This window comes from Thunnus albacares, chromosome 22 (genome assembly GCF_914725855.1).
Source record: "Thunnus albacares chromosome 22, fThuAlb1.1, whole genome shotgun sequence".
Lineage (NCBI taxonomy): Eukaryota > Metazoa > Chordata > Actinopteri > Scombriformes > Scombridae > Thunnus > Thunnus albacares.
In genome coordinates this window covers 20,021,652-20,924,956 of record NC_058127.1, presented here as the reverse complement: position 1 = coordinate 20,924,956, position 903,305 = coordinate 20,021,652, and the positions used below count along the sequence as shown (strand labels likewise).

At 40.8% G+C, this 903,305-nt stretch overlaps 28 protein-coding genes, 6 long non-coding RNA genes and 1 pseudogene across 111 annotated transcripts in view; 17 read left to right on the top strand and 18 right to left on the bottom strand.

Annotated features, from left to right (window-relative positions):
- The window catches only part of fgf11a (fibroblast growth factor 11a), a 91,627-nt gene extending 87,971 nt beyond the window's left edge, over positions 1–3,656 (bottom strand). The window contains exons 1-2 of the mRNA XM_044340605.1: positions 3,491–3,656; positions 1,965–3,117 (exon numbers count right to left, since the gene is read on the bottom strand). Coding sequence (XP_044196540.1) covers positions 1,965–2,157 — 193 coding nt within the window. The 5' untranslated portion in view covers positions 2,158–3,117; positions 3,491–3,656. The remainder of the gene's footprint in view (positions 1–1,964; positions 3,118–3,490) is intronic.
- Positions 3,657–30,831: 27,175 nt separating this feature from the next.
- LOC122973925 lies at positions 30,832–46,745 on the bottom strand. 10 transcript variants are annotated; one of them, XR_006400173.1, is made up of 6 exons: positions 42,637–46,745; positions 42,357–42,413; positions 41,592–42,123; positions 40,618–41,360; positions 36,245–40,451; positions 30,832–31,442 (listed from the first exon to the last, which is right to left on the bottom strand). It is a non-coding gene; the product is annotated as an uncharacterized LOC122973925 (long non-coding RNA). The 10 variants fall into 10 exon arrangements; XR_006400169.1 differs by having other exon boundaries at positions 36,245–36,327; positions 36,647–40,451; positions 41,592–46,745; XR_006400174.1 differs by having other exon boundaries at positions 36,245–39,522; positions 40,232–40,451; positions 41,592–46,745.
- A 412-nt stretch (positions 46,746–47,157) lies between these two features.
- On the top strand, positions 47,158–52,270 carry LOC122973714. 2 transcript variants are annotated; one of them, XR_006400118.1, is made up of 4 exons: positions 47,158–47,700; positions 48,126–48,187; positions 51,261–51,365; positions 52,026–52,270. It is a non-coding gene; the product is annotated as an uncharacterized LOC122973714 (long non-coding RNA). The 2 variants fall into 2 exon arrangements; XR_006400117.1 differs by having other exon boundaries at positions 51,249–51,365.
- A 14,304-nt stretch (positions 52,271–66,574) lies between these two features.
- On the bottom strand, positions 66,575–92,887 carry tmem102 (transmembrane protein 102). Of its 3 annotated transcripts, none has more exons than XM_044341468.1 (6): positions 92,524–92,887; positions 90,056–90,267; positions 74,311–74,649; positions 72,325–72,518; positions 71,836–72,048; positions 66,575–71,613 (listed from the first exon to the last, which is right to left on the bottom strand). In XM_044341468.1, exons 2-6 carry the CDS (start codon positions 90,255–90,257, stop codon positions 71,014–71,016), a joined length of 1,548 nt encoding a protein of 515 aa, XP_044197403.1. In that variant the 5' UTR covers positions 90,258–90,267; positions 92,524–92,887; the 3' UTR covers positions 66,575–71,013. The 3 variants fall into 3 exon arrangements, with proteins under 3 accessions (XP_044197403.1, XP_044197400.1, XP_044197402.1); XM_044341465.1 differs by having other exon boundaries at positions 92,484–92,886; XM_044341467.1 differs by lacking the exon at positions 92,524–92,887 and adding an exon at positions 92,121–92,438.
- A 9,723-nt stretch (positions 92,888–102,610) lies between these two features.
- On the bottom strand, positions 102,611–106,264 carry tmem256 (transmembrane protein 256). The gene is made up of 4 exons (XM_044342342.1): positions 106,117–106,264; positions 105,395–105,432; positions 104,814–104,894; positions 102,611–103,299 (listed from the first exon to the last, which is right to left on the bottom strand). Exons 1-4 carry the CDS (start codon positions 106,196–106,198, stop codon positions 103,156–103,158), a joined length of 345 nt encoding a protein of 114 aa, XP_044198277.1. The 5' UTR covers positions 106,199–106,264; the 3' UTR covers positions 102,611–103,155.
- Positions 106,265–113,439: 7,175 nt separating this feature from the next.
- Positions 113,440–305,424, top strand: nlgn2a (neuroligin 2a). Of its 6 annotated transcripts, none has more exons than XM_044340569.1 (13): positions 113,440–113,611; positions 113,697–113,767; positions 114,370–114,504; positions 116,065–126,773; positions 126,913–127,021; positions 191,318–192,251; positions 219,450–219,503; positions 241,692–241,841; positions 292,824–293,009; positions 296,377–296,642; positions 298,165–298,318; positions 299,339–299,705; positions 300,079–305,424. In XM_044340569.1, exons 6-13 carry the CDS (start codon positions 191,744–191,746, stop codon positions 300,914–300,916), a joined length of 2,523 nt encoding a protein of 840 aa, XP_044196504.1. In that variant the 5' UTR covers positions 113,440–113,611; positions 113,697–113,767; positions 114,370–114,504; positions 116,065–126,773; positions 126,913–127,021; positions 191,318–191,743; the 3' UTR covers positions 300,917–305,424. The 6 variants fall into 6 exon arrangements, with proteins under 6 accessions (XP_044196504.1, XP_044196502.1, XP_044196501.1 ...); XM_044340567.1 differs by having other exon boundaries at positions 126,909–127,021; XM_044340566.1 differs by having other exon boundaries at positions 116,065–127,021.
- Positions 305,425–305,480: 56 nt separating this feature from the next.
- LOC122973219 (interferon-induced very large GTPase 1-like) lies at positions 305,481–319,918 on the bottom strand. Its single transcript, XM_044340565.1, has 6 exons — positions 319,772–319,918; positions 318,347–318,407; positions 318,149–318,221; positions 317,725–317,976; positions 313,834–314,097; positions 305,481–310,923 (listed from the first exon to the last, which is right to left on the bottom strand). The coding sequence occupies exons 1-6, from the start codon at positions 319,792–319,794 to the stop codon at positions 306,236–306,238; spliced, it is 5,361 nt and encodes a 1,786-aa protein (XP_044196500.1). The 5' UTR covers positions 319,795–319,918; the 3' UTR covers positions 305,481–306,235.
- Positions 319,919–323,022: 3,104 nt separating this feature from the next.
- Positions 323,023–329,019, bottom strand: LOC122973394 (annotated as a pseudogene).
- A 3,579-nt stretch (positions 329,020–332,598) lies between these two features.
- Positions 332,599–334,177, top strand: LOC122973401 (ribonuclease P protein subunit p20-like). 2 transcript variants are annotated; one of them, XM_044340871.1, is made up of 2 exons: positions 332,599–332,696; positions 333,441–334,177. In XM_044340871.1, exon 2 carries the CDS (start codon positions 333,571–333,573, stop codon positions 333,940–333,942), a length of 372 nt encoding a protein of 123 aa, XP_044196806.1. In that variant the 5' UTR covers positions 332,599–332,696; positions 333,441–333,570; the 3' UTR covers positions 333,943–334,177. The 2 variants fall into 2 exon arrangements, with proteins under 2 accessions (XP_044196806.1, XP_044196805.1); XM_044340870.1 differs by having other exon boundaries at positions 332,602–332,696; positions 333,425–334,177.
- Positions 334,178–337,164: 2,987 nt separating this feature from the next.
- Positions 337,165–374,713, bottom strand: LOC122973392 (interferon-induced very large GTPase 1-like). The gene is given in 6 exon segments (XM_044340859.1): positions 337,165–341,890; positions 341,893–341,948; positions 344,661–344,924; positions 373,594–373,854; positions 374,027–374,099; positions 374,185–374,713. Coding segments are annotated over 6 exon segments (5,337 nt in total). The 5' UTR covers positions 374,230–374,713; the 3' UTR covers positions 337,165–337,252.
- On the bottom strand, positions 354,028–357,050 carry LOC122973404 (up-regulator of cell proliferation-like). Its single transcript, XM_044340875.1, has one exon. It carries the CDS (start codon positions 357,048–357,050, stop codon positions 354,105–354,107), a length of 2,946 nt encoding a protein of 981 aa, XP_044196810.1. The 3' UTR covers positions 354,028–354,104.
- On the bottom strand, positions 357,422–360,280 carry LOC122973406. The gene is made up of 3 exons (XR_006400013.1): positions 360,245–360,280; positions 357,653–357,714; positions 357,422–357,500 (listed from the first exon to the last, which is right to left on the bottom strand). It is a non-coding gene; the product is annotated as an uncharacterized LOC122973406 (long non-coding RNA).
- Positions 361,550–363,137, top strand: LOC122973399 (ribonuclease P protein subunit p20-like). 2 transcript variants are annotated; one of them, XM_044340869.1, is made up of 2 exons: positions 361,550–361,666; positions 362,401–363,137. In XM_044340869.1, exon 2 carries the CDS (start codon positions 362,531–362,533, stop codon positions 362,900–362,902), a length of 372 nt encoding a protein of 123 aa, XP_044196804.1. In that variant the 5' UTR covers positions 361,550–361,666; positions 362,401–362,530; the 3' UTR covers positions 362,903–363,137. The 2 variants fall into 2 exon arrangements, with proteins under 2 accessions (XP_044196804.1, XP_044196803.1); XM_044340868.1 differs by having other exon boundaries at positions 361,552–361,666; positions 362,385–363,137.
- A 1,800-nt stretch (positions 374,714–376,513) lies between the features above and the next one.
- On the bottom strand, positions 376,514–389,526 carry LOC122973389 (interferon-induced very large GTPase 1-like). Its single transcript, XM_044340856.1, has 6 exons — positions 389,389–389,526; positions 388,640–388,700; positions 388,442–388,514; positions 388,020–388,271; positions 384,835–385,098; positions 376,514–382,122 (listed from the first exon to the last, which is right to left on the bottom strand). Exons 1-6 carry the CDS (start codon positions 389,409–389,411, stop codon positions 377,420–377,422), a joined length of 5,376 nt encoding a protein of 1,791 aa, XP_044196791.1. The 5' UTR covers positions 389,412–389,526; the 3' UTR covers positions 376,514–377,419.
- A 2,288-nt stretch (positions 389,527–391,814) lies between these two features.
- On the bottom strand, positions 391,815–400,749 carry LOC122973393 (up-regulator of cell proliferation-like). Its single transcript, XM_044340860.1, has 4 exons — positions 400,561–400,749; positions 397,961–398,022; positions 397,730–397,808; positions 391,815–397,366 (listed from the first exon to the last, which is right to left on the bottom strand). The coding sequence occupies exons 2-4, from the start codon at positions 397,964–397,966 to the stop codon at positions 392,682–392,684; spliced, it is 4,770 nt and encodes a 1,589-aa protein (XP_044196795.1). The 5' UTR covers positions 397,967–398,022; positions 400,561–400,749; the 3' UTR covers positions 391,815–392,681.
- A 1,107-nt stretch (positions 400,750–401,856) lies between these two features.
- Positions 401,857–403,437, top strand: LOC122973402 (ribonuclease P protein subunit p20-like). 2 transcript variants are annotated; one of them, XM_044340874.1, is made up of 2 exons: positions 401,857–401,953; positions 402,701–403,437. In XM_044340874.1, exon 2 carries the CDS (start codon positions 402,831–402,833, stop codon positions 403,200–403,202), a length of 372 nt encoding a protein of 123 aa, XP_044196809.1. In that variant the 5' UTR covers positions 401,857–401,953; positions 402,701–402,830; the 3' UTR covers positions 403,203–403,437. The 2 variants fall into 2 exon arrangements, with proteins under 2 accessions (XP_044196809.1, XP_044196808.1); XM_044340873.1 differs by having other exon boundaries at positions 401,861–401,953; positions 402,685–403,437.
- A 2,958-nt stretch (positions 403,438–406,395) lies between these two features.
- LOC122973390 (interferon-induced very large GTPase 1-like) lies at positions 406,396–418,151 on the bottom strand. Of its 2 annotated transcripts, none has more exons than XM_044340858.1 (6): positions 417,966–418,151; positions 414,540–414,600; positions 414,335–414,413; positions 413,902–414,162; positions 413,306–413,566; positions 406,396–411,157 (listed from the first exon to the last, which is right to left on the bottom strand). In XM_044340858.1, exons 2-6 carry the CDS (start codon positions 414,582–414,584, stop codon positions 406,506–406,508), a joined length of 5,298 nt encoding a protein of 1,765 aa, XP_044196793.1. In that variant the 5' UTR covers positions 414,585–414,600; positions 417,966–418,151; the 3' UTR covers positions 406,396–406,505. The 2 variants fall into 2 exon arrangements, with proteins under 2 accessions (XP_044196793.1, XP_044196792.1); XM_044340857.1 differs by lacking the exon at positions 417,966–418,151 and adding an exon at positions 416,472–416,793.
- A 3,352-nt stretch (positions 418,152–421,503) lies between these two features.
- Positions 421,504–424,887, top strand: LOC122973398 (ribonuclease P protein subunit p20-like). 2 transcript variants are annotated; one of them, XM_044340867.1, is made up of 2 exons: positions 421,504–421,636; positions 423,621–424,887. In XM_044340867.1, exon 2 carries the CDS (start codon positions 423,672–423,674, stop codon positions 424,125–424,127), a length of 456 nt encoding a protein of 151 aa, XP_044196802.1. In that variant the 5' UTR covers positions 421,504–421,636; positions 423,621–423,671; the 3' UTR covers positions 424,128–424,887. The 2 variants fall into 2 exon arrangements, with proteins under 2 accessions (XP_044196802.1, XP_044196801.1); XM_044340866.1 differs by having other exon boundaries at positions 421,509–421,661; positions 423,623–424,887.
- Positions 424,888–425,568: 681 nt separating this feature from the next.
- epoa (erythropoietin a) lies at positions 425,569–435,159 on the bottom strand. Of its 2 annotated transcripts, none has more exons than XM_044340864.1 (5): positions 435,081–435,159; positions 430,138–430,268; positions 429,894–429,980; positions 429,400–429,564; positions 425,569–426,613 (listed from the first exon to the last, which is right to left on the bottom strand). In XM_044340864.1, the coding sequence occupies exons 1-5, from the start codon at positions 435,157–435,159 to the stop codon at positions 426,461–426,463; spliced, it is 615 nt and encodes a 204-aa protein (XP_044196799.1). In that variant the 3' UTR covers positions 425,569–426,460. The 2 variants fall into 2 exon arrangements, with proteins under 2 accessions (XP_044196799.1, XP_044196800.1); XM_044340865.1 differs by lacking the exon at positions 435,081–435,159 and adding an exon at positions 434,631–434,858.
- Positions 434,881–442,796, top strand: LOC122973405. Of its 5 annotated transcripts, none has more exons than XR_006400011.1 (4): positions 434,885–434,963; positions 438,441–438,731; positions 439,509–439,670; positions 440,679–442,796. It is a non-coding gene; the product is annotated as an uncharacterized LOC122973405 (long non-coding RNA). The 5 variants fall into 5 exon arrangements; XR_006400009.1 differs by lacking the exon at positions 434,885–434,963 and adding an exon at positions 435,121–435,203; XR_006400012.1 differs by lacking the exon at positions 438,441–438,731 and having other exon boundaries at positions 434,881–434,963.
- On the bottom strand, positions 439,330–449,299 carry LOC122973395 (zona pellucida sperm-binding protein 3-like). The gene is made up of 9 exons (XM_044340862.1): positions 448,931–449,299; positions 448,252–448,379; positions 447,971–448,074; positions 447,676–447,853; positions 447,333–447,450; positions 447,019–447,110; positions 446,736–446,866; positions 446,462–446,571; positions 439,330–439,550 (listed from the first exon to the last, which is right to left on the bottom strand). The coding sequence occupies exons 1-8, from the start codon at positions 449,243–449,245 to the stop codon at positions 446,462–446,464; spliced, it is 1,176 nt and encodes a 391-aa protein (XP_044196797.1). The 5' UTR covers positions 449,246–449,299; the 3' UTR covers positions 439,330–439,550.
- Positions 449,300–449,723: 424 nt separating this feature from the next.
- On the top strand, positions 449,724–450,960 carry ufsp1 (UFM1-specific peptidase 1 (non-functional)). Its single transcript, XM_044340863.1, has one exon. The coding sequence runs from the start codon at positions 449,887–449,889 to the stop codon at positions 450,631–450,633; it is 747 nt and encodes a 248-aa protein (XP_044196798.1). The 5' UTR covers positions 449,724–449,886; the 3' UTR covers positions 450,634–450,960.
- A 568-nt stretch (positions 450,961–451,528) lies between these two features.
- Positions 451,529–453,013, bottom strand: si:dkey-85k7.10 (endonuclease domain-containing 1 protein). The gene is made up of 2 exons (XM_044342537.1): positions 452,690–453,013; positions 451,529–452,215 (listed from the first exon to the last, which is right to left on the bottom strand). The coding sequence occupies exons 1-2, from the start codon at positions 453,011–453,013 to the stop codon at positions 451,634–451,636; spliced, it is 906 nt and encodes a 301-aa protein (XP_044198472.1). The 3' UTR covers positions 451,529–451,633.
- Positions 453,014–453,958: 945 nt separating this feature from the next.
- Positions 453,959–457,880, bottom strand: LOC122973762 (endonuclease domain-containing 1 protein-like). Its single transcript, XM_044341492.1, has 2 exons — positions 455,038–457,880; positions 453,959–454,810 (listed from the first exon to the last, which is right to left on the bottom strand). Exons 1-2 carry the CDS (start codon positions 455,329–455,331, stop codon positions 454,223–454,225), a joined length of 882 nt encoding a protein of 293 aa, XP_044197427.1. The 5' UTR covers positions 455,332–457,880; the 3' UTR covers positions 453,959–454,222.
- Positions 457,881–461,292: 3,412 nt separating this feature from the next.
- si:dkey-85k7.11 (endonuclease domain-containing 1 protein) lies at positions 461,293–462,595 on the bottom strand. Its single transcript, XM_044340532.1, has 2 exons — positions 462,409–462,595; positions 461,293–461,959 (listed from the first exon to the last, which is right to left on the bottom strand). Exons 1-2 carry the CDS (start codon positions 462,592–462,594, stop codon positions 461,300–461,302), a joined length of 846 nt encoding a protein of 281 aa, XP_044196467.1. The 5' UTR covers position 462,595; the 3' UTR covers positions 461,293–461,299.
- A 1,157-nt stretch (positions 462,596–463,752) lies between these two features.
- Positions 463,753–466,858, top strand: LOC122974498 (perforin-1-like). Its single transcript, XM_044342536.1, has 3 exons — positions 463,753–463,759; positions 464,839–465,031; positions 465,616–466,858. The coding sequence occupies exons 1-3, from the start codon at positions 463,753–463,755 to the stop codon at positions 466,856–466,858; spliced, it is 1,443 nt and encodes a 480-aa protein (XP_044198471.1).
- A 3,101-nt stretch (positions 466,859–469,959) lies between these two features.
- Positions 469,960–491,993, top strand: gigyf1a (GRB10 interacting GYF protein 1a). 5 transcript variants are annotated; one of them, XM_044341574.1, is made up of 25 exons: positions 469,962–470,463; positions 475,451–476,095; positions 476,216–476,279; positions 478,919–479,048; positions 479,324–479,419; positions 479,613–479,730; positions 480,511–480,619; positions 481,043–481,242; positions 482,973–483,202; positions 483,379–483,499; positions 483,641–483,826; positions 484,794–484,948; positions 485,409–485,577; positions 485,706–486,001; positions 486,699–486,799; positions 486,918–487,018; positions 487,119–487,192; positions 487,491–487,628; positions 487,914–488,132; positions 488,269–488,489; positions 488,780–488,937; positions 489,098–489,261; positions 490,209–490,253; positions 490,663–490,807; positions 491,738–491,993. In XM_044341574.1, the coding sequence occupies exons 3-25, from the start codon at positions 476,245–476,247 to the stop codon at positions 491,803–491,805; spliced, it is 3,279 nt and encodes a 1,092-aa protein (XP_044197509.1). In that variant the 5' UTR covers positions 469,962–470,463; positions 475,451–476,095; positions 476,216–476,244; the 3' UTR covers positions 491,806–491,993. The 5 variants fall into 5 exon arrangements, with proteins under 5 accessions (XP_044197510.1, XP_044197509.1, XP_044197508.1 ...); XM_044341573.1 differs by having other exon boundaries at positions 469,963–470,463; positions 485,706–486,007; XM_044341576.1 differs by having other exon boundaries at positions 469,964–470,463; positions 485,706–485,929.
- Positions 491,994–497,747: 5,754 nt separating this feature from the next.
- On the top strand, positions 497,748–513,927 carry wrap53 (WD repeat containing, antisense to TP53). Of its 2 annotated transcripts, none has more exons than XM_044341579.1 (11): positions 497,748–497,908; positions 498,324–498,744; positions 498,916–499,102; positions 501,877–501,972; positions 502,472–502,580; positions 505,741–505,829; positions 508,084–508,307; positions 509,607–509,818; positions 511,087–511,190; positions 511,414–511,557; positions 512,306–513,927. In XM_044341579.1, the coding sequence occupies exons 2-11, from the start codon at positions 498,501–498,503 to the stop codon at positions 512,529–512,531; spliced, it is 1,635 nt and encodes a 544-aa protein (XP_044197514.1). In that variant the 5' UTR covers positions 497,748–497,908; positions 498,324–498,500; the 3' UTR covers positions 512,532–513,927. The 2 variants fall into 2 exon arrangements, with proteins under 2 accessions (XP_044197514.1, XP_044197513.1); XM_044341578.1 differs by having other exon boundaries at positions 497,749–497,955.
- Positions 513,928–524,804: 10,877 nt separating this feature from the next.
- Positions 524,805–604,831, top strand: efnb3b (ephrin-B3b). The gene is made up of 5 exons (XM_044341581.1): positions 524,805–526,552; positions 564,318–564,607; positions 594,280–594,372; positions 597,133–597,192; positions 600,444–604,831. The coding sequence occupies exons 1-5, from the start codon at positions 526,404–526,406 to the stop codon at positions 600,878–600,880; spliced, it is 1,029 nt and encodes a 342-aa protein (XP_044197516.1). The 5' UTR covers positions 524,805–526,403; the 3' UTR covers positions 600,881–604,831.
- A 23,978-nt stretch (positions 604,832–628,809) lies between these two features.
- LOC122974509 lies at positions 628,810–695,212 on the top strand. Of its 2 annotated transcripts, none has more exons than XR_006400393.1 (5): positions 628,810–629,161; positions 673,532–673,650; positions 677,914–678,031; positions 679,062–679,169; positions 695,069–695,212. It is a non-coding gene; the product is annotated as an uncharacterized LOC122974509 (long non-coding RNA). The 2 variants fall into 2 exon arrangements; XR_006400392.1 differs by lacking the exon at positions 628,810–629,161 and adding an exon at positions 668,183–668,264.
- On the top strand, positions 645,676–647,702 carry LOC122974510. Its single transcript, XR_006400394.1, has 3 exons — positions 645,676–646,070; positions 646,797–646,897; positions 646,990–647,702. It is a non-coding gene; the product is annotated as an uncharacterized LOC122974510 (long non-coding RNA).
- Positions 667,851–669,022, bottom strand: LOC122974508 (snaclec stejaggregin-B subunit beta-1-like). Its single transcript, XM_044342546.1, has 2 exons — positions 668,567–669,022; positions 667,851–668,236 (listed from the first exon to the last, which is right to left on the bottom strand). The coding sequence occupies exons 1-2, from the start codon at positions 668,604–668,606 to the stop codon at positions 667,851–667,853; spliced, it is 426 nt and encodes a 141-aa protein (XP_044198481.1). The 5' UTR covers positions 668,607–669,022.
- Positions 695,213–732,710: 37,498 nt separating the features above from the next.
- serpinh2 (serine (or cysteine) peptidase inhibitor, clade H, member 2) lies at positions 732,711–750,783 on the top strand. The gene is made up of 6 exons (XM_044341712.1): positions 732,711–733,092; positions 733,317–733,491; positions 734,090–734,730; positions 739,014–739,106; positions 739,709–739,941; positions 749,021–750,783. Exons 3-6 carry the CDS (start codon positions 734,097–734,099, stop codon positions 749,324–749,326), a joined length of 1,266 nt encoding a protein of 421 aa, XP_044197647.1. The 5' UTR covers positions 732,711–733,092; positions 733,317–733,491; positions 734,090–734,096; the 3' UTR covers positions 749,327–750,783.
- A 2,551-nt stretch (positions 750,784–753,334) lies between these two features.
- LOC122973242 lies at positions 753,335–808,386 on the top strand. Of its 45 annotated transcripts, none has more exons than XR_006399935.1 (14): positions 765,989–766,091; positions 769,636–769,793; positions 773,697–773,831; positions 774,792–774,926; positions 780,719–780,805; positions 781,048–782,148; positions 785,493–785,610; positions 790,609–790,761; positions 794,242–794,313; positions 795,910–796,004; positions 800,355–800,482; positions 802,753–802,869; positions 808,143–808,247; positions 808,335–808,386. XR_006399935.1 is itself a non-coding variant. In XM_044340632.1 (8 exons), exons 2-8 carry the CDS (start codon positions 755,328–755,330, stop codon positions 763,744–763,746), a joined length of 627 nt encoding a protein of 208 aa, XP_044196567.1. In that variant the 5' UTR covers positions 753,335–755,084; positions 755,270–755,327; the 3' UTR covers positions 763,747–763,822. The 45 variants fall into 45 exon arrangements, 12 of the variants coding, with proteins under 12 accessions (XP_044196567.1, XP_044196565.1, XP_044196564.1 ...); XR_006399940.1 differs by having other exon boundaries at positions 802,753–804,347; XR_006399934.1 differs by having other exon boundaries at positions 802,753–804,377.
- Positions 808,387–812,270: 3,884 nt separating this feature from the next.
- LOC122973245 lies at positions 812,271–894,512 on the top strand. Its single transcript, XM_044340642.1, has 13 exons — positions 812,271–812,352; positions 837,386–837,539; positions 840,066–840,193; positions 862,202–862,376; positions 865,422–865,498; positions 867,968–868,108; positions 873,595–873,693; positions 876,864–876,871; positions 882,857–883,044; positions 890,611–890,743; positions 892,132–892,302; positions 893,546–893,716; positions 894,362–894,512. The coding sequence occupies exons 5-11, from the start codon at positions 865,486–865,488 to the stop codon at positions 892,219–892,221; spliced, it is 672 nt and encodes a 223-aa protein (XP_044196577.1). The 5' UTR covers positions 812,271–812,352; positions 837,386–837,539; positions 840,066–840,193; positions 862,202–862,376; positions 865,422–865,485; the 3' UTR covers positions 892,222–892,302; positions 893,546–893,716; positions 894,362–894,512.
- Positions 894,513–903,305: the final 8,793 nt, after the last annotated feature.

The window sequence follows — 903,305 nt, the reverse complement described above, 5'->3', positions numbered from 1 at the left end:
TCCTCCATATGCTGAACATACACACATGAGACTCCTTGAGAGAATGATGAAGACGCGCACTGCCACACACGTTACTTAACACAGACCCCTGTAAATCACAGCCTGTTATGGTTAAACTGGTAATGCGTCTCTAACCACAGCCTCTATACCTCATCCCCATGATTACCATAATAAATCCATAAGAGTGTGAAAAGCACTGGAGCCATTAGGATGGAAATGGCTTCAAACAATGGGTACGGTGCACGCATGGCCTTTTCCCAAAGAGCTGGCACTGCCACGGCCTGTCCAACATATTTTACAACTGTAATTACAATTGAGAGCTGCCGCCTCTACGGCAGATGCTGCTTCCCATGTTAGAGGTTTCCCATGTAATTATCATGATGAACTTGGCATACAGCTGTAATAAATATCACAGAACACACACACACACATAAATGCACTTGCACAGGCGGGAAAGACAGATACCAACCAGACATTGAAGTGCAGGAGGGTACACTGGTGAGGTGGACTTAGACACACACACAGACAATCTGAAGTGGGCTAAGAGTTAAGGTTTCATTTGAACTGTTGTCAGATAAAATACAATACAGTGTTTGGCTTTTAAATATGAAATTAGAAAGAGGAATAAACCAAAATATTTCTCAATCAAAGAACTGATGATGACAAAAAAGCAAAACCAGCAGTATGTCTTTAAAAAGGTTTTAACATAGTTTAATGACTTTCAATTTTTTTAAAGCCTATATGATTTCCAAACAAGGAAAAAAAAAGCTAAAATGACTTTATCCCCAAAAAACAAAAAAGGCAATATGGAAAAATCACTTAAAAAACAAAAATCCAAACTGACTTCCAGAAAAAGAAAAAAAAACTTCAACATGAATTCCTAGAAAGAGAAATAAAGTAAATGTAACACCTGAAAAAGGCAATAAGCTGGCCAATATTATTATTTACCATAATAGAACTTTTAATAATGAACAAATAATGAAACTGGACATTTAAAAACAAACACCTGCAAAAGAACATTGTGTTCATAGATAAATGGCCAACCCCACACACATTTGTGTGTGTGTGTGTTTACTGCTCAGTCACCTCATCTAAATTTAGAAGTATATTTTGAAATAGATCCAAAGGACTTCATCAAGTCCACAGAACCTCTGAAGAACCTTAAGTCATCAACACTAAAAACATAGCATCAACACTATAGAAGCCACACTTCCAAAATCCAATTTCTCTTTGGCTCATAATGTCAAAAAACATCACCATATGCACCACAGACACACTCATCGCACAAATCAAGTGTCATTGTCTCATTTAGCTTCAATGAATAATTTTGCAATTACATTTAACATGCAAACACACAAGACAAATTAGGCCGCACTGTGTTTCACTTGCCTTGGGGGAAGCACGAGGAGAGTAATGGCCCCCAGAATCGCAAATGAGGCGCCTCTTGACATTTTTATATCACGGTAAATCACTGTATGTATGAGCCAAGTTTGTCGTATGCTTGCAGATTACCATTATGTGTGTGTGTGTGAGTGTGTGTGTGTGCATGTCGACATGTGCTTCAACAAAGTCATCACCACAATCACAACACAAGCAATGTCATGCCTCTGGTCAGTGGTACAGATCTGTGTGTATTAAGCTGGAATTTACTCCATCTATTCCCTATACAAGCTCCTCTACCATAAATACAGGACACGCTGTGTGCAGCTACCAGGAAGATTGGCTGGGATGTTTCCCAGATTCAGATTAAGCCCTGAACTAGAAATTACAGGCAGTGGATGTTCTCTATTGAGGCTTTTGAGTTGAGGATTAATCTGTAGTCTGGCAAGTCAACCATCAAAATCCAGTTATCCACTACAGGCAGAAAATGGAGCAAAGAAGAAGAGAAGATGAACAGAGTACAGGAGGGAAAGAGGAAAAGTAGAAAACGGGAGATTTTAATTGGAAGGCCTTTAGGAACTCACCTGGTCTTTTTTCCATTTTTCTCCCTCGACTGCCACATAGTCGAACCTTCGATATTAATATGAGGATTTGCTTTTGGCAGAGTGACTTGTTGCTCTTCGGGCATGGCTTCCGCTTGCTGGCGATCTGTCGGTTTGCCTGGGGGTCCTTGACCTCCCTGCGCTGGCGAATTAGGGAGCTGGCGAGAGCAGCCATCTTCCCAGCGCTGACCCTGCCGCCGCCTCACCAGCCTCTGGCGGCTCGGTGGCGCCCAGGTGTCGGGGGGTACCGTGGGCCACCCCCCTGCCCGCTCACCCAGGGCGACGGAGCACCGCTGAGGGAGGGGTGTAGAGCGGAGGAGGGGGCTTCTGAGGATGGACCGAGGCGGTGGAGGGAAAGGCAGAAAAAGAGGGAGAGGGAGGGAATAAGAGGAGTAGGTGGAGGAAACGAGGGTGGATCCCTCAAAGGCCCACCCAAAACTGGAGACAAGTGAAGCTTGTCAGGGTTCGGATTGATGCACGTTTGCCTTTAAATGTCCTTCTGTTTGTTTGCTTTCTGGTTGCTAGTCAGATTCCGGTGAAGCCTTGATACGTCACTGCTCCTCTGTTGGGACAAGTCATATTGTTATCCACCCAAAAACTAGTGCGCTGTAGCTGCTGTCCCCTGATGCCTCTGTCCCAGTCCAAGTGTACCCTTACCCCCCTCCTGGAGCTCCTCCTGGAAGTTTGACTCAACCCTGTCCGAAAGGGTTCAACGACTGAACCATTCGCCGCATCATGAAACCAGACCCAAACAAAAAATCACATATAGTCCTGTCAACTTGCTCAGTCTTGCTGATCCGAAACCTGACCTTCTTCAGAGGGGGGGGGGGGGGGGGGGGGGGGGGGCGAAAAACGTCCGGATATCAACTCTCCAAAAATAACAGGAGTGACACTGTCGGGACACACTGCAGCTCCTTTTCTTTCGTCCCTCACCTGAAAAATTTCTACATCCGAAAAACACTGACAGAGCAAGAGAAGTAGAAGAAGAAGTAGAGACAATCCGACCTGAGGTATCAGCTCCGCAAGCTGGGACGAGGATGAGGGGATGCGGACGGACACCGCTGGACGGAGTGCTGCTTGTTTTCTCGCTGTCTTTCAAGCTCTCCTGGCATCACCCTTTGCGTTCACTCACACCCTGAGATAAGAAGGGAAAAAAGACAGAGGTTTGAGAAATCCAGCATTTCCCAGAAAACAGAGGTGACATTCATGAACGAGAGAGCGCGGGGATAGAGAGACAGACAGGGACACAGAAACAAAGAGGGAGGGAGGGAGGGAGCGCAGGGAGTCTATCTATCCCCCCTATCGGATCAGGCTCTCCAACTCTCTCGGCAGCGCGCTTCACCACAGCAGAGCGCAGCGCTGTGTCCTTCAGCCACGCATGCCGCCTCGCAGTTGGGAGAACGAGGGATGAATGAATGGAGGGAGACAGAGAGGGAGGGAGGGAGGAAGAGAAGAGGAGATAGGGTGAAAGGGGGAGGGGGGTGTGCTGGCAGGTAGTCGTGCCTTACGGTAGATGCTGTAATACCGCCCCTCATGCGAGAGTCTCCACTGGTGGGTGACAGTAGTCCGGTCGGGTTCTGTTGAGTCCAGCTGCACAGTGTGTGTGTCCGTGAGAGGGAGACAGGGGAAAAGTGTGTGTCTCCCGTGAGAGGCACCTCTTAGGCTTAGCGCACACGTGTGAGTGAGTATGTGCGTGTGTGTGTGTGTGTGTGTGTGTGTGAAGAAGCAGCACAGTTTGAAGGTGTACTGGTGTGAGGGTGTGTGACAGAGGCAGTATGTGTGTGAATGTGTGTGTGTGTGCGCAACTCTTGCTTGTCCCTGTTCACAGTGCATTACCGAGCGAGCGCTGGCAGCGTGCTTCACACGCTCTCTGTCTCTCCTTCTCTCTCTCTCTTTCACACACACACACACACACACAGACACACACACTCCCTCTCTCTCTCTCTCTCTCTCTCTCAAATCTATTTCCCTAAACCCTCCCCCTTGCTTTTTTCTCTCCCTCCCTCTTCTACTCCCCCTCTGTCACTCAGATCCCTCCTTCGAAGTCTGCGATTCAAAGTCTCCTCCTCCCCTGTTCTCTTCATCACTTCTCACTGTACCGGGACAGGCTGAGCCGGGCCGGGTCGGAGCTGGGGGTGCCCCCGCTCCCACCCCCCCCCCCCCCCACCCCCCCTATCCACTCCACCCCTCTACTCCTCCATCCCAGCCCACCATCTCTAATGTGATGTTGGCTTAAAGAGACAAACTAAGCGAGGTTGTCAGTGCTGCGCTCTCAGCTATGACAAGGACGTATAGATGCCGTGACACAGTCTGAGTCAGTCGGGACTTTGCGTCACTGCCGTCGCATCATCCATACATGCACTGTAAATGCGTCAGTCAGACGCACAAACACATTCTATCATATATACTGTGCGTACACAACAAAATAACACGGGGCAGGAAACAAGCACTCAGGTGATCAGATGGGTTTTAAAGAAGCATATAGTTTATGGCTAGGGATCACTATGCCCATCTGTCAGTTAGTCCACCACTTGCTGCTATATCTCAGCAACTATTGTATGGATCACAATGACATTTTGCACAGACATTCATGTTCACCATAGGATGAATCCTACTGACCTTGGTGATCCTTTGACTTGTCCTCTTGCGCCACCATGAGGACATTTGAATTTTAGTAAAATATCTCTAAGTTTTGGATACATTGCCATTAAATTTGATACAGATATTAATGATGCCCAGTGGATGAATTCTAATGATTTTAGTGACTTTTCAATTAGTGCCACCAGTCAATCAAAGTTTTCACTGGCCTGGCACAAAAGTTCATGGCCCCTAGACAACGCATTCTACTGATTGTACATCTCCTCATCAGTTTAAATATTTTTATTTGTCCAATACTTTGGCAGTTTATGACCAAATACCTACAAAAGTTGAAAGTCTCAATGGTTCAACTTCATTCACGCTGGTCTATACTGCAAATCAAGTCATCTTATTCTTAAAATGTAATACTGTTCATTGCAATTAGTGAACTATTAATACTACATACGCTGCTTTTAATGGATGTTAGCACGGTGTTAGTTCATGTAACATACTGTAATTGTGCTGCCATTTTGGCTGGGACTTTCTCGCACTATCGCAAAAAAAAAAAATACGATTTCAGTCTCAGGAGACCATCCTGGTTAAATTAAGGCAAGAATGAATGAAAAATAAATAAATAAAACACTACAGGAGCTTGAGCCAGCAATTGCAAGAGGCAATACCAGCATCAAATCTAGCCTGAAATTTAATCTTCTGAGAGTGCTGGTATTGCCCCTGACTTCAGTTGACATCTATTGGCCCCTGTTCAAATTCAGGTCAGTGAGGGTGAATTTATTTGTGCCCAGACTGAATAACAGTGGCAGCATGGGATGATTTTCATCACCCTTCGGCCAGAGATGTAGTGATATGGTGAAGCTAGTAGTGTATGTTTACAGTGTCAGTACAAGAAAGAGATGAACTCATTTTTATCATTTGCCATTTTTAGCTTTTTTAAGCTAAAAAAAATATAGGGAAATGAGCAAATATGTGTGTCTCATCATGCACATATTGCAACTTATTTTTGGTATCATGCATGCACTGGGTTTATTTATTGTATTCACAGATGCGTGTTGTTTGTACCTGATGTTCAATGAATGGCTCTGAATCGCTGCCTGATTTTCTCAGAGTTTTTCAGCGATTCGAATAGGTCTGGTGTTGTGCTTATTAACAGCAGTTTCACCTCTCGGAAAAACAGCTGAGCCAATCAGAGCTTTGTAGTCATGATGAAAGATAGGAACTTGATCCTTAGTGTGCCAGAGCCAGACAAAATGCAGCATAATATGGCAACAAAAATGAAGACAAAATGACAAAAATGGCTACCGTGAACACACTGTCGGACTGAATAATGAGGTTAGGTTAGGTTAAAACATCTCAAGCCAATCCTCCTGTTTGTTTTCTCCACAATTTGTCACCATCCTCTGTTTAGGCTAGCTTAAAGTAATAAGTGATTCTTAAATGATATTTGCAACACTGTACCTGACTGGTGAAGAATTACCAAGGGCAGTTTCAGTGATAAACTGCCTACACTGCTTAAAAAGGAAGGAATAATTGTTTGCGATACAAGGTTCACATTAAACCGTGATGACAGCAAAGCAATAGCACCTCAGCCCCTGGAGCAGTCAGCATTCCCCTGAGAAGGCAAATGTAAAATGATAGTGGGATTCTGTGATTGTAGGCAGACCTGCTACTGGTCTCTCCCTCTCCGTTTCTGCTGGCCTAGCAGGGAAAGAGAAGAGAAAACCCTGCAGGATTTCCCCTACACACACACACACACACACACAAACTGAGCACACTAAGTCACCTATCACTACCGTACTGCAGTTTCGTGAGCTGTTAAATAATGTAATTATCTCTCTCTCCCTGTCCTGTCCTGCATCCACTTACTGTACCAAGAAAACCCTCCCCAATCCACCCAAGGGCACCTCTCACCCCCAGCATCAAACCAAACACAGTTCAGAAGTTACCCCTCCATCTCCCTCTCTAACCCACCTCTTAAATTTACCAACTGGGCCAGCGGCGAGACAGACAGTCCAAAACAGTGAAGGGAAATCCTGGAGACTCAAAGGACACAGTTATAACAATCTAGGGGAGGATAGAAACTGGTACAAGGCAGGTTTATTGGGAAGCTAGGGAGGGAGAAGGGGGCTGTAGAGAAAACTGGTAGATTGCAATGAAGACATCACTTGGCGAAGACGAGCCAAAACATGGTACAGAGAGTGCCAAAGGGGAGAAAAGAGCCGCCAAGGAGACAGACAAGAACACCGGCCAAGACAGAAAGAGGTACAGTGATACAAAAAGTGACAGAGATGGTAAGGGATGGAAAAATATGCACTCAGTCAGTTTGTGTGTTTGTGTGTTCAAAAGTGTGTGTCCGTGCACTTGTGTGCCAGCTCACTGTCATCCATGGATAGCTGGACATGAATCTGTTTTCAGAGTGAGTCAGTTTCCATCGGCAAATGCCTCTGAGGGTGACACCATGATCAGGCCGTGCCAGCCACAGGGCAGCTACAGCATTGTTTTCCACCCTCCCCTAACTCCTCTCCATCCATCCCTCCACCCTCCCCTCCTCACCCAGACAGCCTGGCCCAGTTCTGTCTGCATGTATCTCTGAGTTCAGTCTAATTCAAAAGGTTCTTTATTGGTATTGTAGGGCGGAGTGTGAATACTATACTAACTATAGAAACACATGCAGCATTGACACAAAGATTCTGATCACATCACAAATATCACAAAGAACTTATATTTACCTTGAGTTAATGATATACCGATGAAGACAGCAGCTACATGAGTCTTGGTTTACACGGTTTCTTTTAAGTGGCAGCAGAGTTTTTGTTGATATTGTTGCACATTTTGGATTTCACCAGTCAATCAATGATGATATGGATGCTATTCTTATGGTGTGTTCAGACAGAAAGTGAAGCAATTGCATACAAAGTCAATGCAAAGACGTGAGTAGACAGGAATTCGCCCCATGCGACGTGAATGGACGTAAATACACTTCCGCGTGAGTTGAAAATGTTTAACTTGAGCAAAAAAATTCGCACATGTCACAGAGATTTATGAATGTACTTCATGAACCTACAGAGAGGAGAGGGGAAAAGGAGAGACTGGAGGGATATAACAGAAAGAACCTGGTGAGTTCTGAGTGCAGTCAGAGGCTGAACTGAACACAAACACATAAGACACACTCCCTCAGACACGGTCGGTGCCTTCCGTAATGTATCTTGGTTATTTGGGGGTGAATAAACACAAATGATCCAGCAGTCCAACTCGAACGAGTTAAGCAAGGCAAAAATTTGCTTCGTATTGTGTCTGAACACAGCTTTAGATCCTCACCATTACTGGGTCAGAAATGCAAAATTCCTCTGTTACCAAGCTAAAAAAACATGACAGTTAGCAAGTCAACTTGCTCAGAGAGCTTTTCCATCTCTTCAGTAAGTCTTTATTAAATAAAATGATGAACGAGACTGAGAACAAAGTATCACCAATTACTGTAGTTCACCAGCTAGCCCTTTGAGTAGCGTTAATCCTTATGTCACCAAGCTTCTAGCACAACAAATTTTGCGAGGACAAACATGAGCCTTACTGTGCCACTTTGTGATGTGACTGGACCTAAACAGTAAAGCCAGAGGAGAGGACATGCTGGTATCCTCTGTACAGACATACTGTCAGACATAGCATCAGTCTTAAGCTGTAAGCTAGCTACTTCTATTAGCCTCCGGTGTCCTTTGTCAGCCTCAGCTTAAGGGCAACTTACATTAGCATGATAGTATGTTCACATTGATGTTAACAAGAATGCTGATATTCAACAATTAACATTTAACAGTTGTGAATTTAGATGTTGGAAGTGGACATTTCTACCTGCTGAGATGAAAAGTGAGAGTCAAAGTCTCCATGAATGTCGACATCAAACTATATTGGACCATGTTGTTGGCCTGTCAGAAAGACGAGCAGATCAAACAACCAACCAGCACTGCCATCGCTAGTCAAAGTGGACTGAAAAATCAATCTCAGTTTCTTGCTCTTTATCCACCTTCCTTCCTCCTCACTGTCCGTCTATCTCTGTCATTTTCTCCGCTAAACGACGTGGCATGACCTTTGGCATAGAGAATACTGCCAAAGTATGTGAAACCATGTGGAGATGATTACAATTTGCTTTGAAATGTGTACTTATACAACATTGTGACTAACTAAAAAGTGTGCATCAAATATCATCTTTCTCTTTATGCCCCTTTGTGTCATCATCTTCCTCCCCTCCACATGTATCACTTCTTAATCTCTCCCCATCTCCTCCTCTTCATGTTACCCATCTAATTGTCTTTTCTCCTCCCACCGTCTCTCCTCATGTAACCCTCTTTATTTCTGTCTCTGACACTCTAGAGGTGACTGGTCTGGTTTGGCTCTCAGTCTAATCTCAGGCTCATTATGTAAAGGCATGTTGGCTCATTTGTTATTTCTGGCTCCAATAACCCTGATGTTTTTTTTTTTTCTCTTTCTCTCCTCCTACCACCATTCTGTTATCAGAGGACATAAATGATAGCAACATTGTCCCTCTTTGAGAAGGTTTCATATCTTCACTACTGGAGTAACATCAACATGTTTATTCTAAAATGAAATAAGTGACTCATACTTTTACCTGCAAGCCTACATATTTATTATAGATGTTTGCTAGCTGTTTTCCATGGCAAAATGGTGGCATTTAAAGTTTTTCCTCTCCCACTTTGTGTTTGCATGACTGATCATACAGTGAGTGTGTCGCTGTGGGCAGCTCACTGATTTTGTAAGATGGTAGTGCAGTGAAGACTGCAAAATGCCACAGTAGCAGCAAGAAAGAGAAGGGGTAAAATGCTTAATTTAATTTAAAATTTAATAAAAATAAAACTAGTTACTGTAAGCACTGTGGCAGCGGAGGTCAGTGCTGGGTGATGTTACAGCGACTGACAATATTTCCTAGAAGTATTTAAAAAAAGCTCTGCCATCTGAGAGTTGAAGGTTATGAGTTACTGTTGTATGTTGTCAGAAAATCCAACACAGAGGACAAACTTGCAAACAATGATGTAGTGTAAAGAGTAATGTGAATTTAGTTGTTTCTTGCATAAAAAGTTGCTCTTTGGCAATCAATGCTGACATTTCAAGCACAAAAGCCCTTGTTTTATGGTTGTCAGTACGTGTAAATATGTTTGTTATGAGCTCCGAGAGATTATCTTCAAAAAAAAAACAAAAAACTGAAAAGCACATTTGAGCCATTTTGGATAGGTTTGGCACACAAAAGGATGCCTAGGTACCCTTTTACATGTCAACCTGAAATTTGGTACACTCACAATAAGTATGGAAAACAAATAATGTTGGATATATAAGGAATTTTATAATTTATGTTTTTGTAGGTTCACTGTAAAACAAAAAAAAATCAAGTGCATTTTTAATGTTTTTATACATATTTAATATCCTATATTTCCATCAAGATAAATCAATTCAGTAATGTATGCTTATATATTTGAAGGTACAAGTTTCTTCTTCTACTTAAGCCATTAACCTTGGTTCTGTGATGTTTACATGAGAAGTTACAAACCATTAACTAGAGGTATGTAAAACTGGGCAGAAATAGGCCCAAAACTGTTACTGCAGAAGGGGGTTAATGACCATCGTGAGAGTGAAGGACGCTCAGTGTCACTAGATCTGACCTTGTAAGATGATTTATTCATGCATGAGACCAACATGTAAAATTATCATCACATTGAGATTCATGCCTTAAAGGTGCAGTGTGTAGAATTTAGTGGCATCTTGCGGAATGGACTTGGCAGAAATGGAATATAATATTCATAAGTTTGTTTTAATTAGTGTATAATCACCTGGAATGGAAAGAATCATTGTGTTTTTGTTACCTTTATATCTCCAGAGGAAGTGGGTCCTCTTCCATGGAGCCCACCATGTTGAACCGCCATGTTTCTACAGTAGCCCAGAACAGACAAACATACATTCATAGAAAACAAAGCTCATCATTTTTAGAATCTATCTTTTTCATCTTCCATATCAAACAGCTTTTGATTATATAATTACAGCACTTAGAAAAATAACAATAATAATAATGTTGATGTCACCAGTCCACATTCCATACATCCATGTATGGGTTGTCTGTTATCTCTCCTGTTTCATATCTGTTCCTACTGCAGAGCAATGCAGGCTGGAGGAGGGGTAGATGTGTGTGGATAGAAGAAATCATGAAGACAGAGGGAAGTGTGGCAGGCTGCAGCCTCGCGTGATATAGATTAGCAAGGGACAGACAATCTGCACTGATCTGAGGGAATGAGTACAGATACAGAAAGAGGCAAACTGAGCCAGAAACAGGGATATATATTTATATATGCATACAGAGAGAAGAAAGAAGCCCAACACTGATTCATTGATGTTGAGGGAGAAAGTAAAAGAGGGAATTTGGGGAGTTTTCTCAAAGAGAAAAACATGCTTGTATAGTATAGACAGAGCTATATAACATAGCTCAGGATTTGTCATCTCGACATCAGCAATTGCATGGAGGGAGCTGAGGGCGCTAATACATTATGACTTCATATTTCAGCCAACGTCCTGCCGAGACTTGGTGTCACAGATAAATATACTCAATAAAGATAGAAAACCAACACAGTGCATCTATAAAACCGCAAATGGAGCCACGCCAAAGCTGATACAAGAGGCTGAAAAGTGAATGTTTATCATTTGCGTCTTTTTACGAACTGTGTATGAGTTTGTGCCTGTCATTTTCTGCGAGTCTATTTGTGTGTGTGCGTAGGTGTTGCTCCATCTGTGTGTTACCCCCTGCTCACCTCTAAATCCCTCGATACAAATGTGGATTAGACGCTGGTAAATTGTGCCTCAGCGGCGCTGTGCTGCCTCAAATAATGCAATAATGCACCATCCCTCTGTGTCAGTCAGTGCCTGTTAACCGGCATCAGCCTGAGACAAATGACCCCAAATTGGGATTGATATGGAGGGTTTTTCTGTTAATGAACACATAATGCAGGTATCTGCTGCTCTGGCCTCCCTAGATGCTGCAAATAAAACTCTTGGTGGCAGCAAGTGACTCTGGACCAGAGTGCTAATGTGTGGTTAGCATGTTTTACTGGATTTTCTCAGTCTGGAGGTTGTGAGATGATTTGGGGAAAAGTTTATCTTATTTTGAATCCTTTCCCAAATCGTATTTTCTTGTAAAACAATGAATATTTGCAGTCAGTTGTCCCTGGGATTGCCGTAGTTTCATTCTGCTACAAACCAAAAATAATGCCATTTTAAAGATGCAAGAAGAAAGAGAGGAGGAATCCCTTAAACCATCCTATCAAGGTGTAGGAAAAATTGTCATTGTTACTTGTTTAGGTACCATTTTTTATTTCTGGTATATTAATATTATCAGCCTCTTTGCTGAGACTGTTTTTATGCCCAACAAAAATAAATGTGCTGTGAGGAGTACCTAAAGGAGATAAGATGCAAGGCCACAGGTTGTAAACCACAGACACTGACACATTTATGTCTTAACCGAAAACACATGAACAAGTTTCAGCTGCAAGTGAGGTGATATTTAACTGACCAACGGCAAGAGGCAACAGCCCTGAGAAGGATTTGTCTTGTAAGACAAGAGAAAAGACCCCTCAGAGCTAGGATGCACAACTTAGGTGTAATGCACATCTACTACTTCCTTTAACACTTATCCTACTTTCTGAGGGCTCTCATCAAACAGCTGTGTCTCATCCCATCTTAACCCCTAACTTGGTGTTATTTCTCATGGCTCATCAACCTCTTGTTTTAAGAGGAAATTCCACAAATGATTTAGTGACTCAGTGTCTGAAGTCTCTGTGATCCAAGGAGAATTCTTCATCGAGGACCACTGCGAGGTGGGAGACATCGGACACAACATCCTACTCAATTAAGATTGAGGGCAAGTTACTGTTTATGTAAACAGAGGACTTTTGCCTGTGTGCTAACACTGAAATATCAGTATTAGCACACTGATCAAGTGTGAAAAAGAAAGTCTATGAAGAATTGATTGTTACAAATTAGGAAACCTTTGATTCATTGTGTCATGAATAAAATAATATTTAGTCTTTGAGCCGACAACTTATGAGATATGTGAGGAATTTTTACCCTAATATCCCAAAATCATATAAAACACAATAACTGCACTGTAAAAAAAAAATATAATATATAATTATATATAATAATATAATTATAATGAGGAAAGTAAAATTCTGAGTGATAGCAGTGTCTTGTTTGCTAAACACTACCTTTCTGACATCACGTCACAAGGAAGTATGAATTCATGTGGCTTTATAAAAATCTGTTCAGAGTCAGTGTGTTTGTGAGTGTGAATCAATACGTGTGAATGGAAACCATCTTTAAAATTGTTATATAATACAATACTCCCAAATCCAAAATGACAATAAGAAAGTGTGCCAATTGCTGAGAAAAGCTGGATTTCCACACGTAACTAGTTCTGTGAAAATATCACGTTAAGTTGATGGCTAAATAATTTGGTGTTCTATCTTTCTGCTGACCCTGTCACATATTTCTGATTTCACATTTCCTGTCTTGATGACTGAGCAGTTTCAAAATGGCAACCAGGGATTCCAGACTGGTGCAATCTCTGGATCCACTGACAGGACCAGCAAAGGTGATGGCAGAGAAATGGGGTAATAGAGTTGTATATCAGACTACACTATTGCACACCGTCACAGAGGGAGCTTTCCTTATCACACTTAGCACAGAAAAGCTCACTGTAATCGGCAGATGTTCACATAAGCAGATGAGAAATATGTGAACACAAAGGATTGAAGCATGTGAAGCATCAGACAAACTGGGACTCATTTAGGAAATGGGAAAGAGAAGCAGGAAATAGAAAGGAAGCAGGAGTAGCGGGTTTGATCCCAAAACAGCAGGCACACTATGAGGGAGAAAAGGAAGAGGGTGAAAAGCCCATGGTTGTCTATTCTAATCCTGTCATACAACCTCATGCTGATCATGCTGCAGCACACGCTGCACGCAAACCCATTTTTTATGTCTTGAACTGAAAGACATTGTTCAAGATGTGCCCAACCCATCCAAGGAGGGAGGTGAGAAGTGCTGTTGGGCTTTTGATGATGTTGAGTGTGTACAAACCCACCTTGCCATGCAGGAGATTGAAGCTGTCTGCAGACATTGCTTAAAGCTGGACTGAATTGCCATTAAGCCTGATAACTGGACCAGCAGTGTTAACAGAGACGCTCAAGGCTTTACAACAAGGCTGAATTCTCTCAACTACCAGATGAAACAATCTTTCCCCAAATATATTGACTGGCCAAAGATTCTGACCTCAATACAAGATAAAGAGGAGTCCTGTCGTGATTTTCGTGCCAGACTGGAAAATATTTGTCACAATTTTCTGGCCTTGGACCGGACAATGAGGCTTACAACAGCCTTCCGAAGACTGTCTGGCTCAGCTGAAACATTACCAACAACAAGGCTCCATAGCTAAGCCAAACTTTGAACGTCATGCTTGTTGTGGTGAATATCAATGAGGGGGGGGCATGGATACTCTTGACAACCACAACTGCCTCAACAACAATGCAAGTGCTACAACTGCAGGCCGCCTGGGCATATGGCTCGCCACTGCCCAAATTAGCAACATGGAAAAGGATCCTTACTGTGTGTACCAGCCTGGACTTTCACCACAATAATATAATGAGGAGTAGATAGCAAGATAACAGTGAGCTAGTTGGAAGTGAATCTGATGATTTAAAAAATATAGTCGGCTAACACATATAGTCAATATGTACAGGGTACTGGTCTGTCATTTAGAAACACCCTATTAGATCTGTGGCACCTAAAACTGACACTCAAATGGTAGAAAAACACATCCACATCTAAAATGCATGAAGATGATAGATTTGAGTGACCATTATTCCCACCTCTATGCTCACACATCATATATAATCATGATTGCAACAGTTAATGTTACTTGCTTAGAAAAAAGTTTAAATTAACACCATGTAGCTCTGCAAAAGTGTGTTTATACTGTTTATAGTATTTAGAACATGATGAGTGTGTATTCATTATTTCCACTGATTATGCACTCATTAAGTATTATCTTGTGTATTGATATTGCTGAAGGTCACAATAGTTGAAGTGAAGGTTTCAAGTCCCATGACCCAACAATAAGAGGTTGCTAGCATTTGAAGGTTTTCTTCATTTGAATGTATTCTTGTGTGATTTCCCATTTTCTCATTGACACTAAACATATTTAGGTAACCTTATTATAAATCATTATTTTTACATGAGAGGCCTATTTGCTGTTTTTATGCCTAGAGAATTGTGTGTGTGTGTGTGTGTATGTAATTGGCTTATATGCACTGTGAGAAGTACAAGGGAGAGATTAGACTCAAGGCTACATGAAGGGGTAAACCACTATCTTAGCCGGCAGTACATTAAAATGTTTCAATTGCATGTGAGGTGATGTTTAAATGACGAATGGCAAGAGCTCTTTTGCTATAGTGTATAATGGGAGAAAGAAAAATAACTACTACTAAACTAACTGTTCCTGGCTACAGTGCAGAACTGTGACGTAATATACTTATTGTCTAATTTAATGTCTCATTACACCTTAATCTTTGACTTTCTTGAGGCTTGGCGGCCGATCAATGCTATGTTTTGAATAAAAAAAGCACTGAAAACATAGCATTGATTGAATAAAGTAGTTAGGATCTGAGATCTTTGGTTAAACAGTGGCAGCTCATTAGCATCATGTGCAAACACTTTCTTCAACTCAGCTCTTTTCCAGTTTAGCGCCTGATTCATCGAAATCACTCCAAGTCAAGTCACATAAGTAGTGAATATCCATCTGTTTTATATGAGCAACCCCCACTGCAGCAGAGCCAAAGGCCAAGAGATGAAGTGTCACAATCAGTTTGTCAGCACAAGTACAAAAGTATCAAGAGAGGTGATTCTCTGTCATGGAACTGCACTTACACCACTGAAAACATTGTTTAAAAAGCCTTACTGGACACTCCTGGCACCTGGTTTTCTGAGAAGTGGGGTCAAAGAGTTGTGACAAGAACTCAACCTCTCTGTGATTAACTCTTGACAACAGCCAATCATACAACCATTCAAGCAGTCAGCCAGTGGTCCAAACACCAGCCAACCATCCAACATCCAGCCAAACAGACAGTGAAGCTGCCCGCCATCCAAAAAGCCCACCAGCTCGCCAGGCAGAGCCAGATGCAGCAGGGCCTGTGGAGTCGTCCTGTAATCTTACCCAGAACAACACTTGTCAGCCACACAATGCCACCAGCACAATAATGCACCATTACTCCAATGTGCAGAGTAGAATTCAGACGAGAGGTGCAAAGGCCTTTAGGTTGGAGTTTTTTGCTTATTGTAAAAGCAAATAAAGCAAGTTAATAATGTACTTTGTCACTGTTTGTGTACAATTTATCCAGCCCATCTAACCTTTTCTCTCTAATTTGCGGCTCTGCAAAGAAGAGAACCCCTGTTTTCTCCACGTAAAGTGATAATGTCAGTGCAGTAAAGCATTCCTCTCCTCATTTCTCTGTCTGTAGAACAAGATAAAGAAGCCCATAGAAATACATTAATGATTCAATGATTCAACAAACTCTGCTGTACACAACTCAGGACCACAAACTGGAACCAAAATGGCAATTAAAGTGAGTGCAGGTGCTGTTAGCTTCAGTTAGGTGTGCAGCATGAGATGCAATACATCTAGCATTTGTTTTACTATTATATTGCCATCAGTCTTCCTAACTAAATAACACTGACATTTGAACTTGCAGCTTATTTTTCTTCTTTGCTGTAAAAATACAAGCTCTTATGAATAATGTAATTATTTAAAATGCAGTTTACAGCATTAGAGAAAATGTGAAATCATCCATTTAATCAAAACATGGATCTTTGCCCCTGTTAAAAAATGCAAACCCATTTAATAGCCTGATAGTAACTCAAGATATTTCAAATATTTATTGCCATCTACAGCAGCTTCAGCAATTACACACACATTTAAATAAAATGTCTGTGTTATACTTCTCTTGCCTCCAGTCAACATTGTGTACTGTTAAGAGCTTTATTAGGTTTGAAGTTTGGCAGGACTTGTTAGTTATTTTCTCGTCATAAATATTGCACTAGCCTCTGTCAACATTCATTTGAGCAAAGCCAGACCTTGGGACTGTTTCTGTGACACTGTTTATTTACTGAGAGATGAAGGTGTAACGACGCCTAGTCAAGGTTGTTTTTCCTGCCTGTGGCAAGTAGTAGCCTAGCAAGCTAAACAGCTATGAGGATTGTGAAAGATTATATGGGCCGGTTTCACAGACAGGGTTTAGATTAAGCCAGCAGTAGGCCTTAATGTATACTAGCTCAACGAGGACATTTAAGTAGCTTTCATGAACGTGGCTTAAATTTGGCTTAGTTAGTCAGATACTATGGAGTCTAGTAAGCCTAAATGAGAACACCTGGATTAAACCTCATTGGGTTAAGTATGAGCATATGCTGTTGGTCTAATGGCACTTACAAAAACCTGGAATGGAATAGAAAACACCATTACAAAAAACACTACAAAAACAAATTGTGTCAAACCATCCAGTTATTGAAAGTAAAAACCATACTTCTGCTACTGAGTAAAAGAAAAAGAGTTGTTGGGCTGCAGTTTCCAGTGAATTCAATGCAAATGAAAATGTAACCATAAGAACAATATAACAACTTCAGGTGAGATTATTATCAGTAGTTCATATTTCTCATATTCATATTTTTGTGACATCACTGGATATTAAATGATATGTGCCTTTATAGACTCTCTGGAATAACCTTAAACTGGCTTTAAAGAGAGGGAATGGAGAGATCAGGAAAGAGTGATTTAATACTGGTGGTTGACCACCCAAAAAAGACAAAACTGATTTAATGAGTGACTTGCTGTCTGAAACCATGGACCACCAGCAACCTCTGGATAGTATAACAGACAATGACCATTTGGACAGTTAAGATAAAGAATTGAGCACAAATAGTAAATATACCAAAGAAAGTAAATTGGTTACTTCCTATGATAAATGTATTTCACTGTCTTTCAGTCTTTATTCTTCTTTCAATCTAAGGACCATCTGAGTTTATTTGTGCTTCAAACGGTGTTCTTTTTCCATAGAAAAGGAATCTGAACAGGTTGGAAGAGCCAGTGCACAGTGAGTGTGTACGCTCCGCATCTGCTATAGCCTCCATGAGAGAAGATGCTGCCACCACCAGCAGAGAACAAAAAGACCATCATGCATGAAAAGTTAACCAAAGAATTTCATGAGCATAAAATGAAATATCTGAAGGAAGAACATGAAATGAAAATATGTTTTGTCATTTGGATATTCATGAGTGTGAGTATTTCAATCACACATTTTGAACAGAACAAACATTATCAAAGCAAAAATCAGCCATAATGACTACATTCCACATTTAAATGCGTCTCATCTAGTTGAAGTGCTGCAATGTGAAAGCAACCCTGTTGGTCATTGCCTGCCTCAGCCATGGGTACATCTGCTTCATTCTGATCTTCCATTGGAGGATCAAGACAGCAATGCTGCTTCAGTTAGTTGTGCAGAACAGCTGTAGCAATGATCACCTTGCAGCATCTCCTGGGCTTGAAGGGAAGTGTACTGTGTAAACACTGGAATCGATTTTTCCATTCTCCAAACATATGCTCCACCATCCCTCTAGCGTGGATATGAGCTTTGTTGTATCTTTGCTACTCAGCTGTTGTGGGATTTACACCAAGTAGTAGTTGTCCTCTCTGAAACTGAGCACACAATGATGAGTTGAGAAAAATCCTTGAATCGTGAGTTGTACCTTTTCAATGGGCAACAATGTTTGAAAACTCTAAATTAGGAGTGCATACATCCTGAACATTGATGGAAAACCAGTTCTTGCGGTTCCTGTACTGCTCAGCATCAGGAGTTGACGGACACTTGATGGGAACATGACAACCATCTATATAGCCAATCAGTCCTGGGAAGTGCCCATATACATAGAATTGCACTTTATAGTTGGCTTGGCCAGAAGCATCAGGAAACGTGATGTAAAGACTCAGGTCACAAATGGCCTTGCAGACTTAGTCAACTATTCTACACACAGTTGCTTCACTGGCACCAAAAAATTCACCACATTCACGATGAAAAATTCCAGATGCAAAAAACCTCAAAGTGATCAGAACTTAGTTAAGTCTACACTCAAGCAAAAATATTATCACCAATGCATTTTCTTTGTACAAAAAGTTCAAAAAGTTCTTTGGTAAATGGATTGCACATATAAAGCACCTTTCTAGTCTTCTGACCACTCAAAGTGCTTTTTACACTACAAGTTGCATCCACCCATTCACACACACATTCATATGCTGATGGCAGGGGCTGCCATGCAAGGTGCCAACCTTCTCATCGGGAGGAGTTCTAATCATTCATACACACATTCACACACCGATGGCGCAGCCCTCTGAAGCAATTTGGGGTTCAGTATCTTGCCCAAGGACACTTCGACATGTGGACTGGAGGAGCCGGGAAAATGAACTGCCGATCTTCTGATTAGTGGACGACCCGCTCTACCTCCTGAGCCACAGCCGCCCATCAAAGTAATTGAATGGAGGCCCACAAATACTCATCTGGCTGGCCTCTGTAGTGCATGTTGGTCTTCATTTAGAAATTCCAAGTAATCTATGCTCCCTCACAAACAGTACTAAACATAAGATAAACCTGCCTCTTTGAAGAATTAATTTAAGCTTCAATTTAGTCCTAGAGTAGCTCTAATCCTCCCTTTTGCAATCAGTTTAATTTAATGCAGCACAGGCTAAATCTGTGACTATTTTTCGATAAGTCACTTTGAGTTAAGACAGCTCAAACAGGCATTTTAGTCTGGGACTAGTCTAAAGCCTCGTCTGTGAAACCGGCCCTATATGTTGATGGGATGAGGGATGGAAAATTTTAAGTATCAAATGCTGGCATTGAATGTTTACCAATGTGATGTGGCCATTCAGAAAGCAAACAGAAATGAATTGAAAAGGCCTAAAAGGACACAGAACAGGACGGAACACAGGAGCCATTTAGTGATAGAAGACATTCATTACAAAAGAACAAGACACTAAATTAAACTGGAAATGACACATGATTTGACCCTCTCACTGAAAAGCTTCCTCCTTCTGTCTCTTTACTCATGTGTGAGAAAAATCTTCATGTCCAGTCAAGAAACCATAAAAACCAAGACACTCTTCGACTCTGTGAGATAAAACCAAATCAATACAGTATACAGTTGCTGTGACTGAAAATCTGTTGTGTATCAAACTGGCTCCAGTGTTGGAAGGCACGTCAGGTTCTTCAGCCGTAAGTCATCCTTGATATGTTTAAGAAATAAAAAATATTCATAAATTTAAAATGTTCTTCTACTGTCCGTAGTGTTGTTAGAGTTTCACAAATTACACAAAGAAATAGTAGTTATAATTACATTTACCCACTTGAGTTGACAGCTTGTTGGCCCTCTCTTAAGATATTGGCCTATAACAGCGTTAAAATCCTTGTTGTGGATGAGAGTGTGTCCTTATTCATCCTGCCTCATTAAAGAAAAGTTGAGAAATCCATTAAAATCTTAAAGAGTTCCTAGCCAACATTTTATTACAGCACTAAAATACAGCACTGAGACCCATTAATGCCCTACAAGCCAAAATTCAGTAACTACAGTATCCAGAATCTGTCTTTTTGATATTTCAACCATATAAAAGAATTATACTGTATATGTATAATGTACATTATAATATATATACACAAAAATAACACAATTTGAATGAGAAAAATGTGCAAAATTGTAAAACTATGAAAGCAAGCTACAGCCAAACAGTGAGTCAACTCTAGCTGTGAAATTACTGTTTCATCCCACTTACTGCACTGTCTACCAGAGTCAGTCAAGCTAGGCAGCTACACCAAGAGAGACATATCAAGTTTAAACTAGCTGTTAAGATATTCTATGTTCACGTAATGTGGGATTAGAACGATGGGAAAACTGCAATTGGACACTTAAGATGTTTGAAGTGAATGTAGCAATAGTTAAGGCTAGCCTTAGCTAAAGCTAAATGTACCTAGATTTGAAAATACCGTTCATGGTCGACATAGCACTAAAGCCATTAAATCTGTATTTAATTACCTTGAACACAGAATTTGGATGATGTGGGGCATCCATGTTTTGTTTGGTTATTCAGGCACTTGAAAATTATTTAGCGTAAAGACAGATATGCTGGAATGTTCTGAAATATTGCATGTTTTTCGGGGATATTGTCATATGACTTTGATTTTGATATGAACAGTATTTACAAATGCAACATCAGTTATTATGGCAAGTCCGACATAGCATGCAGAAATAGCTACGGCTAACCTTAGCAAATACCAAGTGTACCTACTTTACCTGTTTCCTGTCCTTGAAAACTCCATTGTAATCATTCAATGTCCTAATAAATCAGTTTTAAGATTATCCATAATGCCATTTTCTCAACATAGCTGGTCCCAGCTTTGTAGAAATACTCCAAACCGATTTCAAAGTGCAGCACTTTTTATCTTCACCTCCTCTATGGCTCTGCTCTCTTGTAAAAACACACACTTACAGTAAGAAGAAAGGGGGTTGAGATACCTAAAGAATCAAGCCAATTAAGGTGGTATCCTACCAGCTGCTGCTCCTTCAAACCTTTACAAAAAAATGAAAATGACTCAGTTCAGAAGGCTCTCTGGCAATCTCTGAAACAATACATGGATCAAGAAACAGCCCTTTCCTCTCATCTACAGTGCTGTCTGTGCACGTGTGTGTGCACTCCTGCTGCTGAGTATACTGTATGTCCAATAGTGTTGAGCTGAACAGCAGTTGTGTACACACACACACACAGTCATATATACAATCTCTCACCGTCTTTATATGTCTCTTTTGCAGACATAACCATGAATATTGATGTGTGTGCATCAACATACAGGCTAGAAGTCTACGCTTGTCAGCAGAGATTAAAAACAGGAAGGGTTCATTTGAGTTTTAGTGATGAGACATGACAAGACAGGACATGACAGGACAACAAGAAAACAACATAGATTTGAAATAAATTTTAAAAAAGGGGGACAGAAAAGCAAGAAGACAAGAGCAGACACTGACATTATGTCCAGAAATAGAAATATGCTGATGAAGAGAAGAAGACATGAGAGAAAAAGAAAGGAGGAGACAAAAAAAACCAGAAAGACGAGGAGGGGAAGCTGAAGAGGGACACAGCATTAGACCCACCAAACCGGTAGAGCAGAGGAGACGAAAAAAAGGCGAGCAGCTCTAAATACTTAAAGAGCCACAGCGGAGGAGAGAACTCGCCCATTGTCTTGTGAAGATACAACACTCAGCCAAGCAAAGCGAACAATCTCTCTGCAGCACAGGACTCAGCTCTGTGGCCTCCACAAGCTCCACATCCTGTTCATTAGAAGTTTCTTTACTCCCTCTGAGAGTTGTGGAGGAAGCAGGACACACACTACACTACATACAGCTACTTTACAACTTTGTTTTTTTTTTCTCCACACCATTTTTAAGTGCACCGTTGCACGCCTCCGTCCTTGTAAATGAGCTTTATTTCTTCTTTTTTAATTAAAGCGTTTGATGACTTGTTACATAATGGCATTACCAGCAGTGTGTATCAATGCGTGGTTGGGTGAGGCTTTTTCTCCTGGGTGATTAGGAGGGTGATGCACAGTGCAGCGACGCCATCTATATCCAGAGTGTGTGGGGTGTTTTTAGAAACAGACAGCTGGGGAGATGGAAGCAGTACAGATTAAACACAGGGGGCAATGAGGACAACTTTTTGGGTCAAAGGCGAACTAAGTGTGTTAACTGGAGTTATTGGTAAAACTTCGATGAAAGGATCGTTCCGGTTATTCTGGTCTTATTCTAAAAATTTTGGCCAACGCTTGTAACATTTGTAACAAACTAGCAAGAAATACACCTGAGAAGCTAGCTTACCGAGGTATGTCAAGTGCTAACCAAAGATGAAAACAGCACTTCTGGTGTCTCATAGCCTCTTTACAGAAACTTGTTCACTGTCATATGTTAATTTCTTAGTGTTTTGACTTAGTTCTTACTGTTTCTTAATTTTTCTGAAGCTCAACGCTGTTACATAGAGCAACTACCTTTAGCTCAATGTGGTCACTTGGAACAACTCTTTCCTGTATCTCCTACACTTTTCTTGCTCAGTAACTGCACTGCAAAACATCCTGTCAATGTTGGTGAGGTGTAGGACACCAGAGTTTGACTGGTTTATCACAATCCTAGTATTTAATAAGAAAAATAAATGCATTGACTTAAAGCTAAGTCAGTATTTTATTTATTTATGACTTTATTTCTATTTTAACCTTGTCTTTTCAGCTAGGTTACAATTATTAGGATAAGAAAGCAGAAAAAGACATTTTCCGCAACACAAAATTATGTGTACTTTCACTGGCATTTAAATCTTTACTTTTTCCTTGTGAATTGATTATTTTACATCCTCAGGCCCCTGAAAAGTATTGAGTATGTTGATTGAACTGACCACCACTCATAGACATGTGCAACCTGTGACGAGGGGTAGCGAGTAGAAAAAGCTTTCTTTTAAGAAGTTTTAGTTTATATACACCAAGAGTTTTAAGTAGAGAATACAGAGTAATATTGAGACTTAAATTCAAAGTTTTATAAATATTGAGCTTTAATCTCTTCCTTTCCAATGGTTCAGTGTAATTAACAGCCTGCTATGGTCAACAGTATTAAAAAGGTGCAATAAAGTAGAAAGAAATTAAGGTACACTCACCTGGGAAATCCATTGCCACAGTTTTACAGACTGTGCTCTCACTTCCAGAGCAACCACACACATACAGTAACATCTAATTAAAAAGGTTTAAGCAATTGTTCACAGAGGAGTTCCCATCAAGACCTGGTTCAGTGGTGATACATTAACTGGAGCGACTCAGAGTGAAAGTGCCGCTACAAACGGATGTGATTTTGAAAACGTAGTGATTTTAAATGCAACCTATCAAACCAAATCAAATTCTAACTGCGTCTTCATTAAAAACGCTTGATCACGTTCAGCGTTTGAACATTTACATCCGTGCTAGAGACCTGTTTGAAAGCCTAAATGTCTGCTTGTTCGCTTAATTGCTCTCAATGTCATTAGGAAGTGGAGCGTGACACCGCAGTGTAAGATGCACTTGAAAGAAGACAAAATGTGTAGAAAATGACAAAAGACTCTGGAGGAGGACAGGGACATAACAAGCAGCACAATGGCTGGGACACACTGCAGAGCGTTTGGATGCGGCCGATGGAAAACCCCACTAAACCGTGGAGCGCGTTAGGAGCCAGAGCTGCGAGCCGATGCCGGTTGGCAGACAGCAAGAACTGGCGCTGGGGCAGGCGAGCCCAAGTCTGGCACCATTGCAGCTATAGAGCTGTTGTGTGATATCACAGTGAAACAGATTGAGATTAGCCTGCCATGATCCACTGAGGAGAAAGGACGGATGGAAGAGGAAGCGAGGGATGGAGAGGGAAAGTGAGATAGAGCTGTAGAGGTAGCTGTCATAAAATGAGAGGAGGATCCTCTAAAGTAGGCAGAGAAAGATATTTTCCTTTATTTCTTTTATTTACATTCTCTACTCACACAATTATACTTTGGTTGCACCCCAGTATTGCCATCATTACACTGATTGGACAATATCCACTATATCAGTGCAACACACACATATTCATAATTCTATCTTTTTCCAACATATCCCGTTCTCTTTATCTCCCGCCCTTTGTCTTCTTCTCTGGTTTTGCCTCCAGGTCCACATCTATGTAATCTCACCCCTGCACAACCTTGGCAAGGCAGATGCACGTCCCAGTTGACCCTTTGGATAAATTAGCCTCTTATTAGAAAAATGGAAGTATCTTTCTGCTGTTTAGTCTGTCTTCATTTTATAATCCCAACAAATATGACATCTCCTGGTGTGAAACATCCTCTTCTTCTCCCTTTCCCTTCGCTTCCTGCTCCCAGTTCCTATAGGAGGTGGTTCAGTATGTTCCAGCCTGCCTGGCACATGAAGAGAGACAGCCAAGTGGCTTTTGATGGTATTAGTGCGTGCATGTCAGTTGGTTTTCATGGGTGATGAAACACCACGCGGCATGATATCCTATGTGTATTCTATATTTATGCTCTATACTGTATAATGCACTGTATAGTTGAGTTTCTGACAGCAGGGATTTTCTAAATTGGATTAGCCATTATCACCGAGGATTACAAATCTGATGGCAGTAGCCAGGGGACAATCCTCTATATAGCATGATTGACAGCTGATCAGCTCTGTCATAGGCGGCCCACGCACTGGGTGTGCGATGCCCTGAAGCAAACAGTGGCTCTGAAAAGTAGGAAGTATAGTTGCTGATTGGCTGGCTGGTGAGAGCAAAAGTGCGGCAATCAGATCAGTTAGTGAGCATGTTGTGAACCTAGATTCAAAGCTTTATTTTCCCCTGCATGTTGGATTTATTTGTTTACTTCTTTGATGTTAGAATGGATTTTAATAAGAAGTTTATTTAAATCAGAAAAGTTCAAGAATATTTTTAAGATTAATTACCCAGGAGTAGATGCACTGAACGATGATGATGATGAACACCGGGGGTATATTAGACAAGTAGGTTATAATTGGTTGGGGAGTTCCGCAGGGAAAAGGAAACAGATTTGGCTAAACAATTTGGGAAAAGAGATGTAAATGTGTTGATGGGTTAGGAAGTAAACCAACTGAATAAAAGGCTAAGGAGCAATATTAGTCATGTGTGAGTGGTGCTGGGGTGATGTGGGTTTCTTACAGATTCCTAAAATGTGTCAAAAGTCCCTGTCATCACTGGTTATGGAAGTCCACGGCTGCCGATATTAAAATTAAACCATTTAACCAAATTGATACTGCATTTTCCATTTGTGTGCACATTACATATGACAAAACAAAAAATTAAATTTTCATGTTGGAAATGTCATAATTGCTGCCAAAGTGAAAATTAAAATAATACATTTTTTTATGTACTCCAAAGACACCACCACAATAATAACTTGAATGTGAAAGGGGGTTTTCATTTAATTTTGAGACAATATGCAACTAAAACCCAAAAGTAAAACTGCTAACTGGACTTGGATTTAATTTTAATTATATGCTACAGCTTATATAATAAACATCATACAGAAGGGATTCTCCTTTTTTCAAGAAATCTGTCAAAGCTCAAAACTACTGAGAAGGAATAACACCCACCAATCAGAGAACACTAGTCTGGTTATAATTTTTCATTTTGGCAGTAATGCCATTTTTTAAAACATGAAAATAAACTTTTTTTTCTTAATCTTAATTTTGTCATCCATTATGTGCACACAAATTGAAAACTGAAATTTGTATGCCCTGGACTTCATAACTGCTGACCCCTTTGTAAGCCTGTGCAGGGTGGACTTTCTGCCCCAAAGTAACAAACTGCTTCATGGAGTAGTTTCCTGAAGAGACCATAATATTGCAAAGGTTCATGCTATGGTTATCAGATCCCCCACCAGACCAGAATGACTCCTCATATGATGAGAAAACAAGTGTGTTTTCATCAAGGAAAAAAACAAATGAACTTATGTCCCAGGATGAAGTCAGCCCTTCAGGTCTAATGTAATATAATGAAAATAAAAGGAATAAGCAGGTGTTGTTAAATAAAGCTGTTACATCATGCAGCTGTGGTGAATCACAGCGTGTCACCCGGGCTGGTGGGACGGTAAAGAGAGTGGGGGGAGGGGCTGGGAGCTGCACGGTGGTTAGAGGGGTAATAAAGAGTAGTAGATGCAGTGCGGCTGTGACCCCTGTCAATCTGCTGCTTGTTAGAGACAGACGATGACTGGCAGGGTCACGCCGTCGCCCTCAGTTGACTTTAGAGAGCCCTGAGTTATTTATTCTTGTGCGAGTGTGTGTGATTGGATCTATAAAAAATTCATGTGTTTTTATCATGCTGTAAGGGTCTGTATATAATTCTATGTGTGTGTGAGCGCATGAGCAATTGTGGGGATGTAAGAGAAGAGATGACCAGAGTCTTAAATCATACAGCCCTCGGTTGTCATGGTACAGTGTGTGTGTGTGTGTGTGTATTTGTGTGTGAGTATGCGCTTGCTCTCTTGGCCAGTAGAATAAATAGCACTGATCTAAAAACACATGTACACAAAGTCTAACCTTTATTGAGAACTTTAACAGCAGGTAGATGAAAAGACTGAGTCAGTCTAATAAATCATACTCATCAAAGTCTGTTAAAAGTCAACGGAGATAAAAAAAAAAAAATGTAAAAATCACAACAAACTCTGCAGAAATACACAACTCTGCTGTCTCTGCTGGTTAATGAAAATAGAAATACTCATTTTTGTGACAATGTGCACGTCAAGGTAAAGAGTAAAAACGTTACATTTCTGTTGAATGTGAAGTGCTGGACAAAGTTTCTTAGTGGATATTTAAAATTACAGAAATTAAAATGCATCTTCAGCTTCAGGCATTTAAATAATCCTCTCAGCCCCTTGCACAGGTTATAATGGGAACACAAGAGTAAAATACAGTGACTGAGTTTGATATAGTGGAAAAAAAGTGATGCTTATTAGTAGAAGCTTTTTTAACGGCAAAAACCAGATCAAAAAGCTCAAGTGCTCTTAAAAAAACCTCTGAACTGGTTCTACCAGGCTCTGGCTCTCGAGACAGCTTTTCTTCTGTTCCCATTACTTACTTTGATTAAAAAGTACATAGATATAATTCAAAGATGTCTAAAAACACAATGATCATTACCAACCTTAAACTGGCTTAAGTGGTTATAGACATGACAGAGTACAGCTTTTGGACAGAAAAGGCTGTGAAAAGTTATTGAAGGTAAGAAACAAAGGTGGGATTAGTGAGCACCAGAGCTGTGTGTGATAGCTGCTGACATCTCTCAATAGAGTTGCAAAGTGGGAGGAGATATTTTCAGGTACCCCAAGTTCCAGATGTAAAAATCCCATTAGGCAACATAATGTGACTCACAGTTTGAGCTCTTCTATGGCTCAGATCCGTATGAAACTCTCCCAGTTAAATCATTACTGTGTTAGAAAATATCTGGTTCTTTGATTAAAGTTCGAAGGTACAAGACTGTGTACATAAAAATATCAGGGTAGAAGATTAAAGATTACCATGTTGAGAAAACTGATTTTATAATCTGCAGCGTGAATCAGTTCAGTTTTAATTTCTGGGTCACTTTTGAGTGAATTCAGCAACTATGGCAATGCAATTTGTTTACAACCTCAATGACAAAGCGTTATGAATTCACTACTGCTCTGATTCGTGCCTCTGACTGGCTTTTTGTTCACTGCAATGACAACTACATACATCCACAATACTTATAAGTAGGATCAATTCATTGTTGGTTTGACTGTGCACATGACATTTGTTGACAATAGGAAAAATATAGAAAATAGACAGCCTTACTCTTTAACAAAGATGGGGGTTTTTAAATCCCAAACCGCAAACTGTGATCTTTCCCTATATAAATATAAGTTTGGAGACACCTTCCCATTCACCTGAATGAGAAAGTGTGTAAAAAACTTGACTGGTGCTGAATATATAACTCTAACCATGTTTCCGTCCCTAAACCCAAACACACCTTAATCATAGCGGTGTCAGATCAAAAAACAGTTTCATTTTTGTAACAGTGATTTGCAACAGTTATGGGAAAGGCAGCGACAAATGCTTTCCCTCTAATAGGGGCATCATATCAGAAAATGTATCTTTCCGGAGAGCAAATTTGGAGGACTTGGTGGTAGGAGATGCAAAATGTAGTCTCTGTTTTGTGACAGTGTAAAACTATCTCACTATTTCCACAGTTCCTTCAGAAAGAGGAACTTGTTTGGGTACCTCTCAAGCATGTCTGAATGAAATTAGATACAAAAATTACCTTTAAAACACAGTGATATGATTACAGCATGAAGGCTTTTGAGGAGGCTCTGATGACATAATACTATGTCAATAGACACTCTCATCTATCAACCAGACATACTTATGGCTTCAAACATACTATATTTCACTCCTTGAACATCCTTCAGCTCTCCAAAAATAATCAATTTATAAACAGTGTTCAGGGAAAGAAAAGGTCAAATGTGTGTTCCTTGAGGTTTTAGCCCTCATAAATTATTGATTGGCTTTTTTCATCTGGTATTTCCCCGTACTCACCCCCAGCTGTCTTCAGAGAGAGGAGGAAAGAAACCTCACCTAAGACGCAGAGAGATGTGTGGTACAGTGCCACCCCAAAACACGCACACATCACACACACACTCTGACCAGCTGTTATATCTTCTGTACTCTTGACGAAAATAAAATAGATGCAAAAACGTGTGGCTGATGAGCACACAGAATCCAACGGTGAATACACACACAATTCAATGAAATATTATGGATATTATGCTCACAGGCATGCACACACACCAAAATAAACAGGCTGTATAGGCAGATGCCCCACAGCGAGAGACCAGCGACATAAATATTCATACATTCCCATGACTGCAGAAATGTAAATAAGTCAACAGTCGTGAAATTGCCAGCATCTGGTCACTCTGGGGGGAGAGGATGAGAGAGAAGTGAAGAAGAGAGGAGAGACGGGTGAAGAAGGCAGGCAAAAGGTGGAGGATGGAGTGGAGGACGATGAAAGAGGAAGGTGAAAAAGGGATTGGTGATGAGAGAGAAGAAAGACGAAGGCTGAAGAGGGGGGAGTCAAATCACCCAGATTATTTTCCACTTTCAGCATAATGACTCTCGCTTGGATTCACGTGCAATTACTTAATGATAAATATCCTGGAGAGCCTATCCATTTTGTATACCTCGGATGGAGAGCAGCAGCTGTAGTGAGCGCTGAGGAATGAGGAACATCTGTTTTACATGGAGAGAGCTAATGTCTCTCTGAGCGTCCACGTATCACAGGTTAGGACTTGGTATCAAACAGCAGTTTGAAGTCAGTGACAGTGTGCAGTTTTACCTCACATGGAATACAGTATTCTCCCGAAAACTCAAATCTAGGTCTTCATTATGAAATAAGCTAACATTTAAAGCTGCACTTACCCATATTTTTATATCAACAATGGACCAGATGACTATGTGAAAGGGGTAGCTAGTAGTGACAAACCATAGAATTAACAATTCTGTGTTTTTTGTCGTTCAGCTTTTTGTTTTGGTTTTCAGGCTGGCAAACTACTCTCATGAACCTCTTTTCTAGCAACAGTAGATAACAATTTTAAGTGAAAAACTTCTGATGAACTCTGTGTTAACTACTTGGCTAACACCAACAGGCAGACAAAGTTAGAAACTAGCTAAAAACCAAAGTAAAGCTAAAACGAGCGTGAATATTAGACTTACACTCACATAGTACCAAGAAACATGACTCAAAATAAATGCAAATGTTACTCCATGTCTGTTGGATGTGTAAATACTGTTTGCTAACACATTAGCCACAACAAATGGTGATAATATGTAAGACGTTGTGTTTTCAGCAGTGGTTCAAAAAGTGCTCAGATCATTTACTGAAGTCAAAGCATAGACTGTAAAAAAAAATATGGACATAGTCACCGTAACGTCACCCATTGGTTTGTGGACTGCAGTTTTGAAGCCTCGAGTTTAGCAATTTGACCATCCCCATCTTGGATTTGACAGTCGCCATGTTTGATTTTTGGAGCCAGTAGTGACCACATTTAGACGAGAGGGCGGAGCTGACCATAGTGCTAGCTGCTAGCTTGGTTGACACAGTGCATTTACGATCTACGGTTCACAGTGATAATGCTAATGCTAATTTCCGCTGGTGAAAAACAGCCATTAAAACAAAATGTACTCACCGGAGAAACTGAACATCCAACTCCTCCTTAGAGAGTCTTTTATCACAACATCGGTGCAACTTTCCAAATAGCCTACATGTTATTTGGATAAACTGACCACATATATTGTGAGTCTACATAGTTACTTTCTCACCTGAAAAAATATTAAAACTTGATGTGACATATTAACAGTCTTGCAGTGTAAATTTCAACAGCATTCAGCCTGGCTCCGCCATTGCTGCTGGTGCTACTGCGACTGGACACTACAGTGATTCACTATCGCCCCTGCATACTGGCTGCAGCTAGCTGGTAAGCATGCTAACTTCAGTTGATATCTCTGCAACACAATACATAGGTCTTTCACATAATGTAAGTACTGTTATTTCGACTCTAGCAGAAAGAAATCCCTGGTTCAGGACTTATATGTTGGGAAGAAGAAGTGTTTTGTTTCTTCTGTGGTGTTTGGAGGACAATGTCATACTGCCTTTGTGGTTCCACTGAAGACTGAATAATAGAAATGTCTCAATAAAAACATTCCTAAAAGCATTAAATAAGTGAAATTCCTTTTAAAATCATTAAAGGTCACCTACTAAGCAAAATTGACTTTTTTATTACTATGACATATAAATATGTGTCCCCAGTGGGTGTACAAACCCACAAAGTATGAGACCCAACTCTCCCTTTTTCTCTTTTCTGTGCCAGGAAGTAGGTTTTTCAAAGAGCTATTCAGATTTGCAGCTCCATGTGACAGTCCACGGGACTCTGATTAGACCTTACCTAGTGAAGTTACCTCGCTGGCAGCCATCACTACTGCCGTCTCCGGTAACACACAAGGTGTCGAAGATTAGAGCAGAGCACACTTGAAAGAGGTTCTTCAGAAAACTGGTCCTGCAGCTTGGTCTTCCACTGCTGGATATCCTGGAGGTTTATTTAGTAGATGAACAGTTGTTCTGTTGTTGGCTGCAAGGACCAACATAAAAATCCTCACATGCTCCCAGCATCTGAATATAGAAGGTAGAGGGATTAAAATGCAATTTTTTGCACAACACTTCCCACAACACTTTGGCAAAAACTTTTTCTTTATGTTGGACAGCTTCACCCAGAAGGGTGAAGTAAAAGGCAGGATTCCCTTAAAAAGTCAAGCTCAAGGAAAGATGGATTTCTACTGAGCAAAGTCTAGACTTTAGACCAGTAAATTTTTCCATTTACTATGCAATCTGCTGTTAATTTTGCAGGTTCTTGTGTTAAAGTTAGCATGTTGCTCTGCTAACTTGGCTAGCTTAACGTTAGTTAGCATGATCACACACCAGAACAGTTTGCATTATTGTGGGACAGTCAGTAACTTAGACAAGAGAAACTGTGTAATCACAAAGCCTCATGTGAAGACGACAAACTGCCGGGATTAGCTAGGTGAATGTGAATAACTATTTTATGCTTACCTTTGTGCTAGGGAATTTTAGCTAACGTTATTTTCACAATGCAACAGAAATTTGGTGGCTGGATGTCCTTCTAGACTCGCTTCCCCTAAAATGTATATTATCTCCACATTTAGCTACGCTGATAGTCACTGCAGTTGTGTGTGTGCCACAGTGACATGTTAAGTTACTTAGATATAGATATGATAGATAGATATGCTTTGACAGTGAATGTGTAAAAGATGAATTGATTGCTGAAGCACTGTGCATGTTAACAACAGCTCCAGGATCACAGTTGCTACTTCGGGTTGCGGTTACACACGTATAATGCGCGTGACACGTAAGCCAGTACATGCGCTGTGTCAACAGCATTGATTAGCATAGAAGCATACTGTTCAGACGCACGTGACACATACGACTGAAAAACATTACTGAGATGCTTTCAGTGTAGAGACAGTGTTAGTCTGTCTGTGTGAGTTGGGAAAGTGGCTAACTTACTGCTGTTTCACTGAAATAAGCTGGTGTGTTCTGGTGTGCTGCTGCTGATATGTTTTGTTAAAATACTTCCAACTGTTATTTTACTTGTTCACCTTAACTGCATGTACTGACTCTCACTGCCATAACATTATATATCTGAAACAAGATTGGTGTGAGCCAGTTTTTCTCGGTGCACCTGAATACTTATATTAACTAGATATTAAACAATTAAACTTGAGCTTTGATAAAAATCACGTGCAAGTGAAAAGCTGTATTTGACTCACTCATGCTCACAGTGCAGCCCGCTGCTCTGGTGCACTGTGATTGACTGCATATGTGTTTGTGTACTTAGAAAAATGCTTTTTGTAACATTTAGACACTTTTGTTGTGGTCATAAGTTGTTTTGTTTCCCTCTTACAATACATCACAGACAGGACCCCAGTGTCAGCAGTACAGCATGTTACCAGCATGTACAATATGGTGTCAGACAGACCCTTCATCAACAGCATCTGTGGGTACACTGCTGACCACAGAAACACGGAAAGAACATGACAGAGGTTTGTCAATAATACAGCTATTGTCTGTCAGTGGTTTTAATGTCACTTTACTGGTTAATTTATGGAATTACATTTTTAGTCACTCTGGTGTCTTTTTGTCAATGTGACATTAGTGAAATATTATAGTATTGTGATCCCTGTTATCTGCAGTTCTACTTGGTTAGCCCTAATAAAACATGAGACTTTTTAAAATGCACAAGTTACACCAAATGTGCCATATTTTCCAATTCTCTGAGTGACCCAATGAAGCTCGTATTTGACGGACTTCGGACTTTTATTTCACTAGCACAATTACGGTAAGTATCAACACGACTGCTGTACGTTAGCTCCAGTATCACGTTACAACAAACGCTGTCCTCTTCAGAGACCTCTAGCACATCCTCCACAAATTTACCTTAATTTTTTTTTCTTTTTTTGGCATTCCTCGCGATACATTTTGCATTCTCTCGCAATACTTTTCTTCTTCCATTCCTTCTGAGCCGTATGTCTATTTCAGCTCAGCTGCTCCCAGCGCAATGCCTCAGTATGGATCAGCTCATTGAATTTTACTTTGAACTGTAAGTTCAAAGTAAGTTAAGTGTGCTGATATAGTATTACTGCTCAATAGGCATGGTTATGCAATTAGTGAAAGTAAGCTTGAACTCTTATATCAAGAGGTCTCTTCAGAAGAAAACGTACCAGGAGGCACTGGAAATGTTTTTCAAGAAACCCAGGAAAATCCATTGTAGCAACAAAAGTTTTACACTCTGTATGGGTAAATGAGAACTTGCAGTGGTGTACTATTTTGTAGTATTCATGGTTGGAAAGGTACTGGGAAAAGAACTCAAAACAGTCTGTCCTAAGCCAAAGAGGTGAAATTTTGAATGTACATGACATGACTTTGTAAGAAAAAAAAATTAAAGTAAAATATGGGAAGACTTGTAAAATGTTACTCCTTTAATTGTTTGTTTATTCAGGTCCAAATGCAAATTTTATTCAAATAGGCAACATCGTCTTAAAATGTATAATATACAACAATAACTCCTAAAGCCTCAATATACACAATGCATAAGTTGGGTTAGGCATGAGGAGAAAGCTTGAGGTAGCATTGTAATGAAATACAAAAAATACACAACTTTCAAAAAAAATATTCTACTTCTCAGTGAACATTTAAGTTCCTTGCTTATACTGTATAAGCAACTGAATTTCAGCTGACTGTACTGGACAGTAGATGTATTCATGTTTAATATTTTCATCATTTCAATACATTTTGGCTCAGTATTTTAGTCAGCACTTCTTTAGTTCAAACAGCCTGCATTGCCATGAGGTTTGGAATCATAAGACTGTACACTGTGTGTGTGTGTGTGTGTGTGTGTGTGTGTGTGTGTGTGTGTGTGTTAGAGTGGGGGATTTTAATATTTGGAGAAAAAAATTAAAATATAAATTACTGTAAGAGTGTTTGCTGTTATCACTCGAAGATGGCTTTTGCTTCTGCTAAGATGAGCCAAACTCATCTGTGCAGCCCTGACCAGGCTATGCATGCATAAGTAACCATATTGCTGATACTGTGCTGCAAGGCACAAAGAGAACTCATACAATCTAGGCCAGAGCACTTACCATCTGTTTGGTTTGCTCTTCTAGTTACTATGTGAAGTTTTGAACCAGTGCCTACAGAAAGGTTTTGCCCCATACAGTACTGCACATCATTTCTTTACCTTATGATTTATTCCGTTCAAAGTTTTGTTTAAATTTTTGTGAAAGTCATTTGGTCATGTTGGTTATACTGAATAAAAACACATTCATTTTACAGTGGACTGCAAGTTGTGTTCAGTGCCTATAGTAAACCTTTTTACAAATCAGAACAATTATCGATGCAAAATATGAGTTAAAATGTGAGATTGAAAGAAGTGTGATGAGAGTGGCATCAATCTTCTCATCTATCTCTTGGAAAGACAGCAAATAAGCACAATCTGGAGCTGTTCCTATAAAAACAGCTGATATGATTTGTGCAGCCTCCTTAATAACAGTCCTCAATGGCTACGATATTTTCCAGTAAATGTGTCCACTAAATGATCTCAATTGTAGATACAGCACACTCTACACTTAAAGGAAAATGATCCCTCTTGTGCTTGTTACTATGTTCCACAGAGTGCAAAGGGGTTGAAGAGGTTGGTGTGACTGATGAGGACATCAAAAACAACCTTGATCTCTGTAGAAGATATATTCTTTCTACCAACAACAAGCCAAAACTAACACATGAATTACCTGTCTTACCTTGCATAGTTATAACACCTTCAGTGATATTGAATACCTATTGTGCATGCCCATTTGAAAAAGTAGGAGTTTATGGATATTCCGCATGATAAAAGAACAGTGTTTACCCATGAAAGGGGTGGTCACATCATAGACCTATAGTATTAAAGTGCAGATGTGTGTTGGTGTGTCCAAGGTCTGTAGTGATTGATGTTCCTTCAGAGGCCTCAGGGCTTTGGGGACCACAAATATGACCTCTGCAGAGGTGAGTGGATCAGCAACTCCGCTATGACTGACTGCCTACCTGGAGGAACACTCTAGATGCCTCCTGTGACCTTCTCCTGCATGGAAAACACATGGGACACTTTGTACGTGGAGGTGAACTGTGTGTGTGATTGTGCGCACAATCACACACGTGTCCCAATGTACTGGCAGTTACACACCGGTACACACACACATCCCTAAACATCCAGTGGATGTTCCTTATCTTCCTAGAAGGGTAATGGACTGATAACCAAAATGCGCTGCACCCCCTCCTCTGAATATAAGCCTCTGAAACTGACCAATCACAGCAGAGTGGTTCCCTTGTGATGTAATTCTAACCCAATCATTCTGATACATCTCGGGCTCTACCCTTGAGACACACAGAGAGACACTCACAAATGAATAAAGCATTTGGAGATTGTCAATATTACACACAGACATGCGCAAAGGAGTAGTCAAACACACGAACACACACACACACACACACACACTCACACACATACATGCAAGCAAATAAACCATTTAATCACTAATTTAAACAGTCTCCCGGTTTCATTCATATGCATGTTGACACACACACACACACCACAATCATGTGTGTGTAGTGTAAGAGGTTGAGAGGTAGCCTGCACACATGACAGCATCCCCAAGGTCAGTCAGTGTGTAAGACAGTGTGTGTGTGTGTGTGTGTGTGATGTTAGATAACTATAAGTAGTAAGTGTGACATCTGCCTTTCCCCCTGTGAGCATCTATTACACTGGTGATAGGGAGATAGAAGAAGACAGACTCAGTAAAGTAAGTGTTAAAAACTAGCAAAAGGACACACACGGTGAAAAAGAAACACACAATCACACACACCTGGGGGTTGTGGTCCTAAATCTTCATCAGCAGTGCCAGCTCGCCTGAGGCCTCAGAGCAGAAAAACCCACTGATGAATGGCTCTATATTAGAGTGTGGAGAAGAGGCAGAGGAGTGTGTGTGCATGTGTATCCATCTGTATAAGGATGTATGTTAGTGCTAAAGTTCCCGCAGGGATTAGCCTCAAACCAATCAGGACAGCACAGTGTGATTAACCCCAGTGTGATTAAACAAACCAGGGACATGCACATATACAAAGTATGCATCCTCCTCAGATGATGCTCACACACCTTGGGTCAGTCAGTTACACAATACATTATTCCTCAAGGTATTGTATGGCTGCTCACAGTTTAAAGTATTTACCTTTGAAGCACCATAGCCAATTCTCAAAATACACCATACCTGCAAGATTTGTCCAACCTGAAACAGCAATGACTGAATTTCAGCTGAATCTTTTAAAAATTGAACACCTCCAACTTTAAAGCTGCACCAATCAATATTCTCACATTGACAATGGGTCAATTGACTATGTGTAATGTCAAAGTGGTCACTGGTCATGCATAGTGATGAACCCGTAGATAATTATCACCAGACTCTGCAGCTCTCCTCAGCTCTACAGAGCTTCTGTCTTTCAGCTCACTGTTTTCGTTTAACCGCCCGCAACTTTGTGTTGTTTGGTAGGCAGAACAGGTGGCAGAAAACAAGTGATCAAAGAGATCAGAACAGAGATAAAAGGAGACTGAATGTGAGATTTTACCAGGTGACCATAAACAAGACTCCAACTGAATATTAATGTTGTTCAGAGTCTGTTGGATGTGTGAAAAGGCTCACACTTTTCACAGTTCATAATATCACGTTTTTGTGTTCACTGATTTAAAACTAAATTCAAGTTGTGGTAACTTAATGAAATGGGCTTGACAACTTAATTTCTCTCCACCTTGAGTGCAGGATTTCAAGTCCCCTCCCCTTCCCCACCCACTTAACATGCTTGGAGAAATTCAGACAGTTTAGATTGAGATATAGAGTATAATAGTTGTGATATAACCAATGATGGACTCGTGTACAGAGGTTAGGCTACACCTGCTAACACACAACATCAAAAAAGCATTATTTTTTTCCTATTGGCTAGAACTCGTTGCCTGGCAGACATCTTGCGATTGGATGCTATGTGTGCAGGGCAAATGCACAATCCTGAGGTTAACTGCTACGCTCGCCTGCCGTGCGTTAACACACGTTACATGAGAGCTGCACAGTAGATAACCTCATCAGTGATAAGACTAGCCTACAAAAATAATTTTTTATTAATGTCTTCATTAAAATGGCTTTAAACCACACACACAGGTCGCTGATGGTGTCTTCCTAACATACTTGCTTACTGTAAGTTAGGGCACGAAAAATTGACCAGATATACCATGAGCCACGTTGCAGAGCTGAGTCTGAGTGTGTGAGATGTTTATAAAAACGTGAAAACGCAACTTGTTAGTACCCAGTCATCATAAATACTTATAGCAGAACTGCAGGTCAGGACAGATAGAGCGGTCTGCTGAGGTGCAGGTGTAGTCAAGGTCAATGTTGGGGTGAAGCAAGGCTGTGTCCTGGCACTGGTTTGCCTGGAACCCTGGGAGACAGAGATGGAGTTCACCTGGTACCAGGTGAACTCCATCTTTGGAGATGCTGGAGATTGATGGAAGTTTATTCAACATCTGATGACTCCATGCCCATACAAAGACCTGCCATATTTGTAAGCTGCAATACGCAGATGACTGCACTGTTTTGGCACACAGCCCAAAGTCCATGCAGCATGTCCTAAACCTAATTTCTGTCCTGTCCTCCTGGGAACCAAGGGAAAAAAGTGTCTTCCCATTTCTATTCTTTTGTGATTTCCTAACTATTTAGGGTTTAAAAAAAAAATCTTACAATTTAGACTTTAATATTTATTTTTATTTTTAATTTTATTGCATGTCCACTGTAGTGGACCACAGGACCATTTTAGTGTGAAAAGACAAACTTAAAAGATAAAAAATTGAACAGATTATGGCTGTGGAGTGATATTAAACCAAGAATACATTCAACTTTATTAAAAAACAAAATTATTTATCATTCTTTAGTCCTTTAAGTGTGTTTAATTGAACAGTGAACAATAGAACTAAAGTAGAACAGATATATTTATTTTTATTGTGATTTAGTTATTTGTCAAACCTATTCAATCTTGTGTTGTTCTTCATTCTTCATTTCTTCTTTTGCATGTTTTATTTTTAGCAGTGATAATCCTGGAAGCATTTTCTCTTTTTGGTAATGCAGAGAAACATCTTGCATTTGGTAAACCTCATGTATGTCTTACTTTTGCAGCCCTTATTTCTACATCTTTCTGCATGCTTGATATCCACCATCTCTGGCATATGTATGGCTCCTAGTCTGCGCACAGATGACTCTGGTTGTGGGATCCACATTTTGGTTGGTGGCTCATACTCTTCTTCACTGTCTTCACTGCTGTCATCATGTTCTGGACTATCCGACAGCTCTTCAGCCAGGTGCAATTTGAAGTCCAGGTACTGTTCGGTGTTCTTTGCTGGTCTGTTAAGTGCTTTGCTGTCAGACTTGTATTGGATCCAGGAGTTTGTGATGGCAACATCAAAGAAGTGAGTAATCACACGCGATTTCCATTTCTTGGTCCTGTTTGACAAGCGATAAAAGCTCAGCATGCGGTCACATAGGTCCACGCCACCCATATTGTCATTGTACTGTCTGATCACTGTTGGTCTCCTTACTTGGACATGGCTTTTTCTTTGTTGGACCATCTGATGCAGATATCTTCAGGATCTTTCCCATGCACAGTGGAAGCCATCAGCACTGGTTTGTTGTTAGACCATTTTGTGATTGCCAGCTCAGGACTCTTTCTGACTGCCAACACTGATGCTCCTCTCCCCTCTTTTTGCAACTGCTTGTGTCCTGGCAGCTGACACTGCTTTGGGACTCGGTTCTTCATTATGGTTCCAGTTGCTGGAAGGCCCTTTGCGAGCAAAGTATCCATGAGATCGATTGTTGTGAAGAATCAGTCAAAGAATAGGTGACTTCCTGTGGGAACAGATTCAACCATGCGTAGGACTGCTGCTGCTCCAACGCCCAATCTTTGGCCCCTGAATGTATTCTTCTTCTGTATTCTTCTACTTGGTACACTTCGAAATCCACCATCAGACCATTTGGAGATGCAAGGACAAAGGCCTTTAGGCCAGTAGGGTTTGGCTTGCCTGGAGCATATTGCCTGGCTGGACAGCGGCCTGTGAAAGGGATGATTTGCTCATCAGTGCAGACCTTCTTAGACTTTGGAAGGCTGAGACAACCTTGTCTGATGCGGTCAAGTAATGGCCTGAGTCTCCAAAGAATGTCTGCCTTCTTTGTTTTCTCTGTTACATCCAGATCATCAGCAATCTTGAGGGAGCTTCTCAGCTTGAAGAACCTATCCCTTGACATTTTTCTCTCTTTGATATGTGAATGCTGCCAAATTTTCAAATACTTTGTTGTCAATGTACTGGGAAAAGTACTGAATTGGACTCTAGTCTGCACGGGTTGTAGAGTTATCTTGACACTCAGGAAGCCCAGATAGCACAAGTGTAAGTAGGAATAATAATTAAATCTTACACAACTCTTTTTGGATTAAATACAGTCATGTAATAGTGCATCACTGGGATAATTCCAGTGTTATGGATGTGATATGGTCCCCTATTGACCATACTCATAAGCACAAACATTGCATTCTTGAGGAAATACGTATAAATTTCATGACACCACTTTGGAAATCTTCAAACATCAAGGATCACTGATAAATATAACCGACACATAGCAATATGTCTGCATCATGGGGATTACATTACATTTAATCAACCATTTACTGTAAAACTGTAATTTATAGTATTTTGTTACCATGAATATCGATAGTGGCTAATTACTGGAACTGAATATATTACCCTGGAACTAAATAAAACCTACATGCTACTCCTGCTCCACAGTTGACGACGTCTTTCCTGCTCGTCCCTGTCTGTCTCTGTGTCTGTATCTGTCTGCTCACCTGAGCCTCCTGAATCTTCTTCCTCTTCTTCTTCACCATCTTCTTCAAACTCATCCTCATCTATCTCATCATCTGACAGCACCAAATCTGAATTTACCTCAGCTATCCAGTAAAGAATCCTCTCTGCTTCAGTTCTGTCTCCTACAACAATGTTAAGTCATTAAGTACATTACGATGGTCTTAGTGTTAAGTACAAATAATTTAACCGCTTTCAGAACTAAATATATCATTCCTGACATGTTAACAAACAAGAACATATATGATTAACATAGTAAAAAAAACAATAGATAAACAATATTTGACTTACCACTCCTATTTCCATAAAATGCGCTTGATGCTATGCTGTCCATTTTGAATGAAAAGAAAGTGGAATTTCCCAGCATACCACTCACACATGACACATCACTAGAAAGCCCAGGATGTCCTCTTTGCAGTACAGCAGGGATTGACAGAGTAGCTCAAAAGAGTAAAAGCAGATGCATGTTAATGAAATGTCCACTACAGAGGACACAAGTCAATGGGCTGGGTCTCAGGAGGTTCTTTGGTCTCCCAGTCAACAACTACATTCTACTTGAATGTAGTTGTTGACTGGGGACCAGTTCTTGTGGACCAGTTTACCTACCTTGGTTCCACACTTTTCCCAGACTGTTCCCTTGACATTGAAATAAACAGCTGCATCAGCAAAGCCTCATCAGCCTTTGGGCGCCTCTGCAGAAGGGTTTTCAAAAACAAAAGCCTGAAGGTCAGCACCAAGGTTTCTGTGGTACAATGCAGTATGTGCCTCCACTCTGCTCTATGGGGCAGAAACATGGACCCTATACAGACGGCATATCACAAACTTGGAGGTCTTCCACTTCCGATGCCTTCAAAAGATCCTTGGTCTGTCTTGGGAAGATTGAATTCCCCATACTAAGATTCTTTCCATGACCAACTCCATCTGTGTGGAAGCAGCAGTGCCAAAAAACATCTTCGTTGGATGGGGCATACTATCATGCCTGACAACCACCACGTGAACCCAAATGATCGTCATCCACGGCTTCATCCATTAGTCTGAAAACAAACAAATTGTGCAATAGCTTATTATATTTTGTTGGAAATATAAAATAAAAGAGTCAAATATGATCTCTGGGTCTGGAGTCATGAGTAGCCATCATACTTCTGGAAACTATGGATACAGAGTTATAAAGAGTCATAAATAACCTTTCATCTGAACATATTGAAAGTCGCTGGAAATTAAGTCAATACCCAGGAATGATGCCAACTATATAAAAGACAACCTACTTTGAAGATGATCTTCTGTCCTTTAGTGGGCCTGGTGTAGGCCACTCTCCATGTAACTGCCATGGACTTCAGCCACACCGGGTCGGTTGAAGGGACATCCACACTATGGCCTCAAAACTGATATGGTCACTGCAGGATTGGCTCACAGCTTTGTACCTACATACATGGTACTGATAATCCTTTGGTAAGAAGTACTTCAACACAAAGGCAACAAGATGTTAATTTAAAAGACCAAATGAAATATGTCCTCTTGGTTGAATACTAACATTGAAGAGTTTGTATAGGCATATCACAGTACCCACTATGGATAATGGGACAATATGTTGTTGTGTTGTCAGATGAGCCTCAGTTTAAAGCTAGGAAAAAAGCTTGGAAGCTTAAAAGAATTTGAAGGAAGACATTGATGTATATGGGGTTTATCAGAAGACAACCCATAGCTCTTACCATCAATTCATGGTTGGTCCTATTTATGGATGGGGCAGTGCAGGGAAACCACTCAGCATTGCTGAGGCACGTTTTCAGATTTCTTGATCTGTTTGAAATTAAGGTTAACGTTAGCTAGTTCGCTTGTATTCAGCTCTACATTTAGGCATTAGGTCAGGCTAAACGTTTAATTTGAAGCCACTTTAATGAAAAGACTAATAAAAAGATGTAAGGTTAGCAATTACCTTTCTGTCTCCTTATCAGCAATAACATTAAGTTATCTATTAGGCTAATCACTAATGTTAAGGTCATTAGGGCGGGCTAAACGTGGAATTTGCCTACAGTTTTTCCTGGTCAGAACTGTAAACTTTCCGATTCCTTTTTTTACACACTTCCTTCCTGTGAGAAAATTAGAATACACAATGCATTATTTCAGACAACCTTCTTCCAGTGTTTTGCCATAATTGTTATATTTGTAATTTCCTAATTAATAATAGAATTGCTGCAATTTAAAAACAATTAAAACCTTTCGTTTTGCAGCTGTGTCTCAGCAACATGTTTGACATTCACAACTTAACAGTCCAATTGGAAAATACCACATGTGAACCACAAATCTTCTTACAACTCAAGAAAAGCTCCTTGCAGTCAGCTTCCAGCAGTGGATCTTCTTACCAAATCAAGAGATTGGTGTTGTGGATCATCTGTCACCAGAGCGGCTGCATCTACAGAAGTGAAGGCTGTGATGAGCAGGAAAAGCCTGCAGACACAACAGAACCAGCAGCACACTACTGTCCATGGCTGATGAACTGAAGAGTATGATACAGCTGTGAAACACACAGGTTGTTATATACTCACTGCCAACCAACCACTTCCATGTGGGCAGCTTCCTCTTTGTCCATATGTGCTCACATCAGAAAGACGCCAGAAACATTCACAAAGATTTCACATTATTTGAGGTTTGTCTCTATTACAAATTCAGTGTATACAACATATATATATACTCAATGTAAATATGGGGAAGATTAGAGCTGAAAGCTGTGAAGGCGAAGAACAGCCACAGTACATTTATCAAGAAAATTAAATTACAAACTACTATCCAGGCTTTAATGTCAAGCTCTGAAACTAAGAACACCTTCAATCATAAACATTGAGAGCAGATTAGAATATTATGCACATTTTGATTCTGAAAACTATTTATATATTCAAATGCAAGTAAAAATAGTAACAATATATATTCATGTAGAACAAATGAGGGTGCAAATCACAAATTACAGTAGAACACATGAATGATAATAAATAAAACAAAATGAAACATTATAAATTTAAATATTAAAAACTGTACAGCAATGAGGAAAAATGGCCGAAAAGACATCCGAAATGGGCTGTTTACTTAGGCACTATGGAACTGAATTAATAAATGTCAAAATGATTATGCTGTTTTCGAAAATAACTTTAGTGCATTTAGTAAAGTTATGCAGTTGTTGGATGGCTGTTGAAGGGATAATAGCTGTTGTAACAGTGGACTTGCATGATGATGATTCGGGTAACTGATTCGTCTGCACTTGTTCAGTGATCTGACCACATTTTAGGGTGATGGAATCAAAGTAATTGCATCTCAAAGAATTTCCAAAGAATAATAATGAGGAAGCCTCACAAAACAGACAAAAATCACGAAGTAGTAAATAAGACACACCAAAACATTCTTCTCCTTTGTCTGTTATCTACAGTCCCTCTCACCATCCATAATGTAACATTTCACACAGAAAACTTCTTCTTTTGTTTAAACATACATTTAACATTTTTTGTAACATGTAGTGCTAAAAAATTTCCTGGTATTTTTTCTGTCAGGTTACTTTTTAACCATAAAATGTCTTGCTCAGTACTTATCTTGTTTACTACTCTTTAATAGCCAACGTAAGGGATTCTTCATCTGGGAAAATGAGCAGTTTAACAAGGTTTGTTAAACTTTGTTGTCATTGAACAAACATAAATTAATTAATTTCATCAGTGTCAGAAAAACAGGAGCTTCCTCTCAGTGAATCTTCCCATATTAAATAAAGGTTAAAAAACAAAGACAACATCTTTTAGAACAAACAATGCAATTAGTGTGTGGTGTGGCAATCACAGGAAGAAGAGTGTGCTTTTATAAATATAGCTATAAAGATATATAGCCATAAAGAAGAATATAAAGAAAACTCTAGAAGAAAAGGACCTAGTTCTGCATAAAGTTTGGCTCTTTTTTATAACGTATTAAAGGACAAAGGCTATACTTGTGTGGCCCCTGTCGGAACCCTATAATTATTTCATATGTAAAAACAGTGTATAGGTCTCTCCTAAACACAATGTGTTATCTCTCTATTCCATTTAAGTCATCCTTTCACCTACTGGTAGGTAGTAAGTATTTCATGGTATACTTGGAATACAACTAGTTTCATGATATGATGTTGGAATCAGATGTGGTGCTACTGTTACGAGGCCCACTATTGTGCTGTTAGCCTTGCATACTGGTACGATATAACCAGACTCAATAAGGAAAATGTTTTGTCAATGAAAATAAGCCTGGAAACGAATTCCCCTCCTGCGTTCCATAAACAAACCAACAGTAGCTTTGGATGGGACCACACACAATGCATTCTGGTTGTTGTAGGATGCCCCCCTTTAAAGCGATAGAGGAATCTATTGCCTTTTTCTCAGTTTTCTAAAGTCATATGGCACCAATTTTGAAGATAATTGCACATTTCTACTACATAGATGACCTAAGTTTAAGAAATCATATTAACAGAAGTTAAATTCCTCCCTAAGTTCTTAGGGATAGCTCAGATCCAGAACATACATTATGCTCATCAGCAAAGCATAGCACCGTAGGATATCCCTTCCCCCAGTATTATTATTCCCTCGACCAAAATGGTTTCTGTCTTGTGGCTTCCTGTTTCAACTTTGACCAACCATATTTATTGTTGTTATACAGTCAAATATCGAAGACATTTTGAGTTCAGTCACTTTTAGAGTATCTTAAAATAAAGGGCTAATCTGACTAAACTCTTGGTTTGTTTACAAGCTTCCTGAGCGTCTGATGTGTTTTTTGCCAGTGGCCACATGACCTGAAGGGTCCAGAAGGGTACATTAGGTCAGGGGGCCCATATTAAGTCAGAGCCTCACACAAAAACAGAAGAATAGTTAACAGAAAACACTGAGTGAACAGATTGTGAAGAAACCGCAATCTCCACCTCTGCAGCCCTGTGTGCCAACTTCAAAGGAGTCAGATCCATAGATCTCAGTCCAAATTGTTGACCCAACCACTGGCTCAGCAATAGATTTCAATTCCATTTATTGATCTTTTCTACATTGCCCTATAAGACTGCATGTCTTTTTGTCTTTGTCCACCTCAAAAGGTGCTACCATTGGCATTTTTATATTGACAACTTTGCTTTGATTTATTTGTATGCACAATAGCACCAGCATATTCTTCTGACTTTCCTTTGCTCTTTTACCCTAACTTATGTTGTTGTTTGGCAGCGTCCCTCTTGGCACTGGATGAAGGTGGTGAGCTGTAACAAATGACTTTACAAATGATTGGTTAAAATTATTGATTGATGGGTTGATTGATCCAATCATTGAGCTCTAATTAAAACTGGTGAACACCCAGAGGCTAAAAGCCTTGAGATCAGCCTTGAGATCATTTCATTGGAATCCATTGAAGACCTGAACACACTAGTCACTGCAACCTCATGCATACTGCAGGAGTGTCTTATGCAACTCCTGTATGTCTTTAAAAAGCCTTTCTTCCTCACACCTCTTTCTTATCTGCTTGATTTGTTCTTTGAATTCCCTGCTAAAACTCAATGCAAAGTCATCGAAATAGCAGAAACAATGGAACTAAGGGACTGAAGGAGGTAATGTAAGGCCATTTTGTGCACAACACATGAGGGAATCTGTTTCTGTATTAGTGTTACACACAAATGCCTGGGGATTGGGTTGGGATAACAATTAACTGTGGAAGGTGACACCAAAGGTAAAACTTAAGTATAAGTAAATGTGGAGTTTAGGTAGAATTTCATTTACCTTCATTATATAGGCTACATAGTCTTTGAGCTTGATAGGCTGTTTTTTTCCCCCTCAGCCACAAATTGTGGTCTTTTCCTCATGGATTTTGGGTCCAGCATTCATAGTTTACCCTTTGGATATCCACCATCAGTTAGCCAATGAGGGCTAGAAGCAAATTTACTTTTGGGATGTTTTAGGAAAAACAGATGTGTCTGGTTTTATCACAAGTAGTTTGATATGGTTTTTCTGTAGTTAAATGATCACCACTTTCGCTACTTGTGAGAACAAACCTTTTCATCTGTGCTGCAGACTTGTGGGTCAAGAATTTTCTCTCAGAAAACCTCTTGGACCAGCAGCAATATTTCAGTACATTTAACATGATGAAACACATGGCTGAGCCTGACATTAAAGACAACATCATAGGTTTGTTATTGGACTAAACAGTAGTTTCAGTAACAGTAGAAACAGGCTCTAAACACAGCATTTACATATCATCACCTGATTAAGTTGATATGGTGAGCATTTTAGCTAGTAGTAGCTTACTTAGCATTCAGCAGATACAGTGCAACATTACAATTCATTTAGAGTCGTGTTTCTAGCCACCTGGTGAATAAAAGTCTAAATTCACTCTTCTTTTAGCTTTGTTTTAGTCTCTACCAACTCCTGAGAAAAATATGTTCAGCAGCTAAATGCTCCACTAGCTTTACCAGCTAACTGTGTCTGTGTGTTCAGTGCTAGGTAGGTAGTGTACAGTGGGTTGATCAGAGCTTTTTTCCTGAATACAGCTTCCCGAAAACGATGAGCTAAAAGACGATAAAGCGCTATATAGAAATGAGGGCAACTGCAGAGTTGGAGATAATTCTTAGTGGGTTTTCCACTTCAAGTGACACCTTTCACATTATACATTTTCATTTTATCCATTATTAATTCATTTTAAAATAATTATTAAAACAGCTTTAAGTGTTAATGAAATGTGTTAAGTAAAGTCTGTTTACATTGTTGGAGGTATTTTCATTTTTGCTTATTTTTACCGTTTTTCACAAATATTTCAGCATAACTATGATATTTTGTAATCGCCACCCACCCTCACCCACCCCAACATCAATTCTGCTACTGTGCATTACTGCATCATCACATAAATCACTCCAATAACCAATCCATGCAGTTTCTTATCATACACTCTGTTCCCTCCTTCCCGTCTGTGACTGGCACTCTTCCCCCCCTCCCACTTTCATTGACAGAATCTGAGGTAGACATCATGTGGTTCGTTTATTGTGTGTGTGTGTGTGTGTGTGTGTGTGTGTGTGTGTGTTTTCCTCTCAGTGAGTGTGTAATGCTTTCTCGCACTCTCTTACACACTCTACAGCCCCTCTCTGCAGGTGTCCCTCCCCGTTCTGTTTCATTCACAGCGCAGTGCCGAGCAAGATGACTCATCCTACGGTGTGAAAGACGCGAATTGCTCTCTGTGTTCATCCCAGCCCTTGGTTCTCTTCCAGTCTCCCTCGCTCTCACTGTCCTTCCCCGGCTATCCTTCACTCCTTCACACCCTCCCTCCTTTCTCCACTCCTCCCTCTCTCTACATCTATGAGGCACCGATCCATAGCTCTGCTCCGTCACATGCAGACATTGATGGACAGGAGGAGTAAGTAGCTGCGACAAAGGAGCACATGTTATATATGCAGATAAAGCTGTCTGACAGTCACCTCATGTCACCTCACAGCAACTGACTACTACTGTACACATCACTAGATGCCTCAGTAGCAGAGCCTGGACACAGAGTCACAGTCCTGTTACTTTCACAGTTCACTTGGGTTCATTGCTGGTATGATAGAAAACTTAGAAAAATGTAATGTTAAGGAGGACAGAATTATGATCTAACATTTCATTTCAACTTTGTGTCAAGTTGAACCATTAATACATGTTACTATTTTGTGAAATTGTTTCTAAACATAATTAATAGATGTATGTGACTCAGTGTTTTCAGTTTTTATTGATTTTTACTAACAAATATCCACATTTTTATTCCCCTAACCCCAAATCAAATTTCAATGCTGCTAATCACTGTAGATTATAGCAAACAAGGTCCTCTTGTGACAAGGACAAGTGAGAAGAAACGAGGAGAATCACAAGTGAGTCCCATATTAGTAACAGAAACTACAGCAATGCTAGCAGCTGTAAAGTCCACACTGCATTTTTTTTGTCTACTACAGCATACATATCTACTCTGTAAATCACTTGTCGTGTGTTCTTTGAGAAAAAATCTTGCTGAGGCTGATGTCATTAATTTTGCAAATATTGGACAGTAATTTTGACCTGATTATGGCACTATAGAGGAAGTCAGGGAATCACCAAATTCTGTTGGCATCATCCTCTGGGAAACCATAAATTCCTTTTCAAAATTTCATGAGTTCAGTCTGGACCATCATCACCATACCTAGAAACATAAAAACTATGTGATTCAAGTGATCTTTTAAGAATATAATTTTCTCCCAGATTTTAGATGTTTTGAAATGCTATTCTCACCATTTTTCATATTCTAAAACCAAGCTCAATATTGAAACATGCAATAATGTTGATACGTCCACATTTGGTTAACTGAGCTGCATAATGCATCATGCTTCACTACGTGAGCACTGGCTCCTGTAGAAAGACCTATTCCTGAATTTAAAGTCACACAATAGATTGATTAAAGGAGGAAGACTGCCTTCATTTTAAAAATCTAAACTGCAAAAATAAAAACGTCATCAATTCCTCATGCGTTTCAAAAGTGGTGAATTATTATTGGGGAAAGGGTAAAAACTGAATATTGGGAGCAACAAGGAGGAAACAATCTGCAGTGTTTTCATCTGTACACTTACATACTGTTCATGTAGCCGCAAACGTGTCTGTCACATTATTGTCAGTGTCTAATCCCAAGAACATACAATACAAAGCAGAGAATGTGAACAGCAGTTATGGAATCAAATAACGGTCATTAATATATTGGGCTTGTGAAATGATTTGTGAATGTGTAATTATTTTGTAGCTGTAGAAATATTTGTGTATGTGTAATTAAAATTTGTGCAAGAATATTTTCAACAGTGAGGTCTCACAAAGTTTCTGAGAAAATTTCCTACTTTTGTGTGCGACAGTGAAGTTACAAACTACAAGCTACAAGCTAACCCAAACTACAAGATACGAGTATGAATTTTGACCCTGGTTTTACAGCAAAATCTGATTGGTCAATTTGTCCAATCACGGTGCAGGTGTAGGGACCAGATCGGTTCGGGGTCCTAGCTGTGTGTTTTGCAGAGTAATGATGACACGTTGACTGTATATAAATATGGACGTCATGACAGCTCCCCAAAAGTGAAGCCAAAATGTCTCGATCGTCCCCTGGTGGCTGGCTGCAGTATAGGTCATTAATCCTGCCCCCTCCATGTTAGCAGATGAGACATGAGCCAAAATAAAAAATCAAAGAACACATCAAACATATTTTTCCCAAAGATGGTTTCTGTCATTTTACGTAGTTTTTGTCATGCTGATGTTTGTCCAAGTGCTCATTTTTCTTATAAGTTTGTTTTTTGTTTGTTATTTGATGATATAAAAAGCTATGTTAGCTAACGTTAACTGGCTAACTAATCTCACTTAAGAATATTGGCCTTTACAAAATGCTATGAGTTAGGTTTGTTTTTTTGGAGTTAGTGTCTTGCTGTGGAGCAAGATTATATTATTATATTATTATATTTCTACAGCTGCAAAACTTTATTACACATTCACAAACCATTTTACAAGCTCAAAATATTAATAACTCTTATTTGAAACCATAAGCATTCTGCACTTAAGATTCCTGAGCTCCACTGTACTTTAATTGTGTGTGTGTGTGTGTGTGTGTGTGTGAGACAAAGAGAATTTTTAATATTGTGTCGTGGATCTTAGTGGACTGTAATTCCTGTGTACGTTTGTTCTGTGGAAATGCATTGTATTGTAAGAACTAAAATGATGGATTGCCCACAAACAAAAACACACATGGAGATATGTACGCACACACACGCACATGCACTATCTCTCCTCCGCCTCCTGTTTTAATAACATAAGTTCACACCAGTGCCCTTACATAAAAAGTAATATTAGATTCAGAGTATTAAACCATTCCATACCACCATATTCTTTTCTTCTTCTCCGCTCCCTTCATCTGTTTCCATTATCTCTTCCTGGATTATTCTACTACTCCTCCAATCAGACTGTTTTCACCTCCTTTCCTCCTTCACTCCGCCCTCCGCACCCATCCTCTCCCCCCAACACAGCCCAAAAAAAACCTGCATGCAAAAATGAATTACCTAGCTTTTTAAATTATTTCTGAAACATATTTCTTTGAGCCCAAATAGAAGCTCTGCAGGAGAAGCTTATATTCGAAAAGTGTGTGTGTGTGTGTGTGTGTGTGCGTGTGTGAGCGAGTGCGTGTTTAGTGTCTGCAAATATATGTACATGGACGCTCACATGTACATTTTTTTGAACACGCGCAAAAACAAACACTAATGAATGCACACACATGCACACACACACACACACACACACACACACACACGTGAGCTTCCTGCTCCATTCACTCCTCTCTCCTTTTGTCCCTCTCTTAGCTCAATGTCAATAAAAGATGGGACAGCACACACACGCACGCACACACACATTGCCTTAAAGTGGAAGGACTGGGCATCCCATTAGAAATCAATTTTACCTCACCACGTGTCTTATTTCATTCACATTCTGCAGTGTGTGTGTGTGGATCTTTAACACAGTGGGTGCAAAGTGTGTGTGTTTACTTGAGGTACACGTGTTTGAGTGCAAATATATAATTGATTTGTGTGTGTGTGTGTGTGTGTGTGTGTATCTAACTCTATCTACATCCATTTTACATGTGCAAGTATGCCTTCTTTGTTTCGTAGTGTGTGTGATGGTTATAAAGGTTGTGTGGTACATTTCTATTCATGTCAGTGAGCTCCTGTGTATGTAGAGAGGTGGATTGATAAATGAGAGAGGGATGGATGGAGGAGATTTCACAATCTTCTCCTAAATGTACAACACACGCATGCGCACAGACACACACGCACACACACACAGGTATTATTCAGCGGGTCCTATTAAACTAAGTGCAATAATAAATACAGTTCTGTTGTAGAATTATTCATGTCTTCTGTCTTCTCCTGGCCTGAGTGGTCCATGTAGGAGGAGAAAAGGGCAAAGAGAGGAAGGGAGGCTAATCACTGAATGAAGAAAGGATGATGGCAGCAGGTTAGCCTGCGGGCAAAGAGGATGACTGACAGCTGAAAGGTTATTAGTTCAGTCTGGTGATGTGGCACCGCTATGAGGGGGAGAATGGCGTGTGTCCATGAAACTGGGGACCTTGTGACAGACGTACAGTATTTTAAAAAGAACAGTTAAAATTGAAGCGTCAGAAGCTGAGATATCCTGACTTTAGCTCCCTGGTATGGGTCAAGCTCACAAAATCATGGGTGTCTACATTTCCCATAATGCAACCAATAGCATCTTTTCATCATACACTATGCCTGGTAAACACCCATGTCTTTCAAACTACAGTTTATCAGCTTACAGTGCAGGCTTTAAATTTGTAGTCGCCAAGGCTAAATTGAGATATCCATGATGACATCTTTAGGTCTTATCTTCTTTGACTTGACAAAGCCCCTTCAGAGCCACAGAAGACATTATATAGTACAACTGTTCTCAAAAGATGTGAGAGAAAAATACACAATGCTATTGATTACATGCATGTGTTTTCTATAACTTTGTTTAATCAATTTCACATGTTTAAGCAAGCAACGTACATGAGACTTGTACATGATTTATATGTAGTCATTTTAGTTAGTTCATGTAGAAGATGTGATAATATCTGTGGAAGGTCAAATATGAAATATGTGTGTCTGTGAGGCCCCACATGTGGGCAGCTGTAATAACAAACCTGCTCATGTTTAGGACAATGAATCTTTTGAGATTCAACGGCTGGAACATCTTATCTCTGCGGAACAAGTAGGAAGGAGCCGGTGACATCCAGGCACCTCTAGATAAAGGACAGACATTGATGCAACTCCCAGCCAAAAGCTGGGGGAACTGAGAGCATATCCTGTTGTGTAGAGTTGTGCTTTTCAGTTTCAATAAACGACTTCTTTTTCTGTGGCACAGAAATCCTGGTTGAAGTGTCTTTATTCTTCCACGACAGAGAGACCTAATATTTATATTGGAGACAAGGAAAATTAAATTGACTTAATGGGATTTTTAAGCTTTAAATAGATGACACAGGAGCCTCTAACCATCTGATGTATTGTTTTTCTATTATTTCAATTCTAATAGGAAACCTTGCTAAAAACTTTTACTCAAACATTTTAAACAAGTGATGCGGTTTGTAACACATTACAATTTATATATATTTTTTTTTTTTCAGTAATAGTAATGTAAGGGATTACAATTTGAAATTTTGTAATTATGTTACACATCACATTATCACATGTGTGTTCTTAGCTGGCTTGCTAATGTTAGCCACAGCTATCCCTACCTGATGCTAGTTGAGTTCAGAATTGGAGGATGTGTGAATCTGTGTGCTGTGTGCAGTCACTGTACTGACCAAACATTTTAAATCCTTCCAAACTATATCCTGCCTGCTTGTTAAACCACAAATGTCTCCTTTACTATTCCTACATGTGTTGAATACGAAAGATGCAACGTGTGGCTGTGGAGGACTTTGAGATGTTTAAAGGCAACTTCGACGGAGCTCACGGCAGAGTAATGAAAGTAAAGTAATGAGTTATGTAACGCATTACTTTTGATGCTGAGTAATGAATAATGTAATGTTATTACTTTCACAATGAGTAATGTGTAATCAGTAATTAATTGCAATTTTCAAGTAACTTGCCCAACACTGTATGGGAGTACCTGCTAAAATAAATTAGCGTATTTTAACAATAGGGTTGTGATAATCTTAAGAAAGCCAGACCAGCTGCAACATAGAGCACAACAAGTGAGTTCATTTTAAAAATATATATATTTCTTTACATACTTTACACAAGTAAGTAATTTTGAGTTAATAAATTACCAAGAAGCCTATATTTAAATCCCTATTTAAATTTGCACTAATTTACTTTCTTGGCCAATTGAGGGCAGCACAACAAGCTGTAAACACAATACTGACATTTTAATGACCCTATGGAGTAGGGTAAGTTAAGGTGAAGGTTTTCACAAACAGTTGCTTATTTACATATCCAGCAGACACAATATTAGCATTAATTTGGAGTCATCAGAAGCAAGTCTAATCACTCTTGTTTTCACTCTGTTTTGGTCTCTACCAACTCCTGAGGGAAATATCTGGCTCGTTAGCAGCTAACCATGAAATTCCTTACATGGTCTGCAGTCATTGTCCAAACAAAAACAACCAAAGCAATGAGCTGAAAGAAGCTAAAACGCTCCATAGAGAGTGGGTATGTTACTATGAGCGACCCCTTTCACATTACACAGTAATTTCATCTATTGTTGAGATAAAAACATGTGACTATTCCCAAATGTCCCATAGTTTAACTCACCATAAACCACTGACAGTCAAACTCAGTCGTGGCTTCACATAAATGCCTTCCAGTCCCTGTAGCAGCTGATGAATAATTACAAGCTGTTTTCATAAATAAACTATAAAAGCTTCTAAGGGGAAACATTTGCTGTAAGGTCATGAAATGAGGACAAGCAGCCTTGATAATGCTGCTACAAAACCAGATCATCACACAGTCTTTATTGATCCCTGTGGGGGAAGAAATCGGCTCTTCTTTCGCCCCTCCCAGCCTCAGTTTTATCCCCTCGAGTGTCTTCACAGTGAGGTCAGGTTCAACAGGTGTTAGCCCAGGTAGCTCAGCTGAAAATCTGGCATTTTTTGACTTTAAGATTTTAAGCCCCCACCTTCACAGCACGCTGTTAAAGTGCAGCGGCTTTTTATTCCCGTAGTAAACTTTGCTCAAGTAATTTCACTTCAAAGATACTGAGGCCATGACCAATTTTCCTTGCTCGCCTCAGATTCACTTCTCGACGATAGTAATTACACACAGATTTAATTAATGTGGGAACAAGAAGGGAGGAGCAGGGGGGTCTTTGAACTGTATGTTTGGAGTAGACACAGAAAAAGATGGAGGAAAAAAAAAAGAGAGTCAGAGATTAGTGAGCGAAGGCAGAATGAGTTATTTTAGATCGCAAATGTGTGCCAGAGCTGAGGCCAATAATCTCTGGTGGATCCGTAATGTGTCAGTCTTTCTTCTGTCGGCTTCTTTATCCATCTGTCCCTTCTGTCTAATCTTTTTTTTCTTGTTGGAAGTTTAATGTATCCCTCTTTGCTGCTCTGTCTGTCCCCACTCGCTTCTCCATCACGTTGCCTTTGTTAGTCCCTCTGGGATGACTGTTTCCCTCCTTCTCCTCCTGCTCCTTCCTCCCTCGTTTCCTTTTCTCCTGGGCTGCGGAAGCTATGGGGAGGGGAGAAGGAGGGGAAGAAAAAAAAAGCAGACGGCACAAGTCGACTCCTCAGCACTGCGTCAGCACCGACCACCCCTGGAGAATAATAAAACGGCGGGATAATTCAGCACTGACGAAGGGCTAATGAGGGATGGAGGGGAATGAGAGAGAGAGAGGGAGGTTGGAAGGAGAGGTGGGTGGGGGGGGGTTGCAGGGTGGTCTGTTGTTCAGGTAAGACCACACCATAGACTGTTGAAGCAGCCTTGAGTCCATAATTTGCATTAGTTCTTCAAGGGAAAGTTTCTTATTTCTGTCTTTACTTCGTATTCTTGTTTATTGAGACTCAATAGTCATCATTTTTTAAAAGTTTACTTTGCCACATTGTCTTGTTCGCTCTGTATTTGTTGCAAAATGTGTTTGATTCCAGCCTACAGTATTGATAAGTTGTTTATTTTAACCTGCATGATTACACCTTTAATTTTAATTAAAATCCTCTACCACTGCAATAATGGAAACACAGTCTAATTAATATGTATGAACACTGGAGGTGCTTTCACTATAGCCTACAACTCTGTGATTATTATTGCTGTAAATCTATAGTGTGTTTAAGTTATTATTCCAACAGGATGTGTATTATTGTACAGTGGTATGATAGCATGGATATGATGCACGCTGTTGTCCTGTTGTTTACAGTACTCAACTATATACAGCTTAACAACATGACTGATATTGTAACAGTGACTATACAAATATTTTGATCTTCACATTTGCAACAAATATAAAAACACATTTCTGCCACTTTTGGAACATTTGTTTCCTTGACTGACAATATTTGCAAATTCATGCAAATGATAAAAATGTAATTAAACTGACTGAACTTACTGAGAACTTGTGTACCTAACAAATGCTGACAAAGCATTGCAAAGCATTTATCCATTCACACACACACATACCCTCACATTCTGATGACATTGACAGCAATTCTGCAGTCAACATGAAGTATTGTGAGGTGAGTATATTGTGTTTTTGTTGAAAGGGAAAGCCCTCAGCAAATCTTCCATCTTGGCTGTGTCAAAGGTACAAAAGTCACTCTAATGTTACACAATTATGTTTGGCTGAAGTGTAAAATAAGCGATGAGCTCTATCCAGTTCTCCACTAAACAAATCCCCTCTTATGGGACATGGATAAAACTTCCAATGCTTTTGTTTGTGGCAAATTAGTACGTGCCATCTGTTAGCAGCATATTTGTTAGTAATGCGAGTGCAAGTACAAGAGGAGAGCAATCATATCTCTAATGCGTAAGCCCTTTCAAACACACAGTAGGTTACATCAAAGCTGGCGTGTGGCTAAAGATGCTGGTGCCAATTTGTTCATGTGTTACCAGGCATGAATTACCAGCTGTTTATTAAATAAATTAAAGTATCATACTCATATAATAAAATGAAATGTAAATAAAATAAAACATTTCCTGTAGCCTCATGCAACATTTTTAAACAGGTGATGTCAAATTTAAGGATTTTCTTTTCATTGAAAGATGTTTTCTCTCAGCAGGAAAACTATATGTACACAGTGTTGACATTTTGTCAAGTTTTGTATCCAAAAGATGATGACATTAAGTGAAATGTATTTGAATTACTTTTTAATACTGTTTTTTTCCAAAATGTCCTCTTGAAAGTGCAGTGTGTAGAATTAGGCATCTAGCAGAAGAGACCTGACAGAAATGGAATATAATATTCATAAATGTGTTTTAATTAGTGTATAATCACCTGAAAATAAGAATCATAGTGTTTTTGTTACCTTACAATGAGCCCTTTATATCTACAGAGGGAGAGGGTCCTGTTCCATGGAGGCCACCATGTTGCACTGCCATATTTCTACAGTAGCCCCGAATGGATAAACCAAACACTGGCTCTAGAGATGGAATTTCATATTTTTGGTGAGTTTTGCAGCCACCATTGGTTCTCCTACATGCTTGGAAGTGGAGGGGAGGGGCATTCAGTTTGTTTCAATCTGCAGCCTCACCACTAGATGCCACTAAATCCTACACACTGGTCCTTTAAAGGCATCTCAAACTATCTCAACTTTTACATTAAAAGGTATATCTGTAGGGATATATTCAGGAACACAACAAAAGCAGGAAAAAGTAGATTTTGAATTAGAAATCAATACCAGTATTGGCAGTGTAACAATGCGTTATGCTCTGTTAGACAACCATGATTTCATGTTGTATTCATATCCTCTCTCTCTCTCTCTATCTCTCTGCTCTCCTTACATACAAACAACTTGCAGATATTTACAGGGAGCATGCTCGGGACGTGCCACATGGTGAAGGCTTTACTCAAAGAGGGCGGCGTCGGTTTCATCACCAAATGCTGCAACATTGACACTGACGGAACAGTGGCCATTTAAGTGCATAAAAACCAGCCTGAAATTGTGCACCAGGCAAGAGAGAGAAAGTGCCATGGATCCAGACACATGCAACATCATCAGGTGGAATGGCCTTAAAACCGTATTTGCCTAAATTTTTTGAACCTCTGGAGAAGCCTCTAGGCTCACATGGAAGACAGACATCACCAGGGTCTTTCCATCAGAGAGCTGAGTCCAGTTGTGCATCATTTGGCCATATCCCCGTCTCACCTGAGATTGATGGGAATTGTGCATGTGGACGGTAAATCAGACAATGTAATGGCTGTAGACCACCAATTGCCAGCCTTGCCCGTCATGTGTCTGCTGCTGAGTCTGGTGTCTGTGCACCAGAGATAATGCTGCACATTCCTTTCAAGTCTCTGGATGATCTTGAGCAGATCATGGCTATGAACAAGGGACACCAGCATCTGTTCATAGACCTGGTCAAGAGGATACTGCAGTTGGATGCAGACCTGCATATTAAACCCCTGGAGGTTCTGTTATCTTCATGCTTGTTCATTTTGTGACTGCCCCACTGCTTGCTGGTCTTGTTTCTGCTCTGTGTTTTCCTGTCTGCAGGTGCTGCACCTGACAGCAGCACAGTCAGTGGCATGGGTCACAACTGGACCCAGTGTGCACAGCCAGTCCAGATGAAACCTCCTCTCCCATAGACAACCGTGCTGTGGCTTCTGCTCTCCCTGCAAACTACTGATATTACAGACTCCGTATTTGTTTTGTTTTTTTGCTCATTTGTTGTAAATTGCTTAATTCTACTAATTTGCTATGAGTACAGTCATTTTTTACCAATTTGTTTTAATACATTTACTTTAGTATTCAATATCCTTGCGTGTCTCCTATTTTTGTTACAGTCTAAGAGCTAGAACATGACAATTGGGAGGGATCCAATGTAGTTTCAAAAAATATTTAATGACATATCATTTTTACAGATTTATATTTAATAAAAAATATTATAAAAATATACGTTTTCTTGTAAAAACCAGAGTTGATTGCCTGAACTAATTCGCAGGCTTTGACCCATAAATGGAACTGGTCAGTCAATCAATTTCTGATATTACTTACTGTACTTTAACTGAAGTACAGTGAGGGTTTGAGAGTGTACTGTTATATTGTTGCTTAAGTACAGGATCTGAATACTTCCTCCACTATACTTCCTCCACTACTTCCTCCACTACTATATACACTATAGTGTACTATACACACACCGCAGTTGACTGAATAATAATTTGCTGTGTTAACAGAATTTTCTGTTAAACCTATTCATGTTGAAATTCAATAAGAACTTTGTCTGTTAATAATTGTACAAACAAGTCGGAAAACAATAGAGAGTCACTCTCCACAAAATGTCACAACCACTAGAAGCATAATCAAATCAATCCACATATTCCAGTTTTAGTCATATAATTGGAAGTTATTATTTGCAGCCTTGTAAAATGTGCACAAATTACATTTTATGGCAGAAACATGACAGAAAGATGGGGTTTGAGATTGATCTCTGATGTTTATCCAACTCCAATATTTTTGTACAAACAATGGAAAAAAGTTAGTGTAAAGTGAAAAGTGTTGCTTGTAGTGACAAACCCACAGAGAATCATCACTTGAATGCAGTTTCCCTCTACGGAGCGTCTTTCATCTCATTCTTTCGGTTCAGCCCGTCCTCTCAAGAAAAACAACAGTGAAGGTCGAAAATTCAGGCCAGCAAGAGCACCCTGGTTATGTTTACACCAGCTAGCGGATGTAGTAATTATGACCTGGAGAAATGACGCAGTTCATATGACGTCAATATGAGATGATTTGATAAGATGATTTTGCCTTATTAGGAGGAGACGGGTTGGGTGGATGGCTGGATAGTTAGATGGTAAAATGTGGACTTTGCTGCAGGAGACCACTGTTCACTTCCTGTTTCCAACTGCAAGTCAGGACATTGTGGTGTTTACTGTTGCCATGACAGCGTTGCCATAACCCTAACCCTTTCCCTAACCAAGTGGTTTTTGTGCCTAACCCTAACCAGACCTTAACCACAGCGTTGTCACACCATAAAACATTATTATCTTATAACAGTCATTTGTAATGGTTTTGGAAAATGGCATATCTCAGTCCTGTGGGTCGTTCTAGAGTGCATTACTACAGCTACTAGATGGCATAAGATTTAACTATAGGTTGTTTTTTGACGGCTGAATTTTAGACCGATACACTGTTGTTTAATTATGAGGATGTATTGTTTGGTTTTCTAGCCTACAACGTTACTGCTTTTGGTTCAGTCACTCTGATAGCAACGTTTTCAGGCACAGCAAGCGTCTGTTTTCAGCAAAAAGCTATCATAAACCTACTGTGTACCCACACATTTGCTATATCAACTTTAAAGGTGATAATATGTCAGTATTGTGTTTTTAGCTTGTTGCGCTGCCCCCACATGGCTAAAAATCAATTTATCCATCTTTAAAGACAAACTCAATGCAAGTCTCCTAAAAAGAATGTAGGCTGTAAACAAATTAATGGGTGAACACACTAAATGCACTCAAAGACTGTTTTAACTGGACAGTAGGTGATTTTGTATACACACACACGAACGCTGCATCTGACGCCAACGGCGACATCTGCAAAGTTGAAAGGAGAGCAAAGGAGAAGAGAGGGATAGGGATGTTGATCAATAAAAGTAATTGTGTCCAATGACAGACATGACTGCCAGCATTACAATCGACAGTGACGTCATCAAGCAGCCATCTGCAAACACATATATGCAAGCATACAGAAAGAGAGGCAGAGACAAAGAGAGGAAGACACTTGTACAATATAATGAAGGAACAGAGACAAAGATTAATTATACAAACACTCATTCCCACCAAAAAGACTCTCTCTCACACACACACACACACACACACACACACACAGATGCAGCAGATCCTCCGATCGCAGCAAACTTGATGACAGGCTCAAACTAATGACAACCCCAACAGAAAAAGTGCTTATGTCTCAAGTACAGCAAGGGAAACACTCAGCGTGAGGAGGACATACTTAGCCAAAGACTGTTTTTTTCTTTTCTCCTGAGTCTGGAGATGAAAAAACTTGAGGCTGGAGGGTTTACACTTTCTGGCCAAGCCACAAAGTCAACGGTATTGACTACAGTGTCAACAATCAATGACAAAAAAAAATCATTTTGGCATCTCTGCTTCAGGTTAGAGCCAAACATATGGGTCCTCATTTGTATAAGGTATTCATACCATACACAACGAAGGAGATTAGTTTTAGCTTAACACACATGATTGGTGAAAATATGACTTGCTGATATTTCACACCACTAAATCAGAGCTGCGGCTCAGATGTGTCACAACATTGGCTGAGGCCCCAGGTGTCCGAAGAATTTAAAGCAGAGCTGACCTTTGCTATAGCCCGGGGCTGTGTAGCTTTCTGGCCATGATTACAGTCCAAATGTTGTTGATCATCTGTATCAGCTGCTGCCTACATCCAGAGCGCTGTATGAAGGTGACAGGAAGTCTTTTTTTTTCACAATAGCCTACCTGTACATTCACATGATGAATCAGGTCTCAAAATCACACTTTAAGCACATGGATAAATCCAAGGACGCCATTTTTCCCACACTCATTCAGATATTGAACCGTTACAGTGTGGCTCCATCTATTTCTTGAAAATACCAACTTAAGCTATAGAGTCTAAGCTAAGCCAAGCTAACCAACTGCTGGCTTCAGCTTCATATTAATATTCCACTCTCAGTATCGACCTTCTCATCTAACTCTGCAAGAAAGCAAATAAGAGTATTTCCTGTAATGTTACTGTTCCTTTAGGAGCAGCCTAGTTACACAATTTAACCTAATGTCTGCTAAATGTCTGCTAAAGAAAGCATAGGTTAGTACTTGTTAGAGTAAGTAGTGGTGTGAGTGGTGATTTTGATTTGCTGATTAATATTTAAACTGTACAGGTAGGTGTTCTTCCTGCTAGGCTCACCTCCACCGCTGCCCACTTTGTTAGCTACAGGGTCATCAGCTGGGGACCACGCCTCCTAGATGTTTCTCCCCTTATCCTGGAACATCTCCTGGTGGCGGGGCAGTAAACAGGGATGTCTCCCTGACACCCCCAGCTAACCTTCTTCTTCACTTGTCCCATCTTCTCAGCCAGAGCCAAAAGCTTGCCTTCTCTGCCTCCTCCGATAACCCCCTGGTCGCCTTCTGTAGTCTGGCTCCCTCCTAGCCCCAGGTCATCGTTAGACTTTGGCCACTTGATCATGTTCCTTTATCCTGGGCTCCTCAGGCCTCTGGCCCTTTGACTTGACTCCACTCTTGGGTCACTGGGGGGTGCTACTGGGTTCACACCTTGGGGGTCATCGGCACCCCTTTCTACCCCCTCCCTCCTTTCTTCCCGCCCTGCCTCCGCAACATTGGATCAACCCAGCCTTGGATCCCATCTGTCTGACCTGCCCTTTCCTGAGCAGTGCAAGGTTGCTTACAGCTACCACCACTGCACTTCATCTTCCCATATAGATGCAAAGTCCCCTGAGTGTCGCTGTTTTTTTCCTTCCACACCCGTACTTCTGAAGAATCCTCATCTCGTTTGTTGTCCTTGCGTTTGTTACCTTTTGATCCATCCTCGTAGGCCCTTCTTCCATCTCGCCTCTCGGAGGGCCTTTGGGCTGTTTCCTTTGTCTCATTTTCGTAGTGTGGTTTGGGTGTCTACCCAGCAAGCCTCCCTCTCCTAGTGCAGTCTATCCTGCTGCCTCCAGTCTTTCCTGGTTGTCCCCTAGACTCCCTGGACTCCCTAGACTTCACATTAGTCACTGTCTCCAGAGATGCACTTAAACTGCACAGGTAGGTGTTCTTCCTGCTAGGCCCTAGGCCTGCCTGGTTAGCGGTCAAATGATTGTCTTAATCAGAAATTTTACAACAGCTCAATGTTGCTCATCCAATCAGAACTGAGAGCTATCGCCTTCATGATGTGAGATTTACAATTAGCTGTGATGGGTGTGTTTTTGCAGCTCAGCCAGAATGGACCAGCTGAAAGTGTACAAGGGTAAAGGTGGGGAGACACCCTCCATGTGTGATCTGCATGAAAACAATGCAGCAATAGATGCAGGGCTCTCTTCTGGTTGTCCTCCTGTTCTCTCTCCCCGCAAACTCTTAATACACGTGATCCGGTAATGGAGATTAATGCACACTGGCACGGGAACAAGTTCAACACACACACACACACACACACACACACACACGCAGACAGGATGTGATGGAGAGGAAAGCAGAGTGTGAATATAAAGCAATAGAGTGTGTGTTGAGGAGTGTCCTGGGCAGAAAGAAACGAGGGCAGAGATGAAAGATAGATTGGATTCAGAAACAGGAAAGTGCCGCCGCACAAACCCAATGAGCAACAAATAGGGGTTACACAACTGTGAGAGTCTCTCACACACACATGCGCACACACCTAAAGATTGTGTGAACTCCATCAGGTAAGTGAGGCAGTAAAAAGGTTGCAACATCCAGTTTGACTACCTAAACGCTTCTAGGTCAAGGTTATGGATTTATGATAGCTCCACTGAGCGTTGTCGGATTTTTTTTCCTGACTCTGGGACACTGACACACACATACGCACAACAGCAGATGGACACCAACAAACACAAAACCTCTTCATTTATGCAGGATGTAACTAGGATAACAGGATGAGTTTACAATGACCCACAAGCACTGACTACGGTTACTTGTGTGTGTGTGTGTGTGTGTGTGTGTGTGTGTGTGTCAGGTGAACACATGTCACCGTTCAGCCCCAGTTTCTCAGTGAAAGACAGCCGAGTGCTATGGAGTTACAGCCTGGCCTTGTTCACACCAACACACACAATTTCATACCCATAAACACACACACACAAACAACCTGCCTGAGGGGTGAGGTTACAGTGGCCTATTTACAAAGCAGATTAGGTCACAATTGGGTGGTTAGGACACACTAAACATGCAGGACAGGGACACATGAATACAATGAGTACTATATTGATTTATATATAATACATTTGTTTGGGTATTTTAGGTCAGGTTTTCGACCACACCACAGCACTGAGACTGCTCTTGTTAAGGTCTTCAACGACATCCACTTAAACACAGACAGTGGCAAAATTTCAGCCTTAGTATTACTGGATCTCAGTGCTGCATTTGATACAGGTGACCACGACATATTACTAGACTGACTGGAAACTGGGTGGGACTTTCTGGCACAGTAAACTGTGTTTACAAACTGGTTTGAATCATACTTAAAGGACAGGGACTACTTTGTGTTTATAGGTAATGACACATCTGAGTGGAGAAAAATGACATGCGGAGTACCCCAAGGCTCCGTTCTGGAGCCTCATCTGTTCAACATCTACATGCTCCCACCAGCTCAGATTATGGAAAACAACAAAATATGTTACCATAATTATGCAAACGATACATTTACATAACCATATCACCAGGGAACTATGATCCAATACAAGCACTGGGTAAGTGCATTGAACAAATCGATGATTGGATGTGCCAGAATTTTCTTCAATTAGACAAAGATAAAAGTAAAGTAATTGTTTTTGGAGCCAAGGAAGAACGATTAAAAGTCAGCGCTAAGCTTCGATCGTTAATGTAAAAAAACACAAATTGAGCCAGAAATCTTGGTGTAGTCATGGACTCAGACCAGAATTTCACATTAAAACAATTATATATCAAGTATTGGAGGACTTATGTCTAAGCAGGATTTGGATAAACTTGTCCATACATTTACGTATATTACTTTAAAAAATCAATCTGCAGCTGATTCAGAACGCTGCTGCTTGAGCCCTCACTAAGACTGAAAAAGTGGATCACATCACTTCAGTTCTGAGGTCTTTACACTGGCTTTCTGTCTGTCAAAGAATCGATTTTAAAATACCGCTGTTGGTTTATAAAGAAATTGAATGGTTTAGGGCCAAAATACATTTCTGATCTGCTGCTACGTTATGAACCGTCCAGACCTCTCAGATCATCTGGGACAGGTCTGCTTTCTGTCCCCAGAGTAAAAACTAAACATGGAAAAGCAGCGTTCAGTTTTTATGCTCCACATATCTGGAACAAACTCCCAGAAAACTGCAGGTCTGCTGCAACTCTCAGTTCTTTTAAATCAAGGCTGAAGACTTTTCTGTTTGCCGCTGCCTTTGATTAAGTCAAATTTGAGGCTTTTGATCAATATTTTACACCGCACGTTTACTCCTCTGTTTTATCTCTTATTCTATTTTAGCTTATCTTTATTTTCTATTTTTATATTGTCTTATGTTGCTTTTACATTTTGTCTTGATGCCTTTTATGTTTTATGTAAAGCACTTTGAATTGCCTTGTTGTTGAAATGTTCTATACAAATAAACTTGTCCTGCCTCACTACATATATGTGAAAAAGTTTTATAAAGCCTTTTGTGGCTCCAGAGGGGGAAAAATCTGATGAATTGCCTCAAGTAATGTCACTTGACTCTGCGACAAATTTGAAAATGTAAAAATTAGCCGCTACGGTATAACCCAGCTGGCTGTACTGTTGGAGGTCGAATAGCATTCTGGGTGATGTAGGCACCAGGTTTTGACAAGGAAGAAGAATGTGTGGAATAAAAAAAACAATATCTCCGGTTCTGCTGCAACAATTTTGACATTTTGGTTACTACGCTCATTTGCTCTCTCACTGAAACCGTTGGAAACAGCTAGACTGGCTCTGTCTGAAGGTCACAAAATACACTTACTAGTGCCTCTAAAACTCACCATATGTTATGTCTGGTTTGTTTAATCTGTACAAAGCTGAAGTGTAAACTAGTTGTGGTTTAATGGGAGTTATGTGCCACTTTATTCTTGGTCAGGTGCTTCAAGTTTTTATGCTAAGCTAAGCTAACCGGGTTCCTCCTGTAAACTCATTTCTTGGAGAGATTTTGGGGTGGCATTGTATTTCCCAGAATGGTACTTAGTCATTCATGAGGTCAGAGCGTCACATCTGTAAATCACACAATCCAGCAAATTCCTCGCTTCATAATCTGCTTAATAGGTCAACAGATTGCTGCTGTCAGTGTGGGCATGTGGTTCTGGGTATTAATGGAAAAATGATAGGATGTGTGTTTGTACCAAAAACATCTGTGCCATCATCACATAACTAATGAAAGATAATAGCCAAATATTTCTAAAGTCAGAGATCGCCTGGGGACACAAACACATTATTCATAGTTACTCCTTCTTACCAGTCTCATTTAGAGTACGTATCCTCTGCACAGGGAGCACTTAATTACTAACTCCATGACAGCTTGTTCAAGGGCTTCTCAATGGTAGCAATGTGCAGATTCCTTCAAGGTGCTTCAAAGTACTTTTAGAATGTTAAATTATGGGTTTTATATATGACTCCATTTATTTGTCTCTCATTCTAAACTTTCTGAAATTGTGCATGAAGTTGTGTCAACGAATGTGTCCACTGTCGTCTTTTGAGTTTAGAGTAATTAATTTATGGATCATCAGAGATGAAACTCTTCAAATAATGAGCACAGTGTTTCATCTCTCATCATTATGCAAAAAGCATAACTATTCTAAAAAAACATTAAAAAAGCAGCGTAAATCAGCGGAAAAGTTCAACTGTCTATGTAGTTCCCAAATCCATAAATACCAAACAACGCTCCAAAATATCACCATGTGACAGGTCATGAAAGGTCAGGTAAGAAAAATAATTGTAGTTTACTTTAGGAATGTTAACATTGTTATTTAAAGAGACATTCCAGAAAAAATACAGCAGCATATTGTGGACAATTTATAGCAGAAAGTCTCAACAATCCCCAATGCCACAATGTCCAAATAAAGCATTTTCAATTGATAAAGTAAACCTCTGCATCTTTAAAGTGAAAGTGTTAGCTACCAAAAATAACACTATAATAATGTATAGTGTCCTGCAAGGTGCTGTTTTTGTATTTGGGAGTGACTGTTGCAGCAGCATTGATGTTTAGAGACACCCGAGAGGAGAGACAGACAACATGCGCAATATATCAGTGAAGTGTTCATCTGGCCTGTCAGCAAGAATCTGTACTGCCTGTTTCAATTCTGACTTTGATGTCTGACCTTTTAGAAAAGAGAAGTCCCTGACAAAGTAGACCAATAAAGAATCACATTATGACTCTATATAACTGGTGTTTTCATCATGCTGTAGAGTGACCCTGTGACATGGAGAAATAACGTCTAAGTGTAGAGACATGCTACATGCATGAATAAACCATTTCTTGCATAATCTTAAATTCTAGTTGCCTTTCTTTTAGTCTTACTTTAGCAAAAGCAGGTCCTGCCCTGACACTCACAAAGTCAGTATGTCCGTATTGACTGCATGTGTGCAACCTGGAGAGCCCTCTTACTCTCCAGTGTGACAGTGCAGATCACAGGTGAAGCATTCTCAGCACAGTCTTGGGGCGCCCTCTGTTGGACAAAACATGTGTTACAGCTCATTTTAAATCCTACCCATCTTCTGCTGAGTCTGTAAACTAGATTTACAGAGAAAGGAAAGGGAGCTTTCCTTCGTTTCAATCATCCTTACATTTCCTAACATCCTACCACAAGAATGATCTAATGACGATGAAAAAAGACAGCATGCATAATGAAAGGATTTCCACACAATGTGATTTGAAATGTAGTGATTTATTTCATGCTAAAGCTTAAAGACTGATCAATATATAAACCCCGCAAAAAAAGAGTAATAAATACAGCAAATCAGTTATGATACAGAGAAAATAATTTGCACTTTAAAAAAAGGAAGAAGTCAAGTAATAAAAGAGATATGAAAATCAATTTTTCAAACTGTGGAGTTCTTCAGTACAGATTTTTACCTCAGCACTTTTTACGGCGGGAAGTTAGATTAGACTTTTTTTTTTTTTTTAGATAAGGATACATTCATTGTATTTAGTTAGTTATTTATCCGCAGCAGTTGAACCAATCTTACATAAAAATCATCAGAAGTTCAAGCACAAAAAAAAAGTAGTGATTATAGATTAAGTAGCGCAGAGCGACGACTGATGTTTGGGAGTGTCATCTGTGTTTCATGCAATCCCTGGACAGCAGATAAATTATTCCCCCGTTAACCACTAAATCTACACTGAAGTACAATTAGAGTCGGCGTTGTAAACGACAGGCCTTTCCATAGGGGGCTCGATTGCATATCTAGAAACTGACAATATCGTAAAATACAGGATTTGATATTCTCCACAAAGATTTCATGTGTACAATTCAGGGAAAACATTGATTGTTTCCAGTGTTTAGTAATCTCTAACTAGGCCCATTAAGGTACAAAGTGAGACACACGCCTGACACATTTTACACTTCAAACACTCTGTCAGACACGAAGGGGGCAATGAGAAAGTACCTTCACATGAACTATATTTTCCAATAAATAAATGCTGTGATTTTTCTTTATGACTTCTCAAAAAACTTGGGTAACAACCATCTTGAAAAAAAGTGCTGAAAACACACAAGATCCTCTGACACCTGGCAGCTGAATCCACACCCTGCTTCCTCTGTGCGGGAGGAGGAGTCCACATTCTGTACCACCTCCTAAAAACAAAACACTTTGGTTTTTCCTCAGGTTCAGTTCATACGCACAGTCACTCACACACACACACACACCTGCAGTACAGGCAGACACTATAAAAAACTCATTCAGTAGTGTGCACATGAAATCTGCAGATTTTGAGAGTCGATATAACACGAGACTTTGAAGTGTTCAGAGGAAAAATACCCTATAAAGACATTCCACCAGCAGCTTTAAAATCACCAGTATTAACAACCTCCACTTTAGTTTTTTGTTCGTAAGCTTGTAAACTTTAATCAATCATGTGCTTGTAGCATTCTGTACCCTGCCTACACACAACCAGTGGAAGCAGCATTATAGTGCCTGGTAAACCCCATCCAACTCCAATTCATTAAGGTAAAACAAGTGGGTCATTAAACTAGTGGAAGTGAAAAGGAGAAAATGAAAGCTTCTCTGGTTAGACTTGTTGTTGCCACTACACCATTTACTGGCGGAACAGCTCCTAATCAAATCAGCTGGGTGGCTTTGCAGCAGTGTGGTTGCTAACAGTGTAAACATAGGATTGGAGGAATACCAAGATTCAGGAGACTTGTTTGGCTCTGGACAGAAGACAGAGAGATGCACACCCTCTGAGGAGAAAGCCCCCTCCCTGCCTAGTTGGTAAGAAGGAGGAAAAAGAAATCAAGTGAATGTTAGAACCATGAGAGTAAAAAAAAAAAAAGAGAGAGAGAGAGAGTGAGAGAAAGCAGCAGAGACAAAAAGAAATAGTCAGAGAGAGAGAGACAGAACAAGCCCCGGAGAGAGGAAGCTGTCCAGGCCCCGCGAGGCCCATCTTCCTACTTCAAATCTCTTCAAAGGAGCAGAGGAGGGCCTGTCTACCCTCCACCCATCCATCCTCCATCCATCCCTCCATCCCCCTGTGGATAACTCACATCTGGTGAGAAACGATAGGGCCCAGCGACTAACACACACCCACTGAGGGGATAATTCAATGGGCAGCATCTGGGTGTCTGTCTGCATCCTGCTGCGTGGTTCATCTCTCTCTCACATACACACACACACATACACATACACACACAAAGCTCATTAAAAAAGACCAACCAAGCAGAGGAGACAGGGGACAATTATCAGAATCAGTCAAGTCAGAACCACTCTCCAAAAAAAAAAAAAAAAAAAAAAAAAAAAATCGAATGAGAGACACACTGAACTGTAAGTTTCTCCAACTGAAAGTTAACGGACACACTCACACAATGTGCAACAAGATGTTTGACATACTGGGCCCTTTGAGGACATTTTGACAGTGAAGTACCTTGGCATAGTCCTGACTACTGTAGATAAATAACCCAAATTCTGACTCTACAGCTATTCTGTGCCTATCTTTCTGTTTAAATCGTATACTTGACAATACAACGCTGATAATTCTCTAAATCCCTTATAAAGGGCCTACGATAATACTCCAAAATGCTTGCTCAAGTTGGACAACAAAACTCAAAACACATGGGAAAAACTTTCCAAGGATTTCATAAATCTTACGTCATTGTGCAGTACCAGTAAACCATTGTATTATTGTATAATTTACCAGTTTAATTTATGTAACATTCTCATCCTTTTTTTAATCTTAACCTTTTCCCAGCTGTAAGGCCTGGTCACAGCGCTACGTGGCTCAGAGAAACTTATCTTCATGTCTACGTGAAATACGTGGTTCTAGAAGCTTAGTTGATTAATCTGCCAATTATCATTTTATTAATCATCTTCTCTGTAAAATGTCAGAAAATGATGACAAATGCCCATTATTATAATGTCCTAGAGCCCAAGGTGACATCTTCAAATTGCTTGTTTTATCCACTTGACAACCTAAACCCAAAAGATATTCAATTTACTATCCTGTACGACAAAGAAAACCATCAACTTGTCACAATTTGAGAAGGTGGAATCAGAATATTTTAGATATTTTTCCTTAAAAAAAAGGTTTGAAACGATGAACTGATTATCAACATAGATGCTGGTTCATTTTTTATTGATCAAATAATCAATTTGTTGCCTCATTGTTGCCTAACTGTTGCAGTTGTGGTAGTGATAACTGGCAGGGCTCGTCGGTTAGCTAACCCGCAACATGCGAGCCAGCCAGGATATGCTAGTGCTAATCAGTCACATTAACTCACAGAGCTTCTTTCTGTGTTCTCTGCATTGTGCTGTTTACTCCCTCTGGCATTTTGTTCTTAGGACTGTACATCATTTCATTCAATAAAAAGTTATGTTGAAGAGGGGAGGAAAAACAAGCTTGCTAACAATAAATTAGCAAACTCATTAAATCGGCACTAAGAGGACAATATGTTCACAGTTTTTTCAAGAACCACAAACTTCTTTGGGTCAGGCTCACCAAACTTTACCTCGACATGAAAAATTTACACAGATTTCTTCACCAACACAAGCAGCAAACTTATTTTGTAGATTCCATTGGAATTAAATTGATTTCACCGCACAATTTTGCCATTTTACATGCTGTGTGACCTTCAGAGGATAAAAGGCAAAGTATCATACTGAACATGACTTCAGGTAAATCTCATCAAGTCGGATCAAGATTAGATGTTTCGGGATATGTAAGATATATGTTTCTCTTTTCAACACCGCTCAAACAGCTCTTTGGTACATTCCATTACCCAATGAAATGTAAGCGGCTTTGAAATGTGGTAAAAGACCTTCAAAGGGAATTGTTCACATAAAAAAAAAAAAAAGGATAAGTATCGTGAATACCTGAGAAAGATTAAAAAAAGTGAAAAAGATGCCATCATGTGAGGCGTGGGGGTCAAAAAAAAAAAAAAAAGGAAAAAAAGAGCTAAAATGCAGTTGAAAGAGAAAAGAGACTCATCGTTCAAGGACTCTACAGTTCTCACAACATTACATTCAGTTACATCAGCCACACCTTGTTTTTCCTTTTTACAGTAGTTCAGCCATCGCCCACTCTGATCAGGGCCAAAAAGTAAAAAGGGGAGAAATGCAGCAATCAAGGAGCTTTTCTCCCTCTTTCTTTACAAGTGTAAGTAATATGTGAAAAGCCTTAGGCGTACATATACACACATACACACACGCTCTTTGTGTTTATCTTCACGCGACTTGTTTTACATGACTAAAGCCGGCCCTCGTCTTTGTAGCGCCAGTTGATAAGTCTCGTTAAGGCCAGCTCGTTAGGAATGGGCCATCTCCGTGGCAAACAGCTTGATGACATCTTTGTCTGTTGTGCTGTCAACTTGGACGTCATGTCGTGTGTCAGTAGTAGGACATGAGTGTTTTTGGTTTAGAGAGTCGGTTAAGCAGCAAGGCTTTGTTGCATTTATCGTTCAGCTTCAGGATGGTGAGCGGGAGTGTGTTTGGTTTCAGGCCTGCAGTGTTTTGAAGAAAAAACACCTGCCTGGTTTTCAGTCTCCGTCCCCTCTGATGTGACGTCTTCGGTCACATCAGACGGCGTTTTCAGAGTGTGTGTTTGTATGCTAAAAACACACCGTTCCCACACTTCTTCTCCGCAGCGTGTCTGCATCAGTAGAACTTGTCGTCGATGCGGAAGTGTGGCCTGGTGACATCATCGGGGTTGAGGAAGACGGATATGGATTTCCCAGGGTTCTCGGTGACCAGCTGCTGTAGTCGCTGCGCCAGCTTGTCCTCTGAAGGCGAGATGATGCCGTTGGCTGGGTGATGCCCGGGGGAGCCGTGGCCATTGGTGCTTGTTGCTAGCTCCTTCTTCAGCTGGCCCGCCTGCTGGGCTTGGTCCAGAGCCGCCCGCAGGTGCTCGCTGGGATCCGAGCGCACGTGGGCGAGTTTCCTGGCGACGAGTAGCGCCTGGCTGTCGGTTAGGTGCTCCAACATGTTGCACTGGGGCAGGAAGTAGTTTGGGCAGTTTTTACCCAAGATGCAGTGGGCCAGGTCATCCAGGAGACCCAGAAGGAGGCGGCCGGGGGTGTCGGCGTCGGTGCAGGACAAGTAGGCGGCAGGGAGTCGGTCACAAGCCCAGAAGAGCAGAGTACGCAGGTGGTAGAGGCTGAGCCCCGCACGAGGACGGGCCAGGATACGAGCCAGCACGGCCTTGGCTGCTTGGAAAGCCTGGGCCATGGGGAAGGGGATGCACTTTTTCAACTGAACCTGGTAATAAGAGAGGACCAATTAATTAAATAGGAACAGGACTTAAGACATAGTAGTAAACTTGAAGGAATAATAGAGAGAAAGAAAGGGAATGGGGGAAAAAAAAGGGACAAAAATGACAAAGAAACAAAAAAAGAAAACCAGATGGTAACATAATGATGCTTGGTAGTGGCACCAAACATGACATTAAGAAAGAATGAGTAACATTAAGAATCTCCTCACCTCGCTGCGTGAGAAGGCCAGCCTCCACTCCCTGTCGGGCCGACCACCCAGCGGGGAGCAGCAGGGCAGCAGATAGAAGCCAGATATTGCCTCCTCCTCTGTGATTTTACCATCCCAGAAGTGGTTGGCAGTCAGCCAGCCTTGGGCCACAGCAGGCCAGCCCCGAAACGACACCACAGGTAGCAGGTCGTACAGCACCCGGCTAGAGCCTGCCTGCAGGGAGGAGGGTGGTGGAATATTACAAGATCGCTAAGTCCTGAATTTTTATTCCTCTATAAAACATTGTTGGAAGGTGATTTCTTGAAAATCGTTTTAACATTTGACTACAATCTGCTCCGATATCGATTTCACTCCACAAAAATGTCTGTTTAAACCAGCAAGTTAAGTAGCCTGACCTTACTAATCAAATCAGACATAATGAGTCAAACTATCTTGGTTTTATCATCATTTCAGCATAGGAGCAACTTGTGGCTACTGCATAATCTGTACCTGGAGGATGATGGTAGTAAGGGGCCCGTTCCTCTCTAGGCGGTCAGGGGTAGGAATGCCTCTCTGGGGGCTTCGCCTCAGCTCCTCCACGGCTTCGCTCACCACCCCCCAGAACCAGTCTGTCACCAGGCTGGGAGAGAAGTAGCATCCATCCAGAGACTGAGGAGAGCCCAACGAGGGGATGGAGCCTTTACCTGAGCGGGGAGAGGAGAGAGGAGGAGGGCTGAGCGCTGGGTCTCTCCACACAGACTCATTTGTTGTCCCAGAAATCCTACATTCAGGCCAACATCCAGCCGGTGTTTAGGGAGCAAAGTTCTTCCATTCTGTACTTTTTACACATACATTTGCTAGAGCTGTGTGACTCTGTTGCCTGGTACAGTCGTAAGTATTAGTAGTAAATCTATCACACCAAAGTTTCAGCACCCCCAAATGAAACAAAGTCACCACAAAGTACCACAGGTCTTTAAAGTCCTGTGATAAAAAATATTACTTTGATTATTTACTCTGTTTTTAGGGTACATCTCTCTGTTCAGGTTGTTCAGTGGATACAGCAGATAATGAGCAATTACAATTAAACTGTGGTGTTGCTGTTTTAAAACTTTCTATAATAGTGAAATAGTAGGGAGCTGATTATTCATCATATGATAACTGCAGGTATGTTAGTAATGCATTATTCAGCTGCTCTTTGCGTGTATGTGTTAAGCAAATGCATTTATTTTGCCAATCCTACTGTTAGAACTCTGAGTCACGGGCACCGGGTGCATCCAAATACTTTTTCACACCGGCACGCTAATTTTCACACATACTGCACAAGAGTGTAGACGGTAAAGAAAGAATCAACATTTGACTGGGTTTATTTTGCCAAAAAAACTTTGCCCACATTGGCTCAGGACATATCTGTTAATTTCAAAGTTGAATGCCTGAAAATTAAAAACTATTTCATTAATGATCACTTAAATCATTTATCAAGCAAAAATGGGGTGACTGGTCCAGCTTCTCTCTTTCTCATTGTAAAATTAATATCTTTGAATTTTGGAATGTTAAGTTTGGACAAAACAAGCAATCTGATGATGATTTTTCGCTGTTTTCTGATATTTTATAGACCAAACAATTAATCAGTTAATTGAAAAATAATCCACAGATTAATCAGTAATGAAAATAATGGTTGTTGCAGCCCTAGAGTTGACCTTAGAGTAACTGTAGTATGGAGTCAAAGGCAAAAAGAGGTGACGATGCAACACATTAAAAAGAAAGAATAAAAACCTGATTTGAACTTATGACACTTACGCCCTTTTTTTAACCTTTCAGCAGCATTTCGGTGTGATGCGTGCGAAAGCTGTCGACTAGGCCCGACTGAATCACCCCTTCCTGCCACCGCAAACACATTAACGTAAGATCCTTGTGGGAAAATGTTATGATATGACAACAAAATATGTGGAATGTATTTTCCAAATTGCAAAAAATTAAAGAGATTCATATGAATGAATGTCATTACTTTTTCTCATCTAGGAAGTTTCACAGCCGCGAGAGTGTGGCAGAATGATGTCGCGGTGTAATCTGGAAAGCCGCCGTGTAATCTTGAACTTTCAATTGTTAAGTTATACTCATAAATGTTTCAGTGCTTATTTACTTGGGGAAGCGTTTCTCGCTTCACCTATCTGAGGAGGTTATAGGAAACGGGCCTCTGCTGCAGCTCGCTGGGCAAAATTGCATCATAACATCATGCATCAAATTATCTCAGTGAAACATGGACAAAATTTTATCAGCTTCCATTACTTCCACTCTGCACTGCAGCTGAACCTTCATCCTTGTCTATTCCACTCTCTCTTCATCTTTCTATTTCACATTCTCCCCTACCCTTCGCCTTTCTTACTCTTTCACCTGTTTTCTTACTTTCTATAGTTCCTCCGCTGTCCTTGCAATGATCATCCTACTTTCTCCTTGTCACTCGCTCTCTCCTCATCCTCCCCCATCTCTGCTACTTACCCATTTCTCCCGCCTCCTCCTCGTCCTCCTCAGGGGGAAGTCCGTTCTCCTCCTGGCAGCAGATGTTCCAGCGGGACAGGATGTTGGAGTCGCAGAGGCGGAGGCTGAGCCATGAGTGGCAAGGCGGGGAGTGCCTCATGTCTAGGGTGACAGGCTGGTTGCGGTCATGGAGCTTCAGGGCGGGCACCAGCAGGGTGAAATCCAGGTCAAAGTCGGCCCCTTTGGCGTAGTCGCCCAGGTCTTCTGGGTTGAGGTCCAAGACGCCTTCACGGGCGCCGCCTGACAGCAGCAGGTACTCGTTGGCCACCGGGAGGCGCTGGTCTACCTTCTGGACTAAGCCTGGAAGAGTTGGGGGGTGGAGGAAATCGATCACACTCAGCAATATCATATTCAGAGTCATTTGTATGTACAGAGATGCGTTTCCAGCAGCAGAACTGATGCAAGGGGCATTGACCGGAAAGGTTCAACAACAACAACAGCTCCCTCTTTCTCTCACACACACACACACACTAAAATGTATTTCATATTCAGATGCACGGGCACACCGGCTCTCTGAGACATAAAACAGCAGGGCTGCAAGTGAGTGAGCCGGGGAAATTTCAGGAAGCATAGCTTAGTTTGTTTTGAAAGCTGTTGCATATATTTATGAGACTGAGCTGCAGTAATATTGACACATGAACTTGTGTGAAATTAACAACCCCCTCAGTGACCGCTGGGCTAGACAAATCATTTCAGTGGCTCTCCTATACGTGTGATCCGTGAAGCCCTCGATTCAGCCTCCATACACTCTGTGCTCTCTACAAACACAATGCAACTATACTGTGACTGGCAGAGGGATTGTTCCATTAACGGTATATATCAACAGGGCACGAGAGAGAGAGAGAGAAGTGGTGGGCGAGAGAGCTAGAGAGTGAATGAAGAGAACGAGAACAAAGGAGTGAATCTGAGAAGTAAAACATTATTTTCTCTTTGTTTCATGGTGGTTATGTTCTAAAGCACAAATAAACAAGCCCACACCTCTGCACAACCCTGCAGGAAGGTGCACTGCCAGATTTGGTGTGAATGCAGCCTCACATGTCTGAACACTACTAAAACAAAGTCTACTTCGTTTCACTATTGTCATATTACAATTATTAATCTTACATAGCCACAAATAGATATATTACTTCATTGCTGCGTCCTGCAAACAGCTGTGTTTAAAAAGGAAAAACAGAATTAACAATAAGTAGCATCTTTCTTTCACTCGCCTCCAAAACAAATGCATACGCTAGTCGAGATTTTACGACACAAGACGGTGGTGCTCATGGGAAATGCAGTCTTCATTCCAGGAAAACGCTACTGCTTTTTTCCCACAGAGGCTGCTAAAATCAATACAAAATGAAAGTTCCTTGTAGTAATTTTCTGATCTGGGAATACAGTGATATTGTTAAAGTAGGTCTAATAGGACAAGAAATACGAGCTGTTAGTCAATCATATTATTATATTCTTATTATATTTCAGACCAGGCTGCACCGTAATTTTCCAGAGTGCTAAAAAGCATTCCTCACTCTCGTCTCAACAGTTCATATGAGAGAACCCTGAGACTCCAAATCCCTTTATGGATACTTAGCTGTGTTGTAAACTACCCAGGCTCTGGACCCGTGGGATCCACAGTACTGGAGTCAAGTAAATTATGTTTTGCCAGCTTAAAAGAGCAACTGAGAAAAGGCTTGATCCTTCAGCCAAACCTGTGCTGGTCTGGAGGTAACTGCTAGCTACCGCAGGTCAAAGGTAAAGCATGGAGCACTTTAAAACCTTCGACGCTCTCGCAGGTGGAAGATTGTATGAGCTTGAGCTTGAGTGTTTATCCCTCCAGGGCAGTTAAGTGGCTGCGGAAAGCTGAAACGGGGGCATCAGACCAAGCTGGCAGGCCAAGGCTGGGGGCACAAAGCTCCTAACATGATTCCTCTCATCCAATTACATGGGCACACAACCTTGGTGGCAAGATGCCATGTGACAGTTTCATGTAGAGGTTTGTGTGTGTACTTCAGTGTGTGTTTGGATGTGAAAAATGAGTCAAAAGAAAAACGCTGTCAGTGCTTCAACTTTTGGAGGTTTAAATTAATAATTATAGAATTTAAGGTGGTTGACTCTGATCCTTATGATAACTCACCAGTGCTTTAAGTACAGTATTTATGTCAAGTAAATAATAGGAGAAACCCAACACACATCTGTGAGAAAACCACACAATCTTTACACAAGCTACTTTACATCAGAATGATAGTAATGATTAGTTTGATGGAATATAGAAAAAAAAAGCTGGGAAATAGGAGGGAAAACATCCTGAGACCCAAAACGGGCAAGCGAGACTGACTAAAGTGGAAGTCAAAGTCAAATGTGCTGAAGCGGATTTCTCTGGTGCTTTGCTTTGAAGGGGAGCAAAATGAAAAGTGCCTCATTTGATGCCTCCGCTGGGGGAGCAGTCGAGAAAGAAGAAGAGAAAGAGGAAGTATGTGACAGTGAGTCTTTGTATCTTTTTTTATTCCTGGGCAGAATCAGCTCATCTCTCCTTTACAAGCTCCATTCAGCCGCTGACTAGACTCCTGGAGCTCAGTCTTCAGCTAGGAGCTCCCGTTGCACTTTATCCAGAGCTCCGCGGTTTCTCGAGATCCTCAGCTTCTCCGAACCCTCCCATGGTTCAGGTAGTTCAAGATAGGATCGACATCAAGTCTGCAAGAGATGTTTAACTTTCTGAAACTTTCTTTAATTTATTTTATTTATAGATTTATTGGAAAAAATGCTTTGAAATGTCTTGACTGACCTCTGTAAAAGTCAAATAAGTAACAAGACATTGTGGTACAAAAATATCAAAGATATCATTTAGAAACAAGTAGAGACACTGTTGAGTTGGGTGATAGGACAAATATGTCATGCCATCAGAAAAATACAGAATCCATGGCTTTTTTGGTCAATTTAAATCTCTATATTTCTGCTTCACCAGCATTCATTCACTCATGTCTCCTCTATCTGAGGTGAGTGTTTGTGCATGCAACTTGCGAAACAAATTGTGACCAATCGATTATCAGAACTTGAAATTTCAACCCGGGGGAGAAGGAGAAATAGGGGAGAAATGGCAGATGGGCAGATCGAAGAGAAGAAGAGAGCGGAAAAGACAGGAGGAACGGATCAGACGTCAGCCAAAGGGCAGCGAATACGAAGCTGTGACTCCTCTGATTCATTTGGTTTTATCTGCCACTGATAAATTGGGTCAAATAGGCGAGGAGGAGGAAAACAGTGATGAAAAAAATGAATAAAAGAGCATCTTATCTCTCCAGCAGGGGCTTCAGTTGGAGAGAGGAGAGCGGAGGCAAAACTGTATCAATTAGCGAGGCTTCTCCGATCTCCACGCTGGCTGCAGGAAGTTTGAGGTTGTTCCAAGGAACACAATCTACTTTTTAATCCAAACTCTCAAATCGACAGTCACACGCTGTTTTACTGGGCATCTGCCAGCGAGTACGCACACACGCACGCACACATGAACACACCCTAACACATATGCCTGTAGACACACACAGTCTGAGAATAGAGCTGGAATGGAGACAGTCTAGGCTGGTTTCACAGCCACAGATTAAACCTAATCCTATCAGAAATGTCTTTGAATGCAGATTTCCATTAGAGGGAAGTTTTTCCGTTGAGAACTATTTTCAGACTGGACCCAATTCCATGTCTGTGAGAGGACTATTTGATGGTTATTGGTTACTCCATCAGTCACAGTGTGTGGTAACAGAAAAAGCCAACCCACCTACCTGCATGATACACGGAGGCAGATCCAGTGTTTTAAAAAAAAAAAACAGATACATGTTGCAGATGTGGGGTTGTTTTCTTTCTTCATTCACCATTTGGTACGGCTGTCACTTTTTATTCAAAATTCAAATATTCATTCGAATGTGGGAAAAAATGTAATATTTGAACTGTTATAACCTGTTTGAATTCAAATTTACCTTCTATAAGCGCGACAGACTGTTTGAAGTAGTTTGCCTTGTGATCCAGCAGAGGGTGCTGTATAAATTCACTGTCAGCTTGACCTACTGACCTAACATTAATTAAGCTAGCAACGTCATGGCGTTTGCTATGATGACAAGGTAAAATGGAGGATACTAGCGAGCAAAGCCGTCCTGAGTGGGCAATCACGAACCCAAAACATCTGAGAACCAGTGTGTGGAAGCGTTTTGGGTTCTACACCCTAATTTGTCGACTTCGTGAAAAGCAGATGTCTTACTCTACAATGACAACAAATCTGCGGATTCACCTGCTAGCTTGCCGCTCAAGTGAGGCAGTGGAGGCACCACAAACGAGTGGAGCAATGTCAAGTGTACAACCTCGCCTGACTGCCTACTATTCGGCGCACTCAGCTTCAGGAGGCCCGTTGCCAGAAGCTCGTAGAAATGCCATCACTGATAGGATAGCAAGATTTACATGCAAGGATATCCAGCCCATTGGTATTGTTTTGGGAGAGGGGTTTCAGGATCTCACAATGGAACCGGAGTCACGATATAAAATCTGAAGTCACACCGCAATCTCGACACACATAGTACAACTGTGTGACACCACATGGGAAAACATAAAGACTATGTTACAGGGTAAGACTCTCTCTTACTATAGACGGATGGACATCGTTGGCCTTGCATGCTAATGTGACGGTCATAGCTCACTGTATTTCAGACTCATGGGAACTTGACAGTTATGTTCTCTGTACTGAGGAGCTGAGATGAAGCCACACAGCAGTCGCAGAAAGCATCAGCAGCTGGAACGCTGGATGAATTTGACATCTCCTGTGAAGCTGTCGCCAACAGACAACGCTCTGAACTATGTGAACGCCATATGCAATTTAGAGGCTTATTAATGTACTCTGTTTGGCCCACATGCTAAACCTAGTAGTGTGTGAGGGGCTTGAGGTTAACGCCGCTGATATGGCCCTTTCCAGACTAAAGCAAACTGCAGCTCATGTTGGAGGGTCTCCTTTAGACAGCTGCCTGCCTAAAAAAAAAAAAAACAAAGACTCATAAATGACTACTTCACCAGATGCAGTAGCACCTATGACATATGTTGTGCATCTAAGCAACAAGCAGCAGTGGCAGCTGTCATTTTTGAAAAGATGTCCCATTTGGAACTCAGCACTTCTGAGTGGTCTATGGTTGAACAACTAAAAGACACATTGAAACCTTTCAAAGTGGCAACTCAGGCCCTCTCCACTGATGTCTACCCCACAGCAGCAGCTGTCCTACCTCTGCAGCATGTCATCATATCTCAGCCCAGCACTCCTGGTGCACTGTATAAATCAGCCATCAAAGAAGTGAGAGGAATTTGACTCTTCTTTTATTTTTTCTTTTTTTATTAAATATTAACAAGATTGGAAAGATCAATATTAGCAATTTTAAAAAGCCAAATGCTAAGCCAAACAGCATGTGATGATACACTTCAGTAAAGAGAGCAGCAAATGTACGCTTCTCAATAAAGTGGCCTTCCTGGACCCCTGGTTATCTTGCTTAGTCCATGACTGTACATAAGCTCTAGAGGAAGAAAAGACAGCTGCCCTGGGCGCGATGGGAAGCCTGTTTGGGGACTTGTACAAATCAAGTGACTTTTGCAAATGCAACAGGGACGCCATTCAGGAGATGCTTACATGAAGGAGACTCTTCTCTCTGCAGACAGTAACCCACTGCTTTAGTAGAGAGATACAGGGTGCAATAGATACCCACAACTCTGAAACCTGGCTCGTAAATACCTGTGTGTACCGGGAACCTCTGTACGCTCTGTACATGTGTTCATGTTGGCAGGTAATGGTGTAAGTAAAAAGAGAGCCACACTGACATATGACATGGCATAATTTGTATTGTAGTTTACACTATAATATTTTCTGGCAGGTGGGTTTAGCACAAATACCCCACATTTATGCATCATGATAATTAAGAAAAGGTTTTATACCTGCACATCTACTTATACTGAAATCATGAACCAAGCCTTAGAGTTTTAAAATCATATGTGCTCAAGGAGCAATCATGATGCTGCTAGAGTCTTTGAACTGAGATGCTCCAAGAGATGAGGCTGAGGGGAAAAAAAAAAAAAAAAAAATCAATATTTGATTTTAACATCAATAAATCATCACAACATTAATCAAAACATACACAGCCATCACCAGGAAGATCTGCAGCCACTGCTGACCTCTACACTGCACTTGACTTGAAGAAATTATCAAGGTTACTTTAAAAAAAAAAAAAAAAAGGAGGTATTTCTTTTGCTACATAAATAATATAGAATTTTATTTCAGCCTTAATATTTTAGCTTCTCAGTTTGAACTCATGCTCTCCTCATCCACATACAAAATGTGTATATTCACAGAAATGCTACTGTACAAGTTCTTTTTGAGATTTTAAGCAAAAAGGGAGCATCAACGCTCTTTTTTTAACAAAGATGAATGAGGTTTGTGGGAAATGTGGTCCAAGATTTGAGAAACAATAAATTTACTGTATATATAGCAGTGCTTCCCCTTCAATATATTTATATTATATAATGAAAATGTCATTATTTAAAAACGAATTTACTATGATTCTAAAATCAATAGAAAATAAATTTGCGAGAGAGCCTCATTTTGTCATCTGTCTTGGGAGTTTGTTAACAGTTCAATGCATCAGTGATATTACACACTGATGAATTGAACTGCCTCAATGCAGCATGGTCTCACATATTAAACAAAGCTTCTGACTACAAGGTCCCTGGGGCCCTTTTTTAAAGGACATTCTGGAGTCCAGTGATAAACTCTGCATTGTCCGTTCAATTTTATCATTACCCTAAATCACAGGTTTTAAAACTGTGAGGTACAGAGTTAAAAGGGGGCACGGAGGGAGAGACGTGAGGTATGAGCTGCAATTAGTGCCAAAACCCTTCTTTAAGTCTGTAAAATGTGAACACACAGGCACGATACACGTATTTTCAGATTCGGTGTGACTTACGCTTCAGGAGGATATCATCATTTTCCAAAAATGTAAACAAATATAGGCTAAAAAAAACAAGGCTCAAGTTGTAACCCACTGCTAACTCACTGAATTAGCTAATGGAAACATTACACTTCCTGTTTACGTCCCCCAAGCCATTATGGGAACTGTAGTTCTAAAACCAAGCATGCTTATCACCCAAATTGAAGTAAGACAAGGAACAAAAGAATAATAGTGACATTTTTATGACATTACTAACACTCAGAATCTTGTATTCGTGGAACAATGACAATCTCCTCCACCCCTGCCCTACATTAAGGTTTTACATGGTTTACAATATGTATAGTTACACTTTTCTGAAAATGAAGCAATTCCACTTACATTAATACACACACCTACACTGAATACACATAATCTATACTATATATTCATGGGTGCTTTCAGACACGCATGCTTAAAAATGAGGCTACAAAGTGACACTGCTGTGAAATCCCCTAAAGCAGAGCAGCAGCATCATGGGAAAGACGTCCTTTCTCATCACAGCCAGAGCAAAGTGAGAATATTCTGCCACACACCTCTAGACTGATAGACTCTAAAAATAGCTCTGTAAATCCCTCTGGAAAATGGGATTCCTCTAAATAAGCTGATGACTTCTATGTGTTGTTGCTGGAAAGGCCTGCTGAGAGAGAAAGTCTGAATCTGAGACTGTGCCAAAAACTAGGCTGCCCTAACAACGGAGATGTAGGAAAAAGCTGGTCATCACACACGTCTTACATGTGTTTTTAACATGAGTACAGTCTACACTTGACTTAATGTGCATGAGCCCACACATGAGCTGACCACCCTCTGTGCATTATTGCATCTTGTGGCTTTATCCACTTCCACAAGTCTTAAAACACCAGCCCTGTTGAAAAATTCAGCCATCTACAACAGAGGAAAGGTAAAAGTCCTTGATAACGGCTGACATTTAATCTTTTCCCACCCACTGATCCACCAACACATTTCCACCAGCACTTTCACAAGTTACATGAATATGAACATTCCAAAAACTTATAATCCATTGATTCACTTCTCATGTGAAATAGTAAAATTTGTTCAAAAATGTTTGTGCTTTGGTGGATTGTCCTTACCATCATGTCCATTATTTGACAACTTCTTGTTTACTGCAGGGGACAAGATGGTAACAACAGCTGGGGCAGGTGGTAAAGAATGAGAACATGGTGCCCTTTCATGAGTTCAAAAGGTACAATATGGGCTGAAAGATTCAGTGGCAACTACCACAGCTTGAGGTTGAATCCAATGCGGAAGTATCTTAAAGCGCAATGCCACCAACTGCCGTTAGATCTGGCTCCAACTGACTCCTATTCAAGCATCAACTTCTCTCTAAAAATACTAAGTAAAGTCATTATGGTCTCAATCGCTAAATTCAGGCCTTCTAATAAGTGTGCCGGTGGTCATTTTGGAATGTATTGCTCCATTAATAAGATCTTAAAACTTATAGTAACTTTGAGGTCTGCTGTGTGGGCGTTGATTGACAGCTGTGATTGACAGTTGGCTCACCTGCTGCTCTCCCCAGCTCCAGGACTCGCACTGAGTAGGACCACTGTCACAATACTTCAGTAAGTTTAATGTTACTTGATTATGATACCTGCCCTGTTAGCACCATTTAGCTAACGTTAACCCAGGTTTGCACCACTCAGTGTTCAAAGTAAGCTAGTGTTAGCTTAGGTCTGAGGTAAGTGAGGCGTGAGGGGCAAACACCCCGCAACCCATATTTGGAAGGTCCTGGCTTCAAATGGGAAATATTGCGCCAACTATAAGCGGCAACTCTGGGCTTCACACCACCTCCAATGCAAACTAATGACTGATGTCACACTTCGCTACGTCCACCTTTATTACTGATTTTGTCCACTGCTTAGGGATCACTGTATTGGTCACCATATCCTTACTGTATTCTGAATCAGGGCACCTTGGTGCAGTAATTATTGAGGAAAGGGCTGTTGTCTGTGTCACAAAATCTAATTCCCAGCAAATTGTTGCTGCAATATCCCATATCTCTGTGTACCCTTTTTGTTATTCTAGACAAGAAAACTCAAATACAGCAGCAAAGCGTGCCGTAACAATAATATTAAAAACAGCCTCATTCCAAAAAGGAGCAATTCAATCTGTTACAAATGACTCTTGACTAATATAGACTCAACCGGATGTTATCAGTACTATTCAACCAGCTCTTCTGGCAGCCTCACCTCGCTCTCTAATAGCAGGATTAATCCCAGACAACCCCGCTGCCGAAAGGTGAGCCATTCCGCCTCCTCGCCGTTTATGAATTCATATCGAGGCGGGAGATTAGCTCAGAAATAGAATAAACAAGAGGAATGGAGAAGTTCCAATTTAATCTGATTGGCGGAGAGAGGATGCAGGAAGCCGTGAGTGTCTTCGAGCTCCTCACTGCTGCTTTGATGCCAGCCGCACTGTGATACCATGTCCCGCTAAATGACGGGCAATTATCATTGAAAGAGAAAAATGACATGGCAGTTTAACATTTTTGGGCAACAGGGTGGCCTAGTCTTTCAAGAAACCATGTACCACTGATCCTGACCTTTGATATACCTATTAAGCAGAGGAAAGATAAGTGAAAAATCCTCTAAAGAGATCAATTAGGTGTCATATTAACTAATTATGAAGTAATTAACTTATGACCTTATATTTCCCCTGGTTGCCAATATGGAGTGTTATAGGCGAGCAGGAAGAAGAGCAGCTAGAAAGCTTGAAGATCACAATGTGAGCATAAAAGACTGGGTCAAACCCTAGTATATGGCTGGATCGTTTATGGTCAATATGCAAAATTATGGCCAATATGTTACAGGGATAGTCAGTGATAGTGTCTTTAATGTGAATTCCTGGATATTAAATGTTCATCTGCAATCTTTTGTAGCAGTCCTTGTAATATTTGTTGTTAAAGTAGCATCACATGGCATGGTTATATGATATGTCGCAATAGGTATAGTAAGTTCATTTAAAAGGCAGATGGTGATTATGAAAAATAATTAAAAGGACTACTAAAATGTGTTAATCTGTGAGTGACAAGGTGTCTGGCAAATAAACAAAAAAAAACAAAACAAAGATTTTTTTTTTTCCCCAGCAGCTCAGACAGCCACAGCCCTCACATGTGATACTGTTATCAGTTGACAGCTTCTACCCAAATGATTCTTCCATCTTCGCCTCAGGAATGTTTAAAGTGTGATTATGAAGGAGCAAAAATCAAAACGTCAGCCTGGGTTATTAAAATGAGCAGGATGACAGATAACATGTCATGCAATGTCAAAACACTTCTTACTGAACACCCCAAATTCTGAAAGTCATGTTAAATTAGATACTATGAAAGACAGTAAATGAATGATGTGATGTGAAGTCTGTCTGTGGCCGTGTGTGTGTGTGTGTGTGTGAAGCCGTTCAGTCACAGGACACTGTACTGTCACACCCACATCTGTTGGTTAATTTGTTGTACAGCCTCCTCTAACAGAGGTTCTAAACTCAGGTAAATTAACATCAAGCAAATTATGTTTCACAGTCATTTTGGCTGATGTGCCGGCTTTCAAACAATTAAGATTTAATGCTGCTAAGTGCCAAAAAAAGTTGACAGCGAACAACAATGACCATCAATTTATGGCAAGCAAGACGCTGCTCATCTGTGCTGCTTGGCACTGCTGTGTCTATGCTGATGAAAACTGAACACAAACAAAGCCTGAATGATCAAATACAAAAATTTCACTCATGTTGCAATGCCATGGACCTCCCCTGGCTGCCAGATGAAGACAGGCTCTCAAATCCAAAATGGCATTAACAGAATTACTCAGCCAGAGCAGCCATGTGAGCCCCCAAAAGCTAGGCCTGCGTCGGAAACTGCAACTCAACTGTAGAAAACAGCATCCAGCTGCGAGTCATTCACACATCAGACCACCAGCGTTAATGAGCTGCAGAAAGAGAGAGAGAGAGAGAGAGACTGGCCAGCCGCTGAATCAATCCAGCAGGCCAGCCGCTAGCCTGGCGAGTGAGCTGCTTTCCCAGAGGGGATAAAGTTGCCATTCTGATGGTTAAAATTTAACCGAGAGGGATTTTTTTTTTTCCCTGCCCAAATAAAATATGCATCGCATCACATTAAAGTTTGTGCAGAAACATTATAAAGTCTGGGAGGAGAAATTTAGTAGCAGATAAATGCACACAATATTCAAGTCTGATGTAGTGCAGAGAGAAAACTCTGGATGTTCAACTCTGTCTGACTCGTGGATCCTTTGATGCAGTCGCATGACTGTAAAAAAAAAAAAAAAAAAGGACAATGCAACACAAAAAAGAAATCAGTCTCTGCAGCAATGTTGTCTAATCCTGGGGATATTACAGTGAAAAATGGTTAAATCATAAGAATGTTTAATTTTGGGAATCACTGCATGAGCTTTACCTACTATGGTTGGACAATACGACCACATACTGTATAAACAAGACAAAAGAAATTTGTCAACCATCTGACATTTTTTTTTCATATTTTTTATACCAATGTGGCTTTAACGTAACCCTCCTGCTGTCTTCCCATCGACCGTGCAACTTTTGTCCTCCCGGGTCAATTTTGACTGGGGAGGACAAAAGTCCACAGATGCTATTAATTTTAATAAAACACCCAATGAAGTAGTGATCATTACTTTTACATGCAAAGTGTGGGGTATGGAACCATCCATGTGATTTTCAGGCAATTAGATGAAAGAAATCCATATTTCTGATGTAAAAACATTTGAAAACGGGTCAAATTTGACCCGAGGACAACAGGAGGGTTAATATCTCTGGTTTAGCCTTACTAGAACTATAATGATGAATTATTCCAATGTTTCCCCACTGACTTGTCATTTCAAATATGACTGTAACATGTTGTGAAATAACAAACAAAAAAGTTTGCAGACTGTATCTCCTTTTTTTTTGTGTTGCAGAAAAACAACTGAATTCAGAGCTGCGATGATCACAGAAGCTTTGAGACTCAGGAGGGACTAGTAAATATTCAGGCCTACATGCAACAACACTCATACACAAACACAAACACAGACAGGATTTCCTTGTGAACTTTTGACTCATGCCTCCTCTGACTTGGAAGATCTCGGGTGCTGATCCATCTCTGTCTAACCCCTTCCACTTGTCGCTGTTCACGACCAAATGTGAGTACAGTAAAGTGGCTTTAGTGTGAAGAATAGCAGGAAAACAAAAGGAGCTGATGTAATAATCTCCGTAGAAAGGAAATAAGTGGAGGTCACTGTGGGACAAAGTGAACGCCTGGTGTACTGCATGAGGTAAACATGCTAAGCAGTGGAACATGAATGAGTATTTCTCCATTTTAATTGATGCATGAGTGAAATACTTAACTCTGCAGAATTTGAACATGCAACAGGTTGTTTTTCTTGTTTTACTGATAAAAATCTGAGCAAGACAGACCAGCACTCATGACTTTTTCTTTTTATTGGATCAAAAGTATCCATTTCTACTAACATCAGGGAGACAATGAACTCTGAACTAGACTCTCAAGCTGGCAAACAAACTTTAAGATGTGAAAAATTGGGTTGGGGCTATATCTTAGACTGCCACCTGATCTTTTGCTTCACCGGCATCTATTTCTGCCTTCATCAGACTTTTGTTTTTCAAATATATATATATATATATATATATATATATATATATATATATATATATATATATATATATATATATATATATATATATATATATATATATATATACAGTAGCCCCCACCAGGCTTGCCTTAAGGCAAACCAGTGTTTACTCAAACGCAGGGTAAATAAGAGCCTCTTCTTGGATCTGTCGGGCTGTGAAGAAATTCACCGTGTGCACTTGTGTGTTTGTGTGCGTGAGTTTAATCTCTTTTCTCTTTCCTTTTCTCTGACAGTGTGCAAAGCCCAGTGGGGATCCCAGTGCAGCTCAAACTTTATAAAAGCCACAACCACCCAGCATCCAGTGTTCAGCATCCACGCACACATGCACACACAGACACACACACACACACACACACACACCTATGTAGTGATGATGCGCCTCCTCCAGCAGGCCCGGCATGCTATAACAAGGCCCCTCCATCAAGGGGATGATATTTGCTTTTCAGAGCTGCCTTTCATCCTCAGCAAGGCCTAGAGAGGCGTAGAGTTGTTAATGCAGCTACCACAATGTACTTTACTTTATATTCTTAGAATCCAACACAAACTGTCTTTCTCAGTTAAAAGTGCCAAACTTTTTTTTTTTTTTTTTTTTTTTTTTCCTGTTCCTTCTTTTCACACAGTCAGAGCCGTCACAGCAGGCGGTGAGGCACAGGGTATGAAAATACCAGCAAAACCATTGGTGATTATGCCGAGGAAAGCAGCCTCAAAAACTGAAAAAGTTACCGGGAGATTCTCAACCAAGCAGACTAAGAGGGAAGCAGGAGGCTTTGCACGGGAATCATAAAAAAATGAAACCGAAACAAAAGAAAGAATGAACTTAAAAGTATATAAAGGAGGTGTCTGAATGTGGCAATACAATAAAAATGAGAAAATCAGGTCGGGATACCATTTAGATTTTTGTGTAATTCCTCCCTGGGTGAGGCAGCCTGAAAAAAAAAAGCATTGAAATCTGCAGGAGCTGTCTGTCAGCTAATCCAATAGAAGGAATTTGACAGGAATAGTAAAAACAGTGTCTTATGATATTCTGAGGCACACGAGGTGCTGAGCCAAAAAAAAAAACAAAAAAAAAAAACGCAAGCCTCTCTCTGTGACTGTTCTTACTGGCGTGACACGGGAAGACAGAGGAGAGAGGACTCGCACAAATATAGAACTGGGAAATAAAGACACAGCGGGGGGGTTGAAACAAAAGCTGAAAAAGAAATGGACAGAGCTTTCCGGACGCTGGCCAAACACGCTTTGTTTTCCAGTGCAGACAGTGACAAGAGAGAACCAGGATGACAGCAGGGAGGGGGGAGAGTGCCACCTATTGGACAAACAAACACACTTCACTTTTCTACTCACAACTGTCAAGAAAAAAAAGTACATTTGAGACAGCTGTATGTATCACTCCCCGTCCCTCACTAGCTGAGGGTTATGCAAGACAGTGACAGACAGAAAGAATACTGAATGTGCTTGAATTCCGATGCGTCTTTAGACTCTAATTTCCATTTAAAAGACTCCAAATGTGCAAGTTTCCAATCGTTACATTCACATCGCCACAAATTATAAACCTCTAATTTTGCATATAAGACTTGAAAAAAATAACGAGCGTGTGATAATGTGTCTATCAGAGGATTAAATTGGAGATATTGTAACTGATCCAACATTTCAGCGCAGACTGAGTCTATAGTGTTAATCGTGTTTGTCACACATGCCGTGTCATGACCTGAGTCATAAAATGCGTCTGCGAAAGAAAACCGTGTCCCATCCCGTTTAAATGATATCTTGCAGCTTTTTTTTTGCGTGAATGAAATTCAGTCCAGGAGTGAGTAAGAGAGTGAGAGAGAGGGGGGAGAGAGAGAAATCAAAAACATCCTCTCAGATGCTGCAGAAGGAAGTCTAAGAGTGGAATAAAGCCTCAGAAATGAACAAACGCATCTTCTGTAGTTGATTTTGATTTTAAATGTTTATAGCTGAAAGAAACTCTAACATCACTTCAAGAGTGAAATACAAAGCAGCATGTGAGGGCGCTTTTCATAAAAAGCAAAACTCATCAACGTTTGACCTTCCTCCGCCTCTATTTTCTTCTCTTTGGCACCAATTTGCATAAAGCATCATTATTGAATTATTCTTAGTATACCGTATTGTACAAGATTCACTAAACCTACTACTACTACTACTCTTAGTTCCCCTGCAACAACATCTGAGCATATTGTACAAAGAGTAGTATACCCAGTATAAATGGCACATCAGTAGAGATATGCATGTTAACAATGGATAACAATTGTCACGAAAAATGCACTGTGAGTGCCAGAACAGCATGTTAGGGAAGGCTCAGTAGCCGACAGATCAGACTGTACTGGGAAGCTTCCAGGTGAGACTGGTTGTGAGTGTGCAGGGCGTTCCTTGAAAAGACTGCTTATTGTTCTCAGTGACTCTACCCTGGGTAAATAAAGGTGAGCTTACGCGTTCCCCCCCAATACAAAAAAATACTGGTGAGAAACACAACTTTATCAATAGTCAGAACATGGTTTATTTCATCTATGTTAAGACACAATGGGGAAGTAAAAATAAAAGAAAACTTCTAAGTTATACAGCAGCTGTACTAAGAAAGAGGATCACTCACACACACACACACACGCAGTTACACAGAGGGCATCAAAGGTGCACTGTGATAGGCTTGTAACTTCAACCATGAAACTCTGCCTTCACAACCACTGTAAAGTATATTAATAGTTAATTGACAGTAACTTTAACTCGAGGCAATAAATAATTCCTAGGATGAGCCTTGTAGTGCATTAAAATCACATTCCATTAAAATTATGATGATGACTGAACAACTGGTTCAGTGTGAGAGTAAAGAGGACAATTCTTTTTATTTTCCACTGTCTTTCCAGCGTTAACACCCAATTTTCATTATCATAGGCACTTCTCGTTTAAAGCTTTTAACGACAGCTGTAACAGCTGGGGTTCTGAATAACAAACTCTCCAATCCAAATAGAAGTTCATGGTCTCATTTATACCAGTGTAGGGGACTGAAGACATGAAAATGTTCAGTAAAAACAATGTTTTTGTTTGCAGACATACCCAGCATGTTGAAGATAAAGTCCTTGGCGGTGTGGACCTCTAAGGCGGTCTGGTCTCCAAACTCCCCCTGCTCCAGTAGTACCAGCTCTGACACCTGGGCTGACAGCTGCTCCAGGGTGGCTCCGGACCGGAAGTCCACCTCGGACAGCTTCTTGGCAGGGGCCGGGGAGCGCGGCGCCACCGCACTCATCAGCGAGTCCATCTCTACAACCCTGTGGGGTGAGGACGAGGAATGAGAAATCGTTTTAGCTTTGTTCGCCAACACGTTCAGGGTTTTAACATCACAACAGCCCTGTTTCCAAGACTAACACAATCGAAATGGGCCCCCTGAGGGATGAATTATGCTGTCGCAGTGCCAATAATCTCTCTACTGGTTTTGAGGGTTTTATTGTTGCGCCCTGGAACAAAACACAGGGCTATATTTGAACCTGTTTTCAGGATGCATCTTACAGCCTGTGTTTAGTGTGATTTAGTGTTGTTGAGGTTTGTGAGTTGTCTTTGTTGTATAATGCTTGCCTTGTTTTCAAAATCCTCGTGTGAATCATGAGACTTTGAGGGGCACTTCTAGAGGAACATTTGACATCAGGGAGCAACTAACATTACATTTCAGTGGCAGGAAATGTGACATGATAACCTGATCCCAAGTATTTCAGATAAGACTAACACAAGCACAAAAAATGCAACATGATTAACTACTAACAGCACGTACTATAACTCTATACTTTGTTACTAAGTTTAATTTCATGTTAAACATAGAACAATATGAAGAAAAGGGTAAACTGAAATATTAATAACCTAATCTAATATAAATTACCAAAAGTGTGCTGTACATCGCTTAAAGGAAGACAGTCCCAGGTTGTGTCTCTCATTTAATCTGTGTTTTTACATGAGACTTTTGCATTGATGCTTATATTTGAACTCCTGCTGTCATTCTCCAAAATATATCTGACACCATGCAGATTGTTTAAACCTCATCCTACCAACACATTTAACATACAAGGACTACCAACTGGGGTCCCTGGGTACCCTAAGAATAAACTACTGTAAGAAACAACCATCAGAGCAAAATGTTAACTTATTTCTTCTCAAGACATTATTAATGCTATTAATGTCATCTGATAAAGATGATTATTATTGTTTTTTTCAGAAAGTTGCAGTTAATTTGCATAATGTGTAAAACAAAAATATATACTTTTCTTTAAAACAAATAGCAGCTTTTATCCCAAGTACAATCTTTCCACAAAGCATCCAAAATGACTGACAGAGTGCCCCTACCCCCCTGATAGTGTGTGACACTTTAAATTAGGACCCACTGCAAACATGAACTCAATAATTAGTTCCACCTATTAAAACTGCACAGGTGGAATTGGGTGCTTTTGACTGGGTACTGACCCAGTACATTGGTATTTTTAAATTAAACGAATTAAAATAGAAACAGAAAACAATGACACGAAGTCATTAGGAACAAATTGATTGACAAAGTCGTGAAAAACTGGAATGATAGAATAGACCACCTGTACGTTATGACAAAACTGGGGTCTGCAGGTACCCCAGTCAGTAGGATTAAGATGAACAAAACTTAGATTACTGCTGTTATAAGAGTATTTCTGAAACTCTTATACATATTATATTCTGTCCTTTCCGTTGGTTGGTTGAGTTGAGCCTTATGAAACGGGTTAAAACAGACTTTACTCGCCCAGAGAGGAATATTTTGCATAACATACATAACGTTACCAGCAAGAGTTTAGAGGATTTACAGGGAAGAGCAGTGACAGGGTTACTAACACAGCGTAAATGGAGTAGCCATCTGTTTACACGTTTAAATAATTGTATAAAATGTTGTAACATGCAAAAAAAGTTGCAATGTAAACAAAGCTCAGTCGAGTGTTATGACAACACGGCCTCTGCCCCACCAATCTAGGTCAATTAGCTGCTAAGCTAATAGCCGACCAAATTAGCCAGCCTGCTGTCTGACAGTTACCATGGGCTAATAAGATAATTAGTTAAAAAAGACAACAAATGAGCCTGGGCTGTGTTACATTGGTTTGTTTGACCGCTCTACTACCGTATTTGCAGACCACTTGACTTGTAGTGATAAGCTCGGTGTGCGGTGCCTCGCCCACAGCCAGCTAATTTCTTTTATTAGCCAATATTAGCCAGCTAGCTTCATCAAATTAGCATTCTCGCTAACGTGACAGGTTGGGGGACAGTGCAGACAAGTGCAGCGGCACACGCAAGCACACTAAAAGCGACAAATACACGCACACGCACACACACATACACATACACATACATATACATTCATATATACACACACACACACACCTCATGCACTCAGCTCGGGTCTATTTAGCTTTGCGAGTCAAATCTTTAGCTATAAGGCTAAACCGGTCAAATACCGCAAACAAACACACAGACACACACACACCCTTTACACGGTGAGTTTCTTCGCTATCTTCTATGTTTACTGTTATTTTGATTCCTGTGCTTCAATCCGCCTTCTTCAGCTGTCATTTCCAACAGGTCCCCGGCGCCACCTTCCCCCTGGCAACACCGTCCCAGAAATCACGGTCCTACTCACTGAGGATGCAGGGATTAGTAGTCACGCCTCCACATGACAAAACTACAAACGGATTTGTGAGGTCAGGTTTATGATTGAAATTATGCCTGCGTGTCGTGCTAAGGTTTAGCAGTGGCGGGGCAGGGCGGCTTCACGGCTGCACGGCCAATGTTTTGATGCATGGAAGCAGCCCTCCTGTAAGTGCAGCACTGTAGCGGTGTCCCTGCAGCAGAGGGGCAGGCTGCTGCATGTGGGAGTGGGTAGTAGCTCTCCCCTGGTCCTCCTTATGTTAATAATGTCTGCTGAAAGAGGTGGGTACTTATGATGCAATTTACCATATGAAAAAAGAATGATAATTAGACACATTAGACCACAGTTAGAAACTCATGAGATTAAATGATGATTTGTAAGAAATACATGTGTAGGCTATTTGTTATAGTATGTGTTTTTGTTGAGAATATACATTTTTAGGTAGATGCAGACCAGTGTGAGCTTCAATACAATTCTTTACTTAATAATGAACTATGTTTTCCTCTCTAACTGTCTTGCTTTCCTTCATTAGGGTGGTATACAATCCATCAATTAGCCTGTAGTCATGTCATGTGACAAATAAGTAAGGGATAATGCCCCAGGAGGTGTCTATCATCAGGAATTAATGGACCACCTGCAGCCAATCAGAATCAAGTATTCACCCAGACCATGATATAAATTACAATACAAAAGCTGCAAGACACCATCTCTTTCTCATCAAGACACCACCACCTTTTTTCAGAAAACATTTTTAAACAAAATACAGTATTTAATCTTAACCCATTGCTGTGTATTTTATAGTATATTTTTCAGTACAAAAGCAAATTCCATATTCTTTCAAACTAATTTTCCAAAATGTAAATCTCCTACTTAAATCTCTTTCATCTCTTAACACTTACAGAAAGCCCTAACTTATTTCTATGTAAATCTGAAGCAGATCTTTATCTGAAAGTCACACACTCAAAAAAATCATTAGAAATGTAATCCACTAAACTCACACTGTTTTAATCCAGTTCCTCATTTAACCCTCTCACACTAGTTCCCAATTTAGAAACACAAAATGTCTCACTTTTAAAGGAGAAGTGCAGCATTGTAGAGTTATACCCCCAGAAAGCAATCCTGGCTTCAATTCCCTAGTATGACTCAAACAATACTGGATCCTACACTTCTCATGATGCAACCCAATAGGATCTTTCAACCGACCCTCCTTGACTGGTAAATGCCTGCATCTTTAAAACTCTCTCTCTCTAGTTTGTAATGCTTTTTGTTGAAAAAATCTGATGTCTCAAGCTCAATATGAGATGACCCAGATGACATGAAGTAGGAACTTTTTTTTTGCAACTGTTTTTACAGGCTGAGAAATAGCCATCATGACAAGTAATCTGATTTTAATGTGTAAACTTGTCTTAAATTGGTCTCCCCCCTTTTCGATAGATATACTTTCTCTATTCCTATATATTTAAAGGAAGAGACTGACTTTTTATTTTCACTGAGGTGTGACATGACTTAGTCTTTTTTTATCAAATAGTATTTGATGGGGAAAAAAAGTCCAAAAAGTAACACTGTAGGTGGAGTTTAACCTTTAAAAAATATTGTTCTTGTACATTTTCTCATCATGCTAACACTGAATGGAGTATAGGTGAAATATTCTCTGATATAGTGAATCCGTTTGTTATTCTCCTGGTATCCCTTGCAGTGATATGGGAACCACTTCCAGTTTAATATACATGTGTAAACTTCATTGATTACACTTCAAGTTATTAATTTTCTGCATCACTGCTAAACTCCTCCGCATTGATAGTGTCTGGAATAACCTGTCAAAACTCTCTCTTAGCCTGTCGATGGATCATTGCCACCTAACAGACTGCAATCACACTGGCTGTGAGAAGAACTGTCTGTATAGTGCCATACAGTGTCTGATTCATCAGCCTATTCTGTGGCATAAGTGGTACATTTATCAGGATAATGGTGCACCAAACAGCACTTAATGAGCAAGTTGAGGGAGTGAGAGACAATCTTGGTCTTCAGCAGACAAAGTGAGACACTTGAGTATAATGTCTCTGAAACTCTCTGCTTTTAGCTCTTCTTCACTTTCTTTGCCCTCTTTTTACCCATGAATTGATGAAATGGAAATCATTACCATGTCTCTTGACAATCCTCCATATATCAGCCCTGTCTACAATGGTGCAACCATAAAAATGTTCCCTTTTGCAAGTCAGATCAGGCTGAAATTGCAGGCATGTGGTGGCAATGTTTCAGGTAAAGTGATGGTGTGATATCCAAGATTCAATCTTTGGTACCAAGTCACTGGTTGCTCAGCAAAATTAGTGAAGAAAAAGCGATAAAATAATGAAAGAGATAGAACGATGGTGACTTAATGCGGGTAAAATGAAAAAAAGAAAGGGAGGATGGAAGAGCTGAAGGACAGAAATACATTTAAAATATATATATTTTTTGCAATATGCATACAACTGAAGCAAGATATGAATCTCATGATGTAAATCTTGTTAATCAAAATTAAATATGTTTTTAGAAAATACAATATTCCCTCATTATTAGATTTACAAGAAAATACAAGATGCAACATCACAATCCAACCTTTCATATTTTTTACAAAATACAATATTACATATCAACCCAACAGGTTGGACCTTCATATTTCTTTAAACACATACAAAATAGCAAATACTCCTTGTACCTAATTTCAAAACACCATATACTCAAATCTCTTCCATATTTTAACACATCCAACAAATCCTCTTTTGAAAAAATGAAATTCATATTACTCTCAAAAAGAAAAAATAAATCAATCCTGTTTTTGTGAACAACTTTAATCTTAACTCTACAGAATCAAATTTAAACCCTCATTTAAAGTCCCAACTTCTTTCAAAAACACCCTCAGATACCACTCTGACTTCAGCCAGTTGGACAACATCAAAAGCTGTAACAATTAGTCAGTGAACTGAATAGTTAATCAATAGGAAATCTGGCAACTATTTTGACAATCGATTCATCAAATGTAATAAGATCTTTTATTTATTTATTTATTTATTTATTTTTACCAAAAATGCTAAACATTACCAACAGAAACTCTATCTTCTCAGCTGTGATAAGCATTTGCTGCTTTTGTGATAGTAATTTGAATATCTTTGGTTTATAGACAAAGAAGTAATATGAGTTCTGGTAGCCTGTATCACTTCCATCTCAAAGAAATAGTTTGACATTTTGAGAAATGTGCTCATTCTCTTTCTTGCCAGGACTTAGATGAGAAGGCTGATACCACTCTCATGCCTGTTCACCTAATATGAAGCTAAAATCAAGAGCTGGCTTAGCATAAAGCTTAGCATAAAGACTGGAAACAGGAGGAAACAGCTAGCCAGACTTCATCCAAAAGTTCCAGATAATAGCACCTCCAAAGCTCTCTGATTAACAAGTTACATCTTGTTTGTTTAATCAGTGGAAAAGCTGAAGTTTGAAAATGGCAGTAAGTGGTTTTACAGGTATGCTGGACTGTTTCTTGACCAGGTGCAGTGACATCCTGGAGTCTTGTCAGTTTTTGTACAGATTAAACAGACGAGACGTAACATTCTTAGTTTTAGAAGTGCTGGTGGATTTTTTTTAAACTTTTGACAGAACCAGGCTTGCTGTTTTCCCCTGCTTTCAGTCCTTATGCTAGGCTAAACTAACAATCCCATGGCTCCAGCTTTTAAGGGGCGGGCCTACGAGCATGATATGTGACATCACAACTAGTTTAGAAGCTGATCTTGGTCCAATATTCAACTAACACAGGTGTGATGTGGAAACTTTGTGCACATGGAAAGCCTCCAGTGCCTCCAGAGTATTTTCATATGTCTTAATACATGTCTGGAGCAGTTATGAATTACTTTTCACTTTTGTCCTTAGTTGTAAACCTTCACAGTTCCGTTAAAGACAGTTTGTGTAATATTATTTAGATCATGCAGCATAACCCCAGCCATTACCACCAACTACCATCTCCCAGCTGGCTAATAACAACTCCCAGACATTAAATTTCTCCCTTAGAAAGATGCTGCTGATAGTGGTTATGGTGATATGGCAACAATGGCAGCTCCCCCTGGTGTCATCCCCTCAGCTCCTCTGATGCATGGCCGTCATCACTGTGCTGCAGATTGAAGTGAAATGATTGGGTATAAAGCCCTGAAAAGGGGGCTGCATTGATGGGTCCTCAGTGTCCATTGAAGTGAAGGAATAATCTATCTCACGACGTGATAGTGCTGACCATTATTTAAGTGGCTTGAAAAGGTCAGCGGGGCGACCGGGATGTGGGTGATCTGGGCGGCCATTACAATCATTCCGCTTCAATGTGCGAGTCGCCGCAGCCTGATTGATGCTTCTGAGAGAGGATTTGGCACTGCTGTGGTGTGTATTATACAGCATGCACTTTAATATATTGCCTGTGTGTATCTGTGGGTTGGTATTTGTGTGTCCCCTGGTCCATGGGAATGAAAGGGAGGAAGCTCTGGGTAATCATGTACGATGGCCTGGGCAAAGAGTTTCATCCCAGGTCTTCAGGAGAGGATCTGGAGAAGATACAGTCAACCCATCAGCTCCTATAAGCTTTCCATCACCTTACTCACTCATGACTGATGACTCTCAAACAGTCACTCTCTTCATCTTTGACCAAAACAGACTCAGACCAAAGAAATCAATGGAACACGGAGCCATTCCCTAAGAAGCTGATGTAATTAAATCTGTCTGCAGGGTAAGAAAAGAAAAGGGCAGGAGAGGGAAAAGGGGGGGAAACTTTTGACTAAATAATATGTTCTCGAGTGGAGAAAGAAAGAAGAGGAAAGCTTGTGAAGTGCAGGGGAAGTCCCGGGAGGTATAATTAACAATATCCAACATTAGTATCTGTGCTTCTTCTTTCTCTGACGCTCACAACAGTACAGACTGAGGCAAAACCCAGACAGACGTGATGCCAAGGGGTTTGTTTCTGTGTAGACCCTCCTGCTTTATAGTCTGTGGATTAAACAGCAGCATTCAGTGCATTCAAAGTATTCAGTTTGTCTTAAAAAATGGAATGAAATAGGATTAATGTAGTTTAAAGTATTTGCCTATACACCTAAATCATCGCTGGTGCTTTTTTCACCGAAGATATTTTGCATGTCACAGTAGGAAAAACACAGGTGTGAATAATAAAATGAATGATTGCTTGAGTTTCATTTAGCTGCTTCAGTTTCAGGGTCCTGGGCCCTTATTTATAGGTCTAACTGTTGTGTACACACAAAACAGGGCTTGAAAGATACTTACGTCACTTCCCACAAAAAAGTTAGGATCTATAAAAACTAACTTGACGGGTGAATGCGCACACCTGTACAGAAACTCTGATCCATGTGTATGAACATTTTGGAGACAGGGGAAATCGGTGGCACAGATGGTGAGGTAGTGATTTGAAGCCAGATTGTATAATGAGTCCTCTCACACATTTAATTTCACTTCATATCAAATGTTAATTATAGATCCACTTTATCATAAACATTCAAGCCAGCAGTGTTACTTCTGCTTGTGCTTGTAGTGAGTCATAACTTTTCAATAAGCACCTTTCAATTTTATAAGATACTGTATAAGCCAATTCAAATCTTAACCAATTACATCTGTAATTTATTATTGAACTATTATTGAAATATTGAGCTCAATGCGCTGTCTCACCATCACATTACCGACCCCCAGAGCACAGAGGAGAGGGCCGGGCCGTATGGTACTCACACTTGTGGTCAGTTGTGAAGCAGCTCAGTGCTGCTGAAATGCCAGGATGATGCCAGGATGTGGCAGGTGGCAGGACTCTGTAAAGTTTGGCTTGCCTTCCCTCAATATTAAGCATGAATATACTGATTCCTTTTCACCTCAATCACGTTAACTAACTTATGAAACTATCATCATCGCTAGTAGAAATCCAAGATTAAATCAAATAACTTTAAAGAATTGCAGAAGAGTGCTGACATATTTTTAACAATATTTTCTAAGACTGTGCATAAATCAGCAAGTACAATTTTAGCTTTCACATAGTTTTTGTGTGTAAAGTTGTTCTGATTATTTTTTAGCGCATTTTTGGTTTTTGTTCGCACATACACTTTTGGTATGGATCCCTATGCACTATTTTATATATGAGGACCCTGGTATTGTGCATGCTGTCACACTGTCACATTATCATGGCTTACTGGGACACCTGAATCAAACGCAGCCATTGTCAATGTTATTAGGAACACCTGTGATTTTCCTACTGTGACAAGTTCAAATATCTGCTGTGAAAAAGACATTCTGGTTTTACAAGTCACATCATTTGTTAAATGGAGATCACCTGTGTGTAATCAAGGGGTTTGATTGTAGTAGACCTGTATCTGTAAGGTCCAATCTTTGGCCAGTATCGTAGTAAAACCTTCACCATGAAGACAAAGGAACACTGCAAGAAACTCTGTGAAAAGGTTACTGAAAAGCACAAGTTGGAATGGATAAAAGAAAATGTCCGAACATCACTTCGAGAACAGTTAAATCAATCATACCTGGTCAAGAAATAGTGTGGCACATAATCCACTTTAAAACAGCAAATTGTTGTTTTGACTGCTGTTTTTGTGTGAATTAAACAACCCAGATATAACATGTTGATTACTGAGCTTTAGAGGTGTTGGTAGGCAAATGTTGTTACCTTCAGACAAAATCAGGCTAGCTGCCTCAGCACTAGCTAACAGGCTGCAAGCTGTAGCCTTATATTTAAGTGATAAATATGACAGTGTTATTGATCTTCTCATTTAATTCTCCGCCAGAAAGCGATTAAGTATATTCCCCAAAATGTCAAACTATTACTTTAGGAAATGAGAAAAAGTAAAAAGCTCCAGGCTAGTTTTTTCCAGAGGTTTCAACCATATCACACCGTCTTCATCAGCAGACGAAGTCTGTTCCGTTGACATGAATTGAAATTCTATTGAAATGCAAACACAGTAGTTATTATGATTTCTCAACATGTTATTTCATAGATTTTGCTGATTTAAAAAAAAGATATGGCTGAAAGCACAGGAAAGGCTAGTAAGAGGACTATGAGTTGGGATTGTTTTGTGAAACTATATCTCCAAGGTCAAGAATGACCTTTCATGCAAATCTAAAATATTTTAGTTTATATTGTATATTATATATTGTAACATACATAACATATTTGCTACATATTGCTAAATTAGTTTGGGGTGTTGGGTAGTGGCACCCCATAATAGGCTAATGTGGCTGTGTTTGGGAGGGTAGAGGGTAAAATGAATGCAGCAAAATACAGAGAAATCCTGGAGGAAAACCTGATGCAGTCTGCAAAAAACCTGCAACTTGGGAGATTAGTTTTCCAGGAAGACACTGATCCTGAGCATGAAGCCAAAGCAACACATGAATGGCTTAAAACCAACACTGTTAATGTCCTGGAGTGCTCGAGTCAGAATCCAGATCAAAATCCAACTGAGAATTTGTGTCTGGACTTTAAAAAGGCTTTTCACTCACAATCCCCATGAAATGTCCAGATGTGCAAAGCTGAAAAAGAGCTATCCACACAGATTGATGGCTGTAATTGCTTCCAAAGGTGCATCTACTAAATACTGACTTAGGGGGCTTGAATATGCAAATGCAAATATGTATTTTGTATTTAGATAAATTCAGATCACTTTGCAGAGATACGTTTTCATCTTCTGTTGATCAGTGTTAAAAAAGCCACATTAAATCTACTTTGCTGAGTGCTTCAAGGCACCTGCTTTGCTGTAGAAAACTGATGTAAAGTAAAGACAAACACAGTGAATAGCTTTGTTTGAATTACCTGGGAGGTTATGGTAAAAGATATTAGGGCCCAGACACAATTGTCGCTTTCCATTTCTCCCTCTCTCATGTGCTCACACATTAAATGTATCCTGCCAGAGCAGAACACATTGATCCAGTTAATGGATTTTAACACAGAGGTGCTGTGCTGGCAGCAACAGGATCCACACATCTGAATGTCAGCTACAGAGGAGAGAAATAAATGGCCCTAAAATAAGACTGCTGTGTGAAACTGGACGAAATTTATAGCTTGCATCTTGTCAGAGAATCAGATGATTCAAGTATTTAACACATAGCTGAAAATTTGACGATGGCACTTCAGATATGTACCCAACGGTGCGGAACACCCTGTAACTTTCAGTCAGGTGTCTCCCATCAACTATAAAGTTATAAGTCAGAGATGTGTGACAGGTTGTCGGAGCCTTCTGTGCTGTGTGATTGCTTGGTCCTGGAATAGCAGAATGCTTCCCCTTAGCTACTTAATTCTAATGAGGGTTTTATGAGTCGTGATCAAGAGCTCATTGGCAACGTGTTCAGTCAATAGCGCCTTCTCTTCTGAGCAGAGCCTCGGCTTATGTGCCGACCCCAGCAAATTGACCCAAAGATTTATACAGCTATTTTCTAAAGGTCCCCATTCGTGGGCCTACAGTCAGGAAGGCGAATTAGTGTGTCAATGGATTTCACTTTCAATTTGAATGCCGAGCAGTTGGAACACCGCCCCGGCTAAGGGGAGGCCATGGGTAATGAACTCCTTTGTGTTCTGCCATTTAAAGGATCAAATGTTGGAGGCTGCGAAGACATCCTGCGCTGCAAGAGAGGCGATTTGTTACGGTTGCCATAGGTGGTGAATCGTATGGGTTTATCCACCTGTTACTGAAAACACACACATGCAGCACCCCTGTTCACCCGGCACTGTCATTGATCTGTGGTAAAGGTTTTGCATTTTGGGATTGACAGCTGTAAATTCACCCAGGATGCATTGATCCAGATACCACACAAACCAACGCTGGATGATCTGCAAAGTACTACGTGGGTAAGACAAACAGTCTTCTGTTCAAATATAGTCACTACATAAATAAAAAACAGTAATATAGTGGTGGAGGAGATACTTTTCATTTAAGAAAAGGTGGTAATACCACAATGTAGACGTACTTTTACAAGTTCAAGTCTTACATTCAGAATTTTACTACACCAGCAAAGTGTACTTTAAGTATCACAAGTACTCATTATGCAGAATGGCCCCTTTCACAGTGATATTATTATATGTATTATATCAGTGGATTACTATTATTGACTTATTAAAATGTAATTAGATTTTTAATGTAGTAGCTGGTCAAGGTGGAGCTAATTTTAGCAGTTTTATACAGTGTTGGGCAGTTTAATCTACAAGAATGAATCATATTTTATGAGCTGATCATGTTTGATTTGAAAACATCCAAATCTAAATTAACTAGTAACTGTCATACATTTAGTGAAGTAAAAGGTATAACATTTTTCTTTGAAAGTAGTGGAGTAAAGTACAAGTACAGTATTTTTATAAATGTTTTTTTCACCACAGCCAATATCTATACATAGAATAATCAGTATGCAGATAACTAAATATGAATGAAAACAGATTATTAACACGTGATACCAAATTTTAAACGATCAACTGTCACTATAAGACTGAATGGATTATTGGTTTAGCGTGTGCTTTTCCTTTGACGATATTCATTGACGAGATCTGCTCCTGCTGACAAACAGACTGATGTACTGAAGGAGTTGATCACACCCTTGGCGACCACTTCACTTGCAATAATTAGGCAACGCATCAAAGTGTAAGAAAAAAAGTATTTATTTCCCTGAAAGCCTTCATATTCCTTTCTTTATTTTTACCCTATTAGCCACAGAGCTGCAACGATTAGTCATTTCTTAAGCAAAAACACAAACATTTGCTCGTTCTAGTTCTTCCAGTGTGAGGATCCTCTTCTGTTTTCTGTTTTACATGATTATAAACAGACTGTCTTTGGGTTTTGTACTGTTGGTCTGACAAAACGAGGCACCTGAAGGCATCATCTTCGGCTCCGGGAAATTTCAGCCAGCTTTCATTATTTTAGGACTTTGTATAGACCAAACAATAGATCAATTAATCACAAAAATAATCGGCAAATTCATCAATAATGAATATAATTGTTTGTTGCAGCCTAATTAGCTGTGCCCATGATGTATAATATACAGAGATGTATTACTGCACTACGGGAAGATATAGTAAAAATAAAGAAGTACAACATATAGTACTGTATTGTTTACTATCAAAAACTGCATTGGGAAGTTCTGTTAGCCATTTCCATTCCCAGCACAAAATTGACATGCCATTGAATATGTTAGCTCACCAAATCTACAATATATATATATTTTTTAAATGTGACAAAATGCATGACATAATCACATGCATCTCCAACCAAACTCAAACAAAATACTCAAAGGGTACCAGTCAGAAAACACACAGCAATGGCAAAAGAGTGATAACTCTGTCGCGACCTTATCTCCTGCTGACACCCACAACCCAGGGCAGGGAGCGGTTAGATGGGTGACATAACTCAGCACTTTTAACCTCTCAAATCTTACAAGCTCTCCAGTTCGTCCATTAGCAGTTTGACAGTTTAGTGTCACACAGCGGCCCTGTGGAGGAGACCTGAGTTGTTACAGTTCAGAGAATCATGGCGAGCCAGCCAACGATCATAGCTAAGCCTCCCATGGGAGCCACCTTGCGAAGACCAGGGTCCCCCGTCATGGCCTGGTGGTACAGAGAGCCACAGAACATCCCCATGCCCGCTACCAGGAGGGTACCGGCCTATATACAAGGGGAGAGAGGAGAAACATGAGCATCATTTCAAACTCAGTATTTTTATCTGTCAGGTTACCAACAAATTGCAGATGTAAGGTTTTCATTATAGTCAAATCTAAATCAAGTTTAGTGTGTTAAAGAGTGGTGTCAAATACCAACAGTTTAAAGCAGTATAAGGTGTGTTTGTTTGACGGCACCAACACTGCATGGAAATTCTTTTCAGATACAAGTTAAAGTGTGAGAACACAACTTGCAACTTCCTCAAAACAAGATGTAAACATAATTCTATGGATGTAAACTGAAAACATGCAGTCTGCAACCAGTCACTTAACATTGTTGATGAGTTGCATATGACAACGGCCAAATATACTGTTTATTTTTAGTTCCTAACCCCCATTTTACCTCTGAAAACACACATTTGATTGTCTTTTCCTGGTTTTAAAGGCTACATTACAGTAAAGTGATGTAATTTTCTGAACTTACCAGACTGTCCTACTTGATCTATTATTTGTCTTTACTCACTAATTCATTATAGCCACATTACTGATGGTTATTTATCAAAAATCTCATTGTGTAAATATTTTGTGAAAGCACCAATAGTCATCCCTACAATACTGTTGCAATATCAATATCCAGGTATTTGCTCAAAAATATTGTGATATTTGATTATGTCCATATCACTCAGCCCTAGTTCCAAATGGGTTTTAATTGAATTTGTTTCAAACTGTATGTTATTTAACAATGTTAATTATATAAAATTGATATTATTACAATAATTGGTCACTTGCTTTCTTTTTTCAGTGGGTTTGATCAATTTTGCATTCATACAGCTACCACTCTGATGGCTGAAACTGGACTTAATCATTTATCAGCATTTTTGCCTTCCCCATTTCTGTCTTTTTAACCATCAATTTCAACTTCTCTGCTCACTTGCCACCTAGTTTTCACTCCGTCCCAAAAATCAATATATAGCCTAATATAATAAATGTGTAATCCTACCTGTGCGTCACTTTTCTTCCTAAACAAACAAATGTGAATTTACTTTATATTTAATTGATTTACCAAATCAATTTTTATTTCATCAAAGTAGTTATCAGGTCTCCCCTAGCAACTGCAATTTGTTGACTTATAAGATTGTTTTAGTTAATGCATCTTTGCATAACCTTTACACTCCAAATACTTTGCACTGCAAGGTTTAGATATAATCCATCTGAAAATCAACATCGAGGCAAGTAATTGAATAAATCTACTGACTTTTGAAGTTTTATTATACATAACTGGATAAAACCAACATGGAGGTTTTGCATGCACTCACAAAATATTAAACTATAATTCCCCTGCAGTGCTAAGTGCTAAGGCACAGATTTGTTCAAAACCGCATCTTATGTAATAACGGTCTAAAGGAATACTGATGTTCTCAGTGAGGGCGGACAGGAAATGGCAGAATGAGAGTCAGTTCGATTTTAAGTACGCTGAAGTGCATCCAGCCCTGAGAACTGATATTAGGCTCCCATACTCACCACAGCAGGTTTGCCAGAGTGGGCAGCACCCAGCAGGGCCAGGCTGTGGTAGAAATGGTACTTGTTGGCAGTTTCAAATAACTGGAGAGGCAGAGACACAGAAGAAGAGCTTTCAGAAAAATTTCTGGCCTCTCCAATCAAGTCTTCATTATAGTGAATCAAAGATTTCCTGGATAAAAAGGGCTATTACTGTAGAGTGTAAATGGATCACAAGAGGATATTTAATGAGTCACTCGTTGGTTACTTTGCTGCATCTATTACATACATCATTTTCATCAATCAGAATCAGGCTAAGCTCTCCAATCACACAGACTGAAAAATGTATCCACTCTTAATGGAGCATCTCAGAGCTTTTACATGCCTGTGTTTTAACATTTCAGTGCAGGTCAACATGTTTGAAAAAAAAAAAAAAAACAGGCAACAGGTAATTGTTTTTTTTTTTTTACCATACTGTGTGTAATAAATTTGTGCAAGGTAATTCAAAATTGAGCACTTGACTAAAACCAACCTCAAAACTACACCTTTTCAAATATCTTTACAACAAAATCATGTATTTCCTATTAACAGTACTATTTACATACCACTCTCTGGTAATCATCAGGGTCGCTGTTTTTGAAACCTAAAGAGACATGAAATAGAAAAAATACATAATGCAGCATATGACATGACATGTTACACTCTTTTATAATCTGGGTTTGACACTCATGTCATGACGTTGTGTCTTGGTTTACACTTGTGTCAATGCTAATGAACGCTGGCACAGTTTTTGCATTCTCTCTTATTGTCTGACATGATGCTGTATAAATATTAATATCTCAGGATATAAAGCATGTTCAGTGCAGCCCTTATATGAGCCAGCCTACTGTCTCATATACCCATATTTAAATGTTATACCGCCAAACAGCAATGGTGCCATAACAGTCCGTGCAAGCAGCTTTAATATTTAACTAACTTACATCCACTAAACACCAACATTAACGACCCTCTATGTCTTCTACCATGACACACTGTAGAGGCGGGTCACCTTGATTATGAAACTGTCTATTTAAACAGCCCGGGCTGCTTGCCCGTTATGACTGTTTTGGAAGCCAAATGAACATTAGTCTATTACACATTAGCAGAAGCTGTTATTTCTTCTTTTATAGTTATGCAGTTGTTACCATACACAAGCAAACCCTACATTAGCATGTTTTTGGACGGAGGCTGGCGTAGACATGCCAGTCCTTCCTGACATTGTTTACTATCCAGCCCAATGGAAACTCTCGTGCATGAGTATGGAGTATCAGCTGATGTAAATCCGTACCGTGAGCCCCGTATGCCCCAGCGGCCACCGCTGAAGCCCCGGACAGAGCTGCTAACCTCCGGACTACGGCAGAAGCGGTCATTTTAGCTGCGTGTGGTTGTGGTTTAGTTCAGTCAAGAGCCGGAAGAGTACCGGGGATGCTGCCTTCACTGTCTTTTTATAAGCTCCGCTTTCTGAAACGCGCGCTTGAGGACTATTAAAACTACAAAATGCTGTAGCATACATTGTAATGCACTGTAACAAAAAATATAACAATGTAATGTAAAAAATAAAAAAAATAGACAGGGGAAGAACGAAAAAGCACCTCAGATGTGGGAAAATATTATCATCCCATAAACGTGTACATGTATAGTCAATGTGTTTATTAAAATAACTGTGTTAAAATAACTATAACTTCAATTTAACAAATAGGAGAAACGTGGGGTAGAATAATTTGGTTACTGAGTACATATAGGTCAAAAGGGACATGAAATAATTAGCCTACTATGATTTACACCCGCGGTCAGCAATTAGGTTTTGCCCTGGGCTAATTTGTTTTTTAAGGATGTTCATTGGACCGGTAACTGATGCAGTGTTTATTTCTTTTAATTCATTTAAGAATATAATTGATTTATTAACACTGTGAAGAACTGTATCTGAACTGGAAAAATGTTATCAACACACTATTTCTGTTCGAATGCCAACCGTGTTTGTGAAGAACAAATCTGTTATGGTCACATAGGCTAAAGTCATGGAATTAAAAAGTGTTAGAATTAAAACATTTAAGTTTAATTTCTGGTATGTTTATGCATGTGTGTAGGCTTAACTAGTAAAAAAATAGTATGGCGCAACCATGTTTTTAGTGCCTCTCCTTGTGTGAGGGTAGCATTAGATAAAACAAGGTTATATTACAGGTTATTGTGAGTTATAGGAGCCTTGTGCTTTTTTTTTTTTTTTTTTTATCTAACACAGATTTGTAAAAAAAAATCCGCTATTTGCCTTGAACTGATAGACACACTGATATCATGCTTTCCACTTCGGTTTTCGCATGTCAACTGTCCTAATTATTTACGACATTCCGCTGAGTCCTTGAAAGCAGCAACACCAAAGGGCCCCGGGCCGTGTAGGCTTGAACCAAAATGGCGACTGCCGTGCTACTATTTCAACCCACAGGGCAGATTTCAAACTCTACCCAAAGAGATCTGACACTGACGTGACACTTCAGCAGTCACTGTAATATCTTTAGGCTACGTGTTTAAGCTACGTATATATGGGTATAAGCATTATCCTGTGGCTGGTCAGTTCTAGTTGTGCTTCAAAGCTCCCATGCAGTGCATAGACACAGTGCACCCAGAGTAAAAGTAAGACAGCACTTGAATTCACTCTATTATTTTCATCTATTTTTGTGAGAAACCTGGAGCCAGCACTACTAAGCTGGGCAGACAGAAAAAGGCCCCAATTCACTGTTACTAACTGACCTCCATTTCACAAATGGAAAAGAAAATCAAACACATTTTTATTTTTTACCTCTGCTTTGTTTAAGACCTCACATGTGAAATGCATTATTCATGACAGCGCTGAATTATAGACCCACTATTGTGCTGCTTTTGTATGAATAATTAATTTTCTCCACAGAGGGGTTGCTTTAGAAAGGGGTTTATGCTGCCCTTTTTTCCCAGCATCACTGTAAGCTATGCACCAAATTGCCGCAAAACACTGAATGATGGGCTCAGTGGTGCAGAGGGTGCATTAGTGCGTAGCAATTTGCAATTTGTCCATCACTGCAATTTGGGAAGAACTGGTGAATTTCTCTGCTTTAGTGAATTACTCTTAATATTTGATGTGTTTTCCTGCCAGGAGAGGTGTTGAGGACTAGTGTTGGTGTTACCCTCTGATAAAAATACACTAATCCCTGCTGAGAGCCCACCAAAAGGGGGTGCTGTATTGCTTTCTCATCTGCCAAAGTTTGTCCAGAGAGGGAGTGTGTTTGTGTGTGTGTGTGTGTGTGTCTGTCTGTGTGGAGGGGGCAGGGGGACTTCTTCCAATTATCATATTGAAATTACACAGGGTCACGCTGCATTACTGGAGAGTCGCTAAACCACAGTTTCCGCCGAGCCTCGTCCTTAGCTGACTTTGACACAGCATTAACACAATGCATACAATTAACACATTTTAATGACCATGTAACTAATTAAAAATAAGCCTTATGAGTCACAAGCCTTCACCGTCAACTGTGAGCTGAACCTGTAGCAAGTGCGGGTCTGTTTGTGTCGGGGTTTGTGTGAGACTGTCTTCGTTGGGCGTGTGTGTACTTGCAGATGTGCGGACATGTCTTTGGCATGATTTGCAGGGTGAATGTGTTGTATGCAGAGGGATGCTTGCTTACTCTCTACAGAATCCACTCACAAACAGACACACACACACACACACACACACACACACAGGTCATTTTCATTCTGGCCCGTGGCAGATGGGACAGCAAGGACAACAATAAAGTATGGCTTTACATCTTGTTTTCACAGACAAGCAGCAAATTATCTCTAAGTCCCAGCAGCCGTGTGCTATGAGGTTCCTCCAAGAGCCAACATCCATCTCACTTCAGCCAGCTCGTCTGCCTGTCCTCTCCTCAAACCTCAACATGTTTGTGCGGACGTGAGGGCATGTATGCGTCTGATCGCCTCAGATTGTTTGCCAGCTGCTCGCTGTCTTGTTGCAATCGAGCTCCCGTCCGAAGAATCATTTGGCTCTCGCGAAAACAGTCAAGCAAAACGCCAGTAGCTTTAAACGAAGAAACCGTGTGAGCACTTCCTACAAATGGAAACTGGTAGCTTGTCTTGCAACTTATACATTTACATGACACTTGCTGTTGCCTAACACTTCCCTTCAGCTTGGTGCAACCTCTTTGCTAGGAGGATGACAGTGACAAAGGTAGATGCTTTCATCCAGAAAAAAACAAGGGTTGCTGCTGCTTTGGTATCCATTTTCACATTAAAAACAAGTGTACGCACCTCTGGAATATCTCCCTTTTCTTTCAGCTTAATGTACTGCTGTGGGTTGTTTTGAAAATCCAATTTCCCATCCTTCTTAGCTTTATTATAAGGTATATCTGGTGGCGTTGCATCTTTGTTTTCCAAAGAATTTTAATTCAAGGCACATAAAGTGGAAACAGCTTGTCTTGTCAACATAAAAATAAAGATTCTGCTTTGTTTTTCTTTTGCAGGTAACAAGACAGAAACACCAGCAAGACCTCAAAGTCATCTGGAAGTGTCATCCATCTCTTCCGCTGTCACACTCTGAGTTTCTCGCGTCTGAGAGTGAAAATACAGCGGGAAAACAGCAAAATCGAAGACAGGACGGCTTCACCCTGCATGCAATGAAATATCTTTTGTGTGCCGAAAGCTTCGCCTGCTGTGCTCCCTCCCCGATAACAAAATTTAAAAAGAACCCCACATTTCTGAAATTCTCCATTAACCTTGATGTGTTTTGACGGTTGCAGCCCTTCAATGTCTTTGGCTCGCTTTGAGATGCCGCAACCACAGCCAATTATCTATCTGTTAAGGCGCTTTCATGTCTCTGAGATGTTTAGTCACAAATGTACGTATTGTGCCCCGGTGTCACAGCTCTTCATGCTCCAGCTCTGTCACTCGTCCATGTCATTACATCCCTTTCAGCAAAGAGGAAAGAACTGGGGGAAGAAAGGAAAGGAGGCTGAGAGAGATAGAAGAGACAGGCCTGTCGAGTGACATTTTGTCTGGGTGTCCAGGCTATTTTGTGCTAGGGGAGACAACACCAGTCATCGCCATTACACTGGCTGGCAGAGCGGCGAACACACACATACACTGGACCAAAACAGCCTCAGGTATACACACACAAACACACAATAGCATTTGTCTCCATACTCATGTCAACACCGAAAAAATATTGTTCTGTGGTTGTTTTCAGCAAAATAGTTCAATTTTCTTTCTATTGTTGATTGCATGGCAGGGTTGTTTGTGATACTCATAACTGAACTGATTATATATCCTGCTCCAAACAACCAAACAATGCAATCAAGAGACATTCACACTTATTATTAATCCACTGAATGACATTAAAATAGAGTCACACTCTTGTTAATGTCAGGTTGTTTGTACCCGACATTGATGCACATAAAAAAAAATAAAAAAAACACTCTCAGGCATGCACAAGCATAAAATCCCAAATATGCATACACGCACACACTCAAACACACAAAGTTGCGGTTACAGCAGGCTCCCCACGCCGAACGAGCATAATTAGCACACTCGTTAAGCTCATCTGCATCTCTCTTCAAAGGAGATCGATGCAAATGGATAGGATTTAGCCACTGGCAGCAATTAGGCCAAAAAAATATCCTAGCAGGAGAAACTTGGTTACAGCGAGGCAAAGTCGGTTTCATCGCGGGGAAGGAATGTATTTTCTGCCCCTGCACTGAACGCATAATACAATCCTAAACGAATGCTTTCATTTACTCTCATGTCAAATCAAGTTATGTTTAATCACATTCTATACCGACCCTCGTGGTTATCACATAATCCTGAGCTTTAAGGGAGAATGAAGTTTCATTAAGAAAATATGACACCATTACCAATTTATCCTAAGTACTGCCTGCATACCCAAAGCCTGATAGCGCTTCTTCGACTGTGCCATAGAACGCTGTTGTTGTCCAAAAACTGTTAAAAACACATCACTGAGCCAAAACGCTTCACTGGGTGACATGTTACTTCATTTACATGAACATGGGCAGTGTAGTTTATTTTGAGATAATCCCACATACACTGTCCTGCTGCTGTAAATACTCACTATCACAAACATGTATCAATCCACAGCTGAAAATAGTCCCCAATTGATGCACCATTTACTCCTGTTTGAGTACCATTTGTTAAAAACTACAGTGCTCAGGTGTTTAAGGAAATGACTGAGCCTTTGAAAGAATGAATAGTCTTCACATAGATGTCATCAAAGTGGTTGTGAAGAACTGAAGAACATAGTTATTGATTATCACAAGAACAGCCAGGTGTGCAGGTAGGAACTTAACCAAACAAATGATCCAACAAGACTCAACTGAAAACTGGACCTTAAATACAAACAAATCTAATCAGACAACGAAGAACAAGTGACAAGACACAGGAGCAGGCTGGGAGCTGATAGACTGGGAAGACACCGGGAGCAGGGCAGGGATGATGAGACTGATAAAGGGCAGGTGTAAAGGTGACAGCAGACTGGGGAAGAACACTGAGACAAGGGCAGGGCTAACGAGGAAGAATGCAGGGCAGGTGTAAGGAGGAGTACATGAACACAGGGGGAAAAACACAGGGCAAACAGAAAACCAAAAACACAGTGAGCACAGTCCAACCAATAAAGGCATCCCAAATGACATAAAGCCAGAAGTCTTAAAGTCCCTCAAAAAGTCCAACTCAAAACAAGCCCTCTCCCACGCAGTCCAATCTTCACAAACAGAAAAGTCAGAGGGCATCCAGTGGACAACCAATGAATACAGAGTCATACTGACAGAAAACTTAACAGGCTCAATAACCATAAAGAAGAACTGGAATTAAAACACACAGAGTGAACACAGGAACCCAAAAGAACAAAAACACAAGGAGTCCAAACACAACAGAAAGTCTTGGCAGGATGTGACACATCCAGCGAGACCTCAGGAGAAGCCTCCCTCTCCTCCAGAAGTCCCTCAGTAAGTTATTACAGAGACATTGATGTGATTCAGTGTTCAGAGGAATAACGAAAGCAGCATGACATTGTCTTCCAGATGCCACGGAAGAAGGCACACACTCTCTTCTTCTTCTTCCTTTTAACATTAAAATCCTCAGCCTCCACATCCTCCTGCAGTACTTCCAGCTCCGGCTCCATGTACACGACCACATTGATCTCCAGTTTTAACATGGATGTTGTCACAGTGGTTGTCCCCTCATCCAGCGAGACCTCTGGAGAAGCCTCCCTCTCCTCTAGAAGTCTCTCTTGTAGTCCCTCTGAGGTGATGAGCTGTAGGTGGGCCTGACTGGATGTGGCAGTCTGCACTTCATGGTCCATGTCCTGGATTGCGGAGATGACGCCCTCTCTGGCAGAGAAAGAGCTTTCATCATAATCCATCAGGTTAAAGGTCTTGGAGCGATGGTCAAACTTCTTGAAGATGGCTCTGACCATGTCGACCAACTACAGTGCAGACCCCAAGCAGAAGAGGTGTAGAGACAGGTCCATACTGAGAGAGACAGGGAGCTGCTGAGTCAGTCAGCAGTCTTCCAACCTCAGTGCTGGCAGCTTCAGTTTGTCTTCAGTCTCTGGTTCCTCCAGGAGGAACTTCAGAGTCGTGTTCACCGCCTCTGGGACCACTGGCACAGTGCTCTGCTCAAGCTCCAAGAGCTCTGCTGGCTTTGCATCCCCTGCAGAGACTGGACGAAGCCGAGCGCCACCAAAATTCCACAGCAGTTTGCTGTGCAGTGATGGAATAAATGTTTGTACAGACTCCTCTGCTTTTATGTGGATGTTTGACACAAACATCTGAAGGCGCTCCAGTGTGACCTTCCTGCACAGCAGCTGTGAGAGCCGCTTTTCATTGTCCAGCTCTTCTCAGACCTCTTACTCCATTTGGACGAGACAGAGTCTCCTCGCTCTGGTCCAGGCCCATCAACAACTCTCAGTAAGTCTCAACAGTAAGATGATAAAGGTGATAGTAGACTAGTGTTACATGCAGTTTTACATATCTCACTAGAGTCTGAAGATTCACTTTACTTTACTCACCAGTTCAGCCATGAGGAGATGCCTCTAGTCTCCCAATCATTTCCTGAAACTTGTAAAAAATAAAAAAAGATTGTGTTATCTTCTACAACTTTTAAATGTTTGTAAAAAAAAAAAGCTGTAATATAATATGTCACTTTTCAGTGAGTCAAATAAATGATCAATTTGACTCACTCCTCCATAAAGTTTCTTCCTGTCAGCAGCCAGGTCTCCATGTGTCTGACAGATAAATAAGCAGAGACTTGATCCTGCTGCTTCATGAGCATAAACTGCCTCAGCATCATTTTCTGCAAGACAGATTCAGTGCACAATCAGCTCACAGAAACATCATATTATAGTCAAATGTAACATTAAATTGAACAGTTCACCTTTGCATTTACAGTGACTTACGTCTGCTTGGTAGCAGTGTTGCTCTTTTTCATACAAAGAGGATGGTCTCATTTGTTGGACTCGTTTAAAGACAAAGTCAGAGTCCATTTTTAAGAGACATCAGTTTTCCACAGAGAGAAAAACAATAATCAATCAATAACAGTAACAATCAGTAAACAGGTTTATTGAACGCAGTGAATGAATACGTTGGTTCAGAAAGTGTGGATTGTTGATATAACCCGGGTCACAAAGAGTTAACAGCACAGAAGTGCCTCAGCCAATCAGAGTGCAGGCCCGCAGCACCGTAGGTAAGCTACACAGCGTACGCTAGTCAGACGCTGGGTGACACTATTGAGAGAGGACCTGCCGCTGAACGGTAAAAACATAACTCAGATAAAACAGTAAAAACACCATATAATGTTGTCAAAACAGAACGGTAACCGCCTGTACTTTGTTTTAAGCTCGTAGAGGTGTGTTTGTGAGAGGCTGCTCACTGAAACCTGCCGAGTGACACAGAGGAACTCCCGAATTGGTGAGTAGTAGTAAAAGTAAACAATTAAGCTAAATGCTGCACCACAGGATGCTAGGCTAAGCTGGCTAGCTCAAGTGAATGAGCCTAGAGCTAACAAAAATTAGCATTTCGTGCTGAACAGTGCAATTAGCTGACTGTTGTAGAGCTCAAATAAACTAAAACTAAAACAACTCAACTGGAAAAAATATAAAGATGTGACATGTGGAGTATTTAATTGCTCAATGTTTTATTTGGTAAAGCTACTGAACTGTTAAATACAGAAGCAACATACTAAGTTATGTTTTGTCGGGTATTATATTTCATTGGTACAGTGAATCTGATTTAAAAAGAACAGAGAACATAAGAATATAGAGTGTTAAGTTCACACTGTTGGTCTGTAATTCATGTAATATTGTTTTAATTTAAAAATACCAGGTTAAGATAAACAATAGTAATTTAGTTCATTTTACTCAGAAATTCATTTACTGTAAAGGTTATTTAAAATGTGTTGATTGTTTACATTATATGTATATGTTTTGTTGAGATTTAAGGAATTAATCATTCCTGACAAATCAGAATGGCAATTGATTAATGATCATTTCTGGCTATGTCAATGACTGCAGGTCAGGTTTTTTGAGTTGATTTGAAGTTGATGGCGAGCCAAACCAGACGAGACCATTAGATCCCTAGATTGAAGATTCCTGAACCAAGAGCCCAGAGCCGAGAACTGTCAACCGTACCTCTCTCCTGCCACAGCGGTAGGGTAAACATCTTAACTGCACAAGGCCAGCACTGCCTCCTGTCCAAATCTGGTATCCTCTGATTCTGGTCCAAAATGATTAAACTCCTTACTAAATAGTAGTGTTAGGAGCCGAGTGCTACGCTGAGCAATCAGATACCAAATGAATGAGGATCTGCTAGTGTACCTCAAGTTAAGAGCATATGGAATGTAGAAATGTTTGACATCATAATGGTGAAGGTTCTGTCAGAGAACAAAACACATCAATGCATGGAACTGATATTCAAATGAGGGAACCAAACCCTCAAATTAATGCATGTATTACTAACACGTAGGTAAGTACTAGGTAAGGTAAGTACTAACTAGGTAAGTACCAAACAAGTAGGCTATTGTGTGTGTATCCAATGCCTGTATATCCTCTATGCCACATACCTTCACTGTTGTCCAAAAACTATTAAAATCACATTAATAAGGCACTAAATTGTAGTTTATTTTGAGTCAGTCTCCCATACACCATCCTGCTGCTGTAAATACTCACTAGCACAATATAGTTTAATCTTGCAGCTGAAAATAGCAGCTGATATGCATGTGGACGTCTTTGTGGTTGAATAACATTGTTGAAAACTTAAGCTTTATCTTTTAAATGTTTGCCTGGGAAAACGCTATAATTCATATCTAGCCCCATATTTTTATGGTCTACAGAACCACAGCAGTGGTTTTGCATATTTTAGTCCTTTTACTGCAAATCAAGTTTACTTTGAATGTAGCTTTTCTATTGTTCCATTTGGTTTTCATTCATTTTCTGCATCGTATGAAAATCAATTAGCAGACTTGAAACTTGCTTATTGTTTAATCCCTCATAGTGAACATCAAGTCTTCATTATTTTTTCTGAAAGTCACATTATTGTTAAGAGATAATGTAGAGTTTCAAAACTGCATTACCACACAAGGACAAAAATTAACACTGACCTGATGTTTTTTTTCATTATTGTCCATCACTTTGATCCAGACTAGAATATCACTTCAGATTTTGTACAAAACTCATGACTTTGTGTTCAGTTCTTATTAGCGAATGTCATTATGCTAACACACTAATGTCAGCATGTTAGTGTTGTTGCTGTGAGCATGATAGCATGCCGACATTAGCATGTAGCACAAAGCACGGCTACACTAGTGTGCCTGTCAATACATTCTAAAATTTATTTTTTTTTTACCTTTTGCATTATAGAATTAGATGGGTATTGCATGTGAGCTGTGGAGCTGCTGGAATTTTGTTGGTGGCTGCCTGTCTGTGAGCAGGCTCATGAACAAACATCATATTCTGTTGTTGAATGTTTCTTCTCCCTCTGTCCTCTGTGTTTTCCACCATCTCTCCATCTACCTGGTTTATATTTGTATGTCAGAGTCAGAAAGTGAAAGACAGAGAGACAGAGAGGCAGTAGATTAGCCTGCGAGCATCTTAATCAAAGCTGTCATGCAACATGTATACCAGTCACATCGTGGCATCATCCTCGGGGCTTCTGCAGCTCAGGTCATCCATCTCATTCACTTTACCTTGCTTATTCCTTCTGTCTTCCAGCTCCATCGGCCTGTTTTCACACCCCTAATGAGTCCCCTTCTGAATGCTTGTTTTTCAACAACAGCACTTGAATATCCACAGCACTGCACTGATGGATGTGTGGACGTCGGAAGCTAAATTCAAAGCTGGGACTAAGGGAGAAAGGGATGGATGTTTATGTCCATAAGTTCAACATAATGAGACTTTTAATATTCTAACCAGGCAATTGTTGGTTAAAGGAGTGATCAGAAGATCCCTCTCAGCCCTGAGTCCATCAGGAGGAGTGTCGCCTGGCTAGGATATTTGGAGATATCTGATATGGAAGGAGGAGTGCAATTTATTGGAGATCAAGCCTTGCTGTCTAGCATCCTTGTGGACAAGCAGAAATTGCGAAGAGGAATGTAGATGGCAGTGTCAAGGCTTCTACAATCAGCTATTCTTTGGAGGAAAAAAGAGCAAAGAGGAACAGAAAAAAACCATTGCAACAACTGTACAGCTTTTATGATACATACATACATACATACATACATACATACATACATACACATATATATATTTCTGGGCTCATTACTCATGTTTCTGGTGAGAAGTTGAAGATGGCAGGAAGCAGGAAGTCAAACCGAAGAGGAGATATTTGATATTTTATTTTTACTTTCTTAAAAGGTAATACTGGGACTTTTATGAGAAATGTCTTCACACATCAGTGAATTAGCTCCATCGGTGACTGGCAGGTCCCTCATTTAATGCTGCTCTGCTCAACCACTGTAATAGAGACTAAGATTAAGCACTTTTTTTTTTTTTTTTACATTTCTACACCTCCATCCATCTAGTTCATTTTAATGTATGATCATATTTCTCTCTGGCACAATATTTTGTATTTTTGTCTTTGTTTTCATTTTCTAAACACTCACCATAAAATGAGTACACCCACAGTCTGCCTTAACTATAAACTTAATCTCTATGCAGCTTTCATAGTAAGGATATTCTTTATTGCTATTATCTAGAACTGCAAAAAAAGACTTAATTGCCTTTTGCTAAGTTTGGCACAAGAAACAAAGATTTTGCAAGTAATATTTTCAGAGATGTACTTATTTTTGAGGAAACTGAATTTTGAGAATAATTTATTAAAACAGAAGAAAAGTAATTATATGTTACTACAAATACCTGGGGAGGCATGCATTAACAATTTCAAGTTGTTGAGCAATCAAAGAAATTCTTAGATTTGTATCCAGTTTCACTGATATGCACTTTATGAAGTAGCTTGATGTTGAACCACTATGTTTGGTAAAACAATTGAAAACTGCCTACATGCATTTAGATCTGGACCAATAGTTCTCAAACGTCTTCTGTCACATCCCTTTCAGAAGTAGAAGACATGCAACCCCATTCTCCATGTAAACCATTTGAAAGGGTTAGTTAAACCAATTTACAAAAGGCATATTTTGCTACTTAGCTCCAGTGGTATCTAACCATGCAGATAGTTTTGGTTTCTTTTCTCCAAAACTTGAGGTTACCATATGTAGAAATTATCCCTGAATGTCCAAAGCCCAGGCTTTAAACTGCTCAGCAATTTGTTTGTGATGTTTTTTCTACCTTGACGTTACGTATGCCAATAAATGGCCATCCGTTCCATGGCCTTGGTTGGTAAGGTTGCTTGCTAAGGTTTTTCCATTTGCTGTTTGCATCGTCGACACTCATATTTCGGATGACATTTTGGCTCGAACATGCACGGTTGTATCTGAGAAGGCGACATTTCAAGTAAAGAACAAGAAAAAGTAGTTAAACCCGACTGCTACTGTTTGTTTCATGGCTTGTCAACGTAGTTTCTGGAGCCAGTGGAAGACTCCTGAGGGGCAGCTTCCAAGAGTGAAGTAAAGTGAAGTTTTTTCACTAAAATCAGCTTCCTGCTGCTGCTGGTAATGGGGTTAATGAGATCAGAGTTCTGGGCTTTAAAACCAAAACAATGAGCTAAAAAATGATAAATCCCTGTATAGCTAATGCGGAACTGCAGAGTTGGGTAATAACTCTCGGTGGATCTGTAACTCTGAGCGAAACCTTTAACATTACACAGTCATTTAGCTATTGTTCAGATAAAAATAGTGATAAGTGCAGCTTTAAACTTCACTTCCACTCTGCATCTTTTATTTTCATACCTGCTCCCCTTGCAATACCTCTAGCACCCACAGGGGGAGCCTGCCTCACAGTTTGAGAACCACAGGTCTAGATAAGTTCTGTACATATTTCCTTACACCTACACACCTTTTAATGTGAAGAAGCTACTGCTTGATCCATGCTTGTCCCTTGAATCCACTAAGTAATCTGTCAGCAAAGATACTTCATCTCTAATCTGCTTTAGTATCCGCATTTTGCTCTCTTGTACAAACCACATTTAGTATTATGTTTAGTAGTCTCCATTTGTTTAATCCTTATCTAGATCCCATTTTCTGCTGCTGCAAGAAGCCCAGTTTCCCCATGGGGACCATTAAGGTTTCATCTAATCATCTAGTCTAATAATGCTGAAAAATTAAAGTGTTCTGCACATCGCGAGCAAACTATTGCTTTAAAGTGAATGTCATCCATCTGGAACAATGATGTTGCTTGTGATAGAGTTGTTGAGATGTCTGTCATTTGGATACTCTTCCCAGAGGAGCTGCTTTCATTATGTTGATTTAGCTCTACTCCTTATGCTGTCTCTCCTTTTACAAACGCTTTGCTCACAAGGCAGCAAGCTGCAATGACAGCAAAAGAAATGTGAACAGTGGATGAATTAAATATATCAGAAACAATTACTGTCAGCAAAATGTCAGACTAGGATAAGCCTGCCTAATAAACTGTAAAATTATGTCTCATCCTGTTTATTGTTCCTGATGGAGTGTGCACGTGGACATAGAAACACACACAGACCCTTAAGCATGTTGGACAGCCGAACTCACACACACTCCAGTGTTTGTGCTGATGCTTGTGTGTGTGTGAGACAATGATAGAGCATAATGCAATTTGTTGGCTTTACAAATGGTTCAGGTTTATTACAACTTGGGTTTAATTGTTACAGTCATTGTATCAGCAGTGGCTTAATCCATCATTACCTATTACTCATTGAGAATTACTTATTCATTATTCAACAGCAAAAGTATTTTTTTGTATTTAGTAATTTTACTCATTACATTACTTGAGTTAGTCAGCCCAGCTCCATCAAAGGTACGTTTTAAATAACATGGAAGAGAAAACAAAGGTCAAAATTAAAATTATAACACAAACTTTCCATTGTGAATATCCATTACAGGATACAGACAGACTTCCTGGTTCAGCTTTGACCTGTACTTGCCGTGGATGTCCATACATAGTTTTCCTGCGAAACTCTGGCTCAACCATCGGCTTGTTTACAACCTGTGTGGATGTCCTTCAACTTGTATTTCTTGTCCCATTGCACTTCAGCGTAGCAATGTTACTGTTTTGTCAGATTTTATTACCGAGTACAATGTTATCATAGCCAATAAAAAGTTGTTACAACCCTAAGTTGTAATAAACTGGAACGATCAACTGTAATTTTGGAAGCTTATCCTTTTAATAGTCAGTGCGTGATATTTTTGCAAAAATCAAATGTCTTCATTAGAATAGAAGCTAACAAGGAAGCAAATGAGTTTGATTTCCTCAAGAGGAAAATTGCTGTTGTTAAATTTAAAGCTTTAGAGTGAGAGTCAGGTCAGAGTCCGGTTAAGGCAATAAAATGGAAAGATCAGCTTTATCTATACATGAATTGCTAGATGGGATGTGTGTGCGTGCGTGTGTGTGTATGTGTGAGCCTGATATTTGACATCACCCATCACCACTAAAACAAGTAGAGGGCTCCATACTTATATCAAATAGGTAAATTTTCCCTTTATGTGAGTTTACTATCTCCTTACCATAAATAATACATCAGTCTTTCGCTCCTCTCTCAGCAGGCTTCCATATACACACACACAAAAACTCGCACGCACACGCCACACAGGCAAAGGCGCAAGTACAGACACGGCATACGAACCTATTAATGTTAATCACGACTACATGTGCATATATGATCACAAGGCCATAAACTCAAAGTTTCCAGGGCATAGGAAGTCATAAAAAATGCAAAGTCACACTGTGCAGGTCTCTTTCTCTCTTTCATACCTCAGTGTGGCAGCCTGCATCAATGGGACATGTGGTGCCGCAATTAGCACTGGCTGATTCTTGGATGTGGAGACTACGCCAGTGCTCAGATGGGTACAATTAAAAGCAGATGCCACTCCAGCTAATGGGGTGTGTATGTGTATGTGTGTGTGTGGCGGCGTGATCCTGAGTTATATAGACAGAGAGGGGGGGTGGCATATGATGGGAACCAATGCGAGTGGAGCTACTTTAGCACTAATCTAGAAGGCACCCTGCTGCTACAGATCAGAGAAAAGGGATACAATCCCCGACCCCAAGGGACCAGAGGCTTGCTGAGGAGCAGAGGTATAGGAAAACGGGGGGGGGGGGGGGGCAGAGGAGTGTAGACTAACATAGTTAACCATGCGAAGCAGAGAAGCTGTGAGCCTGGGAAATGGAAGGCAGGTGAGGGCAGGTAAAGAAACCTCCACCAGGTCATCGACTTGCTGAGGTGAGAGTGAAGAAGAAGGGGGAGAGGAATGGGGTGAAAGAACAGGCTTATTGCAACAAGGGAGCAGATGTAAAATAGGAAGCGAACATGGAGAAGTCGATGGGAACTACTGTGAGTCCACTGGGAGAGATTTGTTGAGAGATGAGCTGGGGGGGGGGGAGGGGGGAATGGGGGTGAGCAGTTGTGGTCTATAAGCCCTGATGTCTATAAGGAGATGTTATTGGTCTGAACAATCAATCACTGCTTCTTTTTTGGCCGTGTAATTTTGCACATTGGTTTGATGCATACTGCAGATTAGTTTTCCTTTAGCTCTCACTTAACCTTGAATTGATAAATTAGCATCGTCAGTCCACAAAACATTAAGGCTTACATCCCTCCCACTGTGTCCACACCACAGCAAAAATGAGAAAAAGCACCTTTTTAATTAATCACTTTTAAATCACCTAAAACATTGCATTGTATTTTTAACCATTAAGTATCCTCTGTGCCTGTCGTCCCTTGTAATGTGGATGAGGAAAACACACATACATTTTTTGCAACTTGTAGGCAGTGTGATATAATATGGCAATAATAATATATAATAATATGGCAAATGTGCTTTCAGACAAGTGACAGTGTGACATCCAGCAGATACAGAGCAGCATTAGCATTCGTTTCGAGTCGTGTTGTGTCCACCTGATGAATGTTGAGTCCAATATTCACTCCCTGTTTAGCTCTGATTTGCTGTCCAATAACTCCCAAAGGGACAAATTGGTCTCTTTAGCTGCCAAATATGCTCCACTATGTTACCAGGTCATTGCTAACTTTATCTATGTGATGCTGGGCAAGAAGTGTACTTTGGGTTCATCTAACTTTTTTGCCAAAGTGGGGTTGATTATAGCTGTGACACTGAACCAAAACAGAACAGTTGTGACCAAAACATGAGCAGAAAGACTCTTAAAGACCACGTAGAGCTGAGGGGAACTACAGAGTAGCATGATATTTCTATGTGGGATCATTCCTACTAGCGACACCTTTCACATTACACATAGTCATTTGACCTATTGTTTATATAAAAATATTGATTAGTGCAGTTTTGAAGTGGATGAATTTGAAAATGCCAGTCTTGCCCCTTAGAGTGAATAGAGTGAAGGGATCCTCCAACTTCCTTTTTGGTGTACTATAACAACTGAGGAAATAATGCTAGCCTTGGTTAGCAAGTAGCATTAAAGACCCTTAATCTCAGTCGTCAGACACAGAAGGATATCAATGACACTGTATGTATATTATATATTGTATATAGTGCATGATCAGTTAAATGGTACAAAGTGGCAACTACCATAGCTAAAAGCAGAAGCCAACAGTGAAGTACCTTAAAGTGCAATGCCACCAACAGCTGCTAGATTGCCTTTAATCGACTCCCATTCAAAAAGCATCAACTTCTCTCTAGAAATACTAAGTCAATTCATTTTTTTTCAACAAGTCATCATAGTCGCAATGGCTAAATTCAGGCCCTCTATTGAGTGTGTTGGTCGTCATTCTGGAAATTATTGCTCCGCTAATAATATTTGAAGACTTATAGTAGCTTTGATGTCTATCAGGTGGGTGCTGACTGACCCTGAGTGATGTCACACCTTGCTACATCCATCTTTATGTACAATCTATGAACTGAGCACATAACAAGAAACTGCAGATTGAGCCAGAAGTATGCTTTCCCCTGCTGATAGCAAGAGGACCATTCTGTTGTTTGCCATTCAATCAAAAGATTTGATTCTGACTGTTGTTTTATCTTTTCTCTTCATCAGTGTGAAACAAATTCCAAGGTCACAGTATGGCTAGGGTCACACCTTGCAGTGTCAAACTGAAAAACATGTTTACCACTGCGTGCCATTAGCGCTCCATTGAACAACATAATGTGTAAGCTATCATTCTGTCTGTCTGACTCATACAGCACGCTGTTTGTAGCTGCTTGTGAATTCACCCCACAAAAACAAACAATGTTCCAATAAATAACACTGTGCCTGAACATAAATCCAACCTTACAGTGATAAGTGTGTGTGTGTGAGAAACGATGCCAGGAGGTAAAGAGTCAGATGGGAGGAGGGCATAAGGTTGGAGAAGCACTAGCTACTGACCTGGAGGGCAGATCCCTTGTGGCGGGCAGAGAGGTAGAAAGAGAGATGAGAAAAAGAGAAGGGAGAACAAATCTGAAGCTACATGGAAGTCAAGAAAGATTACTAGTGATAGAGTTAGAAGTGAAGCAGGGGAAATCAGTGTAAGGAAATCAGACAGGGTGTGATGTGTAAGAGGTTTAAAGGTGCAAGGATGAGAACTTAGAGGACAAGGTAAGGGCACGGAGGAGGGTAAGACAGACTGAGAGAGGTGAGATTTTCAGGTTCCAGTGTCATACGAGAGGGAGCAGCTCAAGGATAATCATTGCTGCAGGAACAGGAGGCCAATGAGCACATTTCACTGAAAGTGTGTTTGTGCTATGTGGTTCTTCTTCCTCTCCTGGCACGCTAACGTCCAACTGTGCTAAAGCCCAGTCTCTTTTCCCCTGAAACAGCTTTGTGAATTAAAAGCTCCTGGCATTCGCTAGCTGGAGTTTGTTTTCGGCTATTTGGAATGACATTTGTGCAGGCCTTTTCTCCCACTTAGGAATAATAGTCTGTAATTATGCGTATTATGCGTGCACAGGTGAGTGTGTGTAAGATCAATGCAAGCCGTTTTTTTCCCCTTAAACTGCACCAAAGACCCGCATTCCAATACTACAGTCTTTTGAATGAGTCATAAATGAACAAATAATTGTCTCTCTTTGATAGGCTATTTTAATCTCCGTGACAGTCCAGGCTCTCACATTCTGCAAACACAGAGGGGATTTGTGGGCATGCTCAATAGGTCAGGTTGCAGGAAGGTAAATTAGGCAGAGAGAAAATGGGCTTTCTGCATGCTCTGGGTGCCTCAGACAGAAAGGTTAATGGCTTTATGAGATTGCAATGACATATAATTGCAAACACCTCAGAGCAAACAAATTATTTGATTGTAATATGGCTGAATGTAGCAGTTGTTGCAGCCGGTTGTTAATGGAATATTAAATCCACACGCATGTATATGTGATAGTGGCTTACAGCTGTGTGGACATGAGTTTTGTAAGTGCTTGTATGTTTGCATTTATGTGACAGTGTACTCATTTGTGTCTGTACATATGTCTCAACACATTACTTTCCCTTGCGGCTGTTCTGTTGCAACTCTTTTACAGCTGTTTTTCTTAGGAAGAGAGAGACAGAAAAAGAGCCTGAGGCAGGTATCTGTAGGGGCCTTGGACCCCGGGGCCACATCAAAGGGCCTGTTGAGTGGTCACTTGTGCGTATATGACTGCGCTAATCTAGCACAACCCCCTATGGGCTGGAGGAATAAGAGCATATACATTGCGGAGGAATTCTCCACAGACCAGCGGCTCTCCCTGAGGCTCCATAGTGGCAAACTGACCTCTAACATAACATACATCACGGCTGGGAGCGTGTGTGTGTGTGTGTGTGTGTGTAGGGAGGGATAGTGTGTTTTTGTCTGTGTTAAAGGAGAGCAAAGGGGACTGTGTGTGTCTTGTCTTGATACATGTGTTTGCTACCGTGTATTGATGTAGTCCATCAGTGGCACACCACAAGGAGTTGTGTGAAACAACAGCATTGTGGTGTGTGTGTGTGTGTGTGCACGTGTGAATGTGTGTATCTCAGAGTGGGCTCAGCTGTCAAGTCTCCCTGTTGGGCCATTACCTCTGATGCTTGGCTGGGGTCTATCAAGTGTAGGACATCTACGTCACCCCTGCACGTACAGACACACACACATACACACACATATATACACACACACAGGCCGTCTACTTCCTCACCTTGGTCTGATGGGATATCACTGAGGGAATGTACATCCACCACCAAAGACAATTTGTCTTGATAGCCAAGATCGTAGCCCCATAGCAGTCTCTCCCTTGCTCTTTCTCTGCCTCCTCTTTGTCCCTGGGGTAGCTGGAGTTATCTGACGGTAAAAAGCAGGACGGGCTGACATGATGTTTGGGCTGATCGACGACAGCCTGGCTCTCCACATGAGTGGAGAAGCGGCCTGTTTCCCTGCCTGGGGTTTATATGAGGAAGTGAATGAACACTGGCACATAGATGTTAAAGCAGTAAATCTTCTCTAAAATGAGATCTGGATGCTGCCTGGGAGCACATGGACATCATTTGGATATTGCTGGGGGTGGCACTCATTATACTTCAGCTTAAGTGACTGCAGATAGTGGCACAAAAGCAAGAAAAGATGGAGCAAAATTCTAAGTCTTTTTTTTTTTTTTTTTCTTTTTCCGAGGGGCTTTTATCCTGTGATCTGGGTATTCCTGGCAGGTGTCAGCCCACCAACTGTGGATACATGGCTCTGCAGTCAGGACAGTGACTGAGGCAGATGTTTCGCTGTGTTATGACCCCGGTAATAAAACAGACATGCGGCTGTGCTGCATCCAGAGGAGCAGGTGCTGCCACCACACAGCCATTACCATCTGCATTGATGAGATCAGGGACTGAGCCATGCTGGATGTTAGATGGTTATTATCCCTTAAAGTAAAACATAAAATAAATAAATGTGCAAGCTGGTAATGTCAGCAACTCACCCCCCAAAAAGCAGTATTATATTCCAAAAGGGACTTGTAGTGCTGATTAGTTAGCTCATATCCTAAACTTATTGTATATTATATCATTTTTATCATCTGTGGTATCACTATGAAATTCCTTTAATGCCCCATTTGGCACTCAAAATACTGCTGTTATATTTACCCCTCAATGATTAACATGGTTAGCCTACTATGGGGATTAATTGGGCAGAGATAGTACATATACCCTGTGCTGCACTTGGATAAACCATGATGGAGGGAAGCGAGTGAGGTTAGGATGGATGGAGGGATTCTTAAGTTGGTTGGGTGAACGGGAGGTGGAGGGAAAGCTGCAAGGTGGAGGGATGGATGAGGGGAGTTTGGACTTATGATCTTACTGCACTTTATACTAGATCACTGAACTCCATGCACTTTATCAATGCTTGCACTTTATCACTGTTTGCACTTTATTGCTTATTTCTGTTTATACCAAATATATTTCCTGATGTTGTAAATTTTTGATTGTGAAATCCAATAAAAAGAAAAAAAAGAAAAGAAAAAAATGGGCTAGTATCCCTTTAACGTCCTCTGACGTCATGCTGATGCAGATCTGCCCGGCTGGATGCGAGCGGAGGAGAGGAGAGGGATGCCGAAAAAAAAAATGAAACTCCTCAGCACTAATTTTTCACATCCCTCTGAGAGCATAGAGGGCAACTTTATAATAATTAACGCATATTTTCACCGCTGAATGAACGTGAGAATGCTGTCAACGCGACATATTTTGTAAAAGAAAAACGAGCATATTGAGGTCAGAGGAAAGCGTTGCCGGGGCGACCAGCTTGCTGGGGAGGACACTGCGGCGCGCGTCACACGACGAGGACGAGCGTGCGTGCGTGCCTGCGCGGACGCGCACGCTGAGGCGGTCACGGCATCCACACAGCAGCAGCAGCAGCGGCAGCAGCATCCTCTCACAAGGCTACCGGAGGACCGCGCAGTGCATGTCCGTCGTTACCGAGACGAGCCGAGGCTTGCACCGTGACTTGAACCGGTGCTCGGCGGTGTCGGAGCTCTCCTTCCGGGGATTTATTGAGGATTTATCGACGACCACACAGAAAAACGCTTAAAAACTGAGTAGCCGCGACCATTGGTCAACACAGGTGACACTTGTCGGCTGTCAAATCCGCCGAGTCCCCGCAGACACGTCCGGGTTATTTGGGGGTTATTTAGTCGTTTCGGGGCCTCGATAAAAACAGACACGCTTCCCGAGGCAAAGCGAACTGTCAGCCGAGAAATTAATTAATTTATTGCCGTGCTGGAGAAGACTGAGCTGAGCCGAGTCGAGCCGAGCCTGGCTGCTCGGATGGGGAATCATACTATATCCTGCTGTATGCGGTGTGTAATGCAGTAGAGCAGCTTTATTTGTGGTGTTCAGCCTCCACTGTGATTGTCTCCAGTCATGAAGTCCTACCTGCCGGCCCGGTTGGATTGAACGAGGTAGTGCTGTCAGGGGGGGATTTTTGAAGGTGTAATTTTTTTTAAATTATTGTTTTTTTTTTATTCAGCTCATGTTTTCTTTTTAGAAAAAAAAACAAACACTTTTTGCTTGCTTGACATTTACCACTGCTCCAGGAAGGTTTTGGGAAGAGGACGAGGAGGAGGAGGAGGAGGACAAAACCTCGGGAAAAAAAAACATCAGTGGGAATCTGGCAGCCCACCAGCACCCGTGGATCACAAATTAACAGGTAGGCTGAGGTTTACATGGTCAGTGCTAATTTCTACTGAGATGATTCTCACTAACAAAATCCTAGTTAGACATGCCAAATTAGAGTATAATTATATATATTTATATATATAATTTCATCTTAATTTGCATTAAATTTCCATTTTCAATTGTATGTGTGGGTTCAAGGGGTTTTGATACCTACATTAGAAAAAAAGAGGATCAAAATCAGCAAATTGGGACTAAATGTGTTTTTTCTGTATAAATATTTCATAATTTCAATTATCTGTTGCCTACATGTAGTCTCTAAAATACACATTTAAAAAATCATACAGATGAATGTTGTCAACAGCACAGTGATGAAAGCATTCCCAGTTTTCCAAAACATGTCTTGAATGAATATTCATCTTGCACAATTTCTGTCCGTTCAGTAGTGATTTTGCAGCATATTTCTGTATGTTGTACGTGTGTGTATTTGCTGTGTGGTTGTGTCAAACCTGTTGTGGATGATTCGTGCCTCATGCAGGTGAAGTGCTCTTTCTTAACAGTGGGGATGCATCCTCCTCTGTACCATTAATGAGGACCTGGACTCAGAGCTCCTCTGCTGGAATGAGAGAAACAGAGGCAGCTATTCAGGCAGGCTGAGCTCATTTCTCTGTCTTGTCCTCGTACATGCAGGATTTGTATCTTGTTAATCAAAGTGCTTTGCTGAGATCGAATCAATGCTAGTTCAGTCGCTGCACATATGGCCGTCGTCGTGCATATGTCTTGTCTTGTCTTGTGTATTGTGTAGGAACACGAGAGAAATGAGAGGAAGGGGAAATTTTGCTCGTAAACTAGTTTGTCTTGCAGACCGATGATTGAAATGATGCACACACACATATACACAAATGTCCTCCTTCAAGAGTGAAACCATCCCTCAACTTAATATGAGCTTCTTGTCAGTGGGTCTTTATACTCAAAAGACCCAGGAAACGCCATGGCCATGAGAACATATTCCCCTAAATGCTCTTCTCCACACACACACACACACACAAATAGATGCACATACACAGCACGAAGAATGGGGCGCATTTATATGCTGTGGCTGGTGTTGTGGGGCATTCGGATCAGCAGGGCCCTGCTAGATGATAGAATTCAGCAGGGACAAGAAGACCTCTGTTCTTATCTGCGACGACGAGAAGGGGAAGGCAGCTCCGCTCAGCTCAGCTCTCTCCTTGGTTTAGGCAGCTAGCCTGCCCTATATAGCAGAGAGGGACTTCTACTCTGTGGGGAGAAAGCATTTTAATGGAGGCGAGGGGAAAAATGTGCGACTATCCTCGCGCTAAATAGATGTTGTCACAGAGGAGTTGTTATTTATCCGGATGGCGGCTGGCTGGAAACTTTGAAGACCTGTGGAGATGTTAAAGGGGGATAAAGTGCCACCTTTATCCCCCTGCTAATGCAGTGTGAAGAGTGATTGCAGGCATTTGTGTGTGTGAGAGAGAAATATGTGCACAGTGAAAGGGAGAAAAAAAAAATGAAAGAGAGAGAGGGGGAGAGAGACTGTATAGTATTTCTGCAGCAGTGCTACACAGCGCTGCTATTCTGTCTGTTCATCCGCTGTCAGTTACTGATTACAAAAACGCTAAAGACAGGCGGCCTTGACGAAGATGCCCGCGCACGTCTCCTCATGTGTGCGAGCATCTTGAATGTGTCCTAACCGAATGCACGCAGGGGCCCCAGAAAACATCGCTCAATGCCATCCATCCCGGGCAAGGTGCAGCAAAGCTGGAGGCAGATGGGGCTGAAACGTTCAAAGCGTGCCGCCTGATAGATTGATGGTTCCTAGCGCGGGTCGCTAAGCAGTCAACAGATGCAGGCTTGTGTTTTGACAGGGTAGGTTGGAATGGTCATCACACACACAAATTATTCTCCTTTGCAAAATCCTTTAGAAGGCTGTTAACTGCTGCTAATTTTATACCTCCCTATCTTTTACTGTTGATAAGTCAGTGACAGTGGGCCCCCTGAGTGGGTTAGGATGTTTTCTTAGTGTGGAAATGACAGCAGTTGCTACTAATTTTAGGTGAGAGATGTCATCTGTCTAGTTTAAAAAAAAAAAAAAAACTTCAGGATTATGGCAACTGACAGGTTGACTGGAGAACAGGAGAATCTCCTGATGAACGCTGGTGAAATGAAATGTTTGTTAAGCAAAGACGAAATGAATTAGTAAAGCCAAGGCTGGCTGAACACACAAGTCCTCAGGGAGGCGCTGTTGTTTATGTCTCCCTTCTGTTAAAGAAAGGAACTATTTGTTTCAGCCAACTTTGAAGATGCACAAATGTTTTTTTTTTTTTTTTCTTCTCACGGCTGCTGGCAGATTTTGATGTCCCCAACGGCAGGAATTTGTCACTTACATTTCAGCTAACTTCCTGCTAGGGTTTCCAATGTGACAGATTCTACAGTTCTACACCTGACTTCATAACTGACAAATTGTGGAAACGATTTGTTAAGGTGCGAGCGTGGTAGACGGATACATAATTCAGTGAAAGTAACAGAGACATGTGTCTCACTGGAAATACTGGACAATCTGAGTTGAAGTGTGTCTTGTTGTTGTGACTTTATCTTGGTCCACTGGTACACTACTGGACTGGAGAGACTTTTGAAGGTTGTTGACACCACTACTGATGAAAAAATAAATCTGATTCAATGGAAAAGCTCTACAATTAATGCTTTTTTTCCCTTAAGCTCCAGTCTCTCCATGTAAGTGTCTCCTACATGTGTTTGGTGTCATGTGTAGGCTATCACCCTCTACCCAAATGAAACTAAATCAACTTTTAGACTACTTCCCTCCTCTACTAAGACAGTATGCTTTTGTAAGACTGTATACACTCAGCATGGCTTCTTTATCGCCTTTATTCCTCATTCATGTATTCATTTGTTTCTCCTCTCCATCCGTTCGTGGCCGACCCATTCATTTGATTCAAAGGGAGCCTGGCTGTTTTTTTTTTTGCGAGGAGTGTGTGTCGTTGCTATGGCAGCATCTTTTTGGAAGGATAAGCCCTGCGAAGATCAGCGTTTTAAACCTGGGGCTTGTGTTTTGTTTTGGGCCTGTTCGTATGTGTGCTCCAGCATTTTCTCTGTGTATATTAAGGATGCAAAATTAATCAAAAAAAACCACTGGCATCACCATATTGACTGCTGCGATGTCCAAAATGCTGGGGGGTGCATTTTTTTTCTTTGTGATAAAGCCCAATAAACAATGTTCTCTGGTGCTTTGCAGAATCCAGACATGAAATCGTTATGACCAAATATTTTATTATATTTAAAATGAGCAAAGCTAAGCATTAGCATGTCTTAATTACTTCAGTTTTTGCAGCTGGGAATGACGATGCCTTGCATATGTTGCAGGTTTATTGTTTCATTTAGTGATATGGACTCCAAGAGTGTGCAGATGCATGCTATTGATCAGACAGTTATCTTTCAGTTATTGAAAAAATAAAGATCTAAGATTATAGTATATTCTTGATATTCTTCCAAGACAAGTTGCTCCGTCTTCTTCCCCACTCAGCATGTCAGTGTGTCTGTTATGTTGCAGTGCTCTTGTGCTGGTCTCCCACAGACCCCCCCCCCTCTCACAGTGGCCCATCTCTCTCCTTTCTCCGAGCCTGTTGAATCAGATCTCTAGGGTGCAGGATGGAGTCGAGGGGTTAGAGCCATCGCTTGTCTCAGCTCCATCCTTCCCCTCTCTTTTCTCTCTGCTTCCGCTTTTTCTGTATCTTGCGATATTTTTTTTTTTTGCTATTTTGTTTGTCCCTTCTCATTATTTCTTGCTCCCTGTCTTTCCCCTCACACATTCTCTCCAAACATCTCTCCTTCCTTCCCCACCCTTAGTCTTCAAACCCTGATGTCGTCCGTCTACCTGCGGCGAACAGCTCCCGTCGTGTCCCCGGTGGGCTCATTAAGGTTAGATCAAGGTTGAACACTCTCTGACACATTTTGATCGACAAAACCTGATGTTGGCTTCCCGAGCGTCCAGCCAACAGCAGCAGCAGCAACCTTCACATCACCACCCCTCCCACCCTCCGCCAGAACCAGGCTGACCACCAGCCAAGATCAATGAACATTTACTCCTCTTTTCTTAAAAGAGATAAAAGCCAAAGGAAGACAAAGAGATAGAGAGAAACCACCCAGAACATCCATCAGCCAGCTCTGAACTGCTAGCTCCCCTCTAAAGTTTGACAGAGCAGGAGGTTGGATATAGGCACACATCCCCTCTTACAATAGAAAACCTGCAAAGAGTAAAACGACTATTGAGTGTTTTTTCAACAAGTAATTTCTTTCATAATAGAGGTGCAAGGCTACAATGGGATTTCATGCCTCTGTGTTGCAGAGTCGAGCCCTGAATAGAAAGCGTGATACAGATTTGATGGAATCAACAGAACTGGAGTCAGCAACAGCTGGGATTAAATACATCCTGCTTTCCGGCCAATCAGATTGACTGACAGTTGGAATCCATGTCGCTCTAAGCAGTGCAGCTCATCCCTCTGGTGAACTGGGTGACTCCCTGTATTTCTCTGGTGCATCCATGGGAATTCTACCTGTGTGCTTCTTTTTTTTTTTTTTTGCCCTTAATACCCCTTTGCAATCCTTTTCATAGTCCAGGGATTTCATACACAAATCTCACAACAACAGAACTTTGGAGATTAATGTGTTTATGAAAAAAATTTTTTTTTTTTGGTCCCCCCCTGTATTATTCATTTCAGTCTCGTACGTCTCTCACACACACACCGTACACCCCATCGATGAGGACATGGAGATATCGAGTGAGTTATGGTATCGACAGCGTCTCAAGGTCAAGAGTAGCCACATCCTTGCAGACATCCCGTAGCAAACCCTCAGCATCGCAAACAAGCTCTGGGTCAACGAGACTGGAAACAGGCAGGTATGCGCGCCGATATAGCTGCCCTCTTACCCCCAGACACATACAGAGAGAGAGAGAGGAGAGAATGCTCTCTGCAAGTCAAGTGACCACGGATGTCACAAGGAATCGGAAAAAGAGAGGAGGAAGCGAGCCGAAGAGCAAACTGGAGGGTGTTTTTTTGGAAAAGGAGTATACAGTACAACAGGGAGAGAGAGAGAGAGAGAGAGAAGGAGAGGAATGCCACATTACAACACCACCGTCTCTATTTTGCACTCCTAACATCTGCTATATGCTACCTCTTCCCTGCTGTTAGTATGGGCTGACACACCACCACACATATTAGTATGAGCTGTCAGCTGAAGCCCTAACAACTAGCTAGAGAAAGACCAGTTGAATGGTAATGCTGGAAAAAAAAAAAAAAGAAAGCAGCAGCAGTAGCGGCTGTGTTGGCCAACATGCTGAAGTGTTATCACTGTGGCAGCACTGTATAATGATGAGGGTTGTTATGAAACACACATTTTTTCTCTCTCTCTTGCTTTGGCACACACACACACACACTGAGCACCAGTCTCTAGTCAGTCGACCGTAATGAGTCTCCGTGGCGGCATAGCCAGCGACTGTCCCGTGGAAAAAGGCTAGGCCATTATCCGTTTGATGTTCATCTGTTGACTTAAGCGACGACGGGTCGCGGTGGTTGGGTTTTAGGCACGGCCAGAGCTGCCGGCTAATGGCAACACTCGAGGATGCAGAGATACCGCCGGCTACTGTCGATCTCCCAGAGGTTGCTGCCGCTGTTCAGAGTTCTGCCTCGAGGAGCACTGGATGAGCTGTTTTCAGCAATATACTCACTCGCCTTCTCTACTGTCAAGACATCTTATATATAAGGTGTGGATGCATGCCGCGCGCAGTTTCACGTCACCTCCTCAACCTTACCTTTAAAAGCGGGCCTCAACCTCCTTTCCCCCCCCGAACAAACCAAGCATTTCAAGTACTTCCGTATGCCGTCTAGCTCCGGTTGATGCATTGTTAGGCTGCTGGGCTGTAGCTGTCGTGATGGCGGCCGCTAATGAAAAGAATAAGCCTGTTCTTACATAGTAAATTAGGATGTCTCTTTCTTGCGTGTGTGTGTGTGTGTGTGAGTGTGTGTGTGTGTGTGCGTATGCTGGTTAGGGACGAAAGCAGAGGCCCGACAGTGATGAATGAGCACCAGAATGGTAGTGTTACACTTTCACGCTCGATGATGCCAAGCAGGCAATGATCGTCGTTGTTATTGTCACAATCAGCAAAGAAAACACTAATCCTCAGGATGAACAGGAACACACACACACACACACACACACACACACATATGAACAGACACACAACGGTGGAAAGGTTCTGCCTCTGTGCACACGCTAAAGAGCAAACGCCTCTAAACCTTCGGCACGCCTTTCTCCTTTGATTTGTTTTAACTAAAGGCGCTCTCTTGTTGTTTTCTTTCAATATTTAAGGATGTGGCCCGTGTATCCTCTATTCCTCATAGAAAACAATTTGTGTTGGTTGAATCATTCATCTGCGGCTCTTCACACTGTCTCTCAAGGCTGAAGCAATTCCTCCGCTGACAAATGGCAGCAGAGGAAGAGGCGCTAAATTCCAATCTGTGTGGATCACTCCTGGGCCAAACACCGCAGCATGAGCAGATTTCCGTGGACTATAGCCGCACAGGTAGCAGCTCACAGCACCAGGAACATAAATGTCAGTGTTCTGACTCGTACTGAACTTTATTGAGTGTGCACTTATCTGCTACCCTTAGGCTACAGTATCTTGGTGAAAATGACTCATCTTCCCTGTGCAGTGCCCTTCATAAGTCCCCTCTGACTCGCTCGAATGTACCTGGTGTTAGAAAAGGTGTAAGAAAGACGGGGAAAAAAAGTGTTAAGAACAGGGGTGCAGATTTTATGGTTTCGGATTCAAGGATTTAAGGAGCAAGAAGGTTCAAATTATGGATGTAAAAGATTAGAAATGCAAGTATAGGGAGCATGGACTATAAGGGTAAAAGGGACAGGAATGTAGGTGGTATGCAAAGAGGGGAACAGTTCACCATTAGCGGAAGAAAGATAGGGTCTTGTCAACTTAATTAGCCAGGGTAAGGGAGTGTAACCTTGATCACACGCTAGTGGCTAACGGCTAATGAGTGGTGAGATTGCTTCGCTGGGATATCTGTCGGCGTGTATCGTTTTTAGACGGCGGGAATGAGGTGGGATCAGGTACGGGGGTGTTGCTGCAAAGACGAAGACACGGGAAGAAAGCAAGCGGAGCTCCCCTGGTGCCCACATGAAACGAGCTCTTTCCATTTGGGTTTAAACTCCAGGGGCTTGGAAATAAGAAGGGGGAATAGGAGAAGGGGGCGGCGATAGAGAAGGCTGCAAGTCAGCAGGATTTCACTGGCCCTGTTTCTTTCTGCCTGTTTCTCTCTCTCCTTTTGTGTGGAATAAACACATTTCAAAGGATGAGCTCTATCCCTCTCACTGGAGAACGTGCTTCACATTCTGGAATACAGAACAGCCGCAAGGGTTGTGTGTGTGTGTGTGTGTGTGTTGTGTAAGTACAGTTGACGGGTATGTGTGTGCATGACGCTCGTATTCCTCCTATCGAGATTTTGTTGACAAGTAAATATCTGAAGTGATTTTCCAAAGGTCTCTGAAAGGCTGCTCCATAGATTGCGCTCTTGACATCTTATTTTGCTCGACTTTGACAAATCTGAAGAGGTGGAGTTGTATTGATTCTGTAGGTGAGCCAATAGTTCAAAATCATCAGCGGCGTGAAGAAATTCCCATCAGAGAAGTATTGGATGGATCCAGTCAATTAAGTAAAGCAAACAAGAGGATTTAACTCCCAGAGTAGACTCCATGTCCTCCAGATCTTAAGTAGTCAAAATCTGTCTACTTCTTCTGTTGTCACCCTCCTAACCTCCATCCATCTGCCCTTCCATCCCGCCCCCCCTATCTCCATTGCCACTGGCGACTCATTCCAGCCCCTGCCCTCTCCATTTTCTCCTCTCTCCACTTAATTAACCCATTGATCAGGACGCACATAAATTAGCCCTCTGGAGAGGCCCTCATAGAGCACTCTCCCCCCTTGTCTCACACCCCTCACCCAAAGCCGTTCTTTCATTCGCCACAATGTTACAAACAAGGTCCCCGGGCCACCTTAAGCTGCAGTTGTGTCATCGTCTGAAGCCAAATGGATTTTTCAAAATTTCGGTCGATTCAGCTGCTCGTAGATTTACAACAGGGTCGCGAAAGCTGGAGAGAGTTGAAAGTGGAATTAAGGAGAAGGGAGTTGGTCGAGGGGGGGGGGGGCACTCGACCAATGAGCACTTGCACAACCCCTCAATTCATTAGACTCACATAGCTCAACCTTTTCATGGTACCCCTCTTGTGTCTGCAAATGTTTCCCCCTTCCTTCCTCTCTCTCTCTCTCTCTCTCTGTTGCTCTCCGCCTGACCTGAGCAGGGTGCCGGGTGCCTGCTCAGAGATTTGCCCAATTAGGAGGATCTCAGAGATCATTATTGAGGAAGGCCTCTGTAACACCCCCTCCCTCAACATCCTCTCGCCTATTTATTCCATTTCCGTCCTGCCTCTTCACTCTTTCTCCTGTTTACATCGCTTGTACCCTCTTAACAAGTTCCGCCCTCTCATCATTCTCCGCCACAACATCTTTCATTGTTTGTCTTTTCCATTTAGCCCACTCACTTCTATCATTATAACATACCTTCCTTCTTACACGTTTCTCCCTTTACAGTATGTACTCCTACTTTATCTTGACTGTCATCCTCACGCTAACCCTTGCTACTCTCCCTCCGCATCCTCACCCTTCCTTAGGTTGGTAATGTTTCATCTGTGCCTCGCCCCATGGTGCGTCACACCCTTTGCCCTCTTGTCTAGTTTTCACTCCGGCCTAACAGAGTGTTTAGTGCTAAATGGATCTGAACCAGGAACATGTGTTAGTTATAGTCCTGCTCAGGGTGGGTGGATGGTTTGATTTAAAGACCTTTTCTCACCGGTACATGATTCATTAATATATCTAGAGGTCTCCTGCCAGGGCCACAGCCAGGGATGGAAATTTTCACTGAGCCAGAAGCTATGTGTGCAGAATGCTTTGGCAAACTGCAGAGGGGGATATATACAGCATATATAGTGCTATGAAGCTCACACAGGGTAGAGCCTGTGTGGCATAGAGGAAATATACGGCTCTGCTGGGTGCTTCATCAACACTCAGCAGTGATGCCGCTTGCTGGGGGGGGGGAAGCCAGTGAGGGATCATGTCTTTGTTGCAGCACTGGTGGGTCCTACACATCGGTCACAGTGCCCGTGTGGAATGGAACGGGACCTTATAGTGTAAACCTTTGGCTAACATCAAACCCTACCAGTGGATCGTGTCACTTGCTTGTAAAAAAAAAAAAAGACTAAAAGATGTATGGGAAGAGGTCGTACCTGCTCACGACCTACAGAGCTCAACAGCGACAAGGCCTACAGTATGTCGACCATTACAATGTGTAGAAAAAGTCCAAAACAAAAAAAAAAAAAGAAACTCTCATGACATTTTTTGATTCACTCTTACTGCACAACCATTTTGGATGTTTGTTATGTCGATATTCCTTGTAACAAGTGCTACCACTGCTCTTATTAAAAAAAATAGCTCTTACAATAGTGCCTACAGGGTTGAGAAGAGCTGAGCATGCCCAAGAGTGGTGGATGGATACTTTCCTGCTCATGTGATGGCCTACTGTTGCCAAGGCTTGAGGGAAAAGATACTGCCATGTGTGACTTCAGAAATCCAACTCATGGGGTCTTCAGTGGGATTTTATATATATATATATATATATATATATTTCTGTGTAATGGGAAAACGGGAGCAAAATGTCAAAATGTGTGTGCACATGTGTTTTTTTGAGCATATTATGAAAATTAAGCACAGCAGTGGCTTCTATTACCTGCTGTTAATATCTGGGGGAGTGTGAGACTTAAGTTCTGTTGAAGAAAGTTGTCCTCTTTGTTGTCTGACCACATCTTGTTATACATTGCAGAACTGCTTACTCCTGCATGCCTAAGTGGCTCTCATAGCTCAGCCTGTCACGCACATGCACACACACAAGGACACACACATGAAGGTTTACTCGCCTCTAGCATATTTCACTATAGCTGTCACTACAGCATAAGAGTAAATATGTTTTAGGGAATAATCTGATCTGCCAAGTGCCCTCAGTACCTCACGAGTCTTTTCTGTACAACAGTTATAATGCTATTACATTTACTCTTGTCAAAGCCAGACTTCAAGGTCAGTCACGACAGACAGGGATTTAGAGCCACTGAGCAGAGAACAAGTTAAACATTGTGGTTTTACGCATTAGAGTAAAATGGTTCCCAAGGGTTCTACGAGTCAAGGTCAGTGATAACGCTATCATACAGAGACGTGGGGGTCGGTGTAATATTAAACATCACTACAACTTTATCCCTGGAGTAACAGAGTCTATAGAGATTAGCTTACCTGTCACCCCTTCAGTCAGCATGTTTATGCATAATGTTATACTGTATAAAGAATCTTATTTACAATTGTTATTTACTGGGATATTGTCAATAAGCTTAAGCCTGTTTACATCCGGTGTTTTCATCACTTGTGTAATGTCAGTTGCCATGGAAATGCAGTATTCTACATATTCACCAATGCACAGCTGTGTAGACGCCAGGGCTGTGATGATACATGTACTGTACTCCTCCTAAACCGTTCAGTACAGTACCTTTAGTTTGATATGTGACTTATTTCAGGTTGATCGCCCATATGAAGCGAATAAGTATAGTGTTATTGGCCTAATGCAGCTTAATCGCATTTTATATTGTGGCACAAACATAAATAGCAGTAATAGTGTGAGACCCATCCGGAAAGCATAACTGTGTGTTTTCTTTTAATTGACCACTTTTAGTCAGCATGTACAGCTCACAGTAGAGTGATCACTAATGAATTTGAAGATGCTCACACGTCATTTACATCCCATGTTTTGGAGTATTATGGTTTCGGGAGTAAATTACAACAAAACTGGATAAATAGTAGTGGATCAGATGGAAATTGTGTTGAATAGGGATGCCACTGGTTAATCACCAAAAATCAATATGAGTGAGAAGAAATGTAATGTGTAATGAAAACATACTGAACCATGAGCTGTAAACCACCGTACGTATTCAAGCTCGAAGCTATTGAATAGTTACACTATAAGGAGATACATCTTTTTAGAGCTTATCTCTAAAAAGACCTTATTTCAGATGTTAGCCATGAATTACCCCGTGTGAACAGGCTTCATGACACATGATTCTTTAGAAACCCTCCCCTTCCACCTACTGTACCTTAATCCCCACCATTATCCTCAACCTGGAAGCAGTGAAGTGGTGGTAAATTATGACTTGTAGTCAGTCATCATCATAAAGCTCTGTTCAGCTGACACCAGCCTTCCAACCCCAGCTGCAAGTACTCAGCACAAGACCAGGGGGAAGGGCTCTTTTCATTCCGGTTTCATCCCTCTGGAGTTCCCTGAGAATATCCATCCTCAAAATGTTTTAATCCACCTGGTTACGGTAGAATTTGGTACTTATTTTGCCCTTTTTCTTTAGTTCTAAATCACTTCATACAAGTGTAGAGTTAAATTTACTGTATGTCAGCCTAAATGGTAGTTAAGGAGTTAGGGTTATTCTGCCTCTACCACATCCCTACTGCCAGTGCTCCTTGTTGAACAGTGACACACCAAATCGGAACCAACATCCAGTCTACCATGTTATCTCGAACTGATGCATGATGGGTACAGACTCTGGCGTAAAGCAGGGATCATCATTCACTTGGCCGTCTGTGTGTCTGTGATGGAATAGCTGCCATGGCGTGGGATTATTGTCAGCTCTTTGTGCCATTATGGACGACAAACGAAGCCCTCATCCGCATATAAAAAGGTGTTCTGCATTGACTGAGAAATAACTGAAAGCAAGAAAAAAAAAAGATACTTATATAGAGAGAAAGTCAGGGTGGTAAAGTTTGAGCTCTGAGCGTTGAAATTGCACAGGTAGAAACATTTGTGTGCATGTTTGCGTTCTCACCCTCTCTAAATTCCGTACCACACGCACACAGAGCAAACACTCTAACTACAAATGTCATGGGCTAAAACTGCAACAGACACTGCTTGGTGCATAAATGCGCACACACATTTGAATACCAATAGCCTACTTCCATTGCTTGTGCTCGAATGCCCGGCGTTCCTCACTAAGCCTCGTTTTATTTTGAATACACACACATGTGCACGTAACATATACACACAAAATTACACTCACTGTAATACATACACTCGCAGTAACGAAGCCAACCACATTCTGTACACACACACACACACACCTGCACAGAAACAATGTGCATACCACACAGATATCACATACCACATAACCTCCTCTCAAGGGTGAAGGAATGATACAGTTATGTGTTGCATCTGTTCGTCGCATTTGTGGCATAAATGTCACATCAATGGCTGGCTTTGCCGAAAATTCACCAGCCGGCCTAATGCAGGTCTTCATCAAACATCTCACTGTGGCTGTTTCTGCTTGTGCTGTTCCCCTCTGCAGCATCTCTAACCGATCCACTGAACAAAGAGCTCCAAATATCTCCAGATCTTGTTGTGTCGACTTGTTTTATAGAAGAATAGCACCACTAATAAAGCTCCACTAACTCAGCGATTAACACATCTAAATTCCTATAAGTTCTTTACAATAAAAGCCTTCCGTTAGTTTGTCAGCAGAAAGCTTTTAATATGAAGCACCAACAGAAGGAAATGTTCTCATCAGCGGTAACTTAACACTGCTCCGATATGGCTGAAAGCTTATAAGGAATCTTATCAGTGTTTATTTGAATTCACAACACAACCCACTCTCAGGTTACCAAAATTTGGCACTGATTGATCTAATGAATAGGTACTCGTTAATACCAACGTAATTTCGAGTTCGGTACCCAACCCTACATGTAAGCTTTTGACATCACTGGATGCAGTCCTAGCCTCCCTTTCCACCCAGTTCTTGCACACAGACTCATACACACACACACAGGCACAGGCTCCTCATGACTTTCCCATCCATTTCTCCTCTTCTTCCTCCATGCTAGCTGCTCATTTCTGTGTGGTCTTCACTTACGTAAGGCCCAAAGCAGGTGTTGCCAAAAGATTGTGTTTTTCAAGCAATTTCTGGGCACAGGTGGACATAGACAGTCAAAGCAACACATCAACGCTCCCCAGACGATCCTGCCGTTTGGGGGCCCAGATGTTTCTGCTCTGGCAGGAACGGACCTGAGTGTGTGTGTGTGTGTGTGTGTGTGTGTGTATATGCACATACTAGGGTGTATTTGTGTTATAAGCACTTCACACTGACATTGCAGGAAAATCACAGATGCAAGGCAGCAAAATAATACGATTGTATCTGCACACAAGCTGTCATAAATACATTTATCATGCACTTAAAGACTATTGTGACACTACTTTAATAGCCTCAGGCAGGATATCTGCCTCTTGCAGTATACATTTTTCTCCATCATGCCACACAACATACATGCCGCATTTCATAAATGCTGTGCGGATGAAGATAAACATCTTATAGGCTACATGTTTATCTGCAGGTCAATGCAGTGCTGGAACATTGTCTGTGATAGCGGCACTCAGCCGATAAGAAACAAAATGGGATCTGGAGCGTGGCTGGGCCTTGGCGATGAGACATTTGGTCAGTATACACATACGTGCGTGTGCGTTTTGGCGCATGAATGGTGTATGATGCGGAGATTAGAACCCTATTTCAATGATAACGATGGCTTTTAGAGAGTGACGTGTAGCCTGATGGATGCTGCCGCTCTGATGTAAAGGATTATCCCATTACTGAGACCTGGGCATTAGCACTCAGCCACTCACCTCAGGGAATGACAGACGGAGAGAAAAGGGAGGGAAGGGGAGAAAATGGAGGGACATAGTGCGATAGGGAAGGGGGTTGGAAGAATGAGGAAGAAAGTGAAAGTGATGGAAAAGGGAATGAGAGGGAGATAGAGGCAGGGAGATGATGAAGGAGCATAAAGGGAAGGGTTGAAAGAGCAGGGATGAAGTGAGAGACTGAGCTTTGCTGCATGGATAGAAATAGAAAGGGGCAAGAAGCAGCAGCAGAAAGAGAAACCAAGACAAGACATTAAAAGGGGGGAGAAGGGGAAAGCTGGAACACTAGATAAAAGCCGATGATGAAGATTTGATAGTGTGGCTGTGAAAGAGATAGAGAGTGCATTAGGGAACAAAACCATGAATGATGCATCAAAGAAAGGACTGTTTGAGTTATTGGGGCTGGAGCGGGGGGGGGGGGTGGGTGGGTCGCTTGAAAAGAGAATTTTATAAAAAGGGGGAAAAGAAAAGGCGATTGGCAACAAAAGAGAAATGGAGGATTACTGAGGACGGCAGCAAGATGAAGAAAAGATGGAATGAAGGGGAAATATGTGAGATTAGAGGCAACAGAGAGGAGTTATTCCTGGACCAGTGTGACAGGAAGAGAGGACAAGATGAATAAGGCAGAGATGAGCGAAGAAGGTGATGTGTGCACGAGCAGAAAAAAGGAGAGCTAGAGGGAGAAACGCAAGAAAGCAGAGCATATGGCCGCAGCGAGAGAAAGAGAGAAAGGCTGATGAAAACAGACGACAGGTCATTATTCTGTCAACCTCTTTCTCTTGTGGATTGATCCAATGATCCGGCTCGCCTACACACTCATGCACACACACACACACACACACACTCACACCGGGGCAATAGACTTTGAACCTGCATTGATTTGATTGGGGTCCTGTCTGGTCCTATGTTTACTTGTTGTTTACGAGTTCTGTGTACAGCACGTCAGCACACACACACACCCACACATGTACATACAACACTGTGGTTTACAGCCTGACTCCAGCATTGCCCTTGAATGTGTCCACATTGCAAACACAAGCTTCTATCATCCATACCGGATCCATAAATTCAGGGCTCTTAGTTTGTTAAAACTGACAAATAGGGGACTATAAACCGACTGTCAACAACAAACCAACAAACATAAGATTATCAATATGTTTCATGGGGGTCACTTGTAGTAGGGTCATTCCTATAAAAGACTATGTTTACTGTACGCAGGAGCTGTTTCATTAAAATCAGGCATAAAATTATTTTTACAGGTGGTGCAGGTGGTGCTCAATGGTTATGTGCTGTCACTACAATAATAATCAGCCAGAACAACCATTAAGAATATCCAGTAGCCCAGTGATATTAAATATGACACAATGGTTGGCTTCGTTTTTGGCTTTCTTTGCAGATTTGTAGGGTATCTGTCCTTGTACACGCTGTTTGGCAGTTGGCTTTAAATGTTAGAAATGCACACTGTAGCTCAGTTTGTTGTTTTTGACTTTGGATTCGAGTGGGTTGTATCTCTGTTAGATATAGCCAGCAGGTAAGCCGTACAGCATGCTGTTGCTTTTTTAGCATAGCTGAGTGCAGTAGCTCAAGCTGAGAAGGGATGAAATAATATCTGTTTCTTTGATGATATCTTTAGAAGTTACGCTAGTGGAAGTTGCCGCCCAAACCTGAGTGGGAGTTAGGTGAGTCGGGGAGCACACTGACAGTTCGAGTCAAATACGAAATGGCTGCGAGTGATTATATTGTATGTAAGGAGAAGGCAATAAACATCAAAGATGCAGTGATTAAATGTAATTGCAGTCAGATTGATTTTATAACTTTTATCACTGTGACTTTGATCATTATGTGTTCTCTGAAGTGTTTAATGTCTAAAGAGGAGCTAAAGCTATGCACTTTAAAATATAGCTTTGCAGCACCTTAAGCCTTAAAGTAGAATATTGCATTCAGGTTTGGCTAAGAGTGACTTTGTCAAGGACATCTTAGTCAAAACTTAGCAAAAACAAGGTCAAACAACCAGATGTGTCAACAGATACATTAGGATAACTGGACAAGAATTAGAATGTGAATAAATACAAGGTAATATTATATAAGTCTGTACAGAACATCACAGTACTCCCAGTTTTTCATTTAGTAATCTAATGTTCAATGTACAGAACAGTCAGCTGTAGCATGCAGATGTGCTGTGCCAGTACATGATATATGCCGTCTGGTCAAAGGGCGCTCATGACAGAGAGACAAAGAGAACATGTGCCAGATGTCAGGCTTGTGATAATACTGCATGTTGAACCCTGCTGCACACACATGTACATGTGTAAGAGTGATATCATCTCCAACATGGAAACATTCACCTGTCATCTGTGGGATGCTGTTTTCTGCCTCCATCCACCTCTCTTGATTTTTCTGGAAGAGTGACAGGGCTTAATTTGTCTCTAAATGATCGCAGCCAGAGCCCGTCAGCCAGCTGAGAATTTGTCATTTTTTTGTCCACAAAGACAGCGAGAGGGAAGGACTGAGCCAGCCGATAGGGAGCGGACGATGCTGGGAAGCCATCGGCCAATGGAGACCATGCAATTAGTCTCATTACTTGTGCCAATCAGAGGATCAATTAGGCCGTTGTTTCTCAACTGGGGGTCCGTTGACCCCTAGTGGTCTGTGGTGTAATTGCAAGGGGTCTAAGAAAGAATGAAATATGAATTTCAAAAAGATCCTATGGCCTTTACAGACATACCGTATTACCTCAAATAGTGAGCAGGGCCTTTATTTACCTTAACTGCAGAAGGTAACAGGCTTTTATTTGAAGCAGGCTTGTTTTAGAGGCAGGCCTTTACTCCTAATTCTCTCTGTTTAATAGTATAATTGGTTATATTTCAGTAGGAACCCTCATTTGGGGAGGTGGGGGGGTGATCACTCAAAATATGCACGGGGTCCAGTACCCAAAAAAAGTTGAGAACCACTGAATTAGGCCATATGTGGTAAAGGCCCACATAGTAGTCTGTCTCCAGGGGCCTGCTGGGTATAAAACAATCAGATTGTGAGAGATTGACTGGAGAGTGATAAGAGGGAGGAAGTGAAAGGGAGGTGTGTGAAGGAGAGATGAGTGTCACACACAGTCTTAACACGAAGCACCGTCCCTGCTGGCAGCGATTGTTTATGAAACGGCAATTTCAGCACCCTGTACTCAACACAAATCTGCCCAGTTTTGTAACAGAGTAGTTTTGTGTCACTTCTACTATCTCACCTGTGACAAAATATTATTTTTTTTTTTAGCCTACTAATTTCCCAGAAGACAATTTAACCTCCAAACATTTAAAGAGAGGAGAAAGGAGGAAAATGGAAGAGAAATTGCTATATAGGGTATTGAAATTGCTTTTGGAATAGCTTCTGTTTTAACATAAAGTGCATCATTATATTTAATGGAGAGACAAACTATAGTGAGATTGTGGTGCAACAGCAAATGTTACAAAGTGAGTAGGTAATGTAAATCTTATCAAAAACTAAATAGAGACATCAAGTGAAGTGCATGTACAGAATGTGAATGGACACATTGAATGCATTAGAGGAGAGCTTCCCTTTATGCTTAAGTGGAAAACCTTGAACGCGGAACACATTTCTAACATGGAGCGTGTCAATGTAGTGAAACATACTGTAGCTTTTGAACATCAGAAACACTAAAATCAAGAGTATAGCTGTTATTTCAACGGTCTGATACATCTTTGCATCACAGGTTGATTGTCATGCACTGCAAGCTTGAAAATTACACGCCGCAGTATGGTGCTGTCATGTAAATAAGAAAAAGGAATAAGCAATCATGACTTTGTGCATTCCTCATCTTAAAAACTGCCTGAACTATACTCAGAATTGGCACACACACATACACAAAAGAAATAGGTACATTATGTTCCATCTCATCAGGTGGGCCTGCTTCTTCATTACACTTTTATTATCACCGATATTAATTGTCCAGTCTTTACGAGTTGCAAAGCTCTTTGTGGCTCGGCTCTATTAAAGTAATTGGACAGCATTCTTTGTTTATGAGTTGTGGACGAGCCGACTCGGTCGGGTCATTGCCACTGTGGCGCCTGTGAGACCGAAAGCTGGTCGCTCCAGGAATAACCTCACGATCGATCACAGAGCTCGGAGATAGAGACAACTCTGAAGAATGTAAGGAGTCACGCACTCCCAATATGAACCGAGGATACAAAGAAGAACAATATTTTCTTGGCGTCTTCTGGCGAGCGTGTATTTGTCCATGTTTGACTTTGAAACATTTTTGGTGTCTGATTAAAAATGGGCTGATAAAACAGATGTCTCCAAATTGCAGTGTGGTTACTAGAGTACTCCCATGTTGGAACTAGTGCTGCCAGTCTCTTCATTAACTGAAGCAGAGCTCAGCCCTGGCAACAGACACACACACACACTTAGGAAGACACTGGGGGGGCCCTGGAGGGTGAGGGATCACACACACACACACACACACACACATACACAGCAGCACACACATATGCAGGCATGTGTACAACCGGACACACGAGAGCGTACAAATCCTAATGTGCACGGTGGAAGGGACACTCATATTAACACAGAGATCACTCATTGTAAGCCTCGCCTGCACAAATACAACACCTCCCAAACACACACACACACACACTCTTACCTCTTACCCTGCTCTTCACACCAAACCTGTCAAGTGGTTGAGAAAAGAGTTAGAGAGGCTTGGAGTCAAGATGGCCCCGGTTGATTAGGAAGTAGCAGTCGTTTACCTCCTTGTGTAAAGACGATAATGACAACTCTAACAGCCCCTCGGCCACAGTGGACCGGTGCTGAGGACCTGTGGAGAGGAGCTGGAGTGGCTAGTGGGTGGAGGTTTGGCTCTTCAGGTTGAAGGGCGCTCAGCGATACCAGTGGTGAACTTATTGTTAAACAAGCTCTGGGTCGTCCAGTGCCGTCCTGGGAATAGTGAAGGATTCAGAGGGAGTGGAGGAGACGACAATGGAAGGATGATGAAAATCTGATGAGGACGATTAAAATGTAGTGGTGTTTTTTTTTTACAACGAGTGCATGGTGGCCTACTGTACTCTACATGTTATATCATGTCAGTGAAAGCTTGTACACAACCATAACAAGTAGTTTAAAGACGGCGCTCCTGGGGAAAAGCTGTGTTACATGTTGAAAGATGAGCACATATAATAGGCAGGATGTAATGAAAGAGTTGCATTATGGACATTTAAGGGTATTTAGTTTGGCGGGAGCGTTATTTTTTTTAACCAATCAGTAGTGATTGTCCTGTTGTGTCATTTTCAGTTGACACAAGTTGTGGTAGCAGTTGCTCGGAGAAGATAACTTAACATTTGTCATTTTGATCAAGTTGTTTTTTGCCATCCCACTCCTCCATGTGTCTCCCTCTCTCATGATAGGCAGCATTTTCCTCCTCCTTTCTGGGACGACTCTCTTTATATTGCCAGCCCTCTTTCTCCTGCATGGCTCCCATTTCTCCTGACTAGGCATCTCCTGGCCAGATATTACCAATAGTCCCCCGTGTCAGAGTGCAGTGTGGGAGGGAGATAAGCAGATATTAGCCAGCCTTGCCATCAGCAGAACGGACCCAGGGGGGATGGGCCGGTGCGAGGCTTGGCTGAGCATCAGTAGGCACTGAAGGGCAGACACTGGCGAGGACAGTCGAGACCTGCTTCTGCCAACAAAGGTTGGGGAGGAAATTGATTACATGTCATAGTGGGGCTACAGTAATCTGATTTCAGGAAAACCAATATCTGTAATCACACGTATGCAACAGTAATTAGACTAGAAATATGAATCTTAACTCAAGCAAGTGCAGCTTTTGTGCCGCACAGCCTTTTCTTTAGACTCATAGTTGATTTACCATTATAATTGGGTTACAGTAAGTTTCCAAACACAGTGTACAATTGCAAAATATGCCATACTCAAGTCAAAGTACAGCCACATGGTACACATTAACCACAACATTAAAATCAATGTTATACAAAATTTCAGTCTCGGTTATGACACAATTCTGAAAACTGTCAAGCTGAAACGATTTGTTGCTTAACTGATTAGTCAATCAATCATCATCATTGTCAGAATAATTGAATAGCTGTAAGTTTGGCTTGTTTTAGCTGGACAAAACTAGCTCAGACTCTAGGAAACTGATTTGACACAATTTTTAGACTTTTGTAGACTAAATGATTAATCAATTCATCAAAAAAGTAATTATTACATGAATCAATTGTCAAAATAGTCATTAGTTGCAGCCCTAACACTGTTTAAAATGTTTGTTCTGCAATTTCTCATTATTTAATGTCTGACATATACACTGACAATATGTGATAAGCTAATATTAGATGGTAATGTTGGCTTTGCCTTTTCAATGTATTAGACAGGCTCTAACAGACCCTTTTCACTGAATACATTTTGACATGTTATAGAAGAAAAAGCACATGTAAACAGTAAAATTAATGATGGTTAAATTCCATTTAGCTGCTCCAGTCTGATGGTCTTGTACTGGTATTGTACATGCTGGCTTACTGGGACACAACAGAACGCAGAATGAAGCCATCATTAATGTTATTAGTAACACCTGGGCCTTTCCTGCCATGATAGGTGAAAATGACCACTTTAAACAAGACCCATCCAAAATCCTGTTTATTTACTGTCATGGAATATTGATTGATGGGACGTTTGATAGTTAGATTTGCTGCCCAAACAAACAGTTTATCCAAAATACAAACTTAATCAGAATAAGAACTGCTTGCCGGACTACGGTGTCCATGTAAACACACTCATTACTCTTTTTGAAGTCGCTGCTGGTGGATGAAATAGACTGAGAGCTGTGGTCAGCTGGCAGAGAGCCACTCTGAGTGGCACCGTGTTGCTCTGCGGTTCCTTTATCACTCTATCCCTCCATCTCTGCCTGTCCTCAGTCACCTCTCTCCCTCACCCACAGCGCACACTCCCTCCCTCCTCCTCCTCCTCCTCCTCCCCACTCCGCGTTTTGAAAATTTGTACGTTCAAACCAAAAATTCTCAAACGGAGAAGCTGATTATTCCAATAAGAGTATTGACTCATCAGCGGACACACACACACTCACAAACACACAGCAAAGATAAATAGACAGACTGACTCACTGATGTGCACACATCAAATAGACATGAACACACACACACACACACACACGCTGAATTACAAACAGACAGAAATACACCGTCGTAACAGACACACACTACGGTGACACAAACACATAGAGAACGATGCATAGAGACGGCTGTCACACACATACAAACAGAGCCAGACACACACACGTTTAATTTAAATCACCACTGCACCCGTGTACGTCCCAACACTCCACTTTTAATAGACCTCTGCCTCTTTATGGCTTTCCGCCTCCTAAACCCATCAATCCTCTCCTCTCTCTCTCTCTCTCTGTCTCTCTGTCTCTCTGTCATATCTGATTGGAGCTGTGACGCAACCTCCCTCTCCCATTGAGCCTCCGTCTTAGCTTGTTTTATCTCACTCTTTTTTCTGACCAACTGCAATCATTTTGTCTTTTTTTTCCCCTTCCTTTTACCCCCAGTTCTGCTTTTTTTTTTTTTTTTTTTCGCTTTCCACTCTCCCCACCACTTACTATCCACTTGCTCTCCCTCTGTTTTCCCTTTAGCTGCTAAGAAGGCTGGAGCCAATGCAGCAGTGCATGTGGAGAGGGATTAGATAAAAAAAAAAAAAGAGAGAGAAGAGGAGAGAGATGAGTGGAAAGTGAGTCAGAGAAAGGACAAGGACAGTAAACAGAAGGAGACAGATTGACTCAGAGGCTGTAAATGAGTGCTGGGGACGGACGGATGGATGGATGGATGGACAGATGTTGCACAGTCTCATGGTGCAATCATGTATCACTTTATTTGACTGTGATCTCAGCTGACGTGGGTAAAATTACTACCAAGATATGAAAATTTGTTTAAAACGAGATAATTAACTTTTCCATATTAATTACGTAATAAGAAAATAATGAGCATATTTACAAATGTTCAAATGACCTGATTTAACTAGAACCCTTCGCTACTGGGCTGAAATGTCTCACCTCGGTGGAAAGAGACGTACGGAGCCCTCGCTGGGATCAGCTGAGGAAAAAAAAAAAGGTCCATGTGTAAATCTGTACTCTGGGTTTAGAAATTTCTGGACCCATTTCTAAACCGAGAGTACAGAATTACACGTTTTTTTGTTTTTTTTTTCCCAGCTGACCCCAGAGGGGCTCCGTAGAGACAAAATTAGCTGTGAGCAAATAAAACCGGGTAAAATGGAGAGAGAGAGAGAGGGAAATGGGATGATGTGGTTATGCTGCAGAGAGTCAGTGTCGGCTGGCTCAGGTGGCATGGATGGCAGGGGTCCGGGGTTAGGAATCAGCAGGGCCTGACCAATACATCAGCACCCTGCCTCCCACGTCCCACATCCTCACTACTCCGAACAGCTCCCAAACCAGTAATCACACTCCCTTGCCCGGCTCCTCCATAACAATTACTCTTCACTTCAGCCCTCCCTTTCCTTGTAAAGACTTTTTATGTTATTCTGTGCTGCTCTGAGACGTTTGCCCTAACACGTATTGAACTTGCTCTCTTCATAGGTTACATTTTGGATCATTCCAAGCGAGCAAATAAATCAGTTTCATGAATATTTAACTTGAATTAATCCACCACTCCCACCGGTGATGTCATACACTTGTGTCCCCAGCAGGGCTGAGTGAAGTTTAATATGTTTGATGATTAAATCATTAATCGACCATGTGTCACAGACATTTTTGATGTATGAGGCGAGGTTGAATATGAGAGCAGATTTTTCTTTCTTTTTTTTTTTTTAACCAAATTAATCATAACCGCCATCCTGCTCTGCCCCCGGTATAATCCTACTCACTGAATACTGTCCTGTTTAGAGCGTAGTATACTGAGCTGGAAAAGAAAGTGGGTCTCGCGGGATTCCACTCGTACTATAAACACTGTGTTAGGCAGCTTGGTACGAGACATTGGGCTCAGTTTCAGAAAAACAAGCTTTGGGAGTGGACGGGAGTCAGGAGGAATCATGTGACCGTCATTTCATATGCCACAGATGTTCGCTTGTTTTCAAAAGCAGAGTCACATCAGTAGAAGCATCCCTTCTTGTGTTTAAACCTCCTCAAATTTGAATTCTAATTGTTGTGAGAAATCATTTCTTGAGATGACACACAAGTCACAGGACCAAGTCAAATGTTGAGGAAATAAAATGGGCCAAGGAGAAGATGGGAAGTTTGTTTTTAGCCATGCTGATCACGTAGTTCAAGGGATGGCCAACTCTGTCTGTCTGTTGGTTGGTTGGTCCACCACTTTGATCCAGACTGAAATATCTCAACAACTGTTGGATGGATTGCCATGAAATTTGGTACAAACACCCATGGTCCCCAGGAGATGAATCCTACTGACTTTGGTGATCAACGTTATTTAGTGCCATCATCAGGTTAAGGTTTCAGTTTGTGCAAAACTTTGATTCATGACCAAATACTTAATGGCATAAAACTAATGACATTCCCATCAGCCTCTGCTGTACTTTGTGTTTAGTATCCTACTATGTAGCAAGTGTTAGTTTGCCACCAGAATACTAAAGAAGATGGTGAGCATGGTAAACATTATACCTGCTAAACATCAACATGTTCCGATTGTCATTGCGAGCATGTTAGCAAAAAGCTGAAAGCACTGCTATAAGCACACTGTCACTGAGCTGTTAACGTGGCTGCAGACTGTTTGCTAATGCTTTAATGCTATGCAGCAATATTTCTCAAAGGCATTTCTAAAGGATACGTTTTCGCTGGTGGACTTGTTGACCGTTTTAGTGAATGAACTCGTGCACTCAGCTATTGCCTCCATTAGACCAAGAGCAGCAGTGAATAAGTGGCTCGGGCATGTTAGTGTGAAGGGAATATAATTTGAAGTACTGTATTACAAAACCTGTCTGTCAAACTAAATCACTCCATCTCTCTCTTGCTCTCTGTCGCAGAGACACACACAGACCCACATTCACACACAAGAGGGGTTGAGGTGAACTGTGGCACCTCAGTAATACCTGTGTGCACAGGGGTGTTTCAGCGGTGAGAGGAGCCCTCCTCGGAATAATAAAGGGATGGACAGAGGTGAAGACGAGAGGAAGAGGAGGCCAGGAGATGGAGGAGGAGGAGGAGGAGGAGGAGGGAGTAGGGGGAGGTAGAATATAAAAATAGCTCAGAATTGCCAGCTTTTCTCAAAACAGGCTTTTGCAAAGTCACATTTGCCCCAAGCAAAAGATTTGAAGTCTCCTGGAATAATAGATTCACCATGCGCTCCTTTCTTTCTCAACATGGCTTTCTCCCTCACTACAAAGAACTGCAGTAAAGGGAAGGGAAAAGAAAAACACATTGCTTTGTCCATGTTGACATAAATGTTTCTCCTCCGAGTTTAACTGAAACCTTGAGATCTTAGAATATTTTTTGTCACATTGACAACACAATTTTGACAGTAATGAATATAAAAGCCCTGTGAGCATTTCAGGAAGATTTGGAGTATCTGTTTCTCAGTTGTCATGAATTATCTAAAAACCTTAAATTACAATATACAGCCACAGACTATTTTTAGCTGACTATTATTCTGCTCAATATGGTTCCACTATTGGATTTAACCAGGCTAGCGCAGCAAAGCTCAAGGAACCAGGAGTTGCATGACCTACACAACACACCTAACTTTGTAACATTTGAGCCATTGTATAATGTAAAGATATTTAATGCTCAGATATTTATTGCCCAAACATAAAAAACAACTAATTGAGTTCATAGAGGTGAGCTTTGAAAGGTGACACTCCCTCTGGAGGGCAATTGAAACTTTTAAAGGGTAAAAATGACTTCCTGACATGTTCAGATATGAGGTCATTCTTATAGCGAAATGAAATATCCACCATTTAATAAATAGAAAAAATAACATGTTGGTTCTGTATTGATCCCTGTAGGGAAATTGTCTTGGGGCCTCACTCTGTCCACAGTGAGGACAGAGGTCAGGGATCAACTGCAGAAAAGCACCCTGGAGCTAGAAGGGATATAGTGTATTGCTCAAGGACAATCCAGCAGATGCTTACTGATATGGGTCTTGAAAGGTTAAGGAACATCCTGCTGGCTAAATAATTGATAGCAGAAATTTAAAATGAGGATTTGAAAGCAAAGGAGGTTATTTTAGCCCTTGGACGACAACAGTCGGTATTTCACCATTAGCCTACTGAATGAAAAATATCGTGTTGTGTTTTTCCGAAGAGGGGAACAGCAAAGAAACAATTATAATGGGATATTTTGTCTTGAGAGTGTCTGTGCCTATCATGGGTTAATACTGCGGCTTATATAACAGATATAGATACACAAAATGAGTCTGGATACATATCTAACTGGATAAATTTGCCACCAGTCTTGTAAAGCCTGCTAACACGTCACCATTAGGGTTAAGATCTCATACTAACTTGCTGTTCAGTAGCTGCATGAAGAGTAGTTATATTAATGTACTTATGTGGTCTTAATTTGTCATTCCTGTGAAATGTGGTTGCCATGTGAAACGGTCTCACTGGATCTGGATCCTGTCCTTGGATCTCTACTGGGAGAATCCAGGAATGCCTGTTAGCAATGCAAAGTTATCTGCTTTTTACCATTTTACAATTTGTTGACAGCAGAGACAGAATAATTTATTAGAGTAAGTGTTGCCACCCTCATAGCAGACCAGTAGGAGTGGGCAATATTAATAAAATCAGTCATTTTATATTGCAGGATTGATATCATGATATAGTACATTTTCTGGGAAATCAATTTAAAAAAACATAATACATACTTCATCACACTGAAGTAAAAACCATATACAAATCCAATATGACCATAAAACAATCCTATTCGCTGATTTGCAACACTGCCCATAATGATCTAAAAGAAGCAGAGATGTTAAAGGGGTAGATACAGCAATATACACAGTATGACAAAAGCTCTGATGGCTGTCAAATTAATATCATCTCATATTATATATATCATAATGTTGCCCAACCCTACAAACCAATAAAAATACCAAATAAATATCAATCAAAAGGTACACATCAAGTGGCACACAAAGACATACATGTGTATTAAGTGTCCATCCATTCATGTAGGATATATTGTTACATCAACATTTTTTTTATCTAGGCCATTAGTATTAAAATCTCTCCTCACAGGGAGACCTTTTGGAACCACAGAGGCACAGATATAGAATGAAATGCTCTGGCTGGTCCAAAGGTCACCACTGCTGATACCAAATAGACAAAACCAACGTGGCAGATGTGGGCGAGTGTGCAGTCCAGACGTTCACAGGCAAAAAATACGAGGGCATTTTGTGTATTCATTAATTTCCTATGTGTACTGCAAAGTTGGGCAATAGCGTTACTCATATTATAACTTTCCCTAATAACAAGTAGTTTAAATGATTACAATTTCCAAAGTATTAATTATATTACAGTTACTAATCCAAGTAACACTGTGTTACTGCGCTGCCAGAACAGGAAACTGGATTTCACAACAGGACACGGTGGTGAAGAGAGGTTAAGTGGACAAGATCTGAATAAGCTCATCGCTGGGTATATCATAGAGGAGATGTAACCTATTTCCACAGTTGACTCACCCTCATTTCGACGCATTATAGCGAAAATACCCACAAAGAGCAATGGCAAGCTGCCACAGAGAAAGACGTTTGCTGGCTACCTCGAGAGAGACGATGTGGTGATTGAATCTAATTTGAAGACCACACTCGGAGAGGTAGACTTTGTTTCCACCACAGCTGGCATTTGGACAGCTAACAACAAAAGCTTTCTGGATGTAACAGTCCACTTGATCAGCAGTTCAACTTTGGAGTACAACAAGGGCCGCCATAGCATGTTAAAGAATCAGAGGCAGGCAAACATTTGATGCTATTGGCGCAGAGATAGAACAAATTCATTCATCATGTGGACTGCTTGGCAAGGTTGTGGCCACTGTGACAGACAATGCATCAAATTTTGCCAAGGCGTTTAAAATCTATCAGTCTGTGAATTCAAAGTCCGATTTTGAGACAGTGATGAGGATGTCACTTTTACAGATCTCACAAAAGCCTTCTCCACTGAGACAAATGGTCAGTTTACTCTTCCCCCACATTACAGGTGTGCATCATGTACAATTAACCTAATTTCCACTGGTGATGGTGAGAAATACTTAACTTCCAGAGCAGACACCAAGGCTGTGTATAGGAGTAGTATTGTGAAATGCACAGCTCTTTGGATCAAGGCGAGTTGATATACAGTTGTGTCAGAACATGTGGAGGAAGTAAGCCGCAGAAATTTACTGGTGCTGTCATCCACAATGTGGAATTCCTTCTACGAGGCCGTTTTCAGAATCACCAAAATTCCTATGAACGAGCTGAATAGCCTGTGCTTCAAACTGGGAATTAACGTTCAGTGCCTCAACAACAGGGAGTACCAATTCCTGTGAGAGTACTGCACCCTCATGAAGCCGCTTACAGCAACATTGGGCATCTTACAAGGGGATAACTGTTGTTATGGGACTTTATTACCAACCCTCAAAGTCTTGATGTCAAGGACACCTGCCTTGAAAGACACTCTCTCAAGAATGACAACTGACTTTCCAGATGTCATGATAAAGGTATGCCTGTATTCCCAAACATCTTATCTTTTTGAAAATTTATTTGGGCAGAATTGTTGCATTGCAATGGAGGAAACAGATCTTACTGCAATATTTGTTTTTAAAGCAGTCAGTACAATTATCAGAACAATAGTAGTCAAAATAATGATATTCATCATCACAGCAACAGAGGATTAAAACATATAAAGGGGTCAATAAATAGTCTAATACAAAATGAAATCTATGATATTGATCCCACACAGGAGGACACAACTATACAACTATAATAGATAGATCAAATTGTGTTTTTCAGGCCATCCAGACTCATTTTTCTGGTGTACTGGACAACAAAGATGCACTTTTTGCAGCTGCCAGTCATCGAAGTTCAAAGCCCGATGGCTGAGAGATGAGGGTAGGAGAGAGTTTGTGATGGAGCTCCTGCAGAGGACCCTGCCTCTGTGTCTACGACGTCAGCCAGCCATGATGAAATCAATCTTTTTGCATTTGAGACAGAGCCCGAGGACAGCTACATGTCAGAAAAAGAAGTAACGGACTGTTTGAGGTCAGGGGGGTATGAGGTTGAGACTCTGAACCAGTTCTCTCACGTCAAAAACATTTACATCAAGTACAACGCTCCGACCCCATCTAGCGCACCTGTGGAGCGGCTTTTTAGTTTAGGGAGGTTTGGTGCTTACCCCCTGGAAGGAACAGACTGTCTGATAAGAGGTTTGAGAAGCTTTAGCTAATGAGATACAATCATTGTTTCACTTCCGAAGATAAAGACCTTGCTTAATATGTCAGGGCAGAGATAACAAAATAATAAGCTGGACATCAGCCTAAATGTGGTGTTATACAACGTTTTATGTTTTTTAAAACCATTAAATACTCCTTGCTGCTCTTAGGACGTAATATGCAGAAAGACAGTTAAAAAGTCGGGAGAGGCTGTTGCTTTATTTTATTTATTTGTTATATATGTTATACTGTATCCCATCAGGTTTAAGAGGCTGCAATGTAAAGTGGATTCAGTTCTGAAAGGAGCTGGTTGAACAGGTTGTACATCACTTTTTCGGAGGGGGGAGGGGTAGCGAAAGTCACTTTTGATACCAAGTAATAAGTGAAGTAACATTATCACTTTTTAAAGGAGTAATAAGTAAAAAGTAACTTATTACACTTCCTGAGTAACTTGCTCAACACTGTCGTTACTGTAACCTTAATTAAACCCTAATAGAGAAGCATTTGAACTATTTACTTGTTTACTGAATGCACCTCAAGTCACATTGGGGTCACTATGTCTAAAATGAGCCCAAAGTTTCCCACAGAACGGGACCTACGAGAAACACCTAAACATGCACATACACACACCTGCACACCTGCATACATCAGCATAATTACCTGCTTAACTCGTGTCCACTAAACAAACACACACACACACACACAAGCACAAACTCTTTCTGTCCCTTGACTCCAATCCCCCTCTATTCCCAAGGCAGCCAGCGAGTTCGTGCTTGGGTAACAAAAGCAAAATCAAAGTGCTGTGTGAAATATGGCTGGGATTCGTTATTAGGTGAAAGCTTTGTTTTCTCTGGCACGCAGGCAGACTGGGGGATTTAGGCCTCCCTATTGGAAAGCATACAGATTAGCCAGGAGGGAAGCAACCGCAGCCGCACGCTGCTTTTCAAGTTTGTAGCACGGTTGACTCTGAGCTGGCCATGTGTGAGAGGAATGGATAAATATTTGATAGTGCTCTCCTGGTGAGTGGAGAAACAGTGAAAGAGGAAAAAAAAAACGTAGAAAAGCAGAAGGCAGTGTTTGACCACTGCCTGTGCTCTGCTGCGAAAAACTTTCTTTTTGGGAGTCCAGGTGAATCAGAATAAGGACAATTTCAGGAAGAAACATTGTGATTCTATTCAATTCGCTGTCATGTCTGTGGCTTTTAATTTAAACAAGCAGAGAGGAAAATAATAAACTCCCCCATTATCCGTCATTATCCTCACCCAGTTGGCTGCATTTGATTGGTCAGCTAGAGATGAAAGGGAATTACTCAGGTGTGCAAATGTGGATGAAAGATGCTTTTTGAGACTCACGCCTCTATTTTTATACACTGTATATCTGTGCATATATGGGAGAGCAAAGAGGAACTCCTAGCTCAAGGGCATACAACCAGGGACATGTTGGAACATGCACTTACACATGCTAAGTGCTAGCATGCTAACACATGTGCATAAACACACACACATATATACACAAATGCACTCAGAATGGCTTTTGTCCTGTCATATTTTATTCAGGCCAGCTCTATATGTCTATTTTCAGCTCTGCATCATTCAATAAAGATGAGCTGCTCTCGAGCAACGAGTTTTGGGAGAATGGGATCATTTCAGCTAAATGTTCCCCTTCACTGCCCCTTTTGCTCTCGCAAAAACACACACACACACACACACACACATAGACACATTTTGTTTAAATTACACATCATAGTAGCTGCTCTGCATATTCATAGAGGTGATTTGTGCCAAAGCTGTGGCAGCATTCCACATCTAACAACAGGATGACAGTCAATTTAAATACTGCTCTCCCCATACTGCACTATACTCTGCTTTCTGCTTACACCAATTTACTATATATAGACATGCAATGTGCATTTAATGTCATTTGGAGGCAGACAGACTTAACGAGTCAGAGAAGGAAGCGCAAAGGGAAATCGGAGGAGGTTTCCTGCCAGAACGAGAGAGAGCACAAGGTCACAAGTGGCAACTACCCAACGCAGCAGATACAAAGGGAAGAGGGATGGAGGAAGGAGGAGCAGGAGTTAAACAAAGGTGAGGAGGTTTCGTGGAAGGAGCCGCAGCCCCCTCGGTGGCCTCGATGACTCAGCGGTGGAAGCCTGTATAATTAGAGCCATGCTCTGGGTCTCCGCCATCATTAGATTGGTGCACATATTAAATATTCAATGAGACATTTTGGGCAGACGTGTTCGGGAGCAGGCGAAAGGGCAACTCTGCTGGGGTACGTGCCATGTGCCGTCAAAGATATGTAAACGTGCACGAGCGGACGTGTGTGTGTGTGTGTATGCGTGCTTGGAAGGCTGTTTTCTAGTATGAATGTGTTTGCATCTGTTTTTGTATATTAGCATGCACATATATGTGTTTTTTTTTCCTTTTTTCTTTTGAGAGGCTTATGCTAACATAGCTGCAGGGATGAGTTTTACTCTGAGAGTCAAGGGCATAAGGGTACTTACAGGGATTGTGAAGCCTGTATAGTTGCCAATAAAACTTTCAGTTACATCTATGGTAACTAAATTTATTAAGGCAAACTAACAAGATTACTTGGTCAAAATGTATGAAATCAACAGAAGCGTACAGTGTAACAGCTTCATGAAGGTGGAAGAGGTTGTTTTCATGCGTACTGTATGTATGGAGGACTTATTCAGCAGTGTGTACCAAGGTGATAGTGTGTAGGTGTGTCTGCGTGAGGCCATCATTTGTACTAGCATCAGTTCTTTTGGCTCACCATGCTAAAAAAGAACAGAACTACACAGATGCAGGCGCAGAGGGGCACCTGTCCAGTTGTCCTGTTTAGGAGATCCCGCCCATTAGCCTACATAAACAACAATATGGCCGTGTTCCTAGGTCATGCCATCTTTTTTCGCAAACAGAGCCATACAGCCTGTTTCAAGCCAGATGCTGAATGGATCCAGATCACCGGTTGAGCGGAGCCACTTAAGTTCTGAGACTATAGTAAATTATAGATTGCAGACAGGCCAGCAGATGTGAGGCTTTCCTTTCTGCTTTGCTTTTTTTTTTTTTTTTACCAGCAGATCATATGAATTCATTGGCAAATTGAGTGAACTACAGTGTCAAAGGTTTGGACACACTTTCTCATTCAAGGGAATAGGAAAGTGTGTCCAAACTTTTGACAGGTACTGTATATATATACATATATATATATATATATATTGCATCATATTATCTCAGCAGCTCTTAATTAGCTCACTAACTGCATTAGCACAGTCAGTATGTTTAAAAGCACTTAAAGATTGGTTAGTGTGAAACCAAATAAAGGAAACATGTGAAATTCAGTTCAACATATTTACAGATTAACAAGTCCTTTAGTTGTGTACAAATTCAATTTTTTTTTTATCAACAAAATGTTTTCATCTAGCTTCAGTAGTCCTGCAGCTGTTGTGAAATATTGTTGTAATAAGCGTGTGCTGACAACTAACTGTAACTGTAGGCAAATAATATGATTTATCCTCTTTTTAAATCTCTTTCAGGAACTAATGAAAACAAGTCTCAAACGGTGAGACTCAGTACAAGTCTAAATGCCTTAAGATGATTATTGTTTTAAGATATAAATAGTCTTTTTAGGTAATAATAGCTATTACCTGATTTCCCTGTCAAGTCTGCTTTTATAAGGCGCCTTGATTTCTGTTTTAGATTTACAATTGTAGTGTCAGGATGTGAGAAATCTACCGGTATATTAGTGATGGTTTGTCAGTTTTGTTTATGTTACCTTCTGTTAGACAGTAGCAGTGACTTAAAAAAAGCTGATAAATAGAAAAAGGCCGTCGGAAGCAGACGCCGCGGTTTTACTTTACATCACCTGCTGCCTATTTAAAAACCTGTGTGCACGCATCGCAATTTTAGTAAAGGTTAGACCCTCCTCTTTCTTCTTCTATTTACTTCACTGACAAGGTGTTTGTGATTCCACTCCTCTCTTTAAGTCTTCCATAGTGAACCACCAGCCACAGTAGCTGGTGTAAGTCCAGCCTGTTTCGGAAGCCTCACTCAATCTGACTCAGACATGTTGGCGCACCGCTGCGTAGAATAAGCATAGTAATGAAGGGAGGACAAATTCCACGCTATTTTCTCCATCAATCCTCTTCGGAACAACATGCCTGCTGCTTGTGGCTGATGTATTGTTACTGTACATTGTGCGGCGGAGCTCCATTTGTCTCAATCACCAGATTCTTCTATTATCATTCCAGCTCAGTTACTTTTGGGAATGTTATCAAGCATAACAAATGAATAATACACCACATATTCATTACACAAATAAAATGTGAGACGTGCGCGTGCCAAAAGCCTCTTTTTATAAATGGCCCTTTGGCTGTGTTTAAAGAGACCAATGGTGCATTTAGCTGAGGGATAATCACAAGCATCAATACTGGCATTGAGACTAATGGCCAATGGACATCCGTAAACAAATGTAGCACTGCACTAATTGGGTAGCTATACTATTGAAAACTGTCTGCTGCTTCAAAGCAGAATACTTAAGCTGAGCGGTTAAGTTAAAGGAGGTGTATAACAGACGATACAGTATACTAACAATAAGATGTCTTACTTTTCCCAGACTGGATTCAAATCTTCTTATAACAGCAGCATTGCACTGCAACCTACCTGAAGAGCCCGAGATACTTAAAGGCCCTCAATTTCTCCCCCATCAGCCGCTCTCCACTATCTCTCCTTCCCCGCACTCAATAGTCCCAAACTGGATTGACGGCTCTTTATTGCATGCTTCTTTATGGCCCAAGGCGTGAGTGAGTGAGTTTGCCGCTCCGCGGGGAGAGAGAAAACAGTACAAGATTACACGCCAGTGTTCCACTCCTGGGCCAGACTCTGTCACAGCTAGCCTCAATCTAATAAACACATGTCTTTATTGATCTAGTCCGCACTCCTGCATGTTTTTTTTTCTCTTTTTTTTTTTTCCTGCACTTCCCCCCCTCTCCTGTTGTCTGTAAACGCAGCGTTCCCTCGGTACCGTATTTGATCTCCACGCTATCAAGAAAAAGAAAACGTTGGTTTGTTGTTTGATATGTGTATGTGTGTGTGTGTGTGTGATATGAATGTCGAGGAGCGTGATTGAATGTCTGCGTGTGCATGTAATGTAATTAGAGCTTATGATGAAGGCATGGCTCAAGTGGCTTTCCATACATATCTAGATGATGTGCTGGAGGTTTGAGGTTGGTAATTGATAAGAGCCATTTGTATGGATGAGTTAGTCTTTGTTTTAATGGGATATACAGTATGTTGAGTTTCATTAAACTGACTGCAGTGTCAACCAAAAAGGTCTGTAAGGAAGCAAAAACAGTGAGTGGTATTATTGATCGGTAACGTGGCATGAATATATAATGAAGATAATACTGAAGAACAGAGGTGGATCTATGGGTGGGCCTGGATGTGCAGCTTGCCCCACCCTATCAGATTCATGAAAACTCAGTCACTCAGTGATGTAAGAGGAACAAAAACTTCCTCTCTTACATGACTGACTACATGGCGCACACGCTGTCAGAAGGTGGTTTCATGTAGGTAGCAGCTAGAAAGTCCTAAACTATGTCTAAACAGCTATCTTTGCGCTGTTTAAAATGTCTAGAGGATGAAGCATGTTTGAACCAGGCCCTGACTAAAGCGAAGTCGCAGCAGGATGGTTGTGAGAGACTTTTCTGCTCAACAAACCGGATCCAGACACACCTGAGATCATCCGAGTTAACCGGACGCCAGAACAACTTGACGCTTTTGTCTTTCGATAAAGAACTAATTGATACTTCAGATTACGACGACATAATCAACCTTTTCAACACAAAGCCCAGAAGAGTCCGCTTTGTGTCAGCACAGTAGCCGCAGGTAACCATTCATCTGACTCGCTCATTGATATGCTCGTGGTATTCTGACATCAGTACCAGGCATACTAAAATTCACTACCGGCCCACCAGTTTTTTTTCCCACCAAATCATTTTTATACTTATCTAAGCTTAAAAAAAAAACTCAGGCACATCCTGCTTTTTCCAGGCCCAGTCATTAGCCACGGTCTGTATCCATCCTCCTGTGTATTTATCAAGATGGTTGCCATGGCTGCAACAGCGCAAGACCGTCAAGTTCGGTCCCCGCGAGGTAGAGAATCAGGGTTGAAGTATGTGTGTCTTGAGCGCGCGGCGTCACCCCGACCGGGTCCGGTCGAAACGATTGCGGTCAGTGGTTTGGCGTGTCAGGCTTCATGTGTCCGCTGAACCACAGTGACGGGGAAATAGAAGAGGACGAGAGGGGATGGAGGCAGAAGGGGGGAGGGGCGGGGGGGACGACAGAGGAGTAGAGGATGATGAAAGCGGTCACAGAGAGATTTAAGGCGGCAGCTGACTCCAAGGTGGACTACAGGGAGGGTAGAAGGACACAAAGTGGCAAGGAATTAGAGGGGATGAGACACAGAGAGGAGACAGATACAGTAAGAGCTACATCAGAGGAACTTGTAGCTGCAGTCTTGAGAGATTGCAGTCGTATCGCAAACACACCGGAGCGAGTGGAATTATGCCATTTAAATTGTGGATGAACTCAGATTTCCACAAACATCACATCCCTCTCACATGACTACACACACACTCTTAATAATACATCTTTCCACCCTTGTGTCACAACATTCACTACAAGATTGTTGTAAGACAGTTAGCCCCCCCCCCTATAATTTAACATTTTCTCTCTCTTTATCTGTTTGTGTGTAACTGCTGACTCAGCAGGCCCTGTTATCCAGTCAGACATTGTGGGGGTGGGATTGTTGGATCGCGGCATCTGTCTACACCACACTCACTACTGTCACACACGAGCATCGCAGACATGTGTTTTTATTTGTCACACACATTCAAGTGCACATGATAACACGGATATTTTGCAGTGGAAGCAGGCAAAAAAAAGACACGTTAGCACATCTTGAAACATACATGTACCATTAGTTCTCAGAGGACTCGGTCACAGCCGCTCACTTTAAATTCAGGTTTAGCTCTTTTTAGCTCATAAATGGTCCAGCAGTGACATTTGCTCCAATTAGCTTCCGCCTATCAGGTGGCTTTAAGATCAGTGCTCAGAGATAAGAGGCGCGGCGCCGTTGCCAAACGCCCGCGTCTCCCGCAGATGAGCCATATTCTCCTGAGCCGTGACCGCAGCAGTCATTTTAAACAGCCCCAGTCACTGCAGCCATTACACACCTCGTTGGATTAAAAGTAAGCAGGAAATCATGCGGCGGCCAATGGTGTGATAAAAGACCGGGCGGGGGGGGGGGGGGGGGGGGGGGGATCTATGTGTGAGCATGTATGTGTATGTCAGCCCATGTCTGTAAGGAGCTGAGTGCATCAAAGTGTTTTATAGATGTGCACAGTTAAACCGCACAAACTGTGTGTTGGCTCACTAAGACCATGAAATGAAAGTCACTGAATACTGAAGTCTTTTTCAAAATGTTTTCTCTTCAAAAGAAATGAAATGATCTAGGGCTAGAGAGAGATGATTGCATTTTTTTTTTTTCTGTTGCAAACAGAATCAAGTGATGTCTTATCACTGGTGGATCATTCAAAGATATGAAAATTAGGGCCCGAAAATTGGGGCCGATGCTGATGCAGATATTAGGGAGCACAAAAAAATTCAATATCTAGGCTTTATATGGGCTGATAATCTTATATATACAGAATATATACTTGAATGCACATTTTTTGCTGTGATCCTTCAAATGTGGTTATCAAACACTCGTGACAAAGATATATAATGGAGGCGTGATATTTTACAGTTTAACAATAAACTTTATTGTCTAAAATGACATCACTTCACTCACTTCAACTATAAATTAAAAAAACACTGAACACAAAAAACACATGCATGTGTATATATTAAACCTGAATTAAGAAAAAGGATCAAATATACACAAAATTCTGTCTATATAACTTAAAAAAAATATATTGGCGCATATCGGACAACATATACACTGATATTGATATATATCTGTGACAGGCTAATATCGGCCATTGATATCAGCTGACTGATACATCGGTCGAGCTCTAATGAAAATACGTCCACATTCTTTATGATGATGTGAGGATTATATCGACAGAATTAATGACTCACAGCATTATTACAACATTAACACAAACTAACAATATCTTCTAAACTCTCATCACTGTCCTGTGAGAACCACGTATCTCTAAATCTGGCTGGAATGTAAGCGATAATCTTTACGGGCTGAGAAAATTCTACTTCTTAAGCGAAACGATTACTTTAAAAAACGAAAAAGTATCGTCAATGGTTTTCAAAATCACAGTTGAGTTTTTCATCATTCCCACTGGAAATAGAAATGTTTGAAGGTATTTCAGTGCTCATGCTAGATTTTGGTGAAACAACTCATCATTAATTTAGAACGTGACAACTCTAACAGCTTCATGTTGCAATAGATTGAACAAAGAGACGATAAACCATAACAACGAACGATTATTAACTGCTAACTAAATATGTTTCCGAAGACAGAAATATCGCAGTAAAGCGTTTCACGCTCTTCTCTGCCTCTTTTCCTGCGTACTTTCTAGTAAAGGCAGAAATGCCACATGAATAATGAAGAGGAGCATGTAATCTGTGTGTTGGTGCATGTGAGGGAGCGAGAGAGAGCCTTGCAGCGTTAGAACAGGTAGCAGCCTAGTTGTTGATGCTGATGTGGTCTCAGTATGCATTTCGAAGAGGTTATATAACACATCACGCTGCGTAGCTGGCGAGCGGTGTTGCTGCTATTTATAGAAACGCTTTGATGGAACAAACTCTGTGACACACAGACACAAAAACATCAACCTGGATGTCTATAAACTGTATATATATATATATGTGTGTGTGTGTGTGTGTGTGTGTGCACAAACAAGCACTTAAAATAGCTTTTCCTTTACATTTCTTCCTCTGTTTCATAGACACACATGCACACAAACAATAAAAGATTGATATCCAGTAAACATTATAATTGCTAACTATCAGAGGGATGACGAGCTTGATAATTATTGATGTCCATAGAGTCCCACCCCCCCACACCCCCGTCAGTCTTTCAGCTTAGGTGCAGCTCTCTCCATCTCTCTTCACCACACATGTACATGAATGTGTCTGCACACACCTACACACACACATACATAGACAGAATACACACAGCCTCAGTCTGGCGCAGCATCCCTTTTGTTCATTTAAATACCAAGGAGTCAGTCCAGACAAAAAACCATTACAGGGCGCAATGTGGCGTGACGGTTTTTTGATCAGCTAGAGAGAGAGAAATAAGGAGAGAAATGTTAGGGGCATTACCGCTCATTTTCTCGAGGTGCTCTGATAACGTTAACCAGCTGATTGCTTTGTTTAGAGCCCTGCACGCCACCACCGCAGCCCGGAAACATAAAGCCCAGCGAGACTCCGCTTAAAGTTTAAAGGACTCCTGCTGAATTTAAATTTCATGTTAGATATGCAGCAGTTAAACTTAACATACATGGACACGGCTATGCTCCGTATAACTGTCATATGCATAAATTACTTTCACTATTCATTTATGTGCAACTGGGAGCTGCAGTACTGAGATTTTTAGATAATGCAGTCTTTCAGATTCAGCGTTGCACTGCTAGCAGCCATGCCGGGTAAAGACATGCATGATCCCCAGAGGATGAATCCTAATGAGTTTAGTGATTGACAGACTTTTTTCTCTCGCACCACCAGCAGATCAAGTCGTCTTATTCAGTGAAATGATGAATTGGCATAAAATTTTGTACAGACATTCGTTTATGGGATCATATTTTTTGGCTCAAAGAGAAATATCTCAACAGCAACTTGATGGATTGTCATGAATTATAATATTTGTGATATTTCAAAATTCTAATGTCACCAATTACCTGCAAAATTAATGACAATCCCTTCAGCCTCAGCTCTACTTTGTGTTTGGTGCTTATTAGCAAATGTTAGTATGCCAACACACTAACCTAAGATGATGAACGTGTTTAATATTATGCTGCTAGTGCGGCTGTATTTATTTATTACCTTAATGACCAAAATATATCTGTAGGGTAGTATTTTCCTAAAGCTGTCAATCCAAACCACACACACACAAAGGCTTCCTTTTTATTCCAACGGCACTCACAGTTATTCACCAAATGACTGCAGCAGAGAGCCACTAATCCAAGCTTCTGTGAGCTTCTGTTACTCTTTCATGTTATGTGAGCCACATCTCATGTTCATTTCCCTCCATGTCCACCATATGCTACATTAGCTCCCTGCTGTTTGAGATCTACGTGGTAACATTAGCATGCTATGAACTTAACGGCGCCCCCAGAAGCCGGAGCACCGGCGACAACCCCGCAGCATCCATCCTCTGTATGCCACAAAATTAAGCGACCCATATAGAAAACGATGAAAAAGCTAATATAGAAATTGCCTTTTATGAGAGACTATAACTGTTCAACCTCCCTGCCAGCCAGTTAACTGTCAAAAATCTCCTGATACTGCATAAACAAAAGCCTCAGATATACCAATCTTGATAAGGTCGTATCGCAACAGCTGGTCATGTTATGGAGGACTAGATAACGTGAGGCAGCTTTGGGGGAAGAACATCAGAAATGTAAAAAGATTTGCTTTGCTAGATTTATGTGTCCACTTTCACTTGATTCAAACACTAATTTTATAGTTTGAAAATTAATTACCAGATGCATCACTTTTAGACGCTGTTGTATTTTCCAAACACGCTTTAAACTGAATTGTTAACGCTGTAAAATTACAATTATTTTCAGTATCAGATTCCCGCCACCCTTGTTTTGATTTGAACGATTAAAAGGGTGAGAGAGAGATAGAGATAGATGGCAGGAGAGAGAGAGGAAGGAGCCGACATTGACAGTTGCCTTTCAAGATATCAGAGCAACTGCAGCACCAACCAAAAAAAGATAAGACTCCAGCCAAGATATCAAACAGCATTAGCAATAAGCAACCGCTGCAAACAAACAATTTTACAGTACCAACCAATGCCAAACAGCCCTGGGCCACCTTAGGAGGTTTGGCAGTAATGGGGTGGGGGGGGGGGGGGGGGGGGGGGGGGGGTTGGGGTGTGGGGGGTGTGTGTAGAGGAGTTGTTAAAGAATTGGAAATGCCAACATTAAAGCACAGAGTTTGATTTTAAAATGTTTGATGTGCGGAGGAGGTGGTACAGCGTTCAGGTGTGTCAGGGGGACGCCGAGGGGGGAAATCGTCATTGCAACATTATTTTACTGCCTTCAAAATAAAACACCGGAGGGCTGTTAGACATTACAACTTGTCAGTCAACGTATGCCATCAGATAGCTGAAGTACAAAACTGTCATAGAAAAATTCTCAAGATAGGTAACCCTAATATACATGTTCATTTCAAGAATTCTGCCAGAAAATTAAAATTAAAACATATTTACACTTAAGTCATCAATTAAATTGTTAAGTTAAATGTGAGGGAACACTTCTACAAATCAACCAGCTATTAAATAATGACACAATAAAGGCTTTATTGTTTTCAATCAAGGCTAATTCTTGCTTCTTTCATTCTAGAAATCTATCATCTTTATTACCATCGTCCCCTTTGAATATCATTCCAGTCCAAATGGGACTAAATTCGCTAACTTTTGTTATTTATTTCAGTTTAAGACAGACTGTAATAGCTTTGAAATTGGCCTGTTTTTTGGGTTTTTTTTTTTTACATCAGAAGTACGGTTTCAACAGTGTGCTATCATTTGTGTGATGCACTGTACAGCTTGTTTTGGATGTTGGGAATACTCTTGAGCTGAGGACAATACATAGCTGACGGCAGTAGATTCATCATTCTCTTCATAATGCCGGATATGACTCATGCTCTCTGTGTTGTCCCCCCACCGAAGGAATTAGTTAAGAGTGGTGAGGCTGTCCTCTTCCTCATCTGTTTCCTCTGTCTCATTTATCTCTGTCTTCCTCAGGTTGTTTTTTGTTAACGCTGAAATTTATCGTCATCAGCGGCGAGGTGCAACGAACGTCTTACTTTACAAACAAAACTAAGATACATGAAGAGAAAGAATCTCCTTAGCCCGTGATGAGAGGACAATAAGATAATCATTAAAACCGCAGACATACATTCATGATCCCGAAACGAGATATCTGCAACCAGTTCACATTGTAGGCGAATACTCCAAGAAATATTGTATCCCACCTTAAATGAAGCTGCATGCCACATCTCTGTGTAACACACAAATGGAGTCTCACCTTGAGGGATTGATTTATTTTCCAGGACTTTTTTTTTATTTCGGCAGAGATTACCGTCGCGTGGCAACCGAAAGCTCATAGCGCCGAGTGTATAACACATGTTCCCCCGTGCCTGATGAACGATCTCGGTCACCGGCAAAATCTGCACCCTGCATTTGAGCAAAGTCCCATTAATAGAGGGATGAATCTTTTAGGAATTTCTTGATTCAATTCAATTTTGACTGCAATGCACGCTGTCAAAATGAGTTTCAGAATTGGTTCTCAACTCAGACTATTCATTAGTGTTTTTTAGTCGAATTGAATTACGATATGAAACATAATTGGCAGTTAAGCTAATTGGTCAAACAAAAAGCAGAGAGAAGTCCTCTGCTTGTATGAGAATAATGAAATGAAAGTGTAATTTACTGCCTACTGCTGCTGGATAAATGTCTTTGGTAGAAACAGAAGTTTGTGTAGATGCTCAGGTGCATCCCCACCAGATAAGAACATTCTATACTGCAGGTAAACCTGTTGTTATCAACTGTAATGTGCTGCTGCAGGTCTTCTGAAATTAAACAGACTATGGGTTTAGTTATTTATTCCCCCCCCCGATCGAAGATGGCTGGAAGTTTTGTCAAGCAGCGTGAGGTGAGGTTTGTTAGAGTTCGGTGCTCCGTATGCTGCCGGCATGCTTTAAACAATGCATGCGATTTATTACCTTATGTTATGTTGTTATGCTGTTCAGATAAAGATTGTTGACTAAAACTAGCCTGAGGAATTACGTTCATGCCGGATGATTCTGCAACTCAAGATTGACATGCGGTCCCAATGCAGAGGAAGAATGTGTATAGCGAAGCGGGAAAGAGCGGGTGAGGAGGTCGGGGTGGTAGAGGTAGAGGGGGGCGTGTAATGCATACAGCTTTAACACAGGAGACTGGAGTTTGCATTTATTTGCCATAACCATGATCTCACCCTATAATAACACCATAGTTACCAGGCACAGATACTGTAGAAAGAATTTGGAAGGAAATAAAATGGAAATCTTTCAAAAAAACTCCCCTTTGGTACAGTATTTACCTTGCTTCTCTGCCCAAAGGACATTTTGTTCTCATGAAAAGTCGAGGGTTTCCTGTACCTCACTCTGTGAACTCCTATCATGAGTTTTATATCAGCTCAATAAAGGTGAGCAAACTCTCTTTCATGACTAAACAGCACAGTAAACAGAGTTGAGATGGAGTCACTCTCCCTGCTGCTCTCACCCCTCAAATCTCTCCTCTTCTTTATCAATCTACCTCCCTCTCCGGCGCTTCCTCTCGTCACTCTCTCTACTTCCTTTCATCAAACTGTATCTGTCTCTCTGACATCTTTCCTCCTCCTCCTCCTCCTCTTTCCCTGTCCTTCATTTGCCCCTGCCCTCCATCCTTCTCTCTCCCACCATCAGCCCTCCCCTTCCCCTCCTCCTCCTCCTCCTCCTCCTCCTCCTCTTCCTCTCTGCTCACTCCCTGCCTCCAGCTCCTCCATCTTAGCTCGTCATTGCGGAAGCAGGGTTTGTTTTTTTTTTTTTGCATGCCAGTGATGTCACAGGTGTAGTGTGTGTGTGTGTGTGTGTGTGTCGCAGAATGATATCGCTCTCCTTCGGACCGTGTGAATGAGATGATCCACCTTCTTGCAGCCTCCCTGCCTCTATCTTCTCACCCCTACCCCCCCCACCCCCCTCCCTCCCCCGCCCACCCCGCCGCACACTTCCACTCGCATAAAGGAGTCAATTTGTCAGAGATGTCAGGGGTGCTACCGAACAGCCAGCTTCTTGCCATATGCCTGTGTGTGTGTGTGTGTGTGTGTGTGTGTGTGCGTGTGAGCACGTCCCTACTGTTGTTGCAGCACGGTGTGAAGAGTGTGTGCAGAGTGTACTAAGCAGACAAGTACACGTGTATATATATAGCCGCTGTGGTGGAGTGCTATGGAGACTGTATTACAGGTGTGACATGATGTGTGTGTGTGTTTATTCAGCATATAGAGGAGGTAAACGTGTTAATTAATACATGACAGCTCCGTGTAACTGTATGTGTCTTGGCCTGCCTGTCTCTATATGTGTGTGTGTGTGTGTGTGTGTGTGTGTGTGTGTGTGTGTGTGTGTGTGTATGAAAGCTCTTCTTCATCCGGTGCCGCCTGAGGAGTGTGATGACCAGTCTATTTGACAGGCGGTCCAGTCACAGCGGTCGCCCCATCACTACAGTGACTGGGTCACCGGAGTTAATTATTCTCAGCGCTGGTCCATCATGCTCCATGCCGTGCGTACACACACACACACACACACACACACACATATATATATATATATATATATACATACACAGTCACAGCCAGACATGTGAAGTAGAAACACACGTTCTTCCAGCTTTGACCTGTTAAACATGACGCTTTTAAACGACTTGTGTTCTGGTGACCCAGCGGTTTAAGGCGGGATCCTGTGAGGTATCTTCTTCGGTTTATGTCACACTGAAACACCCACGCACGCAGACCCTACACTTAATGTATAGATTTCTACAGTTGAGTATGAATGACAGTGACTAATGTGAGGCAGTCTTCTCGCTAATTAAAGTCTCGTCATACATTAATTACCATGAGCTGCAGTATTTAAAGTCTTAACTGAGCGAAGGATGATTTTCCGTTTAACCTTTGCTTAACCGGGATTTCCTTTTGGATTATTTTATCTTCAGAATGAAATCATTTCCTGTTTTGATTCCTGTGGTCTGTTTTTTAATACAGAGCCAATGTAGTAAACTTCACAGAGGGCTTCGGTTATTCTTAATTTTAATGGAAACACTTTCTATCCTGCAGTTATCATTTGCGTCCAGCCTCGCTCCAAAGCTTCTTTAATCATTTCACTGAATATCACGCTAATCCATGTTATCTCGGGTAATGTTCTACCAGACGGGCCATTCACCTGTGTGAAAGACGTATTGTTTCCCAGGAGAATAGGGAAGAACGTGGCGGTATCCCGTTTCAGCATTAGACATCACCTATGACGTTGCCTAGAAATTACAAAACCTAGAAGGTCTGTGAGCAGATGAAATGAACGAGCAGTTTGTCCTGCAATCAGCAAACCAAACCACAAGTTTCCTTTTGAGGAAATGTTATCACAGCATCACTCTTTGATGCAGACCAACATATCAATAATTCAAGATGTCTTAAAACGCACTTTTCTCCCAAAATCACACTTCCACCCTTTGAAACAAAGTAACAGTAGTAGTTAACTCCATTTGTACAGGACACAAAAGTACATAAATGAAAGCAATAGGACATCTGGAGAGGAATATGTTAAGAAAATAACCCTTTAAATGCGTGATGAATGGAACTACACGCTTTACGATATAAGATGGATTAATGGCTGCATCCTGGCTGAACTATTTGGAGCAGAAGGTAGCCATATGTGAGTGGGCGGGGTGATTGCAAAATGCTCATTCAGATATACATACACACACAGCGTTTGTTAGGAAGGCCATGCTGTTCAGGCACTATCTGAATTACATTATTGCGCAATGCTGTTCACAAAGCGAACCAAATGTTCCAAATGTCTCCGGGTCTGCCTCTCTCTCTCTCTCTCTCTCTCTCTCTCTCTCTCTCTCTCAGCAGGATCACAGCTAAAAGGAAGGGGGGGGAAAAAAAAAATCCCACAGCTAAAAACCAAATCCAAATAGCTAAAAAAGAGCTCCTAATTTGGCAAAACAAATGAGCACCCTCGCGATTGCGAAAAACACATCAGGCGAGTGATATGCAAATGAGCAGCTCCGCGAGCCTTCGAGCAAGCTTGCCAGATGCCGGTGAGCCCAGCCCGACGGGTGGGTCGTGAGGGAGATCTCACAGAGAGAGGCAGGAAAAAGAGGGGGAGGAGTGGAGGAGGCGGTTTAAATGCGGCGTGATTAGCGCTGAATATTTTGGCGATCGCTTCAGTTTGGCATGAAGTGTGAAAGGTACATTTATAGAAGAAGCGCTAAGCCAGCTAGTCATTCCTAATGTAACACAAGCAATGCTAAAAAGTTTCTTTGGACCCCGTAGATGTAAGCACCTACAAATCACATGTGGGATTTCCCTGTGAGGGAGCTGGCACGGCGGCTGACACGTCTCACTGACGTAGATTCAATGAAACACAACCTTTAACTCAGCTGACTACCTCCTTAGATACAAAGCAGAGGCTGCTAAGACAGAGCAAATAAAGGATAGATGTCAATTTTTCAAGTCTATCATAAAACAGTACTGGCATGCCATATGCCTTTTGAAATATGATCTGTGCAATATTGATCGCTGTAGTCATTCCTCCTCATGTGAGAATTGCATCAAGACATACTTGAAAGAACTCTTAACCTGATCGAACAGTAGAGAGAAAGATATACTGTATATAAGAACACAAAAAATATAGATTGATGACTAGTTTATCTTTGTTTCACATGCCTAATTTAAAAAAAAAATCCATCAGAAGTTGCTGTGTACTTTTCCATGTGGCATTATTAATGCAATATCTGCCTAAAAAGTGCCATGCATTATTTTAATCAGTATTCTGATTGATGATTGCCTGGCTCCAGAGTTTTAAAAAAATACCAATTATAATCAGCCTCTGACGAAATGATTGGGACAGCACTACCAACAACCGGGCATACTGAAATGAATGCAGCAAATAAAAGAATGCATTAAAAACTACAGCCTGGGTGTGACAGCTTTACAGGTTACAAGCAAATACCGGCTCTTCACTTAATTAGCCGTGCAGATGGAACGATAAGAACGAATAGAAGTGTGTGCAGATGTGCGAATTGCAAAGTAAGCTAGCACTTCATCAGATGGAGATGATAAATGCGGAAATAAATACATTTTAGTGTCTTATGAGCCTATGTATGCAGAAATATATGCAGTAGATTTGGATATAGACATATAGACAATGGAATGTGTGCAGTCCATGTGCATAAAAACAGCTAAAAATGTTGTTGTTTTTAGTAATGTGCATATGTAGCATCATACTGTTGTTTATGTTGGTAATTGTTCCCTCTATGAACAGAGTGCAGGATTAAAGATGCGTCAGCTGGCTGTGTTCTAGGAACACTTTCACAGTGTTTCTATGGCCTCATACTCTGCCCCTACAGTACATACACATCTCTGTAAGTACCTAATGTGCCTGCATGAGCAGCTTGAATGCTCATATTAAATGCATTGTTTGTGCTCATTGTGTATGTGTGTGTAGTTCTCCAGTCACACACTTCCCCGGGTCTACATCTGAACGTGTAAATTGAGATCACTTTGTACCAGACTGCATCAACAATCAACTGTTGGTATCTGAACATACTGTTTGCTATTGTGCACTTGTTTGCTATTTTATGGCCCTTGTGTATGCAGTGTTTATTCACACACCTGTTCACTCGACACGTGTGTACGAGGGCGTGCCTGTGTTTCAGTCACAAAGCCATCCAGCTACAGTGAAATAAAGCAGATGAATCACAGCTCCTCAGCTCAGTAAACCCAAGAGGCTAGTGGCTGACGCTAGCGTATTGTTGTGAATCAACCACCCTGTCAGAGCACACTGTGCCCCTCTTCCCTCCCTTTCCTAACAGCCCGTGTCACCCGGCTCCCTTGCCAACACCCACACACACACACACACACACACACACACACTGAAAGCTGTTAGCTGCCGCAGTTCGAGAGCAGGTGCTAGCGTGGCATGGCAGCGCCCACAGGGCTCAGAGGCCGTAGACAGACACCAGATCAACCGCCAGTTTTCCTCATTCTGCCGGCGACCACTTGCTGGTACCCAGCCCTAATTATTATTGGCCACTGTAATTAATTACAGAGCCTCAGAGCGGCTGGCAGCCATAATCCAGGCTCACTTCCTGACTTGAGTGGTGTTATTTGGTGTTTTGGTCTGTGCCGGTGTGGCCGCTGTTCCTGTTGGACTGCGAAGCCGGAGCAGCAGCGGCGGAGACTGGATCATCCTGCTTTGCCAGCTTGTCCACAAAGCACTTGTTGTAGTTTTATACCAAGAAAACATTTTGTGATTAAGCGCCTGGTAGGGATGATGATCAAGGCACTTTTTTAACTGATCGGTATTGGCGATATTAAGCAAGAATCAAAGCCCGATCCTTTGTTTTAGGTCAGCTGTCACACAAGTGTGGTAAACAGACATACTCTGGCATACCTGCGGCTAAAACGTCTTGCAGTGTGGAAATATTTTAAAAATGGAAAATGAAAGCAGTCCAACATCCACTTGTGACTGCAACGCAAGCATTTTGCGAGGCGGTAGTAACAGAGCTGAAATCACTACTACAAATTTGATACAGCACCTAAAAAATAAACACTTAACAGAATACATTAAGTTCACTCACGTAACTCAGGCAAAGTCTGCACCGGAGCAACAAACAGTGGAGGGTACTTTTAACAGGAGAGGAAAAAGCGACAAGGCCAAAAAGATTACAGAGAGGGTAATTGAATTCATCGCTTTGGATGACCAGCCCATCGCTGTGGTAGAGAACGCAGGTTTTCCGACTTCTGGAGCTTTTTGGTACGCCCCGCCCTCTCAACACTACAGTTCAGACACTGCCCTACTTGAGCTTCACCACAAAAAACAAAAAAAAACATTAAGGAACAGCTTGGATGCAGGCAATTTTTTTCTTGATACATTGCAAAGCTATTCAATTGTCAAGCATATACATTGGATTTATTTTAATAACTTGAATAAACTTGAAGTGTGCACTGTGCAGCTGTATTATTTAGGGAAATACAAGTATACAAGGAAGTACGGGACTCGGTATCAGCAGATACTTGATATTAAATGAGTTGGATTGGGATCATGGGCAAAAAAACTTGATCGTCCCTAACACTTGGTGCTGTTAAATCTTGATTTGGCATTTGTCTGCAGACTGGCATATGGTCCTGGGTTAGATTCATCAGGTTGTCAATTTAAACTCTGCATTCAACTATGGGAATCACACTTTATAGTCAGCGAGAGCGCCTACTGTAGGCCTGAAAGGGCAATTATTCTTGTTCAGAGCTATAAAGATTATGGGTTTATGAGCAGGGGATTTGTCCTCTTGTGGTCAGAGGGCTGTTGCTGCCTGCCCACACACTAAAAGGGACTCACACTACACACACGAGAGCCAAGATTTAGCAGAACAGTAGATGAGTATTGAGCGACGAATATATCTCGCTGAAAATTGCACTCAGGGGAGAGGAGAAAAGAAGGAGCGAGGGCTAAAGAGAAGACAAAACAAAAAAAGGGAGCGGGACGGTTATGGGAGGAAAGCGGAGGGAGACAGAGAGTTATGTTGAGACTTGACGGCTGCAGTCTCAGCATCCGGATTTGCATCATCTTTTAAAAAAAAAAAACGGGGCTTACGGTCGTACTCGTCCCACCCCCGTTGCTTGCCCATCTCGAATTACGGCACGGGCTGCGTGAGAGGATCAAACAAGCTGCACTGTCTTATTCATTTTTCATGCTGCTGTACTGAGGAAGCGAAAGGGAAAGGAGGGAGTGAGAGGAAACAAAACTGAGAGGCTGGGGGAATGAAAGAAAAAAAAAAATATACCAGAGTAACCTACTTTTTTCACACTGCGTCTCTGGGTGCATATGTAGAAGCTTAACAAGCTACATTCACACACACACACACACACACAAAAACACTTTGCTTGTAAATTGCTCCAGTTGGTGCACAGGAACACTGCAACGTGGATCCCAGAGGTGGGAGCGACACGTTGCCTGAGAATCAAAGAAAAAGAAATGGGGACGTGTGTGTCATTTCGCCAACATTTACACACACACACACACACACACACACACCCTCACCCCTGGCGTCTTAACAGCAACATGCCTCCAAGGATCGAGTTCGACCCGTCACCCCCCCCACAACACCAAGTGGAACAAGTTTCCCAGGCCTCTTCCTCCATCTCAAGCCTCACTCTTCAGCCGGTCTTCAGTCGCCGTTCAGTGTTGGAGGCGCCGCTCTCCTCCGGCACCTCATTATTTCCTCTAGAGCCGAGGGGCAAAAGGCATTCCGATTCCTTAGATGCAGAGATAGAGAGAGAAAAGAGTGACGAATAGAGAGAGAGGCAGCGGCGTTCAATATCCCACTGTGCTGCACCACACTGCTGTGACAACTCAAACATGCCTCAGACTCACGTATGCGCACACACACACATATGCGTTCACACACAGATTGAAGTACAGTAGCGGCAGAGGGGGAAAGGGAGGGAACAGATTATAGCTGCTGTACCGTGGCAGAAAGGCAGAGATGGCGAGGAGGGAAAAGACAAACTGTCTGAGATGGAATTGGAGAGGGAGAAAGCGTCGACTGGAAAGAGAGCAAGAGACAGGAAAAGTGTGGAAAGAAAGACTGAGAGGTGGGAACAGAGTGAAACTTTTTTTTTTTGCAGGCGCACAATTTGCCAGCAAAGCCTGCAGTAGCTGAAGAGATGCAGGAGTCCGTCTGTCTGCTACTGCCAATCCAAACCAGCAGACCTCATTCAGTCACTCAGACCTACAGACATTCAGTTCCAGACTTCCATCACCGGTTACAAATATACACAAGTGCAGAGATTCACAAATTACTACTAGAGCTGAAAATATTAGCTAATTAATCAATCGACTGTTTGCTCAACCTGTCCTCCAAGCATGGATTGTCCAATCATAGCTTAGACACGGTAACTAGGCACAATAGGCCTGTCAAGATTTCTCCACATGTCGAAGCGGTGTGCATGAGACTGTAGCAAGACCAATAAGAGAGTTTGGTGATTGGAAACCAAAAACACAAGAGCAAATATGTGTTTATGTACTTTAACATAAGCTGCAAATGTTAGTATGTCCACCTGAGTAACTCACAGCTTCCCAGTGTTACTTCCAAGGCCAAGAGTTAGCATATCATTAGCTAATTACATTATTTACAGGTTACATTAAAAAAAATCCATGTTCTCAACTAGCACATTCAGTGTGTGGGAGCCGTGTCAGTGCTTTTTCCTTATTTTCATGTGACTTTTTTGCCTGGGACATGTAGTTTTTAGCCAGTATTTTAGCTTGATATAATAAATGTAACCATGAAATGCATATTTTAACTTCTTTTACAGGGTTTTCTAAAATGATTCAGCGGCAATTTCAAAAATGTCATGGAGCTAATGCTAGCTTAATTAGCTAGCTAGCTACAGCTGATAAAATATGCAAGTGACTGCCGACTAGGTATCTGCAAAACAAATGAGCACCCTCGCGAGATCTGCAACCGCTATCACTGTAAACTGCATATATGCAAGAATGAGAAGCTTGACAGACTTTGCAACAGTAACTAAGAGGGATGGTAATTTAGCAAAATGTCAATTGGTCATTATAGTCCAGCTTCTCAAACGTGAGGAGTTGCTGCTTTTCTCTATTCTGTAGCATTGTAGATTGAATATCTTTGGGATTTGGAGTGTTAATCAGACAAAACAGGCAATTTTAAGACATCTCATTTGTAATTTTTGGTCTCATTTTTCACATGGGCATTCAACAAACAATAAGTTAACCAAAGAATAATTATATTTGCAGCTCTCAGTACACAACGGCACCATATAGAACATAATTACGGTACATGCAGCGTGCCAACATCATCATGCATGTCAGATCCAGCGGAAAAAAACACTCAGTATATTATCGTGCTGATCATGTACAGTATATTTATGAGCACATCTTCCTCCTCCAGCTCTCCCCCAGTTGTAAAACAAACACAGTTTTTCTAGATGAGCTCAGCTATAGATTAAAGCACTGGATGAATATTCATCGCTCATGTTAATAGCCATTGGAGAGGAGAGGGAAGGGAGAAAAAAAAAGACAGATAAAGAGGTAGAAAGATCTGGGGGAGAGAGGAAGAGTTGCTACTGAAACTTGTTATTAATAATGTCTGAGGATTATTCTTACCGTGCCCTTTCTTTTGATATTTTATCCCTCAGCCTTTCCTTGGATTTAGAGGGATACAGCACAAACTCCTGCTCCATGTTGAATTAAATCAATTGAAAGATTGGAATAGACTGGGTGTAGAGAGGAGAACAACAACAGGTAGAGATAGAAACAGCAAATGTTGACGTGCCCTCTTGTGTGGGAAGCAGACAATCATACACATCAGCTGCTCATGTGTCTCGCTGGCCATCTGTTAGGGAAAACTAGATCAGGATGGCAGCTCTCCAAACCCTCGCTCTTCCCTCTCTCTCGCTCATTCTCTATGGCATTCATCTTTATGTATATCTGTCTCGCTCAAGGTTCATAGCTGATCATTACTAGTCAAATGACAGCGACATTATTTCTCAGTGTCACGTCCTCAGCTGGCTCCTGATACCGTATATTCTATAACAATCTCTGTTGCTTAATGGGAACTTTACTAGACTCCACCACAATGTAGCCACAACTACCTACCCTATACTTTACTATACAATACTATCTTTTTATTATAACTGTATCACAGAAACTAATCCAAGTATAACTAACTTCACACTGTAACTGTGAGAATTGGTAACTCTATCTTAAGTATAATAGCAGTAAAACAACAAACTATATCTGCCGCTTAGGCTATACCCATAAACATATCAGTAGCTACACCTACCTATCTTGGATGCTTACTGTATATTGAAACCTCAAATATTAAGTTAACCCCTTAAATTGCCCCCTTTATGTCCACCGAAGTAGCCTTAGGTTTGTTAAAGTCATCTTATTCCACTCAGTTGCACAGGAGGCTATGTTTTGTATCAACTTGTTCCAGCTCTTTATTGAATCTGTGATCTGTTACCACATAGGCCTAGTGAATTTTCATGGCTGCACCATTCATTCAAATGGAAATATTGTAGATGTCTTGTGTATATTTCCTCAAAATTCAGCTTGACTTATATTAATATCTTTGGAAACTTTTAGCAATGTTTAGCTGCATAGCATGAGTATGTAACGACTGGTCCAAAGGGTTAGGTAAGAGCTGACAGATAAATGGAAAACAGTTATATTAATATTCAACAAGTCTCGGCTTGCTGATTCCAATCTTCCCAAAACATCACTGACAACATATATATCATATATATATGTTTGTAGCGAAGAAGGGCTCCCACTCCAGGTCTTGAACCCCGGTCTCCCAGACCACAGATGACTGCGCTAACCACTCAGCCAAAGGGTCAACCCACTAGCCAAGGGCCAGTGCATCTAGTCATCCGTGGTCATTACTCCCTAGATGGCACAGAACTGCACCGTGACATTACCCCCTCCTTTAGGAAGTGCGCCCCCATTCTTCAGCCTTCGAGCTCCCTCAGGCCTCTGGGTGCATGCGCTTCCGATGGCCTCGCAGTCGTACCATCCCACTTCTGACACCAAATGTAGCAAAGGGGGGCTCACACTCTGGGTCTCAAACCCCAGTCTCCCAGACCACCGACAACTGTGCTAATTACTCAGCCAAAGGGTCAACCCGCTAGCCAAGGGCCAGTACGTCTAGTCATCCGTGGTCATTACTCTCTAGATGGCACGGGCCCGCACCGTGACAGTGTTGTATAACAATTTAAAAAATATTGCAATAGCAGTAGATTACCAACCAACGATAAACTCTGATAAAGTACACCAGTGGCAGCTCGCCATTTCAGTGTCTTTTCAGCATTTAGCCGTGGAAACTGGATGTTTCCATTCAGTCCCGCAGGAGGACAGAGTGTGTCACCTGCATGATTTGGATGAGATTGAGAATTGAATGCATTTTATATCCTACAGTCCAGCTTTTCTTGAAATTGTCTGTGAAATGAACAGTACATGTTTACATACAACCCATGTGGGCTGGGCACAATTGGATGTATGAAACGTTGATAAACATATACAAGTTCAATTTAATAACCAAGTTTCAGTAACAACTTGTTGCCATTTGTTGTATCTTTCAATGACTAATGGAGCAACAAAAATTACCTGCGAAGGGGAACAGCAGTATAAGCAAGTGTGACCGCAATTGCATTCTCCATATATATTGTATCGTCCAAATTTGAATTAAACATTCAGTTAAACTGTTGATGTCTTAATATCTCTTTTCTCTAGAGTCTTGAGGACATCTCAGTTGGAAAATTACAGATTTCTGTTACTTTACACAAGTTTTTCTACCACCCTAATCCTCTACGTCAATATTTTACCGGAAAGCTTTTATTCGTCCCTGGTTGCAGGTCCCTGTTTGGCTGTTAACATAGTCCAAGTGCCTTTCTGCCTGTCAAGTGAGCAGCTATGAGCTATGGCTGACATTCATCAGCTTTACTTTGCCCTGGTGTGGGGAGCACCATTTTGCCTTCCCCCCCATTTGTCCTTTTGTGCACTGTTGCTCTCCATGTGTCAGTTTCCCTTCGGCATCGTTCATTTGCTAAATTAGACCCCATTTACCCCGTCTCACAAACACAGTTGAGCCATTTTCGGAATCTGTGCCCCATGTTGCTTCAGGCTAAATCCTTTCCATTGGTTCATCGGAGTGTCCCACTCACCCAGTTTAAAAAATGACTCTCCATTTATCCCCATTTGAGGTATTGCACTACATTTACATTATAGGCGTTCAGCAGATGCCTTAATCAGAGTTAATGCCCGGTAAAACTGAAAAGTGGGACAGGAAAAATTAATTTGCACATCTTCATGAAATGGTTGTCGTCTGACTACTCGTTGGGCTAGCTAGTGAACTACTGGACCAACACTAGTCAGTCACTATAGCTCTCCCAAGCTTCTTTATATTTTGTCTGAACTGGGCCATTTACTCCCCCTGGCATTTTGCTCTCTGGATTGTACAATACATGTATTTATTCAATAAACAGTTACTCAAAGAGGAGAGAAACAGCTCTTATCGCTGGCTTTGCTACTGTAACTGTCAGTTAGCAGGATTTTTAGTTGCCTGTCTCCCAACTATTATTCATTTGTTAAGCATTGTAAACTTGCACAGTAAAACTGGTGCAGCACAGCCAATAAGCTACGATAGCTCCCTCCATTTTAAAATGTGCAGCTCTCTGTTCCCAAATTTGCGTGTCAAGGTTCACCAAAATTGAGCTCAATGCAAAAACTGATTAATTCTGCCGAGAGCTGATCCACTGATGAGTCCATTAGAATTCATTGATTATGCTGTGAAATTTGTCTTTTCAAATGCTGGTGTGAGTGGACCTTTACTGTAGCCTTTACTTCTAAAAAAGTAGCCATAAGGTTATAGAGGAGAGGGCCTCTAATCCATTAAATCTTTATTGTGACTGTCACTGCAGCCAGTTTAAAGGTCCTGGAAGTTAAAGGCAGCTTTCTTAACAAAACAATGTAAACATTATTGTATTTATTAAAACCTGCTCAGTATACATTAGACATTTCATGAAAGGTGTACTGTGAAACCAAGTGTTTGATGGTGAGTAGTGGGGTGTAGTGTCCCTCCCTATTAAAAACTAAAGATAAAGTAGGTTTTTGATCATGTAAACAAGACCTTGAAAAGACCCATTTCAGCCCAATTTAATTACCACTGTAAGAAACTCTTAGAAGTTTTAAAACTGTTCGTGCCTCTCCTGTACTGTGGTATAACCTACAGTACTGATCCAAGGTCAAAACCACTTAGAAGACGGTAAAATATTTATGATATATAGAACATGTTTAATGGCGGTGCTGTCAGCCAACTACTATAACCGCCCCCCCTCCCCTTCTTAATTTTCACTGAACTGTGGCGGCGTCCTCCAGCCTACAGAGGAGCTCTTCCCCCCCGGGGCAGAACCGCGCCGTCCTCTGCCTCTCCTGGACGCTCCCACCGGAGGGGGGGGGGTTAGCAGCTCAGAAGCTGTTCTAAGTGAGGAGAGATAGGGGGTGGATTTAGAACGGGTGATTTATAGAGGTGAAGAGAGGGAGAGGGAGCAGCAGGTAATCAGAACACGACGGCAGGGAAGTGTATCCGTGTGTGCTTGAGCAAAATACCAGAAAAATAAGAGAGAATAAGGCACGCTCATCAAAGCTGGATACGCACATCCTCTTTGGGTGAAAAGAAAACGTCTAGAGTATTTTGCCAGATGAGCCAGTGACTAAGTGATGGGGCTGCGTATAGCTTGTGAATGTGTTTGTGTGTGGCTGCGAGGCTGTGCTGTCAGCCTGTGATTAATCTACCACTGTCTGTCTAATTACCGCCCGTGCCCCTCCATGTTCCTCAGCTCCGCCGTAGACGCACTGACCCACACCGGAAACTCAGTGCTCCCGATGCAAATTAAAGCCCTGTAAATATTTGCTTTTAACTCTTGCCGACACATTGTTTCCAATTTTGCGCTCCGGTGGTCTGCAGCCCCAACACCCCCCTCCTCCACACACACACACACACACACATAAACACGAACACATGCGCACACACTTTATGCTCATACCACCACTACCTACCACTGAATTGTTCGTGTGTGTGTGTGTGTATACAGCACTGTGTTGTCAACAAGTTTACTGACAGCCTCTACACTGCCTCCTCCTCCGTCTAGCCCTCCCTCCCTCTGTCTCCACATCCTCCCATTGTGTCTGTATTGTAGCTGGCAGTCTGTCAGCCCATTCTCCTCCACTGTCAACCCAGTCTAGTCTCCATAAGGAGTGAATCGGGTCTGGGGAGGGAGGGAAGACAATGTACAATGTATAAAGATGGAAAGGCTGAATAGAATGAAATTTCAATATGGTTTCTTCAATATTGAAGAAAAGTTTCATGCTTGCGTGAGGCAAAGTTTGTCCTTCACAAAGGAACTACGTTAAATATATGATGTCGCATTTATACTAATGCAGGTTGTATGATGGCTAGATGAGCTGCCATTACTGTAAACTCACCCTTATTACTTTGAACATCTTTTTGCCAAGAAATATGTCCAGGAGATCCTGTGGAAGCTGCTTCAAGTTGAAGTACAGTATATGTACTTAAATGAAATTGGTATATTGCATACCAATTCAGATCCCTCAGCTCAGGGTATCTGCTGATACAAGTACAGAACTCATTGGAACAGATGGATTGCTGCGGCTTGCTGTATGACTGAACGAATGTAACTGGTAGTGGAAACTTGAATTGAATATGGATCAGTTCTGAATGGCAACACTAGAGCAAAATCTATAAGCACCTGCTCCATTAAGTCATTTTCATTTCAGTCTGTCTCCATGCAGTCAACATCCTCTTTTATAATACTGGCGAGGTTGTGTTTCCTGTCTGCAAAGAGGAGATTTTCACTTTTTCATAGGTTTATATTCAATTATTATTTGATTTAATTACAATATAACACAGAAGAGCACAACACATAAATCAGTAGCGTAGTAATAATTAGTTTTTTTTGGTAAAGCCTAAGGACAGGACTTGAGGGTGTACAAGCTTGAATCTCTATGCTTAAAAATGATAAATGTTGCTTTAAATGTAGCTTTCAGTTGAATATACTGTATGCACATGTGTCTAATGAGACATTTATTGTAAATCAGATGATACAGTAGCACACATGCTGACTGATAAACTAATACCTGGGGAACATGTAAACTAGATGATGAATCATGCATTATATCATGAAGTGATGGTGGGCAGCCTGAATCTAAGACTGCGTGATATTCTTGCCCTAGTGGCAAGAAAACAGAAAGTATGGTGTTTAACTGCAGTCAGGAAGTGAAGCTCTTTATCTAAAGTTAAATCATCTCCATGACCTAAAAGTATTTATCTCTTTTCTTCTGGTTTGCTGTTTATAATTTTCTTACAGAGCTAAAAAGTGGTCCTGCTCTTTTTACATTTCTCTGCCTCTCGTTATCTCTCCATCATCTTAACATACCTCCCCCTTCAGCTATCTGTTGAACCCTGGCCTGACTTTGATTCCTTCTTTCCCACATGGAGGGAGAGAGAGAGATGGAGGGATGAAAAAATAATGAAAATAGAGGATTGACAGGAGCCTGAGCGCACACTGACCTGCCCGTCGGCTCTTTTTTATTCAGAGCCCACACAGAGGCTGTCAGCAGGATGGCAAATATACAAACACACACACACACACACACGCTTACAATCGTACACTGAAGTCCACCCCATCTACTGGCATCAATGTGGCATCTGCAGAGATGAAACGGCCCCTTTCTGTTCAACCACTCAGCACCCACTCTACCATGCCCTCAAAATCACTTTGCGATCAACACATCAAAATCCTGTCACACCGATAAAAACACACCGCAGATACACTGAGAAACTCCACACATACACATATACATATATATATACATACACATATTGCATAGTTGCAGATAAATACGTGTGCAGGGACTCACACACACAAACACACAGTCACAGGGACTCAATGACCTTTAATGTCCAATTTTCTTGTCTGAGCCTTGATGTATTAATTAGGAAATGTGAAAACAAATGTGCTGTGCTGATTCAAAGACTGTCAGACTTTGAAAGCTTTGAGGTGATAATGAGCACAATATATTAGTGTGAGTGGGAGCATGTGTGTGTACATGTTTGGCTGTGCGCTGAAATGGTGAATGCACCGTACTGTGCATTTACCTCCGTAGATTCAAGCAGGCACTTTATTCGTACGACTGCTTTGATTCGTCTCCGTCTGTCTGGTCCTCTGTCTTTTCTCCCTCCTGACCTCAACATAATTTTAAGGCTGCAACTGTTGTTGACCTCTTCCATCCAGCACCTTCGCACACTGAATTCCAGCTATTAGCCTGTACCTCTGTCCTGGCAAAAGCAGGTTATTATCTATCATTAAGTTGAACCCACTGTACTGGCAGGCAACACAACACAGAGAGAGAGGTGTCAAGCAATTACATGAGAGGTCGTGGTGGGTGATTCCACGGCTGTATTGGAGTAGAATTGGGTGGAATTGGTTTTAGTGGGATTTAGATTGTACTTGGTAAGCTATTTGGCGGAATAGTGATGGATTCGATTCTGAGACTGAGATCTTTAGATTGATTTGATCACCGTAGGAAAACTGGAAAACTTTCCTCTTGTAGGCATTCTGCGTTAGGTTAAGGGTATGCTTGAAACTAGCTCGTATGACTTGTCGTCCGACCACATCAGAAGGAAAAAAGTGTTTATAGCTGTTCCAAATGGCCACACTCGAACACACATTGGCAAAAAAGGAAAAAAGCCTGCTATTTTTAGAGGGTTGCGAGACGTGATAATTGCTCTAATATGGGGATAACAGGGCATGTTTTCGGACTGTCTCTCCTAGAAAGCATGTTGAACTCGATTGCACTTGTGAAAAGTGACAGAAGTAGTTGTGTTGAGAATGAAAAAAAAATAGTTCAAACCCTACTTACTTTTTCACCTTGTCTATTTAGGAAAGTTAGAGAAACTGACTGATGCAACTCCCCCAAATCTGAGGTTGATCAGGTGGAGTTTCAGATGCTGTTCGACTTTCTGACAAGCCAAGGTTAAGCAGACTGACGGCCTTAGGATTACGGTCGGGAAGAGTACAGCATGATATATTTTTACTTTACTGACCAAAATGTGTCCATAGCATTGAGTGATGAAAACTGTTTAGCAGCAAAAGCTGGCATTGAGCTTCTGGCACTAGTCTTCTTGGTGCCAAATAACAGAAACCCAACCTGGGATCCAAGTCAAACAAGATTTTAAAAAAGGGTCAGGTAGGGCCTTGTTGCATTGTATGAACATCACATATCAAATTGGGTTTGACGAAGTTGTAAGATAACAAACAAACTGTGATTGTCTTTCATGTAATTTAAGTGACTGCAAATGGAAGTAAATGGACGTGGTAATGATGGAGAGTGTGTGAAACCATAGACCTTCAGTTGTGTGGTTGTTGGTACGGCCATCACATATTTTTTGTACTTTTTGAATTGGTGGTGTGTCATGTTTCTGCTAGTCTCTCTATCTGGTTCTGGTCAACCATATTTTAGATTGGGTCTCGTTGTCCTCAGGTCTTCTTTAGACTTGCTCTAACTTTCCTCAAGTCCCTTTCAGATCTGGTATCATTTTTTGGAAAATGTATTTTGCCCCCTGGGTTCACGTCTGTTTTGGATCTTGTCCAAAATGTATAAATCGTGAAGAACTTATATTTGGTCAGCCTAATATACCCCTTATTAACTGATGAGATAGTTCCAGGTTTAACTGTAAATTTTTCCATTTTTTGACTGTTTTATTGAAGCAAGGTTATTGTACAGGTGCTTGTGTTTCAGGCAACATTTAACATTTTGCTGTTTGTTAAATGAAAAAGTGGTTTTGTAGAAAACCATGTAATTATTACTCAAAGTAAGCCATTTTAAAAAATGTCTTTTTGGTATCAGTACCAAAACTCAGGCTGTGTCAGCACTATTACTCAATACCTAGCCCTAGATTTAAAATTTATCTTCCAGTCCAAAAGCATGACAGCTGTCATATAATCACCAACTCTGTTAATCAGTCAAGAGAAAGATTTAAATGAGATATATAGGAGCACAGTGGAAGATGAAAAGGCTCAAGCATCAAACTGTGTTACTCAAATCTCCATTTCCCCCTACATGCATTGATCAAACAGCCTCATCTAATTCAGCTCAACATCCAGCCATGAAACACAAAGAATAATGCTTTTCCCCCCCCAAATGAGGGGCAAGAACGATCAAACTTACTGATCAGACTTCAGTCACCATGAGCATGACCTTCATGTGCTAGATTAACAGCAGGTTAATTGGAGGAAGCCTCTGTCACAGCAATTAAAGATAACAAAGTAGGCTTGCTGTTGAAAACATGAAATCATAAGCACTGTATGTAATTCTCATCTTAATGTGAGCAGGGAAACTGCTTCCCCACATATGGCAACAACATCAAAAGTCTGGTGTCAGTTTTGAAGTAGAGAGCCGCAGAATAAAGGACGAGTAATAATATGTGGAATCTGGTGAGACTTGCTGTAATTAATGAGGGAGAAAATTGTTCACATAAATACAAGAGAAGGACTCAATAATAACACCTGTACAGTGTCGTGCAATGTTAATTATCCCCACAGTCAACTAAAAAGCTGACAATAGTAACGTTTTTTGCAGAGACTGTCAACTCAATGATAAATTCTCAGGTCATAGCTTGTGGTCTTTTTTTTATTATACTGCAAAATCTTGAAGTTATTTAAACTTCAATCATAGGAGTCCAGTTAAGGATGTCATCAGCTACCTACTAAATTCAATTTCAGCCAGTGTTTGTAAGATTGATATAAGTATTTCAAACATGTCTGCAGTGTTTCCCGATCAATGATGCTGTGAAGAAAAATTGCCTTCTTCTCATTCAGGTTTTGTTTGTTTGACTTTGTCTTGTAATCTCACCAGTGGGTTACATTCCTCTATAAGGTGACCCAGCTGTTGTGAAACTTCAGTCCACAGTGAATTCACTTTCTACAAGCTGGCAGACACTGTGTCAAATACATCTAACCCTGCATAATTGCCTCATGGCAATGTCTGTTATTACAAAGGGATAGTTAATTGACTATTAACTTGAACCGTGTCTTTCATGTATCTATACTTACAGAAATAGTTTGACATTTTTCAAAAAATACACTTTCTTGCTGAAATTTCGATGAGAAGATTGATACCACCCTCACATCTATCTGTTAAATATGAAGTTACATTAAGCAGCCAGTTAGCTTAGCTTAGCGTAAAGACAGGAAATGGATGGAAACAGCAAGCCTGGCTCGCTACAAAAACCACAATGTGAAAAAACAACAAAGCAAAGTGCTTAAGTATTTCTTGGCAGGAAGCAGTGACTTTCTAGAGTCTCTTCTGGTTGCTTGGCAACCTCACAGATACAACAAAACTCCAAGGAAACTATAAAAGAAGGAAGGGTCACTCCATCATAATACCAATAATGCTCTGCTTGGTGCCAGTTCTATTGAAACCCACACTAAAACCCAACATATCTACGTCATATGACCTTTGATGAAGAAATGCCTCTACCAAATGAAAGAACACACCTCAGAGAATACTGACTTGATTTTTCCAAATGTGCGCATTCGTTTATTTTCTGTTGGTCTCTAAATAGTATCCAAAGACAATTATAGGCATACTTGACAGGGCTCATGATGAGTCAAATTAAAATGCTCACCATGGCATATTTAAAAAGAAGTTGCAAGTGAAGCATCCCTTGAAAATGTTGATGTTTAGGATAAATAGCTGGTTGGACATTATGCTGCTTTGTTTTACCTTTAAGACAGTTCTTCTAGTGTAGTTCCTGGAAAAATAGTGACTGATGTTGCACTCTTTAAGAGACTGCTGACAGATCAGTCATTCTGCTTTCTTCTTCACCTTGTAGAGACGTATTCCGCTGTCCGTTTTGTGCTACATGCTCAGCATTCACTGTCGACTTTCCTCTTTTTCACTGCACTAATTTTTTGTTGTGGCAGACGGAGATATTGACTGTACTGAGCAACGGTGACATTGTTATAGCCTACCTAGGGGCCTTCTAAGAACATTTCTGCACCATCTATTCGAATTTGTTAACAGTCAGGAGACATCTTAGGTCAACAAATTGAGCAACAAAATTTTATCACTTACAGATTTGTGGGTCAGATTAAAGCGTTTGACAGGCTACGTCTGGCCGGCAGCCTGTGGTCGTAGTTTGACCATGCTCTAAATAAACAGGCAACCCTTTGTGGATTAGACAGAAAGTGAGAGATGGCAGGTTTGAGTCCTCAGTGTCAGGATTCAGATACATGACTCTGAACACCTCTCTGCTTGCAGATTGTAGATTGCTGTGGATAAAAATGTCCCCTAAAGGGTACGGTTTGTACCCAATTTGAATAACGTTAACGTCAGGGAAAACATTTTTACCATTGTTGTGCATCTTTTTGTGCTTATCCTCAATGATACAGAGTCACACAGTCCCGCAGCAATACAGCCCATAGTAACCGGGGTGGTCAAGAATTGAAAATAGAATTTCTTTGTGCTACATTTTCCTCCGGAGGGTTTTTTCGGCGGCTCATATCTTGATGAGAAATACCACGTGAGAGAGAGACGGAGATGAGGGAAGGGCACAGAGAGAGATGAGGTTTATACTGATGATCTGCCATTGAGCACCCTGTGTGGTCCCCCCTCCCTCTCTGCCTCCTGAGGGTTGATGGAAAACAGTCTCCTGATGACATGAATCATGGATGAGTGTGTATGCGTGTGATAGCGCTGTGTGCATGAACTTGTGTAGTAGTCACAGAGTATTTCTGGAAAACCTGTTCCTTCAAATCTGTGTCTGTGAGCGTAACAGTGTGTGCTACCTGTATGCCAAATGGAAACTACACACACATACACGTGGATATCTCCTATATGGCTCCATGCTCAACTCTCCTCCCACCAGCCCCCCCGTCGTCTCTCCCTCTCTGCTTCATCAATCACTTAAGCTCTCCCACTGCTCACAGCAAAGCTGGACCAATTAAGCCCTCTAATTGAGCCAATTAGCAATTAAACACTCAGATGCACCCCAAAATTCCGGAGGTCCCTCCGGACACGCTCACGCTTGCCAGGGCCTTGGATTTTTAGCTGGCATGTGTGGGCCTCTCTTGCCCCCTGCGTCTGCCCAGGCTTGAGGTGCAGATCTGGGGGCAATAGGGGTCTAGTTGAGCCTCTTCCTGTGCTTGTGGATGTGGATCTATTAGCTGTCCACCACTCCGAGAGATTCAAGGACTCTGAAGGGTCTCCTCTGACCAGAGATATGCATTTTATTAACACCAGGACCCGTTTCCTCTCCATATACATTCTCACTTATCTCTCGTTTGTCTCTCACTTTCCCAGCTCCTTTATCCCCCGCTCTCTCTCTCTCTCTGTATCTGCCTCTTTATCTCCCATGCTCTTTTATGTGTTTTGCAAGATGAAAGTTTAATGGTAAATGTCAGTGTGTGTGTGTGTGTGTGTGCGTGTGTGTTCATACGTGCGTGGGCGAAGGGCTCGTCCCTGCGCTCAGTGCAAAGCAGGCCGGCCTCTAGACTCTCCACGGTTTAATTAGAGCACACATTGTGCTGCCTGCTTCTCCACGAGAGGATACACACCCAGACGCACACATGGGGCGCGTGGGCAGAACAACAAAGTCCACACTGAGTCTAACAAAGGCGGGAGCGGAGATATTTAGGCTGAACGCACTGTACCAAAAAAGAAGACAATGAATGATTGCAGTCGCCGCGCGGTAAAGTGAATTTAAGGCTCACTCGCAATCACCGCTGTCTAAAAGAACACACTTTTTTCCTACAAGCTGGCGTACATCCTCCCCTCAAATAGCTTGTTGTACATAAGAAACTTTATTATTACATGAACGAGCCTCCTTATTTGTATGTCTTACATCAGTGTGAGTGAGACCGCTCGTCTGCTCATCAGCCTATAGACTCTAATTATCTGCCGTCTTGCCTCGGGACACTTCACTCCCATACTTTCAAATTCAAACGGCTTTATTTGCAGCGAGCGAGCGAGCGAGCAAGAGAGAGAGAGAGAGAGAGAGAGGGGAATACAGACAACAAAAACATAGAGTTGCTTCAGTGGGTCCCGGCGATGCAATAATACGGTTAATGATGACTTTAAATGGGACAATAATGGCGTGGTGATGAAGCAAGAGAGAGCATGAAAGGGAGAGAGCGGTAATGGTGAATTTAAAAAATCAGATAAGAATGAAGATGTGTGTGTGTGTGTGTGTATGAATATTAAAAGACATTTCTGTCTTGTTCCTGTACTCATTACTGCTAGGGTGTGTGTGTGTCCCGTACCATTACATAACACCACCCACCAATGTTATGACAGTATAATCTCATGCATTTCTGACTCAGGGTCTGTTACATGAGGATTTGCACATTTGCGCAGTAGATTACATGAATGAGCGTACAGTGTGTGGGCATTCATTCATGTGTGGGTCAGTTAAGGCTTACTGTGTGTGTGTGTGTGTGTGTGTGTGTGTGTGTGTGTGTCTTTGAGCTCGTGTCACTCTGCATGTAGCCCGAAAGTGTCCCGGGCTGTTATAAGCTGCTTAAAGGCGCACATTATTGACCTTTAACCTTACTGGGCAGTGAAAGGCTCACCCTAATCTCTAGCCTCTACTCTTCATCCACGCTGTCTACTGTACTGTGATCTTCAGAACCGGTACTGAAGCCTGTAGGAAATTAATAAGCCTAAATATTGAGGCATCAGTAGCGGCGTTTGTTAGATGAAGACTTATGCAGGAGCGTGACTGCATCAGCTGTGCTACATTAGCTCATGCATGCTCAGGAGTGAGCTTGGCAGGTTAAATACAGTTCACCGGGAGGGATTTGGTGTCTGTCCTCATGCGGGTCAGACCAGGACAGCGAACAGGTTTGTCATGCATAATAGAGAGGGAGAGTTTTGTCGAAATGTGTACACAACATGGAGTATACATGAGATTTCCCCGGGTCAGATTGTGTCGCTAAAACCAGAGGAACTGAAGTGTGATCATGAGCGTTTGTTTTGATGCTGTCGCTGTTTTCAACTCACCTGCTCCAGAACGAGTGTTTTTCAGCATTTAATGTAACGACATGAAACGATATGCGTTGCTCATCTCATAAAATGTCCCCAAAATGAAGCTTGTTGACTTGATCTCAACAATACCGTCTCTAGATTTAGTGTGTCTTCTCATTTTCACTGCTTTCATTCCAGGAAATATTTTTTTGCTTGGCAACAGTTGAAGGAAAAAATGTTGCTTTTGCAACATTTAATGGAATGTATTTCTGTTTTAGATAAGCTATAATCTCTCTTATCTTTCTCCTTCCCACACCCCCCTTTTCCTCCTTCACTCTCTTTCTGTTTTTCTCTCTATATATCACTATCATTTAAATCTCTTCCCTCTGCTTCCTCCCCCTCTGTCTCTCTTCCTGCAGAGTTAAAGACATCAATCAAATGATCTGGATAAGACGAGACCAATAGGGATGGAACGCAACAGAACCATGGCTGGGGATGCGTTTCGGTCCGCCTTCGCACAGAATCAGCACTGACCTGGCACCCACACCGAGGTCCAACCTCCCTCTCCGGTATCCCAGGGACCCTGCTTTACCCCAGCACGCCGTTTTACCCTCCATCTCACCTTCACTCAGCGCTCCCTGTCTTGATCAAACCTCCAGAAAAGCTCCTTTTTGTCTTTTAGAGGCTGCTTGCTTTTGTTGTGTCAATCCCTCTCTTATACTTTACCTTCCAGACTGTTGGTTACAATCCACATTCCCTCTTAAAAAAGACAGAGCTACGTCCGGTTGTACTTCCTTTTTATTTCATAGGGTCCAAAACAGACTAAGAGCAGGTGGCTTAACAGTATGAAACCAGTCATGTACCCCCTTTCACTTGCTACGAGTAAACAAAGTCGGCGGGGTCTGTCGACCAGAAGGAGCCCCCATAGTCTCATGACAGACTGGTGCCTGATGGGTGCGCTGGGCCTTGCTCTTCTCTTCAGCCTGGCCTCAAGCCAGAAGATGGACCCTTCCAAGCACCCCATAGTCACCACCAACTACGGCAAGCTCAGAGGCATCAAGAAGGACTTAAACAACGAGATCCTGGGCCCGGTGGAGCAGTACCTTGGCGTGCCATACGCCACCGCACCAATCGGCGACCGCCGCTTTCAGCCGCCAGAAGCTCCGGGATCCTGGCAGGAGATCCGCAACGCCACCCAGTTTGCCCCCGTGTGCCCTCAGAACGTCCACGGTGTGCTGCCGGAGATTATGCTGCCCGTGTGGTTCACTGACAACCTGGACGTGGCGGCCGGTTACATCCAGAACCAGAGCGAGGACTGCCTCTACCTCAACGTCTACGTGCCCACTGAGGATGGTGAGTGGACAGTGTTAAATGAAGGGCTTGGTGAGGGAATAGATAAATGACTGTTTGCTAAGCTTCGCCCCCTCAGTTACTGTTGTCAAGTTTTCAGCTCTTGCTCAGTAACTGTCACTGTCACAGCAAATTCTCAGTAATTTTCAAAACAAAGACAAGACAAAATAATGTATTAATGCAGACATGGGGAGATACTACATAGTGATTGTGCTAGTCATGAAGGTTTTTTTTTATGTAACCTCACAAAATAATGTATGAAATGGGTTTACAACTGTAGGTAGTAAGCTAGTTAGGCAGACAAGCTAACATTTGCAGCTTCTATTAGAGCAGATCAACACAGTGTTTAAGTGATTCTTTACCTTTTGGTTCTTGTATTTTTGTTTTTTTGCCCATCACAATTGCTAATCTATGATTGGACAATTGCTCTTCAGGGGATGGGTTTAGCAAACGGTCTCATAAAAGAGAGAAGCCTATGTTGACATGTTCACCTAATGTGGAAAAATGTCTGGAAAAGTCCTGTTTTTCTTTTCCTGGTTTCTGTAAACACCATAAATATTGCATATGCATCTTATACATAGTGACTATGAGTTTTAAAGACAGGGTGTGAAGGGGGGCTTATATAAAAAAGAGACATTAAGCACAATATCCTGCGGAGGGTCAAAGGATTTTTCAATTACCCTTCTCTGGTTTTACACTACATCCCATTCAAGGTGTCATAAAGCAAGAGAAAAAAGGCCAGAACTGAAGCAGAATCCAGGTGTTTTATGAAAAAAAGGATTAGGTGACATTTGACTTTTCTTACTTTTTTACCATCAAGAACCCTCTTCTCTCAACTAAGATCTTACCGCGGACGTTTTTGTCTGCCTGGGCACTATTAGGTGTGTGAGCAATAAAAGAGAAATATTTCCATTTTGTCGGGAGGTTTGATATGAGGAGTAGAGACTTCCATCGGCCCTCTCTCTCTCTCCTTGCCTATGATATTATTAGAAGTTTTTCAATTTAAAATTTTTATATCTCTTAATACAAGCTGCACAAAGCCGGCACCTAAGAATCATGTCGGCGGGTTTCACGTGCAGGAACAGTTTTTTTTATTTTACTAACACAAATGATCTCTTATAGAATTTTTTAACGTACCTGAGAATGAAAATAAAAGCGTAAAAAATTCAACCAGGAAGGAAAACCACATCATCTGCTTTGACTATATCAATATCAGCTCATGTACCTAATATGTTCGTATTCATCCATGTTTTTCTTACTGTTTCAATGTGCACATTTGTATGCATGTAGTACAGTGACGAGGCGCTGAACATTTCTTCAATCTAACACATTGCAGTCTCACAGTCTCACTTTCAGCACTTGACTGGACTTTTTTTTTTTTTTTTTTTTTTTTTTTTTTTTTTTTTTAGCCCCTCACAGCTCAACACCTTTCCTGCTGCCTCTCCAGTCCAACACTGCAGCCTCAGCCCTCAGCACCCTGTCATTGCTACTTATAGCTCCTCGGGTACATATAGAACACTATACATCAGGTTATGAGTCATTTCACACTGTCACACTGCTTGTTTTTTTTTTTTTTTTTTTCCCTGTTTCCTGAGATATATGACTTGGTGGAAATGCAAGTGCCATAAGAGAGATATACAGACCTACTCGCTAACATACTCTCTGGAAATGTCACACAGGTGTAAAATATTCTCTGTTAGTGAGTGTGCGGAGCTGACATCGGTGTCTATAGGACCCTGAGACTTTGACCTTCATTCATCAACATGAAACATTAGCAGTACACCCTACATCTTCACCGTAGTACACAATCACACTGTTAGTGAGGTGTGTGCAGGTGTATAATGAATTAAAACCATACTGCCAACATTGCAAATACATATAATTAGTCAAGGGCGTAGGCTTGATTTTAACTTTAACGGCTAAAATAATTGTGTACTTGCTCTCCCTTTCACATGTGCACACACATGCATACACACATAAAGAGCCTGACTCTGCAAAATGTTTACTGAATATACATTTGCTGACTCACCTGAAACCGGACTTGTATCATGATTTTTTCTCCGATTTTTACACTTTATTTTATTGATAGACAACTTCACTTTAAAGCTGAGATCAAAAATTACATTACAATAAAATAAATGTATAGAAAATGATGCTCAAACCTACCTTTAAATCATCACAAAAACTTCTATTTGGATTATTTTTCATTGGCGAGATCTTTCACTATGACATCAGATCTCATCTGAGAGGCTGAGGCTCACGTGTCTGTGTGTCTCCGTGCCGCTCAGGCTGCCGCTGATGGCGTTTTCATAATGAAATGATGCCTGACAGTCACAAACACATCAGTTTGACAAGCTGTGGCTGATTTAGCTTATAAATAATGTTCATGTCTTACTGACACATATGCAATAATCACTCTGCTCTTGATCCATTCTAGGAAAAGCAGACAGATGGCATTAAATAGTAAATATTTTCCTCACTAATTTCAAAGATTAATGTTCTGATTGATTGCAGAACGTTATTATTGACTAAGCTCAACTGTTACTGATACTTTTGTTCTTCTTTAAAAAGAACCAGGTGTCTTAATTTGGTTTTGGGAGGAATTTTCACCGACAGTAATAAAGTTATTTAATTAGACGGCATGTCTGAGCAACAATCACAAATGAGCTAACAACACCCAACACCTGAAATTACTGTAAATATATCACATGATCTTAGTTTTATCCAACTATAAATACTCACTACTTCATATTCTCCACCTCACCGACTCCACTACTGCTGCTGCTGCTGCTGCTGAGGGTCAGATCATCAGGTCAAGTATCCTACATATCGTGCTCTTTCAGTCTTTATTATAATAGTGCACTTTTTTTGCAGAAAAAACACAAACCCTGCTACTCTGCAGAGGTCTTACTGTTATCATTACGTGGAGTTAAAGCGACTAGATTGTTTGAGATCAGTAAAAATATTGGTAGGAAGAATCCAGCAACACCTTGACATTGGTAGGAACATGTCCCTACTGTCCATACCTAAATCTATATCCGTGTAATTAGCATATACAGGATGTCTTTTTTTTATTCTTATAAACAAGCTGTGGAAATGTTGTTTCATCATTCGCTCATCATCAATTCTGGTATATTTATGGTGGTCAAGTCAGGCATGACATTGCTAGCCTCAGCACTCTCTCACAGCCACAGGGTTGTCTTTTTTTTTTTTTTTTTCCCTCCCTCCTCCTCCTTTCCTCTGCCTCTCCTCCCTCATTGATTTTAAGTCATTTTGTACTTGTGCAGCTGGGGAGGAGAGGAGAGAGGAAACTAGGAGAGGACAAATGAAGAGAGGAGAGGAGTTGAAACAAGAATGGGGAAGAGGAGAGGAAACGAGGAGAGGACATTTTGGGCAGGAGATCAAAAAAAATAAGTCCATGGGAACTATCGGCTCAGCTCATTGTCACACAAACACGACACACACACACCCTCTCTCGCTTTTTCTCTTGCCGTACCGTTGAGTCCACTTCTATTCTTTGTACTTTTAAAACCTGAACGCTACATCTCTCTGAGGCCTGTTACTTGTATCTGGTTTTTTTAAGGGCACCCTTAAGACAGAATTCTTAAAAGCCTCCTCTAATTTTAAGTTGATTAAGCCAGCAGAATTACTCCTTAATGCTGCCATCAGTGCAAATGGAAGAAAGTAGGACGCTGACATGAACTTGTGTGTTTGTTCATCGATAAACAAACATGCTAACATTTGCTGGTTACTTATGGCTCCTTAATTAATATTTAAGTGCTTAGTCTAGCCATGTGTTGTCACTTTTTCATTAATTCCACCGCACCCATGAATTAATATGTTTCATTTGTAATACGCGAGGAAGAAATCATGAAGTGAAACACAACTAATCATCTTGCAGTGATAATACAAAATTACACTTGTTACTATCTGATTAACAGCAGTTTAATATAAAATGCAAACGAGGACTTTAGTGCTTTTACATTTTATTCCATTACATCAATATTTTACATCAAGGGATCATGTTTATTGGTTCTTTTTCCTTCAGTCTTAATCTTTAACACTGTTCTCAACAGGTTTCAGATGCTGTCAGACAATCTGACAAGCTTCATTTGAAGTACATTGAGACTGTTTGCTCTGTGCCCATCAAGATATGATAATGTTAAGTCCTCTCTATAAACCCAACTTGTATCGTTATCCCTGTGGTAGTACTGAATACCAGGCCCTAGGACCCAGGGGAACCGGTTATGCCCTCGGGCAGGTCGCTCTCCCTCACCAAATGCAGGGAGGGAGGGGCTCCGCCGGTTCCCCTGTAGATGACATCCCATAAATCATAGCGAGAGGTTTTCATCTGGCTCCTGCAGAGTCACGGTGGATCGATGGACGAAGGGGAAGGGAGGGAAGGACCGGTGGCCGCCGCCGCTGCTGCTGCTGCTGCTGCTGCTGCTGCTGCCTCAGGCCCACAGACAAACCGCATGCTTCTCTCAGCAGTCAGCAGCCATTAACACAGAGCAAGACGTCACGGTGAATAAGTCAGAGTAGCTGGACTCAGCAGCGCCCAAATTGGAACTCGCTGTAAATGTTAACCAACACGTTCACATAGCTGTGCTTTGTGCAGTTAGGCAGAGGGCGTCTAGGTGATGGAGAAACTGTAGCTTTGATGTTAACAGGAGCAGCTTTACCCACAACACCCGCTGAAGCCTGAACAGACAGAATCAACTAGAGCTCAGTCATCCAGCTGATGTCCAGATAAAGTACTTCTCTATTTCAGGTGTCTACACAGAACCGCTCGTTATTTCACTTTACCCTCAGCTCTTCACATTTATAACTCTTGATTTTTCTCCACTTTCACATGTAAACATTCAATGTAAAACCTCTTCAACCATTTTACTTCTATAACACAAGTGTTTCACCCCAAAATTTTCATTTTCCATCATCATCCCAGAAAATGTTTTCCATATTTCCCCATTGTTAAGGGTAGAAAACTGGATATGGATCCTGGAGGAAAGTGTTTTGTATTCTACTGTAGAAACTTTTCTCCTTAAAACCACTCTCCCTCAATCCCTGTGACAGTTGCTGATTGGCTGAGAGGCCTCTAGACAGTCCATCTGAAAGCTAAACTTGTCAAAAACAGGCATTGCTGACATCAGGCGTACACTGGGTCACATGTGTTGCTCATGTAATCTTGCCTGTCTATTGTTTAGACACCATTATAAGATAAGTAACCCCCTAAAAGAACAAAAAAAAAAGCAAGCAATCAAACAAGGATGGATCTTGTACAAACTAAGACAAACTACACCAGCCTTTAACCCTCATAAGATGTTCAAAAATGCCTTTTATAGCTGCTAGTTCTAATCAGTTAGTCCTGTTGGAGGAGGGTATACATCGCTTTTGCCAGATAATCCTCTGGGATTTGAACCGCTAACCTCAGCGCATTCAGCTCTGCGCTTCTTAGGTTGAGCTGCAGGGTGCGAGCTGGGGGCCTGATAAATTATTCCATCAGATACTTCATCTATCTCCATGCATCAAACTCAAACTCCCACATCTCCCCTTTCTGCAATATTTCAATTTTCTTAGAAGATTCATCAAGAAGGGTTCAATACTAACACAATAATGCGCACGGAGGCCGAGAGCCCGCGCTGCAACATCAGCATAGCAGAAGGGCTAGGGATGAATAAACAAATAAAAGAGATGAAAACAAACAGATAAATAATGGAAAAAGAGAGAGAGAGAGAGGTGCCAGCATGCTGGAGTGGAAATATGATATATATTGCTTGTGATCCCGGAAAAAACCTTGATTATTCTGCTCCATCTCTTTCTTTATGTCACCTCTTTGTGTTGCCGACTCCAGTTGATACCCTCTAAAAAACAAAAATGGGAGAAAAAGGGGAAAATACATCATCATCTCTCTGCAGGCAGAATATACTTCCCCTAGAATGAACAATCGCTGTTACATACAGTGTAGGTGCCTGTAGCTCGCAGGGGACTCATGAAATATCCACTGTCTTTCTCTCTCCCTCGCACATACTCAAATTCACATGCCTGGAAGTTTTCTTTGATGTTAGCGGACTAAGCAAAGCTGACGGAGACAAAACAGAGCTTTTAATAAAAAAGACAAGGCCACAGTGAGAAGCAGAGAGTCAGATTTAATGTCAGTAATCTCTAGGTACAGTATAGTTGTCATTTTATGGAAGATGGAGGTCAGAACAGAAGGGCCCGTGGTCCAACCCATACAAACCAAATCTGACAGAGTCCATCTTTTCTTTTTGCTCTCGTGTCTCACCTCCTCCCTCTCCCTCTCCTCTGTTCAATCTGGTCCTCTTTTGCTCTCCGCTCTATCCTGAGGCACACTGGAGCAGACAGCAAGTGGCCCGCTCGGTCAAAGGCTTTGTCTTACTCCGGGAGGTGGTGCGGGTGAAGAAAAAATCAAATCAGCCAGGGTCGGTCACTCGCTTTGAACTTTTCCATTCATCCATATAGGATGTTCTTATACAGTACATACCCTGAAAGGCCACCAGCAGCCAGAGCACACAGGGTGTCTGCTGGTTGTTGAAAAGTTTGACAAGGACTAAAATGAAAGTTTCAGGCTTTGAAAGATTATTTGTTCTGGTTTTTTTTAGCACTGGGTCTGGATTTTTAATCAAAGGACAAATTATTTTCTTCCTTTTTAACAAAGATGTGGACCAGAAGTGTTTTTTAAACACTACTCCATATGATTTCCTTCTCATAACAGAAATACAGTGTAGGATACAAGTTAAAAATTGAAATATGGGGCACAAAAGTTAGCTTATTCGCTTTTTTCAAACAGTTAGATGAGAAGAGCAATACCACTGTCTATCTATACGTTTAATAGTCTAGCTATTTCATTGATTGGTGCAGTAACGTCCTGGAGTCTCTTCTGGTTTCCTGGCAACCACGAAATAGTCAGTAAAACCACAAGGTGTTATTTTTACACTTTGGTTTTAGTACGGATTAAACAAAAAAGACATAAAGTGTTAATTAGTGAGCTTTACGGGTTCTGCTGGCATACTTTGTTGCCTTTTTGGACAGAGCCAGGCTAGCTGTTTTCCTTTACTGCCAGTCTTTGTGCTAAGGTAAGGCAACGGCTTGCTGACTGTAGCTTCATATTTATCATGCAGACATGAGAGTGGTGTCAATCTTCTCCTCTTGCTCAAGGTTGTCAAGAGAGTGAATGCAATTCAAGGAAGCATTAAAAGGTCTTTATATAGCATTACATTGAGCTCTCAGAAATGTGTAGATTGTTCATTATGGAGCCACATTGTGTGGCTTTATTGTGTTTCTCCAGATGTGGTCTGCATGATGATATAAATCTATGTGTCTGTAACTGATTGTTATCCATGTGAAGAGCAGACAGGTTTATGTTTAGAGCATTAAATCATGTTTTGTTTCAATGAGGAATCATGTCCAGAAATGAAGAAAATGCATATTTGTAATGGAATGGGTGAGTTAAAGCAGAGAAGGGGAGCTTTTTTGGTGGGTTGAGCAGTAATGTATGACATGTAACTGACTTGATGTTAAGCCAGGATAATCAGATTATATGCCCCCCCCAGGAACTGATGAAGCAACTTGGATGAGTAGCAAAATATCTTCAAGACTAAAACAGCAAATCCAGTTGCCTTTGATGTAGTACCTCTAGGTTTGTTTGATTTCTGAGAGACACGCGAAAAAGCAAAACGATTGTTGAGTTTTCTTTAAAATGGACATTTACATGACAGAAAGCATTCAACATGTCAGTAAGGGTGAGGTTCCTCAGGGATAACAAAACCATCTCTGTTTGATATTTGTAAGAATCTTGAAGAGTAACATCGCTCTTTTCATCACAGACCTACAATATCCAAGATGAGACATGAGCTGAGAGGAGGAGGAGGAGGAGGAGGAGGAGGAGCAGCAGATTTTTTAAAAAATGTTGACTGCTAAGGTGGTGTAGCCTGTGGGTTTGATGGACTGTTGAAATGGAGGAAATGTTATTAGAAATGAGTCCAGCACTACTGAAGCTAACATGTCTTACAAATCATAGCTGCACTGACAAAGAGAGGAGTTGGGAAGGAGCCAGATCAGGTGTGTGTGAAAGAGAATCAGTGTGTGTCTGTGGATGTGAAAGAGGAAGACAATCCTACACATTTAACTGCGGTGAACTGACCTGCGTAATTCTTGAGGGTATAGTTCTCAAATAACAGATTCAAGCTCGGTGCTGGGAGAGAATACGTTTTATAGGGGGTCTCGGCCTTGATTCTTACTTGACCCAAATTTTGGACTAATGTTTCAACGTGATTGTACCTTTTGTTAAACTCCCTCTTACGTTAGGAACATTTGAATGGTTAAAATAATCTCTGCACATATCGGTAACGATTGGAGAAATCATTTGCATATCTCACTCACTGTCTTTACTCATTGTAGATGCGAGCAAATGCAGCGGTTTCATAATGTGACTGCATGACTGAGACCGAGTACGCTGCCAGATTATCATATCGATCACATGTTGAGACGTTCGGTTAGCCTCTGATGTAGGCTGAGAAGCAACAGTGTAGTTAGTGAGAGACACTGAAATGAAGAGAAGATGAGAACTAGCGAAGAAGGGGGGGGTGTGGGAGGTTGAAGGAGTGCAGATTTTAGATTGAAGACACAAGAAAGGGGGAAGTGGGGCGGAGGGGTTGTCCTGGCAACCATACACCGCTTCCTGTATCTTCCTGTCAGGGCGCGCATCAAAGACCGCATGCATTTTGCCTTTCCACTAGACTCTGAATGAAGGAATTAGCAAGGGCTCAGTTCCAGCTATTTATAGCCTGTAAGCCAGATAGATGGAGAGAGAGAGAGAGAGAGAGAGAGAGAGAGAGAGAGAGAGAGAGGGAATTTGAGGAGGGAGTATGTGTGTGGATGCATGCGTGGGTGGGTTTTAGTATTCAGTGGGTGTGTGTGTGTGTGTGTATGCATGTGCATGCACGTCACATGATCCTAATAATCTCCGCGGTGTGTTTTTAACGCATCTTGTCGCATTCATGTAGGTCATCTGTTTGATCGACTCTCCTCTCCTCACCCCATCTCTCTCTTTTTCACTCATTCAGCTCATATTATCTTTCTTCTTCATGCATCACCACCGTTTTCATCCAGCCTCTCTTCCCCTTTACAATTCCCACCATTTTGCCTCTCTGCCCTCCTCCCTCCTCCCTGCCTTCCTTCTTTTCTCTTTAAGCGCATCCCCCACCTCCCGGCTGAAATTCTCACAGCTTCCCAGTCATCACCATATGCTTTGGATGAGCAATGAAGGCAGAAATAGGATTTAGCTGTAGACAGTCCATTTAAATGATCTTTTTAGCCTCAGGAGAGTGAATTGACTTTACAACAGTACTTAAATAATAAGCTCTCAGCTTTGACTATCCATGTTCTTTTGGCTTTGCTTCTGATGCGCGTTCCAGCACAATCTGGGATATCATCTGTTTTAACTCGAGGGGATTGATGAAGTACATCTAATGGGATTTGATGAGGTCTGATGTACCCTCTCCTATCAATTAAATATTCCATTAAAAATAAGCACCCGCCCACAGGTGGGGCTTCAGAGAACCATTCAGCTCTATGGAGCGTTTTAGCGTCTTTCAGCTTCTTGTTTTGGTTTTCCAGCCCACAACTTCACTGTTTTGGTTCAGTCTCACCGCTCTCATGATTTCCAGCAGCAGTAGGCAGCTGTTTTCAGCAAGAAACCTCTAAAAGGCCCACGGTATGTTACCTTCCCAGCACCAAATGGCAGACAGATAAAGTTAGCGACTTGCTGGTGAACATGGTGGAGCTTTTATCACTTCATACCAGCAACAATGAGCTAAAGTTATTCCCACAAAAGTGACATTCGGTGCCCCATAATATTTGTTGCGTGCACAAAGTAATGGAATGCAGCTTTAGATATGAAACAAAATGCTATTTACTTGCTATAATGTTTTCTTCGTAACATAACTGTATTATCTTCTTTTTGATAGCTGTATGTTTACCTGTATTTTGGTTGGATAGTGTGATGGTTTATTGGAACACAGCCTTGTTGCTTGTAGTATTTTTACACGTATATCAGTTTTGACAGTATGTTTGTGGTTTAGTGGTGCTTGTCTATCACAACCTCAACCAACTGTGACACTGCCTTGCCCTTTGACAAATAACAGACAGGATTCAGGCTTGTCATGTAATGTATTGCAGCAGTGGACAGTCATAAATTGTCCTCAGCTCTCAGTGTAGTTGCCTTTTTTAATTAATCCTCTAGTTTATTGATACAGTTGACATTCTCAGCCGCTGAGTCAGCCATCTGAAGTCAGAGTGGTCAGCTATCCTGTTACCAAGATGTTGACGGGACCAGCAACATTTGAATATTACTGGGCAATGCTGTGAATGAGAGATAAGCCTGAGCATAGAAACAAGGTAGTGCAGTGTTGGAAGATTTTTATTGTTGATTTAGGAGTGCATTGTAATATTGAATTGAGTGGAATTGAGAGTAGTTATTCATTATTTCATTTTCAAATAGGAGTAATATTGTCTCTGTTACACTAATGTTAAATCATTGGAGTGGAAGAACTACTTGCAAATGGGGGAAAAAAAACATGTAAGACTGCTTGTTTTTAATGGCTTACAGCACAGCCTCTGTTCCCTTTGTCCATGGAAATTGGAAACAGATCGTGTTCTCAGACTGCAAGTGTTATTAAAGTGATATTAAAGTAACCTTGAGAAAAGAAGATACAAGAAGATCAAAGAGGCTGCAACCTGTGAGGTGCACAGCAAAAAAAAGCAGAATTCAGCTGTCTGGAGATTAATAATGGCTCTGGTTTGCCTCAAGGATAAATTACTGAAGATGTACATGTATGCAAACACACACACACACACACACATAGGCACACACAGTTGTTGGTACATATACACACTAAGTCACACACAAAGACAGACATAAACACACTTGTTGGTACAGGGACACGAGCACATATACATTCACCGCGTTATAAGGTTTGTTGCTTTTCTCACTCTTTACCTCCCATCTGCCTCTCTCTTCTCTCTCTCTCTCTCTTTTGGCCACACACAAACATACACATGCACACACACACACACACACACACACACAAACACATACACTCCATCTCTTTCAATGCAGCTCAAAGAACCATCTCTTCAGGGCTTCTGAAGCTGAGGTGGCCAGTGGCAGTGAATGCAAATTAGCTTTTCCCCTTCTGGACACACACACATACACACGCACACGCACACACACACAGCTCCCTCTGCCAGATCCTGCTGCTCACAGTGCCTCCCACAACACTGAATTGTAAGGGCAGAGAGAACGAGAGAGAAAAGGAGAGATTAAAAGGAAGGAGGGATGGAGGAATAGATAGAAAGAGCAGGAGGTTATCCAGAGGTAAGGGCCCCCCTCCTCTGGTGGAACAAGTCAGCTGATACATTCATGTAGGAGAAAAGTCAATGCATCAGTGCAACACAATTCATCACCAGTAGGCAAGAGTAGCTGCTGGGTTCAAGTTTAGTATTAATGACTGGAAGTTCAGTTTCATCCATGGAGTTGTGATTTCATCATCTGTGCAGCTCCAACACCTGTGTAAACACACTTAATTTAGCACACAGATGCAGATATGCTGATATACACACACTCCATATGCATAACAGCCTAAACACAATAAACTACTACAAAAATGACATGCTATTAAACATAGACAGTAATCACTGCCTACAGGGCTATTATACAGAAGCAAATCCCTGTTTTGTTATCAGTGAAAGCTTCTTGTACAACATAGCCAAGTACATAACAAATGCAATGCAAACAGTGTACTGTATATAAATTGCACAGGAATTGTTATCAGTATTTTTTGATTGATTGCTCAATTGGTCTGCAAGTTAAAATAAATAATGATGAAAACTGAAAACAAATATGTACCCATCTGTTTACACAGCCACAAAATAATGAATCAATGTCAAAAACGCAAAAAACTAGAAAATTGATCAACAAGAGACACAGTATATACTGCACACATACAGAATTATACACATACTGTATGCACACCGGTGATACAGAATAACAGAACAACAAACTACACTGATTCTGTTACATTAAACACTCTTTTCATGCATCCCTTTTACTGGAATGCACCTGTTGTTTGAATTAGCCCTCATATTATTCTGCAGTGTATGAAAAAAGTAGCGTACAATCAACGGTCACTAACCAAGAACTTACTCATGCATTATGCAATCAGGCAAGTAATGGAGGAGTCATTTGGCCTGTGCTGCATTTTTACATGAGGTAAAAAAAAAAAAAGCCACCAACAACAGCAGCATGCACTGCACACTCATGTCAGCTCAAATTTCAGCACCATGGACAGCGTCATAGAGCACAGCCCTGACACATGCATAGTCAGCCAAATTTGAAGGCATATTCTCCTCTTTCACTGTTCACTACTCACTATTTAATAAATTCTGTGGATTAAAAAAACAGTTCTGGAAACTTCTCTGATTATTCTTTCATTCGGCAGTTGCTTATATTTAACTTGCATGATAGTTAGCTGTCATTGAGTGACCGTACGGAACCCATGAACAAAACATTAAAGTAAAAATATAATCAAAGTTGTTTCCACGCATTCAAACATAGATATGTTGTGTATGACAATCTGCTCATCCATAATGCAGCTTTGGTTAGTTAATAAACACTAAAAAACAAACACCTAAACACTAAAAAAGTGTCCACCAAAGTTTGTAAATCTAGAATTGAAGAAGAAGAAGAATTGTGGTGCTAGGTCTATGAAACTTTTTATGATTAATGAACATGTTTTTAATGAAAAATTCTAATCAAAAACTGTCCACACTATGTACGTCTGTCTCTACTTGATCTTAACTTGATTTGCAGCTCCTGGTTTAGTCTCTAGGTGACACAACAGATTACACAGTTAGCGTTTTGGTATGATGTAGCTTGGGGGATATGAGGTTGCTTGAGAGAGAGATGGCAATTGAACTGTCCAAAAGCATTAAAATAACATGTATTCTGTTATATCACTGTTGTCAGCGCTGCCTTATTTCCCAGTAGTCTCCTTTATTTTTGCGTTCAAATTTAACAGGATTTCGATGCCCTTTTAAATGACGTTCGTGGGACAAATTACTTTAAATGGAAAAATCTCCCATGGTGTCATAACTCAACGTTAGCAGGCATATTTAAGAGCGGCCTTTTCCTTAAATGGAATATGCACAGCTGGCATCTATATAGTTTAAGATAAGGATAGATGAAGAGCCAAAGGAAGACACAAAGAAAGTTAGAAACACTGCAGACACATGGTTAGTCACATGGGCATGCGTCTACATCTTGGTGTCCCTCCTGGGCCTTTGACCTAAATTACTCCCCATGCTCCATCTTGGCACTCCCTCAGTGTTCCACTCTGTCAGCATTAGGAGCTCTGCCTCATCCGCTCACTGGTTAGTAATGTCCCAGTGCCGCAGCCTGCGGTGGAATAAGCTCTTACGAGGCTGGGCTGAGAAGAGGAGATGGATTTAGATGGAGGCAAGGAGGGAAGGATGGTAAAGGGTCAGGCCTAAACAAGCTTTGTGCTTCACTTCTTTGTGTTCACACTCCTAGTCTGTTTTTTAAAGACATACTGATACTGCTGTTTCCACTGATAATGCCCAATTTGAGTGTTAAAGTATTTTTGGAAGATAAGATATCATGTAGCATGTCTCATCATTTTACATTCTACGTTTTAGACATTTAACTAGTGAGTAGTGAGTTCCTGGAACCCACAGGTGGTCATTTGAGTGGGTCCCTAATAACATTTATGTTCTTTGACAAATTGTAGTGTTAAATTCGTGTTTGATGTCATATGGTTATAATTATGGCTATATTCATGTAAAAACAAACAAAAAAACAAATCATTAAATACACTGCAGACACACAGCGGCTGACAGAAGGAGGAGGTCATATTATACAGAGAAATATGAGCTTTTTCTGGGTGAATATATGTTAATGTGACTTATAAAAAGCGAAGCGAAAGGGCAATGAGAATGCTGAGCTTTCAAGTTTCATCAGGAGTCATTAATAACACCATCAAGCACATCATGTTAAATTAGGAAAGTAGTTTAAAAAACACGCTCACAAAGGGCGACCATTTACTGCATACTGTCGTTGGGAACTGAGTACAATTAACTGTTGATTAGCCTGATCGGCCACTGTCAGTAATCAATACAAACACACATTATTAGACTGTAAACCATTAATCAAACCAATAACAGCAGTCAATGTCAGACAACCATATCATACTCCAGCAGTTACCTTGTGTTTCTGTAGTGGTGACAAAACTTTAAAAAATATACGTATTAGCAGTGTGAATTAAACTGAAGCTCCCTGTGCTCTCCAGAGAAAATATTACGCCAAAGTCCCTTTAAGAAACATGTCCATTAAAACACATAACTCTAGGAAAAAGGCATATATCATTTATCATATGTTGACAGTCTTCTTGTCAATTCGGCTTCAAAAAAATCCATAAAGATAAACTGCATTTCTGTACAAACCTTACCTTTTTGATTTTGTTGCCTCAACTTTGCTACCTTAGCCTCCGTTGGTTAGCTGCACTATTTAAGTGGAAATGAAGGCGAACCATTTAAAAAATTAAGATTTCTCACTAAAATATGAATGAAAATTAAAATATAACACTGTTAATTCACCATCTATCATGTGTGTATATAAAGGTATTTGAGGAGTTTTTTCAGGCATTACCTTAGTAGCTACCTGGTTTGCTGCTTCCTGTTTGGTGCTGGTGAGATATATGCTCAGATGGTAAGACAAGGTTTTTTTGACAGCAAGGTCTCTTGTCTATTTTTATGATTTCAACACAGACTTACTCACAATGTAGCATTATCAGGGAAAAAATAGGTTGCACCCCCTTAATGCTTCGATAGTGAGTTTACTGAATCCTTTTGGATTTTGAGGTATCAGAGACGCATAACACATACCTAGCAACATCACTGGCGGCTAATGATTGTTAATGTTTGCTAACTTAAGATTGATAATGCTAATAGTGACTGACATTATGGAGACAATTTTAGGAGTAAGACTGTTCTTGTGCTGCTGTTATTCCTCGTTTCAACATATCACAGATTAACAATGTTATAGTTTTACCATCATTTATCACCAACTAAAAAGAATCTAACTCTAGCGTACCTCACTAAGAGACATTTGTAACGTTTCCTACTTGTGGTCCCATTTCACTTGCTCTCAGCCTAATGATGATGTCTTAAAAGTAACTGACTAAGAATATTAAAAAGTTACTTTAAAAAAAAGTGTCTTGCCTTAATATAATGAGATGACTTAAAACACAGACACTCTTGGCCTGGTTTAGTATTTGATACCATTACCGTTAGTGTAAATTTGAAATGAGAAAAGCAGAGAATAAGAGAGGAGAGGATGCCGCTGTGTGTGTTAAAGCAGCGAGAAGAGTTGAAAGCCCACATGGATAAATAAACATCGACAGTGATCTTGGATCATTCTACAAGGTTACCGCACAGATCACCAACAAGCCTTTGGTTAGGGCAGCAATAGCCCACGGGTCGAATGACTGTTCAAACACACAAAAACAGATTGGTTCCTTTGTTTTTAATGGACAAAGGCAAGGAAAGACAATACACCGCAGAGATTAACTCACAGATGAAATACTACATGAAATGGCAACAGTGCAGCTGAGCCTGTAGGCATTTTGATAGCTCAACATAACAACCTCTCTCCATATTTTTCTTGTTTCCCTTTACCTTTTTCACCTTCCCCATATGTCAGATAACATAAAGAGTCTTCGCTCTTCAAAGGTTAGCACAATAAAGAGAACACACAGCTCTGCTGACAAAACTGGAAATGTCAAAATGGTTAAAAAGTGGGCTTTTCTAAAATTACGTCTTATCTTTTACATGGGGAGACAAACAGTGGTTGTTCGACAGACCCAGGGTATCATGGGAGATGGAGTGAGAGTCTCTCCAGTAATCTGTCACCTCTGGAGCAGGGAGAATCACGCTATTGAGACTGGGAATTGACTGGCTCAGCACACACACAGGCACAAACACACATCTTCTCACTAGGGCCGAAACAGTTGAGGGAAATATCTCAGTGCAATTTTTGTGAACAATATTGCTATTTTAAATTGCAGTTATTCTCTATAAAGTAACCTCCAGGCCTGCATTTGTGGTCTACACTGTATTAAAATAGATACTTACTAAGGATAATCACAAATAAATCTTTCTGCATAGTGAATTCTATGAATAGAATTTCATAAAACAATGCAGTAGCTTGTTGTTGACCCAGAGAAAACTTTTACCTACTTTTCAAAGTTGAACAATTTACCTATATTGTATTTACCTCTTATGGTACTGATGACAAACACCAGATAAGCCAAGTCTAATAGTGTTTCTGACTCACAGCCCCTAATGATTAAGCTAACGTTAGTGTCAGCTTCACAGCTGCTTCACATCCCCAAATCCTGGAGGTCCCAATTCTGAACTTTTTACCCAGTTTGGGTCAATATAGCGCCAACAACAACTAAGTTAGTGTTGCCCAGAAAGCCACTCAAGACGAGGGGTTGTTTTGACCCAATTTTAGTGTAATTTTTTATTTTACTGCAAGGTTATTTACCTAAACTACAGTAAATCTTGTTATAATCTGCTCTACTCTTTTTAACCTGTTAACTGACACAGTCCCACCTGTGGGACACTTTAGGCTTGGTGGCATAATTTTCAGGCTCACTTACACTCATTCTGACTTTTTGGTTGTAAAATTTAAAAATTCACCTTTTAAATGAGACCAGGGCTATGACTGTAATCAAAATGAATAAAAGTAACCTTCCCCACTCAATTTTGAAACCATCATTGGATAAATATAAATAGTACAGACATCAACTCACAGAATGAGCACTAATTCAATAAGTGGTTGCCAACTTAAACATGTTACAGCTGGTTAAAACACTGATCATTATGTAAGTTATAATTAAGACGGCAGCTTTTGCAATTTTTAAAATTGCACTCTGTCAAATCACAATTATGATATAAAAACACTTAATTGTTTAGCCCTCCATCTCATAGTCAAAAACATTCTCTCACACTTTAAACCATGTGTAAAGTGTGAGATATAATAAACAGGCATTTCCCTGATGCTCTTACGGCTCATGACTCTTGGAGACCAGACACACACATCACTGCTAAACCATAGATTTATACCAGACCAGCGTAAATCTAAGTCCAGAATATGGGGTGTTTTTTCATTAAAAGTTGTCATTGCAGTATTTACACTGGGGATTCAACAAGACATATGAAGCTGTGTAACTATTGGATTCCTTCCTCTTTATTTGGTCACCTTATGAAAAGTTAATGTAGCAGCTCACATACTGCAATTATGTTCAATATCCTTGGTTGAGAGGTGCAGAATTTATAGTTGACAGCGTGAAAGGTTGCTGCTAGGCCTGTAATAATTCTTCAATGACTGTGTGGTAATAAAATCCTCTAATAATTCTATAGTAAGTGTATTGTTATCCAGATTCAGTCTCAAATTTAAACTCTAAAGCACACATTTGTCTATGTAATGGATGCATGAGTGCATGAACAGATAAGCCTACAAGTATGTGTGTGTTAGGGTGTTTGTGGGTGTGTGTGTCTGGCTACATGGGTAGAAAATGGCTTTAACCTTCATGCCTACTCGATCATCACCACTCCGTAAATGTCACTCCATCTGCCTCCCCGCCACTCACCACATCTCTGTTTACCTCTCCTTCTGTCTGCTTTACTTAATCTCTCTATCTCTTTTCTTGCTGTCATCTCTTCATCTTTACGTTTTTTTCTCCTCTCCACTGCAACACCTTAATCCTCCTAATGCCCCTCTCTGCTTTGTAACTTCCTCCTCTTTCTCCCCCGTCTCTTTCCTTTCCTCCCCTCTTTTTTTACGTTTCCCCTCATTCACTTCCACTTTTTCCTTTCATTTTCCTCCCTTACACCTGAACAAAAAGCAAATAACTTCATCTTATTTTTCCTTTCGAAAGCACACACTCGACTTCTCTCTTTCTCTCCCTCCCTCATACACACATTATTTTGAAAACCCCATGTCAGCACCCCATTCTCTCTTGTCCTCTCCATCCTTCTCTCTCTCTCCCCTTTTCCCTTTTTTTTTTTTCTGTCTACTTGATTCTCCCCCTTCAGCCAGGTTGGATCGATATTTCTCAGGCTCTCAGTCGGGAGGCTTGAGAATGAGGCACCAGGAGACTGAAAAGCGAGAGAGGGAGTGACAGGGAGAGAGAAAAATGGTGTACTAAAAATGGGAGAGGTGGAACAGTGGTGGAGAAATAGAGGTGACCATTGTGGCAGTAACATGCGAGCACGTCATGTGTTACTTTGTACCACAGTTATTTCTGACTTCGTAATTGGCTGTCAGACATTCCAGTCGTTTCTAATATCTCTATTATAGCACACCTACTGCATATTAGCATTACTCTGCTTTATTCATCCTACCTAGCAACAAGCTATCAATGGCCACAGATGTAGCAGCAGCATCATTAGGTCTCTGTAGGCAAAAATGATGATTCTGTCAGATCTATAGGCGCATCTGAACGAGCCTTAAATCAGCTGATGTTGGTGTTTTATGAAAGACACAGTTTACATCATTAATATGAGGCAGCACCAGTCAGAGTTAACCAGCTGTCAAATACTGTATGTTGCATTCAGGGGGGAAAAAAAGCCAGCACGTCCAATGTGTACATTACCCACAGCTGCTACTGTAGAGTCTTTCTGATGCTGCAGTAAAGAAATCATGACTCTAGGTGAAAACAGATGAGAAATGTAACTTACTTTTTACAAGATTGTACCAATAACACATGGAGTAAAATCTAATGTGGCATTTAATGAATTTCTCTAGAACCATTTAGAATAATTTTATTTTTATGAGATCTGAATAAACTTTCTCATTAAGCCGTTTTTTTTTTTCTATTGGCCAATTATTTTTATTATCTGATTTTCAGTATTGGCCTCCAAAATCCTGTATGGTTTGAGGTATAAACAAAACTGTGGTTTAATTAAAAAAAAATGGACACTTAGGACACTAATACATTCATTTCCTTTTTCATTTCTGATTGTATTGGATGACCAAAATATGAAAATCCAATGGTAAATGGGTAAAAACCTTAAATATATGCCACAACACAACTCCTTTAAGCCTCACCATCTTCATCTATAGATAGAAATGTCGATGCCTCCTCATTGTTTTTTTTTATTTTTGTCACTCTGAAACACTTCCAAAGTACAGTTATCGCAGCTGGCAACAGTCACAAGATGTTTTTCTCTGTTATTTATTCCAGTATCTGATGCCTCAAAAAAGAAGCCTAGTGGAGCACAGATATAAATATCTCTAATATATTGCAGAATCTTCCGCACATATATAATTCATCTTTTTTTATTTGCATATACTCGCCAGAGAAGCATGCAGAATGAGATTAAAGCATGCCAAAACCTGCTCAAGCACACCAGCCCAAAACAAGGATGGAAAGGAAGCTATAAATAATCTTGGCACTTAAAATTAGGAGATAGGCAGCATAATCCTAAAGTAATCAAACACTTATACAATATGCAGATACAGTCAACTTTTTAATATGTGCTGCTGAACTTCTATTGCGGTCCTTCCCTACTCATGAGAGGAGTCATTTTTCTTTTTAAACCTCCAGAAGACGCAGAAACAGTGTGGCAACCAGTCAGATAGAGCCGAAACTCTTAATTTCAGCCAGGCAGCTTTAGACAAGAGCCTACAGTAAGTGATAAATCAAAACTATTAGCCACAGCTCCTCTCATGCCTTTGTTGTCCTTCGGTAAGCCTGCCAGGCTGGTAAAACTTGAGTGTGCTGTGGTCACTTTCCAGCTGATGGCGTAGAACTGGCTGGGACAGCATTGTGACAGTCTGTCACAGTCTGACAATCTGTCTTTGTCCTTGACTTTAATATCCCCAAAAAGCCTATTATTCACCTAATGCTGCTTCAGGCAAGGTTAATGTTGAGTGAGATGGACAGGAGAAGAAAGCCTTGTGACTCAACAGGAACAGAAATGAAGCCAGAGCATGAGCCTGTTTGACTGAAAAGCACACGTACTGTACTATATGTGTATTCAAGCTTTAAATATATGTGTTTTTTTTCAGTTCTGCAACATGAATAAAGATAAAGTTGATCATGCCAGTTTATATTTCACTCCGGCTGGAATGTAAAAGCTCTTCTTTTCCACTTTTAGGGCTTCACATTTTGTATTCCCACCTCGACAGCGTTGTCTGACAAACAGTCATGCAAATCACGTAATTTAATCGAGAGAAATGAATTGAGACTTAATGATATGAGAGCAGCAGAAAACTAATTGTGACAGGGTGACTAATGACGACTATATAAATCCATCTAGAATATTTCTGAAGGGTGAATGTTGAACGTCACCTGAAAGGACAGAACCTCCGCCGGCTCACTAAGGATCCTATTTTAACTGCCATTCATCTGAAAATGGACTTCGCAGTTGTTTGTACTGTAGTCGCAGCTCATCTTAGCTACTCGTCTGTGACTGGCCCACACACACACACACACACACACACACACTCACATGCACATTGTAGTGACTGAGAGAGCAGTGGTGTGTGATAATGAAGCAGAGGATTGGCAGTAGAAGTCGGTCTGCTTGCCTGCCTGCCTGCCTGATTGTCTGCACATCTAACAACTGTATCTCTCTCTTATACACACATACACACACACACTCACCAGAACGTCTACTTACAATGTGTGAAATAGAGAATGTGTGTGTGGGTGACCGACTCTGAGAGGGGCGGTCACGTCTCACTCATCCCAGTTACTCATCTACAACCTGCTCTCCCATAAACACGCACACTCGTGCACAAATCTTATTGAGTTATTCGCTACATTTCTGCTGCAATATTTTAGCTCTAGGACAATGACAACGTCGCCATCTCTTCTGCTCTCTGTCTCTCTCTCTTACACACACACACACACACACACACACACACACACACACACACACATACACTGTCCTTTGCGCGGCTTCCGAACAAGCGTCCATCATTCATGGTCGACGCTCACTCACAAGCTGTCAGGCACAGTTCCATTTACTCGTAGATCATGCCGGACTGGCACACATTGCCTAAATGAGCTACTCAACACCTACTTACTCTTGTGCCTGCACAGAAACATTTGTTACACACAAACATACACTCACTCATATCATAAAAACAAAGAAATGAGCATCTTTTCAATATAGACTACTGTCTGTATCGATCCAGAAGAAGGTATCAAACGGTACAGATAGAAATTTAATGTTGATATCAATATGAAAGATATAAGATATACATACAATATACAGCATGGTGCATTGCTATGTAATCTCACCCTATATACATACTGTAGGTCTGGGGTATATGGCTAATATACATATATGTATATATCACAAAATGTTAAATATATGAAAAATCACACGTAAAACAATAAGTATGTTCATTTCTGCTCAAAGCAATGAAGTGTGTTTTAACGTTAGTCTGTTACACAATATATGAAAAAGAAAACCTCTAAAAATGAATATTATTAGTTTTTAATTACAGCTTGCTAAGCAGATAATTACGTTTTTGGAACTAATTGTTTATTGGTTTAAAGACAATTAGCGTAGTACAATTGAGACCAATGTACAAATAGTCAAACAATTACAGTATACACTGTCTACAAATGACAAAGATGAGAGAAAAGAACAAAAAGGAGGAGTGGGGGGGTGGGGGGAAGGAGCTTGAATCAAAGGGGAAGGGGGGGGGGGGGGGGGGGGGGGTGCTAATAACATGACTGACATAGCAGGGCTCAATCTTCTCAAGAATTTCTTCCTCTGAAGCCTCAAGTTATGTTACAGAGTAGCCACAAGCACTCTACCTATGACTGGAATGTTGGGACAGTGGGTTTTAACCAGTTTACAGTGATTCCTTTAATGGTTGCCACTAGGAGAATCCAAAGAAGATATGAATGGCTTCAGTAGATAACAATTCTGACAACTGTTTTTGTACACCATAAAGTGTAGTTGACAGGCGTGTAGGTTCAAAAACTCCTGACTGTGAATAAACCAAAGAATTCTGCACTCTTAGTCACTTTATTAATGAAGTTTCAATCATCAGACCTTATCAGGAAAAATTCATATGATCAAACACTGGCACCATATACTGTATATATACTCACCAAGTGCTTTATTAGGAACACTCCAATACAACGGCTCTGCCATAAATTCTACTAAGCTTATACATATTTTATTCACTCTATTAACACACATGAGGGGGGCAAAATATTTGGAAGTCTTTTCAGTATAATACACTCCAGTACACCACCACCCACTACAACCTCAATAATAAACTATAAACTGATAATTATCACCTTTCTGACAATGTCAACTAAAACCGAAAAAGTATAAGCTTCTTGAAAGTAGAATGAATGACAGAGCTGTTGTATTGGATTGCATTAGATTGCACAGGTGTTCCTAATAAAGTGCCCTGTGAATGTAAATCTGACCCAGGAAAAATTAATCAGAGGCTGCCACCAGCACCTCCCATCATTTATATAAATTATAAGGTGTCAATAAGCTGATCCAGTTATGAAAGTGTAAAATGAGTACATATAATCCATTATAAAAATCATATATCCAAGAATAAACCAATAAGTATATATCATAGACAGAAAAAACTCTATAGCCTATGCAAAACAATTAGTACAAAATTGATAATATTATGCAAAAAGGTTAGTTATTAGGTTATTAAACAAGAGACGATCACACAAAAAAGGCAATGTTAATAATCAAAGCTCATAATAATCACAACAATCAGATCACAAGGTCACAATATCAAAATGTTGATCAAAAAGAAAGATTCCATCGTGTGTTGCACAATATAATGTTTTGTGCAGGTCAGATTTTGATATATGTATTGCCAGTGCTTTCTGACAATATGATTTTTACCTTATGAAGGTCTGAGGATCAACACTACATGTGATTATTTGGTTTCTTCACACTCACAGCTTGCTCAGAATCATCATTTTGGAGATAAGAGTTTGCACAGTGATAATATAATAAGATAATTTCATCATTCTGCTTAACGTTCATAAAATTTCATTCTTTTCCCTGCACCCTGTGTATAAATGTATGTGCGTCTCCAAAAACCGCTTGCCTGCCGGTGTATCGTGTCTGTCCGTTTTGCATGCATGTGCACTGTGCGAGGATGTGTAAGTGCGATGTGTGTGCGCACGTGAGTATGTGGCCATCGGGAGAAGTGGAGCTGAAGTGAAGACTTACATAACCAGCTTCAAAGGAAGCTGCAGTCGGCCGGCCCGCCTCCCCCTCCTGCCTCCCCGCCCCCCCCCTCCCGCAATACAGACACAGCAAAACGCAAGGAGAGAGACGAGAAAACAGTTTCACACAGAGGAGGATAAAAGAAAGAGATGATATAGAGGAGAGAGGCTGTCAACAACTTTAGGTCTAAAATATTCTTTAGCAAGTACCGTATAATTCATGACATCAAAATAAAACATACAGACATCATGTAGCTGCTCAACAACTGATTGTTTTAATTAAAACATGTAATACTGTGTACTCTGAGTGTTTCGCAATTGTAAATCATGGTATTTTTGTCATCTACAGACTGGTATGTGTGGTTGATGGGTTTATGGTGCTCCATCAAACTGCACATGCTACCGTCACCTGGGCTCCTTTGATTGGGAAAAGAGTCTTACAATGTCAGGAAAACCAGGTTTTTTTTCCCCCTCTGGGCTTGATTCACACTGCCAGGCTCCTCACCCACTCATTGCAAAAAGATGTCAATCAAGCTCCTTTGTTACACTTTTTCTCAGCTTGTTGCTGGGCCAGTAATGGTTGCTTGATTGTTGCTTTGCTTTTCCCCATTTTGTCAAAGTTACCTGGGTTTCTTTGATGGGCAGGTTACTATTAAAAGTTTTTCATCACTTGGCTAAACTTTTTAGTACATAGTTTTGACATGCATCAATCAGCAACATTCCTCTTTAGTTGTTTTCAGCTTTGTGTTGCACAATCAATTAGCTAATGAGGTGCTGCAGATGTTTTTACTCCCATGTGTTTCAGCCTGAAACTAATTACGCTCATATTCATAGTCAAAAAGACAGTAGCTGAATGTTTCTTAGTGGAAAACACCATTTAACTGTTTTTTCAAGTAGTAAATATTACTGAAAAACACCATAAACCTCAGTCATCAGGTTGTAAATACCATAGAAAGTATTAAAAACATCAGCTCTCAGGTTGTAATGACTAAAACTATCGTAAATTTCAGCTTTTAGGCCATAAATATTACTTGTCAAAGTGAAAGTTTTCATTCCGTTAGCCATTATAAGTCATTTTCTTATGATGAATTTTTGCTTGGAGCCTGCTGTCAAGTCATTTCTAATAATTATTTCAATATCTGAAAACAGTGTTTATCTCTAGATATAAATATCTGGAAGGAGAGTCTATTGGAAGCAAGTCCGTGTCCAAGTTCAACAAAGAGACAATGTTTCTACTACTTCACCAGTCAACTAGGAGCTCAACGACCAAATGTGGGGAAATAACTTGGCAACACCAACTAACACGTCATCAGGGTGCTCGACTTTGCAATTTTTAAGATACCTATTTGTCTTGAATTCTGTTTTAATGTATTTTTTTTTTAACTGTGTGGTCATTTTTAGCCACTAGTGTGTTGGTCGGTCCACTACTTTGGTCCACACTGAAATATCTCAACAAATATTTGATGATGACATATGTACACACATGTGTTTGATGAATTGGAACAAAAGTTGGTACAAACATTAATGGTTTCCAGATGATGAATCCGCAGGGTGACGCCCTGCTAGCAGGTTTTCGATTATGAGTTAAATGTCTCCACCACTGTTGGGTGGATTGCCATGAAATGTGTTCCAGTCATTCATATTCAACACAGGATGAACTGTAATAACCTTTTCTCTAGCACCATCTTCAAGTCAAAAATTCAGCTTTGGTTTACCACCAAATACCTGCAAAACTATTGCAATTCCCATTAGCCTCAGCTGTACTATGCATTTAGCGCTAATTAGCAACTGTTAACATGCTAACATGTCATGCTAAGATGGTGAACATGATGAACATTATCAACTACAAACATGGCTGTAAACTTCTAGTCTTATTACTGTTGATGTAACATTTTCTTATGTACTTTTCATATATCCTTGTCGGAGATGTACTATCCTGTAGAGACTGGCCATGTATGCATGTGTCTACTTCTCTTTGGATAACTGACAAACATTTAGCCATCTTGTAGTGTGTACTCTATGTAGGCTGTAGCTTTCACCTATTCTGTACAGCACTCAGATGAAGAGCAGACTCCTCCAGTAAGTCAGTTAGTGTTGCAGTTATCTTTTCACAAATTCACCTGAAAGAAATCCAGTGTTTTTCTTTGCCAAACCTCATGTTCCCAAAGTGGATTTATCAGATGAAAGCTAAGGTGAAGAGTATTTTCAAGTAGTACTTACCTTCTGAAAGCTGAGGTGAACAGTATACGGATGAAATACTTTGGTCAGGGTGCAAAATTATTTTTTGGTCCACCAGCCAAATGGTTAGTTGAATGCTCAAATTTTACCAGCCACACAACAGATTACCATTGTTTTTTTTGGCTGATGAGTGAAACAAATCTACCAGCTACCTGCATATTTTACCAGCATTTGGCTGGTGGCTGCTGTTAATTTAATGCCCTGAATTTGGTCGTGTTTCTGTTACCTAAAAGATGATTTGAAGGGTGTTTTTCTGCTCATAGCTGATTTTGTAACATTTTCCTTAATCGCCTCACTTCACCATTGTGACTCTATTAGTGACAGACTACAGATTGAAGGGTTGACGGCACAGAAATCATTTGGTCACAGTCAGGTTCCTTAAATGAGACATTAGCACTTCATCAACAAATGAACAAAAACCTTCAGAGATGATGATGGAGGGAGGGAAAGAGGAGGTTATTTTCCTGTCAACGTCTTCTCCTGCTCTCTCTCTCTCTCTCTCTCTCTCTCTCTCTCTCTGTCTTCTTCTCTTCCTTTCTCTCCGTCTTCTCCTTTAATTTACCAAAAACAGCCAGTGGGCAGATGGGGATCAAATTACATTCACCTTTTACCTGCACTCCTCTGCGCAATTAGCGTCACACTTACTTGTCATTTCAAATTAACACACTGCTGTTGTGCTATGTAATTATTTACCCGCCTGGGGAATAGCTCTCTGGTTTAACCACTAAATAATGACAAACACACACACACACACATGCTCAGTCACACTCCAAAACTCAAAAGCACCTGTGCCCTATTTTACCTGCAACATGTTTAACATGCTTTTTTTTTTTTTTTTTTTACCATTACAGGTTCATTGTCTATCTGCTGTCTAATTAAAGGTGTCTTTGTGTTCAGTGTGTCTATCTAAAAAAAAAAGGTCTAATTAACTAATGTTGTGCAAAAGCCCTTAAAAATCTTCTGTGTGTTTTCACTGCTGAGATGTCGGCTTAAAATTTGGGGGTTTGAGCATCAGGACCCAAAGCTGCCATTCTTCCTCTATAGGTGTCCTCTTCTTTGCCAGTTCTTTGTCTTTTTTCTGATCATATGGTGGGAGGAAAAGGGCTGGGTCCTGTTCTTCAAACCGCAGAGGCCTTATTGCTCCACATTCCCCCTTTTCCCCCCTCCTCTTCATCACCCCCACCCAGCACCCCCCAAAAAAACAGTCATACCCAGGAAATAAACAGGGTTTAATGGGGAGAGAGAGAGAGAGTGAGAGAGAGAGAGAGAGGAAGAGGGACTATAAACAATGGCAGCCGTTTTCTTCTGCAGGGGGAGAGGAGGAAATCACATCCAAAAACAGCTTTCTTTGATCTTGTGTCTTTTCTTGTGATAAATCTGTGTCTGTGATGCCTTTTGTTTTTGTTTTTGTACTCTTTTTAAAGGAAAAAAAAAAAAAAAAAAACGAAAAATACAAAAAGAAAGAAAGAAAAAAAAAAACAATAAGCAAACATGAACTCTTGCTGATTTGTCCTTTTTGCTCTTGCTTCTTTTCTTTTTTTGATATTCTTTTTTTTTCCGTTTTTGCCAGTAATCTTTTTTGAATTTTCTCTTTTCTCTTTTTCCCCCCTTTTTTTCTTAACCCTAGGTCCGCTCACAAAAAAACATGATGAATCTTCAATGAACAAGCCTCGAGACGAAGGTATTTTTGTTGCATGTTTTTCCTTTTTTCTTGTTTTGAAGTCTTTTTGGGGGATGTGTACACATAGAGTGGAAAACACACACACAAGTCAAACATCTCTTAGGTGGGACTTTGGATATGAGATGCATACCGATGTGTTGGTGTAAGTGTATGTGCTGACCGTTTCAATTAAAAAGCTGTCTTTCCTATGCAAATCATTAGCCTGATGTAACCTTGGATGATCATAACTCCTGGCTAATGGAACCCAGATACCCTTCATTATAAAGCCATCTACAGCACAGGCAGTTGTGTGTGTTTTCCAGAGGTCCTTATCTGGCTCCCGACTGACAGAGAGAGGGGCTCGGACATCATCATCACCGCCGTGCCCTTGAAAATACATTGGCCAACTAACAGCATTGTCCCCGAAACCAAATTGTTGTCAGGATTTTGAGCAACAAAGCACCTATTGAGACCAGCTTACACAATGAGGTGCATTATTATTACGCCTCAATCCCCCACTCAAGGATGAAATTGCTATTGAGTCAGGACCTACACAAATATCGAGCTAGCCTTATTCCAAGTCAATGATGATAACATCAAATCAAGAAAGGAGAAAAAAAAAAAAAAAAAAAAAAATTGGGGACATCCAAGGACACTTGTGCCCCCGCTTTGGAAGATGTGGGTTTGATCGGCTGCTAGAATAAGGACGCAGAACTCACAGCCTGCTGTTAATTTATCTCCTACCTGCAGCACGTACTCTGTGGAGGTGATTTTTATCTGCACTTTCATCTCTCCCCCCCCTCCTTGCCCCCCCCTCCCCCCTCTTATTCTCTTGGACTTGTTTCTTGGAGGAAAAAGATGACTGATGATATTTTGATACATATTTCTCTTTATGCTATTTTGAGGGTTGTGCGGGTGAATCTTTTTCTTGCTCCGTGATGCTCTTTGATTTGGGGTATTTTTTGAAGTCGGGAGTCGGAGGAAGTTTGACACAAGAGGATTTTCTTGGTGATCAAACGCACTGGCACAGGCACAACTTTTTGAGCTGCCACAGTCAGCAAGCAGTCAAGCCCAGTCAGGACGCCAACCCCCCCACCCCCACCCCCCTCCTCCTCCCAACCCCTCTCCTCTATACACGTCTTTCATCCTTCATCACAACGTGCAATTAACCTTGTTTTATTGGGAACTGCTAATCCCAGTGCACTAACTCAGAAACTCACAATCCCAACCTGGAATTCATCTCAGGTTAAAAACTGGAGTCAGTTATAGAAAAAAACCAAAGGGACACATTGACAGATATATGAAAAAGTTTCTCAAACGCAGAGATAGACTTAATGTCCTTGCATATGACTACAAATACAGAAAGCTTGCATAGAAAACAAATAAAAATGTGCACTGTATAACAATGCAGATGCAGATAATCTCCTTTGCATAAGACTACAGATACACAAAGGTAAGCTGATCCCAGTGGAAATGAGCTTCTGTACAGTCTCATTAGTTACACTGGTAACCAGGTTTCATTTTATTCATCTAACTGTGCACTTACATTTTCTTATACTCTCTCCTTACATGATGGTCTAAATGCTGTCTCAAAGCCTTCTCCACACTCCCACGATATAATTCTGGTAGAGAAACTTTATATTTCAATTTATTTTATTATGTGCTGCCTAAAATAGTCATTTAAAGTCTCTATGTGCGCAGTTTGACACTAGAGGGCTGTTTTCATATTCATGTGCTGATAGGAGAAAGTTTGTCTGTGCTCACCTTAAGGCATGTACTGTACATACAAACATGATTTGTTACATCACAACTAGTTTGGAGTCAATCGTGGTCCAGTACGCAAAGTGTGATGTGGAAACTTGAAACATCCAGAGACAGATATGTTCTGGGTGTTATGATGAGGCTGAAGGAGTAGATGTCATTTTTCACAATTTTTAACCAGGTAGTTGGAATTTTGTGGGAAAACCACCATGTCTGGAGGGATATTTAAATATATTTAGTCTAAAAATGATCAGAATCAGCCTTCAAAACTTGCCATGTGTAATTGTAGAATGTAAACTGCTCCTCAAATTGTTAAAATCCCTCATAATTCCTAGAAATAATACTGAAGACATGAACTCCTGGGTGTCCTGAACGGCACAGTTGCTCCTGTTTGGTAACCATTGTAAAAATGCTACTTGGTTAATTTATTCTGCATCTGACATGTGGTTTTATGTTGCATTGTTATACACAACATATGTCAATAAGTAGTCACCAGAAAAAATCTCCAAACTCCTAACATCTGAAAAGAGACAGAAAGCATTGTTTTAAAAAACAACTGTGGATCATTAGTGTAAAAACAATATAGTGAGCAAGTTGGACTGCTACAGTGGCCTCATTGTGTAAAAAAAACAATACAGTAATAAAATACAAGGACCAGTTGTGTGCATTAAGTCCTTTTGGTTACATCTTGCCGGATGGAAAAGATTCATACACACACCCAAAGCTGTGATACTGCCAATCTGATTCCAGCTCCCAAGCTGCTCTTGAGCTTATTCTGTGCAAACCTACACTTTAAAACAACTCACTCATCTCTTCAATCGTCTAAACATTTGCACAAATAAAGATTTCAGTACAAGAAGCCAGATTCAGTGTGTGGGGACTGTTACAATTTTACATTAACCTGGCACAAACTCTCCACAGTCGATTCCTTGATTTATTTTTTAACAAACAACATGCTGGACAACATTAAATGAAAGAACCTAGAAAATATGGCTGGCTTTTATCTGATAACAGCAATCAGTTCATCCATTTTGTCCACCATTTTGTCCTCATTCTTTCAGCTGCATATCAACAGCCTTTTTATATTGGTGCACCTTGAAGCAGTATATTCAAGGCCATGTAGACATCTATTCATAAGCTATTCAAGTGAAAAGTACACACTGTACATTCAAGAAGAGCAACAAGGAATTAAAGCAGCATCCTCCACCTATCTAGATGACTTCATTCAACAGCAGCAGCGTGCTCTCTGGCTTTATATCAGTGTAAGAGAGCAAAGGCTATTGGGCTGCAGTGCTGCTCAGTATCGAGGCGATGTTCAAAAAGATTGATAGAGCTCACGGCAGAGCTTTGTGCATAGGTGCATGTGTGTGTGTGTGTGGTGGAGAGGAGGGGATTACAAACCACAGCGAGATTGAGCTAAATCAAATAAGAGACGGAGTGAGTGTGTTACTCTGCTGTCCTGTGTGTCAGCTCTGATCAGAGACAAACCAGAGCCACCTGAGCCCCAAACCTGGAACATATTTCTGCCAGGAACAATGTCACCTCTCGCTGATGTGCTCGCTCAGACGAACGCACGCGCGCACACACACACACACACACACACACACACACACAATCACCCACAATCACACACTGCGTTATAAACAGGACCACACAATACAAACATTGATAAACCCATAAAAGGAAATGTTCCATCAAAACCAAATTATCAGACACAGATGAAGTGCAGTTGATCTACATCATGTTGCATTAAGTGATCTAATCCTGGATTGGACCACCAAAACTCAGCTTATCTACCATTTTATATACAGAATATATGTGAAGTTTTAGGGCAACATACATGTTTTATATAATAATAATTATCATATGTGAGAATATAAGAAAACAATACAATATTTTTTTATTAAAGGGGAACTTTCATGGTCATTTCCAGCTCTATATTTTTATTCTGGGACTCCACTAGAGTAGCTTTGCATAATTCACTGTTCAAAAAATTCCTTATTTAACTTATACTGGCCCTTTATGCAGCCCCTCAGTCGAGCCTCTGTCTCTAACAGGCAGTCTTAGCTCCTGTCTCTTAAAGGCCCCCAGCCCCGATGAGCACACTCTTTTGACCAGCTTACTGGAAGCCTGCCAAGGGGCAGCTGTATCGGAGTCGTGTTAAGCTACTGCCGATTCAAACCCAACACTTCCTGCTTCACTGCTTCATATTAAAAGCTTATAAATGACTAAATAACAGGAGACTTTTATTGTGAAGAATTTACAGGAAATGAAATGTGTTCCTCACCGAATTAGTGGGAAAACGCCATAATGTTTGTGGAGTGGAGCAGTGAACTTGCACGCTGTACGTGGAGCAGATGACCATATAAAGAAATCTGTCACGAGCCGACGTCAGCTCGAGCTGAAAATAGAAAAGGGAACCGAGTGTTCAGAGCAGTCTGAAGCCGGTGCTTTTTGCTCACAGGGATTACTTCTGCATGCGCTTACCTCATTATTTAACACTTTTGCCACATTTAATATGAACATCTGAAATTGTAACATGATATATATATGACTGAAAATAAGGAAAAGCATAATAGGCCCCCTTTAAAGTGATTATTAAGTAAGCTATATTAAACATTTTCTTTTTATATTCTGTTAATTAATTGAAGTTATCTTTTATTGCTAGCATAGTTGAAAAATGACATCAACAATGTGAAACCACTTTTAACCACAAAACAATAAAAACAATAAAATAATAGCAAAAATGAAATAAATGTCCTGGTCTCTAAACTTGGAAATAAATAAGAAAAAAAAAACGAGAGAGAAACAGAAAGGTTAAGTTACTGTATTTATTACTGCTGTTGCTTTTAATCTTGTAGAAAATCTTTTATTTCATTACCTGATTATCTTCCTTTCAAGAGTAAAATGTTACTTTCGCTTTTTTCAAGCATTAAAGGCCCCATGAAACGGAAGTTACAGCATCTTTAGCTTCTATACTGTGACCTATTTCCCAGTGAAATGGAATATTTGAGCCTTGTACAGTTATGAAAAGGATTTAAATGAAATCCTTCGCATTTGATTGCATCGGTAAAAAGCGGGCGGGGCTTAGAGTTGAGTGTGATATGGAGCTGCAGAGAGAAACGGAGCTGCAGAGGACTGTTGGCTCCACACACACCTCCTCACCTGTTGTTAAATCAGCAGGAGGACAAGGGAGAGATGAATTATACTTCAGCCACATTGTGTTGGAAATGAAAATGTTTTTTGCCCAAACTGACATCTCCTCCTATCTCTCTTCATATTACTCTGTTAGCTACTATGATCCACAAAAGGTGAAGTGCAGTTTTATATGACCGGTGTACTCACCCAAAGTCACATTTGATTGGATGAACTTTTGTAAACACCCCTGAGTGCAGGATGAGTCATCAAACATTTGAAACAGTTTTACAGGAAGAGAAAAGACAGGGATGTTAATGAAAAAATACTCTTCTAATGTTTTTTTGACATATATTTAGCATATAACAAGAGATAAATGAACAATCAACACAGAGACACAGGATAAAAACTGTGAAAATGTATTTTTCATATCATGGGGCCTTTAAGCATCTATATTATATCATGGATCGATGAAGGCCTTGGGTTTTTTCCAATAATGCAGTCAATTTTCTTCATGGCTAGTGATGATAAGAATATGAACCATCCATCTGGGTATTTAATTACAATGTAATATTAGGTATCATTAATCAAACAAAGCGGTGAAAGGTTTTGATTTACCTTCAGTGATTCTGTTAGCCAATACTTCATTTTCTGTTAATAAGCTACTATAATGCTGTTACTTTCCCAGACTGCAGGGATGATAGAATCATTCCATTTTATGTTTTTATTTCACAGCGCTCAGTGCTTGCTGCTAACATATAAACTGAAACAGAAGGCTAAAAAGCATCAATGATACATCAAGTGTAGCCTCTTTTTTTTCTTTATGAGAAATATCACTGGATGTATAATCTAAATAAAGGAGAGAATGCTATTTCCTATTGTCAAGGAAATTACATTTGCTAAGCAGTAACACTAGACCTAATGTTTATTTGGGAATTATTGTTGTGGGGCGTGCAGTCAGGTAAAAGTGATTTGTTTACTTTTACTGTACATTTAGCTATTATAAAGATCAGTAAGTTTTGAGCCTATATACACAGATAACCAACTGCAGCTAATTACTGTTAAATGGAGCCTTTTCTGTTTGTTAAAGGCACGGTCTATAATTTAAATGTAAACACCACCAAATAAAGATTTAAAATTGGAGCCTGCTAGCACTCACAAGTTGAATGATGGATAGATGACAGTTGATAACTACAAAATCCAAGCAATTAATGTTGATGATGCTGTTAAAGCTGCATTTATTGATTCTTTTTATCCGCTGGGGGAGGCAGAACAAGCTGTAAACACAACACTGACATCATCTTATAAAGTTGTTGTGGTAAATGTGTTAGCAAACAAATGCTCTCACATCCAGTGGACAAAGACCAACATGAACATTTACTTGGAGTCATATCCGTGTCCAGTATTCACTGTCCTTTTAGCTCTGTTTTGGTCTCCACCAGCTCTTGAGGGAAAATATCTGTCTCTTTAGCTGATAAATGCTTCACTGTAGTTGCTAATTTTGTCTATCAGCTGTGTAATGATGGGCGGATTGAGTACAAAGTTTCTTCAGTGAAACACATCTTCCTGCTGCTGGTGGAAGTTAACTTGAGAGTGGAGTCACAGGCTGGAAAACCAAAACAATGAGCTAAAAGAGGCTAAAACACTAAATGGAGCTGAGGGAGACTCCAGGGTTGGATTCTGACCCCTTTCACATTACAAATTTAATCCATTGTTCATATAAAAATATTGATTAGTGCAGCTTTAAAGGTTTGTTTGCCTGCTGTGTTAATCCTTCAAAACACAACTGGCCTATATTTACAATTATGATCCACTGAAAAACAAACAAAAATCTAGAGTATTCATTTTTAAATCGCACTCTTCAATTATGGATGAGAATATACCTCAAATTCATGTTGTGCTGAAGATGAAGATATTAATTCTAGTTGCACCAATTTCTAAACTTAATGTCAAATTTGTGAGGTAAACATATGCTACAGATAAACATTGTTTACTGACCTCCAACTAGGTCATCGCAGACCCATATAATATTGTTTATGGAATGAATATTGATTGTGTCAAAGTGTTAGACACTGCATATTTCTGTAACTTTTCCAGTTTTAACGAACTACTTCAAGAATAAATTGCTACAGTAGTACTTAGCATTTTGCATTAATATTTATAATGGTGAATTGATTTTGATGTGCATACAATAGTTTAAACATAATATACTATATCAGGGCAAGTTAGTTCAGTTCAGCACAATATAGTCTGTCTAACGAAAGTATTAATAGAATAAGAATATGTCTGCGGCATCAGCAGCAAAAGCCCACAGTATTAATGTTACACAACTCTGCAATATGTGCAAGAAAAATCACATCAATGTAAAACAACAATGACCAGGATATGGTGTTAACAACTCAGTAGAGCAACATCAGCATTCACACTGACGTTTTTATAATACTTAGGAAATGATTTATCTTATCCAGGATATTGTGAACAGCGTGTGTCCCGGATTTTAAACAGAATACTTAACTACACAGCATGCAGGCTCTGGAATTAATACAGACCAAGCGCCAAACGCTTGTAAAACTTTATCTTTAAAATTTGCTGTCCCTGCTGACCGCCGTGTACTCAAAAGCAAAGCAGTGGCTCTGTATCAAACAGGCTTTTGATTAACTGTTTGTAACACTGGCTGTGCAAAAAGTGGCAGCGTTTCTGTACCGCTTGGATGAATGAGCGCTGTTTACTGACTCAGTTGTTAATGAATGTCTTTTAATGACATATGTCACCCAATAGCTGTAACAGGCTTTGGATGTCAGACAGTTTTCCTAAAGGAAATGTATACTTTTGGCTGCAAGAGGTCGAAGTCTGTATGTTAGTGGAGGGCAAGGAAAATGGAGAGCAAAGAGAGTGAAAGACAAAGCAAGACGGGTATTAGTCAGAGTGATGGCAGCACCAGGAGGAAGTTTCGATGTGTTTTGTGTTTGTTGATGGCGAGCTAGGTGAAAGACGCCAGAGAGCAGTCCGGAGCGGCTTTATCACAGAGACACTTCAGCGAGAAACGCAAGACAATAGAAGACATTACGGCGCTCCCTCCTGGATGGCAAGATGGTAGATGGTGCGAAGCAATAATAAGAGTTTGTTTTCGTCTGTGCTAGACAAGCTTTTGTTTCCACTCTGTTTTTGTCTGCATCAACGTATTTTTCTCAATTTCCTCTTCTTTTTTTTTTCCGCCCGTTACTCTCTTCCCTCCTCCTCTCTCTGTCTCTCTGTATTGTGTGGTGTTTCCACTCTGGTTATAACTCTGCTAACAGACGTTGGCCTGTGGGCAAAGCTGCATCTCTTTGTATCGCCTTCTCTGTTCGTGCTCTCAGACGTACACACAGTCGCTCTAAAACACTCCCCCCCACCCCCCCTCCCTCCTATTACGCTCACAATCCCTTGTTTTTTGGAATACAGCACCATGCGAGGACGGAGACTTGGCACATTTCATCTTTTTCATATAATTAGGAGCATCCAGGGAGATGCTCTCCTGCTAAATCTCTCCATTTCCTGTAGGCTTTTCGACGTGGACACAGTGTAATATTCAATGTACTGTACAATACACATTTTAACAGACAAATCTCTAAATTGTGGAATACAAAAGGACAAGAAAACCGCAAGTAATCAGCAGTGAGAAATGTGCAGGCTGTCATCCATTCTATTATTTATTTCACCATTTTTACATCCTTATGTGCTGAGTACAAATTACTTTATAAGAGGATTTTGAATGGAATGAGATGGCACAGGGACACGGTTGAGTAGAATATTGAAACATGATGAAAGGAGAATGGGAAGACAAAGCAGTAAAAAGCAACAGAAGAGAATTGAGGGAGGGGGGCAAGACCGAATTTAACCGCTCACTGTGGGAAATGCAACATATAAAACACAGGAAATATCAGAACATAACAAAACAGGACATCCTGGTGCAAAAAACAAACAACAGTACAGCATGGCACAGTACAAAAGAGCCTAGAACAGAATTTTCTGCAGGAAAGGATGTACAGTACTGTCAAACCAGCTTTATTTTAACATTACTACAGAGACTCAATCTCTTGTCTCTTTCTATCACTCTCTCAGTGGGCCTGTCGGTTATTTGCTGCTGAAACTCCCTGCCTCCCCATCACCTCGACGTTCGGCCCACGTCGTGTCAAGGTTGTGTCAATATCGTGTCGAATACACCTACTCCATCGCAACACTGACAGTTACTATTTTATTGAGCTTGAAACCCTTTGACAAGACAAAGAAAGTGAAGAGGAGGGAAGGGAAAGACGGAGATGAAAAGGATCGGAAGGTACCGGGAGATAGAGCAGGACGGCGGATGAGAAAGAAAGAGACGGGGGGGAAAGAGAGAGCTACTTGGCGCCGTGTCATCTGTCAGCTAGCTTAGCGCTTGGGAAAAAGCTCAACACAGTTTTTTGTTTTGCTCTTGGCTGGGCTTATTGCCGTGTGTAATGGCTATAAGGGACTGAGGGAAGCAACAGTGAAGGCTGGCTCAGCTCCTCTTCCACTCCTGGACCTTAGTGAATAGCCCAATGCTGGCTTTGAGCTAGCCAAGAGCTATTGTGGGTCTATTTAATCCAAATCAATAAACTTTAAAGTGCTCACTGAAACAAATGAAGTTTGGAATTGTCAAATTGTATTGCAGAGAAGACCTCCCAGCTGGCACTAATGAGATCAGCAATATTAGTGAAGGATTTCAGAATTACACACTAGGTTAATGATTGCACGTTTTAAGAGCTGAAATGTGCATTCAAGCGTACTGCATATGATAGAAGCGAGGGAGCATTTAAATATGTAACTCTCAAGTGTTCGCACTGTGAAATCGGGAACACCACCAAAAATCCAGTGCAGTGCTATACTTAGCAGCAAGAAAAGATGCTGCACAAGTTGTGGGATAGATGTTAATCCATGACAGCTGACCTCCTCGACGGCTACAAGAGTTGTTTCTGTGCTATTTATCTCTACATCTGTACCCATTCCCATGATGCCGTGTTGGAAATATGGTTGCAAACCCATGCGGAGAGAATATTTGCCCTATTAGGGTTGATTGATGTAGAGGAGATTTGCGATGGAGGAGGCTTTAGAGCAAGACTCAGCTATGGACACATGCCCAGCTTCTTTTAGTCACTTTTTAATAATCATCATCTTTCACTCCACGCTGCCACCGCATGACTTAAATTTGGGGGCTGGAAATTTCAAAAGATACTTGATAATAACAGTATGTGGCGTAAATTTTTTACTCTGAATGAAAGAACTACAGAACAGGAATTAAAATGGGAATTTTAACACTTTTAAGCTCTGCACAGGGTCCGATTAATCTTTGGTTTTTGTGTCGAACGTTGTAAACTGCAATGCTGGCTGCAAGCTTTTTAAACAGATACAGTGTACTTTGCTGTTACACTCATTTCAATTATGTTCATCCTCATGCGACATTGCTTTAGTATTGTTGGTTTAACTAAGATTTAATGTTCATGTTTGTGAAGGTTAGTTCTTCCAGCAGAATCTTTTTATCGTGTTCTGTGAAAGCTCCCCTCAAAGATTTGTGCTTTTCTGCCAAATCTAACTGGATAATAATTTGCTTTAAATGGTCAATTCCTTGACATAAGCTTCTGTAATTATGTATATACCTATTATCGAACTTGCGGAGTGGCAAAAGTTATCAAAGTTAAGCAATTGTACTAAAATGCTGGATCTAAAAACAGCAGTAGCATCGAAAATTGTGGTTCTCTGCTGCCTGCAAGTTTAATTAAACCCACACTTCAAACATCTGATAAATAGCATTGGAAACAGGCAGTGTAACCTGTTTTAAAGGTGTATATAAATATTTGAGCCAATAAAAATATTCTTGGCAGGCGCCTTTTATTTACGAGTTAGTGGAACGTGTGCCAAGGTGTTAATTTTGGATTCTGCATCAACACAAGAGACAGATGTGATCGACTAGGACGACAGGTGGAAAAATTCCATCAGTCATATTTCAAGATAATTATGTTTTTTTTTTTTTTTTTTTTTTGGTTGAGTTGCATAGATACAAGGAAGCGTGGGTGTTGTAAAAACCAGTCACAGTGATGTCAGCTTTGAAGCAGCAGCGTTACGCCATCAGATTAACTGTCAGCACAGACAAGACGAGATAAGTGGCTGCTGATAATCCATATCCCTCCTGGGGTGACATGGAGCACAGGAAAAGGAAGATCTCTATACATGGAGAAATGTTTGATTACAGATGAACGGCTACACACACACACACACACACACTGGGGTGAAAAGGCAAGCTCATAGCAATGGCGGCTGTATGGCGGAGATCACAAGCTCGAACCGTACGCCTCCTGAGGAAACACAAAACACACACATATCGAGCTAGCATAGACAGCAGGAAAGATGAATCATTTCTCTCACACATGTCAGCTCAGCCGTTACATGTTGAGCAACTTTGTTAAGTTGCAAAAGTCCCACTCACTTTGACTAGCCGCTGCCGCTTTTTTTTTTTTTTTCCCCCCAGGTTGTGTTGTCTCTTTCTCACTTTGTACTTACTGCGTTTGTGTGTTTCCACCTGGATTGGATTGTAACTGTTGGAGTAGCATTCCAATTAAGGAGATATTGTTATGTATGAGATGGAGAGTGGTGGGTAGAAGCAGAGCTGACAGCATTACTTAATGGGAACGCTGGTGTCTGAATGGAGACGACAGCGGAGACTTTCTACACCCAATTTATTGTTTCTCTGCTCCTACTGCTGGAACTCATACACTCACACATACAAGAAGAATACAGGGCACCCACATGGTTATATACTTTACAGTTTATTATGTATATTTTAAGCAGTAACTTAACATGAACAATTAATAAAGACAACATCGGTAAAAAAAAACATTCACTCTGAAATGCCCAAGGTAAAACAAACAGATACAGATTGGCACCAATCACCTCCCGCTCCTCTGCAAATATACGATTCAGTGCTCACAGCTCTGATTACTGGTGCTTTAGGTTCTCAGTAAATGAATTAGAGCTATTGAGTTCTGTGATGTTTACTGGCATGGAATTCCACTCTTGTTTGGTTTGAATAGAAAACAGAGAGTGACTGAAAGAGCTTTTTTCGCAGTGTGATGATACACTCTTTTCTTAATGCCGCGCTTTGTCGAGACAGCAGTCATGCATGTATAATTTCGAATGCAAGAAATACATTCGCAAGTGTGATAAAACTCCTGAAGAGTTTATGATCACTCAAAGTTGAGTGAACATAGATTTATCATAGATTAAAAAAAAAGTCGCACATGTTCTCACGCGTGTGTATAACGCTGTACTTTTGAGCAAGTCTGTGTCTTGAGTGTGTGTTTGTATGTAAGGACTCTCTCAGGGTACGTCTCTATAAGGGAGGGGTGGATGGATAAGCCAGCCTCTGGATCCAAGCCTGTGTCAATGAGGACTCACCGCAACACACACTCACACTCATTCAGTCCCAATTAGACCCCAGACACCCCGTGAAACCAGGGCTGAAACGGCAGCCCCAGTAATGGCCAGATCGTTATAGGAGGGAGGGAAAGGAGCAAGGGTGGAGAGGCCAAGAGAAAGAGAGAGAGAGAAGGGGAGGGAGGGAGGGAGGAAGAGAGGGGATAATGAGAGGTTGCATGGGGACGGATGAGGAGGAGCATAGCTGAGTACATAGACACACATAAATGATGTGCAAACACAAAGGAAAGAAATGTATGTGTATTTACAGTAGGTGCACGCATGATTGCCTTCCATTGACATTCATTCCTTACACTTGTTCCTTAAAGTAATAACCTGCAACGTCTGCAGTATATAAAAATCTATATTGCTAGTGGTGATAGAAGTAATTCAACTCGGTGATGTTAAACCTAGAGCCAGTTCATAAACGCTTCTTGTACTGTACCAAAGATAGAGAGAGAGAACAGCTTAACTCCCAGCTCTCACCATACATCTCACTCTAACCAAATCCTAACTCTCATTTTAAATTGAACCTTAGAGGGTGCCGCATGGAGCTTTTCTGTAAACAAGCAAAGTTATGTTTTCCGTTCTCATAAAACATTTGCAAATCCAATTGTTTAAAACATTTTGAAAGCAGTTGTTCTTCCCTGCGTTTGTTGATGAATTGCTTCACTACCACCTGTAGATAAGTGAATAGGGCTGCATTATTACGATTATTGTCATTATTCATTAATCTGCTGATTGTTTTCTCCATTAATCAATTAATCATTTGGTCTGTAAAATGTAAAATGCCCCTTAAAATGTTCCAGAGTCAAAGGTAACATCTTCCTGGTTTGTTTGACCCACAGTGCAAAACCCAAAGATTCAGTTTCCTATCATGTGTGACAAAGACAACTAATCAAAATAGTTGCCGATGAATCATCTGTCGGTCGGCTGATGGATTAATCACCTTATTGTGGCAGCTCTAAAGCGGAATAATGTGAATGTGTGCTGGGAATGTGTGCAGCCTCACCAGCGTACATGTGCGTGAGATAAGCAAAATAAAAACACTGCTCCATAGTGCTGCAAGCGGTCGAAAACCCCTCAGGGTATCTTTAACTCAAGCCCTAACTTGTTTTTGTAGATGTGAGAGCTAGTAAATTGTCTGCATGTAAGGGTATTTTTTTAGTTTATATTCTTGTAGAGGAAAATAGTTCATATACACAAGAAAAGGACAGATATACAAGAGTTAGGACAGTTTTTAAGCAATAAGGAATTCGGAGTGTCCATGTTTTACAGTAACAATTGCACCATTTTGTGTCAAGAGAACCATAGTTTCACTATCAGTTGTGATTTTTTTATTATATTGATATTTTTATGAGTAATTGTGCACCTGAGTGTGCCTTTAGGTTTCCACGGTCCTTCAAAAGAAAAACTCAGTATTTATTAAGACTATCTTAAAACCTACAAACACAGACTGTCACATTAAAATGTTGGTATTTTGTTACCAGTCAAGCATAAAGAATGTTGGGATAAAGAAAAGGAAAGGAAAGGAGAGGAGGAGGAGGAGGAGGAAGAGGGGTCAACTGAAGTCCAAAAGGCTTAAGGCTGAAAGAAAGGGATGTGGAAAATGGAAGAGAAGAGGACTGTTAAGAGAGGAGAAGAGAGAGGCAGCGGTGGGAAAACAAGGACAATGCCTGTGTTTGTGTTGTCTTTGTCACTGTGGCATTTTGGAGGACAGAGGGGCTGTGTGCCCGGATGTGTGAGTGTGTGTGTGTGTGTGTGTGTGTGTGTGTGTGTATTCGCTTCCCCATCCACTCAATTTGTGGAATTGATCTGCTCCCTAATAGTGAGCAAAACAAAAAGTCAGCCTAATCCAACCACTATTTATAACACAGATGGGAGAGAGAGGAAGGGGTGAGGGATATAATTTAACAGTAGAAGTGCCACTAAAGCCTGTGATGGAGAGATGAGAAAAAGACAAATAAATAGAGAGATGCAGAAAGAAAGAAAGAAAGAAAGAGGAATTGGAATAAAAACAAGTAGCTTGAACATGTCAGGCTTCTAGCTGAGGTATGAGAGAGGTTACAAATAAACTCTCACAGCAAGAGGTTAGCCGGTGGTAGATTAAGACAGAGGGAGAAAGAGCAAAAGATTAAAAAAAAAAAAAAAAAAAAAAAGAAAGGTGGGGGATATCACAGAGAAAAATGGAGATCAGAAAACAAACAAGTGGAGAAGATGAGAGAGGTCAGGGTGGCGGCTGCCGGAGGACGAGAGCAGAGAGCGAAAGATAAAGAACGTGAGATAGATTGAGAGCAACAGGAAGGGAGGAAGAGAGAGAGGAGAGAGAGAGAGAGAGAGAGAGAGAGAGCACTCGCTGGTGGCGAGAGCGAAAGCCAAAGGTAGTGTGAGTGGAGAGAGGAAGGAAAGAGGAATGGGAGACAGATGGATGGACAGCAGTAGAAAATTAGAGAGGAGCACTTGTGCTTTTGGAGATGCTATTGAGTATAAAAAGAGCATGTTGTAAGACAGGCCAGTCAGGGCGGCTATTCTTTTTCCCAGTGGTCTTACTCCTCCTTTTTTTTTTTTTTTTTTTTTTTCTCTGCCTCGCTCTGCTCCTTTTTTACCTCGCCCACTCTTAATGTGCTGAGGGAGAGAAGAAGCGTTGCTGTCTGATTTAAAGAAGGGAAAGTAGACGCAGGAGGTGAAATATTGAAGTGCTGCACAATGAAGGGTTTTGTCTCTTTTTTTTTTGTCTTATCTTTCCATGTCATTAAACCTCACCACAAAATCAGTTTGAGCAGTGTTAGTGTATGATAGTGATAAAACAGTACTAGATAACTGTCATACCTTTGAGCAGAAGCTGTTTACCCATATTTGTCGGGGTCGAAGGGGGTTTGTTGCTCTGGTCTTTGCCGGCATATTGAGCTGTGAGGTGGGTGTTTGCTCGATGTGGCAGGAAGTGAAGTTGCTGTAGACAGAGTACAAACAGCACAGCAGCCAGGATCATCCTAACTCCATCCTGGTCCCCACAGCCTCAGTGTTATAAGCTCAGGCAGACAGTGAGAATAGAGACAACAGGAGCAGCACTTGGTGTGTGCTCAGTGTGTGTGTGTGTGTTTCCATAGTGGTGGAGCTTTTGGGTTCTTCGTGTGTTTTTTTTTTTAAATTGATGGCCGTCATTAAATTGGAATTGAGCCTTTAAACTTTAAAGAAGCTTAATACACAATAAGTAATGTAGTGTAAAATCCTGTGTCAAACTATCTTTTTGTAAGGTTTTGATAGTTACAACATGCCTGTCTGATCCAACATGTAGTCATCTTTTACAATGCAATATAATTGTTAATTATCTTCAGGGTGTTTAGGGGCTTAGTACACTGGGACTGATACCTGAGAGTCAGCTGCCAAACAGCAACCTGTGAATGCAAGAAAATATCACTTTTTTTTTTTTTTTTTTTTACAAGGTTCTTGTTTGCTTCTTTCATTTGTGCAGTTTGTTAGCTTTGATTTTCTGGCAGAATATCATGTAAATGCAAAGCTATGTTGGAACTAACTCTCCTGCATTGAATGTCAGAGCTTCTTAGTAGCACTTGAATGCACCAACAGCATTTTCTGACATCAGCTGCATTTCAATGAGACAATTATGTAAGTATGGCAAAAGAATACATAATGATGTAATAAAATAATATATGTGAATGTACTGTATGTGTTGTTAATGAGCTGAAACATGCAAAAACACATGTTTGCCATGAATATAAAATGATTCAAATCAAACACCAAGACAAATAAAGAATATCTTTTTTTTTTTTAAAGGTGAGGACTAGCTGGAATACTCCTGTTTCTCACACGTATTGTAGAACCAGCGTATGGACACACACATACACACACACACACACACACGTCCCAGATGCAATCAGTATGGCCTTTGCCTTGATCCATTGTGCTCTAACGATTAAGCTTTAGCCCGGCTCAGTGGCCTATAGGCCAGTTCTGCTGCTGTGCATCTCATCACATCCCATTCATCACTGTGCATCTGTCTCCACCTCCAGCCCTCTATCACATCAGCCTGCCATTGACCTCTTATTGACCCCCACACACACACAGGCACACTCATCTTATTTGAGACAGGACGGACAAACACTAGTACAGTTTCTAAGTGTTTTTACTTTGGATGCAGTTCATTTCAGATGTCACATAACCAGCTTGAAATATATTGACTAAACACCTTCAAACAGACATTTTGTAATAGCTATCAATAATATCTGACAGATCATGTAAGTATGAAGTTCTGCTTTATTTTCATGTTGAAAATTGCAGTTCTGGAGCATCAAAGAAGTGAAAAACATTTTTTTTTATGTACAAATGAAATTCTTCTTTTCCTCTGAATATGCAGCAGATAACATTTACATGGACAGTTATGGTTTGGTTCAAGAGAAATATTTCCCCATCCGCTTTTCAATAGATGTTTTCTTAATGAGGGGAATGTGTTGCATATTAAGACCGAAGCCCCGATTCCAGAATATATTTAACCACATAAATGTACAGTGTGTCCACGTCCTTCTTAAACAGCTTGACTTGCACATAGAAGATAAGCTTTTTGTAATAATTCCGATCCATCATAACTCAAATTACAGGTCTCAGAAATATGCTCAAATGTATTCCCTCCATTACACTGTTACAATATTTTCACCACTCTGTAACCTTTCCTGTTAATTGGACCACTAGTACAAAGACCCTCTGTGTATTTGCACACAGATGACAGTTCATCATTTGCTGTGAGCAATTTCCCTATTATTACAGCTTGAAACCTCAGCGTAAAAGGTCAATATTTATCTCTACCTCACACCCACATGTGCTTGTGCACACACACTCGTCAGCCTATCCATACTAATGAAAATGAAAATAGAAATGGTGAAAAAAAAATACACCAAGTCGGGCCTATATGAGAGAAATGAAAATGCTAATTTGGAGATGGTATAAAGTTCTGTATGCTGCATTATTCCCCCTTGAGTTGTCGTTTCACCCCAACGTGATTCAATATCTTTTTAATTATGGCTCTCTGTAAGGAAAAGGGCCCGCCGCACCCATCTCTCCATGCTCACTTTAACATATGGGAAGATGATATCTCAACAGGCGTCTGCGCTCTCTGTTCTGTTAAGAAGTAATATATGATTTTTAAATGCCGTGTCCTCCACACATTTCTCTGCTGTTGTAGCTCTCAGGAAAGCCTAGTGAGATAGATTGTGGTTGAGGTTAATCACCGGGTGAGCCTCTGCTGTTATTTAAGAAAATAAACAAGAAAATATTAACGTAGATATTACGATCTAAGGCATTTCATTTCACTTATCCTTCATGTTACACACTCAAGTTCAGCCACTACTTTAGTGCATATCAATCTTTCCTCTCCCTCTCTGCTGGATTCATCAGTGTTTACTGATAGCAAACATCAATCCCCATAAAATCAACACCTGGCAGTGACATAGACCATCTCCATGGCTAATCAGTTAGTCGGAAATGCAGTGGAGATGATGGCCCGCGTCCCATCAGGAGACCAGAGGGTGGCATCTCTGAGGGCAACGGTGGGCGGTGTGTAAAACTGGAACACTCAACACAAGTTTAGGCCTAATCGTCTCATTGTCTCCGTTCTGCTTGAAAGGATCAGCAGCCGTGCTAAGCTCCTCAGGGTACCAGCCCTCAGCTGCTCTGCCATCTTGCTTTGTCTTTGTTGTTGTTGTTTGTGTTTGCTGAGCAGAGCCATTTTTTTAGCCACTTTGTTAGACTATTTGATTTCATTCACCTTTCAATTTGGATTTTGAGTTAATTATTGATTCTTCTTTGTTTTCAGTGGTTTGTGTCATTATAGTTGGGGTACTTTTAATATTTTTAGTTAGTTTTGGAAAAGCTGGAGTGTCAGTGAAAGAAACAGAACAAGGTTTTAATTAGTAGTAATTCACATCTATATTTTTTCAGACTAGCCCTAATCTTGGAAAGAGTATTCTGATCCTTCACTATAGTAAAACTTGTATTACCACAATGGAAAAATACATTAAATACTTTAAAAGCAAAACTCCTGTGAATTGAAGCAGCAGCAGCAGCAGCATGAAATGTTTGGTTTGCATTAGCAGTAACTTAACACAAAAATACAGCTGTAGGAGGGCAGTCAGTAAACAAGGAAGCCTCTGTCAATTAAATGAAATACAAACAGTAAGCCTGGAAATTATGCATTGTTTAGTTTGTGAGTGTGAAGGTAATTTCAATTCTCAGGCAACTAAAGAATGTAGATATAGTACATTGAGTGGTATTGCTTAATAAATGCAGACCAGAAATTACATTAAATTCAGGATTGGATACACTTAAAATAAAATATTATAACTTAAAAAGTAAAAGAAGCAAGTTTTTGAACTTTCTTTGAAGTTATGGAGACACCATATTTTTAAGGTTTCAGTTGTATAATGTCTTATACACTTGGTATCTGTTTTTGATCATTTAAATGACTGTGAAAAGTAAAATAAGTGTAGATGTAAAAGATACAGATCAAAGGGAGAGAGCGAACCTCTAAGCCATGTTGACCTGTTGCTACAGTTCTGCTCATGCTTTAGTTAAACATGCAAACAGGAGTATAACACAAATCACTGGAGTGCCACGTGTCAATATGAGTATAGGCCTCTTCTTTTCCCTAGCGACACATTTCCGACATCTCTGTGAATGCAGCATTAGCTCATGTCTGTGTGGAAGTGTTGACCATCTGCCGAAAATCTAGGGTAGGATGTCGAGGATTTGTTGAGGCTTTCTAACCATATCCCATGCTGCTTGCATGGTACATGGTATACAGGACATTATGTTGCCATGCAGCATCTGCTGTGTTTGCCTGTAGACATGTCGTGAACAAAACAACTCCTGAAAAACAAATGATATGAATAGTATACATACACCACAGGTTCTCCCAGGAGAGCTGATGATCTGATTACTTTTCCAAGCACCTTGCTGCATCTAATTTGCATGTTTTTAAGAGATTAATGATGGAGCCTTAGCTGGGTTTGTGTTTTTTGTTAGCTCTGGGAGGAGTTTATCCCACTTGGGGTTAAAATGTGGATCTAGAGGCTGGGGACCTAACCATCCACCCATTTCCGGGTGTTGCATGCTAAACTTTAGTTGTTGTAGAAACACAGCAAAGCCAGAGGCAGAGAGAGACAGACAGCAAGAGAGAGAGAGAGAGAGAGCGAGAGCGAGAGAGAGAGAGCAAGAGAGCTTGTAGCCCCTGAGGGCCTCAGTCCTATCTGTCACTGTGCCAGAACGATTCGCCCTGTAACTGATCCATGGACACAGAGTCTACAGGTCAACTGTGACAGCCTGCTTGGTGTGCGTGCATGTGTGTGTTTGTGTCTTATGTGGGTGCGGGTGGGTACATCAGCGCATCTGCATTCTGTCTCCCATGATGCCAGTGGCTGTCAGTCTTCATCTCCTGATGTAGAATACAGAGATGTGTGTGTGTGTGTGTGTGTGTGTGTGTGTGTGTGTGTGTATAGGAAGTGTGTATCTGGTCATTTGCCACTAATGAAATGAGATTCAGGTGGAGACGCAGCGAAGGGCACCGCGGGGGTTAGAGATGCACGAATGCAATATGTTGCCACAGCAACAGTCAATGAGACTTTGTCCACGTGAGAGTGGCTCATGTAGGGAGAGTGAGAGATTTAGAGAGAGAAAGAGAGGGAGAGGAGAGGCGGAAACAAGTCAAAGTGAAGCAGTTGCCATAGCGACTCTCCATTGCAGCTGCCTGTAAATTTCTCTCTCCCCAGTGTGAGTATGTCTGCCTGACTGATGCACTGGATTTAGTGTTATAGTTGTGTATATGTACGACTGTGTGTGTGTTCCGTGTGAAACATTTGATGCACGTTTCAGCAGGTATTCCACATACATATATATACAGTATAAGCAGGTTTCAAACGGAGCCATACACCCTCCATCTCTCTTCCCTTCTAACAGATGCTGTAGTGGTTATTTATGTGGTTGTTCTGCACTACTGCTCTCGCATGTCCTCAGGCCTACACACATACACACATGGAAGCCAAAAGGGGCTGTCACTGTGCCACAGTTCTATGTCTTGCGTGCCATATGCTACCGTAGGCTCCTGGCAGGCAGGAGTATCGTTGCTCTCAGTCAGCTGGGAGACTGGTTCAAAGGCCAACGAGGGCCCATCAGGGACCCTGCTGCATGCACACTGTGCTGCATGAGCAGACATATGCTGAAGCCTCTCATGACTGACGTTGACTGGATGCACTCTTAAATGATCTGCATGCATTTTTTAAGGAATGATGGAAGAATGTATCATCTTTTTTTTTTTAGGCAAGCAGACAATATAGTTCAGCTAAACAACCTCAGCTCCCCAAAAATATGCTTATCAGTAGGTTATTTCATTGCATTTATTTAAGGAGGTTAACATTTATTGAAGTGGACTTCACTTTCAGACATTTTCAAAAAAAGAAATATATCAAAAAAGCACAGAAATGCAGACTAACTCTATTAATATGACAGCTACTGTGGGTTAAATCTCTCAGCAAGTTTAAGTGAAATCACTCTGCTGTACAATTACATTTTAAGACTCCATATTGGATTTAAAGACTCACAGAATGACAGTCAATATCTCTCAAGAACCAACCCCAAACTCCAACTTTATGACATGTTTTCTGATGTCATTTTCATATGAAACTTTTTCCTTTTTACTTTCCATTTTTTTCACCTTAAGGCAGGATCCGCTAACAATTTGTGCCAGTGCAAAATGATAGCATCCAAGAAAACGGTGTTTTCTAGGGATTCCCCACAGGGAGAATGACCTAGAAATAGGTTCATACAGCAGTCCCTGCTGCTGAGGGCGAGTCGCAATTTGCATTTAAGGGAGTTCCAAGTTCCAAGGTGCAAAATAAAACGAGGAAATTATGGAAATTCATAGCAGACGTGATATATATATAGTGCCAGTGGCCTTTTATTATCTGTTGATTGCACACAGAATGTTCTTCTTCAGAGGGTAGTACAGACATCAACTTTACTCTCTGCAAACCTGGCTGTAATGTGTCTCCACGTGTCGTGCTGGTGCGTTTTTAACTTCTGTAGATTGCGTTTGTGGTGCCCACGTGCTTTCACTGTGCTATGTCGTCCCAGAGTGCCTTTTTACACGGTGTTAAAACGCTCCTCCTTTGTAGCAGAGAGCTCTTCGGCGTGAGCTTTGACACCATCACGTTGAGCTCTCGCAGCAAATGGACCGCTGTGCGCGTTGTTCGGTCCTCACGTTCATACTAACTAGTTTCAACTAATTACCTGCGTCTGCTCTCATTTCTGTGCTTTTATTTATTAAATAACCTTGAACAGGTGGGATCAGTGGCACATGCCGTCGCTTGTGCGCTGTGCGTGAGATTGCATCAGTGTTGGGCCTCAGTGTGAGATAAAGATTGTCAGAGGCGGTGAGACACAGGTTAGCTCTAATATGCAACACTACCCTGTGATTTTTTTGAGCATTATTGCTTTAATCACCAGGAAACATTTGATTAGATTCTTGTAGTGGTGTCTCTCTTTATTGCCTGTAGCTGGAATCATTGCCTGAAATCTAAATTACCTCAAGCTCATTTTTAAGAGCTGACATCCAGCTGCAGGGAACATTGCAGTTGTTAGACTCTGATACAGTGCTTTTCATCCAGCCGAGCAATTTGCTGTTTGTTCAGCATATTATCTAACACAATGTGTGATCAAAGAGAATATGAGAGGTGTAAATACAGTTATTGACTTTTTTTTTTTTTTTTTTGCTCTCTATTCCCTGTTTCTTCTCTTTGTGTGTGTGTGTGTGTGTGTGTGTGTGTGTGTGTGTGTGTGTGTGTGTAGATATTCGTGACCGCAGGAAGAAGCCGGTGATGCTGTTTATTCACGGAGGCTCCTACATGGAAGGCACCGGAAACATGTTCGACGCCAGCGTCCTGGCAGCTTATGGCAACGTGATTGTGGTGACCATGAACTACCGGCTGGGTGTGCTCGGTGAGTGACCCGGATACCTTCTAACACACACACACACACATGCACACACACAGCACAATAACAAATGTAAAAACACAAAATCACACAATCTAAGATGTCATTTTCTTTACCTGCTCGCCACCGTCCCCACCGCAACACAGAACAGTCGTTTGTGCACACACACGTCGATTCCTCTCGGCGGACTCGTCTTTTTCTTTTCTGAATCGATTACGTCGGTGATGGATGACATCAATGGAATTCATCAATCTAATGACAACCAGTGCAGGCGTTGATCATGGGAGCTCACTTTCTCATTGATTTCCTTTGTTGATTATTCCAGCCTAAACACTCAAATTGTGTAATTGTTTCACTGTCTGTGAATGCCAAGGTTTCTCCTGTACTCAACACGCACATAATGACAGAAAATCTTGAATTCTGTTGAAAAAGAGTATTTAAATCTTACTTTTTACTGTCTACAACTGCTGCCTTGACCTGTTTGCCATATGACTGTCACTCTGTTATATATTTGGCTAGTGAATCCTGCATATGGTCTCCAGTTATAGTTTGCTACCAACTCTAACAGAGGGCCCTTTATGGGAGAGAATGCAGAGACTGCAGGGAACAAGCATGCAAATCAGATACAGATCTGGCATTTTTACTGACACAGAAATGCACCGCACAATTCTTCATTTTAACTGCATGTCCTCTCCCCGCCGCCTCCAACCTCAAGGTGTCTATTTCTTAGCTGTATAATTCATTCCACAAAGGCTTATAAAAAGCAAAAAAAAAAAAAAAGAAGAAGAAACGCCTTTACGGGGTGTTTTGGTTGGAGGTGGCACGGTTACGATGCACTTTGGAGCCGTTACTAACAGACACGACACAGAGAAGAAGCGAGGGATTTGGAAAAGCAGTTAGGGTGGCTTATAGGACGAGTGCGGTACACTAACCTGTCTGCTCAGGTCGCCGTGTGATCTGCCATAGTCAGGGATGAGAAACGGGTATCATCTGTCACCTCAGCTCTCCAGCACGAGCTCTTCATCCTTTTCCTGAAAATACACTTGACTACTCCTCTTTGTTACTCAACGCGCTCTGTCTCGCTCCATTGAGACCAAGTAATTTAGCTTGGAGAAGAGGAACATGCCTCTAAGGAGGCAGGTGCTAACTAAAGGAAACTAAGTGCATTAGATATTTCATTAGCCGAGGAGAGAGTGGCGCGCTGGAAGCTGTTTCAAAATAGGCTGCCTGGCTTTGATTTGCTTTGTTTCTTTATATTTTTAAAGAACGTTAACGTGTTGTTTTTCAGAACACTTACACAGCCTTTACAGTGGTGACAGATTTTCATTTGCATGTAATTACCCGAAAGTGTTTGCTTTTCAGTACATCTCATCAGCATTTTTGCTACAAGTGGATAATTTAATGCAATCTAAAATGTGACTATTACTGGAGTTCCAGTGTGTGAAAACAGTGGTCTCCTTTGCTTTTATGTTCCCGTGCTCACGACGAGCAGAGGTAAGGAGTTAAAAGATCTTTTTTTTTTTTTTTTTTTTTTTGAAAAGATCATTTTGACTTGTTTTTTTTGTTGTTGTCCATCATTCCTGTTCGTAATAATAAAATTGCTCTCACCAAGTAAATTGCTGAATTCTTGGAACGTGGTGACAACCCTAAGAAGATGTCAGACGGGGCAATCAGCCAATCAGATTTAAGACAAACTCCCTTGTTAGCCGAATTTGTGGAAGACCAAAAATAAACCCAATTGATCCTTCAGATGTAAAAAAACAAACAAACAAACTGCATTACATATATGAATTTGTTCTGTTTATCATCAGAACTTTTGATAATCTAATCCATTTTTGACAGTTGTTAATTGGAGCAAAACAGGCTTAATAATAAAACAAAGTATTATGGCACAACTCTGCTGTACAGTAAGCCATGTTTGTCTTTGTAGTGGAGTCTTTTTATCCCGGCTTGAGCCTGGTATGTAGAGTTTTAGATGGATAAAAGATAATCCCCTTCAGAATGAATTCAAATAAGTGGATTACTAATAGAAGTTTAGTTTTCAAAGGCAATAAAACGAATCAGAAGTATCAGCAGCTACTCCACGATGTTTATCCAATCTGTATCAACAAAGAAAAAAAGATAATGGTAAAGTATTCAACTACCAGATTAGGCCTTCGTCACTGCTATCTGGAGCTACTTTTACTGGATGTGCATTAAGAGACTGTATCTTCTTACCTCCTAGTGTGAATCTTTACATCTCTCTCTCTCAGTCAGGTGGCATCTCTCGCCTTTCTCTTCTTTCAGCGACCTATCCGTGCCACTCTCATCACATTCTTCAAGTCAAGGAGAAAGCAAATTGAGAAGGAGACTTGTCATTTGTATGCAAAGAGGAAGCCGCCGCTATCTTCTAAATATGAGAGCCATCCAGTGCAATTTGGCCATGATAGGGAGAAATGTGAGTAATCTTTCACCCCATGCATCCTATATGATGGATGGTATTTTACTTAGACAGAGAGAGACACACACGAGAGAAGCCGGTACTGGGGGTTAGAAATGCACGTTCGTGTGTTCAGAGGTGGTGTGAGTCAAGCGCGCCGTACTGTTAGCCGCGTGCATTCATGCATATCAATGTCTGTGCTGTGGATAACACTGCGAAGCCTCCCGCCGCGTTTGTGTTCTTGCTTCAGCAATCTGACACGCTGATTTGGAAGGGGCGAAGCAGGAATTATTGATACAGCGACTAGATGTGGTCATGTGAAATGTAAACTCAGCACCGAGTCCCCTGCCCGCGTTTGTGTGCGAACAGAAGCGGTTATCTTTGCGAGAGATTATCTTCAATCTCTCAAGTGTCACACCCCTCCTCCTGCACGTACTGGATGTTATAGCTGTGTGTGTCAGCTGATACGGTCCTGCTGCCTCAGTCAGAAGTGCCAAAGTGAAATTCTGCAGTCTTGATTTACAAACCAAATCACTGTGTGGGTGTGCTAAGTTTTGCTTAGCTGTATATTTTCATTTTTAGTATTTATTAACCCTGATCGTATAAATCACGCTTGAGTTGAGTTCATTTGAATAAACTGCTGCTAATTAAATCTTAAAGCTGTCCTTACAAGACATGTTTTGCCCGCACTGTATCTGGAAAGCAGCAGATTGCAATAGCTTAAGTCTCCTGCTTCTGAACTTGAAATACTGGTTGTCGAAACCAAAAAAACATATTTCAAAACCGTTATCACATACGCCACCCACAAGAAGGGAGGCTATGTGTGTGTGGAAATATTACAGCAGCTAAACTAGAGAGGGAGAAAATATTTGATTTAAACTTACTCTCCACCTCCTATCCTTGTTTCTGGCACACAATACAACTAAGTCAGCTGCTCCACCATTACTTCATTACAGACTTCAGCTCTACTCCACTTTTTCTCCTTAGTGCTTTGTTACTTTTCCTGTGGCGACTTGGCTAACAATCCATCAATTCTAAAGCCTTCACCGCATCCCGTTTGTTGAGTTACAATTCCAGCCAGGACAAATTAGGAATAAAAAGCTCGTTGTAGATATATTTAGTCACCGTAGATGCATCAAGACAAATAAATTTCATCTCTTTGACTCTTTCTGCTAACCTCCTCCTCCTCCTCCTTTAGGCGTTATCTGTATGTGTTTGTGTCTGTGTATACATGAATCGTCTGCATATGAGACCATTTAAGAAAAATAGCACATAGAGGCAGGGATGACAGTAATAGAGGCCAGAGGGAAAAGAAATCAATCCTTTCAATCTTTTTTTTTTTTTTTTTTTTTTCCATCTGGCTGATTGAGAGACGTGATCTTTTCTCTCCGTCTGACACCGTTATTTAAACAGCCGCCTCTCCAGCCCTGCTGCCAGCCGCAAATGCTAACCACCGAGGAATCATTCACACAGCGGAACACGCCCGCCTCTGTCCGTATGCTAATATGGAAATTTACCTGTCTGCACCCAGACAGGCGCAGACATGGCTGAAGAGGCGGTGTAAAAGAGGGAGAAACAGCAGGCAGTCTCCAGCTGGGTCTGCGAGGAATTCTGCAGAGTTAAATGTGTAATGAAAAGCTTTGTCGGGCCACTGAGCACTTGACCTTGCCTCGGCTGCCTTAGCGACAGACATGCTTTAGAGTACATACGTCACCTCCACCTCAATGAGCTTTTTATATCCCTCCACCGCCGATGCGAGAGACGGTGGAGGGGCAGAACAAGAGCGGGGAGAGATGAAAGTGAGACTATGCATTCATTCAGACATTAACAATGATGATGAGAGCAGAGAGGTGGAACAGCGCGGTACAAAGCTTAGAGCGGTTTTTTCGGCGGTGCGAGAGCGCGCGCGACACTTATGTCGACATACTGTACGCGGCAGGAGCGCACCGTGTGTGTGCGCACACCGCGGCCAAGACACACGCGCAGAACCGGGCGAGAGATTTTGAGAGATGAGAGAAGTGACAGTGGGAGAGAGATGAGAGAGAGGGCAGAGAGCAGGAGGAGTGGGGGGGTAGAGAGAGAGAGAGAGAAGAGGGGCTGCATTTGCCTGTGATGCTAAAAATAAAACCTGCAGAGCCGCTTTTGTGTGCGCACTAGAGCAGGCATTCATCTAGAGCACAATTATATATGCTCTGTCCTGCTGTCTGTGCACATGCACACGGCAGATACGGCATCTTCTGCATTATAGTGAGACATCCCCTCTGTGCATTCAGTGCATTGACTGAACACACACACACAAGACGGCTAGAATGTTTTGTGCTCGGGATGAATCCTCCTTAAAATGGTTCTGCCTCACACACACTCACACACTTTGTAAAACTAGTGAATTGGTATTCAGGGAGTGTGGAGTGAAAAATGCAGGCTCAACGCTTCAGCGGGGGGTCCTTATAGTGTATGTGTGTGTGTGTGTGTGCGTGCGGTCCCACAACCAGACAGCAGTGTGAAACGCGACCTGACAGGACCAGAGAAGATATTAAGACACACAGGCTGAACACCTTTCCCAAACACACGCATATGTGCTCACACACACACACACACACACACATACACACTATTCTCAGTCTCCATAGCAACCCCCGGCAGAATTGATGAGCAAAGTCCTCTTGACTCTATGTGAGGGGAGAGAAAGAGGGACTGTGGTGTCTTAAGTGTGCGCGCGTGTGTGCGTGCTGGGTGGTATAGAGAGTGACTTTGAGAAAGAGGACAGGCTGGTCCACTATTTTTCTGAGAGGGGATTAGCACCTCAGGTGGCCTGCATCACACACACACACACACACACACTGACACACATTCCTATGGGCAGGTGAGACGCCCTCCTCCACTGACACACACATTAACACAGTCACAGACATGTATTCAGACAGCTCTCACAGCCTCCTCTCTCATCATTCCCCAGACAGCGTTTCTCCTCTGTTTGTCCGTGGCCTTGATACTCTCTCACCTGACATGCCTCCTACTTTCTCGCCTGCCTCTATTATCTCTTCTTTTTTTCTTCAGTCATCCACAGCTTCACATCTCTCCTCTTATAGATTCACACCCTCAGGAACTTGTGGAGCTCCATATGTGATCAGTAATGGCCTCATTCCTATGAGAAAATTACACAAAAGGAGTTTCCACTATTTATGGGTCTCCTGGAATGTCATGGAATCGTGAGTGTATTTTAAGGGAAATGAGGATGGGGGTTTTAAGCTCTCACCAACCAGCTGTCACAGACTGCTTGTGCTATGAAAAGTTACTTGAATAGGAACATGTAAAATGGTAAATCCTGATAGCGGGACAGGAAAAGGTTGACTAAAAATGATAAAAAGTAGCAAGGACATTTGACACAGGAGACGAAATTAAAATAATAGCTGACAAAATGAACACTAGAACTAACTGTGTTTTCTTACTTTTCATGGACAGTCTGGAGCTGTAGAACAAAGTCACTTTTGTCACCCACAGTCAGTGCTCTTTATACATCTTGAAGTATCACAAACCATCTCACACACTGTTTCCAGGATATTTCTCTGGTTATTAAAAGTTAACATAGCTAACACGATGACAGACAGACAAAATATGTAGAAAGTAGACGCTTCAGTTTTCCTTGTTTTCCTTTCACCTACCTGTCTTCCTCTTACAACTGCCACCTCCTCTCCCTTTGCTCCCCTTCATCTCCTCTCCACTCCCTCCTTATGTTTGTCCCTTCTCATCTTCTCTTTCATTTAATCTTCACTTCACCCCCCCACCCCCACCCCCTCCACGATTCGCTGTGGGCACTCCTTAAAAACTGAGTTATGGGGCAGATTATGCTGATGTATGTTTCACATGTCAAACAATCAGTTTTGTAAGTGAGGAACCATGGGCTGGTAATAGCCAGGGATGGATCATCATTACGGAGGGATGACAGCTGTTTGAATCATCGCACGGCGCTACGGGGCTAACTGGGAGACTTAGTTCTCCCACAGGGGGATGGAAGCTGCTGTGACGTGTTGTGATATCTCTGAACTAAAACTAACACGGTCTTGGAGCTCTCTTTGCATGCAGCAACCAAACACACACATAATAAACAACATATGGCACCAGGATGCTACAGCGCTGTGTGTTTTTTTTTTAATATTCCACTGCACCGTAGGCCTTGTTTGTGTTTTTGTTGCTCCTGATGTTCACTCATACAGATGTGTGCGACTTGTTTGTTGCATATCTTTTAATGCAAACACAGCTCGCACACATATGTTCAAGTGTAAAAGAAGAATCCGTTAGACGACGCAATCGCCGCTGTACGTACTCTGCCTTTCTAAAAACCTTCCTGGTTCTTCTTCTACTTCACCTTTTTTTGTGACTGATTTCCCCAAAGCATTCTTAATAATCATGAGATAACAAGTGTGAAGTTGTTTTTGTCACTTTTGTTGGTTGTGTGAAGAAACGCTAAATTGAGAAATTTCCACACTTCTCCCTCTAAAATTACCACGTTGTGTGGCTTTGTTACATTCTAGTCCACTGAGGCTGCTGTCTAGTGTGATCTCCAGCTACCAAAATACTAACTGCTAGTTAGTTGATCAGATAGCTACAGATTGAACCGCTCATTGATCATGTTTGTGATTGATCTTGATCAAAGAAGTGTTCATATTTCTAATTTTGTGAATTTAATACTGCACCAATCAATAATTTTGAATTTCCAATGGACAAACGACTCTTTTTCAGTGACAATCCCACAGAGGAATACCATCCTATTCTTCAGTTCCCTTCAGTTCTACAAAGCATTTTAGTGTCTTGGTTCACAGCAGGCAGTTATTTTCTGCTTGGATAAACTCACTGTACATTACCTGCTCAGTGCCAAACAGTAGACAGACAAAGTAAGTGACTTGCTGGTGTGCACAGTAGAACACTGAGCAAGCAAAGAAAATAGATGTTTTCCTCAAGAGTTGGTTTAGACCAAAACAGGCCAAACAGAGAGTGAATGTCGGACTTAAATGTGCCAGATGACCAGGAAGACAGTGTCATATGAATGCTGAAGTTGTTTCTGCCTAATGTGCAATATTTGTTACCTTTTTAGCCTCAGAAATTTAAAAAGTGATAATAGTGTCACTGTCCCTCTCTGCCTAAGTGGCCAAAAGAACAAAAAAGTCAATGAATGCAGCTTTGAATTCATAGTAGTAAAGTGTTGAGGGTGTATTTATTCTTTAATGGCTAGAAGTGTCCTGCTCAGCCCATTACTCCAGCCTGCGCCTCTCCATGCCAAGCTGCCCTCTTGACACGTCCCTCTGACACGTTCCAGAAACACCAGATCGTCCGGGAGCTCCAGCTGTTGGACCTTGGTCAGTCTCCCTCGGAGGAGGCTTTGCTCTGGGGCACAGCTGGGCACCATGGCCCCTCTTCCCTCTTCTCCCCTGGATCTTCCATATATCCACCCTGCCATCACCACAGCATTAACCCATCAAGCCTGGTTAACTCAGCACCTGAGGCCAGGAGTGTGTGTGTGTGTGTGTGTGTGTGGATATGACTTAAGTCACTTTCAGGGACACAAACTTAAGACCAGTTAACTTGGGATAAAAGCCGTGTCCCCCATTGGTAATACCCCAAAAGTGACTTAGGTAAACCTCTATGTATGTGTGTGTGTGTGTGTGTGTGTGTTTGTGTGTGTGTGTGTGTGTGTGTACGTGTTTGTGTGTGTGCTCCATTACCCATGTCAGATGTTCACTTCTTTACCTACCTTAAACACGCAGCGAAACAACATGTGCACAGAAACAATATGAATAGTAATACAAGTCATTTGCATTATAGAGAGGGTGAGGTCAAGGACGGGGCTGCCTGGCGTCGACCACATGGTCAGCCAGGGCATCCATGATTGACAGGAGGAAAACCATGATGGCAGGGGCGATACGACACCTGACATGAGCACACACGCGCAGTCACATGTACACACACATAATAAAATGAGACAGCAAAGGACTGAGGGAGAGGGAGTTGGATAAAGGGAAAAGCGAGGAGAGTAGTGAGAGAAATAGAGTTCACTCATCCGTGCAGTTCACTCTTCTCCACACACACACACACACACACACACACACACACACACACACACACACACACACACACACACACCAAATACAGGCCGGCCGTTGTAACTTGCTGGCCCAGTAACAGATGCTGCGAGCAGTGTGAGAGCCAGGCTACACCTGCTCTCCTCTGCTGCTCCACCTCCTCCCTGGTCCACACAGCCCCACATCCAGACCCAGAGAGCCACAGTTCCTGCCTCCCCCCCCCCCCCACCCTTCCCCAGCCAGGCCACCTCTCGGCCTGGCTACTTTCCGAGCCATGCCCCCACCCCCTTTCTTCTTCTCCACCTGGTTTCCTTGACATAGAGGCCAAGCTATAAAGTCATTAGCCCCAAACACACACAGAGACAGCTCAAGACTGCCTAATGTAGTTCATAGATTTTTAATTTTTTTTTTATTTTATTTGACCTTTGTTTAACCAGGAGAGTCCCAACGAGATGAAGAATCTCTTTTTCAAGGGTGACCTGGCGAAGACAGCCAGCAGCATAAATAAAAACACAGACGGAGAACAGAAAAGGAGACAAAATTAAAGAGAACTAAAAAAAAAAAACAAGCATCAGGAGCTTACATTTCAAAAGATACATTTCCAGGAGTCAGTTTCTTAACGAGGTAAATTAAAAAACATTAACATCTTAAAGAATCTGCCTCCGTCTCATTTTGGATTGGATTTTGGATGATATTTATTTCTTTTTCACATACTCAGATGTGTGCTAGTATGCAAATTAGGTCCAGTTGATTTCCTTAAAGCCAGGCTGTGAAGTTAAGAGCTTAAACTAGAAGTTCAATTTGGAAAGTACTAACTGACTGATTTGAATCGTTCATTTCCGACCTGTTACAACACCTGGCCTGTTGCTAAAAACCTTGCAAGGTACCTGATGTGTGTGTGTGTGTGTGAGTGGGTGGGTGGAAGTGTATTTGCACATGCAAATTTCAACTCATCATATTAAAGAATTTATGCATACATGTTAGTTTATGTGATGATGATGGAATGGGCTATGAATATGTACAAGGTGTGTGTGTGTGTGTGTGTGTTATCCACCTGTGCTATACACCATCTCTCCTCTGATCAAGGATGAAGCAGTGTAGGCATCTCATTAGAAAGCTGCTGGAGCTAATTAACTAATTAACCAGCCTATCCCGGGGAACCAACCTTTTGCCAATCAGTGGGCCTAAATGAGCTACGTTCACTAACCTAAAGGGAAACCTGCATCTGGCTGTGTATCTTTCTTCCACTCTGCACGTTTGCATCCTGCAACCTTGACATGCCTGCTCACACTCGGCCGGACCAAAACAAAGAAGAGCTGATGATAATGAACGTTTATCTGTTCTTCAGACGGCGCTATCTCACGGACGGATGCGTGTGGGCACACACAGACACTTTGAAAGTAGTCTCTGTTTTCATATGGAAAGCTCTGTAATCTGTTGAGCTTTGAATGCAGCAGATGGTACCTCTAAAGTGGTGCCACAACAAGCTTGAGCTCCTGTGTCAAAACGTGCCTTTTTTCTCTGTGTGAGGCTATTTCCTGAACACTTTTTTTCGACATAAAAACATTTCAAAGCTACCAAATGAATGACTGCTTGAAATCGTCGCACAAAACCTTGTGGCCACACAATAAGCACGATCTGTGGAGCATGAATGAAAAGGAAAAGGTATAACAAGCTTTCATTTTAATAAAGTAAATGTAATATTGTTGAATATAACCCTGTCCGCACCCACACTCAACACCCCTCTGCAGAATAAAACTGAATCGAGAGAATGTGTGTGTTGTTATTTGTGCGCATGCATATGTGCATGTTTGCATGCATATCCCTGGACAGCATCTTATGCCCTCTCTTGTGCCCTCTGCTAGCCCTTTGTCAATGTTTGTACATACAACAACTGAATTAGTAATGAACACAGTTATGAAGCCTCTTTGTCCTGTGTGTGTGTGTGTGTGTGTGTGTGTGTGTGTGTGTGTCTGCTTCTCGACTGTGTGTGTTTGTGCACAAAACTTGACTTGGACTCCCAAAACATAACAGACACAAACTCTGTGAGAGCCAGTCGTCTGGAGGCGTGATAGAAAAAGTGTCTCTCAGGGCCAAAAGGCTGCAATAAAGAGGTGCTTCTGTGACTTAAATTAAATTTGTGTTAAGCTGTGAACGCTGTGAAGTCGCTGCGCCTTATAGGTGGCTTAAAAATTCAAACCATGCTTGAGTGGATACATGCATGTGTCCCTGCTTCCGTACATGTCTTCTGATTCACAGCCGTCCACTGAGACACAGTGGAAAGCTATGCAATGTATTCTAGCCCACGGCTATGAGACCATCCATATACATCGCTGTCTGAAGCATTAGTGCCGCAGCACCCCGGGGTCCAACCCACAAGGAGACCGTGTGATGTGTGATCCAGCGAGTCCCACACCACGCAGCTAAGAAGCAGCACCAACTCTCCTCTCTGTGGGAAAGTCACTGATTAAAGGACTAGTTTGTCAAATATTTGGCCTCAGAGCAGCACCCAAAAGTGGGAAGAGATTCATTTACTCTGTGGTCTTTTATAATGTCAAGTATGTTTTTAAAGTACATCAGCGCAGTGTGATACATGTTCTCAACCGTGTTCAGTCTCTGATCTTTCGTCTACAAGCGCCCGGTTGGCTCTCCTGCGCCCTTTTTGAGAAGCCTCCTCTCTCTCATTAAAATGCAGGAGAATACATTGCTATCAATGGTTTGGGGTGAGACTATAATTATGTTTGCAAAATACATATTGGCCCCCAAAATCCCTTAATTGTTCTTGCTCACTAACCGTGTCTTCTCCTCACATCGTCTCCTCAAAGCTTTTCAGCTACTCTACTCCGGCTGACCTCCCTCGCCACCTCGCACGTTTCCCTGCTTCCTTGTGCTGGTTTTTAATTAGAAAGAAACAAATGTGCTCATTAATTGGCCGACTATAAAGAAAAGAATACAGGAAGGGCAAAAAATTTAAAAAAAAAACACACATTCAGTTCTACTGATGAGAGAAACTAGATGAATAAAATATTTTGTCTTCAGCACATGTAAGGAGGACAAGATCCAAAAGGAAAGATCCTTACATATGAACAAAGTATTGAAACTATTTGTATTCTTCAGAAAATAGAATATTATCAAACGGCGGGTGTTGCCTTACACATGTAAACACGAGATGTCTGGGTGACTTTGCGGAAACAAGCTGGCTCTGAATGAGCTTTGAGCAGATGTGAGTGGTGGAAAAAGCAAATTGGAATTGGCGCCTGATCTGACAACTTGGCACTGTTCTTACCTCCCGTCCTCAATATGAGTGCGGTAAATTGAGTGCAGCCCAATATGGGAATAAGATGAAGAAATTTGTTTATTTATTCTTTTTCTCTTTTTTTTTGGCTTACTTTGTAGATTTGTAGATGTCAGCAGATCTTCAAAAATTCTGCTACCTTTGGAGTTGAATAAGTGTGTTTTTGACAGCTAATTGGAAACAAGACATTTTACTAACTGCCTTAATTTTTAAAACTTAGAGAGATGCTCCAGTATGTGCTCAAAAACACACAACACATTCAAAACTAACATGACATAAACCATTTAGGTGTCATGTGCAGTACATTTTGCTTCCTTACACTTGCAGCCTACTACTCACTGTTCCATTATGCATTAGATATAACATGGATAATGCATGACATGAATATAGCTGATGTAAAATACTCTACACCTCCAACATTATTCATATACCGTGTGGGTCCGGTGTGTGCGCCTATGTGTGTGTTCACAGTCATGCTATGAGAACATCTTGATTCCCAAACCGATTTCCTAGTAGGGGGTTCTCGATCGTCCCGTCCCCCCCGTCCCCCCCACCTCAGCTCTTTGCTCTACATCTCCCAAGGAAGAGAGATACAGCTGTTGGGGGGTGGGTGGGGTGGTAGCTAAGGCTGTGATTATGTACCTCTCCATAAGTATTCATGAGTCAAAAGTCTATTCACACACTTACACAATATTGCCTTGTGGCAGATCTCTTGGCAGCAGAATTGATGTCGTTGTGTGTGTGTGTGTGTGTATGTGTGTGTGTGTGTGAAGGAGAAGAGAGGAGGAGAGTCTCGTCCTTCTCCTCTGTTGTTAGGAAAACTGCAGAGAGCTCCACTGGGGATTCCTTCAATTCCAAGCCTCAGTCAGCTCCTCCCCACCTTTTCATCCCGCAGCAGCCTCCCCCCACCACCACCACCACCCCCCACTCTCCCTCCTCCTCCTGTTTTTTTCCACGCTGCAACTTCACACACCTCCTATCTCTCCCCATCTCTTCTTGTACTGTACCTGCTTCCACATCCGTGCTGTATCTGCTCCTCTGTAACCAAGAAACTCACTCCCATTATCTCCCCCCCACCTCCCTCCCTCTCTCCCTCCATTTCCCCCTCATCTCTCTCTGCAGTGTGAAATAAATAAAATTAATTCTCCAGATAAGTGGTTTGTCTGAAAGAGGAAAATTAAATTAGTCGTTTTTGTCATGTGTTTCTAATTTACTGCTTCAGTCATTAGTTATAATAATAATAAAAAAAAACTATATTAATTTGTTACTGTCGGTTCCACACCCTTTAAATACCAGATTGAAGATGAAATTTCCAACAAGCATATCCCGCCATCATCCTCCAGTTTCATTTTCCTTAAAATAATGACTCATTGTTCTCTTGACTGATGCAGCGCTGAGCTGTGTCAGTGCAAAAAATGTTTCAAAAGTTAACTAATTTCAAGACTTTTGGGTACTGGATTGATTTTATCAAGTGACAGCATGGCAGCAACATAGCTGTTATTTTCAAGTTAATTGCAGATTTAAAAAAAAAAAAAAAATCTGTCTAAAGTGATTAAAACAATGTCAAAACTCCTGAAGCAGCTGCTTTTACACCATAAATGAGATTTTAGAGTTCTTGGAGGATAAGAGAGGGTACTGTCAGCAAATTTAGACATTAAATGCCACTGTTTTATAACAAATAGTAGCTCTTAATAATAATTAGGAATAATTAGCAATTTTTCTGAGTAGAGCCCGACCTGGCATGGCAGATAGGCTATTATCAGCTGATTTAACTCATGCCTTAAATTGGCAATAAAATAGAAATGATTAATAAAATGAGGTCATTGTTTATTTCTGACTCATTAGGGCTCAAATAACCCAATTTAATCATGTTCTTTTTCAAAACATGACTATATGGGGTGTAAATTTAAAAGACTGAATGAAATTGAGCAGTGTTTGCAACAGTTTTAATCGTTCGTAAGACATAAAAAATGGTGTAAAACCTTCTAAACAAACACTCATAAACACTCATTTTCCAGTTGAAAACAATTCTAACTTAATGTTTGTGTGAGCATTAGTAGGAAACACTTAAAGCTAAGCCAACATCTCACTGGCAGTGGAAGGTGAGGAAAACAGTTTTGAGCATTTAGTTAATTGACGATGGCAAGCTTCAGTTTTCATTTACATGTATTTGCACATGATGGAGGTTCGTCTAGTGACGCCCATCCTGCAGCTTCTCTCTGATTTGCACACAGATATTATGCATGCAGTTCTGCTAAGTACTTCAGATCATTTATACTCTAAATAATCATTTGGATTGTGTGTAACAAAATAATCAGGCTCAAAGTCCACTTACTAGCTTTGCAACACTTTCAACTGCATCTCATAGTCTTGCAGTTGACATATCTGAAAAGCTAGAAAGTTGACCTTTGAGCCAAGATTACTGCTCCTAAAGGTCAAGAATTAACTTTCAATTAATGTTTTCTGCTCAGAATAAAGTTAAATCATAAGTAAAACATAATTCACTTGTCTGGATGAAAATACTCAAAATAAAACTGAGAATCCTTTATTTTTTATACTCCCAATCTGGCATTATATCCTTAGGGATACAGACATTTCAAGTCATACTGCCAGAACTACTACTAAAACCTTTTTTTTTTTTTTTTTACATCAACATAAAATAAAATCTCTTCAAAAACATTCTAAACCTAAAATATTGACACTTACTTCAGGATGACTACAGGACATTTTCACAGCCAGCAGAAATATAAAAACTATGTTTACAGTTGATCTCAGTGTGGGCGCCAAGTCACATGAACACAGTACCTGAGCCAACTCTCAATCAATGTGCAGTATTTCATATTCCTGTATCTTCCAGGATACAAAAACTATCGCATATTATGATAAATCCATATTTGCGTATATGTCGACCGATAAGAGAAATGTCAGTGCTGACTTGCTAAAGATATGCCTGAGATAACTTAGGCACAGAGCCAACTATGGAGCACAGAGATTATTTTTCTTCTTTCAAATTTTCCACTCTGTTCATATAATAATAATCATATTTAAAGTACCATCATCATATACTTTTATCGATATTGCTCTCAAAAATTCAATAATGAATATTTTTTTTAAGTAAATATCACAATAGGAGATCTCACTCCATTTCCATTTTCCTGTTTGGAACTTGTTTGCAAACACCAAGCAAACCTGTTCTGTTTCTGTAGGTGTGAATGTTACACTTGACGTACTCTGAAGTGTGAATCTGGCAACAGTCAGACCAGACAGACCGCCTACCATTTCCCAGCATCTCTCCAACCCTCCTCTTTTTTTCCCACCATCGCATCCCTCCATCTCCCTCTCTGCCACAAAGTAAGTAGATCGGTTCAGACAAATCCACCTCACTTCTTCACCTCCACCCCACCCTCCATCGTTCTCTCTACTGTATCTCCGTGGTAGCCTGAAGCAGGCGGGTCAGGCTGGGTCAGAGTGAAGCCTCCTCCTTTCTCTCACAGTTTGCCTTCCTTCCTCCATCCCCAACTGTGTTTCCTCTCCATCTTCATCTCCTCTTCCCCAACTCCATGCCCTCCTTTCATTTCACCGACCCCCTGCGTCTCTCTGCGTCTTCAGCGGTGCGGGTCAGCTAAGTTCAGAGCGTCAGGGTGAGCAGTCTGCTCGTTATGACAGCCTGTCCAAGTGAATACACCTTCCTCTCCTTTCCTGCTCCTCCTCCTCCAACCTTTTCTCCTGTCTCTCTAAGAGGCAGCTCCTCTCAACTCTCAGTCCTTCCTTATCCAACCTTGCTCTCTCACTCCGATCAGACTCCTGTGCCCTTCACCATCCTCTTCTTCTTCTATCTTGTGCTCCCGTCCAGCCGTTGTCATCTTCTTTCCTCCCCTGTAACCCCACGTTGGCCCTCCCATCCATCACCAGCTCTTCCTGTCTTCTCTCGTTGCCATGCATATGTCTCAAAGCCTAATAGCTGTCCCTCTGTCTCCATCTCTATCAGTTCATCTGTCTCCTCCTCTCTACTCTTGCGCCTCACCACACACACACATACACACACACACACAACGCCGCCATCACCCTTCCTCTGTCCCTCATCTGTCACTAGCTTCATCTTTTCTTTTTTTTTTCTCCATTTCTCTCCTGTTTTTGTACTTTTTCCTAATGAAAAGATCCGTTACGTTCTGAACCTGGGGATCGTTCATCTTCATTTTCTTGCGTTACAAGCGGTCCGTCTGTTCATTAATCTTTAGCACTCTCCCTGTCTTTCCCTCTCTTTTCTATCATCTATCTGTCTCTCTCCTGGAGACTTCAAACCACTCTTCCTCAGATTAAACTCATGCCCATCTGAAATACATTCCCAATCGATTTACCTGTACACGTTTATTTGCATGTACCAAGCGCTAATGCTCTTTACAAGTGCTTAGCAGTTAGCAATTAATGTTAGGAGAGGATAAAACCTCATAAAAAATCAGCTTCAGCCCACACATAATTACATCAAATAAAGAGATTGCCGTTACATGGAATGGAATCACTGTGGAGCTTAATTCAATACACTCTGCAATACAACCTCACAACATATTCCCTGTGGATATGTTCCACTGTTCACACTGAGCTTTTAATGCAACTAAGTGGAGAACACAACAACTATAACCTATTATTCTCACTGATTATTATTACCTTTAACAAAGACAGTGAAATTATTTTCACCTCATAATTACTTCATTTTTTCCATTAGTAAAAAAAAAAGGGCCTCATGCAAGAACCATGACCAGATTCTCTTCACTCATGTATGCAGCTGAAGTATGAAAGAACTTGAAGTGAAGAGAAGAGAATTTGTGGTATTCACTCATTTTTATGTTTAGTCTTTTTTCTTTGGTTCAAGCAAAATTCATGGGTGGTCCAGGCCAGTTGTACGAGTCATGCACTGATAGTCTGCCTTTCTCCACGGGGGGGAAACACTTCCTTAGAAGAATTACAATGCATATGTCAAATAAACAAACTGCAATTGTGTTCTGGTGACTTATTTTGGCATGACAACTATTGCAGTTCAGCAGTAGCTAGGAAAATTCTGGGGGGGTGGGGAGGGGCACCTTAAAGGTCAGTCCACCTTACCCTAACCCTAACCATAACCCTAACCCTGAGCTTGGTCAGGTTAGGCTAACCCATTGTTGCTAACTTTGGGGCGAATCCCCTTCACTTTAATCAGCAATCAGCTTTAATCACTTCAAACACTTGCCATCTAAGTCATGGACTGCTTTGCTCTAGCAAGACGTTTTTTTCAGTATCTAGCTTCAACCATTTCTTCTTAATTTCTTTCAGGGTGCAGCTCTGCTTCAATTTCACACTGTTGGCAGATGTTTTCATGTTTTCTACAGTAATTGTTTCGTGTCACCTAATGCAGCTACTGACACTGCTAAATATGTTTTGTTTGCTGATTGCCCACAGAAGGACTTGAAGCTCCTCAGAAATTCTTTTCTTTCTTGGGAAACATTTTTGTGAAGGAAACTTCACAAACAACAGGTACAGATAGCCTTATATAGCAATTTATGGGCATTAATTATGCTAGTTACGATAAAATATAAAAATGCTCTTGCATGAGGCTCATTGTTTGTAATGGAGTTGCAAAGTTGGCACGTTGGAAGTATTTTTTCTCATTGTAAATTCCCATCTCTATAAATGATATCCTCAATGTTCCTCATCCTAGAAACACACAACCATTTAATGGTATGATAGGTTCATTTTTTAGTGTAGTTTGCTGTAGCAAATGACTATAAATACTACAATATCCAAGCCCTTCAGCCGCTATTGCTATGAAAAGGAAGCCAGTCAGACTCTGAATAAGGGCTGTAACACATTCAAAATGCACCATTGTTGCAATTTAGAACAAAATGAATCTGGAAGTTTATAGATTTGAATTTTATCAGGTAAAAATCTTTCGCCTCCACTTGCTGTTAGTGGTGCACACAATATAAATTTAGGCTCTATGATTGGATGTTTCACACCAAAATTCACCTTGGGAGGAACAGTTAACATTTCTTCTTTTTTAATCTATGCATTTATCTTTTTTATGAAAGAACCAGTTATTTTCTTGCATAGTTTCTAATCTATTGTACTGATAATTCAACTGTGAGAGTTTTATGTTCATCCAAGCCTTGGAGGTGCTTCAGCTGCCAGGCACGTAGCATTGTCTATGCAAAAAAGAAAGGGACTTCTACTTCCTGAAACCTGTACGCCTGAAATAACAACCTTGTCATCGATATACAAAGGATAGATAGGACGTCTTTCCTTTTCCTTCAATATCTAGCTTTATAAATTGCCTTTGAGAAAAATGCAGAGCTTGCACTGTTGTTTAACTCACCATGACATGCCCTGACCTCTGACCTCCTGTTGGAGGGGAAAGGAGTTAAGGAGAGTCTTCTCAGAGGAATCAATAACACATCACATTATGATTGTTATCACACCAATTAGTGTCAGCAGCAGCCATTATTAAGGCCAGTGCTACTGTTATCTTTCCAGTGTCGTAAGTTTGCACGCTCACATTAGCAAATGTCACATTTTCACTCCTTTAAATTAGTGGTTAACATAAGTAGTTAACACAAGCCCTGACAGTGTTAATTTTTCCATCTGTACTGGTCTGTTTTTATCATTGCCAGTGTTTTGCCTCTTCATTACTTTGAGTTAGCAGTTAGCATCAGTCGAGACAGTACTAGGTTTCTCCCTCTTCATTGGTTTGCATTAGTGGTTAGTGAGGACAGAGCTAAGGCTTCCCTAGTCATCTCCTATTAGCAGCCGTTTAGCCCCAGCTTTCCCTTCTTATTACTGTGACTGACAGAGCAGCCGGGTGGAGGAGAGCCAAGCACTCAGAGGATGACAGACCAGTGCACATTTCACTCTGCTTATGCATCCAACACACACTCACACACATACATCAAGCAGAATGCCCACAGTCGCAGATGACACACAAATGCACATAAGCCACTACTGCAGTAATGCAAAACTGAGGAGCTTGCATCAACACATATTTACGTGATACTGAAGTCTGTAACGCTTGCATCACTTCATAACAACCAATACTAGATTGTTTATCTCATAACGCATTGACTTTCTGACCATTGTGAGAATTAAAACGGCACATTAGCCCTCAAAACCTCTGAATGGTTGCCCACCTCTGACATCATTTTGAGTAAATCAAAGGTCTGGCTTTGCTGGAGTCGTGACAAAAGTCTCATGGTGTTCTTGACAACTACTACAAGCAAACAGACACATACGCACTCACACACTGACACACACACAGGATCAATAGCCACCAATGGAGCTTGGGTGTGAGCCCACAGGAGGCAGAGTGTATCTTTTATCCAGTGTTCCTGGGTCATGTCTCTGTTGTTCATGTCTTGATGCAGTTGCTGCTGGTTTGAGTGCCATTGTGACTGCGCTTCATTGCAATCATGTCTAAAGGATTCTGATTGTAATATTTGTGTTTTGTGGGGCTTCTGTTATACTGCAGCTTTTATACCCATTTAAAATACAGCGTAAAATTAAACTGAAACCATGCTATGTCTTAACCGTTACCCTTGAAAACTCAAATTATCTCATTGCAAATGTTTTTCTATTTTCACGACTATGTTTCACCTACAATAAGATGATTAATTTTATCTGTTAATCGAGCAGTTAGACACTAAACAAAGACCAATTTGAAATCTGGTTTACAGTTCCAGTTTGGTGCATTTTTTTAAGCTAAATTTACAATTGTGTGGGGTTTTTGTTCTTTCTCTCTGTAGTTAAGAATGAGGAAACAGTTGGAAAGTGGAGAGTAGTTTACTTATTTCAGTTTCATGCGTGCACATGTGCAAACAACAGAAACCCAGTCAAACACATACATTGCCAAAAAGTCATGTTTGTCCTGGAAAAATTGTGTTAACCAGGTTTCTTGTAATCCCTGGATTTCTCATTAATGCGTGGTATTAAAGAAATCTGGTTACTGTAGAAACCTTAAAATAACATAAGCCAGGTTGCTGATACATGTAAACACACTAACTGAGGATGTTGCTGAACAGCAATACCTCAAAGAAGCTCTCTGCTTTGTTGAGTCAATGTTGCTTAATGGTCCTTGAGCATTGTGAGACAACAAGACGTGAGTGACCACACAGTAATGGGATAAAGAAATTCAGGGTGGAGAGAAATACAGAGAGACGAGAGCATTTGAGTAAGTTATCAGGGTGATTGCAAAGGGAAAGAGAGAAGAGGGGTTCGTTGATTAGGGATGGCAGAGAGGGTAGAAGAGTTAGATGGCAAGAAAAAGCGAGAGTGTATGTGAAGTATAGGAGTTGATGAGAATGGAAAGGACGGATCAGGCAAGCGAAAGGGACACCAATCAACACCTCCTGATTGCCTCAGGTGTCCCAGGGGAAAGATCGATCTGTGGGGAAGGGGGGAGAAGAAGGGGTGGAAGACAGAAAGATAACCGCCCCAGACACTCGTCAAAGAATACAAAGGAGTGTCATATCCTCCGCTGTCTCTCCATCTCTCTGCAGGCCACTCAGGGGAATGAGCCGAGATGGTGCAGGGGTTTGATGTTCGGCTCGGTTCAGTTGTTGTTGACAGTAAATGAATGCTCTGACACTCCTTTCCCAAATGCATGTACCAGCCAATCTGTCCATGCATCAATCACTCAACCTTGGTGTATGTAACTCATTACTTAAACCAAACACAATTCAAAGCAGCAAAGAGAGTGAACGGGAGAATGATCACAGACTGCCAGCATGACAAGGACTTGAAGGGAAATTGACTAACAGTTTTGTCAAGTCTTCGTCCAAAGGTAGCTTTACTAAAACACTCATTTAGTCAGTACCACAGGGTTCTTTGAATACAAGCATTGTATCCATTTGTTCCAGACTTGTCCTCTCCATCTTCTACCCACTAATCCTCTCATGTCATGTCTTACCAATAAAACCAGAATTGGTTCCAACAAGTCCTCCAAATTAAATAGCCTCCAGAACAACACGTATAAACATTTTCTGATCTGACTTTACCATGGTTAAGGTTTGTTTAGGTCTAGGTGCAAAAATACCTTGGGTTTAAGTAATAACCTTCATTGTCAAGGTTTAAATAATAACTTGGTTAAGCTTGGAAAACAATCGGGGTCATGCTTAAAAGAAGTTGACTGTGGGAAATGGGAAACAAACTGTGGTCTCAACTGTTTGACATTTTGTTAACACAACCAGCTACTTAATCTTCCTCACTGTGCAGACTCTGTGGCTCTAGAACAACGTCCACTTTTATTCCAGATGGACTCAGACTCAATTCCTACGGCTGCTTTGTTACTTTCTGAAATAAGTGATACTGTTGCTTTTCTTGGTGGGACAATCTCCATAGTCTATACTGTAAGTTCTTCTGGTGTAGGAATCGATTGATATTTCATGGGATTTCACCTACTGATAACACCATTATAACACTAGATGGATTTGTCATACATTAACTGGCCATATTGTTCTTTACTATATATCCATGCAAGGATAATGGGAATGTTTTCCTTCCGTCCTAACCTTTAATAACAGACATCAGTGAACAGACCGTCGCAGTTCTTGTGGTCTCTATGTGACATCCGTAGAAGTAAAATTTTTGAGGAGGTCAATGCTATGCTATAACCCTTTAACATGCAAGTAGAAATACGGCTCATGGCTGTGAAATCTAAAAGGATCTAATAACTTGTCAAGAGTTTGACTATGCCTTCTTTATTCAAAGGACAGAGACATGCCTCCAAGAGCTTCTTAATCAAAGTTCAGTCATCCATACTAAGAATGGGTGCAATAAAGAGGAAAGATTGACCCAATTATGTGCACCTGCTGATTACCTTGTCTTGGAATCATGGAGAAGCACTCAATCTACGTCACTGCACAGAGCACTCAAACAGATTCTCCTGCACACATCCAGTGTACATCCCTACCTCTGGCTCCTTGTTCCGCTTGTGACTTCTAATCACACAGACAAGGCTGTGATATGAAGTAAACCAGCCATGGCTGAGTCACGTTCGTGTTCAGCTAACCCTAACATGACGAAATCAATGTCCTCTAGCCCCTCTTCACTTCACCCTCATGCTCTCACTCTGTCTTCCTTTCTCTCTTTCCTCCCATCACCTCCATCTCCCCTTCTCAAGGTTGTTAATGAATTATGAATCCCTCTAATTCATATCCTCAGCAAAGTCCTACATCTCTCCAGCTTCAATAGCTCACAGTGGCTCGCCTTGCTTTCATTGAGAGCGAAGGCGGCTTAAGTCAAGGAAAACGAAGGTTACTTTATTGTTGCGTTTCCTCCCTGCTGGCATTCAGTAAATACAGATGGAGATAATAGACTGAGTCACTGGCAAATCTGAATGGAGTGGGTTGGCCTCAGAAAGGAGAACTGTGGTTGAAGAGCTGTGTTTTTTGACTTTACTCAGGGTTCCAGTGTGCAGTCGCTGACATTTACGGGCATTATTAAATAAGATTAAACAGGAGGTTCACAATTTCACAATGCCTTCTCAAGTGGTGATAATTAACAGGATAATTGTTCAATTCTTAACATGTTTTCACAGCAGTGAATTTCACTTTTTGAAATTATAGTGATATTATTGTAGGGGTTTTTAGTGTTTGTGGTTTCAGCATGCTGTGCTTGTCAGATCTTTTAACAACATCTGAAAACCCTCCATCCCAAATCCTTCCAGCTATGGAATTAAGAGTCTGCATCTGGCAATTTTTGTTACTTTCTCCAACAGTCATGCCCACTTCATGCAGCAATTGGCCAGTACACAAGTGTGAAAATAAGCAGGATCTGAACCTCTCTCTCAAACTTTTTGTCTTCATTCTTCCCATTACTACTTTTGTCACCTCTCATGTGGTTAACCGAGTGCAACGCAATGAATGCCTTTAAGGAGAGACTGTCCAAAAGCGTAGGCTGCCTTCCACGTTTGTACAATTCTTCGTGTCTTTTCACTCTCTATGACTGCAGGCTTTTCACTCTGCCATTGAGTGTAGCCACTCAGAATGTGTATAAAGATTTTTTGTCATTAGACATGGTCGGATGTCGTACGATCATGTACGGCACATTTTAGTATGGATACACCAATCGGATTCAACAGATCTGATTAAGCGGAATGATTAAATACAGTTTCTTTGTCAGTGTCATTATAAAATTCACTGTTTCCACCACTAGTTTCATTAATTTAGTCACATCAAACTGCCAAGTTTTTAGCACCACAGTTATCTCTGGAGTCCTGTCACCTTATATAAAAATGATTCCCATGAGGTACACAGAAGAGATCATTGGCAGATATTCTGAGTTGAGATATCAGAATAAGAATAGGGAGAGCCCTAATTTTTAGCACAAGTAGTATAAGTTGATAGGGAATGCAATTTTTCCAAATCATATTATTTTAGGGCGATAATACCAAACAGTGTTTACAGATGACAACATGACATTGAACTAAGATCCAGTGTTATCACCTCTATCTCTGGGTTTAGGCCATTGTTCTCAGACCAGTCATCGTTGGATATATTAAGAATACTTATTTTTATGACCTTTTTTTCCCCTGTGGACCCAAGGAAGAATGGCTGTTACCATGGTAACAACTAATGGATCGTAATAAACTCAATAAACCCTTTCAGTCTTAGTCACTCTGTATGGATTAGAGATCCACTTATGGCTTTAAAAGAACAGCTGCAGTTCAACCAGGTTTATTTCACATCTTGTAGATTCGCATTTCAACGTCATGATATGCTTGGAAAATATTTATGGATTTGTTTTACATAATTTGCTTATAAGTAATAATATCCCTCTCACAAACGGTTAGTCTCGGAGGAGAAAAATCCTCATAAATCCTTCCCTATCAAGAATTCATTCAACTTATTAAAGGAGACCTATTATGTTAATTTCCAGCTCTACATTTTTATTCTGGGACTCCACTAGAGAAGCTTTGCATGATTCACACTTCAAAAAATTCCTTATTTATCTTATACTGGCTGTTTATGCAGCCCCTCAGTTCAGCCTCTGTGTCTAACAGGCAGTCTTTGCTCCTGTCTCTTTAAGGCCCCCCTCCTAATGAGCCCACTCTGTTCTGATTGGCTAGCTTTCCAGAAGCCTGCTGAGGGGCAGCTGTATCAGAGTCATGTTACTGCCGATGAAAACTCAACATTTCCTGCTTTTGCTGCTTCATATTAAAAGCTTTTAAATGACTGAATAGACTTTTATTGTGAAGAATTCATCACCAAATTAGCAGAGCTTCGTTAGAGGTGCTAAAAACACATGGACACAACAACATATTGAAATATTTGGAGCTCTTTGTTCAGCAGATCAGTTAGAAATAATGCAGGGAGGAATAGTACAGGCAGAAACAGCCACAGTGATGATGATGTTTGATGAAGATGACTAGCACACCTCCAACTGGTAAACAACTTATTTTACTTTACAGTGCTGTGTAATGGAGTCATAGCTTGGCACGATTACCCCCAAAACAATGGAAAAACGGCATAACGTTATCAGAGCGGAGCAGTGAACTTGTACGCTGTGTGTGGTGCAGATGACCATTTAAAGAAACCCGTCACAAGCCAATGTTGGCGAGGGCTGAAAAAACTGCTGAGAGAGTGATGGAGGATTACATCTACATACGTTTACTTCATTATTTGACACTTTGGCCACATTTAATATGAACATCCAACACTGTAACATTATATATATGACTGATAATAAGGAAAAGCATAATAGGTCCCCTTTAAACCCAAGACAGTGAAATGAGTTTTGTGTTTGAACGTCAGATTGAGAACAAAGTTTAAACTTCGCCCTTGGTGGCTGATATCCTTCCTCATTGTATAAGAGACCTTCAAACGGAGGAGCAGAGGACAGTGATTTCATTAGCCATCCAGTGGCCAGTGTGTGTGCATGTTTATGCGCGTGTGTAAATGTTAATGATATATGGAATGGAAGGACGGCTGAGTGAAAGCCATGTAAAATGTCAATTGCGCAAATGTATGTGTGTGTGCGTGTGTTTTTCAATTTTCATTATTGCTACCATCTCTCCCTTTTTCTCTAATACTCCCTCTCTCTCTCTCTCTCTCTCTCTCGCTGTCTGTCTCTCGTGCTCTCGCTCTGCAATTATAACCTCCATTAATTATGAATCAGGCCCCGGATGAACAGGGCAAAGCCGCTGCTACTGTCGATCCAGCCAGGCGGCAGAGAGACCTGGCAAACTCCTGAGCTGTTGACGTCGCCTACGGAAGCACCGCGTTTTAATTTTCCATTTATTAATTCAGGTCGCTACCGGTATGAGCAGGGAGTGGATGGGTGGAGGAAAAGAGGGGGGGGAGGCGCTGGAGGGACGGAGAAGGGGGAGAGAGTGGTATATAGCTATAATTATCCCACATTATTAGTAATGATAATAATATTGCTGAGAGAGTGGAATTTGTTTGCCCCTCAGCCTTGCCCACTGCTTCATTTCAGTACGTGGAGTGATGAATTAATAAAAAACTTTCCACTGACTGGCTGGTTGAGTGGCATATAGCGCACATTTTCTCTCTCTCTCTCTCTCTCTTTCTCCAGGTGACTGGCTCACTCTTTCGCTGGCAAAATAGCATCACAGAGATTTTCAGTGGAGTGAATATAGGAAAGAGGTGTAATCATCAAAATTGAGGCAAAGCGCTGTACTTTGTCCACTTCAATTCATCAATGAGGAGCAGTGTGCATTCTGACATTTTGCTCGAGTGTGTGTGTGTGTGTTTCTGTTCTTGTACAAGGTGACTGCCTCATAATCAGGGCAGAGAGTGCAGACAGGTCGGGTTGGAAAACGCCCTGCACTATCTGTCAAAATTTCATCACTATACTCTACAACCAGACACTTAATCACCTCGAGTCACCCTAAGCAGTGCCGCATGACTTGATAAATAGAGAAAGAGTCTTTTAGAGATGTTTATTACGGAGAAGTTGATGTCTATCGTGAAAATACCACCTAGAGGCAAGTTTCTAAAAGTCCCTCTCAGGCCGGGGAGGATGTTTTTTTTTTTTTGAAAAGTGACAATGCTCAAGAACAAACTGCAACAAGCTAGGCATTAAAGTCTCTCAGAGTTGATGACAGAAAGAGTCTTTTCATGTCAAAATGTTTTCATAATTAAGTCCCAATGCAGTATGATACCCTGTTAGATTCTGAAAGGGTGATTTGAGAAATGAGCTCAATTTCTTTCCTCTGATGTACCGCGTCTGAAACCCTTTGTTTTGCCGACCAAACTCTCTAATCCCGAGTGAGTAGAAAGTCGACAGTGTTCAATCTTGTTTTCTGAACTTTGTGAACCTGAAAAGGCTTCTCTTAATGAGACACCACCATGTTTCTGCCTCCAAACACTTAAACTCTGAAAGCCCTCGTCATGGCAGGCCCCCTCATTAACCGTCATGTTCCCCTTCTTTCACTTTGCTTGTTCGTTGCTCTCATATCCTGATTGTCTCTCACTGTCTCTGTCTGCCTCCTGAGGCCGACCATGTTGTTGTCATTTATAAAACGACACCTAAGAACCCTTGTACTCCTCGTTGGCCTGCTCTGACAGATCGGATGCTAGGAACGAGTAGACACGTCGAGTCAACGAAAGCAATTAGCGCGTCGAAGGGCCCTGTGTTGTTGCATGTCACTATGGTTATCTAGTTAGAGCTTCATATTGCCAAAACTAAGGGATTATTTGTCTTTCAAAGGGATAACCGTGTGTGTGTGTTTGTGTCAGCTCTAAGGGCTTTGTTTTTCTTATTTTTCATCAGCTATAGCCATGATCCTCTTGACTTGTAGGGTTTACAGCAGTAGTTAAAGAAGTACTCAAACCTTTTACTTAAGTAAACCCTTTAATTAAGTAAAAATTACAACAATGTAAAGATACAAGTTACAAGTAAAAGGCCTGCATTCAAACTGATACTGAAATAAAAGTACAGGAGGAAAAATATTATCAAAAATAATCAAAGTTGTTCTGGATTACATTATTGGATTGTGAATACCAGTACATCAATGTGCATTTCACTGTTGTAGCTGGTTGAAGTGGAGATAGTTTTAACTATTTATAGACAGTTCATTATTCAATCCACTGATGCCAATCTAGAGGTTGTCAGTCTTTGAACTAATACCTGGCCATTTACAGAGCTGGGGCTGTGTATGAACACTGGATTTTTTTTCAGTGCACACACAGAACGGACAGCTAGCAGATCATGAGGAGATCGTTGCTGAATCGCTGACTTTACCTTTAAAGTCCCCCTCTTAATATATGTGCAGAGTTTGACACTAGAAAACAATTTTCACATTCATCCACCAAAAGTGAAAGTATCTCTGTGCTTATCTTAAATCTGAGTTTAAGGTGTGTATGCACAAGCATGACTCGTGACATCACGGCGAGTTTGGAGCCCGTCATGGTCCAGTGTGCAACTTATACAAGTGTGAAATTTGAAGCCTCCTGTGCACATACACTGAGGATGAATTTTTCAGTGTTGTAGGAGACATCTTGTGTCCAGCTGTTAAAACTTCTGTAATGAGAAATATTTGCATATTCATAGATTATGGATTTTTCCACTTCTGCTCCGTAGAAGGGAGAAGTGGTGGATGTCATTTTAAGGATTTCTATGGAGGTATTTGAACTTTCTTGTGGAAAATAAAAACATATCAGACACAAATTATTAGTCATAGCAGAGTATGTTTGTATGTCTTCAAATATGTTTAGAGTGGATCTTTAAACAAACTACATAAGTCCAGTACTAGAACAAATGTGCTTTCCACCACTTGTTGACAGACACCCTTATAAATCCCCTTGGCTTGAGCTGCAACAACCACACATTCACCACAAAGACACATTCACATTGTCCAGTATGTGATCTATATGCAGTTCCGCTGTGGAATAACTCAGCCCTGGATACAATAACAATTAGCAAGTCTAATGGCACATCGACTACCTTTGCCCCCCTTTTGTCAGCTCAGCACCCTCCTCCCTCCTTCTGTTCAACATCACAGGACGTCCTGTTGAAGCAATCCATACAGTGAGATCATCACTCTTCGCTACAGTGTCAGGCCACAACACGGGAAGTGTTTTATCCTAACCTGTTGCGGATTAAGGACGCTCATCTGGCGGTGCGCGAGATTAACGAGCGTTGTCACAGGCCATTGCGGACAGATGGCTAGGCTATCATTAGCATCTTAATCATCGCGGTTATATGCTGCTGATAGCCATCGCAGCACGGGCCAATTTCAACAGCCTTGCGCTGAATAGTCATCTGATATTTTTCGCCGAGGGGTCACGCTGAACATAACTGTTCCAGTACCGGATATCACTTTGTTGGAAGGGAAGAAAAATATATATCAGCTATCACACCTTGGCATCATTTTGGCATGCTGTTAGTAATTGAAGCCAACTTACTGTGTATTTTTATAAAATGTGAAACTGAAAACACTATAATGCAGGGGCAAGACAGCAGCAGCGGTTATCTTAATAAGGTCGATGCTAGCACACAGCGTAATCCTATGAAACATGCCAGTCAAGTCATTTTATCAGCACTGACATACCATCCACACAGCACCTAATCCTGCTTATGTGCTAATAGAAATGTGGATGTACACTGTATCGCTACATACTCCCAAAAGAAAACAACAATATTAAGATGGCTTAACGCCCTCATCCTTCTGTCTTCCGTACAGGAGCACGCACACAGACATACACACACATACCACCTCCAGTTCCGGTCGAAGAGGGATATTATTTAATGGAATCATGCTTTTTTTGCTCTTATCGGCCTTTCCGCAGACACCCTGTTTGCCCTGCCAGGAAAACAATGAGAGCACAAAGCCTTTTGTTAGGACGAGTACCAAGCATTTCCACCTCCGCTTGCCCACCCATACCCAAAAAAACAACCCACACTGTATTCACACCTCCCCAATTTTTATCTCAATGTTGTCTCACTTGCATCGGCGCCCCCCCCCCCCCCTTCACTCCTTCCCATCTGCCCACCCTGCTTTTGGCAGCACGTCCAATGCAGCAGGTTTTTTTCTTGTTTTTCAATGCGGTCAAGATGTGCTCAAGATTCGCTTATCGTAAGATTGATGGAGAAGGGTGGGGGGGGGGGGTGTATGGAGCGGGAGAATGAGGCTGGAAGTAGGGGGACGGGTGTGTAATCTGCCCGTCATTATCAGCCGCTGTTAACATGGTGACTTCAGCACTATGACGAGAGGGAGATCAATGTGAAGATTGTGCATATTGTCTCCACTGTGTTAGCTGAAACAAGGAACGGCCTCATAATGACATCATGCTTATTTTGAACGATTCGGGACTGAAAACCAAATTACATACATGTCTGATGCAACTCTCTCTCTCTCTCTCTCTCTCTAACACACACACACATACGCCAGCCTCCTTTTCCATTAACATCACCCTCGCCACCAGCCCCACTTTCGTCAATTCCTACCATCCAACTACGCCTTACCTAACGCCGTCATTAAAACATGATTAATTTCCTCCGAGCGGCTATTACAAACCTTAATCTTCCTCATTGTAGAAACTCTTAATATCATTCCAGCCACACGTACATGCAGACACGCACACGTTTACACTTTGAATTATAGAAATTAGAGGTAGCAGACTCTTATTACTATATGGGAAACCTACTGTATGCCTTTAGGGAGAAAGGTGTGTGTGTGTGTGTGTGTGTGTGTGTGTGTGTGTGTGTGGTTATGGATGTTATTCAGCTGCAGAAATATTAGCCTGAGACCATCAGATAAAACCAGGTTGTGTGTGTCTCTGCATCTCTTTTGTGTGTGTGTACGAGTACATGTTGCCCCCCCCCCCCCCTCCTCATGAATATGGTAAATGTGTAAACCCTGCCAATGGCCAGGATAAAGGGGCCGTGTATGAATAAACTTTCTATAATTACAAGCTGCGATTAAATCACCACAACCAATCTGCTACCATTCAGTCCCAAGGCATGCGCACACACACTCTCACACACACACACACATATATGTACTCTGTGTTGTCTCTTGGATGAACATGTCTACAATGAGCATGTTATTAATGCTGATCGGTGAGTATTTTTCTAGATGATGCTTGATTATTTCTGTTTCTTCTACCGTGTTCTTTCATTAAATACATACTCTGGTTAGGAGACCAATGATTTAACTCCATGTTAAATGTTTTCTCTCAGTTCGTCCTCTCTGTCCACTCTAACTTTTATTAATTGTCATCGAACATCCCCTTCTCTGTCACTTCTTCTTTTTTCTCTCTCTCTCTTTTTCCATCTCTCTTTTCCTCCCCTCCACTTCTCTCACTCTTCCTCGCCCCCGGTCTCGTTGCGGACCAATCAATCCCATATTCTATCTTTAATGTGGTCTATCATAATTTTCTCATTATAATCAGAGAGTGATTGGATTCTGGGGGTAAATGAGGGATTCTGAGAGGTAATTAGCAGACTAATAACTCCAAGTTCTGACACGCTGAAATAAGAGACGGATGGAGGGACTTTGAATCTCTCATCTGTGCCGATGAGAGGAGGAGGAGGAGGAGGAGTAGGAGGGAAATCAGCCTCTTCTGAAAGCTCTCTGCACAGATACATCAGTAGCAAGCCCAATATTATTCTGTGATAGTGGGAGGAAGGGATAAGTGTGTAAGTGTGAGTGGGTATATTTGTAGAACAGCATGCACGTTTGGAGTGTTTGCATTAATTCTCCTTCCTCTGGAGTTTCTGCTGCAAGCGAAGCTGGCAACAGACCTGCGACACACAGTAGTATAATGACTGTTTCCACCAAAATGCACCGATGTGTCTTAATCTTGACAGACAGATAGGAGCACATATTGACAGACAGGATGATGATGTTGTATGGAATATGTTCACAGGTAACATTTTGTTCCAGTAAAGCAAGGCCAAGGTTCACATCCTGCCCGTGGTTGTGTTTAAGCAACAAAAGCACTTAAGTTAAGGTTAGGATAATAAAAAAAATGTGGTTTCGGTTAAATGGTAATAAAATAAACACGCTGTGTTTTCACTTTTCAATGTTTAAGCAAGACCACAACTTTTCCAAAACTTTCACCAAGTACTTTGAGTTCCTAAATTTAAAGAAACACAACTTTTCTTGCAATGGACTGATATTGAATTACAAGAGTGCATATTGTAGGGAAAACAAATAAAAGACTGAGCATATTGCAGATATATTCAGTATGAGCAGTTTGATCTCGGCAGGTATCTTGATTAAAAATATTTCTTCACTTTATAGATAAATAGCAGAATTTGTTAGGTGGTATTAGATTTCTTTTTAAACCTATTTGCTTTTGCAATTTAGCAGTATATTTGGGCAGGTAGATTACAGTTGCTGTAGGGAGGCCCTAAAAAATCTTGTGAGAACACACTGATATTAGCATAGAGAAGGTTAAGATATGGAGCAAAAATGCTAAATTTGGAATTGGAAATGGTAGGAGCAGAGAAGGGGGCAACAGAAACTCTGCAGAGGAGTTCAGACAGAGTTGTTGGAATGAGATCATAGAGGAGGCTATGACGGCGGGCTTTTATCGAGTGTGGGCATTTGAAATTTCCTTTAGACATAGATGGACAACATTGATCTTGTTCCGCATGCTTGTTTCCAGTGTAATGAACACCTTAGACTCCTTCACTGCATGATTTTATCTCTGAATTGTCAATTGGTTTGATCAGACATGACACACAAATGTAATTAATATCAAATCAAGGGTAATAATGTGTTCCTGCTTTAGGAGACACCACATGTGAAAATGTTTGATCTTTTTCTGCAAAAATGCATACACACGGTTTCCAGTGTGCATACAGTTCATACTGTAGTTCATGGCAGTGCACATATTAGCATGGCCTGCATACATGATTTCATTATTGTCTGAACACATGAGTGCATATAACACCAATGAACATTAACACTATAGGCTCCATTTAGTGGTGTAACGGAACGTAGTTGATCATTGATCTGTACGGATCACCCCCCCCCACACACGGTTCGGCACACATTTGAACTGCAAAATTTAATGTCTCATTGGAGACAAAGTAAACAAACTGCTGTAGCTACAAGTCATGGACAAACAGCATGTTGCTGACGGGGATTTTTGAAGAGCAACAACCAAACCAGCATCTAACAGGTCCTAAGTGACATTTCCATGTATGTTTACACGCTGTTTAATGTGCTGCAGCTGAACAGCTAATTAGCTATCTAGCTGCTAACTGACATTAGCGGTGCACTTTTCCCTGGTGAATGTGTGTTTGATGGCTCATTCACCGAGCTAAACTGCAGGACAAGACGCGTTTGTGTTTGTAAGTTATCATCAAGTTTTGATGATGTGAACACAAACTATTGTTTCATTCTCCACCATGTTTGAAGGAGAAAGGTATCATGCCTCATAATGCACTTAAATTTAACTATTGAGTATTGAGTATTTTATATTTTTTAAGATTTTATTTAAACATTGGACATCATGAATGTGGTTTACACTTAGGACCATGGGCAAAAATTCCTTGCTTTAAGTGTTTTACAGAATAAATGGAAGGAAAAAAATTATATTTGTCTCCTTGTTTTTTGCTAATCCGAAAAACGATCCGACTGAAAACCGTGATACAATCCGAACCGTGAGTTTTGTGATCCGTTGCACCCCTAGTTCCGTTTATAATGGTACAAACTTATCCTCAGGGTCGTATATATTACCTGTTATAGTTGCATGTGTCCATTGGCCTCAGGTGCGTATGTCCTGGCCAGCAGAGCGTGTGATTAGCCAGCACTGCCAGCCATCCATCTTGGTTGGTGGAGAGGACAGGGGGGTTCAGTTGACAACAGACCTGGCTGGCCTGGCCCCCAGGATACAACTATGTCTCTATCCACCCGCCCACCCACTGACCACACACACACACACACACACACACACACACACACACACACATAGCACCAAGCCTGCAGGTTAATGGCTTTGACTCCTGCCCACTCTCTCTCTCTCTCTCTCCCCCTGTCATTTCTTTGTCCTAGTCAAATGTTTGCTTTCTCTGTCTTAATCTCTCTCTGCTCTGTCTTCTTCACCCCCACATATCCCCCACACCACCCTCTTCTTCTGTGCCTTCCATTTCTCCATTCGTTTCCTCCATTACCTTTCCATCTCCTCATTACCTCACTTCAGTTTTCTTTCTCTCTCCCATTTTCTCTCTCTCTCTCTCTCTCTCTCTCTCTCTGTCTTACCTGGAGTGTGTGTTGCATATGTATGAGGGACGTGACAAAGTGCTGCCCTCAGCGCAAACACAGCCCAGCATCCAAAGAGCGAAGTACTGTACGATGTGGAGAGAAAGATGGAGAGAAGAACGAAGAGAGATCAGGGGTGGGGGGAAGAGAGGGAGAGGAGAAGGAACAAGGAAATAGGAAGAGTGGGAAGGAAAGAAGGACGTGAAACTAAGAAATACAGGTGGAAAATGTGATGCTACTTCACATTATCTTCTAAGATGAGGACAATATTTCCACTTTTTTGCTAGTTTTAATGCACAAGGTATGTTATGAATGGGCTGCACTTGGAAATTCCCATTGTTTGGTTAATTATAAGGTGAACACCTTTTTCATCTTAAATTATCTACAACACATCAAATTTTCAGTGTAACAAAATATTAGTTACACGTCACTACAGAAAATGTTTAACAGATTTTCAGGATATCCTTCTAATTTTTGATCTAGAGTATTTTTCTCATTTTTTTTCTAAGTTTCTATTCCTCTTTGCTATGAAAAATGGTTTTATCTTTATATATAGGATTGGCAGTGGGTGTGATGTTCCCGGCATGACATATACTGGAAAAATATGCCTCAACCATGAAAACTATTTTGCTACAGTAAAGCAATATTTTCAAAATTTACCATTTCTATTTGAATTCCTTTAACACCCCATTCTTCAATGCAAATGCAGTTTTGTTTTTGTATGAAGCAGACCTGTCACAAGAGTATCTGGGTTTTGGAAGGAGAGGGGGGGGAAAAGGAAGTAGAGCGTGAAACAGTTTGGAGAGGATTGCGCTTGTGTTTGAAGAAGAATGAGAGAAAAGCAAAAAATGATGAATGACAAAGAGAAGGAGGAAACGAGTAGGGATGATAAGAGAGCGGTAAACAAGTGGTTGAAAGGATGTCTACTTTCACAGCAGCGGTGTCAGAATTTTCACCTGGATAGGACATCATCCTGACACACTGGGTCAGGCTCACATTGTAGTTTATATTACATATGCATGAAAATAACAGTAGTCATTTATAAAAGTTAAAAAAACTGTATTAAAGTTTTCAAAGTCATACAAAGGTTTTGTTGGTTAAAACATTCTTTGAGCACTATTACTTGTGAGAGTCAATCTCTGACAGGTCTTCAGGTATCTGAATCTTTTATTTCATTTTATCTAGTACACAAAAGGTCTTAAAAAATTGTTAAGTTAATTTGGTGAAAGTTGCAGACACTTTTTGACACTTGACAAATCCTTTGTTGTTTCTGAGTAACTCTGCAACAAATTATTTTTATGTAAAGTGAAGTAAACAGTGACAGAGAAAGAGAGATGATACAAAAAGATTAAATTTTTATCTAACGCAGTGAAAAGCAGATTAAAGACAAAACAGGCTTTCTGACAGTGAAATAGAAAACAGTAGAAAGACGGGAAAGAATGAGAGGAGAGAGAGAGAGAGGAAGAGTAGTGAGGAGACAGACGGACAGACGGAGAGGTCATCGTCCATCCGATCATCTCTAGCTATTTGCTGCCTTTGGCCAGTTGCCAGGCAACCGTGTGCTTGACAACAGCTGAGGATGAGTTGATGTGGCTCTGCTGTCACAGCAAGGAATTGTGGTTAGCCAGTGTCAACCAACCTTTCCCCCCCGACACACACACAAGGTCAATAAGAGGGCACTCATCTTTTACCAAGGGGAGGACAGTGAACACAGCGTGGCAAGACTGTGTGTCTGTTGGAATACTAAGACACACACACATCAAAAGAAAGAAATATATTATGCACACACACTCCATGTGGTCAGGCCCACGAATGTAGGCGTTAATGTCAGCGAGTTTTCAGTGTTTTGCAGTCGTGTGTTTGTGTGCATGTTTGTACTCCTCCCCGCTGCACCCTGCTGCGTCCATGAATACGTGAGTGTCTGCGCGTCCCACCGCGTGCGAGCCCACCTGCCCGTGTTTTGCTGCCTTTGCTCCCTTCTTAGTCCCCAAGCAAACACCTTGATAGAGACCCACCACTGTTTACACCTGTAGCTTATGGTAATACTACCATTGATACACACACATGGAAATACACACACACCGAACACCCGCAGTGGGAATGGAGAAAAAAGACCTCCAGCAGCTGCAGATGAGAGTAGAAATGGAAAGAAACATTGGAAGGCATCTGAAAGTACTGAAACGTCTTAAAATGTAGTTTCAAATTTCAAATATAGACAGTGAACATTTTATTTAATGTGTTTTAATAACAATAATTAATTTCATGCAATAATTAAACCATCAAATATGTCTGTAAATGAACTCATATGATGACTGTGTGGGCCATACTTGGTTGTGCACCAAATGTTTATTATTCCAAGGCTTAAAATAGTCAATTACAAATGCTCTATATGCTCTTGTTCCAATAATGTGCGCTAAAATCTGAAAAATGAAATTATGGATGTGTAATCTGTTTTAATGTATAGCTTCAGTGCAGGCTTGGGGAGTTCCACTGACAGGGTAGGGAAACTGGAAATACATACTAATCCATGTTGTTGGCAGGAGGAAACAAGCCACTGTTACTTCAGCTGCATCTCACTTCTACTGTAAATCCATGCAGTAACGCTGTAATGTGTGAAAAGGATGTTTCTTTTCTTTTTTTTTTTGATCAGCTTCTAAGAAATATGTCAACAAGATCCGGTAGAACCTGTTAGTCATCGCAATGCCGTTGATATAATGGTAATAATTTTTTAAAAATTCAAGAAAATTCAGTCAGTTTTTAATAAAGAGTTTAGCAATTTTTCACATGAAAATCCACAGAATTTACTTGGCTGTTCTGTTATCAGCTGCTCCAACATTAAAGTGAAATTAATTTCACTCGCCTACACAGAGCCAATGCCGGGCTGTAAAGCCAGTGTAGCTATGAAGGCTGAGATCTCATGCATATTTTATTGTGTTTCAGAGCTTCATTAGATTACCTATTTCACCTGATTACAGTGCAAAAAATCATCGATTGCAAGTTTGTTGACTCGTAATAATAAGCCATCACACAACAAATACATTAATGTTATTTTGTCCCACAGCCTGTGTCATAACTGATTTAAAAGTAGTGTTTTGAACAACTTCCACATTGACACTCTCCACACTGACATTATCTGTTGTGACTGGCAACCTTGATAAACCCAAACATCAGTGCTTTTACCAAAACTGTAAATTTGTTGTGTTCGACTCAGGAGTAATGGCAGCCTCGCTAGAGAGCACAACACATAAATCAACCAGCTGAGAGACGGACTAATGCATTTTTGGTTTTTGGTCTTTCCATGGGATTTATTGACAATAACAAAAATATAAAATAATGCCAGACTTTTCAACATTTCCTGTCTAAAAATATATTCTCAGCATATAATATAGATACTGTATATCACTCTGTATCTACTTACTGCTTACTGAGATGTTTTGGAATTGATGAAATATCTATAATATAAGTTTAAAAAGAGAAGCGATAAGAGAATTCTATATTGAGAGTTCAAAATATGTTTGGACCCTTTTTACCTAATTCCTGCATTCTTATCTTTACTTGCTCATTCACAGACATGAAACATTACAGCATATAGATAGAGCTGTGATAACAGCATGAATGAAACTCAAAAGGAAAATGAACAAGGCAACAGGGATCCTGTCATCTCCGGAATTAATGCTCTGCTTCTCTGCAGTCGCCAGTCATTTACCAATATGTCAAATATTTCTGAATGCTGGGACGCGGTGCTCAAATGCATCATTTCTCCCCCAAATTCCATTCATTCTGTGCCGTCTGAGTTTTCACATGTGACAGATGAAAGATAAACCCACAGACAAATGAACAGACAAACCAATGTCATCAAAGGAGAGAAAAACAAGTGCAAAAAAAACAACAAACCAGAAACTAAATATATTTTACAGCTTGTTTTTCACTTGTATCCTTCTGTGTTGTGTCTGCTGCTATATGTTACACTTCACATGTGCCTGCTCAGCCCCTCCTCTATCATGTTGATGTTAAATAATGGTAGCAGAACCAGGAAGTACTCTGTTATGCCTGGCTGCCTGCTCTGCTTAAGAGAAATGGCGCGTTCACAATAATGCGATAATACTGCTCTGATGAGCTGTCACTCAAACTCCTCGCCGCTGAAAGAGACGACAGGGAAGAGACACTTTTATTGGTGTGTGTGTGTGTCTGTAAATATTTGGGTGGGTAGGAGGGAGGGATGGGACGTGTCAATGTATGTGTGTGTCTCATGTTTATGCTAATTTACAACTCAGTCTGTCTGCTCTGTTATCAGCAGACCTGTATTGTGTTGCATTATTGCTCACCGTTGCGAGTGTGTGTGTGTGTTTGTGTGTGTGTGCTTTTATGTGAGAACATGTGTGGGTGTATGAGAGAGAAAAAGAGTACAAGAGAGAGGAGTAGCAGTGTGTGTGTGCTTGTGTAGTTAAACACATCTTGTATGTGTGTGTTTGTGTGGCATTAATTTAGCTGAGCGCTGGAAGCATCCAGGCAGGCCAGTCTGTTAGCGTAGCCGCTCTGCCACTACTTATTAATCAACCTGGCAGACAGACAGTGGTGGCACTGCCCCTCTGCCTGCCAAATAGGGAGCTGGCCTCACTCTGATAACTTTCAACACACTACACCCACTGCTCTGAGGCTGCCAAATTAGGAGCAACTCTGGCTAAGATAAGTCTAATAGTCCCATGCTGTGGGAGGGTGATAGACTGTGGCTTGCCTGTAAGACTGATGGTTTTGGTTGGAGCTGTGAGGTGGGGGTTAAGAAGAAGAAAGCAAAGGTTGTGAGTTAGGGAGCAGAAAAAAAAAAGAATTGTGAGTTTCTCTTTCTAGTTTATCCAGGGAGAGTGCACCCAGCACACATGCTGTATTTTGAACAAAACTTGGCCCGATGCAGGAAGTATCCGCACGCTTAAGAAACAGCAGGTTGGCCAAATGTCAGTGTACATCCAAAGTGGGGCGATGCTCAGTTTCTCTGCCGACGGAAAAGACGACGCTTATTTACAATCTTCATTCATGTGGTAATCCAGCAGAAGCAATGTCACTGCCAATCTTTGTTGGCAAAACTTTCACTAGACACAAAAAAGCAAATTGATCAGCCAAACTGTGACTTTGGACGGGTCAGAAGATTTAATCCCCCCGCTCTGTGCTGAAGTGTAAATAATTGTCAAAACTTCAAGTGCAGCAGAGTGGAATCTTTAAGTGCATTTCTGTTAATTTGATTCTTTTATGGTCTGGTAAACTTAAAGACTTCATAGCTTGGTTTTGTGGTGATTTAAAATCATCTGAATAATGGACCTTTCTAGTGTACAAAACCATAAAATGTGTTGTTTAGAAAAAAAAGAAAAAAAAGCCCAGTGAAGGGTTTCCAGGTTGCCTTGTATCTATTTATGTTGCTTTATGAATTATTCATCAAGGCCTTGGACATCTTTCATAACAGTCAGTCTGTAGATTCACGGTACACACACATAACATTCACTTCGACTTCTCTCTCCCACCCTCTTTCTCTCTCTATTTCGCTGTTTCACCACAGCACTTTGACTACACACTACTCTACACACACTACTTTGACTCAACATCTTATTTCTGATATTTCTTCACTCTGTTAGCTCTCTCCCTCCTTCTTCTGAACCCTCGAGTAGAAGCGCAGTGTCTTATACAGAGTAAGTCCTTCTTCACATATACATCAACTGCGGGATCTCTTTGCACCAGCTGAAATCATTGTTTTCCTATGATGAGAGTGAACAGCGCAGTGAACAGTGAGCCTCATAGTTGCGCTACGTTAAGAACTGCACACCCATCAGAATTTAAATCTTGTCACTGTGATCAGAATTCAAAGTACCTGAACCCTATTTGCTGCTGACCTTTCAAGCATAGCCAACCAGATTACAGCTGACTGACAAGCATAAACATGGATCTCAGATGTGATCAAACCCCACTAACACAAACTACACTGTGATTTTGTCATCGCGCCCACAGTCAAAATTGAAGGTCATGTGACATGACAAGACTTTTTACCTTTTACCATTACATAACAAACATCTGCAAAACAATGTCAAAGACTACTTATGGTCACGCACATTCAATAATTACCCTGTTAGTTATTATAAAATTGAGCCATAATGTCCAATAAGAATTCATATTTAATCCACTGTTACCATGATCAGCTTCGATGTAAATATAAGGCCGGGTCATGCCACTGAGTATCTGCTCTTTGCATGGGTGAAGAAAGGACACAAGGAACACTAAGTCAGAGAAAGTTTCTTATACAATTAGTAACTATTTGTAACACTAGTAGAACTAGAAAAGTAGGAACAGCAGGACTACTGAGTGGGCCATGGTTTAAAGATGATACTGCCTATCAAGCCAGTGGAGCTAGCTATAGCAGTTTAGCCTGAGCAGATACAAAGTAGATCTAAGGGTCAAGCTGCATCTTTGCTTGGGTGATAGTAGGATTTAAAGGCAGCTTAAAGAGAAGCTAGGTCAGGGCTAGAGTATGGTGTCACCTGTCACCTCTAGATTTATTACACTGTGGGTCCTAGTGATAGGTCAAAACATTGTCGTTTTTACTGAAATGTTTTTTTCCACAGCTTGCATTTCATGTCCTTTACACTGAACATAGCAGATAACGTATAGGGTGACGTACTTGTATTGAACTGAGCACCCAGCACTGACACCTTCCATGTATGGGCAGAGGGTAACTAACAGTGGACAGTGAGATGGAGAGAGAAGAGAGGAGACAAAATGTTCTTCATAGTCCTCTTAGTTGTGATGTCAGCGGCTCATGGGGACAGTCTCTGAAATACCACCATACTGTACACAGTGCTGGAACACACGGACACTTAAAGTTTCATTAACACATGGGGCATGTCAAGGCACAGCTGGCTGAATTGGTGAGAAGAAAGGCAGCGAGGGACAGACAGACTAGATAAGAGAGAGAGAGAAAGTGGTGGAAACTGCAGGAATAGATACACATTGTACAACTGTGTGACAGGTGCTCCCTCTTGGTGCCTGTTGTAAACGTCTTTCCATTGAATTTTGTTGGCAGTAAGAACATGAGGACATTTTATAATAACTTTGTCTTTGAATTTTTAAGTATATGTTCTTCTTATACATTCTCATGCACTTCCAACATTATTAACACGGTTTAAGAAGTGCAATTTCAGTGATAAGTTAGGGATTTATCACTGTGTAGTCACATGAAAATGTTTGAGTACACATGCCGTGTTCTTACATTGCAGTTTATGGTCAATAATGATGAATATTAATAAGGAAAAGCCTGTGCAGAAAGAGAAATTGCTGTTTGTTCTCTGTATAACTTCTAAATTGTCTTAGTGTAAGTAGCTTGGTTCTTCTTCTACACAGTGATTTATTGATAAATCAGGGCCTCGCTAAAGATTTCATGAACTTGATTTACCTCACATGACAGGCCAGTCCTGTGAGTCGAGCCCTGTTTGGCCTTCTTCTCCCTTAGAGCGTTTTCATTCGGGGCATTACCTTCATGTGTTGAAGACAATGAGTGATACGACAAAGGCGCAGACACAAATCATAAGGTTGACAAACTGTTATCTGGCTTCGCACATGGGAGCAATGTTTTCCACCTCCTCTGACAAAAGCCTTCAGCACAGTTATTTGTTTATGTTTTATTGCATTCTGAAATAGCAGATGATTGTCTGGTTCATAGCCAACTCTGGTGGACTCTACCATTCTGTGTCACCACGCTTGTGTCATCCTGTCAGTGTGATGAGACCTGTTTTATTCTTGTGCTTTTAGGAAGAAGGCCAGACATAAAATATCTGATCAACCAAGTGAGACTCATCTGGCTTTCATGTCTGTGCTGAATCTAATTTGTTTCCAAGAAAGTTAAAGGTGCAGAATTTAGTGGCATAGTGGAACGGACTTGGCAGAAATGGAATAAAATATTCATAAATGTGTTTTTAACTAGTGTATAATCATCTGAAAATAAGAATAGTTGTGTTTTCGTTAGCTTAGAATCAGCCTTTTATTTCTACATAGGGAGCAGGTCCTCTTCCATGAAGCCCGCCATGCTGCACCACCATGTTTCTACTGTAGCCCAGAACAGACAAACTAAACACTGGTTCTAGAGAAGGCCTTTCACGAGTTTCACAGCCACTGTAGGTTCTCCTGTATGCTTGGAAGGGGACAGTGAGGGTGAGGGGTATTCAGTTAGTTGCAACCTGCAACCTCGCTGCTAGATGCCACTAAATCCTACATACTGGTCCTTTAAATATGATCAAGTTTAAATTTTTAAAGACCGATAAGATAAGATCAAACAATATTAGTAATATTATAATGAAAGCCATAGCGGTTATTAAGATTTCAAATTAACATGAGACGTTAACAAAACAAGTACAGATTTCATGCGTTTTGAGATATGTCAACAGCATGTAGTTAATTATTGATAGGACTGTGGGAGCTGGTAAAGAAATCGTGGCAGAGTGTGGAGATTTATAGTCAAAGTAAAAATTTCATAAATGTTCATTCTTTATTAATAAATAATATTTTCTCCAATCATGAATGAATTATAATTCTGAGTGAAGAACTGTCATGACTGCTACAGTTAGACATGAAGATTTCTACAGCAATATAAAAGCACTTTATAATTGCTCATATGGTAGATAGAATGTTTGAATGTTCAGGGGCATGTACACATAAGTAGTGTGTACTCTCTCTCTCTCTCTGCCAGTGTGTTTTCCTTATAGCCCTGCCTGTCCATGTATGTTTTATTGATTAGCTACAACTTGAACCTGTCAGCATCTGCTTTATGTAAGCATTGAAACTTTGACTTGGACAACAAGACAAACACACACTCCAATACACACAAAATGTGTGTGTGCGCCATTTTTCAGAGCATTGTTTATCCAAATTGTTGACCCAATATACAGTACATGCAAGTGGAAGGTCGAAATAATGTTACGCTCTGCTGAGTATATATGTTTGTACTCGTGTGTGTGTGTGTGTGTGTGTGTGTGTGTGTGTGAAGAGACACAGAGATAGGATGAGCAAGAGAGAGGAATATGAGAAACACACAATCATGTCATCCAAACTTTTGATGTGAAGCGGCCTTATCTGACAATAACCTTCCAATATTCAAGGCATTCGGCATAACTGCCATTGTCGTCAACAGAATGAAATGCATTTTATCATATCATTTGCATATTTTAATTACACTGCCATGGAAGAGTTCGGAAAACGGCAGACATCTCGATGAATGTCTGTTATGTTGTTTTACTTTTGATGGACAGGATTATCATGTAAATGCATGTGTGTACAGGTGTGTGTGTGTGTGTGGGAGAAAGAGTGAGAAACTGAGTGATGCAGTGTTGAGGTTTGGTTTGAATTGTGCAGCGGCGAAAGAAGCATCCCAGCGCCGACACTCCCCCGGTACGAGGCCGAACCCTGTGAGTTGAAATGGAGGTTAGGAGCTGCATAATGACTCCTAACACAGCAAAGCTCTTTTCAAATGGAGCAGATATAAAGCAGCCTCTTTCATTGAACATGTTTTGATGTGAAAGTTGTAAGGCTGAGACTTTCTGTTTACTTGGAGTCCAGTTCATCCAGGGGTATCGCTATGAGATGAAGGCAAAACATACCTCCAATAATATGAAAAATTAAAAAACTGATCCATTAAGGAACTATGATAGTTTGGGTAACCAAAACAAAGCTACACATAACCATCACAAGTTGCAAACTGAGGAAGGTATTAAGATTGTTTTTGTAATAAAAGAATAAAATATTTCCAAACAGGCATTGAGAATGCCAACTGAACAAAACCCAAGCTCAGCTAAACTGCACCATGCTGGTTATATTCACTGCCATGCAAACTGAGTGCTGTGCGAGGAGGCGTTACAGTAACTAGGCCAACCCAGCGTGGGCTCTGTTTGAAGTATTGCAGCATTTTGCCAGCGCGTAGTGGAATAGCAGAGGTCTAATTTTAGCTCCAGAGATGCACAGACACAACAGCCATTCACTCCGCTAGCAGCCGTGGATGAACAAAAACATGAAGAGGAGACGATGGCGCACGCATACATTCAAAGATAGACACACAAACATATGTACGTAAGCATATAAATAAAAGACCCGTATGCAGACAAGCGCACTCAGATGCTCAGAGACACACATACACCCACATTCATACACCCCTGCAGACCCACAATGAGTGTTTATCCATTTATTTTTGCTGTTTGTTTGTTTTGCTCGGTAAATCCTAAGCACAGCGCAGCTGCTCCTGCTGCTGCTGCTGCTGGAGCAGGCACGGACGGCAGTTTGGGGATTCATTAGCTCTTGTTTTCCTCCCTCTGTCTCCCTCCTCTCCATCTCCTCTTTTTTCCCTCCGTCCCTCCATCCCTGCTCAGGAGCATTGTATAAAAGGTTTATAGGTGGGTTAGACCAAGATACTGGTGTGCTCATATATGCAGCTACGTTTGCCTCTGTAGTAAAAACTTTTTTTTTTATTTCGCCACCCATTTTACATGTCAATATATTTGTGACAGTAAGCACTACTCAGCCTTACAAGCAGTTGTATAGTGTCTTCTGTGACTCTGGAGGAGCTTTGTCGACTCATCTTGGGCTTTGACTACAAACTTTTAACAGGAAGCCTGCATTGCAAACAGGGGATACTGAGTTTGAAAAACAGGGGTAATTATCAGGTAGATAGAATCTATCAAAAGACGCTATGGAGCTGCATTATGGGAAATGTAGGATCCAGTGATTCTGGAGCTTGACCCATATTGCCACAGACTCAAAAAGTCAGGACATATTATCCTCTGCTGCTTCAATTTCAACCATTCTTTTAAGAATCTGTCTCTCACAAGTTCCCCAATTGTTTTGGAAGCAAAGTATTAAGCGGATAGAGTACCCCTTTAAAAGTCAGATATTGGCCAGCTTTAGCTACTGGACATGTTTTTTTATAATTATTATTATTATTATTTTAAATTCTGATGTGAGCAGTCTGGTGTCTAGTATCAGACACTAGCACCTAGTGGCAGAGTCCTGAATCAGATCCAACCCAACCTGTTAATGGAACACTGACTGACTGTGTAGGCAGTATACTGTCTGTCAGTTTTAGGGGTGCCAGGGTTCTTTAGTAGCACAGCTCAGAGAAATAAATAAAGGATAAGAATTAATGTAAAAACTTACTATGATATGTCCAGATTGTGGACACAAAATCGTCATCCACGATTACATTGACTTGTGTTTGCTCCTGCTCAGACAGACTCACTCCTCTCTTCAAATCCTACATATTTGACGCACTTTCATTATTTCAGTCTTCTGGTATCTAGCTACTGACCTGGTGCAGGGACTAGATTGTGGACTAAAATGATGGTATTACATGGTCAACACCTCTCACTTATGACACGATGAGCCTCATAGGTAAGATACAGCATTAATGACTCCGTTATGTCTCATAAAGGCATCATAGGAGTCTTTTCGGTTGGTGGCAAATACAGTAATGACTAAAAACAATTACTGTAGCAATGTACAACTCCTACCCACACAATCGTACACATTATACCTTACATCGTTTCCGATCTGCCTCATGGCATCCCTATTTCACCCACCATTACCCTCTGACTGGATAGAAACCCCCAGGGACAGCGACACCCAGGGGATCCAAATGATGGATAAACAGGAGTCAAAGGAAGGAAGCAGGGTGAAAAGGAAGTGTGGAAACACAAAAAAAAAAAAACAGGAGACAGTGAAGGTGACGGCTTTTCAATTTCTGAGCACACACACACACATGAAAAGGCTCATGATGGGAGTGTGTGATCAGGCTGGTGAGCTATTGTTCCTTAGGGCTGTAAAAGTGTTCACAGGGCAACAAAACCTGATCGATAGACACACACTGTCACTCTATAAAGACTCTAGTTAAAGGAGGAGAGTGAAATAGATACCAGTCCTTCTTTTTGTCCCTGTGGACATACACACACACTTACACACACACACACACACACACATACACACCTGACAATCTATCATCGCACTTCCTCTCACTGTGTTTGTCCCTTTGTGACTCATTCTGTCTCTGTCAGCCGCTCTCATCATCCTCCCTCTGTGCGTGTGTGTATGTGTGTGTGTGTGTGTGTGTGTGTGTGTGTGTGTGTGTGTGTGTGCGTGCGTATGTATTCATTCCTCTCTGTCCCTCTGACACACTTGGACTGGCCGGTGACAAAAACAAGAGCAATCACACTCTTCCATGCTTAACACACACACACACACAAACATGCATGTGCAGATTGAAGCTCATAGAAACAGAGTCATGCTCTGCAGGGAGCTGGCCTGGTTTCTCTTTCACCAGCGTCCACACACACACACACACACACACACACACACACACATACACAGAGCATACAGAATGACAACACACGCAGCTTGAGACAACATCAAAACATACTGGAAACACATTGATGCAGGCATACACACACACATACACACACACACACACACAATTGGTCCTATGACTTCATTAAAGGGGTAGCGAGAGAGTGACAAGGCTTGAAAGAGAGTCCACTGACAGTGCACAAGCTAACCTCCAAACACGTACACAGACACACACACACACACACACACACACACACAAACACACTTCAGAGACTAGCAGACTCAGCCCCAGACTAAACCCTGAAAGATGGAGGGATTGAACCACAGGGGACCAGGGAGATAAAAGAATGATTGAGGGAAGAGGGAATGAAGGAGCATCCATGAAAAAGAAAACCAGTGAAAGAGACAGAGGAAACAGAAGACAGATAGTTAAACTATATTTGATGATAAACATGTAATGTATAACGACACAAACTGTCTTCCGTGTCTGTGTCACGTTCGGGTTCCATCACGTCTACTGGAGACAATCTGCCGGCGTTAATCGAGCAAGCGCGCCGGTGTCCTCTAGTCACGAGATGGACGCGTCTCGCTTCCACATGGCTCTTTTCTCCGCTTTGCTATCTTTACACATGTGTCTATTTATGCCCGAGCAGCTTGCATCTCTGAAGTGTGCAAATTTACTTGTGAAAGCATATAAAAGCCTAATTTTAGGCAGTTAATATGAATTTATTATTTAATGATTCCAAAGCAGCAGAAAGAATGCTATGGTTTTCCTTCTCCAACACTAATATACCGTTCACTGTTCAGGTAATATAGATAGAAAATAAAAAGAAGACGGTGTCCTGCATATAATTATAATGAGTTAAGTACAACCACAAAGTATCTGTAACCACACTGGTCCTAAACGAACTGCAAACATGTATTCAATAAGCTGATACAGAAAGAGAGAGAGAGAGAGTACTTTGTAAATCCCAGTGGGAAATACAGTGTTACAGCAGCCAAATCACATTAAAGGATAGGTTCACAAATTTCCAAGTCAGTCTTAAAACAGTAGTCAGGTGCACACATGAACATTGAAACAGGTTTTGCTCGTTGTAATCATTCCTACTGCTCATATTGGGCGTTTAAAGATCACATTTTAATATGCTTACAATATAAGTGGTATGGAGACAAAATCTACAGTCCTTGTTTTGTGCAAAACTGTATTCTAAAGTTTATCTGAAGCTTATATGAGACTTCAGTAGTCTCAGTTAGTCAGATCAAATGGATATCTTTCAAAGTTAGTCTTTTTAGTGCCTCTTTGTTGTAAACATGAGGAATGATTACAGCTAGCGAATCCTGTTTCAATGCTCTTATGGGCACGTGTGGGGCGGTTGTGGCTCAGGAGGTAGAACGGGTTTTCCACTAATCGGAAGATTGGCAGTTCGATGCCCGGCTCCTCCAGTCGGCATGTTGAAGTGTCCTTGGGCAAGATACTGAACCCCAAATTGCTACTGATGGCTGTGCCATTTGTGTGTGAGTGTGTGTGAATGCGTTAGATTCCCCTCCTGATGAGCAGGTTGGCATCTTGCATGGCGGTCCCTGCCATCTGTGTATGAATGTATGTGTGAATGGGTGAATGTTGGCATGTAGTGTAAAGCGCTTTGAGTGGTTATAGGCGCTATATAAGTGCAGTCCATTTAGTCCGTTTTTTAAGACTCGAACATTTTTGAACCTATCCTTTAAACACAAAAACCAAGAGAACTGTAAGAACAACATACAAGCAGAGACTACCCCCTAGAAGCAGAACCATAATCTATAACTCTAATATATACTGAATATACTGATCATTATCCACCTAATAAAATACTGTACATTAGTACTGCAAATCAGTGGACTGCTCCAAAAATCTGACCCAATCAGACGACAAAAGGAAAACACAGAAAGAAAAAGGGAAATGCAAAGGAGAAAGAGATTAGGGAGAGGTGGTGACTGCTACTGACACAGAGCAAGGCTCTGCTTCGTTCAGCTGATTGTTCACATCTCAGAACACCATTGTTTTTTCTGCTCAGAGACACACACACACACACACACTCACACACCGAGTGGGGTCCTGCCCAGTGTAAGGGCATAAAATCTGAATAATTTCACAGATAATTTGGTTGTCGTAGCCAGGCAATAGTAATAACAACTTTAGAGAGAGAAAGAGCACAAAGAGAAAGAGGGAGAAGAGCGGAGCGAATCACCCAAGGCCAATTGCTGTGTCTAAGCCAGAGTGGTGTTTGTGGAAAAAAAGCATCTTTAAAAAAGCCTTTTTAAGCTCGCTAAAAAAAAAAGGGAATGTTTCTCATTTCCCCTTTTCTCCCACTTCCAAATCCCTCTTCCCCTCCCGTCCGGCTGTGCAGACGGTGGCATAAGCAGCGAGGCACGCTGCTGTAATTGTAATTACATATTTAGACGGCGGTAGGTGAACATGCAGCCTATCTAACAGGCAAGTGGCTTTCATCACCTTTGAAAGTACTTGGCACAATCGGAGATGTGTGTGTGTGTGTGTGTGTGTGTGCAAATGTGTGTGTCCTATACATTATTCACAAGCTTCGAGCCGCCCACATCTGTTCATTTCTCTGGACGATACGCACACTCCTCTGATGGACAATAATTACTATGCTGCCAAGGACACACACACACACACACACACACACACACACACACACACACACACACACAGAGTTCTGGCACCCATGTCAACCTCCAACAATGAATTCACATGGGATATAATGTGTTAGATGCATAGTTTGTCATCCAGCAGCCGAACTGCTCACACACACATCATAATCACATGTACAGATGCACTCAAAGTCACAGATGCGTGTGCCTCCGCATACCCCCACACACACAAAACATAATGACAAGTACACACACACACACATACACACACAACAAACCTGTACAAGCATGTTGGTTCTATAAGCATAATCTCATGGCTCTCTGACAGCATATAAAAGGCTCATTTCTGCTTCGTTGCGACTGCAGGATGGATACACAAAAGTGTTTGCGTGTTTGCTCAAAATACACAGAAAAACAGGCATGCAACAGATCATTTGTGGGCGCTAGAATGTTTGATTGTTGGGCTTTGTGTGTGCCCTGTATACATGTGCAAAGGGGGGAAAGAAGAGAGTATATATTTTCATTATTTCTCTGTCTTTGTGTGTGCTCGCATGTATACGTGTTTTGTGCGTCTGTTTCTGTTTGTGCGGAAGAGAGAGGGAGATGGAGAGAAAAGGAGGCAGTCTTCTCTGTAGTGTCAGCCTTTGATCAGTGTCCCTGTGTATGTGTGTTGTGTGTGCGTGAGAGCCAACCCCTGGTGTCTTGGAGGCAGATGAAACACTGTGCCTCTATCCGGGACTCACAGAACACCCACTATCCTTCTCTCCTTCTCCTTTGCTCTTTCTCTCTCTCTCTCTCTCTCTCTCTCTCCGCCTCTCTTTCTCTCTCTCTCCTTTGCCCCCTCTAACCACCATTCCTTACCACAGCCATTTTAAAGGCTATTCATGCAGAGCTGTGCTTTCATCTTGCATTGCGGCGTTTTAACCAGCTTTTTCAAGCATTTTATCAGAATATAGAGGAAGGGGAGGATGGGTGAAGTGGCCTGCTGTTATACACTAACTCAGTCAGATGGACACAGCATGAAGGTGCAGGGAAGACAACAGCTTTGGCTGTAACAAGATAATGTTAGGATCCTTAGTGTCTGCTGGCTTTGTGTAGCCCAATTTAGTCGCTTAGGTATTTTAATGTGTCACCAGTGCAGTGCATGTTTTTGAAAGGATGTTAACTAAAGAGCAAAAGAGGAATAGATGATCTAGCTTCCCTAAAATTGCACAGTAATGAAGAAAAGCTGCTTTTCAAATTTTCCATGTTTGAAGATCTGGACTTAATATTAATACTAGAAACAATGTCTACATAGATGTACGTATTTGCTCTGTATTGCATTAATTAGCTTAATTAATGACCTCATTAGCATAATCGGTTATGTTTAATATAACATGGTGATTACAGTAGGGCATTAGGCAGCTTATTTGCCTCTTGTTTGTGCTTGGTTTAATTAATGCAGCCAAACATGCAGCTTATTTGTGTGTTTGTGGTGTTTAAGGAGCAGCACAAAAGCCAGCAAATGCATGACATGCTTATTGGTATATGCTTCGATTGGTTTTGTTTGATGGATCATCAGAGATGATAAATGCCGATTGATTGCAGTTGCACTTGCAAGATGAAGAGAGCAATTACTGGGTGACGTTGTGCACTACGGTTGGTGTAAGCCATTAAAGGGGACATATTCTGCACATTTACAGGTCTCTATTTTTAATCTGGGGCTATACTGGAATATCTTTGCATGATTTATAGTTCAAAAAACTCATTGTTTAACTCATACTAGCCCTTTACGCATCCCCTCAGTCCAGCCTCTGTCTGGATCAGGTCGTTTTAGTTCCTGTCTCTTTAAGGCCCAGTATAAATACCATGAAATAAGCTGATTGAACAAATTGATTCAATAGCAAATTGAGAAATTATTGTCGCTTCATTTTGGGTCTAATTAGAAATGGCCAAGAGCTTGATAACCCTGTTGAGGTATCCGTAACAGACAATATACTAGATGTTTCTGTTATAATGGATCCTAGTTGCTAGCTGTATGTTTAACCTCTACTGTATAGACTTAATGGATGACCTTTCCAGTGCACCTGCCTTTAATAAAGCTCTAATTAGAAGTCCCATTAGGATCTGAGAGGCGGCTAGTTAATAGGTACTTAAATAGAAAAGATTTAGGTCTTTGGTGGAGCAATCAAAGATACTCAGCAATAATCATGAGAGGCAAATGTCAGCTAACAATACGGAAGGCGAGCTTCATCATTCCACAAGGCAAATTTGATTTGCAGACAGCATTTAATGTCACTTATAAACACACAAAGCAATAATCACAAAACATTTCCTAAATTGAATTCAGACAAAGTATTGAAAATGTAAACAAAGTGCTTGCAGTGCTGTATGTATCTGGATTTTAACGCCGTATAGCTTATAGCTCACAAACAATGTAGGAACTTGGAAGAACTCACTCAATCCTAAATTCCAGGCACGGTGTGTCATCACTTGTAATCCAGTTATGTGTGTGATTCAGATTAGGGTCACCTATCTTTCTCAGGCTGCAGTCTGCTGTATTGTAAGTGGCTTTGTGTTAAAGTCCCTGCCCAATGGCATTAGAAAGAGTAAACGTCATTAAGTGAGGTGCTGCAAAAGCAATTTCTCCTCTCACTCCCTTTGCTTTCGCTGTGTACCACCTGTTACTCCTTGATGAATGTCAGTGTTGCACACGCGCACACGCACACACACACACACTTGTTCTCTGCAACCATGTAATTCCCTCTCAGACAGAAGCTGATTTACAGGCCAAACTAGGGAACATTCGCCAGACAGGTACTAAATACTAAAGGTACTGATACTGACATCATACTATCTCTCTTCTCTCTACATCTCCTCCCCTCTCTATGTCCTTTCTTCCTCTATATCCTCCTTTTCCTTCATTATCTCCCCACTTGTCTGTACCTCTCTCTTACTGCAAATAATCTTCCTTCACCTTCTTCCTACATTCATCTGTGTTTCCACCGATACCCAGGCTTCCTCAGTACCGGCGATCAGTCCGCTAAGGGGAACTACGGCCTGCTGGACCAGATTCAGGCGCTGCGTTGGCTCAATGAGAACATCGGCCACTTCGGTGGAGACCCAGAGAGGATCACCATCTTCGGCTCCGGAGCTGGGGCGTCCTGCGTCAACCTCCTCATCCTCTCACACCACTCGGAGGGTAAAGAAAAGACTCTAATTGGCTCTTTTTTGCTGTTTCATTGTTTTGTTTCTTGGTACAGCATCCGTTTTTCTTTATCTGTCATCTCACCATCCACTTGCATTTACTGTTTCTGTATTTACTGGTCATGGGATTCATGGAATATCATGGAATTTTTCTGATACCTTACTAATAGCCTGGATCCAGCTCTGTGAATCGCTCATTAGCCACACATTTCTTGACTAATGGGTTGTGGCTGCTTACATGAATTCTACCAGTTTAGATCATTCCTCACTAATCCCCAAATAGCAATATTCATATTTACACACCATCTATGTGTATTTGTTCCATATATTTGTTAGAAAAAGATGGTGACACACGTATACATGTGCTTCAACCTTTAAAAGTCAACAAAAAAACGTATGTTCAAAATGTAATCGCAGTAGCAAGGTCCTGCGATACCCATGTGGATTGATGGAAACTCAGCTTGCAGCATCCAGCACAGAAATAGGTAAATCCTATGATGTTCACTTGACACCTCTATCCTCAAAGGAAAGCCCTGCTTGTCCTTTGAACTGAAGAATTTAAGCAGCCATTTGGTTAACGAGTTATCTGGTTTGATTCAGGTTATGTTCCTCCATGTCTATGGAGGATAAATGACAGGGGAGCTCCAACATTACTCCACATTACCTGGCTTGGTGAGCGCTCCAGGCTCTGTTAACAGTCCACCGCTCTGCTGCAGAGAGGCTTTACCTCCGTCAAAAACCTACATCCATCTGACCTCATGCTCCCCATTACCAACAACACACCCCGAGGGCTAAGTGTTAACATTGCACCACCAAAAGAGAGAGGCCAACAGTCCAATCGACTTTGATCTGAATTGAGATCAGTGTGGCTGACGACCCGCAGCCAAATGGTCACGCACTCGCCGCCTTTGATCATGCTGTTCTTGAAGCTGTCCTCCTCCGATCGTAACTTCTCTGTTCTCTACGCTGCTCGAGGACTCTCCCTCAATATCTCTCTCATCTCCTCATTTTCACACACAAACTGCAAAGGACAGAAACAGGGAGGAAATGGTGGGTGAAAAGAAAGAGAGAGATTAGAGGGAGCATGTTCAGACAACCACACATCTGTTTCAATCACCGCTGTGTGTGTGTGTGTGTGTGTGTGTGTGTCTGAAGCATCAAGCAGGCGTCTGACACATCTCTAATTTTGACTCGTGCTGTCTGCGTAGATGTGCCTGGAAAACAAATGTCGTCAAAGCTTGAGTGAGCATGTGTGCACCGCTGCTGTTTCACTGTATCCATTTAACACAGCCTCTATAATTACTTCTGATGTCTGTTAACCCTTCATATTAACCCAGTGACACCCAGCTCTTTTCACTTATTGGCAGGTGACTCACTTAGCAGTTAAAAACCTCCCAAAGACCCCAATAGTTATATATTTATATCATGATAACTGTGGTCACAAAGTGTTGGTGTAGTGTCTATATAACAGTACTGTTATATATTAGTACTGTTGAAACCTGTTGTATAAGAGTAACTTCCCACTAGATCTTGCTTGAAGGAAAAGTTTTTTTTTAAAGAATTATTTTAACACTTTGGGAATTAGATGATAAGATTGATACCACCCTCATGTCTGATAGTGGTGTCAATCTTCTCATCTAACTCTTGCTAAGGAGGCAAAGAAGAGTAGTCCATTAAATGTTGAACTAAGTAATTTAATTCCTCAGATGAGCAGGTGTTATGTACACTGGCTTTAAGAAGAATGCTAATGCTCATTTGTTTATTTATTTAAATAGAAACCAAAAATTATGACAGTCATTGTAGTTTATTCATTCATTTTTCAAGGAGCCCCACTTTAGCTGAAGGGGGTGCTAACAGTTGGGAAAGCCTGTATTAACCCCTTGTCTCCTGTTGCTGACTACCCCTACCCCCCTCCTCCACCCCCCCTCCCCCTCACCCACTGCCACCTGTCCATTCATGCCTCTGCTTTGTCATCACCCCATCGTCATCATCGTCCTCGTCTCCATCAGCATCGATAACATCAGTCCTCTAGACGCCGTCTGTCTGTCATGCCCCCCTCTACCCCGGCCAGGGATGCCAGGTAAGGAGTCTGTCATCCCCACCCTTAAAGGACACCAATCATGTCAACAACACAGCGTCACAAATCAAGCCCGACAGCAGAGGAGTGCAGGATGGATGGCAGGATGGAAGTGGCAGACTGGATGGAGGGCGGGGTTGTAAGGGATGTCGATATGATGAAGGGTGGGGGATATAGAGGAGGGGACAGAATCCATGGTATCCAGAGTAAGACAGGCTTTTAGGGGAAAAGGAGGAGAGGTGGGGGGATCATTGGTGGGGATGTGCTCAGGTAATAATGTTGTTGAGGGAGGAAAAAGAAGAAAGAAAGAAAGAGGAAAGAAAATGCTCTGACATTGCAAATCAGAACAGAGTAGTAGAAAATAGAAGAAGGTACTGAGCAGCAAAGGCAAGAGGCACTTAGGGAGTGACAAAGAAACTGATTTTGAAGACGAATAAAATAACACCCATCTCCCACCTCTCCCTCTGTCTGTGTTTCTCCCTCTGTCTCAGTGCAGATATGTAGGTGTAGCTGTTTCCAAGCTACTTCATACTATAATTGATTTCCCAGGGAAAGGGGGCTCTGCGGCTCTGCTTAATAATTAACTGACCAATCTTCAGCCCAGGAGAGGGAAGAGAAGAAAAGGGAGTGCGAGAGGAAACGAGTGAGGCAGGCGGCCCCTTAACGAGCCACTTGAGTGGTTCAAACAGCACAGGACAGGCAGAACTAAGGAGACAGAGAGAGACAAAGAGGAGAAGAGGGAGGCAGTAACACAGCCAGAGATAGGCTGAGAGAAGAAACAGCCAGCACAAGAAAGTGGAAAAAAGGCTCTTTTGACATCTCAGATGAGCTTATTCCCAGTCCTGTCTCTGTTTTTTTTTTAGCAACTGTACCATAGCATGCTATATCTGTGATGCTTTTGGTCTGCAGCCCCAACCTGTATCTTCCAGTTTTGCTCCAGAAGCAAAGATAAGATGAAAAATATCACAGGTGGTAGTTGTTTTGTGATTCTAAGACTGGAAAAAAGGGGAAATTTATATGTGAACAAAGTTATACATGATTTACACATCAAGTAGTGTCTGCATCCTGTCCCATCCCAAAACTGACCTTTCAGCAAGAGTCAGACTTCAACAAAACCGATCTCATCTTCATCATGCTTGTAAAAATACTACAAATTGAGGGGGAATTGTACATGACATTTTAGTGATATCACTAAAATTTTCACATCATTTTAGGATGTGTTGAGCCAAATTCCTCCCTTCATAATGTCATTTAAATCCAGCTTCTCTATCATCTGTCCTTTTAGGTCTGTTCCACAGGGCCATAGCCCAGAGTGGAACAGCAATCTCCAGCTGGTCTGTCAACTACCAGCCCCTCAAGTACACCAAGATTTTGGCCAGGAAGGTGGGCTGCACCTACACCGAGACAGCCGACCTGGTTGACTGTCTGAGGCGCAAGAACTTCAGGGAGCTAGTGGACCAGGACATCCAGCCAGCCCGCTACCACATTGCCTTTGGCCCAGTGGTGGATGGAGACGTGGTGCCGGACGATCCCGAGATCCTCATGCAGCAGGTGAGGGTCTGTACCAGCATGAGGCGTGATACAGCAGTCTACACTGGATTTTCATTGTGAAAATAGAGTGACTTGAGCTGTGATCAAACACCAGACAGAAGAGAACATGAAGAACTTGTTGCAGTAGGTGTGAGTGTGACATTTCCACAGGGCAGGGGTATGGTGGTGACATCCACCAGCTGGTGTGAACTTACACCTTAAAATACTGTAACAGTGAAAGACAGTGTTGGTGATGTACATTACCACGGATTCCTATTTGTTGGTATATATTTATATCATTGGTTCTCAACCTTTTTTGCCTGGGATCAAAAATCATTGTGTACTTGCAAACCCCTTGTCAAAGACTGCATGTCTGAGAAGTAAGTAATACAATCAATTGAAAATTTTCTTCTCAGTTTCATTGGAGTAATGTTTAGAGGCCTGAAGACGTCAAACTATGCAGTATTTCACAAGAATAAATCATTTTGTGTAGCTTAATTTTATTTTTTCTTGCTTCCAACCACAATAATCACCTTGCAACCCCTTAGATTCATCTTACAATTGCCAGTTTTGGGGTTTCTATGACTCAGACCTGGAAGCAGTATGTTTAGGTTGAAAGTAACATAGGGAATGAATGAAATCCCTCACAGAGGTAAAAGAAAATGAAAAAAAACTGTGGGTAGGCCCACCAAAAAAGAAAAGAAAAATGTTTTATCATTGAATAACAACTAATAACTAATAACAACTTCAATTCCTTAAACCCTTTCAAGTGTATTAGACATAGTGAGGAATGCAAGAAGTGTGACTGCTGCTACCTTGTTAATAGGCTAATAGACTCTTCTATTTGATCCTCAAAATGATTCATAATCTGTAAGGAATAATTAGAGGTGAGCATTAAAAAGGTTTCTGGCTCATTTGAGGGGAAAAATTAGCCACATCCCAAAAGTTTAATTGGGCTCTTGTGTGGTAATTGATACTGTAGGCTTGCAAAAAAAAACACATGCCCAGTGCTTACAAGGTCTCTAGAGCTGAAGCCATAATCTGCAGCAATTGTCTTTGCAGAATTTACCTTTGAGGTGTTAACTATCTTATGATGGAATAAATCTTCTGTATTTGATGCTTACACATGTCAGTATTAAAAGAGAAAAAGAGATTTGTTGCTCCTGTCTCTAACTGAGCTTGTAGTGGTGGTTCCACAACACAAGCTACGCCTTAATCTAAAAACCTTGTAGATATACAGTACAAGTCAGAAATTTGGACACACTTTCTCATTCAAGTGAATGGGAAGGTGTGTCCAAACTTTTGATTGGTACTATATATGTCTTAAATAAATGTCACATTCTAAATATGAATAAAACTAATTGTAACCTATTGCAAATCCCCTACCTCACAGATAAAAACACATAACAAAATTGTGTTCAGCAGCACATGTAACTGTTTGGATTTTAGATTTGTACTGTGTGTTAGACTTGAACAGAGATTGAAAACTGGCCTTGAATGCAGTATCAGCACTCAACATGTTCTTCCCTCCCTGCACCACCAGGGGGAGTTCCTCAACTATGATATCCTAATAGGAGTGAACCAAGGAGAGGGGCTGAAGTTTGTGGATGACAGTGAGGACAATGACGGCATCTCAGCTGCAGCATTTGATTACACCATCTCCAACTTTGTCGACAACCTCTACGGATACCCTGAGGGTGAGACATTATCCTCATTGGGTTTCATATTTGTGTTTTGATGTCCTCTGCCTCCTTTCAGATGACAGATTTTTGCAGCGGTATTGTACTTTTTATTTATAAGGAGCCCCATCAGATGAAATCTTCCTGGGCCTGGGATCCACACACACAAACTGAAATTGAAGGATTTATTGTCAAAATAAAAACAACAAAAACATATACAGTGTTTTTTCACATATACAGTCCAAAAGTCTGAGACCACTTTCCCATTCACGGGAAAGTGGTCTCATACTTTTGGACCCCACTCTAGTTATAATAGTGAAGATCCTTATCAAGGTACAGTACTTATATTCCCTGAGACCTGAGCCACTTTTCGGAAAAAGAGGTGCTTCAGTATCATCAACAATAACCTGTCCAAACCTACAGCTTGAAGTTTAAATTCAAGACTTTAAAACATCACGTGGGAAAATAAAGAGAAAAGATAAAATAAAATGTGAACCCAACGAAGTGTATCAACTAAGACAGGCATTCTAAAGAGATTGCTTATCATCGAGATTATCTTTCACCGTGGTGGGCCTGTGCTTTGGCCTTTGAGGCTCTGTGGGCACTAATGCTGTCTCTCATCATCCCCCAGGCAGCCAGCTCCCAATCACAGTGCTGTTGTTCCTAACAGACAAGCCTGCAAACCCCTCACAGCGAGCCACAGCGAAAATACAGGCACATTTGGCTAATACAGTCACGCTCCCTCTCAAGTGCCTTTCATTCATTTTGATCTCTGAGAGGCAAATTCTCTTTTTTGCCCTTTGTGTGCTTTCAGTTTCTCTGTCCACTATATCTGTCTACCTCTCACACATACAAACACACATTCCAGTTCATCTTAGCAACATGTATTTCTATCTTCTTCCACCCTGTTCTACAACTCTTAACCACTCTCCTCCCTGTCACAACTTTCCTCTTAACTTATCACAATTTCTCTTTTTTCTCCTTTACCTTTTTTCTTTACTCCCTGTCCCTTTTCCCCTACTACGTCTTATTCTCCAGGTAAAGACATCCTGAGGGAGACCATTAAGTTCATGTACACAGACTGGGCGGACAGGGACAACGGTGACATGCGGAGGAAGACCCTGCTAGCCCTGTTTACAGACCATCAGTGGGTGGCGCCAGCAGTGGCCACCGCAAAACTCCATGCCGAGTTCCAGTCCCCGGTTTACTTTTACACATTCTACCACCACTGCCAGACCGAGACGCGACCCGAATGGGCCGACGCTGCCCATGGAGATGAGATACCGTATGTGTTTGGTGTGCCCATGATTGGTGCCACAGACTTGTTCCCATGCAACTTCTCTAAGAATGATGTGATGCTGAGCGCCGTAGTGATGACCTACTGGACCAACTTTGCCAAGACTGGGTAGGCCTTGCTGATTTTATTTTGTTTCAATGTATTTCAAGTTCTCTTTTCACCCTGTGGTGGGACTGCAGGATGAACCAGCTAGTGTGACGTCTCTTCAGTAGTAGTTCTTCCGAAGGCTTTGCTTCCCTTTGAATAAGGTGTCTCTGTGGATAGGGCCCAATCTCACTAACCAGATGTTAATAGAATTGATAAAAGTTTAGAACCCTGTCTCACTTTGCTGTAAGTTCATGAATAAAAACTTAGATTTTAAAGTTGTCTTAAGTGTTTTAATGTACTCATTGCAAAAATCGATGAACCAGATTGATTAAAACCTTGTATTTGACTCCACTTGAAATCCTGTAACTGAGGTGCCCCCTCTGTCCTCCACTAGGGACCCCAACCTGCCAGTCCCTCAGGACACCAAATTCATTCACACCAAGCCCAACCGCTTTGAAGAAGTCATCTGGACCAAGTTCAACTCGAAGGATAAGCAGTACCTCCACATTGGCTTGAAACCTCGTGTCAGAGACAACTACAGAGCCAACAAGGTGGCCTTCTGGCTGGAATTAGTCCCCCATCTCCATAGTTTACATGAGGAGCTCTTCCCAACCACCACCCGCTTGCCACCAGGTCCTGGCCCTGCCACCCACAGACCCCCCTGGCCCAGAACACCAGGGCCTCGCACTACTCGACATCCCTACCCTACTTTCCCCCCTGACCCGGAGCCCGAGGGTTCAGAGCGTCCACACCAGGACCTCTTCCCTGGAGACACCCGGGACTACTCCACTGAGCTGAGCGTGACGGTCGCTGTGGGGGCGTCACTCCTCTTCCTCAACATCCTGGCCTTTGCTGCCCTTTACTACAAGCGTGACAAGCGGCACGAGATGCGACGCCACCGGCTGTCTCCTCAGCGAGGCGGCCCTGCCAATGACCTGGCTCATAGCCAGGAGGAGGAGATTATGTCCTTGCAAATGAAGCACTCGGAGCATGATGCTCACCATGACATGGAGCCCCTTCGGCCTCATGACATCCTAAGGCCCGCCTGCCCACCTGACTACACACTGGCACTGCGCCGTGCCCCAGACGACGTGCCGCTGATGACACCTAACACCATTACCATGATCCCCAGTACCATCACCAGCATGCAGCCTCTCCATGCCTTCAACACCTTCCCCTCCACTGGCCACAACAACACCCTGCCCCACCCCCACTCCACCACCAGGGTATAGTAGGGACTGACCCAACACAGCGCCACCTAAGGACCAGGAAGACTGGCTCTGCTAACGATCTAGAAGGGAGGCCTCTGGATGTGGGCCTTTGTTCTGTTTTCTTATTCTCTTGTTTCTCCAAAAACAACTCCATCTCCTCCATCATGTGCTGTCAAATTTAGCAGCTCTCTCCACTGGTGGCGTGTGGAGAAGCAACTGACTGCAAGGCAGCAGATGACCAGTTTGGGGGAGATTTAGATCTTTCAAAGATACTGTTTTCAAAGAAAGTCTGATGTTTCCAGACTATAGCCCCCTGACATTTGTCGAAGGGACGAATGCCTCTCGCCTTTCGCTGTTTTCCCTTTTTTACTTTGGTGTCATCTCTTTTTTTCTCTCCCTAGTGTTTTGTGTGCATATATCATTCTCTTTTCTACATATGCGTGTTATACCTGCTTTGTTTTCCCCATTCGACATGTGATTCTCTCCCTCTCCCCAGCGCTCTTTTGCTCCAAGGATTCATAAACTACTGAGCTGTAGGTGGGGACATAGAGTACATACAGTAAGCATATAGCTATGAAAACATGAATATCTGATACTTTCATTCTACCAGCATTCTTGGTGCCAAGTATGTACTACTGTGTTTGCGTTCTCATCAAGGGAGAAAAAACTAAAGAAAATTCTAGAGTATTCCTATTTACTGTCAACTAACAGATGCTGTGTGTTCTCATGACAAAGTGCCAAACTGGCCCTCGATTGTGTTTTTCTTTCTTTCATCTTCTGTTTCTTTCTTTTTATCAAGCATTTGTTTAATTGTTGTTTTTTGTGGAAAGATTTTTCGCTTAAAATATAGATATAGAGAAAAGATATTATATATAGTTATATATAAATGTGTACAAAGGAGAAAGTATATAAATGGGTTTTCTCAGTGGGGATCTATGCATGAATTATTTTTAAAGATGATGACGGGGGAAAGGACACTGTATCTGTCAATGCACGTTTCCCAAATCTAATCAAATCATATCGGTCCGCTTCTGATATTTTGGTCTTTGTTTTACCTCAAGAACATCACAGAAAATCCTGAAGTAACCCAACAAATCCTCTTCACCTCCCAAGGCTCATTTAGAAAAAAAGTCATTGCCACAAGATGTAAAAAATCTTACGGTGAAATCAACATCTGTGAATTTACTCCTCCATTCTTTCTCTCCTTCATGATGGTATTTAGAGGTATTTCTCCAACCTGGTGATGCAGCACGCCAACAGCAACCCCATAATCCTACAGTAGCTACTTTTTCTTTCCATTTTTATGGAAATTATGGTTTTTTAGGGTACGTGAGGTACCAAATCTGTTGTTGTAGCTTGCCTGTACAGAATTATTTTTGTATTTCAGATAGGGTGAGAAACAAAGCAGAGAAAGACAAGCCTCTGCTCTTTTACGTACACCTTCCTACTCCTGTCTGCACCCCTATTTCCAGCACATGCATATTCTGTTTGATGTGTGCTTGTTAGAAAGAGAGTGTGTGTTTGTGTGAGTGTGTGATATCAGAACTGCTTCACATGGGCATCGGTAGGCCCTAATTAGACAGCAAAGAGATAGAGGGGCAGACAGGCAGGATCACCCCCATGGTAAAAACTCAGACTCTAAAATGAGCTCCTTCCTGCTGCATACCCCCTCTCCTTATCATCACCATTTACTCCCTTCCTTCTCCTCTCTCTGTCAGTAGACTAGTTTTGTATTCAAGACTGACGCCCATACCGCAATGATCACCCATAACTCCCCTGCTGTGACCACAAAACTCCAAACCACCTGACTTCACTGTGTCAGCACCGTTCTACACAATTTCTGACCTCAGTTCAGCTCTGCTATTATCCTCACATTCAAGGGTTAGTTCACTAAGCTAGTGACTTTTTCTGAGCTTGTCGGTTGTATATTAAACTCTAAGCACACTGAGGGTAACCGGCGGGCCTTTATGGTCTGCGTACACAGAGCTGCAAGGTGAGAAGGGGACTTAGATCCCCTAAACAGGGTAATAGAAACACAGCTGTTTCCTATTCTTCGCTTTTCATTCCTGGTGAGAATGTGCAGGCTTAAAGCTCAGCAACGCCCCCTTCTGATTCTCTGCTAAGGATCTCAAACATGGATCATGGGTAATACTCTGGTTAATACACTATGTTAACTGAACCAACGTGTTGTTGTTTGAGCCCACAGGAACACATGGTAGCCTACATCCAGTATGGGAGAAGTTAGTCACCGGTGCTGTCTTTGCTTGTGCTCTAGCTTTAGCCTGTTTGTTTTCTATTTTATTACTACCCAAAAGGGGTGGTGGGGGAGGGCCGGTAGGGGAGAGATAAACTTGGCTGCTCCTGTCAGAGATTTTGTAAGCCCATTGAAAGGGATATGTGCACAATGTAAAACACAAAACAACTGACTTGGGTGCGCTGCAGGTGGACAAATGCTGTGGAACAGATGATGGACAGTAGCTCAAGAAAAGGTGCACGCTGTGGAAAAGAAACTTTGGGAGGATATTGGGAAAAGACTCACAGCCTTAAATGTAGAAATCAGATCAAGTGAGGGGATGAACTGATCATGAGCAAACAAGGACATTCAAAGGCATGGCCATCTTTCTATCCACAATGTTCGCCAGGATTATACCTTGTTAATCTGTCCTACGGAGGATCTGATATGTCTGATCAGATCTGTGTGAACTCTTTTGTACCCCTGTGGATAAGAAGGCAGTGAGGGGCTGTGGGGTAAACTTTACCAAGACACAGCTACGATGACACCACTGGAGGTAAAAACAGCAACAAGGTATTATTTAGTTTGGTCTGTTCTTTTTCCTTGTCTATTTTATAAGCTAACACTGGAGGGCGCCATCGTGTCAGGTTCACTGCAGTCTGCCCACTTTGAGGAAACTGGATGTGAGAAGAAAAATACCAAACTGGGTGGCAGGACATACACAGACACACAACACCTGGAAGAGGATCAAAACTGTACATTTTTAAGTGTAAGAATCAAACAGACAAAATATTTGTAAATATTAAGTTTCTTGTTTGTTTTTCTTTTTTCTTTTTTTTTTTGAGTGAATGAATGAAATGCTTATTTTGTGACAACAAAAGACAACAGGTGCAGTTTGCAATGAAATGACCACTAGCTTGAGGTTTCACTGCTGAGTAAAAAAATGCTTACAGATGATCACTTTTCATGACATTAGACCTTTTTTTTTCTCTTTACCTTGTCTTGTCATCATGTTGCCCGTTATCATGTGGGCATCCTGTAGCATCACAATTCCTAACCAGGAAAGTCACTGTAGCAGAAATTCATCTCGTGGTTGGCATCTGTTAGTTTCTGATAAATATTACATTTTAAAATTTGAAAAATACATTTTAAGTCACTGGTTTCATTGCTCTTTGTTATGGGATTGTGGTAGCCAGATCTTTTCTCCCCTTTTTTGTTAAAGCCTTTAACAAACTTTCATTTTAAAATATATCTTGTGATTTAAGCATACTCCTGGTGAATCTGTGCTGTGTGATCTGTGTGATTACCAGGTATTTATGGAAACATCTTAGAGGCTAAGAGCACTGATAGATGCCAGCTTTGCCTTTTTGCCAGCTAACTAATGTAACGGTGGTGTAGGGAACTGGCCAGTGATTTATGGTCAGGACTTCTAAACTGAGACTCTAAACACAAATGCAGTCAATTAAATGTTATCTCACTCCACATGTAGCAGTGTTTACATGTAGCCACTTAATCACACATGGGACAGACATGAGGGCTTTGATACCGTAAGATGCCTCACATACAGTCATGGGATCATGCAGGTGGTCCAATGTTTTCCTTCCACACACTGTGTTGCATTGTGGTTATGGAGGTGGTGTTGACCGTACAGTGATGTGATGTAGCAGAAAGGAGTTTTGTGTGTTAAACAGTTGAGAAATGGGTGAAATGTTGAGGAATCTGAAAAGTCCAGTGCACTTGCAGACTCTGAGTACGTGTGTTAAACAGTGGACCAGACTAGACGTATGTGGACACACACTCAGCACTGTTTACTGTATAAAGTGACCTGTGGTTCACACAGTTGGGGCTGCAATTTGGATAGTTTGTATTTCAACACCTGTAAACTGCAGTGAGCCAATCAAAGCAAGATGACTTTGTTTCATGTACTCCATCACTCTGAGATCTTGTGTCAGGTCGATGGTGAATGGAAGCACATGATTTACGCCCCACAATGGCAAACATACACACAGACAGTGACACACGCACACTGACTCACACACGAAAACCTTCAGCTTGGTCTCCATTGCAAAGTTGCACCTGTTGTCTTGTTTTTACATTCTTTGTTGAATTCAGAAACCCGAGACTTGAGATGAAGAAAAATGTTAAATAATGGAGTTTTAAAAAAGATGATTATTAAAAAAAGTAAAGTAAAACTATATAAATAAATGAGGTGATGATATTTCTGTTTACTTTAGAAGTTATTATACACTGTATGCTGTGATTCTGATCTGGGAAACATTAAAGACATTCATAGCCAGTCTGCTGATTTTGTGTCTTTATTCAATCAGTTAACAGAAGTAAGAAATGCAAACATGTCGACAATAAAATACCACATATAGACTGAATAATATTATGATTAATATGAAATTGTAAATATTTCGTACTACATACTTCACAGAAACAAAAACAACTCCTTTTAAACAAGTTTTAAAAAAAACATACTTAATTTGATTTTTAAAAATTCCCTGACATTGCATTTAATCTTCCTCATCTGGCAATAAAAGATTTCAAGACTAAACACACTGACTCCTCAGATTCTTCAGCTAGTTTTATGTTATTCCCTTCTCCCCCTAGAGCAACTTGGGGTTGTAACACCTTTATTTATACATGTGGACAATACCACATATAGACTGAATGATTAAAGAAAGGTAAATATTTGGCATCTGATACTTCACAGAAACAAAAACAAACAAAAAACTTTGCATATCACATTTGATTTAAAAAACATTTTACAAAAACAACAACAGCTCTGAGCATGCACATTGACTCATTATCAAAAAGTATTTCAAAGTGTCTTTATCAACATACACATAAAGCAGATTATTTTTATTAAACATGTTAAATTCAAGTAGAGCGGAGCGCTAAATGTAGTGATTTTCTTTTATGTCTCTGCTGTACTGGCAAAATATCTGTGTATCTTCAACCTTGTCATCATTTATACAGTATGTTATTACTTGTGATTGTCTTCTACATTATATAAAACAAACAAAGTATCCACGAAAAGGGGATAAATGAATGAATGTCATGAGAAGAATGTGTATCTCTGTAACCACAAAGCATGTAGTCTCTCACTTGATGTTAAATGACTCTTTCAGGCTTGCTTCTGCCTGCTTATGTGTGATATGTTTCCATGATTCAGGAATATCGGCAGACTTTGAACTATATTCTTCGGCAAACTTCTTATTGAACTTTGAAAATACATATTTCCAGTAGTCTGATGCCTCAAGGCTTACATCTGGAGCAATTTTCCAGTCAGGGAAAATTTCTCTGTAACGCTTGTAAGGATGCCATTGATGTTCTGTAGCAGAACAGCGAAAACGCACATCACTGATCACAGCAGAAGAGCATATGTCAGTGACAAGTTTTTTTGTGTCATCCCACTTGCGTCTACCAAGGCCACGTGACCGATGCACTGAAGTCCAATGCTCAGTATGTGCATTTCCTCCTGCCTCACAAGGTGCTTTGCAGAATGGACACTGTTTACCACATCCAATCAGTTTGGTGAAAAGCTCATTCTGAGGCTTCACATGGAGATTTTTTAGTTTCATCTTAATGTTTGTTTTTTTAAACTTCTCTCTAAGAGCTTGAGCCATGTCCTTCACGCACTGTGTGAGCCAGTGAGCAAACTGTCCCTGGTCAGCATTGTTCAGGATCATGAAAGCACCAAGAGCATCCTGGGAAATGACCAATTTATCACCAAGTTCCTTGCAGATATCTTCAACAAATGTCTTCAAGTTGCCACTCTTTCCTGTTTTGGCCTCGTTGATAGCATTATTTATGCTATTGATACTTGACTGAATGTGTCGATCCTCAAACTCTAATGCTTTCGATGGGTTGGAGAAGTGTTCTTTTATTTGGTTGAGTGTCCATTCCTTTACATAACCCTCATATGAGCAAATGTAGCTCAAATAGTTTTCAAAGCGATCCATGGAGAGCAAATCCAGTAAAACTGAATACTGGAAGAACATTCGTGTGCTGAACTGACAACATGTCAGCATTTCACCAATGATGTCAGGACCCAAGGAGCGGTTGACAAAGTCTTCAACTGCAGGCTTCAAGCATCGTTCGGTGAATTCTTCTGCCTTCTTCTGGCACTGGTCTCGTTTATGGAACACATCCATAAAATCAGTTCGAAACTTTTCTTTGTTTCGATTCAAACATCTGTAAGGATCATTCACATGTATGAAATCTTCATGCATTTTCTGAAACTTTCTGGCTGCAACTCCACAGATGTGCTGTTTTAGAGGAACCTCAAACTCAATGTCTGCCTTCAGATCTCGGTTATTTTGCAGCCTCTCATCAATCATGTGTAGGATCTCCTGGATGTAAGTTTCATGGTAATTGGTTTTTCGTTCCATTTTCTGTGTCATAAAGTCTTCACAAGTGGCTATGATGCTGTCAGCCATTTGTTGCATAGCCGCTACTTGATCTTTGTTAAACCATTTTTTAAAAGTGTGTTTAACATGGTTGTAGACTCCTTCAACTGTATATTTGAAAGGCACCTGTCCACAATTTTGCAGTGTTTTTCTGCTGAATAATTCACTTGCATGACTCCCCTTATGTGAGAGATTTGCTCTCAGGTATTGAGAAACACTGGTGAAGACATCTGTAGCCTTTTGTTCACAAAAAGATAGTTCCTTCAAAGTTTTATCCCACATCTCATCAAATTCATTGTCTAGCTCTTTGTCTGTCATCTTGATTTTTTTCTTCTGACATTCTTCAATTAATGCACACACTCTCTCCTCTAATTGTTTTGTGTGATTCTCCTTGATACTATCCAGCTTTACCATTCCCTGTCTGATGTCAGCTGCTGCTTCAAGCTGATTAAACACAGACCTCTCCATTTCTCGTCGAAGGCTCTTTGAACTGTTTGCAAAGTCCTCTTTGTATCCTTCAACTAGGTAGACATGACCCTCTGTTTGCTTGAAGTACTTTGTCAAGTTTTCAAGAAGCTCTGTCTCCCATTTAGACAGCACTGTGCAAGCTTCACTTTTCAAACTTGTGAGAAGTTCTCTTATGTCATGGCTCTCTGACTTCACAGCAACTGTACCAAAATTGGAAATTCTTGTTTGAGCATTTATGACCCAGGTGTACATGTCTTTTTTGAATTCCCATTCCCATTTGTTGAACTCTGTGCAAAGCCTCATGTAGGCATCAGCCACTAGGCTGTTTCTGAAGCTGAAGATGAAGTTTTCATGCTTTACTGCATTCCACAGGCTTGACATCCACTCTGTAAACTCAGAGATATCATTAGCAGATGAGTCACAATTTCCCAACATTTGGATGATGTTCTTCTTGAGCTCATATACAGCTTCACTGTACCCTGCATTGACTGGTGCCATTGGTGGGTTTCCATTCCAAAGTCCAGGAATGTACCAGTTCCCAGTGTCTGGACTGTACTCCATCACATCAGTGAAGCTCTTGTTCTCCTCTTTCTTTTCCATTTTGGCTGCTGCCTGGGTCATCTCATTTAACTGTTGCAAGAGCAGTTTCCTGTCTCGTAAGTTCTTCTCATGGGCTGAAACATCTGACACATTCTGGTGAACAAACTGACATTTGGGCTTTTTGCCTACCTCCTTCATCCTGAGAAAAGCATGCACAACTATTTGTAGGATGTCTTTCATTTCTGTTGAATTCTCCATTGCAATATTGATAATGGTGATATCACTCAGCCCCACAACAAGTGTTGCAAGCTCATTGTCATGCTCATGGCTATCATCCAGTTGTGCAAGCTCTGGTGACTTTAAGCCCTCAGTGTCAATGATCACCATGAAGTCACAGTTGAGTACTTTTTTGACATCTTCATTGACTCTGATGAGCAACATGAAAGCACCTCGAGTGCATCGGCCACTGCTGACGGCAAACTGCACTCCAAACATCGTGTTAAGGAGAGTGGACTTTCCTGTGCTCTGAACTCCAAGAACTGTGACCACCAATATCTTGCTCTTAGGAGACACCAAGGCATTGAGCTGAGAGAGAACATCACTCACCCATCTGAGAGGTATGTTGGATGCATCTCCATCAACAAGCTCAAGAGGAAAGCCATCAAGCAACAATCCTGCACAGAGTTTTGGAAGATGCTGTAATTGTTGACGTGATGGATGTGTTTCTGGAAGGGAAACTGAAGCTTCATAGATTTGACCCATTTCACGGAAGAAGTGTTCAGTCCCCAGTGAGCTGTTGGAAAGTTGAGTGTCGATGTCTTTAATCTCTTCTTTGTTCTCAGAACTCATGCATTTCTTTTTGTACTGCTCCCTGAGACCAGACAGTTTTTCTCGAGATAGGTTATCGAGGTTAACTCGCATCCATTTCAGGAAATAGCACCTCTCTATTCCTGGGCTTGATATTGCGTTGATGAAGCATGTCATAGCATTTGACATGTCATAAGAGTTCTGTTTTTCCCGAAGTTTTCTTTTCTCTACCCGAAGATCACTTTTGTATTCTTCTATGTCTTCAGACCCAGCTTTTCGAAGCCGAAATTCTTCCTTCTCTAAGCAAGTCAATTCCTTCCATATTTGGCCTTGCAAGGGAAGCTGAGCTTCTTTGTATGTAAGAGTATCTTGAATTTCTGCAGTGATGGCATCTGCATTTTTCTTGGCAGTCTGGCACTCTGGAGAGTCTTCATCAACCAAGATTCCAAGTTCATGGGCAATGTCAGCCATCTGCTCTATTGGCATCTTCATCTTTGGGTTCTCCACTACATCGCTGACTGTTTTCCTCAAATTTTTGACGAAGTCTGCATCATTCATGCGCTTAGCCTTGAAAATAATGTTGCTGTTAGTCAAGCCCAACTCAGTTGCTACTTTTTCTAAAGCATCTAGATTGAAGCTCTTCCTCTGATGGTTGCCCACCAAGAAGATCTGTGCCTTGTAGTGTTGGTTGGTCAGTAGCCTGCACCCAGAGTCCAAATTGTCAAAGAATACAAAAACTGCAGCAGATGTTTGACACAAAAAAGAGTATTGTGTTTCAAATGAAGCAATGTCTCCACGGAGATTCGCTACAGCGACTGGCTCACTGAAAAGATCCATGTTTTTGTTTCCACAAGGGAGGTACCAAGTAATTTCAACCAATCCACTGGATATTTTCCTCGGACTGTCGCCACACTCCATATTGTGGTGAACAAAGGTGTCATGGTACTGCTGAGAATTGCTCAAAAGCTTATTGAGAATCTCTGACTTGGACAAGGAGCATTCACCCAGTCTCACAAAAGATATCATTGGAAGATTCGAGAGAACAACTCTGTCTTCAATGAAGCCCTTGGATTCAGAAAGGGACTGAGGTCTGTACTTTTTAACAATGTCTCTCATGGCCCACAGCATGAGTGTGCACTGTTCTGTGTCACAATTGGGAAGCAGCAGAGGCACAGAAAACTGACACATAGACATTTTGAGTGCCATTTCCTGCTGTACAAATCCATCAGAACACAGAAAGAGAGCAGTGATTATGTCGAGGGGGTTTGGCATGTCACCTGAATTTGGACTGTTGACCAGATTCTTAAGATCTAACCCTGTATTCCCTGACATAGCATCATGGTTCTCATGTACTGACTCACATGCTGATGTATATTTCACATTTCTAGCTGTCACATTAACCATCATCAGTTTCTTCAGAAAATACCATGGAAGATCTGAATTACGCTCGACAGATTCATCAGTAATGGTCCTCTCATCAATTTGAAGTATCGTGCTCAGGGATAGCTTCTCTTTGTAGTGCTGCTCCAAGCCCAGATCCTCCAATAATGTCTCCAGCTGTTTCTCTGTGGACATGAATGACAATAATTGTTACAATCGTGTTTGGTTGTTTTAATTTACTAAAGCATACATCCAAACATAATTGGTACATAAAATAGATGCACTTGTAATGTTGATTGATGTAACCTGAAACCACTGGTAATTTGTCACAGTGCACAATTTTGTGCCGTGCCTTCCTTCCTCACTAAAATATAAAGCACCAGTAAAAGCAACACACGTCTTGACACACATCATTGTACGTTGACCTGCTTCAGCTAATCAGGACACACCACTGTCCCAGCATTAATTCAATTCAACCTTTCAAAAAATCAATAATTTTATTAGATTTGCTCCCATGATTGGCACATATAGACCAGTCAATAGTGGGCACAGTCCCAGGCATGCAATACACACTAACAGGGATTTTCCATGGTGGTTGGGGTTGTCAAGCCAAGTCATGCCATGAGCAGCCATGAGCATTCAAGCCACACTGGCATGGTGCAAGTGTTTTTCCACTGGCAAGGTGAAATAAGTTGTTTACCTTAGTTATGTGTGGGAGGTGTGGTGGTTTGTAGAAAATGCAGTAAGAGCCTGTCATCTGCAGCTTTTCATCTAAGATCTCACTGTGGCCATTTTTGCTTGTGCTACTCCTCCCTGCAATATTCAAAACTGAGGCACTGAGTCTACTGTCAGATTCTGGTACATGAACGAAGCTGGTGTTCTCTTTGGCATTCTTTGGCATATGGGCAGCATTTCAGCATGTATGGGAAGTAAGTATATATAAGAGCATACCTGGCAACATTTAGGTTTCAAAAATCGGGAGGTTTTTTTGGGGGGGTTGAAGTGAAAGATAACGTTTTACTCGAGTTGATGATAAGCTTGTTAGGCTACTGTAAGTGCAAGAAAACCTTCGCAAGTAGAAAGCCAATAAGTACTTTATCAAACCACGTGTTGAACAAGTATAAACATGTAGAAAAACAATATTTTCAACTGCTTTGCCCGCAGTGTCCCATCCACCGCCGGTATGTTTTACACAACCACAGTACACCACAACGAAAGCTGTCTGTATGTAGCCTAACTGTTTATCTGAGTTTGCCACGTATCTTAACATTTGTCAAATTCTTGTAAATTTTGCTACTGGCTGAGACAAACCAGTACCTCCTCTCTTCACCAGCAGTGCCTGCAGGCAGTCAATCACATCAGCAGTAGAGGACAGGAGACAGGATGAAAGACTGCCTGCGCAGAGAGCAGCTGCGCACACACGCTGTACAGTCCCAGAAACATGTTGTGATGGCAGTCAGTGTCTGACTTTAGAGTGCAAGCATATGACTACTTCCTGGAGGCAGTACGTACCGGTGTAGACCCAGTACAAATCAAACTCGAAAAAGAATAACTATGAAAAAGAATCATTCATTAATTTTTTGCCAGCACCAGTTCAAACTAATTCTGTTCAAGCATAACCAAACCCTAACGACCACACAAGCATCTAAACTGACCAAAATGGCAGTTGCAGGTTCGTTTTTAAGGTGTCTAGTGTGCTGCAGCTGACAATCTTATTGGCTGTAGAGCCTGCAAACTGACATTAGCAGTGCACTTTTACCCAGTGGATGTTTATTTGGTTGTTGATTCAGAAAGCAAAGCCTAAGAGTCTACAGCCATGCTATCGACTCTGTAAGGTTTTACAATAGGCATAGTGAGGTCAGTGTGTTCACAATGACAATGCTAACATGCTAATGTTTAGCAGGTATAAGATTGATTGATTGATTTATTTAGTGTGCAGTTTGAAACATTGAAGATGCACTGCACCAGAGTTAGCTTGAAGCTAGTTTGCATCTGTAGTCCCCAACAAAAAACATACAACAGCACATCAACAAACATCAACAAAAAGCAAAAACAAAACAAAACAAAACAAAACAAACAAACAAACAAACAAAAAAACACACACAGAACACACCATATAAAATACAAAATACAAAACTACACACAGCACATCACATACACCCACAATGTCAATTAGAATTTGTCAAATTTAAATCAAGACCATAGATGGAGTTTAGACTCAATGGTCACACAGCTGATTGGTCTTTAGTAGATTTTTTAATTTGGCCTTGAATGTATTGATTGAACTGCAGTTCTTGATATCATCAGGTAGGCCATTCCACTGAGTTGTGGCTTTCACAGAGAAAGCTGACTGCCCAAATGCAGTGCGACAAAATGGTATGGTACAATCTTGTATAGAGTATATTCTGGAGGATCTAATAGAACTTACTGAGCAAGTGTACAGAATGTAATGTAATAGTAATGTTTACCATTTTCACAATCCTAGTTTAGCATGTCAGTATGCCAGCCACAACTGGCTGGTGGGAATGTCATTAGTTTTTTAGATACTTAGGTCATAAACCAAAGATTTGGATAAATTTTGAACTGATGATGGCGCTAGATGCAAAGTCAAAGGATCACCAAAGTCAGTAGGATTCTTCCTTTCAAAATTGCATGGCAATCCATTTAATAGTTGTTGAGATGTTTCAGTCTGGGTCAAAGTGGTTGATAGACAAACTGACCAACAGATTGACATTACCATCCACAGAGCCATACCACTAACAGTGAGGAGGTAAAAAATAAAATAAACTGTGAAAGGTAAATAGAAGAGTAAAATAAATAAAGTTTTACTTTTTTTACTTTATATCAACTGATTGGAGGAAAGGTATAAAGCTTTATGCTTGCTTTTATGTTCCATTTTCATTACCTCTATTATTTATTAATGCAATGTGTATATTTTTGACTTGTCTGATCTTTTACTTCTTCAAGTGCTTTAATATCACAGAGGAGCTTTAAACATATTTCTGCAGACAAGCTGGTATTTGCCTTTATTTGTTTTATTTCTCTTTATTTTATTGCTTCATAATTCTTTTTCATAATGTTTTTCTTTTACTTACTTGTTTGTACAGATGTTACGACTGGCTTGCTCCTTCTTCCGTTTTTCAGTTGTGAAGAAACTTGGAGGGAGTAACAAACCCCCGGCTTCAGGCTGCTGAAAGTCAGACTGTTTGTGTCTGTTGTCAGCTCTTGCACACAGGTCTCTTCTTCACTGCAACAAGTCACAATGTAGCTCTCCACTTTACCAGCGGGAGTGTCCCAACGCAGAGAAAGTGACTCACTGCTGACCTGATAGACTGTAATCTGCGCAGGAGGGCTGGGATCTGTGGGAACAATATAATGGTTTCAATTATAACTGAAAAGTTTCCTTTACACTTGTACTATTTGCCTGCCAAGCATAAGTATGACATCAGATTTATATCATATGTTGCAAGCGTGGTGTGGTAGAAAACTGCCTTTCCATGATCAAACAAATATGCCGGTGAGAGTGCAAAGATGGCATTATACCAATAAGAGACAGTTCCCAGGGAGTAAGCAAGAAGGCTAATTTGTGATATAGCAATTTGGTTTTCTGTGTGAAATGATTAAAAGCCGCCAGGTCCATTTTTAGTGTGAGAAAAAGGTGGAAGATGCTGAGAAAGTAATTTTTAAGATAAGTCACACTTGTAATATCACCAAAGTGTCAAGGTCACTTATGAACTCAGAAAAAATGACCAGGTGGCTGAATTTAATTAAAAATGAGGTGGAGACAAGAAACTAAGCTCCACAATAGGGGTTATGAAAAGTATATAATATGAGGTATATTGATTTTGCATCAGGTTTTTTCTTTGTCCCGGGACAAAAGGCCTCGGTTTGCTCTGTATCTTTTTATATGCACAGTAAACCTATTCACATTGAACTCTACCAGCTTCCATTGTACTTTTGAGTCTCTCTCTTTCTTATGAATTTTTGAGTTTTGTGTTGAGTCGTGAGTAATCTGAAGAGTTATTGATCCATTTGAGGATTTTCCACGACAGTGGTAAAACATGCTCACGAGCAAATTATATTATTTCACACATGCAGATATTATCTGCCAGTCACATGGTATAAGTCCTCGTGAACAAATTCAACAACCAAGAGTGGTACAGGCAGCTGCGAACGAGAAACAAAAATAAGGAGAAGCAAAGAATGGCACCTGTGTGTTTAGAACTAAGCAGCAAGCGCACAAAGCAGCCACTGTGCATGAGAGAGTTTCTGCATGGTGAGCGCTGGAGGGCACACACACTCCCACAGGTTCACTCTGCTCTCGAAACCAAGTTCTGCTCACACGAACAGATCTGACTTTTGACAAGATCAAACTGCAAACTTGTCTACATTTCTCTGAAGGTCTATGCTAAGGGTGACATTTATTTGTTTTATTTTCGCCAAGGATTATAAACTTGAATCATTATGAATCCCCATTTTCATCAAGAATTTGAGGGCAGTGATACATGGAAAACTCTCAAAACAGAAATAGATCAGTTTTGATGGTATTTGAACGAGGGACAGTGTCAGGATTAAGGAATACAACGCCAATCATCAGTAACTAGCTGATGCAATAACCTCATAATGTTGTCTCTGTACCATAGTTATGACTTTCTGGTTTTATAAAGGCCTATTTATTTATTACAGTGTATAGACTGAATGTCAGCAGAATTTGACCATTAATATATTAATTACAAGATGATTTATTAATGATGAGTTTTCTTTTATTTCTTTATTTCTTGTTATTTCACCTAAAAGGCAACTAGTTATTATTTAAATCACAATAGATTTTTATGCTCTTAAAACATGTTACATTTCAAATTTTATTTGAAATAAGCAACATGATGAACAAGGATTTGTCCAGACGAGTTGTGCATTAAGTTTCCACCCCAAGGAAGTTGGTAATCTTTCTATAAAGACTAAATTTGCCCCTGTCGCCTTTCACTCCAGACTGAAGTTAACACTGAAAGCGTGTGAAATCTCGCCATATTATGATGACTCTGTGTCAGACTGTTGGGGACTTCTTTTTTTAAAAAGTGTAGCTAGATTATGAGTCCTAAATAATGTATGATAGATTTTTAACCATTTTTGTGTTATTATTGTACTTCTATCTAAAAGAATAAAGTGAAATATTATTGGGTTATTTTTGTGGGAAGATTATTTTGGTGTGGGTTTCAATCTGTTTAGATGCAACTATACATTAATTTTTCTGGATAGACCTAACTCTAATCTAGATCACATTTATTATTTCACCTACAACACTTCTACATTCGCTGTAACACTGTTTTTCTGATAACTGCCTCATAAGTAACCCTGTGTGTCCATGCAGCAGCCTGGGCTGTCAGTAGGTGGTGCTGTCTGCCATGTCTGTTCTCCTTGCATATTTAATCTTTGTTTTTATTTATTTATTTGATTGTATTTAATTTTATTTCTTTGACTGTAAAGCACTTTGTGAGCGATGTCTGTGAAAGATGCTGTTTAAATAAACTTTGCTTGCTTGCTGTTGCTTCATGATCTGAGCAGCCAGGCTCAATATTCACAGCTCACTGCAGGTTGATGAGATTTATGTACATTAAGTCCATCATATAAAAATAAAACATCATGGTAATGGTATGACTAATGTGTACTCAGCTGTTGGGAATATCTATAAACACAAATGCACTGATTTGATGCTGTCCTTTTTAGTTACATGGCCAAACTGTCTGCCTGTTCAGCTAATGACAACTGTCAGTCACGGTGCAAGGAGGTCCATGTGGGTGTGATCGTGTTGAAAGTGACCAATCATAAGAGGGCCAGTGCCTTCCTTGGTTTTTGCCCCCAAATTGTCACAAGTCAGGTCTATTCCTATATAGTCTATGGCATGGATGGTTAAGGAGAACATCGCTATACATCCATGGTCTGTGGTCTATTCGCAGGAGCAGAACTCAACTAAGAGCAGCTTGTGAGAGTGTGTGTGTTCTCCAGCTCTCGCTAAGCAGAAACTCTCTGGCCTGCAGTGGCTGCTTTGTGCGCCTGTTGCTTCATTCTAAACACGCAGGTACCTCTCTTTTATTCTCCATTTTGTTTTGTTTTTTGCTCACAGGTGCCTGCATCACTCTTGGTTGTTGAATTTGTGTGTGAGGATCTATGTTGTGTACCAAACGCGAAGCAAATTTTCGGCCTTGTCCGCGCCACGGGATCAATTGTGTTTACTCGCCCCAAACAGCCAGCAAGCAAGAGTCCCCACCAGGACAATAGGACCCGGCACGACGATGTTACTGAAGCTCAGCCTGCCTGCCATCATGACGGCTAATAACAGTCATACCGACACTTATCATTAAACACAGAGATACATTATCAACTCTTCTCTGTTTGTTTTGCTGTGATAAACTGCATTAAGCCATCTTGCAAAACTCCCCCTAAAATTTATGTTGATTTACTGCACTTCCCAGACGAAAACTACAGACCTTATAGTGGTAAATAAACTTAGATTTTGCTAATTTGTGTCTATTCTCATTTTTGCATTGACTTTGTATGTAATCTCATTGCTTTGCATCCGGTGTGAACACACCATTATACCGTGTGAGTGGCAGCTAATATCTGCATGTGTGAAATAAATTTGTGCTTGAGCGTGTTATATCACGCTCACGAAATATGACAAATCTGACACCATACATAAGAGCTGTGGTGGACAGAAAAGTAACATAAAAGGAAGCATGTATGTAACATACAATCGCCTCTCACAATTTGTACAAGTTTACACATTTTGCAACCTCTTTAGTCCGACACAAACCTGAATACTGTAGCATGAACTGACAGAATATCTCAGTTGTAAGAAGTACATTCATCTATGTTAAAGTTCTGAGGAAACATTTGTTGAGCTCAACAACCAGTCAGCCAAAGCTTTACTGTATTGATAAATAATTTCATTTTAATTCCAGCAACGTTTTTTTAAATTTCAGATTTACCTGTGAAGACAGATAGAGAAGCTGTTTCGCTTTGATTTCCATTTTCTGCTCTCCTTGTGATTCTGAATGTATACTCAGTCCCAGGATGCAGTCCATCAACATTTACAGTGCTGGAGTCTTCCATGATCTCACTTCCTTCATGTGTGTCACTGGAGTAATCTATATGTAGTTTATACCTAACAGGTGTCAAGCCAAGAGAAACAGTCTCAGTGCCAGCATGGAGAACTGTTACTTCTCCTGGTGGAGGAACATCTGTCATAACAGAAAAGAAGAAAAATACTTCTTAGGAACTCCACATTACAACATGTTTTAAGTAGTAAAAATGTTTACAATTTATTGGCTTGGATAGTATCTATTTCTTCCTCTCTGCTGGACAATAGATTGCTTAAGACTAACATTCTATACCTACATCACTCACACTTACAGTCAGACTGTGGTGTTGCAGGAGAGTCTCCTTCCTCACAGTCAAGGAAGGTATCTGGTGCATCATAGAACTCCTTGATAATTGAGAAAAATATGCGTTTTTGATGTAATGAATCAATCAATAACTGATCGCACAATATGTATTTACCATGTCATTTCATTATTGTAATTATTGTCAATCATCCATTATTTTGTTTACCTCCTCTTCTTCAGTGTTATCCATTGTGGGTGCACTCTCAGTCATCCCACACTGCTTCTCACTAAAGGTAAAAGGAAAGATGCCTGTAAGTTTGCAGCCAACAACACTAACAATAACACAAACAATATGGACCAAAAGCAAGAATCACAACTGTAATCTGCTGTTAAGGTGTGAAAGTAAATTGAATAGTAGGTTATCATTTTATAAATCTTTTGTATATATGTTACAAATGTTTTCAAACTAAAGAGTCAATCTTTGTTTTCAACTGAATGTGATGTAATGTCATTGTCGTTTTAGGGATACATGTTGGTGAAGAAATTCTACTCCTAGGCTAGTTGAACTCTTGAACCTGTTTCTATCTGAGGATTGCTTGCTGACCTCTGGCGTTAGCTAGAGATATCTTTGTCTTAAGCCTACTGTTTTAGAGACTGTGTGGAGGTACCTAGACAAGCTAAAGTTGAAGGATTGCCATGTTTGAAGTTATTGATTGACCATGAGGTCTGTTAGATTGTGTGACCGTACTTGTTTGTAAGAAGGTGTGGCGGTTTACGGAAGTGTCCATTTAGGGACCAGACTGTTTTTAGCTTTGCTTCTGGAGAGGTATAAAGCTGTCTAGTTTGGGTTCACAATCTTTAGGGAAAGGGCCAACTGAGCATAATGCTTTCTCTCCAAAAATACAAGATGATTGTATTTTTGTTTGTGTTTGGACATTTGTATAATTGTTACTGATGATGTGATGGATTGTACAGTGTCTACAACTGCTTAAACAAGTAACAATGTTTAATGCTTTCTTTATGTCTCCATGTGCCTCTTTCCCAAGAAAATTTCCACAACAAAGGCCAGATAAAAACAAAGAAAAATGAAAAGAATTTGCTGATTCATGCGTATCTTTCAGGCTATGGAATAACTATTCCAATTCATTTTAATTGATTACCCTACAGGTGGAAGCCCTGAAAGGTGATAAAAGACCACTTATATGTAAAAATACTCCATTACAAGTAAAAGTGCTGCATTCATGATACTACCACTTTATATATCTATTCTGAAGTGACAGAACAGAAGTATGATCAGCAAAAACAGTAAAGGTATCTGTTACGCAGACAACAGTCCTGGTGATTAAGTTAGTATTACTGTTAGGTAGTTTAATCTAAAACAGTGCATCATGTTTTATGAGCTACTCATTTGTTTTGAATGTAAAATCAGTGTAATCAGTTAAGTAGTAACCATAGCTGTCAAATGTAATGGAAAAAAGGTATAGTACAGCTACTTATATTAAGTGGGCTACAGGATAAGTACATGTACTTAGTTACATTCCATTACTGTATTTTTCCATGTTTTCTTTTGCTTTTTTCACTTTGCTTTTCATGTCATCCACATGAGAAAGACAGAAAAAAACACAGAGGAAGCAATAACATGGTGACCTACCTTTGTAAGACTGATTTGTCCATGTCACGATGACATCCTTCTTTTATCCAGGAGTTTATATCTACTCTATATGCAATATTTTATAATAGGTCAAGAGTTTGGCCTGAAATGAAAGCACTGCACCCTCCTGCAAATGCCAAAGCACCACCTCAGGCTTCTCCTTTTATACTGCAGTTGGGTGCAGTCGCTTTGTGTTTCATTTCCTAGGAACAGCGGGCAGTTATGTAAGTTAAAAGAAAAGGAAACTTAACTCTCTGTTTGCATGTTCAAACCACATTGGAACACATGACTAAACCTGTCTGCCCCCATTAAATGTTTGTTTTTTTTAAAAAATATTGTTGAAAGCTCCACTGTAAGTGGCTTGAGTCTATTCAAGCCTACTTCTAACTCATTTAAACTAAATTTTAACCTCAAATGTGAAAAAGAAAAATGTTCCACAGGGTGTGGTGTAATTAACAGTTAAACCAAAGGTCGCTATTCTGTGTAATGTCAGATAACATCAACACGTAACTGATGGATGTCCTAGAGATAAAAAAACATATATGGACATAAGAATGTCAAGAAGAGGAAGTTGTATGGTTATAAACAAAACAAAACAAAACAACGGCACTCACTAATCCATCTTCTTTTATATTTTGATGTGGACAGAAAACAAATGCATTTGTTTAGTTTTGATCGCAACTATGCACCCAACATCATCTTGAGATTTGGAGTTGTGCGCACCGTTTCTAAGTACCAGTTCTCTTTAAAAAATGCCAAGAGAGACTCAGGGTTCCTTTTTTCTTTTTGGGACCTTTTTCCTTAGAGGCTTTTTGAGGAGTTTTTGAAGATCTCTTTTTGAGACTCGCTGTTTGGTCCTTTTGCTTTTTGCTGTTTTAACTTTTTACTCAAGTTTTACTCAGGTTTTTGTATTTTACTTGTCTTATATTACTTATTTTGTAAAAACCAGATAAAACTGGTTTGTATTTGTATACACTCCTACCAAAGTTCCTGACTTGTGCTCATCTCTGAGGTCTTCTGGTGTCTCCATAAGGTAAGGAGGACGCCCCTTTGGGATAGGCTGACATTAGTTTCAAATTTATTTAGATCACAAATTATAATGAACTTTGCTAAGGATAAACTTGCAATGTTTATTGAATAACAGAATTTAAAGGTTCAGATTTAATGACTGAGGTCAGCTTACAGCTGTGCATGTGATAGAGGTATGATTTCAGTGCAGAATTAGGTTGAAAGGTTTCAAAAATTAAGTTCCAAAGAAGTTGGACTCACCACAACTTAACCGACTTCCTCACCTATGTGTGATACATAGGGATATAAGGATTGTCCTAAAATGTACGTCTTTTGGCAAAAACTACATACAAAAGTGTTGGGAAGGCCACAGTTACCCAATTATTCTATGACATCTATGGACTGTAACAATTTCAAAGTCTTAGGTGTAATATTAACTCGAGTAATTATCAGTAATACGTAACTTGGTGGTTCTCATGTAGCTTTTTCATAAAATAGTTCATAACAAATATACAGATGTTTTTCAAGAGAGGTACACATTTTTTGTACATGTAAGGTAATATTCAATCCAGCTCTGCATGACAGATGAGTTTAAAAACAAGCCACAATATAAACATCACAAGTAAACTATAAGAATTTTTTAAACTGATCAATACATTTACCTTAGATCTTGATATGACCTGGTATCAGCAGGAATAAAATAAGGAGCACAAATGTAACATAAGATGACTTTATTAAATATTTAGGCAAACTAATTAATTGCAGTATTAGGTGAATGAATGTGGTATCCTACATTAGCATAAATAAAACTGTTATATCAGATGTTATTGTTATTAACACCAGGTACCAGGTGGTCAGATCGGGATGGTGGTGAATGCCCCTCCACCCTGAGACTGGTCCCCAGTGTCTCCACTGCCATCTCTTTATGCAGCTGTTAAAATAAAATGAAGATAAGATCAAACGTCATTGATATCAGGAGGGAAACTTATTATTACAGCAGCACTAGAAGAAACCTGAGAGGTAGATAGGAACATGATACAAATAGGAGAAAAAGTAATAATAATAGAGAGAGAGAGAAAAAAAACACAACAAAACAAAACAACAAAAAAGATTACATTTAGAATGATGTGTACAGTATGTAAGCCTAACTGATGGGCATGAATATATGTGTAAAATCAATATTGCAATTATCTAAAATCCAGATCAAGTTTGACAGCAGATAGTAGTAGATACAGTATGTTTGGAATTAATGTTAATAGGATCTCATAGAGACTTTTGGAGAGAGAATTTATACACTGTTTAGTATTTATGCATAATGAATGAAGTCTAATGTGAAGAGAAACTATATATATATATATATAATGAGATTACAGAATAGAATAAAACAGTACAGTAGCATAGTGTAAAAATGATATGACATAATATAAAGAAGGACAGTATATTATGTTATTTTACAGTAACATTATAGAGTTGTTCAGTCGTTCTGTGGTATTTATTTATTTGGGAGCCTGTTGCACACACTGAAGAATCACGGTTTCCTCAGGAACAACAGCCTGCTCTGACCCTTCCTGAAGAGGGTGTTGATGTTATGAGACCAGTTCATTGTTGAGTTGCACCCCAAGTACCTTGTAAGAGTCCCCCATCTGTACTCCCTCTCCCTGAATGATAACATTGTGTGTTACCTATAATCCAAACTCATGCCATCAATGCAAAGTACCTCATATTTGTCTGATGTGTTACGATGATGAAAACTGGCTAAAAGTAATTGAAAAATTTGATAATAACTGCAGTTCAGTGACTCACATCAGTGCTGTGGTTCACACAGCTGGGGCTGGATTTTGGTTTATACTTATTTCAACACACATGAAACACATTTACATGACTCACATCTCACAATGAAAAACACACACACAAACACACACACAACTTAAGCTGTGTTTCTACAGCAAATGTGTGCTTTGTCTTGTATCAACATTCATTTTCAAATTTAAAAACCCAAGACAAATGAAACATTAAAGACATTCATAACTGATTTTGTTTCTTTATTTAATCAGTTAACAGAAGTATGTAATGTAATCATTTAATACACAGTCTATGGTACATTATGACAACACCACATACATGCTGTATGATATTTTAATTCATTTAAAAATGTAAATACATGGCACTAGTAATGTCACAGAAATAAAAACAAAGCTATTGTGATTTTGAAAAAACACATACCTTACTTGATTCGATTTTAAAAACTTTATGTATACATGTTGACATATGGACTAAATTATCTTTTAATTCACTAAGAAAAAAGTAAGTATTTGACACCAAAAACTTCAAACACACAAAACACAAACACATAAACAAACAATTCTATATTCTAAGTAAAAATCACAAAAAAAACCTTTCTATCCTGCATACATGTTGACAATACCACATATATTCGATCTTTCATTTAAAACTGTATATATTTCATATATCAGGTACTTCACTGTCAGTTTGATACTTTGAATAACTGCGTACATCTTTCCAATTGCAATATGATGAAAGTAATCAGTTGCACAAAATCATGAAATGCAAGCTCAGATTTAATGATTGCAATGTTGTAACATGTGCTCCTAACATATGTTGACTCAAAGAATAAAATAGTCTAAAGAATAAAAACATTTTTTATTAAACACGTTACATGAAATCGTAGGTAGAAGTGAGCACTACATGTAGTGATTTTTTCTTTTGTTGTAGTTAAATATCCTTGTCATCTTATATACAGTATGTTACTATTTCTGATTCTCTTCTATGTAAAATGTTTTTAAAAAGCACGGACAATATGAAAGGAGGATAAATGAACATAAGTAGGAGGATGTGCACATGTGTAAATCACGAGGAGGAAATGTTAGTCGTTTCTCATTTGATGTTAAATGACTCTTTCAGGCTTACTTTTGCCTGCTTAAGTGTGATATTCTTCCAAGTTGGAGGAATATCAGCAGGCCTTGCTTTATATGCATTAGCAAATTCATGGTTGAACTTTGCCATTACATATTTCCAGTAGTCTGAGGCCTCAAGGCTTACATCTGGAGCAATTTTCCAGTCTGGGAAAATTTCTTTGTAACGCTTGTAAGGGTGCCATTCATCCTTAGTAGCATCGCAGCGGAAACATGTGTCACTGATCACAGCAGAAGAACATATGTCAGTGACAAGTTTTTCTGTGGCATTCCACCTGTATCTACCAAAACCCTCTGGCCGATGTAGTGAAGTCCAATGCTCAGTATGTGCATTTCCTCCTGCCTCACAAGGCGCTTTGCAGAATGGACACTGTTTACCACATCCAATCAGTCTGCTGAAAAGCTCATTCTGAGGATTCACATGGAGATTTATTAGTTTCATTTCAATGTTTGTCTTTTTAAACTTCTCTCTAAGAGCTTGGGCCATCTCCTTCACGCACTGTGTGAGCCAGTGAGCAAACTGTTCCTTGTCAGCATTGTTCAGGATCATGAACGCTCCAAGAGCATCCTGGGAAATGACCAGTTTATCACCAAGTGCTTTGCAGATATCTTCAACAAATGTCTTCAAGTTGCCACTCCTTCCTGTTTTGGCCTTGTTGATGACATTGTTTATGCTATTGATACTTGACTGAACGTGTCGATCCTCAAACTCAAACGCTTTAGACGGGTTAGAGAAGTGTTCTTTTATTTGGTTGAGTGTCCATTCCTTTACATAACCCTCATATGAGCAAATGTAGCGCCGATAGTTTTCAAAGTCATCCTTGGAGAGCAAATCCTGTAAAACTGAATACTGGAAGAATATCCGGGTGCTGAACTGATGGCATGTCAGCATTTCACCAATGATGTCAGGACCCAAGGAGCGGTTGACAAAGTCCTCGACTGCAGGCTTCAAGCATCTGTCAGTGAATTCTTCTGCCTTCTTCTGGCACTGATTTCGTTCATTGAACACATCTTTGAAATCTGCACGGAACTTTTCTTTGTTTTGTTTGAGGCATGTTTTGGGATCATTCACATGTATGAAATCTTCATGCATTTTCTGAAATGTTCTAGCTGCAAATCCACAAATGTACTGTTTCAGAGAAACTTCAAACTCAATGTCTGCCTTCAGATTTTGGTTATTTTGCAGCCTCTCATCAATCATGCGTAGGATCTCCAGGATGTAAGTTTCATGGTAATTGGTTTTTCGTTCCATTTTCTGTGTCAAAATGTCTTCACAAGCAGCTATGATGCTGTCAGCCATTTGTTGCATAGCCACTACTTGATCTTTGTTAAACCACTTTTTCACAGTGTGTTTAACTTGGTTGAATGCTCCTTCAACTGTAGGCTTATATTTGAAAGGCATTTGTCCACAATTTTTCAGGTCTTTTTTATTCAGTATTTCATTTGCATGACTGCCCTTATGTAAGAGATTTGCTCTCAAGTTGTGAGATACACTGGTGAAGACATCTGTTACCTTTTGTTCACAAAAAGATAGTTCCTTCAAAGTTTTATCCCACATCTCATCAAATTCTTTGTCTAGCTCTGTGTCTGTCATCTTGACTTTTTTCTTCCGACAGTCCTCAATTAATGCACACACTCTCTCCTCTAATTGTTTTGTGTGATTCTTCTTGACTCTATCAAGTTCTGCCATTCCCTGTTTGATTTCTGCTGCTGCTGTGAGCTGATTGAGTACAGACCTCTGAATTTCTCGTCGAAGGCTTTTTGCACTGTTTGAGAATTCCTCTTTGTATCCTTCAACTAGGTAGACATGACCCTCTGTTTGCTTGAAGTACTTTGTCAAGTTTTCAAGAATCTTTGTCTCCCATTTAGACAGCACTGTGCAAGCTTCATTTTTTAAACTTGTGAGAAGTTCTCTCATGTCATGTTTCCCAGATTTCAAAGCAAATTTACCAAAATTGGAAATTCTTGTTTCAGCATTTGTGACCCAGGTGTACATGTCTTTTTTGAATTCCCATTCCCATTTGTTGAACTCTGTGCAAAGCCTCATGTAGGCATCAGCCACCAGGCTGTTTCTGAAGCTGAAGATGAAGTTTTCATGCTTTACTGCATTCCACAGGCTTGACATCCACTCTGTAAACTCAGAGATTTTGTTAGCAGATGAGTTACAATTTCCCAACATTTGGATGATGTTCTTCTTGAGCTCATATACAGCTTCACTGTACCCTGCATTGACTGGTGCCATTGGTGGGTTTCCATTCCAAAGTCCAGGAATGTACCAGTTCCCAGTGTCTGGACTGTACTCCATCACATCAGTGAAGCTCTTGTTCTCCTCTTTCTTTTCCATTTTGGCTGCTGCCTGGGTCATCTCATTTAACTGTTGCAAGAGCAGTTTCCTGTCTCGTAAGTTCTTCTCATGGGCTGAAACATCTGACACATTCTGGTGAACAAACTGACATTTGGGCTTTTTGCCTACCTCCTTCATCCTGAGAAAAGCATGCACAACTATTTGTAGGATGTCTTTCATTTCTGTTGAATTCTCCATTGCAATATTGATAATGGTGATATCACTCAGCCCCACAACAAGTGTTGCAAGCTCATTGTCATGCTCATGGCTATCATCCAGTGCAAGCTCTGGTGACTTTAAGCCCTCAGTGTCAATGATCACCATGAAGTCACAGTTGAGTACTTTTTTGACATCTTCATTGACTCTGATGAGCAACATGAAGGCACCTCGAGTGCATCGGCCACTGCTGACGGCAAACTGCACTCCAAACATCGTGTTAAGGAGAGTGGACTTTCCTGTGCTCTGAACTCCAAGAACTGTGACCACCAATATCTTGCTCTTAGGAGACACCAACGCATTGAGCTGAGAGAGAACATCACTCACCCATCTGAGAGGTATGTTGGATGCATCTCCATCAACAAGCTCAAGAGGAAAGCCATCAAGTAACAATCTTGCACAGAGTCTTGGAAGATGCTGTAATTGTTGACGTGATGGGTGTGTTTCTGGAAGGGAAACTGAAGCTTCATAGATTTGACCCATTTCACGGAAGAAGTGCTCAGTCCCCAGTGAGCTGTTGGAAAGTTGTCTGTCAATGTCTTTAATCTCTTCTTTGTTGTCAGAACTTTTGCATTTCTTTTTGTACTGCTCCCTGAGATCAGACAGTTTTTCTCGAGATAGGTTATCAAGGTTTATACGCATCCATTTCAGGAAATAGCACCTCTATATTCCTGGGCTTGATACTGCGTTGATGAAGCAAGTCATAGCAGTTGATATGTCATAAGAGTTCTGTTTTCCCCGAAGTTTTGTTTTCTGTACCTTAAGATTACCTTTGTACATTTCTATGTTTTCAGATCCAACTTTTTGAAGACGAAATTCTTCCTTTTCTAAGCAAGTCAAATCTTTCCATATTTTCCCTTGCCTGGGAAGCTGAGCTTCTTTGTATTTAAGGGTGTCATGAATTTCTGCAGTGATGGCATCTGCATTTTTCTTGGCAGTCTGGCACTCTGGAGAGTCTTCATCAACCAAGATTCCCAGTTCATAGGCAATGTCAGTCATTTGCTCTATTCGCATTTTCTTCTTGGAGCTCTCAACTGCATCCCTGACTGTTTTCCGCAGATTTGACACAAAGTCTGCATCATTCATGCGCTTAGTCTTCAAAATAATGTTGCTGTTAGTCAAGCCCAACTTGGTTGCTACCTTTTTCAGAGCATCTAAACTGAACTGCTTGCTTTGATGGTTGCCCACCAAGTAGATCTGTGCCTTGTGGTGTTGGTTGGTCAGTAGCCTGCACTCAGAGTCCAAATTGTCAAAGAACACAAAAACTGCTGTAGATGTCTGACACAAAAAAGAGTATTGTGTTTCAAATGAAGTAATGTCCCCACGAAGGTTAGCTACAGCAACTGGCTCACTGAAAAGATCCATGTTTTTGTTTCCACAAGGGAGGTACCAAGAAACTTCAACCAATCCATTGGATATTCTCCTTGGGCTGTCGCCACACTCCATATTGCAGTGAACAAAGGTGTCATGGTACTGCTGAGAATTGCTCAAAAGCTTATTGAGAATCTCCGACTTGGACAAGGAGCATTCACCCAGCCTCACAAAAGATATCATTGGAAGATTCGAGAGAACAACTCTGTCTTCAATGAAGCCCTTGGATTCAGAAAGGGACTGAGGTCTGTACTTTTTAACAATGTCTCTCATTGCCCACAGCATGAGTGTGCACTGTTCTGTTGCACAATTGGGAAGCAGTAGAGGCACAGAAAACTGACACATAGACATTTTGAGTGCCATTTCCTGCTGTACAAAACCATCAGAACACAGAAAGAGAGCAGTGATTATGTCGAGGGGGTTTAGCATATCACCTGAATTTGGACTGTTGAGCAGATTATCAAGATCTAACCCTGTATTCCCTGATGCAGCATCACAGTTTGAGTCACATACTGATGTACATTTCACATTCCTAGCTGTCACATTAACCATCATCAGTTTCTTCAGAAAATACCATGGAAGATCTGAATTACGCTTGACAGGTTCATCAGTAATGGTCTTCTCATTAATCTGAAGTATTGTGCTCAGGGATAGCTTCTCTTTGGAGTGCTGCTCCAAGCCCAGATCCTCCAATAAGCTTTCCATTTGTGTCTCTGTGAATATATAGACAATGATTATCAAAATCAGGATTATCAAAATCAGGATTGCATTTATAATTTATTAATTAAACACACAATATGTAATTTCAGCCACTAGGGGTCTCTCAATCAAAACAAACAATAACAATCAAAACGGACTATTACCTTGATTAAAATTAAGGATAGTGTAAGTACACAACTTAACAAAATATATAACATAGGTCTAGTTGTTTTTAGACATTTTAATGCGGAATAGTTACATATTATAGCTTTAATGTCAAACTTGCTGCCAATTCTTTAACAGTATAGGCTGGCTGCTTGCTAATCCACACCAGTTTGTCTTCTGTTTACCACTTGCATCAATCTGTTGACACTCACCCTTGCAGCCAGTCTGTGGTGTTGGTGGAGTGTCCTCTGCACTGTACAGATCAACAAATGAATCTTCATCACTGACGTCCTTGACAAATAAGAATAAGAATATGCATGTTCAGGTGTGTTAAATCAACTCATCCAGTCATTAGGTGATAGCTTCTCACTGAAAATAATAAGAGACAATTTTGCAATTTTATTTTAATTTCTTCTTCTGAAGATGTACAAGGAGCAATTTACCTCCATTGTGGAAACACTCAGTCATCCCACGCTTCCAGTGCAGATATTCAAGCTGCTTCTCACTGAAAGTAATAAGAGACAAATCTGTAAGGCTTTATTACCAAAGAAGTTTAAAATACCATGCAGCCTGCTTTACTATGGACCCAAACCAGAAAATCCTTGCACAAACCTCAGCCAGAACCACTGCTTGCATGGGCATATATGGACCATTTCTAATACTGGTGGACTCAGGGGGGAGCAGGGGAGGCAACCGCCACCCTGGTGCCCCTGAGGACAACAAAATACTGTGAAAGTGCCCTCTAAGGTGCCCCCACAGTAGAGCAAACATTATAAAATTTCCCCCAAGGTGCCCACACAAAGGAGAAAACACACCAAAGGGTAAATCAGGATGCAGTGCCCTATAGAGTGCCTCTCTATATATGACAATCTGGAATGAAGTGCCCTCATAGATGCCCTTTCAGTGGAAGAACATGTGATAGTGTCCCATAAAGAACCCCCACAAGATGTAATGCAATGCCCTATGAGTTGTTGTTGTAATGGGGTAAGCTGGAGGTTCTGTATGGTTTCCTCTGGGATGCCATAAGTTGTGAGAAAACATGATGTCATGATGAAATTTAATGAACAAAAAACATGGTGAATGTGCTTTATAGGGTGCCCTATATGTGAGAAAAACATTGTGCCCTCCCGCTGAAGAACATGAGATACTTTGCCCTATAAGATGCCCTAACGATGGCACAAACTGACCATTATGGTAGAGATTAATGTATTCTTTATGTTTGGCTGACCATTAGGAAATTAAAGCACCTTAAAAACAGTTTGTAGTTGTTGTAGCTGACATTATTCCATTCAATTGATTTTGGTACAGTATTACTCACTAGTTTGCTCAGCCACACCCATTTAGATTGTTCTGTTGTCTTTGGGTCAGCACAGCCTATTTTAACAGTAAAAACTGCATCAGTCGACAATCATTCTCAAACTGAAGCTGTTCGAGACCCAGTTTGGAAAAAGATGTGGAGAAGGAAGGCTCTCAGATCTTCTGCTGTTGTCCATTGAGAGGGACAACGCAACTGACCATAACAAGGTCATTAACATTTACAAACTCATGGCAAAAAGAATTCTCCTTTGATTTCACTAATCTTGCTTCATGTTTCCCTGACAAGACTGCTCAAAACAGCTAATTCTCAAAACGTTAATAGTTCCATGTTTTTACCACAGATGTGTTTGAGAAAAAAACATTTAAAACATTGCCCATTCCCTGTATTTTATTGCAGAGATATTAGTAAAATAAATGTTTAAAGAGTAAATACTTTTTAATACAAAGGTATTGTTTTCTTTATATTCTGAGTCACCCTATAAAATTTTATTCTTAATTGGGAATGAAGCCTTTTTACCAAACATGCATCGTTGCTCTCTGCTGAAGGGGGCCCATTAAATGTATCCCCTCAGATAGTCTGAGTCCCCCACTGATTTCTACACTCTCTAATCCTGTGCAGTGTCATGGTGGGCTGGAGCCTATCTACCATGCAGTAAGAGGAAGGAAGTAGAATACACCCTGCATCATAAACAGGAAGCAGGTTACAACAACATGCACAAATATCCACACTGACACTCATATTAACACTTGCAGGCTGTAGTAAATTCACTGCCATGTTGGGCTGTGGGAGAAATCTGGAATAGTTGTACATTAATTTCCAGTTCACAACGATCATTTATCCCAGTCAGCCTTTAAATATTAAGGGTTTGAAAATATGTGATTGATTATCTGTGTCCTTGCAAATACAAAATACCCACAATTTTTTAAAGGCATAAATACCGATTTGTCGTGCGCAGACATTATTGTTTGGGTGAAAAAAGTGGCATTAAATTACTAAACCGCCCAGAGCCCCTCTCAACCTATAAATAGGATCGCAATCTCCCTTTATGATTGAAATTTGCCTGGTGAGTATCCCGCAGTGAATACTTCAATTGTTCTAAATTCAACAAATATAGCTGAGAATCTGGTCTAAAAATGCGGGCTGTCTTTTTCTGCTGAACTTGTGAAACCAGACATTGTTATGATTTTTAAGGCCACCGGTTCCGCAGAGACTTTCCAACAATGCCTTCGCGGTCCGCAGTATGCTCATGTACTATCATCGGTATATAGAGGCCGGATGAATACACATGAATCATTAAAATCACTGCATTAACGATGATAATGTTTTCTTTAGTATCTCTGAGAAGACTCGTGGGTAACATTTTCAGTTGCCCCGCCTGGTATAGAGACTGAGACTGTGAATAAGAGCAGTTAAACAAATCGATATCATCTGATATCGATCATCTGAGAAAGATTATAGTCAACCAAACATAAAAGAATCAGGTTTGTCAATAAAAAATATTGAAAACATTTAGAAGTAAAAAAAAAAAAAAAAAGTGTGCATGATTCAGCAGCACGTGTTCAAGCGTCTATTTGTCCTGAAGATAAAGCGTCGAACATCACTGCATGCTGTATGCCGAGACGGTCCTCCAGAAGGTGCATGACTCTTTTATTCCGCTGGGTGAAGCCACTTTCACTTATGGTCTCCAGAGAAATTTTCAGGATCACCTGTTTTCTTGGAAAACGAAACTTAATTTTACAGTAAATCACATGATAAAACTTAAAGCCACCACAGATAGCTTAATTCATGCACAGAGTTGTTTTCCCTGCTGTGCTGCAGAATTCGGTAAAAATATGTGGAGACCACGAGAATCACACAATGCTGATTTCATGTCACAGTTTCTCCATAAAATAAAGGAATATACATGTAAACACAAAGTCTTCCACATGATTATTGTCTGACATACACAAACACATTTTGGTGCAGTAATAGTAATAGCAACTAAGTAAGCGATATAAAAATGATGTACAGTACAACTGTATTTTAATAAGCAAATGAGAGGAAATTCCACCTGGATTTATTCTAAATTTTAAAAAGCACAGTTTTGTCATGAATGACTTTTTAAGGAATTAAATCAAAATTCAATTAACTAATTAATATAAACCACTTTTTTTTTTTAAACTTCTGATTCATGTTCATACTAAACCTACATGGGTCTGATCATTAACTGGTTCACCTGCTATAATTGAAATTTTAATGCAGAGGGAGATCTGCAGTTCAATCACCCTTAAAAATGAAAGTAGACATGGTGATAAAATGATCCAAGTGGAGAATATGTATTTTCATCTTTTGTGTAGACTAAACTAATGATTGTAGTTTTTTATACAGTTACAATAAATAGTCTCAATGGTCAGAACAGTACATTAAACATCATGAATAAACATGCTGTGAACAGTATGTGGAGCATGTATTTTTATACTGTCCTAGATATCAACAAGAGAGACAGACACTTAAAATTACACTCCAAAGGAATCACATGACACTTGGTATTAGAGAAATGTTGCAGAGGAGTTCAGGTGATGTAGGGTACAGGGATATTTTCAGATTTTTAGAAAACACAGGAATTAATAGAAGAATTGAATGTAATAGTATAGCAACTTTTGTGGTCTATACTCCAATCCAGTAGGTGGCGGTAATGCGCCTAAAAGGTGTTTGTCAACCGCCATTAAACAACAGAAGAAGAAGAAACAGTCTGTTCTGTTGGTACCATTGATGTATGAAGAGAGTTCTCTTCATACATCAATGCGTGGTGCTAGATAGCCGCTGTTGAAGAAAACAGTGAACCGGAAAAATCATTAGCATCGACAAAGTGTTCACTTGTTGCTGTCGTCTGTAAGCGTTTTAATTGTTTGATTTAAGCTAAACGTTGGTTTTTGGACAAGATGAGATGTTGTTATGAAGCAAGAAACACGTTTATTTCCATTCACTCACACGTGGGACATAATTAAAACAAACACATCATGCCAGTAAAAATGTCTCATTTGCATTCAGCATCTTTCACTATTTTATCACACTTTATAGACAAAAATGATGAATCAAGATAATGATAAGCAGAAAAAGAGGTAATGATAATAATCAATCAGTGGCAGCCCTACTATGGTGTGTGTGTGTGTGTGTGTGTGTGTTTTGTTTGTTTGCACTTGACTGGGTCACAACTGGGGACTTTCATCAGCACACACACCAGTTGATTGGGGACACCTTTCCTTTGGGGATGAAAACCACTTTCCCCAATCAGATTTAATTTTTATTGAATTCAACATGCTCCAAATTGTATTTTGGTCTTAAAATCTCAATTGTCCCTAAAAGTGACTTTTTTCATATTTTTTATGTATGTGTGTGCCCCCCACCCACCCAATCTGTGTATAAGCAAGTCAAGACCTCCCTGAAGTCTAAACATGCGATGATGCTGTTGTAATGTGATGTTGTAATATGCACTTTTTTTTTTTACATCTTTTACTTTCTATTTTTCTGTATATATTGTTATATATTGTAGTATAATATTCTCTTTTTTAAAACATATTTCTTATTTTCTACTTTCTTATCATTTCTCTATACATAAGTATATTTTTATTCTAGAATGGGAGCAACTGTTACATGACCCATTATCTGGGCTTCAGCACACATCCACACACACTCTGAGGGACATGACAGAGCCGCGCAACCCAGGGATGTCCTCCATCCCTCAGACAGCCCCTGTACACACGGGATGGACCCAGTAGAGTACACCCTTCGGAAACGGCTCCCTCGGAAACTCCCCAAGAGACGGAACGATGTCTACGTCAACATGAAGACGTATTTCCGGGCTCAGCTGGCACGTTGTCAGAAGCTGCTGGAAGGTGGGGGTCACAGGGAGATCTGTGTCCATGGCCTGGGCCTGGCCATCAACAGAGCTATCAACATTGCCCTTCAGCTGCAGGCCAGCAGCCAGGGGGCGCTGCAGCTGGCAGCCAACACCTCCACGGTAGAGCTTGTGGATGACCTGGAACCTGAAGACCCTGATGAGGCTGGGGAGCCCATGACACGTACACGCAACAACTCGGCCATTCATATTAAGGTTTTCTACCCTGACCCACAGTGACTTGGATAGAGGTTTCCCTGATGTGTGTCAGGCAGAGGTTCTCTATTAGTCCTGTTTGTTGCCTCATTAATCAGTAGACACATATTACAGAGTTATCTGATGGGGCTGAGTGTGTGGAGACCTATGACGGCAGCAGCAGAATGGAGCGACATACAGTGTGTTGGCTGTACATGTATCAGTAAACTGTGTAGGAATACTCCAGTTGGACTGAATATATTATGCTCTTTTGTCACGAGTTTTGTGTCTTGTCAAAAATTGTTAGTGTCATCACTTTTTATGTTTGCATGTCTTGAAGCAACAGTGATGTTTGCCAGATGAAACCTCAATGTAATTTAATACTTGTCGACATGTAAATGTACAATTGTCTTTAATTTTAAAGCCTAAGAGCAGCACAAGTGTTCACAGTTTCATGTCTGTTTTTAAATGTAGAAATATTTAGGAAAAACTGAGAAAGTTTGCAATTCAGGTAGGTGTTGTTGTAGTGAACCTCCACTAGATGTCAGTAGTTTGCTACACATACACATGCCAGGATGTTATCATTCAGCAACCTTGCTTCCATGCCACCATGTGGCAACAACATACTCTCAAATAATGTTTATAGCATGTGTACACATGTGTTCAGTGTTACACATGAGAACATGAGCCCAACTAAAATCCTAAAGATCTGACACACACAAAAAAAGACTGGAGCTTAAAAGTAGAAAATCTGTATGAATAGCAGTTATACAACTTATAAAATATATTAACATTATATTAACAAATCTAATAAAAGAGACTGTTTCTGTGAGGCATGGTTGAACAATGTTAAACTCATGTGGGTCAGGCTTCATTCATTTTTGCAGTGATATTGGAAATAGATGCCCTGTCGCAACCTAACAGGCCTCCAACTTCTAGGTGCAATCAATACTTTCTAGGTGTTCCACTCCACAGTTCACTCTAAAGATATGAGTATAGGGGTCAGACTCACTGGAAACAGACACATACACACTACGTACAGATTTAAACTTGCAGTCTTAACTCACACACACAAGTACATCCACACACAAAGTGCAAGAGCAGTGCTTCCCAAAGGTCTCATTTTGGTCATGGTGTGCTTCACCATTTCCATGGTTGACATCTACATTTCAAGGTACAATCATCTCAGAGTGTGTGTGGGTCTATGTGCTGAAGCCCAAATAATAGCTGAGAAATAAGTTGAGGAACTGTGGTCATAAGAATAAACCTGAGAGGTAGATAGAAACATGATGTAAAGAAAGAAAAAGGTAAAAATGATGGAAAGAGGGAGACAGAGACAACAAAAAAGATTAAAATTAGAATGATGTATACAGCATATAACTCTAACTGATGGGCATGAATATATGTGCCGAAACAATAGTGCAATTATCTTAAATCCAGATAAGGTTGGACAGTAGATAGTAGTAGATACAGTATGTTTGGAATTAATATTAAAAATCTGTTTTATAGATTAGAATTTTTACACCCTTTATGCATAATGAAGTATAATGTGAAGGGAAACTATATACAGTACATACAAAAATACACATACATATGTACTGTACATTGTGATGTGTCTATACAACATATTAATATGAATATGCATTACATATAATAAATATGAGATAATAAAACAGTACAGTAGCATAGTGTAAAAATGATATGACATAAAGAAGGACAGTATATTATGTTATTTTACAGTAACATTGTACAGTTGTTCAGTCATTCTGTGGTATGGAGTAAGACATTTAGTAGTTGCAGTAGTAATTTCAATATAATGAAAGCCATAGTGGACAAAAAGTGCATTGCAATAACTGTTAGCACAGTAACTACTGGGTTCAGTATATGTACTGTATATGGGGAGGGTATGTAAGCCAGTGTGTGGTTGAAAAGAGGAGTGAAGGAAGGTTACACCTGGCTTGGTCGGGGCTATTGTGCAATCTGATAGTAGTGGACATCAACGAGCACCTGAAGCGTTCTGTCTTACACTTCAGTTGAATGAGTCTGTTGCAGAAGGAGCTCCCCATCTGCCATCAGCCCAGTTACAACCTGACCACAGAGCCGGTCCTCTTTACCAGCTTATTTAGTCTGCTGGCATCACCAGCCTTTTGTCAAGTTGCACCCCAATGCCCTTGTAGGAGTCCCCCATCTCTACTACCTCTCCCTGAATGATAACATTGTGTGTTACCTACAATCCAAACTCTTGCCATCAATGCAAAGTACCTTGTATTTTTCTGATGTGTTATGATGATGAAAACTAGCCAAGAGTAATTGAATTTTTTTTTACCATAACTGCAGTTTAATGACTCACTGCAGTCCTGTGGCTCACACAGCTGGGGCTGGATTTTGGTTTATTCTTATTTCAACATGCATTAAACACGTTTACATGACACTCATCTCACAATGGCAAACACACACACAACTTAAGCTGTGTTTCTACAGCAAATGTGTGTTTTGTCTTGTTTCAACATTCTTTTTCAAATGAAAAAACCCAAGACTTCAAATAAAACATTAAAGACATTCATAACTGATTTTGTCTTTTTACTTAAGTTAACAGAAGTAAGTAATGTAATCATTTAATACACAGTCTCTGGTACATTATGACAGTACCACATATATGCTGATATTTTAATTCATTTAAAGATGTACATACATGGCACCAGTAACAGTATGTAACCAGTATGTATACATGTTGACATATGGACTAAATTATCTTTTGATTCATTAAGAAAAAGTAAATATTTGACATTAAAAACTTCATAAACATATAAACAAACAATTCTATATTCTAAGAAAAGTAAAAATCACATATCAACCATAATTTGATCAAAAAACAAACTTTCTATCCTTCATACATGTTGACAATACCACATATAGATTGAACAATCTTTCATTTAAAACTACATATGTGACATCACATACTTCACTGTCACTTTGATGCTTTGATTAATTGCATACATCTTTTCAATTACATTATAATGAAAATCAACAGTCACAAAATTATACAATGCAAGCTCAGATTTAATGATTTTAATGTTTGTAACATGTGCTCCTAATATTTACATTGATTTAAAGTATTTAAACATGTCTTTATCAACATCAATATACAGTTAAAGCAGATTATTTTTATTTAACATATCAAATGCAATCTCAGTTAGAGATGAGCGCTCAAAAACAATACTATTTGTGACCCCTCTCTTTCATATAAAACAAACCAAGATCAAAGTATTCATTGGACAAGGATAGATGAACATAAAGAGGAGGATGTGCACCTCTGTAATGTCAAATCACTTGAGGAGGGAATGTTAGTACTATCTCACTTAATGTTAAATGACTCTTTCAGGCTAGCTTCTGCTTTCTTATGTGTGATATTTTTCCAGGTTGCAGGAATATCAGCAGGCTGTGCATCGTATTCTTTAGCAAACTCATTGTTGAACTTTGTCATTACATATTTCCAGTAGTCTGATGCCTGAAGGCTTACATCCGGTGGAATTTTCCAGTCTGGGAAGATTTCTTGATAACACTTGTAAGGGTGAGATCCATGATTTGTGGCTTCACATAGAAAATTCTTGTCACTGGTCACAAGAGAAGAACATATGTCAGTGACAAGTTGCCCTGTCCAAAGAAACCTGTATTGTCCCAGACCCTGTGACCGATGTAGTGAAGCAAAGTGCTCAGTATGTGCTTTTCCTCCTGCGTCACAAGGCGCTTTGCAGAATGGACACTGTTTACCACATCCCATCACTTTGGTGAAAAGTTCATTCTGAGGCTTCACGTGGAGATTTTTTAGTTTCATTTCAATGTTCGTTTTTTTAAATGTCTCTCTAAGAGCTTGGGCCATCTCCTTCACGCACTGTGTGAGCCAGTGAGCAAACTGTTCCTGGTCGGCATTGTTAAGGATCATGAAAGCACCGAGAGCATCCTGGGAAATGACCAGTTTATCACCAAGTTCCTTGCAGATATCTTCAACAAATGTCTTCAAGTTGCCACTCTTTCCTTTTTTGGCATTTTCCATGGCATTGTTTATGCTTTTGATACTTGACTGAAGTCGTTGATCTTCAAACTTAGACACCATAGATGGGTCAGAGAAGTGTTCCATTATTCGGTCAAATGTCCACTCCTTTACATAATCCTCATATGAGCAAATGTAGCTCAGATACTTTTTAAAGTCATCCTTGGTGAGCAAATCCAGTAAAACTGCATACTGGAAGAAATACCGGGTGCTGAACTGTTGGCATGTCAGCATTTCACCAATGATGTCAAGACCCAAGGAGCGGTTGACAAAGTCTTCGACTGCAGGCTTCAAGCATCGGTTGGTGAATTCTTCTGCCTTCTTCTGGCACTGGTCTCGTTCATTGAACACATCTTTGAAATCTGCACGAAACTTTTCTTTGTTTGTATGCAGACATCTGTAAGGATCATTCACATGTATGAAATCTTCATGCATTTTCTGAAATGTTCTGGCTGCTAAACCACAGATGTGCTGTTTTAGAGAAACCTCAAACTCTATGTCTGTTGTAACATGCTGATTGTTTTGCAGCCTCTCATCAATCATGCGTAGGATGTCGTGGATGTAAGTTTCATGGTAATTGGTTTTTCGTACCATTTTCTGTGACAGAATGTCTTTACAAGCGGCTATGATGCTGTCAGCCATTTCTTGCATAGCCGCTACTTGATCTTCTGTAAACCACGTCATCACTTTGTTTTTAAGTTTTTTGATAACCCCTTCAACTGCATATTTGAAAGGCTCAAGTCCACAATTTTTCAGGTCTTTTTTATTCAATATTTCATTTGCATGACTGCCTTTATGTGAGAGATTTGTTCTCAGGTTGTGAGTTACATTGGTGTAGACATCTGTTACCTTTTGTTCACAAAAAGATAGTTCCTTCAAAGTTTTATCCCACATCTCATTAAATTCATTGTCTAGCTCTTTGTCTGTCATCTTGACTTTTTTCTTCCGACAGTCCTCAATTAATGCACACACTCTCTCCTCTAATTGTTTTGTGTGATTCTCCTTGATGCTATCCAGCTTTACCATACCCTGTCTGATGTCAGCTGCTGCTTCCAGCTGATTAAACACAGACCTCTCCATTTCTCGTCGAAGGCTCTTTGCACTGTTGGAGAATTCCTCTTTGTATCCTTCAACTAGGTAGACATGACCCTCTGTTTGCTTGAAGTACTTTGTCAAATTTTCAAGAAGCTTTGTCTCCCATTTAGACAGCAGAGTGCAAGCTTCACTTTTCAAATATGTGAGAAGTTCACTCATGTCATGGCTCTCTGACTTCACAGCAACTGTACCAAAATTGGAAATTCTTGTTTCAGCATTTGTGACCCAAGTATACATTTCCTTTTTGAATTCCCATTCCCATTTGTTGAATTCTGTGCAAAGCCTCATGTAGGCATCAGCCACTAAGCTGTTTCTGAAGCTGAAGATGAAGTTTTCATGCTTTACTGCATTCCAGAGGCTTGACATCCACTCTGTAAACTCAGAGATTTTGTTGGCAGATGAGTCACAATTTCCCAACATTTGGATGATGTTCTTCTTGAGCTCATATACAGCTTCACTGTACCCTGCATTGACTGGTGCCATTGGTGGGTTCCCATTCCAGAGTCCAGGAATGTACCAGTTCCCGGTGTCGGGACGGTACTCCATCACATCAGTGAAGCTCTTGTTCTCCTCTTTCTTTTCCATTTTGGCTGCTGCCTGCGTCATCTCATTTAACTGTTGCAAGAGCAGTTTCCTGTCTCGTAAGTTCTTCTCATGGGCTGAAACATCTGACACATTCTGGTGAACAAACTGACATTTGGGCTTTTTGCCCACCTCTTTCATCCTGAGAAAAGCATGCACAACTATTTGTAGGATGTCTTTCATTTCTGTTGAATTCTCCATTGCAATATTGATAATAGTGATATCACTCAGCCCCACAACGAGGGTTGCGAGCTCATTGTCATGCTCATGGCTATCATCCAGTTGTGCAAGCTCTGGTGACTTTAAGCCCTCAGTGTCAATGATCACCATGAAGTCACAGTTGAGTACTTTTTTGACATCTTCATTGACTCTGATGAGTAACATGAAGGCACCTCGAGTGCATCGACCACTGCTGACGGCAAACTGGACTCCAAACATTGTGTTAAGGAGAGTGGACTTTCCTGTGCTCTGAACTCCAAGAACTGTGACCACCAATATCTTGCTCTTAGGAGACACCAAGGCATTGAGCTGAGAGAGAACATCACTCACCCATCTAAGAGGTATGTTGGATGCATCTCCGTCAACAAGCTCAAGAGGAAATCCATCAAGTAACAATTCTGCACAGAGTTTTGGAAGATGCTGTAATTGTTGACGTGATGGGTCTGTTTCTGGAAGGGAAACTGAAGCCTCATAGATTTGACCCATTTCACGGAGGAAGTGTTCAGTCCCCAGTGAGCTGTTGGAAAGTTTTCTGTCAATGTCTTTAATCTCCTCTTTGTTTTCAGAATTTTGGCATTTCTTTTTGTACTGCTCCCTGAGATCAGACAGTTTTTCTCGAGACAGGTTATCGAGGTTCATTCGCATCCATTTCAGGAAATAACATCTCTCTATTCCTGGGCTTGATATTGCATTGATGAAGCATGTCATAGCATTTGACATGTCATGAGAGTTCTGTTTTTCCCGAAGTTTTGTTTTCTGTTCCTGAAGATCACTTTTGTACATTTCTATGTTTTCAGACCCAGCTTTTCGAAGCCGAAATTCTTCCTTCTCTAAGCAAGTCAAATCTTTCCATATTTGGCCTTGCAAGGGAAGCTGAGCTTCTTTGTATGTAAGAGTGTCTTGAATTTCTGCAGTGATGGCATCTGCATTTTTCTTGGCAATCTGGCACCCTGGAGAGTGTTCATCAACCAGGATTCCAAGTTCATGGGCAATGTCAGCCATCTGCTCTATTGGCATGTTTTTCTTTGGGTTCTCCACTACATCGCTGACTGTTTTCCTCAAATTTTTGACAAAGTCTGCATCATTCATGCGCTTAGTCTTCAAAATAATGTTGCTGTTAGTCAAGCCCAACTCAGTTGCTACTTTTTCTAAAGCATCTAGACTGAAGTTCTCCCTCTGATGGTTGCCCACCAAGAAGATCTGTGTCTTGTGGTGTTGGTTGGTCAGTAACCTGCACTCAGAGTCCAAATTGTCAAAGAACACAAAAACTGCAGCAGATGTTTGACACAAAAAAGAGTATTGTGTTTCAAATGAAGCAATATCCCCACGAAGGTTAGCTACAGCAACTGGTTCACTGAAAAGATCCATGTTTTTGTTTCCACAAGGGAGGTACCAAGTAATTTCAACCAATCCATTGGATATTCTCCTCGGGCTGTCGCCTGACTCCATATTGTGGTGAACAAAGGTGTCATGGTACTGCTGAGAATTGCTCAGAAGCTTATTGAGAATCTCTGACTTGGACAAGGAGCATTCACCCAGTCTCACAAAAGATATCATTGGAAGATCTGAGAGAACAATTCTGTCTTCAATGAAGCCCTTAGATTCAGAAAGGGACTGAGGTCTGTACTTTTTAACAATGTCTCTCATGGCCCATAGCATGAGTGTGCACTGTTCTGTGTCACAATTGGGAAGCAGCAGAGGCACAGAAAACTGACACATAGACATTTTGAGTGCCATTTCCTGCTGTACAAAACCATCAGAACACAGAAAGAGAGCAGTGATTATGTCGAGGGGGTTTAGCATGTCACCTGAATTTGGACTGTCGACCAGATTCTTAAGATCTAACCTTGTATTCCCTGACAAAGCATCATGGTTCTCATGTACTGACTCACATACTGATGTATATTTCACATTCCTAGCTGTCACATTAACCATCATCAGTTTTTTCAGAAAATACCACGGAAGATCTGAATTACACTTAACAAGTTCATCAGTAATGGTCCTCTCATCAATTTGAAGTATTGTCCTCAGGGATAACTTCTCAACTTATCACTGTAGTGCTGCTCCAAGCCCAGATCCTCCAATAATGTCTCCAGCTGTTTCTCTGTGAACATGAATGACAATAATTATTAAAATCATGTTTGGTTGTTTTAATTTACTAAAGCACACATCCAAACATAATTGGTACATAAAATAAGTGCACTTGTAATGTCGACTGATGTAACCTGAAACCCTTGGTAATTTGTCACAGAGCACAATTTTGTGCCGTGCCTTCCATCCTCACTAAAATATAAAGCACCCATAAAAGCACGTCTTGACACACATCATCATATGTTGACCTGCTTCAGCTAATCAGGATACACCACTGTCCTATTTCCCAGCATTAATTCAACCTTTCAAAAAATCAGTAATTTTATTAGATTTGCTCCCATGATGGCACATGTAGACCAGTCAATAGAGGGCATAGTCCCAGGTGTGCAATACACACTAATAGGGATTTTCCATGGTGGTAGGGGTTGTAAAGCTGAGTCATGCCATGAACAGCCATGAGCAGTCGAACCACGCTGTGTTTTTCCACTGGAAAGGTGAAATAAGTTGTTTACCTTGGTTATATGTAGGAGGTATGGTGGTTTGTAGAAAATGCAGTAAGAGCCTGTCATCTGCAGCTCTTCATCTAAGATCTCACTGTGGCTGTTTTTGCTTGTGCTACTCCTCCCTGCAATATTCAAAACTGAGGCACCGAGTCTACTGTCAGATTCTGGTACATGAACGAATCTGGTGTTCTCTTTGGTATTCTTTGGCATACGGGCAGCAGTTCAGCATGTACAGGAAGTAAATATATACAAGAGTATACCTGGCAACACTTAGGTTTCAAAAATCGGGAGGTTTTTTTGGGGGGGTTGAGGTGAAAGATAACGTTTTACTCAAGTTGATGAAACACTTGTTAGGCTACTGTAAGTGCAACAAAACCTTCACAAGTAGAAAGCCAATAAGTACTTTATCATCATGTTTTACACAGCCACAGTGTACCACAACGAAAGCTGTCTGTATGTAGCTTATCTCAGATAAACTCAGCTGTTTATCTGAGTTTGCCACATATCTTAACATTGGCAAATTCTTGTAAATTTTGCCACTGGCTGAGACAATCCAGCACCTCCTTGCTCCACCAGCAGTACCTGCAGGCAGTCTATCACATTAGCAGCAGGACAGGGGACAGGATGGAAGACTACCTACGCAGAGAGCAGCTGTGCACACATGCTGTACAGTCCCAGAAACATATTGTGATAACAAAAAAGAAGAACTATGAAATTGGGAGATTAATGGGAATAATTACCAATCGGGAGCACAGTGGGAAAAAGGGTTAAAAATAGGGAGTGTTGGCAGGTATGTGAGAGCAGCAGCCAACTCATCAGGTTGAGTTGAGTATATGGTTTTGTACGAGTACTGAATGATCTCAGTAGCAAGCACAATTTGGACAAATTGGATTGGCAGATGGAAAAGGGATCACAAATGGATTGCTCAAGGAGCAGACTCACTTGTGCTGATTAACAATGTTTACCATCACCAGGCACGGACATGTTACTCTACCCAAAACATCTCCTGTAAATGCATGGTAGAGAGCAGATTTTACATTTTACTTTCTATAACAATTTAGTTGGTAAATATTGGCAGGGAAAAGAGTAATCAATGATCATCTTTTCAACCTAGCTGACAGTTACTTTGATGAAATATATAAGCAGAGTAGGCAGTCAGTGTCTGACTTTAGAGTACAAGCATATGACTATTTCCTGGAGGCAGTGCGTACCAGTGTACACCCAGTACAAATCAAACTCAAAAAAAAAAATCACTATGAAAAAGAATCGTTCATTAATTTCTTGCCGGCACCAATTCAAACGAGTTCTGTTCAAGCATAACCAAACCCTAACGACCACACAAGCATCTAAACTGACCAAAACGACAGTTGCAGGTCTAGTGTGCTGCAGCTGACAAGCTTATTGTCTATGGAGCCTGCAAACTGACATTACAGTGCACTTTTACCCAGTGGATGTTTGTTTGGTTGCTGATTCAGAAAGCAAAGCATAAGAGTCTACAGCCATGCTATGGACTCTGTAAGGTTTTACAATTGGCGCAGTGAGGTCAGCATGTTCACAATGACAATGCTAATATGCTAATGTTTAGCAGGTATAATGTTTACCATTTTCACAATCCTAGTTTAGTATGTCAGTATGTCAGCCACAACAGGCTGGTGGGAATGTCATTCAGTTTTTTAGGTACTTAGGTCATAAACCAAAGATTTGGACAAATTTTGATGTGATGATGGCGCTAGATACAAAGTCAAGGGATCACCAAAGTCAGTAAGATTCTTCCTTTCAAAATTCCATGGCAATCCATTTAATAGTTGTTGAGTTGTTTCAGTCTGGGCCAAAGTGGTGGACAGAGAGACCAACAGATTGACATTACCATCCACAGAGCCATACCCCTAACAATGAGGAGGTGAACAATAAAATAAACTGTGAAAGGTAAATAGAAGAGTAAAATAAATAAAGTTTTACTTTTTTTTCCTTAATATCAATTGATTGGAGGAAAGGTATAAAGCTTTATGCTTGTGTTTATGTTCCATTTTCATTACCGCTATTATTTATTAATGCAATGTGTATATTTTTACTTGTCTGATCTTTTACTTCTTCAGGTGCTTTAATATCCCAGAGGAGCTTTAAACATATTCCTACAGACAAGCTGGTATTTGCCTTTATTTGTTTTATTTCTCTTTATTTTATTGCTTAATTCTTTTTCGTAATATTTTTCTTTTACTTACTTGTGTGTACAGATGTTACGACTGGCTTGCTTCTTCTTCTGTTTTTCAGTTGTGAAGAAACTTGGAGGGAGTAACAAACCCCTGGCTTCAGGCTGCTGAAAGTCAGACTGTTTGTGTCTGTTGTCAGCTCTTGCACACAGGTCTCTTCTTCACTGCAACAAGTCACAATGTAGTTCTCCACTTCACCAGCAGGAGTGTCCCAACGCAGAGACAGTGACTCACTGCTGACCTGATAGACTGTAATCTGCGCAGGAGGGCTGGGATCTGTGGGAACAATATAATAGTTTCAATTATAATTGAAAAGTTTCCTCTATATTTGTACTGTTTGCCTGCCAAGCATAAGTATGGCATCAGATTTCTATCATATGTCGCAAGCATGGTAAAACATGCTCATGAGCAAATTATATTATTTCACACATGCAGATATTATCTGACAGTCGCACGGTATAAGTCCTAACATAATGAGAATCAAAGAATGGCACCTGCCTGTTTAGAACTAAGCAGCAAGCACACCAAGCAGCCACCACACACAAGAGAGTTTCTGCATGGTGAACGTTGGAGGGCACACACGCTCTCACTGGTTCAATCTGCTCTCGAAGCTGAGTTCTGCTCGCATGAATAGATCTGACTCTTGACAAGATCAAACTGCAAACTTGTCTACATTTCTCTGAAGGTCTATGCTAAGGGTGACATTTATTTGCTTTATTTTTGCCAAGGATAATAAACTTGAATCATTATGAATGCCCGTTTTCATCAACTATTTGAGGGCAGTGATACATGGAAAACTCTCAAAACAGAAATGGATCAGTATTGATGGTATTTGAACGAGGGACAGAATGCCAGTCATCAGTAACTAGCCAATGCAAGAGCCTCATAATGTTGTCTGTGTACCATAGTTATGATTTTCTGGTTTTATAAAGGCCTATTTATTTATTACAGTGTATAGACTGTATGTCAGCAGAATTTGACCATTAATATATTAATTACAAGATGATTTATTAATGAGTTTTCTTTTTTTTTTTTTTTTCTGTATTTCTTGTTATTTCACCTAAAAGGCAACTAGTTTTTACTTGAATCACAATAGATTTTTATGTTCTTAAAACATGTTACATTCCAAATTTGACTTGAAATATGCAACATGATGAACAAGGATTTGTCCAGACGAGTTGTGCGTTAAGTTTCCACCTCAAGGACATTGGTAATATTACCAAACAATGTCCATAAAAATCTTTCTATTAAGATGAAATTTGCCCCTGTTGCCTTTCACTCCAGACTAAAGGTAACACTGAAAGCGTGTGAAAGCTCACTAGATTATGATGAATCTGTGTCGGACTGTTGGGAACTAGATTATGAGTCCTAAATAATGTATGATGATTTTTAACCATTTTTGTGTTATTATTGTACTTCTATGTAAAAGAATAAAGTGAAATATTATTGGGTTATTTTTGTGGGAAGATTATTTTGGTGTGGGTTTCAATCTGTTTAGATGCAACTATACATTAATTTTTCTGGATAGACCTAACTCTAATCTAGATCACATTTATTAATTCACCTTAACACTTCTACATTCGCTGTAACACTGTTTTTCTGATAACTGCCTCATAAGTAACCCCGTGTGTCCATGCAGCAGCCCGGGCTGTCAGTAGGTGGTGCTGTCTGTTATGTCTTTTCTCCTTGCATATTTTATCTGGTGTCTTTGTTTTTATTTATTTTGATTTGATTGTATTTAATTTTATTTCTTTGACTGTAAAGCACTTTGTGAGCGATGTCTGTGAAAGATGCTATGTAAATAAACTTTGCTTGCTTGCTGTTGCTTCATGATCTGAGCAGCCAGGCTCAGTACTCACGGCTCACTGCAGGTTGATGAGATTTATGTACATTAAGTCCATCATATAAAAATAAAACATCATGGTAATGATATGAGTAATGTGTACTCAGCTGTTGGGAATATATCTAAACACAAATGCTCTGATTTAATGCTGTCCTTTTTAGTCACATGGCCAAACTGTCTGCCTGTTCAGTTAATGACAGCTGTTAGTCAAGGTGCGAGGAGGTCCATGTGGGTGTGATCGTGTTGAAATATTATGACTATTACATTATTATTATGATACTAATATTATGATATTTTTATACAGTGTATGGTTGAAAGTGACAATTCATAAGAGGGCCAGTGCCTCCCTTGGTTTCTGCCCCCAAATGACCACGTCAGGTCTGTTTGTTCGAGCAGACCTCAACTGACAGCAGCTTGTGAGAGTGTGTGTGTGTTCTCCAGTTCTCGCCAAGCAGAAGCTCTCTGGCCTGCAGTGGCTGCTTTGTGCGCTTCCTGCTTCATTCTAAACACGCAGGTGCCACTCTTTGTTTGTCCTTATGTTTTGTTTCTTTCTCACAGGTGCCTGCATCACTCTTGGTTGTTTAATTTGTGCATGAGGATCTATGTTGTGTACCAAACGCGAAGCAAATTTTCCCCACCCGGACAATAGGACCCAGCACGGTGATGTTACTGAAGCTCAGCCTGCCTGCCATGATGACGGCTCAGTCCTCCTGCTAACAACAGTCATACCAACATTTGAGACATTATCGACTCTTCTCTGTTCGTTTTGCTGTGATAACTTGCATTAAGCCATCTCACGAAACTCCCCCCAAAATTGTGTTGATTTACTGCACTTCCCAGACGAAAACTATAGACGTTAAAGCGGTAAATAAATTTAGATATTGCTAATTTGCGTCTAATTTTGCATTGACTTTGTATGTAATATCATTGCACGAAAAATTTGCTTCGCATCCGGTGTGAGCACACCATTATACCGTGTGAGTGGCAGTTAATATCTGCTTGTGTGAAATACATTTGCCCAATTTTGAGCGTGTTATATCGCGCTCGCGACACATGACATAAATCTAACACCATACATAAGAGCTGTGGAAGACAGAAAAGTAACATACAGGGAAACATGTATGTAACATAAAATCACCGCACACAATTTGTACAAGTACACATTTTGCAACCTCTTTAGTCTGACATAAACCTGAATACTGTATCATGAACTGACAGAATATCTCAGTGTAAGAAGTACATTCATCTATGTTAAAGTTCTGAGGAAACATTTGTTGAGCTTAACAACCACTCAGCCAAAGCTTTACTGTATTGATAAACAATTTAATTTTAATTCCAGAATTTCAAATTTACCTGTGAAGACAGATAGAGAAGCTGTTTCGCTTTGATTTCCATTTTCTGCTCTCCTTGTGATTCTGAATGTATACTCAGTCCCAGGATGCAGTCCATCAACATCTACAGTGCTGGAGTCTTCCACAATCACACTTCCTCCATGTGTGTCACTGGAGTAATCTATATGTAGTTTATACCTAACAAGTGTCAAACCAAGAGAAACAGTCTCAGTGCCAGCATGGAGAACTGTTACTTCTCCTGGTGGAGGAACATCTGTCATAAGAGAAAAGAAGAAAAATACCTCTTAGGAACTCCACATTACAACATGTTTTAAGTAGTAAAAATGTGTACAATTTATTGGATTAAATAGTATTTATTTATTTCTCTCTGCTGGACAATAGATTGCTTAAGGCTGACCCTCTACACGTGCATCACTCACATTTACAGTCAGACCGTGGTGTTGCAGGAGAGTCTCCTTCCTCACAGTCAGGGAAGGTATCTGATGCATCATACAGCTCCTTGATAATTGAGAAAAATATGCATTTTTGATGTAATGAATCAATCAATAACTGATAGAAAAATATGTATTTGCCATGTAATTTTATTATTTTTATTTTTTTCAATAATCCATTGTTTTGTTTACCTAAAGTAAAAGGAAAGAACCCTGTAAGTTTGCAGCCAACAACACTAACAATAACACAAACAATATGGACCAAAAGCAAGAATCACAACTGTAATCTGCTGTTAAGGCCAGATAAAAACAAAAAAATAAAAAGAATCCGCTGATTCATGCATCTGTTTCAGGCTATGAAATAACTACCGCTTTTTTGCTGCAAGTAATATTTTTCCAGTGGCACAAGTATTCACATCTTTTACTTAAGTAGATGTAGCAATATGTAAAAATACTCTGTTACAAGTAAGGGCTGCATTCATGAATCTACCACTTTACAAACCTATTCTTACATGACAGAACAGAAATGATCAGCAAAAACAGTAAAGGTATTTATTATGCAGACAAACAGTCCTCGTGAATAAGTTAATGTTACTGTTAGGTCGTTTAATCTATAACAATGCATCATGTTTTATGAGCCAATCATTTGTTTTGAATGTAAAATCAAGTAGTAACTATAGCTGTCAAACGTAGTGGAGTAAAAGGTATAATATAGCTATTTACATTGAGTGAGCTACAGGATAAGTACATGTACTTAGTTACATTCCATTACTGTATTTTTTCATGTTTTCTTTTGCTTTTTTCACTTTGCTTTACAGGTCACCCACATGTGTAAGCAAAGAAAAAAAACACAGAAGAAGCAATAACATGGTGACCTACCTTTGTAAGACTGATTTGTCCATGTCACAATGACATCCTTATTTTATCCAGGAGTTTATATCTACTCTATATGCAATATGTTGTAATAGGTCAAGAGTTTGGCCTCAAATTAAAGCACTGCGCTCTCCTGCGAATGCCAAAGCACCACCTCAGGCTTCTACTTTTATACTGCAGTTGGGTGCAGTCGCTTTCTGTGTCATTTCCTATGAACAGTTGGCAGTTATGTGAGTTACAAGAAAATGAAGCTCTCTAAACTGAAACTCTCTATTTGCATGTCCAAACCACATACTAAACTTCTCTGTCCCCATTAAATGTTTTTTAAAAGAAATATCATACTGTAAAGGGATTGAACTTAAACATATACTAAATAAAGGGTTAAGTTGATATGTTTCATTAATAAGGACAAGCTACTTTTCATTTTATCAAAATAACATAAGAAACAACAAAAATATGACTTTTCTGTGTATATTTCACTGGTCTTAATGGTCTGCTCATAGAACTTTGGATTTAATTCATATGTAAGTATTAAACACTATATGGCTTTATGTTACATATTAATCGTTCGTCTTTCATAGCTCATCTTTTCCTGCCCACAACTTCTTATTACACACCCTGCTGTGGGGGAGGGGTGAGTTTCCTCCATCCTGTTTGTTTTTTTTGCATTTTCTCTTCCTAATAGAAGAAAATGCACAAACCCTAACACGTGTAGCAGCTCTGATTTCAGTTTTTCAGCCTGACGTCTCCCTTTTTCCAATTTGTTGGAATTGATTTGAGGCATAACTTGACTGAAGCTTGGTACACCTTTTTGTAATACATGTAAGATATTATTCAATCCAGATCTGCATGACAGATGAGTTAAAAACAAGCCACAATATAGACATCACAAGTAAACGATAAGATTTTTTTTTAACTGATCAATATATTTTCCTTAGATCTTGATATGACTTGGTATCAGCAGTAATAAAATAAGGAGCACAAATGTAACACAAGATGACTTTATTATACATTTAAGCAAATTAATTGCAGTACTAGGTGAATGAATGTGGTATCCTACATTAGCATAAATAAAACTGTTATATCAGATGTTATTGTTATTAACACCAGGTACCATGTGGTCAAATCAGGATGGTGCTGAATGCCCCTCCACCCTGAGACTGGTCCCCAGTGTCTCCACTGCCATCTCTTTATGCAGCTGTTGAAATAAAATGAAGATAAGATCGAACATCATTGATATCAGGAGGGAATTTAGCATTACGGCAGCACAAGAAGAAACCTTAGAATGTGATACAAATAGAGAAAAAAGTAATAATAATAGAGAGAGAGAAAAAAAACAACAAAAAAGAATTTGTTTTAAATTTAGAATGATGTATACCGTGTATAACTCTAACTGTTGGGCATAAATATACATGCAAAACAAATTAATTATACTGCAATTATCTTAAATCCAGATAAGGTGGAACAGTAGAAAATAGTAGATACAGTATGTTTGGAATTAATATTAATAGTCTGTTTTATAGATTAGAATTTATACACCCTTTATGCATAATGAATGAAATATAATGTGAAGAGAAACTATATACAGTACATACAAAAATAAACATACATATGTACTGTATATTGTGATGTGTCTGTACAACATATTAATATAAATATGCATTACATATAATAAATATGAGATAACAGAATAAAACAGTACAGTAGCATAGTGTAAAAATGATATGACAATATAAAGAAGGACAGTATATTATGCTATTTTACAGTAACATTGTAGAGTTGTTCAGTCATAACGTGGTATGGAGTAAGACATTTAGTGGTTGCACTAGTAATGATAATATAATGAAAGTCATAGTGGACAAAAAGTGCATTGCAATAACTGTAACAGCACAGTAACTACTGGGTTCAGTATATGTACTGTATATGGGGAGGGTATGTAAGCCAATGTATGGTTGAAAAGAGAGGTGGAGGGAGGTCACACCTGGCTCGATCTGGGGTCACAGTTGCTGTTGTGCAGTCTGATAGCAGTGGACATCAACAAGCACCTGAAGCGTTCTGTCTTACACTTCAGTTGAATGAGTCTGTTGCAGAGGGAGCTCCCCATCTCCCATCAGCCCAGTTACAACCTGACCATAGAACTGGTCCTCTTTACCAGCCTATTTAGTCTGCTGGCATCTCCAGCCTTGATGCCACAAGTTTGATCATAACTGCAGTTCAGTTACAAGTCACATCTCACAATGTAAAACACCCACACAGCTTAAGCTGTGTTTCTACAGCAAACGTGTGTTTTCTCTTGTTTCAACATTCTTTTTCAAATGAAAAAACCCAAGACTTCAAATAAAACATTAAAGACATTCATAACTGATTTTGTCTCTTTATTTAAGTTAATAGAAGTAAGTAATGTAATCATTTAATACACAGTCTCTGGTACATTATGACAATACCACATGCATGCTCATATTTTAATTCATTTAAAAATGTAAGTACATGGCACTAGATACTTCACAGAAACAAAAACAAAGTGATGTGAGTTTGAAAAACACAAACCTTACTTGATTTGATTTTGAAAACTTTATGTATACATGTTGACATATGGACTAAATTATCTTTTGATTCACTAAGAAAAAAGAAAATATTTGACACCAAAAACTTCACAAACACATTGACAAACAATTCTATATTCTAAGTAAAAATCACATATCAATCATAATTTGATCCAAAAAAACCTTTCTATCCTGCATACATGTTGACAATACCACATATATTCAATCTTTCATTTAAAACTGTATATATTTCATATATCAGATACTTTACTGTCAGTTTGATACTTTGAATAACTGCATACATCTTTCCAATTGCAATATAATGAAAGTAATCAGTTGCACAAAATCATAAAATGCAAGCTCAGATTTAATGATTGCAATGTTGTAACATGTGCTCCTAACATATGTTGACTCAAAGAATAAAATAGTCTAAAGAATAAAAACATTTTTTATTAAACACATTACATGAAATCATAGGTAGAAGTGAGCACTACATGTAGTGATTTTTTCTTTTGTTGTAGTTAAATATCCTTGTCATCTTATATACAGTATGTTACTATTTCTGATTCTCTTCTATGTTAAATTTTTTAAAAAAGCACGGACAATATGAAAGGAGGATAAATGAACATAAGTAGGAGGATGTGCACATGTGTAAATCATGAGGAGGAAATGTTAGTCGTTTCTCATTTGATGTTGAATGACTCTTTCAGGCTTACTTTTGCCTGCTTAAGTGTGATATTCTTCCAAGTTGGAGGAATATCAGCAGGCCTTGCTTTATATGCATTAGCAAATTCATGGTTGAACTTTGCCATTACATATTTCCAGTAGTCTGAGGCTTCAAGGCTTACATCTGGAGCAATTTTCCAGTCTGGGAAAATTTCTTTGTAACGCTTGTAAGGGTGCCATTCATCCTTAGTAGCATCGCAGCGGAAACATGCATCACTGATCACAAGAGAAGAACATATGTCAGTGACAAGTTTTTCTGTGGCATTCCATCTGTATCTACCAAAACCCTCTGGCCGATGTAGTGAAGTCCAATGCTCAGTATGTGCTTTTCCTCCTGCCTCACAAGGCGCTTTGCAGAATGGACACTGTTTACCACATCCAATCAGTCTGGTGAAAAGCTCATTCTGAGGATTCACATGGAGATTTATTAGTTTCATTTCAATGTTTGTCTTTTTAAACTTCTCTCTAAGAGCTTGAGCCATCTCCTTCACGCACTGTGTGAGCCAGTGAGCAAACTGTTCCTTGTCAGCATTGTTCAGGATCATGAACGCTCCAAGAGCATCCTGGGAAATGACCAGTTTATCACCAAGTGCTTTGCAGATATCTTCAACAAATGTCTTCAAGTTGCCACTCCTTCCTGTTTTGGCCTTGTTGATGACATTGTTTATGCTATTGATACTTGACTGAACGTGTCGATCCTCAAACTCAAACGCTTTAGACGGGTTAGAGAAGTGTTCTTTTATTTGGTTGAGTGTCCATTCCTTTACATAACCCTCATATGAGCAAATGTAGCGCCGATAGTTTTCAAAGTCATCCTTGGAGAGCAAATCCTGTAAAACTGAATACTGGAAGAATATCCGGGTGCTGAACTGATGGCATGTCAGCATTTCACCAATGATGTCAGGACCCAAGGAGCGGTTGACAAAGTCCTCGACTGCAGGCTTCAAGCATCTGTCAGTGAATTCTTCTGCCTTCTTCTGGCACTGATTTCGTTCATTGAACACATCTTTGAAATCTGCACGGAACTTTTCTTTGTTTTGTTTGAGGCATGTTTTGGGATCATTCACATGTATGAAATCTTCATGCATTTTCTGAAATGTTCTAGCTGCAAATCCACAAATGTACTGTTTCAGAGAAACTTCAAACTCAATGTCTGCCTTCAGATTTTGGTTGTTTTGCAGCCTCTCATCAATCATGCGTAGGATCTCCAGGATGTAAGTTTCATGGTAATTGGTTTTTCGTTCCATTTTCTGTGTCAAAATGTCTTCACAAGCAGCTATGATGCTGTCAGCCATTTGTTGCATAGCCGCTACTTGATCTATGTTAAACCACTTTTTCACAGTGTGTTTAACTTGGTTGAAGGCTCCTTCAACTGTAGGCTTATATTTGAAAGGCATTTGTCCACAATTTTTCAGGTCTTTTTTATTCAGTATTTCATTTGCATGACTGCCCTTATGTGAGAGATTTGCTCTCAAGTTGTGAGATACACTGGTGAAGACATCTGTTACCTTTTGTTCACAAAAAGATAGTTCCTTCAAAGTTTTATCCCACATCTCATCAAATTCTTTGTCTAGCTCTGTGTCTGTCATCTTGACTTTTTTCTTCCGACAGTCCTCAATTAATGCACACACTCTCTCCTCTAATTGTTTTGTGTGATTCTTCTTGACTCTATCAAGTTCTGCCATTCCCTATTTGATTTCTGCTGCTGCTGTGAGCTGATTGAGTACAGAGCTCTGAATTTCTCGTCGAAGGCTTTTTGCACTGTTTGAGAATTCCTCTTTGTATCCTTCAACTAGGTAGACATGACCCTCTGTTTGCTTGAAGTACTTTGTCAGGTTTTCAAGAATCTTTGTCTCCCATTTAGACAGCACTGTGCAAGCTTCATTTTTTAAACTTGTGAGAAGTTCTCTCATGTCATGTTTCCCAGATTTCAAAGCAAATTTACCAAAATTGGAAATTCTTGTTTCAGCATTTGTGACCCAGGTGTACATGTCTTTTTTGAATTCCCATTCCCATTTGTTGAACTCTGTGCAAAGCCTCATGTAGGCATCAGCCACCAGGCTGTTTCTGAAGCTGAAGATGAAGTTTTCATGCTTTACTGCATTCCAGAGGCTTGACATCCACTCTGTAAACTCAGAGATTTTGTTAGCAGATGAGTTACAATTTCCCAACATTTGGATTATGTTCTTCTTGAGCTCATATACAGCTTCACTGTACCCTGCATTGACTGGTGCCATTGGTGGGTTTCCATTCCAAAGTCCAGGAATGTACCAGTTCCCAGTGTCTGGACTGTACTCCATCACATCAGTGAAGCTCTTGTTCTCCTCTTTCTTTTCCATTTTGGCTGCTGCCTGGGTCATCTCATTTAACTGTTGCAAGAGCAGTTTCCTGTCTCGTAAGTTCTTCTCATGGGCTGAAACATCTGACACATTCTGGTGAACAAACTGACATTTGGGCTTTTTGCCTACCTCCTTCATCCTGAGAAAAGCATGCACAACTATTTGTAGGATGTCTTTCATTTCTGTTGAATTCTCCATTGCAATATTGATAATGGTGATATCACTCAGCCCCACAACAAGTGTTGCAAGCTCATTGTCATGCTCATGGCTATCATCCAGTTGTGCAAGCTCTGGTGACTTTAAGCCCTCAGTGTCAATGATCACCATGAAGTCACAGTTGAGTACTTTTTTGACATCTTCATTGACTCTGATGAGCAACATGAAAGCACCTCGAGTGCATCGGCCACTGCTGACGGCAAACTGCACTCCAAACATCGTGTTAAGGAGAGTGGACTTTCCTGTGCTCTGAACTCCAAGAACTGTGACCACCAATATCTTGCTCTTAGGAGACACCAAGGCATTGAGCTGAGAGAGAACATCACTCACCCATCTGAGAGGTATGTTGGATGCATCTCCATCAACAAGCTCAAGAGGAAAGCCATCAAGTAACAATCTTGCACAGAGTCTTGGAAGATGCTGTAATTGTTGACGTGATGGGTGTGTTTCTGGAAGGGAAACTGAAGCTTCATAGATTTGACCCATTTCACGGAAGAAGTGCTCAGTCCCCAGTGAGCTGTTGGAAAGTTGTCTGTCAATGTCTTTAATCTCTTCTTTGTTGTCAGAACTTTTGCATTTCTTTTTGTACTGCTCCCTGAGACCAGACAGTTTTTCTCGAGATAGGTTATCAAGGTTTATACGCATCCATTTCAGGAAATAGCACCTCTCTAGTCCTGGGCTTGATACTGCGTTGATGAAGCAAGTCATAGCAGTTGATATGTCATAAGAGTTCTGTTTTCCCCGAAGTTTTGTTTTCTGTACCTTAAGATTACCTTTGTACATTTCTATGTTTTCAGATCCAACTTTTTGAAGACGAAATTCTTCCTTTTCTAAGCAAGTCAAATCTTTCCATATTTTCCCTTGCCTGGGAAGCTGAGCTTCTTTGTATTTAAGGGTGTCATGAATTTCTGCAGTGATGGCATCTGCATTTTTCTTGGCAGTCTGGCACTCTGGAGAGTCTTCATCAACCAAGATTCCCAGTTCATAGGCAATGTCAGTCATTTGCTCTATTCGCATTTTCTTCTTGGAGCTCTCAACTGCATCCCTGACTGTTTTCCGCAGATTTGACACAAAGTCTGCATCATTCATGCGCTTAGTCTTCAAAATAATGTTGCTGTTAGTCAAGCCCAACTTGGTTGCTACCTTTTTCAGAGCATCTAAACTGAACTGCTTGCTTTGATGGTTGCCCACCAAGTAGATCTGTGCCTTGTGGTGTTGGTTGGTCAGTAGCCTGCACTCAGAGTCCAAATTGTCAAAGAACACAAAAACTGCTGTAGATGTCTGACACAAAAAAGAGTATTGTGTTTCAAATGAAGTAATGTCCCCACGAAGGTTAGCTACAGCAACTGGCTCACTGAAAAGATCCATGTTTTTGTTTCCACAAGGGAGGTACCAAGAAACTTCAACCAATCCATTGGATATTCTCCTTGGGCTGTCGCCACACTCCATATTGCAGTGAACAAAGGTGTCATGGTACTGCTGAGAATTGCTCAAAAGCTTATTGAGAATCTCCGACTTGGACAAGGAGCATTCACCCAGCCTCACAAAAGATATCATTGGAAGATTCGAGAGAACAACTCTGTCTTCAATGAAGCCCTTGGATTCAGAAAGGGACTGAGGTCTGTACTTTTTAACAATGTCTCTCATTGCCCACAGCATGAGTGTGCACTGTTCTGTTGCACAATTGGGAAGCAGTAGAGGCACAGAAAACTGACACATAGACATTTTGAGTGCCATTTCCTGCTGTACAAAACCATCAGAACACAGAAAGAGAGCAGTGATTATGTCGAGGGGGTTTAGCATATCACCTGAATTTGGACTGTCGACCAGATTATCAAGATCTAACCCTGTATTCCCTGATGCAGCATCACAGTTTGAGTCACATACTGATGTACATTTCACATTCCTAGCTGTCACATTAACCATCATCAGTTTCTTCAGAAAATACCATGGAAGATCTGAATTACGCTTGACAGGTTCATCAGTAATGGTCTTCTCATTAATCTGAAGTATTGTGCTCAGGGATAGCTTCTCTTTGGAGTGCTGCTCCAAGCCCAGATCCTCCAATAAGCTTTCCATTTGTGTCTCTGTGAATATATAGACAATGATTATCAAAATCAGGATTATCAAAATCAGGATTGCATTTATAATTTATTAATTAAACGCACAATATGTAATTTCAGCTACTAGGGGTCTCTCAATCAAAACAAACAATAACAATCAAAACGGACTGTTACCTTGATTAAAATTAAGGATAGTGTAAGTACACAACTTAACAAAATGTATAACATAGGTCTAGTTGTTTTTAGACATTTTAATGCGGAATAGTTACATATTATAGCTTTAATGTCAAACTTGCTGCCAATTCTTTAACAGTATAGGCTGGCTGCTTGCTAATCCACACCAGTTTGTCTTCTGTTTACCACTTGCATCAATCTGTTGACACTCACTCTTGCAGCCAGTCTGTGGTGTTGGTGGAGTGTCCTCTGCACTGTACAGATCAACAAATGAATCTTCATCACTGACGTCCTTGACAAATAAGAATAAGAATATGCATGTTCAGGTGTGTTAAATCAACTCATCCAGTCATTAGGTGATAGCTTCTCACTGAAAATAATAAGAGACAATTTTGCAATTTTATTTTAATTTCTTCTTCTGAAGATGTACAAGGAGCAATTTACCTCCATTGTGGAAACACTCAGTCATCCCACGCTTCCAGTGCAGATATTCAAGCTGCTTCTCACTGAAAGTAATAAGAGACAAATCTGTAAGGCTTTATTACCAAAGAAGTTTAAAATACCATGCAGCCTGCTTTACTATGGACCCAAACCAGAAAATCCTTGCACAAACCTCAGCCAGAACCACTGCTTGCATGGGCATATATGGACCATTTCTAATACTGGTGGACTCAGGGGGGAGCAGGGGAGGCAACCGCCACCCTGGTGCCCCTGAGGACAACAAAATACTGTGAAAGTGCCCTCTAAGGTGCCCCCACAGTAGAGCAAACATTATAAAATTTCCCCCAAGGTGCCCGCACAAAGGAGAAAACACACCAAAGGGTAAATCAGGATGCAGTGCCCTATAGAGTGCCTCTCTATATATGACAATCTGGAATGAAGTGCCCTCATAGATGCCCTTTCAGTGGAAGAACATGTGATAGTGTCCCATAAAGAACCCCCACAAGATGTAATGCAATGCCCTATGAGTTGTTGTTGTAATGGGATAAGCTGGAGGTTCTGTATGGTTTCCTCTGGGATGCCACGAGTTGTGAGAAAAGATGATGTCATGATGAAATTTAATGAACAAAAAACATGGTGAATGTGCTTTATAGGGTGCCCTATATGTGAGAAAAACATTGTGCCCTCCCGCTGAAGAACATGAGATACTTTGCCCTATAAGATGCCCTAACGATGGAACAAACTGGCCATTATGGTAGAAATTAATGTATTCTTTATGTTTGGCTGACCATTAGGTAATTAAAGCACCTTAAAAACAGTTTGTAGTTGTTGTAGCTGACATTATTCCATTCAATTGATTTTGGTACAGTACTACTCACTAGTTTGCTCAGCCACACCCATTTAGATTGTTCTGTTGTCTTTGGGTCAGCACAGCCTATTTTAACAGTAAAAACTGCATCAGTCGACAATCATTCTCAAACTGAAGCTGCTCGAGAGCCAGTTTGGAAAAAGATGTGGAGAAGGAAGGCTCTCAGATCTTCTGCTGTTGTCCATTGAGAGGGACAACGCAACTGACCATAACAAGGTCATTAACATTTACAAACTCATGGCAAAAAGAATTCTCCTTTGATTTCACTAATCTTGCTTCATGTTTCCCTGACAAGACTGCTCAAAACAGCTAATTCTCAAAACGTTAATAGTTCCATGTTTTTACCACAGATGTGTTTGAGAAAAAAACATTTAAAACATTGCCCATTCCCTGTATTTTATTGCAGAGATATTAGTAAAATAAATGTTTAAATGTTTTTAATACAAAGGTATTGTTTTCTTTATATTCTGAGTCACCCTATAAAATTTTATTCTTAATTGGGAATGAAGCCTTTTTACCAAACATGCATCGTTGCTCTCTGCTGAAGGGGGCCCATTAAATGTATCCCCTCAGATAGTCTGAGTCCCCCACTGATTTCTACACTCTCTAATCCTGTGCAGTGTCATGGTGGGCTGGAGCCTATCTACCATGCAGTAAGAGGAAGGAAGTAGAATACACCCTGCATCATAAACAGGAAGCAGGTTACAACAACATGCACAAATATCCACACTGACACTCATATTAACACTTGCAGGCTGTAGTAAATTCACTGCCATGTTGGGCTGTGGGAGAAATCTGGAATAGTTGTACATTATTTTCCAGTTCACAACGATCATTTATCCCAGTCAGCCTTTAAATATTAAGGGTTTGAAAATATGTGACTGATTATCTGTGTCCTTGCAAATACAAAATACCCACAATTTTTTTAAAGGCATAAATACCGATTTGTCGTGCGCAGACATTATTGTTTGGGTGAAAAAAGTGGCATTAAATTACTAAACCGCCCAGAGCCCCTCTCAACCTATAAATAGGATCGCAATCTCCCTTTATGATTGAAATTTGCCTGGTGAGTATCCCGCAGTGAATACTTCAATTGTTCTAAATCCAACAAATATAGCTGAGAATCTGGTCTAAAAATGCGGGCTGTCTTTTTCTGCTGAACTTGTGAAACCAGACATTGTTATGATTTTTAAGGCCACCGGTTCCGCAGAGACTTTCCAACAATGCCTTCGCGGTCCGCAGTATACTCATGTACTATCATCGGTATATAGAGGCCGGATGAATACACATGAATCATTAAAATCACTGCATTAACGATGATAATGTTTTCTTTAGTATCTCTGAGAAGACTCGTGGGTAACATTTTCAGTTGCCCCGCCTGGTATAGAGACTGAGACTGTGAATAAGAGCAGTTAAACAAATCGATATTTGATCATCTGAGAAAGATTATAGTCAACCAGACATAAAAGAATCAGGTTTGTCAATAAAAAATATTGAAAACATTTAGAAGTAAAAAAAAAAAAGAAAAAAAAAGTGTGCATGATTCAGCAGCACGTGCGAGGCTGAAGTTGTCACAACAAGGTTGAACGGACAAGTTTACTGAGTATCAGATTACATTCATAATCTGTTGTGCGAACACTTAGACATTGTTCGGCTTGTTTTTCAGGTCCTCCCATCATCACATAACGGACAAATCACATCAGTGACGAAGCAAAATTATAACTCACCTTTAAAGAGAAGATTTCTCCATAGTAAAAATACGTTCTTCTATCCAGGAGCTGGTTTCAACTAAACTGCAGTACTTGTTCAAGCGTCTGTTTGTCCTGAAGATAAAGCGTCGAACATCACTGCATGCTGTATGCCGAGACGGTCCTCCAGAAGGTGCATGACTCTTTTATTCCGCTGGGTGAAGCCACTTTCACTTATGGTCTCCAGAGAAATTTTCAGGATCACCTGGTTTCCCGGAAAACGAAACTTAATTTTACAGTAAATCACATGATAAAATTTAAAGCCACCACAGATGGCTTAATTCATGCACAGAGTTGTTTTCCCTGCTGTGCTGCAGAATTCAGTAAAAATATGTGGAGACCACGAGAATCACACAATGCTGATTTCATGTCACAGTTTCTCCATAAAATAAAGGAATATACATGTAAACACAAAGTCTTCCACATGATTATTGTCTGACATACACAAACACATTTTGGTGCAGTAATAGTAATAGCAACTAAGTAAGCGATATAAAAATGATGTACAGTACAACTGTATTTTAATAAGCAAATGAGAGGAAATTCCACCTGGATTTATTCTAAATTTTAAAAAGCACAGTTTTGTCATGAATGACTTTTTAAGGAATTAAATCAAAATTCAATTAACTAATTAATATAAACCACTGAACAGATGCCTTCTTTTATTCATGTTTTTTTTTTTTTTTTAAACTTCTGATTCATGTTCATACTAAACCTACATGGGTCTGATCATTAACTGGTTCACCTGCTATAATTGAAATTTTAATGCAGAGGGAGATCTGCAGTTCAATCACCCTTAAAAATGAAAGTAGACATGGTGATAAAATGATCCAAGTGGAGAATATGTATTTTCATCTTTTGTGTAGACTAAACTAATGATTGTAGATTTTTATACAGTTACAATAAATAGTCTCAATGGTCAGAACAGTACATTAAACATCATGAATAAACATGCTGTGAACAGTATGTGGAGCATGTATTTTTATACTGTCCTAGATATCAACAAGAGAGACAGACACTTAAAATTACACTCCAAAGGAATCACATGACACTTGGTATTAGAGAAATGTTGCAGAGGAGTTCAGGTGATGTAGGGTACAGGGATATTTTCAGATTTTTAGAAAACACAGGAATTAATAGAAGAATTGAATGTAATAGTATAGCAACTTTTGTGGTCTATTCTCCAATCCAGTAGGTGGCGGTAATGCGCCTAAAAGGTGTTTGTCAACCGCCATTAAACAACAGAAGAAGAAGAAACAGTCTGTTCTGTTGGTACCATTGATGTATAAAGAGAGTTCTCTTCATACATCAATGCGTGGTGCTAGATAGCCGCTGTTGAAGAAAACAGTGAACCGGAAACATCATTAGCATCGACAAAGTGTGCACTTGTTGCTGTCGTCTGTAAGCTTTTTAATTGTGTGATTTAAGCTAAATGTTGCTTTTTGGACAAGATGAGATGTTGTTATGAAGCAAGAAACACGTTTATTTCCATTCACTCACACGTGGGACATAATTAAAACAAACACATCCTGCCAGTAAAAATGTCTCATTTGCATTCAGCATCTTTCACTATTTTATCACACTTTATAGACAAAAATGATGAATCAAGATAATGATAAGCAGAAAAAGAGGTAATGATAATAATCAATCAGTGGCAGCCTACTATGGTGTGTGTGTGTGTGTGTTTTGTTTGTTTGCACTTGACTGGGTCACAACTGGGGACTTTCTTCAGCACACACACCAGTTGATTGGGGACACCTTTCCTTTGGGGATGAAAACCACTTTATTGGTTTTTATTTTTATTGAATTCAACATGCTCCAAATTGTATTTTGGTCTTAAAATCTCAATTGTACCTAAAAGTGACTTTTTTCATATTTTTTATGTATGTGTGTGCCCCCCACCCACCCAATCTGTGTATAAGCAAGTCAAGACCTCCCTGAAGTCTAAACATGCAATGATGCTGTTGTAATGTGATGTTGTAATATGCACTTTTTTTTTTTTTTTACATCTCTTACTTTCTATTTTTCTGTATATATTGTTATATATTGTAGTATAATATTCTCTTTTTTAAAACATATTTCTTATTTTCTACTTTCTTATCATTTCTCTATACATAAGTATATTTCTATTCTAGAATGGGAGCAACTGTTACATGACCCATTATCTGGGCTTCAGCACACATCCACACACACTCTGAGGGACATGACAGAGCCGCGCAACCCAGGGATGTCCTCCATCCCTCAGACAGCCCCTGTACACACGGGATGGACCCAGTAGAGTACACCCTTCGGAAACGGCTCCCTCGGAAACTCCCCAAGAGACGGAACGATGTCTACGTCAACATGAAGACGTATTTCCGGGCTCAGCTGGCACGTTGTCAGAAGCTGCTGGAAGGTGGGGGTCACAGGGAGATCTGTGTCCATGGCCTGGGCCTGGTCATCAACAGAGCTATCAACATTGCCCTTCAGCTGCAGGCCAGCAGCCAGGGGGCGCTGCAGCTGGCAGCCAACACCTCCACGGTAGAGCTTGTGGATGACCTGGAACCTGAAGACCCTGATGAGGCTGGGGAGCCCATGACACGTACACGCAACAACTCGGCCATTCATATTAAGGTTTTCTACCCTGACCCACAGTGACTTGGATAGAGGTTTCCCTGATGTGTGTCAGGCAGAGGTTCTCTATTAGTCCTGTTTGTTGCCTCATTAATCAGTAGACACATATTACAGAGTTATCTGATGGGGCTGAGTGTGTGGAGACCTATGACGGCAGCAGCAGAATGGAGCGACATACAGTGTGTTGGCTGTACATGTATCAGTAAACTGTGTAGGAATACTCCAGTTGGACTGAATATATTATGCTCTTTTGTCACGAGTTTTGTGTCTTGTCAAAAATTGTTAGTGTCATCACTTTTTATGTTTGCATGTCTTGAAGCAACAGTGATGTTTGCCAGATGAAACCTCAATGTAATTTAATACTTGTCGACATGTAAATGTACAATTGTCTTTAATTTTAAGGCCTAAGAGCAGCACAAGTGTTCACAGTTTCATGTCTGTTTTTAAATGTAGAAATATTTAGGAAAAACTGAGAAAGTTTACAATTCAGGTAGGTGTTGTTGTAGTGAACCTCCACTAGATGTCAGTAGTTTGCTACACATACACATGCCAGGATGTTATCATTCAGCAACCTTGCTTCCATGCCACCATGTGGCAACAACATACTCTCAAATAATGTTTATAGCATGTGTACACATGTGTTCAGTGTTACACATGAGAACATGAGCCCAACTAAAATCCTAAAGATCTGACACACACAAAAAAAGACGAGCTTAAAAGTAGAAAATCTGTATAAATAGCAATTATACAACTTATAAAATATATTAACATTATATTAACAAATCTAATAAAAGAGACTGTTTCTGTGAGGCATGGTTGAACAATGTTAAAGGCATGTGGGTCAGGCTTCATTCATTTTTGCAGTGATATTGGAAATAGATGCCCTGTCGCAACCTAACAGGCCTCCAACTTCTAGGTGCAATCAATATTTTCTAGGTGTTCCACTCCACAGTTCACTCTAAAGATATGAGTTTAGGGGTCAGACTCACTGGAAACAGACACATACACACTACGTACAGATTTAAACTTGCAGTCTTAACTCACACACACAAGTACATCCACACACAAAGTGCAAGAGCAGTGCTTCCCAAAGGCCTCATTTTGGTCATGATGTGCTTCACCATTTCCATGTTTGACATCTACATTTCAAGGTGCAATCATCTCAGAGTGTGTGTGGGTCTATGTGCTGAAGTCCAAATAATAGCTGAGAAATAAGTTGAGGAACTGTGGTCATAAGAATAAACCTGAGAGGTAGATAGAAACATGATGTAAAGAAAGAAAAAGGTAAAAATGATGGAAAGAGGGAGACAGAGACAACAAAAAAGATTAAAATTAGAATGATGTATACAGCATATAACTCTAACTGATGGGCATGAATATATGTGCCGAAACAATAGTGCAATTATCTTAAATCCAGATAAGGTTGGACAGTAGATCGCGGTAGATACAGTATGTTTGGAATTAATATTAAAAATCTGTTTTATAGATTAGAATTTTTACACCCTTTATGCATAATGAAGTATAATGTGAAGGGAAACTATATACAGTACATACAAAAATACACATACATATGTACTGTACATTGTGATGTGTCTATACAACATATTAATATGAATATGCATTACATATAATAAATATGAGATAATAAAACAGTACAGTAGCATAGTGTAAAAATGATATGACATAAAGAAGGACAGTATATTATGTTATTTTACAGTAACATTGTACAGTTGTTCAGTCATTCTGTGGTATGGAGTAAGACATTTAGTAGTTGCAGTAGTAATTTCAATATAATGAAAGCCATAGTGGACAAAAAGTGCATTGCAATAACTGTTAGCACAGTAACTACTGGGTTCAGTATATGTACTGTATATGGGGAGGGTATGTAAGCCAGTGTATGGTTGAAAAGAGGAGTGAAGGAAGGTTACACCTGGCTTGGTCGGGGCTATTGTGCAATCTGATAGTAGTGGACATCAACGAGCACCTGAAGCGTTCTGTCTTACACTTCAGTTGAATGAGTCTGTTGCAGAAGGAGCTCCCTATCTGCCATCAGCCCAGTTACAACCTGACCACAGAGCCGGTCCTCTTTACCAGCTTATTTAGTCTGCTGGCATCACCAGCCTTTTGTCAAGTTGCACCCCAATGCCCTTGTAGGAGTCCCCCATCTCTACTACCTCTCCCTGAATGATAACATTGTGTGTTACCTACAATCCAAACTCTTGCCATCAATGCAAAGTACCTTGTATTTTTCTGATGTGTTATGATGATGAAAACTAGTCAAGAGTAATTGAAATTTTTTTTACCATAACTGCAGTTTAATGACTCACTGCAGTCCTGTGGCTCACACAGCTGGGGCTGGATTTTGGTTTATTCTTATTTCAACATGCATTAAACACGTTTACATGACACTCATCTCACAATGGCAAACACACACACAACTTAAGCTGTGTTTCTACAGCAAATGTGTGTTTTGTCTTGTTTCAACATTCTTTTTCAAATGAAAAAACCCAAGACTTCAAATAAAACATTAAAGACATTCATAACTGATTTTGTCTTTTTACTTAAGTTAACAGAAGTAAGTAATGTAATCATTTAATACACAGTCTCTGGTACATTATGACAATACCACATATATGCTGATATTTTAATTCATTTAAAGATGTACATACATGGCACCAGTAACAGTATGTAACCAGTATGTATACATGTTGACATATGGACTAAATTATCTTTTGATTCATTAAGAAAAAGTAAATATTTGACATTAAAAACTTCATAAACATATAAACAAACAATTCTATATTCTAAGAAAAGTAAAAATCACATATCAACCATAATTTGATCAAAAAACAAACTTTCTATCCTTCATACATGTTGACAATACCACATATAGATTGAACAATCTTTCATTTAAAACTACATATGTGACATCACATACTTCACTGTCACTTTGATGCTTTGATTAATTGCATACATCTTTTCAATTACATTATAATGAAAATCAACAGTCACAAAATTATACAATGCAAGCTCAGATTTAATGATTTTAATGTTTGTAACATGTGCTCCTAATATTTACATTGATTTAAAGTATTTAAACATGTCTTTATCAACATCAATATACAGTTAAAGCAGATTATTTTTATTTAACATATCAAATGCAATCTCAGTTAGAGATGAGCGCTCAAAAACAATACTATTTGTGACCCCTCTCTTTCATATAAAACAAACCAAGATCAAAATATTCATTGGACAATGATAGATGAACATAAAGAGGAGGATGTGCACCTCTGTAATGTCAAATCACTTGAGGAGGGAATGTTAGTACTATCTCACTTAATGTTAAATGACTCTTTCAGGCTAGCTTCTGCTTTCTTATGTGTGATATTTTTCCAGGTTGCAGGAATATCAGCAGGCTGTGCATGGTATTCTTTAGCAAACTCATTGTTGAACTTTGTCATTACATATTTCCAGTAGTCTGATGCCTGAAGGCTTACATCCGGTGGAATTTTCCAGTCTGGGAAGATTTCTTGATAACACTTGTAAGGGTGAGATCCATGATTTGTGGCTTCACATAGAAAATTCTTGTCACTGGTCACAAGAGAAGAACATATGTCAGTGACAAGTTGCCCTGTCCAAAGAAACCTGTATTGTCCCAGACCCTGTGACCGATGTAGTGAAGCAAAGTGCTCAGTATGTGCTTTTCCTCCTGCGTCACAAGGCGCTTTGCAGAATGGACACTGTTTACCACATCCCATCACTTTGGTGAAAAGTTCATTCTGAGGCTTCACGTGGAGATTTTTTAGTTTCATTTCAATGTTCGTTTTTTTAAATGTCTCTCTAAGAGCTTGGGCCATCTCCTTCACGCACTGTGTGAGCCAGTGAGCAAACTGTTCCTGGTCGGCATTGTTAAGGATCATGAAAGCACCGAGAGCATCCTGGGAAATGACCAGTTTATCACCAAGTTCCTTGCAGATATCTTCAACAAATGTCTTCAAGTTGCCACTCTTTCCTTTTTTGGCATTTTCCATGGCATTGTTTATGCTTTTGATACTTGACTGAAGTCGTTGATCTTCAAACTTAGACACCATAGATGGGTCAGAGAAGTGTTCCATTATTCGGTCAAATGTCCACTCCTTTACATAATCCTCATATGAGCAAATGTAGCTCAGATACTTTTTAAAGTCATCCTTGGTGAGCAAATCCAGTAAAACTGCATACTGGAAGAAATACCGGGTGCTGAACTGTTGGCATGTCAGCATTTCACCAATGATGTCAGGACCCAAGGAGCGGTTGACAAAGTCTTCGACTGCAGGCTTCAAGCATCGGTTGGTGAATTCTTCTGCCTTCTTCTGGCACTGGTCTCGTTCATTGAACACATCTTTGAAATCTGCACGAAACTTTTCTTTGTTTTTATGCAGACATCTGTAAGGATCATTCACAAGTATGAAATCTTCATGCATTTTCTGAAATGTTCTGGCTGCTAAACCACAGATGTGCTGTTTTAAAGAAACTTCAAAGTCAATGCCTGTCTTCAGATCTTTGTTGTTTTGCAGCCTCTCATCAATCATGTGTAGGATCTCCTGGGTGTAAGTGTTATGGTAATTAGCTTTTCTTTCCATTTTTTCACTTATAAACTGTGTGCAAGCAGCTATGATGCTGTCAGTCATTTTTTGTACAGCGACTGTGTGACCTTGAATGTTGAAGAACTCTTTAAATCGGTTAATGAATCCTTCAGCTGTATATTTAAAAGCCTCCAGTCCACAATCTTGCAGACTTTTTTGGCTTAATAATTCACATGCACGACTCCCCTTATGTGAGAGATTTGCTCTCAGGTAGTAAGACACACTAGTGCAGACATCTGAAGCCTTTTGTTTAGAAAAGGATAGTTCCTTGACCGTTTTAGTCCACATCTTATCAAATTCTTTGTCTAGCTCTTTGTCTGTCATCTTGACTTTTTTCTTCCGACATTCTTCAATTAATGCACACACCCTTCCCTCTAATTCTTTCGTGTGATTCTTCTTGATACTATCCAGCTTTACCATTCCCTGTCTGATGTCAGCTGCGGCTTCGAGCTGATTAAACACAGACCTTTCCATTTCTCCTCGAAGGCTCTTTGAACTGTTTGCAAAGTCCTCTTTGTATCCTTCAACTAGGTAGACATGACCCTCTGTCTGCTTGAAGTACTTTGTCAAATTTTCAAGAAGCTCTGTCTCCCATTTCGACAGCATTGTGCAAGCTTCACTTTTCAAACACGTGAGAAGTTCTGTCATGTCAGGTATCTCCGATTTCACAGCAATTGTGCCAAAATTGGAAATTCTTGTTTCAGCATTTGTGACCCAGGTGTACATGTCTTTTTTGAATTCCCATTCCCATTTGTTGAATTCTGTGCAAAGCCTCATGTAGGCATCCGCCACTAGGCTGTTTCTGAAGCTGAAGATAAAGTTTTCATGCTTTACTGCATTCCACAGGCTTGACATCCACTCTGTAAACTCAGAGATTTTGTTAGCAGATGAGTTACAATTTCCCAACATTTGGATGATGTTCTTCTTGAGCTCATATACAGCTTCACTGTACCCTGCATTGACTGGTGCCATTGGTGGGTTTCCATTCCAGAGTCCAGGAATGTACCAGTTCCCAGTGTCTGGACTGTACTCCATCACATCAGTGAAGCTCTTGTTCTCCTCTTTCTTTTCCATTTTGGCTGCTGCCTGGGTCATCTCATTTAACTGTTGCAAGAGCAGTTTCCTGTCTCGTAAGTTCTTCTCATGGGCTGAAACATCTGACACATTCTGGTGAACAAACTGACATTTGGGCTTTTTGCCCACCTCTTTCATCCTGAGAAAAGCATGCACAACTATTTGTAGGATATCCTTCATTTCTGTTGAGTTCTCCATTGCAATATTGATAATGGTGATATCACTCAGCCCCACAACAAGTGTTGCAAGCTCATTGTCATGCTCATGGCTATCATCCAGTTGTGCAAGCTCCGGTGACTTTAAGCCCTCGGTGTCAATTATCACCATGAAGTCACAGTTGAGTACTTTTTTGACATCTTCATTGACTCTGATGAGCAACATAAAGGCACCTCGAGTGCATCGACCACTACTGACTGCAAACTGCACTCCAAACATCGTGTTAAGGAGAGTGGACTTTCCTGTGCTCTGAACTCCAAGAACTGTGACCACCAGTATCTTGCTCTTAGGAGACACCAAGTCACTGAGCTGAGAGAGAACATCACTCACCCATCTGAGAGGTATGTTGGATGCATCTCCATCAACAAGCTCAAGAGGAAAGCCATCAAGTAACAATCCTGCACAGAGTTTTGGAAGATGCTGTAATTGTTGACGTGATGGGTCTGTTTCTGGAAGAGAAACTGAAGCTTCATAGATTTGACCCATTTCACGGAAGAAGTGTTCAGTCCCCAGTGAGCTGTTGGAAAGTTTTCTGTCAATGTCTTTAATCTCCTCTTTGTTTTCAGAATTTTGGCATTTCTTTTTGTACTGCTCCCTGAGACCAGACAGTTTTTCTCGAGACAGGTTATCGAGGTTAATTCGCATCCATTTCAGGAAATAGCACCTCTCTATCCTTGGGCTTGATATTGCATTGATGAAGCATGTCATAGCGTTTGACATGTCAGAAGAGTTCTGTTTTTTCCGAAGTTTTCTTTTCTCTACCTGAAGATCACTTTTGTACTTTTCTATGTTTTCAGATCCAACTTTTCGAAGCCGAAATTCTTCCTTCTCTAAGCGAGTCAGTTCCTTCCATGTGTGACCTTGCAAGGGAAGCTGAACTTCTTTGTATTCAAGGGTGTCTTGAATTTCTGCAGTGATGGCATCTGCATTTTTCTTGGCAGTCTGGCACTCTGGAGAGTCTTCATCAACCAAAATTCCCAGTTCATGGGCAATGTCAGCCATCTGCTCTATTGGAATCTTTATCTCTGATTTCTCAACTACATCCTTGACTATTTTCCGCATATTTTTGATAAAATCTGCATCGTTCATCTGTTTAGTCTTCAATATGAGATTTTTAGTCAATCCCAACTTGGTTGCTACCTTTTTCAGAGCATCTAAACTGAACCGCTTGCTTTGATGGTTGCCCACCAAGAAGATCTGTGCCTTGTGGTGTTGGTTGGTCAGTAGCCTGCACTCAGAGTCCAAATTGTCAAAGAATACAAAAACTGCAGCAGATGTTTGACACAAAAAGGAGTATTGTGTTTCAAATGAAGCAATGTCCCCACGGAGATTAGCTACAGTGACTGGCTCACTGAAAAGATCCATGTTTTTGTTTCCACAAGGGAGGTACCAAGTAATTTCAACCAATCCATTGGATATTCTCCTTGGACTGTCGCCACACTCCATATTGTGGTGAACAAAGGTGTCATGGTACTGCTGAGAATTGCTCAAAAGCTTATTGAGAATCTCTGACTTAGACAAGGAGCATTCACCCAGCCTCACAAAAGATATCATTGGAAGATTTGAGAGAACAACTCTGTCTTCAATGAAGCCCTTGGATTCAGAAAGGGACTGAGGTCTGTACTTTTTAACAATGTCTCTCATGGCCCACAGCATGAGTGTGCACTGTTTTGTGTCACAATTAGGAAGCAGCAGAGGCACAGAAAACTGACACATAGACATTTTGAGTGCAATTTCCTGCTGTACAAAACCATCAGAACACAGAAAGAGAGCAATGATTATGTCGAGGGGGTTTACAGTGTCACCTGAATTTGGACTGTTGACTAGATTGTCAAGATCAAACTCTGTATTCCATGACATAGCATCACAGGTTGAATCATATGCTGATGTACATTTTACATTTCTAGCTGTCACATTAACCATCATCAGTTTCTTCAGAAAATACCATGGAAGGTCAAGTTCTTCACTAATGGTCTTTTCATCAATCTGAAGTATTGTGCTCAAGGACAACTTATCACTGTAGTGCTGCTCCAAGTCCAGATCCTTCAATAAGCTCTCCAGGTGTGTCTCTGTGGATATGAATGATAGTGATCATTAAAATCATGGTTGGTTATTTTAACAAACTAAGCATGGATCCAAACTTAATTGGTGCATAGAATAAATACATTTGTAATGTTGATTACCCCTGGTAATTTGTCACAATGCACAATTATTATCTTTACTGATATCCTTCGATAAGTATAAAGCAATCATAAGGGTGTCAGTTGCAACAAGGCTTTAGTTAATCGGCATACTTCACTGTCCTATTTCCCAGCTTTGATGCATGTCAACTTTTCAAAAAAGCAACAAGAAGGTCCCAAGATTGGCTCAAGGGAGATATTTACTAAGCCTGTAACATATTACCTTCCATGGCGCAAACTTTTGCGTTGCCGCAATTTTTTAATTTAGCAGGGTACTGAGACTGAAAAGGACTGGAGCACAAAACAAAGTGTATTCTGCTGTTGAACATGGTATACTGGTTGAAGAGCAGAGACGTTGGATCTGCAAGTGCATAGTCATTCCGCAAAAGAAACACTACATGTCAGGAAATGTGAGTTAAATATCCTGATGTTGCCAGCTCAGCAAAAAGATCAGTGATTGAATGAGTTATGAAAAATCAGTGGGAGAGTTTTGGTAAAACTTGTAAAGTCCTTTCTCAATATTGTTTTTGTAAACAGATAATATAACAGTTAATAACTAAAACTGCCTCAATCATGTTGCGCTGGATTGGGGCAGCTGTGAAACATTAAGTCAGGGAAAACATGCAATCTGCAAACACAGAAATCTGTGAACATCTCTCAAGTTGTATTTAAGGATGTCTTGAATTTCTGCAGTGATAACCCTCATATTTTTTTGCCATTCTGGTACTCTGAACAATCTTCATCAAGCAAGATTGCCAATTCAGGGGCAATGCCAGCCATCTGCTCTAATCACATCTTCCACTGTGAAAAGGAAAAAGGATCCGTTGCGTCTCTTTGTATCCGCAAGTTGGTGCTCCTGTCAGTGTTGGAGCCTGCCTGTGAGAGGCTTCAGTTGGTTAATGTGTGTTTTTAAAACTTATTTCAGGACTATGCTCAGTTTCTCTGAGAGAGGAATTTTTGCTGCAACACAGTGTGACATCACCCAGGAAAGTGTTGCATGGGCCAATCACATACATGCAAACACACATTCCGGATAGATTACTTTGTAGCATGAAAGCCTTATTCCTGCTGCTTACCTGATGATCGGTGATAAAAATGCAAAAACCAGTCTGTGAGTATTACAAACCATTGTGCTGCTTTTTTGGGGTCTGTAAATACATTAACCTGTTCATTGTCTTGCCATACCTTAAGTAACACTGTATCAGACTATGTTTTTAAAAAAACAACTGAAGAAACAATACTTGCACAAAAAGAAAATGAATATCCCACAAATAGTATTTGAACATTTGTGTGTGAATTTCCCTGGCTTCACATAATTAAATGCCCATTCATTTGTATTGTGAAATCAGTACAAACATTTTCAAATGTAAATAAATGCATGGAATTTACCAAATATTGTAAAAATAGATAAAGCTGCTGTGCTTTTCCTATTGTGTCAAAATGTCCATTGTGAGAAAGATCTAGAAATTCAGTATGCAAATTACACTTGTTTTTTTAGTAACTGGTAAACACTATCTTGAGGTGTCCCATGGTTCTTGCATTTCAAGTAATGTAATCTTACTCATCACTACCTTTAATCTCAAATCACATGAATGAGGAATACAGTGAGACAACAAACAAGCATATTTTCTTGATGAGTGTTCATTTAAAGGCCCTGCATACACATTTTGTCAGTAGTAGACTGATTAAACCTCTGTTGAGGTTGATATTAGGTGGACCTATAGTGGTAACCTAAAGTAACAGCATTAAATGGCAATGGCAGTAAATCACAGTATGTCCTGAGAAGAGGTGTAATCAAGCAAAACAACAGAAATCGCCAGGGCAAGATGTGTGCAGGGACTTTAATGTAAAACTATTCACTTAATTAAGCTTTAAAAATATTTCTGCAGACAGGCTTGTTTTTTTTATTATCTGTTTTATTCTACTTTATTTTTATAATCCTTTGCAGAGTCAGGCTATTTCCCTTAACTCAATTAACTTTGTGACTTTATTTTGAGCATTTCTTTATAATTTGTTTTTTCATTGTAATGTTTAACTTTTACTTACTAGTGCGGGAAGATGTTACGACTGGCTTGCTTCTTCTTCCATTCTTCAGCTGTGCAGAAACTTGGAGGGAGTAACACACACCTGGCTTCAGGCTGCTGAAAGTCAGACTGTTTGTGTTTGTTGTCAGTTCTTGCACACAGCTCTCTTCTTCACTGCAACAAGTCACAATGTAGCTCTCCACTTCACCAGCAGGAGTGTCCCAACGCAGAGAAAGTGACTCACTGTTGACTTGATAGACTGTTATCTGTGCAGGAGGGCTGGGATCTGTGGGAACAATATAATGGTTTCAAGTATAATTGAAAAGTTTCCTCTATATTTGTGCTGTTTGCCTGCCAAGCATAAGAGGTGTGATAGACAGAAAAGCAATATACAATCACCTCACACAATTTATACACATACACATTTTGCAACCTCTTTAGTCTGACAGAATATCTCAGTTGTAAGAAGTACATTCATGTATGTTAAAGTTATGAGGACATATTTGTTGAGCTCAACAACCAGACAGCCAAAGCTTTACTGTATTGATAAATAATTTCATTTTAATTTCAGCAACATTTTTTTATTTCAGATTTACCTGTGAAGACAGATACAGAAGCTGTTTCACTTTGATTTCCATTTTCTGCTCTCCTTGTGATTCTGAAAGTATACTCAGTCCCAGGATGCAGTCCATCAACATCTACAGTGCTGGAGTCTTCCACAATCACACTTCCTCCATGTGTGTCACTGGAGTAATCTATATGTAGTTTATACCTAACAGATGAATCAGTGGGTGTCAAGCCAAGAGAAACAGTCTCAGTGCCAGCATGGAGAACTGTTACTTCTGGTGGAGGAACATCTGTCATAAGAGAAAAGAAGAAAAATACCTCTTAGGAACTCCACATTACGCCATGTTTTAAGTAATAAAAATGTGTACAATTTATTGACTTGAATAGTATTTATTTATTTCTCTCTGCTGGACAATAGATTGCTTAAGGCCAACCTTCTACACCTGCATCACTCACACTTACAGTCAGACTGTGGGGTTGCAGGAGAGTCTCCTTCCTCACAGTCAAGGAAGGTATCTGGTGCATCATAGAAATCCTTGATAATTAAGAAAAGGATAATATGTATTTGCCATTTCATTTCATTATTTGTCTTATTTTCAATAATCCATTATTTTGTTTACCTCCTCTTCCTCAGAGTTATCCATTGTGGATACACTCTCAGTCATCCCACACTGCTTCTCACTAAAGGTAATAGGAAAGAAGCCTGTAAGTTTGCAGCCAACAACACTAACAATAACACAAACAATATGGATCAAAACCAAGAATCACAACTGTTATCTGCTGTTAAGGCCAGATAAAAACAAAAAAATAAAAAGAATCTGCTGATTCATGCATCTGTTTCAGGCTGTGGACTAACTACTCCAATTCATTTTAAATGATTATCTTACAGGTGGAAGCCCTGAAAGGAGATAAAAGACTGTTTTTTGTAATATTTTTCCAATGGCACAAGTATTCACATCTTTTAATTAAGTAGCAATATGTAAAAATACTCCTTTAGAAGTAATGAATGAATATACCACTTTACAAATCTATTCTTAAGTGACAGGACCGAAGTATGATCAGCAAAAACAGTAAAGGTATTTGTTATGCAGACAAACAGTCCTCGTGAATAAGTTAATGTCACTGTTAGGTAGTTTAATCTATAACATGTTTTATGAGCCAATCATTTGTTTTGAATGTAAAATTAGTGTAATCACTTAAGTAGTAACTATAGCTGTCAAAAGTAGTGGAGTAAAAGGTATAATACAGCGATGTACATTGAGTGAGCTACAGGATAAGTACATGTACTTAGTTACATTCCATTACTGTATTTTTTCATGTTTTCTTTTGCTTTTTTCACTTTGCTTTTCAGATCATCCACATGTATAAGCAAAGAAAATAAACACTAAAAAAGTAATAACATGGTGACCTACCTTTGTAAGACTGATTTGTCCATGTCATGATGACATCCTTCTTTTATCCAGGAGTTTATATCTACTCTGTATGCAATATGTTGTAATAGGTCAAGAGTTTGGCCTGAAATGAAAGCACTGCACCCTCCTGCAAATGCCAAAGCAACACCTGAGGCTTCTCCTTTTATACTGCAGTCAGGTGCAGTCACTTTGTGTTTCATTTCCTAGGAACAGTAGGCAGTCATGTAAGTTATAAGAAAAGGAAACTTAACTCTCTATTTGCATGTCCAAACCACATTGAAACACATGACTAAACCTGTCTGTCCCCATTAAATGTTTTTTTTTAAATATCATACTGTAAAGGGATTGAACTTAAACATATACTAAATAAAGGGTTAAGTTGATATGTTTCATTAATAAGGACAAGCTACTTTTCATTTTATCAAAATAACATGTAAGAAACAACAAAAATATGGACTTTTCTGTGTATATTTCCCTGAACTTAATGGTCTGCTCATAGAACTTTGGATTTAATTCATATATAAGGTTAAAACACTATGGACCCTATCTTACGCCTGGTGCAAAGCGGTGTGTCTTTGAGATTCCTGTTTGAGCTGGCCTCCAAGAACTCAAGAAAATTCTTAAGACGTCTCTTTTACTTGTTTTTCAACCAAATATATCCGTATTTAATCTATTATTGCAAAAAGTTAGTTAGTTTTGTTTTGGTTAGTGCTCCCTCCTGGCACTAACAAATCCTAACCAAAAAGGAGGTGGTGCCCCCAATAACAATGTAATTAATAAATTAAGTATTAATAATCCTACATGATTGAAAAGAGGAGTGGAGTGAGGTCACACCTGGCTTGGTCTGGGGTCACAGTTGCTATTGTGCAGTATGATAGCACTGGCCACAAACGAGCACCTGAAGAATTCCGTCTTACACTTGCGTTGAATGAGTCTGTTACAGAAGGAGCTCCCCATCTCCCATCAGCCCAGTTACAACCTGACCACAGAGCTGGCCCTCCTTACCAGCTTATTTAGTCTGCTGGCATCACCAGCCTTGATGCCACCTCCCCAGCTCACTATACCAAAGAGTTAACTGTCACAGACTGATAAAATCTCTTTAATAGCCTGTTGCACACATTCCTGTACCAGTGAAGGCTGGTACAGGAATGTACCAGCCTGCACTGACCATTCCTGAAGAGGGCGTTGGTTTTATGTGACGAGTTTATTGTTGAGTTGCACCTCAAGGTCCTTGTAGGAGTCCACCATCTCTACTACCTCTCCCTGAATGATAACATTGTGTGTTACCTATAATCCAAACTCTTGGCAATACAAAGTGTCCCATATTTTTCTGATGTGCTATGATGATGAAAACTAGCTAAGTAACTGAAAAATTTGATCATAACTGCAGTTCAGTGACTCTCTGCAGCCATTTGGCTCAGACAGCTGGGGCTGGATAATGCGTGCTTTTCTAGTTTCAACAATCCTTTTCAAATTTAAAAACCCAAGACTTCAAATAAAACCTTAAAGATATTCATGACTGATTTAGTCTCTTTATTTAATCAGTTAACAGAAATAAGTAATGTAATCATTTAATACACAGTCTATGGTACATTATGACAATACCACATATATGCTGCATGATGTTTTAATTTGTTTAAAAATGTTCACTAGTAACTAGTAATGTCACAGAAACAAAAACAGAGACATTCAGAATTGTGAGATAAAAAAAACATCTGGATTCCAAAAACTTATGTATACATGTTGATATATGAACTAAATTATATATTGATTGTTGTTGAGAAAAGTTAAATATTTGACACCAAAAACTTCACAAACAAATAAACAAACAATTCTATACTCTAAGTAAAGTAAAAATCACATATATATAAAAAATATTTCTATCCTGCATACATGTTGACAATACCACATATAGACTGAACAATCTTTCATTTAAAACTGAACATATTTGGCATCACATACTTCACTGCCACTTTGATGCTTTGCTTAACTGCATACATCTTGTCAATTAATGAAAATCAGTCACACAAATCATAAGATGCAAGCTCAGATTTAATGATTGTAATGTTTGTAATATGTGCTCCTAAAATGTTTGTTGACTCAAAGTATAAAAAAAAAGTCTGAAGTATAAAAAAATGTCTTAATCAGCATACAGCTAAAAGGATTTAATTTTTAATTAAACATGTTACATGAAATCTCAAGTAGAGGTGAGTATTACACGCAGTGATTTTCTCTTATGTCTCTGTTGCAGGTTGTAGTAGTAAAATATCTGTGTACTGACAATATTGTCGACCTTGTCATCTTATATACAGTATGTTACTATTTCTGATTCTCTTCTACATTAAATTAAAATAAACAAGGTCAAAATGAAAGGAGGATAAATGAACATAAGTAGGAGGATGTGTACATGTGTAAATCACGAGGAGGAAATGTTAGTCGTCTCTCATTTAATGTTAAATGACTCTTTCAGGCTTACTTTTGCCTGCTTAAGTGTGATATTCTTCCAAGTTGGAGGAATATCAGCAGGCCTTGCTTTATATGCATTAGCAAATGTATGGTTGAACTTTGCCATTACATATTTCCAGTAGTCTGAGGCTTCAAGGCTTACATCTGGAGCAATTTTCCAGTCTGGGAAAATTTCTTTGTAACGCTTGTAAGGGTGCCATTCATCCTTAGTAGCATCGCAGCGGAAACATGCGTTACTGATCACAGCAGAAGAACATATGTCAGTGCAAAGTTTTTCTGTGGCAGTCCACCTGTATGTACCAAGACCCTCCGGCCGATGTAGTGAAGTCCAATGCTCAGTATGTGCTTTTCCTCCTGCTTCACAGGGCGCTTTGCAGAATGGACACTGTTTACCACATCCAATCAGTCTGGTGAAAAGCTCATTCTGAGGCTTAACATTGAGATTTATTAGTTTCATATCAATGTTTGTTTTTTTAAACTTCTCTCTAAGAGCTTGAGCCATCTCCTTCACGCACTGTGTGAGCCAGTGAGCAAACTGTTCCTTGTCAGCATTATTCAGGATCATGAACGCTCCGAGAGCATCCTGGGAAATGACCAGTTTATCACCAAGTGCTTTGCAGATATCTTCAACAAATGTCTTCAAGTTGCCACTCCTTCCTGTTTTGGCTTTGTTGATGGCATTGTTTATGCTAATGATACTTGACTGAATGTGTTGATCCTCAAACTCTAACGCTTTAGACGGATCAGAGAAGTGTTCTTTTATTTGATTGAGTGTCCATTCCTTTACATAACCCTCGTATGAGCAAATGTAGCGCCAATAGTTTTCAAAATCATCTTTGGAGAGCAAATCCAGTAAAACTGAATACTGGAAGAATATCCGGGTGCTGAATTGATGGCATGTCAGCATTTCACCAATGATGTCAGGACCCAAGGAGCGATTGACAAAGTCTTCGACTGCAGGCTTCAAGCATCGGTTGGTGAATTCTTCTGCCTTCTTCTGGCACTGGTCTCGTTCATGGAACACATCCATAAAATCGGTCCAAAACTTTTCTTTGTTTTGATCAAGACATCTTTTGGGATCATTCACATGTATGAAATCTTCATGCATTTTCTGAAACTGTCTGGCTGCTAATCCACAGATGTGCTGTTTTAGAGAAACCTCAAACTCTATGTCTGTTGCAACATGCTGATTGTTTTGCAGCCTCTCATCAATCATGCGTAGGATGTCGTGGATGTAAGTTTCATGGTAATTGGTTTTTCGTACCATTTTCTGTGACAGAATGTCTTTACAAGCGGCTATGATGCTGTCAGCCATTTCTTGCATAGCCGCTACTTGATCTTTTGTAAACCACGTCATCACTTTGTTTTTAAGTTTTTTGATGACCCCTTCAACTGCATATTTAAAAGGCTCATATTTGAAAGGCACTTGTCCACAATTTTTCAGGTCTTTTTTATTCAATATTTCATTTGCATGACTGCCTTTATGTGAGAGATTTGTTCTCAGGTTGTGAGTTACATTGGTGCAGACATCTGTTACCTTTTGTTCACAAAAAGATAGTTCCTTCAAAGTTTTATCCCACATCTCATTAAATTCATTGTCTAGCTCTTTGTCTGTCATCTTGACTTTTTTCTTCCGACAGTCCTCAATTAATGCACACACTCTCTCCTCTAATTGTTTTGTGTGATTCTCCTTGATGCTATCCAGCTTTACCATACCCTGTCTGATGTCAGCTGCTGCTTCCAGCTGATTAAACACAGACCTCTCCATTTCTCGTCGAAGGCTCTTTGCACTGTTGGAGAATTCCTCTTTGTATCCTTCAACTAGGTAGACATGACCCTCTGTTTGCTTGAAGTACTTTGTCAAATTTTCAAGAAGCTTTGTCTCCCATTTAGACAGCAGAGTGCAAGCTTCACTTTTCAAATATGTGAGAAGTTCACTCATGTCATGGCTCTCTGACTTCACAGCAACTGTACCAAAATTGGAAATTCTTGTTTCAGCATTTGTGACCCAAGTATACATTTCCTTTTTGAATTCCCATTCCCATTTGTTGAATTCTGTGCAAAGCCTCATGTAGGCATCAGCCACTAAGCTGTTTCTGAAGCTGAAGATGAAGTTTTCATGCTTTACTGCATTCCACAGGCTTGACATCCACTCTGTAAACTCAGAGATTTTGTTGGCAGATGAGTCACAATTTCCCAACATTTGGATGATGTTCTTCTTGAGCTCATATACAGCTTCACTGTACCCTGCATTGACTGGTGCCATTGGTGGATTCCCATTCCAGAGTCCAGGAATGTACCAGTTCCCGGTGTCGGGACGGTACTCCATCACATCAGTGAAGCTCTTGTTCTCCTCTTTCTTTTCCATTTTGGCTGCTGCCTGCGTCATCTCATTTAACTGTTGCAAGAGCAGTTTCCTGTCTCGTAAGTTCTTCTCATGGGCTGAAACATCTGACACATTCTGGTGAACAAACTGACATTTGGGCTTTTTGCCCACCTCTTTCATCCTGAGAAAAGCATGCACAACTATTTGTAGGATGTCTTTCATTTCTGTTGAATTCTCCATTGCAATATTGATAATAGTGATATCACTCAGCCCCACAACGAGGGTTGCGAGCTCATTGTCATGCTCATGGCTATCATCCAGTTGTGCAAGCTCTGGTGACTTTAAGCCCTCAGTGTCAATGATCCCCATGAAGTCACAGTTGAGTACTTTTTTGACATCTTCATTGACTCTGATGAGTAACATGAAGGCACCTCGAGTGCATCGACCACTGCTGACGGCAAACTGGACTCCAAACATTGTGTTAAGGAGAGTGGACTTTCCTGTGCTCTGAACTCCAAGAACTGTGACCACCAATATCTTGCTCTTAGGAGACACCAAGGCATTGAGCTGAGAGAGAACATCACTCACCCATCTAAGAGGTATGTTGGATGCATCTCCATCAACAAGCTCAAGAGGAAATCCATCAAGTAACAATTCTGCACAGAGTTTTGGAAGATGCTGTAATTGTTGACGTGATGGGTGTGTTTCTGGAAGGGAAACTGAAGCCTCATAGATTTGACCCATTTCACGGAGGAAGTGTTCAGTCCCCAGTGAGCTGTTGGAAAGTTTTCTGTCAATGTCTTTAATCTCCTCTTTGTTTTCAGAATTTTGGCATTTCTTTTTGTACTGCTCCCTGAGATCAGACAGTTTTTCTCGAGACAGGTTATCGAGGTTCATTCGCATCCATTTCAGGAAATAACATCTCTCTATTCCTGGGCTTGATATTGCATTGATGAAGCATGTCATAGCCTTTGACATGTCAGAAGAGTTCTGTTTTTCCCGAAGTTTTGTTTTCTGTTCCTGAAGATCACTTTTGTACATTTCTATGTTTTCAGACCCAGCTTTTCGAAGCCGAAATTCTTCCTTCTCTAAGCAAGTCAAATCTTTCCATATTTGGCCTTGCAAGGGAAGCTGAGCTTCTTTGTATGTAAGAGTGTCTTGAATTTCTGCAGTGATGGCATCTGCATTTTTCTTGGCAATCTGGCACCCTGGAGAGTCTTCATCAACCAAGATTCCAAGTTCATGGGCAATGTCAGCCATCTGCTCTATTGGCATCTTTTTCTTTGAGTTCTCCACTACATCGCTGACTGTTTTCCTCAAATTTTTGACAAAGTCTGCATCATTCATGCGCTTAGTCTTTAAAATAATGTTGCTGTTAGTCAAGCCCAACTCAGTTGCTACTTTTTCTAAAGCATCTAGACTGAAGTTCTCCCTCTGATGGTTGCCCACCAAGAAGATCTGTGTCTTGTGGTGTTGGTTGGTCAGTAACCTGCACTCAGAGTCCAAATTGTCAAAGAACACAAAAACTGCAGCAGATGTTTGACACAAAAAAGAGTATTGTGTTTCAAATGAAGCAATATCCCCACGAAGGTTAGCTACAGCAACTGGTTCACTGAAAAGATCCATGTTTTTGTTTCCACAAGGGAGGTACCAAGTAATTTCAACCAATCCATTGGATATTCTCCTCGGGCTGTCGCCTGACTCCATATTGTGGTGAACAAAGGTGTCATGGTACTGCTGAGAATTGCTCAGAAGCTTATTGAGAATCTCTGACTTGGACAAGGAGCATTCACCCAGTCTCACAAAAGATATCATTGGAAGATCTGAGAGAACAATTCTGTCTTCAATGAAGCCCTTAGATTCAGAAAGGGACTGAGGTCTGTACTTTTTAACAATGTCTCTCATGGCCCATAGCATGAGTGTGCACTGTTCTGTGTCACAATTGGGAAGCAGCAGAGGCACAGAAAACTGACACATAGACATTTTGAGTGCCATTTCCTGCTGTACAAAACCATCAGAACACAGAAAGAGAGCAGTGATTATGTCAAGGGGGTTTGGCATGTCACCTGAATTTGGACCGTCGACCAGATTCTTAAGATCTAACCTTGTATTCCCTGACAAAGCATCATGGTTCTCATGTACTGACTCACATACTGATGTATATTTCACATTCCTAGCTGTCACATTAACCATCATCAGTTTTTTCAGAAAATACCACGGAAGATCTGAATTACACTTAACAAGTTCATCAGTAATGGTCCTCTCATCAATTTGAAGTATTGTCCTCAGGGATAACTTCTCTTTGTAGTGCTGCTCCAAGCCCAGATCCTCCAATAATGTCTCCAGCTGTTTCTCTGTGAACATGAATGACAATAATTATTAAAATCATGTTTGGTTGTTTTAATTTACTAAAGCATACATCCAAACATAATTGGTACATAAAATAAGTGCACTTGTAATGTCGACTGATGTAACCTGAAACCCTTGGTAATTTGTCACAGAGCACAATTTTGTGCCGTGCCTTCCATCCTCACTAAAATATAAAGCACCCATAAAAGCACGTCTTGACACACATCATCATATGTTGACCTGCTTCAGCTAATCAGGATACACCACTGTCCTATTTCCCAGCATTAATTCAACCTTTCAAAAAATCAGTAATTTTATTAGATTTGCTCCCATGATTGGCACATGTAGACCAGTCAATAGAGGGCATAGTCCCAGGTGTGCAATACACACTAATAGGGATTTTCCATGGTGGTAGGGGTTGTAAAGCTGAGTCATGCCATGAACAGCCATGAGCAGTCGAACCACGCTGTGTTTTTCCACTGGAAAGGTGAAATAAGTTGTTTACCTTGGTTATATGTAGGAGGTATGGTGGTTTGTAGAAAATGCAGTAAGAGCCTGTCATCTGCAGCTCTTCATCTAAGATCTCACTGTGGCTGTTTTTGCTTGTGCTACTCCTCCCTGCAATATTCAAAACTGAGGCACCGAGTCTACTGTCAGATTCTGGTACATGAACGAATCTGGTGTTCTCTTTGGTATTCTTTGGCATACGGGCAGCAGTTCAGCATGTACAGGAAGTAAGTATATACAAGAGTATACCTGGCAACACTTAGGTTTCAAAAATCGGGAGGTTTTTTTGGGGGGGTTGAGGTGAAAGATAGCGTTTTACTCAAGTTGATGAAACGCTTGTTAGGCTACTGTAAGTGCAACAAAACCTTCACAAGTAGAAAGCCAATAAGTACTTTATCATCATGTTTTACACAGCCACAGTGTACCACCACGAAAGCTGTCTGTATGTAGCTTATCTCAGATAAACTCAGCTGTTTATCTGAGTTTGCCACATATCTTAACATTGGCAAATTCTTGTAAATTTTGCCACTGGCTGAGACAATCCAGCACCTCCTTGCTCCACCAGCAGTACCTGCAGGCAGTCTATCACATTAGCAGCAGGACAGGGGACAGGATGGAAGACTACCTACGCAGAGAGCAGCTGTGCACACATGCTGTACAGTCCCAGAAACATATTGTGATAACAAAAAAGAAGAACTATGAAATTGGGAGATTAATGGGAATAATTACCAATCGGGAGCACAGTGGGAAAAAGGGTTAAAAATAGGGAGTGTTGGCAGGTATGTGAGAGCAGCAGCCAACTCATCAGGTTGAGTTGAGTATATGGTTTTGTACGAGTACTGAATGATCTCAGTAGCAAGCACAATTTGGACAAATTGGATTGGCAGATGGAAAAGGGATCACAAATGGATTGCTCAAGGAGCAGACTCACTTGTGCTGATTAACAATGTTTACCATCACCAGGCACGGACATGTTACTCTACCCAAAACATCTCCTGTAAATGCATGGTAGAGAGCAGATTTTACATTTTACTTTCTATAACAATTTAGTTGGTAAATATTGGCAGGGAAAAGAGTAATCAATGATCATCTTTTCAACCTAGCTGACAGTTACTTTGATGAAATATATAAGCAGAGTAGGCAGTCAGTGTCTGACTTTAGAGTACAAGCATATGACTATTTCCTGGAGGCAGTGCGTACCAGTGTACACCCAGTACAAATCAAACTCAAAAAAAAAAATCACTATGAAAAAGAATCGTTCATTAATTTCTTGCCGGCACCAGTTCAAACGAGTTCTGTTCAAGCATAACCAAACCCTAACGACCACACAAGCATCTAAACTGACCAAAACGACAGTTGCAGGTCTAGTGTGCTGCAGCTGACAAGCTTATTGTCTATGGAGCCTGCAAACTGACATTACAGTGCACTTTTACCCAGTGGATGTTTGTTTGGTTGCTGATTCAGAAAGCAAAGCATAAGAGTCTACAGCCATGCTATGGACTCTGTAAGGTTTTACAATTGGCGCAGTGAGGTCAGCATGTTCACAATGACAATGCTAATATGCTAATGTTTAGCAGGTATAATGTTTACCATTTTCACAATCCTAGTTTAGTATGTCAGTATGTCAGCCACAACAGGCTGGTGGGAATGTCATTAGTTTTTTAGGTACTTAGGTCATAAACCAAAGATTTGGACAAATTTTGATGTGATGATGGCGCTAGATACAAAGTCAAGGGATCACCAAAGTCAGTAAGATTCTTCCTTTCAAAATTCCATGGCAATCCATTTAATAGTTGTTGAGTTGTTTCAGTCTGGGCCAAAGTGGTGGACAGAGAGACCAACAGATTGACATTACCATCCACAGAGCCATACCCCTAACAATGAGGAGGTGAACAATAAAATAAACTGTGAAAGGTAAATAGAAGAATAAAATAATCAAAGTTTTACTTTTTTTTCCTTAATATCAATTGATTGGAGGAAAGGTATAAAGCTTTATGCTTGTGTTTATGTTCCATTTTCATTACCGCTATTATTTATTAATGCAATGTGTATATTTTTACTTGTCTGATCTTTTACTTCTTCAGGTGCTTTAATATCCCAGAGGAGCTTTAAACATATTCCTACAGACAAGCTGGTATTTGCCTTTATTTGTTTTATTTCTCTTTATTTTATTGCTTAATTCTTTTTCGTAATATTTTTCTTTTACTTACTTGTGTGTACAGATGTTACGACTGGCTTGCTTCTTCTTCTGTTTTTCAGTTGTGAAGAAACTTGGAGGGAGTAACAAACCCCTGGCTTCAGGCTGCTGAAAGTCAGACTGTTTGTGTCTGTTGTCAGCTCTTGCACACAGCTCTCTTCTTCACTGCAACAAGTCACAATGTAGTTCTCTACTTTACCAGCGGGAGTGTCCCAACGCAGAGACAGTGACTCACTGCTGACCTGATAGACTGTAATCTGCGCAGGAGGGCTGGGATCTGTGGGAACAATATAATAGTTTCAATTATAATTGAAAAGTTTCCTCTATATTTGTACTGTTTGCCTGCCAAGCATAAGTATGGCATCAGATTTCTATCATATGTCGCAAGCATGGTAAAACATGCTCACGAGCAAATTATATTATTTCACACATGCAGATATTATCTGACAGTCGCACGGTATAAGTCCTAACATAATGAGAATCAAAGAATGGCACCTGCCTGTTTAGAACTAAGCAGCAAGCACACCAAGCAGCCACCACACACAAGAGAGTTTCTGCATGGTGAACGTTGGAGGGCACACACGCTCTCACTGGTTCAATCTGCTCTCGAAGCTGAGTTCTGCTCGCATGAATAGATCTGACTCTTGACAAGATCAAACTGCAAACTTGTCTACATTTCTCTGAAGGTCTATGCTAAGGGTGACATTTATTTGCTTTATTTTTGCCAAGGATAATAAACTTGAATCATTATGAATGCCCGTTTTCATCAACTATTTGAGGGCAGTGATACATGGAAAACTCTCAAAACAGAAATGGATCAGTGTTGATGGTATTTGAACGAGGGACAGAATGCCAGTCATCAGTAACTAGCCAATGCAAGAGCCTCATAATGTTGTCTGTGTACCATAGTTATGATTTTCTGGTTTTATAAAGGCCTATTTATTTATTACAGTGTATAGACTGTATGTCAGCGGAATTTGACCATTAATATATTAATTACAAGATGATTTATTAATGAGTTTTCTTTTTTTCTTTTTTTTTCTGTATTTCTTGTTATTTCACCTAAAAGGCAACTAGTTTTTACTTGAATCACAATAGATTTTTATGTGCTTAAAACATGTTACATTCCAAATTTGACTTGAAATATGCAACATGATGAACAAGGATTTGTCCAGACAAGTTGTGCGTTAAGTTTCCACCTCAAGGAAGTTGGTATTATTACCAAACAATGTCCATAAAAATCTTTCTATTAAGATGAAATTTGCCCCTGTTGCCTTTCACTCCAGACTAAAGGTAACACTGAAAGAGTGTGAAAGCTCACTAGATTATGATGAATCTGTGTCGGACTGTTGGGAACTAGATTATGAGTCCTAAATAATGTATGATGATTTTTAACCATTTTTGTGTTATTATTGTACTTCTATGTAAAAGAATAAAGTGAAATATTATTGGGTTATTTTTGTGGGAAGATTATTTTGGTGTGGGTTTCAATCTGTTTAGATGCAACTATACATTAATTTTTCTGGATAGACCTAACTCTAATCTAGATCACATTTATTAATTCACCTTAACACTTCTACATTCGCTGTAACACTGTTTTTCTGATAACTGCCTCATAAGTAACCCTGTGTGTCCATGCAGCAGCCCGGGCTGTCAGTAGGTGGTGCTGTCTGTTATGTCTTTTCTCCTTGCATATTTTATCTGGTGTCTTTGTTTTTATTTATTTTGATTTGATTGTATTTAATTTTATTTCTTTGACTGTAAAGCACTTTGTGAGCGATGTCTGTGAAAGATGCTATGTAAAAAAACTTTGCTTGCTTGCTGTTGCTTCATGATCTGAGCAGCCAGGCTCAGTACTCACGGCTCACTGCAGGTTGATGAGATTTATGTACATTAAGTCCATCATATAAAAATAAAACATCATGGTAATGATATGAGTAATGTGTACTCAGCTGTTGGGAATATATCTAAACACAAATGCTCTGATTTAATGCTGTCCTTTTTAGTCACATGGCCAAACTGTCTGCCTGTTCAGTTAATGACAGCTGTTAGTCAAGGTGCGAGGAGGTCCATGTGGGTGTGATCGTGTTGAAATATTATGACTATTACATTATTATTATGATACTAATATTATGATATTTTTATACAGTATATGGTTGAAAGTGACAACTCATAAGAGGGCCAGTGCCTCCCTTGGTTTCTGCCCCCAAATGGCCACGTCAGGTCTGTTTGTTCGAGCAGACCTCAACTGACAGCAGCTTGTGAGAGTGTGTGTGTGTTCTCCAGTTCTCGCCAAGCAGAAGCTCTCTGGCCTGCAGTTGCTGCTTTGTGCGCTTCCTGCTTCATTCTAAACACGCAGGTGCCACTCTTTGTTTGTCCTTATGTTTTGTTTCTTTCTCACAGGTGCCTGCATCACTCTTGGTTGTTTAATTTGTGCGTGAGGATCTATGTTGTGTACCACACGCGAAGCAAATTTTCCCCACCCGGACAATAGGACCCAGCACGGTGATGTTACTGAAGCTCAGCCTGCCTGCCATGATGACGGCTCAGTTCTCCTGCTAACAACAGTCATACCAACATTTGAGACATTATCGACTCTTCTCTGTTCGTTTTGCTGTGATAACTTGCATTAAGCCATCTCACGAAACTCCCCCCAAAATTGTGTTGATTTACTGCACTTCCCAGACGAAAACTATAGACCTTAAAGCGGTAAATAAATTTAGATATTGCTAATTTGCGTCTAATTTTGCATTGACTTTGTATGTAATATCATTGCACGAAAAATTTGCTTCGCATCCGGTGTGAGCACACCATTATACCGTGTGAGTGGCAGTTAATATCTGCGTGTGTGAAATACATTTGCCCAATTTTGAGCGTGTTATATCGCGCTCGCGACACATGACATAAATCTAACACCATACATAAGAGCTGTGGAAGACAGAAAAGTAACATACAGGGAAACATGTATGTAACATAAAATCACCTCACACAATTTGTACAAGTACACATTTTGCAACCTCTTTAGTCTGACATAAACCTGAATACTGTATCATGAACTGACAGAATATCTCAGTGTAAGAAGTACATTCATCTATGTTAAAGTTCTGAGGAAACATTTGTTGAACTCAACAACCACTCAGCCAAAGCTTTGCTGTATTGATAAACAATTTAATTTTAATTCCAGAATTTCAAATTTACCTGTGAAGACAGATAGAGAAGCTGTTTCGCTTTGATTTCCATTTTCTGCTCTCCTTGTGATTCTGAATGTATACTCAGTCCCAGGATGCAGTCCATCGACATTTACAGTGCTGGAGTCTTCCACAATCATACTTCCTCCATGTGTGTCACTGGAGTAATCTATATGTAGTTTATACATAACAGGTGTCAAACCAAGAGAAACAGTCTCAGTGCCAGCATGGAGAACTGTTACTTCTCCTGGTGGAGGAACATCTGTCATGAGAATAGAAGAAAAATACCTCTTAGGAACTCCACATTACAACATGTTTTAAGTAGTAAAAATTTGTACAATTTATTGGCTTAAATAGTATTTATTTATTTCTCTCTGCTGGACAATAAATTGCTTAAGGCTGACCCTCTACACGTGCATCACTCACATTTACAGTCAGACCGTGGTGTTGCAGGAGAGTCTCCTTCCTCACAGTCAGGGAAGGTATCTGATGCATCATACAGCTCCTTGATAATTGAGAAAAATATGCATTTTTGATGTAATGAATCAATCAATAACTGATAGAAAAATATGTATTTGCCATGTAATTTCATTATTTTTATTTTTTTCAATAATCCATTGTTTTGTTTACCTCCTCTTCCTCAGTGTTATCCATTGTGGGTGCACTCTCAGTCATCCCACACTGCTTCTCACTAAAAGTAAAAGGAAAGAGGCCTGTAAGTTTGCAGCCAACAACACTAACAATAACACAAACAATATGGACCAAAAGCAAGAATCACAACTGTAATCTGCTGTTAAGGCCAGATAAAAACAAAAAAATAAAAAGAATCCGCTGATTCATGCATCTGTTTCAGGCTATGAAATAACTACCGCTTTTTTGCTGCAAGTAATATTTTTCCAGTGGCACAAGTATTCACATCTTTTACTTAAGTAGATGTAGCAATATGTAAAAATACTCTGTTACAAGTAAGGGCTGCATTCATGAATCTACCACTTTACAAACCTATTCTTACATGACAGAACAGAAATGATCAGCAAAAACAGTAAAGGTATTTATTATGCAGACAAACAGTCCTCGTGAATAAGTTAATGTTACTGTTAGGTCATTTAATCTATAACAATGCATCATGTTTTATGAGCCAATCATTTGTTTTGAATGTAAAATCAAGTAGTAACTATAGCTGTCAAACGTAGTGGAGTAAAAGGTATAATATAGCTATTTACATTGAGTGAGCTGCAGGATAAGTACATGTACTTAGTTACATTCCATTACTGTATTTTTTCATGTTTTCTTTTGCTTTTTTCACTTTGCTTTACAGGTCACCCACATGTGTAAGCAAAGAAAAAAAACACAGAAGAAGCAATAACATGGTGACCTACCTTTGTAAGACTGATTTGTCCATGTCACAATGACATCCTTATTTTATCCAGGAGTTTATATCTACTCTATATGCAATATGTTGTAATAGGTCAAGAGTTTGGCCTCAAATTAAAGCACTGCGCTCTCCTGCGAATGCCAAAGCACCACCTCAGGCTTCTACTTTTATACTGCAGTTGGGTGCAGTCGCTTTCTGTGTCATTTCCTATGAACAGTTGGCAGTTATGTGAGTTACAAGAAAATGAAGCTCTCTAAACTGAAACTCTCTATTTGCATGTCCAAACCACATACTAAACTTCTCTGTCCCCATTAAATGTTTTTTAAAAGAAATATCATACTGTAAAGGGATTGAACTTAAACATATACTAAATAAAGGGTTAAGTTGATATGTTTCATTAATAAGGACAAGCTACTTTTCATTTTATCAAAATAACATAAGAAACAACAAAAATATGACTTTTCTGTGTATATTTCACTGGTCTTAATGGTCTGCTCATAGAACTTTGGATTTAATTCATATGTAAGTATTAAACACTATATGGCTTTATGTTACATATTAATCGTTCGTCTTTCATAGCTCATCTTTTCCTGCCCACAACTTCTTATTACACACCCTGCTGTGGGGGAGGGGTGAGTTTCCTCCATCCTGTTTGTTTTTTTTTGCATTTTCTCTTCCTAATAGAAGAAAATGCACAAACCCTAACACGTGTAGCAGCTCTGATTTCAGTTTTTCAGCCTGACGTCTCCCTTTTTCCAATTTGTTGGAATTGATTTGAGGCATAACTTGACTGAAGCTTGGTACACCTTTTTGTAATACATGTAAGATATTATTCAATCCAGATCTGCATGACAGATGAGTTAAAAACAAGCCACAATATAGACATCACAAGTAAACGATAAGATTTTTTTTTAACTGATCAATATATTTTCCTTAGATCTTGATATGACTTGGTATCAGCAGTAATAAAATAAGGAGCACAAATGTAACACAAGATGACTTTATTATACATTTAAGCAAATTAATTGCAGTACTAGGTGAATGAATGTGGTATCCTACATTAGCATAAATAAAACTGTTATATCAGATGTTATTGTTATTAACACCAGGTACCATGTGGTCAAATCAGGATGGTGCTGAATGCCCCTCCACCCTGAGACTGGTCCCCAGTGTCTCCACTGCCATCTCTTTATGCAGCTGTTGAAATAAAATGAAGATAAGATCGAACGTCATTGATATCAGGAGGGAATTTAGCATTACAGCAGCACAAGAAGAAACCTTAGAATGTGATACAAATAGAGAAAAAAGTAATAATAATAGAGAGAGAGAAAAAACAACAAAAAAGAATTTGTTTTAAATTTAGAATGATGTATACTATGTATAACTCTAACTGTTGGGCATAAATATACATGCAAAACAAAATAATTATACTGCAATTATCTTAAATCCAGATAAGGTGGAACAGTAGAAAATAGTAGATACCGTATGTTTGGAATTAATATTAATAGTCTGTTTTATAGATTAGAATTTATACACCCTTTATGCATAATGAATGAAGTATAATGTGAAGAGAAACTATAAACAGTACATACAAAAATAAACATACATATGTACTGTATATTGTGATGTGTCTATACAACATATTAATATAAATATGCATTACATATAATAAATATGAGATAACAGAATAAAACAGTACAGTAGCATAGTGTAAAAATGATATGACAATATAAAGAAGGACAGTATATTATGCTATTTTACAGTAACATTGTAGAGTTGTTCGGTCATAACGTGGTATGGAGTAAGACATTTAGTGGTTGCACTAGTAATGATAATATAATGAAAGTCATAGTGGACAAAAAGTGCATTGCAATAACTGTAACAGCACAGTAACTACTGGGTTCAGTATATGTACTGTATATGGGGAGGGTATGTAAGCCAGTGTATGGTTGAAAAGAGGAGTGGAGGGAGGTCACACCTGGCTCGATCTGGGGTCACAGTTGCTGTTGTGCAGTCTGATAGCAGTGGACATCAACAAGCACCTGAAGCGTTCTGTCTTACACTTCAGTTGAATGAGTCTGTTGCAGAGGGAGCCCCCCATCTGCCATCAGCCCAGTTACAACCTGACCATAGAACTGGTCCTCTTTACCAGCTTATTTAGTCTGCTGGCATCTCCAGCCTTGATGCCACAAGTTTGATCATAACTGCAGTTCAGTGACCCACTGCAGTCTTGTGGCTCGCACAGCTGGGGCTGTTTGGTTTATTCTTATTTCAACACACATGAAACACGTTTACATGAGTCACATCTCACAATGTAAAACACCCACACTTAAGCTGTGTTTCCACAGCAAATGTGTGTTTTCTCTTGTTTCAACATTCTTTTTCAAATGAAAAAACCCAAGACTTCAAATAAAACATTAAAGACATTCATAACTGATTTTGTCTCTTTATTTAAGTTAATAGAAGTAAGTAATGTAATCATTTAATACACAGTCTCTGGTACATTATGACAATACCACATACATGCTGATATTTTAATTCATTTAAAAATGTAAGTACATGGCACTAGATACTTCACAGAAAAAAAACAAAGTGATGTGAGTTTGAAAAACACAAACCTTACTTGATTTGATTTTGAAAACTTTATGTATAAATGTTGACATATGGACTAAATTATCTTTTGATTCATTAAGAAAAAAGAAAATATTTGACACCAAAAACTTCACAAACACATTGACAAACAATTCTATATTCTAAGTAAAAATCACATATCAATCATAATTTGATCCAAAAAAACCTTTCTATCCTGCATACATGTTGACAATACCACATATATTCAATCTTTCATTTAAAACTGTATATATTTCATATATCAGATACTTTACTGTCAGTTTGATACTTTGAATAACTGCGTACATCTTTCCAATTGCAATATAATGAAAGTAATCAGTTGCACAAAATCATAAAATGCAAGCTCAGATTTAATGATTGCAATGTTGTAACATGTGCTCCTGACATATGTTGACTCAAAGAATAAAATAGTCTAAAGAATAAAAACATTTTTTATTAAACACGTTACATGAAATCGTAGGTAGAAGTGAGCACTACATGTAGTGATTTTTTCTTTTGTTGTAGTTAAATATCCTTGTCATCTTATATACACTATGTTACTATTTCTGATTCTCTTCTATGTTAAATTTTTTTAAAAAGCACGGACAATATGAAAGGAGGATAAATGAACATAAGCAGGAGGATGTGCACATGTGTAAATCACGAGGAGGAAATGTTAGTCGTTTCTCATTTGATGTTGAATGACTCTTTCAGGCTTACTTTTGCCTGCTTAAGTGTGATATTCTTCCAAGTTGGAGGAATATCAGCAGGCCTTGCTTTATATGCATTAGCAAATTCATGGTTGAACTTTGCCATTACATATTTCCAGTAGTCTGAGGCCTCAAGGCTTACATCTGGAGCAATTTTCCAGTCTGGGAAAATTTCTTTGTAACGCTTGTAAGGGTGCCATTCATCCTTAGTAGCATCGCAGCGGAAACATGTGTCACTGATCACAGCAGAAGAACATATGTCAGTGACAAGTTTTTCTGTGGCATTCCACCTGTATCTACCAAAACCCTCTGGCCGATGTAGTGAAGTCCAATGCTCAGTATGTGCTTTTCCTCCTGCCTCACAAGGCGCTTTGCAGAATGGACACTGTTTACCACATCCAATCAGTCTGGTGAAAAGCTCATTCTGAGGACTCACGTGGAGATTTCTTAGTTTCATTTCAATGTTTGTCTTTTTAAACTTCTCTCTAAGAGCTTGGGCCATGTCCTTCACGCACTGTGTGAGCCAGTGAGCAAACTGTTCCTTGTCAGCATTGTTCAGGATCATGAAAGCTCCAAGAGCATCCTGGGAAATGACCAGTTTATCACCAAGTGCTTTGCAGATATCTTCAACAAATGTCTTCAAGTTGCCACTCCTTCCTGTTTTGGCCTTGTTGATGACATTGTTTATGCTATTGATACTTGACTGAACGTGTCGATACTCAAACTCTAACGCTTTAGACGGATCAGCGAAGTGTTCTTTTATTTGGTTGAGTGTCCATTCCTTTACATAACCCTCATATGAGCAAATGTAGCGCCGATAGTTTTCAAAGTCATCCTTGGAGAGCAAATCCTGTAAAACTGAATACTGGAAGAATATCCGGGTGCTGAACTGATGGCATGTCAGCATTTCACCAATGATGTCAGGACCCAAGGAGCGGTTGACAAAGTCCTCGACTGCAGGCTTCAAGCATCTGTCAGTGAATTCTTCTGCCTTCTTCTGGCACTGATTTCGTTCATTGAACACATCTTTGAAATCTGCACGGAACTTTTCCTTGTTTTGTTTGAGGCATGTTTTGGGATCATTCACATGTATGAAATCTTCATGCATTTTCTGAAATGTTCTAGCTGCAAATCCACAAATGTACTGTTTCAGAGAAACTTCAAACTCAATGTCTGCCTTCAGATTTTGGTTGTTTTGCAGCCTCTCATCAATCATGTGTAGGATCTCCAGGATGTAAGTTTCATGGTAATTGGTTTTTCGTTCCATTTTCTGTATCAAAATGTCTTCACAAGCAGCTATGATGCTGTCAGCCATTTGTTGCATAGCCACTACTTGATCTTTGTTAAACAACTTTTTCACAGTGTGTTTAAATTGGTTGAAGGCTCCTTCAACTGTAGGCTTATATTTGAAAGGCATTTGTCCACAATTTTTCAGGTCTTTTTTATTCAGTATTTCATTTGCATGACTGCCCTTATGTGAGAGATTTGCTCTCAAGTTGTGAGATACACTGGTGAAGACATCTGTTACCTTTTGTTCACAAAAAGATAGTTCCTTCAAAGTTTTATCCCACATCTCATCAAATTCTTTGTCTAGCTCTTTGTCTGTCATCTTGACTTTTTTCTTCCGACAGTCCTCAATTAATGCACACACTCTCTCCTCTAATTGTTTTGTGTGATTCTTCTTGACTCTATCAAGTTCTGCCATTCCCTGTTTGATTTCTGCTGCTGCTGTGAGCTGATTTAGTACAGAGCTCTGAATTTCTCGTCGAAGGCTTTTTGCACTGTTTGAGAATTCCTCTTTGTATCCTTCAACTAGGTAGACATGACCCTCTGTTTGCTTGAAGTACTTTGTCAAGTTTTCAAGAATCTTTGTCTCCCATTTAGACAGCACTGTGCAAGCTTCATTTTTCAAACTTGTGAGGAGTTCTCTCATGTCATGTTTCTCTGATTTCAAAGCAAATTTCCCAAAATTGGAAATTCTTGTTTCAGCATTTGTGACCCAGGTGTACATGTCTTTTTTGAATTCCCATTCCCATTTGTTGAATTCTGTGCAAAGCCTCATGTAGGCATCAGCCACTAGGCTGTTTCTGAAGCTGAAGATGAAGTTTTCATGCTTTACTGCATTCCAGAGGCTTGACATCCACTCTGTAAACTCAGAGATTTTGTTAGCAGATGAGTTACAATTTCCCAACATTTGGATGATGTTCTTCTTGAGCTCATATACAGCTTCACTGTATCCTGCATTGACTGGTGCCATTGGTGGGTTTCCATTCCAAAGTCCAGGAATGTACCAGTTCCCAGTGTCTGGACTGTACTCCATCACATCAGTGAAGCTCTTGTTCTCCTCTTTCTTTTCCATTTTGGCTGCTGCCTGCGTCATCTCATTTAACTGTTGCAAGAGCAGTTTCCTGTCTCGTAAGTTCTTCTCATGGGCTGAAACATCTGACACATTCTGGTGAACAAACTGACATTTGGGCTTTTTGCCTACCTCCTTCATCCTGAGAAAAGCATGCACAACTATTTGTAGGATGTCTTTCATTTCTGTTGAATTCTCCATTGCAATATTGATAATGGTGATATCACTCAGCCCCACAACAAGTGTTGCAAGCTCATTGTCATGCTCATGGCTATCATCTAGTTGTGCAAGCTCTGGTGACTTTAAGCCCTCGGTGTCAATGATCACCATGAAGTCACAGTTGAGTACTTTTTTGACATCTTCATTGACTCTGATTAACAACATGAAAGCACCTCGAGTGCATCGACCACTGCTGACGGCAAACTGCACTCCAAACATCGTGTTAAGGAGAGTGGACTTTCCTGTGCTCTGAACTCCAAGAACTGTGACCACCAATATCTTGCTCTTAGGAGACACCAAGACATTGAGCTGAGAGAGAACATCACTCACCCATCTGAGAGGTATGTTGGATGCATCTCCATCTACAAGCTCAAGAGGAAAGCCATCAAGCAACAATCCTGCACAGAGTTTTGGAAGGTGCTGTAATTGTTGACGTGATGGGTGTGTTTCTGGAAGGGAAACTGAAGCTTCATAGATTTGACCCATTTCACGGAAGAAGTGCTCAGTCCCCAGTGAGCTGTTGGAAAGTTGTCTGTCAATGTCTTTAATCTCTTCTTTGTTGTCAGAACTTTTGCATTTCTTTTTGTACTGCTCCCTGAGATCAGACAGTTTTTCTCGAGACAGGTTATCGAGGTTTATACGCATCCATTTCAGGAAATAGCACCTCTCTATTCCTGGGCTTGATACTGCGTTGATGAAGCATGTCATAGCAGTTGATATGTCATAAGAGTTCTGTTTTCCCCGAAGTTTTGTTTTCTGTACCTTAAGATTACCTTTGTACATTTCTATGTTTTCAGATCCAACTTTTTGAAGACGAAATTCTTCCTTTTCTAAGCAAGTCAAATCTTTCCATATTTTCCCTTGCCTGGGAAGCTGAGCTTCTTTGTATTTAAGGGTGTCATGAATTTCTGCAGTGATGGCATCTGCATTTTTCTTGGCAGTCTGGCACTCTGGAGAGTCTTCATCAACCAAGATTCCCAGTTCATAGGCAATGTCAGTCATCTGCTCTATTCGCATTTTCTTCTTGGAGCTCTCAACTGCATCCCTGACTGTGTTCCGCAGCTTTGACACAAAGTCTGCATCATTCATCTGCTTAGTCTTCAAAATAATGTTGCTGTTAGTCAAGCCCAACTTGGTTGCTACCTTTTTCAGAGCATCTAAACTGAACTGCTTGCTTTGATGGTTGCCCACCAAGTAGATCTGTGCCTTGTGGTGTTGGTTGGTCAGTAGCCTGCACTCAGAGTCCAAATTGTCAAAGAATACAAAAACTGCTGTAGATGTCTGACACAAAAAAGAGTATTGTGTTTCAAATGAAGCAATGTCCCCACGAAGGTTAGCTACAGCAACCGGCTCACTGAAAAGATCCATGTTTTTGTTTCCACAAGGGAGGTACCAAGTAATTTCAACCAATCCATTAGATATTCTCCTCGGGCTGTCGCCACACTCCATATTGCAGTGAACAAAGGTGTCATGGTACTGCTGAGAATTGCTCAAAAGCTTATTGAGAATCTCTGACTTGGACAAGGAGCATTCACCCAGTCTCACAAAAGATATCATTGGAAGATCTGAGAGAACAACTCTGTCTTCAATGAAGCCCTTGGATACAGAAAGGGACTGAGGTCTGTACTTTTTAACAATGTCTCTCATGGCCCACAGCATGAGTGTGCACTGTTCTGTTTCACAATTGGGAAGCAGCAGAGGCACAGAAAACTGACACATAGACATTTTGAGTGCCATTTCCTGCTGTACAAAACCATCAGAACACAGAAAGAGAGCAGTGATTATGTCGAGGGGGTTTAGCATGTCACCTGAATTTGGACTGTTGAGCAGATTATCAAGATCTAACCCTGTATTCCCTGATGCAGCATCACAGTTTGAGTCACATACTGATGTACATTTCACATTCCTAGCTGTCACATTAACCATCATCAGTTTCTTCAGAAAATACCATGGAAGATCTGAGTTACGCTTGACAGGTTCATCAGTAATGGTCTTCTCATTAATCTGAAGTATTGTGCTCAGGGATAGCTTCTCTTTGTAGTGCTGCTCCAAGCCCAGATCCTCCAATAAGCTTTCCATTTGTGTCTCTGTGAATATATAGACAATGATTATCAAAATCAGGATTATCAAAATCAGGATTGCATTTATAATTTATTAATTAAACGCACAATATGTAATTTCAGCCACTAGGGGTCTCTCAATCAAAACAAACAATAACAATCAAAACGGACTGTTACCTTGATTAAAATTAAGGATAGTGTAAGTACACAACTTAACAAAATATATAACATAGGTCTAGTTGTTTTTTGACATTTTAATGCGGAATAGTTACATATTATAGCTTTAATGTCAAACTTGCTGCCAATTCTTTAACAGTATAGGCTGGCTGCTTGCTAATCCACACCAGTTTGTCTTCTGTTTACCACTTGCATCAATCTGTTGACACTCACCCTTGCAGCCAGTCTGTGGTGTTGGTGGAGTGTCCTCTGCACTGTACAGATCAACAAATGAATCTTCATCACTGACGTCCTTGACAAATAAGAATAAGAATATGCATGTTCAGGTGTGTTAAATCAACTCATCCAGTCATGAGGTGATGGCTTCTCACTGAAAATAATAAGAGACAATTTTGCAATTTTATTTTAATTTCGCCTTCTGAAGATGTACAAGGAGCAATTTACCTCCATTGTGGAAACACTCAGTCATCCCACGCTTCCAGTGCAGATATTCAAGCTGCTTCTCACTGAAAGTAATAAGAGACAAGTCTGTAAGGCTTTATTACCAAAGAAGTTTAAAATACCATGCAGCCTGCTTTACTATGGACCCAAACCAGAAAATCCTTGCACAAACCTCAGCCAGAACCACTGTTTGCATGGGCATATATGGACCATTTCTAATACTGGTGGACTCAGGGGGGAGCAGGGGAGGCAACCGCCACCCTGGTGCCCCTGAGGACAACAAAATACTGTGAAAGTGCCCTCTAAGGTAGAGCAGTAGAGCAAACATTATAAAATTTCCCCCAAGGTGCCCACACAAAGGAGAAAACACACCAAAGGGTAAATCAGGATGCAGTGCCCTATAGAGTGCCTCTCTATATATGACAATCTGGAATGAAGTGCCCTCATAGATGCCCTTTCAGTGGAAGAACATGTGATAGTGTCCCATAAAGAACCCCCACAAGTTGTAATGCAATGCCCTATGAGTTGTTGTTGTAATGGGATAAGCTGGAGGTTCTGTATGGTTTCCTCTGGGATGCCATAAGTTGTGAGAAAACATGATGTCATGATGAGATTTAATGAACAAAAAACATGGTGAATGTGCTTTATAGGGTGCCCTATATGTGAGAAAAACATTGTGCCCTCCCGCTGAAGAACATGAGATACTTTGCCCTATAAGATGCCCTAACGATGGAACAAACTGGCCATTATGGTAGAAATTAATGTATTCTTTATGTTTGGCTGACCATTAGGTAATTAAAGCACTTTAAAAACAGTTTGTAGTTGTTGTAGCTGACATTATTCCATTCAGTTGATTTTGGTACAGTACTACTCACTAGTTTTCTCAGCCACACCCATTTAGATTGTTCTGTTGTCTTTGGGTCAGCACAGCCTATTTTAACAGTAAAAACTGCATCAGTCGACAATCATTCTCAAACTGAAGCTGCTCGAGACCCAGTTTGGAAAAAGATGTGGAGAAGGAAGGCTCTCAGATCTTCTGCTGTTGTCCATTGAGAGGGACAACGCAACTGACCATAACAAGGTCATTAACATTTACAAACTCATGGCAAAAAGAATTCTCCTTTGATTTCACTAATCTTGCTTCATGTTTCCCTGACAAGACTGCTCAAAACAGCTAATTCTCAAAACGTTAATAGTTCCATGTTTTTACCACAGATGTGTTTGAGAAAAAAACATTTAAAACATTGCCCATTCCCTGTATTTTATTGCAGAGATATTAGTAAAATAAATGTTTAAAGAGTAAATACTTTTTAATACAAAGGTATTGTTTTCTTTATATTCTGAGTCACCTTATAAAATTTTATTCTTAATTGGGAATGAAGCCTTTTTACCAAACATGCATCGTTGCTCTCTGCTGAAGGGGGCCCATTAAATGTATCCCCTCAGATAGTCTGAGTCCCCCACTGATTTCTACACTCTCTAATCCTGTGCAGTGTCATGGTGGGCTGGAGCCTATCTACCATGCAGTAAGAGGAAGGAAGTAGAATACACCCTACATCATAAACAGGAAGCAGGTTACAACAACATGCACAAATATCCACACTGACACTCATATTAACACTTGCAGGCTGTAGTAAATTCACTGACATGTTGGGCTGTGGGAGAAATCTGGAATAGTTGTACATTATTTTCCAGTTCACAACGATCATTTATCCCAGTCAGCCTTTAAATATTAAGGGTTTGAAAATATGTGATTGATTATCTGTGTCCTTGCAAATACAAAATACCCACAATTTTTTTAAAGGCATAAATACCGATTTGTCGTGCGCAGACATTATTGTTTGGGTGAAAAAAGTGGCATTAAATTACTAAACCGCCCAGAGCCCCTCTCAACCTATAAATAGGATCGCAATCTCCCTTTATGATTGAAATTTGCCTGGTGAGTATCCCGCAGTGAATACTTCAATTGTTCTAAATCCAACAAATATAGCTGAGAATCTGGTCTAAAAATGCGGGCTGTCTTTTTCTGCTGAACTTGTGAAACCAGACATTGTTATGATTTTTTAGGCCACCGGTTCCGCAGAGACTTTCCAACAATGCCTTCGCGGTCCGCAGTATACTCATGTACTATCATCGGTATATAGAGGCCGGATGAATACACATGAATCATTAAAATCACTGCATTAACGATGATAATGTTTTCTTTAGTATCTCTGAGAAGACTCGTGGGTAACATTTTCAGTTGCCCCGCCTGGTATAGAGACTGAGACTGTGAATAAGAGCAGTTAAACAAATCGATATTTGATCATCTGAGAAAGATTATAGTCAACCAGACATAAAAGAATCAGGTTTGTCAATAAAAAATATTGAAAACATTTAGAAGTAAAAAAAAAAAAAAGAAAAAAAAAAGTGTGCATGATTCAGCAGCACGTGCGAGGCTGAAGTTGTCACAACAAGGTTGAACGGACAAGTTTACTGAGTATCAGATTACATTCATAATCTGTTGTGCGAACACTTAGACATTGTTCGGCTTGTTTTTCAGGTCCTCCCATCATCACATAACGGACAAATCACATCAGTGACGAAGCAAAATTATAACTCACCTTTAAAGAGAAGATTTCCCCATAGTAAAAATACGTTCTTCTATCCAGGAGCTGGTTTCAACTAAACTGCAGTACTTGTTCAAGCGTCTATTTGTCCTGAAGATAAAGCGTCGAACATCACTGCATGCTGTATGCCGAGACGGTCCTCCAGAAGGTGCATGACTCTTTTATTCCGCTGGGTGAAGCCACTTTCACTTTTGGTCTCCAGAGAAATTTTCAGGATCACCTGGTTTCCCGGAAAACGAAACTTAATTTTACAGTAAATCACATGATAAAACTTAAAGCCACCACAGATGGCTTAATTCATGCACAGAGTTGTTTTCCCTGCTGTGCTGCAGAATTCAGTAAAAATATGTGGAGACCACGAGAATCACACAATGCTGATTTCATGTCACAGTTTCTCCATAAAATAAAGGAATATACATGTAAACACAAAGTCTTCCACATGATTATTGTCTGACATACACAAACACATTTTGGTGCAGTAATAGTAATAGCAACTAAGTAAGCGATATAAAAATGATGTACAGTACAACTGTATTTTAATAAGCAAATGAGAGGAAATTCCACCTGGATTTATTCTAAATTTTAAAAAGCACAGTTTTGTCATGAATGACTTTTTAAGGAATTAAATCAAAATTCAATTAACTAATTAATATAAACCACTTTTTTTTTTTTTAAACTTCTGATTCATGTTCATACTAAACCTACATGGGTCTGATCATTAACTGGTTCACCTGCTATAATTGAAATTTTAATGCAGAGGGAGATCTGCATTTCAATCACCCTTAAAAATGAAAGTAGACATGGTGATAAAATGATCCAAGTGGAGAATATGTATCTTCACTTTTTGTGTAGACTAAACTAATGATTGTAGTTTTTTATACAGTTACAATAAATAGTCTCAATGGTCAGAACAGTACATTAAACATCATGAATAAACATGCTGTGAACAGTATGTGGAGCATTTATTTTTATACTGTCCTAGATATCAACAAGAGAGACAGACACTTAAAATTACACTCCAAAGGAATCACATGACACTTGGTATTAGAGAAATGTTGCAGAGGAGTTCAGGTGATGTAGGGTACAGGGATATTTTCAGATTTTTAGAAAACACAGGAATTAATAGAAGAATTGAATGTAATAGTATAGCAACTTTTGTGGTCTATACTCCAATCCAGTAGGTGGCGGTAATGCGCCTAAAAGGTGTTTGTCAACCGCCATTAAACAACAGAAGAAGAAGAAACAGTCTGTTCTGTTGGTACCATTGATGTATAAAGAGAGTTCTCTTCATACATCAATGCGTGGTGCTAGATAGCCGCTGTTGAAGAAAACAGTGAACCGGAAAAATCATTAGCATCGACAAAGTGTTCACTTGTTGCTGTCGTCTGTAAGCGTTTTAATTGTTTGATTTAAGCTAAACGTTGGTTTTTGGACAAGATGAGATGTTGTTATGAAGCAAGAAACACGTTTATTTCCATTCACTCACACGTGGGACATAATTAAAACAAACACATCATGCCAGTAAAAATGTCTCATTTGCATTCAGCATCTTTCACTATTTTATCACACTTTATAGACAAAAATGATGAATCAAGATAATGATAAGCAGAAAAAGAGGTAATGATAATAATCAATCAGTGGCAGCCCTACTATGGTGTGTGTGTGTGTGTGTGTGTGTGTTTTGTTTGTTTGCACTTGACTGGGTCACAACTGGGGACTTTCATCAGCACACACACCAGTTGATTGGGGACACCTTTCCTTTGGGGATGAAAACCACTTTTACCAATCAGATTTAATTTTTATTGAATTCAACATGCTCCAAATTGTATTTTGGTCTTAAAATCTCAATTGTCCCTAAAAGTGACTTTTTTCATATTTTTTATGTATGTGTGTGCCCCCCACCCACCCAATCTGTGTATAAGCAAGTCAAGACCTCCCTGAAGTCTAAACATGCGATGATGCTGTTGTAATGTGATGTTGTAATATGCACTTTTTTTTTTTTTTACATCTTTTACTTTCTATTTTTATGTATATATTGTTATATATTGTAGTATAATATTCTCTTTTTTAAAACATATTTCTTATTTTCTACTTTCTTATCATTTCTCTATACATGAGTATATTTTTATTCTAGAATGGGAGCAACTGTTACATGACCCATTATCTGGGCTTCAGCACACATCCACACACACTCTGAGGGACATGACAGAGCCGCGCAACCCAGGGATGTCCTCCATCCCTCAGACAGCCCCTGTACACACGGGATGGACCCAGTAGAGTACACCCTTCGGAAACGGCTCCCTCGGAAACTCCCCAAGAGACGGAACGATGTCTACGTCAACATGAAGACGTATTTCCGGGCTCAGCTGGCACGTTGTCAGAAGCTGCTGGAAGGTGGGGGTCACAGGGAGATCTGTGTCCATGGCCTGGGCCTGGCCATCAACAGAGCTATCAACATTGCCCTTCAGCTGCAGGCCAGCAGCCAGGGGGCGCTGCAGCTGGCAGCCAACACCTCCACGGTAGAGCTTGTGGATGACCTGGAACCTGAAGACCCTGATGAGGCTGGGGAGCCCATGACACGTACACGCAACAACTCGGCCATTCATATTAAGGTTTTCTACCCTGACCCACAGTGACTTGGATAGAGGTTTCCCTGATGTGTGTCAGGCAGAGGTTCTCTATTAGTCCTGTTTGTTGCCTCATTAATCAGTAGACACATATTACAGAGTTATCTGATGGGGCTGAGTGTGTGGAGACCTATGACGGCAGCAGCAGAATGGAGCGACATACAGTGTGTTGGCTGTACATGTATCAGTAAACTGTGTAGGAATACTCCAGTTGGACTGAATATATTATGCTCTTTTGTCACGAGTTTTGTGTCTTGTCAAAAATTGTTAGTGTCATCACTTTTTATGTTTGCATGTCTTGAAGCAACAGTGATGTTTGCCAGATGAAACCTCAATGTAATTTAATACTTGTCGACATGTAAATGTACAATTGTCTTTAATTTTAAGGCCTAAGAGCAGCACAAGTGTTCACAGTTTCATGTCTGTTTTTAAATGTAGAAATATTTAGGAAAAACTGAGAAAGTTTGCAATTCAGGTAGGTGTTGTTGTAGTGAACCTCCACTAGATGTCAGTAGTTTGCTACACATACACATGCCAGGATGTTATCATTCAGCAACCTTGCTTCCATGCCGCCATGTGGCAACAACATACTCTCAAATAATGTTTATAGCATGTGTACACATGTGTTCAGTGTTACACATGAGAACATGAGCCCAACTAAAATCCTAAAGATCTGACACACACAAAAAAAGACTGGAGCTTAAAAGTAGAAAATCTGTATGAATAGCAGTTATACAACTTATAAAATATATTAACATTATATTAACAAATCTAATAAAAGAGACTGTTTCTGTGAGGCATGGTTGAACAATGTTAAACTCATGTGGGTCAGGCTTCATTCATTTTTGCAGTGATATTGGAAATAGATGCCCTGTCGCAACCTAACAGGCCTCCAACTTCTAGGTGCAATCAATACTTTCTAGGTGTTCCACTCCACAGTTCACTCTAAAGATATGAGTATAGGGGTCAGACTCACTGGAAACAGACACATACACACTACGTACAGATTTAAACTTGCAGTCTTAACTCACACACACAAGTACATCCACACACAAAGTGCAAGAGCAGTGCTTCCCAAAGGTCTCATTTTGGTCATGGTGTGCTTCACCCTTTCCATGGTTGACATCTACATTTCAAGGTACAATCATCTCAGAGTGTGTGTGGGTTTATGTGCTGAAGCCCAAATAATAGCTGAGAAATAAGTTGAGGAACTGTGGTCATAAGAATAAACCTGAGAGGTAGATAGAAACATGATGTAAAGAAAGAAAAAGGTAAAAATGATGGAAAGAGGGAGACAGAGACAACAAAAAAGATTAAAATTAGAATGATGTATACAGCATATAACTCTAACTGATGGGCATGAATATATGTGCCGAACCAATAGTGCAATTATCTTAAATCCAGATAAGGTTGGACAGTAGATAGTAGTAGATACAGTATGTTTGGAATTAATATTAAAAATCTGTTTTATAGATTAGAATTTTTACACCCTTTATGCATAATGAAGTATAATGTGAAGGGAAACTATATACAGTACATACAAAAATACACATACATATGTACTGTACATTGTGATGTGTCTATACAACATATTAATATGAATATGCATTACATATAATAAATATGAGATAATAAAACAGTACAGTAGCATAGTGTAAAAATGATATGACATAAAGAAGGACAGTATATTATGTTATTTTACAGTAACATTGTACAGTTGTTCAGTCATTCTGTGGTATGGAGTAAGACATTTAGTAGTTGCAGTAGTAATTTCAATATAATGAAAGCCATAGTGGACAAAAAGTGCATTGCAATAACTGTTAGCACAGTAACTATTGGGTTCAGTATATGTACTGTATATGGGGAGGGTATGTAAGCCAGTGTATGGTTGAAAAGAGGAGTGAAGGAAGGTTACACCTGGCTTGGTCGGGGCTATTGTGCAATCTGATAGTAGTGGACATCAACGAGCACCTGAAGCGTTCTGTCTTACACTTCAGTTGAATGAGTCTGTTGCAGAAGGAGCTCCCTATCTGCCATCAGCCCAGTTACAACCTGACCACAGAGCCGGTCCTCTTTACCAGCTTATTTAGTCTGCTGGCATCACCAGCCTTTTGTCAAGTTGCACCCTTGTAGGAGTCCCCCATCTCTACTACCTCTCCCTGAATGATAACATTGTGTGTTACCTACAATCCAAACTCTTGCCATCAATGCAAAGTACCTTGTATTTTTCTGATGTGTTATGATGATGAAAACTAGCCAAGAGTAATTGAAAATTTTTTACCATAACTGCAGTTTAATGACTCACTGCAGTCCTGTGGCTCACACAGCTGGGGCTGGATTTTGGTTTATTCTTATTTCAACATGCATTAAACACGTTTACATGACACTCATCTCACAATGGCAAACACACACACAACTTAAGCTGTGTTTCTACAGCAAATGTGTGTTTTGTCTTGTTTCAACATTCTTTTTCAAATGAAAAAACCCAAGACTTCAAATAAAACATTAAAGACATTCATAACTGATTTTGTCTTTTTACTTAAGTTAACAGAAGTAAGTAATGTAATCATTTAATACACAGTCTCTGTCACATTATGACAATACCACATATATGCTGATATTTTAATTCATTTAAAGATGTACATACATGGCACCAGTAACAGTATGTAACCAGTATGTATACATGTTGACATATGGACTAAATTATCTTTTGATTCATTAAGAAAAAGTAAATATTTGACATTAAAAACTTCATAAACATATAAACAAACAATTCTATATTCTAAGAAAAGTAAAAATCACATATCAATCATAATTTGATCAAAAAACAAACTTTCTATCCTTCATACATGTTGATAATACCACATATAGATTGAACAGTCTTTCATTTAAAACTGTACATATTTGGCATCACATACTTCACTGTCACTTTGATGCTTTGATTAATTGCATACATCTTTTCAATTACATTATAATGAAAATCAACAGTCACAAAATTATACAATGCAAGCTCAGATTTAATGATTTTAATGTTTGTAACATGTGCTCCTAATATTTACATTGATTTAAAGTATTTAAACATGTCTTTATCAACATCAATATACAGTTAAAGCAGATTATTTTTATTTAACATATCAAATGCAATCTCAGTTAGAGATAAGCGCTCAAAAACAATACTATTTGTGACCCCTCTCTGTCATATAAAACAAACCAAGATCAAAATATTCATTGGACAATGATAGATGAACATAAAGAGGAGGATGTGCACCTCTGTAATGTCAAATCACTTGAGGAGGAAATGTTAGTACTATCTCACTTAATGTTAAATGACTCTTTCAGGCTAGCTTCTGCGTCCTTATGTGTGATATTTTTCCAGGTTGCAGGAATAACAGCAGGCTGTGCATGGTATTCTTTAGCAAACTCATTGTTGAACTTTGTCATTACATATTTCCAGTAGTCTGATGCCTGAAGGCTTACATCCGGTGGAATTTTCCAGTCTGGGAAGATTTCTTGATAACACTTGTAAGGGTGAGATCCATGATTTGTGGCTTCACATAGAAAATTCTTGTCACTGGTCACAAGAGAAGAACATATGTCAGTGACAAGTTGCCCTGACCAAAGAAACCTGTATTGTCCCAGACCCTGTGACCGATGTAGTGAAGCAAAGTGCTCAGTATGTGCTTTTCCTCCTGCGTCACAAGGCGCTTTGCAGAATGGACACTGTTTACCACATCCCATCACTTTGGTGAAAAGTTCATTCTGAGGCTTCACGTGGAGATTTTTTAGTTTCATTTCAATGTTCGTTTTTTTAAATGTCTCTCTAAGAGCTTGGGCCATGTCCTTCACGCACTGTGTGAGCCAGTGAGCAAACTGTTCCTGGTTGGCATTGTTAAGGATCATGAAAGCACCAAGAGCATCCTGGGAAATGACCAGTTTATCACCAAGTTCCTTGCAGATATCTTCAACAAATGTCTTCAAGTTGCCACTCTTTCCTTTTTTGGCATTTTCCATGGCATCGTTTATGCTTTTGATACTTGACTGAAGTCGTTGATCTTCAAACTTAGACACCATAGATGGGTCAGAGAAGTGTTCCATTATTCGGTCAAATGTCCACTCCTTTACATAATCCTCATATGAGCAAATGTAGCTCAGATACTTTTTAAAGTCATCCTTGGTGAGCAAATCCAGTAAAACTGCATACTGGAAGAAATACCGGGTGCTGAACTGTTGGCATGTCAGCATTTCACCAATGATGTCAGGACCCAAGGAGCGGTTGACAAAGTCTTCGACTGCAGGCTTCAAGCATCGGTTGGTGAATTCTTCTGCCTTCTTCTGGCACTGGTCTCGTTCATTGAACACATCTTTGAAATCTGCACGAAACTTTTCTTTGTTTTTATGCAGACATCTGTAAGGATCATTCACATGTATGAAATCTTCATGCATTTTCTGAAATGTTCTGGCTGCTAAACCACAGATGTGCTGTTTTAAAGAAACTTCAAAGTCAATGCCTGTCTTCAGATCTTTGTTGTTTTGCAGCCTCTCATCAATCATGTGTAGGATCTCCTGGGTATAAGTGTTATGGTAATTAGCTTTTCTTTCCATTTTTTCACTTATAAACTGTGTGCAAGCAGCTATGATGCTGTCAGTCATTTTTTGTACAGCGACTGTGTGACCTTGAATGTTGAAGAACTCTTTAAATCGGTTAATGAATCCTTCAGCTGTATATTTAAAAGCCTCCAGTCCACAATCTTGCAGACTTTTTTGGCTTAATAATTCACATGCACGACTCCCCTTATGTGAGAGATTTGCTCTCAGGTAGTAAGACACACTAGTGCAGACATCTGAAGCCTTTTGTTTAGAAAAGGATAGTTCCTTGACCGTTTTAGTCCACATCTTATCAAATTCTTTGTCTAGCTCTTTGTCTGTCATCTTGACTTTTTTCTTCCGACATTCTTCAATTAATGCACACACTCTCTCCTCTAATTGTTTTGTGTGATTCTCCTTGATGCTATCCAGCTTTACCATACCCTGTCTGATGTCAGCTGCTGCTTCGAGCTGATTAAACACAGACCTTTCCATTTCTCCTCGAAGGCTCTTTGAACTGTTTGCAAAGTCCTCTTTGTATCCTTCAACTAGGTAGACATGACCCTCTGTCTGCTTGAAGTACTTTGTCAAATTTTCAAGAAGCTCTGTCTCCCATTTCGACAGCATTGTGCAAGCTTCACTTTTCAAACACGTGAGAAGTTCTGTCATGTCAGGTATCTCCGATTTCACAGCAATTGTGCCAAAATTGGAAATTCTTGTTTCAGCATTTGTGACCCAGGTGTACATGTCTTTTTTGAATTCCCATTCCCATTTGTTGAATTCTGTGCAAAGCCTCATGTAGGCATCCGCCACTAGGCTGTTTCTGAAGCTGAAGATGAAGTTTTCATGCTTTACTGCATTCCAGAGGCTTGACATCCACTCTGTAAACTCAGAGATTTTGTTAGCAGATGAGTCACAATTTCCCAACATTTGGATGATGTTCTTCTTGAGCTCACATACAGCTTCACTGTACCCTGCATTGACTGGTGCCATTGGTGGGTTTCCATTCCAGAGTCCAGGAATGTACCAGTTCCCAGTGTCTGGACTGTACTCCATCACATCAGTGAAGCTCTTGTTCTCCTCTTTCTTTTCCATTTTGGCTGCTGCCTGGGTCATCTCATTTAACTGTTGCAAGAGCAGTTTCCTGTCTCGTAAGTTCTTCTCATGGGCTGAAACATCTGACACATTCTGGTGAACAAACTGACATTTGGGCTTTTTGCCTACCTCTTTCATCCTGAGAAAAGCATGCACAACTATTTGTAGGATATCCTTCATTTCTGTTGAGTTCTCCATTGCAATATTGATAATGGTGATATCACTCAGCCCCACAACGAGGGTTGCAAGCTCATTGTCATGCTCATGGCTATCATCCAGTTGTGCAAGCTCTGGTGACTTTAAACCCTCAGTGTCAATGATCACCATGAAGTCACAGTTGAGTACTTTTTTGACATCTTCATTGACTCTGATGAGCAACATAAAGGCACCTCGAGTGCATCGACCACTGCTGACGGCAAACTGCACTCCAAACATCGTGTTAAGGAGAGTGGACTTTCCTGTGCTCTGAACTCCAAGAACTGTGACCACCAATATCTTGCTCTTAGGAGACACCAAGTCACTGAGCTGAGAGAGAACATCACTCACCCATCTGAGAGGTATGTTGGATGCATCTCCATCAACAAGCTCAAGAGGAAAGCCATCAAGTAACAATCCTGCACAGAGTTTTGGAAGATGCTGTAATTGTTGACGTGATGGGTCTGTTTCTGGAAGAGAAACTGAAGCTTCATAGATTTGACCCATTTCACGGAAGAAGTGTTCAGTCCCCAGTGAGCTGTTGGAAAGTTTTCTGTCAATGTCTTTAATCTCCTCTTTGTTTTCAGAATTTTGGCATTTCTTTTTGTACTGCTCCCTGAGATCAGACAGTTTTTCTCGAGACAGGTTATCGAGGTTAATTCGCATCCATTTCAGGAAATAGGACCTCTCTATCCTTGGGCTTGATATTGCATTGATGAAGCATGTCATAGCGTTTGACATGTCAGAAGAGTTCTGTTTTTTCCGAAGTTTTCTTTTCTCTACCTGAAGATCACTTTTGTACTTTTCTATGTTTTCAGATCCAACTTTTCGAAGCCGAAATTCTTCCTTCTCTAAGCGAGTCAGTTCCTTCCATGTGTGACCTTGCAAGGGAAGCTGAACTTCTTTGTATTCAAGGGTGTCTTGAATTTCTGCAGTGATGGCATCTGCATTTTTCTTGGCAGTCTGGCACTCTGGAGAGTCTTCATCAACCAAAATTCCCAGTTCATGGGCAATGTCAGTCATCTGCTCTATTGGAATCTTTATCTCTGATTTCTCAACTACATCCCTGACTATTTTCCGCATATTTTTGATAAAATCTGCATCGTTCATCTGTTTAGTCTTCAATATGAGATTTTTAGTCAATCCCAACTTGGTTGCTACATTTTTCAGAGCATCTAGTCTGAACCGCTTGCTTTGATGGTTGCCCACCAAGAAGATCTGTGCCTTGTGGTGTTGGTTGGTCAGTAGCCTGTACTCAGAGTCCAAATTGTCAAAGAATACAAAAACTGCAGCAGATGTTTGACACAAAAAGGAGTATTGTGTTTCAAATGAAGCTATGTCCCCACGGAGATTAGCTACAGTGACTGGCTCACTGAAAAGATCCATGTTTTTGTTTCCACAAGGAAGGTACCAAGTAATTTCAACCAATCCATTGGATATTCTCCTTGGACTGTCGCCACACTCCATATTGTGGTGAACAAAGGTGTCATGGTACTGCTGAGAATTGCTCAAAAGCTTATTGAGAATCTCTGACTTGGACAAGGAGCATTCACCCAGTCTCACAAAAGATATCATTGGAAGATTCGAGAGAACAACTCTGTCTTCAATGAAGCCCTTGGATTCAGAAAGGGACTGAGGTCTGTACTTTTTAACAATGTCTCTCATGGCCCACAGCATGAGTGTGCACTGTTTTGTGTCACAATTAGGAAGCAGCAGAGGCACAGAAAACTGACACATAGACATTTTGAGTGCCATTTCCTGCTGTACAAAACCATCAGAACACAGAAAGAGAGCATTGATTATGTCGAGGGGGTTTACAGTGTCACCTGAATTTGGACTGTTGACCAGATTGTCAAGATCAAACTCTGTATTCCATGACATAGCATCACAGGTTGAATCATATGCTGATGTACATTTTACATTTCTAGCTGTCACATTAACCATCATCAGTTTCTTCAGAAAATACCATGGAAGGTCAAGTTCTTCACTAATGGTCTTTTCATCAATCTGAAGTATTGTGCTCAAGGACAACTTATCACTGTAGTGCTGCTCCAAGTCCAGATCCTTCAATAAGCTCTCCAGGTGTGTCTCTGTGGATATGAATGATAGTGATCATTAAAATCATGGTTGGTTATTTTAACAAACTAAGCATGGATCCAAACTTAATTGGTGCATAGAATAAATACATTTGCAATGTTGATTACCCCTGGTAATTTGTCACAATGCACAATTATTATCTTTACTGATATCCTTCGATAAGTATAAAGCAATCATAAGGGTGTCAGTTGCAACAAGGCTTTAGTTAATCGGCATACTTCACTGTCCTATTTCCCAGCTTTGATGCATGTCAACTTTTCAAAAAAGCAACAAGAAGGTCCCAAGATTGGCTCAAGGGAGATATTTACTAAGCCTGTAACATATTACCTTCCATGGCGCAAACTTTTGCGTTACCGCAATTTTTTAATTTAGCAGGGTACTGAGACTGAAAAGGACTGGAGCACAAAACAAAGTGTATTCTGCTGTTGAACATGGTATACTGGTTGAAGAGCAGAGACGTTGGATCTGCAAGTGCATAGTCATTCCGCAAAAGAAACACTACATGTCAGGAAATGTGAGTTAAATATCCTGATGTTGCCAGCTCAGCAAAAAGATCAGTGATTGAATGAGTTATGAAAAATCAGTGGGAGAGTTTTGGTAAAACTTGTAAAGTCCTTTCTCAATATTGTTTTTGTAAACAGATAATATAACAGTTAATAACTAAAACTGCCTCAATCATGTTGCGCTGGATTGGGGCAGCTGTGAAACATTAAGTCAGGGAAAACATGCAATCTGCAAACACAGAAATCTGTGAACATCTCTCAAGTTGTATTTAAGGATGTCTTGAATTTCTGCAGTGATAACCCTCATATTTTTTTGCCATTCTGGTACTCTGAACAATCTTCATTAAGCAAGATTGCCAATTCAGGGGCAATGCCAGCCATCTGCTCTAATCACATCTTCCACCGTGAAAAGGAAAAAGGATCCGTTGCGTCTCTTTGTATCCGCAAGTTGGTGCTCCTGTCAGTGTTGGAGCCTGCCTGTGAGAGGCTTCAGTTGGTTAATGTGTGTTTTTATTTCAGGACTATGCTCAGTTCCTCTGAGAGAGGAATTTTTGCTGCAACACAGTGTGACATCACCCAGGAAAGTGTTGCGTGGGCCAATCACATACATGCAAACGCACATTCCGGATAGATTACTTTGTAGCATGAAAGCCTTATTCCTGCTGCTTACCTGATGATCGGTGATAAAAATGCAAAATCCAGTCTGTGAGTATTACAAACCATTGTGCTGCTTTTTTGGGGTCTGTAAATACATTAACCTGTTCATTGTCTTGCCATACCTTAAGTAACACTGTATCAGACTATGTTTTTAAAAAAACAACTGAAGAAACAATACTTACACAAAAAGAAAATGAATACCCCACAAATAGTATTTGAACATTTGTGTGTGAATTTCCCTGGCTTCACATAATTAAATGCCCATTCATTTGTATTGTGAAATCAGTACAAACATTTTCAAATGTAAATAAATGCATGGAATTTACCAAATATTGTAAAAATAGATAAAGCTGCTGTGCTTTTCCTATTGTGTCAAAATGTCCATTGTGAGAAAGATCTAGACATTCAGTATGCAAATTACACTTGTTTTTTAGTAACTGGTAAACGCTATCTTGAGGTGTCCCATGGTTCTTGCATTTCAAGTAATGTAATCTTACTCATCACTACCTTTAATCTCAAATCACATGAATGAGGAATACAGTGAGACAACAAACAAGCATATTTTCTTGATGAGTGTTCATTTAAAGGCCCTGCATACACATTTTGTCAGTAGTAGACTGATTAGACCTCTGCTGAGGTTGATATTAGGTGGACCTATAGTGGTAACCTAAAGTAACAGCATTAAATGGCAATGGCAGTAAATCACAGTATGTCCTGAGAAGAGGTGTAATCAAGTAAAACAACAGAAATTGCCAGGGCAAGATGTGTGCAGGGACTTTAATGTAAAACTATTCACTTAATTAAGCTTTAAAAATATTTCTGCAGACAGGCTTGTTTTTTTATTATCTGTTTTATTCTACTTTATTTTTATAATCCTTTGCAGAGTCAGGCTATTTCCCTTAACTCAATTAACTTTGTGACTTTATTTTGAGTATTTCTTTATAATTTGTTTTTTCATTGTAATGTTTGACTTTTACTTACTAGTGCGGGAAGATGTTACGACTGGCTTGCTTCTTCTTCCATTCTTCAGCTGTGCAGAAACTTGGAGGGAGTAACACACCCCTGGCTTCAGGCTGCTGAAAGTCAGACTGTTTGTGTTTGTCGTCAGCTCTTGCACACAGCTCTCTTCACTGCAACAAGTCACAATGTAGCTCTCCACTTCACCAGCAGGAGTGTCCCAACGCAGAGAAAGTGACTCACTGTTGACCTGATAGACTGTAATCTGCGCAGGAGGGCTGGGATCTGTGGGAACAAAATAATGGTTTCAAGTATAATTGAAAAGTTTCCTCTATATTTGTGCTGTTTGCCTGCCAAGCATAAGAGGTGTGATAGACAGAAAAGCAATATACAATCACCTCACACAATTTATACACATACACATTTTGCAACCTCTTTAGTCTGACACAAACCTTTATAACAAAAACTGACCGAATATCTCAGTTGTAAGAAGTACATTCATGTATGTTAAAGTTATGAGGACATATTTGTTGAGCTCAACAACCAGACAGCCAAAGCTTTACTGTATTGATAAATAATTTCATTTTAATTTCAGCAACATTTTTTTATTTCAGATTTACCTGTGAAGACAGATACAGAAGCTGTTTCACTTTGATTTCCATTTTCTGCTCTCCTTGTGATTCTGAAAGTATACTCAGTCCCAGGATGCAGTCCATCAACATCTACAGTGCTGGATTCTTCCACAATCACACTTCCTCCATGTGTGTCACTGGAGTAATCTATATGTAGTTTATACCTAACAGATGAATCAGTGGGTGTCAAGCCAAGAGAAACAGTCTCAGTGCCAGCATGGAGAACTGTTACTTCTGGTGGAGGAACATCTGTCATAAGAGAAAAGAAGAAAAATACCTCTTAGGAACTCCACATTATGCCATGTTTTAAGTAATAAAAATGTGTACAATTTATTGACTTGAATAGTATTTATTTATTTCTCTCTGCTGGACAATAGATTGCTTAAGGCCAACCTTCTACACCTGCACCACTCACACTTACAGTCAGACTGGGGTGTTGCAGGAGAGTCTCCTTCCTCACAGTAAAGCTCAAGGAAGACATCTGGTGCATCATAGAAGTCCTTGATAATTGAGAAAAATATCCATTTTTGATGTAATGAATCAATCAATAACTGATAGGACAGTATGTATTTGCCATGTCATTTCATAATTTTTATTTTTTTTCAATAATCCATTATTTTGTTTACCTCCTCTTCCTCAGAGTTATCCATTGTGGATACACTCTCAGTCATCCCACACTGCTTCTCACTAAAGGTAAAAAAGAAAGAAGCCTGTAAGTTTGCAGCCAACAACACTACAATATAGACCAAAACCAAAAATCACAACTGTAATCTGTTGTTAAGGCCAGGTGAAAACAAAAAAATAAAAAGAATTTGCTGATTCATGCATATCTGTCAGGCTATGAAATAATTACTGCGATTCATTTTAATTGAATACCTTACAGGTGGAAGCGCTGAAAGGTTATAAAAGACCGCTTTTTTGCTGCAAGTAATATTTTTCCAGTGGCACAAGTATTCACATCTTTTACTTAAGTAGCAATATGTAAAATACTCCGTAACAAGTAAGGGCTGCATTCATGAATCTACCACTTTACAAACCTATTCTTACATGACAGAACAGAAATGATCAGCAAAAACAGTAAAGGTATTTGTTATGCAGACAAACAGTCCTCTTGATTAAGTTAATGTTACTGTTAGGTAGTTTAATCTATAACAATGCATCATGTTTTATGAGCCAATCATTTGTTTTGAATGTAAAATCAGTGTAATCACTTAAGTAGTAACTATAGCTGTCAAACGTAGTGGAGTAAAAGGTATAATATAGCTATTTACATTGAGTGAGCTACAGGATAAGTACATGTACTTAGTTACATTCCATTACTGTATTTTTTCATGTTTTCTTTTGCTTTTTTCAGTTTGCTTTTCAGGTCACCCACATGTGTAAGCAAAGAAAAAAACACAGAAGAAGCAATAACATGGTGACCTACCTTTGTAAGACTGAGTTTATATCTACTCTATATGCAATATGTTGTAATAGGTCAAGAGTTTGGCCTCAAATTAAAGCACTGCGCCCTCCTGCGAATGCCAAAGCAACACCTCAGGCTTCTACTTTTATACTGCAGTTGGGTGCAGTCGCTTTCTGTGTCATTTCCTATGAACAGTTGGCAGTTATGTGAGTTACAAGAAAATGAAGCTCTCTAAACTGAAACTCTCTATTTGCATGTCCAAACCACATACTAAACTTCTCTGTCCCCATTAAATGTTTTTTAAAAGAAATATCATACTGTAAAGGGATTGAACTTAAACATATACTAAATAAAGGGTTAAGTTGATATGTTTCATTAATAAGGACAAGCTACTTTTCATTTTATCAAAATAATGTAAGAAACAACAAAAATATGACTTTTCTGTGTAAATTTCACTGGTCTTAATGGTCTGCTCACAGAACTTTGGATTCATCTTTCATAACCCACCTTTTCCTGCCTACAACTCCTTATTACACACCCTGCTGTGGGGGAGGGGTGAGTTTCCTCCATCCTGTTTGTTTGTTTTGCATGTGTAGCAGCTCTGATTTCAGTTTTTCAGCCTGACGTCTCCCTTTTTCCAATTTGTTGGAATTGATTTGAGGCATAACTTGACTGAAGCTCCAATTTCTGATTGAAGTAATTATAACAAGATTTTCAAACAGTTCCAAAGAAGTTGGACTTATCACAACTTTACCAACTTCTTCACTTATGCATGATAGACAGGGATATTAGGACTGTCCGTTTAATCTGCAACGTTTTATGAGCCAATCATTTGTTTTGAATGTAAAATAAGTATAATTAGTTAAGTAGTAACTATAGCTGTCAAATGTTGTGGAGGTAAGGTACAATATTTCCCTCTGAAATGTAGTGGAGTAACATAAAAAGTCAAATATAATGGAAATACTCAAGGAAAGTATAAATAATTCACATTCTACTTAGATTAAGTGGGCTACAGGATAAGTACATGTACTTAGTTACATTCCACCAATGTATTTTTCCATGTTTTCTTTTGCTTTTTTCACTTTGCATTTCAGGTCATCCACATGAGTAAGACAGAAAAAAACACAGAAGAAGCAATAACATGGTGACCTACCTTTGTAAGACTGATTTGTCCATGTCACGATGACATCCTTATTTTATCCAGGAGTTTATATCTACTCTATATGCAATATGTTGTAATAGGTCAAGAGTTTGGCCTGAAATGAAAGCACTGCGCCCTCCTGCAAATGCCAAAGCACCACCTCAGGCTTCTACTTTTATTCTGCAGTCAGGTGCAGTTGCTTTCTGTGTCATTTCCTAAGAACAGTATGTGGTTATCCATGTTATAAGAAAAGGAAACTTGACTGCAGGTCCAAAGAATATTCAAATGCATGACCAAAACTGTGTGCCTCCATTATTTTTTTTAACACACTGTAAAGGGGTTGAACTTAAACATATACTAAATAAAGGGTCATGTTGACATGTTTCATTGCTTGTTTTCATAGACAGAGACACAGATTTTATCAAAACATGTAAGAAACAAAAAAATATGGACCTTTCTGGATGTATTTCACTGAACTTAATGGTCTGCTCATAGAACTTTGGATTTAATTCATATGTATTCATTCATAAGTATTAAACACTATATGGCTTTATGTTACATATTAACCGTTCATCTTTTATAACTCGCCTTTTCCTGCCCACAGTTTCTTATTACACACCCTACTGTCGGGGAGGGGTAAGTTTCCTCCATCTTCTTTGTTTGTTTTTGCATTTTCTTTTACTAATAGCAGAGTATGCACACGTGTGGCAGCACTGATTCCAGTTGTTCTGACAGAAATTTACTGAACCTAAATAGTTTTCATGTCGGCTCCACGTGAAGAAATCAACAGTGTTTATATTTATTGATTCACTGACTTTATTTAGCGAGTGAATATGCCTGTAGTGAAACAGGCGAGCTCACAGACAGACTGGGAGCCTTGATCGGAGAAGAAATATTTAAGATTCTGCACTATTTCTGGGTCAGCAAATTTGTGGCATTGACCAACTTAACTCGCTTGTACAAAAGGTCAGATTGAGTTGTTGAGTTGTAATCCCTCCATAGAAGCGTTCAGATGACACTCAAGTGGATTTGATCTACTCATCCGAGGCTCGTTCAAGTGACTCAACTTGCAGCCAGTGTTCACCTTCTATAACTATGGCTTTAAAATATAAATATAAATAAATATGGTTTCTTCTAAATTTTTTCTTTGTCAACTTTATTTGTATGTCATATTCAATTATTTTCATTTATTGAAGTGTCACAGTTAAGGAAGGATGTGTTAAACTGAGTTAAATTGTCATTTCTGTGTTGTTTTGACATAAGCTTACATTTGGGCCAACAAAAATGTAAAATATTGAAAACAGTTAAACGTAAAAAAGTGTGCTCTGTGCATGATTCAACACGTGCGAGGCTGAGGTTGTCACGACAAGGTTGAACAAAGTTTACAGTGGAAGCCCTGAGTATCAATCTGTTGTGTAATTAGCAATGCGTTATTCGACTTGTTTTTCAGGTCCTCCCATCAACACGTGACGGACAAATCAATGACGAAGCAACATTATAACTCACCTTTAAAGGGGAGATTTCCCAACGCTAAAATGCATTCTTCTATCCAGGAGCTGGTTTCAACTATACAGTACTGCAGCAGTTGTTCAGGCGTCTATTTGTCCCGTAGATAAAGCGCCACACTTCACTGTATGATGTATGCTGAGGTGGTACTGCAGTTGTAGATGCACTGCAAACCCTTTTATTCTGTTGGTTGAAGCCACTTTCACTTTTGGTTTCCAGATGAATTGTCAGGACCACCTGGTTTCCCGTAAAACGAAACTTAATTTTACAGTAAATCACATGACAAAATATAAAATCACCACAGATGGCTTAATTAATGCACAGAGTTGTTTTCCCTGCTGTGCTGCAGAATTAAGACAATTCAGTAAATATATGTGGAGACCACGAGAATCACACAATACTGATTTCATGTCACAGTTTCTCCATAAAATAAAGGAATATAAATGTAAACACAAATTCTTCCACATAATCATTGTCTGACATACACAAACACATTTTAGTGCAGTAATAGTAATAGCAACTAAGTAAGCGATATAAAAATGATGTACAGGACAACTGTATTTTAATGAGTTGATGTTTCACAAACCTACAACAGCAAATGAGAGAAAACTCCACCTGGATTTATTCTAAATTAAAAAAAACAAACACTGCTTTGACATGAATGACTTTTTAAGTAATTGAGTCAAAATTCAATGAACTAATTAATATAAACCACTGAACAGATGCCTTCCTTTATTGTTTTTTTCCCTTTACCTTCTGATTCATGTTCATACTAAACCTACATGGGTCTGGTTGTTAATGGGTTCATATGCGATTGTAACAGGGCTAATCTCACATTAATCTTAATTTCACTTGCATAGTCCCTGCCCTGTCACTTTTACCTGGCTGGTCAGATAGGGAGTTCTGACTTTCTATTGAGGTACGTGTAGTAGTCTTCATGTTAAACTGCCAGTTTTATCATTGTATTAATAGCAGCAATTGTAAACATCAGGTGCAGATAACCCCAGCTCTGAGTACCTAGATCCGTGGAAGACGGGGTAGATCCCACATGTAGAGGTGGGGGGGGGGGGGGGGGGGGGGGGGGACTTTTCTTTTTTTTTTCAGGATAGTTTGCTACTGTTTTGCTTATAGCCTGTTCTTGCCTTTTTGTTTCCTTTTTGTTCTTGTTGCTTTTGCTTAGTTCTATTTAGTGTTATTTTTGTCTCTTCTGGTTCAGTATATTTATGTAACTTATTTGTGGTACTGTTTTATTTCTGTTGTGAAGTGAACGCACTGCGCCCGCATGATCCTTTTTCTTTTGTAAGAGTGAGAAATAATTTAAATCTACAGCATGACGTGTGAGGATCTGCATTTGGTGTTTTAAAATCTTAATACCTGCTTTGGCAGTTATTAATTTGCTTTTATATTAATAAAATTGTCTCTAGTTGTAATGCAACATTGCTACTCTTTAAATTTATCTTTTTAAATAAATTTTGATACAATTTGCACGATTGTATGAAGCCATGTCTCTGTTTAATTTTCTTTACACATCTGAGATCTGCATTTCAATCACCTTAAAAATGAAAGTAGGCTAGACAGTGGTGAAAAAATGATCCAAGTGGAGAACATGTATTTTCACCTTTTGTGTAGACTAGACTAATGATTGTAGTTTTTTAACCTCTTAACACCGCTTAAGCCAGTTGTAAGCGGTAGCATCACGCAGTAATGAGTAAAAGCAGTTAGCACAATTTAGCCAATTGGAGATGATTGGAGAGGTTCGGGGACACCAGTGACACCACAAACTAAAAACTCCCCAGCTCCCATAAGGTTAGACCTAGAGGTCTGGAATTTTATACAGGTTGAAAAGACATAGAAGGTATATGGTGTTCTGCATAGTTGTGGCATAAAGCATGTCCTAATTATTGTTATTCAAATATGACTCGTTATAGATGAGGACCAAAAACACTTTTTTGAGCCTTTTTTGAACTGATGTAGTTTTGTTTGTGTTTTGACCACATGCTAAACAAACACATTTCCAGAAACTAGAAGATGTCACTTGTCAAATGAAGCATGTACATGTATCATGGCCTTACAGATCTTCTGTTATAAGCTTTTCCATTTCGGTGTGCCAAATAGGCGAAAATTCTATAAAAAGGGTGGATGTTAAAGGGTTAAACAGTTACAATAAATAGTTGCCATTAATGACAGAAGTCGTAGGTCTGTTCAAAAGAAAATCCTACAGACAGTGGTGGACAGTAACTAATTTCATTTACTGAAGTACTGTACTGAAGTACAATTTTGAGGTACTTGCACTTGAGTATTTCCATGTGATGCTACTTTATACTTCCACTCCACTACATTTCAGAGGGAAATATTGTACTTTCTACTCCACTACATTTATTTAACAGCTTTAGTTACTCTTGAGATGAAGATTTGATGCAATGGATAATATAACAAGCTTTTTAGATACAACACATTGTTAAAGATGAAACCAGTAGTTTCCAACCTTTTTGGCTTTTGACGTCTTACAAAAAGCAATGTGTAGTCAGGGTCACATTTCAGAGATGCTGCTGCTGCTTCTGCATTACTGCCAACTACTACAATGGAGTGTGGACCAGCGTTTCTACCCCCTTTTACACCATAGATGTATTAAACAAAACAAACATGAAAATAGTGGAATAGACTCCCTAATCCAGTGATAAATACATTTTCTAGACTCAGTGACTGTCAGAAGATACTATTTCTTGTGCACAGAAAATAAACAGCTTGTTAAAGTATTTACTGCAAAGTATATGATGCATCTAAAACATTGGACAACAGAGAAGGGATAAAGTTTATTATTCCAGAATTAAATATAATGTCAAATGAAACGGTTAGTGATGACTTAGCAGTATATACAGAGGAACTGTTAGCTACTCTACTCACTCTAAGCTGGATAGAAGAAGTCAAACCAATCAAAGTTTTGATAGGTTGATTCCAGTAGAGCACTAACAGGTTTTAAATAGATGCAGTCAGATACAAAGCATGACATAGTACTTGACATAGCTCAAATAATAATCATAATTAAGAGGGCAGGAATAGAAATTAAATTCATGTCGATTTCTGAACATATTGGTGTGGATGAAAATGAGCTGGCAGATAAATATGCAAAAGAAGCAACCAGAAAAAGAGAAATAAGTACGGTTGTAAAATATAGCAATGCTGAGGTTAAAAGTATAATCAAACCAGAAATGAGAAAGAAATGGCAGGAAGAGTAGGATATAGGAAATAAGGGCCAAATAGAAATATAAAGGAGGAGACATTATATCAAAGATGAGGTTTGGTCTCAACAGTCTGAACAGTACATTAAACATCACAGACAAACACTCCAAAGGAATCACATGACACTTGGTATTACAGAAATGTTGCAGAGGGGTTCAGGTGATGTAGGGTACAGGGATATTTTCAGATTTTTAGAAAACACAGGAATTAATAGAAGAACTGAATGTAATAGTATAGTAACAGTTGTGATCTACACTCAAATCCAGTAGGTGGCGGTAATGCGCCTAAAAGCTGTTTGTCGACCGCCATTAAATAACTGTAGAAGAAGAAACAGCCCGTTCTTCTGGTGCTAGAAAGCTGCTGTTGTAGAAAACAGTGAACCCGAGACATTAGTAGCGTTGAGAAAGTGTTCATTTGTTACTGTCGTAAGTGTTCATTTGTTACTGTCGTCTGTAGGTAAGTGTTCATCTGAATGAACTATTAACGTATTTACGCTTCACCACGAATAACTCTGCTAATATCTGCTGCTGAGCTCATAGTGTTAGCTAATTTATCTGATGTTCGACTAACCGTCCCAGGTTCAAATAGCGTTTTTATTGTTGGATTTAAACTAAACATCGGTTTTAGGAGAAGAGGAGATGTTGGTACGAAGCAAGAAACACATATTTATTTCCATTCACTTACACGTGAGACACAAATAAAACAAACACATCCTGCCAGTAGAAATGTCTCATGTGCATTCAGTGTCTGAGCACTGAGGTTAATTAACATGCTCATCTGTAACGTTACACACTATAAATGCAGAAATACAGGTTTTTATTCAAGTGCAGATGTTTGTTAAACAGTTAAAGGGGAAACATACAGAGTGAAGACACTACTGTTAACTGTGTGCCCTTGTTATATGTGGACAGTGAATATATGTGCAAATAACTCCACAAACTAATACTAGTAGTTTTCTTTTTGTGTTGATTTTCTACAGATGTACCTTAACATTACCACAGGGATTTAAATCTGTGTATAATCAGTGGTGTTTGGTTTAGAAGTGCATTTTTATGTTGATTTGCTTTTATATTTGCGTAGTTTTCCTACACTACACAAATATACACTCTAAGTATTCTCAGTCAACTTATTTCAGGATCTCAAAGATATAGAGCTGAAACATTTAGTCCATTGATAGATTGAGGGAAAGTTAGAAAGAAGGGCTACTACTTTAAGAGTAGAATCATTTAAGTCTGTTTTCGAGCAAAAATATCAAATGTTAACTATTTCCAGCTCCTCGGTTGTTTGGATTAGTCTGATATTCTTCTTATGTTGTAGTAAAATACATTTCTTTAGATTTCAGCAAGCAATTTTAAGATTAAACTTTGGGTTTATGGAAATTGTGAAGGGCATCTTTCACTATTTTATCACATTTTATAAACAAAAATGATGAATCAAGGAAATGATAAGTAGAAAAAGAGGTAATAAGAATAATCAGTCAGTGGCAGCCCTAATATGGTGTGTGTGTGTGTGTGTGTTTGTTTGTTTGCACTTGACTGGGTCAAAATTGGGGACTTTCATCAGCACACACACACCAAATCCCCAATTAGACTTAATTTTTTATTGAATTCGACATGCTCCAAAATGTATTTTGGTCTTAAAATCTCAATTGTCCCTGAAATTGACTTTTTTCATAAAAATTGTGTAAAACTCTGCATTGCCCCCTAGTAGAAGTGTGTGGAATTGCCTAGGACCCACAGGTAACCCCCATTATGCCTGATTATAAAGCCGTGTAGCAGCAACTCAAGAACTCCCTTTAGTCTAAACATGCAATGACACTGTATTTATACTGTAAACTTATACTGTACATTTAAACTAATATTTTTTATTTATACTATTCTTGCATTTAACACATTTATACATCCCATTTCTCAGAATTATTATTTACACTTTTATATATTGATGTAAGATGCACATATTTTTTTTACAAATCTCTTATTTTCTTATTTTTCTAATTTCTATTTTTTCTGTATATAATGTTATATAATGTTATTTTTATTTATTTATTTTTTAACATATTTCTTATTCTCTACGTTCTTATTAGTTCTCTATATGTATATATATTTCTATTCTTGAATGGGAGCAACTGTAACGTGACCCAATTTTCCCTCTGGGATCTATAAAGTATGACTGATTCTGATTCTGATGATAGCTTAGCAAAATACAGCTTGGCTCTGAAATGAACATTCCTACAGCAGAACATTAGCAATATGTATATGTGTGTGTGTGTGTGTGTGTGTGTGTGTGTGTGTGTGTGTGTGTGTGTGTGTGTGTGTGTGTGTGTGTGTGTGTGTGTTCAGGCTGGGGGTATCTGTAATATGTTCTTATACAATCTGACCACAGTTCCTCAACTTATGTCTACTACTCTGTTTCCTCAGCTTCATTATCTGGGCTTCAGCACACATATCCACACACACTCTGAGGGAAATGACAGAGCCACGCAACCCAGGGATGTCCTCCATCCCTCAGACAGCCCCTGTACACACTGACTCCACCTCCCCGGCCGTAGAGATGGACCCAGTAGAGTACACCCTTCGGAAACGGCTCCCCCGAAAACTCCCCAAAAGACGGAACGATGTCTACGTCAACATGAAGACTGATTTCCGGGCCCAGCTGGCACGTTGTCAGAAACTGCTGGAAGGTGGGGGTCACAGGGAGATCTGTGTCCATGGCCTGGGCCTGGCCATCAACAGAGCTATCAACATTGCCCTTCAGCTGCAGGCCAGCAGCCAGGGGGCGCTGCAGCTGGCAGCCAACACCTCCACAGTAGAGCTTGTGGATGACCTGGAACCTGAGGACCCTGATGAGGCTGGGGAGCCCATGACACGTACACGCAACAACTCGGCCATTCATATTAAGGTTTTCTACCCTGACCCACAGTGACTTGGATAGAGGTTTCCCTGATGTGTGTCAGGCAGAGGTTCTCTATTAGTCCTGTTTGTTGCCTCATTAATCAGTAGACACATATTACAGAGTTATCTGATGGGGCTGAGTGTGTGGAGACCTATGACGGCAGCAGCAGAATGGAGCGACATACAGTGTGTTGGCTGTACATGTATCAGTAAACTGTGTAGGAATACTCCAGTTGGACTGAATATATTATGCTCTTTTGTCACGAGTTTTGTGTCTTGTCAAAAATTGTTAGTGTCATGACTTTTTATGTTTGCATGTCTTGAAGCAACAGTGATGTTTGCCAGATGAAACCTCAGTGTAATTTAATACTTGTAGACATGGCTGTGCCAAATGTAAATGTACAAGTGTCTTTAATTTTAAGGCCTAAGAGCTGCACAATGTCTGTTTTTAAATGTGGAAATATTTATCAAAAACTGAGAAATCCTAAGTTTACAATTCAGGCAGGTGTTGTTGTAGTGAACGTCCACTAGATGTCAGTAGTTTGCTACACATACACATGCCAGGATGTTATCATTCAGCAACCTTGCTTCCATGGCACCATGTGGCAACAACTTACTCTCAAATAATGTTTATAGCATGAGTTCAGCTGAGGGTTAGAGAGACTGTCAAAGTCTATTTAATTTGGTTTCAGATATTTAACTGCAGGTGGTGTTAATGTGTTAATGGGCAGCTTTCATGAAAACTATGTGTTTGATTTGTGGACAAAAATAAAATTAGCTGGAATGTCTAATTCTTAAGCATTTATTTAACTATCATCTAGATTTGGTGATAGTTACTGCTGAATGACACTAACCTGCTGAATGACACTAACCTAAAACCAATGAAGACTGTTATAGCATCTTGTATTTAAGCATCTGAACTGCAGTAACTTGTCTATTAACATAACTGACTGGAGCAAGACACAGATAATGAATGAAAGGACAGACTTCCCCTTGTTGTGTTTCCATCTATCCTTTCTTTATCCAACAATAATATTTTGTATTTAAATAGCAAATTATACAGTGATGGGACAAAACAATGCAAAAAAACAGGAAAGAAAACATGTACAAACATCCTTAAAAACATCTTGCACTTGCACAACACGGTATAAAAATACGGAAAACAACAAGGAAGAACACTTAACTAGTTTGAAATGGTTGAGCATCCACTTTACAGAAAGCCGCAGGTTCCCAGGACTAACTGATTGCCTTTCTGCCGGCTGATGACGAACAATAGAGAGGGGGCAGAGACAGTGTTAGCGTCAGATTCTGGAAAACTATTTGCACTTACAGGATGTGAACTGTAATGGCAAAACATGGCTGGCTATCAGTGTAGACTCTGGTTGAGTGTTGGTTAGACAGATAATAACAAAGCAGCTTCACAGTTCTCATGTAACCCTCCACCCTCCTCCTCACTGACCTTTTGCTCCCTCGTTCACTGTAACTGAACCACTGCATTAACTTTATAGTCCTTCTTTCTGTTATTTGGAAGAAATACTCAGTGTGAAACAAACAGCTAGTTGGGTACATACAATCTTAATAAAAAAAAAAAGGAAGACAGCAGCGTTGCACATGTTGCACATCATTGCAAATGATGTCAACAAACACCTTTGCGCAAGTGTTCAGTGTTACACATGAGAACATGAGCCCAACTAAAATCCTAAAGATCCGACACAAAAAATACAAAGACTGGAGCTTAAAAGTAGAAAATCTGTATAAATAGCAATTATACAACTTATAAAATATATTAACATTATATTAACAAATCTAATAAAAGAGACTGTTTCTGTGAGGCATGGTTGAACAATGTTAAAGGCATGTGGGTCAGGCTTCATTCATTTTTGCAGTGATATTGGAAATAGATGCCCTGTCGCAACCTAACAGGCCTCCAACTTCTAGGTGCAATCAATACTTTCTAGGTGTTCCACTCCACAGTTCACTCTAAAGATATGAGTGTAGGGGTCAGACTCACTGGAAACAGACACATACACACTACGTACAGATTTAAACTTGCAGTCTTAACTCACACACACAAGTACATCCACACACAAAGTGCAAGAGCAGTGCTTCCCAAAGGCCTCATTTTGGTCATTGTGTGCTTCACCATGTCAATGTCTGACATCTACATTTCAAGGTGCAGTCATCTCCTGTCCATCCAAAGCCCAGCTGGGACTGTCCTTTCCTTTCAGCTTGCTCCAGTTACACAAGGATGGCTGTGTCTTTCTTACTGCTTCCAGCAGCCAGCAAGCAGGTCAAAAGTGTCAAGTCCCTCCTCTTCCCTCAGAAACACAAATCAGCTTTGCCTGGAGTAGGGAGATGAGCTGATCAGCTGACATCTTGCTGACAAGCCTGTGCAGCCGAAAGAAGGAGGTGCACTTTGCCTCGCAGGAAGTTGACATGAACTTGAAGCAAATCTGTTGCTGAGGACACCCTCCATGTCCCCTCAAGTCCTGCTGCACTTGCTGGTGGGGTATATTCCTGAAAGAGAATACAAACAAAAATGTTGCTCTTATCTTTATTTGGAAAGTTAATCTTTTTTTTAGTGTTTCCTCCACTTTCAATTGGCATCTCAAAAACCTGTGCTACAATATGCTACATTTTCCCCAGCAGGGGGAAAATGTAGCACTTCCCTTTTTATAGTATAGTTAAACCTTCAGATATCCACACAATTCCACTATATCATCAGTGTCAATTTGATCTTGTCTCTGATGTTGACTGAATCATGGTATTGAAAAGATCAATTTTCTTTCTTCTCAATTGTTTCTTTTCATTCAAAATCTGTCCTGGTTTTCCATGAGTGTAAGAACCCTGTTAACTGTTCCCAGTTTAAAATGATGAAACATGTATTTCAGTGACCCTTGAGCCTGAACACAGGCTGCTCTTCAGCTTTAGTTTGTCTTTCTGCAAGGCCTGAGTTTTGACCTGAATGATTCATTTCAAAGGCTGTGTAAGAACAAGCCTGTACAGCAGCATTAGTGCCCACAGCCTTATCATGAAAAACTTCCAGAGAATGTCCCATGACATCCCTCCGTTTCTCTATTACCAGAGAAACCATTATTATTTACTTACAGGAAACTCAGGTTGAGCTCAAGTGTGAGGATGTCAAATAGGCAAAGAAGCACCGGCTGTAATAACCTGGGGCCAATTAATATAATCAATCAGAGAGATTATTCTCATTACATTGTTTACTTTATCACTGCACACAATTATCAGTTACAGCACACCACATCTTAGAGAATCCAGCAAAAATGTGGACCTATGTTAAGTACTTGGTTTACTGTGGAGCATTTGTATACTGATACAACAGAGTTTCTCAGAATATCCTGCTTTTGGACTCACTGAACAGAAATCAAACCTTTTGCTTATCACCCCAAAACTACTAAATGCAACCTTTTGTAAGCAGAGAACGATGAACCACTTAGAAAAGTGGTCAAGAACAGGTGTAAAAGACAAACAACAGAAGAGAGAGAGAGAGAGAGAGAGAGAGACATCTTTTCAGGAGAACATCTTTGACTCATCTCAAGTGGGGTGGTGAAAAGAGTTACGCAGTAAAATGTGCCAAAAGTTGGGTGAGCATTCCTATGGAAGCCCAATATACACGATTGATGTTCTGACCCATCATTAGGCCCTGCATCTATGTTGTATCTGCTTAGGCTAACATGCATTGTCTGGCCCCATTGACTTGATAGGCAGTATCATCTGAAAGCCAGTGACTTGACCAACCACCATCACTGTTTATCTAGTTCCACTTGTCTTACCAATAGACACTAGTTAGTAACCCCTCTGGTCTCTACTCTCATCAGGAGGGCACTCTCTCAATAACTGGTGTTTTGTTGAGTTGAGCCCATGAAACTGAGATCATTGTGTGTGTTCCAGTGTCCCAAAACAACTCCCCTCTTTACCTTCACCCACAGACTCAACACAGCCCTCTGAAGTGAAGCAAGTGATACTCACTGGACTTTGGCTGACGTGAAGTGTCTATGTTTGCTTGGTTTTTACAGGCACTTCCGTATTATTGAATGTGGAGCCTTGAGAAAAATCAGTTTCCCAGTCGTAATTACAACTTGGATGTTGATATAAACATTATTTACAAGTCGGAAACTCGTAATTAAGATAACTCTGAGCCACCAAATAAACCAATCTTCTTGAGCAACCCACCTTAACATTCAACAAAGCATTCACCTGTCTATGATATCACCGGCTAAATTCAACAGTTAACATCATGCTTGCTATGGTTAAGCCAATACAGCATGTTAAGCTAACAACTAGCAGCATGCTGGTGGTGATGTTAGCAAGCTGCTCAAACAAACTAACAAAACATCTTTAGCTACATCATCCTAGCAAGCAACACAACATACACTTCTGTTTGTAACATCACCTGTTCACATGGTAAGATTCTGCACTTACATATCTTTTGTTCCAGTCACTAACCTTTCTTCTTACCCTTATTAATATCTCAACTAGATAATAGTCATGTGCGGACAGGTGACAAATTAAAGGAAAAACCAACATAAAGTTTCTTAGGTGGTGGGCCACCAAGTGCCACCAGAACAGCTTCAATGCATCTTGGCATTGATTCTACAAGTCTCTGAACTCTTCTGGAGGGATGAACACCATTCTTCCAAAAGATATTCCCTCATTTGGTGTTTTGATGATGGTGGTGGAGAGTGCTGTCTAAAACTGTCGAAAATCTCCCATAGGTGTTCAATTGGGTTGAAACCTGGTGACTGTGAAGGCCATAGCATATGATTCACATCATTTTCATACTTATCAAACCATTCAGTGACCCCGCGTGCCCTGTGCATTGGGGCAGTGTCATCCTGGAAGAGACCACTCCCATAAGGATAGAAATGTTTCATCATAGGATAAAGGTGATCATTCAGAACAACTTTGTATTGATTTGCAGTGACCCTTCCCTTTAAGGGGACAAGTGGACCCAAACCATGGCAGTAAAATGCCCCCCAAAGCATAACAGAGCCACCGGATCCCATCACTGTAGGGGCCTTAACCTAACATTCAGGCCTGTATGGATTTTTCCTTTAATTTGTCAACTGTCTGTATATGATCCTTCAGGATTTTAAAAGGTCTAAATGAATCCTTCAATGTGAATTACATTTATTTTGGAATGTGCCAGTTTATTTAGATTAAGGTTTTTCATTCATTTTGTTCTAATTAGGCTTTTCTCTTACTAGGTGGCAAAAAAATGCAAGTAATGGAGCTGCAGTTGTTTTGAACCTTGTACCTTTGAACCTGCTGTAACTCACCTGGATGTTGAGGCTACGCAGCACAGCATTGATGCTAAGCAGATTTCTGATGGAGTTGTCTATGTGGCTGTGCAGTGCTGTGTTGGTGACTGAGGTTCGTAGCAAACTGAGGGCCTGTTGTAAAAGCCATAAGCCACACTGCACCTCCTGGGCTTGCTCCAATGCCTTGCCAAAAAATTAAGAGAAGGCGAGAGTTTAAGAGTCTCATCATGTAAGCGATATGGAACAAATACAGCAGGTGATCAGCACTCTCCTAAAGTTACAGGAGGTCCCTCAAATAAACCTGTGGTGAAAATTATATCTAGGATTGTCCAAAAAGTATGATTCTAAGTAGACATTTGTTGTTAAAAGATTATACACTAAAAGGCAGCACATTTCTATGAGGTAGCACACATACACTTTATAGACATTATATATCATTACATGTATGCATACATAGGAACCTAAATCTGTTGTCAGCTCTTAACACTCAAATGTTTTCAGTGGTTACTTACATTTTTCTTCTCCCAGACATCAAAGTCTACTGTGGTTTGGGGAACAGTGACAGACTCTGACAGGCTACATCCTTCTCTACATGACTTCTAAGGAAACAAGAGAGTAATAATGTTACAGTGTTTAGGGTACTTTTATCTAATGGTACATAAAACATTTTGTATGGGTGATTCCAGGACCATAGTATCTCAGCAGCAACCTTCACCTGCTCCTAGATCTGAATGCATGCATGCATTTTCCTCTCACCATAGCGACTTCTGCGTCTCGGGCTTCCTTAATGAAATGGTTCAGGACCCTCAGGTCACAGATCGGCTTCAGTGGGGATGGTAGGCCTGGCCGGGTCCACTCCAACACTATCAACAGCAAGGCAAGCAGTCCTGCCATCACAGATACAGCAGAGACAAAAATACAGTCACTCAATGGCTGCTGATAACTGAGCATCAAAACAGGAAGCTCAGTTGATCAGCGCTAGCAAGTAAGCAGCAGCTGTGAGACAAAATTTGGGACCCCTTTGACCTGTACGTAATTACATGAACTAACTTTTGCAGACTGACATGATCAGATTTGAGGGAGCAAGACCGTTCACAAGCTTTCTGCACTATGCCTCATGGTTGGGGTACTAATTTATCACTTAATGACCTTTACAGAACAATCACTCTACGAGAAAGTAGTGGTGAAGCTGATTTTCTTCCATTTGTTTCACTTATATGCATGATTGTGGAGTGATGGGATGTTTGAAGATGGCTCATGATCTTAAACAGCTGTTCTTCGGAGACTTCCTCATGCATTCAACAGTTAAACAAACTATTTGAAGGAGTGCAGTGTCAATACAGACACTCTATTCTGTGTGGATTTTACTGGGCAGGGTGTGTGTGTGTGTGTGTGTGTGTGTAAATCTGGGTAATTTCTAACAGTATCAAACAGTGTTCACCCAACTGTAGTTTTGTGATGTTGTGGGTGGGTGTGTACCAAAACAAAAAGTTCATGGTAAATCAGATGGTATATGTAGAGAAATGTGGGAAATTAACCAAGAATCAGAGCAATGGCAAATCAGTCTAAGGAAAGGTTTACTGTTGATGCATTCTCACTTTCATCAATACACTATGTTCAGATTCATATAGCCGTTATTATAGACTGGCCGTTATTATAGGTTTGGCTACAAGGCTTAACCTGGTCATGACCAGATCACCCTACAATACCATAATAAAAATATGATTTGTTTAAATCCCACTGATTAATGAAAACTCTTTTAGTATATTCTCTTTCAGTACAGTTTTTTTTTTAAAAAAAAAAAAGAAAAGCTAGGCTAAAAGCAATCCACTTATCAATTAACTTTTTTCACATTTTAAATGTATAGGGACCCCAAATCCTTAATAACAACTGTGTCTCTACCCACCACCCTCATCTAGTGACATCAGTTGAGGTCTTTCTATGTCTATTTCTTTCTAAATCTGGTGACTCTTCCATGCATACCTTCAGGGCTACCGATGTATGATTTTTATTTTTGAATTCAATTATCAACAAACACTTAGAGTACCAGTTACAAGTTTGGGCACACTTTCTCATTCAAGGGAATGGAAAGGTGTGTCCAAACTCGTGACTGGCACTGTAGTTGTCCTATATGTTGTCCTCTTCAATAGTTTATCAGATAACATACAGAATTAATGAAAAATGAGAAAAATATTAATGTTGCAGATTATTCATCCCCCGAACAAAATTACATTTTCTGTTCACCCACAGCAAGGACAGATGTTAATACCTTATACCAAACAATATCCTTTGATTTGCTGTGGATACTGCTTGCATTTATTTCTGTCATCTGGATAAATTAGCTGCTCAAGGATCAGTCTTTCATACACATTATTACATATAAGAAATTTCTGAATATAGGTGTCAAAGTTTTGCCAATATACAGTAAACATACACTTTGCATAGCAGTTGAGGATCGTTAGTGCTGTACTGTATATCATGTAGAATTGGCATGAGTCAGCATGATAAAGCAGTATTTTATTCATTTAGTTTCATTCTTGCATATGACACAAACAAAACCACATGATATCCGGGATTATGAACAGAAACCTGCAGATATAATGACAGTGCAGAAATGCCTGTAGCCTCGTTTAACCCTAATTATATATGGTGGTTCTATAATTGGGCCATTAGTCGGCTTTATTCAGAAATGCAGACATTACTTCCAACATCCAATGAATGCACAGCACACTCTGAACTCTAAGGATATACTTGGAAATGAATGGAAATGTTCTACTGTTGTGGGTCATGTGGGCATCCAGCCTCGTTCCTCTTTACCACATACTGAATGCACTCTTTCACAGCAGTCTAGATGCATGACGCACAAGGATGACAGAAAATACAGATGATCTTCCAAAGCAGACAGGTCAGATAAAGGCTAGATTAAGTTCTCAGACTCCCACTTAACTAGCACAAATTGAGCTGAACTGGAAAAACTACAACTGAGGGATAATAACAAATAATGTCAAGAATTATAATACCATTACTAGTACTACATTAGTAGTGGTCCTTAAAGAGGTCACTACTGTAATCAGCTTAACTTCCATGCAATATTTTCTCAAAAGACAGCGTCACTGAGGGGGGACTCTTAATGACACTTAGGATCTGTACTCTGTTTATCAAACTGCACATCTCACTCATATCACCCCTATGTCTCACATAAACCTTCTGTAAACTCTGTTTGTACATAGTGCTGGTGGTGTCCCACAACAAGCTAATAATTGCTCCATATACATTAGTAACCTTTTTTAGGCTCAGTGTTCCCCTCAGCAAGCACTTATAATCCTAGTAGATGCACATAAATAGTGTCATTGGGTGGACATGCATTTTGGTCATTCATAGTCTCATTGGAAATTATTACTTACTCATAATGAATACAAGCCATAACTATGGCAGGAAATTAAGACAGAATGGGACTTATTAGGAAGTATTTCACAGAAAATGAATCCTACTACACTGAGTCTGTTTTCATCCTGTTGACTTCTAAGTGGCTGCTCTAGTAAATTTATTGGGGGACTTTCATAGAATTTGTCCACTTCAGTGGACAAATCACAAACTTTTAAATCTTTTTCAGACCCCCTGTGATACTTGACATTTATACAAGCCCTGGAGGTCTTTCCACGTTATTATTCAAGAGCAAAACATTAGATCAACAATGTGGTCCCAAGTATACTAATGTAGGATGCACACTTAAATAATTTTTAACATATACTATTTATGTACTAGTTGGAGAAGCAAAGCGATATCTGCATAGACAAACTAATGGCCTCCTTTCCATACATTCTTACATTTTTCATTTCCCAAAATGCGATCACTTTGTTAAAGAAGTGTGTGTGACTCAGCTTGAGGATTAACTGTGACCTTTTCACCTCCACCACTGCCTACGTGAGAATGCATCAATCTAAACTGTGTAAACACACACATACACTCTCTGCATTCTCACCATGGTGGTGGAATTTGCAGTCCAGGACTGTGGCCAAACTAAAAGATAACAGCTTTGTCTGCCAACATCGGCTGCCAAAACCATGTTGCTATTTTAAATTGGAAGCAGCAGTCCACAAGTGGTGGTACTTTGGATAATGGCAAGCGTTACACCAGGTATGTGACAGATGCTTTGGAAAGGTGGCGGGATGCTCACATGAGGTGATGCCTTTGATATGCTATTTTAACCAACTCGTGTCAAACAGGTGCACAGACAGCGCTCGGCAATTTAAACCAACTAGTTGGGGTAGTCGTAATGACTAAATGACACAGTGGGCCGATGAGGAGATGCTATTTAAAGCACATCTCAGTGGTGGGAGGATTGCTTTTGAATCCTTTCAATCCCCCTCTCCTCATTTGAACATGTCTTCCCCATGACAAAGTGCAGACTTGTAAGTAACTAGATATCAAATGACACAGGTGTGACATAATTTCCTGTTTGACTTCACTGGAATCCCTTATAGCTGTCAGCCTTTGATAAACTCTTGCTCTTTTCTGCTGACACACGTATGTGACGACTGTGCCAAGAACTGCAGATTCAGCTTTCGCATTCAGTAATCTTAACTTTCCAGTCTGCTGAGTCATGCTAGATCCTCTGGAGATGATTTTGTAGCTTACAGTAACAGGAAATAATACATCTTTAGAATGAGTGGGAAAAACTCCCACACAGATTAAGCGCTGTGCTCAGCTCACTAATGTTCAGGACCAACATGATGCCTTGAATCAGTTTCATCATCTGCTTCAAAAAGATGTCTGAATAGTGCCTACTCTCCCAGTTGCCTGATTAGGTTTCTTCAGTGTCTATCACCTGACAGTAATTTTGTTTCATTTAGAAGTGACATTTCAATAGCTTAAATTATTAATTGTTATTGAGAGGCTTGTAGTTTGGCAGTATAGCTTGATGTACAGCAGCATTCTAGGAGGTGGCATTAAACAATCTATTTCCATGAACTGTGGTGAATAAATACAATCCTGTACCATGCAGAAATAAGTCTTAGAATATGTGGGATGTGGAGTTTGGCACAAATCAGAGAACAGGCATAACTGTTCAAAAAACCCAAACCTCCAGAAATGCCTTAAATAATCTCAATATTCACCTCAATATTCACCTATACATCTAGAGCCTATATAATCAATGTGATGAACGTGTTTTAAAATACTGAGCACAGAGACAGTTTGCAGCATTCACACAAAGTTACCTGACTAGGTAATATTACAAGGGCGCTTACCTCTACCCGTTTTCTGCAACATTCGCAAACAGGTGCCGCATCTTTTAAAATCATTGTGAAAAATTAAATATTTGCCCAAGCGTGACGGCTCAAAATAAAGGCACCAGTGAAATCCAACAAGTCCAGCATACACCCAAGTGCTCTGCTGCCAGCGCTAGTCCGACCCGCATGTAGGTCTGTGTCAAAAAGATCTGCGCTGCGGGTGAGAGCAGTCACCTACCAGACTTTGCATCACTGCTGTGCTTTGGCTAAACCTTTTATTTGCCTCCCCTAAGGATATAGCGATAACGTGATAGCCCGCAAGGACGAGGACGCGCCTTTTTACGCACCACGGTGAGCGATTAAACATCAACCCATGCATGCAGTCCCCCTTTGCGTAAAGCGTGAAAATAGACTAACTACTAAAGCTAGTGTACAGAGAAAAAACATGAAGGCATGTCCATAACTCACTGGGAATCTCCATAGCGGTATCCGCATAGCCCCTCATAGGGTCCTCGCGGTTTGGCCCATAGGTCCGTCTATTGCCCATTAATTGGAAACGAAGCTCTTTTGTGGATCTCCTGCACTTATCCGGTAGGTGTTTCTAAAAACTGATCCTGTTTGATTTTTTATTGATGACTTTGAAAATAAAGTTGCATTGTTTCTATGATGACAATCAAAACTACCTCCTCCCTTAAGGCAAATTGTTTTCTTTCATTGTTATCCAAATAATAGGCAATCTCTGTTTATAAAACACTGGTCCTAAAAAGTAAATAATGTCTCAAAAACGACGTGCGGAGACTTCCCATCCATTGTTCTGATGATTTTCAGAAACGGTCATTACAGTAGTATAGGTTAAAAAAAACTGAAAGATTTATTGTCGATAAATATCAAATGAAAAATTTAGTTCTGATTGTCAAAATGATAAGGTTTTTAATATAGGACTATCACTGCTATCTGTCATATGCCACGGTGCACTATTGACCACAGAGGGTAAATAGTGACAGAAATCAAACTTTGCCCTAAATGGACGTTTTTCATGAATTTTTCCATCATCTGAAATATGGCTTTGAGATGAAATATGTATACTGATTAAGCATGTACAATATTTGTTAGTTATAGCATATCAATGAACACTGTAACTGCTGAGATGCCACACTGCCAGTCCAGTCGGTAAATACATGACGCACAGGTGTAACTTTAAACACCCAGCTCCTCTTTCCCACTGTGAGATCCTCAAATGGTTACTGCTTGTGATCATCCAAAACTTTCACCTTAATGTCGTCACCGAGACGGTCGTGCCTCAAGGTCGTTGAAATTTTTTTTTCAAGGCAGGATACATTAGATTACAGCACGTGCCTTTAACAGTATGTTGCTATTAAAAGAAACCAGCCAGAGGGTTAACACTGACACTTTCATTTCCAGTCTTAACTACTTAATCAACTAGTCGTATCACACAAAGGCGCTACAAATAAATAAATAAAAAGGTCTGTTGATGTGCAGCTCCAAAAGATAAATTACAGGTGGTTGAGGGCAGCGGTGGAAAAAAAAAGTAAACGTCACTCAGTAAGATAAGAGATAAGATCAGTAGACTCAACTATTCTGCAAAGGTTGGTAAATTGTCTTTCCTGAATAGTCTAGTTTATTTTGTTATGATTCTTTTTTCTTTGAATTTCTGTTCATTTTCTATTATTATTATTATTATTATTATTATTATTATTATTATTTGTGTTGTGAACTGTAAAAGAGGAGCAGGTTAAACTTGAACTTATAAGTTATGTATGGTCAGTGATACGGTGGCTCTACATACAAGCAGGTGACATGTTAGGCAGTGTTTTCCACCACCACCATCAAAACACCAAATGAGGGAAGATCTTTAGAAGAATTATGTTCATCCCTCCACCTAGTGGGGCCCAACACCTTTCGGAGAAATGTGCTTCCTCTGAACTTGCTGGGGCCTCCTTGGTGTATTTTCTCTGTACCTGTACAGAGTACATATTCACTTATTTCACTGTATTCCAGTTGTCATTATTTCCTGCTGTGTGAGGAACACCAGCTTTGCAAATTTCAATTGAAAAATGTTTATGACACACATCATCTTGTGATGCACCTGGACACGTCATCAGCGATGTTACCCGGGGTCACTGGGTGTCTCAAGTCTTTCAGATACCAGATACCAGATACCCTCACCCAGGCGACCCAGCAGGGGTTGATCAAGCCCCAGCTTGTGTCCAGGTAGCACTACCCTACCCACGGCTCTCGTCTCCTGACCCACAGCCACCTTGATGCAACTTCTGCTGCCTTGGTGGCCAACTTGATGGCCCTTTGCCTACTGGCCCCTGTGATGCCCAGCATGCTGTAAGCCCTGCAGAGGGACTGGCCTGTGAACCCTCTGCATCCCAGCTCAATGGGCTCTCACTTGCCACGTGTTGCTTTGGCATTCTTCCACTAGCTCAGTGTACTTTGCCCTTTTCCTCTCTTTGGCCTCCTCAATGCAGTCTTTCCAGGGAATGGTGAGCTCCAGGAGAATGAGCTGCTTGGAGGCTTCCGAGATCAGCACCATGTCTGGCCTTAGCGTTGTTGTGGCAACAGTTTCTAGGAACTTCAGTTGCTTCCCCAGGTCAACTTTCAGCTCCCAGTCTTGTGCCATTGCTAGCAGACCAGAGGAGGTGGTCCTGGTAGCTGATGTTAGCCTCTTCCCAGCCCCGACAAAAGGGATGGTCTTCTTTATGGGACAGAGATGCTTTCAGTGGACAATCCCACTACAGATTGTGTCCGCTATGGCCTTCGGGACTTGGTCATGGTGCCAGTGGTAGCGCCCCTCACTCAGGGCCTTCAAACAGCAGCTGAGTATGTGCTCCAGGGTTCCTCTCTTCAGGCACAGAGGGCAATCTGGTGACTCCAATTTCCCCAGCAAAACAAGTTAGATGGACTTGGTAGAACGTCATAGACCGCCTGGATTAAGAATTTTATTTGATGGGGCTCAGCTTTCCATAGCTCAGCCCATGAGACTTTGCACTCCACTGCTCCCATCTTGTCCAGACTCCCTGCTGCATTCCAATCATCCTGCTGTCTCGCTCCTCCTCAACTGAAACTTACACCTTGTCCTGAATTGGCGACCTCTTGTCCTTGCCCTGTGCCTTGTTGTAGCAAGGTGTTAAACTGCTACCTGGGCCAGCCCTTCCACGAGATACTGTGCCCAACAGCACTCTGTGCCTTAGCCGCAACTCAGAGATTGAAAAATGTCAATAAAGGCAAACACTTTAACAAAGTTTTCTTATCAAACCTACACAGTGTGTACAAAGTCAACATCGTGACAGAACAAATAGTCAGGAATTTAAAGCCCACTTGAAAAATCATTTCACACCTAACCACTCTGGACAATAGTTGTACAGATTTTGAAAATGCTAGTTTTGCAAAGTAAAATGTCTCAGAAGCACTTTTCTGGTTCAACTATTGGAAAGAAACTTGGTACTTGCAGTATTGGTTATAACGTACTGTAGGCCTAAAAGCAAGTTGTTTGGTTTTTCCCACCACTGTTTTTGTAAAACACACCACTTTGCATCTAGTTCAGTATGCATCCTTTGTGGTTTGTGCAGAATTATAGAGTTGTACCACTACTACATTTGAGAGTTCAAATTTGTAACACAGAATTCACAAATTGGCTGGTGATTGTGCAGTACAGTAATCAAAGTAATTAAAAAAAAACAACAATAAATGGCTGAACTACAGTATTTATACTGAAAAGTGTGTGCTCTCAAATTTGATCACCCAGATTTTTGTATAATGGATATTTTTTTAAATCTGATTTTCATTTTTCACATTCGGCAGATCAACAAGGTCATTAGAAGACTCATCACTCTTCTGCTGTGAGCACTTCCCTCCCATGACCTGATCTAGGACATACAAATTGTTACTAATATCCCTGATACACAGTATATTGGTCAAATGAACAAAACTGTCCCTAGAGCCAATGTTAAGAAGGAAATTAAGCCAGAATAATGTGAGATGTCAACATCTAGGAGATGCCTGGCCTGATGGCCAATAGACACTGGCTCCAAGAAAACTCCAACTGTATTGAAGTGACTGGGAAAATCCCAGACTTCTGCCATGAAATAAAAGGTGAGACAGTTCCACAATATGTTAGGCTGTGAATATATAACTTTCAACTTATGACAGTATTGATCTTGAACATTATTGTTTCATCAAGAAGTTATCAATGCCCTTTGGAGAAATATGTCTGGGAAATGGAGTCTAGTCTGAAAGAAACTTGTACTTCCAAGGTAACAAATGTTACACATTAATGCTATAGACAGACTTTTATCCAAGAAAACTTCTTTAAAATTTGTGACCAGGATTAGTTATAAGGATACAATGCAATTTACACATAATGTGATAATAATAACAATTATTTTTGCAGTATTCAAATACTGCAAATCCCCACCCCCTCTTGTGAAATCCTACCTCCGGTAAAAAAGAAATTTCAATGAACTTGATGACAGAATGACATTGGCCCCAACCGAGGTATGCGGAGTAGCAATGAGTTATCTGTGCCATCATCAAAACAAAGTTTCTGCTCTAGGAAGATGCAAGCTATTTCAAGAAATCTGTCAATATCAACTATTCTTAGAATAGTTGAGTCTTGATATGGCTTCCTTGTGATACAATGAAACAAATAGGCCCAAGACAAACACGAGGGAGCCAGGATGGCATTACTTACTTAGTGTACAATATTGTATTTTTATTAGCTTTGTGGATGCAGTTAGTTATCATTCATAAAAATAGACATGTTAACACATTGTGAATATCCAATGAAGAAAATTGATCAGCTGAGTGTAGGATATGTTAACAGATGTCATACATCAATGATATTTTCTGCACTTGTAATTCTTCACACAGGCGTGTTTATGGCCCATGTCTTCACCCCGACCCTTGACAGCCCTGTGGAGCCAGAGTAAAGGAAATACATTGAAATTTCCTGGAAGTCCCCTTTATGTGTCATCAAGGACGGGGTGTCTCCGAGGACCTACAGGAGGCTTTTCCATCAGACAGGAAGTAAAAGTATGTTTGCACATGCACTATCAGGAGCCAACATGCAATGTCAATTGACACACATAGCTTCACTCACTAAAATACTTGGAAACACTGATAAAACTTACACATTTGTATGCTTACCATTTCACAAGCCTATGTAACGTGCATTACAGCACACATACATACACAAGTGTGCGCACACAGCATGGTGAGAGGGTAAAAATATGTAAAACTACTGAAAATATTTCAATTGTAAAAAGAATATATTACAATATAAATATTAGATTATGTCTGATGTCAATATGAGCTACTAGGGAATTCATTGATCAGTGCTATAATATCCATTAATAAATTACCTTGTACCCAAGAGCCATGACAAATTCTCTAACATTTCTAGATTTTTCCATTGTTTCTCTTCTCAGAAGTGTGATACAAAAATGCCAAAAACTGAATGTCATAAGTGGAGGACTAATATGATTTTAATATACATTAAGCCCCCTCCTCTTTAATAAATTTACATATCTATACACCTTCTGATATGAGTCATCTTTATATTGGTCACTGCAGTGCTAAGCTCAAGACAATGTTGACAGATTGTTGCACTGTTTGCTCAAAGGACTGTTTGCTTACGTCTGAGCCAACATGAGAGAGAGGAGAGGGAGACAAGGTACGTGCTGCGAGCCATGCTTTGTGACAAGGGCAGGGGATTGGGGTGGGATGTGAGGGATGTGTGGGGAGTGCGGGGGCAGGGGAGTCCAGTCACAGTGACTCCTTGGTTGGAATGGTACACAGTTATTGAGTTTAGCATGATTTAAAAGAGCTAGGGAAATATAAAGTGGGGATGAAACCACATGCTCTTTTCCTGTGCCTCACTTACACTCACACTAGTTAATAAACAAAGATGGCCAGGGGTGATGCCAACAACCTAATGAGGGAGAGGCATACTATAAAGAGAGCAGTGAAAGTGCACAGATGTTATGCTAGTGTGCGTGTGTGTGTGTGTTTTGCATTCTGATCCCGGTTTTTGGCTCGCAGCCAGCTAGGTCTACTCCTCTGGCGCGACACAAGACAGGAAGCTGACATAAAAGAATGGGGGGGGCCGACTGTGAGGGACACAGGAGCCAAGACAGGAGCCACTGACGAGGTCGGAAGTTATTGTTTCAGCTTACAGACATCCACAGTGACAAGAATCTTATCACTCTGTTGAACTTATTGTGATCCCACGGTGATGGCCACAAGTGTGGAGAGCATTCCAGGACAGGAACCTCATCACTGGAGTTTCTCCCTGGCTAAATTTCTGTCTACTACATGTCTGTCATTTGGCCAATAAGTAAAGCACTTAACCTTGCAAATACTCCAGTGAAACTCCTTGCTCGCCAACAATACAACACGGTGGTTGCCAAAAAAAAAAAAAGACAGTGTGTAACTGTATAGACGACTCCTCGACTCCTCTTGCAACTATTCCTGCACAATGTAAAGAGAATTGTTTCATGTTTCATTGTTTAAGAATGGATTAAATACAAAATCAGTCATTCTTTGTCTAGTCATTCTCAACTACTACTAAAACAGTAAGTAGAGCCAAATATTTCATTAGATTGATCTGGAATTTTAGTCAGACAGAATGTAATCAACCAAGTACAAAACGTTCAACCGCTCATTAACTTTTCAGAATACTTAATTACTTACTTAATTTACAAATAATTGCTATTTGAAAAGGACTGAATCATAACTGGCCTTAATACCACCGAACCTACACTACCTGAAGCCAATGTGGAAGTACCATAAAGTGCAATACCACAGATGGCCACTAGATGCTAGCCCCAGTTGATTCCAATTCAAAAAGCATCAACTTCTCTCCAGAAATACTAAGTCAGTCACTTTTTTCAGTACATCAGTATGGTCACAATCGGTACTTTTGGGCACACTAATAAGTATGCTGGTGGTCATTTTGTAAATTATTGCTCCGCTAGTAAGATGTGAAGACTTGTAGTAGCTTTGATGTCTGCCGTGTGAGCATCGATTGACAGCTGTGACTGACAGTTGGCTCACCTGCTGCTCTCCCTGGCTCTGGGACTCGCACTGAGTCAGACTATTGTCCATAATGTTACTTAATTATGATACCTGCCCTGTTTGATAAGTATCAAGACATTAGCTAAAGTAGCTGACATTAACCCCAGTGTGCAGTGCTCGGTGTTCCCAGTAAACTAGCATTAGCTTCAGTCTTATCTTATACAGTCTATGACTGCCACCAACAACACCCCATCCTCCCTCTGATCTTTCTCCCTTCTTTTCATCTCTGCTGACCACAAATCAGTCCTCAGATATGTCCCTGTTTATCAGCTGACCTGTGAGCAATTCATTGGTTGTATTATCTTTTTTTTCATGTGCCTGGTATTCTTCCTGTTGCCAAGTTGCCTTGTGTGGTATTTCTTTCTACCGAGTTGCCTGAGCCTCACACCTTCTGTTATCCAATGGGCCTCTCATCACTTGTGATTTCCACTTCACACTCTTCTCCCCTCTTTTGGCTGTCCTGTCTGGTATTTCCCTGACTTGACAGTCCTGGCTGTAAACCCTGTACTGCTTGAGACTGCAGGTTTTACTTTTCAACTCAACCTTTAACCTGTATTCTGTACTGTGTGGATATGAACACACATTTTATAATGATGTGCACACATTGTTCTTTACTTTCTTTTAGTTTGTCTTTGGTTTGGTTGATTTATTTACAAATTCATGTCCAACAACTGGCCACATAATCATGATACACAATAAAACAATTGTCTAACATAAAGTGATAATCTGATTACTCCAGTGACTGTGTGCTTTAGAAATTTACAGCCATGGGAAGTGAGAGTAAAAACACTTGAGCATTCTTTGAGGCTCAACATCTCCCCTTTGCCTTCCTCTTATTTACCTTTTTTATTTCTCCATTTACACCAAAAGAAAGCCTTAAAAAGTATTCTGATCCAACCTTGCTGTTCTGACTGAAACCCACGTATTGTTTTGCATCCAACTAAGCCTTTCGCTTTTGCACCTTGTTTTTTCTCCAGTTGCATCTTAGTCAGCTCCACACAACAGCCTGCTGGTACTGTGAAGAAACACTCTCATTAGTTATGCTAGCTTTCACCCTGATAATCTCTGTAAATGCATTTCATTCTGTTCTCAAAAAACTCACAGTCATGGTTTCATATTGTGGTCATGTGATCAATGCTATGTATATCATTATGTGTGTGTTTTTTTTAATTAAGAGGACATGTCAGTGAAACTGTGTTGATCATGTCACAATTATATTTTTATTTTTGTTCAATTTATTACATAAAAAGTAGCTATGCCTTAATGTTTGCAGAAAATATTGTGTTTTTTTCCCCAAACAACACCAAAATATATTATTTATCAAGGGGTGCCAAAACTTTTGCATACGCCTGTATGCAGGAGGCAGGTGCAATGACTGAGAGGTAAAGGAAAGAATAGGGAGGGCCCTTTCATTGTGGACCTGGGCAGCAGACTGGCTTATAGAATGTGAATGCAACACAAGGAGATAGGGGGAATTTGAGTTGTTGCAGTACATTGGGAGGTACTGCCAACATATGTTAAGCACGTGTGAACACCCATGCAAGTCCAAGGCAGTGAGTGGGGTGCTAGATAAGACCACCTAATGACTTAAGTCCTGAAAGGAGACTTAAACCCTCACACTGGCAATGATTTGGACAACTAGAGTGGCATGTCTGAGGAATGGCATCCTTGTTCTGAACCTAAACAATGTTCAAAATGACCATAAACATTTACACTAAATTCCAGGATCACTCTGGAGTACTGTGCTACTCTTCTGAGCCATTTGGCTTTTAGTGAGTAAATTAATCTTGTTCACCGTGGGCACTGGAGTCAAATGCTCCTAGAGTCTTTTTGAAATTACAGTAGATCTTATCAAAATCTGGATAGTATCCAGCTCAGTGATTTAAGACACATCTTTGCCAATTTCATCTTTGTAGCATTATTAGGACAAGTTCTCTTTTGCACTCTAGATCAGTTTGCAGGAGAGTGCAATGCAGCTGAGGCCATGAAGCTTAATACTTCTGCATTAAGGGGATACAGTGTACATATAGCGGTGTAGCTGATATGCTCCTCCTCAAAACACAACCACACAGTAAGGCTACAGCCACTACAGAGTTACTGTGATTGGTCTGCTTAGGCTAATTGTATTTGCTTCTACAAGTTTCTGATGCTGGTGGAGACTGTTGAGAAACAGCAGGAAGCAAACTGAATCAAAACTCAATTATATTCTTCTTTTTAGAAACACACATTTAGTTAAAGACGTCTTCACTGCAAACCTTCTGCTCCCCATGACACCTGCCCTCGATCACAGTGAATGAAACAACAAATATGTCGTCTGCACTGAGCAGTAGATAGAATTTAAATTAAATTCAGCAATGAAACAACGTAAACTTTCCCACAGTTGCTCATATTCCAAAAGAAATGAAAGATTGTGAACACATTCACTGTGAGATCACAATCAACTTACTTGCAAGGGTGAGAAGAATTATCTGACTAACTGATAATTACGTACACTGGCTGCAAAAAAACATGGTTTAGACCAAGTTGTGGTGAGTAGAGAGCTGATGCATAAACAAAGCACTAGGTTTACCAGTAGATCTTTGTTTTAACCCTCAAGAGCTAGTGTGAGCTAATGTAAATCACAAAAGACCAAAAAAGTCTTCTGCTTGAAGTTGGTGACTCACTTTTTGTGATATAATAAAGAATGGACTTCAACAACCCTTAGTGTCCGAACATTTCCCTGTCTGTGCTGAAGGCGCCAACTGAGGAGGACATCAAACAACAAACAAAACATTATCTGATGGGCCATGCCAAGACCAACACTTGCATCATACACTCCAGTGGTACATTAAAGTCAGCACATTGCATATAACAGCACAGTAAAGTACTTGCCTCATAACATAAATGATACAAGGGGTGAAGAAAGGCTTAAATATGATAACTATTATATTAGAAATAAAAAAAACTTTTGTAAATAAATATTTTTCAAGGAAGGCACAACTGACAGAATACTATACAACTGAAAATGGATGGCCAGAAACTTAATTGCTACACCTGGTCTACATTAGAAACTCTGTGAAAGGTATGTCATATAATGAGCCATTACTGTAAGTGGATTCTAGGATCCAAGGATGCATACTACCCTTTACTGTGCACAGTTACAAAAAAAGCCACTGACTATGAGAAGCACACTGTCAATTCTCCTGCTAGATCAAAACATTTCAACTAACCCTAAAAACAACAACAATATTAAAAAAAACAGAATCAAGCTGTCCTAAACAGAGCCAACAGAGATCTTATTTTTTTCTGTTTCTAAACTCACACACATCAAAAGTCACACCGCTGTTCAAACCACAACTTACAACATTACACAACAAAGCTTAATAGTATAGACTGTTATCTTGCTCAGTTTCAACTATTTCATTCAATAATGTTCTGCTCTACATGAGAATAACATGGGTCTTTGCTGATCTCAGTCACTTTGTGGAGCCATTTACAGAATTTGGATGACACAAAGGCCAGCATATCCTAAGCCCAGAAAAGATCCTCTTCAAAATGTCATAATTGGTTTAATTATGTTTATTATTTTTGGTCTTGCAGAAATACAGAGCAAGAAGCACTGTCATCCTGATGTCATGGACCAGATACTGCGCCATGAAACCTAACAGGTTTCCCATTTGGTCTGTCACATTTCCTCTCACGGGGCTAGATGAGTGTTACTACTGCAGACAGGGAACATAAAGCACATACAGTACATGGCTGCATGGCTGTCCTATTCTTACCCCAATGTCTGTTTATTCTAGTATGCTTGTTGCCTCCGAGATATTTTAGGTTCCATTGTAGTTCTTCAACCTCTTTGTGGAAATTCTTCGTGAGTTTGTTTTCATGGCTATCAATTTTCATAGCTCAAAGAAAAACTACCCATTCCTCAGTCATCATGTAACATAATTGGTCTAACCGACTCCAATGAGACACACATTTATAAATGGAATTTTTCTCCTCATCTCAAAGATTAAATTAAAACTACAACAACAAAAAACTACAAAAATAAAGTAAAGCCCCTACATGAAGAATGTTAACTTTAATGTATTCTCAAATTAATGTTCATAACAGTGTAGAAAGACTAAATCATCACCATGAAAATATGTTGTTAAGTCTGTTTCTCCTGTGGTCAGATCCAACTTCCACAGAATATGTAAGACTGACTGACCTGTTTTGGTTTAAGAGCTTCCTCAGTCAAAACAGGAACAGCAGTGTCTCACTGCCCTGGCATACAGCATGGAAGTATTATACTCCATACAAACACAGAGTTCAGATGGTTTGCAGCATGATATTGTAGTTGAAATGACAAAAATTAAGAGAAACAAAACAAGCTACACTAGTACCATTTAACTGACATGCAGTCTGAGGTGATGAACACTTTTGCCAGAGAAGAGAATAACTCTTCCTTACATTAGTTTATTACACCGTCCACTAAAGTCCACTACTTAGTTTACATAAGGGCAGTTTCATCTGTTCTGCTAACATTTTCTCTCTGTAATCAGCCGTGGTGTATGGGGGAGCTTTTGTGATGGCTATGGCAAAATACTGCTGCAGGGTTCCAGGGTTCAAAGTAATCAAGGAATAAATCCCACATGTAGGCACTTAAAATGTTGCTATTATAATTCTTATTTCAACTTCGATGATAAAAAGGAAAACAATATGTGCAAGATGTTTTCTTTTTATCAGTGTGTTCCTGTGGTTTCTGTCTCAATAGGCCCTCTACCTACCTAGGGTAAAGCTGGAAAAGACTCTTTAGTGATTGACAGACGGCCTGTCCAATGGTTGTGTGGCAGGGTGTAAAGTGGCCCAATTGTTGTGTCCTCCTCATGCTTCTTTTCTGTCAAATAAACATACACAACTGTCTTAATGTAACTGCACAGATTATGCATACATCATATGCACAAGCTACTACGGTCATGCTATTCTTTGCATTCCACACAACTGGTAAACATAACCTCAAAGATTATATGGGATGCATTTATTTGTCAAGGGCTGAGAAACCTGTTTCTGGGTGAGTTGTCCAGTCCTGCTGGTGTCCAGTGTGACCACTGTTCTTCTCTCCAGTCTGCCCAAAGCAGTCATTAGCATCACAACATTCACACAGAGCATTGTCTCCCTCTGTGGAACGCCAACTGAATGACAGAGAAACATCCTAATAACACACCTCATCTGTGATGCACCAGCTCATAAAATCTGCGTTACATCTGTGGATGTTAGAATCTGAAACTGAAAATTTCATATACAACCAAATCATGATAAACTGACTTACAACTGGAAGCCTAACCTGAATGTGGGCCTGTGAAAGAAGCAGGCTTTGTCAAAGTGAGTACGTGAGTTTTGTTTCAGAGTGGCCCTAAGGTGGCAACTGATGAAAATCTGGAAGAGAAAAGACAAATGAACAGAGTACATCTGATCCAGGATTCATTTCCATAAATATATTTAGGCTTTGATCGATTAGAAATGCTATAACACACAAGATGCAATGAGAAAAGTAAATAATCACAATAAAAAACACAAATAGCACCCTTTGTGCCACAATGAGGATCATTATCATTCTGAAAGTAATAAACTGGCTACTGTCCAATGAGGTGTTGTGACCTGTTCCCAAGACTCCTGCTTGAAGTGGAAGGCTTGGACACTAAAGCAGAGTCTGTTATCCTGCTTCCGACGAAGGAATTTAGATGAAGACCCAGGCAATACACTGTCTATGAGACATCTGTAATGGAAGAGCACACAAGCTGACATGATACCATGAAGTGCATCAAATTTAGACATGATGTTTCCAACCTAGCCTCCCTCCCAAACTAGTCAGATTAGTGTTGAAAGACGACCAAATTTAGCTGTGAGGATCCATCCAATAGATTTGAATTCTTGGATTGAGCACTAACAACAAGTAAGTGTTGTTCTGATTAATTATTCTTAGCCAGAAGAAAAGGCCAACCCGTGCTTAGTGATAAACTTGTAACTTGGCAAGGAGAGAGGGTCAGGCCTCAGTGTAGCGACACAGTAGTCAACATATACAGTGAGAAGAGGGTGCAGCGGGGCCTCCACACTGGCTTCCAGAAACACTGCTTCTCCCTGCTGGTAAACTGAGGAACTACGCAGCGAGGTACAGTCATCTGCATGAGAACAAAGAAACATTTTCTTTCTGCTAATTTAATGTGGATTTCAGATAGATTTAATATTGCCATATTACAGATCTTCCATTGATACAGTCTAGATACAATCAGATCCACCTGTCATGGTTCGAAGGGAGAAGTGCAGAAGGCCAAAGACACTGATAGTGGAGATCATGGGTAGCCAGGTTGGGGTTAATGGTTCTCCATTCACTGTCTGCTTCCTGTGCTGACACAAAGATAAAGGTGTAGGTCACATACAATAAGGTTGGATGACAGCTAAGTGCAACTCTTGAGTTCCTACAAAATTTGATGCAGCATAAGAAACATGATTCATGGAAAATGTTAACTATTTTGTTGGTGCATAAGAGTTTTTATCAATAATATGGTATATGCCTTACCTCTTATAATGGCACTCCACAGGTATGACAGAAGCTGCCCCTTTAACTATCACACTGCCTGTAGAGATGGGAACCACAGCGGGAAACAGCATCAGCTGGTTGGAGTACACAAGCCACTCACCATAAACCTGGACAGAAGCAATTACTAGGAAATAAGTGATGACAGAAAAATACAAAAAAAAAAAAAAAACCCAAAACAAAACAAAGCCTTCACAAAGTCATGACAACCATAATTAATGGCAACTACTGCAGCCATTTTGGTGGTTTATCACCATAACCCTAATTTAGGTAGCGCCAAGAACTATGTAGGGAATGCTGTGTAACATTATATATGAATTTAAGTAGTCAGTGTTAGTAGCAGTTTGTCTATATAAGTCTATGGCTAATGGGTATCACACTGTAAAGGTAGGTTAAATGTCCTATGCACTAATAATAGTGTAGTAATTTGGGGTGTTGCACAGTATTGCAGTACACTAATAGGATACGACAGGTATATGAATGTAATAATGACTTAACTATGAGAAAAATGTCGCTTTTGTATCTCTCAGCCAATTTGTGCTTCAGTATGACAGATTTTTGAATGGAGTGTGTCACTCTCTGTCTAGACAAAGGAAACGTTATTATCTGAATTGTCTGGCTTTTTCACTGCTAACTTCTCATTTCACCACACTGGCCTTACACTGGACTTGGTCCCACATTCCTGGAGCCCTACACTGATGACCATTTCAGACTCAGACGTCGGCTGTTTTGGCCCACAGGCGTCCTGCTGTGTTGAATTTGTTCCCAGTCGAAGATACTCAGGTTTGAACGGAATACGTCTCTCGTCGAAAAGCAGACGCTTAATGGTTAGTCTCACTTTGACTTCTCCGCATTTTATTGTAAGTCCAACGTTTTGCTGAGTTTCTACAGCATTTTCCCGAGCTAAAGAAACACCGCACACACACAGCAAAACAACCAAAACTGAGGCATATGTATATTTTCCCGGGGTCGCCATTTTTTTAAGTAAAACAACAAGCTGGAAATAAATTAATTAGCGTTAATACATTAGAGCCAGGTGCGTTAAGAAGTGTTGCGTTCGCGTGCCCTGCGTTTAATGCTGCTTTCAAAGTAGACACGTCACAAATCAGACATCCTGTATGGACAGCCAGAAAAGCCAGTAGCATTGCACTAGGCTAGCGCTTGAAAATAGGAGAATTTTGATAAGAACAATCTCAAAACCATTTTTTCATTATGAATATAATTTGCCGGTGCGTTTTTTCTGTTCCTTATCCTACTGCTGTAGCTTTACTCCACTACAAATTACACATAGCTAATATTATATTAGAATTTGCATTTAAAGATGAAATTCTTCCAGTGATATCCCAAGATTAAATAACTTGTCGCCCTTTCAAACTACTAAAAAAAAACCACACACACACTCACACACAAAAAACAAGACGTGGTGTAATGTCAGGAGATGACGAGGAACTCCTGAATGCATCATCGTCAGTAGGAACAAAGCTATGGCGGAAGTCAAGTACTACGGAGGGACAGTTATTGCAGTTACACCAGAATCCCGTCGATAACATAAGAGCAGCTAGAAACCTTTTTAACTCACATACATGAGGCGAAAGGCGTTAGAGACAATTAGTAAAAATGGACAAAAACGATCTAACTTCAGGGTCTGAGGAGGGGATTGACTGGGGAGGAAGTGCAGCTCAAGAAGGGAAGATTATAAAGAAGATGAAAACCTTACCAAAGAATGTGCACACTGGTCTCCCTACCCCACTTGCAGACCCTGTGAAATTCTCTCTGGTTAAAGGAGAGTACCTCTACTTCTACTATGGCTGTGATGGGCAAGATGACAGAGGATGGGGATGTGGCTACCGCACTATTCAGACAATGGCTTCCTGGCTGTGTTATAACTTGTCTCCACCTAAGGGCCAACACAGACCCCCACCGAGTCTCCCAGAAACCCAGCAAGCCTTGGTCTCCATGGGGGACAAGCCAGGCTCATTCTCAGGCTCCAGGGAGTGGATCGGGACATTTGAAGCTTCCCTGGTCCTTGACTATTTCTATGATGTTCCCTGCAAGTTGGTACACATCAGAGGTGGAGGGGTAGAGCTGGAACAGGTTGCAGTGGAAGAGCTCCATCAGCACTTTCAGAAGCATGGATGTCCAGTCATGATGGGAGGGGACAGGGACAACTCCTCGAAGGGAATAGTAGGCGTATGCACTGACGACAAGGGGAGCCACTTGTTAATTGTTGACCCTCACTATTATGGAGGTCAGCTGGAGAAGGAGGAGTTGCAGAGGCGAGGGTGGGTGGCGTGGAAAAGAGTGTCATCTCTGGATCAGTCTTCATTTTATAATCTATGCATGCCTCAGACTGCCAAAAAATGAACATGAAATAAGTAACAGAACTATCTGTTACAGACCTGCAAACTATTTCATTATTTGTGTGGATGAACTCAGGAAAATGTCAGACTTCCTAATAGATACAATTCAGTATCAGTGTCAACAAGTGTCTTATTAGGAGAAACTGTACAGTACTGTTTGCATTTGTGTTTTACAGGGAGCTGTAGTGCCATCATGTGGATGAAATCAATAATGACAAAGTATAGTAGTAAAGTGACATTTAAATGATTAACATGCCTTCTTTATGGCTCAATAAAAAGCCTGTTGAATCTCAGATCTCCTGAGATACATTAAATATTCTCCTCAATAGTTTATTGGTCTAAGTTTTGTCTTTATTCATTTATTGTATATAACACCCCTACTGTGAGATGAATATGCAAATGAGGCCCCAAGATCAAAAATGTTGAAGTAGGACTTAAGAATGACACAACTGTTGTACTGGAGGATATGTGAGAAATATTAACATTGAATATTTATTCAACTAAGGGGTTGCAAGTGTGGAAATTGCCTTCTTTTCCAACAATATGTTTGATCAATTGATTGCATTTTGTGAGCTGACATTAGATTAATTGTTCAACAGTAAATTAATAAAATGCCCTAAATTCTCTGGCTCCAGCTGCTAAAATGTGATGAGACTCGCTTTTCTTTGTCTTATGTGATGGTAAACTGGATATCTTTGAATTGGTTTCCAGCCTTTGGTTTCCAGGTTATTGTGATGGGCACTTTCTTGACCTTTAATAGATGAAACAATTAATTGAGGAAAATAATCTGCAGATTAACCAATGATGAAAATAATTGTTGCAGTCCTGTTGGACTAAATTAGACAGACTTCATTCAGTTACTCATTTTATTGCTACATACAATATAATTTTGCATCATATCTCAGTTTCTTTTTGAGCTACAAGAACCCCAAACATTTCTACAGTCAGGTGCTAAAGATATTTTCTAACACATAACTCATAACAGAGATCACATCCACTTTGTCTCAGTTATCTTGCACACAGTCATTGTAGAAAATCTGGAAGTTCTTGTCCACATCCATCCTCCCCTTGAGGAATTTCTCCAGGTTCTTGAGGGGAACCTCTACCATGTGGTTGTTGATACGATCATTCATCCCATAAGCTCCAAAAACAGGGAACTTGTAGCGTACGAAATATGGTGCATTTTGGTCGAATGCAGTGCAGCAGTAAGCAGACCACATGTACTCTGGTACAGCCACTCGGTCCAGATTGTTGCGACGGATCGTGTGTCCAGTGGTGGTGACCCCAGTGACCACGAAGGCCTTGCCACGGCAATAGTTGTTGAGGCGTTTGCGGATGAGGTCCTGGTGTTCCGCCCAGGGACCCATGTTGAACTCCCTGATCTGAGGCACCACATTTGTCAAGCTGTAGGTGGAGGCTTTGTCCATAGGGTCAGCCTGATGCTCGTCAGGATTTAGTTGGCCACGTTCGTACTGAACTACATCAGCATAGTCTTCCAGGACTGCCTGGCTGTCCTCAAAGTTCATATGCATGCTTGTAGATTGGGGGAAGGGTTCCATGTTACTGGTGCTTTTTTCTGAGGCCAACTATAGAAGGAGAGAGAGAAGAAACCAGCACAATAATGCCGTAAATTCATTTGACAGTTTCATTACTTGTGAAAAGTTTCAGCAGAATATAATTATTCGCTCATCCTTTGATAAGAGAATTTACTACATTCACAAAAAAAAACATTTGCAAGTGAAATAATTTGCCTAACTAATGTAATAGAGCATAAAACAAGACTATCTGATTGAATAACATTTCATATCCAGTAAAATAACTTAACTCAAGCTTACTTTGTTCATAGCTACAGTAATATAGTTTTCCCAGTTGTATAAATTCCTGGGTAGGTGTGAGTATATAAGATATGTTTTCGTGTTTGCAGACTATATGGATTCCTTTCATAATGATGCAGATAGATGTACATTAGTTTTGTATGTTATACTGTATAACATACTGTAGTTACATCCACAGAGATGGCACACCTACCCACAATGAATTTGGATTAAAAGAACACTTACCTGGGGTTCAAACATCCAAGGGAAGTCCACCTTCTTCTCCCCATCTGACTTCTTGAATGTATAGGCAGAATAGATGGGGATGTGTTTGTTGGGGTCATACAGAGTGACATAGCGGGGTTTATCCTCGTAGCGCTGGCAGATCTTCTTAAAGGACCTGCTGAGGTAGCCTCGAGGTGGAGTACCCATGTACAGAGAGTCCTTACAGCGCTCTGCATGGTTGAAGTCCCCCACCACTCCCGCCTGGGCCCCTTGTAGCAACACACAGGTCAGCACCATCACGACAGCTGCCAGGGGCAAGGCATACTTCTCAGATGTAGGTATCATCCTGACAGCTCTGTTTCCCACTATATCTAATCTTCTGTATGCCTTTAGACCTCTCTACTCCTGCTCGTATGTCTCTTTCTCAACTGTAACACACCTCTGCAAATCCACTATTGTCTAACAAGTACAGCCTCTGTCCCAGCTCTATCAAGACTCAACATTATTTCCCTTCCTGCCTCATCTGTAGTTTAAGCAGACTGGTGCCCCATTGTAAAGTCTTTTCCATATATTCAAAGTGCCACAAGTGTCGTAGGAGTAATTCAAAAGAAGTGAATGTTATCATTCTTTGAAAGCATTTTATAGCTGTGGAATACAGAGAACAAAAATGACACTGAGTTCATTATGAATATGGAAGAAGTATAATTTCCCCTTTCTTTAAAGTTCTACACAAATACTTTGAGTAACGATGTTTTGCATTAAGCCTTGTTTTTGTGTGTTGAGACAGAGGGTTATAGTTTAGGAGTGAGAATGAAAGTAAAAAATGCAGGTCAGGGAGAAACTGAATTTTTAGTGATGGCAATCCTTGGATCCTCTAAATCCACACCTCTCTTTTTATTACATGGATACAAAGTAATAAGAGTATAAGTATAGACATCCACACTCTACATCCGGTATATATACCAATGAGCTGTTCTTGAGTGTGTTATATGTAAGGACCACAGCAGTTTTAACCTATAGTATGAAAGTCTTGGCGATTTTAATTAGATTCTGTTCACTGCTAGTTACACAGTATGTTGTTTCATTCTGAAAGAAGCTTAGATCTAAATATAAAATGAGAAGTATGAGATCAAGACCCAAAAAAGGCCTTAAAGTCTTCATATTGTTTCCTGTTTTTATAGTAAGCAAATGCAGTTTTCATAATTTGTTACTTTTGTGAAAGATGTATAATATCACAGAAATGCTCGTGATGCTCATGTTAAAATAAAACTTCAAAGACAGTTCAGTCACAGATTGGAAATGTTTATTACTGCAGATTTGACAAGGCAGGTACATTACTGTTACATTTTCAGTCTGACTAATGACAAGTTATTCTAAATCAACTGTTCAAGTAGGAGCACTGGTAACACATTTAGTCTCATAGAGTGTATCATAACAAACAATTATGAACTTTTCTGGGGAAGACTGATCAGACACAATAAAATGTAATGTGATGTGATTCTAAGATACTCGAGGCAAAATGCAAAATAGCTGCCCTATAGCAAAAATATTTTTCTATTCAGTTTGACTGAGGGCTGGGATACAGTCACCCACAAAAATCTGAAAGCTCTGGTCTACATAGGTTGTCTTCCTGAGGAACTCCTTAAGCTTCTGGACAGGGATTTCAACCATCTCGTTATTCTTCTCATTGAGGCCATAGTAAGCAAAAGATGGGAACTTATAGCGTTCGTCATAAGGTGCATTGTGGTCGTAGTCCTCACAGCAATAAGCTGACCACAAGTAGGTGGGAACTGCAATGCGGTTGATGTTGTGCCGGCGGATCATCTTCCCCGAGGTGGTGATGCCTGTGACAATGTAGGCTGTTCCCCGGCAATAGTTGTTGAGTCGTTTGCGGATAATGTGCTCCTGTTTGTTCCAGACTCCGTTGTTGAATTCGGGTACTACAGGTACGACGTTGGTCAGGGTGTAGGTGGAGGCCTTGTCATCAAGCTCATCATGATGCTCGTCTGGGTTGAGGGTACCACGTTCGTAGAGGATGGCGTTTGTGTAATCATCCAGAACAGCTTGGGCATCCTCAAAATTCATGTGAATGTAACCATGTGGGAAAGGCTGCATCTCATCTGTATCAGAGGATGTGGATAGCTGCGTAGACAAGCAGACAGACCCAGGACAAATGAGAGGATGCAGGTAAAGAGATATGATACATATTATATATGACATCTGTATGAACTGAAGCATTTGCACAAGAATATTAACAAGATTTCAATACAGAAAAAGGTTGCTTAGAATGTTTAACCCTCTATTTTTATTATTATTTTTTTATCAGTATTTTATTTTATTTATTTTATTTTTTATTATTTTTTCTTTACCTGAGGTTCATACATCCAAGGCACATCCACGCATCTCTCTCCATCTGTGCGTTTGAAGATGTAGGCAGAGTAGACAGGTATATGGTCCATGGTGTTGTACAGAGTCACGTAGCGTGGCTTCTTGTTATAACGCTGACAAATGAATTGGAGGGAGTGGTGCTGTAGCCCTGTTGGCGGTGTTCCCATGTAGAGGAATTCTCTGCACTCTGGAGACAACACTTTCTCCACTCTCCCTCTGACAGCTGATGTCATTATGTTGACTAGCAAGAAAGCTATCTGTGCCCAAAATGCCATAGTCAGTATGGCTTTGATGCAGTCGGATCCTGGATGCGTGCTAGAAGGGTATTTCTGAAGAAGGAAAAATCAAGAGCAACACTGTTCCTGATGTTCATGAATCTCTCCTCTTTAAAAGTATATCCCTGTGAGCTGCTACAAATGTCCCTATACCTGGCCATGGAGCTCAAACAGCTTCTACAGGTTTCACGCTCTGTTCTCTGTGATCAGGACTCAGTATGCAAAACAATGCACATCTTGCCACCCAACTGCTACAGTGTATGGCCATTGGCCAATGGCAAAGACATGTGTGTTCTCTCATTGGTGGAGAGGGAGGTAGGATCCCACAGACCCTTTGGTAAGTCAAACGTCACAGATTCAACTGGCCTGCCTGTCCTCTCCTCTTGTGAAAACAGTCAAGCTAAACACCAGTTGCTTTAAACAAGGAAACCAAGTGAGCACTTCCTGCAAATGGAAACTGGTAGCTTGTCTTTCACACATTTACATGACAGTTGCTGTTGCCTAACACTTATCTTCAGCCTGGTGCACACTCTTTGCTAGGAGTATGACAGTGACAAAGGTAGATGCTTTCATCTAGAAAAAACAAGGGTTGCTGCTGCTTTGGTATCCATTTTCACATTACAAACAAGTGTACGCACACCTGGAATATCTCCCTTTCGGCTTAATGTACTGCTGTGGGTTGTTTGGAAAATCCAATTTCCCATCCTTCTTAGCTATATTATTTGGTATATCTGGTGGTGTTGCATCTTTGCTCTGCAAAGAACTTAAATGCAAGGCACATAAAGTGGAAACAGCTTGTCTTGTCAACATAAAAATAAAGATTCTGCTTTGTTTTTCTTTTTCAGGTAACAAGACAGAAACACCAGCAAGACCTCAAAGTCATCTGGAAGTGTCTTCTGCTGTCACACTCTGAGTTTCTAGTGTCTGAGAGTGAAAATACAGCGGGAAAACAGCAAAATCGAAGACAGGACGGCTTCACCCTGCATGCAATGAAATATCTTTCGTGTGCTGAAAGCTTCACCTGTTGTGCTCCCTCCCTGATACCAAATTTTTAAAGAACCCCCCATGTCTGAAATTCTCCATTAACCTTGATGTGTGAAAGAATTAGGGGAAGAAAGGAAAGGGGGCTGAGAGAAGTAGAGGAGACAGGCCTGTTGAGTGACATTTTGTCTGGGTGTCCAGGCTATTTTGTGCTAGGGGAGGCAACACCAGTCATTGACATTACACTAGCTGGCAGAGCGGCACACACACATAGTCTGGAGAGGCCTCCTTCTCCTCTATGAGTCCCTCTTGTAGCCCCCTTGAGGTGCTGAGCTGAAGTTGAACCTGGCTGGATGCAGCAGTCTGCACTTCACAGTCCATGTCCGGGATTGCAGAGATGATGCCTTCTCTGGCAGAGAAAAGCTTTTATCGTAATCCATCAGGTGAAAAGTCTTGGAGCGATGGTCAAACTTCTTGAAGATGGCTCTGACCATATATCAACCCGCTACAGTGCAGACCTCAAGCAGAAGAGGTGTAGGTCCATACTGAGAGAGACAGGGAGCTGCTGAGTCAGTCAGCAGTCTTCCAACCTGAAGCAGCTTCAGTTTTGTCTTCAGAACCGTGTTCACCACCGCTGGGACCACTGGCACAGTGCTCTGCTCAAGTTCCAAGAGCTCTGCTGGCTTTGCATCCCTTGCAGAGACTGGACGAAGCTGAGTGCCACCAAAATGCCACAGCAGTTTGCTGTGCAGTGATGGAATAAATGTTTGTACAGACTCCTCCGCTTTTATGCGGATGTTTGACACAAACATCTGAAGGTGCTCCAGTGTTACCTTCCTGAACAGCAGCTGTGAAAGCCGCTTTTCATTTTCCAGCTCTTCTTGGACCTCTTGCTCCATTTGGGCGAGACAGAGTCTCCTCGCTCTGGTCCAGGCCTGTCAGCAACACAGTGATAGCAAAAGTCTGCCTCCAGTGAGTCTCAACAGTGAGATGATAAAAGTGATGGTAGACTAATGTTATGATATGACAGACATGCAGGTTTAAATATCACACTACAGTCTGAAGATTCAATATGTTTTACTCACCAGTTCACCTATGAGGAGATGTTTTATCTCTAATCTCCCAATCATTTCCTGAAACCTGTAAGAATAAAAAAGATTGTGTTATCTTCTACAACTTTTCATGTTTGTAAAAAATCTCAGAGAACAAAACACATCAAAGCACGGAACTGATATTTAAATGAAGGAACCAAACACAGAAATGAATGCATGTATGCATTAAATTATTATATTTTTTTCATAAAAGCTTGCCCTCAGCAGAGAATTTACAGAATCTACATCTTTCAAACCATACTTGGCCAACTTTCCCCTAACAGACAAAATAATTACAAATATAATACTATATACCATTCATAAATGTTAATAGTTGTAAATATATAGGTTTGAGTTTAAAAAAAAGAAGGCGGGTGATTTTTGTCTTTTTGTCAACAAATACCATGAAGAGGTCAAAACTGACAAGTTCATCCTACTAACAAGTAGGCTATTGTGTGTGTATCCAAAGCCGGTATATCCTCTGTGCCACAGACCTTCACTGTTGTCCAAAAACTATTAAAATCACATTAATAAGCCACTAAATTGTAGTTTATTTTGAGTCAGTCTCCCATACACCATCCTGCTGCTGTAAATACTCACTAGCACAATATAGTTTAATCTTGCAGCTGAAAATAGCAGCTGTTCTGCATGGTTTGTTTGTGGTTGAGTGACATTTATTAAAAACTCAAGCCTTATCTTTTAAATGTTTGACTGAGAAAACACTACAGTTGATAACAGTAAGGTCCATGCTGTAAAGGTATGAAAGAACCACACTAGTGGTATTGCATATTTTAGTCCTTTTACTGCAAATCAAGTTTACTTTGAATGTAGCTTTTCTATTGTTCCATTTGGTTTTCATTCATTTTCTGCATCATATGAAAATCAATTAGCAGACTTGAAACTTGCTTATTGTGTAATCCCTCATAGTGAACATCAAGTCTTCATTATTTTTTCTGAAAGTCACATTATTGTTAAGAGATAATGCAAAGTTTCAAAACTGCATTACCACATAAGGACAAAAATTAACACTGACCTGATGTTTTTTTTCATTATTGTCCATCACTTTGATCCAGACTAGAATATCACTTCAGATTTTGTACAAAACTCATGACTTTGTGCTCAGTGCTTATAAGTAAATGACAGAATGCTAACACGCTAAGCCAACATGGCAAAAATGGTAAACATTACCTGCTAAACATCAGCATGTTCATGTCATGGTGAGCATGATAGCATGCTGTCATTAGCATATAGCACTATGCACGGCTATGCTATGATAGTGTGCCTGTACACTCATTATTTAATTTTTTAAATTCATTTTTTACATTTTGCATTATAGAATTAGATGGGTATTGCATGTGAGCTGTGGAGCTGCTGGAATTTTGTTGGTGGCTGCCTGTCCGTGAGCAGGCTCATGAACAAACATGATATCCTATTGTTGAATGTTTCCTCTCCCTCTGTCCTCTGTGTTTTCCACCATCTCTCCATCTACCTGGTTTATATTTATATGTCAGAGTCAGAAAGTGAAAGACAGAGAGACAGAGAAGCAGTAGATTACCCTACGAGCATCTGTCACACAATATGTTCAAATGTGCATTTTCGAGGAAAAAAAAAAACAGAAATTCACACATTTCCTTTTTTTTATGTTTATCAGATTACAGAAAAGAAAGTTCTGACAATGAGTAAAAAATAAAAGCTTGATCAAAAATGAATCCCTTTTTTCAGGAATAATTTATTGGATATGAGTAAGTGGAGACTGACAGGAACCACAGGGAGAGAGAATGACATGCAGCAAAGGTCACTGGCTAGATTCAAACCAGAATGCCCGTAAAAACTTAATTAGTGAATATCTGTTCATACTCAGCCACTTGGACTCTCATTTACTGTTGTCACTCTAAATACCTCTACATGATTTCCATCAAATATGTGAAGACTCGGCTCCCTCTGTTGATAGCAACTATGTTGTCCATTAACGCAATAAAGTACATAATGATGACAACTAAATAGTGTCAAAGATGGGACATAGGCCAAGTAAAAAGTAAAATATGACACATTATATTTATTCTAGTGATTAATAACAGTTTTGCAAACACTTGGTAGCCTAGTGTGTGCAAAACTGTATTATAAAGGAGTATAGTAGTCAGAGTGTATGAGTGTGTCCTGTGACTGGTGGATCAAAGAAGACAGTAAACATTGTTGATATAGCATTTGACTAAACTGCAACAGTGTATCTTAATCAAACAGTGGAGCCACTATGTATGTACCTGTTAAATTACACTCCTTACAAGTCACTAAAGTGTCCAGAGAGTTTCATCCCCTTTCCTGATGAACAACTTCTGGATAAATCATTTGAAATGAAAGTCTCCCCCAAAAACTGCAATCAAAAAACACTGGAGAAAATGTGTAATATGAATGCAAGGATATTATGGAAAAAGGCAACAAAACAGCTTGTTTTTTGTTTTGTTTTTTTCTTTTATTCATAAAAAAAAGCATCTATCATGCAGCATCTAGTCAAGATTTCAACTCGTTTGACATTGATATAATTAAAAAGTCATATGACAGGTCTATCAACTGTTGTCAGTGATCAATGATAGCGCTTTGTAAAGATTAAATTCATTGATTCATAATCAATTTACAAACAAACATCCAATATTCTTAATATGTTGAAACCAGTACTTACACTTTCAATTGTGGTGTGTAAAGAAGCAGAGTATAGTGGCAGTAATGTGGCCCAGTGAGGACTGTTTCTGATGTGATATTATACACTGCAAGATCATCCTGTGAAATGCAAAAGAATGATGGCCAGAGGGACCCACAGAATGTCAGAGGTACTCGTTGTTAAACTCTGTTGTTAAAGCCACTATGAGCTAAGTTCCCCATGAAAAATATTCTCACCCTCTTCTTGCCTGTTGTACTGCATGCTATTGCAAGTTTCACCAGCTTTTGGTTCAAACACACCATAGACTGTATACTTTATTAGTGTTAGAGATAGTATGTATTTATAATATTTTCTTTTAAAAAGTCAGTTTGCTAAATAATTATGCATTAATTTGTTCAGCACTGTGCAAGTTTACAGAGCACAAATGAGGTAGAGTATTTCCAGGGCTTCATAAACATTGTTATTAAATTTGATTTGAACATCTGAACCATGAAATCCAGATAGTATTATTTGACTTACATATGGACTTTGTTCTCATTTAAATATACATGAATGTGTGAATTAGAATAACACAAACCGAGTCAATGACACACAATACACGAAACAAATGATTTGAAAATTACCAATCAGGTCATTTTGGCTTGGATTGATATGCTGGATTAAAGAGGCAATAACCCTGATGATGTCATCAGAGTTATTTTGGGTCGGGCCACACTTTTTTATCAGGAAGCCTGCGTAACAAACTGGAGATAAGAGACATAAGCATTTATCAGGCAGGGAGGCTCAAATGAAAGACGCTATTGAGTTGCATGATGGGAAATGTAGGAAACTGTTTTTAGAATTTGGTATATACTTAATACTAAAAGTCAGGATATCCCAGGTTCTGCTGCTTTGATTTTGACAATTCCTCTCTTAATATCTCTCTTGTGAGTCTCTCCAACTTTATGGAAGTGTGGTACTAAATCACTGGAGTACCGCTTTAATGTGCAATTACATCTTCTTTCCTTTGGAGGTGCAAGTTAGTATATTCTGATATGGCCCATTTTCCCTTACTGCCACAGGCGGAGACCATAAAATCTGAATCTGAACCTCCCCCATTAGTCAACAAATGTCTCTATACTTTTTTGATATAATCCCTATTTAATTTATTAAAAACATGTGAAGCCAGGACTACTTAACACTGTCACTATTAAAGTTAATTGGGTGCTAGTCCAATTTATAGGTGCATTTCAGTATAAAGTTAGGATTCTTCATCATGGCTGTGCATCCAGTTCTCCCCTCTTACTGAAACACTAGTCAGGTCTCTCTTCTTCTTGAAGGGGTTTTCTGACACACAGCCCTTATAGAAAATAGTCAGGTCACTGTCTATGTCTTTCTGGCTCTTTAGGAAACTCTCCAGAGTCTTAAGAGGGACTTCCACCACACTGTGACCCGTCTGTTCATTCAGTGCATAGCCCCCATAACTGGGAAACATGAACCTCACCTCGTACGGTGAGTTACGATCGAACCGTGGGCAGCAGTACGCCAGCCATAAGTGTTTGGGGATTGCCAAGCGGTCCCTTTTATCTCTCTGGATGGTTGCCCCAGAGATGGTTGCCCCCGTCACCATAAAAGATTTGCCAAGGCAGAAGTTGTTGAGGCGACGGCGAATGATGTCCAAGTAAGGGTTCCAGGAAGTGTCCAGGAAGTCTGTGATTAATGGGACCACATTGGTCAGGGTGTACGTGGAGGATTTGTCATCTGGTTCTGCTTGGTGCAGGTCAGGATTAAGTGGACCACGTTTATATTCTACAGCATCTGTGTAGTCCTCCAATACAGCCTGGCTGTCCTCAATCAGAGGGGGGGTGTCATCAGTGAGGGGAAGTGCTTTCATGTTACCACTCTCATCTTCGGAAACCAACTGTAGGAAAAAAAAGTGTCTTTTTTAAATGACTACAGCCCAAACGTCATGATTGTACACTGAAGCCAGTACAGACAAGCCTTAAGTTGTAGTATCTCTAATGAAATCTTAATTAAACCACCTTTTTCTCAAAAAAAGTTATCTTGATAGCAAAAGTCTGCCTCCAGTACCTGCCATAATAGCTGCAAGCACTAAACCCAATCTTCAAAATATCCTTTAATAAACAAATGGGTGATTTCATCAGTGCTACTTCTGTTTTTCTTTATGTGTAAGCTGTAGGGTCTTCAATAACAGATAGTTATTACTTCAAAAGTCAGTAGAGTAAAATAGAAACACATATTGTATGACAGTTCATCTTGTTATCACCTGACAAGTCATAACTACATTACTGCCCAGACAACTAATCAGCTTCTCTCAATCTTAACAGTAAGCAGTGTTGCTGTCTGTACCTGAGGCTCATACATCCAGGGTGTGTCCATCCTCCTCTTCCCATCAGACTTCTTAAAGACGTAAGCTGAGTAGAGGGGGAGGCGGCGACTGCTGTCATACAACGTGGAGTAGCGCAGTTTGTCTGCATACCTCTGGCAGATCTTCCTCAGGCTTGTTCCTCTGATCCCGACAGGTGGTATCTGCATGTAGAAAAAGTGTCCACAGTCTTTGAAGCTGTTTGACACGCTGGCACTCACCGGGGGTGATGCCAGCAGGAGGTAGAAGGACAGAAAGCAGGTGCAAAACAAGTGCATATTCATACAACTGGAGTAGATGGGTGTAAAAAAAAAGGAATCCGGGTTATTTCCTCATCAGGGGGTTTGACATGTCATGTCACGAATCAATATGAATGAATTAATTCCATGTGGTCGTGTACAATATGTCATCCTGTATTGGAGTTGCCCTTGTAATCTAGTAAAGTAATGGCTGTTGGACAGAGAATCAGTATGCAAAGAAGCAGTAGCTCAGAGTGGCTCTATTGGCTGGATAGCTGACTTATCTGCCCCTGCAATGTCTGTGCAGCCATGCATTTCTGCACAGACAGGCTGCGTTCATGTTCTTAAATGCTTCTAAATGATTTCATAAATTCACTCTGTTCACTGCATTTACCTAATTTAAGATAATAAACTAATGCAATGGGGGACCCACATCTCTGCATCTCTAAATACATTTGACATAAACTGCTTTCTATTGTTTATCTTCGCCTTTGCACTATGGGATCATGCAGTATGTGTCAGTAAAAACTGTATAAAGACAGCAAACAACAAAAAAACCCTTTGCAAGTAGTGCCATGGATGAATAAATGGGTTTTTATGATTGTATTCTGTTAACCATAGACTGTTAAGGAATGCATGAAACTATCAAAATGAGCAGTTATGTTGAATCAGAAAGATTCCCACAACTTTGTTTCCAACAACTTCTGCAAAACTAAATAAGTCTGTTGTTTCCATAAGCCTGCAGAGATGCACATCTACATGTGCATGCAAATGTTGCATAACACATCTGAGCTGATCACACCTTTTGTAAGGGCACTTGTGTATAGTAGTATGCACATCTGACAAGATAGTTCCTCTACCAAAAACACCCATAGGTTGATAGATCTGTCCAGATACAGAGATGGCTCCTCTTGAAGTAACGTTGTGGTGTTTGCATAACTGGAACATAGAAATTTAAAACAGAGGAGTAACAAATTACTTGTAAAGGTGCAAGTGATACATGCGCAATAAGCAACTATATATATTCAGCCAGAGAGCATTTTCAATATCATACCACCCCATAATTTTGCTATAAGAGCACAGGCTGATATGTTAGGTAAGTCAATATAACACTAAACGAATGTTTGGTAAATAAAATGCTTTTTGTATTGGGAATCATTTTGTGATCTACATCCAGTTACTCTTTTGGGTTAGAATAAAGTTGTTTTGTGTTCAGTTAAAGATTTTCTTGTCAGTCGTCTCAATTAAGTCAGGTTTTGTCCTTTATTTTCCTCTCTAAAAAAGCATCTGTATGGTTAATTGGAAGCTTGTTGTTTTATTATGCTTAATTTGGCTCTATAGTAAAACAGAATTTCGTTTTGTTTTTGGAAACACAACCAAAAGTACACTAGAATGGAACAATGAAGATATCCGACAAATGCTTGTGCTGTTTATAAAAATTAGCTCAGACTATCCCACAATTTAACAAGCAAGAGTTTTTCAGTGATTAATGGTAATGAGACAGCAGTTATTTTGAATGAGTGATGGTAAGACAACATATAGACTCAGCTGTTCTATAACTTACAAATCCGGCATTTTCTTATACAAATTCATATAAATAGTCTCACGAAAAAACCAACTTGAAAATAATTGCTGTGAAATTTTAGCACTTTGGCAATGCACAATTACCGTAAAAGTGCATTGACATTCGAAGGATATGTATCTACTGTCTTTTATGACACCAAACATTGTGCTGTTTTCAGCTGCTCGGGTAGTTATAAGTTCAGGTAGCCATATAGAATCTCATCACTGAGCTGAAAATTCATTTATGTAGTATATTGTTTGTGTGGTGGTATATAAACTCATGTCTAGTTTGTTTTCTTAGCAATCACAAATTTTGTATGAACACATATTTCATAGATTTTTGCACATATTTACATGTGTAACTCTCACTATTGTAACTCATTACTTACTTAAATATCAGTGATGAAAAAAAAGTTAAGTCTTTAGTTAGTTAGTTAGTTAAACTTTTATAGTGTCATGGTGTTCTATATTTTCATTCCAATAGATACAATTTGACATTGTGATTTGACCTATTAGCTCACTAAGGTATGAGCTGATATGGTGAGAGGTAAAACTGTAAATATCAAATTGAAAGTAATCTAACTTTCAGCAATCATCGTCTTTTGTTCACAGCATTCCAGACAGTGCTAGGTGCAGTGTGGCTGCTGCTGGCTGTATGCCACTTGGCCCAGCTCTCCTGCACCACAGGCCAAGCAGAACAGTGTAAAGCTGCGTGGACGGCACCTGAGACCAAACTAGCCGGACAGGGATTTGACGTGGTCACCATGAAGCGTACACAGGCCTACGTGATCGATGTGAACACCTAGTGACAGAAGAACAACTCCTGCACCCTTTGCAAAAACAACTGCGTGGGGGGGAAGCTTCAGAGTCTGCCTGTGGCTGTGCAGCACTAGAGGCTCCTGAAACCCAACTTGACGTTATCCTCCACTCTGTATGAATCCAGTGAAGTTTTTGTCATGGAGTGCAATACAGATGTTGAGCCCGGCTGGACATTAGGTCCGAACTTGAAGTTGTGTAGTTTGGGGTATGCAGTCTGAGGCTGCCAGGACTGTCATGCGTCAGTCCAAACAGGACAAGTTCAGCTTTATTAACCAAGAAGTGTAATGCATCTACTATAAGTGAGAAATCATACATATTTAAAGAGCAATTTCAGATTAAATTCATGTGAAAAATTTTAAAGTAATGTTTTACAAATAACAGTATTTGATTAGATTTGTATTATCTATGAGGACATCCTTACAGTTCCTCTTTATACCTAACAATTATTACGATGAGTTAGCTGTATCATGCAGAAAGGATGCTAATTAAAATCACAATATAAATTTCTTCTGTCTGTAATATGTGTATTGTTTTCTCTAAAAGTCTGTTTTCTTTCCGCTTCAATTACAGTCTGAAAAAACCCCCACCCCTCCACCCCATGTTTGTTCAGTCTATTATGAACCTACCACAGCAGTACAACAACCAGACCAAGCCAGATTACATTAAATTCCTGGCCACCTTTGGCACACATTACACGCACAAAGTCGATCTGGGTGGCAGAGTGAAGAGCGTCACTTCTGTGCAAATGTGCAAGGCGGCGTTGGATGGCTACACTGAGATGGAGGTGAGAATTTGCCTGAACGCTGAGGCAGCTGCAAGGGCAAGTGTCAAGAGTGCTGAAATTAAAGCTCAGGCAGAGTACTGCAGGAATGCCTTGAAAAGATATCAAAACATGAAGAGTTTTAGCCGTACATTCAAGCAGAGGTTCACCCAGGTGGTTGGGGGCTATTCAGGTAATATATCCAATCTCCACTTCTCTGCCAAGGTCAAACCCAATACCTTTCGTAAAAGCCTGAGAATCAAACCAGAAATTATCAGCTATGGCTTGCACCCGCTCTACCAGCTAGTTAAAGATCCTGTGAAGAAAAAGGCAGTGAAGAAGGCCACTGAAGACTACATTCTGCAACACGCTCTAATCAAATACTGCTCCAACAAGTGCACGCAGGGTTCCACTCCCAGCTCCCATGATCCATGTACTTGTCGACCCATCAGATGCATCACCGACAACTGCTGCCCTCAGCGGCGAGGCGTGGCCCACTTCACTGTAACCGTCAAACATGCCAGCGGCCTGTGGGGTGATGTATTCTCCCAAACTGATGGCTTTGTGAGGGTCTTGGGCAACCAGACCTTCCAGACCAAGGTCATCCACAACAACAATAACCCGCAGTGGAATGAAGATTTCTACCTGGGCACGGTTGAGCTGCCCCTGAAGACAGAGCTGAAGCTTGAGGTGTGGGATGAAGATAATCACTGGTATGACCGAGCCAATGACCTCTTGGGGTCTTGCACCAAATCAGTCAGAGCTGGGTCCTTCACCTCCATGTGTCCCATGAAACATGGCAACTTGTACTTCTCCTACAAGGCAGAGTGTGCCCCCGGGCTGAGAGGTGCCACTTGTTCAGAGTATAGCCCGTTCAGGATGAAAGTTGATCTCCTCGACCTGTACTCATCCCGCAATAGCCTGAATGTCAACCAGGACTTGCTGGTTCATCTGAAAGGGGGCCACACTGTGGATGACCCCCTGACCTTTGTCATGAGGGGAAACAAGGAGATGGATGTTCAAGCTCATCTGCCTCTTCTCAGTGAGTTGTGACTGGAATCCACTGATGGAGGAAAGTCAGTCTTTTTAGATTAAACATGTTCAAAATCACTCTGCAACCAGACACAAAAAAATGAATGTAATCAGCTTAAATAGGCTAACTTGCAACTACTGTAATAATATGTAACATTTACATTTACATTAATTCTACAATAGTTTTGTCAGATTTCTTTAAAACTGGATGCACTAGAGTAGCAGTAAGTGCAGTCTGTCATGGTTTGACAAACCTGTGACTGTCATGTTGAAAAATGAAACATTTTTTATGAGATCTGAGGATATGACTGCCCAATTGCATGAAAATAAAATCAAGAATAATAAGGATTTGAAAAGTTTTCAAATGTGGCAAGCTACAAAACACCTCAAGTTCTGTTCTGGTCCACTGTTGTGAGCTTTCTTTCTTCTTTTTCACTCTTAGATAATGAGTAGTTACTCTTTATTGTAAGTAACACACATAATGAATATGAGTCAGTCAATGACTTTACATTGTTGATATATCATTCCCTGTTTTGGTTGTTTATGTTCTGCCATACATTTAGAAGCAATTTCAACCCTTTTGTGGAATACAAATGCTTTGATGACGTTTTATAACACAATAAAATTGGTTTAAGCTGGTTTGTTGCCCTCTGGTGGTAAGTACAACGACAGACTACAACTCCACAGCCATTGATGAATACACATGTGTTAATGATTATCAAACTATTATTGAAGGTATTAATACTGCTATTAATGGTCATGTTATTTCTGCTGTCTATTAGATCTGTATTCATAACATGCAATCAATCTAAAAATATTAGGAATATTTGTACCTTTTTACACAATCCAATACAGCTACCCTGCAACAAATGCTACGTTTGAGAATGTTTTATTCACCACGTTTACATACAAGTGGGTGGACATAATATCAGAAACACATACAGTACTAGTCAAAAGTTTGGACACACTTTATTTTCTTATTTATGTATTTATTGGGACCATGTACAGTGTTAAACATAAATGTTACCGTTTGATGGGTTAGCTAATCGCTAATTTTTATCTGCAGGTCGCAATTAAAACATATAACAGCACAATAACAAACAGTACAAAGGAAAAAACACACAGGACACATAATACAAAATACAAAGCTACACACAATAGCACATCACATACACCCACAATGTCAACTAGAAATTAGTAATGTAAGCTTGTCAAATTAAAAGCATTTATCATTCAAATGAATGGGAAGGTGTGTCCAAACCTTTGACTGGTACGGTATGTGGTTAGATTAATCTGCTGATGACTAAGAGGAAATAATGAAGTGCTGAGCCCATGTTGACCCTCAGTTCCTCTCTCTGTACATTGTATGGGCTTTAAGTCAATTACTCCGTATTAATTTAAATAAAAAGCAATTAATTTAGGATAATACATCTTCTAATCTATGAACAATATAAACTACCAAAGGTCTTAAAACTACATTTTGACTCAGGACCCCTCTGCAAAAATAGGATGTCAAGATTAGATAATAATGCAGTACCTGCCTTAAGGCTGTTAGCACTTCAGTTGATGTTGAATTAATAAAATTACCACAAACCAACTGACACACGGAGAATCTTGGGTTGGTAATACAGCATACTGTAGCTTATTAAGTGGTTATTATTTATGCTCTGATGCTCCTATACTCACTTTAATTATATACTGTTTTTTAATTAAATTTGACCAGACATGTCATTCCTTTTCTGCTCATTGTAATTGGAAATGTCTATTTTAAATGTCAGTCTAAATATCATGCAACAGTTGAATTAGTTCACTCTGTTCCTCCTTCTATGTCCATCATGTCTGTGTTGTTAATTTTCTTAAGTTTGCCTTTGTGTGTTCAGTTAGTGTTGTGTAGTATTTGCTGATGCGCTCACTCACACACACACATTCAGACATGTCAATGTACTTCTTAAACATACAAAAACAAACAAAAAAACTCTAATTGATATTATTACCAAAAGTTATCTCAGCCACACAGTTTCTATGTTGAAAATGTGCCAGACTGAATTATGATTATCCAGATGATACACACCTGCAACAACAAAAGTAGTTTTTCAATATTTGCACATTTCCTCAGTATTTTCATTGACTTAAGTCCTCCTTCAGAGTCAGAATCATCTGTATTAGCTAAGTATGTTTACACATACAAGGAATTTGGCTCTGGTCCAGTGGCTCTCAGTATACTTACAGAGAATAACAACACAACAGTCTTCAGAAATATACACAAGGAATGACTATGTACAAGTGAAAGTGTTTCTGTGAACTGTAAACAAGATAGAAATAGTGCAAAAAAGTGACAAGTGCAAGGAGTGCTGAGTTTAATATTAAACTGTAAAAAAAGGCATTACTTTCTATACATACAGTAGATGGTTATGTGCAGTACATACAGCCTGTTCAGATATACAGTAGTGAGTGAAATGTATTGCACATTTTATATTATAGACTAAAATAAATATATACAATTTGTAGGTACAGTGGGTATTATAGTCTTTTTAGGGTTATTGCACAGTGCCACAGTGAGTTAACTGTTTTTAAGTGTGACCGTGAAGGAGGAGAAACTGTTCCTTCTTCTGGTGGTTTGTTCCTTGCTGCTCTTCCTGAGGTTTCTTCCTTTTTTCCCCCCTTAAAGGTTTTTTTAGAGAGTTTTTCCTTATTCAAATCAAGGGTCTAAGGACAGAGGATGTTGTATCACTGTACAGACTGTAAAGCCCCCTGAGGCAAATTTTTGATTTGGGATATCGGGCTATACAAATACTTGACTTGTGGTTCTTTCAAAAGAGCATTACATACATTCTTTTTCTCAATACTAACGTAGTCTTCATGGATGTTTATGTAAAGAAAGGCCCCATTTCAAAAAAATGGCCCAGTGCACAAAGTCCAAAATCATTGTATTCCCCCAGCACCTCTGTTATCCAGCAGCGCCCTCTGCTGGCTAAACCGTACTACTGCCTAACTGAATCGTCATTCCTCACTCAACATGCTTTTCCAGTCATTCAGTTCACTTTCAAGGGTACTGGGAGCTAATTGCTCAAAATTCCTGCTTTATGCATTTCGAGCATTTTGTCGCTGACTGCAAAGTTCATGAAACAACTTTGAAGGGAGGCTATTCATTATTCTGTGACGGCACTTTGCTGTTTTCGATGTGCGCCTTGTTAAATCAACTTGACGTTGAACTCCGCACTTTAGATTACTGGTTAATTAAGTCCATTCACCTACGACCCTCTCTTCTTATGAAAATGCAAAGTGTGGTACACAGCAGTGTCCAGGCGGGTAAATAGGGGTGTGTTTGCTCTGCTACAACATTGGTTAGCCGCTTGTCAATGTTCAGTCACGTGGTGTCACACGGACGGCCATGTTTCCGAAACACAAACAACAAGAAGAGCAGCGACCAGCAGCCAGCAGACACATACTGATACGCAGCAGCGACCGTTGGAGGAGAGGGGCAAAAAAATAATACATAAAACACAGAGCACGACTTTCTGAAAGTACGATTCTGTCGAGTGAATACGTTTACAGTGTTTAAAGAGACCAATGCATACAATATATTGGCTGTAGACACGCCGGTCTGGTAGCTACAAACAGTGAAGGTAAGCCGTGGTTTCCTCTTTGCAGCTTGTCTTTTAGCTAACGGTAGCTAACAAGCTAACATCTTGCAGCTCGGATGAGTTGGGATTTAACAGTCGCGAGGAAAAAAAGCATTGTTACTGAGTTGTTTTATAGTTAAAACCCTGTTGTTGTTACTGGCGTTATTTTTGTTCGGTTGTTTTCATTGTAGCAGCCCGAGCTAAACGCCGACAGCAGAGTGGAGGTGGTCGTCCGCACATTGGCGGAGCAGGCCGGGGAGTCTCTCTCCGCCCCCTCCGCCATCATATCTGGTGTCATTTGAACCTCCAAGCCAAGGCCTTAACGATCAACGCATACCTTGTGCTAGGTTAGGTAGCAGGCTAGCTAACCCATCTCTGTTATGCAATAGAAATATGATATTGTGGGTCAAAAAACTGGTGTAACCGTCGGTTTATGTTTCTTATCTCACCAATCGACCTGCTGTAATTAGTTTTGAAAGACGAACAATGTAACACGCAGATGCATCTCGCAACCATTAACGGTAGCTAATGTCAACTTGAGCTATTTTGTGCATGTTAGCCATCTTTTCGAGCAAACAATTTAGCATTTTCCGATTTAAAGTTACAAATCGGTACAGTTTTAATGTTAGCAATTAGCATTGTTTTACATTCTGCATTCCCGCTGCTTGAATCGGTATCCCGCCACGTTTTTGAAGAGCATAACATTTGCAAATATTCAAATGCATTAGAAAATTAATATTCTGGAAATAATATTATTCCTGCATGACCTTGCTTCAGTTTCCTCGGTGCAAACTTGGCACTACACATTAAAGATGTCATTTCTTTGCCCGTAGTGGCCTGGAGTCTGGAGTTAAGTAATGTAATACTCCGCGATCTTTACAGATGTTAAGGATAAAGTTACATTTTCTGAAGTGTTGCATGGCTGTGAATTTATTTTCTTAAGATATTGGATTTCTGTTAGGTCTTGACTAGTTCTTCTCACTGTAATCGGTATGATTTCCAATCAAGACTGCCATAAATGAATGAATGAATCATAAAGCTTTAAAAGCACATGTTTAAATCCAATGCTCACTAAATTATAAAACATTATTCATTATGATTACCAATATCAAATAATACCTAGACATTAATGAGGATTGTTCCAATGAGTAGTTTAAAGGAGCTCATCAAACAGTTGTGGCAACCAGAGCTTTGAAGAAAATGGTACAAACTTCTTTTCTACCTGGACCTTATTTTCCCAATTTACCACCATGACGTTGGTGTTTTGTCATTGATGTTAGTATAGAGGTTGATATAACTTCAGTGCACATGTACACACACACACACACACACACACACACACACACACCAAATGAACCCCCCCACCCCCTTAACATAACATTTTTAAGTGTTTCATATTTCAACATAGTAATATTTTTAACATAGATGTAAACTGGAGCTGTTGACATCCAGTTGTCCAGCTGTCTGTTGTTGTAAACATACAGATATTGCAGTATTATTGGTCATGTCATTTAATGTAATTTGAACTACTTGGAGGGTAGACTGTTAAAGTACTTTGCTACAATCATGTCATACTGGATTTTCTGTAATTATTACATAGCCTAGTGTTAATCGATTGCAATGAGGCATAATGAGTTGCAGAAGTTTCAACAGTAGCAGTAAACGGCACAAGATCCACTGATCTTGTTATTTAAAGATTTCCAAAACCAAGACTGCCATCTATATTCATGACAAATGTCAAAAATCAAAAAGCATCTTTTGTTGGTTATATTTGACTTTAAAATTATTTAATGGAAATAAATGTTGAACCCAAGTTGTATCAGAAGCTCCTTTTTCCACTTCTTACAACATAACCTTCCAATTAAGTTTTTTAAAAAAAAGCAGTGTTACTGTTAATATTTTACAATAACTGTTGATTTGCATCATAAGAGACCACTAACTAGTATGAGTGGTATTATGCTGTAGGGGTGGGTGATATGGGCATAAAATGGCGCAACATTTTCTAGCATTTTGACATTGATGACATTTGATGCTATATTTAAGCATGCACAACTGTGTTATATGTGGGGGTCATTCAGAATTAAATATTTATTCCGGTCGCTTCTTTAGCGTGCTCAATTTTGGCAGACACATGAGTTGAATTGTTTTATAGTGATTGCCTTTAATATGGTTGTGAATTTTAGCCTGGCATTGCATTTCCATAAAAATTACCCAAATCTACAGAGTTCGGAAAATGTATCATATTAAAAAATGGTATTCAGCTGGCATCGAAGTGTTAAAGGGCTTTTACTAAGCTGCAGGGAGTGGACAGTAACTTGTACGGTTGAGACATTATGTAAGCCTTAAAAATAGACATATCAGGAAAAAATATATAGTTATTTCTGTATTTTTAAGTACCGAAATGGCATGCACCAATAACTGAGCCAAACAGGTTAGACCTGAAAGCACCCTTAAGGCCCCTTCACTGTGTGATTTAGTGCTGTCTGAGACCAAAGTTTACATTGGTGAGAGAAATGTGGTAAAACCTTTGGTCAGTCCAAAACAGTGGCCCTTGATTGCACTGTGAGACACGTCCACCAACCACCATTTTGGATCCTTGGTGACCAAAGACGGCCTGAGGAAGACCAAATTAGACCAAATTCTTTCAATGTGACTGCTGTTGTGACCGACGTCAACAAATAAACCAATCAGAATATGACATGAAAAGACAACGTGCGCTGGTCAGTCGTGTGACTTTGCATAAGTGCAGTGTTTTTTTTTTTTGAATAAAGTGTAGGGGAAGTAAACACATGTTCTCCTTCATGTATCCACTTCACACAATAACCAAAAGACGGAGGTGAAACGAAATGGAGGTTCGTGTGACTTTGCTGCATTTTAAAACAGAGCAGCGCAGATGGATGATGCAAGCTGACGATGCCTTTGCTTTCATATACTTTTTTCTATTTACGTCGTAGTGCTATGATTCATCAAAAATTCAGCATCCAATCTGACAGCCTCAAATCAATGTTGTGCAGCCTGACAGATTGTGACCAAGATTTTATTGGTGTCTAGAACAATGTGACATCCCATAAACTTAGACGATCGCTGTTGTGCTAAAGTCGCCTTAAGTTACCCTCTGTTCCAGTAGAAGTTCAAAGAGGTTCATTTCTTTCTGAAAAACTGAAACCGGTTTCTTGGGTTTTCTGTCTATATTTTCAAAAAAAAATTGGATAGTAAAATGTTATTTTTGCAAAGCTAAAGCAATAATTATTTCATTAGCCTTGAGTAACTCCTGCACCAAAGAGGCTTTGACAGTGTGCCAGTGGCTAAGACTCATTGTAGGGATGGGTGATGGATAAAATCTACTATCACTGTATATGTAATTTTCTATCATTATGTTGATATGTATCATGAAATAGTAGATTTTCTCACAATTCAGTCAAGACACTGTTTATAGATAAAATAACCAGATGTGAGGGTCTGTTTTTGGCTAATCCTCTGAAATCCTTTTGAATTAAATTACTCCATCACATTGATCACATTGACATTTTATTCTCTATAAAAGAGTCCTGCTCATTTTCAGCATTACACGCGATGATCTGATATAGTACAGTCCGAGATATTTACAGAGAAAGATACCTCCATATAACTGGTAGACAAAACATCTGACTGAAGACAGTTATCTATCGTCTCACATTATATATCATGTCAACCGATCTGAACTCATCGGATATGTTATCAACTCACAGAGCAACTGTAATTGGCTACATCTGATAAAAATTTGCTAGTGATGAGTTATTTAAGCCTCTAAAATTGAGCCCTGATACCCTTTTTAAATCATATTTAATGCTGAGAAACACTAATCCTGAGGACAAAAACACAAAGTTCATGTAATGAGAAACTGGCTTGGTAACTTGTGGTTTAGACTATCTTCTGTTGAATTTACAGTGTCTGATTGTTGTGCAGAAAGTTATTTGATGTGCAGAAAAGCCCCACTAACTTGCTTGACAAAAGGTCTTAATTTAAAATATGTTTTTTTTAATATTGTATTTGTTCTTGCATCAGACCTACCACGCACTGAAAAGTAGCAGATTGTAAAATAAATATTAAACAGAAAAGCAAACCAGTTAAATCACATCTTGAATTCAACAAGTGGATACCATGCTGGATATTGTGTGTTACAGTGCAGTACTGCTTGCAAATGGAATGGGAAAACTAACACAATCTTCATGATGGTAAAAGGAAGGAAAATAAGGTCTAGGTTTAAAATAACCCTAATTATCCAGCCAAGACATTGGTATAACGTGGTGGATAATGTTAGCTGGCAGGCCAGCAGGTTTCTTTCTGCCAGCCTCTCAGTTGTATATCTGTCAGTACTAACTGTACTTGAAGTGATGTTTTCTGTGTCATAACAATAATGGGGAAAAATGTTCAAAATGTATAAATGTAAGGATGCAATATTCATATCACATGTATGCATGTATGAGCATTAACTGATGAAACTTAGTTGTCAGGATATTGTTTTGGTTGCCATGACATCTTCAGGAATTATCCCTGACCAGCTGCGTTGCTTTAAGAAAGACCTGGTTCACAGCATCACTGAAATAGAGTCTTAAAATTTCTGTATGGAAAAATCTTCTGTGAGAAGCAGAAACATTGGGCCACGATTGAGCACTAGACTAGAAATAGTTTGCCATTACATTTATTCAGTGAAGGAATACCACAGTGTTGTTCGCTCAGCTTAGTGTGCTATAACAGATTGATCAAACTGGGCCGCTGCCTTTCAGTGAGTCCAAGGCACGCTGCCTTGAAAATAGTATGTCACTCCTGCACAAAGGAAAATCAAATTACAGTTCCTTTCCTATCACGATATAGGCAGACTGCCAAGCTGTGAAAATGCATCTCACGGGCAGTTAATTTATTAAGTGTATGGTTCAGACCTTATTTTTCCATCTTTCCTTTAATTGTTTCATTTCTCTAATCCCCTCTCTCAAACTCTGTTTTTTTCCAGTGGTGCAAAGGGAGGAGGACAGGAAATAAAGGAGTTACCTGGAGGGTCTCCGTCAATCCACATTTCAGTTGGAGCGCGAGAAAAAGGCACAGAGGGAGAGAGAGAAAGGAGAAAGAGGAGTGCGAGTCGCGTCTGCTCTTGGCAGCTGTTCCAGCAGCCTGTTTCATTGTTTCGGCTGTTATTTCGTTCCTGCGTTACCTTTTTGATGAATCAGTTCATATTTTTAACTTTAATGTGAGATATAACTGCTGTATATATATATATAAAACAAAAAAAAAACAGAAAAAAAAGAGAGAGAGAAAACATTATTACTAGCAAGAGTGTTTTATTTTGTTCCATCGTTAATTTCCAAGGTTCTTTTCGTTTCTTTTTTATGTTTAACAACCTTTTTCGGCTGTGAGTAGCAGGAGCTTCCATTCTCCAAACTATTGTCGAACCCCCTTCCTTACCTAGTTAGGACCTGATAACCTGGTATTCCTCAAGCACCTGAAACTGGCAGCTATTCTCTTTGTGTCTGTGTGTTTGGGGAGCTCTGTGACCACAGCTTAAGCACCACTCAGCCTTCTAGTCACCTAAGCCTAACTAAATCCAGCCAGCTCTAGCCTGGTCCAGCCCAGTCCAGCCTGCTCCGATCATCTGGACAGGGTAAGGCAGTTGAGTGGTGGGTGGATGGCACATTCGTCATTTTTGTTGTTTGGAACACATTTATTTCTCTGCTCATACATGTATTACAACTTAAAATAGAGAATTGTTTTTCCTCCCCAGATACTCAGTTCTGTGTGGACGTGAGGAATATGACTGCTGAGACTCTTAACTTCGGCCCAGAATGGTAATTGATCAGATTTCTTTACATTTCCATAAACACATAGCGATGAAAAACCCAGGAGAAAATGCATGTGATAGCCATCATGTCGACTGGCTGGATTTTTGTCAACATTTGAAGACTCATTGAGTTACATGTATTTTATAACTTCTTGATGATAAATGGCCTTCTTGAATGTGCTTATTAAATTTCAAGGCAATGTAGTACTTGTGTTATGAGATATCTTGTGTGTAGATTCATCATTACTGCCTGATAGTGGCAGTAAAGGACAAGTCAGGGCATTAAGAAGACTGGGATTCATCTTTCGGAGACTACAGATATTCACAACAAATGTCATGGAAATCAGGCCTTGATTTATTTATTTATTTATTTTTTTTAATCGTAGACCAAAGTGTCAAAGAGAAATTCCGACTAGTTGTTGTCAAAATCAGTAGGAATCATATGTAAGGTTATTCTGTTACATATACAGTTGAGTTTCCTCTGAAAACTAGGACTTTCAATAACAAATGTTATGGAAAAATGGCCCATATTTATGGAGATAACAGCTAGATGATTAATTGATTTGTCAGTGAACAGAACTGATTAATTGGTTGAGTCATTTTCAATTAAAATGCCAAATAGCTTGTCAAATGGACAAAGCAATTAAAATTTGCTGCTTTCACCCTGCACTGTAGGAAACTGGAATTTTCCACTTTTTCTTATATTTTATAAACATAACCATTAACTAAGAAAAGAATGGGTTTAATTGATAATGAAAGTTATAGTCGCTCCCAGCCCTATTAAACATATTTCGCGTCGGACCAAGAGACCAACCAACACTCAGTCCTTTGCTATGCCATCATGGGGGATGAAATGCATACCAGCAAATCACAACAAGTAACCACATGGAAATAACAATAATATTCTAGTGTTTAATGGCTTGATATATGCATTTTTCTGCTTCCAGTCATAGCTTTGAAAGACTGTTTTCTCTTGTAATTACTAACAGCGGCGATAATGGTTTTTACCTGAAGTCAAAATGTAGGTACGGTCACAGCAGTTTCCTGTCCATCTCTGTCTCTTTCCCTGCTATTTCTCCTCCTCCTCAGCGAATGTTTGTGTAGCGATTAATGGGAGGGGTAGTCTCCAGTTTGGTAGCATGCCATCTCTAACGGCCTGTGACTGCTGTATGCATTCTTGGTGCAGAGCCAGCCTCGCAGAATATTTCTCTCTTTACACATCTGCAGCTGCTTTCCTCTCAGTGGCCCTTCTAGCACACATTTATCCCTGTACCCTTTTTTTTTTTTTTTTTTTAATGCAGCTATAGAGCGGCCAGTTCATGTGCTGACCACATTCAGCTGTCTGGCCAGAGTGTTTACAAGTCTTTTAATGCCTATTAGGGTTCCAAAATTATTTTAACCATTCGAGATTTTGCTGGCAGTTGAGCCGGTAAGTATGTTAGTCATCGAGGTAGAATTCAAAGTAAAAACGGTCTGCCAGGAATTTAAATTTATGTAACATAGATGAGGGCAACCTTTGCTATATAAGACTCTCATGAATGATCATGAAAGAAATATAGATTTAAGTGTATGGAAGATTTTTTTTTTTTTTTTCCTGGTTTCAGCTGGTTTTCAATCTGAGCTATGGCTCAGGTGGGTGATCAGTAGATCCCATGCTTTGTACTGCTAGCGAGGGAAGCTAAATTTGGTTAAAGTAAACACAAGTGAAGTGGGTACTAATATGCAAAAATATTTCTTAGTATCCCACCCACTGGCATGTTGCCTCATCTCTCCTCTTATTATGCATATTAGTCCCTGTTCTACTTATTTTTACCCTCTTTGATTTGCCACATGCTACCAACTAGTCTTTCATGATGCTTTCTTTCCCTCATCAGTACTACCTCTACGTCTTACACCCCACACCCACCTACACATCTCCGAGGTACATATGGTTTTGATGTGGGGCTGTGAGTCAATGACACACTTTGTAGAGGCATGTGAATGGAGCCATTGTTAAACAGCAGGCCTTGGACGCTGGCCTGCTAGTAATAGCTTTTTAAAATGAAATCTTGAGATTGGAAAGCTAATATATCATCTGTGTCGAGCCAAGTGTATTCCGGGGGACCTGCGTAGGAGGATGGTTGATTTGTTACAGAACATTTAGTAAATTCTTTTTTTCCCTGGTGCAAGATGGATGCTATTAGATATTTTTTCCAGTTCACATTAAAAGGAATTCTATTGCGGTTACACAATAGCCTTCGTTTTTTTTTTTGTACTCTGTGCCAGCAGGGGATTTCACACCAAAAGCTATTGAAAGTGATTTTTTTTTTCTGCATTATACGTTAGCTCAAGTCAGTAGCCAGGAAAAATACTGCAAACATGCAGCTTTAAAGGTTCAGTCTGTAATCTTAGAATAGTACCTTCCTGTTTAAACACCTGACTAATAGCTTTGATTATTGGTTTAGTCGATTCGTCTTGTATTTTGATACTATTGAATATTTTCTACTTATTTGCATTTTTCTGCAGTTAAGTTCGGAAAAAAAAACATTCTGAGCAAAGTCATGCCTTTCATAACACAAAGCTAAGACGTCAGACGGTGTGAGATTCAGAAATATTCATGTTGAAAACACGTTTTACTAATGTTCACTGATACCTGTCTTCACCCAGGCTCCGTGCACTGTCCAGTGGGGGGAGTGTGACGTCCCCCCCTCCTTCCCCCGCCATGCCAAAGTACAAGCTGGCCGAGTATCGCTACGGCCGAGAGGAGATGTTAGCACTTTATATCAAAGACAACAAGGTCAGTGGGAAAACTCTCTCACAGAACCACAGAATAAGATGATTTTGTTGAACTTAAGCAACGTTGAGGAAGTCATTTGTGCTAAAAGTGATCAAGCATTTTCTGAACCGCAGCAGCTTACAGTGATGTATATTGCTTTTAACTGTTGACTTCCACTTGCATTACAAACAGACCCATCCTCAGATGAGAACTTGTTTGTCGGTCAGTGTTGTTTTTCCGCAGTCATTGCCAAAATTTTAAGTTTGTTCTCTTAAATGCCTGTTGTTGTTGTTTAGGTCCCAGAGGACATGCAGGATAAGGAGTTTGCTGCTATTCTGCAAGATGAGCCCATGCAGCCACTGGCACTGGTGCCTCTCACTGAGGAGGAGCAGGTCAGCCACAAACACACACTCTCACAGATACACCGATACCTGCAAAAGTTGAACCATTTCAACCGGTCATGTGGTATCTCACCGTGATACAACCTCAGCTCCGAAGCGAGCTGTTCAATTGGTTGACAAATGTGGCTGTGAGCTGACATTCCTCACATTCCTCCCTTTTGCTCTTTCCATTCTCTCTCTGCAGAGGAACTTCTCCATGTCTGTGAACAGTGTGGCGGTGCTGAGGCTCATGGGAAAAGGGGTGGGTGGGGCTGCCCCGGCTGGAGTGGTGCGAGGACGAGGGGCCACACGAGGCGGTCGAGGTAAGACTAAAGAGAAAAAGAGAAAAAAAAAAAAGTCACCCAGACACCCATTAGAAAAGAAAAAAGAACAGGAACAAATAAAGCACGGCATTGATTCAGTCTAAGTGCAGTTATGATAAATCCACAACCACTTGCACTAAAGCTAACACAAGTCCAACAGTAACAGAAATGCTGCCCAAAGCCTTTGGCTGAAACTACAATAGCTATATGGCTGTCATCCAGACAAAGTAAAACAGTTTATTCAAGCCAGCCACTGAAGTGTTTATTTCCCCTTTTTCTTCTACCATCTTGATGCAGCACACTTCCTCTTGGCCTGTCTAAATAGTCCTCCTTTTGTCTAGCCACACCTGCCTAAAACCACTGGGCTTATGAACTCACCTTGTGCACACACAGCACTCTACTCATATGAACGGCCAATGTAAACACCAGCCGTCCGGTTCAGGACAGCCAAGGACGCAACTGAGAAAAATGGTACTGTGTGGGTTTTGTAATTTGTGTGCATGTTGGTGTCTGCGACTATGAGCAGCTTGAGGGGGATTTAAGGTAATTAAATAGTTGTGTTTTTAAAAAATGTAAGTTATAAAAGCGTTTTGTAAGGCTGATTTGTCTTGAGAGAGAGAGAGAGGGAGAGAGCCAACTGAGGAGCTAGAGAGAGAAACAATATACACACACACACACACACACACACCATAGTCTTCTCAAACAGCTTACCTCAAGTTGTCTCACTCAGACGTTGATTATATTAAACATCAACACCTACTTGTGTGTTTGTCTAATCAGGCCGAGGCCGTGGTGAAGGTGGATTCTACCAAAGAAGTATTGAAGATGCGGAGGTGGGTTTTGGCCGCAGCGTCCGAGAGATACATCGCAGCCAGAGCTGGGATGACCGGTAAGGAAAACAGCACATGCTCCTGCAGGAGTGTTTGTTAGGTTAAACAAGTCATGGCTCCAAGCACTCCTTTGCATAGTAAAAGCCTATATCCTCACTGCTGAGAGGAGCTGTCATCCAAATTAATGACCTGAATAATCCTCTCTGGTATTTTTGTAGCTTTTTGTTCTCACTGTTTAATTTATCTCACTTTTGCAGGCATCTTCTCTTATCTGTTTAGAGTATCTGTTTATTGTATTTCCTAAACAGTTTTTCTCCTCGAGCCTGCTTCAAATGTATAAATATGGGATATGTGGTGATGAGATGCATGTTCTTGGTGGTCAGATTTGTCTAGGACACAAATTAGTTAATGTTTTGGGCTTGTTTTTCTCTGTTTATCACTTCGCCGATATAGATTTTTCTTCATTTCCCTCTTTTCCTCAGGGGTGAGCGTCGATTTGAGAAGCCGCTGCGGCGGGAGGTGGGGCGTCCTGGCTTTGAGGAGACAGGAGGTCCCGGGGGCCCAGGGAGGAAGGAGTTTACAAGGGCTGACAGCGATAATTGGCGCACCCTCCGGGAGGAGCAGGAGGAGGACGAGGGGGAGCCAGGCAGCAACTGGAGACTTGCTGGACCCCGCAGGGATGGTACGATAAATACAAACATTTGTCTATCTATCGTAGTACTGCCTCAAACTGTGTGTTGAAAATGAAAGCTATACATGAGAAAAAAACAAAGGCTTTGTGTTTTGTTTTCCTTTTTTTTTTTTTTTTTTTAAATGCAGGATGTGCAGGCTACACACCTTTGTGATATGATTTTATTCACCAGTGCGGAGGGACGGTTGTTGTTGTTAGCTTAGTTTAGCTGCAATTTAGAGTGTGTTTGTTAAACTGGTTGTTTTAATGGTTTAACAGCTTGTTTGCTGCTCATTTCATTGGGATTGCTCCGTCGAAACAAGTGCAACTACAGCTTAACTGGAAGTTCCCGAAATAACTGACCAACACCGATCATTCAGTGAACACTGAAGGCTACACAGTAATATTCCATGCTGTAGTTTTCTTTCTTTTTATTTCACAGCTTTACCGTTATACTTATACTGTATAAAATGTATAAACTTTATATGAGCCAGAATAGCCTTAAATCTATCTATGACTCATTAGGAATCTCTTCAACTCTTTTTTTTTTTTTTTTTTTTTTTTTTTTTTTTTTTAAAGGTAATCTTATTCAAGTATTTTCTAATAAATGAAGGTAAATTATTTCCGTGAATAGCTGCCGTGTACAAAACCATTTTCTTTCAAAGCATTATTTGTGGATTGTGGAAGAGCTACTATATCCATTGTTCCTTGTTTAGTTTTGTCACAGTGCTTATTCATAGTGAAGGTCATTCTTTAGAAATGTGGCTTGTTTTTTTTTTCTTAGAGGCAGGTTAAACGACTACATTTCCTCAACCTCTTTTTCTGAACACTTCATGATGTGCTGCTTGATTCTGAACTATCTGAAGCTTCTGCAGATCATTTTTTGTTTCACTGGACTTTTTTTTTAAACATCCCATTTAGGTATCATCTAGTATAGCCTGCTCTATATGATTACACTGAATGTGAGCCAGTTTTTTTTTCATATGTTCATGTTTTGAACTAGAACTAATAAATTTGGACTTTGACATGTTTAATACTAATTGGTTCTGAATGATCCAATCTTAATCAGATTTTCTCCCAAGGCTTCTGTTTAAATCAATAAAAATGATTTGATGCCCATTGTAAGGCCAAATCATCCTCAAATAAGACCCATACTACTGTTCAGTGTTCTAACCCACCTGACCACAGATGGTTTACAGCCATTCGCAAAAAGCTTATTTAGAGTAGCTCATAGACGGTTAGATCAAATGCAGTGCTGAAATCAAATAAATGTATGAAATGCACAGGAGGTCTGACTTAAATAGTTAGCTGTAGTGACATCTAGTGGCAGTGAAGTGATCTCTACAAGGAACAGCAGCTCGAGAGTTTTCAGCTAAAAAAAAGTATTTCTTTAAGCTTCCATAGTTACTGAGGAAACACTGATCAGTTTTAAGAAACCACATGACCTTCTCTAAACACCACGTTCAAACTTAAACTCCTTAAGTTTCAATCCAAACTGCAGCTTGGTTAATGATAGAGCAAAAGGCCCAGGAGGTAAGATGCAGCACATCCCAAGACTTTACCACATGACTATCTGGGCAAGAGAGGGACCTTGGTTCTGTCTTTCTCTTATGAAACCTTGTTTCTATTTCTTTTCTGCGTAGGAGGAAACCTCTCAGTTTCTTTGATATTTTAGTGACCCTTGTGATTTTTGCTCTGACTGTGTCTTAACTTGACCATGATCCATTTCTTCTCTCTGTCAGATGGTGGTCCTCGCTCAGCAGGCTGGCGGGACCATGGTGGTCCAGGTGAGAGTCGTCGAAGGAAGTTTGATTTCGACTTCCGGGACTCTGACGGTCACGGTGGTGGCCGCCGGCGTGCAGGCAGTGAGGGACTAGAGGACGACAGGGACGGCCTGCCCGAGTGGTGTACAGATGAGGAAGACGGGGAGATGGGCACTTTTGACTCGTCTGGAGCTTTCATGCCTATGAAGGTGTGTAGTGGGAAAACTGGAGATTATACTATTTTCAATCCCACTCTTTGAATGGAGTACCTGGTCACGTCTTTTATCCAAAAATGGGTCATCCTGTTTCTGTCTGCCCTCATGAAAGTCCATGAAAATTTGTCCCATTCTAATTTACTCTATTTCTCCTGGTCTTCCTCTTTCAGAAGGGTGGCAAGGAGACAATCCTGGAGGAGGAGTTAGAGTTTAAGGGGATAGAGGAGGAGGAAGAGGAGGAGAGCCTCGCTGACATCGAGAGGAACAGTGCTGAAGGAGACAAAGATAAAGGTGAGGAAGGACCGAATCTTTCTTTATTCGATCATTTTAGAATGTGTTTGCACCTTGTTCCATACAGTTACTCCTAGTTGATCACCAGCCCAGAGAGTCACAAGTTGTTGTTTTTTTTTCCTCCACTCTTCACCTCCACAGAGAGTAAAGAAGCCGGCTCTGCTGTGGTTGATGGGGAGACAAAGCCAGCATCACCCTCAACCTCTCCTCCAACCCACTGTACCCCTCCATCTCTGGAGCTCCTACCCAGCAACACTGGCCCAGTGGTGGACAATACCCAGCTGAGCAACAGCCACCCTGTTAAGGCCGGCAGCACGCCTAGTGAAGGTACACCTAACTCTATCTGTGTTTTAGGCATATTTATTGTACATGTACCTATCAGTTTAACCTTGTTCTAAAGTGAAAAAGACTGTGTGACACATTTGTTTGATATTACAACTATAATATGAAATGTGATGCAAATTTAAGTGTGCAGGTACAGTCTAACTGGCATATGTGCTAAAAGTATTGGGCCTGATGATTAGTTTGCTGGAAAATGAACTTAAAATGATGTCAGAAAACATATTCTACGTATAGAATATCCATTTAATAATATCCTGTTGTCACTGGAATTCAGATTTAGACCAGCAAGTTTGAATTCAGTGGCTAACTGAAGTCTTCATTGTTTGTCACATGCTTGCATTTGCTTTACAGTAAAAGCCTTACAGGAATGTCACCATTATTCCTAACCTGGTTCTCAGCAGTGTTAAAGTTTCAACTGCGAAGCAAACTCTTTGACAAAAGCTTCATGTTGAGTTAGCCTCTGAAAAGTAATTAATTGCTTGGCAAAATTTATTCCAACTATATTCTTAACCTAGAAGTGCTTTTTGGTAGTGCTGAAGCAACCTCTTGTTTATATTAATGTTGCAATGAGTTGATTCCCAAACACTTATCACCATCCAAACACTTGTGTTTGTATATTTACTCTATTCTGAAAAGACAGATCCCGAAGTCCTAGCTCTGTTACTGTGGAGCTTGTGACCCGGTACATTCAGCCAAGCTCGTTTAGTCTCAGAGCAGTGAGTGTGAGAGGAAATTCAGCCACGTTGATATTTTGGTTTGATATACAATATGTTTAGCCCCAGTCATTTAATATCTTGTTTACTGAACCTGGTGTTCTTGCTGTATCAGATATAGAGCCAGTAGGTGGCTCTGCCCCTCACATCCAACATCATTATCCCATAAATAGAAATACCAAAAATAGGTCCCATTGTTTTACCAATGTTTGTTCTTGTTTTTTTTTTTTTTGTGTCAGACGTGGCTCCGGTAGGGGGCTCCAAGGCCCAGCTGAGCCCCAGCGCCTCCACCTCCTCCACTCTGCCTCCCCCACCCCCTTCCTCTGCTGCTCCTCTCCTCCCACCGTCTGGAGGAGACACCGAGGACGATGAGGGCATGAAACACCTGCAGCAGGTAGGGGAAAAAACAGGAGGCACATTCCCAGCATCTGTCTAATAATATTATTAACTCCACTGAGCAATCTCTTTTCCTGAGGAGTCTGCTGCAGCCAGTTATTACTGCGCTACAGAACAATCTAGACTCATTACATTTGAATAAATCTGTATGTGCCGATGTGTCTCAGACATTTGGTAACAAAATAATAAAATGCTTGAATTAGAAAGGAAGAAACACTTTTGTAACACTATTGCCAGCATCTGCACTTTGATTATGAATGCTGGAGCACCTCTAGCACCACCAAGAGGCCAAGATACCAGCACTGCACAATATACTGTATCTCCTAATCTAATGGGCATTTAGCTATGAGGATAAATTTAAAATTAAAGATTCAAGTTGCTAAATGTCTTAAATGTTCAGTCTAAACTTGCCTGCTAAATTGATGTGGTGTCATGGCAACCTATGTGTGTTTGTATAGGAGGCAGAGAAGATGGTGGCATCACTTCAGGACACTTCTCTGGAGGAGGAGTGTTTCACCCAGGCTCTGCAGCAGCAGCAGGAGAGCAGGAACACAGCAGCCGCTCTGCCGCTATCTCACGAGGCTGCCATGAAGTGGTTCTACAAGGACCCGCAGGGAGAGATCCAGGGTACACATTCAGACTGTGGCATTTACAGTCCCTTGCACACTCACACATGCACACACAACACGTTGATTCATAGTTATGGCTTCTTCGCAAACTCATCCCCGTCTCTCTATATCCCGCCTACTTACCAGGTCCGTTCACCACTGTGGAGATGTGCGAGTGGTTCCAGGCTGGCTACTTCACCATGACCCTGCTGGTGAAGCGGGGCTGTGACGAGGGCTTCCAACCCCTGGGGGACGTCATCAAGATGTGGGGCCGCGTGCCCTTCGCCCCAGGGCCCTCCCCGCCGCCCCTGCTGGTGAGACCGCCACCACCAACGCAGCGCCCGCAGCCCACCCGGGGGCCCGCCGGGACTGTGAGTCAGAGCTCAGCCAACATAGAGGATGGGAAGGGGAGGATGCAGAGGAGAGGGAAGATTGATAGACAGGTCACGGTAATAGACTTGTTAAGTCAATCTAAGTTCAGTTTGTATAGAAAGATAACATGTTATAGAAAAAGACCAACATTCTCTGTTACACAACATTTGTACAAGATTCTGAAATTGTTCCCACTTGATGTTATGACACAAAACTTGCTTTTGTAATGTTTATTGTGATAATTTATTCATTCTTCTCCTGAAGTCTGTGAGTAGGAAAAGTCCAGAGGAAGTGGGGAGAGTTATCAATACTCAAACTACAGTCATGAATTAGATTTTCAGTGGCTTCCAGTAGAAGTCACTAGATATCTGTAAGCTTCAAATTGGTAAAGCAGAACAAGGCAGGTTCCATACCAGCAGTCAGTGCAACACTGAAACACTACAGATATGGTACTATGTCCCTGACTGCCTCTAAATGTGGCACAGGTGTTAAGATGTTTGTGCATCTATGACAACCTGTTACTTTCTATTTAATTGTGGGGAAACACACAATTCCTAGAAGCTGAAATTATAACATATCTCTGTATGGAGAAGACACAAAACAAAAGCTGTTCTGAAAAGACTGGACAATCTGTTAAAAATGCCACTATGAAAACTTAACACTTTCAATTCTTTGTTAGATGCAGACCACTATGAAAGGATAACTGGTATCTTGTGTTTTGGAAATGCATGGTATTGACTGGCGACTATCTCTTTTCTTCTTTTTCAGGGAAACCTGGACCAGGAGCGCCTGAAAAAGCAACAGGAGCTGGCAGCGGCAGCTCTTTATCAGCAGCTCCAACAGCAGCAGCTATTCCAGCTCATTAACAGGTGAAAGAATGTAGATAAATCAGAAGAGATTTTGACTTGTACATAAAACTTCAGATTTCTTTTTTCTTTTTCGGGTGATTTTTAGTTTACCCGTTGAGCATTGCTTCTTATGTTCCAGGTGCAGTGAGCAGGGTATGATGCCTTCGATGAACAGGTCGATGTCAGTGCCAGATACAGGGTCCATGTGGGACATGCATACCTCAGCTTCACAGCCGTCAGGTACGATCTAGTACTGTAATTTGTTGTGCATGCACGTAAGCAGTGAAAACACACGAACAGTTATGATGCTAAAAATGACTCCAATTTTATTTCCATGTAGGCGGTGAAGCCAGTCTTTGGGACATAACAATGAATCCTTCTACTCAGGGTCCAACTCTCGAACAGCTTCAAAAGGTGAGTTCAGCCATGAGATTTTCATCCTTAGGACACAAATTCAGCATCTGCCTTTGCTTTGCTAAGATTTACTGCCACTACCTAAACTGCATGGTGTACATATGTATCATTTTACACAATTGGTCGTGTCATTTTTACTGGATTTTTAATCCAATAGTGGAACATTTTAAACTAAATTAGTGAAACCATTTTTTTAGTTGTTACCAGACAAATCTAGAGGTTATCAGCACTGCTAGCAGCAATAACTGCACTCAAAACGGAATCTCATTTCTGTGCTTTGATGATGTATTCCCTTCAGCTCCAGCAGGAGAGGCGAGACGCTGAACTCAGGGCGAAGCGTGAGGAGGAGGAGCAGCGAAAGAGGAGGGAGGAGAAGAGGAGGCAACAGGAGGAGCAGAAGAGGAGGGAGGAGGAGGAGCTCTTCAGACGCAAGCAGGTGAGATAAGGATTGTTTGTTTTAGATTTTTATCAGAAGAACCAAGAATGCCCTTAAGTCCCTAAAAATGCTGTGTTTGGAAACTCAGTGGACTAAGTGAAAAGCTGAAACATGCTAGATGCTATTTTGTTTTACTTTTTGTGTTTATATCATTAATTCAGAGATTACAATTGGTAATCTCTATATTACTATATTAAATATAGCTTCATTATTATAGGAACACAGGTTATTGGTGAGTAATAAATCAGGGTTACAGTTATTGAGTGTTGTCATATCTTCCCGTAGTGTCGTCAGCAGCAGGAGCTGATCATGAAGTTGCTGCAGCAGGCCCCCCAGCAGCAGGGGCCTGGGGCAGGCGGCTCAAGCTGGAGCGGGGCTTCCTCCTCTGGGCTCGCCAAGTCAGGAAAGCCCCCGGCTCTGGCTCTGCTGGAAATGCAGCAGGAGGCTGAGAGGCTTCTGAAGCAACAGCAGCAACAACAGAGAGCCCAGCAGCAAAGAGATCGCGTGAGTTTCAGCAACTTAAATTATACGTTTGTCGAGTGTTCACGCAGAAATAATGATAGGGAACGTATATCATAGGCAACGCGAATAGAAATGCTGTTTGTCTTAATGATCAGCCTGATTTCTCTCTTGTTTCTAGCACCCCGGCATGTCGATGGGAAGTTCTTCCATTGGAGGGCAGTGGGTGGAGGGTGTTGGCATGTGGGGCGGGCCTGGAAGTATGGAGAGCAAGAGCAGCAGTGGAGTCTCTTCAGGCACCATGGGCATGTGGGACGAGGCTGTGAAGAACCAGGCCGGCCTGCGTGGCAACAGCAACAACAACATGGGCTTGAAGAACAGCCGCAGCAGCCCATCACTCAGGTACATGAGATGAAATTAAATGAAGTGAAATGCATGTTCATGTACGCCCAAGGAATATTGAGTGGCCCGTTGTAAATGCTGTAGCTTCTCTTCTGGGTTTGCACCCATGACTGATGTTGTAACCAATATCTTTGTGTCAGTGTAAAGTTACATAATTATCCAAATTCTGGCACCTTTTCATCAAGATTTTACACCTACTGTGGCAAATAACATTATAATGTCTTATGTGTATAGCTTTCAATTGAAGAAAAGATAATAAATATGGACTCAACCCCGTGCTTCCTCTGCAGTGATCAGTACATGATGCGTCGTAAGCGGACAGAAGAGGAGGAGAAGCTGCTGAAGCTGTTGCAGGGCATGAAGCCTCAGGACGGCTTCACCACCTGGTGTGAACAGATGCTGCACGCTCTCAACACCTCTGCCAACAACTCCTCTTCCTCTCTGGATGGTAAGCAACTCAGCTTTTATGTATTTAGCAACGTCAAGGGTGCGGAGAGTTCATAGATTGTTAAACGCAACACATTAATAGTGTTAATATTTACACAAGCTCTCTCCTCGGTGGAATTTAAAAGTGTTAATGAGTTGTTAATGCATGTCTTTTTATTTAGTTGCCACAATTGTGGCATACCTGAAGGAGGTGGAGTCTCCCTATGCAGTGCTGGACTTCATCCGGTCCTACCTAGGGGACACAGTGGAAGCCAAAGAGTTCGCCAAACAGTTTCTGGAGCGACGTGCCAAACAGAAAGCCAACCAACAGAGACAGCAGCAGCAGGTAGGCTTGTGCTCAAAAGGGTTTGTTTTTTTTTAAAGTGTGGAACAGCATATGTCAGAAACATAACCTGTTGGATACACCCCCTCAGTTCAGGATCCCAAACTAAACAAATAAGGGAAAAGAGCCAGTTTACTGGCTGAAGCTCTGGCACAGACTTCCTTCTCACTGTGCAGTATTTGTAGTTATCATGTCCGCTGATGGCTGCTATCATTGCAGACTGACTAGAGATCAGACCTTTTCTTAAGAATCAAAAGTCACTCCATTTACTAAGCACACCGTGTCAAATGTGACTTTTCATCTCAAAGAAGTATGCTTTTAAGTAATGAATGTCACTTTAAAGGCTACTACAGACTTTTTTTCTTATAAGTGAAGAATTATAGTGGCAAAAGTTTAGATACTAGTTTTCACCTGTCTACTGAAAAATCAGTGAGGGTTTTCTCAGCAATGAATGCAGTGAGCAAGGTTGCTGTTCACATTCTTGTCTGTACCTGTTATCTGCTGAAACATCACATATTTGTAAGTTAATTGGAGGTTACAGTTCTGATTCATGACCCAAACATGTGAGGTGTGTACATAGTTCATTTGAAAAGTAGTATATTCTTCAGTTCTGTTTATACATGAAAAAGGAGGCTGCCTTGCAGTAACGTGTACTTAAAACATCCAAAATGACAACAAACGGTGACAATGAAGTGATGTGTGCCTTGTACGTTTGATTTAATAAGAAAATGGGTGCTATTATATTTTTTTTGTTAATGAAGAGATATGTAAGGAGAACATATTTGTGAATGCAGTTTTGACATGAGGGTCAGTCTCTAACTTTCAGCTATAATCAAATATATTTAAAATACTATTAATAGCTTTAAAATTCTAAAAATAGAAAACCTTTTAAGTGTGTTGGACAGGGTTATTCATATAAATTCCTCCTCTCCTCTTCTTTATAATCCCAGTTATCAAAGGAAGTGGCTGGATTGAACATGAACTTCCCTCTGCAGGTAAACCCAAACATATACTGTACACACAAACACTGAGCTGTCAGCGAGGCAGAGAGAGTGATTGTCACTGTGTGTGTGTTCGTCACTGCTGTTAACTACAGCTGTGCCTTTTTTTTTTTTTTTTTTCTGCTAACAATAACATAAGCTAATATAAAGGCTCCTACAGAAGGGAAAGAAAGTTTGGCAATGGCAGAGTGTCTTTTTTTTAAAAAAAACTAAATCTTTCAAGCCAAGAAAGCAAAGTTAGTCACCTGGTAACTGAAAGGCAATCGCAGTCTCCTTCCATCAGTTGTCTTTTGCAATGTGATGTTAAAATGTTTAACTTTTGTTCAAACCTCCATAATTCCATCTTGACTAAATTCCCTTGGTCTCCTCTCTTTTTTTTTTTTTTTTTTTTTTTTTTTTTTAGGACTCAATGCGAGGTATGAATCCAAGCACCCTGCAATCCATGTTCCAAGCCAACCACATGGGCAAGGCTGGTCTCTATGACAACCAGGGGGGAAAGATGAAGAAGAAACAGCCCATGATGCTGCATTCTGACCCCAGCATCTTAGGTATGTGACCTTGCCATTTCCATACATCTGTTAACGGTCTGAATCTACAGACACTAACCTCATTAGAGCAGGATGTTTAATTGATAAAACCGCAGATTAGCAACAATCTGACACAAATAAAACACACTTTTAAATCAAAGTAACACTTATTACACAAAACAAGCCCAAATGGAAAATGTAATCATCGCCTGGAATCAAAAAGAGTAATAAAAGGGACGAAACAAGGAGTGCAGCATTGTGAAGCAGCTGTGTTGCACCTTCTTGAAGACTTCTTTGTACCCATTCCAGGTGGTGAGTAGGCTGTGCTTATAGAGCAGGCTTATGTCTGAAGTTTATTCAAGTACTCCCGGGATGTTTTGAAGCATAAGAATGGGATATGATTTGTGCTTGAAGTAGATGTAAACAGGTGGTGAAACAAATGTGATATAGGTAGATGTTGGATATTGGATTAGTGGTATAAATACAGCCATATTATTCAAATATACAACAAAACTGTGGGGAAAAGAGGTCGTCCACACACTGAATTTTACAACCTCTCTTAAAAGTCTGAAGATTGTGCCGGTTGAAACATTAAATCTGTACTAAAATTCAGTGTGCACTCTTGTTTTCCACTGCATAATACTGATTTTTTTTGTCCTGCACATGTTCCCTACTTGGCTTAGATGTGACTTTTTCTACCTTTTTAAAATCATACATAAACAAATGGATCCTTAATGATGACACTGTCGTCTCAGATAGCGTCTTCTCACATTCACTCAGTCAAACAGAACTCTTCAAATATTTTCTTGATTGCATCTTTATCCCTTGCCTTCAGTGTTTTTAAGTCAGCCCTCTTAACTCCCCTTTGTCCCATCCTCCTCTGATCTCACTCCGCTCTCTCTCTCTCCGTCTCTTCTCTCCGCCCTCCCTGCCCTCCCCTCCTCCCTGCAGGGTACTCATTCCACAACGCGGGCGACTGTCTGAGCCTGAATGAGATGGAGATGGTGGAGGATTACTGATGTGACGCAGCGCAGCAGCAATAGCTACCTGAGGCCTTCTGTCTTTTAATCAGACAAACCTGATGACGAATGTGCACTGCTGGGGGAAACGGGGGAGGGAGGGGGTGGGGGTAGGAAGGGAGCGAGCATGACGGGGAGGTGCAGGGTGGAGGCGCCTGGATCTGCGCCTCCCACCCTTTCCTCTTCTGGAAAGAAACAAAAAAAAAAAAAAAAGGGCTCCCTGCTGCACCAGTTGATCACTTGAGCAGGGGAGAGGGGGGTGAGGTTAAAAGGAAGATGGGTATCCTCTGGCACTCAAAAGATTAAGCACCTTATACTGAACTAATGCACTTTATTGAGATGGGATTTGAATAGTTTTTTTTTTTTTTTTTTTTTTTTCCATGTGTGTATGTATGCGTGTGTTCAGAATCAATGCGCATATGGTATGTGTACATACACATCATCTGTGCGCATGTGCATCGGAACTGGAAGGGGGCGGTGAAACAGTCGGTGGGGTGAATGGTTGGGCTGTTAGGTTTTCAAAGTCAGGGGGACCTTTAGTTGAAACCTTATCAGAGAGCAAATCCTTTCTCGAAAGACAAACACTGTTGATATTTCTCTTGTTTAGCATTTTTTTTACGTTTTATATAAAAAGTAAAGCTATTGAAAAATGGATTATAAAAAAACTTGAAGATTTGCACTTGCCTAAAAAAGAAATAACAAAAACAACAAAAAAAATCAAACAAATGGGGTTAGTTATAGAAGTGAATATTTTTGTGAATGTGTATGAATGACTGAGTGACTGATGTGATGGTTGGTTTGTGTCAGTAATATACCAGTCTGCACAATGTTTGTTTTGGTTTTTTTTTTTTTTCTTTCTTTAGTTGCTTACCACGATGTATGAAACATAAGAGGCCATTTTTGTCTTTTTTGTTCAAATGTTAATTTTGTATTCTCATGTTTAGAGTGTGTGTATGTGTGTGTTTGTGTCCCTTCTCCAAACAGGGACTTGATCTGTTTGTTGTAAGAATGAGTGAATGAGAGAGAGAGAGAGAGAGAGAGAGAGAGAGAGAGAGAGGGGGCAATTGCACAACACATCCTTTCTCTCACCAGCTCTTCATCCCCAGATTAGACGAAAATAGAAATGCATACATTTGTATATGTTAGCTTTGCGCTCATCACATGATGACCACCACTAGTTTATTTCCCTTTGCTTCTCCCTCCGGGGAGCTGTCTCTAGACCTGTGAGGGCTAGAAGACAGGGCGAATCATGAGGGACATTACTGTGTGTGCATCAGATCGAGACTTTGTACGAGTGTTTGTGTTTGTGTGTGTGTATGTGTGTGTTTTCAGTGTGCATGTTCATTTACTGTTCATAGAAATGAGTTAAGACTACAGGTACTCATTTTGAATACATGTGCTTTTTTGTATGTGTATGAATGCACATTTGTGCCTAAGAACTTGGATAGGGTGCGTGGCCATTGAGACATTAACTCTTTTTTGAGAGCGAGTGTGGCGTGTGTCAGTGCTCAGCACAGTGTATGTAATGTATGTAAGTTTATATCGTAAATATTTGTAGTTCAGTCTAGGGGTGATCCATCGGAAGGTTAGTCCAGTCTGTTTTCCTGGGGTGTGATCACGTTGCCTTTTGTCAGCTCTCGAACTTGTGAATGAAAGGTGTCGAGTTTCTGACTCTGAAAAAAAAAAAAAATACAGCATCTTAATGTGCAAGTGCACAGAACGGTGCATGAAATGTTAGCATATTGTGTTACTTATTCGTTGTTGCAATTTGATAATGACGAGTTTTCTTTTTTTAATGAAAAATATATATGAATATATACATTATATACAAAGTTTAAAAAGTATTTGGACTAAGATAATGAGCACTTGGGGCTGCTATTTTTGTTGTGTGTTTTTAATTTTTTTTTTTTTTCCTTAATTTGTTTTTCATTTTTGTTTCATTATCGCCATGTGAAGTGTGTGTATTATTTCTTTCTTAAGAAAAATATTGAATGTATTCCAAAAAAATGACAAGAAACCCGTGCTGATACCAGATTTTTTTTTTTTTTCCTCAGAAGATTTCAAAAATGGAAACAAAATACAAAAAAGCTTCAAAGAGTTTAGCGAGGTCTTTTTTTATTTACACAGCGGAGAAGATAAAAAAAAAAAAACTCGGGATGGATACAGTTGAACACACTGCCTCTACAATCCTGGTCGTACAAATAGTGACTAAGAATTAAAAGAAAGGACTCTTTCTATTCCATACTGGAGCTTTGGTTGTTTACAAACCACATGGATATCTGTGGGTGCAGTTTTTTGTTTGTTTTAATTTTTTTTTTTCTTTATTTTTTCCGTTCCCACATAAGACGGGTGGGGTTTGCAAGTGCGCTTCTGCCATATGGACATTGAGTGGTGTTGGTTTTTTTTGAGGAAGAGTGGCAGGCATCACAACAACATGGACAAGATCCTCTAACTGGACCTTTTTGTGTGGTCGTGGATCCTGAGACTTGATGATCAACCATGGAGCGAAGGCGGGAAAATCAAGGATTGGCTCTGTTTTGTGTAGAACGGAGTGCAGGGCTACATAACCCTAGAGGGAACTGAGAGGACAATATGAGTACACCTGGTTAGTGCGCTTGTCCTCACCTCAACCCTCATAAGCACTCACACCCTGCCCTCACCAACTCACCTATGCACTTTTGTTCATTCAAGCTGTGAGGTACCATTTTGGGGATGGGAGCACAATTACAACAGGAGGATTGCTACGACTTTGACAAAGTCACTGAAAAGATATTCCCAAACTGAAATAAGAGACTCGAGAAGCTCGTCTTCTCCAACCTCCTGTATATAACCATATTTTTGTATTACCTTTCTGAGTAGAAAGAAAATGGATGAAGGAAAATTCATGAGACATTGATTATATGGAGTGAATGTTCTTCAAGAAAACCAATCTTTTTGAATATAGTTTAAGATAGACTCGCGGTGCATTTCCCTTAGTTTGCCAGTAACCCTGAAACAATCGGGGATGGAAGGGAAAACCACATGGACATGGACTGAGGTGTTGGACATGCTACAGTGGCTCCAAGACTGAGTGATAGCTACTTATCAAAATGGATGTTGCAGTGGCTACAAATGTCCCCGCCAAGAGTGTTTGATCAACAGACAAAGTAAAAAAAAAAAAAAAGGCAGTAATGGGTTCGAAGAGCTGTTGGCAAGGACACTTCGTCTCCCAACCTGCTGCCTGCCTTGAGAGCTGTAGAGTCTTTGGCATTGGTAAGATATGCTTGCTGAAGTGCAATTTGGTCTCTTGTCAGCACACATGAGTGACTTTATTTGATCAATTTACTCCTGTTTAACCTTGTTTCAGTGCGGTGATCTTGTGCTTTTCTGTCTTCTCGCAGGAGTTTGGCTGTGCTTCATTTGCTGCCCTCTGCAAGGAGGATCTAATCTACAGCCAACCCATGAACCAGTTAACCCTAAACCTATCTTTTGAACTAAAACCCTAAGAAACTTTTCTGTCTTGACCTTGGACTGGGCAGGCCATTGGCATTATCAGTTGGACAGTTACCAGATGAAGTTACAGGTTCACCGACCATGGATCACATCTGCGTTTGGAAGTGTTAGGTTCGGGATTTGATCACGCACTCTCTGGCAAAGAAGAGGACGAGAGGCACGATCTGCTCAGATGTCGTCATCCACCTCAGCTTGAAACTCTCGGGTGGTCGCGTGGAGGTCTTCTAACCAGCAGGACAGAAGACCTGCCCCTCCTGCCCAGATGTCAGAGACAGAGAGCTGGTTTGGGTTTTGATGGACATGGCTGGATTAGATCTAAGCCACCACAAATCCCTGCAGCTGTGGAACTGGATGAACTGAAGACTTGTACAAAAAAAAAAAAAAGAAAAAAAAAGACTTTTGAGACATGACAGAACACGTACACTTAGCTACACGTCACATAGATTCAAGAGTCCAAAGGAGTTGCAGACACACTACATGCACACCTACAGCAAAAGCAACATACACTCATTTAAATTGGCTCTCCTCTGGAACCACGTCTGCACACATAACAGGGCTACATCGATATCACATCTCACAAATACAGTTACACACACACAAGCATCAATGCTCATCACTATAAACGCTGAGCTGTGTAAATAATGTAAAAGTTTGTGTTTTTGATTTTTCTCATAGTGGGTTTTGCTTTATTTCTCTGTTCAACATGCCTTAAATTGTATAGTTCAGTCCTGAACAGCTAACTGAAAATGTTCTTGAAACAATGATGAATTTAAGTTGGAAACAAGCGCGTTAAATATCTAAAATGAAAGAAAGAAAGGAGCTTTCTACAAGACTGTTTTCTGTTGACTAACAGAACTGTCTGTTCTGTAATAACCTGCTACATGTACATCTGATCACCGTGAAAGTTACTAGTTAGCTCCAGAATAGAGCAACAAGCTGTTCTCGATTATTATAATTTTGCTGGTGGTTTTTTGCCCTTTTGGTTTCATTTAAATGACGAGTGGATTTGTTCAGATTTCCTGTTTAGAATATTGCTGAAGGTGCAGGCTTAATAAAGGGCTGAAGTCTGTACTATCTGGAGCTGAGCTGAAGGGGTGCAATGAAAAAGAATTAGCTTGAAGCACAGACTTGTTGCTGTGTGACAAAAGAGCGCAGTAATATTGTTGGATATAGCAACAGATACCCTGATTTAGGCTAAAGTGTAGTAAGGTCTTCATCCTCAAATTGAGATATAAGCTGGGGCTTTTTTCATATATTTACACTCCGGGAGTTATATGTTATGACATCTACTAGGTACTTAAACAGTTTTGAGATGATGACTTGGGCCTGGATTAGAAGCATGATTGTTAGCGCAAGCTTGCATGACTTGTAATTTTTGTGGGTTTTGACACTAACTTGGCCTTTGTTCTGTTTGTGCACCGGGTAGTGCTGCCGATCATCTCTGATGGCACTGAGTAGATAAGGAATGGACCAGTCAGTTGTGTGAAAGCTGAAGGGAGATTCCATTTCACGAAAATTTGGAAAGTGTCTTGTGTATCTAATGGGATTTGAGAGATTAATGCTTTTAGTCAACCATTCATTTTTTGCGCTACACAAATCATCAATCAACCAATATGGAGTTTTTAATCCAAATAGCCTCTGATATTCATCGACTACCATCAGATTAGAATTGTAATAAACTTTGTGTGTTTTCATCAGCTGAGGTTGTGATGGATAGTTACCTGCCATAGCTAACTGTATTAACCAGAGTAGCCACATCCTCTAGTGTGTCATAACAGTTGAATTGATACTGAATTAATACTAAATGGTTACCAAGTTTAATGTTATCAGTTGCCAAAACAGAGTAATATACTTTAACCAATGAGTATGCTATGAAGTCTCTTATTTGTGAATGACTTTGAAAATACCTATGTTTGACATTTTTAAAAGCTGATATTGGGTGGTATTAGCTGTTGGTCAGTCAATCTGTCTTAAAAGAGTAAAACAGTTTGCAGTTTATTTTACTGCACTAAAAAGGGTTTTATGATTAGATAAACTGCAATATTGTGTTGTCAAAAAGCCCTGGGTGTTTGGTTGCAGCCTATGAAAAGATCCTGTGGTCTGTCTCTGAAAGTATGTAGTTGGTATTCTGATTCATAGTAGTTCCAACAATATTGGCCTACAAGATGAAAATGATACCCCAATCAGCTCAGCTCATTTGCTTAATAAGTCTTTGAATGTTGTTAAAAATAACAGCATACATGTAACGAAACCCTTATGGAGAAGAACAATTGAAAGATATGTAAATAGTTTTGCTTTGTTTGTTTGAAGAACAAAATAAATACTAAATAAATAGCATTTAGCAGTGACTGACTCAGTATTTCTCTGACTTAAATAATTCATGAAGTGTGTTTGCATGTGTGCACATGAGCTATCTGTGAGTGCATCTAAACCAAACCCTTGAGACGTCATCGGCGCAGATCTCGCGATAGTTGGGAAACACATGGCCGCCCTCGGTGTTTACAACTTCTCGTGATGAGCTGGTGAATTGAAACACGAAAGTCTCGGAAGCGAAAGGAACGTGGAGTATTCTTGTGTATTATTCATGCTCTCCGACTTTGCCACAACCGAGGTGAATAGTGTGTAAAGCCAAATTACGCACAGAACCTTTAAAGCCAGGTAGGTAGCATCAGCCTGCTAACATAAGCTAACGCAAGGCTGCTACTGCTGCCGCTGTAGTGATCGGACGGTTGAAGGAAACTAAAGCTTTCAAATTATATAAAATGGCAGCAGAGGCATGCATGCAATAAAACGTGTAAGGTTCTGTGATATGTACCTCTCAAGCTTTAACTTAGCAAAATTAGTGGTCGGCACGTCAACGACTAGCCACAGGTGTCTGTGGGGTGTTTGCACGACCAGTATATGTATACCTCTAAACAGCATTGTATTGCATTGTTTTCACACTGCAGCTGTGTTTTCCCCCATCTGATATTCTTGGTTTATCTCACCTGCTCTGTCCCCTTTGTGTTCATCTTTGCCCGCCCCAGGCTAGTTGGTGCTGTGATGTCCTCGTCCCCCAGCAGACTCAAACACCCACACTGCAGGAAGAAGCACTATCCTAGTAGCACCTACCTCACCCACGTCTGACAGCAAACCCACAGAAACACACAAGGCACCTGGACGCCAGGTAGAGGACTTGACAGGACAGCTTGAGAAACAAAGATATGTCTGATTCGGCTGGAAATGGTGAAAGTGGAGGTGTGGCAGGCGCAGGGCAGGACTCAGAAGCAGACAATGAGCCCCCTCAACAGGCGCCACCTTTACCTGAAGACGACAGCTTAGAGGAAAGGGACACTTTGGAGGAAGAAGCCCCAAAGTCTGCGAAGCGGCCCAGGCTGAGCGAGGAGGACCAGGGGCTGGAGCAGGTTGCTAAGCTCGTGGAGATGCATGGAGGAACACCAGCACAAAGTAAAGTTTCTGTTCTCATGCTATAAAATAGCCTACAAAAAAAGTGGAAAATGTGTTAAACTAAAGAGCGTATATGTCTGTCAGAGATTATAATTCAGGATTTGCTTGAAGACTAATTTATTTTTTTCTGTCTATTACCTGCACAAATTTCCACCTTGTTCCTGGGGAAAGGAGCACCCCTACAATCTGAAGAGGGTGGTCGAGGGGCGCAGGAGGTGACTGCGAGCGAGGAAGGTGAGGAGGAATGCCGTCAGAACGGAGACGGAGGTCATGATGCCTCTTTAGGGGAAGGAGAGACGAAACCAGAGGAGGAGCACAACGGTAACGGATCTGCAGACAGCCCCAGTGAAGAACAGCAGTAAGTGGAGGAAGGAGTCCGGTTTATTTTTAACTAGTGTTCACGTTACTAGGGGCAAATCTAGTATCCAGTAGACGGACCATCAAGTGAGCTATTTCAAGCAGGGTTTTGCGGGGTGTGGTGGTGTTATGTAAGGATCGGGAAGATGTGTCAAACACATGTTTGTGAAATAGAGAGAGAAAGAAGTTTTTGTGCAGGCACTGCAGAACAAGAGGTGCTGGCAACTACAGGATGCCTGTATAGTCTGAAACGCAGCGCTAATGCCAGTGTTCCTCCATCGTAAAAACTTTGTGATTTATTTTTGTGACTTTAAATTGAATGTGTGCTACTGGTGAATCATCTGAAAAGAACATTCCTGCTATTTATAGCAGTTTGTTCTTATGTTTACCACTTAAGTGACAGCTTCTATTCACCAGCACTACCAAAGAACTTAAATTGATAAGAAGCTGATTGGTCGGTCCATTGCAACATCAGCAAACAGCAGCAGAGCTACGCCTCCGCCATTTTGGACTGAAGACAACTACTGTATTATCAAAGACCTTAATGACGCCTTTAAAGTGCTGTACCAAAATGGCCTGTGTTGAACAATGAAAAAATATTATAATATGCATACTATTATAACTATTTACAGACTTACTTATTTATTTATTAAATTTATGAAAGAATCAGAACAAAAATTCATTCAGAATTTCATTATGAAACAAAAAAAACTTTCAAATCATGGGGTCAGATTTACAAAGAGAAAGAAAGACATGACATAATATAACAAAATAAAACTTTTTGTCCTGCTTCCCAGAGGAGCAAAAAGTGAGCAATGGACAAAAATGGAAACTAGAAAAATTCAGCACTCTTGGGATTTTGAGAAACCAGGCAATCTCAAACTTTTTCATGTCAAGGACCTCCGAAATAGATGCACCATAGACCACAGAGCCATGTTTGAGAGGATTTTGCTCGACAGAATCCCCTCTCACAAGATCCGTTCCCTGGAAGTTAGTGTAATAAAAGTGAAATTAATCTGTTGGTGCTTTTGCTGGGAACCCCCTGCTGCCCTCGTGAGGACCTCTGGTGGTCTTTGGATCCCAGTTTGGGAACTTCTAAACAACTCGATAACCACATTACCAAGTGGATAAAATTAGGGATGTCACAAGAATCAATACATAGATACCAAATCAATACCAGCATTTTTAGATATCAGTAGTATCAAAGCCTCACTCTATAACTCAGTGTTATTATTCTAATATAGTCAGAGTGTTTGTTTAAATGCTGAAACACTTAAAGTTTCAGTCAAACTTACAAGTTGAGAGCACATCATCACACAGCTGTATTAGTTGTTACAGCGTCATATTTCACTTCCTCTGATTTGAAATGACTGTTTTTCAGGCTGCTTTGCTTTCTATTTGAAGGCTGCAGGTCAATATTTAATTTGTAACTCTTATTCTAATGCAGCCTGTATGCTTAAATCACGAAACACACAAAGCTTCTGTTCAATTGTTGATGTTAAAAGTAGTGTAAAAAAGGTTTTAAATAAAGGAGTGTGTCCTGAATGGGATTTCTGGTTTTGCCACTGTATCAAATCAGGTATTGAGAGTCATGGTACTTTAGTGGTAATTTTAGTATGGAGACATCACTACTTATCACTACTTTATTTTGAGAAATTTTCTATTGTGCTTCTGATTGGGCTGTCACCAATTCTGGGTGCTTGAAGATGTGATGAATTTGAATGAACGTGATGACATTTTCAGTCCAAAATGGCGGCAGCACTACCGCAGCACCATCTAGCGGCGGTTGTCAAAAAAAGCACCAGAGTTTCATCTCCTGTGCTTCTGTACTCTCTGCTCTCCAGCACACACTCAAGTGACCAAAGCAAGCAATGATTGTTGAATACAATGACGCCTATCAAACTTACATATATTACGGTTCTAGATTATTTTTTATTTAACATTAAAATGTTGTGTAAGTGTCTCCCACCTGGCAAACAGTAAACTTAGCAGACTATCTACTGATACTGCTGTTATGGTTATTATTATTAATATTATTATTATTATTGTTATTATTATTATTATTGGTTATATTAACATTAATGTGTTATAAATGAGAAAATGTTGGAAAGGATGATTTTTAATCTGTTGTGGTCCTTCAAACAAGTAAAACAGCCTATTTCCTCTTCATACTGCAGCCAAATCTCAGCAGGAAACGTGAGGAAGGGTGTGATCAAGTTAAATAAGTCTCAGTCATAATTCAAATGTTGTGATAACTGCGCAGTCACAGCAATTTGAGCCTGTATAATTGCCCCGTGAGTGTTATTGTTTGGCTCCGAGCGTTACATGTCGCTCCGCTTCCTCCGCGCGTTTTTTTTTTTTTACGACAGCACTCATGTTGAAGTGGGGCAGCGAAAATCAGCGCAGCATTAACTGATTAAACATTTAACACTGTCAATAAATGTAATGGAAAAAATGCGGACAAGATGACACAGGATGAAGAACAATGGAATTAACCTGCGGATGTGTGAAATGTGATTAAAAATCCACTCAGTGAAACAGAGTTTTAACTGAGCGGCTCAGCACGCAGCGAAATGTTCAGATTCACCATAAATTTCCTGTTGAGCTTTGTGCAAGGTGACACCGTGGTTCATATACAGGAAGAGTTGCGTCTGAGGTCAGGAAACTCACCTTAATGAAACAACATTGGTAATTCTGTCTTTAGTTTAATGTATGTTTGTCCATTCTCTCATTTGAACTCATTAACTGAAGACTTCTCTATATCTTGTCCTCCAGCCTTGGCTTAGATTTCACTCAGAACCCCCAGATGCTGACTGGTTCATGGACTGAATACTCCAACTTCCCAGAGAATTACCTCAAAGGCTGCAAATGGTAATTTCCTATAAAAATAACATGACACAATAAACTATGCGGATGAGGTTTTAAAGGTGCTAAGTATAAAACTTTCACACAGTTATCGAGTTTGTGAGTCATTAGTACCATAAAGAAACAAGACTATTACATTTGCACATGTGCCCAGGGGCAGATATCAAGGACGGATATCAATGTTCTGCATTACAGGGAGAAAATTATATTCTGTCAGCGCAAATGAAGCCAAAGGAAAATTACCTCCACTGTGTGTGTCTCCCTCAGGCCATAGTGGGAACACTAGTGCTGACAGTACATTTGCTATAAGAGAGGATACTAGTAACAATCTTAATCTCATTGTCAAGATAAATCAATATGTCAGGCCATTACAGTAATTATATGAATAGCAAACTTTCCATGTACTAAAGATGCTTACATAAAACTAACCTGACTGCATGTTTTTCTCAGTTCACTGCTGTTTATTCACCATTTTCCTCCCATCTCCCCTCCTTCGCTGACCTAGGGCCCCCGACGGTTCCTGTATCCTGACTAACAGTGCAGATAACGTGCTTCGTGTGTACAACCTCCCTCCTGAGATTTACAGCTACAACTGGGATTCGATCCCTGAGATGGTGAGTATGAAATAGACTCCCAAAATCTTGATAGTAGTGGATGAAGACGTAGCTGGCTAAGAGGCTGCTGGAAACATACAGAAAAAACCTTAAATCTCAAAGCAAGATAGCTGAGATTACAGTAGATGTCAGTCTTGAGTCTTGCTTTGTAGTTAGAGAAATCCTCAATATATTTGTATGCAAGGTACAAGTAGGAGTTTCTCTAGTGCCCCCATCAGGCCAAAATCCAGGTCACTTATTCACCATCATGTTCTGTAAGACGAGTCCAGCAAAGGAAGTCTGTTCTGTTTAATTCTATAAAACACCATCACAGACTCATCTGTTGCTGCTGCTGCAAAGTCTTAACTAGATGTGAAATAGAACATAAATGGATATTCAATTAATACTACTACTAATAATAATAATAATAAACACATTACAAAAACTTAGATATTTAGAGTTAAGGAATAACATTTAGGTTTTATAGGTGATGAAGTATAAAGAGTAAGAAGTCATCCAGTTTTTGACTGCTGAGGAGACAAACTTTTAGGTTTTCACTCTGTGTGCAATCATTAGCCTGTTGTGAAGTTGTCTGCATGTCAGTGAAAGTGGGTTTCCATAGCAATGTACAATTTCACCAAGAGACTATATTACAAATTCATTTAATGCTTGAATATTTTATTCAATAATGTAATGATGAATATGCAAATAGTTTTTTATTTCAAAAGTTGTTGGATACAAGCTGTTCTTGTGTATGTGCACCGGATTTTTTGAAGTTTCCACATTACACTTGTGTAAGTTGCACATTGGCTCCAGATTTAAGGTGAGCACAGAAACTTTCTGCCTTCAGCAGAGGAATCTGAAAACAGTCTCATAGTGTTAGTGTCACTTTGTAACTCTGCACATCATTTGGCACAGTGAAGCTCAAACATCCAAGTGAAGTAACTATGAGTAAAACTCATTTTTGAGTGCAGGAGGGACTTAAAATTTTGAAATAAAAGAAGATTTTTTTTTTTTTTTTAAAAAGTCCTCCATCACTCTCCCTCCTCCGTGAAAAGCCTCCAGTCTCAGTTTGTGGTGCAGGTTGCAGGCTATCATGAGCTAGCACCACTTTATGAATTACACACTCTAGCCGACAGACTGTGAGTCACTTGAGTCCGTCCAAATGAACCCAGCGAGAGGCACTGGTCATCTCATTTCCAACATTTTGGTTTGGATCCTGTCGTTTCAGGCTGTGACACTGTTGGTATCAAAAATAGCTTGATTCTGCTACTTCAAGAAGCTTAATTATCACCATGAGCTTTGTGTTACAGCCACTACTGCTGCTACTGCAGTGGCCGACCATGTCGATAAGCAAACCAGCAGGCTGAACTACAATAATTAACTTCCCGTTGTTTTCACAACACTTGCATGCACCTGTCCCTTTCACCCCGTGCAGTATCTTTGCTTCATGTCTCTCCCGCACCCTCCTGGGGAAGCATGCCTCACATTTTAAAAACCTCCGCTTTAATGATGCAGAAAATCCTGTGTTCTCCATTACTGCTGACATTCCTACTCCATAACTTTGATTAGTCCTACCTTATTTTATGTCAAAGTTGATGGGTTTCAGTGCTTCAATCATGTACATGAGATATTATCTATTATTAAAGAACCATCTCCAGACATTAAGACGTATAAAGATACTCTGCTGGGAACAACAGTGTGTGTCTGATATGGTTTTTATGCAAAAAAAAAAAAAAAGTATAATTAGCACTTTAAAATCCTTATAATGACTACTCCTTCTCCCTCATTAAAAGTTCCAGAATCTATGAATATGCAAATACATTCATGGTGTCACGCAGCAGTGCAGCAGCTTCTCTGGCTCCTGGTTATGGTGTACAGAGTGTTAGGGACTCTTCTCTTAACGTGAGTAAATGTGCAGATAACCTGACTAGTTCAACCAGGCCAAGAGGATACAGCCCAACTGAACTTCTGAACATTATTATCAACTCGCCCGCCTCACTCCTGCCAAAGTTTAGAGAGGCGCTCAGCAGACTGCATCTCCTGAGGAAAACCATGCCCTGCAGCAGCGGGCTGGCATAGCAGACTACAACAGCTCAGAGGCACGGAAGCAGAAGAGGGGTTAGCGGGCCAGTCTGTTACCCAAGCTAAAAGCAACACGACCAGGCCAGCCATTCCATCACTCTGTCTGGCCAGCGTTCACTCACTAGAGAACAAAATAGATCTGATCCAACTGAGACCGAGCGTTCATCGAGAGATGAGGAACTATTGTTTTTTCTCCTGATGGAAACTTGGCTGAACAACAATACGCCAGACTCGACTTTTCAACTTGACGGGTTGTTACTCGTCCGTGTAGACCAAAATCAGCAGTCAGGGAAAACCCGAGGAGGTCGCTTCTGCATATAATTATCTTTTAATTATAAATGATTGGTTCCTTAGATTTGTGATGTGGGAAATCCTGAGACTGTCCAGTTTCAAAGCGGAAATGCTCAGCCATGGCATTAACTGCTTATATGCTCCTAATATGTCTCGTAGCATATGAAAAATACCACATGGACATATTAAAAAGGTTTAAAACTTGAGGGAGTCTTTCAAACAAATACTCTATCAGTTGAGAGTTACTTTAGATTATATTAAGGTTATATTAAAGACATTGTTACTATAAAATGTAAACATTTTTGATAAGACTCATGCTATGTCATTGAGCTTGAATTCTGCATGTATTTTGTGTAACTGAGACGCGTATTTTAATCAATTTAAGACAACTGCTCAAGTCAATGTATGACTGCAGATTCAGCTGATAAAATGAAATAAAACGGGCATTCTGTCATCAGGTTTGGGAAAATATCAAGTGGCGAGCTAAATCTTTTAATTGTATTACATGCTGGTAGATTGGGATCACTGAGCAAAAATAATTGAAATATAATCCATTTTCCTCCATAACAGAGATCTCACAGTCTTTGTGAAAAAGGTAGAAAATTAAGCCGTGATTGCTCTATTCCTCTCATGGTGCCAAAGGCTTCTGATATTGAATTTTACTATGAGGGAAAAGCCATGCGATATTGTCATTTATCCATCTAGTAGTCCAGTATTCTGCACCAGTCAACCCCTAAAACATTTTTACTTTCTTCAGTCTTTGCATGCCTCACTCTGTCCTTTCCCCTCTTTTCCTCTAATGCAGAGTCCAGCGCTGAGGATGGCAGAGGGAGACACCATCTACGACTACTGCTGGTACCCCAAGATGAACTCTCTGGACCCGGACACATGCTTGTGAGTTGAAACTAATCTTTGCCAGACTGTTTCATGAGCCTCCGCTCTTAGCAGCTGGATAGAGGAGACATTTAAAGTTCACTCTGAAGGTCAACCTGCCAGATGGCGAAAGATGTATGCACAAAAAAAGGTACTATTTTGTTTACTGAGGCTGGTGTCAGCAAGTGATTGGTGTTTTTTAATCTAGATCTCAAATGGTCAGAGTGGGATACTGTGTTTATTTGACTTAAGATCTGTGTGCTTGGGTATGTGTAATAGACTATCCGAATATAGAAGATGTTGTTGTATGCTTCTGACTCATTCTTTGATCCCAGTGGTATTTGCACTCGTTGTGGGAGCCGGCTGCCAGCGTGGAGAGAAGCTGTAAAAGCTTTCTGATGTCTCTCATTATGAGTGAAGAGTTGGCCTTCGTCCTGTCTGCCTCTGCCTCCATCGCAATGCGCTCGGCTGTTTGAGGCCCACGGTGCTTTTCAGCACGATTCAGCCCACTAACAGCACTCCCGAATCCAGACAACACCTTAAGGGCCTCGTGATTCCCTGACTTGGGGCTTGTCTTTTCATCTCTTTCTCCTGTTTTTGCCGTGTGTATGTGTGTGTGTGTGTGCGTGCAGGTGCGCGCTCTCGCAGGCTTTTATATCGCGGCGATTATGACATCACTGTGTGTTTATGCGTGTGCTCTGAAGCAGAGCCAACATCAGTAACTCCCCGCTGTCACTATGGAGAACGCCAATCATCTGTGGCAAGAGAGGTAGGGCAGTGCTAACGAGCTTAGGCCAAGTTGCCAACAGTGTGCGCTGTGTATTCCCCCCCTCCACACACACACACACACACACACACACTCGCGCAACTCCCATCATCCTCCAGTTACAGCCTCCACCCTCCGACAGATCCCTCTGATCAAGGCCCAGCGTTGGCACCGCTCCACCCCGACACCACACAGCCTTCACTAACAGGAGGGGGTGTGGGGGTCAGGGGCTCGACGTCCAGAGACGAGAGTTGTGTAGTTGTGTAAACAGCGCGACGTTTAACAAACGGCTCATGTGGACAATGAACCACTCGAGATGTCCTGTGTGTATCTGCCAAAGCCGCGCAAAGACCTGTCCGTCACGAGGATGAGGATGCCAGTAGGAGCCGACAGCAGACGCTCTTCATCTTCTCTCAGATCACTGCCACATATCAGAGAGGAGCTCCTGCGGGGGCACAGCGAGGTGGTTGGACAAGCTCTCAGTACAACGTTAAGGGCTGAGACAGCAGATAAAAGGTTATGGTTGTGATTATTGAACGCAGCTACATTAAACCTGTTTTTCTAGTGCCTTCCCTGCCTCCCTCCTCTCTCTTTCTCTCGATCTTTTCACATCTCCCATTTTGTTTCTCATTCCTCCCCCTGCGCTCCTTGAACTCTCCGTCTGCCAAAAGCTGTGTGTTGTTGATGCCCCTCCTGTAGAGAGGGAATAAGGGCCCCTGTTATGGCTTGGTTAAGTTGCACTGAGTTCTAGGCATTGCTCCAAGCTAGCAGCAGTCTAGCATTATAATTGGGCATTTCCCTGCTCTGGAATAAAGCTGCGGCTCAGAGGGGCCATAACAGAACACGGCAGCAGCGGTAGGGGCTAATTTCCTTTGTCTAATTGAGCTGCAGTGATGTTTCGGCATTTGTTCAGCGCCCAATAATTAGAGTTAAAAAGGCATGGCTCAGTCTTTGGCCCTGATTTGAATCAATAAGAATGCGCTGTGGTCTTGTCTCCATAATGAGGCATAGCACAATGCAGTCTATTTGTTTTGATGCATTGATACATTCAGGTGGATGTGGTGCAGTAGAGGTTAGCAACAAGAAAATGAATCAAACACGAAGGTCATACATAATGTATTTTTTTTTTAGGAGAGTCTCAGCAGCATATCTGGGGATCTGTTTTGTTCCCCTCTGAGATGCAGATAGAACTCTGCTTTATTCCACTAGTTCTTTTGTTTTACTTTATGGACAAATACAGATTGGCACGTTATGTTCCTTTACCGCACACCAAATATGTTCTCGTGTTGAAGCTCTAAAATGAGTAATTTGTTAATTGCTAGCTGGAAAGAATTATCCCTCAGGGACAAAAATGATTGACTCCATCAAATATTCTAATTTGCACCGTTCACTCTCTAATCCCTGTTGTCTCTTAGTCTTTTTCCCATGAGTGTTAATAACTCACTCTCTTCCCCTCTTCGCCGTTCTCTTTTTTTTTTTTTTTTTTTTTTTATCTGGCCTCTTCCGCAGTCTGGCCAGCAGTAGCCGTGACAACCCAGTCCACGTGTGGGATGCATTTTACGGGGAGGTGCGAGCCAGTTTCCGGCCCTACAATCACCTGGACGAGCTGACCACAGCCCACTCCCTCTGCTTCTCCCCCGACGGCACGCAGCTCTACTGCGGCTTCGACAAAACTGTCAGGGTCTTTTACACTGAGCGTCCCGGAAGAGACTGTGAGGAGCGACCCACCGTAGGTCAGCCATCAGCTGCTCTCTGAAAGAGTTTCAGATTAAAACTAATGGAGGTTTTCCATGTTTTAGGTCATTATCTATAAACCATGTATAATTTAAGGATGTAAGCTTCAATCTGTGTTGATCATGTCTAAAAATCTAAGCAAACACATTTTTATGTTCTCAAATTATTGCAGTTGATTGATATTTTAAAATACTGATAATTACTATATAATCATTATTTGTCATAAGTAGTATTACTGGTTCCAGTGAGTGATGTAACATGTGTAACTTGGAGCGGTGAGTATTCAGAAAAGTCTTCTTGTTTTTCAAGGACATTCCAAACTCAGAGAGTGATTCACAAAAAAAAAAAAGCCATTGCATTCACAAGCTATGTTCTCAGAAAATCAAATCCACAAGACAGGGACATTGTGAAAAGGATAATGAAGTTAAAGTCGGTTGTCCCTTGTATTCAGAAAGTTGCGGTTTGACAGCTGGCTGTCACAGGCTGAAGTCTCCTTGAACAAACCAACAAGGAGAGCTTTTATTTCGTACTTCTGACAAAAAAAACAAAAGGCGATTAAATGTTTACTGTGATGAATTCCCTATCTCTGTCATACCAAACAACTTCCAGTCCGCTGGCAGTTGATTCCTTTTTCACTCAACTCAAAAACAGGACTAGTGTCTCCTCTAGTTAATGCACCGATGTATTCTAAACTATCAAAATCGTCCTTAATGATGTCAACAAATAGATTTTTATCTTTCAACTTTTTGATTTCCTTTTAAACTATTCATAAAGTAGCAAAGTAGCCAGATGAGCAGGATGGGTGGCAACAAATGAACAAACTTGGTTACAACAGCAAAATTAGTGACTCAGTTTTGGGTTTTTTGTTGTTTTTTTTTCTAAGATGAACAAGTAAGCTTCAGCCGTGCTGCACTGTCAACACAGCATCCTGCTCTGGCATATCAGTGCTGCCTATGAAATGTATACTTAATCACAAAAACAGGTTATGTGATACATGTGAGGACTGTGCCAAACCCTTGCTTCTGCTGTTGTGCCAAAAACGTGCTAAAAGCCTCTTTTTCAAGAGTGAGAAAGAGCATGATCCGGAAAGGGATAAAAGCTAAAAAGGAAACAGATGATCCAATTGTGAGTTTGTATGTGGATTGTTGAAAAAATATGTTCCTTTTAGAGATGTAATCAGGAACGCAGCAGCTGCCAAAAAGTTAACTTTGAGTAGAAATGATTAGGAGTTGTGTATTGTGAACCTTTTTAAAAGGCTGTTAGCCCTGCCAAATGCCACTCTCTCGTCTTTGCTGCAGTGAAGAAGCAGGGCCAAAGTGGCATCATCTCCTGCTTTGGCTTCAGCCCTTGCCAGTCTGTTTACGCCTGTGGCTCTTACTCCCGCTGCGCTGGCCTCTACTCCTGCCAAGACGGCACCCCGCTGGCTCTGCTGCCGACCCTCCACCACGGAGGCCTCACCCATCTGCTCTTCTCCCCTGACGGCAACTACCTGTACACCGGCGGGCGCAAGGTGAACGCATGAACACACAAACACACACGCGCACACACTCGTATACAGCAGAGTGCATGCAGAGAGGAGACCTGAGGGTAACAATGCTTCATTTGAATGATCACACAAATCATCATTGGCTTTGTGTGTTTAGCAAGTATCGGATGACTTTGCTCTTCTTGTATTGCAAAATCGGGTTACACAAGCATTATCAAAGCTTTCGGGTGAGAGCTTAATACGCTCCTAAGAGCTTAATAAGTTCCTGTCTTGATGGTATGAGTCAGCATGTAATGAATCTGATTAGGCATAAAGGCGAAACTCTTCAAATTGAGTAAAGGCAAAAGTGAAATTCCAAGGATTCACTGTTTCACAAGCATGCTGCAGAGGTTTGAGGTCACAGGGGTTGAACATGCACATTTTCTTGTTTTCAGAAGTATTAAATGGATTATCAGTTTACTGATAGTCATTGACTGATACTAATATATGGTAATATATATGCTGATAAGGAGAGGGGAGGCAGCACAATAATTCCAGTGTGAATGACCCTCAGTGTCTGGAAGTCTTCCCCCTACTTTCATTTCACAATTTGTCCAGCATGTTCTTTTGACAAATGGCAGCACAGCGATCCCAAAACCATCCACCCCTTGTGTTATTCAATGTCCTCCATTCATCCCTGTTACCTTCTGTCACCCTGTTCAGATTAAATATACACTCTGGTCTCTATAAAGTCACTGTGTAGCATGCACGTCACACTGCCAGTTAATGAATCTACAGTTTAGCAACAAGGTCAAGAGTACAGACGGACTGTACACTGCTGGTCTACGTTAACACAAGTCAACATGAGCAAAACAAGTGGTGGATCTGAGGGTACATTTTAGATTTAGTGTTGGAAATAATCATCAATAAAAAATGCTTGTATGAGTGCATCCTCACTTTCCAAGGGGTTTGTAGTTTTACTTCACTTTTTAGCATTTTATAGATTTTCAGTCTTGCTTAATGTATTATTTAGTTTAGTTTTAGAAAAATTTGAGGGTGGTATTTATCAAGAGGTTGAGAATGTGTGTTTTATGTTTGCAAAAACTAGCCAAAACATTTGTTTCCTGCATGTATACAAGTTATCTTTTATGCTAATGTATGTTAAGTTTAATTACTAATTCTTGCACACAAGTTATCAGTTCAAATAAATGAATTACTCATTTGTTTTCACAAATAACAAATAGAAAAATCTCTGATACCTGCTCAACTCTGAAGCTTCTTTGAATTTTGTGTGTGTGTGTGTGTGTGTGTAGGATCCGGAGATCCTGTGCTGGGACCTAAGGGAGCCCAGCAAGGTTGTGTTTTCACTCAAGAGGAACGTTGCAACTAACCAGCGCATCTACTTTGACCTAGACTTGTAAGTTTAACTCAACCATCCAGAACTCTATTCAGTGATGTGTGTGTGAGCTGTGATACTGCCCTCAAGGCCACACAGTGTTCAGTGGGAGCATGTGAGTGTCACTCATTCAGTTTTTTTTTTTGTTTGTTTATTTGGGGTCATCATGGGTTTCCTCATGCCTCCATCGTTGGCACTTGCATTTTAATTTATTGTCCGCTGATGTTTGTTTGTTTGTTTGCAGGTCAGGCAGGTACCTGCTGAGCGGGGACACAGAGGGAGTGGTGTCAGTATGGGACACCCAGACTGCTCCTCCAGACGGTAACGAGGAGCTACTGCAACCTCAGCTCAGGTTCCAGGCCCATTGGGACTGCACCAACGGCATCAGGTATTCAAAAATCTAAGCTAACACATTAGTGTTGGCTAAGGTCACATCAATGAGCAATGTAGCAGATTTTCAGTTTTTGCGTTAATTAGTAAGACAGATCAAATATCAGATCCACAAAATGTATCTAATAAAATTTACAAATGGTGATGAAGCGTTGATGATGGAGAAAGATCAAATATGACATGTGTACAAACAAATCACATCCAGCAGCAACTGTAGATGGGGAGAAAATCATCAAATTTACGAGCTTCCTGTTCACTGACCGTGTTGCTGTTTTCCTGCCTGGTCGTCCTGCTGTGATGTGCTGTTTTGGTTCTCCCAAACCATAGGACATACAAACAAATCATCCAACATTTTCTAGATAAAAGAAGCTTCCAATTTCAGAGTTGTAATATAGCAAAACATATCACTGCTTTGTGAGAAGAGAGAACAATAACTGAAAACCTCGGCATGCAGTTATGAAAAATCCAGCAGACGGCTGTTGCTAAGTAGCCGTTCATGTAATCTAATGTCAATGTGACTGGGCTGTCAAATGAATCATGTTTATTATATTATTTTTATTATGAAATGCACTTTAAGAGTAACTTAGCAGTGCAAAATACTGCGAAATACAGAAATTTCAGTCAGCCTAGAATCTTTACAAAAACACATATTTAATCTTTTGCCTTTATCACATCATTGTTTTTTTTTTCCTGTTCCTTCTGTTTTCCGTCTCTCCTTCCTGTTCCTCCATCCGTCTCTCCTCCAGTATTCACCCCTTCATGCCATTGTTGGCCACGTCCAGCGGGCAGCGCCAGTTCCCGTGGCCCAGCGATAGCGACGGCGACTCCGCCTCCGACAGCGAAGGAGGTGAAGCCGTGATGTCGCAGCAGGGGAGCCGACAAGACAACACCATGAGGCTGTGGTGGGCCGGACCGCTGGGCCCTGCCTCAGAGGGGAACCAGGAGGAGAATACAGCTGCGGCGGAGGCCTGAAGCCCTGCTGACAAAATGAATTAAATTGAGTTACACCTTCCATGTGACATTTATTTCAGGAATGTTTGGTGTGGAGAAATCTGATTATGGGTCAGTTAGATTCAGTTTAACATCAGCAACATGAAGTCTTGAGGTGGAGAAGCATTTCTGGATCATTTTTAAACAGCAACGCATATGCAGTCCAAATAAATTTGAGTTTAAACACCATATATCACCTGCAATTATCTACAAAACAGGCCTTCAGGGCTCTGCACATGAGGAGTCATGTCAATTTGGTATATAACAATTGTATCTCTCTATATGCCAAAACTGTTGTCATTGCTAAAAGCAGGGAGTCCCACCTTACTCAGGTTGAGACAAGAAGTAAGTTGCATAAGGAGTGCATTGGGGCCCAACCTTTCTCAATTCTGTTAATTTGTTTTGGGAGGAAAATATTTTTTTATGTAATCCAGTCAAGATCAAATATAATTAATCTTTTAAGGAAATTTTGTTTTAATTTAATTTAGCGGAAGATCTACAAAATCTAAAGCCTTGACTGCGGTGTGAGGCAAGATCCATTGTCCTGACTGCACCTCCGATCTGAGTCGTATCTGTTGGAGTGTTTGTTTACGTGTGTGTGGCTGTAATGCTGCCCCGGAGATCCCTAACTGCTATAGTTACAGTAAGTGCCATTTGTTCTTGAGCTTTGCTTTTGTAAACTGATGGGATCTCCTGTTTTTACCTTCTTTTTTAAACTATTGGAAGCACCAAGTCATTGTGTCGCTCTGTGCATACCCACAAAATGTATATTTTTGTAAAGCCATGATGATCATTCTAATTTTCGAATGTATTCTCTATAAGCAGCTAGTTTAATTACTGTAACCTCATAACAATGTGAAAGTTTAATTAGTGGAAGCACCTGGGAAACGAGTGATCTTTCTCTTATTTTTTCTACAACTGACGGTCAGATGACATTTGTATCTTGTGTGAGTGGTGATGTGGCTGCACAAAACGCATTGTATTTGTATAATTGCATTAATAATGTATTGCGGTGATTTGCTCAATGCTTATGTTGCCATTAGTGGGGTGTGCTTTGCTGTAGGGTTTCTTTGCAGGTTCAGGATCTGATCAGAACACGCTCCAACCAAAGCCTTGTATCTTTAGACACTGAGGAGTCTGTCAATTTAAGAAGCCTCTGCTGATTCAGGTGTCACAAATTTGTTGCCAAGCAATAGTAGCTATGCTTTTGTAGCTATTATTACACCGTACTACACAACTTTATGCTCTACCAGGAAGCATTAGGAACCATGTAGGCCTTGATGATGTCACACAAGTCTCTAGATAGTGTCTACAACAGGTGGTTTTGTGGTGGTTTTATTCAAGCTGGAGTGAATTAAAAGCATATCTCTTCACAAGATTCACGGCCTCATTTTTGTCCTTTCTGTTCAAGGCAGTTCAGAGACGAATGCCCTGTAATAAATCCTCAATGAATGCAAGATGTTACACTCGAGTCAAGAGGCAGCTCTTAAAAGCTAAAGGGACTATTGGCTTTCGCTTATGAGATGGAAACTATTCATAGCTTTCACCTTTCCCACACATTCTGTATGAATGCACACACACTCATGTATTTGATTGTCTGAAACCACAGGGGCACACTGAGCAGAGAGCCAAGTTGGAGAGCTGCACTGTTGTGTTGTGCGCGTTGCTTAGCGACCGTCTCCGCCTTGGGAGAGGGGAGTAGGTAGAAAGACGACAAGAAGGAAAATTGGGGGCAGAGAGAGAGAGAGAAAATGCCAAGCAAGTGTAATAAATAATCCAGAGGTGTAGTGATTGCCACTTGTTTGTGTGATGGTCTTATCTGAGCTCTACCAGAGAGTGATCTGTGGGTCCTTTTCACCCCTGGGTGTCTGCTGTTGGCCATTAGGGATGGAAAGTGGTTATGATAAGAGGATGTGTCAATGGATTCGTCTATGGACTTAGGCTTAAAAATATGAACTATAAACTGTGAGAACTACAGATGGGTTTATGCCAATCACAATCAACAGAATATGCTACTGACCAAAGGAATCATGTCCATTTATCTGATTCAGGAGTGTCAGAGCAAAGGGTCTGAATACATATAAAACTACAGTAGTTCTTGCTGTATTTAAATTTTAAAGCTGCTCTAATCAATATTTTTGTATTAACGATGGATGAAATGACAGTGTACTCATAGTAATGAATTATCACCTGACTCTGCAGTTCCCCTCAGTTCTACGGGCATTTTAGCGTCTTTCAGCTCATTGTTTTGGTTCAATCTGAATGCTCTCATTTTTAACAGCCTGGTTAACTACTAGCTGCTGAACATGATGTATCATTTATCTCCTAAAGAGTGAGATATTTGGTGTTGTTGGAGACCAAAACAGCGCTAAAAGAGGGCTCGAAGTAAAAGCTAATGATTCTTTGCTGCATCTTTGAATAGGCAAATCGGCAACTTTTTTCTAACACATTCACCACACATTCAACTTTACAAGGTGATAACATGTCAATATTGCTGCTTGTTGCACTGCCCACATATGGCCAAAATATCAATTAATGCAGGTTTGAAAGTTGAACAAGCAAAATGTCATTTACTTGTATACTTTAAGGGGCTGTACAAAATCTTAGGGTGGAAGGTTATGTATTTTGTCTTACTCCTGAGGGGAGGGTAGTCTAGTTTTTTGGGGGAGAGTTAGAGATTGAACTTTATTGAAATTTATTACTATCCTATAGCAGATCCTAACTTCACTTTATTCTGCATCTTAACATAAAGCAAAACTATAATAAAGAAAAATGTGTTAAAATTGGAAATGTGACATGTAAAGTGATAGTGACTGCTCTTGGTCCAAAAATAAAGTGGAGTATTTGGTAAAAAGCAAATATTCCACTTTATCCATTTTAATCATTCTGAAAACTGCATTGAGATTCATTGAACTAGTCCTGCCCAGCTTTGATATGATGGTGATGTTTTGTTGATTACCTATTGTGTTTATTGAGACCTTTTATTTTTGTATCAGAGTCCTTGCCTCAAGGCCAAGTCTTTACACATTCAGATTTTGTTTTCCAATTATCGTTTGTCCACTAAAAACCACTACATTTAGTCTGCTAATTTGCTTTTGTTTTCCGCACAAAATTGGTTGAATCTCATGACAAATTCATGACAAACCATGTCAGGCAAAGCAATATCAGGCCAACTTTGCCAAAGCATTTATTTTATACTTCTGAAATCTAAAACTTTTCCTAGATGTGAAATTAAGCTTACAATCTTATTGTAAAAACGTTTTCCCTTAAGGCTGAAACCATTAATTGCATATAAAAGATATTGATTTCAATGTTTAACGTAGTAGTACTGTGTTTAAGCCCCATTTTCTAATGATCCATCAGAGGTTTATCCACCCTGCCAACAATGAAATTGCAGAGGAAACACTGAACAATTATCACCTTTAATTCTGTCTAATTGCCACATGTATAGTGAATAGTATCTGTGCTGCTTTCATAAAGGCATGTCGGCCAAACCTTTGTGCTTTCACACAGATGACAGCGAGGCCATTATCTTCATCCCAAGGTGGCTGCAGTGTAGTCTTTCCACTTGTGCAGTTAATGAGCCAATCCACATCAAGTGTTCTGTGTTTCTGTGTTCTGTGCTTCCATTTACGTCGCATCCTGAGTGAGTCTCCATGGCCTTGCATAAGTGCCTTCCATTAGACGGGCACACACACACACACACACACACACACACACGCACACGCACACACACAAACTTAACAGTCCCACTGCTCATTGCCAGGGAGTGTGCGGAATAGTAAGTAATGGGATCTTGATATTAAGAAAGACATTTGAAAACAATTATTCAAATGGCTGTCTGCCTGTTGAATCTCCTAATCCCACAGTGAAGCACTCAAGCAAACACTCAGTGGTGTGACCCCAGCTGAATTAGCATGGAGGAAAAGAGGAGCACACAGCTCTGAAGCTTGAGATGCTAAAATGTCTAGACTGCTCTCTGGTTTTTCACTCTCATGCTGCCTTTGAAAGGAAAAGGCTTTTTAGAACATGAGGCAGAGGGAACAGATTTCCTGTAGCTTTTAGAGGTTGTCATACATGGCATTTCTCAAAATGTCAAAGGGACAGGTCCTTTATCTCTGAGAGACTTTGAATGTGTTTGGCAGGCGCTTAGCACAGGGCTTCACTCTGACCTGGCTCTGACACACCAGTGAAGCAGAGTTGTTACATTCAGTCTTCTTCAGAGTTAATAGATTATGTACTGCATATACACAGCTGCCACATTATTTGGTAGACCTCTCAGTTTACAGCTCAGGCTTTTAGGAAATATGTCATTTAAATTAAGCGTAAAATGTACAGACAGATCTCAGCCTGGTTGTTGGGCTGAACCCTGATGGTTCCAGATATTTTAAAAGTGAATCTAAAGTTATAAGTATAACAATGTTAACAAAAATGTGTATTATCAACATTTGAATCATTTCCATTTGTTAAATGTAGCTAAGGTATTATTAAATTGTTAAGCATTTGCATTATGGTGTATTTGGATTAGGGGTGGGAACGTTTACACTTTTTTTGTAAACAATTACATGTCTAGTTTTCTCCAATATGAGTATTTTTTTAGTTCAGATTGGAGGACCATATGCAGTATTTTTCTAAACAATTATAAATTTACCAGCGAGTACACGTGTACTTGTGTACGTTCCCATTAACCTTCTGATAGGGTTAGTGTGAGGTAACATTAACCTTTTGACAGGGTTAGTGTGAGGTAACGGTAATGTAGTGTTAGTAGCTGAGCTGAGCTAACGCTAACCTTATACCACAAACACTGGCTATAGCTTGCTACACTATACCACAACTTGTCTAACGCTGTTTAGCCTACTCAAATTTAATGATGAAAATGATGCAAATTACTCCAAATAGCCTGATGACAGTTCTGAGTGAATGGCAATAACGTTTAAGTTGCTATCTAATGTCATACCCCCCAACCCCAGTACTGGCTAGCTTATGTTAGCTAACTAGCAAGATTACATGATGCTAGCGCAATTGGTCCATTCGCTTAAATTGACAAAATGCAAAGTTAATAATCAAAATAGCATTCTCCTTGGCACGTTTGTCATCTTCTTTCATCTTTTTTTTTTGTACTACCTCTGATGGCTTTTGCCTTTTCATTTTCTCTAACTCTAATGCTCTCCACTCCACCATGATGCTCTAGAATGTTCTGACTGTGATGATCAATCACTGATGAACACAGTGAGTTTTCTGGGCACAATTTTGGTACCCTGGGTGGCCACCAATGTTGCCTATAGGAAGCAGCCCCTGCACAGGTGACACCAATTCCATTTGACATCACCATCCCTAGAACCACGCTGCTAGCATGACTAAAACGAATGGTCTACAATTGATGCAGCATAGGCCAAAACATCCTTCCTTTTGGTCCCCTAATATGGGCCAAGCTCTGAAAACCCTGGGTCCTACACTTCCCATAGTGTGTCTTCATGGGATCATACCTTCTACCTTGTTCAAACCCAGCACTTCGAATCTGTGGCAACTTGTACCTCTCAATAAAACAACTGTCCCCTAGTCCTTCGAAGGATTGCTGTCCTTGAGCCCAGACCAAGATTACTTAATCACACGGGTATGTCAGACTTGATGAATCTCCTACAGGGAGCAGTCTGTACTATCCATGACCAGTAAATTGACTTTGACATATAAAAAAAGTGCCCGTTTAACTTGGATGGAGGATTTTCCCAAGTGGGCAGAAAAAGTGAGGGGGTGGGCTGAAACAGATGAATCTACTGGTGTCATTGCTCCAGACTTTATCTTACAAAGCTTATTCTATTTGTTAGCTGTGTATTGTTGCATTTCCTACCTGCAAATGATCAATGACTTCTACTGGTAGGATAGGAGCTACGTTCCAAAAATAGCCAATGTTTTTATATGCATATATCAAAAATGAAACTCCTTATTGTTCACAGCCAGTAGTAGAAAGTCATTTTCACATTGCCATATTTTCTGCTCATTATAGACAGACCAGTCTGAGGTTCAGATGACTTGAGGTTTTTTCTTCACAAAGCCCGAATCTTCAGGGATATTATATATAAGTCCCAACCAACCCATTTCATCAGCCGCCAAAATAGCCGCGTTCCTATGAATACATCCCATTTCCATTGCAAAAGGCTGCAGCGGTGATTGACGCGTCCTTGTTCTCTGGTTTACATTAGATGTGAAAATAATTGGCACCTGTATTCCTCTGCATGCTCTAAAACCAGAGAAAAGCATAGCACCAGAGGTTTCATTTCACTCTGGAGTCTGATCCCCTTCTATTCACTCCAGATGTGGAGGGGCACACACACACACACACACCAAGGATTTCTATCAGAAATAGCTGAGAAGATTAATATAGAGTAAAGATGTGTCATATCATCATATTCCACACGTTCCACTGTTGCTGACACATAGAGATGAATAGCTCTGCATTGATATTTCTCTCACGGATATATAAGCCCTCATGCATATAGAATATCAACTTAAGTTATGTACTTGCATGTGTGCTTCTACCATCCCTCTACCCTTCACCTCATCCTCTTCTCATCCTCTCATCCTCTCTCAATCTCCTCGTCCTGCTCGCCACACATTCCCTCTGGCGATATCCGTAGCTAGTTATCATGAGAGCAAGCCTATTGAAGTACATTAAGCATCCAGTATCCCAGCCAGCCCTGACAGATTGGATGTGATCTTGGCGGTTTAGTGGGGTGTACGATGCCCAGGGAGAGTAATTGCTTGCGTAATTGCACTCTGGGGATCGGTAGAGCAGTAGGGCCTAAATTCATCCTTCTACCTGCCCTCAGGCAGCATGGACAACTCATGTCCCAACATCTGTCCATTCTTTACACCTTTCCATGAACCACCCTCCTTCACTCATTCCCTTCACCACAGTGGCTGGAGGGGAGGTTTATCGTGGAGTCAGCGGGCTGAGTGGTGTCAGGGGGAGCAGGTGGAGCATGAGCCAGGTCAGAGGAGCTCTGCATGGGTCTGAGGAGACAGATGGAGGAGGAGATTAGGAGGAGCATGGAGTTGCCCTGTTGATAAAATGAAAAGAGAGGCAGAGGAGACGAGAGGAAGACACACAGAGGATATGAAAGCCAGAGTCCAAGTGAGGGAAGATGTGTGTGCACCAGATATTCTCATAAGGAGCAAAAGATGAGGAAAATCCTCTCAAGTGGAGACAGTGTGGGTGTTCTGCAACTCATAAGGGGCTACTTTAGGTTTAGGACTTAGGAGTTAAAGTTAGCATGAAGTCTTTTAGTGCTTGCTTTCATTCCGAGTGTGATTTACTGCAGGGGCGCAAGATGAATACAGTTGACTGCAATTGTCTGGCAGGACTGAAAACCAAAGCTGTGTCCATGCGTGAACTGCTCACAACTCACAGATAAATTCAACCTGTAATAACTGGTTGTAAGCAGACACTTCCTATTAAGGGGTCAGCTATCAAAAAGGCTAGGAATCACTGGTGTATAGTATGCACCTAAAAGTAAAAACTGATTTTGAAACTTCACTGCCAATCAGTCTGCACAAAAGGAAGAAAAACATTTTTCCAAAGATTTGAACTTTTTTTTGTAGCTTTCTGAGGTGTTCTTAGAGTTTTTTTCCCCATCATCCATAATGTGTTTTAATTTTTTTCCAGCTGTGAGCGACCCCTCAATTTCTGGGCATTGCATTCTGGGGAAATATTGTCCAACAGCTCCTTTAAGAATCAAGTCAATTTTGCATGGACATTAATGTCTTACCTAATTTTGTCACTTCTCTAGTATGAATGCACTACATAATCAAATCCTTTTAGAATTAGTATGTAGTATGGAATTCAGACACTGCTCTGCTGTCAGATCAGACCTGAGGACTGTGAATAAAAACTACTGGATTATAGTAACAGTTAAAGGATAATACTGGCAATATCATATGTCTTTCTTAGTGTCCAAAACAATGTTCATTCATTAGCATGGACATGGGCATTGTAGTTTATTTTTTAGTTGATCCAACATACACCGTCCTGCTGCTGTAAATCACACTAGAGCATGTGGAAGTGTATTAATCCACGGCTGAAAGTAGTCCCCAACAAATGTACTATTTACTCCTGTTTGAGTAAAATTTACAACAAAAAAAACAACAACAAAAACTTCAGTTCCTAGCTGTGGCAGGAAAATAAGAAATTATACTCTTCAGTAGCAACCAATGTGCTTGGGGCTAGAGCCACAGGGTATGGGAGTCAGAAAATATTGAGATACAGACTAATACACTGTCTGCTTTTCCTTTGGATTTGTTGACAATAAGGAAAATCTGAAATAAAAACAGACTTATCATTTAATTTCAAGTGGCTTGAGCAAGGTTGAGGTGAAGAGTTGATGTCACTTCTTGTATGCACAGAAGATTACCAGTCAATAACTAAAGAAACACTTTTAATGCACCTGCAAAAAAATGCAGAGTCTAGGATGTTCTCCTGGATATTACCGCTTAAGCTTAAGGTTATTTTCAGGCTAAGATTTGAGTTTAGTGTTCAAATTAGAACTAGATTTAACTGGCATTAAAGGTTGGAGACAGTTCCCTAAAAGTATAGCTAAAGAAGCACAAACATACAGACTGCTTAAGTATGCAAATGTAGCTAAGTAGGTGTGTATGAGAGATCAGCTGTCAGGTACAAACTGTTTACTGATGCAGAATCAATGTGTCATTCTGTACGATGCATATGTGTGATCTGCACATGTTGCACAGCCCCTCACCACTCCTTATTTAATCCCCCCCCCTCCCCCCGTCTCTCTCTGTCACCGGAAGATACAAGGAGTTGTGTGTGTGTGTGTGTGTGCTGGCAGCTTAAGAGTGTTTACTGCAGCAGTGTGTGTGTGTGTCTGTATGTGTGTGTGTGTGTGTGTGTGTGAGAGAGAGAGAGAGAGAAAGAGAGAGAGAGAAAGGAGGAAGCTCACAGGGACAGACAGATGCTGAAGGATAAAGACGCGCAGCTGAGATCTATCAACTGCAAGGCGGGCGAGGGTGCCATGCTCTGACACTGACTCACATCCTCATGCACACACACCACACACACACACACACACACACACACACATTTCTCTACCACCCTCGGTGTGAATTTCATTCCCATCAGGGTGCATGTTTTCCTGTCTGAGCTCTTTGTATTGCCACCACCATGGGTGTCTGTGTGGGTTTGTGTGTTTGTATATGTGCACACCTTCACCTTAACCCTTACCGCTACATGCACAATGTTAACCATACTGTAATTGCTTATTATATGCATGTTTGCAGCTGCACATGCTGTGTGATGGTGACGCTTGATTTTGTGCAAATGCGTGTGTGCAAGTTTGTGTTACATTGTGTGTGTGTGTGTTTGTGGTGAAGTCTGGCAGCAGGAGCAGAGTGTAGTCAGAGTCACCAGGGAGAAGATGCAGTTACTGAGGAGAGTTGAAGGTCGGTGCACCAAATGAGGTCAGCATTAATAAATGAGCACTAATAAACAAACTAAATAAACATAAAGTATTTATTAGTTAATGGAACTAATCATAGGACAATAATAAAACTAATAAACCACATGAGTGTGTACAAATACATCTTGCACACACAGACTCATTCCTTCCGCTCACATTATCACTCCAGAGAGTACATCCAGTTATTCAGCAGTAGCAGATCTGATGTAGGTGGTATCTTATAGTTCTGCAGTTTTTAAAACTGACTCATCTTTGACACAACAGACACTCAAACGTAGCGAGAGAGCACCACAAACCAGCCCGTTTTCCCACACAGATAGATTCCCAGACAGAGCAGAGGGTTTGTTTTTCATGCCAGCTCCACCTCTGAACTGCTGTTGTCTCTAAACCAGTCTGTCCTCCTCCACTACATTTAGCTCTGTCATCTGCCCTGCCAAGGTTTCTGGAGGTCATTGCAACAGAAACAGCTCCATCTCTGCTCTCTTTTAATTTTCTTTTTTTTTTTTCTTTCTCCCCTCTCTTTCTTTTCCATTTTTTTTTCTTCTGAGCAGCTCTATAAAATCTCCCCACAGTATTTGTTTCTTGTTTGGATCTCATAACCTGCAATTACAATTCTTGTTGAAGGCATGCTGTAATTTCGCATCGCAGAGGAAATGTCTGCACTTTTGTCTTACTTACAGATCCTTCAGCTAAAACAGACGCCGGTTTAAGCTTCTGTAAGATCGTTCATCCGCTCTGCTGAAGTGCCCTTGAGCAAGACTGTGAATTCCTGCCAGCAGCAGGTCTGCTGTTCTTGTAGATGTGACTTTCCTATCATTTTTGTTCCTCTCCCCCCCCCCCCCACACACACTCTCTCCTCCATCTCGGTCTCACTATGATTTCCTTTCTCTCCCTGGCTGTGCAAGAACAGCGGGAGGTGTTCATGGTGCATCAAGTTTTTCCTCCCTCTGTCGTTTTTAAGGGAAATATTTTCAATGAAAAATATTAAAGGTCTCTGCCTCCCTTTCTCTCCCCCTCTGTCTCTCGGTTGTGTTTATGAAAGTGTGTTGCACTGCAGCCACAGCTTGGGGAACAGACAGATCTCTGTACTGAAGCATTGCAGGCAGAGCTGGAAGTCATGTAAGGACGAAGGCCTCTGCGCACGATAAATTCCCTTGATGGAAATGTCATGTAAGCACTATTTACATTTGGGCAGTGAGCTCATAAAGTTTGAGAAAAACCCAGAGAAAGATGTTTTTCTGCCATGTTGAGAAAAACCTCAACATGGCAGAGAAATGATGTTTTGTGTCAGTTTATGTGGGTAAAAACTCACACAAACATGCACTTTTATAACATCTTGTAGCTAACTGAGCTTTTTTTTTTTTTTTTTTTTTAAAGAATTCAGTTCAGGAGCAGCCAGATACTTTTCATAATTTTTAAAGGGGCATTGCTGCAATTTCACATCGCACTGCCTTAAATTTTAGGGATTGACAAGAAACAGACTTTTAAAAAAGAATGGAAATCAGCACGGCAGAAGCCAAGATACCCTGATGTTTTCTAATTTGGATCAAGCTTTAGAAATGCTGGATCCTACATTTCCCATAATGCTGGATCTTTTATTAGACACTCCCTGCCTCCTAAATGCCCACTTCTTTCAAACCCCACTCCTCCAGTTTGTAACACCGGCTTTCCGTTGTAAACTTCGAGTCTGACAGGCCAAGCTGAGATAACCCTGATGACATCATCGGGGCTATTTTTTAAACCTTGGAAAGCTCCCACCAGATCCATAGACGATATTATACAACTGTATTCACAGGCTGAGTCGTACTCATGAGGATTAACTGAGCTCCATGTGTGAAATCGGTGGAGTGCCCCTTTAAGGACATCTAAACGTGTGTCTCAGTCCTCTTGCAGGATAGATTCTCTACAGAACAATATACGAAAGAGTGTAGGATGAATAGAAAAGTATGTGAAACTCTAATATTCTCGGATGTTACAGTTCATTTGGTTGAAGAGTGGTGACTCAACAGGCTCCACTATCACTCCAACACACAGTGCAGTCTGGTTCATGCACTGCATCGACCACATGGGGGCAGTACAGCCACAGTTTTGACGGTCCTCCCATTATCCGGCTCATGCATGTCTCTGTGCGTGTGTGAAAGTGTATAAATGAATCAGTGTCAGTGTTCCTGGCGACCGGGGGCCTCAGTGTAAACAGTGGTGTGTGTGGCCCTCAGCGGGGCCTGTCACCCGGCTCGTCCTGTACCTCGTCAAGCTGAACGGCCCACTTTGAAGCGTTGGTGCTCTTCCTCTGATCTGTCAAGGCAGAGGCGGGCTAGGGGGGGGGGGGGGGGGGGGGGGGTCTGGACGGGAGGACAGAAAGAGGACCGCATCCTCCCCACACAGAGAGAGGGAGTGAGGAGGGGGGGGTTCTTTTTGTTTAGACTGGACTGCAGACTAATGAGGTGAATCCAGTCTAATGATCATATGTGACATCATTCATGTAAAAGCAGTATTTTCCTTATTGATAGGTTATCTGTATTTTCCTAAAATATGCAAGTTACTCAAAGTATGACTGTGTAGTGCTACTTTATCTTTTAAAATATTGCCGTGATATTCCTTTAAAACATCTACAATGACTTACAGTGTGATCTCATTCTGTACCTTGAGGCATATTTCATCTTAATATAACTATAATAAACCATACTCCTATAGGGATCTAGCTAGCTATAGCTTCACCGTGACATTTGTGTAATATCCCCTCTAATATTCCTGCTGGATTTTTTTTTCAGCTCAAACCTTGTCCAGTGCCAGATGTGATTCACATTAAATGCATTGAGGGCGCTCTTGCTCTTCCATCTCAGCGTTGAACAGAGGAAGGCGCACGTTGGTGAGCGTCTAGAGAGGTGGTGGTGGTGTGTATGTGTGTGTGTGTGTGTGCGTGCGTGCGTGTGTGTGTATGGGGGGGGGAGTTCTTCTTCAGCGTTTGAAAGGAGGCAGAATAGAGCGCCAGGGAGTCCAGAGGTCCGAGTCGGGGGGCCCCTGAAACTCAGAGAGGAGGTGGAGAGAGGAGGTGCTGAAAGGGACTCGATACCGCCTCCTCCGAAAAAGCCTGGAAGAATTGCGCTCCGTCAGTGCGCCCTGCCTGCCAGTCGGAGGATGGGGATTTTTTTTTCCATTCATCCACGTCCCCTTTTTCCCTCCTCCTTCTCTCAAACAAGCCAGTCGGTCTGTCAATGTGCTGCGAGCATTAGGGCAAGTCAAACCAGTGGGATTTTGAGGCAGAGAGACGGATGAGATAACGAATGAACCGCTTTCTACTGGCCGAGAAGCGACGCGTCCAGCTCTCCAAATGATGCGCTACATCAGATATGCGTCAATTTCCAACAGGGACTGATGCTCACAACTCGCATCTTATTTTTTTTTATCACTTCGCAAGTTTCACGTTGGCTTTGTGCGACATTATTAGAGTGGAGATGCTTTTCTAGCTCTTCGGTTTGTTTCTGTCTCAGTTTACTTGTGTTGTAGCTTGAATAGATTCTTGGATTTACCATCGATTTGGATTTTTTGATTTCTTTTCTTTCTTTTCTTTTTTTTTTTAAATTTTCAACGAATCCGTTGCTAAAGGATTTGCGGATTTACAACCCGTGTTCAACCTGTGTGTTTTTCAAAGAGGAGAATAAGGATTGTAATGCGCACTGACTAAGCCCACCGAGCATCAACATGTCTTTATGAGGATGGAGCTGTGGACACGAGTGACATCTTTTCCATTTTAAACGCTTTACCTTCACAGTTTTGGCCTGAGCTCGACTGTTTCCTTCTAACAGACTGACAATAATTCTTTTTTCAGTCCAGTCTGATATGTTGGAAGGTAGATCTTCTTGCGACAAAACAAGGTAGCCTAATGGGAGAGAAATCACATAGAGTCGGCACAGAGAACAAGGGAACATTGTTCGGAAAAAGACAATTAGGGCGCACCGAAAGGCAACAGAAATAGCTCTTGGGTGGCGATAAATTTCAGAAAATTCGATTCGGTGGAGTTATATTTGAGCTGAGGAGCAGTGCTTTGGAGAAAAAAAGGAGGACTGATGACAAATTAATGGGAAAGTCATGGGATTGGCACTGAAATAGTACGGCCGTGGACGCGCAGAAAAACCGTCGATTTTGGAGACCCAGACGCACGGATTGAACAAGTTTCTCCTGCACATTTCCGAGTGTGTTTTTTGGTTTGATCCAGTACAATTTGATGAATTTTGGATCCATGAGGTTATATACAACAGGCTTTCGCTTCACACTTTGACTGTCTCTACCTATAGCCTGCTCGGCTGTAGTCGCTCATCCTTTGTTTTTAGAGTCTCCTTGCAACAACATTGAAAACACAGAAAATATTTCCCATTTCTTCTAAATGGGGCTACATATGCTGGGTGTCAGGGTTGAGATGGCGTGTCGTGGAAGTGGGAATGGATTGGGGATCCTGCTGGTATTCTTACTGGATTTACTGGGGACGACGGCCAGCAATATGGAGCCCATCTACTGGAATTCCCTGAACGAAAGGTAAGAGGTTCTCAACTGCAAGACCTTAAATTTTTATTGTCTGCCTAATTGCGGGTTTGAACTTGAAGTTCCCTGCCCTCGCCTGATTGAATAATTAGTGTAATTTCAAGCTGGAAGTTGGAAATGCGACCAAAGCTCAAAAGATGGTTTAATGCAACATTTAATAAAACTCCCAGTACACTGTAAGTGTATGGTAGTAATGCAACATGACATACAAGACACTATAAAGTTAGATAAGAGGATAAATTCCCTACAGAGCTGAGGCCTACCGCAGACACACTCCCTATAGAGTATTAATGATTTTTTATTAAGGTCTCTCTTTGGCCAATTCGTCACACCTTCCTCCCAAAATAACATCATTCCATCATTAGTGTTTGCAGTATAACAGGAGTTCAGTATAAACAGTGTAATTTGATAAATGTATACCCATTGAGTTGAAACAAGCTGCTCTGTTTCACAGCTGTTCTGAATTTGTCACACTCACATTGATTATTGTGGATAATCCAGCTGTAGTTCTTCTTATTGGTAAAGTCCCTGTAAGCTGCAGGCGAATAGACACAGGCTTTGTGGTGTGTGTGTAGGAAAATAAAGACTTGTGTGATGCTCTAATTGCTGTTGCTGGATGACCTTGATTAAAGTCTAGGCCCCGGCCCGCAGGCCTCTTTTTGAAACACCCAGTCTGCCCACTCCGCCACGCTCATTTGCATTTTTTCTTTCCTCTGGAGAAGGTGTCAGGCATTAGCTGAGGAAATGTCATTTTAAACACCTCTCTGCCGCCCGGCCTTAACGACCGACACCACTTTTCTCACACCTCTGCCAATTTCCCTGTGTCTGAATAGACGCCCGGTGGGGGCAAGGAGGGGCTGGAGAATAACAGGGCGGCTTGTATGGAGGTGAAGGGGGGCTTTTAGTAACACCAAACTGACTGACTACTTTTCTGGGGACAAACTGGAATGACAAGGTTGATAAATAATTATATGTAGGCCACCAAACTATATTGGAGGGAACAGTAGCCTTAAATGCTCCTTTTTAATTATTTCTCATATTTTACAATTCATTCTCCAATTTATTGCCTATTTTAACCACATTCATAATGCTAAAAAATACAAAATTAAATTTAGATTTATGTCAGCCAACAAAACCTTGCCATCTCCAGCTCACACCCATGCCAGAGGCTTTTTCAGAGACAGGTTTTTACTGCGTCCGTGTGCTGTAGGCTATGCAGCCTGCCCAGTTTCTCCCCTTTCCACAGATGTGACTGCGTGGGCCCCGCTGTGGAGCCAGGCATGAAGCCCTTAATGAGGGCTTTTTGTCAGCAGTGGGTGGATTCACCCAACAGGGAGCAGAGTTGGACACGGGAGGGTAATTTTCACTGAGAAGCTAACAGCCTGGGCTTTTGAGGCCTTACAGGTGATTCCACGCCATTGTTTCCTAATGGAGTTTAGTGTTAGGTGGGTGTCGGGGCTTAGTGAATGAATGGGCCTGGCTGGTAATTAGAAGGGTGGTGGCTTTGACACCAGACTCCATAGTCATCTCCACAGATTTGCTCACTCATATATTCAAAATACAAAGCCTGGACTATGAAGCTTATTCGCAAAGCTTACAATTCATAGTTAATCAGCTTAGTCATTTTTCCAGTTTATTTTCCTGGCCCTTTTACACCCTTGCATGTACTTGTTACTTCTCGGTGTCTACATGACAAGAGCAATACTTTAGTTTCCGCTGCCTCAGGGCAAAATAGGCTTTGGCCCTGGGCTGAAATATGTTAAGAGCCCATGCTTGTCCAAATAGTGCGCATCTTCCAAGGACAAAGTCCTGAGCCCACACACATCTGGTTTGTACTTCTGAAATGAGGCGAAAAGTAAGCAGAAGCAGTCTGTATCAATCAGGTGCAGGAGTGCATGTATGGTTCACATCTTGTCTGTGTAGCAAATGGACTGTCACGTTGTTAACCTCTAAACCTCTGCTGGATGTACTGCTTTGAAGTTTCGACCATCCACCTGCAGCTTCCCTCCACCTCTCCTCCCATCTTTCTTTCCGCCTCTGTGAGCAATCTCCAACTCCTTCTCTTCCTTGGCCCCTTCTCCCCTCTGTCTTTCACAGCTTTCGCCCCCTTCTTTCCTCATATTTTTTCTTCCTCTCGTGCCGCCCTTACCTACGTGCCCTCTGCTTCCTCCTCCATCCCTCTCACCCTCCTTTTCCCTCCTGTCACTTTCCGTCTGTCTCTATCTCTACCTCGCTCCGTCACCCCCCACCCCACCCCACCCCTCCGGTGCAGTGACCAGACGTAGCAAATTGGAAACATGTGTCACATCCAGCCACTAATTATAGAGCTACAGCAGCCACTGACACGCCCAAAGATGTGTTAGTAGTGATGGGGTGAGAAGGAAGAAGGAGGTACCCATCGGTGTAGTGAAGGATACCTGAATTTTAGCTCCCCTTTTATTTACAAAATTAATTCCTGGAGTGCACAATAAATTCTTAAAAAATCAAGCTGACATTACAGCAAAATATAGTATGAAAATGTTTACATCCACCCTTTTATTGACTGCTCCATCAGTTGAAATTGCTGCTGCCCAACAGAAAAAAAAAAGAGACAGAGCTGTGCAGAGAGGAATATAAACAGAGACAGGTGCTGGGAGGTGAAAGAGAAACAGAAGGAGCGGTAGAGAGAGCAGAGATGGGAGGGAGAGACAGTCCTAACCTAAGTAAATCAATACCAGTTAAGTCTCAAGTGCCAATACAGGTTCTGCTTGAGGAAGAGGGAACTGAACCAGAACGATCACCTTGGGAAGAGCTTCCCCCACTAGACATACATTATCCTTATCTCAGCATCTCCTATTATCGGCCTTACACGGCCGCCCTAATGAAAGATCGAATCTTACATTACTGCTCAGGAGTTTGGGGGGGTGGGGGGAGGGGGTTAGGGGGTGCTGAGTGCAAGTGACCCACACACACACAAACACACATACACAGGAGATCAAAGAGTGTAGGTCACATTGATGGACACACAAACGCACAGAGAGAGAGAATTAATTCAATTAGAGAGAATGTTGGCTGCGGTCACTCCTCTGATCACAGCATATGGAGTTTCGTAGATTTTGGCCCCTATTGCAAGTTTGATTTCAATGTCTGTTCTTAAGGCCAAAGCCTCTCATTCACCCCTCCCTCTCCTTGCAGGCTCTTTCTCCTTTTTCCTCTCTTTCCATACTTTAGTAAACGGCTGTAGATTATTGTAAACGGCTGCTGAGGGTGGGTGTCTCCTCGCTCTGCGCTCACGGTGACTTGTAATACAACTATTCCCCCTAAGATCCACATTAAAATTTAATCCCCCCTTCCCGTTTCTCAATAATTCATTAATCGCCGGCTAATTGGCGCCGGATAAAAGACTAGCTAACTAGGCTAAGTGTTTCAACTACAAAAAACCAGAGAAAAGACTCCAAAGGAAAAAAAAAAAAAAAAAATTACTGGAAATCTTTTTGGTGAGGGCACTCTGGGATTGAGCGCAAAGAATGGAATAAGTGTTAGTAGGTCAAACGGGGTGTCCTATCAATAGAGAAGCATTCTAACACCAGTCTATTGATTGTCTGTATGTTCCAAACTCCACACCCGGTTTCACCCCTGTGAAATCAACCCATAGGTTCCCCCCATCGTGAATAATGCATGCATGCACTGAGGCCTTTCTGGGCTGTGTGGATAAGTAAGCAGGAGCCTGGTAAGCCTACACGCATCCTTAGGCTAAATGATTAGAGAATATCCACTGGGTAGCTTTTTTATTTTAAGAGGGAGTGTAAAAACAAGAGAAGGAATGTTGTGGAGAGAAGAAGAGAAGGAAAGAATATGAACCATATTACTCAAGCTGCCTTTTAAAGGAAGCAGGCAGCGGCTCTCCCTTTCTCCTTCGCTCCCCCCCCCCTCCTCCTCCCTTCCCACCTCCCTCTCTCTCGGTAAGAAAAGAGGAGTGTGTGTAAGTTTACGAGCTGAGAGCAACAGGAGCTGTGAAAAGAGGTTTCAGCTGAGGTGGCAGAACGGAAAGGCAAGGGGAAGGAGAAGGAGAAGGAAGCCAATCCGGCCACAGGCTGGAATCTCTTTCTTCTCTTTCTTCAGGGTTGCAGGCAGGCAGATGGACACACAGGTGAAAATACAGACATGTGAACAGACAGATCCATTGCAAACACACAGTCTCAACAGATGCCCGCACACACACACACACACACACACACATAAATGAGCCTCAGGGGGCGCGACCTCCCCTCCCATCTCTGTCGGACATGTGTGTAAAGAGTGTGAGGTCCTAATGTATCTCTTTTGTTGCATGTGCTAGTGAGCATTAAACACACACCGCTACCCACAGACGGTAAACACAGGAGGGAAGACACACACACACACACACACACACACACACACACACACACACACACACACAGGGGAGGAGAGGAACTTGGTAGGCGTCACGGACTGTTGTTCCACACGGAATTCATTCATTATTTTATCACTCGATTATAAGTTTATTTGGCAGGGGCAGTGCGCATTCATCAACATCATAACAGCTATAAAGCACCGTTGTAAATATGCTGGTGTTAGCTAAAGAACTAATTTACTTCCCCAGTCCCCTGGGCTTTAGAAGTGACTTTGGGATTTTAGTAATTGTTAAAAGTGCTGATGATTAGGATGAAGGAGATTAAAAGCGTGTGGCTGGTTGAGCTGGTTCAGAATGTTGGAACACATGCAGAAACAAGAAACTTTCTTTCCTGGATATATATGCATGCACACACACACACACACACACACACATATATACACTGTGGTAGTAGTGGTAACAGTAATCCAGGCCGCAGGTCTGAAGGGGTCACATGTGTCCCAGCATCACTGGGCAGATTGCCCTGGGTGACTGAACTCAGAGCCCCATAGCAAAGCCAGCCAACACACACATACAGACACACACACACACAGTCACACACACACACCCTGGCCTCTCATTAGCTTGCTTCACAGCACACCCTGCCTAAGCAGGATCATCCAATCCTCCTGGCAGCATTTGGACTGGGCCAGGTCAATCCTCCTCCCTCGGGTGACAGAGAGAGGTGGACTGGTGGGAAGCCAGTCCGAAGGTGTGTGTGTGTGTGTGTGTGTGTGTGTGTGTGTGTACACACGTGTATGCGGACTTCACAGGCCAGAGGGGTGTGCAATGTTGAAACAACTTTTCCCTCCAGTTTCTTAGCGCTTTCTCTCCTTCTCCTCCGGCATCCCTCCATCCTCCCCTCCTCGCTGTTGAGTTTTGTTGAGGCTCTGTATCAGAAGACTCCCAGCTCTGCTGCTCTGCAGATCCCCACACCACTGGGTTGGGCTCACATTGCAGCAGCGACTGTGGCTTCGGCATCATTCCAGATAAATGGGATAGCAGCAGGAGGGAGTTGATGCTGTTGTCATTTTCGTGTGTGTGTGTGTGTGTGTGCCTGGATGCTGGTTTGTGAGAGAGGATGTGCTGGTATGTTCGTGTTTGTGCCTTGAATACTAAATAGTGTGGAAAGATCTCCAACATCTAATCCAAACTGCGTATGCAATATGCACTTTGTACCGCAAAAAATCTTCCTCTAATCAAGTAATTTTTGTTGTTTTTGACTACTTACTTATTTTCTTAAAAGAACTGAAACATTAGTGCAATTATTTTAACCCTTTCCCCACAAAAAAGAAACTAATTAAGTATTTGCTCAAATTGATTTTTCTTTTTTGATGATTTTGTGTCAAGAAAAAAAAAGTTGAAATGTTCTCAGAGTTTTGGCAGATTGCTTCATTTTTGTGAAGGAAAATAAGGATTTTAAAACAAGTGTAAGACAGAAATTGCTTGATAAAATGGAGATTTTTTTTTTTCTCTGTGTGTGTTATTGTTTGTTTGGTCTTTTCACACCTGCTCTCCCCTCAAGCAACATCAAGGTGGAGTCCTCTTTTGCATAGCCCCACACACGGTTATGCAGAACTTGTAAAATGCAAAACAAAAGACAAATGTTTTTCCTTCTCATCTCTCAGTCACGCCCTCAGAAGCCGGAATTCATTCCAGTTTTAGCCTTTGTGTTCCGTCACTTTCATCAACACTGAAACTACATCACTCTCTTCTCACCGTCTGCCAGTGGTCGTCGGTGCGACGCTCTGATTGGACACTGGCGACAAAATGGTTTTGTAACTAAATGTTAAAGAGGCTGTGTGTGTGTGTGTGTGTGTCTACACAAGAGAGACAAATGAGTGGGTTTGCTGCTGGACAGCTGTGCCTTGTCACAGCTGAAGCTTTGGCAAACATTTTCGACCGATATGAGCATGGGGGCAGAAATAGAAGGAGCTGGTGTTGTTAGAGTGAGATGAGGGAAAGATAGAAGAGAGAGGAGGAGAGCAGGGAGCTGACAGGGTCATAGAAAGAAACAAAAAGCACGGGAGACAGTGAGGGAAGGAGAGTTAAGAGAGAGATGGATGGTTTGGGAGTGCGGCACGGTTCGACAGTGGTAGTGGCTGATGTGACGCGAGGCAGACAGGGAGAGTGACTGATGATCTATAGGTCACCGGCATGACTAGCTGCTTCCTGCTCACATACAACTGAGCCGGCCTCTCATTCCTCATTACTGACACGTCCCATAATATTTATCCCTGTGAAGTCCAGCATGAAACCTGGTAAGCTTTAAAGGAATTCATTGACTTCTTGAGCAGAATGAGCTCTCTGATTAACTTAGCATGGCGCGCTTAGACGACTGGCAGCTGTTTCCCCTCTCTGTGTTCGGTATTTACTGAAGTTCTTATGTTAAGATGAGATGTTGCAGCACACACTGTGTTTAAACTCAATACACAGTATGCACAGGTCACAGTGTTAGAAATGATGCCAAATGCCTTGTTGCAGAACAGTGTGTTGATAGACCTAAGTTGCCAAAAGCTAAATCAATTCCATTAAAGGAAAACTCTACTGTTCCACTGTATAATCAATATCAGAAGTTCATTATGTTCCAAGATGAAGTGTTGTAATTTACATTTATTGGTGAACTCACCTTGTCTGAAACTGCCAGTTTCTGAGTTTCTACATTTCACAAAAGAGAATGTGTTGAGTTGTGTGTTGGTAGAAATTTAAGTTATTAATACAGGAAATGCAAGACACCAAGTTTTTTTTCTGTGACATTTTTAAGAGTTGTGCTGTTTATTCAAAAGTCAGCTTGCATTCTGGTCTATTGAGGCTACAGTCAATTGGTGTTTCTGGCTTGTCGTTGATAGATTTCATCCTGTGCGATTGTTGTTGAGTCTAGGAGCCAACAGTCTTTGATTCTGCGAAATACACTCCAAAACCTGACGTTCGGCAGGCAAGCTTTTCTTTTATTGTACTCCATTGTAGCTGAGATGGAACACAATCTCTCAAAGTCATGTCGGGAATAACAAAAATACACCGTCAAACAACAAAATGGACCTAGAAATGCAAGGCGCGCAGCCGGTAGCTGCATGCTTTTGTAAGTGATGAAGTGGTTACAGGTGGAGTTTTTTTTTTTAAATATCTCATTTTACATTTATATTTTTGGCATAAGAAGCTGTTATCCAGAGATTTGCAGAGACACACAGAGCTGCAAAAGTAAGCATACATGAATCACCCTGCCTGCAAGGAGCCTGGTAACAAAGCAGAGCAACTGTTCACTGCTAAACTACAAAATGATACATGGCTTTTATTTGTATGTGTGTGTGTGTGTGTATGGTGGTGGTGGGGACTGGAGGGGGTGGATCCCCTGGCTGTTGCACTAGATGTTTGGTCTCCTGTGTGGGAGATATGGAGACCTGTTACACCAAAGCATCTTAGCTTTAAGATAATCTTTACCCATTGACTTACAATGGGTAAGAGATGATCCTCATGCTAAGAGGCTTTGGAGGGGAACCCTGTCCTGCTCTGCCCCGCTGCACTAACAACCAGTCATCTTGAAACTTGGCTAAATAATAAGCGAACATATTTATTACCCCATATGAGCACAGGCCTACTTCACTACCTCAGATCATTTGTAATATTCTCCATCCTTAACTCCCAGCACCTTGATTATATTTCCAGTCTTCACGCTTTCTCTGCAGATGCTTGTGTGAGTGTGAATGCACGCACGCACGTATGCATCGTTCTAATTAGGAGTTAAAAGACCGTACAGTGAGCGTAGTCCATCTGGCTTTGGCATTAGCCCATCGTTGTTACAGTCTATGGGGAAACTGACCTTGGCTAGCTGCTCAGGGAAAAATCACACTCCATTTCCTGGGTTGTGCATTAAATATAATTTAAGTAGGATTGACGTTAAAAATGCGAGATTAATTCTTCAGTTTTGGATGCAGGTTCGGGCCTCATGCCTCATGAACGTCGTCAGTGTATCTCACTTTGTAGAGATCATATACTGAGTGGAAGTATAGCATATGCCACATGTTTCAGTTTAAATTACTTTTTGTGATTTAAAAACGTCTCGCATGTGGTTGAGCAGAGGAAACTTTTGTCTCAAGGTCTTTTCCTGCTTGCATATTTCATTGATGCTGAGAAGTGAACAAAAACAGCGTTAACGATTCATATTAATTTCAGTCTGAGCTCACAATATTATTCTCTTGAAGGAATAGTTCAACATTTTGGGAAATATCCTCATTTACGTTCTTGCTGAAAGTGAGATGAGAAGATTGATATCACTTTAATCAAAAAGAGTGTTATAGGTCTTCCCATCTATCTCTCATGGCGCTTTGAGACCAAATGCGATTTTGAGTTGCACTCGCTGCTGGGTTCAGTGCATATCTGACTAGGTGTTCGGTGAGGTCATGAAGGACAGAGCAAAGTAGCTGGAGTTTTCAAAACTTCTAGCAGAAGTGTAGAACTATTGAGAGGGAACACTTTGTAAACCATATAACAAACCTAAGCTATGTTTATCATATAGGCTACACATATTGCCTACCTACAAGCTAGCTGACTGATATGCCTACTTGGTTGGAAACGTGTTTCCAAGATAGGGTTTTCCTCCAGAGTTCTCAATACAAGGGTAAAATTGTGTTGTACAATTCAGGGAGTTCAGACACACACATAATTAGCTTTTCCTCCATTTTGCCTCCCGTGCCTGGCCGGCTGCCTCGTTTCTATTGGCCATGCGGGTATTCGTCACAGCGTGCACTGCCCAAAGTTCTGGGCTTGAGCTCACTGAGCGGCACGCTGTGCCCGCATTTTGCTCAATGCAGTGAAAAGCCATCGTGGTGCGGTGCCAGCCATTGGCAATAATGGGTTTCAGAGTGCAGTGGTGCCATTGTGTCAGAAAGGGCCTTCAGTGAGAAAGTGAATAAGCATATTTCCCCCAATGTCAAACTTTAAAACAAGTGCTTGCAGGATTTTGTTTTAATGTAAATAACTATGCTTACAGATACTTCTTTTGCCAAGTTGTGTTGATGTTAGCTATGTTTAGTCTAAGCTTAAGAGGGAATATTTTGAGGAGCTGAAACAGCACCTGGAGCAGGAGCAAGAGTGGCAAAGTGAAGCCAAGAAGAAGAAGGAGGAGGATGACTTCAGCTGCCAGAGAGCTGAGGGACAGACAGAAGCAGTTGCTGTGGCCACAACTGTCAAATTAAAGGATAATGGGATAAGTTGTATAAAGAGTTATACATTTGAAAGTTAGCATCAGAAAGTCAGCAAACTTACTCACTCACACAACAGTCTCTATCTAAAGTTGAAAACATAAGCTAACATTAGCCACCATAAGCTAACAGTCATATCAGACCATAGAAATAGAACTTGTGTGTTAAACTCAGTAAGGCTGGGTTTTCTTGCTAATGAATGTAACTTTTCCTTTTCGAGAAGAAGAATGTGCTATTTCTTCTGTCAAAAGTTACATAGTTTTATTTTAGCACCAGTTGCAGGGTTACATTGTTCTTTTTGGACAGAGAATATAAATCAACCTACGTTTATGAACCCTTTTCAAAGCTGAATGGGATGAGCTCGGAAATGCATGGTTGTCACACTAAAACAAGGCTTTTTTTCCTACTTCCTGGAAAGTGGACATTTTGCAGATAAAACTGCTTTAACCTGAAGCGATGATTTAAGGCTGAGCACAAAAGTAAACTAGCTGACTGCCTCCAAATGGTCTTTTTTTTTTTGTTGTTGCAGCATATGGGGCTCAGCACAGTGCTTTGTTGTCTAGGACAAGTAACTCTAACAAGATCCATCTTGTATAGAAAGAGCAGTGAAGTGGATTGTTGTTGCCCCGTCCACATGCCATCATCTGATACCCCGGCACTGGCTATAATGCACGACTCTATGTGCGCGCTTGAAGCGACAGAACGGCTTTCTAGCGGTTTTACCCTCCTCTGCTCAGTCTCTCTCTTGTCTTTGTCCTCATGTCTTGCAGTCAGTGTTCCACACACACACACCAACAGTCATATACACTGGCAGACACACATCCAGGCATGCATGCACACAGTGGAGAGCTTGTATATACACACACATACTCATGCATGCACAGATGAAAAATGTTATTGCTCCCAGTGCTGGAAGAAGTCCAAGTGGAAGGGTTGAGTTTCTTCAGAGGTAACCCCCCCCCCCCCCTCCCTTCCTCTGTCAGTAGCATATCCCTCACTCCTTCCTTCCACTCCTTCTCTACTCCCTCACTCTCCCTCCTTCACTTCATCCTCCTCCCTCTGCTCCCCGTGAACAAAAGAGCTGCCCTCCCAGCGCTTCCACTGAAAGCCCTCACACACACTCGGCACTCAGGCTTTCGCACTCTCCCACACGCACTCTTACTCCTCTCGTCGTCTGCAAAACCAGTCCACTTCTCCACACTAATCCCCCCCTTCATTTCTTTTGTCTTCTCTTTCACTTTTTCTCTCTCGTTGCCTGGCTCTCCACCAGTGTAAATTTCCTTCTCTACGTACCCAAGCCGTTATCATGTTACAGCGAGTTGGCAGACTGTAAAGTTTATTCCCCTCTTTTAAAAAAAAATTGCTCTCATCTTTTTCTCCTTTTGTTTCTCTTCTTCTTTGGTGTTTTTTGATCTGTAGGCTCTCTTTCTCCTCATTCGCTCATCACTGTCCAACAGTAAATAGGTCATCTGTAGTGAAGACAGGATGAATAATCATGATTGCCTATCACTGTGGTGTCAGAGTAATTTGGGAGTCACTGTGAACCAGAGCTTGGCCTGCACACACGCACGCACACACACACACACACACACACACACACACACACACACGCACACACACACACACGTATATGCATGAGCAGATGTACCACTCCCTCAAAATTCTCTGGAAATCAGGAAGCCATTCCCTCATTAGCAATCTCGTCTTCTAACCTCCCTTCCAAAAATCTTTCTCTCTTATTCTTTATCAGTCTTACTCTCCATTGGAGTGCAGCTGTATTGCAGGTCCCCAGCCACAGGAGGGGGAAAAAAACAGATGGAGCGCCCTCCTTTCTTCCTTTCTTTCATCCTTCCTTTCTTTCTTCCCTCCTTCCCCACAAAGAAAATCAAGCCAGAAGAATGCCATTGCACAGGAGGGGGAAAGGGGGAGATGGGACAAAAGCCTTCCTTTTCGACAGTCTCTCTCCCTTGTGCTCTTTGGTTTCCACTTGATGGATGGGTGGCACTAGTGTGGGTCACTGTGCAGCCCTGTACCTTGTTGATATGTGCGCTTGTATATTTATGCGTGATGCTTATTTCCGTAATGTGGCACTGATAACTGACCGGCTGTGTGGTCTAAGGTTTTTGGAGAGAGTGTGCCTGTTGTTGCTCACACACACACACACAGCTGCTGTGGTGTTTGTGTTTGGTTCCTCATTTTGTGTGTTTCACTAAAGCCACTGGTCCCAGTTAGGCCTAGCCCATCTGGAGCCTAAGTCCTGGGTGGCCGTTATATATGTGTGTGGCGTGTGTGTACACAGCTGAGCATTGCAACACGTCCAGTTGCTAATGTGTGTTTTCTGGCACTTGGTAAATCATACACTTTATCTGATGTCTGAAAGCCTTAACATAGCTGCTGCAGAGCGGCCAAATAATGCCGCTATTGTGTATAAGTGCTGTAATTCGACTGTATTTTTTATGTTATCTCTTTAATCGAAACCTTTGCTTTCTTCTTATGTTTCCTCTTAAATTCAATCACTCTTGTGACGGACGAGCTAACTCTATTATGGTGGTACTTAGCTAGAACAAAAGAATTCACTCAAGGTCTTGTTTAAATGCTTCTGTACCCTCATGATGCTCTTGCATGCTGAATAGAGTGAGTTTTATATGTGTGTGTGCGCGCCTGCTTGTACGCAAGTGTGATTGTGTGGATGTCAGGCATGCGTCATGCGTGGGTGCGTGCGCCTGTGTACATGGCCTGCGTGGGTTTGTGTACACGCCCCCCCCCCCCCCCCCCCCCCCCCCCTTCTGCTGCCTACCACTCCCCCCCACCCTCCATTGCCGCATTAAGCATTATTTGCAAAACAACACAATAATGAGAGACAAAGCAAGTTTTCTGGGCGAGCATGAAAAGAGAGCGTGAAAACAACAGAAACTGGCCTGTACCACTTGACCCTATCGAAGTGGGGGGGGCGATGAGGTGGTGATGAGGTGGTGTGGAGGGGGTTGTTAAGCCAAGGGAGAGATAATCCCTCCAGTCATGGCGGCCCCCCTGTGCTAAGGCTCTAACGTAGCGCGCTGGGCTGTCAATCACTCAACAAAGCTGTCTGTAAGGGGATTATGAACCAATGGACCCTCCCTCCTCTCCCTCACCCCTCTTTTTTTTTTTTCTCTTCCAATTGCCTTTTCCCCTCTCATACCTCCTCCTCTTCATTTTCTTCCTCTTTCTCTCATGCCATCTTTTGCATCTCAGCCCCTGTTTTCAACCTGCAAAATTGCCCGTCACTCCCCTTGTCCACCGTCCTCACACAACAAAGTGCGTCTTTCTCCCAACACACATTTTGCTTTGCTGACTGAAGCTTAGTTTATCTCCAGCTTTCCATCCGTCCTCCCTCTGTCCTCCGTAAGCCCCATTTCTCTCTCTCTAAAGCCCTTCTCGCTCTTTCTCTATCTCTTCGTCCCACCCGTACCTTATTTCTTACCTAGACAAGAGACAGGTGTTTGTGTGTGTATGTGTGTATCTGTGTGTTCTTTTTGTGTGTGTTGCTACGGGGTGACAGGTGTCCTACACACACTCACAAAACAGAAATAAACATAAACAAGTGCAAATAGTCTGCACATTCTCTTAATTTATGTCTAAATGTATTATCTCTTCTGGTTATTCTTAACATATGGAGCATAATGTATACAATTCTGCTTGTTTACATGGGAACAAATCTGCTGTACAATCAATCAATCAATCAATCAATGGGAGAAGTAAAAAACCAAAGATGCATCTATGAATGCAGAATTATGCGCAAACACCTACATATTTGCATGCAAGCCTTGATCCACACCTTTTTTTTTTTTTTTTTCTCTTTTGGCTTGTGCACCCTCAAAACACACATGCACCAAGCTGTCGTCTGGCTAAATGTCACCTCTCCTATAAATGTGACGAATAGCTCGCAGTCCTATCTTATCTCTCCGTACTTAACCATGCTGTTTTAAACCCCGCCACAACTTCCATCAGCTCCTGCAGGTGGTGACAGAAGCCCCTCCTCCCGCAGTCACCCTCCATTAATTCCACCATTCTCCCTGGCCGACTATCTCTCCATCTATCTGCCTGTTAAATGTCTGTTTAGTTTAAACGTCTGTCAGGGCTCAGACTAGCTTTCACTCTTCACCTCCTTTAACCGGTTCGCCCACCTGTGTTCCTGTTTTTTATCCCTCGATGTCTCCTTTTTGTTTTTAAAGTCACTCTTTTGCATACACTATCTCTCTTTCCCTGCTCAGAGATCATCTGACCAGTTCGGCCAGTAGGTCATGGTTTTTTGCAGGATGTTAACTGGTTAATCTGCTCCAATCCTGTGAGTAATCTTACTGCTTTAATCCAACATCCAGCAGTCAACCCTGCAAGGCAGAAATGTAGATTTGTCCTCTGGTTACCAGTGGAAAAGAAATGGAAAGGTCAAAGCTTTTACAGTTTCACAGCAACTTTTAATTAAAGGTCTGTTTAATTTCAAATTGGCATTACCTTGATCTTTTATTAAAGTTCAGTTTTAGCCTCTCTTAATGTAAGTTTTAGTATTTTAAAGGTATTCAGGCACGTAAAAACTACCCAATAACTTTACTCGTTTTCTTTTGGATCAGTTATTTAAGGGTTCTTTGGCTAAATAATAGCATTTTTATTATTTTATTTCATTTTGTCACAGGCCAAAAGTCTTCAGATTTGATTTACTTTTTTGTTCCATAATTTTAAATCTCATTTCAGTTTATCCAAAAGTGTTTTTCATGGCTAAATTTAGACTTCTTGTTAACTATAATAACCCTGAAGGAGACTATGATGCAAACAGACTTCAATTTGGAAAAAAAAAAACCAGATGGAGAGATGCTGAGATTTAACAACCATTCATTTTACCATTAAGAGAGCGAGATTAGACAACGGCGAAGAGTGAAAGTGAGGGAGAAAGGGGAAAGAGAGAGAGAGAGACTTAATGTGGGTGACAGGATTGTTATCTAGCAGGCAGCTGATGGTTTTAACAGCTGTATTATCTCGTGTATCTCATATTGGATTAAGCTTCATTCTCTTTCGCACGTCGAACTCTGATTGACGCTGCGATTAAAGACATCCACTGGCAGGAGAGAGATGCGGAGGGAGAGAGGAAAGAAATGAGAAAGAAGGGTGAGGAGCTGTGCTTGAACCACTACTCATGTAGTACCATTTTGTTAGATTTTTGTCCAAGTGAGTGCTGTTACTGTATTGTACTGCCACTTTTACATGAATAAAGGGGCTTGTGGTGTAGTTATTGTAATTGTTGGGCAAAAATAGTCCTGTTTCCTGCTCAAACAGGCCACAAGAGAGGTGAGAGAAGGTGTGAAGTACTGTATTGCTGTGTTTTGATAGGGTGAGGACCCTCGCGCCAAGCTAAGCTGTGGGAAACCGCCACCATCCAAGCTATTACCATTAAAAGGTAAAAGAAGTTTATCGTAGTAGAAACGCACGGCTTGGCAAGGCTATCCCCTATAAAGCAGTGTAACCTGCGCCCATGGAAAAACGGTAGTGTCGGCCAAAAAAGTCCTGTTTCCTGCTCAAACAAGCCGCGAGAGGTGAAAGGCGAGAGGTGAGAGGAGGTGTGAGGTACAATATGTCGGTCAAAAAGCTGCTGGATGGAGCTTAGATTTCAGCTAGCACCTCCAGAATTTTCTGTCCATAAATGGTCTGCGCAGAAGGTAGCAGGTCATTTGTGCACATGAAGTGCTATTAATATTTTCTATTGCAAATGATTCATTTGTACCCTAAATTTAATAATTCTTGCGCATGATCCCTGCCCACAAACACCTCATGTGAATGAAATGCAAGGGAGGAGGAAAGACAGAGGAGTGATGAAGAAAGAAAGGAGGAAAAAAGAGGGAGGGAATGAAAAAAGAAAAGGTAAAAGACGAGAACGTGTCATACCTTTTTCTAAGAAAGTGTGACTCTGATCCATTTGGTCTCATCACACCTCCGTCTTTGTACGTCACTTTCTCTCTCTCTCGCTTCTCTCCTTACCCCCACTCTCCCCTTACCTCTCTCTCCCACCCTCTCCCTCTCACCCATTGCTTTCCCTTTGTCACACTTGTATCTATCTCTTGCTACTTCTCGCTCATTCTCTCTTTCATACCCTGCAGTCTCTCACCAGCAAAAAAAAAAAAAAACTTCTCATGCTCAGTTTGGTGTGCACCCTGTCAAGCTTGCTTTGAATGCACACACACACACCAGCATATACTCCTATAACTCAAGCATACAGCCAAGGGAATAATAGAATCAAGGAATACTCTGAGATAAAGCAGAGGGGAGGGGGGGCAGGGGGGGCGCATAAAAGGATAAAGCAGACTGAGAGGGATAGAGAGCTTCATATTATTAATTTAGCCGGAGAAAGAGAAAGAGAGGGAATTTCTTTCAATCCCCCCCCTCCACTGCTGCTTCCATAGAGCTCTATAGTGGCGCACAATGGAGAGATTGGAGCAGGAGGGGGGAGAAACAGAGAGGTAGATAATCCATCCTGCTGTATAAACCATGGAGTTAACTGTTTCATACCGACAGCTTGGCCTGCTTTTATTCCTCCGTCATCAAGCCCCTCGCTCTAATTTCTGTCTATCTTTGCCTCACTTTCTTTCATTTATTTTATCTTTTTTTTTCTTCCCTTCTCCTCCTCCCTCCTTCTCTCTTCATCTCCATCCTTCCGTCCCTCCTGTAGCTTCTCCATCAACCTCTCTGTGGGCTCTCTCTCTAATCCCCCAAACATTTCTTCCAGACCTATAGACTAGAATAAACCTGCCCACACCCAGCCAAGAGAATGTGTGTGTGTTTTTCTGCGCACACACACACACGGCTCTTTGTGTCCTATATGCATGCATCACATGCCAGTGTATGATTTCGGTGTGTGGTTGAGAGTGTATGTTCGCAGTTGGCAGCCCACTTGCCCGTTGAGTTTGGCAGAATATCTCCTCATCTGGCACAGGAAGAAGGGAGGGCGTCCCATAGCGAGGGATTACACAGACTTACACACACATACACACACACACACAAACATCCATACACACATGTATTGGCACATATTTCCACATTAAGAAATGCAAAGCCACATGCTTTCAGCCACACACAGGCATATTTGGGGTGGTTCGCTCATTCAGACACTAAGAAATCAGTTTCCATAAATGTATTAGGAAGTATTATGAGCCAAAAAAGTTTTAGTCCCTCAAAAAGAAAATACACTTGCAAAAGAGATACTGTACATCACTCCTTGAGGCTTAGTATGTTGTAGAAAGAGTAAATATTTTTATCCGCACAGAGAGAAAAGTCGACACTTCTTTATGTTGCTATAAACCGAACTATCCCGGCAGGATGTGTCTGGTGCTGTGAAGCAGCACTCTAGCCGTCCTGCCCAACGAGAAGTGAAATGCCAATGAAATGCATTTCTGTAATGGGCCTGCTGACAGTGCAGCAGCTACAAGCACTGGGAGGAAATAGTCTCCAGAAGCCTGTTACTGTAAAGTGTTTCTTTGTCTCCGAAGAAAGATGGAGGGAGCAGCACGGCAGGGAGGGAGTAGGGGGGTGAGCCAGACCCAGACCTTTTGTATGAACCTGATTGATAGGTGTGTCTGACCTTTAGCACCTCTTGAGAAATCCAACAAGTCATTCTCTCACCTTATATTTAGTCCCCTCTGTATCTGCCTCACCCACACGCACACTTTCAGACAGGCCCCTGGATGGAAACCTAATTCTGTCTTTTCTTTCTCTTCTTTTCAAAAACCTCCCAATTACTGCCACTCCATTTTCCACCTCCCTTCCTCTCTCCTTCTCCCCCTCCCTCCCTTTCTTAACGAGCAATCTCGTTAATGTCAGAGCGCCTCTTTCTCGCTCCCTCTCTCTCATTCTTTCTCTCATTCAGGCTTTTGGCCTATACAGAGAGAGAGAAAGAGAGAGATATGAAGAAGTGGAGATAGAGAAATCAGAGCTCAGCTGAAAGAACAAGTGCTGGATGAGAGAGGTGGAGGGAAGGGAGGGTGTGGGCAGAGAAAAGCCAGAGCCTCCATAATAATGGCCAGACAAGTGTGTGAGATTACTGCCCTGGTTTCAGGGGGGACATAATTATATGCTGCACAGCCTGTCAGGAAGAATGAGATGAGGGGGGCTGTATTTAGTGATGCACCCGTGAGAGATTGGTGAGGCGAGGGCGATGACTAAATCTGCACCACAGCCTGAGCGGCTCCAGACCTGTGTGTGTGTGTGTATACATGTGTCTGTGTATACATGTGTGTGTGTGTGTGTGTGTGTGTATGCATATTCGCAGGATGAGGAATGTTAAGCCATTGAATGCTGTAAATTATTCAGAGGCTTCATGCATGGAAACATTATAATTCCATGTCTGAGTGTGAATTACCCTCCGTTTTACCCCCAGGCACATTTCCTACTCTACCCCAAGGCCTCATGGGAGATTAAAGGGAGTAAATACTATGGAAGCTGGACCAGCATATAAACCACATGGAGAGGCCAGATATCCCAGCAGGATGTGGCTCAACTGTACTCTGTATGGCGTCTGTTGGAATTCATCTCACTGCTCGTTCCCATGTGTCTTATATTCTCTAACCATGAATGACTTATCACTAATAACCAAATTCGAATGAGTGATTTATAGAGATTTGTGTGAGGTGGTTAAACATTGCACTTCCCGCAAAGTAAAGGCTGCAGAGATTCCAATCCAGTTCAATTACTGTAGTGTCCCTCTCCTCGCATCTTCCTTGTTTGGAATTCTTCAGCAAGTGACAAATGTAATGTCTCATTGGTGGGATTCACATGTGGTAATATCAGAAATCACAAATATTTGAATTAGAATGAATAGGCCTGACATTTTTAGGATACAAGAACAACAGGACCTCATGTACACTGCAAAGATGCACATGGGATGCATGTCAAGCGACAGAATATTGCACAACAACCCATAAGATAACTGATAAATCATCATTTCTCCAGCAGAATGCATATATTTACTGATTCCAGCTTCTAAAATGTTTCTAAAATGCCTCTAAATTTTCTGTTTTTATAAGGTTGTAAATATCTTTGGGTTTTGGACTGTTAGTTTGATTTAAAAGAAAAAAAAAAAGAAATTTGAAGACACCACCTTGCACTCTGGGAAATTGTAATAGGCATTGATTTTGTTACATTTTATAGACTAAAAGATTAATAAAAATAATTAACAGATTAATCGGTAGTGAAAATAATCTTAAATAGCCGTCCTAATATGAATTTGTATGTGCTGTGCTGCTTTAAGCCCTGGCCATACTAGAAATTGGCGCGGTCAAGTTCCTCTGGCAAAATAGATGGGAGGATAACTGTTACCCTGCTAGCCGGCCAGGAAAATTCAAGGCACATATTGCATGCGTAGAATAAACAAGAAATAAACTTCTGTCTCATAACTGTGTGCACTATGTCTCTGTTGTGAAGCAGTTTTATACTCTGGCAGAACAAGGTTATATAAAAGTAGATGACGCAACGCAGCTAATAAGCTATGATAGCTTACTTCTGTTTTGGCCTGTTCAGGCTCTTTGTTCCTTAAAGGGTTGGCACTGTCAAGACAGTTTTGTAAAGGTCAAGGTGCAAACTTGTGCCTCACAAAAGTTGAAGTCAGGATTTACTTTGTCCTCACAAATGAATATTATAATTGCTGGTATTATTGGGCCTTTATGCGTTCTCATAGCAGCTCACTATGCTAAAGTCAGTTGTAAGAGGGGAAACAGGGTTGTTAGTGGATTTCTAAGTTTTTGTCCCAACTTTTAATTCATACTCATGCTATGCTTTTGCTAATGCTAGCACTGTTGCGTTTCCCACCTGCACATAGTGACAACTCCAGTTTAATAGCCATTCATTAGCGGCTGTCGAAATACATGCTGAGAAATGGACTTTAGGAAACTACTAACTTAAGCTGACACAACAAGAAGGGTAAATATGGGTTAACCAAAGACACAAATTACAACACAAGACATTAAACATCACAGACTGATAGCAGAATTTCCCTTTAATCTGCTGCTATTGGTGCGTCCTCCAACCACATTGTCACATTAAAGCTTTTTTCTAGCTAGTCTGTTTTCTCTTTGCAGCTGACAGGATCTGAAGTTTGGGTGAAACAGGGTTGGAGTTGGTTTGTAGGGTGTGTGTGTGTGTGTGTGTGTGTGTGTGTGTGTGTGTGGGTTGGGGAGTGTTGGGTGTGAGTGGGAGGTGAACTAGCATGCAGCATTAGTTCTGCTTGAGCTGATGTGTTAATTAGCCAGCCGGGTGCATAGATAATTAATGAGAATCATGATTAATGACTGTACAGTATGCACGGCTAAGGCGGAACGCAACTCACTGATAAGGTGGAAAGAGGAGGAGGATCACTGGCTATTCACCCTCCGCTGCGTGCCTGTCGGGTGTGCGTGTGTGTGTGTCTGTGCAACATGTTTGCCTCTAAGTGTTTGCACATGTGAGTTTGTGTATCTGACCGGTGTGTGTGTGTGTGTGTGTGTGTGTGTGTGCTGCAAGGCGTGGGCGCTGATGCCAGTATGAGTTAGCAGGCCTGGCATTCGGTAGGTCTAATAACAGACTGCATCAGGTCAGGGGGGCATTTAACACTTCTAAACACACTGGCAGGACTGCCCACTGATGCCAGATCAGAAGGAGGACCTCACACAGCTCAACAGTGAAGGGAGGGACATCAAAACTGATCTGTTGTTGTTCTACATTCTTTCTTGAGTAGAATGTTTTTTACACTTTTACAGTGCAAAAAAACCTACTTATCATGTCATTTTTGCCTGTTGAGCCCTGAAAGTCTTGTTTTCTTAAACACACAAATAAATATACCAGTATTATATATACTATATGTAACTGTTTCCAATAAAAAGCAACTTGATTCAGGAATTTCCTTAAATCAACTTTAATTTTTTTTATAATTGTATAGTGCAGTGCAGTTTTTGTTACAAGATACAGACATTCATGTCTGCAGAATTGTTTTTAAAAAGTTGACTTTTACTGGAAACAGTAACCTCCTTAATGGGTCATTGTGGAATAAGTCAAAGCAAACGTCAAAGGGAAAAAATTCACAGGCAGATTTTTCTCCCTTTTTTGTAAGACAATAAGGTGTTCGTGATTCAGTTTTGACAGAAATGACTTGATCAGATGGAGATTGCAGGGTATTTCAAGACATACAAAACTGCACATTATGACAAAAAGAAAAAAAGAAAAAGATGAGGAGGAAGAAAAAGACTTTGCAGCTTTGAAATGAATTATTGGGTTAGGTTTAGGCCCTGCCAACCTAACTAGCATTCCAATTTAAAATCTAATATGACTCTGAAACATTTAGCAGATTAATTAATTAGTCAGAAAATTAATCTGCAAATCATTTCAGTCATTTATCAAGTCCAATGGCTCAGCTTCTGAAAAGTGAGTGTGTTCTACTTTTGTCAATTTTATATCATTCACAATGGAGTATTTTGGGAATTTGGACTGTTGGTTGGACAAAAAGAGCAATTTGAAGCTTTTCAGTGTTCTGACATTTTACAGCATAAACATTTCATTGTTAAATCAGAACATATAATTGAAAGATTGACTGATAATAACAATAATAATAATAATAATAGATAGTTGCAGCCCTACTATTATAGCATTTTACTGTTAGAACACGTTTGCATTCTTGTAGTCAGAAAGTCTATCCTTGAAGCAAAGGTTCCAGGTGGAAAAGGGAAGACCATATCTTACTGAGGAGGTATAAAATATGACATTATTTAAGCCGATAACACAAACTGAGTTTGCATATTAAGCAATTTTTTAATCTCATCTTTAAATTCTCTGCCAGTACGGGGTCAGACGAGATGACTAAATGAAATTAATTTAGAGTTAAACTCTGCCCTGATAACATTCTTCTGATTCTCATTGAGTTTAGAGACTTAACTGAGTTGATCTTATAGATCAGTGAGCGGAGCATGGCACCAGCACTGTCAGGATCGGCGAGTCATTTCCCAGCTGTGCTACATTTAAGTGTGGTCTGAAAGAGAAAAGTGCGTTTGGTGAATTGACAGATTCACTAAACGGCAAACATGATGGTTTGAGATGCAGAAGAATGCACGGAACAAAACAAGAATCAAGCCACAAATGACGCACAGTGTTTATCTGCAATTTGTTCGCTATGAATACTAACTCTGCAGTGTCATCAGCGCCCGTGGCAAGAGGTGGTTTGACCGCTGACCGCACGCACAATTGGGGCCTTGACCTCTCATTGGTGCAGCTTGCAACATATGATACTATCTCGCCCAATGAGATGGAGGCTTGGGAACAAGCTGCGAGGGGGTTTAGAGGGGTGACATACCATTGCTCACCCTGCATGTGTGTGTGTGTGTGTTAATCTGCTTTGTCTGCCTGGATGCACCATCAGCACTCAAGCGTGACCCTTGACCTCTAACCTCAAATAGTAGGGATAGGGTGGGGAGGTCCCTCCTCTGCCCCAGACTCCCAGTAACAGAGATTTAGAGCTATTTATAGAGAGACTGTGTTTAAGGGTATTTGTGCATCTGCGGGATGGACAGAGGGAGATAATGGGGGAGGGTGGGTGGAAAATCGACATTGAAGAGGACGGAGATGAGAAGCGAGTGAGGAGGAAGAGACATGAAGAACAGTGTGTTCTGTACTTTCTCCTCTCTCCTCTTTCTGATGAGGAGACAAATAGCTATTGTCATCTAAGAGATGCTGGAAAAAGCAGCTCTCCCTTTCGCTTGCGCTCACGCTCCCTTTGTCTTCCGGCTCTGTGTTTGAGAGGGGATGACAAAGGCCATTTTCATGCTCTGCGTCTGTCTCTGTCACCTCCTCCTCCGCCTCTTTCTCCGCTTTTTTTTTTTTTTTTCTCCTCTCACTTTTAAACCTCTGTCCTCCGGGCTGCCCTCCTCTCCTTTCTTCCTTCTTTCTCTCACGCTGAGCCTGCCACCTCTTTAGTCATGCCTTAGCCTTTCCTTTTCTTTTTTCCCCCCTTTTCCCTGCTATGTCACCGCGTCCTTGCCTTCAACCCGTCCCTTCTTCATCTCTCTAACATCCATCCATCTTTCTCCTCGCTTTTCCCTCCATTCGTCCTTTCACCTGCCAGACTCCTCTGCCGGGGGTCGGCCTAATTATTCCTCACTGATCTTTTTTTTTTTTTCTTTCTCTCCCTCCGTTTTCTCTCCTACGACTCCCTGACACACGCACCTGTACCTCAGCATGACATCTCGCAGTCTTTTATCCACCCTTCTGTCTCTTCATCACTCTCTTCTCCCTGTTCTGCATTTCAGTTTCCCTTTTATTTTTCTCTCCTTTTTCAGCCTATTTTTCACTCTTGCACAAACTTACGTAAGTACTGAAAGCTCCGTGTTTTTCTGTAATTCCATGTTTGCTCTCTTTTCCTGCTCTTGTTCTGTTTCTCTTCTCTGTATCTGATGTCGCACCTGTTTATGCGCCGGCTGCATCTCCTCTCACCATCCTCCTCTCACTTTCAGCTGTCAATCAACAAGTCACCGAGGTTTTTTTTTTTTTTTTTTTTTCTGCCAAGAACATAAACATGCACCCAATTTGAACCAGTTGCACTCAATCCAATTTCTCTCTTTGAAGAAAGGGAGAGTATTGCAATCCAGAGATTTGGGTGGCTGTAGAGGGAGATGTTCACGGAAAAGCCGATAGGAGGAAAACCTATTTCTCTTTCCTTCTCTTCCTCCATCTCACTCTGTCTCTCTCTCATTGTCAGCCAGTGGTCTCTCCGGAGTTCCCCCGAAACAAAGGGAGGAATAAACCAGTATTTTTAGACCCTTTCATTTTTCATTACCATAATGATTTAGGCTTTGTAGAATCTTTTCATGTATATTTGACTGTCTGTGTGTTTGTGTTTGTGTGTGTTCAACAGGGTGTGCAGGGTGTTTCTTTTGCTGCACTGCCGCTCTCCCCACTCGGGAGCCCAGAGGTTGAAAATGAGAGCACACACACACAAATACACACACACAAACCCACACACACACACACACACACTGCAAATCAGTCATACTCATCCCCAGCCGTGCCTCCTGTCTATTTATTCCTCGATTCATCCGATTCTTTATTTATTTTACACGCTGCTTCCTAATGCAAATAGGTTTGTCTGCTCCCTGCCGAACTGTGGAGCAGCATGGGACCCGGAGTGTGTGTTTCTGTGTGTGTGCGTGTCTGCGCATGTAAGTAAATGAATCCATGTGCGTGTGGGTGGATGGGTGAGAGTTTATATGTGTGTGTGTGTGTGTCTGTGGGACCCAGTGAGTAATAGAGCCAAAGTCCTTATCTGTCACCAGAGAGCTGCCTGGCTCTCTCTCAGCTGTCAATCATCCAGCCCTAGAGACAAACACTCTGCTTCAAACACTATGAGAGGCAGAGAGAAAGAGAGAGAGAGAGAGAGGATGAGGGATGGATGAGGTAAAAAAGAGAGTAGGAGGGAGGTGGGGGAGTGAAGGAGCAGGGAAGGGAACGAGGGATAAGAAAAAGACGGGAAGAAAGAGAGGGAGTGCAGCGAGAGGAGGCAGGTGTGGAGGGACAGGAGGAAAGTGAAGGATGATTGTGATAAAAGTGGAGTGAGGGAGAAGGGGACGAGGGGAGGAGGTGTTATTTCAACACCTCTGTTGTGTGTTCTTCAGGCCCCGCAGGTAAACCGGGGAATGGAACTTTAAAACACTTCACCTGCATGAATTAGACAGGCCCCTTGAAAATACCCAGGCGACTTTTGAAAAAGCCACTCTTTAGAAAATAAAGTGGGAGAGAAGTGGCGAGGTACGCACACGGACGTGCTCAAGCACACACCCACACACCGCCATGCACTTTCACACTCACACACACACACACATTCTGGCAAAGCTATCAGCACTGAAATATTGGCATGACACACTTCAATATCCTGACGGGAGTGAATAGGATTTTTGATGACCTGGAGGCTTTCACTTTCAGCATGTTTGTGTGCGGGCATGTGTGTGTGTGTGTGTGTGTGTGATTGCACTTATGTGTGTCTGTTTGCAATTGAGGCAGCCGTCAGCTATAGCCCTAGACCCTGTCTGTCCTACTTTCACGGACTCTTCCTTCCCTCCCTGACTTTTCGGACTCTGCTCTTGCAGCAGGCTAACTGTTGATTTTACCGCGGGGGCTCCACAACCCCTGGGTCGAGCCGGGACTGCCACTCCAGCGCTTTCTCCTAAGCCCTTAAAGCTTCCTTCAGCCGAGAACGGGAGGAGGCATTTGGGTGGACTGGAGGTTTGGAGAGCCAAAGAGAAGGGAGAGAGAAAAAAAAAAAAAAGAGAGGGAGCAGCGGAGGGTTTGAGCCTCAAATCGCTTCAAGATGCGTTCCACTGGAGTCAAAGTAGCTGAGAGTCTGGGAGTCGGGTAGCGCTGCACGGAGCCTGTGGGTGAATGGAAGCCAGGTTCCCATTTCAAATGGTGGATTAAGCACTGCTGCAGATACACAAGGACCCTGTTGGGATACACACCACAAACACATACATATCCTTGGACCTATATCCTTATGAAGACAGTCTTTGAGTGTACTGATTGCCTTAAGATAAACTAACCTCATCTTCAACCTAAACATCTTGCTATTTCTTGTTTTATTCCTTGACTTTTGCTCAAACTTTTAAAACAGCGACCCTAGAATGACATAACTTTTAATAAAATTTTATCACTTTGAAAGAACAACAATGGTGATATTCTCTATTTTTCCTATTGTCAGCAGAATCCCATGAAAAGACCAAAACCAACAATGAATTGGTGCTCTAACCAGTAACTATAAATCTAATATCTTATTCATCTTTGCCAAAGAGCTCCACTGATGTCCAAAAACTATTACAAACACATCAGTAAACCACACTGTTGCACTGGTTCAAATGTTCCCTCATTACTATAAACATGGGCACTGTAGTCTTTTTTAATCAATCCCACATACACTTTAAATACACACTAAGGCACTAAATGTGTGTTCATCCACAGCTGAAAATAGTTCCCAACAAAAGCACTATTATCTCCTGTTTGAGTAACGTTTGCTAAAAAGTATGGTGTCCAGCTCTTTTAGGAAATTTCTGAAGAAACTATATATTTATGACCCATTTTTAAGGATTTACATCTTCAGTAGGAACAAATGAACTTGGGGATGAGTAAAGGGTAGGACTAACGCATTGTTCAATTCATATTTTTAAGGGATTTGTTAGAAAAATATATTGCCAGCCTTATCCTTGAAAGTCCAAAGTTGTAGATAGATGTTCACACACAAGTAAACATGGACGCACTACTTGTTTGCTTTTTCACTCACACGTTCAGCAGCTTGGTAAAAAAAAAAAAAAACTTCCCAAGAGCCCTGCATGCTTGGTGGCCCCTAGGGGCCCCCTATGGATTACACTGCTCTCCTGACACCGTGGCCTGACTGGGCTTAAGTTGAGTCGCCTTTGGCTAAAGTTTCAGACTCTCTGCACCCTGTGCCCTCACCGGAGCACAGTTGAGCCTCCACACACACATAGAACTGCCCCTCACAGGTCACAGATGGGGAGAGGGGACCCAAGGGAGAACGCCTACATGCATGAACGCATGTGGATACACTCAAACACACATACACACACATAGAGGGAGCTTTGGAAATGTAGGTGACCCACACTGTGGCAGGTCAGCGTCTCACCTCACTTCTTCACTCCCAGAGGGACGACTATTGGATGGTTCTCTTTCTTTGTGTGTGTGTGTGTGTGTGTGTGTGTGGCATTAAGAATGGGAATGAGAAGCCACTGCATGCATTATAACCTTCATTCCTCCAGAGCCCTGGGTGACCTAATTAAATTAGTGAGGTGGTTGGAGTGAATGAGTCGAAGCTCAAAAAGTTTTCCTACACCAGGCATAAACACCAGTTGCTACTATCAATATATGTGTGTCTATATGTCATCATAAGCTATATACTTAAGCACTAAAGACCTCACTGGGAGTTTTAGGGGGTCTGTAGCATGTGTGTGTGTGTCTCAAGGGTCTCCTTCAGCCTGTTTGGAGGGGTATGCATGCGTAGGTGTATCCATTTGTGGACCGGGGAGTCCTCTCAATCTCTCCCTCTCTTTCTAACACACACATATATATATATACACATACACACACACAGAAAGAGCTGTCAGAACCTGCAGTGCTCTATCACCACACACCTCCACTAGACCACCTTAATGGGACCAATCCAGACTGCCGCAAATCATCCAGAGTACATGCTGAAAACAGGGAGAAAAGGGAGGTGGCGGGAGGGAGGGCCGGTGAGAGGAAAAGAGATACAGAAGCAGGAAGAAATGGTGGTTTGAAAGGGTTTAGGAGTGAGGACAGAAAAAGAAAGAAATTGGGTATATTGTAGCGATGAGGGAGGAAGTATCATTTTAGGTTTGCATGACCATCCAGAGGATTGGTTTGGTTTCATTGTGGAACAATAGCAAATGGCTTTGGACACTAAATCTGCTGTGGCTTTGTGGCTGCTGGTTTTTGCATGTCGTCATATTCGGAAGCACGAAACGCTACCAAAATTAGCTGACATTTTTGAAAATTACAAAATATTGATGTAGGAAAACTGTCATGATTTAGCCCACAACAGTTTCCAACAGGAGGAACAGACAGCAGTTTTCATAACTGATTATTCTTTTACGTCATTTTCAAGATGAAAATGGCCAACATTTGCTGGTTCCAGCTTCTGAAATGTGAAAATTTGCAGCTTGTAGATCTTTGGATTTTGACTTGAAAATCAGACATTTTAAGATGTTAAGATGTCACATTGGGCTCTAGGAAATTTCATTGAGCATGTGTCACTATATTCCACCCTTATATTGATTAAAATAAACTAATTGGTAGTGAAAATAATTATTTGTTTTAGGCATGGAAATGCATTAATATAATACTAAATTAGTTAAAATAAGTACATTTAAAAATGTTCCTTAAATGCCCCAAGGGAAGCATACTTTGGATTTTGTGCATTGTAAATGAACATGTAATTATGTCTGCTTGTTTTTGCATTAAGCCCTATTCCATTTCTGCACTGCTAAAAAGTTTTTCAGCAAATTGAAATCAAAGAAAAGCTGTGAACAACTGTGGTACCATATGGTCAGCTGGAGAGAGAAGAGAGATGGGAAGGAGGAAAGGTATACAGAGGTGGGGAAGTGAGAAACGAGAGCAAGGGGGAGGCTCGGTGAGAGACACGAGACGGAATTTAGAGCAGTGTCTTGAGCTCACTTCTGGCGAATGTTTGGAGGAGTCAAAAGAAGCCGTGAACAAAAGTTCTGAGCTGGAGATGGAGGAGCAGAAACATGAAAAAAAAAAAAAAAAAAAAAAAAAAAACAGGAACAAGGATGCAAATGAGAACGAGATGACGACAAAGAAAGAGGGAGATGTTTGCTTGAGAAAAGTTTCTGTGACCTGAATATGGCTGCGCTGTTCAGCTTTGTTCAAAGAGGAGAAGAAGTCTTTCTCAATAGTTGGTTAGTTAGTTCTAGTTTCTCTTTATGTTGAAGCTACAAGTTTCAACTTAATGTGATACGCTCATCTGCTGCATTGTACCGTATGGAATGTATTGAACGCAGCAGGAGCACAGCAGCAAGGGAGATGAAGGGTGTGTGTGTGTGTGTGTTTACCAGAGTGACAAACTCAGTGTGTGTCTGTCTGTGTGTGTACGTGCTCTTTGCAAATGCCAAGGCATCCAGTGTGCCTCCATCCCGTGTCTCCGTGGTTACGCTGGGTGTGATAAGTACTGGATGTGACACAGACGCTGCAGCATTCTGGACCGCCTCCGGACAGGAGGAAGAGTGTGAGTGTGTGTGTGTGTGTGTGTGTTATGACAAGGACGCAGTTACCTTCAGAGTCCCACGATGCCAACTAACTATTCAAACAAGGCTCTGCATCCCTACCCGCTGACTGCCACCTCCCATCTCTTTCTCTTTCTCTCCCTCCTTAGCCTCATCAACGTCTCCCTTCACACCTCTTTTCCTCTCATCCCCCTCTCTCTTTCTCCTTCCCTCCCTCCCTGCCTCCCTCACCATATGGAAACTATTACCGCCGTTGTCGTTTCTCACCACCAACATTCCTGAGGGCTTTCCAGTGCTCGCTGACTTTACATCAACCTTGTGCTCCTCTCTCCTTGTTAACACTGCTCTTCATAGTTGGCTTATCTCTCTCTTTATTTTCTGTTTAACCCCTCAACACCCAGTTCTTCACTTTTTATATCCGTTTGAGTAGCTTTAAACGCACAATATGTCATTTCTGCCACTAGGGGACTCTCTCAATCAAAACAATAACAGAAGACAGAGTTTGAGGACGTTGTGAAGTAGCGTGGGATCATGGGAGTAGTTGTCTTCATTGTTAAACAACCAGCTTCTCCTGGTTAGGATTCCTTCAGTGTTGATCTTTCAGGAGGTTTTTACCGGGAGCTGAGAGGTCTCCTCCTTTTCAAAACAAACGTACGCAGGGATTAAAGCACGTCAAAAATCAGTGTTTCTCCGATGCTGTTCAGCGGACATAGGATGTCCAGGAGGGGCTGCTAGCCTAGCTGCTGCTAACCTTTGCTCAGCTTGTTTCTCTGACAACTTGAGATCCAGACGTTCGACGACTAAAATCCTTCATCTTGTTAAAAGCTACAGTTAAAAACAACCAAGATCGAAAAATGTGGCTTAAATAAAAGTTAATTTACGAATGTTTCTGGTGGACAACCACAACACCAGCATATCAACTTGTATACTCTTGGTAGAGGGGTATGATGCCATTGACAGGCAACCAAATGAAATGGACCGTTACTTTGATTAAAATTACGGATTTCTCTGGGATTGAAAATTGTTAGAAACATTTGGGATAATATAAGTACACAACTGAACAAAATATATAACATAGGTCTAGTTGTTTTTGGACATTTTAATGCAGAAAAGTTACATATTATTGCTTTAAGGTTGGATAATGCAATCCATTCTGTCTGACAGTAACATAGAAGCTTTTTATTGGAGACTCCTGTTGTTTTTGGCTGCGTTTCTCCATCCAAATGGAAATATTCAGGATGTTTTGTGCATCATTTTATACACATTTATTTGGTATCTTTGCCAACTTTGAGATCTCCACCAGAATATAAATTAAGGTTCTGTGAGTTGGTTGAATTTTGTGTTTTACTGACCCACCAGTTGGACAGAGGGGTTGAAGAGGATAAGCTTGTTGAAATATATATATTTTAAAAAAAGCCAATCAAAATTTGATCTTTTTGTCCTATTTTTCCATCAACACAGATGATGATTTACAAAACAAAAGTTCTTGGACGGAAACTTTCTTGCTCTCTCTTCCTCTCCTCGTCGAGCTCACATCCATTTCACCATTCCATCCATAATAGAAATGTTCGGAGGTATCTGGGCCATGCCTTCTAGAGAGACTCAAACTCATCAATTTACATTATAGCTCTCTCTTTCCCCTTCTCTGTCTCCTTCTATCTCGTACAAATGTGTCTCTATCTAGCTCTATACACACAGTCAAAGACCACTTCTGCAGCTCTTCTCCAGGGTATATGGTTCTTTAATGAAGACAGTAATAATGATTATGGATATTTTAAAACCGTCTGTCTGCCCTGCGCGCTGATGGAGGCAGAGCTGCAGCGTCTGCATGCTAAAGGTCCTGTCAGATGATGCTGGATTTCAAATAACTAAATTATGATCATTGATTATTAATTCCTAGAACAGTTTAGGATGACAAATATGTATCAGAAAATGAGATAATTTCCTTTAACTTGACTGTTACAGATGTAAGAGAAACTAGCAGGAATCCAAGGTGCTTTATGGGTTTTTAATGCACAATTGCATGCTCTCAGCCTAATATATGACTGTATAAGTATGTAAAAACATGAACCTCAGATGATAATAGCATTTTTTGATGTGTGGCCTCACAAGTTCAACATGCAAATGAGGCTTTTACAAGCACTGGAAAAAAAAAAATCCTTTTCGATTACGGAACCGATCAAAGATGAGGTCAAGATGAAAGCACCCGACACAAGTAAAATTTAAAAGCTCCTGAATGTTTTATTTTAAAGCCATCAGATGAAGCAGCAGGGGGATAATGTAGGTGAGACAAGCAGAGCGAACAGGTCATTTTGATAGAGCTGCTGTTCCTGCAAATATTGTGTCAAAGACAGATTGTGCATTAGATGAATTGGTGTTCATGTGTTTTATGTACTCCTGACCATGTGTTTTAGATTATATATATATATATATATAGCTGGTGATCTTGGCTGCACAGTATATAGGGGTAGTGATTGCTACAGCAGAACAGTGGAAAATGATAGCTGCTGCAGTCCCCTAGCTGTGTGGGTGCTCTGAGAAAAATCTCCATCATAGCAAGTGATTTAATCCAGTGCTGAGGCTTGAAATAATATTTTTCTTGAAGTAGGTAAAACAGTCTGTCAGTAGAGTGAGATAATTTTCCATATCCAAATCTCTTGAATCATTTTCTTCATGCTAGAACTAAGACTTTTATACTTGTTTGTTCAGAAATTCATTAAAGAAAATGAAAGCGCGTTGGAATAAAGTTAATTATGTTTCTAAATTGGTGGAAATTTTCATTTGTTTCATCAGAAGTGAGCTTTAAAGATTATATACGGGCTTAAATGACATGTTCAAAATGGACGTTTTCCGCTCTGTGTGTGTGTGTGTGTGTGTGAGTGTGTTTGCTCATTGTGGCATTCTTTGGAAAGCACCACTCCTGCAAATGAGACCCAGCGGATTTACTTTAGACAGCTACTAGATGGCCTGCAGGTGTTGCAGCTCAGCGAGTGTGTGTGCACGCATGCTTGTCCTATAGAGTATGTATTTCTCCCGTAGCTGATCGGTTTGCTACTCTTTAGTGCGCGTGTTCCCCTGCCGTGCGTCTGACAGCGTGTGTACATTAAAAGAAGGGGCGGGGGGGGAGCACTCAGGGCCCCTGTGTGTGTGATTACACTGTGTATACCATGAGATTAGTGCGGACAGCTTTATGCGCAGGGCCCGCCATAAATCTGCCCCGCCACAGAACCGAATACTGCCGTCGTTTATTATTCCCTAATAGATTGGTCCTTTGCTGTCTCCCCTTGGCTTCCCGCTCACACCAGGTTGTGGTTAGTTCAAGGACACAACCCCCATAGCGGATGAAGAAGGTCAAAGTTGATGTGGAGTTTCGAGTAAATCCTCCACACTGATTTCATTTTAGTTTATTTTGTGCTCTCTGCCAACTTCAGTGTCCTTCCCTCTCCCTATTCTTCTCGCTCCCTCTGTTTTTTTATTCTTTTTTTTGTGCGAGACTTTATTTTTCCACAGTTTGCGCTCTTGCAATCTGTCCAACTTCTTGCTCTCCCTTTGTCCTTATGTGTTTGTTTTCATGCTCTATCACTGTGAATCTCACCTCTCTCTTTTGTCTCTCGCCTCATTCTCTCCATCTCAGTATCCTCATTTTCGGGTTTCTCGCTCATGGACTCTGCGCTCACACTCGTCTGCCCTCCCTCACCCCCGCCTCAACTTCATATTCTCATGTTCGCACAGACGTACGCACACACACACACACACACACACACACACACCCTCCCTTGTCTCCCCTGCTGGCTGCACCTGTGTGCCCGGCTTTGGTCCGGACGCGGCTCGAGTTGCCGCTGTGGAATCTTGGAAATGTTCGAACTGTCCAATACGCCGCCTAAAACAGGTACAACAGCAGACAACATGCAGATGGACAAGAGAAAGAGAGACACACACACACACACTCACACATATAGAGCTCACACATAAGCACACACAGTGTTATCAGATACCATTGCAGGCTTTTCACATAACTACATCATCTCAAATTTCGGAGTTTTTACATTTTTATTAGAAATTGGATATTGATAACAAATTGTGTCTTAGAGGTGTAAATCTTTAAAAGTGATATGTTGTACACATTTATGCCAACTGCATGGGTAAAAGTGGAGGGGCAGGTTGGGGAGGAGTGGAGGGTGAGGGGAGGGGAGGTCAGGGAGACTGACACATGAGTCTTCTCAGCTCAGCTCGGGGGTCGCGGCGGGGCGACGCTTGGTTTGAGAAAATGATGTTTCTGCCCTCATAAAAGAGCTCCGGAGAAGAAAAGAGAGGAAAGCCTCCTCCCACTCCCTCCATCTCTTCTCCCCCCTCGTTGTCACCTCTGGCCCCCTCCAACCCCCCACGCCATGTTTCAAAGTGTGGCCACATGAATGGTTCTATTGTTAACGGCTGAGAAAAAGGGAAGGAGAGAGAGAGGGGCGAGTGGACAGCAAAAGAGGTGAGGGAAAGTGAGGGGAGGATAGAGAAAAAAAAAAGAAACTACAGACACTCAGAGACAGAGAGAGTGTCTCTCTCAGAGTGAGATGTGGCCAAAGAGAAAGGGGAAAATGTAAAGTTGCTCAGGGCTGTCTGAATGGGAGGATTTATTTAGATGTGGTCACAGATAGGTTCTATAAAATTGTTTATAAGTTCACCTCACTTCACTTTTTCCTCTTGCTCTTCAGCTCTCCCTCCTGTCTTCTGCATTTCAACCTCAAGAGTTTTACAACCTCACAGACTGTGCCATTCACAAGGCTCACAACCTGTCCTGCACTTTTAGACTAGACTTGAAGGTGGATTTAATACCTCCAGGTACAGAAAAAAAAAAAAGGTGTGTGAGTGATCGTATATCAGCATACTGGCTGTTTGAATGCAGTTCAGGTTTGTTGACACGTAGGGCGTCACACAGAGGAGAGGGAAAAGTGTGAATTCTGAGATAAATACATACTATTTTTCCTGCTTTACCACATGATTAGATTGGGACAAGGTCTCCCTACCTCATCTTGTCTACGGTACATACACACACTAGGTTAACCTGGGTTAACTCTGCAAATCTGACACCCTGAACATGGAGCCTATCAGAAAATTGAGTTCTGTCACAGGAATGTGCCAGAATTCATTGTCAGTTTCTATCTTTCTGTCTGTATTTTCCCTTCTCCCATTTGTCTTTGTCTGTCTGTCCCTCCTCCTCTTCCATGTTATATTTGCAGGTCTTTTCCTTCTGTGCAGTGTTTTCCCTCTGTCTCTGTTTCCTTTCTGCTTGTTCACCACATTTCTTTGTTGTTGCTACATAGCTTGCCTGACATGTTCGGTATTTTTTTATTATTTTTTTTTTTACCATTTTCCACTCCCCTCCCTCTCCGGCTTCACTGCTTTCCGCGTCTTTCTTTCTTTCTTTCTTTTTCGAGCACTGCACCTGCCCAGTGGCATTTTACCTCAACACTCACACCATCCTCCGTGTGTGTGTATGCGTGTGTGTTTGCTCTGCCATTCTGCAATGCAGCTCGACTGTGACTCAGGGTACCATCAGATACCACTCACAGAATGCGTCATGCAGGAAGCAAAAGGTGCTTGTTTTTATAAGAGTAAATGTTATTATGTGTGTGTGTGTCGGTGGGTTTTAGTGTTCATGTTTAGGGAAAACTAAACCTGAGTGTTTGGATGTGGGTGGATATGTTTGGGCAAACCTTTTGTGTTTAGCAGGAGGGTCTTTGTATGGGCGTGTGTGTGTGTGTGTGTGTGTATGTATGTATATGTGTGTGTTTGAATGGATTTTTTTCTGTTTAGGCTTTGCTGCAGAAGCCTCAGGAACTACCGCCATGTTTACAGTTTGTCTGAGGCCAACAGGAAGGTGAACTATGTGTGTACGTGTTGAGTGAAGCTGAGTGCCTACCTCTCGAGTCTAAAGTATTACCTGATAACCCTGAGTGACCTCGGTAATGAGAAGTGGAACAGTGGCTTCCCAACAGGCCTCTGGGCCCGCCTCAGCTAAAGCTCCTCCGCTGCTCAGTCTGCATTCTCAAGTTGCCCTCCGGTGTGCACCGCCAGCCGAACAACCACCAGATAAAGCTTACATCTCAATTTACGGCAGTTGTAAGGCTGTTAGCTTGCAATGCTAAGAGGTAGATTTAGCCTGCATGAAAGGCAATGATGTGGTCAGAAGGATGCAGGTACAACATGAGGAGGCGCATAAAATCCCTTTGTCTCCTATAAGCTTTTATGATTTGTCATGTGAAACCACATTATTGTCCTGTCACATAGTGTTGCTTTTAGAGAACAGGTGCGGTGTTTTCATGCAGCTAAAATAAAAATACTGTCAAATATCAGCTACTAAAATTAATGTCTAAAATGTCTGTTTTTAGCCACGCAAACAGTGTGGGTCTGTGGATGACAATGTTGGTCTGTATCCAATCCTTTTTATGACTATTTATGTCCAAATAACTGCAAAACTCATGACATTCCTATTAGCCAACTTTACTTTGTGTTTAGAATGAATTAGCTGATGTTACCAAGCTAACGTGCTAAACTCAGCTGGCGAACACGGCAAACATTATACCTGGTGTTAGCATGCTGGTGTTAGCATTGTGCCCAAGTACAGCCTCATGGAGCTGTTGCTATAGAGATTTATTTAGGCCAGTGGTTCTCAAACTGTGGGGTGGGCCCCTGTGGGGAGGCGTGGAGGAGGGGACACGCATGACCAGAAGGAAAATGTAGAGTCGAATGAATCTGACTCATGTGGGGGAACAAAAACAAGTGTGCTCTGATAATAGCAAGACTATCAAGATTCAGCTTTGCAAGATTTCTTCACACAGCAAAATGAAGCCTGTTTTGCTCTCAGCTTTATAGCAGGAGAGTTTTGCATCTCTTGTGTCTAGAACCTCTCATGGACAAAGTTTATCTTGTATTTTTAAAAAGACACTTCACTGATTTTACACATTTTGAGTTTACTTGTCATTGTTAGCCGTACACAGCCTGTGAAAACATAATGTCTTCTGTGGCTCTGAAGAGAGATTTCTAGTCTTAGAAAATGACCATGATGAGAAAATGACCATGATGATGTTATAGTGGTGTCATCAGGGTTATTTCAGCTTGGAGATGGAAAGTCTGTGGTACGAACTAGGCAGATGGAGTTTAAAATATGTGGGTACATACCAAATAAATTGTTGGAATACCCCTCCAGTTTGGACAACTGAAGCTAATGAGAAACCTGCATGAAAATATATTTTATATTTTTGGAGATTTGACTTATCTGTTACACTGATTAACACTCTTAATTGGCATAAATTTCTGTTGGTTTCCAAATTGGATTGTGGAAGAAATGACTGATTTAGGCTATTTGTGGTAGACAGGTGGGCAGAAATTACGGTAATTGGACAAATAAAACTGTCACTTGTTGTTAATGTGACATTAGGATTTATTTTGTCTTTTTTTGACAGTAGTTATGCAACATAATAGCTCGGTGTGTTCCTGCTTTGGGATAATGTATTGTTTATTTTTTAATGGTCAAACAGTTGTCTGACAGCAGAACAGAGAGAATAATTAAGCAGGTTTGAGTGCTGTGTCTCCCTTGTGTTCCCATTTGTTGGAAACAGAAAACGAGTCTGAGGTAACAGAAAAGTGGGCTTCTTAACACTACAAGCATTTACTTCCTCCCACTTCCACATCAAAGTGTCACTTAACATTCAGCGGGAATGCTAACAGTACAGAAAATCCAGCAAATCTCCCTCTTCATTTTAGCTTTTACCTCTATAAACACTTCGCCTCATTCTGTCAGTAGTGACATTTATTTTAACCTGAGATAAAGTCACGATGGGTGTGCACGGACTACTTTCTGTCTTCCCACTGTTAGCCAAGCAAGCTAGCATGGAGTGTTAAAGTCATCACAGGCCTCAGGAGCTAAGTTGATAACTCATAGTGTTTGGCCTTATCAGCAAGAGATGGCCCTGTGCTGTGAGGGGAATGACAGAATCTGAGTCATTTGTTGAGTTTATGCCCCTCCGACTGCTGTGTTTCATGTTCTCTGCTCTGGAAAGACCTCAGAAAGCTGTGCAGCCACAGCGAGCCCACCAGCCCTCCATACTGAAAAAAAAACACTTCGTGAAGGCTTCTAACTGGGTTTTGTTCAATTTGGGTTTATGCTGATGCAAAATTCATTTCAGTGTGACACTTTTCATGTCAACTATTTCATCAAAAACCTCCTCAGGAAAGCAATTTAACAACTTCAAGACCATGCAACATTAAAGCTCTTTACTGATGGCAAAAGTAATGACGATAACGTTGAAAATAAACCATATTCAAGCATACTTTTGTGGAATGTAATCATACTGTTGCTTTAGAATGACTTCAGGCTGTGGTTTTCCCATAGATGACAGGTGTCAAATTGTCAGTTAGGTTATAAACAAACAAACTGCATCCGTCTGATATGAGGGAGGCATATCAAAAGCGGATGACGCTGACTGACATCAAGACAACTAATTAGCAAACTAATTAACTGTACATACCTGAGACCTGGCGTTGGCAGCGTCGTTCTGATGATCTGTTATGACAGTTGTTTCTGCTCAGCTCTCAATGCTAAAAATAAAGAAATGAGTTCTGTAAGAAAATTAGCATAAAATAAAACATTTCTTTTTGCCCTTTACAATATTTCACTTTCATTTACATACGTTCATGTGTGTGTAATGTAATGTGTGTCTGTTTAATTCATTACTTCACATTTATTTTGTTTTGAATTCTCTTTGGCCTCAAGTAATGTACATGAGGATGAAGAAATTTACTTCAGAATTTTTTGATAAAGACCAATATAGGTCAAAATCAATCATTTCTTAAATTGTGTCATGAATAAGTCTAGTGAAAGGCTTTTATTATAACCTTGGTGTCGTTTCTGTTCCAACACTTTTGCTCACTCGAAATGTATCTGAACTGAAGGTCACTTCTGAGGGGTGGTTCACAGGAAAAAAGCTAACATTAATGCTTTTCTAATTGCCGAATCCTTTTCGGCTTTATTTTCCCTATGTGGATCATCAACTGCTGGTTATATTTTCCCCTCTTTCCTCCTCAACTACTTCATGGGGTCAACAGGGGAATGTGTGGGCTTGTGTGGTAAAAACGTGTGCAGCTGAATGCAAAGCAGTTCCTCAGTAAAGGCACCTGTTGCCTGTGAAGGAGAGAAAATAAGTAAGAAGTAGGATGAATAAGAGAGGTAAAGGAGCCATCTGTTGCTCATTCAGCAGCAAGGACAGGTGGCTCTGAACTGGTTTATATTGCTGTAGCAGGAAGAAAAAGACTTTAATTAATGATTCTCTCTCCCCTGACTCTCTCCTTTCTTTTTTTTTTCTTGCTTCTTCCAGGTTCAGGGACGATAAGGGCTACGTTCTGTACCCTCAGATCGGGGACCGGCTGGACCTGATCTGCCCTCCGCTGGACACCATCAGGTCCACGCCAGAGTACGAGTTCTACAAGCTCTACCTTGTGTCGTCAAGGGAGCAGGCGGACCGCTGCGAGGTGACAGGCCCTCCGAACATCGTGCTGACCTGCGATGAGCCCACCCGCGAACGTCGCTTCACCATCAAGTTCCAGGAGTTCTCGCCCAACCTCTGGGGCCACGAGTTCAAGAGCCTGCACGACTACTACATTATCGGTGAGTTCGAGGAAGCAGAGCGAACATTGGAGATTAGGGGGATGGAGAGTCTGTGTGTGTGTGTGTTGAGGTTTAATGCAATGTGTGCGGGGGTGATGGGGGGGTTGTTATGATTGCATGGCTGATTTCTGATTGTGGCTGAGTGTGTTTGTTTATTTCAGTGATGATGGTGATGATTGGGCGGGTGTGTTTAGAGTAATTAGGTTTGAGAATTGTGTGTGATCCGGTCCATGGGCGGATACAGTAGAGGACGTACACTGCAAAAAATGACCAGCTGGGTGTGTAGTTTTCAGGATAATTTTTTTTAAAAATCAAATCTTGATGTGCCTGAAGATTATTTGACTGACGTTAATTAATTTCATCTTTGTGAAATTGAACACTTCATCTCTTTTTTTTCTAAGCACAAGGAGAAACTTGCCAGTCTTTTCATTTGTTGCAGTGTGTCACAGGATTTGCCCTTCTTTGCCACTTAAGTGGGATTTTGTGTTTAGTGAAGTATGGTTACATTTATGCTTCAGCATCATTCTAAGAGTGTATGTATGTGTATGTGTGTGTGTGTGTGTGTGTATCTGTCATTGCTATGTCTTTGTCCTGCTCTGCTGCTGTGCTGGCCTGGGGCCTGTTTATTGTTTCTGCTAGACTTGCAGTGACCGCGAATGGCCAAGCACAGTTTGTTTTGGTTTATTCGGAAGGTTTGTTTGGAGTTAGGCTGTGAAGACCTGATGAGGTCATCAAGGCGAGCCAGGCCAAGCGTTTGTATCGGACAGAACAATCTGCGAGTAAAGGTCGCGTCAGCCGAAACCTGTGGGTTGTTTTTAAATACAGCCGGGGGAGCCGAGAGCATTCAGCATTCACAATTGGAGCGATGAATGCAACACACACTCATGCGCATGCACACATACACATTCTCTCTCACGCCCGCAAGTTTCCAGTACAAACACGAACACTGTAAAAAAAAACCCTCAGGAGTGAGAGAGTGAGCAGGATAGACAAAGCAAGAGAGAGAGAGAGGGAGAGAGAGAGACCCTGTTTGATTCCCATAGCTCTCCTCCCACGCACCTGCGAGCTCTGTTCACTCAGGTGTGCAAATGCTCTTTTCACTTCTTTTTATCTGCGGGTAGAAAAAACCCTAAAAACTATGGAACGAGTAGAGCCAGGAGGAGGAGGAGGAGGAGGAGGAAGCTGGGACAGAGATGGAGAGACAGAGAGAGAGAGAGAGAGAGAGAGAGACAAAGAGAATATAAGATCTCTCGAAGTCTGTGAAGTCCCTCATGCCTCTTTGTATTCTATATTTGTTCGCCGGTTTCTGGTGATCTCGGTTTTTGCTATCAGTCCTCATACCCGGCGTGTTTGTGAAGAGAGGTGAGGCACTGGGCATATTTCTTCTGCACCCTGCATCATTATCAGCATACAAGTATTTCTCTCAGATTAGATATGAGTAGGTGAGATAGCATGCAGCAGTGCAGTAAGCCACCGTATGTATGTGTGTGTATGTATGTGTGTATAGGTGCACTGTACTGCACCCAAGGACCCTATGATATAGGAATTTGGGCCTGATAAGTAGGGAGGAAAATTAATGCAATCTGATACCTGCTGATACCTGATTCGATGACTGACAGATGTTGAACAAACGAACAGCAACATCAAATACTGCAAGAAACTGACACGACAAAACAGACTCCCTGATAGTTACATTAAACTATCTCCTGATTTAACATCTGTTTATGAGCATGTACATGTTTTTCTATCTTTATATCAATATTGTGAAATTATGCTAGCAGGCTAATGCTTGCTTCATATACTTTACTATATATGTAATATTAAATGCTAATACTTATAAATGTATAGTATATTTATCACTGGGAAACATTAGCGTGCATCTATTTCTACAGTACATTTAATTACATTGGTGTACCACTATGTTCTTTTCCAGTCCAATATCCACTCAGTGTACAAAATTTCTTCCTTTTATTGAACTGCTGTTGTACAGTCCACATCTCATACATATTGTCTGTACAGATGCACTTCAGTTGTAAATATCAGGGGTTGTCAGATTTTGTTGTTGTCCAAATTCAGAATTCACAAAACATGTACAGAAACCCATTACTGGGCCTCCATAATTTAGAAATACAGTATAACACAACAGGTTTGACTCCAGTTTGCCTTCCAGAGCTTGTGTTAGTATTATCATCTGTTGAAATCTGGTACAAAATATCTTTTCACTTGCGTGTCAAGCCATCAGGTATTCAGCAGCATACCGATTATGCACCATCACCATGAGATCTGTTGTTTTAGGGACTGTCCCAGTTAGTTTTTCTTATCTTTGGTGTTCAAAATGACCACGAGGTTAAATTCCTCATCTCCCATGTTTGCACAGATAGCGATAGTCGTCTGCTTATCGTCGGAAACTTCCATCAATGTAAAAAAAAATCTGTCTTAAACTAGAATTAGGTTACATTGCAGTGAAGTAAATACCCTCATGGAACACTTTGCCGGACCAAAAACATGTACTCAAAGGGCCGAATGTGGCCCTCTGTCTCTATTTTTGACCACCTCTCCTCTGTAGTTCCACCTGGCAACTGGAGTGTCCAGAGATAGAAACACCTTTATCTCCACATACAGGCCAGACTGATCGATTGACAGCTCCAGCCCGATCAATGACGGCTGCGACACTAGGTCACACACACAACCACACACATTACACATGCACTCACACATTTGGAGAGGGAGAGACTTGGAGAGGTGAGGAGACAGGTGAGTAGCTGATAGTAGAGAGCATTTGGTACTGATAACATCAACAGATAGCCTGTGTATAGTGACCAGCGTGTCTTTGATTGCATGTCTTCTAATGAAGAATTGTTCTTATAGTCTCTCACCAGAGCTTCTGTGTACTTAATGAGGCTGTGAGATAATTAATAGCTATTAATCTTACTGTTCATTTGGAGACACATATCTGCAGTAGTGTGGCCCTATAGGGAGAATATTGTGCATATTGAACACACTGTGGACTGATTTGTTCCTGAATGTAGTAACTGTAAATGTATGTTTGTGCATGTGTATGAGGGCACTGATGTATGCACAAGCCTCAGGGAAATCTTGTTTTAATTAATCTATAGCATAGCATGATTCAGTTTGTACACTGCGGGCCAAGCACACATGGAAAGTGTATGTGTGGCAATGTGGAGGGAGGAGACAAGGCAGTGGAGGTTAATTAAGTTAAACTCATTACAGATTACGAGTAACTTGCAATCTGTTTCCTTTGAAGTTTGCCACTACAGTGCATAATAAATGATACTAAAAACTCTTTATGATTTAATTTCCATGTCATAATTTGTGTTGTCATCATCCACAAGTAGGATCACTAATCAAAAAATAATGTTTGTGTCTTCCATTCTAATCATGTCTTGAGAAAATCTAGCAAGTAATCTGAAAAAATCCAAAATTTCCTGTCTGATTGCTTTGTTTTTGCAAGTCACTAATGCATTACAGATGCCACTGTTTTGTAATTAGATTACTCGAATCCCATTAAATGTAATTCTTTATTTCCGAGTCCTGGGGAGAGGAGAGATAGAGTGGGAAAATCGATTAGTTATACTCATTGATTGATGTTTTCATTCATAACACGAGGTCAGAGTTTATGTAAACCCATTTCTCGTTCACACTCTCCCTCTCTCTCCGTCTGTGTCTCTCCCTCAGTCTCTCCACCCTTTAGTTTCTCCCCTCTCCTCATCTCTTTCACTATTCAAATCCCGCCCCACACACACACACACACACACACACACACACACACATACACCCACACACACAGACATGCTCAGTACATCAACCCAAACCGCAGATCAAGCCTTTCACTGCTTTTAATGAATCCTTTGAAAGCAGGCGCCAGGGCCTTGTGTAACACACACTTGTTGCATGCATGCATGAGCACATACACATGCACACACACATTCACAATCAGTGCGGTCTTGATGACGTGTGTCTTATTTAATGAGAACTGCAAGAGGAGACCATCTCCATACAGCTGACCTGGTTTAAAACATAACATACACATGAGGAGAACAGAAGAGTTGTTGTGAAAACCGGTCCAGCTGATTTTAGACATCCAGTTCACCCAAATTATGAAAAAAAAATGCTTTCTCACTTATCTAATGTAGTATCCAGGTATTTCAAATTTATGTGCCCAAGTTTTGAGATATTTGTCTCTGGGATTTCTGCCTCTGGCCCAGTATGACTGAGGTGACAAGAATGTCACTCATGGTGCCCATTAGAAAATGACATTTAAAGAATTCAACTGCAAAATCTATTTTTAGCAACAATTTCCTGGTTACTCTGGATCATCCACAGACCTGTCTGTGAATAATTTGATCTGTACTGCTTTTTAAAAAAAAAACCTGAATTAGTTCTTATAAAACCTGTTTACAACATGTTCTGTGGATTGACCTAAAAAAAAAAAAAACAGGGACATTTTTTTTGTAATTTCTGCAAACTGACTGTTATTCAAGCGGCCTCTCAGAAACTGAGTGATGGAAGTGAAGGCAGGAAAGATGCAGAGAGGGCAGAGGGAGCGGGGAGACGAGTGGGAAGAAAAAGAAAAAGGTAAAAGAGGGATGAACAGGGAGTAAAGAGAGAGGAGGGGAAGAGAAAGAAAGAGATGGAAAGAAGAAGATGACAACAGACAGGTCAGTTTGTTGTCGTGTGTGTGTGGCTGATGTGAATGGGATGTGAGCTTCAGTTGACACACAGACATGGTATCTCATCTGCAGGTTGACACTGAAACAACGCGGTCACTTTCAATCACCGCTGCCCCTGTCAGGCGAATGGGACACACACACACACACACACACACACACACAAGTAAATGCACACACACAAGAGCGCACACATACATGTTGGAACACACACTAACAGCAGTGAATGATTGCAGGCTCACAGTCAACATACATATGACCTCATATCAGATAGATCTCTCTCTTTCTCTCTCTCTCTCTCTCTGTCTCACACACACACACACACACACACACACACACACATGCACGTCACTAATTAATCAATTGATCAAGTATATTTGTCACATGTAATCATATAAGACGCAATCAAAGTGAAATGTAATCCCACCAGTTCCTTCAATTTGTGCATTAAAAAGAGTTTAAATAGAATAGGAATAGCAATAAATATATATATATTTGATGTTGGGGGGGGGCAGTCTTAGGCAGTAACCTCATTTAGGATCCTAGTGGCCTGAGGATGGAAGCTCTTCCTGTGCCTCTCAGTGCTGGCCTGGTGTATCCGGTGCCTTGTTCCTAACCGCAGAAGGGAGAAAAGGCCATTATCCGGGTGGTTGGGATCCTTAATGATTCTCCTAGCCTTAATCTTGCAGCGCCTGATGTAAATATCCCTTAGGCAGAGTAGAGCACTCGTTCAGCCAAACAGACCACTCTTTACAGGGCCATGCGGTCCTGTTCAGTGCTGTTTCCTTACCTGGCTCTCAATGGTGCAGGAGTAGAAATTCCTCAGTATTTTTGGAGATACCCGGAATTTCCCCAAGGGTCTGAGGTGAAACAGTCTCTGCCTCGCTTGCTGATATCAAGTGGGGAGTAGTTCCTGCCCTGCTTCTTCCCAAAGTCAACTATCAGCTCCTTAGTTTTGCTGACATTCAGGTGTAAGTTGTTGTGTAGCGTGTACTACTCTACTACTCTACTTCCTTCAGGTAGGACTTTTCATTGTTATCTGTGATCGGTAACTCCAGATCAGGTGAGCAGAAATGTGATAGCATTTTAATATTCCTGCTGTCACACCAATCTTTTGTCACCATAAAACACACGCCGCCTCCTTTTTTCTCACCAGAGTCCTCTGTTCTGTCAGATCAGTTTACAGAAAAAGAGTCAAATAGTGCTGTCTGGTATTCCAAGATTTTGCCAAGTTTCAGTGAAACAAAGTATATTACAGTTCTTGATACGTGGAAAGTGATGTGGCCACAGAGGTCCTCCAGTTTATTATCCAACACCTGTACATTAGCTAGCAGGGTGCTTGGCAGAGAAGATCCATGCGGCCGGGATCGCAGCTGGTGTTTAATCCCTCCATGTTTACCACGGTGTTTCCTCCAATGTTGAGATGGACGCAGAGATAGTCTTGCTTGTGTACGTGGTCAGGGTCGTAGCTGGTGTTTATCCCTTCCACCTTTTCCTTGATGTTTACTCCAATATTTACATTTGAAAACCTCGACGGGCTGGATAGCAGAATCGGCAGGAAGAGAGTTTACATAATGGTAAATTGACCATTTCCCTATCCTGATGACTGACTCATAGTCATGTTATCATTGTCCATTATTATTCACAAAAAGTACAACTTATATTGTAAAAATAAACGTTAAGAGCATGAATTTGCATAAGTTTAGCAGAGCTAACGGAGAGGCGACTGGGTAGGTCCGCGCCTTCCAGAACAGCCTTCCTTGGTGCTCACACTAACATATGCATGGTCACATCGGCATACACAAGGGCATTCATAAATATATGCACTCACACACACACATCGGCATACAAGCAGCCTTGTGGTTGCAAACACACTCAAAATAGCTCACACACACACACACACACACATACACACACCCAAAAAGACACACACACATAAAGTTTTGGTGAGATCTGCTGTGGTGAATGGGTCAGTCACTGTGGGACTGAAGTGTTGTTGTTGTTGTTGTTGTTGCATACCAAGACAGATGGCGGAATGTGTGTGTATATATGTGTGTGCGCACGCGCAGATACAGATATGTAATTGCGTTTTGTGTGTGACTATGTGACTGTACATATATGTATGGATATGCTGGGTGGACATGAATGTATTTTCTGTGTTTGCCATGTGTGCATGAATGACTCCCAGTGGTGTGTTTAGGGAGCAGGGCCCCCGGGGCTTTGCGGAGAGCCTGGTGCTTGCCGTCGCACAATGGCAGAGATAAACAACCCCCTATAATATGAATAATAGAATAGCTGACTGGAGCCTGCGCACCTAGAAAAATAACTCTGTGTGTTTGTGCATGTTTGCATGTGTGTGTCTTTGGGTAGGTTTATGAGTGTTTGGAGAAAGTTAATGGTGTGTTGGTGCGTGTTTGTGTCTGTATGGTAGTCATTTGCATACCACGGTTTCTCACTCTCTTTTCTGCAAACTTTATTTTCTCTCTGACTGGGTATTGTTTTCCTCTTCTCTGCCTCTGTTTGTCTTTCTTGTCTGTCTCTTTCTTGTGTGTTTGTGTGTGTTCTTGAATCTGTGAGTCACTCTTTAACTCTTTAATGACAAATTTTGTTTTTGTGTGTAACAATTTGGGACAGGGTGCGGCTAATATATGTGTGTGTGTGTGTGTGTGTGGTCTAATTGTTGGACAGCGCAGGACCAGCACAGTGCGTTCATACTCACACAGCAATGTCAAAGTGTTCAATAATGCAGAGGTACTCACTGGTTTATTTATCAGGGTTAAGCTGAAATAAATGACACAGACTCCAGATGGGATGGGAGGGAGGGAGGACAGAAAGAGAGGGGGGGGAGACGGAGAAAAAGGAGTGAGCGACAGATGAAGAGAGAGAAAGATGGGGAAACGACAGCAAAACTGAGAGTGAAGAGAAAGAGAAGACAATGGAGGAGAGAAACACTGCACTGCAGCCTCAATGAGCCGCACCTCTTCACCACTCTGCGTTAGTTTATGATTCCCCATGTGCATACGTGCGTGGCTGCGAGTGTATGTGTGTGTGTGTGTGCGCGTGTGTGTGTGAGGCACTCGTGTTTGTTTGTGACTGCGGTGAGGAGAGCAAAAGTGAGAGATTCAAGTAAAGGATGCGTAGAGGGAGGGAAAGATGGAAAGCAGCTGTGTGGAAGAGGTGGGGAATCCAGGGACTCTGAGAAATCTATATCTGCTGAATATTTGATCAAGTTTAAGCCCTCTGATTTGAGCCTCCTGCCAGGCTCTAAAGCAACCACAGGCACAGGGGAGAGGAGAGGAAGAACTGCAGGAAGGAGAGAGAGGGGAGTAAAGGAGGGAGAAATAAGATGACCACAGTGAGGGGTTTCTGGTAAGGGTATTGGCTGCTTTTTTACACAGAAATCCCACTGAAATGGAAATCCTTGTGTAGCTCTATATATACCATCTCTACGCCTGTCATAGATAAAGCAATAAAAACTTGAATACCTGTTACCTCTAGTGTAAACATGGAGGATATTAAACATCTCTTGCTATTTTAATTTTGTTTAGAGCCAAAACCACTAAACAAACACCCTCTTTTTTGACTATAAGCTAGAAAATGATCATTCAAATTTATACAGATTGTGCAAAGATTCTGTTCGGTTTTTCATTGCCTTCTTAAATAATTCACAGTTTTGTTTTGTATGCACTTCTGTTACAAGATAAGACATTGTTGTTATAGTGATATTGTGATGTTACAATGGTTTATATAAATATGATTTCAATTTTTTTGTGCTTTTAAGCGACGGAAGGTTTTTCAAGGTTGACTGAGGACTCAACTTTATGTCGTCCCAAATATGGTAACCAGCCCCCCTCCTGGCCTGTATTTGAGCAGCTGCTTGTTAAGGGTGTAATCATTTGTTTTTTTTTATATTTTCCTAGTTGAAAAAGATCCAGGAATCCTGCACACTGTCAGTCACTTTTACTCACTTTCTTTAGTTATGAAGCTTCGGTTGGTAGATCCTCTTCAGATAAGATTCATCATGGATCTACCAAATTAATCTTAGGTGATGAAGGGCTGTGTGCAGGACTTTTGATTCCTGCCTAGAGTTTTAGGTGCTACACACACCTACGTATTTCCTAGGATTTAATGGAGTGCAAAAACATGTTTTACCTGTTTGCTTCTTTAATGACAAATGACAAATCGGGCCACAGACCAGAGCCTCCCCTTCCCGACCACCATGAATCTTACTGTACGTAGTGACACATAAGTAAAATTGTGTGACACATTTTTCCACTTCAAATGTGTTTAGGCTTTCACATCTGCTATGGCCCTCGGGAGACATCCCCAGAGTTCACTCGAAGCCAACCCCTGACAACTGTTTTGAGGTGGACCTGAGACTGCTTTTCTAGCTTGCAACACATTTTTCACACTCCACCAAACACATCGAATTCTAGGGGCGAGCAGCGTCAGTTAAACTCTCATGTGTGAAAATAGCCTCAAATAAAGCGCAAAAGTGGAAAATGGAATAGAATAGGCCAGCAGGGGTTTGGTGCAACGGATCCAACTAATTTCCCCTCTAGAGATGAAGTATATCTGCATCTCTCGATACATAAGAGGAAGTGGAGAGTATTTAAAAGAATGATAGTCAACTGAAGGGTCTAGTGATCTAAGTGATTAATCCAGAGATGAGATTCATGTGTGTGTCTTTATCATATTCATTACAGTATGTACAAATACAGTGTGCGCGTCACTGCAAAGCCACTGTAAACACGCAACATACTGTACGTCACACCTATATTGTTGGATACAAATGAGGCCAAGGCATTTCTGGTAAAGATAATCGGAGAGAGGGGAGGGACAGGAATGAGCTGATGTAAAGTGACACTGGGAGAGAGCGAGGGATATTTGGGCAAGAGAAAAAGAAGAGAGAGGGAGAAGAGAAAGGGGAGGAAAAAGATGAAAAAAAAGATGTGTGCTGAGTGTGAGTAAGAGAAAGTGACAGATCGCCTGGCCGATTTAGGTCAGCAATCAGAGCCGCGCTACTGTCTGTGAGATTGGCTGTGTGTGTGTGTGTGTGTGTGTGTGTGTGTGTGTGTGTGTGTGTGTGTGTGTGTGTGTGTGATGTTGGCTGAGCTCTTGTGTGTGAGGGCAGAGGGTGCATTTGTGGATGTTGGTGTGTGGTTGCATGAGAGTCCTGTTTGTGTGTCTGTCTGTTTGTATGGAGAGCTGACAGTGTATTAGAGAGTTTGTGTGTGTGTGTGTATGTGTGTGTATGTGTGTGTATGTGTGTGTGTGTGTGTGTGTGTGTGTGTGTGTGTAGTTGTGTTGGTGAGGTGGGGGTTGATTGCGTGAGTAAGTGTGAATACGTCTCTCCTGTTAAAGGTCAGACAAGAAGAATCCCTCCTTAATTGGATTGGGCCTGGTTAACATTGTATGATTCATTTAACCTTCCTACACTGTCTGTCTGTCTGTCTCTTACATACACATACACAAACTTTTCTCGTCCCCCATCACAGCTTGACAGACAAAGGCGTCATTGTGCTGGTGCCTTCTGTTGAGGAACCTTTTGCAGAAGGATGTGTTTCCCGGCAATCAAACATGGGCGAGTTTAAAACAAGCGCACCTCTCGGCTGACCCCTGCCATCAGTAGAATGCATTAGCCTGCTAATATAGCTTTGATTTAGTGTCCAAGTTCAGGCAAACATGACCCCTGATCAACATAATGAACACATTCACACAGACAGATGTGTAGCTCAGCACATAGACATGCAAACATGATGTGTGTGTGTGTGTGTGTGTTTGCATGCACGTACACACACACTGAGAAACTTTGTGTTTAAACTTTACTTGAAGAACCATCTGTCCTCCCCTTTTTTATTGTAAATAATTATTTAACAGTTTGGGAAATACACTTACTTTCTTTCTTTCTGAGCGTGGGATAAGAAACAGCTGGAGTAAGGGCATGGTTAGCCTAGCTTAGCATAAAGACTGGAAACAGGGGGAAACTGATAGCCTGCGAAAAAATGCAATGTTATCTGTCTTATTTACACAATGTATCAGCGCATGTTTTCTTTCGGAGAGTGAGATGAGAAGATAGCATCAGTCTGTGTTTAGCCTAGCTTAACATTAAGAAGCAGGGGCAGGAAGCTAACTCTGTCTGAACTGAAAAAATACACCGACCAACAACTCTAAAGTTAGCTTATTTACACAATGTGTCCAGTTTGTTTAACCCATACAGAACAGAAATGTAAACAACAATTTTTTATTTTTTTTTTAAAAATTTTCTGAGTTTGCTTGATAGAGTTGATGGTTTTGGTCTTGGACACACAATGGAAGAGGTCAGAGATGGTGTTATGTGTTTGTTTGAACTAAGTTTGGACAAAGCCAGGCTGGCTGTTTCCCTTTGCTTACAGTCTTTACGCTAAGCTTAGCTAACCACATCCTGACTCTAGCTCTGTGTTTAACGCACAGACATGACATTGGTATCAATCTTCTCATCTAACTTTCAGAAAGAAAACAAATTGTTGTATTCCCCAAAAATGTTGAACTATTCCTCCAACAGAGAGCAAGCGAACATGCATACTGCTGCTGTTGTTTTGATGAAAAACAGTTTGCCTATAAGTAACAGGCGTGATCTCAGCCATGGGAGAGGGAGATTATGGTTTTCTCCGAGAAGGATTGGAGCCGCAGCTGTTCAGTAGAAGACGGAGAGGAAGAGGAGGAGCAGGAGGAGGAAAAGTGAAAGAAAGTAAATTACAGGGAAACAAGACAAGCTAGAATCACTTAAGCATGCCAAAGAAGAGACAGAGGGAAAAAAGGGGAAGCAGAGGAAGGGTTGGCTGTGGACGGGCTGATGAAAGAAGGATTTTTATGTGCTGTGAGGAGACAGTAGAAGAAGACAGTGTTGACACTCAGTGGAGCAAGAGGGCCCACGGCTCAAAGACACAAGGACAAACAATCAGCCGCAAATCCTTTTTAACCACCATTTAAGCAGCCCTAATTACCCCAAAAAACTCCACAAAGAACATCATTATCACTGGGTGCCTGTGCACGTGCGCAATGTGTGTGTGCGTGCACGTGTACTCCACTTGTTTATTGAGGAGAGATTCATTAGCGGACTGGCTGTTTACTTGTTCTCGACTAATCGTCATTGTTGTGAGATACTTTGGGTACATTTCACAAATACAACAAGGCATTTTTCGACAATTTTTTACCCCCGCCTCTCGCCATCAAAGCCCAAAACCTTCCCCTCCCACACACTCCACCTTTATTGGCTGGAGGATCTCTATCTCTCTCTGCTTCAGCCTGCCTTTTGTTTTTTTTTTACTGTAGGGTCAAGTCAAGCCAAAAAAGCTTAATTTGATGCATGTTGTCCGCTCTGCAGAGCCAAGGGTTTGATAATCGCTTAGAATGTGCAAAACATGCGAGCCAAAAAAGCTGGGAAGTGGAACAAGCGGTGGAACTAATGGTCCTGATGTTGTCATGGTCTGTGTAAGTCTGTGTGTCGTGCTGCGGGGCCAGACGGGGCGAGGCTCGGTGGTCGCAAATCAGCGGCAGGGTTCGGCGTCTCGAATGTCACATGGAGTGGAGCCGTGAGTAAATGATATAGTAAAGAGTTTCAGATGAAGACGGCTTCAAGTAGTCCCTGTAGTTCTAATATTAATCCTCTCTGTTCCCTCTGGGGGGGCTTATCATCCATATTAGTGCCACACATCTGCTGCTGCTGTATGCGCTGATTATATATTGATGGTGGGGGTGGGGGGGTTTGGTAATTGAATACCCTCATCACAGAGGGGAGCGCTTGGTCTTGTTTCTCCACTTCAGACTACCTCAAGTGGGTGGGGGAAGGTAGATCTGGTTTGCCACTTCTGTGTATGTGTGTGTGTGTGTGTGTGTGTGTGTGAATGTGTGTGTTTGTGTGTAAAACCCTTTTGTCCGCCTGTACCCACCCCCGGCTCCAGCTTTAGATCCAGACCCTAACCACGGCTCCAGCCCTGCTAACCACTGGTTTAATATATGCAATTAAGAAGCTAATTAGAGTAATTAATTCAGTCAGGGCCAAGGCCCAGCCTGGCCCCTATTCACAGCTTTGGAACTGCCATAATCCTCCTCCCTTCACATACACACACACACACACACACACACATTAACCACACAAAGAATAACACACACAGACACTGCTATGCCCTCATTATGAGCGGGGTCTTTGTTGGCTGTGTGTGTGTGGTGCCAGAGAAGTCGGGAGATGAAGAAAAGGGTGTAAATAAAGACAGAGAAAAAGTGAGGCAGTCAGTTCGGTATAATGAGTGAAAACAGTGAACTAATTCATTGGCACCTCTAGTCTCGCTCGGTTGCTCTCTTGGTGGCGCTGCAAGAGAAGAGGGCCCTGTTTTGGCGAATAGCGTCTTACCTCATCTGCAGCAACAGTTCTGCTGTCATTGCCTCTGGAAGCCAGCCGGCTGGGAGGAAAGACAAGGTTTAATGGAGAATGCCCAGCCTGTTTTATTGGTTCAACCTTTATTTATCCAGGTTTGTCCCTTTTGAAGATTTAAGAACTGTTTTTATAAGCCCGACCTTGCCAAGAAAGCACTATTACATTATTGCAGGTCCATTTCAAATTATTTGAAGCTTTAATTAAGAGTAAAGTCCTGTTTTTTCTTTTATTTTACAATATAACAAGGTGAACGGGGTAGCTTGTTAGTCTTTAGTGATTCATACACACGCCATAAACCTTTGATAGCTTGCATTTGGCTCAGCTCTTGCTGTACAGAAAGAAAAGGAGTAAGTAATTCCAGGTTTGTTATTTTTGGAGTGTGATTAGGAAATGTGTGATGAATTGAAGATTAGAGCAGCGAGACAGATTTACAACACATGGAGCACACTGCTTTAAATGGATTACTGATAAAGTAATCGAAGAAGTTTTAGCGGCAGCGCCGAGGAAGAAAAAGGTCGCTAAACCCACAAATATGACACTGAGTGACAAATTAGTCATAGTTTATTTAGGGCTGACGCATTATATGAGATGCTAACATGATTCTGCCTATTTTCTGGGATTTGTGCTACCTTTTTTTATCACCGAGCCCTCCTGTGGAACTGATATTTTTAGCTAAGCACCCCTCATAGAAGACATTGACGTTGAAGTGTTCTCTTTTTGCCCCCTGAGTGTGGAGAGTACGTCACACTTATATCAATACTTACACCGCCAAATCAGTTATTTGAGGTTTTGTCAGTCAGTTTGTGAGTGGAAAATATCTCCCATCTGCCATGTTTTGGCATGCTGTGGCTTTTTTTTTTTTTTTTTTTTTTTTCATACCCAGGCCTTTAAAAGAGCTGCTAGCAGTCCTTGGAGGTAAGAGTAGTGGGCTTGTGATCCTACGGGAGCTGTGTGTGCTGTTCAGTGCCGCGTGTGTGAATGGCACATTTAAAATATGAATTCGCCTGAGCTGTTTTTACATCAGAACCTCACACTTGACCCTGTTAAAAGTTTCACTCAGGAGGGAAAACTCTCTTTCTCTCCTCCGTGTCTCGTATGTCGTGTTCTCTGTTTCTGTCATTCTGCATGTCCATCACTCTGTCTGCAGTTCTCTTTCTTCACTGCACACTTATTACTCTTTTAGATGCTCTCTCCCCTCTCTCAGTTCCCCGCTGTAGGTCGAAAGGCAGCACGAAGAAGTGAGCGGCGGAGAGATACATGCATTACTTTTGCTATCAGATATAACAGAACAAATAGTTTCCACTTGCAAATTTCAGTAGGAGTAGTCTTTTCAGAGTCAAAAGATGGAATCAGAAAATGAAAATGTATGCTATCGGTTTCCAGATCAAGACAAGATTAACGTTTTCATGCTGGAAAAATAAACTTAAAAGAGAAAATGTTTAAATGACTTACAATACTGTAAAATACATGATTAGAAGAATTATATCCATATATTGTATCCTCCCTACTGAAGTGCCTTCGAGCAAGACAGTGAGTCATTACCAGTAAAGGTGGTGGATGAGCAGGTATGGTTCAGTATCTTCCTTAAGGACACTTTGATTGGCCACATGGATCAAACCTGTGACCTTTTGTTTTAAGGCTCAGTCACTCCATGAATTGGATGTGTTGCTTAATGTCAAGTGAGAGTCAGAGTTCCACAGTATTATGATTTTATGACTGTTTTAAAACAAGCACGTACCTGTAAAACATGTCTGACAGATAGTAACGCTGTCCTGAAGTTTAATAGGATTTACAGTGAGTATTGTTGCGCAGGTTTGTTTCACACGTTTGTTTTTTAACTGCCTTGACAGACTTTGGTGTTGCGTGCTTCACTTTGGCAGTGTGAGACTGATCTTATCTGTTAATAAAGCTTGCTGTTGAACTTGAAAACGAAGGTGACGGAGAGAGAGACAGACAGATATCTTTCAGGTGTCATATGGCATTAACTTAAATCAAACAGACGAGAATGCAAACAAATTTCAGGACAGCTCAGAGAGAAACCTTCTACTAATGAGCACACACACGCGCGCGCGCACACACACACAGGTTTTTCCAGTTCCGCATGCACCAGACATCCGTGGATGATTTCACTTAAGCAAACGAGACCAGGAGATTAGACGCTAAAACACACATTTAGGGAGGAGATGAAGACAGACTGCAATACACACTCACACACGCTCACATGCATCAACCCCAAGACATGATGTGCAAGAAAGGATTTAAGAGACACGCATAAACACACTTCAAAACTGAAGACAGACTGATGCGTACAGAGAGCAAATACACCTGAAAAAAGCAGAGGCAAGCGCGAGCATGTGCACGCACACGCACACACACACACACACAAAAACCCGACAGATTCCCATACAGCTAAGCACACAGCTTCTTGCAGGCTGCTTTAATCACGGAGAAGCTAAACAAATACAACTGTCATCAGTCTTTTTCTCTCACTGTTGTTCACATATAGACATATATAAGATCACGCACACATACACGTATGCACACACACACACACACATACACACAACAACAGTATATAATTGCCCTATGCTTTCTGCTGTCCCTCATCTTTCCCTTCATATCTCACCCTTCTTCTTTCCACTTTCTCTCTCTCCAATCTCTCCCTCGAGCAGTATGCAGGCACAGATGTCAAGATGTATTATTTCGGCTGGCTGGCTCCCATGTTCTGTATATGTGTGTGTGTGTGCTTGTGTGTGTGCGTGTGTGTGTGTGTGTGTGTGTGTGTTTCTCCTGCTTTCCTCTTTTGGAAACAAGAATAATGGTGGGGGGTGGTGAGGAAGATCTTTTTAAAAAACGAAAGAGGAAATGGGCTGTACTGTTAAGGATTAGTAAAACATTTTTTGAATTCTGATGTATATGCCCATATAGGCTTAAGCATACAACACAAAGAACACACACATGCACAGATGCACGGCTAAGTATTTAAGTATCACATTCATGGTTCATGGACATTTAAGGCAAGCGTACACACACACACACTCGCGCATTGTACTGAATCCGTGTTGATCCATTAGAAGGACCTCCATGCTCGTCAGGATTGTGTTCTAGCTGAGTCTTGGCTGGTGCATTTAAACAGTAAAACCGAGCCAGGTTTAAAGTGTGTATGTGTGTGTGTGTATATGCACAGTGTCTACTTTATGTGACATAGCCGCTGATTGAAAGACTGGCATGCGATGAGAGAGGGAAACTTGAGGGGAGAGAGAAAAGAGAGACTGTTTTCTATGTCTCCAGTGTTTCTTGATCTATGAGTTGGGGCCCTGAGACAGATGGTGGAGAACTTTGGCCCCTGACATGGAAAGAAATAATAATGGTATTAACAAAAATAAGAGTAATACAGTAGGAATACTGTAGTGATAGTTAAGGTGTGCTTGTAACAAATTTCCTTTATATGAAGAAAAGAATGATTTAACTGAGGAATAAAGAGCTGAAACTGTAGCTCCTGAAGCTACAAGCTATTCTTGATTAGAAGTAGTTAAGCTACAGCAACACTATACTTTTATTGAAGGTGCTGTGCTATTCCACACCAAGAAACATCTCCTGTTATAAAAAGATAATATTTTGTACTAAAGCACATTAAATTGAGAACTCATTAAAGAAATAGAGCTTGACCTCTGCTCTGTACCACCCAAGCATCCCACTTGTTTGAAGCAGATGATGGGGAGTTGCAGGTGTTACTCATGGTGGAGCATCAGACTGTGCAATAATTTCTCTATTGTGGTGTAGTGTGTGGTCGTGCTACCCTGCTACTTGGTAGAACAATGAAAATAAGTCACCACTGGAAATGTTACATAATTCTGAAAATAGCTACCACCACCCCAAAGCAGCTGGAAAATGAAGATAAACTAGTTGCTTTGTTCCATACAGTGTAGCGTCACCACTGCTCAACACTGCTATTAGTAAATTATTGTTAGTAATACTATTGTTAGTGCACTGCAGTTACCGCAGCCAGTATTTTCCACAGGGACTAATACCACTGCTACAATGATTACAACTTCTAATAATAACAATGCACACATGACTAGATTTATACAGCACATAGACATTTCGCTCCAGTTTTACTGCCTAACCAGAATCAGTTCACCCAAAAAAAGAACTGTTGTTGCTGTTGAATTTTTAAAATCCATTTATCTGTGATACTATAAGCATCACAAACAGAATTCCATTCACTTACATTGTTTTTGGAGTAACAGTAGAGACATATCTCAAAACTCTAACTAAATCCTGCATGGCTAGATTCTAGCTAAGTGGGGAAATTTGTATTTTGGTTGAACTGACCCTTTAAAAAAAACTACACAACGGACCGTGTGCTCTTGTGCCATCATTATATTTGATTAAGCTCGCCCACCCAAAATCAAACCTTGATTTGATGTCAAACCTTGTTTGAGATTGGTTATTGCTCTGTATCTGCTGCTAGATCAAGACCCAACATTTTTCCAGCCTTTGACTGCAATCTATTTTCCTATACCTGGCCAGCGAACAGCAGAGTGCAGCCAAGAGTTTTAGCAACCCAGCTTAATGATGTATAATGTAGATTAGCTCTCTGTTGTGAAGTATTCTGGCTAAATCTTAAATAAAGTTTTCCTTAATGGCAAATCCAATTGTTTCAAAGGTCTTTCCTATTCTATAGGTCCAGTCACGCCTCTGCAGTGGGCAGGATGTTAGCACTTAATCACCATAGAGAGCCGGACAGGAATAATGAGTTGTGTGTATGTGTGTGTGTGTTGCAGTTGGGAGATGAGAGACCCTTACAGGTATGCATTAGATGGTGGACCTCAAAGCAGCACTTAAGCTCATTAAAATGTTTTATTGTGTCGGTGTTTATGTGCGCGTTCTTCCTTGAGCGCATCATTTATCACACGTACACGCAAACAAACAAGCGCGCGCAAACACAGTTCCAGTGGCTGGCAGTTTTTGTCCTTTCTCATGGAGTTCATTAAAAGCCTTAATTAGACTGACAGTTATGTGTAATTACAGTCTTTAAGATGTACAGCTCCTCTGCCGTTGTGCTGGCCCACTCCTTCACTGCCTCCGTTCAAAAGTCATTGTCTGAGGGGAAAAAAACTGTGTGTTTGAGAGCGTTCATACATGTGTTTGTGTGTGTTTAAGAGACCTAACCTCCTGTAAGTTCTGAGTCTTTGACATTTGCCATTAATATCACCCAGAAAGGAGTGACATTTATGAGGCCCTTTTCTCTAACGGCTCCTGCCTCCCATGGATTTCTGCCTTTTCCCGTCTTTCTCTCACATTTTCACCCTCATTCTTCCTCCTCCTCCTCCTTCACACCCTTCTCCTTCCCTTCTTCTTAATTTAGAAACCCCTCCCCTCTCCCCGCCGCCATCTTCCCTCTCGCTTTCACTTTCTTTCTCTCCTGCTACATGTCACAGATCGCTGTCACGTTCCTCCCTTCAGACCGTTGACCCACTTCCCTCTTTTTTTCTTTGCATCGTTCTCAGCTTCCTGTTTTACCAGACGTTTGTCCTTCAGCTGCGCAACTTCTGCCCTTCCTGTTCCCCTGTTCTCCCAATTTCTATTTTACCAAAAGGTGTTTAACCTACATATCAAACCCAAAAGCGAGAAATAGGCCTGCAATATTTGACCGCTTGTCCTTCAGAGAGGTTTTATATTGTCTAGAAAATTACTTCATGTTTAAACATGATGCTGTTCTTTTTTTCTTTATATGTTAGTGTGATTGATGGTAATAAAAATGGATAATAAGCAGTGTTGTCCCCCAGCATGACGGACAGAATGTAGTTCAAAATGTTTGTTTCAAACATTTTTTTCCACTCTGTCAGGTATAGAATTTCAAGAGAACGCTGAATGCTGGGACTTGTTTTGATGTCAAAAGAAATAAAAAGGTACAGAATAGTATCACAAAATATCAGCCAATAAATGAGCAAAAATAGTCGTCTGAGCCTTTAATAACTATAAGGGTCAAACTGTATTCTCAACGCTCCCTAAACAGTATCACACCATATCTCTATTGTCTAAAAGTCATCATCAGCTACAAAGTTGACTCAAAGTCACTTACATTAAGAAAATCTGACAGCTCACAGCCCCAGAGGGAAGTTTTGGCTTCAGATACATACGCTGTTTCATCAGTTGTTTTTCTGTGGAAGGGTTTGTAACCCGTGGCAGAGCAGAACGCATGCAGCGAGGGTCGCCTCCTCCACGTCTTCGGCATGTTCGTGGCTCGACGCCAACGTTGTAATCCTGCAATGACAGACAATGTCACAGTTAGGTTCTGCCTGAGAGGAAGCCCCTACAAAGAGGGGGACGGCAGGAAGGCTGGAAACATAAAGGCAATAATTGAAAGGAGAGGGAAATGTTGGAGAGGAAAGGAAAGCAAGAGCGACTGGAAGACAGAGTGATTGCTGCAACAGACGGCTTTTTTTTTTTTTTTTCCCCTCCCTCACGTGTGATGAAAGTATGACAAAGTGACAGGAGACGTGAAACTGCGAGTTAGGTGTAGTTGTCTCCTGTTTTCCTCTTCACTGCACAGAATTCATGCTTAAATTGAGGCAGTAAATCAGGATAATGTGAGACTGTGGGCTTTTCTTTAGAGATTCTGTGCTCACACAGGTGTGTAAATGTGCATTCCTCTGTGTATGTGAGTGTGAGTACACAGGTTTTCGCGAGCGGGTTGTGTAGCCTCTATGGGATGTCATGAATAAAAAGTGAAGGGAAGGGTTTTAGGGGCGACTTACTGGCCCAAAAAAGACAACAGGATGAATGATGGCGGCATTAATGTAAGAGAAGGAGTGGGAGACATCTCCCCGGTCCTATTAGTCATGACTATGGTGTCCTGTTACCTGTGTTGTGTCTCGCTCAGCTCACCCCCTCCGACTGGTTTTGTGACAGGTGTGTGTGTGTGTGTGTGAGTGAGGCCACCCTGACGGTCACCATGAGCCAGCCTCTAAACTAGATAGAGCCACACAGGGAAGTATGACTGACATTTACAGACATGTATGTGTTAATATTTGACCTTCCTATTTGTTAATTAAGACACAGAGGTCTGCTGACTTTCAGTTTACTCCACAAATGTGTCTTATTTCCTCCTCACAACCTCCATATTACAACGCTGTATGTGTCTTTCTTCTTGACCGAGATTATTAAAATACACAAATGGAGACTTCTCAGACTTTCTTTATGCAACAGAAAGAAAAGAGGAAGAGAAAGGAAGGAGGGGAAAGAGGGAGTGAGTGATCTGGTTTAACCCAGATCCAGGCAGCCGCAGGAGGAGTGGACAACCGGAGGTGTTTCGTTTTTATTCTGGGAGCGACTTGGGAATAAGAGAGGCTGGGAAAAAAAAAAAAACATGAGCAAAGAGCAGAAGAGACAGTGAGAAGGAACGACAAGGCTGGCTCTGACCCATTTCTCCAGGCCTCCAATCTAGTGGGTGATATAATGGAGAATGGCTACCCACATGCACACCTTAAGACGGACACACGCCACCAGACACCAGCAGACAAGGACACATACATACATACACACACACACACACATGCATGCAGAGCACGGCGGCCTGCAGACAAACCATATTCCCCCTCTGTGGCTTCAAGTGTTACTTTTCAATCAGCGCGACTGCGGCAGTTCCGGCGTCACCTCAGCCGGCACTGAAAAATATCACATTCAGACGTTAAAACGGGACTATGAACTCACTGGCCCGGCGCGCAGGCTCAGCCTCCTCTCTGCTGCCCCGCCGGCGTTCGAGTGAGTTACATACTGAGCCGCATCTAAAAAGGCTTCACATGCCTTTTAAAAGCCTTTAAAAAAAAATCAGTGCTGCAGAAGTCACTCAGGGATTCACTGATAAGTATTCATTAAGTATTGATAAGTAGTCATTGAAGTATTCATTCAATATGCATGAAGGTCCACTCAGAGGTGTACTTGACAGGGATTGCAGGGATAGCAGTTTCTAGCAGGTTTGTGGAAGTTAACTGATAGATACTGGCTACACACATACACACACAGAATGCCCTCGCTGCCCCAGGATGGGAACATTGACCCAGTTGTAAGGAACATTGGTTGTGACTGTCCTACATGGCTAGCACTTTACTGACGTTACACAAGGCTCATCCACCCAGTCACTAGGCCTCTTTTTAATGGCCCTGCTCCCTCTTTTCTTTTGCTTAGCTTTTTTTTTTTTCTTTCTTTCTCCCTCGCTTTGTGCCTGCCTGTCTTTCTTTTGGTCCATTATGCATGTCTATGCTCTGGCGGTCACATTTATTTGGCGTGGATTATTTTCCGGATTGGGCTGTCAGACTTATTACGTTTGCTCAGCCACGATTTGTTTCTCGTCTTTTAATTAACGTGAGAATGAACGGGATGGAATCGGCCTCTGTGTTTATGTCTACTGATGACCTTATTTATGCCCCCCACCCCCCTTCTCTCTCTGACAGTGATGACGAACCCACCCCCACCCCCACCCCCTTCAGCCCTATATACCTCCTATAGAGGCTTGTAAGCAGCTTTATGTCATGACCTTTGCACACATGCATGAAACATTTAGATGTAGGAGAATGCATAAATATCGCCGCATACACACATATATAACATGACAATACCCCACTGGATTATCAGTATGGCACAAGCAGCGCTGTCTAATAAATCATGATATGGATTTAACAACAATGTGACAGAAAACAGCTGCATTTTTCAGGCCTCTGACAATGTTTTTTTTACTCTCCGCCTCAGAACTAAACCATAAAATGGCAGCGGATGTGTCACAAGCAATCAGACTCTCCCTCTCAGCGTGCATGTGTGTGTTTGTGTGTCTGTCAGATGTAGAGATCAGGTGCGTTCCTCACTCTAGTCCTCCTTTCTGGAACTCTGACGGGCGGTAGGAGGGAGGGAGGGAGAGAGGGAGGGAGGGAGGAGGGGGGGAGGCTGCTGTGCAGTGGCCTAGTTTGTTGTGTGTGTTTTGGTGCTGGAGGTTAATGCGATGTGATTCTGAGTCGCCCACCCTCCAAGCACACGGGACATCGAAAGACAGAGAGACAGAGGGAGGGAGGGGTAGAGGAGAGAGAGAGAGAGAGAGGCGAATAAAGAGGCGGGAGGGTTGATTGTAATAGAACAGGAAGGATGGAAAACGAATAACTGCTGAGAATTAAAATGTCATCGAGATCAACCGCACGCAAGCAAAGACACTGAGATTATTTTCTCCTGGTGTATTGTGTGTGTGCGTGCGTGTGTGTGTGTGTGTGTGCATGTGTGAGCTGATGGCTAGGTTTTGAGGTAATGGTGTCTACTCTGTGGAAGCATGTGTGAAATTGGGGGCTTGTGTGAGATTCTTGAATTTATATATATATGTGTGTGTGTGTGTGCTTGCGTGTGTGTGTGTGTGTGTATTTTTGGTCAGCATGTGACACATCATGTGAGTTCAACCTGTGACCATGACTTGGCTCCCAGCGTTGGCCTGTCCAGGTCCCGTTGCCTCTGGCTCTCTCTCTCTCTCTCACACAAATTCATGCGCTGGAAATCGCAAGAAACAGGTTGGAATGACAGCGATTGCATTAGTAGTTTTACTTTTATTCCAGCATGTTTTGACCTAAATGTCATACTTGTCTGCATTTTAAATCACATTAATACAGAATACAAATTATGGAGAATTCCCATCAGAAATCATCCAATTTTGTTTCAAGCAGAAATGAGAAATACGGCTTTAATTTGTTCCTGCACTTTAGGTACTGGAGTAATTTGATTTATCTACCCTTTCAGCATTGCAAGGTTAGATTAAATGTTCTTTTTCTGTAAAAACAACAAAAAAAGTTGATTTTTAAATAGCAATTAGTAACCATAGTAACCACGGTATCCTTAAATGTCATATTTTAGTCACTCAAAGCACAATGCTCAGCGGCATGTATCACTAGAAGTCAGGAATTTTGGGCAGGAACTTTCTATATTTAACAAGCCAGCATTTCAACAAGCGTAAGTCTTCATCAGCACATATCTCGTCACACTATCGCATTATCTCATGTGACCAACACATATCATACTTGTCCTGTCTCTAAACTGCATGCTTGCCATCATGTCACCGTGCAAGAGAGGCGCCAAACACGCAGACATCTTTGTCTTTTCTCTGTTTGTAGCTGGTCCCATTTGTGGATCAAGTGCTACCACAACACAGTCAACAGAAGGCCTTTGTCTGCAACAATAGAACAGAAAACCTGCACCCTTTGCAGAAAAACAAGTTTGGAAAAAACCTCATGCTATGTTGGAAGTAATGGTGTGTTGTGTGTTTGGAGGAGGAATGCGAGTGAAAATAATACTCGGCTGGTGTTTTTTTTTTTTTTTTTTTTTTTCGAGGGGGAGCTAAAATAATGCCCGTTCTGTTTCAGTACACAACTTAATGCCTTTTCCCCGCCTTGCCGCCGCGACGAGGTAATGGCTTGTGATAGCTTCGTTAATGCGTCATAGCCAGGTTATAAAAGCGCCATAGGAGATTTATGAAGACGTTTTTAGTTACAGGAAATTTTGATGGCGACATTCAGGATTTTTGGAAGGGAGCTGGGATGTGGGGAGAGAGAATGAATCCTTCAGCTTCGCCTCAAGGGAGAGGGGATCAGGTTATATGCTCTTCATCATCTAGATGACACACATGGAGCTCGTAGGCCCTCTGGAGAGTGAGGACTACAAATTTAAACAGGAAGGCAACGGTAAATTCCACCCCCAAGTCCTTTCTGCACCCACACGGACACTCACACACACACACACACACTTCCCCGTCCATCCTAGTGACAAACTTAGTTTCTTGCTTGTTTTTGGAGAGTGTGGTCCAAAAGCCAAACAAGTGGAACTAAAAGGAGGATTTTAAAGGCAAAGCTGCTGTGAAGCAACACATTGGTTTTAGGTTGATTTGCACAGATGGGAACACTTTGCACACACACACACACACTGACACAAACACACACACACATGCAGACTTACACACTTAAACCACTACAGCCTTTGCATGCACACCAGTGTGCCCAGAGCAAAGCCAAACACCCACTTGCATTTGTGTCTTTCACGTTGCATTTGCATTCGTGATTATTGCGTTCGTTAGACTGACACAGTCATGACGCGGCTAACACGCCACCACACACTAGAGGCTAGCGGGGGCGCCGCTGTGTGTGTGTGTGTGCACGCCTGTGTGTGTGTGTGTGTGTGTGTGTGGAACGTGAGACAGCACAGCGCGAGCGAGCTTTGTTCCTCCCTGGCCCTCGCTTGCTTGTTTATTTATTCGGTTTGTCTTTTAATCTGCTCTTTTACTGCGTGCCACGTACACGTTCCCATTTTTGCTCCCTTTAATCTAGCTGTCATCGGGAAAGATGTTACCACTTCACGCTCAAGGCCTGTGTGTGTAATTTAAGTGTATGTGTGTGTGTGTGTTACAGTAGCTAGCTTGGACTGTTGCAGTAGCTTGGCCACACATACAGTATTTATGCACAACAACAGCACTTAGACAGCTTCACCTCAATCTCTCCTATCATAAAAAACCTGCAACTTGAGTGACATTAATCTGCTTGGAGGCCCTGGGGGAAAATTGAGCTGTGGGCTCCTGTTGAGCCTCCTTCCTGCCTGTGCATTATGTATCCTGTCATCTACAAGTAAAACACATTAAACAAACATTTATTTAGTAATATGCATCATCTAAAACTAGATTTAGCACAGGGCTCAACAAAGCAGGGCTTCACAATTAGGCAATAATCCAACAGTGATTTTTTTCTTTGATGCCTAACAAATTTTTAATTATTCAAATGATCACAAATTCACCCTGAAAATGTCCTAAAACAATATTCCACCATCCCATTTAAATATATATTGAAATTGGGCAATAAAACAGCACTTCTCGTGATTTTTGAGCAGAGAAAAATGTGAGTTGTGTCCCAAACTAGACAGCGGGACGTGACAGAAATAACAACATCAGCATGTCCACATATTCACATCGCTCACATAGGAGCAAGTGTTTTGCTGCGGGAGGCCGGCTGTCACTCAGCATGTGCAGAATATATAACCACGGCTGCAAAAAATCCACCACAGGACGGGGAAGGAATAGAGTAGGAGGGCAAACATTGAGGTTCGGGCTGCATCTTGATGCAAATGAAGTAGCTTTGCATAGTCCACTGCAGCGGGCGACAGTCAATATAGAGCTGAACGCATGTCAGACATGGAGTTTAAGTCCCTGAATGAATGAGCAAAGTGTGATATGACTCCAGTGAAGTCGGAGTCCGCTTTTACGTAACTGTGGGCAAACTTGAGATGCGATAATGGAGGCAGAGAAGAGGTTTGGCCCAGCGCTGACCTTGGTAATAACAAGAGAGACACAGAGAAAAACTCTCATCCACTCTGTGATGTTTTCTATGGACTAGATACACACTGCTCCCTCGGCCCGCCTGGCTGCCTGCCTCCGTGTGTGCCGAGCCCCGGTGCTGTGCAGTCTGATTGAGGTTGACTGCAGTATTATTTCATTAATTAAGTTTTTCCACTTCCTCCGCCTCTCCCTCCTGTCTTCCTGTCGAACGAGGGTGGCGGAGCGACGCCCTTCCTCTCCTCTGTCCTCTGGCGCTTCACATCCCCCCATCACTGCTGATCATTGTCTCAATTACTCATCCCTCCTCTCCCTCCCCTGTCTCCCACTCTTTCTCTCGTTGTTCTTCCTCCTTTCTGCTCTTATCTCATCCCAAATTGCTCTATATACTCCTCCCCAATCCTTTTTTTTTCTCTCTCTCTCTCTCTCTCTCTGTCCTCCCTAAAGTGAGGTGGGAAAGATTTCAGGAACGCCAATCCTACATCTCTCCATCTTTCCTCCCTTTGCCTCTTATCTCCGTCTCTCATCAGGATTTCACAGATGCTCTGTGATTATTTCCACCTTGATTTGGTGATATTGTTTCCCCCCCTGAAGTGCGAGGAAATTTGCAGCACTTAGTTTAGCAACCAAGATTGGGAGGGAATATTTTCGATCTAAGGACAAAGCAGCTATGATCTCTTTTGTTCGTTTTGCTCCTGTGAAATTGTGATTCACGGAAATAGTAGCACCTGTAACATGTCTAATGGATTGAAGAGGATTTGCCGTGATACAGTTCACTGTTTTAACAAAAATTGGTGATATTTGTGACCTGTTGATTATGATGTTAAAAAAATAGCTTGCATTTGCAAAATTGCATTTGTGGATGCTCTCCTGGTTCAATATGGCTCTCAGTCTGTTCCTCTTTGACTCTCCCTCTTCTTTGTATCCATTACCGCTCCACTCTTCCATAATGGAGACATTAGAGTCTTTTACCTCTCTGCTATCTATCATGTCATTTAAACTCTTTCCTTACTTTCTGTTTTTAACTTCTCCACTCTTTCTCTGTTCTATCACTCTCCGCTCCCTCGTTCTATGAATCTCATCTTCCTCCTCCCTCCTCTTCCCTCTGTCCACTGGGCTCTGGGTCATCGCTATCGTCTCACATAGTCTCCTGTCCCCATCATATCACCAACAGCTTGTCACAGGCAATCAGTCTCCCTGCCCGGCTTCCCCGCGCGACCTCCTCCTCCTCCTCCTTTCCTCACCCTCATCGTCCTCACCTCCCTCGTCTCCCGTCACCTTCTTGTCCTCCTTCGCATGTCAGGAGTTATTACTCTCAGAAATCATAGTCCTCCGCTCTTCTCTCTAAGACCAGTTGAGGGTATTTACTCCATCCTCTGTTCCTTCAATCAGTGCTGCTACATTCAGTTCCAGCCCTGCAGCCCATTACATTCCTGTTATATATCTCTCCAACTCTGTCCTGGTTTGAAGTGAAGGGTGAACGCGTGTAATCTCTCTTATGTCACCTTCTTAAGTTGGGATTTAAGGTTTCTGATAGACGCATAGCAATGTTTCCAAGAAAATAACGAAAGAATTAATGTTATTCTGTGTATTAAATATTTCATTTTTGATGATGGTAATTGAGACAATAAGTCTTTTTTTTCATATTTTTTCATATACTATGCCTCAGGATAAGAATATGTAATTAATGATGTTAAAAAATCTATGTAATTTAGTGCAGTTTCATTCAGTTAATTTGCTAAATTATTAAATCTGTGTACAGAATTGAATACAAAATTATATTTTGACAGACTGCTCAAACTGCTAGTTCCTGACATTTTTAACTATTTATAAGGGAGACAGTTGCACATAGAAATAGAAAATACATTTCTATATTTGATTCATCCATTGTCAAAATGTACATGGTTCATGGTATACTGTAAAAACAAATGCAAACATACTGGAAAATAAATATATTTTCTCTGTGTCATAAAGAAAATATGAATACATTTCCCCCTTTGCCACATTCGACTGGATAAACAGGTAGTTTTTGTATAAAGCGTACATAATGTTCTCTATAACAATAAAGTTAGAAATGTCACTTGTTCTGAATAAATTCATATTCTCAGAGATCAGGTGAAGTGAATGGGAGGTGGACAGTAGTCTATCCACTTCTTTTATTTTTACATGCTACTTTTTCATTAAACAAATTTAATTTCAGAATCAGCATGAAGCCTTCACCCTAAACTGACGATCCTTTGAGTATCTCTGAATAATGATCAAAACATGTAAAAAATTTCAATGACACAGTTAAGCCTCAATAAAATTAGAGCTGTACTTAATTTGGTACAATTTCCATTTATTATGAACTTCATTAAAATAAATTGGATTTTCCTCCTACGTTATTGTAACAGAAAATATTGCACAAGCAGGTCTTACAGACAAAAAAAAAATACTCCAAAACTATTTTGTGAAACAAGAAATAGTAGAAAACTTGAGGAATGGACAAACTTTGCGCAGCGCTTTATTTAAACATTCTTTATATATCCCATAATCCATCCCTGTCTCCTGGCTTTCCCACCATACTGCTGTTCGCCTTGACCTCCGCCTGCTTCTCTCCTCCTCCTCCTCCTGCTTTCACACTCAGCATCCTGCAGGGATGGAAGGAGAGAGAGAGAGGGAGGTGTTAAAAGTAAAGCTGCCTCTTTTTCACACCTCCCTTTCTCTCTCCCTCTCCCTCTCCCTCTCTCTCTCTCTCTCATCGAGCCATCCGCCATCCCTCCCTCATTGCTTCACTTCAGACGGGCTAATCTATAGCCTGCGGGGATGTGGCGGGGGGAATTATTTTATATATATATATATATAGGTTGGTTTTTTTAGAAGATGAGGTGAGGGTTGGCCCCAGGGGCTATCATGGGAAAAATAAGGATCGACGGGTGGTATGTGCAGGGGTGTTCGGGTGGGTTGGTGGAAAGAGGAAGAATATGTTTACTGTCTCTTTTGCTAGCCACTGTGGCTAAAACATCCGTCCCCTTTACAGACAGGTTGTGAGTGATGAGTGAGCACTTGTGTACAAACGATTGAGAGTGACTGCAGCTGCAGAGGTGTGATTCTCACTTTGTAGGCCTCTCTCATCTCCTTGACCTCCTCCTTCTCTCATTTCTTACCTTTGTCTCCCCTCTCACACTGTCTCTTTATCTCCATATTTCTATCCCTCCACTTTTACTGTTTAATCCCTCCATCCTGAGTCTCTCTGTGTGTTCCTTCCTCCTCCTTTACCCTCTGCGACCTGCAGACCAGTGATCTTTAATGCATTCACTGACATGCTTTATATAAGAAGAAGTGTTAGAGTGTAACAGGAATTCATGCACATACACACACCCTATTGCCAATGCATTCAGTCAGCACTGCTTGACCTCCTTTGGCCTCCCTCCAAGATTCACGAGGAACACACTTGTTTGATTCCTGCATGGCTTTTGATGCTCATTTCATTGAAATTCTCTCAATCTGACAGTGTATATTTACTGTTTTTATTCAATTGAAGCATTTTCTAGTGTAATAAAAGCTTTAACAGCTTACAAATGCATATTAAATCCCTCATAGCCCACATTAATACATCAGCTCCAGCTTTCAAATCAAAGATTTCTCTTAAATTTGCTTAATTAAAAGACAAGCAAAGCTAGTAATGCTGTATTTGGAGCTTTAACTCATTCAACACAGTCTGTATTCTAACCAATCAGGTCCAGTTTCTCTTTACACAAAGTATTATGTGTCTCAGGGGCTCCATTTTATTTCATATGCACCCTTGATTGGATTACCATCCCTTTTTTCCATCAGCCAGTCTATGCCTCTCTAGATTACCCCCCTCTCCTGCTATTTCTCTGAGGCCAAGCATCAATTGCAGTTGACTGAAAGCGGTTGAGTCCATGCGGCACGGCGGGGGTGTTAATGAATTCCGGCGGACTGCTAAATGAGGACTTATTAAAGTGCTGCCGCCTCGTAGTTTGACATTTCAGAGCTTCTGGTGGAGTTTTAAATCGCTGCCTCTGCAAATGTCACTCGCTGACTCTCTGGAATGGTTGACTATATGAATAGAAACTATTGTTGGCATCGGCTATAGATTGAGAGAGTTTGTGTGGTTTTAATGGATGGGTTTTCACTGTATGTGGGTGTGTGTGTGCATGTATATACCACCCTGCTACTTTGCTAATTGTGTAATTTTGTGTTTCCATCCCTCCAGCTACGTCAGATGGGACGCGCCAAGGCCTGGATAGCATGAGAGGCGGAGTGTGTGCCACGCAAGGCATGAAGGTGGTCCTGAAAGTGGGGCAGAGTAAGTCCTCTCACCTCTCTCTCTCTCTCTCTCTCTTCCTACTTTCTTGTCTCTCAGGCACCCACACGTGAGCTCGCCCATCTGTACAACTGCTGGAGTCTACCGCCACACATGGACTCGTCTTCACACACTCACTCATAAACACACACATTGCTATTCATGCAGCACACACTATCACTCACTTAACACACACTATGACTAACATACATTGGCTCCAGTCCACCACGTCTCACATCATCTGCCATCTGTACAGCACACAGTGGCACATGCATTCATTACTGCACCTTATCTGACATGCGGCCTCTTCCACTTTTAAACCATCTCTCTTATCTTCCTCTGTATTACACACACATGCTATACATACACACACACACACACACACACACGTACCTTGCTTCTTTGTGCGTGTGTATTCTCACTGAGCATATTAGGGCTTGTTAAGTGGTGAGAACAGCGAAGAAGTGTGGGATCAGTCAGCTCTAATGAGCCCTGTTGACTCCCCTCTCACTCTGTCTTTTAACTGCTACCTACTCATGCTGGACACACACATTCAAACACCCACACATTGAAACACACAAATCCCTGTGCGATATATACATTACAGGCATAAACATTAGCTCACACAGGCAAGCACACACACACACACACACACACACACACACACACACACGTACATGGGCAAAGACATGCAAACTCAAGGCATATGGACACTCACAAACACACCAGAACACACACATTTAGCCACACAGCAAAAGCTGCCAGCTAAAGCACGATAACAAAATGACTCCACTCGGTGTTAAAGCACACAGTCAGTGATTTTTAATGACTCGTAACCGCACACATGTCTAATTTGTTTGGAAAATATTCACAGGTAATGACCCTCACGTGCAGGCTTTTCAAAAAAAGCAGCAGGAAAAGGGCCCATTTAAAGCATTTTCACTGACCTGTGCATTCCTACACATAATAGGCACCTGTCCTTCACACGACCCCCCCAACCCTCCCCAACACACACACACACAAACTCACTTATTTCTGTTTCTTTAGCCTATGCGGTGTTATCAGGGCTTGTGTATTGTAGGTACTCTTCAGAAAAGATCTAAGTGGCGCTGCTGTGGCTCTATCAGCCCACAGCATCAGCATAGTCAGCTCAGCTCAATAGAAATGCCACCACACACACACACACACACACTTTCTTTCCCCTTGCTCTTTCACCACATGGGCAAAGAAAAACATCCTTCCTCTGCACCTCCCTCCACAGGCAAACCCTCTGACACTTTTACACAACTCTACACACATCTTTCTAATATGTCATCTTTTCTTTCCTGTTTGCTCTCTCCCGGTTTCACCCAGTGTCGTTCCTCCTTCTCTTTTCTCCTCTGCCCTTCCATCTGCGTTCGCCTTTTTTCTTTTTCGACCCCTTTTCATTCAAGCAACATTGCCCGCTTCCTTTTCAAATTCACTTTTTTTCCCCCCCTGTCCTCATCACCTCCCTTTCACTTTGCATGCTGGCCATCTCTCCTTACAGCTCCCTCTCAGTCCCCCTCTATGTTATTTTCTCTCTGCCTCTGTCTTTCTGTCTTATCTGCTATGTGGCTGAAAGGTCACGTCTGTGTTGTTTGTCGTCTAAATAAGCAGCGTGCCGCCTCATGGTGATCTCTGATGAGATATGGCGCTCTGCTCCGCTCCGAGGAACACACACACACACACACACTTGCAAAATGCACACTTCTACTCTCGCCCCACACACATACATTGACCTGTCTTCTCTTATTTTATTCTTTATCTATCTTGCTTGCTCTCTCTTTGTCACACACACACACACACACACACACACAGGCACGCGCACACACAGCCTGAACCTCCATCCACTAGCCCCTGCTGACCACACAGCAGTTCCTATTGATCCAGACAGAACCGCCCCTAACTTCTGTTTGGTTGACTGTCATCTGGGAGCCACCAGCCAATAGCTTTACACTTTTCTAAATGTCAGTATCTATAGGTTGATGGCTGTGCACACACACACACACACACACACACCAGTATATATGTGTGCAAGGGTGTGATGAAGTATGTGTTTGTGTGTGGTTTACTATAGAGTTTCATCCATAGGCACCCCATGGTTTTATCTATTATGCTCTCCCATGCTGCAGCAATGACCAATAGCAGACTTTCTTTTTAAAATGTTGCATAAACTGCAGAGCTGAACAGTCATATCCCAACATAAAACTCTATTCTTACAGCCTGTGCTGTCGGCCAGATGGCTCAGAAGCAAACAAAATTAGTATTTTCTGAACCATCTCTTTCAGTGATGAGGAGTGGCACTTCCACAATGGTTGCATCTGTGTGTGTGTGCGTGTGTGTTTGCATGTGTCGCATAAACGCACTTTAATGCCATCACCATTACTGAGGGCTTGCTAGACAGATGGCCTGATTTAGTGACTACAGATTACAAACCGTTATGGCCTTGTGTAAATTCACTCTGGCCAAAACAACAAACGGCCTCTCTTTAGTTTCCCATTCAAACAAATGGAGAAGTGCTCATATGCTGCACATTGATGCCCAATCAATATGTGCTCTCCTATTATGGGAATGGAAGGGAGGGAAGCTTTTATTAAAGCTCTTCTGTCTCTATTTCTCCTTCTGGCTGGCCCTGTCTTTGCTAATGTCACTATTTGAGAGCCTTGGCTGCTGTAGAAGATTGAAACTGTCTCTGTATTTCTGCCACTCTGCTCATCTTCCACTCTTATTTTCCCTCCACAGGCCCATATGGGCTGCCTCCAAAGAAGGAGTCAGCAGGACGCTCCACCACCGGAAACTCAGGTAAGCAGGAGACCAAATAGAAGTAATCCATAACATATCCATCCTCAAAACGGATGGAGGGAATAAGTAAAGACTGGTAGATGAAAAGAAAAGCAATGGGGAAAGGGAGGGAGGAGGCAACAGATGGAGAATGTGCAGCGGTGACATCTGTGGATCTCTATTTAATTCCATATCTTTCTCTCTCTCTCTGTCTCTCTCCTGATCTCTATCCTTACCCTCCTCGTCTCTGCTCCCAGCCCTCCGAGCTAAGTGCTGCAGACGGGGAATGGATGGCTAATAGCTACCTTGGGAGAAGGACAAGAAAAAGAGAGGGAGGAAGAAAGAAACAGGGGGAGAGAGAGGGAGCGAGAGAGAGGCTAGGAGAGCAAGAGAGAGAGGGCTAGACCGGCGGCGACATTTCAGAGAGTTATTATTTTCATTAGTTCGGGCGGCCTGGATTCTGTAGTTCCGTTGAGAAAGAATGAAAGAAATGAGAATTACAGAAAGATGAGGGGAGAGAGAAGAAGAAGAGACATAGGGGAGTGATGGAGCAGAGTGGGTAGAAGTGGGAGGCACATAAGGAGGAGAAAGAAAAGAATAATTGAAAAGCAAAGAGGAGAGGGGAATAGAACAAGGAGATGGAGACGGAAAGAGGCTAGATTCATGCTCTATCTCAAAGCCATTCAGTGGAGAAAGAACATTCATTCTCAATTGTGTTCATTCTTCTTTTTTTTTTTGGTGGTGGTTAGTTTGTGTACTATACCAAATGTGTGAATAGGGGCATTCACACATTGTCCAATCACTTGTCCATACTTCACATAGGTGAGAACAGTATGTGTGAAATAACAAAAGTATGCATTGTTTTTACTCGTATTAGACAAATAACACCACGAGACTGATTTGCATCACACATATAATGAGGGATTTTACACATTTTTGTTCCTCTGACAAAAACATTAACACACACTTAACAACATATCTGAAATGATTGTTCTGACTCCTGCCAGCGATTATGTCAGAACTTCTAATCCTCATGTGAATACACTCAAAATCATAGAGTCAACTTAAAACTGGACTGTTGATGGCAGATTTTGTAATGAATCTGATGCCAATGATTTCATCTCTGATTATCAGAGTTGTTATGTGTCCATCCGCCTGTTTTTTTATGAGTATTTTCAATTTGCATAAAGTAGCTGTGGTGGGAGAAAAAAAATGACATATCGTAAAAGAAAACTGATAAAGTCTGATGAAAGGCTGTCTCTTCTAATGTAGATAAAGCATTTGACACCTTTTTATACCGACGCTCCACCAGAGATCCCTGAAAATAAAGGATAAAACAGAGGTGTACGGTATATAATCACAGTGTTCCCAGTTCAAGTCCAGATGGAGATCTTTGTAGCACCACCTTCTCCATCACCAGAGCAGCTGATAAAAACACCACAAGGTACACATGAATGAGAAGAGACAAATAAAGACAATGGGAAGAGTATATCAGAGTTACACCAATGGTGCTCCATTAATTATGTACTCGTGTCATATCCTCTTGAATACATTTGTGTTAAGGTTGCTGATGGATACATTCTCTGATTCATGCTTTATTTTGAAATAGTTGGGAAATTTGCATGAAACTATTGGGAAAAAATACATCAAAAATGTGTTCAAGACTAACTGCTTTTTCCTTAAATGAGAGTTGAACTCAAGGCAAAAAAAAGATAGATAGAAGACAAGGATAAGATTATGTTTTCACCTCGACCTCTGCTTTAATTTCTGACCTGTTAGGTGCCTCTTTCCAAGGTGAAATCCACTAATAATAATAATGAAAAGGAGGACGGAAGTAAGGGCAAAACAAGGGCTCAAAGTCTGAACTTGTATGGTAAAAAAGGGAACATGGAAAAGGAGTGAGAGGTGGAAAATAGGGAGAGTGAGAAGGTGAAGGAAGAGGATATAATAAAGAGAGCCGGTGAAAAGCGGCAGTCATAATGGAGATGGAGAGTGAGGGATGTTGGGTTAATGGCAGGAGGAAGAAAGCAGGGGGAGGAGAAGGGAGTGTAATCGACGTCCGGCATTAGCGCTTTGCTCCCAGTCAGTCCGGCGCGACAGGGGGCCTAGCGGCAGGGGGATGATGTGTGCTTTCTTGCATGGTTGTGTATGTCCATATCTTAGTGTGCGTGTATCCGCATGTGTGTTTTGTGTTGCTAGGCACTGAGCTCAGAGCAAGGTAGGTCATTACTGCTACAATAACTCGAAGATAGAGAGAACCACGGAGCTAGGGAGGGCGAGGAACCGGAGGAGACGCAGGAGAAAGACAGACAGGGAGAAAAGAAAGAGATGTGTGCCAAGAATAATGATAGACCAATCCAAAAGCTCTATATAGAAGGGACTCGCATTACTGGCCTTAACCAGTTCGCCACACACATTCACACGGTCCGGCGCCGGAGCCTCACCCCCCCCCCCCACGCTATAAACATACACACACACACAAATGCATACACATACACACCTTCAGACCTTCATCCACCTGCTGAGTTCTGACCCGACCTCCTGCAGGGAAAACTGTGAGCTTGGAGGCTGTGAAGATCTTAGGTTTCAGGCAGACACACAACAGACAGAGGGAGCAACCGCCTGACAAACAGAAAGGTAGAGTGACAGACAGTCTGATAAACAGACAGACAGATAAAAAGACAGACAGGCAGGCAGGAAGGCCAGCAGGCAGGCGGAGTGTGTGGTCTGGTGGTGGAAGCAGAGCGGGGAGGTTCTCTTCATGTGGCTGGCTGTAATGCTAAGTAAATACAGTTGTTAAGGTTAGGGAAATAGAGTGTGTTACCTTGATACACACTGCGGCTTAGCCAGGCTATCCACAAGAGTATATGCTATACAGTACGCTCACACTCGCACACGGAGTCTACGGACATTCCTCTCCATTTTATATGCACTGCTGTCCACTTCATCACATCAACAAAGAGACCACTTATAAGCTTCTGTGAGATTTGCTGCATACTTATTGCATTCCACTGGGTTAAGTCTCTGCAGCAGTCACTAGCAGGGCTAAACCATCACCATTACTCATGTTATTGTGGTACACAGCTATATGGATTGGTATGTTTATTTAAAAGCTCATGAAAACACATATTGAGAAAGCAAGCTGTGTTATTGCTCTGGTATATCAGTGATGATTAATATGCATATATAAATCAAAGGGAAGCACTGAAAGCAGCTTGTGATACTGTAGATGTTGGAGCAGGATTGTGAAAGCGTTCTGTGATTTCTTTCAGGCGGTTCAAGGAACTCCACCCAGTCTCGAGGACCCAACACGTTCGGGGGAAACGAGGGCGGCGGTGAGAACGGGCCTCTCCAACCCTCCAACATCGCCCTCATCGCCGGCGCCGCAGGAGGCTCCGCCTTCCTCCTGCTAGTCACCGCTGTAATCTGCGTGGTGTGCTACAGGCGGCGGCACGCCAAGCACTCAGACACCCACCACCCTCCGCTGTCGCTGTCCTCACTCACCAGCCCCAAGCGGGGAGGCGGCGGGGGCATCACGAGCTCCAACAACAACGGATCTGAGCCAAGCGACATCATCATCCCGCTGAGGACGTCGGACTCGGCCTACTGCCCACACTACGAGAAGGTGAGCGGGGACTACGGACACCCCGTCTACATCGTCCAGGAGATGCCGCCTCAGAGCCCGGCCAACATCTACTACAAAGTATGAGACGGCCGCTGCTCTGGCCGACTGGACACACCCACCTCCCTCTACCCATTACCAACCAAACCCCCGCTCCAAATGAAGCCACAGCAAAGCTCGCCATCACAGCTCCGACCCTGAACCCCTCAATACTACCAGTATTGTCCCTCGGACACCCTCCCACCGCCCCGTGAGCCCACACCCCCGGCCACAGTTGTGTTTCTAGCTGAATAAACCACCCCACCCCATTCTCACACAACTGGGCCACTAAGTGTGTGTAAAGGGCGATGTCGCAACCATACACAGCCCTTCTCAACAAGGCCCTCACGAATGGGCAAGATCCTCTGAGTGCCCCCTTCTTGTTAACTCAGAGCGAAAAAAGCCCCACCCGTGCTGAATAGAAGAGTCGTCCCCAAAACGCCAGTGTGTGTGTGTGCGGCAACACACTCTTTTTCTAGGAGTATGGATGTGGCGTTGGGACTTGTGATGTTTTAAAAAAGAAAAAATTAAGAAAGAAAAGGACTACAGCTAAAAAAAAAAAAAAAAAAAAAAAAAAAAAAACTACACCCCTGAACCCACTTAGCGCCGATGAACTCTGATTCTCAGAGGCCATACCTGCCTAACCCACCGCCCCACCCCTCAGAGCTCCTTCAGCCAACCAGAGACTGGCCCCTGCCACTAACTCACCAATAGGATTCTAGTTTGTTTGTGTTTGTTTCTCCTGAGAAAACAGGGGCCTCGGACTCACCCAATCAACTAGCCGGGGGTGGCGGTCACATGACCGGGCCCAGGCCTGAGGAGGTCCGATCAATCGAGTCACGGTGACACTCAGAATCTTGTATATTTTAATAATGTGCGTGTGTGACTGTGAGAGTGTGCATACGACTTGGATAATAATTATGGCGCTGCTGCTCCACATTAGACATGTGTGTGCAGTTAGTGTGCTTCAGTACAGCAAGTTTGCATATGAGTTTGCATATGCGTGCGTGGGGTTTAGTTTATGTGTGTGTGTACGCTTTGTGTGTGAGTGATTGTGCGTACGCGTGCGTTCTTTAGACTTGTCTTAAATACCAAAACACAAAATAGTGAGCGAATATCAAAAAAGTGAGATTTTTTATCGCTATCAACACTTATAGATTATATATATGAATATCCAGTAAATAATTTCTAGATGTTTTTTTCTGTTTTCTATTGTTTCATTATTTTTACCCACTCTGTTAAACTACACTTCTGTTGCTAGACATTTTTTATCTGCTGTTTTTGTTTTTCACGACTTAGAGCGACCTTATTTCCTTCCTTTTCCCTTTGCGTTGTATATTAATTTAATCCCTGTTTTAATTTTCCCGGCGAATAGAGGTTGTTTCTCTCTTCCTCTCTTCCCTCTCTCATTCACTCCCTCCTACCCCCCCCCCCCCCCTCCCTCCCCTCTAGGGTCTCTGAACTCTGTGTATATTTTTATAGCTCCTTGTACTATGCTGTAGTTTTGAAGTTTAGACCTCGTTTGTGGAAGTGTTGAGGTAGAACCATCTATGAAAGTTTTTTTTTTTTTTTTCAAACGCTTTTTTTGAAACGCAGAAGTGAAAAGAAGTGAGGGACAGGAGGGGGAGGCGGTGATGGTGAGGGGAGGGGGGGATGAAATGACAAAGAAGAATAAAGGAAAAAGAACAGGGCAGGAGAGAGAGTACTGTCTGGGGAGGAGGAATAAAGCGGCGTCTGAATGCAGAACTTTACAAAAAAAAAAAAAAGAGAGAGAAAGAGAGGAAGGGAGGGAGGGAGGATGAGGAAAGAAAAGACTGTGAAGGAATTGCACACTAAAGAAAAAGAAGCTGAGGGGAGGGGTGGATGGGAGCGGCAGGAGTGAGAGATGAAGGATCCCAAGGAAGGAAGGATGGAAAGAGTGGCTGGTGAAAGGAGAGAAACCTTTTCTTTGAACGGAGGGTCTGAGCCGCCTGAACGGAGGCAATGGACCGACAGCCAAAACGGATTTCGAAGGAGTTGAACTCTAACCATGGAAAGGAGAGATCTCATCACACACGCGCACGCACACACATTTACTGTGACTCGGTCACACTTTACGTTAACGTGAGGTGGCACATTTCAGATTTGCTCCTGTTTTCCGCCAAAATTTGTGTTAAAGTGCATCTCTGTGTATCACAAACACACACACACACAAACACACACGCACGCTCTCTCATTTACTATAAAAGGCACACACAGTGCACTGCTAGCTGCGGACACACAAAAAGTGAAATCCCCCAGGCAGTCGGTACACTCTGTTTCTCTATGTTTGACACACAGACACACACATCCCCTCCCACACATCCCAACACGAATTTCACACCTTTTAATGACTGCCACAAATGCCTACTGATTGCATTGAATGACATACATTCTCTCTGGTGCCCGCTTGCTCTCTCAAACATACACACACACACACACACACACACACAAACTTTCACCCACACCCGACAAAAATGCTGATTGCTTTCATATGACTCTGTATTTCTGTGATTAAGACTAACCTGATGGACATGGGAGGGATGAAAAGAGCGTTTGTGCGCGGTGTGTTTTTCTCCTCTCTCTCACACACCCTCACGCCCTCACACAGACGCCCACACACACACACACACACATACACTAGTGCCCAGCACCTCGACCATGGAGGGCAATAACATAACGCTGTGTTCAGAGGTGCAATAAGTTCACATGTGCATACTAATAAAGCTGTTTTGTGTTGCTCAAACATGTTTATGGCTTATGTGTAAACTGGGTGGCAGTGGAGAGCTTAAGCTTTTATTTTTCACACACACACACACACACACACACAAACACAAACACACACACACACATACACACACTCACACTCATAAGGCCTCCAGTGATGTAGCCATGATGTTTTCTGTGTGAAGCCAGTGTTAAATCTGGACCTTACAGCATTTCTCAACTGTGTTTTGTATCAGTATCTAACATCATATAATAGATATGTTTCATAATTAAGTGTCACATTCGTCCGTAATGACTTTGTTCAACACATGATGATGTTCAGATATGTTTTTATATCATGGTTGAGTTTGGATTGTATTTGACTGTATCAAAATTGATTTCAAAGATGAAATGAGGGGGAAAACACCTCAGATACTTCTTTTTTGTACAACTACCGACTTGTGTTTTTTATGTATGCTATGTCTATTTAAACATACTCAGAGTACCTAAAATATCCTCCAAGCCAAATGAAGTGTCTGTTACTCTCTCTTCAACAACTTCTGCAACTCTTTGGAGCGCTCCAATCCAAAATGACAGTATTTTGTTCAAAAATGGCTGCTGCCGTGAGGGGGAAAACAAAACTTCTCGGACTTTACGGCATCGACTCCGACGAAGAAGCCACTGCCCTGTTTTCAGTCCACTTGGCCCCCTGTCCCCTCTCCTTTTCAGCAGAATGTCAAGTATCTCTTGGACTCAAAGTTTTTCTTTTAATGTTTGATTTTCATGTCGATGTTCTTTCAAAGTTGTGTCTCTGACTCTCCGTGTTTGTGTTTGACCGGTCGACTCAACGTGTTGGCTTTTCTAAAAACCACGGACACAGCCACTGGTTGTCATTTTGAAAAGAGAAAGAAGAAAGTGTTGTTTCTATGGAATGGGAGAGAGAGAGAGAGAGAGAGAGAGAGAGAAAAAAAAGCAGCTACCGCCTAGCTCCCTCACCTCTCCGTTGGTGAAAGTGTGTGTATGTGTGTGTGTAAATGTGCGTGTGTGTGTGTGTGTTTCTTTGTGCCAATAGCCAGCGAGCGGAGGCCGCGGAGCGGGGTGGCTCTCGTATGTGACGTGTTGAGACTTTGTATTTGGGACACCTCTGTGTGAGAAGGGTTTTTTTGTGTCCTCTCCTCCTCTTCCTCTCTCCTCCTTACCCCCTTGTCTACTCATCACGGCGACCCCTTTATCCCCCCTCCTCCCCCGTGTCCCCTTCCCCTCCCCCAACACACCTCTAAAGAGAGGAAAAAACTAGTACATTCCTGGTTTGGAAAAAAAAGGTTGAATAAAAAAAACAAACAAAAATGTTTAAGCACCACTCTTTTGGTCCTGTTGTGTGATTCATTATTGTGTGAGGGTCTGCAGAGGTCTTTTGTTCTGAATGTGTGTGCATGCGTGTGTGTGTTCCAGAGGCCCACTAGTAACCCTGCCTTTAATCGAAGGTCTCTCCCCTTATCTCTGCTTTGGGCTTGTCTCAGCAGGGGCTCTTTCACTGCCTCTGCTAATAACACTGCTATTTCAGACACACTCACACACACACACACACACACACACATATACACACACGCTGGCTCTCCCACTGGTGTTATCAACAAGTTATCAAACCTGGCTTCGTTAGTGTTGAATGTTGCTTGGCAACGTATTGACAGAGCTGATTTCATTCTCTGTCTCCCTCTCTACACCCCTCTCACCCTCTAGCTTTGTGACATGTTTTTATGGTAACTGGTAGCGTCTTTCGCTCCTTTCCAAATTTTTGTTTCATCCAGTTGTATATGTGTGTGAGGCCCTTCCAGAGCATGTAGCCTTTTTCCATTGGCACTTCTGGCTATGCCAAGTCAAACCCTGTTGTGTTAATTTGCTTTTCCATTACCAGTTTAAATGTGCCAAGTCATTCCCAAGATGGACCATCTCTGAAGTCAGGTCATTGCACACCCGACCTGCCTCCAAGCAGGTTACGGTGGTTTCAGATGGGCTTCGTCATCATTTAGGGACGAGCCGGCTAACTTCCAGTTCATCCCGCTAACTGGAATGGGATAAAACAATTCAGTGGTCTGGCTCTTCTAGATTTTCCAAATGTTATTGGACTGAATGGATCAAATTCTGGTAGTGAAAGCAGTCATTTCACAGGGGTTTTTTATCCGCTGTTTTGCAGAAACCCCTTTGACCACCAGTCACAGTCCGGCGAACTTCCTGGGGGATTGATTAAACGGCACTAAAGAGGGTGCTGCTTTTAAACATCATCGACTCAAGATCAGCGTGTCATCAGTTTAAAGACACACCTTCAAGCGGGAAGCACCGTTGTAATCGAGATGCAAATCCCAACCTCGCTGGGCTGACGCGCCAAGTCAAACCGAGTCTAGCCAAGCCAGCACATGTGTATGGAAAACCCCTGACGGCGCACCACCAGGGTGGCCTTGGGTGAGATGACCAGGAAGCTGCCTTTGCCCTTTGATCTGTGATGTGTGAGAGTAGATTACATGCTGTCTCACACACACACACACACACATATACACACACACATTCACTGACCCCAACTACACAAACACCACCACATGTCCATACACAAATGCAATCGTATGCACTGCCACACACACAAACGCATACCGGCACTGATCCTGGTAGACACTTGTCACTGCCTCTGCCATGACAACCCGTCACTGTAACAGAGGCCAAGCACAAAGAAGGTTACATCCATTCAGCGACAACCTGCTAAGGCTGCTAATCTACCTTCAGTCAGTTTCGCTGTTTCCCTCTGTGGCCATTTTGCCATTTTCCTTTCCGTCTTTCTCTTTTAAGAGGTTTTCAATCATAATCTCATAAACCATAATCATAACCTGCTTGTAAACAAAACTGCTTATTTACTGTGACTGGTGTGGACTGGAATTGGGAACTGCTTTCTAATTAGACGGAGTCCAAATTTAAATCAGTTCCTGTCATTTCCTGTAGTGTATATTTATTTCTGACACTAACAGTTCCTGTTATCATAGACCTGTTTCACACCAGACATTTAAACTTGTCATAGAAGGAAAAGCACAGGTGTTAATAACGTTAACGATGGCTCCTTTTTATTCAAGCGTTTCAATAAGCCGTGACAGTGTGACTGTGAGCCAGCATGCACAATACCAGGACCCTGAAGCTGAAGCCACTAAATTTAATTCGGCCATCATTAATTTTTCTGTTGACTCCTGTATTTTTCCTGCTGTTACATGTCAAAATATCGTCTGTGAGGAGGGTCAATTGCATTGCCCCTACACACCTATTGTATTCCCACACAGGTGTTTTCACTTATGTTGCCTGAATAGACCTCTTCTCTGGTGCTTGATTGGCACACCACACACACTCACAAGGTAGATCACACTAGTTAGGTGTGATCTACCTTGTTAGGGTGGACAACTTTCGCATTTATCATTGTATGGATAGAGTTTGGTGACACCACCTAAATCCCTGCATGGCTCCAGCTGACTTCAGCCTGAGCAGAGGTCTAATCAGCAACAGAAAGTGAAAACACTTGTGTGAGTGACCAAAGCCTTTAACACAATCGGGGTTTACTAGTTTCCACAAATAAAAAATTATGTACTTGCTGAAATCAACTAAGAAGCAGAATTGACAAAAGAAGTGGAATTGCTAATGTTTCCATTTTCTGTTCCTGTTTATCAGCATGCAAAATGGTACAACATGTGTGAAACCCACCCAAGACAGCGAAAAAAAACATGTTTCTTTAGTAACCTGTGAAGAAGGTATGGTATTACTACAAAAAAACCATACCCAAAAATAGCTATTTTACAGGGACACACACTGTTTGCACACATGTTTGTAGCTTATACTACATATACAATGAGAAGTAATTTTATTTGGCTTATTTTTCTATTATAATATTGCCACAGCATGCCAGTGGGTAGTGTTGGGAAGGTTACTTTTGAAATGTAATAGGTTACAGATTACTAGTTACCCTGTTAAAATGTAATAAGTAATGTAACTATTTTAATTACTTCATCAAAGTAAAGCTGAAAAGAGCTAAAAACATAAATCTAAACCAGACTACACTAATTACTGTCAAATAGTTCTTCAATATAACTCGAGTCAAGATTGAAATGTTTTGATTTTAAAGCAAAACCACCAAATCAAATCACAAGTATAAAGAGCACAAACAACAAACTCTGCAGTAAAGGAAAAAATGTAACCATAACCTCAAACCAAGTCCACATTCAGGTCAACCCCATTCTGAGTAGCAGTGCAAATTCAAACAAGGGAACCAATCAAAAACAATGCTCAAACTTTGAGCTCATACTGCCAAATGAATGGATCCTGTCTGGATGTAGAGAAAGCTCCATGTAAGCCATCCTACCCTTGATGGTTGCACTCACATTTGTCCCAACAGATTTACTGACCCGCATTATCTGGAAATCTGCCAAAAGAAGACATTCCTGCAGGGCGAAAAGATGCAAAGCATCAGAATGAATGTTACATTCTGCACACAAGCTTTTTACCAAAAAGAATATATTCGGATGTTTGTAAACACCAACATTTTGATCAGTAACTGTAATGTAATTACATATTTTTTCTCAGTAACTGCAACATATTACAATTACATTTAATTTGTAATTTAATTACATAACGCCATTGCATATAACTAGTTACTCTCCAACACTCCCCATGGGTTAGCAGTTGATTAGTTCCTCCTGCAGAGCACCTGGATGGTTGGTAGGTATTTCTAATCTACAGAAACCCGCCATCACTGGGTAGAAATCAGAAATGGCTAACAAAAAAGAAGTGATTACCAACAAATCGTTAACTTTAATACCAAACCAGTAGTGATAATGTTCCTTGAATGGCTCACCACTGTTGCTAATCCATGGAAACCAACAGCAATATTCCCTTCAAAGAGGAACTAATGCTAATCTAATGGCTGTTAAGCCGTAATGAGTTTGCTTGCTTCTTTCCAGTCGGGTTTAAAGGAAGCCTGTTTAGACTATCGGGACTGCTGTGGTTCCCTTATCATTACATGCTCATCATTACTCCTGCTAATCTGTTCTGCTCAATGCACACACAGATGAATATTAATGCCATGGAGGATGATAGCCGTGTGTGTGTGCCGCATGAACACACACAGACAGATGCAGATAGGCGCCAAAAGTTGGAACGGCACACAAAGACGAACACGCACACTCTTGCATGCTCTCTGTGCGTTGCCAAGTGAGACGGCTGAGCCTCCTCTTCAACTCCGGAGAGGAAGGAAAACGCTTGATACGTCGCACACACAGAAACACACACACACACACACACACACACACCACTTCCTTGCCTGATACTTTATCACAGTAGCAGAAGGATGGAAAGAGAAAAGAATCAGTTTTAAGTGAAATCAATAGAGAGATAATCCTCTAAATTAGATTTTGAAAAGCTTCGCCGCTGATGCGCAACTTAAAACCCAAGGATTGGCCCACTTGACTTACCAACGAAACAATCCTCGAGTAAGACGCAGTTACCATGGGAATGAGCGAAGGTCAAGGATAAGAGTAGAGTGAGGGAAAAGTGGAGAGAGAGGGAGACGACGCTCTACATCAAAGAAATATACCCAGCAATGTGCATATGAATCAGGGTAAAACTGCTGTGATTACAATGTCATGGCGATTAACGTAGTGTAGTGTCGTAACACGTTGAGGAGGAGAGACTCACGGGGTTCAGGGATGTCTCGCACCTGGCAGACCTGAAATGTCATGTCATGATTGGAGGGAGAGATGAGGGGTTAAAAGGTCAAGCTGACTGATTGGGTGCTAAGGCACTTCTGTATGTGTCCAGACCTGGAGGCGGACAGATAGCTCTGGCAGAGAGTAAACCTCAGCAGAGGAGGAATTATCAGTAGAAAATCCATGATTTTACAGTACTGACGCTGGCAGCTATTTCTCTGTGCCTCAACATTGCTCTGATTGCCCCCCTCCCCCCGCCCCCCCCCACCATTCTCTGCTCTCTGTCTTTCTCTTCTCTCACCACCTGACTCTCACTCGTCTTTTGTCTCTTCTACTCCTGCTCTCTCTCCCCCTACTCTGCCTCCCTGAATCTTTCACTTTCTCTACCTTTCCCTCCATCTCAGAGTGAGAAATATGTTGCAGTTAATAACAGGCCTGATGACAAGTGCAGCTGCGATCTGCAAATGTGAAGCTGATGGAGAGTGAGAGAGAGAGAGAGGGAGTTAGAAAATAGCTTAGTTGCACAGCAGGAGGGGGGGGATTGTGTACATTCTGTGTTTGGCTGGAGGATATAAGAACGTTAATTTCAGATGATTAACTTGTTAATATTCCTGAGTGGATAGCGCCACTGTTGAAGACAAGCAAAAGTTCTGTAATGCCTCTGCTTGTCACACAAACAGCTCCCCTGATGTCCCCCACCCCTTTCACTACACATACACACACACACACACACACACACACACACACACCATTATGCATACACACAACTGATGCTGCAGGAAATAAACAAAGTAGGTTGTGTTCAATTAAAGAGCTTTGCCTCTAAATTTGATCCTCAGCTGCTGTAGAAGTATCTCATTATTCCTGACTGCTTTTAGTCTCCTCGCAAATAAATTTAAAGAATAAGACCTGCATAATTTTCTGTTACAGAGTAATAACATCAAATTGACCGTTCACTAAATCCTCCCAGCCAAGCTAGTTACCCGAAATAGTGTTGCGTTTGCCAAACACATTTATTAGTTCTCATCAAAGTCTCTTTTCTCATAAAAAAGGAAACTCTGAACAATGAAGTATAAATCTAACCTTTGTCTTGCTTATACAAGTATTTTTTTATATAGCAAGATATAGATCTTTCATTTTCTTTACAGCACTGTCATGCTTGAGCTAACTCTACACTGCAATACAAGAACAACCCCGCTCCTTTATTTCCATGTATTCCACATGGATCATTAACTGGCGAGGATCAAGACTTTTTACCTGGGACATGTAATTTTAGCCTCAGTATTATAGCATGATATCAAGTGTGTATTCAGTAATTGTGTGTTTAAGACCATTCGCATGGTTCTCATGTTGATGCTCACAAAGTTACCGTTAATTAGTAAGCTACCTATGGGTGGTAAAATATGCAAGCAACAGATGCAATTTCAGAAAAATACATTTTTGACCCACTGTTTCAAAAATTGAAATTAAATTTCAAAAGTTTTGATTGGTTTTTGGTTTTAAATTTGTCCTTTCTATCATTGCAAACTGCAAATGCTTTTTTTTGCTTGTACAAGATAACACTTCACAGTGTAGTCTATATAGTGGGGTTAATAAATTTTAGTTTTCCATGTGGATAATTCCAGCACTAACTGAAAGTAATCTGGTTACAATAACTAAAATCTCTGTGATTACATTTTTATCCAGTGTAACAGATTACACAGTGGAAGTACTTTTCCAGGCGTCACTTTCTCCTATACACACATACCCTTGCACACAAGAACAATACACCACTCCAGCACAACAAGATATTGTACACAAATACATTCCACACTCACACACAGACACCCAGAGCAGATAAACAAACCCAAGCAGACTTTCCATAAACCGCATTCTCAGAGACATTCCAATCTAACCCAGCAAAACAAACCTCGGCGTTCTGTTGTGCGGGTGTGTCGTGATTGAAGTTGATTTCCAAAAACGCCCTTCTATTGTTTCATCTGCCAGTTTAGCAGGAACCTCATTTGGAAGAAAAAGTCGACTTGGATTTCAAGTTCATTGTGAAACTGAAGGAATGCCCCCACTTTCTGACAAAGAAGCCATGTTACTGGTGTCAGGGTGGTCTTGTGGGTAAAGAGAGCTGAAGGATTGTGAGTTCTTTATTCAAAAACATTTACCCTGCCGAAGTGTCCATAGCAGTATATGAAACAGGGAAAATGGACAAAATGACCAAATCAGAAAGTATGAAAGTATTTGCATCCATTGTGAAGACTGGTTTCTTTCCCAGTGTTACATAACTATTGCACAAACCTGTGAGAAGTATTCTAGTTTGTCGCTCAACTAACTGCTCCATACACTGCTGCTGCTGTACTCTTTAAAAAGACGAAATTTCTGTGAAGAGACACAAAGCCCAAGGCGCTGCCAGTCAAGTAATGATGAAACAATCGCTGCATATTGAGCACAGTTGAAGATTTCATGTACAAAAATAAACATTTGTATTACTAACTGCACATTAACATAATGTTAACTGCTATTAGAAAATATTTTTCTTTGAAGCTGACATATTTCTGTCTGTCAAACTGCCTACACTCTATCCATGCTTATTATTGTATACATTTGTTTTACTTACTAAAATCTTATTCTGTTAGGTAACTACAGCTCTTAGAAAAATGTTTTTCAGCAAGCAAAAAGTACAATATTTTCCTCCACAATGTAGCTGAATAAATTACAAAAGTCTCACAATATAGAAACATAGAAGGAAAATACAAGTGCCTCAAATTATTTGATTTAAAATAATGTGTTAGATATGTGCTTGATGACTTTACAACACCAGCTTCACCACATTTATAATTTTTGAAAGGTTTCACTAGACTTAAACTGCATGTTGACCACTGTTATCCTTGTGAGTCTACATCAGTGATATCCAGCAAGTCAAGGGAAAGCAATGGAAATAGGTTCCCATCTTAGATTCGCAAATCAGATCAGAAAAAGCTCCAGTTATGCAGGATCTTTAGGGTGTACGGGTGCCAGACTTGTTGGATTAGTCTTAACAGCTGAAGCACGCAATTTGCTCTTGTGATTGGTGATGAAGGGGGCTTTTTGGATGAGCGGCGCTCTTCTTCTAGGGCTTGTTTGTGCCACAACTTGATTTGCATAAATTTCTTAGACTGAGATGAAAAATCTACACTTATAGTTCAAGCAACTGAAGCGCAAAAAATATGCAGATAGCACTCGCAACACATTCTTGGTGATTTTGGACGTGATCCCTTATCAGCTGGGTTCACAGTTCTGTAGCAGAAGCTGACTTCTGATCTGCCAGGAGAGGGGCAAGTAAAGACATGTTTCCTTTCCAGAACCACCTGCTCTATCTGTAATTGTTGCTGTATTTTATTGAGCCTGTCCTCCCAAGAATAACGACAATATAGGTCGTAAATTCAACCGCCAAAAATTACCTGTAGTTAGTGACAGGCACCATCTAGCGGCCACAGTAATTAGCAGAATGGGAGGCAGTTCCGATGACATCAATATAAGGTGACTTCCCTCTTAGGAGGAGGCAGGTTGGGTGGATGGCCCACTGTTCGCTTCCTGTTTCAATTGCTGTTTGTTTCCTGTTTCCAACCGCGAGTGTCATGTTTTCACCTTCGAGTCCGGAAATTTTTAAAAAAACCATAATGTGGTGTTTACTGTTGCCATGAGACAAAAATTGTGAAACTTGAACGAAGTAGAAGATATTTTTCAAGTGGTCATTGTATCCCAAACAATTTTAACCGAAATTATCTTTCCTTAACCCTGGCCAAGTGATTTTTGTGCCTAAACCTAACCAGACCATAACCACAGTGTTGTCACACCATAAAAAATAATTATTTTTTAACAGTGATTTGAAACGGTTTTGGAAAGCGGCGTATTATGCTCCAATGGGTCGTTCTGGAGTGCAGGTACAAACGATCTATGTGGTCGTTTAATTTGGAGGACTTGTTGATTTTATTTCAAGACGCTCAGGAATTTGATAGGAATGAGCGACAACTTTATGTACTGTAAAGCCAAACTAATTAACAATGAAAGACCTGTTTTGCAAAGAAGTGTGCAACATGCAAGATACAGAAGGGTTTTCATCATACCAAGCAGTGCATGTCACACCTATTTCAAGTCTTTAATGCATCATCACCGCCGCAAGGATGTGTGTGCATAACAAGATGAGAGGTTGCATGAAGAGCTCGGAAGTTTTTCATGTTAAGTTCAAAGTTTAGGTCTAACCATGGGGAGGGGGATTTCTACCTGCACACATTTCCACGATCAAATTGTGTCATGAGACCTTTCTCTAAATGATGCCCAGGCAGAGTTCAAAGCAAATCCTGTTCAAAGGAAATCTGATTTAATTTTCGCTCAGTCAAGTCTAAATGTGATCATGCCAAAGTCATTCTGGTTAGCACCACACCCTTTGAGATGCTCAAGAAGGCGAGCTTTTGGATCCCTAAAGACACTTTTCAATCCATCAAGAAGGATTTCACACCACTTGTGCTGTGGCAGCCTCCCATTAGCTCTTGCAGGTTGTAGCAGTCTGTGAGAGTCAAATTTTATTCAAAATGTTAGTCTCTCTCTTCACAGTTCTCTGGCTCATTCCCTGATTTTAAAACTTACAGTCCTTAGACAACAACTGTGATCCAGAGCCAGGTGTTTTAAAAGATGTCTCCTGATAGTTCCTGTCTTAAATCAAATATATTCTACCACAGTAACATCCCACTGTGTTTTCTGATATTAAAGATATCAATCATTGTGTGAGAGTGGCAGTTTTAAAAAGGTTAATGTGTCATTTTCGAGCAACTGCGCACACACTATCTGTCCCTGCAGAAATATTACCGTGGCTTTTAGTCGGTGAAAAGGCCTCCAAAAGATTTCAGGACGGTCAGATTAGATCTCAGCTGGCACTACCTGCACCTTAACACCACTGACAGAATACTAATATTTACTAATATTTATAATATCATGATAAGTATTTCAGTTTGGTAGAGTAGAGCTTGTGTAGGAAGAGATTTGAGGGTCAGAGTTGATGTCACATGTGGGGGGATGGGTCTAATTTATAATCAGCCACTGATACGACACACCTGGGAGAGCACCAGTAGAGATGTTGAGTTGTATCACACCAAGAGGATCAATTGTTTGATTTGGGTTGGGTTTTTTTTGGGGGGGGGGGTTGGTGACTACCCATTAAACAAAATCTGAACTGCCTTCATCAAGAGAAAAGCAGGCTGTCCAAAGCAAGAAGATGCCTACCAGCCAAAACACAACAGCTTTGTAGGAGGATGTTGCGTTGCATGGGTGATACATGGGTCAGTCCAGTCCTGTGGTTACGGCTGAGTCAAAGTTTCAACCTCATGGCCATCCTCTCAGGTTGTGGACATAAGGTGGAAGGTAGGCCATGTTTTCTGCAGTGCAACAGTAACCTGTAAGTTTGGTTGTTTGGCCCCATAAGAACACACAAGGTTATGCTTGTTGGAGGCCAGTGTGAATCCTAGTATGTTTTTGAATATTGACAGTATTATCTTAAAATATATATATCTTAAAATCGCACCAGTTTATGCTTAAAATTTACAAATATTGAAGTGTTGCCTACAAAGTGTATTGCTTATCAAAGTTGACAACTCTATGAAATAGCATTTAGAATATCAGAAAATGTATTTCCTTTTTAAAAAAAAAAGGAGAGAACAAGTACAGGTTTCACTACTAACATCTATTCAATGGGATTCAACCATCATTCATTTTATTATTTACACTTGTGTTTCTCCTACGGTGACATATTGAAATATCTTCCATGAAAAAGGTCTACGGCTAATTTATATCATGTGTCTCCATGAATCTCCCGACCTTGTCAGACTGGCTGCCCAAACGTCTATCAAAATCTTTGAGACAACCTGCTACTCTCTCCATGTTTAAAGCCACTGGAAAACCAAATCCACAATAGCCTTCTGACTATATAATTTAGGGTCTTATGTATATATAGTAATAGTAATAGTAATAGTAAGCATCTAAAAAGTATTAGAAATTAGTTTCAATCCATATTCGAAATATTGTCATTTAAGTCTTTGTAAACTTTCCTGCTATTGGGTTTGAATTGGGCGTGGTTATTCTTGGACATTTATTATGAAAATTGTGTGAGCCAATCATTAATGACGTGATGCTGCAGTAAACATATTGTCTCATTGCTGGAGTTTCTGTGTTATTGGTAGAGTTTCTCCATCTCAGCCTATTCAATTTTGCTATATTCTTCTTTTATTCTGCTTCTTCTTCTTTTATTCTAACTAGCAGATCTTTTTAGATCTGCTAGTTACTTTAGCTTAGCAGTTAGTGATGGCTTCCCTCTCTCCCTCTCACTCTCCTGCTCTCTCTTTCTCAGTGTGTCTTATGTTTAGCTATTCCTCTGCCCCCTTTAGTGATAATGGTACATGTAATAAATGTAGTATATTTACTGTGTTGGGGGCGAGGCTCCGCACCATGGAAACCCAGTCATTAACTCCTGTAGTTAGCCAGCCCCCAGTAAGGATGCGGGTGTCAATCAAAATGTTATCTGCAATGCCTACACAGTCTTGAGAAATGGTCTAAACAGAAAAATGAGCTGTTTTTTTTAACTAGGTTTTCTAATAGTTATGAACGTTCAATTTCACTCAGATTTTTGTGGATACTGAATGAGACATTAAACTTTGATATCATATATGCATTTTTACTATTTCAATCCAAATTTCCAGAGGCTTTAATAGATCAAGATAGTCCTCTAACCATGATTTTATTGTTAATATAAAACTGCTGTGTTTAGGGAAATTTAAGTAATGGAAGACATAGTTATTACAGGCTTTACAGATGACTCTCAGGCAACTGTAGTTACATCATATCATTGTTATGTGATGGATAACATGACTGGCTGCTACCTGATATTAAACAAAAAGGCCATTCTCAGCCACACTTATCAGCCTGTCTCTAAAACTACCCAGCAGTGGAGCATTTTGTCCATCAGCCAACAGCAGATCCAGCATGTTGGTCGTCATAAATACAAAGAAGACACAGCCAAGGATCCTTTCTGGTAAATAGCTGTAACCAACCATTTGTGTTTACATCTGCTGCAGCCAAAGAGAGTAAACAGAGTGTGAGAAAGAGGTACAACAACCGCTATTCCAAACGCTGCAAAACAAGCCAAAAAACGAGCCAACCCCCCCACCCCTTCCCCAATCCTCATATCCCACCAGCCCCCAAAATGCCCCCCAACCCCGGTGCTCTAACTCTCTTTCTGCCCACTGCAGAAAGAGAGTAAAGTGAATGAGTCACCCGCCTCCCTCTCCATCTCTCCCCCTTTCTCCCTCCCCCATCTCTTTATTGAGGCAGCTGCACCCTTTGACCTTTACGCTTGTGGAATGTGTGTGTGTGTGTGCGTGTGTGTGTGTGTGTGTGTGTGTGTGAACCAGTGGTAGTGAGGGCCGATGGTAAGGGGGAGTGGAGGGGGTGAAGGCAGGGAGGAGAGGAGAGGAGGGGTGGTGGAGTTGGTGAATTTGGGAGATGGGGACTAGGGAGGGAGAGGGGGAGATGGGGGGAGAGAGGTCGCTTTTTCTCCCTACTACAAAAGCTGTCAGGGGGAACAATGAGCATGGAGAATGGTGTGTGTCCAGGGAGGCACTGAGCCGTGTTAGTGTGTGAACCGGGCAGAGAGAGGGCATAAGAAATAAGGAGGAAGAGGAGGAAAAAAGAGAGAGACAAATGATGGAGACTGAAATTAGATGAGAAGATGATGGAGGAGAAAGGAAGATGAAGAGATAGAGAAAAACTTACAGAGACATAAAGAAGGGGGGTGAGAGCGGGTGAGAAAGAGACAATGATAGGAGAGAGGGAGAGAGAGACAGAGGAGTGCAGAAGGGTATTTGTTTTGTCTAGTAGCAGCGCTCTTAAATACTAAACTTCCGTTGCCAAAGGAAACAGAACACAAGGCCCAGCATCGGGACATGTGTGTGTGTGTGTGGCCAGCATACCAAAGGGGCCCTGCTCCTCACTGTACCAATGACATCAGTATGGTTAGCGCTTTACATTCAGCAAGTCCTCATTAAGTTTATCTGTGCAAATGTGTGTGTCGTCGTGTGTGCGTGCCTTGTGTTCAAACTATGCAGCATTTCAGACTACACACCGTGCAGCTGGCTGCGGACAAAGGTGTTCGTCGCGCTTTGTTTCAGAGATGCGGGTGCGAGGGTGCGTGAGTGTGTGTGAGTGTTTGAACAGTTGCAGGGGCGGAAGAGAGCGGGGGTGTTGGTAGGTAATTGAGTGGAGACTTTGAATGTGTGTGTGTTTGTTTGTGTGTGTATATGTGTGTGTGTGTGTGTGTGTGTGGAGGGGGGAGGGGTTCAATGATAGGGTATTTTGCTTTGAAAGCAAACTGAGGGGGTTGGTGGGCCCCCACCATCACCACACACACACACACACACACACACACACACACACACACACACACACACACACACAGAAAAGTATTGATTTTCTAGCTGGTGTGTGAGGTGTGGTAAGTGGTTGGTAATAGCAGGAGAAGAGTGTTGTGAAGTGGTGCAGGTTAAGAAGTTTGGCTGCTGGGTAGACTTTTTATCTCTGCAATGGGGGCAGTGTTGATGGGATGAGATGGACGAGGGTCACAAAACACTCCAGTGTCTCTAAATGGGGAAGAGAGTTGTGAAAAACCACTAAAACCACTGAAATAAAGCATGTCCAAAGGCACAATTTATTATACGCACACACATATCTCCAAGAAAGGACATTTGTGTAGAGCTGTTAGTGTACTGTGATTACACACATGAAGGATTACACAGTACTTACACAGAGGCAATGCATACATTCATACATATATCTCATTATGCACCAGTACAGACACATTATGCACACTTTTACACATACACCTCCACAAAGTACTTGTAAGTACTTAAACTATGAACACACAAAGAAAGTACACTTTCCATGGGTGTTGACAAATCCACATAAGTATGAACGCACATACATGTATGAATGTACACACATACTGCAGAATTGAACCAAGGCAATATTATGCTGTTGTGCCACCAAATAAATTATGCAAACACATGAACTCATTACACAGACACTTAAGTACAAAGTACTTACATAATTACATAGACACACCTGCAAATGTTGTTTATACACATACATTTCTGCTCCTACTAAACACATGGTGGTAAAGTGTGTGCATGTTCTTAAAAGCTACTCTGTCACCAGACACATTACGCACACACATTTCACACTCACACACACAGTTGCATACATGTCACACATCCATAATGCATTGTAGAGTGACACATACGTATCCTCACACATAAAAAGTGCCAGTCCTGAAACATGTGAAAGTGTTTTATATGTGAAAAGGAGTTCAATCCACTGTAATATTTTTCAGATCTTATAGAAAACCCTGCCCTCCACATTAATGTATGAGAGAATTGGATACAGCATTCTACAGTGGTGCCCTGTTCATGTCATTGAAGGTTGCACATTCAGGGCACACACAAGTGCTGCCATTTTGACCTTACAGCAGATCAGAGTCCTTCTCTGGCTGAGCCAGCTGACTCTATGCGGACTCCCTGCACACAAGAAAGGCACAAAAATAATATATTGATACAGCTCTTTTAGACCTTTTCATTTTTATTATTATTTTTTTAATCTTTATTAATTTATTCAGACCTAATGGTTGAAATTGTGATAATGCAAAGTGCAAATCAGAGTGTGTGTTACAGCCATATATGTTAAGGCCTAAAAAGTATTTTTTGGACCTTAGCATGCAACATGACCGGCAATCAAAACAACTTAATCTCATAAACCTTCATTCAGATGCGTCTGACTATAATTACCTGTTGCTGTCTCAGCACAACAGAATACACAATGTGTTTTCTCACATTCATATATTTTGTTTTTGGCATTAAATGAGCATAAAGTGATTTGATCCTATATTCTATACTACAAGTAATAATATACCACATGTTAATGAAGGCTAAGTGGGTATTCATACCCTGCATTAAACAATAGCAAGGGGCCGCATTGGTAGGAGTGTGTTTTCAGGTATAATGAAAAAGTAACGCATACCAAAGGTTGTAGTGAGGTGCTGATCACTGGAAGTAGACTTGAGGGTAGGAAAAAAGTGTCTCACACCCTGGCTACATATGCATTTCTTCTTTTATTTAGATGACGTTACGGCCCTCAGGCCTTCTTCTTCATCTTGGAGGAGGAGGCCTGAGGGCCAAAATGTCAACGAAATTAAAGAAGAAATGCATATAGAGCCAAAATGTGAGACACTTTTTTCCTACTCTTGATTGCGTTTTCAGGTAGCAACAAGATGATGAAATACAACTGTAACAATTGCCAGGTAAACAGTATAAATACAGTGTTCACGTTACAATGTGAATAAATTCGTTGTGAAAATACTACGAATTTGTGCTATTATGTATGTAATTGGCCAAAGCAGTGCCTTGCCAGATGACATTAGGTTTGGTTGTTGCAAAACTTGTGCCTGGTTTAATGTTTTTGTGGGGGAAACCGTCTCTTTTGCTGGAGGCTTTTGCATTTGCACTCCCGCTGCATGAACACAGTGTCCTCATTCACATAAATAAGGGGGCTGCATTACATTCACACAGGGCTAATGTCAGTCTAACCGCCTAATAGTAGTTCCTGGGTTGTTATATTGAGACCTTGTAATTGGCTTTATTGACATACAAAACAAGTGATCGTGGAGACAGTTGGAGGGGACAGGAACCGTTCTTAATGTGAATTCTACTCACAAATACCTCATTATGTCTGTGAGGGTTTACAGTCATACATCAGTGTTTTCAAAAAGCTGTGTTTCCCTCTCCACTCTATAGTTTTTTGAATTTATCCAGTGCGGAAAGTGTTTTGGAAAAGCACCGTTTTAGGGTTTGGAAAATGCCAGCTGAGTGTGTATGGAAGGCCTCGTTCAACAGCAGTATTTAAATGCTGTCTGTAGCGTCTAAGCACATAGAGGAATAACATCCTTAAGACCTGTGAAATCCTCTGCTGCTTCTGTCCTTGTTTGCCGACATGCTCGATCTATGTTTTTTGTTTTTTTCCTCTGATGAAACAGGTGGTCTCTGTATAGATCCATCAGCCCACGCTTCTCTCCTACACACACACACACACACACACACACACACACACTCACTCTCTCCTCTATAATAGCTAAAGGATGCTTTTCCTCTCCAATGCTTTCACGGCATCCCCGTCTCCCCCGGTTTTCTCCTCTCCTCACTTTCGCCTGTCCTTCCTTCCCTCCCTCCCTCACTCCCTCCCTCCCTCCCTCCCTCCCTCCCTCCTCCCCACCATTACACACAACAGCTGCCAGTGTCCTTTGGAGGAAAAATGATGCGTATCCAAAACAACCGATCTCCCTCTCTCCTTTTCATTCTCCTTCTCCTCCTCCTTTACTCAGCCTCTTTCTGTGCCCTTACCTCCCCTCCTCTATTGACCAGTTAGTCCCTCCGCCACCGCCTCCACCTCCACCTCCACCTCCACCCCTTCCTTCTTGCTCTATCTCCCTCTCTGTACAGTTGAGGCGTGTACCACATTACATTCAGGCAGGCAGGCAGAGAACAGTGGTGATGGGAGATTTCCTGTCTGCCAGGCGTGCACATGTGAAGGTCCCCGGTTGCCTTTATCATCTCGCCTGACAGATACACTGATAGCACCATGGTGCACGAAAAGCACAGACTCTCTCTCGCTCTCTTGCTCACACACACACGCACACACACACACACACAGCTAGACAGACATGACTAGGGCATTCACATGATGCTCATTCGAGAGCAGATTCTTCGACTGAATGACCGGGTCAAAGTGATGGGATTTTCTTTTTTCTTTTGCAGACAAATGTAGCCACAAAAGGTTGGATGTGCTCCTGATTCCACGTGTCTGCCTGGGTTATGAAAGAATCATCCACACACACACACACACACACACACACACACACACACTACAATAGCTTTTCAGATACAGTTCTGGAGAGGAGAACAATTGCAAAGCAGAATGGCATTGTTGTTATTGTCACATCGAGCAAAACAAGTGTTGCGCAGAAGAGAAGGGACACACTCAAACACACACACAAGAAGAGAAATGGTACCTACAGTATAGCGACAAACTTCCAAAGCCACTTGCGAGGCTTAAGGTACAGTCGAAAGTCTGAAGGATAAGTGTGTGTGTATGTGTGTGTACTTTAGTTGTATTCACCTAGGTGTTTAAAGGGTTTGTTAAGGGTCTTGTTTTATTTTGTCCTCTGCGGCGGCGCGATAGAGGGAATTTCATTATGCAAATCTATGTCTCTCTGCTGATGAGCATGCCCTCAGGCTTCTGTCTCACACACAATGGCACTCACACACACGCACACACAAACACTCTGTCTTTGTCACGCACACTCACGCATATAAATACTCTCATCCATGCAGTCTGTGCCTCCTTCACCCACACACACTCCGAGACACACACATGCTCAGACACTCATGAAAACATGCGTGACTGTGCCACACAGACACAGTCACGCATATCATGTCTGAGACTGGAGGCACGACAGGGGATTGTGCGTGTGTGTGCGCGTGTGTGTGCGTGTGTGTGTGTGTGTGTGTGGTAAGGCTAAGGGGGGCTGCTTAAGGTTACAAACCATTTCCCCCAATTCCCTGGTACATGGCTGCTCCGGATACCCCTATACACACACACACACACACACACGGAGTTATGCACACTCATAGTAGCTGCCACAGATATAGTGACACACACTCACACACACACACAAATATATGAAACACACACATAAAAAACCAACAGACATTAATATGAACAAAAAGTAGCACAAAAATCAGTGTACATGTACACACACACACAAGTACCTTAACACACACACATACACCCATGAAAAATAACACACAAATACACGTGTGCATGCAAAAGGTCAAATTACACACACTCACACACATACACACACAAAAGGAGAGTCCTACCCCATGTGGATGTGACCCAATGACCCTGCTGTCACACACAGTGCCCATCTGCCACAGAGAGGCACAGAGGGAGGGGACAGGGGTGGGGGTGAGGGTGTATTGAGGGAGGAGGAGGTTAGATTTTGGGGGGGAGGTAAGTGAGTGCACCGGAGGGGGGGGGTGGGGTGGGGCACCAGAGCAACTCAGGACGGAACAGAGCAAAGAAAGAATGTGTCTTCATGGTAAATTTGGAGTTCAGTTTTGCACAGATGTGCTGTTTGGTACTCTGAGAAGTTTTAGTGGTTTTAGACCCCCCTCTATTCTTGCTTGGTGCCCTCCCCCTCCTTACACTCACTCACACACACACACACACACACACACACACACACACACACACACACATGCACTTAAGTAACAAAATGTATTCCTGTTAGCCCGGGGCTCATCTATCCAGAACCTCCTGTCCGCTGTCTCCTTTAAACTGGAGCCGTCTCTGACTTCCTATGGTAAATAAAGAAAATACTCAGGGAAGCAGGCTGACTACTGTCCTGAATGTAGAACAGATGAGGAACAGAGAGGGAACAAAGACGTCAGAGGCACTGGAGGGCTGATGGGGGGGAAGGAAGAACTTGCTGTTGCCATGTAAAAACTGTTCATCCCCACTTTTGGTGACTTTTTGGCTTCCCCTGGTGATGTTATATCAGCTTAATACTGCAGGCTTATAAAATAGTTTCAGAAACCTGTTTACTAAATTAAAAAGAAATCATGGTTTTTAATCTAAAATCGTGCTTGTTTTCTTAGTTTTGGAGATATGAGGTTTTCCTTGATGTGGAAACTTGTAATATCAATAGAAAATCTCTTCCAGTCCACAGGAAATTTGGCTTCATGGAAGGTTCATGGAAACTTTTTGGGGTGCACAGACATAGCTTCTAAACAGAAACAAAGACATAGGGATGATGTGTCTGTTGTGCAAATCTGGTTATAGTTAAGCAGATATATGATCTGCAGTTACATCGGGCAGTTATTGCTTTTTTATGACATATCATATATTGGCATCCACTGCCAATATGATGGCAGTTCCTCTCTGACCACAGCTGCCCGAAAACAGCCTGTAAAACCTGCAATAAAGTTTTATTTTCTGTGCAGGCTATGTTTCATTATTTTATTGTTCAGTTATAATTTTTGTGAATTAATTCTTCATTTAATGCCGACTATAACCACACAAAATATTAGACATTGACATCTTCAGTCTCAAAATATCTTTGAAACTCATAAAGGTGGAGGTATAGAGATGATGGAAGATATGGGCAGACAATGGAGGAGGAGGAGGAAGAAAGGGACAAGGAGGTGGGAAGTGGGAAGAAGGTGCCCGGGCTTCTTCCCCGGAAGACAGGAGGAGGAGGGAGGGCAGGTTGTGGAGCAGGAGAACAGGGGGTGCGAAGGATATCCAGAGGGGACCAATTGTAGTAGTGTCAGACGGGGGTGCTGCCAGCGCACATCCTGCCAACACACACCAGGAGCCAGACACACACACACACACACACACACACACACACACGCATGCACAGCCTCAGGCCTGGCCCTAAGTGTGTGAACAATCCTGCCAACTGTACCCCTACCACCACCCCATCCACCCGCACCCCCCCCCCCCCCACACACACACACACACAACCCCTGAAGACCCAATCTGGAATCAGTCTACAACGACAACTCTGGTGCCAAGCTCGCCCTGCTGCCGGCCCTGCTCGCGTTTACTTCACTGAGTTAGAAACGCAGGTTGAATGAGCTCTCGACACAAAGACTGATCGCATATGACAGTGCTAAGAGGTTGTGATGTATTTTGAAGCTGTGAATTGTTTGCGAATATTTGTATTCCTTTGAAACACCGGAGCAAAATCAATCTGGAGGTTGCATAACGCTGGGAGCAGTAAGTTGTGAAGTGATTGTTTTACATAGGCAAGCATTAGCCTTGGAGAACCTTTGTATACATATCCACAATTTATTTACTCCTTAGGGTGAAGTGGTGGTTCAGCAGACACATGTAGTACCATTTACAGCTGATGTTGTGGATTTAAATTCTGCTTACAACCTTTGTTGTATGTCATCGCTTCTCTTATTTTCCCCCTTCTGCATCAAATACATGCAATCTTTGGAGAAATGCTTCAAAAATCATTGTTGAAAATCCCATAATGCATTTTTAAACCTCTTCTCAGCCCATCCCCCCCCCCACCTCTAAGCGACACTAACCCCTAACCCTCTTAATTCCCTAATCATGTTTATGCAAATTCTATTTGTATGTAATGTGTGTACATAATGGATGCAGCTATCACCTATGGGACAGACCAGCCTTATATATATGTATATGCGGGTTTCTCTATCACAGGAAGGCTGATAAAGATTATATATAGTCTGCAGATGGGAAATTTTTTTTTTTTTTTTAAATTTCAAACGAGCATGGCTTCTAAATCTGATTATGTAAAGACTGCACTGTAACCTGGGGTGCTGTGTAGACTCGTAATCCAAGAAAGATAAGCAAAGAAATCATACTCCAAATGATTTGAGCAGACTATTGCAACCATCACTCACGACTAACTCGCTGTTACATTTTCACAAAGGTAGTCTCAAAAGAGCTGCGGGTGTTGAGGTTTTGCAGAGATAAACAACAGGTTACAATCAATAAAAGATAAACAAAATGAATCAAAACTTTAAAGCAATTAAGATGTTGTCAAGATCAGTCTAATATTAGAGCTAAACTGATAAGGCAGTTAATCAATACTTTATTTATTCATTAGATTATTCATAGGGGACAATGCAGATTAATCAACACTGACATTTTAGCAACGTCAATTTGCCGAGGTTAGCACAATAGCTTATTTGTGACAATTTTATTAATTGATTTGTTGTTTAAGTCATTTTTAGAGGAGAAATTACAAAAAAAAAAAAAATCAGATGTTCAATGATCAAATATTTGCTTGTTTTCTTCGTCTTCAATGGTTGTCAGTATCTTTGGGTTTGAGGCTGCTGCTCAGACAAAACAAGCACTTTGAAGAAATCACACTGGGTTGTTAGAGATTGGCATTTTTACTGTTTTCTAACACTGTATAGACCAAACAATTCATTGATTAACTGAGAAAATTATCGGGAGATTCATTGTTAATGGAAAACAATTGTTAGTTGCAGCTCTATCTAATATCACCAAACTTATTATCAAAAACAGAATCTGTTGAATCTGCTGATAAATGTCCTACTAGCACCAACGCCTGTCATGATATTATTACAGTATATACATGCTCCACCACTTGGAATGCTGCTACATTGCTTGTGCTTGCAAGTTTAATTCCATTTTGTTCCTTTGACAGATTTTTTATATGTAAAAAAACAGGTTGAGGCAAACAGGAAGCTGTGAACTTACCTAATAAGTTATAGCTTGTCTCATGCTACTCTGTATCCACCAACCCCATGGCCAAATATACAGGGTATACAGTGTTGAATAACAATATATTGTACAGGAGTTTAGGAGTAATATTGAAAATATTGTTCTTCTGTAACCTTGAGATGTATACATTTAGATGTCTCAACAGAAAGATAAACAAAACTGTAATTGCTTTGACTCTGAAGCTAACTTCGGAGTAGGCATCCTACAATTTGCTAAACAAACTCCATCCCTTTTGCCTGTAAACAATTTCCTATTATAAACACATGTTGGAAATGAATCACTCCTTAGTTCAACTCTGAGAGAGGACATTTCAGACAAGTTCCCCCTCCTGTTTTCCATTTGGCTGTTTAATTGTCTCAGCGCTGTCAACAGACTATCAAGGTAATTAGCCATGACTGCACAACAACACAATCAGACAGACAGGAATGAACTGCAGCCTCTGAACATGATACTTAGAGGGGGAACGGGTGGGAACAACTTAATGTGGGCGCACGTATGCACACACACGGGTATGCACACATCCGGGCGCACATATACACTGACACACAGCCTCTCATGCACAGTCATTACCGTACCCTGAGTACATAGTTCCATGCCACACATTATATTTCCTCCGCCAACCATAACCCTCCACCCACCTCCTCCTTAATCCTTCTACCTCTTACAACTCTCTCTCCCTCTCTCTCTCTCTCTCTCACACACACACACACAGTTACAAAACCAAAACCTCATTTCCTCTGTGCCTCAAGCTATAGGAGCAGTGTTAATTGCGAGAAGGTGGGGAGTGAGTAAAGGGTGTGCTTTTGTGTGTGTGTTAGTTCACGGGAACATGAGCTTTTATAGGTGTGTGTAAGCCTTTGCAACTGTACATGTGTGCATTTCTGTATTTGTGTGTGTGTGTACTCATTTCTTTTAAGTGTGTGTGGGCAGTCTCTCCTATGCCAGTCTGGGCATGGCTCCAGGGTTTCCTGCACCACCTGGGCATCTGTGAGTCCTAGTGCCTGTCACTGGGTACCATCCCAGCTGGAGTGTGTGTTTCTCTCCGTGTGCATATGTGTGTGTTTGTGTGTGTCAGCTGAGGAGGGGCCGCCCATGATGAGCCTTGAGTGCCAGCAGCAAACACCATTGTCTTATCCTCTTTGAGCCACAGGGGCCCATACACAAACACACACACACACACACACACACACACACACACAGTCAGGGTATGTACATCTGGTTCCCACCTCCGCCTTATTCTCCACACAATGAGTGGATTCTTCCCTTTGAAAAACATTACCAATAAAAAAAGGACACAAGAAATTAGGAGGGGAGAGAAAGAATTCGATTAAACAGCCACCATTAAGTAGCCAATGAAGCTCTCTGTGCCTGCTTGCTTAGACTATACATACACCATTAGTTGTTCAGGGCCATGGCGGACTTAAAAGTTCCCTGACTCAAAGGTCATCTACCTCCATTGAGCAGAGCTAATATTAGATTAGCTCTATAGCACTATGTGAGTTAAAAAAGAAAGGGCATTCTGGGTAGATTGGAAAGGAAGAGATTATATTGACTGTGGGGTGGCCATTGTCTCTGTTCTCTAGAAAGAACTGCATTTACAACAAATGATTTATGTTTTTAAGGGAACATTTGGTGAAAAAATATGACAGTACAGGTTGTGAGGAAGGGTAAACCCAGCAAAAACTCTTGCAGAAAAACATACATTTTGAGGCTGATATACAGCACATGTGTATAGTTTTAATTCATGATACACATCAGGCATCTAGATAATGTAAAAAAAGTATCATTAGTTGTATGTTTTTGTCTCATGATGACCAACTAATGTGGTTCATTATCTGCATTTTTTATTTACCACTTCATTATTGGGTATAAGGTAATAAAGTTAATAGCTGATAGAGGTAATTGGTAGTGAAGCTAATGTTTAAAATAAGCGATAAGGTAAAAAAGTTCGGAGACAAGAGCTAATGGAGTGCTAATATTGCTGTCAGCCGGCATGGGCATTAGTAACAGAGACAAAATTAATGACAACAACAACAAAGAGGGCAGAAGAGAAATGAAAGTGTAATAAAAGAACGTCCTTGGTCCTCTCTGTTGGTGAAATGGCCCTCAGAATGATGCATTCTCTCTGGATGATTATGGGAAAATGTGCCAAAGCTTTAGCGGTGAAAACAATTTTAAGAGCATTCAGGTAGGGGTCAACAGATCGCTGTGTACAGAAACACTTCAGGGTTGAAACAATACACCCAGCCCCGATACAATAACACCCTTGGCCTCGGGCACCACACACACACACAAACACATAAAGACACGCAAACACACACTCCTACGTTCTCTGCCCACTGTAGCCCCAAGGTTGAAACTCTAAACCTAATCACTCAGTACTCAGTGCAGGCAACACTCCTGCACTCAGCCAAACTAATCTCTCACACATTTTTTTCTTGTGTGTGTGTGTGTAGGTGCTTTGGTGTGCATGTTTGCATGTAAGTAGATGTCTTGTACTTTTGCACATACAATAGAGAAGCATATGTGAGCTCGGTTCATTCTTTTATTTCTTTTCCTTCCTTCCACTCGCATGTAAAGATATTCATGCTGCGGTGTAGTGGAGCATTAAACTAAACTACTGGAGTGTGTGCTTAAATACTGCATGTGCTTTCCTATGGGTAAAACTTGTGGTATATTTATCTGCATATGGTCTTCATCTGTGAGTCTACATGTGAGTTGGGCCAGAGTTAAGCACAAGGTTACATGAGATGCAGCAATAGACCCAGTACAACCCTGAAATGTATCAAAAATGTATGAATAGAAAATCATTAATTCATTATTTATTCATTTAATTATTTAATAATTTGTTTAATTATTAAGGTCCATATGGTATATGTACAAACTGGATATAAGCCAACATGCATATGAAAATAACGTTTTTTAACATAATAAATAAAATAAAAAATGCATTTAAATATTGCATTATATGCATTTATGCATGTACCATATTTAACAATGTTTAAAATGCATTTTCAGGTCCTTCTTGCAATATTCAGATACTTTTTGACAAAAGTGTCCAAAGTTCTCAAAACAAAGACAAAATGCCCTTATTCTGAAATTGGATGGTGAAACTGGTGTTTTGATTTGTTAGATTTACGTCCGTCATAATCACTGTTTGTTGCTGATTGGTTGAGGTTTGTTGGCCAATTAAAGGGCAAAAGTCATGCAGGTGCGCCATCCTGTGACGTAGCCAAGTCCTGTCAACAAGGCGGATAATAGAACATTTTATCACAATACCGAAAACACCAAAAAGAAAAAGGGATGAATGTCACAACTAACGCGCCAAAAAACTGATGAGGTTTTTCGTCACACCGGTAGAAGATGCAGCTAGATACATCAGTCATGACGTTAAAAGTGGATTTTACTCACCTGTTGAGCTTTGCTGTTGAGAATATCTAGAATACAACACGTCTCAAAGGTAAGGACTTCCTTGTGTAAATCAGTGTATGATTTTTTATTTGGACTGTTGCTGTATTTTCTGGACCATATTGTTAACTTGGCCAGTGATGCTGTGTGCTGTGTGAGCTATTAAAGAGTTGTGTGTTGGCTAAGTGTGTGTTGGACACCCGTTTACCTTGTGCGCCTGCAATATCATTGACTTCAGACTGTCATATACTGTTGGTAGCTTTTGAGAGTGTATACTCTGCTGAGGGATCCCTTGGTCACATGTGTATTCTTGTGTTGCGCTGTGTTGCCTATTAAGTCCAATTTTGGGGTTGAATTTAGTATCTTTGTCTGTATTCATGCAGTCAGATGCTGTTCCCAGCTGTTTGTGTCTCTACATCATTTCTAGCATCGCTCTGTCTTTCTCTGTCGGTCAGTGCTCAGTGACCTCCTGCTGTTTCTGTGTTGTAGTAACAGTTTAAGTATAGTCTACTCAGGATCTTTGACATAACAGACTTTCTGTGATCCTTTTGGCATGGCATTTCTCTGTATTATATCATTTCATGGTGTAGGTAGAGTCTGGATAATGACTCAAGCCCAGGGGCCCCAACCATCCCAAGCCCCCCTGCCCTCCCTTCTGTGGGTGTACAGTATATGTACTTTAGCCTTGGGAGGACAGTTCAAAATCACTTTGTGTATTAAAAAGCAATTTGTTTTTCAATGCATATACGCTGTAAGTGGCTCTATTCTCTGTCTATATGTGTGCACATGCGTCCTTGTACGCCTGAGAGCACGTATTTAAGTATATATTTGTCCGCGCTTCAATATGTGTGTATGTTGGATCGTACAGTGTAAGATATAAATATATATGTATGTGAGTGTGCGTGTGTAATGGGTTTGGGGAGTCAGCAGGGGTCCCGCGAGGCTGATTAGTGGACCCTACCAAATGTCATTAGGGGGTAATGAAAAAGCAGCCCTGGTACTAATGCATAATAAAGTGAATGGGCTGTTACATTACCACAGCATCCAGACTACGCCTGTTGGCACATCAGCACTTCATCGTCTGTACATGTGTGTGTGTGCGTAGCAGCTCTACATCGAATATCTGAGGAAAAGATGACGGAAACAGAGCTGGTTTGACAGAATGCCAAACATGAATGTATGTGTGTGAGAGAGAGAGAGAGAGAGAGAGAGAGAGAAAGGAAAGAATGAGTATGACCTCTCCACGCCCGCAATTGTGTGAGAAACTTTATATGCGTGCACGCATGTGTACATTGTAAATTTCTTTTAGGCAAATACATTGCATAAACTTCTCATGTTCATGGGTGCAAACTGTATTTTTTGCATATGTGTATGCCTGACAATTAGCGTATGCACATACTCAAATGTTTTACATACAGAATATGTGTGAGTGTATTTTGTTTGAAAAGTTCTCGTACATCTAAGTTTGCCTCTGTTGTGGGTATATGAGTGCCCTTGAGCGTGTGTGTGTTCATACTGCATGTGTGTGTGTGTCTTTGTACTGGCTCTGTGACTCCATCTACATTTTCCAAGAGTAATATCAGTGACAGGGCCAAAGGAACAGCTTTCATTCTGTGGTTGATAGAGAGAGAAGGAGAAGTAATAACTGTCTACTACTGTGGCCTTGACTTCACTATTGACTGCATTAGAGGCGTCGCATTCAGCTTCGTTATGCACTGTGTGTGTGTGTGTGTGTGTGTGTGTGTGTGTGTGTGTGTGTGTGATGGCCTTATGAGTAGTGCTGTGGAGTGCAGTGACTGGTTGCTCATTGTGCCAGCTGTTAAATGTAAGAAGTGTATAAAAAAGCCTTGTCGCTCTAAAACGTTAAACGGCTGTCCGTCTTCCTTTTTTTCCTCGACAGGGACCACAGTGAAGGGCGAACGAGGATGCGTTCCTAATCCATTCCCTCTCTCTCTCTCTCCCCCTCACGGCCTCTGTCACAGCACCATCTCTTTCTTTCTAAGTCCCCTCAGAATGATTGAATATTTACTCTCATTTAATGTAACTGTCCAAAAGACATCGGGCAACAGAGACACACACATATATACACAGACACACACATACACATGCACAGCCTAGTCTACCCATTTAATTAAGCACTCTATGAATAATTCAGTTTGAGCCTCTGGGCTGAAGATAATTATAACGATCAGGATAATAATGTTTATTTTGCTTTTTATTGTATTAAGACATCAATATCTCTGCAGTGCAGTGTGGACAGTTTGCAGCTACACTTCTAATGCCTGAAGCACCACCTCTAAGTGCTGGAGTGTCTGCTTGTGCATATGCATGTGTATGTTTGTCGCAGAGGGTGGCTGCTTGAATATAAGTGAGAGGAAAGTTAGAAAGGTATTAGAATTTGCCTTCCTCACGATGCCAGTGAGAAACTGGATACAGCTTTACTTTATATTTTATATCATGGATGTAACTATAAATTGATGACAATGAACCTGATAGTCGGTAGTTCTGTCCCGACGCTGTGATTTCCAGCTGTGACCTTGAAAACTGTGACTGTTCTCACTACCAGTAGAGATATCACAACCCATAATCCTCAGTTTAGCAGATCAATAATATATAATGTGATTACAGGCGGGCTCGCTGGACACAGCAGCTGTTCTCCACCCTATGCGGTTTCTATCAAGTTCTGATTAGTCAATGATTGTCTATTCTTTGCCGGGCATATGGAATCAGCAGTCTATTCGCTGTCACTGTATAGTCATTGATTAACCCCGGCAACAGATGTGGGAACAGTGATTGTGCTGTATTGTTGGTCTGCACCCCCGCATATTGCTACACTCTGGGTAGTCGTTTCTAAATGGCTGCAATTTGCTATTCTTTTTGAAGATTATTGTAAATCTTTTCTTCTTTATTCTGCAGGCGAGAGGTTGGAGAAATGGAATGATACGCAACTGAGTCATGAGCTAAATTTGATCCTGTGACGTATTTGTACTCAGGATGCGCTGTAACCTAGTCTTCTTTCAGCTGGTATTGTTCATTATTTCTTTCGTCGTCCTACTCGTGTGTCGCTTCTTTTAAAGTTGCAATCATCTTCATCTTCTTTTCTCATAGATTTGCTGTCAACATAATAGGCATCTATCCATCCCATCCTCCTTTCCATATCATATTCCCATCCATCATCAACCTTCCCCCATATGCACAAACACACACACACACACACACACACACACACACACACACACACACACACACACATCAAGTCTATTCTATTAGGTCTGAGATCCTTAAAGTCTACCATTGATCCTTCTTTCTGTCACCCCCCAAAGCTCCAGGGCTTCTGTTCAGACACCCAGCCTCTCCAAGAGGCCTGGCCCAATGATGGCCTCTCCCTCTGGGCTTCAGCGGCAGGGAAAAGTCCATCTGTGGAGCTGGACCTGGTGGAGTTAACCCATCAGTCACTGGGGCTGACGGATGGCCTAGAAAGACAGGGAGGTTGTTGGGTCACATGCAGACATACATACACACACACAGACACAAACTGAACAACAGATTGACTCTGTGTGTGTAAGTGGTAAATGGACTGCCTTTATATGGTGCCTTTCTAGTGTGTGTGTGTGTGTATGCGTGGGTGGTGTACAAGTCTAAGAAACTTGAGAAACTTTGAGCTGCCTCTTGTGTCCCCTCAGTGTCCGCCTCATTTGATTAGTGGCCTTAAGGGGCCCCGTGAATCAATAACTGACTTTGGTAGACCCCTTCAGCTCCACACTCAAGCCCAACAATAATGCACAGAGCTCTGCTGCAGTTCATTTAGGCCAAGCCGTCAATCATCAAGGTCCAGTCTGGCCCAGCCTATCTAGGACGCTGTAGGGGGCTTATGTTCGTGTGTGTGTGTTTATGCGGATGAGATATTATGTGTCTGCTTGGTCCATCTGTCTTGTGCAAGTGCGTGTGAGTTCCAATTAGTTCACGTTCCTTGTTGTCCCCGCCAATAACGGCACGCCAATATGAGCAGGTGGGTCGATGTCAGTAATCCTGAAGTCAGACAGATTTTTTTTCCTTTTAATCCTCCTTTTAACCAGGTAAGATCATTTAAGAAACACACTTATGACTTGCGGGTTAACTACTGGGAAAGCCGTGTACCACATACACACACAGGCTGGATGATGTCACTACCAGCATGACCATAATCTCCTACCACTGGATATTAGGTTAACTGCTGTGCTCAAGGGCACTTTGACATTAATTGTGGTGGGAGGTGGGAGCATTTTATCATCCAAATTTTCCCTTGTGGTCCAGTAATTGGAACGGTTGGAACAAAAGAACCATTAGACGACCACCTGCAGCTTTATAACGTGGATAAAAGACATTAAATAATTAAAACAGCAGCTTCATTCGTGTGGAATACTTGAGTAAACACAACAAAGGCTTGCGTTAAGTTATCCCACAAGTGATATGTCCATTTAAGAGGCAGTTTCAAAGTACAAAGTGTGGTATTTTAACATCAATAAATCATTTAAGACGTAAGTTAAAGGTGCAGTGTGTAGTATTTAGTGGCATCTAGCGGAACAGACTTGACAGAAACAGAGTATAATATTCATAAGTATGTTTCAATGAGTGTATAATCACCTGAAAATAAGAATTGTTGTTTTTTCGTTACCTTAGAATGAGCCCTTTATATCTACAGAGGGAGCCCGCCATGTTTCTACCGTAGCCCAGGATGGACAAACCAAACACTGACTCTAGATCTCTTGCAGCCATCGTAGGTTCTCCTACACGCTTGGAAGTGGAGGGGGAGGAGTATTCAGTTGGCTGCAGTCTGCAACCTCGCTGCTAGATGCCACTAAACCCTACACATTTGTCCTTTTAATTTCTGTGACACCTAGTTAGATTTGCAAGATTGCTTGAAGGCTTGAACGAGGAAGCATTTTACCATAATTTCAAATAATACAAATCTTAATTCTAGTTTTTCTGTTATATCTGCATGTCATCAGCTCCACTGCAATTTAACTTGTCAGAATGTATATTCACGTCTAAGGCTGCGGGGCTGTTATTGTCTCTCATCCTCTTTTAGTTCTTCAAATCAAAGGTTTAGTGACAACTAAGGCAAATTAATTGAAACACTCTGTTTTTGTGTCAAGAAGCATCAAGTCTTATAGTGAAAGTGGTGTTGATTTAAATGCTAAGTGCAGTTTAGTGTCTTGGAGGCTAAAATCAAATATGTCTTAACTAGATTAAACATTTGGCTAATTCATAGGTCTAAGATTTAAACATCTTAAGCTCAGTGAAAAATGATTTCATACTTTAGCCTGAAAATATGAGATCTTGCATTAAAAAAATGAACCCAGACTAGAACTCAAGGGGGGCTGGTTTGTGTGAAGTCCAAAAACTGTAATTATTTGGTAATATAATATTGCTGAGATCTTTTTTGACTATTGAACCAAGACAACCTACGCTTTTGAGTTTACACAGGCTTCAAAACCAGACTTCCGACCTCAGGTTCCGGCATGTCACAGGGACATCAGCACTCAGTCCTCGTGGTCATTTCTATGCCCTGTGTGGTCCGCTTGTCCAGGCTAAATGGAAACAGAGAGAGTTCGACAAACAGCCTGTCCACCCACGGACGATTTTCTTTGAGAACCTTGAAGACTCCACTGCAGCTGACCACAGTGCTACACACTCAATTTCACACAGACACACACACTTAAACGCACACTGTCACCTTCCCTGGGGTGCTGTCCGGCCAATCGAAACACAGCCCACCGCCCACGCCACTGTCACTCACTTGTAGGTCCGCCCGTCGGCTCTGCCTTCCCACACACACACACACACGCACACATGCGTAAACACAGTCATTGGTCGCCCACACGTGCCAGTTAACCTTCTAATGAGGCGGCACGGGTCGTGTCGTGTTCCGCTGCCCCCATGGGGCTGGCCGACTTGTCTGCGTGTCGGTTTTATTCCCGCCCACGCTGACTGCCTGATGGACTGCCTTGCTTAATTGACTGACTGAATTACCGACTGACCGTTTGGATGACTGACTGGGTAAACATATAGCATGCTGGGATAGCGTGGGCGTGGGAATTTGAATCAAAGCATGGGGGTGTAGAGTGGAGCGCGGTCCTATGGCTGTAGAAGACTCAGCCAAAGAAAAGACTGCAATATTCTTTTAATATTCCTATATGGACTCAAAGTATGCTGTAATTATTGCTGAGTGGTGACCTTATGCTCCCTGCACACCAACTGTGGACTTTATGGTATATTTTATTCTCCCTGTAATGTTTCTCCAACATTCCTAGGGATTTATAGACATCAGACTCATGACACCATTTGAAAACACTTTGGCTAAACCCTGAAATTAATTCTGGGTAATCTGAAAACTATTTATTGTAGCTTCAGAAAATGTGGGAAATACTCAAAGAGCGACTTGTAGGATTGAACAAATTCTCTGAACGTTACAAATGTTTATCCCTGTGTTTTTATTCTATCTCATCACCCAGGAATTGTCAACAGAGCAATTTTTTTTTTTTTTTTTTTTTTTGCAACTCTGCTTTAAGTGTGATAGTGAATGCACATTGTCAGCAGAATGTAACAGATCTGTGTAGGAGAAACAGTCGATTCAATTAATTTTCCTCACATTAAACATGTTACACACTCATGCTGTCAGTATAACGGCTGGGACTGCTCACGCTCAGATGTAACAATTAAAACCATTTGGAACTTTGTCGACTTGTACACAGAATTGATGGACAGTTATTTTAGTAACTATTGATATGCAGCACCTGTCTTGCTTTCCCTCGGAGTGTACGTTGTCATGTGTTTCTGAATGCGCGAGTGTGTGTGTGTGTGTGTGCATGTGTGACTCATGCCAGTCCCTCGGTGATGATCATCTATTGTGAGCGTGGCAGCAGCCCGAACACTTGACTGCACAACTGTTAATTTCTCTCTCAGTGCATAAATTAATAGTTCATAAATAAGCGAATAAATTAAAGAATGGATGGGAGGAGAGCGAGGGAGGAGAGGAATAGGGGCAGGAAAAACTTTCTCATCAGAAAAATTTAATTTCTCACTCCGACACCCACGAGAATGGGGGGAGGGAGGCTCGGGCGGCGGGTAATGGATGTGAGAGTGTGTGTGTGCGTGTGCGCACGTGTGTGTGTGTATGTGCAAAAAGGATTCATTTTCATCGTTTCTATCACAACCCTCTCAGCACTGACATGTTGGCTTTTTTTTTTTTTTTCCTTTTCCCGAGATTCATATTTGACAAACATCTGTGCCTATTACTGAACACACACACACAACTAGAGGCCTGACAGAATTGGTAAACTCTTTTTTTCATTATGAAGCGCCATGATGTTGATGCTGCAGAACGGCGCTGGTGCCATTTTAACTCAGTTTACTGATGTGTCAATAATAATCAGTCAATATGACCTTAAACTCAGCGTAGCTACTCCTCTGTCTCAACCCTGACATCTGGAGAATGTCACAGCTGGTTACAAAAAGGGTGGAGACGAAAGGTGGAGCATGACACTGGTGCTCACCTGACTAATGTCCTAGTAGAAACAATGATTTAGATCCATGCATGTAGTTATAGACTAATCCCTTACAACCAAGTCTCCCTCTGAAGCTCATAAAGACAACATAAACATTACAAGACACCATTATTCAGTGATATTTTCGACAGCATGGTAGATAATGAAACATATCTTCAAATGTCTGGTATGTCAGAATTAAGTTATATGAATCAGGTTTCAGGGCAGCAGTGGCTCCTGACAGGTGAATACAGGTTAGCAGCAGCAGTATCTTAAAGTGAATAGTATGACTGAAGGCTCTGGAGGCGGATGGTGTGTTTCAGCTTTCAGTGCATAACAGCCACTGGCCAGAGTGTGTTTTGCAGCAAGAGAAATTTGCAGCAGCAATTGCTTAAAACGGCTTGAATGATATACAGTATGGTTTAAGGCTTGCATTTTTAGTAGCGTTTTCCAGCCTCTTGGGAGTGAAAGCAGTTAGAAGCTGAAATAGTATACACTGTACCAACATCAGTAGCAATTAGAGGTGGGTTTTTAAGTAGAGTAATCTCTTATGTGAATGTGTGTAGTTGTGTAGTTTTCTCGGGCCAGTGAGGTCAGCTGATGGTCAGCTGATGTGGGTGGCACTGATTATGACTTCACACTCCTAAACTAAGAGCTCAGTTTTGGCAGCGATTTTTAGATTGGATATAGCATCTGTTTTAAGTTTACACCAATTATGAGCCTTTTAACTTAAGCAAACTGTTCTTAAGTTAAATTAGCCATGAGCACTTCATATTGTTTATTAGGCTAGACAGAGGATAGACCACCAAACATTTCTCTTTTCCAAGTAATACATCACAGGCTGTTGCCGAGCCTGGTGGTAAACATGGCACTACTTCCCAACTTTTCATCAGTTTATCATTAAAATTGCTGAACCCAACAAAGAAACTTGTTTGTAGCAAGAGAGAAAACACACTGCATTTACCATTTGAAGCATTGTGTGCTGGCTGCCTCTGGCTCTACATGGTCTTATACAACATTTACCGATCACAATTTCTCTAGACCTCAGCGAGCTTTAGGGCAGTTACAAGATCTTAAGAAGGCCTGATGGGCTCTCTAGGATAAAATATGGCTGACATTACTGTTCAAAATCGACCTTAAATTGACTTATATTTGTTACAGACCAAACAACTACTTCTGAATAGCCATCCCGTGCAAAAAATGCTTCCCCAACGTCTTGTTTCAATTGGAAGTATGTTGAATTTCTGAAGCAAGACAGCACTAAAAGCTATTTACTTGTGACTTTAAGGAGAATATGCCCTAATTGTTGATTAGCTGCATATCAAAAAATAATGTGCCAGCGTCCACAATGTGCGATAATGTGTGTGGTTCAGAATTTGTAATATGCAAAAGCTGATTTCCCTTGCTAGTCATTAGCGTTTCCAATAAACCGTGGATTGGCCCAGTGCAGATACTTGGCCAGCCATTTGGGCTTAAGGATGACTCCTTTGGGCTGGAACGTGGCCACGCTGGTGAACAGCTATGTTGGTTTGTTTGTTTTGATCCACTCCCCAGCACAGCATGCTGTTTGGAAGACTTTCCCGGGATTACATATACCATGAAAAGTAGATTACTACACTCAATGGATTCCGACCAAAGACTGCTGAGAGATGAGGTCTGCTGAGGTCTGCTAAGACTACTCCGATTCAATTATTTATTTTGGCGCCATGCTTTTGGATATAGGTCCTTGCAACTGAGTGAATTCCTCGGACACCTCTTTGACTTTTTATTGTCCTGAACCAAAAAAGATCAGACCCAGGTATACACCTTGAATCTATTACAAAGAGAAAATAAGGAAGCTCTGCTGCCCAGTTAGCCAGATAGCTGTGGAGAAAAAAAAGACAGAAAAAATGGGGTTTTTTATGCATGTTTTGCCTAGTGATGACCTCTCTGTATAACACAGAGCTATCTTTGGGATTTTTTTTCTGTGCAATGTTTCCAAACTTTTTCTCTGTGTGATTGTCCTGAATGTGTCCTTGAACAGAGCAGCCGACAACAGACGCTGCAGAGATCCTCCCTGTAAAAGTGTTTTTAATTATTAATGCTGGCCCTCCATACTGGCAGAACTCCAGGGCTGCCCGTGGACGGCCACAACATTTCACTCACTCACTGCCATGAATTATTCTTACGCTACATGCTCACGCTCACACACACACAAATACACGCACGCACACAAACACACACAAGCGAGAACACACGCATGGAGGGACGAAACCCACAGTGGACACATGGAAGGAAGTATGCTCGACTAACTAATAAAATATGACCATTGTACATGTGCACATACACACACATGCTCACTAATGACACAGTGCTCATTCAATAAAACACAGGACATTTGCAGTATTTATCATGTCGGCAAACACACGGAGACACAGCTCTTATGCAAGAATGTACACACACAAACCTGTATAGAAGAAAGTGTGCACAACACCACACATCCATGTTCCAGCTGTATGTTATCTGACAAATTACACACACACATATACACACTTCACCAGACACACAATAGATCCCCGAGCACACACAGGCCATTTGCAGTATTTCTTCTATTCAGTGTATTCCGTCCAGCTGTCAGCAGGCTGTCAGTGTGTTCAGTTGCCAGGCAAACAGCCCCGCCTCCTCCCAATAATAAAATATGCCTTTAAAATGTCACCCGCTCCCGAAAGAGCAAAAGCAGAGGCAACAAATCGATTCACATTAGTTGTTCAATTGACTTTGGCTTGAACTTACAGTAGCTCTCACTCTCCCTCTCTCACCCCATCTTCTCTCTGTCTTTGTCTTTCTTTCTTTCTGTCTTTCTGAAGAAAAACTTTTCTGTCTGTATGTCTTTACCCTCATGTCCCTTTCTAGCAGGTTCTCTGTCTTTCTCCCCTCCTCGTCACCTGCTTTTTTCCATTTGGCTTTTTTCCTTTTCATAGGTTCACCGATCTCTCCACCTCCTCTCCTCCCTCTCACTTCTTTCTCACCTCCTGTCTATTTTCTTTCCAGCTAATCTAAGCGAATGAATGCAGCGGTGGCGGTGGCTTCAGCACAACTCCTATTCTTTTCTCTCCCCGCCGACCATCGCCGTGGCAGCACTCATTTCAATTTTCACCTCGTTTTAGACTTATCACATTGACATCATTAAGGCTCCCTCTCAGCGGCGCACTCATTCGTTATCCTCTCCATTTTACACCTTTCTATCTCTCTCTCCCTCTGTTTGTGTGTGTCTCCCTTTCTCTCGCTCCTCTCTCTCTCCTTATCTGTCTCGCTCATTGTCAGAGGATTTAAAAGGCTCTCTATTTGAGAGCGGTGAGTGTCTGGGCTTTGGTTTTTCATCCTAGTGACAGAAACCTGTTGAAGTCTCCTTATTCAGAATGTAAGAGTTGGACATTTTTTGCCTTTTAAAGAGGGTAGCAGGTAGCGGCATTGGGCTTGTAAATTTGAAAAAGTAACACATGACTCTTCTGTTTGCTCATTTCAAAAGCATTAATATTGCTTTTCCCAATACAACTTTAGGGTTGGGCTAAAAATTGTCAAACCAGTTTGATATTAAGCCAAATATCGAATTTTACCACTAGGTGTCACACATGACTCAGTTGCTCCCAAGTGGAACATAATGAGAGCCCATGAATGACAGTTTAGTGGCACCACAGTCAGGACAACCGAGAGACACATTGTGTTTTTATTTCTTACAACAATTTAACTTTTCTTCTTGTGCTAGGGTGCTGTATCTAGCTGTAGTGTTTTCGGTTTAACAGCCAGAAACACCACGACCACAATCCTATCCATGCTAACTAGCTACTACCCGACATGCAGGCTAGTAAAATGATCAAATGAACACAAGCTGCTCTCAGACTGCTGGCGGCTGTAAGCAGCTTGGACAGGTTTATCCGGGTTATCGGTGAGATCTGTGCCGTTAGCCCAGGTCAGCCTACCTCCTCCAGCTCATATTTGGCATCCAGCTGCGTTGACAGCAGCAGCCGGCCCTGTCAGTGTCAGAGCCTCTGTGTGAGCCACTTAGATGTCTCATGATAACAAATGTCGGTTTAGTTGGTTCGTATAAAGTCAAACCGGTTTAAGCTTGAACACTGGACCAGACAAGCAAAACCGGAAACCGACCCAACCCTACCTCGGAGGAATGATTTTTATTTAGATTTTAACAGAACCCAGCAGACATGTTTGACAGTTAATTTTGAATATAATGATAATTCAGCTTCCATTTGATATCTGAAATTTTTTGCATTACTGTATTACTATACTGTTGAATGAAATAACACATTACTAGTGCTGAACTATATAACTATTAGTTGATTGGAAAATCAGTTGATCAACAGAAAATGAATTGAGAACAGTTTATTAATCATTCAAGTCATTTATCAAACAAAAAGGGCAAACCTTTACTGATTCCAGCACCTCAGTTGGTCGATTTTTCTCTGCATTACATCATGGTTATTGAATATCTTTGGATTTTTGACTGTTGGATGGACAAATCATGCAAATTGAAGACTTCACCTTGGGTTCTCTGAATTTGTGATGAGCGTGTGTCACTGTTAATCAGTTAATCAGGAAAACAATCGCCCTATTGTTCACTTATAAAAAATAATAGTTGAGATTGAAACATGAATGAGAACTTCCTGAAGTGTTAAAGTGTCTATAACAACTTGGTTCACATAATGAAGAAACATATCACGTAGTGCAATGATGTGTTTCATTGATGAACAACAACAGGACTCTGTGGCACAGAGGAATAAGCTATCAGGCTTTGGCTACACAGACAATACTTAGTAGGATCAGTTTATTGTTGGTTTTGGTCTTTTCGTGGGATTTGTTTGTTTATAACAAGAAATACATATAATATCACCAGCCTTCTCCTTAAATGTTGCAGACATAAAAGGAAACTAAAGGAGAAATGAAGAAATATGTCATCATCCCAGTTTGGTCAAATTCTGCTCCAAGTAAAACAGTAAACAGAAAATGTTGATTAATCCTTGTAATAAAGTCTATCTTGTCATGTGACTGGCCCAGAGCTCTTCCTGCAGCACTCTACTGTACTCCGAGTTTATGCATACAGGCTCGGAGCTATATGTTTGCCTGACTACTTGCACCAGCTTATCTTCCAGCCAGCAGCATCTTGTTATCTGTGACTTGGAAATAAACGCAGTCATAATGTGCGGTACTTTATTCCTCTTATCTCAGTGCAATGTTTTCTCAACATTGAATCGGTTTTGCCACTGTGTTGATACTTCACTTGGCTTATCTCATTGTGTTGTCCACATTAGAGGAGGGCTGCCGGGTCTCAGAGCCCTGCTGTAGTTTGCTACATCTGAATGTTGCCTTCTGTCCCGGCTCTCTCCTCCGCTTATCTGAACAGCCGTGTTTTCACAGACGGTGTTTGACACGGAGGACCCTACCGTTGGCAGGGTGGAGCTGACAGGTTAGAGGTCAAGTGAAGTGAAACTGGCAGAGGGAGAGGTCAGGAGAGAGGAAAGGAAAGAATACAGGGAAGGGAGATGGAGGTGGAGGAAGGTTAAGACCCCACTGAAAAGGAGCCCAAAGTTAATATCCCTCGTCATCCCCTGTGCCTTAACCCGGGGCTAAACTAATATGGCCTTTCCTAATGAACAACAGTGGCCCACATCTGCATTGTTAGTCAGGAATCCAGGCTGCCATCTTGGATCAATTTGAGGGCAAATAAAAGCTCAGTGCCAGGGCCATTTCTGTGTCTCCGGTGTCCCGCTTGCCACACCGCAGGCTTTCACAAGCTGGGAGTCACAATGTGAGACTGTGCCCCAGGAGTGGAAAGTGAAAGCATTTGCACACACACACACACACACACACACACAGAGCTCACCTCCCATCTATAAACAGGAGCCCAGGGTAGGGTGCGGTCCTGCGGCCAGCATTGAGGTTGTGTGTGCAGGGGGAGAAGGTACAGGTTAGAGGCTGGTGGCGACAGTGGCAGCGCCGCGGTAAGCCTTACGAGCCTGGCGTCATGCACCCAGCGTGTCGCACCTCCCTGCCACCAGAGCCTGTAAAGACGTTTTAGAATCCTACAGCCCTTCTCAGCAGGAAACTGAGGTTTGCTGATGGATTTTTTTTTTTCTTTTTATAAACATCTAAACCAGTACGCCCTAATTAGCATCCACTCTTTGCGTATGCATATTCGAGAGTGTGTGCACGCGCGCATACGTGCTTGTGTGCATCTGTCAGCTCTGTGTGGCATGTGTGTATTCACACTTGCCCAGATGCACACTAAGGGCGTGTGTTCATATAGTGTTTTTCTCTGGCAGAAAAACACTGGCATGAAGCGCTTGTATGGTGAGAGAAAAAACTTAACGCTATGTTAACAGAGGGTGAGGAGAGACTGTACAGCTAACAACAAGCTTACAATGCATAGGTTGATAAAAGCACAACATTCACCACAGCAACATTCAGTGTCTGGCAGTTCCCACAAATGTGCTTTTCGGTCTTTGTAATGATAGTTTCTGTCTGACATATCATAAATCTCAGGATAGACAGACACAGCCAGAACAAGCTTCCCCTCCATTTTATTTGTTACCAGGGTGACAAGTCCGCCCCATCTAATATATGATTGGTTGCCTGCAAAGGAGCGATTGTGACGACACCAGCACCTTTCTGAAAAGTTCATTTTCAACTAGAAGCGCTCAGAAGAAAAAAGACAGCCGCATGATGCCGCATACACTCTCTCCTCATTGGGAACAAATGAAAAAAGCTGGCACTCAGAAAAAAACACTATATGGACACCAGCCCTAAGGCTGCTTTATTTTGATTGTAAGTGTGCGTGTGTGGGTGTGATGCTGTGATAAAAGTCAAAATAAGGCTGGCACATGGGATCGTTTATCTCGCGACAGACCACTTCTGTCTAATTAGCTTGAAACACAGTGGAGAAATATAGGCAACTGTAATTAAAGTAGGGGATCAAGATTTGTGTGTTGCACATATGGTGCATGTGAGTCAGTGTATGTCGGAGTCCCTGTGGTGTTTCAGGTGAAGCTATCACTGCTGTCAGAGTTAGTGTGCTGCATATGTTCAACAGTTTCATTTATACCTCACATGTCTTCTCTGTGTCATAATGGGAAGGTTAAAGATTTGCTGGTGGTGAGTAAGCCTAAACCTTCAATTTCAGATTGGGTAAATCAGTGGGATGTTCTAAGATGCATTTAAATCTAGTATGTTGGCAGCAGTTTATTTGAACTCTTGAACTCTTCAGTGTTTCATGCGTCTGGCGAGGTGAAAACGAAGCATTCGACTTTACAAAGACACCTAAAAATGCAGCTCTTTCTGTCCTCCTTCCAGACAACTGCAGCATGTTGTGGTAGGAGTGAGAACATAATCTGAACAGGAAATTGCTCCGGAACGCAAGGGTTTATGGGTATATGGAGACAGATTATAACGTCTTAAAGCCAAGTCAGTGATGCTTGGAAAGCATAACAGAAAAAAATAACCGAGGGCAGATTTCAGTCTGGGCTGATGCTCAGATTCTATTTTTGTGTGTATTTTTAACTGCTTTGCACTGCACAAAAGGTTAATTATAAGAGAACAAACCCATTATGCTAACCTGAAGTTTAAGGGACTCGGTTCAGATTTGTTTTGTGCACCCCCAGGGCCAAATTTACAACCTTGTGGGAAGTTACCAAAAATCTAATAAAGAGGATATTTTGTCTGGGTTGTTTTTAATTGTCTTTGAACCTTGGTTCACCTGTAATTAGGCAGTGTGTACAAAAATAAACTTAATAAAAACTGCAAATTCCAGCATGATTTCTACCAAAGGAAACAAAGCATCACATGATTGTAGACGTGCATATTTTTATATAAAATCCAGTCAAGAGCAGCTTTACACAGAATGTGTATGAAGGTGCAGCGTAGCCTAAGAACATACCTTGATGTATTGGTCTTGCAGACATATACAATCAAGTCTGACTCCGCTACCTGTCGTTTTTTTTTTCCTCGTTGTGACATTTCTTCTTTACCTCATCTTTACCATTCTTGTTGTGTTGCACATCGAGGTTTCGGGAAAACAATTTGTCTCAGCATAGAATGTGATAAATGAAAGCCATATGTCTTTGCAAGAACAGATTGAGCCCTGTGTGTGCTGACAGTACATTTTGTCCCAGTGGGGCTTCCATCTAAGCCTTGACATTTTCAGACAATATTGCGGTGTTGAGCCACAGTTAGGATTTCATAAGTCAAGCTAACACTAGAGACGCAAGTGTGTGTATCTGCTAACATAACGATCATCTCTCTCCCTGTCTCAGTGTTTCAGTGTCTCTGTCATAACACTTATTACTTTCTGCAGCATGTATGTACATGTTTGTATGTGTGTTTGCGTGTCTCAGAACATACTCCCAGTCTCTGAATATGTGTTACTTTGAATTCTTCTCCCTGTCACTATATTTGTCCTTTGTTTCATAAACCTGTCTGCTTGTTGTCTGGGGTAAGATGAATTATTTTTCCCTATTTATCCCCACTTTTGTCTTTTATCTAGGTGTTTTTTTCTTGTTTTGCCCAGGTATCCATGCCAGTAGGTTGCATAGTCTCCAAGGCCTTGATGCTGATATCTGAACTATTGCTGCACTTTTGTACCATCCCCATGAGCAACTGCTTGGTAAAAACAGGCTTTCCTCTCTTTTCAGTTGTCAGAAGTCACAAGGAAGGGCCTGATAGGGGGCTGAGAGAAGCTTCAGTTTTATATTTCAATATAGTAATCGGCCTCTACTGCCTCTGCTATACAACAGTGAAGAAAGACTTGTCTGCAGTGCTAATGCATTATAGATGCAGAAGAAGTGCATTAGGGGGAATTTCTAAAGTAGTACTGTGAATATGACTTTTTCTTTCTATAGTCCTTTAGCTGTATGCCCTAGCATGTTATATATATCAGATCCTGACTGATACTGGAGGCTGCTACAGATGTCAAAATTCGAGAGTTAAAGACATAATATGTAACTTTTCCGCTTTAAAATGTCTAAAACCAACTAGACCAATGTTATATATTTTGTTAAGTTGTGTACATACATCTGTCAATGGCGTCATATCCCTTTTACTCCCTCTACTTGCTGTAACTTCTGGAGAAACATGGGAAAGACCAGATGATACATCAGAGTGAGGAAGGAACTCAAAGAACTAGCTAGCCATTCTATTATTTACTATTGTTTGTATTTCTCACTCATGATGGAGAAGGATTATTCATTGCCGTTTGCTGCACATTCTGACGCCGAAGCTGTCCTTGTAAAGTGCAAATGTACGGGTGAATCAAATGACCCAAGAAGATTATGGGGCAAGAAGAGAGCTAAAACAAGGGTAAATATTGGTGTGGCATTTCCAAGATGGAGAGCTTCGTGACAAGCAAGGACTACAAATAGACGCCGATCTTGCATGTGTTCTATTAGGAAGGTAAGCAACCATTTGGCTATAATTATTGAAATAATAATAATAATGATAATAATAATAATAATAATAATAATAATAATAATAATAATAATAATAATAGCATGCTGTATATTATTATGATGATACTGATAGCAGTCTAGTGAGTTAACTAATGTTAGTTAGCTAGCTTCTATAACAATAGCTTTATGATACTGATAGCAAACATTAGCTAAGTTAGCTCGATAGTGTAACAATATTATAGCCTATATGATAGCACAATGCAGTGACTCATATTGAAAGATCCTCTTCTTTTCATGAATTGGAACGTGTAACATATTTGTGTCTAGCCTCAGATTCAAGAGTCTCACTTTACTCCTCAATCCAGACACACATGCTGGGTGGTGATACAAATAGTGTAATGTTACAAAATACAATGGTTTCATATGGTAACTTATTCTGTCTTTGCAAATAGTTGGAATTAACCTTAGCTAGTTACTAAGCCAGTCTTGGATTGAGTTTGTTAGCTATCTACAATGTTGAAAAAGTAATGGCCAGACTGTTTGTGTGTTTGGTGTGAGGAAATAGCCAGATCAGGCTCACCTTGATTTCCCCAAGGCATGTTATGAAATGTTGGCTGTAAGTTTGTTAGCATCCTGTGTCTTTGTGTGAGGCTTACTATCAATGTATTATCAGATTGTGGCACATGCAAGATTACACCTTTTTTTCCCAAATTGAACAATTACCAAAAAGGAGGACCATCCACACGTCAACTCCAAGCAAGAGACCTGGAATGGAATGCCTTTTCAGGCTCTCTCTACCGTAGCACCATCCACTGACTCACCATCAGATAGGTAAGGAATGCTGAATTCTTAGAATGTCACTTCTCCAAGTTGCTGCATATGATAAGTACACAGGTCAAATGGTTGAAATGTGTTTTACAAAGACGACTGCTTTCGGGAGCCTGGAATTGAAGACCTTTCCATGGCAGTACAAGTGCCTCATGCCAGCCACCAAGCTAATGCATATGTAATGGTAAGTTAACGTTATGTAATAGAAATGGTTACAATGGTTTATAGTTAACGTCACTTGAGGCTATTTCATTAGAATGAAATGACATAACATGAATATAACTTTAATACATTACCTCATACGTGAACATGTTTTCACCTCTCTTCTTTCCTTCTTCTGTCTGAGTCACGTCAGATCGATTTCCATAGGCGATGGTGGTTGTTTAACAATGAAGACAAAAACTCCCATGATCCCACACTACTTTAAGATGTCATCAAACTCAAGCAACAGAAATTAGCCTAAATACCGTGTGTTTAGAAGATCTGATAAATATATATTGGCAGATGTTTTCTTTTTGTTTTTTTGTATATGTGAACACATAACATAAACAGCTTCTTTTGATAAGAATCCCGTAAATGTGTTTTTTTGGTTATCTTTAGTTATTGTCCCTATGATAGGTAGTAGACGGGATATTTTAGAATTAAACTAAACATTGTTTCTAAATGATCTCAGATATATAATTTGGCATTCCTGTACTAAAAGTTATACATGCTCATACAGATCTATACCATTGACCAAGGTCACATACTACTTGTAGCCTATGCTAGTTTGCTATTCCCTAGATTGGCACACACACACACACACATATATATATATATATATATATATATATATATATATATATATATATACACACACACACACACCTAAAGAAATGCATATGTCTGATCTCACTTCAAAGTTGTTTTCAAAAGTCTTAAATTTAAAAGTATCCCATTTATGGTCCATTTTTAATTTCGATGTATTGTTCAAATATTATTCAAAGAAAGGGCAGCAACTAATGATTATTTTCATCATCAGTGAATCTTGCCATCATTTTCTGTCATCGTTTGGTATGTAAAATGTCAGAAAACAGTGAAAAATGCCCATGGCAACATCTTCAAATTTCATTTATTTTTGTCAAATCGAGAGGTATGTATTCAGTTTGAAAAGAAATCCAGAAAATATTTTAAATGGTGGAAAGAGTATGAGTAACATAATTTTCCTTAAAAATTAACTTATGATTGATTATCAAGATTGCTTTTGGTTTTCTGTGTATTGACTCATAGATTAATAATTTCAACTATAAATTTAATGAGATTATTAAAACGTCACGTTAAGTTTCTTGACAACATGGTAGATGGCACTAGTGAGATCTTACTGCCTTACTATGTAAATTTTTCAACTAATTCCACAGTTTATGTCATCTGAAGAGGCTTGATTTATTATAGCGCTTGTAGTTGCTGCTACATACAGTATATAGACACAGTTGCCAGTTTATCAGGCATACCTCAGTATACATAACACATTTATACCCTGCAATAAATTCAGCCCTCATGAAACTTATTATGTTGACTTTTTTTTTTTCACTGTTTTAGAGAGATGCGTTGATTCATCTTTATGGCATTTTTGAGCTTGTTTGTGGTGTGGCTGATTTGTCATTGATATGAATGGGGTGAACTACCGTAAATATTAGAAACGCCTCTCAGTATAACGCAATACATTTTAACAGTACCACAAATGCTGAGAGTAGGAATTTATATAGTATAGTACATAACATTACATAGTAGTATATAGGACATAACATTTGCCAAAAGCTTTCAGAGATGTGACAGTGTTTGTTCATTCTGGTGGAAACACAACAGAGAGAAAAAGGAAAGAGGCAATTCTGCACTTTATCCCCCTTTCAATACATAATGCTCACTCGGGGAATTCTTTGAGCCACAGCCACAATCATCGCCACCCTCTGCTCCCTCTCTCTCTCCCCTCCTCTCTTTGTTTCTCTCCCTCTACCCATCATGCTGCACTGCTTGCTTTCTTCCTCCTCTTACAGACTCCTGTGTGTGTCTGTGTGTGCGCTGCCACATCTACTATGTATCTGCACAGCATGTGTCTCCTGTGTGAGTGTGTTCCTCGGGTTTTATGCATATATATATATTTTAGATGTCTGATTTCTCCGCTTGTCTTGATAGCTTAGGTTTGTTTGCATGCGCATGCATGCGTGTGTGTGCTCCACTGTATCCGTTATGAATCTGAACTACATGTCTCGACATGTAAATCTCATGCATCTGTTGTTTATGCACATTATTCCTGTGGTAGTCGTTATAGCTTGCGTGTGTGTGTGTGTGTGTGTTTGTGCTCTTGCATGCAAAGGGATTTTTTATGAATATGGACATATCCGTTATAAATCCGATGCATGTCTTTTTATCTGTTCTGCATTTCTGATTTTTCCACTCACCTTTATAGCTTGTGTGTGTGTATGTGAGTGTTGATTTATATTCTGCAGTATATCTCTATTGTAAATCTCTTGCATGACTTTCATGTAGAGTACAGTACGTCTGAGTTTTCTGCTTGTCTCGCTAGGTTTTGTCTTCTCAGTATGAGTGTGCATGTTTGCCGGCGTGTGTATCTGTGTGTGTGTGTGTGTGTGTGTGTGTGTGTGTGTGTGTGTGTGTTTGCCTGTCTGCTTGTGTATTAATATGCAAGAGAAACAGCTGGCGTGGCTAATGGCTGTCCCTCCCCACATCCCTCCCAGATCTAGTCCTCTCCTCCACACTCTGCTCATTCAACTGAACACTGCCTTCTTCTTCTTCTGCTGCTGCTGCTGCTGCTGCTGCTCTTCTCTCCTCCTCAAGGCTTCAAACAGAAGCAGGTGTGTGTGTGTGTGTGTGTGTGTTTGTTGGAGGGGATGATACTGAGGCATAAAGCAAAGGGGAGAAAATGCAAAAAAAATTAGAGAAGGTTGAAAATAGGTGAATGTGGGATTAGCGTAGAGGAATTATTTACAGTAATGATGAAAGAACGGAGATTGCGTTAGTCTATGGAACAGTAATGTAATCACCATGCAAATTTAAATTAAAGCTAACAGCATGGTCTTGAAGTCCAGAGAGAATGAAAGAGAAGTGGAAGAGTAGGAGGAAGAGAGAGGTTCAGCATAAGCGAGTTCAATTAGCTGAATTTAGCCTATTAATTAGTGCTATTAGCAGCACCACGCTGGGGTGTTACTTAGTGAGCGTATGCGGGTGTGTGTGTGTGTGTGTATGTGTGTGTGTCCATTTGAGATTTGACATGAAAGTGACTTGTTAAGAGGTATAAACAAGAAGCTTTGAAATGCCAGAAACAAAAAATACACACACTCATAGACACACACACACGAATGCAGGTTATGGAGATGTGGTTTGAATTAGCATTTTTGAGTGCATTCCTGCCCCTAGTTGCACAAACATAGACTTCCACACATGCACTGAGCAGTTCGGAGTGTGTGCAGCAGTGCAGGCCGTTTTAACCCGGACTGTGTGTGTGTGTGTGTGTGTGTGTGTGTGTGTGTGTGTGTGTGTGTGTGTGTGCCAGGCTGTCGTGAAGTGGGCGCAGTTCGGCGTCCTGGCTTGCGTGTCTTTTCTTCATAAAAATGCCACTCAACTCCTCCGCCGAGGAATCAGGAGCAGCTGGCGGCATTTTCACTCTTTTTTTTTTCCCCTTTATTTTCTCTCCTTTTCAGGCCACTCTAGTTCCCTCTTCTAGAGTCTCTTCCTCTATTTTTAGTTTCCTGCATTCATTTGTGCATTTCTCGGTTTATATCCTCACTGTCTGTTTGACTTGGGCTCTATCCCTGACTTTTCTTTCATTCTTCTTTTATTCTTCTCGGGGTTTTTTTGTCTGGTTCAAAAAACACTCACCGGCTTCTCTGAGCTCCAAGGCCGGGCGCTTTGCTTTTCACCAACCCGAAAACACATGAATCATTTTTATTCATGATCAGACAAGCCTCTGAATGATGCTGCTGGGGGCTCCAGGGGCCAACTGTGCGTTTGAGTTCTGTGCAATGATCGATGGTGAGAAAGAGGGTTGTGTGTGTGTGTGTGTGTGTGTGTTTCTTTTTCTTTTCTTTTTTTTTTTTTGTAACGGACGATCTTGAACTATTTTCAAGTTCAGATGAAAATAATTTGCCATAGCGAGGTGCCGATGCACAGCCAACACGTGTACGAGCATATTTCTCTACAATCATACACATATTGTAGTTAAAGGAATGGAGAGAATGATGGAGAACAAACAAAGGAAACCTCAGACCACCCTCCTCTCTCCCTCCACTTAGGCTGTGAAGCTCATCAGCTCCCTCTGCTGGCAGGAAGAGTCACTTCAGCAGGCCACTTGTTGCCTCCCCTCCACTCAATTGGTTTAATTGTGTTCTTATTTATATATTTCACCATTGATTTCTCTGTTGAGGCTGACATGGCTCTAATCCACAGCGACTGGCTGTCATGGTGTGATGGATGGAACAAAGCCAGTAAGCAAACACAATGCAAGACGAGTGTGACACCCTCGTGTGTGTCTGTGCGAGTCGGAGTGCGTGTGTCTGTTTGTTTAGGTGTGTGTCTGTGTTTGTGTGTGTTTGCTCTTGCATCTCTATCAAAGTGTGTCTGCGAACAGATTTGCAACACCGTCGTCCCGCCGTGCGCGTATTTGTGTGTGTGTGTGTGTGTGTGTGTACATGACGAGCATGTGGTAGCTGCCGAAGAAAAAAAAAAAAAAAAAAAAAAACAAGAGGCAGGACAATGTGTCATAATTACGCTCTGGGTGTCACCGTGAGAACAGCGTTAAAGACAGATGAGGTGGTGTTTACCAATATGAACAGACAAATAGAACACCATATTGGTGTCAGCTATCCCCCTCTCTTTTTCTCTCTCACACACACACACAGACACACACACACACTCTCCCCATCCCTTGTGGCCGTGCTTCCCTTGTCTGTCACTTCCTGTGTGTATTTATGGGTGTGTGCCAGTACGGTAAATGTATGCAGTGTCTGCCCCATTTCTTCCACTTGCTTCAAATACGACAGAGGGGAGGAGGAGGAGGAGAGAGAGGAGGAAGGGGGGGCAAATGAGAAAAAGTCTCGCAATAGATCCAGGCCTGGAAAGAAGGTCAGTGTATTGCTTATCAAAGAGGAAAGAGAGAGAGAGACATAAGAACCAGAAATGAAGCACAAAATAAAAGGGAAGGAGGAATGATGATATTGATATGACATAAACATTTATGACATCACCCTGATTTAAACATGTATATTTATGGCTTATTGCAGGTATAGCAGCAGGAGTAGAAAGGTAGGGTTGAGGTTCGACAGTGTTTTATCCAAACTGGATCCACTATACTAATAGCTAAAACTCAAAGATTTGAGCGGTGATATGTGTGAAAATTTAAGCAATGAGTCATCATTCTGTTCATGAACCACAGAAATACTCACAATAATACAGCTCTGTTCTATAGCGGCACCATCCTGCAGAGAGCCAGTTGTTTACCTCAAGAAATGTCGATATTAGACGCTTTCATGTCTCACAATTTACATCCAGTGCCAAGGTCATTGTTAATGCAGGAAGTAATAGTAGTAGTAGTAGTCGTAGTAGGTGGAAAGTAAAGGTGTGAAAGACCTTCAATTCACATTCCCCTTTCTATTAATCGTATCCATGATCTTTCCGTAACCTTACACATACCAGAGATGCCGTGTGCAGTCGATGTAGAAAGCGGGAATTTTAATTAACGATGACATTGGATATAAAAAAAAAAAAACATTGTGGTAATAACAATCATCAAACAACAAAAATCAGACAAAACTAAATTAACAGTGACCTTTGAAAATAAGAATTATAATGAAATGAATGACATTTTTCATCAACAAATAAAAACGAAATGATGTGAAAGACGGGCAAATAGACAAATAGACCGTGGTCTGTGGAATGGATTCATTAGCCCTCTAATTCACATGTCATATTCATCATCAACCTGCATGAATCTGCCCAACACACTGTAGCTCCTGACTTGTAAATCCTCCGCCACCCAAAAAATATCTCTTGTTCAGACATTGATTTTGCTCCCAGAGTTGTTGCAATAGCGTTAATAAGAAGCATCTTGCATTCAGTAATGTTATGTCTTTGTCAGTAACGTTATCTGATGTTGTTGAAAGAAACAGATTGATGAGCGAAATTCATCCACAATTCATTAGAGGATTAGAAAGGCGATGCCAACAACTACAACTACAAAAGTATGCAGGCCAGCTCGCTGTCATTCATATGAAATAGCTGTAACTGATAATCTGCCACTTGGTTCGTCGTTTCAACCTGCAAAAGCGATAGTTGGCGCCAACTGAAGATGAGAAGCCTGCTACCTGAATGTTTTGTGCATTTCTCCCAAAAAAAAGTGATAAGAGATCAAATATACCATAAGAAATTTGTTAGCCTGGGAGCGTAGCAAATCTACATATAGAGACGCAGTAGTGAAGTCAAGATGAGAGTGAGAAAGTGAAAGAGAAATGGGGGGGAAAACCAGACAAAAAGGAAGATATAAGTCTCTAGGGATGGATAGAAGGCTGAGAAAGAAGATGAGAAGACAAACAGAGAAGCGATCAAATTTCAAACATTACAATCCAATCAACATTATTCCTCCCCAGGCAGCAGTAACTGCAGGAATGCATTAAAAACACATAAAAACATCACAAAAATTATATTATGCACTCCAAAAGGTCAGGATTGATTCAAGATAGTGCGCTACACAATGTATAAGTACATAAACGCTGAGAGAGGAGTGGACTGTTGATGAAAGGAAAAGACAAAAAGAGCGTGTGTGTGTGTGTATGACAACTGTGAATGAGAGTTGGCAAAATGGGAAGATTGCCGAAAGAGAGGCTGTGGAAAAAAGGCCGTACTTAGCGAAAGGAGACAGGAAAATGCTTGTTAAGAGGATGGAACGATAAAAAAAGCTGATAAAAGGAGAGAAATATGCTTTAGCTGGAGCCTGTACGAGCGAGAAATTATCTAAAATGATATAAAAGAGCTTTATACACACTCGCATAAAGCAAAGAACATGCTTAATGTGCGGTATGCACTTTCCTTCCCTAAATCTCCACGAAAAAAAAAAAAACATTTCCTTAAACGTTCTCCTCTTTTGTCGTTTGCTTTCAAGCTCCAAATATCATAAAAAGGCGAGTGTGTGCGTGTTAAATGGATGTTATCATGTATCGGGCTACGTGTGTGTGCGATAGTGCGTGTTTGAGTGTGTGCAGTAAGTGATGTTTGCTATAAGCACTCAGCCGTCCATGACAGTGAAGTGGTGTAATGTATTACAGTCCATCCAATATCCAATATCACCATAATTCCACTATTGAGCTACATGGCTGCCAGCTAGTACCAACTAATACCACACACACTCCCACTAAAACACACACACACATGCCAAAGGCCACAGTGAAAGCAAAGTTTTTAGTGTTTTTTTCAACGTTCTTGTGGATGAACTGCTCGAATTCCACATGTTTCTGTTTAACCAAAGTAAACACACACATTTTAATTTACGAATAAAGACCGTCCTCACCCTTAACCTGCACACTCAGCCCTAAAAACAGACACTTTTCTAATAAAAAGCAGGATAAAGGACTCCCAGGAGACCCCTTTTTTTTAGGGTTATCTATTCCCACGGGGGCACTATTTGGCGTCTCAGGATAGTAAAAACCCAGTCCACTCACACTTACACAAACATACACCGACACGGCACAATAAAGCAAATTTATGATGGCTCAATTTATGCTGTAGTTCCATACACAGCCAGACACAGCTCCACGTAGGGTCGTATTTGTCTTATACTTCATCCCATAGCACACACTTCACAGGTTGCGGAGGAAGAGCGGCATAAAATTGAACCATAAAGTGAATCTCGATGTGATGTCATCATACACAATCATAAATTGATGGTAGGTTGTAGCTGCCTAGGCTGTATTCATCATAAAACACTAAGTGTTGTTTGGATATTAGAGGGACTTTGAAGGGTAAGTCACCTTGTGGTGATGTCATGATAATCTCATGAGGTAATGCAATCTGAGATAATTGTGTCATCTTCTATATCATAACTGACCAAAGCTTTTCTATGCTTGTGAGTCTTTCAAGAAGCCAAAGGATTGTGAATCACAGCAAGAGCTGCGGCCCGTTCACCTTCTCCTGTTTAATAACTGCAGGAGTACTTGTATCTTCAGATCAAACTGTTGCTGCGGTACAAAGCACAGCAGTAAAGCAATAATAGTTCCAAACACTTTATACAGGTCCATCTTCTTCAAAGGTTCGCCTGCAGTGAATGGCTGGAAACAACAACCGCACAAATGAGAAACATCTTTTTCTGATTACCTACTGTGGAGCAAGTAGGCAGAGACACCATATCTGATCAGTTTATGTAGCGCTCTTTTAAATATGTTTATAGGAATCATCAGCTGGAATGATTTCGCTCGGGAAGGGAAAAAAAAAAAATATTGGCTCAGGTAATTTGTGAGAAGCGTATCATATTGTTCTCAAAATATTAAAAAAAAAAAACAACAACATTAAAATTGGGTTTTTTTATGACATGATTCACGCTGTGATGTGGTTGAAAATGGAAAAGCCCAGGCATCGTGAGACTAACAACAACCGATGTAAACAAAATTCAATTTCCTCTTCTTCCCCCTTAAAGCAGCCTATCTTCATATAACTTGCATTTTGTTTGATGATACTCGCTACGATGCGGACGACAAATTTATCTCATAAATATTTATGGCAGCCTCCAAAGGTGGGTGAACTCTATTCTGTAAATAAGAAGGTGTACACCGAGATAAGTTGGGTTTCATTTTGATGTGTACAACATGTATCAAAAGCTGAAATGGCTGCCACCCCGCCACCACCACAGAAGAGGAAAACACCCTGTCGGCCTGTGTTTTAACATGGAAAAATGAAGTTTGATAAAAGGCACACCGAATACAACCAGACCTTTTCTTTCCGTGTGGTCTTTTCTCAGAGTGAATAGTGCCATTACTTGTAGTTTTAGACAGAGTGAAGCCGAGGGTGGCTCAAAAACACATATTGTATGAGTGGTAAAAAGGGCTGAGAGAGGGAGAGATAGATTTGCACACATCTCGCTTTGGCCTTTAAGAGGCGGAAGCTGTCTCTGGTTTGTCATTTAGTGATGAGCACGTGAACAGAATAGGGTTGTGACTTTAACAGAATACTGAGAGAAATGGAGTAAAGGAGGGGGAGAGAGAGAGAGGAGAGGAAGGAAATGATGGAGGGAAAGATAGAAGCGGAGATAGAGAGAGAAAGAGAGACTTAGATGTGGGAAAGATGTCGGGGGGGAAAGGAAGGAGAGAGGATGGGGGAGGAGGATAAAAAGAAGGGAAAGGGCAGGACTGACTCATCTTGTGAGGGAGGAAAAGGAGAACAAGAGGAAGAATGGGTGGTAAACAAAAGGACGAATGGTGTTGATAGGAGGATGTTGAATGGTGCCTCTGGTCATTATATATCACCCCATGGATTCTGTCAGGACAAGCTGGAGCGTGTGTGTGTGTGTGTGTGTGTGTAGAGGTGGTGTCTGTGATTTAACCGATTGATCAACAGTATCATCAGGAGACAAATGTGAGTTCACACACTTATAATGAAACACTAACACATTGAATCTGTATGACACGCATACATATGATGAGCTCACTTGCTCATTCAGCCACATACTGTACTTAAAGCCTCACTCTGTCACACCGATCCCTCTCTCTCTCTCTCTCTCTCTCTCTCTCTCTTACACACACACATACACTCACACAATCAAATGAAAGAAGTCAGCGAGCGTCCCACAGCTGGGCACTGATGAGGGAGAGAGAGAGGGCGTTCGACCTGCTGCGTGAACAGGCAGTATTTCCATACAAATCAATGGAGCGTCAGGCTAAGCTCAGGGACACATCAGGGGACAAGCCTGGTCACACACGCGATGAAGCTGCACATACACACACATCACATCACGACATGCGGGCACAGGAAACTGCAATCACCTGCCCTTTACGGCACACACACACACACACACACACATAACCAGCTGGCTGAAGATAGCACATCAAGAGGATGGGTGAGCAGGCAAGGTTACTTTCATAATAAAATCTGCTGCACTGATTACGCTCTGAAAACCTCAAATTTGTAAAATAATCCATTTAATTACACCAAACTGATAAGATTACATAATTATTTTTGCTTTATACTATATGCCAAAAGTATGTGGACATCCCTATCTAACACCCCATACATTTGGGTACTTTAGTCTAGACCTTAGTTGCAGTGAAGGTACATCTTAATGCTACAGCATACAGTAATCTTTTAGACACTTATGTGTCTCCAGCATTGCGGCAACAGCCATAGACTGTATATAAAGATGGACGTAGCGAGGCGTGACGTCACCCATTGGTTTGCATTGGAGCCAGTTTGAAGCCCAAAGTTGCTTCTTATGATTGGCAACTTGTCCGTTTGGAGCCAAGACCTTCTAAATAAGAAGTGTGGGGTGCTGCATTTCATGCTCTGGAAACATGCACCACTACCTCGGACCGAAGCTAACGCTAGCTTACTGAGAACAACAACCAGTGCACACTTTGGTTATTGCTAGCTATTTAAATTGTGTTAACAGGGCAGGTATTGTAATCAAGTAACATTGAACTTAGTAAAATATTGTGACAGTAGTCCGACTCAGTGTGAGTCTGGAGCTGGGGAGAGTTGCAGATTAGCGAACTGTCAGTCATAGCTGTCAATCATCGCCCACATGACAGACATCAAAGCTACTGTAAGCCTTCAAATCTTATTAAAAGAGCAATAATGCACAAGATGACCACCAGTACACTTATTAGAGGGCCCGAATTTAGTGATTGAGAATTGGAGCCAGGGATTTTTTGGAACCAGCATCTAGCAGCTGACAGTAGCGTTACACTTTAAGGATATTAAAACAGCAACCTCCACATTGGATTGAGGCTTAAGCCAATGCAGAAGTTGTTATTTCTTTTCAACATAACAATACTCTGTACAGAGAGCCAGGTCCAGAGCCAGTTTGGTGTGGAAGAACTTGGCTTGCACAGAGCCCCAACCTCAATCTCATCCAACACATTCGAGACGAATGTGAACGCCAGACTTTATCGTCCAACATCAGTGTCCGACCTCACTAATGCTCTTGGCTGAATGGGAGCAAATCCCTGCAGCCAGGATCCTTCACAGATTTGAAGCTGTTGTAGCCAAATATTTATGTCCATGGTTTCGATTGAGATCTTCAACAATCACATTTGGATGTAATGTACAGAGGTCCACATATTTTTGTCCTTTAAGTGTACATTTGAATCCCTTATCCTCAAAAACTATGCAATATACTGTACAGATAACTGGCCCTCTCTTAGTGTTGCCTTATTAGCCCTACCATGAAAGCAAGTCTATGTATGCAATAAATATAGTTTATGTTTCAAGTGTTGCAGTATCTGCCCTCATTTCTCTGTCTGATACCCACTTGGGTTGAACAAGCACATCAGCTTTCTGAGAACCAATTCAGGCCTTTGATGAAAAATGAGATATGGCTCACACTTTAATTAGATTCCATGTGTGGATACATCTTCTTCTTCACCACCACCATCTTTGCTTGGAGTAGAGGTTAGTGTCACATCATCTTCAAGCCACGAAAGAGCAAAAGAGCAAAACTGGATACTTTTATCATTTTTGGCCTGGAGACTGTCAAATGTAAAATGAATTCCAGCCCAAACACAGTCTAATGGAAATGGAAATGCCAAAAAAAATACTCATCAGTCTTTAAAGAAAAAAAAACCCCATAATGTTCAAACCCTACTGCACACCAATTTTATCTGCCATCATCTTTCTTTGTGATGGGGAACAGGAATTAAGTATCACATTAGAGTAAGCATATTAAAAGGATAAGAGCATCACTACAGGGCTGACAAAATTGTCCAGGGATGAGGAGAGAAAAGGACAGAGGGAGCAGAGAGGAGGAGAAGGTGAACATTGTAAAAAATGAAGAAGAGGGGGGCCAGAGACAGAAAGGAAAGAGGTGTGAGACTGAAGAAGGCTGATTTACCATTAGTGCCAACAAAGGCAAGAAGGAGAAAGACTAAGCAAGGTCTATTCATGGTCTGCTGTTTGGTAAAAATTTAAAAAAAAAAAAAAAAAAAAGAGTGAGATTAAGAATTGGGAGGGGTGATCAAACAGGAGGGCAGAGAGGAAAATGAGAAAGAAAGCAGAGACAATTCATTATTAACCTGGGCAGGCTGGACACTCAGACTTTAGATGGATAGAGGGAAAAGAAAAATAGAGGTGAGGGCAGAGAGAAAAAGTATGTGTGAAGGAGAAAGAGGGAAAGAGAGAGACATAGGAAATGAAAACAAGCAAGCCATCATCCATCCAATCCTTCTATTGTTGCTCAGTTCTCCTTAAAGGTCGCCTTGCTTTTCTTCTACCAGTGTCAACAGGAGGGAGGGAAGGACGACGACTGAGCGGAGAAAGGAGCGGAAAAAAAAATGTTGAAGATTTATCTATCGAGGGGAGAAGGAGGAGAAGGAGGAGGAGGAGTGGCAGCAGTGGCGGCGGCGACACTTCAGAATTCTTGATCATCGCCACGGCGACCAGTCACCTGGCAACCGGGTACACAATGGCTGCGGTAGCCTTGGCAACAGCGTGGTCTCCGTCGGATACACGAGGAGGATGATGAGGCGGGCAGGCAGGGAGACAGGTAGACAGATGGAGTGATAGGGAGAGAAGTGTGAGGTGGAGGGCAGAAGGGTGAGATTGAGCGAGGGAGGGAGAAACAGGAGGAGGAGGAGAGGAGCAGGTGTAAACAGAGTCGGTATATCACACCTCAACAGGTGCAGAGGATCAGCCAAATGTGTGTAAAGACATAATGAGAAATGTAATGAGCTACTGACCAGGAGAATGGCCCGCCATATGTGATCCTGCATGTAGGAAGGATGTGTTTTTGTACCTTATATGTCTGTCTGTGTGGGCGTGCACTTGTTTGAATGAAAGGCAAGTGACAGCTCGCTTGTTTCTGAGCTTGTAGGTTCACACTCCTTGTTTCTTCACAGCAATTTCCTTTTTCATAGTACATGTGTGTGTGTGTTCCCCTTTGGCATCTGCACCAGCCAGCCGCCAGCTCAAATCTCAGGTTTTAGAGTGACTACAGATGAAAGCCCCTGTAGCGAAGGAGGGTTTGCTACCGGGGTGGGTCTCGAACCCCGGTGTCCCAGACCACGGACGACTAGACATGCTGGCCCTTGGCTAGCAGGTTGACCCTTTGGCTGAGCAGTTAGTGCAGTCATCCCTGGTCTGGGAGACCGGGGTTTGAGACATGGTGTGGGAGCCCTTCTTCACTACATTTGGTGTCAGAAATGGGATGACCATCGGAAGAGCGTGCGCCCATTGGCGTGAGGGACCCAGGAGGCTGAAGTGCAGAGACATGAGGGAGCTGGTAGGCTGAAGCATGGGGACGTGCTTCCCGATGAAGGAGGTAATGTCACGGTGCCGTGCCCTCTAGAGAGTAACAACCAGCCAGTGGGTTGACCCTTTGGCTGAGTGCTTAGCGCAGTCATCCATGATCTGGGAGACTGGGATTCAAGACCCAGTGTGGGAGCCCTCCTTCACTACAGCCCCATATCTTTTTTTTTTTTTTTTTTTTTTTTGGCTTGCACAAATGATTCAAGTTTGCTTTAGGAAGAATGCATGTAACCTGATGAGTCAAATGTCATACGTCAGACCCGAATTTATTTGGCTGGAAGAAGTTTATGGTGATTCACGTGTACATTAGATGAAAGCTTATATTGCATATTCATGTGAAACACCCACACGTGTGCGTGTGCACATGTCGTGACGCAACACCAATGCAAAACCATGATGAATAAACGTGTGGAAAATGTGTGGAAAATGTGGAACAACAGGAACAAAACTGCATACCTATATATATATATTCTGTACATATATACACACACACACACACACACACACACACACACACACAGAAATACATGCATTGCACCACCTAAAACGATTAGAAACATAGTGGAGTAATACATCACCAGCACACTCATACTCTAACTTAGTCAGTTTTTAATTTGATGGACATGAATTAATAGTTAACATTTCAGATAAGACTTATTGAGGCCTTAAGGCCCAAGATTGCAGAAATGGTATAATTTTGTGTGTGTGTGTGTGTTTGGAAGAACTGAGGAGCAACAGAGATTGAGATTGTGTACAGTCTATAAGCCCATTAGCCCCAGGTTAAGTGATTTACAGCTTCAGCTTTAAGCCCCTCCTGCAATCTCATCCCCAACGCCCCTGTCTATCTGCTCACTCTATCTGCCTACCTTATCTGGGAGATTACACACACACACGCACACACACACACCTGTCAGTCCGCTTGTGTAGACACACTGCCAGACACAACTTTGAACAGGTACGAGCTTGCGGTGTACAGAAAACAAATTTAAGACATGTACTAATCACACACAATGCGCGTGCATACACACACACCTTGGTACACAGCTCCCCATTAGAAGGTGTTGTGCTTCTGGAGCCAAACACAAAGGAGGTGTTTCATCTGCTCTGTATTTTTGTTCTCATTGTGGATTCTCTTTGATACGGGCTTCCTCATCAATGCATCTAATAGCTCCATACACTCAGTCTCTCTCTGTAATGGTGAGTGCGTGTGTGTGTTTCAAAGTATGTATGTGTGCTTGAGACAGAGAGACAGAAAGGGAAAAGATGCTTGTGTATGAGAGAGAGAAAAGTGCGTCCATGTCCGAGTGTGTGTGTGTGTGTGCGTGCGTGCGTGCATGATCAACCCAATAAACTTCACAGCTGCTCTCTCACATGGCCACTTTTACGGGAGCGGCGAGCAGCCTCCAACCTCCGAGACAAAAGGAAATGTAGAAAGCAGCTCTAAGGACAGATAAAAGCAAGAGAGGGAAGTGCTAAATGATTGCTCCTGCATCAACCCCCCCCTTCCCCCCTTCCAAACATACCTCCCTTACCTCCTCCTCTTCTTCTTCTCCTCCTCCTCCTCCTCCTTCTCTCCCCCGTCTGTCGGCCCCCGTTTTTTATTCTCTATTTCAAAGGGACAAAGAGAGGAAAAAGGGAGAAACCAACAGCAGCAAAGCAGCAACTCCACTTACAAACACGCAGGCATTATAAGCGGCCGCGACGTTGCCACGACAACACACGGGGAGGTGAGGGGAGGATGTCGGGGAGGTGGGGAGGGTACGGCGACACAGAGGAAAGAGATGGGAGAAGGAGGAGGTAGAGTAGGTGGCAATAAAGAAAGAAAGGGAGGGATGGAGGTTGTTATCTTGGCTGTATTTACCTGTAGCTCTCGTGGCTGTTCGGCAGAAATGTCTTTCTCTCTTGCCACTGATCTGCCGTGTCAGTCAGCGAGTCGATGTGTTTATCATGCTGCATTTTATCATACGGGAATGACGGCAGATAGAATACAAGCTCCCTGCTTGGAAGCGCCGCTCAAATCTGCATTCTGGTTGTATAAACACAACCCTAGATTTGGTTTCACGACATTTATGCTGATTTTTTTTAGTTAAAATGAAATGAGCATGTTATTGTGCATATTATTTTGCAATCCTAAGGACAGAACTACATGCTGGACTTTGCAGTGGTTTCTTTCAAATACTGTCATGCGAAATAGATGTTGAGATTTTGGCTGCTATCTGCTTCGTGCTGTGGAATTGTGGCCTAAATAACTTGCTGATATCAGTTTACAACAATTTTCAAAGTTTAAGGTTTCTAGTCAGCAGTTGGAATGCTATAATGAGTCAGAAAATGTTTTTCTCCTTTATGAACATCAGATGTATTGTTCAATATGTGCATGTTTTTTTTAAGTGTGAAAAAGGTGAGCAGGGATGTTAAAAGTCTCCAGACAAGTTTGATCACGCTATTCGACAAGATCACAAATTTCGTGGTGCGTGGAGTTGTTCCCAGCTCGGTATCATGTTCAAACTGGACGATTCCGCAACACTTGATGTGCCAATGTAGGAAGTAGTGCGTCCCCGAGGAAGGCGGTGGATAAGGCTGACAGTGTGGAGTTCTTGGGAATTTGCATCCCATTACAGAGCAACAGTTAACATTTGCTTTTTTTTTTGTTACCACAATCTTTCCCGAAAGTTAACCTCATCAATATCTCAACCGTTATTTATTTGCCACAACCAGGATCTTCTAATCATAACCATCCAGCAACTGACAGATTCACAGATACTGTAGAAATGAATCATTTTCAAAACCTGCATTGAACTTTCTGTCTGGTGATGAACAAGACAGCAGCATTAAACTGCCTGCAATGTGCCATGACTAACTGTCAGACCGTGTCTGTCTCAGTACAAACCACAAGAAAACAGGATCCCTTCCAGATATTTTGGCTGAAGGTGAAAGCCAAGAGTATGTTGCAACCTCTTACCTTTGCTATTCAAAGCTGCGGTACTGTAGTTGCTGATGATGTCAATCAATAGTGTAATGTGGAGGCTGTTGTAGGTGGAGAGTCTGAGTCAATGGCGTCTCTCATTCTTCCTCTAGGTGCACAGCAGCAGACGGGCGAGTCAAGAGTGGGAAGGAATCCAGGGAATGTAATGCATGTAGATCATGTCTACTCCATTGTGTTAAATCACTGACATACATAGTATAACTCTCAATTGTTACTTCTATCAGTATCCGTCCAATTAATGGAATATGTGTTCATTCACGTATGTTTCCTTATTCAATCAGTTTCACAATGACATTGTAGCATCGTGATCACAGGTATATAACTATAAGATCATTATGCTTCATTAAAATTGACAAAACGGCCGCTATCTTTATTCATTTTAAAGATGTCTCCTCATGCAACTTAAGTGATTTTGATGCAACAGTAAGTACACTGAGCTTTGCTAGGTTTAGCCTCCATTACATCACAGGTCACAGATGTTGACGCAAAGCAACGGCTCGATTCAAGTCTCCACTTTAGCAATCCGGCAAGTTAATTCACCAATAAGAGCCGCTGACAGATACAATCAAACCACCGCTTAAGCTTGTGCCTGTACAAATCTGAGTTTCCGACATAGAAAACAGGTCACGGCAGCTCATAGCTGTATGAAAAAGGATTTAGGTTCTTGCCAGTTTGAAGTATAGACGTCTTCCAGAGGGCGTCTAGGTGGATAGGCCACGCTGCATTGCCTATTGACAGTCTGCGCATGAATCAAAAAGCCTGGGCTGTGTTGACGGAGATGAACAGGAGATGAACACAATGTCTGAATGTCAAGTCAAGGCTGTCAGACGGTCAGAGGAGTCGGTGATGGAGCCACTGGAGGCAATGAAGGAAGGAGGAAGAGAGGAAGAGGAGAGACAGGAAGGAGTCGGTAGTGTAAGGGAACGGAGAGGAGAAAACAGGCGATAAAGAACGAGCGCAGAGAGGCATAAACATACAGCGTGCATTCACGCTCATGCAGGATTGGAGAAATGATTCGGATGGGGAGTTAGAGAGTGAGACGAAGTAGAGTGCAGGAGCAGGCAGATGGAGCTGGTTAAATCCTTGTCCTGAGTATTGTACCAATTGTGGCAGAGAGGCAGACACAATAGCTGAGCGGTCTCCTGTCGCTTCCATAAACAAGATAAATTGATGGGGCTCCCCCCGCCCACTAACATCCACAGTTTGTTTTTATTGCCTTCCAAGAGAACAGAATGGAAACCTACTCTGGTAAAACAAAAAGAAACCCTCCGCTAAATATTCCTTTTCCACTCTCTAAGGCTTTCTCAATAGCATCATGGATGAGTGGCAGCATTTGATGCCATTGTCTCATATGAGTAGCTTTGGCTTGTATTAGGAAGAGGCTCTTTCAGTCTGGCTCCCATGTTGCTGAGAACAAACTAAAAGGGATGTAATTCAATCAGTGAGGTTTAAAAAGCCGCCTCTTTACAAAATGATTTGATTATATATTTTTTTAAACTTAAGATAGACAAAACATGATGGAGCATAACCGGTATTGATTTTGACTACATTTCCTCATCTTTGACAACCCCCAGGGATGTTTTTCCTGAATGATATTTTATTATGACGGACAGGAATGTTTTACACAGACATAGCAGGCATGGAGGAACACAAGCAAAATATCCAAAATGGGATTTGTCAGTCAGTAAGCAGAAAGATGATGATGAGTCCTAGCGCTTACAGAATGGGTTGTAATGGAAAAAAGAAGACAGGAGAAAAAAAAAGACATTAATCACATAATTTGATGAACTAAACTCATAAAATCATGCAGGCTTGACCTAAATTAAGTCAAATGAGGCAAAATAATGAGTAATTAGTTTATTTTAAGACAGTCATTTGATTCAAGTAGAACTCTTAAGAGAAGTAAAGACAAAAAAAAAACCCCAAAGTGAAGCAATCTTATCCAAACATTAGATGACCTTTAGAAAGTGACATTTTTGTGGTGAGAAATCAAAAAGGAAAAAAAAAAACATGTTTATTAAAGTTGCTCTCTGTCTCCTCTGGTATTTATTCTGTGCTTGTCTACTTGTTGATGCAGTGTTGTTAGCAGTGATCTATGTAGCCTTCAGCGGAGTCCATGATTTACTATGAGCTCTGACTCTGACACGGGCCAGGAAGGGAAGAGGCCCCCCCACCCGCCACCCTAGTCCTGGGTCACATTTAATGACTGTCTGACCACCATCCATCTTCCCACCCAATAAATGACACCATTTAGGCAGATTTTATCCAATAAAAGCAGGACTATGTGTCATGTTGGGATGTGAACCCATAACTGTGTGTCTGTTGCTTTTATCAGGTTGCTTCACACACTGTAAACTTGAAGCCAAAGACTTATCTCATATGTTTTATTTGGAAGAAAACTGAATTTCACTGAAACACTTCACACAGTAATATTGATGAGGAAGGATAAAACTCTTCTATACAGGATTTAGTAAAGGTTATGGTTAAGCTGATGATGGTATATTGTTAGCAGATAGAGAATCAACATTCAACATGGATTACAGATAAGTAAAGCTGGCTTTTAATTTCAGAGCTCAGTCTTCTTTCTTTTTTTCTTCTTCTCTTCTTTTCCCTCCTTGTGGAAGACTTTCCCATCAGGCTGTTCTCTCCACTTCAGGGCGACTCCACTCACTCCTTGCTCCTTCAGTCTGTCCTGCAACTGGGAAACACAAATGGAAGCCATTTTGAAACATTCATCCCCTCTATTTTGTTGTTGTTGTGTCTAAAAAACCCCACTGGTTTTTAGACATTATCAAACTTCATAATGGCAAAACACAGCAAGCAGAATAAGCATGTAAACAAGTATTCTAGACCAGTTTGAGACACCCTCAGCCCCCAACCCAGTCTGGATTTTGGAGACTTGCCTTTTTCAGGATGTCTGCTTTCACAGCAGGGTCATTGAGATCCACGGAGGAGTCCTGCACCTTCATCCTCAGCTTAACTACCCGCCTCTTTACTGGTGTTGAGACACATAACGAGAGGAGAAATGAATCATTAATTGGCTGTCGTAGTTAGTTCTATGATATCTGATTCATTACAACAAATGAGCACATTCTTTCTGTGTACATTCAAACATGATTTATGCTAAAGTCACGCAGCATTCCAGGGCTCGACATTGACTTTTCAAGGCACTTGTCCTTCAGACGAGTAAATTTACCTGTCACTTGTCCAGGTACAAAAGTAACTTGTCTGGGTAAAAATAGCTATAATTTACAAGGAAACACTTGAAATCATCCAAACAGTTTCAATATATAAATGATTCAGTTTATGAATTTTATTAAAGCCATTACTTCCCTGCTAATGATCTTTTTATTTTACCCTGAATTGCGAAGCACTTTGTAAAGTCTGATTTAATATGAACTCAATAGATTAATCACTGATCATGCTTCTGATGTTTAATAATGATGATTGACAGGGTTCCCCCTAGGATTTTTTTTCAGGAGGGTTGGTAGGACCCCTGAAACTACAAGTTTTGTCATGAGGCAGGTATGTCATGGACTTTGTTTATATTTGAATAACAAATTGTGCTTAAAATATGTACAGATCAGTGGCTCATCTACAGGTGTAGGTCACACCCAACCAGTTTTTTCTGTCTCCTGCTTTGAATTTGTTCATATCTCTCCATCACCTGATGCCTTGGCTGCCTCTGTGTTTCTCTTTCCTCCTTAAACTTTTTCTTCCTTCTTGAATCAGTTCTTTACTTCCTCCTTGTTTTTCTTTCAACACTATTAACGTTACATCCTGCGATTCTTCCTCACTTCTGTCTCCTCTCTCCTGATTCCTTCATGAAGCAGAACTTTAACTTGTATGATGTTAATCACAGTAATTGTGGACAAACGACACACAGTGGGAATGCATCAGTAGTCCAGTTATCCAAACTATCAGCTACATTAACATAACTGTAATGTAAAGCAGCAGCACCTGATAAACTGGATGGTTAAAACAACACTTATGTCAATTTTAAAAACTTAAGCTTCACTGAATAGCTGTTTTAGCTATTTACTTTGTTGTCTTTTGTCTGACATTAATTATTTGATGCTGCACTTGTCAGTTAGTGTCATATATGATCCTCTTGACTCTGATTCACTCGTCTGTCTCATGAAAGCAGCTCCAGTCTGCCTGCTAGCTTCAACACGGAGGGTTTGTTTGTTTTGAACACCTGCGCAGCAGGGGGTGGTGGTGGTTTGTTGGTCCATGTCAACAGTAACAGTCGCCTCCGTGTCTCAAACGGGGATACAGTGTTCAAAACAAGCGCTCCTGCGGTAGGAGGCCAGTCTGAGCTTGCAGCTGTAATGTGATGAAAGTTTGTGTAAATGCTGTTTCTGAATTTGAGAAAATTTCTCTTCCACTTGCCCTATTAAAAATCCAATTGTCCCGGACAAGCAGACAAGCCTTAATGTTGAGCCCTGCGTTCTCTGGCTTCTACTGAAGGACAATAAACTACTCACCAGGAGGGATGCTGTAGCAGACAGATGAAAATCTCTTTTTACAGGACATAAATGTCCATTGGTTTGATTCCTGCACACCACACATCATTTTCATCAGTGATTCTGAAGCTGAGCCATTCCATCTGGTGAACGAGTAGTCACTACCATCAGACCAGTTAATGTCAGGATCTCTGTACAGGCCAATCCAGACCAGACTCTTATTACCAGCAGATGAAACTGTGTTGATGAGTTGGTTCATATCTTCAGTGTTTTCAATGGTGACCAGGTCTGTGTATGTCTCTCTGCAGTAGGTCTGAGCTTCAGTCCAATTCATGGGTTTATCAACAAAGTGGTACTGAAGGAGACGACATGTGGAGAAGATTGACCAGCCTGTGAGCCCTGTGAGGAAAACACCACTTTTTAACATGTAAGGTGGCTCCAACATTTTTTTGAGTATTACAGAATAATGAAATAATATGACTGCTTCTGGCAGACAACAACAACACTGACACATGCACAAAGGGCATATGACGCCGTTGACTGCCGACCAAATGAAATGGACTGTTGCCTTGATTAAAATTATGCATTTCTTTGGGTTTGAACATTGTTGGAAACATTTGGGATAATGTAAGTACACAACTCAATAAAATATATAACATAGGTCTAGTCGTTTTTAGACATTATAATGCAGAAAAGTTATATATTATACCTTTTAAATATTTCACTGACCTGAGAGATACAGGACACCCAGCAAGAACCTCTCCATCATGATGCTGCTCTGAGGCTTCTATGTGCCGAGGTTCAGGCCAAAAAAGAAACTCTAATATTAGGTAAATCTATGCAAATTCAACACCACAAGTCACTGTTCTGCTGCATGCTGTATGCAAAAAGTATTGTCATGCATGTAAAGGTTTATCTCTTAAACATTGTCATGTACCCACAGTGCAATTTTGAGGCTGCGTTTTGTTCAGAGTCACACTTTGGTTGTGTATATTTTATTTCTCACTTACCTCCAGTCGTATCTAGCATGCAGAGTTTTAGTTGTATTTGTCTTTATGTTCTGAGATTTCTGCCTTCTATACAGTAGAGGCGAATGAAATTTTTGTTTGTTTTTTGGTGCTCACAGTGTTGAAAAAGTGGCATTCAGATAAGTCAGCAGCAACATCTCCCTCTGGAGTCTTCATTACTCTGGACAGAATTCACTGTGATCAGTTTTCATTTGGACTATTTCTTCAGTAGAAAGTAAATGAAAAGTCAAAAAGCAAGAGAAAAGTAGAGAAAGAGGAAAAATACTTCCTGAAAGTGTGTGATTTGATAGAAATTTCTGATCAAGGTTAAATATGTGTGAAAAATGACAATATGTATAAGTGAGAGGCTCAACAGACTTCCTGCTGCCTCAAGGCAACAATATGCAGTAAAGTAGTGGTAGGCAAATACATATACATATATATACATATACACACACAAATCAGATGAAGTTGAAGTGGGTATAATGTTGCATTTTTGAGATGGGACACACCTTCAGGAAGTGGAGCCACATGTAGTACAGTGCTAGAAAAGGGTCAGATATATTTGACTGTATAACACCTTGAAATCAAGATAACCTTTAAAAAAATACAAGCATGTGCATTCATCACTAAAATAATTGAAATGATGGTTTAAAGACTATTTTATAAGATTATTTTTTCTGAGCTGTGATTTTTCATGTGTTGCCCGAGGCATAATTAGACAGTTAGTGTAAATGTTAAGACATTCTAAATGATGATGATGTATTATTGTGTAAAATGATGATGCGGTTAATGTTTTTGCTATCTACTACTCACTGGCAATAACGGACACAAGTACATTTTATGGTCTAAAGTGTGGAATAGATGCATACAAATATATTGTATTTCTTATTCAAAGTGCAGAAAGTGTGATGTCCATCTCTGGTTTACCAACAAACTCAAGTGCTTCCTAAGATTCCACACAGGATGAGACACCAGAAAATGAAGTCGGAGGCTTTTAAGAACAAAACAAAAAAAAAGAATGTTTACATAAAGAAAAGGATGTACATGTACAGTGAGATCCAAAGTCTGAGACCTCTACTCAAAATACTTCTATTTTGCATTTGTTTCGATTGTAATACTATTTCTTTCATTACAAATGATAATATCAGCTTAACAATTTGAGTGAAAAGTGTCATCTTTGAAAAATGTACATGAATATCAGAATATCTTAGTATTTCCCCTCTTTTGCTTTAATGACAACATGCACTCGAGCTGGCATGGACTCCACAAGTTTGTGCAAAACCCGATGACTCACATTATCCCAGCAGGATTTGACAACATTCCAAAAAGCAAGGTTGAGGTCAGGTGACTGTGGAGGAAAGTCCATGACAGTCAGGACTCCTTTGGTCTTCTTTGGTCTTCAAGGAAGTTGTTCCAAAGCTTTGAGGTGTGTTTGGGATCATTATCCTGCTGCAGTATGAATCTTTCTCCACAAAGATGCAAACCAGAGAGTACAGCATGTCTCTGAAGAATGGAGTGGTACTTCTCCAACATTAAGATTGATATATAATGTGTGTTCATGTGTGTGTGTGTGTGTGTCTACGTCATTCACTGTCCCTCGATGTGACATATTGATACATATTGGCAGCAAGATATTTCCATCTTCCATCTGTCCATCTGTCCATCCATCTTCCCACCCAATAAATGACACCATTTAGGCAGATTTTATCCAATAAAAGCAGGACTATGTGTCATGTTGGGATGTGAACCCATAACTGTGTGTCTGTTGCTTTTATCAGGTTGCTTCACACACTGTAAACTTGAAGCCAAAGACTTATCTCATATGTTTTATTTGGAAGAAAACTGAATTTCATTGAAACACTTCACACAGTGATATTGATGAGGGAGGATAAAACTCTTCTATACAGGATTTAGTAAAGGTTATGGTTAAGCTGATGATGGTGTATTGTTAGCAGATAGAGAATCAACATTCAACATGGATTACAGATAAGTAAAGCTGGCTTTTAATTTCAGAGCTCAGTCTTCTTTCTTTTTTTCTTCTTCTCTACTTTCTCCTCCTTGTGGAAGACTTTCCCATCAGGCTGGTCTCTCCACTTCAGGGCGACTCCACTCACTCCTTGCTCCTTCAGTCTGTCCTGCAACTGGGAAACACAAATGGAAGCCATTTTGAAACATTCATCCCCTCTATTTTGTTGTTGTTGTGTCTAAGAAACCCCACTGGTTTTTAGATATCATCAAACTTCATAATGGCAAAACACAGCAAGCAGAATAAGCATGTAAACAAGTATTCTAGACCAGTTTGAGACACTCTCAGCCCCCATCCCAGTCTGGATTTTGGAGACTTGCCTTTTTCAGGATGTCTGCTTTCACAGCAGGGTCATTGAGATCCACGGAGGAGTCCTGCACCTTCATCCTCAGCTTAACTACCTGCCTCTTTACTGGTGTTGAGACACATAACGAGAGGAGAAATGAATCATTAATTGGCTGTCGTAGTTAGTTCTATGATATCTGATTCATTACAACAAATGAGCACATTCTTTCTGTGTACATTCAAACATGATTTATGCTAAAGTTACGCAGCATTCCAGGGCTCGATGTGTTTTCGAGGCACTTGTCCTTCAGACGAGTAAATTTACCTGTCACTTGTCCAGGTACAAAAGTAACTTGTCTGGGTAAAAATAGCTATAATTTACAAGGAAACACTTGAAATCATTCAAACAGTTTCAATATCTAAATGATTCAGTTTATGAATTTTATTAAAGCCATTACTTCCCTGCTAATGATCTTTTTATTTGACCCTGAATTGCGAAGCACTTTGTAAAGTCTGATTTAATATGAACTCAATAGATTAATCACTGATCATGCTTCTGATGTTTAATAATGATGATTGACAGGGTTCCCCCTAAGATTTTTTTCAGGAGGGTTGGTAGGACCCCTGAAACTACTAGTTTTGTCATGAGGCAGGTATGTCATGGACTTTGTTTATATTTGAATAACAAATTGTGCTTAAAATATGTACAGATCAGTGGCTCATCTACAGGTGTAGGTCACACCCAACCAGTTTTTTCTGTCTCCTGCTTTGAATTTGTTCATATCTCTCCATCACCTGATGCCTTGGCTGCCTCTGTGTTTCTCTTTCCTCCTTAAACTTTTTCTTCCTTCTTGAATCAGTTCTTTACTTTCTCCTTGTTTTTCTTTCAACATCATTAACGTTACATCCTGCGATTCTTCCTCACTTCTGTCTCCTCTCTCCTGATTCCTTCATGAAGCAGAACTTTAACTTGTATGATGTTAATCACAGTAATTATGGACAAACGACACACAGTGGGAATGCATCAGTAGTCCAGTTATCCAAACTATCAGCTACATTAACATTACTGTAATGTAAAGCAGCAGCACCTGATAAACTGGATGGTTAAAACAACACTTATGTCAATTTTAAAAACTTAAGCTTCACTGAATAGCTGTTTTAGCTATTTACTTTGTTGTCTTTTGTCTGACATTAATTATTTGATGCTGCACTTGTCAGTTAGTGTCATATATGATCCTCTTGACTCTGATTCACTCGTCTGTCTCATGAAAGCAGCTCCAGTCTGCCTGCTAGCTTCAACATGGAGGGTTTGTTTGTTTTGAACACCTGCGTAGCAGGGGCTGGTGGTGGTTTGTTGGTCCATGTCAACAGTAACAGTCGTCTCCGTGTCTCAAACGGGGATACAGTGTTCAAAACAAGCGCTCCTAGAAGCTACAACTAACTGCGGTAGGAGGCCAGTCTGAGCTTGCAGCTGTAATGTGATGAAAGTTTGTGTAAATGCTGTTTCTGAATTTGAGAAAATTTCTCTTCCACTTGCCCTATTAAAAATCCAATTGTCCCAGACAAGCAGACAAGCCTTAATGTTGAGCCCTGCGTTCTCTGGCTTCTACTGAAGGACAGTAAACTACTCACCAGGAGGGATGCTGTAGCAGACAGGTGAAAATCTCTCTTCACAGGACTTAAATGTCCATTGGTTTGATTCCTGCACACCACACATCATTTTCATCAGTGATTCTGAAGCTGAGCCATTCCATCTGGTGAACGAGAAGTCACTACCATCAGACCAGTTAATGCCACGATCTCTGTACAGGCCAATCCATGGCCCACTTACACTCGGCACCACCTTGTTAGCCTCCTTGTTCTCAGTGTCGTTCCTCACAGTGGCCAGGTCTATGAAGTTCTCCCTGCAGTACCTCTGAGCACTGGACCAGTTCATTTTTTGATTCACAAAAACAAATTCAGGATCCAGCTGTGTTCCTACAGTTAAGTTATTGGGAGAAAAAATGAATCTTTGAGTTGAAGTCCTGAACTTCAATATAATCATTATTAGAGAAGAAATAATGCTTTGCTTAGTGCTTACCTTTATAACAGATGAAAACATGTGGAACTTTGCACAAACCATCCTGCCATAACTGATTTCCACCTCTACTCCATACACAGAGATCACGAGCCCTTAAATTTGGTTCTTTGGGTGCCCAGTTCCTATATTCAGCCCCACTCCCTCTGTACCCATCTGACCACTTCCAATCAATGACTCTGTACAGGCCAATCCAGACCGGACTCTTATTACCAGCAGATGAAACCTTGTTGATGAGTTGGTTCATATCTTCAGTGTTTTCAATGGTGGCCAGGTCTGTGTATGTCTCTCTGCAGTAGGTCTGAGCTTCATTCCAATTCATGGGTTTATCAACAAAGTGGTACTGAAGGAGACGACATGTGGAGAAGATCGACCAGCCTGTGAGCCCTGTGAGGAAAACACCACTTTTTAACATGTAAGGTGGCTCTAACATTTTTTTGAGTACTACAGTATAATGAAATAACATGACTGCTTCTGGCAGACAACAACAACACTGACACATGCACAAAGGGCATATGACGCCGTTGATTGCCGACCAAATGAAATGGACTGTTGCCTTGATTAAAATTATGCATTTCTTTGGGTTTGAACATTGTTGGAAACACAACTACACAGTACACAACTCAATAAAATATATAACATAGGTCTAGTCGTTTTTAGACATTATAATGCAGAAAAGTTATATATTATACCGTTTAAATATTTCACTGACCTGAGAGATACAGGACACCCAGCAAGAACCTCTCCATCATGATGCTGCTCTGAGGCTTCTATGTGCCGAGGTTCACGCCAAAAAAGAAACTCTAATATTAGGTAAATCTATGCAAATTCAACACCAAAAGTCACTGTTCTGCTGCATGTTATATGCAAAAAGTATAGTCATGTACGTAAATGTTTGTCTGTACAGTTGTATTTCTCTACACTGAGCTGAAATGAAACAAATGCTCAAAAATTTGGTAAATAAATATTAAATAAATATTAACAATATTTATTTACAACACATAAATAAACGTAGGCCTTAAAGATGGATAAGTGGACCAATCAGTTTCTATCTTAAAAACAAATCTCGATACTCACACCGTCTGTATGGTCCTTAATATAGATCAATGTTTGTAATATAACTTAATAACAAAAGTGACTAAAGGGGAATTAATTTGCTCACATTTAAAGCCAAATCAAGAAATTTGAATTTAAGAAAACATCATGTTAATAGCGTTGTTGCATAGTGTTAGTACCTGTATTAAAAGATCTTGTGCTTTGACTTTTTTTGTTAGGATGTCCTTTTGTTTATATTTGAATAACAGTGGCTCATCTACAGGTGTAGGTCACACCCTACGGGTTTTTTCTGTCTCCTGCTTTGAATTTGTTCATATCTCTCCATCACCTGACGCCTGGGCTGCCTCTGTGTTTCTCTTTCCTCCTTAAACTTTTTCTTCCTTCTTGAATCAGTTCTTTACTTTCTCCTTGTTTTTCTTTCAACACCATTAACGTTACATCCTGCGATTCTTCCTCACTTCTGTCTCCTCTCTCCTGATTCCTTCATGAAGCAGAACTTTAACTTGTATGATGTTAATTAAAGTAATTGTGGACAAACGACACACAGTGGGAATGCATCAGTAGTCCAGTTATCCAAACTATCAGCTACATTAACATAACTGTAATGTAAAGCAGCAGCACCTGATAAACTGGATGGTTAAAACAACACTTATGTCAATTTTAAAAACTTAAGCTTCACTGAATAGCTGTTTTAGCTATTTACTTTGTTGTCTTTTGTCTGACATTAATTATTTGATGCTGCACTTGTCAGTTAGTGTCATATATGATCCTCTTGACTCTGATTCACTTGTCTGTCTCATGAAAGCAGCTCCAGTCTGCCTGCTAGCTTCAACATGGAGGGTTTGTTTGTTTTGAACACCTGCGTAGCAGGAGCTGGTGGTGGTTTGTTGGTCTATGTCAACAGTAACAGTCGTCTCCGTGTCTCAAACGGGGATACAGTGTTCAAAACAAGCACACCTGTGGTAGGAGGCCAGTCTGAGTTTGCAGCTGTAATGTGATGAAAGTTTGTGTAAATGCTGTTTCTGAATTTGAGAAAATTTCTCTTCCACTTGCCCTATTAAAAATCCAATTGTCCCAGACAAGCAGACAAGCCTTAATGTTGAGCCCTGCGTTCTCTGGCTTCTACTGAAGGACAGTAAACTACTCACCAGGAGGGATGCTGTAGCAGACAAATGGAAATCTCTTTTCACAGGACATAAATGTCCATTGGTTTGATTCCTGCACACCACACATCATTTTCATCAGTGATTCTGAAGCTGAGCCATTCCATCTGGTGAACGAGTAGTCACTACCATCAGACCAGTTAATGTCAGGATCTCTGTACAGGCCAATCCAGACCAGACTCTTATTACCAGCAGATGAAACCTTGTTGATGAGTTGGTTCATATCTTCAGTGTTTTCAATGGTGACCAGGTCTGTGTATGTCTCTCTGCAGTAGGTCTGAGCTTCAGTCCAATTCATGGGTTTATCAACAAAGTGGTACTGAAGGAGACGACATGTGGAGAAGATGGATGGATGGCGGAGTTTGATGACATGGTGAAGTAGCGTGGGATCATGGGAGTTGTTGTCTTCATTGTGAAACAACTACCATTGCAGTCATTGCAGTCAGCTTCTCCTGGTTAGGATTCCTTCAGTGTTCAGCGTTCATGAGGTTTTTACCAGGAGCCGAATTATCCACAGAGGTGTCCTCCTCTCCAAAACAAACGGACCCAGTGGTTAAAACCAGTAAAAAGACCGAATAAAGCAGTCTCACATTAAATATCTGTGTTTCTCCCACGCTGTTCAGCAGACACGACAGCCAGTGGAGCTGTGAGCCGAGCTGCTGCCAACGTTTGCTCAGCTTGTTTTTCCGATAACTTAAGATCCAGACTAAAATCCAGTTAAAAGATATAGTTAAAAACGACCAAGATCTAAAAAGTATATTGTAAAAATGTGACTTAAAACTGAATAAAAAAGTAAATTTATGACAGCTTCTTGTGGACAACCACAACACTGACATTCGCAGAAAGGGCATATGATGCCGTTGGCTGCCGACCAAATGAAATGGACCGTTGTCTTGATTAAAATTACAGATTTCTTTTGAGTTTGAACATTGTTGGAAACATCTGGGATAATGTAAGTGCATAACTCAACAAAATATATAACATAGGTCTAGCCATTTTAAGACATTATAATGCAAAAAAGTTACATATTATATCTTTAAATATTTCACTGACCTGAGAGATACAGGACACCCAGCAAGATCCTTTCCATCATGATGCTGCTCTGAGGTCTCTTTGTGTCAATGTTCACTTTTAAAAAGAAATTCTACCCCTGTATTAGCTGTTCTTAGGCAAATCTAGGCAAATTCAACGCCCCCGTGTCTTCTTTGTCACTGTTCTGCTTAATCCTATATGCATTAAGTATTGTCAGGTATGTAAATGTTTGTTTCCAAAACATTGTCATGTACCCACAGTGCAGTTTTGAGGCTGTGTTGTTCAGAGTCACACTTTGTCGTGTATATTTTATTTCTCATTTATCTCCAGTCGTATCTAGCATGCATGTTTCAATTGTATTTGTCTTTATGTTTTTCTGAGATTTCTGCCTTCTATACAGTAGAGGCGAATGAAATTTTTGTTTGTTTGTTTGTTTTTTTGGTGCTCACAGTGTTGAAAAAGTGGCATTCAAATAAGTCAGCAGCAACATCACCCTCTGGAGTCTTCATTACTCCCAACAGAATTCACTGTGATCAGTTTTCATTTGGACTATTTCTTCAGTAGAAAGTAGTTCCGATGATACCTGTTCACAGAGAGGCTGGGCTTGATGTTTGAAATGTTTAAATGTGGTTTGCAGATCTAATGAGTCCAATGAATATACATCAGATGAAAAGTCAAAAAGCAAGAAAAAGGTAGGGAAAGAGGAAAAATAAATATAATGAATAAGCACACACACACACAGACACACAGAGTATATATATACTGTGTTTGTAAATATACAGCAGGAACTCTGTTGAGCCTCTCACTTATACATATTGTAATTTTTCACATCCTAAACCTTGATCAGAAATTTCTATCAAATCAGATGAAGTTGAAGTGGGTATAATGTTACATTTTTGGGGTTGGACACACTTTCAGGCATAATTAGACAGTTAGTGTAAATGTTAAGACATTCTAAATGATGATGATGTATTATTGTGTAAAATGATGATGCGGTTAATGTTTTTGCTATCTACTACTCACTGGCAATAACGGACACAAGTACATTTTATGGTCTAAAGTGTGGAATAGATGCATACAAATATATTTTATTTCTTATTCAAAGTGCAGAAAGTGTGATGTCCATCTCATCAAAAAGAATGTTTACATAAAGAAAAGGATGTACATGTACAGTGGGATTCAAGTCTTAGACCACTACTCAAAATACTTCTATTTTGCATTTGTTTCGATTGTAATACTATTTCTTTCATTACAAATGATAACATCAGCTTAACAATTTGAGTGAAAAGTTTCATCTTTGAAAAATGTACATGAATATCAGAATATCTTAGTATTTCCCCTCTTTTGCTTTAATGACAACATGCACTCGAGCTGGCATGGACTCCACAAGTTTGTGCAAAACCTGATGACTCACATTATCCCAGCAGGATTTGACAACATTCCAAAAAGCAAGGTTGAGGTCAGGTGACTGTGGAGGAAAGTCCATGACAGTCAGGACTCCTTTGGTCTTCTTTGGTCTTCAAGTAGTTCTTGCAAAGCTTTGAGGTGAGTTTGGGATCATTATCCTGCTGCAGTAGGAATCTTTCTCCACAAAGATGCAAACCAGAGGGTACAGCATGTCTCTGAAGAATGGAGTGGTACTTCTCCAACATTAAGATTGATATATAATGTGTGTTCATGTGTGTGTGTGTGTGTCTACATCATTCACTGTCCCTCGATGTGACATATTGATACATATTGGCAGCAAGATATTTCCATCTTCCATCTGTCCATCTGTCCATCCATCTTCCCACCCAATAAATGACACCATTTAGGCAGATTTTATCCAATAAAAGCAGGACTATGCGTCATGTCGGAATGTGAACAATGCAAAAAGCCTGGTTTTAATAGACAACTACTGACCTCTTTATAAACAGATTAAAAATAAGTTCAGAAACCATCTGGACAACATACTTACAGTACCAGTAATGCAAACTTCACAGCTGACCGAGCAATATAACAAAATTGGATGCAGCAATCATAAACTGTACTCTAACAGCCACAAAATATATCCAAGCACAGTTCACAGCACCTCCATGGCCGTAGGGCAGCTGTTCATATTTGCTGGTTAAATATTATATCACATAATTTTCAATAATGAATTACCCTCTAAAGCCCTTTTCAGACATGTAACACATAACATTGTTGGCTTCATCTGTCTGGTAAGATAATGGTTTTTCATGTCATTCAGACATTTTTGTCTAAATAAGAGAAGAGGGTTCTTGCTTCTCTTAATCACTGATGGATTTTCTATTGAAGCCTTAATTAATGACCATTGTGAGCACTGTGCTTTTCACAATGACTGCACTAATACATTTTCTCATCAGTTTCATCATTTATTAGATAGGAAACTGTGTTTAGTTGAAATATGTCTGACAGCATGTAGGCATAGACTGACAAGACGTTAAGTTGGGACTCCTCTTTGTTTCCTATTTGCTGTATGGAAACATTTATTCATAATTTCATCTAAAAGGAGGGAGTGCAGGTCAGATTGTAAGTATTTTTTAAATGTACCTCTTTTGCCCACACCATGAAGGTAAAGAAGACCAGGGGTCTACAGCCACGCTAGCAGCTCCGTGAGACTTCTAATGTCAGCATACTAACATGCTCACAGTGACAATGCTAAGATGCTGATGTTAAGCAGGTATGATATTGACCATGTTCATCTTAGTTTAAAATGATAGCCTGCTAACATTTGCTAATTAGCCCCAAACACAAAGTACAGTTGAGTCTGAAATGTCATTGGACTTGCAAGTATTCAGTCATAAATCATCCACAAGTATTGAACATTTTTAATTTTAACTTCATGATCATGCTAGATGAAAGTCGAGTTTGTACCGAATTACACGGCACACAGTCTAACAGCTGATGCGATATATCGCTCACAACCACTATAGTAAAACCTCCTGGTGATGAAAAGCCAGTGGATAACCAAAGTCAGACATTCATCCTCTGGAGAGTATGAATGTCTGAACAAAAGGGATTTTGCTAGCTGTACCTTCAAGACTAGAGAGTCAGCTGTTCACAAGCAAAAAAAATCAGAAAATCAAACATGAAAGACAAACAGTAAATAACCATGGACAACATGGGAAAAGATCTAAATGAAGATATAAAATTTCCTTCTGTTTGGCAGCCGACACTCAGTTTCCCTGAATTCAACTCCAAGGAAGAATTATAAAAGCAGGCCTGCCTGCAACTGCATTAGTAGAGAGGTTGGAAATCAATCTCCAAAGTTAGCGCGCATTGGAAAATGGTCAGCACTGATGTGAAGTATATGTGATTTGTAGTTAGCGGACTAAAATGTAGAAAACTGCCAGTATGGTCTTTTAAGCTAATAACCCCTTTGAGAGGCGTCCTTGTCAATCTCAAGCCCATAATCCATCTGTGTGCTCTGAATGGCTTCTATATTATTCATGGAAAAGTTTCCCTGTTCCTTTAAGGTAATTTATTTTCGTCATTCAATGCGAGTTTCTGCTTGGGTTTATTTTAGTGGCCTCAGTAGGAAGTATTTCTGTGGGAGCAGACTCTTTATTGTGTTTTAAATATACTATATAAATGTGGACTTATATAAACTGTGTATGGCCAAAAAACATGGCAAAACATGCCAAATAACATTCCTAAAGCAAATTTTATGAAAAAAAAATAATCCTTCACCATCGAGGAACATGATTTATATTTTGTGGGTAACATTTTGAGGCTATGTAGATTAGCTATTTGGCAAAATAACTGGTAATAAACAAGAAAAATTGTAAATGGTGCTTTCTTCATTGGTTATGCACTCCACAATGACTTCTAACATTTGCCAAGTCACACCCAGGCTTGTTGCCCAGTGCCCTTGCTTCAGAAAGTAATCCTTCCCTTCAAAGTCAAGCATTTACCAGGGAAGCACATGGTCAGAATTGTAAATAAATCATCAAGTTAGGACCAGACGTCCCACCAGGAGGAAGCCACACACATCTAGCGGTAAATGATTGGTGTGTGTCTAAGCCAGACTCCTATAGAGGAGGTAAGCGGGCTACTGATGAATGCGCGTCTGTGGTTTAATGAAGTGTGTTTATTACCGAGTGATCAGTGGTTAACGGACAGACCTCCCCTGACAATATACTAAGAGGACATTACCACAGACACAGGGAGCAAGAGGAGGGAGACTAATGTAAGGAAATCGTGAGGAACAGACAGAGAGAAATGAAAAGGTATAATGACAGAAAGGGAAGGAAGAAGAAAGTAGAAGAAAAGTGGGGAGAAAAAAAAGCTAGAAAAGTGTCTAAAATAGGTCATAATATCATCATACTCAGAATACAATATCATCTAGCATTACAACTCACCAGAAATCACACACATACACACTGTCAGCTCGTCACTTTCAGTTTTCATAGTTCATTTATGTACAAGCAGTGCTGGGAGTTCCTCTCAAGGTCATCTTAATAGACTTTTGCTTTCACACTCGCACTCACTCACACAGCCATATACTACCTCCCGATGCCATAAATCACATTCACACACACGCACATCCATCACTGAGAGCGAGTCAGAGTGACAAATAATACCTCCAACAATAGGTCCTATTCATCAATATGGCCATATGTTTTTCAACAGTGAAAAATGTCGAAATAATGGACCAAAACGTATTCAAAACAAATATGCATGACAAATGTTTGAGAAACTTCATCACAGCCCAAATTGAAGCTGACTATTTTTGGCAGCGGGAAGCCATAAATGTTGTATTTCATATAGCTGAGTTCTGTGCTACGTACACTCAAATAAAACATATCTACCCTGAGAGTTGCAGTAGGTAATGAAAGATGCAGAGAGCTGCTTCACATTATTTAAATCAGTGCTTTTTTTTTTTTCTTTCTAAAGAATACAAGGTTTGTGTAGGATGCTCTTTAAAGAATCCAAGAACAAAAGGGGTCTTATTTTTCTTCCTGTGGCAAACATTGTATTCACCGAGTTAATTGCAGAGACCTGGGTAAGCAGAGACATCACTAAAACAAAGTGCGACAGGGCAAGAAACACAAGCCTTTAGACAATTACAAACCTCCAGGTTAGAAAAGCTTATTTGGAAGATAAAACAAAGGTAAACTGTAAAAATCATTTACATAGTGCACAGTTGTACTTCTGTTAGTTCTGTTTTCCTGCACAGTGAAAGATTACATCAGACATTTCAAGTGCACTTACTTTTGGTTTTCCCCCAGATAAAGCAGATATAGATAATCTGACTGACATGCTTATTTACTACCTGTCTGATTGTCTGACTGCTTGTGTTTCTTCATTGTAGTGATGTCATCACCATTAGTACTCAACAGATACTTTGGTATTAACCAGCAAAAACTACAGAACAGATTGAAAAATTAGCCATGTACCAAAATCCTTTTAAATGTTACATTTTCAGTTTTTCTACTTGACCACTCTACAATATCTCATTAAAATGTATGCTTAAGTGTAAAGTATGGATGCTTTAATGTATACCAGAGGCACACAGATGATTTTCCTGTCTGTTGACCAGCCATGTGACCTTCCATTAGAATCGATTTGAATATACTAAAGCTGAAATTTATAAGGCCAAATAAAAGCTAGATTGGGGCTCTGATGAGGTCCATAGTGTTAAGGCCAGCCCTGTTAACAATCTGCATTCAGACACAATGCTGACTGATTACTAATCAGAGACACTGAGAAACAGCCAGCTGCTCAGCCTAGACACTCACACTCACACACACACTCACACACACACTCACACACATAGGAGTGGAGCAGAATACACCAGAGAGCTGCAAATTGTGATTGCATCTAGGTAAGGAAGTAAGTATAATGCATATGATGTACGCGTTTGTGCGCACATAAAAGGCATTCATACTTTTTTTTTTTAACTGTTTCTGTGTGTGTGTGTGTCTCTCTCTCTCTCTCTCTCTCTCTCTCTCTCTCTCTCTCTCACTCACTCACACACACACACACACACACACACATACACACACACACAGAGAGAGACCTCTAACAGCCTCCAATCAGCAGCAGTGCCATGCAGAGATGAGAGGACCACACCTTGTTCTGAAAACAACTGAAATCAGTTTAAGGACACGTATTACCACAGCGCTCCTTCTGTATCTCCCCCCTCCTCCCCTCTTCTCCCCCGTTCTCCACTCTCTCTCTCTGTCTCTCTCTCTCTGTCTCTTTCCCTCTCTCTCTCTCTCTCTCTAACTCCAGCTTTTTACTTTTCATCGTGTACCACCTGAGCTCTTCAAGGTTGTCGCCACAATTTGGGTCATTCAGCTCGGCCCCATTTCAGCCACCCCGCACAGACACGCACATACACACACACACGCAATCACACACCTCCCCCTCTGTGTATTACCTGACACCGCCAGGTGGGAGAGACTCCATTACCGAGTTGCACTCTGACCCCGCTTCGACTGCCCGGCCAGAGAGGAGAGATGTGTGGTGTGTGTGTGTGAGAGAGATAGAGGGGGGAAAAAAAAGAGAAAGCGGTGAGCAACTGAAATGAGGCCAGCCTAAATGTTTGTGTGTGAATGAGCGTTCACATTTGTTTGTGTGTGTGTGTGTGTGTGTGTGTGTGTGTGTGTGTGTGTGGGCATGTGGGGAGGTGGGGTAGGAGGGTTGAGCATGTCTCATATGACACCTCTGGCCATTATTAAGTCCACTTTATTCTCTGGTCTCTGGCATATTCTCTTCTCTCCATATGTTCACATTTTTTCTCCTGAACCCAGTTCCATAACAATGCTTACTGAGTTTGCACGCACACCAACACCTTATTAATATTCAAGAAATCTTCAAGTAGTGTCTATGTTAAGAAGTTGGCTCACGTAAGCATCAAATCCCACTCACAATAACCTGGAAAAGCTTTTATTTTGATTATGAAAAACCACTGTGTATTTTTTTTTCATCTTTTCTCACTAACCAATAGCAGTATTTAACCATGCAGAATTGGTTTCATTTCTCTTGGTTTTTAGATACAGTATGTCTGTAAGATTTATGCCTCCACCCTGGTACAACAGAGGTGAATGGATTTTCCTTTGTGATGCTCACAGCATTCAAATATTACATTTAAAATTTCAAACTGCAGAAGAAATAGCTGCAGTGAAAACTGTTGGCTGACTTTTGTTTTTGTTTAGGTTGTTTTGTTGCCTCCAAATGGATCTGATTTTTTTCACACAAGTGTGGACAAACACAATCAGATTTTTTTTTTGCAGGGGGCCACTTGCATATGTGGTCCTATATGTGATTAATATCCGATCTCTGGCTACATGACCGCTGTCAGATCGGAATTCTTGTGTGTGTGTGTTTTTTTTTTAATGTCTCGTATTGCCTGTTGTCATCACTCAGTGTCGGCACCTCATAGGCCAGTAAAAATAAACATGGAGGAGAGCAACAACAGCGACAGGGGTCAATGGAGAGATGAGGAAATTTCAAATTTGTTGGACATTTGGGGAAAAGTTTCTTCTTTATTTATTCTATTTCTTTTCTATTTCTATTCTATTTGACTGTCGCACATTATCATAGTTGTAAGTCTGCACATGTGTGGCAGTTTAGGACCTCAACAGTGTTCACACCAGAGCTAGAAACATGAATGTGAACCATCAACACAAAAAGATCATATCTGACTAAAAAAATTGAATTGAACATTAATGCCTGTAGTTTGAGCGTAGCCTAATTTATCACAAGCACAATTCTATTCACTTCCATTGTGTCAGAGTGTTGGCAAAAAGCTCCACACTAAATCAGCCTTTAGGTAATGGATTTTAAGTTAAAAAAAAATACACAATATTCTCTGTAAGTATCACCTGTTGATTCATCACTTTATGCCTCTTAGGGCTTTTACACTTGCTGTGTTTGGTAGGCTTTTCTTGTGTTAAGTTTTCAGACATGATGGAAATAGCAGTGGTTAGTGGGGAATAAACAAGAAAAACTGGAAAGTAAGCATGAATGGTGATGGATGCCATGGCTGAGCAGCGAGCGAGGAAAGAACGTCGCCCGTGGAAACTCACATTTCCTAAACAGAACCTCCATCGAAAAAAAAGAAACGGCGAGAGGCTACTGCCAACACTGTTTGACTGACGAGTAGGAAATGTACTGCCGAAAACCACACAGCATTGTTTATTTTAGTGCCAAAGATGGAGAAAATGCTGAAAAAACAAAACAAAGATATCACGTATTACCATCTAATCAGGACAGGAACTGCTAGCCAAAACGATGCCTTTCTGTGTAACACGGCACTCCTTAGCTCTGTTTACAACTGAAACCCCTTAAGCAGGGCACTATGATATGGGAAAGAGAAGAAGAGAAGAGAAGTGGAATTTTGGCTAATGTGTGCTGGAGAGTGTGGGAGAGTTTCTGCTCTTCTTTCATCCTGGCTTTTGCACTGAAGCTGCAGGCGTCTCCTGGTGTGAGCTCTCCATCGAAGCAGAGCAACAGCCCCCTTCTGTTTTCTAAATGTGGCCTCCTGCCTCTCTCTACGGCATGCCAAAGCTGCTGCGGTGGGCGGAAAGAGGGAGAAGGGTTTCCTCTGTGTATGTGTGTGTGTTGTGTGTGTGTGTGTGTTTGTGTGTGTGCCAAGAAAAGAGAAAGAAGGAGTGAGCTGCTGCATATGGGTGTATCTTTGCATGTCTTTTTCATTATGCATTCTGCATCTCTGAGCGTATGTGCATTTTGTGTGTGTGTGTGTCTGTGTGTGTCTGTGTGTGTGTGTGTGTGTGTTTGAAGTTGGGGGAGGTGGCTGTGTGACAGAGCGCATTTGACAGAGGCAGGCAAAATGGTAGTCAGATCAGTCGCTGTGGTAATTGGGCGCTCTTGACGTTGTCATTTGGAGCTCCTGGAGCTGCCATTACAACACCTGTTTGTGATCATGAGTGTGTGTGAATACGCACAGCATTTGTGTTTGTGTGTGTGTATATGTGTGTGTGTGTGTGTGCTATATATCTTGATTGACGTGTCGCATTACCCACACACCCATAACTTAAATATATGGCTTCTGCTTATACCTTTACCTTAGCAAGGATGACTGTGATGTGTGTGTGTGTGTGCGCGTGTGTGTGTGTGTGCGCGTGCATTCACACTCATGTGTATGCAGATCTGTTCAGCTGTTAACGAGACAAATCCAGTGCATGAATATTTAATGATGACATGTGTCCCATATGGAGCACCCATCTCACCACACACACACACACACACACACACACACACACACTCATGCACACACACACGCACGTACACACACACACACATAAATGCCCTCATTGTCATAGATACACCTCTTCTCTTCCTCCAAAACATCATGACAGACATCCCAGGTAACAGACTTGAGTACCTCAGTGAGAAACAGCAAGTTTATGTGTGTGTGTGTGTGTGTTTTTTTTTTTAAGGGGATGTGTGTGTGTTCAACCCTGTCTCCTAAAAATAACATTCATATACAACTAATTTGCATTAGCACATACATTTTAAATGAAACTTAATGCCCCCAGATTACATCATTAATCAACATAACGAGGAGACATTGGAACTCTTGTATGCATACAAATTACAAAAACTGCTCCGACTGTTGCTGCTTCTCACCTATACATGGTACACAGAGTACAACCTGTATACTCACACTCAACATTTGCATGTGTAGCCGCAGACCCTCAGATACAAACACAGATAGTCCACACTTTCTCATTCCCCACCTCTTCTGTCTCTCACTCACTCCCCCTCCTCCTCCTCCTCCTTCTATCTGTGCGTTTCATAATGTGTGTGTTGAGTTGACATTTTACTGTTCTCTCAGTGCCGGCCAGCATCTCTCGCTCTGCACCCCTCAGTAATTTCCCCACTGACCGTCTGCTATCTACCTGTCTGTGCCTTCCTCTGCTCTCTCCCTCTATCTCTGCTCTCCTATATGAGATGGTATGCCTGAATCACCTCCATTTTGTCGCCATGACCTCAATATAGTTTGTCCACCGCCCATATTTCTGCTGCCTGCAAGAATTCTGGTCTTCCTGTTCGTACAGTAAATCCATGTTTTTGTCACTCGGGCCTGCTGTCTCGCCTGTCTCTCTGTCTCTGATAATGAGCTTTGATCAATTTATCACTTTTGCTGACCTTTACAGACACAGACTGTTAGTCTGGCGTCACTGGATGGAGAGGAATCAATAGTTTTCCACTAATGATTGAATATGAAAAAAAATAATACTAAGAGCAGGGTTCAACTGCAGTCTTTAATGGCCAATACCAAAGCCATCAATAGTTGATATTTTGTAAGCTCAGGATCTTTAAATCCCTGAGTTTCCCCTCAGAACTGTAGCAGACTGGAAATGCCTCTGGAGCAGCATTAGACATGGTCCACTGAAACCTACTGCACTAAATCCACTGACACAGAGAATCATAATCATAATAATAATTAATTCATGCACACTTGAAGAATATCTGATTAAAATGTTACATTACAGCTCAATTGAATGAATGGGGGCCTCTATTTAAATTTCCTCTCCAGAGGTTTATTTCTCTTCTTTTTTTTTTTTTTTTTACTCAAAGATTTTTCCAGGTCTTTTTATACGACATTCACACTTGTGTCGGCAGTCAATCAGAATGAGTTTAAATCATGGCTTGAGTCCATGATCCTGTCCCCAGTTGAGTAGTATTAAGTCCTTATGTCATGTACTTTTTGGAAATCTATGGTTTATCAATGAAATGTATTGAACATTTACATGAATAGTATCGGTATGTGTATCTTTAATATTTTTTGATTGTATGGTAGTAGCCAAGTACTGCTATAATACATCTTTATGTATAATAGTTATGTTGTATTATATGTCATGGTTCTCAGTCTGTCTGCTTTGGTCCAGACTGAAATATCTCCACAGACAGAGAATGAATCCTAATGACTTTGGTGAGCCCCTGACTTTTCCTGTACCGCCACCATGAGGTTGATGTTTGTGATTTGAAGTGAAATGTCTCAACACCTATTGGATGGATTGCCATGAAATTTGATCCACACGTTAATGTTCCCCTCAGGATGATTTGTAATAACTTTGGTGATCCCCTGGCTTTTCATCAAGCACCATCATCAGGTCAAAATTTAATTTTTTCCAGTACTTTGGTTTATGACCAAGTACTTGCAAAACTAAAGGCATTCCTGTCCACCTCAGCTGTACTTTGTGTTTAGTGCTAATAATCCTGATGTCACAGCTGTTTAAAGTTTAAAACCGTCCAAAACCATAGTCCAAAACTCTCTCTGGCTCAACCATAACTTTGGCCATTATGTCACTGCCCTGTGAAAACCATGCATCAACATCAACCTTTCATCAGCCAATTAACACAGGTCTGCTTTTTCAGCTTTGTGGCAATGCATTTTTCATCATCCAACTGGTATTGGATGGTTTGTTTAGCTGAGGAAACAGGATCATTTTCTCAACCCATTAGGGAAAACTCAATCCTTCAGTTTGTCTAAAAAAAAAAATCAACACCACATTTCAAGATACGGGTTTTCATTGGACAATGACCAATGATATGTGGGTGTAGTGTGCATGTTGTATGTTATAGGGCTCCAGGTCTTTGTCTTGACCTCTTATTTGCTTTTGGCGATTACTTCTGGTGATTATTTGACAAATTGAAGTGTTTATTTTTCCACAGTGTGCAGATAGGAGGAAATGGACATTGGGAAAGAGTGAATAAGGGTGAAATGGAGATGTCTTTTGTGTGCTGTTGCTCCTTTGTGCTTTTTTTTTCAGTTGAATCTTGTTGAGGAATCTTGTTGAGAAACCTACATACCTGTGCTGTATGAAAGGGCTTCCAGAGAGCTTGGGCCATCCCTGTAAAGCCAATTAAGACACTGAATCAAAATAAACCTGACTTGACAGTGCTGCACTAATCATTACAAATATGTAATGAATCAAACTGCATCACATTGAGATAAAGATGTCACTAAAAAGACTGCCTCATTTGTCACGAAAGGCCTTATATATCAGCAACCTGATTCTGTGGAGTCTGACCCTGTGGAGAGTGGAGTTGTTTCTGGTGTTACCGAATACCCTCGTTAGTTTGGTATCAGCTCCTTTTTGCAGTATCTAATGATATCTTGAACCCTGAAGTTTCAATCTTTTTTTCCCGCTAGTTTCAATCTAGTTTGGCATATTTGCTCCTCTGCCTGTTTGTCTCCATCTGTTTGCATTCTGCCGTTCTTACTCTCTGTTTATTGACCTTTGCTGTCTGTCTGCTCATCTGTCTACCATTTTGTCTTCTTCCCTTTCCCCTCCTGTCTGTCTGACTCCAATTTACTTTCTATATCTGTACCATCCAATCACACACCTTCACATTCACACATGCCTCCCTTAAACCTACACCTATTCTTCGCTGGGGACCAACCAACACACAGATCTCCTGCTATGAGTCAATGGTGTGTAGATGTGTGGGTGCGTATGTGTGCAGTTGTGTACGTGTGTATCCATTGTTAATTAACCCTACTCACCCCGCCCAAGCCCCCCAGGAGTGGCTGTGTGCTGAGGTCCCTGAGCCCCAGCCTGCTAATCCACACCTGAGTCCCCCCCCCCCCCCCACACACACACACACAATTACAATCTCACACACACACACACACACACACACACACAGTGGTGTAAGGTGCAAAAGATATGTAATCTTTCATTGTGTGAGAACACAAAAGCAGATCAGCACTGCAACACCTGTGTAACAGTGGTTGCAGTGTGTATCTATGTGTGATATCACACAGTCTACGCTTGAACACATTGTACACACCTGGGAGGATTTCAGACTCATACAGTCATGCCACATTGCTACACACCCAATCACATAGAAAAAGCAGACACACACATACTGCGACTATGCAGACACACACACACAGTCCCGGCCAGGCGCACCTCTCCAGGGCCTGAGCGCTAGTTGTCTGGCTGTCACTGTGGCATGTTGTGCCAGAGAAAGAGGAAAGCGAGGCTGAAGCGTGCTGTTACGCAACCCACTAAGGACAACGACTGTGTCTCTTGATGACACACACTACACACAAACCCACAAACTCACCAAGGGCTGGGTCTGGATTACAGCTCTCTGCCTCTTTGTGTGGATACCAGACACGGGTGCCATGCTGCCAATGCAAATGCCAACCCAGATGCCAACCGGAGTGTGTGTGTGTGCGTGTGTGTGTGTATTTGTGTGTGTTCTGGGCAGGAGAAGACTGACGGCTACAATGCACACACAAGTGGCGTGTGTTTGATTGGTGAGCAAACAAGTAGACTGGCATGTATACATACAGCCGGCTGCAATGCATGCATAGTCACACACACACACACACACACACACACACACACACAGAGCTTGGCACATGTATGCACACTTATACAAACACAGACATGAGCACACACACACATATAATAATAATAATAATGATAAACTTTATTTATATATTTCGTACAGGTGGTGTAGCTCAAAGTGCTTTACAATAAAATGAAGAAACAAGAGAATAAATTTTAAAAAAGGCAAATTGAAACAAGTGCAAATACTGCACGATAAAACCAAGCAATCAAATGATATACACACACACACACACACGCTCCATTGTGACTTCATATGCAAGAACTAATTGTCTCTCTGGTGATTTTTGTTTTGCCATTATGTGCTTTCTCCCTCTACTCCCCTGTTTAAATGGAGATGCTGCCCAACACTGTGTGTGCGTGCATGTGTGCCTGTGTAAATGAGTGTGCCTGCGCGAGTGCAAGCATGTGTGCCATTTCAATCCCCTCACTTGGACGCCCACAAAAACGCTTGTCCTGAAAGAGTCCTGCTGTTGATGTGATTGTGTTATGGTTGTTTCCATATTTGGGCAGATTCAATATTCTATTCTACTGTCTCGCTTGCCAGCAGCTTTGACCACGCTATTTGCCTTTTCCTGTCATTCAGGAATGCTCAGGCCCATTCAAACCTAAACACAGCTTGTGTTTATACCACCAGCCTCGTGAAACACTGCGCCTGTTAATACACTTGAGAATTATTCTAAAATAAATAACTTTCAGTCGTCAAGGTCAGGGGACTATGAAATATGTGATCCCTGTGTTCCTCGGTCCCTCCCGGTGGTGGTGTTGAACGTTATGAGCTGGGCTGGCAGTGGAGCATTTTATGGAGCCCATATTAGGGTTGGACGGTGATCAGGATGTTATTGAATGTGTGTCTGGCCTGCTAAATCGGTTGACTGGATGACAGGACCAACACCGTCAGAGAGGGCTAAACACCGCTCAAAAGTAGATCTTGCTGAGCCATGGCTCTCTCTACACTCAATTTCACTTCATTTTCGAGCTGCGCCAGCACAAGTGAAAAGTCGTTGTCGAGTGGGAATAAAGGAGTGTATTTCTGCCACCAGCCGCAGTCAAGGGAGGTGTCCAAAACAGCTCGCTTTATGAGCACAGTCTCTGGGAAACTATCCTCTGTTGAACCTGCGCTGTCCAGGCAACAGGTGGCCGGGATTTAATGAAGAGGCTGTGAATGTAAGGAGCAGAAAATACAGAAAGAGAGTTTTAAGAATAAAATAGAAGAGCTCCAGCATTTGTCAGTAAGTGAACAAGGTTTGGTCTAAAAACTCCCAGCATCCAACAGTAACAAAATACCAGCTGTTTGCTGCAACAATTCCAGACTAGCTGTTTTCTTTTTTGAAGCTGCCCTCCCTTGATTTTTCTTTCTAAACAACCGGCACACAGGATGAAGTGTATTAGGAAGCACTTAGCCACTTAGCAGTAATAGCTTAGCCGCTCTAGAGCTGGTCTTTAACATAGTTACAGAATATTGGACAATACATTACATAGAGGGGCTGCTGTTGCACAAGCAGCTGTGATTGTGTTAGTCTGAAATGGCTTGCGTTCAAAATGGCAGCAGCTTCTCCACTATGTCTGTCTGAGTGTGTTTCCATATGAATTTTTTTGCCCTTTTCTGCACTTCTGTTATAGGCAAATACACTCACACTTGTTTATTTGTTCAGCTAAAATACCTATTATCAAGAGCACATGGGGTTTCCTCTCATACTAAATGCACGTATTTTGCTGCAGTGACCTCCTCCATCCACCTATGGAAGTGCTGTCAGCCCTATAGTGTGACCCTGTCATTACATATGTGTGTGTGGTCATGACTCTGACACGTGGGTTAACATAATAACTGCTATGATAATGAAGCAGCAATTTCCCCCAGACCCCATGCTGCTCTCAGGTAATTGGAGTGTTTACAGACAGAAATTTTGTGGTGTGTGTGTGCGTGTGTGTGTGTTTGTGTGTGCGTGCATGCGTGTGGACAGGTGGGAGGCTGTGTTTGGACAGTTGACAGTCGAGCGTGACAGATGACGTCTCTATCCTAACATTATAGAGAGATGAGAACGAAGGACGAAAGTGTGTTTAACCATGTGATTTACTGGAGGTGGGAGGGTGGATTTCAACCGTCACACACACATTTCAACCGCAGCATGTGTTGGGGGGGTTTGCCTGCGCACGCGCCGGTGTACATGCGCGTTTTGGTGGTGTTGTTCAGAAGCGAGGGGCGTAAGCTGACAACCATGACAGATGATGTCTTTATCCAGCTGTTTCAGAAGACTTTGTGTTCTTTGTGTGTATATGTGTGTGTGTGTGTGTGTAAATTTCAGGGTCATATCTGCCTCCAGGCATTTTGGACCTGATTCTACTAGGGCGGGATGAAAGGGAGGGGTTGTTACAATTCACACCCCAGGAATGTCTGTTTTCCTATCTCCTCTTCTGGGACTTTCCTTTCCTCTCTCTCTCTTCTCTTCTTTCCCTCTCTTTCTCTCTCTCTCACTCATTCCTTCATCCCCGAGGTGACAGGTAGAGGGAAGGAGGGACGCCAGATGCACACCTGGTTTATTTCTGTGAAGAGAGGGAAAGGAAAAGAGAGAGAGAGACACACGCAAAAGAGAGAGATAGTCCTTGAGTTAGTCCTTTGCATCACTGGTTTATTCATTCAGGATCTGCTGCATATGTGTGTTTGTGTGTGTGTGTGTGTGTGTGTGTGTGTGTGTGTGTGTGTGTGTGTGTGCGTGTGTGTGCTTCAGTGTCCTTGTTGGTTTGTGCATCACTGCGCTTACTTATGTGTCCTCTATCTTGCATGCATACACAATATATGCATAATATGCCATTTGGTGGGACGCTTTCATCCACAGTGCTTTGCAGTAGTATGAGTGCATACAATTTCACAAAGATTTAAGCATAAGCTTTAAAGAAACATCTATAAAAGTTTTATTAGGAGATTGCATTGGAGTTTATATCCTGTTGGTAAAATTAATGATGATGAGTCTATTTTACTATGATCAGAGTCTACAAGAGGAGGTAGAGCTGATTAAATGGTAAATTGTTATTTTTACATTCCATGATTGGGAATTATATAATTTTATAAAGCCTATCTGCAGTAAACTGAAGGATTTTCTAAAATTCTGTGTCATCTTATTCTGTTTGGCCTCAGCTGCTGTCCCCTGCTTCTCCTATTAACAATGCAAGAAAGACTTAAGAATTCTCCTTAAATTGAAATCTGTTATTTCTTGTTGTCCTCTCCAGTGGTGAGAAGCAATTTCAAGTATGTGCAAACCACAGCAAAGATGGTGAAGTTGTTGTGGGACACTGTAACTTTTGCAAACCTTAGTAAAATTGTCAGCCAGCAAAGTTTATTGCCAGGTTTCTGGTTTTGATTTTGAAATGCGAGAAATTGTGAGAGATTGTGTAGTTAGACTACACAATCTTTATTATCTAACCCTAACCTTAATCTTAACCCTAACCCTAACCCTAATACTTAATGTTTCCAGTGTATTGGCTCTGTTTTCAACTTTTCCTGGTTTGTTTTAAAACTATTTCCTATGACCATCCTGTCTTTGTCTTCTGTTGGTAGTTGAACAGTCTCAGCACCAAACAAAGCTGGAATTTAAACAAGAAGAGCGAAAGATACACTGACTCCTATACTAAGTTGTTACGTTATGGAAGCAACCTAGGTGACTGCGAACACAGCCAATCTATTTTGGAATATCAACCCTGCTTACAATTTGAGGCAGTGACCAGTCACTAGCTTCCTTTTAATGTCTTGCTGAACATTTTAACCACTGCTTAACACACACCTGTCAACAGAACTGCAGTGGAAATAAGGAGTAGGGTGATGTAAAACCTGTAGGAATCAGTGTAACCTGTGATCAGACTTTTCAGTCCTTGAAGCACCACAGAGAGCACTAACACGCCACTCTCAGCTCCAGTACGGAACACTTTTCGAGGTCAACCACACGACGCCATGAAACATAGCAGACAATGGAAATTACCCCGCTACACTGCTTCCCGGTGCGATTGCCACTTCTCCTGAGAACAGGGAAGCCAGGATGCTCACTCCACAGTGCATCAGTATTGTATCACTGAACCAGTATTACAACATGCACTTTTATTTTTTTGTATTTTGTACGGTGGTGTGACGATCCATGGGATTTTCATTTCATGGCCCTGAGATGCCGCCTAAGACGCTAAAATGTGAGTTTCACGGGTAAAAACAGCGACTTGACAAGTATGTTAACAGATGGGGCTGAGGGAATGTTTTTTTAGGATGGTGGGTGAGCAAATTTGTAGCCAGGCCGTGTTTGTACGTACATAGTGGGAGTTTCCGCTTTTAGATTTGCATTAGGAAAAATAGCAAGGAACAGATTTACATATGCGTAAAGGTGCAGATCTACCTTGAGCTATGCTGCCTGTGTCTGCAGTCTGCATCAGATATCCTAAATAACTAAAAGGTCAGTTCTTACCTTCTATCAGGTAATGTATGCTAAAGTGTTATGAGATTGCACCAGAGTGGATGATTTACTGGTGACACATAAATGAGTTTGGTGTTTATGTATTCACCTCTTAACAGAAAAAAAACTGACCTTGGGAAAATCTCTGAAAAAGAAATGATACTTTCTATCTAATATAAAGCAGCACGAGATGTAGCCTACTGTACATTGTAGACATATTTGTGCATCTGCAGAGCACCTTCCATTTGAACGCGTCTGGCTGCACTGATGTTGAGTGGCTGAGTAGAGTCCCCGTGTTTTCTTTGTGCTGATAAGTGGCCGGGCCTTGGGCACTTGTATTTTAATTAGCATCAGGTTGTATGAACTCGAAATGCATGAAACGGCGACGTAAGATCTGTCCTTTTGCTGAATGCCTCATGAAGAGGCTTTGTCGGAGACGGCAAAATGGCCAGGGCAGCTGAAGGAGAAAGAGCTTTGAGCAGGAGAAAACAACCTGAAATGGTGGCGGCTGCTGGGTTCACGGCCAGAGCATGAGTGTGTGTGTTTAGCAAGAGAGACACAGAGAAAGAATAGTAGAGGGATAGAGTGTGTATGTGCGTGTGTGTATGGTGGTGGGGGGCGGGGGTAGGGGGGTCTAAACACGAGGCAGCAGAAAAATACAACCTGACAAACACAAGTATTGATTTGAATGTCCTCCCTCTGTCTCTCTTTTCTCTCTCCCTCTTCCTCCCTGCTCTCCCTTGCCCTCGCCATCCCCTCTGCTTTTATTTCCTTGTCTCTCTCTCTCTTTTTTTTCCATCTAGAGAGCTGCTGGAGGACTTTATTTTCTATCCATCTTGAAGTAGTGTAAGGATGGATGGAGGACAGGATGGAGGGCTGGAAAAAAGGAGGAGGCTTAAAGAGGGAAGCAAAAATGGATTGGAGAAGAGAACTGGAAATGGAAAGACAGCGAGAGGGAGCGGAGGGGGGGGGGCATGGGGCCGGCAGTTGTTGAAATGAGTGCAACCGGTGCAGCTGAAATGGAAAGAGATGGTTAAAATGGAATAGCTGGAGAAAAAAAACGGAGAAGAATAAGAAATAAAGGGAGTATGAGATGGACAGAGAGGGAAAGATGAGGGAGAACGGGGAAGGAGATGAGGTCTGGAGTAAAGGAGTAGTGGAGCAAAGGATGCTGGGAGAGGTAAAGTGGTATAAATGGGGTTTCTGGTCTTGTCTACGTCCTCCTCTCCCCCCTGCTCCCCCTCCAACACCCCCTCGTTATCTCTATTAGCACCTGCTGGGCTAACGAGGGCCCCCGCTCCCCGTTGCCAAGGCAACGCCTCGCCAACCTTCGCTCATTCTTTCTTTCCCACTCTCCTCGCTACCCCCCCACCTCTAACTCCAGCAACCACTAACTACCTTCAATCTCAAACCCTCCCTCCCTCCTCCTCCTCCCCCCGCCGCTTCCTCTCCAGGTAATGAAAGGAAGATATGAAGCGGAGGGTGTGTGGGGAAGGAGGGGGGGATGCTGAAAGGGAAAGAAAGAAGATTTGAAGTGAACATGCATTATACCCTGTTTCCCTTCCCTCTGCTATATTATCCGCTGTATCCTATTGACTATTCAGAGCATTCAGATGCTGCACTCATTGATGTAATGGTTGGATGTGGAGTGGACAATGTTCCCCGGTTTTATTGCAGGAAACTGATGAGAGAAACCCATAAACATGGAGACAGAGCTAATGCAGTGCATGTTGCTTTCACTAACACGCCTTTTAGTCCTCTGAGTTAAATTTGTGCTGATACTGTGTTAATTATATTTGGCCTTGTGGTTAGTTCGTCTATTGGCCTTTTGTTATACTGCATATAGGCTTGTTTGTTTGCTGAGATACATATTGATTGTATATGTTTAGTGTCCAAGTGCTTTTTTTCCACCAGTCTGGAAGAAGATCCTTTACCTAAAGGACAGGTTCACATTTTTTCAAGTCTATCTAAAACCAGAGCTCACATGCTCTTATTGCACAGTAAGAGTAACTGGTCACTATATAATTGTTCTTCCAGTTTATACTGACCATAAAGCGATCCCTACCCACTTGGTGTCCTGTGTAAATCAAATCAAGCAGGTATCCTCAAAAGTTATGGTCTTTAGTCTTTAGAACAGAATTCACTTTCTTTTTTTCCAACTGACATTGTTTGCTTGCTGAGCCACGGTAGAGGGTTAGTAATAGAAAAAGTGAATATCACACTAAAATGACTACTGAATACTGTGGAAGAAAGCCACTTGATTTGGCTTATTCAGATCGCTCATGTTGAGTTCAGCTACACTTTAGAATGTAATTTTGCACAGAAAGAGGACTGTGAATTGCCGCACATCACTTGCATTGAAATTGCTTTAAGAAAGTGTCTTTTGAGAGCCAGTAACCAATACAACCAATACCAATACAAAAGTGAACATTGTAATATCTCAACGTCAAAGTAAAAACCCTCCATTCAAATTTTTACTCAAGCGTAAGTAGGGCTGCAAATAATAATTATTTTCATTATTGATTACCATATGAACTATTTCTGCATTAACAATGTAGTCTGTTAAACGCCAGAAAATAATTAAAAATGGTTCATCACAGGTTCTAAGTTGAACCTAAGTTGATATCTTCCAAGTCCCTGTTAACATTTTAAAACCCAAAGAAATTCAATTTACTGTGATAAAACAGCTACAACAGTGGAAACCAATAAAAAAAAACCTACAATCCAGCATTAAGTATAGGTAGTATTAGTAATTGGTGTTATAAGTAAACTGTAGTCAGTATCAGAGGTAAAAGCACTCACTATCCAAGCAGTATGGCGGTATGTTTTTACACATTTTATTATTGAATAGTTTTTGCTGATGACTTTCAACCATATCACATGATCTTCCTCTACAGATGGAATTGCCCAGTTTTCAAGAAATTGTAGATGTTGAAATTTTCTTTTTTTTTCAGAGTATTTAAGGACTTCCTGTTCAGGTTGGCTTTAGAGTGAAAGTTAAGAGTGAAACCTTACGCTTTACCTTTTAAATATAAGTTGGCAAAACTCAGGTCCATTCAGTTACTGTTCTGGAGCTTTTGATCATATCACACAATCTTCCTCAGCAGATGGAGTTTCCAAATATTAAAGTATTAATATGAAAACAATGTGAAACATTAATTTTAAGTTTTAACATTGTAATCATTTTAAAGTTTTAGTTGGTTGCAGTGAGTTGTTTTTTGTTTTTTTTATAACTACGCACCATGGAACAACATATTTGTACTGATATTGATATTGGCCTTCAGAAACTGTATTATGACTAAAATTCTAAAAACATTTCAAGTGGAGTGGGCCTTTGCTGTTATTGCTCACAAAAGACCATTTTGATTTCTTGTTCTTTCTTCCTCTTTTCATTCTCTGACGGTTCTACTTGAATCGTTCAATACTTTCTCCAGCTCTCAGATAGATGCCTCAACAGACATGCTCATTAATTAGTGAGGGAGCTGGAAGCTCAACATCAACAGTGAGTTTGGAGGATACTATTAAGCATTTTAAAAGAGCCAGGGAGTGTAGTTTTCAAAGCTGCACTAATCAATATTTTTATTTTAACAATTGATTAAATAACTAAGTGTAATGTGAAGTGGGGCATTCGTAGTGATGAACCCACAGAGAATTATCACCTAACTTTGTAATTCTCCTCAGTTCTACAAAGCGTTGTAGCATCTTTGAGCTCATTGTTTTGGTTTAAGACCAGCAACTCCACTCTTATCAATCTTGTCTCCAGACACAGCAGACATTTGTTTTCAACAGACAGGCACTGATAAAGGCACTGTACACTATAGTACCTGCCTAGTACCAAACAGCTGACAGACAGTTAGCAACTAGCTGGTGAACATGGTGGAGCATTTAGCAGCTAAAGACTTTAGAGAAATGGGAGATGGTGAAGACCATAATGGGGCTAAATAGAGGGTGAACATTGGATTAAATTAATGCTTTTTTTGCTCTGTTGCTGCTGGATGTGTAAATAAGCAATTGTTAGCTAATATGTCCTGTTATTAACTTGCTCTGCTGCTCCCAGGTGGCCAAAAAATCAATAAATGCATCTTTAATGAAACTAAAGAATGCAGTAAATCTTTATTTTTTCAGTTTCACAAATGTTTTAAACAGGTCCATTATATTTAGAAATGAAACAACAGTCATCATTTGAATTATTTCCTAAATCGTCTGTTTTGATTTGTGAGCTACTTCCTGTTTTAACTTTGAGCTGAAGTAGCAAGGAATCCAAGGAATGCAGCTATGAAGCAAAACATGTTTGTTTTCAGTTTTACTAAGGTTTTAAACAGGTCCATTATACGAATCACTTATTCAGAAGTGGAAACAAAAGTCATCATTAAAATTTCATTTCCCAAATTGTCTGTTTTGCTTTTTGAGGTATTTCCTGGTTTAACTTTGACCCAAAGTTTTTATTCAGTAATAATGGACATTTTCAGATGCATTTACTGTTCTTTTCACCACCAAAATACAATATGAACTCTTCTCTTAGAAATGAAATTTGTAAATATTATAAAATCTTGTCATAATTGAATGAAATGATGAGCATATTTTCTGCCATTAATAATTCCAATTGCATTCCTCAATTTAGCACACTTTTGAATCAATAAAACACACATATCCTCTCACTGGTGAGTCTCACTTTTTTCACCTTTGATGTGTAGGACATGAAATCGAAAACTTCTGTTTGAACTAGGAATATTGATATTTTAAAAATGTTACAGATTATTACATTGACAGTGTCATTCGGCTCAAGTGTGACCTGTAAATGTAAAATAAGCTTGAATCAAACCAATACCAGTGCCATCAGTACTCATGAAGTCCATTCACTGCCAGCCTTAAATGTCAAGCAGCTGCACTCTACCATCTATTTCCTTAATCTTCCTCCCTCCCTCTCCCCTCCTCCTCCTCCTCCCCCTTCATGCTCTCTGCACCCTCCCTCTCAGCTCTCTGTGAAGATCTTGGTTGATTGCTGTGAGGGGAGAAGGGAAGAGGCAAGATGGAGAGGGGAAGATGAGCGGGTGTGGCAGAAAAATGACGGGGTGCTGTTTGCCCCCTCGCACAAATTTTGGATTTAGGGTTTTCAGATGTTCACACTGCCACAGCTGCAAAATGGATGAGAGATAGAGATGTGGGAGCGAAATGGACGAGTAGAATGGAAAAGTGAGAAAAAAATAACAAACTGACATGAAAACCAGAGTGGTAGCAAAAATAATAATGGTTGTAGCAGACACTGCAATTGTTGGAGGTGGTCATGGAGGTTGGGGATGTTTTTTCCTGCTGCTGCTGTTGCTATGGTTGTTGTTGTAGCATTTTACGCTATTTTTTGACGGTATTTTTGCTGCACTTGCTGTTGTGCAGGTGGTTGTTATTGTGGATGTCTCAGAAGTAGAGGTGTTAGTTGTTGCAGCAGATTCTTCTCCTTGTTGGATGCTTTTATCGTTGTGATTGCGGCCCCTGATGCTGCATGCAGTTGTTGGTGGTCTTTGCTTTTTTTTGCAGATGTCTTGATTGTTTGTATATGCTGTTTTTGTTGGAGCAACTGTTGTCATAGTTGTCACTGCTGTGGACTACTATTTTTCATCCCTGTTGATCCAGCCAGCTGGCTGCTCATTCTGTGGCCCTGTGTCAACAGATAGGCCTGAGATGGATGCCCACTGGTCTTTTGTTGGAGAGAAAGAAAGAACGACCCCCACTAATGCCTCCCCTCCCTTTTAACATTTTCTGTTTCTCTATTTTTCCACCGTCTCTCTCTGTCCTTTCAGTCTTTCTGCTGCTGTGATTTGTGGCAGCAGGCAGTGATAGGGGAGGAGGTAACTGCAGGCTAGACTTGTATTAAAGGAGGGGAAGAAAAAGAAGGGATGGAGAGAGAGGCGTGGAGGGACACAGGGCACATCACTGGGTAAATAAAGGGATGTGAATTGGGTAGGAGCAGTTTGTCAGGCCAGACAACAGTGTGCCAGTATGTGTGTGTGTGTTCATCCCCGTGTCTGTACATATGGGTGTGTACGTGTGCACAGACCTGCGCTACGTCAGTAAATCTGTGTGTTTGTGAGCATGCAAACACACATTCTCTGCTGTGAATCTTCACACAGATGGACTGCTGCAAACACAGCAGACCTCATTAATATTAATGAGTCAAATCTATACAATGAAAATTTAATGCCAACAATTTGTGACTTGGTGTCCTGTGTATATCAATGTGCACAATTAGTGGAGGAATTGGTATGTATGAGTGTGTTTATAGACAGATGGTTGACATATAGTATTAAAGGCAAAACCTTTGGGATATAAATGCTCCAAGTCTATAGAACTCAGCTGGAGGGATGATGGTCGTGGAGGTTACTGTCTAACAAGTTGCACCAAAATCTCCCATAGGTGTTCAGCTAGGTTGATATGTGGTGACTGTGAAGGCCATAGCATATGATTCACATCATGTCCATGCTCATCAGATCATTCATTGATACCTTGTACCCTGCATGGAAACGTGCATTTGTTAAGCTCCTCCGCTCTTTTATTCAGTTTTTTCCTTTAATCTGTATTTGAAGCTCACAATCTACCCACAACTCCACTGAGAGTCTTATTTGAAGATAAGAAAAGCATCTATGTATGTAGTCTTTCTCTTTTTGTGTGTTAGGGCCGAACAATAATTTGATTAAATTAACATCATGATAAGAGGGGCAATTTTTAAACCAAATTACTAATGACTGCTTTATCGTATTTGATTATTTCTTTAAAGACTCCCTCCAAACATGTTTAAGATATATACAAAAATACTCTACTTTTAATAATAATTTGTGTCTGATATGGTTTTTCCACACACAAAAAAAGTCTAATTACCATGTTAAAATCCCTAACATGGCATCTGCTCCCTCTCCCTCATTAAAAATTCCAGAATCTATAAATATGCAAATAATTTTAATTTCCAAAGTTTGACTGCTGGAAACAAGATGTTTCCTACTTCACTGTAAAGTCCATTCTCTGTGTTTGTGCACTGGAGGCTTCAAGTTTCCACATCACACTTATGTAAGTCGCATACTGGACCACAATTGGCTTCCAAACTAGCTGTTTAAAATCAGATTTTCAATGAGCCCAGAGAAACTTTCCACTTTCAGCAGATGAATGTGAAAACAGCCTTCCAGTGTCAAACTCTGCACAGACATCATTCTGCACAGTGAAGCTCAAACACTCAACTATAGGAACCAGAGGAAAAACATTTTTAGTAGAGTAGAGGGGGACTTAAATGTCAACGTTGGAAATCACAGACCTGTTTTCACAAATTTGAGCCATCAATAGACCTACATCAGTGTATCATGTTTAAACCTCAAGAAACTCAATATTATACCTTGAGAAGTAATTACTCTGGATAGAATACAACAAAGTTACAGGATCATGTGGAAAATGGAAAAAGTCCAATCCTCTCTGCAACAAGTGCCAACACAAAATCAGTCACTATCTGTATGTGTCATCGTATGCCTTTAAAAGCCATCTGACGTTCCACATTTAGTTCTTATCGGCCTCTTAATCAGTTTGTTAAACAGTGAAATCACGATTTTTGCTGACGATCAACAATCTGATCATGTCTGCTGACGTCAAGCAGCCTTAACATGTGTGTCTCTCTGTAGGTTGTGCATCTGTTTGTATGTGTGTGCATGTGTGTGTGTACAGAAATGCGTGGGATTTTATTACATTCTCCTCTTCTTTCCTATGAGGCCTCGGCTGCGTGTCACTGAATCACCATCTCTCTCTTTCTCTCCCCTTCTCTGTGCAACAATATCACCCAAAATAAACTGTCAGAGATTTGCTTAGATGAAGAAATATGAACTGAAAATATTGTGCATGAGTGTGTGCGTGTATGTGTGTGTGTGTGTGTGTGTGTGTGTGTGTGTGTGTGTGTGTGTGTGTGTGTGTGTGGGCGTGTAAGCATCCCACCTGCGTTTGTTCTTGCTGATGTGTCACACCGCGGTACACTTATGCAGTTATTTGGCAGTGATGGTCATTCCCATGTCAAAACATACATACACACACATACATACCTGATACCCAGTCCAATATCAGTGTAAATGAGACAGGAGGACCAGTCTTACACCGGGTGCACACAGCACTCAGTGTCACTGTCACGGCAGGAGGAGGGAGGGCGAGGAAGCAGAGAGTCAACAAGATAGGAAAAGGGAAGGAAAAAAAAAAGTGGAAGGATAGAAGCAGAGAGGATGGGGAGGGAGGGCAGAGGAGTGGTGGATACTGCTCATTGCCATTGTTATTCCCCCCTGCAGAAAATGGCTACCTCCATTAAGTCACTAATGATCCCTGCATTGTGCCATGGCAGTGTCGGAGAGAGAAGGACTGAAATGTCTGAGCGAGAGAGAGACGGGGAGTGATGCAGAGCAGAGGTGAAATTATGGAGTGAGTGATGGAGAGGGAAAGGAACAAGGGGAGATAGAGGAAGGGGAAGGAGAGGGTAAAAAGAGGAAGTAGTAGGAAAGTAAGTGGGGGGCGGCGGGGGGGGGGGGGGGGGGGGGGGGGGGGGGGTGAGGGGATGATAAATGAAAGAAGCGGTGCGGTAGAGTGAAGGATTTCGCTGCAGGGAGACTGAGTGAACATGAATGTGACATGCATTTTCCATATGGTACAGCTTCCTAATGCGGCTTCTCTTCCTCGGTGCCGTGCCGACAACAGCGTCTGATCCGTCATGTCACACCGTCACCGCTACTGGAGCATGACATTTATGGACATGCATGGTACAGACCGGCACATGAGAGCAGATACGCAGGGCGTTCACACAACCAGTCAGGAGCACCGAAGCGCCGTATGAACAGACATGCAAATACATTTTTTAGGCATAGTACAGACAGATTCTTTCTCACATGCTCACGCACATGACACGCTAAGTATAAACACATGCATCACGTTGGCGGGGAGACCTACAGGAAGAGGTAGTTGTGTCATTGAAAATTACTCTTGAAGATGAAGCAGCGTCGAGACCGAATGTCAAGGCTGACTTGCCTAAACTTGGGCGAGTTTTGCACGCACGCAGACTCACCTGTGTGTTTGCAACTCCACAAAATATCCTCAAATTAATCTCCTCCCTCCATGCCCCAATGAACACTGTAGTTACACAGCCATGTCTTCCAGCCAATCACCAGAGAGATCAGCTTATTGAAGAGCGGGCAAATGCCACTGCTAGTTGTTTGATTTGAATTTGAATTTTAAAACATCTCCCTCATTACATTTTCCATTATTTAATCAATTATTCATGAAATCCACAAACGAGCAAGGGTGCTCGGATGCTGAGCAAACACTTGGACAGCCCTGAACTTGATTCACTGTTTCTCCTTCATAACCTCCAAGTATATATGAGCCCCCGCCTCGTCTACAAGTGTCTCCTAAGGACACTCAGAGAGACGCGGGGAGGGGGGGGGGGGGGAGAAGGGAGGGGAGGGAGAGAGGAGAGAGGAATGTCTGACAGGAGAGAGGGCTGCGGTAGACAAGGAGACGGAGTTGGAGCGACGGCGGCAGAAGCAGAAGGGGATGTGGAAAGGGGTGGCAGATGGAGGGAGATGAGACGTGGGGCGCTTGGGAAAGGCAGAAGGAATGGAGGGGAGAAGAAACGGAGAGGAAAGGAGAACGCAGACACATAGAGGAAGAAAGGCAGACGGCAAGACAGAGGGCAAACTGAGTTAAAGCAACCAAGGCAACCAGCAGCATCTGTGATCAATAATATGTGTCCAATGTGTGATAGGCAGAACAGAGCACCAGCCGGGCTCAGGCCTTGGATATGTTATATCACTGCCACCCACTGAAAGATACTACACCTCCTGGGACAGGATATTGTGCTTAAATAATAAAAGAAATCACTTATTTTCCCTTCTCTTCACGTCGGTCTTTTTGTTTCCTCATCCCTCACTATGTGTCTCTGCGCTGGCAAGATAAATAAAGAGATGTAATGAGAAATCTTACAACCTTGCGAGAAGCAGCCATTGTGTTCTTATATTACAAGTCGTGAATAGTAAAAGGCCCTCGCTGTCTTGCTCCAGTCAAGACACAATTCAGGCAAAGACAAATAGGCACTTGGACAAAATAAAAGGTGGGACAGGGGGGCTCGAGGATATTGAAAAAGCAACAAATGACCTTCTCCAAGTTTCATCTCTTCCCCCTGTCTTTCTCCGTCTCTGTGCTTCATTCTCTGCCTCTGCCTCACCATCCCCTTCTTTCCCACTCACTCACCCGCTAATGGTTATTTACCTTGTTGGAAAGGGCTTCGCTTTCTCACCGGAGAGATCGACAACAGGACGTGAGCAAAAGCCTCGCCGCCTCGCCGCAAAAAAAGAAAGAGCACGAAAGAGAGAGGAGAGAAGAAGCGGGCAGAACCAAGAGAAAAGAGCGAGAAATATATCATTCATGTCGGTCTCCCCGGTGACACTGACTCTCCCTCCCACTCTCCCTCACAGCTGTAATGGAAGCGAAGGTTTGGCCACAGACAGAGAGGGGAGAGAAAAAGAATTGCATGTCAATATTTGTTCCCACTGGCTGCCTGGATAGAAACAGATACATTACATTCTCTTAGTCTTTTTTCCCCCCTAAAGCCAATTCGAGAGCTCTACCTTTTGTTTAGAATCAAAAGGACTTCAGGGGTTACCTGGGAGAAAGCGAGACATGGTGAGATAGTGAACAAGGCGACCAAGGAAAGAGTGTGAGGGAAAGAGGGCGAGAGGATGACTAACGCTGACAAATAATGATTTTAAGGCCACAATATGAGAAGAAGCAGAGAGTGGACATTTCCCATAGCAAGTCTTTGGAACACAAACAATGAGTCAAATCATTGTCCAGGGCGGCTACTGCTCCATCTCATTGACTACAGGCTGTATCATCAGCTTGAGCAGTTATTGCTCTTGAGCCACAGGCCGTCTTTCACTTGGAAATTGCACTGGCTACACGAATAAATATTTCTTTCATTGTATTGAGCGAGGACAGTGGTAAGAAAAGAAATGTTTGCTGCACAGCATGTTGGATTTTGTGCACTTTGGAATATTAAGAGAAAGGGCAATATTAGGTCTACAATTTGTTTTCTGCTGTCCAAACAACAGCAGAAAAGTTTGCTTAGTTAGATTTGTTTGGTTAAGGTCAACAAGAAATGGCTTGAAAACACACATCGTACATCCTTTTTCTTTTTAAACCATTACCCTTTTTCTCTGAAGTAGACCTACACAGTGCTGTACTTTTTTGCTAAGGCACAGCATAGTGAGTAAGGGCTATAATCTGTCATCCCAATAAATCAGAGATTTTGGCTTGTGTCGATGATCCTGTCTGTGCTTGCGGCCAAATTGTTCATCTTTGGCAGTGACACCAGGTATGAATATATGAGGAAGCAGCTTGAAACGAGTTAAGACGGTGGATTCCAGTTTGTCTCCTTATGTTAAAAAACTTAGCCTAGGGATCATTGTGTGTGCAACGGGAACCACAAAACACTGCAAGGTTCACATGGAACGGGTCTTGTATTTTTGGCATTTCTGACCTCATTTACATCTACTTTCCGAAGAAGGTTTGTGATGCTTTCTGGCCAGATGTTGAAAAAACATCTCTCTCTCTTAGGCCCCCCACAAAACCCCCCTAACTGTATTACTGCACTATGTAATGTACCATGTTAGTAAGCACTCCGTGGTCTGCCCCCTATAACCGCAATTATGTTGAAATTACTCTGAAATTAGCCACCATTCACCCTGTTTCAAGCGACATGGAGAGAAGCAGCTCCAGTATAATCACATACTGTTGTATCGTTTATCTGATTCCTAATCAGTTCGACCATTGAATGATCTGTGCAGGTGAGAGAGCATTGATCTATAAGGGTGGGGGAGCAGTGTGAGTGAAAGGAGGTGAAGTCAATTATTTTCTCGCTCCTAGTCCATAAATGCGATCTATCCATATGTTTGTGTGAATTTCTGAATAGTTGTTAGCTAGCTAGATTTTATTGCTAACTTTGAATTGTTGAAACCAAACTGCTTATCTGCAAAAGTTATTCTGGCGTTTTTGACAGTTACCAATAGTTTGTTTTTTCTTTTTTTTACTTTAGTGAAAAATGGCACTGACAATACTAAATGTCTCGCCGGCCGGTGTATTATGTGTCATTTCATGTGATGTTCTGATTGGTTGGTATGTAAATGTGGGTCATATACTAGCAGTCACATTGTGTGGTCCTAAATGGTCGCGTTTGAAATCGCCCGTTGGTAGACATGTCTCAAAGTGCGATCTAGGACCACCATTTTGGATTGATGACTAAAGATTTTACCACGTTTTGTCAACTTTCATCTCTGTAAGCAAAAATGTATTAAATTACGTCTGTGTTAAATCCAAATATGAGGCACTTCATGACAAGTATAAATGGGGCTTTTTTTATTTAATACCACCAGATTTTAAATTGCATTGCTGTAGACCAAACAAACTGAACCAAGGCAATAAATTGAACTGCTTTAGGCTTGTTGAATTCAACACACCACGCGTACCAGCTCATTTACCACACAGGACGCAAGTAACAAAGGGTAAAACTGGCTAATGCCCTTCTGCGTGCACCAAATTGACAGCCTCACAATGTCACACTCAATATTTCATCATGTTAATACTCTCTACACTACACGAATCTCCGGAGCTTGTAGAGTTTGTAACACAGTTTGCATGTCAGAATTGATGACATGTGTGACACCAAGTAATTAATTGGCCAGAGGCAGCCAGCCCTTTCTTTCTGGCACCATTTGTAAAAGCTTTCTGTGCTTTTACAAACAACACTTACAAATCAATGCAGCGCTATCTAACAATGCTTACAGCCATTGGAATATTGAATGAGACACATGTTGTTAAGGTCATCCAGAGTTGTATAGTGGGAGTAGTGGGCAACAGCCAATGCATGCTTTAATTGTGTGTCCCTCTCGCACTGAGCAAACATATTCGAAAGGTAGGTATCTGAAGCCAAAAACAGCTTGGGAGGAAGTAATAAAACAGCTGTGGAAGACCCTTTAGTGCTTTAGGTTTACTTTAAAAGAAACTAGTGCCACATTCAGTTGTATTACTGTCAAATTATTAACTGAAAACCTCCTTTCAGTCACCATTTCTCACTACTTTCTGCCATCTAACCTTTTCGTCATTTAGAAGTTTTCTCAAAGTCAAGTCTTTAGATCCAAATCAGGCAACAAGAAACAATGATGTTGATTGTCACTGAGGCAACGATCCTCTTACAGCGCCGAAGGCGATTGATTGTAAGATTGGAGTTGCAGTCATTTCCCCAACCTGAATAAAGGTTAATTATGGCTGTAGATAAAAATTATCATGGCATTCAAGCTAATCTGTTTGGAATATTTAGCATCATAATAATTTACTTTTTGCACAGGATTTGTATCACCTCAGACCCCCTGGGGTTTGTAATAATTGCAGAAGTTTTCTGGGTTCTTAATCCTGCATGAATCTGCCATGTCTATAATCTGAAAAATCCACCATATTATACAATAGTTTGTCAAAACTGGTAAACTGATATTTGCCTCATGTAAATCTGCATCCCATTAATTTTGGGCTATTTTTTTTCCCAGAAGGATTTCTTGGCTTTTCTGTGTATTTTCTCTCTCTCCTTGGTTTGGTAAATTATCGAGGCTGCAGTGGAAATTCATCATGAAAGCTTGATCGTAATTTGGGTGCAAATTCAGGAGGCTCATCTCGCCACTCCACACGAAGGCCCATTATGTTTCTGTCGTCTCCAGAGATAATCCTTGGGATTAAATTAGAGTGAAACACAGACTTTATTTATCTGGTGGAAATGCAGTGGACGAAACACGGACATAGATTACATTCCTAAATCATGTGAGGTCCCAGGTCCAACAGTGCAAATAGGGCAAAATCAATCATATGGAAAGTAATCAGATTATGCTGTCGATGTGACTTGATATTTGAGGCAAAAGTAATACTGCAAAGTTGTTACTGAGATCAGAGAAATTGTCCAATGGATGCCTATTAACAAATTTGGCATGAAATCAGTAATCTGTGATGGATTATATTATGAAAGGATCCCTGCTGCTCTGATTACATCCTTCAAGTAGCATGTTACGGTCAGACGAGGGAAACTTTTGTTTATTACATTACTGTACAGCTTACATTTGCATTTCACATTGTGAGCATTCTGCTGACTTGTAATGAGTGAAACATACAGTATGTGCTGAAATAGATCCAATATTAATATACTAAGGTCAAGAGCAAAATGTACCTTAGGAAGGTCAAACTGAGGAAGCATCCTGAAATGACACCTCTGGGTCGAGTCAGAGCACCTAGTCGTGGTCTTGCACTTTTGCTAAATGCAGAACTCCTGTATGTGGCATGCAGTCCTGAAAGCCCTTCATTCTCAGACAGGGTGCCCTTTTTAAATAATGTAACCTTCAGAATGTGAGAGGTGAGTGGTTGTGCTATTCACTGTACTCATTTTAAACGCTCACTTCAAAACATGGCCCCAGGGGCCTCATTTGAGTATGGACAGCACTTCAGAGTCAACATTTGACCTTTAAAGCCCCAAATGGTTTTTCCTCAGTTATTTCACTGTTGCATATGCACATTTTCCCAAAGGATATGGATTACAGATGGCAAATAGCTTTTTGGGTTGTTTTCATTTAGATTTTCCCCAGTGCTCTCAGTCCAGTTCAAAACTTGATTTGTAACCTACTGTTTTCAAAATAAGATGAATGAAAAGCAGACTTTTCCAACTTAAAAAACAGTTCAAACTCTGAGTGTGTTTTCTTTGCTGTCAGTCCTGCTAGTCATTCTGAAAACAGCATAGCTCCACATGCTTTTCTTCACATAGAGTTTGTGACCATGCATTTTGTCTTATCTCATCTGTCCATCATGTTATTTTCCGTGTTTGTTCTGTCTAACATCGTTGCAACTGTTCAAGATAATAATAAACAAAAGCTAGTGCACCAAGCACACAATGTACTGCATATAGCCATACAGAGGCTAATGCACAAATTGCACTTGTAATGGATGGAAACCGTAGTAATCTCTTTCTCAAAAGTCAGAGATAATATTTTTTTCTGTTAGGGAGGCAGGTTGACCTGTTCAACCCTTACTGGCATTTTGGAGGAAATAACTTTTTTGGCTTATCACCTCTGCACTAAAGAGATTTGCACGCCACCAGGGCCCATGCAACCATGTGATTTCAATCTTAGCGATACACTGATGGCTATCATCCCGAAAAGACTACATTACACTTAATATTGCTGCATGCTGCGGCAGTCGTATAATACTTTAAGATGTATTTCCTAACACAGGGAAGAAAGCAATCATCACAAGGGGGAAAAAAAACTAGTTTTCATAACCAAAGAAGGTGTTTATTACAGATCTGCAAGGAGAAAAATGGATTTACAACAGCCACGGCTGAATCTGTATGCTAATTTGTCGCAGAGTGTTAGCATAAGGCATTCCCTCAGATTCCGTGAGACAAACATCCACCTCCTCCTGACGGCCTTGATGTACTTTTTACACTTTTACACTACAAAAATAGCAACCCTTCACATCCCAGCAAGAGTTCATGAAACGGACACATGGAGAACACGTGAAGTGATAAAAAAAAAAAACTGCAGAAGTGAATACAGTCTCACAGAGGGCTATCAAATACAGACTGTATTCCTTTGATTGAAATGAAGGCTGAAGGAATTAGGGGGAATGATCATTTTTACATCATTATTCTCATTTTCATTGAAAAACATTCAAATGATTATGGGGTGATTTTTGTGAGGATCTGTACTGAACAAAGATGTTTTCTTAAGTCCGTAGAATATGATGTGTATATTTCATTTAAAATGGTATTTTGACACACATTTCACCTTTAACAAATATATCGCCTCCAGTGATTTGAAAATTGAAGTAGTCCATATTGCCATTTCAATAAAATTTCAATTAATTGTTCTGCCCTAATTAAAATGTATTTATGTTTGGTAGAAACTGTCATGAAGGTGCTTTTATACAAAGCTCTATAAGGTGTTAGAGGATACTGTATGGTTTTAGGGGTTATACCCCAGCCATGGGGAATGGAGGAGGGAATTAAATGGTCACAGAATTTTCACAGAAATTACATAAACACATTTTCTCACTAGAGGTATCTAGCCATGCAGATAATTTATGTTATAATATATTGTAAGGTTTTGTGATGAACAACACTGAGAATTCTGCTACCAACCCAGTACAATGGATGTGAAAGGAATTATACTTGCGGTGCTCACAGACATGAAAAATTACTCACACAAAAAAAAAATTAAGCAGCAACATCTTTTTCCAATTTCAGATTCCTGGTAGCTGTGGATAATGTGTTGACCTCATTGTTTTTATTGGGACTACTTTATACCAAAGAAACTGACAGTTTGTTCTGTGACTAAATCTTTTAATGTCTTTTTTCAATGCCTCAAATGGTGCCTCATTCACCCTTCATTGTACTGGGATGGAAGCAGAAATCTCAGAGACAGATATCTGGTAGCCTGGGCAAAATAAAACCAAATCTATCTGCATGGCTAGATAACAAATGAGGTAAGCGAGAAAATATTTCTTATAATTTGACTAAACCAACCCTTTAACTACAGGTCAGTTGCTTTCTAACGTCTAATGCATTGATTGTCAGCATTATTATAAAGCTCAGGTGTCACATGCCAAATGACTGATTATTCTCTTCTGATAGATTTGCAACAACAAAGAGTTATTGGAATGTATCGCCTATAGAATAACACTGATTGGCAGAGTTATTAAGAAGCTCAGGTGCACGTTGGTAGTGTTATTAATGAATGAGTCCGAGCAGTGTCAGATGCCCATCAGGGTACAATAGAGGGGGGTGACAGGGCTGGGCTGTCCCATCAGTCACAGTGCGGTAGGGGGTCAGAGGTGACCCTGGCACCCCATCTGGTTCAGAACACATTGATAGGGGAGAGGAGGGGGGCGGTGATGTTGGTGGTTGAGGGGGGTCAGGCACGCCTATGGCTTATAAAGTTAGACTCAGACATATGGGGTCTCATGCAAGCACAACCATGTGTACATGTTCATAGCAAGACGCATTTGAACACATGCTACATCTGTAGTGTGTAACCAGAGTAGTCCGCACACACACATATTTCTCCCAGAGGGGTGGGGTCAGGGGTGATCTGTCACACGACGCACCTCGATTGTAACAGATGGACGCGCGCACACACTCTCTCTCTCTCTCACACACACACACACACTCACACACATGCATACATACATACACAGTGTCATGTCCCAGTGAGGCTGGCAGGGTCCTGACCTGTGTGACCAGGCTTTCAGACCGGGCAGGCATATGGGCCAGGACCCTGGGGGCAGCGAGATAGACAAAGAACTGATTGGCACCGCTAGAGGATAAACACACATGGTTTACCCAGCTTTTAAGTCAGGAAATGAAGTTTACACACCTTTTGTTGTTTTTCTTTTTTTTTTTGTACAGCAAATCTGTTTTTTTTGTTGTTTTTTTTTAAGATAAGTTCTTTGCAATTGCTATCAGCCTCCTGTTTGCTACATACAATTATTGGTTCCTTTAAAAGAAAAAGTCAAGCATAACCTGATGCTGATATGAAAGTGCTTTGTTTGTTCAGGCTGGAGCTGGGAGGAAGCAGGTGCTGGCGTTAGTTGGCATTGTAAGCTTGGACGAGGAAGGACATACATGGGTAGGCATGGCTGGGTACAAATTAACATGGCTTGGCTCACCTGCTGCAAACTGTGTAATTTATATCCCACATCAGTGAGTCTAATTCCTTTGTACTTATTTTATGTATAGTCATTTTGTTTTTCCTGTGGGCCGGTAAAATCAGCAGATGGTTGAAAATCCATGCCTGTTTCTCTGCTCATGTTTCTAAGTTATACAGTAGATGCATATGCACACACACAGAAGAGCACAGGAGCAGTTTGAGTGCCTGCTATGTTTTGTTGGGTACATCACACCTCAAAACCTTCAAGAAAAACATAGTGGTTTAATCAGTCCGTAAAAAACCAGATGTGTTTTCCAATAAGACAACATTGACGCCAGTCTAACCACTCCTGCTGCCTTTGAAAAAGGGAAAAGGAAAAGGATGCCCCCCCCAGACTGGAAAAGACCTGCGACTTTCTTGTTTAAATTGAATCAGGATCTTGATTTAGGCTTCTATGTGTTCTCATTTTTATGCGACATCTATTCTGCCGTGTTTGCATTCTCATTTGCATATTACATAAAAACAAACACATCTGATTTCTTCCTAAGCTACTCCAGTGTGTGTTGCTCCATATGACAAACTGCACACAGGAAGACAAGACATCAATGTAAATAAATCTAACTTACTTACAGTATGTGAGAAATAGCAAAGTAAAATTCAGTGAAAGAAGAGCTTTTCGTGAAGTCATGAAACCACAGATGGTAAGGAAGAACAAACATATTCATCCACCTCCAGTTCTGACAAAAAAGAGTTGTGTTGACTGCTCTGCTGAGTGGAACACAGTTTACAGAAAGTCAAAAGCACCTACGTAACACCGCAAATTAGTACAACCACCGGAAACGTCACAAAAAGGCCAGGAAAACTTTCTGAAGAATGAAGAGAGCAGATTTATGATCAAGCTGAATGGAATCATACCTCAGCCTGACAGCTGGTTTTTATCAGTAATGACTTTACCATGAACGATCTGAATCTACAAACTGTTTGTCTTGAGGATCACACAAAAGCGAAGAAGATTCTTACCTGTTGGTGTTTGAGAATGCTTTACTACAAACTTTACTAACAAATCAAACAACGCCTTTGTTTTTTGGGGTGCAGGCTACATCTGGCTACAGGTGAGCTGTGTATGAATGATATTTTTCATATTTTAAAACCCACACTGGAAAAAAAATTCAAATATGTTCTAAAGAAGACACATCACACTAAGTTGATTATTATTTATATATTAATTGTTTCATGCAGGTGCCTTTAATGTTGTTTTTAAAGCAAAACAGTAGCTAATGATTGTCTGCATGAAGAAAATATGGATTGCAATAATAATTTTTTTGTTTAAAAATGTTCCTTATCATCATCATGGGAGAAAACCATTATCTCAAGTCTGAGTGGAAGAAATTGTGATTATCATTATGACCAGAATCATGCATCCCTAATCTACATTATATAAAACACACACATTAAGCAACATGAAAGCTGACAAAGCCGAGCCTCAGTGAACTCTAATGAAAATGGGACCTGACTCTGAAAGAAGCAGTGGTTAATTGATTTTGTACATCGAAAGAAGGTGATGTTTGATGATCAAGCTTTAGCATTTGCTAATGCTTGATCTCCAATTGTTTCCAGCTCTTGCAAAACACTTACATCCCAGTCACACTCTGGCCAGTAATGTCAGCCTCTGCTGCTTTGATTTTCACTTTTCAATCAAGCTTTTGGAAGAGCAGTACTGAACTGCTGTGCTGCCACGTTAAAGCCTGCATCCAAGACCTGGTTTTAGTTAGGTTTGATCTTAATGTTTTTAGCAGGTGGAACCAATCTACATACCTGATGTCCAATACTTCGCCCTACTTTGTGGTTCATTTTATCTGCTTTCATTTGTAAGTTGCATTTCCAAGTGTCTGCTGCCGAGATTGTTTTTAGAAAACCTGCCTGGTCTGCAGTCTACTGATCGATTCTACATCAGCGACCTTCACCTGTGATCTTTCCTCTATTATCAATAGAGATTAGCCTTCTCCTCGTATTCACATCTATCACTCCATCTATTCTCTGCCTCTCCCATACACACACAGTCACACACACCTAATGCTACATGTGATATACACACAGTCGATCAGCTCGAGTTGAAATCTCTTCACTCCCCATTTACTCCTGACTCCGTGTGTATGCATGCATACAGACACACACACCCACACACACACACAGACCTGTGAGATGTGCACAGGAACAAATCACCAGCTGCCAGTGGTAAATGAAGATATAACCACTCCTGGCCGCCATGTACCCTCAGCAGTGCCACTTAATCCTGCCATAGGACCTAATGTGGATGGACACTCAGTGATGGAGAAAGACACGCACTAACAAACACATCCACTCGGGCTAACAGTGATTGACACAAGCCTGCACAGCGCACTCTGTCTTTTACACGCAGTCATCCCGCACAAACAGGCCAACATGCAGAAACATGCATGCACAAGAACACACACACACACACAATGCCTGTATCCTATTACTACAGCTGCAAACTCGTTAAAAAGATACGTACCAAATATAGTTTTCTTTTTCTACTGCTGCCAAATCTCTGATGTTTATTGTTGAATTGCATTTTGCCAAGACAGAATGGAACTATGATTTCATGACACGCCACATAAACACGCTTTCATTAATTAATGTACACATGCTCGCACACCCTCTTTCCCTCTCTTTGTACTGTAGGGTTTCATCAAGTCTTTAGCTCTCCATTTTGGTGCTGTCAGAGTGTGAACATTGTATCTCCAAAATGAATTGGACGAATGTACAGTACATTAAAGGGGACATATTATGCTTTTTGTGATTTTGTTATTTATATACTGTTATAATGTTGGGTATCTATTTTAAACACAGTCAAAGTTTGAAAACTTGAGGTTAATGTATGTAGAAATGCTCCCTGCAAGACAAAAGCCACGTTTTTTTCTACCTTGCCAACGAGCTGATGTCAGCTCATCATGCATGCTCAAAAACGTCCATTCTGTACCTTTGTACCATTGCTAAGGTTTTTGGTTTTTTTGGTTTGCGTTGTCCACTCTCATATTTTGGATCGGATTTTGGCTCAAACATGTACGAATGTATTTGAGAAGTTTGTATTCCGAGTGAAGAACGAGAAAAAGTAGTGAAATCCTACCACTATGGTTTGTTGCATGGTTTGTTGACATAACCTCCAAAGTAGGCGAAAGTATCATGAGAGGCATCTTCCAAGAGCTGGCCAATCAGAACAGAGTAGGCTCTTTGGGAGGAGGGCCTTCAAAAGACAGGAGCTAAAACGACCTGTTTCAGACAGAGGCTGAACTGATTTAAATCATGATTTAAATATTGAAATTCTAAATTAAAATTTGTAATCAAATCTCCTAAAATATTCACTAAGATCAAAGTCACTAATATATTTTATTTAAGGTACTTTTTTCTTTTAAAAGTTGTATTGGCAGGTACTACATTTCTAATTTTCAAATGAAGAACCTACATATAGCTCTTGCCACAGTGTACTCTCTCTCTCTCTCTCTCTCTCTCTCTCTCTCTCTCTCTCTCTCCCTCTCTCTCTCTGTCTGCCTCCTTTGTTCCCGTCGCCTCTCTGTCGGGGTCTGTCACCATTGCCTCCATCTGCAGAGAGCAGTGATCATCGTTAATGACAGGCGGGCTTTAATTAGCCCACAGTAAACAATTAACACAACAGAAAAAAAACATTTCAATGCAAATCACATCCTGCCATGATAAAGTGCTGCAACAATATCAATGAATACATTTGCCTGTAATTAGGAATACCTTCCAGGTTATTTCTTTGTGTTTGTGTGTGTGTGTTTATGTGTGTGTGTGTGTGTTTGTGTGTGTGTGTGTGTTGTCCTAATAAATTCCTTTAAAACTGTTTTCCTTTCCACTTTGCTGGCCTTTTGTGTGACTCACTCATTAATGCTTATAGAATTGCTATTTCAGTAATGGATGGTCTGAAAGAAAAGCCATAGAAACTACAATCACATAAGACTGAATGGGCTGCAAATGAGCAGGGAAACAGGATACAATGAAATAGCTTTTTCTGAATGTCTCTCTCTCTCGCTCACTCTCACTTTACTTAACGTGTTTTTAACGCATCTTGTTTATGGTGTCCAATGTAAAGAAGAGCTATACTGTATAGTATCTGCATTGGATCGAATAGACTTCATGAGTAGAAATGAAATATGGCGCACTGCCAAGAATAGCATACAATCATACCAGTTGGATTGTATATGAAAACACATCCAGCATTGTAATTGCAATTGCAATTACATTGTTAAGAACAGGACAAAGAATTACATGCGGAAGGAATTAAGACGTATTAGTCCATCTGTCATTTATGGGTTGTCAGACTCTAGAGAACATCTTCTCTCTGTTGGTGATTTGGTATAGTGAGCCTCTCCATATGCATCACACTCCCCAGATCCCTCAGTCACGGATGAAATACTGGACTCCAGCATCCCAACATCGTAATGTCTGGCTTACAAATTAAAGACAGACAAATGGCATCGATCCTTGAATGCACTGGCTTTGTGTTAATTGCCGCAGAGTAAGTAATGGGTCTTGGCTAAATCTCTGCTAAAGGCCGTTTGCACGTAACTGATCAAAGTTCCCACATGGAATGAAACAAGGGGCTACGGTGGTATTTTTCACTTTCAGTCTTTCTTTTTTTACAGGGGACTATAGTAAATGGCATGGAGTGAAAGTGGTGCTGTTGACAATAAATAATTTGTCATCTTCAGGTGGTGATACAGTAGGTTTTACTGCGAGTAAATTGAAAAGCCTTCTCTGTTGTAACAATATACCAGCTGATAGGCCTGTTAAAAACCAGACACGAGCAAAAATGTCACATCCAGCAAATGCTGTGGTTTGTATCTAGGTCAATCACTTACAAATATGTCACCTTGTTTTGACCTGTAATAGTAGGACCTCCCCTTGGGCCAGTCACTGGAATATAAGAAATAAGCAGGCGCCAGATGTAGAAATGAAGTACAATATCTTGACAAAAGGAAAACCACTTTTCCACACAGAATCTGGTATTTATTGTTAAATAAATGTGCATTCCCTTTCACACAGGCTTTACACCATGTGTGACACTTCATTTGAAACCGCAGTTTTATCATGACATCATAGCCCTCAACAACAGCTTCGGTAACATTTATAGCTGTGTGAATAAATATGTCTTTCTACACATTCGGTTTTACTCCAGCATGTGCAAATTGTTTTATATAGTCACCCAAATTATCAAAACAGGATAATCACGAATTTGACCTACTTATGTATCATTATTCTTATTAGTAGGCTGTTAGAGGTCACTACACTCTGTATACTGATACATGCTGTACTGCTCAGTGTAACACCACTAAACGCTGCTTTGGCGCTGTCATAGCACACTGCCAGTGCCAGATCAATGATGGAATGAGTCTGGGTTTTGTCCAAACAAGATTAAATAGGGGTGTGTTAACATTAATTTATGAATAATTTTGCGCACATGCAAACACTTTCTCAATGACTCAGATGACTATAAATCTGCCACAAAGACTGAATGTAGATGTTTCAGCTTTTGTGCACAGATGTTTTAGTCTATGTACAGTAGGCGACTTTTTAAACATCAGGCCTCTAGTGAGATGCATTATTTAGCAAATCAAAAATCTTGGATGTGATACAGAAAAAAACACATGGATATAAGTCTGATATGCTCAAAAAACATGAGATGTGTTCAGTGTACTGTTCCATTTTGAACCAAACCTGTGTTGTCTCCATCTGGATCCCTGAGCCTCCAAATGGATTTTGCATTGTCAAAATTACCACTTTGATTTTAGCACATATTAACTGCATCCCTTCCCTTTAAGGACTAAAATCACTCTCCCTCTCTCTCTCCTCCTTTTTAATTCCGTGTTTTCCATGGCATCTCCATTTTGGCCCTGTTCTCCCATTTTATTCACTCCCCCCTCTCTCTCTCCCCTCTCTCTCCCTTTCTCTCTTTCCCCATTCTCTGGAGTAATTGCATTGATAGTGAACAGTGCTGCTAATTAATTATGCAACAGCCGAAAATTGAGGTGAGAGCGAGGGATGAGAGGAGGAGAGATGAGGCTTGTGCCAAATGGTCTACAGTAGAGAGAGCGAGAAGGGAAAGAGAGAGAGAATTTATGAAATACTTTGAGAAAAAAAAAAAGGCAGATGGGAAGCAGAACAAAGAAAAAGCACAAGGAAATGAGGAAAGGAGGAAGATGAGAGGCAGAGAACGTAACAACTGAGAGGTTATGTTTGTAACAAGGATCTGTCAGGACATGGAGATCAACAGTGCGGAGGCAAATCAGGGCTCTTCTACAGAGGAAGATCAGAACCATAGATGCAAACACTGGTGGAAAAGTCAAAGGGAATTATCTGCATTCCCTGCTCTTCTCTGGTAAAAGGCAAAGATGTGTTTCTCATACTTAACATATGTCCCTGTACTCCACATAGAAAGTCCTATGGGACTTATACATCTATTGGACTGGAGAGGGTCAGGTTGAAAGGGGCTGATGCTGATTAATAACTTGAGTCAATATATTCCAAAATGAAGAGTGAGATGAAATTGTCTTTTATAAAAGAAATATATTCATATCTACTCCCTGTTTGGGGGATTAGCAGAGTAGCTAGTAGCTTAGCTACAATTTCCAGTAGCATGTGGTATTTTAACTATTGAAGCTATTCATTAATTTACACAGCCCCACAGCAGCAAGAGAGTTTCATGTTCATTAATTGTTTGGCTTACTACTATTCACTTTCACATGAAAAAATAATAAAAATTTTAAAAACTAAAGATTAACTTTAGAAAGTAGTCTTCAGAATGTGATTTATAAAAAAAAAGTCTTAAAACATGCAAAAATATGTTTTTTTAAATTTGATAGCCTAACTTTTTATTCATATTTATTGAAGAGTTCTTCTGGAATAACATGTTCTTGCAATCAGTTTTTCTATGAAATTGCTTGAATATATTAAAAAAAAAAAAAAAAAAAAAAACCTCAACTCAAGGTCAACTTACTCACTTGTTACTGAGCTTTTGAACATATCACAAGGTCTTCATCGGCAGAAGGAGTTTGCTCAATTGTCATAGAACTGCAGACTTTCAACTTTGCATAATTTATGTAGGTTCTTGTCCTCGTTGGCTGATTTGACAAATAGGGCTGTCACATTGGAGTCGAAACCTAGAAAAAATAAACATTCAATCTGTAATCCCCAAATTCAAGTGTATAAATGCAACACGCCAGGCCTTGTACTCCAGCTCAAGTACTATATACTGTCCATGGTCCATTGCATGCCCTGTTACCCTGTCAGTAACTACAGTAAGCTAACACACAATGGAGCAACCTTCGGTAGCAAGCTGTGCTGAACAAATAATCATGAAACCAAGCCGTCAAAAGTAATGTATGGAAGCATTTTGGATTCAACACATACAACTCCTGAAGAAGACAGTGCAATATGGCTGAAAGCTCAGAAACAAGCAAGATCAAGAATGAACTGTCAGCTTCAATATAGTTAGCTACTGATTTGAAATAGCTTTAACTTTACTGCGTTTCTCTGAGTAGCAGCTTTGCTACAGCTGAACTACTGAAGCTGAGTTAGCTACATTTTGAGTTTAGCTTCCACTGTTCTCACACAATCGGTGCACTATGATATATCATATTTTGCATTAATTTGGGTTGACATTGAATTTAGCCAACTCTTGTACATCCTCATCAATTGATAGTTTGCTGAGTATTATTTTGAAAAAAAAATCCTATCAGTGTCTTTCATGAGTCAATGTCAGCTATTTTAAGAGAGTAGAAGCTCTCAGAGAACTCTGACCTGCTGAATCAGTTTTAATTCAGACTGAATATTTTGTGCACACATCAGATCAAGTCTAGTCGAGCTTTAGTCCTGCATATCTCTCACTTTTCCGCCCCGTCTGTCATTCAATATTAGATTTAGATAAGATTTTTTTCCTCAATATACAATAATTTTCAGTATTTTCAATATTATATTCCAATATTCCATCCCTCTGCAATGCATTCTCTCGCTTTATGCCTCACCCTTGCGCAGACGCTTCCTCTTCCACTTTCCCTCAAATTCCCCCACCCTCTCCTCCCCACCTCTCCCCTCTTCTCTCCCACTGTCTTCTCCATCTCTGCCGCCCTCTCCAGCTGAAGTGCTGGCTCGACTAATTAAAAGCCTTAATCAGGATTCATAATTAGGTCTAATCAGTGCCTTGTACATCATTCCCTTGCATTCTTCCTTCGCTGGTGGTGAAGGCCGAGATGCTTATGAAATAATTTAGGCAACTTAATGCGTCCAAATGCGGAGCTGGGAGCAGGGCTTCAGTGAAAAGGATAGAGAGAGGAACATGATTAGGACCAGGCGGCTGATTGCTTCCCCTTCCTCCCTCCCCCTCTGGTTCTCCACTTCACACATTCAGATTTTCTCTCTCTCTCTCTTTCTTTCCCCTTCTATCTTCTGCTCTTTTTCTCATACGTGTGTGCGCGTGGTGCCCTCATGACAAGACAGTGGGGTAATAAAGCAGACAGCCTCCCAGATTACAGCTCCCTCCTCTAACTCCGCTGCATCCGCTTCATTACAGCTGAGGCCACAGCACACTAAACCCTGCAACAGCCCCCTCCGCTCTTTACCGCCTTCTGTCCACCTGAGCTCTCATCTGTTAGGATTAACACCCAACACAATGCAATACAGGAACAGAAAATAATTATACTGTTCATTATGCAAAAGGCCTCCGCATACCAAAGACTACAGCCTCCTGGTTTATTACCATGTCTCTGTGCTGCTGCTCTCATCACTTCTACAAAGTAGGAATATGATCCCACTGCACAGAAGCTGCTCCTTTTGAATTTCACCGGTCTGTATCATTGTAGCTCATAGAGTCCTGACCGTGCAGAACATTTCTCTTGTGCCTCTGTGTCAGCCTCATGCTGCCTGAATAAGAAATTGTTAAGGGAGAAAAAATGTAAATTGCCTTCAAGAAAGAAAACAGCAAACAGTAGGAGTCTGAGAAAAAAGCTGCATAGAACAGATTTCAGTGTGGCGCTCATTCTGCCCCCTTCAGAACCAGACCATTTGAAAAATATACACCAGGTACCCAGGTATGCACTCATGCTGTGGTACACACATGTAATCGCTATTATGATGACAATGATTTTCCAGTGAGCCATACAGAAATTTGTCAGAATTATGATGTGCATTGTTCTGTGTGAGCTATTAGGCTTATAATGGAGTGGTTACCTTGGCGACCATAAATCAAGCCAGATAGTGCAACAGGATGAGGGTTACTGAGGGCAAAGAAAAGCTAGAATTGGTGTCATTTTCTAAAAAGGTTACTTTATTATCAGAGGGTGTAGTGTAATGCCCTGCAAGGTGGTCTCAGGAGCTGCTCATAGGTCTGTGGAAACCAGGCTTATCTACAATTCAGAACAGCCAAACAACAATACAGCAGACTCTGACTATTCAATCTACTTTTATATGAACAATAACTAAAATCCTTTGTATGCCCTTTGTTGTATGTGAGCTATAATCCAAGATATTTGCATCCATACCAAATAAAGCTCAGACTGACTTGTCTTGTCTGGAACATTAAACGAGAGTGTTCCAAACACAGAGAGTTAGCATCTACCATAAGTCATTCAATACTTATGAAGAAAGGACCCCCGGAGAGGAAGACAGTAGATATGTATAACTTCACTTGCAGCAGCTTTGAGGAACACTACATCAGTGAAACAGCATGGACACTAGCGGGGTGCTATTTGTGAAAAAATCAGAGGGGTGGATGTTTTTGAAACATTTTTATTCATGAAAATAAATCTGAACCACAGTGGGCCTTTATAGACTATGAAGCATATTAGGCTGTTTCTTGCAGCTGTCACAGTAACAGTTTAATAAAACATATACAAAACTTGAACTTGACCACTGCATTTGTAGGAATATTTTAATTCTTTTTTTTTAAATTTAATTAATCAAGTAGCGTGATATTTTCCCTCTCAGGGATGTGATGTCATGTTCATGCGTTGTCCTTTCCTCATCAGGACACATAGGAGATGTGATCATATACAACAAAACGGTTAAAAGGTTAAATGCTAATTTAACATTCCAGAATTAAATCCCCCAACACTCTTTTCAGTACTGTGGATAGCGCCGCTCGGCCGGACGTGCCAATACACTTAATGTCATTCTTGCAAAGTCACTGTTTAATTCAGCTCTATGTGCAGTACGCAGCAAACTTCAATATTGAATAGAAAATAATCATAACATGCAATAGCAAAACGCGCTGTCATGATCTAAAAAATAGGCTACAGTATACGCCTACTTGTCAGACTAAGAAAACAGTCTGCTTTGATGATGGACTTCTATCTTCTTTTTATGCTTCCTGTAGAGGGCTCATCAAGCGTCACAGCAGTGTGTCGCCATGGATGTATAAAGAGGCAGTGTTGGTGGCAGTGCCTTGTTCATTCCTATGAAAGTTACTCAGTGGTGCATGAAGCCAAAAAAAACACTTCCCACTGTGGGCGGAGCTAGCTAACTTCAGGTTTAGCCCTCTGCTAACTTGAATGGGGATAAAACAATTTAATCATGTGGCTCTTCTAGATTTTCCAAATGTTATCAGACCGAATTGATCAAATTCTGATAGTGAAATAAATCATTTCACAAGGGTTGTGACATTGAAAAAATTTTATCCACCATTTTACAGCTGCTCCTTTTCCCATGATTGTGTGCGAAGAAAAAAATGCTTTTTGGGCCCAAGGTGGACCCGCAATATTTCCACAGTTTGGTCACTATGTCAAATTAGCTTCAAAGCCTGGCGCACTTCCCGGGGGCTTGCGTGTCGCCCCTCTTTTATCCACATCTCTGCAAATCTCCAAGCAGGGAAGGAGGAAATCCCTGGTCCATTTACTGCATCATCACGTAGCCTAGACGCCATTTTATCTCCGATTTTATTGTTTGCACTACAGACTCTTCTCACATTGTGGCGCTTTGCTATATTAATTTTAAGTAGCCTATTTTTATTTTAGATTTTATCTATGGTTTATAGGTGAAGCAGCATAAATCACTATATGGGGGATAAAAATAACTCAGTAAAGGCAGGGACGTATAGACCAGAGGGAAGGAAAGCCCCACCATCTCCCCCAGAAAATAACACCCTGGACACTAGACGAGACTAGAGAAATAGCAAAAGTAGATAACATCAGCTGTTGTTGAATACCAGTCGAAAGCTGGCCACAGAATCGACTGAGAGGGGGTCAAATTCATCGACACGGAGATCATGTTTGTTGTTGAAAGATCAAGGAGGCCAATTTGCATACAACAGCAAAGACCATCCTTGCACTGAGCTGGAGGTTACAGTCTCCCCCTTATGTATGATTACCTGTTATCAAATTACCCATGGTTCACATTAAACCTGCAATAATGATGAATGAGTTTTGGCCACTTGGGGGCAGCCAAAAAAGCTATAAATATAGAACTGACATATTATCACCATGTGGTTGCCTATATACACATCAAGCAGATATGTAGCCTTCATTTTGAGCCTAATAAATATAAATCCAATATTCATTTTCCTTTTAGCTCAGTCTTACTCTCCATTTGCTCCTGAGGGAAATATCTGGCTCTTTAGCTAAATGTTGCAATACTGTATGTTCACCAGCTAGTTATTCATTTTATCAGTCTGCTACCTGATGCAGGGCATGTATCACACTGTATGTTTTTATGCTTAACAATGAGCTGAAAGATGCTATAAAGCTCTGCAGAGCTGAGGGGAACTGCAGCGTCAGGTGATTATTCTCGTTCGGTTCATCACTACGAGCGACAGCTTTCACATATAAATAGTCATGTGATCCACTGTTGATTTAAAAAAAAAATGGATTAAAGTCACTTTAAGGTCACATGAGGACACTTGAGCCAGCCACATTTGCTCAAAGAAGACTGTGAGATGTGGTTGAAAGCTCCAAAATCTACAAAGTGGACTTTTGAGCTCTGTTTATCTTAATACACTTTTTGTCAATATGTGTTCCCCAGAGGCAGACAATATTTTCTCATTGTACTTAACTACATTATTAAGGCGCAGTACTGTACCCTAGTGAATTCATTTCATTCAGTTTACTTAATTACTTAACTACATTTTCTCACCAATAATTTCATACTTTTACTAAAATAAAAAAGAGCATTTTTGCACTGTGGTATTGCTACTTTTACATAAGTAAAGGAAGCGAACATTTTTCCTACCACTGCTCTTCCCACTGCGTCTATTAATGAAATGAAAAACAGAAGAACTGGATGGAGAACAATGCACGGTCACTTCAGGCAAAAGAAATGTAACAGACCCAATCAGATTGTCCTTGTCACATCTGTTATAGCTTGATCTAGCATGGTCAGCCAATAACTATAAAATATGAATTCTCTTTTCTAAATCATTGCGTTCAAAGTTCTGGAAATCATTCATGCACGGTTATTAAATGAACGGATACAGCACTGTGGCATAAAGTAAGTACTAATCAATTGAGACAATGATGGAGATGATTGGTGCCCTCCGTCTCACGCCATGAGTATTTTAGCACGCATCCACATTTCCAATAATTACTGTTAGTTTTTGTCACAAAGATGACGTATCGTGCAGCACTGAGGCCAGTACGGGCTGTCATTCTACTCTGCTGTGGCCATTTTTGTTTATGGAAATTGTTTTTATGTCTCAAAATTAATGTGACACAGAATTATGTATGTTTTAAATGCAATTGGTTTCATCTGTCCCAACATACTATATAGGATAGACCTATAGATACATGAAGTACATACAGTCGGAGGCTTACAACATCACAAAAATAGCAGAAGGTTTGCTTTTAAACGCTTGGAGTCCTTAAGAGTCTGTATGTAGTGGACAGCCCCTTTAAAAATCCTCTGTGTGAGTTCTTGACTGCGCATTGCAGCAGGATGAGAGAGACATGAAGTGAATCTGCAGATCAGCATCACAACACAATGTAATCCAACAACTTAAAAATTTAAATGTGCTTTTAATAAATGCATGAGGGCTGCACCTGTGGCCACTTTGGTATTACAGAGAAGTAATATTTACAAGCCTCTCGGTGTATATCTTTTGACTTCACATTGGGTGAGACTGAAAGTAATGTAAATTTGATGAATGCAAACTGAACGCACGCACGCACTTTGACTAAATGATTTTTTTTCTTTTTATAAATCACTGTGTTTGTAGTGCTTTAGAGAAAATAAAGAGCCAAGGAGCGCCTTGGTAGCAGAATGGTTACAGCACATGCCACATCTCCACAACATCCTTGGTTCTGATACACCTGGGACCTTTGTTGCGTGTCATGCCCCTCACCTCTCCCCCTTGTTTCCTGTCTGCTTCTCCACTGTCAACTGTCATATCAAGGCAAAAAAAATGCCCCAAAAACATATCTTTAAAAAATAAGGGGCCAAAGTGGAGCTATAAACAAAAGGTCAAAACTGTACAGAGGCTGGATGGAGAGCAACGACAAAACGGACAAAAGTGTTTGTGTGTATGCGGCTATATGTGTGTGTGTGCAACTGGACGTGGATGAGTTTGAAGCCCGCTTCTGATTCAAAAGAGCATTATTAGTCTCTGTCATGTGACTCCACTGCAAGGTGGTCTCACTGCCTCTTGATATGACACACACGCGTGCACACACACACACTGTATGCAGCTGTCTGAACAGTCATTTCCAGGGGTATTAGAGGCCCTATACATGGTGGGCCATTAACAGCAGAATAATATCACAAGTTGACCCTTGACATTCACAGCAGCTTATATCTCCTTGCTGATAGATGCAGGCTCTGCGTATACCACTCTGTACTGGAAATGAACTGAAACAGACGGAGGAGAGAGCAAAATCCCTCCATCTTAAGCCTCGCCAGAGCGAATAGCAGAGCAGCTTAGGGGAGGTGGGAGCGTGGAGGGGAGGGAGGGAGAGAGAGAGAGAGAAAGAGAGAGAGAGAGAGGCTTTGATACAAACTGGAGGGAGAGGAAGAGATGATGGGATAATGAGAATGGAGAGAGCAGATTTTTTCCCCCCTCCTCTTTTACAAGGTTGCAGTTACACCCCCTCACCCAGCTCAACCCTGTCGCCCCAAACCCGGCGTGACGGTGTTGCATTCACTCAGATGACATCACCTGTTGATTTGGTAGCAGAGCAGTGATATATTAGACTTCTCGCTCTTTTTTTTACACGCGATTTTATTCTGCCCCTGCACGCCACTCACCTCGGCTTTCATTCCTTTGCCGTTACTCATCCGCTCATTCTCTCTTTTTGCCTGGCGCTTACCAGAATTCCACTATTTTTGGAAGTATCTTTTTGTGTGATCCTGTGATTCCCCCGTGTTTAACCCGCCCCTCCACCTTTCCTAGCCGGAGTGATTAATAAAGCAGTAACACTGTTCATTAACATCTCTCAGTTACTCAAATCTCTTCCTGCGCCCCATACTTTGACCTTCTCCCCTCTCCCCTCTCCCCTTCTGCTTGCTTCCCTTTCCCACAGGATTTCGGTTTCCTCCCTCCATCGGTGTGTGCCCTTAAGCGGTGGTGGAACCAGTTTCCCATGAGGCTGAGTGGCGGTTTGACCGACAGTCTACCTCTACCTAACTTCATCTCTTTCCAACCCCTCCCTGCCCCCAGATTTTCCACCTATTTCCCCTCCATCCATTCCACCTCCCAACACCCACAGATGACTCAACGCCCACCTGCCCCGCAGCCATCATCTATCAGTCAATCTGAATCACACACACACACAATGGGTCTCTGTGTGTGCTCCATGGGATACACGCGTACAGTACAGTAACCGCTGTGAAGGACTAAAATGACAGCTTCAGCCCTCAGGGATAGGCTGAACTTCTGTGTGCACATGTGTGTGTGTGTGTATGTGCTCACGGGTGTCCATGTACATGTAAATGCAGTTATCTCTATAAATATGTATGGTAATGCACAGGGAGAGGTTGTGAATAAAACATGGGAACAGGTGATGGTTGCTCCGCTATACTCTTTATGGATGTTAATCTCTGAGGCCGTTACCTGGCTGTGATTGTGAGGACTTCACAGTAATCCTGTTCAAATGTCAAAGCCTTCTGCGTTAACGCTAAAATGAATATATGCTATATGACTGCTCTTTATGTTAGGAATTACATTACAATAACAATGACTTTTTTAATATATGAATAATCTGGCTGTATGAGGTAGAATGGTAAAAGTTCAACAATTTAATTTAGCCAGCGAGCACGAAAAGTTTCACGATAAAGTTTGACTATAATGAAAGGGCAGCCATAAATTCTCTTGTTATAATAAAACTTGAAAACTTTCACGACAGTCAAACACAACGCAGCTACTTATAATTCTGGTTATATAACTCATTTTGACAGACTTGTGTTTTTCTGTTGATGCATGTAAACATCATGACTTGCTCATAATGACCCAGATAAGCTCTTCTCCCAGTTATGAAGAAATCTAATTAACATACAGTATTTTTTTTTCAGATTTGTGGTAACATTTGGAAATTTGAGTGTATTCACAGATGTGTACATGGATATTTGTACGTGGGAAACGAACATGAAAGTTTGCCCCGAATAAAACCTGAAATTGAGTGTGAAAAATCAATGTTGACCTTGAAAATAGTAGTTTGACACAAAAACATCGGCCTTTGCAACTTACAAGCTATTACTGTAAGTGGATGTCCAAGGTTTTTTTTTGTGAAAAGACTTGAATTACTGAGCCATCTTTCAGAATTATATGGACTGAATGTCTATTGACTAAAAGGTATCCAAAACAAATCGAATTCACTCTATAGAATAGAACATTGAGACACGTCTTAAAAAGCTTATACACTTGAGATCCCAAAGATATTGTTGACTAATTGCACATAGTAACCTATTCCATCAACATGCTGTTTACCACTGATCAGGTCCACCAGCATCACTTCAGCAGTTGTGAGTGAGACAGCTTCTGAAAAGAAATGGGGTCTCTGAATATTTTCGTTTTATTTCTCATGCAAATACCTACAATCTTTTGTTCTGGAAAAATTAGAACACAATTGAATAAAATTGGACCCAGTCTCATTCAAGACAAACCGTTCCATTTTGGCTGTTTTTTCCACTTTCTTTATCAAACACAGCATTGTTTCTAATGATATCTGTCTCTGTGAATTAATGATGTGTGAGGTATTTCTAATAAAGTAAATGAGTAGCTTGTTCAGCCCTTTTGGTATAACATCATTAACTAAAGACTGAAAATCATTGTCTTATAGACTGTCAATCAACCAGCGTCTCCATTAAACATATAGCAGTTTGAAAATGGGGGAATTACACACTGATTTTTTTCATGGATCATTTGTCATCAGAAGGCAGTTAGTATTGCATAATAAATCTGTGACCTTTATCAGCTTCTGTCTACTTGGCCATTAATTTTCACAAACAACAAATTCCCTTTTTTCACATTGCCAAACTAGAATTGTCTAGTCAGGAGGTAAATTCAGACATTGCAAAACACTGGAATAATGATATTGACTTGTGCTTTTTTTTCCCCTTTTTTTTTTTAGCTATTTGAAGTGTGATGAATGCTATAAAATCACATCGTGGAATAATTGCTGAGCGATTTGTCTTGATCAACAACATTTTAATTATGGCTGTTCTGTCTTGCAGGGCCGCAGAAAATCTTACTTATTTCCCCTTTATTAAAAACAACATTGCTTACACACAATTAGACCAACTGGTACAAAAACATTGCCTCTCATTAACGTGGTGTCGATGCATCATTTATCACAAGGTAGGTAGGTCACTTATGCAAAAAAGAAAAACAAAAATGTCCTGTAGTTTAGAGGACTGGGATAAAGGATGAGGGGGAACTCCCTATGGACCCAAATGAGACAGTGTAATGACTTGCCAGGGTTTGATACAGTTTTCCCAATCAGTAACACACTCATCCAGACAGACAGGGGTCTTACTAATGCATTCTGCTGTAGACATTTTCCCAGCTTGCCTCCCTCCTTCCCTCTTCCCTCTCCCGGCCTCGTCTCCATCTCTGTCTCTGTTCCAGCCTATCAGACATGACAGTACCAGCTGGCTGCTGGCAAACTCACAGCCAGAGGATATAAGCTGTGTGTTTATGAGTATGTGTGTGTGTGTGTGGGTGGGTGGGTGAGGGTGTTAGCATATCTTTCTTTTGAAGGTGTGTGTCCATATTTCTGACAGTCAGCGTTTGTGTGTGGCACATATATATGAGCCTGTGTCACAAAAAATGAACATGTTGATTTCATGAATCTGAGTGATCTGAGTCACAGGTGTGGTACTTACTCGGGGGTGGGGTTAAGAGCAATATTTAATTCCAATAAAGATAGTTGTCAACACTTGCTTGAAGCAGCTGTGTACTCTTGTGGGTGCTTGGCATTTGCTTTTCTGTCTGACTCACCGAGCACATTAAAAGCCACTTATTTGGCTTTCTTGCCGTGTGGATGTGTGCCTGTCGAGATGTGTACCCTTGCTTTAGTACTTCTCTGCATTTTCCCCCGAAGTTTGGGAAGTTTATAGAAACGTCTAATGAAAAAGAAAAAAAAAGTGAGAGACCACCTATTTCTTTAACGCACGCATGAAGAAAATCAAACACCATCCTCCTTCCGTCTTGGCAGCTCGGTACACTTTCACAGGGCTGCAGGAAACATTTAAAGCTTATTGGAAACATTCGAGATGAACAGCAGATGTGTCTGTGATTTTGGCGCTGTTCAACATGTTCACCCCGAGCCCGACCGCCACTGCCCCTCCTCACCTTTCCCCTGCTGCTCTCTCTCTTTCCTCCATCGATTAAATACATACAGTCCTCTCTTTCCATCTGTCCATCCATACCTTCTGTTGCCCTATGAGTTTTGCCCTAGATCCAAAGAGGGGGGAAAATCCCATCCAAAATGTGCATTTTTAGATCTTAGGTAAAGCAGACTTAAACATCCATTTCTTTATGTTCCCACATACCCAACATTACAAGCAAATAATAATAAAAAACCGGAATTGTCAAGGTTATAGTGGGCTTTAAATAATCCTGTTAGGTTATTGTATGTTATCCATTTATTTACGGTCAGGCTTTGGCGCAAGATCCTCAGCCAGGATGAAGTTGGGGTTAAGGAAACGCTCCAATAAAAATCACACTTGCAGCTCAGAAGCTTGGCCAGACATTAAGTTTGGAGACTTAATTTGAAGGGACCACAGTGGAACTTGATGGAAACCAACAGGACCTCTGTCCATATGGGCTCTGAACCAGCTCTTTACTGGTTGAAATGGGCCAAAGCTGATGACAGACAGGCTGCCCAGAACTGACGAGAACAGGGTCTCACATGTTACACACTGTTTGTTCTGTACAGACTCCAAAATCGGTGAGAAATGGAGCGACTGGGAGAGATTCAGACAGCATTGGATAGAGAGAGGGAGCAGACGAGAGAGACGGGAAAAGAGTAGGAGTAAGGGTGAAGGAATGAGAGGAGGTGAGAAGTGGAGAGGAAATGGGTTGACAAGGAGGAAGAGGAGGTGGGATATGTTGCAAAGAAGGTGGAGGTGGGAGGACATTTTCACATATTCATAAGAAAAGTTTTTGTTGTAGGTATGCTTTATGGTGAAGGGGCCCCATCTGCTATATGTCCTGTCTAAGAAATGTCACTTTTCTCTCAGAAAGGAAAAAGGAGGAAATAGATGTGTGTGTAGGAATAGTATAGTATAGAGAGAACTACTTAAAGGAAGGAAAGGAGGGGGGAAAGGAGATTATGGAGTGAAAAAGAAAAAGCTGAGCTAATGTAGTACAAAGTGAAATATATCATTCTGGAAAAGAGCAAAGGGGAAGAGAAGGGTAGAATGAAATAAACGAGTGAAACAGTGAACGTGCGTTAAAGAGAAACAGAGATCAAATGAGAGCAACAACAGGGCATGAGGCAAGTGCATAGCTGTAGGCCAGTTGGCAGTGACCATAATGGTTTTCATTGCGAGGTGTTGATTCTGTTGCCGAGCCCTTGAGCTATGGGTGTTTAACCTCGGCAACAGCCAAGAACAATGGCTGACAGCTGCATAAACGTATAACATGTGGAGTGAAACATGCCATTTACTTCCTAAGACAATGACATCTGGAGCTAGAGAATTGAATTAAGGTTCGAGGTATGGACAAGGTGTGGAGAGGTGAGGGCAAGCAGGGAAGGGTGCGAGAGAGCCTTTCAGGGGCAGGGCAAAAAGATAGGATGTGGAGGTTTGTTGTGGTTAAAGTGCATCCCTTTATAAATCCCTGGATGCACAATCTGCTTACCGTGTGGCTTCTCGGGTTCCCAACCATTTCCCCCGGGGACTCGTTTAACTGCAAGCCCTGCTTTTTATGAGTCACCTGCACTGTAATGCATGTCTCTGCTCATTACTGACGAGACTGACTGTGATGAGGTGCTGGGGGGTCCCAGGAGGGGGGCCGTGACTTCTCTGCTGAGGGTTAAGACCTCTGAGGTTGCACATGTCGACTCATCACCACCAACATGTATCTGCAGCTTGGTGGTGTGTCTTCAATGTCACTAATGCATGTGTGTGTGTGTGTGTGCAAGCGTGTGTTTCTTTTCAAGTGTCCCTGTGATGTGATTTCATGTTCGCTGTAGGTGTGTAATTTGACATGCTGCTTTTATGTGCCTCTTTTCCGTGTAGAAAGTGTCCAAATGAGATGATACATGCCTTATTTCTAAGGAAGTCTGATAACTAAGTGTGTGTTTGCAAAAGAGACAGAGAGCGAGAGTGGCAGTGAGCAGAGTGCTCAGTGTGTGTTTGTGCTCTCTGCTGTGAATGTGTTCCAGATAGTGCTGCTGATGGCTATCTTTCGGAGAGAGCTCTATTGATTTGGCTGGGGTGAATAATTGGTTGGGTCTACAAGCTGTCATTTTCGGCCTGATTGCTGAGCATTGGTGGTCTCGAGCAGTTATCACTTCAATTCAATTCAAAGGGCTTTTATTGGCACGAAGGTTTCAAGAACAATGTTGCCAAAGCATCAAAGTACAATTTGTCCAAATATTTGGACAGTGCACAACAGTAATTAACACAATATTAATTATTTAATGATCTTCCTCCATATCCCTCTCTGATCCTTCTCAAGCCTCCTTAGTATATCTCTACACCCTATATGACCATTCTCCATCCATCAATTTGGGCTGTAATCCCTGTCCTGAAGCTGTGTGTTACAAGTTATCTGCTCTCCATTCCTTGTTCTGCTGTAGGGAGAGGGGCAGGTATAATTTAGGAAGGCAGAAAACAGGAAAACGAGGAGAATACAGAATGAGGACTATTTAGAAGGGTCAGACGTAACACAGGCTCGCATAGTCTGCCCTACTTTTCCTAGACAGTAGACTACATTAGCACAGCTACTGAATAGTGGGACTCTTAGGTGGAGAGTGTGGGGTGGTTCCCTGCAAATTTAATTTCCTTTAACTTAAAACATAAAGAAAGTAGAAGAGGGACTATTTAGAACATGCGTTTTACTATCCCCTCCCTGATTAACATCCCAAAATGCTGACAGATTAAATCATAATTTAAAACAAAAGTTTCCTCAGTTGGATTTGCTTGGAGCAAAACCTCATCAGCCTGCTGGCTCTGTGGTCTCCATCATGCTATCTACTGGGAGGGCTGGCTGTCAGTTTTAGGAGGGCTTGGCCCACATGCAGCAGCCGTTCACAGGGTCACTGAGCTGAGGCGATGAGAAGACCATTAGCGACCCCGCTTGAATGGTTTGGGGAACTACAACCCCCACTGAGCCAAGAACAAGAGGGTTTATTATGACTCAGGCTATAACCCTCAGAGTTTTCTCTTGAATGTATGAAGAAACGCCTCATTTAATGCAACTCCTGGATTTTTATTCGTTTTCAAAGCTATACCAGGACTAACATTACACGCACAGCCAAACTCAACTATAATATATCCCTGCAGGGACTTTGTGATATTTAATGATGGTTTTGTAAAGCATAAATGTATTATACCTACATAAACCAGTTGGATACAGATACCACAGCAGACTATAAAGCGAACAAACCGAAGATTTTCCAGCAGTGGTAGGCTTCTTTAACTTATTTTTGCAGCTACTTTTTGCAGCATATTTAGCTGTAAAAATGACGTAGTATAATGTACTTGTCAAGTATAACTGCAGTAAAACGAGGTTACTCACTATATTTTCGTAAGAACTACATTTCACTGTGGTTATAGGGCTATTTTGGATGCTATTTCCTGGGTAAATCATCATAACATCGTTGTATCCGACTTTTTGTTTCCCCTACAGCGCACAGTTAGCTGCACTGGAAGTTTCTGGAAAAGCTGGAGTTGAGGGGAGACAGAAGGTAAACTTCCTCTGTGTGCTGCCACGTCTGAGCCCAGTCCCAGCCCAACTTCCTCTGGAGCCCACATAGCTTAAAGGACGGCGGCGGAGGAGAGGAATAAACTTGAATTAATTAACGGTAAACTTCAGCAAACACGCCTTCATTCTTTCTTTCCTTTTCGCCGAGTAGGGAATCATAACAGGAGTCGGCTGAAAATGAGACAACAGATGTTTCCCGTCACTGCTGTCACCGGTTATAGGCAAAAATCAATGAGTCGGGGGTTTGTAAGGCAACATAGGAAAACGCGGATTTACTCCTTTCTCCTTTTTATCTACTTTTTTCAGTCCTAGACTCCTTTGAAACTTCATCTAATTGTCACACTCTGGTTTTTTGCGCAGCGGGTGAGATAATAACCATGTTGCTAAGAGGGGAGGAATTTACAAAATCAAGTTTACTGCTGTGGCACTGTGGGAACAGGGGGCTGCTGTTTGCACATGTAGTAGTTTTAGAGCAAAGAGGGAACCCTTAGGCTGTTTATATTGCTTTATCTCAAATATGAACAGTGCTGTAACAGCATGAGTAGCTATTATACTGTAAAAAATGTGTCAGAAGATGTTTAATGAATGGTGCTGTATTATAAATGAGATGGATGCAGTCTCATTGTCATACACACATAAATAGTGTATCTAGTGGAAGCAGATCTTTATACTGACTCCCTCCCTGTGCTCTCCTGCAGGTCTGCCATGCTGCCCAGGCTCCCTGTCTATTTCCTTATTTCTCTACCAGTCCTCCTGGTGCTGGGCAGCAAAACCAATTCATCCAAGAAGAGCACTGCTGCCCCTGCCACTGCTGCACCCCGCCCGCCCCCGCCCCATGACCCCAGCTGGGCTCTGGGTCTGCGTCTGTACCAGGCCCTCCGCTCTGACTCCAGCGCAGTAAACACTCTCTTCTCCCCTCTGCTTGTGGCCTCCTCACTTGGAGCTCTGAGCGGAGCCTCAGCTGGCGCCACTGCCAGCCAGCTCCAAGATCTCCTCAAGACCCCATCTTTAGCCAAGCCCGGAGCCAAGGCTGGAGAGATTCTGTCCGGGGCGCTGAAGAGCTTCACTGAAGCTAATGGGACCAGCTTCCACCTACATAGCTCCTCAGCTGTGTTTTCCAAACAAGCTCCTTCGGTCAGCCCGGCCTTTGTTAAAGATAGCCAGGCTAAGTTCAAACTGCAGCACAAACCACTGGGGAAAGGAGACTCCAAGGCTGACCTGAAGCAGCTCCATACCTGGGCTAAGGCTGGGCTCGGCGGGCTGGAGAGCGCTCCTTTAGAGGCTGAAATCAAGGCTAAGGCTGGAGCTCTGATAGTGGCTAATGCCCTGCGCTTTAAAGGTGAGTTGTAAGTGTGTACAGAAAATACAATACACAGGTGGGCTTGTCTGCACTCAGCTTCACATGCTAACTTTGGTTTGAGATCACAAAATCTTGAAAAACGTAGAGCTGATAAGGGAAAACCATTGTAAACATACTATTCATGTCTCGACTGTTGTCAAAAACAGTCTTGACAGTCATCCTATATCAAGAAACTGCACCCAGCTGCCTGAATGTTCAATAATGGCCAGCAACCAATGGCATAACTGGTTGGCTTTAGCTGTTTTTTTTTTTTTAACAGAAGCAGCTAGGCTGGGCTGCTGAAACAGATTAGTGTGCTATGTAATTGTGGAGTCATTTGTGATTATGCAACGTCTCTGTATTGAGCAGAACACATTATTGGAGTTATTTTCTGCACTGGATGTAAAGTGTTAGAATATTAAATGGCATGCACACGCACAATTTTCCACATTCAGACAGCACTGAGAGCCTATACCACAGTTTGCCCACTACAATGTGTGTGCCAGCATGCCCACCTGTGTGTTGTGTGTTGTGTGTGTGTGTGTGTGTGTGTGTGTGTGTGTGTGTGTGTGTTTCTGTGTGCGTGCATGCGGTGGATTCCAGCTGGTGGACACAGCAGATAAAGGATGATTCTGGGGTCTATCACTGAGAGCTTATTCATCTTCCATTGGGGGGTGATGTGTCATCTTAAATAATTGAGTAACAAGTGTCCAGACTCTCTCCCTCGGTGTCATGCCTAACATCTGTGCTTGGAGCGCTCCAAGTCTGCGTCGGCACAGCTTGGCTCAGATCTGCTCTTTGTGACGGTCTGCAGTGGTGGAAACTAGTCAACGTTTCAGTACAAATGCAGTCATTTAGAAACCCCATCTGCGATTTTACAATTGCGTCCCAAAAACATATCCATATTATCCTTATCTGAAGTTAATTGTTCATCGTTGTACCCTTTAAAAAGTAGCATTTAAGGTTAGAGAGTTAAATTCATGTTATGAGGCTGTTAAAGGGAGTCAGCATTTGTACAACTAGATTTTACTTCACCACAAGTCAAAGAAATAGCTTATTTTCCATTTTTTCTGATAACTTTTCAGGAATTTAATCTACCATCTCTCTCTTTTCCTCCGAGCCCAGCCAACGTTCGTGCGCCCGCTGACGTCGGATCTCATTTTTGTTTGCCGTCTCCGACAAAAGAGGACGACGTGTTAAATATATCCTTCCATTTCACTTGTTCTTTTTGTGGCGTTTTTGTCTCTGTTTTTGTGCTTTTGTCATTGTTTATCGCGGGTCTAATCTACCCCTGCCTCCTCTTCCTCTTCTTCCCACATGTCTCCTGTTCACATCCTTATCTGTGTCTATCTGTCTCTATTCCTTCTGTTCCCTCCTGCAGGTATTCTTTTTCTTTTTTTTTCTTTTATTAGGCGCAAAGAAGGAAAGGCTGCCGAAGTGAAAACAGGTTGCCAACAGATAGACAGCCCTCAGAAAATAACATCCCCTGACAGACTATACATTGATAAGCAATTTAATTATTTTTTCTTTGTTTGATGTTTTGACTTCATTACCAAATTAGTTTTTCTGTGAACCGACCCACGTTGGGCGGTTCATTAATTTTGTGGAAGAAATATACAAATTAGATTATACAGCAGATTGTGGCACACAAATTAGATTACGGAAAATTGGATTCCTTTAGTTTTGATTCATAATTTGAAAGTAGTCGATAGTTTTGCTTCTTGCTCTTACCAGCTGCCTCTGGTTTGTTGTAACTTTTTTTTTTTATTTGTCTTTGATTTTAAGGTCCTAAGGCAATTCATAGTGTGTGATAATGTAATGGTTGTTGGAATTTCTCTTGGCGCTGAACAGGCATCTGCTTCCTTGCCCGTTTTTTGTTTGTTTCACTTTCATTCCCTTTAGTTAATTATTGAAGGGGAGAATTAAAAAAAAAAACAACCCAAAACTCGTAGCTGTCCCTCCTTCCCTGGGCTGTGCACAGCATTCAACACAAAGGGAAGGTTGGGGGCAATTAGTAGTGGAACATGTTTATAGTGGAGAGATGTTAAAAGCAAAGAGAATGGCACGAGGACTGCAGAGAAAGAACAGTATGAGGAGAGATTTCTGGGTGGGAAGGGGACAAAGAGATGCAGAGTAAAAGAGACGGGAGAAAAGTAGAGAGGGAAAAACTGAGGGAAGTAAAGAAAGAGAGGGTGGCCTGCTGAGAGAGCGAAAGAGATTGACAGACATAGTTGAGGGATGTAAAAGGCCTACCTTGGGAGTTCCAGTCCACACTAGTTAATTAATTCAGGCTTTGTTCCTGTTTTAGACAAACAAACACTGGAGACGGAAGAAGAAGAAAAATAAGAATTGTGAAGGAAAAAAAAAAAACCCACAGTAGAGAGAAAGTTATACACAAGATAACGCAACAACACGGGGAGCTAGGAGAGGACGGGAGAGAACAGCAAGTCCCCACATATTTAACCTCTAATAATAGCTTCTGAAATACCACAACTACTTGTAATCAGAAGTACATGAGGGAGGAGAGGGAGCCATTCAGTCGCATTGATTCTTCTCTGGTTTTTGCCTGAAGTTTACAGTATGAATTGGTTAGCCTGTGAGCGATTGGATTTCTAAGCTGTGCAATTGTTTCATTGTTTATTGCTGATGGATATTAATGGATTCAGGTTTCAAGCGATGCTGGTCCCTCCGCTGCTGTGCTGTACAATAAAAGAAGATAATGCAGCACAAATCCGAAGCAGGCCCACTTGTCTAGATGCGAGTCCACGCAGCCACACACAGAGATCAACAGAGTCTGCAGTGCAGGCTGGTGAGGTCATTAAATCCCTGCTTGACACTTACGACTTCGCACACACACACATGTACACATGCTGTGGAGAAATTGTTCGTCGTCATGACATGACTTCGACAACACGGCTGCCACTTCAGGTAACCCTCAGCCGGTTGTTCTAAAATTCCTGTGCGATCATATTTCTCTCTCTGATGTGATAGGGAGCGGAGCGAATGTGTGTGACTTGTGCTAGCATGCCTCGGAGGGAGAATCGCATGTTGTTCTGCTGTGATTTGTGAGAGGATGGGCGGTTGTTGGAAAAGCCACCCCTATTGCTGAAACAATAACATGATAATAAGTGGATTAATCGATCAAAAGAAAATTAATCAGTTCGAACAAGTTTAAAGGAGCTCCAATTTTACACATCAGGTTCAGTTTGCTTGTCATGATGAGGACTACTCAGCATCTGAAAACAGTTGTATAATGTCTGTGGCTCTGGTGGGAGCTTTCTGAAGTCTAAAAAGAGAAAATAACAGATGACATCATCAGGTTTATTTCAACTGTGGCTCAGAGTCTGCATAGACATTTCTAACCGAAAGCCTGGATTTCAAACTTGCATTATAGCAAGTCATACCAGAGACTAAAAGTTTGCCTATCTCTGCCTTTGTTTTGACAGTTTCAGTAGAAGTAGAAAGGCAATATTAAATTGCTAGAGTACCCTTATAAATCATTTATGGCACAAAATGCCAAGCATTCATTTCCAAATGTGAGGATTTGCTGCTTTACTGTTGTTAATTACACAAAACAAGCAATTTGAAGATGTCACCTTGGCCTCTGGGAGCTTTCTGGGGACTTTCGTCAGAGCAAATGAGGCATTTAATTCTTTTTGGCCTTTTTTTTTTTGCACCTTAGCATTGTGTCATGAGTGTGGTGATCTTTTCAAGAGGTTAATCGATAATAAAAAAACGTCATTAGTTCCAGCCCCAGCCATCTCCAGGTGTCATTCACAAAGAGTGACATAAGTATAAGTCATAATCTGCCCGACCTCCTCGCTCCATCCCCTGTCCCCTGCTCTATTGAATGGGCCAGCGGCTTTGGGAATGTGTTGTGAGGTTATTACAACAGTAATTCCACTACTCTAAACTGACAGCTGTCAGGGGGTTAGTAGGGTCAAGTGGGATGCGGTGAACAGTGAATGGGATGCTATGGCCGTAAGGACCTCATAACAGCCTCTGTATAGTGCTCCAACTCAGCTGCTTTGAGAATACTAGACATTTTTTAATAGGCAGCCTATATCAATGATTCATGCGCAGTGTCAGTCGATGTCACCGTGTGTGAAGTCTATATGTATTTTACGAACATGGCGTTGTTTAACATAGTGCGTACCTTTTCACCCCTTCCAATCAATCATTCAGTGTTTTTTATTTTATTTTTTTTTTTACAGCCTATCCATGTCAAGCTCTCTGTATTCAAAACACTTCTGTCCCATGTGTTTGTTTGGCTGTTTGTTCAGGCCTGTGGGAGAGAGAGTTCAGCGAGGAGAGCACAGATCGTCGCACCTTCTTGGGGAAGAAATACACCAAAGTCATGATGATGCACAGAGCAGGTAAAAGAAAACACAGTCTGTCGCTGCCGCACTGCTGCCAGCAAATAAATGCAGCGAAAAGGAATCAAGCTCTGAAATGGCTTGAACATCTGTAAGGTCCAATCTGCTGCCCTCATATTTATCACTGTGTACCTTATCATTTATTTAGCACCCTTTTCATATTTTATGTATTGTCTTAAAACAACAAGGCAGAGTGAATTTCTGCTATGACAGCAGTAAAAGATGTTGGAGGAATGCTTTGTATTCTATTTGATATTATATTATAATGTCATTTCCAATTTATGAAATAGATTGTTTTGGTGATCCTTTGTCATCCTGTCTGAAGTTGCATTCACATCATGTTTGAATTGATTTACTATAACTCTGCAGTGTTTACTGCTTTAGTTCAGTTCATTTAGGCAGGTGAGAACTAAGGTGGCACCTCGTAACTGCAGTGACACAGCTGAAAATACAAGTCTGAACCCACTTTCAAGAGAACTGCCGTAGAGAGAGCTACTGCTGAAAAGCAAAACCGATACAATATAGCAAAAGCTCATCCTCTCTTTGACACTCTTGATATTTTCCTCAACTCTGTTTCTGTCTCCTCCTGTTCTCTCCTCCAGGTTTGTACCGTCATCATGAAGACGTGGAAAACATGGTGCAGGTGCTGGAGGCCCCTCTGTGGGGAGGAAAGGCCAGCCTGGTGCTCCTGTTGCCCTTCCAGGTCGAGAATCTGTCCAGGCTGGAGAAGCTGCTGACCCTGGAGCGGCTGTCCAAGTGGCTGGAGAAGACCAATGTCACCAGTATGGCTATCTCACTACCCAAGGCCAATATCACCAGCACGCTCAGTCTGCAGGTTAATACAGCAAACTTTTTTCTTATTAATCACATTTCTGAATGCTATAACCCCAAAATATATGTATGTATGCTGTGATCATATTTTACTTAAGTCACTCCAGTTCTGAAATCACTTGCAATGTAGTTTATAAATCCACACAAAGCTTAACATTTTTGTTTTTATAAACTGTTGAGTCTCATGTAGTTCAGACTTATGCATTATGAATGTGTACAATGGCAGACAGAGTGGTATCTCTGATGCTGTCTGCTCTGGAATGCTTGGATAGAAGTTTTGATAGAAGATAAAGGATTTGGCTGATGTCTTACCTGATTAGTTAAGAAGCTCATTGAGGATGTGACACGCTGTTCCATTTCAGTGTCATGTTTTGGAAGGAAACTTTCTCTTTTAGTTTGGGTCTTTTGGTTGTCTCCTCCTTTTTCTCTCCAGGAACATGTATACTGCTGGAGCACAGCCACATTAACTTGTACCCCCCTGAATTTTCCCTTTGGGTTTTGGCTGGTTCTGGCTAATCCTGGGTGTGAGTGTGAACAACACGGTGCTCTATTCCCACTGGACCAAGCCTATAGTCAATTAGCCTCATTTCCCAAGTCACCTTGGCATCACCAGCAATGGGATTTGTTGTATTTTCTTTCTAGGGCATCTACAGGTGTTCCCACAGGAGTGCTGCTTGTTGGTTACTTTTAGTTTTGATCTGTGTAGCCTGCATTTGTACTCAGCACAGCAGACTGCACATATACATTACATTAAATGTGCAGTGGAGAGGCAATTGCTCAGCTTTTTAATGCTGCAGTGGAATTTGACAGAGTGGTTTCCTTTCCTGCAGCCTCAGTTGTAGTTTCTTCTTACAGTTTCTGTCTTTCATTAATTTCCTACATCATTTTTCAATTCACCTGATACGGTTTCTTTCGTCTCAAAGCGATCGACTCCTCACTCATTGTTTCTTTGTCTTCCTCATCATCCTCTTGGGTTTTCCATGTCTTCTTGTTTTCTGCTTCTGTCTTGGCCACTTCCTCCTCCTGACTCGCACTCTGCTTATCTTGGTTCTCTTTCTCTTCGCCTTCAAGAGTCATTTCTCTCTATTCAAATGTCTCTCCTCTTCCTCCCTGCTTGGCTCTGTCGCCTCCTATCTCTCTGTCCTTGTGCCTCGGTGCTCTGCCTCCATGTTGCACTGTGTTTTTCGCTTGTCATTTTTTCTTTTCTTTCCTTCCTCCATGCATTCTTCACCTGCAACCTCCGTTTCATGCCTACGGTTCTGTCTTCCTCGTCCTCTCAGTGCTCTTTGTAACTGAAACAGTGGCCTGACTTGCCCCCTTCCAGCTCAATGTAGATTCAGACACAGGTGAGTTCAAATGTTTCTCCTTTCCACATTTCTCCTGTCTCCTTTGAGATGATGGGCATCCAGCTGTACACACAGCATAAGGCTGTAACGGCCTTCAGCAGGGAATCAAACCCTGGCTACTAGGAGGCTAAGAGGGGCCTGAGGATGACCATGACCTGTACCTCTACTGTGGGCTTCTAAAGCATCCTGCAGACCTCCTTTTGGAGGAGCACAAAGGCCATGCCACAGCCCAGCTGGTAGTCTGCCTGGATCTTTGCTCCTGTTACTCCCAGAGCCAGCGTGTGGCTGATCTGAGTCAGAGGAGAGAAAGCTCAGAGGAGCATCAGGCAGACAGGCAGCGGTTTAGTGGCTGCTGATGCTAATGTGAGTGCATGGGAGTTGTTAAGGTTCATAAGGCCAAACCTGAGGCTGTGTCGGGCTGCTGACTGAGAGGTTAGAGAGTTGTCGGCATGGTGGAAGAGCACGTATTTGACCAGGCCACAGTGTACATAGCAGGGGCAAGGGCGCACAAGTTGCTAGAATCACACAGGCCTCCACAACTTCAACAATATCCTGCTGATGTGGGTCATAGCAACAGAAAGTTCCCTTTTGAAGCTTATGTTGAAACTAATGTTGTCCTTACTAGCAATAATCTCTACCAGCATCGAAAACCTGTCAGAGAAAACACAAACAGCCCAACCTGACCTATCACAGTTATTGTTGTCTGCATGTGGAATCTCTGTGGTCGCCATTTGAGTCCGAGAGAGTCATTTCAGAATAAGAGACAGAAGGTGATGGTACAATAGTTGCAGGTGAGTAAGAGAGGCATAGAAAGAGAGAAAGAGGTTAGTTGTACCTGACAGATACAGAGGGCATGTCAGCAAAACCCATTCCCCAGGCTAGGGTACACTGACTGGAACCTATTACCATGTCCCCTTTAGATGTACATATTAACCTCATCATGGATGGCCCTCTTTCTAGTTTAACAAACATCTCTGTTGAGTTGCGCTGCCATGTTATTCTGCTAGCCATGCCCTGAGGAACAAGCTTTTGACATTAACATTGTCAGGACTCTCTTGGGAGGAGGCTGTAATCTAGAACTAAAGCTTTAAACAACTCCTTTTGACACAGCCATGACTTTGCCAGGGAAAGAGCAGAATACATACTGTTGCGCAAATCCCCTTTTGTCTCTGAAAGAGAGTTTGCTAGACAGGAGAAAAAAAAACTTTTACCATTTGTAAATAACTAAAAAAGTAGCTGTACAGCATTCTCATTATGTAACATAATTATGGATAAGTGCTTGAATGTTTTGGCCTCCGTTTCTCTGACTCGTCACGAGTCTTCTCCTGCCGTTTGCTCTCTAAAGAAAAAGAAATGCATTTTAGGAATCATTATGAACGGGCTAAAGCTCTGAACAAACCCTCAACCCATTCCAATCTCATTTCATCTGTCTGTCCAACCCCTCTGGCCAGTGACAGCCTGCCATGTCTTCTCTGACGATCATTTTTTCCAATTGGGTCGGGCAAATAATTGCTCATCACCGTACGTTAATGCTGTTTACCACTCTGTCTGTCAATGCTTAGGACGGTCATGGACTCCTGAGAGTGGACGACGGCATCAGGACAAACAGAGGATCACAGTAATGTGTGTGTGCGCGCGCATGTCAAGCCTAACACTTGTGTCCTGTGTGTGAAGCAATTAGAACAAACAAAATCACGCACTTCAGAGTCATATTGCGCGCATTTGCCACATCCAAACGCAGCCATTCCCTTCTTCACCTCTGTCCTCTCTGTCATATCAGCCTCACGGATCTAATTCCTTTTTCTAGATCTCTCATTTGCCTCTAATATGCCATCACTCAGTCCCCACCTTGGCTCTTCTGACCTAAATAGGAGTGACATTCGGCAGGCAAGTGAGCAGGAGGACGAGGGGGGTCAATGATTGCTCGGGGACAAGGTGGAAAGCGTCACAGAGAGCTATAAATAGCTGCAGAATTCTGCCTTTTCCTTTCTTTCCGTCTCCCTATTTGTGGTGTTCTCCTCTGGTGAAGGGCAGACTGTGTTGGAGTCTGTAGCCAGAGACGGAGAACCCTCTTAACAAGCCTGGCCCAGAGGTCACTGAATAAACCACCCTCATCGCTCTCTCCCTCTGTCTCTGATCCATTGCTGACCAGGCCACACACACATACACATTAATGGCCAAGCTTAAGCTCTGTTCTGGCTGTATCTCCAGTTGGTGACTAAGACATATGAGTGTGCACCGGAGAGCTCACTCAGTCATTGCTAATGAGGTCAAAAGGCCATCAAATATTTACAAGAGCACACGCCGCAGTATACAGTGTCGAGGGGCAGCTGTTTTAACACAGCTACCACAGCCCTGTGTCATATAAATTAATCAGATGTGTTTCATGGCCATTAGTTAAATATCTTGCTGAATGCTAAGGCCTCATTTTCCTTTTTCATTTGTGGTAAAAATGGTCTTGTGGAATAAAAAGCCGTTCACGTGTATATGCGAGCTAGTGAATGAGAGACAGAGAGCACATTGACCGTTCAAAAGAGGTAAAAGCCCATGTAAATAAGATAGCAAAAGGAGTATTGCTGATGAGACTCAATAAAGAGATGGAGAGGCTTTGAAGCTTCAACAGAGCTCATGGTGTGAGAGAGAAAGAAAGGTTTCTTTAAAAGCCGGTATCAAATGTGTCCATGAAATGGAGCTGTGATGATGCCAGTGCCACATAATGCATACTTGAAACCACCCACGCAGGATATTAAGGGCAGTATTGAAAAAGGCAGAACACGTCTGTAGATGTTTAGGGTGGCAATGGCTTAAAAGAATTATTTGGCGGTTTGATGATTGGTAAGCCGGAGGGAACAGGAGGTAAAAACTGTGCAGCAGCAGCAGCAGATGCAAAGAGATTTATACAATTGTTGGGCCAATTATAGTCATGATTTGGGTGTCACAATTGATTGAACCAGGTTGGACCGAGTTTGTTACAGTCTGAGCCAACTGATAATGAGAACAGGGTGATGAAATCATACAGCGAAAGATCCTAATCATCGATGCTTGTTGTTCTCATAAAAAATATTATTTTAAACATCTGTGTTTGAAATGTAGATTGTTAAAGGGAAATTTTGCTGTGTCTTTTTCAACCAGCATTGTATCATTACAATGTGCGTAGTATATGCAAATAACCAATGTTTAACTTCCCTCCATGTTGCCTGCACCCAGAGCTCCGTGCTCATTTGCTGGCAAAAGTCTGCCAGGTGACTTTGGAGATCTGCCTTAGACTACAAGCTAGTTTCCTCGTTTTCTGTAGTGGTGCCTTCAAGCCTACGGTAAAATTCCGGCCTCCCAAAATACTCCTGTCTACCATGTTACACTAGCGATAGGGAAAAGCAGATACTAAAATATCATACTACTAAATACTTTAAAATATCAGTATATTTGGAAGAAAACTAGTTTCATGATAGGAGGCTGAATATCGCACTGTGGAATCAGACACTAACAGTTACAGAGTGTGGACTGGAAGATGACGGGAGTGACATTACAGCCGCAGCTAAGCTAAGCTGTTTCTCCATGGTACATCCAGAGGAGCTGAATATAACACAAAAAAATAACTAGCTTTACAATATAATGTCGGAGCAGAGTTGTGGCGGTACTATTACAGTTTATGAGGCGGAATACAGTGCTGTGGAATCAAACAAACACGGGAGCTCCATTACAGATGCAGCCGAAAGACAGGCGCTGCAGTTGGGGTAGCTTTGGATAGGAGGTTCCCAGGCAGAGGGAGAACATTCGCAGGGCAGCACTTCACCAAAAAGCACAATGTGAGCAGCTTTTGCTCCAAGGGTGACAGCCAAAATGAAGAACTCTTCAGCGGGAGAGTGAGTAACGTTAACACCGAACTCCATTGAAAAAGACGTCAATTTAACCTAACGATGATTGGTGGTGGATTGCTTGTGAACTGCTCATTTAAGTAACATTTTTACTGAAACAAACATTTACCTACAAAATAGGTGCCGAATTACAGTAGCTCCTAACATGACTTTATTTTTAAAATATCATCCAATTTGCTCGTGCTACATTTACAAGCAAGGCCTATTTTAAATTGTGTATCTTTCTAAGGGATTTTGGCATGAGCGTTTGATAGTATCTTACCATATGTGGCTGCATCCTGCTTTGCCTTTCCCACACTGTCCAAAACATGTGTGCAACTCTTGGCACTGAAGTCACAGGTCTGCAAGCAGGAAAACTCAGAAAAACTCAGCTTTCTCAGTCAATATAGCACGCACTGAGGAATTAATTGCTTCGCTTGACCACATTTACCATCAACACTGATTGAACATCCACATAAATAAAGTGGCAAAATTTTCCTTCAACATCACATTGTCAGAGAAATAGTCATTTAAAAAATTGTCAAAAAACATTGAGCCATTTTGTGGTGTGTCCTGATGACTTTATTATATTCTGATTTCAGATGAAGTTCACCTCATTCAGCTTTCTGCAGACTTTACAGTCCTTGTTGCCCTCATCTCTCCATCTACCATCTTATCCAAATTTAGCTTTATTTTTACTCTGTAAGGCAAATGGTTTTTGATGGATATCTACTTTTGTTTTGTTACAAGAATCATTGGAGTTTGCTTAGTAACACTACTTTAATCATAGTGTACCTGATGTCCAATATGTTGTCCTTTTTACATTTTCTGATATATGTCCCTCTCTGAATACTGAAAAAAATTGTTGGTGGAAACGATTATGTGTCTTAAGTAGGGTTCAATAACCTTAAAGTCACAGTGAAAAGGAAGTTAGGGTGTCCTCCATGATGTGACAAACTGTATTTCTGAGTGAAACGAAATAATGTGAGCAGGCATAGTTACAGGAGGGATTTAAATCCAGTCAGTCAGATCTAATGGGATTGCTAAAAGGGGGTGTGGCTTAGCAAATATGGCTGTGTGATTAATACTGTATCAGACTGATGGCTTCCACCCACACCTCTCTCACCCTAGATGTTAGATCAGGAGGAGGAGGAGGGAGTAATTAATAAATTAGAAGTCAACCATGTTCTTTCGAAAATATGAGCAAAGGTTTTGCCTAGTGACAAACCTCTGGCCCACGATATTGCTCTGCTACTGACTACAACCCACAAGCTAACTGTAAAGAACATTGTTTATGATGAGAGGGTTTAGTTAGCCACTCCAAATCATATTTGATTGGATACATCTATGTGTATGACCTGGAGTTCAAGATGAGTCATCAGGAATATTGTAATGTTTAACAATGATGAGTGATTTTGATATAAAATACTTAAAATTAGGACAATTTTGGCATCTAACAAGAGACAGCTGACACATGGACACAAGGTTAGAACTTGGGAAATGTATTTTTCATTTTAATGTGTCTTAAAGGTCTTTTCCCAGCTCAAGATCCATAGTTTTCAAGCAGCAGTTGAGATGAAAGGAGCACTGTTTAGCGATAGTCTCCCTGTTTGATCTCTGATTTTCCTCTCAGTTTTCCTTCTTTCCCATCGTCATTATTAAGGCTGCTCTGTCCTTTAACATCAACCCGCAGCAACTCCTCGCAGAGAGGGCTATAACATGTCCTGGCTGCCTCATCCTATCCCCTTAAACCCCCCACAGGTACACCCAACAAGCTACTTAGTGGGCTCAACCATCAAGCAGAAATAATGTGATGTGGATTGCTGCATGCCTCAGGGTTAATGCCATGCTACCTCAGGCCTGGTTAGACTGCACCACTGTAAGTAAGCTACACAGACACCCACAGAGGAAGCAACCAGTTGACGCTGTGCGCGAGGCATCAGCAGTCTGCCCAGTACAGTTCCATCTAAGATTCATGTAGTGCTTGAGAGAGAAAGGGCAGCCAAAGAGCATCTCCCAGAGGTTTCTCTTCCCATATAATGCGGTGCCACACCTCTGTTGTGCACAAGGCCTCCATAGGCTCCCCTGACAACCCTGGCCTGTTTCCCAGCATGCTGCCACAGGTTCCCTTAATTTTTAAACACTATGGCTTAAAAAGAATTAACCAAGTGCTTTTGCCTTGACAAGCAGAGCATGAGTCAGAGAGGAAGGCAGGGTCATGAGGGGTTGGTGGGTACTATTTATATGCTACATAGTGTCACCTGAAACACTGTAGGCCAAGTGAGCTGGGTCTGCAAGGATCACTGGTGAAGAGAATGAGGGAGAACGGACACGAGCAACACCGAGAAAGACGGAAACCAGCTGCTTTTCCTCTCACAGGTATATGATTTGAGGAATCCAGCAGCTTAAGTCTGTTTCCGTTTCCTCATTGGATAAGGAGCGAACCGCCTCGAAACGATTTCCAGCGGAGATCGACAAGTTGAGAGAGCGACGTACGTATATACCGGGGCGAGCTGGCTTGTCAGAGAAAGAGAAGGATGAGGCGGAGAGGAAAAAGACTGAGTTAGGAGCAGAGAGAGAGAGACAGAGTGGGATAAAATAGAGGCACGCGGGCAGATGAGGGATGGGGATGCCGGGCGTGTGGCAGAGGACAGTGATGTAGTGGTAACGGGTGGAAGAAGAGAGGAAGAGCGGAGGAATAATGGATGAGGACAATAGAAGTGCATTAGAGCAGGAGATTGTGTGTGTGTGAGCGTGTGTCTGTGTGGAGGAAGGAGGCTTGGCATGAAAACACTAGAAATGGAGTGACAGATGCCTACAACTGTATATAACATCTACTTATTTCATGTATAGGCATAAGCTGACATGATCCAGTTTAACTTCCTCTTGCATGCACACATGAACTTTTAAGTAGAAAAGCAGGCATTCTACATGGATTATTACAATTGTCTATTAGCATGCCATTTGAAGAGCTCAGAAGTATTAGACTGAGCTATCACAACGTGGTTTTGAAAAGCAAGCCAAAGTCAGCGAGGCAACACCCACAGAACATCTACTTTTTGCCAGAAAAGTGGTCCAAATATTTTACTGCTGTAGTCTGCCAGTAAAAGATATTTCCAATAAAGAGTTTAATCAACAAAAGTTTAAATAATGTTTGAAAACACGGTCTTCACCCACTCATATTCCTCTGCAGCTTGTCTTCTAGCCGTGGCCTTACTCACGCATATCTACAAAGAAATCCACACACACACACACACATACACTCACACCCACACATGCTCTCATCTGGCCCCTGGAGAAGCCTGTCACTGTGAGTGGCCCTCTGCCATGGGAGGATAAACTACCTGTCATGACGACGACTTTCTGCGGAATTCATATCAGAGGCAAAACAAAGGAGGTGCCGAGGTCACGGGGCATCACTCTTAAATTATTCATCCTCTGCTTCCTCCTTCCGTCTCCTCTCTGCCTGTCGCCCACTTTGTTCTGCCAGCTCACAACAAGGGCAACTGTCAGCCTCCTTCCCATCTCAAATTTTTGGGGTATAAAGTAAATAAACCTTACGGTGTAAAACTCCTTTAAAAAAAAGTTATCGATTGACTGCGGCGGAGGATATGTTTATGTTTACGTTAAACATGTGGCAAGCTCCGGAAAGGTCAGCTCATGTCTCCCACTTCTGAATGTCACAGCATCATGAAATTTTAAAATGTGCTTTCCCTCCCACACATTGTTTGGTCTCCTTGCGTGCATAATTGATCAGTGTCCTGGCAGCTGCTCATACACATACGCTTGCAGGATGTTTCTATATAGGATGGCTTCAAGCTTCGGAAGAATTGATTCAAAGCGGTTCATAAATCTACATCACTCTGTGTTTTTCTGTCCCTAGAAACAGTTATCTGCTCTGGGCTTGACCGACGCGTGGGACCAGAAGGTGGCTGATTTCTCCGGGGTGTCGGACAAGAGCAAGGGGAAGCTCCGCCTGGGCGGCGTCCTCCACTGGGCCTCCCTTGAGCTTGCTGCCCAGGCCGGGAAAGGAAGCGCAGATCTAGAGGAGGAGAAGATAGAAAAGCCCAAGATGTTTTACGCTGACCACCCTTTCATTATGTTTGTTAGAGACAACGCTACCGGAGCCCTGCTGCTGATGGGGGCTCTGGACCATGCAGAGGGAGAGGCCATGCACGATGAACTGTAGCACCACCAAAAGTTACCAACATCTGTCCTCTTTTTTTTTTGTCTTTTTTTGTCTCTTTCTCTTACACATTCACTCTCAAAGACTACACACCAGTTTTTAAGAGGAGACATTGTCATTCACTGTGGCACACTATCACATCAGACTATGGCTGGCTGTCATACATTGACACTGCATCTCACACTGACTGACACTGACACCACCATACTTGACACAGTCTTATACACACACACCCACACACACATCGACACCTACATGGCATACATAAATGAAAATACTGTACAAGACATTACTAAAGTTGATGGATACTGAAAAAACACTAACTCGGACAGACTCGCAGTTTATATCCCTGCTCCTTGTCACTCCCACGCATGTAAACTCTCTCACACACACACACACATTCAAGACCTCAATGAACAAGTCAACACGAAGCAAAATGACAAACAAGAGTGCACTGACAAACACTAACATGCTGACAAGCAGTAGTGGTTACATTGACACAACACTCCAACAGCAACATCAACAAAGAACTTTAACAAACAGATGCTCACAGTGACACTTGAATCTTCCCTGTCAGGGCAGGTGAGTGTGTGTGTGTGTGTGTGTGCCTGAATATGTGTGTGTGTGTGTGCGGTGACCGACAGATCAAGGGTGCCTGTGCAGCTTCTTTCGGAGCTGGCAGGAACCTATGGCGGGGTCCCCTGGGCTGCATCTCAGAAAGACTGATGGATCGGCCAAATGCTTATTGATGAGCCAGCTTAATGCTAATGGCTGTAATGAGTCACAACGCTTGTCAACAACACGGAGAGGACAGGGAACCTTTTAATCTCTTAATACCATCAGGGATCGATGACACCGTTATACCGCTGGAAACAAACATGACTGACATCGCTTGACTTAAATGTAACAACAATGTTTAGGGTGATTACAGCAATTAAAAGATGTATTGATTTTCATTTGTATATTTGCTTTTTGGATGAGTTGAGTAAATTAACAACAGTGGCTACTGCTGGAATGCATATTTGATGTTTAATATGAGGATTCTTTTAAATAAATATTTTCTTGCCTGGTTTTTATTTTATTTTTTTGTTGCTTGAGCTACAGTATATTTATCAGTTTCTTCACCTGATCCTGGTACAAACCAATGAATCAAAAATTGCTATTAATATATAATACGAGTGGATTGCCACAGCTCCATCTTTGTTGACAGTACTGATAGAGGCTAAGACTGGAGGCTTTTTTCGTCTTTAATTCTACCCTGAACTGAATTGACTGACCCTCAAGGGTGTATGAAAGCAGATTTAAAGCCCTGAACTAGCATCAGTAATCGAATTTTGAGGGGCAACACTTTCACTGTACAAAGTGCAGCAACAAACTTAAAGGCCTCCAAACTAGTAAGGGTAAAAAGTCCTTCCTCCCTGTTTCACCAATGAATTATTGAGAAATAAACATGAGTGAAAGAAAGAAGTAGTACCTTCTTGCAACTCCACTTAAAACAGAGTTAGCATTTTGGTATCGTCAATGTTTTATTAAAATACTAGACGATTTCAGAACAACTGCATAAGATGTTTTTGTGTAGTACCATTGCTCTATCTGCCTACACACACACTCACACTAAAACACACTTATGTGATGGTTTTATTCGAGATGTGATTGAAGTCTGGTAGCAAAACCAGAAAAAGGAGCGGTGCAGTGCATTTTCTTTAAGGTTAAAATGTAAATGTGTTCTACATCTGTCCTGTTATAGTGCTAAATAACAGCGTCTAGACACACAGCTGGTCCATCTGATGCACAGCATTCTGTGAATCTGTTCCAGTAACACCCCACCATTACAGCTTTGTTCCTAATTTAGCTCTCTGCACAGGTCTGCTCAGCAACAGTGTGTGTTTGTGTGTGTGCATGTGCTGTTCACATGTGCATTCATGTGTGAATAAAGCTACTTCAATGACCTCTCTGCAGTGCCCTCCTGTGCGGCAGAAAGTTGTAAAGGGCACAATACTGCAGGTATACTCCACACTGAATAAACCCAGGGGCTCAATTTAGACAAGCCGATGATGGATCCGAGGCCGTCTGCTGTGCGCACATCAATCCTGCTCATTCCAACACCAGCTCCCCGCTGACTCGCCTTCACATTTTATTCAGTTCAGAACACTGACAAACACATGCATGTCCACATCCGCTCACAGGTAGCCAGACATAATCTGATTTACTGAATAGGAGAAGGTAAGAAAACCACTTCTGAGTGATGTGGAGCAGCTATATATACTGTATCACAAACAGAGAAGGTTCGCATTGCATGCAAATGTAATAGTTAACCATGCTTTGAATGGTGATTGTGCTGATAAACACTAATAAACTCAATTTTCTCCTTTCTTTTGGTATAAATGTTTTGCCTGTGGTCTCAATAGATTAACATCTAAAGTCACTTCCAAAGCTTTAAAAGCTTCCAAAGCTTTAAAATAACACACAGCATGTGTTTTAAGAGGAATATGAGACTATTGATTTGAGTTCTTAATAGGCCAGTTAATGTACACTTTCCCATTTACATTTTTTCACTGAGCTGTAGCTGCATAAAATGGAATATTTTCTCTGGATTACAGCGTTTAAGACAAAGTTTTCAACTAATTAGCGAGAACTCCAAAACCAATTGAATCCACAGTGTAATAAATTTGTTTTTGTAGGTGACCCTTAAAATGATTTGTCATGCCACTATGGTTAATGTTTTTAACTGTATTCATAAAAGTGCTTTTTCAGACAGCCTTTTTTGTTGACTGTTGGTGTGTGTTGTCTCTTCAGCACACTGTGGCTGCAGGGCACTCTTTGGCAATAGCAAGCAGCAATATTTTGGACAGGTAATTGAGGTGAAATGCATTATGTGCTCTGTGTGATGACTTGACACTATCACCAACAGTAGAGCTTCTCCCAAACCCTCTCACATGAAAAAAGGTTCGAAGGGAATTTAATGTTTAATATCTGTTTTTAAATAAAACATGATGTAAAAGTGGAACCATGAACCCGTCTCTCCTGCCGCCTCGTGTGATGGGTTCAGCTCTTGGACAATCCGAGCAGCAGAAAAGAGGGGTGAGACAGCGAAAGAGCACTCAGAGCAGAGTCATGCCAGTTACAGTACTTACCCTTTAGAGCAAATCGTAGAAGTGGCTCTGCTCAATTGGGGGTCAACTTGCTGATAGGGATGCTACAGGGGCCCCTCCATTTTCGCCTTGCTCTTGTTAAAAGCCTGAGATAGGTCAAAAGTAAGAGGCAGGCATGTGTTAGATGGATACAGAGATGTTTCATACTTTTGTTCAACCGTAGGGACTGCATATTGACATTCTGAAAAAGCCACACAGGCAGCAACTGCTTCAGACCATTTTCATTAAGAAGCTGATTTAAACCTCTAAAGGGAATGGGAGAATGGGATATATGGTGCATTTGGCTTGACTTTAATGAAGATGCACTTTCGCAGCCACTTAGATGAACAAAAGAGCCTTCAGTCATAAATTTACCTAAGTATTTACATAGCTAGAGTTCACATTAGGCAATATCTAGAGTTAGGATATGCTTCCCCAGGACTATTTATAGCTCAGGGAAAACCTAGTTAATTTAAACAAACCTTTTTAATTTTGTATGAATTAGTGAGATTTAGCTAACATGTATTAATGAATAAGGAGCCCCCACAGATGCATAAAATAAGACAAAACCAGCCTGAGAAACCAGAGGAATGACAGGGTTGAAAATACGGCAGGGACAATCAGGTGGAACCAAGTCAAATAGCATTTCCTATAGACAGACTTCATGTCTCAGCATGTTATTCAACAGATTGATTTTGCAATAGAGGAACACTATGTTTTCATTATTTTACTGCTGCCTGACAGAGATTTATTTTCTTCAAACTACTTTCCAAGAAGTTTTCCCCTCCACAGTATGTTACAGTTTTGGAGGGACAGCCAACCAATCAGATGGCTCACGTATTTTGGCATCCAATAGGAGAGCCGGATTTTTTTCAATTTTGGAACAGCGAAACCGCCTACTAGCCGTCACCCTTTAATCGGTTTACCGTTGTGCTCATGGAAAAAGAATGCAATATAGCTTCCAAAGACATAAAAACCCCGTAATGTATCCTTTCAGCCATTGCAGCGGACCCATAAAAGGTGATAATATATAACTCTTACTAGATATTTTTGAGTTGGGCTGTGTTTAGCTTGTGAGGCAGCCAGCAAATGTTAGCTAGCTAGCGCTAAGTGTTTTTAGCTAATCTATGAGCTAGTTTACGCGTCAAAACACATTAAGATGAATATTTCAATGCATAAATATGCATTTATATATACACAGGTAATTTATATCAGGTATTTAATGGTACTGAAAAGTCATGCTTCCCTATGTATCATGGTTTTGGTGTCGTTGTTGATTTCAAAACAGTCAGCATTGCTCCAACTTAAATTCAAAACCACAATATGTGTGCGTCATATTTCACAGCAGACATTTGGACTCATCATGGCAGGAGATGCACCGGTGAGACTAATAATATTAATCATAACTCTGTACCACTTATGTGTCTCTATAAACCACAAATTGACCAGCATGTACAATACCTGGGTCCTGGCACTGACACGTGTATGGACTGCAGTATTATGTGCATAATGTGTGTTTGCTTAGTTAATAATTAAATATCGACCAGGAGAAAGTTGTATATTGGGACTCAAGTAATATATGCTTGAATGATGTGCTCTTTATGAGTATGGCTTCTTATCTACAGAGATACACTCTCCTAGTAACACATAGTAATAGTAGTCATTTGTCAGTAAATGTTTTATACAGCTATTTTCTGCTGCTGCTCCCTTACTAGGATTGAACCATGTCAAAACATGTTACTGCTGTCATTGATTAGTTTTTGTTCAGTATTGCTTGCTAATTTCCTGGGAAACCACAATGCTCCCCAATAGTGGGTCTAAATGACATTGCTACTGGATAGGATGACTTCACCAGCATGGTTTGGCTACTAGTCAACACACTTTTAAAGCTTTCCAGGAGGACTTTGCACTTGTAAATTGCGGTTTTGAATGTGACAAGATGTGAGCAATTTGGACTGTATGGCTTTGCATAAATGTATGTAATTTTAAACCTATAAATGATAAGTGGGATCTGACTTGGCAAACCGCAAGCTAACAAAAACATTTGAAAATATTTACATTAAATATCTCACAATAGCTTTACTCTGTCACAATTGTCTATTGTCTTCTTCAGCAGCAGATAGTTAATCTGCCTGAAGCGAACTGTCTCCAGCAGCCCATATTAATGTTATTGATCATTGTCAACTTTTGTGCTTCCTCCAACCTCAGATCACACTGTACTATGGGGTTTCTGAGCTTTTCTCCTTCCAGTTAAGGTTTCTTTTTTCATTAGGCCATTTCTCTGTTCTTCTCCCCAATAACCTGTCTCCTTTATTGCACACAGTCCTTAGAAACTGACAACTTGGGAAACTGAATCAAAGTTTCAATAAAGCCTGGACTGCTGTGGGCTTTGACAAGTGAGGTGGCTGGAGTGGAACAGAACAGACAGACACCGAAGGAGGACATATCACTTCCAGAAAGATAAATAGTTCATGAAGCTGTTGACTTCACCATTTTATTACTTTTGTCTAAGAATTTTCTGCCTGCCTGCAGATCTTTCAGATCACAAATTATTCATCGTGCTCTCCACAGGCCCCCAGCTGTCAATCCCAGGATTAGAAAGAAGTTGGTGGGGAAGATGGGTGTTGTAGGTTTGTCATGATCTCAGGTGCAGGCATACTTGCCAAGACCTTGATAAAACTGTAACAGCTGTGACTGGACCAAATCATCATTTAGCGCTATGTAGAAAAAGACAAAGCGACAGACAGCAGTGAAGACTCTGAAGCTGGATGAGACTGCTTCTTACTTTTTGTTCTTTGGCCTTTTGTCTCCCCAGTGTTTCAAATCTGACCCAGAAGGGTTGGCCAGGACAGTGTGCCACAACCTTTCTGACAATGACTGGAAGTCTCAGGTGGTCCAACCTAAAGGTAAATGATAATGATGGCTGCACACATTAACATGCATACTGCATGTGTGCAAACATGACACACATCTTGTAGATCAAGAAGTGATTATTTGAACTAAAATGTCACTCTCAACATTTTAAGAATATTGTTACTTTCGGAGACTTTGAGGTGCAACATGTACATGTTATGTCTTTATTATTTTCAGTATTTAACATAATAGTTGCATTGAATAATTAAGAGCATGTACCATTCTGATTTGATATAAAGATAATGCATGTTTAAATATAAAAGATAAAAACAAATGAATGCTCTTGATGTATTGAGAATTAATTTTATGCATACTTGTGCGCTTATGAGGTGAAATCCATATCTTTCCTACACTATTGCACAGCCTGATGCCATGAATTTTTTCCTTTTATGTGGTTTCTAGCAAATCTTTAAAATGACAAGGCATCGCGCAATTATGTTGTATGGGTCTCCTCCAAAATGCCTAATTATGTAATTATGTGATTATCTTTGGAAGGAAGAAATTGTGTGATTTTTTTTTTTTCTTTTTTCTTCAGCAGTTTGGATTTTCGTATTTTCATTTATACAATAGTAAGTCTCGGCACAATTACATAAACCCTGAAGTTCAGACTACTGTCAAAAGTAATGACTGTGCTCAAAATAACAGAAAAAGAAAGAGTAGTGAGCCTAGATTATTCTGACAATGTGAACCAGATGTAATTATGAAAATGGGTGTCCTTCTTTTATCGTATCACTGCAATGAAGGTCTCTTGAAATGTTTTTTTTGTTTTTTTGGTGCATTCAACTGTGTGTCTGTACATGTACTTACATACTGTAAACCACAGTAACTGGAGATTAAATGTAGTGAAAAGGCTTTGGTTCGACTGTGCACCAATAACCTGGTAAAGCCATCAACCTGTTAATGGAAACCTTGTCAGCAGTGAAGAATTGATGGTCAAGTTCTCCCAACCACCAACAGTGGACCTCCACAGGGTTAGAACTACAGTATCTACATTGCAGACGAACATTAAAGTGGAATACCATTCAATGCGAGACATATGTTATTCTTGTGTTCTACTATGGCCCAATGTATGTATGTGAACACGAACAACTCTCATCCAAAGCCAAAGACCATACATCCAGGAATCACCTGCTGTGTCATCCAGACTGTGTGTCTCACAAGTGTTTCATATGCACCGAATGGAAGTTGGATTTTGTGAGCCACCAGATGTTTGTTTAAGCCTTTACAACCAAATGAGTGTTTTTTTTTTGTTGTTTTTTATAGTGGTAATACCAGTGCCGAATTAGACAGTATGCCCTAGAAAATCATTCCAGTTCTCTAAGCCAATTCCTTTCCATTTTTTCTGATTGATTCTCAGATGTACTGTGCATAACATGACTTCTGAAATTAGATGAGAAAAGTGTTCTTGTTTACTCAGTAGTATAAACTATTTTTTTCTGTTGCATAGGAACAACATATGTGTTGAAACTTGACACTAATTCCTGAATTAGAGATTCATTTTGCAACTCTTTGCAGCGGTTTCAATCAGGTGAAGGCAGGGAATCAGAACATGCATTTTAGTTCATTAAAAAGAAGATACACACAGACATGTTCGGTTTTATTTAGATTTTAGATATAACAATACACAGTACTACAGTACAAGCAGGACCGGAAAATGTACTATGTATACCAGAAATAATAATACAGTATTGTTGCATATTTATAATATTGTCTTCAATGATGTGAGTGTGTTTTTTATTTAATTCGACAATCATAAATTGACACATTGAGGCAATAGTTTGTTTTATTAAGCAAATGTGAATAGACTGTGAACTCTATCAATAAAAGCTCCAGCGCAGTAGATAACAAGGAGTTAGAGAGTAAGACATCACATTTCAATTTCAACTGCAAAAGCCAAATAAAGTTTTATATAATAGCTTGAAAATTTAGAAAATGTTCATGATATACCCTATTTTGCCCATAGTGATCTTTCCTTTGTCCTGCTGTGACAGAGATACTTTCCCTGTCCTGGGTCTTTGTCATGTTAATGTGCTTTGTTAAAAAATACTTTAAGACACCTGATTAAGTGTATATATGCCCAAAAGTCAGGTTTCTGTGGGAAAAGTTTATCTTTGATAACCAGGTTTCTTTTAAGACCTTAATCTGATGAGGGAAACTAGGTTTTTCTGTTTACATGCATTTCAGAAGTCCAGTGACAGTTAAAAGCCAGGACAAATCAGACTACCGAGGTCCATGTAAATTCAGTCACTGCCATATGGCAACAAGGATATAAAACCCAATTAACACTTTTTTTTATCCTTTTAATTGCTTCCCTGTTGTTGACAACAGGAGCAAGAAGTTCTTAAAAGAGGGTGAAAAAAATGAATATGTTGACAATCTACATTTCCATGACAACTGATCAAACTCCATCTATTGCTGATGATCTTGCGATATGATGGTGGGATTGTTTTTGTCAACTGTTGTTTTCAAGATCAACCTTTACTCAACTGTTTCCCTTTTGCGTTCCTCTAATCTCATCTCTTTTTATTTACCTACTATTTTTCTCTTTGCTGTCTAAATCATTTTAAATTATGTTTGTAAGTCGTTAATCATTTTCTGTTTTTTCCTTTGACTCAGGCAACAACTGTGCAGACTCATTTGAATACAGTGAAAAAACAGAATAATGGCAGATTTGGAGAATATGGAGACCAGGCCGACATTGTTGGTGTGTGCTCAGTGAACCTGCACAGTCACTGTCCTCTCATCAATTGAATTAATAGAATTAATTACCACTCTCTTCCTGGGAACACACTGCTGGCATTTACATGTGGTGACCCATACTCTGTTCTCTGCAGTGTTTATATATGCGTTAGTGTGTGTACGTGTACACGCACCTTCCCCTTGAAAATAACAGCTGCTGAGCGTGGGCAGTGATCTCACACACACACACACACACACATACACACCTCCAGTCACACTCTGGCACGTGCACATTTAGCCGTACCTGCCTATTAGCATTATCCGACAAGACAGCTCTCTGTATAATCTGCATAGTGATATCATTCGGTGATATTGGAGGTAGCTCAGGCACCACCTGCTTGCGTGTTAAAATTGCTGGTGAGGAATGGGGCCAGGTGGGTGGGGAAGCTTCATGGAGTTAGAACACAGCCTTCTCCAATTATGATATACATCGTTATAATTGGGGGATACATGTCATTAGTTGTAATTGCACCAACTTTTGCTGCCATTTCTCTGGGGGTGTGCACAGTTGCACGGTGACACTATCACACCGAATAACCACTCTTGTCCTTGGACTCTCCGTCCAGCAGAGGTTGTTAGTTCTGTGGATCATTCCCGGTGTAACCAAGGACTTGTGGATGAAGGACAGAGAGAGAAAGCTGTATAATTCCACCAACACACCTCCATCGCAACCGTGGCATCGGGTGGAGTCCTCCGTTCCCTCACAGGTGCACCACACATTCTCCCCCTTAGCCAAATGTAGCTGCAGTGGAGCTCTGCACCAGATAACGACTGAACCCCAGTGAGACATGTGTTATGGAGCCCTTAATGAAAGAGTTGTGCCCCATTGAGCCCTATAATGAATGTTCTGACATTGAAAATCCTGGGGGGGCTGCTTAATTCCTATGAGTGGGTTCAAGCAGCTAACGCATTTTTGATGGAGAAAATAGTGGCTGAATGAGGTGATGGATAAGACTGTGTTTAGCTGTGTCTTTTTAATTGGCCATGTTTAGTTAGTTTGGTATGCGTGTACCTGCATGTCCCCGTCAGAGAGGTGTTGGAAAGCCTTTGTTCAGGCTCTTTATGCAGCCTTGTCCAGCTTTTCTGATACCTGTTTAGCTTTCATCCTGACTAATGGAAATGTCAAAAACACTGTAGAAATGCTGGACTGCCCATTCTCCTCAGAAGCCAGAAGATGTGAATCAGAGATTGCTGCCAAGCCTTGTCAAAGATATACACACCCCTACACACAGGCGCAGTGCTATGCAGTATTATAACTGATAAGAGCTTTTGTAGATTTTGGTAATGATGTCCCTGAATACCAAGTGAGCTGCATCTAAAGAGACCCACAGGAATTAATAAAAATGTCTCCTATTTCATGGCCGCAATAGTTTCCTGCTTTCGAGAGATCACAAAAGAGAATCACTGAATGCCACAATTTAATTATGTATTTCAGGATGTCTTGCTGTGTATGCGGCTTTGTAAATTTTGCATCCCCATTATGGTCCAGCTCTTTGTCTTTCCCCTGTCTCCCTTTTCTTCTTCACTCTTCCATTCCTCTTGTGCTTTTTTCTTCCTCTCAACTCTCATTTCCATCTCTTTCCTTTTTCTCACGTCCAACGTCTCATTTCTCCATTTTTTCCTCTGCCCTTTCTGTCTTGTCTTTCTTGTCTTTTCACTCCCCTCCCTTTTATCCCTGTGTTCTCTTTCATAGCTCATCCTCTCCTCGCCATCACTCTGATTCATTTCTCCTCTGCTTCACTCTTTTACATGGGCAGGTGGCAGAGCAGCTGGCCTACTACGTCCATGTGTCAGAGACGGTAATCACAGAGGAGACGTTTGATGCGGCCGTGCAGTTTAGCACAGTGTGGGGCGAACCCACCCAGAATGGAGCAAGATAACCCGTTTGCATGCCCCCTTGTTTGTCCTCAGCCCTACAGGGAAAAGAGCATCAAGGACAACTACACTAGCAACATGTACCGGTACCTCGCCAGCCTCACAGGTGGGTACCTGGAGGACAGACAGTTTACTGTCAAATGACACCATAGTAGTTCTAAAAAAACTTTATGACTCCGATGAAGAGTATGTTTAGGGGGGGTCCCCTCTACACACCATGAAATAACGACAGACATTGATATCCTCTGTTAACATTTGCTCCAGTCCTCCAGAAGCTTGGCTTTGTCCTGGTGTCTGGCCCGCTGGTCTGCAGCAGTGTTCTGATGTCGGCGCTGCTGGCCTGCTGCTGGTTGCTACTGTCTGCTGCAGCTGTCTGGATTCCAGGATTTTTTTTTTTTATTATTTTTTTTTGAGAAATTGTATTTGATCTTAGGCAACACAAACAGACTTAACCAGACAAGATATTCAGAGAACTGATTAGGGTTTACAAGACAGAACGTGTTTGAAAATTGAATTTCAAAAATTTATTGTAGGGCTTTATTTTACTCCTCCTTGTGTGGTTCTATTTTGAGCATGCACCTATGATGTACAGTAGTTGTCTTTCAGTCCTTTGGAAGATCTTATGTCTTAACCACAACCTTCCTGAACAGCAGCACTTTCAATCAATTTGACTAAAGCTTCCTAAAAACGATCCTGTCATAGGCGCAAAACATTTCCTCTTGAAAACTGAGTGTGCATCACAATAAAGGTTATAGTGCTCTCCTCTTTGACAAAATGTCAGTTTGACAGCCGACAATTGATCCGCTTCACGTGGAACGACAAGCGCCTCTACAATTTAGGCTTGTTCTTTCATGTTACAGCCAAAGAGATGCTCTCTGTCGTTCACAAAGCCAGAAAGGTAAACGCTGATGGACTAGTTGAATTGAGACACACACGGGGGTAATCATACAGTATACTGGTGCGTTGTGATGGTTCAATTCTCATGCTAATTTTCTCAATCAGTGTACAAAACGCCACTGCTTTTCAAAGAAGCAACACGCACTCCTGCACAGGCACACGAATGCACCCACACTGGTAGTAAACAGAAACCGCACACCCGCAATTACAACCTTCTCTACCTGACGCAGCCCCATGTTTCCCGGATAATCAGAAAAAAGATTGGATAATCCTGACAGAAATCCTTTTCATTACCTCAGCCCCCTGCAAATTCTCATTTTGCAATATCATTTTCAGTCAATATGCCAACAATCAAAGGCATTTCAAGGATTTAAAATTCCTAGACTCTCAAATCTGGCCCGTGGGGTAAACATTTTTTCTTTCTTTTTTTTTTTTACAAACTTTATTCTAAACTTTCCAGATTCAATAACAATGAGGTCACAATGATTTGCCCACTGTCACTGCAGACGGGGCGTTAACACCATGAATATGTATGTAAATGGAGAACACCGGTAATATTATAGCTCCTCCTGGGTATACAGATTTCACTCCCATGTCAGACGGAGTGGTAGCAATCATGCAAAGCACTTATTTGGCTAGGAGCAAGGCTGTACCTCAATCACTTTTTTTTTTTTTTTCATCTATTCACTTCAGCCTTATAAAGGTCAACTGACCCTAGAGAGCATGCACATAGACACCCACATTAAAAAATGCCCATATACAGCACAAACAGGTGTGGGAAGAAAACAATACCCACTGAAACTCTCACACATAGGTTTCTGTGCGCTTCAGCTGTTTTATTTACCCTATGTGCTCTGACTCGGCTCATTATTTTTGTTTTCCTTCATAGTTTCCTGTCCTTATCCTCTTTAGCTCTTCTGTTTAAAGGCTAATGGAGGGCTTCATGTTGCTGCCATTGGGTATGAAAGTGTGTTTTGATGATGCCCAGATATCTTCCTTATGCTGATTCAAACTGTTCTCTCAGTGAGAACAGGAAGCTGTGCTCTCATCAATACCCTGGCCTTTAAAGTCCCTCATTATTCATTATGACCTTGCAAGCTTGTTCCCTTCTGTTTTCATTCATGTACCCGTTGTTCATTTATGACTAATAGTTTATTCATATTACTGTATTATGTTATTCTTCAACCTGTGTACCTCCCTTTCAAATCAGAAGTGGTACACACTGCATATGTGGTTAGCTTTGGAGTAGAAGAAGGTTTTCTTAGCTTTCTCTCGTCCATGCCGGTGAAATTGCACACACAATTTTTTTTTTACCGCTGAGGGTTGCAGATTGAATTCCATTTGATCTCAGTGCAAAGAGTGAGTTGCATATTTCATTCCATCTATCTTAACAGTTGTTTTCCTTGTCCTTTGTAGACATAGAAAACCTAAAAGAGTGCCACTCTCTGTGCTCTCCACTCTTTAATGCATGTTCCTATCCTTGCACTTTGTAGGCATAAAAACCTCAGAGAGCTGGGCTCTCTTGAGGTGATATACAGTATACGACTTTACTGCATCTGCTGTATTTTGAAAATAACACTAACCTTTTTTCTGCATGATCTGCATTATCTCACACCAGAGTGTAATCCAGTGAATGTTTTGTGTGATTTGTAATGTTTTATATAAGGTTATTTTTGAACAGACGATCTGTGTAAGAAGGCGGGCAACATAGTGCTGTACATTCCAAAGGAAGGCCTACAGCGCAGCCCTGAGGAGGCCAGCAAGGACAAGAAGCCAGTACAGAGACTGGAGAGTAGGCCTAAGGGGCTGTGTGTGTGGGGGGGGGTGGAGGGGTGGGGGGAGTGGTGCCTTTGTCTCTCCATTCGTCTCTCTGGGGATGCTGTCTAAAAGGTCACACAGACTTTATCTTTTGATCTGTGATTCTCTGTTCAAAACGCCATTGAAGCTCCAGCATCTGCTTCCTGACTCGGACTCTTTAGAGTTTTTATTTAATGAGGCACTGGGCTTGCCACCTCTCACCTTCATCTATCCGCAGTCTTCATCTTCTTTTTTTTATTTTTTTTTGTCTTCTGCTCTCTGTAGCTCAGTCATCTCTCCCCTTCTATTTCTCACCACGCTTTTTCAATCCATGCTTTTTATTATTATTATTATTATTATTATTATTATTTTAACCTTTGTTCTGTTTCCCACATCATTCTAACCTCTTTCTTAGCTACCTTTGTCCCTCCCAGTCCTCCTTACACCGGTTTGTCTTCCTTCTCCTCCATCACCTCAGATCAAGGAGCTACTGAACGGCCAAGAAATGTTGAGGATGCGGGACACCTCTGTCCTCCTGCAAGAGATAGTCTTCTGGAGGACCTGCTGTGCCAGTCACATCAGCCAGCAGCTGCAAAAGCCACAGGTCAAGCAGATCAAAAGCATCACACAGCTCTCCAGGTAAAGCAAGTCTGCACATCCATGAACCGCGGGTAAACACAATTAGTCTCAAGAGAAAACTATTTAGTTTATCAGTATACATCTTGATGTTTCCTTGTAAATGTAATAGTAACTGCCATCAAAATGTCTTGTATAAAATGTAGCCTGCAGAAACATGCATATATTCTGCTGTCATACTTTATAAAACAAAGTGATGTATTTAAGACGGTGCCTCGACGTTTGTGTAAAAATGCATCTCCCGTTATTCCTGGTGTAGGAAAATTTATGCTGCCTTGTGTGATTTAATGTGTTTTCAAACTTATTGTTGTAAGTTATTGTTTGCTCTGGTCTGAATCAGCTGACGAGTTGGTAAACTTGATGCATTTTTCCCCTTGGTTTGGTTTCTTTTCACACAGAAAGAAATTCAAGCAAGCAAGCAAAACGCATCATTAAAAGCCACCTGAGAGCGTTCACTCCGGTCATCGATCAGATGTGTCTGGAGTGGGACTGAAAACAAACACAGGAAGAGGTAAGGCAGTGTACTTTGTTGCCAGTGCAGGACAGGTCAGACCTTGATTCATTCTCCAGCCAGCTCTCAGCATCTGTTGATTTTGCTCATCCTCTCCCTAGTATACAAAGCACACATGGTTACAGGAGCAGTTTAGCTCGAACTTGCAGAATCCGCTTTATAGTTGGGTCAGATCACATTCCAATCACAAACAAACAGATTTCATTTGTGACTTGAAAGAGACCACTTCTTCTAAAGGGTCCTGTGTGGTTGTTTTGGTCCACACCCGAGTACGATTGCTGTGTTTCGATCTGCTCAAATGAATCATGCCAAGGGGGAAAACAAACCAGAGATGTGATTCAGCGAAACAATACATGTATGAAAATGTCTTAGTCAAACAGTTTTCAATTTAACAGTGGTGACTGTTTTCTCAGGTAAGTTAGCTATTGAATCTCCTCATTGAGCTGTGTGGCTTGCAGCATCATGCAGTGTGACACAGCACATAGCTTAGGCCAGCACGGCATATTTGCTGGTATAAAGCCACCATACACGCAGAGTATGATGAATTACAGGCAAACAGAGAATATTGAGGCTTTATTCACTGTGCTTTACAGCTCAGAGTTGGCTTAGCCAGCTAAACAATCAATTTAACACTGTAGGGCCAACTCTGCCCAACAGCACCTGCTTGGATGTGAAATTTAGGCACTCCATGACTGATGAAACTGGCCATTTCTCAAAGTACACACAGTTCCCTTTCTGTATACAAGAGAATGAAGCCAGTGTTTTGAGTATATTGAATGTATTTAGAAGGGACATGGTAAAGGATGTGGAGCAAAGTCACAGTATATGTACACACAGGGACCAAAGCAGGCTGCAGGGAAGAGGCACACTACACTCTATAAATGTTTCTCCTTTGTATGAAGTGTGGAGCAATGGTTGACGTTTGCCATTTATCACTTAAGATATAAGTGCAAAATATCTGTAGATTACAGTCCTCAACTGTCCATAAGAGTATACAAAAAGGGAGATGTTAGCGTTGTATAGAGTTACGCAGCAGTGTCTACTTTTACTTTCTAATGGGTAAATGTCACTTTGTGTACTCAGCCTTGAATGCTTGTTATGCCCAAGATTGCCTTCTGCAGGCACAGTCAAATCCTACCTGTCCATTTCTAACAGCTTTGTTAGAGAAAATGAATAGATGTGCTTCTACAAGGTCCTTTACACAAGCAATCATGTATTCCACAGATAAGACAGTGGAGCAACATTAACAGATAACCTTTCGCTGTCAGAATTTCCTTTCACTAGTTGATCAGCTCTCCAGTTGGATTTGGGTTTTTTTTTTTTTGTCTTGTTCTGATAAGCCATCATCATCACTGAAGCCCACACCCACTCATCCAGGGTGCTCACACATCAGAGCTACAATACCCTGAAACTGAATGCATTGAATAAAAGGCCCCATCACTGTTTTCATTACCCCAACTCTTTTCATTTCATATGACAGTTCTAAAGACCAAGGGAAAAATGTTTAACCTCAAATAATTATGTTCTGAACCCTCATTGTTACAATCATTTGCTGCCCTGTTGCATGACTTTTCTTTTTCTTTTAGTCTTTTATGTGTCCCTCCATTTCAACATCTTCCTTGTCTTCTTCTTCTCTGCCCTGCCCCCCCCTCTCTCTCTTATTCCTTTGATAATACATCAAGGCACACTGGCTCAAACAAAACATTTGGTGTAATTATTTTCGGAGTGTGGATGTGGTTGCAGCGATCTGACAGCCTAAGCACTTAGGGTGATGCTTCTGTCAGTGGCTGAAGTACCTTCAAACCTTGTGTATCACTAAGGGTGCACCTTTAACCCACACCAAGGACAGTGAACACACCATTTCCAGTTCTACCACCGTGGACTTTGTAACCATTGGGGTAAGGTGGGTCATGTAGGAGAACTCCATAAATCACGTTAGAATGTTTTCCTCAGTTTGAGAGAACAGTGGATGTGTTGAGCAGCGTGATGGCTGTGTAGCCTATATCAGCCTCCTCAGACGTCAGCATCTCACATCTGGTTACATCTACATGGTCTGGCTTAATGTTTTCATACTTTCCAGTACTTTTAAGCGATTTCAGAAAAGGCTTTTCTGTGCCTTCTGTGTACTTTCACTCACTTATTTATTATTTCTCATACCATAGGTAGAGGAGGTAGGGGAAAGCTGCTTTACTGCTGTTTAGGTGCCTCGCTGAAACTGCTGACTCGGCCAGCAAGCTTCACTGCTGACCACTGACCCGGATCTACAAATGTAAGTATATTTGGGTTTGTGTGCGAAAAAAAACAGGAAAAAAAAACTCAGTCTCCCCTCCCCCTAAAAAAAAAAAAAAAAATCAGATACTAAACATAACTGTAAATATGCAACTGTGTCTTGGTGTGCATGTGTGTATATTTTTTTTACCTGTCAACCTGCTCCTTCTGCACTGGTGCATGTTGTCATTGGCCATAGAGGAGCTCGGAAATCTGCGGCTCACTGTGCTTTATGCAGCTCAGATGGCCTCGGCCTCTCCTGCAGCACCGCTCGGTTTATGTTTTCCATCTCCTCTCATGGTTGGGAGGCTTTCTTCCCCCTCCAGTTGTATGAAATAATAGAGAAGTAAAATGTCTTGTTTATTTTCTGCAGAAAAAAGGATTCCATCAGGCAGTAAGGCCCTCTCCTTCTTTTCTGGAGCAGAACCAGATCACTGATGTGGTTTCCATTTGTGTCTGATGTTTTTTGGCTAATACTTTCTAATCAGAGTCCATTTGTGTCATAGCAGCATGTGTGGTTGTCTTTTTATGCGCTGTGTGATGTGTAATGCATGCACTCAATGTGTCCTGTTGTGTGTTCTCTGTGTGAGTGTGTTTATACATCTGTGACTGTGTGAGTCTGCATTGTATTCCAAGTTTGTGTGTGTGTGTGTGTGTGTGTGTGTGTGTGTGTGTGTGTGTGACTTGCCACTGCCCCCTCTTTCCCCTGCAGGGCCTCAACCATTTTCTTCATTTGTTGCAGCTTTGTGTTTCTTTTCTTTTTTCCATCCTCTTCTCTTTTTGCACTGGGGAACACAATGTCTGGTTTAATATCATTTTCCAATCACTGAAGGCTGCAGGGCAAGGACTTTTGACTGGGCTGTTTTGTTCCAGCTAATACCAAAGAGAGGGGAGAGAAAATAATAACCCTAGTGGTTGATAATAGCTGCAGTGATCATTCTGCAGTCATTTGCCTCTGGTGCTCTCTGTAGCTGCAGCTGATGTTGTCTTTGTTTTGTTACTCCTCGCTACACGGAGCTACACCACTATTACAAGCTGTCCGACACCCTTCGTCTCCTCCATGTCCATCTGAGATATATTCAACACCATCTGGTTGTTTTTACAGAGGGAAAACCAAAGAAGGGAGACATGTGTAGTTAGAGGAGAGAGGAGAACAAAAAGTCCAGTGGATGTACTTTTAAAGTCAAGACTGGTCTGTTGTAATGCACATCTTTTTGAAGAGGTCCAGATTCTGAGGAAACTGATTATACAAGAGCTTAGGGGAAAATCTCTGGAGAGTTAAGACTCAGGGACATATGTTGTCTTCATCTTCACCCTCCTCCCTCTCCTACCCATCCTTTTTTTTTTTCTGAGAGAGGGAGGGAGTCAGACTGAGAAAGAAAGGAGGGAGGGAGGGAGGGAGGAAAAAATCATTATTAACTCATAAGCTGGTTAATGCTGTAGCACTCTCAACCTTCAGCTCAAATGAGAATTTCCGTCATTTACATATCAATTTAATTTCCTGTGTTTCCCTCTCCTCTCTCCCCCTCCTTCATTAACAGCAGCATTTGCTTGCCACTGCAATCAGGCTGTACAACACATTTTCCTGGGTGGTGAGAGTACTCGCACGCACTCATCCCGCGCGCGCGCGCACCCAATTAATAGACACGCAAACACAGAAAAAACACACAGGAACGCAGAAAAAACAGTCATGTTTTGACATAAGCAAAGAGATTCACACACCTCCATACACTCCGTATCATCCTCTCACATGCACACACACACAGATACGCGAGTACACACACACACACTAAAACATAGAGGCAGTGTGTCGGGAGCCCGGGCAGGCAGACAGAGCAGCTCCGTGGCCCGCTGTAGCTCTGTCAGGATTAAACCAGTGATCAGAGAAATGAAAGGGAAGCTGTCATTCCACATAGGCCTCTATACACATCATCCTCTATAATTACACCCTCTCCTTCCTTCGCCTCGCTTCCTCCTCTCTTATAACCTCCTACCTGTGTGTGTGTGTGTGTGTGTGTATGTGTGTGTGTGTGTGCGTGTGACAGACGGCATGCTTGACTGACACCCAGCACATCAAATAGGGGCTTTTATGAAATGTGCGCCCGCTTGAATTACACTCACTTGAAGCCTTACCCTTTTCCCTCTATTGTATAAAGCCACACCTGTATGTGTGTGTCAGAGATCTGTGTATTAAGGCGATATGCATACATGAATTCGCGCACATGTGAGCACGTCAACGCGCATTCACGAGCACGTGATCGTCCTCCGTTGAATCGATACAGATGTGCCTAGCCCCGCTCGGCCCACATCTGGCAGTTAGACTGAACCTGCAGGGGATGTATGCAGCTAACTACTTCAATCTGGGGCTCTAAGCTTATGAATGTGATCAAATATTCAGTTCAAGCAAAGTGTTACACGACAAGGCCTCAAGTGTAAAGTAAGTTTAAGGTCTGTCAATTTAAGTCAATGCCATATGTGACCTTTGGTGTGAAAGTCAAGAGGTACCAGATCCAAGCTGTCATAGAATGATCCCTTTCATTTTTTATGACTATTTTTATGGAATTTCCATTTACACTGGAATTATAGAGAATACACAGGAGGTAAAGGCTGGATGTGATGTGTGACACATAGGGTTAGTGTTAGTTACATGACTCGAGCGGCTGAGGAGTGAAATCATTTTATTATCGGATGATACAGTTACAGACTTCTTTTAATTTCAGTTTGATGTTCTCCATTTCACTTTTCTATTTTCTAGATTTCTGTGTTTCAGTACGTTTTCTTTATTTTGGAAATTGTTGTGTATTTCTTAATTAACAGAATATTGATAATATTTGTTGTTACAGGTGATGCCTCTCTGGAGTGGTAGCACTTTTTTTTTTTTTTTTTTTACATCAGTGCTAATGGACAATAAGCTTTGATCAATATTATGTTTATTTTTGGTTCGTGCCAATTTGTGAAAATTCTTCACTGACCTCTTTGTACTGTAGTATCAGCATGGAATGATGGAAACAATTAAATTGTAACAGCTGTGGTGCATTGCAGCCAATTTAATTTGGGTTTTTTTTTTAAAGTGAATTATTTATTTTCATTTTCATTTTGGTTTGCCTCTTGTGTGGTTTGTGTGTTAGTTTTAGTCATTTTAGCCAACTTTAAGAACATGAGACATAGAAGAAGGTTGAGAAGGTCAAGTCTTTTAGTGGACCTTCCTGGACCCAGACCTGGAATTTACACTGAGTCCACTTTAGCCAGTCTAATAGTTCAGTCTCTTCAGCTGAGCTTTATAAAAACAGAAACATGTGCTCTGGAGCGAGTAATGAATAAGTTAATACCTTGGTTTTCTTGCTGTTTGTCCCCTTTTTGTAGCTAATGACTTTGTACTGTAAGACCACTTTGTATCCTGGGTTTTGTATAACAGTGACTTGTTATTATAGCTCAGCACTTGAGCGTGTAATAAATGTAAATCTCAGTGTCTGTAACTTGGTCCCCCGAAGCTCATTATTTGTGACAAGTGTGCGAGACAGTGTTTGTTTTCTGCTGTGTTGCAGATGAGTAATGAGATCATTCGCCTGTGCTTCCAAAGCATCTCTCTGGACAGGCTCTTCGAGGGCTACGTGATTTTCAGCAAGCAAAACCTCAGCAACTGTATTCAGTGCTGCCTGGCCTGGAAGGAAATTTACCTGCACGCCTCGCAGATTGACCACAAGTAAGAAAAATCTCACTCATATATGGACTCAACACTCTGAAGCCTGCAAAATGTTACATTATATTATACACATTCAAAGCCATATAAAGCATTGCAGTGATAAGTGTAGTAATGTTGTGCTCATTATCATTAATAAATTTCATTTTCACACAACTGTAAAATTATATGATATTTGGTTGGGGTGGGAAGTAAGCCAAAAATAAACCCTGTAAAATCAATGGTAAATGAATGGGACAGTGCTGCAGTGTGGATTTATGTTCTTATCCTCTACTACAGTACATTAAGCTTGGAATACACTAGAAGACTTTTAAAATCCTAATCAACTATGAACATGAATGGCTGGCCTTTGCAAATTACACTACAGAATCCCATTCTACTCTTCAGTTCTTCGTCCCTATTCAGTTCAAATCCAACTGTTTTTTTTTTTTTTTTGACATAAACGTGACAACTAAGACTGGTCTGACCCTGAGCTTACAACTAAAGCTACACATCAGCAGTATGGAAATGCTACAAAAGCAATTGTCGACCCAGTTCATTCAGATTTATTTAAAAGTAGAGCGCTTTACAGGCTTGTAAATGTCAGAAATGCCACAAAAATGGTCTTTTTAATGCACAACAATAGTTTCCAATAAGCTTCACAATGGCTATATGTTAGAATTACACAGGAGTAAATTGGTCACGTCTCGGATGTTAACAATGTACAGTAGTGAAAGTAAAAGGCAAATGCTTATTTGTGATTTCAGTGGCCTTACAATAGATGCAGAAAAGAGAAAAAAAAGAATAAAAAATTTCGAGGTGGTGAAGTCGCTCATGAGACACACTTCCTAAAACGCTTCAGAAACCGTTTACAAAACAGTGTGGAGGGGATTTGGCCCTGAGCCTCATTTGGGAGGAAGAAGATTTGAATCTACAGTCAGTTAATGTGTGCTGACTGGGGTTATAATTAGGCTTAAACAGTTTAGTGTGTTCCCAGCTGCAATGCATTTTCAGTTGATCGTGTTAGGCTTTACATGCATGTCTAGTCCACAAGGCCAGTCCGCTCTTAGATCAGTTCAGACAAGGTAAATACCACATGCAAGAACCTTTCTTATGCTGTTGATGTATTATTTCAATACTTTCATTAGCTGTGTTTATTCTTAAATAATTAGATTTAGCTGTTTTGTGTGTGTGTGTGTGTGTGTGTGTGTGTGTGTGTTTGTTCTCTGAAAGTTTGGAAGCAATCAGATCATCCATGTGATCAGTTTATCATCAGTACATAAGGTGCCACAGGGATTAAATTTGTGTGCTAGATTAGCCAGCTTCATTCTCTAGAACTAATTTTAATTTAATTTACTACATGAGAGCAAGTCATGTTTTTCCTCATTGTAAGAACAGAATACTTTTCCTGCCTGCAGAAAATACAGGACAAAGTGTTAAGTGCTGGTTAAGAGGAGGAACCCAATTTGCAGCAATTACTACTCATTACAATAGGAAAAACAGCTGGAGGTTACCACTGTGACAGGTTAAACAATATATTGTTTTTGGAAAGAGTAGAGACCTACGTGGTGTCAGTCAAGATACCATTTTGAGGTCTTAAATCTGTATCTTGGATTTGAGTCTCTATTGTACAGTTTTAAAGGAATTCTACAGCCTTACAACTCCACTGACTGACTCATCACCAGTTTTAAATACATAAGCATTAATGATTACTCGTATTTTGTCGTTAGATTCCTAAATACATCGCCTCAGTGGAAAATGTGAAAAGCAGATATCATGGCACTACCTCTGCCACCGATGCTACTGATAGTAATGACACTTTCTTATCACTAAATGATAGCATAATAAAGTGGTTGTCTATAATGACAAAAGATGAGAGAGTCTGCTTACTTCAGAGTGCCACCGAATGCACCGCAGTGACAGCAGATCACTGCAAATATCTGCTTTTCCTGTCAGCTAGTTACCTTGCTGTCTTTGCATGAATTTACATTGTCTCAAGATACTCTACTGTAGTAGGTAAGTACTGTGGAAGTGCACAAACTAAACCAAAATCCAGCAATTCAGATATTCCCAACAAAAGACAAATACAAGTATAATGCAGAACAAACTTAGCACCTTTTACGAGGTCAGTGGGAGGGGAGGAGCAAGAAACCTGAAGTGATTTGTTTCCTTCAGTTGTCAGTTAATCAGTGGGTCAGTTGTTTACTGAACTGCAGATTTTCACTTCATTACTATGATTGCCCTAAGAGAGTCTGAAGGGCTCCCTGTGATTTCATTGGCTGGCACGCACACATTCCAGGCTCTCCAATACCCCTTCGGGCCCCTTGCTGTCTGCACGGGCAATCGACCTCGTCCAACCAATTAAAGACAGCGCTTAGTTCCTGATCGATGGCTGAGGTTGGGGTGGGGCAGGATGAGGACAGCAGGGGAGGAGGGAAGCTATTCAGGAAGATCCACTCCGTGACCCAATGAGTTTTTATTTGGTCTCCCTACCTAAAGCTCCCCACCCTGTGATCACATTTAACGTGCCAAATGCATCAATTGCTCTCCCTAGTGGAATTTGTTTTAAATGAGAAAAATCAGTCATTTCTGTATCACTTTGCTGGAGACCCATTGTTTGATAAAGCTGTTGCACAGTTTGGATTTATTCCACATTCTGCTGTTGCCAATTCACACACTGTAATGCTTTTGTGATGTTTGTAAAGACACAAGTCAGACATAGTAAATTATAAAGTATTGCATGTTGACTCTGACGAAAACTCACAAAGTGTCTAAGTCATTGAACACATAGACATATATGTGTGTGTGTGTGTGTGTGTGTGTGTGAGAGAGCAGGTGTGTCTTCAACACCAGTCATGTATTCAGTTAGTAGGTTTAACAAAAGATAGCCTGTAATGATAAGTGATTACACCCTGCAATTTGAATGAAAGTAAAATCCGATCCTCAGGATCAAGACCGGGGACAATAAATCCAAGCATTTTGATTAATAGGTGACAACCAGCTATAAATCCAGATATAGCTCCTGAAATAACAGCAAAAGTGACACTATGCTCCATTAATACGGACCTCACACAGTATTGTGACTGAGTGACCCATGAAGCCACAGATGATATAAAACCAGCAGTCACCTTGCTAATGCTGAGATTAACAAGTGTCTGCCTACATCCTATCTATACTGACCTGCAGCAGATCCACACTGACTCCTCTCTCCATGGAAATGATATAAAATACTATTGAACACAATACAAAATATTATAGGAAACAAGCATGTCAGATTTTCTTAATGCTGTTATTATTCAGCTGTGAAACATATTTCAATTGTTTCACTTATTGTAGTGCAGGTTTATGTGCTCTATAAGTTGCGTAATGAAGGAAAGTAGCCAAAATAGAATTAAAATAAACACTGGATCATGAATCATGGTCAGGACAGTCATAAGTGAGTGTCACACAGCACCTCAGTACTCACTGATAATGTGAGTGGCACAGACCAGAAGTTGAGTGATGTTTAACATAAAATAATAAAATGTTACAGTGAAAAGATGTCTGGCCTAGGGCAGCAGAATGTTGAGAAACAGTCCTGCTGTCTTTGGTTCATAGTTTATATGTGGGAATGCCGGCTAGATACTGTATGTAATGAAATGTAAGAAATGTATATTAAGTATGAAAGCAAAAAAATAGTCACAACTTGTAAACATTCTGAATCAAAACGATTTCCTTTGGCATCGTTTTTTTAATTTTTTTTTTTATTTATAGAATTTCCAAGAGACCTTGAACTCAAAAAGGCTCGCGGATAAAGATAGCCACCTTTTGAAAAATAAATGAATAACATTCCCTGCTATCTCCAGTCAGTCCTTTCCTTCATCAGCGGCTGGTGAAGGAGGGAGGGTGTTAAGTAAAGAGACGCTGATCTGTTTTTCTCCCCTTCAGATATCACACCAGTGAGCTTGTGACCCACGCAGCCAATATCACAGTCAGTCCACACACCGGGTTCAGTCACAGGGCAGGGAGAGAAAGCAGAAGGGAGGGAGGATGAAATGAGGAAGAAGGGAGAAGTCAACAAGGGTAAAAACGTGTGACTGTCGTGTGTCCTGGTGGCTCAGAGAAATAGGACTCTGAGCAGATAGCCGTGTGCATACAGCGCAGTGTGTTTTAGCCTATTCCCCAACTTATTTGTCTGTCTCCTTTTATATAATGTAGTAAATACATACAAAAAAAATAATTATTGATTTATTTATTTATTTTTGCCGAGTCACAAAGGAGTAATAAAATTAAGAAACAGGTGAAGTGGAATAGATTTGGATAGGCAATATGAGATGGCATCTAAGGAATGCTGCATGAATAAGCAAAAGAAGACTTTTACATCAGAATACGCCTCACTAACTCTCGCGCTGGTGAACCCATACATATTTTCTAGCTGTGAAAAGCACGATCCGAGGAAATTGGTGAAGTGCTGTGAGATGCAGTGTCAACACAACAATACTGACAGCTTGGAAACCCATTTATTAGTCCCCCAAGGATTCCACCATCTCTGAATTTGTCACAGAATTAGGTATCAGGCAGGGAAAACGCGGCCTTTTCTGTGGCAAATGGAATAAACTGCAAAACAGTCATGAATCGAAAGTCTACTGGCAAATTGTCACCAACACCACAGCGGCCAGACTGTAGCGTTTGTGTCCTTCTCACCTCCCTGCTCCTAAAGCGCAGCGCAGACTCAATCACACATCATTTTTCACATGTTTCTGCGGCGATAAATTGGTTACTCCCACGCAGTATTAAGTGCAATAAAGTGATTCTAGGAGTCATTAACACTGCAGAACAGGCTGTAATTGCGGTTAAGTAAATCTTTCTGATCTGTGATTGCCCATTTCTTAACAACTGACATTTGAACTCATTTTATTCAGTTTTCTTAAGGCCACAAAGCAGTTAAGAAATCCCACTGTGTAATCATAGATACAATACTAAGTAACTTTATGAAAAATAGGCACTAATGTTCACATTTTTGTAATCTCTTGGAACCATTAGGACTATCAAGAAATGTGGCATATCAGGAGCCATGTTGATGATTTCTACTCCAGCCAGATTCCTCGTCGTGCAGCCTGTCAGAGCTACAGAGACAACAGCTTTCGGCCTCATCACACAACACCTTGCTCTCATAAGGTAATAAACCAGGTGTTGAGCCCTCCATCTGCTCAAACTATTTCTTCCGTTCATTTCCTCACTCTGCCTCTCTTCTGTCTCTCCTTTCTTTTGTTTTCTTTATCCTCCTCCTCCTCCTCTCCTGTCCCTCTCTCTTCTCGTCTCCCTCACCTTCCTCCTCGCGCCCCCCCCCCCCCCCCCCCCCCCCCCGTCTCTCACTCAGCAGCCAATTTAACGAGTCAAGGAGACACAGGAGCACAAAACGCATTCACTGATCAATCAAAGTTGAGACTTCATCATGAAAACAACTATGAATCACAGTTAGCTTCTCTGCTCTCTTGACACCTTTTTCCGTTACTGTAAGCACACATGTTTAAATTAGGCTATACGTACGTGTGTGCGGCCACACGCTGAACAGTTTATTTAGTTTATATAACCCTCAGGGGTGTTATTTGATATGATTTGTTTCTGTATATGTGTGTATGGTCATGTGTGTGTAAGACACTAGATCTATCTTGTATGTGAATGTAAGTGTTGTACGAGCGTGGCGTGGCGACACATGATAAATGCCGCAGTGTGCCCTCCCTCCTCTCCTGTCCTCCTGGTGGCCTCTCTGTTGCTTTCTCTTCCTCTCTCCGCCGTTCTCTCCATCACTGTCTCCCTCATTTTCAACCTTTTTCATCACCCTCTTTCCCTCCTTTTATTTTTCTTTCAGACCACCTCCAAGCTCTGGCTATTCACTGTGTGTCTTTGCATCCATGCAAAGAGACACACACATGCAAATACAGTCACGCACACACACACACACACACACACCTTTCTGTCTTTATTTAATCATTGGCTCTATTACAGGGGATATTTTCCCAGACAATGCCTCATAAGGCAGTGAGCCAGGCAGGCAGAATGAGAGGGGGAGATCTCTCTATCCCTCATCACATGGAAGCCACGGCACTGGCACTCCCACTGACTGAGATGAATGAATTTAATATATCTCCCTTTTGAAGCACAGATGACCTCCTGATACGGCTCTCTGTCTCTGTATCGCAGGAGGCCTTTATTTTTTGGCTCCGGCCGTGAAATCCGGGAATGCACAGGAAGACATCTGAAGGGATTCTGACAGAAACTAATTTGTTTTGTTTTTGACTCGTGTATATCTTTGTCTATATAGAAGCGGCCACATTATCCCAGCAACACTTTTATGATCATGAGATAGTGCTTTTCATGGGAGTTTATGTTTGAGTGCAACTGTAGCTGTTTTATAAGCAACAGGCATGCCTATGGCACATATTGTATTAAAGTCAGTTTAATAGCTGCTATAGCTTATGATGTGGTAATGTTAAATGATAATAAGATAGAGAGGGATGATCTGTTTCTTTATGTAAAGGAATATTTGTCCTCTGATTGTTCTAATCCCTGAAGTGGATATTATTATTTAACCCTCTGGTAAGGGTCGCGCATCAACCAGCTGGTGTGAAGTCTCAAGAAGTGGTTAAAAAAAAACATTTATTGTATCTGTAATCCTGCACATTTGCCTTATCAGCCGCACTCTAAGATCAGTCTGTTTCCTTTGCTAAATTGCATAGTGTCTGTCTTTTCAGCTAGAGTCTGTGTATGCATACTGTGTGTATGTGTGTGTCAGTCTATTCTGATGATGTGCTTCCATCCTAAAGTAAGCCACAGTGACCCCTCTCTTATTTCCATCCTTATTGGATCTAGTGCTCTCCTGAGACAGCAGAGACGTTGGTGCCTCCGGTCATTTTTCTGTCCCTTATAACCGACTGTCCCAGAGTGCTATGTAAGTCCCACTTAATTAGGCTCCAAATTGGATGGATTTACGCTTATCCAGACGTCAAAATGTCTTTTATTGGGTATTTATCCCATGAGGTTAGGGCCATACTGATCAAATTACCCTGAATCAGACCTGCATAGCTAACTACTCTGTTTAGCACTGTATGTTCTTTATGCATGGGTACATTTACAGTGTACACACATACTACACATAAATACTGAAACCCCAATCCTACTGTATATCCATCAGTCATTTGCTAGTAACGAAAACATGTTTTTTTGGTTTTTAAACAAGCCTAAGAGTCTTAAAACCCCAGTAGAGACCCCTAGAGGCAACACTTCATTTTTCATCCACCAAGTCCAAACTGGCTCAAAGTTAAAAAAAAAAAAAAAAAACCAAAACAAAAAACTGACCAGCTGTGTATTGCCATACTTGGAGCTGTGTGTGCTGGCCAGCAGAGTTTAAGATGATAACTAATCAGTTACTTTAACAGAATAAGCAATCACAACAGGTGCTTTCGGGCAAAAAACAGTTTAATTGGGAGACTACAGAGTGTAGTAAAAAATGTGTTGTGATTTTAAGCTCTTACACACATAATGATGTATAAATGTAGCTGGCAGAATAAGGTGGATTAACAGTCTCTAAACTGTTGTCTTTTACAACATTTATTTTGCATTTGATGGTTCAAATGTTAATAAAAGTCATAAGGTTAACCATTTCTTCTCCTGCTGTGATGAAAACTCATGCATGACAACGTTAACATTTTTCACAAGCATTATCTGTCATTTAAATTATAATCAACCCGGTAAATGAATGATTCATCATAATGTTTTAATGGCATAATTTAAGAGTCTAGAACTCCTCCGGTGAACGAGTCTATTAAGTTAAAGAGGCCACAGTTTAAAAGCAGGCATCATCCTGTGTCCCCTGAGCATAAGAGTTGCAGAAGCAATGAAAAACACGGCCTTTGCATACTCACAGCACCTGCATGTCTTTGTATGTGAGCAGAATTGGGCATTTGTAAGTGTGTGTGTGTGTGTGTGTGTGTGAGTGAGTGAGTGAGTCTGTTTTACCCCCACACAGGGCACCAGGGTACTGTTAATTTCCGCCCGAGCAGGGGAACGGCCACTAAAAGTATCGTTGAAGTGATGAATGTGCTGCTCAGCACCGGCATCAGTGTTTAATCTGAGTCATTGGAGAAATAGCACCACATCAACTTCAAACGACTTCCTTTCATCTGCAGTTAGAGACAGAAAGTCACAGATGTGGACCCTCTCCCCTTCCCCTTGTTTCATTTCTCCTGCATATTTTCTTAATACCACATGTATTCTCTTGTGTAAAATAAACGCGAGACCCCATCTCTCATGTCTCAGCCCTTAAATGTACGTGCAGCACTCCTGTGTGTGTGCATGTGTGCATACATATTTAAGGAATGGGAATGGGAGGGGATAGTATTATCAAATGGCTTTATTTGTTGGCTAATAGAGGGTTTTAGCAGAAATCCTAGTATTAAGTTAATCTACAGTGAATCATACAGCCACATAATTTCCACATTAAAATGACTGCAGTAATTAAGATTTATTACTAGAATCATCCGCTAGGGGGCCTCGTGGCAAAAATGTGCCCCACTGACTCCTGATTCCTCCCACACAGTGTCTGTACCCTCCCTCCTCCAGATACCCATAGAGTACTGTGAACACATCAGACCACACATAGCACCTTAATTACATTTTGCCTAAAGACACAGAAACAAACCAGTCTTCTTATGCTATAATACAGCATGGCCCCAGATTAGTGTCAGTTTGTGGTTATTTCATTAAAAACAAATGTATCGAGGAATATACGCCACGTGTTGCGGGTGCAGAGTTTGATTTACATGTAGCTATTTATTTGATTTTCTTTTTGCCTCTGTGCTGGTCTTTTTTTTTCTAATTTAGACTTGGTTTTATTTATTTAGATGTGTTGTTTTTAAAGTTTTTTTTTTTGCATACAGAGGTCAAACAGAGAACCATCCAGCAAGAATCGCTTATTTTAATTATAGCAATGGACTAACATAACAAGGAAAAAATAAAAACAAGGGTTAAATGTGGAGACAAAAAAAAGAGCGTGTAGAACAACAAGACAGAGACCAGAGCAGCAGCCAGAGGACCTCGGCGACTCCCCACCATGATGATGGAAATGATGACAACAATAATAATGAGGAATGTGACTATGACAGAACGATCTGACCACGGTAGTCACAATGGAGGATGACAATGAAGGAAGGCCTACACCACAGATAAGGTGCGAAGGGGAGAAGTAGTGACACGACTGCAGCGGGGTGAGACCAGGGAAGAGAGGTGAAACTGTGATGAGGATGTATGAACAGAATACAGTGTGTCAGGAAGTCGGTGGTTAATGGCTAATGGGAACCGGTGACCTGCCAAAGGAAAGTTATGTTAAGGAATATGTAAAAAGGTTCCTGACCATGCACTTTTTTCAGAGCAGTTGGCATGTGTTTTAATGACTCTCCTTTCCCTCAATGGTGTTTTGGACCAGTCCAACTTGCCACAGAGGAGCAACTCTGCAGTTCATTTAAGCTATGTGATGGGAGGTAGCCGGATGCTCATCTTGGACTTTGATCACAAGTGACAGAGGTAAAGAGACGAGTCTGTCCATGCTAATCTGTCTGACTCTGTATTTTAACCAGTGTTAAATACCATTCATTTATTAGTAGGGCTACACTTTATTTAAAAAGTGTTTTTTTTTATTAATTGCTAATGGTTTTATTGTTGCTGTTACTTCAAAAGAACCTCCACACCCTTTTATTATGACATGCACAAATCAACCGGAGTAATACAGGTCTTTAAGCTGTATTTGGACCAAGGCCCTTATGATTTCAGTCGATGTAGTGCTTTTGTTGTGGATGTTCCCAAATAAATTAACAATTGATCAAATCATCACAAGCAAATTTACAGAGTGAATTGGCCCAGGGGCAGTCTCCTTTACCTGCATGGTAATCCAGCCTTGCAAGTAAATTCTCTATACATTATGTGTCTTATGGATGTACTGAATGTCAGTGTTTCTGTACAGACTTCTTGATACAAAACGTTATGGACACTGAGCCATCATGTGTTTCAGGAGTTGCTGTGTTCTGCATAGTAACACAACAGAGAGAAAAATGCCTGCTTTCCTTGAATGCCATGTTCTTTTCTTGTAGTAGCTGCTCTCAAGCCATAAAGTCACTGAAATAAAGAATTCAAGTTCAAACTGGTGCTTAAGTCCCCGCAGTTTGAATTGAACATAAAAATATACAGTAATAAATCCCTCAGCATTCCTTACACAGGCACTCTTTGTTAGTGAAGAAAAAATATGAGAGCAAAAGGTCATCAGCTAGTCCGCTGTTACAATATCTAAGCGTGTAGATTTGTTGCTTGAATAACTGTACAATTGTAGCAGTAAATGAGTATTTCTTTTCCTTTTTCTATTCTTTTTTTTTTTTTACTTTCTGAGGACACATGTCAGTCCTAGTCTACCTGGTGTCACTTCCTCACCTGAAGTCCATCTCTCCCTCTCTCAGCTTCCCATTTCCGCTGTGAACAGCAACCATAAACTTTTGTGTCTTCAGGATTACCTTTCCATCAGGGGCAGAATGAAGTGTGAAAAGCAATCTGAGAAACGCCTGGCCACCGATACACAACTTCAGCGGATGCAATTATGCCAATGACAGATCATTTTCTGACCTTTATCCCTCAGTCTGTATGGATGGCGGCTTGCCACTGTGACAGCTTGCTTTTTGTTTTTGTGCAATTTTGTGACAGCTGGAGACCCAGCTCTAAAATGCTGAGGTTCTCATCCGTTTGAAAGACAGCTTGACTTTTTGTGCTGCTCTTTCTCCTTCACTCTCTATTTACTTTTGTTGTGTATGTCTCTGTCAGTGTAACATTCTCATTATTTCTTTATCGGTCCCTCTGCTCCCACTTCTTTTCTCTCTTCTCTATCTTTTGTTCTGTATCTCTCTTTCTATCATTTGTATTTCTATCAGGTATCCTCCAAAGGCTGGGTCTTGGACCAAACCAGCATTTTTGTTCTGGTTGATGCCTTCGTTCAAAGGTTAAGAGACCTGCTCGAGGTGAATTGCTCTCTCACACATACAGAAACATAAACACACACAATGACACACCCGCACATGCAGTTTTGCAGTCCACTTTCTCAACTCTGCAGGCTCAAGCTGTTGGAAAAAGGTGTCAGATGTATTCAGTGCCATCCACTTCATCTCATGTTTTCATGCTGCTTCTGTCACTTGTGTCATATACTTGAATTTATCTGAAACACTGTCTGAATGCTTGATTTTTCTCTTCTTATCTCCTCCAGAATTCAGCCAAGCCCATACCTTTTGTCATACAAAGTGTGGCTATCTGTCATCTCTCCGGTGGGAATGCATTGTCTGTTTTGTTTGTCCTCCTCTCCTTTTGTTACCCATGACCTTGCTGTGGTGCTGTCTCCTTCTGTCCTGAGCTGGCTCGCTTGTTGGGCTGCACTGCATAAACAAAAAGTCATGTAATTTTTTTTTTTTTTCTCAATTTTGAGATCACAAGGTAAATGCTCTACATCAAAGACAGCATTTCTTACAAGAAAAATGTGCATCTAATTCGGCATGTGCCTTCAGAATACATTGGTTTGCACCCTTTGTAAATGACTGTTTGCCCTGAAAAAAAAACCTTTGGATTTAATTGATTGCAGGGTTATGATGCAGCGCCATTCACCGCCGCCCTCACAAATTGCCATGTCTATGACCTTTAACATATTTTAGCTTAACCTTTTTCCCATATTATTTCCTTTTCTATTCATATATTTCACATCTCCTCTCTTTCCCTGCTATTGTTGACCAAGGCTCTCTGAGGACTTTGACAGAAGATATCGTTGAATGCAGATGTCCCCCTTTACAAATCCATGGGATGTGACCTTGAATACGTTTATTCCTCAAACCGTACAGTATTTTCTCAATCCTTATCATATACAACACATAACTTATACATACTCCCCTTGCAGAACAGTATGGATGTGTTTTCTCCTTTCACATCTATTCTACACTGCCTTTGCTCCCTCCTATTTCATCTCTATGATCCACCTGCAGCTATTTTACATAGATTATACTACATTATGCCATGCAGAGCAGTGTTGCTACTTAACATCTTATTCATACTTGTCCTTATCTTAACCCGTCTCTCCATAACAGCTTTGGCATGTGGGATATCATTTTCTCTTTGCCACGTGACTGCCAGTAGCAGCTTGCCCGTTGGGAGGAGGGTCAGCAGAGGGTCCTGCCGCACTTCGGCAGGCACCAGGGGCCAGAGGTCACCCGCTGCGTGCTGGAGATACAGAGCAACCTCCACCACTGCCTACAGATTGTGCACTTTGTTGGCACAGGCATCCTAGACGTCAAAACACCACCTGGCACAATGATTACAACAGGTAGTGCTGTTTATCTTTAAAGGACAATGACACTTTTTCCTGTTTTCTGTTTCTCTGTTGTTTTTCTACATATGGGCCACAGTGACCTTCTTGCCTGGTGGGTGTCAGTACTATTATTAGACTGGTAAGAGCTGTCAGAGCTTATATACCGCAGAGGCATTTTGGATCAAAGCGATGGTGTTGGGTATTATTAAATTTAACCAAAAGCCTTGACAACAACCTACATCCCCCAGCATTTAGACCAACATGTGACACTAATAGTTTTCTGTTGGAGCCAATGCAAATGAAATTCTGTTAGTGGAGAATGTACCTCCACGAGGATGAGAGCGGTTTCTCTACAGGCTGTGACCACTGAAGCTGTTGTGTAACATGCTCTGTTGTCACACTGGAGTGCTTTCTGTGGAGACCCACAGAACTACACTCACCGGCCATTTCATTAGGTACACCTGTGCAATCCACTGCAACAGCTCTGCCATAAATTCTACATTTATGAAGCTTTACATTTTCAGTTTTTGTTGACATTGTCAGAAAGGTGATAATTCTATTTTATGTTTATTATTGAGGTCATAGTGGGTGTTGGTGGTGTATTGGAGTGCATTATATTGAAGGGTGTTCCTAATATTTTGTCAACTTCATTAACATACATGAAAGGGGCGAAATATTAGGAACACAGTATTTTCAGTATTATGCACTTCAGTACACTACCACCACCCACTACGACCTCAATAATCATAAAGTAGAATTATCACCTTTCTGACAATGTCAACAAAAACTGAAAGTGTATAAGCTTCGAAAAAATAGAATTTATGACAGATCTGTTGTATTGAATTGTATTAGATTGCACAGGTGTACCTAATAAAGTGGCTGGTGAGTGTATAAAACAGTTGTGACTGATAATACTTTTAAAAACTGAGCAGATAAGTCCCATTTTTTACAAATATTTACAACCCATAAGTGAAAGGTTAAAAATATATACAGTTAATGATACAATATTTGCATAATAACATTCAAGAATGTAAATGAATTTATGTATGAGTCATGGCTCGGTGTGACTACCCCCAAAACAATAGGAAAATGCCATAATGTTAGCGGAGCAAAGAAGTGAACTTTTGTGCTGTGCATGGAGCAGATGACCATATAAAGAAATCACGAGCCAACGTCAGCTCGGACTGAAAGTAGAAAAAAACGGTTGGAAACCGAGTGTTCAGAGCAGTCTGAAGCCGGTGCTTTTTGCTCACAGGGATTACTTCTGCATATGTTTAACTCATTATTTGAAACTTTGGCTAAGTTAAATATGAACATCTGACATTGTAACATTATATATATGACTGAAAATAAGGAAAAGCATAATAGGTCCCCATTAAAAGCCCATTGCAGTAATAGGCTCACTTTGCTAAATTACCAAATATCATTAGAGGAAAACATGCTGAACAGTGGCCTTAAGCATGACTTCTTATTAAAGCCGGAAGGATTGGAAAACACTAAATGAAGGGCCTACTATGCACTCATCTTAAAGTCTCAAATGAGACGACATGCTCTCAGTAGGCCAAGGGCAATGTGCAATTAGCCAGAGAATGAAACATAATGGTTAGACTTGTGTAAGGTTGCTGCAAGGATATGCATATTGGGGAACATGCACCTGTGTATGTCAGATGCTAAAAAAAATGAAATGCGCTGGAAATGTATTTAATGTAGTATTGTTGTACATATATGTACTGTATTCATGATGGTTTGTGTCTTTTTAAATGAAGCTAAGCATACATACTAAGCTAGCAATGGTGGCAGTTCCAAACAGAGAAGTATAGAGTTGTAGTCCTTCTAAAGGTCACACTGGTAGATAAAACAGGAGAGAGTGGCTTCAGTGGGATTTAGCTCAGCCTAGCTCAAAGCCTCTGTCTTGTTATGCGCTCAATTGTTGAGGTGTTAAGGTGTTCTGTCATCAAGCATGCCAAGCATTAGCGGGAGCATGTCAAGAGACTTTAACGTGCATCACTACCAAATTTAGGAATAAATAAGGCTGTCTCGTCTGCAATTTCCAAAGAGCAGGTTTGAAGACCATCTCCTCCTTTCTGTTTATTCTGTTGAAAATATAACCAACTTTGAGTAAAGAGAGCGTTAAACATTTGATATGAGAGGATCATGCTGATAACTGGTATAAAATCCCCAGGCTGTCATCAGTAGAATTTAGATGCCTGGTGTTGCTGGAAGTAATAGAGATAAATGCGCCGTGGCTGAGAATCTATCTTGTTTCTTCCCTCAGAGTCACTGCCTTGCCCTGTGAGCCAGGATAAAATATCTCCTCCGTTATGCTAGTTCACACACACACACGCACACACACACACGCACTTCCAGACAAGGGCGTTTTGTCATCTTCTTTGTCGTTTTTCAAGTAATGATAGGTTGCTGTACACAGTTGTCAGATAGGACAGGAATCAGCTTTCCTCTCTTTCAAACATGCATATGTATGCAAAACATTACAACTACCAGTGTCCAGACACCATTATCATATTTGCTCACATAAAAGCATAAATGTTGTCAATACACCGGCCATAATAGATTGTCTAAACTAATTGTTGTCATAGAAGCTAGGCAATAGACACCGCAGCATGCATGACAAAAATATCCAACATGCTGTCAAAATGAAGATCAAAAGTGAAGAGGATAACTAACATGAATATGCATATTCTTACATTTAAAAAACTCCTTGACAAAAATTAGAATATTAAGAGTCACTAATAACTGATAGATAATTAAAATAACATTTAATTACTTGCTTCACATTCCCCGAAGACTGAACACCACACGCATACATGCAGCATACAAACACATGCAGCATTGAAATGTTTCAGCTTAGAGCTCCTCCCTATGAACTAATGGCCGCTATCCTTTGCTTGAAACCAAAGTGCATCAAATTAGTGTCGTGTCTAGACAGCCTGTCCACATAGATGTGTCTGTCCATAAATTTGACATAAAATGCATAGTTAGTATGTTTCATCCAGATGAATGAGCTTGTAATGCCTCAATGTGTGTGCACGCGTGTAATTTATCTGCATCGGGGCCTTTGCTCTCCCAGTGGAGCACGACATGAAGAAACGCCCCTTCATTGTCATTCAGAACTGCGCTGACAGCAGGTCATTTGACTTCCTATCTGAATAACACGATCAAAGATGGATGAGTTGCCTGTGTGACATGCACGCGTGCGTGGATATAATATACTGTATGTGTTTGTGTGTTTATATATTCATACATGTTTACTATGTTTTAGTACATACAGTAGGTGTGTATATGTGTGCATACATATACTGTGTATGTCTCTGAGAGTGTGCATGAATGTGCATTTCTAGAATAAAGTCATGAAGGTGAAGACCTGACCCTCCAGGGACTCATGCTCTCCCTTTCCCTCCCTGTATCATCTAACACATCACCAAAGGTCTCAGGAAAAGGGGTCTGCTGGCAGCATATGTATGTACATATATATATATATATCTGAGTGTGTGTGTGTGTGTGTGTGCACGCAATGAAGGATGATGGATTGGGGTCATGGGGGGTTGCAGGGTTGCGATGTTGTTGCCAAGACAAACAGCTGCGCTTGTGTCTGGGGCAGGTGTTTCATAGCGACTCAGCACATTGAAATTAGTCAAATCAATACACCCCTTCCGCTTCTCTGCATATTTGTAAGTGTGTGTCTGTGTGTGCGTACATTCCTGTCTTAGATGTACGCTTTTGATCTATTTAATCACTTCCTCTTTCAGCTAATCATTGTGTGTGCATTTTCACATGTGCATACGTTCAAGTGTGTGGGTTTTGTGCATTAGTAGAGGGTCTGGAGATGCTTTTACACATGCATCATACATACACACACTCTCTCCCCCTCTGTTGTATTTACAGTGACCTGGTTGTAAATTGTAGAATGCCTATTGTCCATGTAGTTTGCTTTGGCTCAGCTACACCAAAGTCCATTTTCCTCCCCTAAATGGACCATAGAGAACTGCCCATTCTATCACTTTAATACACAGAGAGCAAAGGCACTTTTCTCACAATAGTCTTGGTGTGTAGATTATCCACCCTCCGTTGATTTCTTAGCTTTCTGAGAGCCCTGAGGTTTGTCTCAGCTTCCCAGAGTTTGCCGCATTCACTGCGAGGCTCTTTCTCACGCTCAACCAACTTTATGAATTCACCCATAGATATAAACACCACTCTCCTGAGTAAAGACTCACTCCATTGTCTTGCACTTTTTCTTCCTGTATTTTCATCCCCAACACTCACACATATTTGCTATTTTGTTTTGCCTTTTGAGTTTTTACTGGGTTTTACTCAGTGTTTACCAAGTCTTATCTAGTCCAAGTCTTTTCTACATCTAAACTATAACTCATCAAGCACACTGCAGAAGAGAAGGTAGAGGTACAGTATTATTAATAGGAAGCTGCACCAAAGGGCAAGATCAAACATAAACATACACTATGCTAGTGACATGAACTGTACTGTGTGATCTGCTAAATTAAAACACAAATTAAACTGTCACAAGAAGCATCAGAGCCTGCCAAGAGCAAGCACAAGTGTACAGTGGTTACATTTGTATGTGAAGTAAATTAAGGTCAATTTTGCAAATCCACATCGGTTAGTAATCCATTAGTAAACATTCTTATCCTTTCTTCATTCATAGGGTTGAGAAAAGTTACAAAACTACCTTTTAAACTTTTCACTTCTTGTTAAAAGTACAGGGAACCAGATCTAGAATCATATTTTTTCCAGATGTATGTGTTGGTATACCGTACATGTCATTTACTGTACTATACAAATGAATCAAAGCTATACAAAACACAATAGTAACCTCAAGATCCCACCTAACAACAAATCCATGTGGCTTATGTTACTATGGCAATTTGTGAACCATCATGATCAGTGTAAAGATAATTCCACAGCTATAAGCTGAACACCCAATGAACTTTTGACATCCTGAACTTTTTTATTTTTTTCAAATCTCTTTATCGGTTTTGCATAGAAATTAAAAACATACATAATTGATAGTAGCGTTAATATATTGCAAACCCCACTTCAGCCCACTCCCACCCATACCAGTTCTTGGTCCCTTCCCCTCTCAGAGGTCGGTCCCTCTCCCCCACCTGCCTCATTCACACACATGCATACCAGGACAGGGGAAAGAAAAAAAAAGAATAAATAAATAAGGAAAATAGAATTCTGATAAAGTAAGATAAAATAAATAAAGGGTGTGGGGGGGTTGTGTTCGGCTCAGTTATTTATTTGTTGATTTCTTCGTTGATAGCCAGGGTGTCAATACGTTCTAAAAAGGGTTGCCACAGTTTATAGAAGGTCTTTAAGGAACATCTCAGGGAAAACCTAATCCTCTCACACCGAATGCACTGTGGTATCTCATGAATCCATCTATTATGAGTAAGTGGGGAGGGATGTGTCCATTTAAGGAGAATAAGCCTCCTAGCAAGCAGAGTGGTGAATGCAATAACTTGTTGTGTGGCTTTGGATGCGTTGGGCATAGAAGGAATTCTGTAAAGGGCAGTGAGGGGTCGGGGTCTACTGTTTTACAGGCAGGTCCAAATCATGTGCATATGATCAGCGGATGATTGTTTACATCTGTTGCATGTATCACTTCTGTCAGGGTATATCTTGGCTAGTCTTGCGTCAGTGAAATGGACTCTGTGTGAGATGTTACACTGCAGTAGTCTGTGCCTTGCACATATAGAAGAGGTGTGTACAAGGTCTAGTATATGTCCTCATTGCTCATCTGACATGGTCATCTCGAGGTCCTGGTCCCAGATGGCCCTTAGGGAGTCTAAAGAAGTTTGGTTTACCTTTAAAATGTAATCATATATGATTGAAGTGAGCCCCTTTAGCCTAGTATTAAGTGATAGAAAAGAGTCAATCATTGAATCCGGAGGGCGGTTAGGAAATTGGGGGAATTGATTTTGCAAAGGGTGGCTGATCTGGAAGAAGCAGAACAAGTGAGTTTTTTGAAGGTCAAATTTTGCTGATAAATCTGCAAACAAGGAAAGAACTCCTTTAACATAAAGGTCATTAATAGTCAGCAGGCCTTTGTTTGACCAGATCTGGTAAACTGGTTCCGAGCAGGATGGTAGGAATAGGTAGTGACATCCTGAACTTTTGACCAACTTATGTGTCACATGACTATCCACATTCCAATGAATGTTGAAAAATGGTCTGTATTTTACTGTGTGTGTGTTAGGCAGGGAGAGGGGCACGCCAACAAGCTGTTTCATGTTGCGTTTCTGTCCAAAACCACAGCTTGTAAAATATGTAAAGTAAAAAAAATATGATATCATTGTCAGTATACAACCAATTTGGGAAGAGGAATGCAGGCTGAACATAAAAGTCATTTCTTCCTTGGAATAAATAGTTTGGTATTTTTATAGTGAAAATCTATTCACATCAACAGGTTTCTCCTGTAATTCTCCTCACATTATTCAACACTTCACCGAGGTCAGCAAATTGCCTTCTTTCAACTCTAACAGGCTAATTAGACTAATGAACTGTCAATCACACATCACTGATGTGATGCCGTGATAGAGCAGTAATTCATATTTTGACCTTTTTCTACCCGTAATGAAACAATTCATAATTGTACAAAATCCAGCATTTGAACCAGGAAATGAAGATGAGAAAATAAAAGAAATATATCACAGCAATTAGACAGCTAATACAATTTACAACAACCTTAGTTACAAAACACAAGTTTGGGTACATTGGTACTTTGAGCCATCGAGTCATTGATTTGTCTTTATTTGAATGGAAAACCTCTACCCCTCTATACCCAAATGGACGAGAAAAAAAAGCAAGAAAACAACAAAACTGAAGCACTGCAATCTGCGCATGAAACAAAACTGGAAGAATCGAGATGGAACCATGCCCAAAACTGACTGCACTCTGTTTCTCGCTTCCTTCTGTCTCTCACATGCTGACTACATACATGTAAGCAGACTGTTGCTTCTAAACGGATAAAGTGGTGAGTAAAGGTCAGTATAATACAGTCAAGAAAGAGTCTTTTCAGGCCAGCAGACACTAAAGCTCTTGAACATGAACTTTCGACTTGAAAAGAATCTTAAAGCCACATCAGCATACTTGGGAACACTGGAAGGGAGAAAATGCCTTAACTCACACATAGTAGTTGAATGTGGTTTCTGTTTAGTCATCGTTAAGTGACTGGAATGCACTGACGGCCTGTTGTTCAAAGAGCCAGCGGAGGCCGAGAAAGGCCAACTCTCACCGCTCATTGTAAGCCAGGTCAGCCCTCAGACCATCACAGAGTTTTTGTAGGTTCAAACCTCGAGCCTGACCAGATTAAAGCAGACTTAGCCAGGCAAGACAAAACCCTCTCCCCTCCCGATCCCCCACTAGCAGAGCTCTGTATCGGTGGCTTCAGTCCAGCTGTGGCCTTGGCAGCTCGGTCACTATTAAACACAGCTGTTGCTGCCTTGCCTCTGGTAGCACACACAAATGTACACAAGTACAAAAACAGTGAGAGCTCATACTCTGTTTAACATTATTATCTCCATCCGGATACACACACAGAAAAAAAAAATAACTAGAGTGGGGGGGGGGGGCTTTAATTGTACACAGATATAATTGTGTTGCCTTCCATTTTAATCATACTCTCCTCAAAAGAGATTCTTCTATTAAAGTTGAAATATGAGACAAGAGAGCAGTACAACCCTAGCAACAGTCTCATGTGAACACTACAACAGATAATATATGTATGCTGCTGTGAAGGATTGTGAGTCCTGAATATATTGTCATTTTTCTGCACTCTGCCATTGAGTGTGTATAGGCAGTGTTTTAGGGATTGAGTTTGACAATATTGTCTCAAATAGTAACAGTATAATCAAGTTTAGTAAAATTCACTTAATCTGCATCCCTTTAGCTGTGTTGGCTACACGCATGTTACCACACAGCAAACTGACAAGCTCATTAATGTCACGCATACTGTAGCGCTGGCAAAGCCAGGGAGGCAAACTGAAAATGTAACTGCACGGTTTCATGTGTTTCATGTGCTCATATTTAGTGGAAAGAAGAACAGTGCAAATCTGGACTAGATCAAGCCTGAGGCATTGAAACCAAGATGGAGTCCAGTCAGGCTCATACCCTTTGTGTTGGGTCACATCCAATCAGGTGTTGGCTACAAATCAAAGCTCTTGTGTGCCCTTCTAAAATGACAAACTACTCTGAAATTAAAAGCACCATGCTCTACTTAAAAAACAAAGCCAGGCAATGCTTGTTCAGAAGCACCTGCTTTTCATTGGAACTGTGGCTTCTATTTACTTTTATGTAATAGATAACAGTTTAATAAAAGCATAATACTGTTGACATGCTTTATTTTCAGAGCTAGAACGGTTACTGTTTATGGTCTTAACTGAATCCCTCCTTCTTTGACCTTCTACTCCTTTGTCCCCTTACCTACCCCTCCCTCAGGTGCTTCAGAAGGCCTACTTCATGCCTGAGACATACAGCCACAAGCAGTTTGTTTTGGCCTGTAGCCAGATGTTCCAGGTTTTGGAACATCTGGCTACAGATGAGATGGGGAGGAGGCCTGGACTGACAGAGCTGCTGGAGCAGCCATTAATGGTACGGGGACTCTGACATACACCTGCAACACTGACCTGAATGTAAACACAACATATTGGAAATTCTTAAAGCTTTAGCGTTTCAATATAAGTCTTTAGAATATTTGATTTTGAAGGCTCCGATGCTTAGTTAAGTTTTAAGCTACAGAATTGGTAACATCAGTCACAATACCACAACCTTCATGCATTCATTGAAGCATGCACACAAAAATTTTTTGTTGTTGAGTTGTAAATGGCTTTAGCAGTATGTAATGTTACAACTGTAAAACATTATCTCCATGAATACTAGGACATTAGTTTTCTGTCACTTGGGACTATGTCGACTTCTAGTGGTAGTATTTAGGACACTATAGGCTGCATGCACACTGATTCGCCAACCCACTCCACCTCATCCCTGCTATAATCACAAACATTTTATACACAGGCGGTTTGAACAAAACAAGAGTAACCCTGAGTAAACACTTAAAAAGCAAACTTTACCTCACATTCACTAACACCATTATCATATGAAGGTAATAGTGTTGTCTGACAGCACGGTGCAAGTGACCATGGAGAGCTCATGTGTATACAGAGATGGGAGTCTTCTAAGCTCAGAACACACTCATCTGAAAATTAGACACTCATGTGGCGAGTGAAAGTGCATTTCGATATACGTGTGTGTCTGTGCGACTGAGTCAGCTCAAATCTAGCTAACCATGCATGCCGTGAATGTTCATAACCCAAGAAGAGCTCCAGTCTAAGGTCAAGTGGATACACAAACAAAGCTAATGCCGGCAGGCTTTTGCCTGATATTTCTCCATAAATCAAACAGTAATTCGAGAGAATTGTTGAACAATTTTGTACATAGAGCAACAAGTTGACATGGATGTTGTTGAAATGGGTTTGTAATAATGCTCAGTCTGTCAAACACGTCCCATTAAACTAATATTTGTTTTCTTTCAGCTGGAAATGTGAGACTCTTTTTTTTTTTTTTTCTTTTGGAAAATTAAAATCACACACGTACACACACATTGACAGGAAACACACACCTGTGCTCTCAACGGTTATAGTTATGAGATAATCAGATAATTAGAGTGCTGTCTCCTGACCTGTTGGGTCTGTTTCAGGAGTCAATTCCTGGGTAATAGTAGTGCCTGTATCACCACTAAGTGATACAGGCATTAGTACAGTTATATTGTTATATTGATATTGTTGTTCCCCTGACTGTTTGGGGAAATGTGACTGATTAATGAGTTTGGGTATTACACTCTTTTAACCAGTCCAGGTGCCCTAAACACTTGTTGCTGCTGTGGATCTGCTAAAGCAGTCAGAAACAAGAGATTATGTTGGTAGTTGGAAGCTCCCAGTGGGCATCAGTTGGAAACTGGCGCTGTAGTCAGCAACTTGAAGGAGAAAGTGTAAAGTCTTTATGACTGTAAAGAAAGTCACCACTGAAAACTGGTAGTGGTTAAAGTCAGTCTTCCAACTATAAGTGTATGTTAAAAATAATTGCTCATAAAATCCTTTTGCCATCCTCATCATAAAAAAACAAGGATATAGTCTTGTGGCTGGTGGGAAAGTATCACTGTGGTCCTCTTTAGTATAACATTACAAAGCTGTGTGTGAGGCGGCGTCTGTTTGTGCTTGTGTTCAATAACAAGTGGGACAACTTGATTAAGTCTAGTTTACTGTGAAGACGTGGGCCTAATGAGGGATATTGGTTTCAATGTGCTAAACAAAAACAATGGCATTATAAAACCAAGCCAAGTGTTATATCCAAGGAAAGCTCATTTGAATGAAGATCACTCTGAATTATGCATAAAGCATATTACATTAAGCATTTATCATCTCAGTTGTCACACTGGGACTGCAGCATCTGCATGCAGATATAGAAAACAGATTCAATCCCAGCATATTGTAAAGCGAAAGATATAGGAGATGAATTTAGGTCGAGTCGTCATGCTTGGAAGTATATATAGGTTATGTATTTATCAAGTGATGTGTACAACCTCTCTGACCTTGCTGTGCTGTGTTTCTGAACACAGCTGGGGACACAAGTACAAGCACAGCTGTAACTCCGTAGGAACACAACTCCGATAGTTGCCCTCCCCCTTTACTTTTTCCTCCATTACTCTATTTCACATAATACGTCTATCTTCCCCTGCTGTATTTACAGTCTTGCTCTGGCTCTTAATGTGGTCTCTTCTCTCGTCTCCTCTTTCCTAATTATCTCTGTCATTCAGTCACTCACTCACCGGCACTCTCTTGTGTTTTTCTGGATACTTAGTTGTCATCATTCTGTCATCTGCATTTTCGTGTCTGTGATGGAAATGAATGCAGCAGAGCAGCGGTGGAGGCAGTCTGGCTGTAGTCCAAGCCGTGATGCATAGGCTGTTTGGGCGGAATCTGGTGTCAGACCCCACAAAGGTCATAAAATGGAAAGATGGATGCAGTGCTGACTTTTAGCACAGCACACCGTTATGACCAGAGGGAACAGCTTGTGTGTTTGTGTGTGCATGTGTATGTGTGTGTGTGTGTGTGTGTGTACACTACATTAACGTGTGTATGTGTCACTTAAAGCATGTGTACTCAAGTGTAAGCATATGAACATGTTTGTCTTTTCATCTGCACTCATTTAACGGTTCATCTGGGAGCAATAGGCATTAACTTTTAGAATGGCAAATTTATTGGAGATGACAGACCCATAAACACATACAGATACAGTACATGCGCACACACACACTGTAGAGCTTCCTTACATGGGTTGCTGTTGGCCTATAGTTCAAAAACAATAATAAAAGCCTTGGGATGAGTTGCCAGGGGGCAGCTGAAGTTGCGGCAGGTTGAGCATGCCTAATGAAAACTTTATGCTCACTGGCAGGGATTGCCACTGCGCTTCCCTCCAAGGATTTAAGATCAGGCCGACATCAAGCCAATGTCAAGATCTGTGGAGCCCAAAGTCAAAAGCCTGGCAGCGAGTCTCTGCGTTTCTAGGTACACAGACAGAGAGCGTGAGAGAGATGGAGAGAATCTGCAAAAGAGATCTAAACTGGCTCTGAATAGTCACCCTCCTTCCTCACCAACAAAATTCCTCTCTGAGGCTTATTCTGCACACTGCGCTTTATCCCCATGAAAGCCATAAAATCCGGGAGATTGGCGCTTGGATCTGGAATTTTGAGTGAGAGCAAAATTACTCTCCTTAGGAATTAGGTCCAGCAGTGCAGACAGCAAGTGATACATACAGAAACAAATTTGTACAGGACAAGTAGGGGAGAGAAGACAGAGCAGCATGTTGAATGTTGGTGGGAATGTGCTCTTTGGTCCCCGCAATTTGAAGAGGAAAGTGTTGGATGTTGTATGTTGGCTCGATGCTGTCTGGATAAGGCCTTTCTGCAGTAATTCAAACCAGAGAGTGAGACAGAGGATATGAAGGCACCCTTGTTGTATTTGAGATGTTAGAGCTATGATATCCCTATGTAATGAGCTCCCCTCTGATCTGCAGAACTGCAAAGGGAAGCAGCGAAGAAAGGAGTGAGGGACTGGGAAATAGAGAAGACGAGATGTTGGACGAATGGTAAGGAGGCCTTTGAGAGGTGGAAGGAAAGATGCAGTACAGTCAAACTCAGTTGAGTTTTGTGCGCTTGCCAATGGGCTGCAACTAAGTCATTTTCATTAATGATTAATCTGTCTCTTACTTTCTCAATCAATTAGTCTATTGAGCTGTAAAATGTCAGAAAACGCTGAAAAATTATGATTATCGTTTCTAAAAAAGCACCAAGGCACAACCTAAAATGTCTTGTTTTGTCCAGACCAATAGTCCACAACCCAAAGATATACAGTATACTGTGATAGATGACTAAAAAAAAACAGAAAATATTCACATTTAATCTTAAAAACTCACTCAAAATGATTATCTAACTTATCAATCGTAAAAAGCCCAATTAAACACCCTGTGTGATTATGTAGGGTTTTCATTCTGCTCATTATAATTCATATTTTAAACCATTTATTGACACATTCACACAAATTTACTATGTAATTTTTCAAGGGTTGTATAGTTTACTCTGAGTCAATTACTTCTGCATTTATGTGGTTATGGATATTTAACATAACATTTTAGTATCAAAATAGATAGGTGGTTACCAAATAGATGCAAAATGATGACGACCGTTTGTCATTCTCAAAGTAGGTTTTATATTATATATATAATATGTATAATATTACAGCAGAACAATTTATTCTTGACCTGTTGTTTCTATTTCCACTGCTGCTTTGATGTGAGAGGTAGAAGTGATTGTTACTTTGGTTACAGCCCAGCTCTCACTGAGGTGTGCATTTCTAGAAATTGTCTGAAGCAGTGCCCATTGCACATTGTTTTCACATGATGCACATTGGTTTGATTGGTTGCGTCTTGGGAAAATTTTTTCTGTTGTTATTCCAGGAGACTTGGAGCTCGAGGACCACCAGAAGGCTCACCAGCAAAACCATTTCCAAACAGTTTACTCAGTGGTGTTGTTTCAGCTCTAAAATTCTTTTTTGCCCCAATACAACTCTTCTGTCTGTGTGTGTGTGTGCATGTACCAAGTATTCCTCATGTTGTGGGGACGTAAATCTGTTTGTACAGTCATGTTGTGGGGACTCGCCTCCCTTATGGGGACAAAAGGCAAGTCCCCTTAACTTAAATCATTATTTTTAGGATGAAAATTTGGTTTAAAGGTAAGTTTAGGGTTATGGTAAGATTACGGTTAGGGTTAGGCATGTAGTGGTTATGGTTAAGGTTAGGATAAGTCTCGAGGAAATGAATGTAAGTCAATATAATGTCCTCTGAAGTGGTGGAAACACGTTTGCGTCTGTGTGCATGCGCCTGTGTGTATTTTCTGGATATAATGGTTACACTCCATTGAACAATCTGACTGTTTTGAGGAATGACATCGTTGAGCAGTGCCACAGATGTATGCCAAGAACAAGGGTTCTACCAGCTGTTTGGAGCGCGGTCCAAAAACATCAGGATAATGCCGATAAAACATTTTCCTAGTGTCATTAAGGATTGCATGTTGTTTTTTTTTTTTTTTCTCTCTGCCACTCCAAGAGGACTGTAAGAGGTTTAGCCAACTAAGTCTGTAGCTGTATCTAATGAGTTGGCTCTCTCCTTTCCCTCACTGTGTTTAAGCTCCAGGACTGGGTGAGCCACACAAAGAAAGTGGACTGCATGTCTTCAGGGTCCCGGTAGCGCTGCACCAGGGAGCCCCCTAGACCTCAGCGAAGGTAACTGACTCAGATTCATCCAACCTGTTCAGGGAACCACACAAATACTGTATGTTGACATTGTATTAATGTGCAGATATAACGTATAACATGTTGTTTACATAGTGTGTTGCTGTACTACCTGCAACTGTACTAACTCATACTAAGACCTTCCTCTACCCTACCTCTACTATATCCTGTTTTTAAATTACATGCAAGGCTATTGTTGTTCACAGTCATCGGTCTACACATCATGAAATATTGCTTCTTTTACCTTTCTGTGTTTGGTTTCCCATCCGACTCGTGGGTTCACTATATTGACTTTGATGAAAGGATTATTACATTTTGAAAAATGCAGAATAGTGTAAACTTGGCCTGATGTGGACAAATCTGCCAACAGACCAGAATTCATTAAGAAATATGATAATAATCCATGCTTTCTGTTGACTCTGGAAGAGCAAAGGTAAGCAGAGTTAAACCCTACCATGTGTCCTAAATTAGCCTCGACACATTGCGTTTGCAAATTATACAAATGAATAAGCCTTATTTAACGAGCTTATTTAGCTACATAACAATAATTAGATATCATTTTCCATCAAAAAGGCCATGATTAAACAAGTTGTTCCATAATATTCAGGAGGTGTCAAGATGTGTAAAGTGTGAAAATTCTTTTCAGGAATTTGTTTGGACCATTTTCTCTCAAGAAAAGCTCAAATCAAGAAAAACACTAAAAAAAACATTTGGTTTGAGGTTTTTAAGGTGATCTCACAGTCAAAAGGAAGAGAGGCCGCACACACACACACACACACACTCACTCTTACACAACATGTACTGCGTCGTATTTTTATGAGGCGATATGATGCCAGACGTGCTGACACATTATCATACACATAGCCCCCACAGCAGGAAAGTTTTGCATAAGGAATTCAAAATAACAATAGACAATAAAGCCATGTGGAGAGATCCTTATTTATCTTGCTCTGACATTTACTTCAGACGGGGGAGCTCTACCAATATTATTCTTTCTCAGACACAAACACGTACACATTTACAAAGGGAAGAATTTCATATTTTTAGTCTGAACAAAGTCATCTATCTTCCCTGCGTGATGCTCTAGCTTTGTTGCAGTTCCAAGGTCTGAGTCACATTGAGAATCTCATGCACACAGGGCAACACCTTGTATACAGCATGATAGGATAGGAGAATAGCCATTTGTCCTTGTCAAACAGGACAGAACACACACAAGCAAAAACCGATGGGTAAAAGATGTAGTCAGTAAACATGCAAACACAAATGCTCGCCCACATAGTAACAAAGTGAGATAGCATTATGCAGCACAGAAAGCACCCCTGTCTAGGCCACTGTCGGGCATAAATTAGGACTGACATGTGAGTCATGCCTTATGCATGTTGTTTGACTGTAACCTGCATTAAAGAGACAAGCTATACTGTAGCACAGATCACAACATATTAACTCAGCTTGGTGTTCAGCGTTCTGGACAGGTTTGTCTTGATAGAACAATATCGGGTTAGAGAGAAAAGGGATCTGATGAATCTTCATGTCATGAAAATCAATGGTATCGGAGATAGGAGCTGGAGTTTGGATTTTGATGTTAGAAAAAAGAAAGCCAAGACTTGTTGGACCACTCCTGCCTCAAGGCTGAAAACATTGATCTCACGGAGGTTAATATTAATGTCAATGGTGCAAGTAGTTTTGTGTGATAGATAAAATCAGTATGGGTGTACTTGTCTGTCTGTCTCTGTCCACAAGTCCAGTTCTCCCTGACATGCCCGAAGCTTGTTCAGCTCTTTAACACCACCACAGACTGTAAACGGCTGCCTGACCTTCCTCGTACATCAACAATGGTTAGAGAATGACTTAGAACCTTTTTTTTTTCTTTTCATTTTTTTGAACATTTTTCCTCTGGGATTTTATCTACATTTTCCAAGAAGGAGTAGCATTGTGCACTCCAGGCTCTTCTGGCAGGGTAAAAGCAGACCTGAAGCACAAGTAGAAAGATGAATTCACCCTCTGGATCCAAGCTCTCTCTGGAACCTAGCATGTAAATATATTTGTTACAGTTGTGATCAACACATGAAGACAGTTTTCTCCTGACCCAAAGCTCTTTAAAAACAAACCCACAAGCATAAAAATTCTTTGCCTTTACTAGCACTCAGATGGTGATCTGGAAGGTCTGACTTTAAAAACCTAGCTCATAACTGTCAATACCATTTTTCCTAGAATTGCTTGGGGATCTGTTAACATTCTTTCATAAGTTTATAAATCTTTGAGTAGAATCCAAAAGGAGAAAGTGGTTTTGTAATACCGCTGCCTTTACACAGCTATTACAACATGTATTTCCTTAGGAATGAGATTTTTAAAAAATTGGATAACAGCAAGAAGACAAAGATGCAAAAAACAAGAGAAAAACTGAATAATGGCCAACGGATTTTCTCTTGGCCACTGGAGTACACATTTTTGGTATGCTTAGAGCACACATTTGATGATTCGCTGTGATACCTTTTACAGTTGCCGAACTATTTTTCTTTTCCTATTCACTCCCCAAGTTTCATTACTCTCTAGAGTACTTTAGAGTGCTTTTTTGCCCTTTCATATTTTCCATATCATTCCTTCCATATTTTGTTTTCTTTAAATAAAACAGATACTTTCTATGATCGTTCCACAGTGGCTATTGAACAAAACTTTTAGTTTAATTCAGCTTATTATTCAAATTTATAGTGACACCCTTTTACTTCCGTATCTTCTTCTTTTCTGTATTGATTTTAACCAATGTTCTGACCACATCTTATCTTTAGCAGAAATCTTTGTCCTTGTCAAACAATCTTTTTAAATGGCTTTCTTTTGTGTTGGCTTCCAAACTACAAGCTTCATAACAAGGCATTTAAATGTTGCATGCAGCTTTGGTCTGCTTGTGCCATTTGAAAGTTTTAGTTAAAAGTAACAAAGTGCATATTTGAGTCCATGACAGAGTGCACAGTTTGTCAGCTCTCCATTAACGCTGTATCAGACACTGGCCAAAAGTTATCATGTTAACATCTCCTTTTTTTTAATGTCGCTCGTCCGTCATAATCCTAATACCTGCTTATATAAGTATTCTCTAAAAATTAACTCAGCTACTTCTATATTTAATAGATATAACAGCAGTGGTTTTAATTAAAATTAAATGAAAGCTAAGCAAAGTTACAGCTTCTATTTGAATATAATATTAGTATTCCTTCTATCTCTACTGATGACATCAAATATTTATTATACTTGGAATTTATACCCCCCTCCCTCCCACATACACACACACATCCTTTTAGCTTGTGTTTACATTATACACATCTGAGCCAAACAACTATTTTGTACTGTGATTGATCAGAGATGATCTAAGATAATGGTTAAATAATCACCGGTTTGATCAAATCTGGTGAATTTAAGAGAGCAAGGAATTGAGCAAGACACGAAAATCACAAAGTTAAAATGAGGTTTTAGCAGAAATGTGCATGAAAATATAGTCAGAAAAATTCATGAAGCTACATCCAGGCAATCTGATCTTCAGTCTCTTCAGTCAGTTCTCTCTCTCTCCTCTCCTCCCCTTTTCCTCCAAAATATTCACTTTCTGACCCCTGTAACCCCAGCCAGCCAGTTTTTCCTTCCCTTGATCCTCACCTCTTTATCCCCCCTTATCTTAAAACCCCCTTCTTCTCACCTCTTCTTTTTATCTCTTCTCATTGCTCATCTGTCCATCCATCTATCCATTTTAACCAAGGTAGCAGCTGTGACTGAGTGAGTGTGTCTGAGTGTGTGAGAGTGGATATCTATATGGCCATGCTGTGTGCTGTATGCACTATATATTTGACAGACAGCAGGGACTCTCGGCACACACTGCTCTGCCTTAATGAAACTAGGAGAAATGTTTGAGCTGGACAAAAGGAAATGGCATATACCATCTATAAGCTGCCTTAGGAAAGTGTTCAGACCCGGTCAGATATTTTTGTTGTAATATATACTTGATTATAAGTTGGTTATAATCATTGTACACACAATAATATAATAATAATAAATAATGGTATGTCTTTAAACTCATGGGTTAGGTGTTTAGCACTCCTCCATGGTTGCCTGAGTTTCGTTCAGGGGCTCCACTACCTTCCCAAAGTCTAAGCTTCAGGCTAAACAACAGTTTAAGAGAATAGCCAGCTAACTCAGAAGATGGTGTGTGATCATTAGGAACAGCCAAGTGAATAATAAAGACCACATTTTTATTCTGTTGGTCTCTAACCTGGTAGGTATGTATAGGATTGTCTGTCTGCGCTTACACTTTGTAACTTCTTGTCGCTGTTGTCACCCTGAACCTTTCTGATCTTTTAGAGCACACCCAGGTGATGTAGAGACTACAGTTGCCACAAGAGCAACAGCCTGTTGACCTGCAGGCCCGCCTAAAGGCCTGTGGACCTGGACAGCACCGCCAGAGACTCAACCTGCCAATCTTTTTACAGGTGGGTTGTGAAGATATCTGAAATAGTGATATGGTAGCATTATAAAAACAAAGTAATTTGAAGTTTGAATGATCACAATGTGGCTGTAAGGCATTGTTCGCCAGCCACCATCAATACTCAAGAGGAGGACAAAGAGGAGTTGGTTTGTAGTTGGATAAAGGGCAGTCAAGGTCTGCCCCATTTTACTCTCTTACAAAGGTCGCCAAAAAAAATGCTTACTTCCTTTGCCTGAATTTGGCTGGTACAAGCAGGGTATCCTTTGCAGCTCTCAGCATTCACACTGGTCAAAGCCCAAATGTAGCATTCAGGGGTTCCTCATCATCTCGTAATATTGAACAATATCACATGTCTATTTTATGTTTTTATCATCAATCAATGGTTGAGCTTGTTAGCAAGTCGGACTTAGCAGCTCATACTTTAAACCGGGGGATCATGGAATCAATTTACTCCTGGTATTTGCACTTTGTCAGTTGTTTTAGGGCAACTTCCTGACAATAAACCTGAACATTTTTGACTTCACAAATTAAAAAGGAGGGCATTGTTAATTTTGGTCTCTGTGAGGCTAGATGATCTAATTTGGGAAGGACAAGCATGCTCAGTCTTGGCTTCAGGTCATTTAAAGGACACATCTTTGTGAGCATACAGCCCATGAATTGGGACACAGCTTGTGAGTCCTGAAATTTAGCAAGAAAGTGTGACAGTACTAGCACACAGGTCTGGTTTTGAAAAGGTTTTCTTATTTAAAGCAATAAAACCAACTCACACCTTTTCTTCATGTGGTATAAATACCATGGTGGTAGCGTGCTATGTGACAAAATGATAACTGAAATTGCTGAAAACATACCGTACTACTAACACAGCACATAAATAGTACACCACAAACCACCTACTGGGTTTGTATTTTTATTATGAATAATATACACATTATTTAGTGCAAAAAATAGAGATTTTAGGTGGTGAAAGTAATTTCACAGCATGCAGTTTATCAGAATCTAAATGTGCAGGTAAACTCTAAAATGTCAACTCCACTGTCATCCATTCATTATTCCCTGCTGTGTGTTGAACACCTGTAGTGCGAGTTTACATTTTAAAAGGTGGAGAGTGATACAAATTTGGATTAAAAAAACAACACTCACAGCATTTGTATGCAAGGCAGTTCATGGCAAGCAGTTAAGCAGTCAACATGAATGAAGACGTAGATGTTTGAAGGATGAACAGAATAGAATTTGGAGGCACTTAGATCTCTGCCGGCACTCACACTTAATCACAGCTCACCAGTCTCAGCTGTGGTGAGTTGGTATAGATCTAAGAATTTCAGCGTTAAGACATTACAATGATTTTATGCTGACTCCATAGGTCTGCTACTATAAAAGAGCTGTCTGATAGTTTTGAACAGCACTTTGATGCACGCAGTAGCCTAAATGGTTCAAAGAGGAGGAGAGAAAGTGAGAGTTGGTGATGTGAAGTAAAGAAATGATGAGTTAGGCACAGAGGTAAGAGGGAGGCTAAAGCAAAGACCGTCGTCCCTGTGACCTCAGTAGAATCTATACACCAAAGTCCAGTCACACAATCTCTGCAAACATCAGGCTGCACTCCACACACACACACACACACACACACACACACATGCATATACACATACTGTACTTGACATCTACAGTGCAAGTATGCATTATTGCCTTATGGATTTGTCAAAGACATTGATATGTAAATCACTGTAGTGTCAACACTATTCTGTGTGTGTGTGTACACACAGTAGCCTGTCTCAGCACTTTGAGTTTCACCCCTATGTCGATAATACTTCTCTATGGATAAAACTAATCTGATTTCTTCCATTGCACAAATGAAGTTTGCAATGTATCGCTCCTTGTTGTGCTTTGTGATATTGATGCTGTTATACACGATTGCAGGATAGTACAGGTGGTTCTGTTTATTGCTTGGTTCCTTTTTAAATGAGGTTTCTTAAATTTTTATCAACAAATTCAAAAAGTAAGTACAAAGTAAGACACCAAGCTTTTTTTTACATGCCCCAGACAGTCTGTGGCACTGATAAAAAGTCAAAACATCTAAACTCTGGATCTTAAAATGCCGTAAGAACCAAGATTTAATTCGATTTTACTTAATGACTTCTTAAAAAGGTTACTTGCCTTTCAGACCTATTGTATATCCTGATTGTTTAGATTTTTGTATTGTACAATACATATTTTTTTATGTATTGTACATTGAAATATAATCTTCCACCTCTGCATTTCTGTGTCTCTGGTTCACAGAAAAAGGCCAACAGCGTTCAACAGGAAGAGACGGTATTGAACATCCAGTTTATCATGCTGCACTATTCACCACTCAAGTCCTCATAACACCTGCCTCAAAGAACTTAATGCCAAGAGGTAGGGAGTGGAATAAAATTAGTCTTTGAGCTTTTTCAGTAAATAATATTGTTGAACTTTTGCAGGTGAGAAGGTAATCAAGAAAAAATTAGGTATTTTCCTGATTCTGCCATTGCAGTATCTTCTGTTGGTTTTTCTTCCAAAACAATATATATCAAGCAGCTTTTGCCTGTTGACTGATTTTATATGAAGTGAGAATATAGTATCTGCTGACCTAGAAGTGTCTATATAGTGAGCAGGGAAAGTATTTATTGCTATATAAATTTACTGGCTACTAACAGTGAAATAGAGGCAAGACTTTCATTCTGGCCTGAAAAGAATGAAGAGGAGTTTGATCTTGGTGCTTTTCTGTCAACTGTGTTGTTGTAGTACACACTAGAAGATAATCTCTAATCTTCACTATTTGAAAGCAAGAGGCAGACCACACATATTTATTTTTTGTTTGTGTTGTCAATCAGGGAGTTGATAAGCTTTCATTTGTAATGAGAAGACAAGTTAAGTATCTGATTGGTATCCTGTTTACTTAAATTGAAGATCTTTCGACATATGCTGGTATTTTCTAATGACACTCGCTGGAACCCTTTCTGGACGTATCTAAAATGACCAAACTGGAGAGTGTCACTGTGTCTGGGCCATGTCACATCTTAAAGAGCTCAGCTGTCTGATGCAGGCAGGCAAATCACTCCATGTTATTTGAGTGTGAGCCACCTCCCCAGACACTGGTGGAGCTTCCTGAGAGCCTGAAGCTCTTGGAGACTCTCCAGGGAGATTTGGCCAAGACAGAGGCTCAGATTCCTCTCATCCATGAACAGTTTGCTATCCTGGACAAATATGAGATCCCAGTGGAAGAGGCTGTAAGTATCTCAATGGTAAATTAAAAAAATGTGAACACTTATTCAGCAAATAATGCATAATGGGATGTTTATATAGATGTAGATATAGATTAGATATTGACCACATTTTCTGTTAACATCGACATGATGACTTCTAAACATTCACAATGAGAGCAGGTGCCTTCCGTCGCTATGTTATACTTACAGAGTGCAAATTAAAATGCCTGTCATACTTTGTGCTACTGATCGTAATAATTGTGCAGGGATGCAGGGAAAGAAATTACTCACTTGCTCCTAAAAAGAGAGATGTGACCCAGTAACAAGAATTTGTTCTATTAACATAACATCATTTCGCCTTCATGTTAATCTGTAACGAGCTTTTGAAAGACTTTCTGACCCCACTGAAGTGAAATATGAAATCTATTTATACTTTCACCAAAACACCAGTGGAAGTCAGTGGTATAGATTCACATGAATATGCACACCAAGAAGAAGATCATCCTCATCCATATTCCAGTTCGACTCGCTTCCCCACAGGTGCAGGACTTTCACCGGGTGCCGCTGTGGGTGTGGTTCCAGCAGGTGTTGGCTGACAGCTACTTCATACCAAAGAATACAAGAAGCACAAGAACATCCTCATTTTGAGTACTCACTAACATACTCTCACAGATACATGTAATGCATACTGTCTTATCCCCAAAAGTGTTTGTACATTGTTGTAGTTTCTGTTTGCACTATGTATAGTATTCATGGGTATGTTTTTGGTTTTTTGCATCTGTGTGCATGTAGAATGTTTGCATTTGTATTAAATTGTTAGGGTTGTTGCATGCTAAGCAACATTAGAATGAAAACGTTAAGCCAAGTTAGCCAAGACTGACTAATGTTCATCTGCAGTCCTTTGCCAGAATGTTAAATCAGCTATTTCTGCTATATGCAATGAGTCTGACATGTTAATTGCATTAGAGACATCTTATTTACAGTATACATTGCAGATAAAAGACAAATTCAACAAAGCAAAGCCAGAAAGCCTTCATTAAATGAACCCAGGCTTATCTGCGAGTGTGTATGTGTGTCGTTCTCCACAACTTCGGCAAACAGGACTTTTTTGTAATTTTTTTTGAGCAATGGCTTTATGTTTTGCATGTGTGTATGCGGTGTGTGTTTGTGTGTGTGTGTGTGTGTGTGTGTGTGTGTGTGTGTGTATAATGTGTACACTTGCACGCTTTGTATCTGTCCATCTGTCCCATCCCCCAAAGACCAGATGACTCAGCTGGGTGTCTATCTGCATGTCTGACATGATGCAAGGCCTCAGCCTTGACTGGCCCGGTGGGTGGTCACGTCCTTGCATGGCAGAGCAGCAGGCTGAGGCATCTCTCTCAACCTCCAGCCCTCTACTCCTCCACTCCCTCCCTTCATGCTTTATCTCCTCATACTGTCCCTCTGTTTTACAGTGTTTTTCCTCCAACTGTCAAGTGGATTAACACAGATAGGCAGAACTAACAAGTATTACACATATGGTGAAATACTATCACATTTTCTTATGAGAATCGGAAAACGCAAGTCACTACTGTCACAACATATTTAACTCATGCGTTCCACGTTATATGCTGATAAATGTCACAGATTTTCACAGTTTTTCTTTAGAACTGGATTTATAATTTATTTCTACGATATACTGCAATTGCCTTATACATACAACGTATCTACTTAAGTGGGAAAGTGCTACCAATACTGATGCCAGCGTCTTACTGCTGTTCTGGCTGTCTCTCCTGCTCTCTTCTCCTCTGTCCCTACTGAGACATTACTGATCTATACGAGGCCTCATCAGAACCAATAGCCTGTATCTAATCTGTTCCTGCTCCTGATGATTTCTCACTACACGGTTGCTCCCTTCCACAGTATAAGTGACGGCTCTGACTTGAAGACACACCATGACTGATCCCCCTGTCCCGTCATCATTCCTCACTCCCTCTCTTGCCTCCTTCTTTTTGCTCCTCTTGTTTCTCTTCTGTTTTCCGGTGACTCCAGTCACTCCTCTTTCCCTTGCCTCCTCCGAGCTCCTTTCCCCCCCTTCCTTGCTCACCTCAGTTTACCTTGTTTCTCCTGTCTCCCTTCCCTATCCTCATACCCAACTTGTTTTGTGAACAGCTGATGTTTACTTTATGTCGGCCTCATCATCCATTCTGACTGGGCCTCTGCTGGGAGGATTTGCTCTTCTCCTTCGCGTTTTATTTGTTCCCCTATTTGCTGTTTCCATTAAAGATGAAATTGAAATCTCCTGTGCTAACACTCTCACACACACACACACACACACACACACACACACACACACACACACACACACACACACACAGGCGCACACAAACGCGCACGCACACAGGCATCGCATCACACACGCCACACGCGTCGACAAAGAAAACAAAGGCAAAGATGAAAGAGCACAAATCTCTCGTCCTACTTTTGCTTTACCTTCTTCTCATCCTTTCGCTCCACTTCCTCACTCTCTCTCCTCGCCTCCACCTCCTCGCCTTCCTCTTAAGTTCATGCAAGTGCGGCGGGAGACAGTGTGATCCACGTTTTGTTTTTGTGTCGTATTTTGTTTTCTCCTTCATCAATAAAGAACTGACTTTTCCCCTTTCTCCATCTGGAACTTTTAAACACGTTTAAAACCTCCTTTATTAAGTTTTTCAACATATTCAACACCTTTTACTTCTCTGCTCAGTTCCCTCTTTTTCTGTGACAAAAATTCAGAACTAAGAAGAGACAAACTACTCCACTTACTTGAAGAGCACATCTTTCCCCTCATATTCTTTTCCCACTGCTGCTCCTGCTTATGCTGCCAATCCCGAGCTCCTTGAAGGCTGCCACCTCTCTGTCCATGGCGCGACTTCCGAACCCCATTAGGGCAGGATGTAGGGAGTGTTTGGAGCATTGCAGAGAAAAACAAAGGCAGTCTTCGGCAGGTTAATGAGGCCAGGAGGCAGCTTTGTGCCGAGCTTCATCAGTATTCAACAGAGACCTCACTCTCTCGCTCTCCCAATAATATCCCAGTCATTTGGGTCAGCCACATCACTGTGCCTCTGTGAAGGGCGCCCACACACACACAAACAGACAGAGAGAGAGTTCTTTGACAGTTTAATAGAAATACAGTTTCATCAAGTGTTCACCCCCTCATTTTCTCTAATCATTAGCCATGTCCCACACTGTCTCCCTTTGTCTTCTTTTCATTTTCCTCTCTCTATCCATCTCTTTCACCCCGATCAACCCCCCTCTCCCTGATTCTCTGCTACTCTTCCTACCATTCTACTCCCCACATGCAGCTCCTTCAATTAAGATAAAGTGGCTAATCATATATGAATTACATTAACATTTCTAATAGCTACTGCAAGTTATTGGTTCCTCATTAGGACCCCACTCACTTCAGCATAAGCCGGTTTTCCAGCAACAGCAAGAACAGCAAAGTGCAGTAAAAGGCCTAAGTGAAAGCAGATACGGCCTGTGTGTGTGTGTGTAACACTGGGGCCTGGGGAGGCAGCACCTCAACACTGAGAGGGTTGTGTGTAGTGACCGTGCACCCAGACTATGAGTAGATGGGAGGCGAGGGAAGGCTGTGAAGATCAAATATCCCATAAATCAAAGCTGTCGCACAAGTGAGAAGGGCCATGGGAGCCCTCGGTTTGAGCGTTGCGCTCCTGGCCGAGCAGAGGACCAAGGAGGATACCTGGGCCCCCAGCCAGCTCCTACTGTACCCTCTTCCTTTTTTTTTTTACTCCTTTTACTTTCCTCACATCACAGCTGCCCTTTTCTCCTTCAATCTCTTCCTCCACTTTTCCTCCCGTACCCCACAACTTCTCCGCCACGCTCCTCCATTTATTATTTCACCCGTTTTCCCTTTCATCTCCCCTTCTCCTTCCACTCCTTTACTCCCACCAAATAACTAACTCTCATCACTCTCATCACTCCTTTTTTTCCCCTTCTCTCCCTCAACCCCCTTACACAATGACAACATTGCTGCCATTTAAACTAAACATCACATAGATAACCATCTCCACTCGCAATGTTCCAGCTCCTCCACTGTCTAATTATGTCGCAACTCTCACTTGTCACAGAGGTCTTAAATTAGCGTCTCGGCTTAATGTCGCAAGCACATGTAACGTGTCAGATCAGTTGGGGTGTGTTTGTGTGTGTGTGTGTGTGTGTGTGTGTGTGCACAGAGGAAGGGTGTGACTTCATTAAGATGAGGAATGATAGTAGATATTTTTGCAACATCCATTTCTCCTCTCCACTATTATGTGCGTCTATTTGTATGTTTTCACAATACATGCAGAACTATGTGTGTATTCTTGCTGACTCTTTTGCACTACATCTGTGTTTGGTGATGTTTTTACGTGTGTGTATGTGCACCTGCTTACAGTACATGTGTTGCATGTGCATCTTCAGGTCCATTGGAGGCTCTGAAACAGGAGGAGAGCACCGTCCTTCACAGCCTGGGCTTCTTTAAGATCGAACTGCCCTCCCTCACAAACAATGGGGATGCTGGATAAGGTCTGACGCACCACCAAGCTCATAGTTCTAACACTATGCTGTTGTCCTGACATGACGTGACCTTGCTAACACTCAGACCTCCAACAGAACAAGCAGTTAATCCGCAGAAGGAAAGTGTGCCAAGTGTGTGAATCAGGTAAGCAGGGGAAATATTTTTTTTTAATTTTTAAAATTTTTTTCCCTTTGCTTTGTTCTTCACTTTTTTCCCTGGGCTTTAGTTTCCACAGTAACTCCAGACTGTGGGTATAATTAGTGTAATTGAACAAATGTCATCAACAGACAGTCCAACTGTGTTTTCTTCCTTTGCTTTATAGAAGCTTCACCCTGCTTATCACATGAGCTTCACATCAGCTCCACATGTCCCAGCACAGAGCTACTTTCATGAAAATATCTATTATCAAATTTCTGGCACATTACAATCAAACATTTGCTGCCTTTCTTCTCAGATAACAGATTCCAGCCTGACCCTTATGAAGTGTAGAGGAATGGCTGGTTTAGACTCGATGGTTTTCTGAAAGACTGTAAAGTACTGTAAACTGTTTAGTAGTGCAGCTAATTAAGGATTAGGTTGTCCCTTTGATCGTCAAGATGTTTGATTAGTCCTCAAACCAAGGCTATAATAGCAATCAAGTGACATTTCCCATTTTTTACAACAAGAAAGTAGTTCTTGATGGTTCGTCCTGTTGTTTTTTCTACATTCATTTCATTTTTTTACATTCTGGTGAGCCAATTTTAGCCTGTTGTTCCTCCCACATGTTTTACCTGGCTGCATTTTGTGTGAGCTCTCCTCATGTTATTGTGTTATGCACAATATGACAGAAGACGTAGATGTGTGTTTGAGTTTTAGTCCAGCTTTGTTGATCAGCTCAGCTGCATGCTGAGTTTCCATTCATTGTGCAGTGTAGCATAGCGGTGAGTTTGTGGCTTAACAATGACCGCATAAATGTATTAGCCATGGGTTTTGAGGGAATTGTTTTGTGTTTGCAATGCTGGCCTTGTAACAGACCAAAATGTAATGCAAAAATCATTTTATCATTGAGCTTTTGTATGTACACATGTGTTTTGTATGTGCAGATATTGCATTAGAATGCCAACTGGAACATCTGGGCAGGCTGCCAGTTTGCTATGCTGCAGACTGTTAGCACAGCACAGGACTCCACAAACTCCAGAGACAACTCAAGGTTAGTTTTGCCACAAAGAGTTCATTAAATAGCTGCAGATTTGGGCTTGTTGCTACAGTGTGATAGTCACAATTTAGCTATAATATATTACCTGGGTCAGTTCAAGTTTTGTTTTATGCAAATAAAACCTAAATGCCAAAATAATTCATTTGCTCAGCACAGTACAATCTAAAACCCATACTTTGATCATGGTCTCTGTAAAAAGAACAAAGAATTACACTTTGTGTTTATAATGGATACAAAAGTTTGCAGACTCAAGGGGACATCATTAGAGGTATTTTTAGTTTTACACCCACAAACTGTGTTTAAAATGCATTTTGCAATGACAGCTAAAACATTTACAACCTTACATCAAGATGCACAACATTTGGTGCTACATTAAACATTATAAAACAGTTCACACACACATACTTCCCCCAAAATATACCCCTCAGCAGCTCTAACATGTACATCACATAGCAGTGAGGACCTGATCCTCTGTCTGGTGGCAGGAGAAGGAGAGGGGACATGCGAGATAAGAACTGATTGGAACTAATCAGTTGAGTTTATTTCTTAACTCAATAGGACAATCCTCTCTTATTAACATTGCCTTAGATGTTCAGAAAATTACCCATTTTAATTTCCTCACTTCAAAGCCTGAGTTTGATTCTTCTGTACAGAGCCACACCATGACTTTTAGTGATGTTATTAAGGGATCATAATGATGCTGATCTGGCAAATGACAAAGTCCCATAGAATAAGCTCATTACAGTGTTAAGTCCAGTCTGCTCTCCTTGAAGTTTGCTCTGCTGACTTCCTGCCAGTCTTGTTTGCCCTCGTCATTATCTGTAGCAGAGGACTATCCAGACCTTTGCCGCGCTCTGTCCTCTCTCTGGGAAAGTGGCGCCACATTGGAATGCACACACACTGCCTCCAAAGAAGGCCTCCCACTTTTTCAGTACCAGCATCCCTGTCCTGACTCATCTTGTCCATTTTGTCAGAATTGGCACTGGCATTGCCAAAAATACGGTTCAGCCAGGCTCAGCATGACTTGTTTTGACAAGAAGCCAAAGGCAAGAAAATATGAGTGGTCAACGGTGATGGGCCTTATCATCAGTGATGTAACTTTCTGAAAGAGTCTTCCTCAGCTCACTGCACTCAGGGAATAAATGAAAATAAGCAGAGGATCACATCTGAAGCTGCACCATGAAACGACAAGAGTAGAAAAAAGAGAAGAAGGCAAAAAAAGGGGGGATTGAAAATACATATTCCTTTTACTTTGTGTGTCCTCTGGTTGTTATGGTAGTCGGTGAGGGTAATGAAAGTGAAAGAGACACATTAAGGAAGATGGCAAGGAGTCATGTCTGTATTAAACATGGGTGTATTCGCCTTGTGGTTAATGTCAAGTGTGGCTAAGGTACCTGGGTCTCCAAGGGGTTGCCGAGTGAGAACACTGTTGCTGTGATTAAAACAATGAAGAACAGCCAGAGGGTGATAGTTGGCACAGATTCTGCTCTGTCTCCTCCTCCTCTATTTCACCCTCCATCCCTCTCCTCTCAGTGCCAGCTGTCAGTTATTTCAGTCAGTGTGCTAATGATGCTCCCTCACAGAGCTCAGAGCACAGTGATACATCTGTCACGCTATCTCTCTATTCATATGTAAGCAGTCCGCAAAGGGCCTAGTTTTATGTACTTTGGTGTTTTACGCAGAATAAGCAATTCATGATCCATAAACATTCACCTATTAATACATTACTGTTGCCTCAGTGGCATTCTGTGGTCATTAATACTACTTTCACACGCATTCCCAATGTCTGACAGGGTATTGAACCCATATTCAACCCACATTTGATCCATTCCTACCAGACTGCTGACACAGGTGAATCCTTGGTTGTCGCTCTCCACACAAGATCCACAACTGCTATTTCAATCCCATATACATCACTTCTACACAGAGTCATCTTGGACCTAATACTGTTCATTTTGTAAACGGTGTTGCCGCTCTCACGTCTTTAAAAGTTATTGCTACATCATTTACACTGGAGATAAAACATGCCAAATAGTCTGTCATATGTCTATTATAGTTCTTTTCTTGGATGTTATCAAACCTGTGCAAAGGTGCAAATAATGTGTGTTCATAGTTTAGCAGTGTCTAATGAACAATGCAGGTCTGAGTGTTAAAATCACCACACCTTACCTGCAAGTTTTCTCACAAATCTTCCAACAGCTGTCTCATCCATTTTTGTCTGCAATTTACACTCTTGCTTCCACGTTATTAATTTATCAGTATTTTAAATGGCGTTATGTACATGTCATGATGTAACATTCACTCGCCTGTTTGTTTTGTGTACAGTTAGCTGGGAGTTTCTAACATTACCTGGCAAAATCAAGTAGCAACTTAATACCTGTGCTCTATAAAGGAACTGACGCCTGGTGATCAACCACTGAGCCAGACAAATAAACAAATAATTTAGAATAATTTAGGAGTGAACCAGATACCAACATAGTCAAAATCACTCAAATGTGCAATGAACAGAAGTTAAAAGCCTAAATTTAAAGCACACTCTAATGAAAGCTCATTTGTGGTAAATAGTGTTTTTACCCATTCATGTGTGAAATGATCATTACAATAAAATGTTTCAGCACCACTTTGATTCTATTAAATTAACAATGGGTTTTATATATGATTTCAATAATGGCTTGTGGACCTACACAGTACCTTTACTTCTTACTCTTTTGTTCTCTTTTTGTGTACTTTGAGACTAACCACACATCCACTGCCACTTCCTTTAAGGAACTGGACCCAGACTTGAGCTGCAGTGCTCCTTTGACCAATCCAGCGCTGAATTCACCCTGGACAAGATCATATCTCTGGGCTTCAACAAGTATGGTGACAGCATCTGTGAGATCTCTTGGACTGCCAGCGAGGAGCTCTCCATAGGACAGGTTCAGTGTCTTCCTTTGGACTGACACTCAGTTGTCTTTGTCTTGCTTTTCCTGCTTTTATTCATTCTGACACTCACCTTTCTTCTGGAAAAAAAAAGCAGTGCTATAATGCAGATAAGTGCAGATGCAGGCTGTGCAGCTGTCTTTGTCTAACTATTTTTAGGATTTGGCTGCTATGATACAAAGCTTGTGTTTTCCCACTGGGGTACAGATTTACTCACCTTTCCTCTCATACATCCTCTCCCTTATTCTTTCCCTATTTGTCTTCATCCCTCTCCTCGCACGGATCAAAAGGTCACCAGCATTAGTGTTTGAATTCTCCATGGCTAAGTTATTCATTTGACCTCGCCATCTGTCAGTACAGTGCCGTTCTCCCGGGTCAGCCACATGAGACTTTTGTTATGGTTCCAGAGGTCAAAGGGCAAAGTGGATATCCTTTCAAATTGTATTTACCCCACAACCCTGAATTTTGTTTGCATATATGTGTATGTGAGACCTGTACCTCTTGCATATGCCATTAGAGCCATATCAAGGTATCAAAGGCTGCAGTGCTGCTGGGAATGATGAATGGCTGCCAGGTGCCGAGGTCTATGTGGTAATCACCTCAGGTAAGGACTTTTGGCCCTGCTAGTAGGGGAACACAAAGGGTTAAGTGTCTATGGCGGCTCATAGCTGTAGCCACGTAGCCCTCCATAGCCCCTGGCAGCAGCTCATCAGCTTATTCCCCAACATCTCCAAGGGTCCATGTGGATGAGGTCTAAAGCTCAGGCAGGCAAGTGGTGGGGGAAAATGGAGACGAGGCTTAATTTCCTCCAGACCAGAAGTGGTACTCGGGAGAGAGGGGGAACAGGCTGACTGGTTCCTTGCCTCCAGGCCTGCTGTCCTGGGGCAGCACAGCCAGCTTGCAGAGCAGCCTTGTCTGCCTGTCAACTTGTGTCAACATCAGTGCTGCCCCTTGCCCCTCTCCACTTCCCCCACAATGCAGCATGAGTGCAGATTTAGTGTGTGAGTAACCTTGGCCCAGGGAGGTATCAGAGGTGTCTGAATCAGACCTCCCAGTAACCCCCGCTCACTCCCCCAAATCTCATCACAGTTCACTGACAGTCTTGTTGTGTAGGGAGGGAAGAGAGAGAGAGAAGAGGGAAAACATAAAAGAGATGCTGTTACATGCTGTCATCATCACGCCTATTTCTAAAAGGTTCTCGGTCTCTGATGTGCGCAAGCTGCAGCACTCAATAGTTGCCAAGATCAATGGTTTTCTGCCTCTAGTGCTGCCTCATTTCATCATAAAAAAGTTACTGTTGGTCTTGTGGAGAAGAAAAAGAATAGAAAAATCTCCGTCTCCTTTTGCCTTTTCTCTGTGGTGACTATTTGCACCGGAGATGTTTTCCGTCTGTTAAGGTTACACTTTGGCTTTGATATTGAAGCGTCTTTAGGGAATCACCATGACGGGGCAGGAAACGTTCCTGTACGTTGGACCTTTTAAAGACCGAGGCCACCATTAGCTAAGGTGGGAAGATAGCCTTGAAGGCATGGTTGGGTGGAGGGCCAGGGTGTGAAAGGTCAGTCAGCTTTAAAGATCAAGTTTCACAATAGAGGAGGTCATTGTTTATCAGAATGTGCTGAAAATCAGGGGATTTGTTTTGTGTTAATTTAATCTTTTGGGGATTAATCGAAAGTACTTGTCAGTGTTCTGAAATTTCATGTTTTTTAGGGTAATTATCTCTCAGTTTTTCTTTTAAAATGAAAATCGGTCATCTATAAATACTCCTGCCCTTCCAAAAAACACTAGGGTTTTGCCAGTATTGAGTTAGATGAGAATCAGTCACTCTGCACCACAAAACAGACAAGCTTCTATATCCACCCTGTATTCAGACTGACACAGCATCTATAAATAGTCCCACATAAACACACTCTCTCTCTCTCTCTCTTCTTTTCTCTCTTTCTCTCACTTTCTGTCTCCTGCTTCCTCATGTGGCCAGACACGGGCTCGGTCCCCGCAAAATTCAATTTGCAGGCTAATTCCATATCAAAAACATGGCCAAAGCTCTGTGTTTGTTGAGTGCGACACAAACAAGCAAGGACACAGTCTCAGCGTGGCTCCTCCCGCAACCTCATTATAGCTGTGCCCTCAAGTAACAGATTTGTCCTTAATTGGTGAGTTGTCCTAATTGACTTTAGCTAATTTATGGATTAGATTATTTTTACCCTTTTTCCTAATTGAACCATAACTTTCATGTGTTTCCCTGGCTGGCTGGGTCGTGGGTAATTGGTCCTGAGTGCTGTGAGTTGTGTATGTCTGTTTGAAAGTTGGAAGTTTTTGCACCATCACATTTAGCTAGAGTGAATCCAGTAAAGGCAACATGGAGGGAAAAAAAAAACAATAGTACCTGAGCAGGAGTGAACAGCAGGAGCGTCCATCTCTCAGGCTGATGGAGTGTATCGCCTTGAGGTGTTAGTCCATCTAGAGTCCCATTGGTTTTTGGAGTGTTTATGTTGGTGGCATTGCTGTATAAGCGTAGTTCAGTGGCTCAGAGGTACTGGGGATAAAGTGAAAGAGAATGCTAGAGAGAGTAAAAAAAGAGGGGATTAAAGTGGAAAAGCTTGATCTTTTAAGAGTTCTGATAAGATGGGACTGTTAAAATCTATGGACCTCACAATGGCTGACTCAACAACAGGGCATCGTTGGCATCTGGTACAAGATTGGGTTTTCATGGCAATTCTTTTAAGCAGATGTAAAGACCTTTTAGCATTTATGAACATAAAGTCCTCAATTATAAACAAAGAACGTTATTATTGAGGTGTGGGACTTTGTTTCCGCATGCAATTTAGACACAAACAAGTCCCAAAAAAAAGAGATTGTTAGTTGGTTTTGAAATGTTTGTTTTACTGTACTTACATGTAGATTTCTCTGCACAAACCTAGAGCTTCAAACAAGCCTGAGGCATGACTGCTGTTGTTGTTCTATACAACTACTTATCTTTTGGGTGTTAATTATAATGTCGAACCAAACCAAAGAATACGCTGTGGAATTTTCGTCGATGCAGTGGGAGAGGTTAAGTTGTAGGAGGTGTTGCATATATTATATATGGACAGTTGTGTAATTGCAATAATTTATTTATTTCGCCATTTATTTTTGTGGCTAAGTGTGCAGTAGCTGAAGTAGAACAATGAACCGTGTAAAAAATGAACATACAGGCTGACCTTTTTATTGTATCCGCAATCAGCCCAACCACCAAATGCACAACCACTGCAGAGAAATTGCTGTTAAAAAAAAACACCACTGATTGTACAGAATGAGGAATACAATACCTGGTATAATGATCCATTTTCCAGCATTGAAAAATTCTTTGCAAGACTGTTTCCTTCAGACTGCTATATTCTGTCACCTGCTTCTGCTTGTACAGTATATGTATGCTATTTTTTCAGTGAATATCTGTGTTAGCATATACAATATACAGTGCGTGCGTGTGTGTGTGTGTGTGTGTGTCAGCTTGCATGTGTGTCGAAAAGTTCATGATTATGTGGAGAGGAGGTTGAGACGTGTCAGGGATGAAAGTGCTGCATCTCTCCTTGGGGCTGTCAGCCTGTTACCAGGTGTCACTTCAGCTCCTCTCGCCCACCTGCTTTCCAGCCTCCGCCAGACCGCTGGCACACATACATGCATACACACACAAAAGCTGCAGACAAGAGCGAGATGAGTATAAAGAGAGAAAGCTAAGCAGGAAAGGAAAGTAGAGGGGGGGGGGGGGGGGGGGGATAAAGAGATGGAGAAGAGAATGATCATCGGGAGACAGAGACTGCACTATAGTTTTCCTAATAAAAGGTGGAAGAAGAAATTAACATGGCGAACGAGGGCAGATCCAACAGCAGGGAGGGTTTTTTTTTAAATGAATATGATCAAATTCACAGCAGGAATTAGAAATAAAGTCCTGTATTTAATAATATATTGTCTTAAATAAAGGTAAATGAAGACCAGTATTTACTGTCCTGTTACCATCGCATTCTGTTCATAATTAGTGACAGAAGACGTTGAGAATATCAACCAACTAAAATCCAAATAGACGTTAAGGTTTTGGTTGCACAACAATCTATAAATTCTTAGTTTGTAAAGAAATGTTTAAGGATTCAAGGGTGAAGCACACTTGTTTCTTATGTATGTGGAGAACAGAGAGGGGTTGCTGAGGGGAGGCAGAGATAAGACAGTAGTGGATGAGAACAGCAAAGAGAAGTTGTGAAGGGAGGGTTCGATATCAAGAACCAATTCATATTTGAAAGTAATAACAAAATAATTGGAATTGATAACAGTATGCCAGAGCTGACAGGCATCAATAGCTTCTGAAATGCTCTATTGCTGCCATCATACTGCTCATTTTCCTACTGGTGGCAGACATCACCACTGCCTCCACAAAACTTTGTGGCAAAACAAATTGCAGAAAGAAATTGTGAATATAACGGAGGCCTTGTTGTAATATAAGTAAACAGCAGCTATAACAGCTACAACATAGCTATAACATAATATATCTATATGCTTTTTTCTCTCAAAATTCCTAAAAATGATCACGATGCCAACTGATATGGAATTTAATCAATGGGAGAAGTCTCGCGGGGGAGAAAGGGGAAGGATAAAGAGAGAACAGCTTTAACAGGGTCTCTCAACTCTTATATGTCAATCTTTTTCCTATTTATAGAGGCTTAGTAGTCTGCTCTTCAGCTCGCAGCTCTCTCTCTGTCTCTCTCTAACTATCTCTCAAGGTTTCTGTGACTGTCTCTCTCACGCTCTCTCTCCTAAATCTGTATCCTTGTTAACACAAGGGGTTTTGCGTAGGAGGAGAGATTCCGTCCATCAGGTTTTCTCCTCCTCCTCCTCTTCCAAACTGACTCACAAACAAGTAAATTCGCACAACACAAAAAACAATTTCCCTACAGTCTTGCCTCCTAGTTGTTCCGTCGACAAAAAAGAGAGGTACAGAAATAGACAATAAGAGAAAGAGAGAGAGGAGATAGAGACGCCTCTCACAGCTATTTGCAGAATTGTACAGCTTCAGATGCTGACAGCCCTTTATCATTAGCTTTCATTCCTCTGTCTTGCCAAAGGAGCATTTTATATTCTGAGCCAGGCCCTGTGTGGGGGGACTAAATCAATTCCAAATTATTGCACCTCTCAATAACTGATGGCCATGTCTGGGCAGAGGAGAAATGATTAATGATGATACTATGGACAATATGAGTAAGACACACACTGAGACATTATCGCCTGCATGCCGACAGACCCACTCTGAAGATATAACTCTGTGTGTGTGTCTGTAGTAACAGGCGGTGACTGCTGGTGAGGGGATAGAGACTCCTTTTAGTGTTGAGGAATGAGAGTTCAGTGGGTGTGTTTGAGTATGTGAAAATAGAATAGAAAATGGAATAAGCAGGTGAGTAAGGGTGGAAATCATAAGTTAGCTCACAAAATACGATGTGTTACCCACAGTAACGATGCCAGTGACAGTACAGGTGATTCTGCACCACACTATACATCAATCCAAAATCTGTTATGTGTAACTGAAGAGCAAAACACAAAGCAGAAATCAATTATATAGCATATTTTAGAAGAGTTATTAGTTGATTAGTTGATTCATTGATTGGTCGATTGAGAAAACTATCCATCATGAACTGCAACATCCCCAGTTAGTGTCGGCTGGGAACCTTTTGTCGTACATCATTCCCCACTTCTCTCTCCCCTCATTTCCTGTAGTCTCCTACTGTAAGCTATCTAATAAAGGCATAAAAACACCCTTAAAATACACTAACAGTCTACAGCTACACTAGTGATCCTGTGGCTCTGTGACGCTGTACTCACAGAGCATAGCATAGTGACACTAAATGTTCACATGTTCACGATGACAGTGCTAACATGCTGATGATTAGCAGACAAAATGTTTACCATGTTCACCATCTTAGTTTAGTGTGCTACCATGCTAACTTTAAAGGACCAGTATGTAAGATTTAGGGGGCTCTATTGGTAGACATGGAATATAATATTCACAAGTATGTTTTAATTAGTGTATAATCACCTGAAAATAAGAATTGTTGTGTTTTCGTTAGTTTAGAATGAGCAGGTCCTCTTCCACAGAGCCTGCCATGTTGCACCGCCATGTTTCTACCGTAGCCCAGAACATACAAACCAAACACTGGCTCTAGAGAGGATCTTTTGTGTTTTTCACAAGTTTCACAGCCACCAAAGGTTCTCTTAAATGCTTGAAAAGGAATGGTGAAGGGAGGGGTATTCAGTTGGTTGCATTCTGCAACCTCACTGCCAGATGCCATTAAATCATATTGGTCCTTTAAGTAAAATAATTAGCACTAAAAACACTATGTACAGCTGAAGCTCATGGGAGTGTTATTACTTGTGCAGGTATTTGACCTGACGATGGTGCGAGATGAAAATCCAGGGGATCACAAAAGTCATTGTAACTGAGCCACTGGGGAATATGAATGTCTGTGCCAAATTTCATGGCAACCCATCCAAGAGTTGTTAAGATATTTCAGTCTGGGCTAACCTCAGTTTGTGCCTCTCATGTATTCCCATTCGAGTCACTGAGCTAAGCATTAGTTTTTCCGAAAGATAATTGCTTGGCTATGTTTGAAAAGCCCAGAAGGTCTTTAAACAACATTATCACTGTTTCGAAAGTATTTTCCAAAATCCTCCGACTCTTCTAACCACCAGATGGAATGAAAAACAATTCCATCTGATGCACAATAAAAAAACAAAAAAGGTTTAACAAGTTTCCCAAGTTGTGACTTTTGGACAAGTATTATGTTTCAGCGAAATGAAGGTATACTGCTGTGACTGGAATGTAAATACAGGAAAGGCTACAAACTGGGGCCAAAGTGGTGGACCGACCCGACCAACTGACATCAACATCAGCATCACCATCTGCTAGGGCCCTGATGCTAGTGTGACTAATAATTGTTATTCCCCACCTTATTGTATTTATTCAATGTATTATGAAGCTCTCTCAGTTTCTCAGAAGTTAATAACTACAAATCAAACACACATACATGTGCGGCAACATGTACTCGGAAAGCTATCATTCACTCAACAGTCTAAGTGGCAAAAAGCTAAACCGACAGAACAGTTACAGAGTTAAAAGGTCTGAGTTAAAGAAAGGATACACCTGTTTCCTAGTATCACAAGATACAGCATTGTTGGTATCGGTGAATCAACAACATACTGCAAGAGAATATACATGCAGTGAGTTGCTGTTCCAATTATTGGTGCACTGGTTTTAGGCCTCACACCTTGTCTGTCTGTAATTAGCCCTGCAGATGAAGCTGCGTTGTCTTAGTGTGTCTATAATAAGAGAAAGGCAGGATACACTGCGCGCTCCAAATCACCTGCAATTACCACCCACAGTCATAGCCATTTATCTCTGACTTCTCCCCGACCGACACACAAACACACAGAACATCCATAGAGATGCATCTAAATAACTACTTGTGCTCATACATTTGGGCAAAAAAACGTAAATAAACACACTTGCTTACAGATCTAAGTTCTTTGTACAAAGAGCTACTGTCACGCCCACAGCCCAAATGGCTGTTTTGTGTTGTCAGTCATTTACTCCCAAAACATACACTTTACTGCTCTGACAAAGAGTTCCATCTTTTATTATCTTGGCGCACAACAAAGCTCAAATTCATGTGTGCTTTCTATCTTACTCATAATCTTCCTCACAGCACTCAGGCTGCACTCTGGGGAGTCATCTCAAAACAGTAAGCGCGACCCCGCTCAAGCAAAGTATGCTTGTGTGCTCTCACGCGCACACACACAACACCGCCGCGCACCGCACGCTCTCTGATGCCACGTCCCTATTGCTCTTGATAGCTGTTGATAGTAGCCATTGTGAGAAGCAATGTTCCCCCATCTCTGTGTTGTGCTGTTATTACATTAGCAGCTCTGATTTTATCCCCTTCTCTCTTTCTTCAGCTCCTCAGCTCTACGCCTCCCTTCCTTATATCTCTTCATTCCTTCCTCTATCTATTTACCACCCTCTGCTCTTCTTTCCGACCTCCTCTGTCTGTTGTGATTTAGCACTTCCAATGTTTACCTTCCAATGCAGCACCAGAAACCAGGGAAATTATAACTCTAACCCAGGATGAGTCTCTTTCCAAATTATGGCCATTGATTTGTGTCTTTATTATGTCTTCAGTGGAACCTTGTTCACCACTGTCACCGGATCGACGCTCAGTGCAGCTCAACACTGCCATCCAGTGATGGTTCGATCCACTGATGTGTATGCAACATGAACAGTGGGAGCAGATTTTTTTTGCTGTGTAGATTTTTTATATGTGTTACCTATAGTAATTGAGATGCAGGGTTGTCCCTATGCATGTTTGGGTCACAGGAGGCTATAGCAGAGAGCATATGCGAAGCGTGAGAATAATTTGCTCGTTAAATGCTGTGTGGCTCTATGGCTCAACTGCAGTCAACTCTGTAAATGCGATTGAGGGAAAAAAAAAAGAGAGAGTTAGTATATTTGTGCGTAACCTCAAGGTGACTGAGGTAGGGCTGTCTCTCTGTTTCTGTCTCTCTCTCCGTGGTGGTTTACATTACCCTGGGCAGAGCAGCGCGGAGCGGAGCGGCGGCCCGCGGCTGGTTGAATGCAGGAATGCCCCGGCCATCTGCTGCACATTAGAATTAGACCTCCAGCCCAATTCAATTAGTAGCCCAAGCCAGTGCCACTGATTGGGCAGAGGGGGGAAGGCTACAGTCAGCCACCAGCCCACAGTAAACATGATGGAGGGAAGCAGGGAGGGAGAAGGAGGCAGAGGGATCGTGGAGCCAACAGTGGAGGAAAGGGAGCATGAGTAAGAGCAAGAGAAAATGAAAACTAATCAACATTTCTAAATAAATTCTACTGAGAAATTAACCATGGGCGGAAAGAATCTTAAAAATAAATAGAAATGATCAGAAAATGAAACATGAAGGACTGCTGGCACATAGGCCCGTGGTCATGTCACATGTTTGATCAGCAATTAATCACCCCATGGCGAAGTCCACCAGAGACGATGATAAAACACAGATTGTCAGAGATTTGGAAGTCCAATTTCTTTTTCTCTTGCATATCATGCCAACACATTCAACAACAACAATTGTGAAAAGAAGAAACAAAAAGCCTCCCAAAACAAGATTTTCTGCCAACTTTTTGAGCAAAACAAGAGGAAATAGACAAAGCTGATTGAATAAAGGAAAAAAAAAAGGCCCTACAGATAAGCATCTTGTTCGCCTTCATAATATTTGGACGAAGACAGATGGAAACAAACCTGTCATCGTGCAAAGTAAGACTTTGAGTGGCACAAATACTTTCCCAACTTTGATGAGGAAATTAAACATCTGAAATACACTAAAACATAGGATACATGTGTCAGAATATGTCAAAGTGAATGAGTACATGCTTTCAAACCATTGTTTTCTAAAGTGAGCCAAACTACTCTCTAATGACTCAAAATCATCTCCCATTGTCATCAGTGTTGCATATGTCAGTAACGGTTTTAATCAAAAACGGCATATGAGAGGCTCCAAAAAATCACCAATTCAATTTTTTCTTTATTTGTTTGACCTTATTCTATAACAACTAATAATTAGAAGGGTATCCAACCTACGAATTAGAGTGATTGGAAAGACGTGTGTGTGTGTACGTGCGTGTGTGAGAGAGAGAGAGAAGGGAATGTGGCAGTTTATTTCGCCTGAATAACAAAACCGTAGTCTACAAAAGTGGAAAACAGGCCCGGGGTTGTACAAGACTTTAAGAACACAGTGAGATAGACACACACATACACACCTACCAGTACATGTGGTGGTAAGAGTGGCTTACTCACCCTAAAACACATACAAAAACCCACACGTAGTTGTACTCATAACTGCCTAATCTCCAGAACATACACATACCATCTATACACATACACATTGTGACTTGGAGGCAGCAGCATACATCCAGTGGAACATACTTTCTCATATGTTCTTGATGCTGTCAAATATGCTCAGAGCACTTGGAGACATAATGCACAAAAACACTGGCTCATATAAACAGTGCGCTGTGCGGATATGTTCCCAATTATCTGCTGCATATTTCTCTGATTTTTAACTCATGCCAGACTGGCATCTTTGGAAAAACTGAGACTTTTAAACAATTGCGGGATTGTGTATTTTGCTCGAGCGAATGTTCTGCACAGTAGTATTTCTTTCTCGCGCTATAATAGCGAGATATGTTGAACAGTATTTGCTCTAACTCATTTTCCCTCCCCTCATACAGTGGTGTGTTAGTTTGTGTGTGTGCGTGTGTATCAGAGAGTGTTCTGTGCGAGTGCAGCAAGGGCATCGTGTCGACTCCTTTTTCTCGTCTCTCACCTGTTCCTCACACCACAAAAACCCTGCCATGGATCAGCACACCGTGCTTAGCAAACAAGCCCTCAGGCAGGTGCCACACACACGGAGCATATTCCAAAAGTAACAAATACACATCGGGCGGAAAACCACAAAAATATCATTACCCTTTAAAAACCCAAAAAGATCACAAAAAGCCAACAAAAGGAACAGGAAGCCAAAGAAATGCTGCAGACAGTGAGATGTTTGCCTCGGTAAACAATATTCATAGTCATCAACAGAAGATGTTCAGCACATATTGTAGCAGTGCTCATGTGAGACACTTCAAGCCTTTCTGTGTGATGGAAAATGCACACACAGGCACAGCAGGCTAAACAGCATGGTAGTAATGACCGTTTCTCATTGGACATCTGTGTGTGTATGTGTGTGTTTGTGTGTAATCTCCATCTCCTTTTTGCCTTTTGGCTAAATTCAGCCATGAAGCCGGCATTATGGGCCAAAAGGCTAAACCTTGGCCCGGTGTGCTTAAGTATCCAGATCGATAAGTGTGTTACTCCACATGTGGTCTGTGAATGTGTATGTATGTGAGTTTAAAGCAGCTAGCTAACCACATGTGCAGAGAGAGTGTTCAGGGTCATTACATTTGCGGTGTTAGTGTCTCGGTGTTGTTACTGTACTGTAGCTGTAATTATGGCGGGCCTCTCTGTTCTTGTGTGCATGTGTCTTTTATTGTACACATACTCATTAGGAGGATGTATGTCTGTCAACCTATGTAATAAGACGATCATAAATCATTATGAATTGTTCTGCTCATTGATGTTAATGTGGGTAGATGGATCACATGCTCATAATGTGGGTCATGGCTCAGCACTATCTCTATGTGTACAATAGATATAGTGAGTCACTGCAGTGTGTCAGCATCTCATTGCTACAACTGTGAGTGTGTGTGTGTGTGTCAGACTGGGTTAACGGTTATTTTTTCAGGCATACACCCAAGGCCAAAGCATATGTTGAGATGCTGAACATACTGTGTGTCAGAAGCATAATGTTGCTCCATGTGCATATTTCATCTTAAGTATTACAGGCAAATTCAGATTTTTATGTTATAGTTTTGGCCAACATTTCTACCTGTAAAGTGTTTCGTGGAGAAACACGCACAGCAGCATCATTACAACAAATGATGCGAATGATGCTAATGCTAATGTTGCTAATAATCCCTCGCTGCACAGTAAAACTGTGGGTGCATGATGATGGCCAGTGCAATATGTCAGAGTACAACCAGGAAACATTTCTGTAAACTGCAATGGATGTTTACAATAGACAGTTTAATAATGGTTTTCCCTTTCAGATAGGGTTGGGTGATATGATATACTGTGACATGATATAAATTTGTTAAATGTCAAAGATTTTGCCTTACCGTTACAGAGGTAGATATAGCTCTCCCTTCAATATTGAACCTTATGAGTGCTTTATGGAATATTGAACTTTTTACATGATTTTTGCATCAGTATAATGAATGATTAGCCAAAACAGATCTGGTTATTTTAACCCCAATTTCTTTATCGCAATATACAGTATCAATCTCACAGTATTAGATTAAATCTACTGTGATAGAGGATTTTATCCATATTTGTTGGCTAACCTGGGGGTTTGTTTCCCACCTGTCTGACCCCTCTGACTTCTTTTTAGCAGTGTTCAATGACCCCAGCTGTAATAAACAGGAATTATCCTTTTAACGTGTGATAAATATTTTCATGCAACTACTAATTCTACATGTCTAGATAAACTGCATGTACATTATACTATATGCGCTATGTATATAAGCTTGGACTGCACAGGCAGCCTCATGGCAAGCAGAGATAAAAGACAAGGTTTCTGCCTCTTCCCTTCATGTAAAGCACACACTGGAGGTCAAGTACCACATTTCTCAACTTTTATCTCTCTCATTTTCTTTTCGCCATGTTTTATGTGGATGTCCAGTCACCGTTGATGGTAAATGTAGTCAATCGAAGCAGTAAATTCCTCAGCGCGTGCTACACTGACCTAAAAAGCTGAGTTTTCCTGCTCGCGGAGCCGTGCCGGCAGTGTCTACATGTGCCAGGATGCATTGCACACGAGCTTCTGGCACCCAAACCGACTCTGGCTCGAATAAGTACAGCTAAATATCTGAGTCAGCCAAAACACTGTAAAATGTATCCTCATCCATAACATCCTCTGCACTCGTATTTTGGGATGCCATTTTCACTGTTGTAAACATAGCCAGTTTGCAATACAAGCAAAGAGAACAAGGAAGTTTTGTTTTTGAGCAGCATCTAGAGCACGCTCCCTGGCTACCCAGAAGCAGAGACTAGAAATCCAAGATTAAACAGCCTGTAGTTCTTCCTTGCCCCCAACTACGTCACTGTACACGTCAAACGACGGCGCTGGTGCCAGAAGAACAACAGATTTTGCAGCTGCGTCCCAGAGACACAGACAACATCAGTACCAACTGCAGGCGTTTTTTCACACTATATCTTTAATTCGGATAGCTGGAGATACGGTTGAAAATTGGCGAAATGGTCCTTTAATCTAGCACCCATACAAAGTGTATGTAAAACTTCCTCTCTCACACACAAAAATCGCACACTTTTTAGGGCAAAGGCAGGCTATTACTCTCCCTCAGACACACACACACATACACACTCACCCAGCCCTACCTCTGTGTCCTCTTTGCCCTGTCTGAAATGTATTGTTTAGGTAAATGAGTCTGTGCACCCAGCGGGGGAATCAGCATGAATAAGAACCTGAATGCATTACCCCATTATTCTTCCTTCTCTCTCTCTCTCTCCGTGTCCCTGCCTCTCTCTATCTTTCTCTCTCTCTCTCTCTCTCTTGCTCTTTCTCTCTGTGTGGCCTCTGCCTCGCTCAGCACCCACAGTCCTTGAGAGCTCAAATTGACATTGGAGACCTGGTTATTAATATGTGGGTTGCGAATGTGTGTGTGTGCCCGCGTGCGTGCAAGTATGTTTTGTGTGTCTGTGCACAATGGAGAGTGATAGAGTGCTCTTGTCATTTGTGTGCACTAGATTTTGTGTGCTTTGTGTTGAAAGAAAGATGAAGATGTATTTGTGAATGTGTGTACATATGTGTGTGTGTGTGTGTGTGTGTGTGTGTGTGTGTGCATGCACGTGTGTGTGCCCCCATGCAGACAGCCAGACTCAGGCAGCCTCTCTCTAATTAGATAGACAGAGTGTAGCTTACAGACTCAGAACAGGAGGAGAGGGATAAAAGAAAGGTTGCCTTTCTATAAACCTGCTGAAAGCATTACTTTGTGCATGTGTCTGTCTGTGTGTGTGTTTCCCGGTGCCTGTTTGTGCTCTCATGTACTGTACATGCCCTTGTGTGCATCTCTGCATGTATTTTTACCCGTCTGTGTTAATCTCACCTGCACGCTTTTCTTTGTTCCTTTTTTCCTTTCAGTAGCTCCCTGCTTCTGTGTGTGTGTGTGTGTGTGTGTGTGTGTGTATGTATGTGCGCGCATGCATTCGTCAGGTGTCACCCAGCAAGTCTGATCCCCACAGAAAGCTGCTGCCACTGTTGGCATGGCGACGGCTGCAGTGCCGTGAGACACTGCTACCATGGTTTCCAGGCACGCCAAGCAGGGGGGAGAGGACCAGTGCAGCATCACTATGTTCCCTTCCTTCCTTCCTTCTGTGTGTGTGTGTGTGTGTGTGTGTGTGTGTGTGTGTGTGTGTGTGTGTGTGAAGGAGCTTCCCTCCCCTCCCCTCCTTTATAGCCCATATTCCTTCCCTACAGCATCTCACACAGACCTCTTTGTTAACATGCTCTCTTCAAATGTTCACAGAGGTACTTCTCATGTCTCAGGTGTACTGTATGTGTTTATGTGTTAAAGGGTGCACATATGTATTTATTTGCCAGGCCTCTGTTCCAAGCGTACACCGCACGTGTGTGTGTGTGTGTGTGTGTGTGTGTGTGTGTGTGTGTGTGTGTGTGTGTGTGTGTGTGTGTGTATCTACAAAAAGACAGACTATGCTCTGAGCTCATGTAGAAAGAAGTTTGTAGAGTAGCGTATAAGAGATTGTATAATTGTCTGTTTGCATATGCATATATGTGTTCTGTATTCCATCTGAAGTATTCCTTTAGTGTAGACTTGAGTCTAATTCAGAAGGATATTCATTTTTGAGCTCCTTTTTACTGTTACTCTTTTAACTAGATTGTTACTCTTTTAACTAGATTATCATCATCAGAAACTGGCTTAATTATTTAAGAAAAAGAAAGAGAGTGATACTGCTTTAAAACATGGACATACAGCTCTGTGGTCATAGCTGCCCTCTACTCTACAAAACACCCGCTCTTTCTCAATTAATGTTTGTGTTTACATTATTGTTGTGTCCTGTTGTCCCTTGTGCTTCTTTTAATTAATATGCACTAATGATTCATAGGCCAGTCATGCTTTCCACATTTATTGTAAGTCAGTCTGGCAATTAAGATGAGGATTTTGAATTGACTAGACGTCCGAAAACAAGTATTATAGCAGTCAATGTCAATCCATGAGGTTTGTGATTGTGAGGTTGGTGAGAGCCCTTGCTTGAAGCTACGGCAGCTGGCTTGAGGTTATCTGAGCATGGCCACTACCCTGGTGCCTGATGAATGTGTCTGTCCCTCTTTCTCTCTGGTTTGCTCTGTCTTTGTCTCTTGCTTACTTTCCCTTTGGCTACTTATTTGAATTCTTTATTTGGCTCTGTAACTGTTGTTTGAACAATCAAATAATACATAAAAATCTCATCCCAAGCAGCAACATACAGTATGTGCAGCTATTAAACTTCAGTTGGACCCACACTCTATTAGATTTCAATCTTAGGAGTTATGTGTGGCTTCTTTTCAGTTAAGGAACTTGCGATTTATGATAGACCGTCGAACAACCTCCTTCCTTCCTTACTTGCTCTGCTGCTTCCTTCCTCCTTCATCAGGGAGCAGCTGCTAACAAGTACAAACAGTGTTATCCCTCTCTTCTCTGCATGTACAGTAAATAGCCAGATTGGTAATTTGTGTGACCTGCAGGAACAAAGTAATAGATGGTGGTCATGTTGACAGTGTGGCATTGCCAAAAGGGATGCTCTCTGTTCACCTGAGAGTGGAATGTTATTTTGTTAAAGGAAGGTTAATGTTACATTATGAATCTGCAGACTGTGAAATGTGCAGAGGACAGCAGAGTAGGACTTTGCATTTAAATGTTGTTATTAAAGAAAGTATATGTAAATAGAGCTCATTAATAACTGATTTGATTTAGCCTGAAAGTGATTTATTCCACTATCACATTTTTGCACAGTAATAGGCAAGTGAAGCTTCTTGTGCCAGACTGACTGTCCTAAATTCACCTCTTGATAAGCACAGCGCCTTGGTGAATATACTGCTCTATGAATTGATATCTTATGCTGAAACAGTGTTTTTTTAAATTCCATAACAATGAGTGTGTGGATTGTCGGGGCCGGGTTAGTAATAAAATGTATAAAATAAGATGAGTAAGTAATAAAATGTTGCTGCGTCCAACATTGCACAAAATATTTGCACATATTACAAACAAGCAGGCTGAGATAATCCCTTGAACATGCTGTTAGCCCCTGTATAATCAGCCCAGTAGTGTCCTAAAGCACATTGTTCACTCTGGTCCGAATGTATGAACAGGATAATGGTCTGAAGTGTTTGAGAAACTCTGGTGTTCTGGTCTTATCTTTGTGAAAGCCATCTGGTTTCTTACCTCCATTCTCTTCCTGTCATCCTTTCATAATTCGGTTTCCTTCTCTTTCTATCCATATTTCCATAACTACATCTCAGTCTGTCTGTCATTCTTCTTCTGCCTTTCTTCTTAGCCTTTTCAGAACCTTCCCAAGGAAAAGACATCAGGGAGCAGCTGCTAACGAGTGCAAACTTTGATAACATTGCCTTTGCTTGGAAAACCATCATGGCCCAACTCCAGAAGGAGTAACAATGCCTTGCAGGGAACACACCACCCAGCAATGTTGCGTTTCTGCCTGTCCTGAACTTTTAAATTTTTTTTTTAAAAATCCACAGATGGGTTGTATCTATGGAGTATATATTTACAATAATGAAAGAAGCATATTCTATATACAAAAATGGTAAATGGAAGTTGAGATGGCAATATTAGGTAAGTTTTAGGAAATAGTTTTAAAGGAAATATCAGTATTCTCAAAGCAGTGTAAGTGCTCTATTAGATACATGAAATAACTAAATTTAAATGTATTATTTGGATTGGAAACAATTTAAATGCTGCTACCCAAATCCTTTTATTTTTAAAATCACCTTTTCATACTGAATCTTGTGCTAAGTTACTCTTTCTTATAGGGTTTAAAAATCTTATATGCCAGGATTTATCTGATTTTCCACCTGAAGGCTACATTTATTGAGTGTGCCAGAGGAGCAGGACTGCTGATCTAGCCCCGCTTCAGCATTTTACATCATGATGAATCAGATGTTCAGGATGAACTGGCCTGTGATACTAGATCAGCAGGAGGACTCGGAGGGTACATAAGCACATAATATTCCCCTCATGGATACCATTTATTAAGATTTAATCAAGTATCTCAGAAAAGGACTTCACTTGATGCACTGGCACAGACAGATCCAAAGTGGAATCTTTGTGCCAAATGTGACCCTTGTTTCACCCTCATCCACACACCACCTGCTTATCAACAACGCAAGCAGATAATACACTGCAGGATGCTAACCAATGCACACATAATAAATTAAATGATTGATCGTCAGTGTCCAATAGTGTATTTTTTGATATGTTGGATTATACGAATCAGCCACAAAGTGGACCAGTGAGTTAAGATCAGTTGCATGTATTCTTTTCAAGGCCTGAACTAAAGACAGAAGTGTGAATGAACACATACAGAGAGTGGATGATACTGATAAGGGTGGTGTTAAAATGATAGGTGTCAGTGTAATCAAGATGACATTGATCGTAATGAGTACAATAAAGTACAATAAAGAGGGGAATATTTGAGAATATATTTCATGTGCATTCAGGTTTGGCTGTGTGATGTTGAGAAGACTGAGCTTATCACTCTTAAAGATTGTCTGAATGACCTCTACATGCATTCAGTGTGAGGAAGATGACAGGACAGAGAGACAAATGGGTGGAAGATTGACCAGGACAGGTACATTTCTGTTGCGGTTTTTCCCTGTTTAATCTCTCATTCCTCTTTTGCATTTTTGGCATTTTGACAACACTGATGCAGTGACATATTCTTGTCTTACTCTCTGAAGGTCATAATGATCTCCAGTATGCTTTATCAGTGTTTCCACTGTATTCATTTAGCAGCGGTGAGCCACCACAGCAAGAACATTACCACCACTGCAAGAAGTCAAAATAAAGATTGTAATTTGGCCTTAAACGCACAAAATGTATTTTCAGCTGCTAGGGGTCTCTCAATCAAAACAATAGCAAAAGACGGAGTGTGATGAAGGTGTGAAGTAGCAAGGGATCATGGGAGTTGTTGTCTTCGTTGTTAAATAACCAGCTTCACCGGGATAGGATTACGCCAGTGTTAATCATTCGGGATGTTTTTACCAGGAGCCGAATTACCTGCAAAGATCTCCTCCTCTCCAGAACAAATGGACCTCAGTGTTTCTCCGACAATGTACGGCGACCACCGGATGTCCGGTACGGGCTGTTAGCTGAGCTGCTGCTAACACTTGTTTTGTTTATTTCTCTTATAACTTTAGATCCAGATGTTCGGCCGGTTTCTCCCGGGAGCCTAATTATCCGCAGAGGTCTCCTCCTCTCCAAAAACAAACGTACACGCAGATTAAAATCGTTAAAATACTAATTAAAGCTGTTTTACCTAAAAAAATCAGTGTTTCTCCGACGATATGCAGCGACCACCGGACGTCCGGTACGGACTATTAGCCGTGCTGCTGCTAACGTTTGCCCAGTTTATTTCTCTGATAACTTAAGATCCAGATGTCCAATGACTAAAATCCTTCTTCCAGCTAAAAGATATAGTTCAAAGCAACCTAAATTTATCATGAAAATGTGGCTCCATTTATAACAGTTTCTGTGGAACAACCACAACGCCGATGTATAATCTTGTATGCGTGTAAGTTACTCTTTGGTAGACGCCATTGTAGTGGACAAACACAGCGCCACCGTATGCATCTTGTGCGTGTTTACTCTTTGGTAGAGGAGGTATGACGCTATTGACAGGTGACCAAATGAAACGGTCCGTTACTTTGATTAAATTACAGATTTCTCTGGGTTTGAAAATTGTTGGAAACATTTGGAATAATGTAAGTACACAACTCAACAAAATATATAACATAGGTCTAGTTGTTGTTTAATGTGGAATAATTACATATTATACCTTTAATGTCATCTAAAAGTAAAGTGTAGCCCAGATGCTTTAGAAGTAGTGATTATAGAGTGATTAAAAACCATTTTAACACTAGAGCCTCGACTTTAAACATAAGTTAGACCCAAACAGTGACAGATATGGAACAAAACTAGAATAATTGCCTAAAGCACCACAGCTGTATTAAAATTACAGAGGAAACACTGCTTTATCCTTGTTTTTTTCTCCTTGTATGGCTTATTGTACTACCAACAAATATTTTGTTCAAATTACAAATGATCATCCTAGCTGAACTCAACATTACCCCTTTCCATCTCCACAAAACATGTTGTTTTGTCATTACTGACAGATATGGCCTACTTTAGAAAGTGAGGAGAAAATGAAACTAGCACTATTTTATGTTAGAAATGAAATGCAAAGGCAACGCAAAACCTGTCTAATTAAAAGAAGATTTGGTTAGAAATCTACAATAAGTCCACTATAATAGTAATACTATTAAGCCATAGCTATATCTGTCTTGCTCCATCATGCTTTGGTGCTATTTAAAGGGCATCTGTGGCATAGAGGTTCATTTTTGGAACGTTTAAAGCCTGCGTCATTGCAGGCTGTAATAACGTCATTACCTACATTATGTGTGTGAGAAGGTGGAAATGTAATAGAAAAAGGAATGCACTAAAGTAGGAAAGTAAAAAAAAAAGATAATGAAGTTAAAGAGATGAAAGAACAAATTTTGGATAAAGCAGGAAATGGGACACCTCAGATTGATACCTCTTTAGCTGAAAGTGGTGGTTAATGTTCATTTCAGTGTTTGTTCCATGGGACAACAGCTGTCAGCCATGCTGAGGAAATAGATCTTAAAGCATCCCTGTGTGACTTTTCATCACTGCTATTAAATGAGATTTAAAATCTGAAGTCAATGGTGTGATGGAACAGGAGGGTGCAGATAAATAGCTTTTGAAGAAGATTAGATTTTGCTTTACTTATCACCAGTGACATATCCAGACACTTTCACTCGAAACAGAGGCTGTGATAGACAGTGTACAGTTAGCAGAATTCAAGCAATTTTAGAGAAAATTTTTGAGAATACATGATCAGATATTTTGCTGGTTATAGTACATTAGTGATAACGCATGAGAAAGTGCCCTGAAAGGGAAAATAATGGATGATTCAGAGTCAAAGCTTGTCCCAACGTAAAATTCCTTCCTCCTTTGATGACATTATTTCTATTATAAGGTGAACATTTACTAAATAAACAAACGGGAAAGTGTATGTCTTATGCTTTAAGTGGACCAAACGTAACAGACTAACTTGTCAGGCTGGCCATACTAGCTACGCTATTTTCATATGTGTAATGTCATCTCAATGTGAAGTGAACGGAACAAGCAGGTGGGGCCAGGGAAAGAGATACTAAAGAGAGATTAGACCATAGACTGTAAAAAAATATGGATGTAGTCACCATGACATCACCCATTGGTTTCTGAACTGCTGTTTTGAAGCCTCGAGTTTATGATTTGACCATCTCCATGTTTGATTTTTGGAGCCAGAAATGACCATATTTGGACGAGAGGGTGGTGCTGACCATAGCTGTTAGCTGCTAGATTAGTTACCACGGTGCCTTTAAAATCTATGGTTAACAGTGATAATGCTAATTGCCACTAGCGCAAAACAGGCCTAAAACCATTGAAACAAAATGTACTCACTGGAAAAACTGAACATCTGACTCCTTAGAGGGTCTTTTATCACAACCAAATGGTGAACAAGACTTTTTAGGCAACCAAAATATTATAATTAACTTTCATGAACTGAGAAGACACTGTGAAATAGCAGCTGCTACGCCTATACTCTGTGAATCTGGGGTTACGCCATGGTTATGTTACATAATCGATGTTGTTGCTGTGGCAGTGACTTGTCAATCACAATGTAGCCATGCCCTAAAGCATATGCTGCTTTATTGTCTATTTCACTCTAAATGGGACCATAATTTACAAAATGACCATCATGACGTGTTGAAGGAGACTTGAAACTAGCGATTGAGACCATAAAGTCATTAGGAAAGTGTTTACTGAGGTAATAAACTAAGTTCTCATAGACTCCCATACAATCGACTTCTTTTGGCAGCCAGTGGAGTGGCCCCCTGCTGGTCATTAGAAAGAATGCAAATTTAAGGCACTTGCGCATTGGCTTCACTTTTCAGACCTGGAGCTACCCATTTGGATTAGACCTATGTTGTGGTCTATGCAACATAGATTGGAATGTGGGCTGGGTGAGGAACTTTCATCTGAATAAATGGGCGCCATCTTGAAACATCATATCCAATTCTCTTAATACAGACCAATGACAGACCAATACACACTTCAAATATGGCTCTAATGACCTGGACAGCCTGTCATCTCTCTTATTTAGTGACAGGTGTCAATCTGACATTCGGCTAATCAGTCCAACAACCAACAAATACTGAGACACATCAATCAGTCGCTCACACATCAGCTTTCAGTTTGTCAGGCAAATAGAAAATATCGGATAGTGTTCATCAGTTTTGGCTACAGAGTCTGTGTTTCGCTGTTAAATATCAAACACTTTCCCATTCTGGAGATCCAAGACAGATTTGCACTGTGATTAGTATCACGTACAGTATAATTAGTAAAATTTGTTTTAAGCAGACAGAAAGTAGTATTAGCATTGCCAGTATAATCAGCAGCTGACACCTCTGCTTTGTGTGCATACGCTGTCCAAAGGATTAGTGCTATTATTAAGTAAATTAATTATTGCAGTGGATACAGTAGTAATAGCAATATTCAGTGTACTGGAGAGCACACCAGAACACATTTACTCTAGTAGAGCACAGGAAGGAAGGAGGATGAGAATGACAATATCGATGGCAGGGAAAATGATTGATAATGGTAAGATAATGACTGATGGTTATGAGAAGTAAAATTATATCAATGCTAATGATGTAAACCTAAGGGAGCTAAGATAGTCGTGCTCATCATCTTAAATGAGGACACACTTACTGTCTATGCATTTACAGTGAATGCATCCTTGAACACAATACATTTCATAAATTTGTGATATTATTATTATTCGAGGAAAACAGAGCTACAGGCCCCTGAAAATTATTGCTTTCTTTAAAATATGAAACTGGTGATTTAGTGTTTTGCCTATCAATAATGTATTTTTTATGTTTCAGTACCTTTCCCAAAGCAATAGTAAAAACAATAGTGCTACAGATTGCTGGATGAGTGCCTAGCTGCCAAACCTCCATTGGTTTTGTATTTGTTTCAGAACAACAGGAAAATCAGCAGGCAGAGGCGTGAAGCTTGTTTAGACTGGGTATTCCAATACAATGTGTGGTAAATGCTAACTTATCATTTTTCACAAAGTTACCTTAACATTACCACAACATAAAACTGCAGAATCATTGGAAAAGGGTCTGCCTCTGGTGTGTTCATGTGCTGCTAAATGCTTTCTGAAACAATTGTTGTTTCATTAAGTTGTTGGACAAACAGACATGTGGTGCCATGGTGATTCTGTGCAGCAAAACCCTGATTTGGCTCCTCGTTCATTCTGCTGGAACAATGCTGGGAGGAAGGGGGGGGGGGGGGCCAGTTTGAACGACGATGATATGGACTTGTTCAGCCAGGATCGGTCTGCTGGTTGTAAGCCAGTGACAAAGACTTATCATTTATTTGGAAACAGAGAGATTGCATTACTCTATGCAACTATGAGGATACCTCATTTCTACTGCCTCTCCCTCACTTCTCAATAACAAGGCCTTGTCTGTATAGCGGTTTTATCCATTTAATGGATTCTGTCGGGGTTCTATTTTTACGCTGTACACAGTTCTGAATACGCACTGATTTTAAATAGTATATCTTGTTGAATTATCACAGTCTTAATGAAACATCCCAGCTTCTTTTATGTGAAGAGCTCAGGCAATCAGCAGATGAGATTGAGTTCTTCCACACTGATAGAGATGCAGTATCATCAAATCAATCTGATGAATTCAATTAAAAATAACCCTGCTTGCCTTTTCATGTTAAAGTTACAGACTTGAAGACTTTTAAAAAAAAATAAAATAAATGTACATACTTTTTTTTGTATAGATTTCTAACAGAATTTTTAACAGACACATTTCTGCACCGCCATTGTCCCAACTAAAATCACTGCCATTAAAGTGTTTCTGGATGGGAGCCTCAGCTGAGCACAGATCTGTGGTGGGTGTTGATCTGTCTGTTTCCCCACTGATTTCTGGCTCCTTTAAGCAGTGTGTGCTGGTCTGGGATCAGTGTCAGAGTGGGGTTTGGTTCAGGGCCAAGGTGTGAAAGGATTAATATGTGTGTGTATGTGTGATACCACAGACACATGGTTCCCTGGGACCTGAGCTGTAGCAGGATTACTGCTGACTCACCAGGGAGCTGCTACTGCTTCACTTCTTGTGTGTATTTGTGTGTGTGTGTGTGTGTGTGTGTGTGTATGCTTGAGTGTATGTGTTTTAACGTGAAAGATAGCATGCATTAGTTTACAGGCACGCTATTTGCTTGCAACAGAGTGATGAGAAGAAGTGTTGATGGCATGGGCGCCTTCCAACCAGCGTGTGTTTAAAAAGATCCTAATTCTGTCTTGCACCTGAACATGAACACCTATTTTGCTCCCTGGAGACTTCAGCTAAATCCAGCACGGCCACCCACACAGGCAGACACACATGCACACTATACTGCCTTCACCAACTTTTGCAAAACTTCAGCAAAACAGCAGCCTCTCGATGACTCAGACACACTCACATGCACACGTAAACACGGACAGAGATGCACACATACTCATACGAGGCTGAATGCTAACGTGGCACCAGTCTTGCCATACTGGATCCTGTTGGGAGTAGTAATTATGTGCCAGATAGAGAATTAAGAGTGTTAACCAAGCAGCAGTGCAAACAACAACAGATTAAGACTGAAACAACACAGCCACTCAGTACAAGATGTTAGCTGAACACTGTGGTGTATGAGCGTGATTATTTTATAGGCTCCTCCTATGGGACTACCAATGATTCTCACATTGGCCCAAATCTTAATCTTCACCACTTCTCAGCAAACTATTACCTTATCACCTTATTTTAACCTCAGCCTGAAACTCTCACATACAAATCTGCTCATGCACACTTTAAATACACACACAACCACCTTTGCCTATTTGCTGACAAGGCCCGGAGACAGTCCCTATTGGTTGGAAAAACCTACTTGGCTCTGCAGGAGACTTAGGTCCCAGGACTGGCCTACTTCAGCGTGGTTTGGCCTGGTTTGGGAGCGCTCTGACTACTCTTTGAGCTGGAACAGAACGGAGGTGGATTTGCCTCCCACAAGCCCATCATCTGCGCTGCCTAGTATGACAGCTATGCTGCGTATGTGTGTGTCTTTGTGCCTGTATTGTGTGTCTGCGCACATCGCTGTGTCTCATGAGCTGCGTGGAGCAGGTTTTGATGAGAGCAAACTGACACAGTAGCCCAGGAGTCCTGCATACTGATTGAAAAATGTGCGAGAGAAAGGTTCCTTTTTTTTACTAACACATACCGTTTCCAATCTCTGCTTTGCCTCACCCTTAGGTACACACACAAATGAACTGTTTATGCGAACAAAATGCATAGTGATAGTGTAATATTTAAAGAAAGAATGGTATTTATATATTTATACGACCATTTATATTCTGATGCTGAATATGTCAGGTTTGCAATACCCCCTGACATATCAAATTAAACATTTGCGGCACTGTTATTTTAAGGATTTATGATACAGATTATTACTCTACATACATTTAAGTGTGTGGAACATTATATTTCAACTGCACATGCACTCAACCTGTCAAAGGATCACACAGCTATAGCACCTGGGACAGACAGACACACTCTTGACATGCTCAAGTCACATTATAGTCTTTCTGCCGCAATGCAAGCTTGCTGTATGGTTGAACGGATGCATGATTTGAGACCTGTCTTTGAAGTCCACTGAGGCAGGGAATGGGAATTGATGGATTTATGTTTCATGACATGCTTTACTGGCACACTGCCCCTCTGAGTCACCCTGGCTCATCTCTGGTTTATACTGCAAATTTTAATCCTATTTATCCAAAGCTGACAACCTTGTATAATTCAGCCTTCTGTACTTGATCTTTGTCTCTATTGATTCCTCTTTTTCTTTCCCTGTTTTGTATGTTACTCTTTACTTCTCCACCTCTGTCTCTCTTTATGTCTCCTTTTTATACTTTCTCTCTTATCTGTCTTTCTACCCTTTAGCTCCTGACTAAAAAGGTGTTCATCCTGTACTTCCTGGCGGTGCAGCAGCTGTCTAAATAGGACCGCTATGGTTTTGGCCTGTGTGCCCTCACCTCATTGCTGTGCTACACTGAAAAGAAACTGTGGTCTTCCCAACAGTGTTGCTGTTGAAGAGGTCAGTCTCTCTGTTCTACATGTAATGGGGGTGTGAACTTTTATCAGCAAGGTAATAAGGGCTCTTCATAAACTATAAGGGAGTAGTTTACTTGTGCTATGAAAATAAAGCAAACTTTGACTATTCAATACTTATGTATGGAAGTCAGTTTTTAATAGACTTGGCAGGTTTTGGTCACCAGTAGCAACTCATTTGTTCTGTTGCAGACTGTCTGTACCAATGTAATGAAGAAACAGTTACTCAAAGAGTAGTTGTTCCCCAAAGTTTTTTATTCAAAAGGCCCCGAACTCCCCACCCAGTCCACCCCAGACAGACAGAAATGACTTGCACTAATGACACTAAAGCTTATTCACCGTTTCCACCACAATTTTAAGAAAACAGTGTAGTGTTCCTGTAATCTCTAATTAGGACACCTGTTACCAGATGGAGAAGCAACAATTCTAAACTAATCTTTTCACATCCTCCACCCCTCAATACTCAGTTTTGTCACCCTATCCTTAAGGCATGAAACATACTTTACAATATGTGCAGCAAGTATGTAAACACAAATCGCAACATCTTGCTTTATGCATCACAAAAGCATTTGTACATACTCAATGACTGTTCTTATGTCCAAGTGGAAATGAACCACTTTTTTGTTCTTTATATATATTTACAATAAGACATTTATTAACCTAGGCTGCCATGATAACTGTGAAAGCATGAATGGGAGCACATATCTAAAAACAAATTCGAAAAGAGCTTTAAAAGATAGCTTTATCCTGTTGCTGCCTGTTGCAACACACTTCATGTTAAGGATTTCAGCTTACCTGTTGTCAAATGCACAAACACATTGAGTCGACCTTCCATAGTTCAAACGGTCTGCGTTTGAGTACTTAGGTAGTGTTTGCTTTGGCCTGAAGGTTATGCTCAGACATCCTGCAACGGAAACAAATTACAGGTGCTTTTATCAATTATATTACTATTTTGGCTTATTCAAATTGTGTAGCCGGAGATGAGAGAGAGAGACTGATAAATTGAGAGCTTCACCTTGAGACTCAACCCCTTCTTCACTATAACAATGCAGTACAACATCTGCCTGACTCTAGGTAATGCAAAACTCTGATCTCATGGTCTATCTAAAGCCTGGTTGTGAGTAAATCTGTAAGATATGTAAACTTTAGCCAGCCAGTAGAATTAATCCACTGTTTATTGGCAGTGATTCACTCATACCTGACAAAGCCAGCAGGACTAAATCAATAGCAAGGAGCAGAGGTGTAACACTGTGGTCACAATCTGGACACTCTACACTCCTCTGCTGTGCATTGAAATCAGAAAAGGAATTGGTGACAAGGCACAACGTTGGCAGAGCCTAGTAGCCACTGAAAATGCACTCGACGTACTGCTGGGGACACAGCTTTCCCTCCAGTTTCACAAGGAGCAGATGGCTTGGAGCACAGCCCCAGAGCATTTTGTACACCCTCATCTACAAAATCTATCCCATGGTGCTGGAGAGGTCTGACATCTCATGTCAGCTGACACACTAATAATAATATCCATGTCCATAATGTGCAAGTTAGCCAGTGGAGCTCTGAGCCATAGCTAACCAAATATATGTGAAACATTTCCAAAATGTTGCAGAAACACACAGATCAAACACCAGCTGTTGTCCATTACCCTGCTTTTATTTTGGCTCCACCAAACTGTCTAAGCTAACCCTTTCATTCAGATTGCATACCTCTGTCTCACAGACTGAGGAAAGGTCCAGCAGGCACTTGGCGCCAGTAGAGTTCTGGATGCATCTCTTCTCACCTCTTACCTGACCTCATATTCTCATTTTTTGCCAGACAGACTTTCTACAACAGGACTACATCACCCTTTCCACTTCTGCATGTCCTCCAAGCTCTGCGGCCTGCCTCCAAACAGACACAAACAATTGTGCACACACACATACAGGGTGTTGATGAGACAGTGACTGTAGATGAAGGCTTGACACCAGGAAAATGTGTGTCTAACGCCCCACAGGGGATCTGGCTGTGATCAAAAATGTATCAAAGAGGGGATAAAACTTGAAACAGCAAACTTGAAAAGACCTCATCATTTTGTACCTGATCACAAAATCTTTTCTTCAGGTTTTTTGGGGCAATGTAAGCCAATTGCTCACTAATAATAGACATAGGCTGTCACATCTCTCAGTTTTTACCCCAATGTGTCTCCATTGTTTAAAAGCGTATTATCTTGCATTTCAGAGTAATATTAGTCATTCAAGCTGCTGTCATCTTTCTCTCTGTGGGGTTGCCCTGATGGCTGAGTGGTCTAGGACAAACTTGCATGGGAATAGCAGGCTGTTGCTATGACTGCATGAGCTGGAATGTGAACTCAAGCTGCGCTGTCATCTCTCTTTTAGTGCTCTATCTATCTATACTGCCAAATGCAAATGTAGGTGCTACTGGGGCTTTTAAACTGGTCTTACAAATGAACCAAGACCTGGTCAAACAACAGGAGGGGAAATTATGTTTGACTTTGCTCTTTTCTCTCTGTCCTCAGAACCTGTTAATGGCTATGAATGACATGAACATCGCTAAGCTGACCTCTACTGACCTGCCGCTGTTTAATGGGATCATCCAGGACTTGTTCCCCCTGCTGTGGAAACACCCGCTATGGGCTGTGGCAAGGTAAGCTGATCCAGGTCATCACTCAAGATCAGCATTCCTGCACAGAAATAGTGTTTTGTTTTGTTCTGACAGGATGCCGTACATTGCCGATATAGTTCATCTGGCCCCAGAGATGATCCCGAGAGCTGTCAGCGCCTCTTAATATTCACCGTGGCACTAAAATATACATAAACACCTCTTACCAATACTGAAACTGGAATGCTCAACAGAGTGAGACAGCATTTAGCCACAACCGCTTTCACCGCATCTGCTGTCTAACTTTTGTCCTTGTCTCATTGTCTTTATCTTGAAGATTGTCGCGTGTGCAAACTCGTGCGTCTGCACGTCATTGAGCACGAGCGTGTTTATAAACAGATAGACAGAATGAATAGCTGTGCATTATCACATGCAGAGCACACACAGGCTAAATTATTTATGCAGCTGTGATATTGCGTTTTTCATCTCCTCATCTCTCCGTGCTGTGAAAAGCAGATGGCATATTTTGAGGTGGCAGTCATGTGTGCAGAAGAATGGATAGATGGATGGGATAGTCTCTCAGTCCAAACATTTTTGTCTTTTTCTCTCTCAGCAAATTCAGCCTCCCCTCGCCCCAACCCCTCCCTGCTCACATCACGTTACAGATGTTTATGCGTGTTTGTGTGCTTTCCTTGAAATATGCAGGAAGGCATGCAGGTTTTTTACGTGTTTATGCATGTTGGAGTGTATTTATATGCATGTGTGTTTTGCATGTGCGCGTTTCTGTCGGTGCATCTTGGGCCACACAAAGGCCCAGCCAGAGCCCATTGGCTGGGCGGAAGCGCGTGCAGCGTAGTAATGAGGGCGTCATTAGTTTGGCTGGGAGGCTCCTCCACTATTAGCTAATGGATTCTCAGCCATCTGCTCTGACAGGCTCCACTGGTTACTCATTTCTACCTCGATCAGAATAGGCTACCGGAGACATCTTTCCTCTCTCTGTGTGGAGGCTCATGGAGTGACTGAACCCCTCCCGCTGTGTGGTTCAACTCCTCCTGTCTGTGTGTCTGGCTCACTGTCAGTCAGACGCCTGTCTGTCTCTATGGTCGGTTACATACCTCATTCAGCATCTGTACTATCTCTTTTCCTCAGTTCCCTCCTGCTCTGTCTTTGGTTTGCTTGTTTTGTTCCTAACTGTTTGTGCAAGTGTTTCATAGTCAGCTCATGTTTCTTAACTCCAGCATACAAAAACAACTGATCAAGAGGCAGCTAATCTATTACCAGTATATCTAGCTGATGTATTCATCTGACTTTGTTGGCCTTTACTAGATACAGCATGATAAAGGTCACCACATAAATAAGATTTCGACTCAGTGAATTATGTTTTCTGTGTTTTAAATACACTTGGCCTTTCTTTCTGAAGGTTTGAGAGTGTCTCCCAAGGTAACCCAGGAGGAGGAAAAGGAATGTTTTGAAATGTCTTTAATAATAAAGTCCTTTAGTGGAGCTGTGTGTGTGCAGCTACCCTCTTATACTGCAGTTGTCTCCATTTTGCCATGTCATAGTAAAGTACATCAGGGGATGTTAAAACTACACAGATGAGCAACAAGACATTATAATATCTATTGCGGTGGCCAAATAATTCACTCATCAGCAAATCATTCACATTTAAAAGCCAAAATTTCCGCCTTAGGGGAAAACAACAATTTCTTGGAGAAGACAATGTGCGGCCTATCTTGTCGGCTTCACTGGGAGCTGACCTCTTTTTTCCACTCAGGGTGGAACCAGAAATAGATTGTGGGCCTATTGCTGGTGGGTCTCCGCAGGACACAAGCCCTGTAATAGATTTTAAACAGACTGGCTCCCAGTGCTAGAGAATAAACTTTCCACCTGGGATACTGTTGGAAAATACGAAAGAAAACCTGGTCTATTTACCTGCTGTGTGTGCCGCTTCTTTCATCATTCGTCATTCTCCCTCTCTCGCTGCCTCTGTGCTTTCAGTCAGTTGTCAAGTGACTTTTATGCAAGTTTTTGAAATACCAAATGAATCATCTTCCTGAATAGAATGTCAAACAAAAAGAAAAATAGAGGGTCTTCCATTAAAGCTCAGGCATTTTGGACCACTAGAGGGTTGAAAAAAGCTCAAATTACAAGTTTCAAGTTTGAATACATTATTGCCATTTCAACATAGTTGATAGGAATTTGGTCTGTTGAGCTCACACAGAACAAGAACAACAGGAACCCCACTCACATATAATGAACGCCTTAGGACATAAAAAGTAATTTAAGTAATAGTAACAATAATAAATAATTAAAACAACACTCCCTCGGGCAAGCTATCAGTACAACAACCAGCTATGGTGTATACCATGGTATACATACCCTTTACAGCATGTCACAGACAGGAATAAGCAGGCAGCACATTAATGATTTAAGAGTTAGGGCACAAACAGCCTCGGGATAGGTGCTGTTGCAGGATCTGGCTGTTCTGGTTCTGATACTTCTCAGGCTTTTAAAAGAAGGGAGGAAGTTAAAAAGATAGTGAGCAGAGCGACAGGAGTCTTGAGGAATATTTTGTCCCTTTTTCTTTAGTCTAATGGTGTAGATCTCAGGAAGGGATGGAAGCTCTAGGCCTATGATTTTTGATGTCATGTGTACTATTTTGTCCAGACGTTTCACGTCTTGTGCCGAGGTGTTTCCATACCACACAGTTATTCCGAAGGTGAGGATGCTCTCGATCTCAGTACGATAAAACTACATCATAACCTTCCCGTGTTATGAAAAACAGCTGTCTTTAAAGTGGATATTGTTATGCCCAAGAACTTGCAATGCTCCACCTGTTGAATCTCCTGACCATGTATGACCAGAGGTAAATGGCCACTATGACTCTTATGGAAGTCCACCACTACTTCTTTTGTTTTGGAGACATTCAACTCAAGTTTTTGGCAACCACACAGAAACACAGAGCAAGCAACACCATGTCACCATAGGACGGTGCCATCTGGTCCAATTAGTACCGTGATTAAATACAGATAACGTGACTTATGTTAGCAAACAATTGCCTTCTTATAAATCCAGCATACACAGAGCAACATTAATCATTATTAAACTTACTTGAAGGTCTTTCTTAAAGGACTATTAAATATAAATTACATTTTTATAGACTTTTAGATCTGTTTTTGTTTGTCATCTCCTGAGAAAAACGTGGTAGCTTTGGCGCTCGGCTGGGCAGGTAGATACTTACGTCAGCTGCTGTACTGGCATCAGCTACACATTGTTATGAGGTTTTGTTGGAAGCTGTTGGGACTGAAGCATATGGACTGGCAAAACAATGACCTAAACCATTTTGAGAAGTCATTTGATTTAATATTCATATAAAATATTAATGATTATTAACCAGCTTTAATTGAAAGGGGGCAACTTATTGTTTTTTAACTAGTTTCCATTTTAGGGTCATGCAGAAAATGTAGGCAATGAATTTAACTGAGGGGTAGCTGTGGCTCAGGAGGTAGAGCGGCCACTAATTGGAAGATCGGCGGTTCGATTCCCGGCTCCTCCAGCACGCATGTCGAAGTGTCGGTGGGAGAGATACTGAACTCCAAATTGCTCCTGATGGCTGTGCCATCAGTGTGTGAATGTGTGTGAATGATTAGATTCCCTCTGATGGGCAGGTTGGGACATTGCATGATAGCCCCTGTGCCCATTCAGCGGATGAATGTGTATGAATGGGTGAATGTGACACATGGTGTAAAAAGCGCTTTGAGTGATCGGAAGACTAGAAAGGCGCTATACAAGTACAGTCCATTTGCCATTTACTATTTACAGTGGTGTAGCATGCAGCATACTAAAGTGTTCTCAATCAGTACACTTGAAGTTTAAAGGCCAACTTTGCCTCAAGTTGGTTTTTAAATTTCAAGCTTGTATCACTCCCCTTTTTTCCCCAGTTGCTTTCAACTGTATGTGCCTGTCTGAATTTTCGCTCCGAGCCAAATGTAGATACGATTTTACATCTTTTTAAAAAATTCTTCCCAAACTACTCATTTTATAAAAAGGATCATAGTTCACCTCTTCCTGAAAATTACAAACTCAGATTGAATCAGGCTCACTTTATTTTCTCCATAAAGCAACATAAACATATAAGACATTTAGTGTGTGAATATATTGTCAATTTCCAGGTTTTCAAACATATATGAGCATGGTGCAAGGACAAAATGGTGTCACAGAGTTAATGGAGCACAATATTGAACATATGTATGTTAAAACCATATCCATAAACATTCAGTATTGATATGCATCTACTCTGGCAAGCAGATTGGCTGTACATAGATTACAACTTTCTGTCATTAACTTAGAGTAAGTGTCTGTCTGTTTGACTAATAGTCTCTATTTGTTTTTATCTGCCCGTATTTCCAATTCCCCCGTGATCCTCTGTCTCTTTCTTTCCCTCTTACACTGTCCATCCATTTCTCATTTACTATGAATATCACAACATCTGTCCCTGAGGGGCCCTTCCAAGAAATTACACATTATCACCCTTCGCTTTGACACAGACGTGTTGGAGCATTTATCACACCTATCAGGACGCGTCGTCAACATATGATCGCATCCGCTGTCTCTAGGGGGGCTGTAGCTCATCCCACACACACACACACACACACACACACAGACATACACACAAGCTTACACACATCATACACAGACTGCCAAACATCCAGATGTATCTGTCAATTCTGCTCATCTCACACACATACAAAGGCATCCACACACATGTACCGCAGATATTACAAATCTTCCTTCTCCGGTGGTTTTCTCTTCCTACTGGTTTGGCATGGCTCCCTTGGGCTCGGTAGAACCCTATCCTGTTTAATTGAATGTATCTCATCATCTGCAGTGGGCCTCTTCCCCCCCCCACACCCTAATCAGTTTTAAGAGCTCCTTTGCTTTCTATCACCCTTTCCGCTTCAAGGGAGTCTATGTGTGTGTGTGTGTGTGTGTGTGTTTTAAACAGATTCGGTGGGCTAAGTGAAGAGGATTGAAGCACCAATGTGAGTTATCTTGTTGACATGGAGTCTCAGAAAGTGTGAGAGGCAGATGAGGAGGAGGTGGCACACACTGGTGTACAACACATGAACGCACACCCAACTTTCTTGATAAACATGTCCAGTGTTAACAGTCAGAGGATTGGCTTTGGAAGCTCTCCTGCAAATTAACCCTGATAAAAATAAAAAAAAAGTCAATGGACTGGTTAAAGCCTATATTTAAATGCAACTTTTGATCTTGTTCTGTACCTAGAATAGCAGTGACTCACTTCCTATTTGAGAAGAATGTTTGCTTGTATGCTGTCGCTAGGTTTTTGTTTAGTGTTTGGAAATATTTTCGGGGAGAGATTATTTTTAGTCTTGAATCGCTGTGACAGTAAAGGAGTTCATCTCATTAACTCGTTTGAAAGTTCAAATTCAATTTTGTCCATTTCCACTCCTCTCCCATGCTTTCTTTTGGTTTCCCTCCCTCGTCTTCCCATATCCTACATTTCCATTCACTCGTATGATCGTCACATATGTTGATCCAGCTTAATGTGGATGCTGCGTCTCTTTGGGCCCTGAGACAATCAAGTCACACGCAGATACACTCGACTAGGTGTCGCTACCGCCTCCCAGTCTTTTAAAAGGACCCCAGAGATATTGTACATGCGGGCTCACACACTTAACCGGTGGTCATGTGCATACACAAATAGACACATTTAGACTCTAAATATGCATACAGTGTTTATGCTCCAGGCTCGTATCAGTCTATAGACTTAAACACACACACACACACAAATGAACTGAGACACACCCAGCAGGCCTTTAATTTGCAAATTTCTCTCTTTCTTTCTTTTAAGCTCACTCTCTCACAGTCACACACATGGTACGGCGTTAACTGCTAGTTAAACTTCTGTGGACAGAACAGAGACATCCTGCAACAGACAGGCAAGGCAGCACTAATTGCCGCTGCTTACCGGTACTTTATAGTGACAATATGTTTTTGATGGTGAACTATGCCATTAAATGTTGCCCCAGCTGGCTGTTAATGTTGGCTTATATCTCTCTAAGGCATAAACACACACACACACACACACACTACAGTATTACTCTCCTCAGGCCTCCGCAGCCATCATCACTGTCTCCTCCTCATTCTCACTCTCTCTCTCTCTGTCACTCTTGCAGCAATTCCAGATGTTATGAATAGGGAATATGAGGAAAAAATTGAAAGAGATAAGAAAGGAAAGATTAACCTTCTTTTTTAAAGTGTGTGTTTTTGTATACATATAGTATGCGTAGCTAAGTGCTTGTCTCTGTAAGCATGTTGTGGTTCGCCTGCTTAACCTTCCACCTCCATCTCCGTCTTCTCTTTTTCCTTCCTTTTATCTTTGAGCCTTTTATAAGTACTCTTTGCCCTTGCTTTCTCATTCTACACTTGAGAAGTGCATCACTACATCACATATGCAAAAGGATTTTGTGGTGTGTGTGTGTGTGTGTGTTGCTCCCAGTGGTTCCTGCTGTAATTCTGTATGCTTTCAGCTTGTTCTCGGTTCCCAGTGTGACTCAACCTCACATGTACACTTGTGTCTCTTTCTCCTCTCTCTGTCTTTGTTACTCCCTACATCTTGCTCTTAGTACATCTTCCATGCTTTCATTTTCAAACAGTTCTTCCTATATTTTCTCTCTCTCTCTCTCTCTCTCTCTCTCCTGCTTTATTTCCCACTTGACATCTCCTTTCTTTTTGAATTTCATTTCACACTTTCCCTTCCTCCCTCTCTTTCTGTCCCTCCATCTCTCTTATACGTTTTCACAACTCCTCTCACTTTCTCCCTACTTCTCTCTGTCTCTACCCCCTCCTCCTCCCATGCCTGCCATCTCTTCTTTCATTTTCTGACTCAACACCTTGCTCTTTGCATGTCTATTTCTGGTCTTCCTCTCCCCATGCCAGCATCACCTCCCCCTGGTTCTCATTATCTGTCTCTCTCTTCCTCTCTCCTGCCTCTGTCTCTGCATAGATACCTTCTATTCCCGAAACCTGTCCCACCCACATGTACATGTGTGCACACGTGCACCCACACAGACATACACCTGCGTATACACAACACACACACACACACACAAAGGCACAGTTTTAGAGGCACTAAATCCTCAGACCAGTCATTTTTTTCTCTGCACTCTTTTTGCCTCTGGGAGCATGAAAAACATGCTAAAACACCTCGTGAGAAGGAAAGATAACTGCAAAATCAAGATAACTCTTTTTTTCTTCCCTCATTTCTAGGAAGCAGAGTAGACCTATTAGACAATACACGGATCACCAAAATATTTCTGAAATTCACATTTTGCATGATTAATATTGAACCTGCTCCTGGTCGTATTGCCATCACATCATATCTATACTACGGGTGTATTATGATGTCCTTGATTGCAGTGTGTACTTCAGCAGTCACGGATACATTTATAAAAACACATAAACATGTTACAGGAACAGAAAAGTAAAGTAAAGTTCCTGAAAGACTACCAAGCGAAAAAAAAAGACGTTATTATAAATCTAACTAAGCCTTTAATGTCTTTCTAACGCGTGCTGCCCTCTGTTCTATTGAAACTTTTTTTTTTTTCTTACCACGCACTCATGTTTTTGTCGCTAATGATCCCCACTCAGTGCAAGTTGCAGACAAAGCGGAGCAGATGTTCCTCAGATAGCTGCTGTTAAATTATAGCACATTATATTTTTTGTCATTCAAACTGTGGTAGCTAACAAACAAGCTAGTCATCAGTGATACGATCAGACCACAACAAGCATTTGTGTAAATGTCTCACCTTCAACTTTTTCTCCCCTCTCAGTTTATACTGCTCTCATTTGGCACATTGTCAACCTGCCCCTGCCGTTTTTTTTTTTTTTTTTTTGACACACAAAGTACACAACCCCTGCTACCTTCTGATAAAATGGAACAGCTGTTCAGTGAAAAGCTACTTTGGCACTATGATTACATTTTATTTTTTGTCTTTCAAATTTTGATAGCTGACAAACAAGAGCAACATTTGGGATATGATCTTCCAGTAACGAGCATTAGTATTACTATATCCACAGTTACAGTTTCCTCATTATCTGTTTCTAGACTGTTAGTATTTTATCACTATACATTATTCTCTTCCAGTGACACTTCTTCACAGTGTAATGTTTTTATTTTTTCATGTCATCCTTGCCTTGGTCCCAGGTTGGTATCCTCTGAGCTCAAGGACAATGAGCACAGTAGAGCTGCACGGGAAAAAAAAAAACAACCTCAGCAGCAACAACTGAGTGCTTTCTTCCCTCATGAGATCAGCCTGCGCAGGTACAGACACTTAAAAACATACAGCGCTCTTATACTACAGTGGCAGTACCCTGTTCACATTTACAAACCCAGCTCAACGCAAGCAATGCAAGCCTTTCAAAAACTGAGAATCAATTTCAAAGTTGTTGTAGAAAGCTGTTAAAACTAGACTAAAATTTACATGAGGAAATCATCTGTGGCAGACACCTTATGCCCACTCACATCAATCCAGCTTTTACTGCACACATTAGCCACAGCCGTTCACTGTGTGTAATTAGCACATCTAAAATTGCCGTCTACAGAAACTAATTTTCTTTGTTTCGCTATGCACACTGGGTGGGTATCAGTTTGTTTTTGGCACTAGACGTGCAGGGCTTCTGTTTTCATCACCATTATCCTACATTCAAAATCTGAATTAGGGAAAAAAAAAAAAAAAAAAAGTGTGCGACTGTGTTCTCTGCTGCTGTGAAAATGGATTGATTTGATCCAGAACACAATATTGTAGCTCCAATATGGTTGTTACACTGTGTGTTACAACTTAACCATACAATACACACATTGCCACACATAAAAAAAAAAAAAGAAATTCCGTTCAATTTTACGCCTGCTTGTTGATGCTTCCACATTTGCTGTAGAGGCTTAGATATGATAGGGTTTTCAATAGGCCTGTGCTGAATTGTGCATGTGTGGAAATGCCTGTGGTACAGTTGTAGCTTTTACAGGCCAGCTGAGAGCCCACTTGTAAGAAATTAAATAAACTGGTCCAGATAGGGAAAAAAAAACTGTAAGGAATTATGATCTCAGTTACAAGCAAAACACACAGCAATAATACCTGCTCACCTACGCGGATGTGCTGCAATCAAAATTAGATCTATTTTCATGTTAAAGCTGCACTAATGGATAATATTTTAATACTATGGATTAAATAACTCTGTAATGTGACAAACCCACAGGGAATTATTACCCAAATCATTGTTGTAGTCATAGTTTTACAACACACAACTTTACTGTTTTAGTTCACTCTAATCAGTGTCATTCTCAGAAACAACAGGCAGCTGTTTTCACACAAAAAAAACCCCTAATAAACCAGCTGTATGCTACTTGTCAAGCGCCAAATGGCAGACAGACAAAGTTTGCAATTATAATGATGAACAGAGTGGAACATTTAGCAGCTAAAGAGCCTCAGGAGTTGGTGGAAACCAAAACTGAGCTAAAAGGAGAGCGAATACTGGATTTTGTTTGGTTCCGATGTCCAAAAATATGTCTCCAAATGAATGCTAATGTTGCTCCTACCTGCTGGATGTTTAATTAGGTGCTAACAAGTTCACCATAACAACTTCAATGAGGTAATAATATGGCAATGTTGTGTTTACAGCTTGTTGCACTACCCCCAAGCGACTAAATCAATCAAATAATACTGCTGATGTATTGATTTAAATATATCCTGTATATTTTGAGATTATTGCCATATCAATCACTGCTGGAAAACATAGCACCAAGTTAGTTCTCACTTGGGTTTTGTCTAGTGCTCCCCTGTTCCAGCGGAAAACTAATTTCCAGATAAAAACAAAAAATTGCTGACACTGCTCTATATGTATCTAAATATTGTTTGCCACCCCCCAACGCTTGAGCAGAGGATACACACTGCAGTGCTGGGATAGGGAGGGGACACACTGCTCCTTCTGTCTCTCGAGGAACACTATATAAAAAACAGTGTTGCAGAAAGGAAAGAGGTCAGAGCTCCAGTGTGTCTGAAAGTTCAAACAGAGATGTGTCCACACTGGCTTGTGAACCAGTAATGCTGTCGGGAACATACAATGACATTTGAGAGAGGGAGAGAGAAGACCCCAGAGCTCTTCTGAAAAGATTGAGAGATTTAGGGAAAGGTGGAAAGAGGCAGACTGAGAGATAGATTGAGATAGAAGTGGCATGTCGACTGAAATTGGAAGTGAAGTATCTGCAGTACTTTAGACGCACACACACGCACACACGTACACAGTCACCATCAGACAATCAAGTGGAGAGTATGGAGGGGAGGCATCTCTCATACAGCTGTGTCCTGTTGCCCATCAGAGCTATCTGCCCCCTGCCGCTCTCTTTCTTTCTAAAACCGTGTCTCTGTTTAGCCCTCACACATCATTACCTGGAAACCCCGTTGCTTTCTCCTGAGTCCTCTCTTTCTTAACAGCCTCTCTTCCTGCCCAAACTCATTCCTCCCTACTGGACAGAGACGGGGAGAGTTAGCAGGAGGTTGGTGAGTCAGAGGTAGGTGTCTGACAGCCAGCTAGCCAGCTCAAAAAAATTTTTCATCCACTACCTCCTATGTTTTCTTTCCCATCCACCCCTCTCGCTGTGTCTGTGGTCTGCCGAGGCCCAGTGCTGCTCACCGGAGATACCAGAACCCACAGAGAAACGCCAAATCCCTCACATCTCTCTTCCTCTTCTGCATTTCCTATCGGTCTTGCACTTATTCTCCCCTTCTTTTCTCCTCCTCTCACATTCTCTGTCCCCCAAACATTCTTCTTTACGTACCTGAACATTGCTCTCTCTCCTTCTCTTCTCTCTTCTTTCATTTAAATCAAACATCCCTCCCAGCCAGATTTTCCCCCTGAAGGCCTTTGCCCGGGCTCCTCAACCAGCACAGCGCTGGCACACATCGCTGTCCTGCTGGGACACCACTCACAAACACATATTTTACTATGGCCAACGCTTCACTCACACACTCATCCCACCATGTACAGATGCAGACACCCTCATAAATGCACACCAAACCAACTGAGGAAAGCAGTGTTTGTTTATGTGCTCTTGTTTCATGTGCGGTTTCTTTTTTGTTTGTTTTTTGTCTTTTTTTTTTTTTTTTTTTTCATCAAGCATTCATCCTGTGTAGTTCACCTTTGGGACAGCGGCTCTAATCTCTCTGTTCCCTCCTGTTTCAGTTTGTAGTAGAGTCTTTGAGCTGCCATCAGATTGGTGTTTGTAGCCTGCATTTTGTACCTGGCTGCTGTTGGTGGTGTTTTCTGATGTATGTGTTCTCACTGTGTTTGTTCCCATTTTGCTGCTGTTGACTACTGTCCACACTCACCATGATCTATGACCACACACATAGACAATGTATGTGTAAACATATGTTGTACAGTCGGGTTTTGTCCGGCTATGAATATGAACGTGAGCCAAACTTGCACCCAAGTTCTGTATCTTCTACACAGTAGTTCAACATTTATACTACATCACAGCACAGCTACAAACAGTATAATTTGTCACTGTGTTAGTTCTCTGTGCAGTGGTAACAGTGTCAGCCATTTCTTCCCATGTGTAGCCATGCCTACATTTTCCTCTAATTACACAATTATACTTAATAATAGTGTGAGCTGATAATACAATGAATGCTGGTTAAATATACTGCAGTACTTTGACTAGTTGTTAAAAAGTAACTGAAAATAGGCTGACAATGTAACATAGCAGATACATTTTTATAATATTATGCAATCCATTAGGGATGTACATTAATGCTGAATGTCATTCTCATCGATGTGAATGTTTGTTTGATGAAAATGTTTAAGTACTCGAGTTCTACACCACATGCAGGTGAGGTGAATCAACTCCGCTAGTTTTTGAGGCTGTATTTTGTGGTAATATTATGGTGAGTTTCATTATTTTGTACAAGTATGAATTTAAATTGGAGATAGACCAATCAATTAGCCGGTCCAAAACATGGAGAAAATAAATACCAAGAGTTCGTATTGTGTTTGAGGTCATTTATAAGCAGTGTCACCATCACAAACTCAAAGAATCCTTATTTAAAATGTTTTATGTATATTTTGAAGAAAAAAATATCAGCCAATATGATAAAATGTGCTTAAATAATTATATTGTGTCCAACTCTTGTAACATGTTAATGCGAACATAATGAATGTCTTCAGATTGTAGTCAATAAGGCACACTACACACAATGCAACAGATACTAATTAGTGTGCTAGCTTCAGTGACACCAACTCAGTCAGTGACCTCGATTCACCTCCTGAAAAAAAGGGGTTCACAGATCCCATCTGACCCCTGCACACCTGCTGCCACACTCATCAGGCTTTCTGACTGTCTGGCAGAAAGCAAGACGACCAGTGTGTATGTGAATGTGAGAGAGAGCTACTGCAGTTTTTTTTTTTTTTTTTTTTTTTTACAGTCTTATGTTTTCCCTAATTTGGAATGACTAATTTCCTATGCGCTGTGGTCTGTGTCACTGCTAGCTCTACTGCTGGAGGGAGCAGACAGATACTGCATGTGCTATCTTTATTACGCATGGGGCAATATTTTCATGAATTAATCCATGTAGCGCAGTCATGTATGCCGTGCCCGGTACACCGAGGGCCTTCTGGCAGCCTTTTGGTATTATGATGTTTACATGCGCAAACACATAACGAGAGCACTAAAAGTCAGATAATAACTACTGCACTAGAGTGAATGAAAACACACTCTGTGGCTTTTGTGCACACACACACACACACACACACAGCCATCCATTTTCACTGCATCCATTCATCGTATTCATCCCCTTAACACCCCTTATTTCCTCCCTCCTTCCCCCTGTCCCATTTCCCCACCTCTAATTGCTCTGCCGGTTTCTCTTCCTTCAAATTCATTGCCTTTCATGGCTTCCACCTCTTATCACAGTAACGCGATATTTATCTCTGCACTGTTCTCACTCTGATCACCTGTTCCCCTTCGCCTGCTCCCAGCTGTGTTTGTGCATTGCAGTCCATGCACTGAGATGAGATGGCTCTAACAGCTGAGACACAACCACCAATCTATCTATAAATCAATCATGCTATCACCTGCTGGCACTTCTGCGTGTATGTGTACGCACGCATTCATGGGCACGCCTTTCATTTGGCTCCCTTTTTTCTTCAAGACCTTCTTTTTTCCCCTCTTTATTCAATTCTTATTCCATTAAGATTTGTAGAGTACTTTGGTCTCCTTAGTGTGCCATCTGCTTTGTTGTTGCATCTATCCTTATGTGAGCATGCGTGCAGGTGCATAAGTACGTGCATGAGTGTGTACTTATGTGTGTGTGTGTTAGTGTGTGTTATTGCATGTGCCTGCTTGAGCGCTTGACTGCTCCTCCGTTCAGCTCCACTTGTTTATCTTTCCCTCCTACCTTTATTTGCCAAAAGTCTCAAACGTGTGTTTGCATTTCCTCCCCTGTGCCTGTCTTTCCGACTCTCCCTGTTGTTGGTTGGTGTCATTCACATTTGAAGTTACTGTGACTTGTTATACTCCTTGGTTTGCAATGAAACAATCAGGAAGTGCTGGTGTGAGACAACTAACAAATAGGTGTGAAGTGATCATGGACAAAATTGTAGAGCATGGTCCAGTTTTGGGTGGCACTATAATATGGAAATGTTGTCTCATATGTTACATTTGGGAGGACGTTGGTCAGAGTATAGTGCACATATTGTAAAATATTCTTGTCAACATGGACTTATGAGTTACAGGAGAAAAGGTCATGTGTAAGATCAATGGAAGGTCAATGAAAATCAATGTTTTAGCTCAATTTAGAGATTGTGTTTTGGTGGGACAATGATGTGAGATGGTCATACTGTGGCTAGCACATTGTGTTGAGGTGTGAACGTCTCACTTCTTCTGTCACACACAGTGCGTCTTCTCGTTATCCTTTAGATGACAAACTAAATGACATATGAACTGATGAACTCTTATCACTGATGACAACAAGGTGCTATATATATTTAATGTAGAAACGTGTTCGTCAAGCATTACAGAAGATTTTCCAAATGGGAAACAGTTTGTCAGTACACAATGGCTAAAAGTTTGTTTGTTCTGGGCTTCAACTAAAACTTCTCCAAAGGAAACAAACTGTGGCTGTTTTGGTTTCTGTCTCGTAAATCACACGAGGCAAAAGCCCAAAGACAGGCCAGGATTAATAGCTTAAAGTGGAAAAGGAGCCGGAACATCCAAGCGGCTTGATCCATTCAGCTGACAGTCTGGCTCATATTAGAAATGGAACAAACTGACAGCGAACAAATCACCACCCCGTTTGTGTGTTTTACATGATTAAATGATGAAGGGAGTATTAAATCAAACTTAGCTCACCTTACAAACCGACTAGCTTAAACACACTAATTTCTCAATACAATAACAATTTCTCCATGTGAACGAGCATTCATTGTTTAAAACACGAATCCATTCTTTGTGGACCACACATGACATTGATAAGTTTGCAGTCCCTTTTTGAAAGTGATCTCAGCTTTCTGGCTATGTAGTTAAGCAGCTGCTCTCATGTTTTGTGTAGAAGTAATATTAGACTACGATGCTTTATTAATATTAGCATCACCGCCATTAGTCTTGCACTCTTGACATTATGCGATAGTTATGCTCTACATATTAAATGGTCAGGATAATAACATTATTCTCTGTTGATGATGTTTAGTCTTGATTTGTCACCTCATGTCTCCTCTGGTACTGCGAGTGAAATTGTAGCTTTGTAGCTATAATCTGGTGCATTTAAATGCTCCACGTAGTCCCTGATAAACTAATGAACCAAACTTACAATATATTTTGATCCCCAGTTCTCCCTGAGTGCATCCGGGGTTCACGTATCAGAAGTAAAGATCTGAAGAACATTGTTTATTTTCAACAGTTGTATTGTGGGACAAATGTGACACATATCTGCATATTTCACTGGAATCTACTGTGGTGACATTTCACTTGTGCTAGACATCTTTTTATAACTGAAAATGCTGAGACTCTGTTCCTCTCTACCCCATTACTTTATCATTTGCATCATGCTGAATAGCTTTCCCTTGTTATGTCTGTGAAGTGGAAATACCATGAAGATCAAATGTTTTTAATCTGGCTTTTGTGCTATTATTGTCACTCTCATGTCTCTGTCTGCTTTGTTAAATTGAAAACTTGAAGGAAAGTTAGAACTTGTTTATTTGGTTAAGTTAACCAAAGTATGTGAGAAGACAGTTTTCCCTTCATTTTCATGTTTTTTTGTTTCCATGTGTTGTGTGTGTGTGTGTCTGTGTCTTTGATTCCATCAGTGGGTTAGTACAAGTCTGCATACTTTGGCTGTACAACAAAGGCATGTTAAAATTCTTGTTAAACGTCCCAGGTTTCCACCTCTGTCTCTACATAAAGTGTTCTATTTGCATGACTCTCACAATGTTATTCACATTGTGGCAGTACTGCAGGCAGTACTTAATTTCCTTATTTTCTCTTCAGTAACATACCTCACATGTAGTATTTATGCTGTATAATAACAATATAATTATGATAATAATTTTTTATTGCATTTTTCTTATTGAAGTTAGAAAGTGATTTACATGAAAACAATAAAAACACAGGTAATTGCAAAGAAAGACTGTACTGTGTTGTACAACACATAACATGAAGTTGAGATCTACAGAGTCACAAGGCTCAAACAAGAGCCTACAAAGGACCTCCAGTGTGCCACAGGTGACAGCCACTATCATACGCAGCTTAATCATGAAAAAGGAGTTCCTTTCTAACAATTGGTTGCAGTGCTTCCAGTACTACAGTTTGCCATTACCACCTGTAGTATTTATCCATCTGCTCAATTATTTTTCATGCTTAGCATAAGAACTGAGTTGCATGGCTGCTAAGAACTGCAGACCATCGAGTCCTCCTATGTTGAACAAGTGCTAACATTGATACACACACAGCATGAAAACCATGACATGAGATGGGGAATAATCCATCTCATCTCCTCTCAAAGGTGCTGCAATAATGGATTAATGCTTGAAATATAAATAGGTTATTTCAATTAAACACTCTCCAACCAAAATCGGCACAGAAAATAACATTTAATGTGGTTAAAGCAGGAAAGTCAGTAAATCAGTCAGCATGTGGGCAGTCAAATGTGGGTGATTCTTACAGTATCTGTTGTCCACAGCTGCTTTATACAGTATGAAAAGCTTCTTCTTCAGTTCATTAAATCCCTGCAGCATAGAAAGCAGCAGGACTGATATGTTGATAAATCCAGTGCAGTTATGCACAGTCGTTCTCTTTGTTACAGAATAACCACACACACCTCACCCACATCAGACTGGTCGGTTATAACTCGATATTTTGCCTTTTTATATGGGAGACTTCAGCTTACCAGGTCTCATCATAACCTCTTTTCCAACTTTTTTTTGGTCTTTTCTCTTTTTTCATGTTTTATTCTTGAAATACATTGCTGTGAAAACGCTGTTGTGTAACATTAATTACTAAACTAGGTGAACATTTGGAGACATACCTTATGGTTTTTATAGTAACTAACTAACTAATGAAAGAACACCACCTATCTTGCAGATTTGTGGTGATGTGTCTTCATGTCGTGGTGCTCTGAAGTGTCCAGACATTTGTTTGCTGAGCTGTCATCATGCTCGACTGTGATTGGCTGTTTCAGAGCAATGAGACCTGTGATGCGACTGGCTGAGAGAGTATTTAATAATCAGCACACCTGCTGATCTATAGTCGCCTTCACCCAGCCCTGTTGCAATTTGCACTGTTGCACACATGAACCAAAATAGCAGGTGTGCATGGAGATGCCCACACAGTCCGTGCGCCCAAGACCTAGCACTTTGCACTTGTTGCTGCACTTGCGCATTTAAAATAGGGCCCTATATGTTACTAAAGAGCCAAATCTCAGCCTCACTTGGCAGGCACCAACATTGTCTGAATTTTTAATGCACTGAACTCTTTCAGGACACTATGTTACCAGCATTGTGTGGACACCAAGAACAAAACTTGGTCTTCATTTGAAGATAAGCTGCCAAAGGGCTGGTGTTATGCTGCCAAGTGAGTAACCGTCTGGCCCTGTGTACTTGACCTTAGGTGGTGTGTATATGTATATTTGTGTGCCTGACACTATATACAACCTGCCAGCTACCTACTGCTAAGTTCACTCGCCCACAGTCACCATCTTCACCTCCATATACAGAATCACTTCTTCCATGCATGTGTATATTTGTGTTCTCTTCCATGCTGTTTTAGTACCATTTATTCTATAACACTGACCTCTTGTTCAGTTTGCTATACTGCATGAGGACAATAAGATTAGTGTTTACACCTACACTTGTTTACTTTAAGTGCTGCTGGGCTCAGACACTGCACCTCCACAGGCATATGTGAGTGAAAAGTCTGAAAAACTCAACAGAGATTGTCATAGATTGAACATTTAAGTTCTGAAAAAACACGTTTTTCATTATACCTTTACAAAAACCTTTAACCTTAATTATTTCCCAGGTACGGTTTTTACTATTACTTTTTACTATTACTGTGCTGTGGTTTAAAAAACTTGGATAAGCCATCTTCAGTGAAGAAAAAGGCTTTTTTTTTTTCAATTAAAGTCTTGTTTCAAATATATTAGACACAAAGAAAAGCAGTTTTAATGTCCTCATTATCCAATGGCTTTAAAATAAACTAAAGTATTATTCAAGTTCAGCAATGATGTCAAATTGATTTGACTATCTTGTCCCTGTCTTGTTTCCGTCTGTCAAGTTTGTGAGGTTTCTTTTAGAATAAAAGAAACTATACAAACTTTGCGCTTGTCTTTCTACCCTCTTCACCCCAGTTTACCCGTTTTTCTCTTATCCCCACATCATTCTTCTCTCCCTTCCTTTCTCTCTCCTCACCCTCCGTCTGTTCTCCCGTTATCTTTCCCTTTTTCTCATTCCACCTTACCTCTCCTGCTTCATCCTGTCATCCCTCTTACCCCTTCATCCTTTCATCTGTCTCTCTCTATTCTTACCCTTCATCCCTTATCTCTTCTGTCTTTCTCTCTCCTGTCATGCTTTCATCCCAACCCTCTCATCCCTCCTGTCTCATCTCATATAGCTTTCCGCTCATCCTTTCATCCATTTTTCCTGTCTGTCAGTTCAGTTGCTTTACTGACTGCTTATCAGAGACAGTTTTGCAGTATACAAAATGTCACTTTCAAAAACCAACAAGCAACAGTTTCTGCAGTCGAACCACACTGAGTTTCTAAATTGAAATGGAACATGTGTATTTGATATAACATCACTAATATCTATAGCACATCTTTATCTGTCCCTCTGCCCTTTCTTTCAGTGCTTCATTGTAGGAGATTATGGTTCTTACAGTGGACACAACTTTCTGGTTAAGGCTCAGGTTTCATTGCTATTTAGATGCTAATAAGAGTCATTCACACCGCCGCCAATATGCCCCCACCCACCACCCCCATGCCCTGGGGTTCGTTCTCAACAATTAATGGCACAGGAGAACGCGGATTACACCGCCGTTAACTGCCAGGATTTAGTGAGGTTTGCAGGCGTTCACAGGGCTGAAAATCCAGTTCTTCATGCATTGCAGATTGGTGTCTATGCATGCCAGATCTGTGTTCTTGTTCCCCTATCCTTGCAAAAACCAGTTTGCATTTTTAGAATGTGGGCAACTATGCAGAGGAAGGACTTAACCTCAATTCATCAAGGCTCTACTTAAGCATTAACATTCAGGTTTAGGGTTAAGCGTTAGGATTAGACTCAATGAAGGTTTAAATTAGTGGTGATGGTTAAGGTTTGGTTTCGGAGATGCATTCTTGTAGTCAGTGAAGGTTCATCCAAGTGTATTTCCATGCCCAAACCACCTCAGCTGGCTCCTATCTACATGAAGGAGCAGTGGCTCTACTCCGAGTTCCCTCTGGATGTCTGAACTCCTCACCAAATCTCTAAGGCTGAGCTCAGACACCCTACGGAAAGAACTAATTTCGGCTGCTTCCATGTGCAATCTCATTCTTTTGGTCGCTACCCATTGCTTGTGACCATAGTTAGGGGTTGGAATGGTGACTAACTGGTAAAGTTCGAGTTTTTCTTTTTTTATTTTACCTTCACTAGTTAACAAGGAAATACTTAAACGTCTTCACCTGGAGCAGCAACTCACTCCAAACCCAGACCTCCCAAGTTTACATGAGTTTTTTGGACTTGGAAAAGGCTTGCAACAGTGTCCCTCAGGTTATAGGGGTGCTACAGGAGTATGGGGTACCAGGGCTGTTGTTACAAGCCATTCAGTCCTTATGTAACCGGAACGTGAGCTGTGTCCGTATTCTCGGAAATCAAACACATTCTCAGTGGGTGCTGGACTCCACCGGGGCTGTCTCATGTCACCGCTTCTGTTTGTGATTTTCATGGACAGGATCTCAGGGCACAGCCGGGTGGAGGAGAGTGTCCAGTCTTGGGACCTTGGGATTGCTTCTCTGCTTTTTGCAGATGATAGGGTTCTGTTGGCTTGGTGTGCAGCCGAGCGGGATGCGGTGGGGATGAGAGTCAACACTTCCTAATCTGAGGCCTTGGTCTTCCACCGGAAAAATGTGGATTGTTCCCACGTATATTTAGATATGTTTTTGTAAGTGGAACAGTGTCAGATCTTAGATTAGCTCTTTGAGGCTTGCATTGTATTACCCTTGAGTGTGTCCTGGTCTTTGCTGTAGTACCAGTACATGGATGTATGTATTCAATATGTCCAATAGGCAACACAGAGTCATGGACACATGACTATAGACTATATGCACACATGCACACAGATATGTCCCACATGTACAGACTTACGCACACATCTCACTTGTCAGCTAAATATAATCTTGGACAAGCCGCCTTCACTCACAGCATGAGGTGAATGAGTACAGGTGTTGGGTGTGTATGTGCTTGTGTATGTTTCTATGTGCGTGTGAGTGCATCTGCGTTCATCCGACCACATGGCAGCTCTGAATAGCCTCCATCTCGGCTTCACTACAATTAGAGTAAAAGTGACGCGTTGCTCAAAGGCGCTGCAATTAGGCTGAGCCACGTCAGTGCTGGGCAGTTCTGATGAAGGGCTATTAGAGAGCCAGGGATGATGGAGGCACTCATCACCCCCCCCCCCCCCCCCCCCCACCCCCCACCTTTACCACCATCACCATCATCACCATTCGTCACCACAATCCTCACAGCCCGGCTTCCCACAGCCTCCTCCTCCACATCCATCACCATTACCACCAAACTTTCCCAGGCAACTACTCTGTGCAAAAGTCATTCTAACCTGGCAGCTCTCTCCCCGCCATTTTTCCCTCCTCTCTCTTCTGCATCTGTCTCATTTCCTGCCACAGTTTCATATATATTTCGGGATAAGTGCTCTCCATGAATCTTACACCTGCTTTCTCTCTCTCTTTCTGCCTTTTCCAACTTTCTATCCCTCATCCTCTCTCCTTCTTTCTGTTCATCTGCACGTCTATTCATCTTCTTCTCTCTAGCCTCTGTGAGTGGTTCACTCTCCTTCTTCCTTCCGTTTTTTTTCCTAGGAGTCATGCACCTCTTTTAATAGCTCAATTTCTCTTATTCTCCCCTTATCTTCTCCAATTTGATGCATTTCACCTGGCTTGAATCATTTTGTTTATATCAATCCATCTCCTCCTCTCAGTCTTTCTCCCACACCTATTGAAATACTTGACTCCAAAGCCTCCTTATTTGTCTCTGGCTCCCAAAAATTTTATTTTAAAAAGAGTTTGGAGGTATCATATGTTATAAAAATTAGTCATGTAATTGTTTTAGCTCTGGTTTCAGTTATTAACAATAACAATTATTATGATCTAGTGAATTGCTTTCATCTAGTGACATTTTAGTGTTACCAAACGCTGGTTTTGATGTCCCATTTGCACTTGTTTGAGTAAACAATTCAACTCTTCATTAACTTGATGCTGTTTTTTTTATCCTTTCTTTAATATGTGTTTGAATTCTGTTAGTTTCAATTGAAATTGAATTGTTGTGGTAAATTATCATAAATGCAATTATCATAATCAGTCCTTCTTGTACACCCAAAGATTTCTCATTAATTAAATAACTAAACATTGCCCTGACTGGGCAATCTGAAACACTGACATGTACGGTGTAGATATCATCATTTTTATGGTGTCTGATGAGTCTCTCTCTGTGGTAATGAGTAACACCCATGCTCCATGAACTTGAGACTGAAGTGTCATGATGTAAGTGGCCAAATTACTAAGTTCAACTCAAAATTCGTTCATCGCTAACAGCTGGCTTCCTGAGATGTCAAGGATGCAAGACACATTAACATGTCAGTGTGAGGTTCTCATAAAGATCTTAGTAACTATCAGTTAGTTTCAAAGTAGCTATTTAAGAAATCAGGTGCCCCAGTAGTCGGTAAAGCCCTTAAAGTGCAAATTGGTTACTAAGAATCATTGTATCTATTTCGAATCAACAGCATTAACACAAAAATCACTGCAGCATCAGAACAGTTCCATAAATAACAGCCTCAACAGCAAACAGCAGACAATATTATTTTATATACAGTACATACATAACATAATGTAAGGCTAAGAAATAACCATGTAGTTTAGTTACAAGGAAATAATACCTTTTTTCCAGTGCATATGTCATCCATTCCACCTCCTCTGTTCAGTGAGTTTCATAATAAGATCATATTCACTGTTTCTTCATTCATTGCAGCAGTTCCTTCCAGTAGTATATAGGTGTAAATAGTAACAACTAAGCTCTATGGAAGGACTGGTTTCTGTGGTATAATTTATCATTTAGTGATGCATGTATCTAATATTAATAAGTAGTTACTATAGGCCAAGTTTTAATAGCTGGTACAACAGATTGCACCAGATTGGTTACACAATAAAACACACTTCATGTATGACTATCTCTTTCTCTTTGTTTCTCTCCATCTCGTCTGTATTCACAACTGTCCAGACCTCGACTAATAGCATCCAGGCCATCGTAGAGAGCCACATAAACAGAACCAATTGCATGTTTATGCCAGCAGGTGGGAAGCCCCTGCTTTGCTTCCTGGATGACCTCAACATGTCCGCCCATGACCTCTTTGGCCCTCCGCCACCACTGGAGCTTCTGCGCCTCTGGATTAACTGTGAGTTCCACACTGCAGATTTAAGGTTGAGGTTAGGTTAAGGGTAGGATTAGGCTGTTCATAATCAATAGAAGTCAATGCAACGTCCTAACAAGGAGAGCTGTGCAAACGTGTGTGTGTGTGTGTGTGTGTGTGTGTGTGTATCTGAACTGTTAGGGCATGTTCTTGCTGGCGTCCATAGGGTCCCCTGGTGGAGGGAGGACTCACATTCCCGGTCACTTACAGAGTTGATGCCAACTCACCAAATGTAGTCCTCCTCTCCTCCTGTCAGTGCAACTATGACTCAGTCTTCTCCTACTCACTTAAATGTTCACTATCCTTTTTTATCCGTATGTCCTATTTCTCAGTTTCATGTTTATTCAATTTGCTGAATCTGTTAATGAGTGAATGTTATATATTAGAACTGGTGCTCAAAGGGCCATAGATTTTATTTGACAAAACTAATAAATATTATTTTTAATATCAGAGAAGAAAGGAGCTTGGAGCTCTAATCAAGATGATTATTAATATTACTACTGCTGCTACTACTACTGTTTCTGCGGCCGTTGCTACTACTGCTAGTAATAGGTGGGTAATAATTGCGTAGTTTCAACAGGGAGATTGAATTGAAAGGGTTTCACACCTCTTTGTCAAGGTGAGAGACCTCTTTGTCTGTCGTGTGTGAGATAATGTAGTCTAGCAAAAGTTTGTATTATGTTATTCATTCAGCACATTGTCATTGCTCTATTGCATCCTGACAACTATTATTATTGTTACAAGTACAACACACATTACACGGGCTTTGTAAACCTGGTAATTGTAACTGTCTGATTTAATTAAAAGAGGCTCTACTCATTTTAGCAATCTCTCTATTTCTGCACCCACTGTCCTTTTTTTTTGCTGTCACTGTATCACTGTCTCTCTGTATTTCACCATGGTTACTCCCGGTAATGTCCTTGTTCCTCCTATCTGACATTTTATCCTCCTCCATCACCCTTTTGCTATCCCCCTTTCCATCTCGCCACACTGGAATTACCCTGATTATGATTATAGCCGTGATGATAATGATAACCACTGCAAAATTGCACTCCCTCTCTCATATCCAACACCCAGGAGATTATGATTGACTGAAAGGCTGTCTGCAAATGTTTCCCCGGTCTCATTTTTCTGCTTTCCTCAATCTCTCTTTGTTTCTTTCTCTCTTTTTTTAGTTTATTTGGCATTTTTGTACTTTCCTTGCTTTTTCCTCTCATTGCTCACTACCTCTCCAGAGTACCTCTTGTCTCTTTTCAGTCTTTTTCAATTTTCTGGCAGTCTTTCATCTCTGTTGTTGTACTCCTTTCAACCTTTCCTGGTCCATCTTACCTCCGCCACTTGTCCCCAGCTCTCTCCTTTCTCGCTCCCGGTTTTCAGACCCTTATTTGCTTACGTGCTTCTCCGTCTCTCCACTCTTCCTCTCTCCTGCCTGCTTATTCTCCTCCCACAAAGGAACAAGATACATTTGCTTTTCAGTCATATTGCATTCAGGAAATAATTATAGAATTGCCTTGCCTTTTGAAAATGTGAAGTGGACAACATGAAATGGCTTTGTTACTTCACTTTTCATCCCTGCATGACCTTCATTGCGCATTTCTGTTTTTTCTTTCTCTTGAGCAGGAAAACATTGACATTTATATATCTTATTGATATTGCTATCCTGTATGTCGTTCACAATATGTACAAATCTGAGCAGACCCACATGCAGGAGTCCCAAATCAGGCTGATCTACAGTACCGTGATCAAACAGAAGCTACAAGGGTTTAAAGAGAAGGTGAAGCAAATTGGAGAGACTCAGGTCACCTTTGAACTGTTTTCCTCCTACTTCATCCAAGATACACTGCCTCTTCACACTCATACAGTGTGTCGTGCAATAACACATGATGATGAGTTAGATGAACACAATTACACACATAGCAAATGTATACTGTACATTACCTAAAAATGTGTTCAAGAAAATGTGTTCATGGATATACACCTGGTAACAGTGATCTTAATGTGGGCTTGAAAATTTGAGCTCAATCCAATCTCAAAGTCATTTTGTCTAAACAAAATTGGGGTTTTTTGCAACCCTGAACTTCGGCACAAATTGCCAGCAAATTTCAGCATGTCAGTAATCACAGCATTTTTCAAAATTATTTTTGAATCCAGTATATGACCCAGCCTATGATTATACTGGTGTTGCTTTGGTTGAATCTGTGTCTGACATTTTAGTGTTCACATAAAGTACAGAATGTTATTAAGGTTGTTATTTCTTTTTTCTTCTTCTGTTCCTAGCTGTGTCCAATTTACCAACCAAATTTAGCTCACTTTTTTTTTAGGTTTGAACTTTTCAAACTATATGCTGCTACTGCAGAACGAGGAAGCATTTGCTACTTTGCCTCATTGAACTAAAAGTGTCGAGAAACACTGTATCTCTGTTTCTAGCCCTTCAAAATTGTTTGATGGTGTTGTCATGTTGTTTTGTTTTGCATAATTATCTTATAACACATACTATAGACGCTTACTGTAAGATACTGTCATTTTTATGGTAAATTATCATGATTTTTACTTAATTACATTTACATTTCTTCAACTTGATGTTGCAAAGTAGTGAATGATTCCTTTTTTTGTGGCATCAGTGGGAATTTTGGAGACTCCAAAACTGAGCTTAAATAGATAAATAGATAAATTAGATAACAAGTTGAGAGGAAAAGTACCCTTGTCCTTTTATTGGAGTCTGCAGTTCTAGGGACAGCCTCTTAAAGAGACTCCATAAGACCAGAAGCATTACAGGCTACTGTAGGTCTGCACCAAAGAGGACTAATTATTTTACTAAATGTCTCTCCTACTGTTAGTTTGGATCCAGTCTGCCCACTGGCCATCAATATCAAGTACAGGTTTGAATTTACACTCAAATGTGTGCTGTAGTCATGCTGGATGGGATATACAGTTAAACAATTTCAGTGAGAGATTTCCATCTTCATTTAGTTATATATAACAAACATGCTTGCAGAGTCAAAAACCTCCATTTCTGTCTGGGTGTTTCAGGGTCTGCTGAGAGTTCATCCAGACTTCCCTATCATATCAAAGACATCATCACCAGCCTGGATCCATGAGTGCCTCAGGTAAAAAGCGTCTCTCTCATTCTCTATTTTTTCCTTTTTGTTTTGTCTGTTGTTGTTTTTTTTCAATCACTCTCTCAATCAAGTTGTCTCAATGCTCCTTCCACTTGCTTGTCTCTTCAGATTTGTGATATTATCAGCAGGATATTTGAATATCAATACTTGGTCAGCTCTGCAGTCCCATTTATCTTTGTGTGTAGTCTCCAAAGTGTTATCCTGTATATAAGCATAGATTACACATATTTTCTACCACTACAATAACGTACAGTTAAATTTAGATATGAGCATGATAGTCAGTGGGGGGTTTCCTTGTATAATGGAATTATTGACCATTGTGTAAAGAATACATCAGCATTGGGTTGACATTTTTATGGAAAATCTGTTGGTTATTATGTTTTGCACATAATTATAGTTTAAATTGTCATGGCCGGATCAATGGTAATAAAGAGGCAGAAAATGGCTCATCGGCTTTTCATTTCAAGGCCTACAAATGAGGTTTTGGGATGCTTTTTGTTAAACTGCAAAGGAAACAGACATATGGAATACAAAGATGCTTTGTATGTGTGTAGAAGTCCATATAGCACAAATAAACTGATTATACTATCATATTCAGTAGATGTTCACCCATCTTTAGCTCACGCCCCCCCTCAAGTTAGATCTGATGGCTGGGGAGATGTGTACTCCTTTTCTAAGTACTAAACACAACTTATCAAAGGATGAGTATACATTTTTTAAGTCTGTCTCAAAACAATAATCAGGTGCCCATATGAACATTGAAATAGGTTTTTCTTGCCATAATCATTCCTCCATGAAGATATCTCTTCATAATGTACTTAAAATGTAAGTGATGGAGGCCTAAATCCACAAGCCTCCAAGGAAATGCAAAGAGGGAATGTGATGCTAAAAAGACTGTAAATGTGGTAGATATCCACTTGGTATGACTAACTCAGGCTGTTGAAGCCCCGTATAAGCTTCAGATCAACTTTTAAATGCATTTTTGCACAAAATGACTGTGTGGACACACAGTGGATTTTGGCCCCCGTCACTTACATTGAAAGCACATTTGAAGGGTATCTTTTAATTGCCAGTATGAACAAGAGGAATGAAAAACCTCTTTCAGCCTCTTCTCATTGTTCATTTGGGCAGCTGACTGTTGTTTTAAGATACACTTGAAAAATTGTGAACCTATCCTTTAACTAACTGTTGCATTATAATATTTTTGTTGCATCACAGTAGAATACAGTATTGAATGTTATTCTTGCAGAGAAAATAATGTGCCTGAGAATAACTTCTTGTTATCAACTAGAAAGAGGATTATTATTCTTTGTAAATGTAACATTGTTTTTAAAGCGGAAATATGAATATTATCCCTCCTCAAGTGTTATTCTGGCTTATTAAGAACTCTAACCATCAAACAGTCTGATTTATTAAGGCATTTACATGCTGGCATGTTATAAAACCAAAAAACCAAAACTGTTAAAAGGCCATACAGGTGTCTTTGCATGCAGTAGACCCTTTACTATAAATCTTGGATGGAGAGAGAGAGAGAGAATTTAAAAATAATTGATTGTCATTTGGTTTTTGGTTGTCTGTGATAGGAGGGATATAGCTTTTCATTTTTGCTGTTTGTCTTGAGGTGAGAAGTTGATATAAGCCTCTTAGGTATTTTGTCTCAGCAGCATATTATTGATTGCATCCGCTGCCATTATAATTATAGTTTTTTATCTTTCCAATTAAGTGCTAATGTTGTGCAAATAAACTTAAAGCTGCACTAGGCAAGATCTTTATATAAAAATAAATTCACTTTATCAGCCTAAATCAGAAACAGGGGTAAAACACAGAAGAACATTCCTTTCTCTGTATTTTCCCTGTTTGCTCAAATAAAATTCTGCTGTCAGGTTTGTTTCTCTGTGTAGGTGGAAAAGATTTTTCACAGGTGTACAAATTTGAAATCCAAAAGTGATTCTTGTACAGCAATGAGTGATCACAGTTGGTGAACATTAGTGAGCTGTGTGCAGTTCTCTGATGTCTTGTTACATGACTTCAGGGTTTTAAGTAGTGAAATAATTTAGTTTCCTCTTGCTGCCAAGTGCAACCAGTACTGTGCAGAATTGCCCTGGGTAGTCAAGTCAAGTCAGTTTTATTTATATAGCACCAAATCACAACAGAAGTTATCTCAGGGCACTTTTCACATAGAGCTGGTCTAGACCGTACTCTTTAATTTACAGAGACCCAACATTCCCCCATGAGCAAGCACTTGACGACAGTGGCAAGGAAATACTCCCCTTTAATGGGAAGAAACCTCGATCAGAAGCAGGCTGTAGGTGGGCGGCCATCTGCCTTGACCAGTTGTGTTGAGAGAGAAAATGGGAGGGGTAAAGAGGAGAGAGAGACAGAGAGAAGCACAGCAACAACAATAATAACTATAACAACAATAATAATGATATAAATATGTAATAATAATAATAATAGGAAGCGTGGGCATCAAGCAGGACCACGGCAGCATGGGGTCCACAACCACAATACACGGAAGCCCGCGATCCATAACCAAGCAGTCCACGACCATGATCCATAGAAACCTGCAAAGCACAAAAACTCCGGGGAAGAAGCCAGGTTAGTGACATGCATTGATGGTACATGGATGCGTACAGATGAAGAGGATTAGGAAGATGGTTCCACAGAAGAGGATCCTGGAGCCTGCATTCTGGGAGCTCAGTGTTCAAGTGGGGTAATAGGGTATTATGAGCTCTGTAAGGTATGATGGTGACTGACCATTACGGGCTTTGTAGGTGAGGAGACGGATTTTAAATTCTATTCTGGATTTTACAGGGAGCCAGTATAGAGAAGCTAAAATAAGAGAAATATGATCTCTTTCTCTAGTTTTTTTACATGTGCAGCTCCATTCTGGACCAGCTGGAGAATCTTTAGAGACTTGTTGGGGCAGCCTCATAATAAGGAATTGCAATAATTCAGCCTAGAAGTAGCACATGCGTGGACTAGTTTTTCTACATCTTTTTGTTACAGGATGTGCCTGATTTTTGCAATGTTATGTAGGTGAAAAAAGGCAGTCCTTGAAATTTGTTTTATGTGGGAGTTAAAAGACATATCCTGATCAAAGATAATATGTTTCTAAGGTGTTTAGGGCCAAGCACAATAACTTCAGTTTTGTCTGAATTTAGTAGCAGAAAATTGCAGGTCATCCAGGTTTTTATGTCCTTAAGGCATACTTGGAGTTTAGTTAACTGATTGGTTTCATCTGGCTTCATTGATAAATATAATTGGGTATCATCTGCATAACTATGAAATTTCATGGAGTGTTTCCTTATTATATTATCTAAAGGAAGAATAAGGTGAATAGTTCTGGTCCAAACACAGAACCTTGTGGCATTCCGTGTCTAATGTTTGCGTGCATGGAAGTTTCATCGTTAAAATGTACAAACTGAAATCGATCTGACAAATAGGACTTAAACCAGCTTAATGCAGTTCCTTTAATTCCAATTAAATTTTCCAGTCTCTGTAATTGGATGCGATGGTCAGTGGTGTCAAATGCAGTACTAAGATCTAACAAGACAAGTACAGAGAGAAGTCCTTTGTCAGATGCAATTAGGAGGTCATTTGTAACTTTCACCAATGCTGTCTCTGTGCTATGATGCACTCTAAATCCTGACTGAAAATCCTCAGATAAACTCTTGTTTTGTGGAAAGTCACACAACTGATTGGCGACTGCTTTCTCAAGGATCTTAGAGAGAAAGGGAAGGTTAGATATAGGTCTATAGTTGGCTGAAACGCATGAATAAAGAGTAGGCTTTTTAAGAAGAGGTTAAATTACAGATACTTTAAAGGTCGGTGGTACTGGGGTGCATTATATTGAATGGTGTTCCTAATATTTTCCTAACATGGAGCAGCATTATCACCTTTCTGGCAATGTCAACAAAAACTGAAAATATATAAGCTTCCTAAATGTAGGCAGCTCTGGCATCACAGAGGGCCTTCTTATATGTCTTGACTAAGCAGGATTCCTCCAGTTTGGTGGAATACCATATCTTTTCAACTTTTCACAATATTTGCTTTAATTTACGGGTTTGGGAGTTATGCCATGGAGCTAACCTCTTTTGTTTTATTATCTTCTTTTTTAAAGGAGCAATGGAGTCGAGTGTTAGTTGCAATGAGCCTGCAGCACTATCAACAAGATGATCAATTTGGGAGGGACTACAGTTAACAAAAGAGTCCTCTGTTGTATTGACACATGACATTGAATTCAATGCTGATGGAATCGCCTCCTTAAATTCAGTTACAGCACTATCAGATAGACATCTAGTGAAGACATTTTATCTAATGGTGTTTAGTCCAGTAATAGGAATTCAAAAGTTATTAAGTAGTGGTCTGATAAAATAGGATCTTGTGGAAAAACTATTAAATGTTCAATTTCAATGCCATATGTCAGAACAAGGTCAAGGGTGTGGTTAAGAGTGAGTTTATTTACACTCTGAGAGAAGCCAATTGAGTGTAATTATGAGATAAATGCAGTGCTAAGGCTAACATTATCAACATTCACATGAATACTAAAGTCGCCTATTATAATTACTTTATCTGTACTAAGGACTAAGTTTGATAAAAACTCTGAGAATTCAGATAAAAATTCAGAGTGTGGGCCAGGAGGAAGGTACAGTATAACAAATAGAATTGGCTGTAAAGTTTTCCAGGTTTGGTGTGAAAGACTAAGAGCGGAGAGAAGAGTTTAAGGGTACCCCCATGAAAGCAAGATGGTATACTTTGAGGGGTTCATCCTGATATATAATAAATTTAAAATAAATATTAGATATTTAATATAATTAAATAAATACAGGCAATAAAAAGAATTTGCAAATAAAATAATTATCTATTAATAAATTGTTCAAATTAAAAAGGGATTTACAAAAACAACTTTAAAATAGTCAATAAATACATAATTAAAAAATACATTAATGAATTCCTAGATAAATAATGGTATTTTAAAATCAATTTGAAAATGCAGTTTTAAAAAGAGAAATAAATAACTGAACTCACAAACTGAATTAAGAGTACAGCTTTTAATCAGGCATTTAAAAGGACAATTTCCTTTCCCATTTGCATTTCCATTTCCCCGCTGCTTTTCCTTTTCCCATTAGCTATTGGATTTGCTGAGTCATTTAGCTTCTCCTTTCCGTGACACTTTGGTCTCTGCGCTGCTAAAACAATGCAAATCATTCCCCCCTGGAAGCCCCCCCTCTTGTGAATGGCTCCTGGCTTTCATAGTAAAAGCTCTGTTGAGTCTTATCAGTGCAGGTAGTCCGTTATGTCCATGGTTTGATTGTTTGTAGTGATACTTAGGTTTTATTCTAACAAATGTGGGCTACCTGTTGTATGTTTGTAAATAATATACGTCTTATTGATGATTATCGCTATTCTTGAACTCGTAATCTGAAACAAAGGAGTGGAGACATTAGCTAGCTAACGCTGGCTCTCCTGAATCTGCTCATTTGTCTCAGTAACTTACAGAACAAACACTAACATGATGTCAAATACTGGCATCATAACTCTCACATAAAAGAGAGTCACAGAAAGGGTAAAAGGAGAGGGTAAAAGGAGAAGCTAACTGACTCAGCAAATTGAATAGCTAATAGGAAAAGAGCAGTGAGGAAATGGAAATGCAAATGGGAAAGTAAATTGCCCCTTTAAATGCCTGATTAAAAGCTGTATTCTTAATTCAATTTGTGAATCCAGTTATTTATTTCTCTTAACATTTTCAAATTGATTTTGAAATTCCATTTTTTATTTAGGAATCCATTAATGTATTTTGAAATGATGTACTTATTGACTATTTTAAGTCAATTTACCAAGTTGTTTCTGTTTCCCTTTTTAATTTGAACAATTTATTGATGGATAATTATTTCATTTGTAAAATCTTTTCATAATTCTTCTTTTTATTATCCATTAAAATATCAAATAATTAATTACTTTGTAATTTAGTCTATTTATTTATGGATTAATGACTTGATTTGTAAACCAATTTATCAATTCCTGTTTTTCTTGTACAATTAGTTATTCATTAAATAATGCTTTATTACTTTTTCTATGACACTTGTGGTCCTCCATAATATTGGCCTGTCAATCATGATTAGATAACTACTGTAGTAAACCAAATGTAAATATTTCAACATTAGCACTGATTTATTAGTTAGCCAAGCATTAAATACACTGACAAAATCTTCGCAGCTGTTCCCACTAATGAAACACACCCTTAAATTAAGCCAACTATAAGCCAACAAGCAATTGCTCAAGAATACAAACCTCATTTTACCTTGATGTCAGAAGATCAACAATGACAAAAAAGCAAATTTACAAATGTTCTCCAAATATCTGTGAATTTCCTTGATAAAGCGGAGACTATTAAAGTTCTTTCTTTTCACTTGATATTTTCTCTATCACTTACAATCCAACACACTCTGGTTTCCCAGGTGACAGGTTGGGACCCTATGCTTTGGTATCACCTACATATTTTAGAATTTTCTCCTACTGTAGTAGGTGTAGATTTAGATGCCAGTTTCTCAGCTTTGCTTGCTTAGAAATGCGGCTCCGTCTTTGAAGTCACTCACTGTAACATCTGCTGAAACAAACAACCTCCAATAGTCGGTACATTTATTACAAAGCACAGGCTGATGTCTGGGTGTAAAGCTGGCCTCACAGATAAGATGATTGATTAGAGGATGGACTGTGGTTTAATAGTCGGTTGAAGAGTCGATCCATCGTACAGAGGGAGATATTGATGTGTTTATTTTTGTGTGTGTGTGTGTGTGTCAGGTCAGATTTCCTGAGTGAACCTCATGTGTATGAGGACCTTCTGGACATGAAGCGTCTTAAGTTCATGGAGGCCCACTGCAGGACTACAGCCTGACGCCTGGCCATTGATCACTGCGTCTGGGAACACAACACACACATGCACACACTCAAATACATACACCAAAGGTGGCAACTGTGTTGTCTCCTCTTCCAGCAAACAGTGCAGCAAATTTCCCTGATGCATTAATCCACAGCGTCACATTCTGTCCAGTCAATCCAGTACACAATCAATATAAGACATCCTCATCTGCTGTACTCAGATGTGTTTGCTGTGTTCACTGTTTGCCAGTTATATGATTCAGGCCCAGTTTGAAACTCCTTTGAAAAACACAGCATGATGTGCTGCTAAAAGCCACCCTGTAGTTGAAAGAGAGAAGGCCTCTCAGCACCAGGCTCTGCTCTCTACATTCTGCTGTCAATGTGCCACTTTACCACATGCCACTGCAAATCAATAGCACTACATTACTATAGAAAACAACATGCATCGCCACTCCACTGATAACTTTTCTGTATGTGTATGTTTGTGTTTTAGTGCATTTAGTTTGTATTTGGCTGTGGGTATTGTGTGTGTTGTAAATAGTGCAGGGATTTTCATCTGCATTGAAGACCCAGTTCATGACATTTAGCTCCAAAAAACCCTACAGAATAGGGAATCTGGAGTGATTTTTTTGGTATGAATAGAAGGTTGGTGACTAATCAAAAGCTCCACTGCTGCAAATGAAAGAACTTCGCAATAATAAAATATGATTGCAATCAAGCAGAAAGTGCTTATAACTAGTACGAACCCTTTGTCAGTTGGGCAAGTTGTCTTTTGCAGGTCACTTATTTGAATACAGGCAAAAGGAGATCCCAGACAGTGAAATCCAAAACAGTCATTTTGAGTGACATTTGTTTTTTGTGGCCATGTCGGCAGCATTATTTAATTCATTAATTATATCATAATTTAATCATTACAACTCTTCACATGTATGTATAGTACCCGTTCTGTTTACACTGTTGTCCAAGCATTCCAGTAGTATTTTGTGCCCTTTAAGTATTCAGTCTCCAATCACAGCATGAAAGGCAGCCCACTTGCTGAGACTCCATCCTCAAAAATGTGGAAAATCTCATTGAGCATGAGTGCAAGAGAGTGTTCAAGCATTTGTGTGTACATTTTAAATTTTCTTTCCATGTTTTCAATGGCATTCATATTGTATCCGTGTGTATATGTGTGTGTTTGTATATGTTTTGTCCTCATTCAGGTAGACAGAGCCTGTCTAAGATGGTCACCTCTATCTGGGTACCAGGTATTCCAGGTGAAAATCACAAAGCACTACTGCAAGCAGGATTTCAGAGAAGGTGAGATCACACTCCTGCTACAACAGTGATGTTTGAGAAAGAGTATGACTAAGACTGGGCGATATCACCCGAAGTCAATACCGTGATTAATTGTTAAATTTAACTCAGTAACAATTAATGAAACATCATATCTTATTTAATACACCTGTGCATAAGATTCTCTGTCACACAGTGGTGCTCGTATTCATAGATGGACAATCATGGATTATGAGTAATATTTATTTGTTTGCTGAAACAGGAAATTAAAAGACAAAAACGACTTCTTCTAACTTCTGTTATCTCAGTATCCCATCAGTCAGATCTTTCAGAGTCGAGAGTAACATCATTTCAACAAACGCTTGTGTAACAGGCCGCTGCATCTTAAACAACCTGCCCATCCTCCTGACTGTGGTCAGGAAGCACAGGGGAGACTGCTTTACATGTCCAGGGCTACATTGCAGCTAACTTCAGGGTTAACTCCGTCAATATACTTGGCTGCTGGTAAACAAATTTAGAGAACTTGGCTTGATTGTTGAAGAGTCGTGGCATTTATTTTCTGACATCCTGTTGAGCTCATACTGAACATTCACTGCTAAATTTACTTCTGCTAACCTGACTCTGCTCTGATGTCCAGCAGCACACCTTCCTGACCTGAGCACAGCATCGCCGTACCTCTGTCTCTCCCACACCCTCACCTTACACACCCTGCACTCAACGCTCTGAAAGAAGCTGCACTACCCTACTACTCCTATTTTCTCATTTTATTTCCATTTAGCTTCATTTTGTCCAGTATCATGTCTCCCTAAAACCCAACAAACATCTTCTCTGTACCAGCTTGTTCTCATCTGCTCCCATTCCCAGCTGCGTTTCTCCAACGCTTAAAACTGCAGCTGGATCAATGTTGACTCGCGTTAATAAAAAATAAACCTGTGATTGTTTGTGTGCCTAGCTGTAGGCTTAGATTTTGTTGTTGTACTTTTAAGGGTTAGGTGTATAAAGGCAGTCTGTAGGCTCTGAACAAATGAAGTTATCAAACATATCAATATGATTCAAATTTGCTCAGTGAGATAGTCGACGTTTTCTGTTACTTTTCGAATAATTGCTCAGCCATATAAGTATGACTATAACTGATGGTTTCTACTGAGGAAATAACCTTAACCTTTGAAATTAAAAAAAGGAAAACTGGAACCAAAGACGGAAATGAAACAAGATTAGATCAAACCATGGGCTTGTATAGCTTCCGTCAGTCTGCTGTTACAGATCAAGTCTCCCCTCAAACACGCGCACACATTCTTCATGCTGCCGTTGCTTCTCTACTACATATTGAAACGTAGTCTTTCTCTTAAAAGTGGAATTGTCTCAAAAATCACCAAATAGAGATTGTTGTGTCTCAGATTGTGTAAGAGAAGTTCGTTTTGCACATAATTGCAGTGAATTATGTTGCTATGACTGTCTGAGCATTAAATATTAATTGTCTCAGACTGCAGCCCTTATGTTGCTGATCTCCACTAAATGGAACACTTTACACAGACGCCATTTGTCACAGTTATACGCTGTCATCTTGTATTTGGTGCCCAGCTAAAAGTAGCTCCCTTCTAACTGCTTCTTCTTTCAAAACTCCAATATCATCAAAGTGACATTTTGAATGTGAAGGCAGAGGTAATTCTTATTTATTAATCTCCTTTGAGATAATCAAGCTTACTGTTTTCCTTCAACCTTTATTTATCGAGGAAAGGTTGACTGAGCACACTCCTGTTTTATAGCAGTACTCAGCAACTCATTCAAAGTCTTGTTCACATTCAGCAGCAGTGACAAGCTCCACTAGAGCAGTTTGAAACTAAGTGCCTTGCTCAACTGTAGTGTATAAGGAGCTGGAAGGAACCTTGGTGCAGACCCTCTAGTCCAGAGCCCAGAAACAGATAACTTCCTCAGTTATTCAGTGTAAAATAGGGTAAAGATTGGCTCCTGACTTTGTGACCTTAATTAGCCTTTTGATGAATTACCTCTGCCTTTGTACAGTCAGTTCCTCTCAACCACTTCAGTCAGCTGTGTAACAGAAGGTACATTTTTTTCTTCCTTGCCTTCAGACATCAAAAAGCAATTCTATCTTTATTCTTATTACATACTTGCGTATTTGTTTTGTTTCATTGTTAGGGAACAGGTAACACAAAGGTGGATTTCTGTAAAGTAACTACATTTGAACACAAAGGAGATGAAAGTTTGAGATTGTACCCACTACCTAAAGAAATTAGGTTGAAGCTACATGAAATTACATGGAACACAATATTTTATTTCAAATAACTGCTCCTTATGGACCTCTGAGGATGTCGTTCCTTGATAATTGAAAGATATATGGGGCAAACCTTTATCCAAGGTTTTATATTTTCTCACTCTCAGTTTTTTTATATACCATACTTAAACCTTTTAAACCAAAATTTATGTTGCTATAAAGTTTATATTGATTTAGATTGAGTCTTTAAGAGTTTGACTCTGCAAGTCCTTGCCACTTGACTAACCATGAAAATTCTAGACACTTATTGTTATTAAGCCAAATTGCATTTGGCAGCAAATATATTAATTATGTATAGTTGTGTATCTGCATGAACAGAATGATGAAGACCACACAGTAAAAAATACAAATACACAAGAACTGGAGTGCTATCAGTTGAGACACGTCCTTTCAGACAGTCTGTACGTCGTGCCAGACTGGTCTTAAGCTTAAACTTCAGATGACCTCACTGCGAGGTAGTGCTCAGAGCATAGTGCAGACACTTGTTGCAGAGGCAAGGTAGGTATACGTCATCAAAAAGTACACAATTAGCTATTCACCATGTTTCTAGGCAACAAGGACACTACCGGGGTATTTAAAGAACATTGCCGACAATTTCTCCAGATGCCATCAGTTGCAGTCGCAGACCGTTCTGTGTACGATGCATTTGAGTTTATTCCAAAAGAAGGCCCTGACAATCACATCACTCTTCCCGGCAAGATTGTAGCATGTTCTTAATCTAGTCTAGTTCGGGAAACTCTGAAACACAGTATGAGTTTTTCTTCCATCACTCTCTACCTCTCCTGCTATTATGTGTCACTTCTGGCTACATCACATACAGCTGTTATCTCATTGGTTGCACTTTGAAAGATCAGCAGCAACCAAGATCAAAGTTGAAATAATTTGAACGTTGAGCGCACTGCTTGGTGGCAATTTCAAGCGGTTTTACCACTGATCATGTGTGGGCACCTTTACTGTCATAGCAGACCATCTGTCAAAACATTCATTTAGTTTCATACAGGCTTAAACTAAAAAATGTTTTTAACTGTCACATACTGTGGGATCATCTATATAAACAAGCCAACCACATTTACAGTAAAAACATGTGAAGTAAACAGGACAAAACACTGATTACACTGATTCAATAGGTTCTGCTACACTGCAGAAATGGACTTTGCTATAAAATAGGCTTAGGCTCAATAATTTTGGAAAGCAATTCTGAATAATGAGTGAGCAAGATTTCATTTAGTAATACGCAATGGAGTCAGACAACAGGTCAAAATTAGACTTTAAATTAAATCATGCAAAACACAGCTACATTATTGTGCACCAAAAAAAAACATCCTTTTAACCCAGGACTTCTGACTAACACTGACTTAAATTAAGGCCTTAAATTAAAAGCAGTCAGCAGTGAAAAGTGCTAAAAATGAACAAACAGAGACAGTTGTGATTCATCTTAATGTTATCATGAGTCAAAATGTTACTGCTTAGTTTTATACACTGCAGATGCTGGATTTTTCCACCATCAGTGCCACAAGTGTCAACAGCATACAGCTGACTGAAGACTGTGACACACTATTGATGCTTCTTCGAGGAGAATGTATTAATTCTTGTTTGTATGATATGTAACTGTTCTCTGTAATAGTTCTCTGTATGAGCCCAGTAGGAGAGCCCTTCAGGTAGATTCTAACACCATTTCCTGCAGCACACTGTGTCCAATATCAGCTGGTACACAATATGTTACTGCCTCCCTTTTTCTCTCCTCTCCCCTCTTATCTTCCCCTCTCTTTGAGAATCCTGTTCGCTCTTGTTTCACACTGTTCTGACCTGTAGTCCTCAATGAGTACATTAACACAGATGAATAGCCCTGCTTGTACAACCATAATTAGAGCAGAAAATTTCATCTGCTAATGTGTTTGGCTAGGTACTCACTGTGCACATATAACAACTTACAGACCGTCGACACACAGGCTCATAAAAAGGAGCACAGTATGAATCACATTGCAGTGCTTCTAGGCTGAAGAGCTCCAGCACTTAATGGCATTCTTCAGCTTCTCTCTAGCAGCTATATGTGAATTGTTGCCTTAATGACAAAGGATTACATGCAGGTATTGTATATTTCTGATTCACTGTAGGCCACTTTATAATTTCATAAGAACTTCTACTTTCTCCACAAGTAAACAACTCCACTTCACTAGAGTACTGTACATAATGATCTGCTGCTGAGTAAAAAAAAAAAAACCTATCACACAATGAAACACTGTCAAACATGTTTCAGCAGGGGAATTATGTCTGACACTTCACATCACATATTGTAACATGCTGTGGTGAGCAATGTTGTGATCTACAGTAGACACTGGAAGAAAAGATGCTGGGACTCTTTATCAAAATCAAATGGTCAGTTTTATCAGTTGTATATTAAAATTAGTGCCTGCTCAAAAATGTATCTATTTGTATAATCTATCTAATCTAATTAATCTATTTTTTTGCAGAGGGAATTTGAAATGTTGACATCAAGAGAGGAAAATGAAATGGAAGTGTTGCTGTTTTGTATCAGTGTGTGTTTGTGTGTATTAGACTCACTAGTACTGGTATTTTTTAAGTAAAATGTATTTTGATTTGAATAAGACACACCAAAGTTGTTTTGTCAGCAGGGATTGGTCACTATTATCGATTATGCGTGTTATTCATGGCCAATTTTCTAAATTATAGTCTGTACCATTTTCTTTTCAGATTAACCTGAGGAGAATGAGCTGCCATGTAAAGCATGTATTTATTGTGGCATTTGGTAGTTTGTAAGCAAATACTGTAAATGCTCTGCAGCATCCTCAACAACCATTTCTCATTTTGTACATGTTTTGGTATTTGTAGCATTTCTCAATTTATTTTCCTTAATATTTGCTCTGTTGTACATTTTTTGTTTATTGGGTCCACTGTAATACCATGCCCTTAATTATGTAAAAATTCAATTCAATTGAAATACACTTGTGATCGTACAGTAAGTACATTTCTTAGATAATTAACTCTCAGCAGCTCCTCAAAATTACAGTGAGGACAGTGAGTCGTGCCACGTGAATCAACGCACTAATGGCTGATTGACGCTTGGTGTTGAGCAAATGAGGTCTAGTAAGCCGGGTGATGCTGTAGCTAAGACCTGAGGCTCGCTGTAATTGGAAATGGCAGGGTAGATGCTGTGGCAGAGAGGGTCAGCTGTCTGCATACACGCACATACATGTAGTACGTGCACGCATGCACACACATTTTTCATTTTCTCTCTTTCTGGTGTCACACATGTTCTTTCTCACAAAACACCTCTTTCCCTCTGTCTCTTTCTGATTCTCTCACACACACTCACGGCCTGGTTGTAATTAGTGGCACTGGGTAGTGGTCACACATAATGCCACTAATTGGGCTGGCAGGCACCATTACCCAGAGCTAATCACTATTCTCTGGGCGACGAGGCGTCCTGGCCCTCTGACCACTAGCTGCTAGCAGGATCCATATCACATTGCCAGAGCTCAGGGAGCCCTACTACACCAATTAACCAGCTAAACTCACTGAGTCATACTTTAGGCCTTGGGCAATCTCTGCTACTTAGCATACCTTATTTTTAGGTAGTATTTTTGAACTGGGTGGTGCATGCTGCTTAAGACTAGCCAGTGTTCTTATTCATCTGTGACATCTAACCATCAGCAGGGCCAAGATTGGATTCTACATGTACTTCTGAAAGCATCCTTGAGTAAGACACTCACCTCACCCCTACCTTTACAACATAACAGGACAATAATGTTGTGTCTTAAAAGAATCACATTTGCATAAAATTAATGGATGTGTGTTTGCCAACAGGAACTGCATCCTCCAGTACCCAGTGCCTGTCAACTGTATCACTATTAACTGGCTTTGTGAGTGGACCAAAAACGCCCTGCTGGGTTCCTAATGCTTTAATGGCTGGTGTTTCTGGTATTTCCCACCTCAGTATGTCTCTTCATCCTTTCTCTGACTTGATGAGGCCTTTAAGTGCCCGTCGAAATGCATCTGGCCCATCAGAGCCTTGAAGGTAGCCAACCTGTAAGTGCAGCCGACTCGGAATGAGAGAAAGGATGGCTGTCTGAAAAGAAGGCAATAACCTGAAGATGACTGGACAAGAACAGAGAGCTTTTTTTAGTTTTCCACGTCAGGAGGCTTTCATTTTGTGCCCACTAAACATGGCGTGACTTTTAATTGCATTTCTAAGCCTCTCAACCAGACCTCATTTCAAATTAGGTTTTGTAGCCCTTTTCTACAATGCTTGATTTATCTTTAGATGTCTAGTAATGTCAGAGAGCAATGGCCTTCTTCTTTTACAGTTTATGGTTTATCATAATTTAATGTGCTCTTGGCAAACAGTAAATCTATGCAAACAAATTCATTTAACAAGGATGGGTTGTGTGCAGTTTTGGAGCTTTTCATTTTTTGCACAATTCACAATCTGATATACTTTAATCACTAAGTAGGTTTCCTAAGACATGTTTCCCTATACAGGGTTTATCACTGAAAGCATTTCTAATAACATTAGCTTATATTTTTACACCAGTCTTTCAAAACAGCATTAAAGAGCCCCTCCTAATGCTGGAAAGGATAATAAATTGATTTTGAAGTAACTAGGCTAACTGAACTCTCCTGAAATAAAGACAGCCTTTGCTGATGTCAGAAGAGATAATTCTGCTTTTTAACCTTAACCTTTAGGGAAAAAGAGTAGAGGCCCCATATCACATCACATCAACTTAGCTATGCTTCACCTGTTCAATTGAAATGGGCCCCGCCCTCCCAAAGGGCCTTCGACTTGCATGCAGGAATTGAATAATTAACCATTTTTTAAATATATATTTACAGTATATATTATGGCAAGCTGTGGTTACTTCATTCAGAGATGACATACTGGACACCACTTCAAAGCTAACAACCAACTTGAATTCCACTTAGAACCAGTTAACCACTCAACATTCACTCACTCACACAGCAAAATGGTAGGCAGGTCATTTCTTTCACCATGAACACTACTAATGGTGTCGACTAATACAAACTAGTAAATTCTCAAACTTAAGCAAGTGTACATAGTTAGAAGAATCTCTATAAGCAATTATTTAGGGTTAAATACTCCAACAAGGCCAACAGTGCATGAATAACAAGAAAAATAACAGAAAAAGGCTAGAGTTTACCGTCTCTCAAAGCATGCTGGGAGGTATAGAGGTGGGGTACCTCTTGGATGGTACAGTATTCTCCTATAACATACGGATGTTGAATCTGATAATCTGCATTTTGCTGTTGTCAAGTAAAACGTAGCCATACAGTTGTTACTATTGTTAGTCTGTTTCATCCTCTCTGCTGCGGCCTCTGTTATGATATCCCACTGCTGCTCCCTGCATCATACAGACATACAGGATGCATGTCTGTGTGTGTGTGCGGGTGTGTCTGTCGCACCGAGGCGCAGACAGTGCACAGGAGGAGGAGAGGAGGGGATGGGAGAGTTCCTGCTCTGGTTTTCAGATCCCCATTTGCAAAACGCAATTCATTGTAAATTACCAGCAGTTTCAGGCACTTGTTATTCCCAAGCAAAATATGCTTTTGTTGTTAATTTAATTTAAGGGAATTGTTTAAGCTCTTTTTATGTCAGCTGATACATAACACATAGTGCTATTTAATGCAGACTAGTAGTTGCCATAAAGGAAATAACATTATGAATGTTTTTTTTTCTGTTTTCTCTTTTATGTTTTTTGTTTCAGGGAGGCTCCACATTAGCTCTTGAAACAGGCCCCCAGATGCTTAAGGTTGCCACTGCATGTAGTAACTAAACTGATCAATAGACAAGACACATCATGATGTCTGATTCAGCTCAGAAGATGACAGTGATTGATTGATCACATCGTACAAATGCTTGACAGTTATTAATCTGACCAGCATGACATTTTGATTTAGTTTTCTTTTTTTTTCCTTTGTATTTTTGCTTATGTTGGATAATTTTTACAGTGAAGATGGAGACAGGAAACATAGGGAGAAACGGAGCATACGACGTGCAGCAAAGATCCCCAGCCAGACTCAATTTGTATTTCCAGAGTTTTTATGAATTGGGAAGAGTAGAGACAAACGGCCTAATCATTCACAATCAGGTGGGGTTGTGTAAGAAAAAAAGTACTGCGCAAGCAGCGCTGCCCATCAAACACCAGGCTGAAGTGAGTTTGATGATCACCAGCTGGACGTGTATTCTATCCAATAGGGTCTTTGTCAAGTCAAAATTATTTTAAAGTTTGATATTGACCTGCGGGGCTAAGCCTGTGTCAATTGCATCTATGATTTTGATCAGAGTACTTTGCCACAGCTCTGCCTCTTTTTGTGCTCCTCCAGTCAAGCTGTCCTTCAGTATGCTCCTAGCCTTGTATGACCGGGTTCAAGCATCCTACATCCTACACCGTTTTTCAGAAACACCCTACAAATATGAGAAGATGGATAAAAAGTGTTTTATGATCATCTTAGCTTTTCAAGCTTTTGGGAAACGGAGCCCTTGGTCTTTTCAGTCCTCTGTCCTCAACAGTCTTATGTTCTGTAATGTTCTTTTGATGTCAGATATATATATAGGGGCACATGGCTTACTTGGTCCATTCTAGTGTAGATGTTATTCATCATTTATAATGGGTTGACCTTCTGTCAAACTCTGAAGGAGAAAGAAGGTAGAAAAATCACAGAAAATCTCTTCTTAAAGTCTATTTCTTCTGGCCCTTTGAGTTCTCTCTCTACAGTCACTTTACTGTTGCCACCTGTCTGACTTCTACTAATCTTCCTCTGAGGATAAATGGCTCTGTCTGACTCTATTCAATTCACTAAATACCTGTCTCTGTTACAATTGCTCTGCCACTCAGCTGATTTTGTATGTGTGTGTGTGTGGGAAACACAGTAAGTTGGAGGAGCAGGTGTACAAGCTGCATAGCGGCCTTTTTAAGATCAGTGACGCACAGGAGAAGGTAGAGGCCATGTCTGTAGCGCTGGAGGAGGCTAAGAAGCAGGTGGCCGAGTTTCAGAAGCAGTGTCCGTCAATGTTCAGCAGAAGAAAAAGGCTGACAAGCAGCCGAAGGTAAGCTTTCAGGTAGATAGTACATTGCCATGTTAACTGTAACATGAAAACTTTGGACACTCAGGTCATCCCATGACTTTTGTGGCTGTACAAAGGACACAATGTTGTTGACACAACATGACAAGACTATACAGAAACACATTGTTGCATGTGCTGCTCATGAAGATGTGATCACTGGTGAGAACATGGATGGTTTTTAGTCACACAAGCAACGTGGCTCATGGGATGGCAGTGTTGGTCTGTTAATCTACCTCGAAGGTCCAGACTGAAATATCTCTAACTATTGGATGGCTTGCCATGAAATTTTGTGCAGATATCCATGGTCCCCAGAGGATGAACCCTACTGATTTTGGTGATCCAATGATGTTTTATTTAATGTCATCAGCAGGTGAAAGTTTGCACTTAACCTGTGAAATATCTCAACATCATCTAGTTGGATTGGTACAATAATTGTGTAGACATTTATGATTCCCAGATGTTATATGCTAATTATTTTGGTGACTTTCTCTGACTTTTCTGCTAGTGCTGTTTGCAGTTGACATTTGCAGTTTTGAGTGAAATGTCTCAATAACTACAGGATGGTTTTGTACATTCATTCATGTTCCCCACAGGATGAAATGTTATAATTGGTGAACCCTTAACTTTTCCTCTAGCAGAATCCTTTCAGCACATAGAAAAATAAGTCCTACAGATATAATCATGAATGGCAAAAAGACTTCCCTGCAATTATTGCTGCAGTCAAGTGGATGTCCTTTTCAGAGGTCAAAAAAGAAAAAATTTAAAGAGTGGCCAGCAGTACTAATTAATCTCTGAGTGTCTGGCTTTCATTTTACCAGGAAAAAAAAAAATCATAAATTAAAATGTGGCTCAGCAAGAAGTATACGCTGTCTTCGTTTGTCCACCTATTTTCTATCCTTTCTCATTTGCTGTGGAGTCTTTGAATAAAAAAGGATATGACAGAGATCAAGTCCTGTGGCTGTCCCCCCAGCACTGGCGGAGACAGTGATGCAGGCCATCATGATCCTTCAGGGCAAAGAGCCCACCTGGGCGGAGGCCAAGAGCCAGCTGGGAGAGACAGCAGCAGGGCAGGATGAAGGGATGAATAAGGGAAGGAAATTGAAAGGAGAGATGCAGGGAGACAGAGCCATTTGGGCTTTACAGAGAGGAGATTGGGAGTGTGGCAAGGAACACAGAGAAAATGGGAGACCTAAAAAATGCTCTAAAAATGAGTGGAGTAAAACCTGACAAGTACAGATTGTGTACAGTCACACCATGTATAAAAAGGAAAGCTGGAACCACTATTTTCCTTATATTGATACCTACAGTAAAGGAGCATTTCTAGTCTTTTCATTTGCATACCATGGCCAAATTATTGAATTGAGGCATCACCTTTGTAGGAGTAGAAACAATAAAATGTCAGCTGAACAATTAGCTAAAATTAGAATGTATAGGATATGCATTTAGAAAACTTATCTTAACCCGAGCAACAGGGATAAAAACTGTACCTGCATTTATTTAACTTTATAACAGTGCCAGTTTTCTTTAAAACTAGTAAGACTAAGAATCTACAGCCATGCTACTAGTATTTCAGGGTGATAGCAAGAAGTTTTCATGTTACAGCTAACACGGCAAGGTACTATCCACCTGAAAGCTTATCTTCTGCTGCTTGTCATCCTCATTCAATAGTTGTTGAGACATTTCATTCTGGAAAGTGGTGGACTTTTGCCATCCCTGGAGCCACGCTGCAAGCATGGCTACAAATGATCTGTCAGTTCTATGAAAGACCAAAAAGAATTGAAGAGTAAAAAAGCACCCAGGTGACAATGCATTATTCGGTTTGTGCCCTCTAGTTAACCTTACAGCAATCATAACTTGTCTTGTGCACATCTCCCATACATCTGACATACTTGACATGACTTATCTGACTTGTTTGTGTTTGACATCTAATGGGTTTGAATCGTTAAAAAAGCCCCTTTCCTTCCTCTTTGCCTCTAGATTGGGACCACACACACTGTTTATTTTTGCATTATTTATTTATTTTTTTGACCTTGCAAAGAGGATTACAACAAGTGAAAATAGACTAAAAAGAGACTCAAAATCACACTTTCACAATAATATCACTTCAGGTTCCTTTTCTTAATTAAATGCTGCTTACCAAAGAGCAGATGTGATTTGTGGAAACAACTTCTCAAGAGCTGTAAAATATAATGAATATGAATAATGAATAATGTGCGCCAGAGTGTAGGTGAAATGTCTCCCCCCTGACTCACTGAGCCAAAATATTCATCATGATGATCACAATGCTGTAACCGTAGAGCTGTTGGATAAAAGATACAAGCACATACTGTTAAACACAAAACAGTTGAGGGATTTGGGGGAGATCACAAGGAAGGTCACAAAACAGGAAACATTTCTGTCCTTATGAGAATCACTCAGACTAGGAAATTAATCAAAGTGATAGTTATAAAAGAGGGAAAAAAATATTTCCATAGTTCAGCGGTCTGTGTGCCCTTGACATTATTCAAAGGGAGAGTCGAACAGGTTGGTAAACTTTGACATGGACAACACATTGTACGCAGTGTTGAAGATGATTAGTCAGCATGGCTAAAAAACTGATCTGTGCCCTCCACACAGGTGCAGGAGTTAGAGATCTCAGGATCACCAGAGTTCACTTTTACTGTTTTGTTTTTTTCATTTTCATTGTTACTGTCAAAGGAAATATGGGAGAATATTGCCCTGTTTCTATTCATAATGAAATAAAAGCATATAAAACTCAAATATGCAACTCAAGGAGATGGACTGGATTCCCCCAAAAATCAAGGCACATTTCTTCATTAGGTACAATAACTACCTCATTAGAAATCTTAAGGACAGCCTACACATGCATCAGGAGCACCTGCTTTGTGTTAGATCACTGTCACATTCAATTAGCACTTCCTCCTTTGTTTTTGCAATTGCAGTGCAGCAGCCTACAGTGGGTTTTCTCTCGGTATGAGCATGTGGGGAGCAGCAAACATTAAACTCGGAGCAGCTGAGATATTTTACAGAATGTTTTGAGCAGGAAACTGCTGCGGCTTCACTCTACTGCCTTGATGTGGTGGCCACTGACCAACCTTTCTCCATACATTCTCTCTTTAAAGCAGTTTAGCCTCAAACATTAACAGGTTGAGAAAGGTAATCAGTGTATTGCAAACATTTAGCCTAACATGAAAACGTTAGCTCTTGTACAGGCCTTTGTAATGGAAACCAGGTTGTTTTGAGCTGTTATCAACAGAGGCATTGAGGTGAAATGCATTATGGTCATATCTGAAAAAGGCTCTTGATATTTGAAGGCATTTAGTTTGACTGGATATCAGGTAAGCCATCAGCAGGCCATCAGCAAGCCAGGGAAAGCTACAAAGACAGTTTACAGGAGCTAATGTATCCTTCCTGTTTTACTGTGACTGAACTTCTGTTCTCCCTTTCTTTCATGTGTGTACATGGTCTGTGTGGTATTTGTCTGTCCTTAAGTTTGTAGCTACATATGTGGAGCAGTTTATTTCAGCAATGATTTAAATTAAGAGCTCAAAAAAATATCGTATTGCATCAAATTGGCCTATTGTTAAATAATGGATTCATAAATGGGTAATTAAAGATTTCAGTTTCATAAAACAGTTTTTTCAGCAGAAACTAAAGCAGTAAAACAATAACAGTGTTCAATACTGTCTTTGTGATTAGTTTGCTTGAGATGGATTGCTGAATGTAATGGCCTTGTGCATGACAGATCCTTTATGTTTGATTACTGAGTGTGGAGCAAGTAAACAGTGCGCGTCTGTGATCCAAATGTAAACAACTCGGTCACCCCAAATATATTCAAAGCATACGTTTGAAACAGTCAGTTGCTCCTAAATCGATTGACAAGTCTTTTAATACACAGACAACACAAAATTCTAAGGTATGGATATGTTGTTTGCTTTTAAATGTTTGTTTTTCTTGTGAAATTTGGAAAGAAAGAATGACCTTGGTAGCTGCAGTCTGTGTTATATTTTGTCAAAAAGTGACTCTGAAGTACTCTGTATTGCTTTAAGTCCTGAATGTGTCATGTGAGAGAGATGTCTGCAAAGATTTATGTACTATCAAAACAAGAGAGTTGGACGGGCGGGTCAGCTAAAGGAGAATGAGTGAATAAGTCACCTCCCAATTTTTCCATCATGATCTTTAGGTCACCGTTGATCTCATGCTCCTCACTCTTTTGAAAATGTCCTTCGTCTCCACAGGACCTCTCCTCTCTCTCCTTTCTTTTTCTCTGTCCAATTTCATCCCAGTGTGTGCCATTCAGACACTTTCTTCCTCTTTGGTCTCGCTGACCTTTCACTCTCTCTCTCTTTCTCTCTTTCTCTCTGTCTCTCTCTTTAGGTCTTTGCTCCGCTTCATTGCCCCCACTTCATTCAGCTGCCTGTTCACAAAGTAGCCACAGCACGACATTTAGGGACAATTGAGTTGTGGCAGTTATAGATTGCAACTGCAGTGATTCAAAGTAACGTGTTCATCTAATGGCATGTTCCTTCTGACTTTCCAATAATCAATAACCCTCTCTGCTTCTTTGTCCATTCATCCACCCATTTTTTTTATTGTTGGCGTAGTAGTACTAGAGGTATTATTACAACTCCCATACAAATACAGCTAAGTCCAATCCAACCCATGCAATTATGAAAAATGAACGCACTCCAAAGAGGCAAATCCCCCTCTCCATCAAAACAAAAGGGTGATTAGCCTACATTGTGCTTAATTTCTCAATAGACACTCGTCTCATTGTGGATTATCCCTCACATCAACTCTTTTGAGTAACTTTTTTCCTTTCAAACCAAAAAAGAAAAATAAGTCAAACAGAGCACTCCATCCTCCGATGATGATCATGAGATGTGATTTAAAGTTCTGGAGAAAAACTAGTAAGTGGAACGCTGAGATAAGATTTGTTTTATCACATATCTAATTATTGTTTTTGTTCCCACTGTTTGTATTTTTATGTCATCCAACATTTGGTGGGTTTAGTACTTAATCTTGTTCTTTAGCTGTATTAGCTGTTATAGAGATATATCTCGACAATATCATAAATGATATTACTCACAATGATGCCATGAAGATGATATTGTCTGTATCAAGATTTTATGATGATGTCATAAATGTACCCACATGCCAGGCAGGAATGAAAGAACATTCAGTGTTATGAGGTATGTGCAGGTTTGATTAGGCAGAGAGCAGCATAATTGATGCATTTGCAAATCTTACCAGAAAGCTGCACATGTTGTACTTAAAAGATGTGGCAGCTCTGAAGTTTTTTTTTTTAATTCTGAGGATGGATAATTGATAGTGATGCTGATGATTTCATGTGATATGGGCTATGATTGTTCTTAATGTTTGTAATTATCTATTTATCTTTTTTGTCTGTGGTTCTGAATCGCATGGGATTGATGCTGGAGAGCGTGGGAGTATAGGGAGATGACGATATTAGCAAAAGACCGTAGGAGGACAGGGAAAAATGAAGGGGCAATCAACAAAGGAGGGAGAGGGGTGAGGATGTAGGGAATAGGAGGAAAAAAAGAAAACTAAGGTAAGGGGAGTAGGGAGAGAGAAGACAAATAATACGTGAAGGAGGACAGAGGGCGAGGGATGGCAAGGAGCCATAGCAGGGTGGAAGGAGGAGGGATGCAAGAAAAGAGAAGGTGGGGAAACCCAGATTGATTGAAGATGAAAAGGAGTGCTGAGATCAGTAAAAAAAATAGTTTAAAAAACCAAGGACAGATACAAAGAGGAAGGGAAGAGCTAAGGGAGGATCTCTAAACATTTAATAATAAATTTGTAAGACACAAATGTTCATCTCGAGACAAATGAACTCTGCTCATACACAGATTGATACATTATACGCTTTTATAGACAGTAATTCCTCTTGTAAATGTACAGTTTCATCCACTTGTGTATTGTTATACAGGCTTCAGCAACTGCATAAAACCAGCAGGAAATATTGACAATAATGATAAAGACATGTAAAGTCTACAACCTGAAAGTAAAGAAGAAAGACTCAGAAGAGAATGACTATTTAACACAGCTGGGTATTGTAGAAGTGCACCGTGGAGGTGGAGAGTAGACTAGAGCAGAGACTAATTTCCACTGCAGCAATGCTGATGGATGGACTAAAGGAACCTTATTTTACCTTATAAATTTTTTATTCCTAGATCCTCCAAACTATTAGCTGCTTCCCCTTTGTTCCTTTCCTCTGCCTCTCTACCTTTCTTTCTTTCTTTTCCCCTCACTCAACCTCTCCTAAGCTCTCTGCTGGGATCAAACTTTTAGAATAGCTCAGACTTTGTTCTAAGTCAGCTTGTTCTTAAAATTACAGCAAGAGCTTTGACATTGCCAGTCTGAACTTGCATCCACAAAGAACACCATGTTTAGATGCTGGGCAGTACCAATAACTACTACTCTATACTGTTCATGCCACATACTGTATGTGTGGAGACAAATACAACTCAATAATACAGCTCTATGACATAAATCCTGGATTGCATTTACCAAGGTTTGGTTTAGTGTAGATTAGTTTGTGTCGGATGTTTTGGGTTTGGATTGGTTGATTTAGGTTGGAATGAGATTATGAGATTCTTTGAAAACAACCAGTTAAACAGTAATAGAAGCAGCCCAACTTCAAAACTTTAAAAATATATTATTAAAGATGGCTCAAAATCTACTACATACAAACAAACAGTAGTGTCAAGGAACCTTTGGTGCAGTAGCAAAATATTATTACTTTTGATGAAGAGGTTATAGATGAATTATGACTTAAGTCTGTAGGGAGAAATAGAGTTGAAGTCACATGAAATTAGGAAGTTTCAGATAGTACCTTAGAACTGCGGAGCATAACTTATGTCCTTTGATCTTGGAAACACACAGTATAATACGCCTTTACAGAACAGTCAGTCTCTGCCATATTGGAGCGATGGTTGACTGGGATGCCTTTAGAAACGGTGCATGATTGTCTAAGAGACATACAGTGGTTGCTTTGAGTTACTGTAGCTAACTCTCTGTGTGTATTATCTTGTGCGTGTACAGTACACGTGCCGTGGTCTGTTTGAGGTCCATAAGCTGCTCTTCAGCTTCCAGATGTGTGCCAAAATCCTGGAGGTAGCTGGCAAACTCAACATGGATGAGTACAGTTTCTTCCTCTGAGGAGGACTTGTGAGAAAACACAAAACACACTTGCAAACGTATTGTTTTCATCTAATTTGATTTGATATAATTCAACAGGACAAACCTTTTATTTTCAAAGGCTTGGAACTACTTAATGCCCCAAAAGGCATCCCATTGAGAATTCAAAGGTAGGAATAGACAGGAGTTTTGCTTCCACTCAAAGACAGCCTGTATTCTGTTTTTTCCCCAAAGTACGTCTTTGCCATTTGGAAATAAGTCTTATATAACTATATTTTCTTTGCCACTGAGTTTTCCCTGAGACAGGACTGATTCTGTGTGATTGTGTTGGTTGTTTGACCTTTCATTGATACACTGATGACTACTGATCCATGAATGTGTTTCTAGGTACTTGATGAAGATGATCAGATGGACAACCCCTGTACCAGTTGCCCTGCAGAATCCAGCTGGGACAAAATCACAGAGCTGGATAGCGACAACTGGTTTACCAGATCTGAGCAAGAGAACGCCACACTACCAAGTCTGTCTGTGTTGAGAGAGGGTTTTCTTTTTCTTTGGCACTTTGTTTCTGAAAAAAAGTCTTTCCACTGGGAACAATAAAGTTGAAGTGAACACAGGTGTTAGCATGGGTGTATTTGACTGTTTGAGAAAGGCAGCTTATGTGTTTTTGTGCCTTCATCACTCTTTTGTTGCTATACACTGACAAAATTCAAGGTTTTGCTTAAGTATGACACTGTGAAAATTGAGAACAATTGTGCAATTGATTAAGAAACAGCCCCCTGCTGCGTGTGTATATATCATATCCCAGTGAGGATGAATATGTGTCTTCTCCCCCGCTTTTTTTGACAACTGTGGATCTATTCATGGGTGCTTCAGTGAAAAGAAGAGAAAGCAATAGAGTGTGTGGGATTGTGGATATCTGTCACTCACTCCTTTTGCTTTATTCCATCAATGGGAATTAGATTTGACAAAGTTGAGCTCAATATTAATGTGATCACAGGAGGATTTTGCTGCTGCCAAGATTTTTCCCCTCATCTTAGAGTCTAGTGTTTATCTAGCTCAGTTAATGATGTAGGGCCATGATTCATGAGTCGTATTAACTCAACAAGTTTGACAAAGTTTCACTGTTTCATATTCTTAATGAAAACCTACATTAAGCAGTACTTTATTACCTGTTTCTCTTTCTCCACTCACTCGTAATGTATATTATGTATTCTCTGCCCTTTTCACCTAATTTCTCACTCTTGCTGTCTTGCCTTACATCACCTTATCCATTTCACCCTCTCTTTTCCCAGCTGCCCTCCTTCACCCCTGGCTGGAAACCTTCCTCTTCCCTTCCCCTCTGTTGGTCCTCCTTCTAGACTGACTGGAAGAATAACTGTAATGAGCTCCATGTGCTCTCTACGTCAGGACCGCGTCTTCTCCCACGTCACCTCCTTCCATTGTTAACAACCTCGCTTGGCTCTCGCTTTGTAGAGCTGTCTGCTCTTGACATGAAAGCTGTGAGCGTCAGCTGTTATCCCATCAATCCCTGTTGCTTCTTGTAGTGCTCTCTCTCTCTGCCTCCGTTTTTGGCTGTCTGTCTGAACCCTCCCACCCACACATCCGGTACGCCACCATAAGCCCCTATTTGATTGACTCTGCTGACTAAAATGGCCACCAGATACTGAAGCAATGTCACAATGGTGCTGTAATACTCAATTGTTGAGTTTATGTCGAGAACTGTATCAACTTCAAATTAAACAAATGTTTCACGCATCAGTTGTCTAATTCTATTGGATTGTAGCGCATTTAACAACGGTAACACTGTAATGAAGCCCATTTGAGTGAGTTACACCATGTTAGCTCATCCATTCTCACATTATTTCTCCTTCTTTGTTGACTCCACTGTCTCTGTCCTCTCCACAGGTTGTGGAGGAATCCACCAGCAGTACTCCTCTGATCTTTGTTCTTTCTCCTGGGGTGGACCCCACAGGAGCCCTGAGGCCTCTGGCATGAGCAAACACTTCCACGCTCTCGCTCTGGACCAGGGACAGGCCCCCATTGCCAAGAGCACAATCAAAGAGGGCGTCAGAAATGGTACACCGTTTTTGCTCTGTCTTCCTGCTTGTTCTTCTGTCACAGATTTGTTCTGTTGCTTAACAGTGTTTTTTCCCACAAGTATTTCTTATGGGCTCAAGTGTCATTTGTGCTTGACAAAGTGCACAAAATACTTGATGAATATTTGATTGATTTGGTTTATTCAGATGAATCTTTCACTGCCTGTATCGACCCACTGTTTCCCTGCTCTCTCATGCTCATCAGCGTGATTTGCAGCTATTTATTATACCAGTGGAGGCCTGACTGTCAGTTTTTATGGTTTGTTGCTTTTCAGACACGCCTCTCTGTAACTAGGGAAATGTCACTGTTATACATCAAGCAATTTGTTTGTTTGGGGAAGTCGATTTTTATTGTTTTTCCTTTGATTCATATTCACCCTTCCATGTCCTCCTCCCTCTTTGCCTTAGATGCATAACAGCGTGGGTACAAGTGGCACAAAACCAGCTGGCAAGCAGTAGAGTTCCTTCTCTTCATAGCTACTACCATATTAGAGTCACATCTCTTCTTATTGTTACCTAACTACATTTGCTAACAGAACAATGAATCTAAATAAACTGTTTTGTAATGATTTAGGGAAACATGCTTGGGCATGCAAGTGTCGTTGGGATTTGCTGATTAAATGCTACATACTAAACACAATACTACATGTATATATTCCGTGCTCTTTCTCATTTGTTCTTTTTTGTCTGTGGGGCAAGGATTGGCAATTAGGTTCAGTCACTGTGTCCTTTCAGCATCCAATTGTCATTTGTGCTTGTGAGACATAAATCTGTTTTGGTTAACTAATACTGAGAGGTTCAGTGTCTGTTTGAGTTAAACAGATATGATACTGTGTCATTAAAAAGGACTTACTCATTTTTCATCTGTCATTAAACGTCATTTCAGCACCAGGAGCTGTCCATGCTAAGACCTCTTAAGAGTCTCGCATACAGAATGGTGCAGAACAACTCATAGTATCAATTTGTGTCAGCATATAAAAGTAGTATTGATTATTAGATGGGAAAAAATGTAATTCTCATGGAGACTTAAATGGGATTCATATTTTTATTGTGATTTCAACACAACATTTATTAAAAGAAGGAATGTTGTAGATGTCATTGCAAGGCCACATTGTTTTTGGTGTTTTTAGTGCATGGTGCTAAGTAATGATAGTATTACAACTAAACATGAATAAATCAGTATAAACAAGTTGTATCAGCTCAAGCCTTTTTTCTCTACTCAGGTCCTCACCAACGCTCACCTCTCTGTCTCCTGGATGCCTGAGTTGGATAAGCTGGTGGAACAGCTACAGGTGCAGAAGCACCAAGCAAATGTCAGACTCAAACTTCAAACTTGCACTCGTAGCCTCCCCAAATATCACCATCCTGTAGTCCAGCAAACAGTTATACAGACAGTAAGCAAGTGTTTTTATTGTGTTGAGCCCCAAAATTAAAACTATTCTAACATGCAGTCAAAAATTTGGACACACATCACCATCTTATGTTATTTTTATTCTGTGTCCGGCTTGAAAGGAAAAAAGTTTCTAGAGCTGGACTGGAACATTGTCTACGGCTTCACCAATTCTGACTTTGAGGTCAGGGCCTTATCTGACACTAAAAGGAACAGTGACAACTATTGGCATATCTGCCATCGGATAGACTGCCATCAGTTCAGTGAAGATGATGATGGTGACAGCTACTGAACGATGCAGCTCATTATGCGGTTGTGGTTATGAAGGAGATAACTGAGCGAATGGTTGATGTTTTCCTTGTCATTTATCTGCTCTAAATCACAAATATAGATTTTACTCAAGCAGAAAGGCCATTTTATACTCTGTCAGAGTGAAAACCAATTAGACTAATCGATAGTGACAGTCCAGTTCAAATGCATGAGATTGAATCCTACTTATGGTCTTTGTTAAAATGTCTTCCTCTTCATTCCATCTTTAATATTTCTGTCTACTTTCTGCAGTAGAACCATTTCACTTGCCCTTGGTGTGCTGTCTTGCATTTCAAAGCCACTCTGTTAAGACCATCTTCTTGATGGCCCCCTGCTGTAGGTGAGTAAGAGTCTGCTGAGTCTGTACCTTGATGAGTACGACTTCTGTGATGCTACCATCAAACAGCCCTTCTTCAGGTAAGACACTGCAACACACATAGCATTAATGTGATCCTGCAGCCAGTACTTCCTCAAGTCTATCAGCCAACAAATATGGACGCAAAGATGTACTCGATAAACAAATTATTACAATGTGCACTGCCATAGTTGAAATATGTGAAATTATTTTGTTCTCCAAATGGATACAATCCACCAGAGTAAAAAGCTCTTTTTTTCTGCGGAGGTGCACTGCAGCTGCACTCAGCTAGCAGAGGCCACATCAACTCCCTGCTGAAGGTCTTCATGTTCACAGAGTGCCAGCACCACCAAGTGGACTATCAGATTTTTACAGCCTGAGAAATATAGACACAGTGGCACACTGATGAACACTGACAGGAACACTTAGTCCTTGCTTTTTTTTCATGTAATCACTTACATGAATGCACACAGGCACCCATGTCCACTTGCTTCATTTGCTAACCAACCACTCAAAAGATTTAAGGCAGGGGCATGCTGGCGGTAGAGCAGATAAAATGCTTTTTCTTATTTATAAAAAGACTGTTGTCACTTGATCCAGCTGCAATGAACATGAATAAAGTGTGAAGCTGTTTGAATAATTCAGTTCCTAAAACACTAAAAATACTTTCATGCTTATTTTACACCAAATTTTTAGACGGAAATGTGGCAACTAGTTGATTTTACTAACTTATGATTATTTTTTATGTTTCTATTGTGTTTTGTATTTTACCAGAAGAAAATCAATAATATAATAAATGCATGTGAAGATGCCAACTTTCTCTGTTGGCCCAGACATGATGTAGACAACCACAGTCACCAGCAATGGGGTTTTTTTTTAACTTGCTCAAGAGGCCAGGAGAGTGTGCAGAGATCCCAGTCACTTCTCTAACTGCCTATGAAACACAACTTTTTTGTCACATACTAAATTTTAAGCTCTCCTGTATATCATTCTCAAGGTTTAGATTTAAAACCTTAATACAGAAAACCAATACCGTGACATGATCTCAAGTATAAAGGGTAGGAACTGCATGGTGGTGGATTATTATTAGAAGAATAATCTAACTACATACAGGCATATATTGTACTAGGCAGAGCATCACATGCCATACACAGCTGACTGTATACTAAACATACATTTACAGTAATATATCAGCATTACTTTCATTCGAGCATTATAGTTTACAGTGTGGTTGAAGCTGTGCTGAGTCAGTCAGTTAACAATCCAGGAAAATACTATTGGATTGAGCGAGGAACAAACACCTACTAACAGTCAGCACTTACCCGAGTAGCACAGACCAGATGCCCTTGTTTCTGCTTTAACTCCTCACCTTGTTATTCCAAAAACATTATTGAATCACTGTGCAGTTCTGGAGTAGATCCAGACTAGACAGGGTAGCAGCAAAAAGGTGGTATAGATAACAGAATATCTGGCTTGAAGGAGACTCACACACACACAGCCAAGTACACATTCCTCCCAATATCATCTTCCAAACCAAATTCCTTCAATGCTACTACACTTCTTTCAATGCCACTTTTAATTCTGAAATCGTTTTTTTTTTTTTTTTTCCCTGAATCACAAGGTTTAATTCTAATGCTGATGCACTCATTTCGTGCGTCTTCCTTTTTTCTCACCTCATAAAGTGGGCAGACTAGCATGAAGAAGTGCTGCTTGGATCAATTATATTAAGACTGCTGCTCTTTGGAGACTGAGTGGTCTTGAATAAAACAAGACAAAAAGCCTCTGCTGAGTCAGGATTAAAAGTATAAAGAAACAATGCTTTTAAAGAGGTGGCAAAAGATGAAAAGTTACAGGTTCACGGACTAAACCTCTCTCTGTTTGTTGTTTTTTTTCTTCTGATCACTTTACACTTCATTTAAGTGCAACAGATTTCTGTACTGCACCTCCATTTGACACTTAGTTATACAGTATGTTATTCTTACCTATCCTGGAGTCTTGTGTATTGATCTTTGTGATTCTGCTCTGATCTGCCCAAATCTATTCTGCTCCCTTCAGCCAGTCAAACAGCTGTAGGCCTGTCTCTGTACTGACTCACTGGTCTGTTAGTAAAGGCGTATTTATCCATCACTCTGCCTGGCTGCACAGACACACACTTATTGTTCTCCTCTGTCTAACCACAGACACACACTTATTGTTCTCCTCTGTCTAACCACAGACACACACTTATTGTTCTCCTCCGCCCAACCACAGACACACACATACACACACACACACACACACACAGAGGGTGATGGGGCTCTGGCAGCATTCCAGCTGTAATTCTGTCCGAACGCTCCATTCTGGCTTCATTATCACTGGACCTCTCTTTACAGTGGAGAGAGAACACAGGGTGCTGTCAGCCTGGGTCAAGGGGCTCGAAAAGATTCTGGCTACAAGTGTGTGTGTGTGTGTGTGTGTGTGTGTGTGTGTGTGTGTGTGTGTGTGTGTGTGTGTGTGTGTGTGTACGTGTGTGTGTCCACTGAACAGGGGTCATTCAGGGCAGTCCGTGTTTATATTGAAGATGATTCTGTCCTTATTATGGACTGTGTCTTAAAGCTTGTATGCAGGTGTGTGCGTGTGTGTGTCCACTGAGCAGGGGTCATTCAGGGCAGTCTTTGTTTATATTCAAGTGTCTGATTCTGTCCTTATTATGGACTGTGTATTAAAGTATGTATGCAGATGTGTGTGTGCGTGTATGTGTGTGTGAGTGGCTCTTCATCAGGTGGAGCTTGGTCCTCAGTGGCTGAACAAAGCCAGCGTCTGTGGACTAATTGTTGTGTAATAAGCAAAGTAAACCTTCCAAGGCCTGCTCCACTTTCCTAAAAAGACTCTGAGCTCATTGTGCTCTAGCCAGAGGCTTATTACTGCTGGATGTATTGTGTGCGCGTGCGTGTGCGCGCACATGTGTGTATCTATTTCCTTTTATAGGAGTATTGGACAGCTATTAGGTCTTCTGCTTCCAGCTGAGCTTCTCTATTCTACTGGCCACTTGTAAACTAAACAACTGTTTCTCTTTTCCATCTCCTCATCTTTTCTCATTTTACTAAGTGCCGCTGTATATCTTCAGCCTCATCTGGTCCAGGCAGCAACAGCAGCCCTTCATAGACTCGCTGTCCTCCTTATTTATCCCTCCATCCCTCTCCTCTCCACCCCTCCTTGGCATGACAGCCTGGCATTAGTTCTGATCTCACAGACTCATGGCTTTAATTTTGGCCTGCCTGCTTCTCTGTCTTCGGCCATTTTGTATCTGATTTCTTCAAAAGGAACTGCTGTGTGTGTGTTCAGTGGCTGTATGGCATATGTGCATGCATAGTAAGAGATCATGTCAGTATTGTAAGCATGCCTGCTTTCATTCCTCTAATCCAAACATGTGTGTGCATCTCTGTGAGCATACATGTGTTGTTGTTCATGTATATTTCTGTGTGCTTGGGTTAGTACATGTATGTTAGTTTAAGATTATGCTAAGCCATGATTCCCTTATTAATATATTCATGGCTGTTCAGGCTGTCAACCAGGGCTGTGCATCCATCTAGTCATGTGTTGGCTTACCTGCACACCTCTTATTCCCCTTTTCAAAGTATAATTTTCAGTTTGCACATTGGGCATGTACAAGCACCAAAACTCACCACTGTCACATGATATCATCATTAACATGTCTCTTAGTGGTAATTTCAAATACCGGAACCACAGAGAAATATTTTCACTGACTAAGAACTACATTTATTTTCAGTTCGATACACCCACATATACACAGAAACACACGCATGCAGGCACACATCCAAACAATGCGGTTAATCAAGGTGAGGTAAGGGATATTTTTATGCTAATTCACATTTCCCTCAAGCTGAAAAAGAGGACAGAGGGAGGGAGCGACTGAAGGAGAAATGAACCTATTCAAACAAATGAATTCTAATGAAGCTTTGCAGACAAGACGTTTGGAGTCGCTCAGAGTTGTGGGAGAGAAGGCCCGGACTTCCCCAATGGAAAGGACTCAGCCCAAACTCCTGAAAAAGGAGGGAGAGAAAAACAAGAGAAGGACCCTGGAGAAAGTGAGCCGGGAGGAAGAATGGTCCAGTAATGAGAGAGGGGAACCAGAGGGTGTGTGTGTGTGTTGGGGTGGGGGGTGGGGAGGGTCTGAGTTCAAGGTTGTATTCAGACTTTAAGGATTGTCCCCCTGAAAGACCAAACACAGACTTCCTCAGGGTTTAAGAGCCTCTTTATCAGACCCAGGTCTCTCTCTCTCTCTCTCTCTTTCTGTGTGTGTGCATGTACACTGGTGGTCTCTGGTTGGATGGGAGATGAAGGGGGGCACTCAAAGCAACATGCTGAATTCAAATTCAAATAGGCTTATTCTCAGGCCTGCTTTCAACAAAAATATCAGACTTCAGTAGGTGTTTTATGGATAAAAGCTTCAGTTGAAAAAGGAGTAGAATGCAGCTGGTATATAGAAACAGTCTAGATTTCTTATTTCTTACTGTATGTTTTGTGACTTCAGAAAAAAGCTAAAATGATACAAATTTGCATTTTGTATCATTTTGTTAGACATGGTGTGGTGTTCAAACTGTGGATGTCTCATTCTGTGTCCACGTTATCAGTCCATGGAAATATTTGCAGAGGTCAGCGGGAGCCAGATCCTCCCATCTGCTTATCCACTTATAAACTGTAAACAGGCCTAATCTAAAATTCCTAGTTTTTAAAGGAATGTGTGAACATTGAATAAATGTCAATGTGTAGGTGTTACAGACTTTCATACAACAGACCCCTTCAAACTAGATTCTCTGCAGTCCTGTTAGTAAAATGATCTTTGTCACTTTAGTGGGTAAACATGGTGAATCATTTTCTTATTATACTGTCTCCTACTAAATGCTTTAACTGCAGTTTGCTGGCAGACCCCTTGACAACACCCCTATGCACCCTTTTGTTGGGAAGCATTAATGGGTTGTTGTTTTTTTAACTTAGAGTAAGAGCATGTTCTTATGTTGGCCAAAATGCTCTTACACTAGTTTTCAGTTTATTGGGAAATAACAGGGATTTAATAAGACATTACTAGACTTCTCCAAAGCAATTTTTTCCTGATTCCTCAAGCGGCTCTGAGGTCCAGTTGTTCCTCTACAGTTCTCTCCATAGTTAGTGGAATTTGAACAATGTTTGCCAGTGACTATGGAGGCAGGACAGTTAGTTTTCAAGAGTCTTTCACTGAAAATAAAAAATAAAAAGAGGGAGGGAGGAAGGGAAAGAGCCATTCATGAGAGACATTTTTTATAGACTTTAGGTGTATAACATGGTGGACCATTCGTCTCTGTGAAGTGGATATCACTTTTTGTGTATAATTGAAGTCGACATCAAATTAAGTCAAAGGCAACTGGATCTGCTGTTTTATAATGGGAGTTATCATTTTTTCATTATCATTATTTTCTTTTGCATCGGATGCATTAATAAGAGGAGAAAGCACTTTTATGATTGGGCATGTCATGCCCTAACAATATGGGACTGGTTGCGTTCATACCTTAGCTCAGACTTCTGTATAGATTCTTAGACCTGCATACCCATCTCACCTTGGAGTGTTCTTATGAGTAATGCACAGCATATCCCTAAAGAACTTAAGGTTTATTCAATAATTTATCACTCTTGTAAAACTTGGCAGGATATTACTCAATCCATAGACAGAGAATAATTTACATCTATGTTATCTCCTATGTGATAATTGGGACTTTATTCCTGGATTTAGGTCTCTTATCTTTGAATACTGGAAAACTAAAGGTATTTAGATTGTAGGGGATCTGTTTCAAGAAGGAAATCTCATGACATTTTCTCAATTACAGCAAAGGTTCAATTTACCTAAGCGACATATATTTGCAAATTTGCCATTTTATCAATACACAAACTTTTCCATTATACGATACTTGATAAACTGCTACTTTTGGCAAGAAAATGTGTCTCTGTTGAAATGGATTAAAGACACTCCTCCTACTGTCACGATGTGAAGTTTTTAATGTGTTTCCGCATGAAAAAACGAACTCAAAGGAAATGTCCAGGAGTTCATAAACTTGTGGAGGCCTTTCCTGGTTCAGCTTCCTGTTGAAATGTACTAATGAAAGAACATTGTTCTCTGGAATTGAAGCCTTTGAGAAGGGACAGTGAACTGTGACCAATGATGGGACTAAAAGCTAAAGTCTTCTAAGACAAGGATGTACGGTACAATGGGGTGGGGCTGGCTGGACTTTTCTGGCCTTGGGTTCTTTTTTGTTTTGTTTTGTTTTTATTTTGTTTTTTGCTGTTATGTTGTTGAGTCTTAATGTATGTTGATATGGGTTGATATTATAAAAAATAATAAAATTATCATAAAAAAAGAGGGGACAGCTACATTCACATTCACATTTTGCTACCCTGGGCTGTGATCTATCTGCATGTCCTCCGTGTCCACGTTTGCACCCGTTATGGATGTTGAATGGGATTTCATGGGTTTTTAGGGGGTTGGGTCATCCGTGGCCGGGAAATGAGATGGACTGCTTTGCAGATTTTCCACTATTACACTGTTTTAACTGCAAGAGTCAGCACGGCACCTCCCCAGCAGATTTTTGGATGACACAAAAGAAGTTTATCAGAGGCAGGACAGAAACACTGAGCGACCGTATGGGAATATTACAGAGGATTAATAACGGTAGGCCTATCTTTGTAATTAAATACAGTGGAATAAATTGCAAAGCTTTACCTGTTTAGGATAAGTGTGTTTACTGCAGCTGTTTGATACTGCTGACAGTTGTTTTTGTCTTGTTTTCCCCAAAGGAATGAGTAGTGGAAGGTATATATGTGATGCAATGGCTTTGTGGAAGAAGTATGTAGATAGTGCACAATGTCATGTTGTCATATTTCACCAATGAAATGTTTCCCTATGATCCTTTATAAATCAGCTAAACGTTAAATGTTTAGCTAAACTTCATTTAAGCATGCAGGCTGAATATTTAACTGACTGAATGAAATGGTTTTCGGATATTTATGTTTTATTTGAAAGAGCATCTTATCTGTTTGTACTTCATACTTTCTCCTTACTATCCCTGCAGCACTGTAGTCATTCTACCACTGGATGGCGACCTAGGACAGCATGTGGAAGATGTGCCATTGGCGCATTGGCAATGAGAGGGACAGTGTATCATCATTTCTTTACATTAGTGTGAAATATGCTGTCAAAAGTAGATGATGTGCCATAAAATTTCCAGTAGGTAAGTAAGTTCAATTCAGGGTCACCATTGTTTTTCATGTGAATGATGTTTGATTTTATTCCCAAAGACAATGGTCACAGTGCACATGCACATTTAGCCTTCCTGCAAACTCACAATATATATATATATTTTTATAATTTATCATAAAAATCCTGTACATTCATATCCAGAGAGACAGGCCTTTTCCTCTATAATATTAATAAATGGATTTTCGTCTGGATTCTCTGCAGCTGTCTAACATCTGCTGTGTGGTTGTGTATCTGCACACTGAAGAGACTGATGTCTTGAAGAGCTAAAAAAGAGTTATGCTGGAGGAGGATATGCCTTCACCAAACACCAAACTTAAATGAATAATTATTAACAGATCTATGAAGCATTAATCAGTTATTAATTAACTATTAATAAAGCAGTTACAATTTTTATACCTTGTATAAAGTATAGTTTATAAAAGGTAGAGCACAATATTACTACTTTTGTTTTCTATGCTACAGCAGGAGCACTGAAGTTAAGTTTTCCTCCTCTTCTGGTAAGCAATTTAGATGATGTATGACTCAGCGTTAATTATTCTGACTTTGCATTTTGCACTAACAGAATTAGCTTTCATGGTGTATACTCAAATGCATACACTAATACTCTGCATTAGAAGAATGCTGGCTGAAGAGAATGCAAAAAGATGTCTGTAAAGTTCTGAAGGCTGATGAAGATTTTAAATTAAACAGTCAAGATTTTTATTGTTATTAATGTGATTTATGTGTCATCATATGTTAAATAATTTGCATGTATTTTTTTATTTCAAAAAATGCCAGCTGTTAAGTATAATATCATATGCCCTGGTTGATATCACTTTGTATTGTATTGTATTGCGTTCTATTGGTTTTGGTTTTTTGAAATTTCAAGCACATTCATTATTGTTGTGAAGTGCAAACATACTGCAGCATGGAGTTTGCCCACAGTTTCGAACAGCTTCTGGTACACATCCACAGAATTTCCTCATACTCCAAGACACCATGACACCGTGCTTTGGGACACCATGCACCAGGAAACCATGTGGGCTCAGCTGTGTGGTAGGTGGAAGGCTGGGGCATGAGATCAAGCCCAGAACTTGGGGATCTGTCCATTTTGCAGTGGTTTAGAATTACACCTCTTATGTAGTTAATAAAGTATAAAGACTTAAATGTGTTCTGTAGCAGCGTGCATGTATTTGTAGATGAAATGTTCTGTGATATTCATCATTATGTGTTATGAAAGTTATATGTTTGAGTGGCCTGTCCAGTGTGAAAAATGTCATGAAACCTTATGACAGTCAGATAAAAAAAAAAAAAAAAAAAACTTTGAGGAAAATTGTAAATTGGGAAATTCTGACCAGAACAAAACAGGCAAGTTGGCAGAAAAATATCTTGTGATTCCAATGAGCTGTTCTTCATAGACTACTGTGCTTCTGTATACTAGTTCACTATTATTTACTATTGTAAACTGATGATTTTCTTTTTATCCAAGATAGTGAAAGCAGGTTTTTAAATCTGATTTCTGTCTGTCAGTGGTCCTCTTCCTCCTCTTGGCATGTCATACTGCAACAATACATACAAGTTAGAATGGGGCTCAAATGCTGACTCAATTGCTTATTAGTGATGATGATAATAATAATAATAGTAATAGGTGAGAGATCCTGT

Excerpts from the sequence above, each read along its gene's own strand:
- si:dkey-85k7.11 (XM_044340532.1), bottom strand. The coding sequence starts at position 462,594 with ATGCAGATACCACCTGTCGGGATCAGAGGAACAAGCCTGAGGAAGATC. Across the intron at positions 461,960-462,408 it reads CCTGGATGTATGAGCCTCAG|TTGGTTTCCGAAGATGAGAG; the intron begins GTACAGACAGCA and ends TTTTTCCTACAG.
- LOC122973399 (XM_044340869.1), top strand. The coding sequence starts at position 362,531 with ATGGACCCAGTAGAGTACACCCTTCGGAAACGGCTCCCTCGGAAACTC.
- si:dkey-85k7.10 (XM_044342537.1), bottom strand. The coding sequence starts at position 453,013 with ATGATACCTACATCTGAGAAGTATGCCTTGCCCCTGGCAGCTGTCGTG. Across the intron at positions 452,216-452,689 it reads CTTGGATGTTTGAACCCCAG|TTGGCCTCAGAAAAAAGCAC; the intron begins GTAAGTGTTCTT and ends CTCCTTCTATAG.
- LOC122973242 (XM_044340625.1), top strand. The coding sequence starts at position 755,223 with ATGAGACTGCTTCTTACTTTTTGTTCTTTGGCCTTTTGTCTCCCCAGT. Across the intron at positions 755,361-758,672 it reads TCAGGTGGTCCAACCTAAAG|CAGAGGTTGTTAGTTCTGTG; the intron begins GTAAATGATAAT and ends CTCTCCGTCCAG. Across the intron at positions 763,347-763,709 it reads TGCACATCCATGAACCGCGG|AAAGAAATTCAAGCAAGCAA; the intron begins GTAAACACAATT and ends CTTTTCACACAG.
- LOC122974498 (XM_044342536.1), top strand. Across the intron at positions 465,032-465,615 it reads GTGATCGATGTGAACACCTA|TCTGAAAAAACCCCCACCCC; the intron begins GTGACAGAAGAA and ends CTTCAATTACAG.
- LOC122973762 (XM_044341492.1), bottom strand. The coding sequence starts at position 455,331 with ATGGCATTTTGGGCACAGATAGCTTTCTTGCTAGTCAACATAATGACA. Across the intron at positions 454,811-455,037 it reads CTTGGATGTATGAACCTCAG|CTATCCACATCCTCTGATAC; the intron begins GTAAAGAAAAAA and ends TTGTCTACGCAG.
- ufsp1 (XM_044340863.1), top strand. The coding sequence starts at position 449,887 with ATGGACAAAAACGATCTAACTTCAGGGTCTGAGGAGGGGATTGACTGG.
- efnb3b (XM_044341581.1), top strand. The coding sequence starts at position 526,404 with ATGGGGCTACATATGCTGGGTGTCAGGGTTGAGATGGCGTGTCGTGGA. Across the intron at positions 564,608-594,279 it reads GCACGACTACTACATTATCG|CTACGTCAGATGGGACGCGC; the intron begins GTGAGTTCGAGG and ends CCATCCCTCCAG. Across the intron at positions 594,373-597,132 it reads GGTCCTGAAAGTGGGGCAGA|GCCCATATGGGCTGCCTCCA; the intron begins GTAAGTCCTCTC and ends TTCCCTCCACAG.
- LOC122973398 (XM_044340867.1), top strand. The coding sequence starts at position 423,672 with ATGACAGAGCCACGCAACCCAGGGATGTCCTCCATCCCTCAGACAGCC.
- LOC122973389 (XM_044340856.1), bottom strand. The coding sequence starts at position 389,411 with ATGGACAAATCAGTCTTACAAAG. Across the intron at positions 388,701-389,388 it reads GACAAATCAGTCTTACAAAG|TGAGAAGCAGTGTGGGATGA; the intron begins GTAGGTCACCAT and ends TTTTACTTTTAG. Across the intron at positions 382,123-384,834 it reads CGTAACATCTGTACACACAA|AGAAACAGCTGGAGACATTA; the intron begins GTAAGTAAAAGA and ends TCATGTTCACAG.
- LOC122973404 (XM_044340875.1), bottom strand. The coding sequence starts at position 357,050 with ATGGAAAGCTTATTGGAGGATCTGGGCTTGGAGCAGCACTCCAAAGAG.
- gigyf1a (XM_044341573.1), top strand. The coding sequence starts at position 476,245 with ATGACTGCTGAGACTCTTAACTTCGGCCCAGAATG. Across the intron at positions 480,620-481,042 it reads AGCCAGAGCTGGGATGACCG|GGGTGAGCGTCGATTTGAGA; the intron begins GTAAGGAAAACA and ends TCTTTTCCTCAG. Across the intron at positions 484,949-485,408 it reads GCATGAAACACCTGCAGCAG|GAGGCAGAGAAGATGGTGGC; the intron begins GTAGGGGAAAAA and ends GTGTTTGTATAG.
- LOC122973402 (XM_044340874.1), top strand. The coding sequence starts at position 402,831 with ATGGACCCAGTAGAGTACACCCTTCGGAAACGGCTCCCTCGGAAACTC.
- LOC122973395 (XM_044340862.1), bottom strand. The coding sequence starts at position 449,245 with ATGGCGACCCCGGGAAAATATACATATGCCTCAGTTTTGGTTGTTTTG. Across the intron at positions 447,854-447,970 it reads CTCCCTTCGAACCATGACAG|ATGACTGTACCTCGCTGCGT; the intron begins GTGGATCTGATT and ends GTTCTCATGCAG. Across the intron at positions 446,572-446,735 it reads GACAACTCACCCAGAAACAG|AAAAGAAGCATGAGGAGGAC; the intron begins GTTTCTCAGCCC and ends TTTATTTGACAG.
- LOC122974508 (XM_044342546.1), bottom strand. The coding sequence starts at position 668,606 with ATGATGGAGAGGTTCTTGCTGGGTGTCCTGTATCTCTCAG. Across the intron at positions 668,237-668,566 it reads GGGTGTCCTGTATCTCTCAG|GGCTCACAGGCTGGTCAATC; the intron begins GTCAGTGAAATA and ends TTTTCCTCACAG.
- tmem102 (XM_044341468.1), bottom strand. The coding sequence starts at position 90,257 with ATGGACTCGCTGATGAGTGCGGTGGCGCCGCGCTCCCCGGCCCCTGCC. Across the intron at positions 72,519-74,310 it reads GGAGGAGGCGGGAGAAATGG|GTAAAGGCTCCATCCCCTCG; the intron begins GTAAGTAGCAGA and ends CTCCCCGCTCAG. Across the intron at positions 71,614-71,835 it reads TGGCCTTCTCACGCAGCGAG|GTTCAGTTGAAAAAGTGCAT; the intron begins GTGAGGAGATTC and ends TCTTATTACCAG.
- LOC122973245 (XM_044340642.1), top strand. Across the intron at positions 868,109-873,594 it reads AACTCCGGGGAAGAAGCCAG|GTAGACAGAGCCTGTCTAAG; the intron begins GTTAGTGACATG and ends GTCCTCATTCAG. Across the intron at positions 890,744-892,131 it reads AGAGAACGCCACACTACCAA|GTTGTGGAGGAATCCACCAG; the intron begins GTCTGTCTGTGT and ends TCCTCTCCACAG.
- LOC122973390 (XM_044340857.1), bottom strand. The coding sequence starts at position 416,494 with ATGGACAAATCAGTCTTACAAAG. Across the intron at positions 413,567-413,901 it reads TTCTGTATCTGTCTTCACAG|ATCCCAGCCCTCCTGCGCAG; the intron begins GTAAATCTGAAA and ends TTGTTCCCACAG. Across the intron at positions 411,158-413,305 it reads CGTAACATCTTCCCGCACTA|AGACACACCTGGAGAGCTTA; the intron begins GTAAGTAAAAGT and ends TCATATCCACAG.
- LOC122973401 (XM_044340871.1), top strand. The coding sequence starts at position 333,571 with ATGGACCCAGTAGAGTACACCCTTCGGAAACGGCTCCCTCGGAAACTC.
- LOC122973219 (XM_044340565.1), bottom strand. The coding sequence starts at position 319,794 with ATGGACAAATCAGTCTTACAAAG. Across the intron at positions 318,408-319,771 it reads GACAAATCAGTCTTACAAAG|TGAGAAGCAGTGTGGGATGA; the intron begins GTAGGTCACCAT and ends TTTTACCTTTAG. Across the intron at positions 314,098-317,724 it reads TTCTCTATCTGTCTTCACAG|ATCCCAGCCCTCCTGCGCAG; the intron begins GTAAATCTGAAA and ends TTGTTCCCACAG.
- nlgn2a (XM_044340570.1), top strand. The coding sequence starts at position 191,744 with ATGAAACCAGTCATGTACCCCCTTTCACTTGCTACGAGTAAACAAAGT. Across the intron at positions 298,319-299,338 it reads CCTCTACGGATACCCTGAGG|GTAAAGACATCCTGAGGGAG; the intron begins GTGAGACATTAT and ends CTTATTCTCCAG. Across the intron at positions 299,706-300,078 it reads ACCAACTTTGCCAAGACTGG|GGACCCCAACCTGCCAGTCC; the intron begins GTAGGCCTTGCT and ends GTCCTCCACTAG.
- tmem256 (XM_044342342.1), bottom strand. The coding sequence starts at position 106,198 with ATGACCGCTTCTGCCGTAGTCCGGAGGTTAGCAGCTCTGTCCGGGGCT. Across the intron at positions 104,895-105,394 it reads CTGATGATTACCAGAGAGTG|TTATTTGAAACTGCCAACAA; the intron begins GTATGTAAATAG and ends CTGCCTCTCCAG. Across the intron at positions 103,300-104,813 it reads ACTCTGGCAAACCTGCTGTG|GCCGGTACCCTCCTGGTAGC; the intron begins GTGAGTATGGGA and ends CCTTGTATATAG.
- wrap53 (XM_044341579.1), top strand. The coding sequence starts at position 498,501 with ATGTCTGATTCGGCTGGAAATGGTGAAAGTGGAGGTGTGGCAGGCGCA. Across the intron at positions 508,308-509,606 it reads TGAGGAGCGACCCACCGTAG|TGAAGAAGCAGGGCCAAAGT; the intron begins GTCAGCCATCAG and ends TCTTTGCTGCAG. Across the intron at positions 511,191-511,413 it reads ATCTACTTTGACCTAGACTT|GTCAGGCAGGTACCTGCTGA; the intron begins GTAAGTTTAACT and ends GTTTGTTTGCAG.
- epoa (XM_044340864.1), bottom strand. The coding sequence starts at position 435,159 with ATGGGCAATAGACGGACCTATGGGCCAAACCGCGAGGACCCTATGAGG. Across the intron at positions 430,269-435,080 it reads TACCGCTATGGAGATTCCCA|GACTGCTTGCCTTGCTGTTG; the intron begins GTGAGTTATGGA and ends CTGTGATGGCAG. Across the intron at positions 429,981-430,137 it reads GAGACGCAGAAGTCGCTATG|AAGTCATGTAGAGAAGGATG; the intron begins GTGAGAGGAAAA and ends TTGTTTCCTTAG.
- serpinh2 (XM_044341712.1), top strand. The coding sequence starts at position 734,097 with ATGCTGCCCAGGCTCCCTGTCTATTTCCTTATTTCTCTACCAGTCCTC. Across the intron at positions 739,107-739,708 it reads CATGATGATGCACAGAGCAG|GTTTGTACCGTCATCATGAA; the intron begins GTAAAAGAAAAC and ends TCTCTCCTCCAG. Across the intron at positions 739,942-749,020 it reads CCAGCACGCTCAGTCTGCAG|AAACAGTTATCTGCTCTGGG; the intron begins GTTAATACAGCA and ends TTCTGTCCCTAG.
- LOC122973393 (XM_044340860.1), bottom strand. Across the intron at positions 397,367-397,729 it reads ACCACAGACTGGCTGCAAGG|AGACACAAATGGAAAGCTTA; the intron begins GTGAGTGTCAAC and ends ATATATTCACAG.